At 41.4% G+C, this 834,890-nt stretch overlaps 303 protein-coding genes across 303 annotated transcripts; 136 read left to right on the top strand and 167 right to left on the bottom strand. All coding sequences in view use genetic code 12, as the record gives it.

Annotated features, from left to right (window-relative positions):
• Positions 1 to 1,589: 1,589 nt before the first annotated feature.
• Positions 1,590 to 3,395, bottom strand: PICST_41479 (peptide transporter; the record flags this gene model as incomplete). The annotated part of the gene is made up of 1 exon (XM_001382722.1): positions 1,590 to 3,395. A coding segment is annotated over one exon (1,806 nt), but the record flags the coding sequence as incomplete, so codon positions are not given.
• A 1,879-nt stretch (positions 3,396 to 5,274) lies between these two features.
• PICST_30412 (predicted protein) lies at positions 5,275 to 5,991 on the bottom strand (the record flags this gene model as incomplete). Its single annotated transcript, XM_001382721.1, has 1 exon — positions 5,275 to 5,991. One exon carries the CDS (start codon positions 5,989 to 5,991, stop codon positions 5,275 to 5,277), a length of 717 nt encoding a protein of 238 aa, XP_001382758.2.
• Positions 5,992 to 7,749: 1,758 nt separating this feature from the next.
• ALS4 (Aglutinin-Like Serine rich hypothetical protein) lies at positions 7,750 to 9,570 on the bottom strand (the record flags this gene model as incomplete). The annotated part of the gene is made up of 1 exon (XM_001382720.1): positions 7,750 to 9,570. The coding sequence occupies one exon, from the start codon at positions 9,568 to 9,570 to the stop codon at positions 7,750 to 7,752; it is 1,821 nt and encodes a 606-aa protein (XP_001382757.2).
• Positions 9,571 to 16,690: 7,120 nt separating this feature from the next.
• HYR6.3 (hyphally regulated cell wall protein) lies at positions 16,691 to 17,866 on the bottom strand (the record flags this gene model as incomplete). Its single annotated transcript, XM_001382719.1, has 1 exon — positions 16,691 to 17,866. A coding segment is annotated over one exon (1,176 nt), but the record flags the coding sequence as incomplete, so codon positions are not given.
• Positions 17,867 to 19,991: 2,125 nt separating this feature from the next.
• On the bottom strand, positions 19,992 to 21,620 carry HGT2 (High-affinity Glucose Transporter (putative); the record flags this gene model as incomplete). Its single annotated transcript, XM_001382718.1, has 1 exon — positions 19,992 to 21,620. The coding sequence occupies one exon, from the start codon at positions 21,618 to 21,620 to the stop codon at positions 19,992 to 19,994; it is 1,629 nt and encodes a 542-aa protein (XP_001382755.2).
• A 4,866-nt stretch (positions 21,621 to 26,486) lies between these two features.
• On the bottom strand, positions 26,487 to 27,989 carry HXT2.3 (probable hexose transporter; the record flags this gene model as incomplete). The annotated part of the gene is made up of 1 exon (XM_001382717.1): positions 26,487 to 27,989. A coding segment is annotated over one exon (1,503 nt), but the record flags the coding sequence as incomplete, so codon positions are not given.
• A 2,565-nt stretch (positions 27,990 to 30,554) lies between these two features.
• BGL2 (beta-glucosidase) lies at positions 30,555 to 33,110 on the top strand (the record flags this gene model as incomplete). The annotated part of the gene is made up of 1 exon (XM_001383236.1): positions 30,555 to 33,110. One exon carries the CDS (start codon positions 30,555 to 30,557, stop codon positions 33,108 to 33,110), a length of 2,556 nt encoding a protein of 851 aa, XP_001383273.1.
• A 316-nt stretch (positions 33,111 to 33,426) lies between these two features.
• Positions 33,427 to 34,956, bottom strand: PICST_67177 (cytoskeletal binding and regulatory protein; the record flags this gene model as incomplete). Its single annotated transcript, XM_001382716.1, has 2 exons — positions 33,720 to 34,956; positions 33,427 to 33,602 (listed from the first exon to the last, which is right to left on the bottom strand). Exons 1-2 carry the CDS (start codon positions 34,858 to 34,860, stop codon positions 33,427 to 33,429), a joined length of 1,317 nt encoding a protein of 438 aa, XP_001382753.2. The 5' UTR covers positions 34,861 to 34,956.
• Positions 34,957 to 35,857: 901 nt separating this feature from the next.
• CCP2 (cytochrome c peroxidase) lies at positions 35,858 to 37,585 on the top strand (the record flags this gene model as incomplete). Its single annotated transcript, XM_001383235.1, has 2 exons — positions 35,858 to 35,885; positions 36,253 to 37,585. The coding sequence occupies 2 exons, from the start codon at positions 35,858 to 35,860 to the stop codon at positions 37,071 to 37,073; spliced, it is 849 nt and encodes a 282-aa protein (XP_001383272.2).
• Positions 37,586 to 38,071: 486 nt separating this feature from the next.
• On the top strand, positions 38,072 to 39,574 carry BNA2 (tryptophan 2,3- dioxygenase). The gene has a single exon (XM_001383234.1). The coding sequence runs from the start codon at positions 38,089 to 38,091 to the stop codon at positions 39,445 to 39,447; it is 1,359 nt and encodes a 452-aa protein (XP_001383271.2). The 5' UTR covers positions 38,072 to 38,088; the 3' UTR covers positions 39,448 to 39,574.
• Positions 39,575 to 40,009: 435 nt separating this feature from the next.
• On the top strand, positions 40,010 to 41,699 carry HTS1 (histidine tRNA synthetase). Its single transcript, XM_001383233.1, has one exon. It carries the CDS (start codon positions 40,021 to 40,023, stop codon positions 41,629 to 41,631), a length of 1,611 nt encoding a protein of 536 aa, XP_001383270.1. The 5' UTR covers positions 40,010 to 40,020; the 3' UTR covers positions 41,632 to 41,699.
• An 82-nt stretch (positions 41,700 to 41,781) lies between these two features.
• FAD3 (fatty acid desaturase (DSD1)) lies at positions 41,782 to 42,897 on the bottom strand (the record flags this gene model as incomplete). The annotated part of the gene is made up of 1 exon (XM_001382715.1): positions 41,782 to 42,897. The coding sequence occupies one exon, from the start codon at positions 42,895 to 42,897 to the stop codon at positions 41,782 to 41,784; it is 1,116 nt and encodes a 371-aa protein (XP_001382752.1).
• Positions 42,898 to 44,794: 1,897 nt separating this feature from the next.
• Positions 44,795 to 46,789, bottom strand: PICST_81589 (predicted protein; the record flags this gene model as incomplete). Its single annotated transcript, XM_001382714.1, has 3 exons — positions 45,279 to 46,789; positions 44,991 to 45,218; positions 44,795 to 44,918 (listed from the first exon to the last, which is right to left on the bottom strand). Coding segments are annotated over exons 1-3 (1,581 nt in total), but the record flags the coding sequence as incomplete, so codon positions are not given.
• Positions 46,790 to 47,041: 252 nt separating this feature from the next.
• PICST_35345 (predicted protein) lies at positions 47,042 to 47,557 on the top strand (the record flags this gene model as incomplete). The annotated part of the gene is made up of 2 exons (XM_001383232.1): positions 47,042 to 47,053; positions 47,087 to 47,557. 2 exons carry the CDS (start codon positions 47,042 to 47,044, stop codon positions 47,555 to 47,557), a joined length of 483 nt encoding a protein of 160 aa, XP_001383269.1.
• Positions 47,558 to 50,857: 3,300 nt separating this feature from the next.
• Positions 50,858 to 53,556, top strand: PICST_82031 (predicted protein). Its single transcript, XM_001383231.1, is given in 5 exon segments — positions 50,858 to 51,336; positions 51,382 to 51,859; positions 51,878 to 52,408; positions 52,433 to 52,768; positions 52,901 to 53,556. 5 exon segments carry the CDS (start codon positions 50,963 to 50,965, stop codon positions 53,462 to 53,464), a joined length of 2,283 nt encoding a protein of 760 aa, XP_001383268.2. The 5' UTR covers positions 50,858 to 50,962; the 3' UTR covers positions 53,465 to 53,556.
• A 337-nt stretch (positions 53,557 to 53,893) lies between these two features.
• Positions 53,894 to 54,268, top strand: PICST_87256 (40S ribosomal protein S28). The gene has a single exon (XM_001383230.1). The coding sequence runs from the start codon at positions 53,916 to 53,918 to the stop codon at positions 54,117 to 54,119; it is 204 nt and encodes a 67-aa protein (XP_001383267.1). The 5' UTR covers positions 53,894 to 53,915; the 3' UTR covers positions 54,120 to 54,268.
• A 668-nt stretch (positions 54,269 to 54,936) lies between these two features.
• On the bottom strand, positions 54,937 to 55,458 carry PICST_40340 (predicted protein; the record flags this gene model as incomplete). Its single annotated transcript, XM_001382713.1, has 1 exon — positions 54,937 to 55,458. A coding segment is annotated over one exon (522 nt), but the record flags the coding sequence as incomplete, so codon positions are not given.
• Positions 55,459 to 56,533: 1,075 nt separating this feature from the next.
• Positions 56,534 to 58,564, top strand: ILV3 (dihydroxyacid dehydratase). The gene has a single exon (XM_001383229.1). The coding sequence runs from the start codon at positions 56,547 to 56,549 to the stop codon at positions 58,359 to 58,361; it is 1,815 nt and encodes a 604-aa protein (XP_001383266.1). The 5' UTR covers positions 56,534 to 56,546; the 3' UTR covers positions 58,362 to 58,564.
• Positions 58,565 to 58,617: 53 nt separating this feature from the next.
• Positions 58,618 to 59,409, bottom strand: PICST_56228 (predicted protein; the record flags this gene model as incomplete). Its single annotated transcript, XM_001382712.1, has 2 exons — positions 58,618 to 59,161; positions 59,306 to 59,409. The coding sequence occupies 2 exons, from the start codon at positions 59,407 to 59,409 to the stop codon at positions 58,618 to 58,620; spliced, it is 648 nt and encodes a 215-aa protein (XP_001382749.2).
• A 489-nt stretch (positions 59,410 to 59,898) lies between these two features.
• PICST_76461 (medium subunit of the clathrin-associated protein complex) lies at positions 59,899 to 61,379 on the bottom strand. The gene has a single exon (XM_001382711.1). The coding sequence runs from the start codon at positions 61,275 to 61,277 to the stop codon at positions 59,949 to 59,951; it is 1,329 nt and encodes a 442-aa protein (XP_001382748.2). The 5' UTR covers positions 61,278 to 61,379; the 3' UTR covers positions 59,899 to 59,948.
• A 1,292-nt stretch (positions 61,380 to 62,671) lies between these two features.
• PICST_70211 (GPI anchored surface protein) lies at positions 62,672 to 64,257 on the top strand. Its single transcript, XM_001383228.1, has one exon. It carries the CDS (start codon positions 62,819 to 62,821, stop codon positions 64,172 to 64,174), a length of 1,356 nt encoding a protein of 451 aa, XP_001383265.1. The 5' UTR covers positions 62,672 to 62,818; the 3' UTR covers positions 64,175 to 64,257.
• Positions 64,258 to 64,284: 27 nt separating this feature from the next.
• PICST_30390 (non-ATPase unit of 26S proteasome complex) lies at positions 64,285 to 65,664 on the bottom strand (the record flags this gene model as incomplete). Its single annotated transcript, XM_001382710.1, has 1 exon — positions 64,285 to 65,664. The coding sequence occupies one exon, from the start codon at positions 65,662 to 65,664 to the stop codon at positions 64,285 to 64,287; it is 1,380 nt and encodes a 459-aa protein (XP_001382747.2).
• Positions 65,665 to 71,010: 5,346 nt separating this feature from the next.
• On the top strand, positions 71,011 to 73,917 carry PICST_55209 (family 5 glycoside hydrolase; the record flags this gene model as incomplete). Its single annotated transcript, XM_001383227.1, has 2 exons — positions 71,011 to 73,164; positions 73,333 to 73,917. 2 exons carry the CDS (start codon positions 71,011 to 71,013, stop codon positions 73,915 to 73,917), a joined length of 2,739 nt encoding a protein of 912 aa, XP_001383264.2.
• Positions 73,918 to 73,990: 73 nt separating this feature from the next.
• Positions 73,991 to 75,316, bottom strand: PRI1 (p48 polypeptide of DNA primase; the record flags this gene model as incomplete). The annotated part of the gene is given in 2 exon segments (XM_001382709.1): positions 73,991 to 74,747; positions 74,760 to 75,316. The coding sequence occupies 2 exon segments, from the start codon at positions 75,314 to 75,316 to the stop codon at positions 73,991 to 73,993; spliced, it is 1,314 nt and encodes a 437-aa protein (XP_001382746.2).
• A 595-nt stretch (positions 75,317 to 75,911) lies between these two features.
• SQT1 (protein involved in a late step of 60S ribosomal subunit assembly or modification contains multiple WD repeats interacts with Qsr1p) lies at positions 75,912 to 77,208 on the bottom strand. Its single transcript, XM_001382708.1, has one exon. The coding sequence runs from the start codon at positions 77,092 to 77,094 to the stop codon at positions 75,985 to 75,987; it is 1,110 nt and encodes a 369-aa protein (XP_001382745.1). The 5' UTR covers positions 77,095 to 77,208; the 3' UTR covers positions 75,912 to 75,984.
• Positions 77,209 to 77,897: 689 nt separating this feature from the next.
• PICST_41956 (cis-prenyltransferase) lies at positions 77,898 to 78,929 on the top strand (the record flags this gene model as incomplete). Its single annotated transcript, XM_001383226.1, has 1 exon — positions 77,898 to 78,929. One exon carries the CDS (start codon positions 77,898 to 77,900, stop codon positions 78,927 to 78,929), a length of 1,032 nt encoding a protein of 343 aa, XP_001383263.2.
• Positions 78,930 to 79,568: 639 nt separating this feature from the next.
• Positions 79,569 to 80,759, top strand: HIS1 (ATP phosphoribosyltransferase (ATP-PRTase) (ATP-PRT)). The gene is made up of 2 exons (XM_001383225.1): positions 79,569 to 79,688; positions 79,830 to 80,759. The coding sequence occupies exons 1-2, from the start codon at positions 79,637 to 79,639 to the stop codon at positions 80,690 to 80,692; spliced, it is 915 nt and encodes a 304-aa protein (XP_001383262.2). The 5' UTR covers positions 79,569 to 79,636; the 3' UTR covers positions 80,693 to 80,759.
• A 106-nt stretch (positions 80,760 to 80,865) lies between these two features.
• Positions 80,866 to 81,450, bottom strand: PICST_55763 (predicted protein; the record flags this gene model as incomplete). Its single annotated transcript, XM_001382707.1, has 1 exon — positions 80,866 to 81,450. One exon carries the CDS (start codon positions 81,448 to 81,450, stop codon positions 80,866 to 80,868), a length of 585 nt encoding a protein of 194 aa, XP_001382744.1.
• Positions 81,451 to 81,892: 442 nt separating this feature from the next.
• On the bottom strand, positions 81,893 to 82,606 carry RIB5 (riboflavin synthase; the record flags this gene model as incomplete). Its single annotated transcript, XM_001382706.1, has 1 exon — positions 81,893 to 82,606. One exon carries the CDS (start codon positions 82,604 to 82,606, stop codon positions 81,893 to 81,895), a length of 714 nt encoding a protein of 237 aa, XP_001382743.2.
• A 626-nt stretch (positions 82,607 to 83,232) lies between these two features.
• Positions 83,233 to 83,580, top strand: PICST_55643 (mitochondrial 37S ribosomal protein MRP2; the record flags this gene model as incomplete). The annotated part of the gene is made up of 1 exon (XM_001383224.1): positions 83,233 to 83,580. One exon carries the CDS (start codon positions 83,233 to 83,235, stop codon positions 83,578 to 83,580), a length of 348 nt encoding a protein of 115 aa, XP_001383261.1.
• A 442-nt stretch (positions 83,581 to 84,022) lies between these two features.
• Positions 84,023 to 84,532, top strand: SDH5 (membrane anchor in succinate dehydrogenase complex; the record flags this gene model as incomplete). The annotated part of the gene is made up of 1 exon (XM_001383223.1): positions 84,023 to 84,532. One exon carries the CDS (start codon positions 84,023 to 84,025, stop codon positions 84,530 to 84,532), a length of 510 nt encoding a protein of 169 aa, XP_001383260.1.
• A 617-nt stretch (positions 84,533 to 85,149) lies between these two features.
• PICST_40400 (predicted protein) lies at positions 85,150 to 86,424 on the top strand (the record flags this gene model as incomplete). Its single annotated transcript, XM_001383222.1, has 3 exons — positions 85,150 to 85,201; positions 85,247 to 86,019; positions 86,134 to 86,424. The coding sequence occupies 3 exons, from the start codon at positions 85,150 to 85,152 to the stop codon at positions 86,422 to 86,424; spliced, it is 1,116 nt and encodes a 371-aa protein (XP_001383259.2).
• A 288-nt stretch (positions 86,425 to 86,712) lies between these two features.
• On the bottom strand, positions 86,713 to 87,855 carry PICST_30378 (predicted protein; the record flags this gene model as incomplete). Its single annotated transcript, XM_001382705.1, has 1 exon — positions 86,713 to 87,855. The coding sequence occupies one exon, from the start codon at positions 87,853 to 87,855 to the stop codon at positions 86,713 to 86,715; it is 1,143 nt and encodes a 380-aa protein (XP_001382742.2).
• A 681-nt stretch (positions 87,856 to 88,536) lies between these two features.
• Positions 88,537 to 89,357, top strand: PICST_87815 (mitochondrial 37S ribosomal protein RSM7). Its single transcript, XM_001383221.1, has one exon. The coding sequence runs from the start codon at positions 88,650 to 88,652 to the stop codon at positions 89,274 to 89,276; it is 627 nt and encodes a 208-aa protein (XP_001383258.1). The 5' UTR covers positions 88,537 to 88,649; the 3' UTR covers positions 89,277 to 89,357.
• Positions 89,358 to 89,576: 219 nt separating this feature from the next.
• On the top strand, positions 89,577 to 90,680 carry PICST_30376 (predicted protein; the record flags this gene model as incomplete). Its single annotated transcript, XM_001383220.1, has 1 exon — positions 89,577 to 90,680. One exon carries the CDS (start codon positions 89,577 to 89,579, stop codon positions 90,678 to 90,680), a length of 1,104 nt encoding a protein of 367 aa, XP_001383257.2.
• Positions 90,681 to 91,231: 551 nt separating this feature from the next.
• COR1 (ubiquinol-cytochrome c reductase core subunit 1) lies at positions 91,232 to 92,789 on the top strand. Its single transcript, XM_001383219.1, has one exon. It carries the CDS (start codon positions 91,265 to 91,267, stop codon positions 92,600 to 92,602), a length of 1,338 nt encoding a protein of 445 aa, XP_001383256.1. The 5' UTR covers positions 91,232 to 91,264; the 3' UTR covers positions 92,603 to 92,789.
• Positions 92,790 to 92,956: 167 nt separating this feature from the next.
• Positions 92,957 to 94,252, bottom strand: PICST_35327 (guanine nucleotide-binding protein alpha subunit; the record flags this gene model as incomplete). The annotated part of the gene is made up of 1 exon (XM_001382704.1): positions 92,957 to 94,252. The coding sequence occupies one exon, from the start codon at positions 94,250 to 94,252 to the stop codon at positions 92,957 to 92,959; it is 1,296 nt and encodes a 431-aa protein (XP_001382741.1).
• Positions 94,253 to 95,424: 1,172 nt separating this feature from the next.
• Positions 95,425 to 97,026, bottom strand: PICST_30373 (protein that affects bud emergence, intrachromosomal recombination, and nuclear division; the record flags this gene model as incomplete). Its single annotated transcript, XM_001382703.1, has 1 exon — positions 95,425 to 97,026. One exon carries the CDS (start codon positions 97,024 to 97,026, stop codon positions 95,425 to 95,427), a length of 1,602 nt encoding a protein of 533 aa, XP_001382740.2.
• A 1,194-nt stretch (positions 97,027 to 98,220) lies between these two features.
• On the top strand, positions 98,221 to 99,762 carry PICST_54878 (predicted protein; the record flags this gene model as incomplete). The annotated part of the gene is given in 4 exon segments (XM_001383218.1): positions 98,221 to 98,754; positions 98,766 to 98,789; positions 98,845 to 99,281; positions 99,348 to 99,762. The coding sequence occupies 4 exon segments, from the start codon at positions 98,221 to 98,223 to the stop codon at positions 99,760 to 99,762; spliced, it is 1,410 nt and encodes a 469-aa protein (XP_001383255.2).
• A 140-nt stretch (positions 99,763 to 99,902) lies between these two features.
• PICST_12827 (predicted protein) lies at positions 99,903 to 100,676 on the bottom strand (the record flags this gene model as incomplete). The annotated part of the gene is made up of 1 exon (XM_001382702.1): positions 99,903 to 100,676. A coding segment is annotated over one exon (774 nt), but the record flags the coding sequence as incomplete, so codon positions are not given.
• Positions 100,677 to 102,305: 1,629 nt separating this feature from the next.
• Positions 102,306 to 104,462, bottom strand: PICST_76360 (component of Pab1p-stimulated poly(A) ribonuclease). The gene is made up of 3 exons (XM_001382701.1): positions 104,341 to 104,462; positions 103,994 to 104,193; positions 102,306 to 103,936 (listed from the first exon to the last, which is right to left on the bottom strand). The coding sequence occupies exons 1-3, from the start codon at positions 104,445 to 104,447 to the stop codon at positions 102,351 to 102,353; spliced, it is 1,893 nt and encodes a 630-aa protein (XP_001382738.2). The 5' UTR covers positions 104,448 to 104,462; the 3' UTR covers positions 102,306 to 102,350.
• A 266-nt stretch (positions 104,463 to 104,728) lies between these two features.
• On the top strand, positions 104,729 to 105,425 carry PICST_87042 (protein phosphatase, calcineurin B). The gene has a single exon (XM_001383217.1). It carries the CDS (start codon positions 104,845 to 104,847, stop codon positions 105,367 to 105,369), a length of 525 nt encoding a protein of 174 aa, XP_001383254.1. The 5' UTR covers positions 104,729 to 104,844; the 3' UTR covers positions 105,370 to 105,425.
• A 195-nt stretch (positions 105,426 to 105,620) lies between these two features.
• Positions 105,621 to 106,982, top strand: PICST_42613 (predicted protein; the record flags this gene model as incomplete). The annotated part of the gene is made up of 1 exon (XM_001383216.1): positions 105,621 to 106,982. One exon carries the CDS (start codon positions 105,621 to 105,623, stop codon positions 106,980 to 106,982), a length of 1,362 nt encoding a protein of 453 aa, XP_001383253.2.
• Positions 106,983 to 107,035: 53 nt separating this feature from the next.
• PAN5 (2-dehydropantoate 2-reductase (Ketopantoate reductase) (KPA reductase) (KPR)) lies at positions 107,036 to 108,109 on the bottom strand (the record flags this gene model as incomplete). Its single annotated transcript, XM_001382700.1, has 1 exon — positions 107,036 to 108,109. The coding sequence occupies one exon, from the start codon at positions 108,107 to 108,109 to the stop codon at positions 107,036 to 107,038; it is 1,074 nt and encodes a 357-aa protein (XP_001382737.2).
• A 199-nt stretch (positions 108,110 to 108,308) lies between these two features.
• COA5 (Dephospho-CoA kinase (Dephosphocoenzyme A kinase) (COAE)) lies at positions 108,309 to 109,040 on the top strand (the record flags this gene model as incomplete). The annotated part of the gene is made up of 1 exon (XM_001383215.1): positions 108,309 to 109,040. One exon carries the CDS (start codon positions 108,309 to 108,311, stop codon positions 109,038 to 109,040), a length of 732 nt encoding a protein of 243 aa, XP_001383252.2.
• A 4-nt stretch (positions 109,041 to 109,044) lies between these two features.
• Positions 109,045 to 112,098, bottom strand: VPS34 (1-phosphatidylinositol 3-kinase; the record flags this gene model as incomplete). The annotated part of the gene is made up of 1 exon (XM_001382699.1): positions 109,045 to 112,098. One exon carries the CDS (start codon positions 112,096 to 112,098, stop codon positions 109,045 to 109,047), a length of 3,054 nt encoding a protein of 1,017 aa, XP_001382736.2.
• A 1,078-nt stretch (positions 112,099 to 113,176) lies between these two features.
• Positions 113,177 to 115,031, bottom strand: PICST_81572 (predicted protein; the record flags this gene model as incomplete). The annotated part of the gene is made up of 2 exons (XM_001382698.1): positions 113,872 to 115,031; positions 113,177 to 113,820 (listed from the first exon to the last, which is right to left on the bottom strand). Coding segments are annotated over exons 1-2 (1,371 nt in total), but the record flags the coding sequence as incomplete, so codon positions are not given.
• Positions 115,032 to 115,710: 679 nt separating this feature from the next.
• On the bottom strand, positions 115,711 to 121,940 carry QDR21 (multidrug resistance transporter; the record flags this gene model as incomplete). The annotated part of the gene is made up of 2 exons (XM_001382697.1): positions 121,401 to 121,940; positions 115,711 to 117,138 (listed from the first exon to the last, which is right to left on the bottom strand). Exons 1-2 carry the CDS (start codon positions 121,635 to 121,637, stop codon positions 115,711 to 115,713), a joined length of 1,665 nt encoding a protein of 554 aa, XP_001382734.1. The 5' UTR covers positions 121,638 to 121,940.
• Positions 121,941 to 123,480: 1,540 nt separating this feature from the next.
• NAT3 (N-terminal acetyltransferase) lies at positions 123,481 to 124,127 on the bottom strand. The gene has a single exon (XM_001382696.1). It carries the CDS (start codon positions 124,091 to 124,093, stop codon positions 123,506 to 123,508), a length of 588 nt encoding a protein of 195 aa, XP_001382733.2. The 5' UTR covers positions 124,094 to 124,127; the 3' UTR covers positions 123,481 to 123,505.
• Positions 124,128 to 124,673: 546 nt separating this feature from the next.
• PICST_30358 (DNA polymerase alpha binding protein) lies at positions 124,674 to 127,334 on the bottom strand (the record flags this gene model as incomplete). Its single annotated transcript, XM_001382695.1, has 1 exon — positions 124,674 to 127,334. The coding sequence occupies one exon, from the start codon at positions 127,332 to 127,334 to the stop codon at positions 124,674 to 124,676; it is 2,661 nt and encodes an 886-aa protein (XP_001382732.2).
• Positions 127,335 to 129,738: 2,404 nt separating this feature from the next.
• PICST_30357 (high affinity potassium transporter) lies at positions 129,739 to 132,177 on the top strand (the record flags this gene model as incomplete). The annotated part of the gene is made up of 1 exon (XM_001383214.1): positions 129,739 to 132,177. The coding sequence occupies one exon, from the start codon at positions 129,739 to 129,741 to the stop codon at positions 132,175 to 132,177; it is 2,439 nt and encodes an 812-aa protein (XP_001383251.2).
• Positions 132,178 to 132,370: 193 nt separating this feature from the next.
• Positions 132,371 to 133,442, bottom strand: PICST_76526 (multicopy suppressor of clathrin deficiency; the record flags this gene model as incomplete). The annotated part of the gene is made up of 2 exons (XM_001382694.1): positions 132,371 to 133,054; positions 133,091 to 133,442. The coding sequence occupies 2 exons, from the start codon at positions 133,440 to 133,442 to the stop codon at positions 132,435 to 132,437; spliced, it is 972 nt and encodes a 323-aa protein (XP_001382731.2). The 3' UTR covers positions 132,371 to 132,434.
• A 616-nt stretch (positions 133,443 to 134,058) lies between these two features.
• On the top strand, positions 134,059 to 135,294 carry PICST_30355 (predicted protein; the record flags this gene model as incomplete). Its single annotated transcript, XM_001383213.1, has 1 exon — positions 134,059 to 135,294. The coding sequence occupies one exon, from the start codon at positions 134,059 to 134,061 to the stop codon at positions 135,292 to 135,294; it is 1,236 nt and encodes a 411-aa protein (XP_001383250.2).
• A 195-nt stretch (positions 135,295 to 135,489) lies between these two features.
• On the bottom strand, positions 135,490 to 136,138 carry PICST_87868 (40S ribosomal protein S23). Its single transcript, XM_001382693.1, has one exon. The coding sequence runs from the start codon at positions 136,119 to 136,121 to the stop codon at positions 135,684 to 135,686; it is 438 nt and encodes a 145-aa protein (XP_001382730.1). The 5' UTR covers positions 136,122 to 136,138; the 3' UTR covers positions 135,490 to 135,683.
• A 916-nt stretch (positions 136,139 to 137,054) lies between these two features.
• On the bottom strand, positions 137,055 to 138,107 carry ANT1 (ADP/ATP carrier protein; the record flags this gene model as incomplete). Its single annotated transcript, XM_001382692.1, has 1 exon — positions 137,055 to 138,107. One exon carries the CDS (start codon positions 138,105 to 138,107, stop codon positions 137,055 to 137,057), a length of 1,053 nt encoding a protein of 350 aa, XP_001382729.1.
• A 1,215-nt stretch (positions 138,108 to 139,322) lies between these two features.
• PICST_42198 (predicted protein) lies at positions 139,323 to 140,657 on the bottom strand (the record flags this gene model as incomplete). Its single annotated transcript, XM_001382691.1, has 1 exon — positions 139,323 to 140,657. The coding sequence occupies one exon, from the start codon at positions 140,655 to 140,657 to the stop codon at positions 139,323 to 139,325; it is 1,335 nt and encodes a 444-aa protein (XP_001382728.2).
• Positions 140,658 to 154,606: 13,949 nt separating this feature from the next.
• PICST_67152 (predicted protein) lies at positions 154,607 to 155,236 on the top strand. The gene has a single exon (XM_001383212.1). It carries the CDS (start codon positions 154,722 to 154,724, stop codon positions 155,175 to 155,177), a length of 456 nt encoding a protein of 151 aa, XP_001383249.2. The 5' UTR covers positions 154,607 to 154,721; the 3' UTR covers positions 155,178 to 155,236.
• A 334-nt stretch (positions 155,237 to 155,570) lies between these two features.
• Positions 155,571 to 162,995, bottom strand: GLT1 (glutamate synthase; the record flags this gene model as incomplete). The annotated part of the gene is made up of 2 exons (XM_001382690.1): positions 162,746 to 162,995; positions 155,571 to 161,955 (listed from the first exon to the last, which is right to left on the bottom strand). The coding sequence occupies exon 2, from the start codon at positions 161,949 to 161,951 to the stop codon at positions 155,571 to 155,573; it is 6,381 nt and encodes a 2,126-aa protein (XP_001382727.2). The 5' UTR covers positions 161,952 to 161,955; positions 162,746 to 162,995.
• Positions 162,996 to 164,095: 1,100 nt separating this feature from the next.
• Positions 164,096 to 165,238, top strand: PICST_70277 (ribosomal RNA processing). The gene has a single exon (XM_001383211.1). It carries the CDS (start codon positions 164,099 to 164,101, stop codon positions 165,197 to 165,199), a length of 1,101 nt encoding a protein of 366 aa, XP_001383248.2. The 5' UTR covers positions 164,096 to 164,098; the 3' UTR covers positions 165,200 to 165,238.
• A 729-nt stretch (positions 165,239 to 165,967) lies between these two features.
• On the top strand, positions 165,968 to 170,386 carry PICST_69820 (peptidase C19, ubiquitin C-terminal hydrolase 2). The gene has a single exon (XM_001383210.1). The coding sequence runs from the start codon at positions 166,249 to 166,251 to the stop codon at positions 170,269 to 170,271; it is 4,023 nt and encodes a 1,340-aa protein (XP_001383247.2). The 5' UTR covers positions 165,968 to 166,248; the 3' UTR covers positions 170,272 to 170,386.
• A 204-nt stretch (positions 170,387 to 170,590) lies between these two features.
• Positions 170,591 to 171,283, bottom strand: PICST_41353 (predicted protein; the record flags this gene model as incomplete). The annotated part of the gene is made up of 1 exon (XM_001382689.1): positions 170,591 to 171,283. The coding sequence occupies one exon, from the start codon at positions 171,281 to 171,283 to the stop codon at positions 170,591 to 170,593; it is 693 nt and encodes a 230-aa protein (XP_001382726.2).
• A 1,272-nt stretch (positions 171,284 to 172,555) lies between these two features.
• Positions 172,556 to 173,149, top strand: PICST_30342 (predicted protein; the record flags this gene model as incomplete). Its single annotated transcript, XM_001383209.1, has 1 exon — positions 172,556 to 173,149. The coding sequence occupies one exon, from the start codon at positions 172,556 to 172,558 to the stop codon at positions 173,147 to 173,149; it is 594 nt and encodes a 197-aa protein (XP_001383246.2).
• A 583-nt stretch (positions 173,150 to 173,732) lies between these two features.
• PICST_56356 (predicted protein) lies at positions 173,733 to 180,668 on the top strand (the record flags this gene model as incomplete). The annotated part of the gene is made up of 3 exons (XM_001383208.1): positions 173,733 to 174,661; positions 174,701 to 175,143; positions 175,189 to 180,668. 3 exons carry the CDS (start codon positions 173,733 to 173,735, stop codon positions 180,666 to 180,668), a joined length of 6,852 nt encoding a protein of 2,283 aa, XP_001383245.2.
• A 174-nt stretch (positions 180,669 to 180,842) lies between these two features.
• Positions 180,843 to 182,207, top strand: MCH4.1 (monocarboxylate permease homolog; the record flags this gene model as incomplete). Its single annotated transcript, XM_001383207.1, has 1 exon — positions 180,843 to 182,207. The coding sequence occupies one exon, from the start codon at positions 180,843 to 180,845 to the stop codon at positions 182,205 to 182,207; it is 1,365 nt and encodes a 454-aa protein (XP_001383244.2).
• Positions 182,208 to 182,397: 190 nt separating this feature from the next.
• PICST_21871 (predicted protein) lies at positions 182,398 to 182,937 on the bottom strand (the record flags this gene model as incomplete). Its single annotated transcript, XM_001382688.1, has 1 exon — positions 182,398 to 182,937. A coding segment is annotated over one exon (540 nt), but the record flags the coding sequence as incomplete, so codon positions are not given.
• A 659-nt stretch (positions 182,938 to 183,596) lies between these two features.
• SLY41.2 (member of triose phosphate translocator family) lies at positions 183,597 to 185,057 on the bottom strand (the record flags this gene model as incomplete). Its single annotated transcript, XM_001382687.1, has 1 exon — positions 183,597 to 185,057. The coding sequence occupies one exon, from the start codon at positions 185,055 to 185,057 to the stop codon at positions 183,597 to 183,599; it is 1,461 nt and encodes a 486-aa protein (XP_001382724.2).
• Positions 185,058 to 186,062: 1,005 nt separating this feature from the next.
• PICST_30337 (conserved hypothetical protein) lies at positions 186,063 to 187,391 on the bottom strand (the record flags this gene model as incomplete). The annotated part of the gene is made up of 1 exon (XM_001382686.1): positions 186,063 to 187,391. One exon carries the CDS (start codon positions 187,389 to 187,391, stop codon positions 186,063 to 186,065), a length of 1,329 nt encoding a protein of 442 aa, XP_001382723.2.
• Positions 187,392 to 187,725: 334 nt separating this feature from the next.
• On the bottom strand, positions 187,726 to 190,863 carry PICST_30336 (unnamed protein product; the record flags this gene model as incomplete). Its single annotated transcript, XM_001382685.1, has 1 exon — positions 187,726 to 190,863. One exon carries the CDS (start codon positions 190,861 to 190,863, stop codon positions 187,726 to 187,728), a length of 3,138 nt encoding a protein of 1,045 aa, XP_001382722.2.
• Positions 190,864 to 191,113: 250 nt separating this feature from the next.
• RSP14 (40S ribosomal protein S14) lies at positions 191,114 to 192,307 on the bottom strand. The gene is made up of 2 exons (XM_001382684.1): positions 192,260 to 192,307; positions 191,114 to 191,740 (listed from the first exon to the last, which is right to left on the bottom strand). Exons 1-2 carry the CDS (start codon positions 192,267 to 192,269, stop codon positions 191,340 to 191,342), a joined length of 411 nt encoding a protein of 136 aa, XP_001382721.1. The 5' UTR covers positions 192,270 to 192,307; the 3' UTR covers positions 191,114 to 191,339.
• A 352-nt stretch (positions 192,308 to 192,659) lies between these two features.
• Positions 192,660 to 193,099, bottom strand: RPS22 (40S ribosomal protein S22; the record flags this gene model as incomplete). The annotated part of the gene is made up of 1 exon (XM_001382683.1): positions 192,660 to 193,099. One exon carries the CDS (start codon positions 193,097 to 193,099, stop codon positions 192,707 to 192,709), a length of 393 nt encoding a protein of 130 aa, XP_001382720.1. The 3' UTR covers positions 192,660 to 192,706.
• An 815-nt stretch (positions 193,100 to 193,914) lies between these two features.
• On the top strand, positions 193,915 to 194,064 carry RPL39B (60S ribosomal protein L39; the record flags this gene model as incomplete). The annotated part of the gene is made up of 1 exon (XM_001383206.1): positions 193,915 to 194,064. A coding segment is annotated over one exon (150 nt), but the record flags the coding sequence as incomplete, so codon positions are not given.
• Positions 194,065 to 194,442: 378 nt separating this feature from the next.
• On the bottom strand, positions 194,443 to 195,216 carry PRA1 (Prenylated Rab acceptor 1; the record flags this gene model as incomplete). The annotated part of the gene is made up of 2 exons (XM_001382682.1): positions 194,443 to 194,943; positions 195,196 to 195,216. The coding sequence occupies 2 exons, from the start codon at positions 195,214 to 195,216 to the stop codon at positions 194,443 to 194,445; spliced, it is 522 nt and encodes a 173-aa protein (XP_001382719.1).
• A 442-nt stretch (positions 195,217 to 195,658) lies between these two features.
• LTA4 (Probable leukotriene A-4 hydrolase (LTA-4 hydrolase) (Leukotriene A(4) hydrolase)) lies at positions 195,659 to 197,631 on the bottom strand. Its single transcript, XM_001382681.1, has one exon. The coding sequence runs from the start codon at positions 197,613 to 197,615 to the stop codon at positions 195,708 to 195,710; it is 1,908 nt and encodes a 635-aa protein (XP_001382718.2). The 5' UTR covers positions 197,616 to 197,631; the 3' UTR covers positions 195,659 to 195,707.
• Positions 197,632 to 200,401: 2,770 nt separating this feature from the next.
• Positions 200,402 to 202,021, top strand: PICST_41130 (conserved hypothetical protein; the record flags this gene model as incomplete). The annotated part of the gene is made up of 1 exon (XM_001383205.1): positions 200,402 to 202,021. A coding segment is annotated over one exon (1,620 nt), but the record flags the coding sequence as incomplete, so codon positions are not given.
• A 30-nt stretch (positions 202,022 to 202,051) lies between these two features.
• PICST_87044 (conserved hypothetical protein) lies at positions 202,052 to 202,963 on the bottom strand (the record flags this gene model as incomplete). Its single annotated transcript, XM_001382680.1, has 1 exon — positions 202,052 to 202,963. One exon carries the CDS (start codon positions 202,961 to 202,963, stop codon positions 202,103 to 202,105), a length of 861 nt encoding a protein of 286 aa, XP_001382717.2. The 3' UTR covers positions 202,052 to 202,102.
• Positions 202,964 to 205,123: 2,160 nt separating this feature from the next.
• Positions 205,124 to 206,717, top strand: LPR1 (Leucine permease transcriptional regulator; the record flags this gene model as incomplete). The annotated part of the gene is made up of 1 exon (XM_001383204.1): positions 205,124 to 206,717. A coding segment is annotated over one exon (1,594 nt), but the record flags the coding sequence as incomplete, so codon positions are not given.
• A 120-nt stretch (positions 206,718 to 206,837) lies between these two features.
• Positions 206,838 to 207,572, bottom strand: YUH1 (ubiquitinyl hydrolase 1; the record flags this gene model as incomplete). Its single annotated transcript, XM_001382679.1, has 1 exon — positions 206,838 to 207,572. One exon carries the CDS (start codon positions 207,570 to 207,572, stop codon positions 206,838 to 206,840), a length of 735 nt encoding a protein of 244 aa, XP_001382716.2.
• Positions 207,573 to 208,130: 558 nt separating this feature from the next.
• Positions 208,131 to 210,129, top strand: PICST_67143 (unnamed protein product). The gene has a single exon (XM_001383203.1). The coding sequence runs from the start codon at positions 208,274 to 208,276 to the stop codon at positions 210,053 to 210,055; it is 1,782 nt and encodes a 593-aa protein (XP_001383240.2). The 5' UTR covers positions 208,131 to 208,273; the 3' UTR covers positions 210,056 to 210,129.
• PSK1 (Ribosomal protein S6 kinase and related proteins) lies at positions 210,126 to 211,490 on the bottom strand (the record flags this gene model as incomplete). Its single annotated transcript, XM_001382678.1, has 2 exons — positions 210,126 to 211,427; positions 211,455 to 211,490. The coding sequence occupies 2 exons, from the start codon at positions 211,488 to 211,490 to the stop codon at positions 210,126 to 210,128; spliced, it is 1,338 nt and encodes a 445-aa protein (XP_001382715.2).
• Positions 211,491 to 212,224: 734 nt separating this feature from the next.
• MUC1.11 (MUC1-like protein) lies at positions 212,225 to 213,826 on the bottom strand (the record flags this gene model as incomplete). The annotated part of the gene is made up of 1 exon (XM_001382677.1): positions 212,225 to 213,826. The coding sequence occupies one exon, from the start codon at positions 213,824 to 213,826 to the stop codon at positions 212,225 to 212,227; it is 1,602 nt and encodes a 533-aa protein (XP_001382714.2).
• Positions 213,827 to 214,606: 780 nt separating this feature from the next.
• On the bottom strand, positions 214,607 to 216,643 carry PICST_30324 (hypothetical protein; the record flags this gene model as incomplete). The annotated part of the gene is made up of 1 exon (XM_001382676.1): positions 214,607 to 216,643. One exon carries the CDS (start codon positions 216,641 to 216,643, stop codon positions 214,607 to 214,609), a length of 2,037 nt encoding a protein of 678 aa, XP_001382713.2.
• Positions 216,644 to 219,083: 2,440 nt separating this feature from the next.
• Positions 219,084 to 220,880, bottom strand: BEM12 (Bud emergence mediator; the record flags this gene model as incomplete). Its single annotated transcript, XM_001382675.1, has 2 exons — positions 219,084 to 219,324; positions 219,760 to 220,880. Coding segments are annotated over 2 exons (1,362 nt in total), but the record flags the coding sequence as incomplete, so codon positions are not given.
• A 4,408-nt stretch (positions 220,881 to 225,288) lies between these two features.
• On the top strand, positions 225,289 to 226,896 carry PICST_30322 (UME6 C6 zinc finger URS1-binding protein-like protein; the record flags this gene model as incomplete). The annotated part of the gene is made up of 1 exon (XM_001383202.1): positions 225,289 to 226,896. One exon carries the CDS (start codon positions 225,289 to 225,291, stop codon positions 226,894 to 226,896), a length of 1,608 nt encoding a protein of 535 aa, XP_001383239.2.
• A 533-nt stretch (positions 226,897 to 227,429) lies between these two features.
• PICST_81786 (Uncharacterized conserved protein) lies at positions 227,430 to 230,060 on the bottom strand (the record flags this gene model as incomplete). The annotated part of the gene is made up of 2 exons (XM_001382674.1): positions 229,608 to 230,060; positions 227,430 to 229,571 (listed from the first exon to the last, which is right to left on the bottom strand). The coding sequence occupies exons 1-2, from the start codon at positions 230,028 to 230,030 to the stop codon at positions 227,430 to 227,432; spliced, it is 2,565 nt and encodes an 854-aa protein (XP_001382711.2). The 5' UTR covers positions 230,031 to 230,060.
• Positions 230,061 to 231,092: 1,032 nt separating this feature from the next.
• On the top strand, positions 231,093 to 232,886 carry NRP1 (Asparagine-rich protein (ARP protein); the record flags this gene model as incomplete). Its single annotated transcript, XM_001383201.1, has 3 exons — positions 231,093 to 231,652; positions 231,740 to 232,366; positions 232,685 to 232,886. Coding segments are annotated over 3 exons (1,380 nt in total), but the record flags the coding sequence as incomplete, so codon positions are not given.
• Positions 232,887 to 234,197: 1,311 nt separating this feature from the next.
• Positions 234,198 to 234,943, top strand: DPM1 (dolichol-P-mannose synthesis). Its single transcript, XM_001383200.1, has one exon. It carries the CDS (start codon positions 234,200 to 234,202, stop codon positions 234,917 to 234,919), a length of 720 nt encoding a protein of 239 aa, XP_001383237.1. The 5' UTR covers positions 234,198 to 234,199; the 3' UTR covers positions 234,920 to 234,943.
• A 331-nt stretch (positions 234,944 to 235,274) lies between these two features.
• Positions 235,275 to 237,167, top strand: UBA2 (Protein with homology to mammalian ubiquitin activating (E1) enzyme; the record flags this gene model as incomplete). Its single annotated transcript, XM_001383199.1, has 1 exon — positions 235,275 to 237,167. One exon carries the CDS (start codon positions 235,275 to 235,277, stop codon positions 237,123 to 237,125), a length of 1,851 nt encoding a protein of 616 aa, XP_001383236.2.
• Positions 237,168 to 237,477: 310 nt separating this feature from the next.
• PFY1 (profilin (actin-binding protein)) lies at positions 237,478 to 237,858 on the top strand (the record flags this gene model as incomplete). The annotated part of the gene is made up of 1 exon (XM_001383198.1): positions 237,478 to 237,858. One exon carries the CDS (start codon positions 237,478 to 237,480, stop codon positions 237,856 to 237,858), a length of 381 nt encoding a protein of 126 aa, XP_001383235.1.
• A 446-nt stretch (positions 237,859 to 238,304) lies between these two features.
• Positions 238,305 to 238,643, bottom strand: PICST_42277 (hypothetical protein; the record flags this gene model as incomplete). The annotated part of the gene is made up of 1 exon (XM_001382673.1): positions 238,305 to 238,643. One exon carries the CDS (start codon positions 238,641 to 238,643, stop codon positions 238,305 to 238,307), a length of 339 nt encoding a protein of 112 aa, XP_001382710.2.
• Positions 238,644 to 238,900: 257 nt separating this feature from the next.
• On the bottom strand, positions 238,901 to 239,789 carry PICST_87497 (unnamed protein product). Its single transcript, XM_001382672.1, has one exon. It carries the CDS (start codon positions 239,710 to 239,712, stop codon positions 239,224 to 239,226), a length of 489 nt encoding a protein of 162 aa, XP_001382709.1. The 5' UTR covers positions 239,713 to 239,789; the 3' UTR covers positions 238,901 to 239,223.
• Positions 239,790 to 241,584: 1,795 nt separating this feature from the next.
• CDC48 (Cell division control protein 48) lies at positions 241,585 to 244,480 on the bottom strand. The gene has a single exon (XM_001382671.1). The coding sequence runs from the start codon at positions 244,179 to 244,181 to the stop codon at positions 241,692 to 241,694; it is 2,490 nt and encodes an 829-aa protein (XP_001382708.1). The 5' UTR covers positions 244,182 to 244,480; the 3' UTR covers positions 241,585 to 241,691.
• An 807-nt stretch (positions 244,481 to 245,287) lies between these two features.
• On the top strand, positions 245,288 to 245,758 carry HNT1 (protein kinase C inhibitor-I, histidine triad nucleotide-binding protein-like protein; the record flags this gene model as incomplete). Its single annotated transcript, XM_001383197.1, has 1 exon — positions 245,288 to 245,758. One exon carries the CDS (start codon positions 245,288 to 245,290, stop codon positions 245,756 to 245,758), a length of 471 nt encoding a protein of 156 aa, XP_001383234.1.
• A 133-nt stretch (positions 245,759 to 245,891) lies between these two features.
• Positions 245,892 to 246,545, bottom strand: SFT2 (mammalian syntaxin 5-like protein; the record flags this gene model as incomplete). The annotated part of the gene is made up of 1 exon (XM_001382670.1): positions 245,892 to 246,545. The coding sequence occupies one exon, from the start codon at positions 246,543 to 246,545 to the stop codon at positions 245,892 to 245,894; it is 654 nt and encodes a 217-aa protein (XP_001382707.2).
• Positions 246,546 to 247,411: 866 nt separating this feature from the next.
• RTG3 (bHLH/Zip transcription factor) lies at positions 247,412 to 249,043 on the top strand (the record flags this gene model as incomplete). The annotated part of the gene is made up of 1 exon (XM_001383196.1): positions 247,412 to 249,043. One exon carries the CDS (start codon positions 247,412 to 247,414, stop codon positions 249,041 to 249,043), a length of 1,632 nt encoding a protein of 543 aa, XP_001383233.2.
• Positions 249,044 to 249,287: 244 nt separating this feature from the next.
• Positions 249,288 to 251,618, bottom strand: UNC89.2 (Uncoordinated protein 89-like protein; the record flags this gene model as incomplete). Its single annotated transcript, XM_001382669.1, has 1 exon — positions 249,288 to 251,618. The coding sequence occupies one exon, from the start codon at positions 251,616 to 251,618 to the stop codon at positions 249,288 to 249,290; it is 2,331 nt and encodes a 776-aa protein (XP_001382706.2).
• A 384-nt stretch (positions 251,619 to 252,002) lies between these two features.
• Positions 252,003 to 254,039, bottom strand: PICST_16270 (conserved hypothetical protein; the record flags this gene model as incomplete). The annotated part of the gene is made up of 2 exons (XM_001382668.1): positions 252,003 to 253,697; positions 253,734 to 254,039. Coding segments are annotated over 2 exons (2,001 nt in total), but the record flags the coding sequence as incomplete, so codon positions are not given.
• Positions 254,040 to 254,229: 190 nt separating this feature from the next.
• On the bottom strand, positions 254,230 to 256,200 carry YBV2 (hypothetical protein; the record flags this gene model as incomplete). The annotated part of the gene is made up of 2 exons (XM_001382667.1): positions 254,230 to 255,633; positions 255,661 to 256,200. The coding sequence occupies 2 exons, from the start codon at positions 256,198 to 256,200 to the stop codon at positions 254,230 to 254,232; spliced, it is 1,944 nt and encodes a 647-aa protein (XP_001382704.2).
• Positions 256,201 to 256,634: 434 nt separating this feature from the next.
• On the bottom strand, positions 256,635 to 257,512 carry PICST_70819 (hypothetical protein, essential). The gene is made up of 2 exons (XM_001382666.1): positions 257,465 to 257,512; positions 256,635 to 257,370 (listed from the first exon to the last, which is right to left on the bottom strand). The coding sequence occupies exons 1-2, from the start codon at positions 257,501 to 257,503 to the stop codon at positions 256,723 to 256,725; spliced, it is 687 nt and encodes a 228-aa protein (XP_001382703.2). The 5' UTR covers positions 257,504 to 257,512; the 3' UTR covers positions 256,635 to 256,722.
• Positions 257,513 to 257,751: 239 nt separating this feature from the next.
• On the top strand, positions 257,752 to 259,339 carry RIO1 (protein serine kinase; the record flags this gene model as incomplete). The annotated part of the gene is made up of 2 exons (XM_001383195.1): positions 257,752 to 258,940; positions 258,977 to 259,339. 2 exons carry the CDS (start codon positions 257,752 to 257,754, stop codon positions 259,273 to 259,275), a joined length of 1,488 nt encoding a protein of 495 aa, XP_001383232.2.
• Positions 259,340 to 259,620: 281 nt separating this feature from the next.
• Positions 259,621 to 260,520, top strand: ERP5 (membrane protein; the record flags this gene model as incomplete). Its single annotated transcript, XM_001383194.1, has 2 exons — positions 259,621 to 259,836; positions 259,996 to 260,520. 2 exons carry the CDS (start codon positions 259,621 to 259,623, stop codon positions 260,428 to 260,430), a joined length of 651 nt encoding a protein of 216 aa, XP_001383231.1.
• Positions 260,521 to 260,714: 194 nt separating this feature from the next.
• PICST_81395 (predicted protein) lies at positions 260,715 to 262,137 on the top strand (the record flags this gene model as incomplete). The annotated part of the gene is made up of 2 exons (XM_001383193.1): positions 260,715 to 260,811; positions 260,845 to 262,137. The coding sequence occupies 2 exons, from the start codon at positions 260,715 to 260,717 to the stop codon at positions 262,077 to 262,079; spliced, it is 1,332 nt and encodes a 443-aa protein (XP_001383230.2).
• PICST_42499 (predicted protein) lies at positions 262,129 to 263,796 on the bottom strand (the record flags this gene model as incomplete). The annotated part of the gene is made up of 1 exon (XM_001382665.1): positions 262,129 to 263,796. The coding sequence occupies one exon, from the start codon at positions 263,794 to 263,796 to the stop codon at positions 262,129 to 262,131; it is 1,668 nt and encodes a 555-aa protein (XP_001382702.2).
• Positions 263,797 to 264,063: 267 nt separating this feature from the next.
• ESC2 (protein involved in silencing Suppressor of Exocyst Mutations) lies at positions 264,064 to 265,521 on the top strand (the record flags this gene model as incomplete). The annotated part of the gene is made up of 1 exon (XM_001383192.1): positions 264,064 to 265,521. One exon carries the CDS (start codon positions 264,064 to 264,066, stop codon positions 265,519 to 265,521), a length of 1,458 nt encoding a protein of 485 aa, XP_001383229.2.
• A 1,497-nt stretch (positions 265,522 to 267,018) lies between these two features.
• Positions 267,019 to 268,738, top strand: ALP1 (high-affinity permease for basic amino acids). Its single transcript, XM_001383191.1, has one exon. It carries the CDS (start codon positions 267,168 to 267,170, stop codon positions 268,641 to 268,643), a length of 1,476 nt encoding a protein of 491 aa, XP_001383228.2. The 5' UTR covers positions 267,019 to 267,167; the 3' UTR covers positions 268,644 to 268,738.
• A 730-nt stretch (positions 268,739 to 269,468) lies between these two features.
• On the bottom strand, positions 269,469 to 271,058 carry DNP1 (aspartyl aminopeptidase). Its single transcript, XM_001382664.1, has one exon. It carries the CDS (start codon positions 271,051 to 271,053, stop codon positions 269,584 to 269,586), a length of 1,470 nt encoding a protein of 489 aa, XP_001382701.2. The 5' UTR covers positions 271,054 to 271,058; the 3' UTR covers positions 269,469 to 269,583.
• Positions 271,059 to 271,417: 359 nt separating this feature from the next.
• Positions 271,418 to 272,326, top strand: BIG1 (membrane protein; the record flags this gene model as incomplete). The annotated part of the gene is made up of 1 exon (XM_001383190.1): positions 271,418 to 272,326. One exon carries the CDS (start codon positions 271,418 to 271,420, stop codon positions 272,324 to 272,326), a length of 909 nt encoding a protein of 302 aa, XP_001383227.2.
• Positions 272,327 to 272,483: 157 nt separating this feature from the next.
• Positions 272,484 to 274,459, bottom strand: DAD1 (highly conserved oxidoreductase). The gene is made up of 2 exons (XM_001382663.1): positions 273,812 to 274,459; positions 272,484 to 273,712 (listed from the first exon to the last, which is right to left on the bottom strand). The coding sequence occupies exons 1-2, from the start codon at positions 274,205 to 274,207 to the stop codon at positions 272,612 to 272,614; spliced, it is 1,497 nt and encodes a 498-aa protein (XP_001382700.2). The 5' UTR covers positions 274,208 to 274,459; the 3' UTR covers positions 272,484 to 272,611.
• A 2,216-nt stretch (positions 274,460 to 276,675) lies between these two features.
• Positions 276,676 to 278,019, bottom strand: ADA2 (transcription factor, member of ADA and SAGA, two transcriptional adaptor/HAT (histone acetyltransferase) complexes; the record flags this gene model as incomplete). The annotated part of the gene is made up of 2 exons (XM_001382662.1): positions 276,676 to 277,022; positions 277,047 to 278,019. 2 exons carry the CDS (start codon positions 278,017 to 278,019, stop codon positions 276,676 to 276,678), a joined length of 1,320 nt encoding a protein of 439 aa, XP_001382699.2.
• Positions 278,020 to 278,867: 848 nt separating this feature from the next.
• RPS17B (40S ribosomal protein S17) lies at positions 278,868 to 279,987 on the top strand. Its single transcript, XM_001383189.1, has 2 exons — positions 278,868 to 278,923; positions 279,452 to 279,987. The coding sequence occupies exons 1-2, from the start codon at positions 278,921 to 278,923 to the stop codon at positions 279,860 to 279,862; spliced, it is 414 nt and encodes a 137-aa protein (XP_001383226.1). The 5' UTR covers positions 278,868 to 278,920; the 3' UTR covers positions 279,863 to 279,987.
• A 499-nt stretch (positions 279,988 to 280,486) lies between these two features.
• Positions 280,487 to 282,522, bottom strand: UTP6 (U3 snoRNP protein; the record flags this gene model as incomplete). Its single annotated transcript, XM_001382661.1, has 1 exon — positions 280,487 to 282,522. The coding sequence occupies one exon, from the start codon at positions 282,520 to 282,522 to the stop codon at positions 281,218 to 281,220; it is 1,305 nt and encodes a 434-aa protein (XP_001382698.2). The 3' UTR covers positions 280,487 to 281,217.
• Positions 282,523 to 284,158: 1,636 nt separating this feature from the next.
• On the bottom strand, positions 284,159 to 284,557 carry CTR2 (copper transpport protein; the record flags this gene model as incomplete). Its single annotated transcript, XM_001382660.1, has 1 exon — positions 284,159 to 284,557. The coding sequence occupies one exon, from the start codon at positions 284,555 to 284,557 to the stop codon at positions 284,159 to 284,161; it is 399 nt and encodes a 132-aa protein (XP_001382697.2).
• Positions 284,558 to 285,097: 540 nt separating this feature from the next.
• PICST_81837 (hypothetical protein) lies at positions 285,098 to 286,082 on the top strand. The gene has a single exon (XM_001383188.1). It carries the CDS (start codon positions 285,246 to 285,248, stop codon positions 285,951 to 285,953), a length of 708 nt encoding a protein of 235 aa, XP_001383225.1. The 5' UTR covers positions 285,098 to 285,245; the 3' UTR covers positions 285,954 to 286,082.
• Positions 286,083 to 286,241: 159 nt separating this feature from the next.
• Positions 286,242 to 288,684, top strand: GCD6 (translation initiation factor eIF-2B epsilon subunit, GEF). Its single transcript, XM_001383187.1, has one exon. The coding sequence runs from the start codon at positions 286,308 to 286,310 to the stop codon at positions 288,486 to 288,488; it is 2,181 nt and encodes a 726-aa protein (XP_001383224.2). The 5' UTR covers positions 286,242 to 286,307; the 3' UTR covers positions 288,489 to 288,684.
• A 535-nt stretch (positions 288,685 to 289,219) lies between these two features.
• On the top strand, positions 289,220 to 290,826 carry ERG1 (squalene epoxidase(monooxygenase), erosterol biosynthesis). Its single transcript, XM_001383186.1, has one exon. The coding sequence runs from the start codon at positions 289,223 to 289,225 to the stop codon at positions 290,720 to 290,722; it is 1,500 nt and encodes a 499-aa protein (XP_001383223.2). The 5' UTR covers positions 289,220 to 289,222; the 3' UTR covers positions 290,723 to 290,826.
• An 822-nt stretch (positions 290,827 to 291,648) lies between these two features.
• Positions 291,649 to 293,004, top strand: VCX1.1 (Ca2+/H+ antiporter; the record flags this gene model as incomplete). Its single annotated transcript, XM_001383185.1, has 1 exon — positions 291,649 to 293,004. One exon carries the CDS (start codon positions 291,649 to 291,651, stop codon positions 292,897 to 292,899), a length of 1,251 nt encoding a protein of 416 aa, XP_001383222.2.
• A 2,437-nt stretch (positions 293,005 to 295,441) lies between these two features.
• PICST_30285 (predicted protein) lies at positions 295,442 to 296,440 on the top strand (the record flags this gene model as incomplete). Its single annotated transcript, XM_001383184.1, has 1 exon — positions 295,442 to 296,440. One exon carries the CDS (start codon positions 295,442 to 295,444, stop codon positions 296,438 to 296,440), a length of 999 nt encoding a protein of 332 aa, XP_001383221.1.
• A 354-nt stretch (positions 296,441 to 296,794) lies between these two features.
• Positions 296,795 to 298,456, bottom strand: PICST_81386 (chaperonin TCP-1; the record flags this gene model as incomplete). The annotated part of the gene is made up of 1 exon (XM_001382659.1): positions 296,795 to 298,456. One exon carries the CDS (start codon positions 298,454 to 298,456, stop codon positions 296,795 to 296,797), a length of 1,662 nt encoding a protein of 553 aa, XP_001382696.2.
• A 674-nt stretch (positions 298,457 to 299,130) lies between these two features.
• Positions 299,131 to 300,006, top strand: HMO2 (HMG box-containing protein; the record flags this gene model as incomplete). The annotated part of the gene is made up of 1 exon (XM_001383183.1): positions 299,131 to 300,006. One exon carries the CDS (start codon positions 299,131 to 299,133, stop codon positions 299,854 to 299,856), a length of 726 nt encoding a protein of 241 aa, XP_001383220.1.
• Positions 300,007 to 300,587: 581 nt separating this feature from the next.
• CDC42 (Cell division control protein 42 homolog) lies at positions 300,588 to 301,163 on the bottom strand (the record flags this gene model as incomplete). The annotated part of the gene is made up of 1 exon (XM_001382658.1): positions 300,588 to 301,163. The coding sequence occupies one exon, from the start codon at positions 301,161 to 301,163 to the stop codon at positions 300,588 to 300,590; it is 576 nt and encodes a 191-aa protein (XP_001382695.1).
• Positions 301,164 to 303,241: 2,078 nt separating this feature from the next.
• On the bottom strand, positions 303,242 to 305,296 carry PICST_40526 (sterol uptake control protein 2; the record flags this gene model as incomplete). The annotated part of the gene is made up of 3 exons (XM_001382657.1): positions 303,242 to 304,758; positions 304,861 to 304,960; positions 305,003 to 305,296. The coding sequence occupies 3 exons, from the start codon at positions 305,294 to 305,296 to the stop codon at positions 303,242 to 303,244; spliced, it is 1,911 nt and encodes a 636-aa protein (XP_001382694.2).
• A 1,201-nt stretch (positions 305,297 to 306,497) lies between these two features.
• On the top strand, positions 306,498 to 306,941 carry PICST_55406 (predicted protein; the record flags this gene model as incomplete). The annotated part of the gene is made up of 1 exon (XM_001383182.1): positions 306,498 to 306,941. One exon carries the CDS (start codon positions 306,498 to 306,500, stop codon positions 306,939 to 306,941), a length of 444 nt encoding a protein of 147 aa, XP_001383219.1.
• Positions 306,942 to 307,136: 195 nt separating this feature from the next.
• PICST_55999 (predicted protein) lies at positions 307,137 to 307,616 on the bottom strand (the record flags this gene model as incomplete). Its single annotated transcript, XM_001382656.1, has 1 exon — positions 307,137 to 307,616. One exon carries the CDS (start codon positions 307,614 to 307,616, stop codon positions 307,137 to 307,139), a length of 480 nt encoding a protein of 159 aa, XP_001382693.2.
• Positions 307,617 to 308,572: 956 nt separating this feature from the next.
• Positions 308,573 to 309,970, top strand: BNA5 (Kynureninase (L-kynurenine hydrolase); the record flags this gene model as incomplete). Its single annotated transcript, XM_001383181.1, has 1 exon — positions 308,573 to 309,970. The coding sequence occupies one exon, from the start codon at positions 308,573 to 308,575 to the stop codon at positions 309,968 to 309,970; it is 1,398 nt and encodes a 465-aa protein (XP_001383218.1).
• Positions 309,971 to 310,115: 145 nt separating this feature from the next.
• On the bottom strand, positions 310,116 to 311,608 carry ENO1 (enolase I). The gene has a single exon (XM_001382655.1). It carries the CDS (start codon positions 311,521 to 311,523, stop codon positions 310,204 to 310,206), a length of 1,320 nt encoding a protein of 439 aa, XP_001382692.1. The 5' UTR covers positions 311,524 to 311,608; the 3' UTR covers positions 310,116 to 310,203.
• A 1,346-nt stretch (positions 311,609 to 312,954) lies between these two features.
• Positions 312,955 to 313,452, top strand: PICST_40752 (predicted protein; the record flags this gene model as incomplete). Its single annotated transcript, XM_001383180.1, has 2 exons — positions 312,955 to 313,264; positions 313,301 to 313,452. Coding segments are annotated over 2 exons (462 nt in total), but the record flags the coding sequence as incomplete, so codon positions are not given.
• Positions 313,453 to 313,509: 57 nt separating this feature from the next.
• On the bottom strand, positions 313,510 to 314,131 carry PICST_76616 (mitochondrial 54S ribosomal protein YmL28). The gene has a single exon (XM_001382654.1). The coding sequence runs from the start codon at positions 314,124 to 314,126 to the stop codon at positions 313,677 to 313,679; it is 450 nt and encodes a 149-aa protein (XP_001382691.1). The 5' UTR covers positions 314,127 to 314,131; the 3' UTR covers positions 313,510 to 313,676.
• Positions 314,132 to 314,366: 235 nt separating this feature from the next.
• On the bottom strand, positions 314,367 to 318,122 carry YPK2 (Serine/threonine-protein kinase). Its single transcript, XM_001382653.1, has 3 exons — positions 317,271 to 318,122; positions 316,943 to 317,117; positions 314,367 to 316,891 (listed from the first exon to the last, which is right to left on the bottom strand). Exons 1-3 carry the CDS (start codon positions 317,583 to 317,585, stop codon positions 315,270 to 315,272), a joined length of 2,112 nt encoding a protein of 703 aa, XP_001382690.2. The 5' UTR covers positions 317,586 to 318,122; the 3' UTR covers positions 314,367 to 315,269.
• An 820-nt stretch (positions 318,123 to 318,942) lies between these two features.
• PICST_30273 (predicted protein) lies at positions 318,943 to 319,320 on the top strand (the record flags this gene model as incomplete). Its single annotated transcript, XM_001383179.1, has 1 exon — positions 318,943 to 319,320. One exon carries the CDS (start codon positions 318,943 to 318,945, stop codon positions 319,318 to 319,320), a length of 378 nt encoding a protein of 125 aa, XP_001383216.1.
• Positions 319,321 to 319,472: 152 nt separating this feature from the next.
• Positions 319,473 to 320,530, bottom strand: PICST_70378 (ATP-binding cassette transporter activity). Its single transcript, XM_001382652.1, has one exon. It carries the CDS (start codon positions 320,527 to 320,529, stop codon positions 319,567 to 319,569), a length of 963 nt encoding a protein of 320 aa, XP_001382689.1. The 5' UTR covers position 320,530; the 3' UTR covers positions 319,473 to 319,566.
• A 271-nt stretch (positions 320,531 to 320,801) lies between these two features.
• GCR3 lies at positions 320,802 to 323,698 on the bottom strand (the record flags this gene model as incomplete). Its single annotated transcript, XM_001382651.1, has 2 exons — positions 320,802 to 323,214; positions 323,248 to 323,698. 2 exons carry the CDS (start codon positions 323,696 to 323,698, stop codon positions 320,840 to 320,842), a joined length of 2,826 nt encoding a protein of 941 aa, XP_001382688.2. The 3' UTR covers positions 320,802 to 320,839.
• Positions 323,699 to 323,956: 258 nt separating this feature from the next.
• On the top strand, positions 323,957 to 324,970 carry SAM4 (AdoMet-homocysteine methyltransferase; the record flags this gene model as incomplete). Its single annotated transcript, XM_001383178.1, has 1 exon — positions 323,957 to 324,970. One exon carries the CDS (start codon positions 323,957 to 323,959, stop codon positions 324,968 to 324,970), a length of 1,014 nt encoding a protein of 337 aa, XP_001383215.2.
• A 988-nt stretch (positions 324,971 to 325,958) lies between these two features.
• On the top strand, positions 325,959 to 329,380 carry GCV2 (Glycine cleavage system protein). The gene has a single exon (XM_001383177.1). The coding sequence runs from the start codon at positions 326,200 to 326,202 to the stop codon at positions 329,299 to 329,301; it is 3,102 nt and encodes a 1,033-aa protein (XP_001383214.1). The 5' UTR covers positions 325,959 to 326,199; the 3' UTR covers positions 329,302 to 329,380.
• Positions 329,381 to 330,053: 673 nt separating this feature from the next.
• On the top strand, positions 330,054 to 332,203 carry PICST_81872 (WD-repeat domain protein). Its single transcript, XM_001383176.1, has 3 exons — positions 330,054 to 330,169; positions 330,611 to 330,983; positions 331,062 to 332,203. Exons 2-3 carry the CDS (start codon positions 330,753 to 330,755, stop codon positions 332,175 to 332,177), a joined length of 1,347 nt encoding a protein of 448 aa, XP_001383213.2. The 5' UTR covers positions 330,054 to 330,169; positions 330,611 to 330,752; the 3' UTR covers positions 332,178 to 332,203.
• A 186-nt stretch (positions 332,204 to 332,389) lies between these two features.
• On the bottom strand, positions 332,390 to 333,909 carry TEF1 (Elongation factor 1-alpha (EF-1-alpha); the record flags this gene model as incomplete). The annotated part of the gene is made up of 1 exon (XM_001382650.1): positions 332,390 to 333,909. The coding sequence occupies one exon, from the start codon at positions 333,907 to 333,909 to the stop codon at positions 332,533 to 332,535; it is 1,377 nt and encodes a 458-aa protein (XP_001382687.1). The 3' UTR covers positions 332,390 to 332,532.
• A 1,492-nt stretch (positions 333,910 to 335,401) lies between these two features.
• On the bottom strand, positions 335,402 to 337,442 carry PICST_88034 (predicted protein). The gene has a single exon (XM_001382649.1). It carries the CDS (start codon positions 337,119 to 337,121, stop codon positions 335,529 to 335,531), a length of 1,593 nt encoding a protein of 530 aa, XP_001382686.2. The 5' UTR covers positions 337,122 to 337,442; the 3' UTR covers positions 335,402 to 335,528.
• A 2,520-nt stretch (positions 337,443 to 339,962) lies between these two features.
• OLE1 (stearoyl-CoA desaturase) lies at positions 339,963 to 341,719 on the top strand. The gene has a single exon (XM_001383175.1). The coding sequence runs from the start codon at positions 340,047 to 340,049 to the stop codon at positions 341,499 to 341,501; it is 1,455 nt and encodes a 484-aa protein (XP_001383212.1). The 5' UTR covers positions 339,963 to 340,046; the 3' UTR covers positions 341,502 to 341,719.
• Positions 341,720 to 343,658: 1,939 nt separating this feature from the next.
• Positions 343,659 to 344,262, top strand: GRD19 (putative golgi membrane protein-sorting protein; the record flags this gene model as incomplete). The annotated part of the gene is made up of 3 exons (XM_001383174.1): positions 343,659 to 343,772; positions 343,828 to 343,893; positions 343,966 to 344,262. 3 exons carry the CDS (start codon positions 343,659 to 343,661, stop codon positions 344,260 to 344,262), a joined length of 477 nt encoding a protein of 158 aa, XP_001383211.1.
• Positions 344,263 to 345,713: 1,451 nt separating this feature from the next.
• ADH2 (alcohol dehydrogenase) lies at positions 345,714 to 347,342 on the top strand. Its single transcript, XM_001383173.1, has one exon. The coding sequence runs from the start codon at positions 346,201 to 346,203 to the stop codon at positions 347,245 to 347,247; it is 1,047 nt and encodes a 348-aa protein (XP_001383210.1). The 5' UTR covers positions 345,714 to 346,200; the 3' UTR covers positions 347,248 to 347,342.
• A 173-nt stretch (positions 347,343 to 347,515) lies between these two features.
• TKT1 (transketolase 1) lies at positions 347,516 to 350,110 on the bottom strand. The gene has a single exon (XM_001382648.1). It carries the CDS (start codon positions 349,662 to 349,664, stop codon positions 347,631 to 347,633), a length of 2,034 nt encoding a protein of 677 aa, XP_001382685.1. The 5' UTR covers positions 349,665 to 350,110; the 3' UTR covers positions 347,516 to 347,630.
• Positions 350,111 to 351,353: 1,243 nt separating this feature from the next.
• PICST_67104 (predicted protein) lies at positions 351,354 to 353,486 on the bottom strand. Its single transcript, XM_001382647.1, has one exon. It carries the CDS (start codon positions 352,966 to 352,968, stop codon positions 351,424 to 351,426), a length of 1,545 nt encoding a protein of 514 aa, XP_001382684.2. The 5' UTR covers positions 352,969 to 353,486; the 3' UTR covers positions 351,354 to 351,423.
• Positions 353,487 to 354,449: 963 nt separating this feature from the next.
• On the bottom strand, positions 354,450 to 356,519 carry NOT5 (negative transcriptional regulator). The gene has a single exon (XM_001382646.1). It carries the CDS (start codon positions 356,355 to 356,357, stop codon positions 354,525 to 354,527), a length of 1,833 nt encoding a protein of 610 aa, XP_001382683.2. The 5' UTR covers positions 356,358 to 356,519; the 3' UTR covers positions 354,450 to 354,524.
• Positions 356,520 to 356,738: 219 nt separating this feature from the next.
• Positions 356,739 to 357,373, bottom strand: PICST_70448 (protein-tyrosine-phosphatase). The gene is made up of 2 exons (XM_001382645.1): positions 357,330 to 357,373; positions 356,739 to 357,280 (listed from the first exon to the last, which is right to left on the bottom strand). The coding sequence occupies exon 2, from the start codon at positions 357,265 to 357,267 to the stop codon at positions 356,842 to 356,844; it is 426 nt and encodes a 141-aa protein (XP_001382682.2). The 5' UTR covers positions 357,268 to 357,280; positions 357,330 to 357,373; the 3' UTR covers positions 356,739 to 356,841.
• Positions 357,374 to 357,634: 261 nt separating this feature from the next.
• On the bottom strand, positions 357,635 to 361,515 carry PICST_67102 (transcription regulatory protein GAL11). Its single transcript, XM_001382644.1, has 3 exons — positions 360,167 to 361,515; positions 358,640 to 360,085; positions 357,635 to 358,603 (listed from the first exon to the last, which is right to left on the bottom strand). Exons 1-3 carry the CDS (start codon positions 361,206 to 361,208, stop codon positions 357,768 to 357,770), a joined length of 3,324 nt encoding a protein of 1,107 aa, XP_001382681.2. The 5' UTR covers positions 361,209 to 361,515; the 3' UTR covers positions 357,635 to 357,767.
• Positions 361,516 to 363,358: 1,843 nt separating this feature from the next.
• Positions 363,359 to 366,292, bottom strand: DIP2 (beta transducin; the record flags this gene model as incomplete). Its single annotated transcript, XM_001382643.1, has 1 exon — positions 363,359 to 366,292. One exon carries the CDS (start codon positions 366,290 to 366,292, stop codon positions 363,359 to 363,361), a length of 2,934 nt encoding a protein of 977 aa, XP_001382680.2.
• A 205-nt stretch (positions 366,293 to 366,497) lies between these two features.
• PLB5 (phospholipase B3) lies at positions 366,498 to 372,689 on the bottom strand (the record flags this gene model as incomplete). The annotated part of the gene is made up of 2 exons (XM_001382642.1): positions 366,498 to 368,556; positions 372,622 to 372,689. The coding sequence occupies one exon, from the start codon at positions 368,502 to 368,504 to the stop codon at positions 366,555 to 366,557; it is 1,950 nt and encodes a 649-aa protein (XP_001382679.2).
• Positions 372,690 to 374,117: 1,428 nt separating this feature from the next.
• Positions 374,118 to 375,344, bottom strand: CCR4 (Glucose-repressible alcohol dehydrogenase transcriptional effector (Cytoplasmic deadenylase) (Carbon catabolite repressor protein 4); the record flags this gene model as incomplete). Its single annotated transcript, XM_001382641.1, has 2 exons — positions 374,118 to 375,124; positions 375,242 to 375,344. The coding sequence occupies 2 exons, from the start codon at positions 375,342 to 375,344 to the stop codon at positions 374,118 to 374,120; spliced, it is 1,110 nt and encodes a 369-aa protein (XP_001382678.2).
• A 302-nt stretch (positions 375,345 to 375,646) lies between these two features.
• YCF1 (Multidrug resistance-associated protein/mitoxantrone resistance protein, ABC superfamily) lies at positions 375,647 to 380,979 on the top strand (the record flags this gene model as incomplete). The annotated part of the gene is made up of 3 exons (XM_001383172.1): positions 375,647 to 375,767; positions 376,086 to 376,164; positions 376,257 to 380,979. The coding sequence occupies 3 exons, from the start codon at positions 375,647 to 375,649 to the stop codon at positions 380,977 to 380,979; spliced, it is 4,923 nt and encodes a 1,640-aa protein (XP_001383209.2).
• Positions 380,980 to 381,047: 68 nt separating this feature from the next.
• On the bottom strand, positions 381,048 to 382,196 carry NTG2 (Endonuclease III; the record flags this gene model as incomplete). The annotated part of the gene is made up of 1 exon (XM_001382640.1): positions 381,048 to 382,196. The coding sequence occupies one exon, from the start codon at positions 382,194 to 382,196 to the stop codon at positions 381,048 to 381,050; it is 1,149 nt and encodes a 382-aa protein (XP_001382677.2).
• Positions 382,197 to 382,703: 507 nt separating this feature from the next.
• CAT8 (CAT8 controls the key enzymes of gluconeogenesis) lies at positions 382,704 to 385,730 on the top strand (the record flags this gene model as incomplete). Its single annotated transcript, XM_001383171.1, has 1 exon — positions 382,704 to 385,730. A coding segment is annotated over one exon (3,027 nt), but the record flags the coding sequence as incomplete, so codon positions are not given.
• A 490-nt stretch (positions 385,731 to 386,220) lies between these two features.
• TMT2 (trans-aconitate methyltransferase 2) lies at positions 386,221 to 387,177 on the top strand (the record flags this gene model as incomplete). The annotated part of the gene is made up of 1 exon (XM_001383170.1): positions 386,221 to 387,177. The coding sequence occupies one exon, from the start codon at positions 386,221 to 386,223 to the stop codon at positions 387,175 to 387,177; it is 957 nt and encodes a 318-aa protein (XP_001383207.1).
• Positions 387,178 to 387,694: 517 nt separating this feature from the next.
• GPI12 (N-acetylglucosaminyl phosphatidylinositol de-N-acetylase) lies at positions 387,695 to 388,633 on the top strand (the record flags this gene model as incomplete). The annotated part of the gene is made up of 1 exon (XM_001383169.1): positions 387,695 to 388,633. The coding sequence occupies one exon, from the start codon at positions 387,695 to 387,697 to the stop codon at positions 388,631 to 388,633; it is 939 nt and encodes a 312-aa protein (XP_001383206.2).
• Positions 388,634 to 388,808: 175 nt separating this feature from the next.
• On the bottom strand, positions 388,809 to 390,047 carry ARP6 (actin-related protein; the record flags this gene model as incomplete). The annotated part of the gene is made up of 2 exons (XM_001382639.1): positions 388,809 to 389,166; positions 389,197 to 390,047. 2 exons carry the CDS (start codon positions 390,045 to 390,047, stop codon positions 388,809 to 388,811), a joined length of 1,209 nt encoding a protein of 402 aa, XP_001382676.2.
• A 619-nt stretch (positions 390,048 to 390,666) lies between these two features.
• Positions 390,667 to 393,113, top strand: PICST_82351 (conserved hypothetical protein). Its single transcript, XM_001383168.1, is given in 3 exon segments — positions 390,667 to 391,213; positions 391,265 to 392,519; positions 392,532 to 393,113. The coding sequence occupies 3 exon segments, from the start codon at positions 390,960 to 390,962 to the stop codon at positions 393,024 to 393,026; spliced, it is 2,004 nt and encodes a 667-aa protein (XP_001383205.2). The 5' UTR covers positions 390,667 to 390,959; the 3' UTR covers positions 393,027 to 393,113.
• Positions 393,114 to 393,234: 121 nt separating this feature from the next.
• Positions 393,235 to 394,209, bottom strand: BED1.2 (hypotehtical protein; the record flags this gene model as incomplete). Its single annotated transcript, XM_001382638.1, has 1 exon — positions 393,235 to 394,209. One exon carries the CDS (start codon positions 394,207 to 394,209, stop codon positions 393,235 to 393,237), a length of 975 nt encoding a protein of 324 aa, XP_001382675.2.
• A 1,649-nt stretch (positions 394,210 to 395,858) lies between these two features.
• Positions 395,859 to 397,108, top strand: PICST_67099 (hypothetical protein). Its single transcript, XM_001383167.1, has one exon. It carries the CDS (start codon positions 396,078 to 396,080, stop codon positions 396,858 to 396,860), a length of 783 nt encoding a protein of 260 aa, XP_001383204.2. The 5' UTR covers positions 395,859 to 396,077; the 3' UTR covers positions 396,861 to 397,108.
• A 436-nt stretch (positions 397,109 to 397,544) lies between these two features.
• On the top strand, positions 397,545 to 398,539 carry RPL42A (60S ribosomal protein L42). Its single transcript, XM_001383166.1, has 2 exons — positions 397,545 to 397,560; positions 397,994 to 398,539. Exons 1-2 carry the CDS (start codon positions 397,557 to 397,559, stop codon positions 398,308 to 398,310), a joined length of 321 nt encoding a protein of 106 aa, XP_001383203.1. The 5' UTR covers positions 397,545 to 397,556; the 3' UTR covers positions 398,311 to 398,539.
• Positions 398,540 to 400,388: 1,849 nt separating this feature from the next.
• On the top strand, positions 400,389 to 401,849 carry CBK1 (Serine/threonine-protein kinase CBK1; the record flags this gene model as incomplete). Its single annotated transcript, XM_001383165.1, has 1 exon — positions 400,389 to 401,849. A coding segment is annotated over one exon (1,461 nt), but the record flags the coding sequence as incomplete, so codon positions are not given.
• Positions 401,850 to 404,246: 2,397 nt separating this feature from the next.
• Positions 404,247 to 405,962, top strand: YTP1 (conserved transmembrane protein; the record flags this gene model as incomplete). The annotated part of the gene is made up of 1 exon (XM_001383164.1): positions 404,247 to 405,962. The coding sequence occupies one exon, from the start codon at positions 404,247 to 404,249 to the stop codon at positions 405,960 to 405,962; it is 1,716 nt and encodes a 571-aa protein (XP_001383201.2).
• A 1,684-nt stretch (positions 405,963 to 407,646) lies between these two features.
• PICST_67096 (hypopthetical protein) lies at positions 407,647 to 410,410 on the top strand. The gene has a single exon (XM_001383163.1). The coding sequence runs from the start codon at positions 408,043 to 408,045 to the stop codon at positions 410,101 to 410,103; it is 2,061 nt and encodes a 686-aa protein (XP_001383200.2). The 5' UTR covers positions 407,647 to 408,042; the 3' UTR covers positions 410,104 to 410,410.
• A 1,506-nt stretch (positions 410,411 to 411,916) lies between these two features.
• On the top strand, positions 411,917 to 413,245 carry PICST_3580 (predicted protein; the record flags this gene model as incomplete). Its single annotated transcript, XM_001383162.1, has 1 exon — positions 411,917 to 413,245. A coding segment is annotated over one exon (1,329 nt), but the record flags the coding sequence as incomplete, so codon positions are not given.
• Positions 413,246 to 413,890: 645 nt separating this feature from the next.
• On the bottom strand, positions 413,891 to 415,294 carry MSS116 (Mitochondrial RNA helicase of the DEAD box family; the record flags this gene model as incomplete). Its single annotated transcript, XM_001382637.1, has 1 exon — positions 413,891 to 415,294. A coding segment is annotated over one exon (1,404 nt), but the record flags the coding sequence as incomplete, so codon positions are not given.
• Positions 415,295 to 417,060: 1,766 nt separating this feature from the next.
• SIW14.3 (putative tyrosine phosphatase) lies at positions 417,061 to 418,506 on the bottom strand (the record flags this gene model as incomplete). Its single annotated transcript, XM_001382636.1, has 1 exon — positions 417,061 to 418,506. The coding sequence occupies one exon, from the start codon at positions 418,504 to 418,506 to the stop codon at positions 417,061 to 417,063; it is 1,446 nt and encodes a 481-aa protein (XP_001382673.2).
• Positions 418,507 to 418,996: 490 nt separating this feature from the next.
• PICST_55623 (N-acetyl-gamma-glutamyl-phosphate reductase and acetylglutamate kinase) lies at positions 418,997 to 421,573 on the bottom strand (the record flags this gene model as incomplete). The annotated part of the gene is made up of 2 exons (XM_001382635.1): positions 418,997 to 421,465; positions 421,499 to 421,573. 2 exons carry the CDS (start codon positions 421,571 to 421,573, stop codon positions 418,997 to 418,999), a joined length of 2,544 nt encoding a protein of 847 aa, XP_001382672.1.
• Positions 421,574 to 422,226: 653 nt separating this feature from the next.
• PICST_30233 (predicted protein) lies at positions 422,227 to 425,031 on the bottom strand (the record flags this gene model as incomplete). Its single annotated transcript, XM_001382634.1, has 1 exon — positions 422,227 to 425,031. The coding sequence occupies one exon, from the start codon at positions 425,029 to 425,031 to the stop codon at positions 422,227 to 422,229; it is 2,805 nt and encodes a 934-aa protein (XP_001382671.2).
• Positions 425,032 to 430,326: 5,295 nt separating this feature from the next.
• On the top strand, positions 430,327 to 434,781 carry PICST_30231 (predicted protein; the record flags this gene model as incomplete). Its single annotated transcript, XM_001383161.1, has 1 exon — positions 430,327 to 434,781. The coding sequence occupies one exon, from the start codon at positions 430,327 to 430,329 to the stop codon at positions 434,779 to 434,781; it is 4,455 nt and encodes a 1,484-aa protein (XP_001383198.2).
• A 389-nt stretch (positions 434,782 to 435,170) lies between these two features.
• On the bottom strand, positions 435,171 to 435,758 carry PICST_76179 (predicted protein; the record flags this gene model as incomplete). The annotated part of the gene is made up of 1 exon (XM_001382633.1): positions 435,171 to 435,758. The coding sequence occupies one exon, from the start codon at positions 435,756 to 435,758 to the stop codon at positions 435,213 to 435,215; it is 546 nt and encodes a 181-aa protein (XP_001382670.2). The 3' UTR covers positions 435,171 to 435,212.
• A 769-nt stretch (positions 435,759 to 436,527) lies between these two features.
• PICST_88036 (eukaryotic initiation factor 4F subunit p20) lies at positions 436,528 to 437,113 on the top strand (the record flags this gene model as incomplete). The annotated part of the gene is made up of 1 exon (XM_001383160.1): positions 436,528 to 437,113. The coding sequence occupies one exon, from the start codon at positions 436,528 to 436,530 to the stop codon at positions 437,062 to 437,064; it is 537 nt and encodes a 178-aa protein (XP_001383197.1).
• A 311-nt stretch (positions 437,114 to 437,424) lies between these two features.
• Positions 437,425 to 440,563, bottom strand: PICST_76300 (predicted protein). The gene is made up of 5 exons (XM_001382632.1): positions 438,728 to 440,563; positions 438,164 to 438,685; positions 437,962 to 438,136; positions 437,622 to 437,907; positions 437,425 to 437,585 (listed from the first exon to the last, which is right to left on the bottom strand). Exons 1-5 carry the CDS (start codon positions 440,345 to 440,347, stop codon positions 437,474 to 437,476), a joined length of 2,715 nt encoding a protein of 904 aa, XP_001382669.2. The 5' UTR covers positions 440,348 to 440,563; the 3' UTR covers positions 437,425 to 437,473.
• Positions 440,564 to 441,595: 1,032 nt separating this feature from the next.
• Positions 441,596 to 443,686, top strand: PICST_35246 (Pre-mRNA splicing factor CEF1; the record flags this gene model as incomplete). Its single annotated transcript, XM_001383159.1, has 2 exons — positions 441,596 to 442,610; positions 442,695 to 443,686. The coding sequence occupies 2 exons, from the start codon at positions 441,596 to 441,598 to the stop codon at positions 443,684 to 443,686; spliced, it is 2,007 nt and encodes a 668-aa protein (XP_001383196.2).
• A 294-nt stretch (positions 443,687 to 443,980) lies between these two features.
• PICST_56033 (pH-response regulator protein palA/RIM20) lies at positions 443,981 to 446,371 on the top strand (the record flags this gene model as incomplete). The annotated part of the gene is made up of 2 exons (XM_001383158.1): positions 443,981 to 446,181; positions 446,269 to 446,371. The coding sequence occupies 2 exons, from the start codon at positions 443,981 to 443,983 to the stop codon at positions 446,369 to 446,371; spliced, it is 2,304 nt and encodes a 767-aa protein (XP_001383195.2).
• Positions 446,372 to 446,527: 156 nt separating this feature from the next.
• Positions 446,528 to 448,010, top strand: PICST_40644 (predicted protein; the record flags this gene model as incomplete). The annotated part of the gene is made up of 2 exons (XM_001383157.1): positions 446,528 to 446,629; positions 446,694 to 448,010. The coding sequence occupies 2 exons, from the start codon at positions 446,528 to 446,530 to the stop codon at positions 448,008 to 448,010; spliced, it is 1,419 nt and encodes a 472-aa protein (XP_001383194.2).
• Positions 448,011 to 456,749: 8,739 nt separating this feature from the next.
• RAM2 (protein farnesyltransferase / geranylgeranyltransferase type I alpha subunit) lies at positions 456,750 to 457,685 on the bottom strand (the record flags this gene model as incomplete). The annotated part of the gene is made up of 1 exon (XM_001382631.1): positions 456,750 to 457,685. The coding sequence occupies one exon, from the start codon at positions 457,683 to 457,685 to the stop codon at positions 456,750 to 456,752; it is 936 nt and encodes a 311-aa protein (XP_001382668.2).
• Positions 457,686 to 458,839: 1,154 nt separating this feature from the next.
• On the top strand, positions 458,840 to 460,096 carry PICST_54387 (Putative trehalase N2227-like protein; the record flags this gene model as incomplete). Its single annotated transcript, XM_001383156.1, has 1 exon — positions 458,840 to 460,096. The coding sequence occupies one exon, from the start codon at positions 458,840 to 458,842 to the stop codon at positions 460,094 to 460,096; it is 1,257 nt and encodes a 418-aa protein (XP_001383193.2).
• Positions 460,097 to 460,366: 270 nt separating this feature from the next.
• On the bottom strand, positions 460,367 to 461,770 carry PICST_42488 (predicted protein; the record flags this gene model as incomplete). The annotated part of the gene is made up of 1 exon (XM_001382630.1): positions 460,367 to 461,770. One exon carries the CDS (start codon positions 461,768 to 461,770, stop codon positions 460,367 to 460,369), a length of 1,404 nt encoding a protein of 467 aa, XP_001382667.2.
• A 239-nt stretch (positions 461,771 to 462,009) lies between these two features.
• Positions 462,010 to 462,360, bottom strand: PICST_55404 (predicted protein; the record flags this gene model as incomplete). Its single annotated transcript, XM_001382629.1, has 1 exon — positions 462,010 to 462,360. One exon carries the CDS (start codon positions 462,358 to 462,360, stop codon positions 462,010 to 462,012), a length of 351 nt encoding a protein of 116 aa, XP_001382666.1.
• Positions 462,361 to 463,010: 650 nt separating this feature from the next.
• Positions 463,011 to 464,703, top strand: GUA1 (GMP synthase). The gene has a single exon (XM_001383155.1). The coding sequence runs from the start codon at positions 463,056 to 463,058 to the stop codon at positions 464,640 to 464,642; it is 1,587 nt and encodes a 528-aa protein (XP_001383192.1). The 5' UTR covers positions 463,011 to 463,055; the 3' UTR covers positions 464,643 to 464,703.
• Positions 464,704 to 464,811: 108 nt separating this feature from the next.
• Positions 464,812 to 465,222, bottom strand: ACPS (holo-(acyl-carrier protein) synthase; the record flags this gene model as incomplete). Its single annotated transcript, XM_001382628.1, has 1 exon — positions 464,812 to 465,222. The coding sequence occupies one exon, from the start codon at positions 465,220 to 465,222 to the stop codon at positions 464,812 to 464,814; it is 411 nt and encodes a 136-aa protein (XP_001382665.1).
• A 336-nt stretch (positions 465,223 to 465,558) lies between these two features.
• On the top strand, positions 465,559 to 466,545 carry PICST_55493 (predicted protein; the record flags this gene model as incomplete). Its single annotated transcript, XM_001383154.1, has 1 exon — positions 465,559 to 466,545. The coding sequence occupies one exon, from the start codon at positions 465,559 to 465,561 to the stop codon at positions 466,543 to 466,545; it is 987 nt and encodes a 328-aa protein (XP_001383191.2).
• Positions 466,546 to 466,809: 264 nt separating this feature from the next.
• On the bottom strand, positions 466,810 to 468,108 carry ERG12 (mevalonate kinase; the record flags this gene model as incomplete). Its single annotated transcript, XM_001382627.1, has 1 exon — positions 466,810 to 468,108. The coding sequence occupies one exon, from the start codon at positions 468,106 to 468,108 to the stop codon at positions 466,810 to 466,812; it is 1,299 nt and encodes a 432-aa protein (XP_001382664.2).
• A 440-nt stretch (positions 468,109 to 468,548) lies between these two features.
• On the top strand, positions 468,549 to 473,477 carry NUP188 (nucleoporin; the record flags this gene model as incomplete). The annotated part of the gene is made up of 1 exon (XM_001383153.1): positions 468,549 to 473,477. One exon carries the CDS (start codon positions 468,549 to 468,551, stop codon positions 473,475 to 473,477), a length of 4,929 nt encoding a protein of 1,642 aa, XP_001383190.2.
• A 78-nt stretch (positions 473,478 to 473,555) lies between these two features.
• Positions 473,556 to 474,554, bottom strand: PPA2 (Inorganic pyrophosphatase, mitochondrial precursor (Pyrophosphate phospho-hydrolase) (PPase); the record flags this gene model as incomplete). The annotated part of the gene is made up of 1 exon (XM_001382626.1): positions 473,556 to 474,554. One exon carries the CDS (start codon positions 474,552 to 474,554, stop codon positions 473,556 to 473,558), a length of 999 nt encoding a protein of 332 aa, XP_001382663.2.
• A 499-nt stretch (positions 474,555 to 475,053) lies between these two features.
• PICST_69919 (predicted protein) lies at positions 475,054 to 478,153 on the bottom strand. Its single transcript, XM_001382625.1, has one exon. The coding sequence runs from the start codon at positions 477,852 to 477,854 to the stop codon at positions 475,269 to 475,271; it is 2,586 nt and encodes an 861-aa protein (XP_001382662.1). The 5' UTR covers positions 477,855 to 478,153; the 3' UTR covers positions 475,054 to 475,268.
• A 2,200-nt stretch (positions 478,154 to 480,353) lies between these two features.
• On the bottom strand, positions 480,354 to 480,887 carry PICST_30214 (predicted protein; the record flags this gene model as incomplete). Its single annotated transcript, XM_001382624.1, has 1 exon — positions 480,354 to 480,887. One exon carries the CDS (start codon positions 480,885 to 480,887, stop codon positions 480,354 to 480,356), a length of 534 nt encoding a protein of 177 aa, XP_001382661.2.
• A 1,934-nt stretch (positions 480,888 to 482,821) lies between these two features.
• On the bottom strand, positions 482,822 to 485,994 carry PICST_87338 (predicted protein; the record flags this gene model as incomplete). The annotated part of the gene is made up of 4 exons (XM_001382623.1): positions 482,822 to 483,377; positions 483,618 to 484,928; positions 485,067 to 485,270; positions 485,400 to 485,994. 4 exons carry the CDS (start codon positions 485,992 to 485,994, stop codon positions 482,986 to 482,988), a joined length of 2,502 nt encoding a protein of 833 aa, XP_001382660.2. The 3' UTR covers positions 482,822 to 482,985.
• Positions 485,995 to 488,515: 2,521 nt separating this feature from the next.
• On the bottom strand, positions 488,516 to 489,478 carry PMU3 (phosphoglycerate mutase; the record flags this gene model as incomplete). Its single annotated transcript, XM_001382622.1, is given in 2 exon segments — positions 488,516 to 488,980; positions 488,999 to 489,478. The coding sequence occupies 2 exon segments, from the start codon at positions 489,476 to 489,478 to the stop codon at positions 488,516 to 488,518; spliced, it is 945 nt and encodes a 314-aa protein (XP_001382659.2).
• Positions 489,479 to 491,484: 2,006 nt separating this feature from the next.
• On the top strand, positions 491,485 to 494,115 carry PICST_81383 (predicted protein). Its single transcript, XM_001383152.1, has one exon. The coding sequence runs from the start codon at positions 491,908 to 491,910 to the stop codon at positions 493,798 to 493,800; it is 1,893 nt and encodes a 630-aa protein (XP_001383189.2). The 5' UTR covers positions 491,485 to 491,907; the 3' UTR covers positions 493,801 to 494,115.
• Positions 494,116 to 494,250: 135 nt separating this feature from the next.
• ISA2 (mitochondrial protein required for iron metabolism) lies at positions 494,251 to 494,718 on the bottom strand (the record flags this gene model as incomplete). The annotated part of the gene is made up of 1 exon (XM_001382621.1): positions 494,251 to 494,718. A coding segment is annotated over one exon (468 nt), but the record flags the coding sequence as incomplete, so codon positions are not given.
• An 842-nt stretch (positions 494,719 to 495,560) lies between these two features.
• On the bottom strand, positions 495,561 to 498,073 carry PMT2 (Phospho Mannno Transferase; dolichyl-P-mannose-protein mannosyltransferase). Its single transcript, XM_001382620.1, has one exon. The coding sequence runs from the start codon at positions 498,001 to 498,003 to the stop codon at positions 495,724 to 495,726; it is 2,280 nt and encodes a 759-aa protein (XP_001382657.2). The 5' UTR covers positions 498,004 to 498,073; the 3' UTR covers positions 495,561 to 495,723.
• Positions 498,074 to 498,860: 787 nt separating this feature from the next.
• PICST_30208 (predicted protein) lies at positions 498,861 to 499,892 on the bottom strand (the record flags this gene model as incomplete). Its single annotated transcript, XM_001382619.1, has 1 exon — positions 498,861 to 499,892. One exon carries the CDS (start codon positions 499,890 to 499,892, stop codon positions 498,861 to 498,863), a length of 1,032 nt encoding a protein of 343 aa, XP_001382656.1.
• Positions 499,893 to 500,473: 581 nt separating this feature from the next.
• Positions 500,474 to 501,620, bottom strand: TDH3 (glyceraldehyde-3-phosphate dehydrogenase). Its single transcript, XM_001382618.1, has one exon. It carries the CDS (start codon positions 501,575 to 501,577, stop codon positions 500,570 to 500,572), a length of 1,008 nt encoding a protein of 335 aa, XP_001382655.1. The 5' UTR covers positions 501,578 to 501,620; the 3' UTR covers positions 500,474 to 500,569.
• A 2,158-nt stretch (positions 501,621 to 503,778) lies between these two features.
• Positions 503,779 to 504,680, bottom strand: PICST_67084 (predicted protein; the record flags this gene model as incomplete). Its single annotated transcript, XM_001382617.1, has 1 exon — positions 503,779 to 504,680. One exon carries the CDS (start codon positions 504,678 to 504,680, stop codon positions 504,279 to 504,281), a length of 402 nt encoding a protein of 133 aa, XP_001382654.2. The 3' UTR covers positions 503,779 to 504,278.
• A 1,185-nt stretch (positions 504,681 to 505,865) lies between these two features.
• Positions 505,866 to 508,567, bottom strand: FCR1 (FCR1; zinc finger transcription factor). The gene has a single exon (XM_001382616.1). The coding sequence runs from the start codon at positions 508,109 to 508,111 to the stop codon at positions 506,282 to 506,284; it is 1,830 nt and encodes a 609-aa protein (XP_001382653.2). The 5' UTR covers positions 508,112 to 508,567; the 3' UTR covers positions 505,866 to 506,281.
• Positions 508,568 to 512,745: 4,178 nt separating this feature from the next.
• On the top strand, positions 512,746 to 517,408 carry PICST_81358 (predicted protein; the record flags this gene model as incomplete). The annotated part of the gene is given in 4 exon segments (XM_001383151.1): positions 512,746 to 513,412; positions 513,440 to 516,462; positions 516,496 to 516,972; positions 516,985 to 517,408. The coding sequence occupies 4 exon segments, from the start codon at positions 512,746 to 512,748 to the stop codon at positions 517,039 to 517,041; spliced, it is 4,224 nt and encodes a 1,407-aa protein (XP_001383188.2).
• Positions 517,409 to 517,488: 80 nt separating this feature from the next.
• Positions 517,489 to 519,804, top strand: PICST_30203 (predicted protein; the record flags this gene model as incomplete). The annotated part of the gene is made up of 1 exon (XM_001383150.1): positions 517,489 to 519,804. One exon carries the CDS (start codon positions 517,489 to 517,491, stop codon positions 519,802 to 519,804), a length of 2,316 nt encoding a protein of 771 aa, XP_001383187.2.
• Positions 519,805 to 520,313: 509 nt separating this feature from the next.
• TAF122 (TFIID subunit (TBP-associated factor)) lies at positions 520,314 to 522,120 on the top strand. The gene has a single exon (XM_001383149.1). It carries the CDS (start codon positions 520,370 to 520,372, stop codon positions 522,074 to 522,076), a length of 1,707 nt encoding a protein of 568 aa, XP_001383186.2. The 5' UTR covers positions 520,314 to 520,369; the 3' UTR covers positions 522,077 to 522,120.
• Positions 522,121 to 522,142: 22 nt separating this feature from the next.
• Positions 522,143 to 524,635, bottom strand: PICST_87387 (predicted protein; the record flags this gene model as incomplete). Its single annotated transcript, XM_001382615.1, has 1 exon — positions 522,143 to 524,635. One exon carries the CDS (start codon positions 524,633 to 524,635, stop codon positions 522,143 to 522,145), a length of 2,493 nt encoding a protein of 830 aa, XP_001382652.2.
• Positions 524,636 to 525,472: 837 nt separating this feature from the next.
• Positions 525,473 to 526,348, top strand: PICST_54287 (predicted protein; the record flags this gene model as incomplete). The annotated part of the gene is made up of 1 exon (XM_001383148.1): positions 525,473 to 526,348. The coding sequence occupies one exon, from the start codon at positions 525,473 to 525,475 to the stop codon at positions 526,346 to 526,348; it is 876 nt and encodes a 291-aa protein (XP_001383185.2).
• A 3,207-nt stretch (positions 526,349 to 529,555) lies between these two features.
• Positions 529,556 to 530,846, top strand: PICST_30198 (predicted protein; the record flags this gene model as incomplete). Its single annotated transcript, XM_001383147.1, has 2 exons — positions 529,556 to 530,774; positions 530,833 to 530,846. 2 exons carry the CDS (start codon positions 529,556 to 529,558, stop codon positions 530,844 to 530,846), a joined length of 1,233 nt encoding a protein of 410 aa, XP_001383184.2.
• Positions 530,847 to 530,983: 137 nt separating this feature from the next.
• Positions 530,984 to 531,931, bottom strand: PICST_41297 (pre-mRNA splicing factor affecting 3 splice site choice; the record flags this gene model as incomplete). The annotated part of the gene is made up of 1 exon (XM_001382614.1): positions 530,984 to 531,931. The coding sequence occupies one exon, from the start codon at positions 531,929 to 531,931 to the stop codon at positions 530,984 to 530,986; it is 948 nt and encodes a 315-aa protein (XP_001382651.2).
• A 156-nt stretch (positions 531,932 to 532,087) lies between these two features.
• PICST_67079 (predicted protein) lies at positions 532,088 to 533,066 on the bottom strand. Its single transcript, XM_001382613.1, has one exon. It carries the CDS (start codon positions 533,061 to 533,063, stop codon positions 532,233 to 532,235), a length of 831 nt encoding a protein of 276 aa, XP_001382650.2. The 5' UTR covers positions 533,064 to 533,066; the 3' UTR covers positions 532,088 to 532,232.
• Positions 533,067 to 533,240: 174 nt separating this feature from the next.
• On the bottom strand, positions 533,241 to 533,826 carry PICST_87203 (protein transport protein SEC61 gamma subunit; the record flags this gene model as incomplete). The annotated part of the gene is made up of 2 exons (XM_001382612.1): positions 533,241 to 533,451; positions 533,727 to 533,826. 2 exons carry the CDS (start codon positions 533,824 to 533,826, stop codon positions 533,345 to 533,347), a joined length of 207 nt encoding a protein of 68 aa, XP_001382649.1. The 3' UTR covers positions 533,241 to 533,344.
• Positions 533,827 to 536,399: 2,573 nt separating this feature from the next.
• Positions 536,400 to 538,838, bottom strand: MUC1.3 (hypothetical protein, likely cell wall localized and GPI-anchored mucin like; the record flags this gene model as incomplete). Its single annotated transcript, XM_001382611.1, has 1 exon — positions 536,400 to 538,838. The coding sequence occupies one exon, from the start codon at positions 538,836 to 538,838 to the stop codon at positions 536,400 to 536,402; it is 2,439 nt and encodes an 812-aa protein (XP_001382648.2).
• Positions 538,839 to 541,262: 2,424 nt separating this feature from the next.
• PICST_70031 (predicted protein) lies at positions 541,263 to 543,217 on the bottom strand. Its single transcript, XM_001382610.1, has one exon. The coding sequence runs from the start codon at positions 542,999 to 543,001 to the stop codon at positions 541,343 to 541,345; it is 1,659 nt and encodes a 552-aa protein (XP_001382647.2). The 5' UTR covers positions 543,002 to 543,217; the 3' UTR covers positions 541,263 to 541,342.
• A 494-nt stretch (positions 543,218 to 543,711) lies between these two features.
• On the bottom strand, positions 543,712 to 544,533 carry ECH1 (enoyl CoA hydratase; the record flags this gene model as incomplete). Its single annotated transcript, XM_001382609.1, has 1 exon — positions 543,712 to 544,533. One exon carries the CDS (start codon positions 544,531 to 544,533, stop codon positions 543,712 to 543,714), a length of 822 nt encoding a protein of 273 aa, XP_001382646.1.
• Positions 544,534 to 544,943: 410 nt separating this feature from the next.
• PRP5 (pre-mRNA processing RNA-helicase) lies at positions 544,944 to 547,764 on the bottom strand (the record flags this gene model as incomplete). Its single annotated transcript, XM_001382608.1, has 2 exons — positions 544,944 to 547,353; positions 547,486 to 547,764. 2 exons carry the CDS (start codon positions 547,762 to 547,764, stop codon positions 545,005 to 545,007), a joined length of 2,628 nt encoding a protein of 875 aa, XP_001382645.2. The 3' UTR covers positions 544,944 to 545,004.
• Positions 547,765 to 548,643: 879 nt separating this feature from the next.
• On the top strand, positions 548,644 to 550,528 carry PICST_30191 (predicted protein; the record flags this gene model as incomplete). Its single annotated transcript, XM_001383146.1, has 1 exon — positions 548,644 to 550,528. A coding segment is annotated over one exon (1,885 nt), but the record flags the coding sequence as incomplete, so codon positions are not given.
• A 125-nt stretch (positions 550,529 to 550,653) lies between these two features.
• Positions 550,654 to 554,478, bottom strand: PICST_40457 (predicted protein; the record flags this gene model as incomplete). Its single annotated transcript, XM_001382607.1, has 3 exons — positions 550,654 to 550,923; positions 551,470 to 551,842; positions 551,936 to 554,478. Coding segments are annotated over 3 exons (3,186 nt in total), but the record flags the coding sequence as incomplete, so codon positions are not given.
• A 2,122-nt stretch (positions 554,479 to 556,600) lies between these two features.
• On the top strand, positions 556,601 to 558,636 carry PICST_88098 (predicted protein; the record flags this gene model as incomplete). Its single annotated transcript, XM_001383145.1, has 1 exon — positions 556,601 to 558,636. The coding sequence occupies one exon, from the start codon at positions 556,601 to 556,603 to the stop codon at positions 558,488 to 558,490; it is 1,890 nt and encodes a 629-aa protein (XP_001383182.2).
• A 640-nt stretch (positions 558,637 to 559,276) lies between these two features.
• Positions 559,277 to 561,085, bottom strand: PICST_30188 (predicted protein; the record flags this gene model as incomplete). Its single annotated transcript, XM_001382606.1, has 1 exon — positions 559,277 to 561,085. One exon carries the CDS (start codon positions 561,083 to 561,085, stop codon positions 559,277 to 559,279), a length of 1,809 nt encoding a protein of 602 aa, XP_001382643.2.
• Positions 561,086 to 562,831: 1,746 nt separating this feature from the next.
• PICST_30187 (predicted protein) lies at positions 562,832 to 563,194 on the top strand (the record flags this gene model as incomplete). Its single annotated transcript, XM_001383144.1, has 1 exon — positions 562,832 to 563,194. The coding sequence occupies one exon, from the start codon at positions 562,832 to 562,834 to the stop codon at positions 563,192 to 563,194; it is 363 nt and encodes a 120-aa protein (XP_001383181.1).
• A 585-nt stretch (positions 563,195 to 563,779) lies between these two features.
• PICST_12953 (predicted protein) lies at positions 563,780 to 564,502 on the top strand (the record flags this gene model as incomplete). The annotated part of the gene is made up of 1 exon (XM_001383143.1): positions 563,780 to 564,502. A coding segment is annotated over one exon (723 nt), but the record flags the coding sequence as incomplete, so codon positions are not given.
• A 495-nt stretch (positions 564,503 to 564,997) lies between these two features.
• Positions 564,998 to 566,538, top strand: PICST_87852 (TATA-binding protein-associated factor; the record flags this gene model as incomplete). Its single annotated transcript, XM_001383142.1, has 1 exon — positions 564,998 to 566,538. One exon carries the CDS (start codon positions 564,998 to 565,000, stop codon positions 566,480 to 566,482), a length of 1,485 nt encoding a protein of 494 aa, XP_001383179.2.
• Positions 566,539 to 566,585: 47 nt separating this feature from the next.
• On the bottom strand, positions 566,586 to 569,161 carry PICST_30184 (predicted protein; the record flags this gene model as incomplete). Its single annotated transcript, XM_001382605.1, has 1 exon — positions 566,586 to 569,161. A coding segment is annotated over one exon (2,576 nt), but the record flags the coding sequence as incomplete, so codon positions are not given.
• A 312-nt stretch (positions 569,162 to 569,473) lies between these two features.
• PICST_54240 (serine/threonine kinase) lies at positions 569,474 to 573,085 on the bottom strand (the record flags this gene model as incomplete). The annotated part of the gene is made up of 5 exons (XM_001382604.1): positions 569,474 to 570,726; positions 570,820 to 571,523; positions 571,545 to 571,700; positions 571,740 to 572,781; positions 572,869 to 573,085. Coding segments are annotated over 5 exons (3,372 nt in total), but the record flags the coding sequence as incomplete, so codon positions are not given.
• A 1,830-nt stretch (positions 573,086 to 574,915) lies between these two features.
• PICST_56221 (predicted protein) lies at positions 574,916 to 575,683 on the bottom strand (the record flags this gene model as incomplete). The annotated part of the gene is made up of 4 exons (XM_001382603.1): positions 574,916 to 575,237; positions 575,290 to 575,345; positions 575,408 to 575,487; positions 575,566 to 575,683. Coding segments are annotated over 4 exons (576 nt in total), but the record flags the coding sequence as incomplete, so codon positions are not given.
• Positions 575,684 to 577,217: 1,534 nt separating this feature from the next.
• On the top strand, positions 577,218 to 578,822 carry PICST_55456 (predicted protein; the record flags this gene model as incomplete). The annotated part of the gene is made up of 2 exons (XM_001383141.1): positions 577,218 to 578,095; positions 578,198 to 578,822. The coding sequence occupies 2 exons, from the start codon at positions 577,218 to 577,220 to the stop codon at positions 578,820 to 578,822; spliced, it is 1,503 nt and encodes a 500-aa protein (XP_001383178.2).
• Positions 578,823 to 578,854: 32 nt separating this feature from the next.
• Positions 578,855 to 580,286, bottom strand: LYS9 (seventh step in lysine biosynthesis pathway; the record flags this gene model as incomplete). The annotated part of the gene is made up of 1 exon (XM_001382602.1): positions 578,855 to 580,286. One exon carries the CDS (start codon positions 580,284 to 580,286, stop codon positions 578,952 to 578,954), a length of 1,335 nt encoding a protein of 444 aa, XP_001382639.2. The 3' UTR covers positions 578,855 to 578,951.
• A 1,036-nt stretch (positions 580,287 to 581,322) lies between these two features.
• PICST_30179 (hypothetical protein) lies at positions 581,323 to 583,176 on the bottom strand (the record flags this gene model as incomplete). The annotated part of the gene is made up of 1 exon (XM_001382601.1): positions 581,323 to 583,176. One exon carries the CDS (start codon positions 583,174 to 583,176, stop codon positions 581,323 to 581,325), a length of 1,854 nt encoding a protein of 617 aa, XP_001382638.2.
• Positions 583,177 to 589,695: 6,519 nt separating this feature from the next.
• JEN11 (carboxylic acid transporter protein) lies at positions 589,696 to 591,258 on the top strand (the record flags this gene model as incomplete). The annotated part of the gene is made up of 1 exon (XM_001383140.1): positions 589,696 to 591,258. One exon carries the CDS (start codon positions 589,696 to 589,698, stop codon positions 591,256 to 591,258), a length of 1,563 nt encoding a protein of 520 aa, XP_001383177.2.
• Positions 591,259 to 592,294: 1,036 nt separating this feature from the next.
• On the top strand, positions 592,295 to 592,942 carry OPI3 (Second and third steps of methylation pathway for phosphatidylcholine biosynthesis; the record flags this gene model as incomplete). The annotated part of the gene is made up of 1 exon (XM_001383139.1): positions 592,295 to 592,942. The coding sequence occupies one exon, from the start codon at positions 592,295 to 592,297 to the stop codon at positions 592,940 to 592,942; it is 648 nt and encodes a 215-aa protein (XP_001383176.1).
• A 334-nt stretch (positions 592,943 to 593,276) lies between these two features.
• Positions 593,277 to 594,011, bottom strand: PICST_41967 (predicted protein; the record flags this gene model as incomplete). The annotated part of the gene is made up of 1 exon (XM_001382600.1): positions 593,277 to 594,011. A coding segment is annotated over one exon (735 nt), but the record flags the coding sequence as incomplete, so codon positions are not given.
• Positions 594,012 to 595,561: 1,550 nt separating this feature from the next.
• On the top strand, positions 595,562 to 596,560 carry PICST_40944 (predicted protein; the record flags this gene model as incomplete). Its single annotated transcript, XM_001383138.1, has 1 exon — positions 595,562 to 596,560. The coding sequence occupies one exon, from the start codon at positions 595,562 to 595,564 to the stop codon at positions 596,558 to 596,560; it is 999 nt and encodes a 332-aa protein (XP_001383175.2).
• Positions 596,561 to 596,721: 161 nt separating this feature from the next.
• PICST_30173 (predicted protein) lies at positions 596,722 to 597,264 on the top strand (the record flags this gene model as incomplete). The annotated part of the gene is made up of 1 exon (XM_001383137.1): positions 596,722 to 597,264. The coding sequence occupies one exon, from the start codon at positions 596,722 to 596,724 to the stop codon at positions 597,262 to 597,264; it is 543 nt and encodes a 180-aa protein (XP_001383174.1).
• Positions 597,265 to 597,315: 51 nt separating this feature from the next.
• PICST_55251 (predicted protein) lies at positions 597,316 to 598,212 on the bottom strand (the record flags this gene model as incomplete). Its single annotated transcript, XM_001382599.1, has 3 exons — positions 597,316 to 597,479; positions 597,507 to 598,068; positions 598,126 to 598,212. 3 exons carry the CDS (start codon positions 598,210 to 598,212, stop codon positions 597,316 to 597,318), a joined length of 813 nt encoding a protein of 270 aa, XP_001382636.2.
• A 269-nt stretch (positions 598,213 to 598,481) lies between these two features.
• PICST_30171 (predicted protein) lies at positions 598,482 to 599,843 on the top strand (the record flags this gene model as incomplete). Its single annotated transcript, XM_001383136.1, has 1 exon — positions 598,482 to 599,843. The coding sequence occupies one exon, from the start codon at positions 598,482 to 598,484 to the stop codon at positions 599,841 to 599,843; it is 1,362 nt and encodes a 453-aa protein (XP_001383173.2).
• Positions 599,844 to 600,313: 470 nt separating this feature from the next.
• On the top strand, positions 600,314 to 603,907 carry HST6 (ATP-dependent permease; the record flags this gene model as incomplete). The annotated part of the gene is made up of 1 exon (XM_001383135.1): positions 600,314 to 603,907. A coding segment is annotated over one exon (3,594 nt), but the record flags the coding sequence as incomplete, so codon positions are not given.
• Positions 603,908 to 603,921: 14 nt separating this feature from the next.
• On the bottom strand, positions 603,922 to 607,069 carry PICST_69865 (predicted protein). The gene has a single exon (XM_001382598.1). It carries the CDS (start codon positions 607,066 to 607,068, stop codon positions 604,003 to 604,005), a length of 3,066 nt encoding a protein of 1,021 aa, XP_001382635.2. The 5' UTR covers position 607,069; the 3' UTR covers positions 603,922 to 604,002.
• A 3,917-nt stretch (positions 607,070 to 610,986) lies between these two features.
• Positions 610,987 to 611,428, top strand: PICST_35218 (predicted protein; the record flags this gene model as incomplete). The annotated part of the gene is made up of 2 exons (XM_001383134.1): positions 610,987 to 611,031; positions 611,150 to 611,428. 2 exons carry the CDS (start codon positions 610,987 to 610,989, stop codon positions 611,426 to 611,428), a joined length of 324 nt encoding a protein of 107 aa, XP_001383171.1.
• Positions 611,429 to 611,799: 371 nt separating this feature from the next.
• On the bottom strand, positions 611,800 to 614,128 carry PICST_67071 (predicted protein). The gene has a single exon (XM_001382597.1). It carries the CDS (start codon positions 613,483 to 613,485, stop codon positions 611,986 to 611,988), a length of 1,500 nt encoding a protein of 499 aa, XP_001382634.2. The 5' UTR covers positions 613,486 to 614,128; the 3' UTR covers positions 611,800 to 611,985.
• An 11,771-nt stretch (positions 614,129 to 625,899) lies between these two features.
• SPI1.1 (Putative serine proteinase inhibitor (KU family)) lies at positions 625,900 to 628,632 on the bottom strand (the record flags this gene model as incomplete). The annotated part of the gene is made up of 1 exon (XM_001382596.1): positions 625,900 to 628,632. One exon carries the CDS (start codon positions 628,630 to 628,632, stop codon positions 625,900 to 625,902), a length of 2,733 nt encoding a protein of 910 aa, XP_001382633.2.
• A 386-nt stretch (positions 628,633 to 629,018) lies between these two features.
• GLG2 (glycogenin glucosyltransferase) lies at positions 629,019 to 630,708 on the bottom strand. The gene has a single exon (XM_001382595.1). It carries the CDS (start codon positions 630,467 to 630,469, stop codon positions 629,234 to 629,236), a length of 1,236 nt encoding a protein of 411 aa, XP_001382632.2. The 5' UTR covers positions 630,470 to 630,708; the 3' UTR covers positions 629,019 to 629,233.
• A 993-nt stretch (positions 630,709 to 631,701) lies between these two features.
• On the bottom strand, positions 631,702 to 634,557 carry NUP116 (nuclear pore protein; the record flags this gene model as incomplete). The annotated part of the gene is made up of 1 exon (XM_001382594.1): positions 631,702 to 634,557. A coding segment is annotated over one exon (2,856 nt), but the record flags the coding sequence as incomplete, so codon positions are not given.
• Positions 634,558 to 635,517: 960 nt separating this feature from the next.
• On the bottom strand, positions 635,518 to 636,849 carry PICST_30161 (predicted protein; the record flags this gene model as incomplete). Its single annotated transcript, XM_001382593.1, has 2 exons — positions 635,518 to 636,643; positions 636,836 to 636,849. 2 exons carry the CDS (start codon positions 636,847 to 636,849, stop codon positions 635,518 to 635,520), a joined length of 1,140 nt encoding a protein of 379 aa, XP_001382630.2.
• A 905-nt stretch (positions 636,850 to 637,754) lies between these two features.
• On the top strand, positions 637,755 to 638,987 carry PICST_56066 (predicted protein; the record flags this gene model as incomplete). Its single annotated transcript, XM_001383133.1, is given in 2 exon segments — positions 637,755 to 638,127; positions 638,146 to 638,987. The coding sequence occupies 2 exon segments, from the start codon at positions 637,755 to 637,757 to the stop codon at positions 638,985 to 638,987; spliced, it is 1,215 nt and encodes a 404-aa protein (XP_001383170.2).
• A 397-nt stretch (positions 638,988 to 639,384) lies between these two features.
• Positions 639,385 to 640,422, top strand: OST6 (subunit of N- oligosaccharyltransferase complex; the record flags this gene model as incomplete). The annotated part of the gene is made up of 1 exon (XM_001383132.1): positions 639,385 to 640,422. The coding sequence occupies one exon, from the start codon at positions 639,385 to 639,387 to the stop codon at positions 640,420 to 640,422; it is 1,038 nt and encodes a 345-aa protein (XP_001383169.2).
• A 756-nt stretch (positions 640,423 to 641,178) lies between these two features.
• PICST_42190 (predicted protein) lies at positions 641,179 to 642,000 on the top strand (the record flags this gene model as incomplete). The annotated part of the gene is made up of 1 exon (XM_001383131.1): positions 641,179 to 642,000. A coding segment is annotated over one exon (822 nt), but the record flags the coding sequence as incomplete, so codon positions are not given.
• Positions 642,001 to 642,779: 779 nt separating this feature from the next.
• ISW2 (chromatin remodeling complex Adenosinetriphosphatase) lies at positions 642,780 to 646,448 on the top strand (the record flags this gene model as incomplete). The annotated part of the gene is made up of 1 exon (XM_001383130.1): positions 642,780 to 646,448. The coding sequence occupies one exon, from the start codon at positions 642,780 to 642,782 to the stop codon at positions 646,446 to 646,448; it is 3,669 nt and encodes a 1,222-aa protein (XP_001383167.2).
• Positions 646,449 to 646,559: 111 nt separating this feature from the next.
• PICST_41120 (predicted protein) lies at positions 646,560 to 649,751 on the bottom strand (the record flags this gene model as incomplete). The annotated part of the gene is made up of 2 exons (XM_001382592.1): positions 646,560 to 649,409; positions 649,482 to 649,751. Coding segments are annotated over 2 exons (3,120 nt in total), but the record flags the coding sequence as incomplete, so codon positions are not given.
• A 1,549-nt stretch (positions 649,752 to 651,300) lies between these two features.
• On the bottom strand, positions 651,301 to 653,727 carry PICST_56130 (predicted protein; the record flags this gene model as incomplete). Its single annotated transcript, XM_001382591.1, is given in 4 exon segments — positions 651,301 to 651,593; positions 651,675 to 653,252; positions 653,295 to 653,653; positions 653,672 to 653,727. 4 exon segments carry the CDS (start codon positions 653,725 to 653,727, stop codon positions 651,301 to 651,303), a joined length of 2,286 nt encoding a protein of 761 aa, XP_001382628.2.
• A 1,154-nt stretch (positions 653,728 to 654,881) lies between these two features.
• Positions 654,882 to 655,892, bottom strand: PICST_30154 (predicted protein; the record flags this gene model as incomplete). The annotated part of the gene is made up of 1 exon (XM_001382590.1): positions 654,882 to 655,892. One exon carries the CDS (start codon positions 655,890 to 655,892, stop codon positions 654,882 to 654,884), a length of 1,011 nt encoding a protein of 336 aa, XP_001382627.2.
• A 323-nt stretch (positions 655,893 to 656,215) lies between these two features.
• On the top strand, positions 656,216 to 656,938 carry PICST_55636 (predicted protein; the record flags this gene model as incomplete). Its single annotated transcript, XM_001383129.1, has 1 exon — positions 656,216 to 656,938. The coding sequence occupies one exon, from the start codon at positions 656,216 to 656,218 to the stop codon at positions 656,936 to 656,938; it is 723 nt and encodes a 240-aa protein (XP_001383166.2).
• A 382-nt stretch (positions 656,939 to 657,320) lies between these two features.
• On the top strand, positions 657,321 to 659,603 carry PICST_30152 (predicted protein; the record flags this gene model as incomplete). Its single annotated transcript, XM_001383128.1, has 1 exon — positions 657,321 to 659,603. The coding sequence occupies one exon, from the start codon at positions 657,321 to 657,323 to the stop codon at positions 659,601 to 659,603; it is 2,283 nt and encodes a 760-aa protein (XP_001383165.2).
• Positions 659,604 to 659,620: 17 nt separating this feature from the next.
• Positions 659,621 to 660,458, bottom strand: PICST_65279 (predicted protein; the record flags this gene model as incomplete). The annotated part of the gene is made up of 1 exon (XM_001382589.1): positions 659,621 to 660,458. One exon carries the CDS (start codon positions 660,456 to 660,458, stop codon positions 659,811 to 659,813), a length of 648 nt encoding a protein of 215 aa, XP_001382626.1. The 3' UTR covers positions 659,621 to 659,810.
• A 589-nt stretch (positions 660,459 to 661,047) lies between these two features.
• On the top strand, positions 661,048 to 661,260 carry PICST_55631 (mitochondrial 54S ribosomal protein YmL39; the record flags this gene model as incomplete). The annotated part of the gene is made up of 1 exon (XM_001383127.1): positions 661,048 to 661,260. The coding sequence occupies one exon, from the start codon at positions 661,048 to 661,050 to the stop codon at positions 661,258 to 661,260; it is 213 nt and encodes a 70-aa protein (XP_001383164.1).
• Positions 661,261 to 661,468: 208 nt separating this feature from the next.
• On the bottom strand, positions 661,469 to 664,674 carry PICST_76282 (predicted protein). Its single transcript, XM_001382588.1, has one exon. It carries the CDS (start codon positions 664,647 to 664,649, stop codon positions 661,509 to 661,511), a length of 3,141 nt encoding a protein of 1,046 aa, XP_001382625.2. The 5' UTR covers positions 664,650 to 664,674; the 3' UTR covers positions 661,469 to 661,508.
• Positions 664,675 to 665,676: 1,002 nt separating this feature from the next.
• Positions 665,677 to 666,705, top strand: OAC1 (Mitochondrial oxaloacetate carrier protein; the record flags this gene model as incomplete). Its single annotated transcript, XM_001383126.1, has 1 exon — positions 665,677 to 666,705. The coding sequence occupies one exon, from the start codon at positions 665,677 to 665,679 to the stop codon at positions 666,703 to 666,705; it is 1,029 nt and encodes a 342-aa protein (XP_001383163.2).
• A 767-nt stretch (positions 666,706 to 667,472) lies between these two features.
• On the top strand, positions 667,473 to 669,848 carry PICST_82184 (predicted protein; the record flags this gene model as incomplete). The annotated part of the gene is made up of 2 exons (XM_001383125.1): positions 667,473 to 668,065; positions 668,153 to 669,848. Coding segments are annotated over 2 exons (2,289 nt in total), but the record flags the coding sequence as incomplete, so codon positions are not given.
• Positions 669,849 to 681,347: 11,499 nt separating this feature from the next.
• On the top strand, positions 681,348 to 682,181 carry PICST_56107 (predicted protein; the record flags this gene model as incomplete). Its single annotated transcript, XM_001383124.1, has 1 exon — positions 681,348 to 682,181. One exon carries the CDS (start codon positions 681,348 to 681,350, stop codon positions 682,179 to 682,181), a length of 834 nt encoding a protein of 277 aa, XP_001383161.2.
• A 727-nt stretch (positions 682,182 to 682,908) lies between these two features.
• Positions 682,909 to 683,415, top strand: PICST_13387 (predicted protein; the record flags this gene model as incomplete). The annotated part of the gene is made up of 1 exon (XM_001383123.1): positions 682,909 to 683,415. A coding segment is annotated over one exon (507 nt), but the record flags the coding sequence as incomplete, so codon positions are not given.
• A 355-nt stretch (positions 683,416 to 683,770) lies between these two features.
• On the bottom strand, positions 683,771 to 684,691 carry PICST_55363 (predicted protein; the record flags this gene model as incomplete). Its single annotated transcript, XM_001382587.1, is given in 3 exon segments — positions 683,771 to 683,934; positions 684,046 to 684,145; positions 684,164 to 684,691. 3 exon segments carry the CDS (start codon positions 684,689 to 684,691, stop codon positions 683,771 to 683,773), a joined length of 792 nt encoding a protein of 263 aa, XP_001382624.2.
• Positions 684,692 to 685,121: 430 nt separating this feature from the next.
• On the bottom strand, positions 685,122 to 685,661 carry HNT2 (diadenosine polyphosphate hydrolase; the record flags this gene model as incomplete). The annotated part of the gene is made up of 1 exon (XM_001382586.1): positions 685,122 to 685,661. The coding sequence occupies one exon, from the start codon at positions 685,659 to 685,661 to the stop codon at positions 685,122 to 685,124; it is 540 nt and encodes a 179-aa protein (XP_001382623.2).
• Positions 685,662 to 686,403: 742 nt separating this feature from the next.
• TSA1 (Peroxiredoxin TSA1) lies at positions 686,404 to 687,121 on the bottom strand. Its single transcript, XM_001382585.1, has one exon. The coding sequence runs from the start codon at positions 687,097 to 687,099 to the stop codon at positions 686,506 to 686,508; it is 594 nt and encodes a 197-aa protein (XP_001382622.1). The 5' UTR covers positions 687,100 to 687,121; the 3' UTR covers positions 686,404 to 686,505.
• Positions 687,122 to 688,187: 1,066 nt separating this feature from the next.
• PICST_54653 (nucleolar protein required for ribosomal RNA processing) lies at positions 688,188 to 689,234 on the bottom strand (the record flags this gene model as incomplete). Its single annotated transcript, XM_001382584.1, has 1 exon — positions 688,188 to 689,234. The coding sequence occupies one exon, from the start codon at positions 689,232 to 689,234 to the stop codon at positions 688,188 to 688,190; it is 1,047 nt and encodes a 348-aa protein (XP_001382621.2).
• Positions 689,235 to 689,782: 548 nt separating this feature from the next.
• Positions 689,783 to 690,645, top strand: NSA2 (ribosome biogenesis protein NSA2; the record flags this gene model as incomplete). Its single annotated transcript, XM_001383122.1, has 1 exon — positions 689,783 to 690,645. One exon carries the CDS (start codon positions 689,783 to 689,785, stop codon positions 690,566 to 690,568), a length of 786 nt encoding a protein of 261 aa, XP_001383159.1.
• A 155-nt stretch (positions 690,646 to 690,800) lies between these two features.
• Positions 690,801 to 694,793, bottom strand: PICST_54178 (C2H2 zinc finger protein; the record flags this gene model as incomplete). The annotated part of the gene is given in 6 exon segments (XM_001382583.1): positions 690,801 to 691,033; positions 691,094 to 691,144; positions 691,164 to 691,202; positions 691,223 to 692,938; positions 692,981 to 693,806; positions 694,182 to 694,793. 6 exon segments carry the CDS (start codon positions 694,791 to 694,793, stop codon positions 690,801 to 690,803), a joined length of 3,477 nt encoding a protein of 1,158 aa, XP_001382620.2.
• Positions 694,794 to 695,457: 664 nt separating this feature from the next.
• Positions 695,458 to 696,774, bottom strand: PICST_30137 (hypothetical protein; the record flags this gene model as incomplete). Its single annotated transcript, XM_001382582.1, has 1 exon — positions 695,458 to 696,774. The coding sequence occupies one exon, from the start codon at positions 696,772 to 696,774 to the stop codon at positions 695,458 to 695,460; it is 1,317 nt and encodes a 438-aa protein (XP_001382619.2).
• A 1,678-nt stretch (positions 696,775 to 698,452) lies between these two features.
• Positions 698,453 to 700,231, top strand: GDA1 (golgi guanosine diphosphatase; the record flags this gene model as incomplete). The annotated part of the gene is made up of 2 exons (XM_001383121.1): positions 698,453 to 698,829; positions 698,863 to 700,231. 2 exons carry the CDS (start codon positions 698,453 to 698,455, stop codon positions 700,181 to 700,183), a joined length of 1,698 nt encoding a protein of 565 aa, XP_001383158.2.
• Positions 700,232 to 701,346: 1,115 nt separating this feature from the next.
• Positions 701,347 to 703,321, top strand: UTR1 (NAD kinase associated with ferric reductase). The gene has a single exon (XM_001383120.1). It carries the CDS (start codon positions 701,525 to 701,527, stop codon positions 703,250 to 703,252), a length of 1,728 nt encoding a protein of 575 aa, XP_001383157.2. The 5' UTR covers positions 701,347 to 701,524; the 3' UTR covers positions 703,253 to 703,321.
• Positions 703,322 to 704,457: 1,136 nt separating this feature from the next.
• DED1 (ATP-dependent RNA helicase of DEAD box family) lies at positions 704,458 to 706,308 on the top strand (the record flags this gene model as incomplete). The annotated part of the gene is made up of 1 exon (XM_001383119.1): positions 704,458 to 706,308. A coding segment is annotated over one exon (1,851 nt), but the record flags the coding sequence as incomplete, so codon positions are not given.
• A 1,291-nt stretch (positions 706,309 to 707,599) lies between these two features.
• On the top strand, positions 707,600 to 708,808 carry OCH1 (membrane-bound alpha-1,6- mannosyltransferase Initiation-specific; the record flags this gene model as incomplete). The annotated part of the gene is made up of 1 exon (XM_001383118.1): positions 707,600 to 708,808. The coding sequence occupies one exon, from the start codon at positions 707,600 to 707,602 to the stop codon at positions 708,731 to 708,733; it is 1,134 nt and encodes a 377-aa protein (XP_001383155.2).
• A 55-nt stretch (positions 708,809 to 708,863) lies between these two features.
• On the bottom strand, positions 708,864 to 713,849 carry REV3 (DNA polymerase zeta; the record flags this gene model as incomplete). Its single annotated transcript, XM_001382581.1, has 4 exons — positions 708,864 to 711,910; positions 712,289 to 713,389; positions 713,435 to 713,599; positions 713,696 to 713,849. Coding segments are annotated over 4 exons (4,467 nt in total), but the record flags the coding sequence as incomplete, so codon positions are not given.
• Positions 713,850 to 716,801: 2,952 nt separating this feature from the next.
• Positions 716,802 to 718,871, top strand: PICST_40600 (protein-tyrosine kinase; the record flags this gene model as incomplete). Its single annotated transcript, XM_001383117.1, has 2 exons — positions 716,802 to 717,031; positions 717,509 to 718,871. Coding segments are annotated over 2 exons (1,593 nt in total), but the record flags the coding sequence as incomplete, so codon positions are not given.
• A 179-nt stretch (positions 718,872 to 719,050) lies between these two features.
• On the bottom strand, positions 719,051 to 720,727 carry PICST_42410 (ELongator protein; the record flags this gene model as incomplete). Its single annotated transcript, XM_001382580.1, has 1 exon — positions 719,051 to 720,727. The coding sequence occupies one exon, from the start codon at positions 720,725 to 720,727 to the stop codon at positions 719,051 to 719,053; it is 1,677 nt and encodes a 558-aa protein (XP_001382617.2).
• A 1,393-nt stretch (positions 720,728 to 722,120) lies between these two features.
• Positions 722,121 to 723,011, top strand: PICST_30129 (assembly of mitochondrial respiratory complexes; the record flags this gene model as incomplete). Its single annotated transcript, XM_001383116.1, has 1 exon — positions 722,121 to 723,011. The coding sequence occupies one exon, from the start codon at positions 722,121 to 722,123 to the stop codon at positions 723,009 to 723,011; it is 891 nt and encodes a 296-aa protein (XP_001383153.1).
• Positions 723,012 to 724,827: 1,816 nt separating this feature from the next.
• Positions 724,828 to 725,037, bottom strand: PICST_40343 (zinc finger protein; the record flags this gene model as incomplete). The annotated part of the gene is made up of 1 exon (XM_001382579.1): positions 724,828 to 725,037. A coding segment is annotated over one exon (210 nt), but the record flags the coding sequence as incomplete, so codon positions are not given.
• A 1,727-nt stretch (positions 725,038 to 726,764) lies between these two features.
• PICST_75790 (nucleolar G-protein) lies at positions 726,765 to 728,830 on the bottom strand. The gene has a single exon (XM_001382578.1). It carries the CDS (start codon positions 728,736 to 728,738, stop codon positions 726,816 to 726,818), a length of 1,923 nt encoding a protein of 640 aa, XP_001382615.1. The 5' UTR covers positions 728,739 to 728,830; the 3' UTR covers positions 726,765 to 726,815.
• Positions 728,831 to 729,470: 640 nt separating this feature from the next.
• Positions 729,471 to 730,583, bottom strand: PICST_56149 (required for complex glycosylation; the record flags this gene model as incomplete). Its single annotated transcript, XM_001382577.1, has 1 exon — positions 729,471 to 730,583. The coding sequence occupies one exon, from the start codon at positions 730,581 to 730,583 to the stop codon at positions 729,471 to 729,473; it is 1,113 nt and encodes a 370-aa protein (XP_001382614.2).
• A 494-nt stretch (positions 730,584 to 731,077) lies between these two features.
• TEF4 (elongation factor 1 gamma domain-containing protein) lies at positions 731,078 to 732,587 on the bottom strand. The gene is made up of 2 exons (XM_001382576.1): positions 732,368 to 732,587; positions 731,078 to 732,159 (listed from the first exon to the last, which is right to left on the bottom strand). The coding sequence occupies exons 1-2, from the start codon at positions 732,567 to 732,569 to the stop codon at positions 731,126 to 731,128; spliced, it is 1,236 nt and encodes a 411-aa protein (XP_001382613.1). The 5' UTR covers positions 732,570 to 732,587; the 3' UTR covers positions 731,078 to 731,125.
• A 13,307-nt stretch (positions 732,588 to 745,894) lies between these two features.
• SIS2.2 (protein involved in cell cycle control and ion homeostasis) lies at positions 745,895 to 747,307 on the top strand (the record flags this gene model as incomplete). The annotated part of the gene is made up of 2 exons (XM_001383115.1): positions 745,895 to 746,014; positions 746,102 to 747,307. Coding segments are annotated over 2 exons (1,326 nt in total), but the record flags the coding sequence as incomplete, so codon positions are not given.
• Positions 747,308 to 747,688: 381 nt separating this feature from the next.
• Positions 747,689 to 750,664, bottom strand: PICST_54013 (hypothetical protein; the record flags this gene model as incomplete). Its single annotated transcript, XM_001382575.1, has 7 exons — positions 747,689 to 747,797; positions 747,837 to 747,892; positions 748,130 to 748,373; positions 748,437 to 748,478; positions 748,503 to 749,723; positions 749,766 to 750,179; positions 750,213 to 750,664. 7 exons carry the CDS (start codon positions 750,662 to 750,664, stop codon positions 747,689 to 747,691), a joined length of 2,538 nt encoding a protein of 845 aa, XP_001382612.2.
• Positions 750,665 to 751,400: 736 nt separating this feature from the next.
• PICST_55556 (hypothetical protein) lies at positions 751,401 to 753,557 on the bottom strand (the record flags this gene model as incomplete). The annotated part of the gene is made up of 1 exon (XM_001382574.1): positions 751,401 to 753,557. A coding segment is annotated over one exon (2,157 nt), but the record flags the coding sequence as incomplete, so codon positions are not given.
• Positions 753,558 to 758,350: 4,793 nt separating this feature from the next.
• Positions 758,351 to 759,595, bottom strand: PICST_30119 (hypothetica protein occurs 10 times; the record flags this gene model as incomplete). The annotated part of the gene is made up of 1 exon (XM_001382573.1): positions 758,351 to 759,595. The coding sequence occupies one exon, from the start codon at positions 759,593 to 759,595 to the stop codon at positions 758,351 to 758,353; it is 1,245 nt and encodes a 414-aa protein (XP_001382610.2).
• Positions 759,596 to 759,946: 351 nt separating this feature from the next.
• On the bottom strand, positions 759,947 to 760,942 carry PICST_35195 (predicted protein; the record flags this gene model as incomplete). The annotated part of the gene is made up of 1 exon (XM_001382572.1): positions 759,947 to 760,942. One exon carries the CDS (start codon positions 760,940 to 760,942, stop codon positions 759,947 to 759,949), a length of 996 nt encoding a protein of 331 aa, XP_001382609.2.
• A 612-nt stretch (positions 760,943 to 761,554) lies between these two features.
• DPL1 (dihydrosphingosine-1-phosphate lyase) lies at positions 761,555 to 763,366 on the bottom strand (the record flags this gene model as incomplete). Its single annotated transcript, XM_001382571.1, has 1 exon — positions 761,555 to 763,366. The coding sequence occupies one exon, from the start codon at positions 763,364 to 763,366 to the stop codon at positions 761,555 to 761,557; it is 1,812 nt and encodes a 603-aa protein (XP_001382608.2).
• Positions 763,367 to 763,686: 320 nt separating this feature from the next.
• Positions 763,687 to 765,660, bottom strand: PLO2 (Structural maintenance of chromosome protein 3 (sister chromatid cohesion complex Cohesin, subunit SMC3); the record flags this gene model as incomplete). Its single annotated transcript, XM_001382570.1, has 1 exon — positions 763,687 to 765,660. One exon carries the CDS (start codon positions 765,658 to 765,660, stop codon positions 763,687 to 763,689), a length of 1,974 nt encoding a protein of 657 aa, XP_001382607.2.
• Positions 765,661 to 766,013: 353 nt separating this feature from the next.
• On the bottom strand, positions 766,014 to 768,215 carry IRS4 (Increased rDNA silencing protein; the record flags this gene model as incomplete). Its single annotated transcript, XM_001382569.1, has 6 exons — positions 766,014 to 766,942; positions 767,006 to 767,053; positions 767,138 to 767,701; position 767,746; positions 767,850 to 767,935; positions 767,957 to 768,215. 6 exons carry the CDS (start codon positions 768,213 to 768,215, stop codon positions 766,014 to 766,016), a joined length of 1,887 nt encoding a protein of 628 aa, XP_001382606.2.
• A 417-nt stretch (positions 768,216 to 768,632) lies between these two features.
• Positions 768,633 to 770,078, bottom strand: NOB1 (Predicted RNA-binding protein Nob1p involved in 26S proteasome assembly; the record flags this gene model as incomplete). The annotated part of the gene is made up of 1 exon (XM_001382568.1): positions 768,633 to 770,078. The coding sequence occupies one exon, from the start codon at positions 770,076 to 770,078 to the stop codon at positions 768,633 to 768,635; it is 1,446 nt and encodes a 481-aa protein (XP_001382605.1).
• A 1,018-nt stretch (positions 770,079 to 771,096) lies between these two features.
• On the top strand, positions 771,097 to 771,883 carry GST1 (glutathione S-transferase; the record flags this gene model as incomplete). The annotated part of the gene is made up of 2 exons (XM_001383114.1): positions 771,097 to 771,125; positions 771,175 to 771,883. The coding sequence occupies 2 exons, from the start codon at positions 771,097 to 771,099 to the stop codon at positions 771,881 to 771,883; spliced, it is 738 nt and encodes a 245-aa protein (XP_001383151.1).
• A 666-nt stretch (positions 771,884 to 772,549) lies between these two features.
• Positions 772,550 to 773,415, top strand: GST3 (Glutathione S-transferase; the record flags this gene model as incomplete). Its single annotated transcript, XM_001383113.1, has 2 exons — positions 772,550 to 772,587; positions 772,656 to 773,415. The coding sequence occupies 2 exons, from the start codon at positions 772,550 to 772,552 to the stop codon at positions 773,413 to 773,415; spliced, it is 798 nt and encodes a 265-aa protein (XP_001383150.2).
• Positions 773,416 to 774,673: 1,258 nt separating this feature from the next.
• TCD5.1 (taurine catabolism dioxygenase) lies at positions 774,674 to 775,918 on the top strand (the record flags this gene model as incomplete). Its single annotated transcript, XM_001383112.1, has 1 exon — positions 774,674 to 775,918. The coding sequence occupies one exon, from the start codon at positions 774,674 to 774,676 to the stop codon at positions 775,916 to 775,918; it is 1,245 nt and encodes a 414-aa protein (XP_001383149.1).
• A 1,465-nt stretch (positions 775,919 to 777,383) lies between these two features.
• YCK2 (casein kinase I) lies at positions 777,384 to 779,610 on the top strand. The gene has a single exon (XM_001383111.1). It carries the CDS (start codon positions 778,054 to 778,056, stop codon positions 779,476 to 779,478), a length of 1,425 nt encoding a protein of 474 aa, XP_001383148.2. The 5' UTR covers positions 777,384 to 778,053; the 3' UTR covers positions 779,479 to 779,610.
• A 101-nt stretch (positions 779,611 to 779,711) lies between these two features.
• On the bottom strand, positions 779,712 to 780,866 carry PICST_30109 (predicted protein; the record flags this gene model as incomplete). The annotated part of the gene is made up of 1 exon (XM_001382567.1): positions 779,712 to 780,866. The coding sequence occupies one exon, from the start codon at positions 780,864 to 780,866 to the stop codon at positions 779,712 to 779,714; it is 1,155 nt and encodes a 384-aa protein (XP_001382604.2).
• Positions 780,867 to 783,869: 3,003 nt separating this feature from the next.
• UBI5 (methyltransferase) lies at positions 783,870 to 784,751 on the top strand (the record flags this gene model as incomplete). The annotated part of the gene is made up of 1 exon (XM_001383110.1): positions 783,870 to 784,751. The coding sequence occupies one exon, from the start codon at positions 783,870 to 783,872 to the stop codon at positions 784,749 to 784,751; it is 882 nt and encodes a 293-aa protein (XP_001383147.2).
• Positions 784,752 to 785,452: 701 nt separating this feature from the next.
• Positions 785,453 to 786,190, top strand: PICST_35186 (ubiquitin-conjugating enzyme; the record flags this gene model as incomplete). Its single annotated transcript, XM_001383109.1, has 1 exon — positions 785,453 to 786,190. One exon carries the CDS (start codon positions 785,453 to 785,455, stop codon positions 786,188 to 786,190), a length of 738 nt encoding a protein of 245 aa, XP_001383146.1.
• Positions 786,191 to 788,202: 2,012 nt separating this feature from the next.
• CHS4 (chitin synthase regulatory factor) lies at positions 788,203 to 790,831 on the top strand (the record flags this gene model as incomplete). Its single annotated transcript, XM_001383108.1, has 4 exons — positions 788,203 to 788,278; positions 788,504 to 789,099; positions 789,142 to 790,264; positions 790,295 to 790,831. The coding sequence occupies 4 exons, from the start codon at positions 788,203 to 788,205 to the stop codon at positions 790,339 to 790,341; spliced, it is 1,842 nt and encodes a 613-aa protein (XP_001383145.2).
• A 680-nt stretch (positions 790,832 to 791,511) lies between these two features.
• Positions 791,512 to 792,226, top strand: PICST_67049 (predicted protein). Its single transcript, XM_001383107.1, has one exon. The coding sequence runs from the start codon at positions 791,562 to 791,564 to the stop codon at positions 792,138 to 792,140; it is 579 nt and encodes a 192-aa protein (XP_001383144.2). The 5' UTR covers positions 791,512 to 791,561; the 3' UTR covers positions 792,141 to 792,226.
• Positions 792,227 to 792,286: 60 nt separating this feature from the next.
• PICST_30104 (kinesin motor protein) lies at positions 792,287 to 795,025 on the bottom strand (the record flags this gene model as incomplete). Its single annotated transcript, XM_001382566.1, has 1 exon — positions 792,287 to 795,025. The coding sequence occupies one exon, from the start codon at positions 795,023 to 795,025 to the stop codon at positions 792,287 to 792,289; it is 2,739 nt and encodes a 912-aa protein (XP_001382603.2).
• A 968-nt stretch (positions 795,026 to 795,993) lies between these two features.
• On the bottom strand, positions 795,994 to 797,055 carry LAG1.2 (Longevity-assurance protein 1 (Longevity assurance factor 1); the record flags this gene model as incomplete). The annotated part of the gene is made up of 1 exon (XM_001382565.1): positions 795,994 to 797,055. A coding segment is annotated over one exon (1,062 nt), but the record flags the coding sequence as incomplete, so codon positions are not given.
• A 1,568-nt stretch (positions 797,056 to 798,623) lies between these two features.
• Positions 798,624 to 799,775, bottom strand: PICST_54418 (RNA polymerase II holoenzyme cyclin-like subunit; the record flags this gene model as incomplete). The annotated part of the gene is made up of 3 exons (XM_001382564.1): positions 798,624 to 798,856; positions 798,910 to 798,913; positions 798,972 to 799,775. 3 exons carry the CDS (start codon positions 799,773 to 799,775, stop codon positions 798,624 to 798,626), a joined length of 1,041 nt encoding a protein of 346 aa, XP_001382601.2.
• Positions 799,776 to 801,606: 1,831 nt separating this feature from the next.
• PICST_55838 (cyclophilin type peptidyl-prolyl cis-trans isomerase) lies at positions 801,607 to 802,523 on the bottom strand (the record flags this gene model as incomplete). Its single annotated transcript, XM_001382563.1, has 5 exons — positions 801,607 to 801,842; positions 801,935 to 802,134; positions 802,315 to 802,366; positions 802,428 to 802,440; positions 802,497 to 802,523. 5 exons carry the CDS (start codon positions 802,521 to 802,523, stop codon positions 801,607 to 801,609), a joined length of 528 nt encoding a protein of 175 aa, XP_001382600.1.
• Positions 802,524 to 802,833: 310 nt separating this feature from the next.
• Positions 802,834 to 803,874, top strand: PICST_54534 (predicted protein; the record flags this gene model as incomplete). The annotated part of the gene is made up of 1 exon (XM_001383106.1): positions 802,834 to 803,874. The coding sequence occupies one exon, from the start codon at positions 802,834 to 802,836 to the stop codon at positions 803,872 to 803,874; it is 1,041 nt and encodes a 346-aa protein (XP_001383143.2).
• A 118-nt stretch (positions 803,875 to 803,992) lies between these two features.
• SAM52 (Predicted cell surface protein homologous to bacterial outer membrane proteins) lies at positions 803,993 to 805,495 on the bottom strand (the record flags this gene model as incomplete). The annotated part of the gene is made up of 2 exons (XM_001382562.1): positions 803,993 to 805,162; positions 805,193 to 805,495. The coding sequence occupies 2 exons, from the start codon at positions 805,493 to 805,495 to the stop codon at positions 803,993 to 803,995; spliced, it is 1,473 nt and encodes a 490-aa protein (XP_001382599.2).
• Positions 805,496 to 805,892: 397 nt separating this feature from the next.
• CRZ1 (zf-C2H2 Zinc finger, C2H2 type) lies at positions 805,893 to 808,863 on the bottom strand (the record flags this gene model as incomplete). The annotated part of the gene is made up of 1 exon (XM_001382561.1): positions 805,893 to 808,863. The coding sequence occupies exon 1, from the start codon at positions 808,236 to 808,238 to the stop codon at positions 805,893 to 805,895; it is 2,346 nt and encodes a 781-aa protein (XP_001382598.2). The 5' UTR covers positions 808,239 to 808,863.
• Positions 808,864 to 810,533: 1,670 nt separating this feature from the next.
• Positions 810,534 to 811,799, bottom strand: PICST_40540 (predicted protein; the record flags this gene model as incomplete). The annotated part of the gene is made up of 1 exon (XM_001382560.1): positions 810,534 to 811,799. One exon carries the CDS (start codon positions 811,797 to 811,799, stop codon positions 810,534 to 810,536), a length of 1,266 nt encoding a protein of 421 aa, XP_001382597.2.
• A 2,036-nt stretch (positions 811,800 to 813,835) lies between these two features.
• Positions 813,836 to 815,254, top strand: PICST_55837 (polyadenylated RNA-binding protein; the record flags this gene model as incomplete). The annotated part of the gene is made up of 3 exons (XM_001383105.1): positions 813,836 to 814,808; positions 814,836 to 814,850; positions 814,881 to 815,254. Coding segments are annotated over 3 exons (1,362 nt in total), but the record flags the coding sequence as incomplete, so codon positions are not given.
• A 1,018-nt stretch (positions 815,255 to 816,272) lies between these two features.
• Positions 816,273 to 817,946, top strand: PICST_54531 (ubiquitin-specific protease; the record flags this gene model as incomplete). Its single annotated transcript, XM_001383104.1, has 1 exon — positions 816,273 to 817,946. A coding segment is annotated over one exon (1,674 nt), but the record flags the coding sequence as incomplete, so codon positions are not given.
• A 413-nt stretch (positions 817,947 to 818,359) lies between these two features.
• Positions 818,360 to 819,343, top strand: PICST_55094 (predicted protein; the record flags this gene model as incomplete). Its single annotated transcript, XM_001383103.1, has 1 exon — positions 818,360 to 819,343. The coding sequence occupies one exon, from the start codon at positions 818,360 to 818,362 to the stop codon at positions 819,341 to 819,343; it is 984 nt and encodes a 327-aa protein (XP_001383140.2).
• Positions 819,344 to 819,428: 85 nt separating this feature from the next.
• On the bottom strand, positions 819,429 to 820,964 carry PICST_55076 (predicted protein; the record flags this gene model as incomplete). Its single annotated transcript, XM_001382559.1, has 1 exon — positions 819,429 to 820,964. One exon carries the CDS (start codon positions 820,962 to 820,964, stop codon positions 819,429 to 819,431), a length of 1,536 nt encoding a protein of 511 aa, XP_001382596.2.
• Positions 820,965 to 821,746: 782 nt separating this feature from the next.
• On the bottom strand, positions 821,747 to 823,273 carry FMO6 (flavin-containing monooxygenase; the record flags this gene model as incomplete). Its single annotated transcript, XM_001382558.1, has 1 exon — positions 821,747 to 823,273. The coding sequence occupies one exon, from the start codon at positions 823,271 to 823,273 to the stop codon at positions 821,747 to 821,749; it is 1,527 nt and encodes a 508-aa protein (XP_001382595.2).
• Positions 823,274 to 824,430: 1,157 nt separating this feature from the next.
• KRE8 (glucan synthase subunit involved in cell wall assembly) lies at positions 824,431 to 827,026 on the bottom strand. The gene has a single exon (XM_001382557.1). It carries the CDS (start codon positions 826,669 to 826,671, stop codon positions 824,584 to 824,586), a length of 2,088 nt encoding a protein of 695 aa, XP_001382594.2. The 5' UTR covers positions 826,672 to 827,026; the 3' UTR covers positions 824,431 to 824,583.
• Positions 827,027 to 828,378: 1,352 nt separating this feature from the next.
• On the bottom strand, positions 828,379 to 830,018 carry PICST_87156 (predicted protein; the record flags this gene model as incomplete). Its single annotated transcript, XM_001382556.1, has 1 exon — positions 828,379 to 830,018. The coding sequence occupies one exon, from the start codon at positions 830,016 to 830,018 to the stop codon at positions 828,648 to 828,650; it is 1,371 nt and encodes a 456-aa protein (XP_001382593.2). The 3' UTR covers positions 828,379 to 828,647.
• Positions 830,019 to 830,645: 627 nt separating this feature from the next.
• Positions 830,646 to 831,046, top strand: PICST_56322 (predicted protein; the record flags this gene model as incomplete). The annotated part of the gene is made up of 2 exons (XM_001383102.1): positions 830,646 to 830,678; positions 830,771 to 831,046. 2 exons carry the CDS (start codon positions 830,646 to 830,648, stop codon positions 831,044 to 831,046), a joined length of 309 nt encoding a protein of 102 aa, XP_001383139.2.
• A 1,288-nt stretch (positions 831,047 to 832,334) lies between these two features.
• On the top strand, positions 832,335 to 834,593 carry FAA24 (long-chain-fatty-acid--CoA ligase; the record flags this gene model as incomplete). Its single annotated transcript, XM_001383101.1, has 1 exon — positions 832,335 to 834,593. The coding sequence occupies one exon, from the start codon at positions 832,335 to 832,337 to the stop codon at positions 834,591 to 834,593; it is 2,259 nt and encodes a 752-aa protein (XP_001383138.2).
• Between the last annotated feature and the right edge of the window lie 297 nt (positions 834,594 to 834,890).

Raw genomic sequence — 834,890 nt, 5'->3', positions numbered from 1 at the left:
ACCGCAAGACGTGAAAAGATCCATACCGCAAGACGTGAAAAGATCCATACCGCAAGACGTGAAAAGATCCATACCGCAAGACGTGAAAAGATCCATACCGCAAGACGTGAAAAGATCCATACCGCAAGACGTGAAAAGATCCATACCGCAAGACGTGAAAAGATCCATACCGCAAGACGTGAAAAGATCCATACCGCAAGACGTGAAAAGATCCATACCGCAAGACGTGAAAAGATCCATACCGCAAGACGTGAAAAGATCCATACCGCAAGACGTGAAAAGATCCATACCGCAAGACGTGAAAAGACCCGTGCCGCTATTATACATCCGTGCCGCAACTATTAACTCACACGCCTTTGGTCACGTTATGGCCTATTTGGGTCGCCTCACTAAACTTCCGTGCCTCAACCAATATCTCGAATCAGTGGTCACGTTATGTCCTGCCCGTGCAACAATCCTAATATCACATATCCTTGGTCACGTTACAAATGTCCTATTTGGGTCTGTTCCATACAGGACTGTTGGTCGAACTGATCTAACCATATCTCCGCTGCAGCAATAGATACGAATCTTGTCAGGTCACGTGAAAGACGCTTTTTCCGCGAATCGGTACAGGTCGCTCACATTCCTTCCTCGCATAGAATACCGCAATACTTATGAAAATGAGATAACATAGACCCTAGGAATGTCCAGCTATTGAGGACTATGAATTGTTCATACCTTATATCTTCTTATATTATGTTATTCCCTAAATCTTCTTATATTATGTTATTCCCTAAAAATCAAGAATATCCCCCTTCAAAGAACCATACTTTGTTTAATTATAAACTTTAATAATTTTTTCAAACTTTGGGGATCTCGCCTCTCTTTTATACCTCTCAGATGTCATTTTGGTGATACACGCACATCAAATGCGCCTATATTTGTATCCACGTCTATAGTGACTGCACATAATCCCTGTCAATCAATTCTACTAATGTGATTCTAAATGGATAATCCTCCCTCCAAATTCACAACAACTCAATATAATACAACCCTATATAATACAATATCACTTTCACATTAATCCTACGTCATGATATCCACAATAACTAACATTACATATCCATATTCTTACAATCTTAACTTTTCCTTTACTTTTATTACTTCTCTCAATTTTCTTGTATACAGAGACATACTGATTGTCTTTCTGGAAAGAATGCAAAAATAATATAAAAATACTAATTGCTGCAAAAAATTGCACCTGTCCTAAAAGTAATACCATTCGATTACCTTCATTCAATCAAGTAAGAATTAATCACCTTTGAATCTTAAAAAATTCTAAATTGTTAAAATAAAACAAATAATCATTCCTAATTCTGTTGCAGACTGTATACAAATATGAGTAAGTGAAGGTTATGAAGATAATACACCAACGTCAACATCAACGAATAGGCATACACGAGGCAAGGGAGAAAGACACGGTGCGACATCGGAAAGATCAACGGCATAATGTTGCACCGTGAGTTAAGGCATAGTTAATTCTGGCACTGCGGTAGCCTTAAAAGCGCTGCCCGGCCGTCGGAGAATTGAATTTTGAAGATGTTTCCTTACTTACCAACGGCAGACTTGATGGATGTAACTGCTTGCAAGTTGTTGTCATCTTCAATTCCACCGTGCGATATGAGATTACTTCTCTCAGATTTATCAAAGGCTTCTCTGAGAATCCTTTCCTCTTCCATTTCCTTGTGCAAGTTTCTGAATTGATAGACGAATACGAATGCGGCAACAAAAGTTGCGATGGCAATACCAGCGAATGGCCAGATCAAGTGTGGGTCGCTCAAAGCTGGAGTGATTGCTTGTGAAAGAGCAGCAGAGATGGCAGAAGTGAACAAGAACAAAGCCAAAACAAGGCCCTTCATGTGAGGAGGAGAACGAGTGTAGGCCAATTCGTAAGCAGTAGTATTAGCAAAACATTCACCTGCAGCAGAAAGAATGTACAAAGAAACATCTTGCCAAGCCGACAATGGAGACACTTCAGAGCAAGTAGTAGCTTGGTAACCACATGGTGAAGTCTTGTAAATTTTCCATTGAATGATTGCACCGGCAATTTGAGAAGAACCAGCCAAAATGAAACCAAGGAAAATTCTCCAAACTGGACGGAATTCAATTCTATACTTTCTCAACATAGGGTAGACAAGGTAGTCAAGAATTGGAATCAAGATAATAATGGTCAATGGGTTAAAGTTGTTGAACAAATCGTTTGGAACACCGTTAGTGGTCATGGCACCAGCTTGAGAAGTTTCGACAGAACCAAGACCACTATCAGCCAAGTTAAAGATTGGGAAGTAGATGAAAATCTTACAAGAGTTGACAGTTTGCTTGATGTCCAACACCCATTGATCACCCCAAGTGATTGGAGATTTTGTATTTTCATTGTAAAATTCTCTTCCTCTTTCAAGCATGACGGATGGCCTCGCGTACTCCCACAAGGTGTTATTCCTCCATCTACCGATCCACCCTTTAGAGAAAGTGACTCTTGTAACTCTCCAAGCGTTTTCAAGGACGGAACCCTGTGGAGTATCTCTGACCAATCTAGATTGCAAGAAAACCAAGACAATTGGCAAAACCAAGTATATGATTATGGGAATGAAGAAAGCCAACCAGAAACCAACATCTCTTTCGATATAAGAAGTGGCCAATTGGAAAAAAGCACCAATGTTAATCGCCCAATAGAAAATCAAAGTCATTCTTTCCAAAGTCTTTTGTCTATCGATAATAACATTTTCACCAGATGGCAAGACTTTGACAACATCAGTCTGTTCTCTATATTGGTCCATAAGAAGAGGTAACAAGTTTGGCTTGATGAAACCAGTACCGAAAGCTAAAGTAATGATACCAAGCACAGTTGGAGCCAAAGCAGCACCGCCGTTCTTAAGGACAGATGGGATAGCTGCGATAACGAACAAAACGTGAGAAACAAAACCAGCGATAACACCAACCCAAATAGCTTTGAACTTACCAATCTTGGTATCGGCAATGAAACCACCATATAATGGTACAACGTAAGCAAGGAAAGTAAGCAAAAGGGTAAGGGCGTTAGCAGCTTGAAGACCTTGGTCCAAAGCACCGGCAGAAACATTCGAGTTTCTGTCAGCTGGTGCACCCCATCCGTGAGGGGAATTTTCAGGCATAGGTCTTTGAATAAAGTTAGACAAGATACCCTGGACCGAATAGTAAGAGGCTCTTTCAGCCAACTCACACAAACAGATCAAGTAAGAAGCATAAGAAGCTCTACCCAAAATCCTTCTGAGGGATTGAGATTCTTCGTCAGTTGGGACTCTCAAACCCTTTGGGTTGTATTCATCAACATAGTGGGTGGAGTAGTTGTTTGCGTCATTGTAGTCGTAATCACCAGAAGTGTTTACAAGACCGACGTTTCCGATTTTTTCGTCGACAGCCTGGAGAGATTCCGAGGTGCTAGTCTTCTTAACATCAGACATTATATTTCTTATGAGAATGGAGAACTCTGAGGAGTAATAAAGAAAAACGGATGAGAACAAAGGGATATGTGGATCTTTTTATATTTCTGGACAAGGTATGAATACTGAAAGCCTAAGGTAACCAAATGAAGCCGTACATAATGCATAAAAAGTATCCATTGCCATATCTGAATGGGACTGGTGGTTCTAAGTGCTTTTCCTTATTATCGATTTTTCGGGAATTGCAATTGCAGCTGAGTTTCCTCTATACAACGTCAATTGCAAAAAAGATGGCTATGATAAAAAATTAAGTATTCGGCGATAACACAGTAACTGAGATTGCCACAAAAAAAAAAAAGTTCTGTCGAGCTTAAGTATGGTGCGGCACCAATAATTTTTTAGATTTTTGTAACCAGTTGAAAAGCTACATGAGTACCCAAATAATAATGCTGGATATGGAGAGGAGATAGGCTGTGCAGACTCAATGAAGCAACAAGGCGATTTGGCTTTGCATTCTAAATTGTGGAATCTGTCTCATGGCCTGGCACTGTCGCCTCTTTGTGCTCTTATCATCCGCTCCTATCAGCTTACAATCTGATGATAGCAATAGCCAAGACATCGCTCAGTGGATTAGCTGGTCGATTTGTTGAAGGTTTGACGTATTTTCCACGGCATCACATTACTAAATGACGCAGTTGACAAAGTGGTCGATTTCACCGAAAAATGGTCGGACAAGAATTTCCACCACATGGAGCCCCGCTATAGTTGAAATCCAACGACGTGGAGTATGGGTACTGGCTCCAGTCTGATCACTCTGATAAGGACCCGACTTCTCATGTGCCTTAACCAGAATAGTGAGTTTGCAGGTCAGTCGATTTTTACCCTAACATTTCCAGATTCATCGATATTCTCACCTCGTCGTTTCACCTCCTTTCAGTCTGCACATTGCCCGTGGCATAGTATTGCCTATGCATCCACAAACGCCTTAGGGACCACCACTTACTACAATCGTTCCCATGAAATTGCAAACTAGACACCGGAATTTTGCTTAGCCCTTTGAATAAATATGGTAGGTGGTGTATCTAAATTTTGAACAATGGAACAAATGATCTTGCACTGCTCTGGCAGAGTAAGTTGGGCAATTTTGAATAATGTTGCACCTTTTTAGTACTGATATTAAGTGAATTTAGATCAAGATTAACGTAGCTGTCATTTGTTCAGTCCTTAAAATTTGATTGAGAGACTGGCAAGATTACTCCCCCTCCCGTACAATACAAAATTCCGAGATCTAACTTGCAATTTCTTGGGAATGATTTTACTGTAAATGTTTGTTTATTGTAAATAAATTACTGTATTTGCATGTAGTCCTATATGCATAGAAATCTGCAATTTTGCGAACTTTGTATATTTTGTAATCTCTTAAGTTGGCACGGAAAAGTTCGCCAGAATTGCATAATTTAAACATAATTTCCTATAAGTAGGTTAATACACAAAAGAATTCAGATTGGGTCTTTTAAAAATAATGGGCCATGATCCATTAGCTATAGACCCTCTCCTCTAACTTCACATTTCGCCTGTGACATGATTATTGACTGTCAGAACTATAGATTAGAGAATCTATAATCTGCGACATTTCTTATTTCTGTTTCTAAGCCTTTTTAGACTGTTGCTACCTACATAAATTCGTGGTCCGACCGCGCAAATGAAAAAGATGTTTATTATGATATCTATGCTCGTAAGACCGTATTTGGTCCCTAATAGAAAAATTAATGACTATATTATATCTCAAAATTGAAGTGACCATCACAGTTCTTTAATCCTTATCAGAACCTTTCGTATTAATGCCATCTGAAAAACTTGAGGATGCTTCTATCTTGCTTGAAGAGGAAGAGCCCTTCCGTACCTCAGATTGACCACAAGGAGGGTCGGAAGGAGGATTTAATGACCCAGGAATGGTGCTGGTGTGTTCTGGCGGAGCGTGACCTGGTGGTCTAGAGAAATCACCAAGACTTTCGCTGGACTCACCAGTGCCACTTTCCAAGTCTGGAGGAGGACCCGCTGGACTGGAAATATCGCCATCCTCATCTGTCAATGCTCCAACCGGCACTGTAGAACTGATTGGAATTGCATCACCGTGAGCCGGATTCTGTCTTTGATGAGCACTTGGTGGAGGCGCCATCAGAGCGGCCCTCGCGTTTGGATTAGAGTGGAATTTGCCTGCTTGGTCGTAATGTCCCATATCGTATTCATTGGCCTCAGCGGTGTAGGTCGGGACGTAAGTACTAGGAAGATCTGGGTCTCTAATATTAACAGGTTGGTCATATTGTGTTTGTGACTGTCTGTATGATGGAGGAGTCATCCATCTTGTCCCATAGAGAGGTTGGGAACCCAGCTGAAATCTTTTCTTGTTGACTCGCAAGGTTCCAAATATTCCTATTAGGATAAGAACGAAAAGGATAGCGAAAAATGCCCATCTAGCTCCACCGATAGACCATGTAGAATCTCCCGAGGTGGCTCTCTTGTCAAGCATTACAATGTATTGCTTTATGTAAGCAATAGTGGTTGAACGCTGTCTTGTGTTATAGTAATAGAGTGGTTCGGTAGAAAATGGTTTAAGTGTCTGTTTGTGAGCCTACGGTTAGAAAGATTCAAAAATATGGATGCTGTATAAGCTGATACTATAGATAAAGTTTATTATATATACAAACAATTTTGTCGAAACAGTCAGTTGGTTAGATTGAAGTACTCTATTGCCTTAGGCGGAAAAGTGGTGGAAATAAATTTAGATCGATCACAAAGCCTACAAATAACGGCAGTGCAAAGCCAAGGCTTAGGAATATAACCGTGCACTCCTAAGAACGTGTAGAGTTATCTGGCATAAATAAAAATGTATTGTAATCACATACGCTGCATTGCTGTAGCCTGCAAAAGAATGACAGTAGCACGTATAGTACTATTCGATGGATCCTTTTGTTCTCTGCCTGGTATTGAAGATCATCATTTCACAGCGACTCTTTTTTACGCTATCTTGTGATGATCAATTTGGTTCAAATCCGGATTTCAGAGAATCTAACGCGCAATCATCTAAGCTGGGTCGATTCCCTTCGTTTCCAGCTGTTTTATGCTCGTCTTTAATGTAGTTGTGTACATAGCAGATCAATCTATCAATCTATGATTACGTTCACACGACTGCGCCAACATGAAAATGTTCGTTTCTCGATGATACTGTATATAGTGACACCCGGTTTAGATAGTATACCGTTACAAGGTGAAGAATATGCTTAATGAAATACCTTATATTAGAGGCTGCGATATTGCACGGACTATACTCGGGTTCTAAGGAGGCATCTAGGGTCCTTAGAGGTGGGTCTAAATATAAACGACCCCTCGAATGTCGTACCATACCGACATTATACGACATTCGGATTATTTTTCCAGCATATTATTTCTCCCATAACAACCCAATAAGCTTTCATGCAGGCATAATCACGTCTAGGTCACATGATGCTACTTTTCAATGTTCTTTTTATAATACTAGGACAATACTACAGAATGCCAACACCAACATCACATTCACACTATTCTTACATCTGTAATGACAATAATTGCAACTTGTCCCTTCCATCTGCATCTACTCTCAAATGTGTACCTCATCAACTCCCCAATTTACCATTTCTCGCCTCCTCAATTCACATAACTCCACTACAATTCTTCAAATCACTTACCAACCCGACTTCATCCTTTATGCTATATCATTCTACTCTCCACTACTCTATAGTATCAAGAAATATGCATATTATTATAATCTTAACTTTTCCTTAACTTTTATTATATATATTAATTACTTGTGTACAAGTACTGCTTGTCTTTCTGGAAAGAATGTGAAAAATACAATAAAAATACTAATTGCTGCAAAAAATTCCACCTGCCCTAAAAGTAGTACTATTCGAAAGCCCTCATTCAATCAAGTAAGAATTCATCACGATCGAATCTTACAAAATCCAAATGCTCTAATTATAACCATTTAGAATATGGTCACACAGTTCTTGGTCACTGGATACAACACATGAGAATTGAAGCACGAAAGTCCGATCCCACAGTTAATCCCTTAGTTAAGTACTTTACTATGTAATTGCTGTTTTGTGTAGTGGTTAATTTGATATGTTCTTAGTTAACTGTGGTACTATATAGATAGAGGTGGAAAGAATTTCCAAAATGGTAAAATTTGAAAGAATCAAAAAAAGGTATTGAGGTGGAAATAAAAACGATAATTAATGAGAATTATTGTCTAAACAATGAATGTCACAGCTAAACATAAAAGAGTGGCAACCGAGAATGTGGATCTCATGAAGTTAGCAGAACCCTCATAAACTGGGACAGAGGGGATGGTGTAGTTGGAGGCAAAATCTGGAGCTGGGGAGGATGGGGCTGGAGAGGCAGGTGAAATGGTGATAGCAGTGAGGATTGTCGAAAGAATATCATTAGTTCCAGTTACTGTGTGGGCAATGGTGTAGACTTCAGCCGAAGGAGAATCAGTCACTACTGAGGCAAATGTAACAATCGTGGACGTGGTTCCATTTGGACCTGTGGTGAATAACGTGGTAGGCTCTGGTGCTTGAACAGTTGGAACGACAGTAGTGTTATTGCCGTTTGGTCCAGTAATTGTGACAGTTGAGTTATGACCTGGTGCTGTAACAGTAGATGGAGAGGTAGTTACATATGTACTAATTGAACCATTTGGACCAGTAATGGTAACAGTAGCTGTAGGACCGGATTCAGTTGTAGTGTAACCAGGAGCTGTAGTGGTAACATAGGTGGTAACTTCTCCCTGTAGACCAGTTGTAACAATTGTAGTGGTTACACATGGTTCACTAATGATTTCAGTAACAGTGGAACCAGTGGTAGTAGTTATGTACGTGGTTACCTCACCTTGCGGACCAGTAGTTACAATTGTGGTCGTAATGCATGGCGCAGTAACAAATTCTGTGGTGGTGTCAGTTGTGGTGTAGGTTGTTAAATATCCATTTGCTTCAGTTTTTGTGATAATAGAAGTAATGTAAGAGGGTTCTATGCTAGTCGTATTTTTGGAGGTTGGGTAGCTAGTTGGAACTTCAACTACGACAGTGTCAGTTCCACCAACAGTATCGGTGATAGTTTCAGTGGTGGTAAAAGTACCGGTCCAAGTTGAAGTGATAGTAGTAGTAGGGTTTGGTCCATACAGCGTTGGAACTTCAACTACGACAGTATCAGTTCCACCAACAGTATCGGTGATAGTTTCAGTGGTGGTAAAAGTACCGGTCCAAGTTGAAGTGATAGTAGTAGTAGGGTTTGGTCCATACAGCGTTGGAACTTCAACTACGACAGTATCAGTTCCACCAACAGTATCGGTGATAGTTTCAGTGGTGGTAAAAGTACCGGTCCAAGTTGAAGTGATAGTAGTAGTAGGGTTTGGTCCATACAGCGTTGGAACTTCAACTACGACAGTATCAGTTCCACCAACAGTATCGGTGATAGTTTCAGTGGTGGTAAAAGTACCGGTCCAAGTTGAAGTGATAGTAGTAGTAGGATTTGGTCCATACAGCGTTGGAACTTCAACTACAACAGTATCAGTTCCACCTGGGGTGTCAGTCAATGTTTCAGAAGTAGTGAAAGTACCGGTCCAAGTTGAAGTGATAGTAGTAGTAGGGTTTGGTCCATACAGCGTTGGAACTTCAACTACAACAGTATCAGTTCCACCTGGGGTGTCAGTCAATGTTTCAGAAGTAGTGAAAGTACCGGTCCAAGTTGAAGTGATAGTAGTAGTAGGGTTTGGTCCATACAGCGTTGGAACTTCAACTACGACAGTATCAGTTCCACCAACAGTATCGGTGATAGTTTCAGTGGTGGTAAAAGTACCGGTCCAAGTTGAAGTGATAGTAGTAGTAGGGTTTATTTCATCGATTACAGTTATAGTTCCACCGCCAACATAATCATCTTCGGTGTCTGTAGCTGTTCTTGTACCAGTCCAGGTAGAGACGACAGTGGTTTGAGGGATATCTTGGTCGATGGCGAGGGCCACTACCATAGATAAAAGCGAGGTGGATGCAGCCAAGTACTTGTTTACTAACATTTTGAGGACAGCTTCCTATTTACTACTTGCTCAAGCTAATCCTGATAATTTGAATTTAGCTGCAAAAGCTCCGACTTTATACCACCGTTTCAGAGACAAATAATCTAATGTTTGCATGTTTTCATTTGTTCATTTGTTCATTTGTTCATTTGTTCAATTTGGTAATTAATATGTAATGGTTGTTGCAGATGCAGCTAATATCCAATCTTCTATGCAAATACTTGCCCTTGAGGTTTAGGGTAAGTTTTCAAGCTCAGTTTTTTGCACCATTGGTATACATATCATCTTTGCCCCAATAGCAAGTCAACAAACTCCACAAGACTTCCGTCTCTGGTGAAAAGAATTAGATCTTATCGACAGCTACAAAAAGTAAAAGAAGATGACTCAACAGAGAATAGGCCAGGGTCCATTTAATGGCCATTGGCAGATGTTGCAGTCGTGGCGACATGTAGTAGAGATTGTTGGCGGGGATTCGTTATTGATGTCTCAGTCGCCATAAATCCTGAAGCTGGAGACTGCATGTCATCGTTGATGTGTTGAAATTGATGATATTATCCGAATCAGGGAATTCTCTATAGTAAAGCCTACCACCCGATTTGAAAGAAGTGGTATGGACGAAGTTCAACCTGCATATCGTTTCTGCAAATAAGGTACATATAGCATCGGAAGCTAATTCTCTATTTAGATATGCAGGTACATTAACAGCTGGTATGACAGATTTTCAACGAATAGATTTCTAATATAATGCAAAAGATCTTACAATCTATTATGAACTTAACATGAAGACACTTCGTTGACGTAAGAAACGGAGAAGTCGGATGTGATGAAATCCTACATTTTTCTCCTAAACAGGCAACAAGCAAAACGTACCATTTCTTAGTACGCCTTGGAACCTAACAAAATATATATAGATTTCATACAACTCTCTGTTGGTAACATCCTTATCATCAACTGTTAATTGACATTTACTTATTTCAGATGCTTTTCATCGCATACACCAATAACCATGGTTCGTGTGATCATAAATATCACGCCCAATCTGCGATCGTGGGCTAATCAATAAAGTTGAATTGGCTTCTTAGCGAACTACTTCAGTCAACAATCTCCCAATTGGGATGAAAAATCTTTATTTCAAGCAAGCGAGCACCAAGTTTTACGCCCCAGATTAATGTACAGTGTACCACTAATATGTGCAAGTCAATTTAATCATTCCTTCTTTGGTTGAGAAATAAACAATATTTATATGGAGCGATATGAATGCCTTATATGAATACTGAAAGTTTATATCTAAATCCTCCCGACGAGAAGGTATACACATGCATGGGTTTGGAAATACTGCATCTATAACGTCACTAGGTGTTCAAACTACACCACCAGCTTTTTATACACACAAACTTGAACCTACATCGATTCAAATTACTACTATTCCGTACCACATCATCTATGATTATTGAAAAACAACCCGTTAAAAACTCTAGATATAAGCCTTAATTTAAAGCCTATGAATGGGAGAACTACTCTATAGTGAAGATAAAACACTACAGTTAGTGTAGGATACATCAGTGAAGGCAAATCACCAAGCAGCCTGTACGGGAATATATTATTGTTATCAAAATCATTGGTTTTGATAGATCCACACTGTAAGTCCAGTAGACTTGCTCTAAATGTGCGTTATTTCTATGAGTTGACCCACTTCGAAACTTATGCTGATATACATTTTATCCTCAGAAAGTATAAGGATTTTCAATCTTACTTAGTTGCGTCAGGATATTGGTCGATACACGATATGCCACATCTTTCCTTCCATGTCCTTCATATGGTATGTTCTTGACAGGAAACCTGTATGGAGAGCCCAAGAGCTGGTTTTCCATTTGGACTTAAATAGGGAAATGGATTTGGACCTTATACTAATCACTGAACTTCAGCCACTACGATTTCTATAAGAATATTTAGCTAGTTTCTTACTGACATTGATTTCCATTGATGAAATTTTGTGCCATACTTGGGACATATACATAGCCAATCACTATTGAATCCATAAGTGAAACCATGGTGCGAAAGGGCAGACTCCAGTAATGAGGAACTTGAATCTTCTCGCATTTGAGAAATCTTGCGCTCAGATTCTAGCCAGCATGATCTTAAAAGGATTCCAGAATCAAATATAAGACTATTAAATACGATAGGAGATCTTTAGCTAAGCCAAGCCTAGCCTCTCTTTGAAAGAAAAAGTATTTACTCAAGATTAGAATCCTGAATAATGAAGGGCAATCCCTGAAATCCCTGAACATGGTGGCTCCAATCTAAGAAGGCATATCCACCAATAGCAAGCGGAAAACCTTTGAATTTAATGGCGAAGAAAAATGTTGATTGAACAAGCTCATTTATTTTTAAACATAAATATTAACAGAAAAGTACGAAATGACGAAATGAAAAGTACAAGAAACCCATTTAATTAAGGAATTAACTTAAAAATGAAAGACAAAGTTTAATATATCCTCTTTCTTTGCTAGAAGAACCTGAACCCCTGAATCTTTGTTTCGGTCACAGTTACTGCAGGGATAGTACTATGATCTGTGGTAGTTGTTGTCTCTGTTAAGTAAACGGATGTTACAGTGAAAATTGTTTCAGTTGAAAGTGGAAGCTGTGATGCTTTTGTGACAGTAATACTCTGTGGAGAATCCTCAGTGACAGTAACAGTAAAATATACAGGAGTACAAGATTCATAGGAAGTTGGTTCAAGAACAATAACAGTATTGGTACCACCAGCAGTGTCTGGAATAGTATTAGTAGTAGGGTATGTGCCAGTCCAAGTAGACGTAAGAGTAGTTTGCGCGTTTGGAGTGGAAGGTACTTCGACAACAACAGTGTCAGTTCCACCTGGGGTGTCAGTCAATGTTTCGGAAGTAGTGAAAGTACCAGTCCAAGTAGACGTAAGAGTAGTCTGGGAGTTTGGAGTGGAAGGTACTTCGACAACAACAGTGTCAGTTCCACCTGGGGTGTCAGTCAATGTTTCGGAAGTAGTGAAAGTACCAGTCCAAGTAGACGTAAGAGTAGTCTGGGAGTTTGGAGTGGAAGGTACTTCGACAACAACAGTGTCAGTTCCACCTGGGGTGTCAGTCAATGTTTCGGAAGTAGTGAAAGTACCAGTCCAAGTAGACGTAAGAGTAGTCTGGGAGTTTGGAGTAGAAGGTACTTCGACAACAACAGTGTCAGTTCCCCCTGGGGTGTCAGTCAATGTTTCGGAAGTAATGTAACTACCAGTCCAAGTTGAAGTGACAGTAGTTTGTGCATTGGCAGTGGAAGGTACTTCGACAACAACAGTGTCAGTTCCACCTGGGGTGTCAGTCAATGTTTCAGAAGTAATGTAACTACCAGTCCAAGTAGACGTAAGAGTAGTCTGGGAGTTTGGAGTGGAAGGTACTTCGACAACAACAGTGTCAGTTCCACCTGGGGTGTCAGTCAATGTTTCGGAAGTAATGTAACTACCAGTCCAAGTAGAAGTGACAGTAGTTTGTGCATTGGTAGTGGAAGGTAATACAATAATCACGGTATCAGTTCCACCAACAGTATTAGTCTCAGTGATTGTAAGAGTAGTAGTACCAGTCCAAGTAGACGTAAGAGTTGTTTGCGCGTTTGGAGTGGAAGGTACTTCGACAACAACAGTGTCAGTTCCACCTGGGGTGTCAGTCAATGTTTCGGAAGTAGTGAAAGTACCAGTCCAAGTAGACGTAAGAGTAGTCTGGGAGTTTGGAGTAGAAGGTACTTCGACAACAACAGTGTCAGTTCCCCCTGGGGTGTCAGTCAATGTTTCGGAAGTAATGTAACTACCAGTCCAAGTTGAAGTGACAGTAGTTTGTGCATTGGCAGTAGAAGGTACTTCGACAACAACAGTGTCAGTTCCACCTGGGGTGTCAGTCAATGTTTCGGAAGTAATGTAACTACCAGTCCAAGTTGAAGTAAGAGTAGTCTGGGAGTTTGGAGTAGAAGGTACTTCGACAACAACAGTGTCAGTTCCACCTGGGGTGTCAGTCAATGTTTCGGAAGTAATGTAACTACCAGTCCAAGTTGAAGTAAGAGTAGTCTGGGAGTTTGGAGTAGAAGGTACTTCGACAACAACAGTGTCAGTTCCACCTGGGGTGTCAGTCAATGTTTCGGAAGTAATGTAACTACCAGTCCAAGTAGAAGTGACAGTAGTTTGTGCATTGGTAGTGGAAGGTAATACAATAATCACGGTATCAGTTCCACCAACAGTATTAGTCTCAGTGATTGTAAGAGTAGTAGTACCAGTCCAAGTAGACGTAAGAGTTGTTTGCGCGTTTGGAGTGGAAGGTACTTCGACAACAACAGTGTCAGTTCCACCTGGGGTGTCAGTCAATGTTTCGGAAGTAATGTAACTACCAGTCCAAGTTGAAGTAAGAGTAGTCTGGGAGTTTGGAGTAGAAGGTACTTCGACAACAACAGTGTCAGTTCCACCTGGGGTGTCAGTCAATGTTTCGGAAGTAATGTAACTACCAGTCCAAGTTGAAGTAAGAGTAGTCTGGGAGTTTGGAGTAGAAGGTACTTCGACAACAACAGTGTCAGTTCCACCTGGGGTGTCAGTCAATGTTTCGGAAGTAATGTAACTACCAGTCCAAGTAGAAGTGACAGTAGTTTGTGCATTGGTAGTGGAAGGTAATACAATAATCACGGTATCAGTTCCACCAACAGTATTAGTCTCAGTGATTGTAAGAGTAGTAGTACCAGTCCAAGTAGACGTAAGAGTTGTTTGCGCGTTTGGAGTGGAAGGTACTTCGACAACAACAGTGTCAGTTCCACCTGGGGTGTCAGTCAATGTTTCAGAAGTAATGTAACTACCAGTCCAAGTTGAAGTGACAGTAGTTTGTGCATTGGCAGTAGAAGGTACTTCGACAACAACAGTGTCAGTTCCACCTGGGGTGTCAGTCAATGTTTCAGAAGTAATGTAACTACCAGTCCAAGTTGAAGTGACAGTAGTTTGTGCATTGGCAGTAGAAGGTACTTCGACAACAACAGTGTCAGTTCCACCTGGGGTGTCAGTCAATGTTTCGGAAGTAGTGAAAGTACCAGTCCAAGTAGACGTAAGAGTAGTCTGGGAGTTTGGAGTGGAAGGTACTTCGACAACAACAGTGTCAGTTCCACCTGGGGTGTCAGTCAATGTTTCGGAAGTAGTGAAAGTACCAGTCCAAGTAGACGTAAGAGTAGTCTGGGAGTTTGGAGTGGAAGGTACTTCGACAACAACAGTGTCAGTTCCACCTGGGGTGTCAGTCAATGTTTCGGAAGTAATGTAACTACCAGTCCAAGTAGACGTAAGAGTATTCTGGGAGTTTGGAGTAGAAGGTACTTCGACAACAACAGTGTCAGTTCCACCTGGGGTGTCAGTCAATGTTTCAGAAGTAATGTAACTACCAGTCCAAGTTGAAGTGACAGTAGTTTGTGCATTGGCAGTAGAAGGTACTTCGACAACAACAGTGTCAGTTCCACCTGGGGTATCAGTCAATGTTTCGGAAGTAATGTAACTACCAGTCCAAGTAGAAGTGACAGTAGTTTGTGCATTGGTAGTGGAAGGTAATACAATAATCACGGTATCAGTTCCACCAACAGTATTAGTCTCAGTGATTGTAAGAGTAGTAGTACCAGTCCAAGTAGACGTAAGAGTTGTTTGCGCGTTTGGAGTGGAAGGTACTTCGACAACAACAGTGTCAGTTCCACCTGGGGTGTCAGTCAATGTTTCGGAAGTAATGTAACTACCAGTCCAAGTTGAAGTGACAGTAGTTTGTGCATTGGCAGTAGAAGGTACTTCGACAACAACAGTGTCAGTTCCACCTGGGGTGTCAGTCAATGTTTCAGAAGTAATGTAACTACCAGTCCAAGTTGAAGTGACAGTAGTTTGTGCATTGGCAGTAGAAGGTACTTCGACAACAACAGTGTCAGTTCCACCTGGGGTGTCAGTCAATGTTTCGGAAGTAGTGAAAGTACCAGTCCAAGTAGACGTAAGAGTAGTCTGGGAGTTTGGAGTGGAAGGTACTTCGACAACAACAGTGTCAGTTCCACCTGGGGTGTCAGTCAATGTTTCGGAAGTAGTGAAAGTACCAGTCCAAGTAGACGTAAGAGTAGTCTGGGAGTTTGGAGTGGAAGGTACTTCGACAACAACAGTGTCAGTTCCACCTGGGGTGTCAGTCAATGTTTCGGAAGTAATGTAACTACCAGTCCAAGTAGACGTAAGAGTATTCTGGGAGTTTGGAGTAGAAGGTACTTCGACAACAACAGTGTCAGTTCCACCTGGGGTGTCAGTCAATGTTTCAGAAGTAATGTAACTACCAGTCCAAGTTGAAGTGACAGTAGTTTGTGCATTGGCAGTAGAAGGTACTTCGACAACAACAGTGTCAGTTCCACCTGGGGTATCAGTCAATGTTTCGGAAGTAATGTAACTACCAGTCCAAGTAGAAGTGACAGTAGTTTGTGCATTGGTAGTGGAAGGTAATACAATAATCACGGTATCAGTTCCACCAACAGTATTAGTCTCAGTGATTGTAAGAGTAGTAGTACCAGTCCAAGTAGACGTAAGAGTTGTTTGCGCGTTTGGAGTGGAAGGTACTTCGACAACAACAGTGTCAGTTCCACCTGGGGTGTCAGTCAATGTTTCGGAAGTAATGTAACTACCAGTCCAAGTAGACGTAAGAGTTGTTTGCGCGTTTGGAGTGGAAGGTACTTCGACAACAACAGTGTCAGTTCCACCTGGGGTGTCAGTCAATGTTTCGGAAGTAATGTAACTACCAGTCCAAGTAGACGTAAGAGTTGTTTGCGCGTTTGGAGTGGAAGGTACTTCGACAACAACAGTGTCAGTTCCACCTGGGGTGTCAGTCAATGTTTCGGAAGTAATGTAACTACCAGTCCAAGTTGAAGTAAGAGTAGTCTGGGAGTTTGGAGTAGAAGGTACTTCGACAACAACAGTGTCAGTTCCCCCTGGGGTGTCAGTCAATGTTTCAGAAGTAGTGAAAATACCAGTCCAGGTCGAAGTGACAGTAGTCTGGGAGTTTGGTGCTGGTGGAACTACGACAATGACAGTATCTGTTCCACCGACGGTATCAGTAGCAGTAACAGTTTTTGTAGCAGTGCCCGTCCAAGTAGATATAACTGTTGTTTTGGAGTTTGGGATAGTGCTGCAAATTTCGGATAATAAGGAAGTGGATGTAAACCAAGTACCTTGTCCATCAGTGGAAATGAGTATCTGATCAACGTCAGTGCAAATTGATCCATCTGTCTTGGTGGTAGTGAGACTTGTAGAAGTGAGAGTTGGAGATGCACCGGGTGCGCTTGGTAAATTCTTACAAGGCAGACAGTTAGAAGGGATTGCGTTTGGTACTGGACCACTATAAGTGAGACCACCTAAGGGAACACTGGCCAATCCAAGACTGGTATCCGTTGTGATTGAAAACAAATTGCTATTATATCCTGGACCAATGTTAAAGTTTTGAGACAACAAACCAAGACCTCTTAGAGTTAAAATACCTGTACTTGAGCTATAACTCCACGAGCTAAGTGGAAAGACAGTTGCAAGTGGAATATCTAAGCCAATAATGTTACCGTTACCAAAACCAGCAACAGTGAACGTTTGTGGAACAGCAATTGCATTTGCTCTGATGGAGGATTTGGAGTCAGCCAAATAAAATGTTTGAGATTGATCAACTCCTAACAAACCATTAGCCAAGAAAATTGAAGAATCTAGATTTGCAGTTATACACCCAGTACCACGAATTTGGGTTGAAGCTTGGTAAAGCTCATTAGTTAAGCAGATTTGGCCATTGTTTTGAATAACCAATCCAGTTCCTCCGAGATTGACAATACCATCTGCACTTCTTGTTTGCAGGTAGATCACCAACAAACCTGTGTTAGTCCAGCTTGGGGCAATGAGGTTGATTGGGGGAGCTCCAACAACAGAGCCGTTAGTACCCAAATACATTTCTCCGTTGTTTGTGAATGAGAGACCAATCAAGTTGTAATTAGGAGCAACCAACGAGACAACCGAATTAAATGCAATAATACCATCATTAGTGATCGATCCTAAACCAGAAGCAAGAGTAACAGATAAACCAATTAAACTCTGGGTTGAAGAAATGTAGAATCCAGCATCAGTCTTTACATCTAAATTACCGGCAAGTACAGAAACTGCATTGTCAATAATGGACCAGTAAGCACCAGATTCAATTGTGATGTCTCCAATGGAAAGGTTAACAACCCCTCTATCAATTGTTGGAGAAGTTATATCAGCAGCAAGAACAACTGATACTGAAACAATAGTTCTCACCAAAAGTCTCAAAAGCAGCATTCTAACTAGAAAGACTTGATGACTTAGATAGTTTGAAAATACACATCTCCAAAGCAAGGCAATAACATGGTATTTATACAAGAGAAAACCTATTGTTTAGTAATCCAACATCACAGCATTTAGATCCAACTAGTGATGTTTCCGCAGCAAACATCCTCCAACATTGCCCACTCTTTCGAACAGATTTGGTGCAAATAGGCATTTTGGCATAATTTCCCGTAGAAGGCTCTTCCGTAAAAGCAGAAAAACGAACCACAAATAGATCTCCTATGCAACTTATCTGCCAAGAAAGTAATTGATAGATTCCAACTGACTCGGCTCAAAATGCAAGGAGCCATCGCTGCTGTTCAAATAAAGACAATTGCAATGAATGAAACTCATTCACTGCCCGAAATCCCACAAATTAAATTCACAAATGCAAAATTCACAAAGTATTTGCTTTTTGTGTATAAGCTGAAAATTGCCTGATCTAGGTGAAATTATAGGCAATCTCCAACAAGATGTGAACTTGACGAAGGGTCCCAGGGATTTTATTTTTGTTGACAGCTTTTGACGGACCCCTTAATTATGTCATAGATTTATCCAAGCTTGAAATGTTCGAATTCAACTTTAAATAAGATTCAGTGCCTAACCTCTTCGATTTCTATCATTTTTGTAGTGGGTGTATGATTACACGAACCTTCCAGTTGCTCAATCAAGGGTCGAGACAGTCATGGACAAGAAGTAAGCCTCTGAAAATCGATCATTGAGTATAGGATTTACACAAGATGGCCTACTGGATTGAGATTTAATGGAACCCTTGTAATGCAATTTGGAGCCTATTTTTGACACAAGCCGCCACCTTCGGAAATTGTGCCATGACCTGATCTGTTTTCTTACCTATTCGGTTCCATGTTTCGATAAACCCATATATCTTGAAGGTAAGCTGGGTGATACGGAAAGCACAAATATTAATATTTCGAATAGGTGCGCGCCACTACATCGGAGATAGATGTTATTCACACTACAGACGTTGAACGCTGCTTTTTCAAATGCAAAAAATATAATGACTATTAAGTTATCTCAAGAAGAATATGGAAGGATTATATCACATCTCAATACTATTGATTGATAAGTTGAAAATAACCTACATGTAATGAATTCTTGTGTGTCTACTTACGATGCTCATTCGATATGAAATATGCTAGACTGGGAATACCTGTAGAAAATAGGGCTTATCCCTCGAAGAGGTGTATTTGTGATCACCGATAACTGATTTGGAATTGTAGGAACTGGTCGAGGATGAAAGACACATTAATTTTTTAACAACCAGTGGGATGCTCAAGTATTAGACATTATCCGTTGGTATATGAACTGCACCAGTTTCCATAGCAACAGAACTATCGGCTTTGAGGCGTTTAAGCTGGTGGTTTATTTATTTAGTTCTTCGCCCTACAAACAGTTTGTGTGCTCTAGCTTCCATTTGTATCTGCAGAAATGAGGACACGATTGACTGCAGGGACAGAACTGTTGAGTATGGTGTAGTGAATTCAGATGATTGCTGTCCACTTTCTTCCAAAATGGAGTGAAGCAAAGGGATGTGTACCCATCAGCAAAACAAAATGGAAGATAGTTTCAGAGAATGAGGAGCAATTTGTGTATTTCATGGCCCTGAATTGATAAGCACTAGTTATTATGGGGTCACAAGACTAAACTATCTGAGAACAGAATAGGAAATGGAAGTAAAAGTTTGGTATGAATCTTGCGTGGGGTTATTGGCAAGAATAGCTCACAGTTTATTGCGGACCAATGATTCGGTAGGTGGTAGGGCGATGAACAAGTCATATATTCGAGAACAAAAAGTAAGTGTCGAAGGGACCTAAAGCAGAGCAGCAATCAGTGGAGTACAGGCGAGATTAGGGTATTGGTTTACGAAGAGTATCTTCGATAATGGATGTATATGAAGTACTACAGAAGATAGTAAACAGATAAATTAATATAGCACATTGTTTAAAGCATTTCATAAAGACATTATTGTAAGACGTGAACAATTGACTTCACACAACTGTTGCAACAGGTTTATTCATATCAATTTAGTTTAAGGCTTTTCCTCAGAACTTGACTCGGCATCTGGAGATTGCTCTTCCTTGTGGGAAACATCCATCTTGTGTGCCAAGTCGGCATCTGACAACAATGGAACAGTTGGTTGCCAGCTGGAAGATCTCCATGCGGGAACATTTTCGTCCCACATTTGTCCGACTTCTTCCAAACGCTTGCCCTTGGTTTCTGGGAATCCAAAGTAGACATGGATTGCCATAACAAGACAGAAGACGGCGTAGATGATGTAAGTCTTCCAGGTGATATTCTTGAAGGAAGATGGAGTGTACATGGCAATAGCAAAGTTAAGAATCCAGTTGGCAGCAGTTGAAACAGCAGCACCTCTCTGTCTGGAAGCAGAGTCACCCCAAACTTCTGAACAGTAGACCCAGATACCGACACCCCAACTCAGAGCGAATGATACAACGAATAAGTAACAACAAGCAATAACACCTCTAGCAGCTGACTTGTTATCTTCTGGGATTTGGATGGTGACAGTTGGGTTACCTGGAAGACCGCCTGGAACGGGGACGGAGTATTTACCTAAGATACCAGCAACACCAAATTGGAAAATCATCATCATGATGGCACCACCAATCAACAATCTTCTTCTACCAATGTAATCCATTAAAAACAAAGCTGGAACAGTTGCAGCAGTGTTCAAGACGTATTGGATGGAAGAGGCAACCAAGTTTGCGTTGTTAGAGTAACCGGCCATGTTGAAAATGTAGACAATATAGTACATCATGACATTCATACCGGTCAATTGTTGCCAGATTTGAGCAAATATGGCAGTTAAAGTTCTTCTGATATACTTCTTGGTGAATAAGTCAACGTAACCGAAACTCTTGAGGTTTTCTTCAATCAAAATTTGGTCCTTGATTTCGGAGATTTCAATCAACACGTCTGGGTCTTCTCTATTACCCTTAGCTTGAATTTGGGCAACGATGAATTCTGCTTCATCCCAGTAACCATGTTTGGCTAACCATCTTGGGGATTCTGGAATAAAGAAACAACCGACAAATAAAACCAAACCTGGGACAATTTGTAAACCCCAAGCAATTCTGAAAGAGCCAACACCGTTAATGAAATGCAAACCGTAACAAATGTAGAACATAATCAAGATACCCAAGGTAACACAGAATTGGAAAATACCACCAACAAAACCTCTAATCTTTCTTGGAGCCAATTCGGAACCGTAAACTGGAGCAACAGAAGAACCAAAACCAACACCGAAACCAGCGATGATACGTCCGATCATCAATTGGGCTCTGTTTTGAGAAGATGATTGTACAGCAGCACCGACCATCCAGAAGAATGAACACAACAACAAGGATGCTCTTCTACCAAATGGTTCGGAAATGAAGGAAGAGACGATGGAACCGAAGAAAGAACCTAAAGCCATACAGGAAGTGATAAAACCTTGGATGTCTGAGCCTGGATTATTGAAAAAGTTCTTGTAGTCATCTTCACCTATAAAAGCAGACATAGATGAAATATCAAAACCGAACATCATACCTGAAATACAGGAAATAGATGCAATAATGTACACATTGTAAATGTTTGGAAGTCTGTCCAAGAAGGTCCTGAACTTCAAGGCAGGTTGAACGAGTTTATCTTCGTAGCTCATGATATAATATTAAATACGATAGAGTAAATTTCTTAAAGACTTGACAAAACATTGTAAAATAAGAGGAATTTCATCTTACTTTTATATTGCAAAGATTCCTTCTTCAAGGATGAGTAAAAAGGCGAAGAGTTGGCAGCAAGAATGGATTTCCTCACTGTATTTGCATACGTGATGTCAGATAGAATTATTTTTTGATGCGGGTCAATTGTGAATATTTGGGGTATGCAGACATTAATACAAGTTGATCGTCTATACACAGGCATTATGCACTAGGAGTGAACAAAACCGCCCTTTTTCGGCAAAATTCCTGACCCATGGTCCCACTTCCCCAAACAAACTCCACTCTATATGTACTATAAAAGTTTGGAGTTCCATCGTATGGCTCTCCTTCACGGCAATTTAGGGCGACAAGGTTAAGTTTCCTGACGTGCCCCGCACATCTCGCCGGTTATTGTTCCTAAGAAGGATTATCAAGGTGGGGGATTATTCCACAAAATTGTGAAGATAGACGAGGTAGCAAGAGGAACTACAATTATCCGATCGGTAATATTTCTTTGGGTAGCAAAGTTAAATGGGTGAATTCGCTCATTACACCATGTTGCTATCGCTTTTTATTTTACTAAATAAATGTACTCCAGTTATACATCCCATGCTATACTTACAATCTAACTACTGATTTAACGATCTATTCATCGTATTCGACCCCATATTTCACCGCCACCAGACGGAAAATTATATTGCTCCTTAAAAATGAAGCTGCCATAAAAATAGTGTCTGCAGATATTTGAAATTCTTCCATAAAAAAATAAAATTTTCTACCTCATCGGCAGACTCTCGGAAGATACTCGAAAAGTTCCTCCGAATCAAATTACAAATTCTTATTTCGTTTTGTATAATGGGTTGCATTGTTGATAGTAAGTGTAAACAGTATGCTAGCAAATCGTATGGCTCTTTAATTATCCACTCCATAGTGCTTATACCCAATCTTCAAATGCCATCCCGGAACAATCTAATTGGAAGCCAAGAGTAATTTTTAGTTAGCGATTGTAAACGATCCTTCACATATGGACCAGGTTAATCCGAGTTCACTTTGTATATTCCGCACTGTCTTGAAAACAATTAGTTGCTACATCAACCGATTAAAAATTCGCCGACTTTTTTTCACACGGAGAAATTTTCGTCAATTGCAAAGCAGTTCTTACTGAAAAAGATGAAAATATTTTTCCTTATTTCCAATTTGATTCCAGCTTTCCATTGAATAGAGATGTGGGAATATGAGGAAGCCTGGCTCAATAGTAATCTAAATTTACAAAGCTTATTCCTCATAACCGTAGTAGAGGAATTTCTTTTTGAATGTTGCTGGGTTTCCGTTTGAAGGAAAAATCCAGCCGGCAACATGTAGGCCAATTCTGCCGTGCCGTGAATGATGTAGTGGTGCATGAGCTCGGAACAAGTTTTGTGTTTGAACTGCAATTCTCAGACATTTTTCTCAGGTAACGTTTTTGTAACCCATAGCATTGTTAAGCGCCGATTACTCAGTGCTATCAGTTCACAACTGTCACATGTGTCATTCCAGACAAATTTTTTCTCGGAGGATTCTTACTATCTTGGCAACTGGAAAGCTTTTGCTTCTCTGTCTAAAACTACTACTGAGGATACACTCTCTCGAGAGATATAGTTCAACAAACCAACTATAGGAATGAAAGATCGAGAGAAATACTTCCCAGAAAATTGTGAAGAATCCGTTATCTATCTAGGTTACATTTGTATTTTTATGCAACCATTTTGTAGGATTTCCCCTCAACAACCAAACAATCGGCTTCGGTTTAATTATTGCCATATTACACATTCGGAACAATTTGTGGAATCCGAATGTGTAGCCTTCTCCGGACAATCGCATTTACATCCCGGTTCAGAATACGTTGTTTCAAAGTTTCACTGCATGTACAAGGTTCAGGTGAAATTGTGATTTCCTGGGGTAGGTAGTATGGTTTTCGCTTTACAGTAGCGCACTCCACAATAATCATATTCTCCCACATCTAATATTGACATATGTTGCCTGTAAGTTCTGCAGATCCATTGTGGTTCGAACTATAATGTCTGACGTATCTTTCTACGATACATAATAGAAACGGTCTGACACCGTCCCACGTCAATCTTTCTGCGTGGGTTCGGTGTGTGAACCAGATCTGGTTGCAACATCATATCCGTGAACCTGTTCGGTAGTGGCGTGGTTGCTGATGATAAAGCCTCCTGATAGCCTCATAACCATGCTCAAACCTTCTCAGAAATGTCGGGGAATTCCCAAAATCGATCAAAATACTGTAAGCACCATGACCTACAAAAAATAAAAAACTTGAGTAAGGAAGTCGCGGCTCCTCTTGGTATAAGGTGAAATGAACTCTTCGCGCTGGGAGCCGCCCAAAGGTGACAAGTTCGTGGAGTTTGTGGAGTGCTTGGTTAGTCCCTGCAGACACTGTAAGACTTCAGGCCTGTCTGCATGACGGGTCAGGTCACATAGTTAGTTGTTAGTGGCAAGAGTACGAGCATATCAAATAGAGCTCGTATCTGCCTCGGATTTTCATTAAAATAACCGTGATCAAACCCAACGGTCTACATCATTACATTCAACAAGTACCGAGTCGACCGAGGCGATATCTATCAAATCTATTTGGACTCACTACTGGTTTTCAAATTCCTTTTCTTTCATAGGGAACAAAAAATGATGCGAATATCACGTGACTAAATTGAACATCCTCTCCATATTTCAGTGGATTTGTCAAGTCTTTATCTTCATGAAGCTCGTCTTTCTTGTGGCTTAATACTCCATATATATCTTCAGTATGGGTCTTAACAGAGTTGCAAAGCTCGAGAGATCGGCTCCACAGTCTTGCATGGCCTGTCTTCGTGGCAAGCTCCGCTGTGATGGCCAGAAGCCCATTTGCTCTGCTTGTATCAGGAACAGGATCCCTGCTCACTTGTGCGTCTACGAAGCTTCGATTTCGTTTCTGAACGGGAGACTGCGTTCCATACGTGAGGAGATCAACTTCTCGTTGGTTGACGGAGTTGGCGATATGTCACGAATTCCTCTGTCCACTGTAGATCTTTCGGAATTCGTCTATACAAAGGCTAACAAAGAAAGTAGACTATTCTTTGGGCCCACTTGCCATAAGTCGCTGTTCAAATTTAATGTAGATAAGTTTCCTATAATGGTCCAGTTGATCGACAAGTCGTGCGAGGAAATTGAAAAGATGTCTACAGCAGTTTGTCGGAACACTTCCGTTATAGCTCCTACTTCTCTCGATGACCAGATCGCAGGCTTGCCGAAGATGCTACCTAACTTTTCGAGTTGTGTAGAATTCATACATGAGTTCCTCCTGAAAAACTACTTGTTCAGCCAATGCTTTGACGCCAAATCGACAATGGAGTATTTTCATTCAGCCTTGGAAAAGGACGCTTTTCTGGACTCTATCAAACTCAAAAAAGGCTTTTCGCACGTACACCTCAGCATTATCATTTCAATCATTGTTATTTCTTCGTTCAGCAATGCCAATATTAAAGTGGACAAATGTATATTGGCAGCAACGGCAAAGGCGTTGATATTCTCTTCTCCAGATATGCGGTCTTCCATCCCCACACTCTTGGCGCTTATTCTGTTGTACGAATTAAGGAAGTACGATTTCAATATCGACTTCGAAGAGTCTGTATCACACGATCAAGCTCTTTTTTCAAACATTGTGGTATTCGCCATATCCTCTGGATTGAATCGAGATATCGACCAGATCCACGGAAAGGGAGATGTCAACTATACGAACTCAGTAAAGAGCATGTGGAGGTATACCATCTTTGAAGACACACTTCGAAGTTTCCAAAAGGGCCAGCAGCCACTTATTAGAGACGATTATATCGACACCCATATGTTTTACGATCAGTGGAGCGACTTCTGTACGAAAATAGCTGTCCTAAGAAAGATCAACGATCGCGTAAACCTGTGTAAGAACAACAAGTTTGTTGATATTGATACAGCTATCGATGAAGTGCACGATCTTGTTCGTAAACTGTTTGAACTTCGATTGACGTCAACTTTAGAAGATCGCTACTTAGAGCTCATCGTCATGACCTATGTTCACTGCTTATCACACATACGGTGTATGTTGCAGCCCAACAAGTTCACGCGCGATGAATGTTTCAAGTTCTCCTTCCTACTCTATCAAGCTTCCAAGTCGCTCATCTTAACTTTCTATAATGGCGAGGCCGAAAAACCAACCATGATGTACACTCCTTATTTCCACGAAATCAAGGAGGCAGTGTTTAGAAGCACTATTGTGCTTATTCTCGGAGTTCTCGAGCTTTTGGATACGTACAAGGCTAGTGGTAGGACTACCAAATGCGACAAAAAAACTACTGTCACCTTGGAAACAGTCGAGGCATTGTTTAATGAAGAATTCGAGTCTAGATCCAAGAAATTTAATGATATTTTTTGGCTCTTGAACATAATTACCGAGGACATCCAACCCATCATTTGGAAAATTAGTAGCGTCAGTATTGCTGGTAAGACCGTGTTTATTTTTGTAAATAATATCCTAAGTTATGTTATGAATGACTTGGAGACACTGAGCACATCCACGACCAATTCGGTCATCAGTGAAAGGCCAGAGTATGAACTTGAAACTTATCTGCCCTACTACGACATATCACAGTTAACTAGGGATGATATCTGGGAATTTTTCCTATAATCAGTTGTAAATAACTTGTGAAGATACGATACTTTACTGACTTCTCAAATAACTTCATATTGGTGTAGCAGAATTAATTAATTACCAGATATAGACTAGCTATAGAATTGAAATTCAACATAGAAATTGACTAGACAGTCTTGGAAGCTATATCCACGCTTTCTTCGTGTTCAACGCCAAACTTATCCTTAGAAGTTTCGTTGATGAATCTCAAATGAGTGGTTTCATCATCACCGAAAGCTCTTGCAACTTCTTCCAAGGTGTAGCCGGATGTTTCTGGATAAGTGAAATAAACAACAACCAATTCAACGACAATGATACAACAGTAGACAATATAATACTTCCATTGTATGGCATCCATAGCAATTGGGTTAACGAAACCGTTGTAAATGACGATCCAAGTTTGGACCAAGTTGTGAATGTTAACTCCCTTAGCTCTGTGTGAGTATGGCAAGATTTCAGTCATGTACAACCATGGCAAACCGTTGGCGCCCATGTTGTAGAAGATGTAAAAGAGAAAGATCATAGCGATGACACCCTTTCCCAAGGACTTGTCAGAAAAATCACGTTGCTGGTTGATAGCTGAGAGTACTGTCCAAATCACGTAAGTGATGAACATACCTGAAAGTGCAGTAATAAACAATGTTCTTCTCTTGAATTTGTTAGCATTGGAAGCAATAAAACCAGCAACAAACAAGTTGTAGATGTTTAAACCACCGTTGATTTCCAATTGTTCCTTAACACCAGTGATACCAATGGAAATTAAAACTTTACTCAAGTAGTAAGAAACCAAACCGTTACCAGATAATTGCATAATAACTGATGTCCAAACGACAAGGAACAACCTCATTCTGAAAGAAGGGATGGTGAAAAAATCACTGTACTTAGCATTACTGTAAAGCTTTTCTTGTTCCAAAGCAGCTTCAATTTCTGACACTTCAAAATTGATCAAAGCATGGGCACGCTCATCGTCAGAACTGCCAGTATGGTGCTTGTGTAAGATAGCTCTTGCTTCTTCGGTTCTTCCATTGGCAATCAAGTATCTTGGAGATTCTGGAACTAACCAGAAGAATAAGATTTGAACTAAAGGTAAGAAACCTTGTAAATAAGAAGGCACTCTCCAACAGTAAGAACTATGCAAAGTTCTGGTACCAAAGGTAACCCAAGCAGCGATAATAGCACCTAAGTACCAAAAAACGTTATAAAGAGTGGTGGCAACAGCTCTGTGAGTTGGGTAAGCTAATTCAGAGATAAGGGATGGCGAAGATACAATAGCGATACCAGATCCGAAACCAAGGACCATTCTTGAAAATAGGAAGAAACCGAAGTTGGTGGAAACACCTTGTAAAATTGCACCAATTACCATAAGAGAAGAACCTCCAATAATAGCTTTCTTTCTACCCCATTTATCAGCAATCCATGAAGCAAGAAGGAAAGACAACATGACACCAAAGGTATTACCGTTGTTCAAAGCACCTAAAACAGGACCAACTGGACTACCCATATCTAGTTTCCATTTTGGAAGTGACTGCAAACCGTTAAGCATACTACTGTCATAACCGTTATTGGTGGAAGTTAAAGCAATGAGCCAGATACATAAGTTTAAAAATCTGAAGTGCTTATGCTTCCACCAAGAGCCCTCTAAGTAAAGGTAACTTTCAATTTTGTTTTCGTCACCTTGGACTTCGATATCGGAAGTCGATTCCTGGTTTACAGTAGCCTGGTTTTGTTTAAGGGAAGACATATTTAAATTATGACTTTTCGTTATAGATAGCTTTCAACTTTTACTCAAGAAATTGTAGGAAACATGCTTTTTTATATCCGGAAGAAAAGCTTTCAATTGCCCCAAATTCTGTTCTCCAGCATTTTCAAATTATTTTACCACCGCTTAGCAACAAACTAGTTTTCCCCCATCTTAAGGCAATAATTATGAACAAAGGCTGCATGAAAAAGTTGACACAAACAATGCTGATCCACCTTATAGTGCGTTATTAATCATTGTACTTATTTTAGATATCCCACCATTCTTTCGTAAACGGATCTATACATCGAGGGCTAGGTCCTTCCACACGCTGAGATGACCCAAAAAAAGAGGGAGATCTGCAAATACAATTTCCCCAGTCTGCCTCGTATTCGATTCGAAGTGGGGGCTAAGGAACCGAATTGACCTTTAATTGCAAAAAGTTAAAAATCGCATAGCACCTGGATTTTCACCTCCACAAACCTAAAATTGATGAGTGGTCCGGCTTTTTTCATTTATTTTCTTGTTTTGCCATGACTTCACCTACTTGTTGAAAGATTAAGATGCCAATGCGTTAAGAGTTCAGCTAGATTAATTGTGCAATGAAATTTCATCGAACATCTAAACCGTGGTGGAGGGGCCCTGAGCATTTGCTAAGCCTGCAATCTGGGACCATTTCCTAAACGGGTCAGGTTGCGCATGGAATGGCTGAAAGAAAATGAACGAATAACTGAACAACAATGTGTAATTAAGGTTCTGATTACTGTGTCAATGCCTTATCCCATATTCTAGGCTCCATGTCTAATTCTACAACAGGAATGGGTCAAACGGATGTGTTAATTCGCGGGCTTGTAGTGAGAACGAGTTTTGCAGTGAGATTCAATCGGCGAAGGTTTGGAATTTTTTTTCTTTTGTAGTGTAGCTCAAGTTCTTGGCATTAAAATATGGCATTGAAATATGGAATGAAAAGGAACTCCTTCTCCAGGAACAGAGGAAATATACAGGCTGAAGATGTTGTGCCTTAAAAATAACGGAACAATGAACTTTTGGAGGTTGGTGAGTACGTGGGGGATAGTTATGGACGCGGAATGGAGATGCACCTATAAGGACGAATCAGTGGACGGGGTATCCGTATCGACACAATGTGAAACAATTCAACAGTCTTCTTGTAAATAAAGCTAGGTCATTGATGATCATGAAAAGTTCAATTCATTTCGTGTTTGTACTCCACGATGTCCTTTTGTTAATCATGCTCCTCCGAGACAGTCACAGGGCTCCGACGGACCTTGCATGTTTCTTTGCTGCAAATTGCAAGCCAGGTGGGGGAAACACTGCTTGGGGGAGGGGCATTACAAGTATAGTGTCTATAGGTAGGAAATCCGTTACCAAAGAGGCAGCTCTGCCGCCTTCCCCTCTTTTGTTCTATTGGCTAAGATACCCAGATATACGGATTTGTTCAAAACATCGATTGTCACATTTTCTCTGTTCTTGAGTAATATGCGTAAGCAGTAGTATTTTCTCCGGGAGGTTCTTCGGTGCCAAATCCTCGAGGTGATTCACTCGCATACCGGTTTCGTTTTACGATGAATGGTTCGTTAGAACAGTTTGTAGAGTCATTCCACAACTCAATGTCACAGTATTACATGCAAAATTAAAATTCAATAACACTACCAGATCTACGATAAACGCTACACGAACTACAATAGAGGCTTCAAGAATTATGATAAGCATTACAAGAACTATGATAAACACCACAATGAACTGCAGAGTAGGCCGTAAAATTATACACTGCTAGTCGAAAGCACGATAGCAGTGTCAAGAAACCCAAACTAACCGGAAAAGTTTCATCATATGAATGATGAATTTCTAGACTTCCTATCACTACTTGTAATGTACTTTGTTGCCAAATTTCATTCGCCTTTAGAGTCAGAATACGAGAGACAATAAATTGCCAACAAATTATTACTATGGGAACAAAGCAGAGATTGGGGGATCCGTTAATGGGTACACCTTTCTGTTGCGTCCACGTAAGTCCAGAGTTCTTGTACTTTAGTAAGAGCCAACGTTGGATACAAGCGCTAGAAACTCGAGCCAGCGAATAGATGTACTTTAGAATTTGGCTCTACCTTGAATTTATCTTTATTGTTCGGAAGCCCTTCCAAATTAGGAAGTAGTCCCCATAATTGTGCAACACTTCCGAAAATGGAAATGCATCCTGGACAATCAGAATTTATTTCAGGACATCCCCCAACTTCAATCGATTCCCATTATAAAGTTCATACTATAGTTTTCTTTCGGAGAAACACGACAATTTGCTCAACAAGTTGTATAGGAAACTACAGTGACGATTAGGGCGGCTTTCAACTACATAAGAGTAAGTTTTGCCAACGACCCTATTTCTTTCTTACGACTCTCAAACTTTTCAACCCCACAAAACCACTAAAGGTTCTCACCAAGATGACTCCAAGTGTTAAACAACCTGTTCCTAAGGAGCTTGATATCGAGTACTTGATCGAGCAATTGACCATTGAAGAAAAGGTCTCTTTGTTGGCCGGTAAGGACTTCTGGCACACCCAGAACATCGACAGATTGAACATCCCCAGTGTCAGAGTGTCAGATGGCCCTAACGGTATCAGAGGTACCAAGTTTTTCAACTCTGTTCCTTCCAACTGTTTCCCATGTGGTACTGGTTTGGCTGCCACCTTCAACAAGGAAGTTTTGCTCCAAGCCGGTGAGTTGATGGGTAAGGAAGCGAAGATGAAGGGAGCCCACGTTATCTTGGGTCCAACGTGTAACATTGTTCGTTCTCCATTGGGAGGAAGAGCGTTCGAATCGTACTCTGAAGATCCAGTTTTGTCTGGACATGCTGCTGCCAATGTTGTCAAGGGTATCCAGAACCAAAATGTTGTTGCCTGTCTCAAGCATTTCGTTGCCAATGACCAAGAACACGAAAGAAAGGCCGTGGACGAAATCATGACAGAAAGAGCTTTGAGAGAAATCTACTTGAAGCCTTTCCACATCGCCATGAGAGATGCCTATCCAAAAGCCTTAATGACTGCTTACAACAAGATCAACGGTGTCCATGTTTCGCAGAACAAGAAGATTTTGCAAGATCTCTTGAGAGGTGAGTGGGGCTATACAGGTACTGTCATGTCTGACTGGCACGGTGTCTACTCTACCAAGGAATCGTTGGATGCTGGCTTAAACTTGGAAATGCCTGGTCCAACTAGATTCAGACAGCAAGTACCAACACTTCATGCCATCCAAACCAATGAAATTCACACTGATGTCATTGATGACAATGCTCGTGCAATCTTGAGATTGGTCAACGAAAGTTTGAAGGCTGGAATCCCAGACGATGTCATTGAGTCACCCAACCCTACTAAAGAAGCATCTGACTTGTTGAGAAAGGCTGGTGACGAGTCAATTGTCTTGTTGAAGAACGAAAATAACATCTTGCCATTATCTAAGACTGCTGTCAAGGGCCAAGAGAAAATTGCAGTTATCGGTCCAAATGCTAAGGCTGCCCAAGATTCTGGTGGTGGATCTGCTTCGTTAAACGCTGCCTACAAGATCACTCCATACGAAGGTATCGAGTCCAAAATCATTGAAGGTGGAAACTCTGTATCTTTGGATTACTCCTTAGGTGCTTTTTTGGACAGAAACTTACCCGATGTTGGGAACACTTTGATCAACGAAGAAGGTAAGAAGGGTATCACTGCCAAGTTCTACAAGCAAGCTCCAGGAGCCGCTGACAGAGAACACTTCGAAACTTTCACTTTGTCTACTTCCAAAATCTTCCTTTCTGACTACAAAAGTAAACACTTGAAACCAGGACAACTCTTGTTCTACGCTGATTTCCATGGAATCTATATTCCCGATGAAACTGGTGACTATGAGTTTGGAGCTTCCTGTTTGGGTACTGCCCAACTTTTTGTTGATGACGAATTGGTTGTTGACAACAAGACCAAGCAAGTGAAAGGTGATGCTTTCTTCTTGGGTTTGGGTACCAGAGAAGAAAGAGGTGTCAAGAAATTGGAGAAGGGCAAAAAGTACAACATCAGAGTTGAGTTTGGTTCTTCGCCTACTTTCACCTTGAACAAGGCAGCTCTTGAAGGGGGAGGTGTCTTTTTCGGTATCAGAATGATTTCTACTGCTGAAGCTGCAATTGCTAAGGCAGTTGCTGTGGCCAAGGAAGCTGACAAGGTTATCTTGGTTGTTGGTATCTCAAAGGAATGGGAATCTGAAGGTTTCGACAGACCTACTATGGATATCCCAGGTGCTACCAATGAATTAGTGGATGCCATTACTGCCGTCAACAAGAATGTCATTGTTGTCAACCAGTCGGGCTCTCCTGTGACCCTTCCATGGATCAACAAAGTACAGGGTTTTGTCCAAGCCTGGTACGGTGGTAATGAATTGGGTAACACCATTGCCGATGTGTTGTTTGGTGACTACAATCCCTCTGGTAAGTTGTCTATGACTTTCCCTAAGAGACTTCAAGACAATCCTTCGTACTTGAACTTTGCTTCAACACATGGGCAAGTATTATACGGTGAAGATATCTATGTTGGCTATAGATACTACGAGAAGGTCGGTGTTGAACCATTGTTCCCATTCGGCTACGGTTTGTCCTACACTACCTTCGAGCTCAAAGACTTAGTAGTAGAGTATGACCAAGAAATTATCAACGCCAAGGTCAGTGTCGTTAATACTGGTAAGGTGGATGGTGCTGAAGTTGTTCAATTGTACGTTTCTCAGGTCAACCCAAGCATTAACAGACCAGTGAAAGAATTGAAGGACTTCGGAAAAGTCTTCGTCAAGGCTGGCGAAACCAAGACACTTGAGTTGAGTGTTTCCGTCAAGGAAGCCACTTCATTCTGGAACGGGTACAAGAACAAATGGCAATCTGAAAAGGGCAAGTATAAAATTTCTGTTGGTAACAGTTCTGACAATATCACTCTCGAAGACGAGTTTGAAACCTCCAAGACTTACTTCTGGTTAGGTTTATAGTTTATCAGTCCCTAAATCGGTACTGCTTCGGGGTATAAGAAATAAATGGTAGTTCATAGAAGAAATGTGGGTGAATGTTGTTATTGCTCATGGCAAATTTAGTTTATCCTAGCAGTTAACTCCATAAAAGGCTCTATGTAATCGATGATCGTACATTATTCAGTATTTATATGTATAAGCTATATTTTCGATAGTTGCCGGTTCGTAGATTTAGCATTATCGATTATGAGCAACAATGAACAACTATAATTAATTGCATTGCTCTCAAGATATCGTCAGCATAGCAATTCTACAACCAGATCTATTAGCAACAGATCTAACCCAACTGCACATAATTTCCTGGGAAAACACCGGTTTGACCATTGTATCTACCAGTCCACCAGCCGTTAGCATCAGCAGTCTTCTCCACTACTTCAATCACAGCACCAGCTGGGAAAGTCAAATCGCCCTGAGCTTGTGCTGTGTAATCATATAATGCTGTACAAGTCTGACCTCCCGCCGTGGCCGCAGGAGTAGGAAGAGCACCATAAGTAGGGGGAGCGGCAGCCACAGGAGAACCTGCAGCAGCACCGTAGCCAGTAGAAACTGGGGAAGGAGCTTGACCATAACCTCCATAGGATGAGGTCCCAGTACTTGCAGGGGTCTGCTGGCCATACGCTCCATAAGCAGGAGTAACGGGGGCTGTAGTACCAGCCGGAGGTTGGCCATAAGCACCATAAGCTCCAGGGGCTGCTGGAGGTTGGTAAGCACCCAGCGCATTTTTATAGTCTCCATACTGAGGCTCCTGTTGGCCGTATTGACCAGCAGTATATCCTGGTAACTGTTCCCCGTATCCTGGAGCACCAGGAACCCCTCCTGGAGGAGGACTATTCAATGCATGGCGTCTTTTAGTAGCTTCCAATTTGGACTTGGCGTGGCCCACCTTAAAGTGGGTTATACCTATAGCATCGGTCTGTTCCTCGATGTTGCCCTTTTTGAAATTGTAGGCCTCTACGATATCAGTGGATAAGTCAAAGTAGGGAATTTTCAACTCCTCCATACGGTTGTACAACGTATAGAATATGTTCAATTGCATGTAGTAGAAACTGACAAATAGCGGTCTGATGAAGTCCGCCTGCATCTGGAACAAGATGGGCAACTCGGTCTTCAACATATCATTGTAGTAATCGTATTCCTGCTGAGCAATAGACACTTCCGCCTCTGCATTATACATCTTTTCTTCGTCCTTGGCAGTTCTTTCCTTCTTATCCTCGTACTTCTTGTGAGTTCTCTTGTGACGATCCAAATCCACCTGCTTGTGGTCACGTTTAACAGCCATCTTTCTGATGGACTGGATCACCTTCAAAAGCTCCTGGGCCGGACCAACAATACGCTTTTCAATAAGTTCCAAGTCTGGCTTCAATGTTTCCTTCAACTCTTTAACTACTTCTCTGTATTGGTCGGCGGCCTGGATACCCTCGGGATTATCCTCGGGGACAGTAGAGTTTGGGTCCGACAACCGACCACTAATGGGTTTGTAGATTTCCTCAATGGCCTTGGAAAAATCTATCTGGTAGTCCAACATCCCATTAACGGCCAGAAAGTACCGCTTAGACTCGTCACTCAATTTCTTGGTTTCCATCTCCAATTCTTTGAATCTTCGTTCAGCATCCTGGTAGACAGCATCGCTTGTGATGTCTCCCATATTCATCTTTTGACGGAAGTTCTGGGGAGCCCGGACGATCGTTTTCTTGAGGCCCTTAAACGACATTTTTGAAAATAGTTAATGGTAATACAATAATTGTTTCAATTGGAAATAGTGGGGCCACAATATCGACAAATCTATCACCAAATTGCTATTAAAGCACGACTGGTGAACGTCTAAACACAATTGTTGATATCTATCTGAAGAAGACGAAGTGCCACTACACTAAATTGAAACGGCCCCTTGGCTTGGGGAAGGACGGATGATGGTGGTCGTGCGCAAGTCAAGCAAATACGGTAACAATAATCAACATTTGGGTTCCGGCTCCTGCAGGTTCAATTTCTATCGTTTTTGCAACTAGGCGCTGAAAATTCAGTAAGACTTCTATATATTCATGTCATTTTATTTGTTGATTTTAAATATCGTCAGATCCTATCATGTATACAGTTGATGTCAAACCATATTGGGCGAATAGCCAGAGCTTTAGTCAAACTGCCATTCGGCCGCTCCTTTTGGGTGCAAATGTCGCCTTCTTTATCCTAGTGTTTCCACTAATGTTAATTCAGTTCACCACCAGAAGCCTTTTGTCATCTTTAAATGCCAAGGCGACCTTCATATTCACTCTTGTATCTCTTCCTTCCACTTTTTTGCTGCCCTATCGTCCGGTTCAAGCCTTTGCTACGACACTTATGCAGCCCTTCAGCGATCTTATTGAACAGTTGCAAATAATTGTTACAAACTTTTTGCAAGACCTCAGACTGAGCCCCGAGAGAGCAGAATATACATTCGATCGATATTTCATCCATTCACCATTTTGTGTCTTGCGCAAGTTAAATCCCAACAGCCAGAAAGTAACATACCAGTTTAAAGGAATACCTCTTGGTAAGTACGACACGTTTGAGGATTACCTTGTAGCGAAAGAGGTAACTCTGTTAGCCTCCGCTTCTTCAGAATCTTACTCTACGCCCAATGTCACAGTTTCCCAAGAAGTCACTGACCCTCCCTTGCAACATGTAGCATTTGAAGAACCACTCAAATTTGAGTCCCCACTGTTGAAACCTTCATGCCCTTTGGTGCCACTTCCACAAGCTGTAAATGTTGAAGTGCCAGCTGCAACCAAAAAAGTTCCCATTGCCCCAGCTTCACCACTACAACAGAAATACCCTTACATTTCAGGACCTCGTTTAAAGAAGGAACCAAAAATTGCAAGAAATAATGTACTTCAACGTCGGCAAACTTCAACTCCGCAAACTCAAGCATTACAGGTCAAAGGAGCAAAGACTGGAGGACCTGTGAAGTACATCAACATTCAATTACCAAACAATAAAAAGTCCAAGGTTGTGTTGAAAATGGTACCCAAGACCAAAGTTGATTACGGTGCACCTCCCTCGGGTCTAGTTTCCCATAGGATAAATAAGTCAATCGATCCTAATGAAGATCAGGAGTATATTGACTTAGTGATCAAGGCTATTCAAGAGGTTTTTCCAACCCCAGGTTACGATGATGGGTCTCTTGCACCCATCATACTCCGGTTAGCATGGCATTGCTGTGCAACGTACGACATTTCTACTGGCAATGGAGGATCTAATGGAGCTACCATGAGATTTGTTCCGGAGATCACCGATGAAGGCAATACTGGACTAGACATATCCCGTGCTGCCCTTGAACCCGTGAAACAGAAATTCCCTCGGATCAGCTATTCTGACCTCTGGACATTAGCGGGTAAAGTAGCCATAGAGTCCATGGGAGGACCGGAGATTCCATGGACTGCAGGTCGTGTTGACTGTAGAGATGACCGACATGTTCCCAGTAATGGGCATCTACCTTTTGCAGATAAAGATGCCGGCCATATTAGAAGTACTTTTCAGCGAATGGGATTCGGAGACCAGGAGGCTGTTATTTTACTCGGAGCACATAGCTTAGGTAGATGTCATAAAAGGTTTAGCGGATGGGAAGGAAAGTGGACGACAAACCCTATCCAATTCTCCAACGACTTCTACAAGGTCTTGGTGAATGAGAATTGGCAGAAGGGTACTGTACCAGAGACTGGTAGGGAGCAATACTTCAATGAAGATAAAAGTCTCATGATGCTCAACACTGATATGGAGCTTCTTCGGGACCCCGAGTACCTCCGCTGGGTTATCGTGTATAGTAGAGACGAGCAAGCATATTTCAGAGATTTTGCAGCTACATTCGGCAAGCTCTTGGAATTAGGAATACTGAGGGATATCAACGGCCAAGTTCTTCCTAAAGCTGAGTTCTTCTATAATGAGAAATAGAATATATCAAATGTATACCTGAAATATCAATTACCTTTTGGTAGCACCTATGTGTACCTTTGAATCTATTATCTCTATCGTCGCCTTTCCATTCAGCTTGCTTCCCATCCTGGGTTCTAGCAATCAGCAAAATCTACCATGAAGTAGTCTCTAATTATCTGTTTCGTTGTACCATGACAGCTCATAACCTTGTCCCACGCTTGATCTATTTTGTGATCGATGTCACCAAATCGATATCCAGTTTGCAAGACACCTAACTAAATTCTATATGATGTACAATATCCTATGTTGTTATAAAACTTTGTCAAACCTCTTTTCTAGTTGTAACACTGTAAAGCCCTCGTTAGTAGCCACAAAGCTAACACAAAATATAGTCTTATTAAAAAGACTAAAAATCATCAGTACTCGTGGCTTCATGTGTCTACAACTTTCTAAGGATATCACCTAAGATTTAGGTCAAATCGACTGGTGGTTTTAACCCTCTGAACTTCCGGTGTGGGTTAGAAGAAGATTTTAATACTCTGTAGTAAAATATTAGATTTTAATTTGCGCCAATCGTAAAATATCACATTTAGTTAAGCGAAGAATTTCCTAAATTCTGTACAAGTCATGTGCTGTACAATACAAGATCAGAATCAGCATTGGACAGCTTTACGAGCACCAATAATTGTCTATGATCATCACAGGAATACTCCACCTTATCTTTTGACCCTTAAATCCGTTCTGATCTATTGGCTGCGAAATTAATGCCCCACTAAATGCTCATAAATCCATTCTCAACTGCCACAGTAAATCGGTCCCAGTGTCAAAAAATTATCTGCCCATCAAACTTCGCACTGGCGATTAGCGCACTACCCCACTTACCGCATAAATTTTCTCAGGTGATGTTGCACCACTATTTTTTTTTTCACAATTTATCGGACCAGACTGATTTTTAAGATTGAATTTTTGAGTTTGTAATCATTTTCAAATCTTCTTTTTCTGGAGAACCAGCGCTACAACACCATAAAAACACATGGCCAGTGTCATTCCTAAGTTGGAGGATTACGACGTATTTCCTCAGTCGGGCTTCTTGCCCCAGAGTCTTCCTCTTGAAAGACTTCCCCAAGCTTATTACTTGCCATGGGAGAATTTGGTCAACAACTTGCCCTCTCTCATTTTGACCAAGCGAGTCAGGATTTTGGTGGACAAATTGCCCCTTTTGACTGTAGACAACTTAGAGTCCGAGGAACAGTACAGAAGAGCCTATCAAATATTGGGTTTCTTGTCGCATGCCTATATTTGGGGAGCCGATGAACCCATGAACAAGTTGCCCAAACAGATTTCCGAGCCATGGGTTCAGGTCTCTGAACACTTGGGCTTGCCTCCAATTGCTACCTATGCTGGTTTGTGTTTGTGGAATTTCAAGCAGATTATCCCCACCGCAGAAGGCGAGGATATCTGGGACTTGGACAACTTGACCACCATCAACACCTTCACAGGTTCTATTGACGAATCGTGGTTTTATTTAGTCAGCGTCTATTTCGAGCACAAAGGTGCTTTCTGTATCAAAATGGGAATGGATGCGCTTGAAAGCGCATATCGTGGCGATACTGCTCAGTTGATCAAGAACTTGCAGAATTTGGCTGAGTCTATCGACCACCTTGGCTCAGTATTGATGAAGATGGAAGAGATGTGTGATCCTCACGTTTTTTACTTTCGTATCAGACCCTATTTGGCCGGTTGGAAGAACATGGCCGACGTTGGCTTGGACAAGAACGGAATCATATATGGCTCTGAGACCAAGCCCCGTGCATATTCCGGAGGTTCTAACGCCCAAAGCTCGCTTATTCAATTCTTGGACATCTTGCTAGACGTCAAACATTACTCTACAGGAGAGAGACCTATTCCACATCAGAAACAAACCTCACAGGATGACAGACCCGAGAATGGGTTCATGAACGAAATGCGTAACTACATGCCCGGTAAACATCGTGAATTCTTGCAGAAACTTCAAGAAGCTTCCAATATTAGAGACTATGTATTGAAGCATGGAGATTCGTGCCCCGAGTTGCTCTTGAGTTTTGATGCATGTTTGGCCATGCTCAAGCTGTTCAGAGACAAGCATATCCAAATCGTCACCAGATATGTTGTGTTGCAAGCCAAAAAGACAAACAACATGGGCTCGTCGTCGACGATGAGATCTGGCTTGGCCAAAAAGAAGAAAAACGGTGCAGAAGAAAAGGGAACAGGAGGAACCTCATTATTGCCATTTCTCAAACAATGTAGAGATGAAACTGGAGATCCCGCGGCTGGTAACTGGGGTAAGAGAATTCTCAGCGATGGTGTAATGAGATTAAAGTACTCTAAGCCCAATGGAATCAACGAGGATTAGCTAATGAGATACGATTGAATGTAGTCAGGAAGGAAAAAATGGGAAGAAATGAAGTATATAGACAGTAATTATAATAGAATCATTCTGCTTCAAATAACGCAGACTATGAAATACACAACTATGATGCAACAGTATTGATAGATAAGAATCTATAGTAGAAGTAGTAGAGCTCTAAAGAGGATTTACATGGAACTGGTATTCGCTACACTAGGCTAGCCACTATTCGACTACTTCAAATGTGTTCAAGTACAAATGATCAATTCTCGACCATTTTGTTAAACTAAAATTTCTTATCTGTCATACTTTACCATCTTTGAGTTAGTTCGTTATATCTTTTTATATCATTTTCGCTTTTCTCTCCGACTATCCTATACCCACACCACTACTGTTCTTATATCATGCTACCTTTTTGAGGTACAGCTTTTTCGCAGCCTTATCGCACGGAAAAAAATTTCAGTGTCAGGCTGAAAAATTTACAGACGAAATCCCATCTCCGCCATTTGATAATTTTCACCAAACGTGTGTATGTTTAGCAGACTTGTGTCCACAGTATTCCGTACCACGAAAAGAAGGATGTCGACTGAAACTGCTGCCAGTGCTGCTGAAAAAATAACCGGAGCCAATGCTCTTGCTGCTGCCAAACCAACCAACCAGAAGTCTTCGAAGAAGTCCAAGAAGCAAGATGCTCAGCAATTTCTCTTGAAAACACCCAAAGGTACCAAGGACTGGTTTGACAAAGATATGGTTATCAGAGATGCCATATTTGGTTCGCTCACTTCGTTGTTCAAGAGACACGGTGGTGTAACTATTGATACTCCAGTATTTGAACTTAGAGAAATCTTGACGGGAAAATATGGTGAAGACTCCAAATTGATCTACAACTTGGAAGACCAAGGTGGTGAATTGACATCATTGAGATATGACTTAACTGTTCCATTTGCCAGATTTGTAGCCATGAACTCTATCAGCTCTATTAAGAGATACCATATTGCTAAAGTGTACAGAAGAGACCAGCCAGCTATGACCAAAGGTAGAATGAGAGAATTCTACCAATGTGACATTGACATTGCAGGTAACTACGATTCTATGGTTCCCGACTCCGAGATCTTGAGCATCGTTTGTGAAGGTTTGACCAACTTGGGCATCAACGAGTTCAAAGTTAAGTTGAACCACAGAAAGATCTTAGACGGGATCTTTGAAGCCTGTGGAGTCAAAGAAGAATACGTGAGAAAGGTCTCGTCTGCTGTCGACAAGTTGGACAAATTGCCCTGGGAAGCTGTCAAAAAAGAGATGGTTCAAGAAAAGGACCAGCCTGAAGAAGTTGCCGACAAGATCGGAGAGTTTGTCAAGGTCAAGGGTTCTATTCGTGAAACCTTGTCTTTTTTGAAGTCCAGCGAATTGTTAGCTAATAACGCTTCTGCTCAGAAGGGTATTGAAGAAATGACTACCTTGGCTGACTATGTCGACGCCTTTGGCATTGGTGAGAAGATCAGCTTTGACTTGTCGTTGGCTAGAGGGTTGGACTACTACACTGGTTTGATCTATGAAGCTGTGACTGAAGGCTCTGCTCCTCCAGAAAATGCTGATGAGTTGAAGTCCAAAGCCCAGAAGAATTCCAAGGATAAGGAAGTCGATGATGCTTCTGAATACGTTGGTATCGGTTCCATTGCCGCTGGTGGTCGTTACGATAACTTGGTAGGAATGTTCTCCAACGGTAAATCCATTCCTTGTGTAGGTATCTCTTTTGGTGTGGAAAGAATCTTTTCAATCATCAAGGCAAGAGCTGCTAAACAGCTCGACAAGATCGGCTCGGCGCACACCCAGGTGTACGTGATGGCTTTTGGGGGTGGAGAAGGTTGGAACGGATTCTTGAAGGAAAGAATGGCTGTCACCAACCAATTGTGGCAGGAAGGAGTAAATGCCGAATACTTATACAAGGGCAAGGCCAACATCCGTAAGCAATTCGATGCTGCTGAAAAGACTGGCGCTAAGGTTGCTGTCATTCTTGGTAAAGAAGAGTATCCAGCTGGCCAGATAAGACTCAAGGTTTTGGGACAAGGCGCCGAAAGTGACGAAGGGGAATTGATCAAGGCTGAAAATCTTGTTGAAGCCGTGAAGGCCAAGTTGGATTCGTTGAATCAAGACGGTTTGGACGACATCACACGTTTGATTAGAGCCATTTAGATGTACATAGTCTCTTCTTATCATGTTTATGAAACAACAAATAAAGCAATATAAACTTCTTTCTGGTTATCTAACTATCTACAACACTAATGTACATACAACCCTGCATTATGTTTGCCAGTTCTCAATTTTCTTGTTCAGCTTTGGTTCTCAGCTTTGGTTCTGATCAAGATTTCTAATTCTGGAACCGTGTCTTTCCTTGCCTGTTCTTCTTACTCTGTTCCACAACGTGTTGACGTCGTTGAACATAAAACACCAAATGACTCCGCACCAAGAAGTGACTTGGGGCAAGGGGTCGTAGAACTCGGAAGCTATTTCTCTAAGTTGCGGCAACTTCGTCCAGGCAATGTAGGGGAAGTCGTGGTGCTCGTTATGATAGCCTACATTCCAGGTCAAGAGGTTCAACGAGCCGTAGTATGAATACGTCTCTGCAGGAAGCAACTCCTTGCTGATAGTGATTCCATCCTTGCGCTCCTGTCTGGGCTTATTATTCTCGTTCAACACATAGTGTTCAGCGATGAAGTGGCCAGCACAAGGATGCAAAGATCCAGCCAAGAACGAACTCATGATGAAGTATGCAAGTGCATTCCAGCCCCACGATTGAACCATAACGTAATCTGTCGCAATCTGAACTACAATGTTCAACAAGTGTATGTAAGTGAATTGAATCTGCGTGATGAACATTGGTCTTAAGGCATAGAAGAAGATCTGGAATGTAGCGAAAAGAACTTTTCCGAGTAAGTTAGAGAGAAACATAGCTTCAAACTTTGTAGGTAAGTCTGTGTCGAGGTAATGGTCTCCCATGAACTTGTGATGCAATTGATGATAGGGCTGGAATGACGCCGAGTACGGAACTCCAATAGGGAGATTGGCGAATATGGCAAAAATCTTATTGTGAAGCGGTTTCTTGAACAACAAGTTATGGGACAACTCGTGAATAGCAAGAAAGAGGGCCTGGTTGGAAGTAGCTCCAATTATGTAAGCTAACGCCATGAACTTCCAGGCAAGAGGACTAGTATCCCTCAAGTAATAAGCAACTAAAAACTGAAGCAACACAACTCCTAGGACATACCATTTGGTTTTGGTCTCATAACCAGTAAGCTTGGCGACTTCTGGATATTTGGCCAAGATCTGCTTACGACGAAGAACGTGAGGTTCAGCTTCTTTGGTCCAGTAGAATTCATTGAGCACTTCTATGGGAGCATCGGCCGCAGGAGTAACGAAAGTGTAGGTCTGGTTGGACACTCTGTGTTTGATCGACTCCATAGTAGACATTTTCAGTGTGCCTTTAAGTAACGAATGAAAGAAACAACAATAAGAGATTGTTCTGTATTGTGAGAGTTGTTGCCTCAACTGTATGGTATTCTCGATGTAGCTGTCACTATAGATCGTCTGCTCTAATATGATAGATGTACTGGTGATCTAGGGTTGTCTAACTTCAAAAAAGCGAGAGTGGTATAGAATTTTTCACTTGGTTATGAGCCGAAATACGAAACTCACAAATTTATACGACCGCGTACTTCTATAGAACGTGAATACTGGATACTTCTGTATGCTTCAGCCGAATAAACCGATCTTAACTGGTGTTGCTATTATAAAAAGTCACACCATGATCATCAAGCCATAAACTAGCACTAACACGAGGAGCAGCAAAAATTTCTGATTTCGTATAGACGTGCACACAGCGCGATCAGAGATCGAGCCCGTTTGGGGCTGTTAGAGTTCGCTATAAGAGTAAAGATCCGTTCAATATGCTGAAGAAATTTCGATAGTATTCAACATTGTAGTTATATATTAAGAATTAATTACATTGCCTAATGTTGTGGATTCAGCATTAAGCGTTCAAAATTTTGAAGGCAGAAGTTACTGTAGCAGTAAGATATTGTACTATAGAGCCTTCACTAGTAGGCAAATTGACTTGATCGTATTGCTTCAATATATCCCGGATATGTACAGATTTTGGCTTCTACCATATACTAAATGCTCTTCTATGCGATTGCTATTAGGGCCGCTGGTTTCCAGTAGTGTTGTTTGGAAAGACCGGAGGATAGTACTGCTGCGGCTGCTGGTAGTACTGAGCGAAATGCTGGGGAAAACCAAGCTGGGGCTGCGATTGTGGTTGCGCTTGCTGATGAAATGGTACTTGCTGTGGAGCATATCCTGGGTTTATTAAAGGACCGTATTGCTGATCAGGATTAGGATTAGGATATTGCCCATTATATGGACCCTGGTATGGCATTGGAGGAGGATAGCCCGGTCCATTGTAGAATCCATGATGTGGGGCTCCCATATATGCTCCTTGATGTGGGGGCATCGGAGGAACACCAGGCATAGGCATCGGAGGAACTTGGTTGGATGTCGGAGTAAATGAAGACTTTGAGCCGCTGCTGGGTGAAAGAAAATCGGGAACCTTGAAATGATCAACGGAACTGTCGCCTTGTGGATTACCCTTACGCCAAATGCTAGCAACCAATGGACTGCTCTTTTCAGCTTCATTTACATTAAGCTTGCCGGCAATAGGTGTTTCAGTGCTAGGACTTTCAATCCTTGATTTTGGTTCTGTTTCTGTGTCTGTATTACTGATATCGCCATTAGAATTGACATCCGAAACTGTCATTTCTTGTAATCTACTAGTGTGGTTGTTGATAAATGATTCAATCTCTTCCAACGACTTTGGTGCGTTCTTATACAACAGATCCAGGTTACCTTCAGAAGATGAGACTTTCGCATCAGCCGAATGTTGATCACTTTCACTTTCTGACGAGATAGGAGCTTCCGTTTTGACCTCCTCGAGCATGCTTTCCTTGCTACCTACTTCTACTGTCTTTTCCTTAGTTTCCTTCTCCAGCCTCTTCAACAACGTTTTGCCAGTCTTTTCCTGTTTGGGTTGTTTCCTCTTCATCTGCCTCCTCTCTGGGTTTGGTTCCTCCAGAACTACACCTTTTGTTATTTCAATCTTGGATTGAGAATATTTGGCTCCTAGAGGTTCTTGAACCAATTTATAAGAAAGTAATACGACACTTTGAATTCTCGCAAGATTCTCGTAGCGATTAACCTCAACTTGGACAGCGTTTGTTAGATCCAGTTTACTTTCTATTTTTGTAAGCCTGGCGATAACAGTTTCTGGTAAAAACTTGGGAATTCCGAGTTCATTGCAGTAGCAGGAATAGTCACCATGTAAAGCATCAATATTGGATGCTCCGAACAAGAGATCGTCTTTAAAGTCTCTGAATTGATTTCTGATAACAATAAAATCTTTGAACATCAAATCTTCCTGGAAATAATGACTTCTGAGAGGCCGTGTGTTTAAGAATATCAACTGGCCAATGGAACTTCTTGATTGGGCGTATTCAGTCCACACTTTATCGGGGATATTTAAACTATTATCTTCTAAGAACTTGTTCAGTACTTGTACAATCTTACTCATGGTTCTGTGTTTGTCTTGGAGACTTCTGTAAGCTCTCTTGTTTTCTTTGATCCAATTCAAAATGAGTCTAAAGCATTGAAGAGAATTGGTAGCACTGATTTCGTTTAATTCAACGTCAAGCAAATGAGTACAGAATTGATCAATATAACGATAAGTGAATCTATCGAGATTTAAAGTAATATGGTCATCAGCACCAGGTTCCGAGGCTCTTTTCTCAGACAAGTAGTAAATCGAAATGAGGAAAACCAACTGATTAAGGAAAAAATTGGAACCATCCTTGCCCTCCGAAAGCAATTTGCTAAATGACGACTTTAAATGACGAGATAAAGTATCCTCTAGTTTGGAAAACGTTGTTTTCTTGATGGTCTTATAATCAACCTGATGTTCTTCAGGATCATACAAATAGAGAACTCTGCAGGCAAGCATCGTATTCAAATCATCCTCCATTGTAGGCTCGGTTTTAGACCTACCACCATCAAAGCGGTCACTATTGATACGGTTGAGTTTGGCCACGAAAGGTTTCTTCCTTATTATCGACTTAAAGTTATTCATTCCAACTTGAAAATTGCCAATTCTGGTTAATGTTGATCTCAAGAACCAAATGCATGCTTCAAATTGTTTGTTCAATGTATTGCAAATCATGCCAATATGATTATATGGTTCGTTCAATGCTGGTATCAAAACAATACAGAGCTTGTAAAATTGAATTGCCTTTTCATACGTTGGCTCTTCCAACAAAGACTTCTGTATTGTATTCAATTCGCGATTATTGAAGAATGCTTTGTTCGACAGGCATGGCACTACAAAGCTGTTTTCTATCTTCGACTTATGACGAGATATATCCCCCAATATAACCAAACACTTGTGACACAAGAACAAAACATTGGCCTGAAAATTAGTGTTGGAAGTCCTAATAGCTTTAGGATTGGGTTGGAAATTGAAATGCTCAGTAAACTTTCTAGGTAGCAAAGGAATATCATAATGCGTAGTGAAGTAGTTTAATAGCGAAATGTAAAAGTTGAATAGCTGTTTGGTGAATTTTTGTAGCTGATCATGAAGTTTGCGCAGTTCTACTGGCTTTACCTTAAACTTGCCGGGTTGTCCTTCATTGACACATCTACTGAAATTTGCATTAACACTTTTGTAGAGGTCTTCGTGAAGCTTCTGGAACAACTTGAGTATGGGATAATGGAATTCTCGCCATATCAAGTCCAAGTAAGAGCCAGTATTGAATTGCAATTCCAATTGATTGTTGGGTAAGTCATTCTTGTCCTGTTCTATATTGGAATAGTAGTCGTTCAAGTCAGCAAAGATTCGAGCCTGGAACTTAGTTCTAATCATGCTGTCAAACCCAAGCAACATCGAGCTGTCGAAGTGCCGGTCAGCTAGCAAATCATGGAGCTGAGTCTTGTACCTGGCGAATTCATCAAAATCAGACGAATGTGCCATATTCGTTGATGGGTGCAAAATTGGGGGTCAAGGGTATTGGATCAACTAATATGGTGATGGATAGGTAGTTGATATTTTGTGGAGAGATAGGTATTATTGCATTGTTGCAATAGGCATAGGCAAAATTTGCAAAGTGTTCGACAAATATGAAACCAACTGAAAATTCAAATCAGATGGAGACGACAATACCAGTAAAAATAAACTATGAGAGTTATCTGCTTCTGGTTAAAGTTGCAATACAGTGAAAATGCTATCCTGTACTAGAAATTGATATTATGGATTTCAAGACGCTACGGAAATTTCAACGTCTGCAAGCTTTCCGAAGCGGATCTTTCGTATGTTCCATTGATTGTAGCCGTTTCCGTTACATCATACTAAAAATTTTCTGCCTGCTTCAGAAAAAAGTCACGTGCAATATATTCGTACTAGTATATATATCTAGACATGGACGGCAAAAACATGCAGCCGAAGGCAACAACTTATTCAAATTTTGATCTTCAGCGACGTTAATTTCAGTTCCTAATACATATCAACATGGCGGACAATGTCAGCAAAGACGTGCTGCTAATTGAGCAAGAGGAAGACCAATCGTATGGAGTTCAAGTATATGTGTATGACTTATCTAATGGATTAGCAGCCGTATACTCGCCAATGATTCTTGGAATCAACCTAGATGCCATCTACCACACCTCGGTGGTGATATACAACAAGGAGCATTACATAGACCAGGGGATAAAAGTCAATAGTCCGCCCGGATACACCAAGTATGGTACTCCGATCGAGATTATCGATATGGGAGACACTTTTATAAATGAAGAAATCTTTCAAGAATTCTTAGATGAGCTCAGAAATCACGATAAATTGAAATATCATGCAATAAACTACGACTTGTTTGACAATAACTGCAACCATTTCACTGATGTTTTGTTGGATTTTTTGGTGGGCAAGAACTTGGACGACCGGATCTTAAAGTTACCACAGCAGGTATTGGGAACGCCGAGTGGACAGATGTTGAGGCAGATGATCGGAGCCGGAGGAATGTATAGATAGTGAAAGTGGTACAAGGTACCGTTAATGAGAGTAATGAGTAATATGAGATAATCAAGCTACAAATCAGGTAGTCTATTTAGAATAATCACCCTAGAAACTAATCAAATATTTGTTTTAACAATTATATTGTCAATCTTTGTAGGTTATTTTCCTGTATTCTTCTTTCTGGGGAATTGAAGAGAAACGGTCGAGAACTAAGTCTATTGAAATTCTTATCCAGTGAAACTCGTATCAGCAACACCAACATAGAAGCACCAACATCTATGCGTATACCAAAATTGGATTCGAGCAGGTTCTTTCTGTTAGTGAAATTCCGATGGATCTTAGCCAAAAAAAGAGAATCAACATAAGTGGCTTAGTCCAAGCAGCAAATCAAGTATGAAATCGAGAAATAAATATTCTGAAAATAGGGAGAATCCTCTTCTATATATATTTATAATATTCTTCCAGGATTTATAAGCACTCGCTATCAAATCCTCATTTTTCGCATTCGATTGCTGCAAAAAAACGTACCTTCCCCTCGCCTCCTCAAGTATATAAGAGAGGTGTTTCACCCACATACAACTCCAAACACTTTTATTTGTTTCTTCTTCTTTTTCCTTTCCAGGCTCCAACATTATCTGAAACCATACTATACCCTTATAGCCTCATACATAGAGCATTCTGTCCTAGTAGCAACGCTTCAGATTAATGGACTCTTCTACTCTTACTGTAAGTATTCCGCGTTTCATTTTGTGAAAGCTGCAAAACTAACATTGCATGTCTCAAGTCCAGCTTTGGACACTTGTCCTTCAACAGCAACATCAGCCACAGAGACGATCATATCAAGTCGCCGCTAAACCAGGAAACGAATCTGTCGATTGTTTTAACGAATCCCTCTTTTTTGAACGACACATTGATGCCTTCTAACTTGGATGATACAAGCGACCACGCCACAAGCCAAACTCTGCTGGCACCCTTTTGGAGATCAAACACTTCCAACTACACTACTTCAGGTAACTACAACAATAATAACAAGGGTCTTTACTATAGCAGCACCAATCTTGCCATGCTTGGAAACCATGATACTCATGGTAGTGGCGGAATGTCAAGCCAAAATAGTCTGTTTCAGATGACTCAAAACAGATCTGTCGCATCAACCCAAGAAAATCAAGCTGCCACAGCCCCAACCATAAGGAACACCAAGGGTATGAACATTAATGCTCCAAGCTACGTGCCCTCTTATTCAAACCAGTCCCAGTCAGGACCAAGTTATGGTGCTTCTAATTCCCAGTCAAGAAACGATTATGACAGTTCTCCATTTGGTAACAAGTACTACTATAATCCGTTCAAGCCTTCAGAATACTCTTATGTTGCTAACAATGATACTCAGGACGGTGATAGTACAGCCATGAGCGTGTACTCTAGCAACACGGGAGTTAATACTGCAAATAATACTACGGCAACCTCCAATCGTACAAACACTACAGGTTCTCTCGAATCAATTCAAGAAGACTACAAGCAGCTCAAAGTAGAGTTGATCTTGAAGAACCAAATCGTCAAGAACTTAACAGAGCAATTACAGCTTATGAACAAGAATAGAACCAAATTCATGTCTGAGACACTCAATAATAATAACAATAATAGCAACACTTCAGAGACTAAGTTTAAGGTACCAAGAAATCACTACCAAGTGTTTCAAGACTTGTCAAGAACATTGCAAGACAAGACTTCTGAACTAGAAGATACCAAAACCAGGTTAGAAGCCTTAGTTATAGGTTTGACGATTACAAAAGGAAATACAAGACAGTTCATTGCTCAAGGTGAGTATGACGAAATGGAAATCAGCCACAAGATTATCAACAAATTGAACTTATTGACTGAGGAAAACGAGAACCTTTTGAAAATGCTCAGTTTCAGCAACAAGTCCAGCTTATTGATTGAGCTTGGTTTAGTGAGACATGAGAATAAATTGTTGAAAGAGAAATTAGAGAAGTATGAGTCTCAAGCTGAGTGAGAAGAGGAAGTCAGCGATAAGGAGTTTATAGATAGATACATATATATGATGCTAATAGTGGTATTTCAAAATGTACCACGATTTTTTTAAACCTGGTTTGAAGAGAGAATTAATATAATACGAGAGTCTTTTTTGCAATCGCCGAAGGGAATGTTAATTGTCTCAAAAGGGAATTTGAAACAATTTTTTTGGTACTAAAATACACAGCAAGCGACAGGTTACGAAGTCCTACTGTGCAGAACCAGGCTGTTTGAAGGGTCTGGGTCTAGAAGAGGATTGGCCAAGGATTCAAGATTAATCCGAGGAAATCCATGGGAGATAGATAGGCAAAACATATTCGAAGCATATGCGGTCATAGAAGTGAGAATTCCAGATGACAGAGAAGGATAAAGGTAAGTCTCAAAAGGATTTTCGACATTTGAAAGTTAGATATGAAACGAAGATTAACGGTTGCAATTGTAGTCTGGAATTTCGGAGCCGGCTAACGTGAACTTTACATTGCCGGTAGATACTGAAGTTGGCATTGAACTTTACGAGTGAGAAGAGCATCAGCATCAGATGGGAATGATGGGGTTGAGGTAAGGGATCGCACGGAGTAATTTTTGTGACTAACTACTTTGACTGAGAGAGTCTTGCGGCATCTTGCGGCATGGGGCTATACGTTTATCAGTACAGTGAGACTACAAGAGTGCTTTGGGTGTAAATCGTTTCAGGACAGTAGAAGCCTACTGGTTGTGGCCACTGCGGGCTACCAGACTCACAATATGCCAAGCTCTGCGGATCTAGAACATCTGCACTAAATTTAGTAACGAATCCGTCAACAACACGTTATGGTGCAGAGTTCTTCGCGGGATTTCTATTCAAGCTAGGAGGGCAAAGGGGGAATATTTTCACCAAGAAAACTATGGGGCAACTCTGCGCCTTCATCAGTTGCCGTAGCTTCCCATAGGATTGTAGAATAGAAGGAAGCAAGGAATCCCAGGAGATCCAGTATGAGTCAAAGCTAGTTAGCTAACTAACGTGGACTGCAATCGATCTACATAATAATCCAGGATCTCCTCCGAAGAATGCACAGGGCAAAAAAGCGCACACTGAGTGCGTTTCGGCTCTTCCAGTTAGACTCCTGGTACTGTATTGATAGAGTTGCTGCGTACCCCCTCAACTTCAGTATGGAGGTCCAGTAGATATTATTGTATGACATAATACTACACCTTTCGTATACAGGCATAAACATTCAGCAGTATATAGGAAACCGTTCCATCCCGAAACTGGTTTTCGTATGGATGTGATCCTGGTGGAAGATCCAATAAGTAGAGCGAGTTGGGATCGATAAATCTGTTACAGTCTTTCCGGCTATGTTAATTTAGCCTGAGCCAGTTGAAACTTTTCAGAAATTTTCACTCTTCACTATGAGCATCGCCAGTAACACCAGCAACGTCTATCAGTTCCAGAAGGAGAACATTTTGCCGGCGTCTGACCCCAGGTCTCCGTTCCATGTTGGCCTACCATCTTTTGAGTCCAAGCCCATTGATGATTTGGTGGACTACTTCAAGTACTGGAAACTCTTTGTCAAGGCTCTTATAGCCTACTTCAAGGAAATTGCGCTAGTCAAAGAGTTTGAAGCGAATCTCAGCTACCAGTTGATTAGCTCCGTGCAATTTCCAGGATGCAAAGATTTACCCAAAGTGGTTCTTCAGGAAATCAATAACCACCAGTCTCCCAGTCCAGGAGGCACGCCCACCAAGGAGGTGAAGCGAAATTTGTCTAGCAACAGTTTGAATACGTTGAATTCTACTCCATCAGGCTTAACTACTGTTCCAACAAATAGCACTGTCTCTACGACGAACCTGCTGGACAAACGCCCCGGACTCTTTAAGTCCAAGTCCAATACAACCTTCATGAAGTCGCAAGGCGTCTCCCATAAGAAGTCTGCCAGCATCAATGGATCTACTACGAAGACAAGTGGTGTTCAGTACACCAATGACATCAAAGTGCCAGTAAATTTCTTTCCAGAAGCCTCGATGTTCAAAGGCTTTCCGGCACTTATGATAAGTCAACACCATACCTCGTATTTGACTTGTACCAAGTTGCACCGTGACCTAACCACCAAGTTTATTCCCAGATTGGAGACTTTGCATAAACAGTTATCGGGAAAAATCAAAGAAATCCGAGCATCCTTGAAAAACGAATCTTTCGCCAATCCACAGTTGGCGATGGAAGTAAGTGAAACAGGCAAGATCTTAAACAAGTACATGGTCTCTGTATGTAGATACAACGAAGCCAAGCCTGTTCTCAAGAAGAAGGTAGTTTTGGAGGATGATAAGTTTGAAGACGATGAGGAAACTGGTGTTCTAGATGATCCGTTCCTCTTGAAATTGAAGCTAGACTATCAATTGAAGAACCAGTTGATCTTGGAAGGCTACATCTTTGCTCTGTATTCGAATTTGCAAAATATTGCTAGAGATCTTCTTGTTCATGTTTTCAAGGAATTAAACTGGGTCGTGGACAAGTTCGGCAAGTTGCAGTTGAACCAGGAGTTCTACCAATATTTGAAGACTAAGATATCGATGTCGGCACAATTTGAATGGGACCATTTCATCTCCATGAACCCTAATTTTTTGAATACCTACAAGGCTACGCCGGTACAACCAAAGCATGAATTGAGATCGTACAAGTCCATTGTCATTCCTTATGCTAACTCCATCCACAACAAGTGTATCAGATTTGGCGTCTTGTACAAGAAATCTAAAATCTTAAAGAGTTACAATAGGCACTATTATGTCTTGACCTGTAATTATCTCCATGAATTCAGATTCGACAACGAAGAAAAGGAGAATAAGGACGGCAAGAAGAATGTGTCGCTGCTGAAGAATAACAAGAAGGAAAAAGTTGGAGGCTTCATTGGACACGACGATGAACCTATCAAGTCGTATAACTTGAATGATTATATGGTTCAATGCAAAGATGAAAAGAGTCTCAAATTTCAGTTGGTCAAAAGCTCCAATGAACAGAGAAAATTCACTTTCAGATGTCTCAATGAGACAGAGTATGCATACTGGCTCGATGATTTACGTGAATTGTTGAGATTTGGATGTAAGCATCTTTCAAGATTCCACGATGTAGCAACCAAGATTCAACTCAAGGAAGACGAAACTGCCAAGCTGAAGGAGTTGAAGCAACGTGAGAAATTTGCGCTTGCTGCTGCTTCTAAATCTGTTACTTTGCTGGAAGCAAGTAAGATCAGACCACCATCTCAAAACGTAGAAATGGTTCATACTCCAAAACCGACAAGAGACATCAACAAGTTGCAACTACACTTGGGAAGCTCTACATCTTCACTTACAGAGACTGGGCCAGGATTCAATGGTGTGTTTACTCCCCGAGTCAAGACTCCTAGTGGTGGAATATTGGGCAATCCTTTCGATCAAAATTTTTTCAATCCTATTCCAAGTTCAGGTTCTGGAACCAACATATCTTCACCACTTCACAGTCCAAATTTGTCACCACGTGAATCGGTGTTGAACCTTGCCGTCGCTAATCAGCTTCATCAACATCAACATGATAATTACATCAAGATGCAAGATGAATTCTTTAGACAGCAACAAGAATTGCTAAGCTACAAGATGAAGGAGTTGGAGGAGACTCGAAGAACTGAAGATTCCACGTCGCCATTAGTAGGAGCAGTCCACAGCAACTCTTCTACGGAGTCGATGGGCTCATTGTTGCTTACAAACGGACAACCATCAGCAGCTGCCGCCTTTATGGAAGCTAATAGAAATTTGATAAGCAATCAGATGAATAAACCAGTGAGATTTTCGATATCACAAGATAACGATGAATCAGAAGAAAACAGCGAGCTTCCTACCAGGGAAAGTTCTGTTCCAACGGTACTTATTAGTACTGACCACTAGTATTGTTTTGCTTGTATTTGGCTTGACTTGACTTATACACATATATAAAATTATAGATCTATAGGAGTTAACAAATGAACAAAAGTATACATAAAGAAGTTCTCAAAAATAGTGAATTAAGGATACCAAGGTAGTATGTCGAAGTATTAAAAAGTAGATTATGTTCATATTAAAGTTCTAGCACAGGATCTTGTATTTTTATCTAAACATCAGCAGTAATCGATTGCAAAAAATGGAAGCTATCAGTCCAGCATATAAGTGAGAATGATAAAACACGACTTTAAATTTGGGAAATTGATTTACTAGCATCACACGATACTTATCACGTGTGTTACCCGGTCATTTGTCACTTCCTAGAGGGAAAATTTTTCAATGAAAATTTTGATAGTGAGCTTTTTCTACAGTATTACAATCGTCTTTTAGAAGTCACATAATCATAGAAACATACAAAATGGACGCTAAAACCCCAGTCACTTTAGCCAAGGTCATCAAGGTCTTAGGTAGAACCGGTTCCAGAGGTGGTGTCACCCAGGTCAGAGTCGAATTCTTGGAAGATGCTTCCAGAACCATTGTCAGAAACGTCAAGGGTCCTGTCAGAGAAAACGACATCTTGTGTTTGATGGAATCTGAAAGAGAAGCCAGAAGATTGCGTTAAGAGTCATGGAGCTGTTGGTTTTGTCATATTTGTAAATTAGGAACGAATAACATCCAGTATCTACCAGGGATTTCTCCATTAAAAGTTTGTTGTTAAGGCTACTCTGTTAGGTATCAGTTTATTCAACATATAATAAAGGTTTAGCATAGAAGAAACTGTAGTTGGACGTAACGATTTCACGTATAAGTTTAAGTTTTGCAGCTGAGATCTGAATTTAAAATTACAAAAGTTATCGTCCTTGTAGATTGAATAAATATACTAATCTAGATCATATACATCATTTGGCAGGCTTCTTCTTTTTCTTGAGGCTCTTGAGCTTGACCTTCTCCACCGTCTCGTTGAGCAGACTCATGAGCTTGCTTCTCTTCAATGAAGAGCTGCTTTTCTTAGAAGAGATAGAACCGTGTGTTGGGAAGTGTTGAGGTAAAACAGTTGACTCAGAAGTGGAGTAATCGGCTTGGGAGTCGTACGAAGAATCAGTCTCGATAGTACTGGTGGTCGTATCTGCTACAGAAAGAGTTTCATCTGCTATTGAAACAGTTGCGCTAGCCGCTTGGTTTGTTTTCTCTTTGACTTCTGGAACTGCAACAACTTTTTCGGGTTCTTCCACAAGTATGGGCGCCTTATCCAACGTTACTTCTCTATTTTGTTGTGCAACATCCTTTAATTCTGTTGATTCAGGTACCGGTTGTAAATCTCCCTGAACCACTGGTTCCTTAATTGTTTCGTTATCTTCTTTTTCAGACTCTGATTCTTCTACTTCGTCCTCTACATTTACGTAGCTTCCAGATATTGGAGTCGAGGTGTCCTCAGAAGTGATTGGTTTGAGACCTGTAGTGTCCTTAGACGTCGATGCCTCATAAAATGTGTTGTATTTCCATAGCGTATACTGGACCAAGCTTTCAAAGGCAAGCTTATCGTGTCTGAACAAGTTGGCCAGGTCCAAGTTCAAAGGCGAATCTGGTTCAGGGTTATCAAGCAACATCAAGATGGCCACCAATAAGTTTTCCAAGTTCCAGGCAGGGGACCAGCTATCGCTCTTCAAGATATCCAAGCATATTTCGCCAGTAGTGATGTTGATATTTGGATGGCAGATGGGAGAAACGAACTTCATCTGAGGCGGAGTAATGGGATAAGTCGATGGCACCGAAATACCCAACTTCCATTCTCCCTGGTAGTAGAACTGGCTATCCTTCTTTGAAGGTTTGGATATGACAGCCTCCCATTTGAAAATGTCATCCTCGTCTACCGGATTCAATGACACAATCTGGTGGTTGTTGGAGGAAGGAGGGTTTTTTCTGTACTGGTTGAGTTCCTTAAAGAGTCTTCTTTCGGCCATGGTGGTGAAAAACCTAAATGTACCAGCGTAAAAAAGTATATGAAGTATGAAAAAGCGTTAGGTGTAAAGTTCAGAAAAACAGTGTGATATAAACGTATTATATATATCAGAACAGGGTGCGGTGGATTTTTTGATTATAACCAATCGTTCCAAATCGTACCACTATAAATATAATCAATCGGTAAGGCCGTTAGCCAATACTGTGATTCAGCAATCATGCCTATTTTTCCTCGGTCTAACCGCGAAGTCTGGGGCATGACAATATTCGGTGTGCATCCAGAAAACAAGAAGGGCCGGAAGACGGTCGGATCTGCTTTAGCGGGGGAGATCTACGACAGTGGAAATGGAAATAGCTAAGAGTTTAAAGAGTTGCAATCGTAAAAGGACACAATTGTGGAATATGTTAAAGTGAAATGCTTCTAGGAGACGGAAATACTGACAAATCCTAAAGATGCAAAAGTGCAAATTATGGACTTCCGTAAGAGGCAGAGTTTGAGCAGAGTTATTTCTTGAAACTGGGGAAAGATGAAAACTGGAGGTAAACCATTGAATTAGTTAGGTTTCTAGTAATTATTAGCAAACTTTCTCACCTCTAATCTATTCCGGTCTCCGACTGATCGTATGATACCGTAGTCGAATTGTACGAACTATTTCTAGAATCTGTCTGTATATTTGTACTGCATATATATCAAGAGGTAAGATTTCTCTACTGGCAGGCTTAAGAAAATGTCCTCGTAGCCAGAAGATTTGGGCAGTCGCCACCAATTGTCTTATACAACATAGAACACGCCATTGCACACAACCCTTTCTGTATGCTGGTTACGGAGCCACCAGAATCTCCTCTAGTTCACCATGTCTTATCATAGTTTGTCACGTGATGATGACTATTATTCTCTTTCTATTGGAAGACGAAACTCTTCTCTCACCTGCACGTAGTCCCCGCTACCGCACAAAGAGTTGCGGCACCGGTGCGTTGACTCAATCTGAAAAATTTTGGCCAGATTCTCCAGATATTTAATATTGAGTAGAGCAGCCATTTTGCAAACACAATTAAGTTTTAGCCTTTCTTTGAAAACACCGTCATAGCCATGAGTTTTTTATTTAAGGCTGCTGCCGCACGCCGTGTTGCCTCCAAGTCGCCTGCTGCTGTGGCCAGATCGTTTTCTGTCTCTGCTACTCAATGTGAAAAGAAATTGAACAAGTACTCTTCGATTGTCACTGGTGATCCCTCCCAGGGTGCTTCGCAAGCCATGCTCTATGCCACAGGTTTCGACGATGCCGACTTCAACAGAGCCCAGATCGGTGTGGGCTCAGTTTGGTGGTCAGGTAATCCTTGCAACATGCACTTGATGGAGTTGAACAACAAGTGTACTGAATCAGTCAACAGAGCTGGTTTGAAGGGAATGCAATTCAACTCGATTGGTATTTCCGATGGGATCACTAACGGAACTGAAGGAATGAGATACTCTCTTCAATCTCGTGAAATTATTGCTGACTCGTTCGAATCCATGATGCTTGGTCAATTGTACGATGGTAACATTGCCATTCCATCCTGTGACAAGAATATGCCTGGTGTCTTGATTGCTATGGCCAGACACAACAGACCTTCTATTATGGTCTATGGTGGTACAATCTTGCCAGGTCAAACTACTTGCGGAACCAACAACCCAGCTATCGCCGACAAAATTGATATCATCTCAGCTTTCCAGTCGTATGGACAGTACTTGACCAAGTCCATCACTAACGAAGAAAGAAAGGATATCGTTAGACACGCCTGTCCTGGTCCTGGTGCCTGTGGTGGTATGTATACTGCTAACACCATGGCATCTGCAGCTGAATGTCTTGGTATGTCTTTGCCCTATTCATCTTCGGCTCCAGCCGTCTCAAAGGAAAAGGATGCTGAGTGTGCCAACATCGGTCAAGCCATCAAGCACTTGTTGGAGATCGACTTGAAGCCCCGTGATATTTTGACTAAGAAATCTTTCGAAAACGCTATCGCTTATATCATTGCTACTGGTGGATCTACGAATGCTGTATTGCACTTAATTGCCATTGCTTCCTCAGCTGATATTGATCTTACCGTAGATGATTTCCAGAGAATCTCCGACTCCACTCCGTTGTTGGCAGACTTCAAGCCATCGGGACAATTCGTAATGGCAGACTTACAGAAGTACGGTGGTACTCCAGCCGTGATGAAATTCTTGATGAACGAAGGCTTCATTGACGGAGACCAGTACACTGTCACTGGTAAGACCATCAAGGAAAATTTGGCTTCCGTCAAGGACTTGCCTGCTGATCAGCCTATCATCAGACCAGTCAGCAACCCCTTGAAGACAAGCGGTCACTTGCAAATCTTGAAGGGTTCCTTGGCTCCAGGTTCTGCTGTCGGTAAGATCACCGGTAAGGAAGGTACCTACTTCAAGGGTAAGGCTCGTGTCTTTGATGACGAAGGAGACTTCATTGTCGCCTTGGAGAAGGGTGAGATTAAGAAGGGTGAAAAGACCGTCTGTGTCATCAGATACGAAGGTCCAAAAGGAGGCCCCGGTATGCCTGAAATGTTGAAGCCTTCCTCGGCCTTGATGGGTTATGGTTTAGGTAAAGATGTTGCTCTTTTGACAGACGGTAGGTTCTCTGGTGGATCCCACGGCTTCTTGATTGGGCACATTGTTCCTGAAGCTGCTGAAGGTGGACCTATCGGTTTGGTGTACGATGGTGACGAAATCGTCATTGATGCCGAAAACAACAAGATCGACTTGTTAGTAGACGAAGCTGTGTTGGCTGAAAGAAGAAAGTTATGGACTGCTCCTGAGCCAAGATACACCAGGGGTACTTTGGCCAAGTACGCCAGATTGGTCAGTGACGCTTCTGCTGGATGCGTTACCGACTTGCCAATAAAGAATTAATTAATAAAACAAAAACATGATTTGAAGACCTGTTCGATATTCGCCATAGAAAGGCACGTCGTTCAGTCATTGCCTGTTCAATTCTCCAACGACTAATGAAGTATACAAACTCTACTCTTTTTTTGCATGTGTGTACCTGGAGGTATACCTAATTTATTCATCATATATATATAATACACTGTCCTCATGAAAGGACCCTCAAGCTACCTTTTCTTGTAGATATAGATTAGTATAATCAGTTCATTTGGTGTAAAACTCAGCTGTCTTTTCTAGTGTCCTTTCCTTGAACTCTTTTCTTGCGGAGAATCTCGTCAGCCATGAGCTGGATAATGTATGCTCTATCGTCGTCGATACGTGGATAGAGATAAGTCTCAGAAGTGTTGAAGAATGGTACGTTGAGTTCCTTGAACGCGTCCTTTGACTTGATAATCAACATCTTACATTCAAAGAGGATTCTCTGGTCGAACTTTCTGAGTTTCTCATCCATCTCCTTTTCCAAACGGGTTCTTTTCATTTGGGCCATCTGGTGCTTCTCGTTTTGGAATTTGGATGTAGTTCCATCGTTCAATATCTTGTTCAAATCTCCTATCTGGACCTGGTAGTCCTGGATGAGTTTGGATCTTTCTCCTTCAGAAGTCTTCTGGTATTTCATGTGTTCCTTCAAGATGGCTTCGATTTTAGAATATTTGGTTGGCAGGGTCAAAATGCGAGATCGAACATACTTTTCAGCATGGTATCTGTTAGCAATGTACCGAGGATCAGGTAATTTGTGATGTTCATTATGAGTTTCGCTATTTCGTCTTCTTTTCGTGCCACTCACACTGTCAACTTTAGCCATTTCTTCTGGGGCCCGTTCCTTGACTTTTGTACTGGCACTGGGAGTTTCGGATACTACTGTGGGATACTCTGTGGGCGTCTTCTTGACTTCTGGTGGATTTTTGGACTCAATGTACCGCTCAATGCTATCGTTGAGTAGAGTCCTCAATTTCGTATCGCATTTGTCTTTCAACTTCAAAGTCTCCAAATAGTCAACTCCGTATGAGTCCATGGTGAAAAGAATTTCCAACGTCATCTGGTGCTTGCTGACTAAGTACTTGTAGGAGCCATCACCCTCTTCGTTGAGTTTTATATAGCGGTGGATGGAGTTTATAATGCAAGTCTTGGCTTCGTTAGATAACTTCTGCCTCTTGGGATCGCTCATTATATTTCGAAGTTAATGAATTCAGCAGAATAAAGAATTGACGTAGAGTGTTGTAACTGAATACAAAACAAACATATATAGATATGGATTTGAAAGTATGGAATTATAGATTAATATATATGATGCTGAGTGGATCAGGTTTTTGTTCGCAACAGCATAAATTTAAGGCTGCGAATCTGAACTTTTGTTCAAGAATTCACAACATCAACTGTCAGCATAGCATTTATGACGAAGTATTATAATGAATAAAAACTTATGAAAACAAACAAATCCGATTATTGTCTCTATTATAACCTTTTCTACTATATCGATGTCTAGATTACAGTACCGCATTTTAGTTACATCATAATTATGTCAACTCCTATACTTCCTATTCTCTATGAACTCTACTTTGTCCGGACGGTGTAGTCGTCTCCACTTTGGGTGATGTAGCGGACCCAGGGGTATGACTGGTATTGCAACTTGGGCTCGTTGATTCTTAAGTATCTGACCTGGATGCCACTCGTGGTGAAGTACGGGATGGAGAAGTTGACCTTGATGGGCTTTTTCAGGAGTATGTCTTCGGGGTCTGTCACCGCAGGTAATCCCAATTCGGCACGCATATGGAACTGCTTGCCTCCGGGGAAAGTCTTCAATTTCCAGATGACACACGATTTTTCAGGAATCCACTTAACAGTTCCGTACTCAGGCACAAACTTGGGGGTATCTGCGTCTTCTGGGATGGGGATGATGACTTCAACATTGTTGGCAGTTGACTTCTTTTTAATCTGAGCCCTGATGGAGCAGAGAATCTCAATTCTCAGGTGTTTGTGCACTTTGAATTTACAGTTGACCAAGAGAAGCGGCTTCATCAAGTATTGCGCCGACGACAACCGGTACGACATGAGAGTAAATTCACCATCGGGTGGAATGAAAGTAATGATACGTTCATTTTCAAACTTGGACAATCTGACACACTGGTGGAATTTGATATCCTCCATCTCGATACCTTTAGCGTTGGCAGTTTGTTCGCCGGCCTCAAGATCGGAACTAGAGCTGAAAATGCCCTTATCGTTCAATCCCAAGCGCAAATCTGGCATTCCACTCAAGTGGGACTTGATTTTGACCTCTCCCAATATCTCACTGTTCAACACCTGTCCACTGGCGTTGATCAACATGTTGATAGATTCCACCACATCCAAGAAAGCTTCGTTTTTTTTGTAGAAAATGCCGTCCTTTCTCCACGACACCGCATTTGTGACGGCATTGGGTGGCTGGACCAAATGCGAAGGTGTGCTTCTCACCAACTTGTAGTAGTCTTGGGTTATGTACTCCTTGAGGATCTTGGTGTCTGTGGTCTGGGGTACACCGTAGTCCATCATTTCATCCAACAACTCATAGATTATCACGAAGTTGTCGCGTATTGATTCCTCTTCAAGCGACTTAAAGTACTGCGTCAACACTTCTATTAACTTCAGTAAGAATACGATGATAGCCATGATGTTCTCGTTCTTCCGTGTCAAGGCACAGAGATAGAGATTGTTATGGTTGATGAAGATGTAGTTGATTCCCTGACTGTGTACAAACGGCTTGAAGTCACCATCATCAGCGGCGTTCTCAAGCTCCAAGAGTAGGAGCGGGAACTTCTCGATGGTGTTGGTGGGGATATCTCCTTTGTAATCTCGAGAAAGCAAGGGTTTACCCTTGATGTCTAGAAAATGGATCTGCGACGCCATGGCTGCAAAAAAGGACTATATGCTGATTCAAGTACTCCTGGTAGTATAACCCAGTTGTTTTTGAGTCAATGGGCGCTGTGTGTATGCTTTTTGACGTCTGCGTCTATGAAACAGAGATGAATACACCTATGGCAATAATTAGTCTGTATAAACATAGCCAGATCATTGAAATTTGAGCGAGCGAACAACGGGCTGTGTGCAGGTAGAAATAAGACGTAAGGCGAGAAGAGCAAGCAGAGACGGTGGTGTAGCAAGTAGTGAGTTTGTGAGTAGAGTGGTTGTATGAATTTTTAATAGTAAATAGATTGGGAGATGTTGTTTGCTGGACTCTAATTCATGTTGCTATATTGTTATTTACGGGCGGACAATTTTTTGAGATTTTTGGAGTACCTGATATTTTGTATTTTAGTTGCGAAAATTGTGCAACCATTTTCTCAGAACCTATTCAAATTCTGGAAATACCAAAAATCGTGTTAATTATATAAGTGAAACATGACAGCGGAACCTGTGATAAGGTAGGATGGCAAGTATTTTCACCATTTCATATATTCATCTTCATCAATTTCTCCATCGATTCGGTCTTCACTTACATCACCGTTCTGTCTATCTTCGCCTTTCCAATACACATTCTACATTGAAACAATACAAGAATAAAACTGAAAAATAACTGTGAATATCATTGATACCCTTCAATTGTGCATAAATGTCACTTCATATACCCGTAGCACAACTCCAAGGCATACATTCCTATTGCGTACATTTGGTCTATATGGGCCAGCTACACTAGACGTCTGCATGTTGGCATATAGCCATCTTCACACCGTCCTCTAAAGCCGGCTTGACTTGCCAAATAAGCCCCATTGTTGTCACATCCATACGAAACTACGCCGACAGGATCACGAGGCCAGGCAGTCAAGGCAGACTCTGCCTTTCCATACTCCTGCAGTTCTCTATTATAGTCTCGTAAGAATGCAACTAGCTCGCGTATTTCTGCAGTACAAACATGTGGAGAAAAGATTTCGCGTCGAAGCATAACAGAAGCGAGACACCGAGAATTGGGAATGTCAACACTCAGTCAGGATCAACATCCATAGCTAAACATACAGAAGAGAGTAAGAAGTTGTGGACCGCATGACAAGTAGACTTGTTGTCCTACATGTTGACCAAGTGGCCTGCTTTCTCATCTCCAGAGCCCTGTCCAACCTGCTCAGAGCCCCTCTTTAAATTAGCTTTTCTCTAAACTCCTGCACCCGCACCTAATAATAAACAAACAAGCAAATTTCACTTCAGGAGTTTCCATATAAATTGCAAGATTTTTTCGTGGTAAATTCTGTTGTGGTTTGGATACTCTTTCCACATTTCATATCTTATCTCCTCCATACTTGGGATATATACGTATCTACAGTGTATACCACGTCTATAACACCCATCTCACCTTCGTTCCCTATCATATACAACATCAGTATATCAAAGACTCTCGTTTGCTCGTTTGCTCGTTTTGAATTTTCACCCAACCCTTGCTAAAACCGTATACCACTGCAATGCGTTTGTTCAAGACTTCTCTCGTTTTCCTTTCTGTTCTCGCTGCCACAGCCAAGGCTGTACCATCCATCGTAGCCGACGGTAACGCTTTCTTTGTCGACGGAACCTCCAACCGTTTCTACATCAGAGGTGTCGACTACCAACCCGGTGGTTCTTCAAACTTATTTGATCCGTTGGCCGATGCTGAAACCTGTAAAAGAGACATCAAGTACTTCACTGACCTTGGTATTAACACCGTCAGAGTGTACTCGGTCGACAACACTGCTGACCACGACGAATGTATGAGTGCCTTGGAGGATGCTGGTATCTACGTCATTGTAGATGTCAACAACCCCCATGCATCCATTTTGAGATCTCCTCAGAATATGGCCGCTTGTTCATACAACTCGTTGTACATCAACGAAGTTTTGGCCACCGTCCAGGAATTCGCCCAGTACAACAATACCTTGGGTTTCTTCGCCGGTAACGAAGTCATCAACGACGGGCCATCTCTTGTGTCTGCCCCATATGTCAAGGCTACTGTCAGAGACATCAAGACCTTCTTGAAGAACCGTAATTTCAGACAAGTCCTTGTGGGATACTCTGCTGCTGCTGTCGATGAGTACAACTTGCCTTCAGCTGAATACTTCAATTGTGGTGACGACGAGTTGGCCAGAGTCGACATGTTTGGTTTCAACGACTATACATGGTGTGGCGATGCCACCATGCAAACATCTAGTTACAGTCTCAAGGTACAAGAGTTCTCCAACTACTCGATACCTCTCTTTTTTTCCGAGTTTGGCTGTAACAAACCATCCCCTAGAGTTTTCTCCGAAATTGAAGCTCTCTACTCTACTGATATGTCGGCTGTCTTCTCTGGAGGATTGGTTTACGAATACTCGCAAGAAGCATCCAACTACGGCTTGGTAGAAATCGACGGCAACTCCATTACAACTGATACTGACTTCGACAACTTGAAGAAACAATACGCTGACACCAAGAACCCATCCGGTGATGGTGGTTACTCTAAGAACTTGAAATATTCTGACTGTCCAAAGAAGGATGCTACCTGGAATGCTACCACTGACATCCCAGACACGCCAGCTGGTGCTCTCAAGTATGTCAACGCCAACGAAAAGCCTGTTGGTGGTGGCTTCAACGCTTCAACTCAGTTCTGTATTGGCGAAGTCGATGACTCTGGAAACAGCACCATCTCTGAAACCACAACATCTGGTGGTTCTTCCACTTCTGCTACTACTTCTGAAGCCACCAGTAGCAGCTCCAAGAAGTCAGGGGCAGGTTTCACTGTTCCAAAGGTCAGTGGCCTCAGCTTCCTCGGTGTGGCCGGAGCTGTTGCCGGCATGGTTCTTTTGTGATCTCTTTAAGTTTCTTCTATTTCTGCTACTCTCTGTACTTTATTAATACTAACAATCACTTGTCAATAAAATTTACATTCTATAAGCCTGCTGTAGACTACCTATGAAATTTAGTGGGCACGCTGCTTGATGCCGTGCATCATTTCTTCCTTGTTGATCAAATGTCCAATGCTGTCCACCTCTTCCAACAACTTATCGATATCATAACACCAATCGTTCAACAATTCGTTGATATCGTTGTCACTAGCTCTGGAATCTCCATCAACAGTCTTGCTCTTGTGAAACTTGATAATACCCTGGGGTCTATTGATCTTGGCCGTGATCATACCCTTGTTAACCAACTCACTGACATACCTTTCCAGCTCGTCCACACTCAATTGCAACATGTATGCCAATCTGTCCAACTTGATGAAATGGTAGTACTTATTTATTATTCTCAAATTGTGTTCGATAATTCTCTTCTGCAAATTCTTATAGTTTGTTTCCAGCTTGAAGATCGTCGACTGCTCGAAGTCTTGCTTGTACAACGATTCAATATTGGACCAGAGTATCAATTCATTGGTGGTGAAGATCTCCAACAACTTGTAGATCTTGGCATCGATGCTCTTGCTGAAAATGGAGTTGTTCTTGATCTTGTTGATCAAGTCGTTCTGGTGAGGATCATAGGGAGATAAGACGATGTAGTAGACGATGGAAACCAAGTATCCCAAGTAGTCCGACTTGTTGTCCTTGATCAAAGGAATCTCGATCAAAAGCAATGTGTTCTTGACTATGGTGATGTAGTCGTTTTCGTGGATACTGATCTCGATCAAATACTTCAAGTAAATGGACTTGTACAACTCTGCCTTGTCGAAACCTTTTAAAGCCTTGAGCAAGATCTTACGACTCAAGATCTTAGCCTGGCCGAAATCGCCTTTCTTCAAAGTCAACTCGATCTGTTCCAAGATGTATTCCACTTTGTCGCTGAAAGGCATCAACGAATACGTCTCTACTTGTAAATCACACAAGATCTCTACTGCCTTGTCCAAGTCATCAAACTTCGACAAATAGATCTTGGACAACGTTCTGGAAACAATAGCTCTTTCAACTTCTACAAAGATCTTTTTATCTGTCACCGTTCTAATGGTTTCGATCAACTTGATCTTTAAATCCAACTCCTTCTTCTTGTCTTCGTTCAACTGGTCCAAGTTGTCAATTACAGTCTTAACCAACGTCTGAATAGACGATTTCAATTGCCCATGTTTCTTCAGCAATAACACCACCAAGTCGTTCAAGTACTCCCAATCTTCGTTGGAAACTAGAGTCTCGACTATTCTGACCAAAACTCGCTTTGAAGACGACAAATCAGACGATTGTCTTGTCTGCTTCTCCAAAACTAAGTACTTGTCAATGGCAGTCTTGTAGTCTGGCAACTTTTCGATAAGCGGAAATTGCTCGTCCAAAGTGGCCGAATAATCCTTCTCGGCCTTTAAGGGGTCTTCTCTCGACATTTTATGGTGAAAAAAATAGGTTAAGTGCTTTACTTGTGTTGGACACTTAGCTTGTTGTCTTACTTGAGAAACAGTGGCAATATCCGCAAATTTCCTAACTTCTATCAAAATGTTGAAGATTGGATTTTTGCGAAAACACCCATGCCGCAAAAAAGATTTCACTAGATATACTTCTAAAAAGTACATTCAACAAACAGGTTGTATAGTGTAGTGGTTATCACTTTCGGTTCTGATCCGAACAACCCCGGTTCGAATCCGGGTACGACCTTTTTTTTCTACATCTTCAATACGTACCTAGATATGTAGATTTTGCAAATAAAGTACCTAAGGTGGGTATATTAGCTTGCTTGTCAAATACTATCCAAATATTAAGTTGTTTGTAGAGATATGTGAATTCGTTCTCAATAGTTAAGAAAGCTATTTAACTTTTAGTGTATATACTTCAAGTAAAAACAACCTGAGAATTGCATTTCTAAGTAGGTCAGGCCTTCGTCGGAGACGCAGCCAATGAAATGGACTAATTCATATGCCTATCCACTTTAGTTCCAAAGACATATAACTCTTTGTATGGTCTTTCTCTATCTTCAAGACCTGCATATGGATCACATCTCTAAGATATAGATTTATAAATTTATTTAATTTCTTCTATATACCTCTCAATCACAGCAATAGAATCTAGACATATGACAACGGTGAAGCCAGATCCCCAGGAAACGGAGATTCTACTAAAACTACTGTTGGGGGTTTCTAAACATCTAGGAATTCCCGATGAGGATCATACATTAGCCAAATTCATCTTGAATCTCTATGACAAGTCGGTAGATGATTCAGCAAAACTCAAGCTAGAGAAACTCAGCAAGTTTCAACACACGATTAAGGAGAACGGGGGAGATGAGTTTCCTTCACAGTTTGTGCGAGATAGTTTTGACGTGATATATAAGTCCAGATCCAGCCCATCTGTGGAAGTGAAAGTTGAAGTTAACGAACCAGTTATCAAACAGGAGCCAGTGGATTCTCATATTTTTTCCAGCTTGGCCCTTCCAAATAAAGACATCAAAGAAGAGAACACAAATAGCAGAGGACTGACTCCTCAAATCAAGAGAGAAAAGAGCCCTTCAGTGAAACAAGAACATCTAGAAGTGGGACAGATATATAAAGGATATGTTAGCAATCTCACCAACTACGGGGCGTTTATACGATTGAATGATCCCAAATCGTTTCAATCTGGACTATGCCATGTTTCGCAAATATCATTCGATGGCAGAACAAGAATACAGTCTCCTTCTGATGTACTTAAGTTCAACCAGGAAGTGTTCGTCAAGATTACTAGTTTAGAACAACCTCTCAATTCGCAGTATAACAGAAGAGCAAGAGAAAAAATTAATTTGTCTATGAGAGGAATAGACCAGGAAACAGGAATAGACCATTCTGAGGAGTTATTGGAGCAAGCAGAAGAAGAACGGAGATCAAGGTTCGAACAAAAGCAGGAACAGTACAACCACAAGCCTGTAAAACGTAGACTTACTTCACCAGAACGTTGGGAAATTAGACAGTTGATCGCTTCTGGTGTAGCTTCTGCTGATGATTATCCTGAATTGCAAGGAGAAGAAGATCCAAATGCTGCATTCCAAACTACAACTGCACACGACGAAGAGATCGTAACAGAGATAGAGCTCAACCACGAAGAACCCAAGTTTTTAAAGGGTCAAACACAAAATTCAGTGCAACTTGCGCCTGTGAAAATCTTCAGAAATCCAGAAGGATCTATGAACAGAGCAGCTATGAACGGCTCTAAATTTGCAAGAGAATTCAAAGAGGAAAAGGAAAGAGAAAAAAGAGAGAAGGCAAAGGAAACCAGAAAGCAAAGTGCCAACGGTAAGGATAGGCACGATCCACTTAGCAGCAATCGGAACAACCATGAAAGTGATCAGAATAGCATTGACTCAAGAACTGAATCGTTTATATCAGATTGGAAAAATTCACAATCAAAAGAACAATATGGAAAGAGAACTAGTTTGTCTATTAAAGAACAAAGAGAATCTTTACCAGTATATGCAATGAGACGTGAATTGGTAGCAGCGATAAGGGAGAACCAATTTGTTGTAATAGTTGGAGAAACGGGTTCAGGAAAGACAACACAAATTGTGCAATATCTTTCTGAAGAAGGGTTCAACCTAGATCAGAATGGAGCCCATAAAATTATTGGATGTACACAACCCAGAAGAGTAGCCGCAGTATCTGTTGCGAAAAGGGTAGCTGAAGAAGTAGGGTGTACATTAGGACAAGAGGTAGGATACACTATTAGATTTGAAGATGAGACTAGTCCAAGAACTAAAATCAAGTACATGACAGATGGTATGTTGGAAAGGGAAGCCTTAAATGATCCCTATATGAGTAAATATTCGGTTATAATGTTAGATGAAGCTCATGAGCGTACTATTGCTACCGATGTCTTGTTTGCCTTATTGAAAAAAGCAACAACAAAAAACCCAGCCTTGAAGATTATAGTCACTTCAGCCACTCTTGATTCAGACAAATTTTCAAAGTACTTCAACAATTGTCCAGTAATTAAAATTCCTGGAAGAACTTTCCCGGTTGAAGTTCTCTACACGCGTGAACCAGAGTTGGACTACTTGTCTGCTGCCTTGGATTCTGTGGTTCAAATCCATCTTTCTGAACCAGAGGGTGACATCTTGGTTTTCTTGACAGGTCAAGAAGAGATCGATACTAGTTGCGAGGTACTTTACGAAAGAATGAAGGTTTTGGGTGATAGTGTTTCAGAATTGATTATATTGCCAGTTTATTCAGCACTTCCTTCAGAAATGCAATCTAGAATCTTTGAACCTACACCAAAGGGATCTAGAAAAGTAATTCTTGCGACAAATATTGCAGAGACATCTATTACTATTGATGGAATCTACTATGTAGTCGATCCGGGTTTTGTTAAGCTCAATGCTTATGATTCGAAGATTGGTATGGATTCGTTGACGGTGTCCCCAATTTCTCAGGCTCAAGCAAACCAGAGAAGTGGTAGAGCTGGGAGAACAGGTCCAGGCAAGTGCTATAGATTGTATACAGAAAATGCCTATAACAATGAGATGTTGCCCAACACCATCCCCGAAATCCAGCGTCAGAATTTGTCATACACAATTTTGATGTTGAAAGCTATGGGCATAAATGATTTGTTGAACTTCGAATTCATGGATCCTCCTCCGGTCAACACAATGCTTACTGCTCTTCAGGAGTTATACACTTTATCGGCATTAGATGACGATGGATTCCTCACTGACATGGGAAAGAAAATGTCTGATTTCCCTATGCAACCAGCTTTGGCAAAGACACTAATCATGTCCACTACGTTTGAGTGTTCGGAAGAGATTTTAAATATTGTTGCAATGCTCTCGGTTCAGACAGTTTTCTACAGACCCAAGGAGAAACAGAACTTGGCAGACCAGAGAAAAGCAAGATTCCATTCTCCCCATGGTGACCATTTGACATTATTGAATGTGTACCGTGCTTGGGTGTTGAACGACTACAGCAAGCGTTGGTGCCAGGAAAACTTCATACAAGAGAGAAGTATGAGAAAGGCTCAAGAAGTAAGACGACAGTTGCTTGCTATCATGAAAAGATATAAGTATCCAATTGTGTCTTGTGGAGCAGATGTTTCTAGAGTTAGACGTGCACTTTGTGCTGGTTTTTTCAAGAACACTTCTAGGAGAGACCCTCAAGAGGGATATAAGACTCTTGCCGAACAATCTCCAGTGTATCTTCACCCTTCGTCGTCTCTATTCGGCAAGAATCCCGAGTTCTTACTTTACCATACTCTTTTGCTTACAACAAAGGAGTACATGCATTGTGTCACGGTGATTGATTCCAAGTGGCTTGCTGAGTTGGCTCCTAAATATTTCCGCATTGCCGACCCTTCAAAGATCAACGAACAAAAAAGAAGCCAGAAGATCGAACCGTTGTTCGACAAGTTTGCGAAGAGCCAAGATTCGTGGAGGTTGAGTGCCCAAAATTCTGCCAAGCGTAGAGCTCTTGGAAATCGATAGCTTATCCGCAATTCTGTACTATATAATGATGTAATTAGACATGGGACGATTATAGAAATGAATATTATGTAGACAATGAAGTGTAGAAGACACAGAGGGTGCAAGAATCAAGTAGAGAAGTGCTACCAGAAATAGAAAAAGCACAAAACCATCAATGATAAAGAAGTAGAGAAGCCTGTGGAGAAGGATGCTGACGACATAAAGACATACAGAATGAGGTGGCAAGAAGGCCACACCTACCAACAGAATGTGGTCGGTTGCCATTGTGATATGGAGAATCTTTCGAATGGGGCTGGATAAGGTTCTGCACTACATAGGGAATAAGCTTTCTGTGCTACATAAGCGAAATGTGACAGTAGAGGGCGGCTTCGAGTGAAGTTGCATATATTCGTCTTCGAATTTGTCTCCCTACACTTAGCTGGACTACGTTGCGTGTCAGTTGCAACTCACAACGTCGGTCCAGGCTTGTCACATCAACCGTGGAAAGCTACTGTCATCACCTTCAAACAGTTTTCTTCTCGAGGTGAATGAAGTGAGGGGGTGGGGTAAAAGTTCGCGTGCATGCGCTTCTTCTAGCGCAATCACACTTCGAGAGAATGTCATCAGAATGGAATGGGGAAAAGACAGAAATAGCAAAGAAAGAAGTATGAACAAATAAAATTGTCAAAGAAAGAAACGCATCAGCATAACCATGAAGCTAAACTAGCAGATGTTAAATGCATTCAATAAACAGAGAGAGTGAAGAGGTCCTCGGGGTAGACTAATTCATGGTCAGATGGCTGCGAATAACCGAGCGGATGCACGTGATGATTGATTTCAGGGCTCTACTCCGCACATCAGGTGAGATGATATTGGGTGACGAAGGCTGATGGCAAACTTCATAGGGCGTATTCCCTGGCTAATGACAAGGTCCACCTTGCATACAAGGGTTTCTATTGTAGACTTTTGGGGTTTTCAAAAGCTATTTGGCGTAGTACAATAATTAATCTTGCGAAGGTTTGCGCTCCAAAATAAATCTAGAAAATAAGTGAGCATACTTTTTCTCCTACTCTTATCTTATAGTGGAAAGCTACGTATGGATTACCTTTGGCATATATATTGGTTGCTTGTGGATAAGATACAGATTTCAGATTTCATTTCATTCCCTACGTTTATTTAGCTACATTTACTTGGCTGCGTTTATTTCCTTTGTTTTATTTTGCTTCTTAAATTTGGTTCAGACTTTGGGGTTATTTCATCACGGCTCCCATTTTCTTGAACTCATATTGCATTCTATATCTTCATTCAGCATATCATGAACAGCGCAAAGTACGCTAAAGACATCATCCAAGACAGAGTCAGTCTTTACAGCACATCGTCGAATGTGCCCATCGCTTCGGTGAAGCCTCTCAGAAGAAAGTTTCCTCCTAACCAGCCCATCCCAGAAGCGCAAAACTACTCGAGGTCCCAGAGCATCCTCGAATGTACACCCCTAAAGACAGATGGAAAAGGAAATTTTGTGGATGAACAGGGCAGAAAAACCACGCTAAGAGGCATCAACGTGGATGGTGCCATGAAGTTGCCCATTAACATCCCCTCATACATAGGAGATGGAAGCAACCCAGACTCTTTCTTCTTCGACGGAGAAAACGTAACCTTCGTTGGTCGTCCCTTTCCTCTCGAAGAGGCAAGCCTGCATTTCCAAAGAATCAAGTCCTGGGGCTATAACACCATCAGATATTTGTTGACGTGGGAAGCCATAGAGCATGGAGGACCAGGAGTGTACGACCACGAGTATATTGATTATACTGTGAAGATTCTTAAAATACTTCATGAAGTAGGAGGACTCTATGTATTGCTTGAGTTCCACCAGGACGTGTGGTCTCGTTTCTCAGGTGGAAGTGGGGCTCCTATGTGGACTCTCTATGCTGCTGGCTTCCAACCTCAAAGATTCACAGAAACAGAGGCTTGTATCTTGCACAACGAGTCGAGATTCCACGATGACGATGACCCGGAACACTACCACAAGATGCTCTGGACGTCCAACTACAAACGTTTGGTGGCTTTCACTATGTTCACCCTCTTCTTTGGAGGCAGAAATTACTTTCCAGACTTAATTATCAACGGCCAGAACATTCAGGACTTGTTACAGAATCACTACTTCAATTCGGTAAGACTTATCTGGAAGACAATCAATAATAAATTGCCAGACATGATCAAGGACGGAACAATTCTCGGGTTTGAACTGATGAATGAACCAAATGCTGGTTTATTCGGCCACGAGAACCTTGGTCTCATTCCAGGAAACCAGCAGTTGAGAGTTGGAACAACACCAACAGTGTTCCAAGCTTTGAAATTGGGAATGGGGTTTGCTTGTGAAGTCGATGAGTACAGGATCACTATTGCAGGACCTCAGAAGTTCTCCACAAGAGTTATAGATCCCAAGGGAGCTCGTGCCTGGCTCACTGTAGAAGAAGCAGCGGAAATAGACACCAAGTACAAGTGGAAAAGAGGTGAAAAATGGAAGCTTGGTGAATGCATTTATGCTCTGGAGGGCATTTGGAAGTGGAACGAAAACATTGACTTTGACAACTTTCCATTCTTAATCGAGGACCAACGTGTAGCTCTTACTCAGACTGAATGTCAATTACTTGACGAGCATTATTTTAACAGAGTTGACGAACGTCACAACTTCACGACATACCATGGTGTTGTTCCCGATAAAATTGACATCGACTACTTCATCAACAATAACTTCATAGACTTTTACTTGAGATTCAAGAAGGTAATCCGTGACATATGTCCTACAGCTATTCTTTTCATACAGCCACCAACACTTGAGCTACCACCTGATATTAAGAACGATTCTCGTGGCATTATAGATGATAGAACCGTTTACTGCCCTCACTACTACGATGGGATGTCGCTTATGTTTAAGAGCTGGAACACTAAGTATAATGTGGACACTTTGGGAATCATGCGTGGTCGTTACTTGAATCCGGTATTAGGTATTGTTTTTGGTGAAAGGGCCATTCGTAACAATATCAAGAAACAATTCGCCGAGATGAAACGAGAATGCCACACTTACTTGGGAAACATTCCCATCTTGATGTCGGAGACAGGTATGCCATTTGACATGGACGACAAGAAGGCTTACAAAAACCTTAAATACCACTCCCAAACAGCTGCATTGGATGCTATCTGTAATGCCATCGAAGCCAATAACTTGAACGTGACCTACTGGTGCTACACAAGTATTAACAATCACAAGTGGGGAGACAATTGGAATAACGAAGACTTTTCTTTTTGGAGTTCTGACGACAGAAATCGGCTTATGGACGATGACAATCAAAGTTTGAGATCTTCCAAGTCATACCAGCCTTCGTTGTCGCTTTTTTCTTCTATTGGACAGGCAAGATCAACTATCAGATCCACAATCAGACATGTAAGAACAAGGAGAATTGAAGCAGTCAATTTGGTCAGGTCAAAATTATATTATACGCAAATCGAAGAAACAGATATCCAGGAAATCACCCAAAATGGTGATGTAGTGAAGAATGGAAAAAACAAGAATAATCTTGCTTCCAAAAGCAGCAATGGAACAAGTGACACATTGATAGAAAATGGAGTTGTGGAGGATCTTTCTTCTGAAGGTAACAGCTGTATCTTTGATAAGACTGCCCACGATGAATCCGACGCCCAGTCAGTTCAGGCATCGTCTGTTATATCAGCTAGGTCTGACAACATGAAGTTCAAACATGCACGTAATTGCTTTCCAAGTCCAGATGGTGTTAGAGCTGCTGGTGCTGTATTACGTCCTACAGTGTTAGCAACCAAGGGTGAAATTCAAGTCATGGAATTTGACTTGAAGTCAGTTAAATTTGGTGTATGTTTATTGATCGATAGAACCGATTCTGACTTGGCCACAGTGCCGACCATTATCCATCTTCCCAAGTGGCACTATCCCTTCTTGAGCTACAGGGATATTTTCATATCTTCAGGACATGTGAAGTACCACAGCGAATTGGAGTATTTGGAATGGTACCACACTGAAGAGGTAGTCAGTGAACTGGATGAGGCTATAGAAGTTCCCATAGCCACAGGCGTCACCAAAGAATCGTTGATTATCAAGAACTACAGTGGATCCTTAGATGACGCTGTAGTGTCCGAAGAAAGAGGCATCTTTCCATGTGCTGGAGAACTCAGCTGTCCAGTTCAATAATAGAATAAATCAGACTGTGGTATTATGTTACATATTTAAGTAGATTACAAAGTTCTCGATTTGGCAATGATTCCTAGAATTCCAACAGTTTATCTTCAAGATCTCTCTTAGCCAGTATACCTTTAAGTTCAGCTTTGGTTAAATCCAGAACAAATTTCGCAAAGTAATCTACGTATGGCTTTAAACTTGTCTTTTCGTAATCAAGAACTCTAGTTTCTACTTCATCTCCGGATTCGCCAGCTGGTTGGCTAGACTCTCTATTCACCCTCTTAGTTTCCCAAATATCCAATTCACGCTGCAATTGCAACAAGTTTGGAGCAGTGGTTGGGTTGAATCCGTAGGCATCATCTTCGGCGTTCATTGAAATATTGCGTCTAGGATCAAAGGGAACACAGACATTACCAGTTCCTGGATGGATACAGAATGGGGACTTTAACAAGTGGATAACTTGACGCGACACTTCTATGTCTAGTCTTGGGTACATGTAGTATAATATGATTTCCTTCTTGGCCTCGTTCAATTGGCTGACCTGAACTTGAGACTTTAAAGAAGTCTTTGCAAGTACGTTGATGTCTTCCCACTTAGATCTGGACGTAGATAATGAAAGCAGGTTTTTCCACTTGGCTCTTAATTCTGACTGCAATGTATTGTCTGGGATGAATGACAAAAGTTCTTCCGTCTGAGTCCAAGCCTTGTCGTCATCTGCTAGCGAAGGAGTCGTCAACCAAGGTTCTTGTTCTTCCAAGATGATCTTTGCAAATTCTTGTTTGACGATATTGAACGATCTTTCTACGTGTGGATGGAAGGGTTTCTTCAAGTTTAGCAATTTTCTGTTGGAAGACTTGGTTTGTTTTGCACCCAACACATCCATATACTCTACAATCGCTCTCCTCGTACCTTCTTCCAAATTCCTGGCTCTTGGATCAGACACCCAACAATGTGCCCCTCTTCTCCCCGAGAATACCCATATCAAGTGCTCGAATCCAAAGTCCTCTCTCAATGCTCTGTCAATGATTTTAGCAGCGACCTGAATGAATCTCCAGCATTTGGTACAGATATCCGTTCCCTGGCAACAAGTTCTAATATCATCGTAATCTGTCATATCGATATCAAAAACCAATTCTTTGGAAACAGGTTTGTATGCCAGCTTAGGAAGAAATTTCCTTTCCTTGGGATTGACCGAATATACTGCTCCCACTTCGAAACGTGTAGGGTTGGAGTTGACTACATGGTTCTTGAAATCATCAGCATTGTCATATGAGATATATCTCTGGTAAACTCCAGAACGATGTTCATAGGCAAATTCTCTCATGGTGAAGTCTTTTGTTGGCTTGGGTGAATGGCTCAACCATTGGAAAATGTGCTTGAAAGGTAATAGTCTCTTGTAGAAAAAAATCATGTCTGATTCTGAAGGCTTGTAAAATTTAGAAGGCTGAGATTCTTCAGGTGATTCTGAAAACGAATTCATGGTCAACGACGCGTCTGCATCTGCTTGTTGATCTTGTGTCATAGCTGAGTTTTATGGAGAAATCAAATGGAAAATGAGTGTTGTAGCTTCTTTAGTTTGCTGATTATGAATATGTAGATTTTTATTGATAGATTTGGAAAGGTAAATATTTCAGCCAGGAAGACGCGTTCTGAATCGAATACACAGAAAATATTTTATACACACACTCAATATACTCCAAGAAGGTAGCGAGACAAAGGTACAAAGTGGAGTGAAACTACAATCAGATGTTATGTAATGCCTGTTTGCAAGATGAGTGAGATCAAAGTCAGAAATGTAATTATTCTTAAATGGAAGTTATATATGTATATTGTACGGCTTTCAGTGCTCTGGTACCACCAGGTTATTTGAGAGTGCATTAGAATTAATGGGTGCAAAATAAGCCGAGATAGCGTACACTAGATTAAGACTACATGCCTTCACGCTTCTTTCTTCCCCTTACCATATCTTCAACTTCACACATACCTTATCCTTTCCTACAGAACATCACCCCTTTTATATTATTAATGAATATTATACAAATGGTCGCGAAAGGACGACTATATTTTAGCTCACCGCTCCTAATCAGTCTTGAAGATCAATGAAACACCTTCGTCTCCAGCAGTAACTAACTTGGAACCATGCTCAAAAACGGTGAAATCCAAGACACCCATGTTATGACCAACACCAGCAAACAACTCGGCACCAGTTCTGGCATCCCATTTGTAGATCTTACCGTTCATGCTGGAACCAATCAAGATTGGACTATCTTCGACAAACTCCAACTTGGTGATGGCATCGTCGACCTTGATGGTTCTACGCAATCTCCATTGTTGAGATTCAAACAAGAGAACATCTCCAGATACCAACCCCACAGCCAACAAGTTAGCAGATCCACTCCAACTTATAGCCTCGATGGACAATTCAGCGATATCGTCAACGTCTTCCAACGTCTTGAAACTGTGTACAACCTTACCTGAATCGTTATTTATGATGGACAATTGGCCGTCACGAGCGCCAACAGCAAGGACATTCTTTAACACTTTGATTGTGACCCATGGGCTCTCGATATTCTTGAAGTCTTCTGGAGTGAGTTTATAGTTCACCACACCAGTGAAGCAGTTCCAATTGGCGACAGTGCCGTCTTCAGAAATGGTGACCAAAGTGAGTTCATTTTCATCCTTTCCTTCTATGAAGACACCACCGTTACATTCCAAGGAATGGGAGAATCCAGACATGATTTGCACCAACGACTTGGAGTCCTTGTCGATCTGGTACACCCATACGGACCCATCATTGGCTCCAAAAGCAAAGTATGGCAACGAAGGATGAACAGTAACAAACAAAACTTCTTCCACTTCCTCCAAGTCGCCAAATTTGACCCACTTTTCTCCTCCCTTGGTAGCTTTGTGAACTTGAATGTACCCGTTCATGTCAGCAGTTATGACGAACTCTCCTTTGGCTGTGAAGCCTCCAGCAATGACTGATTCCTTATGCCCAGCTAATTCTCCTACAAATCTGGGAGGCTGGGTGTGGGTCGTCCACAAGTATGCAGTGTTGTCACCTCCTCCAGTGACTACCATAGGTAAAGTAGGGTGTTTGAATATGGTAAAAATGGAATCGGTATGCCTATCGAAATAGGTCCAGGAGTTGTTCGAGATGTCAATTTCCAAGACATCATCGTCCTCCATATTGACATCCTCTCCATCGTCGTCATCTTCTTCTGGAGGAGGAGCGCTTTGGTCTTCATCAGCGACTTCTTCGTCAATTTCGTTCACTTCCAAGAATTCTTCCTGCTCCTCTTCATGAGGCTGTTCCAAGTGATTGTCTGACATTGTAGATCGTAGTTAGAGTAAGTATGAAAAGTTGTGTAATTGGCAATTTCAAACTCGAAAACAGAGAAAAAACAACGGCAAATGTTAATTATATAACCTATACGGAAGCTGTTTTCTAACCACAACTGTTTGCCACCAACTTGACTACTCCTTATTGCTGACAAACTATCACCAAAATTCATACGATGAGGTTTGGAATTTTTTCAGTTATCACTTTTCGCTCTCCTGCAGACAGTCCAACAATTCTCACAGCAAGAGAAGAAATAGTAACAGCTGTATAGAAAAGTCGAGAGCTTTCTTACCTTGGTTGAAGATTAGGAATACCTCTGAACATTCAAGACAGTTGTACAAGACAAAGCTGACAAAGTGTGATTACGGATTGTACGGATCCTAAAAGTTTGCATATATCAACAAAAAGATAAGGCTTTCAGACTTTTATTGTCTGCTTCTCACGCTGCGGCTCTCCTTACCACCTACACATTTCTACGAAGAAACAGCTAGCGTAGCACATTTTACCAAAGACTGTCTATACCAATAAGGCGACCATAATAACAGAAGAAGATCAATACCATCTAACTCCACGAGCCAAACAATCCAAAAAAATACATACAGATCATTTTCTTTGCATAAATTGTCAATTAATTCCATATATTCACAGCATGTCAGATTGGTTATCCACATTTCCTGGCTACCGACAGGCGCTAACTACGGCTAAGCGGGCATTTGGGAGATTCATCCAGACAGGGCCCACGCCGAAACACGTAGGAATCATCATGGATGGTAACAGAAGATATGCCAAAAATCACAAGATAGAGATCAAAGAGGGGCACAATCTTGGATTCGACAGCATGGCCAATGTGCTCGAGATTTTGTATGAATCTGGTGTCAAGTGTGCTAGTGTCTACGCATTTTCCATTGAAAACTTCCGTAGACTGAGCTTAGAAGTCAAGTGGTTGATGGACTTGGCCAAGCTGAAGTTCCAACAGATCAACCAGCATAGCGACTTGTGCGCTGAATACGGCATCCGCATCAAGATAATAGGTAATAAGAAGTTGATACCACCAGACGTTGCTAAAATTCTACAACAAACAGAGGAGATTACTAAGGACAACAAGAGAGCATTGTTGAATATCTGTTTCCCATATACCTCTAGAGACGAGATGACAAATCTGATCAAATGTGCCGTAGACCAGTCCACAATAGATCACGACTTTGTAATAGATGAGGACACTCTCGAAAGCTTATTCTACACCCATGATGCGCCTCCTTTAGACTTATTGGTGAGAACATCTGGTACCTTCAGATTATCTGATTTCTTATTGTGGCAGTGCGTTTCGCCAGACTGTTCAATCGTATTTGTAGATAAATTGTGGCCCGCTTTCACTCCCTTCGACATGGCCAAGATTTTGTTCAACTGGGGATTCAACATGTACTGGTATGGCAAAGGCAATGGCTACAGCACAACCCAAATCTCTACCAAGAACTTTAATCTAGCCGAGTACGACTCTAATGTAGACTTGAATGATGCTACTGGATCTAGTGGATTTCAACGTTTCGCCAGCTCAGAAAGCGAAGAGGCCGAAGATGAAGATGATGTCGTCACTGAAGAAAGTAGTCAATCTGGTGGAGTCGATGAACTCGACACTGTTACTTCAGAAGAGGAATCCGACTCGAACAAAAAGGGAAGGTAGGATTACTGGGTATTTATAGGGATATTATGCTATTTATTTAAATAGGCACACATGGACTTCTGTGCACCTAAAAGACCGGTCGAGAATCGTTTATTCTCATGTTATACAGAAGATAGTATAGCTTATGGTTATCGCAAATCAATAAAATATACAACCACTCGTCATGAACTGTGAAAATATTGAAAAGGAGACGGAGAAGACCGGAAGGTATCCATTCTTAATTAACTTACAAAAGTACTCTTATGGAGTTTTGATAGACTCTAAATTAGCAGAGAAACTATGATAAATTTGAAAAATAGTTGCAGCCAAATGCGCGACATGCATTTTACCCTAGCTGTCGAGTTTGCCATAAAAAAGAGTTAGTTTCTATCAAAAGACTAGAATATAAATATATGATAGGAGACAACTACAAGACATGTGCCATTAACATGCACTTTCCATTGTTCAAGTTATTGTTCAAGTGTAAGTCTTTCCCAATACTTCCCTTTTGCAATCTACTCTTATCTCATCACGTGCCGTGACATAGTTAGTACACGTGATCCATTGACTCATTCTGCATTTATTCTCAAACCACGCCGAGATAATAGATGAGTCCATTGACCAATTCGGTAATTACTATTGGGGAATTGGAAAACGTGAAAAATTGCAAGTTGAAAAATTACCAGATTTTCTTTTTGTAGTTCTCCAGCCAATTCTAACTATACACAATGGATTTAGTTAACCACCTCCCAGACCGTTTGTTGTTTGCTGTGCCCAAGAGTATGTGATCTTGTCTATCGAAATTTTACAGATTTTTCAGATTTTTCAGTCCGATAAACGATTTCAGATTTCGTTCTCCGATTTAAAAATAAATACCTAGCTATAAGTTATCATTGTCATATTGTTACTAACTATATTCAGAGGGTCGTTTATATGAAAAGTGTTGCAACTTGTTGCAGGGTGCTGACATCCAGTTCAGACGTTCCAACAGATTGGATATTGCCCTTTCCACCAACTTGCCTGTTGCCTTGATTTTCTTGCCTGCTGCCGACATTCCTATTTTTGTTGGAGAAGGTAACTGTGATTTGGGTATAACCGGTTTAGACCAGATCCAAGAAGCTCTGATGCTTGACCATACTGAGGACTTGTTGGACTTGAACTTTGGCTCTTGTAAGTTACAGATTCAGGTTCCAGCCGAAGGAGACATCACTACTCCTGAGCAATTAGTCGGTAAGAAGATTGTTTCGTCGTTTACCAAGTTGTCTACCAACTACTTTAAGTCATTGGAAAAGGTTTCGGATGAATCACAATTAACAACTAGCATCAGATACGTTGGTGGATCTGTCGAAGCTTCATGTGCCTTAGGAGTTGCTGATGCAATTGTCGATTTGGTAGAAAGTGGTGAAACCATGAAGGCTGCCGGATTGAAGCCTATAGAAACTATTTTACAGACCTCGGCCCATTTGATCTCGTCTAAGAACCCCAAGTTTCCCGAGTTAGTTGAAATCATCCACCAAAGATTCGAAGGTATCTTGGCTGCTCAGAAGTACGTATTGTGTAACTACAATGCTCCAAGAAGATTGTTGCACGACGTGTTAAGTATTACTCCTGGAAGAAGAGCTGCCACCGTGTCACCTTTAGAAAAACACAACCCAGAAGACGAAGACTGGGTGGCCATATCGTCAATGGTGGAGAGAAAGGCTATCGGAGACAAGATGGACTTGTTGAAGAAGAGTGGAGCCTCCGACATCTTGGTGTTTGAAATCAGCAACTGTAGAGTTTAGACCAAAATTACAAAACAATTTACAAATAATTACATATACATAATTAATAGACTTCATTTATTCTGTCATATGGCTATAGCCTGTAGATTCTATCCTGACTTCTATGACTTCTAGAAACCATAGTTACTGAGACGACGGTGTTACGACTTCAATTTTTTAAAATCCTTAACTGACTAGTCAATCGATCTTATACCGTCCTTGTCTACGACCTTGACATATACACCCTTGAAGTCAATTGGCATTCTCGTTTCCAATTCCTTCAAACACATCTTCAACAACGCCAAGCCCTGCTCTACATCCATGTTCTTCTTGTAATGCTTGTCCAACAACGAGTTGGCGTAGAATGCAGCGTAGCCATGTGCTCCATACGGCAATTCTACCTGTGTGCCCAAATAATCTATCCAGTTTAATGAAGGAGTGTTTGACTTTGTATCATACCCACCAATCAATACATTAACCTGGTATGGCTTACGTGATCTAATAGAAGTGGCCAACTGGTTTCTTACAAAAGATGCTGTAGCCTTAGGCGACAATTCAATGTCGTTTTCTCTCATAGAGTATAGTTGGATGTTAGCCTGGACATATTCAGCAAACTGGACAGTGTCACCTGATTCTCCAGTGTAGGCAACCAAGTTGTGCTTGTTCAAGACACGGGTCTTGTCATCAGTGTCCTTCAAGATCGAAATACCCCTGGTGGCAGCCTTGGAAGTGGCAATGATCGTACCATCAGCTACTCTTATTCCTAAAATGATATCCATATTGAATGTGAACCTATTCTTCTGTCGTCAGTATTTGCTGAATATTTTGAAAAATCGATGACTGGTTGAAGATGAAATTATTCTACAACTGCTGTGTTACACGTTAGACCCAGAAAAAGCCAAAAGTAAAAGACAATGTGAAGCAATTGGGAGAATCTTCACAAACTTGAATGTTAACTATATTCATGTTGAGTTTGCCATCCAAAGTCGTGTCTGGTGATCTGCGGCACGGGTTTTCATTCATAGTGAGGCTAAAGAGAGAATAGAAACTAACAGTGAGCCTTGTAGAATTCTGAGTAGAACAAGAGAGAAATGGAGATAATGATCGATACTGTCATGGGAGATATAGACTACATGAAGTATAATCGTTTTGCACATTCTACTGTCTAAATAAAACATATTAAGTATCCTTATATACTCTCCAGAATTTAATATGGTAGCGCTACTTAACCAATTCCTTTATCTTCTTTTCTACGATTTTAGTTATAAGCTTACTTAAGGCACTATCATCGTTGCTGATCTGATTGGCCAAGTTAATCTCGATCTGTTTCTCTATCAACTTGCCTGTCAAATCGACTTCGATGTTGACAGACTCATCGATCTGTTTCAAAGGCATCACAACCTTGCTCTGTGTATAACTAACCATCATGATCGAGAATTCAGCTTTGTCGTAGTCCACATGCGTAATAGTCAACGAGGTTCCGTCGACAGCAATAAAGCCTTTTTCTACGATGTAGCTCATATATTCCTTATCTCTCAACTGGAAGGTGAAAGTAATGGCATTTCCGTCGGGAATTCGGCTCTTGATAGCAGCAATAGTATCGACATGGCCCTGGACTACATGACCCCCCAATCTGACTTCACTAGTAACAGCTCTTTCTAAATTGACCTTGGATCCCTTTGTAAGATCTCCTAAATTCGTACGGCGCAATGTTTCGGGAGCGACACCGACCTTGAATTGAGTTTTGGCCTCATCAAATTCTGTCACTGTCAAGCAAACTCCGTTTGTAGAAATGGAATCACCCAAATGAACATCCTCCAAGATGCTGGAACAGTCTCCAATGACAATGGAAACCCCATTTCCTCCCGAAGAAGAGGTGTCCAATTCTGTGTACAGAAGTACTGTCCCGATCGTTTCCACTAAACCTGTGAACATTTGTATATTAGGACAATTAATTGGAAAAGAAAAAATGCTTGATCTTAAATTAGTAATGGTGATCGGTGAAAAATTCCCCGGTTTTCGGAGGGTCGCTAGTGCGGGTTTCAGAGCAACGAAATTGGAGAGACGTCACGGTTCAGAAGACATAAATACGAGAAAGTTAGTAAGCTACCCTTCAAATTGGTCCAGAGAATGCTTCTGATACAGGAGCAGCGAGAAGGATCTTCTCCATGCTAATGGCTTCGTTCGTTGGTGCTTTGGTTTACTTGTGGTTACTCTTAAGCATGGAGTCGCACTACTAATTCTACGCCTGTTAATATCAGCATTTTCAGCAAGATTACTAGTACTGAAAGAATAAAGAAACAATATAATTGCATATAGAAAACATCAGTACCTTTGAATAGACAATCTGCAAACACATTCTACTCTATATATTGCACTGAAAGCTAAGTGTTCGAGTCTGTGAAATCTCTTTATCCATATGTTGCAGCCATTTACTACAGTCCTTCATATACACACGTCGCAGTACTTGTGAGCACGCAAAGATTCTCAACATTCAAGGTATTTCATAGAAAAGATTTCTACCATTCCATTCGATATCTTTTGAAGACACACCAGCCGCCATGCCTTTCAGATTCCCGGTGCAGTTCGAGATCCCCAAGCACTGCTACATCAATGCCCGTGTGCTCAGAGACCAGTTCAAGAGATTACAGTATGCTGAACATGAGGTTACCAGAAAGGCTTTGAAGTACATCGCCAGAAACACAGAATTACCACCAAGAGCCAGATTGGAAGCACAATTGCAGTTGACAGCCATGCCTAAGTACACCTCCTACAACCAGATCAGAGACAGATGTGTGGCTACCGGTAACTCGAAGTCGCTTATCCGTGACTTCAAACTCAACAGAACTGCTTTCAGAGACAGAGCCAGAGCTGGATTGATTCCAGGGGTTAAGGTTGCTTCGTGGTAGATGGCTACGGTCACGAACGTGTACATACACTTTGTAAATAGTTGTAATATAGGAAATTATGTAAACTTATTAGGTTATTGTAGTGCTTGTAAGTTTGTTAGCCAGAGCAGTGGAGTATATGAAAAATTTGAGAAGCGATTGTGAAAAAATCAAAATCAATGTGTCTTGTCAATCATAAAAGGGTAGAATTTCTCAGAAATAGAGGTTGTTAACAGGAACTACATTCATAGCCTTTAGATGGACACTTCAAGCTATTTATCCAGCCAATAGTCAAATTACGTTCTCCTGTCTTTCTATTGGCACCTTTTTTAATGCGCTCTCTATACTAAACGAAATCGAGAGTGCACCGAAAATTTATTTGTGAAGACCTCTTTCAATCAGACCTACACTATTCTTTAATACGATTACAGACTTTCATAGCTGAAATTTGTGAACTTTCATAATGTTGCATACTTTAGGAAGTACGAGAACAGCATTTTCTGTCATAAAACCAGTGTCGTTGCTCAGACCAACTGGCGTGGCTCGTTTCATATCACTCAAGCCAGATTTCTCCAGGTTCAAGAAAACAGAACAACCTCCAGGATACATTGTGGGAACCGTAAACGATGCATACAGAATCCCGTTAGTAACTTACTATGAAGGGAGCTACCACTGGACGTACGAAAGGGCTATAGCCATAACCATGGTGCCATTAATGATGACTCCGTTTGTTGCTGGTGTTGAATACCCCATGATAGATGCCGTATTTTCGTCTCTCGTTCTCTTCCATTGCCATTGCGGCTTTAAGTCGTGTATCATCGACTATATTCCTGAAAGAGTGTATGGGTTCTGGCACAGAGCTGCCACCAGATTGTTGACGTTGGGATCGTTTGTATCGTTGTACGGGGTCTACTTGATAGAAACAGAAGGCAACGGGTTGTTTGACTTGTTGAAGAACATCTGGATGGCCTAATAGAGACAGGTAGCAATAGGAAATGTATATAGTAATCCAAACATGGTAACCATGCATAGAAGCTGATATTCCAACGATTCTAGTATAGATAAAGAGATATAGAGGCAGTTTGAAACCTTTGAAACCATTGAAAAATTCTTTGGAAAACTGAAGAATTCCTTAAGCTTTCTCAGCATCTTCTTCGTGAGCACATCTTAGTCTTGCTCCATCTTTGACTAAAATTTCACTACTGTCGAAGATCGATAAACTTCATCCATATTGCGTCCCAAACAAGAAATAGACATTAGTACAGGAAATATGAACCTTGGATTCAGTTGACCCAATACTAGCACTGTTGCTGTCAGTGCCTAAAAAAGATAAACAGAATTTTCATTTCAAGTAGCCAAGCTATACTCATCCTATATATATATCATCTAATACAGCAACCACAAGTTTTCTAAGCGTAAGTTTCATGGCCATCTTTCTCTATACAACGTTAGTTACTCGATCACGTGCTTTTAGTCCTACACACAGCATTTTCGATGAAGACACAAATTCCACTAGAAGACAAACATTTCATCATCTACAGCTACTTCTTTTCACTGACAATTTGACAAATCAGAGCCATTGGCAGCAATATGAGTGACACTGAAGTGCTCGACTACGAAAGACAGGAATCCGATGCCACAGGTGACGGCCAGCGCGAGGGTGCGGCTGATATGGAAGTGGAAGTAGAAGCTGAAACGGAGCCAGAAGCTTCTAAACAGACAACAGTTGATCACCATGGGTTGCAAACTTCACAGACACTCGAGCCTCAGGAAGAAGTCAAGTACGAAGTGGTGGATGAACCCAAGTTCCAGGTCACGAGATCGATTTTCATTGGCAATTTGCGTCGTCCGCTCAATGCGATGCATTTCCAGAACTTCTTGAAAGAGCTAGCCAAAGAGGCTGGAGACTACATCGTGGAAAGAGCCTGGTTGAATAGAACGAGAACCCACGGAATTGTTCTTGTAGACAAAGAAGAGGGAGCCAAGTTTCTCCGTGAGAAACTTCTCGGTACTATCTACCCACTGGAAGAAGACGACTTCAAGTTGAAGGAAGAATATGAGATTAGAGAACAGGAACGGTATGAACAGCAGAAGCTTCAATATGAAGATGAAATGGAAAAGCTTGATACTGAAGAAGCCAAAGCAGCATTGGAACCTCCATTGGAGCCTAGAAAATATTCAGTAGAGAGACATCCTCTCTTTGTGGACTATATTCCTGTCAAGGCTATCAACCAATGGATCTATGAAGAAGATAGAGGACCCAGAAATGGCAAGTGGAAGATCGACTACGAGACGAAGGATGATGAAGTAGTTGCCAGCCACAGTCTCTTATCAGGTGACTTTGTCCCACGCTACCAAAGAGGTAGAGACCGCCGTGGCCGTGGCCGTGGAGAAGGTAGATACAGAGGCTACAGAGGAGGAGACAGATACGGTGGGGATCGTTATGAAAGAGACAGATACGTAGCTGATGATAGAGATAGAGAAAGAGACAACAGGGACAGAGACAGGTACGGTGAAAGAGAAAGATACGGTGGTGACAGAGACAGGTATGGAGACAGAGACAGGTACACGGAGAGAGACAGATACAGAGGTGGAAACGATTACAATGGACACAATGACTATCCTCCTCCAAGAAGAGGTTACAGGGGAGACCGTTACGATCGCGACGGTCCCAGACCATATAACGCGGTGCCTCCACCTCGTCAAGACAGCTACTATCCCAGACGTGGCCGGGACAGAGATGCATATATTCCTGGTGACAGGGTGGTAGGCTCTCGTACCGACACTTATGAGCCCAAATATCGTGACAGATCTGATAGCAGACAGAGAAGAAACCGTTCAAGATCGAGATCCAGATCGCCATAAAAGTAATGTAATTGAATCTAAGAAAAGAAGCTAATGTTTCTGAAAAATTGTAAAAATGATGATGAAAGAGATAATGTACACTTTGAAGATGTTTATTAATGCAAACTCCTTTCTGAAGGATATGTTGTTTATAATGTATATTCTTTTCTGTAAAATGTATTTGTATAATTCCAATTGAATTGAATATACGTCGTACAGTACAATCCAATAATTACATCGACTAGAAGTATGCCGAAGAAGAAGTGAAAAACACTGCCTAATCATGATTTTACGCAGAAGCTATGAATATTACTCAGATGTGATCATGCTGTCGCTGCCGTTTGTCTGTAGACCGTCGTTTTGTTCTAATATGCTATTTTGAGGAATTGTTTCTTGTTCTGAAGGCATGATTCTGAGCGCTTCAGAACCAGACAATATCTCCATTTCGTCGACGACAATGTTCTGCGAATTTTCGTATTCCTGAGAGTTTTCATTTACTCTAACATCTAGAATAATGTCTCCATCTACATGTACAGCTTCGTTTATATCCACAGCTCCATTTTCAGTGAGTCCATCTGTGACATGATTTGTGACTCCATTTACTACCGTGCTCATGGTATCGGTTGTAGAACCGTTAGTCTTTGGTTTCTTGACTGTGGTCTGGTTTTCTTCAGATGATTCTGAGCCTTCATCAGGTGCTTTGTAATTTTCTTGTTCCCGTCGCCTTCTTACCGGAATAGACTCTTGCTTTTTATCAATTTCTGTAGTTCCATTTTTTTGACTATTGTTTTCTACCAACGGCAGGGCAGAAATAACTTCTTCCACCGTTGTGTTTTCAGGATCAACTGTTGTATCGTCCTTCCTTGTCGTCTTGGCTTCACTGAGCCACGGTATCTTGACCAAGGGGATATTTCCGAGCGATTGACTCGTGATTACGGGCTCTACAATTTGTTTGTCGATATGGTCATGATCATCATGTGTGGTTCCATTGCCATTGCCATTTCCATTTATGTCCCCACTGAACGTAGTTGCAGGGAAATCGTTAACTGACGACGAAACATTGACCAATTTCAAGAGCGAATTGAAGTACTTGAAAATTTGCACGTTGTTGAAAAGATCGTAGCCTTCTTTCGTGGCGTCTACTAGGATCTCAGCTATTCTTACTATGGTGAAAGGGGGACTTGTGGAGAAATGCTGTTGTAAATGGGTTACAATCCGACGGTGGTTTCCAGATATGCAAGCATGGAGATCTACTCCTTCAGGCCGAACACTGTATGTTTCACCTTGTGATGTTGCGATTTCGGCTATCAAGTCCAATCTGGCAATGATCTTGGGCAAAATGACATTTAGCCAATGGCCCAGGTCTGAATTTGGGTCGTACTTTTGAGCCACAACAATGTCGTGGAGCAGCGTGTCCAACTCCACATCCAAGGCTGGGATGTTGAGCGTCATTCCGACAGGGGAAGCGAGAATAGAGCGAGATATGAGGAAAACAAAAGAAGTATCTGTTTGGTTTAGTCTCAGATTTGGATTTTGAGCTTATACTATATTATATATTTTTCTGTAGTGTATACGCGGTGCATTGATGGAACGCGAAAGTGGGACTTGCAGTTGTCAAGTATGGGGAAATGGGATGTAGAGATTATCGGATGGAATTGTTGAAATTCGGCAAAAGTTGGCGAATCCAGTCAGTAGCTTGACATAAACACTTCAGCAAAACTCCAACGTAATCGGTTAGAATTTGGCAGAGTTGAGTGGGTACCTTATCGAGCAGATTGTTATCAAGTGTCACGTGAGTATAGATATATAACAGCATATACAACTATTATTGATTGAGCCAAAAGAAGTCGGAAGATAATCAGCTTAATATCTTAGAATGATGATACCTACATATGTAGACTCGAACAATATACGTTATTGGCCACTAGTTTTTATCTTGTCATTTGTTCTCTTTGCTTTCTCTATAAGATCGTAATGAATCTGGTCTCTAGTTTACGCTGTGCGTGTAAAACTCGGTCGCGAACGAAATTTTTCAGCTTACAACTTTTCAGAGCAAACCATTTCAATACCAGTAGATTTCCTGTCAATACCACACACAAGACATGTCAATGATCAGAAGTTGCACGTCGCAATTAAGATTGGTCAACAGAGCTGTTGCCAGACCTGTGTCTGTTTTCGGCTCATCGTTGGTAAGATACAACTCGTCCAGCAGCAAAGACCTCAGCTTAACTGCACAGATATACCCCATGAACAAAGACAGCATAACCGAATCAGATGTAGATGAATGGTTGAGTGCCGTCAAGAACTTGAAAAATGGAAAGAGTATGGCTGAAACTGAACAAGAAGTGTACCTTTCCCAGTTAGCCCATCCTGAACCATTCTTAGAGGACAAGTTTGAGCCTACTGAAGAACAGTTGGCTGAAGTAGCAGCCTATGCCGGCAAGGGGGTACCATTGAAGTCAGACCCTACAGTGGACAACTTGATCAATCTCATTATGAGACATGGCAAGAAGGCCACGGCTCAGAGAACCGTGTCGAGAGCATTATACATAATACAGTTGAAGACAAGAAAGGACCCTGTGGAAACCTTGAAGGAAACCTTGGACAAGTTGGGGCCCTTGGTTACTACCAGAGTGGTCCAAACAGGTACAGCCAAAAACAAGGTTGTTCCCGTGCCGTTGAACCAGAGACAAAGGAACAGATTCGCCATCACCTGGATCTTGGATGGGTGTAAGAAGAAGAAGTCACCTGATTTGGCTGTGAGATTGGCTGAAGAAATCATCGCTGCTTATGAAGGAAAGTCTTCTGGCTATGATAGAAAGGCACAGATGCACAAGTTGGCCATGCAACAAAGAGCCTACATCACCTTGTAACCGGCTCGGATTCGTCACCACCACCTTAGCATATATTGACTGACCTCATCTTGTATATATAATAAACGACGAGCTGTATGAGTTAAAATTTGTAGGAGCTCAAATTACGCATATCGAAAATTGTCTCGTATTTTCAGCGCATTTTTGCACTTAAATGATTGCAAAATCCACAAATGCGATTGCAAAAACTGAAACCACTATTTCTATTTCTAACAGTTGAAGCGGGAACATCAATTCACCAGCTAGCTCTTTGAACTCTAACACTTCAGTTTTCAATTGTGGCAGCGTCTGCTAAGCGCCATGGTTGTCGATTTATACAGTGTCGTTCATGACATCCGTTACAACTGGAACTACTTGGCTATTTGCTATAGACAACGTTACTACAGCACCAACAAGAACCCTCGTGTGATCCAAACCAAGTTGAAAAACCAGACGTTGATTTCGTTGAGAACTTTCCCTCAATGCAAATACTTGATCAAGCCAGGTGAGTTCCTAGCCTTGGATTCAAAAAACAAAGTTGGCCGTGAAAAGTACGACGTCGTTGAAAATGAAAGAGACAACCAAAATAACGACATCAACCACTACTTTGTTGGGTTCGACGATACATTTGTTGAACGAGAAAGAAAGGAAATGATTTCTCGACTTGTGGGCACCAAACGGCCGAGTAGTGCTCCTGACTTGGTTTCTTTAAAGAGAGTAGTTCTCGGAAGCAGCTCGTGCAACTGCCTCTGCCACGATCATCCAGTAAATGGCGATACAAAAGAATGCGAAGAAGCAGAGGAAGCCAACTTGTCAAAGTCGTCTGGCGTCAAGGACTTCTTCAAAGGAATCATTGGATACAAGAAGAATGAAGAAGGTCAACTACAAGGCAGCAGCAAGGTCTCTGCTGCCAACAGCAGTATATGCGAATCAATCGAGAAAGAGCAAGTACCAGACATCCAACCTCCATTTCCTGTGCCCAAAACGAGATTATTCTTGAACAACTTAGGGTCAAGTTCACTGCTCAACTCGCACGGTAAAGATGCTGAAGAGAAAAAGATCTGGCAAACCGTGCTTAACGAAGTATCGTTATCAGCAGCCAGAATATCTACGGGAAACAAATATACCGAGATCAAGAACAAAATCAGCAGCCCTGACTTCGTTGTAGCTAAATCGCAGCCAAAGATTGGAATCACCAATAATGAGAATTGCTGCGAAATTTCGAAAGCAGACTCGGCAGACATCTTTGCCGAGCATTTGGAGCGGGCTAAGGCAAAATACTCGGAACACTTTAAGCTCGGGCCACAGAGTTTGAGCCTCAACGAGATACATAGAATAGATTCTAGAGAGCAGGTTTCGGCAGGGTCTTTCTGCGACCATAGTGAGTTGTTGGGGTTGTACCAGTACGATACGTTGTGTAAGTAGCTATGGAACCAATGATAAGAAAGCGATGTGGTATAAATTTGTGCAAAATAGAATGAAGAGAGCCAATAAGGAGATTCCAATAAGTTTATAAGATACAATATAGATAATTGACTGAGATTATAAAACAAACACAGCAAAATGCAAATGGTTCGTATCGCTTAGTGTATGTGTTCCAGAGCCGCTTAATTGTTCCAGAATTCGCAGCCAATAGTACGCACACACAGTTAACATCTAGCCAGTAATAAGAGAATACAAAATCTGTACGGCTAGCTGAAATAGTCATAAAAAACGCAGAAATAAATCATAGAAATCTGACACATACTTTCACCAGTACTACTTCAGAATATTTAGCTCCATCAGTTCAGTATGTTCTCCAGCCTTATGGTTCTGCTTTCCCTCCATAGTTAATCTTGTACCTGCACACAGCTTATAATTCGCCAGGATTTCATTGGTTGGGCAGCTGTAGAAAAAATGCACCGATTGAATTTTTGTCAGATTGAAAAAGTGAAAATCTATACAAAACCTTACCAAGCTACTCCTTTACTCCACCGTCTGTAGTTCTTTTTTATATCTGACAAGCCAAGATGATCCGTGGCTCAGCCCTCCGTACCTCCGCCAAGTCCTTGACTGCTCGCCGTTTGTTGTCCACCGCAAATGGCCAGACCAAGTACACTACTCTCTCTAACGGTGTTACTATTGCTTCTGAGACAAACACCAACGCTGCCACTGCCACCGTAGGGTTATACTACGGTGCTGGTTCGCGTTCTGAACATCCATACAACAACGGTGTTTCAGCATTGACTGCTTCGATTTTGGGCTCGGGCTTACAGGATGGTGTTTTACTTTCTTCTGAGTCTACCAAGGAAACCAATGGTATCTTAGCCACCACCACCAACGCCAACATCGCCAGTGCCGGAAAGCTCATTGCTCAAATCGCCTCTAACCCTGTTCAGATTTTGGAGAAGTCCGACTTTGCTGCTGCCAAGAACAAGTTGGCTGCTGCTGCCGACGCTGTAGAAGCTGATCCTAACGCTAAAGTGTTGGAACACTTGAATGCTTCTGCTTTCCAGGGTTACTCGCTTGGATTGCCAACTTTGGGTACTTCTGAATCCGTTCAAGACTTGGAGCTCCAAGACGCCGTTCGTTCGTTGGAAAAGCACTTGGTAGCCTCCAACACCGTCATTGCTGCTGCTGGTAACTTTGACCACGAAGCTCTTGTTGCTGCTGTGGAAGCCAACTTGACCTTGACCCAAGGCTTGAAGCCACAAGAGAAGCCAGCTTCGTTTTTGGGATCTGAAGTCAGAATGAGAGACGACACCTTGCCAAAGGCTTACGTCGCTATTGCTGCCCAAGGTGAAGCCTTCAACTCGCCAGCCTACTACGTAGCCAAGGTCGCTGCTGCCATCTTTGGTGACTTCGACCACCACTCTGCTTTTGCCGCATACACCAGTCCTAAGCTCGCATCCATTGTACAAGAATACCACATCGCCGACAAGTACACCCACTTCTCCACCTCGTACTCTGACACTGGTTTGTGGGGTTTTGCCTCGGAAATCTCTAACATCGAGGCCATCGACGACTTCACCCACTTTACGTTGAAGGAATGGAACAGATTGTCTGTTTCCATCTCCAACGCTGAAGTTGCCCGTGGTAAGGCTGCTGTCAAGACTGCCTTGTTGAGACAATTGAACTCGACCCCAGCTGTAGTATCTGACATCGCTACCAAGGTATTGTTGGCTGGCTACAGATCCTCGGTCAAGGAAGCTCTCGAAAAGATTGATGCCATCCAAACCAAGGACGTCAAGGCATGGGCCCAGGCTACCTTGTGGGACAAGGACATTGTCATCTCCGGAACTGGTCAAATCGAAGACTTGCTCGACTACAACAGAAACAGAAACGAGATGGCCGCTTTGAGATGGTAAGCGGACTTTGTTTCTCTTCTGTTTAATTCTCTACTTGCATGTTTTAAGAAAGCTTTACACTTTCAAAAATATATTTAAAAGACAATAGAAAGTAAGATCTTGATTCAAAGTCTCATGTTGTCCTACAACCAAATCCATTTCGTATATAACCCTTACATATTATTTTGAATATACTAATTTTATTCCGAAAGTCGAATTTGTGATTTTAAGAATGTTAGCTTTAATGAATGTTTTAATTGCTACACTATATTTGGTCTCCTTATACATAATGGTATACTTTTGCTATAGCTGTTAACTGAACACTAGTACATATTCACGTTACTAAATATAGATACATCTACAACTATAAACATTCTACATGATTCCGCTCTTCTTGAGATTCTGCTGCACAATCACATCGGTTACGGCCGATAATACAAACTTCATTGACTTGGAGTCTGTGGCACAGGTGCGATGCACATAGATGGGTTTATTTGTTCGGTTAAGTTTCAAGAAGTTGGTTTCAAAGAACTTCATAGCCTCAGCCGAGTCTTGGGGCTTGCCGTTGTACTCGGGATAGTACTGCTTCAACGGCGATCGTTGGATCTTTTTTTCGAATATATCGGTTTTGTTAAGAAAGAGAATAAAGGGGGTATTGGCAAACCACTTGGAATTACACAACGAGTCGAATAACACAATCGACTCGTGCAACCGGTTGACTCTCTCATCTTCAAACAACATCTGGTCGTATTCTGAGATGGCGAGCACGAATAAAACTGCAGTGATATTGTCAAAGCAATGTATCCATTTTCTACGTTCTGAACGTTGTCCTCCAGCATCCAACACCTTGAACTTGAATGAGTTGATGTTGAAGTTTGTCTCGGTGATTCCTGTGGTCTTTATACGGCCCTTCAAGATATCAGTATCAGTACAGTAGTAATCAGGGTCAGCAAACTTGTAAACATTCTCAAAGTAGTACTCAGCACTGGCTTCAAATTGAAACTCGTTGGACCGTTCGTAACAATTATGGATTCCGGGATCGGACGTCCACAACTTATGAATAGCATCAGCGATTTGCTCTCTCGAATAGGTGCTATTTGGAGTTGGGTTTGTGCTGTTGTAGACGACGTTGACATTATCACTTTCATGATCTGATTTAACAGGAGGATCGTCCCAGTATGAGATGTTGGCTACACCCGTGCTGTTCATTCTGCGCTTGTTTTTTTGCACTTCACTGTACTTCAACACATAGTCGTTCATGAAGTGTGCTCCTCCTGCTGCGCCTGTATCAATTTGTTCCAAGGCATTCGCTCGAAGAACAATCTGCTTATATGGAATTAGAGGACTGTTTTCTTGATCGCAATCGAGTGCGATTCCAAGCTTTCGGGCTTGGACTATAAGGATCTTCATGGATTGAACAACGTCACACCAGATAACCTGGGAGTACTGGATTCGTTCCTGCTGTGTGAATCCCCCCTTATGTAGAAGTTTCATCTGCTTTAGCACTGTAGATTTTCCACTTTCTCCTGCCCCGAGAAGCAAGAGCTTGACTTGGTTTTTCTCATTCTGCTTATTGAGCTGGAGATTCTGTTCGATGGCATCATTGATGCGTTTATCGTGAAGAAAAGGATCCTTTTCCTCGTTTTCTGGAACACTAGCTGCGCAGCCCATTGTATGGAAGAGTGGAAAATCTCGCTTACAACTAATTTGACTGCGAAAAATAGTTGCTGATAAGAAGAGGACTGCTGAAAAGACTAGTATATGCGGCTAGAAATAAATATCTGATGTTCTAGCGGGCTACGATGGTTATATATCAACAACAAAGGAGGACAACAATACATGCCAGCGCCCGACAGGAGCCTACCACATTTTTCCCTTCTACTTCCGAAGTGAATACTTTCATCCCCCAAATCTGAAACACCACCTTCCTGCAGTTGGCCATTATTATCTCCCACAATCGGGAACTTTACTACACTTGGAATAGTGTTTTACAGGTTTGCTCCGGAAAAGAGACAATGGCCAGACAAAATCCTGATAATAGTTTCCTTCTATAATGCGGAGGTGTTTCTAGAATGGCAGTTCGATCATGGCCAACAAGAACCCATTAGAGAGTGGTCCCATTTCGCATAGTCAATCTTTTTTGTGCTTGGTGCATATGTAAGTTGAGATCTTGCAGATTTTATGCGACTCATTCGCAGCCAAATCAATTCTAAGTCCAAAACTGTATTTCTGCTGACTCACTAAACCGTCACAGAAATCACAAGGCTCGGGTTCCAGAATTGTGCGCTCTGACCTCTTCCACCCATCCCGATTGGAAAGGTAATGACCTTTTCAGTTCCAAAGCTCAGTCCAGTAGAAAATACTAACCTGCAATAGAATGAAACTTTACGTCAGGTGATTGTTATGAGCCGCATGGTGGTTCACACATGGCAAGTTTTGAAACAGATTTGGCACCCATTTGAAACAGAATAGCTTCGGAAGTAGAACGAATAGTCACCGAATTGTCACACTCATCGGGAATTCACATTGAGTTTGCCTGCCTGCTTAGAACTGCCACTTACAGTCATTTTATTTTCTAAATGTAATTGTGACAGGCAGAGCTATTAAATCATATGATAGTCATACGGTAAGCGAAGATAGTAATGCTGAAATTAGATTGTAAATTAGAATAATAACCACGTAATTAACGTAATATCACACAAGTCAAGCAATTATGGTTTTACATTGCTGTTGTGTGTGCTGATGCTATCGTATTTATAGTACTTATTATATTATGAAAAAAGCACAGTAATCTATGATTTGGTAATGTTACAATGTATTGCTAATTTTCAAGGTCTATAGTGTTATAGTGTCATGCAGAAACCCACGTAGTAGATGGAAATCACCACCAAAGCCATGAAAAGCGAATGCTTGAAAAACGGCACGAGATTCCAGTTGCGCAGAAAAGCAGCCATCCGTCTGAACGGTGCCGCTACAAACTGGCCTATACGGGAGCTGTCGAAGAAGCCAGATTGGGTTCCGGTGAAAGTATACAAGGGGATGTTTAATGGTTTAACCGTAGGCAACGAATGCGAACCCTCGGAATGCGCCAGGGCTGGTGGTGTGTTGAGATCTTCTTCGTCTTGTTCACGAAGAAAGTTCTGGATCTTGCTTGAATTAGTCGTGAGCTCGATGCTGACCGTATCAGCATTTATAGGGAGAATCGACGAGTACCTTAAACGAGCCGATCTCTGCTTGATATTCCACCAGAGAATAAGCAAGCCTGATATCACAGCAAACGTTACGTAATGCGCTACATTTACATATGGAGTCTGGGCGTAGCAGATATTGGTATTGTACTTGAAGTCAGTACCGTCGTGATCCTCCTTTTCTGAATTGGTAAACGACAACATCTGTACCGCAGGATATCGGATCCCCATAGCCATGCTGATGGACTTCACGGTGATCTCCCGTGACTTTGTTTCAGGATGAACAATATCACAGTAGTCATGGTCGTCACCAGTAAAGATGATATCAGGCTCGATTTTCTCGAGCAAATCCGCCGAAATGGATTTATCAATAGTAGACTTGTACTGATAGCCCTTTCCCTCTACATCAAAAACTGTACTTTCACGCAAAGATCCACAACTAAGCGAAGGATCCCTATATAAAGGCACATGAGTCAAGAGCACACGGGGATTCGTCTTGACGATGTTGGATCCATAATTGCTGTTGACGAACTCTTTGGCTGGAGCGTTGATTTGGCTTTCTGACGATGACAATGACAACGAATCCAACAGTATGAAGTCTACATTGTTGATAGTGGTGATAGAATTGGGGTTGCCAAAGTTCTTGATGAAACGTTTACGAGCCTTCAAGTTGACCAAATCGCTGAATCCGATGTCATGGTTACCCGGAACGTTTACAAACCAGTTGGTGTCCTTCTTGTAGTTTGCAGATGTAGTGGTTTTATCGTAGAAGATAGAGTTGAACCGTTTGAGTTCGTTGAGATAGTACTTTTTCCTAGAGTCACGGGCGTTGTCCAAGTAGTCACCTAGGAAGAAGACGTAATCCGGCTTTAGTTGGCGAATCATGTTTTTGTAGTTGCGTTTCAAGTAGACATCTACTGTGTGTTGTGAAAGCTTGAGGAGCCACTCGTTTCGGCCAGGGTAGGTGTGGTTATCGATTAGTTGTGGATCTGCGATCAACAACACGTTAGTGACATCATCTGACGAGCGCGAGTCCTGGTCTTGATCTGAATGTAGAAGCTGCCCGTCTAGCTCGTCGTCCTGAACTACATCCTTATTGGGTAAATGAGAGGGGGACACCTGTGGCCATTTGCATCTACCTATGGTTAGATAGGGCACAAGCCGTTCGTGGACGAGAAATGTCACGATCCACCCCAACACTAGTAGGAGCAAGAGATGGTGTATGCTCCTGAACTTGGGAACAAAGAGGCGCACCATGACGTAGAGAATGGAGCAAACAGGCTTCTACAGTGGACGGAGGTGTGAAAAAAAGGTACAGAAAAAAGATTCGTGTTGATGCAAGCGAACATTTCAGGTTGGTTGATAGTGCTACCTGCCAAATCGTAAAAAAAGTGCTGTGTGAAGGAGAAGTTGGGAGTTGAACACCACCGGACAGTAAACTTTTTAATGAAGGTGCCAGGTATTATGATAGTATGAATAGTATGAAGATTAGGATAGGATTCTATTACGATTGTGCCGATACGCTGGCATTACAGTTCAATAGCTCAAACTATTAGATAGAGGTTTACGATAAACACATAGAGTGCACTGTGGGACAGAGTTTGTACCTGAGAAAATTACTTGCGCGAGAATCTCTCTCAATTAGCGACAGACTCAGTATACCACTTCAGATTACAGTGATGTAATCCAGAAGCTCACCAACGAGGAATGTGCTCCAAACCGTTTCCAATTGTCATTACTTAATTTCATCGTCATATTTAACTTTCACTAAATATTAATCGTTGCATTATCAGCACCGTTTTCGATAAGCTTGTTTTCCATTTCAGGTTCCGGTTTTCTTCCTCAGTATCTTCGGCCACTCAGTCGCAAGAGATCTTCACTTCTTCTCTCACCATTCCGTACATTGCACAACTCCAAAACTCCGCCACTATCTCTTGTATCTCTGCAAACTCTTCCCTTCCCTCCCCTCCTCTTTCCTTGGTCTGAAATCTCTTGACAGGAAAGCTCCGCATGCTCGGCCGAGTCCCACATTGGCCAATAACAATACCTGGTCCAAGCCTCTGCCCCAAGCCTCTGCCCCAGCTCTCCAGCAACCATTCGGTATTAGCAGGGCTGCAGCACCATTTCTGCCGACAGCCGCCGAAGTGCGTGAAAAGACACGCGCTAAAAACACGTAATTTTGCTCCCCAGCACCGGCCAGCTCGGTCTAAATATAAATTATATACAAAAATAAATCTCCATCTTATCCACTTTGGGTCGTATAATACTTCGTATACCTCACATGATATCTGGAGTCTATCGAGCTTGTTATTCTTATACGTCTTCTTTCTGAATTCTGTTCTTCTTTTCCTCAACTTTCTTCTTTTCTATACGTTTTCCTTCCCCCATTGAGCCCATTTTTCAGTCAATTGCGTAATTCTCAGTTTTCAATTGCTCCAAAACTCTGCTACCATGGCCGATTTGGAGACCGTTCTCATCACGGTGGCTGCGGCTCTCGCCATCAACTACCTCTACAACCAGTACATCCATGCAACAAAAGATGTAAACGAGCTCTATCTTAACGAACAGTCGACAGTTGACTCTACCAGGCTTGCTAATGAATCAGCCATCTACAAGTCCAATAAAATCGCGTATGCAAACGGCCTCCGCATAGGCTTGGACATTCGCTACGACCACTACAAACTTCGCCACGGCAACCTTTGCGACGTCTGGGAAATCATCACCAAATACGCATCGAAACTGCGTGGTTCAGGCATCACCATCGATAACGAGTTCCAACCTATCATCCAGTTGAACTACAAGATTTCCCAATTCAGTCGCTACTTAACCTCTAATAAGGTGAAGGTTGTACGCATCAATTTGAATCGCTTCATCGACAACTTCGATATCTTGATAGCAGTCATCAGCGCCATGGTGAACCAGATAACTATCGAACTCTATGATGACCATGCTAATTTACAGGATACTGATGAAGGATTGTTCATTGTCAACAATAGCGACCTCCAGAAGTTCACTCCACAGTCGTACTTCAACTACGAAGACCAATCGGTATATGACATCGAATCAACAGACGAGCTTAACGAATTTGTCAACGAATACACCTACGAAAAAGACAAGGGAATCGCATTGAAGATCACAAGAAAGTTGAACAGTTCTGTGCTTTCAACTGTCGAGTTCACTCAATTGAACATCATCAGTTCCTTGGCATCGACTATTAAACACTTGCCCTTGTCCAAGGAAATCAACCACGATGACAAGATTGTTGTAGTACAATCATCTAAACGATCTAACGATGCCATTACAAACCAATTGAATAAGATATTACTCAGTTTCATCACAACTGCTCAATTGGTGGTATTGACTGAAAATTCCTCGTTATCCTGGAACAATATCCTCTCACACGAGCCTACTATTCTTGCTCTCAACGAAAAGGAACTCCAAGACCTATCGCTTGAAAAGTTGAAACTGGGATTAAATTTGAATTGGTACAAAAAGTTCGTTGCAAACCAAACGTTGAAGTTCCTTTCCAAAGGAAAGTTCTCCAAATCAACATTTATAAATCCCGATTCAAAGTTAAGATTGGTATATGTAAATAATGGAATTACCAATCCTCGTATATTCTCTCCTGCTCAATTGAACGAGTTTAGATGCTATCTTTCTTCGCGATTGGTGATGGAATTCGGGTACTATAACATTATCGGCCCAATTATCCTTACAGACTTCTACGACTATAGGTATTTCCTGATAGCAAGCGTAAAGTCTTGGGGATGTATATCGCAGTCATTGGAACTTAAGCTCACAGAGGTATCAGACAAGAGTGAAGGAAAGTTGAGCGTTAGAGGCTACTCAATAGGCAAGTCAACTAACAAGGTTGTCAATAGATCCGACCAGATCGAGCAGAATAAAAATATAATGAAAGCTAATGATGGTTTTATGCCCTTAATTAATGTTAGAGGCAGATGGGGTAATGACGGATGCTTGTACATAGTTTAACCACATTTTGTAAGAGTATGTTGTAAGAGTATGTAAATAGAAAATTTCCTTTTAAATAGTTTACATATATATGAATTCTAAGCCTTTACCTTCTTATTTGTACCAAAGTCGAAAGCATCAGCATTTCCTCCACAACTTCTCTTTCTAGATCCAGAAGAAAAGAGAGACACAGGTGCCTTCTTGGCATCAATGAAGATCTTCCTATCCATCTGATTTGCATAATAGTTGTTGAAATTGATTTTAACAACACTCAAATTGTTGATGGAAAGTTGACCAAAGAATCCCTTCCATTTTTTCAACTTGTTGGAAATGGAAGCATCGTTGGATTCCCAGTGAATTTCATTCTCGTCATGGTTGCGGCTGTTGACAATTTGGTAACTGATAAAGTCATAGCCATATATGATGAGAATGTTGCACCAGTTTTCGTATGCCAAACCGTTGAGGTAAAGCTCGTAGTTCAACAAGCCTAAGCACTTAATTTCGACTTCTCTAAGAGTCTTCAAATTACTCTTTTGATCGTCTTCCTTGATGCCACAGATCTTTAACCAAGTTTTGAACGAATAATTGCAATCCTGGTTGAATTTCAGAGAAAGAATGACCAAACCCAAGAATAATTTTTTGTAATCTTTTAAATGGACATCAGATGCGACATCTTTCTCGTCCTTTACAAGTTTAAACATGTAATAACATGCCAATTGCAAAGACTGGATAGAAGTCTTTGATCTTCTCAAGACTTCAATAATGAAGAATCGCAAGTCTTTCTCGTCGACAGAGTCCTTATATAAAGTCTTCATTAAGTTGATTGAACAATTAATCAAGATAAGGTTGAATTGTGTCTTGTTCAAGTGGTTGGTATAGTACTTGAAATGATTTGGAGACAAGTTTTCCTTTCTGTTGATAGGAGAAGACGAGGAAGTAGGTGGAGGGGTTAATAAGGTAACCGAACTTGATTCCTGGGAAGGAAGATCAAGGTTGGAAGTGCCCACATTACCTGGGGACACTGGAGACTGCAAAGCCATATTTGATCTTTTGCAAGTTATATAAAGTATTGCTCAACAAGCAAGACTAATACAGGGAAAGAATAAAACAGTAGTAGACAAATTCGATAAACATAGATCTAATAGGAAACACTTCAAAAAGTAGACCTATTACAAACAAAATATACCTTTGAACAGGAAATATCTAGACAATAACTTGGGAAACCATGATGGATATACTGGAAGGAATAATAAGATTAAATCAAAAGTAAGACAATGTGGAAAGGACGTTGATGATATGGACGAACACTTGGTGGATGTCGGTAAGTGAATATCGAGCTCTAAAGCCAGTTAGAACTCACAGAAGTAAAGTAATGAAACTAACCCTGAAATGTGAATAAGGATAAAAGCAAATGAACTCCTATCTAGATGATAACAACACAGCAAGCAAGACTGTGACCCAAACGGTGTGACTAGTTCTCAGACCAACTAGAAGAACACACACAAACAATAATATAACCCAAAGACAGTTATTCTACAATCAACAGATAATAGAAACCAAACTGAAACCGACTAACAAATAATAATAGAATGAAGAATGATAACAGCTAACAAAGCGATAAAAACACGGGTGAAAAGAATTTAGAATATTTCACACGTCGACAACAGGCAAAACAGATAAACGGATGGTAACAACTCAATAGTGATGGCTAACAGAGAAGGGAACCTGGAGAATAATAAGCTGTGTTTTGTTATCTGTGGATTGGTGCCGCTTATATAGTGGGGCCACAGGAGATGGAATTGCTCACCACCGCCTGCAGGCAGTGCGTCCATTCTTATCAGTCATTGCTTTTTCGCGGTGGCAGATGAGTCAATGAGATGAAGGTGGTTGCGTCACGTGAGTTTCTATAATCCAGTACTAGTTTACTGAGAATATGGAGATATGACTGAATTGGTTGAAATGGAGTGAGGTCGAGATTACTCACTCTGTCAAAATGGTTCTTGTCATCTTGCCGCGTTCGCTCCGACGCTGGTAAGTGATTACGTATTTGGCTCGCCTGGATTGGCATCATCTCAAACAGCACCAACTCATCCCCATTCTACAGTTCGTTCAAAAATTAGGGTCATGACACTTCTCTAACCTACTCCTATATCGCAGCTCGGCAGAATGAGTAACTTCTTTCTGCCGTCCTAAACTTCACTTGCGTTCGGCCGGCATCGGTTCCGTCATACCGGAATAATTCTTCGAATTTACACTATGTCATCTCCAGGATGCCGGATTTTTATGGTTGCGAGAAATCGCCTTATACCTTTGGTTTCTTTTGCTCGATTGCCGCAAAATGACTGATACGTCGAATAGCAGCAGGTTTGCCACCACTGACTTGCAAATGCTGGGCAATCTGCTGCTATTTGGGAATAATTCTCGTATTTTTCGTGTCGTACAATGGAGAATTAGACACAATAGAGTAGCAATTTCGCAATCTTGCAGTAACTATTATGTCAGTCTGTAATTCCCAATTCTAGTGCCTATATTAAGAGCTGACAACATACTACATTCTCTACACCCCTCTACGACTGTTCGTATATTAGTAATGTACATGCGATGTATCGCTAATCCCTTGTAAGGTTCCTAAACACCGAGTCGATAGTGTCCCTGATTTCCTTATAACTCACAATTATACAGTTCTTCTCGTCTCTACTGACCAACAAAAACTTCTCGTCTATCCCAGCGTCCAACTTGTTCAAGTTCGTCAACACCCGCGACAAGTCCACTACCGGCTTGCCATACTCGTCGTGCTGAAAAAAGATGTAATCGCGGAACAACTTGATGATGTACTTATTGCTGTTTTCCGTCCAGTCCTTAGCCTCGGGTCTATCTATGATGAAGTTTAACTTGGTAAGTAATCTGAACAAGCGGGCGTTTTCCAACTCCGTAGTGATCTGCGACTCCATGAAATCGGTCGAATCTTCCAAATTATTTATTGTGCTGAATAATCTCGTGGTCAAGTATCTTTGGCTGAATCTGTCAAGATCAAACTCAACGGTATCTTCGTTCAAAACCGTCAACACCTGAATAAACTCGTCACTGAAGCTGATGGTCGACGAAGTTTTCAAGTGACGCAAGAGTTCACCAGTATCATTGTTTCTCAAAGTGTTCGGAATCGTCAAGGTACTCAAGGATAACAAAATCCTTCCCAATTTTTTGATGTCTTCTCTCTGTAAACCCTGGAAGTATCGGTTTGACTTGGAGATTTCTTCTTCGTCTTTCTCGAAGTTTAAGATGTCGCTGATAGCCAAGTTGGATAATCTGATTCTGTTCTTGTTGGTAACAATGATCTTGGTCAAGTCCAACGCCGATCTAGCAGCCAATCCCTTGGCGTGGATGGCCATCAACGCGTTGACTAATTGTACGAGATAGTTCCATAATAAGTCTTCAGTTATGGGTTCAGTACGTGTACCGATTCGTTTGTGGTGGTCGATCAACGTACTAGAATTAGGGAAGTAATCGTACACAACCACCAAACACGACTTGCCGAACGCCATACTGGTGAAAGCTTCTTGTAACTGAGTAACATTGGCATTTTTGACTGATCTCCACTTCTTGATCGTCTTGAACGGAGCCTCGTTGATTATGGGGAAGTTGAGTTCGATTTTACGCAAGGCATACGGGTTGCCATCTACACTGGAAAATACCTTATAGAGCGATGAAGGCACGTCCCACACCTTGGACTTGGGGTCGTAGCTCTTGTCTATGGGAACCAACGAGTGGTAGATGTTGATATGTTCCGGCAAATTGGAACGAGGCAACGTCTGGAGCGTGGCTTCGTTCTTCTTCTGCAATGTTTCACGTAAATCGTTTGGAATAAACATCAGATTGGCGTTAGTTTCATGTGGAGGCAACGGAATTGTCAAACGAGGTGGAGGAGCTGGCGCATAGAGATGGTACTGCAATGGATACGAAGCTGCCTGTTGCTGGTAGTAGACGTCAGCACCAGAAGACTGGGCCATAGATGCTGGGTGGCCGTTTCCAGTCAAATACGGGTTAGGAGGCTGTCCCGCACCAGAAGTATTGGGACTAGAAGGATACTCGGAACCAAAGCCCGCAGGCATAAACGACGGCGTCAGAGCATTGAATTTCTTCTGGGAAAGTAACTCGTTGGCATCAGCTCCATTATTTGGAGTATTTGCTGCTCCTCCTACAGAGCTGGTCAGACCCAAAGCTACGGAGCCAGAACCCACAGAACCTACAGGACCTGATCCACCAGAAGGAACAAATACTGGTATCTCCTTGACTTTGGGAGACAACGCTGCAAACTTGCTGGTGATGTTTTGGACGTTTGACGGTTGAAAAGAAGGTGTGTTCAAGTTGAATTTACGTTTGGCCTCAGCAGGAGAGCTGTTTCCAGAATAACCAGAAGACGAACTGGCGGATACAGGAGGCTGGCCAACATTGCTATTGTTGCCGATGTTATTAGCGGTATTGTTGAGAGTGTTACTGTTGATGTTGTTATTAGTACCAGCAGCGTTATTAGTATTATTGCTACTAGTATTAGTGTTGTTGTTATTAGTGTTAGAGTTGTTAGGATTACCTTTTCCAGACGGCTTGTGGTGACTAAATGCGCATCCCTTGTTCTCGAACTTGCAGTACCCGTAGATAAGGATGTTCTTGCAGAGCGTGTCCTTCGCGCTGTCCAAATTGAGATTCATGACGGCTCAGGATGTTCACGTCCATATAGCCTGGGGCATAAGAGTAGAGTGGACCGGCGATTTTCACGTTTAGCCTAAATGCGGATGTTTGGTATGGATTTATGAATATGGGCGTACATCATGTGACGGAAGTCAGATGACGAGAAGACTGAGTAAAACAGCTGGTTCCGCGTCTTAAATACAGTTCTTACAATAGCGCACTAATTCTGTGCACTTTCTGGAGGTGCCTAGTTATCTTTAATTGTAGTGATACTTTTGATACAGATGAATTTCACATATCATTCACATATCCTTCACTTTTCAAACACTTTTGCTTGAATTTCATTGTAAATACGTGTAAATATCCAAATTCATCCATACATTCCACTTCTACCTATACCCACATCTAGTTAACAACATGGGTGTGGCCTCGTCCAAGATCATGGATTCCCTCATGGAGGGCACCAACTTCGACAGAGAAGAAATCGACCGTTTGAGAAAACGATTCATGAAGCTCGACAAAGACGGCTCGGGAACCATAGACAAAAACGAGTTCTTATCTATACCGGGGATTTCGTCCAATCCCTTAGCCACAAGATTGATGGATGTGTTTGATGAGGATGGAGATGGCACCATTGATTTCCAGGAGTTCATCACTGGGTTGTCTGCCTTCAGCGGAAAGACATCTAAGGTCGACAAGTTGAAGTTTGCATTCAAGATATACGACATTGATAGAGACGGGTTCATTGGCAATGGAGAGTTATTCATTGTCATGAAGATGATGGTGGGGAAGAACTTGCAAGAAGGCGAATTGCAACAGATAGTCGACAAGACCATGATGGAGGCCGATAAAGACGGTGATGGCAAGTTGAGTTTCGAAGAGTTCAAGAATGCCGTGGATTCCAAGTCTGTTTCCACCTCGTTGACGCTTAATCTCTTTTAGAACGACTAATGAACATATATGCTAATATTTTGCTAATAGTATGAACATCCCAACACCAACGTTGGATGATTGTAGACATCAACAGCCCGTAGCGTTAAAAGTACTTCTTTAATATTCAAGAAAATGTAGACTGTGGTAGTTAAACGCAAATAATCGATACGTACTGCGATGCTTGTGAGAAGTGAAAAATTGAGAAACCACAGTAGCTGTATTTCTACTCCACTCTTTTCCACTATCGCCACAAAGTAGCAATGACAGTTATAGAAGACCGGACAGAAGCTCTTCTTGAATGGATCAAGAATACCGAGGATGAAACCTTCAAACCCTCGACCCATTCGTTTATCTCTCCAAAGATAGAAATCAAGCAATTCGAACAAAGTGGAAGAGGTATCGCAGCCAAAGATGACATTAAAAGATCCCAACAGATCTTGCGGATACCCCATTCGTTCCTCCTCAATTTCACAACGGTAGTGAGTCACATTACAAGACACAACTCAAATATCAAGCTCAAGGAGCCTTACTATTTGGGAATTTACGTTCCTTTAGAATCTACGAATAATAATGATAAGTTCACGAATATATACAAGAGCCTTGAGCTACAAGATTTATTGGCATTAACATCGTTCCAGCTACTATCGCTCTATCTATGTTTTGAAAGACAGAGAATACACTCCTCGTTCTGGAAACCGTTCCTCGAGATGCTTCCAGATATCTCTGATTTTCTGTTAAATCCATTGATTTGGCAAGTTTTGCAAGTAGACCAATGGGAAGAGCTCATACAATTTCTTCCAGAATCGGCCAAGAGGCGTGCTGAGGATGTGTACGAAAGATTCTTGGAAGACTACGTCGTTGTCAGAGCTCTTGTGTCGAGAATCCTCGACGACTTGAAGTTAAGTGAATCTTCTGCAGATGAGTATATTCCCGTCGACCTTTTTCTTTGGGCCTGGATGTGTATCAATTCTCGTTGTCTCTACATGACGATTCCTCAGGGTAAGACGAATGCCGATAACTTCACCATGGCACCATATGTCGATTTCCTAAACCATTCTTGCAATGATGAGTGCAGCATTCTCATCGATACGACTGGATTCCATGTTCGTACCACCACACCATATATGCCAGGCGACCAATTGTTTCTCAGTTATGGTCCTCATTGTAATGAATTCTTGCTTTGTGAGTACGGTTTCGTGATTCCTCATGATAACAAATGGAACGATCTTGACATTTCAGCATACATTATTCCGCTTCTCAAACCTCAGCATGTCGAGTTCTTGAAAGAAAATGATTATTTTGATAAATATACCATGACAAACGAAGGGATTTCGTTCAGAACAGAAGTAGTGCTAGCAACTGTGCAAGAAAATAGTCCTCTGGTGTCCAGAAGACTCCAAGCACTATTGAATGGCATTGGGGATGGGGCTACTTTCAAGAGCCACTCTCATGTTCTCTTGAAAGAAATAATCAAAAAAGTACTACACGAATGCGATCAGTACAAGCATCTCGAGTACAACGACGACAAGGACATTAATACTCGAGAACGAAAGAAAACCATTGGTATTCTCTACAAGAACAGAAGCGAGATAGCCAATAACATTCTTTCCACGCTAGAATGAAGCTAGATAATCTATATACAAAGTAATTCGTAATTCTAATGCAATTCTTCATCTTAAGTGAAGGTTACTGACTCAGCAGCGCTTTTTTCAACAGCAATGTCAATGCTGGACTTGCTCTTGACCAAATCTAACATCATTGTATTTGTAGGAGTTGGAATGCGATGGGTCTTTCCCAAGTAGACTATATAGCCGTTGATCCAATCGATTTCTGTAGGAGCCAAATGTCTGACATCTTCACGCATGGACGAGCTGTTCTGAGCTGTGCTTTTCAAAATGGCGAGCACTGAATCCAAAAGTCTATCTCTATTCAACACTGTGCTTGCCAAGGGGATCCTCTTGAGTTCAGGGTATTCTGTTTCGAAAACATCTATCGCTTCCTTTATGATTCTTTTAAAAATGGGAATAACGTTAGTTCCGTGCAAGAGCTGCCCATTGAAGCAGTCTAGGATAGCAGTCATGGGATTGACGCAAGCGTTGGCCACCAACTTTTCCATCTGGATCAAAAGCAATTCTTCGTAATCCATATACTTTGCATTTAAGCTTTCTGTCAGGACGATAAATTTGAACGCTTCTGGTAGTTCGATTTTCTCAGTCAAGGCTGGCTCATCTCGCGAGGGAATATACGCTATAGAAAGCTTACCTGGTGCAGCATACTGAATCACATTGGGGGCACTTTTATAGGCCCCATGTGTACTAACAGCCTGAAAGATTCTTGGTCTGTCTTTTAAAACTGGCCAGAACTGTTCAGTTAACCTTTGAGCCATGCCCATTCCATTCTGGAGTATCAAGATATTTGAGTTGGAGTTAAGATGCAGAACATATGGATCCAAGGCCATGATTGTGTTGTGGGTTTTGGTCGATAGTATGAGATTATCTATGGGAAGCTTCTTGCCGTCTTTAGAAGGAGGCTGTCTATCACTTTCGAGTTGCACTTCTGAGCCTACGACATTTGCATCTTTTCTTCTCACGACTTTGATCTTTGAGCCTTCGTTCCTGAACTGGTTCAATCTCTGTTGGTTACGAAAGAGCAAAACGGGCTGGATCTGTTTGGGGAACGCCTGACTGATCTCATGGGAGAGCAAGCAACCCATGGAGCCCGCCCCGAGAACATACACCTTTTGCAGCATGGCTTACTTCAGAGGGTAAAGGAATCTCGCACCTTCAATATTCCTACAGTTTTGAAAGATATGAAAATTTAACATACTGGATCTCATATTAAATATTCAGTCGCACTCTCTCCAAGTTAAATTAACTATCTGTGGCTCCAAAATAGATATATTCCATGTACCTCTTCTTTATCTACAAGTAACATAGATATATATAGAAATGCTTATTGTTGGTCTCACTGGCGGCATCGCCACAGGAAAGTCGACGGTGTCTAAGCAATTAGTAGAAAAGCATAAGTTGACGGTGGTAGATGCTGACTTGATAGCAAGAGAAGTCGTTTATCCAGGTAAAAGTGCCTACAACAAGATCGTAGAAACTTTTCAAAAGGATGTGCCCGACTTGGTGAACCCAGAAGATTTGTCACTTAATAGAGCTGCTTTAGGAAAAGCAGTCTTTGGAAATAAGGAAAGATTGGCCAAGTTGAATGCTATAGTCCATCCAGCTGTCAAATGGGAGATAGCTCGCCAGATATTGAGAGCTTACATCAGCTTTAAAGAATTGGTGATTCTTGACGTGCCCTTACTCTACGAAAGTGGTTTACATAAAGTCTGTGGATTAGTTATAACAGTTTCGTGTGGTAAGGATATCCAGATTCATCGTTTGCTAGCAAGAAACCCAGAGTTGACCACGGAAGACGCCGAAAAGAGAGTTAATAGCCAACTCCCAATTGAAATCAGAAATTACAGAGCTGATTTGGTTATTGATAACAGCAAAGATCTCGCCAGCTTACAAAGATCGGTGGACTCCATTGTTCACGAGATTAGACCTTACCGTTTAATGACCATTCTCGACTATTTCCCACCTTTCGCTATATTATCTGCATTATATACGTTTTCGTTAAAGACACTTATAGAGAAGTTCAAGGGCAAACGTCCACCCAAGCTGGACTAGTGGGTCATGCTCTCCAGTACTGTGCCAAACTATGTAACCTATCAATAACAACAGGAAAGAAGGCATTGACACTACCGTTGATAAGGTTCTGGAAATGCAAAATGGCCTCTTCTTCACTCATTTCTAGACAGAATTTCTCCTGAACTTTTTCAACAGCCCTCTGGGGGTCGATCATGATATCTGGTATATTAGCATCCAACATTAATTGAAACAAGTTGAGAATCAAATTACTATTCTTTCGTAATGTAGTGTAGGTTATGAAACAGTAACTCTTGAAAATATTGAAGTTCTCATGATTCAACCCTCCCATCCCATCGATCACCTGAATCGGCAATTTCATAAGAGGAGGAAGAATTTTTGGATCTCTTCCTAAGATATAGCCAAAATCAGCATGCCAGAATTTACCATTTGGTGAAAGAAGCAAGTTGTCAAGATGTCTATCACCAACTCCTAGTAAGTATGTAATGACACAGTAGCCAGCGCAAGATTTGACATAGTTATCCATTAGTGTTGGAGACACCGCCAAATCCAGTATAACTGTAGGCTGTGGTTGTATGGGGTGTTCTTCCAGTTGTTCAGACGAGTTGAGGACACTAGTTACTTCTGGCTCTATTGGTTGTTGTTCTTGACTGTGGAGTCTAAGATAGTTCAAAATACCATTATTGGATGCTGAAGGCTGTGGTGGAGAACTATTGTCATTTGTTTCTGGAACAGGGTATGTCTTCGCGAGAATAGAATCCAAAGTCTCATTTGGTACAAATTGTATTAGGCCGGCAACTGGGCTTGTGGCAAGAATTTTGTAAGGAGTCAATCTCAAGTCTAAGTTTTCATTCTTTAACAATTGGTTCATAAGATTAATAATCTGAATCACCAATTGATCCTGTCTAAGATCATCACCAATCTTGAACATGAGCGGATATTTGTCATACTTATGATTTTTCTTCTTTCCAAACAACTGTGAGGTGGCATGTGTCTTTTGAATGGTTTTGAATGTGATTTTTAATGGTGATAAGCTGGATTTAAACACAGATGATTCATCTGGGTAGCATCCACAGATCTTCACTGATGGGTCAAGAGGTAATGGGAATGGTTCTGGGAATTTCAATAGTTCATTTGAAGGATTAGCAAGATACTCTCTTAGAAATTCAATTTTTTTCGAAGTCGCTTCATTCTTGCGGAATGTTGTACGGATCAATTCAACTAGACTAGTCAATTTCTTGATAAACCAGATCTGCATCTTCAAGTTCTTATAATTTGGGAGCTTCTTTGCCTGTGAATATTTCTTCAAACTGTCGATGTACTTGTTTAATATAATAGCATAAATTCGTATAGGGTTTGAGTGAGGGTTCGTAGGGCTATTAAGTTGATCTTCATTTTCAACCTTGACATACCAATAGAAAAAGTTACCCAAATTTGGATTTTCTATAGACTTCTCAATCAAAAACTTTGCAAGCGGTGATTTCAACAAGTCATTGTCGTCATTCAACTCGTTAGCCATTTCAAAATGCTCTGTGTCTTGGATATATGGTGTCTTCTTATCGTAGATCAACGATTCATACTTCAAGGCTTGTACTAATTGCAATAAATACAATAATAGTTCGTCACTGCTTGCCAATCTCAATCTGTCAACAGCCATTTTCCTCAAGAAAGTAACGTTCTTGAATATCTTGTAAAACTTGCTAGGCTCATTCTTCAGTTTCCGGTCCAGGCTATCGTTGGAAGTTGGTGGAGTAGATGATGAGGCTAGGACCGATTTGCCCAATATGTAAGGGTTAAAGTAACTACCTAAAAGTTCCAATGCATCACCGATTTGCAACTTATCAACAGACCAATAATTAGGGATGATTTCATTGAATGCATGTTCAACTTCATAATCGTCTGCCCAATCAATGGACTTTATGAATTTAAGCAAGAATGATTTTGTCGTTGTTGTCTTCCCACTTGCTTCGTTGATTGAATTGTTCTTACTGAAGTAATATCTGAATTTCCAAATCAAGTTTCTTTCTGTTTTGTTCAATTCGATATTGGACGGTTTTATTAATATATTGACCAACTCATCTCTCAATTGTGGAGACGGTTTCAATTCTTTGTCTAATATAGTGTTGTTGTTAATATGTCTTTCTAACTTGTGATACTTAAGTTCGATGGGGTCTAACGGTACATTAATATTATTTTGGTTATTGACATTTGAATCTGTTTGGAAGTCCGGATCATAAATTTTGAGCATGTTGGGATCTTTGGACATGGGGATATCGATGGAATTGATCACAATGTTTGAGTTGAGGTTGTCAACAATAGGAGCTTGTTCATGGTGAATAGTAGGGATACTTGTATTGATATGATAAGTGACATCTGAATAGACAATTGGCAATTCAAAGTTGGGCAATTCCAAATAGAGATAGTAGTCATGGTCTTTATTGGGTTCATTTAAGGAACTGACGTTAGGAAGTACAAGCTTATCTAACCAGCCCAATCTATTAAACTCACCATCTTCGTACTTTATCAAGTTCTTCTCGAGGTCTGTCAAGCCCGGGATATTCTCGTATTCTATATTCTCAGTAGTCGGGTCTGTAAAGATTGGAATCTTTTGTGAGCCTTTCCTCAATCTGGAGCTCTTTCTGTTGAACAACGACAAATATCCTACACCAAACAACTTTGGTTTCGTATTGACGATTTCATACACTTCTATCTTGAGGTAGGAGTCAATGGAAACCTGATTGAAGTTGATGGCCATCTTGAGGTATTGGTTCCATACTCGCTTATTGTTGAATGACTTATACGTGGTCTGTACTGGAATTGTGACAAGGTTATTGTTCTTGCCATCAAAGATGCTTATTTTGATAAAGAGATCTGAAAATCGATATATCCTTGATAAAGTATTGAATACTGCTGGATCCTCGAACTTTTCAGAAAGACTGGCGAGGCTATCTTTCATATCTCTTGTAGACTCTAGATAGCATACTTTGACTATTATGGGAATTGCAAGATCCTTTGAAAGCCCAAAAGCTGTTGACTTGGTCTGCGAAAGGGAGTCATTGAGTGGAGACAAGTTAGTCATTTCAATTATGACATTTGGCTACGGTTGATAAAGACTAAGAAGAAGCATAACATTTCCATAGTTATATCACTTTCTTATCGTTCCTGTACTTTAGCCACAGTGTCGCACATTCGCCCATCTCCAAGTATTATGAAATGGCTGCGAAATCCACCACAATGAGATGGTTGTCTATTCCATACGAAGTTAATAAGAATATGCAAATTAATTATATTAGGTTAGAGCTCAGCGAGTTTATCAATCTATAATAGTGCTTGAGCACTGATTTCTATATACATGAGCTCTGACAAATAGCGATGAATTTATATAACTCATCTTCTAATTTTCACGGGTCCTCTACTTCCATTCATCTTCTATTCTGTCCAAACCACAGATATTGTTCTTTATTATCGTGGGTGTCGTCATTGTTGCTATTCTTCTTTTTTGGTTTGCTTCCCGAATCCAGAAAATCCATTCTCTCTATATCTGAACCATCTAAGTCAGACATATCCGTGTGTGAGTCCGAGTCCAATGCAAAGAACATAGGTTGTACGTTCGTGCGCTTCGGCACCTGTGAAGTCGTATTCCCATTTTGCGCAACAAGACTGGGAGAATTAACTTTCTCGTAGGATAACACAGATGGAATAAACTTGATGGAATTCTTTCGAGAACGGCCAGCAGGTTGTGGGGACTCTGTCTGCGGTCTTGAGACATCAGCCTTCTTCTTGCCGCGACGATCCCGATCTTTTTGGCTATTCTGTCTTCTCAGACTATTTCCAAAGGCTAATGATACTCTATTCGCCAGACCATCATCACTTTCATCGCTGTCATGATGTCCTTGGTGTCTATAAAATACCGACTTTCCATTAGCAAGTTTTTTCTTATAGTTAAGTGAACGAGCACGCGAAATTGAGTCTGGTGGCGACCCAATCACAGGAGGCGATCCTTTCAATTCTCGTGGAGGTTTTGTTTGTACATGATCGTCGTTTACTGAAGACAACGAGCTTAACGAAGCTTGTGACGATGTGTGCATCCCAAGAGTGAAATACGAATCAGCAGGCACAGGAGGTGATGCAATCTGTAACGGGTTAGAATCTGACATCTTTCGTGAAGCTTTAGCGTTTGCACTTAACTTAGCTAAATCAATATATGAGCCATCGTTAGAAGAATGGTACTCCCTCTGGTATTGCGCAAGATTCACTTGAGAGTTAACTTTAGAGTTCAACTTGTGAATGGGAATCTCAAAAGCATTGGAATACTTTGTTTTGAATGGCTTATATATTTCTTCATTAGACAACAACTTCGACAAGTCCACCAAGGAATTATTACGAGTAGGCTCCGAGTTTGGTGAGATTTCAGGACTTACGGGCTTTGAAGGACGTTTGTTCAAATCGAAATCCTTCCTGAACGATTCGTCGTTCATGTGTTTCAACTGGAACTCCGCCCTTATCTTGAACTTGTTAGCAGTTGTCACATCCCAGTTCTTGGCCGCAAGACAAATCGGATTCCTTGGCTTCTTCGTATCATTTTCAATCTTGAAAGAAGCACGCGGTTTGACAACAGCCGTTGTTGTCTGTCTGCTGCTTGAGTTGGCCATTTCCGTTGCAAGTTCGTCTCTCTTTATGAAGTTTGTTTTGTAATAAACGATATCAGTTTCTAGATTTAACGTCGTGTCCAGACTTCCATCTGCCATATTCATGGCATCTTTCACTAGTTTCCAGGTATAATCTTCTTGATCAAATTCTTCTTCCTCTTCATCATCATCCTCATCTTCATTATTTTCGCTACTTTCCATACTCTCATCATCATCCGCTTCACTGTAGTGTACTCTTCTTGCAAGATTAATTTTAGCTTCGGGTATTTCATCGAAAATTGGATGGCTTATGAAATAAGACAAGAAGTTGTTTATTGCATAGCCGTGGGACACTACAATGATGATATCCCTATTCTCGATATACGAGCCCTTTTCGTAAGTGGCTAGAAGTCGTTTGAAATAGTCCTTACATCGAGACTGGTAATCTCTGTAGCTTAGATCTGGTCCATTATATGGCCCAAGAGTAGTGGTAGGTCTAAAGTTAGAGCAGTTGGAACGATTCTTCAAAAGCTTCAAATTCGGGGTATACATCTGGTACGCTTCATTGGAGTCGACAAACGGTGGCTTGTTTTTCATTTTATCATGGATCCACTCACTGAGAGCAAAGTCACAGAGCAATTGGTACTTAACATTGAAATCTGGGTACTTCTCTGGAAGAAGGAGCTTGAGTTCAGAAACTATGAGATCAGCCGTCTGGCAGCATCGCAAATACGGACTGAAATGGACAAAGATGTTCTTACGTCTGGAAGTGCATTTATCAGAGAAAGCTCGGGTGATGTCGAGGATTTCTGATGTAAGCTCTTCGATTTGAGCCTCGGCATCTCGTGAAAGCGATGGATCATAGCTCTGGTACTCTGTAGCCAACGATTTGGATCCTGCTGGAGCATGGTCTATTCGCTGACCGTGTCGCAAGAAGTAAAGCTCAGACATCCATATAACTTGTGTGTATGAAACTTGTGTGAATAATTGAGAAAGATTAGGAGCAAAGACGATTCAAAATTTCAACGGCTACACGAACAAGGCGAACTGAAACGTCTATGTAAGCAATGGGTTTCTCGTACAATTCTTTCCCGTTATCGACGAATGAAAGCCACACTGCAACCTATGGTAATAACTTCAACAATTGAAGCAATGTTATCAGTTATCAGTGGAATGAAGCTGTGGCAAGAACAAATGCTATTTAGTGTACTATATTGAGTACCGTGTCTTCTATGGTTTAGCTCCTAACACCCAGTATGTAACAACAGGAATACGAGCTTTCTAGCAACGAGATGGTTCCCACTGATGTGTCTACGTTCGTTCGAAACCCGACACTGCCCGTTCTCGTTCTGTCTGGCTAGAGTTGATTGTATGCAAAAGTGGACTTTTCACCTCAGCCAATATATTTGCGGCGGTGTCTTTTGATGCTGTAGATCCACAAAATGCACTTGCTGGCCAGAAAAATCTCCACAAATTGAGCAAACAAGCGTAACTTCTTAGGTGTTCCAGCAAACTTGTAAACCCAACAACCCAACTTGTACACTCAACACGCAAATTCCAGGCCTGGTGTATATTAGCCTAATCACCTGTTAGTTCCACAGAGAGTGACATCTGAAAAAGTCACACATGATGTCATACCTGCAGTCAACCGAGATGAATGCGGCTCCGACTCCCAGGCATGGGCCACAGGTAACTGAAATGTGAACCATAATTAAGGAATGGTAGCGCGCATTTGCTCCAGCAACCATTTCATGTTATCATTGTCTCTGGGAGATTCCAGGATCTACCCGACTACAACGAGAGAGCATTGTCTAAAGCAAGATCACATGTAGATTTAATTTCATCTGCTTCAGATTCAATTCGTTTGTAAACGAAATTCAAGTGTAACATTAGAATAATACGACTATATGCTCATAGTTAAGATACTTTTATACTTATATTTATGCTTGTAATATGCTCATGCTGATACTAATGCAGATAGATTGAAAAATGTAACATTATGGTAAAGATAGATAATCTTAAGGATGCAAGTGTTTCTATGTGGATTGCTGGTCGTGATTGCCTTATTGTTGTAGTTTGGCTTCCTCTTCTGCCTCTCTCCTCTTGCGACCTCTTGCTGCTAAGTAGAAAAGTAAGGTTGCACTTATGGCACAAAATCCGGCCATTAGAGTATATGTTCCTCCTTCTCCCATCCTATCAACCATGCTTTGAAGGGCACCGACACCAGCTGCTCCTAATAAACATCTCATCAAGTTCAAGCAACTAGTAGCTGCGGAGCCTTGTCCCGGGAACATATCCACCAAAAGGGTGTTGAGTGCGGACATAAACGAAACAGCACAAAATGACATGATGAAAGCGGCTATTAAGACTGGCGCAAGATTGACCTTTTCCTGGATACACCAGCCAAAGACTACTGAAAACATTGTCAACACGATCGATGGATAGACAGTAAACTGAATTCTGCTGGTGAAGATATCGAAAGCTGGTCTGCTTTCTGGTGGAAGGTGTCCATACTTTTTGTTGAAAGCCGCTATCTTTCTAGAATAGATATAATCCAAGACTTTGCCAGTTGCTATGGATCCAATCAATGTACCTAGACCTGGAGCTAAGTAACAGAGGCCAACCTGTATTGTTGAAAATCCATATTTAACTTCTAAGGACGTAGATAGAGTCGTAAGCGACATAGTCCAAGTTGCAAATTGTAGACCTGACGGAAGAAGAGTAAAGAATACTCTTTTTTGAAAGAAGATTTTGTATGAGGCAAAAATATTACTCTTTTTTGTCTCAGCAATAGTTGAGATATCGTTTGTCATTCTCTTCTTCAAGAATGGGGCATGTGTGATTGGTGAAGCATTGACAAAACGAGGAGGAGGAACTGAGAGGTTACCGACAATATTTCTACTTGTTTCTGGTAGAACTAAAAAGCACAATATCAAGGCGAATCCGCTTCCTATTGCAAGCAATACAAACACACCTCTCCAACCGAAACCAGAAACTACAGCAGCACCAACTAAACCTCCAAACCCTTGGCCCACCAATAGAAAACCTCCCATCATACCGATGTAACCTCCTCGTTCAGCAGGTGTACAGATATCTCCCATAACCCCAGAGCCTACAGCTATAATTGGAGCTATTGCCCCAGCCTGTAAACATCTTAAAACAGCAAGAAGCCAATATACGTTAACTCGCGAAAGAGCCACGCATACGGCCGCGTAACAAGTTAAACACATAAGAATACATGGCCGTCTTCCGTAGGTATCTGCAACAGTAGCCAATAGAGTAGGACAAAATCCCTGGAAAAGCAAGTAGGCAACCACCGATAAATTCACAATACCTGGAGAAACTGAGAACTTCTCAGATAATGCTGGTAATGCTGGAAAGTAAATGGAACTAGAAAGAGTAGACCAGATTCCTGAACAACTCAAGAGAAATACCATACAACGCTTCTCGTTGGGCTTAAGGATCGAGTACTGGGGATCTATGTGGCTGCTCTCACTGTTGTCGTCCATCTTGTCTTTCTTTTCTCGAATATCGATGCTCGCAGGTTCTTCAACTTCAGCTTCGGGATAAGTGTGTGTCTTTCCATGAGCTTCTCCAGTCTGTTGTATAGCAGCACTGGAATCAAAGTTGTTATTGTTCATGTTTGTTACAAGTATTCACAGACCAATGAAGCATATTTCAGAGTCTGAATAGGCAAAAGAACGGCACGTAGAAGGATTTATATATGGTTAGAGACAAAGCAGACGAGACCTTTCCTTTTTTTTCAATATATCTATCAATCTCGGTTTTAGTTAAGGGTCCGAATTCCGACACCTCGGAAGTGCCAAGAATTTCGCATTTATGTACTAATCGAGCCATAAACCCGTAGTGCAGGTATGGGGAAGATAGACACATAACGTTTTTGCAACCTTACCAAAGTCTATCACCGAGCTATAATACCACGTCCATACCCTTTTGGAAGCTTTTGTATTGACATGTGGGACTCGATTGAAAATATACGAATGCCTCAAGCTACACTAAAGCGTGGGCATTGTGAGAGTTCTAAAAAAAGTACTTTTTTCATAAATTTGATTATTCGTCCATTCATAAATATTTACCGTACCGTTCAAACATGAAAATAAAACATCCCCCTCCGTTCGTTATTTCGTTATCACAAGAGTAGCAAAGATCACCAAGCAGTGCCCTTACATAACATCTGGATCAAATGTGGCAAGAGCCGTATAGTCCAATCCCTCGAACATATACTTCTTAACTGCAGTAAGTTCATAGGACTTCTCATCCATGGGATACACCCACTTGTTGCCGAAATTCTCCAAATTGTAGTCCTTGTACCAGTGTATATAATCTAACCACATATTTGAATCATTGTAAATCATGAATCGTGTGATCATACATAAACTCGAGTAGACATAAAGAATTCGCAATGCAAAGAAGTTCTTCTCGTATACCAAATCACGAAAGTTCGGTGAAATCATCAAGGTCCACTTGAACAACGGTATCGGGTAGTTCAATTTAACAGATCGGTAAAGACCGGTGTGCAATATTTGAAGGGTAGAACTGAGTATGTTGTACTCAGTCGCAACTATGGAATCGAATTCGTCACCGCCATAAATCTGATCTAGATCCTGTTTCAATTTCATAAGAAGAGGATATGTACAATCTTTTAGTGATGGAGTTTCGAGTCCTCTTTCTTCATGAATAAACATTCCCAGTAACTCGGACCGCAATATTGCAGCCTGGCAAGATATCATAGTAGCACTAATTCCCAAGCACATTGAAAGAAAATCTGTCTCGTCTTCAGCGAAACTAACCAAAGGCAATAGCTTGTGTGGATGAATTGCTAAGAATGAAAAAATTAAGATGCCCGAAACCACTAGCTCTTTTGCGGTCAAATCGTCACGAAATACAGGAATCGACGGCCCCTGTATGTTTCCAGAACCAATGGTAATATTGGTCTTGTTGATGGAATCCATAAAGTACTTAGCTGTCCTATCATAAAGTGTATCCTCGTCATCTGGTGAAATTTTGGTCCTCACCGCATTCGGATCATACGTTACAGTTTTGTTTGCTCTATCGAGCTTGATACGTCCATACATGTCGTCATCGTACTTCAAGAGTTCCAAGTCACAATGGGGGAACATGTTGATAGCTGAAAATGAAAAGACACTGTCTCGAACTAACTTGCTCTGCAAGAATATTGATGGTACATGGTTCTTCCAGACATTGTGCACTTCGTCATTGACCCCAAAAGAAAACATGTATATACAGTGACGGTCAAAGTAATTCAAGAGACGGAGCTCGAAGGTTGAAATATTCAATTTAGATGTCAACTCATTAAGCGATGCGATCTGATCGAACCTGAATGAACCCGAATACATTGGGTTACGTCTATAAGCTCGCAACTTCAAGTACTTTTCCTGGGAGTAGTCTACATTTTGGAGAAGTTCAAGGATATCTTCTTCCAGCAGAGGAGAATCCAGCAGGGACGACTGCGACTTTGAAATAATTTTATCGTAGTGAACTGTATCAGGGTATACGCAGACACGGTTGGTGTGCAAACAGTATTCACAGTTGGGTTTGCTTTCGTCACACTGAATATAGTTAGTACTTAGCTGTGGAATAGATGGATGAATAGATATAATAAATATACGTACTTTGATTCTTAATTGTTTGCAACTGAGGCAGCCGTTTCTAGATCTTTTCTGTTTGGGCCTAACCAGTGCTTTTGTAGAAGGCATGTTATCTGAAGTTATCTATAGTTGTCAAAAATTCACTCGTAGGGTGCAACAAATGAATGAGTATATGTGATTGTGGACGAACCAGGGAAAGCAGGACACAAATAAGCAGACAGAAATATCGACCAGAAATAAACCTAGACAACTTAACAAGATTGTCAACAAGAACACATAAGGATTACTAGATTTATGATTCATATAGTTTCTTTTATGAATCTGTCTGAAAAAGATTGAAATTACGAACCCGATATCTGCAGGAGGTGTTTGATTGTCTTTGCTCAGCCGTGGAGGCAGGAAAGCCTAAAACTCAAGCAAACTCCGCGTAGATAACGGCAAATCTTATGCTCTTTCCTGATAGACTACCTTCATCCGTGCCTTCTGGTGACCAAGACGATCCAAGTAGTTTGAAAAAAGAACAAGTTTTTTTGGAAGTAGATTATTCCAGACCGCACCGGTGATTCACGCAAAGCTTCAGACTTTTGGCTAGTCTACCAAGAGGCGCGGTTGAAATTTCCGTTTATGGAGTTTAGAAGGATATAAATATTGAGGCGACTCCATGAATAGACAATGGAGGAAGGCTTACAGTTGTCTGTGATAGGGTCACTTTACGAGAGCCGTGTTCCAACCTTTACTTGTAGAAGCGTAGTCTCATTCGGATAATTGAGCGTCCATTTCTAAGATCTATAAACTTGGAATCGGTGTATTGATCACATCAATACATCAACAACCTGATTATCTTCTGTACTTCATGGCCACGTACGCTTAGGCACGCTTAGACTAATGCGTGGAAGCTTTTTACGAATGTTCGGCAGCAAAATCGGTGAAAATGAATAATCAGTGTTCAAACGGGGACCTATTTATAGACAATTTATATAGTCTGACAAATCATGTAGTACAATACTTTCTAAGACGAATGGTTCGAAGTCCGAAGAATATATAGACCACTTCATTTCTGTATCCCCATCATTTGTCCGTCTTCTCCAGACTTTAAAGATACCAAGCATTTTGCAACTGGTGAATACACTACAGTGCATCAGTTGACACAATCCAAGGCCAACGGTGAAAATCTATAACTTGTCCGTTCCTAAGCAAATACGTAGAAATTGTAATTCTGACATCGCCATGAGTGTGACTATTTCGACAAAGGCACTTTTATTTGACTTGGACGGCACTCTAGTTTACTCGATTCCAGCCGTGGAAAAGAGCTGGTTGAACGAAGTTCAAGAGCACAACAAGGCTCACCCAGACCAATACTACGAACCACTAGAGTTTGTACATAGTTGTCACGGTACCAGAACTGTAGATGTTTTCAAGAAGTACTTTCCCTACAAACCGTCGGACGAAGATACTATAAATAACTGGGAACAAGGTATAGTGAGCCATTTCGGAAAGTTAGGAAGACCTATTCATGGCGCACCAGAGCTTCTTGATTCGCTTAACAAGTCAGAATTCAGAGACCGTTGGGCTGTAGTAACCTCTGGTACTCGTCCTTTGGCTCATGGTTGGTTCGAAAGATTGTTTAGTCATATTGATAAGCCTTCAGTGTTCATCACGGCCAATGATGTCACACTTGGAAAACCAAACCCAGAAGGCTATACTACAGCTTTTGAAAAGATATCCTCGATCCACAAAATAGAAGACAAGAGTGCAGCTATTGTATTTGAAGATGCGCCTGTTGGTATTGCCAGTGGTATCAATGCTGGCTTCATTGTTATCGGAATTGCTACAACTTTTGACAAGCAAAAGCTCTTGGATGCTGGTGCCAAGTATGTGGTAGAAGACATGACCAAGGTGACTTTGGAGTCTACGTCAGGTGCTGATATTACACTCAAGTTGGAAACCTTGTAACCTCAAGAAGATATATTTATAGATACCATACTAAAATATTAGAGTAAACCTATCTACTTAACATTCAATTCTTCAAATTGATCCTCGAGCTTTTCTTGTCTTTGCTTCTTGATCTTTTCGCTTCTCTTTTTCTCGTCCAAAGAATGCTTGTAGTCCATGTAGTCGTTGACAAATTCAGAGTATCCTTCTTTGTCCAACAATTCTTCATCGATTTCAAAACCATTATTGTTGGAGCCGAATTCGGATTCTGGCTCCTTCAAGATATCCCTGATACTCTCATTACTGACCAACTGATCATGTAAACCGAAACTGAAACACCATTTCAATATTCTCAACCTTATGTAAAGAACCCAACTGTTGATTGGTAATGACTTGTACTTCGATAACCTAATATAGGTCGAGTTCATAATGGAGTTTATGATTTCCACCCCCTGGGTTGTTTTCTTGTATACATGAGTTCTCTTCACTGGATCAACGTATGTTTGCAAAGTGCTTAGTATATTTCTGAAAACAGAATGGACTTGTTTTTTATCCTTTTTAGAAACCTTTTTTGTGGAAATATTGGCCAATCTCTCGAGAATGGAAAATAAGGCACCTTGCTCGTAGTACGGAGCATCGGTGTTGTATTCTTCGTCATTGTCTGCATCTTCTTCTGGATCTGGATAGGTGTATATCTCGTATATCACCGCCACGACTCTTGCTGCTGCCTTGGAGACATCTCTCAAGTCGTCATTATCCACCAAGGGAACAAGTTTCAACATCAAGTCTTCCACCAATTCATTCAAGTAGTTACCTTTAGTAAGCAATGTTAGCAAGCAGCCAACACCATGTAAGGCTGCTACAGCTATTGCAGCTTCGGCATCGACCTGCGAAAATGCCTCGGAAACAAGTCTCTTGTCCTCGCCCTTGTCAAATACAGTGGAATGTTCTCTTTCTCCGGATTCGACATTCTTCTTCAAGGTGTAGGCACTGGCACTGTATCCTTCAGCCAAGTCAATTAAATACGCTACTCTGTCTTCTACCCCAAAGTTGGAGGAGCCATGGTGCAAAACCAAGGTTAATGTCACATATCCTGTTATCAAGTTGGCCTTATTCTCATTAGTAATCACGCTTGTGGCTGGCTCCAGAATCAACTGCTGGATATATGAGAAAAGACCAGTGGACACAAGTACGCCGAAGTCTTCGATATTGCTCACTACAAGCGCCACCAACGATCTCCACAAATACAAAAACTCGGTTTCTGTTCTGTAGTTGCCGGAAGTGAAGATTGTGATGATGGTCTGAATCTTGTCCTCGTCTACATAGTCAGCCGGACCCAGCTCCTCGTTGTGCACCAAGAGAGGTTTGGATACCACCAACTTGTACAATTGAGCCAACAACAATTCTCTCGACAGCGATGACACATCAGATCTTGAGTGCTTCAACGAGGCAACTATCTCATTAACAGTAGAAGACCCCTGGATTCGAGCTCTATTCAATGAGTCGGCATCGTACTGTTTCCTATCGCGCGAGCCTATTCTATCTTCCTTGTTCTTCTCGACCTCTTTGTGCACGGTTTCGACAGTCTGCTGCAAGTTAGCCAACTTCTGACTCAACAACTCCTGGATCTTTCTGAAGTCGGCCTCGGTCTCTTCCTCCAAGTCGGAGTCGTCATCTCTCATCGGGGTTCTGGATTGTGATGCTGCCCGGGAATTTGAGTTAGAGGGAGAGCCGCCGTCTTCGCGGTCCCATCTTCTCTTTTTGAAAATCGCTCTCGTAGCCATTTTTGTGAATAAATACAGTTACTGGAATAGTCAATTGCGATTGCAAATTGTCAGAATTGCTAGAAAGAAAGAATTGAAAAATTTCAGTGGGGATGGTCTTACTTTTCATAGTGGTCAGTTATGTAAGTTCGCATGGATGGATAAGCCTGCAGGAAGGGTCAGGGATTCCCAAACAGGACGTAGTTGCGAAATGTTAGTCATTCTATCAAGTTTGAAGCACAGGGTCTAGTCGGGGTTAACTTCCAGATATCCTGAGTAGAATTCACTCTTAGAGGCTGTATTACTCATGTCAGACAATTGAAAGTCCTGTACAGCTTTTATAAGCGATTTTAAGGAAGTTTTGTGATTTTATCTACTGAATAATTACCAGCAGTATTCTGATTATTGCTTGAATTTTCAGAAACTGTAACAGAAGCAATCTGAATGTATCGGTAAACCAATACTGGCTTTGGGCTACTGCTATCTTCTGTATCTACAAGTAATGAATGTAATCGTCGCATCGTATTCTTTGTCTAAAATGTCACCTCTTGGGGCAATACATACACCTTGTCCCCATTCTCACGTATTGTCTGGTTCTCAACATCTCGCGGCAACAGTTTTCTCATGTCAAAGGCATCTATCTCATCACTGACCTTGTTCCGATCCGTAGGCATTTCTCCACCATAGTAGCCTACCACCCGTCGATATACACTGTAGCCCAACTTCTCGTACATCTGTCTTGCCAAAGTGTTTGTCACCTTGACAAACAAATCTACAAAGAGCGTTTCGTATGGCTCTACACTAGTCATTTTTTCTAGTTGCACGCACAAGTCTGATGCCAACCCTAATCGTCTATACTGGTCCTGAACTGTGACAGCAGTGATATGTGTATGCCATTCCATCTTCAGCAACTTGCCCTCGGTCTTGCCCATCATGTAGCCACTAATCTCATAGTCCTGGCCGAAGTCCAGGTACTTCTCGGTAGATTTGAAAAATAGTGACGGCCATTCAGTGAGATACTGGAGATAGAATGAGACGTTGAAGTTTTCAGTGAGTGGGTCAAGATTCACAGGATTGATATCAAAGAGATCCTCAATCTGGAAGGGCACGATCGACGTCATCTCCTATATGAACCAGAATAGTCTATATATACTGCTTTCGAAGTTCTAGTTGTTTTCTATGAAAAATTCCTGGTGCTAATCTCGAATTTTTGATTCTCAGTTAGTGTAGAAGCACAATTATTTTCCATCACTTTAGCGAGCTTCGATTGGAGATTCTCACCAGAAAAATTTGAGAGACTTCAATCTTATAGCCACCAGCTTTTTTCCACCAGCTATTACCCTGTAAATACCTTGTATTATAAATTCACATCATGTACGGCGGAGGTCAACCAACTGAAGAACAAAAGAAACTCCAAGAAAAGATGGCTTACGACACCTTAAAGGTTGCTGGCTTCATTGCTGGTGCCTTGTGGGTTACTCCAATCATCTATCACTATATCAAGAAGCAATTCTAAGATCAACTGTACCATAATCACACATTAGTATCTGACCGTGTTGTTTTCATATAGATTGAGATTCTGCTCCAGCAATATATATAGCTAGCTTATATCATTTCGTTGTGACTATTGTATATATACATTTACATCTTGTGAACCTTTTGTATTACGAAAACGTTATGTATTATGAATTAGACTATTATTTAATCATCTTCCTCTTCGTCAACTTCTTCTGCCTCGTTGAGCAACTTTTCTCTCAATTCACCAATCTTTGTGGCCAAGTTCATGAACTGCATTCTTTCACTGATCTTCGATGCAGCCATCAATGCCTTGTCCGTCTTCATCAACTTGGCTACGCTCAAGGCTTTGTTCAATCTCTGATCTTTACAGGACTCTCCAAATAGCTTCAACAATGACCTGTCAAACAACGCCATATACTCATTAAGTCTTTCTTCTATCTGACCCTCTTCTGTTTCTTCTGTATTATCATCGTTGTGTGAGTCAAAGGCCAAACTACCAAATGTCCTTGATCTCAAGAAATTCTCTTCAGGATCATCCTGCTTGACTTCAGGCTCCTCTGCATCACTGTCGCCAAGCTCCTCCTCCAAAATGTCGTTCTTTTTCTTCTTTGACTTGTCCTTAATCAAGATCGGCAATTCGATATTGAGAACAATTGGAATTGGTAATGGAAAACCAGGATGCTCGTGATTGTTCTTCAATATTAGACAGTTCAACTGGTCATCGTAAACACCCAAGGGCCAACACTTCCAACCTTTTCTATTATCATTACCGTAGTCTGTGACAGCATTGTGACAGTTTAATATCGGAACCCATCTGGCGTTATTTGCTTCTCTCCATGACTGTAAGATTAACAAAGTATCATCAATACCTGGAATTATACATGGGTCATTGTACTCGTTGAAGAAGATACCCTTGATCAATGGAATGTCCGGGGAATCGGCGTGCTTCTTTAATGGAAGTAATACATCCTGCTGAATAAACTTGTAGTCTTGATTCATATCAACAAGCGAGTAACTATAAAGATTGGCAGCGACCTGATTAATAATGAACAAAACAGAATTAGAAGATGAAATCATAGTAACAACAGGAGTCATCTTGAGTAAGTTCACGCACAAACCATGCAAATTGTAGAACCTAACATATCCGAAATTGGTTGCAACTGTGATGTAGGATTCGTCAGACATGTTGGCCAACAAGTGACTATTTGTTACACAGACAGAGGTAATATATTCACCTCTCAACAAGGGAATCCGTCTTTCCCAAGCATCTTGTTCAGAATCATGTTTTCTATAATATATTCTGCCATTGTCAAGAGCTGATTTACTTGAATAGCCTGAACTGGCAAACAATGCACCCTTTTCATTGATAGAACACAAGTCATAGCCGTTGTAATCAACAAAATGGTAATCCTTATGCAAGCCTCTGTCAAAAAATGTTACACTGACAGTCTGCTGAGACATACCGTCGGTACCACTAGAGCTCTTCACTACCCACGAATATCCAATTGAGTTCATAGATAAGTATCGTCTCTCAACAGTAGCAGAGCCCTTATTTTCGCTATTCCAAGGAGTGGAACCTGGAGAATATGGCTTGATCTCTCCTTCAATAACTGTACCAAAAGATCTTGCAGTAGTTTGTCTAGGTGCACTGTATCCATTAGGCTTGTGACGTTTTCTTCGATCGTTGGAGTAGTCTGGCATGTCGTCCTCATCTTGGTCGATAACCAAAGAGTCTTCAGCATGCAATCTGTAGCCAGGTTTGGAAAGTTCTGACTTGACATCAGGTGCTTCCTCTTCATTCTCTTCTTCGTCTTGGCCAAGCTCCTCGGTGTTGCTATCTTCACCGTCAGACTCGTCAGCTTCTCCCATAAATAACCTATTAATTTCTCTTGTGGTTGCTGAGTCTACAACATCCTTAAATGTCAAGATACTACCATCAGTAGTACCTACAAACAACTGAGTATCTTTCCAGGCAAGATTTAGAGGGAACTTACCATCCAAGTCAAGCTCTATTTCGCGTAATGTTTTCTTGCTATCAAAGTCAAATAATCTCACTACACCGTCAAAATCGAGGACAGCTAGATGGTCACTTGTTGGTGATAATCTGAAGTCAATGATCTTAGCCTCAGAGTCGAATGATTTAATTGGTTCAGCCCAGTTTGATCTGTCGAAGACCAGAATCTTGTTCACAGCAGTAGGAACCAAGAGATATCTTCCATCCGAAGTCCATTGCGGTCTGGTTGAAACCAATTCGTCCTCGTGCTCTTCGTTATAGTCAATTTTATCCATGGAAGTATGAATTTTGGAAACTAACACATTTGGAATGGTGTGAATCAAATTTGGCTGTTCATTGGTAACAGAATACAACTGAACGTCACCGCTAGATAAACCAACAGCCAAGAGCTCACCAGTATAGTTATAGGCTACACTCAAGAATTGATCTGATAAAGATACCGAAGAAGTGTTGTTTCCATTTTCCAAGTCAATCACTACCAACTTGTTATCGTCTCCTCCACAGAGTACTCTCTTACCTTCATTGATGAACAAAGAGTCTCTTAAAGGTAACCCAGATCTGTAAATTGAACCTTTTGATTCCAGTGATTTCAAGTCTATTAGCTCAAGCTCGCCTCCTGTGGTCGTGATTAACAATTTTGCACCGTGGTTGGATAACGAAGTCAAATTTTCCAAGATATCAATCGAGGTTGGTTCCAAATCGGGCTCATGAATGTTGAATACCTTTACTAAACCTTCACTGTTTCCAATAACTAAATTATCCACAGAGTCGTTATATGCTACAAACGAGTTCCCATCAGGAAATGCCGCAATTTTACCTCTTGTAGCCATCTTTTGGTGTACGCTTATAAAGATATCAGTGATAGTAAATAGTTGATACAGAACACGAATTTTAAAATTTCACTAAAACGCGTATCTGGTAAACATTTGACATTTTCCTAGCGTGTCGGTTATTGAATTTGCGACAATAAAAGAGACATACAAGAACTATAAGTGCTACATGTTGCAAACAAAATTGACACCCATGAAGTTATATTAATTACAGCGAGAGTGACATCTTTATTGTTGACTCTAGTGATTTTCAAACGAGATTCAGCTACTTTCGAAATTCTCAGTAAGTAACTTTGGCTGCTAAAAGAACTCTTAAATCAACATTATCCTTTTATGAAAATCACATTCTAAGGAGAAAATCATAGTAGAGCGTCTGTATGTGTATGTTTCTTTCCCCGTCAGATATCTTTCTCTAAATTGACTCGAATGACTCCCATAAAAATGCGTTTTTGATGTTTTCCCCGATACCATGGAACATAAAAGCGAATAAGTTATCAACTTTATGTTTAAAATACAATCTAGTGAAACGAAGCTAGTTATGTTCACTAACATCTGAAAAATTATGGTGGATGATTTCTTGGTTGATTGGCTTATTTCAAAAATTGAAGGGTGGTTGCCAGAAGCTTCAGAACTAAACATTCTCTCATGTTTTGGCCGTACGCCGATTGTTGTTACTCCTTAAAAGTTAAAGCAATTGACAATCGTCTCAATAAGACTATTAAGAAGAGATAAGTGAACATTATGAATCAAGTTCACATGTTTGCCAATTTCTTACCAACTTCATTGCAAGTTTGGTTGAGCTATAGCATGTTTGGTACTTTAATGCTGTCCATTATTGTTAGTTACTTCAACTTTTGAACACTTCTTGGAGAACTTCAAGTCATCTTGGTTAGTGGCATACATCTTTTCAATTCATAAAAATTATTAGGGTATCTACTGTGATGATGGAACAGTGAGCTTCTCATTTCTTCGTTTCCCACTAAAATATTGCAGGAGACCGTAAAAACCTTCCAATGACGTCCCATTATGAGGTATTTGGATGAAAACAAAGCTAAATAAATACAAACAAAACTTCAGAAGAACAACTGACGACTATTCATCCACTAGCTACAAAAATTGGTGCTGGGGCTCCGTTTTAGCCCTTGGCTGTGAAAAACAAAAATTCCAAAATTTGGTGGGAATTCAGTGGAAGCAACTTCGCACTGAAAAAATATTGATTGCAAAACCCTCAAGCCAAAATGTGAGAATTTGCACTCCTTTGAAAATGGAGCGTTACCAAATTGGGATTGACGTATTGTTAGTTTCATTAATACGAAATTGAGGAATTTATAATAGGGCGTGCCCTGAGCTACCACTGTGAAACAGAGATAGTCATGGGCTGTGCTGCTCGAAAATCCCTCGAGTATTTATGCTCAGAGATTTAGTTACCTTTAGCGTCGATCGTTGTTTTGGATGATTTGGCCATTTCCACGAACCATTTCTTTTCTATCCGTATCCATGTGCTACATCACCACCCTTCCACAGTTGATAAGCACCTGAAACTTTTGATAAGGTTTAATTGTACCTTATTGGTAGAGTACTCGAACTAACTCGTGGCTGTGAAGATGCACATCTACATTTTTAGGCTGCGAAATTGAGTCAACTCATTCCATTGTTATCGTCAACCGTAGAATCTATCCTTTCAAATAAATTTATACAGACACCAAATAAATTCATAGATACATTAAATAAATTCGATAATATTTTTGAATTCATGCTACAATACAAACAACTATGTGGCTATATTCTTTTTTTCTGTGGAGATTGTGACGACTACAGCAATTTCAAAAACCATGGAAACAAAATATAATGTAATACGGCAGTTCTGAAATCCTGTCAATTCTGTAAATGTCTCAGTTTCCTAGCCAGGCACGCTCCACCCGCACTTGATCTGCTATAACTTCCACAAAAAGTTTTCACGTATAGGGCCAACTGCTGCAGCAGTTGATGGCTGTCTGTCATTCAGCCGCAGAATATTTTTCATTCCTGTTTGGGTGCAATTCTTGAGGGATTAATTTACAAGGGCCATATTTTCATTGGTCGTACCAAAGGTATTTCTTTTAGACCTAATCATGCCATAGGAATATAGTACCTAGACTTAGACATGTAGATACTCCTATACCTCGAAATTCCGCTTATGCAATTTACGGGGTCGAGATGGCTTTCAAAAAGGGGCCGTAGTAAAATTTTCCCCATAGTTAAGGAATTCACTAGTTAAGCTCTACTAAAATAGGCTCAAGAACAGATCAGTTTTACATCATATAAATTACTTTCAGTGGACCTGTAAAAATTCGAAGAGTTTTTGGACATAGTGAATCAATTTCAAAAAGTCAAAATCCTTCGTAAGCAACTATCTATAAGGTACATGTCGAATACTCCCTCCAAGAACATCCTTGACGAGCAAGATGTTGCTGATGCTGCTTCCTCCGTCAGTAATACAGAGAATTACACAATCCACAGTGATAATGAACTGGTTGATGATGATTTTGAGGGACCGGATGCTGCTTCTGTTTACAAATCAGTTTCTCAATCCGAAACTGGTCAGAAGAAGAAGCAATCCTGGAGAGAAATTTTGACTTTGTCGTTTTCCTCTTTGGGTGCTATTTATGGTGATCTTGGTACTTCTCCCTTGTATGTCTTGAACTCGATCAAGTACAAAGAATCTCCTCCTAGCCAGAAAGACATTTACGGAGGTATCTCACTCATTTTTTACTTGTTCACCATTATTGTTCTCTTCAAATATGTCTGTGTTGTTTTATTTATTGGTCCAAACAATGGTGAAGGTGGCCAAGTTGCTATCTATGCAAAAATTGCCAGGTACTTGAAAATAGGTCCCAGGGCAGTCCACATACCTGGCGCCCCAGAAATTTCTGATTTAGAATTAATTACTAGACAAGATACTACCTCTTCGTTCATGTCTAGCAATTCTACCAAATCAAGAATAAACAAAATTAAGAACAGTCCTGTGATTACAATGATAATGCAAGGGTTTATTTTGTGTGCATGTTTCTTGGGTTGTTCCTTGGTTTTTTCAGATGGGTTATTAACCCCAACTACTTCTGTTTTATCGGCAGTTGGTGGTATCCAAATAGCCAAGCCAGACTTTAATGCAGTTTTGGCGGTTTCTGAGGTCATTCTTATTGCTTTATTCGTTGTTCAGCAATTTGGCTCCCACAAGATTTCATTTACCTTTGCTCCCATTGTGTTCATTTGGTTGATCGGTCTCATAATCTGTGGACTTTACAATATCATCAAATATCACCCTGGGGTTTTCAAAGCCTTGTCTCCATACTACGCTATAGAACTTCTCAAAAGTGGTGGCATTGATTGCTTGGGGGGAGCTATGTTGGCAATAACTGGTACTGAAGCAATGTTTGCTGATATTGGCCATTTTGGTAGGCTTCCAATCCAATTAACTTTGGCTTGTTTTGTATACCCTGCTTTGATGATTTGTTATTTGGGACAAGGTGCTTACATTGTTACACACCCCGAAGCAATCGTTAACCCATTTTATTTGTCACTTCCAGGAGGTACTGGTAGTGGACCTTATTGGATTATGTTTGTATTGGCCATATTGGCTACTATCATTGCATCGCAAGCCTTAATTCTTTCTGTGTTCAGTATTATTTCACAGTTAATTAATTTGGACTGCTTCCCTAACTTGAAAATTGTTCATGTTTCTAAGCATTATGTTGGAAAAGTCTACATTCCAACTGCCAATTGGATTTTAATGATTGGTGTTATTGCTACAACTGCTGGATTCAAAAATAGTAACAACGTCACAGCTGCCTACGGATTGGGTATCACACTCGATTTCTTGGTCACTTCACTGTTGATCATAATCTGTTTGTTCTATGTTTACAATGTGAACATCATCTGGTGTGTTCTTTTCTTGGTTATCTTTGTGCCTTTGGAAATTTGTATGGTAATTGCAAACATAAAGAAAATTGTCCACGGTGCTTGGTTCCCTATTATGATGGCTGGTATCTCGTTCATTTTCTTAAGTATATGGAGATGGGCTAGATCAAGAATGGTTAACCAGGAAATCAGAACTAGAATAAAAATTGAAAATATTTACCCAAAGTATAAGAAAACTCCTGTTGTTATGAACTTGAATTCTGGTGTTGCTTTCAAAGATGAGATCGAAGATGAAGAAGCAGAAATGTCTGTTGACTCCAAATTTGGTAGAACTCCATTGGTGAGACATGATGGTATTGCCATAATGTACAACGAATCTACTTTACAGAGCTCGTTCAACTCCCCCAATTCTGTTCCAGCACTATATGGTAAGATTGTAAGATCATTTTCGTCGATTCCTTCAGTTTTCATTTTCTGTTCAATCAGGGTTTTATCGATTCCAGTTGTACCAAGTCAAGAAAGAGTCTTAATTGCTTCAACAAAGATTCCAGGTCATTATAAATGTATTCTCAGATACGGTTTCACAGAACAACTTGTGATTGATAAGGAATTGAATACTCAAATTATTTATTCTATTCCCAACATTTATGATTTGTTGCAGAAATATAACGGTATGGACAAATCAATTTTGATAAAGCCAGATAATATTCCAATCTTGCACATTTTTGAACACAATTTGGTTCGGTGTCACGATTATTCTTATGATGAACTCAAGACCAATAATCCGTTTGTTATAATCAAGAGAGTAGTCAGAAGAGCTTTAATCGACCATTTCTTCGGCCCAATTAGTTCCATAACACAACCAAGAGGTCAATTTGTTAAGTTGAAAAACGAAGAAGAAGAGGTAAATAATAAGATATTTATTGGATCTGTTGCTAGAATTTAGAGAAAGTTAAGCCAACTTTGAAGAATATTTTAGTTGCTGGTATTTTGTATTTTAGTGGGTCAAATATATAAATTGCAAAACTCTATATGCAAGACGATAAAAGACGGCTGCATACAAGTAATCAAACTCCGTGAAGGTACTAACAGATATAGTCTTCAAATAAAGTTATCACTTCTTCTATTGTTAAGGAGCTGTACTAGCAGTCGTGTACTTTTATGGACTGTAAACTTATATGTATATATGAACAGTTTATCTATTCATGCCCATTCTGGTTTAGTGTTGTAATCGTTATTATTTCTTTGGCCACCTCTACCGCGGCCACCTCTCCAGAAACCTCTTCCACCTCTACCGCCTCTGCCACCCCTACCTCTACCTCTACCTCTTCCCCTTCCACGGAGAGAAGCTTCACCAAAGGTGTCCAAGTTGAGTGACTTTTCCTCTGCCCATCTCATAGAACCTCTTTCTTCCGTAGAAGAAGAAATGTTGTCAAAGAAGGATGATTGCTTGTTGTAGGCCGAGTGTTCCAATTCCTTTTCGTGCTCCAACTCCTTGGTAAACTTAGCGTTGGCCGATTCAAAGTCGAACTCGTCGTTTGGAATTTCTGGTGCCTTGGAAGTTCTTCTATTATCATATGCTCTGTGAGCTGGTTTGGCTTGCAGAGGCTCCGAATCAAAGACAGATGTCTTTTCGTCAGGGTTTGGTCTATCTACTGGTTGCGCCTGTTTCTGGGTGTATATAGAAGAAGGCTGTTGGGCTTGAGAGCGACTTGGTTCTGGCTTGGTTCGTCTTGGTTCAGGTTCAGCATAGCTTGTAGCAGAAGGAGCAGTCACAGCCTGAGCAGGAGTAGCATCAGAAACACCAGAAGGCCCAAAAGCTTCTGCAGTTCTCGTTGCTGTAGGAGCTGGTCCAGCACCAAGAGCGCCAGAAGGAGCAGAGGTCTGAGTAGGTTGCTGTTGATAGTAACCAGCAGTAGATTGTGGAGCAGGAATATAAGGCTCTGGCTTAACCTGGTCAATTGGAGTATCCAAGACGGACAAGTCCTTAACGTCTGAACCACGGAAAACAACGTAATCATAGACGTCTGAACCAGGCATCACTTCCAAGTTGGGAGTGCCAGCAGCTGCCATTCTGCCTTCCGTACCGAACAACCTGACCGATTTCAAGGCCACAGTCGCGTCATCAGCATTGATGTTGTCCAACAAACCAACATAACGAAGTCCCTTGTTGGAGATCAACGAGATGGTCTTGCCTATGTATTGAGACATCTCCGGGTTGGTTCAAAGCGTAGAAAGACGTGGAGACGTTTCACTTGTTGCACTTGAATTTTTTCGCCGTTATTGGGCATGTTTTCTGCGATTGTGCAACTGCATCCGTGCCGCACTATGAAACGGAACTAGCAACCAATATCTGCCAATGCAATAAATCTCAATATATGACATATACCATTCTTGCAGATACCTCGATTGTAGTTTGCTTCTATATTCGAGCTTCTAAATCGTCCATGTCTGTAATTTTATGTTCAATTATTTTTGTCCATTTATTTAGAAATTTCGCAACTAATAATTTTGACTTTTACTATAGCAACCAATCTCAAACACATAAATAGACTTATTTTAATGATTTAAAGAAATTTCACACCAAAAATTAGTAGAAGGTTCTAAAATTGCATTCAGTCTATTACAGTCTATTAGATCCATATCACATAAATAATCAGTAAAATGTACAGCCAAATAAGCTCAATATACGCTATTGTCCATGTTCAAAGCTGTGCAAAAATGTCGTGCGACATTGACGCGACAGTTCATCACTCATATGTTGAAATTCTTCAACTTAGACTGCAATACTAGACTCAACTCTTCACTTTCCAACACAACAATAACCATGTCTGATACCGGCAATCAGTCATCCGAACACGAATTACCATCCGATCATGAACTAGAGAAGGAGAGTGTTTCTCAAACTGTTGATGACCAAGTTGCACAGGATGAAGAACAAGATGAACAAGAAGAACAAGAACAAGCTGATGAAGGGGAATACAAAGACCAAGATGAAGACGACGACGACGAAGATAACGTCTACTCTATAAGGGCGCATAAGATAAAGCGTGATGAGAACGAGAGTGCTCTGACAACCACAAAGAAGAAAATCGTTAGAAAGTCCAAGAAGCACTTGTTGGAGGACACCGGTGTACCTCAAGGTGTTGATACTACGGAAAGAGAAAGAGAACAAGATTTCACAGTAGACTTTGACAATGCTGATCCACAAACCAGAAAGAGAATGTTGTTGGAAGAAAAGATGGATCATGCCATCAAGAGTAAGAGTACTAGACGTAGAAGAGCTGATGAGGATGATTTGGAAAGAATGCAAGATGACAAGATAGATTTCTTGAAGGACCAGATGATCCGTGCTGCCAACTCCGATGTAGAAAAGAACTCCCAGGGCCAAATAGCCACCGAGAAGTTAAAGTTGTTAAAGGAAGTAACTGATATCTTGTCTAGAGCCGATTTGGCTATCTCCATTTTGGACAATAATTTGTTGGAAGCTGTGAGATTATGGTTAGAACCATTGCCGGATGCTTCGATGCCTGCTTACCAAATCCAGAAGGAGTTGATCTCGTCCTTGGAAAGCTTGCCCATCAAGACAGACCATCTTGTTGCTTCTGGTATTGGAAAGGTGTTGGTGTACTACCAGCGTTCCAAGAGAACAGAACCAGCATTGAAGAAGATAGTCGACAGATTAATTGGCGATTGGACCAGACCTATTTTGAACAAATCCGACTCGTACAAGGATCGTACCATCCAATTCCACGAATACGACAAGCTCAGATTCACCAACCAATTGGCTTCAGCCAAGAGCAACAAGCCAAAGGAAGCTAAGACCTTGTATGAAGAAAACGCTGAAAGAAGAAAGAGAGCCGCTATTCCAAGTGCTAGAACTGCAGCCTATAAATTTGCCCCAAGAGTAGATGCTTCTCTATTAAGAAGACAACAAGGCAGAGTTGGAGGTCCTGATGAAAGATTCAGGAGAATCAACTCCAAGTTGACGCTGATGTCAATAAAGAAGAAGACTTCAAAGAAGGGTGGTCCATCTATTGAAGGTAGAAACTTAACCATTTAGGATTGCATGTAACATAATATAAAACATAGTTTGTCATAGAAGTATATGTAGCTCTGATTGAAGTGGATGATCTTACCCAAGATCGAAATGTAAAAGTGGAGCTCAAAGAGACCTAACATATCAGTAGACAACAGAGATTAACGTTGTTACAGCTGAAACATAGCAACTACATATCCTACTCGTTACACCTGGCTTGATATAATGTATGCATTAACCTCGAGGAGGCAACCCAGCCAATGTTTGGTTTCAATATACACGTAAATTTAGAATTATACAACCATAAATGACTCTCGATAGTAAGGAAAACTAACTTATCATAATAGTATTGATAGATAAAATGAAGTAAGTAGCGATGTGAAATAATGATTTCTTGATGTATCGAGGACAATTTACGATCTTGGCTTTTCCTTCTTTTCCTTCCACAAAGCTAACAAGGAGACACCAGAAACCTTGACGACCTTGAATCTGACACCTGGGATATCACCCTTAGCCTTACCTCTTCTACCGAAACCGGCCAATAAGACTTCGTCGTTTTCGTCAACAAAGTTCAAACAACCATCGTTTGGAACGAAAGCAGTGACCTTCTTACCGTTCTTGATTAATTGGACTCTGACACACTTTCTGATAGCGGAGTTTGGTTGCTTGGATTCAATACCAATCTTTTCCAACACAATACCCTTGGCGTGGGAAGAACCACCAAATGGAGAGGACTTGAAAGCAGTACCTAATAATCTGGACTTGTACGATTCATCGGCCCATCTGTTGTTACGACGGTGGACTCTCAACTTTCTAGCAGAGTTAAGACCTCTTGGTTTACCTTTACCCATGTTGACTGTATTTGGTGATTAACTGACTAGCTAAGAAAGAAAGAGAAAGGATTTGATAAATTTTTTATCGATGAAAATTGGTTAACTTTCCCGTGCGCACTGCGACAGTTTTCCATAGTTAACACGAGATGGGTGCGCATAGGGGAAAATTTTCCATAGTTAAGGAGCGTTCGGCATATTGTGCCATATGGCACAGAGGAAAGTCTCAGGTAGGGTTGTTTTTGGCACGTGTATACATGGGAGAAGCTAGGGCTCCAGCCCTAAAGTAACCCATACCCTCTTTGACACATAAAGCCGGCCAGAGTCTCACCTGAATTTGTCACACTTTACACTTCACACTCTACTCTCGTACTATAACCCCTGGTCTCATACTACATACCACTCCATCACGGTGACATAGTTTTTTGTCTCTCACTGTCTCGTCTGGCTACATCTCTTACCATACTCTACTTTCGCACAGAAATCGAATAAGCTGAACTTTATACCCCACTATTCATTTTTAAGGTTGGAAAAAGGTTCCATACATTCTGTCTTATCAGTTTGAATATTTTATACGGATATGATCTGAAAAGACGCCACTGTAAACCTGCTCTAATATTTAGTGTGATACTCCATTGTGAGATTTCACATTCTACTTGCTGTTTGTGGGTCGGAGCTATGGAGCTAATTTGTGTTCTGGATCACGTTCTCGCCTGCTGCAATCATATGCGAATTGAATCATAGTGCAGACCGTTTTGCACCCATACAGTGATCCTATCTATTCACAAGATTTAATCACCACCTACAAACACCACAACATGATGGTATTACATGATACCAGTACAACATGATGCATCTGAACTAAATATTTCTACCGTAATATTCTACTCTATACTCTCTCTCTGCAACGTCTGTTATATTGTAACTCTAGTACTACATGTGGAAACCAGTGCCTCAACGCGAGGCGATACCCTTCTTCTTCTTCAACAACGAAAGCAAGAACAAGAAGAAAATATCGAGCTGGTCCTTAAACATAAACAACAACCCCTGCACAAATACACCCTTCAACAATTGTGGGGCGATACCCTTGTACAAGCCTCTGAATCTCTCTGTGTGCCACAAATGGGCCAATGCATGGGTAAAACTATCGAATCTAATGTCATCGTCATCGTCATCTTCGTCATCTTCGTGTTCAGGCTTAGGCTTAGGCTTTCCGGCTTCCTTCTTGGTCTTGGACTTCTTCTGTAACATAGCCTTAGAAACAATCAATGGTTGTGTAGCTACGGTGGCCAAGGACTTGGCCAACACTCCGATGGAGAAAGACTCCAAAGGACCCAAGAACTCCTTGCTGCCGTAGAAGACCTGCTTCAATCTCTCGTATGAACCGTATGTGATTGAAGGGTTGATACACAAAACCAACGACACTCTCAAGCCCCTCCACAAGCCGGATACACCGTCCTCTTCCAAGATGTCCTGGGTCAACTGCAACAAATTCTTGTGGCTCTTGTCAGTCTGTTGCTGAGTGGTGACCACACCAATAGGCATGGTGAACATCTGCGAGATGGCAGCAGCTACAGCCCCAAGGAACAACTCGGTCAACGTGCTGGCCCTGTGGTTTGGAATGTGTTTGTACAAATTGGCGTACACTCTCTTGACGATGGTGTACCAGTAGAAGTAGGAGAAATTCTGAGCGGCCGTTCCGAGGATCGACGAGAATAATCCATGGTACCAGCCCAAAACTCCCTTCTTCGCGTAGATCTTACGCAACACATCAAGTGTGTTCTTGTACTTTAACTCGCCTGACTTGGTTTCCTTCTGTTTGTATACCGAATCCTCGATGTCAGAATCGGAGGGTGGGGTAGGAATGTCTGCGCCGGTCTTGTGAGGATGTTTTTTCACCTGGGTCTGAATCAAGGTCTTGCTCAAGTCAAGAGGGTACACCAAGGTGTTCGCGATAACAGAAGCCAAGGCTCCAGAAGCAGCCTTTTCAAGTGGTGTGAGAGACATGTGGGAAGTAAATATGGAAACTAGTGAATTCTAGTATGCAATATTAGCTCTAGTAGCAGTCTAGTAGTATAGCTGTGTTGGCTATAATGTATGGCTGTAGTTGTAGTACTGATGGAAGTACTGGTAGCCAATGAATAAATAAGATAGTATAATGCTAATAACAACAATAGCAATTATAGTACCAGTAGAAGCAAAACAAATTTCAAGATGGGATGCCGCTTCTATATATATTTCTATAATCAGTGGGGAGGATTCGGGCCTGGATATCTGAATCGCGTGTAGCGAGCGCAGCCAGAGGTTAACTATGGAGATGGAAAAAAGAAGCTGGCAGCAGATAATCACAAGAAACTCAGGATAAGCTACCAAATTCGACACAGATGAAGTCAGAAGAACTGCTGTATATATATAGACTCTATAGGAAAGTTTTTGCCGCTGTCTAGCAGATATGAGCTGGTTTTCACCGCTAGCTTCGTTTTCTGTCCTGATCTCCATCGGTATATAAATGAAGCAGACTTACCGAGGATTCAACTTTTTCGGCACGACACATGCACCCGGCCTTTTTTCCACACAGTTTCCGAGGAAGCCCTCCCCACAAAATTGAGATTTTCCATACACACCTCATCAGACAGTGAGTACCGGCAATAGACTACACATAGCAATTCTGTGGACGACTATTGCCTGTTTGGTACAATGTTGATTTGTGACTAGCTAGTGGTGTTGCAACCTCATTGTTGGTTTCTTTTTGCTTATCTCCACCACTCTTCTCTGGCTAAAAGGAGGCCCAATTCTTCCATCATTTTGCATATCAAATATCCGAAGATACACTATGTGCCGGACCAAATAGTCCATCTGAACCCCACCAACAACGATAAGTATGTGGCGTCACGTGAGCTGCCCCAACATCAACATCTCCACTGTCAAAATCCGTTTTTGCAATTCTACTTTTATAGCCGGGGGACCGGCTAATCGGGTTGGTTGGACTCTTTCCAGTGTCCCCACAATCGGAGATCTGGGGTAGCCACAAGTTGCAGCCGCAACAGGGTCAGAGGTTTCGCAGCCATCAGTCTTGTAAATCATCTCTCTAGTTCCATCTTTCAACTATATCTGATGAAATGTACTGTGGATATTGTATTTGTAATTCTACTCTAAAACTGTAACTCTGATACTATTGTATATTTTGCCGTTCTTGCAACCACAGCAGATAAGTCTATAATTCTATGTAAACCTCTTGATGTCCTTGTCGAGCCCACTGCTTATGAGAACCTCCTTCCCCTTGTTATTCAGGAACGAGATGAAGCCCTTGATTTTGCCTGTATGTCCCTGCAACTCAACCTGTACTTTTTCTTCAACCAAGTCAATGCCTCGAATAATACCATCTTCACCTACAATCCATACACCGTTGCTCTTTCCATTTGCTTCTCTCCAGGTAACGACAGCCTGTGAATAACGATCTTGTGGCGACAAAGTGTTCAAAGTCTTGAGGATCTGGTTTCTCTTGATAGGTGTGGGCTGCTCAGCATTTCTGTCTATTTCTGCCAACTCCTTTAATGATACTACAATTAACCTCATAAATGGTTCATGAGAAGTGCCGACAGCTATCAAAGGAATGGAATCGTGAAAATACTGGATAGTCAAACACCGTGGAGAGAAGCTGGAAGACGAGAATTCAGCATCGTTAAGCGATATCTTATAGATGTACGCCAACTCCGCCCTCTTGTCTAACACAAAGACATCCAACATGGTATTTTCGTTCTTCCCAACTACAATAACCAATTCCTTATTGTACTCTACAACGTCAAAACAGGTACCCTGACTGGATATCTTGTACTCTGAAGTAACTTCAAACCCGTCCTTTACAATTTTGAATACCTTGATAAAGAAATCCCACCCCAACGATACAATGTACTCCTCGCCATCAAATTGAATATACTTCGCATCAACGACCAATCGCTTGTGAGCCTGAAATTCCGTGGATTTTGTCAACGTAACTGATCCTTCTTTTAGGCTGTACTCAAAATTATAGAACTTTCCATCCATACCTACCAACACGATTCTCTGCTTTGGAAGAACTAGTATTTTCTTCACAACTACTTTCTTCAAAACATTGGCTGCATTCAAGAGAATTCTGCCTGATGCTATCTCAATCACAACCAATCTGAAATCATTTGTGCTGACAAACACAAGATCGTTTTCTTTGTCAAGTGCCAAATCTATAGCCAAGGCACTGATCTGTGGTGAAACTAACAATTCAATACTTTGTGGATAAGGCACTTTCCAGTGCTCAAGCTGTTGTGCAGCAATCTGCTTCATGTCAGCTGTCAACTCTTCATGGAGATCCACCTGCTCAAATTGAGCGTTCAACTCGTTGAAATTGATTCTATCATTAACGATTTCCTCTAGAGATTCATCTGAAGTTGGCAATTTCAGAGCTTCAATTGGTTTTCCATGTTCTTCTTCAAATTGCTTCAAGGTATCATGGTAATTGTTTTCTTGCAAAAAATGGGCGATTAAGCTATGGACCGAATTGGTCTTCTTTGACGTTGAGACCATTGGCTAAAAAGGATTATTTCGTAGTTGTGCCTATCCATCTTGATGAACTTATAGGCCACAGTCACGTGATCGCCATTATCTAAGGGGACAAAAAAGTTAGGTCGTACCCGGATTCGAACCGGGGTTGTCCGGATCAAAACCGAAAGTGATAACCACTACACTATACAACCATTTGTTAAACTCTATTCACTCTTGATCAAATGAGAGCATTAAAAATCACAACGTTCTTTTTGAAATGGCCGAAAAAAAAATTGTGGGAATGTCAGAACTACGACCAATCAATCAGCCAGAGGGACCTCTAGGGGGTTTCTCTGGTGAAAGCTCTTCAAATCAAGCCTTAAACGAGCCAAAACCACCGGATATTGACCGAAATCCACACGACCATGTCGCACCCCATGATCTGATGGACCTCGATGGCGAGTCCACAGATGCCGATGAAAACGGCAATTTAGAGCCATCCTTCGTGACTGCAGTGTCATCTACCTCTGAGGAACCGGCCCAACTACGGGATAATCCCACGGACCAGCTGGTTATTCAGAACCAGACCCCATTAAGTCCTACTATGGAAAGTTTTGAAACCTCAGTTTCGGAAATTTTTCAAAGTCACGTGCCTGAGGAGGTACACGACCAGGAAATGGCTGCAAATGATGATAATGAAATGGATCACATTTCTTTAGATTCTACAACCAGCCTCTCGAACTTGCCCGAACAAGAAGATTCTCTCCTTGTACACCAACTTAAAGAAATTACAAAAACCCAAAAAAATTCTGAATCTTTACAATACTTAAATAAAAACCAAAAAAACTCAGAAAATACAAAAAACCCTGAAAAAAATACTCAAGACCTTGAAGCAGAGGAATACCCACTCTTAGGAACCTCAAAGAGTTCTTCTAAGAAAAGGATTCATCCCTCCAACCCCAAGGCAATTAGATCTACTCCTCTTCCAAACCCTAATAAGGCGAAATGGTCAGATATTCTTCAAGATGTTCCCGGTAAAGATTCCGACAACTTACTTAAGACCTATAGTCAAAAAGCAAGGGCCCTCCAAGCAAAATTGAAATCGGACGGCCACCTAAGCGATGAAGAATACAACAGGCTTGATGATTGTGTAACACTCCACAATCATCTTTATAATCTATCTGAGGCAAATTACAAGGGACAACAGAAAAGATTTGACGACTGGAATACACCTGAGGAAGTTCGCGTGTCAACCCTCAGTACTATCGGCAGAAATGTGGCTGAAAAGCAGACTGTAAGAGTCCACATTGAGTCCTTTGAAACGAGAACGCACCATTTAAATACTCAATTGAGTATAAGTGAAAAAGGGAAGATCCTCGTTAAACATTTTTCTGAAACAATTCCAGCGACTCTAGACGAGGTAAAAAGGAGTACCGAGCACAGAATTGCCAGCCTCAGAAACACCATCCAACTCTACAAAGACAACATATCACCCGGGGAGCCACTGGAGAGTGAATGGAATCGGGGTATTGAAGACAATAACCTCAAAATTAAAGAATTGGAAAACAAACTCCAATTCACTCAGAACATTTATGACATAAAGACGTATTTCAACATACACAGCAGAGACAATCTGCATTTAGATTTTGTTTTCACCCCGGCCGAATTAAGGCCCGACAAACCAACCTCTCCCCCCAAATCCCTGGTCAGCAAGTTGGAAGAAATATTCGACCCCTACTACACTGGAGTAGAAGGCAACTACAGATTTAAACTCAAACTTATCCCAATTCCAAGGGCCTCTAACGTATTTCTTGTGGGTGTAAAAACTCCAACTCAGTACTCCAATATAGACGTTCTAGTTCAAGGAATGTTCAACCCAAACGATCTTCACATCCCACAAACTCCGCAATACGGGCCCTCGCTGCGTCAAGACAGAGAAATTATTGACTACAAAGTCTTGGCCAAACACATAAGAGAAGCAAGATACTACGAAGGCAAACAACTCAGTAATCATATTACGACCGCTTTCTACTTAATTGCGACTGAATCAGATAGGATTCCAAACCGAAAGAACGGCCGTCTCAATGGCGTCCAACTCGACATAATCACCTCCTACCAATTCTGTTTCAAATGCCATACTAACCAGCACTCCACCAAGAGATGCCCGGTATTCAAGGCCCCACATGCGCCAGTTCACTATTTTTACCAGAATGAACTTTCACAGTACGTAACACCTAACCAACACCCCAACAAGCGTCCGTCCCAACCACAAACAGCTAAAGACGGATTCCACCCTGTGACGAAAGGTACCACACGCAGAAAAGAATCGCAACCCTTAATCTCGCAACATAGTCAAGGAGGTAATCGTTTCGCGCCACTCGCAGACCTCCCTGAATCAGGAGAGATGGAAAACGTGATTCACAACCAGCCAGTCCAACCTGACTCGAACCAAACCATGAGATCTATCATGCACCCTAAACCAACAGGGATACTTCGCAATACCTCAAACAACGAACGACCACAAGTTCAAATCCAAAGGGAATACATCCAAGATGATGATGACGAAACAATAAGATACACCGATTCAGACGAAGATGAAGATATCCATGACGATGAAGCATCCGTCATACTTAGCCAACAGGCACAGGACCAAGAAATGGAGCTCCTCCCAGAAACTACAATCAATGCCACTGGCAACAAACTGACCAGAACACAACCGACCCTTCAACCAATCACGCCTCGCCCAAGAAAGCAAGGTAAATCCCTTGTCACATCAAAAACCAAACCACTAGCAACCCCAATCTCGTCACCGTCCTACTCGGGTCGCCTAGCCCCTCTCACAAGGAAGCAAACGACCCCTTACTCTCCTATTATAGGACTCTCCCACTCCAACAAAAGTCAGACTCTAAGACAGTCCCAAAAGGTGCATGAAGCACTTAATAAGACTCTTAGTTTAAGCCGCGACGAGCTGCAGGCACCAAACACCTCAGCCAGCCGCTTCTCAACACTACGAGATCCCCCGCCGATAACAGATCCTCCTGCCAGAGTCATGGATATCACGGATTCCCCCCTAGGATCCACCCTAGGGGAGCCCGAATCCACAATTTTGGACAGCAGGGAAATATCTGACTCTTCACTAAGATTTCAAAGTCAAAACGTCGACCCAACACAAGTCGACTCTCCAAGTATACACCAGGAAATTGGTGACCATACTAATATGGCTCATCAACCGGTAACTGACACGATTGGCTCACACGAAGCCAACCCCTCCAGCACGATAGACTATTAATATGAGTAATCTACTAGATACGGCGATAACCAATCCGACCTTAAAGGCATCGGAAGTGAATCATCGCAACAACTTACTAACGAGTAGATCCAAGAACATTCAACGAAACCAGGATCCTGCGAAAATTCGAGAACTAGCACATAAATGCGACATTCTCCTCATCCAGGAAACTGTTTTCCACTCTCAATACCTAACCCACAACCTGTTTCAGGAAACCTCTTCTACTTCGCTGCCACATTTGACACCGGAATGGATTCATGGACTCCTGAATACATTGAAAGACTCCCAAAAGGAGTTAATCTACACCAACACTTCATCACGCACTGGGATAATCTTAAATCTCCAGTACTCCCACTTCCACCAAATATCAAGTAACAACCTTGATCTAGACGCCGAACTTGCGCCCTATGCAACTGACGCCATCATCAAACTAACGGAGAAAGAGGAATACATCCTCATAATATCCGTGTACGGCCCAAGCGGGAACTATCCGGCTCAGGCCAAGTTGTTTACCTCATTACACTCCCAAATTGACATCATCACCCAAAGCTTCAAACTAAACAACGCAGGAGCTACATTCCACGTCTGCCTAGGGGGCGATTTCAACATGGTCCTTGACCCTGAAATTGACTCCTTTCACGTCGGACAAACCACGGAAGTCGCATCACGCGATGCATTCAATGCTATCTTCCATGGCTTACAACTCCACGACACTCTCAGAGGGCTCGATCCTCAAATCAAATTATTCACGAATGACAATTTCCGAAATTGTCGCCGCCTCGATCGTATCTATCTCCCCACGTCTCTTAAAGACAGGGTTTGGCGATACCATCAACACAAAGAAGGCATAATCTCATCAACTCATATAACAGTTGAAATAGACCTTATTATCCTTCCAAAAGCAACCCTAAAAATCAGAAAACCCCGCTTTATCGTAAAGGACCACTGGCTAGACAACACACATCTCTTCAGTATCTTACAACAAACAAGATTCTCCGACTACACTGCATTCATAAAACGATTGCCTAGAATAATAGGCTATCTTAGAAATCAACAGTCGGTCACTTCCCAAATAGAAGAGAGGCAACCACCAAAGATCTTCAAGGATCTCAACGACCGGTTCAAAGGGGCAACCCATGCAGCAACAATTGTGAGTACTCTCACAACCGCAGATCGGGCTCGCACCGCCATCACAACCAAAGATATACTAGAGATACAACGAGAACACCTAGCAGCGCTTTACCTGGATTCCCAGGCCCAAGAAGCCAAACTCTCCATTAGGAGGTATGTACAGATGTTCCGTCGCAAAGTATCAGCCAGCGACAGTGTGGAGCTTGAAAAGCCAATCACATATGAAGAACTTACGTCCGGATTACAGCGGACTGCCAACAGTTCCACGCCAGGAGAAGATGGGATGACCTATCTTTTCCTAAAGGCTATCTGGGACAAGGCAGGCCCACTATTAACAAAGGACGCGGAGAATATCATGCAAACGGGAATATTACCAGAGTCAATGGCTCTAGTTCTCATCCGTTTGATACCCAAGAGAAAACGTAAGGACCTCACGGTCGATGATTTCCGTCCCATCTCCCTTATTAATACTTCTTTAAGGGTGATTTCGCAGGTCCTTAATATGCGCCTTCAAAAGGTGACCAAGGACCTCATCGGCTATGACCAATGCGGCTTTATGCCCGAACGCCAGATGGACTTTCAAATCCAAAGGTTCCGGGCCCTCATCGACAAAGTATCAAAAGACCCCGAGACTCTGAAAAGTGCAAATGTCATTATCTTGGACTTGACTAAAGCATTTGATCGGATATCGCACGACTATTTGTCTGCAGTACTCGACCAACTTGGCTTTGGCCCCAGATTCAAGCGGATCTTGCTCCTGGTAACGACACAACAATTTGCAGCCATTTTTACCAACAACACAAAGTCAGAGACCTTTCCACTCAAACAGGGAACGAGACAAGGCAACCCAGTGCTGCCTATCCTTTTCAATCTCTGCTTGGAGCCTCTTTTACAAAGATTACAGAGTCGGCTCGAGGGAATTCCGATTCAACTCGACCATCTACCACCGCTAACAGCGAAATATTCAGCCTTTGCAGATGATCTCACAGTTTTTGTGAATGGAACCAGAGATCATGAAATTCTCAAAGAAGAACTTACTCTATTTGAACAAGCATCCAACTCGTTGGTCAGTATCGCCAAGTCCCGGACCTGCCACTGGGGCCAGTCACCTCCCGAAGATGTTACCAAGATCCTTGGCTTTGAAGTCCTTGACATTAGCACCACTGACTACAAATACCTCGGAGTTCCGCTTAACGGCTTCCGATGGGATTCGTATATCTCCTCTCTTTCCACACAGCTACATTTCCACACCATACAAGAATTGCCAATTCATCTCAGATGCACGGGGTTCAATACTTACATCTTCTCGAAAATTTACTTCCGAGACCTACATGATCCCATGGCAAATGACAATATCAAGCACATCAAAAAGATGGTAAAGGGACATCTCCCTCGCATTAGCGACAGAAACCTTAGTAGCTTGAAAAAGAAAGGGGGCTTCGGACTACTCAATGTCAAGCAACAGCTCTTAGGAAGACGGGCAAAAGTTATCTACGAAACGTTGACGAATCTGGTGGATTGGAATCTCATAGTTCTCCGTGACAAACTTCAATCCTTCATTGATACAATTTACCCTCCGACACGCAATCAACTTGATCCCCTGAAATGGGACATCGTACCGTGGTACCTTTTCCTTGTGAACTACGCGGTCCAAAACAAAGATCATGCAATGTCAGCGTACAAGACCTACACTCAATTCACCAGAGCCGAAATAGCATGGCTCGAAGCATGGTTTACCATCATTAAGCCGAAAAACCGCTACCATATCCCGGATGAAAGGGGTAGGAGGTTTTGGATTAATTCATATTTTAAAAAGCCTTTCACGCTTAACGAGAAACAAGAGATGGTGCGTAATCCGCCACTTCAGCTGGACTGGGATAAACCCATCACCAGCCGTGTTGATCGCATGACATTTACTCGTAGATCAGCCAAATATGAGCAACAAGCACCGGTGTGTAGCTCCAGTACGTTACTTCAAAAGTTTCCCCTGCTACAGGACAATTACCCCAAGTTTTGGAAGGCTCTTTATAAAGTACAACTTCTTCATCCCAAAGGGACAGAGGAATTACACAGGGTCCACCTTGGTCACCGCGAACGCCAGGGCAATCCGGAGGCTCTTGAAGATTGTGTAATGTGCCTCAACTCAATTGAAAGACGGAAATACTTTCACCATACCTACCAAGACTGTGAGGCTAGCCGCACGTTTTGGAATTTGTTAGGGCCTGAAGGTATGAACCTAGATTTAAACAACATCATTGGTAAGTTTGAACTTCCCGTGGCTGCTTTCCTTTCTCTAAATCGATACTTCCTTACTGTCTACTTATTTCAAGTTCGACGGCGGAACAGTGAAGACAGGGAATCCTTCTCTCTGTCAACACTTTCTACTTGGGTATCGATTTTGCAGTCTAGACGTCTTATTTAAACATTTTACAAGTCCGGTAGCATATACCGTTGTCCAGTTTTCTACAGTTTTCTAAGGATATCACCTAGTTTTTAGGTGATTTCACTCGGAGGTTTTTATCCTAGGATTTCCTCCACCATTCGGTATGGATTAGAGGATGATTTATATACTTTGTAGTAGATAGGTTAGACTTTAGTCGTAATACATGCCATTTCGTCAAAAAAAAAAAAAGGCCGATCCACCGCTTGGTTTGGGTCCCCGTAAGTCCCCCAGCAATCCGCGAGGTGAGCAGAGTCGTTTGTCGACTCGTGAACTCTCCAATCGCGCTGCTGGCGACGCAGGAAGCACACCTATTATGACAAAATCCCTTATTGAAGCTTTTGACAATGAAAATTTTTCGTCGAGTGAAAATGTCGCGCGTGATGCGGAATCCGACGACACCGACATCGACCCCACCCTTGACTCTGTCGCAGATAAACAGGTTTATGGCCTGCAGAACGCAGAATCATCGCAGCAAGAATGGCTGCAAAATCTCTCCGATGAAGAAAATTCTTCTTCTACTCCCACCTATGCCCAAATGGCTGCTCAGTTCTCTAAGAGGACTTCATCGCAACCCATCTCCAAAAAATCTTTTGCTCTTGAATTCCAAAGACTCGAACAGTTTCCCGAATTTCTTAAACTCCAATTTCACTCTCTCCGCATGGAACAAACCGTCGGAGACACGATTTCATGTCGTATTCCTGATTACTCTCCTCAACACAGTGAAGCTTTTGCCGAAAACATCCAAAGCAAAGTGTGTGACGAAGTCTCCCTCTTTGCTGACCAACATGAAGATCTTGAAGCCCAGATGCAAGTCTCGCAAGAAGACTACATGATCGACAATTCCCCTGAAGAAATCGCCCAACTCAATAAAGATGATCGGGACCATCTTGCAACTCTCGACCATCATCTTGATCTTCTTTGTTATTGCTATTCCTTCGAAATTTCTGACAATGGTCTCATCCGTTTTCCAATTCCATTGTGTACTCTCGATGAATCAGCTGGAACAAAATTGAAACGAGAATTAATCAACCTCGTAGAGGACCTTGAATTTCAGCATCCCATCACTAAACAACCTTTCAAGCTAACTTTCAGACCCCCTACCTCGAAAAAATATATCTTAGGCAGTTTTAAACTCCCTAAGCTATACAGTAGAGGTGCAAACTCGTATATGGACTACTTTCTTAAGGGTGTTGGAAAACGCATTGCCTCAGATGCACCCACAAACAAACAAGTGAAACGTCATAATACACAAATATATGGTAATGTTATTTATCATTACCTAATTGAACTTGAAGGACTGATAGCTCCTCCTTCCACTATCAGGAAACCAGTTCTTGAGGATATGTCTTTTCAAATTCAAAGTGATTGCATTCATTGTACTTACTGCCACTCCCTTGACCATACCCGAAGAAAATGTACTGTTGCCCAACAATGCCGTCTCTGCGGACTGAGACAACATGCAACTTCAAGATGTAAGGTCCCAACGACTCCAATTCATTATCAAGTGACACGTGAAGAAGCCCAGAAATTCATCAGAAATCCTTCCATCACTGTCAACTCCACCTCAGGCACTCCAGGCTCCTCAGGCCCTTCACGTTCAAGTAACATTACGGTTACAAAGCAGCCGAAATCCATCCTCAAACACACCAATCCAGTGACGGTTGACGAGGACGGTTTTCTCCCTGCTTCAGAAGCCAACAGGACCACTAGAAAACAATCACACAATCGACATGCTCTGTCCAGACCTCCTTCCCCAACGAGTTCTATTTCCAGACAGCGAGATGAATCTCCTAACCGAGACCCACCTCCGCCTTCTCCTAACACTAGAAAGCGAGCTAGCTCTACTACAACTCGTTCTTTGTCACAGGATGCACATGCTTCCAAGCATACGAACACAGGAAGGGAATCCACTAGCTATATGAGTTCAACTGAAGTGGACTCACAAGCTATGCTTCCTTCCTCCTCCCTTTTTGACTCATTGTCTGACAATGAGCCAAACCGTCTGCCACAATGATTATTCATTGTTGGCAGCGGATAGGGAGGTCACCTGGAACCTCCCTACACACCTTAGAGTGTACTTCAATTCCAGTTTTCATTTTCATTTTTATCACTAATTTATTTTCAATTCCTTCTTTACTATTATCTGAAAATCACTATTCAATCAAAAAACAAAGAAAACCTTTATTCAAAAAATCATAAATCAAAAAAAAAATATAATGACAAAAAAGAAAAATCAAACAATTGCCCATAGTGCAAATACTTTAAAAATTTGCACCCAAAACATTGAACATAAGGGTCATTTTCAATACGCTTGCGACCGTATTTTTCATATTTTCAATCGTATTAAATTCCTTGACATTTTACTTATTCAAGAACTACGTCTCGCATCAGAAGAAGCTCTCACTCATTTCCGCTTCCACCTCTCTGGAAGGGGTCTTCAATTGATAATTCCATACTACGGCTGCTTAAGTGCAATTGTTATTCAAAAATCGATTCTCAACAAGAAAATTACTATTCTTAGCAACAATTCCATTTCCATTGGCTCAGATACTGATAGTAGAACATGTGATGTCGACTTCATGATTGAAGGACACTCCTCACCCTATACACTTATAAATATGTATCTTGAACCTGGCCAAGCTGGCCCTCAAACCCAAATGATCACAAAAATCAAGAATTATATACGTTCTCATCATAATTTCACCCAGCTCCTTGTCGGGGGAGATTTCAACCATGTTCTTAACCCTGATTTGGACGCTTTCAAACCCCACTCATCCTGGCTTAGAGAGGTACAAATTCGTGTTGCGTTCACTGAATTCTCTAGTGTTTTCAGCTTACTTGATTGCTTCAGACATTTACATCCAAATGAAATACGTTTCACAAATAATGTCAGGAATGGACTATCCCCAAGGCGTTTAGATCGCATCCATATTAACTCACACTTACTACCAAATCTTTTATCATGTGACATCCAAACCATCATCAACAACTCAACTCATGATTCAGTCAGTCTTACGCTTCTTCTTTCTACTCACCCTCAAATCGTTTTCGGAACATCCCGTAAGAATTTTCCTGCTTACATTCTTTCCGATCCTTTCGTACTTGAGTCTATCTTACTGATACGTCATCTTCCATTATGTAACCCTTCCATTGAATGGGACATGTTATTAAAAGAAATTGATGAAAGGGTTCATATCCTTCATCGATATCTTGTACATGCTTTTCCCCGATCCGCAAAACCTAAACCAGATCCATCAAAACGATTCATGAAGCCGGTCACCGACTCTATAATCACATGTCTTACCAATGCACAACGTGAGACCGCCACCACCACTCCCACTATCCTAAATTTGGCATACAATTTCTTCGCTAAACTCAACCGACCTCCTAAAAATATTGATCTATCCGAACAAGATTTCTTCCTTCTTGATCTTCCCTTTCGGCTCACCACAACCCAAAAGAATGACCTTGAAACTCCTTTTGATGTCAAACAACTTGAATCTACCCTCAAACTGGTTAATTTCAAATCAGCACCAGGAGACGATGGCATTAACTTCCAGGTACTTCGAGATCTTTGGCCAATAGTTGGCAAACCTCTAACCGAAGTCGGTAACCACCTCATGTCAGGCGGAAAATTACCAAACTCCATGAAATACGTTAACATCATTCTTCTTCATAAAAAGAAACGGTCTGACGCTATCGAAAATAAAAGACCAATTTCCTTAATATCAACAGGATTGCGTCTTCTTTCCCTTCATATTAATCGTTGCCTCAATAAGGTCTCTGACACCTTGATTGGACGCGATCAAGCTGGATTTATTCCAACTCGCGATATTAATGAAAACATATTCAATCTCCGTGCCATTACTGATCATATCCGGAAACACAATGACACCCGTTCTTATGACGAATATACCTCTTTGGTTTCGATCGATTTTCACAAGGCTTTCGATAGTATTCACCATCCCTTTATTCTCAAAACCCTTAAACAGGCCAATTTTGGGCCTCGCATCATAAAATTTCTTATGGCCGTTACCACCCAACAATACGGTCAGCTCTTTATCAACGGCTTCAAAAGTCGGTCGTTCCCTTTAACCATGGGAACCCGACAAGGCAACCCTGTTTCCCCATTTCTTTTCAACCTTGTTCTTGAAACTTTTCTAGTTCGAGTACATTTTTCATTAACTCACTTTATTCTTGATCACAACCTTTGTGCGGAACGTCATTTCACATACGCAGCATATGCGGATGATGTGATTATCTACACTCATACCTTCTTCGACCAATTTTCACTTCTCATGCTTTTAGGAGAATTTGAACGTGCCTCCTCCCTACGGGTAAATCCCAATAAAACCATTGTCTACTCTCTCACCAATCAATCTCCTCCTGACTATTTAAGACATCTTCCTTATCCGGTACAACCTTTTGATCCTGATAAGTTTAAATATCTAGGAATTCCTTTTGCCCTATCAGACTACGACAACAGCTTATCCTCCCCATGGGGCAAACATATCGGATTCTTACAAGCCAAAATTCGCTCCACTCCAGTCGATGACATTCCTATTGCCCAGGCTGTTCAACTCTATGGCAGCTTTATCTTCTCCACCCTCTATTTCAAGGACATTCACTCTCCACTTCCTTATCAACTTATTTCCTCGCTTGAAGATACCATCTGTAACAAATTTCGATTCAATTTACCACCCTCGATTCTTTGCAAACCCCTCTCCCTGGGTGGATTCGGAATGATTAACATTCATAATCAACTTGAAGGAAAACGGGCGGAACAAATTTTTAAACTTCTCCACACTAGTGACAATTTTGAGTTCAATGCCATTAAGATCGCATTACAAAAAACGCTTGACCGCACCCTCAGAGGTACGATTGATCTTTACTGTACTCCTTCTCCCGGCAGACCCCTTCGTCACTTCCATTATCCCTGGTACAATTTTATCTACGGTATGGAAAACCTTGTGGTCGATCTTTATCGGGACACTCTTCGCCGTCTTCCAGCTCCAGCACGGTCTTGGTTGCAGGCGTGGTTCCGTCTCTTCTCTACCGTTCATTTCTCGAGTTACCACCTGGCCATTTATATTTCTCCTGCTGAACTTTCTCAGCTTTATCTTCCTCGCCGGTCTCAGGACACTATCTCCTTCATGTGGGAGAAGGGCCCCAAATCACGTCCTCTTGACCCAGCCACTTCATTCCACAGTATTTCCAAGAAACTAGTTGATAAGACCCCGGTTATACCATCATGGCCATCACGACTTTCCAATTTTCGTTCCCCCTCTTACCGAGACTGGTCCACCTTTTGGTCCAAACTTGCCTCATTTCAGAAAGGGTGCCCTGGTGCTTTACAACCCTATCATCTCTTCATTCTTGGTCGGCTTCACTACCCCCATTTTATCTCTCAACCTAATCCCGGGAACTGTTTCCTATGTGGACAGGTTCCTGATTCCATGGTTCATGTGATCTTTGAATGTCCTGTCACACTTCATATTTGGAACTCTTACTCGCTTCCCCTTCGCTCCTTCTCCTTTGTGATTGCCAATCCTCTGATTGATCGATCTTCTGCGTACAAGATCAACGAGTATATTGATGGGGTTCTTTCTCTACGCTTCCGACGACGTACCTCTCTGGCTCTGCGCCAGCAGATGGACACGCCGGCACTAGAAGAATGGATACTCGTCAATTGTACGCTTCGTTAATTTATGTCTTTATTCTCTAATTTTCTCCTTCATATGGGTTTTTAGTGAGTATACTGACTTTGTTCAGGAGTCTCACACTGTCAAATTGATTGCAAAATTATCAGTTTTTCGTGCTTAATTGCATTTTCTCCCTTGAATACTCTTTTCTTCAATTGTTCACTATGAAGTATTTCACTCAAGGCCCAATAGGCCCCTATATATTTCTCGTATGGTTTACATAGGTTTAATATATGGTGTATTCAAAAAAAAAAAAGGGACAAATTCACGGGACAGAAATCACGTGATTTCGTGAATATCCTCCGGAGGCTTATCTTAGGATTTCCTCTCCCCTTTGGTAGAGATTATAGGAAGATTATGCTCTGTAGTAGATAGGGTTGACTTTAGTCGTAGTACATGCCATTTCGTTGGAAGAAAAAATTCATAATAAACCCATTGTTCAATATAGATCACGGGAGGTATTTATTAAGTAGCAATTAGGTTAGTCTTTAATTGTAATATGCCATCTCGTAAAAAAATTCTGTCAGTTCTAAAGGTATACACATTATCAACCAGTCTTCTGTATTGATCCAGGTAAATTACTTGCAAGTAGTCAGTTCTCGTAAGAATGGCAACCACTTTTCATTGAGGCTATCCTCGGTAGGCTTGCCCAGCCATGAAGTGTAACGAAATGCCGACCAAATAGCAATTGGCAACTGTAGACCATACTGGATGTAGCTGCCGTATGCAAGGCACGATGAGGACGTTAACAGAGAGGTAATTGGTTACATGATGAAGTAGGGGCTCAGTAGACACACTTGGCTTAGTGTGTCACCGTAGTAAAAATTCACTATGGGTTCTGAAAAAAGGCAGTGCTGCGTGCATGGCATTTTGGACTCGGGTAAAGGTGAAAAATGATGGCATATCGAATGTCCTGGTCATACTAGCGATCCAAATAGTTATATGACGACGTGTGGCATGAGCATCAGATCACTTTTGATCTTTTTATAGAATGTTCTTTTAATAGCTTGTTGAACTGTTTCACTTGCAGCTCAAGAGAATCCCTGGCAATACTAGCATTTGGAGAGTGGCTCTTCGGTATACGATAGAGGTTCGTTTTGATTTTCAAAAATCTCACACGAACAGTTTCTTAATATTTGGCCAAGTAGTCAAGTTGGAAATTGGCCATTGCTGGCACGACGTCTACATCATCTCTTCGCATCTCACTGCATCTCATCGCAATCAATTACGCAGTGCCTATTTATAGGACTAAATTTATCTGGAGTACGCGTAAAATAAGCATGCAGAAAAAAAGTAACTCAGCCGCGAATTGTAGGTTTTAAATCAGAATGAGAGTATTTATATAAATATAGATCCAACACCGATTAGATTTCAGCTCTGACTTTCAAATTTACCAACTATTGCTACTTTTTCATTTGTATCTTTCATTGCATCTTACCACTTGCCTAGTGCTGCTACTTTGAACCACATTAAGTTTGCTTGAATATTGCTTTCTTAACTACTGTCACTTTTAAAACTTCCTTGATTCAGATTTGCATAGAATGTTTGTCGACTTCGCCAGAAGAGATTTGGAGTCCACTGCCAAATCGTTCAGATCCTGGGACACATGTATGGACAACAGAACCTGTAAGATCGTCGCCATTGTGTTGATCGTCCTCGGGGGTATATTCGCCCTCTGGGTGATTTCCACCTTGATCCAATGCTTATGTATGGGAGTCAGCTGTGTCGAAGCCTTGTGCTGTTGCTGCTGCAGAAGAACAAAATCTCAACCAACCTATGTTGTGGCTAAACAGGAGCCCCAGTATAATCCAAATATGTATCCTCCTAGACCGGCTCCGCAATACGCAATGCCTCAGCCTCCCATGGCTCAACAATACCAACAACCACCACTGGCCTATGTGCCCAACCAGGGTTACGCTCCAGTCAGCACAAATTCGTATGTCACCGACGACCGCTCGTTCGAGGACGACAAAAACACTTACAGAGGATACCGTTAGTCGTACATATATAATTTATGAAGCGTTTACGAAGAGTAATGTAGCAAAATAGAATCACAAGCAAAAGGCTTCGCAGTCACTAAGTATTGGAAGAATCAGTACTTCTGTTCTAAAAGACCTGTTAGTACGTGGATATCCACAGTTCATTGACATCCATATCATGATCATGAACACCAGTAGTACCGTACTATCGCAATATCTGTTATTTATTTGGCGGTTTTGTAGATGCAAGTATGAGCATAACTTGCACCCAACCGAAGATATCAGTGTCTACAACTGATGTTCATATTATTTGTACATTTATAAATCGCATATGTCCTATACACATATAAAGTCCTTATAATCAAGTCAGTATGAAGTGTCCAGTTTCATACTTACATTGATTTATAAACTTTAAACCTTTTCAGCTAACTCCTCTAACAATTTGTAGTTTCTCTGCTCAATTGAACCGTTACCTGGCAATCTGGTGGCGCCCATTAAGAAGTTGTCGACTTCTCTAGCACATTGTCTACCTTCTTGAATACCCCAGACAACCAAAGATTGACCTCTTCTACAGTCACCGGCGGCAAAGAGGTTGTCGTCCTCGCTGACTCTGTACACGTTAGGGTCAACAGTGGTGATCGTTCCTCTCTTGGTCTTGGAAACTTCCAAGTTGTCTGCATCTGGACCAACAAAACCCATCGACAAGAGAACAACATCAGCAGGGAAGAACTCTTCACTGCCTGGAACTTCTGCCATCTGCCAAGCTCCAGAGTCGGTTCTCTTCCATTCAACTCTCACGGTCTTGATACCCTTGACATTACCTTCGCCATCGTCAACGAATTCCTTTGACAAGATCGAATATTCTCTTGGGTCCTTGCCGTAGTGAGCGGCAACTTCAGTGTGACCGTAGTCGACTCTGAAGATTCTTGGCCATTGTGGCCAAGGATTGTCCTTTGGTCTGGTGGCAGGTGGGTGTGGCAACAATTCAAAGTTGGTCACAGACTTGGCACCGTGTCTGGTGGAAGTACCCAAACAATCGTTACCAGTATCACCACCACCAATGACAACAACATGCTTACCTTCCAAGTTCTTTCTGATGTCTTCCAACTGATCGTCCAATAAAGCCTTTGTGTTAGAGTGCAACAATTGCATGGCAAAATTGATATTGTTCAATTCACGACCTGGAATCTTCAAGTCTCTTGGAATTGTGGAGCCCACAGCGAAAACAACAGCGTCATTAGAGGCTTTCAACTCTTCGACAGTGATGTCTTCACCAACGGTGGTGTTGCAAACAAACTCAATACCTTCAGCAGCGAGTAAGTCTGTCCTTCTCTTAACAATCTTTTTGTCTAACTTCATATTAGGAATACCGTACATCAACAAACCGCCCGGTCTGTCACTTCTTTCGTAGACAGTGACCTTGTGGCCAGCCTTGTTCAATTGGTCTGCAGCAGCCAAACCAGAGGGACCAGAACCAATGACAGCTACCGTCTTGCCTGTCCTGTGAGTAGGTGGTTGAGGCTTGATCCAGCCCTGTTCGAAACCGTGATCGATAATGGCACACTCAACAGACTTAATGTTGACTGGGTCTTCGATGATACCTAAAACACAAGCACCGTTACAAGGAGCAGGACAAATTCTACCAGTGAATTCAGGGAAATTGTTGGTCATCAACAATCTCTGCAAAGCATCGTACCATCTGTCCTGAAAGACCAACTCATTCCACTTCGGGATGACATTGGAAATAGGACATCCAGTGTCCGAAGTACAGAAGGGAACACCACAGTCCATACATCTAGCTGTCTCATGTTTTAACTCATCCTTGGACAATCTGGAAGTCATTTCGTTCCAGTCCTTGGCTCTGGCCTTCGCGTCTCTATACTTTTCGTTACGACGCTTGTACTTCATGAAGCCTTTAAGCTTGTCCAACTTAACTGGAGCCTTCTTTTCAACTTCGGTGTCCAAGATAGTGTCTTCAACATCCAACACCTTTGGTTCCTTGTGGCCATCTTTAGCCTTGGAGGTGATATGAACATGCCCCTTCTTGATCTTGGCAGCCTCACCGTTCGTGACATCGGCTTCTGGGTCTTCCTTGATCAGCTTAAAGAATGTATTTAACTCGTTCTTCTTAGCTTCCTCGGCCTTTTGCTTTTCCTTCTCAAGAACCTTCTTGTAGTCGAAAGGCAAAACCTTAACAAAACGTGGCAAGATTCTGTTGAAGTCGTTCAAGATACGATCAGCTACCTCTGAATTGGTGTAGTGACGGTGGTCTTCGATCAAACCTCTTAAGAAAGCAATTTCAGATGGTTCAGTGACTTGAGATAATTCCACGGTATGAGTGTTAACTCTCTTATTGAAGTCTTGAGCCATGTCTAAAACATAAGCAATACCACCGCACATACCTGCAGCAAAGTTTCTTCCAGTACCACCCAAAACGACAACTCTACCACCGGACATGTACTCACAACCATGGTCACCAGTGCCTTCAGTCACAATGGTAGCACCAGAGTTTCTAACAGCAAATCTTTCAGCAGCTACACCTCTGATGAACGCAGAACCGGAAGTGGCACCAAAGAAGGCGGTGTTACCTGCAATAATCTGGTCTTCCGCTTTGAACTTGGATTCCTTTGGAGGGTAGACAATGATTCTACCACCAGACAAACCCTTACCAATGTAATCGTTGGCGTCACCTTCTAACTCCAAAGTGATACCAGCAGCCAAGAAGGCACCGAATGATTGACCGGCAGAACCCTTAGCATTGACATGAATAGTATCATGAGGCAAACCGTTTTCACCAAAAGTCTTGGAAACACGGTAAGACAAAGTGGTACCCAAGGTTCTGTCAGTGTTGACGACATCACAGTCAATGGTGACTGGTAAACCCTTGGCTAAAGTCAACTCAGATTCGTCGATCAACTTGTTGTCAATTCTGACGTGCAATCTGTGATCTTGTTTTCTGACACAGTAGGTAGCAACACCAGGTCTAATGGTATGGGCTGGTGTCAAGATTGGCGACAAGTCGATATTGGCGTTCTTTGTGTTTCTGAAGTCTTCTCTTACCTTCAATCTCTCGGTTCTACCCACCATCTCGTTGATGGTTCTGTAACCCAATTTTGCCATGATGTTTCTCAAGTCGTTGGCCAAGTAGTAGAAGAAGTTGATGACGTGCTCAGGAGTACCTTCAAACTTTTTACGAAGCTCTGGGTCTTGAGTAGCAATGCCAACAGGGCAGGCATTGGTCTGGCATTTCCTCATCATGATACAGCCCATGGCGATCAAAGGAGTTGTTGCAAACCCCCACTCTTCGGCACCAAGCAAACAGGCAATGGCAATATCACGACCAGTCTTAATTTGACCGTCAGTTTGCAAGATAACTCTGCCTCTCAAGTCGTTCAAGACCAAAGTCTGGTGCGATTCAGCCAAACCAAGTTCCCATGGAAGTCCAGCGTACTTGATAGAAGTAAGCTTGGCAGCACCCGTACCACCATCACCACCAGAAACCAAGATGTTTTCGGAACCGGCCTTTGCTACACCAGCAGCAACAATACCAACACCGACTTCAGAAACCAACTTCACAGAAGTACGAGCTCTTGGGTTGGCACACTTCAAATCGTACAACAATTGCTTTAAATCCTCAATAGAGTAGATATCGTGATGGGGGGGTGGAGATATCAAACCAACACCAGGAGTAGAGTGTCTAGTCTTACCAATCTGGGCACTGACCTTGTGGCCAGGTAATTCCCCACCTTCACCGGGTTTAGCACCTTGAGCCATTTTGATTTGCAACTCGTCGGCATCAGCCAAATAATAGGAAGTAACTCCAAAACGGCCTGAAGCAATTTGCTTGATAGCAGAACGCATCGTGTCACCATTTTCGCTAACAATAGATCTGGCAGAGTCTTCTCCACCTTCACCAGTGTTCGACTTACCACCCAATCTGTTCATGGCAACAGCCAAAGTTGAGTGAGCTTCCATGGAAATGGAACCGTAAGACATGGCACCTGTGAAGAAACGACGGACAATTTCAGTCCATGGTTCGACCTGATCAATTGGAACGGAAGTGCTGGCATCAACATCAAAGTCAAGCAATCCTCTTAAGGTACAGTTTCTAATAGCTTCGTGCTCCTTCTTACAGTAGGCTTCGTAGGCTCTTTCATTCTTGTTCTTGACAGCGTCTTGAAGAGAAGCAATAGCAGCTGGTTCGTTGACGTGTGCATCACCGCCATCTCTCCAATGGTATTCGCCAGTTTCTGGAAGACCAACAGGCTTGATGGTGTCTCTGCTTGGGAAACCTCTTTCGTGCATTGAGAAGGCGTCTTGAGCGATGTACTCGAAAGTGACACCCTTAATTCTGGAAGCAGTACCAGCGAAACATCTGTCAATGACAGAGTTGTCGATACCAAGAGCTTCGAAAATTTGTGCACCCTTGTAGGAGGCCAAGGTAGAGATACCCATCTTAGACATAACCTTCAAGATACCGTGGTCGATAGCATCCTTATAGTTGTGGATTATCTTTTCAGGAGTGAGTGCTTCGTTCTTCAACAAATTTTCTTCCCTCATTCTGATAAGAGTCTCGATGGCCAAGTAAGGGTTGATACCATCGATACCGTATCCAACCAAACAACAAGCATGGTGCACCTCTCTAGCTTCAGCGGTTTCAATAATAAGAGCCACCTTGGAACGCTGCTTTTGTCTAACCAAGTGGTGGTGCACAGCACCAGTGGCAATCAAAGCAGAGATAGGGACTCTGGTTGCAGAAGTAGCCTTGTCACTCAAGATAATAATCTTCTTGTTGTCAGCGATAGCCTTCGAAGCCTGTTGGCAGATTCTGTCAATGGTGTTGACGTAACCTTGAATACCTTCAGGCTTGTCAAAAGTTATGTCAATCTGGGTAACCGACCATTTAGGGTAAACCGTTTCAATATTTCTGATAGCGTTAAGTTCTGAGTTCGACAAAACAGGCGACTTCAACAACAAACGATTACATTGGTCTGGCTTCATTTCTAACAAGTTACCTTGAGGACCAACGTAACATTCCAAGGACATGACAATTTCTTCTCTAATGGGATCAATAGGTGGGTTGGTGACTTGGGCGAACAATTGACGGAAGTATTCGTATAACAATTTTGGTTGCTCAGAGATACAAGCTAAGGCATTGTCGTTACCCATGGAACCAAGAGCTTCATTTCCTTCAGCCATTGGCGCCAACACTAACGAAGCCTGTTCGTGAGAGTAACCAAAGGCAACAAGACGAGGGTCTGATTGGACGCTGTAGGAAGTGTCGCTGACTTTGTCCGACAAGTCGATTTCTCTGGCCTGTAACTTTTCAATCAAGTCGCCCAACGAGATCATGTTACCAAGAACCCATGACTTGAAGTCAAATCTGGAAGCGACGTTATTCTTCAACTCACGGTCGTCCACGATTCTTCCTTCTTTGGTGTCAACCAACAACATTCTACCCGGTTGCAATCTGCCCTTCTGCAAAATCTTTTCGGGTTCAATTTCAATTACACCAACTTCAGATGCACAAATGATACGGTCATCGTCGGTGACGTAGTAACGACATGGTCTCAAACCATTACGATCCAAGTTGGCACCACAGTATCTGTCGTCAGCAAATGTGAACAAAGCTGGTCCGTCCCATGGTTCCATTAAACAAGCGGCCCATTCGTAGAAAGCCTTCTTCTTGGGATCGATGTGAGTATCGTTTTGCCAAGCTTCTGGAATCATCAACATAACGGCTTCTGGCAACGACAACACTCCGTTGACGGTAAGCAATTCCAAGACGTTGTCAAAAGCAGCGGAGTCAGAACCTCCTTCTTCGATGATAGGGAACAACTTGTCAATTTCCTCACCAAACAACTTCGAGCTCATGACACCTTCCTTTGCTCTCATCCAGTTCTTGTTACCTCTCAAGGTATTGATTTCACCATTATGAGCAGCCAATCTCAAAGGTTGAGCTCTGTCCCACGATGGGAAAGTATTGGTGGAGAAACGGGAGTGGACAAGGGCAAAGTGACATTCATAGTCGGCGTTGACCAAATCGTGGTAGTAAGCGTAGACTTGGTTGGGAGCCAATTGACCTTTGTATACAATGGTCTTGTTGGAAAGGGAACAAATGTAGAACCAGTTGTGCAAGCCAATGGAGTGAGACGACTGCTTTCTTAAGATGTACAACTTCTTTTCAAAATCCTTTTGGTACTTGGAAACAAACACATCATCTGCAATGTCGTTTTGACCAGCCAATTCAGACAAAACAACGGTTGGCTGCAAGATGTATGGTTCTCTGGACAAAGAAGCAGGACCCAAGATGGACGAGTCGTGGGGGACTTTTCTCCAGCCCAAGACCTTCAAGCCAAGGGAGTCCGCAATGCTCTCGAAAGTGGACTTGGACTTCTCAAAGACGGCATCATCCTTCTTGAAGAAGATGTTACCGGTACCATATTGGCCCAAAGGAGGCAAGTCAATGTTGCAGTGGTATTTGAATTCACGCTTCAAGAACTTGTGAGGAATGGAAGACAATAAACCAGCACCATCACCATCTTTTGGGTTCAACTCACCACCTCTGTGGGTCATGTTGCACAACAAGTTTCTGCAGTCGGAGATGATTTTATGGGAGGCTTCACCCTTCAAATGACAAGTGAAACCGACACCACAGGCATCTTTTTCGTATTCTGGGTTGTACAATCCCTTGGCTACTGGTAATGCAGAAGCCCATGATGTATTCTCAGGAGTTTCATCGTATTGGTAGATATTGGTTTGGAATTCCTCTTGAGGCAAGTAGGAACTCATTGAACTATTTTGATGTTAGTATATGTATGTCAAATGGTAAAAAGATTTAATGAAAGAATATGTTTCTAGGCTGAGAGAATGTACGAGCCCATATCGGAGTGAAAAATTCAGCCTAATTGGGAAATGCAAAAAAAGTCCGGTCCGAAAAAATGCAGTTTGAAGTTCAGCCAGTTCAATGGCAGTCGCAATCGAGAACGTCCATCGACTGTCTAGATGACTATAGTAAGCGGCCACTATCAGCACCGAGCAGTATTGGATTTCTTATCGCACTCCTAATTATCATTCGGTTGCTGTAGCTCCAAGGTTGCAGTGCGAAAGGAAAATTTTCTCCTGTTATCTGCCCAATGAAAATAATCTCAATGGTAATAGCCAGGAATACAATAGTCATCTCTGCCGCACCGCCGCAGACTTAGATACCGGCAGACAGATGATTCATTGATCTTCGGTGGGGAACATGACAGCTGAACACTTTGAATTGGACGTAGAGGACGTTGGAAGACAAGATTTCGACGACATGGAATATGCTGCTTATCAAGGAAGTGGCAATCTGTGCAAATGCGAAATTAAAAATGTGAATATTCAAGTACTTTTTTCACTAAAAAGTAGACACCGTACAGAGGAAGTAGAGGAACGGTGGAGACACTGGATAGAGCTGGCATCCCAGACTGCGCCTGGTGTTACCCTGCTAGTGAGGACATGCTTCTCTGTAGTCAATGGCCAGTGGTATCAATCCTCGTTGGCTGGTGGGCCCATTTTCACTTCTTTCATCTCTTCACTCAAAAATCAGTACTTACTCTAAATCTTTTGCTTTTGGATATGTTTTAAAGGGAATGTAGTATGTGGTAGTAGTGGTCAATGGACGCTCTAATGTCTAACGATAATATTAATCAACGGCTCCAGGCAATCTTGAATAGTGAATAGAGATATATGGACGGTATACTCTATGGGGACAATTCAGACTAGCGAAAAAAGAGGTCTGGGATGGAAGTGCTAGCTTTACACAGACGGGAGCACGATTACACTTAAAACAAAGATAGTTTCGGTGTATAACCAGAGTTGGAGAAAGAAAGAAAAAGTTGAATCTGAGCTGGAACTACCAAGATGGAGGGATAGTAAAAATTATATATGGCTACAGGACAAGGAAAAAATTTACTAGGCCATAATCGACTATGTTTACTGAGAGGGGTATTTGCATGCTGTTTTAACTATGAAGCAATAGTCAGAGTTGGGCCAGCGACACCGGAGGTGGTAGCGCTGGAATCTCCGTCAGAAGTCAATATGGTTTAAGTCCGGTACATAGTTGGTGATCAGAGGTAGTCTGATGGCTATCCAGCCAATCACAACTGGTATCTGGCGACGATAAGACCCTGTGCAGGGGTAATAATTGCGAGGTAGACACCGCTGTCAGCAAATATTGTGTAGAGTTTATTGGCTGGGACTGCCAGTTAGTGAGGCTATCTCCAGATGCTTAAGCCCAGCATCTAATCTCCTGAGGATTGCGAGATGGTGAATTTTTCAGTGCGAAATCATTCTGACTCTTGACTTTTCGCCTGGGCTACGATTGCAATTCTGCATCAGACTGTGCCTATACTTCATCAATTGTAGTAATACACTGCTGTTTTTGTATTAATTCATTTGCTGGGGGCCTGAGTCTGACTTTCGGCAATTTCCACTAGCCATTTTTGAGTCGCAACGACGAAGCTCCGTTTCTCCTGAGGTGACTTCTTTCCATGATGACTCTTCCCCAGAGAAAAATTTTAGAATCATATCTCGTATTTTCGGGCCGCTGCAGAAGTTTTTTCAATCGAATCAACCTCAGTTTGAAGGTAACGTGGCTATTCGGAAGTTTCCGCTGGACCTGGTTACGAGGCATTCCGAGGCTCTGCCTTCACATGTCCAGAAGGGTGATGACGTAACGAGCGGAGGCGCCCTCCCAGTTAGGGCAACCGTTCCGGCGGAGACGCATGTGCTGTTGAACATGTGCTCTTGAGCATGTGCAAAACTGTGTGTGACTTTTGTCACGTCAGTTGTATCACGTTACCCATCAGAAAATTTCAACCCATCTCAAGCCTTCAGGTAGTAAGGAAGTAAATCTAGGAGATACTGTCAGACATCAGATCCATTAGAGCGTCACTTTTCGTAACAGCATGGCCGAATTGAAACAGGTTTCGTTTCCTCCCGATGTTCTTGCTCGGATTGCCCCCGATATCTCTCTCCACAGACATTTGTCTGTAGGCTTGAGGCCAAACTTGCGAAATTTCACTGAATTCAAGCCAGTGGATATCGCTTCCAATAACGAAATAACCGATTCCAACGCCAATGTGTTTGGCTCGTCCGTCATAAAAAGTGGAAGCACTACAGTAATCAATACCATTACCTTGGGTGTCGTAGAAGTCAACAGAAGTGCCAACGCTGCTACACATAGTAACAATGATTTCACCACAGTGTATCCTGTGGTTGAAATAGCTCGTGGCAGGTCAGGTGCCCCCACCGATGAAGAGATGATTCTATCTCAGACGTTACACGAAAGCATCTTACATAGTCGTTTGATTCCTAAAACAGCATTGTCTATCAAGAATTACGGCTCTGCTGTCTATGATGCTGCTACCGGCAAATATACCATCTACTACCCAGACTTGAATCCAGACGAATTCGAGCTCATCAATTTCAACCATAGCAAGTCGTATTCGTTTGTGCTATTGTCGCATATCAAGATTTTCTCCAAACAAGTGTCTACGTCGTCTTTGTTCGACTTATGTCACATGTCTACTATCCAAGCATTATCCAGATTGGCTCTTCCCAGAGTATACATTTCCGATACCTCAAGCGGAACCAAGGTATCTATCAGATCGCGTTCGTCTAACACTCGCGGATTAGTAGGGGTCAGTAAATCAAACATTAACCTCGACAGCAACAAGGATTTGTACTATCCTTTGCTGTTGAATGGGGCCACAGTTGACGGAGATGCCATGGTGGACTCCGAAGGGCCGTTCGATGCCTCGGGGGTTTCGTCCAATTTTGGTATAATATCAATTCCAGAAGAAGAGGATCGGAAGACAGTGTTGTTGGCTGATTTGGAAGGAGAGGCCGAGGAGTCGAGTATCTTGTCTCGTTTGTCTATAATAGCTACAAAGGATAATGTCATCAAGAAAATCAGTCTTGTGAACGGAGACAGTGACAGCGAGATCACACTTGATCTTCTTAAACAAGCAATTGAGATCTCCAAGATCAGAGCTCAGCAAATGTAAAATAGTTTTATAGACAGCAATAAAAGTGTACTATATCTGAATGAAAATTTCGCAGTAATTGGAGAAATGTTGCGAAAAATGAAATAAATGTTTCTTCACCTGGAAGGTAAGAAAATCCTATAGAAAGTAAACTTGATGGACTTGAAGAGAGAAGAACATATTGGAGTTAATCAGCTAATGTTAATTGTACTTATGTAATAATGAACAAATACAGATGCACATTCTGGGTTGCAAATCTTATCAACTCCAAAATCTAGATTCCTATCCTTGTGCAGATGACAAAATTGTCACTGACCTTGCGAATCAGTACCGCCGCAGTTAGAGATCAAAATTTGCCCCCATTACCTCTGAGCGACAAATTCCAGGCAGGGCGGAACGCGAACGTCGCTGGGGTTTAATTTTTACCACGAGTCGATTCCCGCGGCAACGAGAATACTGAGAGAACAGAAGGCATTAGATGGCTATAGAAGGAAAAGCATACAATCACCTAAAATACCGAAACGGCTCAATAGATAGTTCAATTGGGTAACATCATAGTACTACATTATAGTAGCGGAGAATAAAGTCACTACTGTTCTAAAGGACGAAGCCAGGAGTCCCTGATCCGTTCTCGCTCTGCTCTCTTCCTCTGGCATTCTCCACTCTGTGCTCCCTATCTGGCTAAGCGCGACCCAGCGAAAAAATCGTTGATTTGACAGACTCCATCTGCATCTGTGGGAGAGGAGACACACTATCTTTTTGATTTTTCTTTTGCAATTATAATCCAGCAGCAATCAAACCGGCCGCCACTGTCGTCACGAGTCGCGATTGTTGTATCCACCAACTGGATTCCGTATCTGTCATCTCGTCCCTCGGTAGCGTTGGTTTTCTCGTCGCGCCCATCTCGTCTTCACTCCAATAGTTTAGCTACTAAGCTGAATCTACCAGACTATTCTCACTAGCAATTATATACTGAGTCCATTAGATCGTTGCAGATTTCTAATTTATATATTGCCAATTTATCCTAATCTCCCCCCTTACGTCGAATACTCTCAGTCAATCACAGTGCGATGTCAGACGACACTCCTGCTGCCACCGCACTTTCGTCGTCGTCGTCGTCGGACTCAGTGAACCTCTCCACCAACTCTCCCTACAAGATCCCCAACTCCACTGATAACTTGAAGCTGGACTCCGAGTCGCTCTTGGAAACTGAATTGATGGAGAAGCGCCACTTGATAGAGGAATTGATCCACAACAGCAATACAGGCAAAGAGGGCGACCCCTGGTACCTAATCTCGACAGAGTACCTCAACAACTTCCTCCACCTCCCGGCAACATCTTTTGAAGACCTCCAATCCAAACTTGGTCCCGTAGACAACACCTCCATTGTAGACCAGAATGGCATCTTGTACCCGGAAAACAACGAACCAGTCGAAACATACAACGTCTCACCAGAAATCTTCAACTATCTTGCCGACTGGTTTGGCACCAAAGGGCAGCCTGTGTGTAGATGTCTTATAATCAACCCCGAAACTGGTGCCAAAGAAGTCGAAAGATTTCCTCCTGTCTTCCATATCCACCAATTGGGCAAAAGACCCGTGCAGAACTCGTACTATACTCGCCACCATAACCATCCTACTCATGCTACCAGCCATCCCACAGCTGTATCTTTGTCTCGGACTAAGACATTCACCGATTTGCTCGACTTGATCCGGGTATCGGTGTTGAAGTTGCCCAAAAGACCCATCGATAACTTCCGTATCTGGTTCATCGAATCAAAAAACATAGCCGAATACACTTCTACTCTTACTATCAGTAATCTCATCTTTGACATCGACAACAAAAGTTTGGTCCATCTGGGCATCTTGAAAGATACTCTCAAGAGCCAGGGCATTAAATCCGACGCTTTCCATATCCTCGTAGAGGTGAAGGATGCAAAGGCCAGCCATGACCGCTTCCCAGTGAACACATACTTAAACCAAATAGATGTGGAACAGTACGACTTCGACAAGCTTAGTAGTAAGAGCAGCGGGCATTTGGGCTTAAGCAACTTAGGAAATACATGTTACATGAATTCAGCTTTGCAATGCTTGTTACATGTGGCAGAAGTAAACTACTATTTCTTGTACAATCTATACAAACGAGAATTGAACTTTGACAATCCTTTGGGTAACCACGGAGATATAGCCAATGCTTTTGGAAACTTGCTTAAACAGGCTTTTGACCCTTCCTCGTCAAAGGACTCTAGCATCACACCCAGAGAATTCAAATCCACCATAGGAAGGTACTCGTCCATGTTTTCCGGCTACATGCAACAAGATTCTCAAGAATTTCTAAGCTGGCTCTTGGATGCTCTTCATGAGGATCTCAACAGAATTCATAAAAAGCCCTACTGCGAAAAGCCGGAGTTGAAAGACGAAGAAATCAACGATCCCAAAGCCATTATTAAATTGTCTGAAACTTGCTGGAACCAGCACAAGATGAGAAATGATTCGGTGATTACAGATTTGTTTACCGGCTTATATCAGTCGACTTTGCTTTGTCCAGATTGTTCAAAGACCTCTATAACATTCGATCCGTTCAACGATTTGACGTTACCATTGCCAATAAGCAAGAAGTGGTATCACACATTCACTATTGTTGATTTGTCGGATGGCGGCATCTTAAGAGGAACGAGAATAATGAAGTTGGAAGTTGAGCTTAACAAGACGTCCAATTTCGACGATTTATTGACTTATTTGAGTGATTTCTTAAAAGTCGAGACTACCCACTTGTTCCTCTACGAGATATTTAGAAATTCATTCTACAGCGACTTTCAATTGGATTACAACCGAAACAAGTTTATGCCCATTAGTGACATCGTGAGAGATTCAGATGAAGTACATGTCTATTACGTCCCTTACAACCCAGAAACGGACATTATAATTCCAGTTTACAATACAGTTGAGGATCCAGACAAGTCCTACAAAGTTACAGAAACTTTTGGAATCCCGTTGTTTGTGACATTGAACAAAGAAAGTGATGTATACAGTTTTGGAACAATCCGTCAAAAGCTTTTGGATAAGGTTTCTATTCTTTCTAAACTTGACTTGAACGAAGAATATAACAAAATCAAGAATGACACAGAGAGCTACGTCGAAAAGAAACATTATGGACCTAAAGATTTTCCTTTACTTTGCAAGCAGGATGACAATGCAGTATTGGTAGAAAAGCCTCCAAGTGATCATACAATTGAAGGTGATGGACAACTTGACGAAGAAGACGAAGATGGATACATATCTGATATTTCTTTGGCCAATCCTTTTATCAGCGCAGATTTTGGTTTCACAATTAAGTCTTTAAACGGATATAGCCACAAACCGCATGCAAACTTTCGTAATAGATACAACTTTGCTAGAAATGCGCCCAAGACAGTCACGCCACCTCGTGTGATAAATGTTCCACTTCACAAGCCTACTTTCAATGAATTCAAGCCTTTGTCAGACCAATTGCCAGAACTTAAGAAAGATTTCTATCATTATCCAACGTACGACAAGAAGTTCAACAAAGAAATGGAGGACTTGGCAGAAGAAGTGCAGAATGATTTGATAGCTAGTGCTAGTGATGATACATCCAAGTCCAACGATGACTATGAATTTGTAATGCTTGATGCTGAAGGAGGAGAAGAAGCTACGAAGAATGGCAGTGTCCAGCCACCAGCGCTACCTCCCAGAAATTTAATTCCACAGATGAATCTGTCGGATGAAGACACAGAAGGGGAGCAGAATTTAGGAAGCTTATTCGATTCCACATCTACTTTGCCAATTCCACCTCCTTCTTCGGGTTATGCTGAATCGTTGAAACCATCCAATGAAAATTCTCCTACAAATACTCCATCAGAGGTTGAGCTTGGTAATCATCCGGAGTTGATAACCAAGGATACAATCTTACTCTGTGATTGGGATTACCCGATTTTTGAACAATGTTTTGTCGAGAATCAAACTTGGGAGAATATTCCAGTACTTCCCAACCCAGAATTGGAGAAGAATAGAGCCAAAATTGAAAGACAGAGAAAGTCTAAGATTTCACTATATGACTGCTTGAAGAGTTTCAGTACTCCAGAGATTCTCGGTGAACACGATTTATGGTATTGTCCTAGATGTAAAGATCATAAACGCGCTACTAAAACCATTCAAGTTTGGTCAACTGGTGATATATTAACTATCCACTTGAAGAGGTTCCATAGTGCCAGAGCTTTTAGTGACAAGATTGAAATGGTTGTTGACTTCCCTATAGAGGGACTTGATATGAGTTCATACATTGCTAATCCAGAAGCTGAGAATAGTCTTTATGACTTGATTGCAGTGGATAACCACTATGGTGGCTTAGGTGGTGGTCACTATACTGCTTCAGTTAAAAACTTCCGTGATGGAAATTGGTACTATTTCAACGATAGTCGCGTTACCAGTATCAACAATCCAGAAGAAGTTATTACTAGTGCAGCCTACTTATTATTCTACCGCAAGAGGACTACAGATCCAGACGACTACCTTGGCGGCGGAGACTTGAATAATATGATACGGAGCGGGCATGAGTTGTACAAGAAGTCGTTAATCACCAAGAAAGCCAGCTATGATTTAGTACAACAGCAGGTCGAAAAATACACTAAACACGAGGAACAGATCAAGCGAGAAATGGAATTAGATCGTGAATTAGAAAAAAGGAAATTACAGGAACTGGGGCTGATAGAAGCCCCAGAAAATGGAGAGGAAACTGTCTATGAGGATGGTGAAGCTGCTTCCCCCAACAATTCCAAAAGTGCAGATAATGAACCTGTAAGTGCAAGAAAGACTAGATCATTTACCAATACCAAAGATTCGCCTAATGATTCTGTCACAACTTCTGCCAAGGCTAAGTTCAAGTTTGACAACGACGAAGACGACTACGACTACGAAGACGACCTGGATAACATAAGAAAACAGCGACTTCTTTCTAAGGAGAACAATAACAACAAGTTGGTGCAAATTAAAAGCAACGGCAAGCAAGAAGTGGCATCGTCGCCTATTGCCATGGAAGCAGAGTACGATAGTATGGGCGAAGACTGCTCAGTCTAACTGGTACCATAATAATCCATACATTATAAACTATACGCATCATTCATTACTATAGATTGAATAGCAATACATACACAATGACAGCTATTTAGGTAGTTGCATTGACACAGACCAGACCCATTTCTTTACGGCTACTATTTCATGCAATCTGAATTTTACTCTATGAAGAAAACGTAGAACAGGATTTACGAACAAGATCAACAGCATTCTTTGTATCTACGTCAACCGCTGTTGCTACTATCAGCTGTTTATGTTCTCGAAGATCTATTAATACTGCGACTTTATACAAACAATTTAAGTAACAAACCAAAGCATACTTCTATGGTAATGCCTTACCTAAGGCACTGAGTTCTCTGGCTCCTATGATTCTAACTGTAGGTTCGGTCTGATCTTCTGGGATAGGCTCCAGTGCCAATGTTGTAGCAATTTCTCCAATATGTTTTGCGTAGATTGGATTAGTAATGTTGGAAAGGAAGTTTCCATACGTATACTTCAAGATGCTGACAATAAATTCTTCCCCAGCACTCTTCTTTTTCTCTCTGTCTCCAAGGATTAAGCCTGGTCTAAAAATTATGGTTCTTTTAAACTTGAGTGCTCTGACATCATCCTCAAGCTTCCCTTTAGTTTTTATATAAAGAAACCTTGAGTTAGCGTCTGCAAATGAGCCAGATATCAAAACGTAGGTCTCAACACCAGCATTCTTGGCTGCCTTGGCTGCAGCATAATTAAGTGTATAGTCGATGTTGTAGAAGCCTTCGTCAGAGCCTGCAGCACCTCTGGTAGTTGAAAGGCCAGACATTAATACTTTGAAGCCCTTGGCCTCCTTTTCAACTATCTCTCCCCATTTCTCTGAATCTTTCTCGACAATTGCTTTTAATTTCGGACTTTCCAAAGAGGGAGGTCTGCGCCCAATGGTTACAACCTTATCAAAGGAAGCCGACTTTTCTACAGCTTTGAGCATTTGCAAACCACACATCCCTGTGGAACCAAGAACAAAAGCTCCCCCTGCCATTTTCAGTTATTTCTAGCTATCTTTTGGATATTCTTAAGAAAGGTCGCAGATGGCAGATACCAACTATTTATAGAGTGTGATTCCCCGGATAGCAATTCGGGTAGCAGCTTTGTCTTCCGCTATCTGCCCATTTCTTAGCGGGTTGGAAAATACTCACTTAATTCAGACGAAAGGGTCAGTAGATGCGATCGAAAACACCTTCCCCAATTATTTTGACGTCTGTATGGAGAGCCTCATTTTTTAAAATTCGTTTACATTTCGGAGTTCTGTTAAAATTTTAATGAAATTCCGGACCGAACTTTGCGAATTGAAGCGAATTTCGTAGATGAAACTACAAAGGTACATATATTTGTAAATTCGAAGAAGGTCTTTGGGCTCAAGATATTAAAATCCAAATATTTCAAACATCGACCGCAAAAGGTTGGATTCATTGTTTTCAACTTGGGTCAAAGTAGTAGAGGACTTCGAGCTAGTGCCTGCGACGACCCAATAGAAGGAAGATCAACAGTGCATATAGACCCTTTGTTGAACATACGAGATCTAACGATAATTGCAAACTATTGCATTCTAACAGATAGGTGTGAATGCGACGAAGTCTACAAATCTGTATAATGTTTGAGTGTGGATTATTAACAGATATTGACCGTTCCAACCTTCTAATGCCAACCGAAGAAGATAGCTGGAACTTCCAAGTTCTGGTGTTATTTTAGTTCTGTATAGCCAAAATCTACAATACAGATCGGTGCCACATATAAAATACCTCCAGAGACTGAGATACGAATGCCAGAGATCAACGCTTTAAACTTGGGTACTTGAAAGAAGACGCAGCAGCACCCAAATAGAATCAATTTCGTATGGAAATGAAAAACTGAACTTCTCCGCAATCTGCGATTAATTATTCAAATTCATCAGAATAATTCTATTACAGCTAAATGTGGTTACTTCACCAATTCAAAAACCAATTACGAACACTTCTAATCTGGGCGATATACTCCATTTGAGAGAGAACGACTCTAATGCATAATATGAAAGATAGCAGCTATATGCAGAAAATGTGGAGAACCAGCTATCTTTTTTTTTGCAGCTGAAAATTCCTTCGCCTATTCTAGTAATGAATTTCTCCAAGCAAGAGTTTATCATGAGGCTGCCATATAAATACAGGAGAGGGAGGAGGTGAATTTTTAAGATTATTGTTTCCACTCCTGTGCCCATTCTCATTACGAGAGAGTATTCTTCACATTATTTCCTTCTCCAACAGTCCCGTGAACCGAAATGAAGTTGTACTGGTTATCTTTGTTGAGTGCACTCTTGTTCAGCTTAGTAGTAACAGCCAAAGAGGACAACCTGGAACAAACTGCAATCCCCTTTAGATTAAGCGAAGTAGGTGTCCAATACACCCCAGAGCTGGGAAGTGAGTTCGAGGTTAAGGTCAACAGCAAGGAATTGATTGAACTCTTGAGCTTGCAGAAGTACAATCTCAAGACTAGAGACATTTTGAACGATGTAGCATTTCCCTTGGAAAAAAATACCACTGAAGGCATCGTAAGTTTAGAAATTGTAGTAGGCGAACAGGTTTATCCAGTTTTTGAAAATGGCACTTTGAAAGGATTTCTCGGCAAGGACGCACGCAAGCTGTTGAAACAAAGTAGAAGAAAACCTAAGGTTTCGTCCCAATGGTTGTTCAAGGGATTGACTACCTTGGCTTTGGGCTACATTATTCTCAGAGCCGGTAGTGCTCTTTTGGAAACCAAGTCAATTGACCTGACTTTGGTGGAAATCAAGGATGCTGTTGTGGACGAAATTCTTTTCGTGTGGGATATGTTCTACGAGTTGTTTGAGGGCATCCGGAAGTTGATCTTCAAGTAAGACCGTTACAGTGATATATCAAGAGTGTTGTGCCCGCTTGATTCTGACAACTGAAGTCTATACATACAATCATAATTGTGCACATCACTATCGGATAACGTCCTTTCAATTCTTATTATACTAAATCTAAAAAAAGATTTAATAAATGATTCCTTTTATCTATTTGGATATCTGGATACGAGTCTTGTAGATTATATCTTAGTAGTGCTAGTTGCGAAATTTGACATTCTGTCATAGATGAGAGTCTCAGTAGTTATCACCTCGTTCTGACACATGCAGGTCCCTGACTTGTAGATATGTCTGTCTATTTCTACAGACCATAGCCACCAGCTTCTTTCTCTCGACTCCAGACCATTCTTCTAAGCATTATTTCGGCAATCGTAAATCTGAGATCCTATTTTACTTTCAGAGAGCAATTTGTCAATTTTAGGAGGCACAGTCAAACGAGAATCCATCTTCGTACCCAAATTTATAGTTCCAAGAAGAGGACCCCATATTTCCATTTCTACGATACCTTACGGTAACTTCTATAAATTACAATAGAGAAAACATAAGGAAGCATATTTAATTCAACTTTCCCTCCATGAATAATCCGGAGATAACTGAAAGTGAACAGAGTTCGCTCAGTCCAGATGTGCGTATCATAGAGCACCTTTGTCAGAACGTAGTCAACGCTTCCATTAACAAGGAGATTCTTCTCAATTGGCAGGTGGAGTTGGCAGACACCATCGAGGACTATGCCTCTTTTGCCTCTCTTATAGCGCACAATGTCATCTTATCTGTTGACGACATCAATGACATCGATTCCTACAGTAGATTGCCAAATGTGGAGAAGCTTCTTACATTATTACACTCGTTAGATAGCGAATTGTATCGAGATTTCAAGATCATCATTCTCGAGATCATCATCTATTACTTGTCGTTATCATATAATCTCAGAGTTAGATTGATGATGTTGAAGTTCCACCAGTTCCTCATTCTGCAATTCTTTGATATACTTGAAGATGAAGTGTCTGTAGAAGAACCTCTGGAACTGCAGCACGACGGCGCGATGCTTTCAGTGCTAAGCCAGTATATCAGACTATTGACGTTATTCTTTGAACTTGGAAGTGATTCCGTCAGTTTAAAGCAGTTGATCTCACCACTATACAACTCTTCTACAAAACCTACTACCAAATTGCATATTCTAGATCTCTTACAACAAGTCTTTTCCAAGTACTCATCTCATTTCAACTTTGTAATATTCAACAAGGCTACGAGCTTCCCCTTCATCAACGAGGATCTCAAGAAAAATCTCACAATACAGTCATGGTTCAAGATCAACCCGCGAGAGTTCGATTCCGATGAACCGCTTACCTTATTCGTGTTAACCAATTCTAGTGCACACTCCGAAGATAATGCAGCTACCACATTAAATATTAGATTGATAAATTACAGTCAATTCTTAATCGAGATAAAGAATAATCATAATGACTCGAGAATGCAATTCACCTTCAACCAAATCTTAAATAAGTATGATGCAAATGATAATGATGGCTCTAATAATAATAGGAATGTGATAAACCAGGGATATACTCATTTCGCATTAACTTACGACAATTATGCAAATTTGAACTTGTATATTGATGGAGAGTACAGTGAGTCGATTCCATGTCCAGAGATCTACAAAATACTATCTAGTTGGAATAAGGTGTATGTTGGAAGCGAGCAAAACGACGTTCTTGGTATTTCCTCTGATGAAATAATAATTAAGAATTTGACTATTCTCAATGTAAGTTTGTCGCATGAATGGTTGAACTTGCTCTACAATCTTGGCTTGGGATATGATTGGGATTTCAAAGAACTCACAAATGAAAATCTTTTCAACCTATTGAATCATCTCAGCTTTCGTAATTTGACAAATGTCAAGATAAAGTTCAAAGAACTCAATAGAAGAAGGAATGAGTCCAACAAGAGTACACACCAACTATTTGGAGAACATAATGGCAAAACCCGTCAAATTCCCTCCTCTAATACCTTGATTCACAGAAGTAGTAGAGGGAATCTATCAAATAACAGCAGTTCAAGTATTCTGCCTGAAAGAAACTCATTAGCTGAAAAAAGCGCTATTGTCAAATCTTTAGCGAAGTTGAAGCAGGAGAACATTCTTTTTGATACAAATGATTTCTTTCAGACGTTGAAACAGCGGCAGAAAGTACATTCAAAGGATAACTTACCAATACTATTGGGGCCAGCGTCTTTTATCTATCACGATTCACACTCAATTCACGGTGGATTATACAGTATAGGAGGAATATCATTGTTAGTTAATCTTATTGAAACGTCACTCGAAGTTCCTGATTCAACTACTAGAGATACCTTACTTTACAAGAGCTTGTTCCTACTTTTTACGATCTTGGAGAATAACTGGAGACTATGCAAGGAATTTGAAAATATTAATGGATACGAATTACTCTCTATTATATTGAAGAATTACAAGGAAAAATTCAATCCGACTTTGACATTTTCATTGTTGCCTGAGTTTGCTGATAAAAATGCAATTGAAAATTCTACTGGCTGCCATGGAGCAAACCTCCTAAACTTAATTCTCACTTATTCGGGTTTCGATTTCATTAATAATCACGATTCAGTCATTGTGAATCGACTCGCTTATAGATTCCTAGTTCTTGATTTTGATTTATTCTATGGGAGTGATTCTTTTGAATATTTGCTCTATCAGTTTCAGATATTGATACACAGTTCAAAATTCAATGAATTTAACGTCTCTGAATTAACAAAAATGAAACTTTTGAAGAAGCTACTTCAATTCTTGAAACAACCGGTATTGTTAAGGAATCCACTTAAGGATTCTATGAAAGAGCAACTTGCGTTGACAATTATCAGCATTATTCGGTCTGATCCCTCAGTTGAAACAATCAGATCAATTTCGTTGTACATCATATATGCTTTGTATAACGACGATTGTTCTAGCGAATGCGGTGCAATTGTATTGTCTTCTTTGACAGACTTTCTTTGTGAGGGCGGCTCGTCAATAAAGACGTTGAAGAAGTTCTCGAGATCGATAACTATCCATTGGATCTTGCTTTTATTCAGATTGGAGAAATCAAAAGATGTGGCATTAAGTGGGCTTCGCTTATTGACGAGATTGCTAAAGACTTTGGGTTCACATATTATCAAGAGGTTCTTCTTAGTTAACCGTGGTCTAGATATCTTGACGTACTTCCTCAAGCAGTGGTGGGATGATGACGACATATTATCAACTCTTTTCTTGGCCAGCTTTGGAGTAGATAGAGACGAAGGAATTAATACTAAGTCGAGTGGCAAGTCAAACAAAGATCTTCTTTCGGTCGTTGAAACCAATTTGCCAATCCTTAGTCAATTGGTCATCCCAGACTTCTTATTGCTATTAAACAATCTTGCATTAAATTCAATGTATTCGTTGAGCATGCAATCAGAGATGATGTTGGGGAGCAATCCATCTTCTCCTCGAAAAGTTGGCGACGACGAGAAGCTAACGTTATGCCTCAATGTTTTGCATTTGACAAATGAGTATGCGGATGCAATCAGCATAGGTTACGAAAGGAATAAATCTTTGAGAGCAATGTGTTTGTCAAAGGAATTTATCGAGGGAATATCTGAATTATTGGGTTATTTCCATTTATCTTTGGGATGGGCAAGTATCGAAGTTAGAGGTGGATTCAAATCTGCATTTGAAAAGTTGACAACAGTTATTGCGCAGTTCTTCATTTCAAATTTAGGTGAAAGCACCTTAATCGGAATTCTTGAGGGACTTAGTGATTTTACAAAGAAAATGATATTTGAAATAGTATTTCCTAAGATATTTGAACATATTAATCAATTTGTGAACGTTTCAAACTTTATATTCAACGAAAGGCAATTTGTTGATTCTGCCATATACTTGCTTAATTACTACAACCAAGAGTTTGTGAAGCAAAACTACTACATTAGGTTCCAAGATATTGACACTTACATTACTAGTATGGCATCAATAGTCGAAGTAGGTAACGACCACGCTCATATCAAGAAGATCAAAAAGCAGCTAGGGGAAACAATCGTACTTAAATTTTGCACATTGGCTAGTGAGGAGATACAATATGATGACAGTGAAGTCACCAGGTATATCGATACCGTCAAAACCCTCCTATATCGTCAGATTACGATCTTGAACCCTGACATATTGGACGATCGAAAGTTGGGAGAGATAGTCACACTCATGCTTGGTTTGTTATTGAAGTTCAAGCCAGAAGAACAGGCACAGGGCCTTGAATATACCTTCAGCTTTCTTAGAACAACATATCTCATGAACCAAGACCAATTTTCTAAGGTTATCGCTAATATTGATGCTGATGCAAAACTTCTAGCTGAATTTTTCACAAATTTGGTGACGAGGAATGACGAGGAGACATTTACAAAATTGCAGAAGTACCCACCATTTATAAGGAGTCTTATGAAGAACTTTCAAAGCCTCATTGTTTCTCACAATAGAATAGATCTTCTAAAGACAATCGACATGATCAAGGTCACGCTCCATAATGGAGGAAAACTTGGACAAATGAATAGCATTTACATCAAGAGTTTCGAAAAGGATTGTGAACTGTTAAAGGCCCTGATAATCAATGGAGAATTAATCAAATTCAATCGCTCTATTCAAGACCATCAAGAGAATGTCCAATTTTTTGTTTCGAACTATCACCTATTGAAGCTTGACATATCTAGATTGATCCAAGACGTGGATGGAAAGGACAACTATATCTTAGACTACATTGAAAGTAACGATAGAATGCGAAGGCGCTTGGTCATAGAAGACCAAATACCTGAGTCCGAGAAGTTATCTTATAACATTGATGTTCCATTAAAAAAGTTGGACCCAATTGAGTCAGGAAACTATGTGAATCTTCAGGACTATGATTATGCAATTGCAGCAAATGGGATAGATACCCTCAGTCTTTCTACTGATAACTCTATTCTTCTAGATCCAGCTGATGAATCGTTTGATATTAGCGATGATAACCAAGATACGTCTGCTGAAGAGGTAGAAGCTAGATCAGCATATGAAGATAAGAACAGAAAAGTGCTAAGAAGTTTGTTCATGGGAGATCAAATATTGGCACTTTGGAATATCAGTCAAGTTAACGGTTTAGTTCCAATCGAAAGTTTGATGATTTTGGGATCATCTCATTTGTACTTGATTGAGAACTATTTCCATTGTCAGGATGGTAATGTAATTGATGTTCAAGACGCTCCTCCTGAAGAGCGGGACCCAATTTTGCATTTGGTTAATTCTCAATCAGATAATGTTTTGAGGAGTGACTCCAGATCACACAGAAATAAAAGCTGGAGTTTGGACAAGTTGAGTAGTATTTCGAAAAGACAGTTTTTACTCAGAGATATTGCATTGGAGATGTTCTTCAGTGATGGTGCCAGCATTCTTATAACGTGTCTATCCCCTAGAAACAGAGATTCTATCTATGGTAAATTACATTCATATGCAACTGGCAGGGGTTTGGATAGTGATTTGGCTCAGGCATTGCAGTATTCATCTTCAACCAAATATAGTTCGAGTTCCTTAATGACAAGCAATTCATCTTCATTCACATCCAGGTTGGCATCAGCATTTGCATCTAGTGCTAGTTCACTCACTTCATCCTTTGTTAGCGCAACTAGGAAATGGAGAATGGGAGAAATGTCTAATTTCTATTATCTCATGATTATCAATACTCTAGCCGGTAGAACATTCAACGACTTGACGCAATATCCTGTATTTCCCTGGGTTATTGCCGATTATAGTAGCGATACGCTTGACTTATCTGATCCACGATCTTTTCGGGACTTATCCAAACCAATGGGAGCCCAGACACATGCCAGAGCACAACAGTTCCAAGATAGATACGAAGCCCTCGATAGTTTGAATGACCATGACGCACCAGCATTTCATTACGGAACCCACTATTCATCTGCTATGATCGTTACTTCATTTCTTATTAGGTTGAAACCGTACGTGCAATCATATTTATTGTTACAAGGAGGAAAGTTTGACCATGCGGATAGACTTTTCAATTCTGTAGAAAAAGCTTGGTTGTCGGCGTCCAAAGATAACACCACAGATGTCAGAGAGTTAACACCTGAATTCTACTATTTGCCAGAATTTTTGGTAAATTCCAATAATTTTGAATTTGGTACTTTTCAGAATGGCGAGTCTGCTAATGATGTCGTGTTGCCTCCATGGGCAAAAGGGGATCCCAAGATTTTCATTGCAAAGAACAGAGAAGCTTTAGAAAGCTCTTATGTATCGGCGAACTTGCACTTGTGGATTGATTTAGTCTTTGGTTTCAAACAAAGTGGCCCTGAAGCTGTTTCAGCTTTAAACGTATTCCATCACCTATCTTATAATGGTGCAACAAATCTTGACAACATAAAGGACGAGATTGAAAAACGAGCAGTAATAGGTATGATAAATAATTTTGGACAGACACCACTCCAGATATTTGATAAACCCCACGTTCAGAAGGATGTGTTGAATGTGCCAAACTATTATCTAAATTTGGTTGATAAAGAGAAGGGACCCAAGCTTCTTTTCGAATCAAAATTGAAAATGCCAATTCAGAAGTTGGAGATAAGCTTACGGAGTAACAAGAAGTGGGTTGGTCGTCCTGCCTGTGTTTCCTCAGAAGATGAGTTGCTCATTAGGAAGGCCAATGACTTCAAGTATGAGTCTGGATCCTTGATTATCAACAAAACCACCTTTTTGAATATTCACCTGTCCAATCTTTCAAGTTTGTTGCAGATTGGAAACAAGCAGCTATTGACGGGCTCTGAAGATGGTATTATTAATGCTTGGAAATGTGAATTACGACCAAATATTAGTCTTCAATTCCAGGCAATATTAAGAGGTCATCTCAGTGAAGTTAAAAGTTTGAAATTAAGTGATAGTTACAAGTTGGCACTCAGTTTGGATGTTGATGGGATAGTTATCTTATGGGATTTAGCTCGCTTCAAATTCATTAGAAAATTTGTTCCAATCGCAGACGTGACAAACACGAGGATTAGCATTTCGAACGACACTGGCAATATAGGAATAATGTATTCAACAGCGACAAGCAATACATTGAGAATTTTCAATGTCAATGGCGAATTGATCTTCTCCAAAGAATTCATTTATGAAGATATTGAGATTACCAGCTTTAATTTCGGAAACATAAATCTTGCAATTGCAGAATCCGGAAAGACTCTGATTAACAATGACCACACATTTTGGTCTAATGAAATGTTTGCTATTGCTGCAGAGAAAACAATAGAGATCTACGAATTGAATCCTTTGGCAGATCAGGGATGGGAAGTTCGTAGATTAGACTCCATAGATCTACTGGGAGATCTAAAGGGAGACATAACTGCTTTGGAGCTATTGAAGTCTTCTGAAGTTGACAGCGAAGATAACCTCTGCAGAGGATTTTTGAAACTCATTATCGGTGACTCTACTGGAAAGGTATATGGAATGTAAGTTCCCAGTGAATAGGACAATCAATTGATACATTCTTTGGTGCTGCGATATGGGTGCGAATTTTTCTGCAGAGACAATAAGTAATTTAGCGATGACAAATACGGCCTAGAAATAAATATATATTGCTCTCATTATTGAATTGAGCTAGTCATTTGATATTCGTAGAGTAGCGAAATGAGTTGTATCGAGGAGAGAATTGAGCTTGAAGAGATTGTTGAAATTGAACTAGAAACTATCAATTCAGGATCAAGTTCTACATCAATTTTGCCTGACAGTGGGGAAATAGTATACCCAGATGGAGGATGGAGAGCTTATGGAGTTGTTCTAGGGTCTTTTCTCGGTTTGACTGTGAGTTTTGGACTCATTAATTCGGTCGGTGCTATCCAGGCTTATATTGCAACGCATCAGCTTGTCAATGAAGCTACGTCTACAATCTCATGGATTTTTTCCATCTACTTGACAATTGCTTTCGGTGTGGGAATCTTGGTGGGTCCAGTATTTGATACCAACGGAGCACTTCCACTATTATTATGTGGTTTGGTACTTCAATTTGTAGGTTTAATGGCTACGGCTGTTTGTAAATCTGTGGTTGAGTTCGTATTTGCTTTCTCTGTTTGCGTTGGTGTTGGGAATGCTTTCTGTATTACACCATTGATCGGTTCGGTAAGTCACTGGTTTTTATGCAAAAGAGGTCAGGCCATTGGATTGGCTACCGTTGGGGGCTCTATTGGAGGTGTTGTGATACCATTGATGCTACATGCACTTTATAGAAATGTGGGCTTCGTATGGGCTATAAGAGTATTGGCATTTTTCTGTCTTGGATGTCAGGCTCTCTCTGTATTACTTGTTAAAGAAAGGGTAAGAAGAAAGTTGGCTAATTCAGACGACAACCAAAGAAAATTGCAACAAATAGTACATGCTTGCAACGAGCTTATTGACTTACTGTCTTTAAAGGACATGAAGTTCGTCTTTCTCACTCTTGGTGTATTCTTTGAAGAAGTGTCATTGATGTGTACTTCGACATATTTGTCCACCTATGCTATTACTCAGGGAGCTAGTGAGTCTACGGCCTACATCTTAGTAACTGTATTCAATGCTAGTGGGATTGTTGGAAGAGTTGTTCCAGCGTATGCTGCTGACTACATAGGTTACTTCAATGTGAATGCATTGATGTTGACGGGTATGGTATTAACGATGTTTGTAATGTGGTTTCCTTTTGGATCTCATATAGGTGTTCTCTACGCTTTTTCCATCTTGTGTGGCTTCTTCGTCTCCTCTGTATTGAGCATTACCCCAGCATGCCTAGGAGCCATTACGCCAGTTCACAACTTTGGCCAAAGGTACGGAATGTGTTTCTGTCTAGCATCGTTAGGATACTTGATAGGTATACCTGTTGGTGCAGCAATAATTGGTGATGGAAGTCGTCATCGATACGACATCTTCGCCTTGTATTGTAGTCTTTTGGCTCTTGCATCCATGTTATGTTGGATGGTGAGCAGGTACTACATCGTGGGGCTGAAGATTAACGTACGCATTTGATAGTTATGATATTAATAGTTATGATATACACGAACAAGCCTATTTATTTCCTTCTTCTAGCTGAGGTATCCGGCCCTCTTACGCCAGATGCTGCCACTGGTCTAGCAATGGCTGCTGTTTGTTTTGGGTCGGCCCCTCTCTGTTCTATGTGCTGTTGTGCTGGCTTAGGAGGTTCTTCCCTGAACATATCTGCCAACTCTGGGTTGATATATTGGAGTATAGTAGGTGCAGCCATGATTGATAGACAGATGAAAAATATAATGGTGTACAATCTGTTTTTGAAGATAAAGCCAAGTGGACTATTATACACCATATCCATGATGGAGCCCAGGGCACTTTCATAAAACTGCTTCGGCTCCTTGACTGAAAGCACCAAAGGAGTCGATTCGGTAACGTTAAAGATCGAACTCCGGTTGAAACTGCGGCTGGCTAAATAGTCTTCAAATACTTGCACTATATCAGCCTCTTCGTCTACTTGTACTCTGAATCTTGAGTTGGACAAGATGAAATCATAGGAGTCTACAATCAATTCGTATTCGCCAGTCTTCAAGTTTTCAAACTGAAAGTAGTGGTTCCCGTCTAAAAGAGCAGAATGACGTACTCCAGCTTCATTTTTGTCCAATTGATACAAATCAACGTGGAATCGCGATGCCTTGTTGTCTCCATTGACTACATGAACATTCTTTTCGTGGTACAACTCGTCGATCTGGGGAATATCGTCAATTTTTCCCAAAAGTCGGGCTGAAAGCACAATTGAGGCATATAGTGATACTTTCACTAACAATTGTGCAAACTTCATCTTGAAAATGAACACTGGATAAGATATGGTAGTGATTCTTTTCAATCTCTCCATGGGTTCAGAAGTCTTTTGAGAATACATTAGTGAGTCTAGAGGTAGACCTAGAAGGTGAGGATTACCCGGCACAACAACAGTGCGAGCTTCAAAAGTTTTCGCAGCAGTATAAATTTAGGTGGGTTCGCAGTGAAAATTCTACAGAATTTTCGATATCTCTTTTTGCTCTCTATTGTACAACGTATGTGTATTATTGTAGGGCGTCAATTCTAAGACCTCGCGTCTTAACTTTCAGAGTTGCTGCTCTCTACAACGCATACCAGAGTGGACTACTTCTGCTGGGGAACACTTGTGTTTCTCGGCGGGAGTAGTCAAGGATTTTACGGGCGTGGCTGTTTAGAGACGGCTCTGATGCTATCGTGGGATTAAAACCCTGGGATAGAGGAAGAGCTAGTTCTTGATTCCAGTTGCGCATTCTAGCCTCCAAACATTTCATTTAACTCTTCGAATCTGTTGCATTGTAGATGTAGTAATCATTGTATTAAAGTTTCAATCTATGAACAGAGATATTTTACAGTAGTGAATGCATAAACCTTTCATGATCGAGCCGGTTTCAAGCTCCTCGATCCCCATCTGTCGTAGCAGTAGAGTCCGATCCCGATGAGTGCCAATCCGAAACCTTGTTCCTGCGATATCTTTCCCATGTAGGACTTGTTCTTCTTCTTACCGTCGGGAACAGAAGAGCCAATTTGCACCACAATGCTCACGACTATAATGACAATCCTCTTCATCATCGAAGCAATCGAGTACGATAAAGCTGGAATCAGGCCGAGGAGGTGAAATGCCAATATAGTCTGTAGGAAATATGATAACGAGTCAAGGAAGATGAATCCTAATATAGTGAACAAGGCACATCTCCCATCTTCCTCTGCATCTCTCTTAACAACATCGTGAAACATGCTTGGCAACTCATTGACTGCAAATGCACCAAATGAGAAAAGGAATCCTACAAGGTTGCAGTAGAGAATAATGGTCATTTTATCTGGCTTAGCAACCTGGTAGAGGTCGAACTTGTTGATGATGTAGGCAAACGGGCTGTTGACCTCGATATTGTTGTGGTGAACAGTTTGATCATATGCGTATTGGTGACTAGCTGGCAGATCGATTGACTTTTCATCTAATCTCAAGTCAGAACTTGAGTATGGCAATTTCACCAGGTAGTTTCTCTGTCTCACGAAGTTCTTCAAGGCTATATTGAGGACAGATGGATTTGGTGAGTTGCCTAATGGTGAAGGAGAATTGCTTAGACTAAAACCATGTTGCAAGGAGGGTGTTCCTGGTCTGGAAATTTCCGTGTTGAGAACCAACGATGCTGGGTTTTTGTTGGAAGCCTCGGTATCCCAGGTGATCAACTGTTTCCCGTAGATGTTCTGGGCTGCAAAAATGACAGTGCTGATCAAGCAGAAAGTCAAACCTTTTATTTGCTTTTTGTCAATTTCGTTATTTTCGTTAGTTAACAAACTTGTATTGGACTTGGGGTTGTTCAACGAATCAGATGTGATGATGAGAATAACACCGACTACAAGCGGTGTAAGCGACAAGTAGGTGATATAGGGGAAACGAACATGGTACACTACACGGTAGCCAAATACTATAAGCAACGGCGAGAGAGCCTTGATGCTAGATACGGTTGCTAGAGAAATGAGGGCCGTGGCACTAAGTGAGAAGTAGCGGCCGACAGTCTGGAAAAGCCCCAATGGTAGCACCTTGAAGAAGACGGAGGCGCTGAAGATGGGAAGTTCAGGATCCGACGGCACAGATCCCACTGGGAAATGACTCGATAGCTGGGGGAACTTGTTCACTGTGGAGATGAAGGAGAATGCAAGGGCAGCACCGATGAGGAACTGGCACTGGCTGAGAAACAAGGGGTAGGTGAATCTCACCAAGATCAACTTGGTCAATTGCGACGTCACAGACGAGATGACGTACCATAGTAGGCAGGTGACGATGGTCTTGATTGATATGGGAGGGATCATGGACTCCCAGAAACTGGCCATGGTGGGGTGGAGCAGTTAACAGTATACAAGCGAACAATAGAATAATGAGACTAACAAAATACCAACCACAGATCTACGATAAGGGCAGTATACAGATATGAGGGAAACGACAGAGGGCTAGGGAAGAAAAAAAGGTCGATAAGTTTGATAAATATCCTTGACCAGAGTAGATTTATAATATTTATAGTATTAATAATACTCAGATAACTGTTGATGCTAACAATGACGACTCAGTCACCGTGTTCTAAAATTAAAGCCTTCCGTTTACATTTCCACCTCCAACCACACGCCCACAGATGGAGTGAGATTCCCAATAACTCTATTACGTTTCCGAATTCGTCTGATTGAAGCAGGTGCCTGAGCGAGCACTCCTCGATTAGTACGGAAGCTGATTACTTGGCGAGTGCAGGGCTGGAAATTGTACTTAACAGAAGCTGACCATTGTCTTCTAGAGCCATGACAATATCGTTCCAACGTTTTGTGGGCCATTGTCTCTCTATAGTCATCGTCAACACTGTCTACTACTTGGAGTCTATAAGCGTAGACTGCTGGTTTCACTTTGGTTTTCTCTGCTCTCAACCGTAGTTTCGTATCCTCTGGCTGGGCTCGTCATCTCAGGAGGCTGCAGCTTGGTATGCATGGGGTAGCCCCCGGATCTTGAAAACCCCAAAACCCCATAACGACCTACTCCACATAGTCCACTTATAGCAGTTTGATGTAGACAAGGATCGCACTATAATTGCCGGAATTTTTGCTCCCATAGCTGTGGCCGTTGTTCTAATTGTCTTCCATCTAATCTGTTAGCCTGCCCCCTGTTAGAGATGAAAATGGTCGCAATCTGCACGAATTTTGTATTATTTGAGTTATTTAGCATTATTGTTCCGAATTCTATTGTTCACAAAACTTTCCAGACTAGGGAACAGTTCCGCACGAAAGTCCATCCGTTGCAACCATTTTACGAATATTATTATTATTATCTGAAAAAGATTTTTAATCTATAGAAAACTAATCATTCTGATGTACCAACTCCTTCTTGGCCTTCTCGCTGTAGTTGGCAGACTTGTCGTACGCAGGACTGGGGTTGTTCCAGCCATTGACAAAGTCAAAGTCAGTTTTGGCCCAGTGTGCAAAAGGATACGAGGGCAACGTCTTTAATGGAGTGTCTTCCTTGATAATACCCTTGTCTATCTGTCTCTTTATCAAGCCGTCAAGGTAAGAAGCAATGTGGTCTCTGAACACTTCGAAGTTCTTGTACTTGATGATATCCTTGGGACCCTCGTATATGATCTTTTTAATCAACGATGGAACAAGAGGTTCGTCCTTCATTTCTTCAATCGAGTAGAAGATGGGGTGGTTGGTGAAGATGATGGCGTTCGACCTTGGAAGTCTTCTCAACGTCTGTCTTTCAACTCTAACATTAAATTCACGAGGGTCGGTGGATTCCAAGTCTGCAACCAAATTAGGTACGTATTTTGGTAATTGGTACACATTGTTGACCTTCAACTTGTGATCCCAAGAGATATACCAGCTAGCTCTTTCCACAGGATCGTTGGGCTTCATTCTGTCAAACCATCTTTCCATCGATTTCTTCAACTTTTCCTTGTAGTAGGGAACGTCCAGGTGAATCACATCCAATGTCTTACCAATCTTGTGGTCAACTCCGAAAGATCCACCAGGGAATGGGACGGCAGCTGCAACCAAGTAATGTAAATCATCCACAGGGTTCTTCTTCACAATGTAGAAATCTTCCTTGGCCAACTTTGTCACATACATCAAAGGATGTTCCTTCAAAGGTAAAGTCATGTCCAAGATCTCTTTCGTGATCTCGTTTTTGATAATCTTTCCCTTACCTTCGTAGAAGTCCCCGTCCTTCAAAACAGTGAACAACAATGGATATCTAACAATGAGGTGATCCACAACAGTTTGCATGAGTTCAAAAGTGGCATCCTCACTGTCAGGTAGCCAGTCGATGTTTTCCTTGCCATACTTTTGGATAATTCTCTTCTTTTCTTCGATGTAGTGAACGTAGTACTTGTCCATGTCCAACCAGTGGTTCATATCCAACTTGAAGATAGACATAGTCTGGTGATATGGCCATCTGAATGGTCTCCATGGTCTATCGTCAAAGTTCAGAACTTGTTCTGGAGTAATCATCAAGGGAGTAGGAGGCTTTAATGGTTCATCGCTTCCATACAGATTTCTTCTTGCCTTTTCTTCATCGACAGCTGCAGTTTTGCTTCTGAACGATGAAATTAATGAAACAACATGCTTACGGGACAACAATAAGGAAATCGATAACCCCAAGAAGAGTATAACATAACCTGGGTCGATCATTTTTGTAGTGTTCTTAGTTTGGAACTAGTGTTGGACGAGATAGTGAAGATCGTCATTTATTCAAAAATGAAGAAAACAAGCTTATATATGTATTCCAAGCTCGATCTAATGCCGATCACGCTTATCTATTGCTTTGGCTCTCCTTCATATTTGACAGGCTTGCATCCCTCATAGTTTACCTGTATTTGGATATTTGATTGCGAAATTTCTCAATACGCAGAAAAAAAGCAGATCTTATCAGTCAGGAAAACAATTCCCAATCGGGCAGTGCGACGAGGTTGCAAATATTAGACTCCAGTTGTATATCCAAATCTATGTATCTATTTACAAGTCATCATGTGGCAGTTTTGCCAAGTTCATTTACAGACTGGTAAAGTGCAAGCTCAGTCTTTATGTTTTCAAGAACAGATTCTTGTTTTCGAATGTTTGTCGCACTTTCTAATCTCTGTATTATGGAGTCAATAAAGGTATCAACCCATGAATCAAGGGACAGACGTTCCGTATAATACAAAGACGCCAAGTACTGGTAGAACTGCTGTTTGTGGAACCGCATCTCTAGTGTGATGTTTGTTATCAGTTGGTTGTAGAGCATCGTGCTGAATTGTTGGTGTAGTTCATCTTCAAATGGGTGTAAAACAAAATTAGATACATCATTAATGACCATCATGAGCTTTTTATCTTCAAGAATATCATTTTCCAAGTAGTCTAGAATTTCTGCTGGCAAATTTGTAACTGCCAACTTCTTTGCAACTCTGGTTTTGAAATATGCTTGTGCTACAGTACTAGCCTTTGAAATCAATTCTGATAACTCTGGGTCGTTGCATTTTAACCCGTCAAGAAATGCTCTGGAATAGGCAAAGTTAATACTCATTAGCTTATTGAAATTGTTCGTTCTCTCTAATTTAGGAAGCACAAGTGTAGACACATCAAGCGAGGCTAGCTTCACCTTCCGATTTGGCTGAATTGAAGTGTTCTCCTTGAAGTTCAATTCACGAATACTTTCAACTTTAAATGGTCCATGCGGCAACTTTGAGCTTATACAGAAAAGAACATCCACAACCATCCGATCCAAACGATGCCCGTTAATTAAGAGCTTGCCAAGATCAGTTGTGAAGTTGCCACCAAACAAGGAAATGGTAATATCCATTGCTTCGTTGTTCAAATTTGAAAACACCTCCAATCTGGAATTCATGTTGAATTTCAGAATAATGGTTTCTAAATAAAATTTGCCTGCCTGAGCCAAGTAAATGTCGCTATAGCCTTCAAGTTTGCATTTAGAAACCTCACTAGTAATGTATCTCTTAAGCAGTCTAACCTCTTTCCATTCAGAGACTTTCTGCACAGCTCTCTCCTTGTTGAGCTCAAACAATGAAAATTCTTGCTTTCTCAAATAGAATCGAATCTCTTTGAAAAGGTGACGTAAGGTGTCTTCGTCCAAATTTTGAATAATATCGAGGAAAGAGGACACCAAACCCTTAACCCATACTTTTCTGGCCTCTTCAGAGAGATTGGCCACATACTGATTAAACATAGAATGGGGAAGACTTTTGTGTGCTCTCTTTGTAATCAACAGCGATACGACACGGCCAGTACCGAAAAGCATTTGATTGTAGTAAAAATTTGAATCCTCAATTACAAACCTCTTAAATTCGGGAGACCAAAGCAACATCACAATCTTTTGATACAAGTCCGAATAGTCAAGATGCTTGAACTTTTTTCTGTTATCGATCTTGTGCTTATACAAGAAATAATTGATCAACCATTTATAGCTGAGTTCACCAAACACATCATGTTGATGCAAGACTTCCTTAATTTCAGGGTGATGTTCCCATCTAATTGGACCATCCAGAGACTTCTTTGATGGTTGAATAACGCAACCAGGCATGGACAAGAACCTGTTAAGAACCGAGCTGTTTATGGGGGGACACGAGACCTTAACTGAACTGTAAATGTGTACTTTACCGACATCATTATTTCTGATTACAGGTAAAGGAATACCTGTTTTAAAAGCTAACGTCTTACAATAGTGCTGTACTTCTTCACTCATTTCAAACTTAGGATTATGAAAGAATTTTCCAATGAAAAGTTCTGCTCTTTTGGTATCCTGATATACCATATATCCGAACACTGACATTCCATTACAGTCAACGTTTGGATTAGAGTCATTTATAAAGTTTGAAATCCGTTGAATGTAAGTTTGTGGAACAACGGAACTGTTGTTAATCAAAATTCCACGTGTAATTAGCATGCATAAATAGTCCTGACCCATATTTTCAAAGTCATTTTGACTAGCTTTGATATCTTCAGCATTGACAACCAAAGGCAATCGAGGGAACTTTTTGGTTGGTAAAAATGCCATGTCGACTTTTGGAAGCTTGAAATATCGTTTTCTTGTTTCAAAATTATCTTGTAAAGTAATGGTTCTTAAGTTATGCAACCATTCTACAGGGAATTTTCCATTCTTATAAATCAAGACACCAAGATACTGAAATACGACATCTTGACAAAATTGACTATCGCTGATGATTGCTTTCTTCAATAAAACAGATGGACCAGTGGAGGTCACTATCCTATTGAAAAGAGATTCAATTAAGATATCCTGAAATGTTCTTTCGGAAAATTCAGGTATGGAATAGCTCATAAGAAATGAATTGAATTCGAAAGCAGCCTTTCCAAACGTTCGAAGATTCGCGAGTATTCCCGAAATTTCTGGAGAATTGAGGCAAGGTTCACCAAATACGATATCATGGAATTCGAAGAGTCTATCTTCATTGGTGAGTAACATTGGATTGAATTTGAAATGCTTGTCGAATTTGGGCAATTCAAACAGTCTTTGGTTGAAACTTTTATTATATAGCTCATAGTCTAATTGACCGTTTCCAAAAATGTAACTGTCGTCTATAGTGTTGGAATCAACAGCAGGTGTAAGACTGTTCAAAATTTCGATGAGATCTCCGTCTTGAGTGGATATGAATGGTTCCATAGCTTGGATAAGTTCTTTCCTTGACTTCGAGCTTATTAACTTTCCTATAAATTGGAAGGTTAGATCTTCATCTTTAAGGTCATGATTTTTCTTAAGGGAAGTTACTATATTTGTCAAGTTGTAATTCTTATCCTTGGATAGCAATTGTTGTTGAGCCAGAAAGTATATGAGAAAAGCCTGTCCTAGATGGATATCTTGAATAAAATCGCCCTTGGGTGTAGGCTTAAAATACGGATTCTGCTCTATCACGAGATATGGATCTGTTACTTTACTTGTTTTGTCTTCAAAGAGTTCATCAAAGTCTATGAATGTTGAATTTGAATATTCTGGTACTCGATTCTGTTGTCTGGTATTTATGATTCTGGGAAAGAGTGCTTCGATAACATCTGCTTTATTTACTGAATTTCTATGGGCATATCGTACTATGACCGAGGATCGTCCTCGCACTATCCGAGAAGTGATTCTCCCAAATTCCCACACACGAAACATGTGAATGTTGGTATATATGGTGTTTTGTAAGAATCGACTGCTTAATCAAATAGTGAAGAGCACAAGTAGTTAAATTGACTGTATACAGGCGATTCAAGAACAGTTGCAAAAATGATCAGAAATGAAAAATCTTGCTGAAAGAGGATGAATCTTGCTTTAAGTCATCCATCCATACCTGTTTCTCATCTACTATTCGTCTTACTATTCATAGGGGGAGAAGATAGACTCCAATCGGACTACACTCTAATTTCAGTAAATGTACATTTTTCTTTTTTATATAGTATAGAAAAGAGTATCAACCTCGGGAGAAGCTGAAGGGTTGTGGTTGGAAAAGATTAGTGTAAAAATTGCAGCTGTGTTTCAGGAATAATTGATGGACACCATTGGAACATTATGATTTAAATGGATTTGATTTATTATTATAATAGTAATAAGAATGAATGAACAATAATTAATCTTTCTAATGCAAAACACACTCACAATCTTCTACCTCTTCTACCACCCTTTCTTCTGGTGGAATCAGATGGAACTGGAGTGACATCTTCAATTCTACCGATTCTCAAACCGGATCTAGCCAAAGCTCTGAGGGCAGATTGACCACCTGGACCTGGGGTCTTGGTCTTGGTACCACCAGTAGCTCTGATCTTGATGTGGACAGCGGTAATACCGACTTCCTTACACTTGGCAGCGACGTCTTGAGCGGCCAACATGGCAGCGTATGGGGAAGATTCATCTCTGTCGGCCTTGACCTTCATACCACCAGTGACTCTGGCAATGGTTTCCTTACCGGACAAATCGGTAACGTGGACGAAAGTATCGTTGAAAGAAGCAAAGATACGGGCAACACCAAAAACTTGGGAGCCATCTCTAACAGGACCTAAATACGGGGTTAGTAATTTGTGCTGGACGATTTAAATTTGGATGTGTAGCGAGCCCTTATAGTTCAGATTGAATTTCGATGGTGACTGTCGTGAATTTGAAAACTTGCAATTACATAGAATTCTCCAAATTCACATTGGGAAGTGTTTTGGTTCTCTGAAGTGATATAGAATTATTTATCTTGTCGAATAATTCTGAATAGAAACCTAATGAAAAATCGATGATTCTTGTGAAAAAATTTGACTTGATCCTCGACCTTTTACTATATGAAAAATCACAAACAGCAGACATAGTTTCATGACGATTGTAGCCCCAGTAGTCGACTTTAAGAGACTTAGCTGGGTTATGCTTTGGTTTTTGGACAACTCTCCAATATTCTTCTACTAGACAATTGCTATGATGATTCGGTGATATTCTTGAGGACATATCCAGCTTCTGAGTTATGGGACTGATGAGTTTATTGATACTGTCGCTTTCAGACTCGCTTCACGGTCTCTGATAACTTTCAACTACATACCAGTAGACATTTTTGATTCTTGTTTAATGATACTAGATGATACTATACAAAAGGAAAAGATTTAAACTTCATTGAATAGATTTTTTCATTACTGTAGTGGAAAAAAATTTTCCTTGGTGAGGAGAGAGACACTAATTGGAGTGTTGCGACATTGTCGCACAGTTAAGAGGGACTGCACTCGACATTCTGCGCGCACTAGCAAATGTACTCTACAGTTAAAGTGCATGGGAGATAGATGCATGAGCAGGATGCAGTGCGGAATGGTATAATTAGTGTCACGTGAAACTTCTCTGAATAGGGCTAGAGCCCTAACGGTTCGCAGTGAAAAATTCAGAGATTAAGGTCGGTTTACATGTCCCTAGTTAAGACAGACACATACAAGTCTACGATAGCAGTTAATGTTACAAATTTAGATTATTATGGATTTTGAAGTAGTATACACCTAACTTAGTAAACGAAACCCAAGATCTTACCAGAAACGTGCTTTCTTCTGGCTTCTTCGTGGTCCATGATACCAGCAGAAGTGGTCAAGATGACGAAACCGAATTGTCTGGCTGGCAACAAGTTGTCAGTCCATCTTTCAATGTCATTGATCTTGACGTTGAATCTTGGGGAGATGACACCACACTTGTTCAATCTACCGGTTAATTGGACAACAATCTTACCGGATCTGTGGTCGTCAATGTATTCGAATTCACCAATGTAACCGTGTCTTTGCATGACAGTCAAGAACTTGATGATGACCTTGGAAGATGGTCTGATCAAGACTTGACGCTTACCGGTCTTTTCGGCGTTGTTGATAGCGTTTAAAGCATCAGCTAAGACGGAGGTTCTGGTCATTTTGGTATATGCTGTCTATGGTATCAAACTGAACTGTGTTTGTAAATGAAGAACTTGAAAGAAAAATTAATTTTGTCCAAGACTGCACCGTTCCCACACTGAGACTACCAACAGTATCACGAGGACATAAGCACCTTCTCTAGTTAGAGATGAGCGTATGGTAGTGAAAAATTTGTAGTGTATATAGAAACATCGTGAAGAGAGTGAGAGAAAAGACAGTCACACCATGCACGCTTTGGTGGTTTACATCTTACCTCATTAACATGCAAAATCGCAGAGACAACATGTACATGGCAGACAACCCGCACTTCGCACAGTTTGAAAATTTTTCTATCATTACCAACCTACCGGAGTATTTGTGAATAGTTTTTTGATACTTCTTCTACTTATTGGTTTTATTAACTAAGAATATTTGTTAAAGATGCCTGTATGTATAGATGGAAACAGCTGAGGTAACACCGTAATGATATAGCCAGAGCCATGGCATTAGCTGGAAATAAGCCAGGAGTCGATAGTCCACACCCTTCAAGAGAAACAACTCTTCCACCATTGACAGAGTAAAATTTCAAGGAGCATCCAGAATTCAAATTGAAACTAGCTAAGTTAGTATTTGACAAAGAAAGAGATCATTGGAATAGCCAGAATGAGCCGAAACAAATGCAGATCAATATCCAACATATTCAGTCTTTCTTATTCCACATATTCCACTAATAGAAATTCTACCTTCAAAATTCGACAGAGACAAAGTGGAGCCTAGCTCAAAGTACTATATCAAAGGTTACGAAACATCGAACACAATACTAACATTGTTGTAGTCTCAAAAGTCTTTCAGAACCAAGCAAAAGTTGGCCAAAGCTCAAAAGCAAAACAGACCATTGCCACAATGGATCAGATTGAGAACTGATAACACTATCAGATACAACGCCAAGAGAAGACACTGGAGAAGAACAAAGTTGCACATCTAAGTTATTTTCAGAACCTTTTATTCACTATTACTATTTTAATGAATTGAAATTGATCGAATTTCCCGTCCATACAGCTGTGGACTTGCCATCTTGTCATTACATTTCGGATGGTTTATCCAGGTAATATAGCCTTTTGGGCTGGTATTCTCGTTTTCAGTGGTTTATATGAAACTTTTACATAGCATGTTCCAACTAATACTTTTATATAAAATTCTTTAAGAATTAATGTATACTTCAGAAGAATAAGTCGTTAAATTTTGTAGGACTGACATACTGAAGAGTCCTATTAATTGTATGTTGTATCTATAGACTAACTAGAGTGGTAATGCTGCTATACAAGTATTACACATATACGAAACCGAAGTAACAAAGCCTTGATTAGACTTCTTCTTCAAACACAGTCTCGATTGGTTTTTCCATGAGAGAAGCATGGGTCAATACGGTGACAGAACTGGAACCAATCAACCACATCATTGTGGAGATAGGACTGGCCAAGAAACCGAGAGGAATGGCGACAATCAACAAACCAGTGTACAATTGAGAAGTGTTGTATCTACCAAAAGGAATCACTAAGTCTTCACCGTTCAATCTACTGATACCATACACACCTCCAATGACAAAGGCAGTGACAAATAGCAACAACAAGTTGGTCACCAAGGCGTAGACACTCAAGATCAAGACGATGGCAATGTAGTTACCAGAAAAGTAGCCCAAGTTGAAACCAACTCTGGACTGGATTTCACCAAAGTTGGCAGGCTTGGAGACCCTTCTGAAATCAAAAAACTCTTGAGGAGGCTTGAGCTTGGAGATAGTGCTTTGGACTGTGCCCAAGTCGCTTCTGATTCTGTCGACATTTAATCTGTCCGAAAAGCTTGAGACCTGAAGATGTTAGTAGAAGATTCAAATATAAATACAAAGCACCAAAAAGATATTAAATTACACATCCCATGTCGTACACTAAAGACTTGGTTTAAAGTATCTGATATTGATGTTGATATTGAAGTTGAACGAAATCGGCATTAAGGTCAAAGTATCTGATACTAACATCTGATATTCAGTTGAACTGATATATTAAAATGCAGTAAAAGGTTGACGTTTCATTCTAACGCTCGTCCACAAATGCAAACATACCGAAAAGTTCAAGAGAGACATGTTGCTGTGATATTAATTTAGGGGTGTAGATGAATACGAGATAGGACTAGAAAGTGATAGTCTCTATATATAAGATGAAGAAGCTATTCTTAATGAAAACTTCAGGTTATTGTGTTTACGTGTCTCCGATTTTTCTTGAACAGATAGAGATCTCGTTCCGGCCACGACTTTTTTTATGTGAGTAGGATTATGGCGCAAGCGCGCGGTTCAGGCAGATTGGCTCAGCTTGGGGGCATTGGCTGCGAATCTATTAATGGTATCTCAGGTCTTTCAGTTGGGTAACTTCCATTTGTAACTATTCGAGAGTCATTCTGTTTTTATGATCATTCTTCAATTTCTACGCCTCTTTTCATTATATGACTTCTACACCTCCCCAATCTATATGACTCTCTACACTGCTCTTCAATCAACGTGCTCTCTAGCCTCTACTCTCTCTGCTTCTAAGAACATGACTACATTAAATTAAAATTATATGCAAAAATAAATACTACCTAAACCAAACCCAAGTCCTTCTTAACCATGGTCTTACAGATTGGGTGGTAGTTGGATTCGAACTTCTTGAAGTAGTAGATAGCAAGTTCGCGGTTAACTTCGTTGAGCAAGACGTATCCTGGTCTGACAAACTTCATTCTACCTACAGTTCCTAACCATTGGCCCAACTTGTGCTGGAACTCTTCTCTCTCCCCAGATACCTGCAACATGTACCATCTGAATAAGATTTCGGCATTCAAACTGGTGTCATATTCGGTGTAAGCTGTTTCCATCAATTTGAGAGCATCTACGTGATCCTTCCAATTGAAGTCTTTGTGCTTGTTGTATGAGATCAAAGTGTCTAAGAATACAACCGATTGGTTGGGTTCAAACGATTTGATATCAGCAGAAGAGAAGTCGTGTTTGAGATAAGAGTTGTTCTTGATAGCAGAGAACCATTCATCGGCCAACTCGTAGCACTCATCAGCTAAGGTTGTGTCGAACTTAGGCATCACCGGTGGCATTCCTGGTTTGTATAACCACGATTCCCAGTCAATGGAATCCAATTCGACCTTCTTGTCGTTGAAAAATTCGTACAAGTAGTCGACAAATTGGTAGGTGTCTAAAGAACCGTATCTGAACTTCTTGAAGTAGGAAGGAATGAACTTGTCAAACACCTTCTTTCCGCCTACGGTTTGTTCGATAAGAAACAACAAGTTGAAACCCTTTTCGTATGGAACAGTAGAGAATGAGTCGTCTGGATCTTCACCAGCTTTCAAGTCAAGGACCAAGGGAGAGAACCTTTCAGCATCATTACCCATGGCCTTAATGGAGTTTTCCAAGTCGTTCCAGCCAATGATAGCACTGAAGTGTCTCATACTTTCACCGTAAGCAAAAGGATCCTTTTTCCCAGCTTTGATGGCTTCAGCAGTAGCGATACCTTCAATGATTCTTCTTTCGATGTAGACAGTCCAGCCTTCGTTCAACCAGAAATGTTCCCAAGAACAGTTGGTGACCAAATTACCCGACCAGGAGTGTGCCAATTCGTGTGCCATGACTGTGACCTGGGATCTGTCCTTGCAAATCAAGGTAGGAGTCAATTGGCACAAATTGGGGATTTCCATACCTCCGTATGGAAAGGAAGAAGGCAACACCAACGAGTCGAAACGTAACCACTCGTACTCAAACACTAACTTCTCAGCTATCTGGATGAAGTCTTCCATATCGTTTTCGAATTCCCATTGGCAATCCTTGATTTTGACAGGTTCTGAGTAGATATCCGATCTTGGTCCGATCTTGGCTTTCACGATATCACCAGAGGCGATAGAAATCAAGTATGATGGAATTGGCACTGGCTGGTCAAAGTAGTACATGTCTCCTTCTTGATTAACTGGTCTTCCAGACATCAATGTGAAGAGGGGAGACTTGGCAGACAACTTGTAGGTAGACTTGAGAGCTGGAGTATCGAAACATGGGAACAAGCTTCTGGCATGAATAGCCTGGCATTGGCAGAATAAGTATGGTGCCTTTTTGCCATCAGTGGCTTCTTTGTCCAAAAACTGGATAGCCGTGCATCTTTCAGTGGTTCTGAAGGAAATGAACAACTGTACTTTTTGTGAATTTGGAGGAATGGATATAGCTAATCTTGAACCTAAAGGCTCAACTCTTTCGTGCAACGAAAATTCAGCTTCAGAGCCGTTTACAGTTACGGATTCTACAGTCAAGAACGAAGTATCCAAAATGACCTCGGAGACGTCCTTGTTAAGCACTTCTAAGTGGTAAAGAACCGTACCAGCTACGATCTTCTCGTCAAACAACACATCCAAGAACAACTCAGTGTTCGACACAGCAAAGTTTTGGTAGTTGGAGAGAGTCGATGGGTCGATCTCTGGCGATACAGCAGGACGGCGCAGCTTAATCACGTTCATAATTGAAGACGATGTGAATATAAAAGAAGTAGTTGGAGAAACGTAGCTATAAAGATGATAAGATGGAATGATTAATATTTAAACAATTTCAGATTTAGAAACAAAGCTCAAACCCAGAAACAGACACCGAGACAGAGCAGACCCAGGGACCAGGCTTGTGTAACGTGTCAGTATTGACCCCGTAGATTTATGGAATTCTAACACCACCAAAAGGACCAAGTAATTCAAATGATAATCTGAATATGTGAGCTGCCGAGTGCAGGTGCAGATGAGCTGCGACGATTGTATGCGTTGGGACCAGTTGAGGCAGCTTAACTATGGGAGTTTGGAGCCGCGTCAGTAGCTGTGCTCTTCACGCCAGCCAAATCTGGAGGAATCCACACCAACCGACACAGAATGGAGCCGTTTAACTGCATAGAGAAGATATGCCATGTCGAAGATTACTTTGTGTAGGGCATTGATTTGTTCGTTCATCGTCGGAGAGATCCATGTCAAAAATGCCGTTCCTGGTCTGTTGCTACACACAGGGCCATCTCTTGGTTTGGGCAAATGTGCTATGGCTATTGACATTCGTTTTGGCTTATTATGAGGGTCTGTTTGAATTTGTGGCTTCGTTGTAACATGCCGGTTGTGCTTCGGACCTGGTTTCGATCTGTAGTTAGATCTGGCTCTAGTTTGGCATTTGGATAAGGCATTGGCGAGAGCCTTGCCAGAAGTGCTGAAAAATATTGTGAAGGGTTTTCGCAATCATCTCTGGCAGTACTATTTCCACCAATAGGGGTTACATGCTCGTTAAATAAGGTATAAGCTTACTAATGGCAGGTGCAGCGTCGGATCCGCTGCAACTTCTCAGATTTCATTTCATCTTAGCCGACTCTGGATACCGAGACTTAAATCCAGCTGTCGTTAGGTATATTGTGTTCTCGGAAGAGCGTAGTGGCTTAATGAAAGCAAGCCGTCGAATGCCGAACAGACCGATTCCGTTCTCTTTTGGCCGGGGGAACACCTCAGGCGCTACCATAGACCTGGACAATAGTTGTAGATGCTGATAATGGTGGTAGCGGCATACGGCAGTAGTCTAAGAATATGGAAGTACTTGATGCTGGCACGTGATTTTATCGTTCGGCCCTAGTTAAAATTAGGTTTCTGGCTGAACTCCCCGAAATCTAAACTGGGGTTATGGCTGGGCATCTGACAGTGGCATATGCTTCCAGTCTTGACTCCAGAAGTGCTCAAGAGACAAGCCTTGTCGTCTTGGGCAATCCAGACAGTTCAAGGTATCAGACACGGCCATGTAGCAGAATGCTAATAATAGCATATTGGTATTTTCTCCCTGAGCTGTACTGTTATTAATAGATATGTCACTGTTGTCCCGCTAAATTGATCGCGCAGTCTCTCGCGGTATCTCACTAGAGAATCTACCAGAGACTAAGTTCGTATTTCTACTGTACTCTATAAGCAAAATCAGCGGCCCCACCAGCAATTACTATACCCGTTACAGTAATAAGACCTCGCTACACTCGCTTCGCTAACATAGTGAGACTCGCTGCTTCCACAGTGTTATACAGACTCGCATTCATTAGCCATCAGCTATTGGCTCTATTAGTCTCTGATTTTCGCACAACTGGAATGTACCTATTGGGAACATTTGGAACCCCTTTGGGGTCTCCCAGTTAAACCCAGCACCACCATTGTTCAGACCTGCCGCAAAGTTCTCGAACACTCAACCCTCGTTGCCAAACTGGCAACATACCACACCTGCCTTCTCTATGACACACTACCGAAGCCGACGACCGCCCCTTATTCTAAATTAGGTAACGTCATGGATCTCGGTTTCTAGCCATTTGTACTCTAGTTCCTAATTATAGAGATACGGTAGTGTGCATGGGTGCAACCACTAGTTTAGTAGCATAGTTAGACTCCAAATCCTAGATATGGATACAGTGTTATAGCACTAGACTTTACAAACTCTACAAGAAGCCTATACACTCAACACAGATGTCTCTTCGGCTGTTCGTCCCTGCTGCGCTTTCTCCTTTTTATGGTGTACTCTGTCTGTCTCCTATTCTTTTTTCTTATCTAGTCTCATTTCGTGTATAATTTCTGGCCTTCATACATTTTCTCAGTCCTTAATTTTTTCGCTTCTCCATTCTTAGAATTGCAAAGTGTTTTTCTTCATTACAACCGTATTCTTGGGCTGTGGCCAACCAGGGCTTATCTCGATCCGGCTCTTCTGTCATCATTACCGTAGCTATATTGAATGAAAATCTACTTACATCTGACATTTATAATCAAACTGTTACCATAGTTCTATAATTAAACAATCACTGACAACTGACAATCAGCAAGCAATTAAATCTATTTCATCTCGCCGTTTTCCCCTGACATTTCCGTCATCTTTTCATTACCACATCATTCTGTCTTCTTGATCACATTGTTGTTCTCGTCGAAGTCGTCATTTAACTGTATTACAAAATTTCAAAATGAATCAGACTCAACAGACAACTGCCACCAGCAACATTTCGTCTACCAACACCAATACAACCACAACAAATACGAAAGTCCCTGCGAAGAACTACACCAGCAAAGATGTCCTTGTCTCTTCGCCTCTCTACCAGTTGGAGATCCTGATGGCCAATGTACGAGCGCTCAAGCCCTCTGTAGCGGAAGGAATCTCAGAAGAATCTTCAGCCTCCCCATTGTCACCTGTTTCGCCTACATCGCCAGATTCGCCATTAGCACCACACACAAGTCAACTCACATCAGAACCCGTGAATTCTTCCTATAACTTGGATCGAGAAAGTATCTATTCATTTGACTCCGTAAGCACCAATGGTCGATTACTTGATCGTCTTGGTTTTGACAACGACGAAACGTATGACGAAGAATACGAACTTGCAAAGAGAGAAAGCTTGATATCCGTGCAGTCAACAGGACGTCTTCTTGATCGTCTAGATTTGGAAGACAGACCTGGCAATAGACAATTTCCTCAGAAATTTAAACCTATATCAGTCTCCAACTCCATCAGCAAAGACAGGCTTCCTCCTGTTTCTTCTCCAGGAACATTGCACAATAATCTCGCTGCCATCAGAGGTCTTTCCAAAAATGGCAGTCACAGCAGCGTTTCCTCTAACTCTCCGCGAGAAACTCACGTCAGTCTCAAACATGTACCTATGAAAGTCGTGTTTCAAACGACTAACAACTCTGTAGATTCGTTCAAATCGGATATGGCTTCAATCAATAAAATCAGAACAGGCTCCTCGGCTTCGTTATCAACCTTAACTCGTCCCCTTCAACATACGTCATCTTCATCTTCTTCAAACTCATCTTCACCTTCATTGACACATTTGACCATTCAAAGACGAAGCTCAGATACTTTGCAAGCATCCGGTCCAATGCCTGACAGTCCTGATACTCTTAACCAATTCGATGTAGAATTCAAAGATTCACTTGACAGAACGTCTGATTCGCCAATCGATACACAGATTACGCAGTCACAGCTTCCAATGAGAGGAGTAATGCGTACACCTTCGGCTCCTATTATTAGAGGAAATAACGAGTTCATTGAAGGAAGGAGAGCCATATCTGAAGGAAGTAGTATCAGTATCACCAGTGTCAATGGCATTTCTCGTACGCCTTCAGCTACTTCTTCTACACAACATTCTGAGTCGTCACAAAATAGTGACCTTTCACCCGAATCTAGAACCAGGTTGGCTCAACAATTTAGAGCAATGGGAAAACACCGAGAAGCATCGTATCAATTACAGATTGCTGCGAACGCTCCATTCAACTACCCTCCGGCAATGTTGCTCTATGCCATGGCATTGAGATTTGGCCATGGAGTTAAGCAGAACGATAAACAGTCAATCAAGTGGCTCTGTAGGTGTATTCTCGTGCACAGCACGCATTCTAACTTGGTAAATGTCTCCCAGGTTATGGAAAAACTCAACTTATTGCAACCAGAAGATTTGGTAAAACTAATCATACGAAATCTTGACAACACAAATGACAAGGATCCGCAGATGAACGGAACTGATGCCATTAAGTTGTTCAACATCTTCTCGACTTTTTCAAAAGCCCAGATTTCCCGGATTGCCTCCATCTCCAAAAGCCAGGCTGACGTCGTAGCTGTAAGCTACCATGAGTTAGGAAAGACATTGTACCATGGCTGGGGATTGGAAAATCGCGATGAAATCAATGGGATCAAATGTATATCTAAAGCCGGCTCTTTGGGCTATGTAAATTCCATGGTAGAACTAGGGGAAATATGGTGTTCTAAGTCGAAATACCACAAAAAAGACCCACACAAGGCAGCAGCATGGCTTCGTTTGGGTGAAATCTTCGGTGTCAAATCAATGGGTAACAGTTGGATTTACAAGGACAAGTATATGATTACCAAATCATAGACACAGGGTATAAATATTGTACAATTAAGAGGAATATAAAGATATTACATTAAGGGTATTCGTAGTCTATGTAGTGCTGAATTAGATGTTTTGTCCTGATTGCAAAGTATAGATAATGGGCTTGTTGGCATTGTACTTGTTGAAGATATCAATAAATTCCTTGATGATATTATACAAGAAACCACTAACTTCTCCCAAGTTGGAGTGGATACCTATGGGCAAATAAAAGGTTTGCTGTTCAGGGATCAAGTTCTTGTGGTGATTAGAGATATCATAATCTCTCTGGGTTTGTTCCATACTCAATGATTTTTTGAACCATGTTGTGGGGAATCTAACAGGGACAATTGCATCAAGATAATTAGGTCTGGAGTTCGTGAAGTACTGCACCATCAAATGGTGATTGTTGATGGTAAGTTGTTGCAATTCAATGATCTTGGAATTCAATTCCGGAGAGTTCTTGCTGGTGTACAGCTCAATTACTTTCATCAAGATGGAGTTGATTCTTTTAAGGATTATCGCTCTTGTTTGATATAAAATGCATGTTAGAATCTTCAAGAATTCAAGAAGATTCTTCTCCTTCATCCCAGAAGACCACAATCTGATATCCTTTATCATAGAAGCAATATCCTGATCCAAAAGCTTCCAAGAGCGTTCACTTGGAAGGATATCGGTTACTAGTTTAGACCTTTCGTCATAGTCGTAAGAAACCATTCTGGCTAATATCGAGTCTATTTGTATTATTACCGAGGATAACTTATCCTTATTAGCATAGCCATCGGCTCTTGCTTTCGCCCCCTTTGAGATTTGTAACCATTGAGTTTTCTTATGTTGGAGAGAATCGCGGATTTCTTCTTTCTGTGAACGGCTGAACTGGTTCGAGTGCTTTCTATCGTTCGGTCCTGGAAGTCGGATTTCTTCTAGAGGTTGTGACAGTTCTTTCATAATCACATCCTGGTTCAATTGTTTCAATTGCTCTCGTTTCTTCTGTTGTTCGTAGCTCAAGTCATTGCTGGTAGGAGGAGGAGCCAGAGCAAGTTTATGTTCTTTGTCCGACAATTCCTTTTCCTTACTTTGCAAATTCTTTTCTCTTTCCTTAATTTGATGTTCTCTCTGTTTCAAGTCTTCCCGCAAATCTCTTTCTTTAGACAACTTGTCTCTCAATTCCTTTTCTTTAGTATCGATTTCTTTTCTTCTCTTCTCCCATTTCTCGTGGTCTCTGTTTTCTCGTTCTTTCAAAGACCGTTCTCTGTTTCGCAATTCTTCCTCCTTTTCGGAATCCTTCTTTGCTCTAATTTGTCTTTCTTCATCTTCCTTCTTGTTTCTTGCCTTTCTCTCTTCTTCTTCTTCTGCGATTCTCCTCCTTTCTTCATTATTTCTTTTCAGTTTCTCTTCTAGATCTCGCTTAAATTGAATGGAGTATGTTTCGCTCTTACTCTTAACTTCATCGTCCGTGACAGAAGTTTTCTTCAGCTGCAGCAACTTCAATGCATCTTCTTTCTTTATTGAGCTCTCTTTCTTGGGCGTTTCTCGTTCTTTGGCGAACTTGGGCTTGCTTCCATCAGATGTTGATATGCCTAATCCGGCCAATTTGAGAGGACTGGTCTTTCTGGCCATCTTGGATTTGTACCTTGCTTTGTCTTTGAAAGTGATACGCAATAAAAATCTCTCCTTTTCTGCTCTGTTGATCCACTTAATACTCACATCCGGATTGAGTCTTGCTAGTGGTTTACTGCCATTACTGCTGTTATTATTGTAAGTGTTATTGTTGTTAGTTATATTATGCAAGGATACTGTTGTGTCTGGTGTGTTTCCATGGCTATTGTTGTTGCTGTTCATTGTACTATTACTATCAAATATAGATGGTAGCGTTGGTGAAAGCATCGACAACGGTATTTCGTCATCTTCAGAGTTGGCATCATCTATTCGATGTATCTTGGAATTGTAGTTGTGAGATATCATATCTGCATCGTCGTCTTCGTCGTCATCTTCGTCTTCGTCATCTACCATTATCTTCTTCTTTGAAGGGTATTTTGGTTTGGGAGACTTCAAGCTGGCAGTGCCATTCTGGCTGTTGCCAGCAAGCGGTACGATATCCAAGGAGTCGCTTTCAGGAAGTGTGGGTGAAAGAATGGGTGGAAGATCGCCGCTATCCAGATATGAAGTGATCAAATCGTCCAAATTCCACGATAATTTCTTCAGCTTAAAGCCATTAGATACTGGAGCGGGATTTGGAGCCGTTGGATTGGAAGCTACAGTCTGTAAATTAGGAGTATTGGCAGTGCTCGAGACACCTCGAGATGCAAATACAGGAGTGTTGGAGGGATTGACATAGGGACTTGAGGATTTGGCACGTTTGATAGACAGCTTGCTTCGACTAGACGACACCGCTCGTATGGGTGGGTCTGTATTGAAGATGGACGATCTCATGGTCCAGAGCTGTGGTATATAGCTAAATCTCTATAGCAATCTACGTGCAGCTATTTGTAAACAGCTTTAGTATATATTGTTTTGAGAATATCGGTGTGGAATGGATAGTGCAATGTTGAAATTTAAGGTAGTTCCGACTTGATGTCACGGTCTACAATGCTCGGTATGAAGTGCGAGACTAGACCACAGTAGTTTGGTGAATAGACACAATAATGTAGCAGTCCGGTGACGTGCAAGGTTGACAGTGTTTGTAGAAGCAGACTGAACCCAGTCGTAGTGAGTTAATGAGTGTAGCGCCAGAGGAGGGTTTTTTAAATTGGCTGTGGGGTCAGCTGAAAAGTTCAACTTCTATTTATCTTAATTGCACTAATCTACCCAAACAATAAACGGTACGCCTAACCGTTTGTGGTTTTTTAGTGCGACTGTCATGTGACCCAGGCAAGGATTTATTAGTGTAAGTTTTTAGGCTCAGCTCTTCTGGGATACAGTATAGAGAGAAATGTCTCTTAGCACGTAGACTTTCATAGCACCTATTCTTAGTATAGAATACTTGGTATTCATATCAGTATATATTATATGTTTCGAATCTAATTATCTGTCACATAACCTTTCTGTCTTAGCATTCACAATTTAACTACTCGTTTCTCTTTATATTTCACTCACCACTAGCATAACATGACGGGAAACAAATCCAGACGGTCAGCTTCCAAGAAACTTTCACATTTAATCCCCAATATTGATGCCACGTCTTCTTCAAATGGCTCAGTAGTCAAGAAATCAGCTTCCAAAGCAAAAAAAAGCAGACACGTACAGCAATTGACAGGATCTGGCTCGTCGTCTCCAGTGAAGCATGTTAAAGGAGAATATGATGTTGTAATAGATACTTCCAAGACTAACATAGACAAAAAGTACAGAATACCCAAGCTACCACTGATCGGTAATACAGTTCCAACATCATCACATTCTTCGTCAAGTTCCAAATCAGAACAGTCTGATAATTCCTTGGTGTCCAATGCCTGGCCAGAGTCACTTCTGCATTTTGTCTCTACCAGTTTTCTCAGAGCCAGCCATTTAGATGAAGTAACAAAGACGCAGTTCAACAAACAGATGCAACAGCTTATAGAAATGGCTATAGCCAAAAACATGTTATGGAGCAACGACTGGATGATTCAGAAGATCCCCATCTTGGATGGAGGTGTAGACCTCTCTCTAGTATCACAAGAATCAGAGCCAGAAACAGGAAATGGTTTCGCACCTTCCAGACTGAACAGCCCTGCAATCCACGATTACCAGGCTCTCAATACCAAACGTTCTGCTGACTATGAATCGAAAGAGAGAAAGAAACAGAGATCTGAGAGATTCCAGACGGTTTCGCTGAGTCCCAGACCTGTGAAAGTTTCAACGCTGTCGTCTCCAGTGTTTGTAGGAATCAGCCAGGCCCTAGAGAAAAACTACCTTCGTCTCACTTCTGAGCCAAAACCTGAAATGGTGAGACCTCAAGATGTGTTGGAACGTAGTATGGACTATGTGTTGGCTGTATACGAGGCAAACAAGATATATTCATACATTATTAACCAGTTCAAGTCTATACGGCAGGACCTTACAGTGCAGCATATCAAGAACGATTTTACGATTTATGTTTACGAGACGAATGCAAGAATATCCTTGCAGAACAGGGACTTGGGTGAATTCAACCAATGCCAGTCACAGCTCAACTACTTGTATTATATGATGAGAAAAAGTAGCACTGGGCTGACCAACAGGTTTTTTGCCCTGGAAGTAGAATTTTTGGCATATCGTATTCTTTACATGATGATTACTAACAACCATAGTGAAGTGTTCAAGTTAAAATTAACCTTGATCAACAACTTCTCGCAGTTCACCCGGACAGCAGAAGAAGAAGACTTATTTGACTTTATTGAACTACTATTTAGATTACATCAGGACATTATAACCGAGGATTTCCACGATTTTTTCTTTCTGATCAAGAATTTGAAGCTGTCAGCCAAGTTGTCTTTGGCATTGGCGACGATCAGAACATATTTATTTGAGAAGAATAGACTTCGAAGCTTGTATCTCATGACAAGCAGTTACAAGAAGCTCAATACTTCTTTTGTTAAAGATGAGCTCTGTTTCGACGACGTGGATGCTTTGATTACATTTTTGCAAAGAAACAAGTTGACGAGCATTGTATCCGGCACTGCTCAAGAAGTCAATTGTGTCGTAGCTAAGCCCATGTTGGTGCAAATAGTAAATCAGCCCAACTTCAGTAAGGTTGATATCAAGGGACAATTGTGATGGAGATGTGGTAGTTCTATTTTATAGGCGTTATCTGCTAGTATAAACGTTGTTTACTAGTATAGACGATTAGTATATATTACTATCTATCTTAATCCAACGATGGGCCAATGGCCATCATGGCAAAGTTGTGCTTGTTTGCCTCATCCGCATTATTGATGTAAAACTGTATTTTCTCGGTCAATTGTGGAACTGAGATAATGCTGGTATTGTGTTCGTCAGTAGGACCAAGATCAATTGGCCCGTTTCTCCTTCCATCGAGTTCATACAAATGATTGTCCTTTCCTTTGACAAAAGTGATGAAATGGAAGTAAATTTCTTCGTCTGCAGCGGGAACAGAAGTCTGGCCCTTTTCACCGTAATTCTGATCAAGTTTGATTGATGCTTCTAGATCTTCTACGATTTTTGAAACTTCTTCAACAGAAACACGTTGGTCCAACTTCGCCAACAAGCTGGACAAGACCAGGTTAGATATTATGAGATCATTGGGCAAATTTCCCAAAGCATGTAAAAGTGCGTATAAGCCGCAGCCATTTCCAATGGTCTGTTTAAACCACTTGATGGTTTCAATATGTTGATTATGATAAGCTTGTGGAATGTTCAGATCCTCGGTCTTCCTGTAGTTTTCGTATGACTCGGTCAAGGGAAAGAGCAATATAACGGCATAGACGGGATTGGGCAAGAACGCTAACAACTCAGTGTCTGTGAGAGAATAGACATCGTGAAAGTCTACAACTGGAGAAAGGCCAAGTTTGAATGCTAATTCGCTGAAAATTGCGGGGTTGGATTCGAGAGGAATCACAGACTTGGAATCACCAGCAGCCATTTCGATATGACGTTTACAGGGAGGTATAGATGGTTAATTTGACTGTTTCCTCTTGTTGGAATCTATGATGGCAAATCTAGAAATCAACTTGTACAATATCAAGTCTAACAATAATTCAAATCTGCATACAGCTCCAGGATCTGTGAATTATACCCAGACATAAAGTTTCTGTTCTGGGGCTCCAAACACAACATGACGAAAATTATGCAGGATCTTTTATTCCTTGCGGAAGGCTGCTTAACACAGAGGGGGTAGAATGAGGAGGAAGGATTTTACACAGCTCAATAGAAGATACAAATGGAGTGCATTAAGGAGCTCCCAGAGAAATCCGCTGTATCTTATAGAAATGAATTTCTCTCTCTACCTGAAAAAATCCAGCAGAATGGCTACAAAGTCTACATTCCAGGACTGTATATATGTGTGTGTTTTCATTTACAAAATATTTGTCACGTGAATGAGGAGTCTAGCCAGAATAAAACTTACATGATTACCACAGTAGTTACAGATAAACTCTTCAAACTATACTTTTTTCTCCATCAATTTGTATCATATTAATCGTTTTCTTCTTGTTATTGATCGTCTGCTTACACAGCCGTACCAGCTTAAGTAATTTTCCTCATTTGCTCCGCTTTCAACAACAGCTCTGTTAACTTCAACAGAATTCCACAGTCCTTAGTTCTCATCGAACTATCCATACCATAATGGTGCTGGATCCCATCGTCTACAAGAGAACATGGTACTTCGCAGCTTATATATTCTGCGCCACGGCTGTCCGCATGTGGCCTTTACTTCTTGTAAAGGAGAACCAGATTGCCAATAGTAAGCTGTACATATTGACCTTGTTGTTTCTTGCTTTGCCTCTTCTTTTACAAGGATTTTTCTATGGTGTCACAGTAGGCATGAACAGAAAATTCAAGCAAAGGCTCGAACAACTGTTCTACAACTTCTACTACCCGCTTATAGAAGAAGTTTTACGTTTCTTGTTTGTGTTCTGGTTGTCTCGTGTTGGAGTGTTGCTGTATAGAAGCTTAGCTTGTGCATTTGTTATACAAAGCACCGTCAACAATGACATGGATAATTATTACACATTTTTTTCCATTCCTCGTTTTGACAAGTTGTACGACCTCTGGATCAATCAGGACAAGTACAAAACCAGGTTGGAAAACCTGGAAGAAGTCGAGTCTTTGCTCCAGAGCATCTTGAATAATGAAGAGTATGACAGAAACAGAAAATCCATCGTTTCGACAAACTCTGATGACACCCTTGCTGATGAACGCAAGTTGTCCATCAAGCACTTTCCATCTTCTTTCAACATGAAGAAGTCACAGTCGCTGAGCAGCACGCCCATGGCTGCAAGCAAAAGCATCAACACCTTAAGCTCATTGCAGAGCTCCAAATCGCATTCCATATTAGCCAAGCAGAAGTCAGCATACGATTTTGTAGATAAACTATATTCTATTTCTCCCAAAAACACATACCACTTAAACACAGCTACTGCTATTGCTGCCTTGGAGACTAACCAAGAAAACTATGCTGCCCTCGACAACGAAGATCCTTTATCCAAAGTCTCGTACTGTCACGAAAATATTGATGAGGAAGATGACAACAGCTCAATTTCTAACAAAGACACCCATTGGGGAGGTGGCGGTGGTGGAAACTTTAAATACAAGTTTCCTGGTGGACCCAAAATCGAATTTGGCGCTGGTGCTGGTTTTGATTACAGGCATTCGGAAGGACATATACCTGACGACGACGGTGGTCAACCAGAGCAACCGCAACATCCATCACATCATACACCATCAACATCTAAGCCAAGGACCGAACTGAGTGTATCTACAGTTTGTCTCCCATATGTTCCTGGACGTTCCAATTACACTCGATCTCCAGTTTCCTGGTTTTCATGGCTCGCTCCACCTTTCTTCTCTCGTGACAATTACGATCCTGCCCATCTCCTGGATGCTTCCCCAATTTTACAGCAACGTTTGTCGACATATAGACTAAATGATGAAGAACAGTATCCACACAGGGATTCGGTAGACTCGAGATTGCAACAGCCTGTCCAACAACAATCCAGCATAATACACTCTAACTCAATCGAGAGGTACTACAACTTCATGTATTTTGTAAACTACTATTTTGACTTCTGTTTGAAAACCCGTCCAGAGTTGGTAGTTGATTCGTGTTTCAAGACATACGGTATCTTGACTTTGGACATGCCATTATTGTACTTTCTACTTGATTGTACAGCCAGCATTTGCTGCGAAAGCGTCTCGTTGCTCACATTTGCTAATTTTTTCATGAAATCTGGTTCTCTCACTCCTATTTACTTTCTCGCCAGTTTGGTAATAGTGAATAAGTTGTTCACCATAAACTTCTTGAAGAACCCTGAGAATAGGTTCAATTTCAAGTTTGTCATAATAATCAAAGCACTCTTTGCCATACTCCTCTTGCTTGCCTGGTTTGCTATTTGTACTCCCATATGAGCTCGCAATCTTAAGTTTGTATAATAATCTATATTACATAATTGGAGAAACTAATAAATAATGTATCTATCTAATTTTGTTTGAACTGACTTTGAAGTGACAAGTAGTTGGAGTTTGTGTATGTGAACCCGTTCACATGTAAGATGTCTCTACCGGTGTCGTGTGATTGTGGTGTGAAAGCCATTTCTGTAAAGTCCTTGTCGAAGTTCTCTGCCAACACCAGGTCTGTGATAATGGGGAGAATGGGTGGAATTGTCTCACTTTGCTCTATGTTTTCTAAATCATCCCAGTTAATGTATCTGAAAAATCTATGCCTTTTTACTTTGTCAAAATCTCCGTCTATGTTGAACCTTTTTTCGGGATTGACTTGCAACAACTTCTTCAAGAAGTCCTTGGCATCAAGACTTAGATAGAATGGAAACTTCAACGTCTTCTTACTCGACAAGATCTTCTCCATGATCTTCTTATTGTTGTTTCCTGAAAATGGAGGGGATCCTGTCAAAAGATCGAACGCTACACATCCCAATGACCACCAATCGACAGAGTAGTCGTAAGGTTCCCCTTTGATGACTTCCGGTGCCATGTACTGTGCTGTACCTGTCATTGAGTGGTTCTTGTCTCCCGAGGATTCTTTCGACAAACCAAAGTCTGTCAACACAAGATTACCATTTGAATTCAACATGCAATTTTCGGGCTTTAAATCTCGATAGATTACCTTCAAGTTGCAGTGCAAATATCGAAGAGCCAATATCATCTGTGCTATATAATAGCAAGCATTTTTTTCACTCATGAATCTTTCAAGAGCCAAATGGTGGAAAAGCTCTCCGCCATCCAAGTATTCCAAGATCAAATACACCTTGTTATTGTCCTGGAAGGCGTAATATAGCTTTACGATGTTCGGGTGGTTGACTTTTTCCAAGATGGTCTTTTCGTTAAGCGTTCTTCTGTAGTTTGCCTCGTGTATCTCGTTTGTATCTTCGTTGATGATCAACGATGCTTTTTTCAATTGCTTCAGCGCAAACAACTTGCCCGTGGATCTTTCTCGCACAAGGAGGACTTTTCCATAAGAGCCTTTCCCCAACACTTTCAAAGGCTCGAAGTCTGCTAGCTTCGGCTTGTATCCTATGGAAGGACTATTGTTAACTACAAGTGTAGATGCGACATACGACTCCCTGATTCCCACTTCATACGAAGATGCAATCGAGCTTTTCCTTCTATTTCTGGCGGGAATCGGAATGGGCAATTCTGCCACCACGTTCGCATGTTCATCTCGCGGATGGTACTCTTCAGGCTCGTTCTCGTCGGAGGAGGAGGAGGGATCAAGCATCCTATAGTTTAACTCCGGTTCCGGGGCTGTTATTGTGACCGAGTTCTTGAAGCTCGAACTGAGCCCACCGACCTCGTCGTAGCCATCCATGTTAAAGATATCGGCCATTGTAGTAGTAATTTCCTCTTTCAGATATAATGTGGTAGATGCCGTTGGATGGATTGTCGAGTCGCTTTATATATTGGCAGGCTGAAAAGGCACTGACTCTATGTGATATCTACAAGTATGGTAAGCCAACGGTGCTGTTATAAGTCCATGGTAAATAAATACAAAACACGTTTATAGGCTCTTCCAGAAAGTAAAGCTTTTATAAGTGTCTGCTAAGATTGTTAAAAAGCGTCTACTAACTGCATGTAATCCAAAAAAAGATTTTATTACCATCTCCAGACACGAGCGCGGTAGCTCGAGTTTCTGAACCACGTGACTAGGTGCACACGTTGGTGCGCACCGCGCAAAAAGAGACTTAGCGCTGGTGCTCAACAACGGCGCTGTGCCTGGCTACAATCGGAAAAATCATCACAAAATGGAAATACAATGGCCAAATTGTTCTTGTATTGTTGGCCCCAGAGACTAAATACTTAGTTGCGCGTGACGTCCACATTCTCTCAGTCTATTGTTATGTGTACATTCGCTACGAATGCTGACAATGGATCTAGAAACTTGACACCATTGTCGGGTGTTTCTGGTGGGCTTGCAAGCGCAGACCTTATATTACAATACTTAAATACATTCTGTAAACTACTTACAAAGTAAAAGTACCCACTATATTGGGGTGACCGATGCACGAGCTGATATGAACGTACTCTAGAACTTGGGGTTGAGCCCGCAACCCTTGAATGCTCCTATATTTGTGCTTTGATGTAGAGTTTCTTCTTCATCATGATATATTCCAATAACAAGTCGTCGTTGTTAAGGCTAGACTTATCTCCTGCTGGAACTTCAGGCTCAACCTCTTGGATCGACTTCTTGAGAACTATCGGGCTTAACGACTCGTTCTTGAAGAATATAAGTAATCGCATGTTGTTCAAGTTGATGTCCTGTTTCTTATTCAAGAGCTTGAATATGACCACATTCACAAGCTCGTTCAAGTTTCGCAATCTGTCTTTTCTCAACTTGACTGCTATGAAGTCCAAATTGTCCGGTTCTTTCACCACTCCATCCTCTGTCTTCTCCTCGAGGTAAATATTAAGTTTAAGTGTTTGCTCGCTCTTCTTTTGGAAGAAGGGCAATGATTCTCTCGATGCAAGTGTGTCACGTCTTGACGTGTATGCTGGGAAAGTGGCACTTGAAGCCTGTGTGTTGTTGGGAGAAACAAACGAATCTTCTTCAACAGATGTTTCAGTTAAACTTGTTTCGGCCATCAGCACTGGGGTAGAAAAGAGATTGTTAATCTTTGGAGTAGATGATTCAGATTGTATTTCCGCTTTGCTTGTCAACTGCTGCTTTGGAGTTGCCAACTGGGCGGAATTTGACACCTTTGAGGAATGTTTAACCGAACCGACAGAAGATGTCGTCTCAATGGAAGGTTTTCTTGATTCCATAGGTGATTTCTTGGAGTCTACAGACGAAATATCAGACTCGGTAGAATTATTCTCGATTTTAGTAGAGCCGTCAATTGGATCTTTGAATTTGCTTAAAGCAGCTAATTCTTCAATTGCCGGTGATCTCTTAAGTGACCTCTTTGTTCCTGTAAAATTAGCCATCTCGTTATGATCATGTGCTGTAGCATCATCTTCGATAGTTGTCAGTTCGGCGACCGAGGATCCTTTTCCCCTTCGTTTGTTTGGCGATTGTGAGATGCTTCCGGTTATTGTATCTTCGCTGTCGGTAGATTTCTTTTCTATGTTGATGGATCCAACCAGTTGGTTTCCTACTTCACCCTTTGTTTCTTCTTTCGCTATTGTCTTTTTGAAGTCCTTTCTACTAAGTTTACTTGTTAAGATCTTGGAATCAAACAAAGCTCCTCCGTAGACACTGTGTCTATGGGCAGTCTTTGCCTTTTCTTTGGACTTAGAGCTTCTTTCCCGCAAGACAATAGGCGGATCAAGTATGGAAGACATTCTCTTTTCCTTCGATGGACTTGAGGGTATTTCAATAGCTTTAGTTGGCGACGAAGGTGCATCATGGAAAGTTACTTCTCTAGTGGGTGACGTGGTCTCAGCATCGTTAATCTTCTTTACTGGTGATGCAGGGATTGGTTGTAATGATATTTTTGAAAGTTTCTTGTTTAAATTTGTTGAAAATCTACGAAGAAATCCAACCCTGGCCTTCTGGTTGAGGTCGGGGCTGTTGGAAGTTGATGCTACTGAGGATGGAGGCGTCTCGCCCAATTCATCTGTAGACAACCCATCACGAGAGATACTTTCGTCGTCATCGTCATCGAAGACAAATGAGGAATCCAAAGGTGGAGTTTCATAACAACTAATAGGTCTAACTTTGCTCATACTGTTGTTGTTGTATATATTTATGTTGTCTTTTTTTCTGTCAAAGTTTTCAGAACTTGTCGATGTAAGAAATTAATCTAGTTATATTTGACGTACAATAAATGCAATCGACTCCCTAGGGTTTTGAGCAGGTTCAATTATTACTATTTTAGCACTGGAATAACCCGCTTTGGTGTAATGATTAGCCTAAGAATAAGGAGTTTACCAACGTTAGTACAACCCAAAATGATGTACGATGGTGGTAGAATTAACAGTCTGGACTTAATGATAACAAACTATTAGTCAAGGCCTTGCATATTTTTTCAAAAATAATGTAAAACTTGCAGGTGGTTTGTGATAGTGCGACCAAACCCTACATAGTACCCAATTGGGGTGCAGGTTCCTAAATAATATTGATGCATAGTTTCTATTGTCTGCACCAGTAAATCCGTCCTCCCGCATATGCCTCGAATGTTAACTCACCAACTGTAAACAATTATTACTTAGAAAAGACAATCAAGCGCAGAAATGAGGCAGCCAACTTCTTGACGTTTCAACGTGGACTGCAAACTTGGACAGGGTTCTTCCATATTGGGGACAAGTTATGCATCTTAAAGTTGTAAAATAGCAATAGCTCTCCACCAAAACACTGCCTTGAATTGGAAGGATACTTCCATAGTCCAGTCCATTTGCTGGTCTCCCTTCTTCTTCTATTTGTTGAAACCCCAGCTTGTACAATAAAAGTATTTACCTGGGTTATCATAATTTGGACACATAAATCTGTATTAATAAACATAATATCTAACTTCTAAGTCTAACTAATCTCAAGCTCACCTTGGAGAAGGATTTGATATATTGTAATAATTGGGTATCATCTAATTCATCAATGGAACTCTCATTGGCCTGCAACTTGTAGTGGTTGATTAAATTGTAATCCTTGTAAATCTTGAACGAAAGAAGCTTCTTCAAGTAAAGTATAGAAATAAGATTGTTTCTCTTGATTTTCAAGGCCACAATATCATCTTCCCTGTTGTTCAAATAAATTTTAATCTTGATGTAGTCATTAGCATTGCATAAGGGCACGGTTGCAGAGTCCTTTCTCTTGGATGGAAATTGACCGAGTGTGGAAGAACCAGGAGCTTCTATGGAATCCATGTATTGTGTAACATTGAACTGGCCAGATGCGTACTTCAGGCTCGTATCCGATCTACCTCTTGCCTTGCGGGCCTCCTTCCAAAGGTACGAGGACGTGAGCGGCATGGATGAGGTTTCTTGTTCTTCAATTATTGGAGTAGAAGGGGTTGCAGGACTACCTCCCACTTCAGCATCCGGAAGAAACCCACTTGTTGCTAGTATAGGGGTAGTTGGCGAGCTACCTTTGTGAGAGAACAATGAGTCGAGGTCACTGCCAGAGTTCGAATACGAGTGCCCAAACTTGCTGGAATCTCTAGGAGTTCTATGGTAAGAAAAATTTGAAATAGAATTACTCTTGATGTCAGCAATTGGTTTGCTTGGTTTAAACTCTTCATAAGGGTGAGCCTTGAAGTCTTTGGCTTCTTCAAATTCATCTTCGAAGGAGGTAGCCTTTGTGTCGATGGAATCGTTTTTAGATTCCTCTGACTCGGCATAGCTGTCTTCCTTTCCGCTGCTCTTTTCTTCCTCGCTGTCATCGTACCCATCAATAAGGGATGAGTAACTCACCAAGGTGTTATTACTGGTGGAGTTGACTATCTTCTTTTCCTTCTGTTGGATGTATGCTGAACACTTCATGTTAGGGTCGATTATGGATGAATGTTTTCTTGGGCTAGTCAATAATGAAGTCTTCAACGGAGGTAAAGGTTCAGTTGCTGAAAAGGATCCTGTGGAGCTCAAGAGTTCGTTAATGTCAATAGATTTTGGAGCAAGCTTATGCACAACTTCCGCCATCATATTGTCGTCTTCTTTAATATTGCTTTCTTTGTGAGATAATTTCACGTATGGTGAATCAAAAATGAAAGAGTACACTTCGGAAGATGTTTGTATGGATCTGATTAAAAGCAAATTGTTGAAGTAAGAATTCAAACCCTCGCTAAGTGCGTTCAAGTCCTTGAGGAACTTTCTGTCGTATTTCAATGTTGAGTAGCGCTTGTTGCCCAGGACAGAAGAGCTTCGCACTGGTAATGGCAACTTGGGTAAGGTTTCCTCTGGATACTTCAGCACCAAGGCAGTATGCAATTTGTAGAACTGTTGGTAACATTTACCAACATAGATATCCTCGTTGGTGGACATTGTCATTCTGGTTCTGTACCAGTACTTGTTAGTGCTATCCAGGTAAACCTTAGCAACGCAGGCAGATACTGGGAATGGATCTTCGTTTGCAATAGTGGTCTGGTCCTTCAGGTCGACGAGAGAGCGACTTTCGACTTCTTCCAGGCTGCTGTCGTAGTCGTTGTCCAGTTTGTATTCGTTGAGCCATTCAATTGAAATAGGGTTCACTATATCATTGACTGCTATGCCAACAAAGGAAGCTGGCACGATACCAACCTTGTCATTCTTTTCTAACATCTGGACCTTTAACCAACCATTGCCTTCTCTTTCTAACAACTTTAAGTAGTCACGAACGTCTATGCTCAATTCCTCTGGGTTTTCAGCTTCGAACTTGTACTTGGCAACCAAGACAATAACTGGATATTTACCCTTTCTCTTCGAAGAGGCCACTGTAGGAGGTTGTTTTGGGGAGACGTTTTGTTCAGCGGCCATGGCAGCAGCAGCCGAAAGCGAAAGAGGACCCGAAATAGTAAGGGTCTTAAGGTTTTTCTTCGACTTGAACTGCTTGGATCTGAATAAACTAGCAGACATGTTGATTTAGAGCTTATTTACAGCCTCGAGTATAATACTTCAGGCTTTGTTCGCAGAATAATTCTTGTACGATATTATTTAACTCTGAAATATCAAAGTTAAGTTGCAGCTGTGAGCTAAGGGAGAGACTCTCTGAAGAATTTAGTAATAAACGCTATTAGTAAATAGCAAATAACTCCAAAGATAAACAAATTCGAAGGTTACGTTTGTAAAAAAATCTGGGATTGGTTTCGGAGGCATCCATCGTGTATAAAAAGGTTTTTGTTCTTCATGTTGTCAAAGAATTGAGGTTATCAAAAATAAAACAAACAAGACGCATTGGGAACATTAAAAATTATGCCGTCACCTGCAGCCAACTGCACATCTAAAGCTTAATTTTTTCCTCATGCAATTTCTACATCCCATACAAATCCAAAAGGTTTCTGGGCTAAGGAGTCTTGCCTCTATGTATTCCTCCCGCCTCTTTTTGTATTGGGGACGATTGCAAGCAAAGGCTGTTGTTTTTCAGCATTACTTCAACTCCCCCTGTGCGCTTGTCATGTGCATAATTGCCAACTGAATAGAATTGACAACAATTGTTATGCCTCATAAAATTCTAGCTTATAGAGGATTGTATACACTGAGAGTGAGGAAGTATTATTGGGCGGATCTTCAAGAGCTTAGGGATACTCACTTTACAGAAAAAATCAAAATTGCGGAAAAGCCTGAATCAATACAGCCTTTATTATTATTCTACTCTAGCCAAAAAAATATACATATTTTGATATGGTAACGTATTCTTTGAATGCAGTTGAAGTAAACGAAAGAAGGACCATCCGACTAAGAAAGACTACCTTTGTTTTGAGTTGACCCTAAATTTGAATTTGGAAGAGCTGAACTCCGACCTATATGTGTTGTTATGAATACGTAGAAATTTCGAACCTTGAATTAGCATTTGGGGTGACATCAAACCTGATTTTTTAGTTAAGCTCTGTAGGCTTCTTATTTTTTATGTCAAGATGAAACGAACCCTCATATAATTGTATACTAAGCAATTTGAAGAAGGTTCTTTTTGTCCACTTGATTAACGAATCGAGAACAACATAGATCGGCAGACTAAGATTACGAAATCTGAAGTAAATGATGTTGACTTTTAGAAAACTTGTGAAATCCATGTTGTTACTTTCTGAACAACGTAGTATTTTCAAGAATATTGAACCAATTTTGGCAAAATTCTCCAACATGTCTTACAGTCGACACTGTGAGAATTAGAGGCAGGGGAATTCGGAAGAGGAGGCGGACTAAACAAGGTCTACAGCGTTACTTGGAGGAAATTTGTGCTTTGTCTAATTTGGAAGGGGAACTTTAGACCTTAAACTAGTCTCTCCGCCCTTCCTTAAGCAGGAGCACGACTTATCTTAACTGTACAGAGTTGCCTTAGCTAGTTTTAGTACCTGCAGGGAGGACCCTAAGTCGGGTATTCCTTGTTGGAGTTGGTGCTTATTACGGCCCACCACAAGCTAATGCTGTGAGAGGGCACCTTAGTCTTGAAACAACAACAGCAATTTGCATTGCTCTTCTTAGCTCATTTCACTTCGTACATTGTTTTGATATTTAGTGCAGTAGAACAGGAAAATGCTGTCATTTAACTACATTACTTGCTTGAATCGCAAGCATTAATCGGACTTTGCCCATGGACATGAAATCTATGCCATAACAAGGGCATTGTATTTTATTGTTCCAATTCTTATAGTCTAATTGAACTTTGATTGTCGATTATAGCTGTTTCTTACTATTTGCTACGTTCGCTAAGCCGGCTTTAGTCATAATGAGTCGCCCGAAAATACACCTCTCTCTATAGACATTTCTGCTAAGGTCCCTGGTGATATTAATGTATTCGAAATGGTCATCTCCTCACTCACATCACATGCAAAATTCTCATTGCTGTGCTGTTGCAAAAACCATGAATATGTATGTAGAAAACGTATTTGTCCATTCTCAGCTAATTGCCAGATCTCGTTTCAGGAGCACAGAAAATTTTCTTTCTCACACATTGTCTTTTTGTCAATAGATTTTCGAGGGTTATTGTTGCAAAGAATCGTTCTTATCGTGTTATGTTTGCTTGCGAATGACGCGTACGTGTATTGGCGTTTGTGCTATACATTTGATCAGATTGATATCGTATTCTATTATCTTTGAAGATTCTCTGACCCCTCTACGCACAATTGTAATTTCTTAGCACATTAAATTTGTATTTAGAGTTATATATTTGTACAATACTGAAAATTGCAAAAGCAATCCTTATGGTTTTCTTGCCAACACAGTCTTTAAATTAATAGAAAATGGTCAGACTACCACGGACCATCATGTAGTATAATAGAGTAATAATAATAACAACGTTAAGAATTGAACTGAAATCGTGAAGTCGTCAATGGAAAAGTAAGTGTAGATCTTGAGCAGCTCAACTGATCTTAAGCATAACTTTGTCGTTGAACCTCAAGAACTCATTTATATTGAAATTCACATTGTCGATACTCTCATAATTGTTTAAATTAGGCAACTTGATGAACAACTTGGTGAAGTAAATCTTCTGTTTTATCAAAACCTTCAAATCATTAATGGACTTGATTGACTGCTTGTTCAACTTCAATGCAACAATTTCATTGTTGAAGTTTACAATTTTGCACTTGATAAACAGGTTCCTACTAACTGAATGAGATAACAATTCTTGAGGCAGGGGCGGTAAAGTTTGACCGTATTTGACCTCAGGACTATTATTTGATAAGGGAATATGTGGATATGTAGGAGAATTAGACACATACGGAGAATGTGTATTCTTTGGAGGAGAAATCTTGTGCTTGTACGACGGAGAATTGTATCCTGGTGAATTGGTTTTCCTGAACTGAGGAGTGGTCGCCATCTGCGGTGGTTGCACATTTGTAGGTGTACTCGATGAACTATTCATAGAAGTGTTCACACTATTATTTGCATAGCTTGTATCTTGGACGCTGGTGTTAGCGCTGTTAACATAAGATGAGCCATTTTTACCGTTTGAATAAGAATTAGCTTTATTGTTGCTGGCATTTGGTTGATTAGCATTTGGTTGACTAGTGTTAAAATTACTACCATGGGAATACTGGTTCGGAGTTATGGCATGTGAATAGTTATCATTGGATCCGTTAGCGTACGATTGGTTGGCCACTAGTGGAGCTGAAATGCTATTCTTCGAGATGTTATTTTTGGACGTGTTAGAAGTAGAGGGTGTACGTTTTGCACCGTCTGACTTAGTCGACAACAGTCTTGTAGCTGAAGAAGGTGGTACTCTTGCCTGTTGGTAGTTATTGTAGATATTCTTAGATTTCGTTCTTTGAGGCAACTTCGCTTGAGATTCAGCAACCTCTTCTTTCCTGTAGTATTCCTTCACAACGTTAATAGAATTTGGCAATATTTTCTCATTGATTTGATCATTTGTCATGACTTCAGCATCAGTTGGTAGAGCGAAACTTGGCAAGTCGTCGTAGTTTAAATCCAACCAATTTAACAACACTTGAGACGTTTGATAGTACTTGTTCAAGATCAACTTGTTTACATAAATGTTTAAAGCATTGCACCTCTTCAAGAGTGATGTGATTTGAGATGAATCTTCCACGTCATGGTTGGTAGGGAGTGGTTCCGGCAATTTGGGTAACTTCAATTCTTCACTGACTATTTGCAGACTGGCAGCCATTAGACCCAACAATTTAATATGTAAGTTGTAAAAGTCTTGGTAGTAACGACATAGGTATGCCTTTGAATGGTCTGAATATACGACATCCACTCTGTACCAATATCGCTGTTCCGAAAGCAAGAAGTTGGAGATAGACACCGAGGTGGGAAATGCCCTATTGTTAATGGTCAAGAAGGGCGAGGACACCGATTTAAATTGCATGTTCAAGTATTTCTGCTCTTCGATGAAGTCGTTTTGCGAGTACTGTTTGCTACTGCTTTGAAGCCAAACTAACGTCACTGGATTGTGCTGGTCGTTGACTGCAATATCGACATACAGAGCAGGAATAAGGCCCGGTTCCTCTAGTCTATCGACAAATTTCACCAAGAGCCAGCCGTTCCCCGGACGATCTAATAGCTTAAGGATGGAGCCCTTGCTCACTGTAAGCTCATTGTCGTTTTCAGCCTTGAACGCATACTTGCACACGAGAATAATATTGGCTCGCAAACTCGATTCGACATTTTCTTTCGGACTGGGCTTTGAAATGGTTAAGGACCGTACAGGTGCCAGTATCGACGACACTGTCGATACATATGTAGTCTTGGTTTTCGCCATGTAGAGTCTTGTTCAGTTGAATGGATTGTTATTGTTGTTGGGCACAAAATCTGAAGAAATGGTTAACAAGCTGTGAAGAAGAGAAAGATAAAGAAAATAACTTTTATTATCTTGGATACAAACGACGTGAAGTTTCCCTCACAGGGCTGGATACACCCTCTTTTGGGGACAGCCCTACGTTCCTGTTCCACTTAGCAAGCTTAACTATGGCCCGCCACACGTAAAGGATAATTATGCAGGTGGTGTTCTCTTTTCTTGTTATCGCTACAGGACCAGATAAAAATTGATTGTTTGTTTTGGCTGTTTAGAATTATTTTCTGCGTAGCTTCATTTTGTCGCGACACCAGCAATTGTTGTGATTGGCTGTCTGTTGTCCAAAGTGGTGTTCCTGGAATTACAGAAGGAACGGCAGCGCAACTGGGTAAGGGTGCTATACGAAAGGGATAGAGGAAGGGGTGTCGACCCCATTGTTGGTTCGTGTCATGTTAGCTGTTGTAAGACCTCCCTGATTCTATCTCCAGGTGAGGTGAGTATTAGCTGGTGGAATGGTACATTCCACTGTAATACATTTTTGGGCAACCAGTTTTTCGCATGTACTGTTTCACCTTGAAAGAGAATATTCTTTTCGTTCTGTGCCTTCCACTTTACGAAAAGTCACCAAGCACTACCCGTACTGTTACTATTAACCGCCATGACAGATAGCCCCTGCAATTTGAAGCATCAGTGCCTTCAGAACCCATCCATTTTGCTAAAAGAAAGCAGGTCGCTTCCTCAACTAATAGTACGTCTGAAATCCTGCCTCAGCAGTAAGCTGGGATCCGCCTCTACTTCCCTTTTATCAAATTCAATGAAATCCCAGCCGCAGATCGTTTCGGACCTGAGACAGAGTATGCATTTCAGATCCTGTAAACCCTTTAGCTAAAACTTCATTCATAAAACTACGAGAACATTAAATTACATTCATGGGCAAACTCTAATATGCATTTCAGAATGCAAGCTACGTTTGACATTCTACAAGCTTCGGCAATTCCATTAGGTAGCGCCACTACGTTCTACAGGGGAACAAAAGCTTGTTCCACAACAATACGGACTAGATTACGATGTACCCATCACGCGAACCAAATATTAACAGGGTATGAATTAGAAAATTCACATTAAATCTGGATTATATAAATGATGGTGACATTTGTTCTCCTTCCAGCCATTTTTGCTTAACTAAACGGAGGAGTTATCAGTGTCGCTGGTAATCCGGAAGTGAGATATATGTAATGAGGAAAACAGAAAGAAACAAGAAGAGAGATGGTAAGATTTTTGATTTCTTTACTCGCATGCCCAAGTGCCCGTCAAAAAATTTTCACTATGTCACGTGATGCACATTCTCACATCGGCTAGCATCAACTGCCATTATTTTTTCTCCACGCCTCAAGCTTTTTAAACCTATCGTCGCTCTATAAAGACGTTTTTGATAACCACTAAAGCCTGACAACAGCAGCGATAAAACCGATTGGAAGACTATCTCTCCCCAGTTGTAATTGGCAATTGGGTCGATTGTACGATATTTGCCGATAAAATATTATATTGTTAAAAAGAAATATGCCAATGCATAGGAGATAAGACGTAAAAAGTGCTCGTAGTGTCTCGAATTTATTTTGGACAACTTTTATAGGGTCATGGCTACAAGAATATCCATTGGACAAGATGGCATGTTAATTTCCGAAAAACTGGTGGCAAAGCTTGAGCTGAACAATAGAATTGTATAGCGTACTGCTCTGTGATCACACCGAATAAACAAATCTGGCTATTGTTGTATTTGTCCGTGGCATCTGAGGGGTCGTTGTCTTCTTTTTGTTCAGGAGCAAAGTAATATGAAGTTTTGGCAGGTCGGAAAAAAAACAATGCACTCCTTTCTTCGTGTAGACAATATATGCAAGCTAACGGTTTGGGTTTAAAATGATTTTCTGCTTTAGTAAAAATTGGAGTACTGTATTTACAAGTTCTGACGAGGACCAATAATAGGAGTGGGTGTAATTCTGTGGACAAAAGGATGGCACCACCAGCTTCTTGAAATGGTTAGTGCTAACGGACTCTGAATAGGGTATAATTGTATCTAGTGTTTCCTTTTCTTCTGAGGAACAGAGGTGGATACTTGAATTGCCAGCTAATAGCTATTGGTTGAGGATTTTCTCGGCGGATATGGAAGCAGGACGAGGTATGATTTAATTTCCCAGCCGAGGGCTGGGTAAAGATGGCTAGGCTAATGTCAAAACATGTACAAACACAGTTGAAAAATAAGTTACTGCATCATGCGGGTACAATTGCCATTTGCAATTGTGGGAGAGAATCTTCGTGAAGTTGGAGAAATTATCACAGATTCCAATCATCAGCGCAACAGAGGTTTCAAAAGGTCTAGCTCAATGCACTTTTTGGATTGCATACTCGCCTCTAACGTGGGATTCGTGGCCATAAGGTTAAAAAGCTCATATTCCTAAAATGCTCTTACCTCCACACCTCATTACCGCAATTTTTTTCACGAGCGCGCGTTAGGCGTCATGTATACATAATTTTTCTCATCTAATCTTCATTACCAGTGGAAACTGTATTTTTTAGGTATGCATTATATTAATCTTTTTTTTCATGCGGATGCTTTAAGGTACATACTATTTAATAAAACCATTTTGCAAATGTTCCACCCAAGATACAAGAATTCCTGTATTGATAAAGGTTAGGTATGTGATGTCCATTGTCTCATGCGTTCTGCAAAGGGATCTGTTGTCCATTCACGTTGTTTTTCAATAACATAACCTCCCATGGCGCATTCTAGTAGACGTCCATATGGCTATGCTGCGGAAAGACACCAAAATCCACCGCATCTTTCGTAAAAAGTCTTCTCATACAATTCTACATTCCAATGATTCAAGGAGCATCCAACCAGCGGTTGTCTGATGATAGAAGTACTCTCAATATTATTAGTAATATTTTGTCATGTAGCACCGATTTAGCACCATTAGTAGGGTGCTAATCTCGAGCACTCCATCGCTCCATTCAAGGCAACTGTCGGTGAATCGAAATATTATTGAAGTCTAATTTTTGTAACTTACATTGTTTCCATCTCCTGGAAATGAGCTAATTGGGGTGTAGTCTCTTGATTTACATAGGATTTCAATACCGTACATGCCTAACTTTTCTTGTTTACGTAATTTGGTAGAAAAGTACTGGTATTGTATTGTCTCCACTCTTTATCTTCGCAATAATTTTTTTTATTCACTATACCAAATCTAGCTCGGCCAGATTTTCACTTTTCAATAATCTTAGGGGATGTTCGTATCTTCATTTTTTTTTGTATTAACCTGACTTTTCTTTCTGACTAGGTTTCTTTCTTTCTCCTCTATTTTTTATCAAGTCAGGAATAAGCACCTGTTTCTTGCAATTGGTAGTAAGACAGCTTCGCCAGAACCTGGGAAGTGCTTAGACAGGGTTTGACAAGGTGAGGTTTAACCTTCGGATAACGACTTAATTTTTTTAATTGACAGAACCACCCTCCAAGACATATACCATCATCATTACCCGATCTATTCCAATACCTCAAGAGAATCGTCAGTTTCCAGAGCTGTAACCAAGAATAGAAAATTGGTTCCAATTTACCCTTGAGGTATCTAGAGCTTGGCAATAATAATATATACTCACACAAACGGTTGCCCTAGAGGACCCTCCGACCGCAAAAGCAATTCAAACAGAGACCAATATCTTTTGAAGCTGTTCTGATCATTCTTCCCAGAGTAATAAGACTGTTATTCTTGGCCGATATAACGCTGTACTTGGAGCTAATTTCCTGAGAGGCTTGGATAGTGCGCAACTTGGCCGGGTTACATTAGCTAACTTCTGACAACATATCCAATAAAGTTTCAAATATTATATATTTGGTCAGTGTCACCTTGATTGGCCACTATCGTAGTTGACAACCCCATCCCCCCTTTACACTCCATAATCATCACCTTTTGACTACTGACTTGTTGTTCTTGTTGGTGTTTCAGAACTAAAAAATACCCCATCAACTACATATAGTCTGCATACTCTTCTAACCAAAAAGTTTGAGAATTCCTACCAAAAGTCTACCCTAATATTCTCAGACAGTTCACACAAGAGGGTACTATTATATAAATTGGTATAAATACCTTCTCCAAATAGTGTAACCTGTCACACTGTTTATATGTTTCCAGTTTCCTTCATCATTATTCGTCTTTAAACAAGAAGTTCGTGGTATTCACTCATTTTTGCACCCAACGGTCTTTCCTTTCCTAAACCAACTACTGCTACCCACACAGTCCCCAACTTCGACGAAATTCTCATGGAACATCAACTAGGAGGCAATTCTCCTAACACCACTTTTGAAAACGAGGATACCATCAAATTGGAGTCATCCATCGCCTCCAGCTCCCCTACCATGGGCATAAGATTCAACCAAAATAACTATGGATTTAATGATCAGGACCTCTATCAATTCGATAGTAATGCCCCTTTCATCCCAGTGCCTCCAATGGCCATAGCACACAGCGGAGCACCCAATATTTCTTCCAATGCTGCATTCCTCTCCAATTTGGCTCCGACTCCTCAATTCCAGAATTATGGCTCGGGCACACCTCACAACAACGGCGAGTTCTTTAACAGCCTGTCACACTATTCTATATTTTCAAACCCTCAGGCTGCCATGTCTGCTAACTCATTGCATAATAGTAGCCAAGGGCAAGGAAACCAACCACTCTACAAATTGAACATCGACTCGACTCCGGAATTAATCAATAACTCAATTACAGGGCCTCAGTCAGTTGACTTGATGTACAACCTTGAATTGGGGAACCACTCATTGGACTCGATTCCTAACTCGATGATATACAACAGCAGAGAGATTGAAGATAGTTCCATCAACTCCGTTACCACCTTCCAACCAAACCAGGAAACTGTATTGAGAAGCTTTTCTACAGCATACCAGACAATGAACGATTTTGGAATGTATCCCTATACGCCAACTATCAATGATGTCTACACACCAACCTTGTCTGATACCAGCTTCACTCCTAATTCGTCTGTTAACAACACGACAACTTCAACAAATGAAGAATACAACGTTAGAGGTCCAGCTCCTCTAATGTATAAACCATTGCCATCCTCCACAAGCTCGCATTCCTTAGACCATAAGATTAGTAAGAAACTGTCCATCACTAGATTGAACAACAACGTTGCAGCTTCTATCAACAACAAAAAAGGCTTGATGTTGGCTACCCACATCTCTAATGCTAGCAATTCCCCATTAGGTGAATTGTCCCCAAAAATGTCCCCATTGTGCAATAAATATAAGGCGATGGAACTACACCTGACCCCTAACAAGAGTAGATCAGTATCAAACGGATCTACTACGTATTCAATGGGCCCGGGACCTACACCTATTTCGAGTGCAGGTTTACCACAAATGGACATATTCCGTCACAATTCAGATTCTTCAGCTTCTTCGTACGTCTCTTCTGAAACACCGAGAAGGAAGACATACCCAACCTTAAAAGAGGTAGTTAAAAAGTCTAGGAAGACCTCAAAGAAAGTCAAAGATCTGATTGATGACACTTATGGTACTCCACCAAAACCCAAGAAATACACTCGGAGAAGATTGTTACCAAGATCCAAGAACGGTTGTTGGATTTGTCGTATCAAGCATTTGAAATGTGACGAGGTCCGTCCTATCTGTGCTGGATGTGCAAAGTTTGGCATTGACTGTGACTACAGTCCCGAGAAACCAGATTACGTAATTGACAAGAACCTAAGGAAAGAAAAGTTAATGGATCTTTCTCTTGTTCGTAAACTGAAGCAATCGAATGACAAAGAGCAAATCAAGCATACTCAAGATGATCGCTACGCCAGCTCTGAATCTCTTCCATTCGTAGATGGTAGAACAAGATCCACTTAGAAGTGTGCGACCAAAATTTTTTGGGTGCAAAATCATAAAATAAGATAAGGAAAAAATATTACTGGGAAATATGCTCGTGTTGTATGGAACTTTACTGTGTTCCCATTCCAACGTTGTGACAACTGATTTTTTGCCTATTGACAACTATTAATAGTGCAACCTTGCTGATATTTCCAGTCATTAGTGTAGTTGGTGTGGTGTTTTTATAGACTTTTATTTCTTCTTCTCGTTGTAAATCACTTTTCTGTTCATTTCTAATACTTCATCTTTTTCCACTATTCAACCAATTTGAAAACGGACCATGCCAACCCTCTCCTTAATAAAATTATTCTTATTTGCTGTTCAATATTATTGTCTAATTATCTGTAGAATTCTATAGTATTTACTGTTTACTTAGTTTCGGACTCAGTGTCACCGACTCCCTTGAAGCGAAAACAATAGGCAACGCATTTGTGTGATTTTAGAAATTATTAACACTACATTTTCTGGGCTTACATATATCCTTCCGCCCGTCTTCCGCTTATTCTTACCTACTATTCCCACTCACTGACAGTTATCTTCTTGCGGATAATGGTCTCGCGATCATTAGTAGAGACTATGCTTGAATCTCCATCTTCAAGATCAGCAGGAAGGACACCTTGATTGTACTGCACCATAGATATGATATTACCTTCGAAACCAATCCAGGGTCCATGTAATGGATCGACAAGATAAGGATATGTATAGTCGGTGTATTGCTCTCTTTCTTCATCTATAGTGGACCTTCTTCGCGAAAGTGCACCTTCATATGTGCGGGCTGTCAGAGCCCCAGTAATCAAAAATGATGACTCATCCATAATCAGGTCGTCGTCAATTTCTGATTGGATAGTTTCAGCTTCTATTTCGTTTGATAACAGCAGTCTGTCATCATCAAATTCTTTATCAAATGAATATGGGTTCTGTATGGCTCTCAATGCAATGAATGTGTTCAATGGGACGTAATACTTTTCAAAGTTCCAAAAGATTACAACAGTTACCACAGGCAAAGGCGAACACAATAATGATAACAAGATAGCCTTTTCCAAAACCAAGGTACCACACATGAACAATTGAAAGATAATCAATCCCAACATAACTCTTCTAAATATCATTGGCCAAACTTTACCTGTAGAATGAGGAGGGTGCACAAAATTGTACACCAATTGATACCTATAGACGAACCATCCAAGAACGAAATATACGAGACCACTTGTGACAATCTTTGTAGACACTACCGAATAGATTAAAATGATCATGAAAATGAATATGTGCTGTGGTAAATGGATGCCAAAATCAAAGACTTGAGGTGTGTAGTAGTAGCTTCTATAGTCTCTTGGTGTCTTCAAGAACATGTTCCGAAGTAGGAATAACTTTGCAAGAATATTCAAGATCAAAAAGTCACTGATCTGAAGTAATTTCACAGGGAACATTGCGAGACCCTGCAAAAGGATCAAGTCCACATAAAACAATGAGTACTTTCTAAGAGCAGAAGCAAGCGTTTTTGCAATCTTCGTCGTATCGCTGATATAGGAAAGGTAATCCCAAATAGTACCTGTGGTCATGAATGCCAAAAACAAGATGAAGAAGTTGAAGAAGAAATTCTTCAGCAATGTGGACAATTCAATTTCACTATTCGAGGAGTATCCTTGATGCATGCATAAGAATTTGTAAAAATAAGGTACCAGTACCGACAAAGCAGAGAACAACAATGGCGGCAAGATACCGGTGACGAACGTTGTCAAAAACTTCGACTTGCCAATGAATTTGCCTAACGATGGCCAAAACTTGATTATGGATTTCAAATCTAACAAAGATGTCAAGAGCGCAACCAAGAAAATGATAACCGCATAGCTTAGGATTATAATAGTGGTAATAAGATATGATTTTATCATCCTCTTTGTATATGACATTTTCAAGTTCTCCCATCTTATGTCCTTGGGAGCTGGAGCCAAGTTGACAATCATCTTATATACTCTTGGATCAAGGATGGTCTGTGCTGCCATTTGTGCAGAAGCTACTGATTCCATAGTGATGAAAGCACTTGGCAACTGTTTGAACTCGGGATTTTCGTCTGTATTTATGGTAGAGAAGTTGGAATCGAAACGGTCTTGGATGTTCCGAATCTTACTGTTGATGTTGATTAACGATCTGGACAAGTCATTGATTTCCAGGTCGACCTTTGCACCAGTAGCAGCATCCATTTTTGGTGCATAGGAGACATTGAGATCCGGCATCACTGAAGGCGTCCTGTCCTGGGTATATATATCGATAGTTAGTTCGTTTTTGGAAGCATAGAGATCTTCCAACCTGTTAATAATCTTACGTCTCTGTTTGAAGAGGTGTTCCATAGGAGTCCAGTCATACATGAGTTTCACGTCGATGACTTTTCCGATGCCTAAATCCTCTATGAAGCGCTTCAAAATCTGAGGGTCGTTCTTCTTGAGAATCTTTTTCGGTATCCCGTCCAAACGGATAGTTCTATCAGTAATAGAGTTCTGCGAAGCCAAGTATTTCTGTCTTGTCTTCAACACTTTCTGAGTAAACTCAAACAAGTAGACGTATACGATGATAGAGAAAAGGTAGGTGAACACGGGGTACACCCACAAGTATTTGGGGAAGTCGTCGTTGATATCGGGAGGATGGTTTGGGTTTGAAGGCTCTCCGCCCGCATATAAGATACCCCAAGTTACCACTTTGCCCCAGGTGATGTTGTCCTTATCGTAATTACCTGTGAAGTAGTACCTAACAGGACTTAGGATACAAAGGGCGACGATGGCGAGAAGGAAGAACACCTTAATGCCCATTCTGAAGAACTCCAAGTAGACATAAGCATCCAAGCCTGAAAAGTTGAGAATGTCTTCATCAGTGAGTTTGTATATCACAGAGATCCAGCCGAAGTAGTTTCGTGGCAACGGCTGAAGCGGACTGGCCGAGCTCTTTCTTAATGTACGAACAGCATAGATATGTGGCCATCGGTAGCGCAACACACAAAAGAGACAGAACGAAATGAGTCCTAGAGACGAACAGAAGAGGAGCTGGGCCTGGAACACCCGCTGAGGCCCACGGATGGCTATGGGGTCGTTGATGGGTTCCATGAACGATTGAGGTATGGACATAGGCTTATGTTATGGTGGAATTTCTGAAGTTGTACAGTATCTAGTCGAATATGAGAAATTGTATATGATCTGGTAGTTGTGTATTATAAATAGTGTACAATGCTTATGACGATGTACTTTCTAAGTGTATTATGGTGTAACAAGTGAAGGTGGCTTATTGTCGCTTATTTTGATAATGAATGGTGTGAAAATTTTAAGAGCCGGTTTAGACTAACGGTATCAGAATAGGTAGCAGCTCTACAATTCCGAGTACATAGAGTCCACAATTGCGACGCGACTTGTATACAAACAGACTGTGTTTTGCTTAATTATAGTTGCTGTAGTGAGCCGAATGATACAAAGAGATCAAGCAAACAAACACGATACGCAGATAATGGAGATGAAGAAAGGATGAGGAGGAGATGAAGGACTAAGCATGAATAGCAAAAGCAGAAGTCTTAAGTACGCTCAAGGCGATTCGAATCCTCTAAGAGAAAATTAGTGTGGTGAGATTCTGAAAAGTAAACATTAAGTAGGTGCCGTCTCACTTCGAACATGTGCTAAAATGAACATATTGTCGGACACAGAATATGTATATACACAATCAGCAGCAATAGAGAGAGATGTATATCCGTTACTTTACTGACATTCTATAAGGATATGTTTTTCATATTTTGCTCCCATTTTGTATGTATATAAAAGAAACTTGGTGACACATTCTGGCACTAAGATCGGCTCCCATGCTGCAGATCACGTGTGCCTCGCAAACGTCGTCGAAAAAAAATATATCACCCATAAAACTTGGGATAACTCAGACCAACCATATCTAACAAGAACACCACCTCCACCACAACCCAGTAGTGTCTCCAGTCCAGGCTCTGCTGAACGACTCTTGCACCTTCCCCAGGAGCCCCTGACCCCAAACCAAAGCTCCAGTCATCGTACACGTGCTTCTGTTGGATCTTCACCTCTTCTTTCCCAATTTTCACAACCGAGAAACTTTTCAGCTTATCGGACGTCTCTCACATCCACCATAAGGCCTCCATTTTCGCTGCCACATTAAGCATTCCGGTAATACCTTTTCCAACACCCATGAGTGACGTCTACATTGTTGTTCACATTGCAACCACCTGCGATGAGTCCACCACGTATGTGACAAAGGACTCGTCTGAGTTGATTGAGTTTGCCTGGTCAGTAGTCGATGCCACAACACTTGAAAACTTGGACAAGGAGTCAGTTTTGGTGAGACCGGTCAATACACCCATCACGCCGTACTGCTCACAGCTCCACAGAATCACATGGGAACATGTCAGAAATGCTGGCTCGTTCAAAGATGCTATCGTCAAGTTCGACACATACATCCAAGACAACATCATCTCAAAAAATAAGGAGTTTTCGCTTGTCACTTTCGACATGTCCAAGTTGAGAGTACAGTTACCTCGTGAAGCAAGAGACAAGGCTGTAGTTTTGCCTCCATATTTGCAACATCCTCGTGTGTTTGACTTACTGACAGAATACGCCAAATGGCAGATCACACATCCGGAAGCTCTTTCATACACAGCTTCATCTCTCTCTAATGTCATCACTGCTCTTGAAGTAGAAATCGATCTGGATACTGAAGACGCCTTGAAAAACCCCTTGTCGTCATCGTCTACTCCTCCACCTACGGCGCTGTCGTCGTCCTCAACCACCTCTTTCTCGTCTGAACCGTCAACGACCAACCCAGCCAGAACGTCCCCACCAGCTGCTCCAGTATCGAGTGACACTAAGACCATGGCTACTGTTAACTTATTCACTAAGATCTTGGTGCAGCTCATCAGAAAGTCTATCCCCATTGAAGACCATGCATCTGTGCTTACAAAACCATATGATTCTGCTAAAGATGTCTCTGTGTTCTTGTCAGAAAGATCAAAAATCTTGTATCTCTATAATTTGCCCAACGATACCACCCAGTCAGAGTTGGAATCGTGGTTCACCCAGTTCGGTGGAAGACCTATTGCATTCTGGACCTTGAAGAATCTAGACACTGCTGAGGCTGGTAAAACCAACGCTGCTTCTAACTCTCCACATAAGTCCAAGGGAATTGCTGGTTTTGCTGTGTTTGCCACTCATGAAGAAGCTTCTGAATCCTTGTCTATGAACGGTAGAGTTTTGAACGATAGGGCTATCGAAGTGCAACCCTCGTCTACTAGAGTCTTGGATAAGGCTAGTGACTTGTTGACTCCCTTCCCGCCTTCGAAGAACAGAGCTAGACCTGGTGACTGGACTTGTCCTTCGTGTGGATTTTCCAACTTCCAGAGAAGAACACACTGTTTCAGATGCTCTTTCCCTGCTTCTAGTGCTGTGGCCATCCAGGAGTCGATCTATTCCAACAATAACCATAATGGCAACAACCGTCGTACCGGCAACAACAATGGCTACATCAACGGAGCCAATGGCAATCAAAACAATAACAACAACAATGGCTACCTAAGCGGAGTCAACGGTAATCAAAACAATAACAATAGCAATAGTACGAACGGTCAACCCAACTTCAAGTTGGCGTTGAACTCTGCTGTTGTCAATGCTGCTGCTGCTGTTTTGAACTCCAACAACTACGGTAACCCGTCTTACAATGATAACGGCTCCCAGCAGAGAGGTAGCGACTCTCCATATTCAGTTCAACAAAGTCAAAGTGGCGTCAACCACCACAATAATAACTCGAACCACAACCAGGGACATCATAACAACAACAACAACAACCATTCTCGCTTGCATTACAACAATAGTGTTCCATTCAGAGCTGGAGACTGGAAGTGTGAAGTATGTATATACCACAACTTCGCTAAAAACTTGTGTTGTTTGAAGTGTGGAGCTTCCAAGCCAGCACTTGCTATAAACAACCACCAAGTCAACACCGCTCATTCTGTAAATTCTACTGCTGCTGCGATTGCAGCTGCAACTGCTAGCGGCCAACCTTTGAACTTGAGCAACGGTTTCATGGGCTTGCAACAGCCTCAACCTCAGCATGCCAACTCATATGGTCAACAACGGCAGGCTCGTAATAACTCTGTTGGAGGCACCAATGGCTATAACAACACTGTTGGTGCTAACAAAAACCACTATCAGTACAATGGTAGCAACTTACGTGGGAGTGGAAATGGCACGCCTACGCAATTATTGCCACAGCAATTAATGATGATGCAGCAACAAGTTCAGCAGCAACAGCAACAGCAGTACCAGCAACATCAACAACATCAACAGCAGCATCAACAGGTACAATCTCAGATTGTCAACCAGCAAAAGTACTCCAACTCGGTCAACAACTCCCCAGGGTTGTATCCAAGCTACGGAGCACAACAGGCATCTTATTCCAACAAGAACATTTCAATTCCACCACATTCAGCCCCGGGGTTGAACGAGGGTAATAACCAAGCCAGCCTGGGTATCAATCCTTCTTTTGATGTTCTTGCTGGTCAAATCAATTCATTGACGTTGAATCAATAGATTGAACAGTATCTTTGACTCGCACAAGCTCATATGTAGCATTCACTGAATACTTTTAATCATTGTTTTGCATGCTTCATTGCCGGAAGACTACCCTCATTTATCTTTTTGTTTTTATATCTTTTTGTCTTTGTTATACTAGTTGGACCAATTTTGAGTCTCAGTAATGAATAGAGATGGCTATTACAAGTGGGTTCTTTGCTTTCTTTGCGTTCTTTTTGTTTGTTTGTTTGTTTGTTTAATTTATCTTGCTTCATATGGACTCTGAGATATGTTTGCTTATATATCTTGCCCATATTCCTTTGAGAGAACTACTTGCCCTAGCCAAACGTCGCTCAACTACAATTCCGTCCTTGCTTTTATTTATATGGTGTCTTTTTGGTGTGTTTCTGCAGGAGGGTTTCGTTTTAGATTAGTTTGTATTTGTGATACGATTCGAGGAAGGTAATCAAAATCTAAGTTTGGGAAGTAGTGTAGAAGTGGAGTGATGTAATTGTAGTTTTTATGGTTGCAAAAATACTGAAAGTTTCAACCATACAGCTGAAAATATTGAATTGTTCCAGCAAAGTTGGGATTATCTGCAGGAAATACACCCTGTAAATAACGACACGTATATTCAACATTTCATATTCTATTATCGTTTTTCTTCAAGATACAATTCTCTTCCACCACTCTTAGCTTTTATCAGTAGAACCACTTTTGCAATGGGATCAGACAAGTACTCGGTGATATTGCCAACGTATAACGAAAGAAAAAACTTGCCCATCTTGGTGTATTTGTTGGCTGAGACCTTCAAGAAGAACAACATTGAATGGGAAGTAGTCATTGTGGACGACAACTCCCCCGATGGTACACAAGTTGTCGCCAAGCAGCTTATTGACATCTTTGGTGCGGACCACATTCAATTGAGAGCTAGAGCTGGAAAGTTGGGTTTGGGTACAGCTTATGTCCATGGCTTACAGTTTGTCACTGGTAACTATGTCATAATCATGGATGCCGACTTCTCGCACCATCCAGAAGCAATTCCTGAATTCATTGCCAAGCAGAAGAGTGAAAACTTTGACATTGTGACCGGAACAAGATATGCCGGTGATGGAGGTGTTTTTGGTTGGGACTTAAAGAGAAAGTTGGTTTCCAGAGGTGCCAACTTCCTTGCTGCCACAACATTGAGACCAAACGTATCTGACTTGACTGGCTCTTTCAGATTATACAAGAAGGATGCTTTGGCTAAAATAATCGAAGTTACCCAGTCCAAGGGATACGTTTTCCAGATGGAAATGATGGTGAGAGCCAGATCATTGGGATTCAAGATTGGTGAAGTACCAATTTCTTTTGTCGACAGATTATACGGTGAGTCTAAATTGGGAGGCGATGAAATCGTTGGTTATTTGAAGGGTGTTTGGACTTTGTTTACCAGTGTATAGTTGGTAATGTACATTTAGGAATAGAAGATAATAAGAAGTAGAAATTGAATAATGAAAACAGAAAACAACAGGAAATTATAAATTCCACAAATATACGAAATAGATCAACAAGTAGCAACGGATTGTATCTGTAAATAATGTAAATAATTTACAACTGTCTAGATGCTTATAACCCTTTTTATGGCTCTATCAACTATGGAAGTAGTGAATTCTTGAAGTATGCACAGATGTCGCACTATATAATTTCATTTCGCAATCTCGCAATCTCGCCAGTTGACAATTCTGAACTTTCCGAAGCACATTTCATATTTACTCATTCAACATTAAAACAAAAAGACCAGAAGGTCGATCTACGATGGCTAGAGATACTTATTTGAAGAAAGTCTTAGGCGATGAGTGCTTTGGTCGTGTTCAGAGAACTAGGGTGGTTATGGTTGGAGCTGGTGGTATAGGATGTGAACTCTTGAAAGATCTACTTTTGACAGGATATGGAGAGATTCACATTGTCGATCTTGATACCGTGACTCTTTCCAACTTGAACAGACAGTTCTTATTTCGCAAGAAGGATATCGACAAGTCAAAGTCCTTAACTATTGCCAAAGCTGTACAATCGTTCAACTATTTTGGTGCCAAATTAGTTCCTCATCATGGCAATATTATGGATACTAACCAGTTTCCACTCACCTGGTGGTCTCAGTTCAGCTATGTGTACAACGCTTTGGATAACTTAGAAGCCCGAAGATACGTAAACAAAATGTGTTTGTTCCTCAAGAAACCGTTGATGGAAAGTGGCACTACAGGTTTTGAAGGACAGATTCAACCCATTTACCCATACTATAGCGAATGTTTTGACTGTCAAGCCAAAGTCACACCAAAGACTTTTCCAGTGTGTACTATTAGGTCAACACCGTCACTTCCGGTTCATTGTATCACATGGGCAAAAGAATTCCTCTTCCACCAATTGTTTGACGAATCTGAGATATCGAGCATGAATAATGAAGAACAGATTAGGAACGAGACTGATGATGTTCAGGAAAAAGAAAACTTGGCCAAAGAAGCCAACGAGCTTATTGACTTGAGAAACCAGATCAAAGGTTTGGACGGGTCAGCGTTTATAGAGCTGCTTGTGGTCAAGATCTTTCAGGCAGACATCGAAAGGTTATTATTGATTGATACATTATGGAAGTCACGTAGAAAGCCTATACCTCTAAACTTCAATGCTCTTTCTACTGAGTTGCAGCAGCTACTTCATGCAAAAAATAACATCATCAGCACCGATACAAAGGTGTGGTCGGTGTTGGAAAACTTGTTTGTATTATATAAGTCTGGCGTGGCTTTGCAATCCAGATTGAAATCTGGAAAGGAACTGTTCGTATCGTTTGACAAGGATGACGACGATACCCTCAACTTTGTTGTGGCAGCGGCCAACTTAAGGTCTTCAATCTTCGGGATACCTTTGATGTCTAAATTTGATATCAAGGAAATTGCCGGTAATATCATTCCAGCCATTGCTACCACAAATGCCATCATTTCTGGGTTTTCGAGCTTGAACGGTACCAAATTCTTCAAACATGACTATGAACAGACGGGTAGTGTCGACTTCTCCCCGATTGTTAAGGAATCTTCTACGGTTTTCATTAGTATCAAGCCAAACAAGTATATCACAGCTGCATCGTTGGTTTCTCCCAATGAAAGTTGTCCTAGTTCGTCATTACTTTCGCGCGGTATCATGAACTTAACGAATCAAGAGTTGCAAGAAAACACCTTACGGTGGCTTGTAGATGAGTTGGTCAAGAAGTACGGTTACGAAGATGGCGACTTGTCTATCATCGTAGGCAAGTCGCGATTAGTCTACGACGTTGATTTCGACGACAACATCGATAGCTCTTTACTGGAGCTATCAGGATTTGAAGATGGCGACCTTGTATTGATCCAAGATGAAAACGATGAGTTGGAGAATCTCGAGCTTTATATTACAGTTGTTAATGAGCCTACTACCGAAAAATTGCCTAACATACAGTTAAGAGAGAAAAAGGCAATAAAAGAGAAGAATGAGGATGAACAAGGAGATTCCACTATTGAAAACAATACGAATCAGGACGGTACTACAATGGTTATTATTGAAGATGAAGAAGACACAGACTTGGTGATGATAGCAGAGCCGGCACTGAAGAAAAGACGCATAGCTGGTGAAGAATACATGTAAATGAAGCCATAGAAATAGCAAGAAGAATCAAAAAGAAGTTATAGTAGAATTTGTAGATACTAAAAGTCAAAATCCTTAGCATAATAACCTTATCATATTGATTACAGTCAAACTCATCAAATAGTCACTTTCATCGTATGACATGGTCCATATAATCATATGTATTGCCTGATTAGGAAAGGCTATCACGTGACGTATTCAGGCACCACCACCTTTTCGTTTTCGGTGGCAGAGAAAATAAAGCCTAGGGATGATTAAATCTCAATCCCAGAAAGAGACAACACCTGTTCTTCATCGATTCTTGACTGAAGAACTCCCATTCGCTCTTAATTGATCTTATATATCTCGAAGAATGTCCTGGCAAGCATACACTGACAACTTGGTTGCCACTGGCAAGATCGACAAGGCTGCCTTATACTCCAAAGCTGGAGACTCGTTGTGGGCTCAATCGTCTGGATTCCAATTGCAAGCCAACGAAATCTCAGAGATCGCCAAGGGTTTCGACGACCCCTCGGGATTACAATCCCACGGCTTGCACGTCCTCAACCAGAAGTACTTTTTGTTGAGAGCTGACGAAAGATCCATCTATGGTAAGCACGAAGCCGAGGGTGTCGTTGCTGTCAGATCCAAGCAGGCCATCTTAATTGCTCACTATCCATCGGGAGTTCAAGCCGGAGAAGCCACCACTGTCGTGGAGAAGCTTGCTGACTACTTGATCAGTGTTGGTTATTAGAAAACAGCCGAACTGTTTTCTCTACTCAGGGCCAGTTTAGCTAGCTAATTTATAATTTAAACTTATATATACCTTAAACACAACGTTAATGTTTTAGGCTTGTATTTACAAGGCAGAAAGGTATCAGTTAAAATGTAGCGGATACAAGGGACTGTAGAAGGTAGTTTTGCAAGATTTCATAGTTTTTGACTTCATGATTTCTCGATCTCTACGAGTTCAATTGTTGAAGAGGCAATATTGTGGCATGAAGTTAGCTATCGTCTATTTCATAACAATCCTAGAGTACAAGACTATTCGCCTACTTGTAGACAATATCTATATTTATTCGGGACATCTACCTACATCACATCCAAATAGCAATCTATATCTGTACTACATCGTTGTGGCTCACTACTTTCTTAGATTTTGACACCAAATTTTATACCGTTCGATATTCAATGTTTCTCCTAGACGTTGTAGAACGAGTCGGGAACACCGTCCAACTTCTTTGGCAAACGTACAGCTAAGCCAACTGGGTGGATAATAGCATTGTCAAGATCCCAGATTCCTTCTTTGTAGTAGACATCAGTCTTCAAGAAATCAATTACTTCTTGTTTAGAGTTGGCAGCAACTTGCAACGTACTACCAGCGAATTTAGTCTTAGCCTCGTCGTGGTAGATGGCTCCTCCCAAGGTAAGAACACCAGAATTGACTGCCAGGACAATGCCAGCAAGATGTTGAGATCTAACTTTTAATCTGTCGACATTTGGCTTGTCAAAAACAACAACGTTGTACTCAGTGGACATGGCGCGATGAGAAGTGGAGAATTGGATTCTTAATGGAACAGGTGCTGTTCTAAATAGTCTGAGACTCCTAGAAAACATGTATTTCCGATAATGATGAATTTCCATTCTCCACATTTTCTCTTCCTTATACCGGCCGCTTATGTGAGATCATGTGATCTATTTTTCACAGCCCTACAAAGCTCTACGTTTTCTGTTCTATACTGTGGTTCTAATATGTTTATTGGTAGGATAATAATGAAATAGTAATAGTAATAATGATATACTGTTGACAAAAAGAAGTTGAAGATGACGTATAAGACAAATGAAAAATATGCTCGTCTTCCAGTTGTCGGTTAATGCAATGAAATGGGTAGAAGACGTAGTCTTCTGCTCTTATGTTAGACACAAAGAATCTCACTAAACGGTAGACATAACATGATGGTAGAAAAATAGTCTACTGTAGAGGAAGAACCTTTAAATTGTCTAACCAGCTCCCAGGCTGGACTGAGGATGGACTGACCTAAGTGCAATGGTTGACCAGAGCAACCACCAGCACTAAAAGCTTGACTAAATTAATAAATCCTTAAGCTCTACGACTAACCTACGAGCTGGAAGTGTCGATAGGAGCGTACACTCTGATTCTTTCTTTTCTTGGACCCAATTTATCAGTCTTTATACCAGCACCATATTCGTTGAGAAATGGAGAATGTGCTGGAATCAAATTGGTTGGCACAGGCTGTGGATCGGCGATTCTTCTGTATTGTCTCTGGCCAATACCACCCTTGTCTCTGATGAACTCCTTGACAAAAGAAGTCTTGTATCTCTTCAAGTAGTTTTCGTTTCTCAAAGTCTCACGTTCTCCATTAGCCTGCTGGTTGTATAATTGAGTGGAAACTAATGGTTTGTCTGTCTTCTCGTGGTTTTTGTAAACAAGGAAGGCACCGGCCACAGCAGCGATACCAAAGACTTTGGTGACATTGACTTCGAAAGTCTTGGGAGTAGACGAATGTGTATCATGGTGGTGTGAAGAGTTGAATCTCTTGAATGTGTTTGCTATCGAGCGCGAAGTAGGTCTAGCTTTATGGAACATGATGGCTCTTGTCTGGTGTCTGGTCTAGTGTATAAAACAAAATAAAAACTGCCAGATGGTAAAAAGTTGAGTTCTGTTCACGTTTGGTAGTTCTCGTTATTATTTGGATTTCCGTTCTTTGTATTGTATGAGGTGTGCACTGAGCTCGAAAAATTTTAGCCAATGAAACAATTGAGATTTGAGAAGTTTGAGATTGTCACGTGAGAGTTGAGTGCAGGAACAGAATTGTCATCTCATTTCTGATTTGCACCCATAGCATGGGGAAGTAGTACAAAGGCATAAGTTCTAACCTGATATCAAATTGATTACCAGAAGTATCACTTCAACTGGAACACAGAAGATGTGGTCTATTTTCCAGCCAAATAAACGCAGTTCATAGCAAGATTTCGTTCACTGTTAAGTTGTGTTGGCACAGTAGTCCTACACTTAAAGCGCAACACCTAGACTTCACACTTTTCTAGTTGCAAAAACGATTTGACTTGTCAAACAATATGGTTGTCGTTGAAGAAAAGTCATACTAGAGTTGAAATTGTAAAGCTCAAGTTTAGGTAAGTAATGTTCATTTATGACCCTCTAATTACCCTTTTGTATCAATTTGTTATGATTCAGGTGGAATATTATGGATAGCACTACATGTATACAATTAACAAGGGATGTAGAAACACACTACGTCGCACAAGTTGATCTTGAAGTTACCATTGTGTATATCAATCAACTCTCATCAGTTAAAACTATCTACTACAGGTGTCCTGAATTTTGGCCGGAAAGTGGCATACGAAAGTAATCTGAAGTGTTCAGAACCTGACTTCCATTTTGACTCTACAAGTAGTATCTACTGCTATTTAAGCGTATAATAATATTTTACATGTAGTTTATTTATACTATTCAAATTTTAGCAAACGAAACTATCATCCTGAACTTATGAACGCAGTTACATCAAGGAGTATTTTAAAGCCGTGTGAAGATAGGCTGTGATGCATTTGGTGCTAGGGCACCTAAAGGTATTTCTAAATGATGATTCTCGACGAACTGAAGGTAATGGGTAAAATGCAAAGAGTGTGAATGTAGTGAGATGTAGTGGGAATGTGGTTGAATGTAACAAGAGGTGGGTCAGTCTTAAACCGGTTAATATAATCCTACCGTTTCGATGCTGGGCTCAGCTCGTCACTGAAGTGGGTCCTGATCCAGGATGATCTGTACACATTGTGGTTGTACTGAGATTTCAATGATGCTGCCGAGGTCGATGCGTGCCTGGCTCCAGGTGCCTTGACAATCTTTTTGGTGCCTGTCTGAGAGAATCTCGTGACAATGAAATCACTGGCAATAAGGAAAACCGGAGCAAGTATGAATAAACTAGCGTTGCTGGGCAGTCTAATCATTTTTGAGGAGGAATAGAAGGAATATGCTGAATAGGTATCTGGTAAAGTAACAGGCAAATGCAAAGGTATATGAGTTGTTATTTTCGAATCTGAAATCGATACTTTTGCTATCGAAATTTGCGGGATATAAATGAGTATTGGATCAAGTCCAGAATGCAAAATGACAGTCTTTGAATTTCAAAGAAACAAAAACCATGAAATGTCAAATAGACAGCTGTACTAGCCAAAGCTTTAAAAGTAGCTTCACAAATAGAACCACTCCTTTCTGAAGTGTAATTCAAAGTTACCAGTTTTCTTTTATTTTGAGCTGAGCAGGTTTTTATATACTTAAATTAGGTCCTGCAAATAAGACGATTTGTCCCCATTGTTACAATTCCGACACCGCCCTTATACTCCCTGACGTACAGGTTGCAAAAAGAATCGTCCTATTACTAAAGGCCCAACACATAGAAAAAGGCAACTACTTCTAGACTTCTACTCCTTACAACTTTTTCAACTATTGCTTATGTAATAAAAGATATAATAGAGTGTAACTAGAAGAAATAACAACTTGCTTGCGCATCGCAGAACTGAATATTAGTATTACTTTTAGAGGCACAATTAACTGTACAAATCATCTTCTTCTTCAACGCTACCAAAAGCAGCACCAGAGTTACCAGATCCTTCGTTACCAGCAGCTGCACCATCGTTTTCAGTGAATCTGAAGTTGGTGAATTGACCTCTTGATGCTTGCAACTGTTGGGCATACGATTCGTAACGACGTAACTCAGCTTCGGAAACAGAGCGTTTGGCGGTCTTCATAGCTTCTTCAACATGTGCTCTAGTGATAAATGGAACAGGATCCTCTTCCTCTTCTTCTTCTACTGCGGTCTTGGTCATGTCGACATCTTCTTCAGTCTTAACCTTCTCCTTTTCGGCCTTGGCTCTGTCGATTCTAATTTGGGCTTCAATAGAGTCCTTAATAGCAAACTTTGCTGATCTTTGTACAATGTATGACAAATCAGCACCAGAGAACCCATTTGTGATCTTGGCTATTTCAGCCAAATCCAAGTTGGGCTCCAATGGAGTGTTTCTTAACTGAGCTTGCAAGATCGACAATCTGGCTGGTTCATCTGGCAATGGAACGTAGATCAATTGATCCAATCTACCCGGTCTCAACAAGGCAGGGTCAATTTGATCGGGTCTGTTGGTGGCACCGATAACGAAGACGTTCTTTTTGGCGTTCATACCATCCATTTCAGTCAACAACTGGTTGACGACACGGTCGGAAGCACCGCCAGCATCACCTTGAGAAGCACCTCTAGCCTTGGCAATCGAATCTAATTCATCCAAGAAAACAACGGTTGGAGCAGCAGCTCTGGCCTTGTCGAAAATATCACGGATATTGGATTCAGACTCACCGTACCACATACTCAACAATTCTGGACCCTTCACCGAAATGAAGTTGGCAGAAACTTCTGTTGCTACAGCCTTTGCCAAAAGGGTCTTACCAGTACCTGGAGGACCAAAGAATAAGACACCCTTGGTTGGAGCCAAACCAAACTTCTGGTATTGGTCAGGATGCAAGACAGGATATTCCACGGTTTCTTTCAATTCGTTCTTGATGGCGTCTAAACCACCAATGTCGTCCCAGGTGACATTGACGTTTTCAACCACAGTTTCACGCAATGCAGATGGGTTGGAGTTACCGAGAGCGAATCTGAAGTTATCCATGGTGACACCCAAAGAGTTCAAGACTTCGGCATCAATAGTTTCTTCTTCCAAGTCTATAAGGTCCATCTTTTCACGGATCTGTTGCATGGCAGCTTCGGAACATAACGAGGCAACATCAGCTCCGACAAACCCGTGAGTTTCCGAGGCGATTGCTTCCAAATCAACATCGTCGGCCAACTTCATGTTCTTGGTGTGGATTCTTAAGATTTCCAAACGTCCTTCAGCATCAGGTACACCGATGTCAACTTCTCTGTCGAATCTACCAAATCTTCTTAAGGCTGGATCAATGGAGTTGGGTCTGTTGGTTGCGGCAATCACAACGACGTTGGATCTGGCCTTCATACCGTCCATAAGAGTCAACAATTGGGAAACGACTCTTCTTTCGACTTCACCATTGGTTTTGTCTCTCTTTGGAGCAATCGAGTCAATTTCGTCGATGAAGATGATGGAGGGGGAGTTCTTTTCCGCTTCTTCAAACGCCTTTCTTAAGTTCGATTCCGATTCACCGGCCATCTTGGACATGATTTCTGGACCATTGATCAAGAAGAAAAAGGCACCAGTCTCGTTAGCAACAGCACGAGCCATGATGGTTTTACCAGTACCAGGAGGGCCGTACATCAAAATCCCCTTAGGAGGTTTGATACCAATGGACTTGAACAATTGAGGGTGTCTCAAAGGTAATTCCACCAATTCTCTGATCTGCGCCATTTGCTTCTTACAGCCACCAATGTCGTCGTAACCTACATCGTTCAAGTTGTTTTCTTCGTCTTCACGGTTAATTGGATCACCCTCACAGTGAATGATGGTGTCTTGGGCTACAATGGCAATCTCTTCTGGGTCAACCTCTACAACCTTGAACTCGACCTGTCTCATACCACCTCTGACGGTGAACAAGTCGCCCTTTCTTACGGGTCTATAAGCTTCCACGAAGTAGGGCTTCAAGTAAAGATCGAATAACGATCCAGTGATGCCCTCAACAGTGTCGGCGATAGGCAACACAGAGATCCTGTTGGCATACTTGATGTCGGGACAAGGATGGATGGTGACAATGTCGCCCAACCTGACACGTAAGTTGTTACGCACACAACGGTTGATACGGGCAACTCCATCATCCATATCATCGTCAGCCAATACGATCAACACGGTATCCTTTCTCTTCTTTCCTTTGACTAACACGGTGTCACCACGGAACAACTGCAACAATTCCATTGTGTTGGACGACATCGTGATGACCGAGTTGTCATCGTTAGTGGCATCGTCAACAACCAAGGCGTTGTCCTTCTTCTTCCTTCTCAAGATGGCGGTGGCGGTCTTGTCGTCGACGGCATGTGCACCGGAGGCATCAAAGTGGGGTTTCTTCTCTTCTTCTCCAGTCATGGTTGTACAAATAGATAATGTATAGAATAAGAGTACCAATTAGTGGAATTGATAGGTTGAAAAACGTAGATGATTAGTTTGATTAGTTGACTAGTTCAATTAGTGACAATTACTAATAACGACCTACTGTTGTAAAGTTGGAGGCACTATTCGCAATGATTGCTCGACTGATACTGTCAGATCTGGAGAGAGCGAAAGTAGGCAAACTAAACAAGGTAGACAATTACGGGATTATGACAAACGAGTACGCTTGTTGAGAGATGTAATTGCGAAAGACTCTAGAGTTGTCCTGGGTAAAATGGGTTGTTTCAGAAACAGAGGAATAGTGACAAATTGCACAATTGGGAACAGAAACGTATTTATATAGTGTCGGTGGAATATCGTGGAATCTTGGACGCATGCAGGAGGCTCCTTGCCACCCAAATCTGTTGCGTGCTATGCAGGCTAGGTGTTAAGCAGTGGCTGCGAATGTTGGAAGATATGGATATAGCTGTTGAGTGAAAGTTGAGAATTAGTACTTCGGCTGTCATGGCTAGTATTAAGGAGTCTTGTCATCTATTATGTAGGTTTGTGTAGTTTTTTGAAACTTTACACTGTTTTCGAGCTTGCTGAAAGTGTCTATATTCGTGTATTTCTTATCTTTCGAGCGTAATTCATGTTATGGCAAATTAATTGTAAATTAAGTCCAAAAATGCTACTATTGCCTATTTCCAAATTTTTGTCAATAATTGAAAATTGAGTCGAAATAGGAATCATATAGTTCTAAGAACTTCTAATTCATATTTAGTGTTCGTTTGAGTCCTGGATGGGTCTACATCACGTGAGCTCTGCTATACTACTGACAAATTAGTATGGCAAAAATTCCAACATATTCAACACTAGATACTACTGTTAGTATATATATTCTTGAGATGTAACGATAACTTGCCAATTTCAAGTTGTTAAGCTCCTATTATCCCCAAAGGAGTCCACTTCTGTTAGTATCAACTCCCACCTGTATGATCGAAACCAGCCTGCACATTGCCGGACCAATATAACTTGCAAGATTTCCCCATTCTCAGTAACCATTACAGTGTCTCTTCTTCCATTGCTACACATTTCCCAAAATGGCTTCTGTTGCATCCAATGCTTCCTGTATCTTCTGCAAGATCATCAAGGGCGAGATACCTTCGTTCAAGTTGATCGAAACGGCCAAGTCATACTCCTTTTTGGATATCCAGCCTACTGCTGATGCCCATGTATTGGTGATTCCCAAGTACCACGGAGCCAAGTTGCACAACATCCCAGACGACTACTTAGCAGACATTTTACCGGTAGTCAAGAAGTTGACCAAGGTGTTGCACTTGGACGAAAACAACACTCCAGACGGTGAAGGTTACAATGTGTTGCAGAATAACGGTAGAATTGCACACCAGATGGTAGACCATGTCCATTTCCACTTGATTCCCAAGAGAGATGCTGCAACTGGTTTGGAGGTCGGGTGGCCAATGCAAGAAACTGACTTTGACAAGTTGGGCGCCTTGCATACCAAGCTTCAGGACGAATTGAAGAAGCTCGACGAAAGTGAAAAGTTGTAGACAACTCAACACTGACAACTAAGTTATAACAAGTGTGCGTTTTTAAGTGGTTATAACTTCTGCAGCTTTTAGTTACTTAAGTATGTTAAAATCTATGAACTATTATGATGCTATATTCGTAAACATATTTACATTACAAGATGACCCCCCCAACGAGCCCACCTAAGTAGCCAACAAAGTAGCTTGTGAACCACGTCAAGGTCGTGGATCCAAACGGGAAGTAACTTATGGTGTAGTAGATAATAGCCAAAGTCTCTATGAGACTGGCCAAAATTGTCATGAGACTACTTCTTACGATTACAGCCGAATACAATGTGAGTAACACTGAGCCGAAGAAAATGCCAGTAAACAACACTCGATCCCTGGACAAAAGATGTCGAGTATAACTATATGGCCCTTGCAAAACACCAAACGACACCACAAAGAGCACCGAGCCCATGGTCCAGAGCAAGCCGAATTTACGTGGTCGCAATGCCAATACTGGGAACATAAAGAAGCAAAGCACAAAACATAAGACTGATGCAGCCAAGCAGCACGAAAACCCGACAAGCTTTTCGAAACGTGTCAAAGTGAACCAAGCTGGTTCTTGTGATTGAGTGTTGGCATTATTTGCATCTTGTGCCGAAAGCGGAAGCTGGTTGTAGAGGTTGGTGGCACCCAGTCTTACATAATCCGTCCAGTCAGATAGTACGGGCCGGGATCCCAGTGTGGCAGCTCCTGCTCCGGCAGCAGGACGACTGTTCCAGTTGTTGAACAGTTGCCGAAAGACGTTTTCAGACTCAGACATAAAGGTGGAAAGTGCTCGTGATATTAAGACTCTGTGGCAGTTTTACCTGACTTTATTTTGATATAGATGTTGCTGGTACTGCAGGCAACACGAGTCCATCTGGAGACTTTAGCTATGGAAGACTAGGCTTCGACAAAGACACAGAAACGGCACAGATATGCATTCAAGGTTAAAATGTAGGTGGATAAGGACCTGAGAACGGCCGTCCAATATATAATGCTTTATTAATTGCTTTGAGCAAATGTTTGTAGAATTGCACGTAAATGACAATATTTTCTTGTTCCATATCTCCAATGGAGCTACGTTGCTCTCTCTATTCAGACTAGTTCTAATAACATTAATTAACTAGTATGGTAGTCCTATTTTCCCCATAACGTTTTCTGCTATCACGTTCTCTTATTTTCACTTTACGAAACTTCTGAATACAATACTTATTCTCTGTATCTGGGATCCACAGAGCATGTGCTTTCTTAATTACATCATTGTCACATGATACAAGGCACATGCTCTAAAGACTCTCTGAGGCAAAGATAGATAAGAGAGACACACGACGCAGATGGCCCAGACATATCAAGATTATGGTCTTACAGTGGCAATCACCTACAAGGACACACCTATCCCCTACGTTTCTCATCTCATCACAACTCCACCACTATTCTACTTCGGCTCGTCGCTTGACCAGCCATTGACACCGGGTAACCCCTCCCTCCGCAAGTAGCCTGCACATACGACATACTCTCCCACAACAGAAGTTACAAGCCAAATTCGTTTTTTTTAAGCATTCCACTGTTATTCATAGAATTGGTTGCATATAACAACGTCGACTTTTGGCTTCCATCCATCATCTACTACAAATCTTATAAACGATGGAAGAATTCTTGAGGGACAGTCCCTCGGACTATAACTCCAACAACCCCAGCAACACCACTACCACTCCCAACTTCAACTATAATACGAACTATTCGAATCCAACTAATGCCAACTCTAATGCCAACAACGCTAATTCCAATAACTCTAATTACAATGCAAATGCCAATGCCAACCACAACATCAGCCAGTCAAACAGTGCCATCAACTTCAGCAGCATTCCTTTGAATTTAGATAATGTCAACAGCAGTGGCGATGCGCTTGTTTCCAACTCGCTGGGCTTCCCTGTAGGTCCGGGAAGCGACTTCTTGAGCACTACGACTTCGTACTATAGCAACAATTCATTTGCAGGAGGCAACAACAACACGAACAATAATAGCAACAATATAAATATCAATAGCGGATTTCTCAACGACCCTTCGCAACTCGGCAGTGGTTCTAATTCTCTTACAAATGAACCGTTCCTTGACGACATTGCTGGGATGCTTCCTACAGCTTCGTTTCAGCCACAGCTGCAGCTTCCCATTCAGCAGAATCAGCAGAACCAACAGAACTACCAGCCGCAATTCATCAACCCAGTGAACACATCTACCAATTTAGACGAGCTCATATCACCACAGAACAATTCGAATTTCCTTGCCACAGACGCCTTTGCCAACTCGCAGTACTTTTCTCCTCCTAACCGGAACGGTTTCAACTCGCTAGATGCAATTCCAGAAAACGCGTTCCAGAACCAAATCGGTAGTACTGCTCTCAGTCCTAATTCTCGACAGGGAAGTATAGCCGTGCCTGCTCCAGACTTCCAATCAGGTTCGTATCTATCGCCTCAAGGTAACCCTCCATACTTGTCGCCCAACTACGACTTTGATACCTTGAGATCGCCTCCTTTGAACTCGTCCTATTTAGGCTCTCCTCCACAAACGACGAGACTACCTTCCAATGCCAATGCCTTTAGCACAAGTATCCCCATCAACGCAACAGTTAGGGCCGATACGTTATCTCCTACACCTTCATCAGCTTTGAGCACGTCTGTTCCTAGCGGCGGTGTGAACCATCTTTCAAGGGACGTCTCTACCAAACAATTGTCAAAAGAGGAGAAGATGAAGAGAAGAAGGGAGTTCCACAATGCAGTGGAAAGAAGAAGACGTGACTTGATCAAAGAAAAGATAAAGGAATTGGGCTTGATTGTTCCCCCATCATTATTGAATCCACCGTTATCGGCGGTCCAGACATTGCAGAGGAACCCTTCCATGAACTCAAACGAAATAAACGACTTATTGAGCACCATTAAAGTGAAGGAAACAAAGCCTAACAAGAGCACCATTCTTAATAAGTCGGTGGATTACATAAAGCACTTGAATTATGTCTTGAGCCAGCAAGAAATAGAACGTGCTCGTTTAGAAGAGCGTATCAGCAATTTGGAAAACGAAGACTCAAACCTTGGTGACAACTACCAAACCAGTAGTGATCCTACAGGACAGGCTTCGGTACCGTATATTGATCAATTGGGAACGGTGAATACTGGTACCGCTGGCAGTGATGCGTTCAACCCTGACGACTTCTTTACGGATATCTTGGGATCGTCGAATGTGAATTCCAATGATAATGATTACTTATGGTCTGGAAATTGATAGAAACAATCTTCTCTGGTGGATCCCATACTCTCTAATGTACCTTTAATGTTTTATTTCATGTTGGATTTTATATGATTTTATCTTCATGCGTGAGCTTAGTTGCCAGTTAAATGCTGGTAATATGACTTATATATTGTAAGAAAGATGCTCCATATGGATTTCAATTCTTGCTCATTTTGTTTCTCTCTCATAGATTTTTTTTGTATTCATATGTATACTCACAAATATATTAACTATTCCCCTACACAAACGACTTCTCGATAAACGATTCGAAGTAATTAAGCAGACTTGTTTGGTTCTTTTCATGCAAAAAAGACTCGAGCAACTCGTTCTTGCTATCGTTGATTGGTAAAAGGCATAAATTGACGTCCTTTCTACTCCTGGATTTTTCGTTACTATGGACCCGTGTCAATGAGTCGTCAGTTTGTACTGCTTCATCAACAGTGTTGACAGTTTTAGCCGTACCCCTTCTCAGTAACTTGCCTCTAATAGATTTCCTTTTGTCTCCATTAGAAGCGAATATTCTATAGGTATGAGGAAGTTTCGATTGCCCCGACTCATCAGTCGCTTTCGAAATTTTTTGGGTTGAGTGACGTTCAGGTGGAGACCCCAATTCTCTAGGCTTTGGAGTAAATTTTTCATTATCTAAATCCAAACAAGATTGAGATGGGATGGGCGCTGCCCTTCTGGGTACATAATTCACTTTTCTTTCAGGAGACTCTGGATAGCTTATCATTTCAGTGGTTACCTTTTGCCTTCTGGTTGAAAAATTAGGACTTGAATAATGTGATTTCATTCTCTTAGCAGGGGTGTTTGGACTACCGAAGCCACCTGTTGGACTATCTTCTTTGCTTTTCTTCACTACCTCGTCATGGTAGTAAGGAGATTGTATTGGACCAACTAAATATTTCCCAGAAACAACCTCTTTCTCAGAAGAACTCTCCTTTTTCTTGTCTCTCATAAAGAATCCAAACAAGGGTATTTTATTTCTTTTCTTTACTTGTTTGTGGTTATCAACAATAGTTTCTTCAATTTTGGTAACGACTCTCATTTCAGGCTCATATTTTCGGAAGGTTGCAGCAGTATTAGTATTTGCACCCAAATGCGAAAATTGAGAAAATTGCGGAGGTGTTGCAAATACATCAGCACCACTATCTGAAAACGTTTCAGCAGGAAATTGAATAGGAGTCATCAACTTAGCAGCATGAACAATATCTTTATTTTTTGGGTCTTCAAGCACCTTACTTTTGGCATTAATTTCTGGTAGTGACTCATTTGGTTTCTTTTCTTCCTCTGTTTCCAATATCCTAGTCGATTCATCCATCTTTGCCGGAGTACTGGGTGTATCTCCACTATTTTGATATTCGTCAAACAAATTATTTGCTTGTACGTGAGATCTTGGGGTTTGGTAGGATGAATTTTCAGAATAACTTGTTACTGGAGGAGTTCTCAAACCGGTATGTTCTCTATGAAAACCGTCTACTTCCTTCTTGATTGGGTTGGCAGAAGTATCTGGTATCTGTGTTTCATTATTCGTTATTAATGTGTTAACTCGAAGGGGTTTTTCTTTGCTGACCATGTTTGTTTTCTCTTTTTCAATCAATTGTGTTCCAATAGAATCTGCATTTAAATTCAATTCGGTTGAAGAAGACATCTTAGAATGGATCGAAGAAACACCAGAAATGACTGGACCACCCGAATTATCAATCATCTCCAGGATTTCATTCTGCAAATCATCAATCAAAGACTTTGCAGATGTCCCTTTACTTTTCTCACCAGTTGTTTCCATCAAAGCAGTCAAAGGTGAATCTAACTTGTAAGAATCGGATAGAGTAGGAGGCATTGGAATAACATTGATGTGCAAGTCTTTAGACTCCTGTGTTGAAATTCCATTCTTGTCAGTATTGTTTATATCTTTTACCGAAACTAACATATTGGTTGATCCTTTTCTTGAAGAGACAGAATTACTGTCATCGTCTATAACTTTGCATTTTTCTTCTGGTCTTGATAGAGTAGGTTCCTTAACTGTCTCCTCGTGTAGGGGAGGAGACTCTGATTCTTCTCTATCGTTCTTGGTGGTTTTCTTATCGTTTGATTCTCTCTTGGAGCTAAAGACAGTCTCACTTTGCGAACTAGCAGGTGATTCAGAGTGGAAGTTAGTAGCTCTTAAGCGTACTATCAGTTTTCCAACTTCACCTTGACTTCGCGGCTGTTCTCCTTCTTTTTGCTGAACGAGAGCACCGACCTTTTGCAGCTTATGCTTGCTATCAACCCTATAACCCGAGAAACTGTAGTTGTCGGTAGCAGATTCTTCTTTGTAAACCGAGTTTCTAATAGCTTTCTCTAGTTGATCTAAACTGTTTGTGTGCCTAAGGATCTTTTTCTGATTATCCTTTATTAGGCTCTCCTCTAGTGCCTTAACATCAGTCTTTGTGATTAACCTACTGACATCGGGTTGCGGAGAAATAATGGAATTTTTGGTAAATGATCTTTTTGGGACTGCCGAGTTCTTTGAAACATCGAGTCCTTTGTTCGTTTCGAATTGAGAGATCAATGATTTAACACCAGACATGTTGTTGCTTGAATCAATTCTGATATACGGCTGTTTAAAGAAGACTTCCTCCGCTATTTATTTCTGTCGCAGGAAGCAACGAAAAAATTCACCCTTTCGGATTTCCAATGTCATATTCATTTCACAAGGGGTTACCAGGTAGGTAAAATTGCCTTGATACCCGTAATTTGCATTGAGGTACACATCATGGCTCCTTGGATAAAATTTCGCAGCTACCAACAAGATTTTGCATCAACTCGCATTGTGACACCTCAGAATTTCACAACTATGCTGCTCACATAGATATGGGCTAACACTACAAAGTGAAAAGTTCATTAACTGAATATGCTATTAGGAACTTATTTAGAAAACAAGTACGGAATCTACCAAATGCTACTTTCTATATTTTTGCTTGATCTTATTGACCAATGATCCAACTTCGGAGCCATTTTCTTGGCTCTGTTTATAAGAATCCTTCTTAGACTTCTTATATTGACTTTTGTCCATAGAAGAGTGTCCACGCTTTCTGTTGGAACGTTCCTTCAAAATCTTCTTCATTGTATCAGTCTTTTTGAATTCACTGTTGGTTGGATCAATAGCGAAATCATGTTTCTCGAAAACTTCAGAGAAACGAGGATCGTTCAAGTCGACATGGAAATTGTCCTGAGTCATCTCAGTGTCGATGTTCTTACTCTTCCTGCCCTTCTTGTTCTTCTGCTTCTCAGATTTGATCACATCTCTCATGTTGAAATGTTCCTCATTCTTAGATTCGTTATTTTCATCCATCATGATCAACTCTAATTCAGCCTTCGACTTTTCGTCAATTTGTGGTTTTTTATTGTGTTTCCTATTCTTGGACTTCTTTGTTTCACTTTCTTTTACATCAGTTTCATCCTTTTCGGCTGCCTTAGTTCCCTTGAACTTGGCCATTCTACGTTGACGACGTTCCTTCTCCTTTCTTCTGTAAGCATCTATTGTGGATTCTTGTTCTTCACCATCATTTTCTTCTTTTTGTTCTGCTTCCTTCATGCCTGGGTCGAAAGTAATTTCCATATCGACGTCATCTTCGCCATCAGATTTGGCTCCTCCACTAAAGTTGAAACTACCTCCGAGGAGGTTCTTGTATTTGTCCTTTGCTTCTCTTTTATCTTCTTCTTCATTCTCGCTTCCATCCGTATCAGAAGCTAAGTATGCCTTGAAATCCATTTCCTCGATTTCTTTTTGAGACAATGGTCGCGAAGACAATGTCAATCTTTCCTTTGGTGTTTCATCCCAGGTCAACTTGACTTTGGAATGTTGCAATGCATCGGTGACAAATGTAGAATCTGGCTTGTAACTGGATGGAATCTTGGTGCACTCATCTTTACTCTCATCATCAAATTCCATATCATCAGGAACGTATCGTAAATCAAAGATGTTTGCAGTGGATTCATATTCAGTACCATCGCAGTTGTCGTAAATGCTTTTGGCTGTGTTTACAGAATCACACTTGACCACAGCGTAATAGTATCTTAATCGTTGCAATTGGTAACGACGAAGAGCCTTACTATCGTAATCTTCTTCACCGTCGTCTTCTTCAAAAAGCTTACGAGTAGCCTTTTCCATGTCCTCTCTGTTGTTAACATCAAGGTCGATGTCAGAGTCACTGTCAGAGTCTGACTCTTCTTCCTTCTTATTCTTTTTGCTTTTGAACAATTCTCTTGGTGGACCTTCAATCTCTTCTTTTTGCATCTGTTCTTTGCCAAACTCAGATGGATATATAGTTACAGACTTGATAGATCCTCCAGATGGAACGAAAGAAAGGAAAGTAGCCATCAAATCTACAGCCTTGATGTTGTCCCAATCCATATTCACGACTGCAAATCCGCTTGTCGGATCACCTTCTTCTGGTTTTTCTTGTTCGTCTTCGATTTCAGATTCAGATTCCTCCTCCAGTTCAGATTCAGAATCAGAATCAGAGTCAGATTCAGGTTCACTATCACTTTCAGATGATGATCCCAAACCTTCACCTCTGGCTCTGTCCAAAGCAGAAACTTCATCCAAGGCCCTTAACTCGTCTTCAACGTCTTCTTCTTCGTCATCTTCTTTACTTTCGTCACTCTCAGAATCTGCAGCTTCGTCTTCTTCTCTAAGTACATCATCAGCAATGTCATCCTCTTCTTCTCCAGATTCTTCTTCATGTTCATAGAATTTGTCAAGATCTTTTTCAGCTTCTGAGGCTGTGATCTTTCTACCATATCTGTCGATTCTGGCAGATTTTCCACTGGAACTGGCGTTCAATTTTCTCAATTCCTTCTTGCTGAAACGCTCATCGACCTTGACTTTGAAATTTTTCAACTGAGGCAATCTGAATCTGGGATCATTGTGCACAGCCTTAAACCTGTCGTCACTAGTAACAGGTTGCCTGTCCCTGCCGGTATCCGAGGGCTTACTGTCTTTCTTCTTATCCCCTTTGGCCATTATTTTACTTTATTATTCCTATCTTGAAGATCTAACTTAAACACTAGAAATCCTCTCTATAGTTAACAGAGATGGTTCCAAAAAAAAAATTGGTTGTGCGATGCTGCACATCGGATTTCGCACGACTAGCTACTTTACATAATACGTCAAAAATCTAAACCGTTGCAAGTCTCTATATGGATCCTCCACTTGAATTGTGGTTTCCTACTAAGCCTACCATTTCCAAAAATGCTCTTTCTTCTCCTAGACTACGGAGATTAACACTCTGTCTAGCTTCTGCCTGTTTCTGCTCCCATTCCCATTGTTTTCTCTGCTCTTCCAAATCCTTTGTAGATCCTATACCCCATACTTCTAGATCTGTGATCATGAAGCGGTCTTCAAAATCGCTGCTTCGCACCTGACTTTGATGTGATCTCTCAAAGTACGTAGAGGTATTTGCTGACAGCGCCACAATGTGTCTGAATACAGCAAACTCCAAGTTGGCTTCAATGGTAAGCGAGACGTCCCCTGGGAAATACTTCTTGACTCCATTCTTATTAACAGGCTGGGTATTGCCGAAGCCAATTCCCAAGCCTAAAGTATTAAAGTATATCAGTTCTCCATTTAACACCGTACTATGAATGCTCTTGTAGAAATCCAAGCGTGGCAGCAACGATAGAATTATCGTGTTCTCGTCTCCAAAGTTTTTCTTGTTAGAATTCTTCCACGGTTGATTAATCAATATAGCATATGTAATTTTATCGTTATCATTCTGCCAGTCATGTTTGTTGCTTTCCAGAGAACGGAAATATTGTGGATACTCTGTTTTGAATTGCTGATATCGCATATTTGTGTCAATGGTCTTATTTTTGAGTCTCTTGCCACTAACTACGAACAATGTTGGCGCTTGCCACTTGAAGATTTTCAGTTCTAACGATCTTATCGAAAAACCAGCCTCTGTACCAGCATACAATTTTATCAAGTTTTGGTTAGAAATTTCGATACTAGAACCTAATCCAGACACCACGTTTGAAATGTACGATAATGATGCAGCATTTACCAACTTTGATTCTTCAAACTTGGGCAATTTGAATTTCTTCTTCTTTGTAGCCTCTTCTTCTTGCTTCTGTGGTTCTGGATTATTTGGTATGTCCTTACTTGAATTATTGGATCCTGCCTTTGCTACTACCGTAGAAAGCAAACCCTCCTTGAAAAGAATAGAAAACCCGTTCTGGAAGAAATTTGGAAGACACCTGTTGAAAGTGGTCTGGAATTCCTCGAAGGTAATAGTTTCCGTCTGCAAGTTTGTAGCATTGAGGTTAATGTTAATATACTTTAGAATGTATAGTCCATAGACTTCGAACTCTTTCCATCTCTCAATATAGCCTACAAGCTTTTGGTGCATGAGATCTCGCTTCATCTTGGGAATCGATGATATAATCAAAAACAAGGTAATTATTTGCACGAGATCATACGCATTGACTTTTAAGCTTGAAATATCAATATCGTCATAATTGTTGATGATGTTGAATGTATCCCATTTCACCTTTTTCAGGCGAATATCAGGAGAATCCTCCTCTCTGATTGGATACCTCACCTCAACTACGTACGGCTCTGGCACGACTTGTTCAACGACCTTTGGTTTGTCTGAAAGAAAATCTACACTCAGTTCTTCACTGTTGGTTTCTACGGCAAGCCGTGGAAGTGCTAGAGAACAGAAGATAAGTTTGAGGTAGTCGTATTGACTGTTAAAGATCTTCTTGTATCTCGCACTATGCACTAAAGACGATATTAGGAGCTCTTGGATAGTTAAACCTCCTGAAGTGTCGGTTTTGGTATAATTGCTGAGAAATGGAAGTGAGCCAATGACTCTCGTAGATTCATACAAGATCTTGAGAGCTCTATTAAACGACTCATTGACGGAAGAGTTGTCCCTATCCATGTCGTTAGACAACTGGAGCAACAACGCCAAATCTGTGGGTGTTACCACATTTTTTTCTCGAAGACTGGTGACATTGAGTTTGTTTGTTATGGAAGTGATCTCTACATTGCGGAGTAGAGTTAGACAACGACTAGATAATAAGTCCATGATCTGCTCTTTGGAGAACAGCTCAAGTATAGCATTGTTTTTGCCATCATTAGCTGAACTAGCGATTTGACCCATTTTGCACAATTATGTATAGAAATACTCTGGCAATTCTGTTAGATAAAGAAAAGTTGTAGATTTATAACGGATGATTCAGAATGCCTAAACTAAACTAGTATGAAACATGTTGCTTTCTAAGCGCGCATAGTTAAGAAACCTGGGGTGAGATCTCGTAGTTAACGTGGATTGTCTATAAATAATTGTAATGATATAGAGGACAAGTCACTTTCGGTAACAGTAAATGGGAACTTGTAATGGATATGTCAGTTCAAAGATTTATGCTGTTCTCGTAGTTTAATGTATGGAGAATAATTACATTATATTCTTTCTTGAGCTTCTACAAAAAGTTCCCTAGAGTTACAGAGCTTACATAGATCTGCTTACATATGCTATGGACCAGCTTAAACGGCAGGTGCCTAGATTGTAGAAGCTATCTTACAATAGTGGACTATATCACGTCTATTACATTTATTAGTACGATACGTAATGAAAATGGTATTATGTTCGGAAAAATTAGCGAACAGAATCACCACTAAAACTTCAGCCTCTGAAAAATGCAGTCAACACTTCCTTCGACTTGATCTCCAACTCAAACACAAACTTTTTCCATTCGCCTAACACTCCCTTGGAAGCATTGACTTCCTGTTCGTCATCGTCGTCGCCGGTTCTTGAACTGTCGTTGTATCTGTTTTCGTTGACATCTTGCTTCAACAATGCTCTCGTGAAAGATACTATCACCATTGTGAAATAGATTCTGATGGCAGAGATCACAATAGTGGTGCTGAGAGTCACGTATAACTCTCTAGCGATGGAAGCTGATTGCGATGACAAAGCTGAAGACACTTCTGCTCTTTTTTCAATCTCTTCACTAGACACATCTTCCAGACTAAACCAGAAATAGATAAAGTACAATGTATAAAAAATTCCTATTGCTGTATCCAAGACATAGACAATTGTGGCAAGTGACAATTTCCTCACATTTCTAGGCTTGTCTCTCAAGTGAATCAATGCAGAAATGTAGAATGGCAATGTAAAGATAGCCAAAATGTTGTAGAGCCATTGCCAGAAGTTGAGTGGATGGCCCGTTATGATCGACAAGATACCGTAAACGCCTCCAGCTTTGTTCAAGATGGAAATTCCGAGAACAATCTCAACTCCAATGAAAAGAGGAATGAATCCTAGAAAACGCTAATAGGAGGTGGTTAGTAAGGCGAACGCTTTTGGCAAAAAGGTTTCTGATAGCAAAAACTGATCTTTTCTTCTTTTTTAGGTCTGAACTTACCACAGGTAAAATCTGGTTCAATGTGGATCCCACAGACATCTTTAATTTGTTGAACTTTTCCAGACTCAAGTTCTTGGAGAAGTTGAATTTGTCTGATCTGTAATTGCTAGAACATCGCAAACAAAACTCTACACGAAATAGGAAACATCTGCGCCGCACGTCTACCAAAAAAAATTTAGAATATGAGATGCACTATATACTGAAAAATTAGATAGTTGAAGGCTAGAAGTAGAACTAAATTTCCAAGTTTTCAGCCTCATAAACCACATTTTCAAACTAATACAGATATGACAGACGAAATAGCGAGACGAGCTCAACAGATAGAAATCTGGTCGTCAGACTCGGATTCGGACTCCGACTCAGGCTCAAGATATGCCCAGGTTTCTCTCTCCAGATCAGCAATTAATCACGCTCCAAATGCATTGACCAATGCAGAAATAGTGACCAAATACGCAGACAAAATCAAGACAGACCCTATCAAGAAGGGACCAAAGATTACTAGAGATCGTTCCAACAGAGCCACCGTAGAACAAGTGTTGGATCCAAGAACCATGCGTTTCTTAGCCAAGATAATTAACAAAAACGTCATTTCCAGAATAAATGGTTGTATCAGTACCGGAAAGGAAGCCAATGTGTATCATGGAGACCATGAAGACCCCGAAGTTACGACTAGAGAGTATGCTGTAAAGATTTACAAGACTTCTATCTTGGTTTTCAAGGACAGGGAAAGGTACGTGGATGGAGAGTTCAGATTCAGAAATACAAAGAACCAAAGCAACCCCAGAAAAATGGTCAAGGTGTGGGCAGAAAAAGAGTTCCGTAACTTGAAGAGATTGTACCTTAATGGAATTCCCTGTCCTGAACCTGTAGAACTCAGGTCGCATGTCTTAGTAATGGAATACTTGACCAAGGGAAATGGACAACCATCACCAAAGTTAAGAGATCACCCTTTCAAAGATGTAGAAGAAATTGTTCACTATTACCATCAGATGTTATTCTACATGAGAAGGATGTATAAAGTGTGTCGTCTCGTTCATGCTGATTTGAGTGAATACAATTCTATAGTGCATAAGGACAAATTGTATATAATCGATGTATCTCAGTCTGTGGAACCAGAGCATCCAATGGCACTCGACTTCTTAAGGATGGATATAAAAAATGTCAACGACTTCTTTTCCAGGAAGAAAATCAACGTTTACCCGGAGAGATTACTTTTTAAATATATCACTGAAGATGCATCTGTGTTGGGAATTGAAGATAACTCTGATGAACAGTTGGGTCAATATTTAGAAACATTACCATTGAAAACCGAGGACGATGACGAGGTCGAAGATGAAATCTTTAGATCGTTGCATTTGGTCAGATCATTGAACCACTTGGACGAAAGAGATTTCCAGAAATTTTCTGAAGGAAAAGTGGATACTTTGACTGATCTTGTTGGCACGCATGAGAATATTGATGGGACATTAGCAGTGAGTGATGAAGAAGATCATGACGATGTCGACGTCGAAGACGACGACGACGAAGAAGAAGAAGATGAGGAAGAGGATGAGGATGATGAAGACGAATCCTCAGAAGAAGAAACGGGTTCTGAAGATGATCTGGAAGCGGAAGACGAAGATGCCGAAGGCAAGAAGAAGAAAAAGAAGTGGGTTGAAAAGGAAACCATTCTTAAGGGAAAGAAACATGAAGACAAAGATGACAAGAAGGCCAGAAAAGAAGCTGCTAAGTTGGCCAAACAGGAAAAGAGAAAGACAAAGATGAAGAAACATGTCAAGAAGAAGATCATCAGTAAGAGAAAGACCAAGTAGCTGGAGTTAAATAGTAGCCTTTCCTTATTTATTACACATTATAGAAATGCAAGAATGAAAAATGATAAGCGAGAAGAGATAAACATAACTACATACAACCGTATACACCCATGTATGTATTCCTACTCTAGCGATAGAATCAGTATACTTCACGAAATACTGTGAGTCCATCTATAAATAGAGTAGATTTTGCACCCAAGTCACACGAACGACTCTTTTGCTTAAGAGTGCATATAGTGTATACACGCGTTAATGCCAACCAACACTGAAAAAATCAACATCACCAAATCAAAGTTTGAAGTCGACCTCTCTTTCCAGGTATAGTTAATACTCGTAGCCACGATGATGAAATCAGCTTTTGGAAAGGTTCTTACTGTTCTCTTTGTTTTTTTCCAATACTCCACTGCTTTGCATTTTTACTTGAGAACCGGTGACACTAGATGTTTCTATGAGGAATTGCAAGAAGACACGTTGGTTGTCGGAAAAATCGATGCCTACGAGAAGAACGACCAAGGTGAATATTTCAAAAACGGCAACTTGAGAGTTGAGATAACTGTTGACGTAAGTATAACTTCAAGTAAGCCAAAGCCAGTTCCAGATGTTAATGTCACCAATGTTTAACATTGCATGCTGGATCCGTCTCGCGATCATACTTTGATATCAGTTTTGATGGATGTATAAGCCTACAAAACACATTAGAAACATTACTAACATCTTTAGGAAACATTTGACAACGACGAGAGAGTTGTTACTCAAAAGTCTTCACCAAGTGGAGAATTCACTTTCACTTCCCACGAAGCTGGTGAACACAAGTTCTGCTTGAAACCAGTCTATAATGACGGTACTATCGGCAAGGCCCACCGTGTGTTCTTTGACATTGCCAGTGGCAGTGCCCATGACTATGCTGACTCCAAGTCCACAAAACAAGTTGACAGCTTGACAGCCAAGGTACAAAACTTGAACACAAAGTTGGAAGAGATTCACTACGAACAAGAGCACATGAGGGAAAGAGAAGCTATGTTCAGAAACCAGTCTGAATCGACCAACTCCAGAGTGGTCAAGTGGACTCTTGTACAATTGGTTGTATTGATTGGTACCTGTTTCTACCAGTTGCGTCACTTGAAGAGTTTCTTTGTCAAGCAAAAGATTGTGTAAACCAGACGTACGCTGCATATGTATATAGACATAGCTGAGATTAATTACCTATAGGTATTGATGTAAATGTCTGACAGGAACAAGAAGTTGAAAGATATTGTAGATTATTTAAGTACTTTATTGTACTTGTCCTAATGTTCTTATTTATGTCTATAATTGAGACGTCACATAGTTAAGAGTTATATAGTAATGATTTTATATAGTCGCACTTTGAAGTGCGATGCTCTTCTCGAAATTATTCAATTTTATTCAAGATTGACAATAACCTACAACAATCTTGACAAATGGCCGAGACCAACTCTCGCGAAGAAGAGCTTCTTCGGCGAATTCAGGAGCTTGAACTCGAAAACGAAGTGCTCAAGAAAAAAGTCGCAGAAGTCGGTGTAACCAATATCAATCAATCTCAAGTGGAAGAATATGATGCAAAATACCCTAAAATAGATGAGAATTTCTGCTTGGATGAGTACAAACGGTATGGCAGGCAGATGATAGTTCCCGAATTTGGCTCGTTGAAGTCCCAGATCAAATTAAAGAACTCCAGCATCTTGGTGGTTGGAGCCGGAGGCTTGGGGTGTCCTGCTCTTCTCTATTTATCAGCAGCTGGTATAGGTAAGATAGGTATAGTCGACGACGATATAGTCGATATTAGTAACCTCCACAGACAAGTTTTACATACTACTGACTCCATAGGTATGTTTAAATGTGATTCGGCGAAGAAATACATTTGCAAATTGAATCCACACGTCATTGTCAAGACATACCCTGTGAGACTTCATAATGATAATGCGTTTGACATAGTCAACGATTACGATATCGTTCTTGATTGTACAGACACTCCAGCCATCAGATACTTGATCAATGATGTATCTGTACTTTGTAGAAAAACCATAGTAAGTGGATCTGGACTTAAATCAGACGGACAATTGAGCATATTGAACTTCAACAATGAAGGTCCTTGCTATAGATGTTTCTATCCGAAGCCTCCTTCAGCAGAATCCATCACCACATGTTCTGATGGAGGTGTGATAGGACCTTGTATAGGATTGTTGGGTGTCTCTATGGCAGTAGAAACAATTAAGGTGTTGACTGGTTTCTACACTAAGGACAACTTCAAACCTTTCCTTTCTATGTATACTGGATATCCCCAACAACTGTTCCGAGTTTTTAAAATGAGAGGAAGACTGGACAAGTGCTCTGTATGTGGATCTTTTCCAACTGTATCGAAAGAGGCTATCCTTAATAATGAGATCGACTACGTCGCATTTTGTGGTAAGGTAGATTCAAATGTCTTGACGCCAGAGGATAGAATAACCGTACAACAGTTCAGTGATATAGTAACTCGGCAAAGTAAGGCACCAGTTTTACTAGATGTACGTACTAAAGAACAGTTTCAAATAGCTAAACTTCCAAACTCTATCAACATAGAATGGGATCCTACTTTCAAGAAATTGGAGTCCTTAGACAAATATTTGCCCGAGGATTTTGACAAAGATACAGATCCAGTCTTTGTCGTATGCCGCTATGGGAACGACTCTCAGCTTGCCACTCGGAAGATGAAGCAGGAGCTCGACTTCAAGAACGCAAAGGACATTATTGGTGGGCTAAACAAGTGGAGTGATATTGTAAATCCCAAATTTCCAAAATACTAATAGACTAATCATGACACATTTACTATAGGAATACATAATAATACATTATTTATGCGGCAGAATCCAATCTTTCTAGGATGAGTAGACCAGAAATTGTACCTGCAGTGTAGATTGAACTTCCAGCGACGTTCTCGTTCCAAGCCAAAGACGTTACGACAACTTCTGGAGGACTCACTGGAAGTTGGGAGGCAGCCTCGGCAGGTATAACTTCAAAGTCGGCTGACAACTCTAATTGACTCTCATTCAATGTCAACTTCCACAACTTCAATGGTTTCAAGCTCTTGTTAGTAATCTTTGCCCCATTAAGGAACTTTCTAGAGTAATTAACAACTATGACATCACCGTCAGAAGTGGCTGTTAAGTTCAAAGGGTGTCCAATTATTTCAGACAGCAGCAAAGCTGTTACAAAGGCGTCTACTTTTAGTAAAGTGTTTGAAGCCTCGTGTGGATTTCTGATGAAGTTGAAGGAAGTTGAGTCAAATGCCCATGTTGCGACGTACACTTTAAGGGTATGGTTATAAGTAGATCTGATCAATGGCTTAGCGGCCAATGTTGACAATCTTCCTCTGAGGAAGTTCTTGTATTCGTATGCGCACGATTGTACTCCAGTTGAAGTGACTAGCACAACATATTCTTCTGGAGCCGGCTCACCAATCATTATGGTACTGATAGAGCTATCCGCTACTCTCTCGATATACGACGGGATAGTATCATCATCATCGCCATCATCAGCCAACAGGTCATGGGGATGAAACGGAAAAATGAATTCGGCTATACATCCATCTGTAAGCCCTACTAAAACCTTATACGAACCGATGAATCCAAAGGTTGTGACGTTGGGGCTGTTCTTGGCCAGATCAGAGGCGAACTTTTTAGCAGTATAAGTACGCGATGGTTTGTCTACATTAACATATTTGGCACCTTTTGTCAGAATCTTGAAAAGGTGCAAATTTCCGTCTGTGAAACTGCCAGCTAAGACTCCTAAAACTGAATCGTCTCCAGCTACATAAATAGGAAGCCAGCTCAAATTCTGAGTAGCTCCTAGTTGTGTTGTTACATACACCTTTTCCAACGAAAGATTGTTTGTGCTTAGGGTGTACTTCCAAATTTGGATAGCAGAATGTATGGTGTTTTCGCCAGTCTTCTTATGAAATATGCTTAATTCTGGACTATTTATGGCAGCTTCCATTCCATCAGGATGATTAATTATAGAAACTGCCAAATAGTGAATATCGGCACTAGTATTGTCCAAGGGAGTATGCAACCATTTAACAGAAGTAACATGACCTCCGGTATTGAGTAGCAATCCACGTCTTGATACGTCATCAAGCAGTGCTGACTGACCGAATTGCAACTTTTTTGCAAATGACTTTGATCCCTGTTTTACATTCAAGCTCAACTGAGGTCTAAATAAGTTTTCCACTTCTTTCTTGGTTAGTTCACTATATTCAATACTATTGATATGCAAAGAATCAGCCTCTATAGTATCAAATTGTGGAGGAGTAAGGTTGTCCTTTTCCAATTCTGACCTCACCAACGCCTCGTCCACGTAGTAGAGGCTCTTCTCCCATTTGTCTTTATAGTTACTTATGAACTGGTAGAAGGTTTCGTCAGAACCATAGTTGTGCCGGAATCTAGGCTTGTATGAGAGGTCTCTCAGAGTCTTGCTAGATGACACAGGAACTGCGCTGATCTTCCTCGTCGTTACTTTCGACATTTTTATCAATCACAATATGAGCAACTCCCACCAACACAGCTATGTGAGATGCAATTGCTGTTCGTATATCTAATTGCGCTGAAAAGATTCTGAGATGTATATTTTGGCTTGTGTTTATGCACATTCAAACAAATAAATCTACCTGCATTTACTCCAGAGCAATCTGGAACCAAAATACACAGGTTAGGCAATCTACTCAAACCTAATGGAAAATAGAGTTCATCTTCTTTTGTATTTATCTAAATCTTTGTTTATATCCACCAGTCGATGGAAGATACAGAATACAAAGGCACCGATGTCAGTTTTCCAGGTCCCGAGTCCAGTATCGCTCCAGATATAGGTAAATCTGTCAAATCCCCCAAAACAAAGAAAAAGAGATCACTATTAGAAGATGATTTCTTTTCTCTAAGCAGCACCATAGATAAGAAAAAGGGCAAAAAGCATCGGCACAAGAAACATAAGCTGCCAAGTGTAGACTCAACGGCACCAGATACGGCAATATCACAAGCATTGGACCATTCTCCGGAAATTAATGATAATAGCTTTAATGAACTAACCCCAGCTTCAGCACTTACTTCGGTAAGCACAGAACCAGATGTAGATGTAAACGTTCCAATACAATCCAGTTACAATTCGTTAGTTGGTGATGAAGATATTGCGATTGTTTCCATTGAAAAACTAAGTGTTGCCGCTCCAAACACAAACAAATCAGCTAAATCAACTACGTCTTTGTCGCCTAAACGTACGACAACAGGAACAAGAAACGTATGGAATTCGCCGGCCAGTAGAACTAGAAGTTCAATTGCTAATGAAAACGAGGTAGCACTTGAAGAAGAGGATGAAGAAGATGAGGAAGATGATGAGCTACATTTCTTTGGTAGTAAACCAACGCACACTATCAGTAAACCTGATGGAAAATATAGCTTTGGTGATGGAAATGAGAAAAAAAGAAAATACATCATTCGGGTGTATAGCAGGCTAACTCTACCAGATGGAGAAACTGATTGCTGGGCCGATTTCGGCACCAAAGGTACTAAGGGATTCGATAAAATACTAGCTTCGGTGCTTGATCACTTTCGAACCAAATTCAGATCTAACTTACCTCCCGAAGATCTCGCTTTGTACAGTGCCTCCAATGCTGCATTGGTGTGGATAGAGGGCAGGATGGAAATGAAATCGTTCTTTAAGCCAAGCACTTTGCGTATCCCACCACCTCCTTTGTATGATATCTTAGAGAATGATGTAGAGAAGATGGAACCAACCAAGTTGAATTGTCTCTTGATTCCAAAGCGTAATGCTTTGTTCTTTCAGAGTCTTTATCCTGAGTTCCAGTCTGAGAAGGAGGTCGAATCCAATAGAACGGTACCAGAGCCAGAAGATCTGATTGCAGAAGTGGAGCCTTGGGTAGACACAATCGAAGATGAAGACGACTATGAAGTTACGCAGATAATAGAGGACGAAACAGAGGCATATAAAAAAGGCGAAGACCTGTTCTTTGTCATAGGGCTCAAAGGAAAAGACAATAAAAGAATTAATGTGCAAGTGTCTCAAGATACGCTTCTTCGCAAGCTTCTATTGCATTATTTGAAAGAGAAGAAGATTGACGAAAAAACAGTCGATATGAAGAAAGCAAAACTCATTTTCGACGATGAGCCCATGGATTTGGATGGTAGGGTGGGTGACACAGAATTGGAAGAGGATTTTGAAGTTCAGGTTGTAATATAATTGTAGTGACATTGAATATACTACTAGGTCAATTTTAATGTTTTTGGTATGAGATTAGAGACAGAAAGATTTCATATTTTCAAATGTAAATTTCATAATTCGAGATGGTCGAAAACGAAGATAAGGTCAGAGAAAGACTTGACACTGTTCGATATCAGAAAATAAGCAGAGGAGTCACAAAAGAAATCACAAACTGCGTTAATGAAGATGGAGAAAAAATACAACGATAAGAAACGAATCCACAAATCGGGCATGGTTTACGATGGGATTAAAAGTGGAAACAAGAAACGATGAGCACCCCACACCAATAACTCTATCCTAGAGCCGTAATTTCGAATTGGAAACGTACACCGAGCCACTGCGGAATGTAAGTTTATGCTGTTTAAATTGGGTATGGCTGACGAACTATATTAGCTGTACACCACAATTATCATCAATGAAGATCGGTGATGCAAGTTCTAAGGGCTTAATAAAACTCACACTTCCCCATAGAAATTTCACACCCATATTGGGAATCTATTTTGCTAGTTAGATTGGCCAGCACATTTCCGGTACAATGAAATAAGAAATACAAATAATAATTCACTTTATGTCTATAATATTTCACCTTGTATTTAGCCGCGCTGCCCTTTCCATGCGTAAATAGAACGGAATGCAAATCTGTTATCATCCGGTCCTGTGAGAACCGTCACGTGCTAAGGTGTAATTTAGCTCATCACCTACCAAGATGCCCAATCTGGAGAATTTCAACGAAATACAAGGCATTCTGGTTCAAGGGCCCGCGGCGGAATACAACTGGTGACGTTTTCGACTACGCACGAGATGAACCTACTGGCTAACCCAGGCAGGTGTCCAATGATGAACTTGCGACGCATTTTTCCGGGCGGTCGGAATAATGTGAATAGACTAAACTACCAGTGTACCTGATATCTTTTCTGTTACATTATCTACATTATCTAGTTTACTGTTGGGATTCCACTGCATGCGGTGATGCTGTAGAATACAAGTTGTAGAAGCAGAGGAAATTTTCATTGGTATGCTTGCCTTCATTAGTTGCACAGAATATGTTAGTCTGTCAAATTTTGTTCTGCATTTTGCGGCAATTCCATACTAAACGTAAAAGAATAGAACAAGGTTTTGTTTAGTTCCACAGTAAACAATATACGCAAGTAATGACTCGGCATAGTAGCGGCTGGAATGCTGAAGCCCGCCAGAATTTCTTTGCACATCATTGCAAATCAAATTTGAGAGGTAGGTATTCGTTATCTCGGTGAAGCTTCGATAATTGTGGATCTCGCAAATTAATCGTACGCCACGGCGCTTCCAAGAGTGTTCCTTTTTCTGACTACACTTGCATATTCTACAGATTTATTTTTTGCTCTGCTTTTCGCATCCTTCACGTATATAACCGACGGCATTTGTCATGTCTGGAGAATTCTGTGCTTTTTGTAGTCTTCGATAATAACGTTCTCTCCTTCCAAACAATGTCTTCCGAAGCTGATTCTATAGCTCTCAAAAAGGAAAAGTCCGTATTGTCTCAGGACTTGGAGAGATACTCCGATAATGACGTCTCCGATGACGGCTCTCTGCATGATGTTGTTCAGACCGAACATCTTAACAGAGCCTTGAAAGCCCGTACCATTAATATGATTACCATTGCCGGTGTTATTGGTAGTGGTCTTTTCTTAGGTACTGGTAGATCTTTGGCTACCGGTGGTCCTCTTTCTCTTTTATTGAGTTATGCCATCGTGGGTTTGTTGGTTTTCTTCATGATGCTTTCGTTGGGAGAGATGTCAGTGCAATTCCCGGTGTCTGGTTCCTTCACCACTTACGCAAAGAGATTCGGAAGTGACTCGCTTGGTTTCGCCATTCTCATCAACTACTGGTTCAACGATGCCTGCTCAGTTGCCGGAGACCTTACTGCTATGCAACTTATTATGGCTTACTGGACTGACTTCCACTGGTATGTCATCTCCCTTATCTTCTGGGTATTTCTCTTGTTCTTGAACGTTATCCATGTAAGAATCTATGGTGAAACCGAATATTGGTTGGCTTTGCTTAAAGTTGTCACGATCATCATCTTCTTCATTGTTAGTATCATTGTTAATGCTGGTCACAATAACCAACACGAATACATTGGTTTCAAATGGTGGAGTCACGGTGATGCACCTTTTGTCGATGGTCTCAAGGGATTCACTTCTTTGTTTGTGTCAGCTGCTTTCGCAATGGGTGGATTGGAATCGGTTTCCCTTACTGCTGGTGAAACTGCCAACCCTATTAAGGTCATTCCAAAGACGATTAAGGCAACCTTCTGGCGTATTATTATTTTCTACTTGTTCACCGCCTTCTTCATTGGAATGAACATCCCATACGACTACCCAAATTTGGCTACCAAGAGTGTTGCCACTTCTCCATTCACTCTTGTTTTCCAAATGGTGGGTGCAAAGGCTGGTGGTGGTTTCATGAATGCCGTGATCATGACCTCGTTAGTCTCTGCCGGTAACCATGCCTTGTTTGCTGGTTCCAGATTGGCATTCAACTTGGGTTCCCAAGGTTTCTTTCCTAAGATCTTTACCAGACTTAACAGATACCAAATTCCATACGTCGCTGTCATTTTCACTTGGCTCGCAGGTGGTTTGTGTTTCGGTTCTTCCTTCATTGGAGCCGGTACCTTGTGGTCTTGGATTCAAAGTATTGTTGGTCTCTCCAATTTGATTTCATGGTGGGTTATTGGTGTTATCAGCATTCGTTTCAGAAGAGGTTTGGCCAAGCAAGGTAGAACGGACGAACTTTTATTCAAGAACTGGTCTTATCCTCTCGGACCCTACTTCGTTGTTATTTTTGGTGGTTTCATTATCTTGATTCAAGGTTGGTCTACGCTCAAGCCCTTCGTTGCTGCTGACTTTTTCCAATCCTACATCGAATTGGGTGTCTTCCCAGTCACTTTCATTTTCTGGTGGTTAGTGAAAAAGGGTAAGGACAGATTCGTGAAGCTCGAAGAGATGGACTTCGACACCGACAGATACTATGAAAGCAAGGAAGAGAAGGAAGAAGAAAGATATGCACTGACCTTAAAAGGATGGCAAAAATTCAGATACGGTTTTGCTGAAAACTTCTTATAGTTATGTTACCAAGAACCACCTAATGAACTTCATGATTTACATTTAATTCCACCATTTCACTCTAATATTTATGTATTAATGCATTTATTTCGTCATATGAAAAATCTGTAGAGTAATATGTGGTCGAGACGCACTAAATAATGGCTGCGAAAAAAATATTATTTGCCTCGTGTGATAATTGTTTCGAATTGCTGCGAAAAGAAATACAATTTCTCTAACGTAACAATGTCAAAACATATCTATATATATATATCGTCTTTGATATAACTTTATAAGGAGGATATAATTAGAATACAATTATGTCTCGCTACTTGATTTGGTTATTATTCTTCTATTTGGTTAGGTGTGACACCATAACTGAAGTTGAGATTGTGAAAGTGGCCGTCCGCCCACTAAAGCCAACTGAAGATAACACACCAATCACCAAAACAATGGTTGTAACTGAATATGAGAGTTCCACTGCTCCGAGCAATAATTCTCCAAGTTATGATCCCGGTGTTGACGTAGATTTTGCTAGCCAGATGGTCGAGCTTCACAACGAAAAAAGACAAATTCATGGTGCAACACTTCTCTCGTGGAACAATTCTGCTTTCGAATATGCTGCCGCTTATGCCGATCAGTACGATTGTTCGGGTGTTTTAAAGCATTCTGGTGGTTCGTTTGGAGAAAATCTTGCTATTGGTTATACAACCGAAGGAGCAGTCAATGCTTGGTACAACGAAGGTGCAACTTATGTATACGGTTCTGAGTCCACTTACAATCACTTCACAGCTCTAATATGGAATAGTACAACTTCTCTAGGATGTGCTTACAAGTATTGCAATAAAGTTTGGGGGACTTATATTATATGTTCGTACTACCCTGCTGGAAATGTAGTTGGCTACTCCAGCCGCAACGTTTTCCCACCAATATAATAATTAATATATATAAATCTAGGTATCTAAAGGTCACACTTTATCTTGTCGTCCAATTCGTAGTAGTGCTCAAAGAAGGACTTGAACAAATCAGATAACCTAACCACATCAAATGTACCACCCGTTTCTCTGATGGAATGCATTGACAATTGAGGGTTACCCAAGTCAAGAGTTCTGATACCCAACTTGGCTGACAAAATTGGACCAATGGTAGAGCCACAAGGAGAATCGTTTCTCACCACAAATAATTGCAATGGCACGTTGGCTTTGTCGGCAACCTTCTTTAATAGCACGATACCAGGAGAGTTTGTGGCATACCTTTGGTTGGCATTGATCTTGATGACTGGACCCAAGTTGACCTGAGGCCTGTTTTGGGCTTCGTAGGCTTCGCCGTAGTTTGGATGCACACCGTGGGCCATATCAGACGAAAGCAAGAATGATTTGGCCATCGTCTCGTGGAAGTAATCACGGTTCAGACTTCCACCAAAGTCGGTTTTAGTCAATCTTTGAATGATATCTGGCAAGAAGGTGGAATCAGCACCTTGAGCTGAAACAGAGCCAATTTCTTCGTGGTCAAATAATGAAATCAACGAGATTGACTTTTGATTGGCCAAAAATTCAGTGGACTCAATTAAACCAACCGTGGCTGTGAAACATGATGTCAAGTTATCCAAACGTGGGGAAAAGATGAATTCGTCGTTCAATCCACCGATCGTTGACTTCTGGTGATCGAAAAGAAGCAATTCAAAATCTTCAATCTGGCTTGGCAGTACATTGACTTCCTTTGCGATTAACTCGATTAAAGATTGGTTGTGTCTCAGAATGACGTTCTGGACTGATTCGAATTGTTCTGGAGTCAATTGTAAGTCAGGATCATCAGCACAAGAGTGAGCTTTCTTTTCAGCTTTCTTGCTAGCAATTTCGTTCTTATCTAAAGCAACCTGACCTGCAATAGGCACCAATTTTGTTTCTTTGTTGAACTCAAACTTAGTGTTAACTTCTCTGTTCAAATGGATAGCCAAGGTTGGGATTCTGAGTAATGGCTTATCGATCTTGATCAACTTTGGCACGAACTCGTCATTTTCTTGGACGTATACTCTACCGGCAATCGACAAGTCTCTGTCAAACCACGAATGGGCAATCAAACCACCGTACTGTTCAACACCGACTTGAATAAAGCCTTCAGAAGTCTTCTTGGATATAGGCTTGATTCTTAAACATGGAGAATCAGTATGGGCACCTACAATGGCAATCCCATTTCCGTTCTTGAACTGTTCCCCAACTGTGAAACCAACCAATGACGAGCCATTTCTAGTGACGAAGTATTTACCACCCTTTTCTAATTTTGAGTTCCAGTTGGCTCTTTCTGACAATTCTGTAAAACCAGCTTCTACTAAGTGCGACTTAACTGAGTTCACAGCATGGTAGGGAGTGGGAGAGGCATTGACAAAGTCAACGAAGTTTTGAGCGTACTTCAATGGTCTTTCGGTAGACATAATTGTCAGGATATGAGTTATGAATAAAGAAGAGAAATGTTACAAAAGCAGAAAAGAGGTTTCTGAATATGTCAAAAGACAATGGAGAAAATCACAGATTCTGTCAATGCCTGTGCCTTGGTGAGATGCGGCTCGTTCAAACTGCGTCTAAGAGAAGCTTAACTAAGAGAACTTTTTATGAGACACATTAGTTTTTATCGCGTGCGGTTCCTCACGTGAATTTCTATAAATATAGCTACGATACAGCCGAATTATCTACATCCCATAGAATCTTAATCTTCTTTTTGAATCTTCAGCTCTATATACGTGAATTACAATGAAGCTTATCTTGGTATTGGTGTCAATCTTCCAAATTGTAGCGTCGATGCAGACGGTGCCGGTGTTGGTCGCCTCCCATAAGCTTGTACCTGGGTTGAAAAATGAGATCAATAGTGATAACTTGCTGATTCACAATCTGACTTCGGTAACAAATATGATCAAAAAGCTCATAAGCTCGTGTTCTTCAGACGCATATCTCATTATAAATCAACCTGGACTCACTCTCGAAGACTTGAATATGAAACATATTGATGATTGGGGATTTCTACGCAAGTACTTGACCATGTCCTCTACAGTGGTAGGGCTACCATACGTTAACGAACCACTTGATCTTCCTTATCTCGAGAAGTATATCATCAAAAACTGTCAGGCAGAAACTATAAATGTCGATGTTAATGATGATGAAGTCGGACAGTACTACGACACCAGAACTCGAGTCATTCGTACCAACTTGAGTCCTCTACCTACTAAGAATGAAGGAAGATACCAAGTTATTCGAGAACACGATGAGATTCTTAGAAAGATTTTGAGAATATTGCCCTCTCCACATTTCACCATTATTCTCACTTCAGACGTTAAGTCGTTTTCGCATCCCGTAGCGAGATTCATCAGAGCAGAGAATCCGAACAACTTCGAAATTTTCAATGACATTGTCAATGATCCAGCCAGAAAGAGTGAAGTTGAGAGAAACGATCGATTCCACAAAGTAGATCCACAATGGAATTCTCCCAGACACAGCAATGATAGATATTTGGAGAACAAAAAGAAAGACGAGATACATCTATTTGACTATGACTTGTGGTTCAAGAATGAAAAATTGGTTCTGACCATAGCTGTGATGATCCTCAGTATCTTTATCGTAAGAATCGTCAGTCTCTCCAAGAATATCATCAGCAAAATTTCAGAAAAAAAACAAAAGCCGGGGTTAATTGGGAATTCCAAAAAACGGGATTAGCGAGTACTAAATGCTAATACACAATATACGGAGAAAAGGACTAGAGAATATGTACAAAATAGTGCAAGTATTGTAGAAAATTGGTGGAATAGGAACTGTTTCTACGACGATGCACGTCTTCCAAGTAAAAATTTGTATTTACACATATACTTTTGATGCTCATGTATAATAGCGTTAAATCAAATTAAATAAAACATAAATTATCAATTAAAAGTCGAGGAAAGGATATATATGCAAGTTGAACGAACCTCTTTATGCTCACTTTACTTTACTTTACTTTATTTACTATTTGGACCATTCTGCATCGGAGGGGCCGGTTTCTGAGCTCTCTTCATCTGCTCGACGGCCATTGCTGGCTGCCAGATTGTGGCTATACCCATTGCTCAAGGGGTCAATGTCGTCTTCCTCGTCATCATCATCTTCGTCTTCGTAAAACTCATCGTCATCGTCAAGATCTTCTACATCGTCGTCGTCATCTTCCACCAACACACTGGCATCGAAATATAACGAAGGGTCCAAGGCAGAAATATCTGCTGACGACACTTCGCCATCCAATAAGAGTTCAGACAATATCTTGCCGGTACCCGGAGCATTGTTGATGCCCCAACACGAATGGCCAGATGCAAGGAATAAGTTGGTGACATTGGTCTCGCCTATCAACGGACCACTGGAAGAAGGCACATCCAAAACAGGCAAGTAGCAAGCCTGTCTCTTCAAGATGTGGCCCCTCTTCAAGTTGGGAGAGATCTTTCCCACTTGTTTGAATAACTCATCACACTTGGACTTAACTACTTCGACATCATCAGTCGTTTCTGGAACATCTACAGCAGAGTCTCCTTCCCCGCAGACATACACTTCATCTTGTCTAGCATAGATTTCTGGAGAAATGTAAGAGTACGCACCTGTTTTGAATTCGGTGAAAATGGCATATGGAGAAACTGGTTGGTCCTTGAAAGGAGCAACGGTGATGGAATGGGCTCTTAATCCTGATATAGGGCAATCAGGCAAGATCTTTGATGTCCAGGGGCCCACGGACAAAACGATCTGGTCACCTAGCAAGTCGATGGGTTGTCTGTTTTTATCTTCGTCTTTGATGCTGGTTGGTTGATATGTTACTCCCGTAGCCAGACCCGTTTCAACAGAGTAGGTAATTTCGTTCACTTTACCAATGATGAGTTCGATAGCACCCTGACTGTCTTCTACAGCCTTCTTGAGAATGAAGTTAGTGAACTTGTAAGGATGTACTTGGGCCGTTGTGTCTGTTCCACCCAACGTTGTGCAGTTTTCTATAAGGGATGATGTGATCCAGTTCAAGTCCTGGGGAAGTTTGGTCTTGGTGGTAGAACCCGCAACGACAGACGACGATCTGGTGGCTCGTGACGATTTCTTCGGTGGTTTGTCGGACAACGACGACGACGAGTCGCTGTCGTGGGCCACGGATTTGCGGTATGATGTTTCGTCAGTTCGGTTGTTGCCGAGCTTGACGTTTCTGAAGGTGATTTTAGAGTCCTCGCCCTCTTCGTCTGAGTCCAAGTGGCTGATATCTCCTTCTAACGACACAGTGGTTAATCTCCTGTAGCCCCATTCTTCGGTACCGTTGTACAAGTTGGACAACTTCTGATGCAACTCAAAGGATAAGGAGACGATCTGCTGGGGGAAAGCCCAAAGAGCAAGAAGTCCTCCAGCTTTCCCAGAGGCTCCACCAGCGACTCTCTTGCTTTCTATGATCGAGATGTGGAACTTGTTGGGATCAAACTTGGGGTGTTTTACGATGTAGTAGGCGGTACACACGCCGATGATACCGGCTCCCACTATGATAATGTGTTTCTTGCCCTCATGTCTGCCCGAAGGTTCAGAACGTGTTATTAGACGGTCAGGCATTTGGAGATAGTGTGGGACGGATCCAGTAGATGGGACAGATGGTATAGAAGGTAAGACGTAGTATTTTCTGGATAGTAGTCTGTAGTAGTCGGTATTGGCTATATATATAGCAGATAGTGATACTCTTGTAGGTCTGTGTAGGTTGTGGAACCGAGTGACTAGTTAGTGAATCACACTATCCAGTATATACAATAATACAGCAGAACACCACGACGGGAGCGGGTGTATCAGATGGTAGAATACAAAAGTGCCAGCAGTACGGTGGACACAGCAGTACTAAGCTAGAAAAAACTGAAACTGGGCAGGCTGGAAAAAGAAGATGGTGTCTTAAATTTTTGACCCAGATGTTCTGCAAGTGACTATTTCTGGCTGGAGGAAAACTGGAGCTGTAAACGGTTTGTGGTTGAATGTCGCCAGATGTCGCGCAGGCAGTCTGTGGGCAGCCAGGCGGCGAAAAACAGCGAGATCCCTGCCGCAGAGACGTAGCCTGGGACTGTGAGACTCAGTGGAGATTGGAACGGGCTCGAGCAAGAGAGAGACCGGCTGTGAGCTGACCAATTACTACACTACAATAATATCGAGCTATGTTTACGGTTATTGAAGCAGAGAAATAGAGTTCTAGCATACAGCTATTGTTCTAGAGTTCTAATTGTACAATTGAGTACGGGGTAGGGCCGTGTGAAGAGGTGAAATGGCCAAGAGGTGAAAAGGCCAGGAGCGGGAAGCAGAGTTGGAGTCAAAGTTTATTGGGGAGAGTAGTGTCTTACCAATGCTCGAAGCATGAGGTTATTGTCAGTTGTCAATTGCAGGTGACAATGCCAGTATGTATCGGTCAGAATTAGTATTACGATAGTATTAATTAGCCTAAGTGCACTCCATGATAGCCAGTAGTGGTCAGTAGCATGGAGAAGTGTTTCTATCTGGTGGTGTTTAGAGTCGTATCCAGTTGTATCTAGTGGCATCTGCTACCACCGGCCAAATTGTTCCGTTTCCCTGTACAACGGATCAGATAACCTTCACGACATGACACCATCTGGACCCCACCTGATTCCGGGTGAAAGCGACAAATCGCTGTGCTCATCTGGTGCATAGATATCAACTGATGAGCGATTTTTTCGCAGCTCAAATGCTCCAGATCTCGATAGCAACGAAGCTGGCCCTGCCATTGGCTAGCCGGTCGCCCTTCCTCCGTGGATGTCGGCCCATGAATCCCTACAGCTTGAGCACAGTATGGCGCAGCGTGCCACGAGAAGTTTCGCCTGCTTATTCTGCCCACTTGCTCCAGCTGAAACGGACGTAGCTCATTACTTCGGTACCTGGGCATGCACACAGACATGCATGTCGAAAATCAAAAATCAGCTGTTTTTTCAACTGTTCCTGGAATCCCCCCAGACACTACAGGCTCTGTGGGCCAGTGACCAAAACAGGGATGTCGTCAGTTTTTCGCTGCAGCCCCCAATCACATCGAATATTGTGTGATTCCTGGCAACGGCACTAAAAGAGGGGTTTGGCCACTCCAGCCATCCTTGTCCTATCTGAATCACTATCACTTATCAGCTCCATTTGGTGGCTGCACGTCAGACCAGGAACTTGGCAGAATGTGAGGACTAATCGTGCTACAGCTCTGTGTATGCCTAGATATACCTAGCTGTGAAGATCCCGTCCTTGTCCATCTGATATACAAATGTCTCGAGATACGCAAATGTCTCAAGACACAGCTTCTTCGTCTCGTGGTTTGACATTTTCGGCTATGTCATTTTTCTAACCCTATGTCACTTTCTGGTTTTATGACACATTCACCTTGGCTGTGAAAACTGGTTAGCACCACCGTTATTTTTCCGGTGCTATGGGCCCATTCCCTTGCTTCTGGACTCTTCCACCTCTTGCAATGTGAATAATCGTTCAACTCGCTCTCCGCACTTGTTGTCCCACACAATTGCTCCCTTAGTCGTCATATAGCATATCCATAGTGTACTTATCACCTGACCGTTTTATCTCTACCAAGCTGTATATACATACCAGCAGCCTTGTGAACTTTTGATTCGCAACCCTCTTGGCACCGGTTTCGGCTTCCACCATAGCTTCGTCGATGCTCATAACCCTCAGGTCCCGGTCAAACGAATGTCTGTGAACTATGACGTCAAGCCGGTTATTTGCACCCATTGCAAGACATTTCCCGTGCGGTGCCATTATGGTTCTCTAATATTTATTTTCTGATATTGTTCAGATTATCCGAATTCACGTACGATAAAAAGCTTATTGTATTAGTACTCTATTTATGGTGGCCACATATTGTTCAGACTTTGCCATTGTATAGCCCCACGGCTATAACGTTATTACGCTATGCTAACATCAACACCCCCAGGAAATAACGTCTACTTTTGCCGATCGCCACGATTTGCATTCTCTTACGATTCAACACAATGTGACTCTATTATCTCTACGTCGACTCCGGCATCCGCCACACTCTAACCTTGTGAACACCATCCCATCTGGACAAAAAACTCGTAAATCTTTGATGCCTTGTTCACGTCGATCTTCAACGCTTGTCTTGCATCCTTTTTCTTCAATGCTCCGTTGTTCTTAACAGCCTCTTTCATCAACTGGTTCTTGATTGCCAAGTACGGCTTGGGCAAGATCCTTAGCGTCGCACACAACTGCTTCTCTTCGTTGGACAACAACTCAAAGTCCGCAGCATGCGAAATATCTAACGGAGCACGAGCACTGCCAATCTTGGGCTTAAACTCAGGCTGTGGTGAACTAGCTGAAGAATACGGCTTGCGATGGCCATTAGAGCTACCATTACTTATCATACCTGGTGTTTGTGAATGTCTAGCACTCAATGCACCATTGCCCATACGCTGATAGTGCGCAGCTCGGATCAACTTATCCTTTTCAAACTTGTTACCATCTTCAATGGTGGTGATGCCATTACGTCGCCATTGTTGAAGTTGTTGGATTCGGATGCGACACTTCAACTCTGACAAAAAGTCCTTAGTGAAAGCCTCAAAGTCGTCAGGTGTAAGAACACGAATGTAGGCATTTATACGTTTGAGTAAATCTTTCTCTTCCTTAGACTTTCTCTTATCCGCGCTGATGTTTTTACGGTACTCAAGCAAATTATTGAGAATCATCACTCTCTTTCTTTCAGCTCTCGTAGTCAATCTCGAATTGTAGATGTCCAAAATAGTCAACTTCAACTCTATATCGCCAGCCAGGTCGTCTGGATCAAAGATCAAGTCCTTGACTGGAATCTCTGCTTCGTTTTCTGCTTCATGGTCAAACTCCAATCTACCAGGCATGTACCCTTGAATTTCGTGACATAATGGAACTGAAGCAACTGGTTTTGACTTTGGTGGAGGCAAGGGTAAATTCTTTCTGTACTCCAAACGTTCCTTTCTCTTTTCCAAAAACTCTAAAGGTGTGATGTAGCTGAAATCCTTGGACATGTCCGGTAAAGGATAGTGTTTTTCGTCCAAGTACACTTCAAAGTAGTGTTTGGCAACTTCTTCTTTGGATCTGTTGCCGATATGATCTGCAATATCTTGCCAGTTACCCAAGCCAAACGTATCGCATCCTTGAATCAACAACAATTCTTCGTCAGCACCCCATTCTTCCACAAATATGGGGTATGTACTCTGCTCGATAATTTGGTAATCATGCCATGGCTTATGGTCCCCTGTGGTGAGCCCAGCTGCAAAGCAAGGAACACATAAGTCATAATCTGTACAGATAGCACATTGGATCCGTATCCTATTAGTGCAATCTGATGAACAGACATCGCAATGGTACAATCTTCCTTTTGCATCCATTATGAGTGTTGTGTTTTGTATGATTTTTCTATATCTACTTGTATGGGTTGTTGATGAAAGAAATAGCAAATGAAATGTCTTGTTGATAGATCCTATCCAATAGTTCTATCTTTGATAATATTTATCTTTTCCAAATTTAATATGATGTGGTTTTATAGTTTATCTTCGACTTCTATTTTCGCAACTAAACGTCAAAAGAATACTGATTATGCAAAGGAAGTGTAGATGTAATCCCCCAAAAGCCGCCTAACAAAAATTAAAAAGCGCGACTAATACTGACAAACAGGGTCAACTAGGAGAGGCAATCCGAACAAGTGGAGACGAATCAATCAAATCTATTGACCAATCAATCACGTGGAAGTGAAGATGTAAATGCACGGGTGTTAATATACAATGGTGCCGTTTTGGACAACCAGGAGGAAATAATACAAGGAGTTAGTAGAGAACAGAACACAACCCTTTTGTAATGCTCATATTCAACCAGTTATTTATCACTTGAGTTTTCAAAAGGTGAAGGGCGTGATCTGAGACACGTGTTCAAATACGAAAGTGTGAGAATATGAAAATGTGAGAATGCAATAAAAGTGTGCAATTTTCCACGTGATTGTTGATTTTATTTCAGATTACCGGTCGAGGAAAACAGTCACATAAGTCAGGTGACTGAAAAGTATCCCCCTTTGTTCGCACTTCGTCTCTATGTGCCGGTGCAATCTCATTACTCCTGTACATACATGCAGTTTGAGAGTGTTAACTATGGGCGCTACCAGTCATTAACTATGGGAAAATTTTCAAAAAATTTGGTTCGTGAAAATTGACTAGGTAGTAAAAATTGGTAAGAGTTTTTCTTATTTCTCTTTTGATTGTTAGTTATTCATATACACAGTTAAAGTAATCAGCAAAGATGGTATGTAATGTTTGATATCAACATGTAGTGGTCAAGCAGAGGCATGTCAAGAAGGGATACATCATCGAATATACCAAGAATATAATTAAGACAGCGAATCCATTGACGTTTGATAGAATCGAGTTCGATATGAAATTTCTGCATGAACAACCATTCACTAGAACATAAGGAACGAAAAGAAAGATAAAACTATCAACAGCAAATACGTAAGAGGATGCAAACTATATAGTCCAGCATTCAAACATTGATATCTAAAGGCATCCTGATTAAAAAAACAAGATCTTCACTATTGATAAGAAATGACACTTTGTTTGAGTAAAGAATACCTTCCACCGACAATGGAATACATTATAATGATTCAGAACTGAAAGAAAGGACAAGTACTTTACCATGAAGTTAAATAAAATTGAAATGATGTGGAATAAGTTATCGTTTACTATGTGCAACAATATTTGTCTACCCTGACTTGCCAAATGCTTTTTCCCTTACCACTGACATTAATGAACAATATACTAACCAAGTATTTAGGGTCGTGTTAGAACTAAAACCGTTAAGAGAGCTTCCAAGGTCTTGATTGAACGTTTCTACCCTAAGTTAACCTTAGACTTCGAAACCAACAAGAGATTGACCTCTGAAATCGCTGTCATCCAATCCAAGAGATTAAGAAATAAGATTGCTGGTTACACCACCCACTTGATGAAGAGAATTCAAAAGGGTCCAGTTAGAGGTATTTCTTTCAAGTTACAAGAAGAAGAAAGAGAAAGAAAAGATCAATACGTTCCAGAAGTCTCTGCTTTGGACTTATCTCACACCAACGGTCAATTGGAAGTTGACTCTGAAACCGCTGACTTGGTCAAGACCTTGGGTTTCAAGATCCCAATCCAAACCGTCTCCATCTCTGCTCAAAGAGGTCCAAGACGTTTTGCTAAGAGAAACTAATTTTAGGAATTGCATCATAGCTTAACCAATATATTATTCATGTTAATTTTCTTGGGGTATTCTTGAAATTTGTATAGTTACAAAACGCACTCTTTATATGTACTTAATAAAAATATCATAAAAAAATTGTAATCTAACACTAGAGGTTTCGATTTTCTGAATCTGGCAGAATTCTGTACTTATTTTCTTCACCATTTCTCAAACTATGCTGACATCTCCGTCTGATACTAAACGTTTAAGTTTTCGGTACACCTGATCTACGCATTTTTCAGAGGTGCAAATTCAATTCAATTTCGGTCGCGCATTTCATGCCAACAAAACGTAGTGTTTGCTCAGAGAATGTAGATCATAGAGATTAGAACTTGTAGACTATATTCTTCTTCTTTTTTTTCATATCTTTCGTTCAAGACAGTCATATCGCCATGAAGTTGTCATTAGTAGTTGCTGGTATCTCTTTGACGTCATTTGTGTCTGCCAATCAATGGTACCCACGTAATAGAAAAGAAGAAATTCCTGTGGAATTCACACCGTACGACCTAGGTCAACTAGTCCAGATGGATTGCATTACGAGAAACATCGACAATGGAGAACATGTTTTCGATGAAAACGACAAAATCGTCTACGGTCCCTTTCCTACTTGTAAAGAGACCAACAGACCTTTGAGCTTTGAATATGGAGTCAATGCTGATTTCAACTGTACTATCGAATTCACAGACAACTTATACCATTTGTTCCAATTGTACATCCACGAAGACGTGCCATTTGGCTGTAGATTACCTGTTAGTGCTGATGCCAACTACTTGCAAAAGGGGGGAGCTTATGTTCCTTTGACTTTCAATTTCAGAGGAGAAATACACGACTCTCATTTGGATATCGATTCGTCTTTAAATGTCCTTTTGACGAAGCCAGCTAACCGCAACCATAAAGAAAACACTTTCATCAGTGCCGTGGCTTATTCTTCAGGAACTAATGTCACTAGAATCGTCATTGGTGACCTGCTCACTCTCAATTTTGCTGTCAGATGGCTTGATCAGATTGTTCCTGTAAACTCGATAGCCGGAAAGACTGAGAATTTGCCTTATGCAGATGGCTTCTACAGATTCCCAGCGGCTTTTGTTCCTATAAGTTACCAGTGGTTTACCTTCTATTTGGTGCTTACAGCCGTACTCTCTGGATTGGTGGTGTTTACCTTGAGTTATACTGCCATCTCTCGTCGTGTCAAGAACTTAGGAAAGTTCAATTTGGACAGCGAAAACAAATTGGACTAGTTTATGAGTCCCACTTCTATTAGTCGTTGTAGTTCTAGTTCCACCACAGTCTATAGTTCTATATTTATGTATTAATGTCTATCTATTCTAGATGGTGCGGCACTTCTTAATAATGGCTCTTAATAAAGTGTCTATCTTTTCAGAACCATCAGCGACTTCGTGAGTGCTCAAGAACTGGTTTGTAAGCTGGTTAACGAATAAGTTAGTTAATGTATCCTTCTCTTGTAAGTCTCTCAACTTAGACTTGTATGCAATGAATTTATTAACGGCCAATTGTAACAACTCGGACAACTGAGGGCTGGTCCGTTTAACATTTCTGATAGGCAAACATATGTCGATCAAACTTGTACGTAAATCATGAGGATAATTACTTTGTAAAAAGTTCAAGATGTGTAAGTATAAGTGGTCTCTGTTGAGGTCCTCGAACAAGTCGATCATGGATAAGAAATGGTCAACAACCTCGAAAGTCTTGTCTTGAGCATTGACTACAGTAGAAAATTCAGGAATGCTCTTGATAATTGCAGGAACACACAAGTCAAAAACTGTTAACGCTACGTCTCCTCTCAAGGCTGGATTGGTTTCGGGATTACCCAACATGTTCATGTCTGCTTCGGGTAAGTGATGCAATTGTTCTTTCATTTCTTCTGTTGAAGGCAATTCGATCTTATCATCGTTAAAGTCTTTGTCGTCATCACCTATGGCTGAGTCTGCAATAGACTTGGCTAATCTTTCTTGCTGGCTAGTCATTTCGTCCAGCTGTTGCTTTTCAGTTATGAGACCCAAAACTTTTCTTCTGGCAAGTAATCTCGATATATACGTCAACTCGAATTGGGCATAGCTCAACCACAATTCCAACGATTCTGGATTCAATCTTAACCCTCTTTGGAAAAGCATTCTTGCTCCCTTTGCGTTGGCATTGGTTTCGAACTCATACTTTGCCGCAGATAACCAAGCATCTATATTACGGGGTTGTAATTGCAAAAGTCTAGAATAAACCTTATAAATAACCTTTATAGCACCATTTGATTTGGCAAACTTCAAGTATTGCGACCATAAGTCCAAGTCACCTGGATATCTTCTAGTAGCTCTCTCAAAAATGAACATGATTCTTCTAGTTCCAGCCCAGTCACTAATGCTGGGCTTGGTGTCAATAACCCCTACTTTTGATAATCTGCTGTATCTCTTCTTTCTCAATTTCTCCAAGTTAACTTCAAATTCTGCGTATTTGGTGAAATCTCTAGGCTTACTTCCCCTGCCTTGGATTCTGTGCTCGAAGTCGGTTCTTCTTCTCATAATCATGGTGATTTCATTTTTTTCAAAAAGGCCCTTGCTCTTCAAGTCCTCTAACTCGGGAACAGACTGTTCCAAATAGTATCTCACTTTCTCAGCCATCTTGGTAAATGTTTAGGTACTTTTCAGTCAGGAAGCTTGTCGATCTTGTCTCTCAATAAATTTATTTGAGTGCAAAAAAAATTAGATGAGATGCTTGAATATTTCACATCCGCACCGCAGTAATTTTGTGCAAGAAAATTATCATAGATCAAGTAATATACACCAGATGCCATTTGCCTTATATCACTAGAATGCGGATACTTCTAGGGATAGTGTTTACTATTTACTACCATCTACCATCTTAATGTCACTTAAAAATTCAAAAAAATAAGAAAAGACAAAATGCTCCAGGAGGGGTTTGAACCCACGACCGTCGCGTTCCTCACACGACCGTGACTTATGGTATAACCATATCGTCGTAACACGGCTATAAGCACGAAGCGCTAACCTCTGCGCCACTGGAGCACCTTGCGTCATAAACCTAAGCATTTTTCCCAGACGTCTTGTCTTTTTCTGCGCTACCATATTGTGGCATTTTTACAGTTTTCCAAGGATATGACCTATATTTTTAGGTGGTATCAACCGGAGGTTCTATCCTAGTATCTCCTCCACACTTCGATATGGATTATAAGAAGATTTATATTCTTTGTAGCAAATGGTTTGGATTTCAGTACATGCCACTTCGTAAAAAGACTGCATATTGACGATAAACTAGGTATGGTTTTAATGGTAATACATTCTATATTGAAAAATAGTTCTTAAAATGATAAATTTGGTATGAATCCTCGACAAGAAGATAATTGGTTGTCTCTCAGGGACTTAAGCTAAATATTCTGGATATTGGGCATATTCTTGATGTTTGTGTGGTTTTGTCTCTGGAGCAATATTTGATGCACCTCGTAGAGGTCTTGCTCTATTCTCTTGCGCTTCGATGGGAATAACATTACGGGGACGTGGTGTTGTATCTTTTGAGTTGGGGAACGGTGTTACTAAAAGTTATGTTCTTTTCGTCTTCTCGTATTCTGAATAGTTGTGCTTTTTTACTACCTGACTCCTTGTTCAAGTGCGAAGACGTTCTCCTACAACTACTGCCAATCATTGATTAGTATTTCTCCTATTCAGGGTACAATAACCAAAGAGGACGAAAGTTTAAGTGATTGTAGTCATACTGGGTTTACATTGATGTAGAATACAAGAAACAATATCGTTATTATTTGTTTTCTAGTGTTACAATTTTTCGCAATTATTTCTGGTATTTGCAATCAATTTAACGAACTATTGTACCAATATTCGAAAATTTCCTTGAAGAGTCATAACAAAGAAATACAACATGAATATTCCCTGATGGTGTAAAGGTATTTGATCTGAAGAAATCAAATATTGCTATCATCTCTCGTTGTACTCTATATCCATTATATATTTTCACAGTCATCAAATCTTCACCATGGGATTACTGCGAAATTGCTATGGGGAACTAACTACAACATTTTCGAAAGCTGGGGCAAACAACTGAACACATTGTGGAATGCTTTCAAAACATAATCTTTATTTTTCTTCATCACTAACTTATCTGCTTCTACACATACGAGCTATAGAAAACAACTTCCTAAACAAGAACACAAATTGCTCATCTCCAGGATGAGATATAATGTTACGCAACCAGCCAATAGAAGCGTCGTATATTAGTTTATCTATTCTAATGACAGGACATGTCTCTTGTGACATTTGAATCAGGCGACAGAGAGCCCCACAAGTAGTTGCCCAAAGCTGCACCTACTGCGACAGCGATCATGAGCCAACCATTGTAAGTCATGAACACCAACATCAACAAGAAAGAATAGCCGACTTGTAATCCGTAGAACAACGACCTCTTGAACTTGTATCTTCTAATAGCAACCTCAGAGCTGGAAGCAGATGCACCAGACAACACATTGACATAGCCCAACTGCCATCTGTTAACCCAAGACTTGAGCAATTCGTAGCCAGCAGTGAATAGAATCACAGCAAGCACCGAGAAAACAAAACCGGGCAATGTTCTTATGTGCCACCATTTGAACACAACACAGGTATTTTTCCAGTTCCAAGTGAAGAGCATCTGGACAATTGTTAGTAACTTGCCTGGCCCTATATGGGTAATAATATCAGAATACATACGTTCATAGAGCACATATCATCATGATCCATACCTGGCATTCCATGCTCCATGGAGTTGGCCGAGGCAAGAGTATGGCCAGAATGGTGAGAAGAGTGGTCCATTATTCAGTAGTTTTCAAACGAAGGTAACAGCGCAGAAATGAAATGTTTATATCTCGCTTAATCTGAAAAAGTACAGCCCTGCAAACGAAAATGATAGTAGTTGAATAACCTTTAGAAGCAAATTGTAACTCTTAGCTCAACTGAACAAGACGGTATAACCCCTGAATTCAAAGACTAGTAACAATTAAAGGATAAACTCAAAATCAATTTAGCGTATTAAAGTTAACTATGTTGCATATACCTTCTCAGCAGGAGTGCATCGTGGAAAATTACCGCAACTCTATCGAATCGTCCTATACCGAATTTATATTCCGATAGTGGATACGAAAAAAAAAAAGAATTTTCACCCACGGTTCTTTCCAAAAGTATCGTTAAACAGGCTTCAATCCTAGTGTAGACAGATAAGCTAGTCCGGGTCTTATCATTGTATAGACGTATATTCATATTTTCTGTCAAAAAGATCAAATAGAGAATACCTGAATACCAAATTACTCTTCAGCTATCTACAAGACACTACACAACGCACTATGAAAATCATCACCAACGAAGAAAAACAAGCCCACATCTCCCACATCACCTCGGAAGGGTTGAAGGGGATGTTCTATGGATCCATCTTGTCGGTTGGACTCTTCTCGTACTTGAAAACAAGACATACAGCCAGATTCAATGGATTCAATGCCTCTATCAAGACCTGTATCATAACTATGCCCACCGTCGCAGTGGGTGCCTTCTGGGCAGACCAGGGTTCCTGGGAATTCGACAAAAAGATGCATTCGTCTGAATACGAAGAGAAGAAGATCTTGGAAGAGTTCAGACAATGGAATCAATTGTCTACATCAGACAGAGCCTTCACCGTCTTGAACGATAACAAGTACAAGATTATCATCTCCACATGGGCTGCATCGTTGTACGGCTCGTGGGTGTTGGTCAACAGAGACAAAATCATGACCACAGCTCAAAAGGCTGTCCAGGCCAGAATGTATGCCCAGGGAATTACCATAATCTTGTTGTTGAGTACCATCTTGTTGGCAATGAAGGAAGAGGAAATCAACAAGACAAGACCTCCTCCCATTCCTGAATGGAAGAAGGTTTTGTTAGAAAAGGAAGCTGAAGAACAACAGATTCTTGCTAATTTGAAAAAGAGAAAAGAAGAACAAGCAGCTGCAGCAGCTGCCGCAGCCGCCGCCGTCTCCACTGCTTCTTCCACACCAACCTCACCAGTTGCTAACAACTAGAGCTAACTACAGGTCCTATAAATCCTTGTATATATTTTTCACCAGTTACAATTGTTTTTTGCTGACACTATTTATTAAAGTCTGAGACTTTCCATATTAGAATACAATGAATAGAACGTTATTTATCATCGTTATGGCCCCGTATGGATATCTATAGACAAGCGCAAAGAGGTTTAGTATTCATTTGTAGAAAATCACGTGATTTAGCTTTTTTTCACTTTTTTTGAACCCTCTGCTCTGGTTATGATTCATAGTACAATCTTTTTCAATACCATAAATCCTTTGAAACCCGCACGGAAGCGCTTTTACGATTGTCTTATATAGAACCAGTGGTTCAACTCTGCCCTAATAGAAATGCCTCCCAAGAACAAAAAGTCGAAGGAATCTGTTCAAGATGAGCGATTCCAGGCCATCGTCTTGACAGATTCGTTCGAGACAAGATTTATGCCCTTGACGTCAGTTAAGCCCAGATGTTTATTGCCATTGGCCAATGTTCCATTAATTGAGTATACATTGGAGTTTCTTGCCAAGGCTGGTGTAAACGAGGTCCATTTAATGTGTTCGTCTCATGCTGAGCAGATCCAGCAGTATATCTTGAACTCAAAGTGGAATTCCAAAAATTCGCCATTCTTGATCCATACCGTTATGTCCTTGGAATCGAGATCCGTAGGTGATGCCATGAGAGATTTGGATAACCGAGGTTTGATAACGGGCGATTTTCTCTTAGTTTCTGGTGACGTGGTTACCAACATCGATTTCGAAAGAGCCATGAACTTCCACAAACAGAAGAAACTCCAGGACAAGGAACACATCGTCACCATGGTGCTCAATCAGGCATCACCATTGCATAGAACTAGATCACACGTGGATCCTGCCACATTCATATTGGATAAAAAGACCGACAGATGTTTGTTCTACCAGGGAATTCCTCCAGTAGACGGAGCAAAGTCTAGCATCAGCATAGATCCGGAATTGATAGAAGACATTGAAGATGAGTTTGTTATCAGAAACGACTTGATCGATTGTTACGTCGATATCTGTACACCTCATGTGCCCCAGATCTTCCAGGACAACTTTGATTACCAGACGTTGAGAAGCGATTTCCTCAAGGGTGTGTTAACTTCAGACTTGGTGAAGAAGAGTATCTACGCTTACATCTCAGAAAATAGCGCTGAGTATGCTGCAAGAGTAGAGAGCTGGGCAACATACGATGCCGTTTCACAAGATGTTCTAGCCAGATGGTGTTACCCATTGGTTCCAGATGCCAACTTGATCGAAAATAACTCGTATACTTACGAGTTCAGTCATATCTACAAGGAAGAGAAGGTCGTGTTAGCGCAATCGTGTAAGATTGGAAGCTGTACGTCTATTGGTGCTAATACTACTGTTGGCGAGGGTTCTTCGATCAAGAAGTCTGTTATCGGCAGAAACTGTAGGATCGGCAAAAATGTCATTATAAACAACTCGTACATTTGGGAGAATTCAGTCATCGAAGACAACTCTGTTCTCAACCATACCATAATAGCTGGTGATGCTCTGATTGGATCAAATGTGACGTTGAGTCCTGGCTCCGTCATTGGATTCAACGTTAAGATCGGCAACAACAAGCACATCTCGCACCATGTAAGAATTGTGGAGAAGCCTATTCTTAAGGATCTGTTTGATAGTGATTCTTTCGACACGGACGCTTCAGACGTAGACGAGGACGCACAGCAGCCTGCCATTCCACACATCGAGTTGAATATCAAGGATATCGACTTGGTTGGCGAGGATGGTGATGGATACTTGTATGTTTCTGATAGAGCAGTCGATGATGAGAGCGAATCTGAGTATGGCGATCAATACTCGGGAATCATCTATCAATTCAAGCATTTGAACGTCTCAGACGATTCTATCGCCTCCATCTCTAACCGTAAGGGCAAGAAGCGTTCTCACTCTAGAACTAGAAGATTATCTTCGAACTCTGTTATTTCTACAGACTTTGAAGGTGGAGCCTTTTCTGACGATGAAGAGGAAGATTTCGCTAAGGAAGCTGAGGCAACAGTCCACAGAGCCTTGGAAAATAACCACGACTTGGATACGGCACTTTTAGAATTGAATACCTTGAGAATGTCGATGAATGTCACATACCACGAAGTCAGGTTGGCTACTTGTCAAGTTCTCTTGCAAAAGATTGTAGAGTACATCACTACCGATACTTTGGCTGCAAAAGAAGCTACAACCAAGATCTTTACGCAGTGGGGCCCTATGTTCAAACGTCAAGTCTTCAGCGAAGAAGAGCAAGTTGACTTGTTGAACATTCTCCAGGACAAGATTGCCAAGTTGGACAAAGCATATAACCAGATAGTGTTGTTTCTTGCCGTGAGAATCTTATATGAATTGGACATTGTGGAAGAAGACCAGATCTTGAACTGGTGGAAGGACAACGAAGGCGACGAAGACAAAGACATCCAATCTGTGAGAACGTTGACCGGCCAGTTCATTACTTGGTTACAGGACGCAGAAGAAGAGGAAAGTGACGAAGAAAGCGATTAAAGTCGTTCACCTTTAAAGTGAATATGGGAGTGTTGCAGACATTGGCAGTAGTACTATAATACTGTTGCAGCCATTATATATAATGTCCTGCACGCCGCCGTATAGACCGATTTGGTGAAGAGCAGCAGTTAAAAATTATACGACTGAATAAACTTTGGTGAGTAGACTTCTATAATAAAGATTTAATTCACGCTACATTAAACATTATATAAATAGAAATCATTTAATCGTAAAACACAATGCCACTAAATCAGCAAGGTGACAAAGGTTGTACCCCCAATTTCATCTTTTCGGTCGTATGCTCCAAGGACATGCCATCGCTCCAGTCCTAGGTAAGTCACCTGACTACAAAATCATATGCTTAATTGCGAAATCATCAGCGCCTGCACAGGGGCTATACGTCTATACGATCTAGACAGAGTTTTGTTCTGTACGACATCTGCTAACGTACGTTTAGTGTAGATTTTGGTGGTCTTATTTTCATAGACGGTTCAGATTACTTCCACCTCTGGCTATTATTTATACACGGGGATTTCGCACCAGACCAGTTGACTCGAGCGTGTTGCCATACCTGGGTTCTATTTCACTTTGTCAGCTGACGTTCTAAAACATTCTGAGGCATCTGTTTCAAGTAGAATAATTTTCCACTCACTTGTTTACTATTGCAGTGATATACCACCGGAGGTATTTGCAATTTTTCCCCTTACACACAGAAATTCACAGACAACAACGTTATGACCGCGCCATTGGATGTCAAGTACGATGTTATTGTCATCGGTGCCGGAGTTGTAGGACCGGCCATCGCCACAGCCTTAGCTAGACAGGGCAGAAAGGTATTGATTGTAGAGAGAGACTGGGCCAAGCCCGACAGAATTGTCGGGGAGTTGATGCAGCCGGCCGGGGTCAAGGCTCTCAGAGAGTTGGGGATGATTCTGGCCATCAACAACATCGAGGCTTTCGACTGTAGAGGTTACTACATCAAATACTTCAACAAGAACATCCAGATCCCATACCCATTAAAGGAAGATACAGCTAGAACGAACCCTGTGAAACCGGTGGCTGATTGTGTCAGAGATGGCAACGACAAGTTACAGGAAGACTCGACTTTGAGTCCTTCCGAATGGGACGAAGACGAACGTGTCAGAGGAGTTGCTTTCCACCATGGAGACTTCTTACAGAACTTGAGACAGATTGTGAAAGACGAGCCCAACGTAGAATGGGTCGAGGGAAATGTCGTCAAGATCTTGAGAGACAATTTCGACTCCACTATTGTGACTGGAGTTAGGGTTAAGGAACTGGTTGGCTCAAAGGACTACCATGCCAAGTTGACCATCTGCTGTGACGGTATCTATTCCAAGTTCAGAAAGGAGTTGTCCAGCAACAATGTACCAACCATAGGCTCGTACTTCATAGGGTTATACATGACCGACTGTAAATTGCCAGCCAAGCACCACGGCCACGTTATCTTGGGGGACCAGGCCCCCGTGATTGTGTACCAGATCTCTCCTACCGAGACAAGAATCTTGTGTGCCTATAGATCGTTGAAACCACCTTCGCGTGCCAACAACGAGTTGTACAACTATTTGAAGAACGAGGTCTTGCCCGTGTTGCCCGAAGAAACCAAGCCGGCTTTCGAAATCGCCTTGGAAGGAGGCAAGTACAGAGTCATGCCTAACCAATACTTGCCAGCCAGAAGACAGGGCAGCAGCCAGCACAAGGGATTGGTAATGTTGGGAGACTCCCTAAATATGAGACATCCTCTCACCGGTGGTGGTATGACGGTTGGTTTGAACGATGCGGTGTTGTTGGCTAAGTTGTTGCATCCTGCGTACATTGCTGATTTTGAGGAGTATGACGAAGTGTCCCGGATATTGAAGCAGTTCCACAGAAAGAGAAAGAATCTCGACGCCGTCATCAATACCTTGTCGGTTGCCTTGTACTCGTTGTTTGCAGCCGACAAAAATTCGCTCAAGATCTTGCAAAGAGGCTGTTTCCAGTACTTCTTGTTAGGAGGGTCCTGTGTAACCGGCCCCATTGGGTTGTTGTCAGGAATGTTGCCCTTCCCAATGTTGTTGTTTAACCACTTCTTCAGCGTCGCTTTTTATGCTATCTACTGTAACTTCAAAGACAGAGGCTTGGCTGGATTCCCTATTGCTCTCTTGGAAGCCTTTGCTGTATTCTTTACTGCTGTAATCGTATTTGCTCCCTACTTGTGGCTTGAGTTAGTAGCCTAGACTTCCAGAGAACATCTGTCTGTGGTGAAGTGAAACGAAAACACATAGAGAAAAGAGCTATACTCATATAGACATACATGTATATTTAATTAACGTTGAGCTCCAGCATCTGTTCGTATTTTTCGCAGCCGAATGTATGAAAAATCTACCGCCGTGCGGCTCGGCTCGCAAATGTGTCCGTCTAAATTCAATTCTTGTCCAGTGAGGGCAGGGGTACAGTAAGCAGAGCTTAGTTAATATTCCGTATATTACATAATAATCCCAGCCTTGCATACAGCTCCAAACACAGCCCCAACTTTTCGCCTAGATGAAGCCCGGATGGTAATTAGTGGCTGTGGTATCAGGAAGGTGGCATTGGCCAGACTGTTGGCTTGAGATGAGCTGAGCTGGATCTAAGCCGCATATGATCAATCCTTACGAATTGCCCAAACTAGATTCTTGGTTATCTGAATTGGAGCAAGAATCCCGTGATACCAAAATTGAAAAGATGTCAAAACAGCTAAGCAAAAAACTGGCGTCAGCCTTAAATTTCAGGTTGTGTACATACAAACGTGAATTGTAATTATTGCCATACAAATACAAATAAAAACGCACAGAAATGAGATACAGATTTCACAAACCCCATTGAAATTCTTCTGGCTCACACTCTGCTCCAATTCTGTCAAACACTTTTACCCTTTGTCGTCAATTGCACATATCCGTGTTATCTACTGAACTCTACGTGACACACTGGAAATCCACCGGCAAACTACTGAATATCAATTGCGTATTTCATTGTATATGCTAACTTTTCCTAGTCTCTTTTTCGCAGTGATAAATATTGAAATTTCACTTCCATCTCCTGCTGTAAACTTCTGTTTGTGAGCATCTCTCCATCTTCAATTGCTACACTTCAATACACCAATTCACCACTTGACCAATTGACCATGCCTACCTTGAATGAAAACCTCGCCTTACTTGGTCGCTCCAACTCACCTTCCTTCAAGACTCGTGCCATTGACACCCTTGTTCTCACCTTGAAGTCGTCTCCTGTTAACTACTTGTTAGTGTTTGTTCCCCTCGGTTTGGCTGCTGGATACTTACAATGGTCGGCCAATGCCATCTTCTGGATAAACTTCGTTGCCATTGTGCCGCTCGCTTCCATATTAGCCTTTGCTACTGAAGAATTGGCTGAAGATGTAGGTGAGACAGTTGGTGGCTTACTTAATGCCACCTTTGGTAATGCAGTAGAATTAATTGTCTCCATCATCGCTTTGAAGGAAAATCAAGTCAGAATCGTCCAAGCTTCCATGTTGGGTTCCATATTATCCAACTTGTTGTTGGTTTTGGGATGCTGCTTCATAGCTGGTGGTATCACCAGAGTTCAACAGACCTTTAACCAAACTGTAGCCCAAACTATGCTGTCGCTCATGGCACTTTCCACTGCCGGGTTGCTCATACCCGCTGCCTTCCATGCTTCTTTGCCTTCGCCAAAGCCAAAGAATGGCTTCCCCGAACCAGGCTCGTCTGACGACTTGATTCTCTCCTTGTCAAGAGGTGTCTCCATCATTTTGTTGGTGGTATACATTCTCTACTTGGTTTTCCAATTGAAGACCCACAAGGCTCTTTTTGAAGAACAAGCCCAAGAAGCAGATGACGGAATCATAACCGCTGCCTTACCTCAAGTTACCGAAGATTCCCAGAAGGAAAAAGGAAAGCACCTTAATGTCTTCAGTTCTCTTACTGTGTTGCTTTTGGCTACTATTCTTGTTTCGCTCTGTGCCGATTACTTGGTTGGTTCAATCGACGACATCGTCGAGTCGTCTGGTTTGTCGAAAACTTTCATTGGTTTGATTGTCATTCCTATCGTAGGTAACGCTGCCGAACATGTCACTGCCATCATTGTCGCCATGAAGGATAAGATGGACTTGGCTATCGGAGTAGCCGTGGGCTCGTCTTTGCAAATCGCCATCTTCGTCACTCCTTTCATGGTATTGATCGGGTGGGTCATCGACGTTCCCATGTCGTTGTACTTCTCTACATTCGAAACAGCTGTCATGGTGGTTTCTGTGTTCATCACCAACTTGGTTATCTTGGACGGTGAGTCCAACTGGTTGGAGGGCGCTATGCTTTTGAGCACGTATTTAATTGTCGCTCTCGCCTTCTTCTACTACCCAGACGTCGGTATTTCTAACTAATATCGGCCACGAAGAGGTCTATCGTTTTTGCTACAAAACGATAAATAGTCTTATCTAGTGTGTCCAAAATAGTGCATAAATTGTAACTACACAAAACGATCATTTAACAGCAGAGACGGAAGCTTGGCTATCAGAGCATCTGTATTACTGTAGCACTGCAGCTGTAATATTTCAGGAGATATAGCGTACCGGAAGTAGAATATCAAGCACCGAATAAAGCATTGCTGTAGCACCAAATGTAGAAGTAATGGGGAATTAAGAAGAATGAAATAATAAGTAGCAGAACCTAGACAACTTCACAAGAAAATCCAACAATGAAGTACATATTCTATCATGTAAGAAAAAGGTCCAGAGCTGTGCCAACCATGCAAAGTTTTTTCTCTTCTTGAGACCTTATCACAATTTAGCAGAATCGAGTAAATCGTCCACAGGAAGTACAGATGGAGTCTGAGTAGAACAATGCGGTTTGCGACACTTTGCAGTACGACCAAGCAAAATCAGCAATTCCCACGAGGACCGTCAGACGACGCTGTTCACCTTGAAGCTGCGTTGGCTCTGTTAACCTGCCAGATCGGGCAACACAGAGCAGCATGAGACCGAGCAGCAGGTGGGAACCTATAATAACAATTCCAGCTGTAAGGGCACACTTGGTTCAAGCAGGGAATCGCTAGCTGAAAAAAGGCATAAAGGGACAGACCTAGCCTATTTGAGCTATGGGAGGACTGAAATTCCAGGTTCCAAGCGTAAAATATGGTACCGGCATGCGGTGCTGTTCTGTGCGACGAGATTTTCGTTAACTGGTTTTGGGCAAATTCGAATCTGTCCTATTGTAGATAAATTGGTCGATTGAACGAGACGTCAATAATTCCTGGCTGTAGGTGTAGGAATGATGCCGCAAAAGCAGGTCTAAAACCTTACCGAAAAGGTGTGGAGAAAACTACCAGTTGCAAACCAATTTACCAAATCTTCATGGCAGCTCAGTGGTTGCAGGGCCCGTTTGGAGCCCAGGTTGCCGAATGAGATCGCAGAGTGGATTGTCAACCAAATAAAGTTTCGCATTAAGCGCAGATAATATTCTGCTACAAAATAGCCAGGATAGCAAAAGTTTCTCTCACAAGACTGTAGCGATTTCTGGAGAGACAGACATGTAGAGCAGCGAGGCATCTATTACCAGACGTAAATGTCCTACCCTGCAATTTTCCTTTGCTGTATGCACGGAATAGACGAGTACCCGTCTTTGACGCCAAAACCGCAAGCTGCTCAAGTGCGCCCGTATCTCTGTGAAGGGTTGCTAATTTATCCTAAGTTAGATTAATTGAACCGTCATCCGCCTAGTTTGGATCGCGAAAAACTGCCATAAAATTCTCCCAAGGAATGCAAGAAATGTACCAGGGACAAAAAGCTAGCCAAACAAGCAATGTTAGCACATTAAGCAACGCAAGCACCGCATAACGGCAAGCACCACAAGATAGTTGCCGTCAGGCACAGAACTAAACTCTGCCAGACAATACTCCATAGAATATTCCTACCTCATTACCAACTTGAAGTTGCAGGGACAGACATCGTGCGATCCAATCAAATTCAGAAGCCATAGGTTACTCAGTGAAGCATTGTTTGTATCACCACTGTGTTGGTCTTAATTTAGAATCTTGCAAGACAACAATTGTTCGTCTTATTACTTGCATCGCCATATCTCGACTTGAACACGAAAAGGATTCCCTAGACAAAGAGGCGATACCCTTACAATAGGCTAGAACACCCACCACCAAAACAAACTCCAACCTATGTAAATAAACACAGTCGAGTCTACCCAGGCAACGACAGTTGAAAACTGCTCACTCCACCCTTCCTCCACAGGCGCGGTTCCTTCATCAATCCATGGTTGTGCCCGAATTCTCTTGTTGCTCACACAACCGTCTATTTTGCAACCTCTTTTCTTCGTCTCCACCAGATTTTACGCGTCGAAGGGATGAATTTAATAGCGCGTGGTATTCTAGTGAGCAGCACTTTCGCGTACAGTCATCTGCACGACGCATGCAATGACTCCTTTCATGCACAAGGGTGCATAGACCACATCGGTATTTTTACTAATTGGGGTAATTATATAACTAGACACCCATTCCTATAGAGATTAAGCCTGCTGCACGGTCGCTGCATGAGAATGCGTGGTAAACTTTTCTGTTTCTTGCTACGTTTTGGTAATTTTCACTTGCCGACTCAGAGGCAGTATACCTTTTGGGCATAATGGCCATGATGGTGCCAAAACCATATAAAAGCTTTTTCGTTTCCCAGATATCCTGCTATGCTATCCACCAACTCCCTTTACTAAATATTATCCTTTCCTTTCATTTCATCTAGCGTTCAGTTGCTCGCATACAGCCTGCTTCTGATCCGTTCCTCCTACCTGATTCAGACTTTTTTGCACCAGTACTTTTGACAAGTACCTCGGCATCCCAATACCCTATAGTAGATATCTTTTGACTACGATATCTTTCTTCATTATACCCTTATACCCCTTATTCATATCACATAGACTTTCAACATGTCCGACAGAGAAGCCTTGAAGATTTTCTCCAGACAGCCTGTGTCCCAGGAAATGATCCAGTTCTTGGTTGCTACTACTTCATCCATAATCCAGGTCAAGGGAAGCAAACCTCAATATACCATAGTGCCCAGCCACGGTGCCACCTCTACATCCACCATGCTTGTATCTCCTGTTTCAAAGAGTTCTTCGTTGGTTGTCTTCATCAAGAACTTGATCAAGTACTCCAACGTTCAGACACCAACCTTGATGGCCACTTTGGTGTACCTCAACAAGTTGAGGAACATTCTTCCAGCCAACGCAGTTGGTATGGAAACCACGAGACATCGTATCTTCTTGGCTGCTCTCATTTTGAGTGCCAAGTCGTTGAACGACTCTTCTCCATTGAACAAGCACTGGACTAAGTACACCGACGGCTTATTGACTAACGACGAGGTCAACATGGCCGAACGTGAGTTGATCAGCTTGTTGAAGTGGAATGTCTCCGTCAAAGAAGACGAACTTATCATTGCATTACAACCATTCTTGGCCTCGATCAAGCATGCTCTTCAGAAGCAAGCCGAAGACGAAATAGTTCTCAGAACAAACTATTACAGGGCCTCAAACGCTTATTCAAAGCACTACTACGCCATGTCTTCTCCAGAGACCACTGCATCTTCTCAGATGTCTTCTCCAGGATCGTCTACATCGAGATCCACTTCCAGCCATTCCATTGCATCTTACAACTCAAGTTTATCTTTAGCTAACTCTCACTCTCTCCGGTCGTTTCCAAGTGCCCATTCTTCCTACAATAACTTGTCTAGTATAGTGCAAGATGAGGAGGTGGACTACTCGCAGCATCCAAAGAAGAGAATGCCATTGTCAGCCAAGTCGTCGAACTTCTTGAACGTACCTTCTTCATATGAGAAACAACACAAACCGCATTCCAAGGTTAGCAAGAGTTCATCGCACGGCTCATCTTTTTTGAACCTTGTCAAGTCAGGTAGAATAACTGCCTAGTGACTTCGAATTTCACTGTATCATAGTCTTTCTCACATTCTTTAGTTCATCAGACATTCATAGTTTTCATCATTTTTAATTCTTTCTGGGTACATTTAATCATACGATATTAGAATTTATTCATTCAATTGTAGCACTTTGTAGTTTGTATTTACAAGTCTAAGTCGTTAGCTTCAGATCAGATCTTCAAGTGTAAGTTGTGCAACTTCAACAAGAGTACCTCGATATACGAGAGGAGTCTCCATTAAGGTTTAGGTCTGTAGAGTTAGAAGTGTAGATTAGTTGAATAGATAAGTTCTACATTTATAATATAAGTTCCTAGGGCAATTTAGGCATGTATTAAGGAGGAAGGTTCTAATGGTCGTGAGGGTCTTCTTTTGGTGCTTCTGGGTTGACCTCAATCATGGTATCAATTCTTAAGATGGCAACACATGCTTCTAAGGCCGACTTCAAGGACTTGACCTTAGAAATCGTAGGCTCCAAGACACCGTGGGAGATTTCGTTGACAATCTTACCTTCGATCAAGTCTAAGCCGTAGTTCTTGTACTTTCTCTTCTTGTCAGTTGGCAAAGCAGTCTGCGAAGCAGCATGGTAGGTTCTTAACTTGGAAACCAAATCTGAAGCATCCTTAGCTGCATTGACAGCTAAAGTCTTTGGGATTACCAACAAGGCATTAGCGAACTCAGCAATGGCCAACTGTTCTCTCGAGCCAACTGTAGTAGCGAAGTTTTCCAAGTAGATGTTCAAAGCAGTTTCAACAGCACCTCCACCAGGCACTATATTGCCACTTTCCAAGGTTCTTTTGACAACCGACAAAGAGTCATGCAAGGATCTTTCCATTTCGTCTAAAGAGTAATCGTTAGGACCTCTCAATATGATAGAAGAGGAAGAGTGCTGCTTCGTTCCCTTGACCAAAATACATTCGTCATCGCTGATTCTGGTCTGTACAACTTCTTCAGCAGAACCCAATGACGAAGCATCGAAGGTTTCTTCACCTTCTAAGTTGGACAAACTGCTTACTAATGTAGCACCTGTGGCTCTGGCTATTCTACGTAAGTCTTCCTTCTTACAACGTCTGACTGCCATGGCGCCAGCTTCCACGAATTCCTTCAAGCACAAGTCATCGATACCCTTAGTGGTCAAAATGACGTTGGCTCCAGCACCCAAGATTTTACGAATTCTCTCAATGATTATGCCGTACTCTCTCTTTCTGATCTCCTCTAACTGGTCTGGATCGTCGATATTTATCTGAACACCCATAGCCATTCTAGCCTTCTGCAAATTTATGTCCAAACAAGCGATTCTTGCATTTTTTACAGACTTGACCATGGCCTGAGAAGCTACAGTACAGTTCAAGGCATAACCATCTACGAGCATCGATTCGGTCGATGACTTGCCGTGTGCCTTCAAGATGTTAACGGCCTTGACTGGGTATTTTGTTTCACCCTTGCCATTCGTCGTCTTAACCGCCAACATGGCATCCACAACCATTTGGGAGAAGAAATCCGAGTCAGAGCCAATGATCTTGGACGACATCGAAGTCTTTGCAATATTTACTATGGTGTCTTTGCCCAAGCTGTCAACCAGCTGCGACAATACCTCATTGATGTAACGGATAGCTTCCCTCAACGCCACACGGTAGCCCGAGATGATGGTGGTGGGGTGTATTTTGTTCTTGACCAACTCATGGGCTCGTTTCAAGAGCTCACTGGCAATAATCACTACGGAGGTGGTACCGTCTCCAACTTCACGATCCTGTTGTTGGGCCAATTCCACCAAGATCTTGCCGGCGGGATGCTGCACGTCTAGTAAAGACAAAATAGTTGCACCATCGTTTGTCACAGTCACGTCACCAATGTCATCGACGAGCATCTTGTCCAAGCCTACAGGTCCTAATGAAGACTTGACGACATTGGCCACAGCCTGGGTAGCCAATACTGTCTGATTACGGACGTCGTCGCCCGAGATTTTCTGGGCTCCGAGGAATAATGTATCTGAACGAGCCGTGGAATACATTGTGCGTAGTGAAAGAGAGAAGTGAAAAGTGAAAAATGTAGTGTTGAAAATGTTAGTCTTTTTTCATTGTCGCTATCTGATCTGGTCGCAGAAAAAAGGTGCCAAAAAATTTCAGTTTACGTGCACGACCGATATAGAAGGAAAGGAATAGTGTGGAAGGAGTGGAAGAGATGTACAGAAGTTAGAGTAAAGTTGTAGATGGGGGGATGTGAGTAGTTTGAAATGGGCTTCTTGAAGACTCTCGAAGTTTTGCTTTTGAACTAATGATGAGATAAGGTCGAATTGTTCTTAAAGTTCTACTTGCACTAATCAGTGAGAGTTGAGAGCAAGAGTAAAACTGAGGGACATTTACCAAAGTTGTTTCGGAAATGTCCGAGCAACGAAATACTGATTTAGAGCAAAAATCTGATTAATAGAGCAATATGGCCTTACAATTCTCTTCTCCGATTTCTTGTCCGTCTCTACTTCTTAACATTCTCTTTCCTCGTCTCTCAGTTGCACCCACTACACGCGTAGACCACCTAACTTTCTCCACGTCACATGACCTCTGGTAGTCGCACTCCCAAAGCTTGCAGCTAACCCAAATGTAAACAACACTGTAATTAAGCATAGCGAAAATGGTTTGATATCTTTCCTCAAAAGCAGTCTTTTGCACCAATTGGCCCCAACAAACCATGTTAAACAGATCCTTGACGGCAGTCAGAAGCATTGCTTTGGCTAACTCCGCCATCTTAAGAGCGCAGACCCGTTCAGCCACTCCTATTACCGCCACTGTAACTAGTTTCCAGAGATTAGCTTCCACAGCACAAGATAAGAAGTCAATTACACAGAAGAAAAAGGCACTCGACAAGTTGAAGTCGCAATTGACGAAAGAGAAAAAGCATTTATCCACTTTGGAGACAAAGCTCAAGCAGCGTACAAAAGTGATTGTCTCCAAGGAGAAGGAAAGAGAAAAGAAGGAAAAGGAGAAGGAAAAGAAAATTATCGCTGACGCCACCAAAACCTACAGGGGTATCTCCGGATATACGCTTTTCGTTAAGGAAGCACGTAGCTCCAACATTACCGATGTATCGAAGCAGTGGAATTCACTTGCTATTGACGAAAAGGAAGTGTACCAGCAGAAAGCCAAAGACATCAACGAGGAAGCTAAGAAGTTGTACACACCCAAGCCAAAAAGACCAGCTGAAGGGTTTGCCTTGTATTTGAAGGAAAACTACAAGAGAGATGGACGGGCTGTGGAGGAAGTTATGAAGGAATTGGGAGCACAATGGAGAGACTTGTCTAGTGAAGCCAAACAGAGCTACAAGTTGTCTCAGGCCGACAAGACAGCCTATGAAAAGACGTTGAAGGAATGGACCGAAAAGAGAGTTGCTCTTTACAATGAAACCAATAGCAAGTAGAACGTGATGGTGTACTAATCATTGAGTTGATCTTTCTGGTGCTTAAAGATTTATGCCTTGTAGATAACTTACTTACATTGCCATTGTAGAAAAATTGTTTCTTTGTTTTTGTTTATGTATTAGCTACGTTAGTAATAGTTACAACATTCTGTATTTGTATTCGTTCGATAGTATTACTATGAAATGTCTTGTATTTATAAATCCAGGTTATAATGTTTTTTTTCCGAAGCTTGGCAGGTGTAAAACACTACTATATCAGTTATAACATCTTGTGACCAATAATCCCACGGAACGCGATTACAGAGAATTGCATCAATATATTGAGTAAATTGATCTAAATACCCATTGATGGATTCTGACAGATTGACAAAACTATAATCGACTTTCTACACCTTGTTTGTAAGCTTTTAATTTACTAAATATATATTATTAATATAAAATCAAGAGGAAACCATGACAAGAAAGAAGGAAGCTGGCAATCCAGCCCGAGAATAAAAACTGTACGTGGAAGACAATCCCAAGAGCTAAAAAAGAGAACTGATACCTCAGACCTATCGACATCAAGTCAGTTAGGAAACTTGTTTCAGTCTGGGTCGTTTTTACTTCAATTGTATTGACTGTCTGGTCCCAATGAGAGGGTAGGAAATGAAGATATAGGCAATCAAAAGAATTAATAGCAATAAGGAGGAGGGGAGAATAATAGTTATAGCCAACGAATCGTTCCGAATAAATTACAAAATGGTACACTTCTTGGACTTCTTGATCACAGGTGGCTCTAACGCAGCCACAATGGCCTCGTCAAACACTGTCTTCAAGCCTCTTTGGGTCAAGGCAGAACATTCCACGTACTTGACGGCTCTCAATTCCTTAGCCAATTTTTCACCTTGTTCGTTGGTGATTGGCGACAACTTTTGTCTATGCAATCTTTGTAAAATAACCTCGTCGTGTCTTAAATCGGTTTGAGTACCGACAATTAAACATGGGACACCAGGACAATGGTGGTGGACTTCTGGGAACCATTTTTCTTTGACGTTTTCAAAAGATGCTGGGGCGATCACCGAGAAACAAACAAGGAACACATCGGTAGAGGGATAGGACAAGGGTCTTAATCTGTCGTAATCTTCTTGTCCGGCGGTATCAAACAAGCCCAAGGTGAAAGGCTCGTCACCAATCATGACGGTGACGGCATAGTTATCGAACACGGTAGGAACATAGTCAGCGGGGAACTTGCTGGTGGTATATGAGATCAACAAACATGTTTTACCGACGGCACCATCGCCGACAACAACACACTTTATGGTTTGCATTATGGAATTGAAGAGTTATAGGTAGAAGTCTAGAAGTCTAGGAATATCAGATTGTATTTGTCAAAAATAAACAGACAAGTTATACTTATGTATGCGGGAACGATACGACTAACTAGCGATGCAGCGTTATCGAAGCTCTTCAGTATAGTCTGGAGTGGACGTTAATATTTGTCGAACTGGGGGTAGGGGAACAGAAAAAACCACCGAGCAAGAATCTGTGGAGGGGTTTTTGACGTTGGAGGTGAAGCAAATAAATAGACTGGGAAGGGTAGCGAGTTGGACAAAACACTACTTAACAACGACGATACTATAGAAGCTGGTGGATCTCTACAAACACGATTATCACGGTGGAGGAGAAAAAAACAGACGCAGCTAAACTGAGATCATATGGCAATAATTTGTTTTCATTTTTTCTGTTCTCATTTTTTTTCTCGTTGACTTCTCCAACACAACAAAAAGGTGTGTGAGCGAGAAAGTGAGATAACCAGCGAGATTATTAGGGGCAGCAGAATATCTTGTAGGCTTGATATTTCTGCCATTTTTTGGTCTAAGTAGAGATTTCAGAGGTGGCAAAAAGTACCTGAGGTACACATAGTAGGAGTATCGTCAGATAAACGTATCCAGTCAACACAGATAGAAGCTGCTGTTTTAAGCTGTGCTTCTTGTCACCATTTCTCACTAATAAATTCACTAATAAATTCACTATTAAATTCGGTACATAGTAGCATTGCTCGGTAGTATTGTTCTCAGGGATTACCGATTACCGTCTATAGTATTCCACAATACTCACTAGTTCAGCGGTGGCTACTGACATATAAGCATGGTATAGCCAAGAGAGGCAATCTGAAACTAGACCTGTTTAGGGACTACTGTTTCCGTGCTGGTAAACGTAAACGTAATCGTATTAACTACTATCTCTGGCCGGTCCATTCACAATTGGTAGCACCCCACCTTTGCACGGACCCTCTCCAGGCAGAAAAGTCACATACCCCTTGGACGCTCTGCTTCTCATTGTTCGTCCAGGGCTACTGTAGACAATTCCGGCTCGCGTCGTAAACGAGCAGAAACTACTACTGAAATCCTGAGGCTACAAGGTGCTAGCCATTCCTGTAGATGGGGCTCCTGTTGCAGAGGACTGGCTGGTTACATTAGTCTAGATAAATCTCGCTGTGTGGTCTAGAGTTGTTTCAGAAATCAGACGACAGTTGTGAACGTCTATCGCCGGTTTATTGCTAGCACCACTGTTTGTTAGCCGAATACTAAGATCCATACCAGCACTCTTACTACTACTTGCTAGTGAGCCTCGTTCTACACTGGTACCACTATACCCCATTACTCTGAGAGCATTCTTTTCTAAATCTTTTACACTGTATCCATCGCTCCCTTCTATGTCCCCTTCTTTAAATTTCATATTAGAGCATCCCTGTTTATTTTCCTTCTCTTGTTTCACCCCCACCCCTTCAAATTCGTATTCAATTGCTCTGTTTTTGTCCCTTCCAACTTGGAATAAGCAAGACGTCTGACATCTCCTAGATATCAGAAATACAGCTTAATTAGGAAAGAGATAGCCCAAAACGAGCAACCCCCATATGCATGTCCATTTTGGGTGCAAATAGTGTACCTTATAGAGAATAGACGGTGGGCTATCTGTCAATATCAGATTGCTTTATTGCTAAAAGATTGACTCCACGAAGACACATCTAAAGTCGACACATTTTGTAGCTATCGCAGATGTCCACAAAAACGGAACGGACTTGGTCTATACTATATCTTGAGTGAAAGACTCACATTTCGTGATTCAGTTTGTGATTCAGTTTGTGATTCAGTTTTGCTCACGGTGCTAAATTCGTCCAGAAACCATATGCGTTTCTGTCATTCATGCTGATCAAAGTTTCTCAAAAAATAATTGCAACTTGATAATCCAATTTGGATAGATTTTCTGTAGAATAATAGCTGAAATATTTTCCAATTAGACCAAAGAGACAGCGCATAAAAAGTATCATATTGTTCAAACAGCTCGTAATGTACATTAATTTAAGATAGTGGAACATATATCAAGAAAAAACAGGCACTCATGCCTATTTCAAATTTACAAACTCATTATCACCTTGCATCACCTCTAGACTGCTGGTTATATCACTCGGTAAATTATTAGTGTCAATAAGCTTGTTAGCAAGAGTTCCGCTGGGATCAAATGTCGTAATCTGGTCATCTATATCGTTGTCTACAATGGCAGGACCTCCACCAAGGAAGTCCAACATCATGTGCATACCACCAGCACCACCAGCGTATTCCTCTACATCGACTGGCAATACCTGTGATACACCTTCTAAGAACCACACCTTATCCTTCATTTCCATAGTGAAAGATCTCAAGAGCTTGTAGTATGATCTCATAACTCTCATAGCCTTTACATCTCCTGTCATTAATAACGACAAGAAAGACTTATCTAACAAGGCAGGGAAGGCAAAGATACGTAAGATGAAATCTGACTTGTATCTCTCCTTGTGCAACTTGTTCAAGTAGGCCAATGTCACAAGGTAAGGTGAGTCGACTTCTACAGGGAACAAATCGGCGATGTCAGAATCATGACATTCCAAGTCAGTGAAGTACCTGTTTGAATCGTTTAAATGATCCTTGCCGAGGTTTACCCTTTGATTTATTATGTCACCCAAATCACCCAAGTCCACAGAGATAAACTTGTAGAATCTTGAAGCTTCTGTAAGGGGCCATACAGCTGTCAAAATAGTAGCAGCACCTTTAACATGAAAAATCCATGCTGAAGCCGGTAACGATTTAGGAGACGTAGAAGAAGGGAATGACGCATTAGCCAATGAGTCCATGATCAAGATCAAGGCACTAGCAACCAATGCATCTGTGTTGTTAGAATTAATGTCAAGCACGGCCTCTCGTAACAAACGTAATGCTTCTCCTCTATGGCATGTTACACACTGATCCAACCCTTTTTCAGTTCTCGACAAGTGAGTAGCAGAGAAAGCCAATATGGAGTGCATCAAGAAGGGATACTCGAACGCCAACATCGGGATATCGTAGTTCCAAATGTTAGTATCCGAAATACCAGCCCCAGTAATGGTGTTGGAGACTTGGGAAGTGTAGTGAAACATCAATCTTAAATCAAGCATATTCAAATTAGAACCAGACATATCCGAGGAAAGAGGGTTGGCTGGGATCAGGGTGTTGATATTGGGAGATATGTTTGGCAAAGATGTTCTTTCTACTGATTCATGTTCCTGTGGAAGCTCACGAGAAGAGAATGTTTCCAGAGAAGCTGATGCGGGCTTTTGATTGGTCAAAAACAGACCTATACCACCCAAGTTGGGCATAGCTGGAGTAGAAGCACTATTAGTTTTAGCACTGGGGACTTGGGGATCAAGCAAGTTGCCCAAATTGCTCAAGTCAATAGGCAATTGGGCCAAAGTGGCTAAGTTTGAGAGGTTAGCCAAATTTCCCAAGCTGCTGAGATCACCACCCATACCACTAAGTCCATTGACAAGGTGGCTGATGTTAAGGTTATTGAGATTTCCAGCATTTAAAAGACCCGAAGTCAAGGTAGAAGCAAGACCAGCAGGAAGACCTGAAGAGGCTAGACCGGAAAGACCACTGGGAAGACCTCCAAGACCTAAAGCTGAAAGCAGAGGAGTCACAGGAGGAATTTTGTCTTCATTCATATTAGGACTTGGAGTAAGTGATGGAGTAGCTTGTTGAGTGATAGACCCCGACGAGCTTGAAGCAGACATCGATCCCTCTCTAGCAACAGGAGAAACGGGATGAGATGTCTTTCTCTTCTTAACAGCTGGCAAATCGTCAGAATCAGAAACATTGCTAAGTTCCTTCGCGAGTGAAATTGGCTGGTTCGACTTTTCCAGCTTGTCACCATCAGCAGGATCGTCTATCAAATAACCACAGACCAAGTTCATGTGTTTACATTTGTTACACGAAGGCTTTGTTTCATCACATTTGACTCTTCTCTTTTTACAAGTAGAGCAGCCACTACGAGACTTTTGGTGGTACTTTCTCTTCCCCGTGGAAGATCTGCCCCCTTTCTTGCCGTGGTCTGGAGACGAAGGCTGATCGGATTGATTGTGATTGGTTGAATTGTTATCGCTGTCCATGTCTACTATTTTTGTTGAAAAAACCGTTGCTGTACCCGTTGTTGAATGGTAGGTGATAGAAATGGAAGCTGGCTTAATGAAACGCCTATATGGTGAGTGTTGTGAATAGAGACAAACTATGTACTACAACAGAATGTAGACACAGCAGTTGTTTGGCTGTTGTCGAAGTAATTGAAGAAGTTGTTTATCTATACTTGACTAAACCAGCCAGTAGTTGTTTATCTATAGCTAGTGACTTTAGTCGATTATAGGTGGATATATTTTCCCTAGACAAGATTGTTGCTAGCGGATAGTGGTGCAATCGTTTTGCAGATTCAATGCTGAAACTACAAGTGGCCCCGGTTATAAAGAAACCGCCAGGATTGGTCCGGAAGGGATGGGAGAAGCGACTGAACGATGACTGAACGTAAACGAGAGACAGATCGTGAAGACAAGCCTTGATCTATATTGTGGGAGCAGTAAGAAGCACAGGTATCTATGTAATTATTGATATTCGCTCGTATAGCTCGTATAGAAATTTTTTCTCTGCCACACAAACGAGGCAGTGAGCGCGATGTTGAATTGATAGATTAGGATTTTGTGGACGGATCCAAGGCTAAAAAAAGGCAAATTATTGACAAATTACGCGTGAAAATAGGAGTAGTAAACGGTTGGCTCATTGTGTCGGAAATGACCGCAACGGGATTCGCTGGATGAGTCTGCTGCTAATCAGAAGTCTGGAGACAGCCGAACAGCCAATACAATTGGCTAGTAAGCAAATGTAGCTTGGGCAGAGAAGTGAAAAATTCAAGCGTGCGTCATGTGATCAAGTTTCGAATGTTGGGTTATAAAAAGGAAACCAAGTGGGGCTATCTCCATCACGAACAAGTGATGCATATTGCACAGTTCCAGAGTTACCCACTGCAGTGTAGCTTTGGCACCCATTGTCATATGACGGTTTAGCCCCTTTGGAATATGACGTAGTACTTGACTTAAACTTAAGTGGATGAATATGCAACGTGATGCTAGATCATGTGACATACATTGCTTCACCACGCTAAGATTGTGTCATCAGACTAGACTTTGAGACATTTTTCGAGCTAGCGCGACATTGCTCTTTAATTTGTTGAAGCGACATTCTCACATCTTCATTGCTTCAGCTTACATCTGTTGCTGATATCATTCGACGGCTTGACAGCTTGTAGTCCATATCCATTCTATCATGTCGGCAAAGCCATTGTGGTACCGTTGGGCGAGGGTGTATTTCGCCGGAAGTTGTATCATTGGAACTGGTGTTCTTTGTTTTATCTATACCACCCCCACTGATGAACAGTTGATTGCCAGTTTTTCACCAGAGATCAGAGAAGACTATGAGAAAAACAAGGCATATAGGCAAAGAGAACAACAGGAGTTGATGGAGATCGTCAAGAAGACATCTCAGTCCGACGAACCTGTGTGGAAAACGGGTCCTATCGGGTCTCCTTTGGAAAAGGAGCAGAGAAACTTAAACCAGCAGTTGATTGACTACAATCAATTTGAAAAGAAGAGGGCAGAAGAATACCAAAGAGAACAAATAGACAAAGCACAAGAAGAACTCTTGGAAGTAGAGAAACTTGCAGCTCAGGCCAAGAAGGGATACTGGTGGAATCCATTTTCTTCGAAGTGACTTTGCGGAAGACACCTTGTACATAGATTTTCTACCATGTGTATATTAGATGATAATGAATTTTCATTCATAGATTATTTATTAGTAATAGATGATTCATCAGTATTGGAGTTAGATCATAATGATCTATTATTTGTATACTAGTAATGACTAGTAAATGATAATGAAGCATGCAAAACTATATTGCACTCAAAGTCATCTTCCCCAGAAGCTTCTATCCCTGGAGACAGCCAGCAAGAAAGAGGCACTTATACTGCTAGCAGACGTTGTACTACTCTTCTGACTATTGGCCTCATCGACTGCCGCTACAATGCGGCTGATATTTGTATCAATAACCATGCCTCCCTGAATAATTTCTTCCAAGACTGTCTGCAATACCTGCCAGCCAAACACCAAATCCAACTCACACACGTTAGTGAAGCACTTGTCGAGGCATTCGACAAATACCTGGATTAAATCAAGGATTCCTAACTCCGACTCTTGGTCGTCGACTACGAATACAAAATAAAGTGTAGCATAGTGTCTGTAGATCACCATGATATCGTCCAAGTCCTCTAACAATGAAGGAGGCGTAATGAAAGAACATTCCAGTGCTGTTCTAGAAGAGATCAACTTGTAAACTTGTTGAACCAATAGTATCTGTGTGGGTATATCTACTGGAGTGTAGAATTTCATCAACCGAGGCAAACCGTCGTTGTTAACTAGGATGTTAGTATGAATTATGAATCAAAACCTGAATGATTTGTAACAAATGCAAGTCATATTGTCCTTATACATACATATTAATACTGAGTGAATCATTGGTAGATATGCTTGTAAGTATGTCGTATATATATGCGTGGATTTGAGTATTGCTGTAGATATCTACAAATAAATGTACTAATTGTAATGAAGAACAAAGTAGATGTAGTCGATTTCTCTCGAAATTAATTGAATTGAATAATTGCGACTTGATTTCTGTGCCTGCTAAGAAAATCAAATTGATCTCGGCTGCGAAATTCTACACCACGCTAGTATTTGTATGGATATATAAAAGTATAGCTATAAGTATGGCTAAATTTTGTCATGCAAATGGTAACCAATGGGAATGATATTTAGTATGTTTATAAGTATATTGAAAAGAAACAAAGGCAAGCTTCAATAGAGTGGCATCCATTCTAATAGAGTTATGGGATTATTGGACAATAGTCCTTAGAAAGATAATAATACTATTTAGCAAAAGATAATAAAGACAATCCCAAACTCCAACAAAATTATAGACTGATTATATAATTCTACAAAAATCATCGAAATTTGGAGAAACAAAGTTCACGTATTTATGATAGTAGTTCTAGTTCTTGCGAAATAATCAACCGTAGCAGTTACTATTCTCTTACCAATAACAGAGTGTTCAAACACACAGCACCATGGACAATAATCGGTTTCAAAGAATTTCTTTCAACAGTAATCTCTATCCCTGCCCTATTAAACATTCTACTTTTCCATATTACCTTTACTAGTATTCTAGTTGCAAAAAGTTTCTTCAGAGTCACCTGCACACAGCACCGATCCAATATGGATTGAAAAGTTAGTCAGATCTCCAGATTTCTAGGTTTACTTTTCATTCAGTTCCAAAACCACGTTTGACGAAAATGTCCCTCGAAAAGGCCCAGGAGTTGGACACCAAGTATCCAACATACAAGGATGAGTTTGCAGTTCCTACTTTCAAGTCGTTGGGAATCGAAACATCTCAATTCAATGAGAACACCGACTCAATCTATCTCTGCGGAAATTCGCTTGGATTGATGCCAAAATCCACGAAACAGGCTATCAACGATGAGTTGAATGCTTGGATCGAACGAGGAGTAGAATCTCATTTCAACCATCCTGGCCAGAGTGAAGGGAAGACGCCATGGGTAGATATTGATCTTCCCTTAGTTCCCCTTGTAGCCCCAATAGTAGGAGCCAAAGAGAACGAAGTAGCAGTCATGGGGTCGTTGACAAGCAACTTGAATGCTCTCTTAATAAATTTCTACAAGCCCAAGGACAAAAGAACAAAGATCTTGTTTGAAAAACAGGCTTTTCCATCTGATTACTATGCCTTTTTGAATTTGGTGAAGCTTCATGGATACGATGAGAGCCATTTGGTGCAATTGAAGGTCCTTCCCGGTAACACGTACCTTACCACTGAACAAATTAAAAAGGCTGTAGATGACAATATCGACGAATTGGCCATGGTGTGCTTTCCAGGAATTCAATACTATACTGGACAATTCTTCAAGATCGAGGAAATCACCAACTATGTCAAGAACAAGGGTAAGAATGAAATCGTCGTCGGCTGGGACTTGGCGCATGCTGTCGGAAATGTGCCTTTGAAGTTGCACGATTGGAATGTAGACTTTGCTGCTTGGTGTTCATACAAATATTTGAACTCTGGCCCGGGTGGTATTGCTGGTATTTATGTTCATGAACAGTACACCAAGGATAACTCCAAAACAAGCTTTTCCCCTAGACTTGCTGGCTGGTGGGGAAACAATGCTTCGGACAGATTCAAGATGTTGGAAGAATTTGATCCCATTAATTCAGCTTTGTCATATAGACAATCCAATCCTTCAGTTATAGATGTAGTTGCTGTGAAATCTTCGTTGGAGCTCTTCAAGAAGGTAGGCGGTGTACCCAAGTTGAGAAAAAAGAGCATAGCTTTGACTCAATTCTTGCAAGATTTGCTTGTCTCTTCCAAGTACTACTTCAGGTCTGATAATGATACCGACAGAAGTAAGATTGGCTTTACCATTTTGACCCCGTTGAACCAGGAGGAGAGAGGGGCTCAATTGTCTGTACTTTTCCAGCCTCATTATGATGATAAACAGAAGAACATCATGGAACGAGTTAGTGGATACTTACATAACCACGCTATCATCTGCGATGAAAGAAGACCTGATGTAATTAGATTTGCACCTTTGCCATTGTATAACACTTTTGAAGAGACTTACTATGCTGCGCAGAGATTATTTGAAGCATTGGACAAGATCTCATCTGAAGAGATTTAAATAGAATTTTAAAGTGTATAGAACGTCAAAATCTATGATAGAACCATGAACATCTAGAAAGTTAGAAATATCATTGGTATAAAAGTAGTCGTATACAAAGTATCACACGACTTCTACAAGTTTAGATATTAATTCTACAGTGCAATTTGTTCATAATAAATATCTCAAATATCTATGTAAGACTCGTGAACGTATTAAAGCTTTTTTGAATAGTAAAAATGTCATTGACATGATTACAAAGTGTTAGAGATCTTGAAGTTCTTACCAGCGTAGATGGCATCTTCACCCAATTCCTCTTCGATTCTCAAGATTTGGTTCAACTTGGCCAATCTTTCGGATCTAGCTGGGGCACCGGTCTTGATTTGACCAGCTCTCAAACCGACAACAAGGTCAGCAATGGTAGTGTCTTCAGTTTCACCGGATCTGTGGGAAACCATGACACCCCAGCCAGCAGCATAGGAGTCATTGGCAGCTTTGATTGATTCAGTCAAAGTACCGATTTGGTTGACCTTCAACAACAAGGCGTTGGCAGCCTTCTTTTCGATAGCAGTCTTGATTCTGATTGGGTTGGTCACAGTCAAGTCGTCACCGACAATTTGGATCTTGTCACCGACCTTGGCGAAGAAGTGAACCCAAGCGTCCCAGTCATCTTCGGCAAATGGATCTTCAATGGAAACAATTGGATATTGTTCAATCAATTCACCGTACAAAGAAGCCAATTGTTCACCAGACAACCACTTGGATGGGTCAGATTCTGGGTTCTTGAAATCCAAGTCGTACTTGCCGTCCTTGAAGAATTCAGAAGAAGCAACGTCCAAGGCAATACCGACTCTGCCGGTGTAGCCAGCCTTTTCAATGGCATCAGTGATCAACTCAAGGGCTTCCTTTGGAGAACCAATGTCTGGAGCAACACCACCTTCGTCACCGACGTTACCAGCAGATTGACCGTATCTCTTCTTGGTCAAGGACTTTAAGTTGTGGTAGACTTCGGAACCAATTCTCAATGCTTCGGAGAAGGTTGGAGCATCAGTTGGCACAATCATGAATTCTTGGAAGGCAAGAGCACCACCAGCGTGGGAACCACCGTTCAAGACGTTTTGGAAAGGAACGGGCAAAACATATTTGTCTTGCTTAGCACCAGAGATGTCAGCCAAGTGCTTGTACAATGGTACACCCTTTTCGGCAGCAGCAGCCTTGGCAACAGCCAAAGAGACACCGAGGATGGCGTTGGCACCCAACTTGGACTTGTTAGGAGTACCATCTAAGGAGTTCAAGAATTCATCAACCTTTTCTTGGTTGGTGATGTCGAGACCAGCCTTGACGACAGCAGGAGCAATGGTTTCGTTAACGTTGGCAACAGCCTTGAGGACACCCTTGCCCAACCACTTGGACTTGTCACCGTCTCTCAATTCCAAGGCTTCGTGGATACCAGTGGAGGCACCAGATGGAACAATGGCTCTGAACAAGCCCTTTTCAGTGTGGACGTCGACTTCGACAGTGGGGTTACCACGAGAGTCGTAGACGTAACGAGCAAATACCTTGGAGATGGACATTGTTAGTGCGGGAATCGATAAAGAAGCAAGTAATTAGCTGGAAATCAGATAATTGACTAGATGCAAAAAATACACAGTACGCAATGCCAGGAGAAATCAAGGAGGAAATCTCGTTCCCTTTATATGTCGAGTGAAAAAAGTGTGGGCCATCTTGTTCACCGTGTGCGAATTTTGTGCGAAACTGGACCACTCAGTCCCGATACCCGAAGAGTGTGCATAATGCGATCACCAGATTGCAACTGGTGGGCATCATGAGAGGGCAATCTGAATGGGGATTACGAATATGAGTTCAACGGAGGAGCCGAAGTCCACGAATCCATGTTTGGGTATACCGTATATGACTGTGAAAAGTTTTGTACGTCGCTGTTAAACCATAACCTGCGAAATTGCTGAAATGCTACGGCCAGGCTATGATTCATAAAGCGATTCGTGCTTTATTGGTACTGGATAGAATTGCCCTAAAAATGAGTCCAATTTGTTGCGGCATATTAGCGACAGCTTGCATCAACAGCTCCAATGCTCATGAGATGGCACTGATAATGGAGCAGTGATACGGTGGCTGGTGATGTAGTTACAGTACACCAGGTTATTTGTGTGCCAATGCCTGTCCCAAGGCTGGCTACCACCGGCTTGTTGGCTGGTTGATTGGCTATTTGGTTTGACTAGTTTATTGGCTCATAACAGTATTCTAATTGCTCTCAAACAGTAGCTGAAATTTTTCACTTGCACCATGCGTTCCTCTCTGGCTGGCACCGTCAAAAATGATTCACTCTACCCCTCAATCGCATTCTGAACGTTCATAACCGCCACAATGGCACATATCCATTGAAGCCACTCCAATGACTCAATAACACAGTTCTAGAGGAGCGTACGATTCTCGCTGGTCTCCCTGATCTGATTGTTCCTTCCCACCGCACTCCGTCTGTCTGCTCTCGGACTCGGAGTTTTCGACATAATCACATTTGTCACGTGCGCCGAGGCAACAAGTTCCCATTGCCCGTCAACATTCGGTTCGTGCCAAAGGAGGGCACTGCATGCAGCTATTTCATCACCGGACGCCCTCGGAACTGCCCGGACACCTTGTCAGTCACTTTCATGTGATCTGCGTGCCCGGAACTGAGCTCCGGGTGAGGCTTCTACATTTATTACATAAGCTGTTACGTACACAAGGGACTTCCTGTTCCCATTAATTTTCACTAAGACTATTCTCGGTTTCTAACTTCTCATACAGTCTCTCAGTATTTACATTCTGGAAACAACAACTCAACCAATCGCAAAACCAGTAAGCACCGCCATATTCTCGTTTCAGATATGTCCAGCAAAGAAGCCAAGGACGTCAGCAGCGCCAAAACGAAGCTGGCGCCGGGGAGCAGTTCCACCGTTGCAGCCGGATCAACATCTTCAGCTGGTTCAGCATCAGGTGCACCTTCCAGTATAGACAAATACACTGAGATCAAGAATCAGTTGACTCTGCTGATTTTGCGCAAACAGGAGCTTACAGCTAAACTCAATGCGCTTGAGGACTCAATATACGAGAAGGAAAACGAATATTTCAACGACAGCACTTATGGAAACATAGTAAAAGGATTCGAAAACTTCTCGAAAGCTGGAGGTGGAGGCTCTTCCAACAAAAAGAGAATACAGTATACGGACGATGACCATATATTCAGTTTGAGTTCGGTCAACTACATAAAGACACTAAACAAGAGACAGGGGGTGACGATGAATGGAGTAAATGGTAGTCTGGGATCTGGTGGAGGAAGCTCTAATACCAAAGATGATTTGGACGATTACGAAGATTCTGTAGAACCAGCAAATGGAGGAGCGGCAATACGAGTCGCTTCTTCTGGTTTAGCAAGTGATCGTGATGCATCAAGTAATCTGAGTACACCTAGTCGTAAGAGAAAGGCTCGTAATTTGGACGATTAGCCACCAGCTACTAAGCATCAGCCAATGTAACCTACAGTTTATGTCATAGAATAGAATCGTAATGAATTAATGTATATTAAAACTATCTGAATCATCTGAACAGAAGCGGTGGGTCTATATGTACATGGGGTCCGCTAGGGATTCTAGCTAGATATATAGCTACAGGAGCAGAAGAGTAAGAAGTTGAACACATACAACAATCTGAGTTTCTATTCTCCTTTCATCTACTGCTTATTCTTTGGAGAGTAGTTGTAGACCCAAGGCTGGGTTGGTGGGTAGTCAGTAGGTATTCTCATTTCCAATGGGAATCTCTTGCCCTCCTGCTGAGCGTTGGCCAACTCAAACAACTTGGGACTAGTTTGTTTCAAGTCTTCCATGGCATTGTAGATGGACTTATATTGTTTTTTTAATTGCAAGTGTTTTCTCTGCTGGACCTTTCTCTTAAATAAGTTCCAAGCATTCACGATAGTTTTGTGCTTTATCAAATCTTCGTTGCACAAGTTCAACAACTTTGGCTGTTTTCTACTGGCAGATAATGCAGATAATTGGTTGACCACCTTTTTGGTCGATGCAGATTGGTTGGACTGTCTCTTTCCACGGACAAAGTTCTTGAGTATAACGGCACCTGAAGAGGCTAACCTCGATGAGACGGGGGTTGTGAACGGTTTGAACATGGTTGGTAGTCCAAGAATGTATATTTGCTTCCTGTTGGGTGCTAGTAGTAAATCGTAGATTCAGATATAGAACAGAAAGTCTGGAAAATTTTGTTTTTGGTCATATGACTACAATCAGCTGATCTCTGGAACATTGGCTGGAGTTCCATTACATCATGGAATATGGGGTTTGTGCACAGAGAGGTCCAGTAATTTCATATTTGTATTTCATATTTCAGGCTCCTTTCACGACTTGAATGAAATATCTGGCCTCTATAGTATAGTCCTTCAATTCCATAACTTCATCAATGTCAGAAAAACAGAAGCAGGCTGAAGCAACTGAAGCTTCTAGGGACTCTGGTTCTGCTGCCGCTAACTCGCACAATAATTACCACGATGCGGCTCCTCCCCCCTACAGTGAGAACGAGTTTCAACGTCCTCCTGAGCCACTCCCTCAGCAAAATAACCAGAGCCCACAGGTGCATACTCAACAGGGCTATAATCAAGACTATAATCAGCAGGGATATCAACAGTACAATAATCAGAACTACCAGCAGCAAGGTAGCTTTCTGCCTGATTCCAAGCAGGACTATTCGCAGGGCTATAGTAGTGAATCCTGGCTGCAACAAGGCTATGGTAACGGAGGATACAGCGCTGTTCCACAGAACTACCCACCACAACAAGGCTTTGGAAGCTCAGGGCCACCTCCAAACACGTACTATGTAAAACCTTCAATTGTAGACATCACACGTGCCAATCCTGAGCATCTCAATCCAGCGTACCAGCAGTACTTAAAGAGAGATGAAGAAAGAATCAGCCAGGGTAACTATCCTCAGGGAAGAGAGAATTTCAAGCATGGTGCGCCTTTGGAACCAGGCAAGACGAATCCCAATAGTAAGACTGGTGGTAAGAGGTTCCCAGGACGAAGCGGTGCAACTTACAACGACGCAGCTAATAGATAAGAAACCGAATAGAATTTCCGTCAAGTCCAACAAGTGAAACCAGGCAATACAAGAAATGTCTGCTGGTACTTTTTTCATATATGGCTATTCTAACAGTCTAATAGCCATTTTTCACTAATCTCTACCTTAATAGCTCTATATTAATCGTATTTCTAATTTATTGTTAATTCTACCTAAAATGACAATGTGAATCAATTCTATTTTAAAACACTCCCTCGCCATTGTAAGTCCATCCACCAAACTGTTTCTGAACACTTTCCGTCAAGAAATCATCAACCACAGAGTCTTGTGGCTGTTCGTTGGTGAAGTCCTGGTCAAAGTTGGATGTATCCAATAAGTTCTCTACATTTGGCTTGAAAGGAGGCAAGTAGCTCTTGTTCAACAACTTGTTCCAGTCGATGTCCTTGAAGAAGGGATGGTTCTTGATCTCATGAGCATCGTTCATTCTCAAGTTTGGATCCTTCTGTAACAACTTAACCAACAAGTCCTGGGCATCGGTTCCCTCCAAGAACGAAGGGAACCGTAATGGATTTTGCAATATCTTTCTGTACATAGTAGGAACATCGTCATCATAAAATGGTGGTAAACCAGTCAACATTTCGTACAATAACGTTCCCAAGGTCCACCAATCAACACTTCTGGTATAACCTTGGTTCAACAACAACTCTGGAGCCAAATACTCTGGAGTTCCACAGAATGTGTTGGTTTTGTCGTCGTTGCTCATGTTCAACTTACACAAGCCAAAATCGCATAAGGCTATATGACCTTGGTAATCTAACAAGATGTTTTCTGGCTTCAAGTCTCTGTAAATGACATTTAGTTCATGTAAGCTTTCCAATGCTGTTAACAATTCAGCAATGTAGAACCTGGATCTATCCATAGAGAACTTGCCTTCTCTCTGCAAATGCCAGAACAATTCACCTCCGTTAATGAACGATAATACCAAATACAACTTTTCTGGACTCTGGAACGAGAACTTCAAAGGAACAATGAAAGGGTTGTTGATTCTGGCTAAAACTGTTCTCTCGGCCAAAGTATGCGTCACCTCCATTCTCGACACTATATGCTGTTTACGTATAGTCTTTAATGCATAGATTTGTTTAGTGTCTTTCTTGACAACTTGCATAACTTTTCCAAAAGATCCTTTACCAATGACTTTCAAAAGATCAAACTCCTCAATGGAAAGATGTTTCTTAGTGATGGGCTTGAACTCTATGGTTAACATGATCTCGCCCATTTCCTTGGCTATAGCCTCGTTGAGCTCAGTGTTGAATTTGGTGAACTTCAAATACTCGTGATTCATCAAGCGGATGGATTTGGTATGGTATTTCAAGTTCAATGGTAACTTGATGGTACCGATAAGCAAATCGCCAATATTGGCAGGACTATCCGAAGAGCTTGTGTTGGTGAACAAATGTTTCTTCGACGTCTTTTCCGAATCCGGAATAAGCATGTTGGGCAATCTGATGAACAAGTTCAAGTTGAGAAAGTTAGATCCCGTCGAAGACGTTCCGTTGGAATGAGAATGAGAGTTGGGGGAAGTGGGTCCATTGTTGAAATTGGAATTCGAAGACTTTTTCGTCACGTCGAAAGAAACTACCTGGTTCCAAGTAGACTGATTTACAGTACCCTTTTGAGGTTCAATGACCAAGACGTTGTTGTCGAACTCTATTGTTAAGTAGAGCAACGACTTCACCAAATTCTCAGCATTGGGAATAGTAATGATGGAGGGCAAGAAATTGGTAGCGATAGCTCCTTGTAAATATTCATGAGAACCAGTGCTGCTATTGCCGTTAAGTCTAGGAGACGTATCGCTTGTTGCAGCTTCAATGTCGTTGTCTATATCGTTATGGGATTGGGTAGGGGTGGAATCACGTGAGTTTTCCAAAGCGTTCAAGTTCTTGAGGAGCTGTTGGCTGATAGCTTCGTTGTTGGAGTTAACGGCCAACGCGTGCAAGATCTGTTTGTTGTTGTTGATTTTGATGGGCAATGCGATGTTGTTGGAGTTATAGATTTTGACTGTCAAAAGCCCAGGGTTTGACGAAGCAGCCTGGTCGTCGAGGTTGGGCACTGGAACGGGCACTGAAGCGTTCGTTGGAGCCAAAGTCAGAGACAGGGTCAGTGTCAGTGTCAGAGTACCGGCCGAAGCAGGTGGAGCTACGGTTCCTTCTGACGAATGAGTGCTGGCGGTGTTGATGGTCACGGCAGATGTGCTTTGCGTCGACAAGGAAGTCGAAGAAGGCTGGGTGTTGATGGATGCTGGAGCTAGATGGAGGTCATCATGTGGAGGATCTTGTTTTCTTGTAGAATTCAGCAGGTCCAGGGTGCCATTGACCGAGAGCTTCAGCACATTGTCAGCCAAGTTGTTGACGGAGATGGTGCGGCGAGAATCGACTGAGTTTCGTGGAGAACCGTCGGAATGGAGTGATACTTCGGGCGACACTCCTTCCTTATCCGAGCCGTTAGGCGTTACTGGGGTCGAGGAGCCGAACTTGAATTTGTTTTTGAACCGCAACATCGCTACGAGACTGAGCTATGAGATGTGGACGGAAACCAAACAGAAGAAGTTGGTTTGGTGCAAACAAAGCTGATAATAGGAAAAAAGGAGAAAGCGATAGTGCACTGGTGGAGCCTCAGCTAAGCAGAATATAGTGCGACTGGTTGGTGCAGTATAGCGAGAACAATAGCGAGGATGAGATGAATGCGGGCTAATGCGCGAGATGAAATCAGTGAGACTCAAGAAAGTGAAAATAATCACAATGGACTGGAATGAATTCTACAAATATATACGAAGATGAAGTGAACGTGATTTTGGTGATGGACGTGATGGTGCAAATGTTTATGGCCGTCAACTGAGATGGACTTGGTTATGGACAGCGATATGGTGGGGAAGAAATGCGAGTTTTGATCAGGCTATGCTCGGTGATAACCCTACTTCATTATTAGTTCATCGCCGTGGAAGGATCTTCTTAAATTCTCGAATAATTAGCGACAATGGCTCACGCGGTGGAACAGATTGGATCGAGCCGACTGTGAAAATTAATTCTGGCCATGACTACTGTATTTGCAATTACAAGAGATGAAGTTAGCTGCCACGCGTCAGTAAGAGGTTGCTGAACAGCTTAAATGCCTAGCCTAGTATGTCTAGTATATCGCTACTAATTTTTTGCTAGCTCCCTGTTTCTGTGTGATTTTCCAGGGCCGCGTTATCGTGCTTGCGCTCTTCGAGAAGTGACTGGATTCTCGCTAATTTGAAGTCCGCCTACATTGCCGTTCGCTCCGGAGAACCTAAAAACTACACTAACTCAAAAGCTCTACAGACGTCAGCACTTACAACACAAGCTTACAACACACAAGATGTTCCTACTTCTTCTACCGTATCCGCAACCAGTAGGCTCAATCTTTTCTGGCTTGCCTCTGGCATTTGCTCCTCAACTTTCGTCTTCATCGAACTCATCGCGCCCAACGATCTCACGACGTATTTTCTAGGCTGAGTATTGGAATTTAGTGATCTCGGCTGCGGATGGCCCATCTCCAGAAGTCCACCGGCTCTCGAGAATTCTTGCAAAATTTCATATGCTTCAGCCGCGAGGGTCATCTACTGCTTCCACCGCCCTCAACAACTTCTCTAGTGGCTTACCGAACCGACGCCACGTTACCGGCTCATGAAGACATGGTCACCGAAGACTGGAGCCCGATGCGTTCAGGTGACATGCGACATGTGACCATTTCTGTTGGTTTTCACCTTGAATCGCATACAGTCCTGTAAACAGTAGAAGTAACTTTTGTTTACATCTAAAGTACATTCTTGTTAACTAGTGAACAAATTCTTGAACATTCTTGATCATAACTCACTTCCTAATACATATATCATCATGAACGAATCATTTAACCGGAGCCACGATTTGCCAATTATAGAAGACGTTGAAAACCAGCCACTTCTAGACAATACGCGCGAGATCGAGAATACCAACTCCATTGAAAACCAACTCAAATCTGCTAAATCTGACCTTCAGCATCGCAAAAGGGGTCCCACAACGCCGTTGGCTGCATCTATGAACGACCACGTTGTTCTTAGAAGAAAACTCGACCGTCCCGCTTCTCAAATACGGTATCTTGAATTCGGATCTAATGAGCTTCTAGAAGCAAAGTACCAGAGCTGGGCTCTTGCTGAACAGTTAAAGAGAAACGAAGAATTGGTGCGTTTTCTTGAACTTGAAATGAAGTTTGCTGAAGAACAACCACCATTGTAGTTTCGTCATCCAATCAATTGCATTCCCATCATCTAACATCTATAAAGTAAACTATATTCAATTCATAATGATTGTAATGATCATGTGAAAGGAGAAGTATACTTGGTATAATGTATATTCATAACATAATGTCTATACGACCACCTAGCATTAACTGTATCATATATTATTCTAATTTAACAAGAATAACCAGATATATATCATATTATATACGAATCATAGTCTATCCGAGATCTATCCCGTGCTTCATATGTTTCTCGTAGCCCTAAAGTATTTGGCCAACTGACTTTCGTCAGCATCAAAGTATTTGCCATCACGAGCATTGTTCCAATCATTGTGTCTCTGTTTCATTTTGATCTTTTCTTCCTCTCTTGAGCCTCTCGCATCTAAATCACGCTGTAACCAATATACGGCCAATGGATGCAACGATTCCACGTATTGGACTCTTACTGTATCGTCCTCGAACGAGACTTTTTCTTCCTGGTTGTTGACGAAACGAACCTTTTCAATCTCAAAGTCATCAACCTTGATTCCAGCATCGAGATGAATGATTCTGTCGCACCATTTTTTGCCCAACCCATCGAAGATATGAGTTGCATAGACTACACAGCATCTTCTTTCAACACACTCCTTCTTCAAGAACTCTAGCAATCTCTGCCTCACAATCACATCCAAATCAATTGTGACTTCGTCAAGAAGTAAAAGCTTCCATGGCTTCACCAATCCCATGGCTATCTGAACTCTTCTACGTTCACCATCACTGATTCTCAACATCGACCAATCAGGATCAATGTCGAGAATATCAAGCAATTCGTCTCTTCTCTCGCTATAGCTTTCACCTCCAATCGAAGAGATCAATAAGTTGACAGGGATGTCCCTTTTAACCACAGAATTAGCTGCCCATTCGGTTCCTAAATAGGTGATATAGTTGTTAATGTCAGAATTGTGTTGCTCGTTTCTGTCGATTCTAAATTCAAAAGGGTCAAATCCTCCGATTTTCAACGAGCCCTTTTTGATTAATGTCTTTCCAGCCAAGATCTTAAGCAAAGTCGACTTTCCAGCTCCGTTGGGCCCCACTATCAAATTGGTACTTCCCCAGGGAATCTGGAGAGTGATGTCTTCCAAACCGATCTTGCTGGTTCCGGCAAATTTGTAGGTGAGATGATCAGTCTCGATCGCCAACGAGGTGTCGGTAAGATGGTCTGTCATTTCTATATACTGAATGTCTTTATATGTTCTAAGAAGAAATACATTATAAAATCCTGTCAAATATGCCAATTTTCAATGCGCTTATATAACCAGACTTTTAGTCATGAGACAATGCGTAAGAATTGCGCTGTGCTGCGACTGCGAAAAATCAAAAAGCGTTTATTTTTATAGTACAGAAAGCGACCTATACACCTTTTTTGCTCTACAACTTCTAGTTTTATCACTCCTTTCGATTACCAGTCTCTTATTTTACACATCTTACAGTTCACTAACAACTTTTAGTTTGTATTCTGTTTGTGAAATACACAGTCTATGGGCTGACTTCATCGAGCCACTGCAACATATCGTCCTTGGCAGGAACATTCTCGATGGTGTCGAAAATCTCCCTGATATCGCTCAAGTAGTCAATTTCCAGGTTCTTGATATACCTTCTGAAATACGACTTCAAAAGGCCCTTGTACTCGTAGAAGAGCCATTCCTGGTCGATTCTTTTCGATACTTCCAATGCTTCCGGATCTTCGATATCCTTTGTAATCTTGATGATTTCATTTTTATCTTCTTGAAGCTCACCAGAGATGGCATTCAAGTTGCGTGTAATCGCATTGAAAAGTAGCAAAATCAATTTTTTGAATGAGTCGCCTTTGTCCGTGGCAATAGAACTGTTAAACAACACCCTGTTCATGGACTCCATACAAGAAACATTCTCGAGAATCAAGTTATTCTCAAGATCTAAGGTCTTCAAGACCAAGTTCTCCGGCTTCAAGATTCCAAATTCAATCAAATATTCAAGAATCAAGAATACTTCTTGTGGTTGATGAATCCACACTCTGAAAATGGATTCAATGATCCAGTTTTGTCTGTCAGTGATTTCTTCTGGAGAAATCTCTTGCTCCTCAAATTTAGGCTCCTGCTCAGTATATTCAATAGGAGAGCCACTCAAGTACTTCAATTTGTTGACGTCACGAGATAAGATACTCACAACCGAATAGATGGATCTAGATCCAATGTAGGCATATGTTTGGAATATTAAATTGATCATGAACTTAATCCCATTAATGTCAGGGAACTCCTTGGTAGCTTCAAGAATTTCCTTGCACAACTCGTCGAAATCAGTGTTAGGCTTCCAATGAGCAACGACAAAGTCATACACTTTACTGGCAACACCATGCAATGGCAATTCAGGAAGGGAGAAGTTGAAGAAGATCTCTTCTTGTGCAAATACAGCTGGCTTAGCAGCTAATTGTTCTCTCTTTTCGAGATGAATCTTTTCGAGAATTTCTCTCGTGCCTTCTTGGTTGTATAGGGCAGTGTCATAATCCAAAATGAATTTTGTTTCATCTTCAAAAAGAGAGATATTCAAGTACTGATAGAATTCTTCCAAGTTCACCATCTCGGATGTTTCTGGATTGACAGCCACAAAACTGTCTTTGATTCTATTCTTGTTTGATAATCTGACTTCTTTAGCGATCAAATTCTTGATAAAATTCTTCTTTGGATGATGTCTCAAGTGTTTGAACTTTTGTGAATCAGCAACCCATTCATCCCACTTCCAGCTGAACTCGAAGTTGGAAATTTGAGTAGTCATCCAATCCAAGAATCTCAACTTCAACTCATAATCCAATGTCTCCAAGTTATTGTAAAAGTATCTGATGGCTCTTCCAAAAACGGGAGCAATTGATTCCGGACTTTCTCTACAACAGGAAATCAACACCGTATAATAGTAGATTTCACGGTATAATGTGACTGGCAATTGGAAAATCATCGTCAAGATACTTTCGACAGCAATATCTTCAATTTTCCAAGTCGACAAAGGAGGAACGTTTTCACCAGATTTGTTATCTTCGTGAATCATAGTCAACAGGTCGATAGAAGATCCTGGAGGGGCAAACAAATCTTTAGAGAAGAACAAATCCAAGATGGATAATTGGATAGAAGCCTCATTCTTGTTGAACGATAAGTTTGTTAAAATGTCAAACGAAAGATCCTTGAAGAACAAACCAAAGTAAGAATCAATTCTTGGTACCGTTTCGAACTCAGTGGAGTTGTAGACTTGGAACAAGACACGAGAATTTTCTTTCCATAACTTGTCAATCGAACCCACTGGCTTGTACTCTTGAACTTGTGCAATTGTTGGCAAAGAAAGTTGAGGTAATTGGTGCTTAACTAAGGCATTTGAAATAGGGTTATTCTGCAATGCTTCCTCGATAATAGAAGCCAACAACTCGGAGAAATCCAAGAAAAGCTTGTGCTTCAAGTTGACCCAATCTTTTTCTTCACCTTGCAATGTAAGAATGGCGTTGTAAATCAAATCAATCATCTTGACTGGTTCATAAGGCAATTTGTAATTGTCGAGCTTTGAGTCAAAAGGCTGTAACAAGGTGTTTGTAGCACTTTCTACGATTTTGAAGTCTTTGGCTAAAGCGACTAACTCGTTTACCTGGTCAATTAGTTCCTGCGAAAAGTCGTTGCTGAACAAGTAAGGAACGGCAATCAACAGGTTATAGAAGATTTCCTGAGCAGTTCCATTTCTGTTGTCTGGGGTTTCGTTCTGCAAATCAATTGCAAGTTTCAAAAATTGTTTGAATATGTTGATAATCGAATATCCTTCAATGATAGGAGCCAAAGTGGCTAAGAATTTGAGAATAGACTTCAAGTTGTTGAACACTCCAGCATCTTCTTCGTCTACTGCTGAAGCCTTAGTCTTCTGCTTGGATTCACCATCTTCATCAGCTTCTTCTTTTTTAGGAGCAATAGAGTCCAACAACGTCTGAGCTTTAGCATGTAAATATTCAATAACGTATTTGGCAACAACGAAATTCTTGGAGTTACAGATAAGAATTAAGTTGCTCAAGGCATTGATCTTCTGTGGTTGTTCAATAATCACAGCATAGATAGTACTGAGAATGGCATTTCTCAAATTGTCGATCTTTTCAAATTCAGCAACAATTGGATTCGAAATATACGAAACATCCGCGACCTGATTGGCTATGTTGGGATTTTCTCCCAACCTCCGGATATCCTTACACACATTGTTGATCAATTCCTGGGTTGGATCCACATGCTGTCTCTTGGACTCAGCATTTTCGTCTTCAAATTGCTGCTGCGGTGCTGCATAATTGTCCGACTCGAAATCGTCTCTCGATCTCTTACCGGGATTGTACGAATCCATGACAATACTGTTGGCTGACTCAGTTAGTATAGTATACGGTTCTATATATATTAAAGTATGGAAATTTCACTATAAGTGAAAATAGTCGAGCAATCTTGCAAATGCGACTAGACTCTGGCACTGCATACGGACATCAAATGAAGTATTTCAGTGTAGAGCAGTGGGGTTTAGTGCAGGACGTCATCTGGTCTATATGACTACCGGAGACTGGATCAGCCGTAGTCTATTCTCCATCTGGTTCTTATATCAACTACCAGAATGTTGAGCCTAAAGGAAGCTTTGTCCAAGAATCGTCTTGTATTGGACGGTGCCATGGGAACGGAATTGGAAGCGTGTATCCCTAAAGACTCCAAGATCCAGCCTCGAAAGCATCCATTGTGGTCTGGGTTAGTTTTGCTCAACGAACCTAACTTGATCAAAAATGTCCACTATAACTATTTAGAACAGGCCGATGTGGATGCATTGATTAGCTCTACATACCAAATTTCGTACCCGAGTTTAAAGGAGCACACAGATTTGGACGATGAACAAATCAGAGGGATATGGAAGAAGTCGATAGATGTTGTTGAAGACGCAATTCTCCAGTACCGAAGCAAAAACAGCAATTCTAAGAAGAAGATTTATATAATTGGGTCAATTGGTCCATACGCGACTTACTTGGCTGATGGGTCAGAATACACGGGAGACTATAAGAATGCAAGTGATAGCGACATAGAACTGTACCACCAGCCTTTACTTGAATACTTTCTAGGTGACGATAGAGTAGATACCATTGGCTTTGAAACCATCCCTAGTTTCCAAGAAGTCAAGGTTGTCTTGAAACTATTATCGCACTTGTTTGCGGAACAAGAAAAACGCAAGTACTACTACATCAGCTTCAACTTCGACGAGGCCACCATCACAGACGGAACACCTACTGAAGTGGTTATTTCGTATATCGATAGTTTCTTGGACAAGTATCCTTTCTTGCGGAAGTATATGGTGGGACTTGGACTAAATTGTATAGACTACCACAAGATCGGAAGCATTGTCGCTAAGATCAACGATTCCCAGACTTCAGCACAAAAGCCTTTATTTCCACTTATAGTGTACCCCAATTTCACCATAAAGTATGTCCCAGAGGAAGACGACTACAGGGCTTACAAAGACATAGAAAAGTGGAAGGAACTTGTTAGCGAGTGGGTGACAATTCCCAATGTGAGAATGATAGGAGGCTGTTGCAGCACCTCGCCCAAAGAAATCAAAGAAGTGAGAAGAATCATTGGTACGTAGATTGTGACAAGTATGTAGTATGGACTAGAATGCAAAAGTTGTATTGTTTCTACTATTAAAAGGATATGTGATGGAGGAGTCATCTGGGTATCAAAGAAGGGCCCCACCTACTTACATCTGTGTCTACATTGGGGAATTTGGCTGCAACTTCATTATGCCTCGAATTTCGGGTTGCAGTTGCGAAATTGCAACCGTTTGCGCACTTATCGGTGCAAGACGCGTACAAAAACTCATGCAATCATGTGATTCCGAATAGACGGGTCGACATTCTGCATATGGAGAATCCTCTGGAGCGAAGTCAAGATGGGCTCATGGTGTAGCTCGCAACCGTGGATAGAGATAGGGATCATACAAAGAGAATATCCAGAAGAGAGTTAAGAAAGCGAAAGTAAAAAAATGAAACCCTAAGCTGTCACGAGACTCCAGCGAAGTCAGATCTGCCGGGGTCTCTTCGGCACTGTTTGCCCTAGAGTTCTGCGTCCGTTGCCTTTCACGGCCGTGGGTGGCATGGTGTGCGTCGGAGTCAAACCCGAGTCAACAGGAAAGTCGCGCTCGGAGATGAGCAAAAACGGCTCCATAGAGATTATCTGGAAATCCAGATCGGACAAAAAGAGCAAGAGACAAAAAGACAAAAGACAAAAGATAAACCAAATGAAAATACCAGTAAATACAAAGACGTACAGACACAAATAAATATATATGGAATTGACTGTGATACGAATCTTTCACTTCTCTCCCGTACGATTATGCGCTTATTTGTCCTGCTACCAGAGAATCGAGTGTCCGTCTCTATATTATTCGATCCTCGGCGGTCGCAGCTTTACCCGAGTCAAAGTACAATTATACACCTGTGCAACTGATAGGCATTTCTCCAGGTGATTGTGGAATTTTTTTCTTTTGGGAATTTATTTTTGTTGTATAAAATCGATTGAGATTCCTCTCATTTCAGTCTCGGCAAACTTCTTCACGCTTCCAAGTTCTGCTTCATCTTCAGGTTCAGCTACTGCTTCTCTTACGGCAGTTCTTGTCTATCAGTGTCTACGTGCACGGCATACTCACCTCTATCGTCTTATCACAGACTCGAACTGGTTTCAGATTTCACCATAGATCGTTCTGTAAATCCAGTCAATTTGTTTCAAAACACCCAAATCATATTTGCCTATAGTTCCATAGAGTCACTCAACAGTGCTATTATCTATTACCATTACTTTTCATAACTCCCATACAGCATGTTCCAGGCTAGAGCCATTCTTAGAGCTGCCCGTTCCTCTCGTCCTGCATTGAGAACCCCAGCCTCATTTGCACCCAGAGCTATCTCATTTGCACCCAAAACGGCTAGCTTGAGAGCTTTTGCTACCAAAGCGGACACTTCATCTGTCAATTATGCCAAGGTGTACAACCCCAACTCCGAAAAGGTGTCCATCGGCAACTTGGACACTTTTGCCAGAAGACACATAGGCCCCACTCCAGACAACGTGACCAAAATGTTGTCCTCCTTGGGCTACAGTGACTTGGACGAATTCTTAAGCAAGGCCATTCCTGAACACATTCTCTACAAGAGAAAGTTGAAGATCGAGCCTGCGCAAGGTTTCACCGAATCAGAAATGCTTGAGCACTTGCACGAAATTGCTGGCAAGAACAAGATCGTCAAGTCATTCATTGGTAAAGGTTATGCTGGTACCAGATTGCCACCAGTGATACAGAGAAATTTGTTGGAAAGCCCAGAATGGTACACTTCGTACACACCTTATCAGCCAGAAATCTCTCAGGGTAGATTGCAATCGTTGCTTAACTACCAAACCATGGTTACCTCTTTGACTGGCTTACCCATGGCCAACGCCTCGCTTTTAGATGAAGGTACTGCTGCTGGTGAAGCCATGTCTTTGTCTTTCCACAACTCGAAAAACAAAAAGTCTACTTACGTGGTTGACTCTAACATCCATCCTCAGACCTTGCAGGTGATCCAATCTAGAGCTGAAAAGATTGGTGTTAAGATCGTAGAATTGCCATTGTCAACTGAAGAAGGTGTAGAACAATTGCAGAAGCTTTCTAGTGATGTTTGCGGTGCCTTGGTTCAATACCCAGGTACTGATGGTTCTCTTTACAACTACTCTAAGATCGGTGAAATCGTCCATGCTGGTAAGGGATTGCTTGCTATGGCTACCGACTTGTTGGCTCTCACTATGATCAAGCCACCATCTGAGTATGGTGCCGACATTGCCTTGGGTACTTCGCAGAGATTTGGTGTTCCATTCGGCTACGGTGGTCCACATGCCGCTTTCTTTTCTACCAGCATGAAGTATTCCAGAAAGATTCCCGGAAGAATCGTTGGTGTCTCTAAGGATAGATTAGGCAAGCCAGCTCTCAGATTAGCCTTGCAAACCAGAGAGCAACATATCAAGAGAGAAAAGGCCACCTCCAACATCTGTACAGCTCAAGCTTTGTTGGCTAACATATCTGCCATGTACGCTGTATACCACGGCCCAGAAGGATTGAAGAACATTGCTAAGAGAGTGTATGGTTTCACAACTTTGTTGGCTAACGAAATCGCCTCTTCTCACGAAATTACCAACAAGAACTGGTTCGACACTTTAACTGTTAGATTGAGCGGCACTACTGCGGATGAAATTTTGGCCAAGGCTTTGAACGAACACAACATCAACTTGTTCAAGGTCAATGATTCCACTGTCTCTGTCACCTTGGATGAAACAGTAGAAGCCCAAGATTTGGCCAGTTTGGTCGAAGTTTTCACCGGTAAGGAGTACGACGTCGCTTCCATTGGTGAATTGCCTCAATTCCCAGCAGAAATCTTGAGAACCGACGACATCTTGACCCATGAAGTATTTAACACCCACCACTCAGAAACTGCTATGTTGCGTTACTTGCATTTGTTACAGAGCAAGGACTTGTCGCTTGCAAACTCCATGATTCCTTTGGGTTCTTGTACCATGAAGTTGAATGCTACTGTTGAAATGCAAACGTTGTCGATTCCTGGCTTCAACTCCATCCATCCATTTGCTCCTATTGACCAAGCCCAGGGCTACAAGGAGTTGGTGGACGAGTTTGAAAAGGACTTGAACGATATCACTGGATTTGACGCCACTACTTCGATGCCTAACTCCGGTGCTCAGGGTGAATACACTGGTTTGTCTTTGATCAGACAATACCACAAGTCCAGAGGTGACTACGAGAAGAGAAACATCTGTCTTATTCCTGTCTCAGCCCACGGTACCAACCCAGCCTCTGCTGCCATGTGTGGCTTGAAGGTGGTACCAATCAAGTGTTTGGACAACGGTTCCATTGATTTGAAGGACTTACAAGAAAAGGCTGAAAAACATGCTGAAAACCTTTGTTCCATCATGATCACCTACCCTTCTACCTACGGTTTGTTTGAGCCAGGTGTCAAGACAGCTATTGACACTGTTCACAAGTACGGTGGGTTGGTTTACTTGGATGGTGCCAACATGAATGCTCAGGTTGGTTTGACATCGCCAGGTGACTTGGGTGCTGATGTTTGTCACTTGAACATCCACAAAACCTTTGCATTGAGTCACGGTGGTGGTGGTCCGGGCCAGGCTCCTGTCTGTGTTAAGGAACACTTGAAGCCATTCTTGCCTTCTCATCACTTCCTCCAGACTCCTCACTCGACTTCTGAGTCCATCAAGGCCGTCAACTCGGCTCCTTACGGTTCAGCTTCTGTCATCCCAGTGTCTTACTCATACATCAAGATGTTGGGAGCCGAAGCCTTGCCATATGTTTCTACAATTGCCATGTTGAACGCCAACTACATCTTGAACAAGTTGAAGGACCACTACAAGATCTTGTTCATTGACCCCAATGCCTCTGCCGACGAAGGCTTGAAGCACTGTGCTCACGAATTCATCTTGGACTTGAGAGAATTCAAGGCTGTCGGCATTGAGGCCATTGATGTCGCCAAGAGATTACAGGATTACGGTTTCCATGCCCCAACCATGTCTTTCCCTGTTGCCGGCACCTTGATGATCGAGCCTACTGAATCAGAAAACTTGGAAGAGTTGGACAGATTCATCGACTCGTTGCTTGCTATCAGAAAGGAAATCGAAGCCTATGCCAACAAAGAGCCATTGGGTTTGGTGTTGAAGAACGCTCCCCATTCATTGGAAGACGTTGTTTCTACTCCACAGGCAGACTGGGACGCCAGAGGCTACACAAGAGAAGAGGCTGCCTACCCATTGCCATTCTTGAAGACGTCCAAGTGCTGGCCTACAGTCGCTAGATTGGACGACACCTACGGTGACATGCATTTGATGTGTACTTGTCCATCAGTCGAGGAAGTGGCATCTGAACAATAGGTTCAGATTCAGTTCGTGTATGTATTTTAGTATTTATAGATAGAAAAAAAAATCGAATAAGAGATGTTTGACTTGGTGTAAGAGGTATGTAGAGATGGACAAAGACAGAGAATTTCTACAATAGATATGAAAGGAGATGCCAGACTCGACAACATTCCATCTTAATAATAATAATATCAATGCCATTGTATTTTTATAATTACGGAACAATAATAATACGACACATTCTCGTACTTCAACGCCCTAACCCAGGTTGATTAACTAGATTAGGCATACGCAAATTAAGCATAGGGCAATGTGGTAGTGCGACTTTCTCAGCCATCTCTGCTCCTGTCCCCGAAAATCGAGACGTGGGGAAAGCCTCTGGGCGCCCGTAGAGAGAACCTTTCAGTTCTTCCATTGGTTGTTGGAATTAATGAACGTGTACAATAGGTATTTCTAAATAAGGTTATCTACGTAGGTGTCCATGTGTCTATCTATGTGTGTGGTACTTATTTGTGTATATATATACGGGGTTCCCATATATTTATCCTCGCTATCACCCTCGCGATTTCTCTCTATTCTTTCTCGCTAATTGCATTTTTCTCTCACTAATCGCGGCACCATCCCTTATTTGCAAGCCTCTCTAGACTCCACCATCTCCAACTTCTCCGCTTCTTTCACCAAGCCGTTAACACGCCCGAGCCTCGTAGGATTGCTTCACGAGTCTTACAGAAGCTATTTCCAGCTTTTCCTGTCCATCCAATACATATTGGTATAACCACAGTCCAAGCGCAGGTCGTACTCTGTCGCACCGACCCTGTTTCTCACTTCCGTCGTGCTACGGAATTCTCACTAGCGGGAGCTCCTCCACACCGACCTCCCGTATGTCGTACCAGATTCTGTCGTCGTCGCTCTGTCACATTTCTCCCACCCTTATTAATACTACCACCAACAACAATAATGTCAGTAGCAGCGAGAGCTCTCAGTACACAACTCCTGCTAGCACACCTAATTACATCAGTGACACACGGTACCACGACAGTCGCAATAACTGGTCTTCTGTGGTCAACACTCTAAATCTGTCCCTGAACAATCTGAATCTGAATCTGATTCTGAAAAATTTCAACCTCAACCCGACTCTGAATAATTCCAACAATACTTTCACCCTGAATAATTTCTACACCAATCTGAGGTTGTATATCCATCCCAATCCCGAGTTCAATCCGAACCCCAATAGCAACAACAATAACAATAACTTGAACAAGCTGAGTAGTATCAATCTGTACAACCTGAACGCCCTGTGTAATCTGAACATACTGAATAGTAGTCTCTCTTTCTCCAACCTGTATTCTTCTTATAATTCCAACGACTACAACACTCCAAATCTGTCCAATCTGAATTTCAATCTCGCCTCCTCGTTCGAACACCTACATCTCCGCCACTCCAACCATACCCAACCGGCACCCACCATGAACATCGCACCTTCCAACTCCCCCGCAGATAGGACCTCTTACTACTTCTCGCAATACCCATTGTACTGCTCTGACTGGCTGCTGATGGCTGTAGATACTGATTGTATAGCTCTCTCATCATACAAGGAAGGATTCACCAATAAGCTTCAGGTCGTCCATGGCCTTAGTTACGAAGCTGACTATGCCAAAAACAAGCTCTACTCTCCTGGTCTGGCTGATATAGATGATGTCTCGTTAGATAGATCATCACCTTCTACACCTGGACCGGGTTTCCACCAACAGTATCTCTACAATAACGTTTCACAGCAACAACAACAACAACAACTGCAGCAACAATATTCGTACGATGATGAAGTTGTAGAAGGTTTCTACTTCCACAAAGTGGCAGAGACATCTGTGGACTACCCCATTACCAACTTGCAATGGGACCCCATGCTTAAGAATGGCAACGAGGAAAGACTTGCAGCATCACTGGAGGTGCTACGGCTCTACAAGGTGGATCACGATCCCTTCGACCAGAACGGCGAATACAAACTCGTTCAAACACATACATTAGCTAACAACACTACAAGTACAGCTTCCTCGACGAGTTCTAACGGAAACTCATCTAAACCCATCGACGACATCAACACTTTTCCTCCTGTGACTTCTTTCGACTGGAACAGAACAGACCCAAACATCTTGATTACTTCATCTGTAGACACCACTTGCACTGTGTGGGATTTACATCGTTCACATACACTTAAGCAACGTGATGATGGCAGTACGCTCGACACAGCCACTGTGAAGACGCAGTTGATAGCACATGATTCAGAGGTATTTGACGTCAAGTTCGTTCACAACTCAACCAACATCTTTGCCTCAGTAGGAAACGATGGATCGATGAGAGTTTTTGACTTACGATCTTTAGAGCACCTGACCATCATATACGAACCAACATTGTCTCCTCCACTGACTTCGTCAAATGTGGCAGCTTCTACAAGTGCTTCGGCCCTACATTCCCGAGCATTGTTGAAACTATCCACCTCTAACATAGATCAACATCATCTAGCTACTGTTGGTATCAACTCCAACCAGATTATCATTATCGACATGAGAGTTCCTGGCCTTCCGGTAGCTACTCTAGACGGTTCTCTTGGTGGCAGAAACGCTGCTGCCATTAACCTGATCAATTGGCATCCAACTTCTAACTACTTGTTGACAGGAGGTGACGATTGCCAAGCTCTTGTCTGGGACTGTAACAATTTAACTCTGAATAAGAATGCAGCAACAAACACAAACTCGGACCTCGGTGTAGTTATCGATAGTCCAGTACTAGCATATGAAGAAGATCTAGAGATTAATAATGTTTGTTGGAGAGGTGAACTGGGGGACTGGATGGGTGTAGTCAGTGGAAAGGGTTTCCAGGCGGTGCTGATGTAGTGATCAGAAATGTAATATAATGAAATGATAATATAAGGTTATTGTAGACACTAATCATACTTGGAAGTGTATCACATAGAAGTTCTCATATAATACGATCACTCGCCCAATCTATCTTCTGAGGTGTGTCTAGGTTGCTTCTACTTTGTAGCAACCTTAATGCCATATACTCCAGCATGTTGTCTATCAGTTAATGTACAACTACATTTTCACATATTATTACATTTATCAAGTACATGAATATACACTAAAATTATCTATACCAGTTCAATAATCCTAAACAATATCTAGTATCGTTCATTGGAAATGTAGCTAACGTATTGATATTAAACTGAATATACGTAAATTAATCAGCTTACTTCTTACCGGCCTTGACAGCAGCCTTGGTAACCTTACCGGCCTTGTCAGACTTTTCAACAGACTTGATGACACCGACGGCAACGGTTTGTCTCATGTCTCTGACGGCGAATCTACCTAAAGGTGGGTAGTCAGTGAAGGCTTCAACACACATTGGCTTGGTTGGGACCATCTTGACGATAGCAGCATCACCGGACTTGACGAACTTAGGGTTTTCTTCCAACTTCTTACCAGTTCTTCTGTCAATCTTTTCAATCAAGGTGTCGAACTTACAAGCAATGTGGGCAGTGTGACAATCCAAGACTGGAGAGTAACCAGAGGAGATTTGACCTGGGTGGTTCAAGACGATAACTTGAGCGTTGAAAGATTCAGCAGCCTTTGGTGGGTCGTTCTTGGAGTCACCACAGACGTTACCTCTTCTGATTTCCTTGACGGAAACGTTCTTGACGTTGAAACCAACGTTGTCACCTGGGACACCTTCAGTCAATTGTTCGTGGTGCATTTCGACGGACTTGACTTCAGTGGTGACACCAGCTGGGGCAAAGGTGACAACCATACCGGCCTTGATGATACCGGTTTCAACTCTACCGACTGGCACCGTACCAATACCACCGATCTTGTAAACATCTTGCAATGGCAATCTCAATGGCTTGTCGGTTGGTCTCGAAGGTGGTTCGATAGCGTCAATGGCTTCCAACAAGGTCTTACCAGAGGACTTACCGGCCTTGGTTTCCTTTTCCCAACCCTTGTACCATGGGCAGTTTGGAGATGGTTCAATCATGTTGTCACCGTTCCAACCAGAGATTGGGACGAATGGAACAGTCTTTGGGTTGTAACCGACCTTCTTGACGAAGTTAGAGGTTTCCTTGACGATTTCTTCGAATCTGTTCTTGTCCCACTTGACGGAGTCCATCTTGTTGACAGCAACAATCAATTGCTTGACACCCAAGGTGTAGGCAAGCAAAGCGTGTTCTCTGGTTTGACCGTCCTTAGAGATACCAGCTTCGAATTCACCGGTACCACCAGCGATAATCAAAATAGCACAGTCAGCTTGGGAAGTACCAGTGATCATGTTCTTGATGAAATCTCTGTGACCTGGAGCATCGATGACGGTGACGTGGTACTTTGGAGTTTCGAACTTCCACAAAGCGATATCGATAGTGATACCTCTTTCTCTTTCAGCCTTAAGTTTGTCCAAAACCCAAGCGTACTTGAAAGAACCCTTACCCAATTCAGCGGCTTCCTTTTCGAACTTTTCAATGGTTCTCTTGTCAATACCACCACACTTGAAGATCAAGTGGCCGGTGGTAGTGGACTTACCAGAATCGACGTGACCGATAACAACGACGTTGACGTGTGTTTTTTCCTTACCCATTGTAGATAGACTTAGATTGTATGAAACTAAAGGACAAAAAAAAGAGAAAAAGGTCCAGCAAAATTTTTTCTACAATGGGAGGAACTGGTCCAATTTATATAAGTGCAAAGGGGGGTGAGATGGAGGTGAAAAAGTCTGTTCTCGCAGAAGAGGCAAAATGTCGCGCTGAAAAAATTAAAAGAAAAAAAAGTTGCTGATTGTCCCAAGTTGCCAGCGTGTGAGATGTACTACAACTGGATGGGGCTACCAGGGTGTGCCAGGGAAGAACAGAGACAATTGGTTTCCGCTACGGTTTTTAATGATGCCAGAGGCTGGACAATGTAAGGGCTTCTTTCACATTATGCTACTGAGAATTTGGCAGAACATCTCGGGCCCATTCTCCTTCTACTTCCCCCTTTTGACAAAATCCATTTATCTGACAGAGTGAAAAATTTCGCTATAACATCGTTTGCGACAAAACACAAATTGTCTGCATAAATGTCGCGCCTCTGGATCATTCCAGAATTTACCACGAATCGGCCCCGGTTTTACTCTGCGTACTTCTCCGCCACGAACCAATGAGTCAATCGGTTACCAACCTTATCGTACTTCATGAAACACATGACCTTCCCGGGTGGTCTAGGGATTGATCTCAGACGTTGACTCATTTCTCGTTTTTGCTTTTCAGTCCAAATCAGTGAACCTTGTCCATAAGTATATGTTTCATAGTTAACAATAAGTGTACGGAGGCGGCAGGTTATGTCGTGCCTGTACACGTGTCGGAGTGTACACAGCACCTCTTCTCCCGAACTGTTATCTTCATCTGGGGGATGCTTATGGCAGGAGATTCTGTAGACAGAGCCGTTGGCATATAAAAATTGTAGCAAAATGATCTGAAATCGTTGGTCCATAGCAGAACATTGTTTATAGCCAGCTTCTGACTTAATTGTCTGCTTCTTTGTCTTCCCGTACCTCTTGCTAGACTTGTGTGATGGTCAGATACTGATGAAAAATTCTCTGCATTTCTCAGATAGCCCTGCGATGAGTGAAATTTTTTTGTATGGCAAATGTCGCATTCCACAAACTTGAATTTTTCACTATGGGATGAGCTGAAGGCTGGCTATGAGATGCCCTGGCAGTCTAAGCATACCATAGACGGCTTCGTTGCTAAGTATGAACCATTGACTTAAAATGTAAGCGTAGTAAACAAGCGTAGCAAAGATAAAATTCAATTGGGCATCATTCCATATTTATATCTGTCGAATTATTCACCAATTGGCCTCGTATTTGATACTGAATGTGGGGCTTGCATGCCTAGTCTGGATGATTTTCAGATAGTATTGTATGAATTGTAAGAGAATTATGTGAGACAGCAGTATTACATGGCAATAACTATTTAAAAACTCAATCTTTATAAGATCACCTGTAGGAGCTTAGGATCTGTATGAAGTTTGACTATGAAAGTATCTCTACAATAAGTTGTATTAGAGAATCAGTATAGTTTACAATCAATCTGTATGGTTTATGCATTTATAAGAATTGGTAAATAATAAATATAAATAAACTGTAGAACAATATGGATAGAGAATAACTACTGATACATGGATTGAGCTGATTCTGCCATGCTATCAGTTCTTTCTCTAGTCCTTGGAAATGGCACTTTCATTCTTTGCAGCGGCAGTGTACGATTTGCGGAAGATCTCCAGGTCAGCATTGGCATTGGTTGTTCTGGCGCTTCCGTCACCTACACTGATAGCACTGTCTATAGATGAGCGCGTAGTTGAAGTAGACGATCTTCTTCTTTGGTTTCTCGCGAATTGTGGATCGGTCTTGGTACCTTTAGATGTAGCAAACAATCCCAAGATATCGGTCAAGGTGACGACACCAATTAATTTTCCTGGTAAACCGAAGTTACCTTCAGGAGTGTTTGCATTAGAAGAAGATGCTGACGAAGGGTTGGCACTAACATTCAAAGTTGCTTCAATAGTGACAGGCGATGAGATGGAGTTTTGGTGAGTTCTTGTGTTGGACTCCACAATCCACAAACGATGTGATTGCGTAGCCACCAACTTGGCAATGACTCTGCCTAGCGAACTCTGCTTGTTGACATGGAAGATAGGATACTGGTCTTGGCCCTCTTCAATGCCTTTCTGGCTCAAGTTGTAGCTGATGAAAGTCAACACTGACTTGAACAATAAGTGAGAGTTCTTGGAGCTTGAAACGTTCTTGACGTCAACAATAGATATATTGCCGATAAGTGACTTTGTTCTGTCAATGACAGCCAAGGAGCTTACTCTTTCGTTGAACATCTTGTATAAGGCTTCGATCAATAACTGGTCTTCGTAGATGAATATGGGGGTACTGGAGCCGATCTTCAAGTCTTGCAATGTAGAGTTCAAGTAAAAGTCAAGCGAGGGGAATCTCCGGGCGTTCTCCCACATGTATTTTATCAATCTTCTTTGCGACAATATTCCTGTAATCTTGGTAGACTCAAGATTGGTGATGGCTACACGGTGAACTCCGTTACCCAATGTCTCCATCACCTTGAACAATGTGTCGTTTTCCGTAAACTTTATGAAGGGGTTTTTTGGATGAAGTTTGATGATGAATTCTATGGGTACTTCTTCTCCTCTTTTGGCTTTGTTGATTGTCTGGGTGATGATCTCATGCTTCTTGGCTGTAGAGTCGTGTTCATTGCCTATCTCACTGACAGAAAGCTCACTGAGATTGATCTTGTTCATGATCAATAAGAGATATGTGTTCAAGTCTGAGTAGTCAAACGTCAAACAGCTACTTAAATCGTTTTCATTAGAGGACGAAATTGAGACAGGCACCGAGGTCAAGTTGTTTGATACCAACGTTTCGAATGCTTTTTGCACCGAGTAAGACGAATTGATATAGATCAATTTGTTGGACTCGGTCAATTCGCTCAAAGGGATCTCCGACCAGTCCATACCTGATACCGACAAATGGTGGGAATTAGAGCCGTGATGTGGAGCACCGTGCTGCTGTTGACTGAAAGACGAAGTCCGTGAGCTTATGGACGTGTTGCGGGACAAGCTGAACTGGTGGATTTCGTCATCGATGGTGTTGTTGGGCAAGGGAGGTGGCGAGCTCAACAATTCCACGATGGAGGGTTTACGTGATGCATGGTGCTGATGGTTAGAAGGGTGGTGGTTGGGCGTAGTTAAGGGCGACGAGGGTTGTTGTCTTTGGAAGGGGGGATTGGACATTCTGATGGATTGGGATGACGAAAGCTAACGGAAAGTGATGAACGTGAGAAGTGAGATGTGTACGAATGTCAAGGAAAAGTTGATAGGATTGAGATGTCGATGAAAAGCCCGTCAAAAATTAGGGAAAATAATTGCAAATGAGTACTGAGAAATGACACTGAGATTGAGAAAAGCTTTGAAAGAACTGGGATGAACTGAGACTACTGTGATAGAAGTTCTCGCTTATTCAGATAGATGACAGTCAATTGCCGTTCTGCGCAATGTTGGACGTCCGAAGAAAGTGTGATATGGATGGGTCGATCGGGGATACGTTGTAAGCGGCGGGTCTTATCTGTCTTTTGGAATGACGAAGATGACTTCAAATATTGTTTTTCAGCGAGTGTTGAATTTAAATTTGAATTTGAATTTGTCTACAAATGTGGAGAAAAAATCGTGACAGAAACTGATGAGCGAAAAAAGCTCGACACACAAATTCTGACTCGAGGCTACACTTTACAAGATAACAACGGCTATAATTACCACTATAATTGCAGTGTGAACGAATCAGCGAAGGTGCATATGAGAACAATCAAATGAATGTAAATGTAAAATACGAACACAGCAATACGAATACTTCTGAAATACAATACAGAGCTGGTACAAGTGCAATGGGCTCAGGGAGGTCAAGAAAATTGTACTGTGAGCAATAATTGAGTACCCTGAGATAGCGAGAAAACTGCGAGAAAACTGCGCAGGGACGAGTGAAAATAGCGAGAATAGCGAAGAGATTGCTCGGTTTTGCAGGGACTTTAGCCCAGAGACCCTTGGCAGAAACCAGGAGAAATTACTGAGACTGGCGTTTTCTGCAGGAATCGACTTACTACCAGAACAGCAGGATCAGTTCATGACATCACGAGTCACCACTTAAGTGTCTGAACACCACTCTGTTTCGGTGGATCGCCGGGCAAGAAGATAATGGAACGTGGGAATTTTGTTTTGAATGACTCTTCTTCATTGGTGATTAAGAGTCATTACTGGTGCTGGCAGACTTCTGCTGTGATGCTTTCATTTTCGAACTGAGAGATTGGTCGGAGTTACATTTCCAGAACTCCATCGATCTCCGCCTTAAGTTCGTACGGAGGATCGAATGGGGCGATGTCTGCAGGCAACTAGCTAAACTGACTTAGCTGAATCGATTTGTCCGGGAATCTCCTGGCCAGAGAAACCTCGAGAATAGTGACTCAAAAGCCAGACGCAAATTGATAGGACGAGTGGAAGTTGGGAACTGGTAGCGCTGCAAACTCGAAACGAGACGCAAAGAGAGTAATTAGAGGAATTTACGGAGAATGCGATGTCTTGGGTTCTTTACGAGTAGGAGATGAGCCCAGCACCTGTGCAAGGCATGGTCGTATACAGCTCCCGTTTACTTGAACGAAGACGAAGAGAAAAACGGCCGCGAGTGCGCTTTCCGAGCGCTTCTCTGCTTTTCTAAGTGAAAAATTCTATTATTGGCAATTACTACAGAAGGCTTACGACTGGCAGATACATCGTCGTTTAGCGGCACAAAGTCCGGAGCGTGCATGGGAACAGAAACCATCTCAGTGAACAAAAGCTGGAGTCCGGATTGTGCAGCGGCGAGAGGCCAGGAGCAAAGGAGAAATTCCAATGGCATTAATTTCTGTTTCTGGCAGTTTTGCTTTTGATGGCATCCATGACACAGAAGGAAATGCCGAGGAAGAAAAGGGGCCAGCGGGCGGTACAAACATTCGTAGCGGAGCTTCTAGGAGTCGGAGGCTACTGTCAGCTCACAATTCTGTTGGATGTTGGCCAGGGGCGAAACTGTATGGATGCTGTCGTTCAAAAAATTTGAGATTGGCAGACACTCGGCCAAGGGTTGCTATCTCAACTATGACCCCATGTTGCGCCGCCTAACTCAAGCTGAACAGCAAATGGAAATAGAGTGAGAGGCCACAGATGCGCACGCTGGAAAATAGAGAAGATGAACCTCGGGAGCGCACAAAATAGGGAGAAACGAGAGAAGGGCCGGCGAGAGATGGAGAGAATTTGAGATTCAGGTAGGACTAGAAAGGTAGCGCCGAATAGCTCCGTCCACTGTAGCGATCCAGGGATCCAGCTGTCTAGGAGCAGGTGAGATCGATCTGGTTCTGTGGTAGAATCGAGGCATCTCGGAGTACAGAGGCACACAGAGTGCTACAGAGTGGAATACGGAGTAGTATACAGAAGACGAGGCTATCGCCACTCACCCCTGAATCAACAGATGTCACCTCCATACAGAAATGACAATAGAACGACAATTGACAATGCCACATTCTCTTAGCCTCCCGCACCAGTGGATCTCTCTCAATTCTAGTCTTCCGTAGCAGCTCTTTCTGACATTGGTGCGTATGCTAATAGTTCCACCACCACATTACATACAGACACAAAACCGTTTTCGATTGTAGGCCGTAGTCGTCAGCTTCCGTTCTTAAGGCGAAACTTCTCTAAAATCGAATAAGCGTCCGCTTCACTGGTCCCACCTTGGTCTTCTCTTCAAACTCGTCGTCTCTCTGGCCTCCAGCGCCTGGCTCTCTGGTGTCCCCATATTCGTTCGGAAACATTAGCAGATTCCCAACGGTTGCTCCCTTCGGCTTACATGCACGCCGCTCCGGCACACACCTCCGTCTTTGGCGTAGAAAATTTGTTGGGATTTCTTTTGTCGACTAAATTGTGTTATCTCTGGGTGCGAAACATGCGTTACCCGGCCATGGGGCCCATAGTTTTTTTAATTGCCATATGCATCTGCCTACATGCATACCATACTGGGAAAATTTTGACAAACTATATAATGGCACCAGGATCGAGGATTGCAAACTACCGGGAGACTTTTGTTTTGCTTGTTTGTTTGTTGTTTGTAGCTTCAACTTCTGATTCTATTTCGATTTCAGTATGACCGAGCAATTGGACACCGCGGACATCACCGCCCTCAATGCATTGGCTGCCGGTACCAACAAAAAGACTCCCAGAATCGTGGCTGCTGGGTTGGGAGGCAGATTGATGGGTACCGCCGAAATGGTCAAAGTGACTGCCGAACAGATCACAGAGGACTCCTTGGAATCCTTGGCCGACAAGGACGCCCGTGAAAAGGCAAAGTATGCCAAGACCAAGCACATCTCCGAATTGCCATGGACTTTTGGAAACTTCTACAAGAAGATCAACTGGTTGAACATGATTTTGGTCGTTGCCATGCCAGCCTTCGGTACCTACCAGGCTGTCTTCTACCCTCCAGCTTTGAAGACCTTGATTCTTGCCTTCGTGCTCTACCTCTTCTCTGGTCTTTCCATCACAGCTGGCTACCATCGTTTATTTTCCCACAGAGCCTATGACGCCGCCACTCCAGTCAAGCTCTTCTTTGCCTTCTTTGGTGCTGGTGCCGTCGAGGGTTCCATCAAATGGTGGGGCCACTCGCACAGAGTCCACCACAGATACACCGATACCGACAGAGACCCTTATGATGCCAGACAAGGTTTCTGGTACTCGCACATGGGATGGATGTTGACCAAGGCTAACCCAAAGAACAGAGCTAGAGCCGACATCTCTGACTTGTCCACCGACTGGATCGTCACATTCCAGCACCGTCACTACTTGTTGATGATGCTTGTCTCGGCCTTTGTAGTTCCTACCTTGACTGCTGGTCTCTTCTGGGGCGATTACTGGGGTGGTTTCATCTACGGAGGCATTTTGAAGTCTTTCTTCATCCAACAAGTTACTTTCTGTATCAACTCTTTGGCCCACTGGATCGGTGTTCAGCCATTTGACGACAGAAGAACTCCAAGAGATCACGCATTGACTGCTGTGTTCACTTTCGGTGAAGGTTACCACAACTTCCACCACGAGTTCCCATCTGACTACAGAAACGCTCTTAAGTGGTACCAATACGATCCTACCAAGATCGTTATCTGGGTCTTATCCAAGCTTGGCCTTGCCTGGAACTTGAAGAAGTTCTCGCAGAACGCCATTGAACAAGGTTTGGTTCAACAACAACAGAAGAAGTTGGACAGAATGAAGGCCAAGCTCAACTGGGGTCTTTCCGTCGACGAGTTGCCAGTGTGGGACAGAGAAGAGTTCAACGCCAAGGCAAAATCCGACGGTCTTATCATCATCTCTGGTATCATCCACAATGTCAAGAACTTCGTCAAGGAACACCCAGGTGGACAAGCTTTGGTCAGAGCTTCATTGGGTAAGGATGCCACTAAGGCTTTCAATGGTGCTGTCTATGCTCACTCCAACGCTGCTCACAACTTGTTGGCTTCGATGAGAGTGGCCGTGATAAGAGACGGAAACGTAAACGCCAACACTTTTGATCTTCAACAACAGTTCTTGGACAAGGAAAAGCTTAACTAGACTATACTAGCCAAGATAGCACATTAGAGAATAGAGAAAGATTTCAGGTATGGTTGGTTATATTTAAGAATTATGGAGTATGTCATTGAAGAGTTTATTGTTTGCGAGTTTGGTCCTTTTGTTTATATTCCTATCCATAGCTTCGTTTTATATTACCTTGTATTTTTCATTATCAAATCTACAAACAGCTCAATATTATGACAACAAAAAATATTCGGAAATTATTCAGTGTAGAAAGAGAGATAGCAAAAGGAGCCCGGATCAATTTTTCGGTTTTTAATTTGTTCATCGTATGCGAAACAGCCGATAAAATACTTTATAGTAGGAGTACTATTGATTCTACTTGAACTGTATTCGATAAGCAGTATCTGGGTATATTTAAGTACATAGATGTCTTTGAATGTAAAGCTTGTTCAGATTACATTGGTCATGTCTAAAAATTGATAAAGCTATATTTTGAGAACATAAGTTGAAAATTGTATAATATTATGCTGAAATATAAATACAGTTTTGGGAGGAAATCCTGAGAACATTGTCAACGGGTTTCCTTCTATGATAGTCAAACCTCTCGTAAATAGGAAATAAAGGAGCAGAGAATAATAAGTCAAGTTGCGAACGAGTTTATCACCATTTAACAGTCACAGCTACATTTAGTGTCAGATAATATAGAGTGTATTAATTATAAATATGAATACGTAGACGTTGCTCATGATTCCAGTTGTCCGTTTGACACTGGTTATTCTGTTTATTCAAATCCAGTTGAATTATCAAATGTTCAATCAGAGATGGTTGAAGTTGATTGGTGGAACATCATCAATTTTGTTGGAGAGCATAATCCAAACGTGTGGCCATCCCAAGAAAGCACCCAATCCAGTAGCCCAGACTCCCCACAATGGAGCACGTTGAATGTAGTATTTGTAGAGTGGGGTTGGGCGAATCTTGGATAAAACTTGTTTGGCTACCATTGTATACGTGTTTTAGTGTTGTGGAATAACTATGTTTGTTGGGAACAAAAGTCAACCAAACATAAGAATTGGGCAGATTCTGTCAACTATTTGTACCAACAACGAATGGGAGGGCTCGAATACCGCAAGTCTCAGCCTTGGTTAGCAAAGGCCGCAAAATTATAGGACCCGACAGTTTATGGAACCATTCCAGTTTGCAGTGGTGGTTTAGGCGTAGGTTTTGCACCCAAACGGATGGTACGATTTTTCTTCGCAAGGAAAATTCCGAAAGGAGACGCATTCCAGTAGGGTGATTCTGCGTTCAGAACCGGGTGCTGCGAAAAATTGCACCACTTTTAACAGGCTAGTTTGTATTGGCAATTAGACACGGTATAATTGAAGACGGATCGAATGACCATAGACTTGTATTGCTACTGCCATTACTCATTTCCTCCGGAAAGTTCCTATTCCTTTGGATAACCTTATTGTTGGGGGCGAAATCGGTTGAGATGAATCCATTAATGTAGGAGAAAGGCTGCGAAATGACCTTAGCAAATGTAGGGATATCATGCAACCCGCTGCAATAAGACTTGAGATGTGGAAGTCGTAGAAGTGCCATGTCACACTTATAGCTAGAAGTAATTTCCGTAAGTCAAAAATTCCATTTATGTCGTCTCGGAACATCGTTCCATCATACAGAGTAGACTCGGAGCGGTGGCAGGTGTCCGAGAATCCCACTTAGATCTGTCTACCGTGTGTCTAATTTTAGGCACATCGTAAATGTGATATTACTGAAAGTGATCTTACTAAAGAGGCAAGAAAGTTACAAGGAAGTGACAATCCTGTTTCCTTTATCATCACTAAGCGTGGAGAAACAGTAGTTGCTGGTACTGATTCCAGAAAGTGGTCAATACACGACTCGACCAAATTCGAGGAAGAATGAAGAAGAATAAGTGGAGATGGAATATGAATGCAAAATAAGTGGCAGTTGAAGATAGTAGAAGTGCTGACACAAGAGGACTATGAAAAATTGATTTTTGCAAGTAAACTGAGAAGCAAAAGTGTGAATATCTCTGCACCCTCTCAGTAGTAGCAGTTTGGGCGTGCATATAATCACCACGATCCTTCAAGCCAAAAGTATCATTTACAAACGACTCAGTATCAAGTACTTGATAAGAAAAGCGTAGAACCACGCATCATAGATCCATACAGAATGTCCAAGCCGTTTCGGCCGATAAGTGATGTCATCAACACGACGTCACCCAGACATAAACAACAGACGTTCAGCGAGATTTATGGAGAGCCAGAGAATTTCCTTGAGATAGAAGTAAGTAACACAACTACGATCAACAGAATGACGAACAAATAACTAACAGGAACAGGTCCGCAATCCACAGACACATGGATATGGAAGAGATTTGTATACCGATTACGAAATCGTGTGTAGAGTAAGTGCTTTGAAAGATCGAAAAGGTGATTATGATGATCATATATCTAGTAACCTATACTAACCAACATAGACGAACATCCCAGCATTCAAGAAGAGAAATAGTCGAGTACGCAGACGATACTCGGACTTCGTGACATTCAGAAAAATATTGGAACAAGAAACGACGCGGGTGATAATACCACCGTTGCCAGGCAAGATCTTGCTTAACTCCAACAAGTTCAACGATCTAAACATCGAAAAGAGAAGACAAGGGTTGGAGAAATTTCTAACGGTAGTAAGCGGTCATCCGCTCTTGCAGACGGGATCGAAGACGTTGATCGAATTCATCCAGAACGACAAGTGGGACGCCAGAAGCATGTATTACTGAAGTAGTTAGAAATGATTATCTTGCGATAGATATTTCCTTGTAGCCGATCCATTGTTCGGAGTTGGTAGTTGTCCCCACCATGCTATCTCGGGCTGTCCCAACAGTGTCTTGTGCCCGTTTGGAGATTAAGGTGTGCTAGTTAGGTGTTACCAACAAAGGAGATTGTCTCTCGAAGCCCCCTCAACGGAGGGAAAAATTTTGATGGGAAAGTTTGGCATCTGGCGAATTTCCGTCTATCCATGATGCACAACTGTGTCTATATAGCCTTTTGATGGTTCTTGGAATCAACGGTTAATGTATTTGACAGAATTGATGTAGTATAGACGAGTGACTATGTGCACCCCTGGAGTTTGCGTACCCCGGATTTTGAAACTGGATGGTGTAAACTCCGTGGACTTAGACAATGCAAGGTGAACATAGTACCACCTGATTTATTGTAAGGGCTTTGACTATGGGACCTACTTACATGCCCGTACCTCTTCACACATGCGTTGATTCGTTTCACAAAATTGGTTAGGGAGCAATAGATGTAGTAGGTGTAGGTTTAATAACCACTAATGAAACAGTGTCCTTGACGTCCTGATCTTCAACCCTAGCAGTTATAGTCTTCCTTGTTGGTGCTGTGGATAACACAGCAATCCTGGATTCCAACCCTTCAGGTTGTAAATTGGGACTAGCTGCTTAGAAGTGGCAGAGTATTTAGTTCGGCGGATTTCCTCCAGCATTCTTCTGGTAATTTTCATCCTTTGTAAACGTTTCATTGCCTCTTTGTTAGTGTGGTTACGGAATAGTACGAAGGTATTCCACCACATGCTCTAAGAGAGGAGATAACCGGCAAGGCCTATTGCCGAACATTAAGCTAGAGCCAATGGTAGCCAAAGACGAGGACGGAAATTACCGTAACTGCCCAGTTGTTGGGATTGTTAACATTTTTTCAGAAGGCATAATTAACATGCGAGTTTAGAGAGCCAGCAGTAAACTCCTGTTCTTAATTGAGCCGAATCGTGGGGAACCGTGCATGCATTAGGTCGGACAATTCGGACCCAAAGCATGATTATTGCCTTGAATACTTTTGAAATGGGAGATAAACACTGGCAAGCATAGTGGAACTGTGAAAATGCACCGAACCTCTAGTAGCCTATTTGAAACTTTGCTAAATCGCTGCAACTATTTGCATTAGTATATACATTTCTTCTATAACAAATGACAGTTAAAGTCAGTTTCGTATTCTTTTGTTTCACACCAAAACGTGCTACTTTCAGAATTCTGGGCTAAGTTCAAAGGCTTTTGGCTGTACTTGAAAACTCAAAATCTTGCCCGATTATCGTAGTATTCGTATATTTACAGAAGTGGTAGATCGTGGAAACATTAAGATTTGAAAATTTCGCAGCCACTAGTAATCACTTCCATACATCTAGTACGGACATTTGCACGGCGATACCACTATTGTAGTAGCTCTTGCACTCTTGTAGGCCCTCTGGTATAGCTTTGTCCCAGACCGAAAAACGGTGCTAGGCCCTTACACAGGCCCCACGGTGTTTAGTCGAGACCTACAGACATTAATAGGAGCTCTGGTGATTAGGACCGGACATTGTGCAGGCCCGACTCCATACAAATATCCTAAATAGATTAAGTCCGTCATAGTAGACGGATAACATAGTATGGCACTTCATATTTTGGTTTGGTGGGGAAATCTGGGGTTACTTGTATGGACAGACTAGTCTCATATGTTTTACTCCTTACCCCCCTTCGGCATTTTTTTGGTAGACAGACTCGGACTTTCACCAACGCCTGCTTTCGAGCTAAGAGGGTGAAATATTACTATAAATATGGGGTAGATCGCCTTCTTGTCCAGACTTTTCATTTCCTTTTCTATCATCATACAACAGTAGTATCTACTTTATTGTACCTCCAACAAAACTTCTGAAGCAACTCAAAATGTCTATTCCAACTACCCAAAAGGCCGTTATCTTTGAAACCAACGGTGGTCCATTGCTCTACAAGGACATCCCAGTCCCAAAGCCAAAGCCTAACGAATTGTTGATCAACGTTAAGTACTCGGGTGTCTGTCACACCGACTTGCACGCCTGGAAGGGTGACTGGCCATTGGACACCAAGTTGCCATTGGTCGGTGGTCACGAAGGTGCTGGTGTTGTTGTAGCCTTAGGTGAAAACGTTACTGGTTGGGAAATCGGTGACTATGCTGGTATTAAGTGGATTAACGGTTCTTGTTTGCAATGTGAGTACTGTGTCACTGCTCACGAATCCAACTGTCCAGATGCAGACTTGTCTGGTTACACCCACGATGGTTCTTTCCAACAATATGCCACTGCTGATGCCATTCAAGCTGCCAGAATTCCAAAGGGTACTGACTTGGCCTTGATTGCCCCAATCTTGTGTGCTGGTATCACTGTATACAAGGCATTGAAGACAGCCCAACTCCAAGCTGGTCAATGGGTTGCTGTTTCCGGTGCTGCAGGTGGTTTGGGTTCTCTTGCTATCCAATATGCCAAGGCTATGGGTTACAGAGTCGTAGGTATCGATGGTGGTGCCGACAAGGGTGAATTTGCCAAGTCTTTGGGTGCTGAAGTTTTTGTTGACTTCTTGTCTTCCAAGGACGTTGTAGCTGATGTCCTCAAGGCTACCAACGGTGGTGCTCACGGTGTCATCAACGTGTCTGTCTCTGAGAGAGCCATGCAACAATCCGTTGACTACGTCAGACCAACAGGTACTGTTGTTTTGGTCGGTTTACCAGCAGGTGCTAAAGTGTCCGCCTCTGTATTCAGCTCCGTCGTCAGAACCATCCAAATTAAGGGATCTTATGTCGGAAACAGAGCTGACTCCGCTGAAGCCATTGATTTCTTCACCAGAGGCTTGATCAAGTGTCCAATTAAGATCGTTGGCTTGTCCGAATTGGCCAGTGTCTACGAATTGATGGAACAAGGTAAGATCTTGGGTAGATACGTTGTTGACACCTCCAAGTAAGCATTTTAGACAAGTGCCTATTTATTCAGATTGATTTTTTATATTGAATATGGATGTTGATTACGACTTGTGTTACGAAGCATGAACATGTGATTTGAAAAAGTGTTTACGAATAAAAGAACTTTTTTTGCAACCGTTGCTAGTTGAAGTGTAGACTCTGAATGCGAAGGGTTGCAAATGTGCCCAGTAGAAAAAATATTCCATATTTTTCTGAACTTAATTCAATGAAATACGAGTATTACTACAACTGCCAATATCGGAACAATTTAACGAGAGCAAGCTATATAAAATGAATGTTCATTTACACAAGCTAGAACCAAAACTTGAATTAAAATTTAACATAACTAAATGTAACTAGATAAAAGAGAGACATAACCAAACGTTCAGAAGGCAGAACGCAATGGAGACACAACATCCTTGCCCTTGTAGAAGGCAACAGTCTTGGCAGCTCTTTCAGCAACACCTTCTGGGGTGAATTCGAAGAGCTTGAAGATTTCTGGAGCTTTACCGGAAGCACCGAATCTGTTCAAACCGAATTGTTGGTGAGAGTACTTAGACCAGCCGAAGGTGGACATAACTTCAACAGACAAGATTGGAACGCCATCTGGCAAGACAGACAACTTGTATTCTTCAGATTGCTTGTCGAAGGTCAATTGATCTGGCAAGGAGACGACACCAGCCTTGATGCCTTGGCCTTCTAAGACCTTGAGGGCATCGACAGCAAGAGACACTTCGGAACCAGTAGCAACGATGATGATGTCAGCCTTGTCTTGTTGGACCAAAGTGTAACCACCCTTAGAAGCCTTTTCAATACTGGATCCTTCCAATTGTGGCAAGTTTTGTCTGGTCAAGGCAAGAATGTGTGGAGTGTGGGTAGATTCGATAGCACTCTTGTAAGCAGCAGAGGTTTCATTACCATCAGCTGGTCTCCAGACAGAGATGTTTGGAGTAGCTCTGAAATGAGCCAATGTTTCGATAGGTTGATGGGTTGGACCGTCTTCACCCAAACCGATAGAGTCGTGTGTAGCGACCCAAGTGATTGGGAATTCAGACAATGCAGACAATCTGACGGCACCAGCAGCATAGGAGACAAAGTTCAAGAAAGTACCACCGTAGTTCTTGTAGTTGGCACCAAAGGCAGCGATACCGTTCATGATAGCACCCATAGCGTGTTCTCTAACACCGTATCTGATGTATCTACCAGAGTAATCACCCAAGCCAGTAGCGGCAGGCTGGAAGTCAACAGTGCCCTTGGCCTTGGTCAAGTTGGAAGGAGTCAAATCGGCAGAACCACCAATGATTTCTGGCACTTCTGGAATGATCTTGGACAAGACGATTTCAGACAACTTTCTGGTAGCAACGGCAGCGTCGGCTGGGGTGTAGACTGGCAAGGCTTTGTCCCAGTTTTCTGGCAACTTACCGTCCAAACGACGTTGGAGCTCAGCACCCAATTCTGGGTACTTTTGCTTGTAGGCAGCGAACAATTCGTTCCATTGTTGTTGAATCTTCTGGTTTTCAGCAACGTGCTCGTTGTAGGAAGCAGTAACTTCAGCTGGAACAGCGAAGGATTCTTCTGGGTTGAAGCCCCACTTAGTCTTCAATTGCTTGATGTCATCAGCCTTCAATGGAGCACCGTGGACACCATGAGTACCTTGAGCAAGCGAACCGAAACCGATGGTGGTAGTCAATCTAACCAAAGTTGGCTTATTGGTAACCTTCTTGGCTTCGTCGATGGCAGCAGCAATGGCAGTGATATCGGTGTCTGCATCGCTGACTTCAACAATGTGCCATCCGTACGACTTGTATCTGGCGATAACGTCTTCGGTGAATGCAACTTCAGTAGAACCGTCAATGGAGATCTTGTTGTCGTCCCAGAAGGCAATCAAATTACCCAATTGCAAGTGACCAGCAAGAGAAGAGGCTTCCGAAGAAACACCTTCCATCAAACAACCGTCACCCAAGAAGACGTAGGTGTACGAGTCGGAGATAGGGAAGTCTGGCTTGTTGTAGGTGGCAGCGAATTGAGCTTGGGCAAGGGCAATACCAACACCGTTACAGATACCTTGACCTAATGGACCGGTAGTGACTTCAGCACCTGGAACATCGGTGTTTTCTGGGTGACCAGGGGTCTTGGAGCCCAATTGTCTGAACTTCTTCAAGTCTTCGACGGTTAAGTCGTAGCCGTAGAGAACCAACATCGAGTACAACAAGGCACAGGCGTGACCGTTGGACAAGACGAATCTGTCTCTGTTGATCCACTTGGTATCCTTAGGGTTGAATCTCATCTTCTTGAATACGGCGTGGGCAGCTGGAGCCAAACCCAATGGAGCACCTGGGTGACCGGAGTTGGCAGCAGCGACGGCATCCACAGCCAAAAGACGGATGGTGCTGATAGCTTTTTGATCGACGGACGACATGGCAAATGGAAGTCTGGTGGCAATTGAAGATACAAAAGCGATAGGAATAGTAAGGAATTCCACTGGACCAGAAAGAGAGAAGAGAAGGAAAAGAAGAACTGCCAAATTTTGTTGTGGGCTGGAAATTCCAATTCCTATATATATTTTTCAGACGCAGCAGTGGACAATTTCCAACCGTGGGGGTTTATCAACTGCAGCGATTCAGTAGTAATAATGAAATATGTTGGCACGCACTAAAATTTTTCACCGACCTGGGGGCGAGGGTGGGGCCGACCTGATTAAGTATACAACTCACGTGCATACCAATCATAGCTTAAGTGGAGTAGTTGGTTTGAGTAGCATGAACTCTGGTACTTCTGTGTAAGCGAATCATTAGCATCTATGCTCACTTCCGAACGGTAGGTGGTGCCGCTCCGGTCGCTCGTCCCTCGACCCGGATCTCGCCATGGCCCAATGGTTTCCTTACTAATTTTCACCTTCCTTATACCCTGACGGATCGTGATGTAGTGGTACATTAATAATGGAAACTAGACCCACCGCGGGGCACATTCGACCAGGCAAAAGTTCCAGAATCACTGCTTCACTGCTACGTCACCGTCCACGCCATTACAACTAATTTAATTCCGGTCTCCTCGAATAAAATTGTGTGGTCTTCTAGTAGATGCTTGCTCGGGCTTGGAGCATTTACATGATACAACCCTCGAATGTGCTCAATTTGCTGGATCGGGTGCTAAAGGCGTGGTGGAATTGGCACAGAAGGTCTGGAGTCTTGCAGCTACTGTTGGTTTCCTGTAGCAGCATATTCTCCTACAGGGAGATTATGGGGAGGGGCTGTCTCTTACTAAAGCGCAAATTTACATAGGCTATTGATAACGACTTTGATCTGACTTCCATCTCGGACTTGGTATACATCTGGTAGCGTTTCGTTATGTCTATTTGATAATATTTCTGCTTCTATGTCCATTCCAAATATCTAGTTCGCTCACTATTTTGCAATCGTCGCCCCACCACCGTCCGGTATAATTTTCCACGCTCGCACCAATTTGGCCAACTCGGAGTCTTAGGGTCCGCCCGCTAGAAGGTAGACAATTTTGCCGGCAGTGACTCCGGTTTGGGTGTGCCTATTCGATCCACCACCGGAGCTCGTTGTTCCCACGACTTCCGACCGAGGCATATAACTACAACAACCACTCGCTAGGAGATGATGGTGGAATCCCGTCGGTTCGCAGAAGGTCTTGCCGTTGGATAATATGATCAACTATTTGAGCAGTAAAGTAGCACAAATATATAGAGTAGCATAACAGTACAGTGAACACTAGTCCATAACAGCAAGTATATCACACTAAGGTGTACAGCATAATGGTAGCAGCTGCTATAACATCATGAAATCACAGTAAAAGTTACACAGCAGTAGGTTATAGTAGCATAGTTTAATACTGTAGCAGATTCGCTGTATGCCATCTACCATCGACCGCAGTATCATAGATTATTTATATAGTGTAGACTACGATATTCGTTTATAAGATCTTTTCCAAATGCCCAAACTGTTCTGCTTCGCTTGTATCCGCTCCGTTGATCTACTTGGTTGCACAGATTTCCCGATTGAGTCGCTGCGTATAATTTTGCAATCGCACAAATATACTTTCTGATTTATGATTTGCCGATGATACCATATCGACATAGACTCACCTACGTCGACCCTGTTCATTGTTTACTAAAGTAATGCTATTTATGATCTTACGTACTCATGTTCATCCTATCACGGGTCTTCAAAAGGACTTCTTTCTGTGCTGGTTTCCGAACTGTGTTTGTTCGAATCGTCAAATGTCACATCAAACACAAACGAACCAGTGTCGCCAGGAGCTGTACTTGAACCAGGAGCATCAAACCCCATAAGATTTGTCTTGCTACTGGTACCGTCAACATCCAAAAGAATCTCACGGTCTTGTTTTACTGGCTCGTGAGAAAAGTTGGAGCTGGGATTACGTCTTACACTAGTGGCTCTGGCAATTTCGCCAATGTCAGAGTCTACATCTGAGTCAGACTCTGACTCTGAATTTTGTTCGTCCAAGTTAAATACAAGGTTGGTTAGGGTAGTCGTGTTGTTGTTGCTGGAGTTGTTGCTGCTATTGAGTTTCTTGATATGGGTACTATTGGCATTGAAGGTGTCTTCATTATTATCGTCATAATCGTCCACATGTTCATCTTCATCGTCTGTGATATCTTCATCATCTTCGTCGATTCTGTCCACATTGACCAAACGAGGCTGGGCTTTGATGGCCGTCATAGTGCCGTTCTTTCTCTGATCGTCAGGCGAGTCTACATTTGGTTCTGGATGGCCGTCTCCTAATGTTGAGCTCAGGTTGTTCACTTTCATGACATCGCCGACAATAGATGCGTTTTCAATGGTGTTCAAGTCGGAAAATACCGACTCTGTGTCGTACGAGTAAATGGAACGTGTGTTGTTGATGGTGGGTCTTACTGTCACACCAGGTATGTATGCTATGGGCAAGATATTGGAGGCATTGGTAGTCGAAATCGAAGTGGCTACAGAGTTACGGTTAGAATTGTTGATATATACCCCGTTAGCTCCATTAGCACCATTGGCATTATTAACATTAGCACTGTTAGCCGCATTTGCACGTTCTACGATGTGTCGTTGCCTGGCTCGCCTTTGTGCCGCAGTTGAATTTGCTGCTCCCCCTGAGTGGTTCCGTATTCTACTAGGTTTCGTAAATGACTCGTACGACGAAAGTCTCTTACGGGCCTGCAACAGGTTATTGGAGTTGGTTCTACGTGTAGGAGGTCTTTCAACCATAGTAGCATCAGTACCAAATGACTCCTTATTAGGTGATCGTTGGATTTCGTTGGAGCTATCGTTTTTACTGAGTTCGCTATTGTCGTCGTTTTCATTGCCTCCAAGGCCCTCCATCATCACGTCAGTGTCGTCATACAATTGACGTCTCTTGAGATAGATAAAGTTGTAATAGTAGAGTCCTACCAATAATGCTATCACCACTACACCTCCTATGACACCCCCTACAATGGCTCCAATGGGAGGAGTACTCTTTTCGGAGCTGGTTGGGTTGGGACCACAATAGAAGGTAGCACAATGATCACAAGTTGGCGATCGCTGCTGACAGACTTCGTTGCCTTTACAGGTGGGACAGGTACCGGGGTCTGAGGGACATATTACACAGCCATGCGAGTCTGTGGGTAAAGCTGAGGATTCGTCTCTTTCGAAGATAACACGGTATGGAAGTTCGACTTCGGGATCGGTACGCGTGGGACGAAATGAAGACATTTCGTTATATATGACACAATGTGAAGAAAGTGCAAGTTGAATTTAATGATTGGAAATAGAATTAGAGTCACCAGTGATTCTAATAATAGCTAGTGGATGTTGTTAAAGCCAAGGTATGAAAGTAGGGGATGGAAAGTATTAAAGGGAGTAGCGATGGAAATGATAAAGAAAGTAGGAATGTGTAGCGAAGTTACAAAGCTATTGACTACAAGTAAAGAGTATAGCTGAGGGAATCAATAAGACCGTTGTCTTATATGGTGAGTGTGTTCGATGCTCGCTTTATGCAAAATGGAATATTCTACTCCTAAATTTAGAATGGGAAGACCTTTTATCCAAAGTGAAGTCAAAGACAAAGTCCAAGTCGCCGTGACTGCCGTTTGTCAAAAGTAGTTCACCAGCTGTACGTCTGTCGTATTGTAAACGTTTGGGCGTTTTGCTGGCAGCGTCGTGTTGTCCTGTGAGTTTCTCCTGTAGCGGTCAGCCTGATTATCCCTAGGTAAAGGAACCAGAAGTGTAATGTAGAAAATACAGAGCAAAGAAAAGTTGCTTGTAACTGAAAAAAAAACCTGCCTGATCTGTGTGTTCAGATCTCAGTTACGTTTGCCAGATCAACCTCTACTGTAAATCCGCAGTGCCACATCAGGACCATTCCCAGATTCATATTGTTCCATTTATTATTAGGCCTGGATCAACCATATTGTCTCACTTCCTGCACCGTTACTGGTGAACAATAAATTTTTCACTACATACAGAGCCCATATAGCTGCAACAGCTGGACGTACCATGTTGGATCTCTGCTCCTTAACTAAACGGCACGGATTCGTCAATATCTCCAAAGCCGGAGATCTTTGGAAATCGACACACGCATCAAACAAGTCGGTTGCGGCAGCAAGTCTGAGCCAGAGCCGCTTCACCAGCCCGATGTCTTAGTTCTGGGCATGTCACGTGCCCGAGTCGCCTCAGGAGCCCCATTCCCCATTCATTCACCTAATTCAATTCACTCCTTGACTACAAAAACCTAGCTACTCCCCGCTGGGTCTAGGCCTCGCCAAAGCTACACAAACTGAAGCTCAACAGACAGGAGCTTCACAAACAGCGACTCCTCACAGAACGTCGCGTATATCCAAAATACGACAAATACGACCTTGTTGCCACAGAGCCACCAGCTATGAGAAGGCTGAGCTTGGAGAAGTTCAATAATTGTGCGTGCAGGAATCAACTCTGAAATCGCCAATTCTCGTCTATTTCCCGTTGCTAGTTGACCGGTTGCAGATTCAGCCGGGATTCCAGAGTGAAACTATGGCAGATAATTTACTGGTTTCTTTTATCTGAATTTTGCAGCCGTTTCGGTTCTTGTTTCCTATAAGTATATACTGAATCTTATTGCTAACGAATTCCGTATCTTTGTCGTTATCATTCTTATTTCTACTTCTGTTTCTATTTCTTCTTCTCTAACTTTTATTCTCTCCCTACATACAATATGAATAATTACATTTATACTAAAATACATATACAACAGAGCTATGCTAACAAGACATGTAACAACTACAACCACCCTAAAATGTTTCTCTCAAGTTGTTGGTGAACTTGTAGTTTTCTCTTCTTCTGGTCAACCACGTCTTTTCGTAGTCAAAGTACTTGTAGTTCTCCTCCTTTTCTGAGTCGTCTACACTGTCCTGCTCTTCTTCTTTCTGGATAACCGACATCGAACGGTTCTTGCCTCCGTTCTTGGTGTCCTTCAAAAACCACTGCTTCAACTCGGTGTTGAAGATCCACCCACGTCTAGACAATTCTTGTGCCGAGTTCCACTTGGCCAAGTTGTCCACTCCTTCGCTGTAGTAGAAACAGAAGAACAACGTATCGTTGTCAAATTTTCTCATGATGTTGCTAGAATTCAACTCGTACATTGGCTCCTGGGGATAGTCGATGGACGAGGGATGCACGTTGACAGGAATATACTGTCTTGGCTTTTCGGCATCAAAAGAATCGGGGCAATTGAGCAATGACGACTCTAACAACGCAGCTATCGCCTGGAAGGGCAATGGGTTCTGTAATCTAGACTGAGGCAACGTCGTGAAACGTGACACAGTATCATACAAACCCTTGTACTCTTCTGTTCCGACAGGCAGTTGTGAGTTAGCGGGAGGTTGTTGCTGATGGTGCTGCTGGAGTTGAAGTTGGTTCTGAGCTGTTTGTGCTTGTATCAACTTAGGCGTGTCTTCCTCAGCTATCTTCAGATTGGTCACATTAGGAGATACGGAAGGTGACTTGTCGAGATGATTCAAGCCTGGAGGTGCTTTGCCCGAAACTACTGGCGAGGCACCTGATAAAGTAGCAGCTGACGCGGCAGGAGAGCCGGAAACAGCTGCCACCAGAGCGTTCATCTGAGCTGCCTTGATTACATTAGAGTAGGCAATTGGAGGAGGTGCTGGAGCAGGCACAATGTGAGCTTTTTTGGTAGGAGTGTTCCCTCCAGCAGCCGTAGAGCTGGGAGACGGCTTATGAGGAGTAGTAGTTGATGCAGCAGAAGTGGGAAGAGGCTTGGATTCAGGTTTTGCTGGAGTCACAGGCTCGTCTTTTCGTTCAGGAGCATCGATTTTAGGCTCGTATTCCTGGGTATCTACAGCCATTTGAGCTAGAGAACCCTGCACTTCTAAAGTAGCTTCGTCGTCTATCTCCAAGGCATCGTAGAAGTCGTCGTACTCAACATAGTCCTCCTCTTGGTTGTTTTCTACATAGTATTCTATGTCATCCTTGATGTCGTCAACCTTCTGGGGGTCCAAGCGGTCGTTCTCCAAGTTTCGTAAGATGCTCTCGAGTTTCGTCAAATGCGTGTTGTTACGTTCTATCTTGTATCTTTCGTCTTCTATAGACGACTGGATAGGAGCCTGGTTCAGAGACTTGGCTTTCTTCAATTGCACTAAGAGCAGGTTGACGTTCTGGTCTAATTCATCATTTTGCTGGTTCAACAAATCGATTATGTCGCTCACATAATTACAGGCATCAGCCCTTTTGGCATCTTCAGGGCCAAATCTCGATGATTTCGTCCTTTGACTCTGCAATTCTAATCCTTCGTTGGAAAACTGCTTAATTTTGGACGACTTCTCCAAATCTTTAAACTGGTCCATAGCATGCTCGATCTTGGTTCTGTTCTCTTGCAACAAGTCTTTGTCTAATTTAATACTTGAGTCACCAAGCCATTGTTTCAATTGGTCTCTCAGTCTCTGCAACTTCTTGATTTCTTTCTTCAAGTCTGACTCCAACTTCTCTTTTTGAGAACTGATTTCTGATGTCATCAACTTGTCGTATATGTCGTCAAACACCGACAACCCTTCGGCTATCTTTTTGTTCGTCTTGTCGAACTCTTGTTGTAGTTTTCTCGTACTCATATCGGCACTGGGGAAATCATTCACTATATGGAAATCAAGATTCCAGATGCTGGGGGGTTAGATGCGAATGCTGAAGCTATTACCAAAGAAAAGATGATCTCGGGTATATGCGGCAACTATCGTGATGCTTATGTATCTCAACAGGGAGTATCTGTTGTGTTGCCGTAGCGGTTGCTGTAATGGATTTAGGTAGTAAGCTACTGAGACCTACTAGCCAACATTTGTAGATGGTAAAACACTGTGGTCCCGTGACACAAGTTACCGGTGTGATGACAGAAGTTACGCATGACTATAAAAAGTGTGCATAAGTTCTCAGTACTAAGGATGGTTACTTTCATGGTATTCTAGTCTAACATTACAGCAACAAGCACTAGAAGGAGTCGGGTAGTTAGCAGTACACAGAGGTACTTAATTTGTAACAATAATCTAAAAAAATTATCTAAATGCTATTATATTCTAGTTATCTCTAATCTATTCTCTAGATCTACTTCTCACCTACAACCTGTTTCAAGAACTCTTCACTAAAATGGCATAATTGCTGGAAGTTGGTCTCAAACCCTCCAATTCCACCGTAATACGGATCTTCTACATACTTGCTGAACTGCGGGTCAGTGCTCCACTTGCCAAAAATCTCAACTACAGCTTTACTGTCTCTAGGTTTACTGTGCAACAAATCAGATTTGTTCAGTCCGTCCATACCAAGAACATAGTCAAACTTCTTGAAGTCTCCGGGAGTGATCTGCTGGGCTACATGGTTTACAGGAACTCCATGTTTTCGACACGTCTTGGCCGATCTGTGGTCGGGTGAATCACCCACATGCCATGGACCAGTTCCGTACGAATCAATAATATCGAAATGATCTGAATAGCCTAATTCTTTTACTTTGGCCCTGAAAATAGCCTCAGCCATGGGAGAACGACATCTACAAAGTTAGTACAAGCTAATACCAATTGATAAGCACAATTACATACATGTTTCCGAGACACACGAATGCCACCGAGATCTTCTTATCCTGCGACGTCATGTTGTTGTGGTGAATAGATTTGATAGAGTTGAATTTATCTGATAGAAATACCAATTCTAGTGCGATTTTCGGCTAGATGTCAAATCCTTTATATAATAAAGTTTGATAAGCACAAGATTTATTATACTTCTTGTATCCTAAAAGTTAAGAGATAAAATGCCAGATTTTGCTGTTATTTAAATACTAATCAGGCTCGATTTTTATAATTGAATTGACTTTGTAGCAACATTTACACCACAATACTATAATGATCTGTAAGAAACGTACTATTAAATAACAATATTAAAAGCGAACAAATAGTAATACTAAAATAACCAAGGAAATTTTGAACTAAAGAAAAGTATATGACATATTGCTAAAACAAAATGCCCTTTTGTAAATCTCATTATTGTATACTGGATACCACAAACTGCTTCCACTCGTCAAACGAAACTGGCTCATAAACATACTTGTAATCTTCTTCAGCGGTTCTGGCTTTCTTTTCCACAAACAAGTTCTCCAAGTCGTCGTCTTCGCTGCTTCTCTTGATACCACCGTTAGAAGAACCCTCAATGCCATTCACTTCGCCATTGACATTTCTTCTGTCTGATTCTTCTATGGCCAAGTTGGTACACCTCTCTATGATGTCGTTCGACACCAATTCCTTGATACTGTCTACCTGCCTGAATGCAGAAGTGATCGCATTTGGCTTGATCTCACAAGTCCATTCACCACCGTGAATAGCTGGTGACAATGGAGACTTGGCTGTCGGTTTACCGTTGACCAATGTAGGTGTTCTGGGTAACGTCGCGTCCTTGATGTCAACGAACGAGTCCTCGAGCTCAAGCAAGTTAGCCAACGAAGCATAGAAGAACTTTTCTGGATCGGAATTGGACAAATCTCTTCTCTTGGCCAGTTTCGAGTCATCCTTAGTGTTGATGAAAATATCAGCATCAGTTGCAGGAGCTCCACTACCCGTTGGAGTATTCTTAACTGGATAATTAGGTGATTGCCCTGTTGGGGTGTTCTTGTTACTGTGAGTGGCAGGATGTGGAGTTGGGATACTATTTGGAGTCTTGATGGAATTAGCCAAACTGCCTGGTGTAGCTGCGGTACCCGCAGGAGTAGGAATGCTAGTACCATTCACCAGACCCTTGGTAGAACCCTTTCTTCTCACTGCACTCGTCAGTGGTTTCTTTACCGGTGGAGGAATCTGCTTTGGAGTTTGTTTCAAATTATTAGCTTGAGGAGTAGTTTGTGTTGATGGCTGTGAGTTACCCATCATTGGAGAGGCACTCTGTGGCATCAATGGACTACTGCTGATAGCGCCTCTTTGTTGACCATTCGAACCCTGTGAAGGTGGAAGTCCTACGTTGGGCCAATTGTTAGCAGGACCAAGATTGGCCGGTTGGGGTTGTGCAATTGGTTGTTGCGGTTGAGGGAATTGAGCCTGGCGATTAATTGCCTGAGCTGGAGGCTGCGGAGCCTGTTGATTGCCCTGCTGCAGTCTTTGCATCTGCTGTCTTCTTATAGCAAACTGCTGCTTGACGTAGCCAAAGTGTCTCTCATATTGTGAGTTCAACTTTTCGATCAAATCTGGTCCAGCCAAGTAGATGCCTCTATGGAGGTTATCCATGATGTTCTTGGTCATGTATTTCATTTGTATCAACCTCTTCGTACCATTGGCGTCGCTGGTGAGAAGGAAGTAGTAACTGATGATACTATCTACGTTGGCAAAGTGTCTCGAGATCTTGATCATGCTCTCACGAACGGTGCTCTTATCCTCTGGAGAAAGCAAAGCAGAAACATCCTTCAATACCACATTGTCTTTCGATACTTCGTCTATCAACAGTTTTAATCTCTGTTTCATTTCATCAGTTAATGGTGGTAAGAAGGCAGCAGCGCTCTGTTGTTGCAGTGCCTGTGTTGCCTGCTGCTGAGACTGCTGCTGCTGTTGAGGCTGCTGGCTGACAGTATTCAAGTTGTTTGGACCATTGTTAGCAAAGGAAGCATTAACATTATTCATTTGCATACTTGAAGCTGGTCTCTGGTTCAACACAGGAGAAGACATCGGGTTCATTTGCGGCTGTGGTTGCGATTGAGGCTTCATCATTTGTGCTTGATTCACAGGCATGTTGCCTATTAAAGGCAGCTGCTGCGGAATCTGAGGTGGAACTTCCAGAATTGGCGCAGCTGGGGGCTGTTGCTGTTTCATCTGGTTCTGTTGCTGCTGAAGGCGGTTCTGTGGAACAGCTGCGAAATTACTACCGTTATTAGCTGAACCACCTACATTCATTGCCGTGCCTGCATTACTGCTGTTATTACTGTTGTTTCTCATTGCCATCTCATTTTTCCATTGTTGAGCCTTCTGGTGCTGGATATACCGTCTAATAAAGCTCTCCTTCTGGCTCTGGTCAAGATCACTCACAATTGTGTTATTGGAGCGTAAACGACTCAATAATGTCATCGCGGCTGGACTGTACTTCATGATATCCTGAGGAGTGATAGGGAAATCAGGTGCTTTAGGCTGGTTCTGTTGCTGTTGCTGCTGAGCCTGTTGACTTTGCATTGGTTGTTGATGTCCCTGTAATGGAGACAGTTGCATAGGAGCAGGCAACGGAGTCTGCTGTGGTTGTTGCATCATTTGAGGTCCATTCGCCATAGCATTTCTCTGCTGTTGTTGCTGCTGTTGAGCTTGCTGTTGCTGCTGAGCCTGTTGTCTCGCTAATAACTGTTGCTTCTGTTGTGGGTTCAAGTTGTTGATGTTGAAGTTGCCAATATTATTGTTACTGTTCATTAGGTTACCATTGTTAGGAGCATTATTGGGGTTCGCATTGCCCATGTTGGGACTCATGCTTGCGCCCATAACTTGTTGAGGTTGCTGTTGCTGCTGTTGTCTCTGTGGCGGAATCTGGGACACCTGTGACTGTTGGTTCTGATTTCTCTGCTGGTTTTGCATCTGGTTGATCTTCTGTTGTTGCTGCTGTCGATATACCAAGTGGATATGTGTGTTGTGTATATCCTTGATGATGGAAACAGCCGAATTTGGAATGATCTTCTTTTGCAAACAGTCGAATACCTGGTTCCACGTAGAGACTCCTGGAGGAAGATTGGGGATTTTGGCCAACAACGCGTTTGGGATCGGGGAATTCTTGACGATCTGCTGGATCTGCTGGAGATTGGCAGGGGTATTGGCTCCAGCTGGCTGTTGCACTTGGTTCAGTTGTTGTTGTTGTTGTTGTTGCTGCTGTCGTTGTTGTTGATTCTGCTGTTGAGTTTGATTCTGACTCTGGTTCTGCTGATGTGACTGTTGTCCATTAGGCTGTGGTAGCTGGCCATTAGGCTGACCCATATTGTTGCCACGCATCTGGGCCTGGATCTGAGCTGCCAGCTGTTGTCTTGCTTGAGCCTGCTGCTGAAGGAAGTTGAGGTTCTGGGCATTCATGGGTTGGTTCTGGTTACGAGCTACATTTCCAGCACCGGGGATATTCTGTTGAGGCAATTGTTGACGAGGTAACTGTTGCTGTTGCTGTTGCTGCTGTTGCTGCTGCTGCTGAGCTTGTTGCTGTTGTTGTTGTGGACGTCCGGGCACGCCTCGGACCGACGAGCGGAGCTGTTCGATCTTCTGTTTGATAAGACGAAGGTACTCGTCGCGGGACGAAGATCTCATGAAGGTGTATTTCTCGAACTCCCTGGCTATAGCAGCACCTCTCTGTGGATCGTAGTTAACTCCTTGCATCTCACGCAAAGCATTGGTAAGAAACTGGACCACTTTTTCACGTTCGGCCACGGCATACATCAGATGCCAGGTGCTCATGCCCTGTTGGGGCTGTTGCATGTTGTTCATGGCAGCAAGATAAGCGATACGATGTCTATAGTGGTGGCAATATCTGCTGTAGAAAGTAGAAGATGTGGTGGGGTGTTTGGGTGGAGATGTGGTGAAGTGGGGTCAACGGTGAGGATTGATTCTGATTAACTATGTGAAATTTTAGCACCGAGCACTATTTGTATGAGATTTATAGTGGATAGTGGCAGCACTAGCAATGGCGGGTAATGATCCGGACGTGGGTGACTGATGGCAGAAACAGTCTTGGTTGTGGGTGGTATTGGCTATGGGTATGAGGTTAGTCCGTGGTATCTACAAAAATGAAAAGTGCTCAAACGAAGAAGAGTGAAATCTAAATAAATATTGTAAGCAAACTGTGTGCCTAAAAAAGCGAAAAGTTTGAGGGTTTGCAAATAACGGATGACACTCAAAATAGACGGCTAGCGTAGGGAAAAAAAGAGTGCCATTAAAAGTGAGACTACTCAATACAAAATTTGGGACGCGGAACAGTCTGAAGCTGCGTATCCCAGCGAATTGCACGGTCTAGCGGTGTTCCTGACGTGGTGGTACAGTTGTAGTGGTGGAATCGGTTCAAGTTTAGTCCGTAGAGACAACTGCCGTCTACCTGGTTTTTTTTAGTGCAGTCTACTAATGTGAGAATAGTACGCTAATAGAGTTTTATTAGGTGCGAATTTTCACGGTCGGTACTTCTATTTTCTGTGGTACTTCTATTGCTAGATTAGTTTCTACTGCCGTATTTACTAGAAGTAAGTCGAATGGTCTTATAGTCTACCATGGCACAATTCCATGTCTGTATGTCATTGGTAAGCTTAGCCTTGCCACTTCTTGGATACAAGTGTTCATTCGCTAGTCTAGTCTTGACACCTCTCTGACGAGACTAGACTAGTGAGACATTAGTGAGACGATAAAAAATTATCGGCCTACATCTACTACAACAATCACTTTCCACAATAATAATTACAACGAGGGCGAAGTCTGGTCATACTAACTCCGACGTAGAAACAGACAAGAATAGGGCTGTGGCATTGAAAAGTGACAATTATGGCCATCTACGTTCTCTTTTTGAAACCATTTCTGCCCACGCGAGACTTGAAAACCCATCTCCACTATATTTTCCAAGACCACCATCCTAAACAATCTAGTATTTCCATCGTAATCGCAATCCCGCGGCAAAAACTGCCGATTGACTCTAATGTGCCCACTTCGGAGTGTTCCCGATCCTCCGAAACTCTATCCTCTCCTGTTTCTGATTCGTCAACTGGACTGCCCTTGGCAGATATCGGTGCCAACCCCACTGTTCCGCAATTTTTCACTTGCTTGGGCCACTCGCGGAAACGGTTTCTGTTAAGGGCTTCTCCAGGCTTTGTTCTCGCTAAGATAGCAAAGTCCTTCTCCTCTATCTTCTACCGAGAGGGGTTCCTTTATCTCCAGGCTTGCCAGCTTCTTTTTGTCTTCCGAACGGCATTGGTTATCGCTAACATGCGTTCCTCCCGACTTAGATCTTCTTCCTGCAGCTAGCCACCTATCTGATCTGATGCAACATTAATCGTACTCTAAATTCACGGGAACTCTGGGTAGCCTCCACAGCCTTTCACCTGTAGCTGATCTCCCCTCAATCGTTGTTCATTCGAATTCCAGTGATAAGCTTCTGTAGACTACTGGTGACACAAACGATGACGTAGGTCCAAACAATATTTTTTCAGCCGTATCTCGGTCTTTTGCACTACCCAGCCAGGCCACAAGCCGAGCCGCCACACAATGGTAGTATTAGAACACAATGGTGCTGGTACTAGGTCAAAGTCTCGATACATCACGACATTTTTTGATATTTTGAAAGAAAGAGCCATCCGCAGCAAGATTTGCCCGATTATTTTTTGACTGTACAGTTTAATTTTTGAGTTTAGCCTCGTCTTCAGCTGGTGAAACCAGTAGCATCAGTACTATTCGCTCAAACCTCAAGTCCAACAGGAAGAAGGAATAGCCGCAACTTCGGATTCCAAAGGAACTTCCGCGTTAAAAACCATATACCTCGATTGCTCTCTAATCATATTTTGGTCTAGATTAAATTTCATAATTTGCGCCCTCAGTCTTATCTACATTTTCGCAGCCATTCTAATGTGCATGCATTTTTGTTATCCCTATACAGATATCTATATCGTTGCAAAAGTTCTCTTGGCTGCCTTCTTGTCTTCGTACTCTCTTTGCTCAGCTTCGTCTATAAACTCAGTCTCGTGGGTTAACTTCCATTGTTGTTTCGCGAACCTTAACCCTTGCGTATTGACACCCAATTGCTTACAGGTCTGCAGCAACTCGTCTCTCAACTGTTCTTTTACCTTCAACATCTGGTTTTTGATTTGAGGATCTTTCTGACTGATTAATTCCTTAGCATTGGATTGGATAACAAAGAACAAGATCTTGCAAATCAAGGACATGTTCACAACGTTGGTCTTAACATGTTCCTTGCTGGTCCAGATTTCAATGAACTTCAACAAACGAAGCGAGTATGAAAATGGAAGGACCAAAAGAGCATCGTCCAATTGCGCAGACCTGATCTTGGAAATAACGCTAAGTACGTATTCTTGTCCTGACATATTGTATGCTAACAAGATTGAGTTTGAAGTTGGCTTCACTGGAAGAACAGCACCACTAGTCTTTATGTAGTTCTTCAATAGGAGCTGGTACTCTTCGTCGGCTTCGACATCTTCAATACCAATATCCATAGCCTCCATCAATTTTTCACCTGCCTTCAAGGTTTCCATGGTTTGTCTACTTACCTTAGTAACTTCATCCATTTCTTCGTCATCTTCCTCGTTTTCACGCACTGGAGCTTCGTCGTCTTCTAATGAGTCCAATAACGTGTTCTCGTACAATTCGTCCATTTCCTTTTCTCTTTCTTCCTCAAGGAAGACCTGATCATCGGTAGCCAGCCATAATCTGATCGAATGATCATGAGAAGCAGTGACCATGAACAAGCCATCATTACTGACACTCAAGCACCATACTTCAGATTGGTGGGCAGCAAGCTTCTGGATACACTCAAACTTATCACCATCCCAATACTTAATTAACCCATCTTTGCCTGAAGAGAAGAAATGGTGAGTTTCACCAATAAATCTGACATTCATGATCGAATCTTGGTGACCAAAAATAGAACGATGACAATCCCCAAAGTCCAAACCCCAGATCTTGATGTTCTTGTCAGCTGAAGAAGTGATGATCAATTTAGAATCGAAGGAGATATCGATCGACAAAACTGGCAATTTGTGACCGTATAATGTAAGGAACAACTTCAAGCTGTCAAAGAAAACAACCTGGACATTGTTGTTCAATAACGAAATTGCCAAGTACTTGGCATCAGGAGAAATTTTGACACACAAAACGTCCTCATTAAGTTCTAAGGTTTGTGTGTGGACTAATTTCAAGTTCGAAATTGTCGTATTTGTGCCTGGGATTACCTCTTGTTCAACGTTGAAGTTCCAAAATTTAACAGATTTATCGTTACCACCAGTAACTAAAGTCTTTCCATCTGGAGTCAAATCCAAAGACCAAATAGCAGACCCATTTTCGTCTTCTTTGTTACCATTTGCTATCATGGAGTTGCCTGAATCATGAGCCTTCTCGACTTTATCTACCAAAGAAGATGATGCAAGATCGTACAACTCCAAATCACCATTCTTGTAGCCTACGACAACCAATGTGCCACCAGGTAAGAACTTACAACATAATGCGTAACCCCCTTCCAATGCAAACGATCTAATGACGTTAGTAGTCTTGATATTCCAGATCTTCAATTCACCGTTAGATGCAGTGGCTAACAACTTGGAATCGGATGAGATGTCCATGGCTCTGATGTCAGTCCTATGACCTAGTAAGTCGATCGAGTGCTGTTTGACAGAATATATGTCAGAAGCGGACGCTTTTTTGAACAGTTCTGGAACTGGGATGTTATGATATTCTATGCTGTTATTGGTTAATGAAATCAAGATATCAAGCTTCTTGCTCGACTTGGCTACCCAAGTACAAGACTTGATCTTAGAGACGGTTCTTAATGTGGTGAATGGAGAGATGGTCATGGCAACTTCTGCTTCCTGTATCGATTGCAAGATCTCATTGTCTTCGTAGCCCTTTTCGCGAAGTCTTTTTGTTCTTCTTGCAATACCCTTCTTAATTTCGTCAGACGATCTGACTCGGAAGATTTCTATAGTTCTATCAGCGTTCTGGAGAGAGAACAACTCTACAATAGAAGTTGAACTCTTGATGTACTTGAACAGAATTTCATTACATCTGGCTTTGCTTTGCTTTTCAAATAAACCTTTTTCTACAATTTTCTGTGTGTCTGGTTGAGTGAGGTCAATAGCCCACACTTTGACTTGATCCTTATTGCCGGAAGTGATGGCCAAGTTCTTGGACTTATTTATGCCGAGAGACCAACATTCGTTACTATGAGCTAAGTGGGTCTCGATACATTGCTGACTCTTCAACTCCCACAATTTGATCAACCCATCCTTGGAAACAGATAACAAATAGTCTTCCATTTCATCACTGACTTCCTCCAGTTCATTCTCGGAAAGAAATGCTACGCCGGTGATTTGGCTCTTATGACCCTTCAATTTGAACAAACCTTCTTCTCCTACAAGATCCCACAAAATTATGGTAGAGTCTGAGGATCCAGAACACAATCTGGTACCACTTCTGTCAAATTTCAAAAGACTTATAGCTGATTTATGTCCCAGGAAGTTAATGATAACCAGGCCCGAAGTGAGATCCCATAACTTGATCGATCCATCAAGATGGCCAGCTGCTAGGATGTTCGTATCACTATGGTGGGCTAAGTATGTTACAGGTGATGGAGGATGAGAAGTAGGGGCATTAGAAGCCCCAGGAGTCAATCCATCTCTTAACCTTTGAAGAATTTCCCCTGTCTTGATATCCCAAACCAAGATCTCTTCAAGAGCTGATGAGATGGCACGACCATTAGATTTGGCAGATTGAGAGTCCGAAGGTGGAAGCCACAAGATATTAGACTGTGAAGTTATAACTCCAAAGCACTTCTCTTGGTCATAACGATCGTAAGACTTGACCATGGTTGTGTCTGTTAATTACTTGCACCGTAAACTTCTTCTTTAACATCACTTTCTACCATACAAATTTATTTGATTTTTTTTCAAGCTCTGCTCTGCTCACTGCTCTGCGCTGCAGATTGAAAATTCACGTGACACTTCACGTGATTGGTTGCAAAATTATGCGTCTTATGTAAGTCATTTTCTGTTTCCTGTTAGACAAAGAAATGAAGTATCCACCTATTTTTTATTATAATATATAAGATACTAAAATGATATACTTTGATTAAAATAGGAACATAAACTCTAATGCATGTACGAAAAACAGTGCAATCGACCACGTGATTACAGCGCGGTGCTGCCCACCACTTTTTTTGGTGGTGCTTGAAGTGGTTGTTGCTTCGGCAGTAGCTGATGATTGCTCTGGCAACTCTGAATGCGAACTAGTAGCGATCGAAGCCAAAGTGGTATAACTTTCCAAATCAACAGTGGCAGAAGCAGCCCCTTTTTCACCACCCCTCCAGCAGTATTGGTCGAAACATTCTTTACATTCCTCCGATTGTTCCAACCCAAGTCTCTCCTGAGATCTTCTTATGATAGCACACCCTACGCACCTAGCCCAGTTGTCATCATCGCTGAAATTTCCTCTAGAAGAGACCTCAAATCCATTTTGAATCATGGATCTCACCTCGTCATCATCATACGACATCTTGAATGTCGAAGTGTTGGAATTATAAGAAAATCTCTGGTTCGTCAACTGTACCACCAATGGGATATCAGTTACATTGAGGTCGGGATTCCCATGGAAATTGAGTAAATTTGTCATATTTTCAGCATCACAGCCAAAGAAAGTAGGACGCTGGTTGAGACCTTGATCAAGGAAATCATCTACTCCAGGCACAAACGGGAATGGAGTACCTCTTCCCTGGTCAGAAAACTGCCGCAAATAAGTGTACGAAATCGATGTTCCGTTTGGCCAGCTTTGCTCGGTATCGGCAGAATTGTCATAAGCAAAGATTATATCTAACTTTCTATCTGGTTGGATGAGTGGATAATATGGAACATTTTGTAAATCTTCACCTCCGTCAACGAGATACAAAGTGTTGTTCAATACGATATTTATCAGTGCAGCTGTTTCAACACGTCTGAAAGGGTTCGGAAAATAGAGAGCAATATCAACTTCAGCGTGGCTCACACGACTGAGAATGTCATTGATAACTGACTTAATGGCATCCGGAATTCCTGTACCATTCAATTGCAAGATAAATTGGTTAAACAAGGAAGAGGAGGTCCCCATAATGAATCCAGCATTATCAAAGTTGACTATACAACTGTCTGAGTTATTTGGGGTACCATTGTCCATGTATGAGCCTAAGAACTGTACATCACTAAAACTGTTCAATGATGGATCCCAGGATCCAAGTTCGTAGGGACTAACTTCAAAAACAGTTGAATTTTCGTTGATAATATACGATCCTGGAGTTCTGCCGTTGGCAACTACAATAGGGTAGGGCATCAGATGATCTTGGAAACTTGACAAGTTCCTGATGCTGGACCAGGTAACATTTTCTCCACTGTTATCGTCTGGGAAAAACTGATGCGAAAGAGCTCTTCCCCAGACATCGGTGATCGAGGCATTAAACCCGGCATCCATCTTGGCCAGAACAGCTTCCTCAATGTCCGTATAGTACTGCACGGTACCAAATATATTGATACCAGAGGGATTAATGATGGAATCTTCCAAGTTCCAAATGTTGATGTCTCCGTTGAGAACATCTTCAATAGATATGAAGTCATTGAGTACCACCAGCCCTACAAGCCAGCTTCCTCCAGAGAGTCCGGACATGTAAGTTGCACTTTGTAGAAGCCCTCCCAAGCCATTGGACTTGGCTCCAGAGTATCTGCTGTCGAGCCCAAGCATTTCTCCTGCTCCGCATAACATGGCTCTATATCCTCCGCCACTAAAGGCTAAGCCTAAAGTGATATTGTGCTCACTAGAGTAGTCATTGATGAATTTTTCAGCATCGAAATTGGAGAGGTTAGCTCTGTCGTTCAAGAATGTGATTAAATTTTTATTGGTGACTGCCTGTCTTTGTTGGATGTACAGCTTCTCGTTATCAGAAATGTTGCTAGCTTCTCTAACAATAGCATGGTCAGGACATGTGGCTGGGAATGGAGCATATGGGTTTCTGTCTGGCTGAGAAAAGAAGGTGAAGTTGAAAATACTCGATATCATGTCGCCAGACCCTGAATCATTGGAGCTGTCAGAGCTGGAATCAGAGGAACTGCTTTGCCAGGGCCATTTCCAACAGGCTGCTGGTATAAGCAAGTAAAGCAAAAAGAAAGCTAGAAGTGACTTCTGTGCCATAGTCTACTAGTATATGTAGTGAATGTGTTTGCAATTCAAAGGAAAGAAAGCTATTGCATAAGTTGAAAATCTGGGGAGGTTATCAAGTAACTTCTATATGGAGATGAGGTGATGTTATTATCTAAAGTGATGCAATATTCTATACATAATGCATCAAAGAAAATGTTCTATGCGTATTATTATTTACCAGTGTTCCTAACTTCTGTGAGACAAGAATCTCTGCTCTCCACCTTGAGTTCAGTAATACTCACTCTGTCATCCACCATTGAGTTCATAACTAGAGCTGGGTTGGGTTCTGGCCAACAGTTGGGCCTGCACCGGAGCCATTTGTTTGTATTTGAGATTAAAATAAGTTCTCAGGTGCCCCTATTGGGAATGCGCAAACTCAAAATTTCACTAAGGGGCTGCGAAAATTCCAAAATGCTTTCATATAATCTGGATAAGCATATTAGAAACTTGAAGCTACACGATTTTTTGTCTCAAAAATCTGTACTGTTTATATTTGTTTAGCTTCTAATTTTCTATATTTAACATCTAGGTTGCATGTAAAGCATTTGTAGCCTTTCCAGAATTATGGAATTATGACTTTCTTGTGGCTTTCACTACTATGGGGATCATTCCACCAGTAGAGATGGTGAAGTGTCTGTGCTTCAAGGCTATAATGAAGCATCTAATGGTTCCCGCATGTGAAGTAGTCGAAACGAACGAGTGCTTGTGAGACTTGGCTCTATCTACTCCTCCATGGGCAGCCAAATCTTCGTCAAAAAGCAGATGTAAGAACTTGGAAACTCGCACAGTTTGTTCCAACATAGTTTCTCTGTAGTCGGATTGAAATAAAGTATCTTCTTCAGTCACATCTTCTGGCAAAACGAAGCCATATTCACCAAATCTTTCTTCTATCACTGTCTTAGTTGACCTCTTGTCACACAAGTTGACTCCAAGAGTTTCACGTATACTTTCAGCTACAATCGGTTTGATGTCTCTAGGTTTGATATCGTCCCATGTGTGAACCAAAGTACGACTGGATCTCTGTAATGGTGAAACGTAAAACTTTGAGGGAATGGGAGCACCTTTTTCAATCTCTCTCTTCCATGCTTCCTTATTCTCTTTGGCCTGAGCTATTCCCAAATCGGTTAAGTTGGAGTCTGGAGCCCAGATTATTTCTCCGTCAGTTTTGAGCGAGTGCCATTTTCTCTTCCATTCTTCAACACCGTATTTGTTGACACATACGTTGTGGTATCCTTGACCATGTCTAGCAAAGAAAATGAGCTTGTATATTTCGTTGTCGTTGGCTGCTTCGTTCAACTGTTTCAAGTCAGCAATCAATTCTGGCCAGCTCTTCGTTCTACCGAAATCTTCCAAAGCGTAGTTGAACACAGAGTCGTCCGTTTCTGGGTGAGATTGTCTGAAAAATCCTTCGACTACTTCGAAGTCCCAAGGATATATATAGTTTCCGTTGTCGTCTTTTTGATCTTTGACCTTCTCGAAGTATTCATAGTATTCTCTTTCGGCCTCGAGCTCTCCGTGTGCATCTTCATAATCGTTCTGAGTTGGAATTAACAACGACATTTTATTAACTTCAACTTCAATTAGCCAACTAACCAAGGTGTATGTTCCTGAACAATGCCTCTTTTGTCGAAGGCAATCGGTACTGCTTGAATTTTCTCTTTATGTATAACACGTCTCGAATTTGGCTGCGGATCAAAGCTCGGATAAATTTTTGCCGGAACAATCATCGGAGTGCTGGATGCAGCATGTAGCTATCGATAACTAGTGTCTGAAAAGTCACAAAAGTCTGAATCTACAGTAGAATAAGCAGTCAGAATTACAAATAATTAGTATGATCTAGATCGTGGTTCGAACTGTAAAGCTATAAAAAGATAAGTAGAATTCGTTAGAAGTAACTGTATGAGTAAACGTTAACAGAAAAACCAAACAGTAAAAATACAACCATACCTATTCGGCTTCGGAGTAGTAATAATTAATAATATACATATGTTTGAAATGTAGAACTGGCGAATCTGACCTCTCACGTCTTCCTCGATGGTCCAGTCTTGAAGTCTGGCTTGAAGTCTGGCTTCTTAGCACCACTTTTCTTGACCTGGAACTTGGTAATGAGTGGAATGTGATCCGATGGGAAATGGGCGTCGGGGAAACCAATGCAGTGGCTGATATAGTCCTGGTCAAGATTACCCAACAACCCCTTAACTTGTAACGTAGAAGTCGAGTACCAGATGTAATCAATGACATCAGTAAATCCTGGCGAGAAGTTTGTAAACGATAAATCCACAACATTGCTATAGGTGGATTTCAACTTGAAAATACTACGGAAGCCTTCATCAGTAAACTTACCATAATCTTTGCCATTCAAGTCATCATGTTTAGAAACTGAACCAGTAGAGAACAATTGGTATACTGCACTGTCTTCAACGGAATTAAAATCACCACAGATGATTAATGACGAGTTCTTGATATCATCAAGCGAATTCGTATGCTGAAACTTCTTCAAAATACCTTGCAATTCTTCCAACAAAATACCCACTTGCAATGCCTTGACATCGTTGAAAGCAGGATCCCAATGCAAATGTGTATTGACGATGACAATTTTTTCACCTGAGTCGTTGTGCTGCATGAACGTGATCAATGCAACATTATCCTTGTTCATGAATCTATTAAATAAATCTTTTGTCTTCTTGTATTTGTCAGAGCCCATGCAGACACTGTTGTACTCGAAGTTCTGCTTTTGAAGCAAGGTGAATTTATTGGTCTTGTAGAAAGTAGCACAACCATCAACTTTCTTGGCATCGGCTTCAGTCATGGTCTTGGATCTTGTCTTGTTGAAGAAGAGACCCTTGTAGCCCTTCTCTTCCATAAGGGGCACCCAGAACTCGTTGTAGGTTCTGGTTTCCACTTCTTGCATACAAATAATATCACTGCCGTAGTTGAGGATTTCTTCCTTCAAGCGGTTTCTTCTGTATTCCCAATCAAGGGCCCACGAAGGTGTGTACTTGTACATCTTAGATGGTGCGTAGTGTTGACATAAGGTATTATAGGACATCAAAGTGAATGAATCTGGAGATTCTGTTTCGTTGGCATAAGCTTCAGGGTTGGTGGCTGGATCGATTATCTCTCCATCATCTTCCAAGAGAAGCCATTGTCGTGGCTTTGGAGTCAAGATTGGAGGGCGCACATCTCTCAAATTGGCAATCAACTCCTTGGTTCCCTTTTCGGAAATCAAGTTCGCAATGTTCAAATCCAAGGGATTGCCTTCGATACCTAAGAACAATAACTCGATTAAGTTGCCGAACTCGTTTGGTAAAGTCTTGATATTGTTGTCGAATAAGTAGAGGTATCTCAAGTTGTAACATAACCCTAATTCTGGAGGAACTTCACTGATTCTGTTGTGAGACAAGTCTAACGTTCTCAAGCTTCTCAATTTACCTATTATGGGAGGAATGGAAGTCAACTTATTGTTGTTGATATACAATGATTCCAAAAAGTCGTAATGAAAGAGCTTTGGCGACAAATTTACTAGTCCCTGTCCACTCAAGTCCAACTGGCACCATAACTGCCTTCCTTGGGTCTTCAATCTCATTCTCTGTTCTTCCTGAGTGTGATCATCATCCATATCGTGAGCAAGCTTTTTGTTGTGCAACAAGGCAGAGCTGGCAATGGGAGTGTTCGATCCACCAGTATTGTTGGCTTTTATACTCTTTTCTTGTTCTTCTACAGCAGTCATGACTTGGCGTGTTGCCTCCACCAAACTAACCGACTTGACTTCACTGTATGGGTTCTTGTTCTTCCTCGAGTTAGAAGCATACTGTCTGGCATAGTAATGGGGAATATTGGCATTTCTCGACAACTGGCACAATTGAAGTTGGTGTTGCCAGTATATAGTATTAGCGTTATCTACGTTGATCATGGTGTGTTTCTGTAAAGGAGCTGGTTGTTGTTGCTGAACTTGCTGTTGCTGGGCATGTTGCACTTGCTGTTGGATCTGGGCTTGTTGTTGCTGCTGTTGCTGCTGTTGCTGCTGCTGCTGCTGTTGCTGCTGGACCTGTTGCTGTTGCTGCTGAACTTGCTGCTGTTGTTGTTGTTGAGCCTGAGCCTGTGCCTGTGCTTGTAAAGTTGCCTGTTGCTGGCTGTAGAACTGCTGCTGGTGTGGCTGTTGAAGATGCGGAGGCTGCCTTGGAATCTGCTGCTGTTGGGGAGGCTGATACTGCTGTTGTAGCTGGGCATGCTGCTGAGTCTGCTGGTATGGCTGCTGCAATTGCAGTGTTGTCTGAGACTGTTGCTGCGATTGCTGGAACTGAGGAAAGAACTGCTGTTGCAAATGTGGAGGTTGTTGTGCTCTCTGGTAGTTGCTCGAGTAAAGTCCTTGGTTGATACCATCGTTATAGGAATCAGTCTGTTGCTGCTGGCCACCAAAGTTTCCAGAAGGCTGTTGTTGCTGTTGTTGAGGCTGCTGAGTTTGGCCCTGTTGCAACTGCTGGAGCAATATCTGCTGTGCTTGCAAGTTACCCTGGGGTTGGCCCTGGAGCGGACCCTGTTGGTATTTGGAGTTGACGTTCATTCAGCGACTTTCATATAATATGGAATTCTTGACTGCAATGATAAGTTGAAATGATGAAATTGTTACTGAGACAAAGCTTGGAATACGGATAGAAAACTAGTAGTAATAATGTTATATCGTTAGTATATTCGTACTCCGTGGTTGTTGTGGCTGCTGCTGTTTTAAATTGCAATTGTTATTGTATATGTGAATTTGATGGGTTCTTTTTCTTCACCTTCGTTCAATTCTAAGAGTTCAATTGAGTTGATTCACTGCTTGAGTTGGTGGCGAAAGGCTGTTGTTCGGTTCGTTTTTTGGTTTAAACCGTCCTCCTAGCTTTCTGGCAGTTTCTCGCGTGTCTTCTGAAGCTGCCAGCTCGTTCTGTTGACTATGTTTTGTTGTATTGTGATGAATTCCACAGGTTCTAGATTTTTCGATCGTTTTGATATCCAGCAAACCCAGACTGAGAATGGGAAATTTTTTTTGTTCGCCAACACCCTTCTTTGGCGGTACGTGCACGACCAGCTCCCTTGACATCTGGCGATAGCGATTGCAAAATGGTTAGCATATCACTTAACACCACAATTCGGGAGCTATTGATTTTGTTTGACTTGGACCGTAATTTGTGAAATATGTTTGTTTTGATAGAGTGGAGCTCGTTCTTGCTGTTTTTTTTTGCGTTTCAACTCTTTTGCCGTTCAGAGAGGGAAATCCCTCTTATTAGTTATAATTGTATTATATTTGTGCGGCTCGATTGCAAAAATCTGAAAATTTCACCGTGTTTCCAAGGAATTAGAATATTTACAATGGTTTGTCAATGAATGCTAGTGGTTGAGTCCTGATGAAACTCAACAGCATTCTTTTATTAACTTCTTGCACTTTTTTTTACATTATTGTCCATGTTTCTTGTATATGAATAAATAAGTTGACTAAATATAACACAACTCAGCCACCAACGGGATATGATCCGAAGGGAATTGTTTATTAGGGAATCCGAGAACCTTTTCGTCCAGACAATAATTGGTGTCGACACCACTTAGAACTCGCATGATCTTAAACTTGTCCTTATTGATGAACATATGGTCCAAGACATCGGTAAGGCTCCGAGTAAAACTGGTAAAGGACATCTTTTTTTCCCTCAGCATCTCTTCAAAGATATTGTAGAGATGGAATTGATTGTGGATATGGTTAGTTTCAGTTACAAGACTGTTACCTCTGCCGTAGTCTAGACCATCAAATTCAGGATAGTCACTGAGATTGATGCTGTGATAGTCTGCTCCATCGGAATCAAGCAACTTGAACACTGTCGACTGGTAGTTGGAATTAAGGTCACCCATCAAGATAATGTGAGGATCAGGTACATCGATAAACTCTTCAAGAATGTTGAGTAAGATCTTGGTCTGAAGTACTTTGACATCATTAAATTGCGGTGACCAATACAAATGAGTGGTGGCAACATAGACATAACGGTGGGATATAAAGTCATAGAGTTTTAAGACAATGGCCACAGTGTTACGAGAGACCAACCGTGTAACCATGTCATTAGTCATAGTGTACTGTTGCGGCCTGTTTTTGACGTATTCGCCAATGTTGACCATAGTCTTGTCTAATACTGTGAACCTGTTGGTGTTAATGAAAATACCAACACCATCGATGTGCTCGTTAGGACGATCAGCCCAATACTTTGGAAGCAGTTTCTTCATATAGAAGCTGGAGTAGTTGGGACTTGGGAAACCGACTGACCAATAGGAGTTGTACACTGAACACTCCATCTCCTGGAAACACATGATGTCACACTGGAACTGGGATATAGTTTTGTTGATCAACGGGAACCTGTAATCAGACCAGCTGAGGAAGTTCTGGTCCAAATAGCCGTAAACCTGGTTCCAGATGTAGTGTTGCGAGAGGAGGTTGTAAGTCATGATGGTAAAGCAGTCTTCGGACCTGTTACTACGAGTGAAACTACCATTAGTACTATTAATACCATTGGTACCATTACCAGTGCCATTAGTATAATTGGCAGCATTCGTACCATTAGCTTCAATACCATTACAATACTTAGTACCACCAGAAGTATTAGCATCACCAGCACCATGGACGTTGATCCAGTGTCGGTACCTCGTGGCGTCGTAGTCTTGGGGTAGATGATCTAGCATTGTGGACAGATGGAACCGGCAGATGAGAGGAACAGCCCTTATGGTATGGGAGAGTCGGTGGATGGCTAGCACAGACATGGAAAAAACGAAGGACAGCAGTAGTTCATTCTTATAGAATTGGTATAGGTCCAGCCAGGCCGGTGATTACAATTGACAATGACGTGAATAGTCTGAAGCGAACTTCTTTCGTCAGGAACTTCACACCGTTACCTACTAGTGGATCTTTTATCACCGGGTCTGGATGTGGCCGGATAATAAGCTCGGAGACAGGGATATTTCTTGGTGACTATTCTGTAATCTTGATGACTATCGGTGAACCTGGGGTAGGTCGGATTGACCAGGCTATAGGCGTACTGCACACGAGTCTGTTCATGACAATCACCTTCGGTCCTGACACTTGGAAGTCTCAATGGGGTAAACATCGTAAGTCTATCCCTTTCTGCTACGCGTGCTGTTGTCGATGCGCTTCACCCCTCCGCCAGCTTCCATACACTATCTGTCGAAGCCCTTATGTAGGACTGTAGAACTGATTGTATCTCGTGTGCCTTATCAACTGTGATTGTTAATCGTACCGATGGCATACAGGATGGCTGCGTCTTTGAAGCCGTACCGGACATGGGCAACTCAAATTACAAGAGTGGCGATAACCAAAAGGCACAACTGTACTTTATACCAAACTATTTTTTGCATCTATCACCAGTTTTCAACACGATTGCTTATTTGCTATTTTTCTCTCTTCAGGGGTGTTGAGCTGGTTTTTCGTTAATTGGAAGCAGTCTGTCAATTTTTCAGATACTTATCCTGCCGTGTTGGATATTTCGTAAGTTATCACCTAATTGTCGGAATTCTTGCTTCTCCTATCTTCCACGCTATCAACGCCGCTGTTTTGTTTTTACGCTAACAGTAGAGCAGCATGGACTCAATCACGCATTTGTGGTTGCTGAAACTGAACCCGCTAGGATCTGTTCACAATGTCGGCCTAGAGTCGTTCTACGAGCTAGAACTGCCAGATTGGACTTCTCCATTGTACTCGCCTACTGGAAACGCGTTGAATCCACCTTTCGTCAAGAAAGTTTCTTTGTATGTGAATTACTTCTTCCTCGCCTGGCTTATCTTGCAACTCGTGGCAGCGCTTTTCGCTCCTACAAAGAAACTCACTAAGACATACTCGCAAATAGGCTTTCCCAAAAAAGTTGCTGTGATAACTTTGCAAGCTTTGGCCATATTAGGCATCTACGTTCTGTCTCATGACATCAATATTATCGTCTATTTTGCTACTTTGCTCTTGTTGGTACTCCCATTGCAATTGCTTGCTCCCAGAAAATCGCCAATTTCGTATGCTGCGGTCTTGTTCTTCTGGTTACTGTCAATTGTCTTGTTTGTAGTTCCAATTGTTCAAGACACTTTTTCGACTATCACGATCTACCGAACTTCGATCTTCACGTATGTTTGTGAAATATCTGTTGTCTTGACTTCGAATGTGTTGTTATTTCTCGATAACGCCGATTACCAGGTCTTATTTGAACAGGAAACAGACCCTTACAACATCTACAATATTTTGTACTTTTTGACCTTCTACTGGATCCAGCCTCTCATCTCCAAGGCTTATACTAAGAACGACCTTACGAAAGATGAAGTGCCATATACTTCGGCTCATTTATCTTGCGACGTTACTCTAGCAAACCTATCGGAGAATTGGGAAGACGAGAAAAAGGCAGCTGCCAAAAAAAGCTGGTTCATTCCTGAGATGTTCAGATCTGGTCCTTCACTAATGACAGCTATCTTCAAATCGTTCTTGTCTTACTTTGTGCTTAATCTTAGTCTTGATGTTTTCGAGACTATCTTAACCTTTTCTCAACCCATTGTATTACGTCAGTTGATCATTTTCTTCCAAGATCGCAGCATCGCGGAAGAAAAACCTCCTATCATCGTTGGTTATGGGCTTGCAATTTTGCTATATGCCATTAACTGTACAAGGTTCTTCACATTTAATCAAGCATACCAGTACCAGTACGAGTCTATGTATGCTGTGCATTCGTCGCTTGTTTCAATTATTCATGCCAAATCGTTAAGATTATCCCCTGATTCCAAGAAAGCAAAGTCCACTGGCGATATCATAAACCATATCTCAGTTGATACTGACGTTATCAAAGGTTTCTTCTATGGATTGCAGGACTTTGTTAGTTCACCTTTGAAATTGACTTTCTGTTTGGTTTCCTTGTATAGGCTTCTAGGCAATGCTACCTGGGCAGGGTTATTAGGTTTCTTGGTGGTACTACCTTTTTCAACCGTTTTGTTCACTTGGTTTGCCAACTGCCAAAAGAGAATGATGAAATTCAAGGATGATAGAACCAACTTGACAAACGACATTCTCACGTCCATCAAGAACATCAAGTTGTATTCGTGGGAAAAGCCAATGTTGAAAAGGTTGACAGACATTAGAGACTTGAAGGAATTGAATGAACTCAGAAAGATGGGAACCATTATGGCTGCTGTTATGTTTATTTGGGGCTGTGTTCCATTCTTGATCAGTTGTTCAGTTTACACAGCTTTCACTCTCTTCTACGACATTCCTTTAACTGCAGACATTGTTTTCCCATCATTAGTCCTCTTTGATCTTCTCTCTGAGCCATTAATGCAATTTCCACACTTGATTTCAAATTACTCTCGTGCTGCAGTTTCCTTTGGTAGAATTAGTGATTTTCTCTTACTTGACGAGCTTGAATTGGAAAATAGCAAAACTTATAGCCACAAACTTGACTCACCTACTAACTCGACTCCAGTTAAGCTTGAAAATGTCACTTTGTTGTGGTCTACAAAGGAGAACGCAAACAAAAAGTTCCACGATGAGGAGGCTCAGGTTGAAGAAACACATAGCAATATTGCTTTGTCTAACATTAACATTGCTGCCGAGGCAGGAAAATTGACATGTATTGTAGGAAAGGTTGGAAGTGGTAAAACTACCCTTATCAGATCTATCTTGGGTGAAATTCCTATTCATACACAACCTTATTCTGATGATTCTGAGTATGTATTTCCTAGGGTTGAAATTAATGGTGCAATCGCTTACTGTCCCCAAACTCCATGGATTTTGGATGGAACAGTCAAGGAGAACATTTTGTTCGGCTACAGATATGATGCTGCAAACTACAAGAAGACAGTAGAAGTCTGTGAATTAGTCAGTGATTTCCAATCCTTGGCTGATGGTGACAAGACTGTTGTAGGTGAAAAGGGTATTTCTTTGAGTGGTGGACAGAAAGCTAGAATTTCGTTAGCTCGTGCTGTTTACTCAGGGGCTGATATCTATCTTTTAGATGACGTGCTTTCTGCTGTAGATGCACATGTTGGAAAGAAAATCATTGACAATGTGTTAGGTAGAAATGGTATTCTTGCTTCAAAAACAGTCATTTTGGCTACGAACTCTGTTCACGTTTTACATGAAGCTCACAACATTTACATGTTGAAGAATGGAACCATTAGCGAGAGCGGTGACTACGATACAGTCATGGAAAGAAAGTCTGATTTGGCTCAATTGTTGCAGGAGTTCGGAAAAACAAAGAAGTCCCAAGAAACCGAAACTGAAACTGAAACTGAAATTGAAGAAGTTAGTGAGCAAGCTCACTCGAGTACCAAACGTCGGGAAATAGACCCAGTTGATGTTGAAGAGGAAATAATCGAGTATGTTTCTGAGAGTATTGATCCCGGTCAAGTAAACACTGGCGGCTTTCGTCGTGGAAGTTTGGTTTCATTTGGACACGAATATACAGATGACGAAGAAGATGATACAGCAAGAAAAACTGGAAAAACGGAAGAGAAGCTTGGAAAAGGTCAAGTTAAGAGAGATGCTATTTTGAGTTATCTCAGAGCAGCTAGTTACAAGTACATCATACTCTACTTGGTTTTGTCTATTGGTACTTACTTATGTACCATGTTGGATAAGATCGTTTTGACAAATTGGTCAGAGAAGAATAGTGCTGCTGGAGACACTGTCAATCCACACCTTTACTTAACTCTTTATGGAATTGTTGGTATTCTGGGTGGGGGTTTTGTATTGATTAGTTCAGTTATTGTCTGGACATTCTGTATTGTTCCGGCTTCATCATTTTTCCACACTAGGTTAGCCAAATCGGTCATGGCTTCTCCAATGTCTTTTTTTGAGACGACTCCAGTGGGAAGAATTTTGAATCGTTTCACAGAAGATATTGGAAGTCTTGATATGGAAATTCCATGGGTTTTGATTATGTTGGCTCTGACGTTTCTTAATGCGTTCATTACTTTTGGTGTTATCATTTACGCAGTACCAATTATCTTGTTCTTCCTTATACCCATGTCATTTATTTACAATTACATTCGCCAACTTTACATTCCTGCTTCAAGAGACCTAAAAAGAATCGAGAGTGCTTCCAAGAGTCCTATTATCTCTTCTATTCAGGAGTCGCTTAATGGCGCTGACACGATCAAAGCTTTCAACCAAGAAGAAAGATTTACTCATATGACAAGGGGAGCGGTGGATGAGTGTATTTCTGTAGGTTTGATTATCCTGGGAATTCAGAGATGGTTATCGATCAGATTGCAGTTCATTTCGTCTACAATTTTGTTCGTTACTGCCGCATTGGCTGTTACATCTTTGACTACCAGTGCTCCTATGAACCCCTCCGTCTTTGGTTTTGTCATGTCGTACGCCATGAATATAGTCTATGTCTTGAATGCAATCGTGAGAACTTGGGCTGAAGCTGAAACTCAGATTGTTGTGTTGGAAAGACTCAATGAGTATAGTGAACTTCCATCTGAGGCTCCAATGGAGATCGAAGACAAGAAGCCTGTGAAGAGCTGGCCGGAACACGGTACAATCTCGTTCAACAATTATTCTGTGAGATATAGAGAGAACTTAGATCTCGTCCTTAAAGGCATTAACATCAACATTAATGCCAAGGAAAAGATTGGTGTAGTGGGAAGAACTGGAGCTGGTAAGTCCTCGCTTACTTTAGCATTATTCAGAATCATTGAAGCAGCGTCAGGTAATATTTCAATCGATGGAGTCAATACCAATGAAATCGGATTATACGATTTAAGACGTCACCTTATGATTATTCCTCAAGAGTCTAGTTCTTTCAGAGCTTCTGTGAGAGAAAACTTGGATCCGTTTGGTGAACATTCAGACGAACAATTATGGAAAGTTTTGGAAACTGCTCACTTGAAAGAGCACGTAGAAAAGATGACAACAGAACCAACCGAGCAGGAGAAGAAAGAAAGTAAAAATGCAGACGAGTTAGGAACTTCCAGAGGCTTGGATGCCAAGGTAGCTGAAAATGGCGCTAATCTTTCAGCTGGTCAGAAGCAGTTGTTGTCTTTAGCCAGAGCACTTCTTCACGAGTCCAGTAAGATCTTGGTACTCGACGAAGCAACAGCTGCTGTGGATGTACAAACTGATAAAATCATCCAACAGACTATCAGAGAGGAGTTCAAAGACAAGACAATCATTACCATCGCTCATAGATTGAACACTATTATGGACAGTGACAGGGTCTTGGTTTTAGACAAGGGTGAAGTTAAAGAATTTGATACACCAGACAAATTGAAGGAGAACAAGGATGGTATCTTCTATTCCCTTTGCAAGGAAGGTGGTTATTTGTAACTCTTACCCTAATAAATATATATATATTATATTGAGAAACTACTGTTTGCATTCATGTAATGTACAAGTTAGACGAATTCAGCAATGAGCTTCGACAAATCACCCCGTTGCTTGTTGAGTTTTTTTAATCTTTCATCGGTGATGGGAGTCTTGAGAAGACTTTTTTTGGACGCCTTGCACAAACCAGTTGTAGCTAGCGTGCAGATATCACAGTTGGGCGCTCTTGGAACACATATTGTCTGGCCAAAACCTACCAATAGTGGATTTATATCGGCCCAATACTTAGGTGGTAACCAGTCTTCCAATTCCACTCTCGTATGTTCAGGAGTCTTCGCATTCTTGGAAGTCCAAGACCACATCTGGGCTAAACGGTGGAGATGAACATCCACTCCAATGCCACTATTGATTCCCCAGGCATTCTGCAAAAGCAAATAGCCCATTTTTGGACCTACCCCAGGTAAGGTGACAACATCTTCGATGGTACTGGGGATATCTGATTGAAAATTGTCTCTGAGCATCTCACAGGCTCTCTTGATGTAGCCAGCTTTACGGTTGTGAAAACCTACTTTGCAAATGTAATCGTCTAACTCTTTTTCTGTGAGCTCTAATAATGCTTCAATACATAATCCATCTTTGTATCCATTCGCCAATAAGCCTTCGTGCATGGTTTTCATGGCCAAGTAGTTGACTTCATCTTTAGTCTGTGAAGAGAGCATGAGTGAAATCAAGAGTTGAAATCGGTAAATTCGTGGGTTTCTGGTTCTTACGTTAGGGTTAATGGAGTTGGGCATTCGTTCACAGCCCTGTGTGTCTACGGGGGTTGATATCTTACTCCTCATGGTAACGATCTCGTTGTATATCTTGTACCAATTCTTGGGAGCCTTGGGTAGATCATGATGTTGCTTTTCTATGTATGGAAAGATGTTAGGCGGAGTGTCTTTTTCAATTTCTACCTTGATATGGGGAATATATTTCAGGTCAGACTTTTTATCGGCTATATCTGCTGGTTCTTGTTTGATCTCAATCTTTATGTCAGATAGAACACCAGTAACCTCGTTGTTCAATTCAATCGCTGTTTCAGTCTTGATCGCGGGCCGAGAACTTTTCCTTTTTATTTCAATCTCATTTTCTTCACTTGATTCAATCTTGACCTTTTCTACTCTCTTTCTCTTCGTGGCTTGTACTGCCGTGGAACTTGCGGTTCTTAGCCGCGACATTGTCAATAACCTCGGCTTCTTTGGGTGCAACAAGAGCCAACTACGTGCCATAGAAATAATCATGAAAAATTGGTCGTGTGCGGATTCAATCGGCCCTGATTCCGAAGTCCAAACTCCGGAACAGGAGTACAAAATACATTTTTTCTGGGGCATATTATCACACTATGATTTATGAGTCAAAGTGACTGTGAGCATTTAGGATGGTTAAGGTTTTTCTTCACAGCCAAATTTTTTCCATTTCAAGCTTATAAACAGCTAATACTTTCACATACAGCTATAGAAGCAACTTCCTAGCTGCAACCAAGAGCCTAGCAGATTTGGTGAATCTTGACTCGGTTATTTAGTGTGATTTTTTTCTCACCGTTAACTATTCGTCTATCTACAATACCTATAATGGACTCCACGGCGATCTTGGAAACGGAGTTCGAGCCCGAGCTGTTTATTTCTCCGTATATGGAGATACAGAAAGAGATCAAAACTCCCAAGCCCAAGTTGAACGGTAAACCAAAAGTTTCGGTGTCGAAGACAAATACGAAAACCATAAAAGCTCCTGGTAGTTCTAAGGAAAGAGTAGCACAGGCTTGTGATAGATGTCGTGCGAAGAAAACGAAGTGCGATGGCCGTAATCCATGCTCAAGTTGTTCAGCTGTGGGCCTAGAATGTATTGTGTCAGATAAGTTGTCAAGAAGAGCGTTTCCAAAGGGATATACAGAGACCTTGGAGGAAAGAATACGACAATTGGAATCAGAAAATAAGAAACTTGCTGGTCTTTTGGATATTCGAGACGAGCAGCTTGAATTATTGAATTCAGGCTTGAGTGGGTCTGATATCCAAGCTGACAATACTAAAAATTTGTCTTTAATAAAGGAAGAACCTGTAGAAGACCACAATAAGGTCACTTCTTCAAATCTCAGCCTACTTGAAACAGAGAGCCGTCAACTGACCGAAGTGCATACACATGATGGCAGTTGTCCTTGTGGATGTTCAAATCCACATGCTGTTCATGAAAGACCGGTTTCCATAGCAGGATCCATGTATGATGGACAAGCCCCAGTTTCTATTGCTGGGTCTATAAACTTAAGTGATGACGACGACGACGATCGTGATAGCTTATTGAGCGTTGAAGAGTACCTGGTGATAGACTATAGGAAACTGAAGCCGTATTCAACAAACTTGAGTAACAGAGAAGTCAGTCCCGCGCCTGGAGCGTTCGCTGCTGCTACGGCTATCGCTCAGATGCAGAAGAATAAAGTATTCCAACAACAACAGCAACAGCTTGAACACCAAAGCAAACAACAGATGCTTACTTCTTTGGTTGCAATCTCCATTCCCCGTAGCACAGAAGAAACCTTGTTCATTCCAACCTTGTTGGCCAGAATTTGCCAGGTTTATGGTTACAACTCCAAGCCTTCTATAGTAACAGCAAATGCTATTGCATCTTTGAAAGAAAATCCTAAAGAAAGTAGCAAGTACAAATCACCTCGAGAAGCTCTACTGAAGTTGATAATGAACAAAGATGCTTCGAAACTTAATGATGCGGAAGCATCCTTTTTCATCAGAGATTTGATAAAGTTACCTCCACGAATGGATATGGACCACCTAACTACAGTGTACTTTCAAGACTGGGGAAATTCTCTTCCAATCATGGACAAAAACGCTTTTTTGAAAAACTATGTAAAACTCCTTGATATCTTAGAAGGATCACAGTATACTTCCAACCCAGATGACCATGTGTCCTTCGAGCTGATTGAAAAGTTTGGCGCAATCATGGTCATTGTGTTATGTTTGAGTTTGTTGGCTACAAAAAATGCTCATTTGTCTGGAAACAACGAATCTATCGAGAAATATGTTGCATATTTGAACCACTACGACTATCTTATTCACGAATTCATCAAACCAAACTGTGTGATCACGAAGTACTGTTCTATTCAATCACTCCAGATATTGTCATTGGCGTTACATTATTGTTTGGTTACTGGTGATATCACCACATGCTACGAATTACGTGGTAGAGTGATCAGTATGGCACAGCAATTAAGGTTACATAGATGTCCTGCTGCTGTTTTAGGTATCAGCGGAAGTGATGAGAATGTTAACTTGCAGAATTTCAGGCAAGGTGAAAGGCGTATCTTATTTTGGTGCGTTTATTGTTTGGATGTCTATTCATCCTTCAATCTTGGTGTTCCTAGATTATTTAAGGATTTCGAAGTTGAATGTGCCATGCCATTTGCTGGCAAAAATGACGATGATGACAATGACAATGTCAACATCTTGGTTGTCAATAACACCAAGTTATCTATTGTAGGTAAAGTTTCCAAGTTTGCCTTAAGTGTGATGCAGTACTGTAAGGTATTAGGAAACATATTAGATTCTATTTTTTCTAGATACGAAGCGGCAGAAACCCAGAGTAAGGCACTTGCTAGAGATAGAATGCTTGATTGTTGGAGAAGAGAACTCCCTCCAGACTTGAAGTTTGAAATAGATATCAATGGTCTTTCACTTAAGGATACGGGTGACATGGCTGATGATTCCATCTGGAGAAACTACTCGAGACAACAATTGACATTGATATTTTTGTACTACCACTCCAAAATCTTAATTTATTTGCCAATCATCTCCAAGTATGGTAACCACCATAACGTTGGACTTTCAGAGAAAGAACGTCTATTCAAAGGTGAAGGTGATGTGGCAACAATAGTATCCAGCGTCAGTATGATTCAACAATCGTCTATTCAAATTCTAGAGGTATTGAAAAGTTTGTCCAAGAACACATCTTCTAATGTATTGCCTATTCCTATAAATATTGCACGGGAACAGGCTAGGTTTGCTTTATTGGTAGCCAAGGGAAGCTTGGATTACATGAAAGGTGGTCCACTTTACCAGAGTCTGAAACTGTTGTTATTAGAAACTATTGGGTTCTTAAATCGTGAAAGTGCCTTTGATATACCTGGTGCATTATCTAGAAACTCAGTCAAGTTGATGGAGTTGTCTATACTAGGCATTCTTGGTCTTAACTTGAACAAAGCATCAATGAACATAAAGAAAAAGGTCGCACCAGTCAGTCAACCTATTTCAAGGGCTGCTGTGGATCGAGATCCATACAATCAACTGCAGGTAGATTCGACGCGTTCTTCATTTGCAAGAAGTACTGCTAGATCACCCCCATCCAAACTAGGCAACAAGATTGCTGGTGGCGTTCCTGGATTATCTGAACAAGAAGTCTTAGCAGCATTGAATGGTGAGCAGGAAAATTCTAACGACTTTACTGACTCAACGATACCTCCATTAGACACCGAGGTGATGATGTCAGACTCTAATAACACTGTCGATGATAGCGATTTATTAGAGACACTATTGAACTTCGACGACTTTAAGGTTAACATTAACCGACAATTGATCATGAACGAATTTGCTGCAGATGGTTCATTGGGATTGGTTCCATTTTTGGATATGAACAATTCCAGTGACTCCAATGACAACATATTTAATGGCTCGTTCGACGTGGTTAATATGAGCAAAGGCAGTAGCAATGACCAAAACAGACAAAATGACTTCATGCAAGCACCGGAATCGAACTCGGTGGATGACCAATTGAAACGAGGACTATTTGATTGGGCATAGGTTTTGTATATATTCAATATTCGTATTTATAGATATCCATATGTATTATGAATTTAAAACTTAATTCAAAAGCAGTGAAATTTTGCAACCTTTGTCTCCGAGCCGGCCCCGGAGACTTATTAGGTGAAGGTGCATAACTTTATTATGAACACTCCGAAACTTATGCGGCTCGTGAGAAAAGTATGGGGAAACATTAGTAATGGGAATAATGCCATTTTCGAAGTTCGAGAAAAGCAACTGGGGCTAACTTTTTAAAAAAAAGAATATAAATGAGAGGTCAATTGTCCTACAAGTATTTTGCATAATTGTTTACATTCATCAATCGACTCCAGCTTTCGTTTCTTCTTGATTTTAATTCGAAGCATCCAGCTCCTATTGTCTGTCCACTATCGCACTTTCTACCATGTCCACGTTCTCAAAGGCTAATTTCAAGACGCTCAACTACAAGTCGTTTCGTCCCCATTATCCTCCCAGCTTCTACAAGTTGCTCTTCAACTACGTGACCAAGGGAGATTTGACAAAGTTGCCCATTGATAAGGCTATCGACTTGGGCTGCGGTACAGGTGTCGCTACCTACCCATTGTTGAACTCGTCCGAGCATGTCATCGGACTTGACTTGTCACCTAAGATGATTCAGACTGCCGATTCGTTGATTTCGGAAAGAATGGAACAGCTCGGCATTTCCGACCAATCTCGTATCACCTTCAAAACTGGTGCTGTGGAAGACTTTGTTTACCAAGAACCAAGGGAGATTCCAAACGAGTCTGTTAATTTGATAACTGCTGCTCAATGTATCCACTGGTTTCGGGATTACAATGCCTTTTTCAAGAACTCGGCCCAGTTGTTGAAAAAAGGCGGTACTTTAGCCTACTGGTTCTACGTCGATCCTGTTATCGTAGATTTCCGTGGTCCGTACAAAGGAGACAAGGCCCATGTATTGTCTAGAACTTGGCAGTTGTATAACAAGTACATCTACGAAGATGCCAACTTTGTAGGTCCACACTGGGAGCAGCCAGGAAGAACCATCATCAAAAACTTCACTGTCGAAGTAAACAAACATATTCCAAGTGAATTGTACGATAACGTTGTTATAAACACATTTCTTCCAAATTCTACCGATAACAAAACACCCTCAGAAAAGGACCTTAATTTGAGCAAATTGGACATCACTCTTGAGGACTATTTGAACTACTTGCGCACTTACAGTGGGTACCATAACTTCCAAGATGCAACGGGTGACAAGGTAAATGTTTTCGAACTTTTGTTGAAGGATTTTGAGACTGAGCTTGGCTTTGACAGAAACACCACGAAGGTCGACTTGGTATGGAGGACGGGCTACACTTTCATCACCAAGAAATAAATTTATTACAAGAATAGAAATTAGTGATATGTATTTACGGTTGTGTTTCCATTTCCAATTACAATATTTTTTGTATATTTTCTAGATAAATGACAAATTTTGCACCCAATCAAAGCAGAAAAATGCAACACCAAAAATTTTGTCCCCAAAGTCAATTAAATTAGCTGACAACACACAGATAACGTCATAGATCTGTCATAGCATTGTGATAATTAAATACTTGTATATTTTTCTTCTGTCTTCCACTCGTTCAAACTACCTCTCCTCCTATATTACTTGAGCCTCCGCTCTGTCAATAGTGCATGTGGCCAACGGAAAAATCCCAACAGTTCGCGCCAACAAATTTCGGAGTTGACACCAAAAAGAAAATCTGGAGTAAATATAGACCGGATAAGCCCTGAATTTTTCAGTCTTCACAACCATTTATTCTTTACTTTACTTTACAAATACATTTCTTTCAACCCATTTGAATACTTTATACACATAGATTTTATACATATATTATACAGATTCAATAATGCTATTGAGCATACCCTCGTTTATATTCAAGGTCTTCAGCACTACGTTCCTAGTGTGGATTGTGCTTTCCACTGCGATACCCCAACTTCTACTGAAATACACAGACAAAGAGATCCAGTCCAACCATTTCCAGAAAACAAATTACCCATATAACTCGTTGACGTCTCCGACGCCATTACCCATCCAAAACAGCACAGTATACTTCATAATCGGCCATCCTGACGATGAAGTGATGTTCTTCTCACCTTCTTTGATTGAGTTGGCTAAGGCTAAACACCAGAATAATGTCAAACTCATCTGTTTTTCAACAGGAGATTCAGTCGATGAATCTTTCGGAGGCATTCGTAGTGCTGAGCTCATCAACTCTGCTCGGATCTTAGGTTTACCATCGGAGAACATCACGATTCTCGACAAGTTCAAGGATGGAATGAATATCACCTGGGACTCTAACGATATTAGAGAAACCTTGAAAGAGCTCATAGGAACCGGACCCCAGAAAGAACCGGTAGTTTTGATCACATTTGACGAGAAGGGAGTGTCGAACCATCCAAACCATATTTCCCTCTATGTTGGAACTGTCAACTATTTCAAGACATACTTTAAGAACAATAAGGATGTCACGTTGTTCGTGTTGAAAAGTCTTACTTTCTGGGAGAAGTATAGTTTCACTTTCTTGAGTAGCGTCGAATTATTTGTCGACCATGTGTCAAAGCTATTCTTCAGCAATTTTTTCAAGATTGACATTAACATCAGCTTCTTCACTAAGAGTAGTCTTCCCAACACAAATGCTATCAAGTTCTATTCAGACTTGAATATGCTCAGTGTCAGTTACGCAGCAATGTGCTATGGACATTACAGTCAGATGGTGTGGTTCAGGTATGGTTGGATAATACTCAGCAGATACTTGACATTTAACCATCTTATTCAAATTACCTAAACAAAGTCACATACCACATAGAGTTTTATAGTTATTAATCTAATTCGCTTGTACTATACTCAATGTTGACTCTCAACTCTTCGACTTTACTGCATTTTGATTTCAAACACATTATGTTCATGCATTATATTACCTTATGATCTTCAATACTTATGTACATGTCCTTATACAATAATTATACATTCTTAAAACCGAACTGTTTCTGGCACCAGTTCGAACCGTGCTCAAAATATTCTTTCTTAGAGATTGTAATGTCTGATATGACGTCGTCATTGGTCAAATTGATGCCTCCACGCCAACTGACTTCATCTCTTTCTACACCCTTAGCTTCCACAACTTTGACAAGCCAATCCAGAGGAAGCTCCTTTGTCAACTCCAGTAAGAGTCTAGACTTGAAGTTGGGTAGACTAGTAGATCCTCCCACGAGACTGATATTAGCCAGCAATAACGGTCTAGCAACTTCGGGACATGCCATTATGGACTCAACCACCAAGTCGGTGAGGTTTTTCAAAGGAGTATTCTGCACCAACGTGCTACCTGCCGTAGTATCGTTGTTGTCAAACATGATTTCCGGGTGATAGTATGCTTCTGGAACTGAGAAACGTTCATCCATCAACCGTAAAAGTTGGGCGTCAGGTGAAATTGTATCTTTGGGCTTGCGTACATAACCAGTAGTAGTTGTTTTGAAGTCTGGCAATACAAATTCACATTGCAACTTTTGCCTGGAGTTCAATGCCTTGTAAAAATCTTGTGCTATAAAGCAAGTTTCCTCCTTGATTGTATTGATTAAGATCGGTTCATCCGTTATATCGTAGTGTCTATACGATATCAATTCCCGCAAAAGTCCGTTGAGAACTTTTCCTGCTACAGGAAGCTTTCGTACACCTTCCCAATGAACACTCTTGTAGATCACAGGAACTATCCATGTAGCTGTGAACCCACTGTCTATTACTAACATGAAGTCGTTGTTCGACTTATTCCCAAAGTCCACCCACGGAACCAATGATGCTGGCGTACAACGATAATATTCGTTGAATCCATATTCTTCAAATACAATTTGATCAGTATTTGTAGATAATTGTGGAAGTTGAAATGGACTTTCAATTAATGTCAAATGGGTGATAGAAGGATCAAATATTTTTTTCGGTGACAATTCATCAAACGTGTAATCCCACACGGGCTTTTCTGTTTCCCACGAAGTGAGATTGCCCTGGTCATACGCCCTTCTGAACACGATTCCCGAGTAGTTGTTTGTTTGTGCTTGATACTGATTTCCAACATGTATAGCTCCATCTTTGGTTTTGGTCAATGCATTCTGAACTTTGGTTGGCCGCACATCCGAATCCTCACCGGTGTTAAAACCAGCCTTGATATTATATGCCCCGTTATCTATGACAAGGTGCTGTTTCGACATGGCCCATTGTGGTGAAGTAAAGTGTATTGTTGAGCTCTGGTGTATATAACTGAGCTTAAATTGAAAAATTGGGCGCTACCATATAAAAATTGTATATCTAGTTCCGACTACTAGATTGAGAAGAAGTATGAACACTGAAAAATTGGAACATCTTGTTGAGGGATCTGTTAACACGCTAGTTGATTTCAACATCTGTCCACCATAAAACTCTTTTGGGACAGACAACAGAGCCCGAAATAGGAACGTTATAAAGCTATTCTACTTATACTATGTATTTGGGGCTACCTCACGTGACACACGGCATCGGGGCATTATTTATCACGAGATGATTGCCTCCATTCACACGACACGTGTCCGTCTTTGTGAAGCATCTTCGGGACAAATTTCTATTCCTTTCCAACGGAGTTTTACATACCCAAATGAACTGCAATCTTGGATAGGAAGGCCGAGTTGGATCTCCGATTCATCTCGATCAAGACTAATTGCAACGCAAATCACGTGCATTGCGCATCTTTTCCGTCAGAACCGGGGCGCCGGTCTGAGCCAGATAATATGTTTTATCTGACACCACAAAAATCAAGTCCGTTTTCTTGACATTGTCTGACAACTGTTTTGTGAGAAATATAACGAGACATAAATCTCGTGTGTCTGGCTGAATATATTGTGAAGCATATATAGCTAAGAGGTTGTTTGTGATTTTCCCTACTGCTGAGACTCTCAACATATCTAGTTTTGCATTTTATGCTGGATACTCATCTGATTTCATCTGGCAAATTTTGTTGAACCACAATTCATTCTTACGTTATCATTTGCGACACTCTTTTAGGAACCCTCAGACCCAAAGATATTACTATACGAATAGGTGTTTCATTAGAAGACATTTCATATAAGAGACTAAAAGATACCTAAAGCATGGCTCTTCTTTCGAGGGTACTTCATCACCACTCCGACCGACCGGACAGGCGTGAGAGATCGTCTTCGTTCCGATCTAATAGCAGCAGCAGCAGTTTTTCCAACTTGACACCAACTAGATCCGGACCACCATCTATAAGTCATTACTCGACATCTCCCTCTTTTTCCATATCGGTAACGTTGGAATCTCCTCCGATTGTGTTGTACGGACAGCCTTCGGAGTCCACTGGTTCCATTATATCCGGACTACTTAAGTTACACATCAGACCTCCAAATTCCAAACCTTCTCGTAGTGACAGTTCTAGTCTGTCGTCGGAAGCAGAGATCGATGTGGAGTCGGTTACGTTATCGTTGGTTCAAACCATCAGATACACCAAACCTTTCTTGCTAGCCTCATCTACGATCTCAAATTGTAAGGATTGTACTACCAAGACGACCACTTTGGCCAGATGGGATGTGTTGACCACACGGTGCTCGTTTGCTGTAGGGAGTCACGCCTATCCATTCTCGCATTTGTTGCCTGGATCTTTACCAGCTTCATGTAAATTGGGATCACCCAATTCTCAGTCATACATCAAGTACGACTTGATTGCCGTAGCCAAAAAATCTAATTCAAATAGCGAAACCATAGTCAAATTGCCCATCAACATCTCGCGTCTGATTCTCCGAGGTCCAGATAGGAACTCTCTTAGAGTGTTCCCACCTACGGAGGTCACTGCCGCAGCAGTATTGCCCAATGTAGTATACCCGAAGTCAACTTTTCCTGTTGAGTTGAAGTTGAATTATGTAGTTAATGCTGCCGGGGATCGGAGATGGAGAATGCGGAAATTAACATGGAAGATCGAAGAAACGATTAAGACTAGAGCATCGTCATGTGCCAAACACGAGCAAAAAAGAAGGGCGCTTGAAGCCCATCAGAAGAAGATACCTCCTCCAAAGGACAATCCGGTAAACAGGGCAAGTAACCACCATAGCAATATTCACACGAGTATGTCTTTTCTAGCGCATCCCAGAAACAACGGTCACCACAATTTAAACGGTCCTGACAATCTGGCTCCCGACGACAGCGAGCCTGTGACAGACGATGTAGTGAACGATGTCGAAGAAATGATTCGGAGTGGTCCGTCGCATGCACACGAGAACTTCATAGAAGATTTTGGTTCGAACGGTAATGTCGAAAGTTCGAGATTGAGATCGAATCAATTGCCAACAAGTAACAATATTACACCTGAGCCTACGCAGCAGGACTTAGGAGAGTATTTGTATATCGAGGAAACTCGAGCTGTATCCCATGGTGAGATCAAGTCTGGTTGGAAATCAGATTTCTCTGGCCGTGGAACCATTGAGTTGGTTGCTGATATTAGCGCTTACAATTGTTCTTCTGGGTTCAGTAAGAATGTCACAAAGATGAGCAGTGATGATGACAGAGTCGACGACCTTCAAATAGGATTACGTAACGGTGCCAATATCTGCTGTGATATGGACGACCCGTGCCTTGGAGTATTTGTGTTCCACACTTTGATCTTAGAAGTGATTGTAGCTGAAGAAATAGTTCACAATGTACTTGGCAAGTTGCAGCACAAGAGAACAGAAAGATCCGAGGGAATTCTAAACTTGACACCAGTAGACTCGAGTTCTTCAGCTCTTGTAGACGAAAATGGAGCTCCTACCCCAACAACTGAATTCATACCCTCCACTACACCGTCACAGATGGGTGTTCCTACAGGTGCTGCCAGAGTGTTGAGAATGCAATTCAAGTTGTGTGTAACTGAACGATCTGGTTTGGGTATTGCCTGGGATGATGAAGTTCCACCAACATACGAAGATGTGAGAACCTTGAGTCCTCCAACATACACTCCAAAGGGTACACCGGTGACAGGTCCAGTAACTGGATCGGTTGTATCCGCATCCCAAACGCCAGGACTGGGACGTGGTACACCCAACGTCCTTTACGGTGTTGGGGAGACTCCACTAATGGGAAGCTTAGGACTCAACCGTGAGGTGCGCCCCTTGAACCTCGACGAGCTCGCGGATCTTGATGAGAGGATCCAGGAGTTGTCATTATAGACTGAGGGGTTCATTATGACTATTTATGTATATATTAACATTACACCAGCATATGACACATTTCAGTAATATATGGTATATGAGTGGATTATACTTTAGCAATATGGTCGAAATTTATCTTCATGATACATGTCATTATGTAATTTTTACGACACTAACTATGATATATCACTATATGGTACATTAACTTAGGTAGAAATACATGGCATTAAGAGTTATTCATTTTGTTTTCGACAACATTCGCCAAGGCATTTACGGCACTGGCTTCAGGATCTGGATTGCCAGGACCATCACTATAACGACTAACTTCGATCAACGAGCTGTACAAGTTGGTCAATTCCAACAAGTCATTGACGGAGTCTGAACGGAGATCGTATATCAACTGGCGGAAAGACTTAGACTTGATTGCATTGATGGGTAACTTGTTTTCAGTCAAGAATTTCATCAAGTGACGGTGGAACTTCATCGACGTATAAGGAGAGTTGTCGAACTCGGCCGAGAGGAACCGCTTTGGAGCTGAGGCAACAGTATTGAAGTCGGCTTGTTTCGTTTTGGGAGGAGCCGATCTTCTCTTGTCATCATCGAGTGCTACAGCGTTGCCAGCCACGGAACCTGCGGCACTGGTCTGTGTAGATTGTGGAGCCTGCTCGTAATTGGATGGGTAGTTGATGGGTTCTCCGGAGTTGGTGAAGGTAACTCCATAGCCGTCGATAGGTACCGAACGCGAATAGTTTATGGTGTCTTTGTTCAACTTGTGAGTACGCAAATGTTCGCTTAGCTTTTTGGGTGAGCCTTTATCTGAAGCCAATCTGATAATAATCTTTCCACAGTAGTCACAGGCTGCAATGTTGGGATCACTGTTGTCTTGAACAAACCACGACCATACCCAGGACTTCTTCTTCGCACCGAACTTCATGCCTGGTCTGTTTTTACGTTCTTTTTTTGGAGTATCGGCTGATGATGTCTTCAACTCATCTGGCTGTACCTGTCTGGCTTGTCCTTGACGGCCATGTTGTTGTGCAGCAGCAGCAGCTGCTGCAGCCTGTTCGGACTGCGGGGCATTCAGGGATTGGATTCCCGGAATCTGAGGCTGTTGCAAGTGGTTGATGCCAGATCTCTGGCCAATTCCTGGATTGTAGTTTCCGTAGCCTAATGGTGCTGTGTTACTGGTATAGTAACTCATTGTTGTGTTTTTCCAGGTGTTTGTCTAGATAGTCTTGCAATAAACAGTAGTAGTTTCGTAATCTGGTGCCCGCAAGTCGAAATTGACCGGCGCGAGGGTTTCGAGGGGTATTTGTTTGTTTACTATAATATCACGTATTGGCTTGTCAGACTGCCAATTCAACTCGATTTTTTTTTAAAAGTTCTATAACTCGTAGAACTTTCTGGCCGCGTTAGTTTATCAAGCCTTGCTGTCGTAGATTCAATCAACAAAGACTATGGCAGCGTTGGAGTCGTAAACGTGAAGAAAAACAATTCACAAATAAATGACATCCGACTGGCAAAAATGTGGTGATAATCGCGAGGGCCGAGGTCAGCCCACGACCTTTTCGACTACTCACGGCCGGTGCCCGGTGTTCCGGTTATTCTCGGAATGCTATCTACACAACGAGGTGAAGAGATCTCAGCCAGAATTGTAATCTAGTAGCAAGTTAGTATGTTAGCAAGTTTGTATAGACACAATTCAGTGATCATCAGCCTATATATCACATATCCATTTGTTCTACTGTGCTTGGAGTCTGGAATTGCTGTTTAAGTCAGTATATTTGTGCCAAGATTAGCAAATGTATATCTTTTGTATAACACCCTATACTACTACATATTAGTTCTGTTAGCATGTATCTGTAGCGTTTCCCTTAGCTTGATCGTACTTAATTTGGAACTTATATTACTCCATATGTTCCGTATTGGTTTTCCGTCATCAAGTATAGTTGGGCCATTTTGATCATCCGACCTCTCGGTGTCCGCTCATCTCCGGACGAAGGTCTCATCCATTTTCGGGCGTGAAACTACGAGGGCACGAATCTGGACTTACGGTGTCTGCAGGCTCGAATATCCAGTTTATTGGTGCAACGAATTCGTTCTATTGGGTGGCGCAAACGAATACAACTGATCTTCTACTGCCAAAATCTTGTATCATCCTGACATGAATGTGGAATTCCCACCTTTTTCTCGACCACGAAGGCTGGCTGTTAGTGTGGTTGCTTGGTGAACAATACTTCCCACAAAGTACTTTGGTGAGACCATCTTTGTGGGTATTTTCACTGCTAAATGTACCACCATTGTGTAAAACATAGACCTGTTCCATTTATAGGTCAGAGGGATGCATTAAAATCTTCGTCTATTAGCTTAAACGAAGGGATTTCATGACTAGCCAGTAATCTCTAGCCTCAAGCCAGCGTGGTGGACAGAAAATAAATTTCGCAACATTTCCATGCCCGGTATACAGTCCAAGATCGCCGATTCCCAAAAGAGGAATTCGCAACCAGCCTGATATCAGCAGAAGTCTCTCCATTTGCTCCAAAAGACGTGGGTAAGGTTTGCTGACATTGGAATGTCTATTGTTGAGTTAGATATTTTGTCACTAATTTTTTGACATTCTTTTTTTGTTTGCGGCAAATATTTCTTAAATTTACTTCTGATACCAAGCAAACAGACCAAAATGTGGAACAGGATATGTAGAAATAGGAAATCACCAGCAACCTTACATCTTCAACAATAGACTCACAGATGCCAACGACAGATTCTAATGAGATGTGAAGCTTAATATAAATATAACCCAAACTTTCTTTTTTGCTTCTTTTCTCTTTACTTTCTCTTTCTTCAAGCAAATACAACTTCCATACCTCAACTGATATCCATAAGAAAGCAAAGTTCTTGAAAAGTATCCCAAGTCCTTCCACTTTTCTCTCTTTTCTCTGATCCAACTTTAGTCGCTCTCTACAGCATCCTTCTTTTAACTACAGTCATTCCTTTAATTAACTATAGTCACTCCTTTAACTATTCTTACTTCCTTACAGGACACTTCTCAACAATTCAAGAACTTTAGCAATGCAATTCTCCAAATTATTCACGACCCTCGCTGCTGCATCCATTTTTACCACTGCAATGGCAGCTCCACCAGCAGTCAAGCGTGACGATGACGACGTTGTTATTGTCAAGGTGAAGACCACCGTCCAGGACTATCAAACCAACTACCACACCGTTGAAGGTCCAGTGCAAACTAAGACCAACCTTATTATTAACACAAGTACTCTTACTGTAACAAGGTACACTGCAACAGTGACTTCAACTGTTTTCGGTACACCACACACTTACACTACAGTTGCTACTACTCCTGTGCTGCCTGAAGATGTTGTTCCAAATAGTGAAAATGAAGTTACAACTCCAGCTGGAACTGATACTGAAACTACCCAGCAACCAGCCCCAGAGCCAACCACTTCCACCACTTCCACCGAAACTACCCCAACCACTGAATCAACACCTTCTACACAAACTCCCCCAACTACTCAAACTACTCAAACTACTAATACCCCTGAAACCACCAGCTTAGTACAGCCGGTATCTACATCACTTGAGGCAGTTGAAACAACCCCTACCCTCGCTACAAAAATAGAGGAAACCACTATTACCGGTGATCTGAACGACGGCCCAACAATTACTGCTGGTTCTGTGCCCACTTCAACCGACTCCTGGATCATAGGCAATATTTCCACTGTGACCTCCAGTGGAGTTTGCTACGTTGACTACGACTACTACTATGCTACAGAAAGTGAAGCGGATGAAACTGTCACGTCTACCTCTACCATCTACACGACAGTGACACAATTATAAACTAGCGTCTACCCACAGTCAACCCACAGTAAGTAATACTGCCTACACCAGTAAAAGTCCTAGAATTTGGTTTCTGTTAATACCTTTACACCTGTTGAGTTGTCTGAACAGAGAATGGTTATTCATTCTTTCTGAATATTTGTATCCTTGGTCCTATTCTTCTACATAATATATAGTGTCTAGGATACTCGCAACTCTAATTCTGTTTGTTTTATTTACATATTTTAATATAATGGTTATAACGTCTTAAAAGCTTTGTCCTACAATTACATCATCACGAGTGGATCTCCGCTAGTATTATTTCATCATGAACGAGATGCTGGTTAATCTGTACTAATACAGGTACAGTGCCAGCAGGAAGACGAACTGATTTGCAACCATCTAGTGCGTTAGGGCTGGAGCCCTATAAAATCACGTGAAAAATAAATGCAAACTATGTACAGTCACTTCTGCGTAAGGACTAACTAACATAGACACAGGGATCAGAATAGAGTTTGTAACTCATTGAAGAGTCACGTGCCTCACACTACTCACTGTCCAGTAACATAATTTGTTTGGTAGCGCGCATCCCATACGCACAAACTACTAGCGGGGCGAATAGTAGGAAAAAATTTTCAACCAGTACTATGAAAAAAAAATTATAGCTAGAAAGTTTTCTTTTACTTCCTATACTTTAGCTTCAATAATCAAGTCACAATGGGTATGTGTTAGACACCAACAATGAAGAGGAAATCCATAGCATTAGGCAGAATCATCAAATCATGTATAATATAGAGAACCCACTAGAAGAATCTGTTCATTAATGATAATGTTCGAGATGATAATTGTCAAATTCGATATCAAAGTTTTCAGAGAATTTTCAAAAGCATCGAACATTTAAGAAGATAAAAAGTTGAGGGACGAAGATGGAAGCAATGTAGAAGAAATCAGAAGTCATTTACAAATCGTCCATAAGTTATCTAGAAGTCATCGAAGACAGTGAAGACTATCAATTTTGAAGTAAAGGAAAATATTGTGACAGCATGCAAAATCCACGACGAGAACTGAAACACCTTAAAACGATCATTCTGTCTTTCGCCAAAGACTAACCTCATTCAGATTACCGACATTCATAATACTAACCAGATATTTAGTTAACGTCCCAAAAACTAGAAAGACCTACTGTAAAGGTAAGGAGTGCAGAAAGCACACTCAACACAAGGTTACCCAATACAAGGCCGGTAAGGCTTCTTTATTCGCTCAAGGTAAGAGAAGATATGACCGTAAGCAATCTGGTTACGGTGGTCAAACCAAGCAAATTTTCCACAAGAAGGCTAAGACTACCAAGAAGGTTGTCTTGAAGTTGGAATGTGTTGTCTGCAAGGCCAAGTCCCAATTGCCATTGAAGAGATGTAAGCACTTCGAATTGGGTGGTGACAAGAAGCAAAAGGGTCAAGCTTTGCAATTCTAAAAGTGATAATCAAAGAATTGTTAATGAATTTGAATATGATAAAAAGTCATTATTGGTGAGCAATTGCTTCATGGAATGGTGTTGCATACACATTAATACACTAATGACGTTTGTAATATAAATATATTATTGTTCATTCCCATTTTGTGAAGAGCCGTCGATAGTCCATTTTTATTGAGGTTTATACTTTTTGGTTTATCATTTATACTATAGTAAAAATAGCTTTTAGGATGAAATGTAGATTGACAATTGGAACTATTCAAGAAGTAGGGAATCCTTGACCAAACTTCTGATTAAAAGTGCAAAGTACAAGACCTGATCAGTATATAAAACCACATTTAGTTGTGGCAAGGCTTCGCTGAACAAGTTCTGCTTTGTTCATGGTCTATTTATGTGCTATACGTATGCTGCTCTGATTGTAGAAACAGTTGAGTAGAACATGCCAGAGAGAATTATGTGATGATGTAATGATATTGCTCTTTTAGGAAAGTGCTTGTAGCCCATGGCAAGAAAAATTACTACAGTGAAACACCCGTAAAACCTCGTAACAGCCACTACATTTGCGATCGACCATACCAGTACATGCAACCGCTATTCGTTGCTCTATCTCTACTATCTTCTACTTAAGAATTTCAGTACATAGTTAAAAAGCGATACTGGACCGTTAACTATTTCGTGCAAACCACGACGGCTGAACACGAAAAAAGCGCAACAAAAAATACGGAGAGTTTCAGATCAACAAAAAAACAACAAAAACAAAGACGTTGATTTTCTTCAAGGTACAAGTCGATCTTTACTCAACCTTCCTGCGGCAGTACATACACAACGCTTCGCTGTCAGATCCAGATAGTGTTGTTACACTAACTGTATAGAGTCGTTCCTTTTATTTCAACTGTTATTGAACCATTGTATCTTCAGGGTCTAGTATAGGCTAGAATTTCCATCGTCAACGATTCAGGTCTACGATTTCGATAATTATTAACATCATAACATCCATCAATTCCAAAACATCATAACATTCATATCAACATATCATAACCATCATTATCATAACAAAATCAACTTTTTTATGTTAACATTTTAACATCGGATATTATTTCCATATCTTCATCAACATCATAACTCTCTTGCGGGTCATACCGTATTCAACGTGATATTGCAGCCTTCAAGCTTCTTCTTATTTTGTTATTATAGGTGTTTACTCCATCGTGTCCAACATGAATTTCGACAACCTCACTGAAGAACAGAAGCAGCAGCTCTACTTTCAGCATTTACAGGCCCAACAAGTTCAGGCTCACCAACAACAGCAGCAACAGCAACAGGCTCAACAGCAACATGCTCAACAACAACAAGAACAATTCTATGCTCAGAACAATGATTTAAATGGGTTTCAAGGTCAAGGCCAAGGTCAAAGTCAACAACATTTTCAATATGAAGATGACAGTTACATGGAAGAAGACAATACTCAGATCTTGGAACAGCCGCCAACTTCATCGGCTCACGACAACAGATCGCCCATTCGTAGTACCCAGCATCTTTCACAACCAGGTCAGTTTGGTAACGCTCCTTCTCCACGGTTCACCAACAACGGGTTTAACGACGAAAGTTTAGGCTACAGCAGCAACGAAAACAAGCAATTCAACAGCATAACCAGAGACGAAAATCTCAAGAACACCAATAATAACAGCAGCAAGTTCACCTCGATCGACTCGTTGAGCTTTAAGCCACCTACTGCATTCACACAGTTGAACAACAACAGCAGCACCAATCTCTCCGAGATCAGCAACTCCAACATCTCTTTGGCCAACTCGTTGGTATCGAACCATAGTTCTGCCAATGTCTTGAACTCCCAAAACTATCAGAGTAACGGGGCTACTAACGGCGAAGCATCTCCGATAAATGTTCAGCAACAACATACTCAACAGAGTATTCAGCAACAACAACAGAGCATTCAGCAACAGAATCACATTCAACAGCAAAAGCAACTTCAGCAACATCAGGTTCAGCAGCAACAACAGCTTCTACCTCCACATGCCCCTATACTCCAGAAGGAAACACAAGAAGTGCCGGTCAAATCAAACTACGTTTACTTCACGAGGCAACCCAACTTGCTCAACAAGAACACCAATGACAAGGCAGCAGCTATTAAGTTGAAGTTGGAAAACTACTACACCATGGCTGTGAGTCATGCCATCGAAAGAAATCAAAGAAGATTAGATTTGGAGCATAAGCTCTTGACAGAAGAGTCCGGTTCCAGTGAAGAAAGAAAGAATAGACAATTGCAGAACTTGGGTAAGAAGGAGTCACAGTTCTTGAGATTGAGAAGAACAAAGCTTTCCTTAGAGGATTTCACCACCGTCAAGGTTATTGGTAAAGGTGCATTTGGAGAAGTCAGATTGGTGCAGAAGAAAGATACTGGTAAGATTTACGCCATGAAAACATTATTAAAGTCTGAAATGTACAAAAAGGATCAATTAGCTCACGTGAAGGCCGAAAGAGATGTCTTAGCAGGCAGTGACTCGCCTTGGGTTGTGTCATTATATTACTCCTTTCAGGATACACAGTACTTGTACTTAATCATGGAGTTTTTACCAGGAGGAGATCTTATGACCATGTTGATCAGATGGCAAATTTTCACTGAGGATATCACCAGATTTTACATGGCTGAGTGTGTATTGGCCATTGAAGCTATTCACAAGCTTGGCTTTATCCATCGTGACATCAAGCCCGATAACATATTGATTGACATCAGGGGCCACATCAAGTTGTCAGACTTTGGGCTATCAACCGGTTTTCATAAGACTCACGACTCCAACTACTACAAGAAATTGTTAGAGAAAGAGGGCCCTTCGAACCATTTGCAACCGAACCAGTTGACCAGTGGCCGTAATTCGATGATGGTGGATGCCATTCATTTGACAATGTCAAACAGACAGCAGATGCAAACTTGGAGAAAGTCACGTAGACTTATGGCTTATTCCACTGTAGGTACCCCTGACTATATTGCGCCAGAGATCTTTATTCACCAAGGGTATGGTCAAGAATGCGATTGGTGGTCTTTGGGTGCGATCATGTTTGAGTGTTTAATCGGCTGGCCGCCTTTCTGCAGTGAGACACCACACGAGACGTATCGTAAGATTTTGAACTGGCAAGAGACGTTACAAATTCCAGAGGATATTCACTTGTCTCCAGAGAGTGAGGATTTGATCCGGAAGTTATTGACGAGCTCGGAGAACCGATTAGGTAGATACGGAGGAGCAGAAGAAATCAAGCGCCATCCATTCTTTAGAGGTGTGGACTGGGAAACTATCAGAAAAGTTGATGCACCATTTATTCCTAAATTGAGATCTATTACCGATACTCGATTCTTCCCTACAGATGAGTTAGAAAACGTTCCAGAGTCTCCAGCTTTGAGCAAAGCTATGGAACAGAGAGAACAAGACATGAAGAACGGCAAGAAGAATGTTAAGGAAGATTTGCCGTTTATCGGATACACCTATTCGAGATTTGATTATTTGACGAGAAAGAACGCCTTGTGATAGTTGAGTGCAGAATATATACAAAGAAGACATTGGATGTAGATCTGGAAGCATAACAGTAGACATACTGTTTTTATATAGCATTGGATGCCATCGTATACTGTAGAATAGTTTGATATATAGAGAAACTTCGCAAACAATACACTACATAGTAGAGACATAAATCTATCTACAGTGAATTTATGGCAGGGGACAACCTTCTGGTCGCAGCCTTCAGACATGGCAAATTTTACTCAGCCTACTGTAGACTTGTTTCCTCGCACCAGTGATAATATCCTTGATGCAACTTGGTGGTCAGAGACAAAAACCAGATCCAAAGTAGCGCAATACGAGAAAACTGCGACCGAACCAAATGCGGGCATATTGGTATCGGCAATAGGCCACTAATCCCGACCCATTTTGTGTTCCAAGACCGGAACGTTAGATAGGTGAAAAAATCAGACAATGGACGGAAGCATATGACAGTGGAGAAACTGACGACACATGGTGGAGAAAATAACACGATTCTGTTCCGTAGTAGATACGAATTGCAATTCGGGTAAAGTCGTCGAGAATGAAAAATCGTGAAAATTTGCATTTTTTCGACCGAATCTATTTTCAGCTGTTCCAATCAGACGACTGATACGAATTCCAAGATATTCGGAAAGATAGCCCAATAGATAAGAGTAGACTGCAAACCACTATAAGAATAGAACGGGCTGTAACATCTTCAAAATAAACTATATTTAACTATCTCCGAAGCTTCTTGGCCAGTCTAGTGGTGCTTTAGCCTTGGATCGAGCGATTGCTTCGGAATTGTCGCTCGATTGGTATGTGGCTGTCATCGGAGGTCACTACAAGATGGCTTATTAATCAAAGCCCGCATGAGGCTATTGTTGCGTGAGTTATCTAGGTAGCGTAATACGAAATTCTCTGGGACGAAAATAGAGTCGAATCTGGTGAATAAAATTAATTTTTCTAAATTTGTAAATTTGTAAATTTGTACGTTCCAGTGCTATTATTAATAATCAGTAGGACCGCAGTCGAAGATGGGCTCGGACCGGCACCGAGAAACGACTTCGGGGCAAATAGTGGACTTTGACGATGGACTTTGCTTCGGTCTTCTCGCTCGTTCCCTGGAAGGTTCCGAGTTATTGTCCCATATCCCCTAGCTGTGACTTCCAGAAGGAGTTTGACTATACTGAGGTATTTTTGGGGGGCAGAAAATGACACATTTTCTCACTAGACCCTCCTAAGGAGTCGGGTCGGATATAGTCGGAATTAAGTCTACAAACAAATCTGGACTGCGTGCTTGGCCAACGGCTCATCCTAATTTAGACATTCCGATGGTTCCGGTCACGTGCCGGACTTTCGTGACAGGAAGCAAAACCACGATAACGAAACCCAATCTAGGTTTGGTTTGCATTGTTTACCTTGAAATGGGGCAATGTCGATACTGCCCCGAGGAGCGTCGCTTCCTGAGCCCTGTGCGATGTTGCTTCCACAGCCTTGTGTGACTTCCGGGCCCCATGAAGCATCTACAGCAGTGCTGCTGGGTGGGCTCGATTGAGTAGACATGCTGCTTTTGGGATTGTGTGCAGGACGTCATAAAATGCATCACCGGTCGGAACCTGGATTATCCGACCTTTACTCATCATGGCAATAATAGGCAGAGCAATTGTTGCCCACATTCTACGGGCATTGCACCGGTCGGAAGTTGGCGTGAACTGCGGTGTAGAAACGGCTCGTCGGTGCGTTTGCGTGGGAATAATTTTAGTACCGCCATTTTTACTGGATTTATTAATTGACTGCATTGTGCATTTGCCAGTATATATATTGGACCCATCCCTCCACGGTTGCACAGCTGAGGATGGCGACTTACTATCCAAGGTAGCAATTAGTTGTTTTGCACTGTATCTGACATAGACCCGTCTTGCTTCTCGACTGTCATTGAGTCTCTGCTATCCATAGTACTACTACTGCTTCACTCTTCTCAAGCTTCGAAATCGATAGTTAGTGGCACTGAGTTTTTCTACCTACCGAGCAAAATTTATTCTCGCAGAACCGAAACAGTTATAAATTATCCAATAGTTTTTTGGATCTTCTTTATTCAATTGCAGAGCTACTATCACCACCGTGGCTACTGGTTGTGTATCTTTCACCGTGCACACGTCTAGTCTACTCAGCTTAGTGTTGTACTCCGACTAGTGTTATTTATTGGGCTCACTAATCAGGCTCACTAATCCCTTGTCTTTGTAACCTATCGGCTCATCACTCATCACATCAATTACCATGCGGATTTCCAACACTCCCATAATACTAGCCTCCCTCCTCGCTGTAGCTGCCGCCGACATGGCCGACATGGCTGACCACGGCGACGCTCATCTCCCGGCCCCGTCCCAGGCCGCTTCTGACGGCATGTCTCCAAACAGTCACCATCACGAGGAAGAGGAATCTCCGGTCCCTCACGTACTGCATCATATGCATGGCATGCCTATTCTCCAGACCGAGCTCTTGCCTATAGAAAGAAAGTTCTGGGAACAGTACAACACCACCACGTACTTCAATGTCGAGTCCAAGCATAGAGGCGCCTTGTATGGCCACATCATTGTCGGTCTTTTGTCTATCATTTTTGTCTATCCTGTAGCCATTGTGTTCAATAACTTGAACATGACTTCCTGGTATTTGTCTACGTTGGTAGTGCACACGACACTAGTGCTAGTTAGTCTTACGTGCTTCTCGGTATTCATCAAGTCGATTCCAGATATGTACCCCGGCAATGCCTACAACAAGATGTCGTGGATCTTGTTGTTCTCGACGGCGGCCCACTTGGTGGCAGCATTTGTCAATTTTGGTTATAAATACATCAACAACGACTTGGCCGAAAGAGCCACAGGTCATGAGTACTTCGGTGTGGCCGGCACAGACGAGGACTTTGAAGACCAGAACAGCTGTGACTCGCCTGCTATCACTCTATACGACTTGTCGAGACTGGGAACGACGTCGAACTCGCTAGACTTGAATCCTGTCCATGCCAATGGACACCTCAAGACTTCGTCCAACTCGATGTTACCTCCTCCTGTTAGAGCATTTAGTCCCATTTTTAAGGTGTTTGACTGGCCCGTGTTTAGCCACATAAACAAGACCTTGTATACTGTTTCCAAGTACATGTTCAACTTCTTAAACTGGGGCCATTTCTTCTATTTCATGATATATATTCCCACTGGAGTTGCCACCTTCTTGTTATACGGGCAGGGATCCAAAGTGTTTAACTTGCTTGCGCACTTTATTAAGGGTGGTGTATTTTTTGCATATGGTATCTTGACTCTCGCCAGATACAGCGGAGCTTTCTCGAATAAGGGTTGGGCTTGGAACCATAAATATGTGTCTGATACTTCATCGAGATGGAATAGAATCCAGTCCACTGGCTTGGTTACGATGGAATGTTTGGAGTCTGGGCTTATCTTGTTCTACGGCTGTACCAATATCTTTTTGGAACATTTGGCAAATGCAGGAAAGCCCTATTCCTCCAAGGACTTGCAGCATGCTTCCATTGCCTTTATCTATATAGGCTGCGGCTTGTGTGGAGTCATCACCGAGTCGAAATTGGCTGCATGGAGATACGAGAAGGCCATTGACAACTACGATTTGGCTGTGAAAAATTCTAAGGTAGGAAAAATCTTAAAAGCCTCGCCCGGATTCTCACCAAACCCATTCCCCGTAGTAACCATTTTCTGGACGGGCATACTTATGTCCAAACACGAGCAGGCCAGTCCTTTGTCGACTGAGATCCACATTCAATGGGGTAACATGTTTATTTTAGGATGTGCATTCAGATTACTTACCTACATCTTGGTATTGCTTCTCCCCGTTAATGCCAAGGCGTTATTGCGTCCACTGAGACCAATTACTGAGTTGATAGTCAGTTTCAGTTTGTTGTGTGGTGGGGTAATCTTTATGGAGTCTACCGATCCTGTAGTGCAGAGCTTCGAGTACCATGGCTTGAGCCCCATGTTCAGTTTGAACGTGACCTTGGGTTTCATCACGTTGTTGATGGCTTGGGAAATGACAGTCTTTGCTCTTAAAGACTGGTTGTCGAAGAGATCCAAGAGAAGCTACAGACAGGAGTTCTAGATTCCCCATACGCTATAGAAAATGCTATTGGAAAAGTATTGGCTATATTGCCTCATTCGTCTAGATTACAAAAGCGTCCACGGCTAAAGCTAAATTAAAGGAGCATCGATCGCCAATTAGAGATATGGATCTGATTTACACAGATCAGGCAAAAACTGGACGATGTGCCGAAGCCTCTTCGCTTCTTTTACGAATATACGAAGAACGCAAATTGCGGGGCTCAAAATCACTCCAGAGAAGCCGATCATCAATGATAAGCCAACATTCGGTATGCAATCATGCACGAATGTGGACGTGGATTAGATGGAAGAAAAGTCCTTTTGAAATTATTAAAGATTGAAATTTCATGCTAGATTTGCACGAAGTTGGGACAAAATAAAAGTCAAGACCAAGTTGCTCTTATTAATTCATTTTTGCATTCAATGTATTGTTTAGGTCCCAGACTCGAAGTTCATGCAGTAAAGTTAACTTGTATTTGTTTCTATCCCTTGCTATATATAGCAGGCTCTAATAACTAATTAATGAATGAATATTTATATGTATGTATTAATAGCAACCGTTCGTCGATTCCGCGGGAACGGCCACTGTAGTGTACAACCATTGAGAACTAATAATAGGACAAAAGCAGAAGACAGCCTTTGATTTGCACAGGTTCGAGGATGCGGATGACGTCAGCTCGAGATCAATCAGAAATCAGATTCTACGGGACACGACTCTAGGTTGGTCTACGGGCTGTTGGAGCGGTGTTGTGGTTTACGGGGTGCAAGCACCGAAGATACGGAGAGGCTGACCAGTTGGGGAGAAAATTACTGAACAATTGAGACAAAGAAGACTGAGATTAGGAAATAATCGGGACGAAAACGCAAGAAATATCCAAGCAATTTAAAACTAAACAGAATATCCACAGCAGCGATTAGCTGAGCTGCAGCACCAAGCAGCATGGAAGAGGAGTATGCAAGCTGTGTGTAATTTCAATTCCAAATCGGGGCAAGCACAAAAGCGCCGGCTGCGATGAGCCCGCTAGAGTGCCTCTATATGAAGCCATCAGGGGGGTACTTTGGAGCAAGACACGGCATATCCAGCGGTTGTCGTGGTCACCAGCATGTAAAGCGTGATGTACACCTCTATGTACATTCTGAACTAGAGAGAATTAGACACAGATGGGACAGTGCAAATGCTTCTTCCATGCGCCATAGGTCTATAGTGGAATTGCTGAGTGTGCGAATTCTAAATTGGTGGCTAGATAGAGAGAAATAATAAGAACAGAAAGGCCGGGTCTGTGTTTGTAGACACAATTGTAGATATCGTAAACAGCCCAGACACCCAGGGCATCTTGATCGTACCACCGCAAGCAAAGCCATACCGTCCACCCAGATAATATCTAGGCATTTTTTTCACGACTCCCAGAATAACCTGGTGCTACTGAAAAATCCACTGCGATGTACCTGAGTCTGTGTGTAGGTCTGCGTGCTTTCTCCATAGTCAATTTCAGGATACCACACCCCCTAGCCTTGAACCTAAGTTTCACAAGGGCATATCAGGACTGGAAGATGGAACGGGTCGTCTGGAGGAGCACCTTGTGACAACGGCGACACCCCTGTCCAGCCAGTTGGTTTATAACCAAGGCAATAGCCAAAGTGGTGGACACCAAAGAGCCCAAGAGGTTGGCCAATTTTTCGCTCCTCGTATTTTTTACCAGAGCCAACCTTCCCCATCGGCAATCGTGAAATTTCACAGTTGCGAATACGCAAGGCACTCTAGAGCAGATAGAGATAGTGAGCCTCGTGTTCTATACGACGAAGGCCAACCACACTTGTTGCACTTGCCAGCGTCATAGAGACTTCCAGCTGGCTCCATAGCACAGCCGTCTGTCTGCTACCATCTCCATTGTCGGCATAGGCTCCAAGAACTTTTCTGGTGCTACAGCAGATCTCGCTACCACAAAGGCCCATTCTCGTCGTACGGTGTAGTGCAGCAGAGCTCGCAAAAACAAAAGTCCTTTTTTTAGCTCTCCCTAATCCTCTCGCTACAAACCCGCGCATGGCACTACGAAAGGGGAAAAGTGTATATATACTGAGCCATGCCCTACTTGATATCTGTGGCCATTCGTGCCGTTTTTGCTCGAGACGATCCTCCTTCCAACTCGACAACATCTCCGTCTTCCACGCCAGATCCGACCCCCATACCGTCTGGACCTCAATCAGCTCCAGAGTCGTCACTCAGCCCAGAAATAGACTCGCAATCGATCCAGGACTCCGTCACTAGTTTTTCCCACTCCCCCTCGCTGACCCCCCTCGTACCACCTGCCGTCCTGTCTGCCACCGCCGTATCCTCACCACAGCTTGACTCAAGTTCAGAGCCATTCAGCTCAGCACCACTCTCTTCTTCTGACACCATATCTTCATTCGCTTCCTCGAGTCTGCCCGACTCTTCTGTCTCCGTAGACCCTCTGTCCGACCCCGACTCTGCCATGGATCTCTTTTCTCCCACTATCACCGATCTTTTCAGCTCGCTGGAGACTCCATCGGATCTGATCTCCTCAACAGAAACTTCCTCAGAACTGAGTTCTAGCGAGGAAACATCCTCCACCGAGACATCGTCCTCAGAGACTTCCTCAAGCATCGAACCATCCTCGTCATCATCATCTTCTGAAACTTCATCTAGCGAGTCTTCTTCATCTGAAGTCTCATCTACCGAAAGTTCTTCATCTGAAGTCTCATCTACTGAGAGTTCTTCTTCCGAAACTTCCTCCACTGAATCGTCATCTACAGAAATAAGCTCATCCTCAGAGTCAAGCTCGACTCAGGAATCTTCTACAGAAGTTTCATCTTCATCGTTGTCGTCAAGCTCGGAACCTTTGTCTCTGTCCGAGTCCTCCTCAGCTTCATCTTCCAGTGAATCTGAGTCTTCAAGCTCTTCAATCCTGTCTACAGAAATTTCATCTTCTTTCTCCTCAGAGACTTCCTCAGAATTTGCATCTTCCTCATCAGCTAGTCCATCCTTCACAAGTGAGATTTCTACTGAAACGGAAACCACCTCATCTTCAATCCCATCCTCATCATCGACTTCATCTTCGTCATCTTCGTCTTCGTCGTCATCTTCTTCAACTTCCACAAGTCCTATAACAACCGAGAAGCCAAAAACTACTTCCCTCTCATTATCCTCATTCACTTCTGTCATCACACACCCTGATACCACTATCACTACCGTCATCACTGTTCCCACGTCTGCCAGTGCGGTAGACGATGGAAACGACAATAGTGACAGAAACTCCAAGTTGATTGGTGGACTTGTAGGCTCCATTGGTGGAACCATCGTTATCGGAGCACTCGTAGTCTTGTTCCTCTTCCTCAAGAAGAGAAAGCGTAGCAACTTGACCAACCAGTCACCTGACTTCAATGACGGCCATCCAGGTAATCCTCATGACCAAGATGAGGACGATCTCTTGGATAGGTCACATGACGACGACGGAATGAAGTATAACAAGTTTGGCTTTGCAAAGTTGTTTGGCTCCAAGTCGGGCTCTAAGGCTGCTAGCAATAACAATTTGCTTGGTTTGGGCTCAGGCTTAACGGGTTATAAAGGCATTCTGGATTTGGAAAGACAGAGCGATTTTGGCACCAATGGTTCAGGAGGCTACGGTGCCGCTATCGGTGCCGGAGCTGTGGCTGGCTCTGCTTCTGTAGACACCAACGACGATTTCGTCTATAGAGGTGTTACCAACTCCAACAATCTCGACTCTGTATTCCGTAGTAGTGAAACCAGTAGAGGCACTTCTAGCTTTATGGGCAAGAGTGCTACTGGAAGTACAACTAACTCGTCTACTTTTGGTGGCAGAACTCGTTTGAACTCGTTTGCACATCCTTTGGCTTCTCCAGAACAGTTCAATTTCAACGAACACCATGAGTACACTGGTCTAGCTTACGGCGAACATGGAAGCGACGATTATCTGCCCGCAAAAGATCAGGGAAGTTCTGACTACGACAACGACACAGACTCTGAGTTCAACCCGTCTGACTACGACGACGGAGGGCTACCGGGTGCTGGCACCATAATCGAACCGGATCGTGGCCAGATATTCGGCAATCAGGATCATGGAAGCAATAACTCCCAATCTCGATTCGCTGAAGATATCACATAACTTACAACTTAAAACTAATGTCTTAAATTATAACTTATACATTAGATATGACAATATCATTTAAGTTATACAGTGTAAGATTACTATGATATCAAAGCTTGCCTTTGGTACCACCACTATGCATCATTGTCTTTCTTCTTATTTAGGCCTGGTGGCCTAGAGATAGTTATGAGTGGAGCACCTAATAAAGCCCGTAACAGCTCACCACTTCTAGGCATGCTCCATTGAACTGACGTTATTTATCTTTGGGATTGCAACAAATATTTATTGGAATTTTTTTGTTCGCGAAATACAAATTTTTTTGCACCTAAATCTGTAGAATCTGAATCGTAGATCGGAATCGTTTCTCAGTTGGGAATTGCTGCGAAACGGGAGAAATTACGAGTGATCTTTATCTCATCACCTGACTAATCAGCAGGTTATCTACACGTGATTTTAGACCATTGCAAGATTCTATTTATAATCGATATATCCCTAAAATACGGACTATTCGTTAGTAATATGTATATTTCTAATGTCCTATTTACAATCATATGCTTCGATTTACCTCATCTTGTAATGGTTTGATAAAATTTGTTCTTGAATCATCACTTTTAGGATAGTAGAAGCTACTGAAATGAAAATGCTCCATCTAGTAATGAAGAAATGCTGAAAGTATCAACAAATTAGCCTGGGTATAAATTGAATGCAAATACGCCACGTTTCCCTCTGGGAAGATAGTTAGAGTAACATTTATGTGGTTGTTGGCTGCGGATGATTAACTTCATAAGGTGCAAATTCGCTCCTAATATTTTGTCAACGGATAAAGATTTTGTATATGCAGTTCCAGAGATAGCTAAGCGTATTGGCATTTACTTGGACATATTTACTCTAGCCTCAAGTTCAAGTAGAAAACTTAATAAGTACATATCTGGAACGTGGACGGCCTTCTCAGCGAGATACCTATAATGTCTTCCAAATTCCCTACATTCTGTTTGCTCACATGGCCAGTCTATCCTCGTAGACTTACTGTACAATCCTGTATGAATACCACCTGTCAGAATCAGAAAATTAATAATGGTGAAGGATCTCAGTCAATATTTCATTGAATCTTGTGAAGTTCACAATTTTATACCATTTTTGCCAGTTTCTTGAATCTTATTCTCATATCTTCACTAATTCCAATAAAACCGTCATGAATAGGCGACTAATGTCACTCTTGTGTTTGTTTTACGTCTCACAAGCTGAGTCACTTCTGGGATCTGTGTTCTCAGTAGCAGACTCTGTATCTAGCACAGAATCCACCAGCATTAGCATTATAAATCAAGGAAGTATAGCAAGCGAATTATCAACTGTTAAGACCATCTTGAGAGCATCATCACAATTGGACAACAACTCATCTGTATCCACTATAATATCATCAAATCCAATTGACAGCACATTACCGAATGAACCTATTACTGAATCTGTTCAAGAGATCGAGTTTTCAGATACACCAAAGAGCCAGGTCAATCTTACAGAAGGTAAAAGCATCACTTCAATTCAGACAAATGCTGTTGAAGATTCTGAATCTGAATCTGAAGCACTTGAATCTATTGCACTCGCTTCATTTATTACTAACGAACTGACCTCACCTGTTCAAGAAGAATCCAATCGCAATCAGCAAAGCATCACATCGACTGAAGCAACAATGGATACTGAATTCAAAACTGAAACAGAAGTAGAAGTAAGAGAAGACAGTTTGGATGCCTTTGCTATAGACGTTTCACCAATTGAAATTCTTGAAAACCATAACAGTACCAACAACTCGGAAGTTCTTTCAACAAATGCCTCGAACTCTACTGATATTGACGAGTGCCACTTTATGTCATTTGAAGAGTGGAAGAAACTGAAAAAAGAGGCAGACGTAGTACAGTCAGAATTACAGCAAGCCACCAATACTTCCAAAAATACCACCAAACATAAGTTCAAGAACAAGAACTCGACTTCAAAGGAGCTTTCTATACGTAGAAATGACAGTACGAATTCCACAGACATCGAATCACTAGAACATGTCATAACCCCCGAAGAAGGGAGAGTGTACAAGGATAGATTTAACTATGCCTCTTCGGGGTGTGGTGCAAATATAATAAAGACAAATTCAGAAGCGAAAGGTGCTTCAGCTATCTTAGCAGAAAATAAGGATTCATACTTATTGAACAGATGCTCCGCCAGTAACAGATTTGTGGTTATCGAACTTTGTCAGGAGATTTTAGTGGATTCGGTTGTAGTGGGAAATTTTGAATTCTTTAGTTCTATGTTCAAAGAAGTAAGAGTTTCGGTAAGTGACAAATTTCCAACTACTAATTGGCGAGTTTTGGGCGAGTTTGAAGCTGAAAATGTGAGAGACGTTCAAACATTCAAGATTCAAAATCCGTTGATTTGGGCAAGATACTTCAAGTTGGAAGTCTTGAGTCATTATGGGGATGAATTCTATTGTCCAATCACTTTGGTTAGAGTTCATGGAAAGACGATGATGGAAGAAGTTAAGGAAAACGAGGAAAGTTCTCAGACTCAGGACGAAGACGAAGAATTATTAATTGATACAACAACTCTCAACCAATTCGATAATGACACCCTTGACGAATGTAGAGTGTTCATGCCCCATTTGGGATTGAACGAGTTTCTCCTGGATTTCATTAGTACGGTTCCTGATTACTGTGACATAAAGAGCAATGAGCAAGAACAAGTTCATACGACTGAAGCTCATACCACGACTCAAGAATCTGTCTACCGAACTATTATGAATCGCTTATCTTTGCTTGAATCCAATGCTACACTATCACTATTATACATTGAGGAACAAAGCAAATTGCTATCAACTGCATTCACAAACTTGGAAAGAAGACAAAGTATGAATTTTGAGTCGTTGATCGACTCCGTCAATTCCACACTAATTAACCAACTTATCAATTTCAAGGATTCATACTTACTGATGCACAGCGAATACGCAAAGTTGTACAAGCTCCAGGAGTTGAATCATCAAGATTTGTTAAGTAACTCAAAACAGAAACTTGGAAGTCTTGGAAACGAACTTACGTTTCAGAAGCGTATGGCAGTTTTCAATACCATTATCATCCTCTGTCTTCTTGTGTATGTCATTGTAACAAGAGATGCCTACATTAGTGAAGAGCTGGGCGGAGATATCAGAAGAGCTTTAGCTGGAACTATTGCGGGAAGAGGTCGCAAAAACAAAAGACCTCATGTAGTAGGCTTCACTAAGAAGCCAAAGTCCAAGAAGAAAAAGTCCGAAATGTGATTTTAGGCACACGTTATGATTATCGAATTTTATATTTACAGAGATGTCTATATACAAGGTGACTAAGAAAGTAATGTACAAATAGAATCGAAGCAATTAGCGTCAGTTCTAAGAAACGTTATGTTATCGTTGTATTTACAAGTACGGCGTCTAGTAGTCGTTGAATCCTCTATCATTTTTCCTGTATCCCTTACCAGAACTTCTGTCTGACTTAGAATCATTTCTTCTGTATCCCTCACCGGAATTTCTATCAGGCTTATAGTCATTAAATCTTGTTTTAGAGTAATCAGAACCACTAGAACCTCTGTAGCCTGGCTTTCTAAACTTGTTTCCGGAGCTATTGTTATCGTTAAATCTTGGGGAGTAGCTGCTTCTTCCAGCACCAAAGAAATCTCTCTTGCTCTTACGACTTCCACCTCCACCTCTATGCAAACCTCCAGGAACATTGAAGTACTTGTCACTTAAAGTATAATCTAATCTCAAGATTTCCGTAGCATATTTGTACGAAATTTGCATAGTGGCATCTGGTTGGGAAAGGATTGTACGGTAAAGCTCCATTATATCGACAATGGCTCTGTGGGAATCAAATCTGTGCTTTTGAGCAACTTGCGTCTGGAATGAAAGATAAGTCGATATGAACAGTTCAATTTCTTCTTCGTTAATGCGAACTAAGTCAAGAATGTCTTCATGTGGCTTTTCGATGTCTTCAGCTTCAATTACTTCTTCGAAGTTGACACCTCTTTCCTTTCTCAAGATTGTACTGTATTTCATCTCATTCTTGGTGAGGAAAAGAATAGCTTTACCTTCCTTGCCAGCTCTGGCAGTTCTTCCTACTTTATGGATGTAATCAGCTACTGAGACACTTGGAGTAAGTTGCATCACGTGTGTGACATCATTGAAGTCCAAACCTCTGGCTGCAACATCAGTACATACCATGATACCGCTTTGCATTCTGCGGAACTGGCCCACTACTTTATCTCTAGCAGATTGTGTTCTCTTACCATGCAATCTGACAAAAGACAGAGGTCTGGCATCAAATACTCCATTGTCAACACCGCGAACCAATGACTGGTAGAACCACTCAGTGCTGGCTACTGTGGGTAAGAAAACCATACACTTGAATGGAACCTTGTGTTGCAAGTGATTAGCAATATAAGAAAAGGAAGTTTTGAATACGTCAGTAGAGTCTTTACAAGTAATCAACGACTGGTGGATGTTTTCATGTGCTTCCGGTTCATGTTCGCTGACACAGTTGATGTATTTGTAGTTCTCAGAGATGTGCTGACGAGCAAAACTGTCTACATCAGCATCGATAGTGGCGGAAAACAAGATCGACTTGAAACCGTCAGGGGCATTTTGTACAAGAATATCATCGATATCTCCCAAAGTCTGCTCGAATCCTACGTCCAAAAGTCTGTCTGCTTCATCATATACTCTGTACTTCAAGTTCTTGAATACAGCAGCCTTCTTGGGGTTAGACAACTGGTCCAACAATCTTCCGGGAGTAGCGACAACAATACTAGGAGGGTCTCTGACATTGATGCTGGTTCTCTTACCACCAGTGAGAACAAGAATATCGGCATTTTGTTGCAAACTTCTTGGAAGCTTGCTGATAACCTTCTTGTATTCTGATTCTATCTGGAGAGCTAAGTCTCTAGTAGGAGCAATAACCAACGTCGAAACTCCCTTTCTACGTCTATCAAATACCTCGAGCGAAGTCTGAAGAGTGGGAACGACAAATGCCAAAGTTTTACCTGTACCGGTTTTTGCTCTGACGACTATACCGTCTTCCTCTAAGATCGGAACCAAGGATTTCTGCTGGACGGGAGTCAAGTTCAAGAACTTGGCTGCTTTCAAAGCGAGAATGATAGACTTATCAAATTTTCCACTGCTGGCAAGCTCGTCTACACCAACAGAAGCAACTTCAGTAGTTTGTGGAGCCTGTTCTGTGTTGATTTCCACATTGCTAGTAGCTACTGGCTGGGGATTGGAAACCTGGTTCCAGCGAATGGCAGAAGCGTGTAAACTTCTTCCAACTGGGAAGGCGATGGCCAATGATCTTGCTGGACGTATCCTAAGCACAGATCTGAGAGTATTCATGCGATGGGGAGTGGATTGGATCGAAAAAGATAGTAAGTTGAAATGGCTGAAAACTTTTCCATATTTTTATCAGGCATTTTGCGATGTCTAATCAGGTGCGCACAGTCACGTTGGTGATATTTGATATGCGAGAGAAGAATGGTGGAGCAGTATTGAGAAAATATGGAGAAAATAGCGACAGAAAATAGCGACAGAAAATAGCGAGAAGATAAGAGCGTAGAACAAAGAAAGGTAAACGAGTACTTTACTGAGTGCGAGAAAGGAAGAATATAATGAGACTACAGGTCCTTCTTGTCCCTAATGTAGTGCCACAAGGCTATGTTGGAGAATTCTTCTGTAGTTACAGAAGGCTCAAGGAGAAGATTTGTGTTGGTGAAAATAGCGAGGAATTGTCGCACTATTTTTGTTACGGAGGATCAGAACAAAATTACTGACTTAGGAACATTTACTGCGCATTGATCTTGAAATGTCTGGAGAATATCAATTTTCAGTCTTCAGTCACTTCTATTTCATTGCCAAACTTATCTATTAACGAATAACACAATTGTCTTATCATTATATAATCGTTATTAAACAAAAACCAAATATCTACTCATTTTATCATCATATCATACTACAGAGATACCATGAGTCAACATGCCCCATCCAGCTCGACTGGATTCTTCTCGAAAATCAGAGAAAACTACAATGCCAAATTCGCCAATCTCTCTTTGGCTGCGTACACAGAGAAAGACGGCAATTCTGAAGAGGATACTCTCATCCACAATGCCTTTGTGAAATATTTCGATTCCCAGCACCAGCCTTACCCTGAATGGTTGGGAGTGACAGTTCTTCCAGCCAGAAGTGCCAACAGAAACTCCAATAGTTATAGTAACAATTCTAGCTACTCGGGTCAAAACAGTCACAACATCAATCGCAATAGTCACAATAATTTCAGTAGTAATGGCCATAATGAATTACAGCCAGTGTACAACAACGGCAACATCAGCAACAACAGCAGCTACAGCCAACAATCTCATCAGAAGAACTCTTATCACCTGCCACAACATCTGTACGACGGAACCAACAATTCGGTTCATTCAGGTTCGCCAGAGCCACAAGGAGGTCGTCCCAGACCATACCAACCCAGATCTTCTAGCAAATTGCAGGACATGTACAATAAATCAAGACAGCAGTCGATTCCAGGCTCAGGATATAATACTTTGCCAGTGCAACCAGGAAGAAGCAACAGTTACTCGTCCAACTCTACTTCTGGTTCCAGATTAAGAGAGAGGATGTTTAACACTTCGCCTAGTCAGTCTGACTCTGTAGATACCAACAACAGTGCAAGTGGCCACACTTCCAAGGCTACCTGGGGAAAAAGACAATTCTGATGCTGAGGACAAAATAGGAGATTTTTAAGTTATAAATAAAAAGAAATTGAGACAAAAGTATGATAATACCGAAAGAGAATATCAGATTACATTCTATAGAAGTTGTAAGTAGATTCCCATATATATCAGATCGTCGTCTTAAAGTCCCAATTGGTACAATTTTACAATAAATGCAATAAATATCCATTATTCCAATGATTATACATGCTATTCTATTCCATTTGTCGTCTTATAATGACCCTCCCAGAAATCACGCCCCCGTATAAACCACTTGGGCAACTTATTATCTGCTGGCAACTTCAACTTGACAACGCTGACATTCTCAAACGTAGTAGGATACTTATTTAGATTCTTGTAGTATTTATAGTCATACTTGTATCTGATGGCTTCGATCTCTGTATTAGTCATGAATTTAGGTAACATGTCCTTATCTTTGCCTCTTTTTATTATGGGGGTAGCACTATCAAACGAGGCCCTCTGTGCATGAATAGGTCTTGGAGATTGCTGATTGCGGAACTTGCTATTACTGGCTCTCATGAATTTGGAGTCAATAGAAGATCTTCTGCGCTCAAGATTCATTCTGGCCGCGGTCAAGTATATTTCGTTATTGTTAAAACTACCATGTCTACTGGTTCTTCCCAACTTGGGAGAAGTTCCAGGAGTGCTATCATTGTCAGAATCGATGTCTCTCTTGTCCTCTTGTTTGCGCTGTTCTACAAGTTTTAGCAAATTGGCTGGAATCTGAGGTGATGCAGAAAGTAAATCGTCGTCCATATCGTCATCATCAATGCTGTTCACATCGTCTTCGTCCCATATTTCTTCGTTTATTCCATTTATAGAACTGGAACGAGAAGTACTTTTCAGGAACTCCGGGCGTTTAAAAAGACTTTCTGACAACTTGAAGTCAGCATTGGGAATATCTTCGTTTTCTTGTTCATGCTGCTGTTGCTGCTGTTGCTGTTCTTCTTGTTGTTGAATATATTGCTGTTGCTGTTTCACCTGCTGATTGAGCTGGTCAATTTCGTAGGGAATTAACTCTGTCTGGATCAACTCCAAGAACGTCTCAGCAAAGTAATTGTTCTTCGACGAACTTCCGGAATAGATTCGGTACTCATTCAAAATGGAAAGGAAGTTCCACTTCTGAATCTTTCTTAGTATTCCGATCAACGTGGCTGTCGAATCTACAAGAAGTATATTATGTTTGTGTTTGTTCAACAAGAGCTCAAAAGCTCTCAGAATGAGGTTCTTCTCTATTAGCATCCATTGGTCATTCTTGTTCTTGTTGATGTTCAACGAGATTACTTCAATCGCGTTCTTGCTTTCTTCTAGCTGTGTATTTATAGATGTGCTACCTTTATCGGAACCTTTGCTGCTTGTAGAAAGAGTGTCATCGTCATCGTCTTCATCCTTACTGTTGGAAACCTCCGCTCCTGTATGATGATGGTTCGAGATCTTGAGTCTTCCCAAGCTAAACAACTCGATCTTGTGGGCCAGAATGAAATCGTTCAAAGCTCGGGGTGGTTTTTCAGCATCCAAGAGAACTAACGACAGCAACTGGAGAGTTTCCAAAAACGGAAAATTGTCCAGTTCTAACTTCGAACAACGGTAAATTCCGGGCTCAACAAGCCCAAAGTTGTCTGGAGTTACCAACATCTGCCCAGATATGATTTTGGTACGTTTGAAAAAGAAAATAGTTTGTACTTTGGATATTTGTCCATGTTCATTAGATATATTCATTCGGAAATTTAACTCATGATAAGTGAATATGTGCAGTCTCATAGTATCAACAGAAGTGTTCCAGTATAACGAGCTTTAGCTGCGAAATATTTCTTCACAGGAATGTCAGCAACTTTTAAGCATATTACAACCTTTTATATTCTGTGGTATTCATCGGAAACCCAGAAGTCTATTGAATGTGGATCTACAAAATTTATGTAGTAATTTGTGACATAAATTTTGCAATAAATCTTATACTCAACTAAATAGACAGAGAGTCTACATATCTTAAACCAACTGGCATCTGTATATTGAGTAAAAACTAACGAACGAGAATTGTATCATTTTTGAAGAGATATGAACCCAACGGGCTCATCTGTAATGTGCTTGTTATATGCTGAATAAATCATTGAGTTTTTTTAGAGAACTAACCTCTGATGACTACGTCATCTGGAATACCCTCGTATTCACCGTATCCCAAGATCAAGTTGATGTTCTGCAAACATTGTGTAGCAGCACCCTTCAACAAGTTATCGATTGTGGCCACAATGACAACTCTGTCTTGCTGGGAGTTGACGGCGAAGCCACCAACAACGACACCGTGCTTTCCGCTGATGTCTCTCACCAATGGAGCTTCTCCGCTGATAGTGATCAACTGTTCTCCCTGGTATCTGTCCTGGTAGATGTTTCTGATTTCTCTGGAAGTCAATGAGCCCTTCTTGATAGGAATAGAAACGGTGTGTGAAATACCCTGGAACCATTGAGCAACGTGGGGCAAGAAAGCAACCTGGAGACCCAATTGCGAGCTGATTTCCTTTTCATGGATGTGGTCGGTCAACGAGTATGGAATCAAGTTGTTTTCCAAGAATTTGACGTCGTTCTTAGGAGATGGCTTAGTACCAGCACCAGAGTAACCAGAGACACCAAAAGTGGTAGGGAGACCATCGATGTATTCCTTCAATGGAGCAATGGCCAATTGAGCAGCAGTAGCGTAACAACCAGGGTTGGAGATTTTCTTTGCGTTGGAGATAGTTTGACGATCGTTCAATTCAGGCAAACCGTAGATCCATTCACCAGTAGTGTCAAATCTATAGTCAGCAGATAAATCGACAATCTTGGACTTGGAGTTTTCAACTGACTCAATAGCGTCGACAAATGGTTTACAGACACCGTTTGGCAAGGCCATGACCCAGACGTCGATTTCGCCATTTTCTTCTAACTTCTTGATGTCTTCAACTTGTAAGTTTGAGTAGACGATGTTGTCCTTGTTATAACCTTGCAACTTTTGACCAGCCAATTCACGAGAAGAAACATGCGAGATTTCAAGATGAGGGTGTCTGTCAATCAAAGAGATCAAATTTTGTCCAGTGTAACCTCTAGCACCGATAAGAGCAACCTTAGCCTTTTCTGTGTTTGTACCTTTACGTAATGGAGGGTTTGGGTTTGAGTAGTTTCTGACTTTAGTGGTATGGAAACCTCTCTTTTGCGTTGGAGAAGAGAAAACACCAGATTCCTTAGAAGATGACAAAGCAGAGCCAATATTGGAAGAGTCGAACTCTTTGATCAATTCAGATACTTCTTCGGTCTTCAAACCGTACCAGAACAAGATTTCACCGTTCTTGGCGAAAGAACCGTCGGACTTGGTGAAGTACCAGGCGAGGTTAGAGTCATTTTCATTTACGATCCAGCATAATGATGAAAAGTCCTTTTTAATAGAGTTAAAGATGTTGTCAGTGACGTTGTTCAACCATCCAGTCTTGGAGGACAAGAACTTGTCTAACTTTGGAATCTTGTTGGCTTCTTCCAAAACGATAGCCAACACCTCCAAGGGCTCGTCGCCGTAACTCTTGAATTTGACGGATTCTAAGAACTTCAAGTACGAAGCAACTGATAACTTGCCCGTCTTGATTTCTGGATCTCTCAACAAGGCATTTCTCAACAAGTCTGGATTGCCGAACTCCTTCAACGAGTTACGGTTGATCAACTTGTAACCTCTTCTGATCAAAGTACCTGCACCAGAATCGGTGAAAAGTTCCTTTTGCAAGTCGTTAACATCGATAATAGCAACAGAAGATGATCTAGGCAAGTGTTGCAACAAGTCGTGAATTTCTTTGATCTTCAATTTGGTACCGTACTTGACCCACGATTCCTTCATCAAGTCTTCATACTCTTCGTCCAAGTTGATGGCAGAAACCTTTTCTCCAGTGTTACCGTTTATGATACCACCTTTTTCGTTCAAGTAGACGATTTTCAAAGGCTCGAATTCTCTAGCCAATTCTCCAGCAGCAACATCAGCATTGACGTTCAACAACTGTCCAGATGGTGTTTCAGCTAAAGAAGTAAGAATGGGCAAGTATCCGGCTTCAATAGCAGCTTCGATAGGAGACTTGTTGACAGAATTAACCTTTCCAACCAACTGGTACTTGTCTTGATCCAAGTATTCGGCACCAAAAACACCGGCAGTGATGGGTCTGGCATGAACACCCATCTTTTCCAAAGCTGTCACCAATCTTAAGTTTTGTTCCAAGAAACACTTTCTGACTACTTCCATAGTCTTAGGGTTTGTGATTCTGATTCCGTCAATGTATTCTGGCTCAACACCTTCGTTTTCCAACAACTCGTTGATCTGAGGACCAGTTCCGTGCAACACAATTGGGTAAAGACCAACGTGATACAAGAAGGCCAAGCACGATGCCAATTCTGGCAATTGTTGGGTGATGATAGCTCCTCCTACCTTGATGACAGCGAACTGCTGTTGTGAAACAGAAGTGAAGTACTTCAAGTACTGTTCGACTTCCCTTTTGGAACCAATGTTGTTCAATAACTGCACCACAGTGGATCTGGTAGAGTATGAGCGAGCTGCAGCATTAGCAGAGTTAGAAGTACTGGAACTGGACTTCGATCTGACGGTGTGGAGTATAGGTAAAACCACAGGTGCTACTCTGAGGGCAGCAGGGGCCAATCTCTTGACCACGGACGAGGTTCTGGCAACTTGTCTTAACATGGTGAGCGCGGGCGAGATGTCGAAGAAAACGAAACAGACACTCCACCTAAAAAAATGAATGCAAAATTCTCGATATAAATAAAAACCCTAGGAGTACAAAAAAATTTTCAGTGGTATATTGTTGACTCATTATCGGCCAATTAGAGTAATAGAGGATGAGCTAAGCGCGGTCTGAAATCAGTGAAAATTTTCAGTAAATGTGCAGGATCTCTTTAAAGATCCCAACATGGTACCCCATAATTGCATCAATTGTGGCTACCTGAAGAGGTGTATGTATTTATGAAGTGCTTTATATTATCGGCCCCTGCTTCTATTAATCTTGAAAATGTGCTCTATATATACACATAATCAAAATCTACCAAAAAACCAACCGTTCAGTCTCTACTTTTTGTATACTATCTATTTTCGCAGGTGATAGCATGCACAGTTTTTATTGAACATTTGCACCCACATCTCCTAATTTAATTTCCCGCCTTAGAGCAAAAATTTTCAGGTTGCAATAATACCATCATGTACACATATTTGATTGTCACGTTCTTTTGCGCAGTTGATGTGCCTTATTGAATATGCAGCATTCTTGTGGTTATGGATTGCTACTTGTAGCTCTTCTACACTGCAATAAACCCTAACTAAAATACAAAAACATATCCTATTCAATTGTCCATGGGCCGTCCAAGATCTCCATATATCCAGTTGAGTAACGGCCCGTATAATCTATATATATAAATAGTCATATCCCCAATATCTTTCCAAAGTGTAGTTGCCGTATCCTGGCAATACTTAAAATTGCCCTGTAATATATTCAAGTTTTCCTCTGCCAGCAGATTCACCAATTTGTTGAATTTTTGTAGCAACAAGTCTTCGATAGAACAATTCGACTTGAGATAGAACTCTCTGAAAGAAATAAAATTAACCAAATCGGTGCCTTCTGATATCCAACCTCTCAATTCCGTCTCGACATGTGATATAGCGGCTGCAGGGCTGGTTGAGTGAAGTAAGATCAGATTAAACATCTCCTTGGGGTGAGCTTTGAAAGAGACGAAATTACCGCACAGTCTCATGTTTGTACTGTATGAAATTAAAAGAACTAGACAAGCAGTAGCTACAAGCATCAGTCTCACTCTACCGTTAAGTTCTTTAATGTTTTTGATAAACAATGAGTTCAACTCGTCGAGCTCAAAAAATTGTCCATCTCGATTGTTCACAATCAAGTCTGTAAAAACTGTGACAAAGTATTTACAAGCACCTGCGTCGTATTCGTAGTCAAGAAGTTTGGGATCTTCAAAACAAGCATGAAGAATCCTTAAATGATTTTGAAACTTCAACTGATTGTAGCCCTTGTATAACTTCAAAAACTTGTAGAAGTTAGGAAAGAATAAGTTAGGTGAGTTGGTGTAGATGACGGAACGTACACGGGAAAAGTTTTCAGCGTGTGTTAGAATGTATGCGTTTTCAAACTTCTGGAACTGGACAAAGTCTTTCGGGATACATTGGTTAATCCAGAGATTAGCCACTGATATCTCGAATTCTTTGACCACCTCAACTAGTTCTGCCATAGAGTCTTCTTCCTCTCTTTCTAGAAGATCAAGACAGTTAGACGAGAGAATCACTAATTCTGAATTCTGACAAGGCTCCTTAAGCATATTCATTACCAACTTGAAGTAGTGTACTAGCAAGGCTCTTCCGTCTTGAATGAAGATACTATCGATCACCAATCCAATATTATTGGGATGGTAAGAGTCCATCTTGACTTTTGAGTATGCTCTGTAGAACTTATACAATTCAGCATAGACGTTTTTCATCCTCATACCCAAAAGAAAAGAGTTAGTCATGAGTTCATACTGAGAATCATATGATTCTTTTCCAAGCACTTGCAATACATCCTGAATGCTAATGAGCTTTGTTTTCTTTGAAGTCAATTTTAATGAAGCATGGCCTGATCTTATCATCTCTGGAATCTGTCTTGTGCTTTTTTGTGATTTGAAAGTCAAGAACCAGTACTGTCTCCAATCACTATTCTCCAAACCATAAACTCTTGGGAAATAAAACCAAAAGTTGTGATAACTGAATACTCTATTTCCTCTAAGTACTTTATGATATCCCTGATTCAAAGGACTGTACAAGATCAGGTTGAGCTCATTTTCGACCATCCCAAGGAAGTCAGCAACTTCTTCCAGGCAATATAACTTCTTCAGGGTCGAGTTACGGAATCTCTCGAGGAATTTGTGTTCTTTTTCCAAATCCGCTTTCTTTCTCGACACCAGCCCGTCGTCAGTGATAGCCATCATTTTGTTGGTGACTTCAATGGACTTATCGAGAATAGATATCAAATTGAAGAAATGGTTGTATTTGAAGATACTGAAGAGAAACGAGTAGTTCTTCCACGATTCAAGAAACTCTGTAGTTAATGTTCCATGTGCCACTACTGTTTTGAAGTTCTCGATCATTTCGTTGGCATGCTTGAAGATAAGGAGCCAGAGGAAATTGTTTAGTGAATTGTCGTGGAAGCTATCACTCAAGTTGCTGTTAAATCCAGGGTGGTCTGCTTGTCCAGAAATGCAGTCTGTATAGTCAGAAAGAAGAATGAAAGCATAGAGAAATCCAGAATAAGGCTGGGTAGTTCCAAGTGGATCTGGAACCTGTAAGTACTGAAGAACATAAACGAAGGCTCGCACCAAGCGAGACTCAGGTTTATTAAGTTGTCTTACACCTTCAGCGTAGGAAATAGATGTCTCGAACGGAGTGAAACAATCCAAGAATCCTGACTCTTTAAGAACGTTAAGATAACGTTTGTACAAAGCAGTCTTTACTAACCTCTGGATCAGCGTCACTATGGACATGTCGTACTGAACATTTCTGTAGGAGTCTACAATTCTAGAAGAATCGTCATTGTGTTTCTCTTTCTGTTCCTGTTCATTTTCGTTTTCTTCTGATAGAGAAGATGGTAGCTTCAACATTCGAAATCCGAGAGTTGAACTATTGCCTGCTCTTTCTTTCACAGTTTGGAGGTAGTGGTGTCTTCTAGAAGTAGCCCGCTTCAAGTCTAGTTCCAACTTGCCAATCTGCTGTTGTAGAGCTTGACGACGTTGTTCTCTAACATCGTGAACTTTTTTTATCACAGACAACGAACGGTGCTTGAGCATTTCCTTCTTTTTCGAAATGTGGTTTGCTCTGCGTCTGCGGTGCTCAGCATAGTCTTTTTTGCACTTGGACTTTTTCACGGGAGTGAGATTGCGGAGAATATAAGAGGGAAGCTGAAATGGAGAAGTCGGTGAAGATGAAGACGATGGTGGTGACGTCTCGCTATCTGATAATGTTCTAGAACCTGTAGTCGAAGGTGGAGGTGGAGTTCGTGGAGGCAGCTGTGGAAAGGGACTGCTGTTGGGTGTGGTACCTTCCGAGGCTTTGGTGCTACTCTCTCTTTCGCTCTTGGAGTCGTTCAACTTGTTGGAGTCCATGGCAGCGAAGAAGAGACAGTAGTAGGAGCGAACCCAATTATTGCAAGTCTTATTGTTAGTTGTAAGCCTGTAGTTGTAATGTCAGTTGAAAATTGGGTGCTTTTAAGAAAGAACAGGGGTTGGATTTGTGTAATCGCTTTTTGTGGAGAAGTGCGGCAAGCTGAGTCAAGACGATAAGAGTAGAAGAAATGTGAATTAGCAAGAAATGACAGTTGGAGGACTGGGTAGTGGTTGAAAAGGACAATATAATTACTGGGACCTAGTTGAAGTCAAGTTATTCAGCTGAGAGATATTCAGTCTGGTGAATTTCAGGACGGCTGTGGATTCGGATAAAGACTAGTGCATGCGATGCTCTCTAGTAGCTATTTTTGTGTGAGGCTTAACTATGTGACAATTCTAGTGAGAATTGTGAGTATCTGGTGGCTGTTCTGTGAGACTTGGTTTTTCTCCAATTTATGGCTTTGTACGAAAAGTAGAGAATAACAGTATTAATAGATAGTATTTATACCTGGAAGGAAAGAATACGATCTGTGAACTGATTTCACCTGATTTATCCATCTAACTGAGGCTTTGAGATGGCTTGCTAATCTGTTTCGGTTAGTCCTGATAGGCAGTGTGCAGGAATAAATCAGAAGATGATATGATGTTCACAATAAGCAAACCACTTTAGACGAAATCACTAAGATGATAGTGAAGATGATGAAGCTCCGTATAGGGCCGTTATATGGTAGCATCGTCATCCTAATTTGCCTTCTTTTTTGTGTAAATCCTATTTCCCATGCTTTATTTTTTGTTCTTTTATTGATTTCATATTATGGTTGCGAAAATTGATATATTCGCCGAATAGTTAGGACAATGGTGTAACTACAACTTCGCTTAATTATTGGATATATACTCTTAAAAATCTTAAGAGTTCAATTCTATTAATACAGGTCATGAATACATAATATACTAAAAAAATCTATAAATGCGAGAATATGCTATGAGTGGTTCGTTTTCTTCTTGTTCCAGAACTTCAAGCTCGACACCGTACTGCTGGTAGGAGTCAAGCCTTCAGGGCTGTTGGTTAAAGAATGGAGCGTTGAGCCTACGGGAGTGGACGTACCGGAATTGACAGTACTTGTGTTTCCGTGACTTACGTTCCCGAAATGATGGATGTTGTTGTGTTGGTGAGAAGAATTGGCGTGGTGTGCGTTGCCATTATTGATGCTAGTGGAATTGGGGCTGCTATTGCTATTGTTATACAACTTCAAATGGCCAAATAAATTGGTGATTGAAGAAGAAGAAGAATGGTTAGGTGATACGCTGAGTGACGCTGGTGTTGGATTCATAGGAGAAGTGTGTTGGCTGTTATTGTTCAAACTAGACACAGATGTTGAGATGGAAAGCAACTTGTTCTTGACATGCTTGTACGATTGCTTGTTTAAGTAGCCCATAGGCGAGATGGAGCCGCTGTTGGATCCTTTTATTTCAATGGATCTTGAAACGGTAGCTGGGGACCCAGGAGACATAGTAGAGGAAGCATTGGAGCAGACCTTAGAACTAGCCAAAGATGTTGACTTGGGTGAAGACAATTCACGACAACTAGGTAAAACGTTATTGCTACCATTGCTACTGTCGTTGCTACTAATGTTGTCGCTGCACTTGGAGCAGTTGGCTCTTTCCCGGCTGCTGTAGTCCATATAGGCGTTTTCCTTGATGATCTGGAACACTTCATTTTTGGCTGTTAGCAAGATCCAGGGTTTGTGAGTTCTCTCAATAGCTGTTTCCTGGTGGATCTGGTCGCACAACTTCTGCGACAAGTTGATCTGGTCAGGAGCATCATTTTGGATATAGTTCACGATAATATTATCCCATTGTGAAGCTAAAGCTTCTCTATCCGAGTCTGAAATATCGTCTTCTTCAATTTCATCATCAAGAGCATCATCTTCACCGTCATCGTCGTCACTGTCACTTAAAGGTTGGAGAGTTTTTTCTTTCAAGCCTTCCCAGATGTTACTGTTTATTGTCAGCAAATTTTGTGGCTCTAAGTCGTCGATAGTAGATACAAACATGGCGTTAGGATCCAAATCTTCTGACTTCAACGACGTGGTAGTGGACAAGATGCTTTTGGCATAGTTCTTCTTACGACTAGCAGAAGTCGAGGATTTGCCTATGCAAGAGTCTATAGAGGGACTGTTCAAGAAACTGGTAAGGCTCGGGCTGGGAGTATTGTTTAATCTGTGGATCTTGGACGATATCGGAAAGATACGGTCGTAGTTGAACTCGTATTTGTAGATCTCCACGAGAAACTTCAAGTTCTCCTCGCAATGGTGCTTTGTAGTGAACTCTATGAATTTTTTGACGTGGCAAACTCTGTATGGGTCTCTGAGCTCATCGATGCTGAAGAGAAAGCAGTCGTTGAGGAGCTCGTCAAGAGGGGGAGGCGTTGAAGGAGGAGCCGGCTGTGAAGTCAAAGATGCTGTGGTGGCCGCTGAGGAGGCATTGGGGAAAAGATTGTTGGGCGAAGTCAGCTGGGGATAGTTGCCGAATCTTGAGTTGAGCGACGACAGAATCGAGTTGAAGTACTTCGGCGAAGGCGCAATCACTTTCAGATGCGAAGTCATGGTGTCTATTGGCAAGGCATTTATGTGGACGAATTTGTTGTGCTGGACTGGCTGTGAAAATTGATCAAGATGGATTATCTGAAAAATCAGTGCGATGTGATCAAACGGACGCTGAAATATATACTGGCACCAATAGTTATAACACTGCTACCAATAGTATAATAACAGTAGTTGATATGGCTGTGTATGTGTGACTCTAGGGATACTCAGCTGTTGTCGAATAGAAAGAGTTTATCTAGACAAATGTTAAATTTGACACTATTCAGACTGTCGTGAATATGAATGATATACTATTACGATGCTCTGTGGCTCGTTAACAAGTTAATCTTCGGATGTACCGTTTGGAAATATGAAACCAGGAGGCAGAAGGTCTGAACGGCTGAACCGAAAATTCAAACTGGTGATAAATGACAAATATATATTGACACTGGCAAAAGTGATATTGACCATATGCCGCACTGCATATAGATGCCAATAGAATAAAGATGGAATTTGTTCTGTATACTTGACTGATTTTCGCTAACGGTTCTGGAGAAAAAATTTCTTTTTGCCCGACGTGATGCGATGATGGCGGAAAATTTCTTTTTCTGCAGCCTGCATGCACACCTTTTGCCTAGCTTAGGAACACTTCTAGAAAGTCGCTGTAGCCTGGTGAAACAAATTCCCAACACAAACACTCTGGTAGTATTGACCTTGTCCTGAGGCTGTATGGTGCTCGCTCCACTGTGCAACGGCTAGGACGGCTGCATTTGAGGACGTCGGAAAAAAAGAAAACGTCACTGTCGCCTCCGTGCCTGGGTCGGTGCCTGGGCTGGACTTTGACATATAACCACGGATAAGACAGTTGCAATCGGTGGCCGCGTGGACGTGCCAGGTAATGGGCCAATGCAAACTGAAGGCAAAGACAAAGCAGTTGCTGCACTAGATTACAATAGCGGGGACAAGGATGTTGCAGCATAATTTCACCACTGGACGAATTCGACATATTCACGTGACCGTGTGACGGACCTTGCCACCAGAGTGTGTAATTCGGTGGGAGATTTGACGAGGGTTGCAGTTTACGTCGTGTCGCCGTGGATCACAATGGCTGCTATCGTCATGTCCCGTAGGCTGGTATGCTAAGGCATTTTGTAGGAATCACTATTGTGTATGGGAATATCACCCGATCCTGTTCTCCACAAGTTGTGATCTGGTCGCGTGAGATTTAGAGTGTACATAAAAATAATGTGTGGGCTGGTCTGAGTGTAATTGAGATTAATTGGGAGACAATTCAACAATTCCAGTGAGGTGGTGACAAGAGCTGCCAGAGGCGGATCTAGCAGCACTGAGACGTGATTTGACATCCTAATCTGGCTAGTTTGGCGTCTGACATTAAGGGGGTATATGCCCGAAACCCAACGTCGAAGCTGGATTAAGGGGGCGTCTGTCGCAGGGTCGGAATTTCATCTTGTGCCGATATCAAAAAAAGGAGACAGCCAAGGGGAGCATTGGGGAGTGAAACATGGTTATCGGTTCGTTACATCGTGTAACCACGGAAGAGCCAGAGCCAGAACCAGAAACTTGAACAGAGCCAGAATAGCCGAACCATGGAACTGGCTTCGTTAATTCTAGCGTATTTAGTTAGTGTAGCAATATGTGGTAGAATCTTCTGTAGAAGTCTTCTCTAGCAGAACAATGTGTGGAAGTGAATGTGTAGGTAATATGCACTCACGTAGTCTTAGTGAAGTACAAGTAAATCTTTGGTCTGTAGAGGTTAGAATGTGTAGATTTAAGAAATGCTCCAATTGCACCGGAAGAGATATTATGTCATTATTGCCCCGGGATGAAAGACAATAGACAACTTTATTCTCTATTTAGCATTAGTAATGTAGAAGTAGAAATAGAAATAGAAGTAGAAGTAGAAGTAGAAGTAGAATTGTATGAGTTTATGTGAAGAACTTCAGATAGTTGTAATAGTTAAAAATGCTTCTGAGAGTTCAGTATCTACAGAACAGTGCAAAATAAACTGTATCGAAGACAGTTTATCTCAACTCTCAACAGCCACCGTCGTATGACTTTACGTTGCTCAAACTATAATGTCTGTCATCCTCGTCTACTGTTTGGCTTGCTGTCTCGTACAATTATCCACTCTGTTGTCTCCTCCGTTATCTTACTCTATTTCTAAGTCCTATTTTTTTATCGCATATTCTCATTACTCTGCTTATTCTGCTTAATTCTGTTCTGTTTAATTCTGTTCGGTTCCATTCTGTCCCACTATTTCTGTACCTCTGTAGTTACTCTGAGTCGAAAGACTGCTACATCAAACCATCCTCTACATTTATCCTCTCGTCTTTGTACCACGCTCTCCTTCCCACCACTGGCTAATCAATAATCCCGAACGGAAGCGAGCATTCCTTATCTCCACCTACCACGACCACCACTCCATTATCACACTTCCCAGCTGGACATGCGCTTGTTCGGTTCGGTTTGACATCTACACAACGGCACGATTCTCTCTACGTGGTCGAAATCCGTCTGCTCTCATTTTTTGCCTATCGCCAAACTCGACCTGTTAACTCCTCTCTTTATCTCTCCCCTCCCCCACACTGTTTTTCTCCCTAACCCAAAATAATCACACCTGTGATTTAGATAACACTCCTTCTCATTTCTCTTTCCCTTCACCACTACTTCTTCTGGACAGTGTTCCGCCATGCTTCTGAAACAACTCCTCCTCAAAAACGCCAGAAGAAACGTCTTGCGGACGCGTATGTGGACCGGATCCACTTCTGCGTCTGTAGTGACCGTCTCTTCTGCCATATCTACCTCAGACTCCAGATGTGGCTCTGGCTCTGTTTCTGGCATTGGATTCTCCTACGTTGTAGCACACCAGCCGTTTTTGTTTAAAGGGTTTGCCACTTCCTCGTTTGACAAAGATATCGACTACGAGATCGACTTGATCTCCCTCAAGAAAACTCCCAGGAAATCACTGCTGCTGGACAGCTTCACGCTCGATGATGTAGTCACGTTTAAACATCCTACCGTAGAAACGAAAATTATCTGGGATTCGATCAAAGACATCGAAGGCGATATCGTTGCAACAAACAAGGGCTCCAATACTGTCAATGCTGCAAAGAAGATCAACGACTCGGAAACGAGAGCTTATTTGGATTTTGTTCTGCGCTACTTCCATGAGTTACAGACATTCCAGACCTTTATCCAAAAGTCATACACGAACAAGATCCGCGAGTTTGGCCAATTGACATCGATCGAGTTATTGAACTCATTGTATATCTTCAAGAACTACTACCAGAACAACAAGATCAACTCCATCGACGTCAACAGCCATGCTGTGTACAACTATATGTTTGAAAGATTGTTGAGCTATCTCACACACGATCCAAGCTTCCCAACCTTATTGACCAATGAGCTCATTCCAGCCGTCCAGAATCGCTTGGTATTGGTAGAATTGTACAAGAATGGCATTGGCAACTATTTGAACGAATTACACTCGTTGGATCGAGAGTTCAGTTTCCTGAAATTGAATTCATTGCCTCAACTATCGTCTGAAATTAAAAAGACTTTGGACCAGTTCAACCAATTTGTCAATACCTACTCGGTTATGGATTCGAACTTCTTTAGGATTTTGATCCAAATCAATCGCTACAAGGGCTTGAGCAATATTTTGGCGACATGTCCAGAACTCACCATCAGCCACTTGACAACGATACTTAAAGACAAACACGCTGCTGAGATCAACTCCAGAATAAGACAAGCTTCTGGTGAAACAGCAAAAGTCAAAGTGTTGATTGATTCGGTAATTCCTTATTTGGATTTACTTGTGGCTACGAAAGAAGTCGATCCCACAGACTCGTTTGTAGATTTAGCACCTCTGTTGTTTGAAAAAACTAAAAGTAAAGATCCTTTAGTTAGCCTGGCTGCTACAAAAGTATTGGGCATCTTCTTATCGCTTTTCAATAGTGGTTTCATCTCCTTGGAAGAGGCTGGCAAATACTTGGTAGCTGCCAATGGAGAAATCATCGACGGAAAGCCATATAGCTTGGAAGATCCAGTTCACAACTACGAATTGGCCCAGATTTGGGAATCGAATTTCCCGTTCAGCCTCTTGAAGTTGATCAAAGTCACTTCGTTCAAGGACTTGTCGAAAGATGAGATTCTTGAGTTTGCTAAGATTGATTTAGACGAACCAGAATACCTTGAAATAGAAGCTGCGATCAATCAGTTGGTGAAAAGAATTCCCTGGACGGATTTTCTGATCTTGGAGACAATTTTATACGACGATCAATTCAGAACTTGGATGTACACAAGAGAAGCACCCAGATCCTCAACCATCAAGTCTACTGAAGTAGACCCAGAATTAGAATCAGTTCCTGTAGAAGCTTCTAATGCTGAGATTGCTAATTTAGGATTGGATCAATTTGTAGACGAATTGACAATTCTAAGAGATGATATATTGGAAGGAGACTTCCAGCTCTTTACAAGTAATGACATTCTCTGCAGCTTGGAGTATAATATCAACGAAGTTTATGCTGATGGGCAGAGTTCATTCTCTTCCAGGATGAACAAGAAGAATGTTTTCCAGTTCATCAAGTTGCAGAAGAGACTTGAAAAACTATTCGAGTACAATGCTGGTCACACTGAACATTTGGACAATCTTCTTTCTACCTTTGAGAAAGAAAACGTTCCTGAGCCAAAGCTGTATGTTCAACTTCCAGAAGAATTGGAACTCCACAAATTTTCTGACGAATTGACAATCTTTTCGGAAGACGAATTAAAGAGACCATATAAAGAATGCTCTGCAGATGAGATAAACTTGTTGTTGGATTCTAGAATTGATGAAGTCTATCATGGTTTATCGAATTCGAATCCTGACTCAAGATTGTGCAAGGACAATGTTTATGAGTTCATGAGATTGAGCAAACGTTTGACGCGTTTGTTCACCTTGAATGGTGGCCACACTGCCGTCTTGGATACTTTGATTCACAGTCAAAGAGTATTTGATGATATCGAGAAGAAAATTGCTTCCAAGAAATTGGATAATGTTGAGACTGCTGAATCTGAAAGCAAACCTTACGTCCAAATTCCAGACGATTTGCAATTGCACAAGTTCTCTAACGAACTTGAAATCTTGAGAACGGATGAATTGAAGAAGCCTTTCAAGGAGGCTACTGTCCAAGAAGTCAAATCTTTGTTAGATTGGAGAACTAATGAATTCCTCAATGACTTGCCAAATTCAAATCCAAGTTCAAGAATGAACAATAAGAATGTATATGATTTTGTCAGATTGAGCAGAAGATTGAACTATCTTTTTGACATGAATGGTGGATATACTGAACCATTGGATAGCTTGATTCACAGTCAACAAGTGTTTGAGGATTTTGAAAACAAGGTTTTGCCTCAGAAGAAGAAGCAAGTTGATGAAGTCTACAAACAGATTCCCGAGGATTTCTTCTTGGAAGAGTATATTGTAGAATTGTTACAATTGAAGGAAGAAATGGGAATTCAAAAGTTTGCTAGTGTACCTGCTTTCGAGATTCTTCAGAAATTGAACAATTTGGCTAATGGTTCAGCTAGCATAACCAAGAAGATCATCTGGAGTAAGTTATTCCGTAATTTGTCTGTTCTTTTCAAACATAACCACGACAACTCATTTGTTTTGGACAATGTTTTGCTCAATGGTGAAGAATTCGTCAAGTATGAATCTAGGAAAGAGTTTGAAAAGATGGTTCACAAACATGATTCTTCATTGATTGGCAAGAACAGCACATTAGTAAACGATTCGTTCAAGTATCTTGAAGATTTCTTGGTGAAACTGAACTTGATCAACAAGAGTGGTATCTGGAACTTAACAAGATCTGAATTTGACGGCATCTTGAGAGGCTATACATCCACTTTAGACAAGAGTTCGTATGAGTATCCTGTAATGTTAGATTTTATTGAGAGCTTGAAGGAGTTTAACATTTCCATCGACTATTATCCTAATTTCTTGCAGCAGTTGTACGAAATCAAATCCAACAACGTGAACAAGAAATTGTCAAGCTTGGATGTCGAAGACATCTACAAGGCGTTCATTGAGACTATTGAGTATGAAGAAAATAGAGAACCTCAATTGCAGCAAAGAATTATATGTACTTCTGAAAATGCCAACATTGGAATGAATGATATCAAAACTGCAGAAACTGAGAACGTTGTCGAACCAGCTAAATCTGACTATAATGATTCCGAGCGAGTTTTGTCTTTGTTGGTAAAGAATGAAGACCCTGTTGATTTGGAATCTTCACAACAATTACGCGGAAGAATTGTACATGAAGATGAAGACGACGCTGTTATTAGAAAGGCAGTCAGTGCAGCATTACACGATAGCGAAACTGTCAAGGAATATTCACAAGACTCACAAATTGAATCCGAGACTGACGTGAAACTTCAAAAGAAGCGGACTTCAAAGACTGCTACTGTAGAAACTCCTGCCATTGACAAGAGCACTCTCGAAGAGTTCTTGCAAAGAGTCAAAAAAGAAAAGGAGCTAGACCAAGAGCGAGAATTCAGAGAATCCAAGGCATTTGAATGGAGTAACAGTATGTACAATTCCCACAGATCTATTGAATCGAACAACTTCTTCAATCCATTGGATGCCAATACGCATCATGGAAGAGACCAAGTGGAGTATTTATTGTGGAGTTTGGATGGACAAACTATTCCATTCCACAAAAAGTCGATTGGGAAGCTTCCTGAAGAAGATGTGTTTGGCATCTTGGACAAATTCGATAAACAGGAATTGACTAAGTTCGTTAAACACTTCAAAAAGTTGCAGAAGAAGGGTTGGAAGTTGGTAGGAAGCAAATTCGACGAAGACAAGAAGTATTTCATCTTGGCGAGAAACCGTCACAACAAGAAACAGTCTTTCCGTAAGTTTGTCAAGTCTTTCTTTGCAACGGCAGGTGCCGTGTTGCTTTCTTTGGTTGGAATCAATTGGTGGTTGGATTCAGCCGAGATTCCAGACCTTCAAAAACAGCAAAAGTTGATTAATCACCAAAAACCAGTTGAAGCGGTACCACCACAGCTTGTTACTGTCGCTCCAGTTGCAGATGAGGTTGTCCCAGAAGAAAAGAAGTCGTCTTCATTCTGGAAGAGTCTCTTGTGGAAATAATAAGTGAACCACAGCAATGCAGAATGGACATATTTTGGCTACGTTTTCTATTTTTCATTTTTTTACGATTCTTACAAGTTTTGGGTCGCAGACATGCCGTTATGACCCGGGTTGGACTTGAGACAAATTTGGTATTAGGAGAAGGTTAGGATTGGACAGTGGATTATTGGTATTTATTATTCTCCACCCGGTTGTTCTTTGGCAATTTGATTCGTATGACAGGCTATAGCTGTTAAAGTATAATAAACATTATGATTTGTAAAAGTAAATGCTTGTAAGTGATATCTGCTTTGAATATGTTACTCTTGGTTTTATGAAAGAGCGTGGACTGTTGGAATCCACAAAATCTTTGAAAAATACTACAAAATCGTCTACAAGCTTTTAGTCTTATGATCGTCTGTTTCTAATATACATCTATGCTAATTTAAAGTCTACTCATCCATGGTGACTTCTTTTGTTGGTAACAGTTGCATGTCTTTGGTTAGCAAGACAAACTTCATGACAGTAGCACCACCAGTCGTTCCGTTCCACAATCTCAATCTTTCTACAGTAGCCTTGTCGGTCAAGTCTGGTGTCTTGAAACCGGTGGCATATATACGTTTATCATACTTGACTTTTTCCTCCAAGATCTGCTGTCTATTAGTCTGAGGTCTACCTGGTCTTCTTTCTTCTCTCAACTGTTGTAACTCATCGTCAAATCTGGAGATGAACAATTCAACAAACGCCTTCATCTCAGCGAGAGAGAAGGTTTCGACTTTCTTGAAGTCGTCGTCGTCGTTAATCAACTTCTGCAAGAAAAAAATGCTGGCCATGTCATTTTCCTTCTGTTCTATGGACTTGGCTCTTTTGGCTGTGAGCTTTTTGTCTCTCAAAGTCGCTCTGTTCAACTGTTTGAACTTTCTTCCTTTAATATGTATGGATCCAGTAGACTTGGACAAGTTCTTGGTGACCTTTGAAAGGTTGTGAGCTAACGGCATGGCTGTGGACGAAAGTGAAGATTAGATTCAATGATTAGATTCAAATTTGGTTAAACTCATCTCTGTAATTTTTTGATAGTGCTGCAGCACCTGCAGATAGGTGTTTTTAGCAGCCAGTCATAGTAAAGCGACAGAGAAAGAGATTGTAGATGAAGTAGCCACAGGGAGTGGGACAAGTTTCTAGAGAAGGAATAAATGACGACACAGCTGGAAACTGTGAAATGCTTGTTTATCTCGGCAAAATGTCATTGCCATTATATGGTGGATCTGCACGGCCATTGCACTGTTAGAATGAGAAAGAAGAGCTCAATTTCAGAACATTTTTATACCAGCACTTCTTTAATTGACAGAACAATACAAAGAACATGACGACATTAGCATCATATCATATGTTGCCATATCAGATCTCTACAATCATGTCACCGTAGGCTTCATTACCCTATACTTCTTTATTATAGGAATATTGAGTATATACAGGAGTCCACTATATTGAAGACTTCAGTACTATTTCAAAGAGTGTCTGACTAGTAAAGGGCCCTTATGAAGCTCTCAAAACAATCAAATAAATCACATTCAGAAGCTGAGCCTTCAATTAATCTCCAGTCTTCACATAGCCAACTCAGCTGATAGTCTCTCTCCACTCCTGGTCCTGCACTCGCTAAGGTCGTGTGGTGCATAGTAAAAATTTTGAACATAGTATGTAGAAATATTATGGACTAGTTAGCTGGATTTTTCACCAAAGTCAATATCGAATCACAGTAAACACAAGATGGTCAAGTACACAGAAGACAGATTGTTAGAGCTCAAGGAAGAGACTTATATCCCACAGCCTCAGATCCTTGAGGCCTTCAATCAGATGATTGAGTCTGTTAAGGAACATGCTGCTGCTGAGGCTGAAAAACACAAGGCTATCAAGTGGAACAACGGAGACACCTACATCGACGAACACGGCAACGAAAGACCATACCACCACATGAACAGAAGAAGAGCCTCCAGAACAGCCAACAAGCCTTCGCTTAGAAAGAAGTCCGTAGAAAATGTAGACGAGGACGGCTGGGCTACTTTGAGTAAGCCAAAGAGATCTTTTGGTGCCGACGAGGGTTTGGAAGAAAGAGCCAAATTCAGAGAGTCGGTCAGAGAAGGCACTGTGGGCGGATCAGGAACCGTCAAGGCTAAACCTAACAATAAGAACTTGGGTTCTTCCAAGGCAGTAGATCCTAGAGACGCTATTGCTGACAAGCATACCACTACTTTCAATGCTTTTGAAGCTTTGGGCGATGGAGACGATGACGATGACGACGAATAGACGTTTGTACTACTAGTTGGTGTATAATAATGTAACATCCTTATGGTGTAAGATTTGTAGAATAAAATGGAAGTTTAGTAGAAGTGTTCGAAGTAATGGAGCCTGAATTACTTATTCAATAGTACTGTCACTATAGACCTTCTATGACACCACACAACTGTGCAATTTTGTTGCATGTGCCATACGGTAGACCAGTGTAGACCTAAAATTGTATGTTTCTACTAGAAACTTATATGCTGATAGCCATGCGGCCATATATGTATCATGTCATAGACTCAATACTATTATTTCATACAATCATTATAAGCTTCTCTTGTACAATAATAGTCAGTTGCTTTATACTGTTATACGATACAATACTTCATCTTATCAATTTTATTTTACATGAACATCTCTATAACAATAAATACTAGACTATAATCCGTGAATCATCTTCAGTGTTCAAGCTGGTGAGAATCGATTCCAAGTCTGTAGACACCATCTGCTTTCCAAGAACAGAACCTGGTGTCTGGCCAATGTGGCTTGTAGTAGAGGTAGAGATGTTATCGCTTATCAACGACGTCTTTCTGTAGCCTCTTCTGGGGTCTGTCATCAAGTCCTTCAAGTCGGCGACTCTAGGCGAATTGACATATCTGCCATCAGAGGTTAGAATCGACGAGCTGGTGATGTCACTGTTGAAGGTTCCGTTCGCTGTCAAACTGAAGTTTCTACCGTTCAAATGCTGGGTATTCTGCAAGATCTCAGAATGGATAGAGCTGATATCGCCTACAGTGCCTAACCCATAGCCTAAGCCAGAGTTGCCATTGTGCCTTAACAGTTCAATCAGCGAGTGAACTTCACTTTCTGGAGTCGAACCCGAGCCCTGGAATGAACCACCAAACTTATTGCTAATATCACCGGGACCTAAGATTCCGCTTCCAGAGGAACCTCTTGCATCAGCATGCACTACAGTAGAGATTCCGTTCAAATCCAAAGACTTGGCTGGATTGATGTGGACAATGGTGAAGTTATTGCCACAGACAAAGTCGTCGTAGTCCTTTCTGGTAAAGGAGAACTTCGAATTGGTATCGTTCTCGTAAACATCAGAACTGTGAACAACGGCGTTGATACTGGCCGTGTTCTTGATGATCTCAAGATCGGTAGGCGACGAATCAAGTCCCTGGATCCACAACTTGTTGACTTTTCTGTACTCCACTGCTCGCAACAACTTCGAGAAAAACTTACTGCCACAAGCATAACCTTCCAAGTCGTCGGGGTATTTGTCATCCAATGTCTTCAAACAATAGTAGGTCACAATATGTGCAATGGAATCTCTGAACTTCGCATTGGATGGAACATCGCTAATATCGTTCAAGGGAATCAACCAGTTGTAAAGGAAAGGTAAGAAGTTGGTTACAAAGTTGACACCCAATATGTTGAGCATGTCTTTCATCACAGAAATCAAAGAAAGTACAACTTCAGTATTGGGAGACTCGTGGAAGTTGAAGAATTTGTGCACATAGAGCAAGAAATGAGAGATCACGTTGTTGGGGTTGGATATATACTGATTGATGTTGGGTTTCAACAAGTCCTTGACTGTACCGTTCAAATTCTCAGAGTTGACAGACTCAAATGACGATCTCTTGGACTCAATTGTCTTTGGATCTAACGAATTCTTCTTAACCGGCTGAGGGGTGTTGCCAGCTGAAGACAACTCGTTAGTTAAGAAATCGTGCAACACCTTCAAGTACTTAATTTGAATGTCAATGATCTGTGAAGGTGTGAAGACAGTCTTTCTAAGCGTATCGTTGTCATACAGACTCTCAGGTGACAACAACGGCAAGCTTATTTCCCAATGCTCCAAGTTTACATGGTTTCTGGCTATCGAGCTTGACTTCTTGGTCAAAGTACTAAAGATCACAGAAACATCGCCCAACAATGTCATCACCAAGTTGTGGATGTTGTTGGCGTTGATGTTTTGCAGAACGTCCTGGTCTCTGTCGACAAATGAAAAGTCTACAACGGTGTCGATCTTGACCAAGATCTCTTGGATGGCATCAGGAACCTGGTCGTAGTAGTAGATGTGGGATGCCAAGTTACAAATACAGCCAGAGTATATGGACGACAATCTCTTGACCTGTTCTGGCTTCAAGAACAGCAGCTGATCCAAGATCAAATTTGATTGCAACGACAATATCTGCTGAATGATGTCAGAAACAGACAAACCAATCATGTTGACATCAGAAGATACCAAAGCCAAGATATGACTAGCGTACTGCGTTTGTAAACCAAAACTGGGACTACTGTTGGTGGCCTCGCTAGATATTGTAGTCAATCTGGCCATCAAGGTCGACAAACTTACAAATCGAAGCTGGACTGGGATCCAGGTGGTGCACATCTCTAAGAAAGTGGCTCCCCATTTCAGGTCGGTTTTACTTTCGTAATTGTATTTGACAACAGCTCTAGTGGCCAGTGAGATCTGACTTGTTAGGGTGGTGTTAAACAAAGCCTTCAAACTACGGAGAGCTTCTTCGGTGATGTCATCTTCCAGCAAATTATCGTTGTCGAAATCTTCTTGGATTTGCTTGTGGATATTTTGAGGAACCTTTGACAGAAGAACTCTCTGAAGACGGCGATCGTCCCCTTCTACATTTATGTTGCTCCGGACACGTGAAAGCAAGTTACTTTGTGAGTTTGTGCTGTGAATCGTCTTCAGCAAGAAAGGAATTGAGATGTTGATGAACTTGGTGGCAATTTTGGTCGAATGACTCAAACATGGCGAAATGTGTCTAATGGCCATAAGTGCTATCATCTTCCATTCCAACTGGTTAGGGCCCGGGGCTTGCAGGTTCTTGGAGCCTGTCAAGATCAAGTCTTCAGACAAGCTGGTGAACAAGTCTACAAAAGCCTTGTCACCTGAAAACAAGCCGCCGTCGAGATTCTCACAGAACACTCCATAGGTGTTTACAACGCTTTTGCAGAGTGACAAGTCCTTGGTGTTAAGAATTGACGTGAGAATCGAACACACGTACAGAGCAAACACGTTCAAGTTGTCGGCACATTTCTCGATAAGAGAGGAGATGATCTCCAAAGTCACTTGGAGGTTACCTGAACGGTTGTGGGAGACATCACTAGCTGTCTTTGCCTCGAGAAAAGTGACTACCTTCTCCAACTTGACTCTTCTGGTGGAGGCGTAGTAGAGTAAGTACGAGAGCTCCGACGGGTTGGCTCTTTTGTCGACTGCCTTTCCAGGCGGATACACCTGGAGAATGAGCTTCTGGTGTTTGGCAGTGAAGATATGCATTTTGGGAAAGCCTGGAGGTGCGGTTTGGTGAAGTTTTGGAGACTGAAGATTTCAATTATGGTGTACTGAGAACGAGAATAATGCTGTAGTAAGAACGACGTAATAGATGATTAAAGACTGGCTCAGAAGTTCAAAATCAGATCAGAACAGATCAAGAGCATATGGATGAGATCAAGATTCAACAGGTCCAGTTGTATCAGAAGAATGTAATCTCCTGCCTGAGATATAAGTTTGAGTTCTCTGGAATGAAATGTCGTGGAGAATAGTGAAAATTCACAACCCCATGGCGTTCTTTCAAGTGGAGACTCCTGCACCCGAGGAAGAGTGTGATTTTGGCAGAATTGCCGTTTTGGGGATCTCTGGAGGAAGATAAGGTGGGGGAAGAAGAGAGAGGAGAGGGAGAGTACTGATGGGAGGGATTATGGAAGGTGCCTCTGCAAGGATCTAGTACTTCAAGAGGTGTGGAATCTTGTAGAGTATTGTATCATGGAATGTGCTTTGTGTACAGTGAAATAGTGCAACTCCTACAGTATGGGGTGATATAGGAATCAGAAGAAGAAATGAGGCAAGCAGAAGAAGGTAAACGGAAAGTCAAGAGTAGGTAGCAAGTCACTTGTAGGATTGTAGAGGTATCGAGAGACACATAGACCCATATCGAAGTTTAGAGTGTAGGGAGTGGGCCAGAAGAACGAAAACAATGGGCCAGAAGATCACAAGCAAATGAAGAAGCGACGGGGAAATATGTGCAAAGCCGAAGAGCGAGAAAAAGTAACTAGCAGTGAATGGTACGAAAGGAGTGAAGAATGAAGAGTGAAGAATGAAGAGTGAAGAGTGAAGAGTGAAGATCAATGAGTGCATTGGACCAAGAATGGTCCAGTGTAGTGTTCTGTCGTTCGGCCCATTCTGAGTCTTGATGAGTCGCTCGCAGAAACTGTACCAAACCAAATCGGTTCTACAGTTAGTAACAGTTAACAGGTAAAGTATGGCAATCATATTTGTCTTTTCTTACAAAGTAGCTTTCTAAGACAACGATCTGAATCCGGAGTATACCTTTGGTCTTCAAGTACTTTCTCTATCTTGTAGTCTTTCTTCTGGCTCTCATTCTGAAGTCTGGTGCTTCTCTCGCGCTCCGATCTCAATTTTTGTACCTGTATAGCTCATCTCACTGCTTGAGTTTAGCCATCTGAGTCTATAACTCCAGAACAGTAGATTTTCATAAATCAGCCACCAGCACACTTACCACACTCCATGCCACCACTCTATGTCAAAGGTGGAGTCTGGACCAACGTCGAGGACGAGATCCTCAAGGCTGCGGTGTCCAAATACGGACTCAACCAGTGGTCTCGTGTAGCATCGCTATTGACGAAGAAACTGGCCAAACAAGCCAAAGCTCGATGGAACGAATGGCTAAATCCTGCAATTGATAAAACAGAATGGACCCTCGAAGAGGACGAAAAGCTCTTGAACTTGGCTAAATTGCTACCCAACCAATGGAGAACTATCGCTCCTATAGTGGGCCGAACCGCTACCCATTGTGTAGAACGATATCAGAAGTTGCTAGATGCTGCAGCCAACGAAGGAGAAGTAGACGAGGAAGTAAACGAGTTGGCACTAGCAGGTGCTGGAATCGAGTCAATGGCAGCGACTGGTCCATCTGTAGGCGAGTTAAATATCAATCCCGAAAGCAAGCCAGCAAAACCAGACAACGTAGATATGGACGACGAAGAAAGAGAGATGCTTTCAGAAGCCAAAGCCCGGTTAGCCAACACCCAGGGGAAGAAGGCCAAGAGAAAAGCCAGAGATCGAATGTTGGAAGAAAGCAGAAGAATCGCATTGCTCCAGAAACGTAGGGAGCTCAAGGCTGCTGGAATAAATGTCAGTCTAGACTCTAAGAATAAGAAGAAGCGAAAGGAGTTTGACTATAATGCTGATATTCCCCATGAACATGTACCGCAAGCTGGCTTGTATGATACCACCGAGGAAGATAAGAAGAACGACTATGATAAAGTTGGATTCAATAGACAGATAGCAAAAGACGGAATGAGTTTCCAAGAAGTAGACGATACCCACAAAAGAGATAAGGAAAGACAGTCGCGAGAAGCAGCCAGGGAATCGAAGAAACACAAGATGGGGTTAGAGTCTGCACTTGAAGTTCTTAACGAGAATGAACGAGAGAACTTGAAGAAAAGAAAACTCGAACTTCCAGCTCCCATACCCTCCGAAGCTTCTTATCAGACTTCTGTGGTGGTTGACGAAGACTCTAGTACGAGATTATTGAAAGGATTATTTGAAAGGAGTAATCCAACTGTAGAAGAAAGTGAAGAACAAAAAGAAGACGATGATGCAGACGTCAGAATCAAAAACAAGGCTAGAGAATTAATTGCTAGACAAGCTATTCCATCTACCCTTATTGTTCAACAGGAAGACAACAAAGAAGATTTAAGAACTTCTGCAGATGTTTCTGTGAAAAGAGAGCCTACCCAGAAAGAAAAACTTAGAGCTACGGCTCAACTAAAGAAGGCAACCATAGAATTCATACGAAGCAAGTTCCGTGCCTTGCCTAGACCACACTCTTCATCCGGAATTATTCTACCAAGTTTCGATGTAAATGAAGAAACTATCAATTTGAATGTTGAAAATGAAGGTATAGGCAACAATGACGTAGATCAAGGAGAAAGATTGCACAACTTGCGGATATTACAACAGATTGACGAGGAGAAAGCAAAATCCAGAAGATCGCAAGCAATTCAACGCGATTTACCGATACCAAATCCTAGCAAGTTACGGACTCCGGATTTGAAACAAGTTTCTGAAATCGAAAAATTAGTGCTAGCTGAGTTCTCAAGTTTGATCAAGTCTGATTACAGAAAATATGTGGATCAAAGCTTCCGCGCACCTCTTGTAGAAGACCTCGAAGAGGAGATACTCACCAAAGTGAATGAAGAAATTCAAAAGGAATTGAAGGATAGGAAAGTTCCGAAAGTCGAAATCAAGAAATTGGAGTTAGAATTGGACTCTTCCTTTGAAACAGCAGAACAGGTAATCATGAAACTTCACGAGTATCGGAGGAAATGTTCTGAAAATGAAGACAAACTCAATTCGAAGCTCAATATGAAAGCATATGAAGAAGAGGAAGAGAGACTCAATAACGATCTTTACGAGGTGTACTCGCAGTTGTACAATACTTCGTTGGAATTGACCGAGGTAGAGAAGTTGTTGGAAGCAGAGGAGGATGCTATTGATAGACGTACCAAGAGATTGAATGAATTGGTGGGCCCATTGGCACAAGTTGAAGCTGAAGCAAGAGAAAGAGTCCGTGAATTGTATTTGAAGAGATAAAGAGCTAGATTATAGACTGTACTAAATATTGTACTATACAAATTCAATTTAACAGAAATCTTAACATTATATTATGAACTGGACGACTGTGGTATGTAATTAACCTAACTCTCAACCATTTTTTAACATATACACCATTTCATAATTAGGAATGGGTCTTAAAATCATCTCCTGCTTCCCCATACAATATTTCATATGCAGGTGCATATTACCTCAATATGATATTCTCTGTTTCTGAAATATTTACAGAATGTTGATACTTATTCAACCTCCTCTTATTCCACCAATTGGCCCATGAACACGAACTTGCTATATGTGCCATTACGGCAGTCTCGTCCCATAGATATGGGCTCTGAATTACGCGAGGTTATCCGAAAAGACTACTTCCAGACTCCATCTTCATTTGAACCTGATCTCATGAGAATTTCCAATGCTCGAAACAAGATCACTCTACTAACGAACGAAACGATTAGCCAAAAGAGCGAAATTTTACTCAAAGAGTACTACGTCTACCTTCTTGCAGTTATGAAGAAATTTCTGGATGGCTGTGTCGAGTTTGGCTGGTATGGCACTTTGACTTATGGCCCTAGTGGTCCTACCAAGTCTCGTTCACTTAAGGTAGAATTGTGGAATATCGTATTTCAATTGGGAAGTTTCTACTCGCAGATGGCTCTACAAGAATCCAGATTTACTGATGATGGCTTGAAGAATGCGTGTGCGCTTTTTCAGCAGGCTGCTGGCTGTTTTGAGTATATTTGTCAGTTAGTGAAAAGGGAAACAGACCAGAGTTCCAATTCTTTGGCAATACCGCGAGATTTTTATGGCGACACTGTGCTCTGTTTGAAGTTCTTGATGTTGGCACAGGCTCAGGAAACAATCTGGCAGAAAGCTCTTGGTAACACTACTTTGAAAGATACGGTTATCGCTCGTTTGTCTATGCTGACATCTGATCTCTACGGCCAGGCTTTGGAATATGGAAACCGTTCTGATTACATCAAGCTTGAGTGGATTAACCATATAGGTGTTAAGAAGTTCCACTTCAAAGCAGCAGCATATTACAGAATGTCAATTGTAAGTCAGGATAGCTTTGAGTATGGGGAACAGGTGGCACTTTTGCGAGTGGCGTCTTCATCGTGTGACTCGGCTCTCAAGTACAAAAAGTACGTAACTCAGCTTGTAGTAGAAGACTTGCGGGGTTTGAACCAGACGATCAAGGATGTTTTGCGTGGAGCAGAGAAGGACAACGACTTGGTGTACATCAAGCCTGTTCCCGTCGAAAAGGATCTCAAGCCCATAGCAGCCGTTTCTATGGTTAAAGCTACCGTTCCTTCGGATCTTGAGACTCCAGTAGAGACTAGGAAACTGCTCTTCAATGATCTTTTGCCCTATATTGTTATTCAGGTCGCACAAGCCTTTCGGGAAAGACAGGATAAGTATATATATGAACGTTTTGTTGAGCCTATTCAGGCACTAAACAACATGTTAGTCAAATTTATTACCGAAAGAGGTCTTCCTGCTTCGATCGATGCACTTCAGCAGTCGGAAAATTTGCCCGATTCTATCATCCAGCATTCCCAGGAGATCTTGGCCTTTGGTGGAACTGACATTATTGAAGATTCCATCACGGAAATCAACAAGCTTTCTATGGAATGTCAACAATTAATAGACCATTGCAATGGAAGACTCACCCTTGATGCTAAAGAGGAAGATATGATGCGGCAGAGGCATGGCCGTGAACATTGGAACCATCAGACGACAGAAGTTGCCGCTCGTGCACTTATAGAGAGAATAGAAAAGATGATTCAATATCTAGATCAAGCTAGAGACGGAGATAGTTGTGTTCTCACTAAGTACTACGAAATCAAGCCATATTTGGAGATCTATTGTGGAGGATATAAGCCATTAAGCGAGTTCATTCCCAACTCGGACTACTCCAAGGTCGACAAGAACATGAGCAATATCATTACGGATTTGAGAAACGCCGTAAATCAGGTATCTGTACTAGAAGAACAACGCAAAAGGTTTCTTCTGCAAGTAGAGTTGAAGGCTCGAGAACACAATATCTTGCCTAGCGTGATTGAAGAGTTCAAGCTGAAACAAAATGAGATGTACGATGAAAATGGAAATGTAAATGAGAGATCGTTTGAAGTAGTCTACGACAAACATATCAAGCTCTTCAGCAAAGAGATGAAATTCATGGAGAGCACTAAAAGTACCCAGATCTCGTTGGAAAACGATATAGATACCTTGAACAGCCGCTTTATTTCTGACTACAACACCAGAAGTAGTGACTCGCAGGTTAAACGAAAAGAAGCACTACAGTTGCTTGAGGCTGTTTACTCCAAGTATCTAGAGGTAATCTCTAACTTGAGCGAGGGATCGAAATTCTACAATGACTTTTTGGTCAAAGGCAACGGAGTACTAAGTGAGTGTGAAGATTATCTTAATCAACGACGCTTAGAGAGCAGAGAACTAGAACTTACCATCAGCAAACTGTTCAGGTCTGGTCCATCTCAACATTCACATGGATATGACGAAGAACTCAGTCCAACTTCTGTTCATGAAAGTCGAGAAATGGAAAGATTGCGCAAAGAGGTAGAAGAAGAGACTCGTGCAACAAGTGTTGGGGCTCCCATAACTAAGCCTGGTATATGGAGTCCAGACCAGGGCATCAAGTTTGACTGAATTGTAAGTCTTTAAGAATTATGTCTAGTTTTTGTGGGTTTTTGTGGGGTCTAGTGCGGGTAACTATTTTTTCACTTCATACAAACAGAAACCTTGATAAAGTAGTTATAATGATAGTATAGGACAAGTAAATGTCACCTTAATGAAATAGAATTCATGTTAACACTGTATTTCAAGTATTTCAGGAATTTGATCATGACTCAGTCTAAAAAAAATATCATCAGCATAGTTGGCACTACCGGAGTAGGCAAATCGCAAGTAAGTACTTAATGAGATGAGATGAGAGTGAAGGGATTATCATCATGAATATTAACACAACAAGTTTAGCATAGATTTGGCCAAGGAAATCAATGGAGAAATCATCAATGCAGACTCCATGCAAGTTTATAGAGGACTTGAGATTATAACAAACAAGCATCCTATGGATGAGCGAATGGGCATACCTCATCATGTAATGAACCATGTTCAGTGGAATGAAGAGTATTTTATTCACCGGTTTTCCAAAGAAGCGAACGCTGCAATCGACGACATTCATAGTAGAGGTAAAGTTCCTATTGTAATAGGAGGTACACATTACTACTTGCAGAACTTACTATTCAACAATAAGACGATAGCGCAGAGTCCTGAAGGAAGCGAGGAAGGAAAAGGTGAAATCCAGCTCAGTGGAGACCAGCTTGAAATTCTAAATGGTCCAGTGGAAATACTATTTGAAACTTTAAAGAATATAGATCCGGTGATATCAGAGAAATTCCATCCTCAAGACAAGCGTAAGTTGAGGCGAGCTCTTGAAATCTACTACAAAACAGGAGAGAAACCGTCGACTATATATCATGAACAGAAAATTGAGGAGCTTGGTGAAAGTTCGTTGAAGTACAACACCTTATTGTTTTGGGTATATTCAGATCCTGATGTATTGAAAGAGCGTTTGGATAAGAGGGTGGATAGCATGATGGAGCTGGGTGCACAAACTGAAATCGAAGAAATGTACGACTTCTTCGAGAAACTGGATCCGAAACCTGATTGCTCTAGTGGGATTTGGCAAGTGATTGGCTTCAAGGAGTTCTTGCCGTGGCTAGAAGATGGCAAGAGCCAAAAGCTGTTGTTTGACAATGGTGTTGAAAGGATGAAGATCCGAACTCGCCAGTATGCCAAATATCAAGTGAAATGGATTCGCAAGTTACTCTCAGTAGAGCTTCAGAAAGAATCACGTTTTGGGTTTAAGTATGGTGGGAAGATGTATTTATTGGACGCTAGTGATCTTAGCAAGTGGCAGGAAAACGTAGGAAAAATTGGTATCAAGATAGCTGAACAGTTCTTGAGTAATGGTCCCAAGTCTGTAACCGAGCCTCAAGCTCCCGAACATTTAAAAGAGTTGATTCCGGGTCAGGATTTTTTTGAAAACTTCAGTAGTAACAAAGTTCTTGGATCAGAATCCAACTGGAAGCACTACGAGTGCCCTGTCTGCAAAGATAAAGAGGGTAAACCACTCATCGCCGTAGGTGAAGAAAGTTGGAAGATTCATGAGACTAGTAGAAGGCATAAAAAGCTGGTTTCTGCCGGAGAAAAGAAGCGGAAGCATGAGGAAATGATGCTTAAGTACAACAAAAGGAAAGACATAGAATCTGCGGAAGAAAACTAGATCAGTATAATAACGGCATATACAATTGTATTATATAGGCATAGATAACCGTTTGTAGAAACGCACAATAAGAAAAGATGTATACATTTGGAAGTGCAAGTATAGCCAACTTGCCTCATTTTGGTCAAATAATGAAATCATATCTATTGGAACATCATTTGCACAATCTTTAGTGCATTTATCTTGTAATTGGCGAATACGGCCAATAGCCCTAGAAAGTTGCAACCGTTTATTATACTGCTGCAGCGTCTGCATATAGCCTTTCTTTGGCCCACTATAAATTTCTTTCGTAGTGAAAATTTTTCAAGAAGTTGATTACTTTCTTCTTTGATACGAACGCTTCCTATTCACTGCACCATTCGCTTTAATGAATGATTGGAGGGGAAAAGGAAAGCCAGATAAAGCTCGAAACACGTCCTCATACTAAGTTTGCTCTAATCCCGTAGCATAGTTGGATTCTGCGTTTTCGAAACACTATAAATGAGAATGTAAAAATGTAGAGAAAGATAAGTGATTTAGAGTCTTTTGACTTTGATACCTTTCAAGTGCTTTATGTAACGATCTGTGAACCAGTTATAATGCATTATAACTGTTTTGGAAACCGCTGGTGACTGTACGGATACAGCGGCGCTCTGTGATGAATCCCCTACCTCCCATATGAAACCTCTTATCTCCAGCGTGTTATCTCTATGATTATGATTGGTGACTCTACCGAAGTCTGCTTCGTTGGTTGCACGGCAATTCAATGTGATAGTATGTTCCATTTTCTACATGAACCAACGTCTCATATTTCAAGTCTTGAAATTATCGTTTTATCGAATCTCCCTGCTCCACATCACGAATACCATGGTGTGCATCTGCTTGACGACGTGATGAAGTAACCATGTAACGATACAACGAAATGTCGTGATAACGATGTAACGATATAACTCGTGATGAGACGTCATAAGCTGTGTCTAGAAGCTAGCCGGAGGCTGACAAAGACTATTCCTCCGTAGTGTAGATCCTAGCCTATTGTTGTCATTCATATGCCGACTAGTTTGCTGGTTAAGCACTTTGACGTGAGTCGACGTCAGATCTTCAGTCGAGCAAGTCAGACGAGACGATAGGCTATCTCAACAGTTATCCTGAACATGGCTTGCTTGGAGTTGCACCAACCGGCAGTGATGCGGATTTCGGATATGTGCTAAATCGAATTCACTGCTTGTTGATTTAATTCCGTAATTCTCGATTCCGCCATGCTATTCTCTGCTATGATACCTCTATAAATCATTTATAACCCATCTGAGTAGTCTAATTTAAGGCGTGGTAAGTCTTAGTGGTGGCTTTTCGCAGCCTCTGACTAAATGCTTCTCACCAACGCCCAAAGAAGAATTACAGATATGGGGTGATTTTTCACGATATCATCCAATAATCCGCTGATAAAGCATCTTCAGGGAGGAGCATGTAGACTTGTGTGCATCAATGTTTGCCTAAAGAAACAGCCAATGGAATTGTAATTGACGTTTATTAAGGCACATTCATACTGTAGCGTTTCTAGAAGACACAAGCCTGAATATTGGCACATGTCCAAACTACCCATTGTGGGGGCCTGCTGGCACACGCCTTGTAGCCTTAGACAGCCCAAGTGTAATCAGCTGAGTCATTTCAGGTCTAATCTGGCATGGGAGCTTCTATATTGGGATAATTCCAGCTATTTTAATCTACAGAGTGTTCGCTTGCTTGTATATTGAGACAAAAATCTATAATGTGGTCTATGAGCAGTGGTATAATGTAGTAGCTGTAGCTATAGCTATGGCTCCTAGTGTAGCTGCTATTGTAGTTGCAGTAGCCAAGTCTGCTCTGGCAATCGCCTGTGAATATGTAGTAACTTATGAATCCCCCGAGTCGTAATTGACATAAAGTATAAAAATCATTAAATGCGTGTGAATTGTAGCTGAAGACCCTGAGCTGCGGGATAACACTATTTCAGGCTTCCCTGCTTCAACCAGCCTTTCGCCGTTTTTCAAATCTAAAGAGCTTATTGTGGAATGAAATCGAAGAAATCTGCCATACAGAGAAATCCTTAGAAATTCTATGATGTGAAGCTATCCGTGAACGAAAAGCATCTGCTCTCTAAAACCTTCAAGCTAGGACTGATGGGCATCTCCTTTGAGTCTTTGACGACTCTCTGTGCCTGGCTCTTGAGTTTGCTGGAATTTGCTACGTTTTTGTTTTTACTGTTGGTGACATTGGTCAACAATGAAACACCGAATTCGCGATTCAATCGCTCTTCAATTTGGATCAACTTTGTATCCAACTGTGAAAGCGACGAATCCTGTTGGAGCTGAAGATTGTTCAAATCGTGGTCCGAACACCAACCACTCTGGATCAAGTGCAGTCTGGTGAGCTCGAAAGCATCAGTAATTGATTTCTTCTGCTTATCCAAGAAAGAAGCATAGCTAATCAAATCCTGAGCACTGGACAATTCTGAAATCGACTCGATACGATGTCTAGCTAATGATTCGGATTCAGTTGCGTCTGGAATGAACTCAGAAGCATTAGAAGATGAGCGTGTAGAAATCGTTAGTGAGTTGGAAAAACTCGTGTTTAACGAATCTATATAGTTTTGATCGATACTAGACAACGTCTTTTTTGTAGCTGATAAATTTTCCGAAATAGTAATCACCGGAGAAGTCAACGGAGGAGTTATCGGGTTCAAGCTAGCGCTGTTGGAAAGCGTACGAGGTCTGCTATTGGTGACTCCGTTGTGTGTAGCACTAACAACAGAAGGAAGAGTTGAATTGTTGAATACCGAAGAAAGACTTGAGTTCGATGAAGACGTAGAAGAATGCGATCCAGTAGCCAGGTGATGAATGGAATGTGATGTAGCAGTTGGATCTATAGATCTAGCCAAATCGACCTGTAATGGACTCAAAATAGGTCTGTTTAATTGTTGTTGATTTTGTTGTTTGTCATGCTGTTTAGTTGAATTAGAAGAGTTCTCTTTACTTGAAGATAAAGATAACTTTCTGATTCCGTTTTTGATACTCTTTAGCCTCTTCAAGGGAGACGTGTGTGTAGGCACCGAAGTAGTTGAATCAGCCGTAGTGTTAGCAGAACTTGCAGCAGCATGCGAAGCCTGGCTCTGGTTAACCGAGTTCTGAGACGACAAAGAGGGAAAGAGCTGGAAGTTTGAGTCGATGACGAGACTTGGCGAGTCCAAGGCGTAGTTGGAAAACGACTGGTCATGTTGAAAGAATTCAGAGTAGTGGTCGTTGTAGATGATTGAAGATTCCGAGTTTTGAGCCAGAATCTGGTTATGACTCTGGGTTTGGTTTTGTATCTGGTTTTGGTTATGGCTCTGAATCTGACTAATACTGTGGTTCTTGGTATGGTAGCTGGAAGCAGCAGAGTCCGAGTCTGCGTCCTCGTTCGTCGCAAGTGACCGTGTCTCGTTGGTCACAAGATCAGGAGCGTCTTCGTCTGGAAGAGGAGGAAGAAGAACTTCAGCTTCAATAGAGTCAGATCGTATGGTGTTCTTGTCCGAAGAGGGCGAGCCATAGATAGAACTAATACTGGTAATATTGAGATTGTTGAGGTTGGCAGCATTTGCAGAAGCAATATTGCTCATATTACTGTTGCTGGTGTTGCCGTTGGTGCTACTGGTGTTACTGTTGTTATTTGTGGTGCTGGCGTTGCTGGCAGCATTGGGGTTATTGCTCTTGGTGCTTTTACTACTATTATTGCTGTGGATGGAGCCGGACGTTCTGTGCAACGACCGGAAGTCGGCAGCCGACTCCTTCTCTTCGAGAACGATGCCTAGACCGCCGTAGTCATTCATAGCGGAAGGATAGGGTGACAACAAAGTCAAGGAAGTCTGGTGGATGAAGTCTAGAAAGTGAAACTTTTACTATGAACTGAAAAATTTAGCAGTAGCGAGTATACAGTAATGGTACAGTAGTGGATCTAAGGATTGGCTGGATTGGTGAAAAGTGAACTGCGCCCAGATTGCTGCTGTATACGAAATGTGAGAATGAAAAGGACTGGAATCCCAAAGCAAAGAAAAGAGTTATCCAGATGGCGATAATTCTATGCTAGGCGAATTGGTGAAAAAGGAATCTGGAATCAGGATGATGTCGCTAGTATATAAAAGCTAGAGGATTTGGGCCCTAATAATGGGAGTCGCCGCCTGCACACTGCCCGCCAGAAACGAAAAAAAAAATGTCAGCAGAAATGGCTGTTCCTTCACAAGAAAAAAAGTTTTTCGGTGTGCGCACGCTGACAGGTATGTGGTTCTAGAGATACGAGCGTCCGGTTGTTGGGTGATAGCAGTGGTCTAATGGGCAGCAAGACAATCAGATTGCGGGAGCCTTTGGTGTGAATGTCGGAGTCTTTTCTGCGGAGGAACCGACCAATTGGGTGCTTTTTCTGTCGTTTCTGGAATGAGCGAGCAACCTGGACAATCCAGCGACATGCTCGCAAATGCCGACGTCGCTGGCCGAGGTGCGCGGAGGGGTTAACTCGAAAGAGGTGGCAAGCTGGTCTCCTATTCCAGCCCCTATGCAACGACAGGAAAGGCGCCGTAGCACTGCAAGGTTTGGTACTACTGGGCTAGAAGGGCTAAATGGTGAGGAAATGTCGCGGCTGCTCAATAGGAGAAGAGCACAGAAAAAACTTTTCCAGTCGTAAAAAATATAGCCGCTGAACTAGCGCATTCAATGTCACACGTGAAAAAATATTGTCGATAATAATGTTTAATTGGCTACTATATGCAGATTAAGAGGTTGCGTGAGTCCAACATGTAAAAGCAATCCGGTTTGGCTTTTTATTTTTGGATAATTTCCGAGGCGCTACAACAGGGAGAGATAGAGAATGAGCGCTGGGGGGGAACAGGAGGAGCACAGGCACAGTGATCCCTTCCTGGACACCCATTGGCAGGCTACGGTGTCAGCACCAAGCGGTGTTAAGCAGGGAATTGTAATCTTCAGTTGTGGTTACACCGAGCTGTGTGTCTACATTGTTCAATTTTGTTAGTGGTGTTGATCCATATATGAAGTCCGCTCGCTGGAAAATTGCTTCTGGGGTCGCTATGGAATGTGAATTGCACCATTTTGAATTGGCTGTGAACCTATTGGAGGCAGATGGTTATCGATCAGCCCGGATTTATGGCAGATTGTTTGTCTTCTCTGTTTACCTACCGATTGGTTGTTGGTTCTATTTTTTCGTGTCTATTGTGGATTTGTTTCTTTGCATTGTTACACTTCTTGACCATAAGCAAGTCCGCAATCTGAGAATTTGGGTGCAAAGTGGAGCTATGGCTCCTGGAATTCTAGAACGGAGTCTGGCCACGCTGATCTGCAAAACTAGTCCGTCGCTTCAGCTGTTGGACTGGTCTCGTTGGCCAGCACAGAGGATTACACTCCGTGCAAGCGAAAATGAAACTGCAGCCGTAAGCTTAACTTGAATGTGTAACGTGACTTTCCATAGCCCAATGATTCACTTGGCGCAAACTCTAGTTTGTAGTTACACACTGTCTGTGGGGCTGTGAAATATTGGCATATGTCTTGTTCAAATGTCATTCATTAAAATGTCATAAATTTTCCGAGAGCTTGGAATGTCATTTAAGGCGACTCAGAATGAGACTCCCATTGCCTGAATGGTAGCCTGAATGGTAGCCTGAATGGAACCCAGCACTAGGATGGACACGAAGACGCTACCGTAGCACTTTCACATCGCCAGTTTGCATCTCTCCACCAGTATGGCACCGGAACTTGGTCAATCCGACCGTAACCAGGTCCTGTTGCCTTTCTTCTGCAACGCTTTTAACGGTCGCACGAGCGCAACAGAAAACTTGCACGGACTAGCCCAATTGTGCATTTGCAAGCGGAACCGTGAAAACAGAAGGCCCAAACGCTCCCTCTGTGATCGACAATGAATTTGGACATGAAACCCCCCAGTCCTGAGCGCTCATCTCCGGCCATTCTGGATGCTTTCCAAAGTTAATCATATTTGAATGGCTGAAAAATTGTCTGATTTGGAGCTGACTCAAGTGCGAACTGCATCGGGGAATCAACTTTTACGATCTGTGTCTGAAACTTGCAATCCACGGGAATTGTAACAAGCCAATCTCTTTGCGGACGGCCATCAAGAATCAAATGCCTTGTCTGATTGGTCACCTGTAGCCTTCAGGGCTTTCTGGGCAGACAATTCAAGCAAATCGCAATTCAGACACTTCAGATTGGCCAAATGCCATTTAAAGTAACACAAACTCCCCAACGGTACAGACATTTATCTAAATTGCACTAATGGCCATCTCTGAGGTCCGAATCCGCCAAATCCCCATACTGCTCTACGTAGTCTACATGTTTTCATTGTCTACCACGTCTTGCGGTATGGGCTTATAATGAGGCCATTGTTACTTCGATCCTATCAAGCCAACATATGAAATAGACTATTGTCTAACTCTGGCTCAAGTTCCAAACTTGCACCGTCTGGCCAGTCGACCGGTTCTTTGAGTCACGTGCGTTCCACAATTTATCAGTCGGTTTTGGGCAAAGTTCAGTCCTTCTCGATTTTCAATTCTGGGCCCCTTGTCGCCTTTTGCACATTGAGTGTAAAGCTTTGCAGGTTGCAGTCAATATTTTCTGGGACGACATGCCGAAAAGCTAGCCTAGGTGCAGATTAGGTTTTTGGAATGCATCGATGGCACATAATACGGTCGTTTTCCCAACGAATGCCGATTTCGGCCAATAGAATGCTTCTAGTCAGAAAAAATACTGTCGCCTTCAGCGCGGGCTCCTAACATGAGCAATTACTAACTTACTGGTTACCTACCTACAATTTTCACAGCATGCATACTAGTAGTACATACAACAGTGCCAATCACACATAGTACACATTAATACTCTAAAAATTACTAAATGTGTAAGTAATAAAGCAGTAGTCCAATTAGAGTAGCTTGGATCTGACATGCGTCACGTGCATGTCGGAACGTTCCGAGTGAATGTAAAATAGTTGCCTGTCCAGGAAGTTGTGATGTAGTAAGTGAAATAGTCTAGCTCTGCCAGCAATTAGACTAGGATAGACAGCGCCAGCAGGTGAGTTCAGACATAAAAGACATTTAGTTCTCTCCACTTGTAGCCACTGCTTTGGCTGTCTGAACCAGACGACATTCTATATACACCATTCAACCGTCTTGAAAAATTTCCCTTTTCAGAGCAAATGTGTTTATCCCATGATATTATTAACGCTTGGACAGTATTATTGTCCGACTCGCCTTATCAGACAGTGAAAGCTCTTTTTCCAACGGCCTCCGTACTGTAGATTGGCATTTATTTACTGTCGCCATAGGGACAGCGGTTGGAGTTGCCAACTTTCACTAGGGTGACTGTGTCTGCGTCAACCACAGCCGTCGACAACGATGGCAACCGCGCTGCAGACAATGTCGCAGCTACGACACTCTCCACAGCTGACGCCGGCACCATTCGCAGCAGACAGAGCAGAGTATCTGCACCATGTGCTATGTTGGCAGTATGCATTTTGCTGTATGCTGTATGTTATTAACAAGCATTTCTTGTGCAGCTGCAAAAGATACCCGAGTGGGAAGGTGGTAACCTACAGTATAATTACATTGTAGGCTGTAGCGCCCAGGGGAGACATGAATTTCGAGTTTCTGTTCACCCTTAACTTGTCGCATTTTGCAGGTTGGCTAGAGGCATGAGGTCGGAAATGGTGGGCACGTGATGCTTCCATACAATATCGACCAGCCTTCAACCCCATTCCGGGACTCACTCAGTCGCCAAAATATGTACCGATTCACCCTGAAGCTGTTTAAGTACAAGGATGAGGCGAGTTATTCTTTCTCTACATGGTTAGTGCCAGATAATGCACTTGATAATACACAATCGGAATTGATGTGTAATCCAGGCACGGTCCGTGGTCCAAAAGTGGTGAATTAATTTAATTGCAGAGTTGAGAAGCAAAACTGATGCGAATTCTGATTAAAGAGTAACGGTTAGATTGTAAAGAACTTGTAGATGTTGCATCGCAGATATGAAAAGGTGGACACGTAGCTGCCAGCTGTAGCAGTCCTGGAATTCTTGCTGTTGTCGCCACGACCAGCTTTATCAGGCCATATTCCAGCGCAACCTCCATTCTGCTCTGTCAAGCGGAGTTTCCATGCCTCTGGTGCCATTCTTTGGGCCGCAACTTGCGTTTGATTCTATCATGCCGATGTCAGTAGGGATCAAATTCACCTAGCGATCGGTGTAGAATCACCATGTTCGCCATGATCGCCACGACCGCCTTGCGGGACATGAGTATGCAATCTAAACACATGTACAATCTTAGAATACATGTAGAATGTGTCTGAGTGCTACTACAAGCTTGAAGAAAAGTACATAGAATGCAATAATAGCTGTGCAATATGAAATTATATGAAAATGTGATATAAAGTGTTCTTTGAGCCTTCGGGGGTCGTTTCATTCGTTATTTTAAGTCCGATATTGGCGAGATAGTGCTTGCCCCAACATTTAGATTTAGGATGTGGAATTCTCACATTAATGCTCTAAGTTTGGGCATTTGGGAATTTGGGCATTTGATGTTGTCAAGATAGAGTTCTCCTCCTGCTGCTGCTCGTCGCCCTACAAACACAAACTTCTATCCATGGAAAAGTCAAGATATCCAGAGATGGCTAGCGATGTCCAAAATTAGTTTCCGCAGGAGGACCCTTTCCAACTTCCCCAAAAATTACTCCATTCAGTTCTGTGCAACAGGCAAGTTTCTTTTCTGGTAATTCCAATAGTTGACACGGATGGGGTCGTATTTCAATGCCAAAGCGTCGTACAACGCAACCGAAGTATCGGTCTTGTTCACCTCGTATATTTTGGCTAACACCTCCAAAGCATAGGAGCTCTCAACCGCCTGGACTTGACCATCCACAAACTGTACGAATTTCAAGCAGAACTCCTCCAACTCAGACAAGGACTGTTTGTACTTGTTGTACATTCCTGTAAGATAGTTCCAAGTGGAAGGGTTCTGAGGGGAATCTGCAATCATAGCTTGGACAAACTCCGACTCTGCCTCAAAGACCTGTTTATTGATTTCCTTGTCCTGTGAGAACTTCAAGAAAAACCGGTGGCTCCAAGCAGAGTTGTTACGCAAGTCAGCAGCTATAACTCCGTTGACAAATTCGTTCTCTTTCGAATCGTCATATAAGGCAAACTTCTCAACAAACCATTTACGATACGCCCATACATGGTGGTTTTTGGGGTCGGAGTCAAGCATGGCTTCTAAAATGGGAAACTCGCGGTGGGGTTCGAATTTTTTGGACAGCGACTTGTCGGTGGTGGCTACAATACGTGAAATCACCAACTGGCGATAGTTCCAGATTTGGTAGTTTTTCTCGTTTTCCAAGGCGATCTGTTCACACCAGTCCAACTCTTCAAACAAATCTTTGTTGAGGTGGATCAAAATGTCGAATCTGTAGATCCAAATGGTATAATGTGAAGCTAACAATTCTATACCCTTCTGAGTCAAAAAGAAAGCTCTTTCTGAGTACTCGCTTTTTTGGAGCAAAGCAAGAAGAATTCCCATGGTTTTGGTGTATTCTTCGTCGTAAAGAATCTGGCAGAGCTGAGGGTACTCTTCATTTATTTTGACGGGTTCCACGTCATCGAAGTTGTAGTCTGACATTTTTATAGATACTTATATGATAATGAATTTATGAAAATTGAATATTGAAATGGAAAAGAAAAGTTGACTGAGTTTTAATGAAAATTAAAGGCTGATATCAATTATTATCAATTATTCAGAACTTTGTTTCACTGATATTGTACCGATGACTGTTTATCCATCGGTTGGTTACGATTTTCCAAACTTGGATATTACTTTGCCAATTCAATGAAGATTGAATACTGGAGGAGGACAAATTGACTTTCAATTCAGTACAACGAACTTATAAATACGGAATAGTTTTCGAATTGATTCAACTAGGAGTACTGTTATGTTAAGATAAGGTGTTAATCTTTTCGAAGTCTTCTGAATCTGTACCACACTCACGACAAGAAATCAGCTTCTCATCCCATAACCTTTTTGTTTCACTACGATTACCTTTTGGGTCCTGTACAATCGCAGAAACTGGAGTATCACCAGATTTTACACTCCGTCTTTCACAGGCTCCGGATCACCTGAACGAGTCAGTGCAAGCACAAGGACAAGCTACAGTGACTCTTGTCAGATTGAGTTCTAGAATAGAATCTGCTTCTCGTCGTGAGGATCAAGTACCTGAAGCCCGCATCGAATTGAAGAATTTGAAGAATTTGAAGAATTTGAAAATTCTTTTTAATTTAAATTGAACTTTTGAAGAATACGGTTGAAATATACATAGTCAAGCAAACTTTGACGGATACTTCCACAAACTGTATATGTTCAACTCTCATAAAGACTTTGATCTCGTCTGAAAACTCTCCGATAGATTATCACAAGAAAAACATTAGAATTTCACATATATTATTCACTTACCATTGATATTCAACAGTACTGATCATATTATTGTCACCAGAATTATACTTGTTTGTTTTAGATCGTATACATAATAGTCGAAGATTGTCTACAAATTCTGTTTTTTTGCATTCTGACCAGAATCTTTATCCAATTTCTAGATTCTCATTGATTGATCTACTCAATCATAGCTCAACCACACATCCATGTTTCTGTCCCGAAGCGTCTCGGACTCAGAACTCCTCGTATTTACGGCTGTGTCTTGTTCGGTAATATATTTTCTCTTGTCACTATTATACGGATCTTCACAGGTTCCGCTTCTTGTCACGGTGTTCATTTTTACGAACATGATTTCACGTTCAAATGTGTTCCAAACTTTGGTTCAGCGTTTAGGACCACTGTTTTCAAAATTGATTACAAAATTCACGAATTTTCCAGCAATGTCTTCCAATTCATCTACTTCTGCTAATAATACTTTAAAAGATAGTTCCAAGTTAGAATTGCTCACTGCCCTTAGGTCGCTCGAATCATATGCTATAAATACTAAAAAGACCAACGACAGAAGGCGTAAACTATTCAAGTTAATGACATGGAGACAACAGAAATTGTGTGAAGACGTCGGCTATTTGCAGAAGTTGAAGAGAATCGATGTTTCGGTTCAGATGAACCAGTTCTTTCTCAAGGCTGTATCTAAGCACTCTTTCGAAACATTTGGCTTGTCTTTTCAGGACTATCACCTACTCAAGGATCATGACAGTCCGACCCAGACTTCGTCTTCTAACTATCGTGTTATCGAGTCCCTTGGCCATTTTACTCGTGACTGGACAGCAGAAGGAGAAGTTGAGATAAAACCAGTATGGGACTATGTTAGAACTCAGGTAGATAAGTTGGTCAAGCCTCAGGATAGAGCTAAAACATGTGTTGTAGTTCCAGGCTCAGGTTTAGGTCGTATAGCCCATGAATTAGCGTCTTATGGTTCTGAAACAGAAAGATTTGGTGCTGTTCACGCTATAGAATACTCGGGACTTATGCATATCTGTAATAGATTCATGTATTCTTCGCCTGAAAATAGTTCTCAATCTAAGAACTATGAAATCTATCCATATGTCCATAGCTGTTCCAACTTTTACGATTCTCAATCCCAGTTTAAGTCTCTGCACTTTTCTACGATGAACCAGCCAAAGAATTTGCACTTGAATCATGAAGATTTCCGCTACTTTAGTTTACAAAATAACTACGAGAATATTGTCGTGGTTTCAGTCTTCTTCATGGACACGGCAGAGAATTTAGTAGACTACATGGATGCCATCCAAAGTCTCACTGTTCCAAGCAAGAAGAACGGAGTCAAGAACGGCTACTGGATCAACGTAGGACCCTTGAAGTACGGAAGTGCAGCTCAAGTAGAATTGAATGCTGACGAGTTTGCCTTGCTTAGAAAGGGCATGGGCTGGAAAGACGTCGATAACGTGAAAACTGTACAAGAACCAAACAAATATGGCGAGAATGGTTTGGTTGGATATATTACCCATCGCGAAAGTATGTGGCAGGGGTACTATGGCTTGAACATGTATACCAGTGTCCGAAGCGAAAACACTTGTAAATAGACTTATAAGATCTTATAGATAGAATGAAATATATCATGTGCTTAACATGAGAGTCAAGTGAACATATTGATTTGACTTACACATTTGTCTCTCTTTTCTGTATCATTCTCTACTATTGTCTGCTCTTGAATATCGTGTTTGTCTCCTTTTCTATTCTATTAAGTCAACAGTACTATGGTGCAGTATAGTTTGGAATATATACACCAATTACTCTACAGTTCACTATTTCTATATGCGAACTCTATATTACATATATGCTATTTGCGGTATCTACTTAGATATGTCGCTACCCTTGTTGATTTGGATCTTCTTATCCTGGCCACCGCTGATGATACCGATCTCGTTGTCCCACGAAACTGCAAACACCTTGTCGGCACCCTTGACAGCTTCTGGTGATTCACGAGTGATAGTGTACAAAGATTTATCTGTTCTTATGTCCCAAACCTTGACAGTGCCATCGTGGGAACCAGATGCAAACATGTTATCATTATTTGGTGAAGCAGCCAAGCTGACCACAAAGTTTGTATGGCCCACGAGTTTGGAAGTGGTCTGTTCCGTGGTGTTGTTGGATATTCTGGGATCGTGCAAGTTGATATGACGAGCAGAAGAACCAGTAGCCAACAACTTCAGTTTGGGTAACTGCACGATAGAGAGCAATGAATAGCCGGTAGATCTGGTATCGATACAACGAGAAGTAACCAAATCCCATGTTTTGATGGTGTGATCTTGGGATACAGAGTAACCAACGGTGGCGTCGGTGTTGTCGAAAATAACATCTTCTACAGGTTGAGTGTGGCTATCCAAAAGAGCCAATGGAGAACGACGTCTAATAGTCGAATCTTGAAGAGCCATCTTTCTTCTCTTCTTGGACGACGATGATAAAACATTAGAATCATATTCTAAAGGCTGTATAGTCGTCATTTCCTTATAGTTTGTAGACCAGAATCCAATAGAATGGTCGTAACCAGCAGACAATATCCTGTTGGAAGTGTTTTCGACAGCCAATGCCACTACGGGAGCCTTGTGACCCTCTAAAATAGCCAACGTTCTACCGTCTTCAGCTTCTTCGTCCTCTTCGGGTATACTTCCATCGTCAGCAGACGTTTTCCACAATCTTACTTGTCTGTCGTTACCAGCCGAAACGATTCTAGTAGGTGAAACCCACTTGACGGCTCTAATGGGACCAGAATGGCCCACATATTGCTTCTCTACATTTCCAGACATGTTGTAAGTTCTAACTATACCGTCATATGAGCCGGACAAGATCTTGGGCTGTGAAATCATCATGTTCGACAATGTAACGCTGGGCAAAGTCTTGTTTATCGTGTCAAGAGAGGAAATCCAATCTTCGTTATTGAAAGATGCAAGGAAAGAAGGTGGAAGTACAGCTCTTGTGTATTCTAAAGACAAGAACGTTTCGCTGGAAAGTCCATTTTTCGTCAAATAGTCCTGGATCGAAGTACGCAACAATACACCATCTATGAGGAAATCGAACGGTATTGGCTTCGAATCGTCATTCTCCCCATCGTTTCCCAAGAGCTGGTTCACTACTTCTGACAAGCCATATCTCTTCAATGACACTGGAACATACAAAGGAGCATCTGAAACTTGCAACGAGACATCTTCTTCGTTCGTGAAGAACTTAATCTTGATCTGGGACTTGTCGTCGCTCATGGTGCAAATTTCACTTTGAAAAGACCGTTTTTGAGTGAATATGACTAAGTCTATAAATTCATAAAATTGCTATATAGGTGATTTTTCACTACCTAAAATAAAAAATTTCCTCATCGCGTCACGTGCACCACCTTGCATTGTGTCCCAAATGAATGGGTGCAAAAGTTTGCGACCCACTGCTAGACAATTACCAAGGCATAGAAGGCTTCGCTTTGATTGGTGTAGACATTTCTCTGGTTCTAGAATTTCCAGGTGAGATTGACTTCTGGAGGCTGTCCAAGGGGGTTAAAGAGTGGAAACGAGGCACGTGTAGCCAATCGACCAAGATGGCCCATAGTCTTCAATCCTAGATTGGCGCCATCTGCCAAATCCACACCGTCAGTAAAGTTTCTTTTCCTGAATCGAGAAGAGATTCTGGATCTTTTAATAGTGGAAATGGAGGCTTTCATGGTTGATTTGGACGTTCGGGAAGTTGAAACAAATGCACCATGGTCGCTTATGTACCCCTTTGTGAAGAGACTCTTGAAAGCTCTTTTGATTCGCTTCCATTTTCTAGCCCTGGTGATTCTGGGTGGTGGAAGTGATCTCATTGTCTTATGTAGATATTATGTAGATATTATGTAGAAGTTTCCGTATGTTTTCAAGGATCACCTTTAGGTTCTTGGATTCTGTTTTTAACAATTTGACAAAAAGTTTACAAAACTACAATCAGACGAACGGGGATTGAATGACTCCAAGACTGATGGTTTTGACACTTTGTGGGAAAGTAAGGACTCCAGAGCGACACTGAGTTTGTTTTTGAAATTGCAATTGGTGGTTGTATATTAAGTACACAAGAAGAATGATTGCAAAATCGTGTTTGTGGAGATGGCACGCCGCGGAAAAGCCGAGTGAAATTAAGGGAGAAGTCTAATAGATAAAATTACCATAGTCAGCAGAATGTGAAATAGCACCAGAAATTATAAAATGTATACTGCATTATCTCCAGCCTATCAATTGATACATTTGGCTCCTTTAATCTCCAAAGGCAGGTCTCAAACAATCAAATTCCTGTCCCTCTATGTGTTTCAGAGCGATGTCTCAGTCTTGTGGTTAATCTCCAGACTGAGTCAAAAAAAATAAATCCTACATGGAGCGATGAGCAAGTGAAAAATTTCGACTATAAAGGCTATCAGGTTTGTCGTTTGTCTGATTTTTTCTGAGCTTCTGGTTCTTGGGTGAATTCTCCCGTAGTTATATTCCCCCTTTAAACTCTCCTCTAGTACTACCGTAAAACTAGTCTACAATGTCCGCTGCTGATGTTCCTGTTGAAATCACCAAGGTGTTCGACACTATCTTGGTGTTAGACTTTGGTTCGCAATACTCCCATTTGATTACTCGTCGTTTGAGAGAATTCAATGTCTACGCTGAAATGTTGCCTTGTACCCAGAAGATCTCTGAATTGTCATGGAAGCCTAAGGGTGTGATTTTGTCTGGTGGTCCTTACTCGGTTTACGCCGAGGACGCCCCTCACGTTGACCACGATGTCTTCAAGTTGGATGTGCCTATCTTGGGTATCTGTTACGGTATGCAAGAAATTGCCTGGATCAATGGTAAGGGTGTTGCCAGAGGCGACAAGAGAGAATACGGTCCAGCCACTTTGAACGTCGAAGACAGCAGTAACGCTCTTTTCCATGGTGTAGACCATTCTCAGGTCTGGATGTCCCACGGTGACAAGTTGCACGCCTTGCCTACCGGCTACAAGATCGTTGCTACCTCCGACAACTCACCATATGCCGCTATCTACAACGAAACCGACAATATCTACGGTATCCAGTTCCATCCAGAAGTCACCCACACCATCCAGGGTAAGACTATCTTGAAGAACTTCGCTGTTGACATCTGTAAGGCTAACACCAACTGGTCTATGGAAAACTTCATCGACACTGAGATTGCCAGAATCAGAAAGTTGGTTGGTCCTACTGCCGAAGTCATCGGTGCTGTTTCCGGAGGTGTGGACTCCACTGTCGGTGCAAAGATCTTGAACGAAGCTATTGGCGACCGTTTCCATGCCATCTACGTCGACAACGGTGTGATGAGAAAGAACGAAACCGAAACCGTCTACAAGACCTTGACTGAAGGCTTGGGAATCAACTTGACTGTAGTTGATGCTTCTGAATTGTTCTTAGGTAGATTGAAGGGTGTCACCGATCCTGAAAAGAAGAGAAAGATCATTGGTAACACCTTCATCCACGTTTTTGAAGAAGAAGCTGCCAAGATCACGCCAAAGTCCGGTCAGGAAATTGAGTTCTTGTTGCAAGGTACTTTGTACCCAGATGTTATCGAATCTATCTCGTTCAAGGGTCCTTCTCAAACCATCAAGACTCACCACAACGTCGGTGGTTTGTTGGAAGACATGAAGTTGAAGTTGATTGAACCTTTGAGAGAATTGTTCAAGGACGAAGTACGTCACTTAGGTGAGTTGTTGGGTGTTCCAACCGACTTGGTTTGGAGACATCCTTTCCCAGGTCCAGGTTTGGCTATCAGAGTCTTGGGTGAAGTTACAAAGGAACAGGTTGTCATTGCTCGTGAAGCCGATGCCATCTTCATTGAAGAAATCAAGAAGGCTGGTTTGTATAGAGAAATCTCGCAAGCATTTGCTGCCTTGTTGCCTGTCAAGTCTGTCGGTGTCATGGGAGACCAAAGAACCTATGACCAGGTCATTGCTCTCAGAGCCATCGAAACTGTTGATTTCATGACTGCCGACTGGTACGTCTTTGAAGCTTCCTTCTTGAAGAGAGTCGCTTCAAGAATCGTCAACGAAGTTGATGGAGTTGCTCGTGTCACCTACGACATCACCTCTAAGCCTCCAGCTACTGTTGAATGGGAATAGAGAATTTAGAACTAATAGTCTGTACAATAAAAGAAGTATATTAAATCATAGCATATAATTTAATGTTCTGCTGTAGATATGGATATGATTGCGTTTTTACTACATTTTTTGGTGTACATAGATATTTCATATAGAATTGTTTATTTCATATCGTCATTAATGATTGCTCTCACTTCTGCTGTCTCAAGGCACTCGCCACAAGGACATTGCTGTCGTGAGATATACTTAACAAGAACTCTTCCTGCTCGCTTTGCGGGTAGTTGTCGTTGCATATATGAGGTTTACCCTGTTCAGAGTATTTTCTGAACCAATGTTTAAATTGGAACTGTTTCTGGCTGCTGATGTCCAAAGTCTTGAAAACAGCCTCCTTGGAAGCCCATGACCCTGCAAGAAACTTAACTTTGTTTTCGGCATCGCTGATTCGGAAGAATTCTGGAAGTTCGTGCTGTGGATGGAGAATTCTAGCAGTGAGTTTGGCTAAAAACCTGGGATCTCTGCTCACTAGACGTCGGAACCTGTCCGTATTGACCACGTCCACGCCTATTCCAAGCACTTTTAAACATTTGCTAGTAGGTCTCATGCTAATTGATACAAATACTTATTGTAATTGTGCCTACTAAACGCGGCGGCTAATTAAGTAAATTTTGAATTGCAGATTCATGCAACAGATACATTCTGAAAGCTTAAATCGACTCAAAAATGCGCACCCGTAGAATGTCAAAAATATCGAGACGCCTTGAGTCATAAATTGCAAAATGTGAAAATGGAGATATATTCTTTTTTCGTAACTCAAGCAAGTACCTACACAAACGGGTAAGAAAGCAGGCGATAGTGGGGACGTCCAGACCATTCATCATCGTATTTTTTCTGTTACTTAAGTTGACTTAACTTTACTTCTCTTCATATACATCTTGCGATGGCATCGACTGTTCCTGGCTATGTGCCACTTTCTCCCTCTAGATACGACCTCAGTTCTTACTGGGGAAGAGTCCAGCACTGTGCTGAGATTTCCGATCCTACTATGTTGCTCAACACAACCAGTGACATCGAGGCTGCTAAGAGAACGATCTGGGATTACAAGAATGGAGTAACTCTGAAATTGACTCCAGAATTATGGAGAGCCAAAAGAGTATTGGACTCTACTTTACATCCTGACACAGGAGAAACCGTATTCTTGCCATTCAGAATGAGCTCATGTGTTCTCTCTAACTTGGTAGTAACCGCCGGGATGTTAACTCCCAATTTGGGAACTGCTGGAACGTTATTCTGGCAAGTAGCCAATCAATCGCTAAACGTTGCTATCAACACTGCAAATGCTAACAAGTCACATCCTTTGACAACCCAGCAGATCGCCACCAACTATTCTATGGCTGTTACTGCTTCGTGTTCTGTAGCCTTGGGATTGAATGCCATCGTTCCTAGATTGAAATCATTGCAGCCCAGCACCAGGTTGGTATTGGGCCGTTTAGTGCCTTTTGCTGCTGTGGTTTCCGCAGGGGTTGTCAATGTCTTTTTGATGAGAAGTGAAGAAATCAAAAAGGGAATTACTGTCTTCAACAAGGATGGAGAAGAAGTTGGTACTTCCAAAAAGGCTGCTCTCTATGCCGTAGGGGAAACGGCTGCCAGCCGAGTCATCAACGCTACACCAATCATGGTTATCCCACCATTGATTTTGGTTAAGCTTCAACAGACAAGACTCTTGAAAGGTAAATCAAAGTCGGTTGAAACTTTGCTCAACATCGGCTTAATCTTTGCCACGTCATTGGTGGCCTTGCCTTTTGCATTGGCTGTGTTCCCCCAAAGAAGACATTTGAACGTCTCCAAACTTGAAGACAAGTTCCACAACTTGAAAGACAAGGACGGAAATGATATACAAACCTTGGAATTCAATAGAGGAATCTAAACTATAGTTAGAAGCAGTCTTGTAAACTAGGATCTAATTGGCTGTTAGTTAGAAATCTAACTTGTGTAAATAGTATTGATAGGATTCTATATATATAATTAGAAATAATAGGACTCTATTTTAATATTCTAAATGCAAGCCATGTAGAAATTTTTGCTTGTTGAATAGATTCCAAAGCACTATATAGTAGTAGTTATCTATGTTATATAATAGAAATCTTCTGTGTATGCTACGATTAGTTTATGAATCATTCTTGTATGTTGATCACCAGTATCTCCATCCTTCAAGGGCATTGGTGCTTAAAACCTTTTCTATCTCTATGCGGTCGGAATAAGCACAGAACTTTTCTGGAGAAAATACAGTTGATCTCAATTCTTGAGGAACATCTTCAAACGACAATGAGCCTACACCCTTTCCACCCAACGAGGTTTCAAAGCATTCGTACCCTTCCTTTTCCAACTCTGCAATTCCTTGAGCAATGTCAGCCTCGGAAACATCTTCATCTACAAGAGTGATGGCGCATCCACCTCCTCCAGCACCTGTGAGCTTGGTGGAGCCCAACTTGCTCGTGTCAGTAATGATTTTGACCTTTTCCAACGAAGGATGCGATACTCCCAATGCTACCAAGAGGCCGTGGTTGATGTTGACCAACTCTCGGAGCTTTTTCCTTTCTTCAGCACCAAAAAATGGTCTCACCATAATTTGGTAAGCAGTGTTGCTCAAGTGTTCCATTGCTTCCAAGATGGAATTAGACGTTTTGGGGTATTCTACATTCAATTTTCCCACACCTCCTACGAGATCCGCTGTACTACGAGGAACCTTAGTGTTGGTAAGAAGCAACTTTATAGCAGGGAAGTTTCTCATTGACGTCCGAACAGAGGGTTGGGCTGGGTTGTTCATTCTCTGGAACATCACAGCACCACCATGGGTAGCCACAGCGTTGTCAATTCCTGAAGGATTACCGTGGAAACACTTTTCTCCCATGAGGGACCAGCTGTCTATAAAGTCCAAGTCGTTGTTCTCTTTTTTAAGGATTTTGTCAGTTTGCAAGAACGAAGCTGAAGTAACCCGATTTCCCAAAATGGCCAATGCAGATGCCAAACACACAGCTGTCAGAGCCGACGAGCCAAGTCCTGCGCCAATCGGCAACGTTGAACGGATGCAGAAGGACATACCTGCAAGTTCTTGGTTGCAAAGATGGGTGTACAAGTAGAGAAAACACAAGCATGCTGTATAGTGTAGCGACAGGTTCAAATCTGCCAACACCAGACCAAGCTGATCTACGATTTCGGGAACGAGTTCCTCAGATGTCTGAGGCAAGTTGTCGACCAAGTTGATGTGCTTGACAATGCTGTCCCAGGGGATGTCGTTTTTGTTCCATGAATGGGTTAAGTTGATGTCAGGGAACAGGAGGTTGATGGTGTCTGGGTCCTGCGAAGGTGTTACTAGAAGATATGCTCTTAGCGAGAGCGCAGCAGCGATGGCCGGTTTCCCATATACTGCTGAGTGTTCACCAAAGATGATGACTTTGCCCGGAGCACTGACAAAGAATGGAGTAGACATTTGACAAGGCAAGGAGAATTACAAAGAAGATAGGTAACGTGAATTAAAGGAAGTAGTATTCAGATAGGTCAGAGTGAAAAATTCAGACTCGTACGAAAAAAATACGAGCGCGCAAATAGTTTAATCTTGAAGAAGTAGAGAAAGAGAGAAGGGCAAAAGAGCGAGAGAATTAATAATGAAGGTAATGAAATTTATTGATAAATTATCCTATCAGTACGACATTGATATTGTTGACAATGTTAGAAGAGTAAATATACAACTACAGAAACGGTAGCATATATTTCGTGTATATGCGTATAATATTTGCACCCATTTTCATATCCTCGTCCATTGTCCATTTCCTTCCCTATCCGGCAGTTAACAACTCTTTTTTTCACCAAACATATAAACATAAGAAATCTACAATTTTCCACTCAGTTCTTCATCCCTATTCTCCAACCATGCCAGTTACGTCGGGCCAGCTTGTAGTACAGCAATCGGTATTGCCTTTGAAACCGATTCAGCCGACGCAATTCTGGACTTTTCCCAATGCGCTTTCACTCATCAAAACTCCCAACAACATCTACATCGCCGATGCTCTCGATGAGTTTCTTCTTTCCAACAAGGACATCATTTTAAATCCGGACGTTTTCAAAAGCTCGAATTCGGAACCAATTAAGAAGCCACTTAAACAGCTTTCCCTAAGAAATGTGCTCTACTCAGATATTTCCGCCAAAATCGTTGATGATGCCGAGAAGCTCGAGTCCATTCTCAAGTTGGACATTGTAGAAATTGTCCGAATCGTCTCACAGACGGCGAAAAGAACCCCAGAAAAAAAATTGCATAACTCTGAGAAGCTCAAGAGCAAGTTGCCCGACGATCGACAGCGCTTTTTAGAAAATGAGCGGCTTTTGCTCAACACGAGTAACATTTTAGTAGAACGCAGAACTGTACTCAAACTCGTGATAGAACTTGTCAACTCCATCAACAGACCGTCTGCTTCGGAAGTGATCCAGAACTTTGGAAAGGATATCTTCCTCTCTTCCACGTACGTTGTTAATGTAATTGAGGCTTTGGATAAATCGTTGGCAGTGTTGTCGTCCAGATCATACGAATCAGGAATATCGCCCGAATTGGACGAGTTGATCTACAGAGAGACTATACTCTTCTCGATTCAATTAGTGAAGGTCTTGACAGAACTAGTATCAGGACCATACCTCAAGAACAACACGACTACCAAAGCATGGTTCGATCTCATGAAGTCTACCAACTTCTTGTTCAACTTTGGTCCATACATAAAGTACCAAGAATCATTCAATTTGTTACAGGGTCTAGCTACTACTGTCTCGATCTTATTCTTGGACTTGATAGAAACGTACGATCTGGTAGAAGACAACGAGAAACTGTCGTCTTCGTATATTAATGACGTGGCGATATTTTGCAGTATCAACGATGCCATCACGAATGAGTCCAACGACAACTCTGTAGTCTTATACTCATGGTTGATCATATCCATGAGAAAGTTCTATTTTCTTCAAGAACATTCAGCTATTGAGTCGTCCAAAACGTTCTTGAACAGCTTCAGTCTCGAGAAATTGGACTCTACTATAGCCAATTTGAGTCTCAGGGCAGCAGAATTGAACGTATTCTCCAATTTGACAAAAGTCAATGAACTTCTAAAGTTCGATAGCTTGCATTCTTCAATTTTGTCAACAGTCGTAATCTCAGCCATGCCATTGATCGAGTCCATAACTCCCGAAATTGCAACTTGTATCCAAAGCATCTTACAAAATTGCCCTAATAGCATCGTCGAAAGATTCTTCGACAACGAATTTACGGTGAATCATATCATTTTAGCGAGAGCAAAGTTTCCTTTAGCATTCGCTCCATATTTGCAAATTGCTTCTGTCAATGGGAATTTCGCATTCGAAGAATTCAGCGAGTTAAAATCATATATTCAACTATTCAAAAAGGAAGAGTTCGGCAAACTTTACCAGATAGACGATACCAATACTGAACTTGTCAAATTGACCAAGTATTTGGACATTTTTCCACCTTACGAATATAACAAAAAGCTCTCCTTGATGCTCACTGAAGGAACAAAGGCTATAATGCTCCCTGCAACCAACAGCGATGAGATTTTAGTCAACTTCTTGTACAAATACAACGGCTGGGCTCTACTTGGAAGAATATTGCAAAATGTGTCCAAGTTCTTCACGACATCTGATGATGAAAAAGTCAACGTTGTAGTACTTATCATCAAGTCTATTACCCAAGTCACAATAGATGGTAGCATAGAGCAAGTCAAAGAAGTTCTTGATTTCATGTCTACTTATACTGACGATTCAGATATACTTGAAGTCATTTTGAGACTATTGGAACAAGGGTTGCATTCACGAAACGTACGTGTATTGGAAGCCGTACTTGATTTGGTTACCAAATTGATGCCTTTCTTATCGTACAGAATATGGCCCTACTTGTCTAAATCAGTATTGTTATCTCATAACGGAAAGGAAGGATTTGCTGCTACCATTTTTGGTGCCATAGAAATGGTTAACGGGGACTACAATTTCACTATATCGTTGGTCAAGCTTACAGACGCGTTGGTTCAAAACTGTCTCTCGCTAAATGAAGACTACCCGAAGAAGTCTAAGAGCTTCATCTTATCGAAGTTTATTAATCATTTGGTGTCTGTATTTGAATGTTTCACGTATTGTAGATTCAACCACCCATATCAAAAGCTTGAACTAGGTGTCTCGATGTTGGATGTGTTATCCAATGTCTTGAACTATACATATGGAGTTCATGGTGAGTTGAAGGACAAGGTTACAAATGTGTTTTCTGAGTCTTCAACTTGTATTTTGGATTCTTTCCTTGTTTCTGGTGACGATTTTTCCAGATCAGTGGCTCCGATCTTGTCTATGGTAGATTCTCTAGCATCCAATATCAATCTATACGAAGTAAGCGATATTTCTGGATTTTACTATGACAGTTGGATACGGGGAGCATTGTCGTTTTCGCAATTGATTGTCGAAATAAGATCTGTTTTAAATCTTCCTCCGTCTGCATTTGAGAAGAGCTTATTTGGTAGGTTGCCAAAGTTGGTTTCCACCTATTCGCAGTATGCTAGTTTGCGAAGTAGTGTATTGGACGTGATAACAGCTTTGACTAATGGAATCTGGCCAGACAACACAAAGCCATCGTTGTTATCCCATTTGGGTCGTGATAACGCTCAAGTGTTGTTACATTCCTTAGCTGTCGACTTGGACAACTCGTTTGATAACTACAAATTGAAAATTTCCTTATATGACTTCATTTGTGCTGTCATGGAAGGTAACCAGGAGGGTTTGTCGGTGCTTTTTATAAGCGGAAGAGACGTTTTTGGAGATTTTACAAAGAAAGGGGACGAGGCAGAAGATCAGAAACCAATTTCTTTGTTGCAGATCTTGAAAAAGAACATCCGTGACATCAACTACTATCCCAATTTTGTAGGCCTCCACCTTGTTGATGCAATTTCCCTAGCATCTAACTCATGGACTACTGCTAGAGAGAATGAAAATGATATTGAATTTATTGACGAATTGATTTCAAAAATTCAAGTTACAATTGACGAGAAACCACAAACAGTTGATGACTATATCAGCAGATGCTATTCAGAAAAGTTGGTTTCCAAAATCGCCCAGATTCTTTCCTTGTTCCTCTACACGTCCAGAAATGAAAATTGCAAGAAGAATATCATTAACTTGTTGACAAGTGATTCTTTCTTGAAGGTTGCAAAGAGCAAATTTGCCATAAAAGATTACCAGCCTGCTTTACATTCAAACTTGCAAGTGTCGTTTGAGAATGCATTCCCAGGTTTCAAGTTGTCGCAGTTTACAAGCGTCTTCACCAAGAGAAATAGATTCGGAACTTCTGCTGTGTACAATTTAGCTCTCATGGACAGACTCTTCCAAAATCAGAAAGCCTGGCCACTTCTCAGAGAGGATATTATTTCTGCAAGTGTAAACTTGCAGTATCTTGAATCTCAAATTTCAAGTGCAAAGTCGTTTGGAGCTTTATTGACTGCTTATTGTAGAAGATTCGGTGGTGAATTGTCGGGCTCGAAAATCTTGGAGTTCACCTCCCATCTTTTGAAGCTTAACATTACAGAGGGTATTCCGGCTGAATTGTTTGAGCAAATCTACCACGAGAGAATTGAACTTGCCTTCTTCTTGATGTATTCCATCTACAAGAACTCTGAAATTAAAAAGGACCCCGTCATTGTCTTTGAGATTGTTAAGAACTCATCTGAATTGTTGTCTTCTCCAAGCATGAATTTCCTTGTCGCATTGGCAGAATCTTCTGGTTACTATAGACCTTTGCTCAGAATACTATTTTGTTCATTGAACTTGATTAAGGACGAATTTGGTATTCTTCTTGAGTATTTCAGTGTCTTCCGTGATCTCTTTGGCTTAATTGTCACTAAGGGCACCCGAACCTTGTTAATTGAGTTGCAGAACGATGTCTACTTATCGCGCACCAACAAGAACCACAAGTCTACCAAGATGAATGAAAGAATAGATGATTTGATGATCATCTTATCCCTCTTAAAAGTCTTTGTGAAAATGAAGTCATCTCCTAATTTGCACCAAGAGATGGCTACTTTGGTCAATGATGATGGTACTATCAAATCTTTGTTCAACCTCTACTCTTTCTCTCATTCGATAGAAGTCAATGATGAACACATATTTGCACAGTTGAGTTTGATGTTTATCCAAGAGTTGATGGAGATCGAAATTATTGCTGAGAAGATGGTATCGGAGGGACTTTTCGTGGTCATTGTAGAGAGTCCTATTTCCAGTCCAATTAGAGCTGGATCAACCAGTGTAGCATCTGGAGCACAGTATCATTCCATCTGGACCAACGGTATCTTGCCTATCATCATCTCCAGTTTGCACAAACTTGGTCCTAGTGTTATTGCTGAGGTTTGTGTGGCATTGCAGTTGTTTGGAAAGCAGATCGAGTCTTGTATCGAAAGCTGGGCTAAAGATTCATCTACTATCAGAATTTCGACGTCAACCGTAGCTGAAACCAGTCAGATCTTACTTATCTACCAACTGCTTGTATCTATGAACGTAGGTGAATATTTGAACGAGTCTGGTGCTGTTGAAGGCGTTGATGTTGAAGTGATAGATATGAAAGTTCTTCCCGGGTTAAGCAGTGAATCGAAGAGAGACGAGTTTGTGGACTGTCTCAACAACTTATTGAAGCATCCTAAGTTCTTGACGTCGAGAGTAGCTCCAAGCTCTATCGACGAACATCGTATTATAAAGAAGGGTGGTAAGGACTACGACAACTTTGTCAACGAACTTATCCAGGAAATTCGTGATTTGAAGGATTTCCTCAACTAGGATAACTAAGGCTCATCTATATTTATGGCTAGATCTATGTATTAAAAATAAATACGCCCAACTTATAGTATATACAGATTAATCGGTTGGGATGAAGTGGTTTCGTTGTATGTCTACAGGAATAGGAGCATCTGTCTCATCTTTTCCTACAAGTAATTGCTGAGTTCTGTAACCTCCGTTGTAGCCTGGGGTTCCGACTAGTGTGGCATTTTCGATAGAAGGCAATTTCTGGCCCTTAGTTTGACCCGTTATCAACTTGTACCAGCTCTTGTTACAATCCTGAATGAGTTGTAACGTTTCCTTCTTGTTTCTGTACTGACCGTTGTAAGCAAACTTGTTCTGAGGCTTACCATCTGCTAACTTGTAGTCTCTGAACCATTGTCTGGTAGTTTCCAATAAGCCCGGACATCTCGTGTACAAGTGATGAATGTCATTGACATTTTCGGCGAGCGGATCATTGACGTCGATGACAATCACCTTCCAATCGAGCTCTCCATCGTCTATCAACGCTATGGAGCCCAAAATCTTGACCCTTTTGACCAGTCCAGTAGTTAAAATAGCAGAACCAATTTCACAGACATCTACAGGATCGTTGTCTCCATACAAATCGAGGGCTTCATCCTTGTGAGTGGGGTCTTCCCATGTCTGGGGAAGGGCTCCGTAGTTGTGGATGTAACCGTGATGAGGAAAGAGGTTTTTGACAAAGCGAACAGCACCCTTCTTCACATCCTGGACAATGGGATTGCCCGGCAGTTTGGTGTCAATCTCAAATTTGGCATTAGACCAGCGTGGAATCTCAACGACAATGTTGGCTTCTGCAGCCTCTATGTCCAAATTCAAAGGAACATCATGAAACCATGAAATCACCTGGTTCTGACCATCCACAGCATAGTTCTTGTATTCAGTAGTGTACTTGGAGCCACGGCTGACCGACGAGACATCCTTAATGTTAATGTTAGCAGCAGATTTGGATAGGTTTGCGCTAGTAGCAGAAGTAGTAAATTTGCAACTGGAGCCGGTCAAATGTTGCTGTGTCATACGCAATCTGGCCGTAGCCTTAGTAGTGTGAGATGCCATAGTGAAAAAGGTGAAAAATTTCAGAGCTGGCAAAAGAGCTGGCAAAGAAGAGCGAGTACCAGCTAACGAACACAAGACTGTACGGCTGAAAGCTCCAGAAACCATATCAGTTTTATCAGAAGATACACCACAGAGGAATTATAAATACACAATCCAGGACGAGTTTCCGGTTCTGATTCTGGCTGAAGTGTTGGGCCTAGGAACAGAAGTGACAAAATCCGAGGATGTACTGCGGATAAATGGTGAAAAATGGAAGTGTGAAAATTGAAATGTGGGGGGATTATGCGCATGATAAATAGTGATTTGCTATCAACTGGATGTTGGGTGGCTCTTTTTGAGAGATAGCAAAGAAGGTTCCAGTGTTTGCCAAGATTGAAGTTTTTTTGAGTTAGAGTTTAAAGTTTGTGACTTGAAAAAGGGAGCTTTGGATCTGCCATTGCAGTTCGTTGGGATACTTGCTTAGTTTTCAGAATGGAAATTTATTTAGACAGTTTTACAAGCAAGAAATATTTGTAGCATTGGAAGAGATGTAAAGAAGATGTAGTGAAGTAAGACAATTTTGGCTAGTTTACAATACGGCCTAAATTACATTAATTGTAGCTTCTTTCTATATTGAGAAACATATATACAATTGTCTTCTTCTAGTCTAGAAAATTAACGACCAAATCAAACACTTTTCCATTATAAAACAAACATGAACCACTAGTAAATAGCCTAGTTAGGAGCTTCTCCGAGGAAGGTAATGGCACCTTTTTCGTCGAAGCCCGAGTTTTCGTCAGAGATGCTGACAATACCTTTGAACTCTTCAATCTGTTGCTTGGAGAATCCCATAGGATCAGCTGGAATCCATATTCCAGGCAATGGAGCCGAGATGACAGGCATATCGTAGGCATGCTTATCATCTTCAGTTTCAGGTTCGATGTTGTATGTAGCAGGTAATTGCTGCTTGGCATGCCTGTAGTTCAAGAACACGTCTGGTCTGACAAAACGAACAAAGACATTTTGAGACTCAGTTGTCTTGAAGTCCCTGTCAGCCAATAACGGAATGAGAGTTCTCTCGTTTTCACCATCGTTGAACTCGCCATCTTCTTGAAGGATATCACGCTTGATCTGCTCTTGTTCTTCCTTGTCTTCAGCAATAGCCTTTTCGGTTTTGCCAGCACCTGTCTTTCTGTCCAATACCTTTCTCTTGTATTCACTAGAGCCGGTAAACGAAGCAGTCTGAGAAACACCGTCCAAGGCTCTCATACAGTCGATAGGAACAACCTGGAGCAAGTGATCAAACGACTCGTTAAGGTTGATGTGGATGAACACAGTTGCAAAAATGCCGATAATCTGCAACACAATTGGTCCCCAACCTTTACCGACAGCGAAGATACCCAACAAACAAACCTGACCAATGTAAATACCAGTAAAAGTCTGGAAGAGAGCTCTTGGATAGTGCAACCCTCTGGTGTCGGGGCCTTCCTTAAGCACGTAAGTCAAATTGTGGCAGAAAGCGATGTAGATCAAGAACAAGGCAACGCAAGCAAATAACATGATCATAGGTGAGATAATGGAGTAGATAAGTGCAATACAAGTAATGTTGGTAAACACTGGGAAAGTAGTACCCCAAGCCGTGGATCCTAAGCCGCTGAATCTGTTCCACTTCTTTCTGACGGTGTTGTCCAAAAGTCTGCCCAAGAGGTAGAACAAGATTAAACCTACAATCTGGAAAAGAGACCCAGACGCAACGGATAAACCTTGCAAGATAATATACGAAATGTAGAAGTTAGAAGACTTAGGCAAATTGTTAGCCAAAATGCTCATGGCAGAAGTTGGCTCCTCAATGATCTGTGTAACGGTAGAAGTAGCTGATGAAGCAAGAGCAGTAACCAAGAAACCGTTAATCATCAAAAAGGCAAAGTAGACGTTTTGAGTGTACAATTCGATAGCCTGGTAAGTTGGGGCGCCAGCGATCTTAGCCATGCCTCTGATGAACATAGGCAAAATCATCATCAAGAGTGCCAACATGATGGCAGGCAATAAACCGGTGATAATACCTAACAAGAAGTGAGGCATGTTCAAGATCCATCTCAACCAGGGCAACTTGTTAGTCAAGTAAGTGATGTTAGAGATGACACCGACAAAAGCTACGGGGACGGCCCACAAGATAATCAAAGCAACTACAGCAGCAAAAGCAAGGAATCTTCTAGTGATTCTTTCCCACCAGAACATTCTTAAGTTGGACCACTGAACGTCACCTGGTTCAACTCCAGTAAAAACAGGCTTCATTCTCAACGGGTTGTGATGCACAGTAGCTTGGTAGGCTAACTGAGCATGGTACTGGTCTTCGAATTCAACAAAGATAGAATTCTTGGGTCTATTAGTTCTGAACTTCTTTTGCATGGCTCTGACTTCCTTGTCGATTTTAGGGATTTCTTCCTTGCAGTAGTTAATAGTATCGATCTTCTTGGAGAAAAAACCGCCGGATTTGTGACGAGGTCTCTTGTTTTGAGGCACGTAGGCAGAGATTTCATCCACAGGTTCTAATTTTTGGCCCTTCTTTTCAGCTTTCATTTTGTTCTTGACAGCTGTTGCCAATAACTTGTTTTGAGCGTTCTCCAACTGTTTGACCAAGGCGTCTCTCTTGGCCACTTTAGATTCTAAGTCTCTAGCAGTTCTGGCTACGAAGATTCTCTTGACACCGTTGAACATCTTGTACAATTGCTTCTCGTCTAAAAGCGAGTCTGGGACAGTCTGGAACAAAACAGTTCTCGACGATAACTTCTTGGAGTATTTAGGGGATGCAAGAACGGCAGATCTCAAGGAGTTGTACAAGAACAATTCACGGTAGATGACGAAGATGACTCCACCGTAGAAAACCCAGCCAATAAACACATGAGCATAGTATCTGTTTCTGTCCTTGACGTTAGAGATGGCCAACTGGTCTAATCCAGTGGCACCTTTACCGTTGGTGGCATTTATAGGCAACAAGACAGTCCAGGTAAGCATTCCTACCAAGAAGACACAGGCAAAGCTGAAGACGTATCTCAAGAAGAAGTAGCCATCAATTCCTGCTTGTTGGATAATGAATGAGTTGGGCTTGGTTAAAAGAATGAAAATCCATCTGAATGGGTCCCTAGGCAACGGCTCGGGACGTTGGTCCTCGGGCACGAGCTCGAACGACGATTTTGGGGAGTAGATTCTCTTGTACTTCAATCTGAGGATCAAGAAACCTAGGATGAAGATACCAAAAAGAATGAGGTTGGCCACTAACGTAGAAAGCACCGCGGAGGTGGAAGTAGCTGTGGATGCCATGATTTTGGGATGTTAGCGATATCAGATCCTGTTTTCTGGGGGGGTACAATAGGCCAACTGTGAAGTATTGCTACAAGCCACTAGTTTGTAACGAGCAGTAGATTTTATCGCTTGGTATAGCAATGGTCAGCTGTATCAAGCAATACTGGTAATGAGTTGCAAAGGCAGCTACAATAATGAATAGCGCCCAAGATAGCTTCAAGGATAGTGCCAAAAGAAGCAATGAGTATAGTTACACTGCCAATGCACAATCTGGGTTCTGTTAGCAGATCAAAGAGAAAGCTACGTCTAGACTGCTGTCTCCAGTAAGTATGGAGAAAGAAGACGAACACAACAGTTTAAGAAAGAACGAATGTGAAATTCCGTTATTCCTCGACGTCGAGATGGGATGAGCCAACAACAGTACCACAATAATAAAGATTTTATTTTGTGTTGTTATTGTCCTGCTCTCAACTGTTTCAGCCGTGGGTGGATTCAACTGGAGGAAACTTTCTACTTTTGCATCCTTTCGGAATTTGTATTTCTCTCTACGAATGGGCTTGTAAACGTCTGTGTATTCTGCTGGTATACCGTGCCACACAATTGCCAGTCTTCACATCTATCCATACCATATTGGTCTCTCTGTATTCTGGCCACTGGCTTGATCATCCCAGCTGAATCCGTTCCTGAACATTATTGTTCTATTTTCTTTCTGCGCGCATCTGCCATCGTCACTTGGGCGTTTCAGGTTTCCATGTCGTGACGTCGCGGTGGCATTGGAACAAAACCTGTGACTATTCCAGACTACTCAGACTCAGATTCCATGAGCTCAATACTGATATGTGTAATTTCTATTATTTTCTACGTTTTTCCTCTGTGATTTCAATCTGCTTATCTCTGGTTTCCAGATCTGACATGTGGAACTTTTGAGAGGCAGTTCCTGGATCTGCAATCTGCAGGTGCTCATCTCGTGGCTTTCTCAAAACAGAATCCAGAGCCCCACCACCTGATACCAGCCCCGCTTCGAGATGAAAAGTCAGTGCCACTTGAGCTCTTCTTGCTCACCTCGAGCAGATTCAGTTTTTCACAGCCATCATCGTTTCTTGGTTAAATGACTGGATCAACGTGAAAATCTCGACTTCTCCAGACTGCATGATCTGTGCAGGCCCAATTTCAGATGGCTCATTCTCTGTTTACGTGTCTCTACTATCATGCGAGTACCAGATACAACTCAGATACAGCTCAACAGAGCCGATGTTGCAATTCGAAAGTGGCATTTAGTTGCCAGACTAGAAAACGCTGTGAAGTTCAAAACAGCCTTTGAATAAGGTGAAATCTCCCTGAAACACAGCAGCTCCGGACCTTATGCAATAGCTGCGAAATTCACTTTTTAGCATATGCGACTAAATCTAGATTCAAGCCGTTCCTCTTAATTCTAATCTTATACATAGTTAAGAAGTTTCACAGACTGTCCTATCTTTGATGTCAGACTTTGCAGTCGTCTGCTAAAACAATGAAGTCTTTCAGGGAATGTTGATCGTCGTTCTACCCAATTTGATCTTGCCTTATTGTTCAAGTAATGGTGGACACTGTGGAATTTTTTCCTTCACCAATAGACTCAGAATAAACTTCCTGAAATCTATGTAAATAGACATTTCAGGAGAAAACTAACTATGGAATTAAGGACCTATATGAAACGGCAGTCTCTTCCAAGGTACATATTAAGACAGCTTTGCAACCAAGAAGGCACTTTTTTTTTTACGAAACATGTACGACGAATAAAGCCAAACCTATCTATCACAGAATATATAAACCTTCTTCTAATCCATACCGAAGGGGGGAAGACATCCTAAGATTAAATGTGTATTCTCTATTGTATTTTTTAACGAAATTGCATGTATTACGAGTAAAGACAACCTAATTTTTTATACATAGTGGCTGAACATACTAACCCAGATAAAGAGCTATAAACTAGAGATAAAGGCCATTATCACTCAATGTTTTGCGGTATGGGTCTTTTCAGGTGATCTAAATCGCTTTTTTTTTTTTTGAATACACCATATATTAAACCTATGTAAACCATACGAGAAATATATAGGGGCCTATTGGGCCTTGAGTGAAATACTTCATAGTGAACAATTGAAGAAAAGAGTATTCAAGGGAGAAAATGCAATTAAGCACGAAAAACTGATAATTTTGCAATCAATTTGACAGTGTGAGACTCCTGAACAAAGTCAGTATACTCACTAAAAACCCATATGAAGGAGAAAATTAGAGAATAAAGACATAAATTAACGAAGCGTACAATTGACGAGTATCCATTCTTCTAGTGCCGGCGTGTCCATCTGCTGGCGCAGAGCCAGAGAGGTACGTCGTCGGAAGCGTAGAGAAAGAACCCCATCAATATACTCGTTGATCTTGTACGCAGAAGATCGATCAATCAGAGGATTGGCAATCACAAAGGAGAAGGAGCGAAGGGGAAGCGAGTAAGAGTTCCAAATATGAAGTGTGACAGGACATTCAAAGATCACAAGAGTAATCAGGAATACGACATGAAATCGTGTCTCCGACGGTTTGTTCCATGCGGAGAGAGTGAAATTGGAGTTTAAGAAATTCGGGAAACTGTTCGAGTCTTTGGAATTCAAGAGCAAAAGATTTTTTGGAGATGGGTTGCGATGAAGTCCTCTTAGAGAACTGAGCAGCCATTTGGGCATAGGTGGGAGTAGAAGAAGAATTTTCTTCATCGGAGAGATTTTGCAGCCATTCTTGCTGCGATGATTCTGCGTTCTGCAGGCCATAAACCTGTTTATCTGCGACAGAGTCAAGGGTGGGGTCGATGTCGGTGTCGTCGGATTCCGCATCACGCGCGACATTTTCACTCGACGAAAAATTTTCATTGTCAAAAGCTTCAATAAGGGATTTTGTCATAATAGGTGTGCTTCCTGCGTCGCCAGCAGCGCGATTGGAGAGTTCACGAGTCGACAAACGACTCTGCTCACCTCGCGGATTGCTGGGGGACTTACGGGGACCCAAACCAAGCGGTGGATCGGCCATTTCAAAAAGAACGTTGTGATTTTGAGACAATCTGACGTTATTGTGAGTAGTTTTCGGCAGGAAATTCCTCTCGGTGGCCAAGCTGGCTAAGGCGCGAGACTGTAATGGGTTCTCTCAGAGTAATCTTGAGATCGGGTGTTCGACTCACCCCCGGGAGATTTTTTTGTTGATATTTTTTTACTTCATGCGCCATGCACCATAAGGAATTCCCTAACCACAACTACAACAGAGAATATTCATTTTTTTTGCAATTAAAAATTAGGCAAAGCGACTAGCCAATAGTATAAATACAGACCCTAGCACCTAGAGATGAATGGGGAATCTTTGTAAATTTTTTTTAGCGGTTTATAACTTCAACAAAATTATTTTTCCAAAATGACCATGAAAATGTATTCAATCTCCTCGACAGTTCCCTACCGTAACTATCAATATTCCTCTCTAACTCATCAAATTCTCAGAATCTGAATGTTATTATCTGTAAATCAGTCAAATTAGAAGACATCGTCTCTACTAATTTTGAGTCCGACTCCTGTCCTTTCAGCTATGCTCTACCCTTCGACGGTAATGAAATGTAGTGGACTTCATATCTCTTCCTTAAAGCAACTACATCAAACCACTCTGAAGTCATAAATGGTTTTATTGTATTAAACTTGTCTATGATACACCATATGAGGATATTGCAAATATTCTGGATAGATTATTTCAAGCTGGGATTTTTCAGCTAGAGTGAAAACTTGAACCAAGAGAATTAATTTCTTCCTCCGGATACTGTTTGAACAACTGTTGTCTCTTTGAACAACTGATATCTCTTTAAAAAACTCTTTTCTCTTGGAACTGGTAAGTGGGGCAAGGCAAAATTTGATTGATAACTTAAATTACACTAACATATCATTCAAAAATGTGAAGTAATTTTTCTTTGAAAAGTAAATGGAAAAGTAAATGGCTAAGTTTAGCTATTAATCTTTCTGAAACAATTCGAAGGGAGATAGTATAATACCGAAGTGGTCATGTAGTAAATTTAGTAGTTCAACTTGAAATGAATTTTGAACCACCACCAATTTGGTGCCATACATAGTTGAAGAGATCATACTCGCTTAAGTCTCTTTAGAAATAACCAGCTTTATTTCCTAATGCAAGTCTAAGCAAAAGGTTCCAAGTACTTTTCTATCTTAGACTCAGATAAGTGATGGTTGACAACTGTTAATGTTAAAGGAATTTAGAACATTTTGTAGATATGGTAGAGACCATTTCAAGGATTCTTCTCTAGATAACCTGAGTAAATATTGAAGAGTGGCATTATTTCTGTAGTTGGAAGAATGCAGCAACTAGATTCAACTAACTCAATCACCTCTTGTCTGGCTGAAGAGTAACAATATTGGATATGATCTCCTGTTGCTATTATTCACTGTGAATTTTTGGAATAATGAATGTAAAGGGATCTCCAGAACCTAGCTGAGAGAGCCATTTTTGAATTTGGAATAAATTCCCTTAGAAGTAGCTTCTTTGCTGAAATATCAATACTTTCAGACTTTCAATAAAAAAACTACGATTAACGAAATTTATTCACTTATATTCTAGTAAACTACTTTTTCTGGTCTTATGGAAAGCTCTCCTTACTCTGCCTGGTAAACGTGGCATGCTATTCAAAGTCACAAAACTACAATAATTACAACCCACTTTTTAGACTACAGTTTTACTTGTGAAAGGGCTCAAAGAAATCGTTAAAAATTGCTCTCCATCTTAATTCTGCTGTATTTTCAGTACGAAATTTGCTACTCGTACCAGACCTTGCCAAAAGGTACTTGGAATACATTTTAATGATGCAAGCATGGTCGTTTTCGGCATTGGATAATAAATCTGCTCGAATGGTACAAAGCCTCCAACAATGCCTATTAGGCACGTTGAAAAAAAATGTTTGAAAATTATTTTATGCATGAATATTATATTATATATTATCTCTACACTAGAATGCAATAACTAATAAAGGGAGATGAAGAAATGAACAAAGTAAATCATTAATATTTTGGAAGTATGCGATGAGATTGTCTTCAAAAAAGTTCGGAGACGTAACTGTTTTCGTAATTAATTCTGCAGTGGGCTAAGTCCCTCCTGCATCAATGAAGATGAAAACGGACCAGATACAGCACAAACAGACGACAGAAAAACCGCTCCAGATCACAAACGAGTGGAATAGCGGCGCCTGGTGGTATCTCTGGAAGATGAGGTTGATACTCATCATGCTGAAGATGAGCGACAATAATAAACCCATCACCAATACCAACACAAGCCACACGTTGTCCACCAATAAGAACTGGGAGTCGCCGTCTATTTTCATGAAGATACTGTAGACTATACCTAGTTCGATTCCACTGAGGAAAATCGACAAGATGTTGAGCGAAAAGTAGATGTAGGTGAGTGTCTGGTCGTAATCCATTTCGTATTGGTACTGGATGTTGACGAATTTGTTCCTGTCCATGAAGGTGGGAGGTTCTTCGTTGATCGAATCGTAGTTGGCATAAGGATTGGGATCGTGCATAGACATGAGCTTTGAGTAGGAGTCATCGTTAAAGCTACGACTACCTGGATATGCTTCCAAGTCACGTCGAGACTTGAGTGCCTGTTGTTCACTTGTTCTTGGTGAAGTAAAGTTGGCTATCAACTTATTCTTGATGTGGAGGAAATGTAAAACAAACGCCCTCAAACCTGACTGCTCTTCGTCGTTGTTTAAACGAAGGAAAAATGAGTAATCGTTGTTTCCAACAGCAGCATCGTCGTCTCCATAGATGTCATCGTCGTCGTCTACACCGAATTGTGCTTGTCTGAATCGCAGGAGTTCAGTTGGTGAGATTCCCGCGAGAGCCTCGTTTTCGTCCTCTATGTCTGGCTCGTCGTCATCATTTTTGCCGTTGTTGGTGAAAATCGACTGGTTCAGCAATCTAGTAGAAGTCTGGCTACCAAGTGAATTGTTAGGCACGGTTTCAGAAGGTGAAGATTTGTTCAGTTTGGATTTCAAATAAAATTCGGGGCAATGACTCGTATTTAAGTTTGTGTAATGAGCACGTGTGTCCAACAGCTTCATCGACAACTGGTGCCGTAAAATTCGGTTAGACTTGGCTTTGATGATGGAGTTTTCCGAATTCATCTGATTGGCAAAGTTTTCAATGTTTTCAAAGTTCTTCAACAAGTTCAAGTTCAACAAATACGAATAGTGGTTTTTGGCGTAATCGCCGCGGGGCACCAAATTAAAGTAACACGAAATCATGTACTGGTAGAAATTTAAGCCCTTGAACAAACTCAACGAATTATTCAGAGTGATCAAGTTCTGGATCTTTGTAGGTAATTTACGTAACAATGAGCTCGAGTAGTTGTTGACAAGAAGCCCATCCTTTACGTCGATTTCTGTCTCTAACGAATTTTCAAAATTGCACAAATTCGAGTCGTTGGAATAAAATGAAAGATGGTTATGAGGAAAATTCTCAAATACGTTCAGGTAATGCTCCAGTTCATTGCTCTCGTCGTCAAAGAACGAGAGGCTCGAAGCATACTTGGTGTTATTAGTGGTGCAAATGTCATGGTCCAAAGTAACCAAATAATCGTCTTGATATTCACGTTTCACTTTGTCGGACGATGTCCCTTCGCCTTCTTCGGCAACAGCGTATTCGTCATCGTCATCGTCATCATTGCCACTCTTCTTGAGAATATACCGAGCTCTTTTACAGAGTAATTTCATTGTAGGTTTACGATTGCCCTTGAGAATGGAGTCAAGAGTTTTTCTTGTCAAAGGACTGACATCGTTCTCCTGAAAATAGTCAAACAACCTGGATCTAATATCGTCATTCTTTCTATCGTTCAAATGATCAAGAAATAGCTGAACTACTTCATTAGGTAAAATACAATAACAGTATTTTCTTAACCCGCCGGTGTGTCCAATAATAATTGATACTGGCAGGTTTTTCTGTGTAATCACGTACGAAGGCTCAGCGTACAAATCCAGCTCTTGCGTCAAATAAATATACGATAAAAATGAATAAGACGTATCTACTTCATTATTGGCAGTGCTGGCCGAACGTGGAGGACGAGGATGTACTGTTCCGGGACTGGATCCTTCTGCAATAGAACCGCTAAAACTTCCTCGTGCTCCCATAATATTAATGCTGTCAGTGTTGGCATTAGTTTCACTATAGTTCTTAAAATTAAGATAAATGTTCAAGTTCAAAACTAACTCGTTAAGGGTGTTCAGATCGTCTGGAATAAGACAATGCAAACTAAAATTCTTTTTAAGAAGAATCACTAGATCAAAATTTGCATCAGGGGTAGGTGGATCCTGTTGGATATGATAAGTGGATTTAGTCTGTGGTTGATTTATTTCAGATTCAGCATATGCTTGAAAATTGTGATATGATGTAATCGATGGGTTTCTAGGTAAAATGGAATTTTGGTACTGTGAGTTCAGGGAAATAAGTGTAGAGGAAATGCTGTAGAGTGAATTTTTACGGTTATTAATGGTTAGACCGTCTTCAGGAGAGTCATCAATTAAATTGTTGAATCGCTTTTGTTCATACTTTATCGAGGTAATAATATTAGTTAATTTCAATGTCAAGTCCGACAAGTCAAAGTTAATAAACGAAAACTTATTCAAGAGCAAATAGTTTTTGAGATTTACCACGAATTTCAACGATTTTTGTTTGTCTTGGTTGTAGTACTTAAGAAACTTCTTAAAAATTTTTTTCAATGCTATCTTTTGGATGAGGATGAACTTAGAAAGGTTCTTTAGTACGAGCGATATTTCTATAATTTGATAGAAGATTTCATCGATTTCAATCAATATGGACCGCAACTTAGACTTATTACATGTGTCTACCACCGAGACTAACTGGTTGAAGTACGAGTCAAAATAGTTGAACTTCCGGACCAATTCGCCATGCTTGGTCTGTACGAAGAGGTTGATGTAGTCGAAGTTTTCGATAAAAGCCTTGTGGAGGGGTGCAAGGTTAGTCAGTTTCGATTGTGTGATCTGTCTGATCTGGTACTTCAAGTCATTATAGGCAAGGTTGTAACATCGCCATTCGGGGATCGAGAGGTGTTCTAGGTTATTTCCAAATTTCATGGAACTAACTTGTGGCTATGGATAGGTTCTGCGCGAAAGAAAGACTAGGCTGGATAGTGCCGACAGCGCGAATGTGCTACTGAATCCTGGATATATGTTCGAGGGTGTAGGAAATGAATGAACCTAGTTGGTGGAGCAGAATATGAGCGAGCTTTGAGTTGGATATTAGCACTAGACTCTGGGATTCTGAAGGTTCCGATTTTTTTTTTAGAAATTCTTGGAGTTATCAGGTGCACCGAATACAGAACTTTTGCTTTTGTGCTCGAAGCTGCGTTATCAATGGTTGGTGAGGCGGAATGTCCGAATTACAAAGTCTATGTAGCTAGCAAACAAATTTGCAAAAGAAGAGGTTGGTTTGAAATCAAAAAAACGTTTAACTGACAGTGACAAAAAATCCCGTATCACACCAATTATTTTACCAGGGAAGCAACGCCAGTATATATAAAAAGGTTCGAAAACTAGTCTAGAGCTTATTATTAAAAATACAAACTTTAAATATTATTTACGCACAATATTTTGTATGTAATAGTGAACTCTGTTTCTGGTAGGGGGATCTGAAATTATAAGGATTGTCGTGGAGGCACCAGCGATTTCCGTATCCCCATAAAGGATCAAATTCTAATATCACACCTACTCTTACCGTATTGGGCCAAGTGCATTTTGCGACACCTGCCAAAATACCCTCCAGCCCACACTATCTGGAGGAGCCTACCACGTGGATCAAGGTTAGGTCTACCCTATTATTAGGGGTTCTCGTATTGTCAGGGTTGTTGTTGCTGGCTTTTTGCAGGGGCTAAAGGCAGGCGAGATCTGTCGCTAACGCTGGTCAGGTGAACAAGTGATTCACAGACTTTTGTCCATACCACGTCGTATTTGGACAAGAAACGCATCTCGAAGGTTACTGATTTTTTTCTCTTGCAAATTTTTCTTAGGAAGATAACCAAGTTTGCTTCTCTGTGGCGAGCAATTTCACCTTATCTCTGGAGTAGGCGAAATTCCTTGTCAAATCTGAGGGCAGTCGCCAAATAAGAGTCGTGTGAGGTTCCATCATTGTCCCGAATTATGCACTAATAAACTACTCCTGCACTCCTGCATCATCCATTACTAACATTATACAGCGAGATTTCGTAATTCACAAGACAGCCGAACAGCTGGTGAAACCCTGATCTTAATAATAACGCCGTTGTGGTATTGCGAACACCGAACTAGGAGTCGAAAATAGCCGTTAGTGCCCAATGTTGCCTAGCTAAAAGCTTCATTTCGGAAGTGGAATGCTTCTTAGCCCCTTTTTAGCTTGTTGTATTGTTTGCTTATGTGCTCGCTAAAATAGACGCCAGCTGGAAACCTTATTAACTGTGACAAAATCCCCAATTTCACATACAAAACAAGGTTGAAGGCAGGTACTGAATACTGCTGTTTAGCACGAGGAAACGCTAAGATTGGCGCAACCGCTAACAAAATGGAGCCTATCAGAACTCTTAAGTTCTTTTTCTGGTAGACAAGAAAAATGGCGTTCGAGGAGAGCTTGCACGAAACCTAAATAAGAAAAAGGGACAAATTACCCCATTCTAGAAAAGCTATAAGCTTCAAGGTTTTCATATCATGGTCTGACCAGCGACAATAGTTGCACTCTAGAATCTACTTATAGCTCCCTCAACACCCAGAACCTTTTGGAAAAGTCCATTGTGGTACAAACCTGTCGCTTACAATGGCTAAAAACGGACTCTGCAGCGAGTATGCCGTGCCTGTTTTCCCGTGTGGCGCATGAGGTTGTATTCTCTACATACCCTCCCAGTTGGTTCTGGATAGCTTCTCTTTCTAGCTGGGAGCAAAATTTTCATTTAGTCCGGCCTTTTATTGTTGTTGGTTTCATGAAACCTTGATTTGCATTGTCGTGTGACATTAGCTTTAGTTTTTCTGATTTCGCCGCTTCTCGTACTGACTGAAGGGAAAAGAGGCGATCCAACCGGCAGAGAAAGACTTTGGGAGCTGCCATGCCATTTACCCGTAGATGTAAGACGTTTTCTCTTCTAGGACAACACTAGAAAAGCTTCTCATCAGGTGGTGCAACAGTAGAATTTAATAAAAGTTATGCTTCATCTAAACAGCACAGTTTGTGCAGTGGGATTCTGGTCAAAATGCCGGTCGTAAGCTGAGCTTCGATAACTTTTTATTAGAATGCATCGGGCTTGATTCCGGGGTCACCGCCTTGGCAGCATGTAAGCTACTTGTTTGACATCATCGCCTGCCATTGCAAAAAATTGTGAAGCTGCAGCTGAAGTTAGATTGCACCCAAAAATATTGCGCACATCATCTCGTAGATCTTTTTTAACCATATTTTTTCGCTGGAAAAATTTTTGTTAAGCCTGCCAATGCAGACTTTTCAACTAAAGCAGTCGACTATGAGCTGCGTTTTGTGAAAGAAGCTGACGATTGCATTACAAGGATTTTCCATCTGATAAGAACAATCATGTACTCTATACATTATATATGCATTCTAACTCTAAATGTCTAGAACAAGCTAAAGCTTGTTGTGGTGTCTAGTAGCCTTGACGAACACGGGAATCATGCCTCCCGTTCCCACTGCAAAAGAACGATGTCCCAATGCAAGAAGCTGTGCTCTGATAGAACCGGAATGACTGGTGAAACTGAGAATCGAATCCTGTGGATATTCACTGAAGATCTGCTGGAGGTTCTTGTTGATTCTGAGTGAATGTTCAGCTACAGTTTCACGATAATCATCCTTGTAGTAGGTGTCTTCTTCTTCGAAGCCAGGCTCGATTATAAGTCCTTTACTCTCGTATTTTTCAGCAATTACTCTTCTAGGTGACCTTTTGTCACAGGTATGGATACCAGTCGTTTCTCTCAACTTTTCCTGGATAAGTGGATTGACCTTTTGCAAATCTACGATATCCTTCCAGGTATTGATTAAAGTGTCAATGGATCTGCTCAACGGAGACACAAACCATTTAGTGGGTAAAATCAACTTTGCGTTTCCAGACACATTGTTGACCAACTCTTGTTTCCACACAGCAGCGTTTTCCTTGGCCTGGGAGATTCCCAATTCCGTCAAGTTAGGATCTGGACCCCAGACGATTTCGCCATCGCCATTGAGCTTTGACCAGTGTTCATTCCAAGCTTTATTCCCGTACTTAGAGTGGGCCAAATTGTGGAAACCCTGGCCGTGTCTGGCTAAAAACACAAGCTTGTACGATTCATCTGGGCCACCGGAAGCATTCAATTTGTTGAGTTTCTCTACGATAGAATCCCACGACTGCAAGATCCCGAAATGGTTGTCCAAGTAGTTGAACTTCAGCTCGTCCGTTTCCGCCAATGATTGCTGGAATATCGCTGGCACAACCTCGAATTTCCAGTAGGTAGCTAAAGTAGCTTCGAACTGCTTCAATTTGCTGATGTATTCCTCAGCTTCTCCGCTAGAAATGTGCGAGTCGAGCACATCCAATGAACTAGGATTGGTGGCCATTTCTGAGATGATACTATTGATCTTCTTTTGTTACAGACGCTGTTGAATGAAAACAGTATTGAGTCTGGAGAATTATAAGGAAACACGTTTTGCATGTTCTCACGTGATGACATGTATATATGCGTGTCACTTTTCAGATGGCACCCGTCTGAATACTTGGATGATATGAAGACGTATAGTGGTGGGATGGTAGTTACATTTCAGCAAGGTGATGTTCAGATCCATGAAAATAGAGATCGGCAATGATCATATCTACCGTAGTGACAAAATAAGTTTAGAAAATTTTGAAAGTTTTGCTGGTCAGCTTCCGCTGCTTGTTAAGGTACAACACTGTACAAGTCTGTCTTTCCACCCCTTTGGTTATCCAGAGCTGTAGGCTCAATTCGTAATATATCAAATGCATCATATTAAGTAAGGTGGCATCGGCAATGAGAAAACCTGGTATCAGTTGGTATTGAGATGTTGAATTTCTTGTAGTGTAAATGCAGATTGACGAATAAGTGACCAGAAAAATCACAGACCATTTGCACCTACCTCAAACAAGTTGCATGAAGTAAAGAATTGCGTATTGCGGATGTTGCAGGGACACAATAGGGAGATCTCCTATCACTATGGGCAGAGATAAAATTGCGCTTGCGTATCTATTCTTTTTCGCAGCCAAAATTTTGCGTTAATTTTATTAATATCTGAATATATCTTGGAAAATGCTAAGTTAATCTTCGTTCCCTTAAGTTGCAGCCATCTGAGAAACACTTTCTAATGAAATATTAGCTTAAGAAAAATACGTCAACAGGATCTTCGAGTTGACTTACACAAGAATTTTTATGAAAATTAAACAAGTATCACTTGCAATTACGATGCAATCAGACATGTCAATGACATATCTATGATTTGTTTGCTTCTCTTCGAAGAATAATCCACTTTAGAACCTGAATTGAGCTTAGATATAAGAGAATATCCGATAGAAATAGAAATAGAAATCTTGGTTTATCATTCACATTATGGGCGTCCTTATGCGTCAGCTCTAACGGCTAGCAACAGATTCCCTACAAAGAGTTCGAGCAGAGTATTTCCATCCTCGCTATAAAGAGCAAGGCAGCTTGAGGCATCTGTATGATAGATAAGGGATTTCCGTGTGTTCACGGAGAATCACAGGGATTGGTGTATTTCCAGAGTGCTATTTTGAGTCTATAATCGTGATGACGTCATAGACATATGCATCTGGCAGACATTCTTATACAGAATTTCTCCTGACTATCACTGGATGACACAGATTTCCAGGACTGGATCTGGATTCTCGTGGAAGCAGACAGCAATTGCCGTTCAGTCAGGGCATTTGCTTCCCTACAAAGAGAACGGTTTAGAGAAGACTACCCATGGGTAGGGATGAGGCGTGACGTGCGAGGTGCGGAGGTTGTAGCTAGCCGAGCGAAGGAACTGGTGCTGTGCAAGAGTTAGCGAGAGATTGTGACTCTCTGGCGAGGAATTGTGTACCGCGAAAATGTGTAGAATAGTGAGAGCGAGATGGGATAAAATTCATATGAGATAAAGCGTGGAAAATAGCTCAGAAGCGTAGAATACAGAACCTAGAAAAGTAGACAGTTCACCAATGATCGCCCCTCCTTGTGCAAATGGGCGGATATATACAATTTTAGTGTGCTTCCACAATTTACATTCCCGTGTAGTCTGTATTGTTCTCTCTTCTATTTTTGACCAGAGTGGCTCCAGCGTCACTAAACTTCTCTAATGTCGCACTAGTGGCCCTATCCTGCTCTAAAATCTCTCGCTACTCTCTCGCTATTTTCTTCCCACACCTCCCTAGTCTCCCTAGCTGCCCCGTCGCGCAGTCGTGCGCGCACCACGAGAAATTTCCACCTACCTCCATTTGTTCAGATCCCATACACAACCAGCTCCAGGCGTCGTCCAACAAAGTAGAAATATTATCATCTTGCTATAAGTGCCAGTCTCTTGTGTCACGTCTCAATTCATCGCCAGGTTTCAACAGCCAACAGTCAGTGCTTGCTCATTTCATCTGCCACAGCCATACACACTCAACCCCGTGACTTCTGGTGAAGCGTAGTATCCATAGAATAGCAATATTGTTCGTTTCATCTGCTTCATAGAACCAATCTACACAGATCACCCAACACCACTGCCACTACCAATAAACATCCACCTACATTGCTACTGATTGCACACGATCTCGCCATCTTTTTGTTATTGATACTGTTCTCATTGTAATTGTTGTGATTGAAATTGGAGTCTTATCGTAATTGTTATTAATTGTTTTGTTGTAGTTTTCATTTTTCAATCTCAGTTCAAATCATTCAAATCATCAATAATAAATTCAATTTAAGTTTTCACAGAACTGAATATCATAGTCTTCATTAGCTGACCATCATCATAATTATCATAATTCACATTACATAATGGACAACTACAACGACGACTTGTATCCTTTGGCATTGCTCATGGACGAGTTGAAACATGACGATGTGTCCAACCGTGTGGAAGCCATGCAGAAATTGGACAATATCGCCATCGCTTTGGGCCCTGAACGGACGCTCAAGGAATTGTTGCCCTTTTTAAACGACGTAGCCCAGGACGATGAGGAAGAAGTCTTTGCTGTATTGGCTTCAAAGCTTGGAGACTTTGTCCCGCTTGTAGGGGGCCACGAGAACTGTGAACCATTAATTCAGATCTTAACCATTCTCGCATCGATGGAAGAACCCATTGTCAGAGATAAAGCCATCGACTCATTGTACAAGATCAGTTTAGAGTTGACTCTCGACGAGTTGACCGGTATATTCTTGACATTGATTCGTAGCTTAAGTCAAGGTAATTGGTTTTCTAAGAAGGTAGCCAGTTGTGGTTTGTACAAAGCTGTAATTCTCAAGGTAAACTCTTCTGCAAGAAGGGATTTGTTGAATTTGTACTTGAAATTGGTTACTGACGACTACCCCATGGTCAGGAGAGCGGCAGCCAACAACTTACCTCATCTCATCAACCTTCTCACGGAATTCACCGAAGAAAAACCCAACGACGTCAACAAGATCAACAACGAAGACTGGGAAATAATCTCGAAGATGTTCCAGCACCTCATCAATGACGACCAGGACTCGGTCAAATTCTTAAGTATTGATGTTTTGATTGCCATTCTTGAGTTCTTCCAAAAGATCAACGAATACAGCTTCAACTCCGACTTTTTGACCAGCGCTTTGAAGTTGATCAAGGATGAAAGTTGGAGAGTGCGTTACACTGCTGCTGACCGTTTCACCAAGATCGCCAAAAACTTCACCAATGAAGAAAGTGACTTGTTCCAGTTGATCGATCCTTTTATCTCGTTGATGAAAGACAATGAGGGTGAAGTAAGAAAAGCTATCGCTAAGCAATTGCCTAGTTTCTGTGAGCTTTTGACCAAATACCAATCCACTAGAGCCACTATTCTCTCTAAGATCATCCCTGTAGTGAACGAGTTGAGCCAGGACTCCCAAGATAACGTCAGAGCCTCGTTGGCATCCACCATCACAGGCTTGTCGCCCATCTTAGAGAAGCAATCCACCATAGATAAGCTTTTGCCCATTTTCTTAGTAATGTTGAAGGACGAGTTCCCAGACGTGAGATTGAACATCATCTCCAACTTGTCTGTTGTGGATGAAACCATTGGTATCAACCTCTTGTCGACAAACTTGTTGCCTGCCATTACTGAGTTGGCTCAAGACTACAAGTGGAGAGTCAGATTGGCCATCATCGAATACATTCCCAAGTTGGCTAAACAGCTTGGTGAGTCTTTCTTCAACGATGAGTTGTTGTCGTTGTGCATGTCGTGGTTGTGGGATCCCGTATTTGCCATTCGTGATGCTGCCGTCAACAACTTGAAGGATTTGACCATCATCTTTGGTTCAGATTGGGCCAACAACGAAATCATCACTCGCTTGTTGAATAACGGCGACAAGATTGACGAAGACGACAAGATCGACTACTCTAACTTCATCATCAGAATAACATGCCTATTTGCCATCACCAAGTTGATTCCCGTCGTCGACTACCAAATAATAGTGAAGAAGGTATTGCCCTTCATCAACAGTTTAATCACAGACGCTGTGCCCAACATAAGATTCAACGTAGCCAAGTCGTACCTCATATTGGTGGAGACATTTGTACGCAACAAGAGCAAGTTGCCCATCAAGGACGAAGAGTTGAAAAAGTTGATCAACTTGGAAATTCTTGCTAACTTAGAAAAGTTGCTGAACGACACTGATGTTGACGTCAGATTCTACGCTAGCAAAAGTATTCAGGGTATCCAAGACTTGTTGAACTAAAGTAGTACGACGTAAAAGAAAAGAACGAGAAACGAATCACTCCTTACATGATATTATTAAACTATCTTCCTCATAAAGTTCATGACTTTTTGTATTCATTTCATTTGTTTCTTCACCTGTTTTTTGTACCCTGTTTGAATAAGTATTATAGTCTTGCTGCTTTCTTATCTGATCATCCTTTTCTCGGTTAACAGCAACTCATTATATGATAGGTGCATCAATATTTAATTCAACGTTGTTAGCTTTCATTTTTATCATTTCTTTGATACTAAGTATATCGTTTTTGCGTTTAAATATACATCGAAATTAATCGTGACTTGTGTATGAATAAATATAGAACTAAATACAATGAATTTGGATTTACTATAATAGCAACTCACTTCTAATTGGCAAATTGCCGCATTTCAAACTGTACAACACATCGGCAAATCTGGAACAACTGGGTATTGCTTATTTGGAAGCTGCTCGTTCTCTCTTGGTCTTTTGTAACTTTTCGAAATCAAAATCAAACGAAGCTCCACATCCACACGAAGTAGAAGTGTATGGGGAATCAACGATTTTGAACGAGCTTCCTATCAATTCTTTAGTATAGTCTAGCTTAGAATCTTGCAAGATTTCCAACGACGACTCATCCAAGATTATCTGGGCAATGTTTCCGGATTCGTCTATTCTCTTGAATACAAGTAATTCGTCATCTTCATCTTGGGCAAGTTCCTTTTCCAAGTCGGTGAGATCTAAGTTATACTGGAATCCGTGACATCCTCCACTTTCTACACCTATTTTCAATGCTGTGTTAATATTGTTATCATCCACTGCTATTTTGTTGAGCTTCTCACTGGCTTTTTTTGTTATGGCAATCTGCATATCCGTCTTTCCATGGACAAGCTTAGTTGCATTGAAGTCGTCGATATCTTCTTGTGGAACTCCTGGCTGTATATTGGTTTGAATAGAAGGTTCTGGATTCTTGGGAAGTGCAAAGGAGGCGGCAGTAAACGACTTTGGTGCCGTTTTCTGAACCAGCTCAGAAGTTGAACCTACAGACCTGATTGAAAGTACTAACACTGCAGAGCTTATTGGATTGGTTGTTCCGGTTTGGAGTATCTTATTGTGTCCGTGTATAATTCTGGAGGTTGTAGATGAAAATTGTATGGAATGACTGAGAAATCTCCTTTCTGTTATTTGAACAGCTTTTGGAATTGCCGAAAACCGACAAATCGTTTTTACTATCATTATTTTATAGATATATGAAAATTTGAAAGTCAGGAAAACAAGGTATGGACTTGGTTTCTCTGGATTTACTTTAAGAGTATCTTGTCTATTACAAATCCAATTTAATTGACTGGTTCTGATGTCTGGTTCTGTATGCCGGTTGGTCTTCGATTCCGAAATGCGCATTTAGATTATTTTGCCATATAAGTTTCTAGGCTAATATAAGATACACAGATAGTACACTATAAGGGTTAGAATAAGTCTCAGATCTGTTGATCTTATACCTTCATTTATATGAATGTGAACTTACTTCAAAAGTCTGCATGTTTTTCTAATTTTGTAAAGATTGTAAAATTTGTACATAATTGGAAATTAACCGAATTTCGCAACCATTTTTGATTTATTACTTAAATTATATGAAAAGTTCACTCAGCAGAACAATGATATACCGATATAGTTGTAATGAAGTTCTTGTTGTAAGAGTTGCTTGTGAAGTTCTTCAATGTAGTCTACCACTGCCATACTCATGTATAGGCATTACCGAGAGCTTTCTGATATCATCCTGTATTGTACAAACACATATCTATGTCTTTACCTATATATATGAGTGCATCTTCATCATCTCCAATTTTATTCGCAGCCATTACAGTTGCAATTAACAAATATAATAATAGAACAATGAATGGTAGCATCATCATTGTTTCACTGCAAAACCTAGCGGTATCTGTCGTCAGAAATTCTCCATGTTGGTAAGAGGTCCAAGTGCTTCCAGTCTTCCTTAGCACCCTCCAAACCCCACGAGATGTATCTCCAGTACCAGAAAGCACCAATAACAGCAGCGTACCAGGCTATATAGATGGCACCACGGATGTATTTCTTGACGGAACCACCCTTGTTCAAAGGAGAAGTGAAGCTTTCGATTTCGTAGCACAACACAATCAAGGCGAAGTAGAGCGCTGGCACATAATGATGGACGTAAGTGACTCTTCCCATAATGACGAATGGCATGAAATGTAAACCCCAGCCGAACATTGGGTAGATACCTCCCATCAAGAACAATTTCAACTTGTTAGGCTCGCTGGCTGGGAAGTCGACAATCTGTCTCTGCCATCTGATCAAGTAGTAGAGAGTGAGGAAAGCAAAGAGAACCACACCTACAGAAGAAGCCCAGGTGTTAACTGTGGAACCAATCAAGAAGTACTTGACCTTATCCTTGGCCCAACTACACATTCTGATACCTACATTTAAGGTAGGCCATTGCCATGCCTCAGAAGCCAAGTCGTCTTGCTTATCAGAGTCAGGAACCAAAGCATTGTTGGTAGCCATCATGGCGACGTTAAGCTGGATAAAGTCCTTGAGGAACTTTGTCTTGGGCAACTTGAAGTCAGCGGGAGCAGGTGGTAAGATCTCGTTTCTGTTGTTTTCAATGTTCCACCATGTTCTCTTGTCCTTCTTGAATGGGTTCTTGAAGCAGGCAACTTCACCTTGTCTGAAACCCCACTGAGGCAAAGATACTCCTGTCACACCCAAGTAACAGTTCATGACTTCATTCTTCAATCTGAAGGAAGTAGTCAAAGGATGAAGTCTCAACTTGTCTTCGTCAGACTGCTGTTCTACGATTTCAACGAACCAGTTATCCTTCAAGTCACCAATGGTCATGTTACCGTAGCAGGCTACTTCATGGTGGCCCTTGGTGACAGGAGCAGGAATATCGTGAGTGTGCAAGTTTCTTCCAGTCTGTGGGTGCATTACTCTGATCTTCATGCCGTCAAGAACGTATTCGATCTCAGTGTTGTTGTTAGAGGTATCATAGGGGGTCTCACCTCTCGATCTCTGGAACACCCAGTTGTTATTAGAATCCTTGTGGCCGTAGGTAGTAACCTGTTGCTGCTTGGAACCTTCTGGGAAAGTCTGAACATGAGAATGCAAAAGTCCACCGGTCAAGCCTTGGTTCTTCAATGTGATTACTGAATGAGCAATAGAGATTTCTCTGGGACCACCCCCAACATCGGAGCCGACTAAGTTGGCTTGGAAAAGCGACGACATATTGGCGTCACCTGTTCCAGACTTGTACAAGAGATCAAAGTGGAGTTTGAACGAAAGTAAGAAGATGGAAATGGGGATAGCAATTAACGCAAGGATTCTGGCAAGCCAGTGTTGCGTGTACTTCTTCCATGAGATGGACTTATCACCCAACTTGTTCCAGAGATCTACCACAGTGTATATACCTACAAGTGTGGTGACAAACAAACCAACCATCTTTACGGAACAGGTGCAGCCAATGGAGAAACCGGTCAATAAGATCCATTTCCACCACTTTCTCGAGAACTCGGACTTAGCGTTGTTGTAGTTGTTGAAACGCAGGAAACAGAACACAGTGGCTACGGTGAAGAAGAGAAGCATGGAGTCCAACAAGATAAACTTACCCAATGTGACATACGACAACTCCAACGTGACCATCAAGGTAAACAACCAGGTCGTGAGAACGGAGAAGCCGATTTCCTTACCGGTGTAATAAGCCAAGGGAACACACAAGGCAGAAAACGTGGCGTTGAAGAGTCTCATCTTGGTATAGTCAATGTAGTCTGGGTACTTTTCACCAGATGGGAAATCCCACGAGCCATTGTAGCCAGCCAAGTAGCCGGACAAACCGATTAACATCTTGCCCAAAGGAGGATGAACATCGTGGTAGAACTCGTGACGTAAGTAGTAGGAACCAAACTTGCCGAAATGGGCTTCGTCCCATACGACAGCATCGTTGACAGAGATTCTGTAAAATCTGACAAAGAACGAGATGGCAGTGAAAAAAATTGGAGCGACGATTTGCTCCAATTTGGCCAAAGAAGCACAGAGTTCAGACGAGTCGTCGAGCTGAGCAAGTTTTTCAGCGGTAGCATCGATTTCAAGTTCACTTTCACCGTTTACAGCTACAGCCTTGTCGCTTCTTTGACGAAGACTGGCTTTGTCGGTTGAGTACACACCGGACGCAGACATGATGGAGGAGACCTAGCAGGACCAATAAGATGAAGAACGGAAAGAGTGAAGGCGAATTGAGCAGTCAAGAAGAATCGTGTGGTGAAGAGTGGTGGATGGTGGAAGTGAAAAATCCTGGAGACCCTTGCGAAAACATACTACGTGTTAACACAGTGTGCACACCGACACGTAATGGAATGGTGGTGAGAAATGCGTAGCGAAATGAGATTAGCGAAGCTTTGGGAGAGAAAAGAAGGGGGAGAGAAATGACATTTTTGCACCCTAGGACATGGTTTTGGCATACAAACGGAAGTACTACGATTTCTACAATTTCACACATACATGAGATATACTAATCGGACAATTTTGGACAATTTTGTTAGAGATTCTATTTAATTTGTATGAGGTTTCACTTTACATTCGCACTGGAAATCTCGTACTGGAATCTGCGCCAGATCCAGAATAGACTCAGTACGATTTAGTATGGGCTCACAGTGCTGGGCTATTTTGTTTCCGCAAGTCAGTTAATTATGCTTTGTCTCCCAGTGGCTGTTCAGACTTATATAATTGGCTTATAACTGCTTTGTATCGTCCATATTCAATTGCACCAGATTCTTCTTTGCTTCCTTCGCTGCCTCTATTTGTTCTCTCACTATGCACGTACAACTGCACTGAAAAGTCTATACCAACATCTTCAGGCTTAGCTGAATATGTGGTCTCGAATACCTCTTTGTCTGTTTATACTCTAGTTGTAGGTTATATCTCGTATCTACGGTATACAATAGGGGTCTTTTGTATTTTTAGACATCTCTATATCATTGAATCTTGTCCAATTATGTCTATTATGTGTCCATATTTCTTTTGATCTGCCAGCAGATCTACTGTCTGGCCAATGCCTTCTCATTATACAAAGACTCTAGAAGGAACCACACTATCCTGTCCTTCACCGACTCATCACCGACAGCAATTTTGGCTCCCGAGATTTTAATCTTGCCCTCTGCAGAGATATTCACCACGCTCGACACAAACTTGACAATAGCCAAGTTCTCGAAATTTATCGAACTATTATCATAAAGGAACCCATTGATCTCCGAGATGAGCTGCAACTTTGTCTGTTTCTCACCGTGTTCACTTTCTTTCTCAAACTTGTTGATAAACTCGGTGATGTCCTTCTGCGGAATATTTATGACAATATTTCGCAAATTGCCATTTATAACTGGTCCATTGGAAAAAGTGCTAGACTTTGATTCTGAACTGTACGTAATTTCCAAATCACCTAGTAAACCATCCATAAGCCTCACTTCTTCACCTACCCTCGTATCCTTGAGATCTTTAATGCTGTTGGAGAGTTCATTAATCGCCGTCTCTATATACTTTTCGTTCAACCGGTACTCCTTCATCACTAGGCCTGTTTCAATATCAGGCATATTTTCCAATAGCGATATGATGAAGTTATTGACTTGGACAGAAGAACTGCTGCTGTTAAACTGCCGATTGAGTACTATAGTATTGAATGATTTGCCATCCGAGTCGACCCCGTCCCTATTGATAAATATAAATATCTGTCGTGGCAATTGTAGGCTTCTGTCCGAAGTTCTTATTATTAAATACTGAATGTTATAGATGCGATTTTCAAAGCTGGTGTTTCTGGAACCAAAGGTGATTTTCAATTCTGGCTCTATATCATCGGCTCTGGAGTACCGTGGTATAATCTCTCCTTCACGAGACTCGTCTCTTCGTCTTCGATATACACTGTAGAGGTATTTGGCGATGTTTTCTTTGAGATAAGCAACTTGATCCGCAGCGAGGACATTTGTAGAAGCACTTATCGTGACTAAGGATTGGTTGCACTTGTAGAGTTTGAATGTCTGGTCGAGAAAGAGATCGGTAATAGACCGTTCTTCTGACATCGCAACTATTTCATCTAAATAACAATATGAACGTGTAGAAAGTGTGAAAGTTCGATTCTATTTATTGATCTTTGTTTACGTGAATTTTTCAGTGTTAAGCCTTTTTGTCGCGAACTTTTTTTGCGACACAACTGCGACACGTTTTTTAAATGACTAGGGGTATCCACCTATTAGTAATTCATGTAGATGAGCCAAACAAAGCCATTGACTCCCCATTTTTGGTCAGCGAGTTCGGTCGAGAGGGACTTTGCTTTTTATGATGGTTTCGGGCTCTGATCAGGCCAATTGTGTCAATTGTGTCATATGTGGCTAACTATGATGAGATGAGGTGCGTTACAGATAAGATGAGAGTGAGACAAAAGGAAGAACAGGAATAGGAACTGAGAGAAGTAGAAAGGACAGTGTAGAGTAGAAAGAGTAGAAAAGGTAAAGTAGCTGAGCATCGGGTCAGACAAGAATAAAAGAATTTATTTGTCAATAAACCGAACTAGAACTTCTTCGTTGGAAAACTCTTCCATTACAGAAATCGGTACTTCGTAATTCTTCTCTCTACGATCTACGATCTACAACTAATCATATTTCTCATTTTCATGAATTCATATGTATGAATATATAGGTAATTAATCACCACACGGAAGCTCCAGGTTCACACAGTGGACCTACAACTTCGTGGATAGTTAAGCAGAAACCTTGGCAACGTGTTCCAACAAGTCGACGACTCTGGTGGAGTAACCGAATTCGTTATCGTACCAGGAGATCAACTTGACGAAGGTTGGAGACAACAAGATACCAGCCTTTTGGTCAAAGATGGAAGAGTAAGTAGAGCCCAAGAAGTCGGTAGAGACAACAGCGTCTTCAGTGTAGCCCAAAACACCCTTCAAGGCACCTTCGGAAGCCTTCTTGATAGCAGCAGAGATTTCTTCGTAGGTGGCTGGGGTCTTCAATCTGACGGTCAAGTCAACAACGGAGACATCGACAGTTGGGACTCTCAAGGACATACCGGTCAACTTACCGTTCAATTCAGGGATAACCTTACCGACAGCCTTGGCAGCACCAGTGGAAGATGGGATGATGTTACCGGAAGCGGTTCTACCTCCTCTCCAGTCCTTGTGGGATGGACCGTCAACAGTCTTCTGGGTGGCGGTGATGGAGTGGACAGTGGTCATCAAACCTTCTTCAATTCCGAAGGTGTCGTTGATAACCTTAGCCAAAGGAGCCAAACAGTTGGTGGTACAAGAGGCGTTGGAGATAATGTTCAAGTCTGGGGTGTACTTGTCAGCATTGACACCAACAACGAACATAGGAGCGTCGGCAGATGGAGCAGTGATGATGACCTTCTTGGCACCACCGTCAATGTGCTTTTGGGCACCTTCCAACTTGGTGAAGACACCAGTGGATTCGATGACGTAGTCAACACCAGACTTACCCCATGGGATAGAGGCTGGGTCTCTTTCTTGGAAGACCTTGATGGCGTGGCCGTCAATGACAAGAGCGTCACCTTCGGACTTGACTTCACCATCGTACTTACCGTGGGTGGAGTCGTACTTGAACATGTAGGCGGCGTAGTCTGGAGCGATAAATGGATCGTTGACAGCAACAACCTCGATGTCCTTTCTGGTCAAAGCGACTCTCAACACCAAACGTCCGATACGGCCGAAACCGTTAATACCAATCTTGATAGCCATGATGAATTGTTTATAGGGAAGAAAAAATGTGAATTGATTCTGAAGAAACAAAAGAGAAAAAGAAGAAGAAAAGAAAATCAAGTACTGAAATTTCACAGACGGCGATTCGACACGAATTTATATTAATTCTTCAGATTGGCTGCAGCAGGATTTCGAAATGTGAAGTTTGGCCGCTATAACTCCCATCCTGCAGACGGCGCCGGGGCCAACCTGCAAACTCACTCCGGGCCATAGAAACCCATGAACCAATATTGGCTACCGAAACTGGCACCCTCTGGATCAATAATAGGGACACGACCGTGAGGGGGTTCAGGTGGTTGGGCTCGACCTCAATGGTTCCTGTTGACTTAATTGGACGGTTCTACTGCTGGAAAGTGCTAGCAAAAAAGCCTGGGCGAGTTCTACGGAATAGTTTCTATTTGCTGGTTCGGTGAAAAACCCTCTTGGTGATAATCTACGATTTTTTGCTTCTACAAAACGGTGGTCAATTGTCAGATCTGAATCTTGCTGTTGGGGCAATTACATCATCAATGGCTCTTGGAAATTGCTCCTGATGTCTTCTCTGTGAATTCTATTATCCACTAATATCACCAAAGCTCTATCTAATTAATATTGCCCCATCAGGCATGCACGCAATTCCACCACCAACCATTGTACACACTTTCTTCCGTACCGCCGCTTCTGGTGGCTAAAATACCTCAGGTGATGTTCAATTTTCACAATGGCTGCCTTCACGGAAATACTAACGAGTTTCGACTAAACTCCACCAGCCTTAAGCCGTCTGCTACATTCTACACTCTAACCTTCAAACTGCAATGCTGTAGCCCAGCAAAAACCACCCTGTAGCTGTACTCTCCGTACTTAAGGCTGTAGCCAGCACACTCGACCAGAGATCAACCCACGGCATGTACTCTGGCCTGTTTGCAGGTTCTCTTCGCATCACTTGATAGCACCTCATCCAGTTGCTCTTTTGCAATCTTCTACGAGAGGCATAATAGAACCAAATTAATCAGCATTTGACTCAACTTTCTACAGAGTCATCTCAAATTTTTCAGCCATTAATACCTCAATTTTTGGTCACTTTGGTTGTCACATTTCCTCCAGAACTGAGTAATCCTACGGCTCCAGTCTACTCTGCTCGAGTCACTCTGCTCTACCTGCTCTTCTCTACTTGCTCTTATCTACATGCTCTTGACACGGTCTCCCATTGCAACTTCATCTCATCACACAATACTCCAACCTGCAAATCCTCGCTCCAACGCATTACAGAACTCCGACACCGAGGCTTATATGCCAGCCTGCCATCAGAGTCCGAATTACTCATTTGGCTGGTCTCCATGTGGCGGCCTCTGCCTGCCGACGTCATAGCATCCTCTCGCCGACAGCAGAACCCTCCAAATTTCCACCAGCTTTAATCCACCGCCAAGTCCGGTGTACTTCTCTGGCCGTCTAATCCTCTAAGTCCTGTCTGTACCATCCAGTCTCAGACCACGTGATTACTCGCTACCTGGCGCCCCTTGGTTTACAGCTTGAGCCTGGATTACAGCTTGGGTCGATCATGTGCCTTTTGTCCGCTGAGGACCTCGGCGGTAGAACCTGGCCAGTATCCATCCTACCGACTCCGGGCTTTACCCCAACCTAGTTGCCTGTTCCTGCTCTTCGAACAGTAACCGGTTGTAACCGAGCCAGGTGCAACATGTAGACCGCTGGCAATTCCGGGCCCAAACGGCTGTCACCGGGCTCTATGGTACCGTGCTACAAGCTTGGAGCAATAAGCCTGCCCCACATCCAGAGGAGGCCTTAAACCCAGGCCGGCATTTCAGCAACAAAGTCCGAATTTACAATTTGGTTTGGTGAATTCGGTTTGGTATTTTTCGCAACCACTCAACTTTGGCTGGGCCTACACCACGAAAATTAGGCAATTCAATTTCACTACCAGGATTCGAGCTCTTTGCCCAGAAAAGAGCCCCTTTTTTGATTTCATCTTCAACGGCCGATTTGCGCTCTCTTTCTTGGATCCTCTTTTTGCAATGTCACACCATTACCGCTTGTTCCATACACGAAAGCGTTTCTAGAACCTTCTCGCCTCCTATTCACGTCGTCATGAGGGCTTCTACTGATGTCGTAGTTCTCGCCATTCAATTGTGGACTTCTTGCGATGCGGAGTTACATCATCTTGGATTCAAAATGGCCATCCACTTGCAGCCGTGGCTCGGTCTTATACCGTCGGTTTTATTCCGTCGGTCAAGTTAGCGTTGGTGTGTCGCAGATATTACTCGATTGGGCGGCTAACACCGAGCCTCTAAGAACCCATCTCGAGAAGAGCCCGAAGCCATTTCACAGATGATGATGTATTCATGGAATCGCCTTATTCTTGTAGAAGCCGCTAGCCATGCATCATGTACGTCTGCAGCATTGAATAAGACCACCAACGTCAACAATTGGTTTCGCAACAGTTCTTGGCTTAGGTGGTTGATGTCATAAGGAGCGTATCTTATGATCTCACAATTGTACTTCTGGGGGGAAGTGAAAAATTCCCACAGAACAGACCCCCTTTTGGCTTTGCGTTCAGAAACGGGGCGTCGAAGTATCCTGAGTAACTTCTATTTTTCGCAAGCTACAGAATGAACCAATTTCGTTCATATCGGCCACAACGTCGGCCGAATCTAAAACCGATTCACATGAGCTGAACACCGTGAGTTTAGGAGTCAATGCACACAACGGCAGCCGCCTTTCGACAATAAAACTTTAAACCATATTCGAAGGCGCGTTGTAGCCGTTTGTAGTCTAAAAGCAGGTCATTATTAGAAAAAGCTGGCTCTGGAGAGGCACCGTCATTACGTTTGGGCCGATCGAGGCTTGGGAACAAAAGTAACAGAAACTTAAGGCGCAAGAAAAAGGAAAGCTCAGTAGCCAACTTAAATTCCTCAGCCAGGAAAGTCTCGACCTCTGGGAGCACCCTAGCTGCTACGAAGGTACCACTCCATTTGCAAAAGCAATCACTTCCAGAGACGCTTGCCACGAAATCAATGTCTGGTGGCTGGCTCCAAAAGAGGGCCATGTTACGACAATCTTTAGTACCGATAATCTGAGAGTGCGACATTTTTCTGTTTGAGTGGATTAATTACAAGTCTGTGCTATCAGGATTTAGCGCTAAGTCGATTTTCCACATAACTGACGCACCAGAATCGCATTTTCGCACCCGTCTCTTACATGATGTCATTTATCAGAGGAGATTAATACATTTCGAGAATTAACAAAACGGTCGGACTTTCCATTTAGGGGTCAGAAACTCTTGTCAATAGATAAGTTTACCAAACAGCTCTAAGGCCCGAAAAGTGTCTGAACGAGCCGGTGAAGACCAGCAGCGCTGGCTCAGATCCACCTAAATTCGTTGCTACTGTAGGCTCATTTCTTCCGTAAACTCATTTATGCCGTAATACCACATAGCTATTAAATCACTCTGGAAACATGTCTCCACTGCTGTGTGAAGCTTCAACAGCCAACTTCTAAGACCCCACGCTCCTGTATAGCACTTAGACATTTGCGGGCAGAACAATGTCTGCTATATTTTTGCAATATGTCATGAGTATTTTGGAACCAAAAGAGTGTACCCATCAACGGATCGGATCGTTTTGCAGGTGTGTGCAAATATGTCCGATAATGATAAATAAAGGCAACACAGAAGGGAACACAGAAGTTATCATCTGATCGACGAGCTACCAAAATGTGCTACCGACTTTTCGGTAGCAATATCACCTGTTCGTTGTCTCAGAGCTGGGCTCCAAATACCGAATATTTTTGTACTTAAGAGAAGAGAGCACGACCTTCTTTACCAAACAGTGCAGGTACTCGTCGGGCTTTGCTTGCTCCAGCTTAGCAACTGACAGTTGGTAGATGTCTAATCTGCGTATCAGTGAGTCTCCAGCAGGAGTATTATTTGCTGAGCACGTCGTGACAGGCCTAGCCGTATAGATTACGTGAGCCTACTCTGGCGTAATTCAGGAATCTCCACCAGAACTCGAATGAGAATTCCACCGAACTCAGCCCATATAACTACCCAGTCTTGTACCTGATAATTCACGCCACCGGCCCGATCGAAGAACATTTCTACTATCTCCACAAAGAGTATTTTGCAGTATTTTGTAGATTCTATGCCAGTAATCAGTCCAGCACGAATTTTGAACTACGTCATAGAAGGCTGGAGCTAAGAAATATGCTACCATCTCAAATAGTAGTACAATTTTGGAATGTGGAGATCCTCGTATGACACTGAATTACAGATGCTGTAACTGATATTTTAATTACTAATAAATAATCGATCTAAATTATATACCACACATCAAAATGAACATTAGAGGGCCTCGAACTGCTTCCGTAGAAAATCAGGCGTGAAAATTATTAACTCTAATGAAGATGGCAAAGCAAAATCAAGCTTAATACAAGAAGTGAATGAACACTCGCGAACTGACGAGCAGAGAATGTTCGAAAATAATGGCAATGATAGTTTTAATTAGCAAGACCTGATGCCGTACGCGAATTATTTGCTTGCAGATGAATTGCGATTGCTGGCTGTGAGGCTGTTTAATTTTCCATTCCCAACCAGGTCCATGGTCTGGAGGTGGCTGTTTCTGCTACATTTCTGGTTGTTGAATGGCGATCGTTAGTTTCGTTGGTATCTGTAGACTCAAAGTGTAGATTCTCTTATGGGCTCTCGTGGATTGTAGGGTTAATCTTGAATGCAGTGGATGGAAGCTCATCAAAGGTCAAGACGAAATTGTCAAAGTCTTTGGAGCTATCCTGGTTGTCGTAGAATGGGAAGCCTTGATTCTGAGGCGACAACGATGTTGTGACTGTGCTGCTTCCTCCAAAGAGCGTTGGTGTAGTGTGAGCAACGATTATGCTTGGTGTAGTAGCATTAGAGTTCGTAGAAGAGACACTGGAGTAGCTCAGTCTCTTGCCAATGTAGTTTCCACTGATATGAAATTCATTTCCATTATTACTGACTACAGTTCCAGAAGTACTAGACTTGTTGGACAGAGAATGGGGATGGAATTGGGCTTTATGAACATGACCACTGTTTTTTGCTTTTTGGTGAGAAGGAGAACATGGACGTTGGATCAATGAAGAACTTGACCTTCTCAAGGTTTCAGGAGGTGGAGTAGCTGAACTGACAGGCATGGCCAAGTTGTGGTTTTCGTATTTCGAAGTTAATGAAGAAATAGAACCGCTCTTGGTCACGGAAGAAGGTGGTTGACCTTCACAACCCTGCGAGTTTGACAAGAAAATAGAGTTGGCTCTCCTAGGGAAGTTTTCAATCTCTGCTGGTGAAATTGAGGCGCTCTTTATGAATTTCTGTGATTGGAGTTGATGATTCTGAATCTGGGAGATTTGATGCGATGGCATCTTACCATGATGAAGCTGGCCCTGCGAATAACTTGAAACGGAATCCGTATCTATGTCGCTCATGGTGAAGTCGTTGTTGGAAGAGGCATACGAAGAAAGACTATTGGTATTGTTGGCATTCTCAAAATGTCCAGTTCCTGCTACAACTAGTCCCCCAGAGGAAAAACCTCCTAGGGAGAACTCGTTCAAGTTCAATTGCTCTGTCAAACTTGTCTGCAGCAATGCTGAAGCTGTTGGAGAAGTAATTGCCATGTCCTCTCCATCCTCGTACAAGACCGGATGGTCGTCTTCTCTCTTCACAGCGACTTGGTTATTTTGTCTTTTATTAGAAAACTGTGAATGTTGAAAAAGTTGATCCCGATGAACAGCCAAGCTACTTGGACTTGGTCCGAACTCTGTATGGTTATGGTTATGGTTTTCAATTTCATTCTTTTCTGTGACATTCAACTTGTGTTCAGCAAAAACCTTCAGGTACTTGTCCATGTTCTTGGGAACGTAGTTTGCTGCTAGCATAGCACCAGCTTCCCATTCTACAGGCAAATTATTAAGCAAGCCCTCGCTGTTGATAAGGTAGGATACGACTCTATTTATAGGAATGCTGTCCTCATCAGGTACAACCGTTGAATTGTGGTCAAGCTCGTCAATTGAAAAGTCCTTTTCCTTTTTAACCCTCGTCTGAGTGCCTGGTGATTGACTATCCTCATCAGACAGCAATTCATCATTAGAGTCAGACTCGAATTCTGTTTTCATTCTTCTGGTTCTCTTTCCGTCCTGGAGTATTTCTTCCAAGAAAGGCAAACTGGGTCTACTCAACTCGATTAACTTCTCCAATGACTTGGTCAAGATATCCAAACGAGTTTCTAGCAATTCTACATAGCCCTGAGGATGGTTCTTTTCCTTGGGCTTTTTCTTTTCTGTGAAGACACAGATCTTGTTATCAATTATGCAACGGTTGCAAGGCTTCTTACCATCACATTTCGTCTTCTTGATACGACAGGAGTCGCAAGCTTTTCCTACTCTCTTTTTCTTGATATGGCTCGAAGAGTAGCCGACGTTGCCGCTGGCCGAAATGCCTAGCGTGCTGTGACCGGCTTCGTCTGTAGGTGAAGGAGGAGATACAGGATTCATTCTGTCGAAGTCAAGTACAAACTGAATAGATATAATAGAAGTACTGGACAATTATGTACATGTGCTCCAGGAAGCTGGCGAACTCAATTCTGACTAATGGGTGCAATATCTTTCGACTAGTGGAACACGATAGTACAAAGTTCAAAGTGGAATTGAGATGGGTTTAGACTGATACGAGCTTATACCAATTGTTCAAAATACAATTCTTCTGATCAGGAGCAGATGTGTTATTAATAAGAAAACTCAATTGCTGGAGGAACAGGTGTCGGTATAACAAGCAGTATTAGTGCACTCTCAAACTCGGATTTAACAGTCCCTTACTAAGCTGGGACTATTGGTGTGGTTTAGTGGTAGGATGAGATGTCTACTACTGGGGCGGAAGTTACTCGGACGAGTGCTTCGAAGGTATGTCCAGCTTAGCCAGAGTCAGTACTAATTATAGTACACTTGTAGAGTTGGGTTGGAAGGATAGCAAAGACAGTAGAATAACGTCTCGAAAAAAACTTGTAAGCGAGAAACAAATTACAAATTTCAATTGGGTCAAAAGCGATATTGTGTGTCTTATATGTTAAATTTCGCTACATCGAATGTTACTCTACAAGAAAATACTCCAGATCAAGGCAATAGAGACAAATGGAGCATTCTGGAGGGTTTGATTGCTATCCTAGTTTCATTGCCTCCTGCACGTACTAGGCATTATTTTTTATGCGTCCGATTATTTTTGTCACGAATTTGAAAAATAACAGTTTTCATATTTTTTTTAGTGTCTAACCTTGTTAGTTTCTTTTTCTGCCGGCGGACGGGACAAACCTGGTAACGGGATCCTTGTTAATACCGGCTCGGATCTCCCTTACGGTATATCCGAGCACCTGTCTTAATCGAATTTTCATCTTCTTGTCCTGAAAAACGGTTCCACACATACTGGTGGTGTTCAACGTAGCGAAGGAAGCTCCTCCATTTGCCTGGTTTCACCTTACAGAGGCTATCCGGACAGATCACGGTCGGCCTGAGTTTGTCCCGAGCGCTGGCGAACATTATCGTACTTCAGTCTCTCTACAGCCGGCATTTGCTAGACAGCAGAGTTTTCTCTGTAGATGCAAATTGCGCTTGGTGCATTTGGAGCAGACCCAACTGTGGTTTCTTCCTGCAGTAACAGCTAGTCATTCAAATGACCTTTCCCTGCTTGCAGCAGAGTATTGAAATTTTGAGTGATTTTCTAACCTTACTCCAGGTTATTGAAGTCATAAATGTCGCATATCCAGGAAAAGAAAGTGCGACATTTTTATTGCCGGTTTACTAATCGAATAAAGCTGGTGATTCATCAATTACTAAGTGTTCTAGGTTCCTCCAACGAGCGGCTAACCATCGTGTAGTAGCTAAATTTGTAGAACGTCACTCTTGCGTAAACGGCGCATAATCAGTTTGCTGGCCCCATGTTTTGCGATAGCAAGGACTTCCGCAGCTTAGTTTATTTTCAATTCTTTAAATTCTCCTCGCGGAATACCAGAACAATTCCAGAACTTGAAAATTCCCTATGTAGAACCAGCTTCAAAAAAAGATCTGCCTTTCAATGATATGTTAAGTCTCCTTTTGGATTGTCTACATCCGATTTGGCTCCGCTTCACATATCATATAGGTTAGGTTATCATGTAGACTCTCGTATTTATCCATTCCCGAGGCTATTTTTCCCTAAATTTACTCATCCGTTGGTTGAAGCGGATAAGCAACTGTTCGGATGAGTAAATTAAGCCAAACGCACGAAGGGCTGAACGTTTCTAGCATTTAGCGGCGCGCCATTGTAAATGCAAGTGAAACTTTACGGTCGGAGCCAGTAGCGCTGCCACACACTATTTCATTGGCTGCAACATTGCAAGTCTGACTCCCACTTCACACGGCTATTCCCTGGCCGAACGAAGCTCTACAAGACTGCAGCAATAACCGTGGTTATGAACTCTTGCTGCAAAATGGATTACGAAAATGGATTTTTCTCTACCAGCATTCGAAAACCCAAATACAATCATATCACATATCCGTTTGTAGAAAGAAGTTCCAATCACTTGGCACGAATATAGTCAACGACAATTGTAACAATTGTAAATGTCAAAATAATAGTTTCCTTTATTAGCCGTGGCCCCCCTCACACACTTGAAAATAAACTAAGCTTTCTCCCCTATTCATGGTGAACAATAGCACTCAATACTTAAAGCTTCGGAGTTCCGTCAAATGGCAAAGCTAGACATAATACAGCATGTACTTGCTGTACCTGGATCATTTGCGTACATGACATTTTTAGACTAGGCTGTGGGCGTGGGTAAGTTAATTGCCGTTATAATTATCGCAGAAACAGTACTCTTTTCCAGAGTCATCTCCAGTTTTCATTATGACGCTGATTCTTACCATTTTTTGACGTATTCAAGCTTCAGCAAATTCTTCCTACATCTGACGGTTCTAGTATCTGCACCCTGTATATTTCATAATGATAATCAAGTGCTCTGCGGATTCCTTGTCTCAGACAATCTCAGGGGTAAACTTCTGCCCCTCACAATATCGTTCAACATCCACAGAAAAACGCACAGACACATCCATATCGCATATAGAATTATTATTCTCCGTATTTGAACTTGCTTGCAACTTTATTTCTAGGTCAGTCAAGTATGCATACTCTTGACTCTGCACGATTAACTGCCGGCTGATTTAAATACATGTACGTCCATATTTTGCAAGTCGATTACATTTTCTAGCAGCCCGTATTCTGCAAATGGATCATTCCCGCTCCTGAAGCTGTTTCCAACGTTATTTTATATTGTTATCGACCTCTAAATAAAGGTGTCATTGCATTTCTTCTGATTTGCGGTTCCGCTCTGTGCTTATCACTGTTGCTATTTTTTAGGCATCTGGTATATTTTATAGGGTAACCTTTTCTCCTCACGGTACACTACCGTCAATGGAAGTCTAGCCTGGATAATTTATCATCCACATTTCCTTTGTCTTCTGATAAAGGTTTAAGCCACTAGATAGAACCAACGGCAGCATTACCTTTTTGAGATGGACACATGAAACGCCGGAATGTCACAGAAACGAATAACCTAACCGTATAGCGGGTACGGCATCATTTGCATTGATAATATTTGATTTTCAAATCACGGCAGTTTGAGATTCAAAGATCAACATCTTATAGAAGCAACACAGTCCACACTTTTTCGTATCTCCATACATGGTTGACCACTACGGAATCCTCCGTTTCGATAAAAATAATACAGCAGTTACAAGTTTCACGGTTCCCAAGTTTCCATAGGTAAGAAATAGCCGTATTATTTAGATGGCTTGCATTATCAGAAAGAATGAACGAGTGACAGTTTCAATGACCAACTCTGAAGCTTTTCAGATTCATAGGAAGAATAAACGATCGTTCCAAAGTACGCAACAAAGTTGCAGTTAACACAGGAATACCTCAAATTTCAAAATACGCAATTGAATTGTTGACTTTGTTCGAAAAATTATAGTAGGTTTCTCCGGTAACAGTTTCCATCTTCTTTTGGTTCAATGATATGGATATGTGAAACGGAACTTGAATGACTTCAATGCCTTTGAAATTGCGAGAAATTTTGAGACAACTTTAAAAGAAGATACACACACTTTATGAGTTGTAACTCATTGGCTACTTGAAGCTTTATCCTTGACTTACTATATGAAAATACTATATGATAATACGGCTGTGTTCGCAGCCAAAAAATAAGCACTTCATCCTAAAGAGGGTAACATTTTACAGTTTTAGTGAAAAAATTTACAGTTTAGCCCAAAAAAATTAGAGAGCCTCACAAAACGCAATCAAACTGCACTTCAAGGGTGATGCGGTGGCTCAATGGTAGAGCTTTCGACTCCAGATCGAAGGGTTGCAGGTTCAATTCCTGTCCGTGTCAATTCCTTTCTTTTTTTGTTAATCACTTATAAGTTTCTATCGATTCATTAGGAATTCATTAGGATATGGAGTGGTGATCGTAAATAGATTGGCAGCAGATAATCTTTGTTTTTAATGCCAACTACAACAACGCGACAGTAGTGTTGACCATGAATTTCAGGCTTAAAAACACGATCACATCGAAGCCTGGAAAACGTAGACCATCTTCCGGGTCGCTCACCCTATTGAGACTTCAATGTAAACAAATGACTAACATTGTAGTTGTGGAATAATCTGAACTGCCAGTAGGATACCCTCGTAAATGCGGAACTCCCTAATGGAGTGCATTATTTTGCGATATGGAAACAATAATTAACAATTTTATTCGGACTATTTTAAACAATGCCGGTCTGTAAGATTAGAGATCGTATTCCGTAATATTAATTTCTAGAATGTGACAACGGTGACACTCATCCAATCATTCGGCCACCGTGAATCCTTTCAAAGTGAAGCCTCTGCAAACAATTTATCTTGCACTCTTACATATACTAAAGCTGACGGCTTCGGATAATAAAAGTTTAAAACGACTTAAGAAATCATGTCTCCTGCACCTCAATTTTCATTGAAAAATTATATCTGCAGAATTGCTAATCTGGAAGATTGCTCCGCTATCTTCTCTATATTCCCAAAGACAGCCTCGATCAGGTGCTCTATCCTCTAGCAAGAAAGATTGCACATGGCCAAAAAGACCAAAACCAAGCAGCAGGAAGAAACGCCTCCTCCAGGCAATGCGAAGGGTAAGAAAAACTCCAAATCTAAGGTAGAAGAACCACAGGATGAAGTCAAGAAACCACTTAGAGGTTTGGCTATAGGGGAAAACTTTGGATGGACGGGAAAACTTCCAGTAACCTTATTGAATGAATATTGCCAAAAACAAAAATGGGGCAAGCCCAGCTTCGATATGGTTAAGAAGGGGCAGGGATTTGTCTGTTTCTTTCATCTTAATTCGGTTAATCCGAAGACAAAAGAGCCGATCTCCATAAAATTCATACCCAAGTACGAACCAAAACTGACAACAAATGAAGCTAGGCATATGTCGGCTACGTATGTTTTGTACCGTATTAATTTCATCAAAAACATGAAAATGCTTCTTCCGAACATTTTCCGAGACTATTGGGTCGAACTCGAAAAGGAACGACTCGAAGTCTTGAAGAAAGACAAGTATAAGCATGACTTGGTATACAATGTCAATCCCTTCCAAGTATATATAGAGCAGCAAGAGTTGGTGCAGAAAAAGACTAAACAGGAACTTCTCCGGAAGGAAAATGAAAGTAAAATAAAGAAACCTTCTATCAGCATAGGCACTACTGTTGTTTCAGCTAAAGCAAGTACCGCCACCTCGAGTAATCATAGAAATCAAGGAAATACAGGTACAAAGGTCAACAAGATACCACAAACTATCAATGTGCCTACATTTCCAAGAAAAGTATGGGGCAATGCTCCATTCATTGACTTTCCACCGGAGATTCGTAGTTCCTTGGAACAGTCAATCCGTAAACATATCAATTGGATCATTGATAACGAACATCCAATGTCTCAAAATAAATCCAAGGCCGAGGAAAATCAGAAGTCATTGCTAGCATTAGGTTTTAGACAAATTCACATCGAAGAAGCTTTCAAGTACACTTCTTCGTTTGTAGATTCCTTGGAATGGCTCTTATTCCATATTCCTGAAGATGACCTTCCACCGCAATTCACTAAGACTGAAAAGGATTCTAGTGTCATGCTTAGAGTTTCCAAAGATATCAAGCTTGAGTATATGTTGAAACGGTTGTCAGAATCAGGTTTCGATAAAGATGACGTCTTGACTTCCTTAGAGGAATGCGAGTTTAACGAAGTGCAAGCTGGCGTCAAACTCACACGTACATTTTTAGAATTAGAGTCAGATCAAGAATTTGAAGCTACAGATTTGGAAGACTCTCAGAGCTTATGGGAACAAGAGCTAGAAGGAATAAAAATGATGGAGTCCAACAAAGTTACCTTTAATAATTCTGAGAAAACTATTGTAGATATTCAACTCAGACCACATAAGATCGCTGAAGACTTACTTAATGTTCGTCTACTCAAAAGCTTGCAATACCCTTGTGAGCTCCCTGGTATTCAAATCGTTGTGAACAACCCTTCCTTCAAATTAGCGAACTACATCAAGTTGTCAATTCTCTCTAGTTTGGTACAATACATCACCGAAAATGAAATTCTCGGTGAGTGCATGATTTTCAACATTATCGAATGGCTCGAGGAGAACATTTCTCGAATTATTGATAACCCAGGTCCTTTAATTCTGGAAGGAGTAATTAATAGAGCAACCCAAAGTAACAAGAAAAGGACCATTTCTACTACTACATCTCAAAACAAACAGTCGAGAATTAAAGTTAAACTGCCAAAGGAAATAGAAGCAGATAAACTTGCCTACAAGGCTAAGTTGACGTCAAAGGAAATGCAGAAGTCTTTGAAACAGAGAAGTTCCTTACCAGCTTGGAAAAAGAAAGAACAATTGGTGGACGTTATTAACTCCAACAAGGTTACCTTGGTGACAGGGGAGACTGGTTCGGGTAAATCCACTCAAATCGTGCAATTTATTCTCGATGATATGAACTCCAGGGGCAATTTTTCCGGCAAGATTATGTGTACTCAACCAAGACGTATTTCTACCCTTGGTCTTGCTGATAGAATATCGGAAGAACGTTTGGATAAAGTTGGCGGAGAAACAGGGTACATTATTAGAGGTGAAAATAAAACCAGTAAAGATACCCGAATATCATTTGTGACTACAGGTGTTCTTTTGAGAATGTTGCAATCTTTCCTTGCATCTTCCAGTTCACATCAGACTTCTATTTTTGATGAGTTAGAATACATCTTCATTGATGAAGTTCACGAACGTTCCGTGGATAGTGATTTTTTACTCATCATATTAAAAAAGACCATGAATCGTTTTCCTAACCTTAAGATTGTCCTAATGTCTGCAACCATAAGTGTCGAGATCTTCAAAAACTTTTTCAATACACCTTTAAATCATATTCATATTGAAGGTAGAACATTTCCAATTGAAGACTACTACTTAGATCAAATTATTGATGATATCGACTACACCGTGGAAACTGCAAATGGAATTGTGAAACCAAGGGCGGATTCTCATTACTTTGAGAAGGGAAACATTAATTTCGACTTAGTTGCTAGGTTGTGTTTGCACATCGATGATAAACTTGATTCCGAGGGAAATGATGGCTCCATCTTAATATTCTTACCAGGTATCATGGAGATTAATCAATGTGTCTCCATTATTGAGAGAGCCTTCTCGAAGAGGGACAAACCATCTTGGACGCTCCCATTACACTCAGCATTGTCTTCTATGGAACAGAAACGAGTCTTTAAGGTACCAGCGAAGGGTACAAGAAAGATTGTGGTGTCTACAAACGTTGCAGAAACTTCGATTACTATTCCCGACTGTGTGGTGGTCGTTGATGGAGGTAGATCGAAGACGATGTTCTATGATCCCGAAAAGAATACAACTAGATTAATTGAAAACTGGTGTTCCAAGGCCGAAATTGGACAGCGGAGAGGTAGATCAGGTCGTGTAACCAATGGTAACTGCTACCATCTTTATACCAAAGAAATTGAAACCAAAATGAGACAACAGGCCGTTCCTGAAATCAAACGGACAAGACTTGAAAATTTGTACTTAGTTGTGAAATCCATGGGCATAAGGAGTGTTGATGAATTCTTGAACAGTGGTATCGACGCTCCGGATCAATCGTCGTTGAAAACTTCGAAGAAATTCTTAAAAGAAATTGGTGCTTTGGATGCTGATACTGAAGAATTATCGCACCTCGGTAAGTATTTATCATATCTTCCAACGGATCTCCAGAGTGGTAAATTGCTCATTCTTGGTTGTATATTTGGATGTTTAGATATATGCTTGACATTAGCATCTATCAGCTCTACTGGTAATCCTTTTTTCAATCTTGCAGACAAAAGAGCGGAGATCAAGCAAAAGAGAAGAGAGTTTTCCCAGAACCAAGGAGACTTTGTCGCCATAGCTAATGCATATGCAGAATACGATAAAATGAAACAAAATGGCGAGAACACCAAGAAATTCATTTCTCTGAACTACTTGTCATTTATTACATTGAATGATATCTCGTCTACAAGGGTACAATACATTTCTTTACTTAAGGATCTTGGATTTGTTCCACATGGATACTCACACAGGAATCGTAATGTCGATTTTAACTTTCTTAATAGAAATAACGAAAATTTCGGAGTCATAAGAGCTATTATCACGGCTTCTTTCTATCCTCAGATTGCTAGAGTCCAGCTTCCCGACCCCAAATATGTGAAGTCGGCAGTGGGATCTGTGGCAGTAGATCCGGAAGCTTCATTGACCAAGTTCTGGGTCCGTAATGAAGAATATGTCGATCTTGTGGAGAGCAACAAAAACTTGGGAGATGTATTACCAGCCAATAGGGCCAGAGTTCACAACAGTTCTGTTATTTTTGATGACAATTCTGTTGACGGATCACTCAGCGAAAAGATATTAGAACAAGCTACGGATGAGGAAGGAAATCTCGATTTCGTAAAGGCAAGAGAATTGTACGATTTGACTCCGCAGGCACCTAAGGGAGGTAATCCAATTCTTAAATCACCATTTGTGGTGTACGGAAGATCACACCAGACTTTTGCATTTTTCTTGAGTGACATCACTCCTACCAGTACAATTGCTGCCTTATTATTTGGAGGTAGCATAGGCTACAATTTGAGCGACCAACTTTCGAATGGACCTACTGGGATTGTGTTGGACAATTGGTTGCCAATTCGAACGTGGTACAAGAATGGTGTTCTAATCAAACGACTCAGAAAACTAGTGGATGGAATGATCGAAGACAGGTTATCCAGTCCCCATTACGTGAACAGTCAGTCAAAAGATGCCAATGACGACATTCTTGCAGTTGTTGAGCAATTGTTGGCACTTTAGAAATGGCTGCAAAATCGATTAGAGAAAACGATACAAAAACTCCAACAGAAAAGTATCAAACCGGAAATACCCAAAACGGAAACCATGTCACGAGCGCAAATTACAGTGCGTATAAAATAGAAGCTTAAGTATTGCTTTTTTGTGCGCAGAAGATCTCTTGATATGTCAGAAATGTCGCGCGACATTTCGATGGCTGACAAATTGCGAAATCCAGCCACAGTTATTCCATCTTGATTTCAAACTCCAGATTCTTAGTAATAGATACAACTGGATCATTCTTCATATATTTATAGAGTCAGAACCACTAGATTGGTGAAATAAGCATTTTTTGTACATACATTTAATCTACAGCATTTGCATTTAATATACTACTAGACTTTCCAAACGAATACAATCTGATCTTCATCATTCTGATACAGACAGACACAAAATTATAGCCAACTCCCAATGGCTGATCTTGAGCCGTTAAAGTCTCCAATCGAGAAGAATGTCCTGGATGTGGAGGTCGAGGTCTCGGAACCGCTACTTCCTCGAAGAAGTAATGCTGAAACCATAAAATCGTACAAATCCTATGGTTCGGTTGAGGTGGTCAGTTCTCCGAGTTCTTCAGACGACTCCGAGGATAACGAGGATCTTGATCCGGACGTCTTAGAATTGCCTAAGATAATTAGGGAAGCGGTTCCCTTAGTGGATGATCCTTCCATTCCAGTTTTGACTTTCAGATACTTTCTTTTGTCGACAGTTTTCATAATCCCTGGAGCCTTTATAGACACTATGAATTCATACAGAACGACTTCAGCAGCATACTCCATATTTTTTGTACAAATAGTGTCCCATTGGGCCGGGAAGTATCTTGCAAGAACACTTCCAAGGAAACAAATCAAGTTCTTCGGATTCAAAATTGACCTAAACCCTGGACCATGGTCTATCAAGGAAACAGTCATGGTAACCATCACGGCTAATAGTGGAGCCACCGGTAATTTAGCCACAAATGCTATCTCTTTAGCTGATTTATACTTTGGAGAAAAAGTTCCTGCCATTGTGGCTGTCGGGTTTATGTGGGCGATTGTCTTTGTAGGCTATTCGTACGCTGCAATTGCTAAGAACTTTTTGCTCTACGATCCTCAGTTCTCTTGGCCCCAGGCACTTATGCAGACGACGTTGTTGCAGTCTCAGGCAAAATCTGACAAGTCAAGTAGAGGTGGTTCTAAGCAGATGAGAGTATTCTTCACAGTACTTTTAGGGGTGACGGCATGGCAGTTCTTTCCAGAATTTCTTTTCCCAATGACGTCTTCGTTGGCTATTTTATGTTGGATAGCTCCATATAATGAAACGGTGAACTTCATAGGCTCTGGTTTGGGTGGAATGGGAGTACTCAACTTTTCTTTGGATTGGGCCAATATTACCTCGTCGATTATGTTGTATCCTTACTGGATACAGGTCATTCAGTTCATAGCCTTTGTCATTGGAGCCTGGATTCTTATTCCTTTGGTTAAATGGGGTGGAATTGGATCTTTCAAAGGAGGTTTAATGTCGAACAGCCTTTTCCAAGGGAATGGCTTACCTTACCCCACAAATGAGCTTTTGACCCAAGATTTGAAGTTGAACTTAACTGCCTATGAACAATTTGGTCCCATCCATTTAGGAGCCCAAAGAGCATGGAATATGTTCTTTGACTACGCTGCTTACGTTAGTGGTACAACATGGGTTGTACTCTTTGGATACGACAAATTCAAATCGTCTTTCAAGCATTTAATCACCAGAGATAAAGATACCAAAGTTCAGTACACAGATAGATTAAATAAATTGCGAGCTAGATATGAAGAAGTTCCAATCTACTGGTATTTGGTGCTATTCCTTATTTCCTTCACCGTCTTGATGTCTATCTTCCTCAATGGATACATGTTCATGCCATGGTGGGCTGCCATCGTAGCCTTAGTCATGGGTTCTATCATCGTTACCCCATTGGCCTGGCTTTATGCCTTGTCCAACTTCCAGTTGGCTATAGGTACATTCAACGAGCTTGTATACGGATACATGGTTCAGAACTTGGAACTGAAGCATCCTGCTGGAGCCTTAGTTTTCGGCTCAATTGCTGGCAATGCCTGGTATAGAGCCCAATACCATCTTGAATGTATGAGATTGGGATTCTACAACCACTTACCACCTCGGGCCGTGTTTTTCTCTCAATTGTATGGTGAAATGATTGGGGTTCCCATCAACTATTTGGCTGTTAGATGGGTGTTGAGTACCAAGAGAGAATTTCTCAATGGCTCTAAGATTGATCCTTTGCATCAATGGACTGGCCAAACAATAACCTCGAATCATACCAATGCTATTCAGTATGTGGTTTTGGGCCCTTCCAGATTATTTGAAAATTACCCTCTTTTACCCTATGGTTTTGTTTTGGGATTAGTGGCTCCATTCATCTTCTTCAAGTTGCATCAAAGGTACCCCAACCTGAACTGGAACCTCTGGAACACCACTGTGTTCTTTTCTAGCATGAGTAGATTTTATGGAAATATTTCCACAGGATACTTCTCCAGATTTATAGGAGGCACTATTTCAATGTACTGGGGAGTCAGGTATAAGCACGCCTTGTGGAAGAAGTATAACTATCTTTTGGCAGCTGCTTTTGACACTGGTTATAATTTGGCAATCTTGCTCATATTCTTGATCTTTTCCGTGGGAACAAGTTACAACATGCCCAACTGGTGGGGCAACAATGCCACCAGCATCGAAAGATGTTTTGCATTATTTTAGCATAGATGTACTATATTTAATAGATTGAATGTATATTAGAACAGCAAATAAATGCTGTAATATAAAAACAGTATTAAGCGTAAACCTATTCAGATGTCTTTTCAACAAATTTGAAATCTAGTAAATTCTAAAAGGATACATTCGACAATATAAATGGAAATGTGAAAAATATATGGACATATCTTGAGTAGCCTGTTTTCGCAGCCAGAGCCAACAAGACATATACAGTCCAGAATTTTAGTTCTAAGTTTGTAACGAGTTTTACTTCTATGAGAATCTTAACAGTCAAGAATAATAAGAGAAGTTAACAAATCGCCTACGAGACAGGAAGTTGTTTAAGGGATACGGTATATATACCACACCAGTATATCATGTTAGGTATAGTCTTCCATGATAATTCTGCACAACTTCTTTATCACAATTAGTCACATGATACAAGCCACATGATTGAATAACAAAAGTTTCCAAAGTTCCAACTCAAATTCAAAAACAATCTACTATATCCAATTCATTTTTTCTTCCATATACTTCCATATATCCATTTATTTCATCCACACTCCTCACAATGGAGTCTACAAATGCTCCCGATTCCGCACAGCCGAGCCCGGATACGGGTGGATTGTCAGGTTCTGCTTCGGCTACAGCTAGTGTATCCATTTCCAATGCTTCGACAGGGACGTCCACGCCGCTGATTCCCAACATTGAGCCTAATCAAGCAGCACAACTAGCACAGCGGTTCACCAACGAAATAGAATTGGCTAAGGCCGCGGGATCTGATGTGGAAAAAGCAAAACAGCATTACCAAAAGGCAGAATCGATAAAGCGCATCTTAATCTCATACAGAGCGCAGAAGAAAGCCAAACAGGATGCAGCAAATTCTTCAGCGAATGCTGATTCCAACACAAACTCGAATGGTAATTCTAATTCAAACTCAAGCACTAATTTAAACTCTAGTTTGACAAATAATCCTTCAAATCCAACTACTTCAAATGATTCAAATGCTTCATCGGCTTCAAAATCCATAAGTGCAGTACAATCACCTGCTTCAGCAATCCAATCTCCAGTTCCAGTTCCGTCTGTGGCGCTGCTTGCGGACACTTCTAGCCAATTACCACAAGTATCCAGACCACAAACTCCGAGTGAAATCAATACCAAAGCTGTCACTATTGATCTTTTCAACCAGGTCAGATCGAGTTTGCAAGATTTACTTAAAAAGATTCAAGTTCTAGAAGATTCGAAAACAGCCGAAACAGACCCAACTAGAATTGAAAGCACCAATACCGAATTGGCAAAATTGAAACCAAAAGTTTCTCAGTACCAGAAAATCGCCGTATATATGAAAAACCAACTTATACAACAAGGAAAGCTCAGTGCTAACGGCGGGCCACTTTCACAAGCAATGTCAAGCCAACCGTCACCGTCACCTGTCAATAGCACGAGACCTTCTACTGGTGAAAACACTCCAGTTGTTCAACCTTTAACGCTGAAAACAGATCTGAAACCAGAAATATCAAACAGCAAACTCTCCAATGATTCCAAGTTTGTAGCACCTGCTTCTTCAGACCAGCCTGGTGCTCAATCTGGAGTTCAATCCTCGTCTTTTGTGGCTGCTAGAACAGGGCCCTTAGGTTCGTTGACGAATCCTATAGACTCTTCAACTCAAAGACCTCAGCCATTCACGGCTACTTCTTCCTATTCAGCTTTAGGAAGAGCAGCTATTCCCACATCTACAAGTGCTGCAAACTTGAGAACAACTAGTTCTTTTGTTTCCAGACCAGGTATAGGTAACGGTATTCGTCCTGGCTTGGGAATGCACTCGGCTACAGATTTCAACTCGTACTCCACCTTAAGCAGCATTCACAGCAACACTTCTTCCAATTTCTCCGACAATGGTGGCAGAGTATTGACAAAGAGGAAACTCGTAGATCTAGTCAACAACATTGGAATGGATGAAGGTGATGCCAAAACAACTATGGACAACGATGTAGAGGAAATCTTGCTTGACTTGGCCGATGAGTTCATCTCGTCTGTCACAGGATTTGCCTGTCAGATAGCCAAACATCGTAAAGTAGACAAAGTAGACATCAGAGACTTTCAACTTCACTTGGAGAGAAACTGGGGCATAAAAGTTCCTGACTTTTCGCTTGATGAAACGAAGTCTGTAAGAAAATGGACTCCAAGTGCTGATTATGCAGCCAAGGTGTCGGAAATCGAGTCTGCACAGTCCAATGGCAACGAAACTTCAAAGGTAGACTTTTCTTCCAAGAAGTAAATGTAACGAACCAAGATTTTGTATATTATGAACATCTTTGTATAACATATAGATACTCAATTAATGCTATTCCTTTAGCTTGTAAGATTGCTGGGTAATTTCCAACTTCTCTTCATCAACTAGCCAGTCCAAATAGTCTTCCAATTTACTGTCATCAATAGTTCCAAAATCGAACTTGTCTTTTGGGACAGTCAACTTCAACAAAGTCTTCACTCTCTCAAACTTCAAATATGAGATATTTTCTAGCATCGACTTCAAGTACGGCCAGAGCACTTCCAACTCTTTAAACTTGAGATTGATAGATTTATCAGACCCAGAATTTGCTAGAGTAGCAGCTGAAGGAATAGACGCAGAATGAAGAACATCTTCTTCAGCGTCGTCTTCGTTGACAATAAACAAAGTCTTCGTTAGCTCAAGCAAAACTCCTTCCTTCACCCAAAAAGACAAACCTTTGGAAACCATATATGGAGACATATTTAATTTCTTTGAAATGAAATCTACAGAAAGCTCACTCGAATTGTCATCAAAAAGAGAAATAATAGCAGCTCTATCAGGAGTAACTTCAAAGTTTTGCGTAATCTTGTTGTTGAACGAAAGTTCAATTTTTACTGATCCAAGACTGGGCAAAAATTTCAATGACCGCCCTTTCATATAACTAGTGTAGTCACTATTGTATGCCTCAAACTTGATATTGATTTCTGGAGGTAAATTGAAATTATCATTTTCGGATAAATTCTCCAACACAGTTGGCCAAAACAAATGAGACAATATAGAAGTATGGAAATTCGGAGCTTGTATTCCCAGTCTGGCGGTCAATTTCTTGTTAAGAACCTTACTCTCTTTGATGTCCTTAATCATGATATCCAAAGTTGTAAACTCATTCTTGCCAAACCTAAGCTTGAGCAAATTGAGGCGTTCCTCTATATCCGTAACATCGTAATTATGCAAGTTGACCAAGCGTTGACCAAATAGTTTTGTGAATTCATTTATGAAGATCTCATTGGAATCAAAGATGGATATCAACGACTCGATTATGTCACTGACCTTGCCTTTCTTGAAATCTGGCAAGGCGTCTATTGGATCAGGAACCCAGTTCATATCAAGAGAATCTTCCACAACGCTTCTCTTTTTCGAAGTCTTGGCTTTGGCCCTTCTTAATTCCTTTGCTAATTCTATCAATTCATTGGAAGATTCATCATCATCCAATAGACCATGTACGATTTTGATGATTATATCTTCTCTAGTCTTTAGATAGCGCCTAATAGGACGCACTACTTTATCAAGCAAGACACCCTTTGGATCTATAATTAGGAATGATTTGATAGTCTTGGTATAAGTGGTTATGACATCTACAGTGTTTGCCCCAGAATGAAGCAAATTCTTGTGGCACAAATCCACAAAAGTATCTACAAGTTTGGCTCTTTGATAAGCCTGGGACTTCAATGAATAGTTCGCCAAATACGAGAAATTCGATAGGTTGGTGATGTCGTTGATCAAGTTAGTGGAATGATGAGATTGATCTGGGGTTTGGTTATAGTGGTGATGATTGAATTTTGTCAGCAAACATTGGTACAATTCGTAGAGTCCATCTGAACTGTTGGGATAGTACAAGATGATGCTATAGATTTCTTTAATTCTCAACGAGACCAACTCTAACTGTGCCAATTTTATTAGGTCGTACAAATACACGTTGTTTACAGAATTGGTGAGGTTTAAATCTGCCGAATAGCTGGCTATAATGGAGAAGTTGGGGTATATTTCGTTCTGGATAAATTCTGTAATTGTTTCAAGAAGCGGCTTATCCCATATTCCCGAACAATTGGCTATGATAAACAGCTTGATCTTCTGTATAGATAACTGTATCAAGAGCTGATTGATATCCTTGTTCAAGTTTATGGATATCAAGGTGGTAAAGATGTCTATAAGATTTACTGAGTTGTCTGAAAACGGATTTGCTAGGGTATTTTTGAAAACATAGACATCAAGAAATTCCCTAAGAGACTGCAAAAAATAGGTATCTTCTTGATGTTGGCTTTGTTCGGAATTTTTCGAATTCTGTCGTATTATCAAGTTGCTATAGAAAAGCGAGTTGATATTACGTGTGCACAAGTTTCTAGCCAACGGTGAGAGATTCAAGTGAATCAAGCTGCTGTTGTAGTATGTGGTGATGGTTTTTATTATATGGAAGTAGTCTAGAAACACCAACTGAGCTGTGGGCATGGAATTGTAGAAATTGGCAAAGAACTCATTGAAACGAACAGAAATAGAGTTCTGGTACAAACGCACAAATTCCAATTGGTTAGTTTCGTCCTTTAGACAACTACGAATCGCTGCCCTAACACGTTGACTTGGATCAGACACTTTATCTGGAGCCAATCGCAGCTTTATCTGATTCACAGAGAAGTTATTCTGCAACAATGAAGGCGGGAAGTAAGGCTGGAGATGATTGAGCATAAGATCTATATCGTTGTCGATATCCGACGATGAAGACGACAAATCGTTCAAGGTTGGTTTGGGAATCACCCACTCTATATGATCTTTGCTGATCGGAGTCTCCATCATCTTCGTTGGTGGAATTAGAGAGAGATTAGATTAAGATGTAATTGAATTGTTTATGTTATTGTGGAGACATTTTGTAGATAGTAGAGATGCGTGCAGGAGCATACATAAGATTATGATGGGTTCAGAAGGTGAACTAGAGAATGAATTAAAAATGAGGAAAATTCTATATAAAACAAACGAGATGGTTTGCAAGGATTCCAATAGTTACATACAAGTTATTTGGGAACTAATAAGCAATTTCAAATCACATAGTTGGGTATGATCTTAGTCTTCGACATTTTCACGTGATCGAATGTCTTGGTGCACAAACAGAAGGTACTGCGACATTCGTACCCTTTAACTCCCCTATATTGAACTAGAAAGTAGACATACTTCCTTTTGATGGAGACTCGCTGGAAACTCGCTGGAAACGTGAATTGCGGCTAACTTGTTCGGATTCCGCGTGTATGCGATCAATTCAGAAACAGCTTCGAATCTGTGACTATACATTTTGAAAGTTGTACACTATTCATACAATTCAAATTGTGTACTTGGAGTTGGACTGATTTTGAGTCGATAGAATCAGCAATTGAGCAATTGTTTTGAAACCGAACATACAATTGATATCTGAAATTCAATTAGAAATCCTGGTGCAATACCTGATATCAGATAAAGTGTGCTAACAATTTTCGTACATATATACCTTTCTGTTCATTAATACTTGAAAATCATATTTTTCAAGTATCAGTTCATTGGCCTTTCATTTATTATTCCGATCATTTTTATCGAATTGAATCCTAGATAGTTTGCCATTATCACAAATTAAAGTTTGTTTCACTTCAAAATCATTCCATCATGTTCAAGAAGAACTCGGTTAAGCAGCAGTTCGTAGACATCACTGGTGCGTCTTCAGCAACCGCACTGAAGTTTCTCGATTCCAACAATTACAATCTTCAGCGTGCTGTCGATGCGTACTTCAACAGTCCCAGTTCAAAAAAGAGCCTGGCTCCAGTTTTCGACAAAGCTCTAGTAGCCATCTTTGAAAATTACAGAGATGAGGATAATGAGTCTCAAATAGATATCAATGGAACTATGCAATACTTGGAGGATCTCGAGATCGAACCAGAAGATCCGCAATCGCTTACATTGGCATTCTTTCTTCATAGTCCAAGAATGGGAGTCTTTCTGAAAAGCCAGTTTTTGAAGCAATGGCAGCAATATGGCATCAACTCTATTGACGGTATGAAGAAATTTCTTGCCCAATATCATGAATCGTTGTTATATAACGAGGAGAACTTCTACGAGGAAAATTCTAATCTAGGTTATGGAAAAAAAGAGCCTGTAACGTTCAAGAAGCTCTACGATTTTACGTTTGACTTCTTGATGGAAGTGGAAAACCAGAAGTTATTGGACTACCAAACTGCTATCGACTACTGGACCCTTTTGCTTCCGCTTGTAGTAAATACTGCTGTCAAAGATGGGAGTTTACAGCCAGATAAAAGGGCTACTGTGGAGTCCAGAATTGAGCAATGGTTCGAGTTTGTCCGAAATGAATATAAGCGTTCCTTTCTGAAGGACAGCTGGTCTATGTTCTACTTGTTCTTCAAGGACATTATAATAAAAGATCCCGAGAAGTTCACAGACTACGATGAAATGGCCGCTTGGCCTAGTGTCATGGATGAATATTTCGAGTACTTAAGAGAAAACGAGTTGTTAGAGGAGTTAGTGTAGCATTTACAGTATACAGACTAATATAATATTATAAACGAAAACTTGCAAGAATGATAATCTACGGTATTCCAAAAGTAATATTTGTAAATGTACTAATTTAAAGTCGCATAAATATAATTTCGTTGTCTTATTATAATTCATTAATATATCTATAATTTACAAGAACTGAAGAAAGTAGAATTAAAACAGAACCCACAGAAATAAATAATAGTGTACGAGGAGCCTATGATTAATTCAAAAGGCTATCAATACTCGACTTTCTCAACGCTAACAATGTCTTTGAAGCGTCTTCGTCATTCAAGTCGTCATCGCTCTTGGATGTGAAAATCGCATTGTTGATCGGGATTCTCGACTTGAAATACTTCTTTCTAGGAAGTTCAGACAACAGTGATGTGGGGTTGACTGCAGGATCTGGCAAGCTAAACTTGTTGTTGCCGTTGGTAGAGTTGGATGAAGAACTCCTTTGGAATCTGAATGGTGGTGATGTGCTGGAGGATTTCTGTGCAAGCACAGGAGTAGAAAGAGTAGACTTCAATGGTTGTGTGTATGGAGAGGGATTGGCAGAATGGATAACAACGGTGTTGGGTGATATAGGGTAAGAGTTCTTTCTGGCTTCAAATGTCAAAGAATTGACACTGCTTTGAGAGTTATTAGAGTATTTGTTTAACATCGTCAAAATAGGAGCCATATCTGGTGTAATGTCTGGGGAAGGTAGTTGTCCCTTGGAAGATATGCTACTTTTCGCACTTGTTGGTGCATTGGTGGCTTCTTCTGCGCCAGCAGCAACCGTAGTGTAAGCACCGGCACTTGGTTCCACTTCGAAATCTTCGTCTTCTTCTTCTTCTATAATGTGGTTTCTGAAATCAAAGTTTTTTTTTGCACCCAAACCGGAACTCGCATAACCCGAGGAAGCAGCCGGGGTCAGCGCCGTAGAAGAAGACAGAGACCCAGCAACTGAATTACTCGAGTTATCACCGCTTTCATCAAGCTCTGAGAGCAAGTCCTTGAAACTGAAGTCTTTGTCGATATTTCTGTATTGGTTGACGTTGAGGGGAATGCGGGCAAAATCGATGTCGAAGTTGTTGTATTCCGGGAAGTCGGAATGGCCCGCAAGAAGCAGATGCTGTTTCTGGATGATGTGGTGCAAGTAAAGGATGTATTCGACGGACGACTTGAGGATGGTCAACTTGTACATGCCGTCGATCTTGTTGCCGTTATTGTTGCCGTTGGAAGCCGAGCTGCTTGGCTTTTTGCTGTTCGAGGAAGCACTGGAAGCAGAGCCGGGGGGCCCGCCCCCGGGAGTGGTCGAACGACAGGCCGGTATCAAGTATTTGAGGGCTTCGAATTCTCTATTTATTTTGATTCTTCTTCTCTTCTCGATGATGGAGTGGAGCTGTTTTGTCTCGTGCTTTCTCTTGGCGAGTTCCTCGGAGTCGATGTTGGCCAGGGATCTTCTTCTTTTCTTCTTGGAAGGAGCCAGAGCCCCTGCGCCAATTCCGAGGCCGAGGTCGTCTTGCCCCGGAGAGCCCCCGGAACGAGCATTATTGAGGTAGTCGTTGGTGAGAATCTCGTAGTTGGAGTCATCCGTGTCGAGCTCCTTGTTGAGCTGGATAATGGTGGTCTTGAGCACCGGAGGGTTGGGCAACGACATCTTGGATCGCGGAGAGTGGCAGAATTACCGCAGATTTGGGTCGAAATTTTTCACTGGAGCGACCCGCAAAAAATAGTAGTACGGCTCAGTGTGAACAGTAGCAGGAGCAGTAGCGGACTCAGTAGGAGTGTGTGTATCAGCACTAGTCTACGCTGGTAGAAGATCGTGGCAGGAAACAAAGTCTACAGAACCGATCCACAGAGCACGCCACAAGAAGCGACACAAGACGAGACAGTCTGGGACCCCATCTGTATTTATACATGTTGAAATATAGTGTGAATTTATATTTGGCTGGGACCACGTTGAAAACGCAAACGCAAGGATAATTACTTCGATAACAGGTACAGGAGAGTCCGTTTCCAGAAGGGCGAACCACACGACCAGTCTGGACACTAAGTAAGCACCGGCTGGAGAGACTGTGTAGATTTTGTGTTGTACCGCCTGGCCAATTTCTCCAGAGTGGTTTGGCTCTGGTTTCTGGTCTCTTTCGTTTCTACTCTATTTCGCAGCATGTACTATGTGCCATGAACTTTTGCTCTTCATGTACCATGCGCAACATCGTCAGCATTCGTGATCTGCTCCCGCCATTCTGCTGGTTCCACCGGCTCGCTCTCTTCTTGATTCGGGGCTTCCCAACGTGTTGCGGAATCGCTACCGTCACACGAGGCTAGCACCGAGATTACTGCCACAAGACAACATCCCACACGTGGGGGTCTATGCACATGGGCCCCAACGTTGGGGCCTCACGTGGGAGTGTATGGGAACACCTTTGAATCAGGGCCTGCACACAGGCGCAAGTGGCTCTGCAAATTGCGCTGGCGCCAGCTGGAGCTCTCTACGGGGAATCCCATGTGTCCGATCCGCTCGGGAAGACCGTTCACTCCAGATGAAATAAGGAGCTCAGCACCACAGCTGCCATCCGGATCCGAGCATGTGCCAAATACAACAGGCGAACCAATCCAAGTCCAAAACCCGCCAAACAACTTCCTTTCAAACGCAGCGCACTTTCTTCGCGCAGCAGAGCCTGAAAATTCCCCACCATCTCATCGCCCTCATCGCTCATCAAGTCACATGACCGCTCTCTCCAGCCTGCCCCACCTCCACCATTTCCACCGCTTCCAGCCTGCCCTCGTGTGCCAAGTAGATCCAGACGGGTGCTTTCTAAGTGCATATCCAGCACGACCGTTTGCGCCTCCAATTATAAATCAAAAATCGGGCCCTCAGAGCCAAACTAAAATAGCCAAATTTTGTAGATTTAAACTCCAGCTGAAAAATAGCGTAGTCTGGCCAGAACAATTACTCTCTAATTCTCTGGACAGCCGGCCTAAACTCGTAGTGAAACCACCCTAGACTTCTACAATTATTCCTCTACAGTAGCCGCTCCCCTCCTCACACGCTGAAACACTCTGTCGTGTGGCACCTTACTCTGTAAAGCAGGTTAGTGCGGCGCTACCAATTGGTCGTGTGACCATAATGGCTGCAACATATAGCGTCTATTTTGCAACTGAATTCTGTAGCCTATGTGTTTTCTCTCCCCAAGCGTTCTTCAGTGGGCAATGACTCTGGACTGTGTTGGGACAATGCCGTTTGTGGGCTCTTCAGCCCTACTAGCCGCAGAAAAGAAATCTTGGAGCGCCAGCTGGACTGAAGTCAGGTCTAAAGTTAAAGAGAGAACTATCGATCTAAAGATTACTACTGATGTCAATGCCACTGGCGGTGCCATATGTAATTATGACAGTATTATTGGAGTTCCTACTAATGAGCATACTAATAAAGAAAATGCCACAGATCCAACTGGCACTACTACTAATGAGAACCCTATGGGCAATATTCCCGATGGTACTGACAAAGTCGATATCACAGCCGTTGCTGATGTCATATCACATGGCGATATCCTATCCAGCAGTGACAACTCCGATCGCAGTCTCAACGATAAAGGAAAGGACAACAAGGATAGCAGCGGTGTAAGCAATAACAGCAGCGACTATAACACGAAGACCGAAAAACCACCATTTTATGTCTCTGTCGGAAAAACAACTACCATTCAGAGACCAATTCCCACAAAAGGAAGCCTAAGAGGAAGACGTCGTAAAGTCGATCTTGACATGTATCTTCGTGAGCATCCAGAAGAAATGACCTCAAATCCTGTAGTTCAAAGGTACAGCGATCCAGGACATGCAGTGCCTTCGGTGGAAATTGATACGCAGCAGAGTATGTTCAATCCGTATAATTTCGTTGGTCATTCCCAGCCATTCATACATATCGACTTGAGCAATTATTTGGGAGACGCAAGGTCGGCAGTTTCCAGATCATACAGATCCAGAGCGAACTCATGTACTGGAAATGGGCCCAGCTCGAATTCGGGAATAAATAGGCCCAGCTCGAATTCACTAACGAATAATAATGATGACCATAACAGCGGAGACCTGCTTGTTCACACCAACAGTGGATCCCAGGGAAGTTTCTTGTATTACTACTATCCATTTCCGTATCCAACTTTCTACACTCTTCCGTTGACTCCCAGTGCCAGTGTCAATGATAATGACATCGCAAATGGAAACCATAATGATTTTGGAGTTCGTAACAGTAATAGATACGGATATGAAAATTCAGCACAGTCAGGTATTCTGCGTGTAAACACAATTTGTTCACAAACTAGACGGCAACCACAGAGAAGAGTCAACAGCATCAAGAACCAACTTGAATACTACTTTTCACCTCAGAATCTTCTCAGGGATGGTCATCTTCAGTCGTTGATGGACCCCACAAACGGAGGTGTGCTCTTGGAAGATCTTGTGCAGTTTAGGAGAATGCGCTTTATGTCGGGATACAGCATCGAATTTCTAGTGGAGGCTTTCAAGAGCGATCCGATTCCGTCTTTGGAATTGATTGGAAATGACACCATGATTAGACTAAAGAACTGGAGAAACTGGGTATGAAAGTTTTTTGTCTCCCTAATTTGATTGAATTATAGACGTTGCTATCTATTCTGGAGCATTAGCGAATTCACTTCCACCATACTTGTTCAACAACGATTGTTTCTTCAAGCTTTTTGCCTTATCCAATTCTTCCCTATGCTTTCTTTGCTTCATCATCATCAAGGTTGGACTGGCTTCTACACTTAAATCCAAGTTTACTTGTGGTGCCACATACTCGCCTGCTTCCAAACTCTTTGCAAGAGACTCCTTCTGTCTCTCTTTCTGCTCTTTTTGGTCGATCTCCCAGGCAAATTTCTGGAGCTCTGTGAGATTCTGGCCCTCTGTGCTTAATTTTTTCACAAACTGCTGGTCATCGTTCAAGAATCCCTTCGTAGTATCCTTAGACAATCTTGATTTGGGATCGTACTCCACTCTAATTTTGTTGTTAGGATCACTGGTGATGTTATATATGTATGATGGAACATCTTGGCGATCCCTCATCATCTTTTCCAATGGATCTTCTTTTGTATTCGTCCGGATATCGTCTCGCGACAAGTTCATCTCAACTAGTTCCAATTCATAGTCGGTATCATCTGAGTCTAATTCCACAGTTTCCGTCAATTTCCGCCTCTTCTGAGTATTTGCCTTAAGCTTTTCCCAATTCTGCAAAACTTTGTCCCATTCTTCGTTCAGATATCCAAACCATCTATCTCGTTTAGAGTCGTAGTCTACTTTGTTTTTGACTACACTTTTCCCAGACTCTACGATTTCGTCACTAATACCTCCACCAGCTTGTGCTACAGAGTAATCAACCACGACATTGGGGTCCTTCCGCTGGTGTTTGAGGTAGTCGTTTTTGTCTTCGTCTTTTACATCCTTTCCATCTTTATCTTTGGAAGTAGTACTGTACCAAGGTGTAGTAGAGATGAACTTCGGTATATACGGATTGGCTTCTCCCTTGAAGTCCGAAGGGTTCTTGGGCTGACCACTACTGTCATTTCCATTAGAGCTCATTGACAATGGCCATGTATTCTGGATTATATGCTGTAGATTTAAAAAAATAGAAGAAAAGACAAATATAAGTTTCGCAATTTTTAATCTAGCAAATGTTCCAAAATATTTCACAATGCGCTGCGCAGCGCATCTCCACACAAATCCTCTATGGTATTTCAGTTCTATTATTCCTAATTATACATTAATTCTATGAATCTACTTCTGTGTAGTAATGCTATGCTGGGAAAATATCCCGATATATGATTGTGAGGCTTGAGAGGTGTTTCCCTTTTTCTAGTTAAATTCTAGTTTGATAGAATTCTCAAAATCCTGTCCATTCCTCTTCACTGGCATCTTCGTCGTCGTCATCCTCCTCCTCCTCTTCTTCTTCATCTCCTTCCACAGATCCCCAGTCCTTTAATCTCTCGTCATCCAAAACGTCTTCTTTGCACTTTTCTCTCAAAGTCTTCAACAATGCTTCTTTGTTTAATCTAGTAAACGGTGAGATGAGCTCCGTTATAGGCGCTTCCAGGGCAATTTCAACTTTACGTTTCAATAACTCCAGGTACTTGGTAATATAGTCTTCATCTTCTTTACTCAACTCGTCCAATTCCAGTTGTAAATCCTTCAAGTCTTCAAAGAGAACTCTTTCCAACTCTTCCACCCAGATATCACACAAATGGTATGGTAAAGCTACAGGAACAGACTTGTCTCCACTTAAAACGGTTCTGTTCATGACGTCGAGCCATTTCTGCAATATTTCACTATCCCATTCTGTGCTCTGCATAAACTGAAAGTTATGTCTAACTACTCTTCTGATCAATAAGTAGTATTTGTCGATTCTCCATTGGTCTATTGAGGGCCATTCTTTAATCATAATAGACCAGAAAGCTTCAACAAACTTGGCAAAATCGTCTTTCAAAATTACTTGAGAGTATAATGAACCCAAGTTTTCTGCAAGTCTTTCCTGGGCCTTGGGTCTATCACAGAACCACATGGAGAAGTAAAGACCCTTCCATAACTTCTCCATATCCAATAAGCTCATAGACTTGGTAGATTTGGAAGACAAAAATTTTCTGAGAGCCTCCAAAGCCGCATCTCTAGTGGGACGGTCATTGGAGGCTAACTTCTTGACGAAACTAGAAGTGGACATGCTGCTGAACGTATTTTGGAGATAAATAGAACGACCTGGAAAAGTATAAAATTAAGTATAAGAAATCTGAAAAATTTGAGAAGAGCTCACGGGAATGCATACACGTGATCAGATCTATACCGTCAACATTGTCCTCAGGGACATGTTTAAAAGTCTACGACGGATCTACTTCCTAATAAGCATGATTATACATTAATACTATAACAGTTTCGTGTGAGAAATAAACAGCGATGTCGGAGTGTACCAGTACTCGGAGCATCATGATCTTGTACATTATTAATTTAAACAATCAAATATCTGATTGGGATGTGAATCAACTTGACGGCGTAACCAACAACACCCATCATGATGAAACCGATTCCGACAGCTCTTATGATTTTGAAGTATTCTGCAAATGTTAGTAATCAAATCTTCGCAAAAAGATTGGAAGTGAAAATGTTGACTTTTGATAATGTGATAAGCTGATATACACAAGTATGAAAGTCCGAAACACCGACAAAACTGGTTAGACATTCGAAATTCAACTTTCTAGTGTCTCCTGTGTGTTTATAATATGTTGTAGTTTGATAATGATAAGTTCAACTAAGCAAAACGAATATTCTGGCTCGGATCCTGGCGTTTCTAATGATTATTCACTTCTCCATTTTATGTTTGGCTACTTACCCTTTTGGTCAGGCTTCTGACACTTCTTGACGAATGCAGAACCGTCCTTGAAGAATTCAACTGGGACTTCGGTGATCTTTTCTAAACCTTCGGCAGCCATTATGGAATTGTCTATTAGTGCTGATTCAAATTGTATGGTTGGAATAAAGAAAAATGTTCCTGTTTCAAAGATTTTTCGTCGTTCACAGTATACGTGTTAAGAGAAAATGTGCTACGCACGACCGCAACTATTAATCTTCTTAACTATGGGGTATCTTGTACTACAATATGAGTACCACCTATCTTGGGGTAATGGATAATTACAGATAGAATAACAGATGAAGCTACTTGATAGCACTAGTTTGGTATGGCTGGGTTTTCCTAATTTGTGAGGCTCGTGATCCTAACGAGATATGAGAGTCTCGCACCTGGAAATTGAATCAATTAAGCGTGCGATTTCTACTAGACTTCATAAATAGCAGAGTCCAACACCGTTAAACTTGTTCCAAGATTAAAAACGAAAACTCTTGAATGTCCGAACTCAGAGTAAAGTGTAGAGAGAAGTCAAGAATTGGCCATAAGGCTTATCTAATGAAGTGTAGATTTCCCGTCCATATCGGATCTATATATGGAAAAGTGCGGCAGGAAAATTCCGAGGATACACAAGTTCCGGGAGGTCGGTGTATTTGGGAATGTCGCGCATAGATTGACGTGCTCTGTTCAACGGTTTGAGTGGACCCTAGTATCCGGCAGCGAAAGCTAAATTCTGCAGATCATCCTTCATTGTTAGCCGCAAATCTCCATACAAAAGTTAGGGAAGTTCATACCAAAAATAGAGAGAGAAGACCTGTTCTTCCTTCCCCGTTCTTAGTAGAACCAGAACATTCCAAGTTGTAGAAAGCAAAACAGTGCTAGCATTATGACAGTTTCATGGCTTGACCAGACTTCTATTCAAATTCACTTTCCCACGCAGCTTGTTGACTCTGTCTGTATATCAAGCACGTTCTCACATATTTTCCTTCTTGATGATTCACGCTGTGGGAGAGGAACATAATATTTCTCCTAGTCCTGAAGATCTGTTTATCATTTTTCTCTGGACTTCAAAGACTGAGTTCATATTATCGTTCATATTATCTTGCTAGCCGTTTTTGCAACTGACGCGTTCCCAGCTTGACAAAAGCCACAAACTCAGAGAGATGAATTTTATCTGAACACTTTCATTTTTGTCTTGATTGGATCATCCAGAAAAGGAAGATTCAAGCTCATTCGTGGTTTAGATGGCTTGCCCCGTGGATATAATATTGAGAGGCTTGCATTTATTATCAAGCACTTCTCGTAAAAAATGATTGTCGCACTAAAAAATAGTATAGTCGAACATTAGTTTAGTTTCTAAGGCGATCATTTTGAAAATTTTACGAGCTCATACTCTTGGCCAGCATATTGAAAGAACCATACCTTTCAATGTTAGTTGGAGGGAATTTCTTCTTTCGGCTGATTTGTTGACCATTTATACAGTTAAAGGGATTTAAACTATGTAGCAGCGGTATCATCTGGCTTGTATTATGGGAATCTAACGGATACGAATAACTATCTAGCACAAGTTCAGACTCTACTTCATATTTATTTTTTCCAGAAAGTAATGTTGATGTAGAATAATCTAAAAAGCACTTAGAATCAGTTCTCTATTTGTCACTTTCTACCAGGATGACACCAGTATAAAATTTTGATTTCTATAGCAATTTCGCCTTCTGACCCGAACTAATTACACTAAAGTAAGTCCTTATACCTACAAAATCTAATCTTTATTTTCAACCATGCCAGAAAAATAATGTTCCAAAATTAATACAGTACAATTACCTCTTATTATAAGACCATAATTTCGGCAAGAACAGTTTAGTTCAACGTCTCAATCAGTAAGTTCGATACAAAAAAGTCGAATGGTTGGGTTCAACTAGAACTGGCACGTGGAAAAACTTGAAATGATTATAAGTTATCACTGCAGTCCTTCCATGCTTTGGAAAGTATTATCTTCACGTTTTCAAATCGTATGTCTTCGCAGCAGGATCAATTTGAAGACAGCATAGGGGATATGACTAAGAGTTTCTTTCCCGATGGAAAGGGATTTGGATTTTGCATATGTCTCATCTGATTTGGAGGAGGCTTAAGATACTGTAAGTCTCTGTTCTGGTGTAGTCATTCCACGCAAATACGGTATAAATCAATTCCCTCTATATATTTTTGAGATAAATATATTTTTTCTACTTTGTGGAGAATATATTATATTCGTACAAATCTAAAAAGCCCTGAACAATTTTGAACATCTCAAACTACTATAGGTGCCACAACATATGGGCCTGTCTCGAGGGTGTCATACTCCTTCCAACGCTTCCAGGTCTCAAAAGCCAACTCTGGAAAAAAAGGTTTTACGAACCAGATCCGACCATTGATAACAAGCTGGGACAAATTCTAGTAGTGGATTGTTCCCAAAAAAATACTATCTGGCGAAATGTATGAATAATTGATACAATGAACAATTCTTATTCAGAATATATTCTCATATTGAGTAGTATAATAAATGGATATTGTTTAAATAAAAGTATATAATGTGAAACCTTGTAGAATTTTAAAAGAAAGCCTGATACCGAAATTAATAGAACCCGTATGAATGTGGGACGAAATGTTCTAGTCGAAATATTACATGAGGAGGGCAACCAACATTAACATGAAGGTACCGATAGTTCCAGTGGCCTTACCAGCAGCAGCTTCGTAAGTGAACACAGAGAAGGAAGCGGTAGCAGCACCAGTAGCTTGTTCAGCAACAGTAGCACCTGGAGCACCTGGAGCACCTGGGGTAACAGCAGCACCTGGAGCACCTGGAGCACCTGGGGTAGCAGCAGCACCTGGAGCACCTGGGGTAGCAGCAGCACCTGGAGCACCTGGAGCACCTGGAGCACCTGGAGCACCTGGAGCAGCAGCACCTGGAGCAGCAGCACCTGGAGCAGCAGCACCTGGAGCAGCAGCGCCTGGAGCGCCTGGAGCAGCAGTGGCACCAGGAGCAATTGGAGTAACACCGGTAGACTTAATGGTGTGAGCAACAGTATATGTTTGAATAGAATTAAGAGGACAGTTAGTAACTGTAGCAGGACATTTGGTAATAGTGATAACTTCCAACGAGGTAGATTCAACAACGTAGGTGCCTTCAGTAAGTGGACAGTAAGTAGTTACAATAGTCTTTGGAATAGTGACAGTCTTACGGTAGTTGAGAGGACAGTTAGTAACAGTGCTTGGGCATTCAGTGATAGTAACAACAGTGTTGGTGGTGATAGTGGCGGTAGTCAACAGTGATGCACCAGTAGAGGCACCAGCACCACCAGTGGAAGTACCAGCTGCGCCAGTAGTAGCACCAGTAGTAGCACCAGTAGTAGCACCAGTAGTAGCACCAGTGGAACCAGTGGAAGTACCAGTGGAACCAGTGGAGGAAGTAGCTGGTTCCAAGACTAACGACAAGGAGCCGAGCATACAGCTTGGGTCAACCTTGGTAAGTTGCAATGGAACATCCAAAGTTGGGCAAATGTAGAAGTCAGATTGACCGTTCAATTCCAAAAGAGGGTCGCCAATGAAGGAGAAACCACCGAAGGTTTCAGAACTAAGGTAGAAACCAGAAGCGTCAGCGTGGACGAACAAGTCACCTACTTTAAGGAAACCACCTGGAAGGGATAATTCGAATTCGGCACCATTGGTAGGATCCAAGATCAATCTGGCACCATTGTCGAGAAGCAATTCGCTGAAATCGTTTGGAGGTGCAGCAATGGCAGTCAATTGGAAGGTATAAGAAGTAGTCTTGGAGGCACCTGAACTCTCAGCAGAAGAAGGAGTACCAGAGGTTGGTGCAGATGAAGCACCAGAGGTAACGCCAGATGAACCAGCAGATGTGATACCAGATGGGAGAGAACTAGCACCAGAGGTTACAGCACTAGAAGCACCAGAAGTCACAGCACTAGAAGCACCAGAAGTCACTGCACTAGAAGCACCAGAGGTTACAGCACTAGAAGCACCAGAGGTTACAGCACTGGAGGCACCAGAAGTCACAGCACTGGAGGCACCGGAGGTTACAGCACTGGAGGCACCAGAGGTTACAGCACTAGAAGCACCAGAAGTAACAGCACTAGAAGCACCAGAGGTTTCAGCACTAGAAGCACCAGAGGTTTCAGCACTAGAAGCACCAGAAGTCTCAGCGGTAGAAGCTCCAGAAGACTCAGCACCCGAAGATGCCTCACTTGATGTTCCAGAAGTTTCGCTTTCAGAAGAAGAAGAGGTAGGATTCTCTTGAACAACGATACCCAATTGCAAACCACTACAGTTTCCGGTGTCCACTGTAGTAAGGATGGAACCACCGTTGTCACCATATGGACAACTGAAGAAAGCAGAAACTCCATTGAAACTCAATTGTCCGTCTGGAGTGTAGCCCCATCCGGCAACAGGGGATGCACCAAGGTAAACACCCAATTGTGGATCAGGAGCTTGAACGTACAAACCATTGTTTGAAGAAAGGAAACTGGTATCTGGGTCAAGGTTGAAGACAACATCGGCACCGCCAAGGTTGAAACCCAAAATGTAGGTCTCAAGTCTCTTACGCAAAGTGCCATTTTCGATGTCAACCAAAAGGGCTTCAACGATAGCAGCAATACCATCGATCAAAGCAGTCAAAATGAAAGGAGTGTCAGCAGTTAATGGTGGAATAGGAGTACCACTTGGAGAACTGGTAATAGTAGATTCAGAAGTAGAGACAACTGGAGACGACTCAGCGCCAGTCTGGGAAGTTTCTGAGGTTGGTCCAACTGAAGTTTCAACAGTGGACTCTTCAGTAGATGGTCCGTTAGAAGTCTCGATAGTGGATTCTTCAGTAGACGATGCAATTGAACTCAAAATACTAGTTTCTCCGGTGGAGGATTCACTGATGATGGACAGCGAGTTTACGTACGAACTCAACTCGGCAGACGATGACAATAATGAAGATACTGAACTTACAGAAATAGTTGGAAATTCTGAAGAAGAGGAGTTAGAATAGAAGGTTGAGCAAGAAGCTCCAGCCAACATCCAAGTCAATTGGACCAATGGAAGAAGATACTTCATTTGTGATTAGTGTTTGACAACCTTGTTTGCTTTGACTTCTCAATACTTCGAACTATGATGGAATATCTTGGGGTTTAAATAGGATTCAAAATTGCTAGGAAAGGAGCTTGAGCTGAACCACCAAATTGCAAAAAAGTACTGGCTGCATTAATATTGTCTAAAAAATATGTACAATACGAGTAGCGTCCACTTATTTGTCATTGTTATAAATAGACCTTTTAGTCCTTGCATGCTTAGGAATTTCAAATAATTTTTATGTAGATATTATCTTTCAAATATCTTCCTTCCTTTCACCAAAAGGAAGCGTGATTATGCAGTGAAAAGACAGAAATGGATGTATACCAGTCACAAAAGGGTGCAACAGCCACAGATTATTGCTGCAGCTAAAACTTTACGATTATTACACAAACTGTCAATTACACTAAATCTAGATACTATGCAGCGTAGACGCACTGCCAACCGTGCATTGTCTCTTTACAATACCCCCCCCCACAACAAACAGATTAGCTACACAAGCGATATATTGCAAGACAATAGGCTCTGGAGCTGATAACTCTGTTCTGTTCTTTAATTAACCTGGAAAGCACAGGTCCACTTGCTGAGGTTACCAGTGTACGATACGAGCCTACCTGCAACAAAATTTACTCGCAAATTTTTGGATGCGCTTCTCTATTTGTTTCTAATATTTTGTAGCAGTTGCGAAGTGAACATCTGATATAGAAGCCATATTCGTATTAGAAAATTGCGACAAAACCAAAAAGTATTCTAGATTGCCAAAAGGAAAACCGCGCCTGTTGGTATTTTTTCAACGGATCTTATTTGGACCTCCAGTAACTGAATTAAGCCTCTGATGTTGAACACTTACACGATATATACCTCAAAAATACTAGTATGGTCTTCCGAAGTGGTAAGTAGGATGCGGCCATTGTAGCCTGTTCATTTACAGTCTGCAATTTATCTCTTGAAAGTCTAAATGTTGCTAGAGTAATTGCAATAATTTTACTCTGGTAGACAGCAAGTTCAATGAATTTTTGGGTCTAGATTTCCTAAGTTTAGAGATGATCAAATTTGTTGAGTTTGCAACTATGTAAAATAAATGTTCAATTTTTTATTCCACTAGATTTACAATATTTATCTTCTGAAGAAAGAAAAGATAGAGAGTGATGAAAGCTGAACTCGCTTGTCATTGTTCAGTAGACCTGAAGAAAGAAATAAAGAATGGTCTTTGAAAAAAGTCAATTCGCTGAAATTGAATCAAGCTAATACTCTCAGAACCTTCGAATCAGAGGCAAATTAAATTCGTCTATTACTTGCTGCTATAGGGTAGCACTATAGAAATCAACTTTAGAATATGAAAACTACAAATTTTGGAAGAGTGGCAACTTAGTTTAATGTCTTTAACAGTGTTGCCTTCTTTGAAGAGTTCTCAAAAAGTTTAACTGGTGATGAGAGAGTGTCGCCCTAAGAAACACTATCATGGATTGAAAAGACCTACATCATTATACCAATATGCCCATATTTCCTGTTCTGTTAATAAACAACATTCCATGAAATGAAGAAACGGCATGAGTTCGAGATGGCTTGACCTGGGTAACCATTAATTTGTTAAGAAGGGTTATTCTATTGAACTCATCCAAGATTTTCACAATATGAAAGTTTACTATGAAAAAATCAATGCAATGAGACATTGTTATAAGCTGTCTGTCCTATTCTAAAAGCTGAACAAATTGTGTATTGGATTCACAATGGGAATTACTTGTCTCTCGATATTTCAAAATATGAAGTGGGTGATGCAGAGTATTTTGTTGATAGCCTTCGGGAGCGATAGACATCTAATATGACATTAGTCCTTCTGTCGAAAATTATACTCTTTTTGAAACAAAGGAATATAGAACCGTTTTAGATATTTTAGGATTTAATTGAATACATATAGAATCTTAATCCAATATGTATAAATTGGCTTTCTGTGTTTTATTACAGATGAGCCGATGTCAAAGATTCGATAGGAATAGTAACACCAATCAATTACTTCTTTTTCTTCAAATTTGTACATTTTGAAGACAAATATCAAAAATTGGAATACTACAATTTAAGTCCCTTTTTTATATATTTTTGTTCTTTTATTAACAAAACATATTTATTGCTCTATGAAACAGTGGAAAATTTAGATTCTATTCTTGGTGTTGTACAGGTTGCTTGCGGTGTGGATCTTTTCACACTTAGCGGTATAGATTTTACAGTTGCGACATTAGCAATCTGCGACTTTCTTGTGGTACGGTCGGAACGGAATTCATGCCACCCTCGGAATTACTTGAGGTGTAAGCATAATTTTCTAGTTGTGCTTCTATTCGTGTTTGGAAATAGAAAACAATACAATCTACTTAATGAAAATATTGGAACATTTAAAGCTACCTACAATAAACATCAAGAATAGCATTCATTGTTCTATAAGGTAATTAGTGATGAATATTAGTTGTTGCAATATTTATATTTACAAGTCTTAATCACATTAAGTCCAAGAACGAGTCTTCTTCCTTATCGTCAGTCCTTAACTTGATCATGTGCTCCTCTCTTTTCTTCTCTATCATGCTCTTGTACTTGGGCAATCTGTTGGTTTCGAACCATAACTTCAAGTCCTTTTTCATCTTGTCATCAAGAGACCATTTCTCTATTAAAGGAGGACATTGACCAGCATAGGTAGCTTGCCATTTGATGTCTATCAAACTTTTCATTGCGACAATGTAGAGATCGTATATGGTGCCTGCAATGTTACTCACGGCTCTGAAGTTGGGGTCATTTCTAGTGTTGAACGATTTCTTGTTGACATTGTACTTTTGGTAATCGTTAAGCAACACACTTAAATAGTTGTAGTATTTTTGTTCACGATCTTCGACTATACTTTCTCTGAGATATTGCAAGTATGTCTTGTACACCTGGAACGAAAACCCAATGCCGGCTTCGTTATAAAGTGCCCATAATTGATCGAAAGATGTTTTTCTCAAGTTGGAAATGTGACTCACAAATTCCAAATATCCTTCATAGTCGAAGTTAGGATCCGATTTTGCAGATTCCAACGACAGATGGGCTCTAGCAGTCTTTGACTTTGATCCGTCAGTGATCTTACTGAAAATCTTCAAAGACAGCTTTTCGGAGTATCTGTTACTCAAGTTACACCACTTGAAGATCTGTTGCCAAAAGTTTTTGGCCTTCACACCTGAAGTATCTATATCGTAAATTTCTTGGAATCTGCTTACCACCTTCATGGCAGTATTAAAACGATCATTATGTGACATAGCAACAACAATTGCTGTCAATATGTTGATGTCAGGGTATGCAGGGTCTTCCGTAGACATGATTTCGAAATTTCTGTTGACCTCAGCGTTCGGAGCAATTCCATAGACGGAATAAATATGATGGTTCAAATAGTCTATATTCTTGGAATAACCAATGCAGTATATTACGGTTTCGTTGAATTCATTGTCCAACTTGACATTGCCGTTCTCCAGGTAGAATTCAGACATAACAGCAGACACTTCTTGTTCCCACTTGAATCTGCTCTGTTTGGGATCAAAGTTCATTCTAGCTAGTTCAGCATTGCTCTGGAGCCACGACGACGGCAATCCTCCACAATATGTTTGGAGCTTTAATATGTACAATTTGTAAGACATTCTCAAGGCGTATTCCTTAGCAAAACGCTGGAACCACTTGGATGCCAAATCGAACTTATAGTTATGCAATTCCATAAGCACTAAATTCTCGTAGTCAGCTACAGAAAGTTTGACTCCAGTCAACTTGTCCGAAGAATAAAGATTTTCTCTCTTGTCGACACCGTAGATATGTTCCGTGGGATCAACATAGAGAATATTGCTGTACAAACGTCTGATTTTCTGAACTAGGTGCATAGCCTCAAGGAACAACGGGTCTTTGGATTTACCACTCACATCTTTGGATAACGACCTTCTACTGGCATATCTTTGAAGCAAAGTGTATTGATGAACAATGACTTGGTTAACTATAAAGGCAAACTCTTCTCTGGTCATCGTCGCAAACATTCCGATAAGGTCTCTCTGCACCCATTGCAAAAGTAGATCTAGAACTATGTCGTATTCTTTCTTGTCTGCATACTTTAAAAGTTCAACTTTAATCTTCTGCTCTCTAGACATTTGAACAGGAATACTATCGTCCAACTCACGAACAGCTTGCAATGAACTGCAAAAACGTGCAGAGGGCAAATTTTGCAACTTGCTCCGTATAGAAGTTGAAGAAGTTGCAGAACGCAATATCAGCTCGTTTTCATGGGATGCTACGGCCGAAGAAACCTTGCTGGAACACAGGAATCTTCGGGACAACAGAACCACATTATGTATCTGCTTTCTGCGTAAGACGCTGGACATTTAGTTCTGATAGGTATTCAAGAAAGGGAATGAAGCTGCAAAGAGTTGAAAACTTTGAAAATTTGGTATATTTTTCAATTTTTCAGAAAGACTGCGTATAGAGAAAAAGCTATACCGCAACAACAAGGCCAATTCTTTACCCCAGAGATAAACTTATACCAGCCGTCAACAACAAACTGCTACTCTTACTTCCACAATCATAATATGAATATACGATATCATGCCAATGTCATGGCATTTCGTGAAATTTTATAAATGCTTGAAATTTGTATGTAAAATTGTAAGTAGCTTACACCACCAGATTGAAGTACATATTGTATGAACAACCCATAAAATGGCCTGAAGCATGCCCATCCATTATCTTCTACAATTACCTAGTACTAAAGAAATTTTCCAAATCATTGTCATTTTCTCTTGCATTGAGTCGGATTCAATCTTTCCCTTGTCATTTCTCGACATAAACATAAATATTGGCTGGCCTAGAGTTTGACTGCACGGATACCTTCCAAGAACTTACCGTTAATATGGGTAGCATTGTAGTTTCTGATATCTTTCAAACCTTCTTCGACAGGCTTGTTGTCAATGATGTCCTGGATGTGTTTCTTAGTACCCTTGATGGCCCACTGCTGGTGGCCGTTGATGTCGGAACCCAATTCCTTACAGTACTCAAGGCCGGCTGGGATATCAGCGACAATCTTGGAAACGAAACCAAGATTCAATGCTTCGTCAGCTTTGAAGACATCGCCGGTCAATGCATGTTGGAATAACAACGACTTATTGTTGACTATATTAGGCATTCTCTGCAACGAGCCGATATCGGCTGAAATACCAATCTTGATTTCTCTGATGGAAAAACGAGCATCGGCTGTAGCGACACGGATAGTGGTGGCTGCTGCGATATCCAAAGCCAATCCGTAGTTAATCCCGTTCAAAAGGGCAATGGTAGGAGTGTTGATTCTTGCAGGGGTACCAATACAGTATTGGAAGTCTGCAATGTGATCGTGCAACTTCTTGAACCTGATAGTATCATGTCCTTCACCTGCGGAGCTCATGGTTGCGAGGGCATCCTTCAAGTTCAAACCAGAGGAGAAGGCCTTGGGCACGGTTGACGAGATTAAAATCACATTTGTCTCAGGGTCGGCATCCAAACGAACTAATATTTCATAGTAATCCTTCCAGTCCTGGTCAGCAAATGCGTTCAAGGTCTTGGGGTTGTTAAATTGAATATGGACAAATCCTTCTTCAATTTCCGAGACAATGAAATTTTTGAATTGTTTGAAGTCGTCTGCGTTGAAAGTCATTGTAGGTGATTTAAGTCTAAGAGAAAATAGAGAAACTGGAGTATTTCCAAGGAGAAAAACCTCTTTTATATTGCCTTCACAGTAGTATCCGTTTGGTTCGCTTGCCTACGCTTATAGGGTTGATCCGAGGAACAAATGTCACATATGCATTCTGTGGGGTAGCACCTGAAAATTCAATTTTCTCGCATCTGATTATTCCTTACACTGTAAGTAAGCAAAAGAGATGACAATATCGGAAATAGGTTTTGAAATTGAAGATATTAAGAGTTGTACGGTAGATTCAAATTCCAGTTTGCTCTTTACTTGGAGAATTTAAAGTACCCCAATCCTTTGTATTACGGTCTTCATGAATGCCAACACCACGAGACATTCTTACAATTCTTGTACTCTTGTAGCTTGTAGGGATTTCTCCTATCAGTCTAATTTCCTATGTTCTATTCTATCATATCCAGCTTCAATACTCTATAACTTCTATACTTTGTACTTACCCGTTGGTGCCATATTCAGTTCCTTAGAAGCTACCTCCAATCCTTCTATCATTTTGTCTCTAATCAATGAGTTAGCTTCGCGAACGGATTGCTCTGTTAACCCTTCTACAAGCAAGTACAACCTTGGTGGAGCTGGACTTTCCTTTCCATTGACCGTAACGGTCTGTGGAACCTTGACGTTGGGTGCATAGTATTGACCTTTGTTTGTTATCGATGTCGATGTAGACTCAATTATCTTCGACAAGCTATCACGATTGACCACAAACCAACGAGCTCTTTGTGGTAAGTCGTTGATGGTGATTCTGGAATGGAATTTACTCTTGTCTGGACCAGAAGTTTCTGGTGCTCGTCCTTCAATAACCTGGAAGTCAGGCAAATCCACGGCGACCTCCAGAGCCGGTAAAGAAGTAGCTCCATCTTTTTTAGCAGTACCGTTGGTTTTGTCCGCAACAAAATTGACATCATCGTCGTCATTTGGCCCATATTCTTTCTTTTGTAAGCTTCTAGTAGAGTCTCTGATTTGCTGTAATTTTTCCAAACCCTTGCCACCGAATCCAAAACTATATTTAAATTTACCAGCCTTAACTTTTTCTAAGAATTGGTTCCTTATCTCTATTAATCTGCTGGGAATCTCATCCTCAGGGATCTTACTCATCGTCATGGCCCTGACTAGATCTGTAACCAGTCTTTCTTGATCTGAAGAAACAAAGGTTATAGCTGTACCTTTCATACCTGCTCTACCAGTTCTACCAACACGATGAACGTAATCTTCCATGTGATTAGGTGGATCGTAATTGATTACAAGATCTAACCCTTTGACATCAAGACCTCTGGCTGCAATGGAGGTTGCGATCAAAATATCTACACCGCTATCTTTGGATGAAAATTCTTTAATAGCATACTTTCTATCAATTTGATCCTTACCTCCATGTATTGTTAGGCATGGGTGGTTGCTTCCTAACAACTTGACTAGCAAATCGTCGGCAGCAGACTGTTTTTCGACAAAAATCAATACTTTGCTGTGTTTGGACTCTATCGAGAAAACATTCAAAATATTGAGTAGTCTGTCAAACTTCTCATCTTCTAGCTGGCTACTCTCGCCCTTCTCAAATAGCTCCACTTTCTGAGTGATCTCAGATGCCACGACACTAATACCTCCCACAATAATTTCTAACGGATTATAGAGTAATCGTTTGGCTAGCAATTCGATTTTTCTGGGAAACGTAGCTGAGAAAAGAACTGTTTGACTCTCAGGCCGAATCTGTGACGATATCTTTGTCACTTGAGGTTCAAATCCCAAGTCGAACATTCTGTCAGCTTCGTCCAATACAACGTATGTTACTCTTCGTAAGTTTGTTATCCTGCCACTATTAGCAGCTAGTAATTCTATGATTCTACCTGGTGTTCCTACCAATATTTGTGCCCCTTTCTTTAGCTCCGCAATTTGTGATTCAATAGGAGATCCTCCATAACAACAGCAAGCTGTCATTCCCAATCTCTTCGTGAAATTAGTGATCTCCTTATGAATCTGAACTGCTAGCTCTCTGGTAGGAGACAATATTAAACCAATAGGACCCTCACCATCTTTTAAATCAGGTTGATCCTGGATATGCCTTAACATTGGAAGTACAAAAGATAACGTCTTGCCCGAGCCAGTTTTGGCTACACCAATAATGTCTCTTCCAGACATAATAGCAGGAAGAGCCTGAGATTGAATTGAGGTAGGAGCCTTGTACTCAAGTTTGTCTTCAATGATATTCATATATGAAGCAGGCAATCCTAGATGAGACCATTTCAAAACCGGTCTAGGAACATTTGAACCAGCCACCTTTATCCCATCCAATTCTAGTCTGATACTTTCCACTTGTTCAGCTGTCCAATTTTGAATCTCACTTGGTTCTTGATAGAAATTCTTTCTAAAGTCAGAGTAGTTCATAGTAGAATGGTCTATAGTTTCTAACTGTTTCTCATTCTGAAGTTTCTGGAACTTGGAAGAGAGTAATTCCTGCTGTTTCTTGTCTTGGTCTATTTCTTCATCTTCAGAGTCACCTTCATTTTCCACTTCTAACTGTTCATCTTCAATTATTTGAGAAGGTATGTCGTTGGAGCTAGACTCCTGTTTTGAAAGGGAAGCTATAAAATCATCAAGTTCGTCTATTTTTCCATTGGGGTCATCTTCTCTGTGCTGCAAATCTTCAGTATGACCATCTAAAGTTGGCTTCTTGAATTTAGGTTTTCTCTTCGATTCGTCTTCCTCTTCTTCATCGAATAGTATTCTTTTCTTTGTAAATGGAAGCTCCTGCTTCTTGATGCTAGAGGCCAATCTTTTTAACTGAAAAGCTGGCTTTTGAACTTTTACTTCTGTAACTGACGGTGAAACTGAATTAGTTGCATTTGATTCTTGTGCTCGTTTCTTCTTCCACTCTTCAATTCTCTGTTGTCTCTGTTTGAGCTTATCGTCTACGATTGAGTTCTCTTGTTTCGGTGACTCTTTTACAGATTCCTTCGAATCTATCTTAGTCTCCTGTGCTCGTTTCTTCTTCCATTCTTCCATACGTTGTTGCCTGAGTTTCTGTTTATCGTCTGACGATGTTGTTGCATTTGAATTCATTTCTTTTTCTCCATTCTTCAGATCTTGTTCCTTTTTTTGCCGCCAAAGCGCAAGCTGCTCGCGTCTTTTCTTCAACTTCTCTTCTTTGGATAACTTGGATTCATCTGAATCGTTAGTAACTGTATTGTCCATCTTAGCCTTGCGAAGCTTCTTTGTTGCTATATACGTTACACGTGTTCTACGAAGATACACACTTCTGTCACGAGACGCGTCTATTCGCCGAATTGGTAGTTGTAGATATGAGTGAAATGAAAAAGTGTAGGAATCGTGAAATATGGAGTTGATTAATAGATATACTGAGATGAGATACATGCAGTACATTTTTGTCTGGTTCATAATTCTGTAAATGATTCTGCCACCGAAGCCTTGCCTTGGAATTCTTTCTTGGATAGGACATGGAAGGTGAAAAAAGACAACTTCAGTGTCCATTAGGGCCAATTTGTCGTTTTGTCATCTTCACGATAGAAGTACAAAGGACATCTTTACGTGGAAGCTAGGTAGTTAAATCTATATTGTACTGCATATACCCAAATTAATCCGAAGATTTCAATTCTCTCAATGAATCACTAGAATTTCTTCAAGGTTTACAATTGCCAATGCTTAGGCGAAGAAGAAAACACTCATCTGCCAGCTGCTTCTAGCAAGTAATGATGAGCTTCGTTGTTGCACTGATGGAACAATACGCCTACAGGAAAACATCTAGTTGCAAAAAAGATTACCTGCAGGATTTTCATTTTCAAATATGGAATCCTTAAACGTACTAACAAAACAGATCAGGTGAATCAGTGGCGATCTTCAATAACATGCTTTTGTATCAAGAGCGCTGTCTCATATAACTTTGATAAGCACAATCCTTTTTGTTTCTTGCAAGCGAAAATTTCCTATCTCCAGTCTGACAAATAAACTATTTTTCATTTCCTGCACACACTTCTTCAAATAGTGAATCTTTCGGTAGCCAAATACCGAATTCTCTTCTTTTAACATCTTCTTTGTTGAGCTGGAGGTGAAGAAATGACAATCTCAGTAGAGACAACGTCTCTTTTCGATGAGCTACAAGACGATTACAAGAACCAAAAAACTGTGAAGCAATTGGGAGACTTGCTCAGGTCGGAAGATTTCAGATCCAGTGATGATATTCACAGCCACATCTCCAAGCTAGTAGAATATGTGAACCAAAGCATTGCAGACTATATGGCATGTTTAATGAGCTCTGAGTACTCTGAAATTGGTCCAGTGACAGCTGTGTTGCTTGAATATTTACGGGTTTTGGTCAATTTCACTGCTGATAGCGATAGAAACCGAGACTATTTAACTACTAGATCAGCTCCGGAAGTCGACATCTTATGGCGAACTTTAGGGGAAGCAGTTTCGTATCCTACTGAGTTGAAACATGCTGGAGAGGTTGCAGACCGTGTCGTTGTTTTGGTTAGTCAGTTCTTTCGTGGAACCACAGAACATGATCGCTATTTGAAGTTCATCTATTCGTACAAATTTTTCTATCTGCTCTTCCACGTATTGGTGGGTCAATATTGCGTGGAGCGTCCAGACTTTGATATCATGGAGACCCAGCTCTTAATTGAAGTAATTCTGGAATTGGTAGATGCTAACATCGACAATCTTGCCACAGATGCTGTTTGCAAAGAACGGACTTTCGAGTATATCTCACAGTTCTTGAGTTTCTTGGAGATCCTGGTGCGAAGATTTGACGACTTGGAAAAGCAGCACGATATAGCAGATATAGACGAAGTCATAGCCAACTTGATTCTGATCATATTCTCTCTTTCAGCAAGTGAAGAAATCTACAATATTGGCAATATCAGAGTGATAGAGCGTCTTCTTAAGATATTGTCTATTCTTCCAACAAAGTTGTCTTCTAATACCATGAATAGAAGGAAGTTGTTCTCGACTAGTGGAAGATTGTCTTCTTTGAAGAACTATGGAAATATTGAAGACTTGTATTTGTGCATAGACTATTTCAGAAGAACAGAGACTGAGGCTATAGACTCTTACGCCTTAGCAGCTTCATCTATCATTCTTGGCAACTTCATCACCAGTCGTGAAACAGCCGACCAGATCATACTGTTGATCGATAAGAGAATAGGAATGCTGAAGTTCTTCCATTTGTACTTCCATAACTTCACGATCAATGACGTTATCCAGTTACAGGCAGTACATCTCTTGAGTAATATCATGACCCCTACAAATGCAAACCTTATTTTTGCAAATTACGACTTGTTGTTCAATAAGTACACCAAAATTATAGTCGACAACAGAAACTACTATCAAGAAGTGCTTAATATCTATCTCAAGTTCATAAAGCTGCTTGTTAGAGCCAGTCTTTCCTTTGCAAAAGAGAAAAACATCATGGATTACTGTTCGATGTGGCAGTATCTTTTCACGAATGTGGAAGAGCTGGTGAGTATAAACGAAGTGAAATTGCTCATAGTTCAAGCTTTAATCCAATTCCAGGGCAAAGACGATTCGGTGACTACAGTAAACGCCGTCGATTGCATCAGATCGGTTTTGAACACTGCAATTTGTCCTTTGGAAAGCACCAATATCCCAATCCAATACATATTGGAGAAACTCAAGACTCTTGGAATCTTATTCCATACGCTTACATCTAACGGAGCCAGTCTCCAGTATCTTGTAGAAAAATTCTTCAATAATGACGCTGAACTCTTTAAGGAGAAGTTTTTAACCATTTATGGTTCATTTTTAGAGCAACTTAAGCTGCAAGTCTTGGACCCAAGTCTGGCCCAGAACGAATCCCAATTTGCAGTACTCTTAAATAATTCGAAGTTTGTTGCAGGAACTACAGTATCATTCTTAAAGAACCGAGACTTGAAGGAAAATGAGTCCTTGGATGACATCATCCTGCTTGTGATATCAACTTGTGAGGATATAGCCAGGATCTCAGCATAAATATTCTACATAACTCTACATATCATAGTTCAATTTCTGATATGGTATTAGTATGGATGCAAATAATGAATAAATAATATTAATAGCCAAAATCGATTACAATGCAGTAGTCACAGTCACTGTCTGCGAATTGAGCAACAAGATAGGAGGAAGGTCATCCAACCACACAGCCAAATTATTGGTATACTCAAATGAACCATTGTCATCAAGATGTGTTCCAAGAGAAGGTGCTGGCAAAGTGGAGAAAATAACATCTGTCTTGTCCTTTGACGAAATCAGCTTCATCAATTCATTTAAGATCAAGTGTTGGCCCTTTGCAGGAATATCATTGAAACTCAAGTGTTTCAATTCTTCTTGCAATTGTTTCTGTGTAATCGACTTATCATCGTGATCTGCCATTCTGGATTTCTTCTTATAGAATTGGTTTCTGGAATTGACAGGTCCAGAAGATGGTTTAGACAAACTGTAATCTGGTTTCAAGGCATTGCTACTGATAGCGATTTCTTCAATTTCTTCTTCGCTATCTTCAGCAGCCAAAAACTGAGGAGTTCTCATTTGCTGGATGATCTCATCGTTGTTAGTTATGATGGAAGGTGACTTCAAGAGCTTTTCTGTAGATTTCTTAGAGCTTGCACTCTTCACTGGATTCTTAAAGTTGAAATAGTCCTTTTCCTTTTCGGACGACTTTCTTTCAAAAACAGATTCTTTGCTTTTAGGAGTCTTTTGCAGAATTTTAGTTTTGGGATCAATTTCTTGATCATCTTCTTCGTTGTCTCCATCCTCTTCTTCTTCGTCATCATCATCCACAAATCGAATGGTGGGCCTAGTGTCGTCGTCTTCGTCGTTTTCGTCATCGTTGATCTGTGCTTGTGGGATCTTCACTGACAGGAAGTTGGGTCTTAAGTTGGAAACACTTGATCTTATCGATAACTGATCTGAAGATCTGTAACCTGAAGAGTCAGCAAGTGCATCTTCCTTAAGCTTAAGAAAATTTTTAAAGGGCTTGACTTCTTTGGTTTCATCCACTCTCGAAGTAGACTTAGCCATGGGTGATGGTGCTTCCTCGTCCACGCTGCCATACGACTGTTGAACCAGACTGGAGCTTTCGTTGATATCACTTTCCTTTTCACTGTCACTACTATCACTACTGTCAATGGCCTCATCATAGTCAAAGAACCTTTGTCCAAGTTGGGTATTCATATTGAGCGACAAAGAAACACCTTGCTCCTGTAAGTTCGAAAGAGTATAACGTCTGTTGTTCTTGAAATTTCCTTTGGTTATAGGACTGGTGGAACTCACGCTGAAGTTCAATGGGGTGAACTTCTTGTCCTGCCCAGCTATAGATAACTTCGATGAGCTATTGATGTTTCTAGCTAACTGAGACTTTTGTTGTCTTCTCTGCAATTTCTGTTTTTCCAAATCTTTGAGTGTATTTCTAGCATTAACCAAGTTCTTCCACCATTGCTCGTCTTTCAAGGATTTATCGACCTTGTCGAATTCAAGCTTATTATGAATCGTTCTGCTGTAGCCCTTGATAATGAAGTTGTAAGAATTCAATGAACCGTCATCGAGACTCACGATCTTTATCTCTGCATCTATTCTCAAATTCGACAAAAGCTCTACCAATCTTCCTCTTTCCTCTTCAACCTCGTTCATGTTCTCAACAAAAGCTATAACTCTGAGAATATGAGAACTGAATTTCCATTCTGTAACAGTCGAAAGAATAGCACCCAATTGTAAAATCAAGGTATAGGTATCGAAATTGGTAGAAAGTACAGACTGACCGTCTTCCAAAATGTTAATGGAAGACATCTGGATAGGATATAAGTCGATGTACTTCTTAGTAGAGCCAGTGACCTTCGGTTTAGCCCAGAAATGATGATGTGATTCGTCTGTTTTAGGTAAATCTAGATCCCCAAAATTGGCTGCTACAGCGACAGTTGCTTGAAGAACTATCAAGTCTTCTACAATCTGGACCCATTGGCTTATGGAAACTTTTCTTTCTTTACGGCATTCATCAGTAGGCAACTCTGCCAAGCTGGACTTGCTTTCAAATGAAGGCACCACCGGCAAAGTCACTCCATGTTTCTTGAAATCATAGAATCCCAATACGGTAATGTTAGGTCTCATTCCTCCCAAACCAGATCCCAAGTAAACGTTTCTGACACCCCATGGAAGAGTGGGACCCAAGGCTATCTGGACAAAAGCTTTGATCTTAAGCATATCACGCAACTTGATCCACGCCTGCTTCTGTTTCTGGACTTCCTTGTATGTTGTGGGTGTGAAGACCTCGCTATTGGCGGCATTGTTGGAGCCTACCAGAGTATCGTCATTCATAAGAACAACATGTCCAAGAATATACAATCCACCTTTCTTCAAATGGTTACAGAAGCCAATTAAGTTCCATGAAGATCTGGGGTCATCCACTAATATCAAGATTTGCGGGCGCCAGTATTTTACGTTCATCTGCAACTTCAATCTCAACAAATACTTTCTGACTTGGTGGTAGATCAATAACTGAGAGATATCACCAAATTTCAGCGGTGGGGTCAGATAGTGGATCATTAAAATGAGGAACATTAAACAGAAAATGATCAAAGTAGCAGACAACCCATCTACAATGAACATTGCATAGAAACAAGCTAGTGCCCCGGTGAAAGCCGTACGAGAACTGAAGTATTTGAAAGAGGGTCTAAAATTTGGAGCAGAACCGACTCTGAGCAAGAAACAGGCTACATTGGTTACAATGAAGGTCATCAAGAATGCCATTGTGATGAACGTGGCAATCTGGTTGATGTCAGCAAACAAGAAGATTTGGGCAATGAACCAGGTAGCAATAACAGCTAGAACCTTAGCCTTATCTTGATCCTTTGCTGACTTTTTCATGGTAGTGAAAATGCCCAATCCAGGAATAATTCTATCGTCAGCAATAGCATTAAGCATCGATGCAGCTCCTACAATACCCATGATGACAGAAAACAAAGACGTTGAAAATTCACCCATGATAATGACGATTCCCAGTAAGTTAACTGTCTGAATCACCTTGATGTCGGCATGAAGGATTTCTCTTGGAATAGAACATCCCATAGAGATGATTACTAGCGAGTAGAGAATGAACGTCACCAACAATCCCTTTAAGGTTCCTTCTGGAATCGATTTGGATGGTTTCTTCAACTCTCCTGACATTGAGGCTCCGGCGAAAATACCAGCTGTAGCAGGGAAAAAGATACCAAACAAGTTTCTGAAGGTCTCGGGCTCTCCTTTGGGTAGCACCGATCCTGCTGCTCCAGAAGTGAATTGAGGCAATAAATTTTCTGTAAAAGTAGCCCATGACAAACCCGTGTATCTCAAATCATCAAAAGGAGGAGGCAAAGGGTAAAACGGTTTCACAACCAAAGAAGATAGCGGAATTGAAAGCGTACTCAAGGTGAGAATGACGAAAAGGAGAAAAGCTGTCTTTGAGACCAACAGCGACCCGATTACAGCTACACCAGTACAAATAAGTAACAACACAGTGGAGTATAGCAATTGCCAGAAATATCCTACCGGCAAAACTTTAGCGAGAACTCCTTCCAGTTCTCCAAAGTTAACTAGCAAAGGTTCGATAAAACCAACAACATTCAACGACGAGTTCAAGATCTGGCCAATGAAGAAGATTATGCCGATGGCACCACCGAATTCTGGACCTAGGGAACGCGATATCATATAGTAGGCCCCACCACCTTTAACTGTACCATTGGTTGAAATAGCACTAATAGACATAGTGGTCAAGATATCGATGGAATACGAGAGAATAAGCAAAAAGAACGTTCCTAAAATCCCCATCTGGCCGATAATGAAGCCAAATCTCAAGAACATCAAGATGGAGAGAACGTTAAGTGAAGTTGGAAGAAAAACCCCTTCGAAAGTACCCAATTTGGACAAGTTATCGATGCTCTGCTTCTTCTTTTTCTTGCCATGATTCAACCTACTTTGTTTGGACAACTTTTTGGACGATTCTAGAAGTTCTAAAGTTCCGGAGCGAGCACCTCTCGGTGTCGCTGACGATATTCCAGTAGACATATTAGATGGTTATCTGTGCAGAGGTATTGATGATGATATTCCGACTTCAATGCGAATCGAATTGAATTCAGAAGTTAATGAAATGATTTTTATGGAATTATTTAGAAGTAGCAATACTCTGGTAGGAAGTATTCGTACAACATATACTAACAGTTGAAATATCAAACGAAAATGCAGTGCTGGGACAAGTCTGTACAATTCAAGTTCAAATGAACTGTTGAGATTGATTTCAGGAAAAATTAAAACGTGTTTTGTGAAATGATCTGACACCGTAAAATGAATTGGGTCTTTCAATAGTATTCTTCTTCAGAACTATTTCGGTACTTTCAGAAGAAGAAAATGAAGAATGGTATTTGAATCAGAAGTCTAAGAGCAAAGTATGTTGGATTTCGTAAATTAGTCCAATTCATCCAATTCTTCTTATCTTTATTAGGTGGACTATGCAGGTGGAAAATTGATGAAGAGGAATGAAGAGGAGAAGTCCGAATGCCGAATGCTAAAAGCAGTTCAAGAGTTTTTGTGGCTAATACGAGATTCACGAGTTCGAGTGAACTTTATGAAATTCATGAATACTTAGCTCGAGAATTTGAGGCTATAGACTTTATGGATTTGCGTTCTTCATGGCTGTAGTATGTAGCTCTAAAGGTTAAATTGTTCCATGCATAATAATAATGGAAAATCCACGAGCGCTTCATGTATCTGGAAAATTTAAGGAATTATGGAATACAACAAAAATAGACAGTGAATGCGTAACCAAATACGTAACCAGATAGAAAACAATTCTAGAGATTGTCATGATTTCCAAGTCTTGCGTGCTGAAATTGTATTCACGGTTTCTTTTTCGAAGATCAAGGATCAAGTGACACAAAATACACAACGATTCACAAGTTGAGCCTATAGAGACATTGGTTGGGTTACAATGGAATAACTATGCATCCATAGTGGTAAAGCATTTAAATACGATGATAACAGAGTAGTTGCTATATTGCACCAATATCTTGATCCAATATTGTTTTGAATAATTTTTCCAAATTTTGCAAATTTCCAAGCATCAATGTCCAAATTGTGGGTGCAAAATGGGACTACCTCAGAGTCCCAACGTTACACACGAATTATACTTGCAATGCAATGGTCGTATATCCAGCATAGACCAACATTTGGAAACTGTCCTTTCTCTTGAACCCGAAAACGGAGTCAAGGACAAATGGGCTAACTACGGATCTGATGGCGGTCTAGTTCTCTACCGAGGTCTATTCAATCTAGATCTGATCAAATGAGATCCATCTGTCTACCCAGCACGGAATTTGCGAGTTCGGTGACGTTATAGAAAGAAATCAGGCAATTGCCGCAAAATTGCGCTTATCACTACCGATGGAAAGGAAAACAACAATTGAAGAGAAAAGGGCAATTGATCTGAGATTTGAAACATAAAATCTCAATCTCAGTCTCAGTCTCAGTCTCAATAGCTATTGCCCCAACTGGAAATCTCAATCTTTCTACCACTAACATCTACCGCTATCATCTAAGATCTTATTCTTGCAATCCCATATCTACATTGAAGCTGCCCCAGCCTCATTGCAATCTCGTGATGTCTTACACGCAGTCTCATATCTTTAGCATCTCCCTCTTTCCCAGACTCCAAATTGCACCACCAAAAACCCTAAACCGTCTCGTACCCAACTCTCTTAGCCTCGTATAATGTCTGACAATCCCACTGATAGTCTAACCCCTATCGCTTATCCCTTATCCCTTATCCCTACCTCTCCTTAAGTCCCATATTTAGCTCCATGACCTGTCAGGTGATTTCGAAAAATTTTCACTATATAACGGCAAGCGCAATATGTGCAGATATCTGAAAATTTCAAATTTCTCTACGTTTGAACTTTTGTTTGCCTCCTTTCCTCTCTTCAGCTCACTTTTATTGTATTGAACTCTGAGTTAACTGTAACACTTGTCGAGCTTCATATCGCCAATATCCGCGATGTTCAGATTAGTTTCGTCCAATGCCCAGGGCTCGTTCAGATCCTCGCTTCTCACGAAAGTGAGGATTCCTATCTCGGTGCCGGCTTCCTCGCCTCTTAACACTTCAACCAGCAACAATACCACTACAAATAACAATAATTTTGGGGTGAACAACTCTACGAATAACACGCAGTTTACCCGTCATCAGTCCTCAGCTGCTGTGGATCTTTCGGCCCGGAAAGTCTATCAAGATGAGTTTCTTCGTCTGCATTCTTCCTTCACAGCTCCAGATCATGAGACTAAAGTTAAACTTAACCATTTCAAAGAATTACTTGTAACAGGCAACCAGAAACTCCGAGCTTTGAATAGGCAAGAGGCTCGGGCGTTCTACTCGGTTTTACAGTCGTTGAGCCACATGCTCGAAGATGCCAAATTGCGTCGTTCGCTAAATGTAGATCTTCTTCATCAGTACTCGTTGCTTTTGCACAGCGCAATTTTCTCACTGAGAACCAACCGTTTGGCCGAAAAGCGTAACAGAGACAAAGATGAATACAATGCCACCAGTTATACGGATGAGGTTGTGTTGAGGGGCTCAGTCTTGAACTTTGCCCAACTCGTGGAAGCTGGTGAATTCAAATACTGTTTTACTGACAAGGTTCTTCAGTATTTGCTCTACTCTATGTTCCAGTTCAAGTTTAACACCGAGGCTTTGAACTTGTGGGAGAACGGAGTCAATGATGCTGAAACCGGCAGTGTCTACCTCCGTCCGCTTGTCTTGGCTACAGTGTTACCTCGTGCATTTGAACTTAAGAGATTCACTTATGAGGAAATCTTACACATATACGAGTTGAACACAAAGAAAGAACAGTTCCCCCACCATACATTGGTAACGGCCATGGGAAAGATTGCTATTCACGCTGGTGACTACTCGCGTGCTCTCGACTTTTTGGAACGATTGCTCGAGAAGTACGACCAGAAGCCTACAGGCTTGAAATTGGCCTCATTGAGTGACTTGCACTTGTCTTTCATCGGAGACTGTAAGGAAATCGCCATTGCCAAACACTTTTTTGACAAAGTGATTGAGGACGAATTGCCCTACAAGGTGCTCTTGAAGGTTCCTTATGTAACATCTCTCTTGGATAACGCATACCAGGCAGGAGACTCTTTGGAAGAAGCCATTTATTTCTGGAAGAATTCTGTAGCCTACTACATGAAGACTCGCCAGCAATTGAATTCTCGTTACTCGCTTTTGAACAATAAGTTCTTTGAGCTCTTCTTCCAGGCTTACCCGGAGTTGAACGAAGAGTCGTTTGCCATGTTGCGTGATCTTATCACCTTCTACGCACAGACAAAGCCACTTGATGAAACCTTCTTAAACACCATCATCACCCATTACTCGTGGAAGCTGAAGGAAGTGTTAGACCAGTTGATGCAGAACTACGAAATCTACGAAGTGGAACGTACACCAGTATCCCACCGTATCTGCTTAAAGAAAACTGGCCAGTACGCTGACTACACCAACGAAGAGATTTTGGCCAGATGGAATGAAAACTTGAAATGTTTAGACAACTCCAAGTACTTCTATATTCCTAACGCCGATTGGTCTGCTCTTCGTGATGCTACCATCTATTCGATTGTCCCGGACAAGAGAACAGACTTGTACTATTCTGTTCTTAACACCTACAAGAACTACATGCAAGATGCTAGAGCTTGTATCAAGTTCGTCGGCAATTGGACCAAGAGGCCCGCCTATCTTGAGTCGATTGCTCGTATTACGCTCGAGAAGAACTTTGAGCCAGCTGTCAAGGTGGACGTGCCTTTGTTCAGAAACTTGAAAGAAAACGTCAACTATGCAGACGCTACCAGAGATCTTATCATCACCGCTAGAAATTCTAAACCTAGAGTATAGAGAGCATGTCTAAAGTTCACAGACTTTTCGCCTTTTAAGTTAAAATTACACGTTACGACGATTTAATGTTATCCGGATATTATACATGTACATAGATATTGGGTTTGTATATACTAATAGAAACTAATTCACATTCATCGATTTTTGAATAGAAGGTGCTCCTGAGCATGTAGATTTCTCCTACTGTCAAGAAAAGAAGTATTCCTAATCAGTGCTGATAATTGAACACCGTAATATCCACAACTGTAGAACTGAAAATTTTGAAAGTACCTCTTTTTATTTCACATCTATTTGGTTTTGCTAAAGCTAGAGTGTCTTTATTGTCCGGTCAAATAATCAATCCTGGGGTAATAACAGAAGTGTTTCGTATTATGCGACCCTGAGGAAATTATAAAAAACTGTAAAATATTATTTATGTACACCCTCATTAATTAGATCCATTCATGGGTAATATCTTGCATTAAAAATCAGCCTAACCCACAAACATGAAGCCTAAAATGCAGATCGAACCTTAATGGGAACACGACACCTAATCTGATATTACTTATCGCAGTAAATTAATAAATTATTATTGTACATTATTACGCACCGTATTTTGCAGACCTTTAGGTGCAAACACATTATAGTAGTAGCATGAAGCCTATAAATCTACTTAGTTTTACGAAACTATACCACCACGATTTTAGACTCTTTTTGCTGACGTTGCCAAACTCGAGGGCCTTCCAGCAAATCTAGAACTACACAAATTGATTTACTGTGAATACTATCTTGTATTAGAATTTACCTCTAATATTTTGTCTTAGAGGTAATCTTGGGTGTAAATAACGAAACGACTTGTTCAGACGAGGATTTGACTCCATTGCAATACTCGTTCTTGCGAGCAATTGCAAATTGTGTCAAGAGTTGCAGCTCATTTCTCAAAAATGTAGAATTTCTTCTGTAATGGTTGGAAATCGTTCTGGGATCACCTCCGAGAATCTTCTGGATATGGGCGAGAATTCCCTTAACAAATATCATGCCAGTGGACTCTGAAGACAAAGTGTAGGTCATTGTCAACAAGTCCTTGTCAAAATCAAACGAGTCAATTGCAGTGGGATCGAACAAGCTGCTTAAATGAGAGCACTTCTCTTCTCCTTTACGACAGCCTACGAAATGAGATCCCCGATCCCATAGCTTAGGTTTAATATTCCAATCAATTATTGTTGAAATATAATCAACGGTGAAATCCCCTTTGCCATTAGAAGCTCTTGAAAGCAAAAACAAATGTGGCCGACTGATTTCTTGAACATTCTTACAACTTGAACGTGATCTTCCTATACCCACCCAGTACTTCCTTAATTTGGAGATCTTTTCAGGAATCAAAACAGGCGGAATCCGAACCAAGTTAGTAGCACCACGTATCTCACCATTAGTGAAATCCTCCTTCATGTCATACTTTCCACCAGAAATCTCTTTACAGATAGCCGATGAGATTTCACACTCGACAATACGAAGTGGAGCAAGAGTGTAAATGAAATTGATGTACTTGTCATTACCATCGTAAAAAGGTACCCAATTCTTTTCTGAGCTTCTGTCTCTGTTTCCTTCAATCAGTAAAGCCATGCTAGTTTTATTATCAGAGAAAGGAAAATAGAGATGAATAGCCCTTTTGAATTTATTGTCAAAGGCGATTCCATTACAGACTACGACCGGTTCCTGATCGTGCTTTCGAGTACTCTTATTGAAGAAAGTTCTAATGGTGATTTTGGGATCTTCCACGCCTTGGTAAAAGTCAATTCCTTCATCGGTTGCTACATCAATAGGCAAGATATTTGGATAAACAAAATCCGAATTTGGGAAAGTGAAACTTTCCAACTCATTCCAATTCTTGTCAAACACCTGAGCATACAAAAGCAGAATGAAGGCGGTACTTATCGTTTTATCTTCGGAATATACAACTCTGCTGACCATGTAATGCACTCCATAATGATCTAGCCACACTGATGATCCATGGAACTTGAACCATTTCTTCATGATTTCAGCTTCTGACTCTTTTGGCAGATCTTGGAAACAACTCTTTGCCGGAGCGTATGAGTTTGTTTCCGCCATTTTCTTAAGCATGTTTCTGATTTTCTTTAACTCATCGGGTTTGGTGATGATGTTTGGTTTAGCAACTTTGACGGAAGAAATATCACAAGTTTCAGCGTCGGATGAAAATGGAACTTTATCATCAACTTTTTCAAGAAGCGAATATGAAATCATCTTGTAATCGGAAAAGTGCTCGCTGCTCATATCTGAAGGTTCTGGAGAAATTTTAAGACTATAGTTTTCAAATTTTAACAGGGTGTAATAGTTAAATGCACCTGGAAGAGAAAGATATTCGCTCCAGCTCATAAGCAAATGGAACCAAAGAGTCAAGTTGAGACACACCAAGAAAACATACGAAATAGCAACATATACATTATATGGTTGTTCGTACGAGTCTTTCTCCTTTAGTTCTATTCTTCTCTTAAATAAGGACTTGATCTTTGATTTTTCAATGCAAAAGAGTGTTGCTGGAGAGACAATCAAAACGAGAACCGAGTAATAAAGGATATTCTCTTCGAGTGGAAGCATATTGAAAGTGGTGAAGTAAGGCTTTCATCCTTTAAAGTTAAAAATGGTTCCTGCGAGTATTATATAGATGGCCAGCTTTATTCAAGGGAGGATATTGGTCCCGGTTAGTAGGAAATACCCTTCATTTGAACACCGTTTAATCTTACCAGAATATTTATCAAGGATATTAGATTTGATTGCGACCATATTGCAAAATATCAATGCGCTTTATAATTTATAATTTTCTCATGCTTCAAGCACAACAAATAGTCGTTGCATAATAAACCACATTTGGAACAAGCAATATACGTAATCATTAATTGCATTTAACAATTATCGACACATCTGCCTAGAATTTATTATGTACACCCCGATTAGTCTAATTACCTACATACCTCGCTAGGTACTAATTTATGCTCTGCTGGTGTAGAGCTAGAAAATATTTGCATGTAGCGCACAAGAGTAATTAGCAACAACAAGCCAATTGTATTCCCTAGTGGGTTTACGAATATTCTTTCAAACCACTTTATTCGATTTTAATCCTTTCTGACTGTCTTACTGTTGTTGAATAGATATAGTCTTCGTATATCCTAGCAAATATCTTTAAGACAACTTAGATAAAGAATAGTCGAAGTGAGGGTCCTTAGATTGTCCACTTGCATAATGAGAATTAAATTGTTCAACTCTAATTATAATATTTATGCACGCAAGGCATGTCCGAAACAAATGCAATTCCAGGCTTTTAAGCGCCTGATGTCATCTGTACTGCTACGAGAGAGATAGGGTGTCATTCGAAAGTGTGCTGGAAGTGGCCCTTTTTACTTCTATTTCACCTTCCCTTCCTGGGCAACTTATGGTTAAGAGCACCCAATTGGTATACAATAAATAGCTGCGAATGATAATTTTCGTATTTATTTCTATGTACAAAGTGTATAGTCATTTCGGTATTTATTTTGACAGTTGTGCAATTAGAAAATAATATTTACCCTTGCTAGCTTTTCTCATATGAATATTACGAGAAAAAGAGTTACGAATATCTAGATAATATATTGTAACAAGATAAAATAGTCTAAAGTTGAATAGGTTACGCTTCTCAAAAGGAGTGTAGAGATGTTGGCAGGCGTCATCAAAGTTGCATATTAGCGAAGGGGTGCCGTCTTGTTGTGCTGTCATCTTTGTTAGCGATAACCACGGAGTGGCACCAGCTAGGTTTAGCGCCGCCAGAATGTGGAACAGGTAAAGTATTTAGTGAGAATTAGGTTAAACTACCAGGAGCTATCTAATATGTACATATTGCTTGGTACCAAGACCTCCATTGTGTCCTACGTACATTCGGTGGCATGCACCAACTCATGTGTCTTGAGAACCTTGAGGTTAACGTTAAAACTCTGTAAATGCTGCTGCCCACAGCTTTCAGGCGCATGAGCCATTTGCAAATGTGTTTGAACGGCGAGGTTGCCAAATAAGGAACATACTACTAGAAGCAAAAAGTGTATGGCAGCCCCGTCTTCAAGTTCTCGACATTTCCTCTCTATTTGAAATCCTACAACTTCTTCATATGATCCCCGATCCATAATTTCCCCATATCTACATGCAAAGAGGCTTGAGTTTATGTATGAGCGCATTTTGTCCTGCACCGCATGCCCCACACTCAGAGCAACTTGGAATCAAAATTGAATGATTCAAACGTTATCAGCTGTCCAATCCAGTCCGTAATCGCCATCCCTGCTTTGGGAAGTCAAGAACCAGCCAATAGTAGAGTGTACAATGGGAAGCTGCTTTTCAAAAGGATACGAAAAAGTCGATACCAATCGCGTAGCGAGTAAAAGAGTCGATGGAAGTTCTAGATTAGCTACAACAGAGCAGCGATTGGGAACCAAAGGCGACGCTGAAAAAGTCGAGCCTAAAGCAGGGACAAAGAAGAGCCAGACACATTCCAGTAAGCCAGGCTCTAAGGGAGAGATTTTGGGTGCTGGAAATGATCCTGAAAAGAGTAATTTGTCTTCCAAGGAGGCCGCTAGGTTAGCAGCTGAAAAGAGGTTCCAAACGCAGCAAGAAAAGCTCAGTGAAAGTAAAGAGAAGATGAAGAACATGAAAACAATGTCCAAAGCAGAAAAGGGACTCTCGTGATTGTAATAGAGAAGTGACAAAAATTTGGAATTCCAATTTGCTAAGAGTGTCACACAATGATAGAATAAATATAGCGATAGTACCATTGAACACAACGTATGTTCCGACTACACAAGAAGTTCAAACTTCAGTTGCAATACTTAGAAGTTCCAGTAACGAATTATTATTATCACTCCGATTCCATGAAAGCAGAAATGTGTCAAATCATTCTAAATAGATGCAATTTGAAGCTATCTTATGGCTTTATTATATAGCAAAGTGTTCGTACTTTCAAATTCAAATACAAAACACGTTACAATCCACTATAGGCCGTAGAATTACGTGTCGACTACAAGTTGACTCATTCCATATAAATATACATCAATATCTTATGCAATGGCAAAATCACGGGATCCATTTTGAGGAATTTTGCAGATAAACCTTTCCACGTCATTCAAGGCAAACGGCTTCGCCATAAGCTTTGCCCCGATTTAATCTCTTAACCAAGCATATATAGTTATCAATTGGGTAGTAATTTCGTTGTTGCCTACAATTTCTTTGTAATATTAAACATTTACAAACTTCATGAAATCACCTTACAAAGTATCCGCTAATTCTTTCATAGGGAAGGAATGGGATAAGATCGCTAGTAAGATGGCGGTGCCGCTCTTAGAGCTTGTACTCACCTATCTCCCACATCTTCAGTACACAGAGGAAGCCCGTCAGGATACCTGGGAGATAGTTGCTATCAAATTGAGCAGTTTTCAGTTTGCACAGACAAAGGACGAGCGAGTGCAGCAGATATTGGATATACCGATTCTCAACGGTATTTTCGTAGAAGAAAGGTACAATAAGTTTATGGACAGCTTTATAAGACAATTCTTCGCCTTTCCAGGTATGGACGAGGAAATGGCCAAGAAGAGGATGTCCAGCAAGGAGGATTTTATTCTTTTTGAGTTGTACAAGATGAGGGGGTTGGGAGCAGAAACTCTAGCAAAGCTCAGCAAAGAACGATTTGAAGAGCAACAAAGGGCTTTGATTAATAGTGAAATGTTTACTAAGAGAAGCTACAATATCACAGATGGTGTCTACAGCGAGGCAATTGAGAATACCAATAGCAGCGAAGAGGTAGAGGATTCTTCAACAGAGAAAGGAGAGCCAGTGACCAGCACGAGTGTTGCTTTGGCCGAGACAAGGTCTCAACTATTAACGAAGCAATTAGAAATATTGAACAGAGAACTTGAAAAACTGAATAAGAAGATAGATTTGCTAGAGAAGGAGAACAAGACGTTGTTGGACTTGAATCATGAACTTGTGGAGGAAATTCAGGGTAGGAATAGTATAAATGAAAGGGCGAGGAGACCGTCAAAGACTTGATGAAGATAGGTATTGAATCATATAATGAGATGCTGATTCTTTTCCATGAAACTAGATAGTAGATATGATTTGCGATTGTGAAGTGCATTCTATGAAATATATAATTATACATCCCGTTGTGCCATACTAAACGTTTTCTTTACTAAAGGATCACCTATTTTCGTAAAAGAGCCAAATGTTTGGCATATAGGTGAAACTTCTTTCACGAGAAAATTACGGTAGGTAATCAACACATTGATATAGAAGCAGTAATAATAGGACAATTCTTTCTACTTGTCTACTTAGCCGCTGCCTAGTAGAGTTGATTATTTTCTTACCAAAAGCTACTCTCGCTAAACCCTTTTCGATCCTGTACACGAACACGACTTCATTTTGAATTATCAACATAAATTCTCAGGAACTTACTTCTCTGTACTAAAACATCTTATCATACTACTATCTACGATCATGGAGTCCAGTCTGAAGATACCCTTGTCGTACTCGTTGTGGTCTCCCCATGACACCGTCAAAGATGCTGCGGAGCTGCTCAGTATCAATTTGCCAGAGGAGGCAGCCAAGAATCTTGCCATGGATGTCGAGTACCGTATCCATGAAATCTTGGAAACAGCCATTAAATTCATGAGACACTCGAAAAGAAAGTTGCTCATGACTTCAGACATAAGTAACGCCTTAAAAGTATTGAATATTGAGCCCCTTTATGGCTACGACAATTCGCAACCGTTGGTTTTCAAGGAAGCCTTGGTTGGTGCTGGAGGACAGACTTTGTATTATATAGATGATAATGAGATTGAACTTGAAAAGTTGATCAACCAGGAATTACCAAAAGTGCCTCGTCAAACCACCTTTACTGCTCATTGGCTTGCTATTGAAGGAGTCCAACCAATGGTGGCGCAGAATCCTCTTCCTGCCGAAATCAAGAGTCTCCCTCCGATAATAAGAGGTGCCACTTCGTCCATTCTTGGAAACGATATTTTATCGCTTGGCCAAAACGGCGAAAACAAGGACTCAGCACAAGGATCTGCTGCTACCAAAGACAAGAAGGCCACCGAGAAGCAATCAGAAGTCAAGCCGTTGGTCAAACACGTATTGTCGAAGGAACTCAAGTTGTATTTTGACAAGGTTGTAGAAGTTCTCATTTCGACAGATCCAGAAAAGGAGAACTTGAAGGTAGCTGCCTTGAACTCGTTGAAGAATGACCCGGGTTTGCACCAGTTGGTGCCTTATTTCATCCAATTCGTGGCCGAACAGATCACAAACCAGTTGAGGAACATTGATATCTTGTCCACAATGTTGGAAGTGATTTCTGCTCTCGCTGATAACAAGACTATTTTCCTCGATCCTTATGTCCATGCTCTTATGCCTTGTATCTTGACGTTGTTATTGGCTAAGAGAATAGGTCCTGTGATCAGAGAAACCTCCTCCAAAGAGTCTCAGGACACGTTGAAAACACAATTGGCCGTTAGAGAATTCGCTGCCTTTTTGCTAGAACACATTATCAAGGTTTACGGCTCTTCGTACTCGACTTTGAGACCCAGAGTGACAAGAACGTTATTGCGTGCGTTGTTAGATTCTACAAAACCAGTAGGTACGCATTATGGTGCCCTTTTGGGGTTGAAGAATATGGGCACAGAAGTTGTCAAGTTGGTCTTGATAGGCAACTTGAAAGTTTGGTGCAAGCTGGTAGTTGAGAACAGCGATAAGACCGACTTTGAAAAGGATATCTTGCTAAATGAATCGCTAGAAATTTTGGATAGCCTTAAAGTGGAATTACCCCAAGATGAAGAGTCTATGGATACAGACTCCGGGTTTTCAGAAGAAATTAAGAACAAGTTGAAAGACAGGATTGGTGATACTCTCGCCGACTTAGTTTTGCAACACAGGGATGCAAAAGACATTGTCAGAGGTCTATTCTTTGGCGAAGTTGTCGTCTAGAACGTGTACAACAATTCAAAATAATGATGTATATTAATGTATGAATAGTAACTATTACAACAACCTTTTCTTTAGTGTAGTAGTCATTTTGGGCGATACGAACATATCCAGTTCATTGTCGGACTGGTCTGTATACGTTTTGGACGACGGTCCCGAAAACGTAAATGCTTGTTCAGAAGGCAATTCGTCATCAGAAATTACCTGTTCCATTAAGTGGTTTCTATCCGGTTGGCTTGGTGAGCCATTCCATCTAGCTCTATAAAATGGTGATTCCATAGCCGACACCGGTTCACCTGGTTTACTCTTTTTCTTTGACTTTGAACTATTAGCTGAATTGATGATATTATTTCTTCTTACGGAAGCAATAGGAGTACTTTCGACCTGAATTGGATCTGTAGTGATATTGACATTACTTTGAAATCCGGGAGATTTTACTGGACTTGACGTTATATGGCTACCATTATCTACAGCAAGTGATACGCTCATTAGCTTATCTGAAACAGAATGTGACTTTGGCTGCGTAAATACGTTGTGCTTAAGATTGACAAAATGATCTTCAGGAGTATTGATCACGTCAGACATGTCAATTACTCGAACAGCATTGTTGGGTGTAGCTTCTACTTGAGAGTGAGAATCTGTAATCAGAGCCCTTTTCAAATCCGTGTATGCTATCGGAATAATTGGGGCACTTTTGTTTTTCATTGGAGTTGCAAGAATCTGAGCCAGCGAGTGATTACGCTGAGGAACTGTTGATTTGAGACGTGTTTTTTTGGCATTTCCAAATATAAATGACTGAGTTTGTTGACTTGATTTCTCTGATAGACTATTCAGTCTATTTGCCTTGGAATTGGAAGAATTCTTTTCTACTGTGCTATCGTTCAAATCGACTAACCTCTTCTTAAGGTTCTTATAGGAGAGGTTTGAAGATGATCTTTTCAATGATAATGCAGGCTTGAGATTGTATTCATCCTCTAATCCTGATGTTAAAGACTTCTCTAGTTTCGGAACTTTTCTGGTCAATACCACTTTCTTGTATTTGGAAGACTTTTTCTTCTGTTCTTCGATCGGAGTATGTGTGGTTTCATTAGGAGTATTTGAAGGAAGTTCTGGTGAGTCCTTTCTACTCGTCAACTTTCTTTCTGCTTTGTTGACCTTCATTTTCAAATTCAGATCTTTGACTCTGTCAACCACATACTTTACAATCAGTGGAAGCTTCTTATTGTAGTATGGCACCAACACGTAGGCAATGAATCCAATAGAGTTTTCATTGTCTTTCTTCTCTGAACTTCCAAGTAGCATGTCCCATAGTCCCATTCGATCTACAATAGCATTTAGGTTCTTGTAGACTGTTAGTTGATCGATCAATGCAGTTGGGAACGTAGTGCTATTTTCATTTACGTCTACTCCCATTCCTAAGAATGTTGGTACAATTTTTCTTGTAGACTTTGATTTCTTTTTCCGAACAAGTGGAACATTGGACTCTTTTGCTCTTTTCTTCTCTTCTTTTTCTAATTTCTTCGCATTTGATTCCAAGAAGTTGCTCTCGTCAATATCCCAAGAATGAAGTAGCTCGAATAATAGAATCGTCTGCAATTGTGCTTCCCTCATCTTTAGTTCTAGAACTATTCTCTGAAACTTTTTCTCGCTTGACTCTTGCGTTACCTTGCCGGCAGCATCCGTTACTATCGGATGGTTCGAAGATGGCTTTTCAGTTTTGAGAATATCTTGAATTATCTTTTCGTGTCTCGAAATGAAATCCTGTTGGTTCTGAATTTCTAATTTACTTATTTGAAGATTAGTATCTACATTTTCTGAGCTGATCAATTGGAGGACACCATGTTTGCCGTGGTGTCTTGCATCCATTTGATGTACTGAAAGGCACAACCCTGCCAATAGATCAGAGATCTTCCTATTATCATTTGAACATAAATTTCGAAACCTCGCTATTGCAGTTTTGGGAATATAGCTTAGTGGTGTCGTAAGTGAATAAAGCGTGTTGTAGTATCTGGATTTGAGAAAAATGACTGGATCTTCAATAGAAGAAGGAGACACAAGAATATTGGCATCATTCGCAGAGTTGGTTGCATCCAGCTTAGTTTCAGAAAGATTATTATTCATCGGAGGATCCATGGAGAAATTCTCCAACATCTGGTCAATTTCCATGTCGTCGCTACCTTGCAAATGAAGATCTTCATCTAAAGACATGTAATCAACTATAATCTCTTTTGTTCCAAAAGAGGCTATTCTTTGATTCGATTCTACAGCAATATCTTTAAAGTTAATACCCTCGGCCAAATAGGCTATTCCATAGTAGTTCTTCTTGATTTTGTAGATAATAGCCAATCTCTGGTCTTTATCAGCTAGTCTCTTCTGGACCTTGACAAAGAAGTACGAAGTGGAAATTGTCGACAAACCAGCTCCAATTTGTTCACTAACTTTGAAAATAACTTTGCTGATACTTCCACTATCTGCTTCACTATCCAAGGCTTTACTTATTGAAGAATTGTCGATCGTGGATGAAGATAAGTGCTGAAGATCGGCAGCTTGAAGAGTCTGCAATATGGTAATAACAAGTGGATAAGAATCTAGAGCTTGTGCTACCTCAAACGAAAAAGGCAACTTAAGCACGGTATCTCGCCCTTTATCAATAATCTTGCCATTTTTCTCCTCAGCAGACATTTCGTCTGCAATTGGAATACTTGCAGTAGAAAAGGTTAGAAGTTGACATCTCAAGTGGAATTTCCTATCTGGTTTTGAAACGCGACTGAAAGTTAAATGGGTGCGAAAAATAATAATGGTATATACTAAAAGTCTTTGCACTAACCTAAAGGTTGTTAAAATGAGATACGAATAGATTTAGAATCTGTTATAATTAAGAAAAGTAAAAAGTCAGAGAGAATATGGTCTGACGGGTTACTATAACTCTACATCTACTGTCAATTTACAATTCCTTCCTAAATGCGTATCATATTTGTATTGGTATATAATGCATCATATCTGTAACCACTCGTCTTCTACTATATCCGTGATGGTGGGCCTCTTGTTTACTTCCCTAACAAGTATCTTCTCTATTAATTTCAACGAAGCTTCACTGATCACATAAGGTACACGAAGATCACCTTCCATGATTTCGTCAACGTTGTAGAATGGGTTCTCTTTGTACATCATCGTATACAACAAGATTCCTAAAGCCCATATATCTTGTGGTTTACCTTCGTACTTTTCACCTCTCAACACTTCTGGAGATGCATAGTCAATGGTACCTACAAAGACATCAAAGGGTCCCAGTCTGGTGTAACCGGCACTACCAAAATCTATAAGCTTGATAACCCCGTTTTCGTCTACAATGACATTTTCATCCTTTATGTCGCGATGGACAATACCGTGTTTGTGCAAATGGTAGATTGATGATACAATCTGTTTGAAAATGAACTGGCACTCCAATTCAGACATATTTTTCTTAACTTCAATGAAGTCAAACAAATCAATGGCTGGAGGATCTCCAAATATAGGAGTCTCTAAGTAATAATACTTCAGATCCTCAAAGAAGTCGATAATACGCATGATATTAGGATGTGGCTCCGAGTTCAAGTATGCCATAATTTGGATTTCTGATGGAATTGTGCCGAGCTTTCTGTCTCTAACCCAGGTATCTACCAAGATTCTTTCTTTGTCAATGCACTTCACGATGATGTTGTAGATCGGATCTTCTTTATGCTGAGCCAACACCACCTTACCATACGCACCTTCTCCCATATCTTTCAAGACTACAAATTCTGAAAACTTCTTGGTTCTTCTTCTGCTCCCCACTTCCTTGGGCCATTGGGTAGACTTTGCCATCTTTTCGTCAAGCATACGCTGTTCGTGTAGTAAAATCTCCTCTTCGGTGTAAGTGTGATATGATCTGTTGTCGAACTTGGAAATATCACTTTGAATACCGCTGGCAGTTGTAGCTTGTGTTTCGGTAGAGTCTTGAGATATAGGGATAGTAGTTAAAGTATTGGAACCATCAGATATTACTCTCCTATTTTGGAAGATTTCAAGATTCTGGTTGAGTTTTTCTATCGAAATGGCTTTTTCTAGTGAAGAGTTCAATCTGCTTACGGGAATTCCGAAAGAACCATTTTTGGGCTGCCTGGTACTGTTCTTTCTGAGTATCTCATCTTTTGTTGGAGTAAAATCAAGAAAGTCTTGCGTTATAGGAAGCAACTTTAATTGAGACGGCAAATTAGTGTTGCCTCTCGCTGTTGGTGCTCTCAGATGCTTAGTGGACTTTATAACTGGATCGCTAGGCTTAAGTTCGGTCATTTGCATTAAATTTCCCGGTTTAACCGTACTCTTTGTATCCGACAAGGAAGTCAATGAAATGACAGATTTACCATCAGAAGATAATGAAAGAGAAGAGGTGCTAGAATTGAGTCGATCCAATTCACTGGAGATATTCCGTTTCGTGGAAGCACGAGAATACGTCACCCATAGAACTAACGTGTCGTAAGAGGAAGCTCTGACTTGAACATCTACATGAATCGTCTTTCCGTCACGATGTAAACCTTTGATACCTCTGGAATTGAAGAACAACTCTTCCGCTATCAGGGTGTGACCATTATCACTTTCCAACATAGCTTCATACTTTCTAAAAAAATGCTCAGGAAGTACGAGACCAGGCAAAAGTCTGGTCGAATCAGAGTTATCAGCCAAACCAGCTGTTAGGATCTTCGTAAAGTTGGGAATGATCTCATCAATGGAATGATGATTCAATTCTTGCGAAGATTTACCGAACATGTTCTTAGCAATGGCGTTGTTACACGACAATATCGTGTAGTTGCTGGAGCTAATGACAAAGATACCAGCGATGTAAGGCATGGCATGTATTTTCAACTTTATTTCATACCGGTTCAGATCGATTTCAAGTGGATTCGAAGTGATGGCACAGGGAATGTTTTCTTCGCCCTTAAATTGCAAAGTGTAATAACGCGTATGGTTGATTAATTCACTATCAGCCACATCCTGCGCCAGCTCATAATCATCTTCGTCCATTGGACTGCCATCGCTCTCGCTGTACTCATCTATAATGCTCTGATCGCCGTCAGACAATTCTGCAGCTAAAGTGTCGCTGACGTCATCTAACTTGGTGAACTTCAGGATATCAAGCAGATCGATGAACTTGCCTGCAATTTCATTTATAGATTGAATATTGTAGGATCCATTGTTTTTGACACTAGTCGATCCAGCAGAGCCATGACGACTTCTTCCAGACTCCTCTTTGTTTTTGGCTATGACAATATCAAATGCATCACAGGGAATCTGATCAAACATACAAATGATCAAATTTCCTTTCCTTTTTGCCCACATAGATGTCCAGGCATAGTTCTGATCACCAGGTCTGGCTATGGCTACAATCTCTCCAGCAAACAAGATGTTCTTCTGTTTCATGTTGCCCGAGTTACGTTTCATCTTGAGTGAAGTCTCCAAGTCTTCTTGCATGTACTTCGTCAATCTGTCAGAGACAAAGTCTCGGAACTGTGGAGCTATCAAGTCCATCAATGTTAGGGCTCTGATCATATTCTTCAGAACACCAAACATAAGACAGGCTAAATCGTTAGCAGCTTTCACAGACCAGGGAGTATCTACCTCTACTGTGAATACAGACTGAGGCAATGTGTGCTTTCCCGCCGGCATGGCATGAAAAGGACGACTGTTACTGGAAGGAGGTGGCTGTGTGGTGTAATTGTTGTTTAACATGTTCAATGCTGTAGTAGAAGGACGGACAGGTATGCTGGAAGTAGAACTCGAGCCATCGCTTTGCAAAAGAGAAGATGTCATAGCTGAATTCTCTACAAATGGAGTAGCCAATGCATAAAGCAACTTGTTCTTGACAAACTCATACCGCAAATGGTTATCTTTAGTCGTGATACCATCACCTTTATCGTTATTAGATAAGGATAAATCGTGCAATGTTGAAGCTATCTCCGAATTTTTGCTTACTAACGAATCAAGGTCGTTTTCCAACAATGTGATTATATCCTTCAAGTCGTCTCTCAAGATGCTGTCGTGTGAAAAAGTAGCAGAACTCGAGACTACTCTTGTTACCTTTGGAAGTTGCAACAGGTCGTCGATTTCTTCTGCGGATTCAGAAGTAATGGGAAGACTATCAGATCTCTTAAGGGGAGGTCTAAAAAACGCTGCCAATGCGGCAGAAGATGCGTTATTCTGTACTTTATACTTTTGATTACCAATAGTGTCAATTATCTCTGTGCTGAGGTTTCCGTGAGTGTACAACGGGTGCACCGAAGGTATGCCTTGACCGGATGTTTTGGCAGTGTTGTTATGAAGTGACAGATTAGATAAGTTTTTGAGATTAAGCAAAGGTGGAGGTTGATCCAAACGTGGAGAGTTTGTTCCCGAATGATTTTCGGAGTGAATGGAAGGAGGTTCACTCAGCAAAAATTGCCATTTGAATAAGTCTGGTCTGTCTTTAAGGATCTCTAATGATCTCTTGAGCACATTAAGACGGAGAGCCAACGAGTTGGGCGAAAGATGGGCGTAGGAATAGGCATGCGACGATTCTATAGGGAAGTTGAGAATTTCGTTTATATCTTTGAAGTCAGCATCAGCTATCTTTGCAGTGTTATTCACGGCTGGCTCTATGAAACTACTCGTTTTACTGGGAGGCTGAGGTCGTCTGGAGTTGAGAAGCTGGCTATTTGTAGATGAGATGATGGGTTTGATAGAATGCATAGGGGGCTTCGGGTTGAGCACAGAAGATATTGGTTTACGTGGCACAACTGGACCGATGTCGTCTACGTCCATGTCTTCGTCGTAGAGAAGGAACAGCGTCTTCGGTCCAGGAGATGGCGGATGTTGATGCTCTGTCATTTTGCTTGGCTTATAATGATTTATGAGATATTAGGAGATATTGTAAGAAAATGATTTTGATAACTTGATGAATTCTCGACAATAATGAAGTTATGAGTGATAACGGCAATCTAATATGAATAGTTTTCGTAAGCTATTATGTATGGAAATGAGTTGTTGTACGAATGTTCTGAACGAATTGTGCTGCTTAATGAGATCTCGGAGTTGCAAGACGTGATGAGATCTGCTAATAAATAAAACATACAAATTCTAAGCTGCTCTGTGTATGAGATTTCAGACGGCAGCTCTTGTAAAGAATATCGTTTGTGCTGTTAGTGTGTGGATGTGTTCTTTTTATTCTTCTAGATTCAATAATATATTCTTTTCAATTAATCCTATCAGAAAAAAAAAAGATTATATAATATGATTGTGTGATTTGAATCTGATAATGGACCAAATTTGTGGGTGGGTCGTATCCAAAGCTTCCAACCTCAACTAAGATACGTTCGCCAGCTATAAGATCCTGGTATATGCTGCTATCAATAGACCACTCTGGAGCTCCTGGTAATGGCAAGATGGATAAGAAGAGAATAAGGAGTCATTACCTTGCGCTAACGGATAAAGAAGAAATGTCCAGCCAGCCGCTTGGGCAGCACGTGAGCGCAAGTGGTGGGGTGCAAATAGCGAGGATAAAGAGCGGTGGATTTAATCAGAGAAGGGTGAGATTCGCCGAAGAACTGTTTGGTATACATGGTATATATGTTAGTATTCGTTTATTAATTATATTCATAGAAGCTTGCTGAGCTGGTGTGCTAATGCTGACACTGTCAGGAGGTTAAGAAGATGGTGGTTCACCACTTGGTTCTGTAGTAGTGAGAAAAGTCCGATAATCAGTGCGACAATTTAGTGGTGAAGATAGCGAGAAATTAGTGAGACTTCTTGTGAGGGAGGAGCCGGGCTAATTTAATTACTGAGCATCGGTGCAACTATTGCCGAGAAAAAGTCCTTCCTGGCGAGATAATCAACCGAGCTAGCGAGAAACCGACCGACAAACACAAAATAGCGCCACTCTATATTCACTCAGATCTTTCCAACACTAGTATTCCATTTTACAATTTATTTGAAAGACTCACAATGGCTTCTACCTCCTTAGCCATTTTGCCACCGACTCTTCCAATTGCTGATGAGGAACTGGAAGCACAGCCTTCAACTTCCGTCATCATTTTATGACTCTCAGCCCTAAAAAAGATTTCTGTGCGAAAGTTAAAGGCTGCGAAATAAATCTGGAGACAGATTCAGATTATCAAGGAGGAGAGAATGATATCTCTAGAATGCTATTCCTAAATACATACTAGATGGAACCTTATCTCTATTGTCTAATAAGTCGTTCATTTAAAATGGCAGTTTCCAAACTATCGCGTTTTGCTTTCAGTGGTGCTCAGTTTTCGTGTTTACTTTTGGTTATATCCAGCTTAATTCTACATTTCTCTCCCTCTCCTGTCCTATCCTCTAAATTGCCTTTCTACACTTATTCATATCTCGTCTCTATTCATTCATGCTAATACTATTCGCAGCTGCCTACTGGCTGAAACTTCTCACCCAGATATCGGTTCCTTCGTGACCTCTCCATAATCGACTGATGGTAATTCCCAAACTGTACTTCTTCTTCTCGATTTCATCCTGCTTCATCCGCAACTTCTCCACTGCTTTAGTGATCTTGGTTCGAGTGGCGTAGTCGATCTCTACATTGTAGGGAGGTAACAATTTGGTTAAAAACTCGATTTCTTTGTCGATTTTGCGTATACGATTCTCGTACAGGTCGTACTTGTGCTGAGCTCTATTCAACTTCTCTCTTTCTCTGGTTGCTTCTTCACCCGTAGGGTCTACAACTCGTGTTTTGCTATAGTCTAGTCGAGCAATATTAATATTGGAACCACTGCCACTACTGTTACGATTGCTTTTGCTCTTGCTGGCGTCGCTGCCTTCTTGACTGGAGCTTAATGCTGGGCTAGCTTTAGCGCTGGTGTTCTTACTGCTATTCAAAGAAGGCGACAACTTTGGACCATCAACAGGTTCGTGCGACACTTTCCTCACTGTGAATCGTATAGGTTTCTTGGCTTGGGCATTTGGCTTGGGTAATGGTAAAGTTTCTTGTCTTGTAGCTTCTGTCACCTGAGTGATGATTGGAGTTGTGGATTCTGCGACATTTTCGTCTTCTTTCTTTCCACTATCTTCTGGAACTTCTTCCTCCTTTCCATCACTAAGTTTATTAGACGACAATGACTTGATGAGTTCGTTGGTCGAATTGTCGCTGTTTGCTGAAGAAACGGACGACAACGACGGAGAGTTCACCACAGTTGCATCCTTAGTTTCCGGCTTCTGGCTTTGGTCGTTAACGCTAAGATCCGAATGTTTCTCGGAAGGTGAAATTGGAGGCGTAGGCACAGACTCCAGCATTTCTTTGGTCGATTTATGTTACTAATGAAGAGATTGCAAAGGATAAAAGTCTGGATATTCTAGTGTAACTCTTGGTGCTGTCAAAAAGAATAAAAAATGGAACTGCAATACAAACTGGTGTGTAAATTTCGAGCTTGCGTTTTAGAAAGACGTCTGGAGAAAAACAGCAGTGCTTCCGGATGAAATTTGAAAATGGATAGCAAAAGAAAATGAAACATAACTCGAAACTGAAAATGTATTATTTACGTATTTGTTTTCGTTAGACGACTTTTTTCTAATTTCTAGCAACGACATTTTGGGAGTGTCATTTTTTTGTTTGCCAAAACAACGCGTCGAGGCGCGCTTACCGGAAGACGCCGGCAAGCGTTCAGGCGATCACGTGCAGACACCAGCCAATCTCTACAAGAGCTGGCTGGTCTAACCAACCACTAGCTGTAGATGCTGACAAAGTGGAGGTCAATCTGAGAGCTAGCGGCGAGGCTATTATCAAACTAAAAAGGTTGGCGCATGCAGAGAAGACATACTAACTGGTTTTTGGAGCCAGCACCATGTTACAGGATCTGGCGCCCTTGTTAGTATTACTGAATTGGGCAGAAATGAGATTTCCTGTGTCCCACAGTGCTGTACGAGTGTACAATGTACAACGGGATTGTGGATGGATATGTCGAGTTTCTTGCGCTTTGGGTAAAGCTGAAAACTGTGCATATGCGAGTGAAGAATTATGGCACCTTTGCGCAAAAGCATAATTTTGAGCTATCAACTTTTTATTGTTTGTATCCATTTTGGTGGTTGGCTTGTTTACATCTTAGAAGTGAATTAGAATGAATTAGGCTGTGCCTAGATAACGATGTTGCCATTTCCGTCTTGCTTAGCTTTGTTGAGGCTCTCTCATGTATCTATGTGTCCCTGAGCGCCTGTTTTGTGTCGTATTTTCATGTTAATTGCAACCTTGTCAGTAGAACGAGACTACAGGGAATAAAAGGAATATCGCAAAGCTCTAAAGGTCTCGTGGCTTCCTAGATGTAGCCTGTCCCATAACATGTTCTACTTTATTATGAGTTCTTTCCGCGTTTGCAACCCTTTTCTTCCGAAGTATTTTTGTATGCGGAATCTAAAGTATATTCGCTATATTTTGAAGAACAATTTTTTTTCGTTATTTTTCATTTGAATTGAAAATCTGAGCTTGAGTTGTATTTCCTCAGTAATAATCATCAACTCTTATACATTACAATTTGGCGATCTAGTTGTACCTGGCATATTTTTAATGTATGAATCGGAAGCAACTCCGAAACTAGATCAGCTCTACTACGTCATGTTATTTCGAGCACCTGACTCGATTTTCTACATTCTTCACTAGCTTTCAGATATTTAGTATCCTTTTCGTATTACTCATTCCTACTTCGGTATCCCAGTAAACCTTGTAATGGGAGAAGTTGTCAATCTCTCTCTTTCCCAAAGAGCCAACCATGTTCTCACACATCTATACAATAATCAGGAATCGCATATTCCATATAAAAAGAATCAGCCAGTGAATTTTTTTAACAATGTCTTTCTTTCTACTTCTAAGACACATACGGGACATACAAACTACGCTCCCAGAGCTTTAGTTTTTGATCTCAGATACGGTTTAGGTTCACTAAACAAGCATGAATATCACGAAACTCCGACTAATTTTGACAATATCCCACAATCGGATCGTTTCAACTTGGATAAGCAGATCGCAAAAAATCAGTACCAACAAAACTTGGATAAAGGAATAGCTTCTACGGAAGCCGAGTCCATTCTCAGCGTCGAGAATACAAAATTCTGGACAGATTATAATAAGTTGATTTACTCTCCCAGCTCATTGAATACCTTACAGAACTATGACATTGGCCAGAGTCCAGAATATGGCTCTCATCATAACTTCCCTCAGATAAAATTCAATACTTTTGAAGTGGGCCAAAAAGAGTTTTCTGATTCCACAAGTAATTTAGATTCTCAATTGGATTCCTTTCGTAGACTTTTAGAACAGTGCGATTTGCTTCAGGGTGTCAATGTCGTCTCTGAACTTGATAGTGCATGGGGAGGGTTTACGACACTGTTGCTTACGGAGTTCATAGACGAATACTTTAATGGAGGTATCAGCAATACTAAAAATAGTATTTGGATATATGGGTTACATTCACAGGGTCCTTCAGGCAGAAGTAGTATAAATGAAGCAATTTCTAGAATCAAGACCACTATCGAATTATCAAAGAACTCGACCTTGTTCTTTCCTATAAACACGGCACCTTTTTCTAAAGGGATATTCTCTTCCGAGTATGAGGACGCCAGCTTGTGGCACTCTGGTGCTGTTACCTCTCTATTCATAAACTCATTATGGGGTTTGAACAACCAGGTGGATAATTCAGTCTCAATGAGCACCATAGAAGATAATATTCTCAGGGGAGAGCATGAACGTAAAATCGTGAATGATATAAAGTTGAAAAGTATTGATTCGTCTAAGGTAACTGACATTAATTCATTGGGTAGTATAATCTCCAATGTCGATATCAGTGCTTACTACAATATGTCTGCTCCAAAACCTCAAGATTCTTCCTCTGGATATATTGATCTTAGTGTTCCAACAACAGTTCCAACTAAAACATCATCCAAAGTGATTAATGAGTATTTTGTTAAAAACTATGTTATTCCAACAGAGCAAGGGAAGTTGGAGGAAAAGTTTGCTTTCAAAGACAAAGGCATACCGTCCAACGTTTATAGATCCAGGGACATTACAAGCATAATCAAAGTAGACACTTTTCCATACAAGATTTTCAATCTGCAAAAGCAGTTCAATTTCTATTCGGAATTCAATGTTAGCACCGATTACAGAATCGAATTGAAAGCTTACAAGGATTTAATTAAGAATGTTCGTCTCAACAGTCAGCAACTTATGGGAATTATAGAAGATAAGGCTGAGTTGATAGAAGACATATCGCATATATTGGAACACTACACTATCAGCAATGAGCCCAGTGATGAAGAACTGGATGACGACTATTAATGCAGGTGTTGGTTAACTTCTAAGTAATAATCAAGACGTATGTATAGTTAAATTTAATGTTAGGTTTGATGTTAATGTCAATATATGTCACATAATTATATATAGGTTTGTTGAACGCAAACCAAACATCTAGATGGTCTTCTCGACCAAGAAGATGCCGTGTTCGTCCTTCAATGTCTTCATGATAGGGTCGTTAAGCTTGGAGCTCATTGGAGCTAACAATCCTCTGGTGCTCAAAGTACCATCCAAGATTTGTTGGGTAGCAACGGCACATGGAACACCAACCAACTTTGCCATAGAAGAGTAACCACCTGGAACACCGTAGTCGACCAAGGTGGAGGTTCTAGTTTCTTGCTTGCCGTCGGCCCATTCGATACCGAATTTGTGTTGCAAGACAACCAAATCTCTTTCTCCTTCATCGTATTGCATCAATTCTTCCAAAGTAGCACACAAGGTGTCCAATGGGTTGCCCCTTGGAGTAGTTTCCTTATCTGAGAAAAGGCCCAACCACTTCAAACCAGCAATAATTCTGGTCTTGTCATCTTCAGACTTGAACTTTGTCAAGGTGTTGATCTTGGCGATAATGTCGTCTTCGGAAGAAGAGGCGGCGCCGATCAAATGAGCAGTAGCATCCTTCCAGGCGACAGGCTTGGAGAAGATGTCCGAGGCTTCGTCCTTCAAGAAACCAAGGTCAACAAAGACCTTGATGAATTCAGGGAAACCCTGGAATCTCAAGGTACCTCTGATGACAGTTTCGGCTTCTGGAATGTTGTACAATTCCTTGTAGGTAGTGGAGTCTCTATTTGGGTAAGCAACGAATGCATAACCAGGGTAGATGAAGTAAGGCTGAGCGGTAGCCATCAAGTCTTCGGACTTGACGTCAACGATTTCAGCATCCTTCCAGAACTTGGCAGGGTTTCTCAAGGCCAACAAGACACCTCTGGAAGACCACGAGAACTTGTAACCCAAGGGATTGTCTGAGTTTTCTGGGGCTGGTAAGCCACCACAGTACGACAAGAACGACTTGATCTTACCACCTTCTTGGTGAACTTCTTCAATGGTTTTGACAGCGTACAAGTGGTCGATACCTGGGTCCAAACCGATTTCGTTCATCACGGTGATTCCAGCATCGAGGATTTCTTGTTCTAATGCCTTCAATTGAGGGTTGATATAAGAAGTAGTCACGACATGCTTCTTGTTCTTGATAGCAGACTTGACAACGTTCACGTGGAAGGTATATGGGATCAAAGAAATCACCAAATCGTGTTGGGCAACAGCAGCATCCAAAGCTGCTTCATTGGTAACATCCAAAGAAACAGCATCGGCAACCAGGCCAGCTAATTCCTGAGCTTTAGACAAAGTTCTACAAGCTACCGTTACTTGGACTCCAGGAGTCTTGGACAAAATATCGACAGTTGGCTTGGCAACAAAGCCAGAACCTAAAAGAAGCACTTTTTGTACCATTGTGAATGATCGAAAATGAAAAGTGAAGAATTGAAGAAAAAAAGAACTGAATCAATGAAATATATAACCTCAAAATAGTGAAAAATTTGAAAAATTCCACCCCAGATTGCCGTGGCCGCATTAGGTAATTTAACCGCCCACTATGCGTTATCAGTTGCAGTGCCTATAACTTTTCGTGCCCTTTATGAGTCACTCCGCGCTGCAGGATATTTATGAGTGGTAGCGCTCGATCAGTCCTAGCCGTCTAAATTACTGTTTTGGTCAATCAATAAAAGATGATCAAGTATACCAAAATAGTGTACAACTTCGTCGGCAATTCCAAGTGAAGAGTATTATGTCTACAATATGAATGAAGATTACTAATGATATGGATTTTTGAACAAGATGCGATCCTCCCTATCTAATCGTCTCTTCTAATTATGTTGTCTGGGTGCAAAATAGCAGCACATTGAAAGAACCAAACCGATCTAGCCTGATCAAATAATAAACTTGGGTAACCTTTATATGGATGTTGTTTGTAGATGCAAGATGTTGGTTGATTTGCAGATTAGAATTCAAAACCACCAGAAAATTTTCTGATATGAGCAACTAGGATAGTTATGGAGATGGAAAGGTTGGATTGGTTTCATCGCACAGCTTGATAAGAAAAGGACCCCTTTGCTGATTGCAAAAATTGTATCATATTTTTGAAAACAAATATAATATAACGTCTATAATATAACGTCTAACACATAAAGATACTGAAATATCAATTCGAAAAGTATAGCCCTCTCCCTTTTCTGACATTTCGAGAATGGAAGTTACTAATATCGCATTGACTGATTTCTCAAAGTCGCCATTTACAGTATAGCAACTTTGACCCGTTGTTGTCAGGTTTTGGGTTTTACGACTACCAAAATAGTGTTGTGTGCGTTTAATACTTTGCATTTTCAGATGAAGATCTAGTTCTTGTATTGTAAACTATTAGAATTTTCAATCTCAGAAAGAACACAGTCAACGAGATTTATAAGAGAAAACAGAATATAGGCTAACTTTATCAAAGAAAGAGAAGAATTGATGTAACTACTAAAACTGCAGCTCCCGAGAAATAATGAAGAGATGAACCAGTGCCTTCGTCTTGGTTGTCGTCATCTTCAACTCCTGGAGTGCCCCTTGGTTTATCTGACGTACTTGAGCTTGGGCTCTTGGGGTCTGGAGTCTTTGGATTGGTAGGGTTCTTTGGATCATTAGGATTCTTTGGATCATTAGGATTCTTTGGATCGTTAGGGTTCTTTGGATCGTTAGGGTTCTTTGGATCGTTAGGGTTCTTTGGATCATTAGGGTTGTTAGGTTTGGTAGGGTCTACAATCTCGCCATCACATTCCTGAACCACTGTAGTATAAGTGACAGTAGATACCCCTGGTGTAGGACATGAAGCGAAATGACAAAGACTAGTTGTAACGGTGGTTGGAAGAGGTTCCATAATAAATACTGCACCACTTGGAGAAAAGATAGTCACATATGTTGTTTCCTCGCAAATTTCACTTTCAGTAGGACAAATTGTAGGTACATCTATAGTTGAGGTTGTTGTAATCGTTACACTACTACATCCCTCGGGAAGTGGAATTTCTGGAAGACAAACTTGGGTAGTGATAGTAATTAAGCTCTCAATTACGCAATCTGGAACTGCAGTAACACACTTTGTAATAGTACTTGGAATGTCCCCAAAAATTGTACTTCCATCTTCAACCACAGACTCATATCCTACAAGTTCAACTGTTGTTTCACATTCTACTACTGGTTCGCAACCTGTCGGGATAGCTATATCGGATGGTGTCAAGATTTTAGTAACAATGGAACAACTATTGTCAATAGAATCAATAGGACCAGTAGGCTCGCTAGTATCAATAGTACAGTCACTATCATAAAGAAGGGATAACCACACTCCGGATGGCATGAATGTTTCTGTTACGCACACTAGTTCGCAGCCCGGTTCATTACAGGCATTGCAGTAGGTAATGATTTCAGTAAACATTGTGAAAAAGTAGGTTGTGCTAGTGGGAGTGCATTCATCGCCTGGATCAATGGGCGTTTCAATGGGCGTTTCAATAGGTATGTCGATAGGTGTGTCGATAGGTGTATCGATAGGTGTCTCAACTGGTGTCTCAACTGGTGTCTCAACTGGTGTCTCAACTGGTGGTTCAACAGGTGTCTCAACCGGTGTGTCGATTGGTGTCTCAACTGGTGTCTCAACTGGTGTATCAACAGGTGTATCAACAGGTGGTTCAACAGGTGTCTCAACTGGTGTGTCGATAGGTGTCTCCACTGGTGTTTCAACTGGTGGTTCAACAGGTGTCTCCACTGGCGTCTCCACTGGTGCTTCATCTGATGGATTAGGGACAGGAAATGGAGGAGAGGTCTCTGTAAGTGTATCAGATTCTGCCCTCTTTTTCCACCGGTTGTCCTGAAGATATGACTTTCCAAAGACTGCCTCCAAAACTACAGAAGAGCAACCTACTCCAGAAGATAGGCTGAGATATCCCTTCTTGCTGACTATATTTTGTTGATCGCTACAGATGTGGAAAGTTCTCTTTCCATTGAAGCTGAGTTGGTTTCCATTAACTAAACCCCATTCAGCATTGCGCAACTCTTTCCTATTAGTTCCAATAAGTCTACCACCCTTCCTTGCCACAATAAAATCGTCGAACTTAAGAATGCCATTAGAATCTAAGGAGAAATAAATAGGATTGTCGGATTCAGAACCAGCAACTAACTCGCCCTCAAAACCGATTTGTACCAAGCGACCATTCTCATCTCTTGCAACCACGTGAAAGAACTTCAGAGCAGTCTCGTATGCAAGTGCAGCAGTAATAAGTGTAGCTATTGCGGTAAAATATATGACTAGCTTCATTTTCTTATCGTTCAGCGTAGAGTTAGTGGAATTGATTTCCGTACCTGTAAGGAGAAATGATTTCTTTTATAGGTGACCAAAATTTCAAACACAACATATGAAGAATGTTTTCAGGCGGAAATTGCTAGCTCGGATTAGAGGGACATTGTTTAATTGACTTGCTAACAAAGTAGTTTATTTGTTTCTATCGCCCATAGATTATTTATAGCATGATAATATCCCATTATTATTTTTCGTTGCAAAATTCAGCCGCACGCGGTTGCAGCATTTCTTGTCTTCTAGCCATCTGCATGAATGTTTGCAGGTTATATTTTCGTAATCAGATGCTTCTTCAATTTGCCAAGAGGAGGAATTTCATTATTTCACAGTATATTTCTCTCCTGTCCTGTTTTGTAATCCTTGATCACGGTAAAGATTGTCTGAGAAAATATCGCCAACGCCTAGTTCCCTAGTCACTCGTTATCGTAGCGTGAGCCTCGTAACTATTCGTAAATATATGAAATTGAGCTCATCACACTGTTACTTGTAGATTAATACGGCGGGGAACCATGGCGAAGAATATTAATTGAGAGCCGGGTGTATTTTGAAGTCGAGATCACCTTAATCTAAATTCTGGGGCCCACGGCGATTTATTGCATGGAGGGGTGTAAATGTGAGTGGGTTACAGTGAAATGGAAGGCGGGCCATCTCCAAGGAATGCTCTGGAATTGACTTCTCTGGCGGTCCTTATCCTACGTATTGCATTTTGCATCTGCAAGTTTACTCTTTTTTGGTTGCACGATGGGTGCAAAAATATATTCAACTGTAAAACATAGACACTTGATCAATATAATTAGAAAGAGAGAAGGATAATGAAAAATGGACTAAATAAAGACAAAGGCACCAGCAAGAGCCAATGCAGCTACTTCCATGTAATGTGTAGTTGCTGGAGCAAATCCCTCTTCCACATTTGTTCCTGAATTAGTAGGACGCGAAACGGATCCCTTTGGAGGGGTCACTGAACCTGGAGGTACTTTTGGATTTGATATTGTTCCAGGAGGGGTCACTACTGGTTCATCCACTGGCTGAGTTACTTTAACATTGTCACAAGTTTGAATGACTGTTGTAGTTGTAGTTGTTTCTGTTATGGTGTATGGGACACATCCCAATTCACTAGTTGCTTCACAGACTAATGAAATTATAGTGACAGGCTCGATAATGATAATTGGATTACTTACATCGGGACCACTGACATCGGGACCACTGACATCGGGGCCAGTGACATCAGGACCAGTAACATCGGGACCAGTAACATCAGGACCAGTGCCATCGGGACCAGTGATATCTCCTGATGGGAGGCTTACAGTTCCTGGAACTGAAATAGGAGGGTCAGGGAAGCTTGTAAGTGTAGTTAATGTGCACAGAGGTGTAAAAGTAACTGTACATGACAACAGAACTTTCAATACTGTAGCCACACCTGTTTGGGTGATATTCAAGCATTTTGGAACATCTACAACTTCAACTGGGCAGTCTGATTCAAAGACATCCGTCGTTATTGTCAATGTGGAAACGATAGTGGTTTCAAGGCATACATCAATCCGGGGGTCAAGAGGACTTGTAGTGGATTGAGGAGCTGGGCATCCTGTAATTGTCGCTACTTCTTCTGTTGTAAGGGGGTTACCTTCGGAATCGGTGGTCTCAATGATTCTTGTAGTTAATTTAAGTGGACATGGATCACCAATTGGTTTGCTGCCAACAAGATCACACTCATTCACAACAATAGAGGTAACAGATGTAAATGTGGTCTGTGTACGGCCACACAGTTTATCTCCAGGTGGGTGAATAACCTTGGGAGGCACAGTGTCCGGATAACAGACATCTTTGGTAACGGTTGCAACGATTGTTCTACTAACCAGAGTGCAAACTTGAGGAGTTGTGGGACAATCAACGGCTGAATCTGTAATTGTTGTAGTAATTGTGTTGCCATCTTCGTCGGTAGTAGTAGTTTCAATTACAATTTCAGTTGTCAGGCAATCACTAGTACTGCCACAAATTTCCTCTACTACTACTGTGGTAATCAACACTTCAGTTGTGTAGCAAGTGTCTGAAGGTTTCTCTGGTTCTGAAATAATGCATTCTGAGGGATACAAATAGGATGTATAGACAACTTCAATACTGGAGCTTTCCGTATTACATGGAGTCAACACTTGAGTCTCTGTACATTCAGTACAATCCAATGGATAGCAGTAGGAAGCTGTTTCCACGATAAATGTAGTAACGGTTGTAATTCCAGTGGGAGAACACGAAATTGAAATATCTGGAGTGAGAATAAGACTATCAGAATCAGAGGGTGTAACGTCATCGGAGGGTGTAACCTCATCAGAAGGTGTAACTTCTTCAGAGGGTGTAATTTCATCGGAGGGAGTTACTTCATCAGAAGGCGTGATTTCATCAGAGGGTGTAACTTCTTCAGAGGGTGTAATTTCATCGGAAGGAGTTTCAGAAGGAGTAATTTCATCGGAGGACGTAACCTCATCGGAGGGAATAATCGTAATATCATCAATTGGTGAAGTAACACCATCGATTGGGGAAGTAACGTCATCTATTGGTGAAGTAACATCATCAATTGGTTCAATTGAGACAACTGGAGAAGTAACATCATCGATTGGTTCAATTGAGACAATTGGTGAAGTGACATCATCGATTGGTTCAATCGAGACAATTGGTGAAGTATCTTCGGCTTCGGGAGGATCGGTGGGAGTTGGGCTAACTTCTTCTGGAAAAAAAGTTGGGATACCATCAAGCCCAATTGTACTGTCCTCTTCAGCTCTTTGGTCTAGGAAGACACCCAAGTCAAACTTTAAGGCTGCAACATGAGTGACATAGGACGAAACGAACGAAAGGGCAAACACAGTTCTTGAGAACTTCATTTTGACCTACCTACTTTTTGAAGTTAAGGATACACTTCTAAGTTATTCCCAGATCATATTTGAAGTTTTGTTTAACCCTACTTATACAAACTCTTGTCTCAGAATAAGTTCATACGGCATTGCTATTCTTAGAATAGAGTAACCTTTTTTTGGTGTTTATACAAATGTATCAGTTTTATTTTTGCAATCATTTTAATTAATTCGGAAAGTGCATTGAGAATATTCTGGTGATAAAGCTTGGCTGTTCGTAAACTAATTTCTAGATTCTTTCGGGAGTTGTCCATTCATCGAGACCGATGCATCTAGTATTTTGCCTTTGGATCGAAAGTAACAACCAATCCTAGATTTGGGCATGCAAACTAAGTTCTAAAATTGTAGTTGCAAAATAAGAAAACACATACTGCAGAACACAGCACAAAAGTGATTGACCTGAATACGACAGAATTGATTTTTCTGGAGGAAGAGCCTTTATCCAAGACTCTTGTCCCATTTCAGTCACAGTTCTGCAAATGTCCTTCGGGTTGTGTAAATAAAGGCAGCGAATGTTCGGTAACAGGCCCCATATTTTCCAATGCTGCAATTGTGTTAATCATGATAAGGCGATTAGTTTAATTCCTTTGTTTCATCGGGAAATTAGTGGTTGTCTAGATCATATTGGATGTGAATTGACTCCTCTTCGGCTTCCAAAAACAGAAAAATGCAGTTTAATGGATAGCGTTATCTTGCCAAACCGTGCAGGTTAACGTGATATGCTGTAGGTTTACGAATGGCACAATGGACCCCAGATTTCACACAAGTCTTCAGCCGATCCGATGGCAAAAAGTAATTGAAATCCGTAAAAACGTTCCAGTCTTTTCTCCATTGTTAATGAACATCAACTCCTCATGCACCAATAAGCGGTATACAAGTTTCCACAAGCATATTAATTTTAGACATAAATTAATGCAGTAATTTTCAACAAGGTGCAATTATTGTATTTTTTGAGTAGGACTATATAATTTTAATTCGTATCCAGAATATACGCAAACGGGGTTTTCGCACCGATTCTTAATGCTATTTTCTATAGCAAAGCCTCCTTTGCGGCAAGGTACACGGCTTGTAAAGCAATTGCCATAAGACAATTTCCAGATTAGTGAACAAGACGCTATTCTCAGTGCAAATATTCATTCGACCTTTTTATTTTGCTGGAACTGAACATCACCCCTACTCAACTGAAATTTCTTGTCCTTTCTGAATGAAAATATTGTAATATTATTCTCCTTACTCTTGATCTTAAGTTCTCTGATGCCGTGTTTGTTCTTAAACCGTGCCTTCTAAGATATACATTCAAAGTTGGGGACAGTAGTTAGTGATTCAGTGATCTATGCTGCTACTACAGAAAACTAAAGCATTGTTCTTAATGACTCTCTTGTGAATATATTTTTGTGTTATTATTAGCAATAGTGGTGTAGGAGTTTCCAGAAGTCTAGATTACGATATCTGATATGTGTTCGAGGCAAGATTCATGCCTGTGCTGATAATCTTGGAAAGTAACACCATTCCTTGGAATATCAATATCATTTTTGCACATGGTGCTCTTAGAAGCTTAACAATTTTATCCATTCATGCAAATATCTGGTAAAATCAGCATTGTGTTATTGAACTAGGATTAATTTTATATGTTTGAGGAGAAGTGTAAGGGAAACTAAGGGATATGATAAACTATTTCCACTCTATTTGTTCTCGAAGAATTCTGAAAATTCAAATGTCATTAAATTAGCATTCTGTCATCCTCAAATAGACTTTTGGCCGTTCGAGAGAAAGAAGTATACAATTTAAATTCACTTCAGAAAAGAGAGTTGTCTTTTCCAGTATTCAATAACTGTTAAATCGGCTAGGAAACAACATGACAAATTCGAACACAACTACAAGGATTATGTCATTATTTTGTCAGTGTTTTGTTAGCAAAATATAAGAGAATGTTTTTGCGGGGATACACCCGGACCAGAAAGTTGAATTTGAGATTACTCATGAAGAGTGAGAACTACAAGATGGTGACAATCCGAGTACAATACAATACGAACACAATACACTCTACGAGCTTGCGCAAGGATAAAAGGAGCTGGTTGCTCTCAGTCTGTATCATCATTTAGAGGAGGGACGACTTACCGGTTAAAGCTTGGAGCTGTTTTTCGGAGGCCCTGAACTCCGGGCCACCAAAAACAATTACTATAAACGTAGATAAAGAATTCAAGTGGGGCAAAGAAATCATACCAATATCTAATCTACGTCGAATAGAAGTAGTTGCAATAAAAAAGCGGTGGCATTCGACCCCCACAACTTGCAGATATTCGGCACAAACCCATTTTCGTGCAGAATAGAGCCGAAAGTTGTTGCGATTCGCTATGTGGTTATTCATTGATCCGGTCATCTAGAAAACAATGCCGGAGGTGAAACTGTTTGACCCCTGGTCTGCAGGCAGTTGATGTGTGAACAGCAACCAAATTCCCAATTTGGTCTGGTATTTTTATGAATTTGGGGGATCTCAGCAAAACTCTTCCTCCCCCACCCCTTGCCAAGAAGTAGGAAGGTGTCCGTCAATAATGTCTATTGCTCGGACTTACAATTTGGTTTGGGTCTCTGTCGAATTAGTGATCAACTACATACATCAATATGTGGTGGTAGGATCCCCGGGTAAGGACTGGTTTCTTTTCTTCCAATAGAAGTTGCAACTGGTACTGTTTTTATTGATTAAGAGTCTCAGCATACAAGAGAAGTGGCTGAGATATTGGTACACCAAGACATGATTTTAGTAGCCGCGATGCCGAACGCGATGCCGAACACTTGCCTAACGTTTTAATACTTAGGATCTACATTTGAGCAATGTAACGTCAAGGGATCCAGCAACCACGCTGTGACGGAAGAGAATTAGCATAGCAAAGAAATAACTCAAGAAAATATATCAGCGGCTGAAATATGCGACTGCATTCACTATGTTTTCCCCACATATGAATGATAGTTGTTGCTGCAATTATTATGGACCCACTCGGAGTGGGGAGGCACTCCGTGGCACTCGGATCAGGACCGGGGCCTCGAGTTTACCAGACCTCCCTGTTGGCACTCTTACATGTACTATGTTCCAATTGCCATACTACACGTGTTGTTTTAAGCTAGTAATTTATGTATATGTAACATGGATATCATACATGTGCAGCAAAGAGTCAGCTGAGCTTCGGTATTTGGATTTGCCTCTTCTGGCGGCTAATTTCTATTTCGATGGCTCACTCTGTAAATATTTTGTCGATCCCGCATTACGTTAGAGATATTTTTTTGCGGGCACCTTTTAGTCGTGGGGATCATTGTGGTGACATGCGAGGGTCAATAGCTATGACTGCTAAAGTACGCCTTTTCAAACTTGGAACAATGGACAAAGAAAATGCTTGACTACTTTCAGGAAATTATATAAGGATAGCACTCTGCTATTGAGGAGGAGCGATGAGAATATGTATATATTCAATATTTGCATACCACAATAATTTGATGATCTAATTGTTGCGAAAACTATCCATCCCATCTAAGTTCAATTCCATCATTGTAGCCTCACATTCTCAATCAACTTTATATAAACACAATGGACGCGAAACTGAATGATCTAATGTACCTCAACTCCAAACCCTCCGACTACCAGGTGGAGCGTGTGGACGATGAAATCGAACAGGTAGCTAGAGAGATCTTCAATGAAAAGCCAGACTTGTCTTGGCCAACCATTAAGAAGTATGCTTCAACTAGACTCTCTACTTTGTTTGACTTGCCAATCCACCACACCGACAAAAAGTGGTACCAACTTGTCAATCCCGTACCTGCTTTGAAATCGATGTCAAAACTGGACTATAACTTCTACTTCTTGGGTTTCTTTGCCTGGACAGTAGACTCAATGGATTTCTTCTGTGTTTCTGTCACTGCTCCCTATATTGCTGCTACTTTGAATGTTAACACTACCCAGATAACTTGGGGTTTAACTTTGGTGTTAATGTTCAGATCTGTTGGTGCTTTTATTTTTGGTTTATTGGCAGATTACTACGGTAGAAAATGGCCATACATCATTATTTGTCTCTTGTTTATTATTGTCGAAGTCGGTACTGGTTTTGTTCAAACTTACGCTCAATTCTTAGGCGTTCGTGCTCTATTTGGTATATTAATGGGTGCCATGTACCCAGTTGCCAGTGTTACAGCTTTGGAAAATCAACCTAAACGTGCACAATCTGTCCTTTCCGGTCTTTTCTTGCCTGGCTACTCGTTGGGTTACATTTTTGCAATGGTCTTTTTCAGAGCTTTCCAAGGCACCTACAGAGAAGGTGAAGGCTGGAGATCACTTTTCTGGTTCAGCGCTGGTCTTCCTCTTATTTTGATTGTATGGAGATTGCCCTTCCCTGAATCTGCCGTTTACCTCAAGATCAAGGAATCGAAGAAGAGAATGAATGGTGACATTGAGAAGACAGGATTTTCCAAGGTTTTTGACAAGAGTGCCTTGATGACTATCAAAACCGAATGGTTGATGTTTATCTACCTTGTTCTTCTCTTGACTGGTTTCAACTTCACTACTCATGGCTCTCAAGATTTGTACGTTACTCTTCTTACCAAACAGTACAATGTTGATTCTGACTACAGAACTGTCATTGTCGTTGTTAGCAACCTTGCAGGTATTGTCGGTGGTGTCGTTGTTGGTTCTTTCAGTGAAGTCTTCGGCAGAAGACTTTCTATCATAATCTGTATGATCTGGTGTGGTGCTTTCCTTTACCCAGCATTCATGCACGCTAAACTGCAATGGTGGGCATATGCTATGTTGAATGCCGGTGTGATGGGTGCTTGGGGTATTGCCCCTATACATCTTCTTGAGTTGGTCAATGCCACTCACAGAGCTTTCTTGTCTGGTCTTGTCTACCAATTGGGTAACCTTGCGTCGTCTGCTGCTTCTACCATCGAGGCCAGATTAGGTGAACGATTCCCCCTTGGAGATGGCATTTATGACTACGGTAAGGTTGTGTGTATTTTCTGCGGTGCTGTTTTTGCTTACATGATTTTCATTACTATTGTTGGTCCAGAAAGATTCCACAGAGACTTGGAAGTTCATTACCTCGATGAAGTTCCTGAAGAAGGTTCTAGTAGTGATATGCTGCTGACCAACAAGGCTTGATTTCCTAGGTAAATACTTTAGAATACCACTATAGTACACGATGATTAATGAACCCTAACTTACAAACAGGATATGACTCATCATGTAAAGAGTACATCGTATAATCGAGATGATTTTATTGTCTCCTGATCTAAATCAGTGACGAGATTAGAGTTGCATTTAGCTGCGAAAAAATGTGACAAACAGAAAGCGCAAAGTTGATGTCATCAACGCACACTTTTAGACCAAAAGTCGCCTTCTTTCGGTGAATGCTCAAAATATGTTCTGTTTCTCTGAAGTTATATTGGACGTACTATAGAGTTTTGTTGGTGGACGATATGCCAATAGCCTGGAGACGGCTGTGTATTCTTGGTGGCTCCAGAAGTCGCACGACTGTAGTGAAAAGCCCGTTCCAGAGCTTTCTTAACCCTGTGAAGTAAAAGCACCTGAGTCAAGTTCGACGCCCAGAGGAAGATCTTTTTCACCCGTAAATGGCAAAAGAAATCACGATCCGGAAAATTGATCTGGAAAATTTCAGAGTTTTGCTATCCTACATAGTTTAAACATTTACAGAATGTCTCGTGATTATTTTGAAAATCCACCGCTTTGAAGCAAACCGTAAACAATTCTCCAAATCCACTCAATGTACCGAAAGTCGTTATTTGTCGCCAGAATTCTACAGCTTCGAGTAGCTTCGCCGAACCCAACAACCTGTCTATCTCTCTATTATCCGAACCTCCTATTCGCCCTCAAAATATCACATGCGTCGATAAAATCACGTGACTGACTCAACAAACAGTTGCAACCGATTTGATTCAACGGCCCACACGAGTATAAATAGTGGTGATTTTCAGATCGCCGAAAATTTGACATTTTCTTGTCTGGTTGAGTTTCACTTTAAGCCTTTTTCTTGTTTGATTCAGTTCTACTTCATTTCTCCTGTACCAGTACTTGCGTAGTGATAGCCTCTCCTTACAATTGTCGATTTGATTACTGTTCACTATCGTCATTATCATCACGTGCTCCCCCACAAGTCAGTTATCGCTAATTTCTCGCCATGTCCATAGTCAAGGAGTTGTCCACTTTGCCAGCTGATCTTACCCATCTTGCCACCAATTTTGGCAGCTACGTCGACTTGAATTGCCAGCTCAAGTTTGCCGTGGCCACAATCGCGTTTAACCCGATTTTCTGGAACATTGTTGCCCGTTTTGAATACAACACTCACTTCCTCACCAAAATCGCAGGCTCAGCCAAAACTGGTTGCTACCTTTTGGCTATCACCATTTTCTCGTTGGGAATCTACAGAGACCACGTCTACCATGATGCCCTTTTGCAGCAACCTACTTTCCAGCCATTGGTCGATTCAGTTTTGGTCAAGGCTGCTGCTGTAGCTACATTTGGTCTTGGTAACATCTTTGTTCTTACTTCCATGTATGCCTTGGGGGTCACAGGAACTTACTTGGGAGACTACTTTGGTATCTTGATGAATGAAAGAGTAACTGGTTTCCCTTTCAACGTGAACGACAATCCCATGTATAACGGGTCCACTCTCTGTTTCTTAGGTACTGCCTTGTGGTACGGTAAGCCAGCTGGTATTGCTGTCGCTGGCTTCGTTTTCGTCATGTACAAAATCGCTCTTTTGTTTGAAGAGCCATTCACTGCCAAGATCTACGCTGCTAGAGATGAACAAAAGAAGAACAACTAAAACCATGCTATCTCAGTATATAGATGTATATAAAAGCATAACCCAATGCACATAGAGATCATATATAATGTAGAGCTTTCGATCAATAATTAAGCAATATAAATAGTATAGTACGGTATAAGACTAGTATCATGTAACTCATCTTGTCTAAGCAGTATCGTATGGTGCTACTAGTTAATCTGGAAAAGTATAAGTGGCATCCTAACTTACACACTAGTGTGAATATTGTTATCTTATAACTGGTATCCATTATGAACAACTATCATACAATTAGTATAGCACAACAGTATATAACCATTAACTAATATATCCAGAAGAAATCTTCTCAGAGAGATTAGTAGAACTGAAAAGTATTGGATACACCCCGATCCTCAACATACCGAAGACTCAACGACTGAAACTTTTCTGACGATTTGTGGTAGTACAAGCCACTGATAGAGCCGGGACTTATAGTGGTGGAATGCACATATGGAGCCGAGTAGTTGACATGGTCTTCCGAGCCGATATTCATGACAATGTAATAGAAACCTTCGAAGGAAGCTCCCAGTATCTGCTTGATTCGAGAATCTGGCAACAAGAACTCTTCCTTCCACCGCATATACAAGTACTGTTGGTCTTCTTCGCCCCGCAGAATACGTTCCAAGCGCTGCTGGAACTGTTCGTCACTTAGAGTAGATGATCCTGTGAGTTTTTTCCAGTGTTCGAAGTCGTTCTTGATAAAAGAGCCCCACTGCTTGTTCTCTGTGATGAACGAAAAATTTCTCACCTTGTAGTCGTTGGGAGACTTCTTCTCTCGATCCTGCCACAAATACGTATTCATGGGGTTATTGATGATTTCACCTTTGAAACACGTAATGATTTCAGAATGGTCTTCAGTGAGTCCCGAAATCTGGAGAAATCCCGTGACTACCAGGTTCATGAGATCGATGCTTTTCAACTCTACCTTGATGTGGAAACGTGACTTTCCCGACTGTTGTTCGCCTACATAGACCGCGTTGGATCGAAGGTAAGAGTTCATGAACCGAGGTACCTTATTGTGGTTTCTTACCTGGTAGTTGTATGCATCGAAGTAGTCCAACGAGTACTTGGACCGAAACGAGTGAGATGAAGACGGCTCGAGTCTGGTTGACTTATTAAGTGAGATCTTACTTTCTCTTTGATGGACAGTTTTGGTATTATTGGCAGTGTTGCCATTGTTGCTAATAATATTGGTATTATTGGCATTATTCGTATTATTGGTTTCATCGTCGTTGGTGATGATTTCGTCGTCGAAAACATTTGATGCTATATTCTTTTCGCATGATGAAACGGAGGAGATATCCATTCCATCGTCAGAAACGTCCATGGGGTCATTCTTCAGTATAACGTTTTCTTTGAAGACGTTATGTATGTTCCTCCCTTCCAACTTGGGTATGTCTTCGTTAACGGAGCGCTTGAGGTCAGGAACGCCCTGAGACTCTGTCACTGGCATTTTTTATAATTGTCAGGAGAGTATTGTAACTAATGGATATGATATGATGATAATTCTATAGCTTTGAGAGTTCTATAATACTGCAGTAAAATAGGCTCTAGATTAAATACTAGGATTATACTATAGGTATGATTTGGTGGTTTATTCGACAGCCGGACGAATAGGGGTTTGTTCTTGGTGTGGAGTATGAGTCTTTATGTTGTGGTGATTCTCAAAAATATATGAGATTGTGCTGTGATCCTGTGAGGGGTTTGGATAAGCGCTGATAAGCCGGAGATCTGAAGATGCGACAGCACGAAGATGAAGGTGAAAATGATACAAGAAATAAAGGCTAAACGAATGCAAGCAAAAAGACCAAAGTCCAGATCAAAATCAAAATCAAAATCTACCGAAATAAAAGAGAAAAGAACAAATGAAATCTGAGATGCCAACCAGAGCCCGATAAGACTAAATGGCTAAGGCGATGATGTCAGTATTGTGGCAGCGCGACTCTTTATCAGCAAGTCACGCGCCAAATAGCGAGAGTCGGCCGGGGTGCGACTGGGATTGGCTAACGGGCCGAGATGGGAGATACTAAATAGCGAGAATATTAGCGAGAGACACCGGAACAGCAGCTGGGGTTTGGGGCCGCAACAGTCTTTCAGCGAAAGGCAGGGATGTACTATAAGAGCGAATTTTGTTTCAGCGCAGAAGTGACCTCGAGGTCAGAAGGAAGAATATGTAAGCGTACTCTTAAAGCTGAAGTTCTAAGCAGAAACAGCTCGATTGACTCCTGGTGGCAGAATCTACTGAAAGTGTCTGCCTGATTACTGACAGACTCCCTCACTGATGACCTTCCATTTGGCTGTTGGCAATTCTACGAAATGGTCCTATTCTGACTGTCGGGGTTTTTGGAAATGATCACTGTGCCAGAAACTGTCTCTGGATCTCCAGTTATCTTCCAAATATAAGTATACGAGTGGCCAGCCGCTTCCTCTTATCATTTATCACACTATTTTTCAAGCACCTTTGGTACCGTTCTCGCTAGTCTCGGTATTCTCAATCACGCACTCTCCGTCACCCCAGAAAATCTCTAGCCGCACCGCCCTATAATTTTTCAGACTCAATCCAACCATTCAATCTTCCTTCCACCACTCTACTAAACCTCAATGGATACTCCCCCAACTCCTGTGCACCCGGCCGCCAACGAAGAGGTAGCCAGTTTGCCTACTGGTGAACTTCCGCAAACTACATTGGCCGATATCGACCTCAACCCAGATTTGTACGATTCGGACTACCCAGACAGCACTACCAGCCTTCCCACTGTAGCCTCAGCTGCCGCAATTGGGCAAGACTCGGCCACTGCTGCTCCAACCAGTATATCTAATACATCTACTGGTAATCGCTGGCCAAGTCGAGCCACCGTTTCCATGCAAGAAATGGACTCGGAAACCAGCTTTCAAGATGTAGATTTGGAATTGAAGCAGTTTACATTTCCGTTTGACGAAGGCTACGCAATCCTCAGGCTGGACTTTGATGCTGCTCCGGTAATAGCTGCTATATCCAATCAACAGCAGAGCAAGTTAGTCAATTACATTGATGAGAATTTGCTTCAGATCCAGCGTAAATTTATTCGTAACCAGACTGAAGTAATAGAATTTTATTCATTCAGTAATCTCTTGGCTGAATTGGAGGCGATCGTCAATCTTCTCTGGACTTCAATACACAAGAAGAATGAACTATTCGGTCAGGTCGAATACTATATCAAACTCCTAGGAGATCTAGAAGACTATCTATCCCATTACGAATCCATCTTTGATGATCATATCGATGAACGAAATGTCAAAATTGACAATGTCAAACTTTTGTACTTCTTTACATTCTTTCAAAAAATCGATCTTCAGTTATCTGTTGTAATCGACGGCTACGTTGCATCTTCAGGAAAGCCCCAGAAGGCTAATAGCACCCAACTTATTCGTATAATTCCTATAGTATCACGCTTGAGAGTACTCATAGTGTCGAAATTGGAACCAATAAGGATAAAACTCAACCGTCTTCTTGAGAAACCGCCAAATAGACACATCCAGAGCGACGCCCAGAAGCTACTAAACCTCCTTGAGCTCGAGGTGTCCAGACTCTTCGAAGGTATTCTTGATCGAAGTTTCTAGTTGGAACTGGATTTCGATATTTTCACGTGACCCACATCCAACATTAATGAAAAATTGTATATAGAAATTAACTTCACAGCAGTAATATATTGAACATTTTCTAGTTAGCATTATCGCCAACAGTGTCGTTGATCTCACTGTAGAGTCCATTCTGCTCTAATATGTGGCCGTTTACTTCTGAAAAAAGCGACTCGGCAGAGATCGCCAAAGAGTTGCCTGAAGATTTAAAGCAATTTTTCACTGAGACTAACCCAGAACCAAACCACAGATCCATTTTCGAGGTTTCTCCAGAGCAAAAGCGTGTTAACGAAGTGCTTCTCAGGGCCGAAAAGGACAAGACTTACTCAGATGAGTTTGAAAGATACAAGCACGTTGAAAATGCGAAGAAGGTCTGCTCTATCAACTGTGCTGAGATCCAGCAGGAGGTGTTGGAGTGTTTCAAAAGCTGGAAGTTTGCTGGACTTGAGACCCCATGTACTCAGGAAATCAAGAGAACATCGCAGTGTATGGAAATCCAGAAGGCTGCGTTGAAAAAGCTCTATTATGACGATTGTGTGAGTATACCACAATGCAATCAAATCAGATACATTATAGATAAGTTGTTTGTGGAGAACTTTGGCCAGTTGGGTGATAATGTAAATGACGAAACTAAGGCCAAGTACGCTAAGGACTTAGATAAGGTGTTCTACAAGATATGGCGATAGCCCTGTTGCACCACTCTACCATAATTCTATTGTAATAATTATCTGTATATATCAAGTTTTTGAGATGACATCTGCCAAATCCTGCCACAACTTCAATTTCTCCTCGTACTTCAACGAACCTACCAACCCAGACGTGTTTGGAAAAACAAAGACCTTAGAATCAGCGGATATCTTCAGCTGGAACTTCTTTAGCACTAGAGCATATAACCTGGAGTCTTTATCACTTCTCAGAGCTGATACACTCTGAGAGTCTTGGAGTCCCCACATAAAAGTCTCTTTCGAAAGCTTTACCTTCTTGATTCCTAGTTCTACTTCCACATATTTCACTATAACCTCCCATATTCCTTTGCCAATAAACACAATGTGTTTGCTGCTAGACATATTGAACTCGTCTATCAATCTGGGGACGTTGGCAAGCTTCTCGGCCATTGGAAGTTCCTGTGCCGTTCGTGTACATCTCAATATCAAATCTGTAAACCCGATCTTGTACTTTATAAGCTCGTAGTCGTGTTCTGGTTTGGCGTACGTCGTCCCATCTTTAACGAGGACCTGTAGTAATTCATCATTATCGTAGTTATGCAGTAAGTACTGTGGGTCTAGTACTCCCAAGCATTGCAATAGTAGTCCCGACTGGTTGAAGAGTTTCCAGAACAAGTTCGAGAAATGGGCATAATGATGTTGTTGAAGTGAGGATTCCATTCCGGGATTAAATCCTATAAATAGAAGAGTCAAATTCTCTACTAGAGAGGGACGGACATCTTTGTACTGTTCAGGGTATGTATTCAGAGTTGGTTTGACTCTTTTCTTCGTAGTAGGTTTAGTGACTTTATGAGGAACTGGTCTGGTAACCAATTTGTCAACCTGTATTTTCTCTGAATTCGCGACTACTTTCTCGGCATCCTTATCTTTGAATCTGAAAGCTTGAAGCAGCTTCAACTTGTCAGACATGGCAACTGGTATGGGAAAGAGAACTGAAAAATTCTGGGGAAATCGGTATAGTGTGTCTGTATATACGCGAGTTTGTATTTGCGCGTAAATATCAGAATATTGGTTAATGTATTTTACTGGAGTTGATCCAAGCGCGAAAAACAAACAAAGCCTGTCTAAATAATAAAAATATCTACTAAATTTATGAATTCATATTTAAACAAATTCCTGTAATTGTTTTTCTAGAAGCTCCAGTTTTTGTTCAGAATTCCAAACCTTTTTACCTTGTGATGGTCGACTCCTCCTCGTACGGGTTCTCGGTGCTCGAACGGAATTCTCCCATCTCCAAAGATGGAATCAGACTGGTTTCCACACCCATCTCCAAATACAACAACGACAACGATAATCTCTCGCCAGTGGACATTACAGACATGCTTCTGGCCAAAAACTTTGCCAGCAATAACGTGTCAACGCCAAACCGTTCCTTGTCGCCAAAGAAAAACGGCTTGCAGTCGATATTGAAGAATGGATCGAACTCCAATCGTAAGGATAAATCTAGTAACAATGTAAAAAACGAAACACAGGATTTCTCCATAACGGAATCGTTACTCAGAAAACACCCAGAGCTTAACTATGCCAGTCGAAACGGTGACTTGAATCCTGTGAAATGTGCTCGTGTGATATTTTCGCCTACAAAGGAAATTCTATCGTACCGAAAGGAGTACTTGGATGATGTATCCAACAGCGAATTGGAGCTGAACACAAGTTACAATAGTAGAACCAGATCTAGAATCAACAAAGATAAAAACCGAGGTAGCAGCGGCTTAGACTTGACTAACGAACTGGAACTGAATTTACATTTGAATTTGAACGAAGAAAAAGTGAGAAAAAACAATAACGAGTTTGGGGAATCATCTGAAAATCGTAAACAGTCGTTCGCCGCGCAGTTGGTTACCGACCCGGCCATCCCATATGTGCTTTCATTGTATCTCCAGTTGTTTTTCAACTTGCTTCTCATCTCTATTGTACTCTACTTTGTGTTCATATTCATCAAAACCATCCGCGCCGATATCAACCACAAACTCGAGGTGTATATTCTGAACGCATTTGCGGAAATAGCCAAATGCGAGCGTGCCTACCAAAGAAATAATTGCAATAGAAGAGCTCCACTACTTGAAGCAAAATGTACAGAATGGGAGAAGTGCATGAATAGCGATCCGCAACTCATAGGCAAGTCTAAAATAACGGCCGAGACTTTTGCTGATATCGTAAACGGCTTTATCCGACCCATCAGCTGGAAGTCGCTAGTATTCTTGGTCTGTCTTATCTTTGGCAGTTTACTTGTCACCAACTTGGCGTTTGGGAGCTATCGCAATTCATCGCTGCACATGAGATCAAAAGACGCAAAAAAGTTGGAGGAGTTAGAAAATCGTCTCAAGCAACAAGCTACTCTTTTGTCGAAATACCAGATGCAAGATATCCTACAAGAGCAGCTGGAACCTCCAAGAGACTTTTCGAGATTGCAATCTCCACATTCGCAAATGGTTGTAAGGTCGAGTGCTTCGCTGTATCTCACGGCGAACGATACCAGCAATACCAATAATAATAGTACCTTCAACTCGTCTCCACTTCTCCAAAGGAGGCAGAAGTAGATATGGAGGTAATATATGTATAAGTAGAGAGACACGATCCATGTGTCCATAATGACCCTGTTAATAATTATAATGTACAATTACTTTTGTATTGTTGCCGCTCAAATAGGCAACTCCTGGGACCGCAGGTAAAACGTCAAAATATTTGCGACCAATATTTTTTGCACCCATTTTCTGCACTGATTTCAGGGGTTGCAAGAGTTTCGTGAAGATTATAAATGTGACGAAAGTGTTTGGAATTTTTGTGCTTAGAGTTTTCTGGATTATCATAAATCACGCATTTATTAATTATGAAGGATAAAACTTCTGATATCAACGTCTATGTAAATAGCCCTGAGACTGGCTACTCGGAATTCTCTGAGCCTAACAGCTACGAATTGTCAGACAACAAGGGAATCATACTGGTTAAAACAAAGGAATCTCTAGAAGTTACTGATGCTAAACCCCAAATATTGGAAGCTCAGGCAAGGAAAAGCGTATTGATGTTCTTCCAGAAATCAGATATCCCCTACTTCATATTCGCAACCATAAATGTATGCATTGCTGCAGCTGCTACCCCTTTGCAAACATTGGTATATGGTAAAATCTTTGCCAGGCTTAGCAATTTCTATTCTGGTCACTATTCGGATTATCAAATCTTCATTTCTGATGTTCGTCTACTCTGTTTGCTCATCATGGCTATAGGCGGTTGTAAGATGCTATTCACATTCTTGGGTGTTTCTTGTTGGATGCAATTTGGAGAAAGACAACAATTGCGAGCAAGAACAAAACTCTACAAACTAATGCTCTCCAGAAAAATGGAATGGTTTGACTCTGTCGATGGTACATCTGGTCAGATCTCACAGGTTAATCGTTGTGTTGAAGAATTGAGATCTGGTTCTTCGGAAGTTATTGGTTTATTGGTTCAATCCATTGCTAGTATTATTGCCTTGCTGATAACTTCACTCTATCATTCCTGGTCATTGACACTAGTTATCATGGCAACATCTCCAATTATGGCCATATTCTCGTGGTTGTTTGGCAGATTGACTTACAAGGCTGCAGATCAGGAAAACAGATTGAACGCTCTGGCCGCCAAAATATTAGATTGGTGTTTAAGCTGTGCGTCTGTTGTCAGAGTATTCAATGGAAAATATGTAGAGCAAGCAAAATTCAACAGGTTGATCGACATGTCAGCTGGGGTATACTTCAAGTTGGCTGCAGCAATGGCTGGCAATTCAGGAATTCTAAGAACATTATCGATAATGATGTTTGTCCAAGGGTTCTGGTTTGGAAACTATATGATTAGTATTGGAGATCTTGATATAAATCAAGTGTTTACCTGTTTCACCTCTTGTTTAATGTTGGGAGCTGCTATATCTGATCTAGCAAATCTTCTATCCAGTCTCAATACCGCAAGAGCTGCAGCTTCAATGATTTCCAAATTTATGTTGTCACAAGGTGAAGTTCTTGACGAAGAGAGCCATTATTTGCAGCCTGCCATTTGTAAAGGAAGAATAGAGTTTAAAGATGTCTGCTTTCATTATCCAGGAAGAGAAGGACAAGTTCTTAACAATCTTTCTGCTACAATTGAGGCTCAAAAATTGACATTTATCATTGGAAAATCTGGTTCAGGAAAATCAACTATTTCGCAACTATTGTTGAAAATGTATAGCAATAATGAAGGAACCATTTCGATCGACGGACATGATATTTCAACCTTGAGCAGAAATTGGATAACAGATTCTATTACAGTTATTGAACAATCAGTTACAATTTACAATCAAACACTCAGGAACAATTTGGCGGTGTCGGTTGTTAATAAATATGGTTCGCTAAATAGTGTTCCATTATCGTTGATACTGGATGCGCTTTCTTTTGCCCGTTTGAATGAAGTCGTAGAAGGACTCGAAGATGGAATAGACACCACTATTTCTTCTTCTACTCTTTCGGGTGGCCAGAAGCAGAGGGTTGCGATAGCTAGAGCAAAATTGAGGGACACTCCAATCCTTATCCTTGATGAATCATTATGCGCATTAGATAACAGATTGAGAATTCCATTATTCAACGAAATAAGAGAATGGAGAAAGGGAAAGACAACAATTGTAATTGTTCACGAGCTAGACTATCTAAATGACAATGACAATGTCATTGTCTTGGAAAATGGTTCTGTAAAGTACCATGGTTTGTTCGAGGAAGTTAGGGATCAAGAGATTATTCTGAGGTTCAATGACGAAATTAGTTTTGAATCAAAGACAAGCCTGGTTATAGACCCAATTCCTAGAAAATCAGTAGAGTACAATTACTTGACCAATCCAGTTATTCTCAAAGACTTGGAGAAGAATGTTGGTTCAAAAATTGCAGATGACAATTCTGATGAGGTTTATTGTGTTCTTGCAATACTAAAGTATTGCTTTCATACTATTGAAACAAAACCATGGATAGCAGTTGGATTACTATTCTCTGTCTTCAGTGGAATTGCTGGTCCCGTATTCTCCTTTAGTTTCTCCAGGTTACTCTCCAGCATGGTCGAAGCTTCTGTGGGCATTAACATCACTCACAAACTCAAATTGTGGTCTCTAATTGTTGTAGGCATTTCTGTTGCTAGTGGCGGGTCTCATTTTGTATCCAGTTTTATTCTTTCATTCTGTAGTGAAAAGTGGATATTAAAACTTCGAAAGCTATGTTTCCAAAAGATCAATGAACAGGATATGTCTTTTATTGATTTGGAAAATACTAAGGCTTCTGAAATTACAGCTTTACTCATGAATGACTCTCGAGATTTGCGGAATCTTGTTTCTGAATTTCTCTCTTTGGCTCTCAACCTAGTTGTCATGGTTCTTGTTGGAGTAACTTGGTCAATTATTTCAGGTTGGAAGTTGGCTTTGGTTGGGATATCTTTTGTACCTCTTGTTTTGTCAGTTACAAGAGTATACGGTATTTTGTTGGAACTGTCTGAGAATTGTTATAAGTCTACGGTTGCAAAATTGGAAAATCACAATTACGAAACTCTCACAGCTATCAGATCCATAACCATCCTTCGATTACAAAACTACTTTAAAGAGGAGTTTGATTGCAATATTCAACGCATTAGAAAAAGAGGTACTATACGAGCACTTCAGACTGGCCTTGGGCTTGGTCTTACCGAAGGTTGTAACGCCATAGCAACAGGAACAATCTTGTACTACGGTATGGTACTCGCTGGTAAGAATGAATATACCCAACAACAGCTTTTGCAAGTTATTACGATCTTGACATTAACGATGACCAATGCTGCAGGCCTCATGAACCAACTCCCGGAAATTGCAAGAGGACAAAGAGCTGGAACTAGAATTATCAAGTTGTTGAATATGACGCCTTCAGAAGCCGAGAATGATGGCGACATCACGATAAACAGAAATTTTACCAATCCTTTACTACAATTTGACAATCTTCAATTTGGTTATTCTGGGCAAGAGAACGTTCTCAAGAATGTCAGTTTCAATATAGATAAGGACGACATTTGTGCTATAGTAGGTAAATCTGGAGGAGGAAAGTCCACTATTGCTTCTTTGCTTATGAGACTCTACAATGCTGGTGATAGAAGTATATTTCTATCGAACTATGACATAATGAGGCTAGATATCGACCATCTAAGAGATACGATTACAATTGTTCCTCAGAATCCCAGCTTCTTTGAAGGCACCATCTTCGATAACTTAACTTACGGTATCAATCCAAAGAAAAGAGTGAATATGGATAAGATCTACAAAGTTTTGAAATACGTCAATATGTACTCATATGTACTATCATTGCCTGAAGGTGTCCATACGATAATCGGCGAGGGTTCTCATTCGCTTCTCTCTGGTGGCCAGAGCCAGAGGCTCTCAATAGCCAGAGCATTAATTAGGGATCCACAGGTGTTGATCTTGGACGAGTGTACATCAAACTTGGATAAGGAAAATACTGACTTTATTATCAATTTGATCAACACTACTTTACGAGGCAAAATGACTATAATTTTGATTACTCACGATGTTGAGGTAATGAAGGTTGCTAATAGAATAATAAAGGTCAAGAATGGTTACATAGTCGAGCAAAGGTAATCATATCATAATGTAATGGTCGCTATAATTCAAAATCGAGATATAATATCTTTATGTTATTTCTATTGTAATCGTAACTTTATAAATCATTTAATCTAGATACTCACGCAGATGTAAGGAACTTCAACATCTTCACCTTCTTCGTCGTCGCAGCAAACTTCAAAGATCAAGTAGTTCACGTGGTCTGGGATGTCCTTCTTGCTGACTTGTTTGATTAAAGTCGTCAAGTCCAATGATAATCTTTCCTTGATTTTCTTGGGTGGGAAGAATGAGGCATATAATAAAGACACTCCATATGACAACATCGAGATTTCCAAACCCTCCTTTTCCTTGAAGTGGTCAAGCAACTGCTGCAAGGTGATGTTACCTTCTAAGTCGAATCTATCCCAGATCTGGTCGAAATCCTTCTTGTTGTACTTTCCACGAGCTGACTTGATTGGTTCCGAGAATCCAATGAAAGGTAAGGCCAAATTGATGAAACCATTCTTGTATTGCTCAATGTCGTCCTTTCCGTCAACAACCTTGTATAACTCAAGGCAGACCAAACCAGTCACCAATGCTGTGGTGGTGGCAATGGCTGGGATAATCTTACCAGCAATGAACTTAGTCTTGTGGGCATCGGCAGTCTCGATGGCATAGTTCAAAGCTCTACAGTTAGAAGCAGCCGAAATGAACTCAATATGATGGTTGGTGTCGTCGTCCTTTTCGAATTCAATAGGATTTAATCTATAGCCGGCTAAAGTGCTTGGCTCAGGTAAAGAAGCGGCGATCTTTCTGATTTCGTTGTCGTCGATCGATCCAGCCAAAGTCTTTTCCTGTTCTTCGGCTTCGTTCTCAGTTGCAGCAATATTAATACCTGATCTAGGAGTGAACTCTGGAATTTTAGTCAGATCAATGACCTTCTTGTAATCGTCGAAACTAGCAACAGGAGCCTTCAAGCCATAGATGTAAGCCAAGAGGTTGGCTCCACCAACTACAAAGTTGAAATGGTCAGAGTTGTTGATGTCAAATACCAAGGGCTCTGGAGCCCTCTTTGGACCGGACCAGAACGGAGCACCAGTAGACGTCTTTGCATCCTTTGGGAAGTTGTACAAAAGTTGCTTGATGTCACCATTAAACTTGGTTTCGAATTCCAAACGTGCCCACTTGATGCAATCGTCGAAGCTGTATGGCCGTTTATTCAACAAGTTGGAGATGTTTTCCAACGTGCCCTTGATGTCCGGGTTCTGCTTTAAAGTCTGTTCTACATAATTTGGTTGACTCAAGTATAAGTTGACACTTTCAGGAGAGTCAAAGAAATAACCCTGGAACAATGACTTGGCCCAAGCAATTGTGTGGTCGATCTTATTTGGGAACGATCTCAAAGTACATAAGGGAATGGACTTTTCAGGTGGATCTTGTGAAGAAGAGTATGATTCAGTCAAGTTAGGGATAACTACCTGCGTGTTACCTTTAGTTCCCAATGTTCCCGACTCCAACAAAGGCTTTTTGTAGAAGATACAACGACGGTCTACATAGGTTCTGGCTTCGACGTTATCCAAAGCGTTGGTAACAAAATCCAAACCTTTCCAGAAATCATCGTCGAAGATATTTTCAGTCTCGTGGCCCACTTTGTCAAGTTTTGACTCGATCTTACCCGTCAAGTCTGGATTCATGTGCTGAACAGCTACGGCAGCTACATCAGACTTGTTCTTACCAACGTCCTTTGGTCTGAAAAGGAATTGACGGTTCAAGTTGGACTTTTCAATTGAGTCGTTGTCAGTGATTATAATCTTACCATCAGGTCCACTGCCCAACCCCATCATGGCCCAGTTCTTTAACATTTCACAACCAATGGCACCAGAACCAACAAGGAAGACTTTCAAATTGGCGATCTTTTCCTGGAAAGCTTTACCAAAGACGGCAATCTGGCCGTCGTATCTCGAACCAAGTGGTTTGGTTGTCTCAGCAGTTCTGGGAAACTCTTCGTTGGAAGGTAACGACTCCAACGAATCGAAGTACAACCATTGCTTGACTGGGCCAAACTTAGAAGAACAGTTCTTCAACACTTCCTGGGCAATTAAACCACCAAAGAAGGCTACAATTCCTGGAATGTCCCCAGTAGCCTGGTGGGCCAATTCCTTGATCAACTTCTCGTCTACAGAAGCTTCTCCCAAGATGGTAGGAAATTGTACTGCGATTTCTTGGGATAATTGGAACAATTCCGAAGCATCCTCAGAGTTGTATGGTCTGGGCAATTTCCCGGAGTGTCTCGTCTGGAAAGCTTGTAAAGCCTGGAAGCCTAAATGTAACTGGGGAGGTCTATCGAACTTGGCGTAGTCGGAAATGATGTACTCAGGATTAGCCAATTGCGATGAAAGCAGCTCAAAGTGGATTTCTTTGGGAACCTTGACTTGCGTATATAAACCGTTCTTGACATACTTGCCGTAAGATTCATCAATATTAATTCTAAAGGCATATGGGCCCAAAACTTCAATCTTGTGAGGGTTTCCATCATTCAACTTGGGCATTCCTTCGACTTCCGTAAACTTGACGTAGTCTCCATCTTCCAAGCCGTGTCTGTTATCGTCAAGCATGGTGACAGTTCCGTCAGCCTCAATGTCGGAAACAATCCCCGTATGTGGTTCTTCGCCCGTTTGGTCGATAATCGTGAAACTGGATCCGAAATCTACAAACAACTGGCCAAACAAGCCTCGATTGTCGGCGGCAATAAAACCAATGTCCCGTTCGTGTGTAAAGGTGTTGATTCGGACTTGTTCTTCTAACAGCAAGTTGGTGGCAACAATACATTTGTAGTTTGACAAAGTTGCCTCAGACAAGTCAGTAATGACGGAGATGGGAACATAGGCATTGAGTTCAGCGAGTCTTGGAGCAGTGACTTCAGCACGGTTGCTGCCAACAGCCGATTCGTCCAAAAAGAACTGCGACGACAAGTCAGAGATGGCTACGGGCTCGGGATCGTACAAGCTCAACAGCTTGACTCCGGCAAGAGCAACGTTTTTGGCGATTTCTACACCCAAGCCTTTCAAGCCTATAATTAACACAGATGCGTTCTGCATCTTCAACATGGCTTCTTTGCCCAAAACGTACAATTGACGAGAGTAAAGGCCCTCGTCGATTTCCTGAGGTACAGGCGAGTCTACAAGCATGCTGTCGGCCATGGTGGAGGATAGTGTGATGTGGCGAGAAGAAGAGTGGTGGAAATTACTAATAATTATGCGTGGAGATTTATATGTGAATGAAGAGTGAAAAAAGACTGTATACAGATGGAAGATAGATTACGGAATGCAAGAGCGAATATGGGGGTATGAGCGTGCAAAAATAAATGGGTGAATTTAGCGAGAATTGCGGCAACAGCGAGAAAGCACTTCTACATGCTGTATGCTGCGGAGATCTAGTAGATTTTGTAGTTTCTAACATCCGAAAGATGATTAGGGAGTAGAATATGAGAGTAGGATATGGAATAGAGAATAGTGAGAGTAGAATATGAAAGTAGAATAGTGAGAGTAGAAAATAGTGAGAGAAGTGAATAGTGAAAGAATAGCGAGAAAATAGTGAGAAAATAGCGAGAAAACAAGTACAGAAATCGAGAACCAGAGAGAACCAGACCTTCCATCGTATGGCAAAGACTTTTACTAATTTGTAATTTATTCTATCTTTGTATTTGTATCTATTCAAATCATATTCATATCCTATAACTTGTCATATCGTATCATATTGTATCATATCTAAATTATTCTGCCTGTAAACTTTTAGTGAATGTAATCCAATCCATGTTCCTTGAGAGCAGCATGCAAGTCAAACGACTTATCCTGTGGATCCAAGGTTCTCACCACCTTGCCTGGAACGCCAACAACCAAACTGTTGTCTGGAACGTCTCTATTCACCACCGAGCCAGCTCCAATCACACAACCAGATCCGATGGTGACACCAGGAAGAATGGTAGCACCAGAACCGATCCACACGTTGTCTCCTACTATAATCGATAATCCACTCTCGATCCCAGTGCCCCTTAAGGTGGGGTCGATAGGGTGTGTTGGAGTGATAAACGAGACATTAGGTCCACATGCTACATAGTCACCGATCTTAACCACCGCCACATCGAGAATTGTGAGGTTGTAATTGGAATAGAATCCCTTACCAAGAAAGGTATTGAACCCGTAGTCAAAATATACAGGCGACTCCATAAATGCACCTTCACCAACTGAACCTATGAAAGTCTTCAAGTGGTCCTCTTTGGCCTTGTTGAACTCCTGTGGAGTCTTGTAGTCTCTCATACGAAACTTCTCGTAGTCTCTCATGTCGTCTCTTACCGACATTCTGGCAAACTCCAAATTCTTCTCGTACGGGTTGTAGCTAAAATGTTAGTCTCTTCGTTATCTATAGCCTCACAGGATTTAAACACAAAATTACATTAATTACTTACATCATTCCAGAGATCATTCTCTCGTAGTTCTCATCCTTTTTGAATGGAAGGGTCTTGGAGTTCTCGTAGGCGAACTTGATCAAAGCTTCATCCTTTTCTTCCAGTACGTTGGCGCGTTTGCAAAACTCTGATCTAGACAAATTTGACATCTCTAATAACTTATAAATTAACTGGTTGATCAAAAGCCAAATCGTAAATCAATATTGCGTGCAAAACAGCAAGTTAAATAGCCTTGCTGTGCCACGAAGGATATATCCAGAAAGAGTAGCGCTTCCAAAACTCACACCAAGTTGGGAAGAGTACCTTATAACAAACGGCAGGGACCGTGAAACAGTCCGAAGATAGTCCCGAAAGACGACAAAATACGACAAACTTTGCGCACCACTATATGGTTGCACCTCAAGCAACGATCCTCGCTTCAATGGAGCAATGAACGTTGAGAAAGTGGCTTCCTTCCACCTTCAGGGCATTCCCAAAGTAGCTATCTTGTTCAGAATCACATTCAAAATGCAAAATTCATCGGCATATATGGTGGAAGTGTACTTCCTGTAGAGATTCTACAACGAAAACTCTATATTTTACACTCGAAACAAATCTTCCACGACAACAAAATAGTGGAGTACTTGAAACAAAGTAATCGCTCTGAATTGCTATGGAAGGTTTCTATAAGTATTTTAAAAGATTACGAATATTCTCTAAACCCTACTTGAGGAAGAAATGAAGAAATGTTGCAGCAGACGCAGATAAGAAACTAGATTTTAGGCTGAGTCGATAAACTTCGCGGGCTGGAATCAGATGCACTGAAACGGGTTTAAGACTTTTATCTACTAGGAACAGTGGAATAGAGGAAGCCTATTTGGGCTTATTATCAGCAAATCATTTCGGCTATTCCACACATTAAACTGAGTGAAACAATTGTGATTTACGTGGTGATATTAAGGGCTGCTGGCAAGGCTGATGTTTCAAAATAAACTGTAAATCGTCTAGAAATGGGACAATCTTTCTACCTTGATGGCGAGTTGAAAAATGGCTCAGAACAAGGTTTAGCGACACCCTAGGATTTCTGGAGAGGTAGCACAAATTTGCTCGAGATGGAGAGGTATTGTGATCCGTGGTCAGCAGCAGGGAAATTGGAAGATATTGGAACTGGTTCATTTCACGACGTGGCTCTACTTCATTCACGCGCCAAGAGCTGGCGGAAGTAGTCCTCGCAACTACTTTAGTTATGGGACTTTCAGCTGTAATTGCCGAGGTCGTCCATACTCCCGTCATCCTAGGTGGATCTGGATATACATGGGTTGTGCAAATATTTTTGCACTACCAGTTGCAAAAGGACTCTGCATGGGGGGAACATACAAAATATCCATATTATTTGCACAGCGACAGCTGCAACTACATGAGCTCGATAAGGGCAGGATGGGAATTTAAAATCCGGTCGTTTTGAACGAGCTCACAAGAACAATGGTCATAACAAGGATGATCCCATCTCGACTTATCCATTGTCATTGTCATAGTCATGGTTTCGCCAACAAGTGAGGGGCTGATCTCCTACTTTCGCGGATGGAATTGTCCGCAATTTAAGCTATAAGGTTTAGTAAATCTTTGGAATTATCAGCTGCAACTAGCGCCTAGGCTCCCGGAACTCTAATTATTGCCCCAGGACGTCAGTGTCGGGCTGCCCCCCAAGTCATTTAGTATTGTTCTCTGCACGGAGACGCTTGTAACTACGATCTCTTTGTGCGGTATTGTATAGAATTGGGGAGTGCAGTTTTTGAGTGACCGAATTTCCGCGAACCACAGTCTTTTTTGGTGGCTTCCTATTGGCTGGCACGGCTGGCAGTTGCATTTTGCGCCACTTCAGCAGAGATAAGATATTAATCTGTAAGAGTAGCGAATCTTGAGTCCGCATGTTTCAGCTTGGAATTATTCCTCCGCACCGAAAGCTTGATCACTAACCTACATACACACAAGTTGCAATTGGATGATTAGCAACAGAAAAAAAGAAACTTTCCAACCTGCAAACTCCAACTCTCCCAGATGACAACATTCTCTTCCTGGCACAGCTACATTTACGAGAAGCCACCCATAGAGAGTATTCCTCTGTTTGGGGGTCAATTTGTGAACACTCGAAAGCCGTATCCCAGAATGGTGGAGTAAAATCCCCACCTGCCGCCTAATACGTAAGCAGAGATAAGACACAAAATATTCCGCCGGCACCGCATTGCAACCTGGAGTTCCTTAGCTGAACAGGGCCGACATTTTGCTTGTGCAGCTAATAGCGGCTAATCTGTGTTTTATTATATGGAACTTGGTACGTATTACATCAAAAGCCCGTAATATTGAACGTTTGAGCCGTGAGTGCTGCTAGTAAATATTTGCAAATATTTTGGATCAGATGGGAGTATTTTTTAACTAGAGACGCTAAACAATCTCAGTTTGTGTCGAGACCCTTGAGGATCTGGAAAATATTAGCCAACATCACGCACGCATGCGACCAACACAAACATTGACATCAAATTAAAATTCAAAGATAGGCACACGTGACTGCGCACCTGACTCGATCAGAGGCTGCGGGATAGTTTCATTTCGGTAGACTTTCGTCCTAACAAGATACTATTTGCTTTGCTTTGGGGTATCGAAGTGTCTCATCGTCATGGTCGTTACAATTCCGTGTCTTGCTGATGTTTGTTTGATTCCCGTATGTTTTCTTTTTCGAATTTGGTAGTTGTCTACTTTTTCTTATCTTTGTTCCTATTGTATTTTTTGAACTAGGGGATAGTGATATGAATTCTCATTTGCAGTACTAACCTTATCAGATCGGAACGGGCTCTGTGTCTGTTTCAGATGAAGTTACTCAGATCACTCGTCTAGCTCAGCAGTCCCATTTGCACACTACCTTGCACAGTGCTGGAACCACCATAGAGGGTCCGTGGAATGAAGTCATGGACTTGATTGGCCAGATGCACAAGCTACTCCATGGCCAAGGGGTGGTGAGAATCCAGAGCGACATTAGAGTAGGAACCAGAACAGACAAGAAGCAAACTCCTCAGGATAAAATCGACGTGGTGGAGCGCAAGTTGAAGGACTTGCCGTAGATCATTACGAATAGCATATCAATCATTGGTTAGTAAATTAATGAACGCATGAAATGTAGAATTGAATATTGGAAGTGGGTGTGTAATTGCGTTACAATTGAATTGTAATTTCAATAGAATTATTATTGTAGAAGTTCAGCATATGAGAATTATACACACAAAGATTTAATGTCCAGAAGTAGATTAGAACAATACACACATGTTGAAGTGACAATTCAATGACTAGTGTAGATAGAAACGGTGTACAAATTAATCGTGGAATATCACATTGTGATACAATTGAATGATTCAAAATGAACTATTAAGCTTACGAATGGGCGATCATCGTACTTTATCTCTTATTGAACATTCAATACATACTACGGGACCATGGAGTAGAAATACATTTATAAAAAGTCGTTTCGTAACTGGCAAACGCAATATAAACTAGAAATGAAGAGCAAATTTCCCACTAAAGATTATCGATAATCCACGAACAGCAGCACATCACCGGTACCATTGTCCCAACTATAAGGAGAATTGAAGTTTGTTGGCTGATATAGCGTTCAGGCAATGGTTCAATAGTAATGCTTTGAATAGCTGGCGTATTGGTTAGCAGCAGTGTTGGAGGCATTTGTGTTGGCACCCGGAGTGTTGGAGCCATAGCCACGATGATAAGGATGGGGCAACGTCTGGGGAGCTCCACTGGAGTAGTATGCGGCGGCATTGGTATTATTTACAGCGGTTACCGTAGCGGCTGAGGCATTGGCAGCTTCTTTCTTGAGTTCAGGCAGCAGAATTGACTTTCTCTTTCTCAGTAAATTTTCGTCTAAAGAGCCGATAGAGCCATCGCTCTTTTTCTTGTACTGCTGGTCTCTCTGTTCGATAGATTTCTCCGTGATTTTCTTTTCCTTCAAGCATTCGTTGATTGTATCCTCGTTAACGCCGAACGAGCCAGGGTTATTCCAGAACATATATCTGATGACATCACGACACTCAGCGTCAGTGAAGGTCTTGTTGGTGGCCTTGTTCAACTCGGAACTGATGAAGCGCCATTTTTCCAATTCGCCCGCGTCTAAAATCTGCTGCAAGTGAACCTTGTCACGCAAATCCCAACTGGACAGATTGTTGTTACCTTGCTGTCCCACTATGACTTGATATCTGTTTCTGGCAGCTAAATAGGACCCAACACCCGATATCTCGGCTATCTCTACCCACGACTTACCCTTCTTCTTGAGCGAGACGATCAATTCGTCCTGAGCCTTCAGGAACTTGGACTTTCTCTTTGCGCGTTTCTGTGCAATGTTGAGATTCAAGTCTGGTCTAGCTCTGGCACGCAGCAAAGGAGGAGGAGGTAAAAGCTGCTGCAAACGTTCTGGGAAGTTAGAGTAAATTACTGGAGGGCTGCCGGCACCGCCGGCTCCCGATGGTTTCTGTGGAGCTACAGAGAGCGAGGGAATGCCCAACTGTGGGCCTGGTACGGGAACGTGATACTGGGAGTAACTCTGGTTGTAAAAGTTGGCCTGGTTGACGTTGTTGGGAGTCCCAGCAGCGTTGGCGCCTGGTGCGTTGTTTGCGCCAGACGCATTCGAGACACCTGCGTTATTGGCAGTAGCTACATTATTATTGCTGTTGTTGTTATTACTACTGATGCTGCTGCCGCCGGGCGTCACGCTGGGCTGGTTGCCGCCATTGTTGGGGATCAAGAGATAGTTGTTGACCGGTATTGGGTCAAAGTAACCCGGGTTCTGTTGCTGTTGCTGTTGCTGCTGTTGTTGTTGCTGTTGAGCGTAGTTCTGGCCGGCGATTTGCGCAACTGGAGGTGGATACATCACCAGCTGGTTGATGGTGTACTGGCCGTTAGGAGGATTCATCTGGAGATACGACGGTTGCTGCATCACAACCGGGGAGGAGTAGAACCGAGGCTGGTTGTCGTACTGGTTCTCCTTCATTTGGTGTGGGGGTGGAGGCACTTGCTGCGGTTGGTATGCGTTGGGATGGGGGTGGAAGTTAGAGGAGTTGGCGGCGTTGTTATTATCGTAGGACGACATCATGGGGCGAAACTCGCTGTAGCTCATATGGAAGTTAGGGAAGGCAGCCGGAAGTCAAGGTATATATCTGGCGATATATGTGGCTAATAAAAGACTGTTGGAGTTGGTGGACACCAGAGTTATCAGCGAGATGTTCGTGATATCAATATTATTTTATAAATTAGAGTTGCGCTTGTTGCGATAGTGAATCCTTTGATGAGAGACGCTACGGCGGGGCACTGGATTCTTATTCTGTAGTCAAAGTCAGTCGAGTCCAGACTACTAAAATAGACAATCAGATTGATCAACGAGTTAAAGACTGGGGGTGATAGATTTGGAGTTTTGGGGTTTTCCTGTCAACTAATTTATGTATCTGTAGATCTTTTTTTTCGTGGACACCACAAGAGTCTAGGTCAGTCACCTTTTACTAGTTGGAGTTGCCGTAGACAGAAGACGAGCTGGTTGAATTCCCGACAGAGGAAATATAACGTGCAATGACTGAGATTGAAAGCGATGTGAACTATGAAGCTGAAACAAAAAAACAGCTGCTTTTTTCGAAACCCACTTCAAGATATTGCTGCTGAGGGATGATTTTTCCCACGGACACTGACTATATTCTACGCCGTCTCAGGAGATGGAGATGATTGTGAGTTGAAGTTGGATGGGAGGAAAATCGTAGATAAAGAAGTTTAGGCTCCGGTAAGAAATGATTTCTATTTCAGTTGGTACTTAAATGGGTTTTGGTGGTGGGAGATATGAGGTCAATTATATTCCATTTTTATTACGGTGGTGTGAATCGTATAATTGTTTTTTTTGGTGAAGCTAAGCACAGTGAGGTCTTTTTTAATTTTCTTGTGTGTAATAAAAGACTTTTGCAGTTTGGGGTGGTGGGATTTTATTTTCAGCCCGATATATTAATTAATTTACGAACTTCTAAGTGTATATTTTCCAGCTCTAAGGCAATATTATCAAACCTTAATTAGGTTTTTCTTTTTTCTCTGGCTGGCCCCAACTGGGGGGATCTGTTACACCTAACCTGCCCGCCTGAGCAACACCATGCGGATTTTGCAGGTTGTGCCTTCCCCATTTTGCCTGCACGAACCTCTGCACAAACCTCTGCATGGTACATGCCTGCGCTTCCAAACTTTATCTGTATAGCAACACACCCGACAGCTGTACAAGCAGGTTACTGTCAGTTTCATTTACCACAGCAACACTGGCATCGCTCCTATCTTGGGAAATTTGGTAGCCACATTGACTCCGCTGCCGATCTGTTGCGCTGCCGCCATCGCAATGGGTTTATCAGGAGGGAAAGTTCTATTATCAGCGCTGCGACGAACTCAGCAGGCCCTGGAAATTGTCGCTAGCAAAAAAAACCAGCGCAGACTCCACCTGATGAGCCGAATAAGTGTAGCCAGGTAGTATTAAAGCAATTAGTGTTTTCTATTTTTCCTTCCCTTCCTACATAGAACTACTGCAACCTAAGCTAGATGGTTCTAGTCAGATCCACCCGCTGGACCCAATTAATTACCATTGCCTGTCTAGACCTGGATTCGTTATCTCACTTTTAAGCATACGGCGACGAACAAAATCAATTATCCATGCGTCCACACTTCCATAGACGCTCTTGCCATGAAAAGAAATTGGCAATCTAAATAATTGGATTAAAATTATGCTGTCCACAGATAGCAATCTAATCTGCCATACTCTAATTTCGTGGTTCTATGCGTTAAGTGGATTGTCTAGTTGAAATATTTCGTTTGCTGGGTATTGTTGTAGCCATTTTTTCACTCCCCGTACTCTTGAAACGTTCGCTTCTATTATGTAGCCGTTTGATCTTGCCTTACATGGTGAAAATACCAGAAAGCGGATATGCGTGGTGGTCGTTCCCAGACTGAATATCTGAGCAACATGACCGTGACAACTCTACTCTTTATGTGTGTTACAGTTCAAGGCTCAGTGAGAATCTTAATTGTTCGCTCGGAATGGAGTCTGGCGAAGAGTACGCTTCGCCAAAGCAGGTGGAAGACTGTACCCCTGCTATCATTCCAGCAAGCCGCTGTAGAGCGTTAAGATTCGGTCTACATTCTGATCCACTTAGAGCTCGTTTAAATCTGCCTCGTCTGCCTTCTACATTCCTTTTCGCAGCGAAAGGGTGCCCAAACAATGGCTTTAGACAGTGCTCCCAACTTCTCGGTAATATTGTATAATATGTAGAAACCCAGTTACTACAGAAAATCCAAGAGCACATAATAATCGCCAATAGCCGGGCTTATTTTGTGAATCAAGGTGCTCTCACCGCGATGGCTCCTGGCTACTCGAGATCTAATAAATAACGAGCTGCGTAGGCTAACTGAACCACTCCAGTGAATTTCATCTCTACCTAGAAAAGCACCTGACCGGCGTCGCATAATTATTTCAGAGACTAGGATGCCAGATCATCGTCTCCCGGTGTAGATCTTGCACCGATCTCGAGGAGTAGGGCTATGTGAGGAGCCGCCGGAATTCTTCCACGTCTGGTTGCCTTGCCCTGGTAGGCTTCTCCGGCGAAAGCTCTGCAAAATCCCTACTGCTGTGTGGTCTCCCGACGAATCTCTACTTGCCTGCTTAGCCGCGTGGACTCTGTAGACGCCGGCAGGCTCGCAAACTGCATTATCTGCAATTGTTGATCTCTCCCGCAAACTAAGGAACTTCAATGTTCACTAGATAATTAATTTCTATCTGCTATTTCCATACCTTTTGAAACAATTATTAAATAGAGAAGTATAAAATTGTTATGCATGATCGTACGATTTTTTATGTTTTCCCAATCGGGCTTATTTTTTGAGTATTACGCAATACAAACTACTAAATAGGAACCGCGAGCGAATCTTGATATTCATCATGGATTTTGAATTACGACGAGTGGTTGGAACTGGTGGCTGTCAGGAAGAGTAGCTGGCCGTATCTCAACTTGGCTACGTCACAAGTCCGACATCACAAGAATCAGCCTGGTTTCTGCAAGAAACAAGTGGCCACAGTACATATATGTCAACAACGCAATAATGCTATTTGTGCAAGCTACATGAACAACTCTCCATTTGTGCGCCGCAAGCATGCGTATCCTCCACAAGCACATTTCACTTGTTGCTGTATTGGAGTCAGCTCAATGCCTTCAAACATACATCCCCCCTCCATTGTCTACAAGCAATAAGGCTAATTTCACTTCGGCATTTGCAGATATGAAGTCTTTTCGCTATCGCTCGATAGCCATGACTTTTGGTACGATCGTCATTTCACGCACAAGTTACAATCTCCAATGAATCTTCCAAAGACAATATTTTTGTTGGACTTGCATATTTTGCAGGTTATTTTACGGGGAACCTATCCATAATTACCTACTATGGGCGATGTTAAATAATACAATACATTCGTGCAGGATGAAAATTTTGAACAACTGTAGGAAATGGGTGCATTGTGCAGAGGAGGGGCTCGAATCTTCTCCTATCATTTAGGGAGTCTTCTCCCCACGGTGACGTTTTGTTATCCCTTATTGCTCATAATATGGTATCAATCGACTTGGAATGACACATATGGCGGAGAGAGAGTTACTGTCATATCCTCTGGTATTCATGTTGTTCTTATAGAATTGCATATTTTTTGCGCAATCTAAGCATTGCAGTTCATCTCATAATATTACACAAGATAGTTTCCAGCAATGATGGCGGATATTTTCTAGGGGGCTCATGCTTCCCCGATTTCTAAAACAAGGTAATCATACATAACGATCTCTTTGAATCTAGATTCTCCCGCTAAACCTGCTTTACTGCGGTCGGTTTGATTTTTGCTCGTTTCTTCACAGTACTTCGAACCTCGCTGGAGTTGCTACAGTACCGCCTGGTGACAGTAGGCTCGAAGTTGGCCAAGGTTTTTCACCCGCCGTGCAATCAAATCACCCCTTGCTCAAAAGGTTTATCGGATATTATCTAGTCCCTTAGACCTTACTCTAATAATACTGCATTGGTGTATTGTATTTGTATGCTTGTAGAAATGAAGACTATTTACGAAACAAAGGTGCTTTCCTAATTGTATGCCGCTGTCAGCTGTTACTACGGAGTTATCATATGTTTCCTACAGCCTGTTGTGCTGCCGGACATAATGCATTGTTTATCGTGTTCCTTTCACTACTAATTCTTTGCAACTAGACAGACTAGTCTCGTAAACGGCTCCCTTTTTTTCTCATACCACTAAATAATACATTCGAATCATTTTCCACGTTGTCCAATTCGTATTCAGTTTGTGCAAGGAAGAAAGGAACAATTCGACCTGGCCGAAACAGGTAACTGTGCTTGGTGCTGTTACGGTTGAAGTCAACAGCCTTTCAAGCTGTCTGCGTATATATATGTGGATAACGAACAGTGATCAATTAGGAAACTCAGCTTTTTTGTCAAATATAGTTTCTTTCCAAGTGTCCAAAACGAGGTACGGATTCTTCCAGGGGCGTAAAGATCTCGAAGATATGAAAACAAGTCTATGCGTTGGAATATGCCCAATATTAAATTCTTAGTTCTTTTGTTTCCAGAATAATGGAGCATGTTATCAAATAATAATTAGCGAGTGATAAATACGAAAAGCTATAAGTATTGAAGATCATCTACTACCTAATCCGGACTGGCTCACTCTGATTGTTGCGATTGACTGGTGGTGAATTTTCTATCCTTCTGATAATATATTTGTGGGCACTACAGCTGGAAACACATATGTGTTTGGTATCCATCTAAATTGGGATATTGCAAAATAATATATAGATGTATAGCAAGCTTTGCAGTATTTGAGCTAGCTACATAAATATTAAATTGGAATTGCAAAAGCTTGGAAGGTAATTAAGAGAAGACAAAGACAAACTCAGCAACTCTCCTGTGCTACTGGATGCAAAATCTTCGGATGTGAGATACAGAAAACTTACGAAATTGTGCAAATTAATTTCGCCTCGTATTGTCAGGAACTCCGACTGTCAAATTTTGTTTGATCTCTGAAGAGGTTTTGCTGTTAATTCGAATACGAGCTAGTAGTTGAGGTAGTTCGCTTTTGAAAATCGTCTTTCTTGTATTATGATACTAAAGAAGGATAGCATTAATAAATTTCTCAAATTACTGTTGTTGCGGAAGGAAAACTTACTTTCTTTGAAGAATTTTCATTTCACGTCTCTTTACTAATGCTCTTTATTACAACCCTTAGATACGTAATTCACATGATGCTGCCGATATAAAGACAATGACGTTATATTGCATATTCTGACATCAAGTGTAATGGCTCTAAATTTATGAAGGACATTAGAATTCAACATTTTTACATTGTACGAAATTGCATATCTTGGTGATTTTCATCTGTTTGAACTTTACCATTTTTTGTAATATTGTTATTTGAAGCTTCATAATCGAACGACAGCAAGCATGCAACAATTTTGTATTTGATTCATTCCACCAAATGAAAACGTATAAATTTTATCCTGAAGATATTGATAGTTGTTTGAAGCATAGTTCACTTTATCAAGAGAAGAGTAGTGTTTGTTTATGGAAACAATTATGAAAACTTAGCAAATTATCAAGTTAGTTCCTTGTATCGAATTTTAGATTACATATACAAGAATTACTGGTATTAAAACAATATACTTTGTCATATTGAGATATCTACTTTATTCATGTTCCTTCGACTGTTTCAAGTTATCTCAACATCCTAACACCAATTTGGATATCCTTTGATCATTTTCAGTAATCACCAGTTGTTAAATTCCAATGAATTTGAATGAGCTGCTACTAGTCAATTGAAACTATTCATACCACTGTTCTCAAGGCTCGTTGAGTTTCTAAAGTGCTCAAGAGATGGTAAAAGAAATTATCAATGTTGATAAATGCGGCTCATGTTTGTCGATTTGATTAAGCTGCATTCATTTTGGATGGAAATTCAACCAGGAGGACAATGATCTTGCGATTGACTTGTTGGTAAATTATTCTTTTTTGGTATATCTTAAAACTTCGAAATTCTGTAATATCAAGGATAACCATTGCAATAAAGTTCGCAAATACATCTCCATACAACAATCAATTTTGGCGTCCTTCGAGAAGTCCACAGATAGTAATTACATAACTCATTGCATGGAGTTTAAATCGATTATGTCTATCGTTCATATTTTAGTATTGTTGGCTCTCCTTACTTGGCTCACCAATACTAGTATGTGAAAGTTGCCTATTACGAAGGGCACAAAAGGATGGTAAACTTGTTTTACATCGACCTAGTCTCTCGTATGTTGCCTGGCACCTTTAGTTGTCTACTATTCTATCTCATGGTCTCTGAACGGTACACCTAAACAGCTCATCATGAAAGTGAGTATCTTTGGCGGAATCATGGAAAGTAATATTGATTCACCCGCATTTGCTCTTCACCTTGGATATATCAAATCTTCTCCGACTCATATAGTTTATTCTTGCTAACAATACCTTTCCAAACGTTGATTGTTTAGAGAGCACAAATGTTGTTTCTAAGTCTGAAAATTCGTTATCTCAGATAGTTGTCCCGAGTCGTCTGTCGCTTTATTCGGATTGATTCGATTATTATGCCGATATTGGTCACTTGTCAAAAACCCGATCTTGACCTACGGAAGAACGGACGGAACCTGGGCAATAGCCTAAGTTTCAAATTAATCTATGATAAAATTCATTTTGATTGACAATGTCTATTCAATGTAAGTCTTTTTGAAGAGGTCTCGGCCAAAATCTTAAAGCTAATTTTCCATTCTGTTGTCAGTTTCCTATATCCAGTGTTGATATCTAGGGTAGGAGGCGAATTAGCTTGGGATCTTAAAGATATTATTTCAAATTTGAACTAGTTCCAATGTACTTGCACCCTTTAAGAATTTGAGTCTTCTTAAAGTTATTATTCCATAGTTATGCTTCGTAAGCATCTTTTTGGTCTGGTTAAATTGGTCCAATAGTTCGAAAATTTGATTCCACTTCATAATGACAAGATCTTCTAAACGATTGGCATCAACTACTATTTCTAGACGTATGAGTTCTTCGACATTTAGTGCTGCTTGTTGGAAAAAATGGAATGCCTCCAGGTCATAGGAAAGAGAAGTTTTTGACAGGTGTTACTTGAAGAAATCCAACCCAGAAGAAATCAGAAAAAAGAAACGAAGAGGGACTTCAAAACTGCAAATCAAATACTCTCACTTCGCTATTACGGTCTTTGCTGGAAGCTTAACGCACCCACTGTCTGGTATGAATTGCTATTCAGATTGTTCCGTTGTGGTGAAAAAGTGTCTCTGCCACTTGACCACCTGCGGAATCTTGCAAGAAGATTGCTGAATTAGAGGTAGAGTTTAATGCATGATAAGGTGTCATATATTAAAGGCGTACGGCATTTTTCAGAGCGTACGATTATTTTCCGTTCACCCTTCACCCAATAAACAACCTATTATTTGTTACGAGTTCGAGTTCGAGTTCTTTGCAGATTGCGAAAGTATTCCAATGCCAAAAGGCTCAGAACACCATGCGCAAGCAAATATGCGACTCATGGTTAAAAATCAAAATTATTATTCAGCTGTTTGTGCTACGCATAGATTTTTTAAGCCAGTTTTACATCAAATTGTTTTTTTATTATTGTTGCTTGTTCATATTTTTAACTAACAAGAGAATACGAATTATAATATTGAGCTCAAAATAACCGTTTAGAGATTTAGCCAAATATCGTTCGAATCGACGGGAAGCTTGCATCACCCTTTCTAAGAAGTATTGTTTCCAGGGAGACCAGGCATGGGGGTTCCTGCCGCATTCGACATTCCTGTCGTAAATCTTTCTGAAGGAAAATATCAGAACGAGGCATAAGCTGGGATCTGGAAGACATTGTTCGTATTTTGTTTGCTAACGAAGAACATCCATCTCGAAGGAAGAATTCTAGAGATTTTCAACAATTTAATACTGGCGTCAGTTGTCACCTCTAACGGACAGCAATATGTCGTGGAATTTAAAGTTTCCGGTGACAAACACAAGGTTTTGTTTGACTGTGGCCGATAAAATTAATGGTTACAAAAGTAGATAATCTTCACCCCTTGTTAGTTTCTGAATAATTCACAGATCCTCCTCAATTTCTAGAAACCTGTCATATTAAAGTAATTACACTTTGGCTGCTGGAAATGGCTGTTGTGATTCTGAGGCAGGTGGAATCGGCAGTGCTAGTTCTGTCAAGGCCGTTCGTATTTTTTGCCCGTTCGGCACTTAGAGAAAGTTCATGTACAGTTTAGAATAGAGTAGAACTTGAGAAAACGAAATCAAATCCTTTTGGTGGCGCCTCTGCTAAGAGATATAGTCCTTGAATATAGTCGCTCTGAAGTACACTTCCATGTCCACTGCCATTTGGAACTAAGCTTGTATAGGTTAATTTCACGAACTGAAAACTCTAGATATACCAAAATCGCCCGACATCATACATAGAGACTTCTCGAAGTAAATACTAGATACAAAGATTGCCAATTCGGAGAAAAAAACTTAACCGACTAAATTCTTAAATGAGTCTAAAGGCACCAAGAAACATTACAGATTACTATTATTATTCTACCCTAATTGAAATTTAATGATATTATTATCCTCCAAAATATCATGAATTTGTGTCCAACAAGAATTATAAATTTTTTTTTTTAACGTAGTGGCATACATTGAACATACTAACCCATATAAACAGCTATAAACTAGAGATAAAGGCCATTATCATCCAATGTAGCATGGGCCAACCAAGAGGAAACCCAAAGGATGAAAACCTCTGAAGAAGGCGCATAAAAACCGAAACCTAATTAAAGGTATAAGAGCCTAAGAATAGGCGAAGTAGAAATTAAAAGTCTAGAAATTGAAAAGTCTAGAAATTAAAAAGTAATGAAAGTGAACAGTAATAAAATTGAAAATACTTTAATAATGTCGAGCCTGAAAAACCGATACCCATGAACTGAGAAAGGACAGAGAATAACATACTCTATCCTCATTCGTTCGTCGAAGGCGCAAGGAATGCACCGCATGGAGGTATTGGTTAAAAGATAAATAGGCTGACTCTGGATGTTGGGAATTTCCCATGTAATTCTGGAGAAGAAAATCTTCGTCCTGGGGTCCAATCAAGGCCCTAACGATACGACTCACTTGACAATTTTGATAAGTATGGTGAAAGAATTGTGTGTTTGTAATTTGTTGTAGGCAAAGTTTGCATTCGACTGGTACTTCAGAAGTATCATGGTAGTCCCTATGGCCTAAATGAACGCGCCGAATCTCCTCAACTCCCTTGGGATGTTGTAATTGAATCTTGTAAATTACCTCCCAAAACTGTTGGTAGTCCTCTGTAGACAAGTTGAATTGCTTGGAAATACTGTCGGAGGTGCAAATTCCAACATTCTGTTGATGTTTCCGTGAACATTGTCGAAAGGTCGTCGAATCGACGTCATCCATCCGCTTTTCCCATAATTTAAGGTCCGGAGGATTGCGCACCATAAATTCAAAGGCAGCTTGATCAAAGCTCATTCTAAACTCAGACGTATAGTAACGCCGCCGACCATCGGTGTAGTGTTGTTTGGCTTTTGTGAGACGAAACCATGCCTTCAACCAGTCTTTTTCGGTATTTGAAAACCCCGCGTAAGCTTGGTACTTGGATAGCAAACGAGGCCCTTGTGTCTGGATCCCGATTTCTACGAGGAAGAGATACCAAGGCACCACCTCAGTTTCATTGGGATAAGGAGAGGAGGCGGGTGGAATAAATGCATTGACAAATGTTTGAATCTTATCGCGAAATGCAATAAGATTCCAATCACGAGTATTGGTTAGCGTTTCGTAAACAACCTTTGCCCTCCTGCCCTGAACTTGTTCTTCAAGGTTGATGAGCCCAAAACCTCCACGTTTTTTAAGTCCGTGTAAGTTTGAGGACCCAATATGAGGAAGATGGGTTTTGATCATTTTTATTAGCAGTTTGAAATCCGAGTTTTTCATCGGGTGGTGGAGATCTCGTGGATAAATTTTGGAGTAAATATAGGTATTAAAGCCTGTACATCTAAGATGAACAGGAAGCTCTTTAACCGAATGAATCATGAGTTGAGTAGATAGAGATTGAATATAACTCTCCCAATTAAACCCATTGATCGGGACTCCTAAGTATTTGTGTTCCGTTACACTAAGATCCAAGCCTGGAAAACCAAGAATGTTCCGAATCTCTTCTGTCGGTGGTTCTCCCCAATAGCAGAGGCGGGATTTGGAAGCACTAACTAAAGAATTAGAAACTTGCTCAAACGAAGCAAGTTCCTCCTTCAACACTGCATGATCTCTGCTACTGTTGACAAAGATGGTTAAGTCATCGGCAAACGCAGCGTATTTTGTACGAATTGGTGACAAGTTATCGAAATGGACCGGGATTCCTTCTAGCCTGTCCTTAAGACGGGTTAGGAGCGGCTCGAGGCACAAATTAAATAAAATGGGCAGTACGGGATTCCCTTGTCTGGTTCCCTGTCTCAACGGGAAAGGGTCCGACTGGGTATTATTAGTAAAAATGGCTGCAAATTGCTGTGTCGTTACCAGCATAAGAATCCTTTTGAATCGCGTGCCTAAACCAATTCGATCAAGCACCGCAGCTAAATAGTCGTGCGAAATTCGATCGAAGGCTTTGGTGAGGTCCACAAGAATTATATTTGCTTCGTTCAGGAGTTCAGGATCAACTTTCATCTTGTCAATCACTGTGCGGAACCGTTGGATCTGAAAGTCCATCTGGCGTTCCGCCATGAAACCACATTGGTCGTAACCGACTAGGGAGTCGACGACCGTTTGTAGTCTCATGTTGAGCACTTGTGAGATCACTCTCAACCCAGTGTCAATGAGTGAAATAGGACGGAAATTGTTGATAGTGGGGTTTTCAACAGTGTGCTTGGGGATGATTCGGATTAATACGAGCGCAAAGTTGGGCGGTAATAGTCCGGTCTCCATTATTTCGTTGGCAGTGATGACTAGAAGAGGACCCACTTGTTGCCACACTTTTTTAAGATAGCGATACGGGACGCCATCTTTTCCTGGTGTGGATTGGTTAGTGGTACGACTGAGAGCCGTAGTGAGTTCTTCGAGCGTTATAGATTCTTCTAGTTTTCGTTGGTCAATCAATGAGATTGTTTTGCGGAACTTTTGGACGTAGGCCCCGATAAGCCGTTTGGCTTCCTGAGGCTGTGAGTCCAGGTAAAGATTCGCATAGAAGTCTCTTTGTATTTTGAGGATTCCTTCGGTGGTAGTTTCGGTGTGACTTCCATCTGCTGATGTAAGTCTTAAAGTCAAATTTGACTGCCGAGTTATCCCTTTAAATCTCTCAGAGAGGTCATTAAAGAGAGCTTTTTCGGGGGTGATAAGGCGTTGCGGAGCCTTGGCGCCGGGTTTTCTACCAATGTACGAGAGGACTTCTGGAATACGTTCAACGTACTCCGTGTAGTTTTGGTAACCATGTCTTTTCATGACCTCAAGGAATTTTTCACTGTCGATCCAATGGTCTCTTAATGTAAACCTTGGTTTACCAATCTTAAGAGTGGCCTCTGGTAAGATGATTATGGATGTATCGACGGTAGTATGGGTGCTTGTTATGAACTTATGTTTGTGTTGTCCGTATTGCCAGATCCTATCCTTTACTTCCCACGAGAAGTAAATTCGGTCAAGGCGGCGACAATTTTGGCGATTTTGGTTTGTGAAAAGTTTGATGGTAGGGTTTAAACATCTAAGGCAATCCTGTAAGTGAAAGGAATGATAGATGGAATTGAATGCTTGACGAGCTGGAATTTCGGCGGTAGGAGATGCCGAAGTATCTGAGTCAAGTATCGGGTTTTGGACCATATTGAAATCCCCCCCTACACAGAGGTGGAGGGTGGCATTGTGTTCAATGTAGTATTTTTCAATTTGCGCGTCTATCTGTTGCTGTAGGGCTTCAAACAAATCAGTCTGTTGACTGTATTGGCCACTTGGCCCATAGATGCAGATAAAGAGGAAGTATTCATTTGTTTCCTTGATTTGTAAAATGACATCCGCAACTTGGGGTGCCATCTCTGCATTCAAGGAAAGGTTATTCGACCGTATTTTTGAGAATTGCTGGTGTGTGTAGTTGAGAATGATGGCCGCACGAGTGTGCTGAGTGGAATAGATAAGTTCTTGGTCATGTCTTTCTAGTGTGTTTTCTAGAGAGGTAAGCCAATCGGTATGATTGGATCTATGTGAACGACAACTAATTGGTCGTTGAGATGGTTTTTTAAATTTGGTTTCTTGCATGAACACAATATCTGAATCTTTTGCAAGTTTCCAAAAATTGCCAATTGCAGTATTATTTTGAATGTTTTTTGTGCGTATCTTTAAAAGATTACTCCTATGATCTACCAACCTTCGGGGAAATTGACGGTTGGTGATATGGTGATCTATAAGGGACGACATTTTTTTTTTAATTTAATTGAGAAGGCGTGTCATTGGTGCTAGTGTCCTGTAACGTCGACCAGTCAGGAATCGTATCCTGTGATGGAAGGACTTCGGACCTCAACTGAATGGGGTTTGCTAGCTGTTGTTGTGATGCCTCCGTGATACTGAATGACGATCCGATTGGGGAGCTGATCATGGCAGGTGTAGTATTTGTGGATTTGAGAGGGTCTATGGATGATCCTATCTGGGAGAAAGAGAAATCTACCGATCCCGTTTTGGGAGGGTTGTCTCGTAGTCGCTGGGGGTATCTTTCCAGCCACAGTCTTGCGTCTGCAAGTTGTGCCGTGTTTTGGCGAGAGGGTGTTTTTCTTGCCCGTAACGGCTCCAATCGCTGGGTTGGGGAGGTCGCATCTTGACGCTTGTTGATGGGTCTTGAGTATGGAGTTCTTCTTGTTGAGGAAGCTCCCATAGAAGAGGGAGTGTCGGTAGTTTTATGTGTTTGGACGGTAAAAGGCGTGCTGGGGGGAGTTATGGTGTTTGCTTCTGTCTGGATCGACGTTGTGGTCTGGATCACGATGTCCTCGGAATCAAGATCTTGAGTTGTCGTCGTCTTTGTAGCCGGTGTTTGGCTTTGTGTCTGGCGTTGGCGAGGGGTTGTTGGTGTACTTGTTGGCTGACGCGAAAAGGCCGTGGTGCTGGTCGGGTCCGTGGTTGAGCTGGGCGGTTCTTCCATAGGCAAGTTCATGAATGAATTTGATCCATGGTTTACAATTGTTTGTTGGATTTTCTGGGGTTTTACGCCCTTGGTGACTTCGGTGAAGGCCCCTGTCCGTACTTTACGAAATTTACTGCCATTGTCTGTAGTACTTTCTCTGGTCAGAGTGTAAGTAGCTACCATTGGTGTACTAGGTGGATAGTACGTGGTGCGGTTTTTGTTCGTTTTGGTGCATTTAAAGGTTGGGTGATCACTTTCGTGACAATAACTGCAGAATTTAAAAGTCGAAATGATCTCGAGACTATAGTTCGGAAGATTTGCATTCTTTCGAGTAGGGACTTTGCCAGAGTCCGTTGCAATGAGGTAGAACAGTTTACTCTTTTCTTTGTCTTTGTCTAAATAGTATGTATTGCGAATGCGCTCTGAATGGGCAACGAGAATCTCATACTTGACTTTTTCTTCCACTGAGTAGACGTCTGATGGGAATTTTGAAAAATTGAGGTTATGGGACGATGTAATTTGCATGGAACCTCTATTGAATAATTCACTGATCGCCATCTCTGGGTTTTTGTGATCTGATGGGTGTTCAAGTCCGACAAGAAACATGTTTGCGAGAGGTTTAGAGGGAATCATGCTCAATTTGAAATAGTAATCGGAAGTTGATCCTTCATAACCTTGTCTTAACAATTTTTTAAGAGACATTAGAAGGCTGGGTCCCTGGGTTGAGGTTTTAGGTCCCTCAATGGGACTGAGGGACATATAGGCAGTGGAGTTGCTGAGTGGTCTGATCATCATCAAGGGAACAATAGCACGAAGGGTGTTTTCCTTTGTCAATTGGGCCATGAGATCTCTTTCTTGTATCTCGTTTTCATGTATGGCTCTGAGGTACAGTGGTCTCGCCTCCTTATCCTCACCTGTCGCCTTGGCAAGTAAGTCTAGGAAATTTGTTTTAGCTGCTCTTACTTGTTTCAATTTGGTTTCGAGCTGAAGAGCTGTTTCATAAAATTTCTCGGGGAGATGGGAAAAGTGGTCTTCAATAACCTCTAGCTTTTCTTTTAAAGACAACTCTTTGGACGGGTCTAATTGGGTATCCTTGTACTCAAACCGATCAATCCGCAATTCGATTGCCCTTTTTTGATATTCGTGTTCTCCAAGGAGTGACAATGAATCAATGAGAAATTCTTGCGGGATGTTCCATCTGTCAATTCTGCCCTGTTCGCCTGCCCATTCTTGTTGTGAGTGGGAAGTGACATAGTTTTTGGCAAACCCTAACCTCCTGATCTTCTTAAAGGTCAAATCGTCTGTGAATTTATCTTCTTCCCAATTCTTGTTTAAGCCAGATCCGAGTTTTTCAAGATCCTTTATTAACCTGTCTTTGGAGAGAAGTTTAATTGATGAATTGTTTTTGTGATGTTGGAGCGAGGCGTTCTGACCGTTCCAGATCAGATCAGTAAGAGGAGCTCCTGAGGTTTGTTTTTTTGATTTTCTGTTTTCCTGATTTTTTTTGATTTCTTCATTTTCTGAAAGGTTATTTTTTTGGGATTTTGGGTTTTTTTCTTTAATATAAACATTTGTAATTTCAACTGAGTCACTGGTGGATGTAGGCTTTGACAAATCGCTACTGGAAGAAGGACTTGGAGATATCATAACAGTATCTCCTTTTGCAGCCAAAACTGGGTCGTGTTCTTCCTCGATCACGTGATGTGAAGAATTTTTCGAAACTGAGGTTTCAAAGCTGTCCATAATCGACATTTCTGGCCCTTCGTTCAAGGTGTTTAAAGCGTTTGAGGCTTCTTGGGTATCGTCAAAAGAGTCATCAGCAATAACTGATCCTGCTGTCACGAAAGATGGCTCCAATTCGCCGTTTTCTACGGCATCTGAGGACTCGCCATCAAGGTCCATCAGGTCATCGGGTGCGACGTCGGTTTTTCGTTTTCGGCCAATATCTGGCGGTTTCGGTTCGTTTAAAGCACTATTTGAAGCGTTGAAGTGGGAAGAGTCTCCAGGAGGCCCTTCCAGTTGATTGATGGCGTCTATATCCATCGGGGAAAATGATTTTTTTGTAATTTTGGATTTTTTGACCTGCATATAAGGTTTGATATGTCTCAGTGTCAAAACTAGGAACCATTACATGCACAGATTTAGCCGGTCTAGTATAGTGGTTAGTACACTTCGTTGTGGCCGAAGAAACCCAAGTTCGATTCCTGGGACCGGCAGTTTTTTTTGAAACTGCTCTTATGCTAAAGCAATGTATACTTTCTTGGGATATCTAGCTTCTTTTCTAATAGAGGATGCTTGCACCAGCAGGTTTTTGTGTGAAAAGATGTTAGCATATGCTTCTTTGTTAGTTTTGATGTATTTTTTGCAATTTCGAAATTTCGCAACTTTGGCAAATTCTTTAGGAATTCAGCATCTACAAAAGTTCATCAATTATTTGCATATTATAAAGTACATTCTCGTCTAATTCTATTAGAAACTAAAACACAAGTATAGCCGACTCGAAGGTCAGTGTGAGGTCAAATAAATTAAGGATAGGGAATTCAGAATTGAAAACGAACAAAGAGTTCAAAAGAATCAACCTTGTTGTGTAAAAAACAACATTTTCATAGCTGTAAACATATGGAAATGAGCAGTGGGACGAGAATTACTTCTCTTCTCCCTTGTTCTTGTTTTTGGACAAGAACTTGAGAGGAAGCTTTGCAACCTCAGCTAAAGACTTGTCTGGGTTGAAGCCCTTGGATTGTTTTCCAAAGCCGTAGCTCTGCAGCAATGGGGGACTCTTGACTCCTTCATCCTTGGACACATTGACGTTAGATAGGGTTTCTATGCTTTCTCTCAAGTCATCTTCTACTTTGCTCTTAGGAACACCAGAAGATTCTTCGACAGCTGGAGCATGAGATTCGAAAACTCTTGTAGGAGTCCTTTCTTCCTTATGTTCCCAGGGAAAGAGAGGAGGCTGGGCTGGGGTATCTTTTTCTAAAGCAATGTGGAATTTGGCACCTGCATCTTTATCAGCATCCCATTGGTTCAGGTATTTGGCAAAGTTCAAGTTGTAAGCTTCTCCTTTTGGAATGCTCAACAACTTAGCCTTGAGCGTTGCGTCCTTAGCATAAAACTTATTGAAGTCGCCCCACCAGTAGTGGTGCAAGTTGTCAAAGTCCGTGCCCAAGATGTCTTCAGCGTGCCAAGGCTTAGTTTGTCCGATGTAGTGTAACAACTTGATCGAGCTGAAGAAACGGTGCAACGCTGGCAAGTACTGATAGGCACCCGAGTAGTTGGGAGTGACGTTGTAGACGTAAGGCAAACGGACCCAGTTCTTACCTGCAGAAGCGACATTGAAAAACTCGTTCAACAAGCCCTGATCGGCTCCGTCAAACGTGTTGTTGTCTACGGTAGTAAATTCCAACAATTTGGAGAAAACATCAGCATCAGGCTTCAACACCAACACTCCTGAGTTGAAGATATCGGGCCAGCCAGCATCTGGAGAAGCAGCGATTTGCTCAGCCGTCAAATCCTTGTACTCTTCAAATAAGTGGTCAAGATCAGCCAAAGGCAAGGTGTCACTGTCCAAGTAGATCAAGGTGTCATAATCGGTCAAGTTCCACAACAAGACTTTGGTGAAGGTGATGGACAACTCTGATCTGCCCAAACGTTGAACAAGCTTGTCAAGAGGAGCGTTGATGAGGTCGTCGTCGATGGCAATGGCGACATCGTAGACTTGCTTGATTAAGTCGATCGACTCAGTAGACAAGGCCGACGAATCGATCAAGATGACCAACTTGTGTTTGGTCTTCAACTCGGTCTTCAACTTCTGGGCCAAGGTGAGGGCTCCAGGAAGGTACGACTCGTTGGTGAGAAGGGTGACATAAGCTTTTGACATTTCGGCAATAGTAAAGTTGGAGAGCCAAGAGTGGTACTATATCTAGAATATATAAGTATCAATCGTTATTCGATCTCAAGAGATGAACCAGAGAGTGAAACGACTAGTGTGGTTCTTTAGGGGTGGCAGTCTGCAGGAGACAGCTACTGATAAGGATATATGGACCGAGGCGATGAGAATAGCGAACTGAGAAGTGTAACAGAGGCTGTACGATTCAATTGAGGTGGATCAGACGGCGGTAACAATTGGCTAGTGGAAGTAGGGAATACCAGAGCCAGAAAGAAAAGATCAAGAAAAGATAAGATTATATTCTTTTTTGACTTTGGGAATCAGAGGCTCAAAAAGAGTAAATACAATTATAGACGAAAAAAAAAACAGCCACATGAAATCGTCTCCCAACAGAATTAAAAGTAAAGACTGATTTCCTGTTTGGGCTCGTGGCGGTGGGGGCACGTCCACACATTCCAGACAACCTGGCCATAGTTATCAACCTCTTCAGCGAGTGTTGTTCCGAGTTCTTCCTGGTGGCCTTATAGTGGTGCATCTGATCCTGCCGCCCCTCGTTTATGTATTGCCTGATTGGGACGCGAGAGAAGGATTATAGGAGTGTATTTTTTATCAAATAATTGATTTTTTTATCGATAAAATATAAAGTGAGTTTATCTGGATTTTGTCTGGTGTTCTAAAAGCTTATTATGCTGATAATTCTACACCTGTAGCCAAAATTGAATTGCGTTTCTTTATAGTGAAAAGTGTATAAAAGGCATCTGCTTCTTCATTTCATGAGAATTAATTGTATTCTTGGACTTTCTATGTATTTCTGGTAACATGTTTAGAGCAATGCTACACATTTGTGCAATTTGGTAAGGCGGTTCTTACACAGTAACACACACTACCATCTTCAATTATTGCATTAGACTCAGTTCGTACACATTTAAGGCACACAAGACAGCTGTGATATTTTCAAATCATTTCAATTATGGCACAAATCGAAGTTGATCTCAATAATGTGTCAATTGAAATCAACAAAATTAGCTTGCTGGTTTTACATTGAAACTCATTAGCACAGCAATGTACACAATTTTGTAGAATGCCTCCTCTCACAACTTCTGTCTTGACAACTCTAGTTTATTAAAATGATTAACTATCCATAGCTCAACTTACTTTTGACATCTCTGTAAATTATGAACCGTAGTTCCTATGTACTCTATAAATAGAATCCTTTCACAGACTCAAGCATCCATCGACTCTACTGTGAATGTCCAGTTGCCGGTGGCTGCGTCGTATGACTCGAAGTTCATGTATGGCAACTTCTTCAAATTCTCAATATGCAATTTTACGACCTCGCTCTTAGGATCAAGAATTGGCATCTTATCAGCCTTGTTCAAAGGATAGCATCCTTCCAAAGTGATTCGCGCTGGCAAATTCAACCCTTCTCCCTTCTTGGGTCTGTTTTCGTCTGGGTAAGCGAGACACGACTTGGATCCAAAGATAATCACATTACCGGCAATATCATCCAAGTTGACGATGCTAGACAAGTCGACTGGATCCAAGAATTCGACTTGTCCGTAGTGCTTGCGTCCAATCTTGAACCCCTTGATAGAACGTAACTCTGACAACGATTTGCTCTTCAATTGAGACAATGGGGGCGATGTCCAGTAGCCATTATCGTCAACTTCATCTGTAAGAGTATGTTCTGGTGTAGACGAAGTGATTGGAGGAACGATCTTTTCTGATTCAACTTCTTTCTTTTTATGCTTGGACTTGGTTTTGTCTTGGCCATTTTCAATAGCTTCAGTAGCAGCGGAAGTGCTGGATTTCTCCAATTGGAAAGTAACTTGTTTCGTAGGACCATTCTGGGACTCGGTACTTGGAAGCAACTTGGTATTGCTTTCCTGAGACTTATCCAAGACAAGCTTCTTGAAATTGTCCTTTGGTGCAAAAATATCCGATGATATAATAGCCGCATCTGTACTGGCCGTGAATACACCGTCGGGCTTCTTCGTTACAAGAGCCTTCTCGTTCAGAGATGTAGACTTCTTCTTTGGCAATGCACTCACCCTGAATATTGGAGCAACTCTGTGAGGATTGCCCAATGTTACGGGTTTCTTGTTGACAGTCTTTACTGGTGTGATAGATGGACCAGCAGCATTAGTTTGCTGACTTCCGGTAATACTCTGGAACATAACAATCGGGTTGTTCCCATATGGATTTTGAGAGTTTATGTTGACCAATGGCTGTTGCGATTGCTGGGCATTATTCTGCAACACGTTGGTTCCAAGAGTCGAACTTCCAAGAGTGTTTGTTCCCGACGATCCACCACCAAACAAACCTCCACCTGTTCCTGTATTACCAGGTTTGGCACCAAATAAACCGCCAGATTGTTGTGTATTGGTCCCTAATCCACCAGCATTGTTGCTTGAACCAAAAAGACCTCCACCTTGATTGGTAGAACTACCTCCAAACAATCCGCCACTAGCACCAGCTGCAGCGTTGACAGTATTGCTTCCACCAAACAAGCCACCACCAGTAGCTCCGGCTGGTTTGTTCCCAAACAATCCACCCGATTGCTGTGTATTGGCAGCACCTTGGCCAAAGGCTGCATTACCACTGGAGGCAGGCTGCGATGCTCCAAATAAACCACCACTTGTATTAGTTTTGGCTCCAAATAAACCACCAGCTCCAGATTGATTGGTATTACCACCAAACAAACCTCCGCCAGTAGCTGTGTTAGAAGTCTGACTACTACCAAATAAACCTCCAGTATTTCCAGCAGGTTTTGCTCCAAATAAGCCTCCTGATGCTTGTTGTTGTTGTTGTTGGTTATTTTGGCCAAACAATCCACCAGAAGTATTTTGTTGCTGGTTATTTTGTCCAAATAATCCTCCTGCTTGAGTATTACTCTGACCAGCTCCTCCAAACAATCCTCCTGTAGCAGGTTTATTGGCACCAAAGGTGCTGGCCGTATTCTGAGCTCCACCAAACAAGCCTCCACCAGTAGAAGAGGCACCAAAACCCGCGTTGGTGTTGGAGGCTCCAAAAGCATTACTATTTGATAGGTTATTCCGAGCTCCTCCAAACAAACCTCCACCAGCATTGTTCTGAGTTCCAAATGGTGAACTGCCAGTGTTGCTCTGGCCAAAGGCGTTTCCAGTATTGCTTTGGCCAAATGGCGAGTTGCTGGTCTGGCCAAAACCACCAGCTGTATTGCCAGTACCTCCAAAAGGAGATGCATTGGCGTTAGTATTAGAATTGGCATTGTTAGAACCAAAGAGACCTCCGCCAGTGCCAGCATTTCCAAATGAAGAACCAGTGGCTCCAAACCCTGTAGCCGGCTTATTGGCACCAAAAGCAGTGTTGGAACTTCCAAAAACACTAGCTGCATTAGAAGTTCCAAATCCAGAACCACCAGCTGCAGCTCCTCCAAAAGGTGAGCTCTGCTGTTGCTGGCCAAAGGTGCTTGTAGTATTGGATTGTGCTGCAAATGGAGAACTTGATGGCTGACCTGCTCCAAATGCTCCTGAAGACCCAAAGGCCAGGCCTGTGTTAGGTTGTGCTCCGAAGCCAGTTTGTCCACCAGAACCAAATGCAGAAGTAGAGGAAGGAGCATTGGTGGAAGCCCCGAAGCTGAATCCGCCGGTTGTAGAACCAGCAGCACCAGCAGCATTCTGAGAACCATAACGCCTGTTTTGTTCGTAATCTTTCAATCTCAACTCTTCAAACGAAAAATTTTTGTACTCAGGCATAGCACAGATGTTCTGGAAAACGTTCAAAGTTCCAGTATTGTCCTTTTCGCTAACAGCTGCAAACGGCTTTACGGCTGTTCCGTTGTTGGTATTAGAATCTACAGTGCCTCCTACTCCACCGAAGCCAGTACCTGAAGTAGCTCCAAATGGAGAAGTGCCACCAGAACCAAACGCTCCCGTAGAGGCTCCAAAGCCCGATTTGTTAGCACCGCCGAAAATACCACCTGCAGCCGCATTGGAAGCACCAAATGAAGTAGAATTTGTACCAGTACCGGTCCCGAATGTGGAAGTGGCTCCAGAACCCCCAAACGGTGATCCAGCTGTATTTGACGAGCCAAAAAGGCCTCCTCCTGTATTACCAGTATTGGAACCAAAAGCTGAGGTTCCGGCATTGTTGGCAGTAGAGGCCGAGCCAAAAGCTCCAGATCCACCAGCTCCGAATGCCGAACCAGTTCCAGCACCTGCCGTACCAGCTCCGCCTATAGAGCCAGTGCCAGCGCCAAATATGCCTCCTCCTCCAGCCGTGGAAGATCCAAAAGGGGACAGTTGCGTAGCTGCGTTGTTATTGGCTGCCGAGGAACCAAATGGCGAACCTGAGTTAGCCGTTGTGGAGCCAAAACCTCCAAATCCTGAAGATGAGCCTCCAAACATGCTTAGATATTGATGTTGCAATTGGGAAAGGAGGAATTGTTACAGGTTGTAGAAATTGTTTTGAACTCGAAGATCATCAACCCTACGTTTATGGGGTCGTGTGCGAAACGAAAATTGAAAACTGGTGGTGATGATAGACGTTGTTGGTATTGGGTGATTTGTTGTAGGTGTACGGTGTTGGCTGCAGAAGTGGAATTCTATGAAGCTGATCGCAAGTAATGAAGAGTTAAGTAGAATTTTTTATGTTTTTCTTGGAGTCATAATGGAAGGGGGTAATTTCAATTGAAATAGATCCGTGAATTTTTCGGTCGCAGTCTCATTTTTAGATTTACATACTTAAGAGATCAAAGAGTAAAAAGGCAACCAATAGTATTGATATATTGGTGATATATAGACTAGTTACAAGAGAATGAACTCCAATTGAACTCAATATGAGACAATTTGGAAAACCAGCTTCTTGTAAAAGAAAGCCTGCAAAGGCATGCATGGTTCCATAGATCATCTGCAATTCGGGTATTCCATTCTCTGTCTTTTGCACCCATTTCAACCCATGAGTACAACTTGAAATTGAAACCTTTACAAAACTAACATTCATAACTATTTAGACTCATTATACTTTTACATCGTTTCTGTCACATATTCTAGTCTTATCTACTTCCTTTTGGGTCTCTTTGTAACCAACGAAGCGATATCATCACCAGCAGTCTTCTTAGCCGTCTTAGCCTTCTTGGTCTCGAACTTCTTCTCATGCTCGGATCTCTCTTTTGCTCCCAACTTCGAGAGCTTTTCTTTCTTCTCTACAAACTCCGTGTCGTCAATGGTTTTATCCTCTAATAGTTCCAAGAGTTTAATCTCTTCTCCATAGTAACTATCGTCGTTACCTACGGGGGTTTCCAAGATGATGGGAATATTGTGCAATCTGGGCGAGTTAGCCACGACTCTGAATGCTTCCAAGCCCAAAAATCCTTGTCCCAAGAATTGGTGTAAATCTCTGTTGGCACCCAAAGGAGCTTTGGAGTCATTCAAATGGATGGCACTCAAGAATTCGGCACCCACAATGTTGTCAAACTCCTTCCAGAACGCTTCAAACTTCTCCTCAGTCGAAATATCGTACCCAGCAGCAAATGTGTGGCAAGTGTCGACGCAAACTCCGACTCTCAGCTTGTCCTCTACGATGTCTATGACGTCTCTGATATCTTGTAGATTGGATCCGATCAAGTTACCGTGGCCAGCCATATTTTCAATCACGATTTTGACAAAGCTTGTTTCTTTAATAGCCCTGTTGATGTTTTTGGCCAACCTCTCAAGAGCTTCCCTATGGTCCCCGTCTAAACTCGAGCCTGGATGAAAGTTATATAATCCAATGTTCAATTGTTCACATCTGTGCAAATCATCTAGAAATCCGTCAAACGCTTTTTCCTCCTTTTCAGGGTCTGGATTGGCTAAGTTAATGAAATACGATCCATGAGGTAAAACGTCGGTTCTGGGATCATATCCGTGTTCTTCGCACAACAGCTTGAATTTGTCAATTTCTTCAGCAGAGATGGGGGGACTCACCCATTTCCTAGGAGACTTCAAAAACAAGGCAAAACTGTTAGCACCAAGGTTTCTGGCATTGATGACGGAATTTGAAACTCCACCAGATGCACCTACGTGAGCTCCAAATTTGAATTTGCTCGTAGTCAGTCTTTCATACTTGAACTCGACCTTCTTAACCTTTTTGGCTCTGACCGTCTTTTTGACAGTTTCCTTGACAGCTTTGGCTACCTCAGTTTTACTTGAAACCTGTTAGTATGTACAAGAGAAGAGGAAAACTGAACGCAAGAATACAATGCATTTTCATAGAGAAGCTTTCACTTCAGAAAACTTGCAGAGGCGTGAAATATAGAATATGGAGACCATCTTCTCGTATCAGTTACACAATTGCGGCATTTCTACTGCCCAGTACTTAAATTAAACACGAACTTACACTTTAGGAGGCATTTTTTGATACGCCAATGTCCTGACTATGCAATTTTGAGAGTATCTCTGTAAAGAAAGAAGAGCTATACATTTAATATAAGCTCCAGGTTAATAGAGAAGACGCGCATCATAGTTAAGTGTGTCGTCTTTGTGCAAACTCTTCAAAAGTTAGACACGATATAATTGTTGTTATTCCTACTGGACTTCATTAACTATGGACATACGACTAGGTTTTCGCTGGGTGAATAATGTTAAATTCTTATATTCACCCATTCTATTGGCAAGTCCATGATTTCGTATATGGTGGTTGATAAGACATAGTTTTTCAAAATGCGACATTTTACATTAACATGCTTTTACCTCGAAAATGATAGTTTCACTGGCAAGGACAATTGACACAACGAGAAGCAGTTCAAGTATCTATCCTGACGCTATGTGGTGGACCTATCTGATTTTAGAGTCTACGTAAACTATGATCAATGGTTGTATATGTCAAATTATTGTCATATTCTGACGTAAGCTAACGACACATGAGATAACGACATCAATCGTGAGAGTCAAAAAATTCTCTTGAGCCCGTTCAGTAAACGGCCCGTCTCTGTCAAAAAGCGCCACACATTTCTTGTTTAGGCTCCTAGATCGACTCTTTAGCAAGCAACTTTATTGCTTTCAAAGTCACTAGTTGTTTCCCGGTTTCTGGCACACAACGCGCTGTATAAAGAGAGACTATAAGAGCTTATAAGAATTTTTGGTCCTAGCAGTATACTATTTTTCTTGTATGGCATCTTCTATCGGATTTTTTGATAAAGATAAAATTCGGATTTGATTGATTTTTTCAGATAACACTTCAAGTTTACAACTTTTCAGTTTCATTTTTTTTGCAAATAACATATATACATATCAATTCTCACAGTCATAATAGCCCAATGTCAGAAACAAGAACAAGTATAGCACGATATGTCCAGGCGTTTTTCATCACAGATAAGAAGCTTGTATCGCGTCAGAAATGGATTCTTGGGCTCATCAACCTCTCGGCAGTAGTGGTATTCTGGGTGCTATCGAGTTTTTTGGTCAACTCATTGGTCGAGGACGACAGCTATAGAAAGCCTTTCTTCATCACCTACATCAATACCGGATGCTTTTGTTTCTATATTATTCCGTATTTGAAGCTTGAGAACTTGACAATCAAGCAGTTCATTGAAAATCTCAAGAGCGATTACCAACAATCGTACACCAGATTGAGAGGATCAGACGAAGAATCTTCTGTCAGTGGCTATGGTTCAAATGATGATCTTCAAGGTTTGCATTCTCAACAAGCAATTGCCAGCGAAAGGTTGCATGTTCTGGAATCTGGATCGGACAAGTCAGACGATGAAACCATCAATACATACGAAACAGTTAAGCTTTCGCTCCAGTTCATCATCCTTTGGTTTTCAGCCAACTTGGTAACCAACAGCTCTCTCTCATACACATCCGTAGCGTCTCAGACGATTTTGTCGTCGACATCATCGTTTTTCACGTTGCTCATTGGCTACTTGCAATCGATAGAAAGAATTAACCAGAACAAAATTGTGGGCATCTTGCTTAGTTTCACCGGAGTGATAATAGTAACCAAAATAGACTCATCGGCAGATAATCCTAACAGCAATGATAAATCGACGCTTATGATCTTCTACGGCAATGCTTTGGCGTTATCAGGCGCATTGATCTACGGAATCTACACCATTCTCTTGAAACAGAGAATTACTATTAAAAACTCACGTAGGGAAAGAGAGCTTAACACCCATCTTTTCTTTGGGTTCGTCGGTATCTTTTGTCTTGTCTTCTTGTGGCCGGTACTTATCATTCTTCATTATACTGGCTACGAGACGTTTGAGTTGCCTCCCACGAGGACCATTGCATGGATCTTGTTCATCAATGCCCTTGTTACATTCATCAGTGATTTCTGCTGGTGTAAAGCCGTACTTTTGACAAGTCCATTGACAGTTACTGTAGGTTTATCTATGACCATTCCACTTGCCATGGTGGGTGACTGGCTATTGAAAGGTTTCACGGTTAATATCTGGTACATTTTTGGTGCCGCAATAGTGACAATTGGGTTCTGGATAATTAACAAAGATGAAGAAGAAGATTTCGTTCGGGATGAGAATAGTTTATAGAGACCATAGAATTCATGTATTTAATATGGGAGAGCAAATGTAGAGGGAGAACTATAGAGATAGAAAGTTTTGTTTTACCTTATAACTTCGGTTAATCAAATAGTATCAGAGCCTAGGGTTGTCGATGGTATAACTCTTGCCCTAAGATTAGTTCTCTGAATCTTCCAGTAATCTTCACCGAGAAAATTTGTGCGACTTCAAAAATCCTCCTTACAATTATCTATTCTCTCGCTATATTCCGACAGTACTCTAGAATCTCTCGCTATCACTTTGCGCGTCGTTCCATTCTCCTCCACAATTTTTCAATTCTCATTACATTTACTCAAATACAATTCTTTTTCGTGAACACTGATTCTGCCATTGGCACAGCCTCAGCATTGCAAACATCCTTAATTCAATGTACGGGAGTTTCACATACCTTACGGTAGTTTTTACCGCCTTTTTAACATTAGTATGCGGAAGTTCTCTTCAACTCCAACAGCTTCTTCTTCAATCGTCAGACTATGAACACAACATCATACCGATTGTCCAGTCCGACTTGTCGTCTCTTTCGGGGCCCAGGGACTACTTTACGTTGATGTTGCTTACTTCCTCTGATTCTAAACATCAATGCGATGTATGCGTGGAAGTCCAGAAGATCATTTCTCGTGTAGCTGACTCGTGGTTCGCTGAATATAGAACCAATTCCAATTTGGTATTTATCAATGTTGACATTATCGACAGAGAAAACATTAAAATCTTCGACGCTTTGCAAATAACAAACATTCCCCATATTTGGTTGTTCCCACCAAACATCTACAAGGAACATTCCACTGAAAAGGGGTTGGACTTCTCGTTGCTCGAAGATCCTCACTATATCTATAAAGTCCCTGAGGCTCCTTTTGAAGAACAGGTAAGGGAGTTCGCTAGATTTTTAAGCGAAAACTTGAACAAGAGCGTGGCTATTAAACAGAAAAGTCCCTTAAATACGTTTGCCACGACATTCATAGCTACGTTGGTGATAATCACCCTCGTCAAGAGGAAGGGTCCTAAAGTAATCACCCAGCTTCCAAAGAAACATGTAGTTACAATGCTCTCTGTGGCTATGATCTTGTTGTTTGTTTGTGGGTATCAATTTAGCGTCCTGAAAGGAGTTCCATTCGTGGCCCGTAACGAAAAAGGTCTTATCTTCATCAGCGGTGGAACACACTATCAGTTTGGTATAGAAGTAGTATTTGTCGCTGTCAACTATTTGGCTCTAGGCTTTGCCTTTTTGGTGTTGATGTACATTGGCTCGTACAATGTCAATTCTAAGAGCATAATACGCCTGGACGACGTAAAACATGTCTTGATCATAGTCATGAATGTCATAATCTACTATCTTTACAGCTGTTTAACCAGTATAGTGATTAGAAAAGATCATGACTATCCATACAGTCTCACCAAGCTATTCTAAGCTACTTGAATAACAACAAAATAGCATCTCTATAATAGAATATAAGATACATTTCATTTATTTGCAGATGTATCCTCTCCGCATAAATAATGTGATATAAATCATGCAAATCATATATCTTTTACATCATTCCCAATAAGCTATTCTAAAGTTAACTAACTACAGTCCCTGAATGAATAATTCAATGGTCGTACTCCACCCAGATTCAGAGAACAGAAAGGAATAAATGAAGCCATTTTTGCTCTGTAACTTTTTATCTTCGACACATCAACGTCGGCCGCCAACTTGTCTATATATGTCCCATGCTCACTATATGCTTACACAGTTTTCGTTATGGTCTTTATATATAGAATAAGGGCTTTTGTTAAATACGCAGGCCATAATGGATTTTTCAGTATAAACGCGTCTTTGAAATATCCCAACTTCAGATACTTTTCTTTGTACACCAGCAAGATGACGACTGATTCTGGCAACAAGCCTGAAGGGCACAAACGGAATCTCATCACCGACTTCTTTAAGAACAACGGCGACTCTGTCAAAAAGCAGAAAAGAAGTGTTGCTACGAAGGCTACAAAGAACACAAAAGTAGAATTGAAATCTACATCTATTAAACACCCAGAGACAATACCAGTACAAGAGATGGAAAAAGATCTAAAACAAGAACAAACGAAAGATGAACCTCTACAGAACAAGTTTGACACTATAAACAAAGTTGAAAAAGAAGAAGATTTTTCATCTGTAACAAACCATTTCGGCTTTGACAAAGAACAATGGCTCCGTACTTTAACCGAGGAACATAAACAGCTTCTTGCACTCGAAATCAATCAATTGCACATCTCATGGTTAGCAGCACTTCATAAAGAATTGACGAAGCCGTATTTCATTAGTTTGAAGAAGTTTTTATTGGCACAGAAGGCGACGGTCTTTCCTCCGCAGAACCAGATCTATTCGTGGTCTCATTATACGCCGTTACCCAACATCAAGTGTCTTGTGATCGGCCAAGATCCGTACCACAACTATAACCAGGCTCATGGACTTGCATTTTCGGTTCTTGAACCAACCCGTCCTCCACCCTCATTGCTCAACATCTACAAGACATTGGCTATAGACTACGACAACTTCCAGATTCCTGACTACAAGGAGTTGAGTAAACAGGGAAGGCCAGGAGGAGGTAATCTCACAAAATGGGCTCGCCGTGGAGTTCTTCTTCTCAATAATGTTCTCACTGTTGAATGCCATAAGGCTAATAGCCATGCCAATAGAGGATGGGAGACATTTACTGAGAAGGTTATAGAAACAGCCATAACTTTCCACCAACACCAGAAGCAGGGTTTTGTTATAATGGCCTGGGGTTCACCGGCTCAGAAACGAGTGGACAAGTTTTCCCATCTTCTCCGTGCACAATCAGCTGGCGAAAGTAGTCAATTCGAGGTAATTAAAACTGTACATCCCTCACCACTTAGTGCTAGTAGAGGGTTCTTTACTCTGCGTGTGTTTCGTCGGTGCAACGATTTTCTTGAAAAACAAAACCAGGAGCTTATCGATTGGGGTATCATGGATGGAAACGTAGTTTTATAACGAGTATAAACATGTATATACTGTGACTGACGTAAAATACAAAATAGGTGCAAATAGTAAGTTGCCGCAAAATTTCGAATTAGTGAGAAAGTCGCAGCCAAATGCAATGCATTTTTTCTACAGCTGATATTTTCTGGCTGTCAAATTTTGTATTAAGCATTTCGCATTTTGCGCAGTCTCTGTAGATCCTGAATTTCTGTAGCTAGCGGCTAACTTTAAATTTTCCTTATCCAGCGGTTGACATTTACTGTAGCAAACTTCGTTTTTCGGATGGAAATGAATTTCTAATTTCGCATTTCGTTTCCGCAGGTCTCTCGGTATTGATGAAATTTTCCTGTGCCTGTTCTGTGCAACTTTTCAGTTTATCTCGCTCGCAGAAAATTTCTTTTTGTCTCCTCCATTTATCGCGAAAAAACCTGATTTCGTATAAACAGGAAAAGCCAGTGGGAAGTGGAAATTCAAAAAATCCGTAAACCTTCGAGCTCCTTCTTTTGTTAGTCCAGCTAGAAAACACTGGCTGAAACTGCTATAAAAGTCACAAACGTATTTCCTTATACTTTCATCGTGTTCCGGAAATTACGTATTTGATATCCTCAAGTAATAAACTCGGATTAATTGATTGATTGTCTTGATCCATTGCTTCGACCGTTGTTCTTTGTTTTTAATCGCTAATTGTTTTTAATATCTGTTCAATATTTTCTATTCCCAATACTCAATCACAATCTGCATTTATATTATCATTTTCATCGTATCAATTGACTTAATCCCAATTGTCTAATATGAATAGAAGAAGTGCCCGCCAGAAAGAAAAACAGGTTGCAATAGCCACTACTGTGGGCCAAAGAGCACTGAGAAGATCTGCTCGTACCACCACAAAAGCAGCCATAGTGGAAACTTATGTCAGTGACAACGACGATGACGAAGAATACAACGACGCTGAAGAAGAAAACCAGAAATCTAAACGTACCACCAGGTCTAGTGGAAGAACTCCAGTAAAGGAATCCAGAACACGAAACTCTAGAGCAATCCGTAAACTCAGTGATAGTGAAGAAGAAGACACTGAGGAGACTGAAGAGAGCGAAGAAGAACACGACGCAGAGGAAAACGGCAAGAGTGAGGATGCAGAAGTTGTAGAAGAAATAGAGGAAGTTGTAGAAAACGGAAAAGATGATGACGTTGACGATGAAGTTGACGATGAAGTTGACGTTGAGGCAGATAAAGTAAAGCCTTCTCGACTGAAGAATAATATAAATCCGAAGTCTGCTCGTCGTAATAGTTCCATTTCTCAACTCAATGATGAAACCTATGAAGAAAGAAGAAGACGATTCGTGCTAGACACCGACCCCAAGATCGCCAAAGAAAATGACGTGGATGATTCAACCAAGAGATTCAAGCATTTGCTTGGATTGACACCTCTTTTCCGTTATTTCATAGACTTGAACGCTTCCAAAGATGCTCGGTTCAAGAAGAGAATAAGAGAGGTGGACTCCAAGATGGATTTCCAGTTGCCCAAGAAGAATGCCAAGATCAACAGAAGAAGACGTAAAACCGAAAAAGAAGAAGATGCCGAATTGTTGCAAGACGAAGAACACCAAGATGATGAAGACCATCAGACTACTGTGATAACAGAATCTCCATCTTTCGTTAAGGAAGGTAAGCTTCGTGAATATCAAGTACAAGGTTTGAATTGGTTGATTTCATTGTTTGAAAACAGATTAAGTGGTATTCTTGCTGATGAAATGGGTCTAGGAAAGACCTTGCAAACTATTTCATTCCTTGGTTATCTCAGATATATTAAGAAGATTGATGGTCCATTCATTGTCATAGTTCCAAAGTCTACCTTGGATAACTGGAGAAGAGAGTTTGCCAAATGGACACCAGATGTCAATGTCGTAGTTCTTCAAGGAACAAAAGATGCCCGTCATGAGATTATCCAGAACAAGCTATTGACGGCTGATTTCGATGTCCTTATTACTTCCTTCGAAATGGTTATCAGAGAGAAGTCGCATTTGAAAAAGTTCAGATGGGAGTACATTGTCGTCGATGAAGCACACAGAATCAAGAATGAAGACAGTTCGCTTTCGCAGATTATCAGAGTCTTTTATTCTAAGAACAGATTATTGATCACTGGTACACCTTTGCAAAACAATTTACATGAACTTTGGGCTCTTTTGAATTTCCTTTTACCAGATGTGTTCGGTGATTCTGAAGTGTTTGACGAATGGTTTGAAAATCAGGGTGGTGAAGATGTAGATGAAGATACAAGGCAAAAGAATCAGGATAAGGTAGTTCAGCAGTTGCACCAGTTGTTGAGTCCCTTCCTCTTAAGGAGAGTTAAAGCTGATGTAGAAACTTCCTTGTTACCAAAAATTGAAACAAACGTATATATTGGAATGACCGAAATGCAAATCCAGTGGTACAAGAAGTTGTTGGAAAAGGATATCGATGCTGTCAATGGTGTTGTTGGTAAAAGGGAAGGTAAGACAAGATTACTCAATATTGTAATGCAATTGAGAAAGTGTTGCAACCATCCGTACTTATTTGATGGAGCCGAACCAGGACCTCCATATACTAATGATGAGCATTTGGTTTTCAACTCTGGTAAGATGGTTATATTAGACAAGATGCTTCAAAAATTCAAAAGCGAAGGGTCCAGGGTATTAATCTTTTCGCAAATGTCCAGATTGTTGGATATCTTGGAAGACTACTGCTATTTGAGGGATTATTCATACTGTAGGATTGACGGTTCCACTTCTCATGAAGACAGAATTGAAGCTATCGATCAATATAATGATCCAGAATCAGACAAATTCATCTTCTTGTTAACTACAAGAGCTGGTGGGTTAGGTATTAACTTGACAAGTGCTGATATTGTCATCTTATATGATTCAGATTGGAATCCTCAAGCTGACTTGCAGGCAATGGATAGAGCTCACAGAATCGGACAAAAGAAACAGGTCAAGGTTTATCGATTTGTCACTGAAAATGCCATCGAGGAAAAAGTTTTAGATAGAGCTGCACAAAAGTTAAGGTTGGATCAATTGGTCATCCAACAAGGCAGGCAAATGAATGCTAACAATACTATTGGAAACTCTAAGGATGATTTGATTGGAATGATCCAGCATGGTGCAAAGAAGGTGTTCGAATCTCAAAAGGGACAATCATCAATGCTTGACGACGATATTGAACTCATTTTGCAGAAAGGTGCTGAGAAAACTGCCAATCTCAATGCCAAATTTGACAAATTGGGCCTTGACGATCTTCAGAATTTCACTTCAGACTCTTCAGCTTACGAATGGAATGGTCAAAATTTTGCAAAGAAGGACAATGCTGGAGGTCTAGGCTTCTCCTGGATCAACCCTTCGAAGAGAGAAAGAAAAGAGCAAACTTATTCTGTGGATAATTATTATAAGGACGTTCTCAAAGCTCCTCCGTCTGTCAAGAGTGCATCGAAAGCTGCCCAAGCAAAGCCCAGAGCACCAAAAAATTATATACAACACGATCATCACTTCTTCCCAGAGGGTTTGGCTGAATTGTTAGAAAGAGAGCAGTTGGCCTATAAGAAGCTAACAGGATTCACGTATTCTGCGGAGGACTTTGGTGATAGTGATGAAGAATTCTTGGCTGATGAATACAAAGGGGAACTTTCCAGGGAAGAAAAGCGAGAAAGAGAACAAAAGAAAATTGATGAAGCGGAAGCATTAACTGAAGAAGAGAATGAATTGAAGAACAAATTGCTTGAAGAAAGTTTCCATTCCTGGACCAGAAGAGATTTTACAAACTTCATCCATGCATCTGCGAAGTATGGCAGAAACTCCTATGCAAAGATCAGCAAGGCATTAGGAAACAAGTCAGTGGAAGAAGTGGAAAGTTATCTGAAGAAATTCTGGTCTTCCTACCAGCAAATTGAAAGCTATGATAAATACATCTCTCAAATTGAATCAAGTGAGAGAAAGATAGCAAAATTGGTAAACCAGCAAAAGCTACTTGCAGCCAAAATGGAATTATTAGAAGACCCGATTGAAGAATTAAGAATCCAATATCCACCTAACAACTCTAAAAGAGTATACTCAAAGGCTGAAGACAGATTCCTTTTATGTTGTGTTCACAAATATGGTCTTTTCAGCGAGAATTTACTTGAGAAGATAAAAGAAGAGATAGCAGCTTGTGATTTGTTCAGATTCGATTGGTACATACTCTCTCGAACTCCACAGGAAATTGGTAGAAGAATCAACACCTTACTTCTAGCCATTTCTAGAGAACTGGATGGTCCTCTTCATAATAAGAGGAAGCCAGGCAAACAAGTGAGTTCCAATGCTAGTTCCAGACTAGGTTCAGTTGAACCAACTGTGAATGGTGGAACTTCGAATGGTGGAGTTACAAAGAGAGGAAGCTCTGACATGAAATCATCGACCACAGATTCACAACCCAAGAAAAAGAAAATTTAAACATTGTACAATATTTTTGGTTGATATAGACTAATAATACTCTAACTGATGGCTCCTTTACAGAAGTCTTGTAATATACAAGAATTAATAATACAATTTTAGCTAGCAAATTTAGTGGAGAAGAATGTCGTCTTCATCTCCTAATACACAAGATAGGTCCTTGAACATATCAGGTTCAGGTGTTGCAGTAAAAGGGGTTAGGCTACCAGCGAGGTTTTCGGAACTGCCATTTTCTGATTTGAGTGTAGGTGTGGATCTATCACTATCAGGAGATTCATCTTTGCCTAAGTATTCTGGCAAGATTCTATCCTGGACAGTGGAAATGTAGTATGGAACCTTGTTTGCCGTCCAACTGACTGACAAGAAATCACTCATTTCGTGCTTTTCAACTTTGAAGAAATCAAAAATAGTATCCCCAGTTGCTCTGTATCTAGGACTGATAAAGTTTCTCAAACTAATGATCTTGGTTCCTGGCTTGAGACCACATAAAAGTCTCCCAACTTCTGCATTCAAATTGCCGTCAAAGAGGTAGTTGTTAATGATGAGCACTTCACAGTCCAGAGCAGCATCTCTTACGGGATCGTTATCAACAAAACTTTGCAGCAAGGCAAAGTTGAAGTTTAACTTCTTCAAACCAAGCACGGCCATATGCTTTTGCAATAACCCCTCTTGAAGTTTAGTTAACTTTGAAGCATGTTCCATAAGCTCACATCCTCCGCTCATAGAAGCACCAAATTCTAAGGCTGCTTGAAATGTAGTATTCCCGACACCAGAGCCTAAATCGTAGAACTTCTGGTTTGGAAGTAAATTAACCTTTTCAAGAACTTCACTGGTAAATGATGGTAAAAGTTCCCCATATACTTCAGCTGTGAATGCCTTGTATGATCTCAACTTTCGTGAATCCGTCGAAACGATTCTCGAATAAATCCGCAAAAGAATTTGTTGAGTCGCAAATCTAGAAATCTCAGTCTTCTCTTTGAGCCTAGTGAAGAAAATCAAATTATAATCATCAGGTTTCATATCCTTCAATTCGTCACTCACATTCTTTGGGGCTTCAACGTCACCAAGATGTTTTGGAACAAATTCCTGTTTCTCGGCATCACTCGGTTCTTCTTTGATTAGTTGGAATGTAGGACTAAGATCTTCAAGAATGACAGCTTCAAGAAAAGCCTGCAACTTCAAGTCTTCACTAGTTGGTACGCGAATCTCTTGTTCGCTAAGATACGATCTAAGACCAGCATTTATGTCCTCTTTTCCACTCTGGACAATAGATTGGACTGCCTCTTCATTGGGTGATAATTTAAGCATTAAAGCGTTCCATTTATCAACGACGAACATGAAATCTGAAAAGTCATTCTCTTCGATAGAATGCTCAATTTTCTGACAATACTCTTCGGTGATGATTCTTCTGATCTCGGAGGAATGCGAAAAGAACAAGGCGTAATGGATCATGAATAATTTGATAATCTCATAGACAGGATCTAGTTCGTTGGTTTTAGGAGCTGCAAGAATAAACAGTTCACAGTGTTGAGGATACAATAAGAATCTGATTCTGACCTTATTCGTAGGATATATCTTCCTTTCCAGGCTAGAAGGGTCAAGCAAAGGTGGGAACGATATAGGTAAATCACGGTAGTTCTTGATGTGAGAACGGATGATATCTGCTGCCAAGCAGTCTTCGTAGACTATGTCATCGTCGTTTGTGGTCATAATTCTTTTTGTTTCTGTCAAAGTAGAACTGCTGATGAGCAGATTTTCAGACTCTTCTGTAACTTCAACAAACTTCAACTCAGGGACATGGGGCTTATCTACGTATATTTCTTCAGCGTAGAATTGTCTTCCATGAAGAGGCACAAACGAATCTGAATTGAGATCAACAGGATCGAATGGACTATAGGTGTCCTCTTCTTCCTCTTCCTCTTCGTCTTCGTCGATCTCTTCTTTAATGAATTCCTCCGTTTCCGGTGTAGCTAAGGACTCTTCTTCGACAGTCTTCTTCTTTTTCTTTGGTTCTTTTTTGGGTTTTCTCTTGTTGTGTTCTTGTTGTTTTTTCAATTTTAAGGCTAGTTTGATTTTGCTTTTTTCGGCTTGTCTGTGTCTGACCTTTAGTTTAGAAGGCTTCTTGGGTTCGATTTCAGGACGGTAGTGAACTGCTTGTATACGTTTTCTTTTTTGTCCCTCCTCAACTTTCTTTTTATCGCCAATAACAGATTGAAAGTGCTCGGATCCAGCCAAGAGATCTTTAATCGAATGGGTAATGTCAGATTTTGGTTTTGCTTTGATTAAACCAGCCGCTTTACGTCTCTCCAAGTCTTCCTTCCTTTGTTTTCTGAGAAGAGCTTTTCTTTCATTCGCGAGTCTTCTCAGTTCCTTCAAGGCTTCTCTACGACGTTCTCTTTCTTCCAACTCTTCGGGAGTCATTTCCTGCTTAGGAGCAGGCTTGGTGTAGATCGACACTAGGGCTTCCTTTTCCATGGTTTCAAAGGACTCTTCAAGAGCCCGCTTACGGGACCGTCTAGTAGTTGTAAAAGTTTCCCCACTAGAATAAAGAACCCATTTTGCTTCGTAAAGCAATCTCTCTGACAACGACTTGAACTTGGTCTTACGCGAAGAGACAAATTCAAATTCCTTAAACTTTTCTACTAGGTAGTCTTTGGAACGGCACGGGAAGTTGAACTGTACTGATTCCAACGACTTTTGTTTCTTTATGGAGTCTTTGATAATCTGTTTTTCACCAGTTGTAAGAGCTATGGAATCCAATGGACCGGCCTGGAATACGATTCTGTCTAGTGTCTCGGACAACGACCAGTCGGGGAAGAGAGCCTCGAGTGTTTCTCTGGACAAATCGTGTTGAATACAATACGCTAAATTGTCATCTTCTGTCGTGTCCTCCATAGAAGAGTCAGTCAAATTCACAACTTTTTTTTCGGCTATAGTGACTTCCAAGTCCCTAACGGACTTCTTGGTGGAGGGGTTGGGTTTGGCTTTTTTGGCCAGTGCTACCTGATTACGACTCTTTTTCACTTTCCAAACCATCTGGACGATCCCATGTTTAGCTCTAAGTGGGATCTCGTGACAAAGTTCTGCTACGCCTGCTCCCAAGTGGTTTTCAAGAAAGGTCATCTCGCCCTTCGTCCAGTAGAAACGTGACATAAGCTGGGTTACAGCATTGTTGAGCTCAGCTATGCTCTTTTGCTCGATAAGGTGGCCCATCCCAGTCCGTGTAGCGTTGTGAACTATGCACGTATGGAAATGCTCGATCTCGTCCTGCGTCCATACATTAGAGGCAGTGAGAGTCTTCACTGCAGTTTGAACTCGAGTGAAAGTCTCTCCTGACTCCTTGAGTCCATCAACAGATTGCAAGGCATCGATAGCTACAGCCTTTAATCTGGACTCGTAGAGACATAGATATACAGCGAGCTTACGTTTCCATGCCTGGTAGCGCAAGTTATCGATATCCATTTTGTGGTTCAAGATAAAGTCTACTACTGGGGGGATGAGATTGCTGTGATTATTACTATTGTTGACGTTATTATTATTATTATTATTGGAAAGTTGGTTTAGCAATTGCGACAATGAGATGTCTTTCTTTAGGAGCTGGGGAAGCTCTTCTGCGAGCTGTGCGGTCGACAATGGCTTGGGCTCGTTCAGCTTGTGCTTGGGAAAGCTGACCTTGAACTCGTCTGTGGAATGGTCGGAGGTGTCGGGCGTCTGGGCCTCTTGCTCGGGCGAGAACATTATAGGATAATAGTGGATGCCACGGTGATATATGAATTTTGTTGATGAATGTTGTGAAAATATGAGATCGAAAGCACGATTTCTGGCTAACAATAATGAAAAAACACAGAAAAAAACTGAATCAAATAGTAAACAATATGGTAAACAATCTATGGATGACAAATGGGACCACGGGAGTGGATTCGGTTGGAGGAGGTAACGGCTGCTGCTCAGACCACCACACAGTTGACCGACAAAGAACTGATTTGCAAGGAAGAAACGAAGCTGACAAAGTCTACCAGAATAGAGTGAAAATCAAAAGTGAGATTTCCAATATTAAGAGCTTCAGAAGCAACTGAAAAAAAGATGCTAGAAAAGTGCGGGAATTGCTAATTGACGCGTACTGACTGTACAGGAGGTGATAAGGAGATTTGCTTGAGAGAAGAGTGGTGAGAATAGAGAATAGTGAGTGAGAGCATATAGAGGAAAAAAGCTGTAGAACCAAGTTAGATTAGGCTGGCTGATGTAGGAGATCAGGAAATTGCAACGAATAGAAAGAATGTTGGTCCTCTGGATTGCTCTATATATGCCTCCATGGTTACATATCTATACATAGATCTGACGAAAACAGAAACAAACGAGATTCAAGGCTTAAGAAGTTTCACTTTCAGTCCATGTTCGTAGGCATCAGTTAAGACCAGACGTGCAAACTATTGGTTTTCGAAGCAGTAGTGACTGGAAGTAACGGCGGTTTCTGGCAATGATGGTTTTCTACTTGGAATGAGCGAATACACTTGCTGATTCTCTTGTTCATATCGCAATCTTGGGATTCTTCGCATCTTCTCCTTTATGCTTAATGAACACTACTTTTTGTGCTACGTCTAACGCAGTCTAACCCCAAATCTCGGGATGATTATAATTGCAAAGTAACAGCCTCAGAATGGGCTAGTGAACTTTGGCACGATCACTTCAAAAGCCATATTCATGTGACTTATACAAGCCCATCTAAATTGCTATAATAAGTTTGTTCGTATTTTTGTGTATTTAGTGCCCTTATACAATCGCCATTTCTACATAATCATTACTATCTATTATCAATAATGTAATCGTACGCAAGAAGCTTATCTTTCTCTGTCTATAGCTTACTGGCACGAAGTCCATTCAAACGGAACTTCAATTCCTTGAGCATCTTCGATTCTGGCTTCCAGTCCTCAAACAGTAGATACAACTCGTTGATTTCATCGTAGCCACTCTTGCCAAAGTCTTTGCCATGCTCAACTGTAAGGAGCTTGTTGTTGTTGGGCCAGTTTTTCTCAATGTTGAACAACAATCCGCGCAAGCACCACGGAAGAATGAACGGATTCGTTCCAATCTTGCCAATGTTAAATTCTTTTATGTATACTTGGTTGGTTGGCGGGATATTGACGACTTCTCCCAGTTCACCAAAAGACTCATAGATCGCCGTGGGATTTACTGAAGTGGCAGTGTTGACAATGATTGGAGAGGGACTCGTAATAGCAGCAGTGGGAGGAATCACAAGATCATCTGTATCCAACACAAATTTGATACCCAAGTCGTAAACTTTTCCATCATTGTAAATCTTGGAGTGTCCTCCAGCTCTCATAGGACCGGCCAATGAAGTGCTGAGTTCCTTGATAACGTTATTATCGAAATATCCAAGATTCTGCAACTGACAGCATAAGGATACCAACTTCTGAACGAATAATGGAGTCTGCGAAGAATGGTCAATATAGCACGCTCTATAGATATTGGGGTGGAACACATGCGATGCCACTGCCGAATAAAGAGGTACCAACTGATCGTTGATAGATCCAATAAAGCATATCTTCACATTAGCATTGATGATGATCTGCATCGACTCCTTATACACCAACGATTGCTGGCTGTCGAACTTCGTCAACTCAAACAATTCAATCAACGATTCGTGTTCTATTGTCGAATACGCTTTCATGAACAATGACTTGTCAGCACCATAGAATGGACCATTGTTAATACCTGCCATTCCCAAAATACCAATACGCTTCTTGATGGGGTCCTTGAGAATACCCATCCTGATCAACCTGGCCAATAAGATGATAGAAACCACACAACCTTGTGAGTGAGAAGCTACAAAAATGAAATCTGCTTCGTTCAACTCCTGCTGCCACCTCTTAACAATTTCAGTAAAGAAGTCAACTCTATCGAAAATCTTACCTTCTTTTTCCAAAGCAATCTTCTGGATGCTGACCTTGGATTCCGTTTCATTGATAAGATTGTTTTCGATGCAGTATCTGATTACTGCCTTTTCAGCCTCGTTGGCAAACTTCAACGAAGTACCTTTGGGAGCACCAATAATCGGTCTTATCATCTTAGTTGGAAAGAATCCATGGACACCGATGATCAAAATCTTACTGATTTTGTGGAGGGGACCAGATTTCTGATTCACTATATCGGAAGGATTGATCTTGAGACTTCCTTGTTGTCGTTTCTTTGGGCCGTGGTTGATTAAAAGGTTTCCCAAAGGATCGTTGGATATGGAAATTGAGTTAGGATCTTCGGCGTCTTCTTCAATCTGAGTAAGCTGGTTGAAGCGATAATCTTCATCAGTTTCATGTTTCGTGTAGTATTTGTTATAGTTGGGCAAACAAGACCTTTTATGAGCCGGCAATTTGGCTAACGATCTGCCATAAAGTTTGTATGATCTCTCATAGAGTAAACTGAATTCCTTCTCCGCCAACTCACGTTTTGCTGGCTGTAATTCATTTGTTTGACCCTCTTCTCCAACAATGTCCAGAGCAGAAAATCCCAAACGGGTAGATAAAGTATTCAAGTACAGTCTCCAACTTCGCAAATCGCCCTTTTGGGCACTCTCGTTGGCTGTGGTGGAACTTCCAAAAATGGAAGAACTGATGCCTCCAGGCGAAGAATACGTTTGATGGGGTAGACACAGGTTCCAATCAGGTACGATTACGTTCTCCTTGAGATTTTCGTTTTTGTGGGTGTTTATCTGCTGGAAATCGGCTGTCTTATCATGAGGTTTATATAAAACAGCATCATCCACTTCTGGAGTTGGATCCTGTGTTGTATCTACAGAATCACCAACGGGTTCCATGGACGTAGCTCTGGAACCATTTGTGCCTATATTCTGCTGAAGTTCTTGTCTTGTCGGTATCGTCGGTATGGAGTTGACAATAGTGTTGGACATATGATGGAACTCTTTATCTTTCTCCTTCTCCTTTTCCTTCTCTTTTTCTTTTTCTTTCTTCAAATTGCTGTTATTGTTGTTGGCTCCATTTCCTTCTCCAGTGCTGCTGCCGTTGTTCCAGAAGTTCCACGACGTTGACCGTTTCTTATCCTGCGAAACGTGATCATCAATTACATCACCATTATCGTCTGGAACATAGTCATCTTCGTCTATGGCATCGTTTCCGTTCGTCTCATCACCATCATCGTCAATTTCCTCATCCTCTCGTTCGTCCAATCGGGCTCTCGTAGGAGAAGTCGACAGCTGTGCATCTCTAGCAGCTCTAGATCCCCAGTTCAACCAGCTGCCTGACGTCATGGTAGCAAGAGATGATGTGGACGCTTTCTTCTTTACCGACCTAGGCCGAGTTGGAGAAATGGCCCTTTTGACTTTTGATCCAGAGGCTGGAGGAGCAAGCGGTACATGAAGCTTTTCCAACTTGGCTTCTTTTCCAGCAATTCCATTAGCACTGCTGATGACACTACTGGAGGGAGTCATAGCAGTTGTATCTGCTGCTGTCAGAGTCGAGGTAACCGAAGCGGGGTTCGCCACTAACGCTGGACCTGGCTTGGACTCTATAGCATGTGGCTCGTTCACTGTAGCTGTTGAACTATTATTAGAGGCCCACAGTGGTATCCAACTCATGGAGGCGTTGGGATTACGAGCCATTTAGACAGATATGAAGAAAATTAAGCGGTGAAATTGATATAATTTAAATTAAAGTGACTGAAAATGAATTAGTCTTGTATAAGATTAAATATAGCCCATGTGATATGAGAAGGCAAGATGTGAAGATGTGAAGATAATGTCTTTATTGCTGAAAAATGTTTAGCGTGATTATCTTGTAGTAGAACAGATTTCTGCTAAATATATTTGTATAAGTTATTTGCCAATTCCCGTTCCAAACTCAACGTGCTATGGAAAAGAAGAAGGAATTTTAGTCTAAATTAGTATTCTCCAGCTTTCAGATTCAGATTCTCTTTATGTACAATTGCCTAATCTGGACGTATATTGTGATCACGTGGTGGAAATATGAAAGAGAAGTTTGCAACCTTAGAAAAGAATGAGAATTGGAACGGGCTGAATGCTACTGATTCTGAAGTCAATTCGTTTCAGCAAGAGAAGATCGAGGTATCGAGTGATTCTTTGGATATAAAGCAGGCATAATAGGCTTGATCAAATTTTTTTTTGGTTTTTAGGCGCTTCTACAGATTTTTTTTTGAATTTATGAAATTTTGAGTAGGTGAGAATGAACCTCTTGTATTATATTCACACGGACAGAATGAAATGCTCTCGTTGAAGATGTAAAATCTGCTTCCAGACTCCTTCATCAGCAGTCGACTACATCCACTACACATTCAACTAAAATCAACTTAACTTTTCTATCGGTTTTTATTTCTAATTCAATTATATTTTTGACTCCTACTACGATAGGAGCATTTCAATCTCTAGTTAAATCTATATTTTTATTTCTACTTCTTTTCTGCCAACTTTCTGTACTCAGCCAATGTCTCTGAATTGGTCCCGGAGCCACCGCAGGCTACAATAATAACGATATCGTCTTTTGCCAAGTTGTCCAAGTTTTTCAACAAGAGATCAGTTCTATCAAAGGCTACGCTCAACGAAGCTCCACAGGCTGGCTCTGTGAAAGTTTGTGATACATCATAGAAATCGACCACTCCTCTTGCAGCCTCCACGTCGTCAATGACTTCGTGGAAAGTCAGATGCGACTTGTAGTTGTCCAACGATGCTTGGGAGATGTATGGAGAACCCAATGAAGTGGAAATGGTATTGATGGTCTTGAGATGAGTTAACTCTCCAGCTTCAAGCGACACTTGGAAGGTTGGAGCTTGGTGTGTTTCTATGGAGATGACAGGAACATTCTTCAACTGGGGGTTTCTTTCCAATCCAGTGACAACTCCATTGTACAAGCCACCACCACCAACACTACATACCACAGCTCTGACCTTCTTTAACTCGTCAGCAGTCAATTGGTTTTCAGTTATGATTTCATCAATGAAAGCAGCATGGCCGTCCCACAACAATGGGTTGTCAAAAGGATGACAATAGACAGGAGATACCGATTTGTCTATACTTGGAATCACCGTTGTTCTCAAGTAGTCGTCGGCTTCACCCCAGTGGTTTCCGTGGATGACAACATTCGCACCAAGGCTCCTTAACTTTTCGTGAACCACAGCTTTTGAAGAAACAGGAAGTACAACAGTGCACGGAACATTGAAATACTTACTAGCATAAGCAGCTGCCAAACCAGCATTACCACCAGAGGAAGAGAAAACATGGATACCTTCCTTTTTTTCTTTCCTTGCCTTGTCGATAGACAAAGCAACCAAATAGCCCATTCCTCTCAACTTGAACGAACCAGAAGGTTGCTCGTACTCACACTTTAGAACAATGCGACATGGAGGATCTTTCAATTTGTTGGTGATATCTATGAGCGACGTTTTCACAGCAGGTTGGTCCATAGTATAAATTTATAGGTTATGATCGTAAATTCTAAAGTTGAAAATTTCGAATTCAATTATCGTTCATGTGATAATACAGTTTATCTATGCTATGGAGAAGAGGATCCACTTAAAATTCTGCAAGGATATCAATAGATATATATGCTTGTCCACTCTATTTACGAATAAGTAATCAGAGTAGTGGCGCATCGATATCCCCGAAAGTGCAAATCAATTTAATGCGGACTTACTAAGCAAAATCAATTTGCACCATTAATTGGAAAGTTCTAGCTCAACAAACGAACGGCAGCGGTTCAATTCCAACCGCTCGCGCACATCCAGGAATGGCCAGACGAAGCTCTAAGAAGCTGTCATTATTCAGCAAGTCAGAACAGTATGAAAGGGTACCTCTGGAAATTGAAGATGAGATCTTGGAAATCTACACAAAATTGACGGAGAAAGGGGAGGATCTATACCTCAGTGACCTCCCAGAGTTGTTTGAGCTGCTTAGAATACCGAACTGCTTTGTAGAAGAGATCAACCAATGTATTTCTTACTACTACAAGTTTATGCGTAGCAAACCACAGTTGAAGTTCGATTCTACCAACGCCAAACAGTATACTACTATCAATTTGATCCATGCCTATTGTGTCACAGGAACGGTGAAAAGTCTAGAGGATATCCTTGATATCGTGGATATCGACAAATTGATAAGAAATGTCGCAAGATTGGTCAAGTTCAGAGACAATTACAAGCACATCGTTGATAGTTTCAGGTTGTTCGTAGCCTCGGCATCAAGTAAAACATTAACTGACTCCGAGGTAATAAACTACAAATTGACGTTGCCAGACCTCAAACAGGTGAAGACAGAACTCAATCTTGATCAAGATAGTAGCGCTGGTTACTCCCTTAGTGACTCTCTATTGATCGATATGTTGAGCTGCTGTGCCACAAGCTCTAAGGGTGAGCTCTTGAACTTCGACTTTAATAAGCCTAAGAATGGCACCTGTATAACGATCAAAGACTTTGCCGAGATTCTAGGGAACTTGGGCGAATATGACGAATGATATATGACTAACTAATGGTCACAAATATAATGACAATCTTAGAGAAACTCATCCCATAGGGTCCGGGCAACGGCTGTAGTAATTAGTTGTAGAGATGAAGTTTTTTTAATATTCAATTGACTTCAAAGTCACTTTTAAGTAATTTCCAAATTATTCCGTATAACACTACGGTCTGTCCATAAGACCCTATCCATACAAAAAAGACAATAGTTAAGATCCATATAGTTAAGATCCACATTTTGAAGAAATTTATAGTAAAGAACTTCGTACTTAAGAATTCGCACCCAACGCAAGAATTGCGAACTCTTGCAAATTATACAATTCAAAATCTCCAACTATTCATTGCTTTTGCCCCAACGATTTCTTCCAGACATATATCCTAATGACGACCGCTGAACGACAGCGACCTCATGTGCTTTTCCCTCTCCAAACGTTTCTAGATAGTCAGACTGAATACATCGATCGATTTATACCTGAATTCAAGCAACTTGAAGATTCCACCATTAACATTAACAACATCAAACAGCTCGATGATCTCTTGAGCCACTTGGAACTGTCATTCTTGCGAGATACTGACGATGGTTTGGAGTCCTTTTGCTATAACTTGAGAATTCCGTCCGTAAACATTTTGAGGATTCTATTTACTTTGGCTTCTAGATGTACAGCCAGTAACTCTACCCATACATCGGCAATGATCGATGGCTTGGTAACTACAAACCAGCAAATCAGAGCCTTTTACGAAGAATACTCTCAGCGCATACATAAGACGCCTTTGCGAGATCGTAGCGTATTGTTGTTGAACAAGTACCTCCAGATTGTTGTGAAGTCACTACAAGCAGCAGGTTCAAATTCCTCCTTTGTCCAATTGCCCTTGGCTTCTATACTCTATGATCGATTAACTGCGGTTTTGAAGGACTTTTTGGTTCGCGAGGCTGTTTCTCATAAACGGAAACCTAGTCTGACGTCGCCAATTTCTATCAAGAGACATAATCAAAAAGATCCCCAATCGCCTGTTAAACAGTATACAATTGATTCTTTCTTCCAGGTATCCCCAAAGACAATAAAAACGACACAAACTTCTTCATCGCCTAAGATAATGGAAAAGAATGATGATAGCGAAGTCAGTGATTCGGAAGAGGAAGAAGAATTGAAACTATCTTCAAGTACGGCAGAAATAGAAAATGAAATTAACAGGTTCCAAAGCTACAATATTTCTCCGACTAACAGGTTCATGAACACTATATTTAATGATGTTCAAACCTCAGGTATGAACAATGCTGGTGCCTTGTTCCTGAGTTTTGACGATAATGGAGTTAAATCCTACAAAAAGAAAAAATCTCCTGGAGCAAGAGCAACATTGAGAGCCTCCACTCCTCTTTCTGACCAATGGCACAATCTAAAAGTGTTTGAAGAAGATATTCTCAGTAAGAAACTTAATCCTCGGGCCAACTCCCATTTCAATTTGTGGAAGCTTATGAACTGGGCGTTTTTCTGTGCTGACCGGTCTTCAAAATGTCAAACACTGTTGCACGATTCTTCGTCTACAACCTACCATTCCATTTACAATACATATCGAGATCTATTGGAGGTCATTGTGGGAATATTGGAGATCAATTTCATCGACTGCTTAATACGTGGACCCGTTGGCGAACTATTGGAAGGACAGGATCCTTTGAAGTCCTTCTTTTCTAGCACTAGAAAGCATATAGTTCTCCAAGTACTAGAAGAGTCACCTTCCATACTCTTGCTGCTGCTAATGACCCAACTTGGCAAATCACAAAGCGACTGGTGGGACAGAATCGTGGAGTTTGTATTCAATGGATTGGGTATCAAGAGCCAAGAGCTTCCTGTTTCTTGCTATGAAAGAGAAAAGGATCTCATCAGACACGACAATAAGAAGGAAACTTTCAATACTCCATTCACAGAGGGATTTTACGTGTATTCTGATAATTACGACTCAATGAGAATTCGATTCAGAATAATCTGTTTGACGTACTACTGGTCGTTGTTCTTTCTGGAAGGTCCTGATGTGGAAGAGGATCCCTATCTCAATTCCAACATTTTATTGAAAGAATTGAGTCGAAAATTCGTTGACGTCGACTTCAGATATCTTATAGAATTTTTCAGGGCTCTGGGTGATGATTCTAATCAGATTCCAAGAAAATACCAGTATTTGATGTTGGGTCAATTGGCCAATACGATGTTATTGGAATTGACAACAATATTGGAACCGGATAGATTCCGTATACAAAGAAAAGTGTGGGAGGATAAGAACGATGATGATTCCTGGTGGCTCATGGTTGTCGAAGAGCTCTTGGAAGTCATCAATGATGAGAGAATATACTTGCCTTTGGTAGCATCTGAGACGGATCGCAGTTTTGGGGACTTTACTCAGTTGTGGATGAAAGTCAATTATCTCCTAGAATGGCTCTTGGATATTCACTTTGAACGTTTACAAGAGCTGGAAATTATTTCTCACAGAATCAAAGATAAGTTTTCTACACGATGTCGAACTGCTGATGAGTTGCGGTCTAGGCTATACCAGAAGTTTATTCGTCAATCTCTTGAGAGTGGTGACCCTGGACTAAGTGCCGAGCTGAAGATATGTAATCCCAGTGCAAATTTCGTCGACATTCATTACAATCGATTCGGCGGTACGCTATAGACGTTGTATTATAAATATTTTAGATGTTGTATGTATATTGTAAAGGTAGGAATAGTAATAAAGGAGAACACATCATGAGGAATGAGCTGATCTTCACATTCTCCCTATCGTTCGTTAAGCGATAACACAATACGGACATGGATCTATGATACAGTTTTCAGAAAAGCATACATTCAACATTTTCAAGCCAGTGGCTGCAAGCTCCGATTAAATGATATGCTTGACCTTGAAGTAGTGTCTCAAGTATTGAATTTGCCAGCCTCCCAAGCCTACCAACGAGACGATGACAAGGATGGAAAACCATTTCACTCTGGAGTTGGTGGATTCGTTGGTGTCTCTCATTCTTTCTTCTCTTCTCTTCAAGTATTGCAACTCGGTGGCGATTTCTTCTGTCATTTCTTGCACTTTACGTAACTCAAGTTCAATAGGCTTCAATTTTTCAGTGGCCTGGATGGCGTTCCAGTCCCTGGCTGCAGCGCCAGACTCGATTTCCAACTCAATTTCACGAGAGAACTTACCGTTATGGCCCTTGTATGATTTGTCTACGTGGTTGGTGAAGCATACATCGAAGGCAGCATTGTGGTGACTGGTGAAAGCAACTCTGTAAGTACCAGCGACATCTTGCTTATGTCTGTGCTTATTACCAATGGAATCGACAATCTGCAATTCCAATCTCTGACCATCTCCAACTCTACCGTCAGTCTTGATGTTCACCACAACTAACTGCTCTTCTTGCACGAAGTCACGCACACACACACGTTCCGGGTTTGGAAGCGCTGGCAAGTCCATGAACAAGGCCGAAGTCGAAGCTATGAGGAAGTTGACAAGAATGAACAAATAGGAAAAGTAGTTCATGTTATCGAATTTAGTATGATATGGATGTTATATGTATTCCAATAGAGTATGACAAATTCAATGAAGGAGAATCAACAGTTCTATGAAGTTATCAGGGGAATAAGTTCAGTGGTTGATTCGTGAAATCACGAGTAAGTTTTTACGTGGTGGTTAGATGTGAGAACCAAAACAAGAAACTGAAATTCAACAATGGTGACAATTACAACCGGTGAGGAAATCAACTCTGCAACCCAAGCCGATCTAATTATTGGCAATTTTGGTTTTGTAGACCTGAAAGAAACAATCTCTTGCAAAGTGATAAAAACAAATATGTCGTCGAAATCGAATTGCTCTGATCTCCTCACAGAAGTTGCTATTTTTGTTAGCGTGTCCAGTTGAAGATTTTTCACGCGTACTATGTCGTGCGACATGAGACATAAACAGTGGTCATGTGATCACTTTCTTCATATTTTCACACTTTGCTCGTTCTTTCCCAATCAGGCAGTCTACCTCTAGCTGAAAAATTTCAGCTCTAATTCTACTTCTACCTCTACTTAACTTATGGTAGCGACAATAGCATCATATATTTCCTCTACGACAAAGCAGCAAAATGGCTAGAGCTAAAACTACCCATACCATGGTCAAGCTCATCTCGGCTGCCAAGACCGGGTACGAGAAATGGTTCAATATTCCAAGATCAACTCCAAGAATGAACCTCATTTTGTATGATCCAAGAGCTAAGAGGCACTGTTTGTTCACGGAGGATAAGAAGAGAAGGGTCGCTGAAAGACCTCCTAAGGATTACTCCAGAAGTCACCGTTAATTCACAGAAGGTTTTTTCAACTATTCATCGAACTCATTGAAGTGTACTTCTTTGAAATGGCAATTTTATTACTCCTTATGTAAGACTTTCATCAAGTTCACGAATGACGCTCAATTATTGTCATTGGTGACCATCGTCACAAATCTTCCTTGTACATATCAGACAGTCTATGTCTTAACGACTTACGCATCACCCTAAGTATCTGTTTATATTAATATATACATAACGTCTATTATCTATTTACAGGTTTAGTTAACATTCAACTCTTGGACAGTCCAGTCCTTTCCAACATTTAAAGTTGTGTTATCACCGATAACTGTAACCAGGTTATCCTTCTGGTCAACCAAATACTTCTGGATGACGTTCGTCAAGTCCTGGTTGTTCACGCTCAAGAAATTCTCTCTTCTTTCCTGTCTCATCACGTCTGTGATTCCTTCGTAAAATTCAGTAGAACCCTGACTAGCAATATTGGTAGGAGCGTCAACACTCTGGAATATTCTCAATTTGGCTTCTTGCAAGTCCTTAGGCTCCCAGTTTACCAGAAGCCCAAAATCAAACGATTTCTCAAAAGATTCTACTGACTTCAACGGATTAGGATCTCTGTAGGAATAGAAGTTCAAAGTACCACCCAATCCATCATAAAGCAAGCCTCCACCATAAGCTCCATTAGATTCTCTAATTACAGAGTGCAAATGCTTGAAAGTGTATAACTGGGCCAATATCTGTAAACTAGCTCCATCTTTGCAAGCATACTCTGCACCAAGTTTCCCGAGAGAAGCATAGCTGACTTGAAAAGGTAAGTTAAGCAAGGTATTTTGGTTTGCATTTATTCCCAAATTGTTGTTATTGAAAGCATTGACCAAATTCTTCAATTCAGACGCATTTCCTTGACTAGAAGTGTTGCTGAAATGTGAAATTTTGTCGTTAAATTCTTGTACCAACTTCTCATTCTCTCCAATAATGTCCTTGTCACCTACCAATCTATACTTGAATTCGCCCTTGGCATTGTCAATGATTAATAACTGGATTTCCTTTAAAATTGGCAAAATTTCGTCAGCAAGATACTGCTTACCCTTCTTTTCGATATTTGAATTTAACTCCATTATAAATTCCACTTGGCTAATTCCTGAGGTAATATCAGAAATATACCTAGCAGGAGTCAACTTGGCATTGGAATATCCACTCGCATATGAATGACCCCTGTCTGCTATTACATTTAGCTGGTTCTGGCTCATATTCTTGATTAAAGTGAATAACTTGTCAACGACCAATTCGTCATTGGAATCAAATTGCGTATCAGTAAGAACTTCATGCCACAAGTTGTAGATATGTTCAGAGTTCTCTTTTAGAGCCATTCCCGACATCTGAAAGTACAAGTCAACTTCTCTGATATCATAGGGATTGGTTGATATTCTGTGGCTAAAGGAGATACCACCTGTCAATCTGCTTATCTTAGTCTCAAGATCGGTAACGGATGTATGAGAAGTCCCTGCTAAATTGGTGAGACAGGAACTGAACAAAGAAAGGTATTTATAGTACTCCTTTGGCAAATATTTGATATTCTTTAAAGCAGCAGTGTACACCAAACCATTTGTATCTACAATTCTCTTTTGCAATGTATTGGAGCCAATTTGCGAGTACAAAAGTGGATGGAAATCTCCCTTCTCTGGTATATCCTTAATGGTCAAAGTAGGCAATACTTCTCCGTCCTGTTCTTCTGTCTGTTTTCTAGCTAGCTCTTGGCCTCTTTCGTTTATAATCTTTTTATCTTCTTCAGATAAGCTTTGTACCATCGTCTTTACTCTCTCAGCTTCAACTGTGGTTAAATTCTTGTTGAATTCATTCTGGGGTTCCATGACAAACGAGAACTTTTCACATTGTGGATTCAAAATTGAACTATCAAGGAGTTCCTTGAAAACAAGTAATCCCTTGCACTCAAAGTCAGACTTGAACTGGTTCAAAATCGGTTCAACCCTTAACGATTTGATTGGGTCCAAGCCATTCACCCATGTAGGAACGATCACATTCAACAAGCTCAAACCGAAATCTGGCTTATGTTTTTTCAAGTTCAATTCTATCTGATGCAAAATAGCTTCAATTCTAGTTTTGTAGGAGCTTTCCGGATTTTCGAACTCGGGTAGCACCTTGTTTCTAATAATATCCAACACTTTGGATTCCAACTGGCCAACTTTTTCTACAGTCAAATTGTTCAACCCAATAGTGAACGATATCAAAGCAGTCGTGGCATCTATTCCTGAGTTTGCTGAAAAGTCATCACCAAACTCAGTTTCAATAAGCTCTTGATAAAATGGAGCATTATGGCCGTCACAGAGAAGAGAACTCAAGATTTTCCATTTGAACAACTCGTACTGGTTGGCTTCTTCGAGAGCATTTCCTAAGTTCCATGTGATCGAAGCCTTGTACTGTTGTTCAGCTGGTTTCGACGACATGGTATCTACAGGACCAGGAACCTTGACAACGGTGGTTGACGATGGCGAAGTCGTGTTGGAGAAGATTGGCAATTTCAAATCCTTGGATTGAGGACGGACGCCAAACGTCTGGAAGTAGTCGCTCAAATGTTTCAAATGGTTCATCAACGGCAAATTACCATACGTGAAAGTTCTGGCATTGGAAGGATGGTAATTTCTGTGGTGGAAATCGACTAAGTCTTCGTACTGCAAGTCAGGGATTTTTGCTGGATCCCCACCAGCATTGTTTAAAGAAGGATATATGGATTCCAAGAACTTGATGTAGAAGTAGTACGACGTGTTGGAATTCTGGCCCTTCATCTCGTTGTATACTACCCCCTTCAATTCGAGCTTGCTCTCAGGGTCATTTATATCCTCATTTTCCAACCTCCATCCTTCTTGGATGAAATCATTGTATGACAAAAGAGGCTCGAATACCGATGAAAGATAGACATCCATCAAGTTGTCAAAGTCCTTTGCGTTAGTCGTGGCAAACGGATAGAAGGTGAAGTCGTGGCCAGTCATGGCATTCATGAAGTTGGAAAGCGACCTGTTTGTCATCTTGAAGAATGGGTCTCGTACAGGGTACTTATACGAACCACACAAGGTGGTATGTTCCAAGATATGAGGTACACCAGTAGCATCTGGAGGATTGGTTTTGAACGCAATCAGAAACACGTTATTATTATCTGTAGGTGAGTCCAAGTGAAGGTGTGCTGCTCCGCTTCTTTCATGCTTTAGATGGACAGCCACAAGCGAAAACTCAGGAATGGGCTGAACATTGTCTATGACAAACCCATAGAGGTTGAGGCCAATGGGGTATTTGGAGAGAATGGCGGAAGTTGCTGCAGAGGGAGAAGCTGCCGTAGCAAAGCTCCGTCTTGCTGCGTTGACTATGCTTCGGGAACGAGCGGCTAACATAATGGTTTGCGGCTGCTAAATATGGAATGAAACAATAGTATATATGAAGTGGAAAAGATTTGAAAAATGCTGAAAGGCAAGATTTGAAGTTGGAAAGTTGCAACTCAGATCCTTTTTTTAAAGTGCGACTGCGAATTCTAATTATTAGTGAGCAGTGTTGGGCCAGACGGTTTTATGTTTAAGTGAGAATACTTGGCAATGGCAGATACTTATGGCAAGACTTTTATATAGTAAATGTATTGGTATATATAAAGTCGGCTCTTATCACATGTGAGATACGTTGAGTTGCTTAGAGTATATACATATTTGGCTGTAGATTCATTCTCATTTCTATACTACCACTACCTAGTGAAGAATGCAAGTCATTAGTTACTGAAATAAATAAGAGCAATAGACAAGATAAACCACTTGATTGTGGTGATACCTCTGATCAGAGAAGTCTATTCAATCCATGCTGTTCATAGATCTGAAAACTTTTACAATATTGTACTTATCTTGAAGAATCTGCTATTACAATAGTATACTTTAAGCCAGTTTCTAAGATTACTGCGAAAAACGCTTCGACTTAGAAAAAAATTCACAGTATCACTTTATTAACATCAATGAATAGCCAGAATCAACACCATCAATAATTAGTCAATTGATACTAGCAAAAAATTCTAAATCCTACGATACTTGAATTTATGTTTGCTCACATATAACTGGTTTGTTAGACACTTTTCAGAGAACAATTCAGCGCGTTGTCGAAAATTTAGCCATAAATAAATCGTATTAAAATCCATACCGCAACAGTGAACATCCGATGCGCTACTTAAAATCCAAACCTCAATATCTGGAGCTTTGCTGCAATCACAACCAAGACCAACAAGATCCATACCGCCAGTTTAGCAAAATCTTGATATATCACGTGATATGATATTTCCGTCGCACGCGGGCCGGTCCAGCTCCTAAACCGCTGCCTAAGAAAAATTTACGATCTACGGTAATTAACTTTTCCAGTGTGATTTATCTATAGCACAACTCCAAAATGACCCTGATACAAGACGAGATAGTGTTGCAAGCTAAGGTAATACATGTGCCTGTACACAAGAATGACTCCGAGAAAGTCTCAACTCTCGGGGGCTTCATAGCTGGAGGTTTAGCTGCTTGTGGAGCTGTGACTTTTACCAATCCCATCGAGTTGATCAAGACCAGAATGCAGCTTCAGGGAGAACTTGCCAAAAGTGCTAAGGATGCCGTTATCTTGTACAAGAACCCATTCCAGGCCTTTGGAATTATCTACAGAAATGAAGGTATCCGAGGGTTGCAGCAAGGACTTATGTGTGGTTACTACTACCAATTGGGGTTAAATGGGTGCAGAATTGGACTCTACGAACCAAGTAGATATATCATTACGAAATATTTGTCGCCCTCCACTTTTTCAGAAAACGAGAAAATTCCCCAGAATTTACTTATCAACGTTGCTGCTGGGTTCGTATCTGGTTCTGCTGGAGCCGTTTTGGCCTCTCCATTCTTCTTGATTAAGACAAGAATGCAATCATATTCCAAATCCACCACCTCAGAGGCTGCGCACCATATTGGCCAACAGACTTATTATAAAGGAGCCTGGGATGGTTTGTCCAAGATTTACAGTGCTGAAGGGGTCAGGGGCTTGTATAGAGGTGTAGATGCTGCCATTCTCAGAACCGGTGCTGGTTCAGCAGCCCAACTCCCAGTGTACAATTTGACCAAGAACTTTCTATTGAACAACCAACTCGCGGAGGAACACTCGTTGGGACTCCACTTCATGTCTTCATCCATGGCTGGACTTGGGGTTGCCATCGTCATGAACCCATGGGACGTTATTCTCACAAGAGTGTACAACCAGAAGGGGAACTTATATAAGGGTCCCATTGACTGTTTCCAAAAGACTATCAGAACGGAAGGTCCCTCAGCTTTGTACAAGGGTTTCTGGGCCCAGCTCTTCCGTATAGGGCCTCATTCCATCTTGACGTTGATGTTCATGGAACAATGCATGAAGGTAATGGTTAAGGTTGAAACAAGGTTATTTGCCTAGATATTCATTTGCATCACTTCATTTCTGTGATTAGCCTAAATACTATTTCATGGAATACTATTTATTACATAGACTAGATATAGATTAGATATACACTGGACATAGACTAGACAAGGCATATACATTATATTGGGTTGTGGAATAGTAACTACTAATAAATGATGCTATGCTACAATTTCAAAGATATCATTATATCTCCATCTGTAGTCTGTACATGCAGTATCACTCTGTATATCTTCACTTATATTTGCACCCTCATACCTGCATAAAGAGCCGTGCACACAAGTGGCAATTTTTTTATCGTTTTAGTAATCTCAATATCAATCCTCTATCCTCCCAAATAGCTCATCTAAGTTCACACTCACACTCGGAACCAAACTCCAGACGCCGGATATCCAGTGTCTCCACATATAAGGGTATTGTACGTTTTTCCCGCTCAAAACTCCCCCACCACAGGCAACGAGCCAAAGCCATCTCCAGGACGAACAACTACTGGATTAAGATTAAAAATTCACGATTGATATTCTCCTAGTTGGAGCCGAGTGCAAGATAAACCAAGACCTTACTACAAGTACGAAGTGTCTTCCTACGTGCTTCTCTCAGATTAACCATAATCAAGTTGTCATCAACATCATCTCCGCTCTGCATCTTTCAAATCGGTTTCATATATTTCGAATAGTATCATTTGCATTAAGTGTTTTTTTCCATTCGTTTTCATCTTCATTGACTTTACTTTGTTTATTCCCGTTCAGTTCACATTATAAAAAATGCGCGATTCAAACTACAAGTCGACGTCGACCAACAAGGCGGCAGTAACCATAACCACGAGCTTGTACGACCGCCGAGCTTTGGATGTTACATCGGACAAGCCGTTGGTCAACTCGTTGAACTATTTAACCTACTTGGTGTCATCACTGGCCAAAGTTAGAGAAACCCTTTCCATCGACGGGGGAATAGAAAGATTGATTGAAATTTTGCACGAGTGCCACAACTCTACGTTCAACGTCGTAGACAACATCTTCAACAGCGAAAGAAAGCTCTTGACTGCCTGGAAATGGACGCTTGCGTTTCAGTGTCTTGTTCTCGTGGCCACAAGAGGAACCGAGAAAATTAGACAGAAAGTGGTCAAGGCAGGAATCTTGCCCATCATCGCTACGGTTTTGGACAACTATCTATCGCTTCACGAAAGAACATTCATCCATGCCAACTCTAGACAGCAGCCTCAACAGCTGCTGATGCTACAGTCTCCATTCCACGGCCAACAGGCAGGCTCTGGTACCAACGGGCAACAGCCTTCGATGACCCAATCTCCTGTTCAATTCCAGCCGTCAACAGACACCATAGCCAACCAGCACCAACCGTTTGGCGTGCAGAATCCTAGACCAAACCCTCCTCAGCAGGCTTTCATAGGAGCCCAGGAGGAGGATTTGACAGGGATAGTTGGTAGATCCAACACTGATACAGACTTTGCTACTAGAGCTACAGCCACAACGACTGCACACCGGACTCTGTTCTTAGAACAGAATCAGAATACAGCACCCGGTCAGATAAGAAACTCACCTGCATTTGATGTGAGCAACTTGCAAATCCCGATTCATCTTGCTACGGCGGCCATAGAGGCGACTCTGATATCAAGTAACAATCCATACCCTTCTTATTTCAACACAAGCCACACAAATAGTTTGACCAGCGATGATTACGACAATTTAACTGTTGATCAGTTGTTTAAGTTAATCAGATTGAATACATTTGCTCCAAGCTACAATCCTGGCCAACTATCTAGGTCTCCCAATAGCGCAAAGACTAATACCATCAATAACGACATAAGAAGAAGATTCATTATCGTTAATATCATCAAAAAGTTGAGAGACGAAAAAGATACTGAAATTTTGGATGATAGGTTCTTTGATGATTGTGACTATCAGATGGACAACAACTTGCAGTTCTTGTCGGACTTGTACTTGCAAGACTGTGAAACCAACAAAAACTTGATCAGCTCGAAGATAGCGGTGAGAAATTTCACGGAAACTGGAGTTGTTATTCCGCGCGATGATGATATTGTCTGGTCGTTACAGCTCTTGGCATACATCTCGAAATATCCTTACTTAAAGGACGTGCTCCAAAATACCCATTTGGTAATTGACATGAGTATAAGAGATAAACAATTGAAGTTGTATTTGGAAAAGCAAATGAAATTGAAGTTAAAAAAGAATTTGGCAATAAAGTCGAGACCTACCATTACTCCAAAATCCCGTACGAGTAAGACTACTTATTTGGAAAGGTTTGAGCCATCTGCATCAAACTCCCCACAGATGTTGAATGATATCAATACGATACATGATGATAATTTCATCTTGGAAGAAGACAAATTCGAGTTGTGCAATAAACACGACGAATCAAGATTAACTGTGGCAGCTGAAATCGAAGACGAAGAGGAAAGCGAAGAAGTCGATGATGAAGAGGATGAGGAAGAAGAGGATTCACTAGGTAACGATTCAGATAAAAATGGAGCTGGTTTATCAAACTCCAATTCTAACTTGGAAAATAGTTCTGATTTGAATCATTTGACAAGTGATGTTATTAATAACTCCGACTATTTGAGTAAGTTATATGACTCCATAATTCATAGCGAGTCGATAGTAGACGATTTGGAAAGAGAAATTTCGTTGTTTCAAATCAACGAGAAGATGAACAAGTTTATTGATATCGAAAGTAAGAATTTAGTGAATTCAATTATCAAAAAGAGGAATGAAACAAAAGATTTCTTGACTAAGAAATGGAATTATGACGATTACGAACACTTTGATATTGATGAAAGTAACGAAGATCAAGATGACTCGCTCATTGAATATAAAAAGGTCAACTTGTTTCCTATTGTTGAAAAGTTTACATTCTTGTCCGGAACGGACATGTACTATTGGTCTGGTGTCATCATGAGAAATTCATGTAGACGCAACGAATTGAGAGGCGGTGTTAGACAATGCGGTAATTTGGAATGCGGTAGATGGGAAAAATATCCACGAGAGTTTCTGAAGTGCAGAAGATGCAAGAGAACAAAATATTGTTCTCGCGAGTGCCAGATGAGAGCATGGCATTGTCACAGAAACTGGTGTATACCAAGTACCTCCAGCACAACTACAAGCAACGTTGCATCTGCTCCAACTCAACAGACTAATGCCGAGGTAGGAAACGAACAGAACTTTGAGGAAAGATCCGATTTAACCCATGTCACTGATGATCAAGATAGTCAACAGGAGCAAGAACATGAACAGTTAAATGATCTGTCATAATTATTTATTCCAGAATATAATCTTAGAGTATTTGATTTTTATGCATCGACCTTCCATACTTCAACGTTTATGAATTGGTTCAACATCTGCTCAGGTTTGGAGAAGAAATGACTGCTGTTGTTTCGAGCCGTCGTATCCTCCTGTACCCTTAGTGTTGCAAATTGATTTATTTTGCAACTGGGAAGAGTTTCAGAATGAATGTAGTCTTCAAATATCGAAAACCTTGCATGATTTGATTTACTAAGCAATTAAAAGGACACATTCGAAGTTATCTGCTGTACTGTCAGTGAAAACTATATTGCCTATTAGCTATCAAATCTGACATTAATTGTGAGCATTGAGTTAAATCATTGTCGAATCCCAAGAATAGCAAGCGAAAACTTGTATCCATGACTTCTTCAAACAAAAGTAGTACTATTATCTATGTGATATATATCATCAGTCGGAGAAATTTGCCATATCTATACACCAGTTGAATACCACAAATGTCTTTTACTCTGCTAGAACTACATTACTGTCTCACAGGAGAAGCTAGAATATATCCACACACACATATATGGATAGAAATAACTTGTTTTCAATAATATAACTTCGCGTTATGGACAACTAGGGATATGGCCGATGCCCCAAAACACTAATATTGCAGATTGATATTTTTTTCAGATTTGTAGCACTCATTTAAAAATAACAGATTTATTGGTAGCGGCTCAATGTGGATTGGCAATATTTATTACCCGATGTCGAAAATCTTACCAAAATTGGGTTCCAATCTTTTCAGTGAATTCTGAATAAGGAATGTGGCAAACCACTTTTCTCGATTTGTGGAGAGGAATATCGGAATACAAAGGTATGAATTTTATGCACTAGATACAGCAGAGAGAACCACTCAATCACAATTCTGAAATGCATGGAATAAGTACAGCAACGCAAGGTGTCGCACGTATTTATCGAATTTTCTGGTTGGCCACTAGTCGAAAATACCTACACCCCCAGGTATATTAGAGGTCTGGAGAAAAATATTATGCGAACCGGTATATGGGGTTTAAATATGCATTTATAGCATACAGGAATTAATTACATAATAATATCCATAAGGTGTAAATTTATTTTGAATGGGAAAGTTTACGACTAGGTGTACTTATTGCAGAATTATGTGATGTATAATGCACTTCTAATATTACTATAGGATCTCAATTTACGAATTTGAGCATCATTATCGACCTTCGTATTTACCTCCTAAAATTCAAGGAAACTTAAATCTGACCATCTTACCTTCATAATGGCGACGAGAATTAAATCCAATCGTATACGTTCTCCAAGCCTTCTAATAAAGTCAATATCACCATTTCCGAAATACGTTAATTTGCAACACACAAACGGCTTCTAGAACGTGCATCTAGGTTTACAGAAAGTTTCCAGTACGGTATAGCCAATGGGGATGTAATTGGCCAAGATGAATAATTCTGAAAAATAACACTCTCATTGGTAGTACACTGAGTTAAGAAACATTGAACGAGAATAAAGCCAGCGTGCTAATTTACTATGCTTAAAGGAGAGCCTGGCGCCTGGCGCAAGAGATCCTATTCAAGATGCCAACTTGATTCATGTGATTCCACTTGCCAGTTACAACTTCAATCCCAATCCCCAATGGCGAAGACTTGCATGATAAATGGTTACACAATGATGAACTTTGAATAGTCTGGGGTAGGAATACTCGATAAAGGTTCCTATACATGAAGTCATAGTTGACCAAAGAATTACAAATTTCATACCAATACTAGAATAGCAGAAATGTGTAGTAGTATATTTACTGCTTCTAACAAAAATACTATGGTCGGAAAATAAAATTCGCTTATTAAGACCAAACGGAAATTTGTTAACACGAAGTTCAACCCAGAACACTTGCACACTAAATTGCTACTAACTATTGGATAGAAATATTTCCCATAAGTGCAAATTCTTTGAGGATATTATAGTAGCAATACAATAAATTTTAGATTTTAGGATTATTATGGCTGCTATTTGTAATTCATATCGTGATGGTCGATTTATCGAAGCATTTCATAAAATAATTAGAAAACATACAGCTGTCCTCATTCTAAAGGAAAAAGTCTACCTGAAATAGAAATAGACACAGAAATGGAGGCCTGAAGTTTTTCCAATTAAAGGAAAAGATATTTGGTTGTCAAGAGCGCATGCTTGTACTAGCGAGCAAGAAACCGACAGTGGCTGTTATGCAGATCGTCGATTTCCAAACAAAAAGATCAGAGCGAAGACGTAAGGTTCATGCATGTATTCAATTAAGCAAACGACGAGGTGCCGATCATCACGCGTCAGACGATGCTAAAAATACTCGAGACAAAGTAATCATACTTAAATATGGATCTTAATGATGTAGGATATTTTTTTTCGACTTCATTGCGAAAGTATAATATTTGGGTTTTTTTTGCATCTGCACATCGCAATGACATGGATGGCGTGTATTATCTGAGAAAATTGTCTTTACGGGGCAGGATGCATGATCTAAGTTACAACAGCAGATGCAATGTCGAAACGAGATATAAGTGAGGGGGTCTGAAGATTGGAATTCTCGACCGTTCCTTTCCCGGCACTTCTTTCAATAAGATGGGAACTAAAAACTACACGACTTCATAAGATATTTCTTGGAAATTATTAACGAAGTTGATTTGGCCGAGGCGGCGGCCATTACTATCCGCCGTGTGTACATTGGGGCCAGACGGGGCACCTTTTATTATATTACTGCAAGATTGGGATCAGTCTACTTTGTCATAGCCTAATATAGGGGAGATATAATATGGACAGCTCAATGATCAAATGTTTGTAGACGTAAGGAATCGCGTGTGACAATTCTGATCCTGATACATGTTGCTGATAAGCTTTGTTGCATTGATTACTCTAAACTTATAGATGGCAGCCAAACAAGAAGTACTTCACATAGTCCATTGTTGGATCTATATCAAGTGTAAAAGGTCTTGGTCTGTATTGTTCTCAAAGAAATGGGTTGCTGTCCTTAAAAGGCTTGTGTTAGACTGCTCGTAAGCTAGGCTAATTTATAAAATTTATGCAGCTCATCTTGCAGATATTTTCTTGACCTGTACAACGGAAAACTTAACATTTTTCGCAGCTCGTAGGTTTATTTAATATCATGAGCTAGTCTATACTGTTCATTTTGCTAAAGCCACCTAGAACAATTCAAAGCTGTAAGATTCCCCTGATCCGCAAAATACATTGTCCACAATATGGCTGACATTACTTTACTTACTTATCGAGTATCCAAATTGGCAAAGTGACACCTAGTTTCGTAACTGGTATAGAAAGTGGGAAATCAATGATCTCCTAGTTGGCCCCTTTTGGCTAGCCTCTCATGCTTGTAGAACCGCCGGAACTTGCTTCTTCAAATTGGATAACAGATAATAAACCAAAAATTAGAAATTAATTATTGTAATGCCGTGAAGATGGCCGATGGTTACGAATGGATTCGACAGAGTAGGTCACAAGGGGATACAATATTTTTTGATAATAACACTTGGGACTGACTCCTTTGCTGCAAGGATAGGATAGAATTCAATGTGGTCTCGTTAGTCATTAGACTTCACAAATCCAATAGCCTTGAGAAGGATTATTTTTCAAAGATAATACGGGAGGAGCAAAAATAGGCTCTACTATTACCTTGTTGAAACCAAACCCTTAGCAATATTTTCAGGCTGAGACCAGTACCACTAAGTAGTCATTCTACTTTGATTTAATATATATATGGTGTCCCCCCAGAAAAAGAGCCATCAATAGAAGTTGGTGTAGCCATTAATAGAAACCTGTTGCACAGGACCGTTTGCACCAATTTGAAAAAACCAGACGCGCAATATGTTGATCGTATTGCTCTACCTGGTGGTCTTGTATATGGCGGCTGCCATAAGCGCGGCCCCTCTAAAAACTACTGTAATCACTGTTTGTGGAACAGCCAACACAGCTTCAGTAACAGTTCTTCCCACCACCCCGGGTCAGCAAACTGTCACTTCTATTCTGTCATTGGCGTCGAACAACTTCTTGTGTCGCCCTTCCAAAACTGTTACTAGTACAATATGTGGTAGTTTGGCTACCACTGCATCAAGCACTGGATCTATAACTCCAGGCCAAGGAACTGCTACACTTTATATTCAGTTACCGAGTGCCAATCCCAGTTGCAAGGCTAGTACTACTGTCTATAAGACGAGCTGCGGAAGTACGGATAGTGCGGAGACTATCACACTGACCACGACTTTTGGTCAAAAAACTGCTACGGTTGTTGTCTTGTTGGCAACTACAAATACCAATTGTTATGCTTCAACCACAACTACCATATCTTCGTGTGGAAGCGCGAATAATGCTAATGCCGTTCCCACTACTCTTAGTACTTCTTTCGGTCAACAAACTGCTACAGTCAGCGTGTCGTTGGGCAGGTCCCACACGTATTGTAAGGCTAGTACTACCACTACTATTACCACATGTGGAAGTTCCTATAATGCCGTTACTACAACTCTTACTACTAGTCATGGCCAACAAACAGCAACCGTTTATGTTGGATTGAAATCGAATGATGTCAAGTGTAAACCTGCCAGTACCATTCATACCACATCATGTGGTAGTTTGAATGTCGCTGTAACTAGCACCGGTTCTATAACGCCAAATCAACCAACTGCCACAGTTTATGTCGCGTTAGCAATTAATAATTCCAATTGTAAGGCTTCAACAACTGTCACTCAGACTTCTTGTGGTACTGCTGCAGAAAACCAAGTCACAACATTACCAACTACATTTGGGCAACCTACTGCTACTATTGTTTCGAATTTATCGAAAGGCCATCCAGACTGTACTGCTGGTGCTACTACTGTTGAGTTTACATGTGGAAGTGCGGCGGAGAATCTGGCTACCACATTAACAACTACATTTGGGCAAGCTACTGCTACTATTGTTTCGACTTTATCAAAAGGCCATCCAGACTGTACTGCTGGTGCTACTACTGTTGAGTTTACATGTGGAAGTGCGGCGGAGAATCTGGCTACCACATTAACAACTACATTTGGGCAAGCTACTGCTACTATTGTTTCGACTTTATCAAAAGGCCATCCAGACTGTACTGCTGGTGCTACTACTGTTGAGTTTACATGTGGAAGTGCGGCGGAGAATCTGGCTACCACATTAACAACTACATTTGGGCAAGCTACTGCTACTATTGTTTCGACTTTATCAAAAGGCCATCCAGACTGTACTGCTGGTGCTACTACTGTTGAGTTTACATGTGGAAGTGCGGCGGAGAATCTGGCTACCACATTAACAACTACATTTGGGCAAGCTACTGCTACTATTGTTTCGACTTTATCAAAAGGCCATCCAGACTGTACTGCTGGTGCTACTACTGTTGAGTTTACATGTGGAAGTGCGGCGGAGAATCTGGCTACCACATTAACAACTACATTTGGGCAAGCTACTGCTACTATTGTTTCGACTTTATCAAAAGGCCATCCAGACTGTACTGCTGGTGCTACTACTGTTGAGTTTACATGTGGAAGTGCGGCGGAGAATCTGGCTACCACATTAACAACTACATTTGGGCAAGCTACTGCTACTATTGTTTCGACTTTATCGAAAGGCCATCCAGACTGTACTGCTGGTGCTACTACTGTTGAGTTTACATGTGGAAGTGCGGCGGAGAATCTGGCTACCACATTAACAACTACATTTGGGCAACCTACTGCTACTATTGTTTCGACTTTATCAAAAGGCCATCCAGACTGTACTGCTGGTGCTACTACTGTTGAGTTTACATGTGGAAGTGCGGCGGAGAATCTGGCTACCACATTAACAACTACATTTGGGCAAGCTACTGCTACTATTGTTTCGACTTTATCGAAAGGCCATCCAGACTGTACTGCTGGTGCTACTACTGTTGAGTTTACATGTGGAAGTGCGGCGGAGAATCTGGCTACCACATTAACAACTACATTTGGGCAACCTACTGCTACTATTGTTTCGACTTTATCAAAAGGCCATCCAGACTGTACTGCTGGTGCTACTACTGTTGAGTTTACATGTGGAAGTGCGGCGGAGAATCTGGCTACCACATTAACAACTACATTTGGGCAAGCTACTGCTACTATTGTTTCGACTTTATCGAAAGGCCATCCAGACTGTACTGCTGGTGCTACTACTGTTGAGTTTACATGTGGAAGTGCGGCGGAGAATCTGGCTACCACATTAACAACTACATTTGGGCAAGCTACTGCTACTATTGTTTCGACTTTATCAAAAGGCCATCCAGACTGTACTGCTGGTGCTACTACTGTTGAGTTTACATGTGGAAGTGCGGCGGAGAATCTGGCTACCACATTAACAACTACATTTGGGCAAGCTACTGCTACTATTGTTTCGACTTTATCGAAAGGCCATCCAGACTGTACTGCTGGTGCTACTACTGTTGAGTTTACATGTGGAAGTGCGGCGGAGAATCTGGCTACCACATTAACAACTACATTTGGGCAAGCTACTGCTACTATTGTTTCGACTTTATCGAAAGGCCATCCAGACTGTACTGCTGGTGCTACTACTGTTGAGTTTACATGTGGAAGTGCGGCGGAGAATCTGGCTACCACATTAACAACTACATTTGGGCAACCTACTGCTACTATTGTTTCGATTTTATCAAAAGGCCATCCAGATTGTATTACTCCCGGAACGGTCACTGTAACATCATGTGGAACTTTAAATAGTGCAGTCACCACAGCTGTTCCAACTACAGTAGGACAAGAAACTGTTACCACGCTTGTTTTGTTACGTAGTCTTGATCCAAAATGTAAACCAGGCAAAACCACTACTATTACATCCTGCGGAACTTTGAACACAGATGTCAGAAGCACTGGTTCTATAACTACAAACCAACCAACGTTGACCATTTACATTGCATTAGCGACTACCAACGCCAAATGTAAGACTACTAGTACGACCACCATTACGAAGTGTGGATACAAGAGTACCACTGAAATTAACACGACACCAGCTAAGAATGGAGGAACTGTTGCTACTATTGTAGTTCAGTTGCCCACAACCGATCCTAGCTGTGTCAAGCCAACCACTACTACTAGTACGACATGTGGTACTTCTTTTGGCGCTGTAACTACTACTCTTCCAACTACCGCAGGTCAACCTGTTACTGTTGTTGTTTCGTTGGGTAAGAATGATGCAAAGTGTAAGACTACTAGTACGACCACCATTACGAAGTGTGGATACAAGAGTACCACTGAAATTAACACGACACCAGCTAAGAATGGAGGAACTGTTGCTACTATTGTAGTTCAGTTGCCCACAACCGATCCTAGCTGTGTCAAGCCAACCACTACTACTAGTACGACATGTGGTACTTCTTTTGGCGCTGTAACTACTACTCTTCCAACTACCGCAGGTCAACCTGTTACTGTTGTTGTTTCGTTGGGTAAGAATGATGCAAAGTGTAAGACTACTAGTACGACCACCATTACGAAGTGTGGATACAAGAGTACCACTGAAATTAACACGACACCAGCTAAGAATGGAGGAACTGTTGCTACTATTGTAGTTCAGTTGCCCACAACCGATCCTAGCTGTGTCAAGCCAACCACTACTACTAGTACGACATGTGGTACTTCTTTTGGCGCTGTAACTACTACTCTTCCAACTACCGCAGGTCAACCTGTTACTGTTGTTGTTTCGTTGGGTAAGAATGATGCAAAGTGTAAGACTACTAGTACGACCACCATTACGAAGTGTGGATACAAGAGTACCACTGAAATTAACACGACACCAGCTAAGAATGGAGGAACTGTTGCTACTATTGTAGTTCAGTTGCCCACAACCGATCCTAGCTGTGTCAAGCCAACCACTACTACTAGTACGACATGTGGTACTTCTTTTGGCGCTGTAACTACTACTCTTCCAACTACCGCAGGTCAACCTGTTACTGTTGTTGTTTCGTTGGGTAAGAATGATGCAAAGTGTAAGACTACTAGTACGACCACCATTACGAAGTGTGGAAATGGATATAGAACTGAATCGTCAACAATTTATCCACGTTCGCATGGTGTAGATGCAACAGTTGTTATTAAGTTGCCGAAGACAGATAGTAGTTGTACTAGGACAGTTAGCACGATAACGCTGACGACATGTGGGCATGGATATAAGACTGAAACGTCAACTATTTACCCACGTTCGCGTGGTGGGGATGCAACAGTTGTTATTAACTTGCCTAAGACAGATAAGAGTTGTACTAAGACGGTGAGCACGACTACAATTACGACGTGTGGTCATAAATCATTTACCAGAACAGTTACAGAACCTACTGGCAAGCATGGCGATGTGGTTACTGTTGATGTAATTCTTCCCCAGGGTCATTCTAGCTGTACAAGGAGTACAAGAACGTGGACTCATACAATTTGTGGAACTAAAACATTTGTTGTTACCAAGTCGACATTCTGCCCTCCAGGTGTTACAACCAGAACTATTACAGTAGAGCTTCCTAGAGGTTACGGACATTGTACTTCTACTAGCGACTCATCAAGTGTGATTTCTTCCTCCACCAGCGACTCATCAAGTGTGATTTCTTCCTCGACTTCCGAATCTTCTAGTGAGATTAGTACTTCTAGCGACTCATCAAGTGTGATTTCGTCATCGAGCAGCGACTCATCTGGTGAGATCTTGTCCTCGACTTCCGAATCTTCTAGTGAGATTAGTACTTCTAGCGACTCATCAAGTGTGATTTCGTCATCGAGCAGCGACTCATCTAGTGAGATCTTGTCCTCGACTTCCGAATCTTCTAGTGAGATTAGTACTTCTAGCGACTCATCAAGTGTGATTTCGTCATCGAGCAGCGACTCATCTAGTGAGATCTTGTCCTCGACTTCCGAATCTTCTAGTGAGATTAGCACTTCTACTAGCGACTCTAGTCAAAGCTTTTCTACTTCATTGGAAGCTTCCAGTTTTATCTTTTCGACACCATCACTGGCTTCCAGCGAGGTTAGCACTTCGACTAGCGACTCATCAATCGTGATTTCTTCCTCGACCAGCGACTCATCTAGCGAGGTCTTGTCCTCGACTTCCGAATCTTCTAGTGAGAGTAGTACTTCTAGCGACTCATCAAGTGAGATTTCTTCCTCGACCAGCGACTCATCTAGTGAGGTCTTGTCCTCGACTTCCGAATCTTCTAGTGAGATTAGCACTTCTACTAGCGACTCTAGTCAAAGCTTTTCTACTTCATTGGAAGCTTCCAGTTTTATATTTTCGACACCATCACAGCCTTCCAGTGAAGTAATTCCATCAAGCTTAGAATCATCAAGTTATGAATCCACTGAAAGTTCGATCATTACGGTATGCCGTAGGGATGGTTCGAACTGTGTCACCATATCAAGTTCTGAAGAGTGGTCCTCTGAATTTGTTTCGAGTTCCTACAGTCCACCAATACTTTCGTCTAGTAGAGCTTACTATGGAAATAGTAGTTCTATTGCAAGTCTGACCCTCATTCCATCTACGGAAGAAACATCTGAATCTACATTCGTTTCGATACCTGCAACATCAACTTTTATAACAACTTCTGAGACATTGGAGCCTAGTAGCCCATATACTGTTTCTTCAATTCCCCCAGTAGAAACAACCAAGGTGCATACCGAGGTCACTGTGCATACTACTACAACCTCAACCTCAACTGAAACTACTAGTTGTAGTACAGAGACTCCAGTACCTCCAGGAAAGCAGACCACTGGAACTTCTTTGTCTGCGCCACCAGAGAAACATACTCAACCAACACCTCCTGTCATACAACCAGAGGTCCATACCCAACCGACACCTCCTGCCATACAACCAGAGATTACTTCAACAATTGTGACACCAGAAACAAGCCCGACCAGTGCAAGTGGAACGGCGGAACAACCAGAACAGCCACAGAAGTCAATTTCTACCCCTCATCATCTGCCACCATCTCCAGAAGCAGAGGCACCTCCGGCAAATGTTCAAACACCTAGTGCGTCTACCTCATTGTCACCAGTCTTCCACCCAGGACCTAACTCCCCACCCCCACCAATTATCACAATTCCGGGCCAACCCGGCTCTACTGCGTCCCCAACACCAATATTACAGCAAGGCAAGGCTGCCAAGCCCATTTCTATATCGATTATGGCAGTTGTTTTCGCATTTGTTCAATTTGTCATTTAAATTTTGAGAATAACTTATTTTATTATTTCGCTAAGCCAGTATGTGGATTTTGATAACTACGGTTGTTGAATTCTACCAATTCATTTCGAGATTCCTATGATTTCGAGTGCATCTTAGGTTCATGGATCTACAATGTTTTTCCGTTTCTTTTACGACTACCAATAATTTCTGTGCCCATTTCCCATTATAAGCGTCATTTTCTTTTCTGCTTACCAGTTTGATACTGTTTCATTTGATAGCTCCTTATATTTTGCTACTTTGTAATACCATTTTGTACATTTTAAGAGACTATTTTTGTAGAAAGATGACAAAATTTGCGCAATTCTTTTTTATACACCACTAATTTTTCGACTCCCAGAAAAATCTCTACTTAAATTCCGCCAGTATTAGAATTACTACTTGTTATTAAATCCTTCAGTTCGTGCAATACCATTTATACATTTCAATCAATGTTGCTGCAATAAAAACATACCATAACAAAGACCTCTTCAGAAGTAAGCTTTTTCCGCTACCAGCTAACCCAAGTGAGCTTAAACAGGGCTTTTGAATTTTTACCTTGCTGTCTTGCAAATCAGCCGCAATTTCCACATATTTCATTCTGTTCACAAGAATGTTCGCTGACATTTTCCTAGTAAGGAAGTTATGCTATTCGAGGTAGATGACATCAGCAACAAATTAACCTAATGTCAAGAAATAGTTTGAAATGATGCATTTTTGGATTACTTAAATTGGATTTTTGAGGTGTAGATTAAAAAAAGCTAGTCTATCAAATCTACATGTTCGTGATTGAAGCATTGCCCATTTGTTAACTTTAAAGAAACTGCCTTAATTTACCCTAAAAGTAGTTTGAAAATGAATAGGAATTTAACTATCAGAACTTAGACCGGGGTTTAATTTAAAATAAACTTTGTTTTCTGCAAAGTACAGAAAATAATTTCTTTGAATCAATAAGTCAGATGTAAGTAGGATGTGCATTTATCTGTATGGACTTGTCGAACCTGCATGATTATCAGAGAACGCGCAAAACTAGCAAAATACACTTGATCTGTTAAAGTAGCATTTAAAACAATTCTTCAATTCTTTCTTTCCCATTCTTTCTTCCAATATATACCCGGCGACATCATGGACAGTGTCTCTAACATCGAGAACTTCGTATTGCCGCCAAATGTTCCTTTTCAAAGAGTTCTCACACGAGATTTCGAATTTGCTAGCAGTTTTGAGAACAAAGTAGACAGTGATTTACAGGAGTTGGGTAAGCTGATACTTGACATAACTAGCGAGTATGTCAATTACATCTTGCAGAATGACCACTTGAAGTTAGACGAGGAGTTTATCCAACGGAATCTCGACAGCTTCGAGCAGGTGCTTCGTAATCGCTTCGCATTGATGGAATTTAAGGATTCTTTGCAACACTCTAAGGATTCGATTCGAAACAACAATATGAATGTGTCAGAGTTGACCATAGAGGCATTACAAGAGTACCAGTCGAGTACAGAAGACCTCAAGAATTTCGACGATGTTGTTATTTCCCATTACGAAGAACGAAAACTTCTGCAGACGTCTAGCGAGTTCAAAAAGTTCTTGAAGTCAGATAAAAACTACGCTTATATAAGAAGCATATCATTCATCATTAAGAACCCCGAGGACCCGATACCAGAACTCGAGGAGGACGACGACGATGTAAATATATCCGGAGGGAAAATATCGCTCAAAGACCCTCTTTCGTTGAATTACTTTGTAGATCCCGTAAAGTCTTCAGTCTGCAATCACACATATGAAAGAGCTTTCATTCTTACTCATTTGAGTTCGGGCCACTCAGAGTGCCCGATAAATGGCTGTCGTAATGCGGTAACAAGGAAGAATTTGATCAAGGATGACATGATGTGCCTCAGGATACAGGTATTTAGTAAGAGGAAGACTAAACCTGAGTACGAAACGGCAGAAAGAATTGAATGAACAGAACCAAGAAAGAATATACAGAACTATGCAAATCAAGAAAAAAGCAGCGATGGCACAAGAGTGGGAGAAACCTAAACCATGTCGTACTTATTGATAGGATATCGAATCCACAAGGGTTGAAAAGACAACATTCCGCTTTTAGAGGCCGACAATAGAATCTACGTACATATTTTGAACCGCTATAGCATATATTATTCAGAATTACAAAGAAGTCAGAAGCACAGAGCAGAAAAGAAACCAACCTTGGGCCTACCTTCATTTTCGTTGTTCACTGATTTAGTGCTACCAAATTTGTAGGCATTATATCTACTACCAAGTTTGTCGGATCTTCTAGGTTTGGGAAGGCAATATTAAGGAAACACCTTAGTTCCAAGCAGACTTTATTCTTACTGTTTCGGTGTTACTAGACAAGTAATTGGCTAACCAAGCCACCAGGATGCCTTTCAAGTCTTCCCATAACTAAATAATCTGGGGGTAGAACCGAGGTATCCGGGATATAGCACTCCACCCCCGGAATAGTACCTACTCCAAAGTGCCACATCAAGTGCGACGAAATCTGGGTGAAAAATTCAGGACGTGGAAATGTTCTCCTTTCTTTCTCCGACAATTGTGTTCTTGCAACTATTCAATGATGAAATTATTAAGTGCTGTTGTAGTTCTCATCTCGGTTGTGTTCTTCTTCTACACCCAGATTACTGGTGCTGAATCCGTTCCATCTTCTAACCCTCCCATCACTAACAAGGTTTACTTTGACATCACTGAAGATGGAAAACCCTTAGGCAGAATTACCATTGGCCTTTTTGGAACTGTGGTGCCCAAGACGGTAGAAAACTTCCGTCAATTGGCAATTTCCAAAGATCCTAAATTTGGCTACACTGGCTCCATTTTTCACAGGGTGATCAACAAATTCATGCTTCAAGGAGGAGACTATGAAACCGGCCAGGGTTACGGTGGAAAGTCGATCTACGGGGGCAAGTTTAACGACGAGAACTTCGAATTAAAGCACGACCGCAAGTATCGCTTGTCGATGGCCAATTCTGGCAGGAACACCAATGGTTCGCAGTTCTTCATCACCACTGTTCTCACCAGCTGGCTTGATGGAAAACACGTCGTTTTCGGTGAAGTTGTCGACGGTTTTGATGTTGTTGACTATATCGAAAACGTTAAGACCAGTCACGGAGACCGTCCCGTTAAGGAAATCAAGATCGCTGAATCGGGTGAGATCGAAGTTGAAGCTGCCGAAAAAGAAGAGGTTGCTCACGATGAACTCTGATTAGAAGAGTAGCTACTGAGTCGACAATCTCTTGAAGAGAATACAGAAGAAATGTAACTATGAAGACCTATGAAGTTCTCATCATTGCAAAGTAATCTGAGAATATATAATTAAATGTATACATTTCTCGTAGTATTGAAAAACATATTCTTTCTTGTGCCTATATAGATTTGAGCACTGTATTGCATTAACCTAGAATATCAATCATATAATACATATCTTAGTATACGAAATAATACATGTAAATCTACAATTATTGTTAACGTCCTATTCTTACAGTATTGATACACGATTGCATCTAATTCATTAGCACTCAACTTTCCAAATTCACTTTCAAACCCAACATCTCCACCGTACTTCCTCTTCCGTAAAGCGGAATGTCGTCCAAATAAATATTCTTTCTGTCGTCGGCGCTTTCAGCACTACTGGTGCTTCCATTCTTAGATATAGCAGCAGCTGAGTTGGCTCCTGATTGGACTACATTACTCAAAAGATTGTCGAATGCTGTGCTTGTGATCTCGATATTGGCGTTGTTGGAATTATTTGCATTATTGTTATTCGTAGAAGACCCGACTGTCGCTGCCAAACCGGTGGCCGGACCATTTGGTCCTACAGTCTGTGGAGTTTGCATAGTCATAGGCGTAGCTGTGGTTCCAGTGTTCCCTACTGTTGCTGATATCGATTTGCCCTGAGAATTCATGGAAACTGACAGCTGGCCCTGGGTGGGATTGCTGGTGGACTGGTGTATGGCATTGTTGTACGAATGCCCGCCATCCAGCACATGGAACTGGGTCATTTTGTTGAGTAAATCTATCAGATTACGCAACTGCAACACACTAGAAAGCAACCGTGAAGATAATACATCGTATACTTTTGGCGCTTGGTAAACATTAGCACCAATTATGTAATAATCCTGCAAAGTTACAGCATTCTGTGGATCCAACTGGAGTTGCTTCCGTATAATCCAGAAGTCTGGCTCTCGGTTGTAAGCTATGACAAAAACTACACCAGTCATTTCTCGAAGTTTCTCCTGAAAAAACTGCTGGAAAGTGGTATTTACAGGTATTTGGATTTGTTGAAACTGAAATTGCATCATGAGTTGTTGGTTATTGGACGTTCTGTCGTAGAACGGCGAAAGCGAAAAGTATTCAAGCACATTTCCAGTGTGAAGTCCTCTTTCCTGGATGAATTCCGGCGATTTCCACTGTATCTCGTCGAGGGCTTCTCCTGACATATTGAAGAGTTATGAACAAGGCTTGAATAATCCTAAAGGAAATGCGGTTAAGACTGAACACGAATGAATATTAAAGGTCCTATATTAGAAGAAAATTGGCAGTTGATATTGGATATTCGCGCTGGCTTGTCAAATCGGAAAATGCGACATAGAATCGACAACTCGAGCTTGGGAAGTCTTTTATGAAGCTGAATGAATCTTCTATAAATATATTCCCACGTAAATGTAATTTATATATATATATATAGGCAATTCAGATATAATTCTAAACAGTCTCTTGATAAAAAACAGAGAGAATTCATAGAGAAACCCATATAAAAAGTCATAAATCGTGATATTTCACATAAAGCGAATTCAAATTTGGAAAACCAAGATCCATAATAGGGTTCTTCATTTCAAACAGTGAATCAGTTCTATACAATTGATTCCTCTACTCTTTCTCCAATTGCTGTCGGTATTTCGTGAGCTCCTGTGCCAACCAGCTGGCTTCTTGGTGCATCACCTCCGGGGTTCTCTCTACTCGCTCAGTCTCCAGCACGAACGGCACTTCAATGTCTCGAAACGACTTCTTTCTAGCTTCAAAATCGGCGTAATTAGCTTCTATGTCATAGTCCTCAAGGAGCCTATGCAATTTGTCGTTGATGTAGCCGTCGTTCCTGTGCCGAGGTATCAAATGGGTATGCAAATGAGGCACAGACTGGCCAGATTCGGGCCCATCTTGAATAGCTATGTTAAGCGAATCGGCCTTGTATACCCAGAGAATGAGCTTATGCACAAGCTGCAATGTGTCCATGTAATCTTGCGACTCTTCCGTGGTTAAATCTCCAAAGCGAAGCACCGAAGTACGAAGTGGAACCACGAGAACATGGCCAGGCAGAAGAGGCTTGATATTGACAAGAGCGTAGGTGTATTTGGACTTGAAGAACACCTGCGGCGTCACCAAGTACTTATAGAAGTATATCTCGGACATTTCAGTAAGAATCAGCAATCTAACGGACAACCAGGTTCAACCATTGGGCAAGAAGCTAGAATCGTAAGTGAAAAATTCTGGAGAGTCGGAGCTTTGTTCCGAAGGTTCGGTTCGTTTCTCCGTGTCGCGACTGAGTTCCGATCCAAGACAATTCGATAACAGGCTCCGAGATTAATGAGCGAGATGAATCTGGAGTGAATAAGATCGCTGGCTCAATGTCGTCAATGTCAATTGGGCGACCAGATTGGTTTCAATTATCCAATTTGTAAAGTCGCCATATCTTTTTGTATGTTTGTCTACCGCAGATTCTTCGGTTTGCAATATCTGCTAATAATCTCAGAATTTTTCACTTTATCCACATGATAATTATCTTCAGCAGCCAAAGTAGATAATCCGGAGAATCAGCGGAAAAGCGGGCACACAGATTGAAGTTCCGGCTATTCGTCTGTCTTTATCACATTCACGGGTTGCTGAGAATCCACCACAATTATCTCATACTTGGAACTTAGTGCTAATTGCATGTATATGGGATTATTTTCCGGATTGGGACGATAAGACAAATATGACATCACGAAGAATTGGTTTCGAGGAGTAGACCAGGTAGAGAATTGGCAAGCAAGAAATGAAGAAATCGAGCAGAATGATAGAATTAGCGAGACGACACAGAACCAATTGGTACTGTGAACTACATACGGAAAGCCAGCTGCTCCAATATTACTATGCGACTACAATTATTCCTTTTAGTTAAATATCATACTATTACTAGCATCTCATACTATCACTAGTATCTCATACTATCGATAAGCGAATCTAAAGCGTCAAGACGCGTTTATATATGGATAATCTAATCCTTGTTGACCTTACCGAAGTATTCCTTGGAGGAGCTAACTTCTGGCTTGATGGTCTCGGCACCAGGAGTCCAGTTGGCAGGACACACTTCACCGTACTTTTCGGTGAATTGGAAGGCTTCCAACAATCTCAAGGACTCTTCAACGGATCTACCGACTGGCAAGTCGTTGACGGTGATCTGTCTCAAGACACCCTTTGGATCGATCAAGAAGATACCTCTGAGGGCAACACCTTCTTCTTCGAGCAAGACACCGTAGTCCTTGGACAAGGAGTGGTTGGTGTCGGCCAACAATGGGATGTTGATTGGACCCAAACCACCGTCCTTTCTGGCAACGTTGGTCCAGGCCAAGAGAGAGTATTCCGAGTCGGTGGAAGCAAACAAGACTTCAGCGTCCTTGTCTTGGAACTTCTTGATGGCCTCAGAGTAGGCAATGATTTCAGTTGGGCAAACGAAGGTGAAGGCCAATGGGATGAAAGCCAAGAGGACCCACTTACCCTTGTATTGTTCAAGAGTGACTTCTTCAAAGACACCGTCAACGACGGCAGTCTTCTTGAAGGCTGGAGCTGGCTTTTGGATGAGGGCAACCATTGTATAAGTCTATAAGTTTATGATATAAGATGTGATGAGAAGAGAATCAGAAAGAGAAGAGAATTCGAAATGTGAAATCTGAAAAATTGATGGCAGATCCACGTCTATATATACTGAGTCTACCAGAGATTGTCGGCCGATTCGAAGAATTTCTATTCTTGCAGCTCAAACGGTAACTGTGGTGGCTCCTGCAGACAGGACAGATAACCCGCGGATCAGTCTAGAAGGCCCGCTCATTACTAAGTATGAGTGTAGGAGCTTTCACGGAGAAATTCGCTGCTTAGCGATTGGAGAATAATCCGGGTAACTTGTAGCCAAGTCCCGATGCGAGAATCGGCTCATGATTGGCTGAAAACGGTTTGGGCTGCTGTTTTCGGAGTGCGCCAGAAAAGAAATCCCACTCCTGTCAACCCACCGTGTGGCGTTACTTTTGGCCTGTGCTCGTCAGTTAAGATCCGACACGGTGAAGCCACAGCTTGCACGTGACCAGTTTGCATGTGACACTATTTGACAGACTTTTTAGGCTCGATCTGTCTAGACTAGCCGATGCTGACAATTTCTGAGAGAACTCCGAGACTACTTAGTAAGGCTGGATAGCCAATGAAGGGAGCGTTTCGCAGGTTTTCAAACTCCTGAAACGGCTACAATATCGCGAAGCTCGTAAAAGCTGAGTCACCAGCCTATTCTCTCTCGAGCGTCGGATCTGATTTCACTTAACTTTGGAACTTTCTTTTTCAACATTTCGGTTATTTTTTCAGCACTTCGCAAAAAGGAAATTTGGGTGCAACTCAAACCCCGTGTTGGTTGAATTCATCACAGAAACCATATCTGATTATATTCTAATCGAGAGTCCAGACTCTTGCAATAACTCATGTTCTTCTGTGAATATTCACGGTTTTGTTGACCCCTACTTGACATTTCTACTGCTACTGTTGGTACGGTAAAGTTGAGCTGTATAAGCCGCAATTGATTAGTCGGCCAGCAGGTACTCAATGTAGTTATACTTTGACATTGGCGATACGCTTACAATATCTTCTACAGTCTCCCAGTTCAGCTGCTTCATTATTTATAATCTATTTGATGCTCTATTAACCTTGTCTCTTCTTCACTTTGTCCCACACACTGCCCGCCTTTCTCTTTCTAGAAGTACCACTGCTGACATTACGGGAGTTAGTCTCACTGAACATAGACCAGTCCTCCCCACCAAAGGTGTTGGCCATGTCTCTCCGTCTCTGCTTGAACGACTTCTTGGTCTGGTTCTGGGGCAATCTGACAAAGTTGCTTTCTTCGTATCTCTGGACTTCCTGTTCCTTCTGCTTGTCATGCTGGGTCTTGACACCTCCTCTACCATGGTCTACAATAGTAGAACCAATCGATGACTCCACCAGAGGCAAGTCAGACTGCTCGCGCAAGTATTCTTCCATACTCTGTAATTTTCTGTTCTTGTCTTCTTTTTCTTTGGCATCTGGATCACGCTGTGGAGCTGTGGGTGGTGCAACGGCAGAGATCTTGGGAGGTTTATACTTTTCGTTCGACTCTTCGTCCCCGTCACGAGACTTGGGCTTGCTTCTAGAACTCTTGGGTGCCATCTTGGCCAAGGCCGCGGCATCGGGCCTGTAAGATAAGGCATCTTCGTCTTCTGAAGAGTCTGATCCGTCGCTCACTTCACCTTCCTGGCCATTTTCCTGTTTGCTCTTCAACTTCTCTTCCAACTTGGTTTCGTCAGCTTCCATTCTCGTGTACGACCTCACCATTTTGTCTAACTGGTATGTCAACTTCTTTTCCAAAGGCTTAACACCTTTCTCCAAGGTCACTCTCTGGACTATGGTACGCTTAATGATATCTTCTCTAATCTTTTCAATGTCGCTGATATCGTGAGATTCTAATCTCTCCAACTGGGCCAACACTATCAAGGCAAGGTTGTTCAAGTAGGACACCAAGGAATTATTCTTGAGTGCCAAAAGGGACATACCCTCGACTTTCTGCTGTGAAGACTTGCTCAACAATGACTGGATGATTTGGGGATATGAGCTCTCTTCGTTTTGGACACCAGAAACAAGCTCGTCTACGGTAGTCTTGGTAGACTGAAGTGATGCCGAGATGCCCTTTAATATATCATCCACTGATTCAGACATGGTTAGATGTTTTAATATGTTCTAATATGTTTTGATATGTTTTGACACGAGAATCAATACGAAGACGAAAACTGGTATGGATTGGTATAGGTATGAATGTAGGACTCTGAAAACTATGAGTTGTTCTATGTAACGTGTGGTGGTTCTCTATGTTCCCTTACTGAGATATAAGGCTTAATGAGTGATAATGAATCCTAATGAGATTCTGTATTCTCCTATAATAAGAACTGAGATTTCTTATAAATTTTACAAATAGGACAATTGCTATTGAGTCAATATAACACTGTCAGTATTCGAAGTCGGTGTCAGAAGGTTCATTCAACTGAATCTCAGAATTTTTCACTCTGGTTCTCATACTATCTGCCAAACTCACAACCCATACAAAATGCGATGCCCCAGTAAATCTTTTCTTTCTGAGATGGGTTTCCTGCAGATGGACCTCGTTAGAATAAAGATTTTTTTTCCTATACTGAAATTTTAGATATGTCTATGATAACTACTAGCATCAGTCTCTGTCTTTTTGTATCCAACAACTTCTACAAGTCACTATGCCTCAAAACGAATATATCGAGCAGCACATCAAGCAGCACGGGAGAAGATTGGACCATGAGGAGAGAAAGAGAAAGAAGGAAGCCAGAGAGGGCCACAGAATCGCAAAAGATGCCCAGACCTTGAAGGGATGGAGAGCTAAACAGTTTGCCAAAAAGAGATACAGCGAGAAGGTGGCCATGAAAAAGAAGATCAAGGCTCACCAGGAATCGAAGGTTAACGGCCCAGCCACTCCTAAGGAGGACGACGGCGAGGCCTTGCCTACATATCTTTTGGATCGTCAGACCAACAACACTGCGAAGGCCATTTCTTCTTCCATCAAGCAGAAGAGATTGGAGAAGGCAGACAAGTTTTCCGTGCCTTTGCCTAAAGTGAGAGGTATTTCTGAGGAAGAGATGTTCAAGGTCATCAAGACCGGGAAGTCCAAGCACAAGTCGTGGAAGAGAATGATTACCAAACACACCTTTGTAGGAGAAGGATTCACTCGTAGACCAGTGAAGATGGAAAGAATCATCCGTCCAGCAGCCTTGAGACAAAAGAAAGCCAACGTCACTCATCCTGAGTTGGGTGTCACAGTCTTCTTGCCCATTTTGGGAGTTAAGAAGAACCCACAGTCGCCTATGTACACGCAGTTGGGAGTCTTGACCAAGGGTACTATCATCGAAGTCAATGTATCTGAGTTGGGTTTGGTGACAGCCGGAGGTAAGGTTGTTTGGGGAAAATACGCCCAGATCACCAACGAGCCCGACAGAGATGGCTGTGTCAACGCCGTATTGTTGGTATAAAATCATTGCATCAAGATTAATGGGAGGTTGTATTTCTAGTTATTCATATTAAATTTCAAATTTATACAGTTATATTCATTTTGCATAGGTCGTCGCCGTTTACTTCATCATATACTACTTTTTTAAATCTAATACACATATAAAACATAGCTTTTAACCATAGCCTTCAGTCATAGCCTGTGCTAGTAAAATCGTTATATAACATATCATGGTCGTCAACTCATTATACAACTTAGTCGTCAAATTCATTCTGGAAAAGATCAGGACATAAGATGTTCTTCTTGCCAATAGACCTGTATCCACAATTGAGGATTAACTTGGCATTCTCCCGGATCACCTCCCATTGACTACACAATAACTTGGTACCCACCAAGAAACACAAGCCACTGATGTTCTGCTTGTTGGAGATGAGACTGAGCAAATCACAGTACTTGGTGAGGATTTCATGAGGCGAGAAAGTGGAGTCTTCCTGGTGGTTGATTCGCATAGGATGAATGTTGAACTCCTTATGTAAATTATCCTTACGAAGATTGGTCATAAACTCCTGTCTGACTCTTCCTAAGTATTGATAACCACCTTCGGCACTCAACTGTACCAATTGCTCGTATTGCTTGTTGGTTAGCAACTTGTCCAGCTGCAAATCCTTTTCCAAACTCGAAAACCGCTGACTTTCAAGACCACAAGTAGAAAAGGCATAGCACCACAATACCAATGTAGCAATACTTACTGCATACATAGTGTCGAAGTAGTCACGATTCACATTCCAGTCAAGATACTGGGTCTGTGTAATATCGATTCTGTCTTCATCTATGGGTCTAAGCATAAGTTGCCAAAGCAATAAGTAGCAATGGATTACATTCCTCAAGTTGATCAACTCGTTGATGGTACGCTTGCTAGGCTGGGAGTTTTTCAACCACATGTTGGTCAATTTACGCTGTACTACATAGTGATCTTTCATCGTAGCATTGACACTCATGTTGCGGGGTGAGCCTCCAAAGATTGCAATATCGTAATGGTTGATATCAGACATCCCAATGATTTGACTGAGATGATACATCGGGAATGGAACTTGTGATGAGCTGATATCGTTGAAGATAGAAGAGGTACTAGGTGACAAAATCTGCGAAGAATAAGACTCGATGATCTCGAAGTGCCAGTAATCGAATGCTTTGGTGAGAATTTCTTTCCAGATCTTAGTCTTCTGCGTATTGTTTTGAATAATCCCGTTCGTGGTCAACAACGGTGAGCTGTTTTGCACATCCGTCTGTTGCATTTGGTACATAATCGAAACTAGACCAGCTAGTAAGATTTTCCTGGTGAAGATAGAAACACTACTTTTGAAAATTGACTCCTTGGGCTTATACGGTCTCAACAATTTCTTCAAGACATTCAAGAAACTGTCGCCATTTCTGATTTTAGTAGGTTCTTTGGGTTTTTTGCCCGAACTCTTAGCATCTGCTTGTTGTTGCAACTTTTTCTGTCTCTTTACGATTCTTCTAAACGAGCCGTTGACTTCGTTCGACTCCCAGAGATGTTCGTCATCACATGGCAAATTCAACAACTGCAACTGGTAGAAGTTGATCTGGGGGTTATGACGAAATTTTATATAGTCAATTATATCTAAGTAGAATGTCAAGAACGTTACTCGCTTCATTGATTCAGATTCCACCCATCTTACGAACAAATCATAATCGGCTGAGCCACTCTTGCTAGCAGCTAATTCACTAGCAGCAGCATCTGAATCTTCTTCTCCAGCACTAGTATTGGACCCACTAGCAGAACTGGAGGATTTCTTGTTGGCATTGGCAGGATTTCCGCCCAACAAAGGAGATCTTCTTAAAAGCTGAACAGTAGTTCCATGATGGACATGAGCACGCTCATGCATTCCTCTCAGAAGAAAGTTCTTTTCTACCCATTCAAGCATATTCAAACTCTGCAACACCCAAAGTCTTACTGGAGTTTTGAAATCCTCATGTTGGAAAATCATGTATCGCAAAGGACTAGCAATCATCATACTGAACTTAAATTCTACAGACTTTTTATGAGCCTTTGCCAATGCTTCGGATAATGTAGGAGAACTATAGTGGCACCCTACTATGATCATTGAAGCTAACAACAATGGTTCTGTCAGTTTCGTGTCAAATGAAGGTTTGTGCAAAATCGTAAACTGCGGGTGGAAAACAAGCCAGTACATAGACAAGTAATACGAAATTCTATCTTCCAAGGTATATCTGTTAGTGTCGATGTCGTAAATACTAGACAAGTCTTCTCTAGTAACACTTTTCAAGGCTTTGAGAATCAGATCTACGACAAGACTATCAATAAAGATATGCTTATGTTTGGGAAGATTTTGTTTCTCAGCATGATACTCTAATTTGTGCTCAAATGTTTCTAGAGGAGCATTTTTGGTACTGACAGGACTGAAATCCACAGAGTTTTTGGGTGTAGGATCCGAATCATTAGTGTTTGTAGGAGAATTTGAAGAAGCAGTAGAAGTCATGTTAAGATTGAGCAACGCTGGCGTAGAAATAAGTCCTGCAGAGCCATCTACAAGTCTGTTTCCGTTATTAGGGTTAGCTCCAAGTTGCACTTGCCGAATAAAGAGCTCATCTAAGGGGTTGTCGTCGTTCAGGAAAATGTTCAGATCCTGGAAACCGTAGTTGTTCATAGCCTGAATGTTGCCATTGAAATTAGACTGTGGACTAGTATTCATTTGCTTCCCCATTGGCGGAATCATATTGAGTGCACCAGCAGACGAAGCCATCCCTTGAATCTGTTCACCTAAAGGTGAAAACTGCGATCCACCGTGAGGCGAAGGAATCACAGCAGCGGATCCATTGACAGGAAATTCAAAACTGGAAGGAACTCTCTGTTGATGTTGAATCTGGTTCTGTTGAGCAAGACTGATTAAATTATCCTTGCTACCTAATCTTTTGGTTACAGATTCGTGTGGGGAATTAGACATCACATTTGTAGGAGAATCGTTGAACAACCACGACAAGATATCGTTCTGAGTCTGAGGAATATTACTACTGAAATTCAAAACTGTTTGTGAATAGAGCTCACTGAGATTCTGTTGAGACATCAGTTCATCATTCAAAAGCTGATTGTTCTGATATCCGTTAAAAGAGTCAAGCTGACCGGCAGGAAGCAGAGCATTGAGTTGCTCTATAGAATTACGTTTAGTGTTAATGAGTACTGGCAGATTCTGATTCTGTCCTTGAAGATGCTGATTATGCTTCTCATTCTGAGGCATGCCTTGCATTATGTTTTGATTTTGGTTTTGTAGTTGATGATTTTGAAATTGTATACCAATCTGATTAGTTGGACTTAGTATCTGATGGCCCAACTGTCGATTAGCAGAAACATCTACAATCTGAGGATTTAGAGATGCATGGTCGACGATCTCTGGATTGGTGATATCCTGTGGAACGTGAGGCTGCGGGATCTTCTGCTGTGCAATGAGTCCTGTTTGTGCTAGAATTGATTCGTGTTCGAGCTTAATTTGTGCTGGTTGGTTCTGAATTTGTTGAGAATGTGCTTGCGAATGAATAGGCTGAGATTGTGGTTGTACCTGTATTTGTTGTGAATGTATTGGTTCATGGATCAGTACATGTGACATTCTGTTACTGTTCTGTCGCGATCTTGGTTCAACTTGTACGTTTTCAGTATTTACATTTACATTAGCATCAGTACTAGCACTAGCACCGGCTTTCACGTTTTCGTTGATCAAGTTGGATATCTGGAGAAAATGACCGTTAGGCTGAGAAGGTGATTCTGGGCTTGTTGAGGATTCTTCGTTAGATTTGCGTTTGGAAGAAGATTGTGAGCGAGATGGAGTATCTGTTCGAGTTGGAGAAGAAGTCAGAATGGCTGAAGTGGATTGCATCTGCAATGGCAACGTTCTCTTGCCGGATTCTCCCATCATCTCCAAATGACGTTTGGCATGTCGTTCTTTCAAGTCTTTTCGTACAAATGTCTTTCCACAAAGTCGTTTTCTTCCTATGCTATCTTCAAGTATAACATCACAACGAAACACTTCCTTGGGTTCATGGTTTAAGTTGTGACGAGCGAGATGATCAGATCTGGTAAATACCTTATCGCAATGTTGGCATGGAAACGAGCCAAGGGTTCTCCTCTTCTTGGACGGCGGTCTAGAACCGGAGTAATAGGACGGTGATATCGCTCCGGACGCAGATTGGGGGGTGTCAGAGGACTCAGACATACTTTGGCTATGAATAATTGCGAACTGAAATTTAGTATACAAAAGAATAGCCAATGGATTCTGGGTTGTATATGGGGCTATTGTTGATCAAATATGGATTGAAACGATAGTAGGGGTCTAGAAGATCGTGTGGATTGTGGTGTTGAATTAAGGAATAGGGTATGGACAGATCTGAAAAATGTAGAATGTCTCAATGTGTGAGTCGTTTACGAAAGAAACAGAGTCCGGTTTCTGTCAGACAAGTTCGGAACGGAGTTTGGATTTCACAAAGAAAAGTAGACAACACTCTAAATTGTAGAAGGTATTGTATGGCTAATCCAAATATGTTCTTATCTAGTTTTGCCTGAGCAGGACTCGAAGTTATGAATACAGCTTTGAATTTCGTCTTCTGGAGTACTCCGCTTTTGGGCTTGAGAAGCTCTTTGCTACTAGCGAGAAAACTTTTGCATCACGTGAGACGTCAACACAAATGTGGAAATTTCGCAGCTACTAATTAAAGAGAGGCTGATAACTAATAGTGTAATTCGAAGCTCTGATTTTCATCAGCAAGGAATTCGAAAAGGAATTGGAAAAGCATTTGCTTTGGAATGAGTCAATTTCTCCGCCTATAATTCTACATTTGTTCTGTCTTATGTCGTTCCTCATTATATAGTACAAATAAATATTAGTGGTATCCACATAAATATGTGTGGACTGAGCTGACAGGCTGGTGTTGATTTACACTTACGATTTCGACTTTATCATCGAAGCGGAGCAGCTTTCTACGTTCTTCCGACAGTCTTGTAGACGAGCGCCGACTAGCATCCAGGGAAGAACCAGAACTAACACTGCTGCGGATAGTGTAGCTACTTCCACTAGAGTAGAGAGCTAGTCCGTCTAGCTCTGAAGTGTCTGAGACAAAGTCGTCGTAGTCAGATTCTTCTGAAGAGTCATCGCTTGAATCATACAGCAAGGCTCCAGACTTCAAGTCTCTCGTATAGTAGACGTAGAACTTGTCAAAATTCATGAGAAACCCTGACTTTACGAGGACGTCCATAGTAGCGCGGTCGTTCATTTTCTTCAGCTTGTACTGATGGAAAATGTCAAAGTACTCATCGGTGAAATAGTCTTTGGTGTAGATCTTGTAGTTGGGTTTATCAAGCTTCCAGATCTTGGAGTACTTTTCGTATAGATTTGGCTTGTGCAACAAGCTGTCGTCTCGCTTGTCAGCGACGTATGTTAGATAAGATGTAATGTAGTCAAAGTAACTATCAATCTTGATCTCCTCATACTTGTCTGCGAATGCATCTTGGATCTGCTCTACTAGCTTCGGACGATAGCTTTTGCGGATGATCTTGTTGCAGATGGTGTTTATGTCTGAATCACCGAAACTTTGAAGCACAGTGTTGATGACGTAGTTTTTGATTTCACGGTAATCTTCATCATGGAGCACGCCAGGAAAGTATTCTGTGATTAGAGATGCAATTTTGTTTCTAGTAAGTGACAATGTCACCGCACCTAGCTGTTCTTCAGCTGGCTTGAGATTCGATTTGAGATCAAACTTGAATGTAGAAGGCGAGGAACTGGGCGTATATGGTTCCGGTGCCGGTTCGTCATAATCTGAATCATCGAAGTCAGACTCTAGATCAGAGACTTCTGAGTGGCGGTATGCGTGCTTCTGGAGATATTCCGCTTTTGATTGGGTTAGAATTTTGTTATCCTTTACTTCATTTTCATGCTCAAGGCCAAGTTCATTGTATTTTTCGTCATTTTCGTTATCTTCATCATCTTCATCATCTTCGTTATCTTCATTATCTTCGTCATCTTCTTCATCTTCGTCATCTTCTTCATTTTCAATTACTTCCACTTCTTCATTACTCATCAACTGGTAGCTCTTCACAGAACTATTCAAGCCTACAGCAAGCGACTTGGACGAGTCCTTCAAGTTATCGTGACTGCAAGCAGACAACGGGAACCGTGTGTATGCTGTTCCCGAGACCATGGCAGCTTTTCCAGCAACACTTGGGCTGTTTTGGGCTCTCAATTAAAAGAAAATGTGAAATGTGAAAAACGTGTTTGGGTGCCAAATTGTTTTAGTGAGGCAGTCGCAGAATAAGTTTTTCTAGGCTCACAAAGATAGAAGAGCCGATGCTGAGTTGTTCTGCTAGATGAATATGGTGATGGAGAAAAACAGTCTGAGAAAAGACGAATATGTTCAGATTCCAGATCCAAATAATGTCTTCTTATTTCGGGTGACAGCTTCATTCCGTACTCGTGCTGATGGCAGCCTCGTGTGTCATCTCGCTTGTAAGGACTGGAAAACGTTGCTCGCAAATTCAGCCCCAATAGGAAGCATCGACCCACGAGTTTCGGTGCATGAGATGGAGTCACGTGTGTTGCAACTTGATTTCCCTAATAGGCTGTAGGGCGCGAGCCGTGCGCTCTGGAAAGATGGTGGTAGAGTTCAGTGGTGAAATGGGCAGATGATAGAGGAAAGAGAGTTCAATTCAATTCCATGAAGTTACTACGAAAGAGTGTTGTACTCACTTTGTAGATTTCTTGTTTTCTTCCTTTCTGTTTCTGATTCCAAATGTTTGGTGATTATAATCATTCTACTCAATTGCTGCGAAAACCAGGAGAAATTTGGATATATTCTATCTAGAAATACAATAACTAATGCCGTTGGACAACACAATTTCAGATTCGAAGAGCAATTCTAGCTGCATCGTTTGTCAGTAACCGTGTATTTCTGCTTATACATTTCAAGTCGATATCATAAATATCATACTCACATTCTAACACAATTAACCTACATTATGCTGTCTTGTCATAACCTCTCAGTTATAGACTATAATCAACTAGCCACGAATTGATAATCGCTACAGTACTACATTGGCAGTATATGTACTGCTAAATGTACTGTCCCTTTGGCTGTGCTCAGCGCAAGCATCGTCACCCTCGCGGGCTACTTAGAATTCTCAAAATGGGACTTTCTAGAATAACCTGCTAGTCTTCTACAGCCACTTCCAAGCAGGAACACTTCCAAGCAGGAACACTTCACCAAGATCTTCGTGGACATCCAGTTCGAATCTTGGTGTCAGACAATAGTTAGCGCCTACTGCAGACTAAAAGTAACTCCGAAGCCCTTAATTCTGCAAGACTTCAAATACACAAGGACTGTCAAAAGAACAAATTTGGCCCAGAATTTGGCCAGATTTTCAGTTACTCTTCCCACGGCCAGTGGCAAAACTACCAGCTGCTCTTCACTTCATATTCTTAATTTCTTGAACTTGCCGCCCTCATTCTTCATCATTCTTCATCTTGATCGGCTGAATTGTCGCACGCCAACAATTTTAAATATTATAATTTTGTTCTACGCGCCAAAACACGAAAAAGAAAAGAAACGCCAACACACCTGAAAAAAAGTTATCTAATCGGGATATCTGAGATTTTCCAGTTTCTTCGTGAAGGACATTTTATATACTCTTTTTAAGGAGAATACGTGTTACAACTGGAATCTGTTTCTTATAGATCGAACTGAGGTGTTTCTTTCTTCTGTCTTTTCCCTTTCGTTCGCTCAAATCAGGCCAGATTTGAATACAGTTCTGCAAGCCTGTCTATTATTACTATCCAAAGTGTCGAGTTTATTCCTCAAACAGCTGTCCAAGAGACTCCCTAATATGTTCTCTAACCGAAACGTTCGCTACCTCCTTCTGGCGTTAGCCATCTTGGGGATTGTGGCCTTTTTCGCAACCACGCAAAACTCGCTAGGCTCATCCATCCAAAGAACCAAGCCTGCCGTCTCAGGGGATGCAGCTGTCCCATTACTGGGTGAAATGGATAATGTTGATACTTTACAGGGAAAACCTCACCAAGGAAACGAACCTCCATACCAACAAAATGATAACAAGAAACCAGCGGCTCCCGGCCAGGTCGAAGCCAACAAGGATCTTGCTCCAGAAACCGAAACCGAATCTACTGAAGGTTCAGTCGTCAACCAGTCCTCGCCAAAGACGACCAAGACTAAACCCAAGACTAAGGGCAAGCCCAAAGGCTCGTCTAGTGGTTCCTCCAAGGGTTCTTCTGGTAGTTGTAAAGAAGTTGACTATGTGGTTATGATTGACGCTGGTTCTACTGGCTCCAGAGTCCACGTATATGCGTTCAACACCTGTGTATCACCACCTAAGTTATTGAGTGAAGAGTTCAAGATGTTGAAGCCAGGCTTGTCTTCCTTCGATACCGATACCAAGGGAGCTGCTGAATCACTCGATCCATTGTTGAAACTTGCCTTAGAAACCGTTCCAGAAGCCAAGAGAGGCTGTACTCCTGTGGCTGTCAAGGCCACTGCTGGGTTGAGACTTTTAGGTAAGGAAAAGTCTGACGCCATTTTGGCGGAAGTCAGAGCGCACTTGGAAAATGATTACCCATTTGCTGTCGTTCCCGGTGACGGTATATCTATCATGGAAGGCAAAGACGAAGGTGTCTATGCCTGGATCACCACCAACTACTTGTTGGGTAACATCGGAAGTTCAGAAAAGAACCCTACTGCTGCTGTATTTGACTTGGGTGGAGGTTCTACTCAGATTGTATTTGAGCCTCAATTTGGTGACAACGAGAAGATGGTCGAAGGTGACCACAAATACGATTTCACGTTTGGTGACAGAGACTTCCTGCTTTACCAGACTTCGCACTTGGGCTACGGATTGATGCAAGGTAGAAACAAGATCAACGCCAAGGTCATCCAGGGCAGTTTGAAAGAACACCCAGACTTGGAAAAGCTCAGCGACAAGGCATCCACCAAGGGTGCTAAGGCCTCTATCACCATCAACAATCCTTGTATTCCTCCAAATGTAATTGCTCATGATGTAGTAGTTGAAGTTTCTGAATCGGAATTCTACGTTGTCAACTTCCAGGGTCCATCAACTCCTGGTGGAACTCTCTGTCGTGCCATTGCCGAGCAGGTGCTCAACAAGGATGCCGAATGTACCTCCAAGCCATGTTCGTTCAATGGTGTGCACCAGCCTTCATTAGTCAAGTCTTTCCAGAAGACTTCTGACATGTTCGTATTCTCGTATTTCTACGATAGAACCAACCCCTTGGGTTTCCCCTCTTCTTTCACCGTCGAGGAGTTGGCTGACTTGGCCAAGATCGTGTGTAACGGCGAAACCTTGTGGCAGGAAGTTCTCTTGGACGACCACATCAAGGAATTGAAGGAAGAGCCTCAATGGTGTACCGATTTGTCGTTCATCACAGCCATGTTGCACACAGGTTACGACATTCCCTTCCACAGAGAATTGAAGACTGCCAAGACGATCGACGGCAACGAGTTGGGATGGTGTTTGGGAGCATCGTTGCCATTGTTGGACAAGACCAACTCCGGCTGGCAATGTAGAGTTGAAGAGACCAACTAGTCCGCATAGATAGTATTCGCATTCATACAATGTATATTATTTGAGTATAATAGATACAATAGTGTATTTCTTACTTCTACAGTATAGTAGCTTAATATAGCAATTGGCTCTACGGGTGTACAACATAGTAGATGTCTAAAAGCTCTGCCACCCAGTACCACTTTGCCAGCAACGTTTTTCTTCAGCCGATTTACAAGGTATTTGCAGCCGATAGGTCGGAGAATGACACCGGGGCGACTCCGAAAAAGGGCTCTTGAACCTGCGAGCTACAAACACATTAGCACACATGTGTAGCGAAAGAAAATTCATGAAAAATCATGGCGAAAAAGCCAAAGAGCACCAAAATACGACGAGATTGCCAAGTTAGAGCACTACAAGTAATAAAAGCGCAAGACATGTACAAATATATATGAGATGTGAAAATTAAGAGCGGTGCTGAAATCATGAAAAACACACAAAAGTCGTTCAACTGCTAGCATCCATATTGAAAGGCTGAGAATCCAGACACCAGGAACAACCTCCTAGGATTCACTATGTAGGAGGCAGTAGTACCACAAATCTTTTACTATGGACAATCTAATAGTTCCGTTTCACTATGTAGGAAGCGTTAATAACTTCCGCATCGACTTTCTTCCGTACCCCAGTCCGATTATTCTCCGGCCACTAACACAGAAGAGAAGGAAGGAGGTTGTTCCAGAGAAATATGTTCAGTATATATAGACTACGGAATCGGGCAACATTTTAGTTTTCTCTGCTCTTCTTAGTATATAAAGTCAGGCCGTTCCTTGGACCGTCTCGTTTAAAAGATTTTTCATAGGATTCTGATCTTCCCCACTGTGACGTCTTACGAGATATTCTCAGAAATTCTCCATCTCATCACCAGAGCCAAATCAGTACATAGCAGCCATCCCTATATATATATTCCAATACCACCGAGAACACCTCCACAGATCCAATCTAACTTCGCCACTGATAGTTTGAGTCTGACTTTTTCTTTTCATACTTTTTCTGTCCGTACTGAACAATTTGAACATCTAGTAGTACAAAGCTTCCGTCCTGGACTTGCATAAAGCAAATTTAGTTTTCCATATCGGCATCATCCCCAACTTTTGATTTTGCAGTGGCCACCGCTTCTTTCCTAAACTACACATACCAATTCCATCCAATTCTCTGCTGGTCTTTAGCATTCCTTTACGACACAAGTACGGAGTCCCCACTGAAATCTCGTAGTGGATCTATTCTACTTTCTTAGTCATCAGTTTCACCGGAAACTTTTTTTCCAGTGCCAGAGATTCATATTTTCCATTAATTCGTCATCTTCGACTAAAGTCCCACTAGTCCATGTTTACAGACAAGAAGAGCCAGCTCACAGCACGACTCCACGGCGAGATGACGAACACAGATAGGCCCACAAATCCTACCAAGCGAGCTCTGAGTCGCGGCTACGGAACAGTTGTGACTAATGGCCACAGCATCATCGCTAACACCAGCCATGCCAACGGGTTTCGGAGCCAGAGCCAGAGCCAGATCCAGTCGCAAAACAGCAGCGGAACTACTAGTCCGGTGGGCAACCACATTCTGCGAGAGGCTCCGATGATCCACAACAAGCTCTACTGCGAGCAGGTCAACAAAAAGATTACTAGTTCTACCAACATGTTGCAGAAGCTTTCTGTAGACGAAATCCGTTCGGTCAAGTCCCATACAGAATTAGCGGAGACAGCCAACGGAGTGCGTATGCTCGCAAAAAACTTGTCCAAGACCACGATCCAGTTGGATGTGCGTGCCATCATGATTGTGACCAAAGCCAGAGACAACTCTCTCATCTATTTGACACGAGAAGTGGTAGAATGGCTTCTCACGCAAGAACGTGACATCACGGTCTATGTTGATGCCAAGTTGGAAAACCTGAAACGATTCAACACGGACGACATCCGCACCCAGATTCCAAAAGCAAACGGCCTCTTGCGTTTCTGGGACAAGAAGTTCGCCTTGAAAAACCCTGAGAAATTCGACTTGGTGGTCACTTTGGGAGGTGACGGAACAGTACTATATGCGCTGAACTTATTCCAACGTGTCGTCCCACCAGTAATCTCGTTTGCCTTGGGATCTTTGGGCTTTTTGACCAACTTCAAGTTCGAGCACTTCCGCGAACGCATGAACACAGTTATAGCCTCGGGCGTAAAGGCGTACTTACGAATGAGATTCACCTGTAGAGTACATACTGCTGACGGTAAGTTGATCTGCGAACAGCAGGTTCTCAACGAGTTGGTTATAGACAGAGGTCCATCACCCTACGTTACCCAGTTGGAGTTGTACGGAGATGGCTCTTTGCTCACCATTGCCCAGGCTGACGGCTTGATCATTGCAACACCTACGGGTTCGACAGCATACTCGCTCTCGGCAGGAGGATCATTGGTCCACCCAGGTGTCAGTGCAATTAGTGTGACGCCGATCTGTCCTCACACCTTGTCGTTCAGACCCATCTTGTTGCCAGACGGTATGTTCTTGAAGGTCAAGGTGCCCGACACTAGTAGATCTACTGCTTGGGCATCTTTTGACGGTAAGGTCCGAACCGAATTGCGCAAGGGCGATTACGTCACCATACAGGCTAGTCCATTCCCGTTCCCTACTGTTATCTCATCGAAAACTGAGTACATCGACAGTGTCAGTAGGAACTTAAACTGGAATGCCAGAGAGCAACAGAAGCCCTTCAGCCACTTGTTGAGCGATCAGAGCCAGCGTATGATGAGGAAGTCCACATCTGCGGCAACTCAAGATTTGGAGAATCTCCATATCGACAATGGTGCTGCAGAAGACGACTTTGATATCAATTACAGTTCGGATTCAGACTCGACTCCTTCAGATAATGAGACAGAAGAGGACCTTCCTTACATTCCTCTTCCAGGAGACGGCATCAACACCCCACCACCAGGAAATACTTACGGTGGATTCGAGGGAACATGCTTTGCCCATCCTCATGCCAAAATCACCTTGGACAGCTCGGCTACGTCGACTACAAACTCTACCAGATACTCTTCGTCTACAACTGGTTCCGGGTCTGAGGATTAGGGTTATTTTTACAGGTTTATTAGGTCGCCCAAGGGGGCAGTTACATAGTGTGTAATCAATAGTCACAGCAAACGAGGTGTAGAGCGTAGGTTTTAAACAGGAGTGTGAAGAATCGAGATGAACAACGAGAATAAAACAAGGGCAAAAGAAAAAGAAGAAGAATCAAAACGCAGCAGACGAACAAATATAAGACCAACATATATAAGGAGAGAGCAAGTGTAAAACAGGAGAAGAATGAGAGCAGAGAAGAAGTCGGGACGCGAAATGATTGCAAAATTGGCCAGGAGCATGATCACGTGACACCACATGTGCACGATATAAATGGAGTTTTTGAAGGCCTTGAGAGAGACGAGCAATACAGAACATGAATCATGCCTCAGATTTGAATTGGCTCACTTAGTGTCACTTTCAAATTGCAATTTTCAATCGAAAACACCGTACCAGAAAGTATGGAGTGACAGAGATATGGAGTGATGCCTGCGTGTGCATATAGTCCGACGGCTTGGTTGCATTTTTGGCGCAATTTCATATGCTGCGAATTTAGAATTTTAAATTAGAAGAGATTAGATACGTAGATATTTACGTATTGGCATCTCTGTCTTTGGTGCAAATAGCAGTACTGTGGACGATAGAAGCTATCTACCAATTCCGATCTTCTTAATTTTATACATTTTCCAATATTCTAGTCCTATATCTCTCTGTCCGTGGATGTGTTCAATCGAATTATTCTGCTAAGCAATTTCGACTGGATGCAGGAGAAAAAGGAGGCAAGTGTTCATAATCGTGGAAGATATCAAGATAACCGACTCAAATGGCCATCTGAAAGAAGGAAAAACCATACAAATTACTAGATAGGCTATGCAACATCGTATCACATGTCACGGACAATACAGCACGTCTTGCCATATTACATTTAGCATATTCCATATGAAATAAATTTGTTATCTGGATTATGTCTGGACCACACCTGCACACAACAGTCGTCCCCCTACCGCCAAAAGAAACTCATTCGCAACGAAAAATTTTATTGATTCTGATGATACTCAAAAAAAAGATAATTTGCCCTCACCAAATTTGTTTGCAACATCTTCTTTCTGAATAGTATAGCAAATATGACTGATATCACCCAGAAAATGAACGAGCTCTCCGTGCAAGACGGTGGCAGCGGTGCCGGCAACTCGCCAGGCGCCGGAAACGGCCCTAGCGGCGGCAACGGCTCGCGTAGATCGCAGTACGTACCTCCCCATCTCAGAAACAGAAACACGTCTTCTGGCTCTGGCTTTGGCGGCAACGGTGGCGGCCGTGGCCGTGGCAGTTTTGGCGGCAGCAACTACAACAATGCTGGCAACCGCGACAACACGATCTTCGGAGGCAGCGGACGCAGCAGAGACCGTGGCTTTGGTGGAAGAGGAGGATTCAGATCCAACCAACTGCGTCCCGGTGTTGGACGTTGGGTCGATGGTAAACACGAGCCTTCTGCCCGTAACGAACGTATCGAACTCGAGTTGTTTGGAACCGCTGAGGACACCAGCTTCCAGTCGTCGGGTATTAACTTCGACAACTACGACGATATCCCTGTTGAAGCCTCCGGTGATGGCGTTCCTGACCCAATCACCTCCTTCACTGCTCCACCTTTAGACGAGCTCTTGGTGGAAAACATTACCATGTCCAGATTCACTAAACCTACCCCAGTGCAAAAGTATTCCGTTCCTATCGTTGCTGGTGGCAGAGATTTGATGGCCTGTGCCCAGACCGGTTCCGGTAAGACTGGTGGTTTCTTGTTCCCCGTCTTGTCTGAATCATACATCAACGGACCAGCACCTATTGCCGAAAGTACTGGTGCCTTTTCTTCTCACAAAGTTCATCCTACCATTTTGGTGATGGCTCCTACCAGAGAATTGGTCTCCCAGATCTACGATGAGGCAAAGAAATTCGCTTACAGATCGTGGGTCAAGCCTGCCGTCGTCTACGGTGGTGCTGACATTGGCCAGCAGATCAGAAACTTGGACAAGGGCTGTGATCTTTTAGTAGCCACTCCAGGTCGTCTTAAGGACTTGTTGGAAAGAGGCCGTGTGTCTTTGGCCAACATTAAGTACTTGGTTCTTGACGAAGCCGACAGAATGTTGGATATGGGTTTCGAACCTCAAATCAGACATATTGTCCAGGAATGTGACATGCCAGATGTCCAAGACAGACAAACATTGATGTTCTCTGCCACTTTCCCTACTGACATCCAGATGCTTGCCCGTGATTTCTTGAAGGACTACATCTTTTTATCTGTCGGTAGAGTCGGTTCCACTTCCGAAAACATTACTCAGAAGATTTTATACGTTGAAGACGAAGAAAAGAAGTCCGTCTTGTTGGACTTGTTGTCTGCTGGCGACGCTGGTTTGACAATCATCTTCACTGAAACCAAGAGAATGGCCGACAACTTGGCAGATTTCTTGTACGACCAGGGCTTCCCAGCCACCGCCATTCACGGTGACAGATCGCAGTACGAAAGAGAAAAGGCTTTGGCCGCCTTCAAGAGCGGTGCTGCTCCTATTTTGGTGGCTACTGCCGTTGCTGCTAGAGGTTTGGATATTCCAAATGTCGCCCATGTCATCAACTATGACTTACCTAGTGACATCGATGACTATGTCCACAGAATTGGTCGTACCGGTCGTGCTGGTAACGTTGGTATCGCTACCGCATTCTTTAACAGAAACAACAAGAACGTTGTTAAGGGCTTGATTGACTTGTTGAGTGAAGCCAACCAAGAAGTTCCTGATTTCTTGGCCAAAATCGGCAGAGAATCCGCTTTTGGAGGTAAGACTGGCGGTATGCGCGGCGGTCGTGGTGGCTCTAGAGGTCCAGTTAGAGACTTCAGAAGAGGCGCCAGTGGTGGCTCTTCCGGTGGTTGGGGCAACTCCAGTGGCAGTGCCGGTGGCTGGGGTGCTGCTCCAAGTGGCGGCAATTCCTACAACTCTGGCTACAGCTCTCGTTCCAACTCGTACAACAGCTCTTATGGATCCTCCGGTTACGGTAACCCAACCTCCACCAACTCGTGGTGGTAAGCACCACTTTCACTGTGTAGCACAGTATTTGATCACTGTAGTAACGGTATTTGAATACTGAATTGTGAGCATAACTATGGCAACTTTTCTGAGTTGTCCTTTTTGTTTTTTTTGTCCCTTTTTGTTCGTTGTGTTCTCTGATTTGATTACTCCACTTGAGTGCATTTGCTTTGTTGGCTATCCTTTCAACCTACTCCATGTCTGGATCTGTTCTTTATTGTGTCAAGGAAAGAGGAAAAAGATTTTATTTATTAAATTCATATTTATTACTATTGCATTAATCACTTTGCAGTTTGTTTTTTTGTTTTCATCTTACCAGGGTCTTTTCTTAGTTGAGTTTATCTATGACTGCTTTCCGGTAGTTGTTATGGCGTTGTTTGCATTTTCATCCATCCGTTCCATATCTATTCCATTCTCGTGAAGCCAGTTGCAAAAGTCATAGTTGATAAATTGTATTACTAGTTTCAATTATTATTAATGTTCAAAAGAAAAGAAAAGGCACATATTTCCACCCCGAATATGAAAAAACTTATAATAGAAGAAGTTATTAATGGGTTATTTGATAAATCTTTTTTGTTTTCTTGGGTTATTTGTTTGAAAAGTTGATTTTTTGTTGTACTTATGATTTAGACATTGGGTCACCTTTATAAAGCTTTTTTTTTCATCGCATGCAAGTGTATATCTATACATAATATATAATTCATTTAAAGTGAATGTAGATAGTATCAGCGAAAGTTGTTACTTCTTGGACTAGAATAAGAATAGATGAGAATACCTAATGTTTCCCAACTATCATGACTATTCACAATTAACTGTTGATCGAACAATTTTTGTTCTTTCGTTGGAAATGAACTTGATTATTGTAGGATTTAGTATTTCTATTAATTTTTGCAAGAAACTATTTTTAAAATGAAATTTGAGATTTGCTACATTATTTTCAGCAAGAAACTAAAAATAACCACTAGATCTTCTGCCAATAAATGTGTATGTCTTTATATATGGCTTCGTCATTATAATTATCAACGTCAGTAGCTATTATAATTATTGTCTCTAGGATATTCCTCTGTCTCTCCGATTTGTTCTATTTTTTCAGGTTGCACCAATACCGCATTTTGGCATTCTGACAGAACGCCCAGACCGCTGCAGGACCCCTTGCAGAATTCCCAGGCAGTGTGAATTGGACGCGGATCTCACGTGATGCAGTTTTTTCGAATTTTCACCAGATTCATATAAATAGATCAAGCTTGAAGAATGCTTCAACTCCATTTCTGGAGTCTTTGACGACGCTGCAATGATTAACAAGAGGGTGAGGTTAGGATTGATAGCAGTGCTAGTCTTGTATTTATTGTACGGCTTTTTCCGCACGTTTTCCGTGCCGGGATCGTCACACAGAACAGAATCTTCTTCTTCTAAGTTGCAATTAAAGAGAGAACTCGAGATACATTCCAATTGGGCTAAGACTGGACTCAATTTCCAGCCCAACAAAAAGGCAAGATTACCTATAGAGACCACTGTGAGACAGCAATTATCATTTCAGTTCCCATACGAGTCGAGTAAGCCTTTCCAAAAGAATATCTGGCAGACATGGAAAGTCGCTTTAGATGATGATTCGTTTCCATTGAAATATCGTACTTACCAAAGTACTTGGGATGACAAGAATCCCGGATACAAACATTATGTAGTGGCAGATGATGTGTGCGAAGAGTTGATCAGCCAGTTGTATCTGACAGTTCCTGACGTTGCTAGAGCTTACAATATCATGCCCAAGAGCATCTTGAAGGCCGACTTCTTCAGATACCTAATATTATATGCCAGAGGAGGAGTATATTCAGATATAGACACAGTAGGTTTGAAGCCGATAGATAAGTGGGTATCAAGCAACACTACTTTGTACGACAAACCCATCAACCCTGGCTTGGTTGTGGGAATCGAAGCTGACCCAGATAGACCCGACTGGGCTGAGTGGTACGCCAGACGTATTCAGTTCTGCCAATGGACCATTCAAGCCAAAAAAGGACATCCAATGTTGCGTGAATTGATCGCTGAGATCACAGAAAAGACTCTTACAAGAGCTAGAAAGGGACAGTTGAAAAAAGTATTAGGCAAAGACGAAGGAGGTGATATCATGAACTGGACTGGTCCAGGTATTTGGACCGATGCCATTTTTAACTACATGAACAACGTTCTTCAATCACCCGAAAACTTCCAGAAAAAGAAGTATGACGAAATAATCACCTGGAAGATCTTCACAGGCATGGAACTGGCCATAGCTATCGACGATGTATTGGTTCTTCCAATCACTTCGTTCAGTCCCGATGTGGGCCAAATGGGAGCCAAGAACATGAATGATCCGATGGCATACGCTAAGCATATGTTTCTGGGTAGTTGGAAACATGACGAGATCACGAAACCAAATGTTAATTAGAAACTGTGTATATCAGTTTTATTTAATGTACATACTCTGTATTTACCATATTATCACAATGAATGAAAACCCTTTAATATCACCACAACATATCTTCATTGACAAACAAATCTCTCTCCTGGGATTTCACATTGTGAGCCTTGAACTTGTTGTAGTAGACAGAGCAGTCTCGATTCTGGCACTCGTCAGCACAACTCTTGGTCACATTAGTGCCAATTCCTTCAAAGTTGCGGTTGACACATCTTTGGCAAAGGGAGTTCATGGTGATGATGTTGGTTTCATTTTTCTTGTTTTCCAGAAGTAGATTAGTCACCACTTGTAATTCATTATGCCTGCAACTGGAACATAAATAACTGGACGTACTAGATTGTAACTTATCTCCACATCCCAAACAGGCATGGGTTCTTATATTTCGGCTGATATTCAAAATGCCTTTGTTCAGGTTCTTCTGAAACTTGGGTAATTCTCGATACCATCCTTTTACATCCACACCTATCAAATTGAAGATTCTCTCTAACGGAGGAATAAGAACCCTTGTGATATAGTATTCATAGTCCAAAATATAAGGATTTGTGGTCTTGTAAGAGTCGATAAACTCCTCTGGGGATATGCATCTGTCTTTGATTCTTGTCTTTGTAGGGTCCAGAACTACAACGTAAGGAACTCGTTCCCTGTACTGAGGCTCCTTTCGATGGTCTTCGTCAACCTTCTTCTGAGCAACTATGGCACCCGGAGGAAGGTATTTCTCGTTCTTATATGTTCCATAACGAACCTCCTTTGCAAAACAGAAATCAATCACTGATACCTTGTTAATCGAGATCTTGTGGAATTGCTTTTGGACGTACTCCTTGACTCGAGACAAATTCTTAGTTTCAAAAAGGATCCTGAGTGACTTTTCAACAATCTTCTGTTGTGCTGGAATACCATCTCTTCTCACAGTCTCGATACCTTTAGCATCAAACTTGGGAGATGTTTGATTTTCATACTCATAGCTATACCCAACATATCTCTTTTTAGTTAACAAGACGCATGGATGATAGACTTTCTCAAACTTCAATTTAATAGGGTCGGGAAACTGATCTGTAATGTACTGAGCTATATGACGACCAATACTGAATGCCTCAGATCGTGACTTTCCTGGGAAATAGATAAACAATGAATCAGTGTCACCATAAACAACTTTGGCACCAAAATTTCCATTGTTAATAATTTCTATTGATTTGCTTAAAATCTCTCTACCTGTAGATACAATTGCATCCGAGATATCTGGATTAGGCATTCTTCCACTAAAAGTTGCGGAAGTATAACCATACGTGACGTTAGCAATCAACTTTAATGCTAATTGTCTTGCATCATATAGTCGGGTCAACTCTCTATCATCCCGAAAGAGTTTCATTACTTCTTTCACTTTCACTCTAGTACTTAGAATTTCTTCAAGCATCTTTGCCAATATAGATTTGCGGACATTACTTTTCACAAACATATACCCATTAGGTGAAAGTGTAATCGCATTCTCCTTTTCCATAAGATCCACCAACCCAGGAGGCAACGATAAGTTTTTTAAGTAACCAATTTCATTCTTATTAGGATTAAAATTATGGAGTCTTCCCAACAAAGTCGAAAAGCAATAGTTGTAGGCAATCATGACAGAAGGATACAACGACTGAAAATCAAGCACAACAAGAGGCGATTTGTAAAAATTAGAATTTGGTTCCATGATCAAAGGAATACATTCAATTGGTTTCATTTCAAATACTTGCTGCTTGGAAGGGGAATTCAAAAGCAAATTTTCCAGCTTAGCAAGTCTTGAAAGGATCGACTCAATTCTGAACTGTGATCCCCTGTAGAAATTGGAATTGAAATCAATTCCAATTAAGCGAGAGTTCTCCACATTTCGAGTAACAAGCTCTTGGACCTCAATGATCTTAATTACCAATGCAATTCTACGTTGATAATATCGGAAAACTGTTAATATGTTCTGAAATTTATTACTTCGCAACCATTCGGATAATTGAAAGTTCAGGAACTTAGGTAACGATTGATGGAGAAGATGGTAACTGACATTTTCAAGTGAGTAGCTTGTTAAGCTCAATTCGTGACGGAGAAGACGCCAGACGTTTATAATATGTCTTCCATTAATCTTGATATTCGATGTATGCGTATAGCCCCAACGATCACCAAATTTACCATTTGTTTTATAAGAACCTCTGCTGAAATCTGCTAACAAGTTTACCTCATAAACAGTTCTGAATCGCTCAATGAGATAGCCCCATGAAGACGCATTGACTTCATATCCTGATAAAATGTCTGGGTCAAATTTTTCTATTATCGAAACCAAGCGATTGACCATATGTAATTCATTGTCAAAGACTTCAATTTCTGTCCCATTTTCAAGAAAACTCATTGCACTTCTCAACATCTTAACATCAATCATGTTATCATTAAATATCAAGATACCTGATCTGTTCTTCAGGTTCTCAAACATATTGTTTGTATCATCAAAATAGTAGCTTATAATAGAAACAGGGTCCTTTAGTGGATCTGGAGAAAATTTGGGGTCATTTGTATTAACATGAGCCTCCAAGTGGAAATCGCTCAAACGATTGAAACCATCGTTTCTGCGTTTCACCTTTTCAGAATTATAGGAAAACTTGAAGTCATTGGATTGAGTAACTCCAGGTTCTATTTGAGACCTGAACTTTTTTGCCTTCTTCCTTAGTCTATTTTCACCATCTTGCAACCACTCATCAATTTCCGATTTAGAAGGAGCTTCTGGCAAATACTGCCATTTATCGAATTTTGGGTGATCGAAATCGATATTCAGCTTGAATACAGCCTGTTCGAGAAAGGATTCAATATTCTTAGACATTGGTAATCGGGCTATCAGGGACAAATTATTTAGAGGCACAATAATTTTCTTATTTGCAAAGATCAATGGTTTACTGGGCATATCAGATTGCTTATCGTAGAATGGATCTTCGTAGTTGATTTTCATAATTCCATATTTTTCAACAGATTCCGATATATTACTTTTAGTTAATTCCTCTGGTATCAACACTTCGTATGAATTACTACCAAATCCAATATCAAACGCCTCAATGGAGGTGGACGAGAATGAAGTGTTCGTATCTGATGAAAAGGTGAATTCGTCAAATGAACTTGGAATTTGAATATCACCTGGTTTGGTAATTCGTGAGACTGCCTGAGACTGAAGGCTCTGTTTTTGAGTGAATGCAAAAATTTCTTCGTCCATTTCATGAAGTTGAGTCTCATCAACTTCATCTTCACTGTCTTCACCTTCTTCAACAACGTCTTCCTGGTTTATATCTTCATTCAAATTGTCATCATTCCGCTCCTCTTCGTACAGTATATTTCCATCCCAGGAATCATATAGTTCTTGATTTATGTCCGAAGGGCTATCTTCACGTCTACCGCTTTCTTCAGTTGTACCTTTTGGAGTAGGGTCGCTAAAGCTGCCGAAACTCAAATTGAGAATATGTTCGTCCCTGCTACCAAAATTTTGGCTCTTATAACCCAGAAGTTCAGAGGATGAACCTTTTTCATTGTAAAGCATTCTGATATCGCTTTTCCAATTGACAAGATCAGTACCAAATTGTAATTGACTATTGTTCAATCTGTTGGTCTTTTCAAATTCAATCTCTTCAAATGCCGTTCTAAAAGCTGGCTCTTCAATTACGTCTGATGGTTTACGCATCAAATCTACAATTGAAGTTGTTTTACAGGCTATGAACTTTTTCGAATACTTTTCAAGGTCGAGACTAGTTTGTCCATTCAATTTTACGACATACTTCAAAAGCTCCGATAATTCTTGATAGTTAGACCATTCGGTTTCGCCAGTGCCGAAGTAATTCAATTTTTCATCATCGGGACTAGTGTCACTTGAAGCTTGAAAAGTCGATCCTCTAATGTTACATTGATATTTTAAATCTTCGTAAACGAGTTTCAAAGAAGCCAAATAAATACGCTGGTTTCCTTCCCTGTCAAATTTGTATCCATGAGTTTTATGTTGAGGGTCATCTTCAAGCAACTTCCTATAATCCTGTAATTCAAAGAAATCGTTGTGTAATTCACGTAGTTCCAATGAATTTCGATTAATGATGCTGTTCGTATTGATGTCAATCTCGAGCAAAGACTTACCTACTCTATCAAACTTAGTTGAATTAGATTCCGATCCCACAGAATTCTGAAGGATGTTCTTGTCATTAATAAAATTTGAAAGATAATTTTTTAGACTGGCAATCTGGGTGGCCGTAAATGCTTGTCTGTGAATTTCAGAGATTACTGGGGAGCGGAAATAAATACCCTTGGTACCAAGATTTCTATTCTTGTCGATGTAAAGCCATCCACATCCAAATAGGTTAAAATCAGCTAGGAACTGAAGAAAATACGGTATGTGTGCTTCATAAACGAGAGCCTTTTTCTTTGGCCGCTTGAGATTAGAATCTAGTTCTAATGAGCTAAGATCAATTTTCCTTTCATACAATAGCTTCGATAGTCTAGTTTTATATTTAGGAGATAACAAGGATATTCGGTAAACCAAGCGATGGCCCAATTGAAATCCATATATCGGGGTTCCCCGACACACTGAAACCCCCGCTATGAATTTTCGACGTGTCCTGCTATTTTGGTGATCGTCTTGGATTTCCAATTCGTCATCATCTGATGTAGACTTTTTCTTACGTTTAAATGAGTCTATCATGGATGCCTCTAAGTAATTGATAACATTGTCTATGTGCTCTTTGGAAGCCAACTTCCTCTTATCTGCTTCGAAGCAATCTACATATAAATACGGATAGTAATTATGAACGTGTACAAGCACATTGAATACCAAATTAGGCGTTGTTTCTGGAATCCCGTCGCGTGTTTCTTGAAACACATTAGATTCTCTACTGACATTGGACGCATCAATGGAATCAATCTCATCTGTGCTTGTAGAATTACTTGGAACCGCAATAGTTCCATATATTCGAATCACTGGAACCTGATTAACATTGCCATAGAGGTTATCCAACTTAGAGGGAAAAGTCTGATACGAGTCATAGTCATTGATTTGAACAGAGAAGACGTTTGTTATATCATTCTGCCTGTTGCTCATAGAAATAGTGGAGGTGAAGAAGAACGATTGCAAAAAGAAGAAAGATACGATTCAGATATTCGAATTATTACACTATCCGATACTGTATAATGGAATCCTGTACAGTGAATCTCTCCAAGTAGATGATGATTTACAGTAGGATTCTAGTATGAAAGAGAGAAGCAATAGAGACAAGTGAAATAGTCCAAAGAAGGCATCAACCACATTACACTTTGTTAGTTCTGTTTCGCTCTATCCGTGAATTTTCTATAATTTGGTGTTCAAGTTTTGGGTTGCAAGCTCTAATTTTGAAGTATTTCCAGAACTACCATTGAGATTAGCGAAGGCATCCAAGCAATATGTCCAAGAAGTATGTACTGGAGTTTGGAGCAAGGTATGAAAGTAAACAGACTATCTAGAGCTCTACATAAGTAACTTCAGAATATTGCGGAAATTTAGAATACCCCAATAAGACCGTAGAATTCACCAAATCCAAGCTGCATTTACGTAAGTCTTTGTAATATTCACCTGGACGTACAAATCTTTGTACCTTAATAAGAGGTATATTTAGCAATCGGTAAAACGCCGACCCCTATTTTAATTCAGAAATCATTGATGTCCATGCAATGCAAGCACCGTCGCTCGCATATAGATTTGCTTAGCATTCTTACCGAAGCAATTAACTAGACATTCTGTTCACAAGAAGAATCTTGCGCGAAATAGTAATTGAAAGAACACTAAATACTCGGAACCAAAGCCCATCACGAAAATTAGCTTGCAAAAATTGCCAATACTGCTGTCTCAGTCTCAGAAAAAGGAATTGGTCTCCTGACATGCAGCCACAGCTTTAGAAAATGTCACCAAGTTATATTTAGACTTCGTTTAGAATTGCAGATTGCTTGCGTGGGACGTATTCTGGTTTAGGAAGTTTTCTTCGAGAGCGCGTTGAACAGTTTCATCTGCTGTAGGTCTTGTTTTGTGATCGGCGGCCAGATGTAAATCATAAGTCCGGAGCAGCCAAAATGCCCACTTACTGTATGGAATTATACCAGCGAAATATGCCGCTCAATTGAATAGGAAGAATGAGCACAGGTAAGAGGCTCAATTATAGTATGACATTTTCTGTCAAGAAGTGGACAAGAAAAAAAAAGTCAGAGCGGTTAGGCAAATAAAGGGAATCTGAAACGGCTGAATGGGAATGTGCTACAGCAGATTTTTCAGACTGCTCCGAAGAAGTAAGAGGTGATGAGTCCGTGTAGATGAGATCGTACCAGATGAGGTTTTCACCTTCGTTTCCACCTGTGGCTGGCAGGACAATCGAAGTTCGTACTATTCTAAAAATAAAGCCACTTTCTGCGAGCGGTTCGGATAAATGAAAGGTGTACCGCTAACGCCGCCGAGGAGAAATATATGTATGTAACGAGATAAAATGAAAATAATTAAAGGCGGCTACTAGTAGTTAAAACAAGCGGTTTCAAGGATCTTGTAGTTGGAACCGCCGGCAAAAGTAGCTGCTACAAAGTCCAAAAGCACGAGAGTTTCAGCCGCCGGCCAGTACTGATTTTTTGATTTTGATTTTGCTTCAAGACATTGTGCCCGGAGAGGTCGAATTGTACTACATGTACTGTAAATCATAAATTATGTAGGACAACTCGATTGTATCTGCTAATCTGGTCCCTAAACTTAAAACGTGATTTGCTCTCAGGTACTGCGAGGCGCTCATGGCTTTGTTAGGCTTTAGTAAATCTTGCCACTATCACGTCCTATTCTGGACGATTTGTGTAGGCTTTTCTGTCCGGGAAACTTTGCACCAAGGTTCCAAAAAATACACATCTGTGCTAGTTGCCCGCTCTCGTATGCCTGGAGACATACTGAGCTTTCCTACGCTGCTACAGTCCCGGTTCTAACGCCAAATGGTTTAAGGGGAGCCGCGAAGGGGTTAAAAGGTGTATTTAGCCGTATGCAGGTCACAGAGACCTTGTGCAGCAGAGAAAAAAAATAAGAAAGTTATCACTCAAAAAGTATACATACTGGAATTGTTGACCACATTGAAAGTGGGCCTGAGGATTTTTGTTAGCGTACATTTGGATCAAGAGATTTTCGAAGAGAAGCAACTTGTTTTTTAAGTAGATATTCTTTTTCTGGTGCTGTAATATTTGGGTCAACAATATTACTGTGCACCTTTTTGATTTGTTACCGTTTGTCACGGTTAATATAGTTGTCATTGCCGTACTGGCTGTCCCATTAAGCTTTTCCTATGGCTTTCAGCTGCCAAGTACTAATTACGCTCACTAATTAGACTCACGTATTTCAACGTCCTTATCCACTTGCTACACTCCTGACCTACACGTTCATATAGTTGATACAGTTGGCCGTGTGCTTGTCATTTCACATCCCTTCATCTACAGTAATCTGTTTGTTCCATCCTTTGAGACCAGTCTATTGCTTTGTAGAAATTAGCACAGGCAGAAGTTGAGAACTATCCGCATCATAACAACATTTGACTCGTAGCGTAGTCACTTCCCCACACTCCTTACTGTCGTTCTCTACAGTGGTTGGTCCTTGAAACCGTCGCATCCGAGAGAGCAGGTAGTTGTTCATCCAAAGAATAGTTGAAACATTAATACCTGAAACAACAGCACTAAAATCACAATATTCAGAAACAACAGTACGAAATAATTCTACAACACAACAACCCTTGTACAACTCAATACTAATACCCTACTCCACTCTAACACTGTCATAGTATAGCATTACATCATCACTGATTGCTTCCATCATACAACTCATAGAGCAATACTTCCACACTTATACACTAATACACTAATAGATCCACATACCATGCCTCAAGAAATACCATACGATGAAACCAACCGCATTGGTGTAAGGCTAGAGAAGCTCAACATCTCACCCAATGTAGTTGCAGGTTCTCCGGGGAGCCATTTCTCGTCATTGAATAGTAGCAACTTCAGACCTTCCCTGTCTCCCCCTGTTTCTGCTTCACATTCGCAAATAAACAGCGATATTCAAGCGCGACTATTGGCATTCCAGCAGAAGAGAAGCAAGCCCGTAGACCATTCCGGCTCTCCATCACTCTCTGGAAGCCACAGCATGACAAATTCTCCCAACAATACATCTCTCAATCTTGCCAGTATCAATACTTATCACGAATCTGACTCTGATAGACATCTTCCTATGACTCCGTTAGAGCTAAACGAGCGGCCAGGTGATGCCATACCATTTCCCATGGATAGTGATAAGTTCTCGACACAACCTATGCTTGGAAATGGCGACGAGCTCAGTTCACCCTCAGTCTCAAATACCACAACACCAGGAGCTACGCCAAAATTCACACCCGTGCAAGGTGGAAATCCGTTTTCACGTCTTCCAAATTCTACAAGTATTACACCATGTCAGAGTTCTAATCCGTCTGTCAGCAATTTCAGAGGGAACTCGTCGCCTTCGCTTCAATATCTGAAGTCGTTTGAGTTGAAGAAGAAGCCATCATTATCTCAAAGAAGAGGCATGAAGCTAAACATGAAAGACTTGACTAGTCCTTCTGGAGGGTTAGAGTCCCCTAACGTCTTGAGTCCACCCATCAAGTTGATGAACGACAAAGAGGACGTTTCACAAGAGCAGCCTAGTAACCCTCCAATCACCAGGCAGTTCAGCTCTGGAAGTGATGTGGGCAGAAATTTATCTGGACGAGGAAAACATAACTTCAGGTTGAATCTAGATAGTACCAACAGTGATCTTCCGGTTAATAACGGAAGCAACGGCACGGCCATGTCTCAAAATAGCAGTTTGAACCGAAACGATTCGTTGCGTAGTATATCCAGTGATGGTAGTATAGGCTCTGATTCCGAGGCTGATAAGAAACCACAATTGCAAGGACTATTCGCTAACTACTCCAAATACTTGGATATCAAGTCTGGACTGTTAAATTTCGCTGGAAAGGCATCGTTACATTCTAAGGGTGTGGATTTTCTGTCGGGATCTTCATTCAGAATATCTCTAGATGAATTGGAGTACATCGATGAGTTGGGCCGTGGAAATTATGGCTCAGTTCTGAAAGTTTTACATAAGCCTACCGGAGTTCTCATGGCAATGAAAGAGGTCCGTCTTGAGTTGGACGAAACGAAGTTCACACAGATCTTGATGGAGCTTGACATTTTACACAAATGCGATTCTCCGTACATTGTCGACTTTTACGGCGCCTTCTTTGTAGAAGGAGCTGTCTATATGTGTATTGAGTACATGGATGGAGGCTCCTTAGATAAGATCTATGGCAAGGAGCATGGGGTCAAGGATGAAGCTTCGTTGGCCTATATTACTGAAAGTGTCATTCGTGGTCTTAAAGACTTGAAAGATGAACATAATATCATACATCGTGATGTGAAACCAACGAATATCTTAATCAATACTGCTGGAAAGGTCAAGCTTTGTGACTTTGGTGTATCTGGAAATTTGGTTGCATCTTTGGCTAAGACTAATATCGGGTGTCAATCATACATGGCTCCAGAAAGAATCAAGAGTATGAACCCAGACGATGCTACTTACTCGGTACAATCTGATATCTGGTCTCTTGGTTTGACCATCCTAGAGGTTGCCGCAGGCCATTACCCATACCCAGCGGAAACGTATGATAACATTTTCTCTCAGCTCAGTGCTATTGTAGATGGCGAGCCACCTCAATTAGATCCTAAGATTTATTCAAAGGAAGCACAGATATTTGTAAAATCCTGTTTGAAGAAGAACCCAGATTTGAGACCATCATATGCCGCGCTCTTGAAAAATCCTTGGTTGTTGAAGTATCGTGACGTAGATCCACACATGGATGTGCTGGTTTCCAAGAGAGTTCATGAACTTGAAGAAGACAAGGAGAAGCGCAATGTGAGCAGATCCAATAGTTTGAAGAAAAACCCACTCCCAACTCCAGCTAATATCGAGAGTGTGCATTCCTTACTTCGAAACAAGGTCAAAGCTCCTGCTTTGCATAGAGGTGGATTACCGAACAACAACCGATCATTTTTACATAAGTAGTCTGCGGCAGATACACCATCATATATATAAATTTAAGTATACCCGCCTGCTGGCTGTAATAGTTTACTAATAAATAACTACTTATACCGCTTAATCTCAAAGCTTTTGTACAATTAAGTTAGAAGTTCATAATTCTATACTGTTCTTTCAATATAACGATTCCTTTATATACACCATTTCTATTCCTCGTCGTTAAGCCATTTAGACATATATGGACCATCCAAATGGTAGCCAAGTTTTGCGTAGTAGTTTCTTACACCTACACCCGAAATGACCGAGATCTTTTCAGAACCATGTTCTTCCTTGGCGATTCTGGCAGCTTCTTCCATTAACAAGGTACCAAACCCTTGATGCTGGAACTTTCTAGGGTCTCTGGAGTGCAAGGGCACAACAGAACCGTAGACATGCAATTCTCTGATGATAGAGGTAGGTTGGTTGGTGAATTCCTTTCTGTATGTGTACTTCTTAGAAGCCTTACGCAATCTCAACAAGCCAATCAAAATATCCTTCTTTGGGTCTTCGTACGACAAAAAAGTTTCCCAGCCTCCATTGGCATAGTAATCTCTTCTAATCAATTCCACGTGGTCTGGTACAACTTTGTGATGAACTTCTTGGATTCCGACTTCTCTTGTACGTACGTCTCTACAGGTGGTGCCAAAGTCTTTCATTCTGGCAAGAGCCAATTCTCTCAAGTTTCCGTTTTCTACACCCGACGTGACTAACGGCATAGGGATATCTCTTTGCACACGATAGATACGTGTCCATGGAGGTACCATGGCCATGATACGAGCCACCAAGTCTATCAAGGCATTCGCATTGTATGACTTATATAACCCTTTCTTCCACAACTCGTACAATCCAGTGCCTCTAATGACCAATGTGGGGTACAACTTCAAGCCGTCAGTTCTGAACTCGGGATTCTCAAAGTATTCCTTAAATTGTTCCAAGTCTCTTTCCATGCCTACATTGGGCAAGTCAGGCATCATATGACTCACCACCTTGTACCCAGCATCTTTGGCTACAGCAAAGGTTTCACAGACAGCCTTAACCGTATGTCCTCTATTCGTGTCTCTTGCTACATCCTCATATACCGACTGTACCCCGATTTCCAATCTGGTACATCCGTACTTCAACATGTCGCTCAAATGGGTTTCAGTACAGTAATCGGGTCTAGTTTCAATGGTTATTCCCACACACTTAGTCTGTGATTGTTGGGAATATTTGATGGCTTCGTCAATGTCCTTACCGTTATAACCTGTTAATGCGTTGTGTAACTGGGTGATGAAGCCTTCTCTGTAATCGATGGGAAGTGACATGAATGTTCCACCCATGATAATGTACTCAACTTTGTCTATGGAATGGCCCAACAGTCTCAACTGCTCTAGTCTGCCTCGAGCCTGTTCGTAAGGATCATATCTAGCCCGAATGGCTCTCATTGAAGTCGGCTCATACCCGGTATATGACTGGGTCGAGTATTCAAAGTCTGAATCTGGCCCCCCTGGACAATATACACAGATGTTTCCCGTGTAGGCTATATGGGGACATCTGTGAGGTTTACACATGACTGCTACAACCGCAATACCAGATGCGGTACGGACCGGTTTGGCCTTGAGCTTTGGAATTAAGTACTTCTTGTACTGGTCTGGGATGGACGAGATGATATCCGTTAGTCTGGGCTGCTGCTTCAACTTGTACTTTTTCGCATACCTGATGATCAAGCCGTTCAAGTTGATGTCTTTGGAGTTCTTGAGGGAAGCTACAAGCTCGAGCGAAATGTCTCCGCAACATTGCAAAAATCGCTCCTTTTCAGGAGCCAACTTCTGTTTTCCGCCCTTGGTGCTCTGAACAGAAGGCATGATGTCAGACTATAACAAAGAGTTCTACTATTTTGTGTAGATATAGGAGAGCTATATTCATTGAAATTTTGAATCCACTGTAAACTCATCTCACATTCAATTTTTTTCTGCTCCAACACGATGTGCAGGACTGATAACTGGGTGCAAAATTGTAGCAGATTCTATGAAGACAGTAATGGGGAAAAGAAGACGGAGGGGAAGCAGGTAGTTGTCAGGCTGTTCTACAATCAAAACTACAATATTATTGAAAAAATCGAAAATATTTCATTATCATTCATTCATTCATTCATCATTAATAATAATTCATGAGTGGTGCAAACTATAGCTATGCCATATAGATAGAAACAGATCTTGCAAGTCTTGCGGAGTAGAATATGAGGAGAGAGAAGATTACCTTTCTGTGGATGAGTCTTAGAAATATCTTTGACAGGAAGTTAGTCTCCGGATTGTAGCAGCTGGCTCACTTTTTCTTTAGCAAAAGTACAACCTTCCCCATACCGAAACTATACTCTTACTCACTTTCCAGTAGATGAACTAATAGTCGTTCCACAAGTACAGGATGTAGTCGACTTGTTCTCTGGCTTCTTCTTCTACGCTCTTCTTGTTTTCTTCATCGTGTTCGTGCTTGTGGTCGGCATCGTGTTCGACGTCTGAGAGATTGGCGTCTCCCAAATGAGTCATGAAGTTGAATATTACCTCAGCCGTAGAATGGTGCTCGGTAGGATGCTCTACTTCTGGAGGATGGTCGTGGTCGTTTTTACCCATTGTAGTTAATTTGCTTGTAATACTAGATGTGAATCGTTGAAAGCAATGACTAGTTGAAGTTCAAAATGGTAGCTTCAGCGAATGTGCTTATATATATTGAATTATACCGGAGACGAGAATCTGCACTCAATGATAACGCAACAACTTAGTGCAAGAAACCCCCCGACTATACTGATATCTACACATTGACAATAGTCACACTTAAACGACACTCCTTCCTCATATTATGCAGATAAAACCCTTTTAGGAGGGGATGATTCGATTGTGTAGCCAGTCACATACCAGCCTCTGGTCACCTGAATATGTGGGGATAGTGCGGGTGGAGAGATTTCAATTAAGAGCCAATAAAGTCGTGGAGAAGAAAAAAGCCTCCCCATATTACGGCAAATATACAAAGATACTAGACAGGTTATGATCTCACACCACTTGACTGAGTAGCATCAGATCAGCCGTAATTAGATGGTGGTGTCCAGATCTCCAGATAGACTCTTATATATAAAAGCATGACGAATCACGTGATCGAATAATGAGAATCGAGAATCGAGAATTTTTCAGATTTTTCACTACTAAATCGTGTAGTTTTCAGACAAGAGGTCAGTCTACGCACAATTACCTGAACTGTACCATAATGATCGGAGTCAGACCGCTTCTCAGGTATCCTGGCTTTGTAGCTGTTTCTAGAAGAAGCGCGCCTGCCTTCTCAGGGCTCTCTAATGTTGGATTTTCCAGATTCTATTCTACCGAGCCAGAAAAGAAGAAGAAGAAAAAGTCCCAAGCAGCAGATATTTCGCAAGTTCCAGTGAAAAATATTGGAGTCATGGCCGACTTTTATGTTCCTCCAGCTTTTATGAGCTGTCCCATTACTTCCTGGCACAAATTGCTCTTCAGAAGATTGGGAATGTTTGTAGTCAACACCTATAATGTGATCAAGTTCAAGAGAGAAACTGGGTTGAAGTTACAATTCAACGACTGGAAGGATACCGCTATTGAGCAATATGTCAAAACCAACAAGATTTTTGCTGCGGCATGTAGTAAGAGAAGAGCCGAAAGAGCCAAATATTTGGAATCTCAATTGGCAGATGTCTCTGGAGCTGAAGTAATCAGAAACTTAGCCGAAAGAGCTGATACCTTCCCAGTTGACTCAAAGTTGTCGTGGGAATTGGTTTCTATCGGAAACAACCCTAAAGTAGTGTCGTTCAACGTGATACCCGACTCCAACAACGTCACTGTGTACGTTCAATTCATTATCAAGTTAATCACTAAGCAAAAGGTAGTAGTCACAGTTCAGGGTCAAGATCAGACAACTGAAAGAAGTGTCAGTGACTACCTAGTCTACAGCATGGACCCTGTTACCAGAGAGCTCTTTTTGGTGGGTAAATTGTTTGAATCGGACCACATTAGAAAGGTCGCTCCGGATGACAAGTTCACCAATCCCAAATTCATGATTGCCTTCACTAGAGCTAGTGGTGATATCTATAGGGCCAACCCCAAGGCAGTGGAGCCTTCCGGCAATAACTGATGGGGATAATTTTGTAAATAGATTCTTGTAAATATCAATACATAAAGTATCATATGAAGCAGTGCGTCTCTTGTTTGTGTTTCTACCATGTTCACTTGTTTTATGATTATATCATTATACCATGTATTAGTCCTAGGTATCTTTTAGATCTATTTAAGGAAATAAATTATAACATCATCAAATTCCAAAACGGTGATCTATACCCATATAGCAATATAAAGAAAAATATACCGTTAGAATCAACTACTCTTAAGCAAAAAAAAAAAAATAAACATAATAAAGATAATCCCAAGTATGAATAGACAGCCATGATATCAATGTCCCTTTTCTTTATTCCAGAATCTTTTAAAAAACTTTTTCAAACTTCTTTATCGCAACAAAAGCGGGTTCTTTTCTTTGTCCTTATGGAAAAGCTCCAGGCTCATTCCATTAAAAATACATCTTCGTGTTGGGTTTTGCTTCCACTATTTTTTCTAAAAACCCCATTGGAAACGAGGTTTGGCTGGTGGTTGCTGGTTCCAGCAAACGGATGATCAGGGTCGTTTTCATCCTTGTTGGCAAGGATGGAGTTCAAATTGGGTCTGCTGAGCAAAGTTCCACTTTGCGATCTTGAATCTCTTCTCTGGAGCTCCTGTGGAGTGAGGATGATGTCACTCAACGAACCAGGAACATAATCTTCAGCAAATACTTCGCTGACATTGGCTCCAGTATGTGAGTATTCGTCCTCATCTACTATGGCTGACGAGTCCTGGGTATTGTAGTAATACGAAGGAGAAGGCAATTGGCCATTACCGATAGAGTTGTTAGTCAAACGTGAAGAGAACGAGATCTTGTGGGCACTGCTACTATTGTTATTATTGCTAAATGCATTGAATGCTCCAGAAGGTGAAGACTGTGCAAAGTGGCTATTGGAGCTGTAGATACTCAGATGTTGTGGAGAAGAGTTGACAAGGCCCACGGGTGAAGTGGCTGTATTGGCTGAATACGAACGAAATATGGGTGGATGATGAGCTGGCAGACCATTTGACAATTGGATCTGGCTTCCTGAGCTATTGGCCAAAGTATTGATATTTCCAAGTACAGAATCTTGCATTACTGAGTTCGAGTTTGAGTTCGAGTTTGAGTTCGAGTTCGAATTGGAGAAATAATTTGTCTGTTGAGAAATCAGCAATTGGATATTCTGATTTGGTTGTGATTGGAAGGGCTGGAAAGTTGACCCAATATTGATATAATTAGCTACATTATTGTTTCCACCATTTCCATTGGTTGCAACTACGTGGTTACCGGTGAAAGCGTGGTACGTAGGTGAGTACCCAGCGCTAGAAGAAGCAGCTTGGAAGGAACCAAGATTGATATCAATGGGTTCAGCCAGAGAAGGGGGTGTAGTGATAGCACTGGTATTGGCTGTTCCACCTGAAGAATTGGAGGAAGCCACAAAAAGTGCAGACATGGCTTGGAAACTCTGACTCTGACTCACAGCATGAGACTGAGATTGAGACTGAGACTGAGTGTTATGGCCGTGGATCTGGTTCAGACTCAGAATCGAACCATGAGACCCCCTATGGGCTCTTTCTATACCATGACCTCTATCAATGATATAACCACTACTACTGTTGCCGTTACTGTTTCCAAATGAATTGCCGTTACCGTTACCATTCAGAGAAGCACTAGCATTAGCATTAGCATTTGCATTGGTATTCCCATTACCATTAGAATTGCTACCGTTACCATTATCGTTCCTATGGTGGTGATGGCTATGGTGGTTATGGTGGTTATTGTTATAACCCAACAAGTTCTTCGAGTTAACTCTCGTGCCGTCTGGGAGAAAATGGGCCAAAGCACATTTAAGACCGAATTTGCAATTGCCCTTCTGGAAGTATTTGCAAGGCAACTTGTCTGCTGCTAGAGTACCGTCGAGGTTATGGGAGAAGGGACAGGAGTTTCCAGCCTGGCAGATACCTTGTTTGTAGAATTTACAGGGGACATGGCTGAGATTCTTGCTGGAGTTCGAAGACGAGCCCGAACCGTTGGTGACGGCCACAGTTCCAGGGGGGCCAGTGTTGGGAGGTAGCTGGGCAGAGATGGCCGAAAAATTGAAGGTGCTCATATCGCCGGGGTTGGTGCGAGGTTTAGCAGACGAGGGTGAGGAATTTGAGGGTGGAGCGTAGGCCGACGACGAAGTTGAAGACGGAGTCGATTTCTTCAGCGAGGAGTGGAGAGCCAAGGTGGAAGTTGATGCTGAAACTGAAGCTGGCGACTCCTTCAAATACTTGGTCTGGAGGAAGGGATCGGAAGAGTGTACGCCCAAGTTCATATCAGGGATATGACGATTTACGGGCTGTAGGCGTATATTGAGACGGGGAAAATAGTACTACGTGGAATGAAGACGTAAAGAGGATAGCAGGAGAATGTAGAGCAAGGAAAAAGCGAAAGCTGTAGAGGAAAAACGGCGAGAAGTAAACAGAATTATATAATATTATAACTGTGGAAGGGATCTGAGTCAGACCAACTGATTTGCACAAGATACAAGATCAACGTCCACGATAGTTAGCCACCTGAGATAAGGAGTGTACACACCAGTCCAGACACAGGGACAGGGTTGAAATACTGTGATAAGATACGGTGAAATTGAGCTCCAGCGAGGGATACCCAGACCGAATCAGCAAACCTGATAGCAAAGACTTCTCCACCGATATCACAAGATACCTGCTACAATTACGAGAAATTCACGACTCTGACGATTGCTTCGTTTCTTTATCAGGAGCTCCAGCCGTTTTCTGATAATGCGATAGCCCTGCGAAAATATCATCCGTTCAGATAATAAGGCACAGGACCCAGACGGCTACAGACACTTTCTGGAACACTTGCTGAGTCGTCATTGCACCAACAGCAACTGGCCAGGAATCTAAAGCCCGATTACAGGAATGAGTTCACAATTGGAAGACTGTTCGCTTGCTGAACTTCTTGCCAGAAGTGAGACTCTATTTTTCCGAATTATTCTTCCACCCATTAATTATTCCGTGCCACCAGAAAATGGCACATATTGGTACAGCGGTGACCTTCCATAACTACATTTGCTAGACTGCGGTTATCTCAGCTTGTGGATTTCTGGACCATCCGTTTCCAGCTCTCTTTCAGGCCTGCCAGTCTGGAACAGCCGGAACAGCCACGGTACTGGCCACTGAAACTGGCTGCTACTTCTTTTTGTGGTCGCAAGCTTATCTTTTGTGGAAACTTCTGAAATTCGCCTTATCTAGCCATCCCGATTCGGAGCTATCCTCACGTGAGTCTTCAATAGCTCGTCACGTGAGATTACTGGATTCGAGATGCCATATCTTCGGTTATGACTCCACCACCACCACCACCGTCTCCACTGCCACCGTGACTCTGCACACTCGGAACTGCTTAGGTAATGCTGACGTCAACTTTGCATCAGCAGAGTTAATGCACTATTCCTGTTGCTGCCTCTAATCTTTAGCCTAAGTGCAGCGTGCAGATGCAAGTTTGGTTGAAGGAAACCCCAAGCGATAACTGTTACGTCTCCAACAATCCCCTTGAAGCTGTGGATATACAACGGATAACTGTAGGACATAGCCATTCCTTAAAACCACTCTTGGAGCAAGAAGAAGTAGCCCATTGGGCTGCTTTATCACGTGTCTTTATCGAGTCGGCTGCGAAATACCTCAGTCTCCACCTTTGTTAGTTCTGGCTCTTTCATATTTCTCTTTTCTACTTCCTAGCTACACTTCCTCTCTAATCAATGCTGTATTAAAATATAAACCTATTGCACAATGCGGACTTTGACTATCTTCTGTCGGAAGATCCAATACCCCTCTTACCGGAAAACAAATGCTTTGGAATGGATGCTGTAGCGTGACGGTCACCTTCACCTTGTCTGGCTTGTCTGTTTCTTTCTCTTCTCTGTATCTTGGCCAATCTTTCTGCTTGCGATCTGAGCGCACCGTCGTTGACACCGTCATTAAGACGATCAGTTTGGTTGGCAGCAGCCTTCTTCTTGCTGAGTCTAGCAGTCTGGACACCCTGGTTCTTTCTCAAGATGTCAACACCAGACAACTCCTTGGCTTGGGATCTCTTTCCGACTCTTTCTCTCAAAGCTTCGGTATCGTGACCCAATGAGTACATGTGCTCTTCCATCTCACCAAACGACTTCTTAACTTGATCACGGGGCATGATAGCCTTGTTCTTCAACGACTTTCTGTTTCTGGCTTCAACAATCATCTTCTTCTGCTTGTCTCTAATCCATTGTGCTTTTTCTCTGATTTCGTCAACACCTTCGTCTTCAACTTCCGAGTCCGAGTCGTAGAAACCTTCCTGTTCTAATCTTTCTTCTTCGTCTTCCAAAGCTTGCAACTTGGCAGCGATGTCTGGATCCAAGAAGTCGTAGACATTCTTACCGTCCAACACTTCAGGCATGATATCGTTCTTCCAGTCATCGTCTTCCAAAAGGTACTTGTCCTTCAAGTTGATATTGAACACACCGGCACCTCCATTCTCACTTTCAATGTCTCTGGCCAATCTTCTTCTGTTAGGATCGTTTACGTCGTACTTATCCAAAGCCTTAACAGCGTCTGGAATGAAAGCTGCTCTGTCTACATCGTCTCTGGCCTGAGGTCTGGCCACATGGATCTTGTTCAAGACGTTATTCACACGAGCGGTTCCCTTCAATTTCTGTTCAATTCTGGCCGTCAACAACTTCTCACAGGCCTGGTTTCTCACTTGCATAACGTTTTCTTCTTCGTGACACGAAGCATGCATTACTTCAACACCAGGAACAGTAGTTAAAGACTTCAACAATTCCTGGTTGGATTCTGACAAGTCTTCAGCCTTGATGATATCACTCTTGTTCATCACAACCATCACAGATTTGTTGGCAAACAAAGGCTTAATCGAATGAAACAACTTTACTTGGGCTTCAATAGAGAAGCCACACTGCTCGGAAAGATCCATGAAGTACAATACACATGATCTCAAGTGGGCAATAGCATAAATGGATTGCATTTCAATGTTGTTCATTTCTTCGGTAGGTCTGTCCAAAATACCAGGAGTGTCGATAGCTTGGAATCTCAAATACTTGTAGTCGAAATGACCTACGTAAAGCGACTTAGTGGTAAAGGCATAAGGCTGGACTTCAACATCTGCCTTGGTGATACAACGCAAGAAAGAAGACTTACCAACGTTAGGGTAACCACAGATCAAAAGGGTTCTCGTATTAGGGTCGATAGAGGGCAATCTTCCCAAATGTTGTCTTACTTGTTCCAAATATACCAAAGGATCCTTCAACTTCTTGGTGATCGTAGCCATTCTACCGAGTGCAGCACGTTTCAACTGCTTACATTGGTACAACGACTGACCAAATTTCAACAAACGGACATAGTCTCTTGCAACCTGCTCGATGAGTGTCTTGGCTCTGGAAACAGCAGCCAACGAGATTTTGTAGTGATTCTTTTCATAAAGGGTATCCATCAAGTCTCTGTGGAAAGGATGGACATCGTTAATGTTGGGAAAGCCAGAGATGATGTCGTTGAACTTTTCGCCAAAACCTTCAGAAGTAAACTTGACCTTACGCATATAAAAGGCTCGGATTCTGGTAATTTTGAAGCCTGGTCTGATCACAGTTGGCGTCTTTCTCTGTGTTCTGTTAAGAACAATGTCCAACATATCGTTGGACGTGGGAACCGTGGGGATATCCTTCCAGGAGAGTTGCATTTTGTGAGATTAAAATACGGTGTAATAGATGGGACCTTGGTAACGTAAAGGCTGATGCTCTTTGCTAAACAAACGGATCCGGCAAGGTATCTACAACTGGGCTCTAAAGAAAAAGGCTAAGATCATTGAAAATTGAGAAATTTCAATTTTTTTTAGACCTCTTCTCATTTTTGGTAGATGAGAAGGAAAAAAAAATTGGTGTGCATGCGGCTCACGATTACCTGATTGGGACGAAAAGGTAAGTGAAAAGAATTGCTATAACTGTAGTAAGAAACTACTGAAAAGCAGCTGAACACTATGTTATGAATTCCTTTCACACCATAACTTACTTTCAAGAGCTTTGATACAAATTTAACTAGTTTTGCTTTGCCTTCAAACAATTTCTGATGAAGAAGAGATATCGAACAAAATTTCTGTTCTGTTTCTGCATATAGTCGTCTGAATCTAATACCCTATCATTTATCTAAAATTTCTATATGTAAATCTATATGTATCTTATATGGGTTCAGAGTAGATAATATATATAGACTGTGATTGCAGATTGTAGGGAATTTTCTATTGCAAATATTTATTTATCTTGTATTTATAATTCTCATCGTCCTCATACCACTAGTCAGTATTCAATGGATCTCAAACCATCGTAGATAGTCTCATTCTCCACTTAGTAAATACATGCCATGTTCTATTTGCATACAGACAGCGTTATTATGGCACGCGAGTCCTCTATCTCCATCACTCGTTGAAGTGGTATACCAAGTAGTTGGGCAAACCAAACACCTCGTAGCCCAAGCGTTTAGCCATCTTGGCAAAACCCTCTGTTTCTATCAAATGGTAGAATGGAAACGAAGGGAACATGGCTCCATCTCTGTGGACATCAGCCTTGACCATGACAGCACCTCCTCCAACACCATCCAATTGCATTTCGGTATGGACGTCACCTTTGGCGTCATAGAAATGAGCCATGAGCGGTCTGTAGGTAGCCATCTCAGCGTAACCTTCAACTACAATCTCGTCGTCTGCCAAACCTGCAGCGATTTTCAAGCCTTCTTCTGATTCTACCCAGTTGTTGAAGTCATACGGTCTGATGGATGGTTGTTGTGTCGATTCGTCTTCGTATCTCTGGTACACGTTGGCCAGAATAACTGGTTTATTGTGTGACGTCAAATCCTGAATCAATCCAGCAGGAGTTTCTACGATGTCGGCATCTAGCCATAAAATCCAAGACGTAGTTGGCGCAATAGTCGTGAAAAGTAACGAATTTCTGGCAAGAGCCATCATCAGTCTTCTTTCTTTCTGCACATTGAGTGCATGTCTGTCCTTCTCCAACTGCGAGTTAAGAGAGTTCGTGTCTTGTCTCAATATGGTGATCTTCTTGTATTTCAACTGGTTGGCCGCTTTGGCGTCTTTGATTGCTTCTTCCAAATGCTTAAGTGCTACATCACCGTCTTTGTTACGAGGCAAAATGAATCCCAACAGAATCAAGCTGTGTTCATACGTCAACTTCTGGATGTTATCCCAGTACTGTGGCGTGAAACGTGACATGGGCGTCAAAATCAACACCTCCTCCTTCTTTGCAAGCGAATCGGCAGAAGTGGACAACTTGTTCAAGTCGTAGTGGCTGATGTGATTCTTAGGCAAGTTTTTAAGAATCACCAGGTCTCTGTTCTTTGCAAACAAACCTCGGGATTTCTTCTTGTAGCTGTATTTGTTGCCAGAAGATGAGGAGGAAGAGCCATGTGCCGCAAAGAAGTAGAAATACACGAGCAATAACACGGAAATCGGTGCTATCAATGATAAAGGCTTTTTTCGTATATAACGAATATACTGATTCTTGATGTAGACCATAGCGCAATGAAATGGGGGATCAACTGCAGCGTTACTCTGGAATCAAATATAACAAACGTTTACCACGGGATTGAATTCAAGAACTCCGTGGATGCTGGCACCTGGAAAGAAATGTCGTGGAAAAATGGATCAATCTCTTCTTCATTCGTGTTTGTTTTGCTGGAAAATTTGGCCTGAACAAACCAGTGTCGTGCGACATGCCACTGGGTGTAAAAATGTCGCGTTCCTGAATTCTTGCCTGCTAACACCGATTTATCATTACTTGCCAGAAGTGAGCGTAATAATTGTAGGACAATCTATGGATAAGGCAAATTCCACACAAGTAGACAAGACTTAATAACCTACGAAAATTTCAAGATTTTGAGCTGTCATCATCTTTCATAATCTGGGCTCAACTTCAGTAGCGTTATCTGAAAATATTTTTTTGTTCGATCACGTGATTTATGAAAAATAGTAACCATTTTAACATTTCTCTCTAAACCTACAATAACTCTGAAGACATAAACATATTCGACAATATTAGCTATAAAAAATTACATAGCTTACTTGAAGACCTTACCATCAGCGATTTCTCTCTTTTCGCCGTTGACGTCAACAGGTTGGTCCCAAGCCAACATGTTTTCAATGAACTTCTTGGATTCTTCATCCTTAGGGTCCAACTTGGTGTAGGCGTATGATTCCCAATCTGGAGCAACGTCGAAGGCTGGAGCGTACTCTTGACCTCTGACCAAGAAGAAACCGGTGATACCGTTGTTGTTGTTTTCACCGTAGACGACCAAACAACCGAACAAGTACTTGGTGGAAGCAGACAATCTGTTGAAGAAACCACCAACCAAGTTGTTGGACATGAAGGTCAAAGTCAACTCGTCGTTGTACTTGTAGTCAACCTTCCACAACGACCATTCTTCTGGGTCGTATTGGTTCTTCCAGAACCATGGAATAGCGACTTCTCTGGTTTCCTCATTGGAGTAAACTCTCTTCCACTCGTCAAGAGCAGCCTTAGGGTTACCCAAAGCGGCCAATGGGTGCTTTGGCTTTGGAGCTTCAGCTGGAATGTCGTCTTCTTCCTTTGGAGCAGCTGGCTTCTTTTCCTTCTTTGGAGCAGCTTCCTTTGGAGCAGCAGCCTTCTTTTCCTTCTTAGGAGGAACGAATTCCTTAGCCTTCTCAATGAAAGTGAAGTCACCAATAATGTCATGAAGGATCTTTTGAGAGATCACAGTCTTGAACCATCTGGAGGTGTTTGGGTGGGCCTTTCTCCAGTCGGCACCGAACAAGTGTTCGAAACCTCTAACGAGAAGAGCAGCAGAGAAGACATCAGCAAAGGTGAGTCTTTCACCAACCAAGTAGGTGTATTCAGCCAATCTAGCTTCGTAGAGAGAGATGACCTTCTCAACGTAGGCAGAAGCTTCGTCGACGTTCTTCTTGTTGTAAGGAGAAGCACCGGTCAATGGCTTGAAGACATTAGCAATGTTTGGCAACAATTCCATGTTGGACAAAGACAACCACTTCAAGATTTCAGAGTATTCCTTAGCGTTCTTACCCAACAACTTAGACTTTGGATCAGCCAAGTTAATAACTAGAATTGTTAGTACTATGAACGGAACAAAACCATTTTTAATTGTTTGTTGTGCTATCTCTGTGATTTCAGATTAGGTATTCTCGACATGATTTATTAAGACAGGGATAACTGTTTAATATGAAAAAATTTCTCATCATTTAGATTAGACAACAATTGTGACAAACAAATCAATTGCTACTGTGCAATTGGTAATGCTAATACATACGGTAAATGGAAATAGCAATGACTTCGTGCAACTTGAAGCCCTTTGGACCAACAAAGGCTGGGATCTTCTTCAATGGGAAGGCCTTTTGGTAAGCAGCGTCATCGGAGCCAACAATTTTGACATCCAAGTTGAAGTGCTTGATAAGAGCCTTTGGTGGGACAGTACGGATCTGTTGATCGCCGAATAAGGTGCCTAAGGACATGTTTAAATTCAATTCGTTGGGGACCTTTTTATAATAAGCGTGCCTAGAATTCAAAATCCTACTCTTTGTAGACTACCGTGGTATGAAAAATTTTCGAAAATTGATGCGGCCGGGTAACCACGACGAGTTTTGTTCAACCACGATGCAACAGGATTTTCCCTAATCCCTCCAAGTTAAGGTCGTGTGAATTGGTCAAATCTCCCCGAGCCACAGAAGGATCTACATACTACAAGCTGACTCAGGGGTTGGGCAAGTTACACTGTCTCTCGGTGTTTCATATTAGTAGTGACCGGTATGCACATAATCTACAGCAGATTCAGTAGCAATTTTGAAGTTTATTCTGTAAAAATTAAGAGAATGAAGCTCGTCTCCCCAAAACCATATCAATAAAATCTTGTGTGCTAACTGGTGATAACTGATTGGATCTTTGAGCCAATTCTTATCTATCTCTCTAAGACAGCCAGATGTCTTGTTTAACTCCAAAGAATAGTAATGTCTGTGGGAAAGAAATCTTCATGTAGACACTAGAATAAACGTTTACTTTGGCAGATGTTCAACTCTCTGTACCCATTGTGAGCTAATTTACCTTGGAGGTTGGTGTTGGACGTTGTTCTCATACGACAGAAAAACTTGACGAAGAAGCTTTTGACGATGAAACTCTTGACGATGAAACTCTTGACGGTGAAACTCACGACGATGCAACGTATGACGAGACAACAAGAAAAGCAAGATAATCTTGGCAATAGTGGGTGACTGGGCTCTGTCATTCAATAAGTAGCCTATTGACATTTATGTTAGGTGCCAACTGTCATTCGAGCATTTACGATCTCAATTGGCCATTCCAATTTAGTGTGCACTATGTCTTGCAAAATCAGGACAATTTTAGGGTCCCTACTGCGGAGACGTAAAAGATCGGTACTACCATGCAAGGAATTGAGGCTGGCTACCAAGTTGTCTCTCGTTTGTATCAGATTCTATGTTTGATCTCTACTCGGTGTCTTCCTGCTGTTAAGAGATCTATCGTTGAATTTCCTGTTTCCCCAGACAGGCAATCCCCTTTCGCAAGCGATGCATGATCAGATTAAGTCTGGTATCAATAGTTATCAATAGATTACTATCAAATTCTGCTTGATAGAAACTGGATGCCATCTCGCTGATGGTGGTGTGCAAGTTGAATATTTATACTATAGAGAAACTATAGCCAATGGACTTCAAGTTAATTTGAAACTTATTTTTGGGTCTCTCAGGTTTCTGAAGGGATGAATAATTTAATTACAGGGGCTTTTGGCAAAATAACGGCTTGGATCTTGGGCTGTTCAATTCTTATTCTGGACAATTTTCTACCGCTGTCTGAAGAAAGTATTAACGAATCTTTGAAATTGTGGACCATTTAAAGTTCACGTTTAAACCTTCCACATCTAATATTTTATAGTTACGCTGAACAATAGTGCAAATCTTGTAAACAAATACATGCTATGTGATTCACAGTGATGTAATTACAGCTTTAGGCAATTGCAAGTGAAATACAACATCAAATTTACTTAGCCACTTTTTTGTTAAGAAACAGCACACAAAGGCTCATAATTGGAGGTTATACACCTATTTTGAATACATCATTAATCAATAACAAAATCCGTGTCGCTTCACAGCTCTTCTAAATGAGATGAAAATTCATGAAAGTACTGCAGCAGCAGAAACAAAATCAACCAATCCATCATTATGCTATTTGTGCTTCACATAATTTGGAATTGAGTTGGGCTGATTTCTTAAACATTTCTGAAAACTATTTTGAAAATGTATTTAGTACAAAATAAATAGACCATTTCCTTTTTTCATGAACATTCCTTACGAATATACTTTCATATTCATCAAAATTATTTGTTTTGCTGCTGGCCCATTGGCTTTTGCTAACTCTGATTTAAGAAAATGAAAACTCTCTCGCCTTCGATTTTCATGTTTCTAAGTAGACACATTTGCAGAGTTGAAGAAGAATATTCTAAAACGGAGTTCATTATGAATTATTTTTCAGTAAGCAAATGGGCTCCAATACTTGAAGAGAGATACGAATATCCATACCCAGAGATGTGAAAAATCCAAGCTGAAAATCTAGTTCTTAAATCATAATATGATGATCACAATGACTGCAATATATGTCGACTGAAGTGGAAGCTCCCAGATTTATTGATTGATTTCAATCATTAGCAATTAAACAATTACGATTAAATTATCACATTTTCCACAAAGCTTGGCCATCATGTATTCCTAAGTTGTTAATCATTTTAAGTTAAATGAAAATACGAAAACCCCTGTAGAGAATTTGAATTCGACTTAAAAGTGAACAAGATCAAGGAACCACGAAATTTATCAGGAACAGTACTTCCAAACATCTTCGTATGTTATACATGATTTAGAATTATTGCTCAGAATCAAGTACTAGTTATATCTATTTACCAGGGTGAATGTATTTTTTGAGCATTTTCTGTACGCTTCTAGTAGGAATTCTTATAGGTAACATCTAGACTCTATTTTTTCCATGGGAATATCTGAAAGTAATTGATATCGTGATATTAACATGTGGTTTCTGCACCTCATCTAATAAGTGTTTAAGACTGAATTCTGCGATGACAATTTCTTGGATTTGTTACAACAAGAATAACTATGATCAATTGTATGGCTGAGGCTTGGAATTCATGAAATTTGAATTGAACATATTAGGCGATGGTTGAGGCTCGAAGTATACGCTATTTTGGTCTTGATTGGGTAAGAAATTCCCATTAAGTAGAAGTTTTGTAATATTGAAGTTCTCTTGAATTGGATTTGCCTCCATATTTGTTAAGTCATTCCTTAGTGGTTGGATTGGTTGAGTATTCATCAAATCCATATTATGGGTAGGTGTATGATGAAATGTAGGAAATACTTGTGATGTAGGATGAAAAGAAGGGTACAAATCCTGCTGATACTGTAAGTCAGACTCAAATAGATCTTCGGGTCGATGCAAGTGAATATAAGGTTGGTACAACAAACTGCCATTTTCATACAATGAAGCAATAGTAATAGATTGGTCTAAGAGTCTAAACGGTTGTGCCATTCTAATTGAAAAATCATTCTGAATAGGACTTTTTCGACTTCTACGAATAGCTGTAAGAAGATTCCTTCTAGACTTTTCCTGATCCGGATTATAAATGGTGTATTGGGTGAAGTTTAACCTGATACCTCTGTGGCATTTGCGCTTTGATTTTATGCAATTCTTACAAACAGGCTGTTGTTCATCACACTTGATATGACGATCTCGACATGTCAAACAGCCTGATCTAGTTCTGCTTCTCTTAACAGAAGGTTTTATTCGTTTCTTTGCCATCACTTAATCTCTACTTGCAAGTGTAGGATTTAAGACGACAACTATGCTTATCAGAATACAATTCTCTTTCAGACTCTCCTATTGGAGGGTCCCCAGTCAGTGAAGTTTGATGTAATTGTCCTCACTACGACCTTCCCTATAGTGGCTTGGATTACAAATTCTAGATTTCCGTAATGGAAACTTGTTTGATATACTCAGTAATCCGTTCTATTATCTGCTGGAGCTATTCTTTTCAACCACCACCTTGTGGACTCTAACAACAAGTGAAATGAAAGATTTTAAGTTGGTTGATGGATCTGCAGTTATCTTGGTGCTCTTTTCTAAAGAATAGTGGAATAGAGTAGATATGAAAACAGTTATTATTATGATCCAATGGGCAAGCGATCCTCATACGGAAGAACAAATGTTACCTAGAAATACCAATGGAGTTTAATACAATTGCGATAAAACAAAAACAAGATATGCACAGGAGCACTTTCAAACAAATGGTTAAGTAGCCTTGCTAATAAGACACAATTTGAAGTTCAAAGGTTAATGCCTTTCAAACAAACTCATTCGCGAAGACAGCAACTGAAACACTTGACTCAAAGGTTTCTTCGAAAACTGTGCTAAGCCAAGGAATTGATAGATCCAGAAAACTGAAAGCAATTGAATTAAATCAATGGAAGAAACTAAGGTTTGTGAAGCTAGAAGCTTGAGTTGAACTTAATATAAGTAATCTTCACGATGAAGCCGTTCCACGTGAGAATTTAAATAGAATTGGGAATACTCAGTTCAAATGAGTCTAGTGCGCGTTGTATGTTCAGCCTCAGAGAGAACACCATCGAACAAAACCATCCTTGCAGAATCTTTTTTATTTATACCAACCGCTTCTCCTTTTCCCAAGATACTACTTTACTCAATGGTTAAGGACATAAAAAATAGAATTTAGAAAAAAATAATTTTTTGCGCCTTGAAAAATAACAATACTAAAACAAACTATATATGTACATGATTCTAATAGGGTTAAAAAATATTTGCAAATTTGTTCATAATGCAACAAAAAAACATTGCAACATTGGCAAGTCAAGATATAAACTTTGGAATCAATATTGCAACATTTGCAAGTATTCTCTAAGAGATTATATTGTATCTTCACAACTGATACCAAATTAAGCTTTGTTGAATTTCCTCGGTATCTGTATCTCTTCAAATCTGAGTACGTTTCATGAAAGGATCATTTTTAAGACTACTTGAATAAACTCCCGAAAGATAGTTATGCTATGCTATGCACAGGCTGACACGGCTGCCGGTTTCCCCAGAGAGATAACAACACCCACTTGCAAATGCATGCATTCTGCAGCTTTACTCCGTGCTTAATCCCAAAAATCTCAAAACTTGAATCTCACAAAGCCTAACCTCAAATCATTCAATAATAAAAATTTAATCATACCCCCTCAGACTGCATATGTATTCATATTTCAACTTTTTCTTATCGTTCCCAAATATCCGAACCGAGTCTGAATGTAGGCTGTTGGGGACCACAACGTGTGCAGTCCACTGAAAATTTTCCCCAACTTATTGGTCTACAATTTTACACTAAGCATCCGCATTATTCAAGTTTCTAGATCTGTTTCTTCGGAAATTACGAGTTAATTAATTTTTCGGAATGCAGTAGATCGTTTTTTGTTCGACGCCTAAACGAGAAAAGGATCGGTGTATTGATGTAAACCTTTTCTGACCGTGGCGTTATCACTGCATCTCCTACAAAAAAACAATAGCCCTATTGGAACCTTAGCAACGAGACCATCCCATTTGTCGGCTCACCCACCAAATTGATTGTTATTCTCGGGTAGGAGAAAAATTCATGTGTATGGTCATAGTTTAACGAACGAGGAGTAGCTGTACGTACCAGACGTGCATGTGTACATTATTTTTTGATGAAATGCTTAGACTAAATTCTAAATTCTTGTTTGTTCTAAAACGTACAAGAATTGTCGAGTCTCCGTTTTTGTGATCCGATGCTAAATTTTGGTGGTGAAACGAGTTAGCAACAACCTAGTATAATAGAACATCAAAAAAAATACTCAAAAGGGCGAAGAATTTTTATCGCCTGGACATCAGGGAAGTCATGGCTACTGCAATTTGAAAAGTCGAGTAATGATTAGACTTGATATAGACGCATAACATATAAAATAGAACTTTTTAGAGTCTCCCTAGAATTGGCAACTATCAGCCGAAACAGTCGATATTTGGAATCCCTGTGATAATAGAGTTTCATCTATTTCCCTTAAAACCGAAAAAACGTCGTTATAGTATAGGAAACGAATTGAGCAGCTGCAAGGTGAATGAAATTGACAGCGTTTAGGAAGTCTGCTTATGACAAAGAACTTTATTTAATATGCAATACCTCCCTTATTATTGAACATGCTCAGCATCATGATCAACAAAGACATCACTCAATTATTATTTCTCTTCAGAACCTAAATTAAAAAGGAACTTATCTTGTCAGAAAGAAAAGTATTCATGTGAAGGGTTGCGAGCGAAGGAGAGAACAAATAGCTACCTCAGAAAATGAAATTGACATGACCTTCATGTAATATATTATGGACACAATTTTAATATCTACCTTGCTTTTTGCAGTGGTTCGTCAAATAATAGCGGTTGAGTAGTTTTTATTCCCTTTCTTAAAATATTTTCGTTTTCTTTGTGTGTAAGTTTATTTCAATTCGAGTAGACGATAAATACGAAAGAAGGATTAAGCACGCAGAGACATTTGCTTGCAAAATTGGTCAATACTAGAATCCGGCCTTAAAACTGTAGCTAGAAGTGTTGTGATGCCTCTTCCTATGTTGGACATCGTCACCCCTGGAATCCTTAGTAATATCCTGATCTTCGCCGACAAGATTCAAAAAATCACAGAACAATGTTCGACATATAGACCGTTTTGGAGAATTGCGTCGGAATTGCGCCGGGAATACCCGAAAGGGAGAACAGGGTATAGAGCAGGATATATTCTTTCCCGCCTGAAGCTGTACATTGCATTATTGATCTTTGCATGACAACACTGATGCAGTCGGTACTTTCTCCGGCTGTGACTTCTTGAAGAGGAAACTGGCAATGAGTGTGTTAAAAGGAGCAAGATATATTTTGCGAAGAGGCCATTTTTGTTGCTAAGCATCTTCTGGAGGGTAAGAATAGCCTACTACCATTTTCCGTGTGATAAAACTTACTTCTACGCGTTAACGTCCCAAACACTCTATGGCACTACGAAATTTCTCACTTAATAATAAGCAAGACAAAAAACAATGAAACCGAACAATGAAACCCTTTTGTCGGAGCCTCTGCCTGTACTGATCTTCGGAGATATGTATTTCTTAAATCCAATGTGTGACAGAATCAACGATTACAAGTATATATATCATGTGGAATTTACTCGAGAAGAGCCCTAGTGGGTACAAATATTAATACCGTTTAACTCCTGATAAGGAAGATAATGTCGGGAAATTATGCCGATGCAACACTGTTTTTTATCATGGGCAAACCATTTAGTCCAAGTCCCTAGGTATACAGGCGACCACAAATATTGTCATTAAAACAAGATTAATCGTAAATCCATAACCATAGTTGAATCCAAAGCTTTGTATCAGATAAGGGGTTATTGTCGTAATTATCCAGTTAGTCAACCAATTGCTTGCTATTGCATAAGCGAGAACTTGAGGGTCTTTCTTGCTAATGGCGTTACCCAAAATCGCACAACATGGACCCCAGCTTAGTGAGAACAAGAACACAAAAATAACCCCCAATGAAAGTAGAGCATTATTATTAAAGAAAAATGAGCCTATTGTTGAAAACGTCACCATTACTGCTCCCATTGCTATCGAACTTGCAAGTAGAATAGTTTTGACACTGAGCGCCTGGATTATCGGGCCACTTATGATAGAGCCCAACAAGTTAACAAGGCTCAAGAGTACTGATGCATAATTACTTTGAAACATCAATGGTGCAAAATAAAAAAAGTAATTGATTCCTGTGAGCTGTTGGAAAATCATAACTCCACAGCAAATTAACAGGTCCTTTCTTTTTGTGCCCTCTATATTTATTTCGTAGTTGAGAGCTTGCTTTTCAGCATACACACAGTCAAACTCAATTTTGGTGATATTCCTTATAAGTTTCAGATAGATTAACTGGAGCGCATCTGTGTTCTTCATCCTTTCGTGAAACAGAACGGAATCTGGTAGCCATATTGACAACAAGTTGAAACCTATAACAAATGCCACCTTAAAGTACACGACAGTTTCAAGTAGAACATGCGATAGCTCCATCAGAAGCAAATTGCCCAATAGAATAGTTAGGCACACTGAAGTTTGCCATATGCTGATATAAAGACCTTTTCTTGGAAAATTGAGGACCAATAACTCGTACATATACAATGGACCTATAGTACACGCAATTCCACAATTAATTCCACAAAGGAGTCTACCCAACAGGAAACCAATCAATGAAGATCTGTTTACAGAGATTAATTCTACAAAAGAGCCGACGAAGTAGAAAATGGTGGTCGAGCGTAGAATGAACTTCAAGTTGAAGTTATTGGCACACTTTCCAACTACCAAACTGCCCGCCAAACAACCAATGTTAAATGCTGATATTGCAATGCCAAGCTGCAATGTCGAAATAGTTGAGAAGGGGAATCTAGGGTTTGATATTAGGCTGCCTGTTGTACCAACGTCCCAGCCAAGTGGAAATGACGACAATGCAATTATGCAACAGTACAGAAGTATATTCCAGTATTTGAAGTCTATATTATCTGATGATTCTATCTGCAAGTAGGGAGGGACATTGTTTGTGGAGTCTGGCCCTTTTTCGGAGGAGGAACAGTTCATGACGATATTTTTAGGAGATTCGGGGTATGTCGGCATTGTAATTCGCTCAATGTATTGAAATATTCCCTGGAGGATATGTACAAAGAAAGCACTGTACAGCTACTGTGCAACTACCAAGATCCTACAGAAAAGAATAGCATAAATCAAATTTATGTAATTTTGTTCTTTTTCAATTGCCGCCATTAGTACTCACATTAAGCTGCAAAATATTGCTATCTCGGGATTCCATAGAAACGGTTGCACAGTGAGAAGCTTTGCATATTGGGGAACCTATGGAATGAGGGGAGCACATGCAGGACCTATCTTTCCCTCGGAATGACGAAGCTGTCAAACTCGGTGATAACAACCGTAAGTCATAAAGCTTCCAAGGAAACGTTGTCTGGGCTAAACTGGTTCAAGAGAGAGAATCGGACTATTACGGATCTGGGGCTGATCGATGGCATTAGCCTAATCTATTTTTCGGAGTGTTGGCGATTTCTTGGGCTAGCTGGCACAGACTGTATGGAGCGAGAGAAGATTGTCCTTATCTATTCAGACACAATGTATTATTTAAGGTCTATAGGAACAAATTTATTTTCGCAGGAGTGTGATTCTGTGTTTGGTCAAAGCCCACACCACGAGAGATTTGTAACTTAAAGTTAGCCCAGGAGCTGGAATTGGGTGTCAGGAACTGGTTTGAGATTCAGGCACATGTACGAGGAATTTCGCAGTAAATTGTGAGGCTCCGCCATTGTTAGTCGTAGATAAGCGTTTTTAGGCGCTTCTAGCGACACGCCAGGAATAGGAAGGGTGACAGACGGCGGCTATTTGTATATAGCGTGTACGGCCAGCTAAACGACAATTGTACGTACGCTACCATCCAGGGCCAAGAATGGCGTCTCTCAGCACCCCGGACTAATTCTGAAACGGGGGCCAGGATCCAGACACAGTTCCGTTATGTGCGCCTGAGGGCCCACGGGAGGTGACGCAGACACTATTCGTGGGAGCCAGAGATACTGAAAATATCTTACATATAAGCGAAAGGTTATATCTCTGGTTTTCACAAATGGACTCCTGGTGGGTTTATTGGTTAGGGAGCCAGAACCCAGCTCGAGAATTGTCTGTAAATCGGCAGATGCAAAAAGGGTTGACCCCAGAGTCTTGATCTGGTTATCAAAGAGGGCGTAATGGCCAAACCAGCCAGTCCAAACTTCCTTTGGCCCCGCCATATGTGTATTGATGCTGATCCCTTCTGCCTCAGGAGTGCCGTCAAAAATCACAGTAGTAATAATTTTCTCTACGTTCCCTAATCTAGCAGAATATTTCAGAAAATTGTTCTCACCTTTTTTATATTCATATCTGGCTTTCACAAGTAGCATTTCGTTCTCTGTCGTTGTTCCCGTTTTCGTTTCCGCCGTAGCCTTTGTTATTTTTCTCCAGGACGCAATTGTGTTGTTGTAGCTAATTTCAACTCCCTTCGCTAACTCAGCCGTTGAAGAAAAGTCCGAATCATTGCTTGAAAAAAAAATTAGCTTAGACCACACTTTTCATTTTCACCTCATACCCTTTAATATCACACTGATCAGAATGGGCGACGAGAACAAATCGGATCAGTCTGATGACTACGGACCCAAGCTACAGCACCAAACTACCACCTTCAACAAAAACGCCGCTCCTTTTGTTCCGTTTGGCTCGTCTTCCGGGTATAGCACAAACCCCAGTAGCATAAATCAGAAGTATGCGCAACAGCCGCTAAATCAATTACCGTCCTACCACAACTTCGGCAACTGTTATGTTCAATTGGACAACCTACCTGTCTCTATAACAAAGCATAATCTCGAAGAATTAATTGACTCCATTATTCTCAGTGATTTCAGCGATTTCCCTGAACCAACCACTTATCAGGTTGTGAAATTCACCCACGAGCCTGGGACTGCGACAGGCAAAGAAAATGAACCTGAGTCCCGATCTGACACCAATGGCTCGGGAACAGCATCGGCAGTGTTGGAAATACCCAATTGGACTTTCTGCGCCAAACTTATAGAAATAGTCAACGGATACGAATGGCTCGATAAAATTTTGGATATTTCGCTAACTTCCGTACCCACCATGGAATACCGAACCGCAGCACCAAGAGCCAATTCGCCATACTATAACCCATTCTACTCTGGATCATATATGGCTAATGTTGCAAATGTAGGAAATGCTGCTTTGGGAACTTCGGGATCGAACATGGTGCCTTCCGCAGGAATTCCTCAATCCAGACAACCTTCGTCTGGTGCCTACGACTATGGTCTGGCTCCAATTTACCATCCACAGTATCCCCACCAGCTTCCTCCAATTCCTCATCCTTTTCAGCTTCAGCCACGTATATCAATGCAGTTACCGCCTGGTGTACCACTTCCGCAGGGGTATCCTGGATCCTCCAACATAGCCTTAACTCCTAGTACCCACACTCCACCACGCCAATTTCTCTCGCGTAGATCGTCTTCTTCAAAATCGTTTGACTCTAGGCGAAACTCAAGAAATAACAGCTTTACGAGCAACAAAAATTCGGTATCATCTACATCATCTACTTCGCTTTCTGGGGCCAATGCTCTTGGAGGGTCTTCAGCTTCAGCGGGCTCCACAAAACAACCAGTTCCTCTGTTTATCATGAATTTAGTAAATAATCGGACAAGAAATATGTCTAATATTGATACCTCGTCTTCAAACTCACCTACAACTGAAGAACTAGACGAAGAGATAGATGAAGCAGTGCATCTGGAACTGGCGGAAATTTCAGAACCTGTGGAAGTTGAAGAAGACTCCAGTGAACCACTCCAGCCAGATGAAGAAAGTTTCATTTTCATAAAAGATGAAGACGAAGGAGAAATGATACGAGTAAACCCATGTCGATTGTTTATTGGCAATGTGCCCTATTCTTCCAATTGGGCTTCTCTAAAGAAATTCTTAATTTCGAAGGCAAGAGAATTAGAGCCTTCATTCACCCTTTCAATTTTGAGAGTTGAAATTCCTATGCAATCTATAACTTCTACAAACAACATGGGTGGTAGTGACGATGGATATCAAGGATTCATACAACCCCCAAGAACTCCCTCGTTTGATGAACTATACTTTCTGGCATCTCAAGGAGGTTCAACTACTGACGCACAGCAAATGAACCATCTATTTGCACAACCAGTATTTTCCAAAAGTAGAGGCTTTGCCATCGTTACCACTGGCAATAAAGAGTCCTCAGATAAATTGATAGAATTATTTGATAATATGGAATTTGAAGGAAGATCCTTGACTGTGCGATATGATAAGTTTCCCGACTATAATAACTATGTTATTCAGCAGTTATACTCTGGAAACTCTTCAGCATCTTCGTCATATGGAAATCCAAATCCTAGCATAACTGCATCCAATTCGTCATCAATGTTGCCCGGATATAACTACAATCCGAACAAGTATGGAAGCAGAAAGAACAGCTTTCATGGCAGCCAAAGCAGCGGAGGTGGTTCCTCTGTTATCAGTAATCTTGCCTTCGAGAGAAATCTGTTCCAACAGAAGTTCTACTATGGCGGAGGCTCTACAGGACCTTCAATCGTTCCAGGTGGGCCAGGTTACTACGTATACCCGTACTATTTCAACAGTAATACCAACCAGAACCAACCGCCCATATCCAGTGTCTCGCTTCCTCCACTTCAAACAGCACCACCAGGTGTGGGATTTTCACAATTCAACAATACTCAATCGCTGGTATCACCATCACTGTCGGCACTCTTTTTTCAACAACAGCAGACGGCGTCGTCGCAGCCGTTGCTGTCTGTGTCCAATACAATTGAAGAAAGCAGAGAACAATCGCCACTAGCAAAAGAAGCAAAGATTCCTTACACTGCGAAACTTGCAGTTAGCAAAACTTCGTCACCAGCGAAACAAATAAAGAACAAAGTCGTAGACGAACAGTTCAAAAAGAATCAGATGGCTCTAACAGACGAGGAAAAGGCCCGAGATTTGGTCAATTCGTTTGGCCAACTCGGGATTGGACCAGAAAACAAGCATTAGCAATTGATCTACTATATAGTCATATATACTCTATTTGTTGTCAATGAAATGTCTGATATACATACTATCACTATGGCAGTACCTTATCAGAACAAAATGATTGCAAATTATGATTATTTTGGTGTCCTGCATATATAACTCTAACACAAACTCTATCACCTGGAGATGTGGCTCTACCCCCGTTAAAAAGGGATTATGGTTGAGGCAGAATTATACTCAAGACCTCGTATACACCTGTAGCACATAGTGTGGGTCTTAAAATTGCGAGAACTCATTCTTTTATTGCTCTGAAATGTGTCAATTCAGTTACGGATTCAGTGACAGAGTTCTGAAATTTCCATATGCAAAGTTGAGTGTGTTTTAAGGTTGCAGCACATGCGTCAGCACGGATCCAGAGCTGATAAGAAAGATAATTTTTCAGAATAAGTGAAATTCTGGTGATATATACAGATGTAGTTAATCCTGCCAAGCAGCTGAACACTGCTCCTGTAAACTGTGTGAATTACAGTGAATCCACTCTTTTCCCGAAGACTTAAGGCACATGATCTACGTTTGTATCACCTGATTTTTCTCACATGACAACATTTCTTTCAACGCTCACGAAAAAATTTGAGGGATTAGATAACCAACAGAATTTGATAGCGTAAGCATCAGCAGACACTAATATCTACCAGTTCAACTAGCAAATTAAATCAATTACACTTCCCATCATGGCTACAGAAGCCGAGTCCGTCCCTCAGCGAAAGACGTCCGCTGAAAATGTTTCTGGTGGTGGAGACATCGCTGATATAGCCCAAGAAAGTAATACTCAGCGAGACATAAAGACCGACAAGGGGCCAACAATCTCTACCAAAAATACTGTAGACTCCAAAAGATCACCGCAATTGAAACTGCCTACATTTTCTCAGTCTGGGAATCCGCTTGTTCCCGTGACGAGTCCCCTAGACATGGCGATATCGAACTTGACTTGTCCATCGCCTCCACCTATATTGAACAATGGCCCTCATCATTTAAGAAACGTATCTCCACACGTATCGCCCCCACCAGCTTCATCACATACACCTCAACCGGGAAGAGAAACGATCCGAGCCGGTGGTGCGATTCTTCAAGAAAAGGAGCGTGAAAAACAACAACAGAGTCATAAAGTCAGTCATGCTGATACTGTAATTCGTAATGGTGGCATCGGCTCTAATGTCGATGCTTCTCTTGGTTCTAATGCTAATATTAGTGCCAATGCAAGTGCCAATGCCAGTACTAGCAATCTCACCAGTATCATAAAGGCTCAAAGCCCCGGTACCATTGATGATTCTGTTAGGAACGATTCTGTCACTTCGCTCGACTACACATTGAAACCTCCACAGACTTCTTCGCACCACAAAGCTCCTTCTGTACATGCGCATTTCTACGTAGATGAAGCTGTGAAGTCAGCTAAAAACATCACCAGATCGAGAAGTGGCTCTAACAGTGGTAGCGATCTGGCAGCTTTGCATGGACTTAGTGTAGTCACTAGTCCTACTCTTTCAGCTGGATCTGGACTGATTTATGATAAACAGCCTTCTTCGGCTTCTACTTCTACAGCATCTATACAAAGATTCAACAATAGTAGCACCAGCATCTCTGGCAGTAACAATGCCATAGCTACGCCTTCTTCAGCTCTTGGGCGGAACGAACAGAATGCCAACATCGATCCACGTTTGCCTACAGACGACGGCAAGATCCATATTCTCTTGGGGGTGTGTGGAGCTCTTTCGACTGGCAAGATAAAGCTCATCATAGCCAAGTTGTTCGAGATCTATACCCCTCAGAAACTTCTGATCCAGTTGATATTGACCAAATCCAGCGAAAACTTCATTTCGCCAGAAGCAATCACCCACTTGGAAACAGTCAAGAAGATCAGAATATGGAGAGATGCCGATGAGTGGACGACGTGGAAAACTAGGCTGGACCCGGTTCTTCACATAGAATTGCGTCGTTGGGCAGATATCTTAATTGTTTGTCCCTTGACGGCAAACACCTTATCCAAGATATCACTTGGGCTTTGTGACAACTTACTTACTAATGTAATACGAGCTTGGAACACGTCATATCCAATACTATTGGCTCCGGCTATGGTCAGCTACTCATACAATGCCATCACTACCAAGAGGCAGTTGCGTTTGATAGGGGAAGAAATGCCGTGGATAGAAGTATTGAAACCAGTAGAAAAAGTCGTAGGCAGTTACGGTGACATCGGTATGGGGGGAATGATGGATTGGAACGAAATCGTAAACAAGATAGTAATCAAGTTGGGTGGTTATCCTGATGAGGAAGCGGAGGATGAGAAAAATAACGAAGAAGCAATTGAAGACGACGAAGATGATAACGATAATAACAATGACGACGATGAAGACGACGATGAAGATGACGAGGACGATGAAGACGATGACGACGATGATGATGATGATGATGATGATGATGACGACGAAGGCGGAGATGACGCCAAAGAAGTAGAGGAAGAAGAAGGGAGGGTCGAGGAAGACAATGAATTATCAAAGAGCCAAAATATCGATGAGATTCTAGACGATACTAGAACGAAGGAGTTATCATTGGAGGTTCCGTCCAAGTTAGAAAATCTCAAATTGGAGTCATAGACCAGTTTTAGAGATTCGTCTAGGCGCCATTCGTTTAATAGCAACGCCATCAAATGTATGATATTCAATTAAATATTTTGACACCATATTGTAGCTTGCTTTTTGCTTACCTTTTTTCAATCGTACATTAATCTACACGCATTTACTTTAATCTGCTCTTGAGAATCTAGTAACAAGCATTTGCTTTGAGATGTGCACAATAGTATACATATATTACATTAACTATACAGAGCTCTGCTATTGCATGCTGTTCATTTGTTTGATCTTCTCGTTTCTCCAGTGCTGGTAGTCATCACCTATTAAGGTGGAAGTGTCGCAGGTAGATATACTGTGCTTTCTCCCAGAGCTGGGTGGAAGTGGAATGTTATCTCTAGAAGTTAATAACGAGTTTTTCAAATTTATCTTGATAGGTGACATTTCATATGGAGAAGAATACTCTTTCTGTACAGTATTTTCATGATCTTCGAAAGTTCCAAGGTTGGACTTTAATGGTGAAAATTTCAGTTTCGAAATTAAGATATTGACACCATTAGCAACAGAATTGTTACTCTTCAATGGCGAGCCTTTCGAGATGTTCAGCAAATTCATACTGACATTGTTAATATTGTGGGGGGTATCGACAAGCGTGTCTTCGTAAATGTCATTATGGTTGAATCTATTGGTGGCATTATTTGGAACTTGCAAGTTATGATTCAAGTTCCTTTTTGAAATTTGGCTCATCTTGTTTCCATCTGCAACTAATGGTGAGTTGAGGGGTTGCAAGTGAGCTACAAAAGACTTCATTGGTGAAAAACTATTTCCCATATGAATTGGACTTTCAGCACTAGAAGTACTGGAATTGCTGCTTCCACTCATACTTGAATTAATCGCATTTGTTAAGCGAATAGTGGTAGGATTGTTAAAAGTCCGTTCTGATAAAGTACTGCGATGTGGCCTTGAAGCAGCAGGAATCTTCTTGATTGAATTTTCTGTTGAAGCCGAAGACTTTAATGGCGACGTTCTTCTGGAAAGAGTTGGCCTAGATGCTCTGGCTGTGGAATTGCCTCCATACCTGGCAGACATTGAAGTTGGCGATCGAGATGTTTTCACAGGAGACACAATTGGTCTAGTACGATTGATCGGAGCTTTATTATTTGTTCGAGTTGGAGAAACTGAAGTAGTAGTTCTAGGCTTTCTAAATCCTCTCGTAGATCGAGCACTAGATTGGTTCAATTGTTCAGATTCAATAATTAATATTTTCTCAAAGAAATCTTCGCCGTTGATCAGAATCGGTTTCTTTCCTTCTTGTAATGCAGAGTTGTTGTACTTGACAATTTCACTCTTTAAGCCTTCAAGTAATCGTGGAAGATTCTTGTTGATTCGTTTTCTGATCTTTTCCTCATTGAGCAAGATTTTACAAGAGTCCTTGCTAAGCAATCTCTCGGAGTTCTTGGAGGATTCACGAAGGAATTCTTGATCCTTAATTAGTCCATTTAGTTGTTCATAATGGATCAACACTGACAGTTTTGATGTGTACTCACTCTCCAATCGTGCCAATTCCTGTTCATGCTCAGAGAGAACTGTCTCTTTGTCGTGGCTGTCGTCATCAGCGTCATAATTGTAGTACCTGAAAGTTACTCTTTGTTCCTTCCCGTAAAACATTTTGTCCCAAAGCTTTTCTATTTCCACTCTGGCATCGGAAATAAAACTTTCAATAAACTCGGACCTCTTCATGTATAATTTGTTCAATTCAAGTTTCAAATTCATCAACGAGATATCAGTAAGAGCGCTGTTCATCTTCAAGAAGTTTTCCGTATACTCTGCACTTTCACCAAGCTTTTCCCACAACGATTGGCATGTGGATACATAATGTTCCCATTTCTGCTGTTTGGTATCTTTGATGTTCTGAAGAATATTACAGAACCTGTCTAGATAGTTTAAATGGGCATCGACCAAACCAAACTGGCTAGGATCGTGTTGTATAAGTCGTAAAGTTTCAATGTCAAAGAACCCATCAGAGCCATCATGTTTCACTTCATGACTCTTTTGGATCTCAAGAAGTTGGTCATTATTCAAATGCAATGTTTTTATGAGAAAGAAACAAGTTTCAGTTATTTGTCCAATTCTCTGCTTTCTCGACTCTATTTCTCTATTGCAATAGTCAATTTCTTTCTGTACAGCCGATAATATATCAGGTGTAATCTTAGTGATCTTGAGTCCTCTTATTACTCTGACTAACTGGTAGTTTATATCTCTCAAAGAGTCAATTTGAGAATCAGGTTGGTCTGTTTTCCTAGAAGTAGGTTGTGGTGAAGATGGTTCGTTGATAGAGAACTCCTTTTTGGATTTTCGAGGACTTGATAGTATAAACGTGTTCAGGTCATCTTTCAGTCCTGGGTGCTTCAAGCCGGAGTTCTTCTTGGATAAATTCATTTCTTCTATAATGGACTCAAACTCATTGATAAGACTTTGATGCATTTCAGCTTCCTCTTTACTATGAAGAGTGGAAAGTATTTGAGAATTGGCATCCTGTGAGTGGATATCGCCTACAATCTCACCTTTGTTGACATACTCAAGATTAAGATCATTGAGTTTCTTGAATAGCACTACAAAGGCCTTCAATACTTCAAGAAAGATCGAGTTCAATTTGTTCTTCAATTCAATAAGCGAAAGCTGCGGAATCGTCTTCATCATATAATCATACTGCTGTTCATAGTCCATCTGGTTGTCGTTAAAGTCTTGGGTCATGCTATCATTAAAGGGAGAGTTCACATAGAAGGACAGTTTTCTCTGTTGTATCTGTGCAAGTTTACGGAGCACCTCTTCCTTATATCCCTCTTCGTAGAGGCTGTTGTCATTGAAAGCCAATCCCCGTTCAAGTAGAGATAATGATTTTTCTCCCCTGCTCTCGTTTATCATGGCAAGTATGATTCTGATTTGTTGTCGTAACCATTCGCATTCGTTTTCTATGGAATTTTTCTCTCGCTGTAGACTAGATACGAAGTTTGATATGGTGTTTTCGATATGGGAGAAGATCTCTGCCTTTTTGGCAGAGATTTCCTGGGACGAATACCCTATTGTGCTATATATCTGGGAAAGTTCCTTAATGGTTTGGTTTACATTTAACACTATCAGATCGAATTTTTTTTCCTTTTCCATTTCTGAACTATCGGCATCTGCTTCTGGAGCATCTACCACGATCGTAGAGATGATATCCAGTGTGTCAACATACATGTCGTTGTTGGGACTTCGATGGTTCTTGGGCGTCGAGCCTTTTAAAGGGGTATGCACTTTGAACGAAGGCAAAGACTTTGACTCCATTCGGGGTTGATTTTCGAAGATTTGTATGTAACTTGCTTTATGGAATGAATAGGGTAGGAGCTCAATATTCAACAAACGGATCTCGATGTTCAACGATTCTATTCAGATTTCAATATTCAGATTGTTTTTCTTTATGGAAATTTCAAGTAATGAAGGGGTATAAGTACAAAGTGAAAGGCTACTAGTTTTCTAAGAAAGAGATTCTTTATTTCTCAGTTTTGGGTAAATTGATAGTTGCACAAAAGAGAGAGTTTATAATAACAAAACATCTTCTGAATCTCAGATTAGAGAGACTGCGAAAAAATGGTTGTGCTTTGCCATTTTGGGACACAATGTAAACAACTGGAATCCATACTAATGGATTTCGTTAAATGAACCAGAATTCACAGCATTGCCACCTCAACTTGAAGAATGGAGTCGTGGAAAGGTTTACATATTTACCACCAAGTAGGAGAGTGCTGGAAGTACTTTTTTGTTGGTATTTCGTACGCACATAAATGACAATTGTTTAAATCTCTGCTCGCGAATTCCTTGAGTCTATGCGCTTTCTACAGAACTCAATTGCTCACTACATTTTTCACTTCTAAGTCTAGTCATTATTCGTTACATCTATGTACAATGTATAGATACCATAGTCTTTGCCTTGGGATCATAATTCCGAAGAATACAACAATGCCGACAACTCTTCACTGAAGTTAGAATCTGATTTTTCAGCATGAATGCCATTTACCAACTCCTCTGTGATGGCGTCCTCGGTATCGTTCTCTCCTAAAAATACAATGGGGTCTGCGTGGATCTTAGCAAGCTCTTCCCTTTTCTTATAGTTCTTCTCTATGTTCTTTCTACGGTAGGCAAATCCATTCACGTCCCAATTCAATTCTCTGGCTATTCTGAATAGATTCTTAGCAGGTGGTGCAGTAGTTTTCGCACCCAGATTGGTCAACTGCTTATACCACAACTCTGCCACCTTATACTCATTCTTGTTGTAGTGGTGAATTATGAATGGGTAAATTTGATTGAACGTAAACGGAAGGTGCCTTTCTCTCGAATACCGCACCACTTTGGATGCAAAATTGTAGTCTGAATGCACTTCCAAGGAAGTGTGAACCAAAAGGTCAATCAATGAAACGGTGATGTCCTTTCTTGACAACTCTACATTAGCAATAAAGTCGGTAAAGATCCGTTTGGCAACTTCGTATCGTTCTAAATTAGAATCAATTTTGAAATTGGCTCTACCTCCAGGCGAAGTTCTGAGCAAATACGAAATTAGATGATTGACCACTCTATCATTCATAGACTCGGCTGTAAATGGTTGTATGGGTGTCTCATTAGCCAATGATTTCAATACCTCTTTAATGTAGATATCGTAGAGGCTGTTGATGAAGTTGGGTGTCAAGTCTGCTCTATCATACGAATCCAAGATAGTTTCATAGACATTGGCCAAAGTATTGGATGTGAACTCAAAGCCTGTCAATTTGTCGTCTATAGAAGCTTCTTGTATGGATTCGAAGCTGGCCATTTCGCCCAAAGCCCCGGAGCCATACGTCAATTCCAACAAATGAAGCTTGTTCAAGAGTTTTAGACCACTATTCTCACCTGCGACAGATCCACCTAACATAGCAGCAGTGTATCCAATCAAAACATTGGGAGTGCCAGGGTATCTGGACTTAATCAACATAAGGACTTCTTGGACCAAACTCAGACGATCTTGATACGAGAGGTTTTGAAGTGGAATATTGTTTATCAAGAGCAATGCCTCCTTGAAATGACCCGAGAGTCTCAAGTTTCTCATTATGACAAGCAAGAGTGGAAACTCGATTTCAAGTTTATTCTTGATACAATACTTTAGAACCTGAAGACAGCTCTTTGCTCCCTTAAATGCCATTAGATAGTTTACTATTACTCGAATTACAATCTGCACATCATCCAAACTGTTGGAATCATCAAGACGAAGAGGGGTTTGAGATGCGCATTTCTGTTCGAATTTCGCAACCAATAAGTTCAAGTACAAACTTGCTGTAGGCGTATCTTTTTCCCTGACTGATATATCAGTGATTTCTCTCAAATCATCAATACTGAAGAAATTAATCATCTTCTTTTGGTGGATTTCTGAGAATGATGTTGTAAGAAGATCGTGCCATTTGGGATTGATCCAGCCTGTTCTGGCTACAAATCTGTCTGATTGAGTGCCTCTCAAAAGGGTTTTCCTAAGAACTTTCAACGTCTCAAGCAATGTGGTTTGGATATTTACATGAAAAAGATACAGGTAGAGTTCGCTGAACTTCGATGGTGGAATACTGTTTATGATCTTGGAATAGACATTAGTAGTCAAGATCAAAGGTTCAGCATTGATGATATTCGTTAAAGACAACAACCGTAAATAGCTCAAGAGAATGACCCCTCTCTCTTCAGTTGTTTTTCCTTTCAAATGCAAAATGTTGGTGAGAACTTTGAAGAAACCTGTTCTGAACTTTTTGGATGTTGGATCTACAATATAGTTCAAGATAGATAGTTGGATATTGTCGTTGCAAAAAGCCTTAGACAATGTAGCTACCAATATTGATTTTGTCTCTGTATCTTTAATACTATTCAATAAACGGGCAACTTTCTCTGGGTCTTCCAAAATCGTCTCGAATGTTATCTCTATAATGTTGTGACAGTATTGGTCCTGTTCCTCTTTGGTTCTGTGGGATATGCTAGTTAGATGCTTGAACTCTGGAGCAGTCAATTTCAAGAGCTTTTCTTTTGACATGCTGTAAAGAGGATTGGGATAAGTATCTATGGGTATACTAAGATAATTCTCAGCTACTTCTGACTTCAGAAACGGCTGTGGGCGTATGCTTAAGTTGAAATAAGACCCAGTAGCAGATTTTTTTAAAGGTGAAAAATCGGCTTCCCGAGCCGCTGTGGCAAGTTTTCGACACGTAAGTGAGATCAACGGTAGTCGAGGTCGTAGTACCACCGTATAACTCCTTACTCTATGCATTTCCCTTCCTTTTCTTTGGTTTTGACTGAATTCTTCAAAATCTAGGAAATCTACTGAAGTTCTCATAGTCCTCGATATTAAAAATATTTTGGGCCGTATCATGTGACCAAAACAATGTGATCAATGTCGTGTGACTAAATGTATATAATGGGAAGTAAACGTATATACAGGTCTAGAATTTCTATATGTACGGCTGCAATTCCCTTGGATAAAATTTATTCAAATTTTCAGTATAAAAGAAGAGTTAATATATAAATTATATATTGGAAACAGTCGGAAGCAACAGGAGCTTATATACCCTTGATATACCCCTGTTTTAGTATGGAATTTGTAACATTGCGCCATACTCTGTTTAACAATGAATAAATTCCTTTCTTTCCAAGGAAAGGACGATCCTGCATACTTTCCATCACTCCCCTAAACCTCTACGAACTGAGTTAAGTCTTAGAGGTTTCTAATTCTCTAATGGGCTTTAACCTCTCATCTCCTCTTCCAAGTATGTAGTTCCTGAAAGGTTCGAAGCTCGTATGGCCTAATGGTTTGGTGAAGAAGTCAGCAATATTTTTAACGGATTTAATGTAGCGTAGAATTTTATTTCCCTTTACATCTTCCATCGTCGGAAGGATCTCCCTGATTGATTTTAGGGTAACATCAATATATCTGCTCTTATGCGTAGTGTTCTGATTATAACACTTGGCAATGACAGCTTGATTGTCTTCCCATATTGTTACTTTCTTGATTGGAAAACCTAGTTCCTTCATCATTCTTTTCATATTAACCGTTTCATCGATTGCAACTCCTAATGCAATTAGTTCACAACTGGCTGACGATTTTGTGATAATCTTCTGTCGTTTTGTTGCCCAACTAACGAGATGACCATTTAAGAATATTGCATTCCCTGTAATCAGTCTCTTGTCGATTTCGGATGGAGCGAATGAAGCATCAGAGTAAACAACAATTGTAAATTCGTCCTCTGGTTCGGGACGATCATAGACTAAGTTTAAATCCATGTTGTCTTTTAGGTAGCGCAAACAGTATATCAACTTCTGTAGATCATTGACGCTTGGTTTGTTTGCTTTTGCTCCTAGTTTGTTTGTGGCGTATGAAATATCGGGTCTGGTATTTCTGCATGCCCATAGTAGCAGCCCAACTCCTTTTTGATAGAGCGTTCTTTCCTTTGCTCCTAGTAGCGCACCAACGTCTTGGTACTCAGAGTCTGGAATGTCGATGTCTTCTTCTGCCAGTTTCGGAGGGGTGTACCGTTTCTTGTCTTTAATCATGGGTATTAATTTTCCGTATTTGCCCATTATATTAAAGTCTTTGAGAAGGTTAGTAATAAACTGCTGTTGTGAAATTGTATATCCAGTTTCGGTCTTCTCAAACTTGATCCCTAAGTATTCACCTAATTTACTTAGGTATTTGAGGTTAAAATGGGTCTCTAATCCATTTCTGAAACTTTTGAGTAACTTGTCCGAGGATGATACCATTATTAGATCATCGACGTATATAGCAACAATGATAATATCGTGCTTAGTTCTCTTATAAAATAAACCTTCAACAACGCTTGAGCTTGTAAATTCTAATTTCTCGATTGTGTCTTTGAGACATATATACCATTCGTAACCGCTTTGTTTAGCACCATATACTGCTTTCTTTAATTTCCAACAATAGTCTTCCTGTAATTCATAACCTTTTGGAGGATATACATACAATGGATGTTCCTCAGGTAACAGTGCATTAAGGTATGCCGACTCAATGTCTAGTTGGTGAATAGCGTAATTTTTGGTGACGGCAATGGATATTAGTATTCGGATTGTTGTAAGATCGACGACTGGGGATGATATTCTCGTCGGGTCAAAATCTCTTCCAGTAACTTGTAGAAATCCACGAACCACGCATCGACTTTTGTGGTCGTTTCCTTTGAAAGTTTCTTTGATGGTGTGCACCCATCTAGTAGTTATTGGTTTGACTCCTTTTGGAATCTTAACAATCTCGTAAGCGTTCAATTCTTTGAACTTTGTGATTTCTCGATCCATGGACTTTTTCCATTCAGGATCTTTATAATCAATTCTATCTATGACAGCAAATAGATTATTATTACCTTTACTATCGGTAACTTCAGTTTCGATATTTTGTTCGCCCTTTATCATATCATTCAAGTATGACTCCCCTAATGGGCAATTCCGCGGATCTGCATTGTTAATTAAGCTAAGCAATGCATTTATCTGTTGTGGACTGGAATCGAAATCTGGTGTCTTCTTCTTTCTTTTTATTATTTCGGAGGTGATCGTTTTTGCTATTTGTGAGCTTTGTGCATCCTTGTCCAATAATGATGCTTTGGTACCTTTCCTCTTACTAATTTTGCCCTTTCCGTGTATTTCAGGTGGGACTTTATTCCATGATTGAGTCTTTCGCGTATCTAGGTTAGACCAATTTTTAGACAGCTCAATTTGTTTGTCTAGTCTTGACTTGGTATGTGATCTTGTATTTTGTGCTGGTGTGGTTGATAAGTCCACATTTGTTTCCCCTGATAACTCCCCTGAGATTCTATCCTCCTGGGAGGCTAACTGTGAAGTTAACTCTTCAGAATTTGTCGTAGTTGAGTTTAAGTTATGATCTTCACTCATTTTCGTTCTGGTTTCTTCTATAGCAGTTTTAATGGGGTCAGCAGCGTAATCACGATTGTTATCAACAATTTTACTTTTAGTCTTATGGTCCCTGATCGTTCTAGTGGCTGAAAGTGGAGTTGTTTTTACTCCCCCTAATCGTGGTGAGCGCTTAATGTGCTTTCCGTCTACCGAATTACCTTCTTGATCGGTAGGAAATGGTAACGTGTCAGAAGTGAGTTCTTCTATACGCCGTTTGTGTTGAGTGGCTACTTCGGGATGTCTTGTAGAAAGACTTTCGATCGTCATCTGCGAAGAAGGTGTATTGCTCAAAGCCTCAGGATTTTGAGGAGATGGCGTCGATAAATTGGTGTCTCCAATGTTGGCTGTCTGGACAGATGTGTCCCCGTTTTTAAGTAAAGTAGCATCAAAGATAACCTCTTTATCAGCGATATCGATATGATCAGCAAGTTTGTCTTCAAGTGCATCGAGTACTGTGGCATTATATTGAGCGCTGTCTCTCTGTAACAAATCAAGTGATTGAAAATAATTCTCGATAAATTGGCGTGAATTGAGGAGTTTTGCATTACAATTCGTTATAATTGGGAAATTTTCTGCTTGGACGAGTATTCGGTAGCTATAGTTATCTGTGGCGAAGCCGACGATAGAACCGAAGAAAGCGTGTGGTTCAGTCTTAAGTAAGGGACGGCCATACTTCTCGTATTCTTCTTTCGAAGATGCTTTTATCACAACGTCCATACCGAATGGGACAATAGGACGGTGATATGCGTCTTTATAGTTAAAAAAGACGGCGGCAGGTGTGCGATATTGGAGCAGCTTTCGGGGAGTATTGTTCTTGACGAATGCCGAGTATTCCACGATTTCTTTGAAGAGAGTCAATACTTCATCGTGGCGATCGGGGAAACTTAGTACAACTTTCCGTATATTGGCAAGAATAATGCGATTATGTGATTCTGCCAATCCATTTAGCTCTGGAGAATACGGTGGAATTTGATCGCGTTCGATTCCAAGTTTAAGTAGTTGTTCGTCAGAAGGAAGTTCTATTGCATTATCCGACCGGAAATATGAAATCGATTCACCAGGAAATTTATGATTCCATAAATTAAGAGTATTTAATACTGTGTCTGCAAGAGACTTGTGATCAGTATATAATAGTTTGGTGTAACCGGTGTAATGATCAATAACGGAAGTGATAAATATTTTTGCAGTAGACTTATTGTATCTCCTAAATTGGAAAGGTCCGATAGTATCGCAACTCACACGTTCAAGTCTGCGCACAGCGGCGCGTTGAGTGTGATGATTGTGTGATGATTGTCTGACAGTAATACTGTTGCAGGTTATACAATTCTTCACAAGATTCTTACTTGACTCGGTGTCGTCAACCGTGATGTGACCTTGCACTTCTAGGTTCAATAGGTTGGTAAGGGCCATATGATTGTACATTAGGTGATGATATACCCAATCATGTGGTCCATTAATATTGAGTTCAAGTTGGGGGATATTGCCAACATCGATATGCTTCTCGTTGAAGAAACGGACTGTGTTCTTCGAGAACAGTACATCCTTATCATTGGCAATATAAAGTCCATCATTTAGTGAACCTAAATAGTGTCTTACTTTGTTGTGAACAAGGTAGAAACCGTCGTCCTCAAAATGGAGGAAATACTTTTGCAATGCGAGTTGGCTGACGGAAACAAGTATAACCGGTATGTTGGGTATATACACAGCGTCTAGCTTAATGTGAAAGGGACTTGCCTCGAGAGTGAAAAATCCTTTCGCAAGAGCATATGCCTGATCTCCATTTGCAGTATTATAAACTTTCTCACGATCAGTAAGATTGTATCTGATATCAGATAAATATGTTAACAGATTAACAACGGTCCGAGTAGCGCCAGAGTCATAGCAGATCCTAGCACGTAACTTCGATTTATGTATTGGTGCGTCATCAACAAAGACTCGGAGATGGTTATTGAGACCACCGGAGCTTTAGTTGTGATTAACATTGTCCGTTTGTCTTCTGTGCGATTTCTGGTTATTCTCCAACAGCAGTTTATTTTGAGAATAATTATTATAGTTACTCCTGTCTTTTCTGTGTTTGGAATTCGTTCTTGATTTAGAGGAATCAGATAAAACTTTACCAGAGAAACCAGGTGTACTGATCATTTTCTTTTGGAAAGTGTTGGGGGTAGGGTAATGAAAATTCTCCTTGGTCATAAATTCTTTATAATAGAAATTGGCCGTAGCGGCAGCTATTATACAATTGCCATCGTGTCTTTGGTTACAGTAGTGACTAATGGTGCCATATAGGTCGGAAGGAATACCGTCAATAAATTGAATTATACGGTCATAATCATGCGTGTTTTTGCCTCTCAATTCTGAGACATAGTCTTTACACAGTATATCGATTCGGTAGCGTCGTTGCACTTCCTCAAGTATAGACATCGTTTTAGCATCATCTGCATGCTCCGATGTGTACTCAATTAGATCTTCAAGGGTGACAGTATGATCTCGGGTAGCAGCAAGAATACTCAAAGTATTATTGCAATAAGGTGCAATGAGATCATCCTTCCAGCAATCGTAGTAGTATTTAAGTTCATTACCATGGAGTCCAGTTCTGGATTCGAAACTGTTCCAGTCTACTTTGAAGTTTGCCTTAGACAAAGCTTTATAGTCTGGGTCACTGTTTAGTTCCTGAAGAGCCCTGGACCAGAGTTCAACGCTGCTATCATTGAGCTTGGGTAATTTTCTCCAAGATTCATGAAAGCGTTTCTGAGACTTTCGAATCGTATCGTTAGTTCTTTCAAATAAATTGAATGTTTTTTCAGCAGAATGTTTACTTGATTTAAACGATGGAGAGTGTTCAATTTTAGGTGGATCACTGATGTTTACACTTAAGTCATCATCAGCGAGCACCGAACTAGACTCAATACTAGATTGAATAAGATTAATATCACTATTAGTACTCGTAATGGTCGAAGAATCGTCAGTATTTCTCGAAACTCCTTTTCTGTTACCACTTTTCTCGGCAGAAATAAGCGTTAGGATATCATGAATTTGGTTTTGAAGCAGTAGAAATTTAGCCTCAAATTCGTCTGATTGTTTCTCAAGCAATTGATTTGCTTGTTCCCTAATCGCTTCTGCGAGAAGACTTGCAGTGATGGGACTGAATGTCTGTTCTTCTGGCAGTTCCGATCTACCAGTCGACAGAGCATTTGTGGAAAAATTGGACATTTGAGATTTATTGATTGGATTCGACTTGACTTTTGACTTCTAATCTAATGGGAAGTAAACGTATATACAGGTCTAGAATTTCTATATGTACGGCTGCAATTCCCTTGGATAAAATTTATTCAAATTTTCAGTATAAAAGAAGAGTTAATATATAAATTATATATTGGAAACAGTCGGAAGCAACAGGAGCTTATATACCCTTGATATACCCCTGTTTTAGTATGGAATTTGTAACATTGCGCCATACTCTGTTTAACAATGAATAAATTCCTTTCTTTCCAAGGAAAGGACGATCCTGCATACTTTCCATCAGTATACGCTTGTAATAAAGTGTTCATTAATGCTATCTATCTATACCAAGGCCGAGTTTTCGCTGCTATCATTGTGCATGTCGATAGAGCTCCAGTTTTCCAACGTCATGACTTGGGTATTTTTTCCTGTGGATCTATACAAGTATTTCTGGTAGAAATAGGCTACGTCAAAAACGATGGTTCCAGACGAGCCTAGTATATAGGGCAATTCTTTCATGATGAACTCCAGCTTTGAATCGCCAAATACAAATTCACAGCTGGTCAATATGGAGAGGGTGTACGTTAAATTGCCTAAAAGAGCAGCGCCGAAAAGAATTGGTGATATTCCGTCGACCGACTTTCTCAAGTAGTTTTTGTATAGCTGTGGGCATCTGGAGCTTATATAGACTAAAGTGCATCCCCAGGCGAGTACTAGTGCTAACGTCTCTTTTCCAGAATACCCGTCGGTATCGTCATCTGTCAGAACTTTGGCAAAAATTGGCATAGCAGCTGAGCTTCCCGCATTGAGAATCGTAGAGATAGCTGCTACCTTGAGGACTGAAGTTTTGTTGTCGTTTATAGAGTTGTAGCTACTAGATGTGGAACTAGTGTTGCTTGCTGGCGTAGGGCATTTGCTTTCGGAGTTCCTGGTGTGTCGTATGTGGACAGAATTGGAGCTCGAATGCATGTCCACGGCATTCCCTTCTGCATCTGCAAATGTTGCGGCTTCTGTTGCTATGGGCTGGTACATCAATCCATGTTTGCGTGGATAAACACTGTTGTAGTAGTAGTACTGGAAACATAAAGTAATATCGTTGCACAAGAAGAAGATGCTCAAATAGATCTGGAACTGAAGGACGACGTCGTTCAAAAGACAGCTGGTGAAACTTAAAAAATCGCCCATGAACCAGAGCAACAAAAAGGTTGGCGAAATGCCTTCGGCTGACTTGTTCTTGTAGTTTTCGATGATCTGAGGTAGCTGGGCAAAGATCCAGGAAGTACAAGATAATGTACTGAACATACCTGAGAGATACGAGATGTCCGAGCACGCTACCATTTTGAAACCCTGATGTGATACGATATTAGATTCGAGTTCTCGGCGTGGATAGCAGCTCTATAGACAAACAAAGAAAACTAACACCAAAAGGTAGAAAACAAGAGTGAAACAGTAATCTAAAACAAACAGACTCTTATCTACTTAGACAGTGAGTAATGCACTACCGCGGCAAAAAAATTGATGATGGAAGTTCCCTGTTTGGGAAGCGCAGTCCATGTCATAAACTCATAAGTAGGTAAAGTGATGTCAACGTTCAGAATGCATTGTTGTAGTAGACTCTGAAGAGAGAACGTATGTTTCAAGTGCTTGGTTTAATTGAAGAAATGTATTATTGAACAAATCAATCGGGTTCTTTTTTTGCTCATTTCTTAGGCAATATGAGCCTTTCCAAAGTCGCCTCATATTTTGCACCCATTTTATACGCAAACAACGAACCCTTATAGTTGTTTCAAGTACGATTCTCTATGTATAAGTCATAAGATATTGACGTATACAGTCTATAGTATAAAATGGAATCTTTTACAGAAAATTATATATATTTATCATTTTCTTCAAAAATCTTACAAATTGTTTTCCTTCATAGATTTTTTACTTATATTATTCATTAAATTCCTAGATCTTATACAAAGTATCTAAGAAAGCTACAATCACTTTATCGGCGACACCTGCAGTTCTCACGCTGCCAGCAACCCCATATATAGTAGCAACATCACTACTTGGTGTAGTACTATTCTCCCAATGATCCACCAACTCATGTACTGATGACACAAGATCAGCAAGCATTTCATCTACAATAGGGATGGTAAGCTTGGTGAAGGCAAAGTGAAGAGCTGGTGGATGTTGCAAGGTCAGGAAATGCCATCCTTTCTTTTTGAGGATATCTCCCAATTCATATACACTGAATTTCTTTTTGGCATACTCGTCCTTAACCTTGAACGAAATAACCGATGCAACAGGCTCACCTATTACTTCTAAATACGTGCTCAAGACTTTATCGGAACGAATAGCCTTCTTGACTTTCATTGCCGAACTTACAATGTCTCTGCAAGACTTTTCATATCCGGCGATTCCGTAATTGACTAATGTAGCCCAGCAACCTACCATCAAGGCACCGGGTCTGGACCCAGCCAAAGTCGGTGAGCCATACATTCCGCCAGTCCAGTCGCTCAGAATGTAGTACTGACATTCACGTAACTGCGTATTTCTGTACATGATAATAGACGAACCTTTCGGAGCAAAGCCGTACTTGTGAGTGTCACACGAGATTGAAGTAACTCCAGGAACTCTGAAGTCAAATTTAGGAAGATCAACGTCTCCATGGACTTTTGATCTTTCTAAAAAGGTAACAATAAACGACCCTAAACAGGCATCCACATGAAGAGGGATGTTGTACTTTACTGCTAGGTCCGAAAGACCTTCGATATCGTCGATAATGCCGTGAGGAAAATTAGGTGCTGACCCTACTAACAATACCGTGTTAGAGTTTATGAGTCTTTTGACCTTCTTCAAGTCTACTTGGTACGTTTTTGGATCCAAATCCACTTTGTGAAGTCTCATGCCAAAATAATAGCACGCCTTTTCTATACCAGCATGGATTGTAACCGGAGCAATAACTTCAAAGTTAGACGTTAATCCCTTTTTTCTTTTAGCATATTCTCTGGCCGCTAAACCAGCCAATAGCAACGACTCAGTACCTCCAGAAGTGGTAGAGCCACAGCTTCCCTTTGGCCCATTGAAAATCTCAAGCACCATGGCTACGACTTCAGCTTCCATTTTCCGCACTCCGGGAAACACGTCCGGATGAAGCTGGTTGGCTACAGAATACTTTCTGTAAGCCTCGGCTTGCAATTCCAACAAGTCGTCTCCTCCATGATAAACAGCCCCGCTGACTCTTCCATCGACCCAGTTGGAGTGTTTCAATTCCTGAAGCTTATCCAATTCTTCTACAATTGCATCCTTACTAAGTCCTTGTTCCGGAAGAGACGGGAATTGCAAGAGACTGTCGTCATTTTTCATCAATTCCTTCTCCATTTTTACTAGCGTGGCAGCAAGTTCAGAATCGACCTTATTCTTGATAATGGGCAATGACAAGATAAACTTAAAGACTCTAGTAGAAACGTTTCTATACAAAGCCCGAAGAGAGCGAACAATGCCATAACCACGAATCCACGACACGAAGTACGACAATTTCGTCCAGACCACCCACGTAATCCAGACATCTCTTGCTAACGCTAAGTAATTCCACGGATACGTGAACACTTGCTCGGAAAAGTACCTCTCCAGAAACCAATAAAAGGTCTGAATAGTGTAGGAATAAATAAAGGTTTTGATATAGAAGACTAACTCTGGAAAATCCCGAGGCATGTAGGGCACGCCAAAACTCTTGCCTGAGAGATAAGAATTCACCACTATATTGTCAGACATGATGGTGTTTCTAACATGTACTCTGTTGGATGTAGTGATTTTTCATGAAAAAGGCGATTTTTATTTCACTTAGAAGAATAACAAGAATAACGAGAGTTTGAGTCCCTGTGAGAGTCACTAAGACACGGTGAGGTATAGCGAGAAATCCGGTGAGCTAACGAGGAATGGTTTTAATCCTGGCGAGAGTTAGTGAGAATGGGGTTCTGCATACCGAGGGACACGATAAAATTATACAACCTAACCGTATACTACCGTAATCAATATCTCATTTACCATATATAATATAGACTCATATTATAGCTACATTTATATACCCAATGTCACATCGGCGTAGATGCTCTGCTTATTCTGTTGCTGGGTCTACTGGAAGAGCCCGTTGCTGTAGTCTCTAGTATAATCTGTCTCTCTTTGCTTAGCTTCTCTATCTTCTCCTGAAGGAACAACGACAAGAAGTTGTTATTTGTCTTCAATCTCTTCAATTGATGCTCGCAGACTGATGAACTGTCTTTGTGGATCAAAACAGGCAAAGATCTCATTCCTGGTCCATTAAGCTTAGCCTCAAGCTTGATATTCTGCTCCTTCAATTTATGAAGTTGACTAGACAATTGCACTGCCGTAGTAGAGCTATTCTGGTACTTCTGACGGACGGCATCATTTTCTTCGTTTAGTTTATTGAACTCACTCTCTACAATGCAAAGTTCCTTCTGAAGCTCATCTAGCGACTTTTCCTGATTTCTTGTGAGTTCCTTCAATTTTTCAGTTGCTTCCTTGTTATGCTCCACGAGGAAACTATTTCTTCGTTCTAATTCTGTCTTCTTCTCTACAGTTCTCACCAAATCTGTTTCAATCCTTCCAAGCTTCTTTTCAGCGAATCCAGCATCCTCATTTAGCCTTCTTAATTTGCGGTAGCTATCTGCGATTTTGTCTTCATCGAAATCATATTGGATTTGCCGTTTTGATTCAATTTCTCTAAAATGGGGAATCTTGCTGTGCAACTCGTATGTGGTAGTTTCTATCTGGTCGAGTCTCAAGTTAAGAATCTCAGCTAACTTCTCTTTATAGCTCTTGTAGTCATAGCTCTTTAACTTGAAGTTCTCATGGATAATATCAAATGTAGAATAGTTGGAATTTAATTTCTTGATCAACTTCTCATCTGTGAAATGTAAGTTCAACTTCTTGTCATAGTCTTGCAAAAGAGATGGAAACAGCGCATTACTCCTATTGAACCAGCCCTGCAGTCTGCTCATTCGTCCTCCGTAAACATCAAGGAAGAAGGTTTTGTCCTCGATCTCGAACAAATTGAACCTGTTCACTATGAATGCGTTGATCACCTGAAGCTTCCATTTGAAAAGAGGATTGGAAGTATCTTTTTCGTAATTTAGCGAAGGTCTAGGCTCGGGAAATTGGAGTTGCACATGCTCAATGGAAAAAACTGGCACAGCAATGTAAATTGGGGTCTCTTCAGTGTCTCCTCTAAGAAGCTCTACACTCGGACTCGTGACATCTAGTTTGATGTCAAACGAAAAAATCAAGTTAAATTTGGAATTGTCATTCCCAGAAGACGGTACGTAGTTATTGTACAACTGTTGTGACGTCACCAAGTACAAACATACCTTATCCTTCAACTTCTTGTTCTTGGGGTTGTGGAAGTCAGGAATGCCCCGGTTATCATTGTACAACTTGGCATTGCTGAAATTGTTATAGTAGATCCTCTTTCCAATAATTAAGCCTTCGATGAGCTCAATTTCCTTGACACTCTGTGCGACCACAAGAACATGGAATCCACCTGGGCCATGTTCACTTTCTATTAATGAATCTACAATTCTGTTGAACAAATGGAATTTTCCGGACATCGCTACCAATCTCTCGCTGACATCCAGTAAAAGAAGTTTCTTGGGCATAAAGTGGTCTACCAATAACGAGGGATGATTGTTTATGATGCTGAGTTGGTCAAACAAAAGGGTGACTTTGTCAAACGAGCTGAGTGAGTTGCTGGAGTTTGTCACAGATTCCAACAAACTGTCTATACTAGTTCTCAGTCTCTTGGAGCGAACTTCACCAACAAGATCAGTACTGAAAAGTTGAACTACAACCTCAGCTAATTCCTTCTGGAGTCGTGTCAATACTGTTGGCAAGTAGTAGATACTGCTTTCGTGGTGCTGGCCCTGCTCATTGAGGGTATTTGTTGAAGTATGAATAACAGCGTTTTCGTCCAAAATAGATGTCATATCCACATCCTGGGTAGTGTATATTGACGAGGGAGGATCTCCCAGTAACATATCCATAAGGTTCATCTTTAAATTGATTTTTGAAATAAAGCTGGTGGAGGAGAATGTCAATACCGGCTTAACAAAACGAAATCTTGAGCCTCAAAAGAACTGCAATTTGGAATGCATATAAAAACCTCGAGAGAAAATGTCGTCGCATTATCTTATCGTCTCTCAATGCCTCTACACAATACCAGTGTATTTGGAACATGGCTGTGAAAAATGTTGACCCACCTAACCGATTTTTCAACCGAAGGAAAACCACTTTTCTCCTTTAAATAATGCAAAATACATATGTAATATACAATTTGAAATCTAACATGCGCTACAATCTCCTCGCCAATCTACCTTTGTAATTAACCCTATAATTGAAATATACTCTATCGTTTTCCTTTCTTGCGTACTACTACATTCAACCCAATGCTTCCCAAACTATCCCATACCTCGTTCTCTACCTTCTTCGGCAACTTCCGCCCATACAAACATTGATCAACAAGCCACATACCAACTACAAATTCAGGTTTGTTAAGCGTACCATCTTTTCTAAAGTCAACCAAGTTCCAGATCGCTTCTAGTGTTTCTCGTGGCAATCTACTTCTCTTCCATATTCTTCTAACAACGACTCCATGTATAAGCTGGTCGACTTCAACAGAAAGTAAACCATGAAAGTTTTCTTGATCACTCATTTTGCCAGAATCAAAAGTTCCAGCTTTGGAAGAGAGACGAGCTGCTTTTCTTGAATCCTCTTCTTCTTCCACTTCTGGTTCAGATTTACCCAGGTCATAGTCCACACCTACTAACCTGGTGACTACTGAGTTCATATAGTTGCCTTTGTTACTGGCCCAGAGACCTTCGTACCGTTTTCTTTCTTGTTCTGAGATACTAGACAATTCGTTGTGATTTTTCCACGGTTTGTTTTCGTTGAACATATACTTTTTCTCTTTCCTTCTGTTAGTTTTTCTCATTGTCGACTTCAATCGCACCTGTTGTGTAGGAGGAGTCAAGATCTGCGGGGCTCTCTTTCCATATGAACTGTCAGTCTCGTCTTCTTCCTCAGCTTCGTCCAGATCAAGAAGGTTAACTTCGTTATCCACACATTTTAATGGTCGAGAATATTTCTTAAGAAAATTTCCCTTTTTCTCAGTTTTTTTATGTTTTTTTATGTCAGGGAATTGAGGAAACTTGGATTGAGACGAGTTTCGATCATTTTCCAACGTGATATCGGCATCAGTGGAAGAGTATCCATCTGGAAGAGATTCAACAGATTTGTCATGGAACATCGGAATCAGAGTTTCTTCCCTTGGACCACCTGTCGACTCATCATCTACGAATGTACTACTAGCAAAAGAAGCGCCGCTATACAGTTGAAGACTCACAAGATCAGGAGGCGGTCTTCTTTTCGGTTTTGCTTTGGGAGTTTCTATAGGTGTGTCTGTCAGGATCATCTGGCCCTGAACTGAGATTTGAGGTGGATTACTGTTGTTGGATAAACTCTCAGAAGAACTGTCCATATTCATGTTCTTTGCTACTTCCTCATTCACAGGAGGGTGCTCCTGAACAGTTGCACTAGCATTGTCTATTATCGACTCTTCATCTTCTTCGCCGTTGGCTTTGGAAAGACTTGAAGGCTCAACTTCCAGAAAGGAAGAACCAAAGGATGAGAACGAATCATTGTTATTTAAAGGTTGGTATGTGTGTGTGTTGGCGAGATCGTGCCCTTGTAGGTGAGATACATCTTCCGATGAAAGCAGTGAAGTCTTGGAAACATCGGTGACTATGCGTTTCAGGTCTATTCTGTCCCTGATTCCATTGATCATTGCCTGGTTCTTCTCAGATATCATGGGTCTCACACTTGTTCCTGAGACAGTTTTGGCAGAAATGGAGCTACGCAAGTTCTTCAACATCTCTTGGGGCTCGTATAAAGACGAAATTCGTTTTTGGCTCGGATCTTTTCCTACTGATTTAGATTCTATAGATTGTTTTACACTGTTGATCATATCCTTGGGCATAGTACTCAGAGACAGCGATGCTTGTAGACCTTTCAGTTGCGGATATCGCCTGGAAGACTCTTGGTAAGAATTGTTGTCGTATGATGCTCGTGACAGCAATGACTCTGTATCATTTCCAGTGTATATATTGCCAAAGGAGAATGAAGAAGTCAGTCTATTCTTCAGAGCCAAGCTTTCGGACGCAGCCAATTTCGCTGCCAGCAACACAAGTGAGGAGTCTGCTCTAGCAAGTGGTAGTGGAGCACGTTGCTTGTTAACTCCGGAGACGAATCCATTTGCTTTAGATGGTTTTACTGCTGTTGGAATGGGTTTACCAGATATTGGTGTAGCAATTGATTTAGCCATAGGTTTAGTTGTAGATTTTACTCCGACAGAAGTGGCAGCTCTTTTTGGGCGATTCTGTGGAACTGCAGCATTCGAGTTGAGCGGAGTTGGCGAACGTATCTTAGCACTTTCGGCGGATGTGGGTATCTTATATGAACTAGGGATAGAACTACTACTAGTATTATTATTGGCTAGACTCTTGAAGGCTGCCATTGCCGCAGCATGTGAGGCTGTTGAGTTTTCAGACATACTCCTTATGCTGATAAGAATGCCTGTGCACTTTTCCGGATGTTTTCTGCTCTGTTTTGATAAAGATGTTCAAGGAAGCATACCTAGTTTTCGTTTCGAGACATCCAGAACTATCTTGACAGATCAAAAAAGGAAAATGTCGCGCCGACTTCTACAATCTTTTTTCGTAGAATGCTGCACTTTGTCGAGCCGCAGTTGCAAAAAGGCTGTGTCTGAACTGGCGTATTTCTGACATGAAATACGAACAAGAAAATTACCGAAGTAAAGCCATAATAGCTAAGTATACTATTTCTCACAATCTTGCCTGAAACATCAAATCTCAAAGTTGAAAATTTTCTCAATGCTCTTATATTACTCTCCAGCTACAATCTACTACTTCTTCTAAATCTATTGTACATCTATTGCTATCCTTGTTATCTACTTTCTCTTTCCTCTGGATGAGTTGACGTAACGGCCACGACCAACCTTCACACCAGAATGTCTTCCCGAATTGACACTGCTAAATGGAGAAACAAAGTTGTCGGCACTTCCGCCTCCAATCCATTCTTCCAACAACTTCTCTTGTTGTCTTCTCTGCCAGTCATCATCTTTGAGAGCCTTCTGATACTCCTTCTGGTCTTCTCTCAATATCAATGGGTTTTGCAACGACTTGTGACGGTTTTCTTTGTTGTGTTGGTATCCACCGTTACCAGCCAATCTCTGCTGGTTCTTACTCAATGGAGATGGCAAACTAAACTTTTCTCCTCTCTTGATCCACTGGAAGTTAGCCTTCAAGTGTGGGGTGATTCTTCCTGTAATGTTGTCCACCGAAACTGCACACCTCAACAACGTATTACCACCACACTTGGGACAGAAATGCTTAGGCGTCCCGTTCTTAGGAATAGGTGTTAAACGGAAACAGGCATGACATCTGTACATGTAGTTACGAACTCTCTTGATCTGTTTACCAGACGATGGATTCATCAAGTTAAGACCAATCTGCATGGCTACATTCTGACAGGCAAAATCTCCGGTGGAAAGTGCTACTTTGATGAAAGGCTCAGACTTACTAGTGGATGTTCTTTCCTGAATCTGCTCACTGTTATCCTTCATTATTTCTTCCATCAAGTTCTCTGGAGTGATCCATTCTCCATCGTCATCTTCTTCTTCATAATCTTCTTCAAGATGATTTTCTTTAATTTCATCTATTTGTTCAGAATTGTCTTGAGTGGTTTCGTTTGTAGTTGATTCGGCAGGTTGTTCTTCTGTCTTAGTTTCTTCGACCTCTGGGGTAGTTTCTTCAGATTCTTCATCTAGAGCCTTCTGTAATTCGGCTTCTCTCTTCTCTCTCTGTCTCTTTCCACCTCTACGACGTGGTTTCTTAGCCTTCTTGGGTTCCTCGGTACTCTCTTCAGTAACAACAGGAGCTTTGATTTCTTCTTTGACTTCTTCTTTATCTTCTCCCCCGACTGTTTCTTCCTTGGTTTCCTCGACTACAGGAGTTTTCTTCTTGTACTCTAACTTTTCACCTGGATACTTTCTCAATCTCCAAGGACCATTATTCAACTCAATCTCCAATTCATAGGCAAGTGCAATGATGTGAATATCGTTAATAGACAAGACAGCATAGTCACCTGTCAACTTGGCAAAACTACTAACCTTTTGAATGGACTCAGGCTTTGGGTGTCTGATCTTAAGCTTGTCCCCCCATAAGATCAACTGCTGTCTGGCATGCTCATCTTTCAATTCTCCATGAACTCCAGGTGTAGTATAAAACGTCTGAGCATGTTGCTGAAGAGCAGTTGCAGGTTGGGTGATGAGTGGAGTAGCATCAAGCACTAACGCCTTAATGTTTGCCAACTTTTCAACTACAGCTTCTGTCATAATGTCTAACATGAACTGGAATGCACTGGTTAATATATGATAACTTATTAACTGTAGTCTCACATAGTTAAGGTGAAAAAAAATTGTGGGATGAGATGGTTCACGTGACCTCGACAGATATTTAGGAAGTTAGAGAGAGGTTTAGAAGACATGGACTCTACAAACACTATCAGTTTCTGTGAGCTGATCTGGTTATAGGTAAAGACGAGAGATCTACTATAAATGGAATTTGCATTATGAATGTCTCGCTAATATGTTCATGATCTTCTAATGAATGGGTGCAAAAGATTTACTTGGACGATGGGCAACTGCATAGAATTAGTTCTTATTTGAGATGGAAGCAGAGCTTAGAACGGTTTAATACTTGGGACTTGAATGGCAATTGTACTTGAACAAAACTTTGTAGGAAGACTTCCTAGCCAAATAAACAGTCTAACTTAATTCTACTATTTTGTTGCTTTCTTCGATCTTCACGAAAAAGTCGTTTTTATGTAGAATCTTCTTCCGGAGTATTTTTGAATGTTGCAGCTACTTATTTTATACCAGAATAATTAATTGCACTGTTCATTTTCTGGTTTTCTTATAACTTTCTATATCCGAAGAATTGTAGAAATTTCAGCAGTCCCAAGTGAAATGAAGCTGAGTGAAGCCGAGTGAAGCCAGTGACTCCACCAATGGTCACATGTGCTTGTCCCATTCCAGGTAAATGCGATACGAGGCTTACTTTAAGAAAATGACCAAAATCAAAGCCTCCCCACAACATCTCAAGCTCCGTATAGATCCGACCTTAATTATAACTCGGACCCTTACGTGGACTGATAAGGACAATTATATCGCCTTGACAGAACTCCAGAAAACATAGATCCGCTTAGTAAGCGCGTAGTGACACCCTAACGGTATTTGGCCACATACCGAGGTGCACTGCCCGTGCAGAAGCAAAATAGATCGGTATTTAAGTTGCACCATTTCTCAGATCTTTTGTACAAATTACAAAACTATCAAGTGTACCAAAACCACTATGTCCCAACCCAAAATTACTTTGCACTGGTATGTCGACTCTTGGATACTCTTAAAAGCATCTGCTAACAAGAAATAGGTTAAATGCTTCCAGATCCCACCGTATCTTATGGTTGCTAGAAGAACTCGGACTCAAGTATGATATCAAATTGTATCAAAGAGATAAAAGGAGTAGAGCACCACCGGAACTTTTCAAGGTCCACCCTTTGGGAAAGTCTCCTGTTGTGGAAATAGAGGAAGAAGATGGAAGTAAGAAGGTGTTAGCTGAAACTGGCCATATAGTCAGCTATCTTGTTCGGAAATTTGATACAAAGGGTCAATTAAGTGGTAAGACAGAGGACGACAAAGAACAGATTGACTACTTTACTCATTACACCGAAGGTAGTTTGCAACCAATCTTGGTTGGTTTGTTTGTGAACGATGTAGCTAAGCAGCAGACTCCGTTTGGAGTTAGGTTCCTTACGTCTATGATCGTAGGTGCCATCAATAACGCCTACTATGGAAAAGAGGCTCTATTACAATTACAGTATGTAGACGACTATTTGAAGAAGCAGCACCAAAAAGGAAGCAAGTACTTCGTTGGTGATTCTTTGACTGTCGCCGACATCTTGATGGAGTTCCCTCTCAAGACCAACCTTTTCTCGAATCCAGAAAGGACAAGTACACTACTTGGCTCAGATAGTCTTGAGTCGAAGTATCCCAACATTTCTGAGTGGTGCAAATTTATTACCAAAGAACCCGGCTTGCTTCGTGCCAACGGAGCCATTCAAGAAAAAAGCAAATTATAGTTCAAGTTAGTAGCAAAACCCTTTTAGTATATAGCCATTGTCTAATAGTATATGATTTTCAAGATCCTTCTATAGCTAATTGCGCAGATCGAAGGGCCCATCTTGTGATAGAAGTCGAAGCATTTTTCCTAACTTTCTACTCCAATATAATAACCTATTCACAGGCCGATATTATTCGAAACTTTAGTTTCTTCTACAAGTTCATAGCGCAAGGGGAAGTCTAATATGAATTCGTTAAATGCCCGAAAGGGCAGGTTTAGCTTGAAATCTTCCTAAAAGACTATTTTACCCCGGATTTGTACTATTTTAGCCGATCGACTCAATTTAAAAAGTGAGAGATATTTTCACCGTAGAGCCATACAAATAATGGCGGCCAGGATTGCTGTTTTAAGCCAAGCATTAACTAAAAACTGCCAGATTCGATACCCTAGAAATCTGTTGGTTCCATTTGTGTGGGATGCAAATTATATTGTTCATATGTGCCCCGCATTTTATATTTCCCGAACTGGAAATTTTCACTTTATCAAAGTGCGCTACCAGCATTCAACAAAGACTTCACCTACCAAGATGCCTTTGTATATATAGCCGATAGGAGAAGCGGTTTAGAGACATTGTCTGAAAAATTACAATAACAATAATCCCATATCGAAAACTTCAGAACCAAAAATGCCTTCTGCCGTTAGAGACAAATTCATTTTGTATTGGTACGTGAAAAACTACCGAAGAGCCTCTAGATCTTTGGGTGCGAACTTTTATACTAACAAATTACTAGGCTTGACCAATCCAGAGCCCACCGTGTGTTGTGGCTTCTTGAGCTTTTGGAGCTCGACTATGAAGTCAGAATCTATCTCAGACACCCAGCCACCTGGCGTGGACCCAAGGAGCTTTTCGAAGTTCATCCCACAGGCAAGGTTCCTATCTTAGAAATCGTCTATGCCGATGGCCTGGAGCCTCTTATTATTGCTGAAACAGGACATATAATGCAATATGTGGTACAGAACTACGACTTCAACAAGGTTTTAACTCCCAAGACTCCCAAACAACAATTTGAAGTTGACTACTACTTGCATTTCTCTGAGGGTTCCATCCAGCCCATCCAGATCACATTGTTAATCAACTCTGTGGCCAAGTCCATAGCCCCATTTGGGTTGAAGAAAGTCACTAAGTTGGTTTCCAAAGGCATGAATAATGGCTATTATCTTCATGAATGGAGGCTTTTCATGGATGTCTTGGACAAGGCATTGGCCAAGAATGGCACTGGATTCTTCGTTGGCGACAAGTTGAGTGCTGCTGATGTCATTTTGTCTTTCCCAGTTTACGAAAATGTGTTCGACAACTTGGAAGGAGTCAAAGAGATTACTGGAGAAAAGAGAGATATTAGGAAGATGTACCCACATTTGGCCAGATGGGCAGACATGGTTGCCACGCATCCATTGTACGTCAAGGTTACCGACATGATGGATGTAAAAGTGGACGACCTCATTGCCAACAATCCACACTTTACCTATGATATGGGAAAGGGAGAACATTAGAGGTACAGCAGAATTACAGTCTACCACAACAGAGATCACAATATGATCGAACAACAAAATGACCATGATAACAAAATGACCATGATGATGAAGTTTTATTTGAGCAAGCTGATGCCATAGTTTATTCAGAACCACAGTATACCCTATATATAATTTACATAAGTTAATGAAAGAAAAATCTGCTTGAGAGACAATACAAATTGACTCACAATTATGAGCTCACGTACAGCAATATTCCGAGCATTTGTAGTCTGTCGATTGTACCTGTCAAATTTGGAACTGTGTTGATTGCAAATTTTTGTTATCTCGCCCGAGTGCGACCATTTTTCGCAGCCACAATTGTTGTGATCAACATAAAGTTGTTTCATAACACCTAAGCAATTCAGGATAAACTAGTATACTCTAGTGAGATTCAAGTGGAATTCAAAGTCAGGTTTGAGTGTTCTGCCGTTTGGCCTGCCCGCAAAGGGTGTTTTGGACCATAAGGGCATGCAAGAGGGCGATGAAACATGACTTATTTCTTTGGCAGACTTCTAATGCCACCAGTTATATTGACCAAAGAATCCCCTTGAACCATTTCCTTGATCGAACTCTTTTTGAGCCTATCCAACAAAATTTAGAAATCCACGTAGTATTTAGTAGCCATTATATTGCGGCCTAGCATGAATAAATTACAACCCAATACAGTAGAAAAAATGCCGACTTGATCGTTATCTCCTTCAATGCCCACGGGCATCGGCATTGATTGCAACCAATAACAAGAGAGTCTTGAGCATTCCCTTTCTCCGGACTATATTGAAGTCAGAGTTCTCCAATATCATGCATTGGTGGAATAATAGAAGGCTAATATGGCTCTAAATCCTGCATGTGTCCACGAGATTCGCAACCAGAAATCACCAGTTTGCAGCCTGCAATCTCGATAACGTAAGGAAGCCACACAATTTGCATACTGTTAAGTATGGAGGGGCTGATATTGTGTCCGATTTGTTATCGGTCGTTATTCGGGGTAAGTATATGGAAAGAGTAATGTGGCTTTCATTAATAAGCACCATTATTAATCTTCCCTAGTTAAGCCCATTATGTCGGTTCCACTGATTGATTTGGGAATTCCGTATTGTAGAATCCGGAACATCCCTAAAGTAGACCAGCAGTATATATACCACTGCAGCTCTTGGAATTGAACATTTGACCAGAAGAATTATTGTACTAGAACGATTTCCTGGTGAATATCACTCTTCTTTAAACTAACTATCTCAAAATGGCTCCAGCTGCTACTTCCCAAAAGATCTCAGAAAAGGACGACTTAGATGCTACCATCAAGAAGTTGGCTTCCTTGAAGCCAATCGGTCACTCCAGTTACACTGGTGAGATCAAGTCTGGTTACTCTGGTTCTTGGGCCGAAAAGCTTCCAGAAACTACAAAGGCTAGATACGCTAGACATGGTGTTGACATTTCCAAGGGTTACCCTTACGTCCCTGAAGTTGACAAGATTCCTAAGTTTGTCAACGAAGCTTATGCTATTAGAAACGAAGTGTACCCATATGTCGAGAGAGGTGCCAAAGCTGATCCAGAAAAGAAGGCATTATTCGGTGCTGCCAAGGAAGTAATCAACTTGACCAAGCATCTCGGTACTGAGATTGTTGGTTTGCAATTGAGCGACTTGAATGACCAACAAAAGGACGAATTGGCTTTATTGGTAGCTGAAAGAGTTGTCGTTTTCTTCAGAGACCAAGACTTGTCTCCCCAGAAGCAATTGGAATTGGGCCATTACTGGGGCCAAGTTGAAGTTCATCCACAAGTTCCTCGTATAAGTGAAGAATTCAACGGTGTCTCCGTGATCTGGCAAGATTACTACCGTGCCAAGTATGGTTTGCACCTTAGTTTCAAGAAGGCTATTGGTGGTAATGCGCAATGGCACACTGATTTGGTTCACGAGCTTCAGCCAGCTGGTATCACGCACTTGCACAACGATGCTATTCCATCTGTTGGCGGTGACACTTTATGGGCTTCAGGTTATGCTGCTTACGATAAGTTGTCTCCAGCCTTCCAGAAGTTCTTGGACGGCAAGACTGCCATCTACAGATCGGCCCATCAATATGTTGACCCAGAAAACCCATTGAAGGGTCCTAAGTATGTTGAAAGAGAACACCCTATTGTTAGAACTCATCCTGCTACTGGATGGAAGTTCTTGTTCGTCAACCGTTCCATGACTGTCAGAATTGTCGGCTTAGAGCCAGAAGAGTCTAAGACTATTTTGGAATACTTGTTTAGCGTCTACGAGAAGAACTTGGATATCCAGGTCAGATTCAACTGGAGACCAACCAAGGAAGGCTTGGGTACTTCTGCTATTTGGGACAACAGAGCTTCGCAGCACTTCGCTGTCTGGGACCACGAAGGCAAAGAAAACAGACACGGCACCAGAGTCACTTCTTTGGCCGAAATTCCATTCTTTGACGAAAACTCAAAGTCTCAGAGAGAAGCCTTGGGCTTATCGTTGGATTAGAGCGATCTACAGAAGCTTCAAATACGTAAAAGAAAACATTTTTCTGAAACTATTCTCGCTTAATCTATATGGTTTGTACGATAATGGGCTCATGAGAAGAGTAGAGTAGAAAAATAGCAAAATTGTACTGAGTTGCAAAATAAAAGTCTGAATTTTTACCTAGTTAAACTTGTTCTTCCGCGATTGTAGTTACAATTTAGAATTCCTCAGAGATGTGGAGGTACACAAAGATGGCCCTAGACGAAAGTTGGGGAAAGGCTGCATAGACTAGTCGAGGAGAAAATGTATCAACCGGCAAGAAGCCTCCCCAGGTAACAAGGAGGTATGAACCACTTGGCGACCGTGAGCTCAACAAATATTGAGAATAGACAAAGCTGAGAAATTCTCGTTCGCTTCACAATGCCGTTCCAGGCCGAAGGTGCCGTTGGATATCTCTGTTATATGGTTCCTGTGTGAAGTTCAGCAGAGACAAGGAAGGGATAGCAGGACCGGAAAAAGAAATGGTTAGCACAGCGGGAGATTGAGGCAGTCGCCCAAGTCATAATGAGCCGTTGAAGAGATAATGAAGGAGCGATGAGAAGAGAAGGAAGGAGTCGTAAAATGGTTTTGTACGTGAACAATTAAACTGCTGTTTTATAGAGTAAAATTTAGCGTAGAATCTGTAGGGAGAATATTCGGTACTGATTCCGGAGAGAATTTAGAGCTACGAAGTCTGAGACAGTTGGCACTCCGATAAATTCTGGGGCTCTAAAGTACGAAGTAGAGAATTGCCGGAGCCAAAAATAAACTCGTTCTCTGTTGTAGGCTGTAAACTGAAACAGAGTGAAAACAGGATCAAAAGGTAATTTCGATTCTGATCGAATCATTATTGCCGTTTCAGTACATGTCTGGCAATATCTGAATGTGAAATAATCGCAGAGTGCCTACGAGGAGACCGAAAATTTTTCAATTTCCGCCTAAAAATGAGAACCTCGATTTCGCGGTAGCGAGCCCCCCACGGCGGCGTGCGGTGACCAGATCGAGAGCTACTTCCATTTTACAGCGGACTCCCCGGCAGTACCACGAATCCTTACTGATTCCATACGGCCAGCACCGCGACACCGACGACCACCAATCTTTGTTGTCGGTGCGAACTCTTGCAAGCCCACAAAGCTTGTTCTCACTAAAATTTGTCGACTTCACCACAGAACCTCCAGCTGATTCCCACATTTCCGGTTAATTCTTGTTATATTGCCGCATTTCTCTCGCAAACCCTCGCGACGTCCCCCTACAAATTGCCCACCACAGTCCAACAAGCTAGCGCACTTTCTCGATGGCTCCGCTCGTTTCTGTGTTTTTGTCGTTTCGAATGTCAACTTTCCCTCACTAAAAAGAATACACAAATCGGCTCTCGTCTTATACCATCCAGTTTTTTTCTGTTCGTTTCGCTGCCGTTGCTTTTTCTTTTGTCCAACAACAAACAACTATCAACATCGACACCACACTCAACATCTTCGTGGACCCAAATTCATCACACCATCGCCCCGCGGTACGGATCTTTCCCCTTGATACAATCCCGGCTCTCCCTACGTTGTTTTGACTGACTGGTGTCCATTAGTCCAGTCCACATTCTCCCGCCTTCACCAACAGAGCCAGACAACCACTCGTATAGTATTCAGCAAGATCGGGATCCACCGCCGTTGAACTTATATAAGAATAGAGCCAGTGACCCAAAACGACATAAACTACCACTATCTATTTGGTTGCAGTCGTCACTATCTGTTTATTTTTGTTCATTTTCCATTTCGTATATTGAACCTGATATCATTTTTCATCTTGATTTGGATTCTGAAATCCATAAATCAAATTTTTGATTGATAACACCATTTCATTATTGACAATCTTCCGACCATATCGCCAGATTTTGATACAACATCGATCCTATATCACCATATTTCGATTCGATTTAATCACACATCTATTGATATTCATCGATTGTTTGACTTTGTTCTGAACGTCCTTAGATTCTGATATTCTCACTATTCTAGACTTTCAATCTAGTAGTATCACCTTCCATTGATACTCCGTTGTTTCCCTTTGCATTTCTCCTTGTATAATCAACATAATCAACAACCTCCCCCAGCATACAATTCATCATGTCTCGTGCTCAATTGTCCACCAACCCAGCCGCTTTAGCCGCTGCTGCTGCCTCCCATAACCCTTCAGGCAACAGCACGTCATCATCAAACAACCTGTCTGTTGTAGGCTTGCACTACAAGATCGGCAAGAAGATCGGCGAAGGCTCTTTCGGTGTTATCTTCGAAGGTACAAACATAATAAATGGAGTCCCTGTAGCCATCAAGTTTGAACCCAGAAAGACTGAGGCTCCTCAGTTAAGAGACGAATACCGTACCTACAAACACTTGCAAGGATGCGAAGGTATTCCCAATGCCTACTACTTTGGCCAAGAGGGTTTGCACAACATCTTGGTCATCGATTTGTTGGGACCCTCATTGGAAGACTTGTTTGACTGGTGTGGCCGCAGATTCTCGGTTAAGACCGTTGTTCAGATAGCTATCCAGATGTTGAACTTGGTAGAAGATGTCCATCGCCACGATCTTATTTATAGAGATATCAAGCCCGATAACTTCTTGATTGGACGTCAGGGTTTGCCAGATGAAAACCACGTTCATTTGATCGATTTTGGTATGGCCAAACAGTACAGAGATCCTAGAACTAAGCAGCATATTCCATACAGAGAAAAGAAGTCGTTAAGTGGAACTGCTCGTTACATGTCTATCAACACCCATTTGGGCAGAGAACAATCGAGAAGAGACGATCTAGAAGCACTTGGCCATGTGTTTTTCTACTTCTTAAGAGGCCAATTGCCATGGCAGGGTTTGAAGGCTCCTACCAATAAGCAAAAATACGAAAAGATTGGTGACAAGAAGAGAACCACACCAGCTGTGACTTTGTCTGACGGTTTACCCAGACAGTTTGCTGAGTACTTGGACTCTGTAAGAAGCTTGCCATTTGACTCTGAACCTGCCTATGAAGAATACAGAATGTTGTTGTTGTCGGTTTTGGACGATTTGGGCCAAACTTGTGATGGTGACTATGACTGGCTTCATCTTAACGGTGGAAAAGGATGGGATGCTACCATTAATAAAAAACCAAACTTGCACGGCTATGGCCACCCCAACCCACCTAACGAGCGCGAAAGAAGACATCGCGACCAAAGAAGAAGCAGACAACATCAACAACAGCAAAATGGACAACAGCCTCAATCACAGCAACAACTTTCTGCCGCTCAATTACATCAACAAAAATTGCAGCACTTGGTCAACAGACCATTACCTCCTATCAAACAGGAGTCGCAAGGTGCTGGAGGATTACCTCTTAGCAACTTGAACGGAAACGGCGAGATGTTAGGTGCCACAAACTCCGCCATCAACAACCAACCAACCAGCGCCAAGTATGAGGCCAGTCCACAGAACAGAGTTGGCCAATACGAACAACAACAAATGGTTGAAGACCACGACGAACACAAGGGATTCTGGTCCAAGATATGCTGTCAATAAAACTGAACTTTTTCTAAACTTTACATTGTTACTTTCGATCTTTTAGTTGATTCATCCGTTTTTATATCGATTATACTAATTCAATTCATCACGATTTCTATATAGCTAATAATAATTCTGATTATTATAAAAGAATAATTGTTGTAGAAGTCAAGTCAGCTCTTAGCAAGAAGCTAGCCATAAACAGCTTAGAAAATAAGTGGGTAGTGGTTGGATTACTAGCATTACTTTGGTTACTTAGCTGCTCTTTGCCACTCTTCTTCAGACACTTCCATCTCAGTGTAGGTCTTCTTCAAGTAAGCCTCAATTTCTTGTAAAGCTTGAACAGTCTTTTCCTTCTGGAACTTTCCGTTTTCGTCACGACTAGACTTGTTTACCAAGTCCAACTTCTGTTTCATCAACTCGACCCTGTAGTTGATCCACTGAGAGTAGAAGTCGTTGTATCTGCTTCCGTAGTTAATCTCGGGCTTTACAGTAGACAAGACCGAGTCATCATTTTTAGAAGGATCTTTGGCACGGTAAGAAGTTACCATTGTGATTCTCTCAGACATGCCCAAAGGAGTAGGAGCAATATGCTCAATAAGTCTACCTTGCAAGACAGCAGCAGAACCAGCTTTAGGACCAGAAACAGCAACAACCTTACCCTTGTGTTCACCTCCCATGCGCAAAGTAGTTTCACCGCCAATCATGTTGGTAGTGTCAGAAAGCATGAGAACACAGACAAAAGGATAGCTATCGTGGTGCCAGCCCACAATACCTGGTATGTCATCACCGTTGGAGTCTCCACTGTGAGCTCTATTACGAGAATGTTTGATGAGTTCTTCTTCTGCAGCTGCCAGTGACTTCATAGAAATGTTGACATGGGCAATTTCGTAGTCCATGATGATTTCCAACTCAACACCGGCCATCTTGCTGACTAGTTCCATAGTCTTGGGGTGAGTCCAAGCTTCATACACAAATGGTGTAGAGATCTCGTCGTCGTTTTTGACATAACCACGGATGTTGCAGTCCATTCCCGAAGTTGAGTTGAAACAGAAACGAGAGAACTTCATAAACGTCTCCTTGTTCAAAATCTCACTACGCATAATGGCAACAGCTTCGTCTGTGAAAAGAGGGAAAGAATCAGAAACCCCAACCTCAGAAACTTGCGTGGGGGTTTTCAAGCCCAATTCAGTCATTGAAATGGTTCTTGTGCTCAAATACTCTTGTTGAGCTTCTGGTTCAGCGTAGTACTTGAGATGTTTGTATGGGTCGAATTTGACTACAGAGGGAATCAGATCCTGGAGATCCTGGAAAGTCTGAGCCAAGTTATCATTGTACATATGCTCTGGGAGAGCCCTATGGAGGTTTCCGTTGTGAATGGACTCAATTAAAGCAGCAGTAGCCATTGCGTCTGGTACATTCAGTGTAGGAGTATTGAAGTGGGCAGAGATCTATTGTAGTTACTTATAGTCAAGAATTATTCTGACAAAGTAAATTAACCAGAATTATAAACTAGCCAGCTATTATAATGTTCAGTTAGGTAGAAAAATTCTGAGTCTAGATAAGATTAGATAAGAATGCAGCGAAGAATTCGAGCAGCAACCAGATCAGATAAGGAAAAAAATGCAGCCTCTTCTTTTGAATAACAGCAGATATTCACCAATTTATACACCATCAAGTCTTATCTGACAAAGCACAATGAGACTCATTGACGTATAGAAATGCATCGTAACCCCCCAAACAAGCAAAAATTCCATAGGATTGCAAAAGATAGCGTCATTGTTTTGTGTTCCGTCCAGAACGCAACCCCCTTTGGATGCAAAATCGCTGCCGCTTTTGTACATGCGATCCCGCCATTCAAAGATTACATGAAGCACGTGACAGAATTCTATAGACGGGGAGCTGGAGACGACTTGATGTTGACAGCAATACCCCATCCCATTCTTAATGAAAGCAATGGATTAGGAGTCAAATGCGGAGGCGGACCGCGTCGTCGCTTGGATATACCCTTAGTACGAAAATTCAGTGCCATCGGTTGTATTTCTTGATGGGCATAGCGAATGTATACAGTGCTAAATGCTATGATAATTCTATATGATATAAAGATTCTTCCTTCTGTTTAATTCTCTTGCTTACTTCCTTCTGAAATAGAGCTTAATATAAAAATATGAACGAAACAGATAGTCTTATCTGGACAATTACAATTTCGTTGCTTTGGAATTCATCATAATAAATAAAAATATGTCATGTTCTAAGAATACAGCCAGTTTGTCTATCCATAGGAGAAGCTTTCTGGGAAAGGTCAAGCGAAGGAAATTAGGGTTCGATGAAGCTGCACGAAATTATAATTTCAGTATTTTACTACGCTATGGTAGGTCAATCCTCCGTTTGTACGATTACCCGAAAGCTATAGTTATCTCTGGCGAATCCTGCGATGTAACTAAATTTGACTCAGAAATTACCTTTTTTTCATTTCTTCATCTTACGAATCTGAAGTAATTACATCACAACTCGCTGTGAAGAAGTGTAACGAGAACGTAGACCATCCACTTTGCAGTTGGTCTGTATAAAAAGTTTAGTAACTCTGTCCATTATGTCGACCGAAAGGTCTCGTTATCAAGTTTAGGCAATTTTCCGAACTTTGTAAATTATACTCTGGGTTCTTGAGAAGCCATCGATGCTTGGTCCTTGTGCTAATGGCTCACCTTTAATATTGTGATATCATTATCTTTGTATAGTCTTGAGGGACAGAATACACTGTTCGAGAATCTTCAGCTGAAGTATGTGATGAAGAGAGAATATTAAGAACATCTCTAATATAGTCATTTTTTCACAAATGAACAATTCATATCTAGTTTGTGGTTCGAATGTGACAACTGCCAAGCTAAAATATTATATTTTCAAAGACAGACAGGAGGGTTCGACCTTTACTCCTGTTTGGTTGTCTTCTGTTGTGTATCCTTGCTGGCGGAGGGAACGAAATTGTCACTGTGACCCTTCTCATACGATGACTTGAACCCTTCCACTATGCCGCGTAGAAACATCCCCACACCCTCTCCGATACCTAACCCTACTTCCCGTGCTATGCTGCGAATGGTTGCTCTTGGATTCTCCTGATTTAGAAGCACTGCAAGTAGTGAAATACTGCCTATTGCTGCGATGGAGTATAATATAACGGTCAATTTTTGATCATTTGTCAATTCTATTCCACCAAAATCGTTAGCTGTCGCCAGCAGTGCAAAATTATTCGACATTAGGATTGGGCGGGAGCGTGGATACCAGCGGTAAATGAAGTGAAAGACTGCTAGGTGCTTTCAGGGGGTAGTTTCACAATTATACTCTGGGTAGGAAATAAGATACAGGATCTAGGAAAACTTACTTTCCGATACTAGAAACCTCGGATTGGACTGGTTTACCTGAATTTTGACAATCGAACATTGAAAAGACCTAACAAAAAGAGAATCAGACAGTAGGAAAGAATATAAATCAATCGGATTCATGCTAGTTTGAGGGGTCTTAAATATTTATTTAGCGACAAATACAAGATCCAAATCCAGTTGGCTATATAAACATACTGGTTTTCATAATCTCCGGTAGATAAACGCATACTACTTGACATTGTCAGCCAGACCCCAAGTCTAATGAGAGGAACGGAACAGTTGTGAATTGCAGAGACTCGACATGAATCACCCTTCAGCGCCCGCAATTGAAATGCTTGATCGAATTGTGTTGAAACATGGACACATGTTGTAACATTACAGTTTGCTTCAAGTGATTGCCCTTTCTTCATTTTGTTGACCCAACCGTGTCGACATCAATTTTGATTCATAGTAAATTCACAGATTTGGTGAATCGTACTCCCAATTCTTGCATCAATGGACCTCATCGAAAAGTCACCGGCGAAGTGGTGCGTTTTCCGTTTCAAGAAAACTCGTACCAATGATTTTCAAAGCAGTGAGATATCTACTTTCCATTTTCTGCACTCCCAGTAAATTCTTCTGATAAGAGCTTCTTCAATTATATTCTGACTTCTAACCGTTTCGGATACTTTGAACGCTATCAAGAAAAAAGATCCATTTAGGGTTTATTCAAGGTGTGAAACAGACCCTAAGATAAGATGGGGACCGTTTCCTGCCCATTAGTTAGTCAACCCCGGAAAAATTGAGACTGCGAGATCATCAGAAAATATTCGTCTTACTATCTACAAACTCTGCTCTGAGTCTTTGTTCTCCTGATAAATTGTGCTGGTTCTATTGACAATATTTCACAGCCGGGAATCTTGTTCCTCTGTTCACATTCATATTCTCTACAACAATTAACACAGCTCTTGCTCTTAGTGCTACTACATTACCATGTCACAAGAACATAAGGATGCTATCGCTGCCAACCTAAAGGCCTTTGACACAAGAATGGCTACCAAATATGATACTCTTGAACCGGTCAATGCCTTGAGTATATTGTCTACAAAAACTTTGTTAGAGTTCGATGTAAACAAACCAAGAAAGACTACAGAGGAATCTGCTCCTTTGCTTGGAAACCCTTCTAAACCACTTGTAGGCTTTACTTTGGACGACTTGCCTGAACTCACCACATTCAGAGAAAAGTTTCCTGATTCAGTATTCAGGCCAGGTATGAAGTTGCTTGATTTTGCCTGTGGTACAGGGTTGGTCACTATGAAGTTACCACCATATCTTGCTGAGAAAGGCAAGACAACTGAAATCGTGGGAATTGACATAAATCCCAAACTTTTGAGCATATTCAACGACAAGGCCGAAAAGCACATATCTGAAGAAGTTTCCATAAAATCATATATCTACGATATCTTGGACCCAGAGCTTCAGCCTGAGCTTTCAGCAAAGTTTGGTGGAAAATTCGATGCTATCATCTGTACCATTTCATATCATCACATCGATAGCTACCGTGAGGTCACCAAGAAATTGGCTGAATTTTTGGCTCCAGGAGGTTGGCTCTTTATTGTTGATTTCTACAATGAGGATGTTGAAAAGGATATCCCAGCAGAAAAGGCGGGCAATGCTGTCAGACACATGGGAGGTTTAAAAGTAGATGCTCTAAACGAAACCTTGGGCAGCTTCAGTGGCTTGACCAACGTGAGTGCAGCCAGAGAATTCTGTGTCAAGTTGTGGCAACCAGATATCTTTATTGAAAACCATTCTCGCCAGGACATCGTCGATAAGATGAAACTGGGTGACTTGGAATCAAAGAATGTCAATGGTGATATTACGTACTTGGTGGATAACAGTATCATTATTGCTGTTGGACAAAAGAGCTAGATGGTTCCATCACATCTACTGCATGATTGCCATTTAAGATCAAGAACATACAGAGACAAGTAAAGTCATACATAGGTATATTCATCCTGATTTAATAAAAGTTTTGCTCAAACGTAACCTTTGGTGTAAGTTCGAACCAAAAGTATAAGTGTATTTAGCCTAATATTTTACTCTACATCTGTACATGTACATTGTCTGACCGTCCCACGGCTGAGAAGCCTACGTAGCTATTCTGAAAGATTCTATAATAGCTTCCATTTCCCCATAAAGCAATGCTGACGATTGCAAAAGAAATCTCGTTCTTATCTACAGAAATGTTGGTCGTGTGAACTCAACATTTATAACAATCTGATCTTTCCACTACCACTGTGGATGTCAAATATAGAAGTATATAAGCTGCTACTTGATTAAGTCATATTATAAGAACCGTAGGGCGTGTGGGCATACATCTTCCACGGATCACACAGTCTATAAACCACACAAACCAGTGTCAGGTTATAACTTCTTGAAAATCATCAAATTTCAATAAACCCCAGCGAACGTCACAGGACAAGTAAAGCAAACCAGAGCCGGATCATAAAGTATATCACTTCCAAACAGAAACATTACAAAGAATCAAGGTCAACATCATATAACCGTCTTAAGAATTTCATTTAAACAGACTCAACTTATCTAATTGCTTATTAACTCATTCACACGAAATGGCTTCTAGACAATCGCAGAGAAGACTAACCAAAGAGTACAAAGCTATTCAGGCAAACCCACCTCCATACATTGAAGCTAAGCCCAATGACGAAAACATCTTGGAGTGGCACTACGTAATAACAGGCCCTCCCAACACTCCATTCGAAGATGGCCAGTACCACGGCATGTTACGTTTCCCTAACGAGTACCCCTTTAAGCCACCCTCGATTTCGATGGTGACACCTAATGGCAGATTTTCCTGCAATACGAGGTTGTGTTTATCGATGAGTGATTACCATCCTGATACCTGGAACCCAGCCTGGAGTGTGGCTACAATTTTGACCGGGCTCTTGAGTTTCATGACGGGAGACGAAAGCACTACTGGATCTATTAATACAAGCGAAAATGTCAAGCGTCGCTTAGCCAGAGAAAGTTTACAATGGAACATCAAAGAGAACCAGCGGTTTATCAAGCAGTTTCCTGATTTGGTCAAACAGAACAAGACCAATATTGAAATCCAGAAACAGAAACAGGACCAGGAAGAAAAAAGTGCCCAGACTCTCAATGCGCATTTAGACAACGAGCAGCCCATTGATGTGCACAAGAACCTTGACTTGTTAGACCCAGAAGATAGAGCCAGGTTGTTGGTGGAGCAGGAGAAAGCGAACCCTGTTCAGAACAGTTTTGGGCTCATAGTAGGAGTAGTAGCGGCAGCTTTCTTGGCAGCCTTCTTCAGCTTTATTAGGAGTGGTTAGTATGTGAGGAAATGTAGATTTTTCATTTCTCAGTCGTATTTATGACATTATATAGTTTAGGTGTTATTCAGTTTAGTTGCATGTATAGGAATCATAGATGTGCCCAAGTGTAGCTACTCAAAGAGTATAGAAACGATGAGCAAAAGGAGATTTATTAAAAATGGCTCTTTTTGGGATTGCAACCGATTTCCTCAATGGGAGGCACGGAACAATTTGGAGAACAATAACTTGAAAGCACCTAGAAAAGGAAACACGTATATCCGGGACACATGTATGTCCTGGACAAGTCGGAAGAGTGTAGAATCCACAAGACATGAAATTTCTAAAAGCCAGTTTTCAATTGTCAAGAACAATGGGGTCGTGATTTAAAGTTTAGCGATCGTATTTTAGGTCAGACGAGACCCTATAGAGCTGTAAGGAAGATTTACAGGGCCATTTAGAAATACAATAGACATTATAAACGACAACCTGCGAGAAGAAACAATAGTCTAGCTCGTCCTCACAGGGACGGTTCGATCTCTACATTATCAAGCTTTACATTCAGCAAGTGATATGAGCTGATGGTGACGGCAGTGGGCTGCGATTTGGGTAGAGGCAGATAGCGATTAACCAATGCGGAACCCAACTGTCTTCTTCAGGATAGTGCTCGCTCAAACACGCCTCATTATGGCATGGCATCTCGTTCTGATACACTAAAGGCAGGCAATATATTCCAGGCTTAAGCAGAAGAACAACAGGGATATAAATAGCTGTCGCGTTGGGATGCAAACAATGCTAACAATACAAACCGTGGCTTGTTTGAAATTGACTTTGCGAGAAGGAAAGATTCTCGTGCCGATTCTTGATTCAAGATGTTGAACAAATTCATATTCGAACAGTTCAAACAGGCTTCCGAACCGAATCCCGTCCGAATTACATGAGCGTGCTTAACTGGTACGACTTCCAAATGTCTGAAGACGACGGTCAGGGTGGCCGGATGGTCGTATCGCAATTAGCGGCCTGGTCTGGTGTCTGAACATGGAATCCCTTCCTAGAATGTTAGCCATGCATGGACTATTCTGTATACAGCTTGCAAGGGTTGGCACAGAAGATAGCAACAGCCGTCGTGTTTATTATTATTTTGCTGTGTTTGTTACAGGAGCTGTGATGGAGATGACGACGTGAGACAGCCCCTGATCAAGAAGAGTTGCAGCTGTAGAACGATCCACACCGTGAGCTCCACAGACGATAAAGAACCGACTTACAGAATGAACTAGGAAAGTTACACTGATACCGGCAAGATCGTACTAGATAGAGACTACCGTAGCATTTGTAGTTTATTGGTATAACGTTTGTATTTGCATACATTTACCAATATAAAATCCAGTATAAATACAAATATATACGAATATATACAAATATATATTTACACTATTTACATTTATATATAGATCCATACTTTACCTCCACCATTCTGCCAACCACCCTCCAGGCTGGTAGAAGCCCTAAGCTGAGAATTCCAAGCCAGGAAAAGCCTACTTTTTCTTCGGTATATACACTGAGAAAAAAAGCCGGAAAAAGCGAACTTTTTTCTGAACGTCTCGTGGATCATTTTTGGTCTTGACCTAAATCAGCCATAGTGTTTTTCTCTTCTGCTGGCCGGTTTTCTTCTGTTTTGTATTCTTGTTGTTGCGAATAACCCGGATCATAGTGCTTCCACACTCATCCAGCCCCATCACCATCGCATATTGTCGATCCTACACGATTCTTCAAGATCCCATCAACGACAATTATCATCCGCACATAAAACACCACAACCATCATATCCATCACTCCGTAACATTCCCATCATATATTCATATTCACATACACATACACATACATATCCAGCAACATCCGCTCATAGTCTAAACACAGAGCTTCATATTTTCATAACCAACATCTTCATAATTTCATAGTCATCATAATCTTCACATTTTCTCATTTTCATTTCATTCATCAATTCTCACAAGTTTTCTGGAAAAATCATCACCATGAGTACACATCCATACCGCCAGAAGGCGCCTTCATCGGCTCCGTACCCCGTAGAGGGCGATTTCGCCACTACCGGTGACTACGCTCTTCCCCATATCCTGACCGCGTCTGAGGCAACATTGGCTCCTACCAAAAACGTCTCGTCTTCTTCTGTCAACAAATACAACGGAAGCAACACAAATCTTGCCAGCGACACGCCTACCATCGCCGATTCCACGAACTCATCTTCCCACGGCTCTTCTTCGAACTACCAGACCCCTGTAGATGAAACTGCTGCAAACGTAGAAAACGTAAATGTAGGAAGTGTGGCCAGTAACGGCCTTTCTCACCACAATAGTGGTTCCATTCTCCAGTCGCCAAAGCTCCACAATTTGAGCAGTATCACCAACAATACTAGCAACACCAGCAGCATCCATGGAAAATCTCCCATTCCTGCCAGTGTCGCAACTCCATACCCCCAGTACGACTCGCTGACTCCTCCTCCTGTATTCGCATCCAACACTGCTGTAGTTTCACCTCCATCCAATCCGCTTTCAGCTACTTCGTCTGTCACCAACTTCAACTTGAACCAGCAGACACCAAACGTCGATCTGATGTTCTCCAAGTCGGAAAACAACTTGCCTATGCCACAGCAAAAGTATGGCCACAGCCGTTCAGTATCGTCTACTTCATCTTTCTTCTACGACAGAGACAACGCGTCGATGGTCGATTTCAGCCAGAACATAATCCAGCTGTACCTCGGCTCAAACTCGACGCATCTCATGCCGCGAATCAAAACAATTGAGTTATACCGAAAAAACGCCAAAAAGTCCAACGACCCTACCGTTTTGTTCCAGTACGCTCAATACATGCTTCAAACAGCCCTTTTGTTGGATGCAGAACCTTCTAATTTAGGTGTAGGAGGGGGTAGTAGCAATCATGGCTCTCAGGGTTCCCAGGGCTCCTCTAGTCAGGGCAACACTCCCTCGCAGTCGATAGAAAACCTGCCTAGGAAAGAGCTCTTCAACAAGAACCTGAATGGCCTGTCTCTTTCGATCTCAAAGACTCACAAGAAGTCGAAATCGGATACTCTTGATCTCGGTACCGAGTTGGGGGACGGTTCTACCGTAGACGACAAGCGTTTAAAGCGTGCTCTCTTAAAGGAAGCCGTTCACTACTTGAAAAAGTTGTCGGACAAAGGTTATGTAGATGCTCAGTACTTGTTGGCTGACGCGTACAGTTCTGGTGCTTTGGACAGGGTTGAGAATAGAGAAGCATTTGTGTTGTTCCAAGCAGCTGCTAAACATGGCCATATCGAGTCGGCTTACAGAACCTCCTACTGTTATGAAGAGGGTTTAGGAACAGGCAGAGACTCCAGAAAGTCCATCGAGTACTTGAAGATGGCAGCCTCTAAAAACCACCCGGCATCCATGTACAAGTTGGGTATCTACTCGTTCTACGGCAGAATGGGTATGCCCAACCATATCAACACCAAGAAGCTGGGTATTAAATGGTTGGAAAGAGCATCTAATGTAGCAAACGAGCTTGTAGCTGCGGCTCCGTTTGAATTGGGTAAGATCTACTACAACGGGTTCCAGGACATTGTCATTGCTGACAAGAAGTATGCCTTGGAATTGTACTCGCAGGCTGCAGCTTTGGGCCATGTACAATCTGCTGCTCTATTGGGTCAGTTCTACGAAGTTGGAGAAATTGTCCCACAAGACAATAACTTGTCTATTCACTACTATACACAAGCTGCATTGGGCGGCGACCCTGAATCTATGTTGGCTATGTGTGCCTGGTACCTTATTGGCAGCGATCCTTTTTTGCCTAAAGATGAGAATGAAGCCTTTGAGTGGGCCAAGAGAGCAGCCGTCTGCAACTTGCCAAAGGCACAATTCGCATTGGCTAACTTCTACGAAAAGGGCATTGGTTGCATCAAGGACGATGAAGAGGCACAGACTTGGTACAAGCGTGCAGCAGAAGGTGGTGAGGAGAAGTCGCTAGAAAGGATTTCAGATCAGGCTGCGGCTACGAAGTTGCGCCGACAAATCGGCAAGAAAAGGTCAGGTACTGTGGGCAGTAGGAATGTCAATTCTGTGGAAGGAGGAGTAGCCAAAGGCAGTGCTGCGCAAGAGAAGGATTGTGTCATCATGTAGAGCTACAAATCTAACAGTATGCTGACAAGCTGCATAAACAGCGACCTAACTAGCTAACCGAGGCTAAAATTACCATTGGCATATTGCAGGAGTTACATTATTGCAAGTGCCAATCTGGAACGGGATCAAAATTTTATACACTACAACGTGTTTTACCATCATCGAGAGCTTGACTTCGAAAGCTAGGTTTTCATTCGGGGGATTAATAAATTCACTAATTTCATATATGGATCAGGCATATACAGTTTCATTCACTTGCCAAAGAACAAGGGATAGCAATCCTTGGTAGATTGTGAAACATACTGCACACTCAGAGCGGTGCCTGGAGAAACAGGAATGAGACACGTCTACCAAACGGAACAAAAATAGATAAAAGCTTGTTTGATTTTGCAAAATCTGGATTCTCGTACTTCTCACCAGTCAGTAACCGAATTGTGTCTGTCTGATATTCATATACTCATCTTCTTAGTTAATATATTTATTTTGTTGCCGTGGTCGTTGTAGAGTAGTTTCATATGTTTGCGATTGTGCAGGAAATTCAACTCATAGTTGATTCTGACACCACAGTGCAGGGAGATTTCTTCTTTTTCGAAGCAGCACGACTTTCGCCATGGCTCTATGTAGTCGCGACATTCTTAACAGTAGACAGTGAAATAATAGGAGAAGTGGATTGAGCAATTGAACAAGTGGTGAAAGTGTCCTACACTAATGGAATATAAACGTTGCGTTCATTTCTGCTGTATCTTTTTCATATCCCGTCGGCATTTGAAGGGAGCTCAGCCCAAATGGGCTTAGTTTCGATCCTTAAATGAAAATCATCGACTCGGCTAATTGGAATCTGCGATGAGCCCTGATCTGCATGTCGCGCGCGACCCCCCACCGTGCTCCGAATCAGGTTGCACCCCTGTCCTGTCCGGCTCCCGGTAGGACAGATTTGGGGCAATTAGGCATTCAGACTAGGAACCACTGAAATTTCCAACATGGGGATGTATTGGAAAGCCGTGACTGGAGTCACGATAGTTAGCCCAATTGTTCCTGATTCAAAGGACGCACATGGACGTTTCTGTTTGCGTAATACCGTCGACGGAGGGGCCACAACTGCCATATAAATAGCAGTGCATATCCACAGTGGGCCAACCAGCGTATTTTCGTTTTCCATACTCAATTGATCCCAATTGTATACTGTTCAACTCAATTGACTCAATTGCTACCCTATTATAATGTCTGCTAACGATTTCTACTCTTCCGGTGAACAAGGTGAATACAAGCCTCAACAACTGAAAAACCAGCAAGGTGGAGACGGCCAAACAGGTGACAGAGGTTTGATTTCCACTGTCGTTGGTGGTGCTGCTGGAGGCTACGCTGGAGACAAGTTGGTTCCAAACCACCCTCACTTGGGTGCTCTTGCTGGTGTCATTGGTGGTGCTATTGGTGCCAACAAGCTTGAAGATGCTTACGAGGACCACAAGCAAAACAAGGACGACGAAAACAAGCACGGTGGCAGCTCTGGTTTCGGAGGAAGAGGCGACGACAGACGCAGTGAAGGAGCTCACGGAGGCCAAGGTGGTTTCGGTGGTGAAAGACGTGGTGAAGGAGCTCACGGAGGCCAAGGTGGTTTCGGTGGTGAAAGACGTGGTGAAGGAGCTCACGGTGGCCAAGGTGGTTTCGGTGGAGAAAGCAGAAGAGATGACTTTGGTGGTGAAAGACGTGGTGAAGGAAGACATCATGGTGAAGGTGAAGGTAGACACCACGGCGAAGGCAGAGGCGAAGGCAGAGGTGGCTACGGCGACAGATACTAAGCTTTGACAGCAGTTGTCCCAAGATACCCATGCTTTGTTTATTCCATAGTTTAGTTATCTAAATGTATGCTATATTATGTGTGCTTAGCTATATCAACGTGCAGTCGAGATAGGATGAATGAAGTGAACTGAAATGGATGCCTAATTTAATCTACTCGTTCAACAGTGCTGCTGGATCCAATATCTCGATCACCGTTACCAACATCAACTACATGAAATTTGTTGGCGTCAACAACAAAAGGTATACCTATTCCCAATTGATTAGGAGAAGTAGGGTTCGGAATTAAAGAAGCACCATTGGTGTTGGTCATTTTAATGCTGGCATGCTTGTTAAGCAATGGCAATTTTGAAACGGTGGTGCCAGAACCATCAATTGATTGTGAGCTAAGGTTTATTGACAAGCGACGATTACTGAATGTAGACTTTTTATTCTTCGTTGTGGATAAGTCGCTAAGTAATTTCTTGCCACTAGAATAAGCAAGTGGGGGAGAATCAAGTGATGGATCGAATGATATTCCCAAGTCGTCGCTGAGGATGTTCTGGGTGCCATTATTATTAGTTATAGGGGAGTCGTCTAGATCGCTTTTGAAAGTTGCGTTCTGTAATGATTCATCCATGCTCAAATCAAAGGTACTATCGGATTTAGGTATATCCCATCTAACTTTCTTTGTATTCTTTGCTCTGATAGGTGAGAATCGTGGAGTTATCGGTTTCTTCGATATAGTACGTTTGATGCTTCTAGATGGTGATGACTTCAAAGGCGATAGTGGACCCCTCTTGTTCTCTCTAGGTTTGGACAAGATGCTGTTCTTAGATAGAGATTCAAAATCTGTGGAATTATGTTGTGACAATTCCTGTTGTTTTTCTTGTTCCTCTATCTTTCTTTGCATGAATGCAGATGTGCATTTCTCCATAGCAGTATCGAACTCTCCATTCAATAACTGCTCTAGAGATCCGATTACTTGTTCAACCAAATCCATATTCTCATCCACGACGTCTGGTCCCTTTCTAAAACCAACGACCAATGCATTAACAAAATCTCTGGCAATGTAGTTAAAGTCATTCAATTCATGTACAAGATGGTCAAACAAGATTGATGAGTTGAAAAGTACATCTCTTTCAAACGATTCTCTTAATTGACCTATGTGTTTTTCAAATATAATGGTGTAGTATTCAGACCAGCCTTCGTTTTCCTTTAGCTTTTTTAATATTTGCTGGGTAGATTCAACCAATATGAGATCTATTTCATTTGGCTGCGAATATTGTCGCTCCAATTCTGGTACTTGGTAGTCAATCTTCGATATGAGCTGTTCGCAAAGATCAGCAAGCGTGTTGACAACAGCAATGTCATCGTTCTTCAACAAATTGAGAATGCTATCGAAAATTATTTCTGTTTCAATTCTCTGTAATAGTAGTAACTTTCTCTTTGCGAGGATGAAATACTTTTTCCATTTTTCCTGGTTCTGTTTCGTCAAAGAACTTTCGATGTTGTCTATGCTTTCCAAGAGAAGATGGAGACATTTGTCCCCAACTGTTTTCTGCTTGTTTATAGTCTGTTCCACGATTTTGTTTTCTCGTGCTCTTAGCTCTTCAATTTCCTGTTTCTGTTCTGTAATCATCTTTAAGTAGGAACCAACGTGTCTGTCTAGATTGTGTTGGTTCCTGATGAGTTTGGTTTTGATCTCCTTTGCGCGGTCGGCATATTTCAAGGTATTCAACGTCTCATCGTAATGTTGGGACAGAGGCGATATACATACGATCATTACAGTTTTGCAGTTTCCTCCTAGAGAAAACTTTAACAACCTTGTCAATTTGGAATCACGATAAGGTACATGATTTCGTCTTCTTGTATCACAGAGAGCATTAATACAGTTTCCCAATGCCAATAGAGATTTGTTGATGTTGGCACCTTCATTCAATCTAACACCGATATTCTTTGTCGCTGCAGCTCGTTCGCTTCCAGCCAAGTCTATTATGGAAAGAGTAGCAAAAGTGTGTTCTTCTGTTATGTCTGCTGTTTTGTTTTTCTGAACCACGTTTATTTGGAGAACTGCGTGGGATCGTGAAGAAGTAGCATTGGCTTCAGTTGGAGACGAGGTTCTGTTCAGATTTCCTACAAGGATGAGGTCCATTACTTCTTCTACTGCAGAGGGTTTATGAGTCAGCAAGTTTGACACGGAGATCTTCTTGTTTGAGTCTTCTCGTAGAACCAATTTCTTGTGATCTGTTTCTGGGTTCAACAAGTCTCTAATGGTCTCGTTGTAGATCTCCAAATATGACAAGCTGATATCGATGATCTTAGTATCTGCCAACAGGTCTATACGATCAAATAACTCTTTCATAGTTAAGAAAATGACTCCTGGTTTCTGTGGAGAGCCCAGAATAGTATGAGTTTTGCCACATCCCGTAGCACCATAGGCAAAGACCGTAGCGTTGAAGCCATCTAGAACACTATCTAGAAGAGGCCGAGTCGTGTTCTGGTAAACATCTTCCTGGGTAGCATCTACATCGAAGAGTCTGTCGAACACAAAACGATGCTCTCTAATTCTCGAGCCCTTAAGGCTGTTAGGAAAAGCATTTTTCTGCATTCTCGTTAGAGGGTTGGTTTCTGGTGGATCAAAGATCAACATCTTGTCATCAACGACTTCTACGATTTTACGGATTCCCTTGGGAGCAAACACTGAGGCTCGGGAAGTTTCCTGATTCGGGGCGTTGCTGCTGAAGGAGCCATCTCCGAGAAAAAAGCCGTCGTTGGTGCTTCGAATGAGGTTGTTTTCTTCGTTGTCTGTGAAGGGACGAACTCGCACTGCTACAGTGATGGATGATTCACGAGTCTTCAGACCAGAAGCTGGCCGGGTGGGAACGAGCGAATTGGGATCGTTCATAGATGCGCTCTAGTCGGCATATATATGGATGTGAAGTAGAAGGAAATATCAATTGTAGAATCTGAATCTGATATTGAATATTGAATCTGAATCCAGAAGAGATGATATACAGTAAAGAACATTTTGTAAACATACATAATTATGTCGCACAAATTCGAGCGCGCGTAGGTAAACAGAACGCCTGCATGCAAATGGGTGCAACTGGAGAGTTTATGGTCTGGCTATGGATGAGTTTTGATTTATATGTTGAATAGCAACAGTAGAAGTGTTTGTAATGGAAGGAACAGATATATGTATCTTATAGTATGTGATACAGGAAGATTCAGCTGAAATTTTCTATTCTCTACTGTTTTTTTTCGTAATTTTACAGATTTGTCAAGACTCATATTTGTGTACTTTGGCTGCGAAAACCATAAATACCCCCAATAGCAGTGCAAAATAACCCCAATCAATAAAGGGCACTTAGCAGAACTTTATCATGACTATCATTATATATCTAGCATTACTTCCCTGCTCTGATATCTCGGTACCTCAACATACTCCGACATATCTTCCTACATCACTTGTATGTACAATATATGTATTAGCAGTAACTATACAACATACCCAAGACTACAGTACAGCTGAAAGACAATCGACGAGTCGACTACCACTTTCAATATATAGGACAGGAAAACAGGCAACTATGTGCTGAGCGAAGCACCAAGACCCTCTTGGAGCTTCTTCTAAATTTATGGTACACACTCAAAGAACTAGTTCAATTAAGTACTTTTATGGAACTCAAAGAACCAGAAGCAAATCAAGTACTTTTAAGGGAGGTTTTAATAATCCTGATCTATGCTGGCATCAGAGGACTCCTTGTCATCGATGGTGGCATCGGAAGATGAGTCTTTCTCCATCAGAGACAAAAGCTCCTTAGCTTCTTCAGGAGTGACACGAACAGTTTCCGGTTCATCCTCCTCTTCGTCGTCATCTTCCAATTCAGTATCATCTTCGTCACTTCTTACATCTTCAGCTCCCAAACCAGCAATAACCTTGATGGCTACCTTCATGATCAAGTACATCCAGATGATTGTGATGATCTGTAAGCCTCCCAATAACGACAAGAAGAAGTTGATAACCGCTGGTGTCCAGCATCTCTTCTGAATTGCGCCGGGTATGCATTCGCCATCAGCCATCAAGAACTCAGCTTTACTGTAGGCATGGTAGAAGATGTAGTTGTACACTCCGTGTCTCAAGACGATCCAGGCTATCAAGAAAAAGAGGAACATGACATCACATGCAGTGGAGAAGCCAGCGTATCTCAACATCTTTGCACCCGATAAACAGATATCTACGGAGTCCATGATCATGAGGATGAGATGGCCGATGCGGAAGTAGTAATAGTAGTAGGAACCAATGATCAACAAACACGTGATGATGTGATGGCTGAACATCTGGTAGTGGTCTTTTCTCTTCTGCTCGATGTTCAACACAAAGATTTGTTGAAGCCAGAAGCCTATGGAGATGAGATAGTATCTTTTGAACAGGGCTGTCATTGGGAAATTGGGCCATCCAAGATAGACGTTGTCTAAATTAAGGAAGTACGGCGAATGGACATACAACAACACCCCGTAAATAAATGAAAAAGAATAATAGACAAATGACCAACTTTGTTCGGCAAATCTGACTTTAGCCTTGTTGGAGTAGATCTGGCAAAATCTCGAAGCGATAGGGCTGAAACACCATTGCATGAGAATGGACCTGAGAAAAGTTAAGGCGATCACATAGAAGCCAACGTAGTAAGCATCATCGATGCTTATGTCGTAGAGGGGATGCGCTTTTCCTGTTTTGGCATCGAAGATGATGTCCGTCTGGTTCTGCAAATAGAGAAACTTGGACGTGTACGAGTGGAAGACTGGTGATGTGTAATGGAGAAAGTATAGCGAGAGTAGAATTGTACGGGATATGGGGATCTGATTCCGTTCTACTGACGCCAAGAACGATTTCTGGTATATTCTTTCTCTTTCGAGCGACTCGTTCGATTGCATGGGTGTGGACATGACAGTCATTGCGATAATATGTGTAAATAAATAGTACGATCTATTACCTATGGGTTCTATGCTGCACTTTTGGTGCAAATCAAGGGTTGGTGACTAACAGACTTATTCAATTATAGTAAATATGTGATTTACTATTCGTCAAAGCTGAAAGAGTTTATTTGTATTGTGGATTCGTATGGGTTGGGTTTGAATTTGAGTAGTGATGAAATTGTAGATCTGAGTTTTCGATGGATTTGGACAACGAATAGATCACACAGTTGAGAAACTTCAGAAAAATTTGAAAAATCAAGACTGAATCACTTTTGCAGTGATCTATAACAAAATCAACGAGTGTTGGATAAGAATTCCAAGATTAAAAGAATATGGAACTGGTTTTCAGATGTCGAGAGTCAACTTGAAACAACTTAACAAGTGTGAGTAGCTGAATGTTGCAATCTCTGGCTCAACGAGTAGGCGACAAAACGACAAATGCAGTACTGGACAACGGTGCCAGGAGGGAGACACTACAGCCAAAGTGACTTTGATAAACAGTGGAATTGAACAGAATAAGCTGAAATATACAAATCTCAAGAATGCTTTACACACTACACAGATTTTTTTTCCTGCTACCAACACGTTTAAATCTATTTTTTTTGCCAGGCTATACAGGGGCTGCCCGAAGAATCTTGGGAGGAAAATAAGAGATGGGAAAACACGTGACTGCGACAATGCTGGATGTGGCAGTAAGGTCGTGACCGATAGGATGATTCTGTCCTGAGGAGATGACAGAAGAGAATTCCGCTCCCGTATTTATATCTGCTGGACGTAGAAGTTGTGACGTGTTGATAATTGGAATGACTATTCTGTCCTTCAGGAGTTTCCAAATTTTATTCTCCAGGTTGGAGATCGGTTTTACTGGCGAAAATTGTCATTGTGTCATTTTCAGACTTTATGGTTCCTAGTAAATTTGCACAGAATAATGAGATCTTCGCAAAACTGCGAGATCAGACCGTAAGAGTCGGATTTTCGATTTGGAGCTGCTTTTTCTGTTTGAGCTACTTTCTCTTGTCGAGGTTCATTCTCTGCGTTCCTCTTTCCATGTCTATGACCTTTTGTTGTGCTCCTATTGGATATGACCAGATTCGCCTGTCTAGATCTCTTTCCGACTATTCAGTAGGCACCGCCGCGCAGTGAAAAATCTCCAACGTCTCAGGGCCACAAAACCGAAAATCATCCCATTTTGATTGCAAACTGATGGGCATATAATCTCAGAGGCTTAAATGGCTACTGTGTCGGGTAAGCTGGTTAAGATTCTTACGGTTTAACGAAATTACTTTACTTCCCTTACTACACATTAAATACTACTTTATCCTGTTGCTCCATATCTAAAGCAATTGCGAATCTTGCTCAGTAGCTACTATTCGAGCATCTTGTATTTGGTATTCTCTTCTGTTTGTATTCAAGTAGTCATTTTTCAAGAAGAATCGGCTTGCCAAAATCATGGATATTCTATTCGCTTCTTCTACTATTCTTTTCACTGAGACTTTTCGTTCTAACTGTATATTGTAGTTCTTCCGTTATAACTGTCTATTGAGAAGCATCACCTGCAATGCCTTCTTCACACCCTGCTCGTTGTACCGATTCCATTGAACGTAGATGTTGATCATGTCTTGCATGGCCTCCACCACCTCGTCCAAGTTGATGTGCGAATGGTCCAAGAAGTTCATGAACTTGTTGATCTTGATAGTCTCTTCGTCCAATTTCATGTCGTGAAAGTTTGTCCTTTCGAGATTGTTAACCAAGTCTGAACCTGTACCATTGCTGTTACTATTTACATTTTGTCCACCAGAATTGGGATCGGACCCGGCTACTGTGTTTCCACTATCGACTCCTGAAGCAGTGGAGGCATTCTGGTTGCCATTGACTGTTGAAGGATTGGCTAGAATCATCAAGTCGTCTATATGCATAGAATTCTGGTCCGGATTTCGGTTAAACATCATTGAATTTGGACCTCCATTGGAGTTAACCGCACTACTGTTCACACGAATTGCGGATAGATTCTTCTTCAACACTATAGTGATGTAGATCAGAGCCACCGCAATTATATGAGGCGGCAAGAGCAAATGCAAATCGGTGATATAGCTGTCGTTTACAAGCGACCAGGCGTTCTGAAGCTCATCGTCTGTTAATGTAAAGCCAAAGACAGCGCTGTTCTCGTTCAAAAAGTCTCTGATTTGAATTAAAGACTTGTACGGATGATGAAGGAAAAGATACAGGTCCATTTCTTCTATCAAGTAGAACTCGAATTCAGCGAGTTTGGTAACATCGTGCGGTATGTATTCGGGCCACAAGTTACGGGCTTCCGAAATGATCAATCGTATATGCTGAGGGCACTCTTCTATCTTGCAGGCTACATACAAACAGGTAGTAACCAAGAGATACACATTGATCTCCTTCAACAGAACACGAGTGAGAAACCGATTGAGATAAATTTCGGCAGTGGCTAGAGCCACTTGTCGTATGTTTAATCGGCGGCCAAGCTTGATCAACAAGTTGTGCAAATAGATCCGCATGTTAAAGTCATAGTGGATATTGGGATAGTCTTTAATAAGGCCGTTTTGAATCATTTTCCTCTCAAGAAGAAGGACTTTTCTTCGAGCTTCTAGAAGCGACTGCCGGCTGAGTTGCCATTTATTGCGCTGGGAAGAACACCAGAAATCTGCAGACATTTGTATGAGACTATGAAGTAATCCCGAGATTGTGCTGAAAATTGTCACGGAACTTTTGCTAATGAGAAGTTTGCCAATTGAGTTGAAGAAAAGTAATTGGATATCTTGGATATGATATTGTCACTGTATTCGCACTGGTTGTTAATGCTTTGCAAAATGTGGAGAGCACTATTGGGAGATTAGAATGAACAGTCATTCTGGAGTCTGGATATATAAATGTCGCAGTTATCAGCAATGGAACAAATTATCAAAAGTATTCCACTTGAGATGCGACATTGCGACATTTTGCTTTACTTCCAATTTGTCTACTATTTAGAACAAGGCGCAAGGGCGGATTTGTTATTAGACTCTTACTTCCACTTTAGCTACAAATTTCTCTACAAAAGTAAAGATTCAACAAGTATAACGACCGGGAATAAATTAAACATGACAAAAGAATTAAACACGTAGCTAAAATACAAAATGAAGTGAATGCCGCAGGCTTTAAGACCAGTAGGTACTAACCAAAGATAGATATCTTTTCAAAAATCAGGGTTGATTCTTATTATTACTGCTTAAATACGTTGTTCTCTGGGAGTGAGTCTGGCAAGTAAGTTGGTCATGTCATGGACAAGAACACGACCACCATCTATGTCAGATAAGACACGGCCCTTAGGGAATTCCTTTGCCAATTGCAGGATATCGGCATCTTCGCTGAGAATAGTGTACTGTTTGGGGGACACTCCCGAGATGTCAATGTCCAAGAACTGAGGGACGAGTAGCCCGTATACAGCTGTGAGGATCAGGAGGAGAAAGACGGCTCTGTGGAAATGCATTGGTATTAACTGAAGGGTATAGGTGACTAAGCACAGGCCAATAAATAATATGGGTGCAAAATGTAGATTCCAGTGAGGAGAGTGTGAGTAATAAGGTTGAGTTGAAGCACACTAAAAGTGGTACAATATAAACCAGATAGGAACAGAAAGAAGAATATATATACTGTAGTTGTAATTACAAATTATTTCTTCCCCTGGATCTGACTAGCTTATATCTGAAAACATCCAGACACAAGACCGCCTGAAATTAAGGGTCCCTCCCTACAGGGACTGTGGTGAGAAAGGTTTACCAATTTCAGATGGAACCACCCTTTTACAGAACAGAAACCTCCCAATCGAGAAGGTATCTTTGTCTACTGGCAGGACACAGCTCCGAAACTTGCCTGCCAATATCAGCTCCTGATAAAGAGTTGTCCTACTCTCTCTGGAAAATCCCTGTTCAAGCATCGCAGCCATTGTACAATTACTACAAACAGAAATGTATCTGTCTGCAGGATAGGGTCTGGGTTCCACTATTGTCGTTTTGGGTAAAGTTATTGTTAGAAAGGATTGTCACCGTTTGGGGACATAGATTAGAAGCAGAAGAAAGCCTCAAATCACTGAATTCTATGGTTTCTCAAAAATTCCGGTTTCTTGACAAAGACCGCGTGGTCATACGAACGAATTACAATACTAATCCTACAATAGAAGTTCTACGGTATTGTATTCTGTAGTCTTCTAGACTCTGACACGGACATGCGAAAGTATGTGAGATCAAGTGAAGCACAACACGATATGTGGATGTAAAGGTACGATATGTAGAATGTGCTAAACTGTGAAGAGCTGTGAAGAACGGTAGATGAGTGTGTTCTTGATTTGCTGATATTAGTAAATTTTATCGGCAGTGCTTTTGATAATAGAAGCATAACCAAAATAAGTGAGTTACAAATCAGCAATATATTGCCCATGTGAATGCATCCGTCATGAGCTGCGTAGTTTCTCTAATGTCATTTCTATAATGTTAACTTATCATACTGTTACATCTCGCCACACTCGGCGATAACTACGTTCTGTTTCGGTTTGTCATTGGCATCCACGTTGATGTTCTCGATCTTGTCCACAATTTCAAAACCTTCAATTACTTGTCCAAACACAACATGTTTTCCATCGAGATGTGGTGTGTCTTTACAGCAGATAAAGAACTGGCATCCGTTGGAGTTTGGCCCAGAGTTGGCCATTGACACACTGTATTTCTTATCTAATAATGTTAGTACTCTATAAATATCGGACTGTTCATTGAACAACTGGACAATGAGTGCTTTTAATACTAGAGATTGTATTATTGCTTCTTCTCTCTATACTTACGATCATACGTGAAAGCCTCGTCTGCAAATGATTCCTTGCCGTAAATGGTTTTGGTTCCCAACCCGTTCCCTCTGACAAAGTCTCCTCCTTGGATCATAAATCCCTTGATGACTCGGTGGAAGCCACATCCTTTGTATCCTATCGGCACACCGAGCTCTCTGTACTCACCTGTGCAGAACTGACGGAAATTCTCTGATGTTCTGTTTTGTTAGTATTTTGAATGAAGCTGCTTGAAAGGTTGTGATAATTAAAAGAAAAGTCAAATGAACCTTTCTGGGAATACACTCAATGGTATTTAGGTTCCAAGAATCGTTCTATTCTTTGTTTCTAATTCTCTTATTAATATCGTCGAAGTGGTATCTTCGATTGCCAGTACATACCTTGGCAATTGATCAGCATAAAGCTCGATTTTGACCCTCCCCAACGGTTGGTCTACATGATCGTTTGTTAGTATTCCGAAGGTATATTGATGAGAATTATAAGCTTAACATACCATCGATGTTGATCTAGACTGTTAGTAGTTGCAATTGAATCACATCATGTCAGAAGACACCATACATACGTCAAAAAACACGACTGGGTTTTCCATCAGAATTGTCACTAAAGGCTTGTTTCCGAGTGGTGATTATCTTTCCTCGGTCTTAAAATCTGTCACTAAAAAATGACATTCGCAGTCGTTTAAGTCTCACCATTTTGCGATCGTCCCCCACAAAAAAAAGTTGGGCATCGGAGCTGAAACTTTTAGGATCCCGAGCTATTCATATATATCCGTCGATATCACTTGTTACATCCAAGTATTCCAATACTAGAGGTGTATAGCTATATGGTCCACAGAATTCTTCTGTAATTGTAGTATCGCACTATTTGATTTCTGAAATTTTATCACCTGTATTCACATTATGTCTCCGTTGAAAAAATCATTCCATACCTCAAACCCAGACGCAGACACGGCCATCGACAGAACCATACCAGACTTCCCTGCGGCCCAGATTCTGGATGAAGACAAATACTTCAAGAACCACAAACCCCCTTCTTACCTCCCGGAAATCGAGAAGGAAGTAGCCAATTTCGTCGAATTTCACCAAAATCAGTCTGGTAAGAACATTGTCTTGGTGACATCTGGAGGAACAACTGTACCATTGGAAAACAACACCGTCAGATTTATCGATAACTTTTCTGCTGGTACGAGAGGTGCCACTTCTGCCGAATACTTTTTGGAAAATGGATATGCCGTGATTTTTTTGCATAGAGAATTCTCGTTATTGCCCTATTCCAGACACTACAGTCATACTACCAACTGTTTCTTGGACTACATGACCGAGGTTAACAATAAGGTCGAAATCAACCGTGATTTCGCAGACGAAATGTTGCTTGTTTTGAGAAAGTATAAAGCTGCTAAGGAGTCCAATTCCTTGATCTTGATTCCTTACACCACTGTAAATCAGTACTTGTACACTTTAAAGCTGATCAGTGAAATCATGGAAAGATTGGAATCCAAAGCCTTATTCTACTTGGCAGCTGCTGTTTCGGACTTCTTCTTGCCGCAGTCAAAGATGCCACAACATAAGATTCAGTCACAGGACCATGGTGGAAAGTTGATTATCGATTTGGAACAGGTGCCCAAGTTCTTGAGTAGACTCGTAGACAACTGGGCTCCCTCAGCAATGGTGGTTTCATTCAAATTGGAGACCGACCACACCATCTTGATCAAGAAAGCAATGAGTGCGTTGGAGAGATATCTGCATCAACTTGTTATCGGGAACTTGTTGCAGACGAGAAAGAAGGAGATCGTGTTTGTCACACCAGACGGACACGAGGACTGGGTCAGATTAACAGATGAACAGTACGCCCAAAAAGAAGAAATTGAAAAACTCATCATTCCGAAGGTCATCAGTTACCACCAGCAATGGATAAACAGTCACAGTCTCAAAACTGAATAGTAATTCAAAATTGAGCCATATCATTAACAATATTTACAATGATATTAACTATTTTAATATTATACACTAGAATATAATTATATATATGATTGATGAGTCTGTGTATGTCATCGAATATTTACAAGAAGGATACACCGATACCGTACTGTAACCCTTTTCTCACGTAGTCTCTATCATGAACAACTAGTGGAAGAACGAAGTTGAGTTCAAACCTCGCCATAGGATGATTGTACAAAATTCCGAACCCGTAACTTAGAGAGAAGTCCCCAACCACGGACTTGAAGTTGCGAACAAATCCAGCAGATTTGTCCATGGGAACCAATTTTCCAAAGTTGACAAAGTTGTGTAACTTGAAGTTGGATTCGGAGCTGACTCGAGGGATCTTGGAAATGAATGATAAACCACCATTTATAAACATATCCCCTCCAATAGAGGAATTATAGTCCTTTGGACCAAGTCCATTAAGGGTAAAGGAACGAACATCATTGGGGCCACCTATGTAGAAACGATCTAATACAGATGTGGTCTTGTTTAAGGGGAACAAGAATCCAGATTTACCAGTCAAAATTACAGAGGTATACCAGTTTTTAGGAAAAGCATACACAAATTGAGACTCAAACACAGACTTGATAAACGGAGAAGTAGTGAACTTGAACAAGCCATTGTATTCCACACCAAATCTGAGGAATTTGCCTTGTGTGGGTAGATGCTTGTTGTTTCTGGTATCATAAGAGACATTATAAATGAGTGAGTTCTTGAAATGGGATCCAGATTGTGTGTAGACATCAATGGACTTAGAGTTCAAGTTTTCGAGTACTTTCCAGTAGTTTTCTACAGTGAACTCGTGATTTACAGGACCATCGAATTGGGTATATATCTTGTTCGAAAACCCAAAAGTCTTCACATTCGATTGGATCCAGTCCCATTTTCTGGTATTTGTAGAGAAACTATTCTCAGAAATGTAGTCAGCATTATTGAATACTGGTTGGTTATAGTTGAGCAAATACGACGACAGGGTCTTTGTGCCTGTTACAGCATCGAAAGAAATGTTTTCAGCACCACCAAAGATATTTTTCAACTGAAATTGAATATAACCGTCTCCTTCACCGTTGCCGATGTTGGTACCAGTTTTGGCGTAGAACTTCTTTACTGGCAAGGTATTGAAAATCGGCACTACAGATATACATGCCCCATTGTCAGGAACCGTCCTTCTTCCAAAGATCAGCTGTGTAGTTATAGTTCCCACCACTGGATGTATTCCTACCATAAGGTTTTCTACTACGCTCAACTTTATGAACTTGTTAGATACTGTTTCTACCTGTTTCAAGAACTCTTGTAGGGACACAGGTTGTTTGCTGTTGAGCAATGGTGAAAACTGGGCCTGTAAGAAATTGTCTCGGAAGCTATGGCCGTTTGTGATTTGGACGTTCTTCACTTTGATTGGCTGGGTGCTGTTCTGCTTAAAAAGTTCTTCCATAAAGTCTTTGCTTTGTTTCATCATGAGTTCTTGTTTCTCTTGCATTAGTGATTGCAATTCCTTCTCCAGCTTAGAGAGGTCCTGATGTCCTCCCGTCGGACTCGATGCGAGGCGATCAAGCATGTCGTCATGATCTAGTGACATCTTGGAGACTCAATACTAACGAACAAAAATGAAAGAAAAGATATAAATGTAGGTTATCAGATTGTTCAACATTTCACTTTTTGTTAAGTATGAAGAGCGATTTTTCAAACGCGAATTTAGACCAAATATAGTAGATAAATTTAATGCGACACAGAAAATTTAATCTACAGACATATCGACTGAAATGGCTGCGAAATCTATTGAACATAATTTACAAATACGTGCTCTTTCGTCTTTCATTCTCTATACTTGTACATTTCTAAATTTCTGCTTCAGCATTGCATACTTCAATACATATCTACTTTTAATTCATTTAGTGATATTCACTACCTCTCTCTACTTCTACAACTTCTTCAAATAATAATCGTACAATAATCTGTCCATATATATACATTTCCTATTCTGGCGGTGATATTGCCACCAGAGGAATGGAATGCTCCGTGGAGATGGATCCGGGCCCATACGAGCCCATATATTCGGCCCTTGGCTCTCCCGTCGACGACGCTATAATACTGTCGATGGAGTCGTGCACTGTGGATGTGTCTCCGTTCTTCAACCGCTCCCGTTCCTCCTCTTCTATCAATAGTCTTATACATTCCTTGCCTGCCTCTGTCTGGAAATGGCGTCTCAACGCATCAGCACGAGCAAACTTCCGGCCACATCCATAAGGCTTTCCGCTCTTCAAAAACCCTTTACATTGGAACTTCTTTTCACCTGTATGTAAGTCTTCGTGTCTCTTTCTGTCATGTTGTCTGGCAAAAGCCTTACCACAGACATTACATATAAACGGTCTTTCATCTGTATGTGTCCTCAAATGCGATTTCAAGTTGTATGGCCTGGTGAATCGTTTGTCACACAAATGACAAGCATACACGCTGGGATGTTTTTGAGTTCTTTTGGATGATTGATTCGGTGAGGCTAGCTCCAACATTTTTTCTCTTGAAGATATTACTAACCTGGAATCCTTTTCATCATCATCTTCATCATCGTATTCGTCTTCATCATAGTCTTCCTCACCTCCACTTCTAGTTCTGGAAACTGAACGAGAACGTGATCTGGACTTAGAAGTTGAAGACTTGCTTGAATGACTCTTTCTTCTTCCTCTCTTCATTGCTTGGTACTCGTCTGGCTTCAACAACGAAACACCGTTATCATGGTCTTGAGATGACAACAATTGTGAATTGGGTATCAAGCTATTAGTAGAGGAATAAATTCCTCCTCCACTGGCGGAGCGCGATAACGGTACTCCAGTATTGGTGTTTCCCACTCTTGGTGAATTGTTGATGGATGAATTGGCTGAGGAGTTACTGAACAAAGACGGCGTTTTTGCAGCTACCGGCTCTGGCGCCTGCTGGATTGATATCACGATATCCTCGGAGACATAATCGTCTCTCATTTGCGTAGAAGTTACATCCTGAAGCTGGTTGTAGCTACTTAGATTGTTTTCTGTAAGTAAATTGAACTGGTTAGCCGTATTGGAGTTATTGGTGGCAGTGGTGCTAATTGTATCGTATTGCTGCTGCATCACTTGTGATTGTTGTTGCTGAGTTTGAAGATTGGCACCAGAAGAATTCTGTTGCATTGGAGGAGGTGTAGCCATCAAACTATGAGAGTTGAAATCTACAGAAAGTGGCTGGTTACTCATAGAAAACCCACCGAAGCTTTGCTGCTGAAATCCAGCATTGATCTGGGCGTATTGTGGGCTATCCAAACCAGCCAAGTTTGTGCTGGAAATTGAGCCTCCCAAGGCGATTTCAGTATCGAACGTATTCAACATGTGGGCAGAGTCAGCATCAATATATTGTGTAGAACCCTGATTGAGTAACTGAGGAGTGTTGGATTTTCCTACATCAGAATAAGCTCTTTCTACGGCTGGAGGTTGTAGACCGTTTACGTTTACGTTGCTTAGTTGAGACATCGCATCCAAATATGGACTGGCTGGCTGGCTCGAGTTTTCGGAATAGAGCGAGTGTGAAGAAAAAGCACTCGGTGAATTCGGATTAAGTAAACCTGATCCGCTACGTTCCTGCTGCAGATTGTGGCTGATAGTGTTACTGTTTTGTGAACTTATATTGCCATTGTGCTGGTACTTGAGATTTCCCGTTGGTGAAAGAAAGTCTCCGTTCGAACCAGGCGTGGTGATATTGGTACTGCTGTTTCTACTATTGGGGTTGTTATTGCTATTTGCGATGTTGTTTGTATTGATGTTGGAGCTTTTGTCCTTTTCTTGGTATAGCGAAAGATTGTGTGAGTTGTTTCCCGGTTGTTGGAGAAGCTGTTGCTGGTCATTTAAGTAGATGTTGATGTTTTCATTTCTGCTGTTGAACGAGAAGCTATCGTAGGTGTAGCTCAAGTCGAGGGCTGCCGAGTCGTCTAGCCCAAAACCGGGAATGGGAGCTCCTTCTTTGAGAGCAAAAAGGCTCGCAGCATTGGAGGTATAGCTTGGATTGCTGAGAGTTGTTCTACCGGTGATACTGTTGATGTTGTTTGTATTGATGTTGTTGCTGGTGTTTTTGGTGTTGTCAGAGCTGACACTGACACTGTGGATGTTGCTATTGGTGCTGTTGTTCCGATTGTTGTTGTGGTTATTCTGGATATTGTTGTTTCCATTGTCTCTCATGTCTCTGAAATTTCCAGAGCCCATGTCGAAATCGAGGTTAGACGTTGGAGATAGGTTCAAAATGTCGCTGTATAGCTCGTCGTCGTCCATCTTGACACTCGGGCGGGGGTTGTTGGACGTCATCGAGGACTGGCACTAGTCTGGAAAGAAATCGTGCAACTCTATTTTATATGAAGAGAATACGGGATAAATATCTATCCAATTTGTGAGGGGGACGAAAAAACGGTTCCAGACAGGAAACGATAATATTGCGAGACAAAAAGTGAAAAGTTCAGTTGGAAGACTCGAATGGCAAGAGAAAAGTGTGAAAAGGCAAACTGACTCTCTAGTCTTGTTGAAGGTGTTGCCGGGGTTTCCTTGTCTATGGTTAGCACTTTATAGGTGCTGTAATCTGAACAATCTGGTGGAACCACGTTACTGGACGGCCAACGCAAAAGTGCACTAATCGGGGCTGAAGAATCTGTCGTTATTTGTCCCTAGTACGACTTCTCTAGAATATATCCGCAGCCGAGCGTGTCACTGGCGAAAATAACGACAAGAATGGACTAATTCACCTGGGCTTGTGGTGGGGAATTGCGGACGGCTCTTGCAATAAAATACGCTTGCAAGTGGTGACGCTACACGTACTGAATTATAGATGTCTCAATTAACTCCGCGGCCAACTGCTACTCTAAGTGTTTCTCTATCTAGTCTATGAAGGAGTGAATGGGAAGCTGATTCTGCGAAATCTCTCACAATCTTGATTTTCGCTCGGTGTCTTCGGAGTCTGAGCAGCACCCCAATTGAGCTGGCCCAGATCAACGCGGCTGGCATTCATTCTATATATATTCCAATTATATTCACGACAAAACTTGGCTCACTTCTAATAATAAGTCCAACCCCTGCCGAGTCAATCCTTAATTTCACATACGGATGAAGACTGAATCTGGAAATTGTGTCTATCTACCACAGTCACTGGCTGCGGTATCAAGAGATGGCGCAGCAACAACTCTCCCTGCACACACAGCAGATTCTCGCTAAAAATGCTTCATTACTATGGTGACGACGTGGAGATATTGTGGTACTCCGAGCGGTCTACAGATGCCTCAGTCGAATAGGGGGCTGCCTATTGGCCGCTGGAGTCGGACATTGTGCTAACTTCCCGATGGGCCTGCCGAAGACCTAGCTGGCCGACTTTGTGCCATAGTCCTCTAGTTTTCCAGACACTGAGGGAGCGTTCCCGAGAAACCTCTTTTCTTCTTTTCGCAATCGGACACCGCGGTGCGGCGCACATATCAAGCCCCCAGAAAAGAAAAGGTTCCAGAGTTACCGAAGGCTGCGAAAAGAGCCTTTCTAAGCTCCATCACCAGACTCTCCACGCTGGGTCCAACAACATTACATCATTCGATATTGCAAACTCGTTGTATTCTCCACTTCCCCAGCGCTGCTAATTGGTCCTGTGTCTTTTGGTTGGTATCTTCACCATGTACGTCGGCGCGAAAGGTACAGCCTCTTTTCGCAGTCATTCATGGTGCAACTTTTGTGAACATTATTGAAGATTTGACATTTCCACTGCAGGATAAACACTTTACCAGGATAAGGACGGGAATGAATGTGAACAATGCTTAATAATTCTAATTCTGACGTGCTTTTGTAAAAGTTCGTCGATCTAGAATCGAATGTTTTCATTACGGCGCTTACGGGAGCTAAAGCCGTAGCATATAAGCCAGAAGTTGGATGGGACACACTCGGTAGCAGATCCAGTTGAATTTCATTTCTATATCAGGTTAGCTGACTAAGATTCTTCTGCAGACCTTTAAGTAACTTCATTTGGAATCACAGTTAAACTCAATGCTACCAATTGTCGATTCGAGTTTTTGGCACTGGGATCTTATTCCTCTTTTGTAGCTTCAGTACTATTGCCAAATGTCACCAGATTCATTGATCGCACAAGACCGGACTCGTAACCAGCACAAGGCTGCAGAACATACTCTTATCTTAGATGTAGATCCCGATTAGCGGTGTTTGAAATCTATTTATGGTCAGAACTCCGAACACTTCCGCTGTATTTCGGTTTTAAGATGCTTCGGTTAAATTCTATTTTTATTCTGTTTAGATAGTGAGAGGTTCATGAACAAAAGCTATTTAACATGTCTTCAGTTGTAGAAGCGTGATTCTTAAGATTTGTAAATTGATATTGACATTCAGAATAACTAAATCCAATACGTCAATGCTTTAGTGGTCCTTCCTTCTAGATAATTGCGCTTCCACACGCTGGAAATAATTCTGCAAGTGTCAAATTTTAAATAATTAGTGAAGTCACAGCGGCTATTTGCAATCAGTATACAGCGAATATTTTAGGTTCGAGCAAGCTCAAAATTATATTATTATCTTTTGTCCTTATTGTCAACCAAGGAGATTGAATACAGTTACAAGAAGTCATAATTTAATATCCAAGACAATATGCCAAACATCAGGAGCAAATGTTTTCACTGTTTCTAAATGCCCGATTGAGGCGGTTGGAAATCTGTCTGATACTAGAGACTTGAAAGTGTCGAATTCAGCTACGTGAACATTCTCGTGAATGTGAACAAAAGTTGAAATGTATTGACTCGAATGATCGTCTTTCAACTTCTGCGTAATTCTCCACGAGTTTTGTGAACTGGGCAATAAACCCAAATTTATGTGAGCGATAGGCAAACTGTTCTTTGGGAACGTTGTCAATCTTTCAAGACAATGTTCGTTACTTTCTTGGAATATAAACACCTGAGTACCATCCTCGGTCGCCTCTTTGTATATCTGATAGTCAAAGTTATCTTCTCTTCTAAAGATCTTATAAAGGTACTTCCCATTAATGGCTCTTCTGAATCCTTCTATGGACCACGGATTCAAGTCCCAACAAAATAGCTGTTTGGCACCTCTCTTTAAGTATGAAAGCGAGAAATACCCTATTCCACAGTATAAGTCAACCACTACATTATTCTTTATGTCTGTATAAGTATCGAGAATTCTTGCTTTCTCTTTGATGTTTCCTCTGGAGAACATTGTATAATAAGGTGCCCAGGTCTGATAAATTCCATTTTGAACAACTGTACACCAGAAAGCATTGGAAAAGTCAGTATCTACTGGACTGTCGTAATTCGTGGGTAATGGACCAAAGTCCCCAAATATGGGTCGGATATTAAAGGGCCTCCTCATGACATCAGATTCTATGATAGGTTTATTAATGGCAATATGGGTCAACTTGCTATGATTGGACGCAAACAAAGACAGTGAAAGTATGTACAAGAAGAAGTCATTGGAGTCTATGCTTAATAAAAGAGATTGCCATATTTGTGAATCGAAAGTATTGCTTCCGAAAAGTATCATTGGTGGGTATACTGACCATTTCTTCGGTATGAGTTGGATCAAATCTTGTGTTAAAGGTATAGTATGAGAAGAACAGTATTGTTCTACTATTGAAACTAACGTAGTTGGAGTATTGAGCCCAGTTTCTGCTAAATATGTGTCGTAAATTACTTTGGATTCGTATTGGGAAACAATTGGCTCGAGTTCATCAATTTCTGTTAACGTTGTATGAATCTGGAAAACACCATTAGACTTTGCAATCTTCAAAGATTTATTAAGGTTGGAAGTCGATTCAAGCTTGTTTTTCAACGTCTTGACAAGAGTGGCATCTTCAGTTTTTATGCGAAAGTATTCCATGGATAAAGCGAACTTGGCGTTTCCCAGACAAAGACTCTGTTGTTAGAGTAGAGCATTATCATGAAATGAAAAGCTATTTTGAAAAGTTATCCTGTATATAGCAAATTCTTTTTGTCGCAAGATGTGTCGCGTTTTGAATTCGACAAACATCCGGCCAAATATGGAGAAGTAGTTACATAAATGCATTTAGAATGGAGGCTTTAGAATTGGCCAAATAATAAGGCTTCATCTCAGATCTACCAACCATATGTTATCATACTGAAATAATTACCTGAGGTTAAGAAAAAAACGACAATCTGATTTAAGCTAGTAATTAAGTTCAAGCAAAAATAAGTGTATCCAGAAAGTGAAAAATTACCATTGACCAGAAGAAATAATGTCCACCAATTGCAAGTGCAGGTTTAAAATAAACCGAAAGACGAGACGAGGCAGATCCGGATGAAGATTGCAAAATTAAATAGACTGAAAAATTTAGCACGTAGATACCGGCGATAGGCTGAAGCGGGCCAAGTAACGAGCAAAGTCGTAGCGAGCGATTGTTCTGAAAATTGCACGGGTGTCTCCGAGGCGAGGTAACTTTTATGAGCCTAATTATACGGATGTACGATAATAGGAAGCAACCGGTGATTGCCTCCAACGGAAGAGTTACTCTACATGGTATGGCAAGAAATAAGATTGACTGTACCGTTAAAATGGCGATAGTGGTGCAGGATCCAATTAGGTCCAGCCCAGTGCTTGACCAAGGCTAGCATTGGTACTGGGCAAGAAAAACCGATCCCTGGCAGTCTACGGTCGATGGCTCAAGTTGAATGTTCTTGGAGATGTGGGAAATGATCGGCAAACGAATTGAATGGTTTGAAAGAGTAAGTTGGATAGTAAAGTGAAAAAAAGAGTGGAAATTGTAGTGGTACTCACACATGGTCAGAGGTTGCACAAATTATATAGACGGCCCATATCTTTCGTAATTCCCGCTTAAAGTAGCAGCAATTGCTAACGACGAAATAGTAGCACTGTTGGGAGAATTGTAGAAATGATCTCTAGTAAAATCAATGAACTCCAGTAAATCCAGTTTTCCATTCTTGATTTATTCGCTACCATGTAAATTATGCCAATTCTACGTCCGACACCAATTTACGCCAGCACCAGAGAATATTTACGAGAATATACGCTAACAATATCCAAACTACAACCGGCGCCATCTGGCAATTCTGTCACCACAAAGCACTCCACATTCGTCACAACCCAATTACACCACCCTGGTAACAATATTTCACTACTCCCTGCCCCACCTCGTATCCTCCTGTTGGCTGATTGCTCCACTCCTGTGCACACCAATTCTTTCTGGTTCATACACACTTCGTTCACTCTGAGTTGACGTTTCTCTGTACGGGTCAAAATCTCGACAACCACTTTGTTTCGAGGAAACAACACTAATACTGTTGACCTGTTCGATTCGATTCTCCCTAGCGACGTGTGGCACGCTTTTTTTGTTTGTTTCGTGTTTGTTTAGACTTTGTTTCTGGTCCTGAGCCTTCCACTTTTTGTCTTGTCGGCCTATATCCTTTTTGTCGAACCGTGTCTGGACATTATCCTGCCACTTCTGTCTTTGACTTATCAGACTTTTTGTTTGCAAAACTTTGATCTCCGTGCCAATTGCCGTTGATACCCATCCCACAAGCACAGTGCCGTGTTCACCAGCTTGTTTTTCTTAAAATTATCGTTGGTGGTTTTTGTAGTGATTCGTGTGCTTATAGACCCTCCACATCAAAAGAGATAGTCCGCTTAAAAACCTTGTGTGTTTCCAAAAGTATCGTATAGACATTGTCTAGAGTAGCTATCCAGTTTACTATCTACCATCCCAATCTACTTATTCTGCTCGTATAGTCAGTGGATTTCAGATTGACAAATTCTCGATTTTTCAGTCAATTTAACTTTTTTTCGCTAACCTTGCATTCTATTTATCAATGGCTGAACAAACCGAACAACAGCAAAAGCCTGTAGATGCTGAAATACAGCAACAAGAACAGCCAGCGGAACAGCACGACGTTGCTGCTGAAGCTCCCGCTGCTCCTGCCGAATCGGAATCCGAACCTTCTGCTCCTGCCGCCGTTTCTGTTGCTGAGCAACCAGAAACTGAACAGGCTTCCATTGAAAACCCAACTGAGCAGAAGACCATTGCTGAGCAAAACCAGGTTCAAGTCCAAGCTCCCAATGCTGAACCTGCGCCAGCCCCAGCCAGTGCTCTCGAAGGAGGACGTGAGGTGTCCAAGAAGATCTTGTATGTTGGAGGCTTGCACAAGTCTGTTACTGACGACATGTTGAAGGACTTGTTCTCTGTAGCAGGCGGTATCAAGTCGGTGAAGATCTTGAATGATAAGAATAAGCCTGGATTCAACTATGCCTTCATTGAATTTGACACTAATCAGGCTGCTGATATGGCTTTGCATACATTGAATGGCCGTATCATCAACAATTCTGAGATCAAGATAAATTGGGCTTTCCAATCTTCGACGATCAACACGGCTGCTCACCCTGACGAACCTACTTTTAACATTTTTGTCGGAGATTTATCGCCGGAAGTTGACGACGAAACGTTGACAAGGGCCTTTTCCAAGTTCCAGACGTTGAAGCAGGCCCATGTTATGTGGGACATGCAAACGTCAAGATCCCGTGGCTATGGGTTTGTAACTTTTGGAACGCAGGCCGATGCCGAGTTAGCCTTACAGACCATGAACGGTGAGTGGATTAACGGTAGAGCCATCAGATGTAACTGGGCTTCTCACAAGCAGATGAACGGTAACAACGGAGGCAACTACCGTAACAACCGTCATCTCCATCACCACAATAATAACAATAATAACAATAGTAACCGTGGCCAGTTTAGACCATTCAACACCAACGGCATACCTCAACAGCAGATGGGCAATGCCAACGGAGGTTTGAGCAACGGCCAGTTCCAGCCGCAGGGAGGTATTCCACAAAACTTACAGCCTAATGCTCCTGGCGGAGGTGTGTTTTCGCCTTCCAATCTTGGAGCTAACGGTAGCGGCGGTCCTGGTGCTGGAAATGTCGCTAATGGAGCTTCTGGTCAAGCCAATATCCCCGTAATGTCTCCCCAATCGTACGACATTGTTTTGAGACAGACTCCCTCTTGGCAAACCACAGTGTATTTGGGTAATATCGCCCATTTCACCCAGCAGAACGAGTTGATTCCATTATTACAAAACTTTGGCTTCATTGTAGATTTCAAGTTCCATCCGGAAAGAGGTTGCGCCTTTGTTAAGTACGACTCGCATGAACGTGCCGCTTTGGCCATTGTGCAATTGGCTGGTTTCACCGTCAATGGCAGACCGTTGAAGTGTGGCTGGGGGAAGGATAGACCTCCTATGGGCCAGTTCCAGAACTTCGGCCGCGGCGTACCTCCTCCTCCAATGTATGGTCAGGGAAGACCATAAACAGATAGAATGTACATATACACCGAGCTGATCAGATACTATGGCAATATTTTTAACGATAGTTTTAACAATTGTTATAGCGTTGGTTATAGTAAGGACTTGTCACTACTATAGAATACTGATCATGCTCTTCGGTGGTTGATTCTGGGTTCATGACCCAAAGAACAATTGCGCCTTTTTTATCTATTTTTATATAGCTACCAACATCTCTTTATATGTTCAATAAAGCTGAAGATTGTTTTTGAAAAAATGTTCTGTAGAATTCGGCGATCATATAGCAATTCCCAGTACTATGCAATATAGCTTTGAGTAGATCCATTTGAACTTTACTGATAGACTTTAATTCTAGATCGTGAGATTCGTTTCGCAGCCATCCGCTTCGGACACGTGACACATTATCATCAGAAAAAAAATTGGAGTAATTGTTCTGCGATTTAAATCTACAAATCTGAAGTTTTTCACAGCTCACGCCACAACATCATACCAACTACAGCCGTGTCACTGTGAAAGTGTCCTTGTTTGTTTGTCCAATACAAGCAGAGTTTCCTGGTTTATTGGTAGAAAAGGGAGCGAAAACAAATACCTTGGTTTTCATCCCAATCTTCCAACCTCTATGACAAACGATTTCCTGGAATTGACCGCTTTTCTCCTCCACGACACTTTCTTCCAGTGTACTTTAGTTGTCACTGTCCCTGCTGTAGTATTATTGCATTACATTTGGCGTTTCCCCCTAAATCCGCTTGACGGTCTCGTGCTAGACATTTATCTCACATTGACTCCGCTACTTCCCCTGGCAGCGATAGACTGGTTTTCCACCTACTTCCCCATTCTCAAACACATCTCCAGGTCTTCCAGCAGTAGCCTCACCAGCCCCTTCAACTCCATAGCAGCTGTCTCATCAGCATCTTCCCGTCAAAGACTCTTTATCCTAGTTCTAACTGGCTGTGCTGTTGCTTTCTCTATTCGAACAGTTTTTCTTCCACATAATCTCACCAAACTTAAGCAGTTGATGTCATACATGAGCTCGAATTACAAATTTGCTAACCGATCTCGGTTCACAACCAGGAAGTCCAAGTCCCACCGTTTCGCAATCAAAAATGGTGGCGAGATTGGCGGCCTCAGTAACGACGGTAACACTTGTTTTATGAACTCGGTGCTTCAGTCGTTGGCATCATCCCGTGAGTTGCTTAAGTTTATCGACTCCTACCTTTTCTCGGAAACAGCACTTCAGACTCCACAAGGAAACGTGATCTCCATGAAATCCAACTCTCCTAGACCAGAATTAATCTTCACCAATGCATTAAAAACGTTGTTGGATAATCTCAATGGTAAATATGGAGCTCGTGGCAAGGAGTTCAGTACGAAAGCTCTCTTGAACAAGATGCCCAATGGCCCCAAACAGAACTTTTTCTCAGGCTACAATCAGGAAGACGCCCAAGAGTTCTACCAGCTCGTAATGAGTTTGTTGGAACGGGAATACAAGAAAGTTTCCCAATCCAGATTACCCACCCCAGAACCAGAAGAAAAGGCCGGAAATCAGGAGAAGCAAGTGAGATTCCTCGATATCGAAAATGTGCCGAACGTCGTCTTCGGCTGCGAAAAATTAGGAAAATTGGGTAAAGTGTACGTTCCAGCCAACCAGGTTGACCCCAACTTGGTAGACTGTGATCACAAGGTGTTCCCACTTGAGTTGATTACTCCTGTAGATGGAATCTCAGCCGAAAGAATCGGTTGTTTGTCCTGCGGAGAAGTAGGTGGCATCCGTTATTCTGTCAATTCAGGCTTGAGTTTGAATTTGCCAAACAATTCTTCCTACTACTCCAGCTTTGACTTGCTTCTGTTAATGAACGACTGGATCACACCAGAAATCATTGAAGATGTCAACTGTAACAGATGTGGTTTGAATCAAACCAAAGAATTCCTTTTAGAGACTTTGCAGGACCTTCAAGCAAAGCCAAACGGAGACAAGTTGAGGGAACAATTTCAAATTCGTCTCGATGCTATCGATTCGGAATTGTTGAAACCTCATATCACAGACGAAGTGTTCGAAAAGCTCACCATAAAAAAGCATATTAGAAAAAGTAGAAAATCCAAACAGATACTCTTGAGTAGACCGCCTCCGTTGTTGTCCATCCATATAAATAGATCGGTATTTGACCCTAGAACATACATGATAGTCAAGAACTCCAGCAGTGTGACTTTCCCGTCAAAGTTAAACTTGGCTCCATACATTGCCGAACCAAGGGATATTAACATGGACGCTAGATTGCCTTTCAGAAAACAGGAAGAGAGAACAGTTTTGCAGCAGGAACAGACTAAAAATTCAGAAACACTTCCTTCAACTCCGTCAGACTCGTCGTTGTCTTCCACTCCTGAAGAAACGAAGTCAGACTCTACTACTAGCACCGATATAGACAACTTGGAACCACTTCCAGTAGATCCCAAGTTGTTGTACAACTTGAAGGCAGTAATCTCCCACTATGGTACTCACAACTACGGCCACTACATTTGCTACCGTCAGTTGAGGGGTACATGGTGGAGAATTAGTGACGAATCTGTATATGTTGTCACTGAAGAAGAAGTATTGAACGCTCAGGGTACATTTATGATCTTCTACGAGTTCGATGATGGGCATAAGGAATTTTTGCAAGATGTTTCTGATAGTGAAGAAGAGGAGGAGGAAGAGGAAGATACACCAGAGGACGATAGCGAAAACAAGTCTACTTCCAGCAAAATGGATGTGGACTCCGATAGTGTTGGTGTCGTATCAATCTCTGTTAATGATAATGAAGACGTAGACTACGAAGAAAGTAGCGGATTAAGCGATGATGACGATGAAGATTCGCATTTGCCAGAACAACCTCACGACAACCAAGAAACTTCTCAAGAGGATTTCAGTATTGCCGAAGCCCATGTACATTTATAGATCTATGTGTATCAGCAAAAATATCTTAGGACTACTTGTTGTAAGGAAAGTGTAGTTTTCTAGAATAGTTCATTGATAAAATTAAGTGCGCGCTACCAATTGTCAATATCAATAGGCATAATTCTTCAGTCTGCGATGATCATCTCTAGTTCTCTCTCTTATAGCAAGTCAGTATAACAATGGCTAAGAAGACGCATGGAAAGAACCTTGGCAAGAAGGGACTCATGGCCGCTTTGGCTCGACATGTAGTTTTGGAAAAATCGCAACTGCAGTTGGCCAAAAAGGAAGCTTTACAGAAAGAACATCTGGCTCAGAAACAGCAATCTATGAAAGGAGGGGGGAAAGTTAATAAGAACAAAAAGAAACAGCAGTTGAATTTACAAAAGAGTGGATACATACCATTCAAAAAAGGAGATAGAGTGCTCTTGGTAGGAGAAGGAGATTTCAGTTTTGCAAAATCGATCATAGCCCAACAGTACATTGAGCCAGAGAACTTGATTGCTACATCCTATGATTCCTATGACGAATTGGTAGCTAAATATCCCAATGTGGAAGACACTGTCAAACTGCTTATTGAAAGTGGAGTGAAGGTGATTCATGAAGTAGATGCTTTGAATATGGTAGCATCATTGAAGTTAACTCCAACACCAAAACTGAAGAAAGCAAAAGTAGAACTCTTTGCTGATCATGCAAATTTGGACTATATCATGTTCAACTTCCCTCACACGGGACGTGGGATGAAAGATGTAGACAGAAACATCAGAGATCACCAGCAGCTAGTTCTTGGCTACTTCAAGAGTTGTAACCAGGTTTTTGACATTGTTAATAACCAGATCAAAGACGATTTCGCAGGCTATTCTGCTTCTGATGATTCCACAAATGTCGGGAAAGTAATACTATCACTTTTTGACGGAGAACCGTACAGTTCTTGGGGAGTTAAGATTCTTGGAAGAAGCGAAGGTTTCAGAGTTGATCGGTCCGCCAAATTCGACTGGCCACTGTACCCAGAATATCACCATAGAAGAACAAACAGTACCAGAGATACTACCAAACCAGCAGCTGAAAGGGATGCTCGGATCTATATTTTTGAAAAGTTCGATAAGAAAGAAGCTGATGAAAAGGAAAGAAGGAGGCGCAACGATGAGGATTCAGATGACAATTAGGTTATACTTGATTAAGATGTATTATATATAATATTATAATGAGGAATTACCAGAATAAATACGTATCCATATATACAAATTGATCCTAGGCTGGATACACTCTTATGCAAGTGTCTATCAAGAAAATCTCTCTGGTTAAAGGATCCTTGATTTTGCCCATACGCAACAAAGTATTCTTTTCTGACAAATACTTCTCGGACGGGTTGAGCAACTTGTCAAATGGATAGATATTACCATTAGGTAGTTTGAAAGGATTATTGAAAATACTGGTGATCAACTGAGCGTACGGCAAGTTTCTACTCAACTTGTACAACTCAGGTGAACACACCGGGCAGTTATTGATCTTGTTCAAGAGTTTGTAGTACTGATTGGAACCTCTGTATTTCTTGTCGGTTAATACTGTTAGGTCCTTCTTGTATATGCTTTCATCGGTGACATTTATTTCCTGGTTTTCCCTGAAGATGGTGTTTTCCGTATTGTGATAACATGACTTTGTCTTCAAACTTGCTAGACCAGCAGACAAGTAGATGAAGATAGGATAGTTCTTGGAAATACCATACAATTTCGTGAAGTTCTCTACAAAACACATCGACAAACTGTCCCATCTTTCGTCAGAAAGAAGCTTCTCGTATTCATGGAACCGAGGAGAGTTTATGAGCAAATTGCTGGAGAAAGCTATCTTGTCATTTCTGGTTCTCTTCTCTTCGTTTATCGCCATATACACCAACAAGCCACCTATTTCCTTTAGGCGATTCAAGTTGTGTTCGTGATTGGCTCGATCGGTATCTTGATAATTACTAACATTTCCATATGGTGAGAGATTAATACTGGAGAACTTGATAGCTTCATTTACATCTCCTTTTTCTATAAGAGAAAGGAACCTACAATAGTTTATTTCAAACTCGAGATTGGAGTTTGCTTTCTTCAAAAAGTTTCTGTTTTCGTTGAACCACGCTATCACTAATGTGAGATCGTGGTCTTCCATGATGGAAACATAAACTTTGTTGAAGCTCTCAAACAAGTCGTAGTCGATCAACTTCATGTACTTTGGGTTTGATTCAGAGAGACTCTTCAAGAGTAGCAAGCCTATATTGTGATCTGTTCTCGTATTGGACTTGATAAGATAGTCGATAATGAGCAAGTTCGTCTGGTCTCGATACCATGTGATGAGATTCGGGTTATGCAAATCCAAGTACTTGTCGTTGTCGTCTTTTGTGGAGTGTTCTTTCTCTTCTGTATCTTCATTCTGGCTCTGTGGCTGTGATGGCTTTTCCACTTGAGTCTTGGTTTTATCCTGAGTGATGCAGTATTCGCTGATGAGTGCCAAATGCTCTATCCTGGCAATAAGCCTGGAGCGCAATTCTTCGTCCTTGGCAATAGAAGCTTGCAACTTCTTCTGGAATCCCTCAAAGCTCTTGATACTCTTACGAACCATGGCCAACTTCATGGCTGTGGGGATATTTGGATTTTTCTTAATTTTGGCAACATCGTCGGTCATCTGCTTTTTCTGTTTCTCTACAAGTTTCTGGATTGTCTTGAAGTTCTTCTTGATTAGCTCGGTAGGGATCCGGAACTGTGTCAGATGCGATTGGATATGGAAGTTGAGAGAGGGTTCACTCATAGTGGATAGATAAGTATGCTAAGACCGAGTATGAGCTAGATTTGTAATTGGGATATAGGAAGGAAGAAGAAGAGTATATAGCAGTAAGCAATTAGAATACGTATAAGAAATACGCATAAGATAAATGTAAAGAAGGATATGCAAGAAAATACATTCTTCTCCTTATGTGGTACAGTTTCTAAAGATGACTTTGTGGGGAGCAAATCCCGCACTGCTTATAAATTGTGTCGCAAAATGAAGTATCAGATAATTTATGGTGTAGCAGATCCACAGTATGATACGAAGGAGAAGAAAATAGGTAGAAGTAAAAGAGTTTCCAGATTTAGGCAAGTTTCAGAAGGTTTCTGAAGTTCAGAGAATTATTTGCAAAAATTAGCAGAATTTCCTCTCGTTATTTGCTAGTGCTATCTATTAATAACTTTATCTTTAACAGATTTTGGAACTTACTCAATTCATTCGCCAGCATACTTTCGCCAGCATTTCTACTTCACCTATCGTTCGGGTTCTGAGGGAAGATTCATTATTGGTACAATTTGGAAGTTCCACGATCACTTTGCTCTTATATTACTGGTTGAAATTGAATTATATAAATTAACTAACTGTTCTTTTTTTTATCTGACTAGAACATTTGCACATTTTTCGCAGCAATTCCAACTTGCTTACTTAAGTATTGTTAGAGTAATGAATGCAACTCTTTTTACATTTGCTTTACTTATATTCCTAACTCTGAAGTGTTATCACCATATTTCATATTATTAAAGATTACATAAATTTATTTGAGTCTACAAAGTAGCACTCTTAGGGATTTTCTGGTCCTTCAACTCGTAGAACAATTTCCTCAAGTTTTCGATACCAACATCGACTTCTTCAATGTACTTGTGGTCTTCCACAAATGGATTGTATCTGCCATTAGGGAAGTAAGGCTCAAGTTTGTCGATGAATCCATCTTTGACTTGGTTGTGGGTGTAGTAGTGGAAAATCAAGTTGTTACCCTTTTCCTTAACAAGGTTGTCTTCCCACTCTTGCTGTTCTTGCTTAGTGGGCAAAGTCTTGGCTCCGGACCAGACACCAGCAAGAGCTGCAGCGCTGGCTTCGATGGTGTGGAAATTGATTTGGGAAATGGCAATACCAACAGTTCCAAGGGTAGGGTCTTCAATTGAGAAGGTGTCGTAGTAGAGACCGGCGACACGCGAAAGATTAGAAGGATCAATAACGTTCAAGTGGTCCTTTAAGAATGGGTAATGGTAGTGGTAGCCAGTTGTTAAGAGAATCTTTTCAATTCCCTTCTCAACAGAACCGTCCTTGAAAGTGACATCACCGGTATCTGGGTCAATCTTTTGAATTTCACCCTTGGCAATAATACCGTCGGAGACCAAGGCATCATTAATCCATTCGAAGACTAAATGGATGTTTCTCTTGGAATTGACAGTCTTTTTGGCAACTGGAACAATGTATTGCAAGAGATTTGCTGTCGAAATACTACCACCAACAACTAAGGTGTTCTTGTCTCTGAATTCTTCCTCAGTTCTGTACGACTTGGCATGAACAATGGCATCTGGGTGCTTCTTGTTGTATTCGGCCAAACCTTCAATAACTGGAATAGAAGGAACAGTGTAGTGACCATTAGAGATAACAACAGCATCAAATTCTTCCAGGTACCAGTTCTCCTTTCCTGTCTTGGAGTCCTTTTCTCTGACAGTTACAACCCATTTACCTTCATCATTCTTGGCGACCTTTTCAACAGTGGTGTTGGTTCTAATATAGTCGTAAAGATGTTCTTTTTCAATGAAATCGGTGAATCTCTGAGTCAATTCCTGTTGACGCAAAAAAGGGTAGATCTTTCTAGACTTGTCCAAGTACTTTTCTTCATTTGGAAGGTATGAGTATCTGGTGAATCTGGAAGGAATGTTGGTGTATAAGTCTGGGTAGACACCAGATCTTCTCCATTCCAATTCCGAAATTTCAGTGTTTTCCTTGAGGGATACTGGAGATTCTCTGGTAGCACCTTTCAAGTCCAGGGGAATTTCCACAGTAGGGTGAATTACGTCAGGATCGTTGTATTTCTGGGTGTCCAAAGCAGCTTGGGGTGGGACGCGCAAATCTGCCTGTTCCAAAGAGGGTGCCCAAATTCCACCGGCCTTGTCCTTTTGCTCAAAAGCAACAAGCTTGGTGAATCTGGGGTCTTTTGAAACTTCACCACCAGCAGTGGACGAACCGTCCTTGTTCGTGTGGAGAAATTCGTACAAGGAAGCAAGACCACCTGGGCCAGCTCCGATGATAGCAATTGAGTTGATGTCAAGTTTGGTCATAGTCGACTAGAGTATAGAAGAAGGAAATATCGTGGACCAAAGGTGACTGAAATTGTCTCCCCGACCCAAGGGACAAACACCATTGTTTATATATTAGCCTGGAACACGAGCAACGGCCCACAATTTGCACGACTGGTTGTCCCATTTCTGCCTCCAACAGGGTGCCCAGACTGTTGCAGTGGTTACCACAGTCGGAAAAGTGAGTAGCGTAGACAAGTTTAACTGTGGCTCGAACATAAATTAATTTCGCAGCTCGATAAATTTTATGCAAGTACCAGTTGAGTGCAGCAGAGCCGGCAAGAATGAATCGGCAAGAGGAGAAGTGCTCCACACTTATGAATTAGGGATTAAGGTTGGGCAGACCAGAGATAGTGTGTCAATGTCAATGTTGTGGAGAAGTTTCATGTATTCAAAAGATCCACAACAAATTCCACAATAAAAAGATTCACTATGGTGGCACTTTCCATTAGGCCAACTTGACCGAATTGCGCTGAAGCCTCTTGCGACCCGACCCGATAAGAGCTTTGCGCTTCCTGCTGCTGCTATAGACTGCGAAAAATACGTGCTTACCGGCTCAAGTCACGTTACCTGAGATGATACAGTTTACGGGCTTACCATTAAACGATACCGTTAAACGATACAGTTATCGGCTGATATATACTAACTGGTTCTGGTACGAGTTTTCGCTATCAGTACGCTTCATCTCGTCTACTGCATCACATGGTATCGGCTCGGAACTCTGGCATGAGGCGGATTTATTCTGTTTTCGCATCGAATTACTGCGAAAAATGTGGCTCCTATTTCATGCTACTAGGCGATCTTGAATTAATAAATTCCACAAATCTCAGGGCCGGTGATGGAACTGCTGGCATGTAGCTCAATAGCTGTAGTTTATCCTGATTTCCACTGCGTTAGTAGTTTATTTTATTGCCGATCTGTACAGCTAATTGACCCATTTCGTCGCCTTTAGAGAATGCTGGTAGCAATTAAAGAAGAGCGAAACAATGGCCGAGACACTTTTGCTCCCTGTTTATGGATTCTACGACTGTAATTTATCGAGTAATTGTGTTTCTAATTGTCTTCAGAATACGTGTCTATGATTATCTTTCAGTCTCATCGCCTACGTATCTCTCGAGCGTACGTCTGAGCGTTCTCTCATGACGACATTAACTGCCTGTTCTTATTCTATACTAGTTATTTATTCTAATGGTCTGCTACTTTCTTCCTAAATGATTGCTTACTGTTCTCCGAACACTAATATATAGGCAAAGTAATTATATGGGTTGCCATCTATAATAGAGGTGGATGCCTCAGCACCCGTTCATCACCTTGTTCTTGGGGAAACTGTAGCCTCCGTCTGTGAATCTTGTCAAGTTGACATTGGAGTAGATGTTAAGATGGCTCTGTATGTAGTCATACGTAGGATAGTCCACTGGATCACAACCAACATTGATTTGGTCTGTTGGCTGGTACACTCTGACATAGTCAATTCTCATAGTACATGGGAATACAAGTGATGGCCAGTCAATATAAGCCCAATTGTTGGAGATACCGAGGTTCATAATCAACGACATGGGTTCTTTGGAAAGCCTTCTCCAGCCTACATTTCCATTAGGGTGCAAGGCCTTGGAATGTACTGTCAATGTTGGTTCTTCGCCTACAAACCACGTCAAGTAGCCATTGTCGTTGTCGTTGAGATACTCGTATCCGTATCTCTGGAAATTGTGCTCGCCCGATCCTCTCTCATACCAAGTTGTGTTTAACATTGTGACAGCAGAAAGGGCCTCTTGGAAAGGTCCACCTGCATAGGTGTTCATGACTGTCGTGGAACTGTTGTGGATAGAAAGGAAATCGTAATCAGGCATATACCAGATATCAAAGGGAGCCAACTGCAATGATTGTGAAGCTACCCCGATATTGGGCATTTTGTGATTGGGGTCTGTGGCTATTTCAGCTTCGATAACATCGATTTCCGGAGCTCCTCTCCCTACTCCTGGATTGGGATGGTCGGCACCTGAACAGGTACATGAATTCAATCTCTGACCAGGCAAGTAGGAAATACCATCTGGAGAGGACTGGTTGGGTGTAATACCAGCATCACATGAATCGTACGAATATGGCCAAACCCCATCTGTAGTAGCCAAGTAACCTGGTCTACCCAAATTACCCATAGACCATAAACCGGGCCACAAACCAGTAACATCACCGTAATTAGGTAATCTAACCGAATACTCGAGCATACCCTGAGTGAAACAAAATTTGTTCCATGACTGCACCATTCCTGATCTGTAGAACAAGTCGTGATTCTTGAAAGCGTCCATACGCAAATTCAATGTACCATTCTCTGTAGTGACGGCATCTGGAGAATACCATTCCAAATCCTTTGTGGCATCATAGTGCAAGTCTGGAGCTGTGAAGAATTGATCGTCACCTTCGTAAAAAGTTCTACCTTCGGCATTAAACTCGTCACTAAACACTAAAGTCCACACATCGCCGTTCTGAGCAGTGTGGTTAAAGGCACTCGAAGGTGTATCAGGGTCTACCAAGCTGGTTCTAATTGCAGAGAGAAGCGGGTATGTGTAGTCTGTGAGAATCTCGTATGATTGTATTGAAGAGTGATGAGTAACATTGGAGAAAGTCAATGCTGGCAAAACCACAAAGACACACAAACCAGCGATGAACAAGACAATAAGCCCGATAAGACCACCCAATGATCTCTTGTCCATGTTCTTAAGATCATAAATGAACCTGTTTTTGTCGTATTCTGCGTCAACGACCGGATCTGGGTTATGCAAGTAGTCGTCGGCTTCCTTCTCATCGATGTGTAAGGGGAACGACGAGGCAGGGTAACCACCGAAGGGAGAAAAGTCGCCCTGGTGGACCATGTTACTGGTAGATCTGATGGACCTAGAAGAGTTGTCGTCGCCATACTGGGATGTTGCCTGAGAGTCCAGGCCAGGTCTTTCCTTCTGAAGGAAGTTTGAGAGCGAAGTGGAAGACACTACACGAGAGCCAGCCATCGAAGGGTATCGATCATATTCTGGCGGCACGTTGATGTTGTTGACATTGGGTGAGTCTCCCGAAGGTAAATGAATGCCAGAGCCAGAATACGAAGCCTGGTTGCCGTCGGAAGATTCGTTTTCCGATAAGAGGTTAGTAGATGTGCCGTTTTTCTGGTAGAAACTAGAATAGGCGTTGAATGGTCTGCCGTAGGTGGATTCGGCATCGACGTCCGCATGAGGCGATGATGTTGAAGATCTCGATGATTCTACGGACGATTGTGGATCAGCTTCGTTTTGGCCCAAGAACGGATTGTGTGGAATATCAAGCGAGTCGTTGTCGGTGTCCGTGACGTGAAAGTTGGGGAGCCCGTTAGAGGTCAAGTCTCTCCGTGACATGCTGTGATTATTTGTCTTTGTCTATTGAAGGTGCGAGAAGCGTCAAAATGAAATGGTATTATCGTATAGATATGACTTAGAGTGGTGGGTTATGATCTATGATCAGCTTAATTAATTTGATCTGGTAATGATGATCTGAGGTGGTGCCTTAAGTAGAAAATGAAGCTTTAGTGCCTTATAACTTATGGAATCAAGCTTTAATAAATATGATCTTCAAACTTTAACTGTGCTATAAAAAGATCTTTAGCGAGTGAATAGTATGTGGATGCGGTTTAGACGCTGGACTTTGAACTGAATCAACTAGGCGCTATTCGCTCGGTATTAACAGCTGGGTATGGGAAGAAAAGTAAGGTCGACTTCTTGCAAAACAAATTGGATGTGAGAAAAAAAATCAAATGTATAGAATGTCAAATCTCACCAGCCCTTTTGCATTTTCTTATTTTTGACCAACAAGGCTGTTCTGGATTTGCGAGGTCTGAAAATTTTATTGATCTAGATTGTTTCTTTTTTCAATGCACTGTGTGTTCCGAGGGTGCAGCCGGGGCGAAATGCAACGGTGCTCGCGTTTCCGACCAACGCGATGCATGTCGCATTGAGATAGTACGGATTGTATGCAGACTACTCTTGGAATGTATGCAAATTGGCCTGAAAGCGCAACTACACATCCCAATAAATGAATAGAATAAACGAAGACTTCCGACCGCATATCTCAACTCACTCTCAACTCTGAACCTGGTTCTATACTTAGAACTCTGTAAAGTAGTCACAATACTCTTAGTTTCACTTCTCGATGTGTCTTGTACATCTCACTACCACGCAGCTTCCACTTCTTGTGTCTCCACGACTAGACGAGGCTCAGGCTCATTAGGTCAACACAACTGAAACAGAGTTAGATTCCATTCTGGAATTGGCCCTTCCCGAAACCGAAAGGTCTCTGCTCAGGCACCATTACCCTCTACTATTGTTCTTTCTATTATTGTACTTCCACTTCATCTGTCCGTCCTCCTGATAAGCCACTTCCGAACACATACGTCATCTTCTATGTGGGTCGTGCTGGAATCGTGTCTCTCGCCTGTGACTAGCTATCTTTGTACAAAAACATATTTAGAGTAGGTCGGACCGTTCCGTTATAAGTCCTGATATCCACGATGTCGCTCCGTTGGCGTATCGTTTTTCCGGTGGACAAAAGCTGTGTACAGCCTTGAGGCTACTCGCTAAACTCAATTCATCTCTACACGAGAATTGGGAAGCAGAGAATAGCCACACATTTTAATTCGGAAAAAACTTGGATAAGATCAATTCATAGTATACATCTATTCAGTTTATGTAATTGCACTTTCCTTTGTTGCCATCTACTTCTTCTAATCCCATGCCACGGATATATCTTGCTCCTTACCTGGACAGTCGCTGAAAAGTTTCAAGAAACTCACGTGAGCACAAGACTTTCCTCGTCGATCGAGTTTCACGTCCCATCGTGTACCCGGATCTCATCTCCGAGGGAAAACAAACTAGAATAATTTTAGAACCCTGTCAAATCCAGATGGTCGCAGCACACCTTCCCTAACAGGACCTCTTCCAGCAGGATATATTCAGCCTCTGGATAACTCAGTATTCTAACCTACTTGTAATTGGAAGAGTTGCAGCCATTTCAGTAACAATAATAGCTTGTCATTCTTGTAACTTAAGGAGGATACAATTGTGGACATTCTTCTTTGTACCTGAAACCCTCGTTTCGTATTTCAAGGATTGCAAATAACTGAAATGTTTCTAATTAAGTAATTAAGTAATATGAATGACTTATGGTTTCGTATTTAGAGTATTACCATCTCTGTTTTCTCAGGTCGGTAATATGAGCCCGTAATATCCCGTATATATCTATTTAATTACTTTCTCCTCTACCCAACTCTTGGCTTTTCAGGCTAATTATGAGATCGGTCTTTGCAAGGAAATCCCCTCAATTGAAGCCCCTTGTATATTCATTTTTCATTATAGATAATCCCGTGGTCTTCCCTGGGGAAAATATCTTCCAAATCAGTGCTAGATTGCAAACTGAAGTCTCCTTCACTCAAATTGACAAAGTTCAAGATTCCGCTATCTATAACTGCAATCACCACCGTACGCCCATTGGATCCGTATTTCAATAGATTGTCTCTTTTTCTATTATAGTCATTCTTCTTCCGCACAGATTCATCCAACTTGGATTGTCTTTCTTGCTGTTTCTTTTGTCGTATCACTTTTTTGGACGGAGGCATTGTATTTTTCTTCTGCTGTCTAACAGCGGGGACTACCTGTGTTTTCCGTTCATTGGGAAAAGTGTAGTTCAACGAGTTGTGTAATGCTTGTATGGTTTGTAGGGTTGGAAACTTGGCTGAATCCGTGTTTGCTACTGCTACTTGGAAATCAGGGAATGGCGGGTTCTTTTTGGAGAATGAAGGTGTAGGTTTCCACACATTAAAGGTTATAGAGTACCCACTAGCTTCTAGATTCTCTTTTACACTGTCATGTGTAGAATATGCTGGAATAAGTCTCAACGACTTGTAAATGTCTGTGTATCTAAAGTAGTGCTTAGTCATGAAATGTAAGCTATGGAACAAGGGATATGACAAGAAGCCCCATTGACGTAATCTCAGTTGTAAATATTTCACAACTGTAGTTGCCATTATTTTATTTAGAAAGGATGGGATAACAGACAAAGTTGAAGGGACCATTGGTAGTCTAGTCCTTTGGTCTGTTTTAGTGATTTGCTTAAAGTCTTGCACTAAATAACCAAGACGTTTCAAGTACGAGTATATCTGGTACTGATCAAGCAGATAACCCGTATTGTTGAATGCTACGCTGTATAGAAACTCCAAATCCATAGCTATAAGCGAATCGTAGTCAAATTCGCTTTCTTGACTGGACTTGAGAAATTCGTCATAGCTCTCGTTTCCGAGATATATTACTACAGAACCTCTTTCAACTAAATAGACTGCTTCAAGTGAGTTTAGTTCCACACCATCCTTAACTTTAGAGCCTATATGAATGGGAATTCCCATATCTCGGAAGTAGTTTCCTCTGGCATGAGGCATTATGCATTTAGATTCCAGTGCTATCCATACTGCTATAAGCTTCAGCTTCAAGTGATGACCTCTTACACCTTCAAGAGCGTCGTACATGGCGTTTCTAGACTCTTGCAAAGAGCTGTTCTGGACTTGAGTTCCATCAGGTGCAAATTCTTTCTCACCTCTTTTGGGAATACCTGAGGATGCCAACGATTTGTTGAGAAACTTCCAGTCCTGAACTTCGTCCTCAACATCAAAGTTGGCCTCGTCTTTTACTATCGCAGCCTCATCCACTTCGTCTGCCATTTCCTGATATTGCAGAAGATGTAGAATTCGTCAAAGTTGAAAAGCTGGATTTTTCACTTCTGATATTGTCCCCTCGGAACTGGTTGTGATCACGTGAAACTTCCGATTATTCAGTACGACTAGAACTCAATGAAACTGATGTATGGATGTTACTTGGAATAATAGAGTAAAGGTAATAGATGTCTTCAATGTAGTTATATCGCTGTGAGTCTGTTACTTTAAATATCTAGCAAAAATTATAAATCTTGTCTCTAGATTCTTTAGAAAATGTGCATACTGAAAAGATTTTGCATAAAATTCTCCAAATATATAATTAAAATGCCATTCAGTTCCAGAATTCAAGCAGAATAGTATTAAATATTATTACTTGCTAGTGTTCCATCTAATCCATAAGTATTTCCATGCTTCTAGCCATTTTAGCAGTTACCTAGTTCAACCTTCAAAGTCCTCAATTCTTACTATGGCTGCAACACAATTCTTCTGCACATAGCTCAAAGCTCACATGGACCCTTTTTGTGTATCGTGAGCTTTTCAGAAGGTGAAAAACTGATGATTTCAACTTGATCTGGAAGTGTTCCACAGACGGATAACTCTGCCCTATAACGAGTAAATCAAGTGTTTGTGGATATGACCGAACAGCCTATAACTTTAGACTTGGTGGTATGTTTTTTTCCGGAGAACCTTTTCAGTTCTTCAATTTTCCATATTCTGAACTCTTGCTAACTCTTCCAAAGGCAGAATCGCTTTTGAAGGATATTGTCGACAACATTGTCAGAAAGCAGACACTTTCTTCGTTTGCTCGCCATGTATCTGTCCAACTGCAGACATTGGGAAACCACGATACGAATGTGCCTGTAATATCAAACTTCGCTGTGGGCTCCAACAAAGACATTTTCAACCAGGACAAGACTAAGTTGAAGACGTCAGAAGCTTCGAGATACTTTCTGTGTGAGAATTGTGGCAGAAAGATAGCAGGCGGGCGTTATGCTCAGCATGTCAACAAATGCTTAGAGAGAAGAAGAAGATAGTAAAACTTCTGGTGGAAGTTGTAACATATGCCTACAATGACTGTATCAGTTACTATTCTGCTTATCGAGTGAGAGAGCCAAGTAATTAGGCTTCGGAATCGATTAACTGTTACAGATTTTGCACAGATGGCCATAGTCTGGTATCAGAGTTAGCTAGTATCAGATCAACTAGAAGTTCGAATCTTCTGTTTTTGCGTACAATGCTAGACAGAGCCTACATATGTGGCCATCACCACAAAGTATCACCAATTACAATAAAGAATAGTTGTTTGCTATGAGAGATTGTACTAAATGTGCATTCTTTTAACCACTAACTGACAGCTCCGCATCTTTGACATTTGCGGTGTCCACCTAATAGTCTTGCTGACGATCCGATACCCGACGGCCCAGCTCTTCAATTGTGGCGATTCCGGGAGTTCCATCTACAACTTCTCTAGATTGCGAAGCATAGATAGTTCCCCTCTACAACTCCGAAGAACAGGAACTGTCCCCACTGCAATTGGTACAAAATGCCAAGTTTCACCCACTTCTGAAATTGCTATGTGGTGGTGAAGTTGGGCACTCACCCCATTTAAATAGGCGTGGATATGTTGGTATGGGACAAGCTTCGGACTTTAGAAAATGCTGAAGTTCTTCTTCACTGACAGGCGGGTAGTGTATTGGACATTCGCCTGATAAGTACTGTACCAGACAGCATTTCCGCAATGAGAGGCTTTCCATGGATAATCAGTTTATCGAGAAAGGTGCATATCCCCACAGCCGGAATTTTTTGACTTTTGCCGATCCCGATTATTCTCTAACTTTAGCAACCGATCAGCCGAATGTTTGTTGGATATGTGTGGAGTTTCATCTAGATCAATTTACAGTTTTTATTTGGGTGCCTGGTTGGTTCTGTATGGGGTAATGCAGATTCTTACTTCTCCTATTCACTGTATTAGCAAATGTTGAAATCTGGTGAACATTTTTTGGTGCGGTCTTCTCCTCTCTAAAAAAATATTACATTTTGCGGGGTTACCATACAAGATGAACTACCTTAATTGGATTCGATGTAAGGAACAATCCACAAATTGAAACACTAATAAGTACAGTGTATTTCTCTAGGATATAGAAATGTGTATAAATACATGACAGTTCCCAAGTAGTTCATAATCTTTTATCTTATCTAGCTAACCGCATTGCCAGTTGCGCTGATACTTGTCAATTTTTGAGATCACTTGTAGTCTGTTCTGAAAAGTGAAAAATTTGCTGAACTACCTTGAAAGTCCTGAAATTTGTCCACCGATCGAGTATGTCCTCTTCTTATTACACTGAGCAAGATGTTGCCAAAGAGCAGGCTCTTTCCAAGCTTCCAATTGCCAGCAGTGCTGTAATTGACAATACTCCCACTGGAGCCGCAACCAACGATGGGAAATACTCTTCTGTTTTCAGAAACAAGGCATTGCCAGAACGGTTGATCTCAGAAATTCACCCAGAATTGGATACTTACCATAAGCTCTTCAACAATGCCGTGGCTTTGTATGGAGATAGACCTTGTCTTGGCCAGAGACCTTACAACTACAAGCTCAAGCAGTCGGCCCCATACTTCAAGAGCTATACCTACAAGGAAGTTAACCAGAGAAAGAAAAACTTGGGTGCTGGTATCATCTATTCTTTGCAAAACAATGCCTACACCAACTACGAATTGGAACCTCACCGCAAGATTAGGGACCATTTGAAAGACTGGACTTCTTACGGGGTGCCTATCAATGCTCTCGATAACAAGGATGGAGAAATTGAAAAGAGTGCTTCGTTCATTGTGTCTATTTTCTCTGCCAACAGATACGAATGGATCTTGACTGATATAGCATGCACAGCCTATTCTATTACCAATACTGCTTTGTACGACACTTTGGGTCCAGATGTTACTAAGTACATCTTAGAATTGTCCAAGAGTCCAATTGTAGTTTGTTCTCACGAAAAAATTCCCATAGTATTGGACTTGAAGGAAAAATACCCCAAGGAACTTGAGAGTCTCATTTCTATCGTCTCAATGGATCCATTTTCGACTATTGATAATAGTTTGCTTGAAAAGGCTAGAAATTTGAAAGTGGAAGTTACCGACATTGATCAAATTGAATCGGTTGGTGCCTCACATCCACTTGATGAGTTACCACCTTCTAGAGATACTCTTTATACTATCTCTTTTACCTCGGGAACAACTGGTGCCAGACCTAAGGGTGCTATGTTAAGTCAGACCAATGCTACGTGCGCCATGTCTTTCTTAGCTTGCACGGAACCTCATTCTGGTGGAAAGGACAGAGCTTTCATCTTCTTGCCATTGACACACATCTATGAAAGGGAAACCAGTGGCTTTGCACTTGTAGGAGGGTATTTCTTAGGATTCCCTCAATTGACCATGGACAATCAAAAGGTGGATGTGTTCCAGAACTTGATTGAAGACTTGAGAATTTTCCGTCCAACTTACTTTTCTATTGTGCCCAGGATTCTTACCAAAATGGAAGCTCTTGTCAAGACTTTGATCAATGAAATGAGCGAGTCTGATGCTGCTGAAGTCAGGAAGATCATTGAATTCAAACTGAATGAACACAAGAGATATGACGGCTCCGAAGGAAAGAATTACCATTACGATAATTTCCCTCCTTACAAAGCTTTGCGCGAATACATGGGTATGGACGAATTGAAGTGGATGCAAACTGCCTCAGCACCAGTAGCTCCTACTACCTTATCATATTTGAAAGCTTCTCTCAACATTGGATTGAGACAATTGTATGGTTTGACTGAAACTTTTGGTGCAATCACAACTACTCCAGCATACGAAGCTACAACCGGTTCTTGTGGAAGTATTGCCCCTACAGGAGAATTTAGATTGAGAAATGTCAGTGGCTACAAAATTTCAGACAACAAGGGTGAATTAGTCATCAGAGGTCCTCAAGTTTTCAAGGGATACTATTACAACAAGAAGGAAACCGAGAGTTGCATAAATTCCGAAGGCTGGTTCCATACTGGCGACATCGCTAAACTAGACAATAAAACTGGTAGAATCTACATTATCGATAGAGTCAAGAACTTCTTCAAGATGGCTCAAGGAGAATATATTTCTCCTGAAAAGATAGAAAACAGATACTTATCGTCTAATCCTATCATCTCACAACTCTATGTACATGGTGACTCTTTGAAGTCATTCTTGGTGGGTATAGTTGGAGTTGATTTTGAGAAGGGTTTGTCGTTTTTAAACGATGTCTGTGGCTACAACAGGTTGGACATGTCCAGTGAAGAAATGCTTCAGGAGATCAACCGTGTAGAGACTAAGAAGAAGTTCTTATCGATAATCAACAAGAACGTGAATGGCAAGTTGAATGGGTTCGAGAAATTGCACAACATTCACATTGAAATCAATCCATTAACCGTTGAGAGAGACGTTGTTACACCAACGTTGAAAATTAGAAGAGGAGTTGCTTCCAAATTTTTCGGAGACGTATTCCATCGTCTCTACAATATGGAGCAATCTCTTGTGTTTGAGGCCAAGCAAATAACCTCCAAATTCTGAAGATCTATATTGGCGATAGTTAGAAACGTTATCTACTGAATATCAATCTGCTGTAGTTTAAGCGGCTTTCTGGGTAGCACAAAGAAGAATATTTTCTTGATTGCGCAGTCTCACACGACAGGAAGATAGTAGAATAGAGGCAACACAATACTCTAAATCAACTTTAAGAGTTTCAGAAAGGACTTTGTGACCGAAAATCTTCAAATTTACCTGTTGAATTGTTTGCACCCATTTAGTACGTTTTCGTATCGACTCCGTGTAGACGCGCTGGTGTTTCCTCAATTTTTCAACTGCCAG

The sequence above is a fragment of the Scheffersomyces stipitis genome, chromosome 2 (assembly GCF_000209165.1).
Source record: "Scheffersomyces stipitis CBS 6054 chromosome 2, complete sequence".
Taxonomy (NCBI): Eukaryota; Fungi; Ascomycota; class Pichiomycetes; order Serinales; family Debaryomycetaceae; genus Scheffersomyces; species Scheffersomyces stipitis.
Note: the sequence above shows the minus strand (reverse complement) of the source record. Positions and strands in the feature narration are given on the sequence as shown.